At 45.0% G+C, this 1,153,433-nt stretch overlaps 1 protein-coding gene, 1 long non-coding RNA gene and 1 pseudogene across 2 annotated transcripts; 2 read left to right on the top strand and 1 right to left on the bottom strand.

Annotated features, from left to right (window-relative positions):
- Positions 1 to 486,052: 486,052 nt before the first annotated feature.
- On the top strand, positions 486,053 to 1,029,298 carry LEKR1 (leucine, glutamate and lysine rich 1). Its single transcript, XM_069213291.1, has 13 exons — positions 486,053 to 486,407; positions 500,742 to 500,853; positions 597,868 to 598,082; positions 783,187 to 783,306; positions 826,023 to 826,198; positions 834,941 to 835,126; positions 957,346 to 957,427; positions 974,678 to 974,755; positions 980,267 to 980,470; positions 996,903 to 996,996; positions 1,001,589 to 1,001,753; positions 1,010,704 to 1,011,003; positions 1,024,579 to 1,029,298. The coding sequence occupies exons 1-13, from the start codon at positions 486,403 to 486,405 to the stop codon at positions 1,024,978 to 1,024,980; spliced, it is 2,139 nt and encodes a 712-aa protein (XP_069069392.1). The 5' UTR covers positions 486,053 to 486,402; the 3' UTR covers positions 1,024,981 to 1,029,298.
- LOC138265509 (uncharacterized) lies at positions 546,595 to 619,286 on the bottom strand. Its single transcript, XR_011199370.1, has 3 exons — positions 619,111 to 619,286; positions 616,966 to 617,066; positions 546,595 to 546,680 (listed from the first exon to the last, which is right to left on the bottom strand). It is a non-coding gene; the product is annotated as an uncharacterized lncRNA (long non-coding RNA).
- Positions 1,029,299 to 1,110,680: 81,382 nt separating the features above from the next.
- On the top strand, positions 1,110,681 to 1,111,689 carry LOC138265077 (single-stranded DNA-binding protein 2 pseudogene; annotated as a pseudogene).
- Positions 1,111,690 to 1,153,433: the final 41,744 nt, after the last annotated feature.

Here is a 1,153,433-nt window from a genome sequence, read left to right as displayed (position 1 = left end):
GTGCATACAATGCACTATGCAACACGACACAAGCAATACCCGCTCTGCAATCACACATATGGGTCACTGCGTAACTGCACCATGTGCAATCTGAATTCATACATATTGTGTACTGTTAACCTACACACTGTTCACTATAGAACCCAAGAACCTAGACCCATATAAACAAATACACTCTGCAACCCCACACACACTGTGCAGTTTGTAATCTCACACACTGTGCAATCTTTAATAAAGCCCATAAAAAGTTTTTAAAAAAACATCAGTCACACTGTCAACACACACACACACACATACACACACACACTGCTCTGAGTAACATCAAGGATGTTCTCATGCCCATTGGTTTGAATCTTTACTAAAACTAACTTTTACTGCCCTAAGTGATAGGACTTTCATATTGGTAATTCCACTGAAAACCAATCACTTTCTATTGACGTAGTCTTCATTGACAATAATGTTCCAATACGGAGGGCATCTTTCGCTACGTGCATTGTTCTTATGTCAATACTTATTGCTTTATAATCTAATTAGAATTAAAATGCACGATTACAATTTGGATACACCAGACTAAAAAAATCCATTGTTGTATAAGAGCTGAAATGTTTTATATGAATTTTCCCAGACATCACCTACACTACATTCTCGCTCAAACCTGACAATTACTGGCAATAGGATTTAACTTTGGGTGTTCACAAAGCTACAGCAGGTCTTAACTTTGGGTGTTCACAAAGCCCATCAAATAATAAGACAGCATAATATGTTTAAAAAAAAGGTTACAGGGACGTTATAGTTATGAAATAGAATTGGAAAAGCCTTAGCAATTCCCTATAAAAACAATGGTTACAGAGACGTTATAATTAGGTTTAGACTTTACACACACAAAACCACAGAAATTCAGCAGTTATAGTTATACTTATGTCAAGAAACTATAACATGTGCCCTATGGTAACTATAACTCGCACACCGTCATGCACAGTTTCTTTGTCAATAATTGTACTGCAAATCTTGCAGTGATATTATCAATGATGTCATAGAAGATGTCATGTCTAATGTTATATGTGGGGTAATTAGCAGTGCATGGCAATGCTGTGGGTCTCTGAGTGGGTGTATGAGTGTCTGTATGGCTGTGTGAGTGGGTGTGTGTGTAAGTGTGTGTGTGTGTGTGAGTGCATGTGTGAGTAGCTGTGTGGGTCTGTGAGTGGGTCTGTTAGTTGTTTTGTGGGTCTGTGTGTGGGTATGTGAGTGTCTGTATGTGTGAGTGGGTGTGTCAGGGGTTGTGTGGGCAAGTGGGTGTGTGACTGTGTGAGTTGTGTGAGTGGGTGTATAAGTGGCTGTGTGGGTCTTTGAGTGCGTGTACTAGTGGGTTGTGGGTCTGTGAGTGGGTGTCTGATTGGTTGTATGGTTGTGTGAGTGGGTGAATGAGTTGTTGGGTGTGGGTGTGTAAGTGGTCATGTCAGTGTGTGAGTGAGTATATGAGTGGCTGTGTGGGTCTGTGACTGGGTGTGGTAGTGTTTTTTTGGGACTGCGAATGGGTGAGTGAGTGGGTGTTTAAGTAGGTTAATGAGTGCCTGTGTGGTTCTGTGACTGGGTGTGTAAGTGGTTTTGTGCATCATTAATTAGGTACGTGAGCGGCTCAATGGGTGTGTGAGTAGTTGTGTGGGTGTGTAAGAGTGTGTGAGTGGCTGTGTGGGTCTGTGACTGGGTGTGGTAGTGGTTTTATGGGTCTGTCAGTGGGTGTGTGAGTATGTGAATGCATGTGTCAGTAGCTCTGTGAGTGGGTGTATTTTTTTTAACTGGTGTCTGGATTCACTGATCCAAGTGGGGTCACATGGGAGGCCGCGCTGAGTGCTTCAGAGGATCCACAGATCCTCTCACATCCAAAACCTTTTGTCCATGAGGGGTTCCTCAGAGACCCCTCCATCTGTCCCAAGGGGTCAGGATACCTCTGTCCTTACCCCTTATATCTTGTTTTATCTTTATTCCCTCCAGAAACCGTGTCCCCACTGACAAAGCAGCAGCCAGAACTTTTCTCTCATGTTGCGATTGGCCAATCATGGCATTGCTGTTTGTTTGTGGATCCACAGATTCACCACGGTGGATCTGTGGTGAATCTTTGTTTATAGATATGCATAAACCTTTTTTCATTAATAACACCAAAACTACTGTACATATTCACACCAAATTACAAAAAGAGATCTTTCTGAACCAAGAATTTTCTTTCTGGCAAATTTGGTGTGATTGCTTTCAGCAGGTCAGGCTGTAGTCGTGACTAAAATACCTATTGGAAATTGTATGGGGGAAAATGTGTTTTGTGACCCCCTCCCCCTATTTTTCTCACCCCCTGCTTGATGAATCACCACAAAACATTCCAGACAGCCGCTGAAGTGACTGACACACTAGTTTAGAAATATATATATATATATATATATATATATATATATATATATATATGTTAGGGCAGCAGACCCTGATGCAGAGGTGTGGCCTGGGACCAGGGTTCAATTCCCACCTCGGCGGGTCTTGGGCTCAATTTTCTCAGACCTGATAACTCTCACGTCAGTGGCAATCTAATCATGGGGTCCCACTCTGTAACTCTGGGCAATAGCTTGCTTAATCTCCACAACAGCCCCAACAGCGCTAGGGATGTCTGGCTTCACCTTGGGGGTGCCCAGGAGTGGGCACTTCACAGGGAAAGCCAGGAAGGGTTCCACAGTGGTATGTGTAAAAGCACCAAGATGCCCTCAGGGTAAAAGAGCACTATACAAGTACAAAGTTTACAGTTTATATATATATATATATATATATATTCCACAGAAAAGACTCTAGCTGCTGGTGCAAGCGTAAGGGTGAAGACCACCACCCCTAGTAAATATAAGTTCAACAAAAAGCGCTGCACTCCCAGAGGTTTCTCTTTATAATTTCCATTTATTTATCAAGGTAGCATAAAACCAGACCCCACAACGCGTTTCGACTGACGTCTTTTTGAAGTGGTATGTAGTCTGTGTTCACATCCTTTTCACAATCAAAGCTTTTTTATACACAAGGCATTCTGGGACATGTTCATTCCTGCTAGTGCATTCTGTGATTTGCAGATTCTCATATATAATCCAGCTGGGGTTTATGAATCTACTGTGACATAATTATCTTCCTGTTTCCGCTCCCCATGGCTCTGTTCATTTTAAAGAGGCTTCCATAAATCCATTAAATATTTTCATTTCTTTTTTCCGTGCAACTGCACATTTCTCTTTAATGCCGATCTTTTAAGGGCTTGATTCCTCATTGGTCCATAGGGGTAGCCTTCACCCTTGTTTTGAAATGTGGCATTTCACTAAAACAGCCAATCTGTCTATCGGGCCCATTAGTAATACCATATTCCAATACCGGTATGGCAATCACAGGGACGACAAATGCCATCCAGTCAGGGTTCGATGAAGGGAGTTTCCTTCTGTTTTACCTTATTTTTAGGTTGAGCCTAGCAGCAGACCAGCGCGGCTTTTCCGCTTTTAACCACGCCCACCGCACGCCCATCACTATCACTCGTTCATGGGCTTGCCTTTCAACAATCCTTTATTTTAATTGGTAAATGCTTTACGTTTGTCCCACCTTGGGTGGTTTTGTTACCGCTTTGGCCATCGACCCTGTTACATGGATAATTGCACGTTTGCTGATACATTTTACTGCCAGCTAACTTCTTTTCCTTCTGTGTCTCTGCTTGATGCTCATGCTCATGGGTCCTGTGGTTGTACCTGTCTAACTATCAGATGTGCCTATCTTTCTTTGTGTATCAATGCACCAATGACTATGTACAAAACATGCTCTTACTAGACAGATTTTTAAAATGTCTTAATGTTGAAATTAATAATATTTGCTTCTCTTGTTTGGTTTAAATGCAGTACTTCCTGCCTGATCTCATATTATACCTAAGTGAGTTTCACATGGATGTTTGTTTGATACTGTAGTATTGATACCCATGTTTATAAGAACATAATGGTTGATCTTGTCATGTATTAGCTAATTTTCATCTCAGCCCCATTGAATATGACTGGTCAAGTCTGATGGGTAATGATAAGATGAAGTAGGGTTCAGTATACACGGCAAAAATTTGGGGAGACTGCAGACAGTCCTGGCGGGTACCCCAATAGATATTAAATAATGGTGCACTGTGCCCATCCAATACCAGCCTGGCTATAGGGTTTCTATAAAGGCACTGAACTTGAGTTATGAATCTGCCATCAATGCCAAAGGCACCCATTGTTGCCAGTAGAAAATCCCATGAGACACGGTCAAAGGCCTTCTCAACGTCTAACAGTATCATCTAATGATCTATTAGTATCATGCTGACCAGGTTACTTGTTAGTTCATCATTGTCAAAAACGCTAACTTCTGAATTTACGTGACCAGTGGTATCTCTACCCGGCGATTATAAGGCCAACACTTTGGCAAACATTTTCACATAAGAATTGATCAGAGAAATAGGCTGAAATGACCCTTTCTCCTCTGGAAGTTTCTCTTTCTTTAAAAAGACCACTATATTGGCGCAGCTCCAGCAAGTGGGGACCTCTCCATCATCATAAATATTTGCTACCAAATCCATAAATTCTGGGACAAGTATCTCACTAAATGTCTTATAAAATTCCAAAGGGATAGTGCCTTCTCCCACTACCTTCCCTATTGGCAGAGATCTAATTGCTGCTTCAACTTCCAGTATAGTGATATTTCCCTCTAATGCTAAAACCTGATGAGAATTGAGGGGTGGTAAGCTTGCCCCCTGTAGTGTTCAATGATCTCAGACTGTCCAGCTGGATGTACTTGGCTATAGATGTACTTATCAAAATCATTAAATTGCTTCGCTATAGTTTAAGTGCTGTAGTGGAGAGTGCCGGCTTTATCCTTAATATATTGTATTGAATTTCTGTGCTGTGTTTTCTTTCCTTAATTTGGTGAGCTAACATCCTATTGATGTTCTCCTCATATTCATATTGGAACAGATTATTCCTATGATACTTAATGGCTTAACGGGCACCTTTTCTCTGAAGCCCCAATCCAATATTCAGCAATATTTCACTAACTCTAAATAAATGGATAGCTCCTCAGGGCTTTTATTCAAGACTGCTTGGGCATGCCGATACTCTAGCTCCTGTATTTGTAGGCACAACTTAAAGATCTCATCTTTCTTTGGCTTATTTGAATCAAGGATAAACTGCAGTGTAGCCTCACATATGCATGCTTCATTGCATTCCAGATGATATGAGGCAAGGCTGACCCCCAATTTACTGTACAATTGTTTCTGAGAGTCTTTCTCAATTTTTCGGAGTGGGGCTTGGATTGCCAGATTCAGTGTGCACCTTGCCTTCCATTCTATTGCGATGTGATTAAAGTCAGTAAATGCCCTCATATGCTTTTTGAGTGGTAGATTCTGATCTGAGAGGGGTAACCAGGTCATATTTAGTGTGGCCAGAATGGAAATAAAAAATCCTGCTTATTGGTGAGGTTGGATTTTATAGTGCTCTTTTAGAAATGCCACTTTTAGAAAGTGAGCATTTCTCTGCACTTAAAACCATCTGTGCCTTACAGCCTGTCTCCAATCAACATCTGATCTGTGCTGGTTGACAGCTCCCTTGTACCTTTCACCCAGATAACCACAAACACAGGACACTCAGTCATATCTGCATTCATCTGCATACTGAATGGGTCTGCCTGGGCAGGAATGGTGGAGGGCCTGTCATTTGCATTTCAAAGACCCATGGCCTGCTCTCACACAAAGGACTAATAACCCCCCACCAGGACCCTGGCAGACAGGACTGGGCTGAAACGGGAACTTGTGCACTTGAAAACCACTCTTTGAAGTCTCCCCCACTTCAAAGGCATTTTGGGGTACATAAACTGGGTCTCTGACCCCACCAACTCAGACACTTCTGGACCTGCACCTGAACTCTGTCTGAAGACGTGCCTGGCTGCCCAAAGGACTCTCTGGACTACTTTGCTGTGAAGGACTGCTGTCCTGTTGTTGCTAGCTTCTGACTGTGCTGGAAGGACTCTGCCTTCCCCAAAAAATGCTCTCCAATGGCTTGGATTGAGCTTGCCTCCTGTTCTGAAGTCTTTAGGGACAGAAAAGACTTCAACTACTAGCTTTTTCCTAGTACCCGACTACAGAAATTCGGGAATGACTTCAGTGATGCCAGCAACGCCACAACCTGCTCCTGCACTGTGGACCTCACTGCACGCACTGACTGCGGCCTGCAACGCAAGTCCGACGTTGCTGCGACTCTGCTGATGTCACTCAGGGTCATCGCAACACTGCAAAGTCGACACATCACGTCCTGACAGACCGGAAATAGAGACCCCACCAGGTCACAAAGAATCAACGCATCACGTACGACACAGCATTATCTCTCGCTGCATACAGACAAAACGGATGCCTCACCTCCAACTGCATTGCAGTGCGGAACCGATGCCTCTTTCTTCAAAAGCTATAAGGGACTGACACTGCCCTGACTCCAGCAATGCCTTTTTCCTACTCTGTGCGAAGTCCTTGTTCTTTGTTTTCAAAAGGTACTGTACCGGGGGTCAGTGTGGCTCCATGACTGGCACCGGTGGTGTGGGATTGTAGGGAACAACTCCGTCACCAATGCCGTGATAGCCCCAGTCAAAGCTATTGTGTTTCTAGGTGCTTTAGCTGGATTTAATCTTTAAAAATTCATAACTTTGCTTTTGTACATTGGATTTTCCTCGTTTCAACGGTATTTTATTCATATACATATTTTCTATTTATTCTAAACCTGTATGGTGTCTTTTTATGGTGTTTTCACTATGTTATGGTATACGTTCTGCACAAATACTTTACACATTGCCTTCTAAGTTAAGCCTCACTGCTTAATACCAAGCTACTGAAGGGTGGGTACAGGATAATTTGGATTGTGTTGTGACTTACCCTGAATAGGACTGTGCTCCCTACGTGGACAAGGGTGTATAACTCTGCCAACTATAGACCTTATTTCTAACAGCAGGAGTTTCATGATAAACATTAGCATTACTTAGGATGAGACTCTTGGAGGGTTTAATTAGCGCCCCTTTGGTAAGATTAAAAACACAGCGGGTACTCTTAGTGCATTCATTGTGTCCCTGCATCCACACAGTTAAGTTGTTTCATTCAGTATCCATTTTGCTGAATTTCTTCAGGACCTAAGATCCCCCCAGTGAGCCCTCACATTTTGGGTCCAATACTCTGTACAGAACACACATGTCATTCCCATCATGCTCTCCTCCATTCGTTATCACTCCTACAGTCCAGGGTATGTCATTTGCGCTCAGGAAGTTCTCACACACTCTTCTTCACAACACCAGGGGCTTCATCACCCCTTAGGTAAGTATGGGTTGGTTGCGGTCCAGCATCACAGTTACTCCTTAGACTGCAGTTGGCTTCTGCACCTAATCTCAGGAATAGTTGGATGCAAGCTAGCCTCTGAACCTAATCCTAGGTTGGCTGGGGACCGGCATCACACTTACTCTGTTGACCCGAGCTGGCTTGTGCACCTATTCTAAGGATTAGGTACTGAGTAGGTAGTACGGTCAGATTGTTATCGCGATTATGTTTCGGCAAAGACTGAGGTTCTGTTAGCCCATAATAAGTTTCTACCACCCTCATTGGTGAGATTGTCAGTAAGGACAAGCCAGAGGAAAGAAAGCTGTGTGCAGACGTCAAGGCATTTTATAAGTTCAGGAAGAGATCATACAATGCCTTATAAAAGATGTTAGGACTTTGGTAAGGAAGATAATCCTATTTCTCTTTTTGAATTGAGATGAAAACTTCTAAAGATATGTCACAAAGTACATGGCAAGTACATGTAGGAGTAATTTTAGTGGCAATGAATAGATGCCGTGCTTGTTAGGTGAGCTCAAGAGTGTTATTTATCTGACAAACTATGTGGTGTACCATCTCAATCAGTGGAATTTTCTGAAGGTGGCAATGGCTATATTGGATCATTTCAATGTTATTCAGAGAAGCAAAAATGTAGACTTTCCTATCAGATGTTCAGTGGATAGCAGAGCTTTTAGAACATGTTCTTTGTAGGGTAAAGGTTAAAAGTGAGACAGTGGCTCATTATTTGAGGACATCGCAGGCAACATTGTTGATGTCAAGAGTCTGGAAATAAGTCAGAGTCTGATTTAGAGTTTGGCGGACACGTTAATTCATCACAAACGTGTACTGCCTTACTGCAACTGAACATGCATATGGAAAGTAAGAGTTCTGTGAGTGAGTGTGGAATATCTATATGGAATGTTTGGAGGTGGATTAGAGTTTGCTGTCTGCTGTATTTACTATGATATGCTGATGCTTCTACAAGGAGCATCTATTTATTAGCAAATCGTTTGTGGAATCTATTTCATCTTATTATCCTATTCTCCATATGAGACAGCTGGGGACAGAGGAATGGACAAGGTTGGGAACACAATACATCATCAACAATATTTACTGCACTCTACAATTTGTACAATTTGCACCTTTATTAGTACCATATGAACACTATCAACAAAGGGATTTGAACAAAACCCGCAGCATTCCCTATACTAAATCGAATAAATGCTACAGCAAAAAAAACTTCTAATATCAATGAGTTCAGTCTTATCCAAATATATTATTCCATTGGGGAAAGATTAACAAGCCTTGGGAGGCTGAGAAAAGGTTGAAGGACTGAAGGTCCATATCATGCACACATAAGGTAGGAAAGGATACACCAACACTGACCTCAGTGCACAGTGACTGTGGGTGATGGCAGACATCCTGAGTCCTCTAACATCTAATAGTCAAGGGGACCATAGTTGGAAAGCATGTACAGACTGGCAAGCATCTTGACACCCTTCTGAATTCTGAAGGCAACAGCGGTAGTTCAACGTTATGGCAAATGCAGAATAACACTGAAATACAATAATATTCTAACTAATGCTCTGGATATAACCAAGCAGGGCCCATATTACAGAAAGGGTGCATTTTCCATGTTTGCGCCACAGTGCACCTTAAAGCAGGGGCGCTGGGTGCAAACATGGAAAGGATTACGCTTCCCTTGGACAGCCCTGAACTCCCACTGCGCCCAGGGCAGTGCATTCAAGAGAATTATGGAGCAGCTGTTTAAAAGCTGCTCCGTGTTTCTCTGTGCATTCTGCAGCCAGCCTGCACTTCTAAAAGGGATTAGAGATCCCCTTGCAGGCGGGTGTAGTAAGTGATTGAACCCGCCTGCAAGTGGATGTCTGGAGGGGTCCATGGGACTCCCTTTCATCCCTTTAGAGGACTACCTTTTTGTGGTGCTCTTTTAATGCGGCTCCTAAAGGCATGTTTGCCTCCACAGCTACATTAATGATACGATACAGAGGCAAAAAGATTCCTTCATTTGCATGGGGCCAGGCCCCCATGCAAATGAGGGAACAACCTCTACTTTAGCGCATGTGCTATATGTGCACCAGCCCTATCTGTATTACAGAAGGGGCCGCACAAGCATTTGTGTCCTCTTCTGCCGAGGTGCACAGAGAGGGTGCAAACACCTGTTGTGCCCCCAGGAAACTTGGTAATACGTCCCCTATTTTGTATTATCTGAGGTCTGCAGAGTGATTCCAGGATGGAGAGCCTTTTGCAAATGGATGAGACACTACATTATACCATATGCACCCTCACTGCCAAAGCAGAAAGAACACTGAAATGCTGTACAGTTCACAAGACAATAAGCACTTTGGCTCTGGGTGGAAGGCAAAAACTTGTTTGTGTTTTCCTGGCTGACGCAGGCGAGACGTCCAGTCTACCCCAGGCTTCTTTCTGGCTCCTGTAATAGCAGTATGAGGTGTTCCTTGGGCCTACAGAGGAGCAGCACTCTCTTAATCCACCAAGATGGAAAAAAGAAACTAGGCACCGCCACCTAGAGAGCTTCTCCACTCAGTAATGGTCAGTGTCCAGGTAATGTGGCCTTCTCTATCCAGCTGGGTCAATGCCTGCCTCGTGGAGCAGTATTCTGGATGATCCTAGAAAGGTAAGGTGTTGGCTTGATGTTAGGAGTCCACCAGAGTGGAGTATCATGTAATTTCTGTGTTCATGTATTCCTGTTGCTGAGCTCTACACTTGATCTGGGCTATCCCAAGACTAAAACCTCACACTAGTTTACCAACCTCCCAAGAAAGCTAACCAGGCAAATGGCTAGATCTTATCCTCAGTGAGTGGCACCAAGGGCAGCACTTGAGCGCAGTCCCCCTCCAAAACATAGGCTGACCTCAAGGCGCTTCTAGGTTCTGCCCAAGGCAAGAAGTGAAGATCTGATGACTGGCAGTACCTCCGGCTGTGTTGGACCTGCTCATGACCAGGGAAGTAAATGCAAGGTGCTCCCTGGGAAGCCAAAAGATCTAGGAATTGCCTGTCTAGATGACTATCAGAGCTCTTAGGTCCCCAAGGTCAGTTCATGAGTAGCTCATCCACTCCAAGTTTTTACATAGCATTGAGTGACATGTAGCAAAAACTTGAACTGAACTAGCTGTCTGCACAAGGACATGAGAAATATGAGCGCTCTGGACTACTTTGATTGCTGGGGGGAGCTGCAGGAGGATGAAGAAAGGTGGGAGGTCGGAGCCTTCGCCCTCAGAAGGTAATCCTAGAGGTTACTGAAAATGGTTTAATCGGGTTTCTCTATTGTACACATATATACACTTTTAATGAATAATACACCCTGCACTTACAACAGTGCACAATAGCAAATATACCTTCTCCATTAAAGAATAACAAAATTAGTTGTAGGCATCAGTTAACAAACGTATCCAAAGCTATTGCCAGCAAATACAAATGGTACACGGTATTTCTCGTACAGAAAGTGTCAATAATTCGCTCACTCTTCCATCCATAGCACTTTTGATGTGTTCGCTAACTTTATCGTTCATTTTTTAATCCAGAGCATTTAGAGTAACTAAGTGTCATAATAATGGGACTTGGAGCTGGCGCAATAGATGGCGTGATTCCCTGTTATTTCTAAGAAAGGACCAGCATGCCCTTTGTTACCCAACGACCTTTCGCAATGTTTTGAACAATAAAAAAGATAAAACATTAAAGTAGTTCATAAAGCCGGGGTGAGACTAAGCAACCGGAGAACAGTGCATTTTGTTCAAAGGTTATATTGTGTTTCCATGACTGAGCAGTAACCATTATTATACAAGGCCACGGATGTTTACTGGGACTTTCAATGATTTTAGGTTGGCTTTAAAATAATGAAAAAGAAAGAATTCTGCGCTAATTGGGCTGTAAAAGAGGTGTTGGATTTTAAGCAATGATTGCTGGCATGGAGCTGACAGTTTGAGCCCGGAAGCTCGTCTTTGAAATATATCTGAAGAGCACGAGACGATACGAAGTAATAGGGCACTGGTCTTCCAAAGAGTTCAAACGGCGTCAACTCACTTCCGCCATTTTCTTTTTTTCAGATTGCATTACCTCGTGGTCCATTCACATTTGAATAGGAAGCTTTTGAGCTCTATTTTAAGGGTGACACCAGTCGGAAATTGCCTTTCTGCAGAAATATCGCTTATAAAGAAAACAATTAACCACTAAATACACCCTAGCTAATTTCTTCTACTTTAGGTTTGTAAAATGAGAGAACACATTTCTTCCACGCACAGCATATGTGTCTAGATAAACAAGTTCCTTTTCGGCTCTTAAACCAGCACACATAATGGTAATATTGCAATGTGTGTGGAATTATGGAGTACTGAGTCGTCCTTCCGGCTTCAACGTTGCTGTTCACGCCTCCAATAACAAAGCACTGCACATTCCCAGAGGAAACACATTCCAGTGGAACAGATGATGAAAACATTATTTGAAGCTATTTTCGAAAAATTGTGCTATGTAGCCCTGGGGAAGGAGTAACTTACTCATCAACAAATTACCCAGCATTTACCGCTTTCCACTGACTTTCCGTGGAAAGGTATAATTATCGTGGCATGTTTTGCGCTGTGTGATTTACGAGCTTTTTCAGAGAACTACAATACATGAAAAATATGCAGGTACGTGGTGTACATTACCTGGTTGTTGCAAGCAATAACACACGGTGTTCAGGAGAGGAGTTTGCCACTTGCCCCAGGTACACTGTGCTCCTTCGCCGCTAGCAAAGGACAAATGAAATGACATGTTGCTAGTAAATAAAAAAGTTGTATTATTGAAAAAGGAATCAGAATATTTCGCACATATTCTTTGCAAAGAAGATGAATTCCAAAAATATAAATTGCTCACTTGTTTAGGATTGCATTTAAGTAAAAGCAGAGATAGTCCCGTGAATTTTTAGGTCTAGCATAGAAACATCTACTCCCAGTTTCATGTAATCAAACAATTCATGAAAAATATACATATGTATATTCATATGTTGAGGGGCTTTGGATCACCACTTTTCACTCATTGTGGCTTTCAACTGTCATTCACATTTCGGTTCTGCCTAGCACAACAAACAGCATGGAGCAATGTGGCAGCCCACGTATGTCATTGGCTCTCATACACCGTGAGCGAAGGTCTTTTGCCTGATCATGGAGTATATAAGCCTCAAAATATACTTAACTTTGCCTATGCTTTTTTTCTTTCCTTTATTTATCTTTTGTTGACTTTTTTTTTTCCTTTGAGTGTTTAAACTGTGTCTTCAGGTTGTAGAAAATCAAAACCATTAGTATCCAACCTTGAACCAACAGGAATCATATCTTTCACTGATGCGCATTAAAACTAAAAAGAGTTTCTCTCCCTATTCTAAATGCACCTGCCTGCTAGTAAGCACCAGTACTGTTTAATAAAAATGTACAATTTTTATTGCACTCAAACGGATATGGGAAGGCCCTTATTTTCATTTTGGTCTTATTTTTTATTTTTTGTGGCACAGTCCTACAATAGAACATAACAAACGTTCATCACTCCAGCTTGCCAACACCAGACCTATTGTTTCGGACAATGCTTGTTTTTAAAGTGATATGACAGTAGAGACATTATAGCAAGCTTCAAGCTTCTCACCCACACGTACAAGGCCATAGACAACGCAGGACCAGCTTACCTGAACTACAGCGTCTCCTTCCACATCCCTGCCAGATCCCTCCACCCAGATGGCCCTGGCCACCGTCCCTCGCATCCGCAAAACCACTGCTGGAGGACGATCTTTTACCTACACAGCAGTGAAGAGCTGGAACAACTTCCCCCTGCACCTCAGACAAAGCCTGTCGCTCACCACCTTCAGGAAGAACCTCAAAACATGGCTCTTCGGAGGAGGCCCCTCCCCACCCTCCCAACGCCTTGAGACCCTCACAGGTGAGTAGACGCGATTTTCAAATACTGATTTATTGATTATTCTATTATGTCACCACAGGGATAAATACTGGAGTCTGCTCTCTCTATGGCAGACATATATAAGCGACTAAACATATATAGAGCTAATAATTTACATAGGTATTCTAGGAATAGTATGTGGATGTCAGGTCTGGCCATTCACATAATCAGCCAAATGATTAATTGCCCAGCTGCACCAAAACCTCTGGGGGCCCTATTACACATAGGGTGTATATTTCTTGTTTGCGCCACAGTGCACCTTTAAGCAGGTGCACCAGGTGCAAAACACGGATCATGTGCCCTATTATGTTGAATGCTGTGCCCTCAGGGCAGCTGTGAGCTTACACTGCCCTCAGGGTAGCACATTCAAGAGAAATCCGGAGCAGATTTTTAAAAGGTGCTCCATGTTTCTCTGTGCAGGCGGTAATCAGCCTGCACTTTTAAGAGGTATTGGAGAGCCCCTTTGCAGGCAGGTGCGATGAGTGACTGTACCTCTGTGCAAGGGATTGTGTGTGGGGTTCATGGGATCCCCTTTCATCCCTCCAGAGGAATACCTTTAGGAGGCGGACTGAAAGTTCAACACCTTTTTATGGTCGCTTCCTGTACGCCTCCTAAAGGCAGGTTTGCCTCTGCACTCATGTCAGTAATATGGTGCGGGTGCAGAGGCAAATAGATTCCCTCATTTTCAGGGGGCCACAACCCCATACAAATGAGGGAATGCCATCTAGTGATAGTTCTGGTGCTACATGGGCTACATGAAATGCAGAAAGGGCAGCACAAGTGTTTGCGGACACTTCTGTAATACTGAAGTGCCCTGTGGGTGCCCATTGTACCCCAGGGCACTTCTGTAATAAGGCCACAGGACAGCTTCCATCTGGCTTTGGGTTGCCCCACTACAGTGAAACCATCAACCCTTCAAAACCATGCCAATGTAGGAGCTAATAGCAGCAACAATACAATACACAAATGCTTTATTGCAACAGTGAAAACAAGAAATTGATAAACCAGGCTGTCCACAGGCACTTCAGAAACTTTGTTGGAGCTATGGAGCTTGCATCGAAAATTTTGCAGGGCCCTTATTGGGTTTCCTTCCAAGTTAGAGATACAGCGTTACCTCCATCACAAAGGAACATGTAAATATATGTTATGACAGGAGCACAGGGCCCTTAGTAAAGTGTGTGGCAAGGAGCCACGGCTGTCTTACCTCTGCGATACCCCTGGTTGTCCTTGACCCTCTTCTGCAACACCTCTCCCAACGTTATTGACACAACAGGATTGAAATAATTTTTTCATCGACTTTCTGCTGGTAGTATGTATCAGCCCTAAACAGATTATGTTTGCCTATTACAACACACTTTGGCCATGATTACGAGCTGGTAAAATTTATTTTATGATCCGTGCGTAAATCCTTGTTTACAATGGGTTGGAATTACGAGTTGGTCGCTTCTGATAATTAACAGATGCATTAAATACCTCAGCCTTCCTTACACTGTGGCAGGTCCAACCTGCCATAATTTAACGGCGGTGAAGCATATAGTATTTTCCGTATCATAGAGATTTTGAAGAGTAAAAACAGCAACATTTGCATGTTATTCCCCACCAAAGGGGTATCGTTATTATCAGGTGTGATAAAAGCACCTAAACTCATAATCAGCCCTTTTGAGGTGAAGTCACCTTTTAGTTCATATCTAGCTGGGTCAATAATGTGACGATGAGTATTTTTATGCTGGTACTCAATCTACAAATATTGCTGCTTAGACATATCCTGGGTGACATTCAAGTGAATGTGTATCGTATGTACAGCTATCACGCGTCATAAGAATTCAACTGTTGTCTGCCGTATTGATGATGACTTTCGGATAATTAGAAGCAATTCAGTAAACCTGTAGATGTGGACTGAGACACACATGGGCACATGCTTGCTGGAAGGATGGACATGTTGATAGATGGATGATTAGATTTCACTTTGTACATTACAGAATTATTGATGTCTAGGTTCAAGCCTTCACTATCCTCACTGATTTAAGAACTTGGAAAGGAATTCAGTACTACTTCGACCACAGCGGTGTTTCAACACTTTTTATAATTTCGCTACCTAATTTCAGAAGAGAGAATGTTTAATAGCTTGAAGATTAACTCAAGAAATGCTTGACCTTTTGGTAGATTTGTGGTATTTTAGTAAGGATTGTTGGTGGAGGTGTTTGTTGTAGAATTTGAGATTCCACACAGAAGGGTACATTATATAACACACTTCAGCACTCTACTGTACATCACTGCACTGTACATGACTGCTCTGTATGCCACTGCCCTCTACGCCACTGCACTGTATCCCACAGTAGTGCAGTGGCATAGAGTAGAGCAGTGTAGTGTGTTATATGGCACACCACTCTACCTGCATTCCTTTATTTTTTTAACATGTTTAAGTACCACAGTACTTTTAATAGGGAACACCATAGTACTTCAAAAACATTTTAAAAGCTGTATAAAGCAATATAAATAATTTTACAGACCTTTACAAACTATGCTAAACTGTCTCTTGTTTGACTATAGCTTAAAAACATACTAAGATATATCTCATGTAGAACCCCACAAGACAGCCAAAATGTGGTCTAAACAATATGGCTGCCTTTTTATTTCAATGTACGCCAATGCACCATATGGCACTGTACTTTAAACCAGTGCAATTTATGCCACTGCACTATGCCACTGCACTGTATCCACTGCACTTTATACCACTGTACACCAGTGCACGCTATACCACTGCACTCTAAGCCACTGCACTGTATGATACTGCACTTTATGCTATTTCACTCTTCTCTATGCCACTGCAATCTACTCCACTCTGCACCACTCCAGGTCACTGCACTCTATTCCACTGCACTCTACATCACTCTACCGTGTGCCATGCCACTCCACTCCAAGCAGTTCCACTGTACACCACTCTACTCTCTCCATGCCACACAATGCCACATTACTGTATGTCACTCTACTCCACTGTATACTATGCCAGTCAAAGCTACTATATTGCACTCCACTCTACTCTACAGCACTCTACTCCACTCTGTCACTCTATGCCACTTCACTCTACTTCACTTAACTCTATGCCACTCCACGCCACCCCACACCTCTCTACTCTACTCCACTTTTCTCTATCTCACTTCTTTCTACCTCACTTCACTGTATGCCACTCTACTCTACACCATTCTACTTTACCCCTTAACTGTATGTCTCTCTCCTCTTCACCACTCAACCACGCTTTACTCCACACCATTCTACTGTATGCCACTATACTGTACACCACTCTACTCTATGCCACTGTACTCCACGCCACTCTACTTTGTCCCACTCCAAGCCACTCTACTCCACTCAACTCCACTATAAGCCACTCTACTCCACTCCCCTGAATGTTACTCCACACCACTTTATGCGACTGCACTCTATGACATTGTCTTCTGGTCTTCATCACTCTACTCTATGCTACCTGATTCTATGGGCCTCTACTCTACTCTGCACCACTGTAGTCTATGACAATGCACTCTACATTACTGCACTCTATGCCACTCTACTCTGCTCTACTCTACTCTACACCACTCTACTCTAAGCTACTGCACTTTATGCAACTATACTCTACTCTATACTACTCTACTGTACAGTACACCACTGCACTCTGTGCCACTGCAGACCGTTGCCTCCACTTCTCTCTATGCCACTGTACTACACTGTACTATACTCCACTCTATGCCTCTGCACTCTATGCCACTGCAGTCAATGCCACTCTACTCTGCTCTGCGACACTCTGCTCTGTACCACTGCACATTACTCTATGCTGCACCACTCTACTCTATGCCACTGCAGGCCACTGTACCACTGTACTCTACTCCACTCAACGATACTGCACTATACGTCTATACATTCTACTCTGCACCACTGCACTCTACTCTACAGCACTCTATTCTACACCACTCTACTGTACACCACTCTTCACTAAGCCACTCTATTCTACCCCGCATCATTCTACCCCACTTCAATCTATCCCACTTCATTTCTTGGCACAGTACTCTATTCCACTCTACTCTAACCCATGTCACTCTACCCCACTCTACTCTACAGCACTCTACGCCTCTTCAATCTACCCCACTTCACTCTACTCACTTCACTGCATGCTGCTCTGCTGTACACACCTCTACTCTACACCACTCTACTCTATGGCACTGCACTCTATTTCACTGTACTCTACGCCACTCTACTGCACCGCACTCCAAGCCACTCTACTCCACTCTGCTCAACTCTATGCCACTCTGCAACATCACTCTACCCACTTCTCTTTATGCCACTCCAAGCAACTCAACTCTACTCTACTCCACTTTTCTCTACCACACTTCATGCTAACTCACTTCACTGTATGCCACTCCACTCTACACCATTCTACTTTACCCCTCCACTGTATGTCTTTCTTTTCTGCACCACTCACCCCCACTACACTCCATGCCATTCTACTGTACATCACTCTACTCTATGCCACTGTGCTATATGCCACTCCTCTCTGTCCCACTCCAAGCCACTCCCCTCCACTCCACTCTAAGCCACTCTACTCCACTCCACTGTATGGCACTCCACACCACTGTATGCAACTGCACTCTATGCCACTCTACTCTAGTCTGCATGACTCTACTCTATACTACCTCATTCTATGGACTTCTACTCTACTCTGCACCACTGCAGTGTATGACAGTGCACTCTAAATTATTAGACGTAGTGTTCCTAATGCAAAAAGCCCACAGGCAATTCTAGAGGTCCTAATGGCAAACAATAGCTTGGGGAAAGCACATAAAGAAGAGGAAAGGATATAGATCCTATAGACCCTATTATAATCCCCAAAGAAGTGAACAAAGTAAGCACAAAAATGTTAGGAGCAAAATATTAGTAGAAAGAGAGGGAAAGGTAGCCCAGGTAGCCCAGGACAAGAAATTAAGGTCAACCCAAGGACAAGGATTTGAAGTAGTAGTCCCAGATCAGGGGAGCACAGTACAAAAGACACCAAGTGTACCTTTTGAAGAGGATAGTCAGCGAGCGAAAAGAAAAAAGGGCATCCAAAGAAAGGTAATAGAAGAAAGAAGGGAAAATAAGGGATTTGAGGGAGAGAACAAATTTAGGAGATTAGTAAGAAGTGGGGGAAGTGGAGAATTAAATAATTCAGTCTGCCCGGAGAAGAGCAGGGTTCTGTTTCCACCACATGGTCTTGGGAAAGACAGGAAAACTAGTAGACCTAAAGGAAGTATGAGTAGGTGGATATATTTGGAGCCTTGGGGAAGGGAGACAGGGAGAAAACGGAGGAGAAAGTTAAAGCCCTTGAATCGTACGCGCCTTTTAGAAGTGATGGCCCTGTGTCCAAGCCTATGTGAGATTGAGTCGGAAGACATAAAACAAATAGGATTAATCTTAAACTCGGAAGGGGTGGAGGTGACAAAGGCACTCTTCTATTCTGAATGCGTTAAACAATTGGTACTGCAAGCAGAGATGGCGCAAATGAATGAGGGTATAAGGTTGGGGCAATTAAGCGAGCCAGAGGTAGAGGAAAGAAATAGTAGAGTCCTTAGGTGTCATGCAGGCTTGCTCCCAAATCAAGTACAGTGTAACTTGGTACGTAATAAAAATCAAAGAACGTGTGTGGATGGAAATAAGGGCAGATTAAGTGTAACTATAGCCACTGAGTAAAATGATGTCTTGTTGAGGAACCCCTTTGAGCCCCTTGTAAATTCCCATGATATATACAGTGGGGGGAATCGAGTGATAAGGATTAGGGATTAAGCTCCTCGCACTGCAATCAGAGTTTTTCCTGGAATTTAGGATGTTATAAAAAATAATTAAAACAAGATTTATTTAAGGGAGACCTGGAAAAATGCGATATAATGTGTTTCCAGGAAACTTGGCTGTGTGATGAACCTGAACCCCTAGATGGTTTTATGAAACCCGGCAAGGTCCAGGCCATCCGTCAGGTGGCATAATAACTTTGGCCTCATCCAGAATAGCAAATAGGTTTATAGAGGTAAAAACTAAATGTCGCTGGCTATTGGTAGGTCAGGTCGATCTCTACAATATAATTGGAAGGATCAGACAGCTTATTATAATTAATGTCTATATACAACCAGGGAATACATTTGATTATGACACCCAAAGGGGTCTATTTGAAGAAGATTTGGAATAATTATGCATAGGTAAGGCAAGACACTTGGTTTTAATGCTGGGAGATTTCAATCATAGACTTAACCCTAATAGCAGTGATAAATTGTATAAGGAGCTGCTAGAAGCTGCACGAATTCCATATAGTAACTTTCCAAATGTAGAATGCTCTGCCCGGGACTTGTCCCTGGTAAGAACCCTAGGATCCCTAGGTATGTTTTGTATAAACGGATATATGAATACGGATTGCCTGGCAAAACAGACCTTTCGTATAGGTAACCAGGCACGCCCTATTGACTATGCCTTTATAAGTACTTGGCATTTTGGAGAAGTATTGGACTTCAGAGTTGAGCATATAGATGGCAGTGATCATTGGCCCTTGCGGTTAACAATCCTGTCAGCAAATAAAGCCCAAAAAGAAAGAGAAAAGCATTATTAGTGCAGGTAGAGTAACCTCGTAGGATAACTACATGAATCACAGAAAGCAGCTTAAAAGCACTTAATGAAGTAATAGTAAATTATACAAACATCAGAATGGAGGAAGATTCAAAAGAAACGTTCAAGGGTTATAACAGGGGAATTGCGCTAATAGTTGATTGTCTAAAAGTAACGCTAAAAACATTGCAGGAGGGTAAGATAAAGGGAGAAGCGTGCAAGACCAATAATAAGATATGGTTTAATCAAGATTGTAGGAGACAGAAGCGGAAGGTGCGGAAATTAGAAAGGGAATATAAGAAAAGACCATCTATTGATATAAAAGAGAAACTCTGCCAGGAAAAGCGAATTTATAAAACAATTATAAGACAGAGGAAATGGACATATATAAATAGGAATTGGGAGATAAAGACTGAGAAGATAAGATCACAGAATATTAGGGGTTTTTGGCAACTGATAAGGGAATGGAAAACTACGGGAACCATGCGTGCTTAGTTGGAGAAGAGGATTGGAATAAACATCTGTGTAATGTATATAAAGGAACTAATGTAGAGGAAGAATACGGTATTAGTAGGAAAATATGTAGAGACGTGAGATCAGCTTTTTCTCTACAAAAGATAAAATAAATTATTGTAGTACTTAAATTAACCAAAGCGGTGTGCACAGATAATCTCCCAGCAATAATACAAAAATAATATTGATTGGTGGACTAAATTCTTGCACGTTACGTTTCATAAAATCTTTGATTATGGTTGTTTTCATGAGAATTGGAAGGGTGCTATCATAAGACCAATTTATAAAAAGGATGACCCTACACAACCCAAAAACTTTTGCCTCATAAGCTTATTGGATTTAGGCGAAAAGGTTTTTACAAAGTTATTACTGAAGTTAATTAAATTATGGGCAGAGGAAAATGATTTTATACGAATAGAGCAAGGTGTTTTTAAAGAGGGCCACTCGACAATTGACCACTGTTTCAGTCTGTGGTCATTAGCAAAAAAATTAATTGAAATGCGAGGAAGTCTGTTTTGCTCCTTTGTTGACTTCCACGCTGCATTTGATTTGGTAGATAGAAAATTACTATGGGATATGTTAAAACAGTTAGGGATTGACTTGGATTTATTATTCCTTCTTCAGGGTTTGCATTCACAAAACTGGGCCCAAGTAATTTTAGATATGAGTGGTTCACTTTCATAGAAGATCCCCATAAGGAATAGCTTAGGCCAAGGGTGTGTTCTGGCTCCATTATTATTTACTATATTTCTGTCAGACTTACCAGGGTTGCTGAAGGAGGCTAAAGGTTTATGCCCAAAAATGAACAGCACATATAATATGCAGACGATCTAGTGATAATCGATATGACAGAGCTAGGGCTTCAAAGAAGATTTGATGTGTTTAATTCTTATTGCCAAAGGAAAAAAATGTAAATATGGATAAAATTAAAATAATGTCAATAGGGAAAAAGAAGATTGTATTCACCTACCATTTGGGAGGGGAAAAAGTAGAGAAGGTGAAAAAATATAAATATTTAGGCATGTGGTTTGATTCAGAACTGAGATGGAAAGATCATATTGATGCTCTGAAGAATAGAGCTCTAACATCAGTTTGGGGATTGACACAGTTTAGCTTGAAATATGGGGGACCCTCCCTTCAGCTGGTTGTCTCTGCTTTTAATGCTATGGTACGCCCTTAGTTTCAATTTGGGGTTGACGTTTTAACATTCTCGGGGAAATTAAATTGGAAGGCAGAAGAAAGCACATGTGTAAAGCGTATGCTATCATTACCTTCCTCAAGCATGATACAAGCTATAAGAGCAGAATGTCAAATGACCGCATGGACCTACCAGGGACTGCAAGCCTTGTTGAAATTTTGGTTAAGTTTAAGAGATGAGGGAATTGCTAAGATTGCAAGAATGTGTAAAAAATAAATAATAGCAAGTGAGTTACACTGCGCATCACAAGTGAGAGGACGGTTAGAAAAGATTTGGGCCCTCTTAGGTGTTCCTGGTAACCAGTGGCGTGGAGATCAAATCTCAAAGCAATCTTTACGTATAATGGTAAAGGAAAGGGGAAGAGAGGCAGATTTGAAGTATTTAGAATGTAAAATTTCCACTAAGTTTATGGTAGGTGGATGGAGGAATCCTGATAGTTTCCCTTATATAGAGGCCCTACCGACCGAAGATTAAGGGATGCAGTGCTACAGTTTAGAATTAGTTTAAACCCAGGGTATAGGGACTGTAGAGCAAAAGCTATTCTTAAGGATGCTCAGGGCCTCTGCACTTGTGGCTTACTACAGAACTGCAGTACTCAACATATACTTTTGGATTGTCAGTGGGTTTTAGAAGTGCGTAAGAAGTTTTCAAAACCAATTTTTAAGGAATATAATATGATAAATCGGGATCAAGTGCGTAAATTACTAGTAGGTAGGAGATCCTTGAATGTAATGTGAGCGCTAGGCAGGTTTTTAATTGGATTACAAGAGGTTTTAATTGGTCTCATAGGGTCTCGTAAATGTAAGAAGCGAAGCTGAATAAGAGATTTTTTAAAAAAATGTTTTAATTATAAGGTTTGATCGTAATATAGGACAATTACTCTGTTATAACGAGGCCCAAAACAAAATGCAGTGTCACTTTATTTAGGATCTGCCCTCATGGAAATTATGAGAACTAAAGGCTTAGCAGACATGTAAGCGGAAAAGTGAGTATGCACAATGCACTTTGTAAATTAATAGGAAAATGAAATCTGTACTTGAGGCTAGAATAATTAATTGAATTATGTAAGGAGGGTATGGTAATTATGAATTGGAATGAACTAAGAATATTGTATGGGAAGGTATGATGTAATAGATAATTGTATTGAATTATTGTATTGTTTATTGTGTCTCGCAATTTTAAGGTTTTTAAGCCAAATAGTTTATACAAGAACACTCTACTCTATGCCACTGAACTCTATTTCACTCTACTCTACACCACTCCACTGCACCGCACTCCAAGCCACACTACTCCACTCTACTCAACTCTATGCCACTCTGCAAATTCACTCTACCCCACTTCACTTCATGCCACTCCAAACAACTCCACTCCACTCTACTCTACTCCACTTTTCTCCACCACACTTCATTCTATCTCACTTCATTGTATGCCACTCTACCCTACACTATTCCACTTTACCCTTCCACTGTATGCCTCTCTATTATGCACCACTCAACCCCACTTCACTCCATGCCATTCTACTGCACATCACTCTACTCTATGCCACTGTCCTCCATGTCACTCCACTCAGTCCCACTCCGAGCCACTCTACTCCATTCTAATCTAAGCCACTCCACTCCACTGTATGGCACTCCACTGTATGCAACTGCACTCTACACCACTCTACTCTAGTCTGCATCACTCTACTCTATACTACCTCATTCTATGGACCTATACTCCACTCTGCACCACTGAAGTGTATGACAGTGCACTCTACATTACTGTGTAGTGAATCCTAATTTGTTTTAATGGGATAACAGGAGTTAGCTTAGCCTTCGGCTTGCAGACTAGTGCCCCGTCACCTAGTGACTTTTAACCTACTTAGCTTGCTCTGTCTTAGCCCATTTAATTATTGAATTCATCTAAGATGGCTGCCTTGTTTATAGTTAGGCCACTTGTTATGCTTTGCATTATCAGTGCCACCGCGCTAAGGCATCAAGATCAAGCAATAAAGACAAACAAACAGTAGGTGTTCACACGTAGGGATTTTCCCTCTCTATACTTTCGAGGGATTGTTTATAATAATTGCTGTCCCAAGCATGTCTGTTATCTATTGTTTGGGAACACACCTACGTCAGGGGTCCTGGTAGATCTGTATAAATACATCGCAATTTAGACAGATAATCAGAGGGATTCCGACCAGAGGGCATCGCCAGCATCGCTGATTCGCTGTTCCAGGCAGGTCGATCCCCTGCACCGCTGCCTCTGCCCCAGGTGCCTGTGATTTGGGATTTTTGTTTTTTCTTCCCGCTCCCCTCGGCCCCTGCCGCTGCGTCCCCGTAGACCCGCTCACCTCCCTCCACCTCAGTTCTCTTTTCCCGCCGCTGGTTCATTGCGGCCCGCCCCCCTGCTCTCCCATTTGCTGTTCCCCTCTCTCCTCCCTGCTGCCACTCCCTCCCACCTCCCCTCATATTGCAGCCGCGGCACGGACGCACCGCTGGCATGCCAAAGGCATGCCTAAGGCAAGTCCGTCTGTGCCCGTCCGCGTCCAGACCGCGCCCAGCGCCAATCCCGCTGGCCCACGTGCCCCTGCACCACCAATCACCGCTACACAGCCAATGACCTCCACGCCCTCAATCTAGGACGCTCCTCCATTTGCTTCCAGTACACTCTGAAGCACACCAAAGAACCCTTCTCCTGCAGATCCTGCAACTTCACCTGCACCCTGACCACCAAGCTCCGATACAGAGCCGCAGACTACAACCTCAGCTGCATTCTGCTCAACACCCGCTCCGTCTGCAAGCATGCAATCGAACTCTGGGCTCTACTGACCTCATCATCACCTGACGTCGCATTTCTCACCGAAACCTGGATGAATTCGGCCTCAGAACCAGACATAGCCATAGCCATACCTGAAGGCTACAAGATCACTAGAAGAGACCGCACCAACAAACCAGAAGGAGGAATCGCCATTATCCACAAAAGCACCATCAGAGTCTCCACCAGCTACCACGACACCATCACCTCCGCTGAGCACCTCCAGGTCAAAATCAACATCAATGCCAATACTACCCTCAGAGGAACACTGGTCTACAGACCCCAGGGTCCCCGACCTCACGTCTGCAACGACATCGCCGACATCATCAGCACCCAAGCCCTTGCCTCAACTGACTACATCCTCCTCGGCGACCTGAACTTCCACCTAGAAAACAACAACGATATCAACACCACCAACCTACTCGACAACCTCGCCAACCTCGGCCTCAAGCAACTCGTCAGGTCGTCCACCCACACTGCAGGACACACACTCGACCCCATCTTCTCAGCCAGCAACCACGTCTCCTTCAGCCACACCACCGAACTCCACTGGACCGACCATCGCTGCATCCATTTCTCGTTCCAGAAGCCAGTCACCCACCACCTCACCACTCAACCCCCCTGATGCTATTGGAACAGAATCTCGACAGAACAGCTGATCTCCACCCTCGCCCAGGCACCACCTCCTAGGACCCTGGACCCCAACTCAGCCGCCACCAACCTGCATCAATGGATAGACGACTGCACCAACAACGTCGCGCCACTCAAACAACCCTCGGACATCCACCACAGATCCAAGGCCAGCTGGTTCACCCCGACCTACAGGCCTCCAAACGGGAATGCCGAAGAATGGAGAAGACCTGGCGCCTTGTACCTACCGAATCCAACCACATCGCCATCAAGACTGCCATCCGCAAATATCACCAGCTGATCCGCACCACCAAAAGAACCTAGTACAAAAGCCGCATGGACACCAACGCTCACAACAACAGAGAGCTCTTCGGCATCATCAAAGAACTCTCCAACCCCAGGCCCTGCTCCTACGAACCCCTGCCATCACAGGAGCTCTGCAACTCCCTCGCCATTTACTTCCATTGAAAAATCGAAGACATCCACAACAGCTTCAAACCCCAAACCCACCAGCCAACCACAGGTAGCCACGAACCCAACGCACCAAGCAACATCAACCCTCTATGCGCCTGGGCCCACGTCAACAATGAAGACACCATCAACACCATGGCCTCCATCCACTCCGGCTCCCCCTCGGACCCCTGCCCACACCAGATCTTCAACAAAGCCAGCGACATCATCTCCCCCCATCTCCGCGCCATCATCAACAGCTCCTTCGAGACATCCACCTTCCTGGAGAGTTGGAAACACGCTGACGTCAACGCCCTGTTGAAGAAACCCAAGGCGGACCCAGATGACCCCAAAAACTACTGGCCCATCTCCCTCCTCCCCTTCCCAGCGAAGGTCATTGAGAAAATCGTGAACAACCAACTATTCCACTTCCTGGAAGACAGCAAAGCGCTCAATACCTCCCAATCCGGATTTCGCAAGAACCACAGCACTGAGACCGCACTCATTGCTGCTACAGATGGCATCAGGACCATGCTCGACGAAGGCGAAACCGCAGCGCTCATCCTCCTGGACCTCTCTGCAGCCTTCGACACCGTTTGTCACCACACCCTTCGAACACACCTCCACAAAGCCGGGATCCGTGGCAAGACCCTCGACTAAATCTCTTCATTCCTCTCCGGCAGAACCCAGAGAGTCCCCCTTCCGCCTTACCTGTCCGAATCCTCCAAAACCATCTGTGGCATTCTCCAGGGATCCTCCCTTAGCCCAACACTTTTCAACGTTTACATGGCTCCTCTCGCCAACATTACACGATCCCACCACATCAGCATAGTATCCTACGCAAATGACACCCAGCTGATCATCTCCCTCATGAAAGACCCTACCACCGCAAGAAACAACCTCCACAATGGACTTCACGCCATTGCCAACTGGATGGAATCAAGCCGCCTCAAGTTAAACACAGACAAAACAAAGATCCTCATCTTCGGCAGCAACCCCTCAGCTTGGAACGATTCCTGGTGGCCTACTTCCCTAGGAGCCGTACCCACACCCACCACCCAAGTACGAAACCTGGGAATCATCTTGGACTCAGCACTCAGCATGACTTAGCAGGTCAACGCAGTCTCCTCTTCCCGCTACAACACCCTCCACATGCTCCGCAAGATTTTCAAGTGGAATTCCTGTTGAAACCAGAAAGACAGTCACCCACGCCCTGATCAGCAGCCGACTGGACTACGCCAACGCACTCTATGCAGCAACCACAGCCAAACTACAAACGAAAATGCAACGTATCCAAAACGCCTCCGCCCGACTCATCCTCGATATCCCATGCCGCGACCACATCTCTGCCCACCTCAGAGACCTACACTGGCTACCCGTATCAAAGAGGATTTACCTTCAACCTACTCACCCACGCACACAAAGCACTCCACAACACAGGTCCGGCCTACCTCAACGACAGACTCACCTTCCACACTCCCGTCCGCCAGCTCCGCTCCGCCAGCCTCGCCTCCATCCCCCACATTCGCCGCACCACCCCCGGAGGAAGATCCTTCTCTCACCTCGTCGCCAAAACCTGGAACTCCCTACCGCTCCACCTACGCCAGACCCAGGACCTCCTGACTTTCAGGAAACGCCTCAAGACATGGCTATTCGACCAGTAGCTCCAACCCCCAGCGCCTTGAGACCCTGACGGGTGAGTAGCACGCTTTATAAATTACGTGATTGATTGATACCGATGCTGCACGTCGTCTTGATGCTGACCCAGTCTTCGTGTCCCTGCGGAGTCTGAGATAGAGACCTCATTCCAAAGTAACAAGGGTTGGGGGCTCCTCTCATGGACATGGCATTGGCAGATTAGGTTTAGCAAACCCAGTTCTCCTTTAGGTAGGAGGTTAGGCCTATCACATTAGGGTATTAGGGCATATTACATCTCGTATGTCTTTTACATGCATTTCAAGATGGTAAGGGGGCATTGTAATAATGACTCTCGTCTTTACAATTCTGTTTCTTGCATTATTCAATATCCTAATTGCAGCCCATGCAACATATCGCAAACTTCAGTTGTGTTAAATAAAAACTATTGAAACTTTACTGCATCTTTGTCATTGCCTGTGTTTGTAGGAGACATGATATATCTGTGAGAAAGGGGTAGTCTCCGTTTAACCACGACACTCCCTGAGATGTCTTATTCTCGAGTCCATGCGTAAAGGCTGCCACAAATCACCTTTTTACTATTGTGTTTCTGGTGAGGTGCTGCAAGTGAGCCGGTAAGGTTGGGACAACAGTTGCGATTTGTTGTTGGATAGGCATAGTCGCCTAAAAGCAAAAGTATTGTCATCCTTTAACAAGCAGTCTTGCCTAGAGCAAGAGTCCAAACTACGACATGGCACCACCAATAATGGTGTTTAGGCACTAATTTACGGATACCCCGACTATGACTGTCTCATAGACAACAGGTACCCTAAGTACCATTATACGGAGACGTCCGTGGTCTTTGGGAAATTCTTCCTCAGCCGAAAAGGTGACACCTAATTAAGCTGTAGGTTGTTCGAGCTCGAACTCATAAAAGGACTTTACTCCCCATTTTGGTGTTCCATTTTTCTAAACAAAAATGGCTGCTGCCATTGACATTCCTGAAAATGCTAGACAAGCTCTAACGCAACATTTATTAACGCATGGCCTTACAGATGAGGGCGGGATGTTACTCTTATAATAGAGGCTAATGAAGCATACCAAACAGAGTGAGGCTAGGTCCCTTAACTAATGACGGAACAACGTGGCCTATGTTTGCCACATATACACCTCACCCAGACAAACAAAATATGACGCTAGCAGATCTGCGAGATTTATATAATGAATTAGTGACATTATATAGACAATTAGTTCAGTCGTAATGCGAACGTTGAACACCACACCAGTGCGTCCAGCACCGCCAGTACCTGGTGGTTACCAACTGGCTACTGGGATTAATCCACAAACAGTGTGTACTATAATGGGTAAAGTACCTGCAGAACGGGAAAAAATACCATTCTGGATTGCCCAGAAAACTAATCAGCTGGAAGCTGTGTTTCCCCATACGGGACCACAGGAAAAACATACACTGCTCACTATGTGCTTGCCCTTTTGGGATGGTTTCATCAGTGGATCACTGTGCCACATGGGGTACAGTCTTCGCTGCTATATACACTACCACACATGGTACCACAACACTTGCCAGTTTACCGGAAGTGTTAAAACAAATACCAAATGAGCATGGGGCTGCACCAGCCTTGGATTTGGGGATGAAATGAATGCGTAATTTTGACGCGGTTTCGTCAATAATACTCAGTATTATTAAAGAGGAAGCTGTAGCACTGGCAATACACCAGCATCTCTGGGAAACTCCACACCAGGAACAAGAGAGACAGCTACCGAAAATTATTTCCGATACCTATACTAGTATAGGGCGGGATAGTTGGGAGCCAAGCCAAAGAAATTGGAGTTACCAGGTACCACCCATAAGGAGGGTACAAAGCAGGCACAAGAAGGCCCCAAGAAGAGCTGGGACAAACAAAAAGATTTTAAAGATAGAAGAAATAAGAGAGCTGATTCTCCACACCCGGAGAACTCCGAAAGGAGATACAATCTCAGAAATAGGGAGAACATTAAAACTCCAGACAGATATGCTGATTCACGTCCCTCTCGTTCCTTTCAGGACGCCCCAGATAGACGTAGCGAGAGAGGGGGCCGTCCAGATCGACGTCCTGAATACGTGAAACAAAAGAAATACTCGCCACAGTCTACCATTAAAAAAGAAGAAAAGACTCATCAGCAAAAGCCACAGTTTAAAAAGAAAAAGGTGGCAGCACTGACAGCTAAAAATGCCAATATACTTGAGAACACTGTTGAGGAACAAGATGTGGGCAGTGACTCTGTTAGACAGCGCAGCAGAGGTCATGATTTGTCGCCAGAGTCTGAAAGATCATCTGGATGTGACAGCAACTAGCGATTTTATTGCAGTTGAAACTGCGGACGGCCGTGTTCTCCCACCCGACAGCGTTTTTGACATAAAAATTCAGATAGAGGGATACGTGGAGCGCACCATTAGTGTGATATTTTGGGATTAACTTACTAGTGATATCCTACTGGCCGAAAGAGAGTGGCCACCTGAGCACGTCTGTAAGCTCCCGCGTGGGGAAGATGTCCTTTTGCCTTCTTTCTCCAATCTTGTTCCGAAAGCAGAAAAATAAGCTTATGCTGCTTAATGGGCTTTAGCGCAGGCACCTGCGTTATATCGCAATCATGTAGGTTGGGACATTCCCATTAGGTCCACACCCCAACCACAATATCCTGTTAAACATGAAGCGAAAGCTCAGGTGAGGGAGATCCTCACCCAGCTTGAGTACCAGGGAGTAATTGAGCCCTGCACATCTGCAATGAATAAGCCGTTATTCCCCGTTGCAAAGCCGGACCATTCATACAGAATAGGTATTGATTATAGACATTTAAATAGTCATACACGCACATATGCTATACAAAATTCACATAGTACAGCACTAATAAACAATATAGTGCGTAAAAAATATAAAACAACATTAGACATATCTAATGCCTTTTTCTGCCTGAACTTAGCACACGAAAGTCGGGACCTGAGTACATTCTCATTTGGCTCTCAGAAACGCTTTTGTCGTTTACCTCAAGGCTATAAGAATAGCCCGGGGCTATTTTCAGCCCGTGTAACATCAATATTACATGATATTGATTTTGAGGCGTTATCCTATGTGGATGACATATATTTCACAGACGACGACCTCAACATTCAGCTTGCTAGGGCTGATCGGATCATTTTGGGATTTGCAGACCTCGGTTACAAATTCAACTTTAAAAAGAGTAAAAGAGCATTTCTCAGTGCACTGTTCCTGGGATATGAGCTATCAAATGAGGGAAAGAGCCTCGCCCCAGCACTTTCTAGAGAAATGTGCTCAACTGCACCCTCCTAATACACTTAAGAAATTACAGTCACTACTAGGTTTCTTTAACTTTGGGAGAACGTACATTCGGGATTATGCACAACGTATCAAGCCACTTTATGACTTAGTTCAGCCCAATTTTTCTAGCAGACACTGGACAGTTGAACACACACACATCCTTAGGGAAATGCAACAGAACATGCTAGAAGCTAAACACTTACACACACGTGACAATAAAACAAATTTGGTCATCAGAATAATTGCAGGTGCCATTGGATTTACTTATGTCACCTTCAACGAAGGTGACACAGTACCCACAGCATATAAATCACATTTATATTCTAATTCAGAACAGAGTTTTGCACCTACGGAAAAGATTCTGACGGCAGTTCAGATGGCCGTCATAAAAGAGAGGCCACTTGCCCAGGGGAAACGTATTATTGTTGTCTTCCCCCGTGCCGGCCTTAGAGGCTGTCACCAAAGCAAGAGTTCCTAACGCTAAAGCATTACATCCACGTTGGATTCTATGGGCAACGTCTCTGACCGCCACTGATGTCAATTGCATTTTTGTCAAAAACGACAGACACAAGAGTTTCTCCAGTATCAACAAGAGTACCCCGCTCCTCTAAATATCTTGCCACTAGATAGATACCATACTATCATATACACTGATGGTTCAGCACAACCGGCTGTAGGTACTAAACATCAATACTCAGCAGCTTGCGCAGCCGTGAGCGGAGTGATGGAAGGTGGAGTCTTCCACCCTCACAATACCTACATGCAGACCTTACGGGACTGCACATCCCGGTTGGCTGAACTTAAAGCTCTTATGCTAGCGCTCGAACATACTGAGCCAGGAAGCCTGGCTTTAATAGTCTGTGACTCATACTACTGCGTTCAGTCATACAATGATTATCTCATCATTGGAAGTTGAACAGGTTTAGAGATTCTAAAGGGAACACCATTAAACACAAAATATTGAGGGGGAGGGTGGCTGATCTTAAGAATAAGCTACTGTGTGTCCATGTAGTACATACATTGGGCCACCAACGTGTAGGAGTACACGTTACTGGCAATACTTTGGCTGATGAAGCGGCCAAAGCAGCAGTAGCTACGGCTTCTGTGGCTTCAGTGACTCGTTCACAAACGAGATTGGATAATGAAATACTGACTGCTGTGAAAGCTTTGGCTGCAGGCAAGCCCCTTCCAAAGGGATCCCTACAAACTATACTAACCACATCAGTGCACAGAATGTTGCATACGCAACAATTCCTGGGGTGGTGACGATCGAGTGATCCCTAAAGAAGACCAGAGATTAGATCTAGTAAAAGCAGCGCATGAGGGTGTTGCTTCTGCACATGCTGGTATATCGGCCACGATAACACTCTTACAGAAACGCTTCTGGTGGCCTGGTCTATGCAGACGGACAAAGAAATATGTCCTTTTTCTGTGACATTTGCCAGCAGATAAAGGGCTTTAATATCAAACGGCCACCGCAGACATCCCTCTTAATGTCCAACAGGCCACTACAGTGTGTGTACCTGGACCATTGTGGTCCCTTACAACCTGATTGTGCATACCAATATATTCTAGTCGCAGTAGATTCTTGTTCTAGATTCCTGTGGGTATGGCCACAGCGGTCGGCTGACGCTCAGACTGTTATAAAAGACTTGCTGATCTTTATCGGTACATATGCGGTTGCAGCATTCCATTCGGACCAGGGCCCTGCATTTGCCTCAAAGGCATTCAGGGACACCATGGGGATGATGGGTGTTGAACTCCATTACTCCTCACCATACATCCCAAGGAAAATTCGGTCGTGGAGAGGAGGAATCGTGATCTAAAGCAGTCCTTAACAGCTCGAGTATTAGGTTCAGGCCACAGTCGGTTACATCACCTATATGGAGTCCAGAGAGCACTGAATAATCGGCCCTTGGGGGGACGCACTCCTTATGAGGTTCTCTTTGGGATACCTATGTATGTCCCAGATCTTAATGCCTCTGGTATGGTGGCAGCAGAAACACCATTTGACATAAATGAACGTCTCACTGTCTTATAGGAGCTTCAGCAATTTTGTGCTGATAAATCATCTACCAGTGCTGCCACCTTAGGAATAAGGGATTTAGCAAAAACTTCGACTGACTGGATTCCTAAAGTTGGGGATCTGGTTCGTGAGATGATCGCTGTGAAGATGGAATTCGGTCCATCATACAGAGCACCTGTGCCGGTTTTGGGAATTTAAGGTACCAGGACTGTCATCTTACCACCACTGCCTGGTTCCTGAACAAACAGATTTATCTCCATTGATGACATCAAACTACACCATGTGGCCGATCCTTCACAGTAGGCCAAGAGGTCCCTTGGGTGGTTCCCGATCCCCTCTCACTACCCAACAGGACATATATCTACATAGTAGGATGAACGACCCTACTACGGACTATGCAACAATGTCCAATGCTGTTCCAGACACCTCCTTGGCCATGGGGAGGGCGGAAAATGAACTTTTGCTAGTTCAAGTCACCACTTCGATGACCACTCCTGTCCAAGATTTGGCTGTTTTTTACACAAACACCTCACAGACTGTTGACACTGTCTACCAAGAGCCTCCACGTGAAGTGGACCAAAGTACAGATAATGCACCGGCTCCCATGTTTGTAGAGATTGCCTCTGGCTATTTCATTGACATTAATGGCTTTTCTTCAGACTCATCCACTACTGTGATTGACAATGTTTCAACAAGAAGTAAGCTGTTTCAATGGCTTAAAAAGAACTATTTGAAATACCCGTGGAACTATTTTTGGTTCTGTTTGACATTTTCAGCATTATTTTTATGGATTGGTTTTGTGACTGTTTTCTTTTTGCTCATAAATGGTCACTATATTCCTGATCGCTCCTCTATTGAGCCTGTTGATTAAGTTTTAACTCCATATCATTCCTCACATAAGGTCCGAAGAGACTTGTCCCCTGTAAATGTTACAGCAATACCGATTTCTGATGGGATTGTGTAGGCCAAAGTTCCCTTTGATATATACGGGCCTACAGAGATTATTCAAATACCATACGTGTTCAAAATTTCTATGACAGATGTTATTACACCTGATGTTGTCTCTGATGATTGGGAGGTCCAAACAGTTGATTCCATGCTAAATGAAATGAAGGATTATTCCGCATTTGAAAGTGATGATGTATATGAACATACAATGAATTATGGGGAAATGTTCTGCTATAACAATTGGGGACATTACTACCTACACCGTGCCACTAGATACAGGCCAGTATTAAGCTACACACTGTTCTACACCACCGGTGGGGAGCCCAAAATACTATAGTGATAAATGTACATATTTTTCTGGGCATCACACAAAATAAGGAGAGTTGTATTATTTTAAAATACCTCCAGCACAAATTAGAAACTTTTTGCTAACTAACACAAAACTGATTTATTCAGATCCCTTTGTTTCCCGGCTCACAGTTGAAGGTTATGAATACTGGAAGAGCACTTTTGACTTAAAAAGTGTATGGGGAACACAAGATTGGCAGATACAGGGTAGGGAGGCTTTATTTCGAGCATGTCTGATTCCTGTGCAAATGATTTTCATAAATGATACTTTTCAGCAGACGTCATGTCTGGGGTTAGCAAAAATGAAAGAGATGAACACGCCCAGTATCCCCACTCCGGCAAGGATTAAAGATTGGCAATACTTCCTTAATATCAATGAGGAAAGGCTAGATGCAATGGTTAAGGCTGGTACCTATAATTTTTCACTTTCCAGTCCTGGCGGGTGGTTAATATGACCCACTGACACTATTGAGTGTCAAGAACGTTTCTTGAACTCTTCAGGGTTTTTTTCAATTAACAGGCCAGACCCTCGCTTTATATCGGGTCAATATACAGGTATAATTACGACATACAGTGTGGGTAAACTGTGACAACAATGGGTGCAGATCAACATGTTAGCCGCAGTTAAGAAACACCTGAACACTCTTTCTGAAGATGTAGACTTGCAAGATTTTCTGATGGGTCCTAGAAAAAAGTGCTCAAAAAGGTTCCTATATGCTATGTACAATGAAATCTGGAAACTTTCACAGACTGAGGCTGCTGAGTGTTTAAGGTAATTGGATAAGGAAAAGTTAGAGAAGGCTTTAGCAGTTGTCAACAATGGCATTAATACCTTTTCCATCGGGATTTATTCGCTATTATATATAGTGTGGTCTGCTACTGATATCACCCAGACAGACTTGTCCCGGTTATATCATGGACAAACACAGCTACATTCCATCATGCAGCTGGGTTGGAATCTACAGACATTGAAAAATGGCCGTATTCCATGGAAGTACATTAACGGGAGTGAATTCTTCACTACTTTTAATTTTTCCAGAGAACAACAGACAATGGCTAAAAGGGAGGCTAGTTTCAACATGCTTCACGTAGAAAAACTAGATAAGTTGCCCTTCACAGTAGCAGAGAGTCCTTCAACTATCTGGCTCTTACATGGCATAATTAATTTACCCATTTCGACCTTTTGTTTCTCAAGCTGCCTGAAACATCTTGCAGTGGGTAGGTATGAGCAACTAGGAGATAGCTATATTAAGGAAGAGTGGGAGTTTCCCTTTGATTATAAATGTCTGAACGGTGAAAAAGAGGTCTTTCTTAGTGGAAGCGAATGTGAGACTGCTATTAGTCATTCAATGATATGCAAGCAGATGTCCCTTCATGGTCTTTGCAATGCGGAGGTCGCAAGCTTAGCCTGTTTGCTGAAGGGTACTCCTGTCCCTTTGATTCGCCCAGTATTTCATGTACTTTCCAATGGAAGTTATGTGGTACTGAACGATCAAAGTTGTTGCGGCATGCGACCAGGAATTGCCTAAGCAATCTCGGTCTCGAAGATCGTTACGTGTTGTGGACATGTTTTATTCCCCCCACACGAGAGATAAAAGTATCTGACATGTGGCCCCACATAGATACTATTAATGTGAACTATGACAAGCTGAGCAGGCTAAAGGCGCTATTGTTTCAAAAACAGGTCACCTTGACATCCGCAAAAGAGACATATGCTCTCCAGATTGCAAGATCATCAGCCGAGATACAATCCCTATTAAATACCAATTTCCCCAAGCACTTTGGAGAACTGATATCCAGAATATTCACTGCTTCAAGCACTACTGGGATTGTCCATTTCTTTAAGGCTGTCGGGTCCATCTTCCAGACTGTCTTCGGAGTCATCCCGTTGGCCATCCACTCACTCTTTTCAAGTGTGTTTGGTGGCTTTCCAATTATTTTGGCTTTGATTGATGGACTACTACTGCTATTTCTTCTGATTCGCAGTGGTTGTTTCTTTCCAGCTACGCAGAGCAATGGAGCCGCTCCCACCGACTCCACTGTGCTGTTAACGCATGGTTCGGATCTTCGGTGCACTCTTGCTGGTGGAACTGGAGCATGACTAGTCGTTGTCATTTTGGCCCCTTCTCTAGTGCGTACAACCAGTTTTCCCCTACATACGGTGCCTCTTTGAACATCTGCTTATGGCCTGTCTTGCTGTTGCACCGACATCTCCTGTGGACCACGAACTGCTGATGTCCCCGATGAGGGTTCATACACGGTCATGCCCCTTGAGACTGAGGTTGCTCCGGGAGGCCACCTATGAGTCTTCCAATTTGAGATCTACCATGCACGACGGCACTACAACGGATGACTTTACACCAGAAAGTACTGCTCACTACTGCTCTGTGGATCCATTTGTTCGCCCAGCACTCGATTTAACATCCAATTATGTTGACTCATTTTTTAGGTCCTTGTTTGGTGACTTCGATGACACTCTTCGACATTATGCGTACAGCAAATAATTTGATGAATTGGCTTCCATTCCTGATTAAAATTATGCATTTAAATTAACTTGCTGTGGCACGCTGTGCTGGTCATGGTTGACATTAACATCTCTGGATGTATTTTAGCTGAACAGTTTTTATTCCTTTTTTTAAAAGCATTTTAAAGAAGTTTTTTAGCTAGTTTTTATGCTTTTAGCTTTTTAGTTCTGAGCAATTTTAGCGTTTGGGTTCCTGTACCTTCGTCAAACCTGTTACGGCAATGGGGAGGGTGTAATGAATCCTAGTTTGTTTTAATGGGATAACAGGAGTTAGCTTAGCCTCTGGCTTGCAGACTCGTGCCCCCGTCACCTTGTGACTTTTAACCTACGTAGCTTGCTCTGTTTTAGCCCATTTAATTATTTAATTCATCTAAGATGGCTGCCTTGTTTATAGTTACGCCACTTGTTATGTTTTGCATTATCAGTGTCACTGAGCTAAGGCATCAAGATCAAGCAATAAAGACAAACAAACAGTAGGTGTTCATAATTAGGGATTTTCTCTCTCTATACTTTCGAGGGATTGTTTATAATAATTGCTGTCCCAAGCATGTCTGTTATCTATTGTTTGGGAACACACCTACGTCAGGGGTCCTGGTAGATCTGTATAAATATATCGCACTTCAGACAGATAATCAGAGGGATTCCGACCAGAGGGCATCGCCACCATCCCTAATACCGATGCTGCACGTCGTCTTGACGATGACGCAGTCTTCGTGTCCCTGCGGAGTCTGAGATAGAGACCTTATTCCAAGGTAACAAGGGTTGGGGGCTCCTCTCATGGACATGGCATTGGCAGTTTAGGTTTAGCAAACCCAGTTCTCCTTTAGGTAGGAGGTTAGGCCTATCAAATTAGGGTATTAGGGCATATTACAACTTGTATGTCTTTTACATGCATTGCAAGATGGTGGGGGTCTTTGTAAGAATGACTCTCGTCTTCACAATTCTGTTTCTTGCATTATTCATTATCCTAATCATTGCAGCCTATGCAACATATCGCAAACTGCAGTTGTGTTAAATAAAAACTATTGAAACTTTACTGCATCTTTGTCATTGCCTGTGTTGGTAGGAGACATGATATATCTGTGAGAAAGGGGTAATCTCCGTTTAACCACAACACTTCCTGAGATGTCTTATTCTCGAGTCCATCCGTAAAGGCTGCCACAAATCACCTTTTACTATTGTGTTTCTGGTGAGGTGCTGCTAGTGAGGTGGTAAGGTTGGGACAACAGTTGGGATTTGTTGTAGGATAGGCATAGTCGCCTATAAGCAAAAGTACTGTCATCCTTTAACCAGCAGTCTTGCCTAGAGCAAGAGTCCAAACTATGACAACTGTACTCTACTCTATACCCCTCTACTGGTTGCCACTGTACTCTAAGCCATTATACACTACTCTGTACCACTCTACTCTACACTGTTGCACTCTATGCCACTGCAGGCCACTGATTCCACTGCACTCTCTGCCACTGTACTCCAATGCACCATACTCCAATCTATGCCACTGCACTCTATGCTACTGCAGTCAGTGCCGCTCTACTCTGCTCTGCACCATTCCACGTTATGCCACTTAACTCTACTCTGCACCACTCTACTCTATGCCACTGCACTTTCTGCCACTACAGGCCACTGTACCACTGTACCGCTAAACTCTACCCCACTCTATGCTACTGCACTATACATCAATGCATTCTACTCTGCACCACTGCACTCTACTCTACACCATTCTGTTTTACACAGCTCTACTGTACACTACTCTAATCTATGCCACTCTTCTCTACCACACGACGCTACCTCAGTTCTACTCCACTCCACTTTGTCCCACTCCAAGGCACTCTACTACACTCCATTCTAAGCCACTCTACTCCACTCAACTCTACTGTATGCCACTCCACACCACTGTATGTTGCTGCACTCTATGCCACTGTACTCTACTCTATGCTACCTGATTCTATAAACCTCTACTCTACTCTGCACCACTGTAGTGTATGACAATGCACTCTACATTACTGCACTCTATGCCACTCTGCTCTACTCTACACCACTCTACACTAAGCCACTGTACTCTAAGCCACTATACTCTACTCTGTACCACTCTACTATACACCACTGCACTCTGTGCCACTGCAGGCTGTTGCATCCGCTCCACTCTATGCCGCTCTACTCCACTATGCTTTACTCCACTCTATGCCATTGCAATCAATACCACTCTACTCTGCTCTGCACCACTTTGCTCTATGCCACTGCATACTACTCTACTCTGCACCACTCTACTCTATGCCACTGCACTCTTTTCCACTGCAGGCCACTGTACCACTGTACTCCACTGTACTCTACTCCACTCAATGCCATTGCACTATATGTCAATGCATTCAACTCTGCACCAATGCGCTCTACTCCACAAGGCTCTATTCTACACCACTCTACTGTACACCACTCTAATCTATGCCAACCTTATTTACCACACAACACTACCTGAGTTCACTCTATGCCACTCCACTGTATACCACTGTACCCACACCACTGCATTCTACTATACTCTGCACCTCTGCACTCTACCCCACTCTACGCTAAGCCGAAATATTCTACCCCTTCTCACTCTACTCTACACCACTGTTCTCTACCTCCCTTCACTCTCCTCCCACTTCACTATACACCACTGTACTCTACCCCATGTTTCTCTATGCCACTCTGCTCTACCACACTTCATTCTACCCCACTTTAATCTACTCTACTTCATTTCACAGGACAGTACTCTACGGCACTCTACTCTACGCCACTCTACTCTACTCTAACCCACGTCACTCTACCCCACATTACTCTGCACCACACTACTCTATGCCACTTCAATCTACCCCACTTCACTCTACCCACTTCAATATATGCTGCCCTACAGTATGCCTCTCTACTCTACACAGATCTACTCTACTCTGCACCATTCTCTCTATGCTACTACACTGTACACTGCACCACTCTAGTTTATGCCACTGCACTCTATTTCACTGTACTCTACACCCCCACTGCACCACACTACAAGCCACTCTACTCCACTCCACACCACTCCACACCACTGTATGCCATGCCACTCTATTATATGCCAATCCACAAGAATTTATTGAGAAGGAACCACTATAAGATTCAAATGCAAAAAACAATATATGAAATAATTAACACCACTCTTTCGCACACAAAAAAATTTAAATTCAATAAAAAACAAAGGCTAAAAGTTAGGAAAACATGATGTATTATTTCTATTTAAAACCAACTTAAACTACACCAACCTTAGAAATTAAAAATGTATAGTTCTAACTTAAAGTAATATTTTACGCCCCAACCTAAATTGTCTATATCTCACCTTCATGCTGAGTGTTGTAAGCTCAGTAGGCAGACTAAATCAACTATAACTCGTGCCTTCACCATGCACTGCTTATACCCTTCCTTATTACATCACTTATAGCATGTTAAATCATATAATTCATAACAAGACTCAAGCCATCTCAAATGACCGTTTGTGAGAACACTGTGCATGGAGGAAGACGAGTTCTAGTTGATTCAGTCTACCAAGCAATTTTACAACACTACAATAGAACGTGAGTTATAGAAAGTTGAGGCTGGTGCAGAAATAATAACTGTAAGTTACAACTACAACTTTTTAGTTTCTAAAGTTTTGAAGTTTGAGCTGCTTTTGTATATAAATAATAAATTAGGTTTTCCTAACTATAATTTCTGTTCAACCTTTTTTTCTTTTGTATTTAATGCTAGACCTAAAAATGTGCTGCAGTTACAATTTATAATTGTGTTGCAGTCATGATTTCGCTGCACGATTTGTTAGCACTGGATGCTAAAGTGGCACAGATGGAGACCATGTGTGTGATCTGCAAGAACATTCACGACAGGAATGCTGGTTTGGCTGGTTTCATGTTCTTATTCGTGACTAGGACTGGGCATAAAATCTAACTTCCAAGGTCCCTAAATTCATAAAGCAACCAAAAAGAAAATATCAGGGTTATCAATTTAAACATCACGCAGAAATATTTCTTTCCAAGCACAGATACTTCACACCAAGGACCAGAACTAATTTAGGAAGGTGCAGTTCAGTACCGCTCTGGATAAAGGCAACACAAAAGCAACAACCTGAATCATTTTATTTTAAAAACGCTGTTGATAATCAAGAGAAAGTATTTTTAGGGAATAGCTGAACATGGGGTGGATTAAAGAAGTAAAATGCAGGTTTCTAAATATTTATAATCTTGTATTCAAGGGAGAACACCAATCAGCTAGTATTTCCGTTTTTTTTTGCATCTCTCCACCATAAATATTTGTTCATCATACACATTTTATATTTAACTATAGCCATTAAAAACAGAATTCTTAGGCCATTACTGAAAGGCAGAATACCCTCACCCTTAAATGTCACACAGATTTTGTAATTCGATTCTATAATCATTCTCTTGTCCTTGGACTCTTTCTAATGTCTACTAGCTTTAATATCATGTAACTCAACCAATGTTCAAAGTGCATGAAAAAAAGTTTGAAAAGTGTGAGTGCAATGTGGTGGAGTCGGTGAGCATCGGGTGGGATCAAAGGTGTGGCTAAAAAAAACAAAATATTCCGAAGCTATTTTGTTGGTCTTTCATCTTCAAGTAACTGCATATAAAATAACACACACCTGACGTGAAAAATAAATGTAAGTAAAACTGGTCAGTGGGAAATTGACTATTGCACACATATGAAGATATGCTGCCACAAACTGTGCAAAAAGATTTAGGATTACCATAAAATTGCTTCCAAAATACGGATTTTGGAAATAAGCAGATTGTACCTAGTAAAATATTTTTATAACTGTCCATTGAAAGCACATACTCCACAGCTCAGCCAATAACACTCTTACCCTACCTTAAAAAAGAATACATTTTTGTTATCAAGAAGTTTCAAGTGACTCCACCAATTAAAGCCAATACTGGCTTCCAAGCAGCCTTTACATTTGCAGATTAATCAGTTGCTCACATTCACAATTCTTTCAGTTAGCAGGCACCTTGGCAAGAAGGCCTTTTTTTGTTTTGTAGGCTGTCTCTCTTTTGGCTTCGTAGTACAGGAAATGCCCTCCCTCCCAGTTTACCCGGGGCATCTCAACTATCTGAATTAACCATCTCAAGATGGTTGTCTTTTAACAAAAAGCCGTTTTTTTATTAACTTGAAAAAGTATAGGCACATTTGCCACATGGACCCCACCCATTCCGACCTCAGGTCTCAACTGAAGATACATATATGACAGCTTACAATAAAACGCCTTGTGTTCATCATTTTCAGCGGCCATATCGGGAGATATCATTTGAAAATATAAGTTGGTCATTTTTTGTACTCCTTATCATTTGTCAGCACTTATCAGGAAACAACACATAGTTTTCTCTCTTCACTAAGAATCACTATAGCAAAGGGTTTTACCCATATGTGTCTATGGGAAAATGTTTTCGTACATATGGCCCTAAATCCTTAAGGTGCCATTCTGACGTAGGTTCAATAATCAAAATAAGAACCTTGTGGGAATTGCCAACCTGTCTGTCTGCGTGTTTATCGCAGAATGATAACTACTGTATGGATTGAGTTCTATATCTGATTGTTCACATAAAAAAACTAAATCTTGAAATGAATTGAGAACCCTTGCCAGTATTTACGACTTATGGTGTACCAGGTAGTAGAATGACATGATGTACAATGATCTCTGATAACTCTATATAACTTGGTAACCCTGGAAGGAGTAAACATTTGCCATTTTGGTAACACGATCCATAACAACCAAAATTACATGAAGTTTTTAAGTCTGGTAATTCTCTGATAAAACCCATTGACACCATATGCCAGGATTTTTGGGAACAGGCAGTGCTAAAACAGTCAGAGGTTTAGTATGGGAACTCTTTATCTGTGTGCAAATGAAATGCATTCAAATATATTGTTTTGCATTGACAAACAAAGTTGACCACAAAAAGTATCTGTTGACTACTTCTAAAGTTTTAGCTATTCCAGGATGCATGATCATTTTAGAATGATGAAGTCAAATCTATTGTCTTACATGAACACATCCAAGTACATGGGGGGTCATTTCTACCCTGGCGGTCATAGACCGCCAGGGTAGGTGATGGAGGAAGCACCGCCAACAGGCTGGCGGTGCTTCCGGGGGCATTCTGACTGCGGCGGTAAAGCCGCGGTCAGAAAAGGGAAGCCGGCGGTTTCCCGCCGGCTTCCCGCTGCCCCAGGGAATCCTCCTCGGCGGCGCTGCAAGCAGCGCCGCCATGGGGATTCCGACCCCCTTCCCGCCAGCCTGGTTCTGGCGGTTTTCACCGCCAGAACCTGGCTGGCGGGAACGGGTGTCGTGGGGCCCCTGGGGGCCCCTGCAGTGCCCATGCCACTGGCATGGGCACTGCAGGGGCCCCCCAACTGCACCCGTCGCACACCAGCAACTCCGCGGGCTCCATTCGGAGCCGGCTTCCTCGTTGCTGGTGCTTTCCCGCTGGGCGGGCGGCCTTTTGGCGGTCGCCCGCCCGCCCAGCGGGAAAGTCAGAATCACCGCAGCAGTCATTTGACCGCGCTGCGGTGTTCTGGCGGGGGAACTTTGGCGGGCGGCCTCCGCCGCCCGCCGAAGTTAGAATGACCCCCATGGTCTCCTTGTGATACAATAAACCTCTTTTTCCATATCCAACTTCCTTCTCTTGTATACAAACCTTTTATGATAGACTGTGTATCTCTACAAAAGTTTATCAAATTATTAAAGTTAGAGAATGACTGTTTGATACCTTAGAGGACAGATCATTGGTGGATAATTCAGCAGTTAATGCTCATTCTTTCAGTTGATCTTTCTGAGACAAATCATCAGCTTTAACTTATTAGGGCCTGATCTGTCTTAAATTGCAAAATCTTATTTGGAAAAGAAGAAGGTCCATATCAGCTGCCTAGAAGTGGACACTTGCTGATTTCAAAAATTGAATATTTCTGTGATTTACATATCTCTATAGTATATGCCTCCACTCCTCAAATATACCTGTAGGCATAAGCTCTTTGTCAGTGATGGTATACTTTAAGTCTGCTGGGGGAAACATTTGAGAGGAGTAATGTACAGCATGATCCTGGCTAGTGTTTGCGTTTCACTGACAGAAAACACTTCCCATATCATAATAAGAGACAACTGTTTCATCAACTAATGTAATGTTGCAAAACAGGATTACTCGAAAAACATTCTTTCAAAAAACAGTGTGTTCAGCCTTTTTTAATCCATGCAAACACCACTCCTTTACATAGTAAGTTGGTAATGAGTGTCATTGTTTTAAAAAAAACTGATTCTATAAAAATTGGCAAAGCACACAAAGGGGGTCATTCCGACTTTGGCGGGCGGCGGAGGCCGCCCGCCAAAGTAACCCCGTCGGAAGACCGCTCCGCGTTCAAGAGACCGCGGGGGTCATTCCGACTTTCCTGCTGGGCCGGCGGGCGACCGCCTAAAGGGCGCCCGCCGGCCCAGCGGGAAAGACCCTGCAACAAGGAAGCCGGCTCCGAATGGAGCCAACGGAGTTGCAGGGGTGCAACGGGTGCAGTGGCACCCGTCGCGATTTTCACTGTCTGCAAAGCAGACAGTGAAAATCCTGAAGGGGCCCTGTTAGGGGGCCCCTGCACTGCCCATGCCAGTGGCATGGGCACTGCAGGGGCCCCCAGGGGCCCCACAACACCCGTTCCCGCCATCCTGTTTCTGGCAGTGAAAACCGCCAGAAACAGGCTGGCGGGAAGGGGGTCGGAATCCCCATGGCGGCGCTGCAAGCAGCGCTGCCATGGAGGATTCCCCCAGCCGGGGGAAATCCGGCGGGAAACCGCCGGACCCGGCTGGGAGACCGCGGCTTTACAGCCGCGGTCAGAATGCCATCTGAAGCACCGCCAGCCTGTTGGCGGTGCTTCCGGCATCCTCCACCCTGGCGGTCTATAAGTTTTCTAAGCCTTTGATATATTTGCAATAGGCCAATTGACATTTTTTGACACTTTCTTCTTGTCCATCCTGATACCTCATGTGGAATAACTTAACTCATAAACTCTACATTGGTAGTGTGGAAGGCACACATTCATCTTAGCAAAAAGGCAATATTTCAAATGTTGAAATACTCCCTTAATTTGTGGGATGTGTGTCTCTAATAAATCTGAATAAATCAGAATGTCATCCAGAGATACTACAATAAACACATCTAACTATCCTCTCAAAACATCAGCAATAAAATAACTAAATGCCACACAGTAAAAAAATCATGACCTGATAATCAAACAACCCAAACGTTCTACAAAATACAGTTTTCAACGTGTCATCCTCTCGGACACTGACTCCTCTGAGAACTAGAAATCTATTACTGTTTCTAATCCAATCTAACAATTCTGATATCAAAGTTTGTGTGAATCATTTTTTGATTATGATTCCATAGAGTCCTCTGTACACATTCTTCAGTCAACTCCATTCTGTGGGATGCAAACAAATAAAATAGGAAGAGGATGCGGGGAGCTGTGATTGTCTAATGAACTCACTGGTTATAGTTTCATATAATTGCTATCTAAGTTTTCTGTCTCCGGTATTAATTTTTTCTGAACACTGTTCAACAAAAAAAAATCAGTTTGACCAACTATGGGCCCTATTACGAGACCTGTGTTATTTCAGTGGGGTGATGCCAAAGGTAGGATTTACATTATCCGGCGGTATTTCCCAATGAGATAACAGGGATTACATGTTATTTTCACCTGGGAACAATTGTCCAGTTCTGCAACTTTATCCCCTTTCAAGGGGAAATAACGTCCCTATATGTTGGGAATAGGTGGCATAGTATGTGTGAGCATTTTCTTTGGATGGAACAGGGTGGGGGTTGCAAAAGGGTGGGTTCCTTTTTACTTCATCTTGGGGAGCTTCTTCTGCACCACCCATCTTAATGACGCAGGCAGGAGCCCGACACAGTAGCTGCCCAGAGCCTATGTATCTCCCGTGAAAGTCCGAGACTAATGTCTCTGGGCCTGAAATTATTGGGTCTGGAGTTTGCGGACATGAAAATTCTGGGCCCAGACACAACAGGAAAAAGGTATCTGTCCAGAGCAGTATGTGTGGTATCTAATTAGTACGTGCCATGTAGCGTGTGCCATGTAGCGCGTGCTGTGTTGACAGTCAGCATTCTAGAACAGTGTGGTGACTGATAACAAACGGCGGTTGGAGGAAGTGAGAAGAATCTAGGAAGCTACCTACTCTCCAATAAAGCATCTATACAACTTACTTCGGATTACAGATTTTCTTTCTACAGTATTCACCTGGCAATACCACTGCAAGCAACACATAAAGGGGCCATAAGCCTATAATCGCTATAAGTTTAACAACAGAATATAACTCCTGCACTAGTAAAGCCTTCAGTTATCTTTGTGGGCCTACTTAAAATAAAGATTTACTTCAGGGCAGCTAGTATCTACAACCAAACTATTAAAGTTGCTAATATAACTCAAAATTTGATAACCCTATTTTAAGTTTAAGAATCCATTATCAAATAAGTGACCTTTCATGAAACAACTTAAATATTTAATGGATCGTTTCTCTCTACTCTACTCTGCTACACTCCAATTAGGGGCATTCTGCACAAAAAATGCAACTGAAATTGGTTGAGGAATAGTGAGAACTACTTTGGAAGTGCTAAAGGTATATTGCGATTTACTAGTGGATAGTTAAATGAACTAGGATCTCACAACAAATATGCCTAGGACGGAGGATCAGTATTTGCAGGATTTGAAGGGAACGGTACCTGACTAGCTTCTACCTCTTCTGATTTTTGTATGACCCCAATTTCTTGCTTAACAGCTTAACATCTTTAATTCTAGGCCTTATTTTACCCAAAACTTTTTATGACATGGGGCCCGATTTAGAGTTTGGCTGGATGGGTACTTCATCACAAATGTGTGGATATCCTGTCCACCTTATTACAAGTGCAGAAGGATATAATGCACTTTCAATAAGGCAGATGGGATAGCCGACACATTTGTGAAAGATTAACCAATGAGAAAAGTCTAAATCAGGCACTCAGTTGCCATATTGAATATCTGAGACAAATTAGTTTTAGAGTCCATAGTTAAGGTTGGATGACAACCTGGGCTAGAAAATCTGCCTGAAAGCACTAACCTTGCAGTCCAGATTTAACAGGAGCAATGAATGGTGCTGTGCTTCTCATATCCACAGTCAACCATACACAATGACAATATGTTGGCTAACCACAGGCCTGAGGAAGAGGAATGAGATAGGAGAAAAGCAGTGATATTGGCTATCACCATTCCTGACTTGTCACTTTGCTATGTCTACATCTCATAGTGGTTATCTAAAGAGAAGAGTTATATTTGTGTTATGGCACAATCCATACTTTCATATAAAAATGACATACCTTCTGAATATCTCTCTATTCAGACTCCCTGGGGCCAATTCACAAACTGCATTTTGTAGTATGTTAAGTAGTACTACAGTAGTACTAACCATAAACTCGAAAACACTATTCACAAACCCACATATGAAGGACTTTGCCTGGGCCTCTTTTGCCTTTTCTGAGGGCACATCTCTGCCGCAACTGCTGGCATCTCCACAAGTACACCTACATTTTAACAGCAAATGTGGAAAGGACGGACTCGTTAAAATAAATACATTTATTTAGGCTTCTTAAATATATATATAGGGGTCATAGGAGAGACACTATAAATGGGGGACATGGAGATAGGACTAAGTTACTGTGATCAAGACCAGTAGGTCGAAACGCGTCACTGGTGAAGGATGGTGATTTAATCCTGACTGCAATAAAAATAAATAATTTCCTCCTGGAGTGCGGTGGTGAAGTTGCTTGCAACTGTTTGTTTTTGGATTCATGAGAGGAAATGGTCCATTCCTCACACCTGCACCAACATGAAAGAGCACGCCAGAAGCAAGACCAGTTTGTTTTCTCATATATATATATATATATATGTATATATATATATATATATATATAAAAGTTTAAAATGCATATATTAAAATTAACTATTGGTGAATTATAAATTATTTTAATAACCATTTTTCATTTAAAAATACATGAAACTTTAATTTTTTCGAAAAAATAATGAGTTAATTAAAATTAATTCTCTATATAACTTTCAACAATTTTTATATATACAAAATATAAACATTTTATTGGTGACTTTTTTGTTCATTTATTTTGTTTGTTTTTTAAATTAAAAATGTAAAATTAATTTACAATAATATTTGTTATAAACATACTTTTACTCATTTTTATAAACCTTAATAAACTTTTTCCTATACTGTACCGTACGGAAACCTCGCCCCAGCAGCAAAGATCTCCATCTACTTGTGAAAAGTCGCAAGTAATAACTTTATACTTGGAAATTAGGCTCCATAAACTGGTTTCAGGGATGCCTACATAAGCCTACACTTTGTAGTAAATGTACTCCGGTATATGGTGAATAGCCAAAAGTAGTACATTTACTGCAAAGTGTAAGAGTAAACTTACACATCTAGATTTACTCATTGTGAGCTAAACTTTGTGAATAGCCCCTCTGTGTTTAAATAGAATATAGCAGTGGTTCCCAACGCTTTGACTTCTGTGGACCCTCACTTTCTCAATAATGGAACCCAGGGACCCCTACTGAATGATCATTGGAATCCAGGGACCCCCACTGTGTGATTACTGGAAGCATGAGACCTAATTTGTCAATATTTGTTAATATTTTTTAATTTTCTAAGCAGTCGCGGACCCCCTGAGAAGGCTTCGCTGACCCCCAGGGGTCCCCGGACCACAGGTTGGGAACCACTGGAATATAGCATTCCTAAATTTAGAACAAATATAACTTATTTAATTGGTGATACTCAAATCTTTCAGTGCAATCGTATTCTATTCCTTTCCATTTTGATATACTCTCACTGGAAGTCACATATATTCATGTGATTTTTTGTGAAACTATAATATAACAATATACATCGGAATAAATCTGCCCACACTAGTAACAAGTTATCACTTCCCTTAGCACCCATCACTGTCTTGAATACAAAACAAGTACATTGTTTTTTTTGTCCTCATTCCACCATCAATTTATGCCCAACTCTAGATGATGCCAGTTTTCTCTCCTATCCAGAGAACTGAATGTATGTCCTTCCTGAATAGTTCATACCGCTCTGAGGAATGCCCCTTATTTAAGCAGTGCTAAGGTATAATCATTGGACAGTTATGGCTCATTTGCCAGGCTATAAAGAGGTTCTACATTATCTCAACGGAATTGACTTTACCGGCCAATCCAGGTTGACTGACAGAACCTGTTTTTTACCACTCTATCCTCTGAGAAGAGGACTTTGGACACTCCCCTCGGACATGCCCCTACTCTCCCGGCGGCCTGTCTCTGGGACATAACAGGGCATCCCTGCAGCGGGTGCGCCACTGGCTCTCAGAAGGTGCGCCAAGGACAAGCCCATCTGCACCCGCCGAACCCAGAGTGCACCATGCACCAGAAATTTTGGCCATCCGCTCACATACCCCAGAGACAATTCATTTCACTGAACACTCAAGGTAAGCCAATATGTTGTAGGCTTTTTCACTTCAGTCTCTCATTTGACTGCTATGTATGTGAACACTGTCAATTCAAGTGTCAGCCTGAATCTCTTCCGGACCACTCCATGAATCTCGCTAAGGCATCAACAGCCTTTACCACAGCGCAGGCTCAAAATGTTAAATGTTTACGTCAGAATGTGAGGTCCCTTATCAAGCATAAATATAAGTTTTAAGATTTTGTGGACTGTGTAGGCCCAGACATTGCCTTTGTAACTGAAACTTGGGTGGATAATTTGTCAACCCCAGATTTTGTAGAGGACCTTCCAACTAGATACTCAATTAACAGACTCTACAGGGTAGGTAAACGGGGGGGGGGCAGGATAGCAATTATTCACAAAGAAAATCCTAATAGCTCTACCACGTCAGTAGACATTACTGACTGCAAAGCTCTATCCTTTTCCTGTAAAGCCAATCATTGCAATACACTCTTTGGGCTGCTGCTATACAGGCCATCTGGTCCCATAACAGGGTTTTTAGCATCCCTCTCTGACTTTTAAGAAAGGAGTGTGCACTTTGGAAACTGCAAGTTGTTGGGGGATTTCAACTTTCATCTAGAAGACCTAAGTAGTAGTGAAACCATAGTATTATGTGACAACCTCATGAGTTTTGACCTTAGACAACTGGTAAACACTGGCCATACACTTGATGGCATTTTTTCCAACTTCCCAGGACTCAAACTGGAAGATATCTTAGAGGTTACCTGGCCTGATCATAGCTGCTGCGTTTCAGCTTCCTTATGAAGGCTAATGATTCTATGACACCCATCCTACCACAGACTAAATGGGTGCAGGCCTGGGGGAGAACCAACAGTCAAGAACTGAATGGGATTCTTGAGGCCTCTCAACCTTCCCTCTCCAGGGATATGATTGTATCAGTATCTAACTATGCACATTGGATGAGAAATGCAGTTAATAAGGTGGACCCGCTGAAGAAGCTGAAAACAGCTAGATCTCGTACCAAAGCCCCATGATTTTTCCCAAACTTAGAGATATGAGGAAAAATCTTGGAGAACCAACTACTCCCCTGAGAAAAAATCCAAATATAAATTGCTTATTCAGGAGTAGAAAAAAAAGATTACATCTGAAAAAACAGCATACTTCATGGAAAAAATTCAGTCTGCCACAAATTCGTTGAGAGAACTTTTTCAGACAGTCAACAAGCTGTCCTCCCTTCCAGTAGCACAGATAGCACCTCCCGCTCAACAGCGATGCAAGAACTTAGCCATAATTGTTTTAAAACAAAGTTGAAACAGTTTACAGATATCTTAGCAACTTTACCAGCCCTATCTCTCCCGACGTAACCACTGTTGACGTAGAACCATTTCAACATGTTTTCAGTGAGTTCTTCCTCTCTCTCCAGATCGAGTGCCCAAACTTCTACATCTCACCAAATCTCGATCTCCAACTGACCCATGCATGCCCAGCAAAGGTATTTCATGAACTTGGTTGCAGCATTTCCTCTCCCGTAGCCGCTCTATTTAATAACATCATGAAAAATGGCATTTTCCCACTGGACTGGAAAAAGACATCAATAATCCCTTTATTGAAAAAAACGATGCTTGGCCCCCTTGAAGAAAACAATTATCGGCCAATTTCCATCTCCCTTTGCTGGCTAAGGTTATAGAAAGACACCCAAACATCTCTCTTACGGAATATCTAGACCAGAACAACATCTTGGATTTGGCACAATTTGCATTTCATAATGCCCATAGCACAGAAACAGCACTGATAACAGTGACTGAGGAGGTGAGGGACATTCGGGATAAAGGTGGGAAGGGCAGTGATCCTATTAAACCTATCCTCCATGTTCAATGCAGTAAGTCGCATAGTCCTTAAGGAATGCCTGGCGGACATAGGAATCCGTGACTCTGCTCTTAACTTGCTTTGCTCCTTTATGTACTAAAGGGAATTAAACCATTTATCCTTCTCTGTGGAGTTCTACAGGGGTCCTTACTGAGACCCACCTTGTTTAACATCTATATAATTCCCCTCCTGAAACTAATAAGGGAGCTTGGTTTTACCACTGTTCATATGCAAACAATACTCAAATTGTGGTGCCTGTCACCAGCAAAATCAATGAAACAAACTTTTGATTAAAGAACTGTATGTCTGCTATTGTCAATTGGATAAACACCAACTGTTTAAAGCTAAGCTCAGACAAGACTGAGGTGCTCCTCTTTTTGTGTTGATCCATCGTTATGAAATTCTGCTTGGTGGCCCCAGCCTTTGGGACTGCCGCCTACCCCTGTAGTCAAAGCAAGGAACCTTGGTATCATTTTCGATTCCAAACTCTCTTTTACTGACCAAACGAATCGGGTAACATAGTCGTGCTATTTCACCTTGAAAAACAGTGAAGAAAAGTCTTATTTTTTTATGAATTACAGAAAGCTGTTGTCACGTCTCCCGTCCATGGAAAATTTGACTACTGCAATGCAATTCTGGAGCCCAGACTGGAATTTTAAACAAATTACAGAGAATTCAAAATTCTGCCATACGACTCTTAAAGAACTTAAGAAAATATGATTCAGTGTCTAAAGACAGAGAGGAACTCCATTGGCTTCCTATTAACAAAAAAAATGCTTTTTAAGCTGTTTGCATTGCCCACAAAACCTTCTCTCAATCTGGCCCTGCTCCCCTCAAAAACAGGATAATCTGGCATACCTTAGATCCTCAACAGCTAGGAAGCTAAGCATCCCCAGAATTGTTAAACTCTCCAGGGGTGGCAGGAGTTTCTCCCAATACACTTCCTATCTTTGGAACCAAATGCCAGTACACTTAAGAGACGAGCCAAATTTGCTATCTTCTAGGAAACCCCACGGGCATTTGTTTGTGCTTTACAAATTGATAAACTCAAACACAGGGTTAATCCAGTCTGATGCCAATTGTGGTTCAGGTAAAATCCATTTTCTATCAATTTCTCTTCTTGCTAACAACAGAAAGAAGATTAGGCTCTCTTGATTCTTACTTAATTTTTCACATGAAAAATATGTCCCAAATAAGATTAAACTGTGGCTTCCCTTCACTTCAAATCTCATGATTTCCTTTAGGATCTTACTTACTTCTTCCTAGAAGGGTGTAAGTACTGGGCAGTGTGCAAACATGCTTATCTTTGATCCCTGGCTAACTGCATCTCTTACATCTGATGTAAATTTGGCCAGTCTCAGAAGTGTCCAGTAGGCTCTATGAATAATGAGGAAATGATTCATTTCCAAAGTGCTGGCTTTACTGTTAAATAAAGAAAGCTCACGACACTTGCAATAAATCTTTTGCATGCTCTGGAAAGTCTTTTTCCCCTATCTGATGTGGATCTTTGAGCTTGTTATCCTCTGCTGTGATGATAAGCCAATGTCATGTGGAGACTTCTTTCTTAAATTGCCTATTGTCCGCCAATAGGTCCTCATGTTCCCAGAAATTAACCTCTGTGAGCCTTTGGGCAGCCTGCCATGAACAGAATTGAAGATACTTACATTTTCAGATTTCCCGGGTAGATAAATCAGAGAATGCTTGCTGGGCAATAGGAGCTGCACCAGCCCTCGTATCACTCCGGGTACTGCAATTCTCATCACAGAGAGAATAGCTAAGCTTATCTTTGAGCCGCTCTGGATTCCCAGGAGAATCTAGGATGGGTGCCAAATTTGCATAGTGGTGGATCCCTAAATTTTCCTCAGGTAGACCAATAATTTAAGATCTGTGAGAAGAACCTTCAGCCTTACCCATTTGGAAAATTTCTGATCCCCAAACTAAAACAAAAACTTATCAGGTCCCACCTGTGCTAGCACAGCTGTATACACTCTCTCCATGTGAGATCCATTTGGTTTCCTGGCTAGTACCCAAAAACTCTTAAACTAAAAAACATATCTGGAAATCTGAAAGAGTCAAACCCCGTTGTTTTAACTTCATTCTAAGATTTTACCAGGATATATTAGCCTCTTTTGATGACCAAATGCAGCTGCTTACTACCCCTTGTAATTTTCTTATCTGCTTTATTGGGAATGTCAAAAGTATGGCATTAAAAATAAAGGTCACTGTAGGGAGATTTGCCATCTAAATGATATTTGCCCTCCCATAGATACTTATTGGAAGATTCTCCCATCTTCTTATCAGAGACTCTACAAGCCCCCAAATGATTGTTACAATTCTGTGTTATCAGAATCCCTAATATCTAATTTGATTTTTATCCTGATAAACAGGATTTGTGCTGGCTCACATCATCACCTCCATTTTGTCCTTATTTATTAACTACCCAATGAAGATTCCAAACTTATGAGACTGCTACTCAAGTCTTGTAGTGGAATAATCTGGGTTAGAAGTATACAGAATTATAAAATCTGCCTATAATGTCATGTTGATTGATCAACCCGGATCATTTGAGCAAAAGGCTCAATGTATTTATCAAAAAGTACTGGTGAAAGCAGGAACCCCTGCCAAGTAACACAAAAGGATAATAGATGGCATGCTGAAACGTTTAAAACACTCACTCCCGTCACAGATCTTGGTTAATCCATCTGCTTTTGCTCACCATGTCTCTCCAGTTTTGACCCAGCCATATACAAATTAGTCTTGACCCTGCTCCTCATGGGAAATGTCCAGCCTGAACTGCCAGGTCAGGTTGTCCCTGGACCAGAAAGAAGCATCTTGGGCCCATTTTTGGGATCTAACCCCCATAAGCCAGGCGAGCTTGAATCCAGTGGCACAGTGAGCAAGGGGCATACCCTGGACATACCCTGGGCACTCAGGGCGACTATAGCAACACAAAAGGATGATGGACAGAGTGCTGAAACGTATTAAATATTCAACCCCAGTCACAGATCAGGGTTTAATCCATTGTTCTTTCACTCAACAGGCCACCCAAATTTGGACCCGGCCATATGCAAATCAGTCTTGATCCTGCTCCCCATGGGAACAGTCCGGCCCGAGCTGCCAAGCCAGGTCCTCTCTGGACTGGAAACAAGCATCCTGAGACTTTTTTTCTTTTTTTTTTAAGTTTCAAAACCTTTATTCAACTATTAAAAGACAAAATACATGGTAGCCAATCCATATTTCAGGTGGCACAACATTTGACCAGGTGAAAAACCGCACACAGTGCCAAGGCCAACACCAGGTTAACATCTAGATGGTAAGGCATTCAGAATTAAAAGAAACTAAAAACATCTATAATTAAAAGAAATGGGATAAAAGAAAAAAGCCAAAGATCAATCCCAATGAACACAGCAACTCCTGTGTTAGAAAAAACCCCAAACCCCCCAAAAAAAACATCCATCACCTATGATCACTCCAACACCATTCCAAGTATGTAGGCACCTTGCCCTTCTGGAATAGGTCTTTACACATATATTCGTGGACCAAAGAACGACATAGAGCATAGATCACTTGTGGGGAGAGATCAACACCTTTGAAAAGCAGAAGATTTCTAGCCCTCCACAAAGCATCCTTCAAGCAATTCACCACAATCCAATATTTCTGACATGGGGAGAAGGAAACGAACAGACCAAAGATCACACCCTCTCTAGACAAAACCACATCAGAATTCAGGGAAGAAAGCCATACTTCCGCCAAAGCCCACACCTGTTGTGCCAATGGACAGTACCAAAACAGGTGGTCATAGGATTCTTCTGCCAAACAACCCTTCCTGACACAAAAGTGGGCCTTAGAACATCGTCTCCTAAACAAAAAAAGGCGGAGAGGCAGGCAACCATATACTGTGGACCATGCCAGGTCACAATGGATATTATGCAGATACCGTACAAAAACATTTGCCCAAATAGCCTTAGAAGACAGATCTAAAAACCCACTGACTGGTACCTGCTGCTGGTCCTCAGTAACAGATTTGCAAAGGAGCCTAGGGGAGATCAGGCCCAAAGGAATCCTGTGTAAATTGTGAGTCCTGATGAATTTCCTGGCATAAAAGTAAGCAAACGGGCAGGATTTTGAATGAGGCATGCTGTTAGAAACAACCATGCCCCATGTTCTGCATACCAGAAAATTCAACCAAAAAGTGTCAAAAAAAGACCACTTCCTTTCTTCCTTATCCAGACAAATACTCCCTCTGATCATGTTGCAAATAAACAAAGATTGCAAAGCGAGACCAATGTTTGGAGCACTCTTGCCACCCAAAAGCACAGGTTTGAACATGGTCACACGAGCCACTCGTTCTTGCTTCCCTCCCCAAATGAACTGAAAAACCCACCTTTGCAGGAGTGTAAGGCAGTGTCGGGGGATGGGGTAAACCAATGCAATATACAAAAGGCCCGATAGAAATTCTGCCTTTGTAAGAAGAATTTTACCAGACATAGTAAGTGACCTAAGACCCCAAAGTGCAATCTTCTGCCGAAGTCTGACCAGCTCTATAAACTACCACACTCACCAAAGAATAGACCAAGAACTTTGACGCAATCTTGGCCTACCTTAAGGCCCCAATCCATACTAACTTTCTTCCAATTCATGTACAAACACTCACTCTTTGCCAGGTTAATCCTTGATCAGGAAGCAAAGGAAAACCTACTACAATACCACACAACCTGGCAGATAGAAATATTATCCGAACAAAATACAGAAACATCGTCCATATAAGCAGAGACAGTGACAGAAACCCCCATACCTCCAGGAACAGTGATCCCTTTAATCAGATTATCAGCCCTCACGGTGGCAAGAAAAGGTTAGATGGCCAAATTGAACAAGAGGGGGAACAAAGGACATCCCTGCCGTACTCCTGACAAAACAGGAAATGAGGCTGTCAACGTGCCATTGACCATGACCTTGCTGTAACAATGGGAATACAATAAAGTAATCCAGGACCTAAAATTAGGACCAAAATTCAAATGTTCTAAAACCTTAAACATAAAAGAGTGGTTTAACCTATCAAAAGCCTTTTCCTGATCCAAGTTCAGCAAACACACAGATAACCCACGGTCTTTCACATACGATAATACATCCCTAACTAAACATAAATTGTCAGATATCTTACGCCCAAGTATGCCACACGTCTGGTCCGATTCAATGACTGTGGAAACAACAGTCCCAACCGAAGGAACAAAGTTTTAGACAATATTTAAAGTCCACATTAAGAAGGCTGAGTGGACGCCAGTTCTTAACATCAGCTCTAACACCTTTCTTCTTAAAGATAAGTTTTATGCAACCATCTCCCAAGGAAATGGGGAGGATTCCTTCCCTCATAGAACAATGAAAGACTTGAAGCAAGTCAGAGCCCATTAAGTCCCAAAACGTAGCATAGAACTCTACAGGTATGCCATCTGAACCGGGGGATCTCCCCTTAGGCAAGCTGAGCATTGCACTTTTTAGGTCTGCAAGTATCAAATCTCCTTCAAGAACTTCCTTATCCTCTTCAGACAAAGACAACTGCAGATGTTTTGACATATCACCCCTCATCAGTGAGGCTAGGTTGAATCCAGTGGCACAGTGAACCAAGGACCCACATCTGGGCATACCCTGGCCACTTAGGGCAACTTTAGCAACACAAATGGATGATGGACGGAGTACTGAAATTTTTCAAACACTCACCTCCAGTCGTAGATCTCGGGTAAATCTCTCATTCCTTTGCTCAGCATGCCACCCCAGTTTGGACCCAGCCATATGCACATCAGTCTTGTCCCTACTCCCCATGGGGATAGTGCAGCCCAAACAGCCAGGTCAGGTCCTCTCTGGAGCGGAAACAAGCATCCTGGGACTGGTTTCCAGGTATCACCCCTCCTCATCCAGGGTAGCTTGAATCCAGTGGCACAATGATCAAGGGACCCATGTCTAGGCATACCTGGCCACTTAGGGTATCTTTAGCAAAACAAAAGGATGATGGGTGGAGTACTGAAACTTTTCAAACACTCACCCCCAATCACAGATCTGGGTTAAATCCATCAATCTTTTTCTCACCATGCCACTACAGTTTGGACCCAGACAAATGCAAATCAGTCTTGACCTTGCACCTCATGGCCCCATGTCTGAGTATATCTTGGCCACTTAGGGCAAGTTTAGAAACAAAAAAGGATGATGAATGGAGTGCTGACATTTTTCAAACACTCACCTTGAGTCAGAGATCTAGGTGAAATCTATCATTATTTTGCTCACCATGCCACCCCAGTTCAGACCCAGCCATATGCAAATCAGTCTTCACCCTGCCCCCCATGGGAATAATCCAGCCCAAACTGCCAGACCAGGTTCTCCCTGGGTCAGAAACGAGAATCCTTGGACAGGTTTCAAGCTATCACCCCTCCTCAGGCAGACTACTTTGAATATAGTGGCACGATGAGCAAGGGACCCATGTCTAGGCATACCTGGCCACTTAGGGTATCTTTAGCAAAACAAAAGGATGATGGGTGGAGTACTGAAACTTTTCAAACACTCACCCCCAATCACAGATCTGGGTTAAATCCATCAATCTTTTTCTCACCATGCCACTACAGTTTGGACCCAGACAAATGCAAATCAGTCTTGACCTTGCACCTCATGGCCCCGCCCCTTTAAAAATAAAGCAATAACAAATATAGTTTATTACTGTTTTATTTTTAAAGGTTTGCAGCTCCTGCTGCTGGCAGGGGGCGACGCTCTTCCACCACAGCAGAGGAACCACCTCCTGTACACACCAAACCTCGACCACCGGCTTGTGGATATAAGTAGTGCCTTTGTTTATAAATCAATAAACACAGTTAAACCATAATTGTTTAATGGTGCCAGCAAGGCATCCCAAGATTTATATTTGGCCTATTTGACTGCCCTTGTCAGATCTGTGTGGAGAATCTCTGCATGTTTTTATATTTACAACATTACTGCAGTTTCTCTGTATTCTCAAGTGACATCACAATGGCAAACATTTTGAATGAAAGCTATGAACGTGTAAAAAGTACTTCAATCAGCTATTTTTACATAAAGCTCCATTATTATGGCATTGGTTTCATACTGAATCAATAACTCTGAGAAATATGGATTGGTTTAGCATATCTTTAGGTGAATGTGATGTTTAAATCACACTTGTTCATCTATAATTTAATTCCCAAAACTTCAATCCATAACAAGAAAACCATGTCTACATCCCTAGAACAATTGGTGATTGGTGATTTAAGGGCTTGCGCTCTCCATATATAAACATATCCACAAATTTAGGAATCCAAACATTGCACCCACACAAATATTTTTTTTTATTACAGTAGTAGTATTAAAGTCCATTCTTATGTATGGATTTGTATAGGTAATTCGGATAATGCCAGGATGCGTTTGTTCACAACTTCTTTTGGTTTAGGTCTCAGACCTAAATATTCTTTTTGAAATACTAAAGAAGCTTGTTGCAGAATGTTTTGCACAGGGTTTTTACAGCTATGATTTTAATAGACTACTTACACCGATAATCTGAAATACAAAAGGTTACTTTTTATTTGTTTATGAAGTCAGACGTATCTCAAATATAAGCCAAACATTTGTAGTACAAATGATTACAGCACAAACGGGGATATTTCAATAATAGCTCCATTGGAGAATGTTTCCCTAATTGGCCAAATTGATAAATCGGGACTATCCTTGTGTAATTTGGGTACTGGAATGTGGGAGGGATTTATGGCTTAATTTTCAGTAAAAAGTGGCTTAATTGTGACTCAATCATTCTTTGTCTAATATTTAGGATTAGGGGAACATGAATAGAGTTAATCTGTTAAATCCGATTCCTATTAATTAGGTTATAAAAGGCATGGCCACTGGAATTATGCAGCAGAAAACGACCAAATAAAGTGGCAGGGCTTACTAAATTGTGCAGCAAGACAAGGAAAAATTATGCAGCATCAGGGTGCACATTTTGTGACAGTATTACCTCATTGTTTTTATCATTGTTACACATTAACACTATCTTGGAAAAGGTTTCACCTCATTACTGCTAGTGTAACACCCAGATAGAGCACTAAGCAACAGGAAGGTTACCAGTCAACCTTTGCTATGGACCTTCCTCCGCACAGCAACACGCATTGCAGCATTTTTAGTAACTTTTGACACGTTTGAGGTAGAAACACATGTTTTCTTAAAATCTGCAATCATGCAGCAGATGGTAGATTATGTGGCAAATGCAGAAAATCCATAATTATGCAGAACAGCTGCTGCCCAACCACATAGTTCCAGTGGCCCTGGTAATAAATCATGATATATGCCTAAACTTAATTCACACGACCCCACCCCCGTCCACAGGCATTATGGTTACTAAGAGAGACTTACTTGAGGATGTGGGCCCTCTTCTCCCTTCAAATTTAATATATGTATTTATTCCTAATATCATGCAAGCCTTTCATTCCAATACTGTCAAAGGCACCGACAACTGGCTGTGTTGTTTTTGAAAAGCGATGTGTTTGTTATATCTTTTATAGCTTTTCATCACTTTTCAGCTCTTCCTCACTTCTCGCTCTAAAAATTATTTTCAATTCTATAGGACAGATAATTTCTTAATCTGTATTAGTCCTCCATGCATATTTGTTTTGTTTTGTTTTTTCATCTGTGCATTTAATCATTTGGCTTATCACAATGAACTAAGTATTCCTTCACAAAGTCTTTTAGATTTCCTCTCCATGCTGATTGGGATTACAGTCCTACTCATTCTCCCCTTTTGAGGAGGGATTTTATTTGACTTTTCCATTCCATTTTGCACCAATTGTCAATATACCTATCTAAACAAATCATCAAAAATCTTCATTTTTTTTTTAGAAAAAAACAGTTTCTTGAATAGTTCTATTGAATTTCAGAAAAAAACATACAGCTATGGTGATCTCATTTTAAATTATGTTGAGAAGGATTCTTAATTAATCAATAAACTGTAATAATTAAGACCTTTAAGCAACTTGTTGTCTCTGTTTAGCACACAGTTACCGTATGGTAGAAAAGCAATTCAACAACTATAATCTGGTATAAGAATTGCAAAATCTTAATTGTGAAACCAAAAACAACTCAGATAAATGTACAGAGTTACATTAAACAAAAGGTACAGGTAAATTGTTACAACATTGCCATGCAGGGTTCTGTAAATAGGCCCAAGGAAGACCTTGCAGAGTTTTACTTGACAGAATTCCGCAGAGTTACAAAAAAGTTCAATGAGATTCAGCGGAATTCCGCGAATTAGGTGAAAAAGCCCATCCAGCTTTTCGTGCTGCTTTTTCAGGACTGTAGCGCATTCTGCACTGAAAATCAGCTTGAATGGCACCATCCGGTACACAAGTGATTTTGTTTTGCCTGCTCCTATCTCTCTCCCTGCTGACTTCCTCTTCCTGTGTTTCCACTTTCCATCCAACCCAATCCAACCCCATCTGATCTTCCCCATTCCCAATCACAACTTTTTAAAAATGTTGTGTTACTGTCTTAATTTTACTGTGTTTATTTTATGAGTCTGTGACTTTTTTGTATTTTGTTTATTGTTTTATTTTCCTGGCCTGTCCTCTCTGTCTGTCCACCTGTTTCTTTGCTTACCCATTCCATTACTATCCTGATCCAACTCCCTCCCAGCTCGGTCCTGACTCCAGTCCCACTCCCAATGGCAGAAGCAGGTAGCGTGAGCAGCACTCACATCCACTGTGGGAAATGCAGATGGGCAGGGGTGCTGCCCTGACCCCTATTCAGCGAGGATGCGGTGTCTGCACTCATTTTCTGAGTGCAACGCCACCTCACTCGCATGCTGGCAGCAGGGCAGTAGGCGTGGGGTCCACAAAGAGCAATGCCCTGCCCTGCAGGAGCATTGGGTGCTCTGGGGGTGAGAGCGACAGTCTGTGCACCACAGCACTGACATCACAAGCACTCAGCAGCCGTTGACGCATCGCTGAGCGAATGTCCTTGACCACGAGTAGAACCTACTCAACTTCTGGGTGTCGAGGTTGCGGGGCTCAGTGAGTAAATGTTATTTTTGTTTTCTAAAAATTGTAAAAAGAAATTCAAGCATCTGTGTGTATATATACTATATATATATATACACACATACATACATACATATATATATATAAATATATATATGTGTGTTACCTATGTATATTTTTTATTGCCGAAAATAAATGTATTTTACACTAGTTAATAATAGTGTGCATATTCATTATTCACAAATAATGTAAGTATATATAAATATCATACATTTATAATATTCATATATAACAATGGCAATGTACATTGCATGTGTGTAATAAATTGATTGTGTACTTTACATATATATATTCATATGGGTGTATATATATATATATTTATATGTATATATATATATATATATATATATATATATATATATATACATAGATATATTTATAAACATATTACCTACTGGCAGTCGCCAGTATGAATTTATAGTTCGGACCTAGCTTCCATATGAAAAGCAGTTTTTGTTTTGTCAATCACTTTGGCACCATTTGGCAAATCTTCACAAAATGCTCAAAATTGATACGACAGTCCGTTCAGCTGCTGTCTTGAAAGTTTTGCGTGTTTCGACACGCGGAGGATGAGAAAAAGGGTTGGTCCCAAAATGTGTTTTCCCCATTGTGAGAAAATGGGCCCTGAACGCCCCTACTTATCTTGCATGAATCCACCTAGTTCGCACCGCTGGCTCTCGATACTTCAAGAACTCTTGCAGTAGAAAGAGAAAAAGGATTAAGGCAGAAAGAACACAGAGACAAAAACACGGAATACCACATTTTCGAACAGCAGGGCAGAGATTCCGACGACCAGGACCAATCCTGCGAGTGTGAAGGAGGAGAAAAGCACATCACAGCTGCACAGTGGGGAAGTGAGGAGGAGATCGGGAAAGGAGAGGATCAAGGCAGCAGGACGCGAGTTGGAGGGAGCCAGTCTGAAGCCAACGTGCAGGAGGAAACCTCAAGCCTGGACGAAGCACCCGAGGCATGGAGTCAAGAGTGGTACACACCCCCAGAGGACACTGGAGAGTCACCGCATCTCAGAAGAGTTGCAGCATAGCAGGTGAGCCTTGAAGGGAAGGGAGTATGTATGCTTGGATGTTGGGAAGGTCACAGTACAGAGTGGTGTCACAAGAGTTTTTTTTTTCTTCTTTTGTTTTGTTGTTTACTATATTACACTAATTAACAAGACCTTGACTTAGCTCTAACAGGCTGGCTTTTGTGTTTCAAGGAGCGTGGTGTCTCTCACCCTGTTAAAAGGGTAATCCCTGACACCCAGTGAGGTTAACCAGACGCATGCCAGGAACCCGGAGACCCAGAAACTCACAAACAGGGAAAAAGTGAGAAGGCGGGAGAGGAGAGTAACAAAAAAGGATCCTCACCCAGAGGGCTTTTCCGAAGCTCATTATTTTCATGTTGGTTTCAACTTCTTTTCTCTTCTCATGACTGGCACAACCCTATTCTATAAAAGGACCCTACTCTACATCTATATATAGATAGATGCTGCGTCGTGGCAGGCAAGTACCATACAAACAGAAGGGAGAGGGACAAAATTACAGGGGCAGATCAACAGGACGACGAGGAAGACGAGCAGGAGTCAAAAGAGGAGACAGAGAATTAGAGACCGGACTAAGAAGAGACCCAAATTAAGAGTAATTGAGAAAAATAACAAGTGGCTTCAACATGGTGATCTAATGGATATGGAAACGGTGAATAAAACTATTGTTAATCTATCAGATCACTTTTTAACTGAAGATGATAAAAGAACATTGAGTTTGGGTCTCTCTTTTTGTCCAACTACACGTTTTAATTATGCTGAAACCCGAATTGACCTGTTTAAATTTGTTAGAAAATTAAAACTAAAAAAATGGTTTAAACTGAAAGGGAACATTTGCAATAGTTTGGAACCTGATGTGAATAAGGATAGTGACAAACATGTTCTATCTATTAGCGATGTGGATACATTGTTAATTCTGCATGAGTTAGAACAGGACTGTATAACACCAATTAATGAAAAGAATCTATATCAAAATTTGGAAGAGCTGGGTGTTGTTTATGATCGAGTAGTTCCTTCCGGTTTCAAACCCAAATCGACATTTTTGCCAAATATGATGCATGATAATATAGATACTTTTTATGACATGACAGTGCGTGGTCTGACACATTTCCGGCATCGAACATGGTTCAGACCAAGAAATAATAACAATATGACATTTAATCAGAGTGAGACCATTAGATTATTAGTGGAAGACAGTGATACTATTATTTGCCCAGCAGATAAAGGAGGCAATATAGTACTCTGGAAAAGGCAGAAATATATTGACGAAGTTATGCGTCAATTGAGTAATACACACTTTTATAAAGTTATAACTAAAGAAGTATATTCTAATAGTATCACTAATATATGGCGTCTCCTAACAGAGTGGAAGGATAAGGGTCTATTAGTGTGGGAGGAGTACTGTTTCCTGAAAAAGGATTTTCCCAAGTTACCTGTATTGTATATTCTCCCGAAAATTCATAAGGATAGACTCAACCCTCCGGGAAGGCCTATAGTATCATCTTGTGGTAATGCTCTGGAAAATATATCCAAATATGTGGATTTTTTTCTAAGAGATTTTGTCATGAATTTACCCTCTTATGTTCAGGATACAAAGGACTTTTTAGGCAAATTGGAGGGTATTATTTGGGAAGAAGATTTTTTACTTATATCTCTTGATGTAAATTCCCTTTATACCATTATTGATCATGAGAAAGGCATACAGGCATGCAGACATTTTTTACATACTAGATCGTTAAGATACCTGGCACATACGGATATGATCATTGAAATGATTACGTACTGTCTGACTAATAATATTTTTTTATTCAATGGTCAACTATACAAACAAATTTTGGGGACTGCTATGGGAACTTGTTTTGCCCCCAGTTTTGCCTGTTTATTTTTGGGCCTTTGGGAAGAACATGTTTTCAAGGATGAAGAGAAGTATCCTGAAATACATCAGGCTATACAGTGGCTCAGATATATTGATGATTTATTTATTATCTGGAAAGGTTCTGAGAAAGAGGCTATTAAGTTTATCACTAAACTTAATGATAATAATCTCAATATTAGTTTAACTTACAATATTAGTAAGGTGTATATTGAATTTCTAGATACAAAGATTGAGATTAAGAATGGGATGATATATACTGAACTCTTTCGTAAGGCTACAGCAGGAAACAGTTTATTGCATGCTGCTAGTGGACACCCAGATAAACTTAAATGGAGTATTCCGTATGGAGAACTACTGAGGGCTAAAAGAATAAGTAACACAGATGAGGCATTTGAACGAGAACAGGTAGAGATGATTAGAAGATTCAAACAAAGAGGTTACCCGGGGTGGATAATTAAAAAGGCCACAGAAAAAATCAAGAAAGTTGAGAGAATTCAGACTCTCTTTGATAATACGGCAGTAACTGAAAAACAGGAGAAGGATGATACTCGATTAATTTTAACTTTTAATGAGGACACCACAAAGATTAAAAAGATTATCTCCAAACAATGGAACATTTTGAAAAGTGATCCTGTTATTGGTAAGGAGATTCAGAGATGGCCTTCGATTACATACAGAAGAGGCCGTAATCTTCATGATATGTTGAGATCTAATGATATTTCTCCGTTATCTCATGTTAAGGAGCATAATTTACAGGGATTTTTTCCCTGTGGTCATTGTAAAGCCTGTCGTAATAGTGTGGCAAGAAAAGAGTACCCCATAAAAAGACCAGGGACAAATAGACCCATTAAGCAGTTTCTCACTTGCAGTACTCCTTTTACGATTTATGTATTGGAATGCCCGTGTCATTTGTGGTATGTGGGAAGTACAAAACATGTAGTGAAGAAGCGTATTCTTGAACATATGCGGGCTATTACATCAAAAAATCCCCATTATCCGGTAGCAAGACATTTTGAGGAGTATCATAATTCTGATGCTACTGTGTTGACCTACTTTGGTATTGAACATATACCCGCGTATCATAGAGGAGGTAATAGAGAGTTGACCTTACGTATAAAAGAATCCAAATATATTCTTGATTTAGAAACTAAGACACCTCATGGATTGAATATGAGTGAAGAGCTTACCACTCATCTTTTTTGATGATTATTTTTAGGATTATTACATGGGATGGGAGCTTTTAGTTATTTGGATTAATGCTCGTATTTGAGTGGTAGCTTTTCATTGAAAGTATGTATTTTTAATACTTTTAATATTTAACCAATTTTCTATTTTTCAATTCTATTTTATTCTTTCAGAATGGAGGAGTCCGGACGGATTCCCGATTTTGGAATACTAAGTGCATGTATTCAGTCACGAGGTGTCAGGGATATCGGATATTTGAAAACTTGTGTAGAACATGTGGTTATGTAGATTGGGAGAAAATATGGTTAGAATCATCTTAGGGAGTAATTTAAGGAATGTTAAATGAATAACTTTAGATGCTAGTGCATTGAAGAAGTACATTTGGAAGTGCGGAATAGATGTAACTTGAAATTTACAACGAAAAAATTGACTGGCTCTTATCTATACTCATATTCTTACTTATATTTATATTTATACTTATATTTATATATTTATATGTAACTGTGAAGACATTTATATGCAATTGAGTATGCCGATACAATTGATCGTGTATAATTCTAGACATCTACAACTATTAAGAATATTAAATTCATTAAAATAAAATATTGTAAGATGTATTAAATAATATCTATGCGGTTAATTTGTTAAAACGGATACATATGATAACTTAGATTTATATATATTTATTTATTTATGTTATTTATTGAGTACTAATTGGGAGCCAGTTAGGCAATGTTAATGCACTTGGTTGAAAACCGAATGTTTTCTTATTATTATCATTCCTTTACTTATTACTTATGAAATATTGCAATTATTTTAATATATGAAAAAGTACTGCTTTATTAATATATTTATTCCTGCAATGGTCTTAATGTATGAATTATTTACTCCCCTTTTTATTTCCACTGTTTGTATAACTTTTGTTATGTGTAGTCCTATTTCTATGTTTATATTCAAGGGGTATTTAACTAAATGTACACTGGTGGTATGTTACACGTGATCAAGGCTGCTAGACAGCCGAAACGCGTAGTGTGTGAAATAAATTACTCTATTTGAGTTCTGGGATTTCCCGAGTGTGCGTTCTTCCTTGGAAGCTTCTTCATTGTTTATATATATATAGATATATACGTAATAAAACCACAAAGGGTGTGGTGCCAGATAAAACGGACGGAGGCATTTCTCCTGTTCTCATATTTACTGCTATTTCTCTTTCATTGAGAATCCGGAGTGGCGCCGTCTGGACGGAAGGCCCTGAAAAACCCAGAAGGAAGACTATTACTAGTGGATCCATTGTCAACATCCTTACAATTGTTGTCTCCTCTTTCCAATAACACTAATAAATACCACCATTTTGATTCCCATCCAGCCTCCGTGTTTACATGTCCGCCCAGCCCTCCCATGCCCATGTAAATTCCTATAAGCATTGTGAACATGTCTATAGCCCGAACCACTGGATGCATTTACACCAAATTTGGCAGAAAGCTAGCTTGTGGTCCAGAAAGCGTGCTTTTTGTGATTTGGTGTAAATCCATTCAGTAGTTTTAGAGATATTAGAGGAAAAAGAAATATAGCTATATAGAGATGTAGAGGTTTGCCGATCCCAGAGATCCCATGGTGAGATCTGATTGGCTACCAGCACTTCACCCAGGAAGGCTGGCAGCTATTTTGGGACTCAGCTTCAGCCCAGTCCCAAAACAATGTAAAAAAAGGAAAGAGGGCAGGGTAGGAATACCCTGACCCCTTAGCCTTGGTGTTGTGGTCCCCGCCGGGGCAAAAAAGCATATTTTATATTTTTTTGCAAAAATTGCAGAGGGCCACCACTTCCCTGGAAATTTATAATTAAAATGGAGGGGGCTATGCAAACCCCCCTCCTAGGTCTTAACCATGACCCACGGCCCACCAATCCCCCCAGGGCTAAATTGTACTTTGGGACAGAGGGGCTGCACAGGGCCCTCCAGGGTCCCCCACCTCCCTGGTGCCGACCTGTGTAGAAGAAAGGAGGGGGGCCCACTCTTGGAGCCATTAATGGCCCTGGGGACTGCCACCCCTAGGGCTGGCTCCTGCTGGCTCCCGAGGTGCCAACCCTTGGGAGATAACTGTTTGCTTTCGCTTGGCGGGAATTGTAACAACTCCCGCAAAGCAAGAGCAAACAGTAACTCCGCTCTCAGCAAGTGGAACTGTAAAACTGCTCCTCCTTACTGGGAGCAGAGTTTTAATTTGTTTCCTTGACCGTGGTCATGCAGGCAGGGAAACAGATGAAAGATTGCTCCTGCAAGCAGGGAGCTGCATTTCTTGCAGCACCTTACGCTCAACTTTTTTCCCTAGGCTTTTCCCACCTGAAGTCATTGCCATGTGTGTATTTTTCAGTAGGTTCCTTACCTCTTCCTGTAGTCTAGTAATTAGTTATACCCCAGCATTAGAGTGTCACTTTCTGGGAACTGGAAATTGGTTAATTTAATTCTGTTTCACTTGAGGTTTTGCAGCACCCAGCTACCAATCGATTATATTGTATAATATAGTATAGTAGTTAGTGTAGTTACTATCCTTCCCCTACCCTTTGTAACTACTGTTGACCACTAATGGATTCTGCCAACGACATGCAAAACATTTAATATTGGTCTTCTTCCAAAGGACAACTTCACTACTAGGCTATTTATTAGTTCTTCAAGTTCTTACCTGAATTGATCAAGCAATCGTACCTCTTGCAATTTTCCCAAGCCTTATTGTAGGGTTTCCCAAAAGGGCTGTCTTATTAATGGTGATGGTATTAGATTTCTTGTGCTAACAGAGAAGACATCACAAGGCGAGATCCCACTCCAACCTAGTCAAAGTGAGGTGAACTCCAGCTGTAGGATTATTCAGAAAGATTATCCATCACAAGCAACTAGACTGAAAGTAAACACAGAGTTAGTGGGTTATCAAAGACTGAGACCAGACCACCATGACAAAAACTAGCAGTAGTAACTTCTAAGCAATATGGAGTCTAATTTATAAAACAGAATAAAACTAACTTACAAAATCCTGAAGTCAGGAGTCAGGACTCTGGAGGCGAAGGTTTGGTTACTCCATGTTGCATAGATTTTGTAAGTAACACAGTGAAGGCCTGATTCACAAAGGTAAATTTACACTTTTGGTATTAGTTCACTGGCTCTTGCAGTGTATGTTTACAACTAGCACCTTTTCCATCAGTAACCTCATGGTTAATAACTTTGTGAGTAGTAAGTAATCCCTACCACTTTAAAATGAGTTACTAATACTGGTTAGTTACTAGTCGTAATGGTAAAGAGCTGGTAGTTCAGTTAAACTGCAATAGTAAACTTACACCAAAAGTGCAACTTTACCCTTGTGAACCATGCCAGAAAGTGCACACTAATATTACCTATTAATGAACAGACATTGTTCTGACTCTGCACTATGATAATGTTATCCCTTTCATGCATGGGTGGATAAGTGGGGCTGGCATGCCATATTCTTAAGGTATTAATATCCTGCAGTGAGTTGGTGTTGCTTTAACCATAGCCATCCCACCAAGTGTGTGATCCATTTATGGTGTACATTTGTGAGTCACACCTCAATATATCACACAGCCAGGGGGAATAGGGTTAGGGATTTGATGAATGGATGGGAACGGGGAGTTTGGGAAAAATGTAACAAGGCCAAACAATACACAACAACAATATTCTTCGGGTCAATGAGCAGCACGTAATCATCATCAAATCTGTTGTGGAAGGAAATGAAGGAATGACACAGTTCAGTTAATAAATGTCTTGCAAAGAGTCCTTTAGCCACAGAGGCCTAAGTTGCCATCTAATTGTTCTGTCATCTAGGTTTTAAAGATACAAATTAGGGAGGAGTGAACCCACACAGTTTTACAAACTGTGATTGTAATTCTGTGAAATTCTATGTGGCTATCATTGACCTGAATTTGTTGTAATTTGACGCTTATGTTTCTTTCGTGATATGCGACATGACATGTTGTAGGTGACTTTTTCGAATGTATATCTGGCGCTTGCATTACTCTCTAATATGTAAGGACTTATCTCTTGTGTTATTGTGATGATTTCTGGCGGCTAAGTCTCAATGTGTTGTTAAGGGTCATGAACCCTTAATAAAAAAGATTCAGAGTAAAACAAAAATTATAATTGTTAAAAGCAAAATTATACTGTATATAAATGGAAAATTTGGTGGTGCATCTGCACCCGTCTTTGGTGCATGTCTGAACTGGTTTGGTAAGGTAAGCAGGAGTGTTATGGAGCTTTTATGCAGAAGAAAAGAAGGTCTGTGGATTGCAAAACAATAAATGTTTATATTGTAGAGTCACAGAGAAGGTAAGCTTCATGAGGACCAAGAGGCAGAGCAAGGGCGTGGGCTACTGCAATCATGACTCCTGTGAAATTAACTGAGAAGTGAGAACAATTTTACAACCAATCCCAGACAAGTAGAAGCATGTATCTAGCTGCTAAATCTCACACCTGTCATAACATTTAGCTGAGTACGTCCATCATGTGAGGTCTGTCTCTAGTCACAGTCCCCTCCTGACCACACCCACCTAATTAAAGGAGTTTAACATTTGAGCCAGCACACCACTCAGCCTTTCCCTAATCAACCCACCTCTCTCCAGTCCACAGGGCTGAGTAGACCTCTTGAGTCATATTGCTTTCCTTTTGAAGTAGGTAGGCATTGTTCATAACTTCCTTCCCTAGTAATAATTCCTGTCCTGATTCCTGACTCTGAGTCCCAAACCAAATGAGACTGAGACATATAGACATATAGTGCACTGGTGTTTATGATCAAGAAGAACAAAGGAATTTGAGCATTTTGTGTAGATTTGTTACCTAAACTGACTGGTCTGGTCTAGAACCTGAAAAAAGTACAGCAAAGAGTGGATAATGCAAGTAAATCTCCTCTTTTCCCACAAAAGCAACAAACAATGGTGGTCTTGTAAATTAATGATCTTTACTGGGGCAGCCAAGCTAGGGAATAAAAAAGAGAAGGGGGGCTGCATAAGTCAGGCACCAAATATATAAATGTTCCGTTAGCTATAGTCATTTTGTTCCAAATCAGTTTGACAATACTATGAAAGTTCTACTGTGCCCTACTCTGTCAGGGAAGTATAGTTCATCCGCAAACCCAGGAGGCTCACCCAGAAGTCAGCTAACACACTTGAATCTGACCAATAGCCCTCATCCTCCTTATGTACTGTTTCAGGAACAGTGTAATTTTGTTGGTTCATTTTAATCATGGTCAATCTCTCCATGTTTTGAGGTGGGAGACTGGTCCTTCTGACTGTGACAACTGTGCCAGCTGCACTGAACACAGACTCAGCAGACCCATTGGCTATCAGCAAAGCCAGATACTTTATTGCCAGCCTGATAAGATTGTTACATTGGCACATCTTCCAAGCCAATAGGCCAATGGGTTTTTGGAGCATCCAGATAGTCTTGAACCATTCTCTGAATGATCACTGGTGCTACCACATGCTCGACCTCAGGCGACCTCTGTTGCCTTCACTTCTGCACTTGACTTATTCCCTGCCACTTGAAACCAAGCTATTGTAGAGGATGGGTCTGATTCTACTGTTTCTGGTGTTGTTGCTGGTATTGTTGTTATTGATGTTGCCTTGCCTTGCATTGCCTTCTATGGCGGTTGATGGCTACATGCCAGAACTTCTGCCCGAGATGTGCTTTGAGATGTTCTTCTTCCATGTCTCTCGCTTGCCCAACAATCTACGTCTTGTATTGTGGAACCTCCCCTTCTGAAAAAGGAATGAATGCAGTCAGTATTTATTTGTACTGTGGATCAAGTATTGTGGCACAAATGTACTCTTTGGAAGACACAATCTCTCTTTCCAGCCTTGTATTAACAGCCAAGCAAAGCTCTGGCCCAAATTGTACGCTTCTTCGTTCACCCCGGCAAACCTTTGTGACACCTTTCTTAACTGGTCCTGTAGAATATGGTCTGTGATCAGTCTGTACTGATCAAACAGAAGTTGAAACATGTATTAGGTTGAGTTCCAATGTGTTGGCAGCTCCTGTGTGAGGATTTTAACCTAGCATGCTGAATAATCCTCAACTGTGCTCGGCCTTCAAAAGAATGTCTGAGGTAAGTGCGGATTCTTCTGCAGGTAGCTAGTATTTTTCTGACTATGTCATCTTTTTTGAGAAAGTCCTGTACAAATCGGTTGATGAAATGCACCCAACACAAGACCTTGAAATATCCACCATCTGTCATGTCCTTGACTATATCATTGCTATTGTCCATGGCAACAGGTTCAATTCTGAGACCTCAGAGTCACAGCCATAAAAATACCTTGCTGTTAAAGTCTTTCAAGATGCTTGCAGCTGTATGGTGTTTGTCCATGGCAACCATCGCCAGTGTTGCATGCCATCGAATGCCATCAAAACTTTCTTCAGCGCTGACACCAGCAGATAGCTGTTGCCTAATGCCCACAAAAGAGAACCAGAGTGCAGTGATACAAATAAATCAGTTGCTTGACAACTGGTCAACATGCCTGTTGTCAGGTGGATAGTGTGAACAGCACTCTGCTGCAAAGCTTGTAAACCAATTGCAGCACATCAAGATGGAGCACTGGAACAGCAACTCTGGCAAAACAGGTCCGGCTGTGAACCTTCCATTTCAGGCAGATGGCCACCACAAATTCTAAAAATGCCACTGGTTCCACAAAAGAAAAAGGGAGTAGGGCCAGTGCTTACATTTTAGCCAGCTTCACATTGTATAAACTTGCCATTGGGTGGTTGTGTTTGTAGGGCCTCTCTGCAGGGCATACTTCGACTGAGGTAGTGATGGACATAGGTCTCACCAGGGGCCTTACAAATATTGAAGTTGGCAGTTGTGATGGTGGAACCAGTGCCACATCCCTCAGAACAGGTTGAATAGGAAGAGTAATCTCAGGTTTCTCTGAGCTGCCTTCCATACTGAGCTTTGATGGAGCATTTTGAATGCTCTAGTTTGAGGCTGATGATCTCAAAGTCCATGCAAATGGGTTTCCTATGGAATCGGGTAAAAGTCAATCAACATTTAATTTACAAGTCGGAAATACATTTAAAGGGTGTTATTACAAATGGAACACTCAGGTTATTGTAAACAGTTCTCAAGAATATACTGTAAAGATACAAAATCACCATGAGATAACTGAATCTCCTAAAGAAATTCAGTCGAGTTAACATGAGACAAACCAAACAATCAGTAACCACAGTACAAACTATTTACCATAAGATCTGATATTCTGAAAACGGACGCTGATCGGTTTTCTTGCACATTAGTGAAAGTTAACTCATCTAGCTAAAATAAATTAAGGACAGTTGGCACAAGTTTGATAGAACCTAATCTACTGAACGTGAGACTCTAACTAAAGCAGAAGGCTAAAAGTGAGCAGTAATTTAGAACAAAAAGAAATTTGGAAAAATGAAAAAGTAATTTGGAAAGGGAAACAAAATGGGAAGGTGTCAGCATTTCAGAAGCTCAGTCAAAAGCAAGAGGAAATAAAGAGAAAATCATATGTCTGTACCTCTCAATGTCCAAGGGAATCTGCTCTACTATCGATTAGTGAAAGTCCTAGTTAAAACTGCACATCTTGATCAGGCTACACGCTGTGGATCACATCATCACATGGTTCAATATTCTTCCATTTCATAAGGTAACTTGTAGCACTGGGGTTAGGTCCATTGGCAACTCTGAGAAGGTTGCTGTTCTTGGTCTTCTGTACAATATTTGCAACATGTATGAATACGGGACAGTCTTCACATTCTCGGTCTCTCCAAGTACCTTTTCGAAGGTTGTTTTCTCAGACTGTCTATGAGTCAAACAATAGCATATCTTTTTCTAAACTAACATTTCGTGTGAAGGTACCAAAAATGAAATGACACATTAGCAAAAATGGAAAACAGTTTCTCATGTTTAAGGAAATTCAGGCCTAGTAAAACATGCTAAGAGTTAATATTCACCATTGCGCATTTAATTCACATTATACTGTGTAACGTTAACTTCTGCATCATATTATATAAATTACACATTCTCATTTAAGCTTCATGTTACAGTTGATACGAGGAGCCAAGATGGCGACCGGGAAGGATGCTTGATTAAGCGCTCCTCTCGGGCTCGCCACGTAAATATTTGCGGGGCGCTTCTGGGGCACCGCTGTCGCAGCCCTGTGGCGGGATCCGCTGCTGAGACCGCTCTCCCCTCGCTGACGGCTCCGGGCGCGATCGAGCGGCCGGGCAGAGGGGCTGCCGCGGAGCGGATCGGAGCCGGGAGCTGCGGCCGCATTTTGCCGGCTGTGTCGGGCTGGATGCGGCCTTAAGGACTGGAAGAGAGGTGGGTGCGCGGAAGCGGGAGCGGCCCACCTCGCAAGGGCGATAAGCCCATATTTTGCTTTAATTCCGCCCTGGGTGCCCCCCCTCCTCGTCCGCCTATCGGCCGCCGGAGTTTCCCCTCCCCCCCAACCAGACGTGGGGGAGCTCCAAGGAGCAGCGGCGATTTAACGGCGGGGACTGCAGGGACCCCGGGTGGATGTCCCCGCCGCGGCTGGAGACGAGCAGAGAGACGCGCCTCCCCCTCCGCAAAAGGCCCTGTGGGACCACAACAACAGGCCAGGGGCGAATTTGTTTCATGAGCGGGTCGGGACCCGCTCCCTGGACTCCCCAGCTGCTACGCGTGGTCACGGGCCCTGTCGGGCGGCTGTGAGCTCGGCCACAGAAGACGCGCCCTCTCCTGGAGGCCGCTGGCGCCGTCTCCCCTTGGGGTGGGGTCCTGCACCAGATTTGGAGGTCCTGACGGCGAGACGGACGTACGGCGTCTGCGGGGACCGCTGCGAAGGGAACTTGGAGTCACTGCCTTCGCCTTGCATCGACTACCCCCTCCCGCCCGCGAGGGGGGATGAAGGACGGGAGACGAATCCTGTCGTGGGCCACTGGGGGTGCCTCCCTATCTCATAGCTGATGGCGTGGAGCGCCCGTCCCGGGAATCGTCTCTGGACCTGCAGCTGGATATCGAAGCCACCACAGACGTGGTTCGCGCAGGGTGACCAGGATCAAGCTAAGCCATATCCTCTGTTAAATGGCGCCGACCTGCACCACAGGGTGGAACAGTGCTTAAAGAACTGTGCGAGCCCGTAACACACTAAGTGAACACACCTGGGAATACCACTCCTCTACTTCACACCGAAAGAGGACCTAGAGCCTGGAGCTGGCTGCTGACCGGGGGCTCGAGGCACGCACGTGGACCCAGCGACGGGAGGTACTAGACCGCCTGAATAAGCTCATTAAGAGAACCACCAGCAGGGCCGAAACCTCAAAAACTGAAATCTGCACTGGCATGGCCCCGCGGGGACATATACGCCCTCCTCGCTTGCAGGGCCCAGAGAGAGTAGGTGAGCGCGTGATTCTAGGAGGAATCAGGCTGCAACAGATAAGTCAAAATGGCCGGAAGGCTCAAATCAGCTAAAAACCAGGATCGGAACACGCTAGGCCAGGCACCCGGAGATCAGCAGCATACGCCCTCTCTGCAGTCGTTGGAGTCCACGCTCATGTCACATTCCTCGCAATTCGAGAAAATACTACAAGCAATCATGGGCACTAAAACCTCACTGGAGACCAGGATAGACACGGTATCGCAAGACCTGAACATCCTCAGAGTAGACCATGGCAAACTATCTGATAAAGTGAAGACAACGGAGGCGGTGCTAAGTGAACTGGCCCCCACGGTAGCGGATAACCAAAAACAAATTCTCCGTCTAGATGCAGAAGTAAAGTCACTGCTGAGAAGAGCAGAGGAGGCGGAGGGCAGATCCCGTCGCAACAACATACGTTTTCTTGGTTTTCCTGAAAAATCACTGCATCAAAGCTCAGAGCTCCTGCTGGAACACTGGCTAATTAAAGAGGTCCTGAATGGAACCCCTTCCAAATTCTTCTCAGTGGAAAGAGCATATAGAATCCCCGGAAGCCCCCCGGCACCGGGCCAACCTCCGAGACCACTGATATCTAGGTTTCTAAACTTCAGGGACCGGGATACGATACTCCAACAGTTCCGCAGCAAAGGCCCATACAGGTATGAGGACTCGACTGTTTACGCTTATCCAGACTTCACTCAGGAAGTGCAAAGGCAACACAACTCCTTCACCCAAGTTAAACAACGCCTCTGGGAGTATGACATAAAATACGCATTAATGTTCCCCGCTAAATTACGTGTAACAACAGATGAGCGCATTCATGTGTTCACCTCACCGGAAGATGCCTGGACGTGGATGCATGCCAAAGGCATCGCCCAACCCCGCGAGGCAGCCGGTACCGACGAGAACTGGTCAACGACGAAACCTAGGAAACGATCCAAGAGGCACGCCAGGGGTCAACCCACGGTGGAACAGGCTGCAGAGGAGAGAGCCAGGGCACTTAAAGAAACCCCCCTAGTAACTCAGAATTCCTTTGAGACGCTCAGGACCCAGCCAGTGGAAGGCTCGGAATCTACATTAACGGAGGCATTGAGGGGCTCGGGTCAGCTCGGACTCTACATTAACGGAGGCATTGAGGGGCCCGGAGCTCACCCCCAGGTCCGCAGACACACTCTGAACAAACACTACTGAACTATCCCCCCAAGGGGGACCAACCGCCACAGCCGGAGTACAGAACTGAACTTTGCGACTTCCTCCTGAAGTGGGTGGTCACATCACCTGAACTTATGTATCCTTGCACGTTTGCTCCTGGAGATAACTCCTTTATTCATATTGTGCGCGGCGGGTGGCGTGGGGCACGGGGGCGGATGGCTGTGCCCTGGGAGTGCCCCAAGCCAATTGCGGACCGTGTCTGCAGAAGGATGCGAGCCCCTAAAATGAGCTGCATCTGGATAGTATTATTGCTCCCCCACAGATATCCATACGGATACACCTTAGCACGCACCTAAAATGGGTGTGTAGCCTGTTGCAAGTTCACAGTTGGGGTTGGGATCCAGTTGGGGAGGGAAAGAGGGTAACTATTAGTTTGTGCACTACCGGTCTGCTCACAACACTGGATAAGCGCCAGGAGGTGAGGGGCCCGCACGCGGGGGCGACGGGGCAGAGGAGACCCAATGGGCCTTCCCGGGATCCGGGGAGCAAGACATGCACTCACAAATTGAATATGGCCCAATCCACAACCCATAGCACATACAAATATGATATAGTCACTTGGAACATCAGGGGACTGGGGACTCCAGGCAAAAGGTCCAGGGTGCACGCACGACTCAAACGCCATGGCACACATATTGCAATACTACAAGAGACTCACCTGCGGGACCCAGACCTGCATGATCTACGCAGTAAAAGGGGAGGTCAGATTGTGGGCACATCCTATTCAACCTTCGCGAGGGGGGTACTCATATGGATAGCAGGGAATGTCCCTTTTATCCAAACATCACACAAGATAGATCACGAGGGCAGGTATGTGGTAGTGGAGGGTAAGCTGGACGGCAAACAATTGTCAATTATAGGGGTATACGCTCCCAATAGCGCACTGCCTGAGTTCCTGAGCACACTCACTCCAGCGTTATTAACGAACCCCGAAACACCCGCCATATGGGGAGGTGACTTCAATTGCACGCCAGATCCAGCATTGGACAGGTCAAATCCCCCCACATATTCAACAGTCATCAGACACCTCAGCCGCCCATTATCGATATGGGCTAGTAACATGAGCCTTCATGACATATGGCGCATGAAACACCCACAACATAGGGAATATTCATTTTATTCAGCACCACATAAGGTACACACCAGGATAGACTTGATGTGGGGCACCCAGGAGATCTGCACAGGGACCAGTAGAATAGAATACCTAGCCAAGACAGTATCAGATCACTCACCGCTTAAAATAGTTTTGGACTGGGGCAGGAAGCGCCAGGCTATCCCAACGTGGAGGCTACAAGCGAAAGCCTTACACGACCCTGCGTTCACAGACTCACTGAGAACAGCGGTGAAACAGTATTGGGAATTAAACACTGGCACCACAAAACTAAGAGCAATGGAGTGGGACGCACACAAAGTGGTGATCCGTGGACATTGTATTTCCACTACATGGGGGGTGAGGCGCACACTCCATGCAGAGGTTAGCAAGCTGGAGAAGAAACTAAGAGCACTAGAAAACGCAGTTGCCCGCAATGAAACGCCATACACGGCCCTGAAGGAAACGCGCACGGAACATGCAAAGGCTGATGCTACATTACGCCTTCACGATCACAAACACCACGTGGCTAGGCTACAGTCGGAAGGCGACAGATCTGGTAGGCTGCTCGCATGGCTGCTGCGGGAGGACCGGCGGTGCCCTCCGATCGGGGCGATAGGAACAGGCGCAGGCGCAATAGCTACCACGCAGGTAAAAATAAATGATGCGTTTAGGGAATATTATACACAATTATACACCAAAAGCACATCATGTACCATCCAACAACTTGAGTCCTTTCTAGCAGATTCTCCCCTACCCCAACTAATGCATGTCGACAGAGAGACACTGGAAGCCCCCATCACATTAGGGGAACTTAATAAGGCTCTTGAACAACTACCTAGGAATAAAGCCCCAGGGACAGATGGCCTGCCGTCAGAATACTACTCCACTTTCGCGACACACCTTAACACACATCTCCTAAAAACTTTCGAAGAAGCAGGGACCAATGGTATCCTGCCTCCCTCAATGAGAGAGGCAATGATAGTGGTCCTTCCAAAGCAGGGGCGTGACCCCACTGACGTCAGGTCTTACAGACCTCTCTCACTGTTGAACCTAGACTGTAAGATACTTGGCAAAATCCTGGCTAACAGACTAGCTCCCTACTTGCATATCCTGGTACACGATGACCAGAATGGATTCATCCCGAAGCGTAACACCTTCCTAAATATTCGGAGGCTGCTCAGTGTGATGGGTGACACCCCCCCGACCGCACTCGAGGAGGTGGTGATATCGCTCAACATAGAAAAAGCGTTTGATACATTAGAATGGGACTTCCTGTTTGCCACTATGCAGTTACTGGGTATCGGTCCAAAATTCCCCATCTGGGTACGCATTCTGTACACTGCCCCACAGGCTAGGGTGAAGACGGGAGGAGTAATATCAGAAAGCTTTCCGATTAACAGGGGAACAAGACAGGGCTGCCCCCTCTCCCCCCTCCTATTTGCCTTAGCGATGGAACCACTAGCTGCACGCATCCGGGCCAAAAAAGAAGAATGGGGGGTGTCAAGGAACGGCACTCTCCACTCCATATCATTATACGCAGATGATGCCCTGATATACATGCGCAGAGTGGAGGAGTCGCTGCCCCCAGTGATCTCGCTGCTGTCTGAGTTCGGAAGGGTATCTGGTCTAATGGTTAATTGGGGGAAATCCTGCATATTTCCACTAACCAGCTGGCCTCCTGCGAGGCAAGGAAGTGCCCCACCAGGCCACCTAAAATGGTGCTTCAACACATTTAAATACCTAGGAATCAACGTATACCACAGGGCGGAAGATCTAAGGGATGGAAATCTGGGGAAAGCGGTGTTCTCTGTTAAGAGTTCAATACGCTTCTGGAATAAATTACCACTCTCACCACTGGGTAAAGTAGCTATAGCAAACATGCTGATATTACCTAGACTGCTGTACTATTTTGCGACCAATCATTATCCCCAAAAGCTTTTTCGTCGGCTTGAACTCCATCCTGCTACAACTGGTGTGGGGAGAGGGCAGAAGGCGGGTTGCACTTACCACGCTGCATCATCCGGTAGCAATGGGTGGACTGGGCGCCCCAAACTTTGAGCTCTATTCTGCGGCCGCACAGCTGCAGTGGATCTTAAATTGGCTCCATAGACCTAGCTCGGCAGAAACTATATGGTTGCAATCCCGACTCCAAGGCGCTCCCATACTAGTTTGGTTGTTGGATAAGCAGACTAAAAGCACATGCACAAACCCGCTGATGATAGTGGCACACACATACTGGAAGAAGTATATCCAAAAGGGAGTTAAAAAACTACCCTACTCACCACTCCTCCCGCTGGATAGGCTCCCCGGGTGGGTGGAAGCCGGCTCATATTCACCTACAACTTGGTTAGACGCGGGTATAGGTGCAGTAGGAGACTGTTTCGAGGAAGGGAAATTAATGACCTTCGAAGCTATACAGGCCCTTACAGAGATCAATCCGGGGCAATTCTTGGCATATCACGCGATATGCCATGCAATCAGGAAAACGTGGGCATCTGGCGACGTAGAGCCTGATATCTCAGTCACCCTGCACCACATGCTGAACTGGGACCCCCAAGGAAAAGCAGTCTCAAACCTTTATAAACTTCTGAACAGACCCCCGGAAGATAACCTGCAGAAAGCTAGGGAGAGGTGGAACATTGTATTGCCCATTCCGATCTCAGGGACAGATTGGCCAAAAGCTCTGTGCCACACACGTGAGGTCTCAAGAAACCCCAGATTCCGATATACACAGTTCAATTACCTACATCAGACATACCTGGCGCCGGCCAGGATTAAACGCATGTTCCCCGGGTCGGACCCAGCCTGTCCCAGATGTAAAACACCAGCAGCACAGTTCTATCACATGGTCTGGGAGTGCCCGCGGTTACGGGGGGAATGGGAAGGGGTGGTCACAGCCTTAGCGGAAATCACGGGGCTCAACCTGGACACGAATCCCAAATCCTGTCTTCTCGGATTAAGGACAAGGACGAAAAGAAATAAACACTTGCACAGGTTTGTAGATCTAGCGTATGTAATGTACAAAAGATTGATAGCAACGAACTGGAAGGCTCGCAACGCGCCTGACTTAAAAGTCTGGCTTGCTCTTACGCTACGTTGGGCTCGAGCTGAGCATCAGGTATTAACAAACTTAGCTCGTAGGGGACTGCGACAGGTGGGCTGCGAGACCTGGGGCGTCTTAGGGGGTCATTCTGACTCTGACGGGAGGCGGAGGCCGCCCGCCAGAGTTCCCCCCTCCAAAATACCGCTCCGCGGTCGAAAGACCGCTGAGGGTATTTTGGGTTTTGCACTGGGCTGGCGGGCGACCGCCAAAAGGCCGCCCGCCAGCCCAGTGCAAAACACCCTTCCCACGAGGACGCCGGCTCAGAATTGAGCCGGCGGAGTGGGAAGGTGCGACGGGTGCAGTTGCACCCGTCGCGAATTTCTGTGTCTGCAAAGCAGACACTGAAATTCTTTTTGGGGCCCTCTTACGGGGGCCCCACGACAACCCATACCGCCATCCTGTTCCTGGCGGGCGAACCGCCAGGAACAGGACGGCGGTATGGGCTGTCAGAATCCCCATGGCGGATTCAATAGGGCAGCGGAAAACCGGCGGGAGACCGCCGGTTTTTCCTTTCTGACCGCGGCCAAACCGCCGCGGTCAGAATGCCCTGCGGGGCACCGCCAGCCTGTTGGCGGTGCTCCCGCCGACCGTGGGACCGCCGGGGTCAGAATCAGGCCCTTAGTGTCTAGGCTAGAAGCCAAAAATGATGAAAGACCCCCCTGAATCACAGATAGCTGTATCCACCTGGAAGGCGCGGGCCCCGCCCCCGGCAGAAAGGCAATACTACACTTGGGGACGCATACATATCCATCATCAATGCCTCGCCAACACTGATAGCTTAGCAGCCCATCCCCCCATGCAAGCATGCCACAGCACCAAAAGGCCTGCATACTCAACCAATAGACACCAGCGCTAAGATCTACTGTGCCATAACCCTCCGCCTTGTCCCCCCCCCCCCTGTTTCCTCTGCCCCCGACCTCACCCGTGTGGACACGAGGGCCCCTGTCGCCAGTGGCAATAGAACCACATTGCAGCTGAAAGGTTTGCCCTACGTGGTGGCAACCTCGGTAGTGATGGGCAGAGTTAGCGGACCGGGAAGTGCACACAAGTTCTTAGAAGTTTGTTATATATATTGACCTTAATATGGGAGAGCCAGACGACAGACTGTAACCAATGACAATTTGCTATCAATGACTTTGTATGCCAGAAAATGTATGGCTTTCGTTTTGAAAAATCAATAAAAACATGTTAAAAAAAAAAAAATGTTACAGTTGATACAAAAGCAAAATATAACTATTAGCACATGTAAGTGAATATGATGGAGAACTACTTTTTCAACATTAATCAACAACATCAGTGCACACATTACATACACTATTATCGTTTTAAGGGTAAACACTCTCCAATAATGTAAGGATGGTTGTAAAATTATATAATCAGTGAATATTCTTCTAGTGAAGTTAATGCGTACAGTACATATATTTCTAACACTACAGTGAATGCACTTCATTATTGACTTCGAGTGCACCACTTTACATTAGACTGGCATTAATTCACACATTATGTTTTCAGTTATGGTCACATATTACTTCATTCAGTCAGTCAAACCGCCACTGACACAACCACTCACTCACCCATACACTACTGACCGAGGTATTCACACACTCATACAGTTACTTACACACCCACTCATACACCCACTCATACTCATGCAGCTAATTAATAGATCGATATTCTAGTGACATATCCAGTTATTCAGCTGTAGAAACACTGACACACCCACACACTCATCCATACAGTCACTGACACAGTCACTGTCTCATTATTACAGTCACTTACACATGCAATCACTCAATTATTCACACACCAAATCACTAACATAAACAGGTACTTACACACCCACTCAGTCACCTATTCAGCCATTCACACAGCCACTCACTGACCAACACAAGTTCTCACGCAACCACTCACTATCCTATATAAAAATGGACTCACTCATTCAGATTACGATACAGCTTCTCATACACCCACAGACTCTCGCATGCAGTCACTGACACAGCCACTGAGTTATGTTTACAGTCATACAGTAAGTGATTCACTAAGTCACTCACCAATACAGTGACACCCATTCACTTACCCAACCACTGTGACACCCACTCACTCACACATGCAGCCACCCACAGAACCACTCACTAAATTAAATGCAGCTGCTCACACAGTCACTTGCTCACCTATACAGCAACTTACACATCCATTTCTAAGTTTTTTTTATTAATTCTATTTCCTAACGTCCCTGTAACCTTTGTTTTTTTCAGTGAATTCACCCCAGTCAGAGATCTAGGTTAAATCCATTGTCCTTTTCCACACCATGCCACACCAGTATGGACCTAGTCATATGTAAATCAGTCTTGACCCTGCTCCACCTGGGAACAGTCCAGTTCAAACTGCCAGGCAACAAACATCCTGGGACTAGTTCAGGGTATCACCCTTTATCAGTCAGGCTAGCTTGAATCCAGTAGCACAGTAAACACGGGACCCATGTCTGGGCATACCCTTCCCACTTAAGGTGACAAAAGCAAAAAGAACAGGCGATGGACGGAATGCTGAACAATACAAACATTCACCCCCAATCACAAAGATCAATTACCAGTGATCATGTAATCAATTATCCCAGAGCCTATCGTTCCCCGTACTTCTCAGGGATTCTCTAAGGTGTTGAATCCATGGAACTTTACACTCCCCCTAAAATATTACAAGAATCTCTTCCAACCTCATTTATAAGAGATCAATTCTGGAGTGACCCAAACTAGTCTCCAAAAAAGTAAGGTCCTAATGGCGATTCCTTCTGAAATGGGCCTGACCCCCTTGTCTAGTCTTAATGGTATTAACGGCCTACTAACTGGGAGGTACCACAGCTGCCTAAAAATTCATTCTCTGAAAAGACCAAGGCATTAACGGTCTTGTGGCCCCAAAGCTCCGCCCCGTATAAAGCAGCGCCTGATGTGAGTACATTTGTATTATCCGGGTTATAAAAGACCCCCACATAGCCTTTAGTAACCCTCTGGTGTGTTGGTATAATTTAAGTCTGTGTTTTGTAATATGAGCTGCCCAGTCCATCCTCTCGCTAAGTGTAATCCGAAGGTATTTAGCAGATTCCCATCTTAAATAATGTTTGGACGTGTCGAGCAGCAAGGATTAAATACCATGAATTTTCTTTTATCCATGTTTACCTCTAAACACCTTTGATACAGAAGTCATTGAATTTATCTAGAATCTTTTGTATGCCTATAGGCAACTTGGAGAGCAGTAGTGTGTCATTCGCGAACATTAAGGCTGGGACTTTCTTGTTGTTTAATCTAGGGGTGTCATTATCACACATATTCAAATAGGTAACAAGGTTGTTTACAAATAGGGTAAATAATGTTGGAGCAAGCATACAAACTTGCCTTACTCCTTTGTTGACCAAAAAGAGTTCAGTTACTTCCCCCAGCCTACCACAGTGAACCTGTGCAAAATTCCCTTCATGAAGTCTTTCCAGGATTACAATAAGATAATGTGGCACACCCAAGTCAGTCAGAACTTGCCATAGGATTTTCCTGGGGACTCGATCAAAGGCAGTCCTCAGATCAACAAACACTAAATATAATCTGCCCCCCTCAAGAACAACAGTTTTCCAACAAAGAAGGTGCAGCCTAAATATTTGAGCTATAGTAGATGTTCATTGACGAAAACCAGCTTGCAGGAGACTTATGATCTCATTATCCTCAAACATTCCTGTAGTCTTCCAAGGATGACTCTACAAAAGAGCTGTTGCACTGTGTCAATCAGACTGATCAGCCCATAGTTTGATGGCAATGTAGGGGAGCCTTTTTTATAAATGGCTAATATTTTGGCCCCTGTCCAAGATTGAGGGATGGGCATCTTTTCCTTGATAGCATTAAAAAGTACAGTAAAATAAGGGCCACGTACATCAATTTCTGCCAGGAAAAGATCCCCAGGGATTTTATCAAGATCGGGTGCTTTATGAGGGACAATCTTTTTGAAGGCCATGCTTACTTCATGAGTCATGAAAACTGGATAACCACCATTATAACATGCTACCTGCATGCCTAATTTTAACTGACTACTATTCTCAGGAGGGGAAGCTGAAGCTCCTTCCAACTCAGCGTACAAGCTTGCAAAATGTGCATTCCAACTATCAGCTGAGATGTTATTTTCTATTGTGACAATGCCCTAAGGGTTCTCTGTGGACACAATATTCCAGAAAGAAGTATGAGCATTGCACTTTGAGGCTCTAGGTTAAGTCTCCCATCTGCCCTGATCCCACTCCCTTTTGGAAGTAATAATATTTTTTTTGTAAACAGCTCTCATAGCTGTAATCTTATCTCTATCTTGTGACTTAATTGATTTTATTAATGCATGTTTTGCCTTCCTGCATTGCTTATTGAACCACGAAGGGGAATAGCTTCTAACTCCCACTTTTTTAGCTTCTGTATACATATTTTTAAGATCATTAAATAAATGGGTGTGAACCTCGTCAATCCTCTCAAGTGAATCAGTAATGCCTAATAGGGAGGCTAGGTTGCATACATTTTTTAAGCTGCTCCCTACCAACTCATAAATGGATGATAGTGTTTCTTGTGTGTGTGCAATTGCATTCCATTTGATTCTACATCAATTTGTTGCCAATTGGGACCTACCGTCCAAATGGTCACGATGCTTAGCTATAAATTTGCAGCTTGGAAGATTTAAATCCAGAATGCTATGGTCGCTATCATGCCTTGTTACTATTGTCATGTTTGTGACAAAATAGCAGAATCTAACATCGACAAATATATAATCAATTCAGCTAGAAATATGATTATTCTTATAGGTGTGCCTCCCCTCTCTATCTGACAGAGTTCTCCTGTTACAAGCATGGACAGATTGATTTACTATAAAGGCAATTATGTGCACAGCCAGTGAGGACCATTTCCTAATGGGGGTAATGATAAGTTTTGGACACTCCATACCTTGTCCTACACCTGTGAAAGGTCAATGGGACTCACATCTAGGGGCTCATATTGGCAATTTAAATCGCCACCAATTGTTTTATAAGCCACACCCAGTAGAGCTGCCATATGTACGCTGAGTGTGTCCACGGTTGGCTATTCCTGCCTATTGCCTGTGAGACTGTAGGCCCTGGTACATTTTTGCTTTCACATTGGGCCCCTTGCTCACTGTTATTATATTAAGCCCAAGTCACAGCACATTGTATTGTATTACATTTGTTGCCAATCCAAAACTCCTTTAGTCATTTAGTGGGCCCTGCTGTCTGCAGCAAAGGCAGTGATAGTAATTATCTCTCTCTCCTGAAATCCAAAAAACAACATTAGAGGGGGGCCCAGCCTCGTCTAGCCACTGACGGGTGCAGACTGGCCCACGCTTGGCCCGGTTTTGGCCCGGGCATGTGCTCGGGTATGTGGACGGGTGCGTCCTGCGCACATCCTGCGCCACAGGAGATGACGGCACTTACGAGAGAAGCGCAGGCTTCACAGCAGCGACGTTGCCTCCCCCTCACACTGGAGCAGTGTAATGCAGGTTGGGACAGTGAGTCCAGTGAAGGCAGGCTCCCCTGGTGACCCTTGCCGCGGGAGATGATAGCGCTTAAGAGCATGGCAAGGGCTTCACAGCAGCGATGATGTCCCCTCCTCACGCTGGGACAAAACAGTGCAGGCTGGGACAGTGAGTCCCATGAAGGCAGACAGGCTCTCCTGGTGACCTGGGCTGCAGGAGATGATAGCGCTTAAGAGTGCAGCATGGGCCACACAGCAGAGACGTTGTCTCCTCCTCATGCTGGGGCAGTATAATGCAGGCTGGGACAGTGAATCCCGTAAAGGCAGGCAGGCTCCCCAACTTGAACTAGGAAGTCAGGTGGACTACAACTCATGTACCTCCCTTGAACAACTTGGGAATGGCGCATATTGGATAACAATCACTCCTGAGACCCAACTGTCTTCACCTCTGATGGCCCTGAGGGAGTACGGAGGAATGCAAGTCACCAGGTGGTGGCAGTTACGCAGTTCTAGGGGCCACTCACTCAGTGGCAGCACAGCGCTCGGCTGCTTCTACAGCAACCCTCCTGGATGCACATAGTCCTGGTATCCTAGTGGAAGAGTCCTGGGGTCTGACAATCCCCAACGGGGCAGATGTTCTACCGCAATGCCACCTGCTTGCAGACCCACCAGTACTCTTCCTCCTCTGGGTGGGTTTTCTAATGTTCCACATCAGAGACAAGGGTGTGTGACTGCAATGCTCTTTGCAAGCAGCAAGCCCGATGCAGGCAGCATCCTTCTTATTTCTGCTATAAATCACTTACCCATTTTAGACACATTGAATACCTTTACTGCCTCTTTTCAAGTTGGAGGTTAGCCTTTCTGACTTCTTAAGAAAGGCCGTTGAACAATAAATGATCTATAAACATGGCTTATTTCTGGGACTGCCTGGGAGAGCTTCAGCTCCTGTTTCAGCTGTGTTATTTGTGCCAAATACCATAAGTAGAACAAAAAAGGAGCTCTATGAAAATCCTCAGGGGGAATAGTAAAAGGAGTTCGGGGACATCTTGGCCTGCAAATGTAATTGCTGACCATTTAAAAATGGAAGGGTGATGGTGAAAAGGATGGCAGACTTTCCACTTTACTGAGTTGTTTGGATCAATATAATTTTGAAAGATTTATAGGTTTTTTTTCTTTTAGGATTGTGGCTTGTAGTATCCAGATAAGAAACTCACCAGCAAAGCACAGAATGTAAGTTTATTCTCTGCATAGAAAGAGCCATCTCTCGACTCGTCTCAATGCCATCAACTGTCAGCCTAAGAACCAGACGAGTCAGGGATGGAACATTAACCACCATTCCATACTCTAAATTCTATTACAAGTGAACTTCAACATTATCTCTCTTTTTTTAAAATAACAAATAAAAATACAACTAATAAGGAGTAATATACAGAGACATCTGCGGAAACAAATTCCTAAAATTATATTGTGCAAAAAAGCGAAAATAATAAAGCTAAAACAGTCAAAATACAACAAGACAAATCAATAGTAATAAAACATACAGAATAGTAATAGTGATAATAATGATAAAGTACTCCCAAGAAAACTACATAATAATCACTAATTTACAATACCTTAAACCTACGTGTCTTGCCTCAGCTTCCAAGGTACATACCTTTTACAAGTAGATCTGCGTGAGCCCATTTCCACCGGTACACTGGAATCCATCTTGGTACCTTCTGCTGGGAGACCCACTTCCACTGGGACATTGGATTCTATCCTGGGACCTTCTGCTGGGTAATCCGTAAACCCTCCATTACCCGCAACACGTGTAGGGAACTTCTCCTGTATCTTTACAATTTTAGGCATGTTCTACCAGCGACCATCTTCCTCCACTACTGCATTGACACTTCTTTTCTCCACTCTCACAGGATCACATTAACAAGTCTCCCCTTTTCATACAAATGTACTGTTTCTATACATACTATATCTCCTGGATGAATATCTTGTTCTTTGGTGGCTTTTATGATATCATACCTACTTTTCATTCTGTTCTGTCCCAGTAACACTCTCTCCCTCCTGTCTGCATCCCCCAATTCTCTCGAGTACTCGTTCCTTACTGACTTAGATAACCACGCTGGGAAGAGAATGGATATAGGTTTGTGATCCCTTTGTGATTCAAACTGAGGAACCTTAGTCAATGAATGTGGTGTTGTACGGTAAAACCATGACAGGGATTTAACAGCATCTTCAGTATCATAATTGTTGTTCCTAGTCTCCTACCCCTCATCTTCTCCACTAAACCATTGGTTTGTGGATGATAAAGAGAACTTGGTAGGTGTCTAATTCCAGATTGTTTCAAAACAGATTCCATTTCACAATTAACTAATTGTACCCTTTTGTTTGAAATGATATATTCTGGGAAAACCTCCCTCATGAAAATGTCTTTCACAAACTTCACTGCATTGGAAGCAGAAGGTGTGGCACAAAAATGTACATCAGGCCACTTACTATGATAATCTATCAATACAAATGCACATCTTAGGTTATGAGGAAGGGAATTACATGGGCCCACCATGTCAATGCCAAGTTTCACCCAGGGTTTCTCAGGATAATCTATAGGTTGTAGGGAAGGTGTGGTGACTTTAAAACCTTTCTCGACTTTGCAAAATAGCATACACTCTTTTACCACTGCATCAACTTCTTTATCCATAGAAGGCCACCAATAATGCTCCCTTAATCTCTGTTTCATCATTGTGGCCCCTAGATGACCTTTATGGGCATTATTGATCAACCCAGAACGAATGCCATAAAGTGGAATACATTTCTCACACCTCATTAGCACCCCATCTTCTATGGAGATTTCCTCTTCAATTCTGCAATAAGGTTGTAATGCAACCTTCAACTTTCTCTCTTTTGGCCACCTATTCACCACATACGCCTTCACTTTCACGAGCACCACATCTATTCTTTCAGCTTCCTTCCAATCAGCTTCACTACTTGCTTTATTTTTAGCTAAATCTATGCTAGCAACAAAACAATCTTCCTTATCCTCCTCTGAGACCATCTTGTCTGGTCGACAATTAGGTAGTCTTGATAGAAAATCAGCTCCTATATTATATCTACCTGGGATATACTTTATCTCTAAGTCATACTGCAGCAACTTCCTAGCTTACCGAACTATGCATAGTGTGACATATCTGTCTTTGATCTTACTCAAAATATGTACAAGTGGTTTATGGTCGGTTTGTATCACAGACTTTCTTCCCCACACATAACTCCTAATTTTTTCACAAGCCCAAAAGCATGCTAGATGTTCCTTTTCAATCACTGAATAATTCAACTCTGCCTCTCAGAGCACTCTCGCTCCGTAGCTAATGTTGACCTCTCCCTTTGCAGAATCCTGAGTCAAAACTGCTCCCAACCTGTGTTTGCTGGCATCTACAGTAATAGTACAGGTCAGCTATAGATCATAAGCGCTCAATAGTTTAGCATTATTCATTTCTAATTTAACTAGATCAAATGTGTCTTGACAACCTTTGCCCCATTCAAATGCAACCTTATTTTTCAGCATGTTGGTTAAATCCTTCATTGTGGTGGCATAATCTGGAATAAACCTAGCAAAAAAATCACATAATCCAATAAAGGATCGTAACTCATCTTTGTTGTTGGGACTTGGGCATTCTCTCACTGCCTTGACCAAATCTGGTCTGGGCCTAATACCTTTACTGGATAATAAATGCCCTAAAAACTCAATGTTTTTCTTACAAAACTCACATTTTTCTCTTTTCACCACTACCCTGCACTTCTCAAAAATACGCAGTACCAACCTGAGCACCGCATCATGGTCTTCCAACTTTTTAGTGAATACGAGTACGTCGCCCTGGAATACCAAGACTCGTTGAACATAATTTAATAGGTATTGCATAATTCGCTGGAAAGCTGAAGCCGCTGATGCCTGCCCAAACGGCATTCTACAAAACTGAAAACTGAAAAAAGGTGAGTTGAAAGCAGTGTAATGCCTTAAACCTTCTTCAACCACAACTTGGTGGTTCACTGATGCAAGATCAATCTTTGAAAACCATTCCACACCTTCAAGCTCTTCTATAAGGTCACTGAATGTAGGCAGAGGAACAAATCAACCCAAACCACCTTACTGAGACTTCTCAAATCAATGCACAAGCATATATTTCCATTGCACTTACACGCTACAACAATTGACAAAAGCCATAAACCTGACTGAATAGGTTCAATCACCCCTCTCATTTGTAACTTTTCCAGTGCGTGTTTAAGATTATCCCTCAAACTGAATAGTATTGACCCGAGTTTGTGTTTAACAGGAACTGCTCCCTGTTTTACTTTAATTCTGTGTTTGAATTCCTAAATGCAACCTAAATTACTCTTGAAACCCTTAGGAAATATATTCTGCAGTCTGTCAGTTACCAATGGTTCTTTAACCACCATGATCTGTTCGTTAGTTCCAGGTTTAAGCACCATCCCAACAAGGCCCTGATGGAACCAACCTAAGATATTGAGTGCCTTCACAGCCATCCTGTATTTTTCACCCCTTGAATTCTAGGACATCCTTAATATATCCTTCAAGTTCAATCCTCCTGCCTTCATACGACACTGGGGCCGTATCAGATGGAAACATCTTCCTGTCTCTCCATGTTTTCCTAAACAATTTTGAGGTTACCATAGTTGTACGTGCCCTGAGTCCACCAGTAAATGTAATGTCTTACCACCGACCACAACATCCACATATGAATCAGTACACTCATTTGGATCACCCGTGATCACTCCTCCATCAGACACCACAACAATCATGTCTTGGAAATCTATCACCAATTGCTGGTCCATGACATTATCCACCTCCACGACACTGTTGATTTCTGAGCTTTTGATAGACCCACTTTGACACACCTTCGCAAAGTTACCCATTTTACCACATTTGCAACACATTACTGCCCTTGCTGGACACCCTTTGGAGTCCCTCCCATGGGGTGCATTGCCACATCTAAAACATATATTTGTACATTTAAAAAATAGTTTATCCAAGCTTTTGTTATCCATTCGTGCTTAAGAAATATTGATCATAGCACTCACATTATCATTCACTTTAGGCTGTGTTGCAAGCTCTTTGAGTGACTCTTGCGCTAATTCAATGCTCTTTGCTGCTTTAATAACCTCTTCAGTAGATGGATCTCCCGTAGCGAAGTATTGCTGTTGAATATGTTTGTGCATACAATGTCCAATAAACAGATCTCTGAACAGTTGGTCATGAAATGCCCGAAAATTGACAATGTAAGCATAATTTCCTCAGTGCACCTATGTAGTCATAAACATTTTCGTTGTGAACTTGTGATGCAATACTACTAGGCTGGGTTGTTTGTCTAATCTTATAATCAACTGCTTTAACGACTCCTGATATTCATCTAATTATTCACCCTCACCCAACACAATATCCAGTAGATGTTTGGAAATTTCTCTGCCTTTGAAACCTAAAGAGTGCAACAATAAGTATCTTTTCCTCTCAGCCCTGAAACATGAAGCACTTAGTGACCCCAAATATGTCTCAAATGCATCCTGCCATTGTTTCCAGGTTACTACAGGATTGCCAGGTGATTCCAAAAATGGAGGTGCAGCATTAACTGACTGCATTCTTGACACAAACATTTTTCTTAATAGTGGGAGATTAATAGATAGATCCACTGTACTGCAATACCTGTTCAAGACAATAAACTAAAACAGAAAAAATGCTGTGCTTATCAGCGTATACGTGTCACCCATTAAATAGTTCACCGCTGTGTGTATCAGTGTGGCACACTTTAATACTGTTCATGGCTGTGCGTGTCAGCATCGGGCATGTGACACGCTACTAGTTAATCCACGCTGCGCATGTCAGCATAAACAAATTTTTAGATAAAGATAGTTCACTACTGTGCGTGTCAGTGTTAGACTTGTGACACACCTTGAAGACGTCCCCGCTGTGCGTGCCAGCATTGGTTACACAACACGCTTCAAGTAGAGCCCCGCTGTGCGTGTGAGCATGAACACAATGCAATGTCAAACTGTGTAGATATAACAGCTGTGCGTGTCAGTGTATACAAACACAGTAGCATAGTGCGTTGACAACGTCACACTGACACGCTTCGATGGTAAACAAAGACTGCATGTAAGCTTTACCAAACACTGTTGTATAAGAACAATAGGTTGAAGCATGTATGCATGTAGCCTTGAGGTAGCTATCAGGATTGTAAACCCGGGTTGCCCGTTGCTAAGCGACTGCTGTTGAAGAAATTGTACACAGTGACGTGGGATGCCTCCAGCACGTCCTATGTAATCTGCTACAAAGTAGGGGGCATATTTATAGTGCCCTAGCGCCACCTTGCACCACATTAACGTAATTGTTTTTGAGGTAATTGTGGCTCAACTAGGCCGAAATACCTGCGCCTTATTTATAGGGTTGTGCAATGCATGTATTGCACCACTCTATAACCCTTTGCTCTGCATTACGCCTGCGCCAGGCATAATGTATGCAAAGGGGGCGTTCCCCGTTAGGGGAGCCAAAATAAAAATCTAGGAGATTTCCTTATGCCATTTTTTACGGCACTTTTAACGCCTGCTCAACAGCAGGCGTTAAAAGGGGCCTTCCATTGTTTTGGATGATGCCCTATGTACTCTGCAGGAGTAGCTTCAATATTTTGGCACTCCTCCTGCAGCGTACATCAATAGCGTCCTGATAAATGACGCTATGGCTCCTTACGCTGCGCCATGGTGCAGGGAAAGTGGCGCTGAACTAGTTGCAGCGCCACTTTCCATAAATCTGCCCCAAGGTTTTTAAGCTCCTGGAAGGCTTCCATGCTTTGATCATCCTTTGGTACCGGGTTACTGACATCGGTGTGCATCAGCCTCAGTAAGGCTTCTCCACAGACGAAAAGTATGGATCAAATGCCTGCAGTAGCCAACCATGCCCAGGAACATTCACAGTTCTCTCTGTGTGATTAGGAACTTCATCTTAAGAGCTGTCTTTATGCATTCATGAGACACTCGCTTCACTTCCCTTTCTATACGATGTCCCAGGTACATGACTTCCTTTTGATAGTATTTTAATTTCTCTGGAGAGACCTTATGCCTATTCCCAGCCAAATGGTTGAACAGGGCAATTGTGTCTTGTCGCAAGCTTCCTTGGTCATCAATGCGATTAAAAAACAAAAAATCATCAATGTATTGTAGTAGGGTCGAACTACCTTGTAGTTGCAGAGATTCTATATTTTTTTTAAGTACCTTATTGAAAGAGGATGGGTTTCCAGTGTACCCTTGTGGGACATGGCACCACACAAGGGTCTTCTGTTGGACCCAAATTGCGAAGAGAAACTGGCTTTCTTCATGTAAGGGAACCCAGAAGAAGCCTTGGCAGAGGTCGTGCTGTTTCCAAATTGCACATGTCACTGAGGAATTTTCCCTGTGAGCAACTTACTTCAGTTTTTCCACTGTGAGAGTTAGTTTGGGGTAGTAACGTTGTATGGTAGGCATCATTCTACCTCTCTGTGCGAATCCCCTTTGATCCTTGCAAGAACTTCACTGATTAAAAAGAAGGCAAGTAGCGCCTCAGGCATTGAGTCTGCTAGATGGAGAAGAAGATTTTGGAAACGACTCAACAGCACATCAGCTTCCTGTGAGAAAGTAGCATCTCAGCTACGAGTCCAGAATCTAGAGTCTATCTGAGTAAGAAATCTACAGAGTTGAAGGAGTCAGAGAGCAGCATCTCTTTTCAGCAGTCCAGTCTTCACACATAGAGAAATGGGGGTTAAAGGACTCGTTCTACTTAAATATAACTCATAAAACTAGACTTGAGTCATGATATAACAACCAAATTGAAGTTGTGATTGTTTTACAAACACAATAGGGCAAAGCATTTTAAAGGATCTTATTAGGAGTCAATGCAACTCACTGATCATGGCTGTCAGAGTGTTCCTACCAAGTTCCTACCAAGTCTTACACAGGAGCAGAATGGAGACTGTTCCCTATGCCGACCCCTGGAACCTCTCTGTCTTCTAGGTTCATTGACAACAGGAGTGCCCCAAGGTGGGAAAAGGGGATGGAGAAAAAAGAAGAGACAGCCTATCTTCCCAAGGTCTTTTTCTCTTGTCTTAATAACACTGTCTTCTGTGCGTGAAGACTTGCATTTGTCTACTGACATTCATTTCTTTGCAAGAGTTGGGAAACTGTAAAGGAACATAAACATGCATTAAACAACTATTAAACAGCATCCCTAGCTTTTCACTAGATTATATGCTAAACAGCTGAATATGTCTACATATCTCACGTATCTAAAGCTATTGCTCCCCTTCTAGTGTATGTTCTTGTTTTCAACATTATAAATAATTTCTGTCTCTTTGGTTACATTATAGTTACCAATCCAACAACTTCTATATTTCTTGTGGGCTTATAGACTTTCTCATTTATATTTATTTTCTTGCAGTCATTCCTTAACCAATTGTCTATGTCTTTTCTTTCAGGTGGTAATAGTGCGCACTCAGGATAACTGTAGTGAAGCTGGAAGAGTAACTCGACTTCTCCATTTCTACAGGTAAGTATTTGATTTGTTTATATTTTCATTTTTTCCGTATTTCCTTATTAAAGTTTAACTGTTAGTATTTGTTTGTAAAACAACTATGGTTTCAAGTTGGTTGTTATTTCATAAGATGCTTGTTAGACCTGGCATCCTTGGTGTGGTCTCCCCAGTCGTTTTTTGTCTGTGCTTCACATGTTTTGACCGTGTGCTGGACTTAGGTTTTTGCTGGTTTAGGCACTCTGGGCACTTTACCACTGCTGACCAGTGCTAAAGTGCAAGTGCTCTCGGTGTATACTATATGTGTAATTGACTTTTCCATTATTGGCATATTTGATTTACTAGTAAGCCCCTAGTAAAGTGCACTAGAGGTGCCTAGGTGCCTGTAATCAAAAGCTACTAGTGGGGTTGCAGCAATGATTGTGCCACCCACGAGTTGCCCTGTAAACATGGCTCAGACCTGCCAATGCAGTGTCTGTGTGCGTAGTTTTAAACTGCCAATTCGACCTGGCAAGTGTACCCACTTGCCAGGCCCAAACCTTCCCTTTTTTTAAACGTAAGGCACCCCTAAGATAGGCCCTAGTTAGCCCCATGGGCAGGGTGCAGTGCATGTTAAAGGTAGGACATGTTCTAACACTGAAATGCTGCCAAATTAGTTGTTCACTTTTGCAAGACCTATCTCTCTCATAGTTTAACACAGGATTGCCTTTAAAAATATTTTAAGTGTAGATTCACTTTAGGAAAAGATAGAGATGTGGAGTTTGGGGTCTGTCTGGGTCAGACTGACAGTTGGGTTGTTTTTAAATCTCCACTAGACAGTGACACAAAGGGAGCTGGGGTGTAGCCTGCGTATCCTGATGGGTCATCTGGGCTAGAGTGGAGGAAGGAGCTGACACTTACACCTGAATGGGCTGTGCCTGCCCTGACACAATCACAATGCAGTCTCCAACCCCGTGGTGTGAGTCTGGGGCCAGGCCTGGGAAAGGCAGGATCTTGTGACCAACAGAGACTTTCCGTTGAAGTTTGCCTACTTCAAAGACAGAAAAAGGTATAAGGAGTGGACAGAAAACACCAGATTTTTAGATTACTTCTGGATTCAAGAGGACCCTCTGCCAAGGAGAAGGGCTGAAAAGATGGAGGAGGAGTACTGCCCCTTTGTCTGAGCTTTTCTGGGTTGGTCTGCAGTTGCTGCTTCTGCCTGGAAGAGGAAAAAGAGTGGGCTTTGTGGTGTAGTCCTGCTTGTGAAGTGTCTTCAACGGCTTGGACTAGGCTATCCTCCTGTTTTGAAGTCTCAGGGCCATCAAAGACTTCTTCTGCCAGCACCTAGACTCTCTGCTAAAGCTCCTACCCGGACTATTGGTGGTGCCCACTCCATGCCCTGTGCCCTTGAAAGGTGAAGCTGGTGGAACGAAGGCGGAAATCCACGCACAGGAGCCGAGCGGGAAAAGTTTTGAAGCACCACCTGCAATGTGGCTGTAAAAACGATGACCCACCTGCACCGTGGCTCAAAAATGTATGCTCCGCCTGCATAGCGGCTGGGAAATTGACGCATCACCTGCATCGAGGCTGAAAAATTGATGCACCACCTGCATAGCGGCTGGGAAAGCGACGCATCACCTGCATCGGCCTGGAGGAACGATGCAACACACGCTTGTGACTACTGAAAAAGGACGCAAACCCCAAGCAGCCTGGTTCCTTGTAATAGTGTGACCGGATTTCGCTAGCATCATTGCTGGGCATCACAATTGACGTGAACCTGCCCAGATCTGCAGTGTCCGTCAGGAAAACGACGCATCACTCTCTTGTGAGAAAGAAAAACATCGCATTGCCTTTCTGACCAGAGAAGATGCGACTCACGGCCTCAGTTGCGAGTAAGGAACATTTGCCCGTGCAGCTTTATTTTTGACGTAAACCAGGTACTCCGTGCAACATCAACGCATCCATGGAGTAAGACTCTTTTTAATTTAAAAACTCATAACTTTACTTGTGTGTGTGGATTTTTGTTGTTTTGATCTTGTTTGATTTAGATACATATTGGATATTTTTCTAAACTGGTGGCTGTCCATTTTGTAGTGTTTTCACTGTATTACTGTGTAAGTTGGTACAAATACTTTGCGTAATGCCTTTGAGATAGGGCTGCCTGCTTGTGCCAACCTACCAAGTGGTAGAGCAGTGGTTATTTTAAGTGTGTATCTCCATTGCCCTGACAAGAGTATGGGTTCCTGCTTGGCCAGAGTGCAAACTGACTGCCAACCAGAGACCCCATTTCTAGCAACACTAGTTCCATGAGTTATATTTAACTAGAACGAGTCACTTAGCTCTCACGCATTTGTCGATGTGCGAAGACTGCACTGCTGAGAAAAGAAGCTGCTCTCTGACTCCTTCAACTCTGTAGATTTCTTCCTCAGATAGACTCTAGATTCCAGACTCATAATGGAGATACTACTTTCTCACATGAAGCTGACGCATTGCTGAGACGCTTCCACAATCTTCTTCTTCACCGAACAGACTCAATGCCTGAGACACTATTTGTCTCCTTTTTAACCAATGACATTCTTGCAAGGATAAAAGGCGAATAACACTGAGAGCTATATCGATACCTAACTTACTATGCCACTACACTGAACTGACTTTTGCAACGGAGAAACTGAAGTAAGCTGCTCACAGGAAAAATACCTCAGCAAAGTGCGCCGTTTAGAATCAGCGCACGCTGAACATTCTATTCTTGGCTCAAACTCGAACCACTAGAGTGGTGTCCTGGGGTAGGCACATTAGCTGCCATCTTTGAATTCTTCAACTTCCACATAGCTCTCCAAGATCTGATCTTTCCTCTTAATTGGAGTCACTCCTTTGAGAGTATTACATTCACTCTTTTAACACTGGACTGTTCTACCTTCTGCTGGATCCTTACAGTACCGCTTTGCAAGGAGGGTTCTCCAGGTCGAGGTTTGGTTGGAAATTTCAGATGAAAGGCCATAGCCAAAGTTCAAAGATCACTACTGAGGCATTCTCACTAAGAATGAAGAACACAAGTTGTTGTTTGAAATGTTATATAAAGGACTATTAAACAATATATATGAAGTATGCCAATCGATTAGATAATATACTTGACCTTTCAATTCCCTTGAGTTCAGAATTCATTTTACTTCAAAATCCGGCCTTCCCTCAAGTTGTAGAGGCTTGGGTTACAATGTTATTCTTAAATTCGGAGACACCTTTTTAAACAATGAGACATGGAATACAGGGTTATTTTAACATGTTGAGGTAATTTTAATCGAAAAGTCATTGGATTTAGATATGGTCTCACAAAACGAGGTTGGAATTTTCTATTGTCTTTGAGTCAAAGGTTTTTTGAGTTATACTTTGTCTCCAAAATTGAAATCTGGTTCTTATCTCCCTTTTTTGTCTGCATAGAATTTGAAGTGTTCTTTGCCCATTGTTAGATTAGATTTTCTACTGCTGATTTGTGTACTGATGATGAATGTTGGCCAACATCCTTCACAACAGGGTCAGTGACTTCCTGGAAGTCCACTGAGGAAATTGGGTGCCTACCATAGTTTAGATAAAATGGTGAATCACCCATGGACATATTCTTTGCATTATTGTGTGTGAACTCTACAGCCCAGAGAAACTCTGGCCAGGCCCCTTCTTGGTCTCATAAGAATTACCTCAGATATTGTTCTAACTCTTGGTTTGCACTCTGTGTCTGCCTATCCAGTTCTAGATGGGAGCTAGTTGAATATTTCATCTCTGTATTTAAACCACCAGTGAAAGACTTCCCGAAATGTGACAGAAATTGAGAGTCTTGATATGAGATGATTACCTTCGGAATACCATGTGCACGTACTTTGTGTTGGCTAAAATGCAGTGCAATTTGTTTAGCTGCGGGTCTTCCTTTGACCCATTTTAGTAAAGGCATCAGCACACACCAAAATGGTATCAAACCCTTAACTAGAAGGTAAGTCCCCTATTAGATCTCGGGTCAAAGTATGCTAGGGATGGAGGCTGGCAATGGTTGTAGCAGACCCTTTGGGGACTGTTTCTCCGAATATCCCCGAGCACAGTGGTCACATACTTTTGGATATCTTTGGTCATTTGTGGCCACAAAAAATCTTATTTTTACTAAGTCTTCTACTTTCAGGATTTCTTTGGCTAATGAGCTATCATGACATGCAGAAAAGGCCATTTTTTGTAGTTTTTGAGTAGGAAGTTACAAGGCCCCACCTAGATACTGCTGACAATTTTTAATTTCTCTTTTTGAGACTTGACAAGTTCACTCTTCTATTCCTTTTCAGCTCATGGATTTGCTGACATGTTCCTCCAAGGTCTTCTTTAAAGTGGTTCCTATGACTTTCTCCTCTGGATTTTTTTTCTGAGACTCTAGTACATTCCTAGATGTCTACATATCTATTTGTGGTAAACCATCCGCTTTTCCAATATTGTTTCTGGGTTTATAGGTGATGACAAAATCGTAATCAGCGAAGTATAAGGGCCATCAAAGTTGTTTTGGAGTCAAGGTAGTTACTGATTTAAATAAATTCAGATTTCAATGAACTGCATACACTGGAACTATGTGCCGGGTTGCCATAAGATAGTGTTTCCAATCCTTGAATGCATCCTTTATTCCAAGCAATTCTTTCTCTGTGATGGTATAATTTACTTCGGCAGAGGTAGGTTTTAGTGATCAATATGCCACTAGATGTAATTGCCCCATCTTCTTGTTCCTTTGAGATAACACCCAACCTATAGCTGAGTCAGATGCGTTGGTTTCTACGCAAAATGGCTCAGATGGGTTGGCAAGCAGGAAGATTGGGGAACTGGTAAAATCCCTCTTTAAAGATTCAAAAGCTTCTTCAGCATCTTCTAACCATTTTGAAGGAACTCCTTACTTTAATAGACGTGTGAGATGAATGAGCTTCTTGGGGAAATCCTGGAGAAATCTTCAATAGAAATTTGCAAAGCCTATGAAGCTCTGAACTTCTTTCACTGAGTTTGGGGACTTCCACTCAGTAACTGCTTTTATCTTTTGCTCATTCATAGTCACTCCAGCTAGAGAAAGTACAAATGCCAAGAATTCCACAGTTTTAACATTGAAGCCATATTCTCCAACTTCACAAACACGTAATTTTCTTTCAGGTTTTGCAGAACACCTCTCACTTGCTATCTATCTTCCGCTTCCGAGTTAGAATATATTATAATATCATCTATATAGGCTATGGCACATTTATCAATTAATTTCTTCAACACATCTCTGTTAAAGTGTTGAAAGGCAGCAGGGGCATTACAGAGTCCAGACGACATTAGCTGGTACTCAAAAAGGCCATATTTTATTCTGAAGGCAGTTTTCCATTCATCACCCTCTCTTATTCTTATCAGATGATAAGCCCCTCTCAAATCGAGCTTAGTATAAACTTGTGCCCCTTTCACTTGATTCAACAGTACTGAGATTAGGGGTACAAAGTAACGATTTTTTACAGTGATCGATTGATAGCTCTATAGCCGATGCACATTTTCAATTCGTCTTCTTTCTTTGGAACATAAAAAGTGGCAAAGAAACAGGAGACTGGGAGGCTCAAATTAATCCATGATTTGCCCTATCATGATGTCAATGACAAGGTATTTCCTCTGATTGCTTCTAGAGTTACTTTATAATGGAGGATTTGTGAAAAAACTGGATTGAGTTGAGGGATAATCTTTAGGGTTTTGGCACCTTTGATCGATCCAATTTCTCTCCATGACAAATCCCAGACATCCTCTCTAACTGTCTCTCTCAGATCAAATGGTAGGTCCTCTTTTGTAATAACTAAGTATTACCTGACAACAGGTTCCGGCAACTGTAATTTTAATTCAGCATTGGCTGCTTGGGTTTCAATTCCGGTCTGTCCTGTGTGCAGTAGATGACCTAGTTAAGTTTACAAAGAAGGTCTCTTCTTAAGAAGTGTACAGGACTAGAATCACAGATAAGAAACTAAAGCTGGTCTCTGACGTCTCCTATTTTTACTGGAACAGGGGCAGTAATTTGTTTGGTACACTGTTGATAGGTGATGCCTACAACTCAGACTTCTTTTCTGAGAGTGGTAGGTTAGGGACCTCAACTGTTCTAGCCATTTAATGAATGGCTCTTGTATCTTTTAGGAATTATACTGGATGCCTCTTAACCTCTCTGTCCACAAACAGTCCACTGTGGTTGACTTCCACTACTGCACAAAGTACATACACCTCATCCCCCCTCAGGCACCTTCATTGGTCCTGACTGAAATCTGTGGAAGTCTCAAACATCATGAGGGACTGGGACTGAGCGGTTCTGACACATCATCTGGGTTTGTGGTACTCTGTTACTCAGCTGGAAAGGTGAAATCTCTCCCTGCGTCTGCATTAGGTTGAAGGAATTCAGTAGCATGCTACACTTAGGGACCTTGGGGCTGACACAGGGGGTCTAGGTGTTGGAGGAAGCTCTCCCTGGCCTGCAGGACTCACAGCTTGAGGTTCAGTCATGATTTGGTCTGGGCTATAGTGATACTCCTGCTTCCAATGCCCCACCTTGTTGCAAATATAACCTAATTTAGGGCACTTATGCTGGTCGCTATTAGGTTACCTCGACTTCTTCCCATTCCAGGGATACTCCTGCCATAGGTCTTGAAACTCCTTGCATTGCCATCCTATAACTAGGGTGTATTTCGGGAACTTACAGTGGAACTTTAAATTCCTTTGCCTCCCCACTCTGTGCCAACTGTGTCTGGGCAATCATATACTTCTCATTAAGCCCATTTTGATCTGCCCCCAGCATGTCACTACAATATTTTGCATACTGCAAGAGCTCATCAACAGATTTGCTCTGCCAGCAGAGTACAGCTTGGATGGTCTGATGGTGATCTATGGTCTTACTCCCTGCACAAAGGAGGCATGAAACCCTCCCACATCTTCCCCTAGTGGGTCAGTTATTCTGCTGTGTTCCCTGTACACCTGCCTCAACCTCTCAAAGTAGGTATGCAATGACTCTTTCCGTTCTTGAGGGTTTTGGAAAATCTTAGGCCAATTCATATCCTTTTGAGGAACCTTTGTCTTCAGATGTTCTATAACTTCTTCATATTTGGTTTTGACTACGGGCAAAGGGGAAATCGTCCCCACCGCCCTAGGTGGTTCTTGTGTTGGACAATCAACAGCCCTCTTACATTATGCCTACAGGTCCTTTGGGACCTCCACCTCAAGTAATGCATCCAAATCCTCCCACAGAACATTGGAGATGGTTACAATCTGTTACACCTGTGTGTACCACTTATCAAGAGTCTAAGTTTATGAAGGGAGTTTGTAAAATGGAAAAGGTCTGATGAGACCATGGAACATGGATATAGGCTCCACCCTGTACTTCTCTCAAGAGAAACTATTTTACAATCCCTCTGCAGCTCCTGTGTGTGCTTTGACTGGGGAGGCAATTGCAGTGCTCGACAAAGGCAGGGGACCTGCTGCTACAGGCACGTTGATCTGAAAATGTGTTAAGACTGCAATCTCTGTATAGCGCTGAGGTGCACTGGTTTTTAGAGGGGATTCTGCAACTGTCCTAGTTTCAGTTACAGTCGGGGCTGTGGCACACAGTGGTTACTGGGTTCTAAATGGTCATACCAAAAGCACGCTAATGGCAAGGGCCAGAAGCGATGTAGTCTTCATACGGACCTTGGTGCTCCCTGATTGGACCCATAAATGATACACTTGAGGTAAAGTTCAAAGATCACTACTGAGGCATTCTCACTAAGAATGAAGAACACAAGTTGTTGTTTGAAATGTTATATAAAGGACTATTAAACAATATATATGAAGTATGCCATCAGTGAATTTAGCAGCAAAGTGTACAAATCATGAGTACAAACTACTCGGTAAAGTGCTATACGAAAGCCAGCATAGATTTGCCTTCTAAAGGTAGGGAATAGGGAGTTCTGGATACAGAGCTAAGCCTTTTATAGGGCTTGGAGGCACATTCAATAGACACACAGATTGTAAAACCTTGCCCATTTTCAAGCAGGTCCAAATTTCATGACTTCATATACAAACTTTGTCCACCCCCACTCATGAGCACTCCTGGCACGTCTGAGTCTTATGTGCCACATACATGACAGATACTCACCACTAACACCCATTTGACCGAGCTCAGCCTCCTATCCAGTTCCATCAAAAGACCATACATTTTTAGAAATCAAATATGTTCTGGATGGGAAACTCTATAGAAAGATTTTGAATTGGATAAGGGGCCAAGAAAGGCCTATCCTCACCTTAGTTTTTATAACTCTAAGCCTAATATGAACATATTGGAACTTTTCATGTTCTCTAAGGTGAGAGTATGCTTTGCAACTCTTGAAAAACTTTAGCACCTGATGTATGTCTTCCACCCTAAAATAGTGGCCCATCTTTCACCAAGCAAATCTATCTATACCTAGGCCAGGGGCAATATTGGGGGTTTCAAACCAAAGAGCAGTTAGGGAAGGGGCAGTGTTTACTGACAGAGATCAATCAACCATTCCCAGGCATCCAACATAGCCTTTGTGATCTGTGCACTCTATTGGTTGGTGAGGATGGATTATCTATATTTCCAGGGCACCCACCAACCAGCATGTGTTCAATATACAACCACTGTTTCTAAATCTCCAAGTTGTTCAGCTGAACTATACCTTTCATCTGTGTTGCAAGAAAGTACTACCATAAATACAGAACAGAAAGTCCACCCTTGAATTCCCATCCTAGGCAAACTCCATTATCTTATCTCACATACATTTAAAGAAAGTAGTTGGAAACAAATTGGGAACTACTGAAAACTATAACTCAATACGGATTGTAGATTTATCTTCAAAATCCCAATCTAACCTAGTGTTAAAGGACTCTACACTGAGAAGGCCTGCTGAGTTTCCTTCTAGACTGCCAAAAGTAATTCAACTACTCCCTGAAACCCCAGAGCCACTCTGCCCAGTATAATACACGTAAAAGGTGATAAGCATCTCTGTTTGAGGTTCATATTTAGGAGGAAAACACCACACAGGATAAAAAACGTACTTTAATAATCTTGGAATTCTTGATTGAAGAAGAAGATAACATTGATGAAATCAGCAAGACATTAAGGGCCACATGTTTAAAGCATTTTTCTGGTTGTAAACGGGCCGCCGTTTGCGAGTGGAAAAATGCTTATTGGGATGTACAAGGCCCAAACTGCGATTTGGTAACTTGTTACCTAATCGTAATTTTGGTTTTGCGATTCGGTATTAGGAAGGGGAGTGTCCAGGGCATCCCTTCCTAATACTGAATCTAAATGATATGTATGATTGTTTTGTGATTGTGAATGTGGTCGCAAAACAATCGCAATTAGCACCAATTTCAAATTGGTGCCAACCCATTCGCATCTTTTTAAACGTAGCCTATTGTCCTTTAGGGAAACCGGTTGCGTTTAAAAAAAAAAAGATTGCTTTATTTAAAAGCAATTACAGACATGATGGTCTGCTGACAAACATCCCTGTGATTTTTGCGTTTCCTGCTGGGTCGCAAATTGCGACCTACCTCCTTAATATTAATGAGACAGCTCTATTTTCGACCCACAATGGAGTTTCTTACATTTGGATTTGCGATTCCCTAATTGCGATTCGCATGGAATCGCAATTAGGAAATCTCAAATCCAAATATTTGCACATGTGGCCCTAAATGCCTCTTGACATCAGGAATGACAGAAGAGGCAGGAGAACAATCAGAAGGAACGAAATCTAACATGTAGGGAAAACATAGTAGAAAGGGGTACGAGTTGTGACAAAAACAATCAAGGAATGGAATGCGTTGCTATGCATCTTACACCCATAAAGCCTTCTTTATTTATTTATGTATTTAAACAGGAACTGACATCACAGGAAAAGACTCTGCAACTTCTTTTATTGGGAAGCTCCGACATCCGCAAAGGACAAACCGCCATCTTGGAAACAGATATTTATAAAGTTTGTTTCAGCTTCATTCAATGAGCTCATGGCATGTGTTTGACAATGAAGAACAAGCCCAGTTTGGCATCCCACAACCCACGCAGAAGTCTAAACCCTCACTGCCAATCATAGTGCGCCGTGCTCCCCTTTACTTGTTGGAAATCCCTCCTGGTCACTGTAAGTGTGGAAGTACCAGAACAGCCCAGAGGGGCAGGAACCTCACTAGCTACCTGAGTCTGGCATTTGACAATGCACTGATGAAGAGTGCATGCAATGCTTCTTCTTCTGATCCTAGACGGTCGCTGGTAAGCTATTAGTACTGACCACTGCACAGATCTTAGTACACATAAAGCACTAAGCCTCCAGATTAAGTGATTCGGTCACTTACCAATGTCTTTTTACTATTAAGCAATCAGCAGTGATTAATTCATTCCAGCAACACAGAGACGTTTTAAGGCATGGGCAAAGTGGGCTCTGGCCCAGGGCCCCAGCCTTTCAGGGTGGGCCCTGATAGAGCTAGCTCTGTTCTGTAGAGAGTTTTGCCATGATGACCTTGAATAATTCTTAAACAGATTGTTATAAATACTGTTTTCCTTCATTTCAGTGAGGATGATGTTTGAGAGTCTAGTACAAACATTTGCAAAGAAATGTTGTGTTTATTTTTCAAGCAACATCCACAAAAACATTTCTTTGAACTCAAAATAGGACCTCACATATAAGAAATGTGAGGGTATTACAGAAATTATTTGCAGTAATATTACTGAGCTGCTGTTGTGGTACAACTATTGAAAAAATACATCACTATCCCTTAATATTAGATGCAAATACATTTATATTTTGGACAAGTGTACTTGTGCACTGTCAGTGACTTGAACAAAGAGGACATGAGGATCTGTAATTGGATCATAAAAAAAAAACCTGTTCTAAACTGGGGCCCCTAAAACACATTTGGCCATGGCCCGCCAAAATCCCTACGATGTCCCTGCAGCAACACCACTATTTGTTGGAGTGAATAGTAAACCAAATAGTCAATAATCTTGGGAGAGCATTGGCATGTCATGGCCAGTCTTGTCCATATTACCTTTAAAGCCTGACTCAGCCCAGTACAATTCTAACTCCTTCATACGTTCCAGGGGCAGAACCAAGTTTTGAAGAGACGGGCCAACATATCATTTGAGAAGTTAAAACATTTAACATTATTATGACCCACCCCAACTCTCTATATAAAGGGCCTATGCCTAACAAACATTGCAAGCAGTTTGAGCGATAGGGCCAACAGGAGCAGGTACAGAAGACAAACCTGTCTAATAGCCATCCACAAGTGCACTGGGTATTAGTCTTGGCTGTTGATCCTTAAACTAGATGTAATCCAGCATAAATTGCCAATACACAATCTGGGTACACCAGGCCAAAAACAATGCAGGCACTTTGCACCTCTGTCCACTTTGCTAAGTGCCATCTTGACTGCCAGTAATGTCTACTGCTGCAGGTGATATATCTGCTGAGAAATGTTAATTTTGTTTTCTGCCTGCATGCTCCTAGAAAGATATCCAGATCAGGTGCCTTATTAGATGTATCCTCTTAAGGTCTGGGAAGCCAAATGAGATTTCAGGCATCTTCAGCATTGTAAAACCTCTGATATTTTAACCTAAAAAGAGTAGACTTGGCCATGCCTCTGGACAGCAGCTTACTTCAAGCTCTCTCATGTAATTAATTCTAGTGGCACCCCTTTTTATTTTTAGTTTTGCCCTCCATCATTTTGCCTGCGTTATTGCATCTCTCAAAGTACAAGTGCAGTTAAATGATAAAGAGTATTTTCACTTAAATCCTCCCTAACAATATTTTCCTACAGAGGGTATAGGAGTTTTTTGCTTTATGTCTAGTCCCTATATAGGCAACACCAAATCCAGAGCCTACCTGACTGCCTCTCTCATCTCCTAAGTCCTCTTAAAGCAACTCCCTGACTACTTCATTGCATGTATCCTACACAAATGAAAACTTCTCATGTCACTCATTATTGTGTGGCATATGCTCCTCCAGGCATGTCAACAAGTAGGCTGTAATCACTAGGCATTTCAACATGTAATCCCCGATCCTTCACTGCCCATGACCTCTCGTGCCTAACTCTCAAAACCAATTAGCTTTCTAACAGGGTGTGATCTGACCATGTAAATGTCTCTTCTTAACGTAGTGAGCTAAGCATAGGTCTTAAGCACATGGTGGTAGAAGGTCCAGTTTAGTGCTTTTGGATGATTTTCCCTTCAAACATCTTTCAGGTATAGTTCAGCACTTGTGTGCCTAAGATCCTTATAAAGAATATCCGTGCCATCCCTCCTATGGGATATGTCCTTTAGATCATCAGCAGCCATGCTCAGATAGAAACCCATGATCACACTCCCATCTCACCGTCAGGCACATTTGCAAAAAGCACTGCTTGAGTGGGATTAGGTTCTGGCAGGGTTAGGTGCCACCAAGGTAAACAGTGTGCCCTCTACTTTGCTTTTGATCGCTACAAAGCGCTGTTCTAAGTTCAACAGCGAATGACACTGTTACAACACAAAACTTGCCCTTACCCAAATACCTTCCTTTCTTACTTCTAGCTGTACGAAAATATTGGTCTGGAAAACAGCTGAGAGACAGCCTTTCGTGGCCACCACAAATGGCATGTGCCTCCTGCACAAAGGCAATGTCAGTTTTTTTGCATTTGGAAGCTTTTAGTCAGCTTGTTCAGACAAGTCATGTTAAGAAAAAGGTTATCAGCCATAACCAGAGGTCAGGGGGAATGTCATAGAATGAGGAGGGAGGCCAGGAAAAAACATAACCAGGATTAAATGTCCCCTGATGTACATGCAGCTACCTACATCATACTCTGGAAATGAAGTCCAGATGTTAGGATCCAAACCCTACCCCGGCTTCAAACCCCCCAAAAGAAAATACTGTGATTTCCATAATGATTTAATTCCAGCAAATGCAGAGAATACCTTTCAACAGAAAGACTGGTTGATGACCTTCATTCACAATTGTGTATGGTCTGTCCAATCTTCTCGCCCTTGCCAGACTACTTCCTGAAAACAGGATGCATAGGAGTCATGAAACATCCCCACTCAATGTCCCTCCTTTTTCTTACTGATAGCCACATCGACTCTGTGTGCAACATGTCAGGACCTCAGACCAGCAGACGTACAAGTGACTAAGCATATAACATCCCATCTCATGGAAACAATGTCAATATAACATGCTAAACCACTCCCCAAATTTTTAAATAGCTACATCATACAAGTTCAAGTGCCAACACTTACTGGCATGCTCGGGTCCACCACAACCTCTCTTTTTCTATACATCACCAATTTCCAACACCAAGGACTAGCAGAGATTCTGCTCAGTCTGCTCCACCCAGATCTGACCGCAGTGACAAAACCATAAGGCTATTAGTTTTCCTTGAGTATGGTAACATGCTCCTAGAAAGCCAGGAAATTCCACTTGAGCAAAAGGTTGACTGGGAAAGCTAAGACATATTTGACCACCTCCTCCTCCCCAAGCTATTTAGTGCTGGGACTCAGAGTCTAACATCAAACCAGTTTACCCAAGAGAAGTCTTTGAACATCTCTACCTCCATTTCCTGTAACAGGATTGTGTTTATGTTTCCAACAGCACGGATGCTCTCTTCCTCAGCCAGGAGAAGTAGGATTGCTCCAGCATGTCCCTAGGAACTTGGGGCAAGAGGGTTGCTTCAGACTAACTCTGAGTACGTTGTCTGGGGGCACTTCCTCTCCTTCTTTTACTAGCAGCATTAATAAAGAAGAACCCAGATGTTTTGATTGATATCTGCCCCCTCTGCACCTACCATCAAATTCCAAGTGTTGATATGGTCTCTCTTAAATGATTATCCAGGTCTATGTCATCACGCATCTCATTATAATAGCGAGACCAAGCCTTGACTGCTTCTAGCAATTTTTCAACTTCCAGAGCTTCCACAGATACAATGTGCGTCTTCACTTTCCCCACTGTGTAAGTGAATTCCATAAATCCAACTCTAGCTACATCTTAGCTACATCTACCATCTTTGATGCAAGCTGTGAAAATTCGAAGCAGGCATTCTAATGGTCTGTGTGCACAGGCACTGGAAGCGAAGCACATGCACATCAGCTAAGCTTAGCATCTTGCCAAGGCCAATGATATGCTAATTATTGCCTATGTAGAGTTTGGAAAGGGTATAAAAATAGAGGAGGGATAAGGAGGCATAACGTCAACTGCATATCCTCCTAAGGAGCACATCCAAAATCGTCAGATATAGTTGAAAAAGAAATAGGCCCGCATTTGGAAGACCTCTTCAGATCCAACTGCAGCATCTCAAAACTCATAAGTCCTTTTGTCCCAGTGTCCCAGTGAACAAATGCTTGTATGGTATCAAATGTATTGTACCTCCCTTGGTGATGCGTGTTTAGCCCTGAAGTCACAAGAGCTACCCAAACTTGACATGTAAGGGCATTCATAAAGAGGGTCATCACTGATCTGTTTTTTTAATTGCTGATTGAAATATTTCCTGTAGAAGATAATTAGTTTTTATTGAATTGGTATCTTGACAAACGTAAGTGGACTTATAGAATGGTGTACCGCTGCCACATTATTACATACTCCATGGTTTCCACATAGACACAATGTTTTGACCGGATATCACAGGTAGGGTTGAATCTATAGCAAACAGGGACTGGTTGACTGCATCAAAAGGATGGAAAGTAAGGAAAAGGTTAAAACAAGAATTGTGAAAGCCAATAAGTCATGATTTTAGGCTTTATCAATGTCTGTAACGTTTTGCGTGTTTTTGCAAAATTCATTGTTGGGGATGCTCTTGCCATCGTCATTCTAGAAAAACCGGCTAAAAGCAAGAAGATTTTTGGTCTCAAAAACCACGCTTTGTCATAGTAGTCCCAGGTACTGAATAGAAGTACTTTCTGTGGCTGTGCACTTTGTGAAAGGGCAGAATGCCTTCACTTACAGTGAAGTAAACTAGAGATTGAAGTGGGCTGACCCACTGCCCCGTTCAGTATGCTGTGATGGGCGGAAGAGAAAAGTAAACGGCACATTAACAGATTGATGCATGAAGAGGACTGGCTGAAAGTGCTTCTAAGTATGTATATAAAACATATACTCCTAGTAAAATCAGAAGGTATGGGGTAACGCCACACCCAGTGAGGGCTGGAAGCCAAGTCACTTTCTTCAAAAGCTTCTGTGCTGGTCAAAATACTACAAGTAAACCCAAACGAGTATTGTCCTTCTAAAGAGCCAACATGTTTTCTTGACCAATTTTGGTCCATACAGTTCCAATGGCCACTCCAAGGTCCTGCGTGCCTCCAAAGAACACAGTTCTACCAGATGTTTCATAAAAGGCAAAGCCTTATGTGGTTCAAGATTCCCCTCCCCCTCCTCAATAATAGTCATTAATAGCACACTACTCCCTGTGTATCAGCAGATATGGGACTATTATTTTCAGCTTTAGTAGTTAAAGAAAAATGTATTAAAAAAGATAAGGACAAATGAAATATTTGTATTTGCTTGGATCTAAAATCTCATGAATAGGACTTCTGAATATTAACAGAGTTGTTTTCTTCTGTAAAATCACTGTAATATCCAATCCGTGAAACCGTAGGCAGTGTTTTCTGAGATTGGTTCGATTTTATGATGACAGCATTGATTTGGAATCTGTGTGACCTTCACAGGTCTGGGCAATCGATGACCAGGCTAAAAGTTGTGCGTAATCGTTTTATTTAACTGGTGTTTCGTGTTTGGCACACAATTTACCAAATACTAGGCTAGCAGTCTACTTTCACTGAAATCAACAACTATGTAGAACCCTGGCTCACGATAGGCTCCTTCCCTATATGAATGATGCTGACTACACAAAAGCACATCAAATAATATGCTTGCAACAGATACAAATTGAGCATCACCTTTAGGTTCAAACTGGTTGCCACATGCATTTGAAGGTTAAGTCGGTGACAGCATTACGAGCCCATGCTTGCCCTTGGTTGGGTGGAGCTTCACCATGAAACTGAACCTTGAATCTTTTTGTTTGTGGCTGAATATCAGGTTTAAATAGAACCAGGCAGTGAGAAAATATGCGGGAGACTGGGTGTGACACGGTGGCGAACTGAACTGTACTGGTGAAGTGTTAGTCACATGTGGTTCCAAGAAAAATAAAGTTGCATGTGTGTAGAGGGTAATGACTTCCCACAGTTGTCCCCACAGTGCATCTTCCACTAATTCTGGCAACCACTACGATGGCTTCGTTGCCAAAGGGCGACGTGCCTCTTGACAAATGCAGACAGTTTTGCTGGCCTGCGATGCTACATGCCCTTGGTGGCATGAAAGGCAGTGGTTGGCGCAAGCACAATTTACCACCAGATTAAGGAAGGAGATTTGTGAATTTGGAAGTAAAGGGCTAGAAATATGTGCGCACGTGTTGTGTTTTTGTTGTGGTGACAATGTGTTGTGTTGTTATGCGTTGTGACGTAGATCAGCACTTTTTACCACCTTAGGCAGTGGGAAATGGTTGCTTATCATTGGAGCTTGTGCTGATTCTGGGTGGAAATGTATCTGTATTTGTTGACATATCTAAAGTACTACACATAAAACACTAACACAAACCAAGCAAAATAACAATACAATTAAAGCATATAAGGGAATGACACAGTAAAACTGTCAAAACACAATGCAACACACCAACAGAACAACTCAACAGCTCCTTTGCAATAAGGCAGGAGAAAGCGAAGAGCAGCACAAACAAAAGGAGACTTCTCAAAGCAACAAAATGCCTGACAACAAACATTCTTGCTACACGTTACTATCGCCAAGAATAGGTGATAAAAGGGTGTTTGCACCAAGCACTGTCTTAATTCACCACCTAAGACATTAAAACAGGGCCATTAAAACACGCTGGTGAGCCTACCCCAGTCATCCCAAAACTGTGACATAGACCTGCCTTAAATTACCACTTCCAGTGTTCGCTTTATGTGATACATCCACGAGAATGGAAATGTCGCCAATGCAAAGCCGAGCGAGACAGATACATCCGTGTATGGCCTGACTCCCCTCTCATCTCTGACCTTTTGACTGAAACCGATATTAGGGTTTTTCAGACTGGGACATGCCCACGTGAAAGCACTTTCACTCTGCGAGGAAGCAGGGCCGCGCTGAATTCGGAATTCGCCCTGGGCATGGTCTTGTCTTGCAGCACCGTCTGTGTGGCTCATGCTGTTCATTCGGAGAACAAGTCAGCTGCCTGTGGTTGTGCGGAGTGTTCCGAGAACAGAGCACACAGTCCTATCACAGAGTTCTCTCCTAATCGAGTTTCATCATCCCTGAAACTAAACAGCAACAACACTGGCAGTGCTTTCAGCTGTTCATTTACATCTCTTAATTCCTGGCAGTGCCAAGCACCTGCATTAATTATAAACGTGTAAATGTCCCTGTTAAAAAAATAAAATATGTGTATAAATGTCCGTAATTAAAACAAAAATAAAATGAAAGGGAATTTGGACGGTTAGATTGCTGGATATTTACTCTTTTTTATTCAACTTGGACACTGACATAAACACCTACATTAACAATGAAATGGCTGACAATAGCTATATGAAAATATTCTTCTGAATTTAGCGTGTTAAAGGAGGTGAATGCGTATAAAAAATTCACGCAGTCGCTGTTTATGTCTATTATGAAAATGTTTAATGTCTACTACAGAGAACTGCTGTTTAGGGTTATTAATAAAAATCTGCCTGCTTTTTGGCACACAGCTTAAATGTGCCAATTCTTTGCAAGCATACATTTCAACTGCCCTTAATTTGAACCAGTGGTTTCTAGTGCGGGGTACCTGCACTTATTTTTGAGGACCAGCACCTAGGCAATGATTTATACTTTTTTTGCGCCCATTACCGTCATTTATTGACGCAAAAGCGGTGCAAAATTACCAAAAATACAATTGTATTTTGTGCCACTTTTGCGTAATGGTAATGAGGCGCAAAAAAAGTATAAATCAGGGCCTTATTTTTCTGCATCAGGCATTTAATGTGAGCAAAAGAGACATATGGGAAAGACGGAGCAAAGAAAGAAGGAAAAGTGCCACAAAGGGAGAAAGCTGCAAAAGTGAGCTGAAGGGACAGGGAGTGTCTGTAAATGGATTAAAGCGGCCCAAGATGGCTTTAGGATTATGCTGCCTCAGGATTTTGTGCTCACACATTTAATTGCAGCTGCCACGTATTTCAGAGTAGAGCTTTGGGCACTGGCACATTTTTATTTACAAATTAAGGACTGCATTTCAAACACAACTCCAAAGTATCTGACGTGACATAATACCACTTAGCCACATCTTGCCACACCAACTACATAGAACACAATACACTGTGTTTTCTTATCCATACCACATTACACCACAACATAGTGTCCAGCACAATTTACAACACCATGCAAGTCCACTGCTTTCAATACCAGACCTCTGCTCACTATTCAAAATCATGTACCGCCACGCCATTCTTCAAAATGTAGAAAGAGACTAAGTGAAACTCGAACATAGAAAGTCCATCCATATTGGGGAAAGCAAGGAAAAATGCTCAGGCATGGAGTTACTGGGTTCTTTACCAGGCAGTTTCCATGACTTTAGTAAAAAATTGTGACATTTTCCCATATTTTGGAAAAAAAAACACTTCCATTTTTCACCAGCTCTGAGTATGTAGAAAGTGTCAGCGGGGGTGCTGATGACTGTGTGGTGGTGCAGAACTATAAGGCACACTTGCAACTTAGAGTCCTTCACTAAGAGTTGTCACTCAGGGTAAAATACTTCAACTTATGGCCACAGAAACATGAAAGAAGCTATGAGGAAGTATAGGGAGACCTGGGAGGCACATCAATTAGAAGTATGGAAGGAATCTGTATAACAGGCCTCACGCTTCCTGGCACCAAAGCTGCAGCACCAGAGATAAAGTAAATAAAAGTAAGGAAACAATTACACAAGCAAATTTGAAGCCAATGTTCTGTTGACTGTGTAAAGTCATAACACCCAAGTGCCAGATGGAGAAACACATTGTGAAAACATGCAATCAGTCAGACAACAGATGCTGAGCAGAACATACTTCACCACTGAAAACGCATCTAAAATCCCACAAATGCACCAAATGTACATTAGGGACACATTTAGCAAGATCCATCATGGAGGACATAAACTCACATATGTCTGTTTGGCTGCAGATGATAAAATTAGGGCACTCACAAGAGCTTTTCCTTTTTGAACAAAACCATTAAGAAATGTGGGGTTTCAGACAACTAGGGTTATTCAGAGGGCAGCTGTAACATGGCATTTGCCAAAATTGATGGATGCTGTCCGCATCTGCTAGACTCCCCCATCCCCACCCCGTTTTCGATGCAGGGTATAGTGGTTCTCCGAGTGGCGGAGAACCGTCATGGTGGGTTACCCACTAGCATTTAACAGCAGATGTGGTACTAAAACACCAAAAGAAGAATCTCCTTATATCACCAACACTACATTGATGGGTTATCACATTGCCATCATTATATAGAGATGACTACTATATCTCCAATATCATCATCATACACTCGTATCATTAGATAATATGTATGTTAAATTAGCTAAAATGAAGCAAAAACATTAAAAATCATGCATTTGCAAAGTCAATAGATAGATCTTGCCTTCGCCAGCTTGTGTGATGGTTACTTTTTAAAAAACTTTTTATGATAAGTATAAGCCATAATTAAGAAAGAAAACAAACAACCAGGCAAATGGATGAAGAAGGCTGTCCCAAATCCCATCCATGTATGCACTGGGTAGTTGTAGTTTGACATTTCCATATGAAAAGCATTTACTGGTTTGTCAATAACTTAGGCACTGTTTGACAAATCTTCACAAAACTTTCCAAAGAAAATTCTCATCAACCTCAGCTCCTTCCTGTAAAGCTTCAGGGTGACCTGTCAAGCAGGGGCTGAGAAAATGGGGGGTCCCAAAACGCATTTTCCGATTTCATTTTTCCATAGTCACTTCAGATAGCTACAGCCAAAACGGCTAAACAGGATTACACCAAATTTGGCAAAAAGTAAGATCTTGGTCCAGAAAGCATGCTTTTGTGATTTGGTGTAATTCTGCTCAGTAGTTTTTGAGAAATTGAGGTTCAAAAATATAGCTCAGGAAGTTTAACCACACGTTGTCTTTGGCTGCACACAATTTAAAAGGAAAAGTTGTGCACGCCATCTTAGGACTCACCCCAGAGTCTTAAGAAAAGAAACAAAATAAGTTATAAGAGGACAGAGTGAGGCACCCAGCCCCCCTGGACCTTCTGTGGGAGTCTCAGAGTGACCCCACCATGGGATCAAAGTTTTTAAAAATTGTTTTTTTTTGGGTTCTGTGCATCTGAAGATCCACTGTGATGCCTAGCTTGAGACCCCTGGTGCTTCATGGTGGATCCACATATCTGCAGCAATTCCCCAGGGCTGTCGCGCTAGGCATTGGGGTGGATCTGCGGATCTACAGAACCCCAACAAAAGTATAAAAACGGGGCTGTGCGACCCTGGGGTACGGTGCAGAACCTTTTCCTAGACCACGCCCCGCACCCAACCACAGACCGCGCATGGCCAAAGGCCATACGCGGAGGGAGGTTGAATGCCCAACCCCGTTCTGTGCACAATGAAGAATATCTTACTTTACATTTAAGAAACATGGATTTTGTTTTTTTTTAAAGAAAGACAAAAGTGACATTACAGGTAGGAATTGTAATAATATCATACTTCATAATAAAAACACCTTACAAATTCACTGAAAAAAAATCAAATATTAAAGGGACACTATAACTAGCTTAAAATGTTAGTTAAAACATACTATTTTAACTAACAAAATCACTGAAATTCACCATATATAGTTATCTCACATAACTATAATTTGTGCCCCAAAGTAAGTATAACTCATGCCCATCCCACCATGCACTTATTACCACACATATCACATTGCACAACATGTTCTTATAACAGCATTAATAACATGAACGCAACATCTGAAATTACATCACGGCAAAAGATCTGTTTGTGAAGGGAAGGGCCATGAGGAGAAGGGAGAGGAGAGCAGGTGTCTGTCGAAGTTGAGCAAAGGCCTGCCAGGCATCACAGATGGCTGTTTTTGTAGTGCGAAGATCCTTTTTCTTGTCGCAGATGGTCATGGCTGGAGCGTCACGTTGGTTGTCACTGTGGTGGTCGATGCTGTAGTGCATTGGCGGTTGGAGCGGAAAGCACAGTCTTGCCACAAATGGGCCCTTTCGCATTTGCGAAGAGCCCAAACACTTCAGGGCAGCTCAACTGAGTCACGTCAAGGGTCCAGGATCTGAGGGGCACCACTTGAGGGTCAGGAACTCACTCAGCAGAGGCTAGGAGGGCTCAGACAGGTCCAGTTTCAGGTCCAAGCAGTAGATTAGCTGAGCACTTGCAGGGAGCCTCTGGAGCTTGTTATGTCCTGTAGCTCAGAAGAGAAGGCCTGCTGGCTGACCATTGGAGTCACTTCAGCCTGGGAGTAAGAGCTCAGCTCCAATCCTCCTTCTCAGGAGGGCAGCAGAGAGGCAGCAGAGTAGCAGTTATTCTGGCAGCAAAGCAGCACAACAGTCTTTTCTCTGTAGTATTCACAGGTCCGGGAGTGTACTGAAGAGTTGGTGGCTGAGTTGGTGCCTGAGGTCCAATATTTCTTTGTTAAGGCAGGAGACAGCCTATTCAGGTGTAAGTGGGGCTGTGCCTAATCCCATCCTCCCAATGATAACCCACCCAGGCACACCTAAGCTCTCTATTGTGTGTGGCTGTCTATAAGTAATACAAACAGTACAACTGCCTACTGCACACAGTGATATGGCCCAGAGACAGGCTGTAGGTACTAAATCACTGAAGCAAGAAAATGTAAGCTTTCTCAAAGTGACAATTTCAAAATTATATCAAAAACTCTGACTTCACTATTACAAGTCTAAAGTCACCATACATGAACTGTTTGTCAGACTAGGTTTACTCACCAATCTGAGTTTCTACGGAGGCGAGACAAGTCCAGAAGCTAGTACATAACTCCTCACAGTAAAGAAGACCTGTGTGAAAATATCTCAGCCAGGCTTGAGGCCCCAGAGGGGAAGAGGAATGAAATGGAGAACGAGAGAGAGAGAGAGACAATGAGCGATTCTTCAGACACTGGAATTCCCTTCTGGACTGTGAACCTTCCTGCTTTGTTGATCCTTCTGCAAGGAGAAGAGAGAGAGAACAATCTTATTACTACAGAAGTAATTCATATTATATCCACTATCAATTATCATTATACAACTCGTCACTACACCTGATTTGATACCTGGTGGAGATTCCTTTCCTGCGTTTGTTGTGCCCCCTCTCTTGTGTGTGTTACAATGGCATTCTGGACCTTGAACAATAAAAAAAAGAAAGAAATATAAATGCATGTGCTCTTCCTGAGTCCTATTTAATGTATGTAGCATTGGTGCATGTTTAAATTATATAACCTGACTTTAACTCTGTAAAATGTTTCTTTTTTAAGGTAACAATACATCATGGCACCAACTCCATTTCTGGAGTCCAGGATTCCAATGTAGATGGGATCTGTAATTATGTCTGATATACAAAGAACACTATACATAGACTTTGGACATACATAAAGCCATCATATTACTTTCTTATGGTTGGCACAATTCCCCAATTGTAACAATAGAATGCTGAACCTTATACTTGCACCTTCACACTCCTGCCCTTTTGAATATCATGAATGTTAACTTCGCATTCACTGAACTTTCTTATTTTGTAGCAAAAAAAGGTTTGACACAAGCCTGTATTCAAATAATCATGCACCAGAATTTTGGTTCAAACATTATCCACAACTCATTATCACATCTACAGCCGATTATTGACCTGGCATTTTCTCTCATGTGCTTGCAGAGTTCAAAGGAATGTTTAAGGCAATTTAGGAAGAGATAGCGCGTGGGGTTCCAGGTACCTATATACTGTAATTGTGCAGAGCATTTATGGTGCAAGCACGTTACTGCCTTTAATCGTGCTGCTGTATCTTTGTTGCAGAAATGTCAGATGGATGCTGGTGAGGGAACATGAGCTGACCATAGAACTGATGCTGGCAGGGAGCAGACTACTTAGGAGACTGATGCAGGCAAAGGGACAGGACCCTCAAAAGATGGTTGCCGATGAGGGAACATGAATCTCCGGAAGGTGCTACTCAAGACGCAGCTGATTGGGTGAGTATAGCAAGTGGCGTTCGTACAATGGGGGTGGCTTATATAGAAACCATGGTTGTCATACTTGCGTCACTGGCAAACATGAGATGGACTCCACCCATGCCTGTCATGGTACAGCAGCATGTCATGCGACGGGAAAGCAACACTGGGATCCCAACAGCAATCCCTGGACAGTATGACAATTCAATGAGACTCATTGTTTCCTCAACAGAACCTTTGCAAAAAAAATAGTTTAACCCAATGCTACCTCCTCTCTCTTATTAGGTGATGTTGGACCACTTTAATCCTGATGAAGGCCTCATTAAAATTAGAATCCCAGAACCGGATGAAATGTGAGCATAGGTACTCAGGAAGAATCTGAGCACTTTTAAAAAACTATGTGAGCAGTGTTTGCTTCTTATGTTCTTTTTATACCTCAATGGGGCATCTAATTCTAAACACAGGCACTAAATATCCCTATTTTCTCTACATGTTCCTCCAAAATCTAGACTTTCTAAAAAAATATATAAATACAATAACAATTTGAATCCCAAAATGTGCAAGTGTTAATCATATTTGATTGTGCAACTCATTTTCACACACGTTGGTATTGTTTGGTGAAGGGCTCGCATGAATGATATACAAACAGATAAAGGTTCTCTTATTTTTATGTGTTATTCTTGCAATATTCTTTTTCTTCTGTGTAGTAGTTGCTATTTTGAAAAAAATATACTCTTTGAAATGTGATACTCAGCTAAGGTATGACTCCTGGCGAGAACATATAAAGTTCATGAAAAGCAAAGTAATTTCGTGATAACTGGAAACACTACCTACCATACGTTTGTTTTAAAAAATGAGAGAGAAACTGACAACCTTTAAGGTTATAGTGCTTAATAATGGCAAAATCGTTACATCAATATGGTGATTATATTGACTGTTATGACATGATCAACGCTCCAATACCCAAATGGGTAGGGATGATAGTGCAGTAAACAGAAAAGTACAAGGTCCTTACAGGTTGAGGTAATGACAATTTCAAAGTGAGGATTTTATCACTGGGAAGGTAATTTAGGTGCAGCAAATGCTGATATGGTGTTATTTAGGCACCATATCAGTTTCCTCCAAGACTTTCCATATGTTAAAACAGGCTTTGTCAGTCCCCCATGGGAAAAAGCACATTTTAGCTGTAGATAAATTCCTAGTCTGTCTGGTACAAGCGTGGGAATTCAAGAAACACATATCAAGGGAACAATGAAAAATGTGTAACAGATGATTCTGCCATCTTCTTTTAAACGCCATCTGATTTTTGATGTAAGAAGATGATTGTGGTTTAAAGCCACATGAGAGAATCTCTTACCATGAACTGGACAAATATCTATTAAGGGAATGAGTACAGTCATTTTATTTGTTTTCATTTTATTTTCGTTAGAGTTATTTATAAAGTGCAATCTTAGCCCTAAAAGGCCGTGGAGAGTTGCTGTGTTTTATACATGTATGGATCCAGAAACAGTTTTCTATATTAACAATTTGACAAGTGCTTTAAATATACAACTGAATTTACATAAAACAACATAGCACACAGTGGGGAATGGAAAGAAGGGATACAGTTTTGGTATACTGTCAGAGGCGAATTTCAGGAACGCTTTCAATAGCAAAGAGAGGTTGTTCCTTCGTCCTGGACCACATGCAAAGCCTTATGTTCTTTCTTTGAGATTATTTTGGATTTCCAGCCTGGCCATGGAGGTGCTTCTCGAGAAAGATTACCTCCTACTCTGTTGAGATCAGAAGCAAAGTAGACAGATTTAGGTAGAAGGCCTAGCCTTCTAGATCACTCTACAGCCTTTGTGGGGAGACTTGCACAATCTTTTAATGGTTGGTGGTTAGTGGTGAAACTCAGTGCACATCTGTGACTGGTGCTTGTGGTGTCTCTGAAAGACGGCACGCAGAACATTCACTCTGGTCACGTGTGTTAAGAAGAATGCCATGATTGTGACCTAGATGGTCAGAAGAAGTTATTATTCACACATACAGATTAGGGTAGATGGTGTGACACTCTAGTGACTGGAACTAATGAAGAATTCAGTCTATGCTGGTATAGACACCCACTAGGTTAAAAAAAAACAGTTTTGAGATGTCACACAAACTTCACAGGAATATGATATGTCTAGAATAGTACTCAATGCAGGTGATTTCAAACTAATGTAACAACCTTACCCACAGCGAAATATTTTAATTTCAATCTAAATGCTGTACATGCTTGTTTTTTTGTTACACAGAAGGTCCCTGAACCCCTAACTATTAAACCAAAGTTTTTAAGTTCCTTACAAACAAAAGAAAGGACCAACAAGCATTTGCATTGCGATAGGTCTCACATTTGCGAGAATTAGAGCTATTGGTGTTGTAATGACAATGTCTGTGTAGCCACTCCCTAAGCACAAGCACGTCTCCTAAAGATCAGCGACGTACCCACAAGATGCACCGTTCCCACCCGGTTACAAAAGGGATTAGTAAAAACAAGCTCACTGAAACTGAAATACCAGAGGGCTTTCCTGGAAGCTTGAGGCAGGGGTTGAGTATGGGAAGTTACTGTTGTGCGCCGCGGGTGCCCATCAGCAGTCGTGTTTGTATCCCACCACTCCGAGCCTGACTGCTGTTTCACTGCCTGTAGCTAATATGTTAATACAAAGTCATGCTCCTGAGAGAGCGTAGTTTAAATATTACCTATACTAAAAGTGAAATGCTTATATCAATGCTTAACGATGCTGCATAGAAAACGACAATAATTAGTGATTTGCTTAACGTGCATTTGAATTATGACTATGATATGTGGGGCTACTAATGTGAACTAATGACAATAATGAGTAAAATTGTTCGTGATATGATTAATCAAGCTTATATTAGTATTTATGATATTGCATTGATAATCCTATAGGCCTTAAGTTAGCGTGAGCTGTGGATTTAGCTGCCTAGCTCTCATATTAAAAGCATTTTCCTGTTTTTCAGTGTGCTGACTCACAAAGGGCCATGACACTGCAAATGTTCTTTTTCTTCAACTTGGAAAGATCAATGTATCAACACAGATTCTGTTCTCATCCGCATGCTTGCTGCTTTAGTATGAGTTTATGTACAAAGTTGAAACAAAAGTAGATTAATGTAATGTACAAGGACGTTTAAACCATGGACAAAGGAACTCATGACCCGAGAAGACGTGCCAAATGGTGAAGTAACCCCCGGATGTGCCACCTCCGAAGGCGTCAATTATGAAGACCAATCAAAATGTTATGAATTATCGTGGGGTGACAATTGGAATTACCTAATGTATAATTTGATAGGTTAAAGATAGTGGGGTATAGTGAATATCCAATAGAATTTTGGGGGAAGGTATTACGAAAAAGGGATAAAAACCCATGTTACAGAAGGGTCGTTAGAACTAGGTAGGGAAATGCTATTGATTTTATCCAGAAACTCTGTCACTCTGTTTGGTGATTTTGAGACTTATTAAATCATCCTCGACCCATAGACTGCCCTTTATATTTATCCTCCTTATGAGGGAAGTGTCCCCTGTCCTTTAGACAAGTTTAGACTGATGGCGTTTTGACTGATGTCCTGAAGACGAAGACTGATCCTGTGTGCTGACCTAATCCTTGGAGGGTAATTATGACAATACAATCTGTAACGTGTCTGTTTGCTTTTCCTTTCTAGGTACCAACTGCTCATTTTGATAGAGACCATAGCTAGATGTTTTCTAAATTGATATTCTAAATTGTTTTGCATGAAGCCCAACATGCTGATGCTAATTAGTGGTTAGAATAGGAGTTCACTCGGACTGACGCAAATAGACAAATGACTGACGTTACGCTATGCTGAACTGATACACATATGATGTTTGTTGTAATCTAATCTATGTTCACGCTGTGCTATGTTCTTATGTTTGTGATTCTTGCATTAATTAAATCTTATCACAGTTGCCATATCGTGACTATGCTCTTATGCTTCCTGGTATTGAGATTAACTCTTCTGCTCGTAGATTGTAATCAATAGGGAATAAAATTCATAAAATTCTACCAAGGTGTGGTTATTCATGGCTGAAAGGTCATGGTTGCGTCTACAATTTGATTAATGTCTTTGTCTAAAGTAAAGTGCATTGTGGTGGTAAATATTGATGACATTATTGATATATTGCTTGACATATTGATCAGTTATCTCGTCCTACGGTGTCTCTCCACTGGGTCACAAGATTCATTGGCCTAAAACGAGTCCTAATGTGTAATAAATTGACATAAAAGGATGCGTTAGCAGTTCTGGTAGCAGAGCGATGGTTTGGCCCTTGGGGGCCCTAGGACGGAAAATCATTGTTTAATTTGTTTTTCTATGATAATGCAAATTGGAGGTATTATGGGTTGCTAAATTCACCATGACTTTCCGGGATCTCGGAGCCTGCCTAAGTGAGTTGGGGATGTTCTCGGCGCCATAATGTGTGTGGTTTAGGGTTTTTGCGCTTGTTTAGCTTATGCCTTTTTGCAGGTGATTGTGAGATTTGTGTGAATTTAGGTTAAGTATGTGTTGTTTAGTAGGAGTAGGCGTACTCCGCAGTATGAGAGTAGGGAAGTCTGCGTACTTCATATGAGTATGGCGCTTGGTGCTCAAAAATGATCCACGTGGTTGGTTATTTATGTACGGACCTGTCATGGTCTAAGACTCCGGAGTATGTTGACAAGTGTAGGAGACACTTGGGTTTATGTTGTACTTTGTACGGTTTAATAGGTCAATCGGGCGTGGTTGACAAGTCAAGTTTGAGTAGATGCATGTGTGAAACCTTCGATGGAGATTTGGCAAATTCTAAAGTGCACTAGGACGAGCCATTGACAAGTCGAGAGTAGAATTTGCGGGTTGAATTCTGCTTGCGTATGCGGGAACTGACAAGGAGAAAGTAGCGGCTGAGGCTTCAAGTGAAATCTCTGTGAAGTTCTGAAGCGAATGTGTTTACCTACCTGTAGTAAACCGGCAGATTTGTATTGTCATTTAAGGTGCTTGCAATAATTGCATTAGTTTGTGTGGGTTCAGTAAGGAGCGGACGAGCCGCAAGACTTTGTCAGCTGCAGTGTGTGTGAGTATGACGTCAGTGGTGCCGCGCTGAGATAGGTCAGTTGTCGAGAGGGGTCGCACATGGATTGGCTGCCGTCCGTGAGAGGCAATAGGTTGAGAAAGGTGGGTGAAGAGTGTCCTGGGAACTAAGTCACTTCTGATCAAATACAAAACAAGGGAAAATCGCAAAAATGAATTTTGTTAAAGCATTTAAGAGTGCTCTGAAGGGAGACACATATATCGTAGCAACTGATGGGGAGCCTACACCACCCGAGGGTACTCCAGTTTATATGGTTATGGAAGAGAAGGGTGTTGCGCCATGTTTATGGATGAAGCAGTGGCGCAAATTAACAGAGAAGGAGGGATGTTTAGCATTTCCGGAGCATGGGACGTTCAATCCAAAGGTGTTGGAGAACTTAAGATGGATGTTAAGTATACATAAACTACCTCTGAGGCCAGCTCAATATGAGGCTTTAGAGATTTGGGATTTGATGGCCCTTAAACATAGACATGAAAGGTTCCATAGAAGGCTGAGAAGTGCGGAAATATCTTAGTCTGAGGCTAGATGGGATAACAAGAATAAAATGTGGAGAAGGGGAATTGTTGACGGACTAAAACTGTTCCCAGCAATAACACAGGAAGAAGAAACACAGGGAAAGAAAGCCTCCTTTAAGACAGATAAAGACTCAGGCAAATCTAAAGAAAATAAAAGACCTTGGGAAGAGGAAGATGATTCAGACAATGAGGAATTCATGGACAGGTTATTTCATGATCGCCCGCCACCTTATGCGGTGAGCGATAGTGCTCCAAGCACTAGCATGGATCCTGGGAACCAGACGCAGGAAAAGGGAGTTGCTGATACGGTACAGACTAGTGATACGGCTCCGATACAGAATGGTGTCAGTGTACCCACTGCACCAGACATACTGATACAGTTGCAATCTCAACCGCAGATACAGAGAATCTATCCAGACGTCCCAGTACTTGAGACTACTACAAATCTGTTAGTGCCGCCAGACCCAATATACACAAATTCAAAATTAGTACAGATTGAGTCAACACCGAAATTACTGTCCCACCCGCAGCCACAGCTGATACCAGGGTACAACCCAGTAGCTGGCCCGCTATTAGTACCTGTCCCGGGTACCTTGGAACAGACCTATGGAGTTACTGCTCCACGGAGTCTGGGACCAGGTCAAACACCTGCTGCCATATCGTTGCCAATTACTGTTGGTCCACCAGTACCATTATATGCGCAGGGTAAAACTGGCGTATGTGATCAGTGAGTGATGACTCAAGATGTGATAAGAGGAGGGTCTATGGGAACTACCCAGATAATGGTCCCGGGAGAGCAAGCAGTTGAACAGCTGAGGTCTTTAATGGACCTTAGTCCAGTGGGAGCACCCATAGAAGCAATGTGTCAAGCAGGGTTAGGAGTTTTAACCCCGCAGACAATGAGTACGAACACCTCACATTCCCCGATGATGCATGCAGGGAACATTTCACTGCAGGGTTTCACAGTCCAACAGCTAAATGAATGGCTAGAGAAGACTTATACTTCACAAAAGCCTGCAGTGGTTGCAGTCGAACCAGAAAAGGAAAAGCAAGATGAGTACCTAATCTTTGTAAGATTAGGGGCAGAAGCTGCTGAATTAGTGGAAGGTACGATGGGAGTAAACAGATTGGAGTCCTATACGGAAGCAGAATTAAGATTCCTGTGCCCTAAGATTACCAAAGAGGTAGGCAAGGTGCATCAAAGATTAGCGAACCTGGCAGATAAATACAACATTGACATCGGAACACTAAACATCTGAAAAGAAGTTACAGATTAGACTTTGATTCCAAAGATTTTGAGCACATGAGGTCTGCGGGAATGAAGGCACATTTGAAAGAATTGTTGCAAAGTGCGCAAATCTGGGATGCACTGGAAAAATGGGAAGGCAGGTGGGCAAAGAAAAGAGACAAGGAAAAAGGTGACAGTCCAGGGTCTAACCAAGCTAAGGCCTCCCCCAATGTGGATTCAGTAAAAATATTACCTATGAGAGAGACAGCTGGTGGTATCTTAGTCCATGTACCGTGGTCCAAAGGAGACATCCTATCTTTTACCAATGATTATCCCAGATTGAGAGAGAAACCGATCGAGTGGTATCAACAAACAGACAGGTATGTGAAACTTGCAAAGTGTCTTTGGGAAGACTTGAATACCTTGTTTGAGATCATTGTTTCGCCTGATTTGTGGCTTGAATGCAAGAGAGGGGTAGATTGGCCGACAAAGGAGCCGGCAAGGGATAAGGTGACCGGCGCACCCCCTGAAGAGGTGATGAAGTATTATCATAAGGTGATTGAGTTTTTGAAGCAAAAGGTGCCGCCAAAGGTGACTGATTGGCAGAAAATCAACCGGACCTCTCAAGAGGTTAAGGAATCAATACATGCTTACTATGAAAGGTTGTTAAAAGCCTTCAAACACTACAGTGGCACTGAGACAATTGAACCGAAGGACATGAACCATCTTGTGTTTAGATTCGTCGAAGGACTAAGACCAGAAGTTAGCCAAATGATTAAGAATCATTTGATTTGTTGGCAAACAAAGCCTATTGATGAAGTGTTGCAGAATGCGAAATACTGTAGTGATGAGATTGAACTGAAGCAGAAAAAGCTGAAAAAGAAAGTGATGGTGATGCAGATAAGGGCTGCACAGGCAGGAATACAGGGAAATGGAGTTCAACAGATGATACAGCAACAACCGCAAATTAATGGTGTGTTTCAGACACAGCCGAGAGGTCGAGGCCGAGGGTTTGTGAATCGCGGTCCAGACTTGAATACTGTTGTGGTTCAAAATGACGTACAAGGGGCGAAAAAGATGTCACCATGTCACGCGTGCGGGGGCGTGGGGCACTGGAAACGGGAGTGCCCGAATATGGTGCAGGATGGTGTTGTTCAGCAAAGTGCCAATGTTGGTACATTACAAAATGTACGGGGCCTGAAAATGAGACATCAAAACCCGAATTTTCAGAACAATCTGGTACAAATGCAAGGGGTACAGCCCATACAGCAAATGCAAATGCCGCGTTTTCAGTCAGTGCAAATGCAACCAGTACAACAGCAGATTCCTGTGGTACCTAGACAGCAAATGCAATTACCAATGGCTCCGATGGGGCAGCAACAGGTGATGCTTCCTCAACAGGTCACAGGTCAAGTAATGAGTCAAAATAATACAGTACAACAGTTCCCATTACGAGGTGAAAATGGCATGAATGGGGAATGGTCAGACGATAGCTCAGACAGTGAAGAGTGCAGGCTTGCAGCATCCTTAGAGGTGGATCCGAGGGGTCCATATGTGGAAGGAAAGGTGATGGGCTATAAGGTCTAGTTTCTGGTTGATACCGGAGCTACACGCTCTACAGACAGAAGTGCAGAGGTTCCAAAATTGCCACTTTCAGGGCGTACCATAAGGGTAGTACGAGTAGCAAACCAGTATCTGACAAACCCGATTACAGATCCAGTGCAGGTTGAGATCGGCAACTTTCAGGGGCTACATAGGTTTGTAGTCTGCGATTCGAGTCCGGTATCCCTACTGGGAAGGGACTTACTGTGTAAAACAAAATGTTCGATTACCTGTTCTAATGACGGAATCGAAGTGCAGACAAATAGTGATGATGAGGGAGATGAAGGACAGTTCTCAGAAGAGGACACAGGGACAGCTAATGAGGATTACCCTTTGATTACCCTGTTCCCGATGCTTACCTTGATTGATCTACCTGTCGAGTTGCAGGGGACGGTAACAGAGAAAGTATGGGACCTGACCGGAAAGGAAGTAGGACTAATAAAAGGGGTAGAACCAGTTAAAGTCCAGATAAAGCCAAATGCGGTGTTCCCTCAGGTGCCACAATATCATATGACACAAGACGTTCTCATCGAAGTGTCACAAATAATTGCAGGTTTTCCCAGACAGGGAGTCCTGAAAGAGGTTTTGAGCAGTCCGTGTAACTCCCCCATAATGGGTTTGAAGAAGCCCTGTGGGAAAGTTCGAATTGTGCAGGATTTGAGAAAAATAAAAGAAATTGTGGTAAAATTTTGCCCTGTTGTGCCCAATCAAGCAGTAATCATGTTCCAGGTTCCCTGTGATGCTGAATGGTTTACTATTGTAGACCTGTCACAAGCCTTCTTTTCGATACCTCTTCATGAGGATAGCCAATTTTTGTTCAGTTTCAAATTCCTGGATAAGGTGTATAGTTGGTGCAGAATTCCTCAAGGGTTTTCTGACTCACCATCCATCTTCAATCAGATATTGAAAAAGGATTTGGAGTCCCTGGTACTGCCTTTTAATTCGACCCTTGTGCAGTACATTGACGATTTGCTGATTGCATCCAAAACTAGGGACAGTTGTAAATACGATACCATTGCCTTGCTGAATCATTTGGGAAAGAATGGGCACAAGGTGTCACCCAGGAAGTTACAATACTGTCAGAAAGAGGTGAAATACCTAGGGCATTTGATCAAAGAGGGTCCAGGAGAATATCAAAGGAAAGAATAAAAGCCATTTCGCAAATTAACCCTCCAACGACAAAAAGAGATGTCAGGATGTTTTTGGGAATGGTGGGCTACTGTCGCCAGTGGATACCCAACTTCTCGATCATCTCAAAACCTTTGACAAAACTGGCAGGCAAAGAGATCAAGGATGAACCATATACCATAGCCTTGTCCAAATAAGAGCTTGAGTCATTTATGGAATTAAGAGAATGCATGTGCAGGGCACCAGCATTGGGAATGCCTGATTATACGAAGCCTTTTCTGTTGTTCTGTCATGAACGTGATGCTTGTTCTTTGTCTGTCTTAACACAGGTCCATGGAGGTGCAAATCGCCCTGTAGCATATTTTTCAGCTACCTTGGACCCAGTCACAGCAGCCTTACCGGGTTATTTGCGCGCAGTTGCAGCAGTTGGTCAGAGCCTTACGCAATGTGAAGGCATAGTCATGGGATACCCCCTAACAGTAATGGTTCCGCATTCAGTTGAAATTCTGTTGACTCGAACTAAAACTCAGCCCATGACAAATGCTCGTCTCACCAAGTATGAGACAATCATACTGGGGTCACCAAATGTCTCACTTAAGCAGTGTACCGTGTTGATCCCGGCAACTTTACTTCCTGTTGAAAACACTGAAATCAACAATGAGGAAGAATTTGAACATGACTGTCTTGAGGTAACTGAACTATGTACCAAACCACGTCCAGACATTCAGGACACACAGTTGAAAGAGAATGACTGTATCATGTTTGTTGATGGGTCCTGTTTAAGAGATTCTGTTGGAACACTGAGAGCTGGTTATGCGGTATGTACCATAGCCGGTATCATTGAAGCCTCCTGGATCGAGAGAGTGTTTTCCGCTCAAGTGGCAGAATTAATTGCCCTTACCAAAGCATGCCACGCAGCTGTAAACTTGAGAGTCACTATCTATACTGACAGCAGTTACGGATTCGGAATTGTACGTGATTTGGTCAACTTTGGTCACAGAGAGGTTTTATGACCTCTTCTGGTTCTCCCGTGAAAAATGGTGAACAAATAAAGGATTTGTTACATGCGATTCAGTTACCTCTTGAAATTGCCGTGGTGAAATGCAGTGCTCATATTAGATCACAAGACTTTGTGTCCATGGGAAACGGTTATGCAGATCAAGTCGCAAGGTTTTGTGCATTGAACTGTATATCGTTTAAGGAGCAGTGGGAATTGTTACCGCAAAATGAAAGTGACACATGTTTGAACCTTGCATTACGGGTGGTTGACACGCTAGATGAGTTAAAAACATTACAAAGTTGCGCAAGCAAAGAAGAAAAACGTTCCTGGCAGAGAATGCAATGTGTACAGAGAGCTGATGATTTGTGGGTCTCAGAAGAAGGAAAACTAGTCCTGCCAAACAGCCTTCTATCTCAGGTTGCCAGGCTGTATCATGGACAGGCTCACCTTGGAAGGGATGCAATGATCAGGTCATTTAAAATCGACTGGTTCAATCCAAAATTCAGACATGCTGCCGAAGTCATTTGTCACAGGTGCATCATCTGTCAACAGATGTATGCTGGGAAAGGGACAGTGGTAACTTTGAGCCACTTTGGGAGAGCTGGTGGTCCATTCAGCAAAATGCAGATGGACTTCATTGAGATGCCTGTTTGTGGAGGATTGAAGTACGTGTTGGTGATTGTGTGTGTTTTCAGTCACTGGATTGAAGCCTACCCCACACGTTGGAATGACAGTCTTACAGTTGCAAAACTACTACTTAGGGAACTGATACCAAGGTTCGGGTTTCCGGTCGCTATAGAGTCAGATAGGGGCAGACACTTCGACAATGAGGTGATTAAACTCTTGTGTGCCGCACTTGACATCGAAGCTGCATTGTAGCTACCGTCCGAAGCATCAGGACTAGTGGAACAAATGAATGGTACTTTAAAATCGAGAATGGCAAAAATGGGCGCAGCTAACAATATGAAATGGCCAGATGCATTGCCCTTAGTGCTGATGTCAATGAGAAACACCCCAGACAAGAAAACTGGACTATCCCCCCACGAGATCCTCATGGGTAGAGCTATGAGGTTGCCAGCAGTACCTGCAAATGCTCTAGTGAATATCACAGATGATATGGTGTTGGACTACTGCAAAGGTTTGGCTGATGTGATTCGCTCTTTCTCTCACCAGGTGGAAGCTAACACATTGCCACCGATTGGCGATCCAGGCCGCTCTCTACAAGCTGGTGACTGGGTGGTTGTCAAGAAGCACGTGAGAAAGTCGTGTCTGGAGCCACGTTGGAAAGGGCCATATCAAGTAATTTTGACAACTACTACTGCTGTAAAGTGTGCCGGAGTTCCAAACTGGATACATGCCAGTCACACAAAGAAGGTAACGTGTCCTGTTGAAGAGGAACTTGAAGTTTCTGGCACAACAGCTTCAGGAAGAGAAGTCTCAGGGCCAGAAAACAGTCAAGAAGGAACTGAGACTGCCGGAGAGCCCACTGAGGACAGCCTTGTCCCTCAAGCAGTCAATGAGTTCAAGAGAGGTGACAGAGTGCCTATCTCAGTAGAGGCAGCAGAAGAACTAAATCAAGGAGAGATTCTCCCAGAAGTAGACAGATACGGGTTAGAACTCGAACCCGGCACAGACCCAGAAGAAGAAGGAGAAGAAGAAGAAGAAGGAGAAATAGTAGAGAGAAATCGGAGCGTGCCAAAGTCTCCTGAGCCAATTGCAGGTCCATCAAGCGAAAACACCATAGTACAAGAGGAGGGTGCTGTCCAGCATCCTGATAAGACACATCAAAAGAAGACGCATAAGGGTGATAACTGGCCAGATAAACCACTCTTCAAGATAAGAGACATACCAAGAGACACAATAATAGAGGAGAACGATACATCCCGAGTGGAAGATCTAAGTGAAGGAGAACAGCAAGGTGAACGAAGGCTGAAAAGAAAGAGAGTCGCAAACAGAAGATATACAGGTCCTGAACGGGCGTATGCTACAACATCTGAGTGGCAACAAGAATTCCTAGCATTCTGTTTTGACCGAGAAGTACCAGGCCAGTACTACAGTACCTGAACTAACCCAAAGGAAAGACTTGGTTACAATTGAAAATCTGAAAACTGAAAGAGAGACTTTGTAAATTACCGAATGTGACATTAGAACCGGATTGACTTCGAGAAACCTGATTGTGAAAAGCTGCTAATCTGATTTGACAAAAGGGGTCCTGGAGTGAGTGAAGATGCTGTAAATACACGCAGAAAGCAAGAGAAAATTTTAAATCATCCTTAAGTTGATTGTTGATCTACTATCTGATTCTATACAGACAAGGCTTATAATAGAGGTAGTAACAAGGGAAGTAAGGTGTGTGGTTGGCTAGGACTTATAATAGGTATTGTGTGTGCAATAATAATTATGGGAGTGATTGTGGGAATGCCGTGGATAGAGAAAGAGACTATTAACGCTACTTCAAAACCTGAAACTACAACACTAACACTGTGGGAAAGATCTGCGCAGGATTCAAGACACTTGCATGAGGGAACTAGTTCAAAGGGGGAACTTTCTACTAATGTCTTCTATCGCTTGCTAAATGAGTATGTGGAGACCATGGATGCGTAAGATTGTTATGTGTGCACCAAGATTCCTTCATCTGTGCAGGAGGGAGTTACTTACCATAGCCTCCCTCTAACTTACAGGATTAGTTGCAGCTTGCTACTAACAAGGTTCTATAATCAAGAGCATGTGCAATACTTTTATTCAAATCCGGATGTTGTGTTTTCTTTTGTGCCTGTGATTGAATTCTTGAACAAGTTAGCTAAGGAACATGATATAAAAATAGTTAGAGGATTCTTTGAGCCGACGCTTACATTTGGAACTGCTTATGCACATCGCAATAATTTGACTTGCTTGCTATCACCTGTAGAGAAAAGCTTTTTAGATCACACTGATGATAGACGCAAAGCATTGAAGTGAAGATTAGAAAAAGGATTAGAGAAAAGCACATATGCAAATGATTATGCGTACACTGCAATCAAAACACAAGGCAAGCTAGCTATAGACACATTACATGTAGGTAGACTTTGTGTATATAGGCCAAAATCTGAACAGGACAATTTGTTTGTGGGAATGAGTGAATGCAGACATGTGTTTTTGTTTAAGAGTAAGTGGACATTTATGTTGAATGGACAGGATCCAGCGATCCCTGGGATCTATTACATCTGTGGGCTTAATGCTTATTACCGTCTCCCAAAGGGTTGGTATGGGACATGTTATCTGGGGATAGTTTTCCCAAAGATCTACCAGATTGATGACTTAAAACAAATACCTAAAACGTCTGAAATACAACACACTAGACAAAAACGAGAATCAGTGGTTGCTGTCATTGGTGACATATTTGAAGCTATAATCCCTTCAGTGGGGGTTATCTTGAATTCTATGAAAATTCAAAAGTTGTCTACTATTGTGGATAACATGCTGACAAATTTCACAGGGGCTATACTCCTGATGGATACTGAACTCGCTGCAGAAAGAGCTATGACTCTTCAAAATCGGATTGCTTTAGACATTCTTTTAGCAAAGAGTAAGGGGTCTGCAAGATGCTTAACGAGCGCCATTGTTGCTCGTTCATTCTGGACAATAGTAAAAAGATTAGAGGTATGCTTACTAACCTTACTAGAGATAGTACAGATTTGAAGGATTTGAAGGAACTTGGTGTCTGGGAGAAATTTGGAAAAGGAATTGCTAGAGTAGGGAGCTAGTTTACCAATATTTGGAATGGAGTGCTTGCAAAAAAATTAATGGGTCTATTAATTGTTCTGGTCTGTCTATTAGGATTGTGGGGGGCATGCAAAATTAATGATAAAATTAAGAAAAATTGTACTAAAAGAACCAGAAGAAACGAAGAAAGTGAAAGAGAGAAAATGGTCAATGACATTTGGGAAAGTTCACATAAGGGACAAGATGTTGAAATGCGCATTATGTGCAAGGTGAAAAATTAAGAAAGAAAGGTCAAAAGGAAAGGTTTGTGTGATGACGAGCGTCATCAGAGGAGGGACTGTGAGAGCGTAGTTTAAAAATTACATATACTAAAAGTGAAATGCTTATATCAATGCTTAACGATGCTGCATAGAAAACGACAATAATTAGTGATTTGCTTAACGTGCATTTGAATTATGACTATGATATGTGGGGCTACTAATGTGAACTAATGACAATAATGAGTAAAATTGTTCCTGATATGACTAATCAAGCTTATATTAGTATTTACGATATTCCATTGATAATCCTATAGGCCTTAAGTTAGCGTGAGCTGTGGATTTAGCTGCCTAGCTCTCATATTAAAAGCATTTTCCTGTTTTTCAGTGTGCTGACTCGCAAAGGGCCATGACCCTGCAAATGTTCTTTTTCTTCAACTTGGAAAGATCAATGTATCAACACAGATTCTGTTCTAATCCGCATGCTTGCTGCTTTAGTATGAGTTTATGTACAAAGTTGAAACAAAAGTAGATTAATGTAATGTACAAGGACGTTTAAACCATGGACAAAGGAACTCATCACCCGAGAAGACGTGCCAAAAGGTGAAGTTGTCGCGTGGGCTCTCATTATTCTAAATGAGACTACTGGATTTCTAGGTAGCAGGATCTATAACGGTGTGGGGGACTGAGTCTGACCCACGTGTAAAGAACTCTGTCACCCTAAATCCGTTTTTTGCTCCGGCTAACTAGCAGTGCCTCATTTCTCCCATGTGGAAGGAATGATTCGGCAGCCGAGCGCATGACATCTTTGGAACTTCTCAGGGAAGTCGTGGTTACTCAGATCCAAACCAACTCTCTTATTTCCAATATGATCTCATATAAAAATGACAAAGACAGTATAAGTTTTATATAATGTTTTAATAAAACGATTGTATTTTAGATATTAAGGCGTGAGCCGCAATAACCAGAACGATACAACACAGTAGGATTGTAATAGTTACCAGGAGAGTAAAACATAAAAACAAAGCTATCATATTGTCAAACTGTTTCTACTCTCCCTCTGCTTGTTCTATCTAGAGCACAGCATGTTAAGCTTCTAGCTTGCCTATTAGAATCACTGTGGAGACATCAGCCCTCATACCTGAGCAAAGACCTGTGATCTTGGTTCAGCATCTGCAACGAGGCAGTCAGCGTCAAGTTGTGGTTCCCTGGTCGGAATCTCCCTCTTGCGTGTATTGGGACAAGGAAGTGATTTTATAACTAACATGTCATCGTGATCACAAAATGTCCCTACGCAGGAATGCCAAGTCTAAACTCCTACCACGTCTATCGGCAATGTACCAGACTGTATCCTTGACTGAAGCACAGAGTAAATATGTTATGGAGAACTCCAGTGCTGAAGTAGGCAAAACAGTGTGATATGAATAAAAACAACACCGTAGAACTGGCTATTTGAAAAATAACAGTACGAAGCCTAATAAAAAGCATGTAGAGCAAAGTGCACAGAGGCTCTAAGCTGTCAGCAAATGAATAAAATATATTCAGGGCAAAGTGCACAAAGGCCTAAAGCCTGAAGCTAAAGCGCAATGAATACGTAAAACTAACCACACTACAAAGTAACCCCCGGATGTGCCACCTCCGAAGGCGTCAATTATGAAGACCAATCAAAATGTTATGAATTATCATGGGATGACAATTGGAATTACCTAATGTATAATTTGATAGGTTAAAGATAGTGGGGTATAGTGAATGTCCAATAGAATTTTGGGGGAAGGTATTACGAAAAAGGGATAAAAACCCATGTTACAGAAGGGTCGTTAGAACTAGGTAGGGAAATGCTATTGATTTTATCCAGAAACTCTGTCACTCCTTATGAGGGAAGTGTCCCCTGTCCTTTAGACGAGTTTACAATAGACTGATGGCGTTTTGACTGATGTCCTGAAGACGAAGACTGATCCTGTGTGCTGACCTAATCCTTGGAGGGTAATTAGGACAATACAATCTGTAACTTGTCTGTTTGCTTTTCCTTTCTAGGTAACAACTGCTCATTTTGATAGAGACCATAGCTAGATGTTTTCTAAATTGATGTTCTAAATTGTTTTGCATGAAGCCCAACATGCTGATGCTAATTAGTGGTTAGAATAGGAGTTCACTCGGACTGACGCAAATAGACAAATGACTGACGTTACGCTATGCTGAACTGATACACATATGATGTTTGTTGTAATCTAAACTATGTTCACGCCGTGCTATGTTCTTATGTTTGTGATTCTTGCATTAATGAAATCTTATCACAGTTGCCATATCGTGACTATGCTCTTATGGTTCCTGGTATTGAGATTAACTCTTCTGCTCATAGATTGTAATCAATAGGGAATAAAATTCATAAAATTCTACCAAGGTGTGGTTATTCATGGCTGAAAGGTCATGGTTGCGTCGACAATTTGATTAATGTCTTTGTCTAAAGTAAAGTGCATTGTGGTGGTAAATATTGATGACATTATTGATATATTGCTTGACATATTGATCAGTTATCTCGTCCTACGGTGTCTCTCCACTGGGTCACAAGATTCATTGGCCTAAAACGAGTCCTAATGTGTAATAAATTGACATAAAAGGACGCGTTAGCACTCCAAAACAAGCTGGGTTAACACCAAAATTAGATGCCGGAGTGCCAGGAAAGCAGTTGGAAGAGCTACATCAAAGACATCTCTGGTGTAGTTTGCAGAGTCCTGCTTGGTTAATTAATTTACATGGGCAGACACATCCTTCCTTGGCTGAGCTGCACCGTGTCCAATAATGTGTACTGCTGTGGTCCCACAAGAGTTTACCCTGATGGTGCTGCTAGTTACTGCCAGCAATTTGGGATCTTGCTAGTGAAGCCCTAGGTAGCAGGTGAGGATCAACGTGCTAATAACATAGCTTCGTTAGTGCCAGGGAGAACTGTTAAATGGGTGTGCACTTAATGCAGCTGCGTGTTCGTGCATTGCCGTGTCGGTATACTTATTATATACAGGTGTGTGTTGGGGGGCCTCGTGTGTTATAATCATTTCACATTTTCCAGTAGTTGGGCATCGACTATAGCGATTCTTTTGTAAACTGCTGGTTCTAGCACGGGTCCCATTCTCGGAATGCTGCTCAGCCTCTCCCATGTTTGCGAGGACGGTAACACACATTACACATGGCAGGGGGTTGACAACACCTGTTTTCCATGCCTACAGTGGTTGTGTCTCCGCTGTTACTGTAGAACACTACGGTGTTGAAGCTTCTCTATAGCACTTTCCGAGCTCCCTTTTATTGAGGCCCGAAGTGCTTCCAAGATTACATCAGGTTACAGTGTTTTAAGGGGAGAGCCAAAAGAAATGACTCTGATTAGGTAATACTGAATAATGTGACCCTGTTGTGCCTGTTCATGCCCTGAGTGCCATGGCCCATGCAGAAGGAAGGGGAGAGACAAAATAAATAGTTCACCCATGCCAAAGGATATCGGCAATCCTGCAATAATCCATGTAACGGGGCAGTCTGCAAGGCGTGACAAAAACAGCCTCAAGGCGCGACAAACATAAAGCATTCACCAATAACAACAAGTGATTTGTGTAAGGCAATCCCAGAAACAAGGACGTTCAACCAGACATTCTGCAGGATCTGATGCCAAGACCAACACCACCACCAGGAAGTGACCCTCTCCTGAACATTCTCCCTTGTGTGCCACAGAGACAACTTTTGACTACCCACTGTCATCTCTCCGTTCTACCATGGCCCCGTATACTGGATCCAGTCTACACACAGCTGGTCAGACTACTCTGAGGAGTCCAACCACAATGATCCCACATTTCCCCCTTGCACCTGTCAAGCAAACATAAATACTATTGAGCACAGTTACTGCCTACGTGCTTTATTGCAAGAAGTAACATTTACTGTGGTGTTGCAGGTTTAACTATCAACCCCTTGTTCTGCCAAAGTATTTGTAAGTGACAGAAGGGGAACCAATATGCAGCATGGATGATAGTGGAGCAGGCAGGGGATGGACGCGTGTCAAGGGAGGTCACAGGTGAAGCAGGAACCAGAGTGCACCACCCCAACGCCCTGGAAGTAGAACAAGACCGAAACAACATTTACTACAGAAGTTAAAATGTCCATACAGCACACATGCACCACAATAACAAAGTCCCAAGGGTGATTTGGCAAGTGTCAGCTCTGGCCGTGTGTCCATGTGAGACCCACATTACCAGGACAACCATCTCCAATGGTCTCTCCATCACAGCAGACAAAGTTAAACACAAGGCATGTACCCCAATCAATACAGTAATGTTGCACTGCCCTCTGTTGTGTCCACTTAGGAGGGGCAGCAATACTGTTGACACCACAATGTATATCACACATATTGCAGTTGAAGAGGCAGTATAGGGAACAATGGCAAAGCACAAACATGTCATATGTGAAGCAACACAATAGCAGGGAGATGATTGAACTGAAATGCGTACAGTAACAGCCCCACTGATGGTGAAATGTGACCCCAACAAAACCACCCAGAGGCAGGGCTGAACCCAATTACACCAGTGCTTACAGACTCTAGGAGGATCAATGTCAGAAGCAGCCAGGAGTACAGGTCACATTACATACCCCTGACACATACCTATAGCTCAGTGAAAGTATTGTATCAACTCTGCTCTAGAGTCAGCTGCATCCTCCTCACCCTCTTCACTCCCCATTCCTCCTTTATCAGCCACTGGTCCAGCTGCCACATCCTCTGCATCCAGCAATGGGATGTGACTTCTCTGCGCCAGACTGTATATCATGCAGCAGGCAACCATGATCTGGCACACATTCTGTGGTTTGTAGAGTAGGGCACCTCTGGAGATGTGTAAACAACAGAATCTGGCCTTCAGTAGCCTGAAGGTTCTCTCAATCACATGCTGTGTTCTACTGTTGGCCTCATTGAAATGATGTTCAGCATCAGTAGTCGGATGTCTCACATGTGTCAGTAGACAGGGAAGGTTGGGATAGCCAGAGTCACCTGTGTGCACAGAGGCAGGAACCATGTCAAGACCGGGAGGGATATAGGCAAGGGTGTGAAGAGAGCTGAGTGTTCCGGGGCACACATATATTTTGTTGAGACCGGGCCACTCACTTGAAAAGCAGGATGTCTGCAGGGGCGATGGTATGCCCCGACCTTCTGGAACACTTCTCAGCACTTCCTGGTGGGTACAGAAACCCCAGCAGGTGTCTCAAAAGGAGAGGGGGAGAGGAAGAGAAAGAGACAAAACACTGCCATATCTTGCCAGTCCAGCCAGGCACCCTATATCTTCGGTGATAGTAGAGTTAGTGCACTCAACTTCCTTGAAACTGAATCTCTCTTTCTGATAAGGGCACAGGAGCGGTAGGAGAACACTGGGACGTTCCAGCACTTTTCTTGGATAATAATAACTGTTGGCACAATTACTAACACTGCATTACCGAAAGCCCAAACTGAGTACCATAACAATAAGTACCTCAACACTAGTTCTGGCTTCACAGAGATTCACTGTTGCACACTACAAATAGAACTGTGGTTGCACTTATCATGCACAAGAAAGACAAACAAGGGCATTAATTATATCACGTATAACTATCCTGCATGCATAGGGTTAAACTAAAAGGAACAAAAACAATCCAAGAAATACAAATGTCCACTCTGGGTTCAAACAGTTAGGGTGGCGCAGTTTGGTTTGGTTTCACTGTGTGTGTGAAAAACCCTTCAAAACCAAAATCCTCAAACATGAAATACAGGCATGAATTTAAATCCAAGAGTTATGCTACTAAAGAAAGAAAAGTCACGTAAATGCTCTTTTAAAATTGCACTGTCACTTTTTGTAGTACTTGAGCTCAAGTAGATTTCCTGAAGCACATTTAGGCAAGTAACTACAATAATAATGTAGAATGTTCAGAAATGCATTTGTCACTTCAAGATAAGCACTCTGCCAAAATACGAGGTCTAAAATACGCCAGCTGTTCTAGGAAAGCACGGCGCTCAAAGAACAAACTCTTACTGGAGAGTACTAGGCACTTAGCTGCAGTCTTTTCCGGAGTGCTGGAGGAATGCCTGGTGTCAGCTGGTACAGGAACGAAGAAAATAATTGCCTCAAAAGACCTGAAAAGGAGGATGACAGCAGGGGTGGGACTGCCAAATCAGAAGCTGAGATCAGGAAGCTAAACAAAGCCACGCAGGGAGGCATTCTTCACTCTGGTATTTATAGCCAATCAGGAAAGCAGTTGAGTTTCCACATGTGGATGAGTCACCACACCCAATTAGAAGCACATGTCTACACCACACCCAATTAGAAGCACATGTGTACACCTGCTCACATTAGCAAACAAGCATTGGTAAAACAAGCATTGATAAAAACCAATTGTGTAACACAGCACATTATGTTTACTTAGAAACATGAAGGTTTAACCAAGAACAGGTTATGATTTAACCCTAATCCCTGGGGATGCTGGCAGATAACGCAGGAGGCACCTTGGGGATTCCTGGCACATTTGAATACATACCGATGAGCCGGGCCCGGTCCCTCTGTAGTTGTGCCATCATGTGTGAGATGTTGCTGTTCTGCAGAATGCAGGAGTCATGCACAGAACCTGGCAACTTGGCAGTCACTTGTGAGATAATTTGGTCAGCAAGACACGCCACCTGCACATTGATAGAATATAATTTTTTACGGTTCCTCCTGGAACCATTCATTCCTCCTGGTTGGCACCAAGGCAATGTGGGTGCCATCTATGGCCCCTATCACATGAGGGACATGTTCTTAATCATAGAAGGCACTTTTAACAGTGTCTAAATCAGCATGTTGAGGGAACCTGATGTAGCAGGGCACATGGCTCAACAGGGCAAGCAGTACATCCCTCGATACGTGACTGAACATCAGTTGAGACATCCCTGCTTCCAAGCCCACTGTCATCTGGAACGAGCCTGTGGCAAGAAAGTGGAGGACTGACAATACCTGTACTGTGGAAGGGATGGCATTGGGATGACGGATTGCAGGTAGTAAATTAGGCTCCATCTGGGTCACCAACTCCATGATGGTCTGACAGTTCAGGCAATAAGTCTGGATGACGTGTCGCTCCTCCAGGGTGGCAAGGTCGACTAGGGGCCGGTACACCGGAGCATGTCTCATCCTCAACATAGCACTGTAACTGGAAATAGGAAGGGGAGAAGTCAGAAAAAAGTGCATTAACTGTGTGGACACAGCAAAGCTGTGTATAGCTAACAATTTTAACTTATGACGCAGCTGACATTCAGCCCCTATTCACAACATACATGTAAAATGGCAGCCGCCTGTCCTGCATACATAGGACAGATGGAAATGACCTAATCCCATTGGCGTTAGACATCATGGCGGCAGGCACTCGCAACCTTCATGAAACTCCTCATTGGATATCCTGGTTGTCTATGGGAGACTGGAGCCAATGGTGATCGCTGCCAGCAGTGACAGTGATGTCCGCGGTGGATGTGACCGCCTTTCATGTGTCAATGCTCATTTGACTCCTGACACTCCTGTACACAAGACCTCCACTGTGTATGCTGCTGTGTTCTGTCTCTGGTAGCCAAGATGCCACATCCTGCAGGTGATAGGGCCCCAGCCTTCTCCCGGGAGGAACTAGAGAAGCTTGTGGACGGGGTCCCACTCCTGTATGAACAGTTGTATGGGGCATCAGAGCAGCAGGTGAGTCTATTGTCACTGTCCTGTCTGATAGTGATGTGTATGTAGATGTAAGCAATTAGAACGTGGCAGACAGAGTGGATGCATGAAGATGGGTGAGGAGTCTGACCGTCATTGGCTTGTAGACGTGTGTGTAGCAATGAGATATGTGAGATGTGTACTGTCCACTGCTGTCCCTGTGATGCCACTCTACATGACTTTGTCTTTCTGTCTGTCTCACCCATCCTGGTCAGCGCCCATTAGAAGAAGGGGATTTGGCAGGCCATCACCAAGCAAGTGCGGACCCTGGGAATCCATGACGGGCGCAGCACCCACTGCAGAAAGAGGTGGGAGGACCTGAGACGCTGTGCCTGGAAGTCCACAGAGGCCGAGCTGGGGATGTTCTCCCAATGAGGAAGGGATGCCCATTGGACCCTGACCCCCCCTAATGGCCTGCATTCTGGTGGTGGCCTAACCCCAGGTGGATGGGCGCCTGAGGGCAGCACAGCAGCCACAAGAGGGTAAGTACACACTCTCACCTTGTTAATGTGTTGCTTAGGTGCTTCTGGTTTGTGTGTGTGAAGCTGTAGCATAGGTACTAGGCAGATGCCTGTCCACTATGGGTCTCAGTCACCCTGCCAGGATTTGTATCACAGATGTGTGCACATTCCATTCAGTTAGTGACTTCTGAGGGCAAGCAGTGGCGTAGCGTGGGAGGTGCAGGGGGGCCGGCCACACCGGGCGCAACATCTGGGGGGGGCGCGCTCGCACTCGCGAGTGCTAAAATCCACGGGTTAGGGGGCGCAAATTACTTGCCTTGCCCCGGGTGCTGACAACCGACGCTACGCCACTGAGGGCAAGTACATCCAATGTGTAATCGGTGTGGTCTTCCACAAACATGTTCTGGTAGCCAGCTCCTGCCAGTGTCATCAGTTCACCTGAGGTGTCAGGGCATTGTCATCTGTGTTTTCCCTAAACTGTGCCAGTGGAGATGAGTAAGTCCTCATTCTGCTGCCCTGTACTGTATGTGTAGTCAGGCAGAGTGGCAAGTTGTCAGTGTTGTAGATGTCACTGGCTTAGTGGCAATGGTACCAACCCTTGCAGGGTTCAGTTGATACAGGTGTACATGTTTTGATTTCCCCCCTCCCATTACGAACCTAAGGACCCACCTTGAAACTCAAACCACCTCCCTCGCCCTCCTCTTGTCCCTGAGGCGCCTGCATGCCCCATTGTTGCCCCTGCCCAGTGGAGGCCAGCAGTTTTCAGTCAGGAGTCAAGTTGGACCCTCATTCTGTGCCCTCTGTGCAAGGGGCACAATGGACTTGATGGACTGGACCTTGGGCCCCATTATACATTGTTTTATTTGTTTCTTATGTTAGCCCTCCTCGAGCGCAGCGACCAAGTACTGAAAACATACGAGGCTCGCTGTTTTCTATCCGTTTTGTGGACTACTTTTTATCTTTTTTCACAGCGCGATCTCGCTTGGCAGAAGTCGAGCGCTTTGCATGACATCAACCCTGTTACATAGTTAATTGCACTTTTGCCGGTTACGTAGATAATTGCACTTTTGCCGATAGGTTTCACTACGAGTGAACTGTAGAAGCACGATTGCGCTCTTTTTTCCATTTAATGTGGCAAGAAAAGTCAGTTTGGGAGTTTACAACTGCTAATAGCTCTAACTCGGAGAAATACGAGACCCGTTGCAATGCAGATGCTTGTTTTCTTATGGTTTGGGCATACCCACTAGCTCAAGCCTACTATGGCAAGGTCACTGACCAAGTAACTACCCTAACAGGAAAATTTCATCTTAACAAACTGACGCCTGCTAGGGCTCATCTAAATTCATAAATTTGGCTATGGTCAGGGTTGTAGCTTCAGGAGGTGTTTGGGGTGTTACACCCCACCTAATAAATGTAAATAGTTGGGTGCAGGTGCTTTCATTCCGGTATGGTGCGGTGTCTGCCAGATTTCAACAATAATTTTAACATGCACACAGACAAAAACGCATAAACACTTTCTCCCCCCCCCTCTGTTTTGAAAGACTTAAACAAGGGTATTTATTTTACAAAATAATGTATTTTTTATCTCTTAAACCCGGCCAGTCCACGTTCGTCTCCCATTTCCCCTTTAGACCATCTCACGCGCCCTGCTTGTCATCTAATTTAATTTAACATTTTATACTAGAGCCATTGTTGGGAAATCTGAAGCTCCCCCGCCTCCACCCCCCACCAATCTTACTGACTAAGCTACGCCCCTGGCTATGGTCCTAGCAAAAAGGGTGATAGTTATTAGTTAGAAATTCGCAACTGCTCCACACATTAAAGTGTGGAAATTGGAGACATGCAAATGAGTGTGAGGTGAAGAAAAAACAAGCTGACTCTTCGGCCGAAGGGAGGGGCGGGCACTGGGAGGGTGGATTGGGACTTAGTACCGCTAACTCTTGCCCAAAGTCTGATGACAAACTACCATAGACATAAACCTTTACTACACATATACCGTTTTCTATATATTTCAAATTGTCTCAAGAACTAGAAGGGAAATAATGTGCACGAGAAATGTAGACTCTGGTTGACATCCGAACTGCTGTAAACATTCTACCTCTGATATATGTATCTTGCACTGGCTAATCCAATTAAAGTTGTTTATCTTTTAAATAATTACACATTGCTTTATGACCCACAATACCCACAAGATAGAACACGAGCCTCAACACTGAGCTATGTGTGTTTTGAAAAATGCATATTGCTAACTGTATAGATTGGTTACAATGCAAAAAATCAATAAAAACATCTTATGAAAATATTTTGTAAGTTTTCTAAATTCTATAACTATACTTTTTAAAGCTTTTTAAGATTCTAAACTTGGTGGCCTAAGCTACAAAACAAAGCATGCCATCAATATTTACTCAGCAGATTTGTCAATCAGGAATCAATTTCTTATGCGTTCCTGACAATATGAACACCTCGATCATGTATAAAAGACAAAGGCCCTCCAGCTGAGTATCTTCAGCTATCCCCAGTCTGTCCCAGTTTTTTTGAAAGAGGTGAAAATAATGTTTTTTTTTTATACAAGAGAATCGGATTTAGATATACATAGAGTAAATCTCAGACTTTTACATGACTAAGAGAGATATTTGTGCACACCCACCTTGTACTATTCAGGTTACAAACCTTCAGGTCGCTCCATCTTCTAATTGCCCATTCCCAGTATGCTCAGTAGAAGTAGGTTTATTCACATGAACATTTGTGATGTAGCAGAAATTTTAGTATTGTTCCCCGTGTCACAGTGATCATCTATACATGACAGTTTATGTATTATGTTAATCAAAGTACTAATGATTTAAATTGTAAAGTGATGCACTGAAAGCCATAGTAATGTACATTCACTTTGGTTCAATGATGAATGTGGTATAGTGTTTAGATTTCATGTTTTAAGAATTTATTCATCATTATTTTATAGTTTGTGGTGAAAACTAACCCTATGCATTAAAACAATATTAGATTTCAAGAGAGAAATCTTTCACAAAGATAGAGAAAATGTAGTTCTGAGCCATGTTCACAGAAATGTATAACCAGAGTTATTTCATTTTAAAAGTTACTGTAACATGCACATTCACAAACGTTTATTAGTGAAGAATTTATAATTGGAATATTAGGTGTACTTTATTTGTTTAATTGAATGTGCTGTTTTAATTCACATAATGAGCCTAAGTGAGGCCTGCAAAGGCCCGTATTAGTGATTATGCAGAAAATGTGGTCATTCTTGCTAACGTACTCCTGAGAATGCTTCTTAGGTAATAGATGCTTTATTGTTCCACGCATAGTGAGCCTGGGAAGCTGTCCTTGAGCACAGTACATCGGAAAAGATCTACAATTGTTGCATTTCACATGGATTAAGTTTCATGTAATATTTCTTACCTGCTGTTAATTGGAATCTGCCAGACTGCTGCAGTTCGTGTTGCATGATCGATTTCTCTTTGATGTTACATCTTCAACATCAGGTGAAACCATGGACTGGCAAATCATCTTGCCCTACGAACTTTAATATGCAGATTCCAGATGAATTAGGAGCAGAGTCCCACTCCAGACTGGGCAGAGAAGACTTCTTTGAGCCCCTAGTGCTGCTAGCCGTGCCCCTTGGGCCCAGAGAGGTACAGACCTCTCTGCACCTGCTCATTTTACATGCTTTGTCAGACTAGAGATTTCTTTGACCCAAAGGACGAAGACTCTTGACAGAGGTTCTGAAATGCTGAAGCCTTCCATTTTCATTTTTCCTTTTTGTCCCTTTTTGTCCTAGGTTTTTTCTACATTCTTTGTGAGTCTTTCATTTTTGCACACGTGTTTTGCCCTGCACATGTTAGATTTTAATTGACTAATCTGTAGGTGTGTACCTTACCCTTCATAGCTAAATCTTAGATGACCTTTAAATTGCCTAAATGCTTATTAGACCTGAACGGAATTTGTTTTATGTACATCAGGTGATTCTTCATTGTTTTTGACGATTCTTTAGTTTTATTAATGTTAGTTAGTCTGAATCTATTTTGTTGCCTTTGTCAACCCTTGGAGATTATGGCCCTCCTTACAACTTTGGCGGTCAGCTGACCACCACCCTGGCGGTGGCGGTTGTACCACCACCAGGCTGGCGGTGAAGACCGCCATATTATGACCACAGCGGGGATCCCACCCACTTACAGCCAATGCCCCGCCAGAACCGCCAGTGCGGTCCAGCCTCCAACGACGGTGATTGCCACCTGTAGGCCGGCATAAGACCATTCACCGCCCACTACATTACGACTTAGCAGACCACCAGGCTTTCCAGGGCAGGACCACCACCACAAAAAGCCTGGCGGAAACAAGCCCTATAAAAGGAGACACTCACCTCCAGGGACACAGAATAGTCCGCGGCCACCATGAAACCCGATCTGGAAATCGTACCGGTGCTGTACCATATGATGGAAGTTCAGGAGCAGCGACGTTGACGAAGACGACAACCTTGAGTACAGCCACCTAGCACACAAGTGAGTGAGGGGAGAGTGACACACCCATACGCAACACACACACACCCACGGACAGCGATGTATACATACACACCAAACAAACACCCTTCCTGATACACACACACATCCACAAACACACCACTACACACAACTACAGACACGGAAACCCAACACTCACACAACGCGCACAACACACACTTTACACACATACCACACACATGGAGAACAATCCGCTGTAAAATACAACAATTACATAAGCCATAAGAAAAGAAAGGCAGCACAAATACCTGTGATTTAACCACTGTACTGAGCTGGGTATTTCTATGAAAATAGGCACATAATAAAGCAAAAACTATAAACAAAGGGCCATTGGCCAGTCCAAATGTCCATCCACATCTCAGGGCACGAATGGCCCGCAAATAAGCCCAACTTGACTCCTGACAGCCTAATTGACTCCACTGGGCAAGGACATCCATGTGGAAGGCAGGCACCTCAGGGGACAGGGGGTAGGGGTGGTTTCCTTTTGGAAAGGGGGTCCTTGAACTTTGGTTTGAGGAGGGTCGGGTTTTGGTTTTCGGTTTAGGGTGGCGGGAAGTGGGTCTGGAGTGGGGGGTGGGAGTGCCTACCTTGTGCCCCATAGAAGGAGGTTTTTTGCAGGGAGAAGGACATTGGAAACATTAGGGGGTGCCATGGGAGAAATGGAAGCTGGAGGGACTGGGCTGGGGGAAAGGAGCCTGATGTTTGGGGACAGCATAGAGTGGGTCAGGACGAGGGAAGAGGTCAAGGCGGGCAAGGAAAAGTTTCTTAGGTACAGGGGGCTGACTGTGGGAGCAGGTTTGGGAGTGGAGGTAAAGGAGTGGTTCTAGGACGTGTAGGTGTGCTAGACTTGGTAGTAGGTGCATGCAAAGTGTGCTTGTGTGAAGTGGATGACTGTTGAGTGTCTGATTGGAAGCGTTTATGTGTTTTGGGAGGGGGAAGAGAGGGAGAGAGAGGACAAACAGGTTGTTTGAATGTATGTTGGGGAGGTGTCTGAAAGTAAGGCTGGTGTGACATATGTGGTTGTGATGGTGCTGGTGGTGGTGACTGGGCATGTGTTGAATAGGGTACTAGTCTGCGTGTCTGCTATTGTGGTGACTGTGGGCAAGGCTGAACAGGTAGCAGGATCTGGGACTGAGGATGCAGTGCTTGCAGGTGTGAGTGCTGATGTGATTGCAAGGGAGGAGGTGGAGGGGGAGACAGTGGAGACAGTGGCTGTTGTTGTGTGTGCTTCTGTGTGTTGGCTGTGTGTATGCTTGTGGTGTGATCTGTGGTGCTTGTGCTTGTCTTTGCGAGTCCTGTCTGTTGTTTTGGGTGCATGCTCGTCTGATTAGGTGTTTGGGATGGGTGGGGAGAGAGGGGTCTGGGACTGGGTACAGGTAGTTGGAGGGGGGACAGAAGGACTAGGGACTAGGGACACTGGCTGCCATCAAAGAGGAAGCCAGAGCCTGAAACAATATCTATAGGCCAGCCAACCCAATGTGAATGCCCTCCAAGTAGGCATTGTATTGCTCCATCTGGGATGCCAGCCCCTGGATAGCATTCACTATGGTTGACTGCCCTAAGGAGATGGACCTCAGGAGGTCAATAGCCTCCTCTGTGAGGGCAGCAGAGCTGAATGGGGCAGGGGCTGAGGTGCCTGCGGCAAAGGAGACGCCCACCCTGGTAGGTGAACGGGCATGGGCAACTGTGTGGGATGCCACTGAGAGGGCAGTGCTGGAACAGTGGGTGGCGGAAGATGATGTTGCTGGGGTGGTCCCAGTGGGGTCTGCCACCACCAGGGAGCTCCCATTGGAGGAGGAATCAGAGTCAGTAGTAGCAGCTCCCATCGCCCTACAACCCACTGCTCCCCTTGGCATCAGTGGACACTGCATCCTGGATCACGTAGGATGCAGCTCCCCCACTTGCCGGTGCACGTGCCCTTCGCCAGATGATGCTAATGCACACAAGGACAGAAGAAGAATAGGAGGGAAGGTGGGGGAGAAAGAAAGGGAGCACTGGGTAAACTACGGCAATAACAGTACATATGACATACACATCATAATTACTCATTGATAATTTACACTATTCAGTGACAACCACAAGACTGCACCATTGCCTGTGAACAGGTGAACATGAAATCTAAAGAAACTACCATAAGCAACTCTGTACTTTCAAATCTGCACACCTCTTAAGACTCACTAATCCATGTTTGCCTATTGACAAAGGTACAGCTTCACTTACTCCGGTACTGTGTCGGAACAACTTGAATGGCCAGGACATACCACTTAGATAGTGGATATCAGAGTATCACTCCCTCACTGGAGAGTCAGGATGTAATCCCTAACTTATATAGAAATCCCAGCAAATAACTAATACCTATTGTACATACCACTCACCATTGCAATGCAACATTACCAACAATGGCATACTGAGGCATACACTGACTACTACCTTGGTATCCAAAGACCATGCCAGTCATAAGGGAAAAAGAAGAACACTGTGATTACTCACCGCCTTGTGGCTGCTGTGCTGCCCTCAAGCGCCCATCCAACTCTGGGTTGGCCACTGACAATATGCAGGCTATTAGGGGGGGTCTGGGTCTGACGGGTACCCCTCTCTCGTTGGGAGGACATCCCCAGCTAGGCCTCCGCTGTCTTCTGGGCCCAGCATCTCAGGTCCTCCCACCGCTTTCTGCAGTGGGTGCCCCACCTGCTATGGACCCACATGGTCCGCACATCCTTGGAGATGGCATGCCATAACCCTTTCTTCTGATGGGCTCTGACCTGCATAGGAGACACAGACAGAAGGACACCAATAACTACACATTTCAGTCAGTTACAATAATGGATTACATACTGTATTGATCTCACAATCATCATACGCAACACTTGTATCTCTGTGTACATTTTGCATGCACCAGACAACACTCCCTAAAGGACACACTGCAAGCACACACATTCATCAACATACAGCCATGTTGCATCTAATATACCAAAATGGTGCTCACTTGATGATCTGGAGCGCCATACAACTGTCCATACAAGGGTAGGAACCCATCCACAAGTGAAATGGGCTTCTGAAAATGGTAGTCATGTCTGCACCAGTAATCACCGTCACCCTTGGCGGTACTCATCATTGGCCCCTGTTCTCCATAGACATCAATGTTAACCAATGAGGAGTTGCCTGGTGGTTCTGGCCGCCCTCCGCCATGACGACTAAAGCCGGCCGAGTAAGGTCACTTCCACCTGTCCTCTGCATGCAGGACAGGCAGATGCCATTTTCAGAAGATTGTTATCATTGTAGTCAATGATATGTGAGTCGTAGGTACTTTTAGTACACACTAAGGCAATTCCTACACGTTAACATTTGGTGACAGATATCTGCCTTACAATATTAGTGCTCATACCAGTGCACCGCTTAAATAAGAGTAGTTGACGAACATTGAAAATGTTATGATACAAATATCGTCTTACTACTTAGACTACAACTGTGAAGCAGTTTTACCATATAATAATATTTGATAGTATTAGAAGTTAGTTTGCATGTTGATGCAACCAGAGCAGATTTCAAACACTGGTTGTCTGAAATGTATCAAAAAGCTCTATTTTATGTAATATTGTGTGTACAAATCCTTCATGTTTTCTCGCACTTGTGATGTTTGGTTTGTTTAGATACCTACCACTATGGAGGAGGAGGAATGCGCCTGTGCATAGACTCCAAGTTGACTTGGCTACAATGGAGGAATGCCATATAATTCTCACCTATCGTCTTTACAAGGCGACACTAATTAAACTGTGTGCACAATTGGAGCCAGAGCTCATTCCTGCTCTTCGTAGTCCTACTGCAATACCTCCTACAGTACAGGTGCTGTCAGTGCTCGACTTCCTGGCCAATGGATCATTTCAGGTGACAGTGGTATTGGCTGCAGGTATGTCTCAGCCAATGTTTACTATAGTGCTGAAAAATGTTCTGAATGTCTTGCTGTGACACATGTACAGCTATAACACATTCTCCAAAAGTGATGATTAGCCCACTGTTAAGGCTGCTTTCTATACAATGGGACATATTCCACATGTGATTGGGGCCATTGATGGGACCCATATTGCTTTGGTTCCTCCCAGCAGCTGTTTAGAAATAGGAAGAGTTACCATTCCATTAATGAGCAGAATGGTGTGCCTTGCTGATCAGTATGTTTCTCACGTTACTGCCAAGTTTCCAGGATCTGTACATGATGCCTACGTAATGAGGAACAGCAGTGTCCCTCAGAAGATGGCACAACTACAGAGAGAGAGTCTGCCTCATTGGTGAGTATGATGTTTTCATTCAATGTATGTCACAGCATATTACCTTTAAGTTGTCCTCTGTAGTATTGTACACATGAAATGTGAGAGTTTCACTATTTCCAGGTGACTCTGGCTACCTGAACCTACCTAAGCTGTTGACATAAGTGAGGAATCCGAGGACATAGGCTGAGAATTGCTACAATGAGGCACATGGATGGACCAAAAGAGTGATAGAAATAACATTTGGGCTTCTGAAAGCCAGGTTTAGGTGCCTACATATTTGTGGTGGATCCCTGCTCTCCTCCCCTGTAAAGGTCTGCCAGATAGCCGTGGCCTGCTGCATGCTTCACAATTTGGCCCTCAGAAGGCATGTGCCATTACGGCAGGAGGAGGGGGTAGACAATGCACCTGTAGCAGCAGAGGAAACTCTGGATAGTGATGAAGATGGGGAGGAGGATGTTGTGGACAACAGGACACATCTGATACACCAGTACTTCCACTGATAGTCAGGTAAGTCTGAAGGTCTGTTCATACCACTATTTTAATGAAGAGCTGTGTGGCAGCTATAATGTACAAAGACCTAATGTGTGCATATTGAAACCTAAAACTGTCCCATCAGTGGTTAGTGTTGCCACTGGTATGATTTATGGAGAAAAGCTTTTTCTGCCTCTGCTGTGTTTCAACTGTTTGGCAGTTTCAAATACATGCTCACATCAAACTGTGTCCTCATTTCATACAGTACTTAGCATTTGTTGCTGGGAATGTAATGTGAGTTTCAATGTTCTTTCACAACCACTCTGTGATTTCATTGTCCCACACTGTTTGGCCTGGACTAGGGGTTATAGAGGAGGGATTGGCTTACTGAGAACATGGCATAGCTAAACCTGTGGCATCTTGTCTAAGGCCCTTACAAAAGTTGTGTCTTGTCACCACTAGTGTTTGGAGTTAATTGCAGTGCATAATAGTAAGTTGATGTGACCAGATGAATCTAGGCTGTTATGTTACAGCGCTCATGTTGCTTTACTTCCCTTTTCTTCTATTTTGAATGTCACTAAAGCTTTCCCTTTTTTCTGATGTTAGCGTGGTCACTACTGTGTACTCACGGAATGCCTAGAGACTGCTTTCCCACAGTTTGGTGGATGGTGACTTGTGGCAAGCACTTACACTGGTAATGTGTACCACAAGCTGACTGTACATTGGATGGATTCACACTTTACATTACATTGGCACAGGGAAATAAAGGTCAAGACATTGCATATTGATAAAATTGAAGCACAAATCATTGAGTTGTGTTTAACTGTGTTTATTTAAATTACAAAAAGGAAGGGATAGTGCAATAGAGTGGGGTGATAGTGCACTGGGTAGACGTAGCACATGCTGCCAGGCTGACATTAGCTCGGGTACCTGTGGACATGTATGATAGTTGTTCATATAATCCTCAGATATTAATATGGATAAAGCAGGGAATTAGTGCAGGGTGCTTGCTCCCCAGGTATGGCATTGGCAGTTGGTGATGATTTTTTACTGTATTGCCAAATGCATTTTCATATGAATATTTTAGTTAAAAAGTCATGTTGTATCTATATATTTAGCAGTAAATGTCATTGCCATATCCTGGTTTGCTATTGCCACTGCAGGTGTTCCAGGTGTAAATATGTTCAGTATTGATAGGTTTCCCTATGGGATAGGTGTCGCGATTTACACATTTGGTTTGTATATGGTGATGCATTGTGGGATTGGTAGTGCTTCATGCTAAACATGCATTACTTACGTGTGTGAATGATGACGTTGGAGAGGTGTTATTTTAGTGGGCTGGGCATGCAAGGGAAATTGAAAAGGGTGGTTAAGGGAGTGGGTATGAGTTTCCGATGGAGTGGGTTGAAGGGAGATAGGGTGACGGGGAGACATGCCATGCAGGTGTTCATGGTGGTAGAGAAGTATGGGTGACTTACCAGAGTCCAGCCCTCCAGTTATTCCAGTATTCCAGTTAGGCCCTCAGGATGCAAGATAGTCAAGACCTTCTCCTCCCATGATGTCAACTGTGGGGGGAGGAGGTGGGGTCCACCACCAGTCTTAATGATGGCAGTGTGGTGCCTGGATGCTATTGCACGCACCTTCCCCCTTAGGTCGTTCCACCTCTTCCTTATGTTGTCCCTTGCGTGTGGTTGGATTCCCACAGAGTTCATCTTGTTTACGATTCTCCACCATAACTCCATTTACCTAGCAATGTGTATCTGCTGAACCTGTGCACCGAACAGCTGTGACTCTACCCTAGTGATTTCATCTACCATGACCCGCATCTCATCATCAGTGAAACCGGGGTGCTTTTGTGGGGAGATGCCGATTGTGTAGTGGGTGTAGTGGGTGTGTTGTGCAGAGGGTGGGGTGTTTTGTGTGTTGTGCAGAGAGTGGGGTGTTTGGTGGGGGTGCAGGGTGTGTACATATGTGGGATGCTGTGAAGTAGTGATTGAGTGCAGTGGTATGTGTGTTTGGTGTAGAGGTATGTTGTGTGGGGTGTGATGCGTGAAGGGTGTATAGGTGGCTATGATTTGTGTGTACAGTTCTAGGGATATGTGGGTTGGCAATGAGTAGCAGAATTTGTGAATTTGAAAGGAATTGTGGGTTGTATGGGGGGTGTTTTATAGTGCTGTTGGTGGGTGTGTACGGTGTGTGTATGTGTTTCGGGTATGGGATTTTTCAATTTGGCCAATGTTGGCTCTGTTGTTGTGTAGTGGCAAAATCGGCCACAGCAGTCCACACTGCCAATGGATTACCGCCATTGATGGACCGCTGTGGTGATTCATCGGTCATAATTTGAAGGGCGGTTTATTGTTGGTGTGGCGGTAAGGGTGGTGGGACTGCCTCTTTCCCGCTGTTGTTGGATCTGGCGGTGTTGATTTTGGGGCTGCTTTCTGGTGGTTTTGTGTTTGTAACTCAAAATACGGTGGGCGGATTACCGCCCTGCTCTGCTGTCTTTTTGCAGTCGTCACCACGGCGGTCTTCGTAATAGACCGCCAAAGTCGTAATGAGGGTCAAAGTCTCTTTATAACTTTGTTTTACGCATTTGTCTACATTACACTGAGGGTGTCATTCTGACCCTGGCGGCCGGTGACCGCCAGGGTCACCGACCACGGGAGCACCGCCAACAGGCTGGCGGTGCTCCCGAGGGCATTCTGACCGCGGCGGTTCAGCCGCGGTCAGAAAGGGTAAACCGGCGGTCTCCCGCCGGTTTACCACTGCCCTACAGAATCCTCCATGGCTGCGGAGCGCGCTCCGCAGCCATGGGGATTCTGACACCCCCTACCGCCATCCTGTTGAACAGGATGGCGGTAGGGGGTGCCGCGGGGCCCCTGGGGGCCCCTGCAGTGCCCATGCCCATGGCATGGGCACTGCAGGGGCCCCCGTAAGAGGGCCCCGCAAAGTATTTCAGTGTCTGCTAAGCAGACACTGAAATACGCGACGGGTGCAACTGCACCCGTCGCACCCCTGCAACTACGCCGGCTCAATTCTGAGCTGGCGTCCTCGTTGCAGGGGCATTTCCTCTGGGCCGGCGGGCGCTCTTTTGGAGAGCGCCCGCCGGCCCAGAGGAAATGTCTGAATGGCCGGTGCGGTCATTCAGCGGCGGTACCTTGGCGGACGGCCTCCGCCGTCCGCCAAGGTCAAAATGACCCCCTGAGTCTAAGCTTGTAATAAAACCCTCGGACTTGATTCCAGACTGGAGTTTTCTTTGTGTGGCCACATTGGTCATACTGTTGCCGAAACTGTATTTGTGGTAACCTTTGTTTGTTTCCACACATCCTTTTGATGGGTGCAAAGAGCTATGTTGACCACGTCAAGCAAATATTCCTGCGAAGGATGAAATTCCATTAGTGTAAGCATACATCCTCCTACAAGTGGAAACAAAGAATTTGTGAACTCAAAGTGGTTTTAAACTCGTAAATAAGACATTGCTAAACTTACAAGTGCAAATAGCTTTGTGAATCATGCCAACAAAGTCTATCAATTCCAAAATGGCAGAGGTAAGGAAAAGCTGTGTATATCAATTGTAAGTTGATTTTACATCACCAACATGGAAAATATTAGCTTTTTCTCTAAACCAATTGAAAAACAGTTTGCTGAAGAGTTTTACAAAAAGCTAGTCCAAACATTTCTTACAGACGCTCCCAATTTTTCTTAAGAGGATGTTACGCTGGAGCTCATGGAAGTACATGAGCAGTATGGAAATTTCTTTGCTGCATCATAATGTTTTGTTAAAAAGCTCATTTCCTTAGTTCATGTCATTGTTCATCTTATGTCATCACTCCAAGACAGAGAAAATCAGTGCTCCTATGGATTTACCACAATTTGGACATTGGATGGATAGAATGGATCTTAATGATGCATAATGGTCCTTTCCTATACAATGTGATCAGAGAAAATTCCTTGTGTTCTTGTGAAAGGGAGGACTATCCAATTTACATACTTATCCTTCTGTTTCTTAGTGGTTCACAAAACTGTCAATTTTCTTAACCTCCATTTTCAAGACCAACCTCTTATGCATGTTAATCTATCCGGGCAATTTATTATTAATTAATAAAACTCTAATGGCGCTGACCAATCAGGTTCAATCTGACACAGTCCTTATTAAGAATCCATGATTTTTTCCTTGTCAAAATATTGTACTAGAAGAACAGTGGATAAACGACCTAAGAAAATGGGTGATCATTATGGCATGGATTATACAGTAGAGGAACAAAGCAGTGTGCTTTCCTGTACAGGTGTGTGGTATGAATATCTAAAAACATTGATTGAAAAGTCAGACCTCACCCATGGTAATTTAATGACTATAGATTTTGAATGAAACTCATCATGGGTGTACAACATGCCACTGGGTTTTGCATACATTATCATGTGACTTGCATCCTACAAGCCCCAAATTCAGAGATGTGCAAATAACCACTGCTACTAAACTCCATATCTTGTTCCCATTTCAGAAATAGATAGGTTTCCTCAATACCTATGTTTCACTTTTTATATTTTACAAAATGAATTACTTTATACCTGGTACGCAATGAAAAGCCATTGCAAGGTGCAGCTCAATTACTTACTCTGGGTTCCTAGGGTGTTTGGTGAAGCCCATTTATCCCTGCAATCAGAGAGCTCCAGCGCATGTAATGGTATATTGTATTTGAAAATCGGCCATAGTTAGAAAAGTTACAGATGACAATATAGACACAAATTGCTGTTTTATTCAACTCAATTTCAATTTGTTTTAAATGTCAACTGTTACTTTCTTTGGGGAAACCTTAAAGGATCTACACAAAATACACCTTGCTGAATTCAGAATTGTATCTATTTTTCAGAAATGGATAGCTTTCCAGGATCCAGTATTAGTTTCACATCCATTTCTACCACTAACTAGAAGGAGGTTGAGAGCACACAAAATAGGGAAATTAGGCTGTTTCAGTAAAATGCCAAAACTGAGTTGAAAAATGCGTTTTTCTGATTCAAGTCTGCCTGTTCCTGAAAGTTGGAAAAATTGTGATTTTAGCACTCCAAAACCTTTTCGATGCCTACAGCAGGGACACTTTCATCTGCACTTTTTCCTATTTCTCTCCCAAAAACCCAAATTTAGCTATATTTTGGCTAATTTCTTGGTCCCCTCCTGAGGAATTCTCAAACCCTTGGTACCTTTAAAATCCCCAGGATGTTGGAAAAAAGGACACAATTTGGGGTAGATACCTTAAGTGTACAAAAGGTTATGGGTGCTTAAGCATGAACTATCCCAAGTAGCCAAAAAAAGGGTTAGAACGGGGGGGGGAGGGCAAAGCCTCAGCAGTGAAAGTGTTAAACAGCAGAAGGTTACACTCTAAATGAGAAACAGCTGGCTTACCGAAAAGCCCCAGTAAATGGAAACACTATGGTGTCAATTATTAGTGCCTAGTTACTTCTTAAAGGCCGATCAACAAAAGGTACTGGGGTACTTAAAATTATGAGTTGTTGCAAATCAAATGGAGATTTTGGCGTCTAATACACTGGGGCAAAAAATGCTGGAATCACTGAGGAAAGATTAATACCGAGGTGTTACTAACCAAAAACCTATAATTCCCATCATTTATTCACCCCAGAATTATGGAGATCCATGTAAACAGCAATTATGTGTTGGGAAAATAGTCAGGAATATTCCAGGGCACTCGTATTTGAAGTGTAACAGAAACCACAAAGCAGAGCGCTCTCCTTGGCGTAGGTCTTCAATAAACAAAGAAAAGGCAAATGATACAAGTGTACTCAAGTAAATTAGAATATTTTTTTTGGGCAAGTGGCTTCTGTTATGCAGGTTTAGTTCATATTGAGTACAGTATTTGAAGCATGTGCAGATACTTACTTATGCCTACTGCCCATCTTGGGGTATAGGCCATCAACCAGGACTCTCCAGCCACCTCTGTCCTGGGCTTTTCTTGCAATCTGACTCCAGGTGTAAACGATCTCCTTGCAGTAAGACTCAATGCTTCAGCGGCAGGTGTTTTTTTCCTTCATCTTTACCTTTTCCCTTTAGGGTTCCAGGTCAGGGATAACATGGTGGTGTTTGATGCAGGCTTGCGGAGGGTGTGACTACCGACTCCTAGCACCTTTTCATGATTTCTTCATGAGCAGGGAGTTGGAAAGTCTGCTGCAATAGGTTGTTGTTGCTGATGGTGTTTGGGCAAAAGATGTGGAGGATTTTTCTCAGGCAGATGTTGATGAAGGCCTTGACTTTGTTGGTAGTGTTCATCGTAGTCCTCCAAGTTTCTGCTCCCTAAAGAAGGACTGATTTTATGTTGGTGTCAAAAAGTATGATCATTGTTTGCAGCATTAGGTCCTTGGAGCTCCAGATCTTCTTTAGCTGAATAAGGCAGCCTTTCTTTGCCGATTCATGCCTTGGCGTCAGAGTCTGTGCTGCCCTGTTTGTCTATGACACCACCCAGGAAGGTAAAGGCCTCAACCTCTTCTAGTGCATCACCTGCAAGAATGACTTCAGTCGTGCTGTCTGTGTTAGCATCCCGGTCTTAGTTTTTCTCCTGTGAAAGTTGAAGCCAAGTTGTGCTGATGTGGCTGCCACCTTGTTGGTTTTCCCTGTAGATATTGGTATGGGAGAGTAGGCCCAGGTCATGTGCAAAGTCCAGGTGGTTGAGCGGTGTCCAAGGTGTCCCCTGAATCCCATTTGTTTTCCTTGCTGTGGATGTCTGTATGATCCAGTCTATGGCCAGCAGGAAGAAACAACCCTGGCGGATGCGAGTACTCAGTTGGAAGGCATCCGTGAGTTGTCCTCCAAGAACTATCTTGCAGGTCATTCTCTCATAAGAGTTCCTGATGATTCTTATGGGTTTATCTGGCACAGATTGTAGTGGTGGAGGAGTTTCCAAAGGGTCTCTCTGTCCATGCTGTGGAATGCTTTCTGATAGTCGATGAAGTTAACATAGAGGGAGGATTTCCATTCCATCAACTGCTCAATGATGATGTACAGTATTGCAATCTGGCCTGTACAGGATCTGTCTTTGCAGAAGCCAGCTTGCTGATCTAGCAACTGAACATCGAATGTTATCAGATTGTTGTTCCTATCAACATATTTCTTTAAACAATGAATAACACAACATTTTGGATGCTTGGGAGAATAAGAGTATTCTGTATTGTTCTTCTTCATTTTAGTTGTTCAAGAAATGTCAATGTTTACAGTGGAAGACAAATATATTTTAGATGATGAATTCGCAGTCCTGACATTTGAATCCTTGTAAACAGATATAAAATAGAAAAAAAATGTCTTATACTAGAGGGACCCATTAACCATCCAAATTGTAAATAGCCTTAGCACTAAAGTGACAATGCACAGAAAAGAATACTTTAGAGATGGAGCCTTAATAAGTCTAATTCCTCTCAAAATGTTGCATAGCTGTGAGTGTTCATGATCTTGTGGTTTGTCTTCACAAGAAACATGTGAGGGAAGATAGCAGAATCATAGCTAATAAGTATTCAGTAATTCTTACTTTAGACATCCAAGGAGCTTGAAAACCTAATCTGGTTTATACATTTGGTGGTAGAGGGAGCCCAAGAGATTTGGAGACAACAGTCTGCAGAAAGCTCTGTGGTATATTAGGATAATCTGAAACTTTCCAAGACTTTAGTTCCATAGATTCTACCTTGACTGAGTGAAGTGTAAGTCTCTAAGAGTTATGCAGGAGTTGAGGAAAGGAGAGTAGAAGAATTGGAATTCAAGAAGAACTATGAACTCTCACTTTGAGTTCCAGAATGGGATGTCGAAAACTGCTGAAGCATCTTGGCAGTGTATTTGTGGCAATTTGAGATCATGACATGAGGGGAAAAACAAAGTTCATGACTTTTGAATTCAGTAATTTAGAAATATGTCATTGGTCACGTTTTCTCAATGTGGTGTCCCACTGGTAACAATCTGAGAAGGTATGCGTTAAAGTGAAATGCATAGAAACAAAAGTGGAGAGAGGATCCTGTAGAGTGCTCGTCTCTGCAAAACAGAGACATGAAGACGACAATCACTGTAATCTAGGAATTTCCTTAAGTGCCAGTTTGTAGCCTTGTTATGTAGTCCCATTGTGAATTCATCTGGACTTCTATTTTGCTTTTCACCATTCTTCCCAGAAGCCCATAACTACTTCTATGAGGGGCTGATTTTTTTCTTTTTTTTTGCCTTTATGCTTAATACAACTGGTCGATGGACCAATCACAGCAGGACTGAGCATTACCAATTGACCATTTCAAGCAGCTGTTGAAAGACCTTCTTATGCTGGTTACTAGGAATAGATCTGGCAAAAGCCTAAAATACCAATTTTGTTTCTTATGTATTGCTATCTGTGATACTAGACCTTCTATGTATTCGCTTTCAGAACTAAATAAACTATGTCTAAATAGAAAATACTTTTTCTAAGATGAGGTGGGGGATCTTCAGTTGAGGTTCCGTATCTTCAGTTGGTAATGACTTAGAAAAACAGCTGAAACTGATCTAAAATACTTACATAATATGATATAATTTTGAAACAGCCTTCATTCCTCACTCATTTATTGGAATAATCCTGGATTCTATAAGTGGAAGATTGACTGCTCACTATCCTTCAAAGAACCCTGTAAAAGAGGTAAAGCAAGATTTGGATGGTCTAGATGAATACACTGAGGCCAAAGATTATCATTCCAATCTGAGACCTCTATGGGTATTTGAAGTAGTAAGCAACCATACTGTGTATGCAGTCTGATAGGTTTACTGACTTGTGTATGCAGTGGTGGGAAATAATGTGTTATTCACATGTAATTGTATATGTTTAGAATGTTTTTTTGTTATCAGTGATGTCTACTGTGTGCTTCTTTGTTCTGTGTCCAACTTGCCTTGGTTTCACGCTGTTGAGCCCAACCAAGGCACATTTATGATACCCTGAATTATTAAACAACTGCTCATTGCTTAATTGTTTTATAAACAAAATGGTAATAAAATATATTAAAAAGAAAAAAAGGATCCACCAAGAAACAAAAAAACTCAGTTTTCCTGGATGAGTGCAAGGCTATGTTCTCTTAAGTCATTTAAAATCATAGACTGTTTTTAAATATGTTTGCACCACTATTACCCATTTTTAACATAGAGTAAATTGATGGTAACAATAGTTTGCTATAAATTCTGTGAATTTACCTATTTATAGATATTTGCACATCTCTGAATTTGGGGTTACCTATACTAGCATGTGAATTAGAGGGCATTTCTCAAAATGACTTTTTTCTCACACACTATCTTACATTTGGAAGGTGCAAATGCAGAGAAAGACAATTGATAATAACACTTTTTTTACTATTCTGTGTTCCCTCCAATCTCCTAGTGCCCGCAACAGGAAACGGACCAAAATGCAAATGGATACATCAAATTTGTGTTTTTGGGATCCTCCCTCAGCTGGCATCTAGGGAAACCTGGCAAACCTGTACATTTTTTTAAACCTAGACACTCCGGGGAATCCAGCATGGAGTGAATTGTGTGGCTCTCACCACATTGTTTTACCCAGAATCTTTTGCAAACCTCAAACTTTGACTAAAAAAACACATTCTCCTCACATTCCTGCGATGAAAAGTTCTGGAATCTGCACAGAGCCACAAACTTTCTTCCACCCAACATTCTCCTAAGTCTTCTGAAGAAAATGATACCTCACTTGTGTGCCCACGACAGGAAATATCACAAAGTGCAACAAGGATACATACTTCCATGCAAAACTGAACTGTTTTTTGCAAAGTGGGTACCTGTGGTGTTTGGGCCCTACCTCTCCTGGCAGCTAGGGAAACCTAGAAAACCTGTATATTTTATTAAACTAGGCACCTAGGTGAATCCAGGATGGGGTGACTTGTGTGGCCCTCATTGGGTTTTGTTACCCAGAATCCCTTTCAAACCTCAAAATCTGTCTAAAAAACAAATTTTCTTTATCATTCTGTGAAGGAAAGTTCTGGAATCTGAGGGGAGCCACAAATATCCTACCACCCAGCATCCCCCTTGGTCTCCCAATAAAAATAATACCTCACTTATGTAGGTGGGCCAATTGCCTGCGGCAGGGAAGGGCCAAAAACCTGTAGAAAAAAGGGTATTTTTTTCATAAGTTTTTAGGCTGACTCTGCTTTGGGTACCCGTACAAGTAGGGCAGAGTTTTTATCAATACAGATGGGGCAATGCTGTGTGGTAGGTGTTTTCTGGGTTCCTGGGGATTATGGAAGTTTCTATCACGGAAATATAGTGTAAATGCATGATTTCAGGCAAAGTTGGAGGACATGGCATTGTAGGTAAGAAAATAGTCTGGGATGCATGTGAAGCACACCACCCTGGACTTCCCCAGATGTTTAGTTTTCAGGAATGTTTTGGTCTGGTAGGTTTTTCCAGGGCATACCCCAGTCCAAAAGGTGAAGTTGCTCACAATTGCAAGTGGGACAATATTGGGAGTTAGCTAAGCTCTCTTGCCCATATGTACAATCAAAACATGAAAGAGTAAAATGTCCTCTTGCTTGCCATTGGGATGAGATGCTTTAGTCCGCATGGGTGGGCAGAAAGACTGTTGCCCCCTTCAGTTGGGGTGGTGGGCATAGCCATGCCCATGGTGGTGGCCAGTGCCCACTCCTCCATATTATTTAAAAAAACTTCCCTGGTGTCTAGTGGGCATTCTGCCTGCCCTGGGGAGGGAAGGGCAGATCTGAGGTAGTAATCCCCATCAGCCCCCAGAAAGGCAGAGAGACTGTGCCCATTTATTTTGAGGGGTTGGGGCATTGCCATGCCCATTCTGGGCAGCCTCTACCCCTTCACTACCAAAACAAAAATCCCTGGTGCCTAGGGGGTCAGATGGGGACCTATTGCCCCCATTTAACCCCAAGAGGGCAGAAAGACTGCTGATTTTTTTGTTAAAGGGGTGGGGGCATTGCAATGTACATTTAGGGCAGCCCCACTCCTAGATGTATATAAAACTTTAATCCCTGGTTTCCAGTAGGCCTTCGATCTGGGGCTACTGCCCCGATCTGCCCTCTAGTGGTAGCAGAAAGTCTGAATATGCCCCCCAAAAAAGGGGGAGAAAAAACCCTTGCCCAGGGGGCCACTTCTTTCTGCCTGGTGCCTAGTAGGTGGATCCCTGCTTGGGGATTACCCTCCTGTGGCAAACCCCAAGCAGGGATCCACTAAGGAGGGGTACTATTACAAAGGGGAGTTTCTCCCCTTTCCAATGATAATACTCCCATCTGCATTGGGGGCTGAGATACCCCCCTTAGCACTTTTAGCACACCTGACCTTAATAAGTAAACTTACAAGGGAACACAAATAGGTTGATGAACCTTTTGACTCGCAATTAAGATGATCTTACCGTAGATCTAGTACATAATCAATACTTAATACACAATAATCAACAATCATTAGTAATCAAGAAAATCAATAATCAATGGAGTCAGTAATTGTCATGCACCATGACCTTTCAGTAATGAATAACCACACCTTGGTAAAATTTAGAATGTTTATTTCCCTATATTAACAATGCTAAGGTCATGTAGATTCACCTCAAAATCAAATGAAAAACATACAGAAACAACACTGGTTGTCCAAAACGGCAGAAGAAACGCAACCTAATCAAAGCTTGAACCACAACACATTCTATGGTTATGGTGCAAATCAATAGCAAAGTCAACTGTGTCAATGTAATAACGTACATGGAATTCAGCAGAGAAATTAATCAAGCATTAGTCCCTGTTATCATAAGTCATTAGTGAGGATCCTTAACTAACGTCAAATTAGCATCAGCATGTCGGGCTTCATGCAAAACAATTTAGTAACACAAATTTGGAAAAACATCTAACTATGGTTCTATCACAACAGTGCAGTTGGTACCTAGAAAGAAAAAGCAAATATGCATGGTAATCACGGTTTGGAATATACCTATCCTCAGGGTGGATCAGCAAAACAGAATCAATCTTCCTCCTCAGGACATCAGGCAATCAGCAAAGCATCAGGCTTCAGCATCAGAATTTTAAAAAGGGCAAACTCATTAAGCATTAAAGTTAAGCAAGTCTTTTATCAAGACGCATAAGAAAGTAACAACCTTTTGGTCGGGAAAAATATGGGCAGTAAGCTGTCTTCTCTCAGAATGATTGACTGCATGAAAGCAAGGGCAGAACGTCCAACTTCTCACTATGCAGTGTTGTTAATTCAAAATTGTTAAAACTATCCCCTAATTCCCTATTGGTCAGTTAATCGTATGTTCGCATTCTGTCCAATAAAACTAAAATCCTAAATCTATGAACTGTAATATTTCTCCAATCTCATGTTGTTGATTGGTTCACCTTGCAATGTCCTCATCATCCTGCTTGTCAGGTAACAATATTATTGCAGCTTCTTCTCTAGTCAGTATCTTCATTATTCTTGTCCTGGGAAAATCAGTCTCACACACATTACACATAAAATGTTGCATTAGCAAGAACATCATCTCCTAGCAGTTGGTTCTCACGAAAAGCTACTGTTATGAGCACATTTAAACAATACAATAGAAGTTCACAGTTTAATTCACTTGGTCCGCATTTTAACGCTAAGAAATACAGCTTTTACATGAGGCCTGGCAAGTAGGCCAAGTCACACACTAAGTTAAGGCCTACAATTAATAAAGCTAAAGCTTAATTCATAACCCTCAATATGACACATTACTGCATTAGTCTAACATATATTCAATATTTCATACTATTTAATAATTGATTAGTACATTTTTTTAACATTGGTGGCCATTTTTCATGATTACATTTTCAAATGCGTGCATTATTTTTCTACGTTATTACTTTTTCTACATAAACCTATTATTCAAATTACATAAACACTCATTAATAATTTTTATTAAGGCACCTGCACTAGCAGTCGATCCTCTGATGACTAAATATGTCATCACACTAACTATCACCCACAAATTTTCTCACCAGTTAAAATATTTACAATTCAATTTCTTCATAATTTCATTCCCCCCTTGAATTTTCTTTGTAAAACTTTTCCCTTTTATGTTCTTCCCTCCGATTATTCTTTGACCTTTTCAATTTAATTCTTTAACATAATTTGCATAATCTGGTGTATATGAACAACAATGCCTAGAATTAATCATTCTACAGACTCCACCATCCTTCGTGAAAGAATGCCTAAAGCAAGACAATTTTGAAGAGTCATAGCTCTATCAGCAGCTAATTCAGAATCTATCAGGAGTATGGCCCCTGAAACATTTGTCAGCATGTTATCCACAATAGTAGACAACTTTCAAATCTTTATCAAATTCAGAAAGACGCCCACTGAAGGAATCACCGCTCCAAATATATCTCCCACTATAGCAGAAGAGGACTCCCTCCTCTGTCTCTCATGATGTAATTCAGTCACTTTCTGAAATTTCTTCAGATCCTCCATTTGATAAATCTTTGGGAAAACTATCCCCAAATAACATGTCCCATAACATTCTCTTGGAAGACGGTAGTAAGCATTAAGTCCACAGATGTAGTAAATCCCTGGAATAGTAGTGTCCTGCCCACCTGTTCATTCAACATAAATTTGCATTTACTCTGAAACAGAAACACATGCCTACATTCACTCGTTCCCACAAATAAAGTGTTGGTGCGTGATTTAGGCCTATATACACAAAGTTTCCCTACGTGTGGTGCATCTGTAGGTAATTTCCCTTGCATTTTAATTGCACTGTAAGCATAATCATTCTTGTGAGTCCTTTTCTCTAAGCTTTTTTCTAATTTCTCTTTTTACGCTTTTCTCCTGTCATCTGTGTGATCCAAGAAGCTTTTCTGTAAAGGTGTAAACATGCATGTCAAATTATTTCTAGGAGCAGAAACTGTGCCAAATGTCAATGTGGGTTCAAAGAACCCTCTAACTATTACTATGTCATTATCTTTTGCTACTCTACTCCAATACCTAATTATAGGAACAAACAAAAACACATCAAAGTTTGAGTAAAATATTGAATGTATCCCTGGTTATAAAATCGTGTTAGTAACAGACTACAACTTATCCCGTAAGTTAAAGGCAAGTTATGATAGGTGACTCCTTCCTTGACTGATGAAGGAATCTGCGTACACACAAAACAATTCTTCACATTCATTGTCTCAACAAACTCACTCAATAAGTGATAGAAAAAATTAGAAGTTCTCCCTGCACATTAGTATCCTCATGCAAATATTTCTCATCTAACCTACACTTCTCTAATGCCGTTAGTGCAGTAGTTGTCTCAAAAGCAAAAGTATGGTTGGCTTCTCTCTTATCAAGAACAGACAAAATCAATACCACAAACAATATCCCGGACATAATCGCCAAACCAATGCTCATATATTTACAGTGCCTAGCATCCCTACCTTGTTGACTAATGTTCCTCATGATCTGTAAAGAATCAGAAACCAGAAGGAAATAAAGAAAACCATGCAGCAAAATAAAAAACAAACAACTCTTCTTTCAGCAGTTCAGTTTCACTTCCACGATCCCTTATCAAAATTGGTTAGCAGCTTTGTCAAAATCAGGTTTCAAAAGGTCATATAAGGTAATCAATGTCTTTTCCAGTTACTTTCAAGAGTCTCTTTCTCAAAAATTTCTCTGATTGTTTCAACAGTTCAGTTCATTAGTTTCTTTCACGTGCCAAAATACTGACCCGGAACTTCTCTATCAAAACAAAAAGACATAGGCCCTCATTATGACCCTGACAGTAAATCCCACTTACTGCCACGTTGACTGCAGCCAACATACCACCGCCTTCACGGATATCCATTGACCATATTATGACACACACACACCAATCCGTCACTATTCAGCCACACACACAAGTCTGCCACACCAAAGGTCAGTGATAAACTGGCGGTATCAAAACCCACACTGTTACGCCAACAGAACTATGCCAATCACATTAGGACCCAGGAATCACCAAGACGAACATTCAACCGCAGTAAACCACTGGTGGTATATACCGCCGCGCTCAAAATACACACACTCAAACAAAACACCCCACTGGACAATTGAAATAACACACACCTGACACCTATACACACACCACTCACACCACTATAAAACACACACCCACATTACCCACAACCCTTTACGAATACAAAAAATTGCCAAGAGAGAGAGACAGCAAGAGCACTCACACAACCAGAGCCACATACCACTCACACCTATACACCACTCGTGCACCACACATCACACACCCCAACACATTACCCTACACACCCTCACCTATACACCTTACACAACAACCATGGCACCACAAAGACAACCCGATTCTCAGAGGAGGAGCTAAGGGTCATGGTGGAGGAAATCATCAGGGTAGAGCCACAGTTATTTGGCACACAGGTGCAGCAGATATCCATTTCTAAGAAAATGGAGCTATGGCGGAGGATCGTGGACAGGGTCAATGCCGTGGGACAGCACCCAAGAACCAGGGATGACATCAGGAAGAGGTGGAACAACCTATGGGGAAGGTACGTTTCATTTCAGCAAGACACCAACTCGCTGTACAGAGGACCAGCTGTGTACCACCAACTCCTCCCCAACAACTTACAACATGGGAGGAGCAAGTCTTGGCAATCATGCGTCGTGAGGGCCTGGCCAGAGTAGCAGGTGGACTGCACTCAGGTAAGTCAACCCTTTTCTACTATCACCCCCTACCTGCATGCCATCACATACCCCCACCCACACCCTCACTCCCATCACTCCACCATCTCCCACACACCCCACCATCATCTTACTCATCCCAATGCCAAGCCCTGCATGCCATACCAATGCGTGGACACCACTAACAGACCAGCATGGACACCTATCACTAAAGCATGCACAGTAGAGAGATTCAGCTAGCCCACCTCATACCAACTTACACAATTTAAAGCTGCCAGGGCAAATACAACCAAACAGGGCAACCCACTGATGCACAATATGTCACAGAAATAATAACACTGCATTTACAGCCCCACAGGTACCCCAGTCAATTTCAGCAGCGAAGAGGTACCAGCACTATCCAGTCCCCCCACAGAAGAGGCCCACAGTGATGATAGCAACTGTGGCCGTCTGGACCTGGATGAATAACCTGGCCCATCAGGGACCTCTAGACAGTCGGTTACCCAGGCACAGTCACACACCACCACAGAGCCTCCCCCTCAGGATAAAACACCACAGCACCCACCCAGCGTACCCACACCTCTGACCCCAGGACACGTCAATCAGCAGTGTGTCCACCTCTACAGAGACCCCAGGCTACACCTCTCACTCAAGACAATCATGGACCTGGGGTCAGTGGTAGTGGGCACACGGTTCAGGGGACAGAGGCACAGGACAACAGGGACACTGGGAGGACTGCTGTGTGCCAGAGGGAGGACAGGCCCAGGGAACCGACTCTCCAGGAGGTACTCACCGAAATTCTTGGAGCATACCAACATTCCCAGGATACGCTGGGCCAGATCCTGGCCAACGTGCAGGAGAACAGGCGGCTGCAGGAGGGACAGAACCAGGGGATCAGGGAGGACTTGCAGGCCATTAACACCACCCTGGTCTCCATTGCAGGGGTGCTGGCAGACATGGCCTACATCATGAGGGAGGCAGTCTTACAACAGCGGGTCCCTGCCACTAGCCAGATATCTGAAATGCCTTCCATCTCTGCTGCCACTCGTGGACAGGAGGCCCCGCCACAGGACTTACAGGCCACCAGCACCCCTCACCCTGCAGAAGGAGAACCACCCCGCAAATTTTCCCTGCGATCGAGGCAGAAGCCAGAGACTTTTGCCAAACCCCGCCAGGAAATAAGACTCTCCTGATTGTCACCCTTGTGTCCCACTCTGTCACCCTGTCCACGCTGAACTGCCAATGCTCCCCTTCCTATGTCCCCTTGGACAATGCGCCTGTGCTACCAATAAACTGGAACAATACCCTGGACTTTCCTCCATCATCACCTCAGCCCATTGCACTTGCCCCTCTAATTCTTAGCTTTTAAAAAATACAAGTATGGAGTATGTTAAACTTATTTTAGTATGTATTGGTTTAACCAGGTTCAAACATTGCAATTCAACTGTACAGTAATGTTCAAATAGGAAAGACCTGTAGTTGGCTGCAGTGATCACACCAGGAGCGATAGTGGGGCACCAACATCTGCAAAATAAGTTGCCAAAGGGTACAGTGAGTGGGCATAGAAGTGGGAAATAACAGCATGCCAGTGACAAAGATAAACCGTAAATTGAAAATGAAATATGAAGTAACACTTTCTTACCTGTGTGTCATTGAAAGTATTGTTGAATCACTGCAGTTCTGTTGTCCTCATCCTCTTCCTCCTAATCCTCACTGTCCACAGGGTCCACTGCTGCCACACGGCCATCTCCAGCCTCCTCCTCCTGCAGAAAAGGCACATGGCGTCTGAGGGCCAGGTTGTGCAACATGCAGTGTGCCACGATTATCTGGCAGACCTTCTTGGGTGAGTAGCACAGGGATCCCCCTGTTAGATGGAGGCACCAAAACCTGGCCTTCAGGAGGCCAAAGGTACGTTCGATAATCCTTCTTGTTCACCCATGTGCCTCATTATAACGTTCTTCTGCCCTTGTCCTGGGATTCCTCACAGGAGTCAGTAGCCATGATAGGTTTAGGTAACCAGAGTCACCTGCAAATATCGAGGGACAACATTCAGCCACACACCATCCCACATGGCCCACACCATACCCATAACCCAACATCTACTGGGTAGGAACCAGGGATCACCTATTAACCACACCCTGTGCCTCTGTAGTTGGGCCGTCACATTTGGAATGCTGCTATTCCTCAGGATATAGGCATCATACACCAACCCAGGATACTTAGCATTGACATGGGAGATGTACTGGTCCGCCAAGCACATCATCTGGACATTTATTGTAGTGAAAACTCTTTCGATTTTGAACACCTGTTCATTTTGACAGGGGAGACAAATGCAATATGTGTACCATCAATTGCCCCAAAGATGTTGGGCATATGTCCCATTGCATAGAAGTCAGCTTTCACTGCGGCCAAATCCTCCACCTGGAGCACAACAATGTAGCTGCACATGTGTTTATCAGGGCAGACAACACTCTTGTCAGTACTATTGAGAACATTGACTGTGACATTCCTGCTGCCAAGGCCACTGTCACTTGGAAAGAACCAGTTGCAAGTAATGGAGCACAGATAGAACTTGCACAGGAGGGGGGATCCCAGTGGGGTGACGGATAGCAGATGTCAGTTCAGTCTCTAGTTGGGCACACACCTCTGTGATTGTGGCCCTGTCCAGTCAATAGGTGTGCGTAATGTGCCTGTCCTCTAGTGTTGCCAAGTCCACCAGGGGTCTGTACACAGGGGTATGTCTCCATCTCCTATTCATCCACAGCGGTAGCAATCTATGGGAGGAGCCAGTCCCAAACTGTACATCGTAGCCACAACAGTACAATGCATGATGTTAAGTTTTAATGTAAAAGTGGCATTTCTCCTGTATGTCCAATTTTGAACTGTGACTCACTTATTATCCAGAGCCTGTCCCCCACCCCTGAAATCGCGATCAGCTGTCCAGTGTGCAGGGGGAGATGGAAGTTAGGTAATTCCACTGACATTGTGTGCCATTGCAGGAGGCAGTCGGGAACCGCCGTGCAACTCCTCATTGGTTATTATTGGGCCCTGACATTCAGCAAGAGAGGACCTACACTGCATGTGCTCCTGTGGCCTGTGTCTGGAACCTACCATGGCTCGTGTGACTGGGGAAAGGGCCTCTGCCTTCACCTCGGCAGAGTTGGAGCGACTGGTGGATGGGATCCTACCCCAGTAAGGACTGCTGTATGGGCCTCCAGACCAACAGGTGAGTACACTGTGAGCACGATGCATGAGGCATGAATGCATGGAGTTGTGGTGTTTGAAGGCCTTGTGTAAGGAGGGTGGGTGGATGTCCCCTGGGCAGCGTGCAGCTTGTGTGCTGGGCCATGTGTATGCAAATGGTGATGTGAAGGGGTATGGTGGGCCAAAAGTGTACCAGGCAGCACTGTTTGTCTAAGTCGATTTTCCTGTGTGTATTTCCTCTGCAGGTCACTGCCCATCAAAAGAAGGGTATATGGCATGCCATCGCCAAGGAGGTGCAGACCCTGGGACTCTACTGCAGGCGGAGCACCCACTGTCAGAAACGGTGGGAGCACCTGAGATGTTGGGCACGGAAGATGGCGGAGGCCCAGCTGGGGATGGCCTCCCAATGAGGAAGGGGTGCCCATCGAACCCTGACCCCCCCTGATGGCCCGCATACTGGTGGTGGCTTATCTGGAGCTGAATGGGCGCTGAGGGCATCACAGCAGCCACAACGGGGGTGAGTGCAGTTCCCATCATTACAACTTATGCATGGTAGGGGGGTACCCGGGTGGGGGATGTGTGTCAGTGGGTGCCCCTAGGCCAGGCCTGACATTGCAGCGTAGGTCCCCTGGAGGCTAGGGTTCTGAAGTGATTATCCTGCTACCTAGCTTGTAGGCATCCACTACTGGTCAGGGCGGTGTGGGTCTAAGGTGTGCTGCAGTTGGCGGTATGTGCCCCTCCCCATGCCCTGGTGGCTAGTATTATTACTGGTAGTGCGTTGCTTTGTGTGTAGGGCTGTTTCCTGTGTGTGACGGTGGTGTGTACTCCAATGGTGGTGTTGGAGCAACCACTGACCAAGTGTATCATTTGTCTCTTCCACCCCTTTTTGTTTTGTGACTCTGTCCTTATTTGCATTAGCATCATCTTGTGGAGGAGTGGAGGACCGGCAACAGAGGGAGTTGGATCCCACAGGTTCCAGGAGGCAGAGTCTACTGACGGTGAGGGCACCAGTGGGACCGAAGGGCGAGGGGAGCACCACGGCGGAGATGGGGGGACAGTTCGGACACAGATACCTCCTCCGAGTGACGACACTTCTGTGACCACCCCAGCTACAGGTACAGCCGCCACCCCGTACCAGCACCGCCCTCCCAGAAGTTCCTCAGCGAGTTGCCTGTGCCCGCTCATCCAGGAGGGTGGGCATCTCCTTCACCCCGGCACCTCAGGCCCTGCCCCAGTTAGCCCTGCTACCCTGAGTGTGGAGACTATTGACCTCCTGAGATCCATCTCTGTGTGTCAGCCCAAATGCAACAGACTAATGCATTTCTGGAGGGCATTCACACTGGCTTGGCGGCCCAACAGAGATCAATCCAGGCTCTGGCCTCCTCTCTGATAGAAGCCATTGTCCCTTTTTCTACCATCCCCGTCCAACTTCCTCTTCCCAAACCCATTCCCCTCAACCCCAACCTATCCCAAGCACACAGGCAGACTGGCATGCACACAAGACAACACACAAGAGTGGCACAGGCAAACATAAGTACCACACATCATCCCACAGGCACTCACACAAACACTATCCAGATGCAGACATTCCAACATCCACTGGCTCCACTGTGTCCGCCTCCTCCTCCTCCTCCACCTCCCTCCCAGTTCCGTCTACACCTACACCTGCATGCACTGCACCATCATCCACTACAGCATCACCACTACACCTCGCAGAACACATACCTCACTTGCAGACACCACTACAACAGCCATGCACACTTCCCCTGTGTCCTCTCCCACTATGTCTGCCCCCCTCCTCCCACTGTACACAATGCAAGCACTTAGACACCCAACAGCCATCCACCTCACAACAGCATCCAGCCCATTCACCTGCACCCAAACACAGCAGACAGACACCTCTTACATCCACTCCCTCTTCCTCCACTCCCAAACTTTCTCCCTCTTCCCACCCCAGTGTCCCTAAGAAGCTTTTCCTTTCCACCATTGACCTCTTCCGTATCCCTCCCCCCGTCCTTCATGTCTGGCCAGGGTGCCAAAAACCTAGGCAAGCCCCTCAGCCATCCAGTCCACTGGACCTCTAGTCTCCACACCCACTTGTGGTGGGAAAGGATCCAGGTCACCAGCCAGCCTCAAAGAAAGTGTGTCTGCCCCAACTGCTGCCCGGAAGGGCAAGGAGCCCGCCCCAGCTGCTGCCCAGAAGGGCAAGGAGCCTGCCCCAAGTGCTGCCAGGAAGGGCAAGGAGCCTGCTCCAACTGCTGCCTGTAAGGTCAAGGAGCCTGCCCCAAGTGCTGCCAGGAAGGGTAAGGAGCTATCCCCTTCTGCTGCCAGGAAGGACAAGGAGCCATCCCCTGCTGCTGCCAGGAAGGGCAAGGGGCCTGCACCAGCAGGCTGGAGGGACAAGGGGCCTGGTGCAGGGGCTCAGTCAGAGCCCCCACCACCAACCATGGTTGTGCAGCCGGCCGAGGCTGCAGAGGATGGGCTGGAGCTTCCCCCCCACCACCACCGGCAGCAGCACCAACACCAGTGAGCAGCCATCCGAGGCTGCAGGGGATGGGCTGGAGCCTCCCCCCACCAGCGGCTGCAGCAGCATCACTACCACCACTGAGCAGCCGTCACCGCCAGCGGATGGTCTGTGTCCTGCCGCCATGGGCTGCTGTGTGGCCTGCCTCCTGCAAATCCTGTGAGAATGACACCCAGATGAGAGACTGTGACCTTGCACTCCCCAGGATCGGAGGCGCAGGGCACGATGCCCACTCCAGAACCAGTGGGTAAGCCACCCACTCATCCTCCCCAGGATCAGAAGCACAGGGCACAATGCCCCCTCCAGAACCAGTTGGTAATCCATCCTCTCACCCCAGCCTCCCCAGGATCAAAAGCACAGGGCACGATGCCCCCTCCAAAACCAGTTGGGAAGACACCCACTCAAGAGACTGTGGCCTTGCACTCCCCAGGACAAAGAGCAATGTGCATGTTGCCCCCTCCAGAGCATGTGGGCAAGTCACCCACTTGAGAGACTGTGGCCTTGCGCTCCCCAGGACCAAGCACATGGCATGTTGCCCGCTCCAGGACCAGTTGTGTTGTTCCATCTGTCTCCCATCATCCTGAGGTGCCTGCCTATTTACAAACTGATGCCCCTGCAGTGTTCTCTCTGTGTTAGTCCAGGTGACAAGTGGGGGTTTGGACCTTGGCCTGAGGGCCTGTGGCCCACGAACAATATGGACTGGGCAGTGTCCCATGAACTGTACATATGTGTAGATTATCAGATTGATTTTTCGTATTTCTACCGTATTTATATTATTACACTCACTTTTCATCAATTCCTGTAGTCCTTGCATTATTTCTGAGGAATACGGGGTAATTATGTTTTATTATTGCACTGATTGTGTGTATGGTGTTGGGGGTGGGGGAGTATTGTGCATGTGTGTGTCACTCTCTTTTTCCTCCCTCCCTCCCTTGTGTGGTAGGTGGCTGTATTCATCGTCGTCTTTGCGGTCGTTGGTGTTCGTGGTGGAGTAGGACGTAGAAGATCATGGGGAAGGTCTGAAGTTCAGGCTCCATGGCGGCGTAGTTGTTCCCTATGTCTCCCAAGGTGAGTCCTTTCACTTCTGTGCAGTGTTTCCTCCAGGCTTTTGATGTAATTGGTACCACCCCGGGAAAGGTGGCGGATTGGGTTGTCATAATATGATGGGCAGAACATTGACTCCCGCTTAGATGTGGTGGCTACCGCCGTGATGGCTGTTGTTTCCGCCCTGGCGGTCGGTGTGGTAAAGTGGCTGTCTATCTGAGTTTGCACCGCTATGGTCATAATTTGACGGTAGTTACCGCCAGCCTGATTGCAGTGTTACCGCCAGGTTTGTAATGAGGGCCATAAACTCTTGCTGCCATTCGTTCGTAGTTGCATACGCCCATTCACTTAGATCTTCTTTCCTTGTGGTATCTAGTTCTTCCTAGATTGTTGGTTCGACAACCACCTCTTTCCCTTTCTCCACTTGTGACTCCGGCCACTTATCTCTTTTCAGTGGACCCTTTGTCAGTATTCTCTTCAGAATCGAACTTGAACCTTTTCCTTATTCTGTGGTGTTTTCTCTTGACGGACCTGCAACCGGTTCAGGAGGAGACAGATCACTTTGACTTTGATCCACCTCAACTCCTTCCCCTTCCAGGTCAAGCAATTGCTCTGTTTGTCTCTCAAGATTGTCTGCTTCTAGGAAAGCCCTCCTCTGACTAAGCTCTCCTGCTGCTTCAATTGAGAAAGGCTCTCCGTCACCCTCCAAGAGGTCTCCGCCCTCGTCTCTCACAGGAGTGACTGAACTGTCCTCAACGAGCTCAGATCTGGTCTCAGTTCCCCTTTGTTCCCCTTCTGTCCATGAGACTTGGTCTCTGTTGTTGGAACTCTCATCCCGCTTTTTCATGATCCAGTGGACATGCCACTTTCTTTGTGTGACAGTTTGGAATTCCAGCACACTTCACAGCTGTGGTAGTTGTCAAAACTACCTGATATGGTCCCTTCCAACGAGGCTCCAAACATGTCTTTCTCATGTGCTTTCAGATGACAACCCAGTCCCCAGCTCTCAGGTTGTGTCCTGGGTCATGGATCGGTGGCAGTGTGGTGGCCTCAACCTGCTAAGAAAAAGAGTGGACCACATCAGCCAGACCTTTGCAGTAATCTAACACCATATCATATGCAATGTTGACAAGGGCATTTGCAGGCACCGTTGGAAACCTCATTGCTCTGCCCATGAGGATCTCATGTGGCGACAATCCTGTCTTCCTGTCAGGTGTGTTTCTCATTGACATGAACACTAAAGGCAATGCGTCAGGCCATTTCAAATTCGTAGCTGCACATATCTTTGCAACTCTTGACTTCAAGGTACCATTCATCTGTTCCACTAGTCCTGATGCTTCAGGGCAGTAACTACAATGCAACTTCTGCTCAATGTTCAATGCTGCACACAGTGATTTAATTACTTCATAGTTGAAGTGACTTCCCCTATCTGATTCTAAAAAGATCGAAACCTGAAACGTGGTATCAGTTCCCTAAGCAGTAGTCTCGCTACTGTGAGACTGTAATTTCTTTGTGTAGGGTAAGCTTCAATCCAATGACTAAAGATGCAGACAATCACCAACACATATCTCAAACCTCCACAGACAGGCATCTCAATAAAATCCATTTGTATTCTGCTGAATGGACCTCCCGTTATTCCAATGTGGCTCAAATTAACCACTATCCCTTTCCCTGCGTTAAGTTGTTGGCAAATGACACATCTACGGCAAACTGCTTCAGCAACTTGTCTAAACTTTGGGTTAAACCAATCATGTTTGAACAAACGAACCACGCAATCCTTACTGATATGTGCTTGACCATGATAGTACCTCACCATTTGAGACATCAGGCTATTTGGCTAAACCAATTGACCCTCCTCAGAAACCCACAATTTATCTTGTCTTTGCACATATTTCATTTTGCTCCATGAACGTTTTTCCTACCTGTCAACGTTGTTCTGTAAAGCTTTTAATTCTTTCAAAGTGTCAATTATTTTCAATGCATGGCTTCTAAATGTTTCATCTTCTTCAGGTAACAGTTCCCACTTGTCTTTGAACAATATACAGTTCAATGTGCAAAACCTTGCAACTTGATCCGCATATCCATTTCCCAATGATACATAGGGGGTCATTACAACATTGGCGGTAAAAGCCGCTTACCGCCGTGCAGAAGACCGCCAATACACCGTCGCGGCTGCGGTAGACCGCCACAGCTATTATGACACACATCTCGGAATCCGCCGAAATTCAGACACCCACACAACACCGCCACACCAAAGGTCAGTGATAAACATGCGGAAACAAATCCTCCACCTCCACGCCAACAGAAACAGGCCCATGCTATTACGACCCACGAATCCACGCGGCGGTCTTTCAACTGCGGTATTCCATTGGCGGTACACACCGCCGCGCTCAAAATACACACACATATACAAAACACCGCCACATTGGACAATCCCAAATACACACACCTGATACACATACAAACACCACACCCACACACCCAATACAACATAAAATACACACCCACATCACCCACAAACCCCTACGACCAAAAATTCTGAAAGAAGGCCAGAGAGACAGCACAGCAATTGACAACCCCATCACACAGAGGCACACAACACCATCACCCTCACAACATCCACGCACAAAACACCACACCACTACACTCACCACACTCATCACCACATACATCACCTCACCCACACCACCCCATGGCACGCCAAAGACACCCCCGCTTCTCCGAGGAGGAGCTCAGGGTCATGGTGGAGGAAATCGTCTGGGTAGAGCCACATCTATTTGGCTCACAGGTACAGCACACATCAATAGCCAGGAAGATGGAGTTATGGCGCAGAATAGTGGACAGGGTCATCGCTGTGGGACAGCACCCAAGAAATAGGGAGGACATCAGGAAGAGGGGGAACGGCCTACGGGGGAAGGTGCGTTCAACGGTCTCCAGGCACAACATCCCGGTGCAGGGGACTGGCGGCGGACCTCGACCTCCTCCCCCACAACTAACAACATGGGAGGAGCAAGTCTTGACCATCTTGCATCCTGAGGGCCTCGGAGGAGTCGGTGGAGGATGGGACACTGGTAAGTCAATTCTTAACTATCATATCCCCCACCCTACCTGCATGCTATCACACACCCCCACCCTCACACCCTCCCCTATCACTACAACTCCTCACTAATGTACCCATAACACAAACCACCCATCCCAACACCAAGCCCTGCATGACACAACTAAGCATGGTCACCCCTCACTAAAGCATGCTCACTGCACATACCCAGAAAACTCCCACCACCATCATCACACAAGCCCCCACACAGGAATGCTTGCACTTGGGTTCACGCACACCCACCCATTGCACACCATTACACACACACATGCAATAATCATGCTCCTATGCCCCTGCAGGAACCCGAAGGACCGTTACCACACCAGAGGGTCCAGACAACACCACTCCACCCCCAGACGAGCCCCACAGTGACGAGAGCAGCTCTGCCCTACTGGATCTTGATGACCAACCCGGACCATCGTGGGCCTCAGGACAGTCGGTTCCCCTTGCACAGGCACAGCCCAACACCGACCTTCCACCCTCTGGTAACACCAGCACAGCACCCACCCAACGGGCCCAAACCTCCCTACCCAGGACAGGTCAATCAGCAGTGTGTCCACCACTACAGGGCACCCAGGGTAACCCACCACCCCAACAACAACAGGGACCTGGGGGCAGTGGTAGTGGGCACACGGTCCAGGGGACGGAGGCCCAGGAACACAGGGGAACTGGGAGGGCTGCTGTGCGACAGAGGGAGGACAGGCCAAGGGAACCAACTCTCCACGAGGCCCTCTCCTCCATCATGGGAGCATACCACCACTCCCAGGAGACGATGGCGATGGTCCTGGACAAGTTGCAGGAGACCCTGCGCCTGCAGGAGGAGCAGTATTTGGGGTTCAGGGAGGAGCTCATGACCATCGGCTCCACCCTGGGCACCATCGTAGGGGTGCTGAAGGACATACAGCAGACCTTGAGGGACACCGTGGCACTCCAAGGGGCCCTTGACACTAGCCACGATGATGAACTGTCCACCACCTCCGCCGGCGCTAGTGGACAGGACGCCCCGCCACAGGACCACCACACCAGCACCCCATCCCATGCAGACGGACAACCACCACACAAGCGGTCCCTGAGATCCAGGAACAGGACAGAGCAAGATGGCAAGACCCCCGCCAGGAAATAAGGCCACCCTGATTATCCTCCCACTGTCCCACTTTGTTACCCTGTCCATATTCGAACTGCCCCAGCTCCACTTCCTATGGCCAGATGGGCAGTGCACCTGTGAGACTAATAGACTGGACTCTGCCATGGACATTCCTCCACCATCCCCCATCACCATTTTACAACCCCCCTTCATTGTCTGAGCACTTAAATAAACACCCTTGAAACACAAAACAATCTGGAGTCAGTCTATGATTTGGTACTTTGTATTATCATTGACAGTGTCATAATGGCTGTACCATAGTAAGGCTAACACACCTATGTCACACATCACAAGCCCATGAAGGATGCAAACAGTTGACACGTAGGTTACCACACCTGTGAAACTGAAATGGAAGAGTACAACTCAGTTAACAAATAGTGATTGAAATGGAGGAACAGGATAGAGGTAGACGTGTGAAAGTTAATGTAATGTTAAACCAGAAAATGTTCTCACCTGTGTGTCACTGGAAATATTGCTGTATGACTGACTCCCTGTTGTCGTTTTCTTCTTCCTCAGCTTCATCCTCATCACTGTCCACAGGCTCCACAGCTGCTACAACACCGTCATCTGGATCATCCTCCTGCAGAAAAGGCACCTGGCGTCGCAAAGCCAAATTATGGAGCATGGAGCAGGCGATGATGATGTCGCACACCTTCTTCAGTGAGTAGAATAGGGATCCACCTGTCATATGGAGGCACCTGAACCTGGCCTTCAGGAGGCCGAAGGTGCGTTCGATCACCCTCCTAGTCCGCCCATGGGCCTCATTGTACGATTCCTCTGCCCTGGTCCTGGGATTCCTCACTGGGGTCAATAGCCAGGAAAGGTTGGGGTAACCAGAGTCCCCCAATAGCCATACACGGTGCCTCTGGAGTTGACCCATCATATCAGGGATGCTGCTATTCCGCAGGATGTAGGCGTCATGCACAGAGCCAGGGAACATAGCATTTACCTGCGAGATGTACTGGTCTGCCAAACAGACCATCTGGACATTCATGGAATGATAACTCTTCCTGTACACCTGTTCACTCCTGTGGGGCGGGGGCCAGAGCTACATGGGTCCCATCAATGGCACCTATGACGTTGGGGATGTGTCCAAGGGCATAAAAGTCACCTTTCACTGTAGGCAAATCCTCCACCTCAGGGAAAATGATGTATCTCCTCACGTGTTTCAGCAGGGCAGACAACACTCTGGACAAGACGTTGGAAAACATAGGCTGGGACATCCCTGATGCCATGGCCACAGTAGTCTGAAATGACCCACTTGCAAGGAAATGGAGCACTGACAGCACCTGCACGTCAGGGGGGATTCCAGTCGGATGGCGGATTGGTGACATCAGGTCTGGCTCCAACTGGGTACATAGTTCCTGGATAGTGGCACGGTCAAACCGGTAGGTGACGATGACATGTCTTTCTTCCATTGTCAACAGGTCCACCAGCGGTCGGTACACCAGAGGATTCCGCCATCTTCTCATATGTCCCAGCTGACGGTGCCTACGAAGGACAACAGCGAAGAACCAGTCACTATTCCTCCAGGTATGTACCCACAGTTACACACAAGACTACACCAGACACAAAACCCTTCCTGTATGTGTGTTGAGTGTAGGCCTAGCTATGTGTGACGCAGTCGTAAATGAAGCCATGTGGGCCCCTAAAATGGCGGCTGCCTGACCTCTAAACTGGGACAATGGGATTGTTGGGTAACTGCGCTGGCGTTGCACACCGTCGCGGTAGGCGGTCGTAGACCGCGGCGCAATGCTGCATTGGTTAACATTGGACCCTATGGGTCCCAGGAGCCAATGAACAGGTGCGCCTTCGGTGATGATGCGCAACGCCGCGGACGTCACCGCCATTTTCTATCTGTTCAATCACTAGATACCTGACCTTCGACAGGAGAGGACCTACACTGCTAGTGCTGCTGTGACCTCGGTCTGGAAGCGACGATGGTTGCTGCGTCTGGGGAAAGGGCCCCTGCCTTCACTGCACAGGAGTTGGAGAAACTTGTGGATGGGGTCCTCCCCCAGTACACGCTACTCTACGGTCCTCCAGACCAACAGGTTAGTACACAGGGAGCACGTTGTATGGCCTAGGCCTGGGTGGAGAGGGCTGGGTGGAAGAGGGAAGGGAACAGAGTTCAGGGAACATTAATGCATGTGAATGAATGGACCACATGGCCAGAGTAGGGAGGGGGCCACTCACAACGACGGTGCAGTTGGTAATGACTGTTCCTCTTTCCTTGTGCATGTCATGTAGGTCAGTGCCCACCAGAAGAGGGACATTTGGCGTGCCATCGCCAAGGAGGTCCTGACCCTGGGCGCCCACCAGAGAAGGGGCACCCACTGCCGTAAGAGATGGGAAGACATTCGCCGCTGCAACGTGGGAGGGGTGCCCGTCGCACCATCACCCCCCTGATGTTCTGGATCCTGGCGGTGGCCTACCCGGAGTTGGATGGGCGCTTGAGGACATCACAGCAGACACAAGGGGGTGTGTACAACCTCATTCTGCGGACTTTGCGTGCAGTGGAGGTGTCTGGGTGGAGGAGGTGAGCTGTGGGTGTCCCCAGGGCGAGTTAAGTAGGCAAGGCCCCTCCATAATGTAGGCCATAATGTAGGCCATATGGCACTCAACCCCACCTCAGCAGAGTGCCAAGTCGAGGTATAGTTGACCCTGTGGCATCCATGTCCGCAGATGTCCACCATTGCCATGTAGGCCATAACCCAGAAAGTGCATGTGCAGAGTACAGGAGCACGACGTTATGCAGGGGGCTGCTGCGTCTGTCTTGTCCGCCAACGTTAGCGGAATGCCATGCACTAAAACTCTCTTTCTTCTGTCTCCCCCCCTTTTCCTGCTCTCCCTGTCCTTTTGTACATCAGCATCAATAGGCGGGCGTACAGTGGCACAGGAGCACGAGGGAGCTGCATTCCACATGGCCATGGAGGGCCACACCACGGACTCTGAATGCACCAGTGGGACGGAGGGCGAGGGGAGCTTCACGTCGGCCCCCGGATCACCAACCAGCGACACGGACTCTTCCGCCGATGGGAGCTCCCCTGTGATGGTGGCCCCATCTGTGCCCCCCACTTCAACAGGTACTGCCGCCACCTCCCCTACCAGCACCGCCCTCCCAGCAGCCCCTCAGTGTTCGCCCCTTGCCAGCTCATCCAGGAGGGTGGCCATCACCTTCGGCCCAGGCACCTCAGGCCCTGCCCCAGTCACCCCTGCTGCCCTCAGTGAGGAGGCCATTGACCTCCTCAGGTCACTCACTGTTGGGCAGTCTACCATTGTGAATGCCATCCAGGGTGTAGAACGAGAGTTGCAACACGGTAATGCATTCCTGGAGGGCATTCATTCTGGTCAGGCTGTCCTTCAGCGAACCCTGCAATCTCTAGCCTCAGCACTGATGGCAGCCATTGTCCCTGTGTCTAGCCTCCCCCTCCAACTTCCTCCACCCAGACCCAATCCCCTGTACCCCAGCCCATCTCTAGCACACCTACAGACCAGCATGCACACAAGTCAACACACAAAAGTAGCTCAAGCAAACATAGGCACCACACATCCCACAGGCACTCACACAAGCATCACACCCATACAGACACAGCAACATCCACTGTCTCCACTGTGTCCCTCTCCTCCTCTTCTCCCTCCTCCCTCCCAGTCTCGTCTACACACACACACCTGCATGCACCACATCTACAGGCACCATGAGTCGCACAAGGAGACCCAGCACCCCATGCCGCTAACCTGCACTCACCACCTCCACTGCCATTTACACGTCCCCTGTGTCCTCTCCCAGTGTGTCTGTGACGCCCCCTCCCAAAGTACACAAACGCCGGCAATCACTCACCCAACATCCATCCACCTCACGACAGCCTCCAGTACCTGCACCTGCACCCAAAACAGCTAAAGTGACACCTCCGACAACCACCTCCTCTTCCTCCACTCCCAGACCCCCTCCAGCTACCCATCCCAGTGTTCGTCAGAAACTGTCCCTCTGTAAAATTGACCTTATTGCCCCCACCCCCCCCCCTCCAATTCATCAGTCCTGTCGTAGCGCCTCAGCCAAAAAGCCTCCAATGCCAGTGGTGCGTGTTCAAGGCTTGTGGAGTGCACCGGCCACTAGGGCAGGCAGTAGGACCCAGAGCCAAGGCACTGGCAGCCCACCCCCTGTAAAGGCTCTAAAATTGGAGAGTGGACGACGGGACCGTGTTAAGACTCCTGGTGGGACAACAACTGACATGGGTTCGAAGGGGATTGGTGAGTCAGCTGTGACTCCAAAAAAGGTGGGGAAGGTCCAGAGGAAGTCTGCCCAGCCTCTTGTGAGTGTCACGGCGGGGAAGTGCGCCATAATTTCCGGCGGTCCAGACACAACCGCCAGCACTCTCATCACTGGTCCAGAGACCACTGCCAGAGTCACAGCCCAGGAGGGCACAAGTATCGTCACTGGTCAGGAGACCACCGCCACCGCCGGAGTCATTGCCCAGGAGGGCACAAGTATCGTCACTGGTCCAGAGACCATCGCCAGAGTCACAGCCCAGGAGGGCACAAGTATCGTCACTGGTCCAGAGACCACCGCCAGAGTCACAGCCCAGGAGGGCACAAGTATCGTCACTGGTCCAGAGACCACCGCCAGTGTCACAGCCCAGGAGGGCACAAGTATCGTCACTGGTCAGGAGACCATCGCCAGAGTCACAGCCCAGGAGGGCACAAGTATCGTCACTGGTCCAGAGACCACCGCCAGAGTCACAGCCCAGGAGGGCACAAGTATCGTCAATGGTCCAGACACCATCGCCAGAGTCACAGCCCAGGAGGGCACAAGTATCGTCACTGGTCCAGAGACCACCGCCAGAGTCACAGCCCAGGAGGGCACAAGTATCGTCACTGGTCCAGAGACCACCGCCAGTGTCACAGCCCAGGAGGGCACAAGTATCGTCACTGGTCAGGAGACCAATGCCAGAGTCACAGCCCAGGAGGGCCCCGGCTGACACAGCCCCGCTGGGCAATGATGGAACGTCATGCCACACACCAATGCCCAGTGTAGAGAACGTCATGCCACACACCAGTGCCCAGTGTAGAGATCATCATGCCACACACCAATGTCTGTATCAGAACCACCATGGCAAAGCACCGCTGAACAGGGCAAAGACCGCCATGGTGAAGACCGCTGAACAGGGCAAAGACCGCCATGGCAAAGCACCACTGAACTGGGCAAAGACCGCCATGGTGAAGAACGCTGAACAGTCCTGAACCGCCATGGCAAAGCACCGCTGAAGAGGGCAAAGACCGCCATGGTGAAGACCGCTGAACAGGGCAAAGACCGCCATGGCATAGCACCACTGAACTGGGCAAAGACCGCCATGGTGAAGACCGCTGAACAGTCCTGAACCGCCATGGCAAAGCACCGCTGAACAGGGCAAAGACCCTCATGGTGAAGACCGCTGAACAGGACAAAGACCGCCATGGCAAAGCACCACTGAACTGGGCAAAGACCGCCATGGTGAAGACCGCTGAAAAGTCCTGAATCGCCATGGCAAAGCACCGCTGAACAGGGCAAAGACAGCCATGGTGAAGACCGCTGAACAGGGCAAAGACCGCCATGGCAAAGCACCACTGAAATGGGCAAAGACCGCCATGGTGAAGACCGCTGAACAGTCCTGAACCGCAATGGCAAATCACCGCTGAACAGGGCAAAGACCGCCATGGTGAAGACCGCTGAACAGGGCAAAGACCGCCATGGTGAAGACCGCTGAACAGGGCAAGCACTGTGTAGGAATGAACAGGCCGCCACATCAGGCATTCTTATCCCATGTGCAGCTGGGACAGTGACAGGACATGAAATTTCACAGGGAGACTCATCCAGTCTGGGCACCAGTCCCCCCCAGTACCAGTAGAGACCTGCATCTACTTGAGAGACTGTGGCTTTGCACTCCCCAGGATGGCACAGTGGGCAACCCACCCACTGTAGAGACTTGTGAGACTGTGGCTTTGCACTCCCCAGGATGGCACAGTGGGCAAACCACACACTGTAGAGACTTGTGAGACTGTAGCTTTGCACTCCCCAGGATGGCACAGTGGGCAACCCACCCACAGTAGAGACTTGTGAGACTGTGGCTTTGCACTCCCCAGGATGGCACAGTGGGCATACCACCCACTGTAGAGACTTGTGAGACTGTGGCTTTGCACTCCCCAGGATGGTACAGTGGGCAACCCACCCACTGTAGAGACTTGTGAGACTGTGGCTTTGCACTCCCCAGGATACATCAATGGGCATGGAGCCCCGTCGTGGATCTGGCTTCGCTTTCAACTGTCTGAGGTGCCCCCCCTTCCCTTCCCCCTGAGGTGCCTGTAGTATTTCGATCTGATGCCCCGGCAGTGTTCTCTCCGATAGTGGTCAGGTATCGTTTGTGGGCCTCGCCCATGCATTTTTGGACTGTTGGTGCACGGACATTGTTGTGTACATATCTGCACTACTTCTCGTATTGTATATATAATTATGAGTGATTTTGAAATATATATCTGTATATTTTTGTATGACATGTATATTGGCACATTATAATGTTTGACCGAATTTCGCATTGTCTATTCATTCTTCCGGGGGGATTGTGGGTTGTTACTGTGATTTTTTGTGAATGCATTGGTGTGTATGTTGTAATATGCGAGGGTGGGGGTGTTTGGTGGGTGTCCCCCTAACTTTTGCCTCCCCCCTCCCCCGTGTCGTAGGTGCAGTACTCACCGGTGTCTTCGGCGCCTACGTAGCTGTTGGTCGTAGAGGAGCAGAAAGACAAGGGCAGGGAGTATTTGTAATTCCGGCTCCATGGTGGCCTCCTTCCTTGTGGGAAATGTTAAGGTGAGCGTTTTCCCATAGCAGAAGCTGTTTCCTCCGTGTTTTTATCCACGGTGAATCCGCCCCGGAAAAGGTGGCGGATTGGCGGGTTGTAATAGTGTGGGTGGTACATTGTCTTCCACCTGTCTGTTGGCGGTAACCGGCGCGCTGCTTGTCTGTACCGCTGTGGCGGTCGGAGTGTTAAAGTGGCTGTCTTTGTTGGCGGTTTCCGCCAGGGTCATAATTCCTTTTTTTTGTCCGCCGGCCTGTTTGCGGTATTTCCGCAGCTTTAACACCGTCCGCCAGGGTTGTAATGACCACCATAGTCACTGCATTTCATCACGGCAATCTTTTCAGGCATTTGAATCGCATGTAACATTTCTTTGATTCTCTCATCATTTCTCACTGGTGAACCAGAAGAGGTCAGGAAACCTCTCTATGACCATAACTGACCAAAATCATGAACTATTCCAAATCCATACTGGATTTCCATATAGATGGTAACTTTCAGCTGAGCAGAAACATGGCACGCTCTAGTAAAGGCTACCAGTTCAGCTACTTGGGCAGAATATACTCCCCGAAGCCTTGAAGCTTCCAAGGTACCTGTAATTGTGCACACAGCATATCCTGATCTCAGTGTCCCTGTATTGTCTCTCAGACAAGAACCATCAACAAAGATAATTTGGTCATTTTCTTCCAATCGGGTATCTCTAATGTTAGATCTCAGTTTTGTGCACAAATCAGTTACTTCGAGGCAATCATGTTCAACATCTTTATCTTTTTCAATTTCAGCAATTTCACTCGGAAGTAAGGTTGCCGGGGTCAGCATTGTACATCTTTTTAATTATAGATTTGGTGAACCCAAAATACTTGTTTTCAAATCTTGTCAACCTTGTGCCAGTCAAATATTGGGTTTTTGTTCTTGTCAATAAAATCTCAATAGAGTGAGGGACCATTACAGTCAGGGAATGTCCCATCACAATGCCCCCACACTGTGTAAGGCTATGACCAACTGCGGCAACTGCGTGCAAACAACCCAGTAAGGCTGCTGCAACTGGGTTCAAAGTAGCTGAAAAATATGCTACTGGGCGGTTTACACCTCCATGGACATGTGTCAAGACAGACAAAGAACATGCATCATGCTCATGACAAAACAATGTGAAATCTTTGTGTAATCAGGCATACCAAACGCTGGAGCCCTGCACAAACTCACTCTCAATTCAGTGAACGCTTTAATTTCATCCTGGTCTAAGACTACGGGATCAGTGACTTCCTTATGAGTCAGCTTCTGCAATGGGCTTCAAATGACTGAAAAATTTGGAATCCATTCGCGACAATAACCCACCATTCCCAAAAACATCCTGACATCTCTCTGTGTAGTTGGTGGATTTACCTGCAATATGGTTGTAATCCTTTCTCTGGATATCTTTCTTGAACACTTCTCAATCTGGTGACCCAAATACTTCACTACTTTCTGACAATACTGCAGTTTCACCAGAGACACTTTCCTAAATGATTCAACAGGGCAATTGTATCATACTTGCACTCATCCCTTGTTTTGGACGCAATCAGTAAGTCATCAATGTACTGCACCAAGATCTGACTGAATATGGCAGGTGACTCTGAATACCCTTGAGGAATTCTGCACCAGTAATAGACTCGATCCAGGAATTTGAAACAAAAGAGAAACTGGCTATCTTCATGAAGAGGCACAGAAAAGAATGCTTGCAACAAATCAATGAAAGTGAACCACTCTGCATCACGTAGAATTTGGAACAATTATCACAGCTGTATTTGACACCACGGGACAACATTTGACCACAATCTCATTCACACTCTACTGGACTGCTCAATACTTCTTTCAGAACTCCTTGCTTTACAAAATCTGCAATTATCTGAGACACTTTCATAAGGACATTGTGTGGCATGTGGTACTGCGGATGTTGAGGGAAAACTGCATTCGGCTTCACAGTAACTTTGACTGGCTCCACCCCCTTTATCAAACCTACTTCTTTTCCTGTCAAATCCCACACCTTCTCCTCTACCGTTCCCTGCAAATCAGGATGGAGCTCTTTCACTGTGAACATCGGGAAAAATTCAATCGAAGGGTTCTCCTCATTTGTAGTTTCACACTCTATTTCTGGGGCTTGCTCTTCTTCATCATCACTATTCGTCTGAATCTCAATTCCATCATTTGAGCAAGTAATTAAACACTTTGTTTTACACAATAAGGCCCTCATTCTGACCTTGGCGGTCGGCGGAGAGGCGGCGGTCGGACCGCGAACAGACCGGCGGTCAGAAAAATGGCCTTCTGACTGCGGCGGTCACCGCCGCGATCGACCGCCACTTCCCCACTCCGACCGCCACGGCGGTCATGACCGCCGGGCTGGAGTTTGCGCACTCCGGCCCGGCGGTCGTCCCAAGACCGCCAACGGTATCATGACCCTGCCTACCGCCGCGGTTTCTGGCGGTCGGGAACCGCCATGCGAACCATGGCGGTAAGCACTATCGGGGCCAGGGAATTCCTTCCCTGGCACTGATAGGGGTCTCCCCCACCCCCCACTACCCACCCGAGTCCTCCCCCCACACCCTCCACCCCCCTGCCACCCCCCAGAGGTGGTACGAACCCCCTCCCCACCCCCACCCCGACATGCACATACATGCACCCCGACATGCACACACCCCCAACATGCACATATACACACCCCCTACACACACATACACAACGGGGACACATACCCGCACACATACATGCAGACATGCGCACCTGCCGAACAGCACACATTACCCATAGACACAGCAGCACCCCCCGCCCGCATACACGCCCCCTCTACACACTCACACGCACACCCCCATGCACGCCCACATCACACAACACCCCCTCCCCCTCCCCTCACGGACGGTCAACTTACCTTGTGCGTTGGTCCTCCGGGAGGCGACGGGAGCCATGGGGAGGTGACCGCCAACAGAACACCGCCAACAGAAGACCGCCACACTGATATGTGGGTCGTAATTCTGTGGGCGGTGTTCTGCTGGCGTGGCGGTGGAGGTTGACCAGTCTCCACTTTTCCGCCGACCGCCAGTGTGGCTGCTGGCGGTTTCCCGGCGGAACGCTCCCAGCGGTCGGAATGCGCACAGCGGCATACCGCCGCGGTCGGCGGTCTTCACCGCGGCGGTAACTCGGCGGTCTCGCGAAAAGACCGCCAAGGTCAGAATGAGGGCCTAAGTCTCTTCCCAGTACGGATACTGGACTTGAACCGCAGACTACAAATTTATGCAAACCCTGAAAATTGCCAATCTCAACTTGAACTGGATCTGTAATCAGGTTTGTCAAATACTGGTTTGCTACTCCCACAACTTGTACTGTTATACCTGAAAGGGGCAAATTTTGGACTTCTGCCTTTCTCACTGTAGAGCGTGTAGCTCCTGTGTCAACCAAGAATGAAACCTTGTGACCCATAACCTTTCCTTTCACATGGGCTCCTCTTTGATCTACTTCTAGGGAAGTCGCAAGCACACATGGCTCCTCATCTGAACTATCACTCGTCCATTCATCATTTATTACATTCTCACTGTGTAACGGGAATTGGTACACTGTGTTACTATTTATGTTATGCCTCTGACCTGCGGCTTGTTGAGAAAGCATCATCTGTTGCTGCTCCATCGGGGCTTGAAGTATTTGAATTTGCTGTCTAGGTACCATGGGAACCTGCTGTTGCATCGGCTGCAACTGTGACATTTGTGCATGGGGCATTTGCACCTGTTGAGCGGGCCGAAAATTCTGCATTTGATTCACATTATTCTGAAAATTTGGATTAGGACCTCTCACTCTCGACCCTATCACATTCTGGAATGAGTTGATGTAATTACTCTGCTGAACAACACCTTCCTGCAGCATCATTGGACACTCCTGTTACCAATGTCCCAAGGCTCCAAAAATGTGACATGGCAATAGCTTCTTCATACCCTGCACATCATTCTGAACTAAACAGGTATTCAAGTCTTGACCATGATTCATATTGCGTCCGTGACCTCTACCTCTCATCTGAGGCTGGAACATCCTATTGTCCTGCTGCTGCTGTGGCAATTGCTGTGAAAAATTCCCTTGCACTCCTGTTTGAGCATCTTTAATCTGCATTACCATCACCATCGCCTTATATTTCAGCTTTTTCTGCTTCAACTGAATCTCATCACTACAGTATTTTGCCAATCGTAATCGTAATCATCTGACTAATCTCAGGTCTCAATCCTTCCACAGATCTGAACACAAAGTGAAGCATGTCTTTTGCCTCGATTGCCTTTGTACCACCGTAATGCTTTAATGCCTGCAACAGTCTTTCATAATACGCATGTATCGAATCTTTTGCTTCCTGAGCTGTCCTGTCAATCCTCTGCCAATCAATATTCTTGGGCGAAATCCTTGATTTCAGAAATACAATCACCTTATAGTAATATTTCATTACCTCAGGAGACTGTGCACCTGTATTCTTATCTCTCTCTGGTTCACTTGTTGGCCAGTTTACACTCCTTTTACACTCAATCCACAGATCAGCTGGAACCAGTATCTCTAGTAATGTGTTCAAGTCTTCCTACAAACACTTTGCAAGTTTCACAAATCTGTCTGTCTGCTGATACCACTTTAATGGCTTTTCTCTCAATTTTGGATAATCATTTGTGAATGATAGAATGTCACTTCTGCTCCAAGGAACATGAACCAAATTTCCCCCTGGAATCTCTCTCATTGGTAAAATCTTTACCGGATCCTTATCCTTCTGCACATTTTCATTCAGCTCCAGAGAATCACTTTTTCTCTTGTCTCTTTTCTTTACCCACCTGCCTTCCCATTTGTCTAATGCTCCCTAGGTCTGAGCACTTTGAAGCAATTCTTTAAGGTGTGCCCTTCATTCCGGCAGATCTCATGTGTTCAAAATCTTTCACCCCAAAATCTAACCTGTAACTCCTTTTCAAATGCTTTGTTTTCTCTATTTCTGTGCTGTACTTCTCTGCTAAATCTGCTAATTTCTGATGCACATTGCTCACCTCTCTCATAATCTCTTGGTACAGATATCTCAATTCTGCCTCTGTGTAGGCTCTTCACCCACTTACAGCTACTCCTTCTTTCCCGGTCTCCCAGATTCGCAAGCAAAATTTGACCCGCAAATCTTACTCCCAGCTGATCAATGAGTCTGTCCTGGTGCACATAGGACTCGTCCATTCTCAGTCGAAATTTTCTTTCACTCACTTTGACTCACACACTAACTTGTCGACCACACTCGATCGAAATACTAAACCAGACAAATTACAACATATAACCAAGTGTCTCATACACTTTTCAATATATTCCAGAGTCTTAGACCACACAGGGTCTATACATCAACAACAACGTGGACAATTTTTGAGCACCAACCGCCACACTCATATGAAGTTTGACGACTTCCCTACTCTCATACTGCAGAGTACACAACCTCCTACTACAACTTCATTTGGAGTACGCAAACTCCCTAAAATCCTCACAAACTTCACAATTCACCTGCGATTTGCATAAGCTGTGCAAGCGCAACCTATTTCTCTCCATTTATCACTAGAACGCCGGGAACATCCCCAAACAACCATTAGCAGGATCCAGGGCCTGGGAAAGTCATTTCTGGACTTAAGGGAACATCATTTTCTCTCCAATTATCATCACTGAAAAACAAAATCCAAATCTCAATAATAATGAACTCTCAAAAAACCAACTCATCAAGCTGTTACCATCTCTGTGAAAACCAGTTACTGTGTACTGCACGTCTGTGGTAAGCTCCTATGGAGACGAACCATCAGTCTCTTACCATCTCTGTTATCACTCTGTACCGGACGTCCATGGCAAACTCTTAAGGAGACTAACCATCAATCTACTACCATCACTGTTAGCGCGCCTGACCTTAATAAGTAAACTTACAAGGGGACGCGATAAGGTCGATGAACATTTTGACTCGCAATTAAGATGATCTTACCATAGATCCAGTACATTATCAATACTTAATACGCAATAATCAACAATCATTAGTAATCAAGAAAATCAATAATCAATGGAGTCAGTAATTATCACGCACCATGACCTTTCAGTCATGAATCACCACACCTTTAGTAAAATTTAGAATGTTTTTTTCCCTATATTAACAATGCTAAGGTAATGTAGATTAATCTCAAAATCAAATGAAACACATACAGAAACAACACTGGTTGTCCAAAACGGCGGAAGAAACGTAGCCTAATCAAAGCTTGAACTAACACACATTCTAAGGTTATGGTGGAAATCAATAGCAAAGTCAACTGTGTCAACATAATAATGTACATGGAATTCAGCAGAGAAATTTATCAAGCATTAGTCCCTGTTATCATAAATCATTAGTGAAGATTCTTAACTAACGTCAAATTAGCATCAGCATGTTGAGCTTCATGCAAAACAATTTAGTAACAAAATTTTGGAAAAAGCTCTAACTGTGGTTCTATCAAAACAGTGCAGTTGTACCTAGAAAGAAAAAGCAAATGTGCATGGTAATCACAGTTCGGAATATACCTATTCTCAGGGTGGATCAGAAAAGCAGAATCAGTCTTCGTCCTCAGGATATTAGGCGATAAGCAAAGCATCAGGCTTCAGCATCAGAATTTTAAAAAGGGCAATGTCATTAAGCATCAAAGTTAAGCATGTCTCTTATCAAGACACATAGGGGGTCATTCCGACGGGACCGCGGAAGCACCACCAACAGGCTGGCGGTGCTTCCTGGGCTATTCTGACCGCGGCGGTAAAGCCGCAGTCAGAAAAGGGGAACCGGCGGTTTCCCGCCGGTTTTCCCCTGGCCCCTTCCCGCCACCCTGTTTCTGGTGGTTCTTACCGCCAGGAACAGGATGGCGGGAACGGGTGTCGTGGGGCCCCTGAGGGCCCCTGCACTGCCCATGCCACTGGCATGGGCAGTGCAGGGGCCCCTAACAGGGCCCCATAAAGATTTTCACTGTCTGCTTAGCCACTGCACCCGTCGCACCCTTGCAACTCCGCCGGCTCCATTCGGAGCCGGCATCCTTGTTGCAGGGCTTTCCCGCTGGGCCGGCGGGCCGGCTTTTGGCGGTCGCGGAGCGGTCATTCGGCGGTAATCGCATGGCGGGCGGCGACCGCCGCCCGCCGCGGTCAGAATGACCGCCATAACAAAGTAATAACCTTTCGGTCGGGAAAAATATGGGCAGTAAGCTGTCTTCTCTCAGAATGAGTGACCGCATGAAGGCAAAAGCAGAATGTCCGACTTCTCATTGTGCAGTGTCGTTAATTCAAAATTGTTAAAACTATCCCCTAATTCTCTATTGGTCAGTTAATCGTATGTTCGCACTCTGTCCAATAAAAGTAAAATCCCAAATCTATTAACTCTAATATTTCTCTGTTCTCATATTGTTGATTGGTTTGTCTTGCAATGTCCTCATCATCCGGCTTGTCAGGTAACAATATTATTGCAGCTTCTTCTCTAGTCAGTATCTTCATTGTTCTTGTCCTGGGAAAGTCAGTCTCACACACATTACACATAAAATGTTGCATTAGCAAGATCATAATCTCCTAGCAGTTGGTTCTCATGAAAAGCTTCAATTATGAGCACATTTAAACAATACAATAGAAGTTCACAGTTTAATTCACTTGGTCAGCATTTTTATTAAACGCTAAGATATGCAGCTTTTACATGAGGCCTGTCAAGTAGGCAAAGGCACTCGCTAAGTTAAGGCCTACAATTTAAAAAGCTAAAGCTTACTCCATAACCCTCAATATGACATATTACCGCATTAGTCTAACATATATTCAATATTTCATACTATTTAATAATTGATTAGTACGTTTTGTGAACATTGGAGGCCATTCTTCGTGATCACATTTTCAAATGCGTGCATTATTTTTCTGCGTTATTACTTTTTCTAAATCAACTTATTATTCAAAATACATAAACATGCATTAATAATTTTTTATTAAAGCACCTGCGCTAGCAGCACCGAGGCAGTGAAAGTGAAATCAGTTCATTTCACTTTCAGTTTCAGTGAAATGACATCAGCGCGCCGCATGTGCTGCCCGTCATTTCACTCAAACAAAAGAAACAGCCTTAGGAGAAGGGGAAGCTCTCCTCCAGCTCGAGAGGCTGTTCCTTTCTAAAGAAAATCCCTCTGGTGACCACATCAGGGGATTTTAAGTTCCATGTGCGTAGACAGCTGGGAGCTGTCCGATGCACATGAGCACTGTAGCGTTTGATTGCTCCTGGCCGTCCGACACACCCAAATGGTTAAATTTACTCCAATATTTAAAAACAGTTTGGGGATTAGCAAGCACTTAACTTTTTATACTGAGCATGTGCACTCTAGACAGATATTCAAAAACCCCAAGGTCAAACCTTCAGCACATGTAAGCGCTCAGAAAATGGTGGTGGGATACGCTATGTCTCCACTGGTAAGTAAACTAGAGCTCAAGTGTAAATTTCTGCTGCAAACCCACAGCCACCCGTATACTGAGGTAAACTAGAAAGAGGAGGAAACCATCACAGCTGCCTAGGTCCTAAGCTCAGTGAGGTGGGCAAGTTGTGCCCTGTAATAGGATGCAATCACCTTTTAGAAGAGGAACAATACCCTCACTGCTAACCACATAGGTAGATGAGTGCAAGCTGAGGTGTGACTACAATGGCCCAGCTAAAACCATATATCCAGACTCAGGAGCGGCAGTGGACGTCGACAAAATAATAACTGCTGCAAGTGGCAAGGAAATGGAAACTCTGGTCAGCTTGTCAAACTGAGCTTTTGACTAGCAGAGTCTTCCACAAACACCTGCATCTTTAGGGGGGCTATACAAGCACATGATAGAATTCTCTTACCACTGCTGGCCTGCACGGATACAGTTCTTTAACCAATGACCCACCTAAGACCATAGGTCAAGGTACAGAAGCATCAGTGGAGGTTCAAAAAACTAATAACTGTGATAGGCAAGTGGTAAGGAAATGGAAACTCTGACCTACCCTTCCAAGTGAGCTTTTATTTACCTGTGTCTTCCACAAACACCATCTTTGGAGAAACATACAGGAGCATGATAGAATGCTCTCATCACTGTTGGTCTATTGGAATACGTTTCTTTGACCTTCTGAGCCCCACTGAATCCAACAACTCTGGTCGTAAAATTGCCAGTTTTGAGGCTTCTGAATACGAGTTTGTGCAAAGGTGAAGTCGAATGGAGGCAAGATTCAGGAAGATAAGGTAGTTGTAGGGACTATGGGGGTCATTCCGACCCTGGCGGTAAAAACCGCCAGGGCCGCGAACGACGGAAAGCACCGCCAACAGGCTGGCGGTGCTTCCTGGGCCATTCCGACAGCCGCGGTCGGAAAACCGGGTCCGGCGGTTTCCCGCCGGATTAACCCCGGCTGGCCGAATCCTCCATGACGGCGCTGCAAGCAGCGCCGCCATGGGGATTCTGACCCCCTTCCCGCCAGCCTGTTCCTGGTGCTTTTTACCACCAGGAACAGGCTGGTGGGAACGGGTGTCCTGGGGCCCCTGGGGGCCCCTGCACTGCCCATGCCACTGGCATGGGCAGTGCAGGGGCCCCCTAACAGGGCCCCAGTATGCTTTTCACTGCGCGACGGGTGCAACTGCACCAGTCGCACACCTACAACACAGCCGGCTCCATTCAGAGCCGGCTTCAGTGTTGCAGGCCGCTTTCCCGCTGGGCCGGCGGGCGCTATTTTGGCTAGCGCCCGCCGGCCCAGCGGGAAAGTCAGAATGGCCCCAGCGATCTTCCGACCGCAGAGCGGCCATATGGCGGTTCCAGCCAGGCGGGCGGCAACCGCCGCCCGCCTCGGTTGGAATGAGGCCCTATGTCCGATGACAACATGGAAGAAAGGATTCAAAGGGGGTTCACCACTACATCTGAGGTACTTATTTCAACCCCAGAAGTCAATGAGGGTCAATATTATTTAACAGTGAAGCGACTCAAGGTACTCACTATCAGATGTGGAGGGAATCCACAAGGGGATGCACACTGGATCATGCTTCTGTGTGTGGTGGGATGAGGAGCAGATCACTTAGAGTGTTATAAAGGGCAGAAAGCACATTTGGACACGTTGTGACCCCTCAAGGCCTCTGCCCTAACAAGCCAAGTGACTGTATCAATAGATGATAGAAGCAGGTGGACATTTGGAGGAGGCTAAAAAATTAAGTACGCCACTGATCTCCCATAATGCACCAAGATGCCCCATTATACACACACACTCAGAACAAGGAATAACAATTTAGCCAGGAGGGGCTTTGAAGGTGCAATGTTTAGTGAAACAGATGTTATGTCTTGAGCTGGCTCCGTCCGAACGCTGCTTTGCATATTGCTCCCCTCTCCATGGCTCACTGATTGCCTCCATTTTCCATTCTACTCCTTTCCCACTCTACAGGCTCCTGCACCCTTGCGATAGATGGCCAGAAACCCTTTTTACTTTCTCTGACCAACCCAGAACCTCTCTCTAAATTCAAACCAGTTCAACTGAGCTATTTTCTATTTTCTCTCATTTGTAATTCAACCCTGTAGGGCTTGGCAGGCTTGGTTGGTGTAAGCATCCTTTCTTCTTCGAGGGAAATACAGGCCTATCAGGACCATGCTGTAAAAGGCATCAGCCTCCACAAAAATTAATCCTAAATTCTATTTGAGGAATGCTGGTCAACTTTCAAATATTTAATATGAGAGAGGCATATGTCTGTTCCATACATGCCAAAGTTTGGGAACATATAGGAGAGAGATTCAGGGAAAAATGTGGGTAATTTAAATTTCTAACATCTTTGCATTTAATGGGAGGAGTTTTCAGCAGGACAAAGGCAAGAAATAAAGCTCATTCTCCTCTCGCTCTTTGATTAAATATCTGGCCTGTAACAAGTGACACGTTTGCATACAAATAAAGTTAAAATAATAAAAAAACAAATGATTTCCACCTGTGTTTTTTCTTAAACACAGGATTTCCCTGCTAAGTTAGACAGGAGAAATCCACACTACCCTGGTAACTTTACAAAAGGTAACTCTGCAAAAAGGCAACTTTGATTTTACTTTTTACCAAGGGTGGGCAGACTTGCGAAGTTCTACTCCGCGGAATTCCGAAGAGTTGAATAAAAACTTCACGTGACTCTGCGGAGTTCCACAGGCACTTCTCCCCCCAACCATCAGCATAAAAAGAGCCCCTCTGCCTTCAATCATGCATGGTCTCTTTTGGCCCCAGGTTGGTCAGACTCTGCACTCCGCAGCACGTCCTGCAGCCACCACGAGACTCACTGTTTAACGGGTCACCAGAGCTGCTTGCGCCCGAGCTACCCCAGCCTTCAGAGGCATGGCTGAATTAGGGGACCTATAAAGCAGCACCGTTATATGCTACTGCTAATCATATTGTGTTTGGGCCTGGGGCAGCCAAACACAAACCAAGTGCAGAGCAAAGTGTTTTCCTACGTGAAGTTTTGTCTCACCACAGCTGGTCATACACATTTTGCATATCTCAAGTCACAACAATGAGTGTGCCATTGCACTCCAAGAGCTCCACACGCTGCACGTTTCACCACACACTAATCTTCTGGAAGCACGCATGCTATGTGAAGTCACAGTGCCAGTAACCAGGAGACCCACCCTTCATTTTGCCAACATCACATGTTCGCTCTCAAGTTGCTTCAGTCAAAACTAAGTTTGGACTGGCTCATGTTCATGCATAGGCACCCTCAACCTAACTATGGCAGGGATCTGTGATAGTCACAGATTGAAATCCCGCAGGGTCCACTCAACCTTTCATTCTCCCAAGGTTGATAAAATAGTACCATTAACAATAAACGCTTGTCATTCCCCGCCGAGACACCCTTCTTGTTCACTTTACATATATACGTTATGCTACGCAGCAGTTTTAGGCACAGCACACTATAGGATGCTGTCTGCATGCACGTTTATCTGCACATTACTGGAGCTTGAGAGCGCCTCGAGGTCGGCACTTCAGGGCACGACTCGCCTTCTAGATTACAGTAAACTGTCTTCACGCCGAGCCAAGCGCCATTCTGCATATCTTTAGAGAAAATGATCAAAGTGTGTTTGTGTTTGTTATCTGTGCTGCACACAGCAACGTCTACCATGGTTACCAGCAGACAGGCGAGTGAAGGGGGCTTGCCTGGCATGGACCAGACAGCTGAAAGCGGAAAGCGACGCAGCCAACCAAGGTTAACAACTAGAGTTTCAGTTTGAAAGAACAGTCCTTACTCTCTGAAACATGGCAATTGTTTTACAGTTAAAAAACAATTTTCATAATTTTCACAAATAAATTGATCACAACAAGTCACTCAGTAGCTCATAAAAACGTATGACGTCTTAAAGGAAAGATAAATGCCTCTACCGTACTGCCACACTTATCTAACTTACTCTGGAATGAACTGCCGTATAGCTGGCAGGGAGAAGGCGCACGCGATTTACAGGAAATATAGCAGCGGATAACAATCAGTAGAAGAAAAAGGTTGGTGTTACTGGCTTTGCAAAGTAGAACAAGCATTTGCAATACAACCGGTCTCGCGTTTGCTTGAGGTAGGGCAATTAGCAATGTAAACTCCTAACCGGAAGTCTCTTGCCACACAAATTGAAAATGAAACAGTTTCACATAACTAACTGGACTTTTCTTGCCATATAAACTGAAAAGTAAAAGTTTCTCATAAGCGAGCTGAAGGCCGCCATCACTGCAAAGCAGACACAAAAACCGAAATAAAAGTTCACTCGTAGTGATCAGCAAAAGTGCAATTATCCATGTAACCGGCAAAAGTGCAATTATCTACCTAACCAGCAAAAGTGCAATTAACTATGTAACAGGGTCAATGTCATGCAGAGCACTCGAGTTCTGCCCAGAGATATCACTGTGAAAAAGGCGAAAAAGTAGTCCAGAAACTATGGAAAACAGCGAGCCTTGTATATTTTCAGTACTTGGTCTTGTGCTCGAGGAGGGCTAACCACCGGAAAGGCATGACGTATGCATGCCTTCCACTAATGAAAGAAAGCAGATTTTAAAAGGCAAGCCCACAAACCAATGAAAGACACGGACATAACATGTGCGTAGTTTGAAGCCCAAAGAGAGATAACAACACGGGACGGAGCGATTTGCGCTCACCCGCAAAAAACCTGCTCCTTGACTTATGATTTTAGATTGCTGCAATAAGGGTGGTAGTAAACTTCGCCACAGGGCAGTAGACAGGAGTTTTGACTCTGCAAACTTGATGATAGTAATTTTTTTGATAAATTTTATTTATGATTTATCAACGAATGGTACACAAACAAAACAATGAAAGAAAAAATGCACAGATTATTGCCATTACTTCAAGGTAGGATTCAGATCAGAATATTAGACAGTACATTTCCTGTGTGCCAATAGGTGTTACAACATTTCGACCATTTGTAAGCGTGCGTGTAACAGTCAGGCGAGCATCACCCAATCTCTATACCACATGTTCCTCCTTATTCTCTGTTTATCACCCTCCCTGCAGGCGGCCCTCTGGTAACGTGTTGTGTTGTGTTTGAGTCAGCAGACAACATGTAATATCGTAGGGTTGCCATGTGCTTTTGGGAGGCAATGTGGGTGGCTGAAGTTCTGCTGGTGGTATCGCAACAGATAAGACTGCGTAGCCATGCTTCTGTTGTGGCTGGTTTTTTTATTGTACCAGTGTATGGCGAGTTCGCGTTTTGCTAATAGTATGGCTACTGCTGTGTACCCTCCTACAGACTGGGGAATGCCAGCTACGTAACCCATCAGTGCGAGCATGGGGCAGGGCTCTAGTGTGGCTTCTATCATTAAAGAAAGTTTGCCAAAAATGTCCTGCCAATATGTTGCCAGTAGGGGGCACGTCCATGTCATGTGTGTAAAGTCTGCCCGAGGTGCCAGACATTTAGGACAGTGTGATAAGCGTGTGGGATCTATTCTGGCTAGCGCTTCTGGCATCACATATACCGTCATAGAAATTGATAATGTATTAGTCTGTGGCAGTAGTTCAGAGAGATAAATCGAGTTTGTAGGAAGCATGCAGCCCATATTTTATCTGTGATGAGCCATCACAGATCCCCCTCCCAAGCGGCTCGTAGTTTAGTGTCATGTGTCGGTAGTAGGGGAAGGCATGTACAACATAATCGAGATATCAGTCTGTCCCTTTCGGTGTCTGTAATCAACAGAGTCAGTGGTGTGAAGTCTTCAGTGCAAGAGGGTATGTAGGAGTTTGCGCCCGTAGGGTGTTTGGAGGTGCCTGAGCATGAAGTGGTCCATTTGAGTTGCAGTGGCGAACTGTACGCCTTCTGTCCTTGAAAACACCGTACCCCCGGAAACAAGTCACCAAGTGTGTGGAAGGCAAACTTGGAGAGTGTGCGTTGTACTAGTGTTTCCCCAGTCATGGGGAGCCATGAGGGTAGGGCTAGTACAGGTTAGTAGAGATGGTCCACGCGGAGGAGCCAGGCCATTTTACGCCATGCTCAGCAGGTGGTTGAGACTTTTGGTATATCATTGGGGTCCAACGGGTATTCCCTCCCCCCAGGAGGAGAGAGCGTAAGGGGGTCGGAAAGACAAGGGTGGTGATTACAACCCTGGCGGGAAGACTGGCAACAGACCAGTGGGAAAAAAAAGGGAATTATGACTGTGGCGGAAAGCACCAACAAAGACAGCCACTTTAACACTCCTGCCACCGCGGCGGTACAAACAAACAGTGCGGCGGTCACCGCCAACAGACAGGCGGGAGACAATGTACCGCCCACAGTATCACAACCTACCAATCCGCCACCTTTTCCGGGGCGGATTCACCACGAACAAAAACACGGCGGAAACAGGACTTCAAAGGTAAAACGCTCACCTCTGCACACCCCACGAGGAACCAGGACCCCATGGAACCCGAGCTCCAAATTCTGCCAGCCTTTATCTTCCTGCTCCTCTACCAGGAGCACGAACGCCGGCGGCAAAGACCAGGGTGAGTACTGCACCTACAACACAGGGGAGGGTGGAGGGAAAAACAGTGACACACACACACAACACACAACACCCTCACCCACGACAACACACACTAAAACAGCATAATACATTACAGTTACACCCCCCAAACCCTCCGGAAGAATGCAAAGACAAAAGGAAATGAGGTGAACGATTGTAATATATTAAAATTCAGTAGTCAAATAATATACATACACTGGGGTAGGGGTATTCCACCCTTAAAGTCCGTGGACCACTGGGTCCACACCGCATGGGCGAGGCCCAGACAAGAAACCCGAACATGACAGAGAGAACACTGCAGGGGCATCAGATAGAAATAAAACAGGCACCTCAGGGGGAAGGGAAAGGGGGGCACCTCAGCTGGTTGAGTGCACGACACCAAATCCACAAGGGGGCCCCATGCCCACTGTTCAATCCTGGGGAGTGCAAAGCCACAGTCTCACAAGCCTCTACAGTGGGTGGGTTGCCCATTGCTATATCCTGGGGAGTGCAAAGCCACAGTCTCACAAGTCTCTACAGTGGGTGGGTTGCCCACTGTTCAATCCTGGGGAGTGCAAAGCCACAGTCTCACAAGTGGATAACATTCTCCACTGGTTCTGGAGGGGGCTTGGTGCCCAAAGTGCTTCATCCTGCCAAGGACTGAGGAAGTGGATGTAAATCTCCACTGGTTCTGGGGGGGGCTTGGTGCCCAGAGTGCTTCATCCTGCCAAGGACTGAGGTAGTGGATGTATCTCTCCACTGGTTCTGGAGGGGGCTTGGTGCCCAGAGTGCTTCATCCTGCTCGTGGCGGCCTCAGTAGCGTCAGTGCTTTTGGCTCTCATGGGCCTGCGGTGCTTGTGGCAGCTGTGTCCTTGGCAGCGGTGCTTGTGGCGGCGGTGTCCTTGGCAGTGGTGCTTGTGGCGGCTGTGTCTTTGGCAGCGGTGCTTGTGGCGGCAGTGTCTTTGGCAGCGGTGCTTGTAGCGGCGGTGTCCTTGGCAGCGGTGATTGTGGCGGCGGTGTCCTTGGCAGTGCTTCAGCTGTTGGCCGTCCTGTCTGGGCCAGCGGGTCTGCTGGCGGTCGCCCCCTGGGCAGCGGGGCTGATGCTGGCAGTCCTGTCTGGGCCAGCAGGGCTGCTGGCGGTCGCCTCCTGGGCAGCGGGGCTGATGCTGGCGGTCCTGTCTGGGCCAGCGGGGCTGATGCTGGCGGTCCTGTCTGGGCCAGCGGGGCTGATGGCGGTCTTTTCCGCTGTGCTGATCTTCCCAGACTTGCCGGGTTTCGTGTGCCCCTTCCCCACCTTGGAAGGTGTTGCAGCTGACTCCACACTCCCACCTGTACCCATGGGAGCGGCTTTGGTGGCTGGTGGCTTCCCCCTCTCCCGCCGGGCACTGGCCAACTTTTGATGCTTGACAGGTGGGGGACTGTCCATGCTGTGGCTCCTTGCCACACTGGCTGCCCTGCTGCCTGGTGCACTCCAGAATCCGGTGACTACTGGCACCACTGGTCCCGTCGATGTTGTGGCTGAAGTGCTAGGTTGGGACCTGGAGAGTCGGGCCCTAGGAGACTGATGGGGTGGGGGAGGTGAGGGAAAGAGGTCAAGGGTGGCCAGGAAAAGTTTCTTAGGAACACTGGGACGGGTAGATGGAGGGGGTTTGGGAGTGGAGGAAGAGGTTGTGGTTGTGGTTGTAGGAGGTGTACGTTTGGTGACTTTGGGTGAAGGTGCATGCGCTGGAGGCTGTCGTGAGGTGGATGGCTGTTGGGTGGGTGTGTGCCTGCGTTTGTGTACCTTGGGAGGTGGCGTCACAGACACACTGGAAGAGGACACGGGATGTGTGAATGGTAGTGGGGGTGGTGACTGCACGTGAGCGGGGTGTGGTGGTGGGTGTGCTGGTGATGGAAGTAGTGGCTGTAGATGTAGTGCATGCAGGTCTGAGTGGAGACGAGACTGGGAGGGATGAGGGAGACGAGGAGGAGGGGGACACAGTGGAGGTAGTGGATGTTGCTATGTCTGCATGTGTGTGATGCTTGCGTGAGTGCCTGTGGGATGTGTGGTGCTTATGTTTGCCAGAGCTGAGGTGTGTGCATGCTGGTCTGATGGTGTGCTTGGGGTAGGCTGCGGTACAGGGGATTGGGTCTGGGTGGAGGAAGTTGGAGGGGGGAGGCTAGAGACAGGGACAATGGCTGCCATCAGTGCTGAGGTCAGAGTCTGAAAAGCTCGCTGAAGGGCTGCCTGACCAGAATGAATGCCCTCTAGGAATGCTTTGGTTTGTTGCAACTGTCTCTCTACACCCTGGATGGCATTCAAAATGGTAGACTTCCCAACTGTGAGGGACCTGAGGAGGTCAATGGCCTCCTCACTGAGGGCAGCAGGGGTGACTGGGGCAGGGGCTGAGGTGCCTGGGGTGAAGGAGATGCCCACCCTCCTGCGTGGGCGGCCACAGGGCAAAGGCTGAGGGGCTGCTGGGAGGGCGGTGCTGGAGGGGGGTGTGGCGGCTGTACCTGTAGATGCAGGGGGCATAGATGGTTCTGCCACCACAAGGGATCTCCCATCAGAGGACGAGTCCGTATTTCACTGCTTTCAGGTCCTGTCCCCTCATGGAGCTCCCCTCGCCCTCCGTCCCACTGGTGAAATCAGACTCCGTAGTGTCACCCTCCAGGGCCATGTGGGATGCAGCTCCCTCCTGCTCCGGTGCCACTGCTCCTCCGCCTGATGATGCTAATGGACACATGTACAGGGAGACCACAAAAAGGGGCGGGGAGACAGAAGAAAGACATGTTGCGTGCATACATTACCGCTACCCTTGGCAGACACGACAGACACAGATGCCCCCTGCACTACGCAGCGCACTTGGGGTCCACTATTCAATCCCTGGGACATGGCCTACAAGGCTATGGCCGATATCTGCACACATGGATGTCACAGGAGCCTGACTATGTGTAGTTGGCACTGTACCCAGGTGGGGTGGGGTGCCACAGGGTCTGGCTGAAAAAGGAGACTTAACTAGCACACTCGCCCTGGCCTAGGGAAACCCACAGCCCACCACCCCCACCCAGACACCTCCGCTGCACGTTGAATAAGCAGAATGAGAGTGTACTCACCCCCTTGTTGCTGCTGTGATGCCCTCAAGCGCCCATCCAACTCCGGGTACGCCACCGCCAGGATCCTGAACATCAGGGGGTCATGGTGCGACGGGCACCCCTCCCATGTTTGGAGGCCATCCCCAGCTGGGCCTCCGCCGTCTTCTTGCTCCAGAGGCGAATGTCCTCCCATCTTTTCCGGCAGTGGGTGCTCCGTCTGAGATAGACCACCAGGGTCCGGACGTCCTTGGCGATGGCACGCCAAATATCCTTCTTCTGGTGGGCGCTGACCTACATGAATTGTACTGGGGAAAAGAGAAGTTATTACCAACTGCACTGTCACAGTCATTGGCCCGCATCCCTATCATTGCCAGGTGGCACATGCACTCACCGTCGTTTCATGCACGCATCATTCCCCCCCCCATCTTTCATCCACACCACTCCACACAGGCATAGCCCATACAGCATGCTCCCAGTGTACTTACCTGTTTGTCTGGAGGACTGTAGAGTAGCGTGTACTGGGGGAGGACCCCATCCACGAGTTTCTCCAACTCCTCCGTGCTGAAGGCAGGGGCTCTTTCCCCAGACGCACAAGCCATTCTCTCTTCCAGACTGAGGTCACAGCAGCACTTGCAGTGTAAGTCCTCTCCTGTCAAAATCAGGTATCGAGTAATTGCACAGAGAGAAAATGGTGGTCACGTCCGCAGCGGTGCGTACCGTCACCGCCGGCGTACATCGTCATTGGCTTCTTGTACCCATAGGGTCCAATGTTAACCAATGCAGAATTGTGCGGCAGTCTTCGACCGCCTACCGCAACGGTGTACAACGCCAGCGCAGTTACCTCATATCCCCTTGTCCCATATTACAGGTCAGGCAGCTGCCATTTCAGGGGCCCACATGGCTTTAATTTTTAACTGCGTCACAAAATTCGCAAAATTCGGGTTATGAATGGTTTTATGAGTAAGCTGTGTTTACGTAGCTCTGAGTTGGTTGACTCTGTGCTCGCTGTTGTCCTTCATAGGTACCGTCCGCTGGGACATATGAGGAGATGGCGGCATCCTCCGGTGTACAGACCGCTGGTGGACCTGTCAACAATGGAGGAAAGACATGTAATCATCACCTACAGGCTTGATCGTGCCACAATCCTGGAACTGTGTGCCCAGTTGGAGCCAGACCTGATGTCAGCTATCCGCCATCCCACAGGAATCCCCCCTCAAGTACAGGTGTTGTCAGTACTCCATTTCCCTGCAAGTGGGTCTTTTCAAACTACAGTGGCCATAGCATCAGGGATGTCCCAGCCTATGTTTTCCAACGTGTTGTCCAGAGTGTTGTCTGCCCTGCTGAAACACATGCGGAGCTACATCGTTTTCCCTCAGGTGGAGGAATTGCCTACAGTGAAAGGTGACTTCTATGCCCTGGGACATATCCCCAACATCATAGGTGCCATTGATGGGACACATGTGGCCTTGGTCCCCCCGCAGGAGTGAACAGGTGTACAGAAACCGGAAGAGTTACCATTCGATTAATGTGCAGATGGTGTGTTTGGCAGACCAGTACATCTGCCATGGTAATACAAAATTCCCTGGCTCAGTGCATGACTCTTACATCCTGCGGAATACCAGCATCCCTTATGTGATGGGGCAACTCCAGAGGCACCGTGTCTGGCTATTAGGTGAGCACCTGGAACCAAATCAGTGGGAATAGTTGTCTGGGTCTGGGGATTTCCCTACAGGTTAGTGTGTGTCTAACAGTTGTCCCTCGCCATTTGCAGGTGACTCTGGCTACCTCAACCTGTCATGGCTACTGACCCCAGTGAGGAATCCCGGACAAGGGGAGAGGAATGCTACAATGAGGCCCATGGGCGAACTAGGTGGATTATAGAGTGGACCTTCGGCCTCCTGAAGGCCAGGTTCCGGTGCCTCCATATGACAGGTGGTGCCAGATCATCGTGGCCTGCTGTATGCTTCACAACTTAGCTTTGCGACAACAGGTGCCTTTTCTGCAGGAGGATGGTCCAGATGGAGGTGTTGTGGCAGCTGTGGAGCCAGTGGACAGCGAAGACGAGGAAGCAGAAGAAGAGGACATCGACAACAGGAACTCTGTGATCCTGCAATACATCCAGAGAGACACAGGTAAGGATACAAACATGCCTACTACAAGTACTTTAACACTACTACCTTTCTACTGACTGTCCTTTTCATCCAGTGTATGGTCACTGAGTTGTCACTTTCCCTTACGATTTCACAGATGTGGGTCCCACTGTGTGACAACTGATTGGTTTCCTCATGGACTAGAGCTGTGTGACATAGGTATGTTGACATTACATTTGAAAGAGCATTTTGCCACTGTAATTGCTGATACACTTTTTTGAAATCACAGACAGACTCCAGATTGTTCTGTGCTTTAAGGGTGTTTATTTAAGTGTTCAATATTGGAAGGGGTTGTAAAATGGTGAGGGGTGATGGTGTAGGAATGTCCATGGCAGAGTCCATTCTATTAGTCTCACAGGTGCATTGTCCAAAGGGGCATAGGAAGTGGAGCTGGGGCAGTTTGAGGATGGTCAGGGTGACAAGGTGGGACAAAAGGATGACATTCAGGGCGGTCTCTTTCTTGGTGGGGGTCTTGGCATCATCCCTGTTTGTCCTGGATCTCAGGGACCGTTTGTGGGGTGGTTCTCCCTTTGCAGGAGGTGGGGTGCTGGTGTGGTGGTCCTGTGGCGGTGCCTCCTGTCCACTAGTGCCGGCGGAGGTGGTGGGAAGTTCATCGTCCAGGCTACTGTCAGGGGCCCCTTGTTGTGCCACAGTGTCCCTCCTGGTTTTGAGGACTTCCTTCAGCACCCCTATGATGGTGCCCAGGGTGAAATTGATGGATCTGAGTTCCTCCCTGAAGCCCAAATACTGTTCCTCCTGCAGCCCCTGGGTCTCCTGAAACTTGCCCAGTACCGTTGCCATCGTCTCCTGGGAATGATGGTAGGCTCCCATGATGTTGGAGAGGGCCTTGTGGAGAGTGGGTTCCCTGGGCCTGTCTTCCCCCTGTCGCACAGCAGCCCTCCCAGTTCCCCTGTGTTCCTGGGCCTCTGTCCCCTGAACGGTGTGCCCACTGCCACTGCCCCCAGGTCCCTGTTGTTGTTGGGGTGGTGGGTTAGCCTGGGTTCCCTGTAGTGGTGGACCCACTGCTGATTGACGTGTCCTGGGGACAGAGGTATGTGCTCACTGGGTGGGTGCTGTGCTGGTGTTTCCAGAGGGGGAAAGCTCTGTAGTGGCCTGTGCCAGTGTGAGGGGAACCGACTGTCCCGAAGTCCCAGATGGGCCGGGCTGGACATCTAGATCCAGTTGGACAGAGCTTCTGTCATCACTGTGGGCCTCTTCTGTTGGTGGTGTGGACATGTGTGGACCCTCCTGTGCGGTACGTTGGGTAGGGGTCCTGCAGGGGTGTAAAAGCATGATTATTGCATCTGGGTGTACCATGGTGTGCAATGGGTGGGTGACCGTGTACCCCAGTGTTTGCATTTCTGTGTGGGACCTTGTGTGATGATGGGTTAGGGGGGTGTAAGGGTATGTGCAGTGGCCATGCATTGGTGATGGGTGTCCATGCTTTGTTGTAGCATGCAGGGCTTGGTGTTGGGATGTGTGGTTTGTGATATTGAGACATTTGTGAGGAGTAGGAGTGATGGGTGTGAGGGCGAGGGTGGGGGTATGTGATGGCATGCAGGTAGGGTGGGGGATATAGTAGTTAAGGTTTGACTTACCAGAGTCCATTCCTCCAGCTACTCCTTCGAGGCCCTCACGATGCAGAATAGCCAAGACTTGCTCCTCCCATGTTGTTAGTAGTGGGGGAGGAGGTGGGGGTCCGCCGCCAGTCCTCTGAACCGCGATGTGGTGTCTTGAGACCAGGGAACGCACCTTCCCCTGTAGGTCGTTCCACCTCTTCCTGATGTCATCCCTATTTCTTGGGTTCTGTCCACTGCGTTGACCCTGTCCACTATTCTTCGCCATAGCTCCATCTTCCTAGCTATGGAGGTGTGCTGCACCTGTGATCCGAATAGCTGTGGCTCTACCTGTATGATTTCCTCCACCATGACCCTGAGCTCCTCCTCAGAGAACCTGGGGTGCCTTTGCCATGCCATGGGGTGGTGTGGGTGATGTGTGGGGTGGTGTGTGTTGTGATATGTGGGGTGATATTTCGTGGTGTGTTGTGTGAGGTGCGTGGATGTTATTTGGGTGATGGTATTGTGTGCCTGTGGATGCTTGGTTGTAGATTGTAGTGTCTCTCTCTGGCCTTCAGTCGCAATTGTGGTCGTAAGGGTTTGTGGGTGATGTGGGTGTGTGTTTTATATTGTATTGGGTGTGTGGGAGTAGTGTGTGTATGTGTATCAGGTGTGTGTATTTCGATTTGTCCAATGCCGTAGTGTTTTGTAAGAGTGTGTGTATTTTGAGCACGTCGGTGTGTACCGCCAATGGAATACCGCGGTTGAAAGACCGCCGCATGAATTCGTGGGTCGTGATAGTGTGGGCGTATTCCTGTTGGCGTGGCGGTGGAGGTTTTGTTTTCGCCAGTTTATCACTGACCTTTTGTGTGGCGGACTTGTGTGGATGCCTAAATTTTGGCGGATTCCTAGCTGTGGGTCACAATGACCGTGGCGGAATTCCACGGCCGCGGCGGTGTGTTGGCGGTCTTCTGCACAGCGGTAAGCGGCTTTTACCGCCAATGTTGTAGTGACCCCCCAAGGTCTTTTTCGGATATGTTAAACTGCATTCTGGCATCTGGGTAGTACCAGTGTCTTGCAAATTGACCTTGTAAGACTATGCTGTGCAATTGAAAGTGTGAAACTCCGAAACCACCGTGTTCATAAGGAAGTGTCAATACATCCAAGTGGATCCTAGGGCACCTACCTGCCCAATTAGTCATGTGAGATGTCTCCTGAGTTCTGAAAAACTAATTGTAGAGTGGTATAGGGATGTTCACGAATAGAAATAGAAACCGGGGGAGGACAATCATTTTATTAATGGCTACGTGGTCCGCCATTGACAGTGAGGGGCGGACCCACCTGTCCACTTGTGTGGACAGTCTGTCCAAGGCGGTCCTAGAGTTGAGTCGAACCACCTGGTTCTTTTCTCTATGTATGTACACTCCTAGACACTTGACGTGTTCGTCGCACCACTTCAGCGGGAAAGTTAATTGGCTGGGTGACGTCCTGTCTGTGAGGGGGAAAAGTTCTGATTTGGACCAGTTGACTCAGTGTCTGGAGTATGTACCGAATAGGGCCATCTCTTGTAGGACTGGGTTCAGAATGTCCCCAGGATTCCTTACAAACAGCAACACATTGTCTGCGTATAATGGTATAAGCAGTGGTCCGGTTTTTAATTGAAGTTCCCTATGGATATGTTTTTCTTGTAGGTGTCTTACCAATGGGTCCATGGCAATGATAAAAAGAAGGGGCGATAACAGGCATCTCTGCCTTGTGCCTCGTGTAATCGGAAAGGACTGAGACAGGGTGTCGTTGATTCTAATTCTGACATTGGTTCAGTATATAAAAGCTTTATTAGGGAAAGGAAGTTATGGGTAATGCCAAGCTTCTGTGGGTTGCCATTAAAAATGGCCATTCCAATGAGTTGAACGCCTTCTCTGCGCCCAAGAGTGCCACTGCAGCAGGAATTGTGGGGGAGACTCTGTTAAGTATAGGAAAGTGTACAGAGATTAATGGTTGTTGACCATTGTGTGATAAATCCCGATTGTGCTGATGATATGACACTATCCAAGAGTAAGGACAGTCGTGTTGCTAGTAAATTAGCTAGGATTCTGTTATCAAAGTTTAATAGTGAAATGGGCCTATGGAAGCTGCATTTTGTTCAGTCTTTATCAGGTTTGGGCAGCACTGTGATAACCGCCTCTCTAAGTGTTGGCAGTAGGATAACGGTTTTTCGTGCCTCGGTATACACCTCTAATAGATGTGGTGCTAGGTCATTCCGATATGCCTTGTAATAGGCACTGGTGAATCCATCAAGCCTCGGGGCCTTTGACCCATTCAGAGCTTCTATTGTCTGGATTATCTCCTCGCATGTGAACAGTTCAGCCAGAAAGTGTTCCTGCGCGTTCGTCAGGCACACCTTTGATATTTCATTAAGATATTGTGCCAGGGCTGGATTGTCACCACTCTGCATGGAGAAATATAGTTGTGTGTAATAGGTGAGAAACTCTAATTGTATCCCTGCTGTGTCGGTTATATGTGTGCCGTCTTCCTTGTATAATATCTCAAAAAATGTTTTGGTCCCTCTGGGGGAAGGATATGAATTAAGCTCCACGACAGTGGTTGTACCATAAAGAACTTTCTGTACCGATGAGGTCTGTGAGTAATATAACACATTTATTGGAAACTTAAATTCAACAATTTAAAGTAAAGTAATCGAGGTGCTCCTGTATAACGGCGCAGTGTGAGTGAATTATGTGTTAGTATAAGTGTTGCAGTGTTATTTATATGAGATCTTGCAGGATTCCCACTTGCTTTGCTATGCAGATCCCTCTTACGTATGCCTTAAAAGCTTCCCATAATGTAGCATGACATGATACTGTGCCTTTGTTGAGAATTAAGTACTCTGTATTCGCTTTTTGTAATTCGGCGCGGAAGAGCGCGTCTTGTATTGCCATGGTAGCGAATCTCCATCTGTGCTCTCGCAGGACTGTCAGTGGGACCTTACACAGGAGTCTCATTGGGGAGTGGTCTGATAACGCGCGTGGGGGATGTGTGATATTGTCTGCCCAGAGTGTGATGTGCCCGTGACCAGTCAGTAATCTATCCGCGTCCACGTGTTGTGTGGGGCCAAATAGCATGTGTAATCCAATGGATGCTTGTTTTGTAAGTGCCATGGCTCCCGTAGCCTGTGTAATTCACAAATATCTTGCAGAACCCGCAGGGATCTAGTTTTGACAGTGGAGTTCACCGCTGTGGTGTCTCTGAGTGTGTCCGTAATCATATTGAAATCTCCACCCATAATGATCTGTTGACATTTGGTCTATTCAGGACAACAAGGTGTGGAAAAAAGTCTGGGTCGTCTGTGTTTGGGGCATAGACATTTACTAACAGGACTCAATGTCTGGCCAACATTCCTGCCACCAATATTTATCTACCCTGATCATCTGTCGAGGTGGAGATGGGATGGAATGGCAGGTTCCGATGTACTTACATGCAGACCCTGCGGAGTATGAGCTATAACATGAGAAATACCTGTGAGGACCCCAGCTAGGTGCAAAGTTGTGTGTATTTTGTGGTGGGAGGTGGGTCTAATGCAGAAATGCTATTTGCGCACCATGTCTATTCAGGTATTGTAGTACTTGCTTGCTTGCCCTTGCAGTGATTATTCAAACCTCAAATATTCCAGGATACAAAGGCAGTCTCTAGGACTGCTCACCTGTCAGTGCTACCGCCTGTCAAGTATTGGGGAATGTGCAGGAGTTTGATACAATTCAAGTGTTGGCAATTTGTGCAGAAAAACAAGAACATATAACTTATATGCAACAATGATATGGAAGACTAAATAGAGTACAAATATCGAAAGTTAAGAAGCAACAATCCCCCGAAGATGCATGTGGTGTCGACCATGAGGGGGAGCAAAACTATGATGGGCATCCCCTCATAACTTTAGGGTTGAACTGTACTGAGGTCCAGAGGAGACCAGTGTTTCATTTCGATATGCTACCTTGCGCGCCCTTCAGTAACACACTCTTTTTTCTGTGAGCGTGCATGTCCGGCCCACCGTCGGCATCCAGATCATCCAACTTGGTTACTCCCTGATAAAAATGTTCATACTGGTTGAGTCCTGAGTATCAGGTGGGGTGCCCCGGTGTCCACCCGGTGCCTCAACATTGCATTTGGCAGGTGTTTTACAAAGGTCCAGGGCGTCAGATGGGCTTTGCAAAATGCCGGTTTTGCCCTGTAATCGTGCAGGATATAACATCCCATAGCGGACACCAAGCTTGCATAGTTGTAGTTGTGCCTCTGTGTATTTGCGTTGTGCTTCCTGCACCGCAATCGTGAAATTGGGGAATATTGATACCAACATGCCCTGGTATTGGAGGGGCCCTTTTTCTCTTGCCAGGGGCAGGGCAGCATTGCGGTCCCTGAAATTAAGCAGTCAGGTCAAGATGGGTCTCGGCGGAGCTCCAGGCACTGGGTGCGGTCCCAGGGTTCAGTGGGCTTGTTCTACCACAAACGTAGCGGTGAAGTTGTCTTGGCCTAGCAGGTCTTTTAACAGGGTCTCTACAAAACTGTCCAAGCGACCAGTGTTGGTGGACTGTACAATTCCCATAATGCGGATGTTGTTCCGTCACCTTCGGACTTCCAGATCCTTATTCTTGGCTGCCACCAAGCGGAGCCTATTCTCCATCCGTTCAAGATGTTTCTCCATTTTGTTTGCCCCATCATCTAGAATGGAGATAAGGTTGTCCGCTCCCTGGATTCTTGCATCCTGTTTATCCATTCTGTCTTTCATCTTATCGAGGGAGGACTCTATTGTGTCAAATTTGGCATCTAGCACCCGGATCTCAACTCAGCCAGGATTGTACCCAAGTCTGTGGGACGTGCCATCTCCGGGCCCCCGGCTGTATCTCCCCCCTCTGCCATGTTTCTGTCTGTCAACATGGCGCGGCACTGCCTTTCAAATGTGGGGTTTTTCTGCTTAGAGTCCCCCTTGACCATGATGGATGAGTTGCAAATTGTCATAAATTGTAGTCTTCTTACATCACAGTTCCCGGACCCCGGCCACTACTGATAGCGCGTCCAGTCTTTATAAATTACTTGTACTTGGACACGCTAGAGGTCGGTGAACCTTTTAGCCGAGTCTCCTCATCCAAATATAGTCGGATCTCTCAAATCAATAATCAATAACCATTATAATCAATACACAATACTTAATTAACAGATCAAACGACACATTAGGAATCAATAACAATCGGTATTTTGACGCACCATGACCTTTCAGTCGTGAATAACCACACCAGTTTATTTGAAGTTAATTAATGTATTTCCCTATATTAACAAAGCTAGCATGATATAAGTGAGTCTCAAAATCAAATGGTATACATATACGAACATTACTATCTGTCCATAGCGGCGGAAGAAACGTAATCTACGCAAAATCTGGATTATAATGCACTCGGTTATAGCAATACAAATCACTAATATAAGTAACTGAATTTGACTAATTGCATACATCGGTCAGCATAACAAGATTTCAATTTAGCATGGTGCATCAAGTGAATACCTCAACTAACCTCTAATTAGCATTGGCATGTGGGGCTTCATGCAAAACTAATTTAGTCAACACAGATTTAGAAACTTCTAGCTTGGGCCCTATCAAAATAAGCAGTTGGTACCTAGGAAGGAAAACACAATGCATAATACAATTATCCTTTCATATTTACCAAATACAATCAGTATTCAAGAAAAGTCTTTGTCCTTCAGGTGCCGGTTCGATCAGCATGGGGCAGATTTTAAAGGGGGCAAAGTTAAGGGCAAGTTTCCTTGCGGCAGCAAGGAGAATGGGGTAAAAGTTACTGCATGGGCAAGATGGGGCAAATTAAAGTTAAAGTCTCTAGAGTGAGAATTCTCAAAGTCTCTTTCTCTGGAAAGGAGAAAAGGGCATCAAGATGTCGTCTAAGATGGCATCTGGCATTTGGCTTCAAAAATGGTATCAATGAAAAATGGCTGACTTCTCTTTGTCCAGTGGGTTTAAGTAAGAAACATTCCAAACTCTTCAGGGTCTTCCATTGGAGGGTTCATAGGGAGACTTCCTTTTGACCAATGAATAGTGTCTTTCTCCTAGTACTCATTTATACATAAGGTGTCCTTGGAGCCTTGGAACACAAGTTGCAACAAAGTTTGCCAATTAATTTTATCTTAGTGCCTTTATTGTCTGCACCTGCAGAAACTGACCTTGCATCAAAGAGGATGAAACCAGCCTAGCACGAAACCTTGAGATAAGTGTATTAGTCATCTCTACTGGAAAAATACAGCCTTAAAGTAAAATAATGTCTTTGTTAATGCAAGTAAAACCCACGCAGTTAAAATTTGAGACCAGGCAACTAGGCCAAAGCCTCTGCTAAATTTAAGCTAAGCATATAACAGTTTCAACAAGAAAATCATGGAATACATTTGCAATTATGACGGATTACTACATTTGTCAATTCTTCATGATTAATTAAGCCTGTTTATAATAATGGCGAACTACCCCGTGGGCACAATTTCCCACGTACATTATTTTTCTTTGCTAAAATCACACTACCTTATACGATTTTGGTTACATAATATGAATATTTGTTAGTCCTTCTTTTTCTGCATCATCAATCCCTCCTCTGATGACTAATTATGTCATCACATCAAATCTTCCACCACAAATTTTATTCCATTAAAATTCTGTTTTAGTAATTTGGCACTTCAGTCAATTCCCTCTTCCTTTTTGTTCCCTTTGATTTTTCTCTGTATATTTCTACCATTTTATTTTGTTCTTTCTCTTCTCTTCTTCTTTTGTTTCTTGTTTTCAATATTTTAATAGCTTTCCATATTCCCCAAATGCCTAATAAGCAGATTAATATTATTACTCTACCTTTTACTATTTTCAATAATAATCCGTTCCAAATGTTGCTGAGACAATTTCCCACGGAAGCAAATCCTTTTCCAACCTTTTCCCATACTCCTGGTTCTTTCAATTCTTTCAAATCTGCACTCTCGATAGTTAAATTTGTAAGCCTTTTTCTAATTTGCCCACTGTTGTCTGGAATATAAGAACAACAGTGACGTGCACTAAGCATTTTGCAAACGCCGCCATCCTTTGCTAAAAGAATGTCCAAAGCAAGCCGATTTTGAAGTCATAGCTCTTTCTGTAGCAAGTTCAGCATCCATCAGGATTATAGCTCCTGAGAACTTTGTTAACATGTTATCCACAATAGTAGACAACTTTCGTATTTTAATTGAATTCAATATGACTACTACTGAAGGAATCATTGCTCCAAATATATCTCCTACCACACCAGAAGCTGTCTCCCTTTTCTGAACATGATGTGATTCAGACAGCTTTGGAAAATTCTTTAAGTCATCCAATTGATAAATCTTTGGAAATACTGTTCCCAAATAACATCTCCCATACCATCCTTTTGGAAGACGATAATAGGCGTTAAGTTCACAAATATAATATACCCCTGGAATAACTGGGTCTTGTCCATTCAGCATGAACATCCACATAGCTTGAAACAAAAACGTATGTTTACATTCACTCGCTCCCACAAAGATTGTGTCATAATATGATTTAGGTCTATATATACAAAGCCTCCCTACGTGTATTGCATCTAAAGCTAGTTTCCCTTGTGTCTTTATCGCGGCAAAAGCATAGTTATCTACAGATGTCCTTTTGTGTAATTCCCTTTCTAATTTCTCCTTCCCCACCTTCCTCCTATCGTCAGTGTGATCTAAAAAACTTTTCTCTATTGGTGAAAGTAAGCATGTAAGGTTTTTTCTGTGAGCGTAAGCTGTGTGAAAAGGTGACAATGGCTCAAAGAAACCCCTAGCTAATGTTATATAATAATCTCTTGCTACTTTACTCAGGTACTCAATTATGGGGACATATGCAAATACAACATCATGATTGGAATAAAAGTAGTGAATATACTCCTGGCCATGAAATCTGGTCATTAATAAACTACATGAAATTCCATACGTAAGAGGCATGCTATGATATGTCACTCCTTCTTTTACTGAGGTAGGTATTTGTGTGCACACATAACAATCTTTCGCATCTATTGTCTCAACATCCTCATTCAGCAAGCGATAGAAAACGTTAGAGGATAATTCTTTCTTGTCGTGTAAGTATTTCTCATCTTGTTTGAGCTTCTGCAAAGGAGTTAATTCAGTAGTAGGTTTAGAAGTAGAAGCATCATTCGCGTCTCTTTCACTCTTTCCATGCATTCCAAGAACTATTGCTATAATTATTAGTACACACGCAGTTATTAGACCTATACACATGTATTTACAACATTTCATTTTGTGTCCTTTTGTAGTGTAGCCTGTCATGATCTATATAGAATCAGAAAGTTGAAGACACTTTATCAAATCAAATTTGCAGATATATATAAAGATGAATGAGCTCAATGTTCACACAGTTTTCTTTAGCAGCTTACTCTCTTATTGGTTTAGCAGCTTTGTCTCAAGATCGGTTTCAAAGTCAATCAAGTTGTCAATGTCTTATTCGGTAATGTTTCATGGAATTTCACTTTTCAGATACCAAAATGTCGTTCTGCTTCTTCGTTCTCAAGACTGAGAGATAGGAATTCATCTGGCCAATCGTTAGTGGCTATGTATGCCCACTCCGGACGAGAATATCTTCTGCTCGGTATTCTTTTCCTCTTCAATTTTGCATCACCTTTTGATTCTCTCTTGCTGACGTCTTGTTCTTTGGCTGTGTCTTTTTCTTCACTTGGTGATATTATTGCGACAGACACTTCTTTTCTTTTCTCCTTCAACTTTGGCCCTTCACTTTCGTTTAATATTTCTTTAGTCCTTAATTCCACTGGCGATATGCTTTGTCTCCGTTTCGCACTGTTTTCACTTGATGGACCTGCAACCGGTTCTGGAAGAGTTTGAACAATTTCACTCTGTCCTGTCTTGTCTTCTCCCCCTAGGAGGTCAATCAGGTTTTCTTTTTCTTTTCCTGTATCGTCTGCTTCTGGGAAAGCCCTCCTCTGATCAGGCTCTCCTGCTCCTTCACCTGTCGCAGGCTCTTTGTCACCTTCAGGATCTTCGTCACTTCCTGAGGCTTCTCCTCGGTTCTCCTCAAATGGATCAGCTGTTTCTTCCTCAGAAAATATTTCCCCTTCCTCTATTTCTGCTTGTTCGCTTCCAGGTTCTCTTTGCCGTATCTCAATGCCTGGTACTCTCTTGTCAGTCACAGGTGATTTCAGCGCTTCAACTTCCTCTTCTGTGGGACACGTCACCCTTTTCGTGTGACTGGCGTGAATCCAGTTGGGAACTCCCGCACATTTCACAGCGGTGGTAGTTGTCAGAATCACTTGGAAAAGTCCTTTCCAACGGGGTTCCAGACACGACTTCCTCACGTGTTTCTTTACCACGACCCAGTCACCTGCTTTCAAGGCATGTCCTGGACCTTGGATCGGTGGCAAGGTGGTTGCCTCCACCTGGTGAGAAAAAGAGCGGACCACATCAGCCAGACCTTTGCAGTAGTCCAATACCATATCATCGGTAATATTTACAAGTGCATTTGCAGGGACTGCTGGGAGTCTCATGGCTCTGCCCATGAGGATCTCATGCGGCGATAGTCCAGTCTTTCTATCAGGTGTGTTTCTCATTGACATTAACACCAAAGGCAATGTGTCAGGCCATTTCAAGTTTGTGGATGCACATATTTTCGCCATTCTTGATTTCAGCGTGCCATTCATTTGCTCCACTAGTCCTGATGCTTCAGGGCGGTAGCTACAATGCAATTTTTGTTCAATGATCAATGCTGCACACAGTAATTTGATTACTTCGTTATTGAAGTGACTTCCCTTATCTGATTCTAAAGAGATCGGGAATCCGAAACGTGGTATTAGTTCTCTCAGGAGTAGTTTTGAAACTGTGAGACTGTCATTTCTGCGTGTAGGGTATGCTTCGATCCAATGACTAAAAATACACACAATCACCAACACATACTTCAAGCCTGCATGCATAGGCATCTCAATGAAATCCATTTGCATCCTGCTGAATGGCCCACCTGCTCTTCCAATGTGGCTCAAATTCACTACTGTCCCCTTCCCTGCATTCACTTGTTGGCAAATGACGCAACAATGGCAAACTGCTTCAGCAACTTGACGGAATTTGGGATTAAACCAATCGATTTTGAATAATCTAATCATGGCATCCCTTCCAAGGTGGGCTTTTCCATGATACAACCTGGCTAACTATGTCAAAAGACTGTCTGGCAGAACCAATCTCCCTTCATTTGAAACCCACAAATCATCTGGTTTCTTTACGCATTGTAATTTGCTCCATGAGAGTTTCTCATCTTTACTGACATTATTCTGTAGGAATTTCAATTGTTCGATTGCATCTACAACCTTAAGAGCAAAGGCTTCACTTGGTTCAAGTTCTGGCTTGTTTATCATATTTCCTTCGTCCCTGAGCAATATACAGTTCAATGCGCAAAATCTTGCCACTTGATCTGCATATCCGTTTCCCAAAGAAACGAAGTCTTGTGATTTCGAGTGTGCACTGCATTTTACCACTGCTACTTCCCCTGGTAACTGGATGGCGTGTAACAATTCTCTTATTCTTTCACCACTCTTTACTGGTGATCCTGAAGAGGTCATGAAGCCTCTCTGTGACCACAATTGTCCAAAATCATGCACTATTCCAAATCCGTACTGACTGTCAGTGTAAATGGTGACTTTCATTAATGCAGAAAGTTGGCAAGCTCTAGTGAGGGCTACTAGTTCTGCTACTTGTGCAGAATAAACTCCCTGAAGCCAAGATGCTTCCAGAACACCTGTTATTGTACATACAGCATATCCTGCTTTCAGTATCCCTAGTGCATCTCTTAAACATGAACCATCAACAAAAATAATTTGATCATTTTCTTCCAATCGGGTGTCTTTGATATCAGGTCTTGGTTTTGTACAAAATTCAGTCACCTGAAGACAGTCGTGCTCGATGTCTTCAGCGTTCTCAATTTCAACATTTTCACTGGGAAACTCAGTTTCTGGGTTCAACGTAGTGCACCTTTTCAGCTGCACATTAGGTGATCCCAAAATGATTGTCTCGTACCTTGTAAGCCTAGCACTGGTCATGTGCTGTGTTCGGGAACGTGTCAAAAGTATTTCGACTGAGTGAGGGACCATGACTGTTAAAGGATGTCCCATCACTATCCCTTCGCTCTGATTTAGGCTCATACCAACTGCTGCTACAGCACGCAAACACCCTGGTAAGGCTGCTGCGACTGGATCCAAAGTAGCTGAAAAATATGCTACTGGTCTGTTTATGCCACCATGGGCTTGAGCCAGGACAGACAAGGAGCATGCATCACGTTCATGACAAAACAATGTAAAAGGCTTTGTGTAATCAGGCATACCTAAAGCTGGAGCTCTGCACATGCATTCCTTTAATTCAATAAAAGCATCCATTTCATCTCTTTTCAACACTATTTCATCCAGCGCATCTTTCTGGGTCAGTTTCAGCAAAGGTTTGGCTAAAGCCGAGAAATTGGGAATCCATTGGCGACAATAGCTCACCATTCCCAAAAACTTTCTCACATCCCTCCTCGTTTTTGGTGGACTCATTTGAAGTACACTTGTTATTCTTTCTTTCATGATTCTTCTCGACCCTTTCTCTATTTGGTGACCCAAATATTTCACTTTCTTCTGGCAGAATTATAATTTCGAGGGGGACTGTACGAGGATGGCTGATTTATGACTCCAGACGGCAGTATTTTGGTTTCAGAGAACTGTCTTTTATTGTTCCTGAAACAGTATAAACGGTAAGTATTGGAGAAAGAGTTGTTAAGAATAGGTTGGTTGTGGTGATATCATCTTGTTTGACCTCTTAGCTCGTCTTCTTCTCTTCTTTCTTCCAGGACCTCGCGGGGAGCATGGAAAAACAAAAAAAAATGATACGGTAAGTGGGGAAGAGGTTTAGGCTTATTCTTTCTTGTCTCTTTTCCCTTTTCTTCTTTCCTTCCTTGCCCCTATCTCGTCTTTCCTCTTGATTCCTTTATTTCTTTCCCTTGCTCTTTCTCTTCTGATTTTCTCCTGGAATGCTTCTCTCCTGCCCTTCCCTCTTTTGTGTCCTGATTAGGTCTTCTTTACTCTTGTATGTGGTTTTCCGTCTCTCTCTCTCTTATTTGTTTCTACAATAACTTAAGTAGGTAGACTTCTCTGCTGTCTTCATCCCTTTTCTCTCTCTTGCGTCTGTTCTGTCTTCTTGGTGCCTTGTTTTTCTGTCTGTTTTTCTCTTTCCTCTATATAATGCTTTCTTACTCTGTGTCCTTGTTATCATACCCCTCCAAATCAGTGCTTCTTTTCTCCCCCCACCCCAAAGTGCCCGTTTTCCTTTTCCCCTCCCTTCCCCACTCTTCTCCACCTCCCGCCTCCCGCTTCCCTTCTCCTTTCCCCGCTCGCGTCTCCGTACCTGGAGTGGCCACGCTTCTCCTGAAGCGTGGCGGCTCAAGCGTAGGCTCCCCGGGGCCAGCGATCTTCGGTTCTTCTCTGGGGCTTCTCCGCTCCAGACTGCCCCGTCTTCACACTCGTCCTGACTGCGGTCTCTGTGACACCGGGCTCCGCGTCCTCTCGATCCGTCTGATCCTCCAGTGCCAAAAGTTCCGGGATCTTCCGGCTCCAGCCCACGACCTCTCTCTCAGGCAGAAGAGAAACCCCTCCTTTAACCTGCGGCAGTTCCCGCGGTTTCTGCCACCAACCAACGAGAGCGTCGGTATCTCCAGTAGCCTCCGGGTCAGTTGTGGCAGAGGCAGCACAAGCAATGGAATTGTGTGGGTCGGATCGGAGCGACCCATCACAGGGACACTTTGTGTCCATTCCTTCCCAAATGATTCAACAGAGCAATAGTGTCAACCATACAGTCATTTTCTGTCTTGGATGCGATCAGTAAATCGTCAATATACTGTACCAGGGTTGATTAAAAAGGTAATTCTAATTATTCCAAATCTTTCTTTAGAATCTGATTGAAAATTGATGGTGACTCCGAAAACCCTTGAGGAATTCGACACCAACTGTAGATTCTGTCAAAGAATTTGAAACAAAAGAGAAATTGGCTGTCCACATGAAGAGGCACAGAAAAGAATGCTTGTGACAAATCGATGACTGAGAACCACTCAGCATCACAGGGAATTTGAAACATTATCACAGCTGGATTTGGTACTACGGGACAACATTTGACTATTATGTCATTTATTTTCCTCAAATCCTGAACAATCCGGACCTTTCCACTCGGTTTTATTAATCCCATAATTTGAGATTTACATGGACTACTTAGCACTTCTTTCAGTACTCCCTGTTTCACAAACACATCAATGAGTTGGGCGACTTTCATGAGGGTGTCTTGCAACATGTGGTATTGTGGTTTCTGGGGAAAATTAACATTGGGTTTTACGGTCACTTTCACTGGTTCTACTCCTTTGACCAATCCTACTTCCTTCCCTGTCATATCCCACACTTCTCTTTCAACTGTTTCCTGTAACTCAGCAGGAATATCTGCTTCAGTGAGCATAGGATAAAGAGTAATCAGGGGATGCTCTTCATCAACAGTTTCCACTTCGTCCCCTCCTAAACTGTCCTCTTCTTCCTCATCACTGTTTGTCTGAATTTTAATTCCCTTATTTGAGCACCTAATCGAGCATCCCAATTTACACAATAAATCTCTCCCTAATAGTGATATCGGGCTTGAGTCACATACCACAAATTTATGTGACCCTTGATAGTTACCAATTCTGACTTGCACTGGATCTGTGATTGGGTTTGTCAGATACCTATTTGCTACTCCCACTACTTGAACGGTTCTCCCAGAAAGTGGCAAATTTGGTACTTCGATACTTCTGACTGTAGAGCGTGTAGCTCCGGTGTCAACCAAGAATGAAACGCTGTGACCCATAACTCTTCCTTCCACATACGGACCCTTTTGGTCAACTTCCAAAGATGCTGCAAGCATACAATTTCCCTCCTCATCTGAACTTTCACTCTCCCATACATCGTTTATTCCATTCTCACTGTGTAACGGGAATTGGTGTACTGTGTCATTTTGATTAATTCCTTGACCCGTGACCTGTTGAGGAAGCATTACTTGTTGCTGATTCATTGGTGCTAAGGGTACTTGCATCTGCTGATCAGGTACCATAGGAAACTGCTGTTGCATTGGCTGCAACTGTGCCATCTGTACACGGGGCATTTGCACCTGCTGTGGTTGTACGGGTTATAAACCCTGCATCTGATTCACATTATTTTGAAAATTTGGATTTGGACCTCTCATTTTCGGTCCTCTCATATTCTGAAATGAATTGACATAATTGTTTTGCTGACCTACACCTTCCTGCACCAACATTGGGCACTCCCGTTTCCAATGCCCGACGATTCCGCACGTGTGACATGGCATCACCTTCTTCATTGCCTGTATACCATTTGGAATCACAACCGTATTTAAATCAGGACCATTATTCACAAAACCTCTTCAGCCTCTGCCTCTCATCTGTGGCTGAAACATAGCATTTCCCTGCTGTTGCTGCTGCGGCAACTGTTGTTGAAAACCTTGCAAACCTGTCTGAGCTGCTCTAAGCTGCATCACCATCACCTTGTCCTTCAACTTCTTCTGTTTCGTCTCAATCTCATCACTGCGGTATTTTGCATAATTCAACACCTCATCGATCGACTTTGACTGCCAACAAATCAAATGCATTTTAATCATCTGGCTAATCTCGGGTCTCAACCCTTCCACAAATCTGAACACAAAATGGAGCATGTCCTTCGCCTCAATCGTCTCCGTGCCACTGTAATTTTTAAATGCTTTCAACAATCTCTCATAGTACGCATGTATTGACTCTTTAACTTCTTGTGCCGTTCTGTCAATTCTCTGCCAATCCACATTTTTCGACGCAAACTTTGTTTTCAAATGCTCAATCACCTTATGGTATAAACTCATTACCGTAGGCGATGGTGCACCTGTGTCTCTATCTCTTTCTGGTTCACTTGTTAGCCAACCTACAGCCCTTTTACAATCTTCCCACAAATCTGCCGGAACCACAATTTCGAATAAAGTATTCAGGTCTTCCCAAAGACATTTTTCGAGTTTCACAAATCTATCTGTTTGTTGATACCATTCGATCGGTTTCTCTCTTAATTTAGGGAAGTCATCCGTAAAGGATTGAATATCACACCTGTGCCATAGTACATGGACAAGCTTTCCCCCTGCTGTCTCTCTCATTGGTAACATGGTTATCAAATAATCATTCTGTTGTACTTTCTCATTCCGGTCTGGGGTACTCTCTTTCTTCTTGTCCTTTTTCTTAACCCACCTGCTCTCCCCTTTGTCTAGACATCTCCAAACCTGCGCGCTTTGCAGTATCTCTTTAAGGTGTGTTTTCATCCCTGCAGATCTCATGTGTTCAAAATCTTTTGTCTCAAAGTCTAACCTGTAACTTCTGCTCAAGTGTTTGGTTTTACCTATGTCGACTTTGTTTCTGTCTGCAATTTCTTGTAACTTCTTATGTATGCTGCTTACTTCTCTTGTGATTCTAGGGCACATGTATCTCAGCTCTTCTTCTGTGTATGATTCTAACCTGTTCAAACCCATTGTTCCCTCTACTAGTTCGTCTGCTTCCATGCCCAATCTTATTTTATTCAAATACTCTTCTCCCTTCCCGCTGGGTGTACTCTGTTGGGAGTTCAGACTGTTCAACCATTGTGTTAGCTCTTGAGCGTTGAGTCCCATCAATGTAGCACTTACATTGACTGCTACTGATGGTTTCTGTAACGTTTCTGTTTTTGAAGTTAGCTGTACTATTAATGGTGGACCTGACCTTACCACAGTTGACGGAACACAAGCTGGAATTGGGATGAATTCCAACAAGGACCCAGATCTATTTAGCAGTGTTCCTACCGGAGTCATTTCTTGAGTATTTTCTATGCATCTCCTTCCTGTCTCATTTTGTGTCATTACCCCTTGGTCGCATACATTTGGCTTTGCCTGTATATACAATGGTACTGGCGGACCTACAGTGATGGGCAGAGATATTGCATCTGGATTCTGTCTGTTCCCCGAATTCTGTGGCATGTTAATCCCCACATTATGGTTCATCATTGCTGGCATACCTAAATGGCTTTCTGCTATTTAAGTGTACCTCGCCACTTCTTGCATTTGCTTTTGAGGCATCAAAATTTGTGTTGATTCCGCTTGAATCAATGTCGGTCTTTGATCATTCTGTCCTCCCTACGCCATTAAATCAGAAGTCATTTCCAGATTATGCTCATCACAATAGCGCCTTTAAACCTGCGGCTGATAATCATTGACAGGTTTCAATTTAGGCACGTCAGGATATATCCTCTGAACTTGTGGTATTTGTGGTGTAAAAGGCATATCAGAACTGCTCTGCCTCTGTGAAATTCTCAAATTCGGTGTCACATTACCCTGTATTGGTTCTGGAGGGGCAGTACTGGTGCTTGGGCCATTTTTGCTTTCCACATATGGTGGCGGGCGGTCATTTAGCAATTGCATAATGAACTCCTCATCGTCTGACTCGTCTGACCTTTTTGAATTTCTGTTGTTTTCTCTATCTCTGGACTGACTCCTGTTTGTTTTATAGGTGTCTTTCCTTCCTTCCGCCTCCGCTTCGTCAGTAATTGCTGGGAACAATTTAATTCCCTGCAATACGTCTGATCTCCAAACCTTTTGCGTACTATCCCATCTAGCATCCGCTAGTGTCTTTTCTACTTTTCTCACTCTTGTCTCAAATTTCTTTTGTTGTTGTCTTCTAGCTATTAGTTCCCAAATTGCTAATGCTTCAAGCTGTGCGGGTCTTGGAGGTACTTTCATGTCATATAGCGCAAATCTTAGATTCTCCAAAACTCTTGGATTAAACGACCCATGGATAGGGAACGCTACACTTCCATGCTTTTCTGTTAACTTACACCATTGCTTTAACCAAAGACATGGTGCGACACCCTTTTCTTCAATCACAATGTAAGCTGGTGTACCCTCAGGCGTGTGTTTCTTCTCCTACGTTTGCTTTAATATATACATCTCCCCTTAAGGCACTCTTAAATGCTTTGAAAAATTTAATCTTTTCGTCTTTTATTTTCCTTAAAAAATGTAATTGATAAGTGACTTTAATTCCCGGAATACTCTTCGCTTGCCTTTCCCCACCAATCGCGCTTCACGGACTGTGTCCAATCCATGCGCGACCCTTCTCACCGACCAACCTATCCCAGCGCGGCTCCTAGTGACGTCACACCCACACACTGCGGCTGACAAAGTTCCACGGCTTGTCCTCCTTCATTCAGCTTCACTCAAAACTAATTTCTGCAATATATCGTGAGCACTAACCAAAAAGAAGAAAACAAATCTGTCGGTTTACTACAGGAAGGGTAATACAATTGCTTCAGAAACCTTAGGGATTTTTCACTAGCCTCGGCAGTTATTCCATCTTTCTCGGTTTCTCACTTTCGCAAGCAAAATTTGACCCGCAAATATTACTCTCAACTGATCAATGAACTATTCTAGCGCGCCTTAGAATTCGTCAAATCTCAAAGTAAAAAAATTTCTTTCATTCCTCAATATTCATACTGACTCGTTGACCACGCCTGATCAACCTACTAAACCGAACAGATTACAACATCAATCAAGTGTCTCATACTTTTTTCAACATACTCCGGAGTCTCTTGTCCTCGCAGGGCCCTTCTCAACATCAACAACCACGTGGACAATTTTTCCTGCAAAAAGCGCTAAACACATATGAAGTTCGACGACTTCCATACTCTCCCACTTTGGAGTATCACTCCTCTAAAATTTTGATTGGAGTTCGTAACCCCCTAAAATCCTCAGAAACTTCACAATTCATCTGCGGCATAAGCTGTGCAAGCGCGAAACCCTAACTTCACTCATACTATCACTAGGAACGCCGAAAACATTCTCACACCTCCATTTCCTCCATTCGCAAGCTCAGAGATTCCGGAAAAGTAATTGGGGATTTAGGGCATCATCATCTCTCCAACTTGTTTTATCAAAGAAAATTCTAACGTGAATCCGCCTATTGTTCGGATGGGGTCCCAAAGGGCGAAACCATCAATCTCTGCTACCATCTACTGATAGCGCGTCCAGTCTTTATAAATTACTTGTCCTTGGACACGCCGGAGGTCGGTGAACCTTTTAGCCGAGTTGGGTTCTCCTCATCCAAATATAGTCGGATCTCTCAAATCAATAATCAATAACCATTATAATCAATACCCAATACTTATTTAACAGATCAAACCACACATTAGGAATCAATAACAATCGGTATTTTGACGCACCATGACCTTTCAGTCGTGAATAACCACACCAGTTTATTTGAAGTTAATGAATTTATTTCCCTATATTAACAAAGCTAGCATGATATAAGTGAGTCTCAAAATCAAATGGTATACGTATACGAACAGTACTATCTGTCCATAGCGGCGGAAGAAACGCAATCTAAGCAAAATCTGGATTATAATGCACTCGGTTATAGCAATACAAATCACTAATATAAGTAACTGAATTTGACTAATTGTATACATCGGTCAGCATAACAAGATTTCAATTTAGCATGGTGCATCAAGTGAATACCTAAACTAACCTCTAATTAGCATTGGCATGTGGGGCTTCATGCAAAACGAATTTAGTCAACACAAATTTAGAAAACTTCTAGCTTGGGCCCTATCAAAATAAGTGGTTGGTACCTAGATAGGAAAACACAATGCATAATACAATTATCCTTTCATATTTACCAAATACAATCAGTATTCAAGAAAAGTCTTCGTCCTTCAGGTGCCGGTTCGATCAGCATGGGGCAGATTTTAAAGGGGGCAAAGTTAAGGGCAAGTTTCCTTGCGGCAACAAGGAGAATGGGGTAAAAGTTACTGCATGGGGAAGACGGGGCAAATTAAAGTTAAAGTCTCTAGGGTGAGAATTCTCAAAGTCTCTTTCTCTGGAATAGAGAAAAGGGCATCAAGATGTCGTCTAAGATGGCGTCTGGCATTTGGCTTCAAAAATGGCATCAAGGAAAAATGTCTGATTTCTCTTTGTCCGGTGGGTTTAAGTAAGAAACATTCCAAATTCTTCAGGGTCTTCCATTGGAGGGTTCATAGGGTGGCTTCCTTTTGACCAATGAATAGTGTCTTTCTCCTAGTACTCATTTATACATAAGGTGTCCTTGGAGCCTTGGAACACAAGTTGCAACAAAGTTTGCCAATTAATTTTATCTTATTGCCTTTATTGTCTGCACCTGCAGAAACTGACCTTGCATCAAAGAGGATGAAACCAGCCTAGCACGAAACCTTGAGATAAATGTATTAGTCATCTCTACTGGAAAAATACAGCCTTAAAGTAAAATAATGTCTTTGTTAATGCAAGTAAAAAACACGCAGTTAAAATTTTAGACCAGGCAACTAGGCCAAAGCCTCTGCAAAATTTAAGCTAAGCATATAACAGTTTCAACAAGAAAATCATGGAATACATTTGCAATTATGACGGATTACTACATTTGTCAATTCTTCATGATTAATTAAGCCCATTTATAATAATGGCGAACTACCCCGTGGGCACAATTTCCCACGTACATTATTTTTCTTTGCTAAAATCACACTACCTTATACGATTTTGGTTACATAATATATGAATATTTGTTAGTCCTTCTTTTTCTGCGTCATCACTATCACGGTGTTTGCAACTGCCTGTACTTTCCTCACTTGCTCTGGCTTGTGCTGGTATCATCGGGATTGGGGTCACCACCGGCCATGGACCAGAGAGGGGATCCTGTTCAGTCCAGCTAGGCAGCACTCTAGTTCTATCGTCGAGTCTATGCCACCATCAGGATCTTTCGGCCCTGCGTATGGGCAGCAGCCCGCGACAGAAGGCCGCCTCACGCAGTCTGTTTGCCCCGCTCCCCAGGCCCGCCTGTGGCCTCTATCACCGCAGGGCCTCTGGGGTGCAGAGTCAGGCTCACAGGCCTAAGCCCAGGCAGCATCACCACCGGTGTCACACTGGGGTGCCCCTTGTCCCCATCCAGCCGTGGGGGACCGCCCCTCATTTCGGATCACACCATGCGGCCCTCGCATCTGCCACCACAAGCTCACCAGCGGCCCCTGTTGCCGCGGGGCCTCTGGGGCGCGTGGTGGGTCAGAGAGGCCCCCGGGGGTCCCCAGGTCACTCACCTCACGTCGGGCCCGTTCTTCCACCACAGATTCAGGGGTTCTCTTGGCACCTTGGGCAGGTACGGTCACAGGCTAGGTCCGCTCCGCTGGCCTCACGTTCATGGTGGAAGGAGATCATCCATTGGAGCGCAGCGCCTTGCAGCCATGTGTGTTCGCTGGCGTGGCTCTGTCCCCCAAAACTCTGCAAACTTCACCAGTGGAGCAGAGTTTGCCACCCACCCTTACTTTTTATATCACCTGTTAACACACATTGGCAGAATTGCATTTTGATGACGACATTCTTGGAAAAGTGATGCAACTTTAAAAAAAATACCTTAACCATACAATAATAACACCCACATCTACTCAGCCAAGGAAAATGTTAAAAGTTCCACATCTACCAACCTCTAGCAGGGAAATTCATAATCACAACAACCATCAACAAGAACTTAAAGCAACAGAAGGTGCCAAGGTGCTATACAAAAAATAAGGTGAATAAGGTGCTATACAAAAAAAACAAATACCAGCAAAATAAGCTGTCAACAAATCAGGAACATGAGTAGAAAAATAGATTGAAGTTAATTGCCCTGGTCTTCACCAGTGCATCCTCCTCACCCTACCAGTTCAGGCTACATGCTATAGCTTTTAAAGCATGTCCTACTACCTAGCACTTTTTTCGCTTACTTCCGCTTTTTAAAGAATAGGCAGAAGGCAGCAATAACTGCCTGGGAGCACATACAGCTGCCGAGTTTTCAGTTTGCTTAACTGTTAGATTTCCAGGTTTTTGTGAGCTCATGAGTGACATTTCTATGGATTGTGTGTGCATCTTTAAGTGACAGTTTATTAAGGTCTGAGCAAAGTAGAAATTTGAGAAATTACCCTTTCTTTGTAGCATAGCTGTCAGAAATGGCATTTCAAGAGCTGGAATGTCCCCTGAAATGTTAAGAACTTATTTGTGTCAGTATAACTGCTCATGCTTGATACTTGGCAGTTCTGCCAGTGAAATAATAGACACAAAAACCACCATCACAGCTCTACAGATGCTGCCTCAAACTAAGTGCAGGATAAGTAGCTACACACTTAATTATCATGCTGAGTTCACCCATTAAGAGGCCATGGGAGTAGAGATGTGTGACTAATACTACTTCTAGAAATGTTGCCAGGCCCACATCCCTGCCAACTGACACACATTTGTTGGGTGTCACCCTTGTTTTATTTTTAGTCACCCTCTGACAACCAAAATGCCTCCATAATTTTTTAATGGATGAACCGCCTTTGAAACCTATATTACCTCCAAAAAGGTTCCATTATCCCTATGACACTGTTTCACTGTTTACTTGTGAAGTGATCTGACCTCCGACATGAAAAAGAACAACAGGTAAGTTAAACAGGCCACATAGGTATATAATGTATAACCTACCAACCAAACTATCTGTTTTTTTCTCACGTCTCTTGACTGTGAGAGGTGTAAGAGGTGGGATTCTTGCTGGGCTTGGGTCCCTGACATGGATTATTAGGATGCTGTGGTTGGATCCAGCTGTGTTGGGCACAGTATTCTTTTGGATCTCAGTTGTCCAGCATTACAAGGTATCAGACAACAGGGGTCCTGACTGAGCATGTTTCCTTCGGCTGGTTGTTGGTTATGGAGACAGACCATGTTGGGCACAAGGAGCACGGCCAAGATGGCAATTAGAACAGGAACATCGACTCTGGGCCCCAAGGTAATCCAGGCCCATTGTCCTGTAAATGTCTGCTGCACCAGCCAGCTGAGTTATGAGGAGTCCCCCTTGCACTCACAAGCCTGGTGGATGGCAGAGGACTGTAGACCCTGGCTGCTACAGCCCAGACAGTCTGCTCACGAGGCACGCATCTGGGATTGTGTGGGGCTGCCGCCACTCCTCTTGAGAACTGCCGGAGAGAGTAGATGAGCCTGTGCCCGTGTCTGCACTGAAAGTGGCAGGTGACACAAGTGCCGCGGGGAAAGGGCTATTGACATGCCACACATGGACCCTACTGCCTGAAACATGGAAGCATGACCCCAGGGGGCACTGTGGAGACTCCAGTGCTTGTATGGCGAAACAGGGTACAATTACTGTACAGAGCGGGAAGACCTGCGATGCCTTACACCCCACCCAGCATGTGAGGATTTTTGACGAGACTAGATGTGCCTGCTCTCCCACCCTCCTTCAGCCTGCAGGTGTGACGCTGCTGCCCCTCCTCACGCTGGGGCCTGCCGGAGATTGTGTGGACCTGGAGAATTGTGCACCAGAGGCTTGAGTGGAGGCACAATGGATGCTCCCCCCGACCCTTCGCACTGAGTGTTGCACTTGAGGGGTGAGTCCCAGGGCTCTGGAGAGGTGAGCACTTGCAATTGTTGGTTCATCTGTGCCCATGGGGCCCTTGTCAACTGCAGTGGGAGACTACCTCAGGTGTGGCACATGCCCTAGACTTTGGGGTTTGGTGGCTCCCTGAGAAGAGCCCGGCTCGGCCACTTACCGAAATGAGAATTCATGACGCTGCTGGGACCAGCTGCAACTCGGGGTGTCCTGCCAGCACGGCTACGAAAAGAAGCCTGTGGTGCCCATACTCTATGCGACGCTGGAAGATGAGTTGAGGTTGGCGGATGCCACCCTTGTTGTTCCCCCAGACTGGCGTGCCTGCATTACTAAAGTCTGGGAGCAATAATTGGCCCATTTCCCCATACTTCCTCCTTCTTGGTGACCGTGAGGCAGTGGCTGGGCGGGCATGGTCAGATGAAGGACTTCCAAGCCGCCACCCCCCCCAGAAATCCATCATGGCTATGTTGACGGCTGCCCCGCAGCACCAGACCTGATCCAGCAGGTGGAAAGTGAACAGCACTCCAGGATGTTCGATAAAGTACTCCAACCAATCCAATACTCAAAGATTACAATGGAGATCCAGCTCAGGGCCATTAAGATGGAAACAGAACTCTGCGGGCAGACCATGCTAAATTATCGAAGAAAGCGAATGAAGTAGAATCCTCTCTGATGTATTGTGAGGCCCCCCCTAGTGGTTGTCCAGGAACAAATGAAGGCAGTGCAGGCCGAGGTGCGCAAGCTTATGGCCCAGGCGGAAGATGCTGAAGGACGATCGAGATGCAACAATGTATGTTTCCTTGGCTTCCCCAAGAGGGTAGAGGGCCCCAGCTTGGAAATCTTCCTTGAGGATTGGCTGTTCCAGTGGGTGCCCGCCAGCCCCGGGGTCACCGCCGCGGCCTGTGATTGCATGATTCCTCAACTACAGGGATAGAGACTTGAGCTTATAACTGTTCCATGCAAAGGGCCCTTGTTCATACAATGGGAACACCATCACAGCTTATCCCAGTTATGCTGCAGAGGTTCAGAAACGATGCAGCACATTTGGAGCAATGAAGTTACAACTCCGGGTTTTGGGGCTGAAGTATGCCCTGCTTTTTCCGGCACAGTTCCAGGTGGTTGACTTGGATAGAAAAAAAAAATTCTCCTCCACAGAAGAGGCCTGGACATGGCTGAGGACCAAAGAGGCCCAAGATAATGACAATGAACCAGTCGGAGACCTGCAAAGCTGGTCAGATGGACGCCCCAAATGACAATGTAAACGAAAGAGAATCTGTTCATGCTCCTCTGATGGGCAGGTGGAACTGGAGCGGGCGCGGGTGGTGGCAGAGTTCTCCCTGCAGAGTGCCAACAGATTCCAAGTGCTGGTGCCCGACACTGACTAGGACTCGGTTTTGGGGGCACCTGGACCTGGGTCCACAGATGAGGACCCTAATGATTGTGTCGGTGAGGCCACCCCAGAGGGAGATGCTGGACCCATGATTCTGCCTTGGGTTGTTGAGTGATGCAGGAGGAGTCAAGGGGTGAGACTTCAGGATTGAGGTATGGCATACTGTCATAAGGTGAATATTTAAGGATGTCCGCTTGGTGTGGGGCCGAGGTGCTTTTCAGATGGGTCCAGGTTGCTTCGTGGCACAAACTCAATTTTCAATGCTACTTGGCCTGACCCCCCAGAGACTTCAGTAGGGACTGACTCACCTCAACACTGCTGCCTAGGCCACCGTTTGTACTGTTTGGGGCATTGTGGTGTTATGCCCGTTGGTATCCAAGCCAAGAGACTGGCTTGCCTGTTACCTGAAATGGGCTGAGCAGGGGGAGTAGGTGGGGGCTTTCATTCCACCAGGGATATGTGTTTATTCATAGGCTCCAAGAGGGGTGCCCACTATTTACCGTGGGGATTACATACAATACACTGACGACCTGGAACATTGAAGGAATGGCAACCCCTGTGTTCCAGCATAGGTTTCTGCCTATCTCAGGCACCGACACATTAAAATAGCTTGTCTTTAGGAGCCACTCCTTACCGCCCCTGAGTTAGTGAAGATAGTGAGACACTGGAATTGGCAAATCTTTAGGACAGGGTACTCTGCTTTTGCTTGAGGGCTCCTGATCTGGATCGCTCCAGGTGTTCCATTTGCGCAGCACAGGACAGTACGGGACCAGGTGGGCTGCTATGTCCTGTCAGAAGGACTGTTAGACAGGCGCTCGCTCTCTATTATTTCAGTGTATGCACATAACACACTCCAGCGTGAGTTCTTGTGCATGGTGTACCCGGCTTTACCCACTGACCCCCTGGCTCCCAACATCTGGGATGGGAAATTTAACTGCGTGCATTATAACTTTTAGACAGATCGGTGACCCTGTTACCTGGGACACAGGGACTGCAGGCGACCAAACCCTTTCAACAGTGAACATCCATGACACACCTCCAAGATATCTGGTGCCTAGGACACCCAGGTGTGACAGAGTTCTCCTACTATGCTCCCGACCATCAGACACACTCTAGACGTGATCATTGCTTTTGTAATGCAGATTTTTGGCCCCGGGTTCATAGCTCGGAATACCTAGACCGCACAACCTTAGACCACAGCCCAATAAAGGTGATATTGCAGTGGAGTGAGGATAGAGCCACCATTCCAACTTGGCAATTGCAGACGGAGGCCCTACTGGATCTGGTGTACATGGACACAATTGGTGCCCATTTGCAACATTACTTTAATGGGAATGATGGCTCTGCCAAGACTAGGGGCATGGAATGGGAAGCCATGAAGGTAGTTATGAAAGGTCATTGTATAAAGACATCCTGGGCGGAGCAGGAGGCCCTCCTTCGAAAGTGCTAACACTGGAAACCTCAGGTGTGAGTCCACCAACAAGAAGCAGTAACTGTGGTTGAAGTCCACGAGTGGTTGAGAGATCTTAGTGGACAACCTAGAGAGAAAATGACATGGCTTCACAAATTGACTATAGGGTTGTAGCAGAGTCTCTGAACCCTACGGCAGGACGAGGACGTGGGGGCCCTATTATCGTTCCCCAGGGGTACAGAGGAACGCTCAGGAAATCAGACACTACTCAAAAACCCGGATATCCGGGTTACAGAGAGGAGAGACGCAGAGGAGCTGGCGCGTGACGGAGGGAGCGAAAACAAAGGAGGATGGAGGAACGCCGGCAGCGACAATGCCGGGACAGAGAAGGCCAGAACAAAATGGACTGAGAAGCCGACCAACGGAGTACCGCAGCTTGCTGCCACGGCACAAAACAACAGAGCCAGCCACGACCCTGGAGGGACGTGGCTCATGAAGATACGTGTCTGCTTCCAAAAACCCTCGGGGTATTGGTGGTAAGGGGCAGGGAAGGAAGACGGGAAGGACCAAGCGGGTAGAGAACGAGTAGCTCAAACCCAGGAGGGGGGTATTCCTGTGCACTTGGGCTCCACAATAACTTCCACTCCACAGAGGGAGGATTTAACTACAGTATTTTTTTTTCATTATTTTTATCACAAGGAGGTGTCTACACTATAATCTTCCAATTCCTTTTCCACACGTGACATCCTCATTCGCTATTTGCCCTTTCACACCCTTTTATTCACTCCTTCTTCCCCCCACTTCCTAAATATCGATACAAGAAAAGAGTCCACTCACCTTTGTCTCCTGGTTCTGTTTTGTCTGCATGGTCCCACCTGCGCTGAAGTACTTCAAGAAGCCCAAACCCTGAAAAGAAAAAAACAAGAGGACCTCAGGACATACATCTAGAGGAACATCACGAGACAATAAAGAAGAACTATTAAGAGAGAGAAAGGAAAAACAAAATAGACTAACTTAAGACATTTATTTGTAAACTCCACAGTTTATGAAGAAACAATAAAACTCACCCAGTATATAACTTGACTAAATTTCTGCTTGTATCTTCCTTAAATATTCCCAAAGAACCAACTACAGTGGTGTCAGAAGTGGGATTAAGGTGGAAGATACACAGATGCATAAAACAATGGAAAATAAACCCACCTTAAAGGATATGATTCAAAGACTGGCAGAAGGGCAACGCCATTTACAATTGGTATGGGAAGAGCAGCAAAGAGAGACTCGAAACAACAGAGGAACGCTCCAAAATGCCCTAAAAAGTCAGGCTACAATAATAGCTAATAACCAATTAGTTCATGAAACTGCACTACAAAAACTAATTGATACTATTGCTTCCACTCGAGTACACCCCAATGTGCCCAGTTCAGTTTTACAAAAATTCCAAGAGGGAGAGGATCCGGATGCATTTTTCACTAATTTTGAATGAGTAGCCGCTTCAGCTGCCTTTCCTGAAGATGGGTGCTGACAATATATAGCTCCACTCCTGACTGGAACTTTACAGGTCGCATATCAGGCTATAATCCCTGGAGGAACAACACCTTATCCAGAAATAAAGAAAGGCATCCTAAAATGCTTGGGGTTCGATACAGAATACTATCAGATCAAATTCAGAAAAACAAAATGGAGTCCCATGGAAAATCCTCACGCCCTCTACTACAGAATACAGGACCTGGGACTAAAATGGTTAAGTTCCATAGGTACAGATAGAGATGAGGTGATCAGGATCATTCTATTCGAACAATGTTTAGAGACCCTACCTCCACAGACCCATAATTGGATTAAACAACAACCAAATGTAGATACCTCCACGGCAACAGACTTAGCTTGTGCTTACCATCGGGCCCTGGAATTTAAAATAGGAGCTCAAAAGGGACAACCTATGGGAAACCGTCTATCCGGTTCCCCCTATCGTGCAAAACCTTTGAAGGGACCCGAAGAGAATTCTTTACCTAAAATATTGGACAAGAATCCTAATCAGCTACCCCAGTGTTATAACTGTGCCGAATGAGAGCACATAGCACAGAACTGTCCCCATAAAGTAGAGAAACCAGAACCAATGGAAATCGAGGTCACTCGAGGGAGAGTTCTCTATACAGGCAAAGACACTTCTCGGTACGTCAAGGAAATGCAAATAAACGGACAACCCACCAGGTTTTTTATTGATTCTGTATGTAGCCAGTCGGTAATTCATGCAAGTTTAATAGACACAACAGAGTCATCAAAGGATGACTGTGACTCCGTTTGTTGCATTCATGGAGATATGAAACAATACCCTATAGTCCAAGTATCCATTGAGTGGAGAGGACAAATAGAGACTCTTATGATGGGGGTAATATCACACCTAGTCGAAGAAGTAATCATAGTTTAGTTTAGTTTAGTTTATAAGATTTGTAAAGCGCATGGCGACCCGAAGGCATCCCAGCGCTAAAAGCAGCAATGCACAAATAGGAGGGGGGATCAATGCTAATTACAGAATAAAAAAGTTTTGAGCTTTTTCCTAAAGAGGTGCTCGGAGGATTCATTACGGAGCTCCAAAGGAAGGGTATTCCAAAGGTGGGAGGCCTTACTGGAAAAAGAATTGTTGCCCCAGGCTCTCTTAGATCGAGAAATGTGTGCATACCTAAGAGAGGAGGAACGTAAGTTCCTAGAAGGAGTATGCAGGGAGATCCGTTTCCTTAGAGAGATGGGACCTTTACCATGTAGGGCCCTATGGACAATGCAGAGAGATTTAAAATGGATCCGTTCTTTGATGGGGAGCCAGTGGAGGGTGGAGATAGCCAATTTGGCAGATGAATATTTTGAGGAGTGAGTAAGAAGCCTGGCAGCTGCATTTTGCACTCTTTGCAGCTTCTTTATAACATAAAAAGGGGAGCTAAGGAACAGAGAGTTTCCGTAATCCAGACGGGAAAGAATTAAGGCTTGGATGAGAATTCTTCTGGCTGTAGGAGGAAGAAGAGAGAGAATCTTTCTGAACATGCGCATAAGACCAAAGCAGGTAGAAGAAACTTTACTGGCTTGAGAGTCCATAGTAAGCCTGGGGTCAAGCATCACACCTAGAGTTTTAACCTGAGATTTGGGGGGAGGAAGAGTACTGAAGGCATCTGAGAGCGAGGGAAGGGGAAGAGGGGGGGACCGTTGCCCAAAACCAGGACTTCCGATTTTCCATCGTTAAATTTGAGTTTGGACTTGGTCATCCATTTGGCGATGTCACTCATACAGCAGGAGAGATTGGTCACCGGCGAGTCTCCAGAGCTGGAGAGGGATACCACTAACTGGGTGTCATCTGCATAGGTGACCAAGGACAGATTATGAGGGGCAACTACTCTAGCTAAAGGTGACAAGTAAACGTTAAAAAGAGTGGGGCTAAGGGACGAGCCCTGGGGGACTCCACATGCCAAGGGGAAAAGGCCAGAAAAGAAGGTCCGGTCCAGACTTGGAAAGATCTGTCTCTAAGGAAGGAGGAAAACCAAGAGAGGGCGGAACCTCCGACTCCTTCATCCGATAGTCTCCGACAGAGAAGATCATGGTCAACAGTGTTGAAAGCTGCACTTAGGTCAAGCAGGATCATGGCTACGTGAGACCCTAGGTCTAAGAGCTGGCGGGCCGTCTCAGTTACTGAGAGGAGAGCTGACTCAGTACTGTGCAAGGCTCGAAAGCCTATTTGGGTGGGATGAAGAAGTTCATTGCTTTCGAGATAGTTGGTTAGTTCAGTGTTGACATGTTTCTCAAGGATTTTTGCAGAGATAGGGAGGAGGGCAATAGGTCTGAAATTTTCCAATAAAGTGGGGTCAAGTTTAGGTTTCTTCAGAAGGGGCTTAACCACAGCATGTTTAAATGACTGGGGAAGGGAGCACGAGGATAAGGAGCTGTTAAGAATTTTAGTGAGAGGAGGAGCAATGGTGCCTGCTACCTGCAAGAGAGCAGAGGGAGGGGCGGGGTCCAGAGGGGAGCCGGATTTAATTTTGGACAGGAAATTAATGGTCACCTCCTCGGTAGGCACAAACTACAACCATTTCCCCGAGTTATTGGACAGTGTCCAGGACAGACACAAGCTAGATTGATGGTGGGAGGAGGCTCCTTTTTCTCAAACCCCTATCACCCCGGTAAAAGAAAAACTAAGACTAAGTAAAAGAAAGAAAAGAGAAGAAAGGAAAGGAAAGGAAATCTTATCAAACGAGTGACTTGTCTGATAATCCAGTCTCAACAGACATGTTAGTGTTGGCCACACTGCCCCCTTTCCAAATCAGCCAGAGGGAAGTTCCCAACACTACAACATGCCTGGGAGACCGCTGTAACAGAAAAAACAGGAAAGGTGGATACATATTTTCTTATACAGAAAGGTTTATTGTATAGAGTAACCAAACATAACAACCAAGACAAAACACAGTTAGTAGTTCCCCTCCCATATCGCACCCAGACGTTACAATTGGCACACAGCCATATGGGGGTGGCCATTTTGGAAAAGAAAAAAAACGAGGAATACCTCTTACGGTGCTTTTGTTGGCCATGGTTTTTTTCAGAGATTCGTCGGTTCTGTCAACAGTGTCCACAATGTCAACTTGCCAATCCAGGGCCACAATGAAAAGCTCTCCTTTTCCCTTTGCCAGTTATAGATATCCCTTTTTCTAGGGTAGGCATGGATTTGGTAGGAACCCTAACTCCTTCCTCAAGAGGGTAGATGTGTATTCTCGTTTTGGTAGACTATGTGACAAGGTACCCAGAAGCCATTTCACTCGTTAGCATGACTACTAAAAGTGTTGCACAAGCCATGATAGGGTTTTTCTCTCGGGTTGGATTTCCCAAGGAATTAATCACAGATCAGGATACCCCATTTATGTCCTGTTTGATGTCACAAATTTGCCAGATATTAGGGGTTAAATAAATTCATACTTCGGTCTACCATCCACAAACAGACGGGCTAGTAGAGAGATATAACCGCACCCTTAAAACGCTGTTGAAGAAAACCATAACTGACTCTGGTAAAGACTGGGATAAAAAATTACCCTTAGTACTTTACGCCATTCAAACACATGTCCAATCCTCTACTGGTCATAGCCTATTTGAGTTGGTATTTGGACGACTACCCAGGACCCTGCTAGATATGGCTGCTAAAAGGGAGGAAGAAGATGAATGTGAAGATAAAGACATTCTTGAATATACACAACAATTAAAGGATCAGATACATACAGTTTGGGAAGATGTTAGAATCCATCTGGAGGGAGCCCAAGCGAAACAAAAAAAATATTACGATAGGAACACTGCTCTGAGACAGCTCCAGACCGGAGACAAGGTATTAATATTACTACTCAGTTCGGAGAATAAATTATTAGCTAAATGGCAAGGCCCTTTTAAGGTGCTAGAATCCGTGAGTCCTGTTACATCAAGATTGAATTAGCTGAAAACCCCCAAAAAACACAAATATATCACATTAACTTATTAAAAAATCATGAAGAAGCAGATGGTCCTCCTGGAACAACGAAAGCTGGGTTCTTAATAAACAATGCGAAACCCCTAGAAATTAATTTATGTCCACAATCCACCAAACAAACTGACTAACTCCCCTCAATTAACTCCACCCTCCTCCCTGAACAACAAAGACAGTTGAGAGAGGTATTAAACAACAATAGACAATTGAGTTCTCTCACTCCATGGTAAAACCTTGTTGATTCAACACACTATCAGAACTCAAGAAGGGAAAATCGTTCGCCTCCATCCCTACAGGTTTCCTGAAGCACGTAAAAGGATACTAGAACAAGAAGTCCAAAATATGCTACAATTAGGAATCATAGAACCCTCTATTAGTCCTTGGTGTTCCCCGGTAGTTCTGGTACCAAAACCCAATGGATCTGTCCGATTCTGTATTGACTTTAGACAAGTATATAATATTTCCCAATTTGATGCATATCCCATACCCCGGGTGGACGAATTGCTTGAAAGATTAGGTAAAGCACAACACAAGTCCACGTTAAATCTTACAAAAGGGTACTGGCAGATTCCTTTGCACCCTCCAGACAATTTAAAAACAGCTTTCTCTACCCCATCCGGGTTGTACCAATTTACAGTCCTACCGTTTGGTTTACATGGGGCCCCTGCAACATTTCAAAGATTAAGGGACAGACTGTTATGTACACACATGAGATATGGACTTTGAGAAGGCCTTTGACACCCTTGGATGGCCGTACTTAATGGCTGTCCTAGAGGCCTTTGGGATGGGTCCTGAGTTCCTGGGTAGGATCCAAATGTTATATACGGCTCCTGAACCAGAGTGGGGTTGGGCCACCAGAAATCCTGTCAGTTTCGCATAGGCAGATGCCAGGGCTGTTTCTCTCTCCAGTGATCTTTGCGATAACTATGGAGCCACTGTCCACTCGATTGCAGAGGAAAGGCCTAGGTTGGGATGGTGGGCGTCCACTTGTGCGTGGTTTCGCTATACGTGAGACTGTACCTGCAGAGACCACAGGGGAACCTCCTGGCCCTCTTTGCTGAGTTGGGTGAGTTTGGTGATGTGGCTGGCCAGCAGGAGAATTGGTGGAAATCTTGCATTTGTAGTTGGAACTCGCAGACATCAAGCAAATTGCAATTGGATGGCTGCCCTGGCAGCTTGACACATTCCATTAACTTGGGGTGCACATTTACCACACAGAACAGAGGCTGATTTCTGACCTCATATGGGGAGGAGCACGCAAGCGAGTTGCTATCCACACATTGCAGGGAACAATGTTGGAGGGTGGCCTGGGAGCGCCTGATCTAGAGTGCTACTTTGCTGCGGGGCAGTTGCAATGGCCAATGCGCTTGTTGGTGAGCGATGCAACGGGAGAGGGTGCAGAAGTAGGTGAAGAGTTGGGAGACATGACATTGCTGGACTGGTTGGTGTCCCCTGGTGGCCCACCATGAGACCTGAGCTGATTGGCTTGGTCGCCAAGATTTGTTGGAACACATACATTCAGCCGCAGCAGGCGATGCCACCATATGCTCCACAGTTCCTGATTTGGTGCATGCCGAGTCTGAGGGCCCTGTGGGGAGCCTATGATCCAGGGTTATGACGAGAAACTGGGCGACCAATATCATGATGACACTAAGCTCATGCCAAGATTTGCAGGATGGCAATGGCCTCCATGCTGGCCAGCTTTTGATGTGCAATGTCCTAGTGCTGGAACTCAGCTGTTTTTGGGGGGCAGGCCAGAACTCCCTGGTCCAGTACACGGGGCTGCAGTGTGTGCTCACCCATGGATTAGGCCTTAGAGCAGTCACGACCCACTTTACAGCCCTGCAGACTGGAGACATTGTTCTTTCGTTGTTAGGTAGACCCAGATCGGAGAAATGCTTAGGCACTGCACTGTCTGACCAACAATGGGCAATGGCGCTCAAGCATGTCAAGCGGGTGTCCTGGAATGCATGCTGCAGTTTACCCAATTTAATTACTTACACCGTACGTACCTCACACCACACCGACTACACAAGATATTTCCAGGAGTGGCTGCGACGTGTCTCCGATGTGGTCACCAAGGTGCCACATTCCTTCATATGATGTGGGAATGCCCCCATTGCAAGGAGCTGAGTGCAAGCCAAGGAGCACATATCAGAGATCTTGGAAATACGTGTTCCACTGAATCCCTTTTTTTGCTTGCCGGGAATCACAAAGCACTCGAAACATACTAAATATCCCCTAAAATTCGCTGATTTAGAAGTGGCCCTTCTCAAGCACCTAATGGCCATGTCATGGAACGTGGGGCAGCCGCCGGTGCTTGATTGCTGGCTCCAGGTAGTGTTCAAATAGACTGCTAAGACCAATGGCATCACTCGAAACCACAGTGCTGGGGGTGGCAACGATGCCACATTGTGGGACAGGTATGTGCTCATACTGCAGGAGAAATGCAACGCCACTACATAACTACTATTCCCTAAGGAAACATCGGGGATGACCGATTACTGACTCAGGACCGAGTCAGTATTGGACTATTGCAGACCTACCTCTCCCCAACTGACTGCCCTACCCCCACCTCCCCTCACCACCTGCCCCTCTTCATGAACACTTAGATCGATTGATTGTATTCTTGCACTACTGCACTTCTATTAGACTCTCCCTGCTCTCCCAGGTGGCTAAGTTCATGTTTAGTTTTGTTTGTTGGTGGCATCAGGTCCTTACACTGTTAAGGCCTTGGTGCGCTTAGTTCTCCTGACTGGTTGTTGAGATAGGGAATGGGCTATCCTGCCCTGCCATGCCTCATTATGTAGCACAGTATCTTAGTCAATAGAGAGAGTCATGGTCTGCATGGGTCCACTAACTTCACTTCAGCAGCCTTACACATTGACGTCAAGTCACGGCGATTAATGATTCTCTATGGTACAAGGTGAAACTGTTTTGATCATTATGCATAATGTATGTACTTGTTGTACAAACCTGTAAATATCAATAACGAAATATTTTATTAAAAAAATGTTTGTCTCAAACATGTTTGCTGAGATACAGGTATGCTGACTCTTTTATTCTAGAGATAATGCAAGCCTACCGCATGGTCTGGAGGAGGTTGTGTCCCTTGCAGTTATGGATGGAGAAATAGCCTTGCAGAAACACTGCAAGTTGTTTCCGTGCATGCGCAGTGCAGACTGGAGATGAACGCGGCCATAGAGATTTAAAATGAGCAGCATTTATATCAGCAGTTGCTGGTACTGACCGACTCAGTTACCTCGGCAAGTACTAACATCATGGGAAAGTATGCGAAAAGGAGGCTTTTTGCAGAGGAGGATTCCTCCTATGTTTCCTTTCACCTCCCAAGAGGTCATCCAAGAGTAAGGAGGATAGAGAGAGAATTAAAAAGTAAGGGCCAGATGTAGGTAGACAGCAAATTGCGACTTGCAATTTGCGAGTCCGAGCGACTCGCAAATTGCAACTCGCAATTTGCTATGCAGAAAGGTGTCTCAGACACCTTCTGCGACTCGCTATGGGGTCGCAAAGACCCACCTCATTAATATTAATGAGGTGGGTCGCAGTTTGCGAGCCCATAGGGAGTCTGGGCACTCACGGGGATGGTGGCCTGCTGGAGACAGCAGACCACCATGTCCGTGACTGCTTTTAAATAAAGCAGGTTTTTTTTTTCTATCTGCAGCCCGTTTTCCTTAAAGGAAAACGAGCTGCACATAGAAAAAAATACCGAAACCTTTTGTTTCGTTTTTTTTCAGAGTTTTTTCTGAAAAAATAATTTTGTGATCATTCACAAAGGGGAATGAGTTATCATCCACTTCAAGTGGATGGTAACTGCAAGTTGATTTGCAACCGCGAATCAATTTACATTGCGGTGCGAGTCGCAAATAGGAAGGGAACACCCCTTCCTATTTGCGAGTCGGAAATGCATTTTGCGAGTCGGTTCCGACTCGCAAAATGCGTTTCTGCATCACGTGCGGGCATTAGCGCCTCGCAAACAGCGTTTTTCGCCGTTTGCGAGGCGCTAATGCCTTGCTACATCTGCCCCTTAGTTCTGTACACTATGGCAAATTTGCATGCACCTTCAAAGCCCTTTAATCAACAGGATTTTTCTTCCTGTGACCCTGGGCCGAGGAGCAAAAGGAGAAATATATGAATAAGGAATGTTTGCCTGAAATTCTGGCTAGGATCATGCATAAGATGGGGTTCCCAGTGAAAGAGGTTTCTTCCGCATCTTTGGACATAGTTTTGCTACAGTTTTTAAAAACTTCCCATTCTTCAAAACGTAATGGATGTCTTATTGAGAGAAGGGAAAGATCCAGAAAACATCTCTGTTCTGAGATTCATGACTAAATTATTTGATCTTGAAAACATGGAGATGGAGACTTGAAGTCGATCAAGATATATTCTATGGTGGGCAGCTTGGTGGGGCGCACATTAATAACTGACTAAAGAATATTCAAAAACATTTAGCCGTGACAACAGAGATATATATGAAGCTTATATAAATCAGTGCCTAATTTTAGACATCAAAAATCGTTCAAGGCAATCCAGCAGAGTTCTGAATGCTGCAATCTGCTGGAAGCTGTAGCTTGGATTTTCTTGAGATGTAGTTTGTGCATTGTACGAAGAAGCTGACACTGCAAAAAGGAATCTTTTCCTTAAAGAATGGTGTATTGATTTGATTAATCTCCGAAATCACCCGCTTTATGCTCACCCTTCGAGGCAGTGTGACTATTTGGGGCTGAAACTGAAGATAAACGTGACTGGTTATTTATTTAAGCAATTCTCAAGTGCTCTCTCATCTTCTTCATAAGCTTCCTAGAAAACCTCTTAATAAAAGGACCTCAGAAAATCTCAACAATACCACAGACAAAATAATAAAGGCTTAAAGAATCTGTCGGACCAGAATTCTAAACCGGCAACACCCAATAATCATCAGCGCTCTGCAATACGTCGGAAAGGTACCTCCCCCAATGGCGAGTCAGTTAAAGCTGTTCAGGACAGCGTGGGAAAAAAATACTTCCGATGTCTGGGTGTTGAGGTAACTAAGATTGGAAAACAGATAGACTCTCGGACACTTCCTCCAGATTCTAGGACTATACATACTCCATGGCTTTCTAACCTCATCAAGAAGTAAGCCATGTTGCTGTAAAAAAGAGAAAAAAATCCTGGTACCAAGAAGATGAGAACAGGGTGTTATTCATTGTGTCGTGGTTCCAAAACCCTAAAGGAAATACAGATTAATCCTTAATCTCAGTGCAGTCTAAAAAGGAATAAGAAAAAATCAATTCCAGATAGGCACTCTCTAGATCATTAATCATCTTATATTCCTTTTAGTGGATCAAGAATATGTTCATCTCCATAAGGAGTAAGAGGTTTAGGGGCTAGAACTTATATTTCCAGGTTTAACCATTCAGAATGAATTCAGACTCAAGAGTTTTCACAAAGATGATGGCATAATTAGTGACTCATTTTAATCTGAAAAGGTTCGGAGTTAAACCTACCTGGATGACTAATTACTAAAAAATAATAAAGGAGGAAGTGCTTCTTGAATGGGAAGCAATTCAGGAGTGTCTACAAATTCACAGATTTTTAATAAATCAGAAAAAATGTCACATAAATCTGACTCAGGGCAGAATATTAATCAAAGCCCATTTCCGGGCTGATTTGGTATTGTTTTTTCTACTAATAGAGAGGTCAAAGAGACTAAGGACCTCATTACAACTTTGGAGGTCCATGAAAAGCCACAGCGGAGGTAGCGGTCGTAACGCTGCGGCCCCGGTGGAGCGGACCGCCATATCATGAGCACAGGAATAGAACCAGCAGAAGACAGCCAAGTCTCCGCTCGAACCGCTACTGCGGACGGATCGCCACGAACAGTGGCAGGCAGATCCAGGCTGGCGGAGAGGCTGTTTCCCATGACCTTATTACGAGGCTGCACACCGCCAGAATTACCGGGGCAGTCACACTGCCACAAAAAGCCTGGCAGAAACGATTCATCCAAAGGGGAACACTCACCTTCAGGAACAGAGGCACATTGGCAGGCTCCATCGTAAGTGAATTGCAAGTCTTCCCAATGTTCCTGCTGGCTATTGAACTCCAGGACCAGCAACGAAGACACCAACGGTAAGTACACCTGCCTAGCACACACTGGAAGGGAGGATATTAGTACACACACACACAGCATGGCAAGCCACACCCACACACATCCAAACAAACACCCGTACCAACACATACACACACTCACACATGCCCACTCGCATATACACCACACATACATGTGGAATGAAAGCCAGGACAAGGTAGTTACGAACAACACCAATGGTGCAGTGCTGTATAAATATATATATAAATATAAAAACAACATAAGCAATAAATTAAACAATATATAATGGGGCCCAAGGCCCAGTCCATCGAGTCTATTGTGCCCCTTGCACTCTGGGCACCGAATGAGGGCCCAACTTGACGGTTGACTGAAAACTGCTGGACTCCACTGGGCATGGGCAAAAATGGGACATGCGGGCACCTCAGGTGTAAGGGTGGTGGGGTGGTGGTTTGGGTTTGGAGGAGGGGTCCTTAGGTCTGGGTTTAGAGGGGGGGTCCTTAGGAGTCGAAGGGGGGTGGCTTAGTCTTTGATTTGGGTGAAGTGGGTTTGGGTCTGGCCTAGAGAGGGGAAACAGTTGACTTGGTGACAGTGGAAGTCTTAGGCGGAGGAGGAGGAGCAGGGTGACTGGGAGGTGGAAGGCAGGGGTGTGGGGAGGGTAACAGGGCGCTTGGGGGGCAGGGACAAGGTCACTGGTGGGGAACAGGGAAAATCCTCATAGGAAACATTTATTAGGGGCACGGGGACGGTCATGGGAGTAAGGAATGGGAGTGGAGGTAGAGGGGGTGGTTGAGAGGCAAGTACGTGGGAGTGATTTAGGCACAGGTGCATGCTTGAATGCCATATGTGTGTTCTGTGACTGTTGGGTGGGTGACTGTGGGCGTTTAGATGTGGTGGGAGGAGGGGAGAGGAGATGCAGGGAGATGGCACAGGGATGTGTGAATGTATGTTGTGGTGGTGTCTGCAGGTAGGGTGGATGTGCTGCATGTGGGGGTGTTGACAGTCGTGCTGATTGTAGATGTGGTGTATGGGGTGCATGTGTGCGGGTCTGATGTTGTGGTGATGGTGGCAGTGAAGGCACTTGTGGCTGGATCTGGGACTGATGAGATGGTGACCACAGATGTGAGTGGTGTAGTACCGGTGATAGGGGTGGAGGTGGGGCAGTCGGTATAGGGAGTGGATGTTGTCATGTCTGCATCTGAATGTTGTGTGCGCATGGCAGTGGTGGCTTTTGTGGTGCATGGCAGTGGTGGCTTTTGTGGTGCTTATGTCTGTCCTTGCCACAGGCACTGATGATATAGTAGGGTTATTCTGCACGGTGGTCTTGCATAGATACAGTCAAAATCATAATGAGGGCCTGAGACGCATAGTGATACAATTCGTGAAGTCAGATCATGCCCCTGCAAGATTATGGCTTCAAGGCCAGGGACACATGGCATCTTGTATGTTCCTTATACCTTGAGCGAGACTACACCTGACATCTGTATGCATGCATCTTTTGAAGTATTGGAGACCATGTTCCGTGTGTCTATAGAATTTAATTCCAGTGACTTGCCAGAACAGGACAGAACTCCTGTGGTTGTTGATTCGAAACTTGCTGGAAAAGGGATTCCCATTACAAGAGAATAACAACAGGATCCATTCATAGCAATCAGAATGGATGTGGTATAAAATTTTATAATTACAGGCATAATAGCATTAACACAATAAGGAAAGTTAGCATGCCGTTGAAAAAATACATTTTGAGGGAACTGTGGTAATACTAACACTAGCTAATGTAGCCATTAATTTAAAAATGGCTCTTGCTATCTGCAACAGTTTTTTCAGCATATAATTGTTTTTGTCCATCTCACCCAGCACACAGACTATTCATGACATGCAACTTTGTAAACACTGCTTTGAGATCTAATGTCACTTTCCGGGGAACAGAATGATGTTTCTTTTCTTCAAAGTTCTGTAGCACACTGTTTTATTGAGAGTGAATGTTACCAAGTCCTCACCTATTGGGAGTATGCAAATTTCTCATGGGAACCTGTCCTTGTATTGTAGTTTACATTATAAAAGAAACTATTTTCTGAAGGCATTGGGCTCACTCTTCCCCTATCTTTAGGCGGCGACAGCATGTCAGGCTGATCTCTGATTTATACCTTATTTTGTTTGAGATTATCTACACTACAGTATGTTGTGCAACTTTACTATCTGCACTTTATTCGGAGCTACATGCTATCTCTTGATTTAATATATTCTAACCCTTTATTTGCCTTCCGTGATGGTTATAGACCTTTAGTAAACCTTCATGGTTTAATTTTAATACTTGTCTGATTTTCATTATAAAGCCTAATGTCCTTTACTATTTAGATTGTAATTTGAATTGAACTTTGATGATCAGGTCCAGTTGAGGAGCAATAATATCCTTGGAGGAATAACAGCGCTCCTAGTCCATCAGATGAGCTTTAAACTGGACCTTAGTAGAAAAAGCCACAGCAGATACCAGACGGGAGGGCGAGGGAGCAACATGTGCTCATCAATCGATCCAGAATAGGTGGTCATTCCTGCCGATGGACATATCTTCAAACTGAAGACAACTGGTGGCGATCTATCAGGCTCATCTTGGGCTCATCGTGGGTTCCAGGACCGAATACAACATCAACATGGGTAGATATGGACAGGCAATACTGAACATGTCATAAGTCATAACCAATATGTCATAAGTGAACAAGCAGTGTTTTGTTCAGAATCTGCGGTTCTGAACTAAACAACAATGAAGATTGTATTTGGGCAGCAGACCATCTTTTATCCTTAAAGGCTGTACATATAAAAAGGAAAGTACAATGTAGAGGCAAAGTGCTTCAAAAGGATGTTTCTGTCCTTTAAGGAACTCTCTCTCACTCTCAGAGCTCTTGCTCTGATTTGTCTAAACTCTAGTTTTACACTTATTTGCATCCCCACAGAGCAAAAAAGTGCATACATTTTTCTTGTGCTTTCCAACTGTGGGGTACTTTGGGGGGATGCACTTTCTATTTCATGGCCTCAACAACTTCTTTTTGCCTTTTCTCCAATGTATCTAATACCACTTTGCTTCTGAAGCTAGAAAGAGAAAAATCAGAAGTAATATTGGTAATACCATTCTGGAAACACAGATCTTGGCTTCCTTGGGTGAAAACCAGAGAATGGACCTTGTTTAAAAATTCCACTGACACCTGCTACTCTCACAGTACCGGTTTGCCTTATCCCATCTCGCCTGAGCCTGTCGGTCTAGAAATTGAAAGGATAGGACTTTAAAGTAGAGGAATTACTTCCCAGGAAGGAAGATTCAAGTGATACAGACTACTTGTGTATCTTCTATTTTGAAGTCATATTTTAAACACAGGAAAAACTTCAAGCACTGGTGTTCTTTGAATTCTATTTCTTTTTTGTAATGTGGTATCACTCTCATTTCACAATTTCGTCATAGTGATTTCAAGAAGAACTTAGCAATTTTGAGTTTTAGAAATCAATGACTGACAATTAGAACCTTTAGAGTTGCAGATGGTACTGGTTTCAGGATGAAGATTTGGATGTGAGAATCCTAAAAAGTTTTACCATATCTAGACCAGTACAAAAAACCTTGTGGTTTATTTAGGATCTCCCTTTGGTTTTAAATATGCTTCATGGTGTCCCTTTTGAACTCCTAACTGTGGTTGACCAAACAAAAGTACCTATGAAAGTAGAGTTTTGGGCAGTAATTATTTGAGCAAACAGAATTGGGGGGGGGGGGGTGGGGCATTTGTTACACAACTCTCCTTTGTTACGGGTTACAGAGGATGGTATTGGTTTAAGACCTAATCTTACTTTTTGACAAAGGACTGCTTCCAAATCTCATTATGATCAGAAAATGTTTTTACAAGCTTTTTCCCTAACCCTGTGACTCTTGAAGAACATTAGCACTTAGCTGATGTCAAACAGGCTTTGTCTATATACTTGAACAAGGCTAAATATTTTAGGGAAATAGATTTATTGTTAGTAACATTAGGTGCTCATATTCTGATCATAAAGCATCTACCCTAATTATTGGCAGATGGAGACTAGACACAATTTTGGTAGCCAATTGTCTATCTAATTTACCTTCTCCTGAATGAGTTCAAGGAAGATCCACTTGGGGTGTTTCTTGATCCTGGGCAGAATTCAGGGTGTTGCTTTGAGTGACATTTTTCATAACAGAAAGTTAGTCCTCTAGTCATATATTTGTTAAGCATTATAGGTTTGAAGGTGTGGGGTTTTGTGGAAATGTATATAGACATGGAGTACTGGAAAAATAATGAACATATAATAAAGAATTTGGTATGGCGATAAACTAGAGAAAGTTTTGATTCATTTTGTGTTTATGTTTCTGCAGAAGGATTTGGTGTACCTTAACAGTAATGACTGGGACAAGAATGTATTAGGAGGCGTGGCCAAGACAGCAATGGAGTTGGATGCGTAGTCTGGAGCTCCCGCTGGCGAGTCCCGTACAGAGGGGCAAATATCCTATAGGGGGCACAGACCAGACCCCACAGGAGAGATCCTGAGCCCCTGGCAACCGCGGGGAGCCTGGGGCCTAGCCAACGTCAGCCCCATGACGGAGAGCTCCCCCAGATGCAGATCAGGGGGCCCACATGGACTCCAGGGGGGGGCAACTGCATATCGAGATGACGGTGAGTCCGGGGGAGGGAGGAAACGTCAACTGCCATTTTCAGAGGCATGGAAGGTGGGCCCAAGAAGGTCTCCAGGAGGAAGAAAAACTAAACTAAACAAACAGAGCCCCCCCCCTGGAGGTGGATCAGGGGGGCCCATGAAGACACTGGGAGGGCCAGTAGCACATCGGGACGACGGTGGGCCCGGGAGCGAGAGGATGCAATGACTGCCATTTTCTGAAGCACGAAAGGTGGGCCAGAGGCGAGCCCCCCGGGGAAGAGAGACAAAACTAAACAAACACATACAATTCGAGAGTTCCACAAAGACCTAAAGACCCTAAGATAACCACTAACACCACGGGATGGCTGAGAACCCGGAGTTGGGAGGAGGCTGTGACCATGCTCTGAAGATAAAAGGTCGCACAGGGGCCCGTGGATACTGGGGAGGAGTGGGACAGTCCTGATACGAGGGCTGCAGTTCCCAAAGACGCAACGGGCCACAATACAGGAGGTTTCCCGGGCTTGTGCCCAAACAAAAGACAGTAGCAGAGACAGAAGGTGGCCCAACGAAGGAAGATACCACCGCCATATATTGCAGGGCCCACATGGTAAAACAGGCAAACAAGGCCCCTGGGACACCAGAAAGAGGAGCGGCGCGACGGACCTAAGGCGAAGCCACGCAGGGCCCTGAAGTTGGGGAAACAACCCGCGGCTCATAAAGTATCCGGACACAGGAGGTTGGTGGAGAGCTGGACAATTGGAGGGGCACGGACAGTACAAGATAAATGGAAGGCCGGAGAAGAGAAGTACAACAAGGAGACATGGAGGAATGCACATAGGGGGTCATTCTGACGACCGCCAGGGCCAACGACCGCGGAAGCACCGCCAACAGGCTGGCGGTGCTTCCTGGGCCATTTACCGCCGCGGTCAGAAAAGGGGAACCGGCGGTTTCCCGCCAGTTTCCCGCCGGTTTCCTGCCGGTTTTCCCCTGGACCAGGGAATCCTCCATGGCGGCGCTGCTTGCAGCGCCGCCATGGGGATTCCGACCCCCTTCCCGCCATCCCGTTCCTGGCGGTTTTTACCGCCAGGAACAGGATGGCGGGAACGGGTGTCGAGGGGCCCCTGGGGGCCCCTGCACTGCCCATACCACTGGCATGGGCAGTGCAGGGGCCCCCTAACAGGGCCCCATAATGATTTTCAGTGTCTGCTCTGCAGACACTGAAAATCGCGACGGGTGCCACTGCACCCGTCGCACCCCAGCAACTCCGCCGGCTCCATTCGGAGCCGGCTTGATCGTTGCTGGGTCTTTCCCGCTGGGCCGGCGGACGGCCTTTTGGCGGTCGCCCGCCTGCCCAGCAGGAAAGTCAGAATGACCACCGCGGTCATTTGACCGCAGTGCGGTCTTTTGGCGGTCTCCGCCCGGCGGGTGGCGCCCGCCGGGGTCGGAATGACCCCCATAGTGTGCTGGATCAGGTGGGCGAGCGTGAGAACACGCTCAACAAACTGCCGCTGACACGATACAGATAAGTGACCGAGCAGCAACAACCGGACAACTGTGGAAAGCGAGTACGGAGACCCCAAGGCAATCTCTTACTACTTCTCCTTTCAGAAGAACATGGGGAAACAAAGGACTGGCAAAGACATGCCAACTGGGTCCTCCCCAAGGATGCTACAAGAGAGACAGCCGGAGGGGATAAACAGGAATCCAAAACGGCCTTAGAGAACCAAATTGCAATGCTTGCTGGGGAAATTGGTCTACTGTGTGACAACCATAACAAGTTGAAAGACCGCGTTAAAGCAACAGAGGACACGCTGGGAGAGACACCCCCGCAGGTGGAAGTACTTATGCAGAAACTAGCACTCATGAACAACAAAATGAGAACATTGGCCATTAAAGTGGAGGATGCCGAAAGCCGGTCGCGTCAACACAACATCCACATGGTAGGAGTCCCGGAGAAGACGGAGGGCCCATTACTAGACATTTACATATAGACATTGTAGGAAGTTGGCTCTGTATGTGCTATTTCAAAGTAAGGAATAGCATGCACAGAGTCCAAGGGTTCCCCTTAGAGGTAAGATAGTGGCAAAAAGAGATAATACTAATGCTCTATTTTGTGGTAGTGTGGTCGAGCAGTAGACTTATCCAAGGAGTAGTGTTAAGCATTTGTTGTACATACACATAGACAATAAATGAGGTACACACACTCAGAGACAAATCCAGCCAATAGGTTTTTATATAGAAAAATATCTTTTCTTAGTTTATTTTAAGAACCACAGGTTCAAATTCTACATGTAATATCTCATTCGAAAGGTATTGCAGGTAAGTACTTTAGGAACTTCAAATCATAAAAATTGCATGTATACTTTACAAGTTATTGACAAATAGCTGTTTTAAAAGTGGACACTTAGTGCAATTTTCACAGTTCCTGGGGGAGGTAAGTTTTTGTTAGTTTTACCAGGTAAGTAAGACACTTACAGGGTTCAGTTCTTGGTCCAAGGTAGCCCACCGTTGGGGGTTCAGAGCAACCCCAAAGTCACCACACCAGCAGCTCCGGGCCGGTCAGGTGCAGAGTTCAGAGTGGTGCCCAAAACACATAGGCTAGAATGGAGAGAAGGGGGTGCCCCGGTTCCGGTCTGCTTGCAGGTAAGTACCCGCGTCTTCGGAGGGCAGACCAGGGGGGTTTTGTAGGGCACCGGGGGGGGACACAAGTCCACACAGAAATTTCACCCTCAGCAGCGCGGGGGCGGCCGGGTGCAGTGTAGGAACAGGCGTCGGGTTCGCAATGTTAGTCTATGAGAGATCTCGGGATCTCTTCAGCGCTGCAGGCAGGCAAGGGGGGGATTCCTCGGGGAAACCTCCACTTGGGCAAGGGAGAGGGACTCCTGGGGGTCACTTCTCCAGTGAAAGTCCGGTCCTTCAGGTCCTGGGGGCTGCGGGTGCAGGGTCTCTCCCAGGCGTCGGGACTTTAGGTTCAAAGAGTCGCGGTCAGGGGAAGCCTCGGGATTCCCTCTGCAGGCGGCGCTGTGGGGGCTCAGGGGGGACAGGTTTTGGTACTCACAGTATCAGAGTAGTCCTGGGGTCCCTCCTGAGGTGTTGGATCGCCACCAGCCGAGTCGGGGTCGCCGGGTGCAGTGTTGCAAGTCTCACGCTTCTTGCGGGGAGCTTGCAGGGTTCTTTAAAGCTGCTGGAAACAAAGTTGCCGCTTTTCTTGGAGCAGGTCCGCTGTCCTCGGGAGTTTCTTGTCTTTTCGAAGCAGGGGCAGTCCTCAGAGGATGTCGAGGTCGCTGGTCCCTTTGGAAGGCGTCGCTGGAGCAGGATCTTTGGAAGGCAGGAGACAGGCCGGTGAGTTTCTGGAGCCAAGGCAGTTGTCGTCTTCTGGTCTTCCGCTGCAGGGGTTTTCAGCTAGGCAGTCCTTCTTCTTGTAGTTGCAGGAATCTAATTTTCTAGGGTTCAGGGTAGCCCTTAAATACTAAATTTAAGGGCGTGTTTAGGTCTGGGGGGTTAGTAGCCAATGGCTACTAGCCCTGAGGGTGGGTACACCCTCTTTGTGCCTCCTCCCAAGGGGAGGGGGTCACGATCCTAACCCTATTGGGGGAATCCTCCATCTGCAAGATGGAGGATTTCTAAAAGTTAGAGTCACTTCAGCTCAGGACACCTTAGGGGCTGTCCTGACTGGCCAGTGACTCCTCCTTGTTTTTCTCATTATTTTCTCCGGCCTTCCCGCCAAAAGTGGGGCCTGGCCGGAGGGGGCGGGCAACTCCACTAGCTGGAGTGTCCTGCTGGGTTGGCACAAAGGAGGTGAGCCTTTGAGGCTCACCGCCAGGTGTGACAATTCCTGCCTGGGGGAGGTGTTAGCATCTCCACCCAGTGCAGGCTTTGTTACTGGCCTCAGAGTGACAAAGGCACTCTCCTCATGGGGCCAGCAACATGTCTCGGTTTGTGGCAGGCTGCTAAAACTAGTCAGCCTACACAGATAGTCGGTTAAGTTTCAGGGGGCACCTCTAAGGTGCCCTCTGGGGTGTATTTGACAATAAAATGTACACTGGCATCAGTGTGCATTTATTGTGCTGAGAAGTTTGATACCAAACTTCCCAGTTTTCAGTGTAGCCATTATGGTGCTGTGGAGTTCGTGTTTGACAAACTCCCAGACCATATACTCTTATGGCTACCCTGCACTTACAATGTCTAAGGTTTTGTTTAGACACTGTAGGGGTACCATGCTCATGCACTGGTACCCTCACCTATGGTATAGTGCACCCTGCCTTAGGGCTGTAAGGCCTGCTAGAGGGGTGTCTTACCTATACTGCATAGGCAGTGAGAGGCTGGCATGGCACCCTGAGGGGAGTGCCATGTCGACTTACTCGTTTTGTCCTCACTAGCACACACAAGCTGGCAAGCAGTGTGTCTGTGCTGAGTGAGAGGTCTCCAGGGTGGCATAAGACATGCTGCAGCCCTTAGAGACCTTCCTTGGCATCAGGGCCCTTGGTACTAGAAGTACCAGTTACAAGGGACTTATCTGAATGCCAGGGTGTGCCAATTGTGGATACAATGGTACATTTTAGGTGAAGGAACACTGGTGCTGGGGCCTGGTTAGCAGGGTCCCAGCACACTTCTCAGTCAAGTCAGCATCAGTATCAGGCAAAAAGTGGGGGGTAACTGCAACAGGGAGCCATTTCTTTACAGACATCGCTGAGCGATGCGGTGCTGGGGGGAACACCCACAAAATTCTTCTTGGTGGAGCAGGCCCACAGAATCCTGGCGACCCCTCCACCATGGGGGGTATACCTGTGACTGATAATAGTGTGATTAATGAATTTTAGGGACAGATATGTAATCCTCCAGGAGACAAGAAAAAGGGCCCCTGGAAAATTGAAGGAAAAGAGATAAACATCTACCCAGATTACACGAATATACGGCAGAAACCACAGGCAGCATTCGCTGTAGTCAAAAAGGGCCTCTGCATAATTATATAAAATACGCACTGATATACCCGGCAAAGCTCCGGATCGAACACAAGAAAAAAAAAACACTTCCTGCCATCGCCTCAAGAGGCCTCGGAATGGATAGAGATGAAGGGTCTTCGCAAAGGAAATGGAATCGAAAAAGAGGAAACCAAGACGTGGACCTAGGGTAAAAAGAAATGCAGGGGGGCGAGGGCTCGCACGGGACCTGCTGCTGCACCAACACAGGAACAAATCAAGGCCACACAAATGAAGGCTCGCCGGTATCTCAGGGGGACAACCGAGACTCAGATGGGCGGCAGATGGAGGGAACTCGCAGTGGACACCGGAGGAATTGGAACAGAACAATCGGGGTTGGGAACAGAATCAAAGGCGGATCAGCTGCCCCAGGTGACCCAATGACAGCGGACCTGCTCGGCTAACAGATGATTAAAAATACTAATAAAAAATACCAAGGTCATGGCTCAGCGGGAACGGTCCTAAAGGAGGTGAGGGGGGGGGGGGGGGCGTCAGCGTGGCCTCCGGGCCTTTTTTGCCCTTCCCTCCCCCTATAAAACCCCTCGGAGGTGGCACGGCAGACACCGAACAATGAACAGTGAAAGACAAATTATAATAATGAAACTGGTCCACGCCTCAGAAAGACATACAATGGGGAACAAGGGTCCCCAATGTGGGGTTTGGGCTAACACATGCCGGGAAGTGAGGGGGTGGTTAGTTCTACAATCACAGCACGGTAAGGTAGGGTGGGGGGGCAGTTGCGGGGTATGGTTAATAGTTCAGTTCAATCAAAGGGGTGACCACGAATTGGATGTTGGTACAAAGGCCATGGGGAATTCCCAGGAGGATAATCCCTTAAACAAAGACAGATTACACTTGGTGAAACCATCAACTGGGTAACGAGAAACTGTCCCTCCTCATTTGGAAAGTGAATGGATTAGGGAAGAAGCACAAGCAGATCCTACTACACAAAGCCTTCTCCAGATATAAATCAGACATAATATTCTTGCAAGAAACCCACCTCATAGACACACAACATAAAGCGCATACTATACAAGATCTCTGCTTTACAGGACAGGGAGGGCGACAATTGATAAATGTCTGCTGGGATGTGGGGTTGAGGGTACATTCTACCATACATTGTGGCCTTGCCCCCGGGTCGCCAGATTCTGGAAAGACTTAGGGAAGACCCTGGAACGGAGACGACCGTAGAAATGACACCGGAGACAATGATTCTGGCGGTATAGGACCAAACCGACAATACAAGATATCAAAAACTACTGATTGATCTAGGTGGTATGATTGCAAAAAGGGACATAGCCAGAAGATGGGGGTCAGGGATAGCACCAGACCATGGCGAGTAGTGGGAGGGTATGGATAGATACTGAATACTCGAAAGAGAAATATACAGAGATAGGGGCAATGAAAATAAATACGAGAAGATATGGGGTAACTGGGAGACAGGATAGTCCAAATCGTATTCTGAAAGACAACCATTGTCTCGGAAAATTTGTGAAGGGAGATAAGGTGATAGCCAGGACAACACAGCAAGATGAACAAAGGCTCATGGGAAACAGAGAGTGGAGGACAGGAACACCATGTATTATCAAACTAATACATGCTAGAGAAGGGGAAATCTTCAGATAAAACAACAATAAAAATGTGTTAATAAAAAAAAAGAATGTATTAGGAATAACACCATGGTTACTTACCAGTAATCTTCGTTATCCTTAGTCCGTTAAGTTTTCATCACTGTAACTACAATGTGCCCACCCTCCCTTTGTTTGCTGGAATTCGGAAAACTTGGTATTTACAGGAAGTTCCCTTACAGGTTATACATTGTTAGAAATGGGGTCTCTAGTTGGCAGTCGGTTTGCACCATGTCCAAGTAGGGACCCTCACTCTAGTTAGGATAAGGGAGATACCCGCTCAGATAACCCCCTTGGTAACTTGGCACGATAAGTCAGGCTTATCTCAGCAGCAATGTGTAAAGCATTTGCACATAACACACAGTAATAAGTGAAAACACTACAAAAGGACACCACACCAGTTTTAGAAAAATAGCCAATATTTATCTATATAAAACAAGACCAAATCTGATGAGAATCCAACATACAGTAAGAAAAATATGAATTATGCAAGATTTACTCAAAACTACAGTTCCTTGAAGTCGACAGCTCCACCTGGGGCTATCATGGCGTCTGATCAACAAAACCAACAGTTCAGGCCGGCCGCGGCCTTGCAGTCCAGCTACGGTTTCGGGAAGACCCGCAAACATTACCTTGGATTTGCAGGGTGTTGTGATCCTCGTGGTGAGCTCCGGAGGGAGGCGTCACTGACATCGGGGTGTCGGGTCCGGAGTCGGTGCAGGAGTCGTCGGGCCCTTGAGGTCACACGCGTTGCAGATTGAACTTCAGGCTGATGAAGTCAGGTGCGCAGACGTGGATGGCGTCAGGGCTGCGGTGCGAATTGGGACGATGCGAGGTGCGGTGCCCACAGGTCACGGTGCAGGTAGCGGCTCAGTGGCGGCTTCCAGCGGCGTTGGTGAGACCAGGACTGTTGTGTGAAGTGGGGCTGTGCGACGTGCGGTGTCCACAGGTCACGGTACAGGCAGCGTCGTCGTCGTTGCTGAAGCGCTGAAGTTGGTAGGCCCAAGCCAGCGGTGCAGGACGGTACGGTGCTTTGTGACCCTCACGAGCGTTGTCCACAAGCCATGGTGCAGGCAGGATGCCTAGTGACGACACAGGAGTCGATGGAGCTGGCGTCGGTGGACCGGGGCTGCTGCACAGGACAGTGCTTCGTGTATCTCACGAGCAGTATCCACGGGCAACGGTGCAGGCAGCGACACAAGTGTCAGCAGGAGCGGCGTCGTCGGGGATGCCCAGTCTGCGGTGTGAGCAGGCGATGCCAGAGTGCAGGGCCCACAGGTCGCGGTGCGAGCAGCAGCTCAGTGAAGTCGTCCGATGACGGCGTCGGGGAGACCAAGGTTGCGGGGCGAAGCGGGGCAATGCGACTCTGTGTGATGTCGGCAGGTCACGGTGCAGGCAAGCAGCGTGGTTGGCGGCATCGCAGTGGTTTCTCCTCTTGAACAGCACAAAACACAGAGTTCCCAGTGCTGCAGGTTGAGGAAACTGAAGTCATTGGTGTCCCTGAGACTTCCAACAGGAGGCAAGCTCTACTCCAAGCCCTTGGAGAATTTTCTCAAGCAGGACACACAGCAAAGTTCACCCTTTGCACTCTTTTCAGGCAGAAGCAGCAACTGCAGGCACGTCCAGCAAAGCAACACAGCAAAGGGACAGCACTCCTCCTTCACCTCTTCAGCTCTTCTCCTGGGCAAAGGTTCCTTTTGATTCCAAAAATATTCTAAAAGTCTGGGGTTTTGGGTCATCTTCTTATACCCAGTTCTGCCTTTGAAGTTGTCAAACTTCAAGGTAAAGTCTCTTTTGAATGTGAAATCCTGCCTTTCCCAGGCCAGGCCCCAGACACTCATGAGGGGGTCGGAGACTGCATTGTGTGAGGGCAGGCACAGTCCTTTGAGGTGTGAGTGACCACTCCTCCCCTCCAGTACAGATGGCTAATCAAGATATGCAGGCTACACCCCAGCCCCCTTTGTGTCACTGTCTGGAGGAGAGGTGTGAACAGCCCAACTGTCAAACTGACCCAGACAGGGAATCCACAAACAGACAGAGTCACAGAATGGATTAAGCAAGAAAATGCCTACTTTCTAAAAGGGGCATTTTCAAACTAACAATCTAAAAACCAACTTCACTTAAAGATGTATTTTTAAATTGTGAGCTCAGAGGCTCTAAACTCCATAATTGTATCTGCTCTCAAAGAGAACCTGCGCTTTAAGGATATTTAAAGGTAGCCCCATGTTAACCTATGTAAGAGATAGGCCTTGCACAGTGAAAAACGAAGTTGGCAGTATTTCACTGTTAAGACATATAAAACACACTAGTATATGTCCTACCTTAAAGATACACTGCACCCTGCCCCTGGGGCTACCTAGGGCCTAACGTAGGGGTGTCTTACATGTAGTAAAAGGGAAGGTTGAGGCCTGGCAAGTGGGTACACTTGCCAAGTCGAATTGACAGTTTAAAACTGCACACACAGACACTGCAATGGCAGGTCTGGGTCGTGTTTACAGGGCTACTAATGTGGGTGGCACAACCAGTGCTGCAGGCCCACTAGTAGCATTTGATTCACAGGCCCTGGTCACCTCTAGGGCACGTTACTAGGGACTTACTAGTAAATCAAATATGCCAATTATGGATAAACCAGTCCACAGTACAATTTATATGGGGAGCACCTGCACTTTAGCACTGATTAACAGTGGTAAAGTGTGCAGGGACAATAAACTAGCAAAAACAGTCCAGAAAAATAGGGGGAAGGAGGCAAAAAGTTTAGGGATAACCCTGCAAAAAGGGCCATTTCCAACATACATCATATACCTATTAGGTGATTGGGGCTGTTTGAACTTACTTCCTATTCTTTCTCATGCCAGTGGCAAGACCAGCTCACAAGCAATACCCTGATTACTTACTGCTGATATTTGTAACTCTTAATCTCACTCGTCACATTACATTCTGAGGAAAATCAGCCTCTGAGATAGAAAAGGACGCAGGAGAATTCTGAAATGAAGCCTCACTTATTCTTCTGGGTGTTATGTCCAGGCCAGCATTCCCCTAGTCCTCCTGTTATTTCCAAGCTTATGTCAAAGACTAAGGAGGGAGGGTGGGAATTATTTTAATGACTTTGATGAGGCAGAGTAGGACTAAGAGTAATGAAGATTACTAGTAAGTAATTGGGGTATTACTTCTACATCCTCGTCCCAGGCATTACATTTTGAGGTATACCAAAGAAACAGGACTTTGACTCTAGAAAAATACCACTTCCCAAACATGATCATAATGCACACCCATATATTTAATGTGAAAAAGAAAACAATATAAACACAGTGTTACACTTGAAAAGTATAAAGTTAATGCAGAACTGATTTCAGAACAACATTCGATTGATTGTCCAACACATTATTGAGTCTTTAATGTTCAACAAAAGTATTACCAATTTGCAGCTCTACATATCTCTTGAACAGAGACCCCTTGTAACTCTGCCCAAGACACTGCCATACTCTTGCAGATTTGCCCTGCACCACACTGGGGTAAAAAGTAGCCTGAGTCACCTGAATGATTGTGGATTTAATCCACCTGCCTAAAGCCTTTTTTGTAGCTTTACTTCCTCTTCCTTCTTGACCAAAACTGATAAAAAGATAATCAGACTTTTTGAACTCTTGAGGTCTGTTAAGATAAATAGATAGTGCTCTCTTACCATCCAAAGTATGCAAAATGTTTTCTTCCTCTGTAGAAGAAGAGAGGAATAAAGCTGGTTAAATCACCTCTGTGCAGTGTGAAAGGAAGAGTTGACTTTTGGAATAAAATAAGGACCCAATCTTATCATTATCCCATCCTCAAAAAACATCAGAAAAGGAGGACAACAGAGCAAAGCTAAAAGTTCCCCATGTCTACTAACCAGTGTAATAATCACCATAAAGCAGACTTTAAAAGAAAGACATTTCAGGTCAAAAGTTTTTGGAGGTTTGAACAGGGAAAACTGAAGAGCCTATGAGGGTGAAAGGGGCTTCAGAACAGGTTTAGAAATAGAGAAACTTCTAAAGGTGTGTTAGGGGCTTAAGTGTTCTCTAGGTGATAAGAATGTAGAATGTTTAAACTTTGTTAAGAGGAACACAGCCCAAGATTCCAAGGACAGCATTTGATTAAGACAACTGGCCAAAGCCATTTGGATGGCACCTTTAACTAATATATTTGCTCTCTCCACTACACCATTACTTTGTGGATTATAAAGGGCAGTACAGTTATGTTTGATCCCTCTTGCCTTCAAAAATAAATTAATTTCAGGAGATGTTAATTTTGGTCAATTGTCCGTTATGATCACCATGGGAACACCCTCTTCATTCATAATGCTCTTCAACACTGAAATGGTAGTTTTGGTAGAAACTTCTCTCATAAACGTTACTACAAGCCAATTTAATATGCACATCCACTACTACCATAGCATATCGTAAACTCCTTTTTAACTCATTCATAGTCCAATGAAGTCCCTACATAATTTATGCCAAGCCTTACCTGGATCAATTATATAACCCATGTCTGTCTGACTTCCAACTCTCAAACGTTTTTCACTCTCCTTGCATACACCACATTTCCTTATCCAGTCATCTACTTGGTTATCCATCCCTGGCCACCACCAATCTGCTCTTAATCTTTTCTTTGTTTTGGATCGTCCTAAATGTCCTTCATGCACCATAGCTATTAAATTTGACGATAATACATGCTGAGGAACAAATCTGTCTCTCTTCATAATCACCTAATTGCTGCACATTGACAAATCCTCTAAAATTTCACATATGGTCTAACTGAGGTTGCTACAGAACTTTCCCTTCTATCTCCCAAAAGAATTAACTTTTTTACTTCCTTAATTGTAGTATCTAACTCCATTTCTCTAACCCACTCTTGTACTGTGATAGCTTGTGCACCCTCAGTATTTACTACATCATGTACTGAAGCTACAGCTCCCTCTTTCACTTTCTTCTGTACTGCCTGCACATCCACAACATGCCAATCCAAAGCTAAATGTGACAAACCATCAGCTTGACAGTTCTTTCGTCCCTGAATTTGTTGTAGAGTAACAATATTCATGAAAACGAGCAGCTAATCTAGCCAGTCTTGCTGAAATTTGTCCAGCTCCTCCTGGTAAGAATACCCAAAGTTTTGTAATCTGTTCGTAGTAGAAAAAAGTTCCCCCACAAGTACATTCTAAAATACTCTGCCACCATTTAGCTGCAAGAGCCTCGCGTTCAATGACAGAATAATTACGTAGAGAAGTAGAGAGCGTTCTAGAGGCAAAAGCCACATTTTTTCCTTGTTTCCCATGAACTTGTGAAAGAATTGCCCCTATTCCTGTGGCACTGGCATCAACTGTAAGTACTGAGTTTAACTTAGTATCAAATGGTGTCAATAATCCAGCATTACACATCTCTTATTTTATCTGATCAACACATTTGTGTTGCTCTGATCCCCACTCAAAGTTGTTACCTTTATTGAATAACAATCTTAAACACTCAGTTTCAGAACAAATTTTGCATAGTACTCTATGAGATCTAGAAAAGATCTAAATTGATCCTTGTCTTTTGGAGGACTAGCCAATATTATTGCATCCAGCAGGGTTTCGTTTCGTCTTACTCCGTTTGTAGTGATGGTATATCCCAAGTACTTTGTCTAAAAGAAATTTGCATTTCTCTCGCTGAAGAGACAAATCTGCTTCCAAGATTCAATGTAATGCCTCCTTGAGCACCTTAATGTGTTGTTGCAGAGTCTCCAAAAACTAAAATGTCATCTTGGAAATATAAAATGTAGGACATTCCTCTGAAAACTTCATTCATCATCATCTGAAATACACTCGCTGCCGAGCATAAGCCAAACGGCATACATGTGAAATGGAAGGTGCCACCCATAGTGATAAATGCTGTACGGTGTTTTGAATCTTCATGAAGTCTAATGTGGTGATATGCATTCTTGAAGTCCAATTTTGAAAACTATTTACCTCCTCCCAAAGCCAAAATGAGTTCATTGATATATGGCAGTGGATAAGTATCTACTACTACATTCTGATTTAAAGATCTTAGATCCCCACAAAACCTATACTTTCCATTTGATTGTTCTGTGATCACTAATGGATATATCCACCTGGAGGTCTCGAGGGGTTCAATTACTCTAGATGAAAGCATGTCATCTAGCATATCATTTACTGTGGCTCTCGCCATCAAAGGTATCCAACGTACCTTGTGCTGTACAGAAAGAGCACCAGGTTTCAACACAATCTTGTGTACATATTCTTTTAAATGGCCTAATTAATTTTTTCAAAACTTCACTAGTTTTATGTAATATAGTATCTATAGAAGCACAATCTACAACCATCACTTAATTGGGGGCCCTTGGGTTAGCAATTATACTAAGATCATATTGATGTGCCCAACTTGAAATTGGTGGTCCCTCTACTGCCACATAGACCTTTCCCTGAGCTTGCCTTTCTTCAAACCATATTGTGGTTTCCATATATCCTATGAAATATATTTTCTCACCATGATATCCCCCTGGATTAATATCTTTAGGGCCTAATTTTTCATTTGGCCACTTTTCTATAAACAATGCTTCTGGAATAATGGTGTACATGGATCCCAAATCTATCATTAGATCAACTTTCTCTCCTTCAACTGCAAATTCAGTTTTTGGCCTTTCTCTTCTCTCTTGTTCTTGTTCTATGCTGCCCACACTAGGTATTGGGTCCTCATGAATTTCATATGTCAATTCATTCTTTACTGTTGCTACTCTTTGTTTATTACCATGTTTACACACAATATCAAAATGCCCTTTCCTGACACATTTTCTACACTCTTAGTTAATTGCTCCACACTTATTATAATTTGGAGTATGAAAACTGCTGCCACATCTATAACATTGCATTGTAGTTTGTTTAAATTTTACATTTCCTTGTCCTAACTTCACTATCACTCCTACATCTGGTTCAGTTTTAATTGACATTACACTGTAATTTATTTCTTTTTTTTCCATCTCTTCCATACAAAATACTGATTGTTCCACCTCTTTTGATATATCCATCGCATGTTTAAGTGATGGATGTTGTGCTGCCCATCGCCCTTCTTGAATTTTCTTGCTCCTGCAATGAACAATCAATTGATCCCGAACGAGCTCATCAGTCATAGAGCTAAATTAGCATTTTACAGAAAGCTCTCTTAATTTGGACACAAATTCATCTAATGATTCCCCATCAGCTTATGAATACGTGTAAAATGTATATCTATTCATAACTAAACTTAATTATTTTGCAAATCTGTTTTCAAGGCGTTTTTTTGGCTTCTTCATATACATCTTCTATTTGATCGCCATTAATTTCAGTAACCATCTGTAAATACTTAAAAATATATTGCCCTGCTTTGTTTAAATAATTTGAAAGTCATGCTTTTTTCCTTGCTGCACTAAATCTTCGACCATCTAAAGCTTCAACACAGGTTTCAAACATGTTAAACCAGTCCTCTCATTCTATTTATAGAGGACCTGGTTTGTGTAAAAACAAGGGCGGTGTGACTATAGCATTAATAAATGTTTAGAAGTAAAATCTACCTTACATATATATTGAGAGATTTAGAGTATATATATATATATATATATATATATATATATATATATATATATATATATATATATATATATATACATATGCTTTCAATCTAGAATATGAAAATTAAAGTGTGGAGAATGATGTTAAAATTGCAAAGGGTGTGTGCATCACCGGTGATTCTCAATCTCCATGTACGCCAAGCATAAACAGTATTAATAACGTGGTAAAACGTGTGCGTGTCACCATTAACACATTGTTCTGGTGCACGCATTAAATATGATGCTATTTATATTACAAATGTTGTGTGTATCACTGGTAAAGTGCACACAGTGTTAATAATGGGGTAAAGGTATTACCTTTAACACTGTTTTTGGTGTATGCAAAGAAAATGGTGTGCATATCACCGTAAGTAACCCAATATAAAATGGCTCTCGCATGTTGCTGCGTGCAGCCTGATTCAAAATGGCTGCCACGTCACATACGTTGAACATGTGGAATGCTGGGAGTGACGTCACCATATTTGCGCTGTAGCTGAGTGCACCTGAAGCACTTCAAATTAAAGATCCTAAAAATTAAAGAAGTTATCACATCAAATGGTGGCCATCTGTATCTGTGAGGGTCAATCTCCTGCAATGGTTCAGCGGTCCCCCGGGCTTTTGACTGAACAGGAATACTGGTGCAGAGAGACTGCACTGGCGACAGGAACAGGTTTAGAAATAGAGAAACTTTTAAAAGTCCTGTAAACCAAGGCATTTATTTCCTTCTAAAGTGCCTGAAACTCTCTAACTGCCTTGATTGCAAACCACTGCGATTTCACGGTAGAACTAGAGAGATTACGTTGAAAGCCTTCCACTGGGTTATGCAATTAACGCCATTTATCAAACGGAGCTCAGTGCTCACAGTAAGCCTTAAAAATAGAGGGTCTCCTGGAGCTCTGGATAGTGTTTACCATATTTTCTGAAAGACCCCTCTTAGATTCGACTTCTCAACCTCCAACTCATTAGATTTCTATTTAGGGGAAAAGGGGGGGCAGGGGTCTTAGGAGGAGAAGGAAATATTGGAAAGTACCATGGAGGAGTCCTGGACATAGATCACAACATCAGAAGCCATGACCAGTGAGGCCAGAAGGGAACCACTACGATCACATCTGCTTCTTCCAGCTGGATACTGGCCAAAAATCGAGGGAGTACAGGAAACGGTCAAAAGCATAAAACAACCTTCCGGGTCACTTCGTCAGCAAAGCGTTCATTCCCCAAGCTTCCTTCTCCTCAAACTGAGAGCATTATGAGTCACTTCGTCAGCAAAGCGTTCATTCCCCAAGCTTCCTTCTCCTCAAACTGAGAGCATTATGAGTGAAACATGGCATTGTTCTTGGATGTAAAAGGTCGAGGAAAGGGTTCTGAACCACTTGATATCCTACAGTTCAGGAAAATGAGAAGGTCTCTGCTCAACCAGTTTACCTGTTTGTTGTCTACTCCTTTGACATGAACTGCTGACAGACTTAGAATATTTCTCTCTGCTCATGAACTCAAAGCACTTGCCATCTGATTGAGAAACTTGAAGTGAAGGCTCCCTTGATGCTTGGAGTAAGCAAATTATACTGTATTGTCTGTCCTTACTAGAACATTCTTTTGATAAAGTAAGTTCCTAAAATGAATGAGGGCTCATGGATTGCTGTCAGTTTTCTCCAGATGGATGATCTGCTCCCCTTTGATAGTGGCCACTTGAACTGACAAGATAGTCGCTTCTCATCCTACTTGGCTGGCATGTGTAGTCAGGATCCCTGGTTGCTGAAGATGCATTTCCACCCCATGAGTTGATTTTGAGTATCTATCCACCAAGACAACTCAGCTTTAGATCTGAAGAAAGAGGAAACTCCGTATCCAAGGACAGCATTGACGGAGAGAGAAATATCTATGTAAGTGCCACAGAAGATGATATAACTGCAGACAAGCCCACCTTACTGTGAAAACACAGGCTGCCATTTGACTCTGTAATTGCATGCAAAGCCTGGCATGTTGTCTATGTCTTGTTGAATAGTGACCTTTTTATGTTCGAAAGGAAAGAGATTATTTTTTCCAGAAGGAAGACCTGCCCAAAGTTGGTGTGAAATCTTGCCTCAATAAAAATCAGGTCCTTTTAAGGGATAAGTTGACTTCATGTTCAGTAGTAAACCCAGACTACTGATTACCAGTTCCATCTTTTCCAGAACGTGGAGCATGATCTGTTCTGAGGGTGCATGCAGTAACCACTCAGCCAGGTAGAGGAAGTCTGAAATTACCTTAAGATGCAGAGGATGAATAACAGGAGCCATCATCTTTGTGAAAACATGTGGAGCTGATTTCAGTCAAAATGGAAATACCATGAATTGCCAATGCTGCTTGCCCACAACAAATCTCAAACATTTCCTATGTGTTTTGGCAACTGGACTATGCATGTTGGCATCCATTAGATCTAGTGTAATCATGACATGATTGCATGAGATCAAAGAAATGATTCTCTGTAACACTGTAACACATTCTGAAGTAGATGTCTTTAACATGTCGAGTTAGCGTTTTCAAGTCTATCACCAGATGGTATTCCCCTGAATCTTGCTCCACTAGAGAGATGATAGATAAATTGCCCTGATTCCACTCCTGAACAGGTACTTGACAAATTGCATCTTTCTTGACTAAGGTTGCCATTCCTTTGAGAGGAGCCTTCCTTTTGCGGAGATTCTTAGATATAGGCATAAGTATGGTCTTCAGGGGTTTTGATAAAAAAACATTCTTGATCTGTTAACCCTTTTCACAATGCTGAGAACCCATTTGTCCATCGTTATCTGACTCCAGGCATAGATATTTTTTACTCGAACTCCAATATATGGTCGCTGGCCAACTCCTCCCAACTCTGCATAGTCAGGATTGCTGATTCCTAGAAAAAGTTTCCTGCACTGCTTTCTGAAGGAGCAAAAGGAAGAAGTATTGCCTTAGCTCTTCGTACAATAATCATACCCCTTTGTTCTCAAGGGTTGCCTGAAATATTTTCACCCAGAAGATCCTGATGATTTAGAAGAACCGCCCTAAAAGAAGAATCTTTATGCTATTCAAACACACAAAGGGGCATCCTTTTCAAATCTCTGCCAATTTTCTTCACTCAGAGGGCATATTGAGACTTGTTGCAGAGAGCATATTGAGACTTGTTGCTCTTTGGGCTGCAGCTGTGTTCCATTCCTTCAAATATATATTATGTCTAGCAGTCAGAGGAGCACCACTTTCTAAAGCCGTAGATCTTACAACATTGCAAGATATATTTGAGAGCAACTCTACTTGGCATTCCATTACCTCCAATAAATCAGTAAATTCAGTGCCCCTTTGAATCCCTTTAAATAAAGTCTTGAAGTCTGAAGTTAAGGATTGTGTTGTGTAGGCTACATAAACAGCAACTCTCATGGCTACATTTGAGCCCGCAAAAATCTTCTTAAAAGAGGAATCAACTTTCTTACCAGCAGAATCCTTCAAAATATTTTCCTCCGACATTAACCATCTGCCCTCCAAATTAGTTACTACAGAATCAACATGAATGTTATCTGGTAACAGGGAAACCATTTTCTCTAAAAAATAAAGCTTAGACACATCTTGGCAGGGCCATCCTTTCTGGATCTTTCCATTCTTGTTTTAATACTTTCATGACAAACTGATGAATTGGAAGCCATGCTTTAATAAGCTTCTGGAACTAGAAGAGGATCGACTCTTGAGACGTAGAAGGTCTCTCGAAAGGATCAAAACCCATATTCTCTCTGATGTGGACCAAAGGTTCAGGAATCAATTCCTTAGAAATATACTTCCTCTTCTGCTGTGGAACAGCAAACGCATCCTCGAAGAGACATCAGACTCCAACAATACATCAGATAACTGCTCCACAGTAGCCTCAGAATTGTCCTTCTCGAATTCCTTTAATGTAGCCACAACAATTCTACAACTCTTCTCCTCCTCCATTTCATTTCTACCCTTTCGCCATCTCTTGGGTGAAGAAGAGGGTGCTTGACGAGTAAGAAGAAACTGTAGAACCTGATGGTAAGGAAATGTGCCTCTTCTTTTTGGAATGCTTCCCCATCATCCCTCATTCCAGAAGCAATCCAGAAGTACAATGGACAGAATCCCTCAAACACTGCAAAAAATCAGCAAATTGACACATCATAACACTTACCTGCGCCTTCTCTTGTTTAAATAATAGCCGCAAATTACACGCACTATGAAAACAAAAGCTTAGGCATGTGTGGACCCCCAGGACCACTGCACATTGTGACAACAGGCAACTTCATTTAGCGTCCTGCACATAAAAAAGAAGGAACCCTATTTAAGCTGATGTGCCACTGCCTCTCCACATGGTAAGATCAGGCCTCCAGCGAAGCAGGAGGAATACCCTGTAAGCCCAACAGACAAGGGATTCCCCCCCAGATGCAATGCAGCCAGAGACCGGCATTCAGGAGACAGGGAAAGAAAACAGAAGTATCCTGGGAATGCTAACTAAGATATAGCACCCAAGCAAGGTGGGTGGGTCTTCACTTCAGAACTCTCCAGCATTCCTGTCTCGTAGAAGAAGCCACCTCAAAATTGCTGGAGCATTTTCATCCTTCGCAGGAATTAATGCTCAACTGGGTCAATAGATCTTTCAACCTTGCACAGGATGTAATAGAACCATACAAAAATATTTCAGTACAAACCAATAAAATTACACACTATGACCAATGTGGCCATTCAAGGAAAACTCCAGTCAGCATTAAAGTTAGGGAGTTTATTGCAAACATAAGCCCAGAGTCATGTAGACAATTCGTATGACAAAGTTATAAAGATACAGAATCATCAAAGGATAACCAAGGCGACAAATTAAATTTAGGCAGACTAACATTAGGAGAACTAAGCACTCAACAAAGACAACAGGGAAACATCAATAAGATAATTTAACGCATAGAAAAAAACTTTGCTCAGTTTTAAGAAGCATTAAGGCAGCTGAAATCATCACAGATCAATTTAGCTAGGCACAGTGAAACCCTATAGTTTAGCCAATCAAGGAAAAACGTGTGTAAGATGTAATACATGTGGGCAAAAGACAAAAGGATAAAACAAATTTGGAAAATGGTGATCCCGAGCAACTAGTTACTACCTAAGGTGGGCAAAAAGTAGATAAAAAGTGAAAATGTCAGCATGTCAGAAGATCGGTCAAGAGTCTTCTGTAAGGATTAGGGAGAAAATCTCTAGGTCTCAGAAGGCATCTCAAAGGGACAAAGGCAGAGAAGAAAATACTTCTCCAAAGGGCACAGCATAAGGGGCAAAATAATTCTTCTTGGAGCTCCCGGGATTCTTATCTGATGGGATCTGCTAGGGTCTGCTAGGACCTCTCTGACCAAAGTCCTGTTGGGTATTGACATATTAAAGTTCATACAGCCATATGATTTGTCCAAGCAACAGTTCATTTGACATTGAAGGGGCAGGATCCAATAGAAATCCAGCATACGATTCCCACATGAAACATTTCCATGTGTTCCCAAGTCTAAGAGCAGCGTTCATCCGTGTAGCTTCACTCAAGATTGAGACAAATGTCTAAATTGCTAGTCCAGGATGTTCTACATCCAAGGTCAGATTCTCACAAATCTCTATGTATGAAATAACAGACACATATTACCAGCCTAGTCTTTACATGGGAACAAAGTCTGAAAGAAAGGTACAAGTTAGTAAAATGACATCTTCTGCACAGTCACAAAATACAGTGCCTAGCAGACCTCACTCAGGCTAATGCAAGTGAATTAAAACAGCACATTAATACATTCAGATAAACACATTTTAATATGCAAACTATAAATTCTGCATAAATAAATCTTCATTAGCATTCATGTTACAGTAATTCTAACGAAATGACTATGTTAATACATTTTAGTCAGTAGCTCTATTTTGACACACTTATTTAAATCTTTTTTAAACGAAATTCAATATCGTTTTTATACAGACTATTAGTTTAGAGTCTAAACTATAATATAAGTCAATTTAATCCATCAAACATTTAATTAAACTTCGATACTTCCTATGTTTAAGTCATTAGTCCAAACAAATGCGTTTGTTAGCTCAATAAGACAGCCCAAACGTTTGCGGCTTATTCAGGTAAGGTCTTCTGAAGTAACCTAGCTGCTTAATGTTACTATAGTATATGCTTCTTCTGGTCCATTTCAATTTTATCTCTCTTTGTCTATTCTTGAATCTTTTCTCCTTCACCTTCTTGAATAATTTGTAAAGACCAACTGTAACCAGGGCACACAAAATAATAATTAATAGGGGTCTCAAAATGAATCCAACTATTCCTTTACCTAGATTTCCAAACCACCTTCTAATCACTAAAAAACACTACCTATTGCTTCCTATGCACCCGTCACCTTTAGCTCTTTCAGGTCCTGTCTCAAGTCAGTCATGTTTGCAATGTATTTTTTTATCTCCTTACCATTATCAGAAATATGTGTGCAACACTGTTTGGCTTGCAACATTTTGCAAACTCTGCCTTTCTTTGTGAGAAGAATGTCTAACACAAGGGGATTTTGTAAAACAGCTGACCTTACGGCACCCATTTCTGTGTCCACTAATAATACCTCACTGGCAGTGTCCGTAGACAGCTTATCTACTGTTGTTGACAACTTCCTAATCTTGAGATCATTCAAGATCACACCTACTGATGGAATTACAGCGCCAGAAATATCTCCTACAATTTCTGAAGCACTAGCACCTCTCTTAACTCTGGTGTTTGATTTCTCATCCTAAACTGGATCATTAAAATTGTCTACATGATAAATCTTAGGAAAACTACTCCCAGATAACATGTACTATACCAACCTTTCAGCAGCTTGTAATAGGCATTCTTTTGCCATATGAAACAAACACCTGGTATGGTGGGGTCTTGTCCATTTAACATAAAGGTCTAAACACTCCTAAACAAAAATACATGTATACATTCACTAGGTCCTACAAAATGTATGTAAATCTTTAATATAGGTTTATTTACACATACCTTCCCTTCAGGTTGATAGTCTAAAGCCAGTAATACTTGGTTTCCAGCTACTGAATGTCTTTCATCTTTTTTCCCAATTTTGTATAACTATTCCCTTTTCTATTTTAGTTGTCATAGCTCTTCTCCTTTCCTCTATTTGTCCAATGAATTCCTTCTCTAATTGGGTGAGAATACAGGTCAGATTATTCTTGTGGGCATAAATTGTACTAAATGTCAATGTAGGCTCAAAGAAGCCTCCCATTGTGTCAATGTTTTTCATATTTGCAATGTTGCTCAAATGTTTCATAATTGGGACAATTGAAAACACTGGGTCATAGTTTGAGTAAAAATATTGAAAATACTCCTGCTAATACAAAAGTGGCTGTAACAAACTACAGGAAATTCCAAATGTTAGAGGTAAACTACAGTATGTGATTCCCTCTCTCATTGATTATGTCAATTGAGTGCATACATAGCAGTCTCCAAATTCAATGGTATCTACATATTCATACAATAGTTTATAATATACATTTGCGGATAAATCACCTCTTGAAACAGCAGTGTGCAAGTATTTCTCATCACTGTACAGGGGATTTTGTTCGGGACACTTGTGGATGTAACCTCTGAATAATTTGTTATGGCCAAACTCAATCTAATGAGCAATAATATAATCATAACAACTGTCACTATGACTAAACCTATCCATAGGTATTTGCTCCCTCTATTTCTCCATGAGTTCTCTAATTTCAGATCAAAAGTCTAAATTCAAAAATAAAAAAAATAAAAAATAAAAAACGCAAAGAAGCTTTAATGTATCGCCATCTTTTTTCAGTCCTTTTTTCTTATTTGTGAGCAAAGTAAGAATCAAAAATGTATTTTTTAAACTTTAAAATATTCACAAAAAGTTCCTAGATCTTCTATAAAGTTCAGTAAGAGTTTTCCCTACTTGCAAATGTTAAAAAGTGTCTGCTAAAAGTTCAAATGTCTCTAATAAAGGCACATCTTGTAATCACTAATAATCACTTCCAAAACGTAATGTCTTTGTTCATCGAACGGCAATGAGATTTCAAAGTTCAGCTCCACCACAATTTGAAATTCAAGAATATTGAACTAGATTCAAATTGTTAAAGCAAATGGTTACAAACCCCTTCTCCGAGTCATTTGCAGCAAAATATGTCCATCCAGGTGCTGAGTATGTTTGGCTTGCTATTTTCTTCCTCTCTTATCACCAGTTTACTCGACCCTTAGCATCACTGTCACTTTGTCTTGACTTTTCAGTCTCTTCAGCAGAAAAGGAGACACTTGTACAGCTGGCACGGGGTGCTCACTTGGTCAACTGTCTCCTGGTACAGCTCTTTTACCTACAGCAACTGGCCCTTTGTGAGTATCCGAGCTCGCATGAGTCAACTGATTCTGTCTCGACCCTTCTCTACATGCACTTTTGTTGACTCGCTCAGACCCTTCTCAGACTATACTTGTGCTGTAGCAGCCTCTTGTCCTGCCCCAAGTGCTTGACTAACCTGATTCCTCTTGCACATGGTAACCAACACTTCCGGAACAGTTGTTGTATCATGTAGGGGACCTGGAACTTTGTGTGTGTGGCTAGTGTGGACCCAGTTTGGAAGACCAACACAATTTGCAGGTGTAGTGGTTACCAAAAACACTTGATGAGGGTCTCTTCAACGCAGTTCCAAGCATGTTGTCCTTACATGCTTGTTCACCATGCCCCAGTCACCTGCACATAGGTCATGGCAAAGCTACTTCGGCAGCTCTGCTGTAGCTTCTCCAGCCTGATAAGTCAGAGAATGAACCACGACATCAAGTCCTTAGCAGTAATCTAGCACCAAATGATCTGTAATGTTCACATTCGCATGCACTGAAGGCAATCTCATGGCCCTGCCCATGATAATTTCATAGGGGGACAACCCAGTTTTTCTGTCTGGCGTACTGTGCATACTCATCAAGACAAGAGGCAATGAGTATATCCATTTCAAACTGGTGAATGCACATACTTTTGCCAATCTGGACTTCAAGATGGTGCCATTACTCTGTTTGAAAAGTCCAGATGCCTCAGGTTTGTAGCAGCAATATTATCTTTGCTCAACTTGTCATGTATCACACAATAACTCCAGAACCTGACTGTTGAAATGGGTTCGTCGGTCTGACTGTAGAGATGTCAGAAACCCGAACCGTGGTATCAGTTCCCTAAATAACAGCTTTGCTATTGCAAGAGTATCATTTTGTTATGTTTTTTTTTAGCACTTTGCATGGGCACATTGATTTTAGCTCTAGGCTTGTGGAATGTACCCTTTTATTTAGTTCATTTCATTTATTCCTTTTTATTATTTTAGCAGAAGCTTCATTTAGCGGTGATGTTTTATTATTTTTATCAGTTGCCCTTTCACGCGGAATGTGTTATTTAGTTCTTTTGCACATTTCATCTAAGACCCATGCTGTACTTGATAATTTAGAGAGTATTGCCTGTCCCAGAGTACAATGTCTACATTACACATAAAAGACGCATTATCACATCAGGGCAGTTCCCAGAACAACAACATGTTTTGTTGTAAAACAAGAAGCTGCCACAAACCAGGTTAGAGGGGAACATACAAGTGAACCATCTTATGCTGTACCATGTTGTTGCTGTTCTGCTAAACTTGGCCTTGTCACTCCGGCTATCTTGGAGGACTGCCAGCAGACCAATGGTAAACCCCCTGCTTATTATTCAAGATTGGGTATGGGTCTTCCTTACAGAGATTAGTACAGGCAGATTAGGGTTAACAGTGTGATCACTCTCATGTAGATTTTAGTAGTGCAGGTAGGGATTTTAGATTCACTAGTGTGATAGGATGTGGGGACATTTTATCTGTTTCTCATTTCTTGTCACAATGATGCATTTGTTTCTAATTTTTTGTCACAATGATGCATTTTCCTAATAATCGCAATTCATGTCTTTTAACGTAGATCAGAGTTGCTTCAATAAATACATTGAACAAAATTTGGCTTTTGTTTGTCTTTGCATGTAGAGAATCGTGTAGCTGAAAGAAAGGGGTAAGATCCACTACAACTTCCCTGAGAAGGCACAGTGTCATGTATAAGGCTGCCACAAATCACCTTTACTCCTAGGTCTTGGTGCGGTGCTGCTAGCTAGCCAAAAGGGTTAGGCCAACAGCTATCAGTCCTCAGCACATGGAGGTGCTGCTGCCCGAAACTAGCTGTCCCATCCCCATAACGACAGTCATTCGACATGGCGCCACCAATGTTGGTTAGGCACTAACATTACGGATCTTCCAAGTATCTTAGGCCCTCATTATGACTATAACCTAGACCGTCGAAGTCCTGCAAGCCACAAGACCGCCATGTTATGACTGCTGGTGGCTCTCCGCCAGAATTTGGGTGGAGAGCCGCCAGCCGCCATACTGGCGGTTGGCAGTGCAGTGGGGGCTGCTCCTCTTGCACTGCCACGTCATCACAACACTGCCACACCTATTACAAGTTGATAATAGGCGTGGTGGTGTTGTGGTGTTGGGCAGTGCCGGCGGAGCGGGCCCCAAGGATCCCATCCCCTCCTGGATGTCCACTGTGTAAAGGTAAGTGACTGTCCAATAGGGGAGGGTGGTAATGAGTGGTGTGTGTGTACATGAGGGTGTGTGTTTGTGTGATTGGAGGGGGTGGGGTTTGTGTACGTGTATGTGTGTGTGTATGTGTGAGTGCGTGAATGGATGCAGGGGTGGTGGGTGTGTGTGCGAGTGTATGTGTGTGTCTGTATGTGTAGGTGAATGCGTGAATACATGAATGCGTGATTCCATGTGTGTGTGATGCATGCATTTTTGGATGGGGTGGGGGGTCTCTAGAGGCTGAGGAGGGGTCCGTGGCTGTGTGGGAGGAGGGTGGGGGTGACTCATACTGGTGACAGGAATGTAAATGACATTATTAGTGATTACAAGATTGCCAGTATCCTTTCCGCCAGGGATATCCTGGTGGTGTTGCTGCCAGGGAATCCCTGGTGGAAAGGAGGCTCCAAATACCGTCGGCGGTCTATGGTGGACCACCGGGACGAAGACCTGGACCTTTGCCCCAGCGGTCCAACCGACCTGGCGGTACAGGCGGGTCGCTGTGGTCATAATCTGGCGGTCCAGCACCGCCACGCCGTCGGCCGTAGCTGGATTATGTTATAATGAGGGCCTGAGGCCCTCATTACAACTCTGGTGGTAAACGCTGCCTACCGCCGTGCTGACGGCCACCAACATACCATGACCGCAGCCGTAATCCGCCACGGGTATCATGACCCACACATAGAATACCACCACAATACAGACACCCACACAAGTCCGCCAGACCAAAGGTCAGTGATAAACTGGCGATAGCAAAACCCACACCGTTACACCAACAGGAATACACCCACAGTATCACGACCCATGAATGAACGCGGCGGTCTTTCAACCGCAGTAAACCATTGGCAGTACACACCGCCGCGCTCAAAAGATACACACACTTACAAGACACAACCACATTGGACAATTCAAACTACACACACCTGACACACATACACACACCACACCCACACACCGACAGCACTATAAAACACTCACCCACATTACCCACAACCCTTTATGAGAAAAAAAAGTTTGCCTACTGAGAGAGAGAGACAAGCAAGGAGCACCCACTCAATCTGAGCCACAGAACACCATCATCCATACACCATCCACACATTTAACAGCACAAACCACAACACAGCACCCCACACATCACCCCACACATCCTCACACATATCACTCACACCACATCCATGGCACCCCAAAGACACCCCAGGTTTTCTGAGGAGGAACTAAGGGTTATGGTGGAGGAAATCATCCGGGTAGAGCCACGGCTATTTGGATCACAGGTGCAGCAGACAGCCATTGCAAGGAAGATGGAGTTATGGCGGAGAATCGTGGACAGGGTCAACGCCGTGGGACAGCATCCAAGAACAAGGGATGACATAAGGAAGAGGTGGAACGACCTACGGGGGAAGGTGCGTTCCGTGGTTTCAACACACCATATTGCTGTACAGAGGACTGGCGGTGGACCCCCACCTCCTTCCCCACAACTAACAACATGGGAGGAGCAAGTCTTGGCGATCATGCATCATGAGGGCCTTGCAGGAGTAGCAGGAGGACTGGACTCTGGTAAGTCAAATCTTCACTACATTATCCCCCCCACCTGCATGCCATCACAAGCTCCTAGCCCCACCCCCACCACTCCACCAACTCACATATACCCCACTAACACAATCCACCCATCCCAATACCAAGCCCTACATGCACCCCTAATGCATGGACACCCATCATAGACCTGCATGGCCACCCATCACCCCAGCATGCCCAATAGAGAGACTCACCCAGCCCACAAAATCACCAAGGCCAAGCCGACATGGAAATCACATTCATAGAGGGAAACACAGCCATGCACAAGATGGCACACGCAGATACATTGACAATGCATTTGCATCCCAACAGGACCTCTACCGAACTTCCCTGGAGAGGAGGTGCCAGCTACATCCAGCCCCTCCCAGAAGAGGCCCACAGTGATGACAGCAGCTCTGCACGCCTGGATAACGATGACCAACCTGGCCCATCAGGGACCTCTGGACAGTCGGTTACCCAGGCACAGTCCCAACCCACCACAGAAACTCCCCCCTGAGGAAACACCAGCATAGCACCCACCCAGCGGGCCATGCAACTGTCCCCAGGACATGTCAACCAGCAGTGTGTCCACCACTACAGGGACCCCAGGCAACCCCACAAACACAGGACGATCAGGGACCTGGGGTCAGTGGCAGTGGGCACACGGTTCAGGGGACAGAGGCACAGGACAACAGGGAAGCTGGGAGGACTGGTGTGCGACGGGGGAAGACAGGCCCAGGGAACTGACCCTCCACGAGGCACTCTGAAACACCATGGGAGCATACCACCATTCCCAGGAGACCATGGGCCAGGTACCGGCCAAGTTACAGGAGACTCAGCGGCTGCAGGAGGGACAGTACCTGGGGATCAGGGAGGACCTAACTAAAATATACACCATCCTGGTCACTATTGCAGGGGTGCTGCTGACATGGGCAAGACCATGAGGGAGACAGTGGCACAACAAAGGGTGCCCGACACTAGCCAAGCCGAGGAACAGCCTTCTACCTCCGCCGGCGCTAGTGGACAGAAGGCCCCGCCACAGGACCAACAGGCCACCAGCATCCCACCTCCTGCAGAAGGAGAACCACCCCGCAAAGGGTCCCTGCGATCCAGGCAGAAGACAGAGAACATTGCCAAGACCCCTGGCAGGAAATAAGACCCTCCTGATCACCCTTCTGTCCCACTATGTCACCCTGTCCACCTAGAACTGCCATTGCTCCACTTCCTATGTCCCCTTGGACAATGCACCTGTGATACCAATAAACTGGACTCTAACTGGACATTCCTCCACTATCACCCCAGCCCCTTGCACATACCCCCCACACTTATTGGCACAAAAATAAACACTCTTGAAACAAATACCATACTGGAGTCAGTGCCATGAATCAAAAAATGTATTAGTACAACATAATCAAAGCATTGCAACGTATATGTTCAGTGAAATATACTACAGGATGACCTTTGGTGGGCAGCAGTACATATAGCAGGAGCCAGAATGGGGCACACAGATCTGAAAATAGAGAATCCAAAGGGTATAGTCAGTGTCCATAGACAGAGGGTAAGAGGCTGCCGTGTACAATGTCCAAATGATAAATGAAAAGTTAAGTTGAGTTACAGTCTCATACCTGTGTGTCACTGGAAGTACAGCTGTATAGTGTTTGTTCTGTTGTCCAGATCTTCTTCATCTGCCTCCTCTTCCTCACTGTCCACAGGCTCCACCGCTGCCACAAGACCATCTCCAGGCTCATCCTCCTGCAGAAAAGGCACCTGACGTCTCAAGGCCAAGTTGTGCAAAATACGGCATGCCACGATGATCTGGCACACCTTCTTCGGTGAGTAGTACAGGGATCCACCTTTCAGATGGAGGCATCGGAACCTGGCCTTCAGGAGGCCGAAGGCTCTCTCAATAATCATCCTTGTACGCCCATGTGCCTCATTGTAACGTTCCTCTGCCCTTGTCTTGGGATTCCTCACTGGGGTCAGTAGCAATGAGAGGTTGGGGTAACCAGAGTCACCTGTAAATATCGAGGGACAACTGTTAGATACACACTAACCCTTAGGGACAACCCCATACCCAGACACCTACTCATAGTGGGTGGGTACCTTGGGATCACCTATTAGCCACACCCGGTGCCTCTGGAGTTGACCCATCACATAAGGGATGCTGCTATTCCTTAAGATATAGGCGTCATGCACAGAGCTAGGATATTTGGCATTCACATGGGAGATGTACTGGTCCGCCAAACACACATCTGCACATTCATCAAGTGGTAGCTTTTTCTATTCCTGTAAACCTGTTCATTTCTGCGGGGGCAACTAATGCCACATGTGTACCATCAATGGCACCAATGATGTTGAGGATATGTCCCAGGGCATAGAAGTCAGCTTTCACTGTCGGCAAATTATCCTCCTGGGGGAGCACGATGTAGCTGCACATGTGTTTCAGCAGGGCAGACAACACTCTGGACAGCACGTTGGAGAACATTGGCTGAGACATTCCTGATGCCATGGCCACTGTAGTTTGAAAGGAACCACTTGCCAGGAAATGCAGCACTGACAGAACTTGCACTTGAGGGGGTATTCCTGTGGGCTGGTGGATAGCTGACATTAGGTCTGGCTCCAATTGGGCTCACAGTTCTTGGATTGTGGCACAATCAAGTCTGTATGTGATGATAATGTGTCTGTCCTCCATTGTTGACAGGTTAACCAGGGGCCTGTACACCGAAGGATGCCGCCATCTCATCATCTGCCTCAGGTTGTAGCCTATGGAGGAGAATGGTGAGCAGAAGGTCATATTTCCACATAGAATGCACAACTGTTGCTGAATTTAGGTCAGAGAAGCAGTATGTGAAGTCGAGAGTCAATTGAAGGGCCAATGTCTCCTGTGACGCAGTTAGGTGCCATGCCATGTGCCCCCCTGAAATGGCAGCTGCCTGACCTGTGAGGAGGGACAAGTGGAAATGAGGTAAGTGCGCTGGCGCTGTTCGCCGTCGCGGTAGGTGGTCGATGTCTGCCACGCAACTTCGCATTGGTTATCATTGGGCCCTATGGGTTCCAGGTGCCAATGGCGATGTACGCCGGCGGTGACGGTATGCACCGCCGCGGACGTCACCGACATTTTCTAACTATTCACTCACTTGATACCTGACCGTCAACAGGAGAGGACCTACACTGAGGACCAAGTGCTGCTGCGACCTGAGTCTGGAAGCGACAATGGCTACAGTGTCTGGGGAAAGGGCCCCTGCCTTCACTGTGGAGGAGTTGGAGAAACTGGTGGATGGGGTCCTACCCCAGTACACATTACTCTACGGTCCTCCAGACAAACAGGTGAGTACACTGTTATCATGATGTGTGGGCAATGCATGTTTGGAGTGGTGTGGATGTAAGCCACATGTTGGGGGGTGCTGATGCGTCCTGGCTTGAGTGCTGCATGAGAGGTGGTCAGTGTATGTGCATCAGGGCATGGGTGGGAACTGGGGGGCAATGAGTATGCCGGTCCGGACGGGTGAGTAATTTCCTTTTCTGCTGTCTTTTCCCTCTAGGTCAGCGCCCACCAGAAAAAGGGTATTTGGCATGCCATCGCCAAGGCGGTGCGGACCCTCGGGGTCTATCACAGGCAGAGCACCCACTGCTGCAAGAGATGGGAGGTCCTGGGCCTCTGGGCCAAGAAAACAGCGGAGGCCCAGCTGGGGCTGGCCTCCCAACGTGGAAGGGGTGCCCGTCGGACCATGAGCTCCCTGATGTTCCGCATCCTGGCAGTGGCCTATCCGGAGTTGGATGGGCGCTTGAGGGCATCACAGCAGCCACAAGGGGGTGAGTACAGATTCTGAATCCTGACTTTGCACGCTTTAGGAGCTAGCTGGGTGGGGGATGTGGGCTGTGGGTGCCCCGAGGCCAGGGTGGTCATGGCAGGGTAGGTCCCGTGTGTGCAGGCTCTGAAGCACTCCAAACCCAATCCTGTTAGTGAGCATATACTCCTGGGCAGGGTCCTGTGGGTGTCAGGTGTGCAGGTGCTGGCGTTAGGCATTGTACCCCATGGGCTTGTGACTACCTTAGTGACTGTTTGGGCATGGCCTAGTGCATAGGGCAGCTCCCTGTGTGTTGTGTACGCCAAGAGTAGTGTTGTTGCTGGCACTGACCAAGTGTATCCTCTGTCTCTCCCCCCCTTTTTGTTTTGTCACCCTGTCCTTGTGTGCATTAGCATCAACTGACGGAGGAGCAGAGGCACCAGCGACGGAGGGAGCTGCATCCCACATGGGCATGGAGGCCGAATCCACCGAGGGTGAAGGCACCAGTGGGACAGAGGGCGAGGTGAGCACCACGACGGGGACAGGAGGGGAGACCAGTGACAGCGACTCCTCCTCCGATGGAAGCTCCCTGGTGGTGGCAGACACCTCTGTGCCCACCCCAACAACAGGTACAGCCGCCACCACCCCTACCAGCACTACCCTCCCAGCAGCCCCTTAGCGTGTTTCCCGTGCCCGCTCACCCAGGAGGGTGGGCATCTCCTTCGCCCCAGGCACCTCAGGCCCTGCCGCAGTCAGCCCTGCTGCCCTCAGTGAGGAGGCTATTGACCTCCTGAGATCCCTCACTGTTGGGTAGTCAACCATTCTGAATGCCATCCAGGGTGTCGAGAGGCATTTGCAACAAACAAATGCATACCCGGAGGGCATTCATTCTGGCGTGGCGACCCAACAGAGAGCATTTCAGGCTCTGGCCTCAGCACTGATGGCAGCCATTGTCCCTGTGTCCACCCTCCCCCCTCCAACTTCCTCTACCCAGTCCCAATCCCCTCAACCCTAGCCTATCCAAAGCACACCTTCAGACCAGCAATCCCCAAAATCAACACACAGAAGTGGCTCAGGCAAACATACACCACACTTCATCACACAGGCACTCACACAAGCACCATCCCCATGCAGACACGCCAACATCCACTGCCTCCACTGTGTCCCCCTCCTCCTCCTCATCCACCCCCTTCCAGTAGCGTCTCCACTCACACCTGTATGCACTACATCCTCATCCACTACGTCCATCACCAGCACGCCCATCACAATACACCCCTCATGAGCAGTCACCAATCCCACAGCCATGCACACGTCCACTGTGTCCTCTCCCAGTGTGTCTGTGACCCCTCCTACCAAAGTACACAAACACAAGCACCCACCCACCCAACAGCCATCAACCTCAGAACAGCATCCATCCAACCCTTCACCCAAACTCAGCAGACGTACACCTCCTACAACCACTCCCACTTCCTCCACTCCTAAACCCTCTCCGTCTTCCCATCCCAGTGTGTCTAAAAAACTTTTCCTTGCAAACTTTGACCTCTTCCCTACGCCTCCCGTCCCCCGTCCTTCCCCTCGGGCCAGGATGTCAAGATCCCAGGCCAGCACCTCAGCCACCAAGTCGGCACCTGCTGTGGTACCTGCAAGTCCCAGAGGATCAAAGGGGGCTCCCATCAGGGCTGCCAGTGTGCCACGACCCCCTGCAAAGAACCAACACATTCCGCCACCTGCCAAGGTGAAGAAGGTGCCAGCATGCAGCACGGCCAAGAAGCACGACCCACCCAGCAAGGCCTCCTCCAAAACTGCATCTGCCAGTGCCAAGGTCCCAGTAGCGCCTGCCAAGGTGGGGAAGGGGAAGAAAACCCAAGGCAAGGTACTTCAGTGTCTCGGAGCCTCCAGGTGAGGGACTGGTGCCCACCATCAGTACCGACAGCCCTGCAACCTGTACCGAGGAAAGCACCCCCACAGGCACCGCCACCTGCACCGCCATCTGCACTGCCACCTGCACTCCCCTTGCACCGCCATCTGCACCGCCGCTGCCCCAACAACTGTCAGCAGCATCATCCCCAGTGGGCAGCAGTCTGAGGCTGCAGGAGACGGCCTGGTGTCTCTCTCCACTACTACAAGCACCTGCACCATGGCCAGCACCGGCAGCATCTCCGCCGCAGACACCACCGCAAGAACCGCCACCTGCCCCGCCATCTGCACGGCCACATGCTCAGCCGGTGCCACTACATCTGTCATCAGCAGCATCCCCAGTGGGCAGCCGTCCGGGGATGCAGGAGGCGGCCTGAACTCTCCACCCACCGCTTGAAGCACCACCACCAGTACCGACACTACCAGCAGGTTGCAGCCATAGTCACCGCAGGATGGAGTCTGGCTCTGCCTCCATGGAGTATCATGCCACCTGTTCCCTGCACATCTCGTGCCTCAGACACCCAGGTGAGAGAATGGGAACTGCCACACCTGAGGTGCAGCGTCACTGGGCACAAGGCCCCCTCCAGAACCAGTGGAGATATGCATCCACTATCACTTTCCTTGGCAGGATGAAGCAGACTGGGCACAAGGCCCCCTCCAGAACTAGTGGAGAAATGCATCCACTATCACTTTTCTTGGCAGGATGAAGCAGACTGGGCACAAGGCCCCCTCCAGAACCAGTGGAGATATGCATCCACTATCACTTTCCTTGGCAGGATGAAGCACACTGGGCAAAAGGCCCCCTCCAGAACTAGTGGAAGAAGGCATCCACTCACCCCCTCCTTGGCAGGATGAAGCACACTGGGCACAAGGCCCCCTCCAGAACTAGTGGAGAAATGCATCCACTATCACTTTTCTTGGCAGGATGAAGCAGACTGGGCACAAGGCCCCCTCCAGAACCAGTGGAGATATGCATCCACTATCACTTTCCTTGGCAGGATGAAGCACACTGGGCAATAGGCCCCCTCCAGAACTAGTGGAAGAAGGCATCCACTCACCCCCTCCTTGGCAGGATGAAGCACACTGGGCACAAGGCCCACTCCAGAACCAGTGGAAGAAGGCATCCATTTGAGAGACTGTGGCATTGCACTCCTCAGGACCAAGCAGTGGGCAAACCACCCACTTGAGAGACTGTGGCTTTGCACTCTCCAGGATCAAGAAGTGGGCAAACCACCCACTTGAGAGACTGTGGCTTTGCACTCCCCAGGACATTGCTGTGGGCATGTTGCCCCCTCCAGGAGCAGTGGTGTAGTACCATCTTCTGGCTGAGGTGCCCACCCCCTCCCCTTCCCCTTGAGGTGCCTGTGTGTTTTCGACCTGATGCCCCTGCAGTGTTCTCTCTGTTTTGAGGCAGGAGTCAAGTGTGGGCTTCACCCATGTTTTTTTGCCCACTGGACCATAAATATTTGCAAAGGACAGTGTACGGCCTTCTGTACATATTGTAATTATTTGTATATATTCTGTTGTTTACTATCATTAACTTTATCTGCATATTTCTAAATATCACTATTTGCACTCACTTCCTTTTGTCCTTGCGTTCTCCCAGGGGGTTACAGGGTGTAAATGTACTGTTGCTGCATGTGTTTGTGTGTATGGTGTTGTGGGTGAGGGTGGGGGTGTTGCGTGTGTGTGTCACTCTCTTTTTCCTCCCCCCTCCCCTGTGTGCTAGGTGCAGTACTCACCGTGGTTGTTGCCGCCGCCGTCTTTGGTGTTCCTGATGTATTAGCAGATACACCAGCATCAGCAGGACCTGTAGTTCGGGCTCCATGGCGTCCTGGTTCTTCGTTGAGTGTCGAAAGGTGAGTGATTCCCCTTCTGGGTACTGTTTCCGCCGTGCTTTTGATAGTGTTTGTACCGCCCCGGAAAAGCTGGGGGATTGGTGGGTTGTGAAAGGGTGGGCAGTACATTGTCTTCCACCTGTTTGTTGGCGGTGACCGCTGTGGGGTTTGTTGCTGTATTGTCGGACTGTTAAAGTGGCTGTCTGTGTTGGCGGTTTCTGCCGTGGTCGTGATCCCATTTTTTTTACCGCCGGCCTGTTGGTGGTATTACCGCTGCTTTAACACCGACCGCCAGCGTTGTAATGAGGACCTCAGTCTCTTCACGTGCTAAAGGCACTCTAATCACCCTATACAGAGACGCGTGTGGTATTAGGGCAATATCATCCTCAACTAAATAGGCAGCACCTCTTTTAGGCTGTAGGTTGTTCAAGTCTGAACCTTAAAAAAGGATTTTTCCTAATTGGTGTTTCTATCTCTGAACTGATGATTTCTTAAATATGGCAGACCCTCACTGGGTAGCAATTGCAGCAAATATGAGACTCCCTCTCACACAACATTTATTAATTCATGGGGTCACTACTGGGGGGGGAGGTCACTTTCGTAGTAGAGGCTCACGCAGTTTATGGAACTGAAATGTTCTATACTTGGGTCACTTTTCCAGCAGCAGATTGGAGCACACACATTTCACCATTACACAAAAGCAAATATACCTTCACAATACAGATCATATGCATATTTAGAAATACCATTAACCTTTCAAGAACACCATAAATGGCTTTGTGGCACCCTATGACACATTCCATAAAATGATAGACTAGTCCTTTAAGTAATAAGGGGCCTACACCACACCCTAATAAAGGATTCTTATAGGTAGCTGACGTACACCGCTAATATAATAATTTAGTAGAAATATATAGACACTTAAAACAATTTGTAATGTAGACTTAAAAGTTGCTCCAGTGAGGGCAGCTCCAGCACAACTCCATTTGGCTACAGAAAGAGTAAATCCTGCAACTCTGCATTCAATAATGGGTAAGGTACCCACCAAATGTGAAGAAATTCCATTTTGGCTTACACAAAAAATAAGCACTTTGGAAGCAGTGTTTCCCCCTACGGGACCCCAAAATAAGCATAGAATTCTCACAATGTGCTTGACCTTTGGTATGGTTCCCTCAGTGGGCAATTGTGCCACTTGGGGTGCAGTTTTTGCAGCACGCTATATTACATCACATGGTACACCGACGTTTGTGCATCTTTCAGGAGTGTTAAAACAGATTCAAGACGAACACCGGGCAGCCCGAGCCCTGCACTTGGGGATGCAAATAATGGGCTATTTTGCCACAGTGTCCTCAATTACATTAAGCAACTTAAAAGGGGAAGCTGTTAACACTTGCAGTATGCCAGTGTGTCCGGGATGTTCCTCAACAGAGACAAGAACACGAGCTGCCAAAGATTATTAAGGAAACCTATACTAGTATAGGTAGGGACAGTCTGGGAGCCTGATCAAGTAAACCAAAACTACAAGGTAAATCTGAAAAGGATTCTGTCAAAGAAGCACAAGAGGGTTCTAAAGGTAAACAAAATCAAATTAAAGATACTACAAAAGTAAGAGGAGAATCTTTGCATTCAGAGACTTCTGAGAAACACTATCATCTTAAAAATAGAGAAAGATAAACTCCAGATAGATACCTATATACTTACATGCAACAACCTCCTTCCTTTCAGGACTAACCCGACAAACACAGTGAGAGAGGAGGGCGGTCAGAACACCTAAACAAGTATGTGAAACTGAGAAAAGATTCACAATACTTATCTGAAGCTTCAATAAAAAGGAAAAGAAACTTCAACAACAGAAACCCCAATTCAAAAAGAAAAAGGTTGCGGCCATCTTGGGGAAAAAGGATGCACATATTGAGAACTTCACTGAAGACCAGGACATGGACAGTGACTCTGCTGTAAAGTGCAGTAGAGGTCACAATAGTTTGTCAGAATCTTCACGAGCTTCTGGAAGTGACAGCAACTAACAACTTCCTTGAAGTTGAAATTGCAGACAGGCGAGTTTCCCTACCCAGAGAGGTTATAAATTAAAAATACAAATAGAGAGAGACATAGTGCACACTATTAAAGTTATATTTTGGGGAAGATTAACGCTTAGTTATGACATCCCCCTGCGAGAAAAAGAACGGCCTGAATTTGTCCATAATCTCCCACAAGGGGAAAAGCAAATTGCCTTCTGTCTCAGTCCTCATTCCAGACACGCTAAAAGAAGCTTTCGCAATAGACTGGGTATTGGTGCAGGCTCCAGCACTGTCCCGCAACCATGTAGGGTGGGATAAAGATTCCCCCTATCATGTAGTACCAATTAGGTCAACACCACATGTCCAACCACAATGCCCTGTTAAACATGAGGCAAAAAAAACAGTGAGAGAAATACTCTCACAACTCGAGTACCAGGGAGTAACTGAACCCTGCATATCACCGACGAATAACCCTTTGTTTCTACAGCTAACCCGGACCATTTGTACAGAATAGTCTTAGATTACAGACAACTTAACAGTCATACACCCACATTTGCAGTACAAAATGCACACAGCACAGCACTTATTAACAATTTAGTGCGCAAACAATACAAAACAACCTCGGACATTTCTAAAAAAAAATCTGCCAAAATCTAGTGCCTGAAAGTCAGGATTTGAGTGCCTGCAGCGCGCTTGGCACTCAAAGGAAATTTTGCTGACTCCCTCACGGGTATAAGCACAGTTCAGGATTGTTCTCAACCCGTGTAACATCAATATTACAGTTTATTGACCCAGAGGCGTTGTCCTATGTAGATAACATCTACCTCATGGATGACGACCTCAGAACACACTTCAATCGGGTGGACCGCTTTGTTGTGGAATTTGCCGAATTGGACTTCTAATTTAATTTTAAGAAAACTAAAGTTGCCTTTCTCAGTGTCCTATTTTTGGGATATAAGTTATCAGATGATGGAAAGAGTCTGGCACCCAACTTTCTAGAAAACTGCACATAATTACAACCTCCCAACATCATCAAAAAGCTACAGTCATTGCTAGGCTTTTTCAACTTGGGCAGAATTTACATTACAGTATATGCACAATGCATAAAACCACTTTATGACATAATGCATCCAAACCTTAGAAAAACTTAGACACTTGAACATACATGCATTCTTAGAGCATTGCAACTAGACATGCTCGAAAAAAAAACACTTACAAACTTATGACAACATGTGACAACAATCTGGTTCACCTATGCAACATTCAATGAAGGTGATACCATACCCATAGCATACAAATCACACTTAAACTCCAACGTTGAACAGCATTTTGCTCCCACTGAAAACATTTTGACTGCTGTTCAGATGGCTGTCATAAAAGAGAGACCTCTTGCCAAGGGCAAACGGGTTATTGTTTTACCCCAATACAAGCCCTTGAGGCTGTTACCAAGGCTAGCATCCTGAGCACAAAAGCATTACATTCACATTGGTTCAAATGGACAACATCGATGATGGCCACTGATCTTGATTAAGTTTTTGATCCAAAACTACAGATGCAAGAATTCCATCCATAGGAACATGAACACCCAATGCCTACAAATATTCTGCTTCTTGAACAATACCGGATCATCATTTACACTATGGCTCAGCACACCCAGCTGTAGGCACCAAACACTAATACATCAACGCTTGCGCAGCCGTGAGTAGGCTAATGAGGGATGGTACTTTCCTCCCTCAACATTCCTATATGGAGATCCTAGGGGACTGCACTGCACAACTTGCAGAACTTAGGGCCCTGATTCTGGCACTGGGACACACGGATCCTGAAATTTCTACATTGATTGTTTGTGACTCGTACTACTGTGTCCTGTTCTTCAATGAATATCTGCATTATTGGTGCCAAAATGGGTTCATAGAATCCAAGGAAACACCATCAAACACAAATTTTTGTGGGGGAGGGTAGCAGATCTTAACGACAAGCTACCAAATGACCATATAGTGCATGCATTTGGTCACCAATGTATTGCAGTACATGTTGTAGGAAACACTTTGGTCGGTGAGGCAGCCAAATCAGCAGTAGCCAAGGCTTCTGGTCGGGTAGTGTGAGAAAATGCATACAATGACTAAGACATATCTCAGTCCATCGCACACAGGCAGCTCTATGAAATCCAACTGCATCCTATTAAACGGTCCTCCTGATCAACCTATGTGACTCTGTGTAACAACTGCATGTTTTCCTACATTCATCTGCTGCCATGTGATATATCAGTAGCACACGGCTTCTGCAATCACTCTAAATCTGGGGTTAAACCACGTCAGTCTAAAGGTTCAGATCATTGCATCCCTACCTATATGAGCCTGTCCATGAAAGTATCTAGCTATGGTGACAACAAACTATTGTACCACACTGCTCTTTCATCACTTGAATCTCAAATATTATCCTCATTTCTTTTTTCTTTTTTTTTGATCCTCATATATCTTCCAAATTTCCCTCACATGACCAATGGGGGGGGGGGCAGCAAAGGTTCTCATCCAACTGCACTCCTCTGAACCCTAACCTCATCACCCCTGTCCGGGACAGACCTTCCATCCAAAAGTCTAATGCAGAAAGCAGAGGGAAGGATATAATCATAGGATCACATCCTATCTATTTATACCTCCCCACTTCCCAACCATTGCTTCAGCGGATTCCAAAATCTGATCCTCTTACAAACTTTATAACAGTCAAACTTATAATAGTGAATTAGAGAATTTTTCCATTCAATAAAAGTAGGGGGGACAGGGCTGATTCATTTCCCACAAATATCCCTTCTCGCCACAAGCATCATATAAAACAACAGTTTAGTTCCATCTCTACCCATCTTCCGTGTCTCATATGAGCAGCCAAACATCACAATCGAAGGTCTTACCTTTGGGCTTGAGGGAAGAATGTCATTAATTGCATCCCCCACCTCTTGCCAAAACGTACAAAGTAAAGGGCAGTCAATAAACATATGTAGATCATCAGCTGATGCAAAACCACACCTCTTACACCTCTCCACTTTATCTTGTCTCAGCCTGGACAATTTTTTGGGAGTCCAGAAGGCTCTGTGGATAGAGAATAGATGATTTCTCCTTAACGCATCGGGTTTAACAGTGTTATACAAAAGTGTAGTAGATACTTGCCAAAGGTCTTTAAGCTGCAGCTCCGGCAAGCACTCCCTCCAGATTTCTTCCGGGAGGTTAAATTCCCCATCCACAATATCCAACATCAGCCAATACCATTTCGCCACTTCTTTCTTCATCGAGATGTCCAGCTGCATCTGCTCCACCAGTCCATTAGTACTTCCCACTTCCTCTGTTACATTCCCAACCTAGGACTTCATCTGAAGGTATTTAAACTTAGACAGCCCTCCTCCAACCTCAATATTAAGGTTATCAAAGTCTCTAAGTTCACCATTATAAGAAAGATGTTTCCATCGCAAAAAACCTGCCTCTTTCAGGGGAATAGCCAGGGCGTATTTAGTCCACTCCGGGGATCCAGGAGAGTCCCAAATCGGCGCATGTTCATTATAATATGACAACTTTGTAATCTTCCTCACACCATACCACAACACTGCCCAGTCATACAATATCTTAAATCAATTTTTTTAAAGAAATTCAGATCCCAGGACTTATACAAAAAACTTCTCTGAACCTCCTGGCCTTCTATCATAGCAGTTAACACCTGCCCCAGCTCAGAACGATGAAATGCATAAAAACTCTGTCTTACATTTTGTTAACAGATATGCCCATGCATAGTACTGTATATCAGGAGCTGCCAGACCACCTTTTTCTTTCTTTCTCCTGAGCTTTTTCCATGATATACGAACACCTTTTGATGCCCAAATAAAACTACTAATTTTCCCCTGCAATTTCTTTAAAGCAACCTTGTTAAACATGAATGGCAATGCATTGAAAATAAAAGTTAATATAGGGACTATCACCATTTTTACCACATTAATCCGACCTATTATAGTTAGTGGAAGATTTAGCCATTTCCTCAGTAAAAGCTCCACCTCCCTCATAACTCGAGCAAGGTTTATTTCCGCCATTTTACATATATCCCTTGTCACTGTAATGCCCAAATATTTGACTTCTTTTTTTACATTTGCTACCTCATAATTTAGTTCCATGTTCCATGCCATAATTTCAGTCTTTTGATTGTTAACCACATAACCAGAGATCCCCCCAAAATCCTCCGTTAACACTTATAGAACTGGGTTAGCCTGGCTTAGGTTCGCTGTATAAATCATTAAATCATCCGCATATAAAGAGACCTTCTTAACCAGGTCTCCACACCGGAAAGGCGGTATTCTCTTATCTCTCCTAATTCTACAGCCTAATGGTTCAATGTAAAGATCAAATAATAGAGGGGATAATGGGCACCCCTGTCTCGTCCCTCTTTCTATCTTTATTAAAGGAGTGAGCGTACCGTTAACCAAAATTCTTGCGCTTGGGTCCTGATAGATTTTCTTCAATATTCTAATAAATTGGCTTTTATATGATTCACAAACCGTCATCAAGTAACTCCAATTAACCCTGTCGAATGCTTTTGTTGCATCCACCATTACCACCGCCAAAGGCATATGCAATGACGTAGCTAAATCAATCGACCCTACCAATCCCTGTGTCAATTCATGCATATGCCTACCTTTCAGAAACCCTCTCTGGTCGGTATGTATGAGTTTCCCCATGACCATCGCTAATCTATCAGCCAGGAGTTTAGCAAAGATTTTATAGTCACAGTTTAACAGTGATATTGGGCGGTATGACTCACACTTCCTAGGGTCCTTACCGGGCTTTAGAATTAGCGTAGTAATCGCCTCTTTCCAAGAAGGAGGAAGATTCTCATCTCCCCCCATAATCTTGTCACATAATTGCTTCAGGATTTTTAAAATGCTGCTACCCAAAGCTCGATAAACCTCCATCTGTAACCCATCTGGTCCTGCTGCCTTCCCCAATTTACCTGCTGAAATGACCCTTTCTACCTCACTGAGCTGTACGGGTTCATTAACCATCCTTTTCTCCTCTTCATCCAGAGTCGGTAACTCTAATTCATCAAGCCACTCCTTCAATTTCTTCTCCGACGGCTTCAAATCTTCCGTATATAAGTCCTTAAAAAATTTTTTTAAACCCTCTTCCACCTGCTCAGCACCTTTACTAATCTCACCTGAGTCCTCATCTCGGATTTCTGTAACCCAATTCCTGACCTTATCTGATTTTATCTTCGAAGCCAACAATTTACTGCTATTCTCACTATACTCGAAATGCATCACCCTATTAGCTTCAAATCTCAATCTAACCCTGCGATCCAAAAGGGCTGCCAACTCCAGGCTAGCGGTCTGACGTTGCTTAACAAAGTTGTCCAACTCTTCACCCTGCTCCTCACTTAACATTCCCTGCTCACATTGTCTTATTTGAGTCTCCAACCTACTTATTTCTTCATTATATAATTTCCCCCTATATGCAGCAATCCTAATCAGACATCCCCTCAAAAAGGCCTTAAATGTATCCCAAACTATCGCTAAGGGAGCTGAACCCAAGTTTATCCAAAGAAATTCCTCTGAATCTGCCTGCAATTCCGTAACCACCTCATCCTGAGAAGCAAGGTTCTATCTAGAGTCTGCCTATTTTCCCTCATTTTTGTTGGCAACCTAAGAACTAAACTAACCGCCGAGTGATCTGATAAACGGGCCCCTATATGTACAACTGATTCAACAATGTCTCTCAAACCCATATCCAACAGGAAATAGTCAATTCTGGACTGATGCCGATACTTCTTATTATAATAAGAATCACCTCTCTCTGACCCTCTTTTATCCCTCCAAACGTCATATAACCCCCATTGGGATATCATTACCTGAATCTGACCCTACATTTTCTCATTTAATTTGGACCTACTACCCGCTGATCTATCTAATTCGTAATTCAAAACAACATTGAAATCACCTGCCCTAAATATTGTAAAAGAGAATCTGAGAGTTCCCTTAAAGGGCCTACATCATCCCTGTTCGGACCGTAATATCCTATCAAGGTAAAGAGATATTCAAAAGCAGACAGCTTCCCCACCACCCACTGCCCCGAGTTATCTATGGGGCCTTCCATAAAAGTAATACTGGCATGTTTCTTAATTAGAACAGCCACTCCTTTACTACCACTCAAAAATTTGAGCTGGCTATCTGCTGGACCCACCCGCATGTCTTAAAACCTTCAAAACATTCTCCCTGGAAAGATGAGTGTCTTGTAAAATCAAGACGTCAAACGGGACATCTCTCAAATATTGCACCAACCTTTTCTGCCTACTCTTTACCCTGAGACCATTTATATTCCAGGACAGGAGTCTCTAGTTCTTGATTGCCATTTTCTGACATCCAAACCACCTACCTTCTTCCACCCCACCCACTCATCTCTCCCCCACCCCCCAGGTCCACCTACCACATTGAGGATCTTTTTTTCGCGTAATATACTCCCCACCCAGTGCTTACCATCGCCACCCCTCCTTCCCTTTCCCCCCAAACTACTTACACCAAAAATAATCTTTTTTACCACTATAATACACCCCACCTAGTGACCCCCTCCACCCTCCTCCTGCACCCCACCCAATCCCCCTCCACCCCTGGGAACCCACCCAAACATTGACCTGACCTAGGTCAGAGGAGGATCACCGCTCCTAAGTTAGGACCTTGCCCACAATACCTCCCTACCAGGGGAACACTCCAATCTTAGGTTAGACCTGCCTCATTCCTGCCCTCTTTCTCAATTTTCATAATCAACTCGTCCACCTCCTTCCAGTCCGTAAAATTATACATCTTATTATTTACCATAACTTTTAGAGACGCAGAAAATCTCAACTGAGCTGTAGCCCCCAATTTTTTCTAAATATCTATTCCTTTTCCCAGCTCCCACTGGTTATTCAAAGTCGAAGCCGGAAGGTCTGACCTGATTTCAAAAGGGGATCCGTTTACCATCAACGATTTCTTTTTTAGCGCCTGGGCTATAATATGTTCCTTCAAGGAGTATGTCTGAAAATAAACTACGATTTTCCTTTGGTCTGACCCTGTTGGGAATCATTTTAGCCAGAACCCGGTGCACCCTTTGAATATCTTTAACAATGTCTTCCTCTGATATTTCCACATTCACCTCTTGCTTTATCAGACGCGCCATAAACCCTTTTAAGTCACCTTCTTCCAGCCCCTCCGGGACCCTGAGAAACCTCATTTCTTTTGACACATCCTGCTCTAACCCAACTTTGCTGCTCTTCTTTTGTCACTTCTTCCTGCAACATCTTAACTTCCTCTTATGTATTAACAGCAGTTAATAGGAAATTGTAATTTCTCACATCACTTGTCTCAGTATTTCATTCTTTATTAAAGGAAGTACAACTTAGGGCACAATATCTCACAACTTCATCAGCATATGTAATACCTAAGGTATCGCAGCCAGTAGATTTCTTATGGGCTGCACATTTTATGACAGCAATATTTTAAAGCAGCTGTAATGCATTAAAAAAAACTATAGATCTTATCACCATTATGGATAAGGGATCCAGAGGAGGTCATGGACCCTCTCTGAGACCACAACTGTCTGAAATCCAGGAAAGACACAAAACCCCACCTAACTGTCAGTGAATATTCTCAGTTTGAGCTGTTCAGAAACACAGCATGCTCTGGTAAGAACAATCAATTTGGTTAATTGGCCAGAAAAGACTCCTCAGAGCCACGAAGCTTCTGTCACACCCGAGGCTGTGTGTATTGTATAACCAGCCATCAAGGTACCATCTTTATCTCTTCAACAGGAGCCATCAACAAACATGACATAGTCATTTTCAGTTAGGGGAACATCTTGAATGTCAGGTCTTGATTTGATCCACAATTCAGTAACATTGAGACAGTCATTGATAGAAATGGGGTCTCTAGTTGGCAGTCAATTTGCACCATGTCCAAGTAGGGACCCTCACTCTAGTCAGGATAAGGGTGATCCCTGGCTCAGATAACCCCTGCTCACCCCCTTGGTAGCGTGGCACAAACAGTCAGGTTTATCTCAGAAGCAATGCATAAAGCATTTGCATATAACACACAGTAGTACAGTGAAAACACTACAAAAGGACACCACACCAGTTTTAGAAAAATAGCCAATATTTATCTGTGTAAAACAAGACAAAAACAAGAAAAATCCAACATACAATAATAAAGATAGGAATTTAGCAAGAATTAACTTAAAATACATTTCAATTGCTCTGTCTGAGGCTTTCACAGCATCGTGAACAACAAATCCAACAGTTCAGGCCAGCTGCAGCATTGCGGGCCTCCTATGGTGTTGGGAAGACCTGCAAAACAGTACCTTGGAAATGCAGGGCATCGCTGGCACCTCAGACATAAATTCCAGTGGTCGGTGTAGAGGCTGTTGGGCCCTTGAAGTCACATGCATTGCAGATCGAACTCCAGGCTGATGACTAAGTCAAGAGTGCTGGCCTGGATGGCGTCTGGGCTGTGGTGCGAAGTGGGACAATGCGACATGCAGTGCCCACAGGTAACACTGCAGGCAGCGGCTCGGGGATAGCATCCTGTGGCATCTTGAGACCAGGGCTGTAGTGTGAAGCGGGGAGGTACGACGTGCTGGGTATCCAGGTCATGAAGTGCTGTTGTCGATAGGCCCAATTCGGCAGTGCAGGGCGGGCTCCATGCGGCGCCCACAGGTCGTGGTGAAGACAGGGGTGTCTGTTGACGACACTGGACGACACTGGAGTTGATGGCGTCGGTGGACCGAGGATGCAGTGTGGGATGATATGGTGCATTTGTGTGCCTCACAAGCCTCACGAGCAGTGACCTCATGCCACAATGCAGGCAGAGGCGTCGGTGTCAGCGTGGAGCGTCGTCGTTGGGGATGCCAAGGCGGTGTGAGCAAGGCGATGCAGAGTGCGGGCCCATGGTGCTAGCAGCTGCTCTGTGGTGGCATCAGGTGGTCACGGCTGTGAGACCAGGGTTGCGGTGCGACGTGGGCCACGGCTCTGTGTGGCATCGTCAGGTCACAGTGCAGTTAGCGGCATCGTTCACGGCGTTGCAGTGGTTTTACTTCTGTTGCAGCACAAAATGTCCTATCACTTCCAGATGCACAAGTTACGTCCGTTGGGATATCACCAATTGGTATGCAGAGATCAGTATATTCTAACAACTCAGAAATGATGAGAACAAGGTCTCTTGTGAGACTGTTAACCCCTAAATGAATTTCAGATCCAAACCCGATGACACGACAGACAGGATTTACCTCTGATGCAAGGTTTCCTCAGGGAACCTCTTCTTATTTTGTGCCCAGACCAGATCAAACCTTAAACGTAAATTACAGCAATGCACAGGGAGGAGTACCCTTCAACACGCCAGGGAACATATCACATTTTAGTACCTCAACTCAGCAAAGTCAAGGTCCTTTAAGAGCAGAAGCATTGCAGAATAATAATGTGAGTTTACAAGGTTTCTCTGCATAACAGCTGAATGACTAGTTACAAATTTGAGCCCTGGAGATGTGACAGGTATAACAAACTGTAAATGCTAGGACAGAAGAAACCCCAGAGAGAGTCAGCTCAGTGAATGTGCCCAGACTCAAATTGGAATTAAACAATATGATATCAGGAATGTTAGACACAGCCCAATTGGTAACTTACACAGAAGCCAAACTACGGTTCCTGTGCAAAGACATTACTCAATGTGCAGGACAAGCTTATGAGATATTAGCTGATGGAATGTGGATTTAGAGAAATCAAAGCCCTTAAAGAGAAGCTACATATTGGAGTTTGCACAAAAGATATAGTTAACATAAGATCCCCTGGAAGGAAATCTCACATTATTAAGGAATTCATTACATACATTTAGAAATAGTGTGCTATAGATAAGAGGAAAGGTAGAAGGGCGAAGAAAAGAGATCAGAAGAAAGCACAGCTAAATGTGACTCGGCAGCACCAAATTAAGCTGAGGATAATGTAAAAATGTTGCCCATTAGAAAAATACCAGATGGAGGTTATTTTCATGTACCTTGGAGTAGAAGTGATATTCCCACATTCACAAATGATTACCCAAGATTGAGAGAGAAACCAGTGGAGTGGTACCAGCAGACTGAAAGATTGGTGAAAGTTTCAAAAAGCTTGTGGGAGGATTTGAATTCCTTGTTTGGCATTGTGGTTCTGAGTGATTTGCTGACTGACTGACATAGATTAGCCTGATTGTGAACCTCAAAGAGACCCAGTAGCAGGTGCACCATCTGAAGAAGTGATGAAATAAATTACAAGGTCATTGAGCTTTTGAAAAACATGGTGTCTCCAAAAGATATTAATTGGCAGAGGATTGACAGGACAGCCCTGAAATCAAAGGAGTCGATTTATGCCTATTAGGGAAGATTGCTGCAGGCTTTCAAACATCATAGTGGTACAGAGACAATAGAAGCCAAAGATATGGGTAATTTTATGTTCAGATTTGTGCAAGGACTGGAGCCAGACATAAGTGAGATGATTCAGCAGCACCTGATTTGTTGGCGGAATAAACCGATTAATGAAATCCTATGCTATGCAAAGTACTGTAGTGACGATTTGGAATAGAAGCAGAAATATTTGAAAGAAAAGGTTATGGTCATGGAATTGAAAGCTGTTCAGAAAGTTAGTCAGAATCCACATATGATGGTGGACACTGGTGGTATGCAAGGAGTGCCACAGCAGGTAGAGAATGCTGTCCAGCCTAGAGGCAGAGGATGTGGTGTTTAGGTAGGTCAAAGTGGAGGTGTGGTAGATGTCCAGGCTTTGAAGAGAACTAATCCATGTAATGCGTGCAGGAATTTGGGTCCATGGCAAGTCCCTTTAATAGTGTGAATAATCAGGTAACGAATACTGGAGTTGCTCAATTAAAAGGGAATAATTAGGATCAAATTCAGAGAGTTCAAAGACCCTGAGAGCAAAATGTAAATTCCCAACAGTATCTAAATCAAATTGGAAATGCAAATGTAAATTAGATACACAGATCACAGTTTGCCTTAATGGATTTAAGTGATGAGGAAATTTCAGAAATTATTCAAGCAGATATCTCAGATAATGAGTATTGCATACTAGGTGCATCCTTAGAAGTAGATCAAAGTGGTCCCTAACGCCATGGGTCATGATGTGTTATTTCGGTTGACACTGGGGCTACATGCTCCAATGTAAGAACAGCAGAAGTGCCAAATTTGCCCCTTTCGGTAAAGAGAATCAAGGTTGTAGGAGTTGCAAACAGTTGACCAACCCTATAACAGAATATGTCCCTGTAAAAATGGGTTCATAATCCAAACAAATATGGAAGTTGTGCCTTGTTAAATAGTGAATCAGTGAGTGTTACGTTGTACCCAAAGCTGACATGTAATGAATTGCCCAGAGTTTTAAAAGACACAACGACATCTGAGGTTTGGGATTTTTCAGGAAAGGAAATAGGACTCATCAAAGGAGTTGAGCCTATAAAAATAACAGTGAAGCCAAATGCAGTGTATCCAAAAACTTCCCAGTATAACATGACACCTGAGACAATTGTCAGAATCACTCCCCTGATAAACTGTTTAATTGAGCAGGCTATCCTGAGAAAGAATATGGGAAATCCTTGTAACCCTCCCATTTTAGGACTGTGGAAGCCCAATGGGAACTTCTGCATAGTCTAGGACCTGAGAAAAGTCAATGAGATTGTTGTTTCATGTTGTCCGTGGTACCAACGTCTGCAGTGATTATATTTCAAATTCCATGTGAAGCAGAATGTTTTACTGTAATTGATTTATGCCAGGCCTTTTTCTTCATACCATTGCATGTGGAAAGCCAATTCCTCTTTGAGTTTGGATTCTGCAATCATCTTTTGGCATGGTGCCGAGTTCACAGGGGTATTATGGGAGCCTTTCGATTTTCAACCACATCTTGAAAAATAATCTGGGATGCCTTAAAATGCCCTACCACTCAGTCCTAGTACAGTGTATAGATGACTTACTTTTTGCATCAAACATTCGAGAAGCATGCAGAAGAGATACAATTGCTCTCTTGAATCATTTTCGTGAGAATGGGCATAAAGTTTCCACAGCAAAATTACAGAATTGCAAGAACGAAGTCCTGGTCTTAGGTCACCACATTGAGAAAGGTGTGCAGAAAGTGTCACAAGAAAGAATATCAGCAATCATGAAAATGAATCCCCATGCCACTCAGAAGGAAGTCCAAATGTTCTTGGAAATGATTGGCTATTGTTGCAGGTGGATTCCAAGCTTTTCCCTTGGCCAAGCCTTTACAGAGGCTGACCTACAAAGGTATGTCTGATCCGGTACCATTGGATGACAGTTGCATATGTGCCTTCACAGGGCTGAGAGAAAGCCTAAGCCTGGTTTTAAAAAATTGTTTTCTTTGTTTTGCTGTGAGAGGATGGATGTTCTCTCTCAGTTTTGGCTCAGCTGCATGGAAATGTGAGGAAGCCAGTGGCTTATTTTTCTGCCACACTTGATCCCGTGGCTTCTGCGCTGCCTGGTTGTTTGAAAGCAATTGCTGCCTTGATCATCAGCACCGAACAGTGCAAAGGCATTGTTATGGGTCACCCTCTGAATGATTTTATTCCCTACTCGGTGGAAATACTGTTAACCAGGACCAAGACACAGTATTTAACCAGTGCACGTTTGACCCGATATGAGCAGGTCATCCTCGCTTCTCAGAATGTTAACCTCCAGAGATGTACAGTTTTGAATCCTACTACTTTATTGCCAAATCCTGATAAAAATGTCAATGACTGTGTGAATGAGGTTGAGCACGACTGTTGAAATAGCCCTTTCTGCAGGGTTATCCCCAAACATTTCACCTTCTTCCTCCTATTTTTTCTGATCTGTTTTTACTGGTTTATTGTCTCTGCACACTTTACCTCTGCTGATCAGTACTAAAGTGCAAGTGCTCCCTATATAAATTGTATTGGTGATTGGTCTATCCATGATTGGCATATATGACTTACTGATAAATCCAGAGTAAAGTGCACCAGATGGGCCCAGGGCCAGTAAATCAAATGCTACTAGTGGGCATGCAGCACAGGTTGTGCCTCCCACATGAGTAACCCTGTGAACACGTCTTAGACCTACCACTGCAGTGTCTGTGTGAGCAGTTTTCAACTGTCAATTCGATCTGACAAGTGTACCTAATTGTCCGGCCAAAACCTTCCCTTTTTGTACGTGTACTGCAGTGTCTGTGTGTCCAGTTTTAAACTGCCAGTTCGACCTGACAAGTGTCCCCACTTACCAGGCCCACACCTTACCTTTTTGTACATATAAGGCACCCTTAAGGTAGGCCCTAGGTAGCCCCATGGGCAGGGTGCAGTGTATTTAAAAGGTAGAAATACTGCCAAATTCGGGTTTCACTGTTGCAAGGCCTATCTCTCTCATAGGTTAACATGGGGGCTGCCTTTAAATAACTTTAAAGCGCAGATTCCCTTTGAGAGCAGATAGAAATATGGAATTTAGGGTCTCCGAACTCACAAGTTAAAAATACATAATTTAGTAACGTTTTTTTTTTTTGTGAGTTTGAAAATACCACTTTTAGAAAGTAGGCATTTTCTTGCTTAAACCATTCTGTGACGCTGCCTGTTTGTGGATTGACGCCTGGGTAAGTTTGACAGTTGGGCTGTTTACGCCTCTCCTCTAGACAGTGACACAAAGGGAGCTCCAACCCCATGGTGTGTGTCTGGGGCATGGCCTGGCCAAGGAAGGATTTTGCAAACACTTGAGACTTTGCTTTGAAGTTTGTCAACTTCAAAGGCAGAAAGGGGTATATGTATGGACCCAAAACCCCAGACTTTCAGATTCTTTCTGGAATCAAGAGGAACCTTTGCCAAGGAGAAAAGCTGAAGAGCTGGAGAATGAGTACAGCCCCTTTGCTGTGTTGCTTTGCTGTGTTGGCCTGAAGTTGCTGTTTCTGCCTTAAAGAGAGCTAAGGGTGAATTTTGTTGTGTATCCTGCTTGAGAAAGTTCTCCAAGGGCTAGGAGTAGAGATTGTCTCCTGTTGGAAGTCTCAGGGACACCAAAGACTTCAGTTTCTTCGACCAGCAGCACTGGGAACTGTGTGTTTTGTGCTATTCAAGAGGAGAAACCACTGCGCCGCCACCAACAGAGCCGCTGGCCTGCATCGTGACCTGCCAACGCTGCACGGAGCCGCACTGCCTTGCTTCGCACCATGACCCTGGTTTCATTGATGCCGTCATCAGATGGCTTCACCGAGCTGCTGCTCGCACCGTGACCTGTGGGTCTGGCACGCCGGCATCGCCTGCTCACACCGCAGCCTGGGCATCCCTGACGATACTGCTCCTGCGGACACCGGCGCTGCTGCCTGCACCGTGGCCTGTGGACACCGCTCATGAGGTACACGAAACACCGTCCTGTCCCGCAGCCCCGGCCCACCGACGCCAGCACCATCAACTCCATTGTCGTCACCAGGCATCGCTGCCTGCACCGTGGCCTCTGAACACTCTTTTGAGGGTTACGAAGCACCGTCCCATCCCGCACCGCTGGACTGGGCGTACCAACGACAGTGCTTCAGCAACGACAACACCACTTCCTGTACTGTGACCTGGTGACACCGCACATTGCACTGCCCCGCTTCACACTGCAGCCCTGGTCTCACACCGACGTCATTGGACGCCGTCACCAACCGCTGCCCGCACCATTACCTGAGGGCACCGCAAATCGTATCGTCCTGCTTCGCACCGCAGCCCGGATGTCATCCACGCCAACACTCCTGAGCTTGATCTGCAACGCGTGTGACTTCATGGGCCTGACGACTCCCACATCTACTCTGGAACCGACATGGCAATGCCAGCGACGTCGCTCTCCGGAGCTCACAGCGGGGATCACGATGCCCTGCAATTCCAAAGGTACTGTTTGCGAGTCTTGCTGACACGGTAGCTGGCCCACGATGCCGCACTGGCCTGAACTGTTGGTTTTGTTGCCCACTACCCTGTGATAGCTCTAGGTGGAGCTAGTGACTTCAAGGAATTTTTGAGTAAATCTTGCAAAATTCAAATATCTATTACTGTATGCTGTTTTTTTATCGTATTTGGTCTTCTTTTATTTAGATAAATGTTTGCTATTTTTCTAAAACTGGTGTGGTGTCCTTTTACAGTGTTTTCACTGTATTACTGTGCGTTATGTGCAAATGCTTTACGGATTGCTTCCGAGATAAACCTGACTGCTTGTGGCAAGCTACCAAGGGGGTGAGCAGGGGTTATCTGAGCCAGATATCACCCTTATCCTGACTAGAGTGAGGGTCCCTACTTGGACAGGGTGCAAACCGACTGCCAACTAGAGACCCCATTTCTAATACTCACACAAACCTACTGCAAAATATTGCAAGCAAAAACCAACAACCTGTCTGCACACTACAGGACAGTCAAACACTTCAAAACGGTGCAGAGATATGCTTTCTGGCTGTAGCTTTCACAATTGCACAACAAGTTAAACTTGACCAGCAATTCTCACTCCAGTTGATACAGATCCTCTATGTGCACTCAGGATTTACTTAATACCAACCAAAACTCACACTCATACTATGAAAACTACTGGCACTGTCAAAGCATCGCATGACAAGTACCTCACCGCAGACAATAAATTAACCAAGTGTCTTCTACAATAGTGCATTTTCCAGGGATCTTAGGCTACAATGGACACGTCAACAACAACAGACATTTTTAGCAACAAGCGCCACAGTCAAATGAGTACGACGACTCAGTAGAACACTTCACAACGTCACACTTTACCCAATCTTCAGGCAAAAAGCAATACAAGCGCAAAACCCTATTAATACTCACACATCTGTCTCTCGCAGAAATGACGCTAGCACTTTATCTGTCTTCGGAATGGACCATGGGACAGACTTTGGTGGAGGCAATCACATAGGACCATACCTCTCTCCCTAACACTATACTTAAATGGTTCTCCCTCCTAGTTGGAGAAACCATTCCTCTGTTAACAGATCTGCTAGAGCATTTTTATCCTTTGCAGGAATCAATGCTTAAGGAGGTCAATGGATCTTTGGACCCTTCATAGGATGTGGTAGAACCATAAAACAATACAAACCAATTAAATTACACACTATGACCAATGTTGCCAAACAAGAAAAACTCCATTCAGGAACACATTTAGGGAGTTTATTACAAACTTAAGCTTAGAGTCATGTAGACAATTTGCAAGACAAAGTTATACATATACTGTATCACCAAAGGTTGACCAAGGCGAAGAAATAAGTTTAGGCAGACTAACAGTAGGAGAACTAGGCATTTCTCTATTTTTACACACATATTTAAATCAGTTATTATAAAAAAACGTCTATATAGAATTGATACAGACTATTAGTTTAGAGTCTAAAATATAATATGTAGTCAGTTTAATCCTTCAAACATTTGATTAAACTTCAATACCACCTATGTTTCAGTCATTAAGCCAAACAAATGCACATTTAATTAGCTTCTCAGTGCATCACTCTACTGTCAAACTATTAGCACTTTGATTAACATAATGTATAGGTTGTCACGTATAAATGATCACTGTGACATGAGGGACAGTACTAAAGTTTCTGCTACATCAAAATGGAATAACAAAAACAAGGGACGTAAAAATGACTGTGACGAAGACGTAACAAACTAAGGATAATGTAAGATTTCAGTGATCTGAACTGTCAAGCTAGATATGCTACTGATTGTAGATGTCATGTGATGCACTTTACTGTGAATACATAATAGGGGAAATGTCATATAATATAGTTTCCAATGACATTGTTACACTAATTAGTCATTTTCAGATTCCTAAACTACAAATTGTTTTGAAAAAAAAAACTTTTTACACTCCAAAACGACTAGTTGGCCACAAGCCTAGAGTTGCATTGCAAAAGGAAGCAATTACAAGTAAGCACTTTGCAACTATGAATCATGAGTACAGGCAATGATAAAACACCAATTTTCACGCTTTGCAATAAACAAGGTAACTTGAGTTCTCACAAAACAACCAGAACATGGAATGCAGCCGTGCCAAGTACCACGCATCAGGGGTTGAACTATCCACATCCTGAACTAAAATGCATTAGTCATGCATCTAAAATGCCCTTGGACCATCACTCGTGACCCCCTGGAACACAGTTTACTATGGCACTGAGAGCACTGTGATTGGCTCACTGCACTGTCCTGTGTGCCGTCCAACTGGAGAACACATAGTTGCCTGATTTGCTGGCATCTAGTGTCTCGGTGATGGTGATGACACGCACTAAAATCTCAGGATAATATATCAATAATTATTATTTAAATCGGTGGTGGCGCAGCAGTTGGTGGCTGCTGCCATACTGTGAATTGGAAAAGTTGCTTCCTGGGCTCTGTGTACCACGTAGGGTTTCTTGTCTCCAAACAACAGTGATGACCCTGGCAGTGAGTGTCCATGTCACAGAGCTGGGGGGGGCGCACCTTGCTTGTGTTCTAATTTTTCTACAAGACATGTACCCTCCATTGTTATCCGGCACTGCGTGTTTCTACATTGACCGGCCATGGGCCGGCCGCATGTTGCCTTTGTTATTTTGTGTCATGGGGCAGAGATCACGGATGACGGGCAGCAGCATTGTTTCCTTGCACCGTGCTGTGACTGTGATTGGCGCCTCAGGATGTCAGGTGAGGTCCAACAGAGTGACAATAGTGGAGGTTGGATGCAAAGTTGCTAGGCAGTGTCATGAGGTTTATAAGTCTCCTGACCTGCCCAGTGCCAGTCTGGAGCCTGGCACCTCAAAGAACATGCAGTTTGATGCATGCCGTGCTGCAGCCAGATGAAGACAAGTTTGACACCCAACCTCTCTCGCTCCACGTGTGTGTGTAGGGGGGGGGTTTGGGCGGTCATCATTCACAATTTGTGGTGTCCGGTCACGAGGCCTTTGTCTTTTAAAGCCGCAATGACAGACGAGTCCATAATGAAGGAGTGCAGTCAGTGATGCTGCAAGAATATATAGCCAAAACTGGCTAGTCAAACCTATTGTCACTTGGTCTTATATTTTGGGCGCTAGGGAAAGGATGAGTTATGTGCATACTGAGCACCATTGCTGCAGTATTTGTCTAGGCCTTGTCTTCTAAGCTGTGGTGGGGAGGGTGTTATGCAGGAGGAGGTGTTATGCAGAGCAGCACTTCCGGATACCCGGTGAGTGTAGTGTGGCCACTCCAGCCACCTTTGGACTTGTTTACTTGGTTTTATTCGCTATAAAGTGTCTTAAACAATCTCTCCCTTACCTGGAAAGTAGACTCTGCTAGCTTGGAAGTGTGGATTCAGCCTGTCTGTATCCAAGGAGACAACCTGCAACCTGCTCTGGCCCCTTAAGTTTGTGGAGGGAAGCCCAGGACAGCCACCTCCATTTTGTGAGTCTCTGAGCATCTCCTCTATGTCCTGATACAGCCCAGTGTTCAAGGATTGCAAAAAGACCTAGGTAAGGAGCCCTGACATTTTTCTGGGTAAATAGTATTATTTGTTCAAAAGTGTTAATTTCAGCTACCTGTGTCTGTTTTACTGTGGACTCTCTGTGTTTCAGGCAGCCTGGCCTCTTTTAAAGTGTTTTTTTTTAATTCATTTTTGCCGTGACTGTGTGAATTGCCTTGCTAGTTTGTGGCACCCACCCACCCCCTTTTTCTCTTCTGAGTAAAAAGGCTACATACATCTTGCAGAGTGTGTTTATAGGAGACTATTTTAATCTGTTTCTGTGATTTAAATTGTGCTTAAAACTGTCTGCCCCCCCTGTATTTTTGCCTTTAAAAAGCTTGATTTCAGAGTGCGCGCCCAGCAGTATTCCATTGTTTGTTTCTTAAACAATCTCTCCCTTACCTGGAAAGTAGACTCTGCTAGCTTGGAAGTGTGGATTCAGCCTGTCTGTATCCAAGCAGATTGTGAATAGAGCAGCAGTTGCCTATCCCCCGACCACAGGGACTGGACTTAGCTGATTGGCTCCCTGAGTCCCTGCTGTACCGGAGACCCGCCCCCACACCTGCTCTGGCCACTTAAGTTTGTGGAGGGAAGCCCAAGACAGACACCTCCATTTTGTGAGCCTCTGAACATCTCCCCTGTGTCCTGATACAGCCCAGTGTTCAAGGATTGCAAAAAGACATCGGGAAGGAGCCCTGAGGTTTTTCTGGGTAAATAGTATTATTTGTTCAAAAGTGTTTATTTCAGCTACCTGTGTCTGTTTTACTGTGGACTCTCTGTTTCCTCTCTGATGCCCTCGCATCTCCAGACTACATCCTCCTGGGAGACCTAAACTTCCACCTGGAAAACAACAACGACGCCAACACCGTTTCGCTGACCACCAACCTCCTCAACTTCGGACTCCGCCAACTGGTCAACACTCCCACCCACATCGCCGGTCACATGCTTGACCCCCTCTTCACCTCAAGCAACCACATCTCCTTCAGCCACACCTCCGAACTCCACTGGACCGACCATCACTGCGTCCACTTTTCCTTCAAGAGTAACACCGAACACCACCGCATCCCTCTACCGCCTCACCGCCGCTGGAGAAAAGTCACCGAAGACCAACTAACCAGCTCCCTCGCCAAAAACCCTCCACTCGACTCCTCCGACCCGAGCGCCGCCGCCACCAACCTCCATCAATGGATCCTCGACTGCGCCAACACCTTAGCTCCACTCATGAAACCCACCATCAACCAAGGAAAGAAAAAAACAGCCTGGTTCACGGAAGAACTGACCACCTCCAAACGCACCTGCCAGAAGCTCAAGAAGAAATGGATCCTCGAGCGCACACCCGATAACCTCGCCACCCTCAAAGACGCCAACCGTGATCACCACCAACGGATCCGACTCGCCAAGCGCGCTCACTTCACTGAACGCCTCAACAGCAACGCCCACGATTGCAAAGAACTCTTCAGCATCGTGAAGGAACTCTCCAACCCGAACGCCAACATCAACGACGTCCCACCCTCCCAGAAACTCTGCGACGACCTCTCCACCTTCTTCCACCAGAAAATCGCAGCCATCCACGACAGCTTCAACACCGCACCTCCGCCAGACCCCACCCCTGACGACTCCGCCCACGACCCCCGCCTCACCACCTGGACCCAAGTGGACGACGCCGAAACCCTAACAACCATGAATTCCATCCACTCAGGCTCTCCCACGGACCCATGCCCACATCACGTTTTCAACAAAGCCAACGCCACCATCGCCCCCAAACTCCGCAAGATCACCAACCTCTCCTTCAACACAGCCACCTTTCCGAACAGCTGGAAGCACGCAGAAATCCAACCCCTCCTCAAGAAACCCAAGGCTGACCCCAACGATCTCAAAAAATTCCGACCGATCTCTCTCCTCCCTTTCCCAGCGAAAGTCATCGAGAAGATCGTCAACACCCAGCTCGCCCACTACCTAGAAGACAACTCCATCCTAGACCCCTCCCAATCTGGATTCAGACGAAACCACAGCACCGAGACCGCACTCCTCACCGCCACTGATGACATCAGACAACAAATGGACAACGGCGAAACCTCAGCCCTCATCCTCCTCGACCTATCAGCCGCTTTCGACACAGTCTGCCACCGCACCCTACTGACCCGCCTCCACGAAGCCGGCATCCAAGACAAAGCCCTCAACTGGATCTCATCCTTCCTCTCCGACAGAACCCAGAGAGTCCGGCTCTCCCCTTTCCGCTCCAAAGCCACCAACCTCATCTGCGGCGTCCCCCAAGGCTCCTCTCTCAGCCCAACGTTGTTCAACGTCTACATGGCCCCCCTCGCAAAAGTGGCCCGTCAACACAACCTCAGCATCATCTCCTACGCCGACGACACCCAGCTCGTCCTCTCCCTGACCAAAGACCCTCTCACCGCCAAAACCAACCTCCACGAGGGACTAAAAGCCATCGCCGAGTGGATGAACAACAGCCGATTGAAGCTCAACTCCGACAAGACGGAAGTCCTCATCCTCAGACGCACCCCCTCGGCCTGGAACGACTCCTGGTGGCCCACTGCCCTCGGACCACCACCCACCCCAGCCAACCACGCAAGAAACCTCGGATTCATCCTCGACTCCGCTCTCACCATGTCCAAACAGGTCAACGCCGTCTCCTCTTCCTGTTTCATCACCCTCCGAATGCTCCGTAGAATCTTCAAGTGGATTCCAACAGGAACCAGAAAGACGGTAACCCAAGCCCTCGTCATTAGCAGACTTGACTACGGCAACGCACTCTACACAGGCATCCCAACAAAAGACATCAAACGACTCCAGTGCATCCAGAACGCATCCGCCCGCCTGATCCTCGTCATACCCCGCCGATGCCACATCTCCCCGCACCTGAAGGACCTCCACTGGCTCCCCGTGGAAAAAAGGATCACCTTCAAACTCCTCACCCACGCTCACAGGGCTCTACACGACACCGGGCCCACCTACCTCAACAACAGACTCAGCTTCTACGTCCCCACACGTCTACTCCGCTCTGCCCACCTCGCCCTCGCCATCGTCCCCCGAATCCAGCGCAAGACCTCTGGCAGCAGATCCTTCTCCTTCCTCGCCGCCAAGACCTGGAACTCTCTCCCAATCTCGCTACGTCAGACCCAGGACCTCCTCACCTTCAGGAGACTCCTCAAGACTTGGCTCTACGAACGCTAGCAGCACCTCTCCTCCCCCTCCCCCCCCCAGAGCCTCGAAACCCTGACGGGTACATAGTGCGCTTTATAAATGCTATGATTGATTGATTGATTGGTTTCAGGCAGCCTGGCCTCTTTTAAAGTGTTTTTTCTTTTGAAATTCGTTTTTGCCGTGACTGTGTTAATTGCCTTGCTAGTTTGTCTCCCCCCCCCCCTTTCTCTTCTAAGTAAAAAGGCTGCATACATCTTGCAGAGTGTGTTTTTAGGAGACTGTTTTAATCTGTTTCTGTGATTTAAATTGTGCTTAAAAACTGTCTGCCCCCCTGTATTTTTGCCTTTAAAAAAGCCCGATTTCAGACTGCGCGCCCAGCAGTATTCCAGTGCTTGTTTCTTAAACAATCTCTCCCTTACCTGGAAAGTAGACTCTGCTAGCTTGGAAGTGTGGATTCAGTCTGTCTGTATCCAAGAAGATTCTGAATAGAGCAGCAGTTGCCTTTCCCCCTGACCACAGGGGCTAGACTTCATTTAACTTGCTCCTTATATAAGTTCCTATTGGTTGTTGCATATGTTGAGATAGGTTGTTGTGAGATGGTCTTTCATTGGTTGCTGGCTCCAGGGCTGGGGTTATGATTGGTGGATAGGGCTGGGAATCTGATTGGCTGTTGGTTCTAGGGCTGAGAATCTGATTGGCTGTTGGTTCTAGGGCTGTGATTGGTGGATAGGGCTGAGATTCTGATTGGCTGTTGGTTCTAGGGCTGTGATTGGTGGATAGGGCTGATTGGCTGTTGGTTCTAGGGCTGTGATTGGTGGATAGGGATGAGATTCTGATTGGCTGTTGGTTTCTAGGGCTGTGATTGGTGGATAGGTCTGAGATTCTGATTGGCTGTTGGTTCTAGGGCTGTGATTGGTGGATAGGGCTGAGAATCTGATTGGCTGTTGGTTCTAGGGCTGTGATTGGTGGATAGGGTTAAGAATCTGATTGTTTGCTGGTTTTAGGGCTGGGGCTTGTCATTGGTGGTCAGGAATAGGGTTATAATTGGTGATTAGGGCTGGGTCTCCCATTAGTTGGTTGAATTAGGGCTTGAAATTGGATTGGCTAGGGTTAGGACCAGCTTCTTATTGGCCAGTAGGGCTATTAAAGGCTAGGACTCAGGGCATCTCAGCCCGGGTGTTGAGGCAAAGGGCGGAGAGGACAAGGGCAGCTGCCTGTATGGGTAAGGTAGGGACTAGGGCTTAGGGCCAGAAATGCTGCCCAATTCTCAGTAGACCAAGAATGGTTCCAGCCCCTACACATCCCTCAGCATGCAAACACATATTCTACAAAGGCATCCAACTCATGCATCACAAACTGACCACAGACAGATTGCATTGCCCCATCACCCAACACAATACCCTTTATACAACACATATACACATATCCCCCACAACTACTACAGTCAAACACCTGCCTTCTCACAGCAAACACTACTCTGTCCACTCACACTAACACAACCTGCCATCACCCACACAACACAAAACTACAGTATACCTTTCTCTGTCTCAGCCTTCCAGATACACACTCTCTGCTCATACTAACCAACAACACTATCTGCTGTTTGCTCCACACAGACCACCTGTCATCATAACAATGCCCAAACCCTGCCTTCAAATACACCATCTACAAACACTCTTCCCCTCTCTTCACCAATTACATACAACCATACAATCCCCACATTTCACCCCACCACACATATTACCTCTTCCAATCATCGCAACTAACACTAACTCCCCTGACACACATTCATCACCTCTTACACACCTCGTACATTCATCTCCAAAACAGATCAACACCCCATCTAACACTCAAATTCCACTCACCAGCACTAACTCACATACAAATCCCTCACCAAAAACAACTACACCAATATCCCCTCTCACTATTCCACAAAAACAATACCGACCACAAACATCAGCACATCAAAGCAACACAAACTTACATTACACTTATCGTCATACCCACTCCCACCCTCAGGACTACACAAAGAATACAAATTCCATCCTATCTCCACCCCTACTTTCTCACTCTTCACAAACACCTACCACAAGCACCCCAACCCAGCAACTTTCATTCACTCGCCTCTCCTCCATTGTACAATTTAGAGCCTTACATCATGATCCACATGCTCCTCCACCACCCCTAACCCATACTCCACCCACACTAAACAAAAGCAAACAAAATAGAAAACATGCCACTCATAGCAACCTCGCATCCCCTTGTCTATTACATAATAAAACTACCCTACAAAAAACAGTACACTCCTCATGGCTCTCTCAGCCACCAAGTCCACCACCCCCACACACAGACCCAACATAATGCCTCCTTAACCTGCTGGAAGAGGAACACTATATTGAAAAGCAAGATTATTGTGAGCCTCAAACAGTTATCACAACTAGCAACACTCCTGCATCAAGCTCACATTATACTACTTACCCTTCTCCTAAACAAAACAACACTACCACTAATACACCTTTTCTAAACTGCCAGCTCATAAATGCTCGATCACTCTCAGAAAACATGCACCACAACAACGACCTGCTCACAGACACACAACCTGACTTACTATTTATAACTGAATCCTGGTTGGGAGATGATATGGCCCCAGTGTTGCACGAAGCCGTTCCTCCAGGTTATCAAACCATCACACAAAACTGTATAGGCAAGAGAGGAGGTGGACTAGCTATTATATTCAAACAGGCATTGAACCTCAGTAAAACAGACAACATCTCCATACAAGGTTGTGAAGCCCTCCTTACCAGATGCCACCCTACTCCAACTTCCTCCTGTAACTTTCTCCTCCTTTACAGACCTCCACCTAACAACTCCACATTCCCAGATGCTTTTCTAGACACAGTCTCAAACCTTATTACACTATACTCCAACCTATGCATTCTTGGTGATCTAAATATTTGGTTTGATAAACCCAATATGCCCAATCCAAAAGCTATCACCACTGGCCTAGTCGCATTGAACCTACATCAGATTGTACACAATCCCACACACATCGCTGGTCACATCCTAGATGTCATTTTTGCTAAGCCTGAACTAGTTACTATTCATAGCATCACACCAATCACTTGGTCAGACCACCATTTGATAACTTTCCGACATACAACTCCACAAATCAACACACCCCACAACTACTTACATACATACACCTATCAACCATGGAGCAAACTCAATTTGGATGACTTAGAAACACAACTAACAGCCAACTCAGATCTAGATACAATTAATTCTGTGCCAAAACTTTATGAGTGGCTACAGGAAGCTTTTGATATCCTAATACCACTCAGAAAAACTAAACACAACAAAAGAAAACCAACACCTTGGAGAAACACAGAACTTAAAAAGATAAAGCAACCAATCAGAAAGTTGCAGCGACCTGGCTCAAAACAAACAACAGTCAAGACAAACTGCAGCTACACAAACTTAACAGGATATACAAATCATCAATCAAAAAAGCTAAAAAGGTACTACTCAGACAGAATTCAAAATGCTCAATCTACAACCAAGGAATTTTATAAACTTCTCAATGAATTTCGAAAACCTACATGCATGGAAGGAAGTCATCCCTCTACTCAAGATTTCACAAACAAATTGGCAACTCACTACACAACCAAGGCACACACATTGGACTCCTATTTAAAACAGAAGAAAAACATCAGCACCAACCCCTTTCCTAAAATACCCTCTAAGAATAAACCAACCCAACCTCTACAGTACTTCAAACAAATATCCCAGGATGAATTTATGGATTTGGTCAAAGCAAGCAGACCTTCTGGTTGCCCTTCTGACCCTTGCCCACCACAAATCTTCAAGAACATTCTTCTATCTACTTATGCTGCCACACCCGTAAGAAGAATCATCAACAACTCTTTAACTTCAGGAACTTTTCCTGTAGACCTGAAAAAGGCATACATACGACCTTTATTAAAGAAAACAAACCTAGACCCGCAAGACCCCAACAACTACAGACCAATCACTAATGGACCTTCCCTGGGCAAATTGATAGAAAGAGCAGCATTCGCCCAGATGTCACAATTCATTGAAGGCAATTCTATACTTTCAGACTCCAAACTGGATTCCTCCCAGGAAGAAGCACTGAATCGGCACTCATAGCAATCTGGGATGATCTTAAAAACACAGTCGACCGAAATGGAGTTGCTGCACTACTTCTCTTGGACTTCTGAGCTGCCTTTGATACGGTTGACCATGAGACCCTAATTCAAAGACTCCACGAAGCCGACATACAAGGGATTGCTCTCGACTGGATTAATTCCTATCTTCAAAAAAGATCGAATATCATCCACTCGCCCCCTTCTCGTCCAAACCCTACCTCACAAAAGCAGGGGTCCCTCAAGGGTCAATCATCTCACCTTTGCTTTTCAACATCTACATGATATCTTTACTAGAACTGATCAATGATTTCCATCTCATATGCTATAACTATGCAGATGACACACAAATACCACTTAAATTAGAATGCCCCAAAAACATTGAAAACTCACAAATCTTCAGTTGCGTCAGAGCCGTTGATCAGTGGATGACCTGGTGCCATCTCAAACTAAATACGTCCAAAACAGAAATACTCATATGTGGTGACTGGAAAATTTATGACCCTCTGTGCGTCTGGCCTGACGATCTCGGACCACCTCCTCAATTATCCTAGGAAGTTAAAAATCTAGGAATCACCATGGATTCCAAATTAACTATGAATGCCCAAGTGGACAAATTACCACGAACAAGCTTCATCACCTTGAAGACTTTACGACGCATTTTCCCCACCTCGGATTTCCACACAAGGTGCAAGCTACTATCTCGCTTGTACTATCCAAACTGGATTATGCCAATGGCCTCTACCATGGATCATCTCTATCTGTTATGAAAAAACTACAACGTATCCAGAATTCCGCAGCCAGGCTACTATTACATGTAAAGCCGCAAGCCCACATCTCCCCTGCCTTGAGAGCACTACACTGGTTACCTGTTGCCAAAAGATGCACTTTCAAGCTGCTTTTATCACCCACAAAGCTATACAAGGAACAGGACCGCTTTTTATCAGAAACAAAATAACCAAATACATCCAACAAAGAAACCTCTGCTCAAGATTGGCAGCCCGCCTTAGAACACCACCATACAAGAAAAAAACTATAGGTGATACATCCTTCTCCGTTCAAGCAGCCAAACTATGGAATTCAATACCCCCAACTATAAGAGCCACAGATAACTTTCTTGTCTTCAGAAAACTAATCAAGAGTTGGCTCTTTCTTTCCTTTCATAACCACCATATTCAAACAACTATGAACTGCATATGCCTATGTTGATAAATATTTTTTTTCAGATTATGTGTATATTTCTAGTTATGTATAGTTTCTTTAGAAAATATGTATTGCTACTATGTCATAACAATAAAATACACACACACTCTTTAAACCTGTTTGACTAAGTATAATTTACCCATGGTTCTAATTATGTATTGTATGTGCATATCTGTGTGTATTCATGTGTGTGTGTGTGTATATACATATATATATATATATATATATATATATATATATATATATATATATATATATATATATATATATGTATGTGTATATGTTGTTTCTGTGCTTGGCATGTTCGTGGGTCATTACATGGCTCCTGGGTGGGTTGTTATACTAGATATCTATGAATTCCTGCTCTCATCTTATCACACTTATCTACCAATCATCATATGTCATGTCTCTATCAAACTAACCTCCATTCTCACTCTTACTCATCCCAAATCCTTTCTACTACTTTCATCTCCTAAATAACTCTGCCTAAGCTCTTCCCTCCGCTTTCACATCTAACTCACCAAACCTCACTCTACTATCGTGACCTCCCACACAACCCTACTAAATTCTCCCGCATTTATCTCACCCTGCTACTATGCTCTCCCTAACCCTTCCACAGACTCTTCCCTCCTCCATCCCCTTTACTCATCCCAAGCCTTTGGGTTGAGTAAATTAAGGATATACTCCCAATTAACACTTCTGGATTTCTTTCCTACTCCACCCGTCCATTACTCCAGTCAGTCTAACTAACAAACTCTCATATCCGCGGCTCAAATTAACTCATATTAATACTAAAACTGTACTCATTATTTTCCCGATAATAATCCATCACTAATTCTTGTTGGGTTCCAGAGTAGCGTGCTACTCACCGAAAAGCGCTTTGACGCCTCGTCAGGGGTAGTAAGCGCTATATAAATACGATTACAATACAATTCAATACAATACATTTGGCCACAGACTATAACTCACACTAAAACTTTGAAAATGACATATGTAAATTATCTGAAAACTTGGCAGCTATGGGAATGAATTGTTTGTTTGATCACGTTGTCTGGCACAAGGACGTACACAAAGTAAGCTATTAAGCGACACGAATGGAGTAGTTTGTGCGAAAGAAAGAACTGCCTTTTCCTTTGTATTTTCGAGAAACATGCCTCACGGAGATATTTTGCGCGTAAGCTTGTTGAAGTTTTTGAATCGTGGCTCATTTACTCTTTATTGTATATGACAGGAATCCTTACACATAAGGCGATGCGCCGCTGCCTACCCAAATGGCTGGCAAGTTGGGAAATCACGTTTCCCGCTTCACTGCGGGAAGAGCAGTGTACAGTAGGGGTATGAATCAACCTTCCCGGAGAAGCACGCTGTCGCTGACAGAGGGTTACTCTGCAGGGCGGGGCGCCGCGAGCGGCACTTGTGTGAATGGTCCGTTGGCACGAGAGGCGGAGAGCGCGCGGGAGGGGGAGAGAGGTCGTGATGCCGCTTGCTCGCACCAATCGAAAAAAAAGAAACCAGCGTCAAGCGGCGGTTATTATTCAAAGGATCTCCTCCACTAGCGTCACGACGCTGCACCACCCCCATCCACCCGGCGCTGGCGTTCTGCTGCTCAGCTGCCTGTAGCGTGAGAGACGCTCGCATGCGAGGAAGCAGAGCACGCAGCCCACGGCTCTCACGGAACATATGTTCAAAGGGAGAGATTCCCTTTTTCAGCGAATAAACGAGTCAGTTCCATCTCTATTTTTAGCTGCCCGCATTGCCATTTTCACACTGGAACAGATGCAAGGAGGTGGTGATTGCTGGTGGGGGTTCTTGAAAGGCGAAGGCGAGTTTCTAAATTAACAGCCAGAGTAAATATGAGTTTATTTTTGAGATGGGGTGTTTTCCTTTTATTTATAACGCACAATGCCGTCAGAAGCAGGAAACTATTTGTTCTAATGGTAATAAATCCGTTAAGGTTTGTCACAGCAACCGGAGATCACGTCTCTGCCATGAAACCCATCATTTATCACCTCTTGGACTGCTCATGTCTAAATAATAATTGTACAAATTAATAACACCACAACGTCCTTAAATTACGTGTATATAAAAGAGCATACACTTTAGTCACGTAATCGACGTTGCCAATGAAAAGATGATGTGTAATATCATAAGTTATGTGTATATGTATTTGTATAGTGCACAACTCGTCCATTAACTTATTCTGATGCTGAAGCCGGTGCCATGTGGTTCGAGATGGGGCTAGGTGAATGGCCTGTCTCTTTATATGTGGCGAGTAGAGTCTGGCTAAATGGAGGTATCGCGAAGGAGCTCTTGAAATTTATGCAGTTGAGGTATATGGGGCCAGTGTTGTGTAAGAAAGGAGCAAATCCAGCAATGTGTGTGTGACCTTGAATCCTTGCATCACACTGATGGGATGGGAGACAGCATTGAAGGCTGTGGTGAGATCCAGTAGGACGAGGGCAGTGGGGTCATCTCTGTCCATGATCATCCGGACGTCATCCATGACAGCAATTAGGATTGTCTCTGTACTGTAGTTGTGCCTGAATCCAATTGAGTAGTGCTGAGGAGTTGGTTTTCAGTGAGGTGAGTGGCTAGGTGTTTGTATATTATCTTTTCCATTACTTTTGTCGGTTGGAGTAGCACAGAGATAGGCTGAGAGCTTGGGTGGTAGTTCCTCAAAATAACCAAGCCCCACAGTGCGGTTGAAGTAGACCAAATCCAAATGACATGCAAACTCATATCTCAATTCTCGTGCATTTGCAGGTCCGGGCACTGTTTTGATTACACACAAAGGATGATTTTTATGGTGGTGTGTACTACTTTGGGTAGGGGACTTAGCCCACTGACAGGTTGACTTGGTGTTTTTTTTTTTGCACATATTGTAATTGTTATTGTAATCGTATTTATATAGCGCTTACTACCCCTCACGAGGCGTCGAAGCGCTTTTCGATGAGTAGCACGCTACTCCGGTACCCAACAAGAATTAGTGATGGATTAGTATAATTTAATAAGGAGTACAGTTTTAGTATTATTATGAGTTAATTTGAGTTGCGGATATGAGAGTTTGTTAGTTAGATTGACTGGAGTAATGGAGGGGTGGAGGAGGAAAGAAATCCAGAAGTGTTAATTGGGAGTTTATCCTTCATTTGCTCAATCCAAAGGCTTGAGATGAATAAAAGGGGGGCGGAGGGGAAAGAGGATGTGGAAGGGTTAGGGAGAGCATAGTAGCAGGGTGAGATGAATGCAGGAGAATTTAGTAGGGTTGTGTGGGAGGTCACAGAGGTAGAGTGAGGTTTGGTGAGTTAGATGTGGGGGTGGAGGGATGAGCTTAGGCAGAGATATTTAGGAGATGGAAGTGGTCGAAGAGATTTGGGATGAGTCCGAGTGAGAATGGAGGATAGTTTGATAGAGACATGACATAAGAGCGATGAGTAGATAAGTGTGATAAAAAGAGAGCAGAAATTCATAGAAACATGCCAGGCACAGAAACAACATATACACATATATATATATATTTATACACACACACACACACATGACTATACACACACATCTGCACATACAATACATAATTAGAAACATGGGTAAAAATACTTAGTCTCCATCCATCATCCTGGTAAAAAGGCGGGAACTCCCCCACCTACCTCAAGGGTGGACGGGGCGCGGCCCAGCGGGCGGAGCCCACAGGTGCTCCACAAAGGGAGAAACCCTCCACTCTGTGTCTCCAGCAGAGGAAGACAGAAACCGCGCGTCCCAGTCAGACACAGACCACGCTCCAGCACATCACCAGCCCACCTCCAGGAAGGACTCCAGATCCCCTCCGCCATGGGATCCCTGAGCGCACAGCCCCGCCCCGCCCCATCCCTGCCAAGCCCAAGAGCCAGGGCGGGCCGCCCCCTCCAGAAGGTGAGCTTCAAACCGCGGCATCTGCCGCGTCCACATTGTACACTAGGGCACGTGACGGGCCACGGGGGCAAAACGTCCCCAGCAACCCTGTGTGCCCCCGGCAACGTCACTGCCACTAGTGCGTCCCCGCGGAGATGTCCCCGCGCCCCTGCGCATCAACGACGCACCACGCGAGTCGGCGGCAAACGCAGTGGGGTCGCCCCGGAAAGCCGTCCATCATCCTGGCAAGAGGCGGGAACCCCCCCACCCATCTCGAGGGTTGACGGGGCGCGGCCCAGCGGGCGGAGCCCACAGGTGCCCCACAAAGGGGAACCCTCCACTCTGTGTCTCCAGGAGAGGAAGACAGAAACTGCGCGTCACAGTCAGACACAGACCACGCTCCAGTACATCATCAGTTCACCTCCAGGAAGGATCCCGGACCCTCCTCTGCCACGGGATCTCTGAGCGCACAGCCCTGCCCCATCCCTGCCAAGCCCGAGAGCTAGGGTGGCCCGCCCCCTCCAGAAGCTGAGCCCCGACTGCGGCACCCGCCACGTCTACACTGGCAAGTGCCTCCCTCGAGGCCCAGCTTCTGCAAAATGAGCATCGTGGCCCACACAACCGGAGCATTCTCCACGAGCACGTCAGCAAGCGTCACCTAGCATGTCCCATATACCCTGTCTATATTGTACAATAGGGGCACGTGACGGGCCACGGGGCAAACGCCTCCAGCAACCCTGTGTGCCCCCGGCAATGCCACCGTTACCAGTGCGTCCCTGTGGAGATGTCCCCGTGCCCCTGCGCATCAACAACACACCACCGGAATCGGCGGTAAAACGCAGCGGGGTCGCCTTGGAAAGCCGTCCGCCATCCTGGCAAGAGGCGGGAACTCCCCACCCACCTCGAGGGTGGACGGGGCGCGGCCCAGCGGGCGGAGCCCACAGGTGCCCCACAAAGGGAGAACCCTCCACTCCGTGCCTCCAGGAGAGGAAGACAGAAACCGCGCGTCACAGCCAGACACAGACCACGCTCCAGTACATCATCAGCCCACCTCCAGGAAGGACTCTGGATCTCCCTTTGCCATGGGATCCCTGAGCGCACAGCCCCGCTCCATCTTTGCCAAGCCCGAGAGCCAGGGCGGCCCGTCCCCTCCAGAAACCGAGCCTCAACTGGGGCACCTGCCACGTCCACATTGGTAAGTGTTTCCTGTCGAGGTCTAGCCTCTGCAAAAATGAGCATCGTGACCGAACCAACCGGAGCACCCTCCACGAGCACGTCAGCAAGCGCCACCCAGCATGTTCCATACGCCCCGTCTACACCGCACACCAGGGGCACCCGATGGGCCACGGGGCAAACGCCTCCAGCAACCCCGTGTGCCCCTGGCAATGTCACCGCCACCAGTGTGTCTCCGTGGGGACGTCCCCGTGCCTCTGCGCATCAACAACGCACCACCGGAATCGGCGGCAAACGCAGCGGGGTCGCCCCGGAAAGCTGTCCGCCATCCCGGCAAAAAGCAGGAACTCCTCTACCTACACTCGAGGGCGGACGGGGCGTGGCCCAGCGGGCGGAGCCCACAGGTGCCCCACAAAGGGAGAACCCTCCACTCTGTGCCTCCAGGAGAGGAAGACAGAACCCGCGCGTCACAGTCAGACACAGACCACGCTCCAGCACATCACCAGCCCACCTCCAGGAAGGACTCCGGATCCCCTCCCGCTATGGGATCCCAGAGCGCACAGCCCCGCTCCATCCCCGCCAAGCCCGAGAGCCAGGGTGGCCCGTCCCCTCCAGAAGCCGAGCCTCAACTGGGGCACCCGCCACGTTCACATTGGTAAGTGCCTCCCGTTGAGGTTTAGCCCCTGTAAAAATGAGCATCGTGACCGAACCAACCGGAGCACCCTCTACGAGCACGTCAGCAAGCGCCACCCAGCACGTTCTACACGCCCCGTTCACACTGTACACCAGGGGCACCCGACGGGCCACGGGGCAAACGTCTCCAGCAACCCTGTGTGCCCCTGGCAACGCCACTGCCACTAGTGTGTCTCTGTGGAGATGCCCCCGTGCCCCTGTGCATCCACAACGCACCACCGGAATCGGCGGCAAAACGCAGTGGGGTCGCCCCGGAAAGCCGTCCGCCATCCTGGCAAAAAGCGGGAACTCCTCCACCCACATTCGAGGGTGGACGGGGCGTGGCCCAGCGGGCGGAGCCCACAGGCGCCCCACAAAAGGGAGACCCTCCACTCCGTGTCTCCAGGAGAGGAAGACAGAACCCGCGCGTCACAGCCAGACACAGACCACGCTCCAGTACATCATCAGTTCACCTCCAGGAAGGACTCCGGATCCTTCTTGCCATGGGATCTCTGAGCGCACAGCCCTGCTTTATCTTTGCCAATCCCGAGAGTTAGGGTGGCTTGTCCTTTCCAGAAGCTGAGCTTCAACTGGGGCACCTGCTACGTTTATATTGGTAAGTGTTTCCTGTTGAGGTTTAGTTTCTGTAAAAATGAGCATCGTGACCGAACCAACCGGAGTATTTTCTACGAGTATGTCAGTAAGCGTTACCTAGCATATCTTGTTATTAAATTAAGAACATCGCTGTTATGTACATAATTGCAACACTGTATATATTGTCTTTGCAGCCTTGAAAAAGTCAAGATGATGAAACATGTGTCAGCTGTTCTAACGCATTGAAAAAGCCGTTTGTGAGAATAAATTACGGATTGTCACACAATACGTGCTAGAGAATTCTGGTTGTGTGGTCGCTGGACATTCATTGTGTGCCTTGTTTATTTTGATGACTTATCAGCCTAACTGGGGGCCTTTCCAGTTGTGCATCTACACCCTAGGTGGCTGGGTATGTATACCAGGACGGCACCATCTGCAAAGTGTGTTTCACCTATAACATTACCCCTAATACTTGTGGATTTGTCTTGGGATGTGCAAACAGCAAAAGCATAGCCGGCGTTAATCTTTGATATGATAGCCTGCTAGTTAGTTGGTGTCTTCGAGTCTGCTTAGTGTTTCCTGAGGAGGAAAGAGTACTGTGGCATTTTTCCAGGTGTCTTGCTAGGTGACGTTCATGATTGAATCATTCAGGGTGAGGGTGACACTGATCGGGTCCAGCCCTTTGTGGAAGATGTTGCGAGGGCAAGGTTCTGAGGGTGCAGAAGCTCAGGAGTGTACGTACTGCATGGTTGTGGGTTCTTGAGTGGTGATGGTGGGTGGGTGGTCCTCTGTTGGTGAAGGTGGGCAGGTCAGCTGAATGGATGGAAGAGTCCATTTGGGGCTCAAAGTTTTTGTAGATGCTGGTAATGTTGCTGAAGAATAGGGACAGTTGGGTGAAAAGGTCCTGAGGAGGGATTATGATGGTGGAGCTTCCAACTGAAGAATTGAAGTATTTCACTGTGGCAAAGATTCCCTTGGCTCTGTTGGTGCAATCTTTGAGCATGAAGTGTTTGGTGTCTCTGATTTGCTGATGGTAGTATCTGAGAGCAGATTTGTAGGTGCTCTTGTCGGTGTTGTTCTCACTTAGGCCCTCATTACGACCATGGCGGTCGGTGATAAAGTGGTGGTAGTACCGCTAACAGGCTGGCAGTACTTATAGCCTAATAATGATCATGGCGGAAAGATCTCCGAAAGACAGTCAATGTACCACACCGACCGCCTGGGTGGAAACAGCCACCACGGCGGGAGCCGCCTACAGCCAGGCAGAAGTCAATGTTCCGCCCACCATATTATGACCAGACATTCCTCCACCTTTTCCAGGCCGGTACCGACGACATCAAAAGCCTGGCGGAAACTGAGCTCAGAAGTGAAAGGACTCACCATTGGAGACACAGGGAAGAACCACGCCGCCATGGAACCAGAACTGCATGTTTTTCCTATGATATTCTATGTTCCTCTCCACCACGAACACCGACGCTGGTGAAGACGACGGCAGTGAGTACAGCCGCCTAGGACACAAGTGAAGGGGAGAGGAAAAAGAGAGTGACACACACGCACAACACACACCCCACACACACACAACCCGATGAATTAAAAAAACCAATTTGACCGCTTAACTCGGCTGAATAAAACAAAACGATTTCGCAAAAGTGTTTGTAATAAGATCAACACAGTAGAAATAATAAGTTAGGCAAGATACTAGATATATACATATGTACAGAAAAAGAGACATAGCCCGGTCCTCAATTTTCGTAAGCCACATGGCCACAGGCCAAAGTCCAAGGCCACACATGTCACCTGCTTCAGCAAGGAGGAAACACTGCAGGGGCATCAGTTGGCAAATAGGCAGGCACCTCAGAGATACAGGGGGGACACCTCAGCCGGGAGATGTAACGACTGCTGGTCACATGCCTTGTGCTTGGTCTTGGTGAGTGATGGGCCACAATCTCTAAGGTGGGTGTCATACCCAGTGGTTCTGGAGGGGGCAGCATGCCCTGTGCTTGATCCTGGGGAGTGATGGGCCACAGACTGTAAGGTGGGTGTCATGCCGACTGGTTCTGGAGGGGGCAACGTGCCCTGTGCGTGATCCTGGCGAGTGCTGGGGCACAGTCTCTAAGGTGGGTGTCATACCCACTGGTTCTGGAGGGGGCAACGTGCCCTGTGCTTGATCCTGGGGAGTGCAAGGTCATGATGGGCCACAGTCTCTAAGGTGGGTGTCATACCCACTGGTTCTGGAGGGGGCAACATGCCCTGTGCTTGATCATGGGAAGTGCAAGTTCGCAGTCTCTAAGTTGGGTGTCATACCCACTGGTTCTGGAGTGGACAGGCTGCACAGCAGCACATGGATGCAGAATCACCGTCTGCCGGTGGTGACGGTTGCACAGTGGCGGTGCTGCTGGTGGGGGGAGGCTCCTGCCCATCCCCTGCAACCTTGGATGGATGCACAACATGGCTGGTGGTGGGGACTCCATCACAGATCCTGGTCCAGGCTCCTTGCCCTTCCTGTCTGCTGGTCTAGGATCCTTGTCCTTCCTGCCTGCTGGGGCAGGCTCCTTGATCTTCCTGCCTGCTGGTGCAGGCACCTTGATATTCCTGCCTGCTGGTGCAGGCACCTTGATCTTCCTGCCTGCTGGTGCAAGTTCCTTGATCTTCCTGCCTGCTGGTGCAGGCTCCTTGATCTTCCTGCCTGCTGGGGCAGACTCCTTGGCCTTTCGTGTGGCAGGTGCAGGCTCCTTGCCCTTCTTACCGGCTGGGGCTCTCTCCCTTCCCCTGAGGCTGGCTGGCTAGTGCAGGCTCCTTCCCCTTCATTTCATGTGGCCTGGATCCCTTTCCACCACAATAGAGTGTGGTTAGGACTGGGCCCGTGAACTGTGTGGCTGAGGTGCTTGGTTAGGTTCGTCATACCCTGCCCATACGTGCAGGGGGTAGAGAAGAGGTCAATGATGGATAGGAAACGTTTTTAGGGACATTGGGGCGGGAAGAGGGAGAAGGAATGGGAGTGGAGGATGAGGGAGTGGTTGTTGGAGGTGTCTGTCTGCTGCTTTTGAGTGCAGGTGCATGGGCTGTATGCTATTGTGAGTTGGATGGCTGTTGGGTGTCTAAGTGCTTGCATTTGTGTACCTTAGGAGGGGAGGACAGACACAGTGGAAGAGGACACAGGGGACCTGTGCATGGATGTTGTGGAGGTGTCTGCCAGAGAGGTGTGTGTTCTGCTTGGTGTGGTGATGATGCTGATAGTGGATGATGATGTAGTGCATGCAGGTGTGCGTGTGGATGTGGCTGGGAGGGAAGGGGAGACAGTGGAAATAATGGATGTTGGTGTGTCTGCAACTGGATGGTGTTTGTGTGAGTGCCTGTGGAATGAAGTGTGGTGCTTGTGTTTGCCTGTGACACTCTTGGGTATTGTCTTGTGTGTATGCTCGTCTGTATGTATGCCTGGGATAGGTTTGGGTTGAGGGGCGTGGGACTAGGCAGTGAAATGGGGACAATGGCTGCCATCAGAGAGGAGGCCAGAGCCTGAATCGATCTCTGTTGGGCCGCCATACCAGAGTGAATGCCCTCCAGGAATGCATTTGTTGCATCTAGGCTGCCAGCCCCTGGATGGCATTCACAATGGTTGACTGCTCTAGAGAGATGGATCTCAGGAGGTCAATAGCCTCCTCACTCAGGGCAGCAGGGCTAACTGGGGCAGGGCCTGAGGTGTCTGGGGCGAAGGAGGTGCCCACCCTCCTGAGTGAGCGGGCACGCGCAAGTTGATGAGGGGCCACTGGGGGGTGGCGGCTGTAGCTGGGGTGATCACAGAAGTGTCCGCCACCACCGGGGAGCTTCCATCGGAGGAGGTATCTGTGTCTGAACTGTCCCCGCCAGTCTCTGCCGTGGTGCTCCCCTCGCCCTCCGTCCCACTGGTGCCCTCACCATCGGTGGACTCTGCCTCCTGAGTCCTGTGGGATGCAGCTCCATCTGTCGCCGGTGCCTCTGCTCCTCCACCAGAAGATGCTAATGCACATAAGGACAGGATGACAAAACAAAGGGGGAGAGAGACAAAATGATACACTGGGTCAATGGCTGCACCAACACCACAGTTGGCGTACACAGCACCCTCACACACAGGGAAACAGGCCTGCGCAATATGCATTGTACTACCAGAGAAATAGCATACCTCCAGGGCATGGGGCGAGACACGCCACCAAATGCAGTACACCTGGGACCCACGCAGCCCTGACCAGTAGTGGATGCCTAAGAGCTAGGTAGCTAAATTTGCCCTTCTGCACCCTAGCCACCAGGGGACCTATGCTGCAATGTCAGGCCTGGCGTAGGGGCACCCACTGACACACATCCCCCAACTGTATACCACCCTACCATGCATAAGTTGTAATGATGGGCACTGTACTCACCCCCTTGTCGCTGCTGTGATGCCCTCAAGCGCCCATCCAGCTCAGGATAGGCCACCGCCAGTATGCGGGCCATCGGGGTGTTAGGGTTCGACGGGCACCCCTTCCTCATTGGGAGGCCATCCCCAGCTGGGCCTCCGCTGTCTTCCGTGCCCAGCATGTCAGGTCCTCCCACCGTTTGCTACAGTGGGTGTTCCGCCTGCCATAGACCCCCAGGGTCTGCACCTCCTTGGCGATGGCACGCCATATACCCTTCTTTTGATGGGCGCTGACCTGCAGAGGCAATACACACAGGAAATAGAATTAGACAAACAGTCCTATCTGTTACACATATGGCCCACCATACCCCTTCGCATCACCATTTACACACACATGGCCCAGCACACAACCTGTACGCCGCCAAGAGGACATCCACCCACCCTCCTTACACGAGGCCATCACACAAACAACTCCATGCATTCATGCCACATGCATCTTGCTCACGGTGTACTCACCTGTTGGTCTGGAGGCCCATACAGCAGTCCGTACTGGGGTAGGACCCCATCCTCCAATCTCTCCAACTCCTCCGAAGTGAAGGCTGGGGCTCTTTCCCTGGTCACACGGGCCATGGTAGGTTCCAGACACAGGTCACAGCAGCACAAGCAGTATAGGTCCTCTCCTATGGAAGATCAGGTAAAAAGTGAGGAATCAGATAGAAAATGTCGGTCACGTTCACGGCGGTGCATACCGTCACCGCCGACGTAGATCACCATTGGCCACTGTAACCCATAGGGCACAATGTTAGCCAATGAAGAGTTGCATGGCAGTTCCCGACCGCCTCCCGCAATGGCACACAATGTCAGCGGAATTACCTCACTTCAACCTGTCCCTCCACACAGAACAGACGGACACCATTTCAGGGTTGGGGAAGGGGGCAGGCCCTGGAATAATGCTGCATCACAGAAGATATTAGCACACACTGAACAAATCACAATGACCCGTTTCATGTTTACAGGATGCAAAGTTCTGTTCTGGTTCCATTTTTCAGTTTGTGACCGGCTCCACACTCTTGTGTCCCTTAAATACCTACCGCTGCACATGAATAGGAGATGGAGACATACCCCGTGCACAGACCCCTGGTGGACTTGGCTACACTGGAGGACAGGCACATAATACTCACCTATAGACTGGACGGGGCCACAATCACTGAGCTGTGTGCCCAATTGGAGCCGGACCTGATATCTGCTATCCGTCACCCCACTGGGATCCCTCCTCTTGTGCAAGTGCTATCTGTACTATATTTCTTGGCAACTGGTTCTTTCTAAGTGACAGTGGGCTTGGCAACAGGAATGTCACAGCCAATGTTCTCAATAGTGCTGACAAGAGTGTTGTCTGCCCTGATAAAACACATGTGCAGCTACATTGTTTTCGCCCATGTTGAGGATTTGGCCACAGTGAAGGCCGAGTTTTATGCAATGGGATATATCCCCAACATAATTGGGGCGATTTATGGAACACATATTGCATTTACCCCCCCCCCCGGCAGAATGAGCAGGTGTTCAGATGGTGTGCTTGGCGGACCAGTACATTTCCCACGCCAATGCTAAGTGTCCTGGGTCGGTGCATGATGCCTTTGTCCTGAGGAATAGCAGCATACCAAATGTGATGGGCCAATTACAGAGGCACAGGGTGTGGCTAATAAGTGAGACTTGGTTCCCACCCAGTATATGTTGGTGTATGGGTATGATGTGGGCCATATCGGATGGTGTGTGGCTAATTGTTGTCCCTCAATATTTGCAGGTGACTCTGGTTACCCCAACCTCTCATGGATGCTGACCCCTGTGAGGAATACCAGGACAAGGGCAGAAAAACATTATAATGAGGCACATGGGCGAACCAGAAGGATAATTGAAAGGACCTTTGGCCCCCTGAAGGCCAGGTTCCGGTGCCTCCATCTAACAGGTGGATCCCTGTGCTACTCACCCAAGAAGGTCTGCCAGATAGTGGTGGCATGCTGCATGTTGCATAATCTGCCCTCAGACGCAATGTCCCGTTCCTGCGGGAGGAGGAGGCTGGAGATGCCAGTGTGGCAGCAGTAGACCCTGTGTACAGGGAGGATGAGGACAACAGAACAAATGTGATCTGACAATACTTCCAATGACACACAGGTAGGACAGTGTTACTTCACAGTTATATGACTTTTGTTTTAATTTGTGTGTCAATGGCATGCTGATATTTGCAACTTCTATGCCCACTTACTGTTCCCTCTGGCAATTCATTTTGCAGATGTTGGTGACCTGATATATACTCCTGGTGTGATCATTACAGCCAGCTACAGGTCATTTATCTATGCTCATTCTCTGTACAGTTGATTTGCAATGTTTGTACCTGTTACAATTAATACATATTTGACATACATGACATACCCCAAAATGTTTTTTTTTCTTCAATAGGTGTTTACTGAAGTGCGGATCTATGGAGGGGCAAGTGCAATGGGATGGGGTGATGATGGAGGAAAGTCCAGGGTATTGTTCCAGTCTATTTGTAGCACAGGTGCATTGTCCATGGTGACATAGGAAGAGGAGAAATGGCAGTTCAAGGTGGACAGGGTGTCAGAGTGGGACAGAAGGGTGACAATCAGGAGAGTCTCATTTCCTGGCGGAGGTCTTGGCAAGTGTCTCTGCCTTCTGTCGGGATCGCAGGGAACATTTGTGGGGGGATCACCTTCTGCAGGGGGAGGGGTGCTGGTGGCCGTTGAGTCCTGTGGCGGGCCTCCTGGCCACTAGCGGCAGAGGAAGTGGAAGGCTGTTCAGATGTCTGCCTAGTGGCAGGGGCCCAGTGGTGTGAGACTGCCTCCCTCATAATGTTGGCCATGTCTGCCGGCACCCCAGCAATGGAGATCAGGGTGTTGTTAATGGCTTGCAAGTCCTCCCTGATCCCTTCGTACTGTCCCTCCTGCAGCCGCCTGTTCTACTGCACATTGTCCAGGATCTGGCCCACCGTGTCCTGGGAATGTTGATAGGCTCCCAGGTTCTCTGCAAGAGCCTCCTGGAGAGTCGGTTACCTGGGCCCGTCCTCCCCCTGGCACACAGCAGTCCTCCCTGTGTCCCTTTGGCCGGTGCCTCTGTCCCCTGAACCGTGTGCCCACTGACCCCAGGTCCCTGATTGTCTTGGGGGCGAGGTGTGCCCTGGGGTCCCTGTAGAGGTGGACACACTGCTGATTGACGTGTCCTGGGGACAGAGGTATGGGTACGCTGGGTGGGAGCTGTGGTGGTGTGTGACTGAGCCTGGGTAACCGGCTGTCCAGTGGGCCCTGATGGGCCAGGTAGGTCATCCAGATCCTGAAGACCAGAGTTGCTGTCATCACTGTGGGCCTCTTCAGTTGGGGGACTGGATAGTGCGGGCACCTCCTCTCTGCTGACATTGGCTGGGGTACCTGTGGGGATGTAAATAATGTCTTATGGTTTCTGTGTCTGACATATTGTACATCCGTGGCTTCCTCTCTTTGCTTGGATTTGCCCTGGTACCTTTCACTTGTGTATGATAGTGTATGGTGGGATTGTTAGTTCTCTATGGTGTGCATGCTTTAGTGATGAGTGTCCATGGATTGGTATGGCACGCAGGGCTTGGGATTGGGATGAGTGAGCTGTGTTGGTGGGGTGTGTGGGAAGTAGTGGAGTGATGGGAGTGAGGGTGAGGGTATGTGATGGCATGCAGGTATGGGGTTTAAATAGAGAGTTGACATACCAGAGTCCAGTCCTACTCCAGCCAGGTCCTCAGGATGCAGTATTGCACAGACTTGCTCCTCCCATGTTATGAGTTGTGGGGGGAGGTCCACCACCAGACCTCTGTACAGCGAGCTAGTGTCTTGCTGCAATGGAACGTACCTTCCCTTGTAGGTCGTTCCACCTCTTCCTGATGTCATCCCTAGTTTTTGGGTGCTGTCCCATGGGGTTGACCCTGTCCATGATTCTCCGCCATAGCTCCATCTTTCTAGCTATTAATATCTGCTGCACCTGTGCTCCAAATAGCTGTGGCTCTACCCTGACAATTTCCTCCACCATGACCCTTAGCTCCTCCTCTGTGAAACAGGGTGTCTTTGTGGTGCCATCAGTGTTCTGTGAGGTGTGTTGGTGAGGGTGTGTTGGGTGATGTGTCGGTGTGTGATGTGTAGTGCGTGAGTGGTGTATAGGTGTGAATGGTGTGTGGCTCTAGTTGTGTCAGTGGTCTTGGGGTCAATCTCCTGGCAGTAATTGTTGTTCGTAAAGGGTTGTGGGCAATGTGGGGGTGTGTTTTATAGTTGTGTGGGTGTGGTGTGTGTTTGGGTGTCAGGTGTGTGTTGTTTGAATTGTCCAATTTGGTGGTGTTTTGTTTGTGAGTGTCCATTGTGAGCGCAGCGGTATGTACCGCCAATGATTTACCGCTATTGAATGTCCGCCGTGGTGATTCATGGGTCATAATTTGGTGGGCGTAGTTCTGTTGGCGGAACAGTGTGGGTTTTGATATCGCCAGTTTATCACTGACCTTTGGTGTGACGGATTTGTATATGTGGCTGAATACTGACGGATTGGTGTGTGTGTGTCATAATATGGTGAACGGACATCCACCACTGCGGCACTGAGTTGGCGGCAGTCAGCTTGGCGGAAAGTGGGATTTACCGCTAATGTCATAATGAGAGCCTTAGTCTCCATCTTCGTTCAAGTTGCTTGTAGTGGCGTTTGGTGAGCCTGAGTTCTCTTGTACCAGTTTGCTTGCAGTCTGGTTCTCATGGCTTTGTTAGCTTTGAGAGGAGCCAGGGCTTCTGCACAAAACTTGAAGTTGGAGCTTAAAAGTTGTTGTTGTGCCAGTGTCGGTGGTGTAGGAGTTTGGAAGGCCAGGATGCTTGTGAGAGCATGTTCCAGTCCTTTCATGAAGTTTTGTTGATTGTTTTTCTGCGGTTGTGTGGGATGGGCATGCTGAAGTTGGTGAGAGTGTGATCGGACCAGGTGGTTTGTGTGGGATTGTCTACTGTGATGTTGCAGAAGCTGGTGAAGATAGGGTCCAATAGGTGTCCAGTGGTGTGTGTTGGCCCGTCCACTCTCTGGGTGAGTCCAAATTTGGGGAGGTTGGTTGTGTTGGTATTGGTGAGCCACAGTAACAGCATCAATGACATTTGTGATAACAGCTTCACATCATGTGTGCGGTTATATAACTATACACAATCATTATCAGTTCAATATTCATTTAAGCACTATTTAGGAAAAACTATAATGAATGAATTCAAGGCAAGTTATAAATGCTAACTATGGTCAAGCTGAATGGAGAGACAGAATATTATCTAGGAAACTATCAACTGGGTTACCTAATCATATCACATCTTTGTAGGCTAACTACATGCAGAGTCCAGAAACATGCGTCCTGACTGTGCGATGAGTGCACTGTCTTTTCCTGATCGCTTGCAGTCTCTGGTAAGCTCTTAGCACAGATGAACCATCACCTTTTAAACAAAATCACCTGCTTGTACACCAGTGTAATAATGGGCTCTGCGCATGTGGTGTTTAAGTCCTGTAAACACCTGTATACAGGTGTGGGCTTAGTGAGGTCAATTGTTTGACTTGAACTGTCATAAGCACTGCAACTGATAGGACCCAGTATAAACTGTGTTTGGCCTAAGACATAGTGACGTTAAGGCCCCTAGAAGGGAATGCTTGTTTCTTTTTGGGTAAATTGTTTAATCAGTATTGTGTTTTATAACTGTGCACTTTATGTCTAAACTGTATTAAATTATATCTTCTGATTGGCACATTGTACAAGGACCAGAGTCGCATTACCTTATATACAATTTTCTGGCCATGGAATTCAAACTTAATCTAGGTTTGCTCTAGAAGAATTCCCTCATACACCTATGTTTAATGCAGATTTTTCTGAGTCTCACCAATAAGTTTCAATCATGAACTGTTTGGCTGAGTGGACATAACTGCTGTGCCCAACAGCTGGGCAATCAAAATCTCTATTGAACAATAGGCCCACTCAATGGTTGATATGATTCTCTCATAAAAGGAAGGGCATCAGGTTGTGAATGTCAGGTGTTGCTATTAGCAGCACCAAAGACTGCAGGTTTTTATTGTTGCCCCTTATTGTGAAAACCCATGACAAACCATAAAAACTTGTATTTTCACTCATGAAAAGGCATGTTAAAGTCTACTGGCCTATATTTTTGATTTTTCATCATATGTCAAAGGTAATAGTCATCTAGATGAATAATGTTATTCTGAGAGTCCAGTGATAAAAAGGGAACCTGACCCCAGTTTGTGGATCCACAGTAGGCAGACTTCTGGACACCTGAGGTAAAAGTTCCCCAGTTATAGAATTGCCCCATAGCTTATGATTGTCACATGACTTTCTAAACTGGCTTTCTTTCGCACATCACAAGTATCTCTGTGTATTTTTTTATGTACTCATACCACAGATCATCTTGTATGGCTGGACATGCTACAGCTCATCCTCACCCTACCCAAAAAGGATCTCCTTCATCCTCACTGGCTGTAACAGTGTGATAGAAGCTATCATGGTAGTGAATTGCTTTCATGTTGAGCCTTTCAGTTGTTGCACCTTTTTGAAGACGTATTCCTGGTATCTTTTCTTACATTTCTCTCAATTCCTCTTTACATCTTTGATTTCCTATGTTGATTTGTTTTCTTATGTTAATGATGCAGACTCTTCGAAATGGAATCTCCCTGATATTCATTTGTGTCATTCAACGGCATTGAAAGATGCCTGATGTATACTGAAACCTTGCAATATATGCAATGGCTAATATTCAAAGAAGCTCCTTTCTTATTGTCAACGCTGTTTAAAGATGGATACCCCTCAATGAGGTTACCAGCTCTATTGCAGGAAATGGCTGGAGTCTGACCTCCGACAATTGAGTGGAAACCAGTTCCTCCTGGTTTTTCTACACAATGTAGGTGTTTGGCAGTATCTGTTCCAGCTGATAAGTGAAAACAGGATGTGGAAGGTTAAAAGTTATTTAAAAAATAATTCACTTATTTATCGTAGTGTTCTATCACATTGTTAAGTTTTTATTTTGATTTACAAAAATACTAAGTCCACAGTATATCGAATCACATATCATCAAGGTAAGAATATAAAGGTAAGTATAGATTTGCTGTTCTCAACTCCATATATACAAGATCTGTCTAATCTAAATAGTCAAGGAATTTTGATGAGGCATTAACAGTAGTACCTCCATACTTATGTGACGTTTTAGTAGCTGTAGTGATTAGTCTCAATTCTATATATATATATATGTATTGTGGAATACAAAAAAACTCAATATTTTGACCTCCAGCTATTCATTAGGCTGATGTATTGACAGGCTACTAGGTGTCTGACATAATCTTTGCTCTTGTGCTTGCTGTCTCAGGTTCAAAATAGCTAGTCCTCAATTTAGGAAAATGGCCACCTAGGCGAACTTAGCACCACGACCAAGGATCCAGGAGTGGATGGCGATCTCTTGGGGGTTCAAGACTAACTCAGGCTGGGTCCAGGTGCATGTTCACTATTGTGGGAGCCTGTTATGTACCTGTGGCTCTGAACAGGAGGCCAGTAATAGCATCACCTTGAGGTCACTTTTTGAAGTCCTGGGTGCAGCTGCAGATGCAGGGCTCCACAGCAGGCTCCAGGCAGCAAATCAGTCCTTCCAGGTACAGCAGCAGTCTGGCAGAGTGCATAGCAGGTCACAGCATCAGGCAGTTCTTTGCGAGTCCTTCCACAGGTCCAGGAGTGAACTGAAGAGAAGGTCTAAGAACTCTATTCTTATACCCTGGCGCCCTGCTTCTAAATGTTTGGGGACGTTTCCTGCAGAGTTCTTTGAATTTCCAGAAGTTTCCTGCCTCCCCTGCCCTGGATCCTAGCTGGCTACACTGACAATACCGGGTTGTTAAGCCAATAGGCAAAGCCCAGCCTATTCATGTGCAAGTGGGGTTGTGCTTAGCTCCCCTCCAATCAAGTCAATTAATGGCCCATTCAGGCTCTCCTAATCCCACTATTGTGCGACTGGGGTGAATTCACAAAGTCTCAACTGTCAGTTAAACCCAGTCATGTGATCTGAGGCAGGCTGCAGGCATAGAGGGCTAAGAGCAGGAAAATGGCAAGTTTCTAAAAGTGGCATTTTCAGACTTGTAATGATAAATCCGACTTTACCATTAAAGAGGTTTTATCATTATAAGTTCATACTTAGCAAACATGGCATATCTACTACCGCTGACTTAGGCATTACTGTGTATTAAAATATAGTAAGGAATCCCCAACATTATCCTATGAGAAGGATTGACCGCACAGTAGTGAAAAACAAACTTGCAAGTTTTCACCACGAGGGCATGTAAACCTAAAGAAGTACATGTCCTACCGTTTTAATTAAACAGCACCCTGCCCTATGGGCTACTTATGGGCTACGTTAGGAATGACTTATATGGAATAAAAGGGGAGTTTAAGGCTTGGCTAGGGGTTTTAAATGCCAAGTCGACATGGCAGTGGGAAACCGCCTTCAGGCTGCAGTGGCAGGCTGGGACAAGTTTTAAGGTGCTACGTAATTGGGTGGCACAATAAGTGCTACAGGCCCACAGATAGGATTTCATTTACAGGCCCTGGGTATATGGTATACTACTCTACAAGGGACTTACATGTAAATGAAATATGCCGATCAGGTATATGCCAATCAAATCATATTTTAGGAAGAGAGCACAAGCACTTTATCACTGTTTATCTGTGGTAAAGTGCACAGAGGCCTAAGATCAACAAGTAAAAATCCAGCAAAAAAGGGAAGAGGAAGGCAAAAAGTTTTGTGTGACCCTTTAGAGCGGGCCATTTCCAACACAACAACCCAACCAGGCTTTAGGGTAGACTAATCTATACCTTGATGGATTTCCCTGCTTAGGTGTTAGAACATGGACAATTGTCAGATCTACGCCTCTCCTGAGCCACTGAACTGACTCATGGGGAGCCATTTTCCTCGCCTGGAGACCCCATCTGTGCAGCATCTAACCTTAATTTGCTCACACATGCATCCCAGTAGCCAGACAGTACCACATTGGCTAACAAAGTAATATGACCCATTCTACCCCTTGGATCAGACGTCTGTCTCCAACTAATGGAAAACTCTCTCCATAAGGACAACAGCCGAGGCCACTGACAGTTGTCAATGTCAACAGCTAAGCCCCAGACCTCCCGGGCGTCTCAGAGTAGGGAGCAGTAGCCCCAGGTATTAGGCACCCTTCCTCCAGTCTCCCTCCCACCAGTTCTGGCACTGTGGAACTCCCATCAGGGAATGGTCCCTTGATATGGACTAGATCCCCTTGCTTGCCCTTCCTCTGGGAGCAGGCCAAGCACTGGGGTTGGAAATGGGGCATCCTAGGTCTTCGGCCAGCATAACCTCCTCTTCTAACCCTGGAAGGGACTTTGGACTCCCCCTCACCCCCCAACACTACACTGGGACCTGTCTGGGACACTGAGTACCTCCCCTCACTCTGCTGGGGGAACCTGAGCCACTCTTTTTTGGATCACTCCGTTTATGCCTCCCAGACTCTGGTACATACCCAGAGTTCTGCCTCAGTTGCAACATCCCTGGGGTCAGTGAGCTTACAATCCACTAGGTGTTGGCATAGCTCTGGGAAACAGTGACTGGACATGTGCTCTCTAGCAATCAAACTGTAAAGCCCTCAAAAGAATTTACCATGCTCCCTTCACCCAACCATCCAATGTCTTGTAAAAGTAACCCACAAAATCCCTTCACTACAGGTGAGACAGTTTCCTACTGCCCCTGAATCTCAGCCTGCACTCTTCTGTGGTGAAGCCATACTTCTTGACAAGGATCTCCACCATGGTGGCATATCCCAGCTTGTCACTCTTCCCCAGGGCCAGTAGGGTTTCCTTACCATTACTAGTTATATGCCTCCATAGGACAGCTCCCCAATCCTTCTCCGGGATCCTGTGTGCTTCTAAAGTGACTGTGAGAAAGGGCCTCTTTTGACATGATTAGCCCCATACTTTTTGCCTGGAAAATTATGTGGTTTCAAACTGTAAGTGTCCTGGGCACCTGCTAAACAGGTTCGCAAGGCCAGATCTCTTTCCCCAAAACTGGACTATTTTTGGCACTTCAGCCACCTTTGTAAATCCCTATTAAATGCTACCCCTGGTACCTAGGGCATGAGCTGCAGCACCAATTGTGCCACTCTGAGAGACCCCACACCAGCCTCATGCAGTCTGCCATTGCAAGTGCATGACAAAGTGTAGCCAAAGTTACAAAATCGACCTGGCACTCACCAAGAGTGCCATCCCCACTAACACCCCAATTTAGGTAAGTCACCCCTCGGGCAGGCCTTGCAGCCCCAAGGCAGGATACACTACAATGCATGTGCGGGCAAAAGTGTGCATGAGCCAATATGCTCCTACTGTGTCTTTGCTAATACTTAGACATAGTAAGTGTACAGGGAAGCCATAGCAAATGCTCCCCAGCTACATGATGGCCTCAATGAACCCTGGGTTGTTTGGATTTATTACAAAATGTACCCGGAGGGCACCTTAGGGGTGCCACCTGCAAAACCTAACAACCCTGGCAAGATTGATGACCGGTCGTAACTAGCCTGCCACCACCAGACTCAACTCTGGATGCCTGAGGTGAGACTCTGTGCTCTCAGGAACTAGAACACAAAGCCTTCACTGGACAGAGGTGTCACACCTCCTCCCCAGACAGGCATCCGGATCAAGCGGTCATCTTCAAAGGCTTTGCCATCTTTGAAACCTGACCTCCGCCTCTGCTGCTAGCAACAGATGGCCACCCAAAGGTTTTACCCCTACTTTAGGTGGGAAAACCGGCAGGAAACCTAGCGAGGATAGGGGGAGTGACCACCCGCAGCCTCATGCGTGGCAGGTGAGGTGACCACTCTATTTAATTTTCCTCCATCTTAGATGGTAGCAAAATAGCCAATCAGGGTTAGGGATGTGACTTCCTCCCACAGGTAGTGGTCACTTAGTGTGTGTAGCCACCTTAAAGAAGGTGGCACTTTGGTCACTACAGGTACCCCCCGATGCTCCCTAAATGCAGTATTTAAAGGGCACCCCTAGACCAAGATTATAGATTCGACGGACACAAGCTGACCAGGGACAAAGAAGACCCAATGCACGGGAACTGAAGTCCTGCTGTACAAACAAAAAGGCTCCAAACCCTGCCTGCTGCTCCAAGGACTCGCAATCGCTGCTGAGGTGTTGCCTGGAAACCCGAGGGACTCTGCAAAACCCCAGAGCACCTCCAGCCTTCTAAAAATTGCCAAGAACCTCTCTTTGAGTGAAGGTATCATTCCCCTGCAGGTAAGGAACCCATGAAGTTCAGTAAATTGACCAGCTGCTGACCAATGGCCCGGACCCAGCAGCCCAGCCAAATTTTGTACAACAGCCCTCAAAGATATCTGCCATGTGTCAAGTTTGGTGGAACTGCGACTCTCCAGGGCTGTGGTGTACCACTGCCTGAGGTACTGGACCCCCAACATCGGACACCCAGATTTAAAGTCCATTCCGGACTCCCAGAAGCAAGCACCAATCGAGGGACTTCACAATACCCAAGGACCACCACCCAGAGTGGCCCTGCTAACCTGCATCCCACCACTTCTGGCTGACCTATCTGAGCTGGACCCGACCTCCCTGGCCCTTGCATTGACCAACCAGCTGTGTTCTGTGGGTCCCGATCCCCTTGCGACTTCCCCCTCCTAGGGGACCCATTGGACTTACCTTTGAGCCCAACTTTGCAGTGTGTTTCCAAGGGGTTCCCTTCTCCTTTGGGTGCTACCTCCAAGACCTTCATCCACTGCTCCCACTGGAACCGGGAACCGCCTGATGTTCTCTGGCTGGCCCATTGGACACTTCAACAACCTCAACCTAAAAATAGAAGGTGACATTTGTGAGAGCATTTCCTGATTTGTATATGCATTTTTAAAGTTTTTCCCATTGACTCCTTTGGTGCGTAATTACGCACAACAACAGAACATTTTCTTAACCTTGAAAAATCATAACAAAAGAAGTACTTAGCGTATATTGACGATCTTGGTCTTAAACATTTTATAAAAATCTGAAATATATTTATAAATTGGTCTTGTTATTATTCTGAGTGTGTGTCCACATTTATTGATACTGTGAGTACAACAGAGGCTTAGCGCATTTCCCTGGATTAGCCTAACTGCTTGCCCACACTACCACAAAAACAGAGCATTAGATGGTCTGCTTTTACCTCTAGATACCAAAGTGGGGTTACTCGGACTCTCTGCACAGTTCATGTCATTTTTGTACACTATATAGAGAGCCAGTGTCCTACACTGACCTCAAACCACCTGTCTGTCATCCTCAAACTATTTGCCTTCCTCCTATATTTCTGACCTCTTTTTGTTGGCTCTAGTACTCTGAGCACTTTATCACTGCTGCTCAGTACTAAAGTGCATGTGCTCTTCCTTCTTATGATTGCCTTACACCTGGTTGGCTTATTTAATTTGCCTGTAAGTCCCCTGTACGGTGGAATCCCTTATATCCAGGGCCTGTAAATTAAATGCTACTAGTAGGCCTGCAGTGCAGCTTGCGCCACACACAGAAGTAGCCTTTCAAACCTGTCTCAAGCCTGCCACCGCAGGGCCTGTGTCCGCAGTTTATTGCCACAGGGACCCAACATCTAAATTTAATTGCCAGGCCTGGAACTCCCCTTCTACTGCATATAAATCACCCCTAACGTCGGCCCTAGCTACCCCTATGGTCAGGGTGCCGTGTAGATAAGAGGTAGGACATGTGCCTTATTGTATGGCCTGTCCTAGTAGTGACAAACAGCTATTTGATTTCTCACTGCTATGAGTGCTGCCTCTTTCATAGAAGTTCATTGGAAATGCGCTTTCATATGGCTAAGTGGTGTTGTCCGATCTCTGAGGGGTGGCGTAGGCATGTTTGATATGGTTGGAATGGTAGTGAGAAATGCAGCTTACTGGTGTATGTGGATATTTTATTATCAGAGTAGAAATGCCACTTTTAGAGTCACCAGATCCTTGGGGTCTGTGCACGTTCCCAACACTTCCACCACAAGACAGCTCCAATACTCTGATTAGAAGTGTCACAGAGTCCAAGAGAGTCCAAGTGGGGAAAAGGGGATTAGGAAGGGAACAGCTGGGAAGGAGACCTGTAGGAGGCAAAAGGTTAAAACACACAATATCAAGATTATACCATATTAATCATTACTAGGCTATGACTCTAAGCATTGTCATATTGGAAACATGGATAACTTAAGCATGAACTTAAATAACTAGGCCTCAAGATGTCTGGATACCTGTGAGGGAATCAAGAAAGATTAGTACCATTTTCTAATGAACCACTCAATGAAATGTTACACATGGATTGGAAAACATCAGAGCCTTCTAGCATTACACTTTCAAATTCAAGAATAGTCTTTGCATGAGGACCAGGAAATAATCTGAAAGTTTCTATAACATTATATGAATTGTACTAGAGGAACATATTATGCACATACAATATAACATCTAGAATTCTAACACTTTGGTTTTCTTAAAATGCCGGAACATGAATTGCGCACATTGCAGATTTCCACAAAGGTTTATAAATGCCATGAAATGATTGTGCACAATGAATAACATGAGTTATGCACAAGAAATGAATCGCGCGTCTTGCCAATTCGAAGGTCACCAAGTAAATGCCATGAAGTGGTAACACAGAATGAATATCATGAATTAGACACAAGAAAAAGGAATCTTGGGACTTGCAGATTCGAATGTCACCATATGAATGTCAGGAAATGGTAACGTACAATGAATCACATGAATTACACATGAGATACGAATTGCGGGTCTTGCCGATTCGAATGCCACCATGTAACTGCCAAGAAATGGTAGCGTACAATGAATATCAAGAGTTAAATCACGAGAAACGAATCGCGCGTCTTGCCGATTCGAATGCCATCATGAAACTGCCAAGAAATGGTAGCGCACAATGAATATCAAGAGTTTAAGCACGAGGAACGAATCGCGCGTCTTCCCGATTCGAATGCCACCATGAAACTGCCAAGAAATGGTACAGCACGATGAATATCAAGAGTTAAATCACGAGAAACGAATCGAGCGTCTTGCCGATTCGAATGCCACCATGAAACTGCCAAGAAATGGTAGCGCACGATGAATATCAAGAGTTAAATCACGAGAAACGAATCGCGCGTCTTGCCGATTTGAATGCCACCATGAAACTGCCAAGAAATGGTAGCGCACGATGAATATCAAGAGTTAAATCACAAGAAACGAATTGCGCGTCTTGCTGATTCGAATGTTTACATGTAAATGCCAGAAAAACCCAGAACACATTCACACTCAAAGTCAAATCTCTCAATATGAAAATTAGGCCCAAGAACTCGAATGCCTTCGAAAACGGGATCGGGGGCCCAGCCCGACCTCCGTCTTACCGCCTTGATTAAGGATCACCAATGTAAATGAAGGGCAGAGGCCTGGAAGATAAAAGTAGGCCACCGGAACAGGAGCTCAGGAAGTTGCTGCTGCTCTGCACCGGGACCTCTGAATAGTGAGCGCGTGGAGCTGGGCTGGCTCCCTTTTATAGAGTCTTAGCCCTGCCCACCAACCACACCCCGGCATGCTGCAGGGAAGGCTTCTAGAAGGCCCTGGAAGGGGACCACACCCTGACACAGTCTGAAAGCCTGCAGCAGTACATTACATGTGAACGGTATTTATATGCATGCTGAACATAAGTCTTCAGGATTAAATTCTGCAATGCAAAAGGTTAAACAACAGCATATCAGCACAATGCATAAATTACGTTAGCTTGAAATTGCTAGGCTTTTGCATTCTAGTCGCCCGTAGAGCGCGCACTGCCCTGATGTTGACAGAAAGTTGGCATTTTTCTGTGCTTGTAACTCTGGTGCTTTTGCAGCTTGACTCCAATCCATGTCTAGGGTTGCATGACAGCTGGGCTTTGTGCAAACGTTTCAGACAGCCAGTACACATGGAGGGTGGAGGTGTAACAGGAGTACTTCTGCCTACTGAATGGTCTTCTTGGGCTGGGAGAGGGAGAGGCGGGGCACACTTACATTTGTATAGGTTATGCCCTGGCCTCCCACAAAGGGATTGTTTACCCCAACTGATGTCTGGAGCCCGTTCTGGAGGAGAAAGGGGACATTCCTGGAACCGTTTAGTGCTGGTTGGAACCCCTTGCCCCCTTTGTGGAAGCTGTACAAAACAAGCATTCGCAATGCACTAGGGTCTCGCATTTCTCCAAGTTACAACTATTAGCAATTATAAACTCCCAACCGGATTTTTCTTTCCACATCGAAAGAAAAAAAAGCACGATTGCGTTGCTACAATTCACCTGTAATGAAACCTATCGGCAAAAGTGCAATTATCTACGTAACCAGCAAAAGTGCAATTAACTATGTAACAGTGTCGATGTTATGGAAAGCGCTCGTCTTCTACAAAGCGAGATCGCGCTGCGAGCAAAAGATAAAAAGTAGTCCACAAACCTGACGGGAAACAGCGAGCCTTGCATGTTTTCAGTACTTGGTCGCTGCGCTCGAGGTGGGCTAACCACTGGAAAAGGCATGACGTGTGCGTGCCTTCCACTAATGAAAGCAAGCAGATTTTAACAGGCAAGCCCACGAACCCAATGAAAGACAACTGATGTGACGTGAACGGGGCTCCAAGCCATTTTCTAACTCCTAAAGCATCTCGCATGCGACGCAGGCTCGACCCTAATGAGTATAAGTTCAGAGTGTTGTCCCCTACATTTTTGAACAAGAAGAGATACTACTGTGCTAAAGAACTGGGCACCAGATGCTGGAAGGTTTCACCAGGAACCGCCTTGGGACTGCTCTGCTGATGTGCTAACCTGTGACCTACTAGGTCACTAAGAGGGACTGCCACTGCTTCTAACCCCTTTTGTTAGCCTGCTTCCTGGGGTGCTGTAGCCCGGTGTCGCCATCGCTGTCTCCAGGGTCTAAGTGTTGTGCCCCCCTGCCTTTCTGTGGCTGCAGTGCCATTTTCTCTGCTGGGCGAGTGGAGTGCCCTCTGTCCTCCTTGAGCGTGTGAGGAGCGCCTTCTGGGCCCAGTGCATGAGAATGCACCTCATCCGTGGCATACAGCGCTGTCTGCCAGAGCACCTTATTTTTCGGTGCCCTCCCTCACTCCAAATTCCGTGATGCAGGAGAGGTCATGAGGAGCTGGTGGATTGACGAGCGCACTTCAAATAGTGCCCCCGAAGCATATGCGGGCCCTGCCTTCCTGTTAGACTGTCACCGCTGCGGACCGAACTGCTTTGTTTTTTTGTCATTTTTTTATTTCACTCATAATAAATAATACTAAATTGTACACTATTAGCATTTTTAGTGTAATAAAGAATGGAGTACAATTATGTGGAATATGACCATCCCTAGCAGCTGAAGTGAGTAAAACATGCTTTTAGATGTATGTTGTGTGCATGCTAGTGGATGAGTGTATTTATGTGAGCGACAGTTTGTGTATTTGTGAATGCGTGTGCATTTGTAAGCGTGTGTTTGAGTGAATGTAAAGGTCAAATAGTGTGTGATGGCACTTTCCGCTACCCCTGGCATTTTGGTTAATTGACGTTCATGTGTGCAGCCTGTGAGAAGAAGAGCTTTGGCACATTCTTTCTTTACCAGTATGCATTCTCTTGGTGCGCCATACTTTTGGGGTGTGTGTGTTTTATGTTGTGGAGTGTTATTGACATTATATATGCTTACCCATCATTATACAATACTTTTTGTATGCGAGTGTGTCATGATGATAATTGAGTTGTCTCTGCTTACAGACATCTTCTTGTAATGCCACAAAGGGATATTTGCATGGGACAGATTGGTGGTGATCTATCTCCATGTAGACATGATCTTGCTGTGTCACACTTAGCTGTATGGAGCAGGATCTCACTGAGACTTTTGCAGACTACCTGTGCCACTCTTCTCTCTGAGAGGGGGGTGCAGAGCGTTTGTGGCTGTTCATGCCTGCAGGCACAATGTTGCTGTGTGTCTCCTAGATGTGTAGGTGATTGGCAGGTATTTAATCAAAGGAATGTTATCGGTGTAATACATTCGAATGCATTTCTGGGGCATAAAGCAGATGAGATAATTATGACAAGCTTTGAGTGAGTTAATAACATTGCATTGTATAATAATTTATATAGTGCGTCATACTCCTAATGAAGCACTGAAACGAATTATTGGATGAATAGCATGTTACATCTGGAGGAAGTGCCTGATTGTGAGGGTATTGTATTGCTGTGTGTTCCTGCCGTTCAACACCCCTCGTCCTTGATACAGTCGTCAGGACATCTGCTCTGTAAGTCCTAGAGAGGCCAGAGATTTACAAAATATAATAGAGTCCTGCATGTTTGCACTATAATAAAGTAATCCATCATTTAAGATGTTTGGAGAGGGTGCTTCGAGGTTTTAAGAAATGGGCAAAGTCAGCAATCGCTCAGCATCCCCAAATTTAAAGGGGACCTCATGTAACATGAACTTGATAGTCAGAAATCCTTTAATGGTACGCAACAAAAATCATTTAATAGGTAGTCATTGGCTTGCCTAATTATCATGCCCTCTGGCACGCGGTCACAACGCAATTTAAAAAATAGCTTTCTGTATCCTATCTCCTTATGTCAGCTCAACTCTTTTCACCCGTCTCTTTACCTTTCTTGCTCTCTACCTATCGCAGCATCACCAATGCCTACTTATCCTCTCAATATACCGCTCTATTCCACTTCTGTCTCATGGTCTTTTCTCTATCTCTTACTGTGCCAACGCGTCTCCTGCTCTACCTCTCTCGACTTCAACTCTTTCCCTACTGTTCCCTAGATCTGATTCTTTGATTCCATCTGTGCTCACTGCAAGTCAAAGAATGTAGTTCCAAGCTCAAAAAGAAATACCTGTACCAACACTTGTTTTAGCTTTCCTTTGGTACTGGTCTCGTCCCGGAGTCTGGTCAGACAGAGCTTTTGGCTGTTATGCCTGGGCCTGTTTCTGGAAATGTAATGTATAATTCAGTATTGTTCAGCATCACGAGGGTTTTAATTTGCTGAAAACGGGGAAAACATTGAAAGCTATTCCGAAAAAGGGGCCCTAAACTTTGTTTGTAACTATCCCGGTTGGAATAACTTGATCGCAGATCTCTCTGTGCACTGGATTTACAGCCTTATTGTAATGAATGGGATTAACTCAGGAGTGGTGAGGGGTGACTACCTGACGATATGGGTATAATCCATCACCTATCCATGATTATGAGTTGCAGTGATTACAGTGTTTTACAGAAAAGTACTGGTGGATAGAAAAGCAACTATTGTTTTGTACTAGCTATAAGTAGCCATGATAAATATGTTATCAGGACAACCAAGGAGAAGTAGGTATTTTCTATGCCATGCACTGATTACAGTGAACCAAAGTAAGTTGTTCCTCTGCCCTTGGAACCGCTGCCACCGTACAGGCTCTATGCGCCGCATATGCTCCTCATCGTAATCCCCATCGCTGCTCTCTGAGTAATCCTGTCCTCCGGCTGAAAGGGGTTGGAGGGCCCATGGCCCTATTCTCCTTAGCCTTGAACTAGCATATCCCTGTTTTGGCTGCTCCCACAGAAGATGCCGTTCTGGCTGCGGTCCCCCTGCAACTGGGCCCTGGGGCTAGAGTGCAGGGCTCCTTCGTGGGGCCAATCTTTGCAACAGGCTTTTCATCCTGGGTTACTTTGTGCTTCCTCATTGGTCCCAGCCCCACCGTCCCCAGCACCTGCTCATTGACCCAGTATCTGCCTTGACAGGCCACAAGTTGCCTTGCCTTCTCAAGGATTTCTTGAAGACCCTCGTCGAGTTCAGGATCTGTGTTCTTTACTGCCATTGACTGCCTTGATTGGTTTCTCACCACCCCGCCCGCCTCCTGGGTGTCCTTTTCCTTTCTCTTGCTTGTCTTGCACGGATCCCACTCTCCATGGTGCTTATTCTCATCTCTGTGCACTGATGAACCTGCGTGTGAGGGCAATCTTACTTTGGAGGGTGCTTCACCCTCCTTTTGACCCCCTTGCCCCGTTCTGGAGTCTTTTTCTGTTGTCTGGTTCAAACCACACAGTCCAATCGCTCCTCTTTTCATTTGCGGGCTTTGTGCCTTCTGCTTTCTGACAGCCCACCCTCTGGAGGCATCTTTTATGGGTCCCTATCTGATACAGCTGCGCCTCCAATCCTGCGACTTTTCTCTGCTTTGTAACTCAAATGTAGACCTGTATGTACTTTTTCAGACAAGTGTAAATTCATTGATGGACGGTTGAAACTCATCTGATGTAATATTTGTTCTTTATTTGTTCTTTATGTATTTCATTTTGATTCACATAAACCTAATTTTGTGTTTTTATCGTGATCATTTTTTATTTTTACGATAACGATATTACTACTACCCTCCTATTGCTGGAGATAGGTTTGGTATATACCAATGTTTGACAGCAGATCCTGGCTCAGTACACATTAGCAACTCTGGGATTTGGGGGTAATAATGTCCTTTGGAGTATTTGAATCTTCTTAGGTTTTGAAGATTTTGACAAAATTCTATGTGATGTCAACTGAGATGCTTGCAAAGGGTGTATTTCACTTCCTCTAAATCAAATCAAATCATAAACATTTATAAAGCGCGCTACTCACCCGTGCGGGTCTCAAGGCGCTAGGGGGATGGGGTTACTGCTGCTCGAAGAGCCAGGTCTTGAGTTGCCTCCGGAATGCGAGGTGGTCCTGGGTGGTCCTGAGGTTGGTGGGGAGGGAATTCCATGTTTTGGCCGCCAGGTAGGAGAAGGATTTCCCACCTGCCGTGGTTTGGCGGATGCGGGGGACGGCGGCGAGAGCGAGGTTGGCGGAGCGAAGTTGACGGGTGGGTGTGTAGAAACTGAGGCGGCGGTTGAGGTATTCGGGTCCCTTGTTGTGGAGGGCTTTGTGTGCGTGGGTGAGGAGTCGGAAGGTGATCCTTTTGTTGACGGGAAGCCAGTGCAGGTGTCTCAGGTGGGCGGAGATGTGGCTGTTGCGGGGTACGTCGAGGATGAGGCGGGCGGAGGCGTTTTGAATTCGTTGCAGACGTTTCTGGAGTTTAGCTGTGGTTCCTGCGTATAGGGTGTTGCCGTAGTCCAGGCGGCTCGTGACGAGGGCGTGGGTCACGGTCTTTCTGGTGTCGGCGGGGATCCAACGGAAGATCTTTCGGAGCATGCGGAGGGTGAGGAAGCAGGAGGATGATACGGCGTTGACTTGTTTGGTCATGGTGAGAAGTGGGTCCAGGATGAAATCGAGGTTGCGTGCGTGGTCTGGGGGTTGGTGCGGTGCCAAGGGCCGTGGGCCACCAGGAGTCGTCCCAGGCGGTCTGGGTGTTTCCGAGGATGAGGACTTCCGTTTTGTCTGAGTTCAGTTTCAGACGGCTGAGTTTCATCCATTCTGCGACGTCTTTCATTCCATCTTGCAGGTTGGTCTTGGCGCTGGTGGGGTCTTTGGTGATCTGCTGGTCCCCAGCATTGCAGAGAACTGACTTCACTGCCCTAACAAGATCTTCCATGAGGAGCAGTTGAAAATAGATGCAAGGAGTAGGTATAAGCTGTGAGGAAGGCATGGACAGGATAGGAGAGAATACAGTAGAAAGCGGGAGGGTAGAACAGATGGTATTTTTTTTTCTTAAACATTTTTGTATAGCGTAGACTTAGCCATGTGGACAGTGGGGTGCTTCACAAGAAAAAATAATATGACTGGACAAACAGCAATAACAAGGAAAGGTTGTGGTAAAATGGGGGGGAAGGGCAATTGACAGGGAGGACAGAAGCAAGCAAAGACAAACAGTGGTGTGATTAGCCTCATGTTACCAACCCAACCATATAAATAGACTGTCCAGTCCCAGGAGAGTTATGTGTAGCCCACCTGAAAAATATAAGATACTTAGGGCCTCATTACGACCCTGGCGGCTGGCGGTGTACCGTCAGTGGATTATGACCATGACACATTAGCCACAGCCATACTTCCGGCCCCTCTAACATACCGCCAGGCAGATCCCTAGGGGCAGCGGTGCAAGCACTGCTGACCTAGGGATTATGAGTCCCCAACCGCCAGCCTGTCCATGGGGGTAAACACCGCCATGGAAAGGCTGGCGGTAAGGGGGACTCGGGGTGCCCCTGGGGGCCCCTGCACTGCCCATAAACCCAGGCACAGCCCCATCGCGCATTTCACTTCCCGAATTTCGGGCAGTGGAATGTGCGACGGGTGCTGCTGCATCCATTGCACATCAACATTGCCGTCGGCCCTATTATGAGCCGACTGCAATGTTGATGTAACTTTTCCGCTGGGCCAGCGGAAAAGTCATAATAGGGAGCCACATATACCACCAGCACTGGCGGTATAGTGGTGCCCGCAACTTCAGCGGTCTTCTAATAAGACCGCCGAAGTCATAATGAGGGCCTTAGTCTTCTCACACGAGCAAAGGTGCCATGTGAGCAGTGCCAGCTGTGAAGCATTCAACAACAGGGTGATGGATTGAATGCTTGAATTAACCTCGGCCATTGACAATCACTGGTTCTGCATTCCAGTCAATCATTTGTCGCCCACTATACCAGTCTAGACAAAGGCCTGCCGTCTGTAAATCAGTACTGACCCTGCTCCTAATAGGAACAGTCTGTCCCGAACTGCCAGGCAAGGCCCAACAGAAGAGACCACAAGCAACACCGGACTGGTATCGGCCTATGTAGATCTCATCAGTGAGGTATAGCTTGGGTCCTTTGACACAGTGAGCACGGGACTCACATCTTGGCATACCGTTGCACTTGAGGAGTCAGCTGCAAAAACAACAAGGTGATGGATGGAATGCTTGAATTGATCTCATCTGCTAGACATTGTTCAGCCCACATTCCAGTCCCTTGTTTTTTAGACTACCATTCCTCTCTAGACAGAGGCCCTCCTTATGCAAATCAGTACCGATCCTGCACCTCATGGAAATGTTCTATCCCAAACTGCCTGGCAAAGTTCTATCCAAAAGGGACCACAGGAACTTCTCCACTAGTTTCCACTTACTTAGGTCTCATAACAGAAGCATAGCTTGAGTCCTTTGACTCACAGAGCAAGGGACCCACTTTAGGAAATTTTGTGACCCTCAGTAGAACACATTGGCTCTCATTCTTAGTGGCGCTCTAAGTCAATTTTTGGTACAAATAGGGTTGACATCTGAAAGGGATTCCAAATTGGGTGGTAGTTGTGCCCTGCCTGTGCTTTTGCCAACATGAGTTGGCCAGGTAAAACTTGGCACAAATCATATATGCAAATAGCGTAAATTTGGGGTTTGCTCACTTTGGTATGGGAAAAAGCTTAAGTTATTGCCATGTTACCCAATTGGCCACTACGCCATAGGGTGCAAAGCGGGCATCCAGCAAATGCACAAGCCATGCTATAATTTTTTACTGATTGCATGATGTAAGCCAAAATTAGGAGCCAAGAATGAGGTATTATATCTCCAGTCTCACATGATTTTGGCAGTGCAAAGAGGTGATTTAGGGTCACATTGAGATGTTCCCTTTAATGCAGAAGGCAATCCTTCCCACTACCCCTCACCCCCGAAATTGTCAGTGCACCCACTACGGGTGATCTCAGTGAGGCTCTTTCTCGGCGGTATTCACTAAGCAAGAACATGTATTAATATTGAAGCTGTGCAAAGTTGTATGAGTCTCCATAAAGTAGGAGGGGCCTGGCTCCTTCTCAAGAGCCTATTCATGGTACCTGAAGCCATTGCAGCAACAGTAGGTTAGAAATAATGAGCGTTTTTGATTCGCCCAGATTGTGCATGTGTCTCTCGCTACAATTATGCAGCGTTAAATAGAAATCCATCTGTAAGAACCATCATGGAGCAATTCAGAGAGCAGATGTAATTTCTTGTAATACAAACAAGGTGGAGTGCCGTTGCACCACGCTAGCTTTACCTGACACCACTGCACCGTTATCTTTGCAGCAGCTACATCTCATGCCTACCTCCAGGCAGGAATTGAGTGAGTGCCTGGAGCACAGGGGCAGGAAGGGAAAGAACCTTCAAAGAAGGTACGCACTTAGTGTGAGCTGTGCAGGCACCGTTTTAAAATTATATATAGAAATCGTTTATCTTTAGTCGTGCCTCTAAAACGAGGGCAGTGCTCGCCTGCAGTGAAATGACGCAAATCAGCCACGGGAGGCCCTAAAGCCCTAAATTCCAGGTCCCAGGCACAAATTACTACGTTACCCTCACCCTCCGGTTTTTCAACAGTAGGTGCATTCGCCCGCTAAAGTCCTCCTTGAGCTCCATTTCACAAGTCCTCCTTTCACAACGTTTAGCACCCCCACCCCTCCGGATGTTCGGGTACTGTCCCGTTAGGGCGTTGCGTGCGGGCCGAATCTCCCGGGCTGCCTCGCGCACACATTGCGTGCGGATGAGCTGCCGCCCTTTAAGCCTCTTCCTGCCAGGGAAGGGCACAGGTGCAGCTCACATGCGAACCCTCGGGTTCGCGGTCCCAGCCCGGGGGAGGGAGTCACGCTAGCGCTGGGGCAGATGGGACACGCGCTTCTCTAATAACCAGCTGCTGCCGTGCCACCGAGAGATAGGGTCAGATCAGTACGCCCGTCAGTGCGTGCGCCGTTTACAATCGGTTACTGTTTCCAAGTGCTTTGAACATGACCGAAACTAACCGGGACGCTGGGCCAGAATGCGCGCTACACTGCAGAGCTGAGGGAGGCTCGGCAAGGAGTCAAACTGTGGTGTCGTCAGGGGTCAATGGGTGCTTGCTTGTGCTGCCCGTGGCATTCTGTGCCTTAATGCCCATGGCACATCTACTTGACGTAAACCCAGATTAAAAGAAGAGAGAGCGAGTATTAATTCAGGTTACAAAATGATACGACAAGAGTTAGTTGATTTAGTTGATTTTTGGGAGGATGGTTCTTTAAAATAAAATAAAAGGGAGGGTGACTCCCGCCAGATATGAATGAATGAACCGAGGGACCCTCTTGCCGCCCCAGTATAAAAGCGGAGGTTTCATATTACTGAGTCACGAGGGAGCGCCGCGTGACACAGTGGCTGTTGTACAACCCTGAATACATCCCAGTAATCTTACCCTGCACAGCGCGCGACAGATGTTCATTGATATTGCTATCTGGAGCACCAGCAGTTCCGTGGCGTGATTTCTCAGGCTTGCTGGCAAACACTTTCAACAGTTAATGAATGGCAGTTAGGCTCCGTTTTCTTTTAAACAGCCACTAACGTTCATTTTTTTATTGTTTTGATAATTATGCTGACTACCAGTAGACAGCTGCAATAACGATCATCTCGTAGGCACGCAATAGCGCCGAATGCTGCTAGACGTCAAAAAGCACGACTGGCGGTAATTGCTCTCAAACAATGTGTAGAACTGGAATGCTTAAACTCGCCACATAGAGGCAATGTAATCGATCGCTGGAATGTCTTTTCCAAGTAAAAGGTTGCATTCGTATTGATAAGCAGCATTTCTAGGTAGCCACGCCTGCTGATTCACACTCGTTGGTGGGAATATTCATCAGCATTTCAAAGTATTGGAGGGTGGCATTCGGAAGAAAAAAATATTTGTTTCCAACATATCAATGGACTTGGCGCTAAACATCAGCTACAGCCTGTTGTGTTGCATTGGAAACAGCCTTTAGGACCTAATTCCTATAGACGAAGCGTTTTTTGTTTTGCCAGTAACTTTGGTGCCGTTTGATGAATCTTCCCACAATTTTCAAAACAGAAACACTAATTTGTTCAGTTGCTGTCATGAAAGTTTTGGGGTGATCCATCTAGCAGGGGCTGAGAAAAAGGGGGTTCCCAAGCACATTTTCTCCATGCAATTTCCCATAGGGATTTTGAACACAACTGCAGCCCGAACTGCTGAATGGAATTACACCAAATTTGACGGAAAGTTAGTTCTTGGTGCAGAAGGATCTCTTTTTGCTATTTGATGTAAATCTGTTCAGTAGTTTCTGAGATATTTGAAGAAAACAATATCTGTGTGTGTATATACATATACATTTAGATATCTATCTATCTATCTATCTATCTATCTATCTATCTATATATATATATATATATATATATATATATATATATATATTTTCCAAACTTCTCTTTTCCAGAAAGAGAAAGCTGCACTCCCAGAGTCGCAGTGAATTCCATTTCTTTATTGTGACAGCATCCAGCAGTTTTCTAATAGTGAAATTATCCTTGGCAATCCTTCCTTACGCGTTTCAGGGCTCACAACCTTGTTCACAGGAAAACACTGCCCATTATTTTCTTTAGTTGAAAAGAACCATTCTCTTCCTTTTATATTGAATTCTGGCCTCCATAGTGGGCCTCTTTCATAACAATCACATTCCTCAAGTTCAGAAATATATATAATATATATAATATATATTTTTTTACTTGCTGTTGGTCACCAGGAGGTAGTTATAGTTAAGAACTAGTTTACATAGAACAAATTGTTTTCTGACTTACCTATATCGTTGGAACAGTTTGACCAATCTTCACAAAATTTTCCCAAAAAAGTGTCAAGTAGGGTCTTGTGCATGGAAAGTTTTGAGATGATCCATTTCCCATATGAATTTTAGACACAACTACATCTGCGCCCCTAAAAGGAATTACACCAAATTTGGCATAAAGCAAGATCTTACTCCAGAAAGACCTCTTTTTGTAATTTGGTGTAAATAGTACTTTTATTTTAGAGTTTTTAAAGAAAAAAGATTAAGGTATATCTAGAGACTCAGATCCACTTGCCAACAGTAATGCAGTGATTGGCTGGTAACAGACTGAGAGGAAAATTGTGGCCATCATTTTGCGTTTCGGGACACGGTTTTTGAGGGAGAGGGGCATAAAAATAAAAGTGATATGAGGGGTTATGATATAGGTAAAATGTTTTTCTGGGGGAGCAAGGATCTGCAAATCCTCTGTGGTACTCAGAGTGGCCCCGCGTGTTAATCTGCGATGGATCTGCGGATCTGGACTCCAATTAAAAACAAAACACTCGCACACCCACTCACAGACCCCCACATCCATTCACACACCCACTCAGACACTCATTTACACACTCACGCACCCACCCACAGACCCTCACAGCCACTTACTCATCCACTTACACACTCATTCACATATTCACACCCATTCACAGACCCTCAAATCCACTACCACACCCACTCACAGAACCACACAGCTGCTCACACACCCACTCATACACCCATTCACACATCCATTTACACACCCGCTCACGCACCCACCAAACCACTACTGCACCCACTCACAGACCCACACTGGCACTCACACAACCACTTACACACACACACACACACACACACACACCCACCAGACCACTACCACACCCACTCACAGACCCACATAGGTACTCTGATACCCAGTTTTACACACACTGATACACCCATTGACAGACCGACAAAACCACTACCACAGCCACTCAGAGACCCACACAGCCACTCACACACCGATCAAAACTTGTACACCCACTTGAAGATACACAAAACCACTACCACACCCATTCAAAGACCTGTACAGCCACTCACACTCCCACTCACACACCCATTCATACACACACACCCACTCATGGACCCACAGAACTACTACCACACCCACTCACAGAGCCACTCACACAGCCACTCACACACTCATTCACACACTCATTCACACACCTGGTTTAAACGAAGAGGAAACAATGCCAAAGAATGCAGCATTCTTAGTTTGAGTAATTAATTTATTAAGGCACTTCCCAGACACCAAATAAAAGCACACAAATGTATGAAAATTAGCATTTAACTCAAGTGAAGTAAAACAGTGTGGAAACAGAAATAATCACAGCATTTGATCAATTCCAGACAAAACGTGCAATATATCAGCTGTGACTGTATTTATAAGCTAATTAATTAAGAATTAAAATGCACCAACATGGGGTTAAAAGCCATTTTCCTTGAACGGCTGAGACAGGAGGCCTTTCCCCAGATGGGATTTTCCTGGGCAGTGCGTCTACTACGCAGGCGGATTCCCACCGCAGTGCTAAGTTTGTTAATCTTTTATACCTTAAACTAACTCAAGAGGAAGATGCTGGCAACCGTCCTCCCTTCTGTTATGGAATTCAAATGCTGGCTGTATTTGGTCTGTGTCGAAAACACACACAAGAACTGGGTTGGTCCCAATGCCATTCCTGAGACATAGCTGTAACTTTACCTGACAAAAACATTCTCATCCTTGTACACTCTTATTGTAGCCTCATCCCCCATAATATGTTTCAGCATGGTAGGACCCTGCTCTGGTGAGAAGAGCGAAAGTTCAGCATGAAAAACGAGCTCTGTGCGGAAAAACCCTGCGCCGCTGCTGTGAGGGGATCTGAAGCTAGGCACAAAATGGAGTCAATGGTCAAGATGGAGTCAGTGTTCAAATACACATTGCATTACACTCCACTGTTTGACCAGTGACTCTCATAACATACTGGTCAGAAAGTAACCCTTTTTGGTTTGAACATGGTCATTAGGTTGGTTATGCATTATATACAGCAACATAGCATTATTTTAATACAAATTACTACAAGTAGTCCACCTAAAATAGAACGCAGTTGACCAAAATCAGCCAGCCAGCTCCATAATCAGTCCCACCACCCTTTATCTACATCTTGCTTCACTCCCTTCACCAATTCATGCAATGCTTCAGTGTGAGACTGGATAGATTTAGAATGATCTGACAGGTTAAAACAACACATTCCTTCAAATTCTGAGTAGCCATGGTCATGCTTTAATAGTAAGTAGTCAATAGCTGCCCTGTTTTGCAAAGCAGCTTTTCTAGTGCCTCGTATATCTAGTAATAGCTCTGCTAAAGCAATAGAAGTGTGGTTAATATTTTTGACCATCAAACATGCTAGTTTCTTAATAAGTCTAGTATTCTAAACAAATAGTCCTGGAATTCCTACTATAGAAAGACCTTGGCTTACAGTTTCTGATCTAGATAATAGTTGAACTTCAGAGTCACAGTCTTCACTTGATTGAACTGTTTTCCTTGTGTTTTGACTACGTAATACAGGGTGAAATGGAAACACCATGAGTCCTAGCCGCATAAAAGCACACAGCCTTCCAGTTATATGTGCAGGAATGTAGGTATACGTGATATTTCCACAAGACTATAACCATTCAACGGGTATTTTGACGTGTTTAATATGACTAGCTGCAGATATTGTACTTTTGCAGATCATGCTATTATTCACATTTTTGCAGTTTGTCAGCTCTACTATGACATAGGGTGTGTTGCTTCCACGAGGTTGCTTGAGTCTCTTCGAGTCGCATCTGGGCACATTTTCCAATGTTGTTGGCATCACACGTTAAATTATAACACACATCACCATCAGTGATTTTGTAACTGATCAACTGTGTTAGGTTATTCCATCTGTCATCTGTTGTTTCTTGGCAAAACCAACACTACTCATACGGAGACAAATGAGTACGTAGGTCACTTTCTTCCACTGCTCCATCAGAATTGGTGTCATTGAATATTTGCAGCAGAACACTGGTGGAGCTGGGATCGCCCACCAGGTAGGTGGAAATGACATCAGTGGTACTTTTCATATTTGTCATTCAAAACTCCGACCTGTTCAACACTGTTTGTGCCAGGTAGGCTCATACATTCTCCGGCCAGTACAGCAGAGGCTTCGGGCTGTCGGTCATTCACTTCGGAGCTAGGGTGCTTTTGGTCCATCCCAACCGCAATGGGACACGCCCGAACACAGACCACACAGCACACTCACCACAAAGACACCTCATAGTATGATCTGTAAAAGAGACAAATATGATCATGCTCACAAATAATATTTACCAGCAGGTTTGTACTCCCACTTCCCATGTCCTGGTTTCATGACTTCATGACATGTCTTTGCCCTTTGCTATGATTTTTGCTGGTTCAAGAGGATGATTTGAGGATTCTACCCACACCTTAGCGCCAGGATTTTTGTCAATTGAGCCAAATCCTCCTACCCCACGCACTGTGAGAAGGGCTGGGGCAGTACCCTTTTTAACTATTCCTCCTACACTAGAATGATTACAATTTGAGCAATTCTGTCTCCAGGTTGTATTATCAAATCAGCTTCTCCACTGTTCAGTAAGATTGTTTTAATTTCTCCTTGGCAGACTGCATCGGTCACTGGCCCCAAGACCTGAATACCCTTGAGTGCCAGCCGAGATCGAGAAGCACTCAATCTGAAATGCTCCAGGGGAATTTGTATTTCAACACCTGTTTCAATAAGTACAGTGTCTCTTGATTTCAATCTGTACACATTCAAATCATGCAAATCAAGATCTCCAGATTCTGGTGTTGCTAGTATGGAGCTAAAGCTCCTGTCTTTGTTTCCCAATACATAATGGTGTTGGTTTCTTTATGAGATTGTATCTGTAAAGCTGGGGTCAACATCCACATTAAAGGCGATCTGCATTTGTCAAGGGTCTATTAGTAAGTATTTGTAGTGCCTCCCTCAAATGATCTCTCTAATTTCTCAGGGTGCCATCAGCTACATTTCGTAACTGGGCTTTTAGTAAGCCATTCATTCTTTCAATCAATCCTGCAGCCTGTGGGTAGTATGGAATATGATAAATCCATTCCATGATGTGTTTTGAACAGTAGTCTTGCACCAACTTACCTTTAAAATGTGACCCATTGTCACTCTGGACCTGAAGTGGAACTCCATAATACAACATTAGCAAGTCTAGCGTTTTGATGGTGTTAAACTGAGTAGCACTTTTACATGGAAACATGATCAGATATCCAGAATGAGTATCCACCACTGTGCAGGCGTATTGACACCCGCGACTATTCAGTAGTGGCCAGATGTAATCAATTTGCCATATCTCCCCTGGCAACTTCCCTCTCCCCAACTGACCTCTGACAGTTTGTGGGACAGATCTCTGTTGTGTGTGTTGACAAATAGGACAGTGTATGATCTCAGTTTTTATCAAGTCTAGGGGAATGGGCATCCCTCTAATCTCTGCCCACCTGTAAGTGGGCTTCTATCCCAGATGTCCACATTTTTGGTGCGCCCATTTAGCCATCCCCACCAAGTCAGAATCCAGCGTTGCTACTTCTGCTTCTGAGATTTTGGCTTTGTTGTCTTCAGGGCAATTAAACCATTGTTCTAGTAAGTCAGTGGGACAGTGGGCTTCTACATGATATACAGTGACAGTACTTTGCTCTAACATTTCCCATATTTCCAGCCACAATTCTTTGCCTCCCATCTCCTTGGAATGTATTTGCCAGTTGTGTGCATGCCACATGGGAAGCCAGGTGGCCAACCCATTGGCAGTACAATTCTGCATATTGACTACTCTTTCCTTCTCCGGGAGTAGAAAGCAGCTTCTTGGTTACAGGATTATATGACACTGCCTTCCAATGTCTTTTAGCCCCCACATACTTTGTGGATCCATCAGTGAAGCATACATGCTTCCTATCCTCAGGAAACAATGGCTCATATGGCTCACCCCACCTCATGGGTGGCTCGTTTATCTCTGGTACCTCCTGTAATACCTCTTCATCCTGCAAGGGGGCCTGTGCCACCTGTTCATGCAGGGACACAGTTCCTGTTGGTCCTGCTCAGGCCCTTTCTTGTAAGGACCATTTCTACTTAATGATACTTGCTTTCTGTGCATGTCCTATTCTGTGAGTTTTAGGTGAACTCATCACCCACTGCATTATCGGGATCTCGGGTCTCAAAATCACATTGTGCCGAAGGGTCATTTGCTCAGTACCTACTAGAGCCCAGTAACACGCCAGTAACTGCTTCTCAAAGGGATTATATTTCTCTCCAATGTCTGGTAACCTTTTAGTCCAGAAACCCAGAGACACCCTCTTTCTTCCCTGTTTTTGCCACATACTCCAATTTCATATTGCCCTTGAATGGTTACATGTAACTCAATGTCTCTTTCTTGTACTGGCAATAAGTCTAAAGCCTGTTGAATCGCCTCCTTTGCCAATTCAAACGCACATTGCTGCTGCTCACCCCATTTAAACTCATGTTTCTTTCGAGTCACCGTGTACAAAGGGGCCAAAATCTGACTCAAGTGACGGATATGCTGTCTCCAGAAGCCAAACAATCCAATAAATCCCATTGCTGCTTATTACAGGGTGTGGAAAATTCTAATATCTTTTTTTCTTGTGGCAACACCTCCCTATGTCCCTGATTCCACTGAATTCCCAGAAATTTCACATTTTGAGAGCGTCTTTTTGTCTTATCTGGATTGATTATCTACCTTTTGCTTTTCAAAAGTTCCACAACCCTGTCCAACTGAGGCTGTACCTGTTATTTTGTTTGTCCCTGAATCATCACATCATCAATATAATGAGACAGCTGCACCCTTGGAATGACAGGTACTTCATCCAGGTGTTCTGCTACCAGCTGGTGACAGATGGTGGGGCTGTGTAATACCCCATAGGCAATTTTAACATTTAAATTGTCTTCCAAGGTGTGAAAAAGCAAATTGCTCCTTGCTCTCAAGGGCCAATGTTATAGAAATGAAAACATTAGCAATACCAACAGTTGTTTACCAGGTCCCTTTATGTTTTTGTATCCTTTTAATCAAAGTGATGATGTCGGGGACTGCAGCAGTCAAAGGGGGTATATATTTTTTCAATTCTCGATAATCGATTGTCATTCTATAACTCCCATTCGGTTTGTGCACAGGCCACAAAGGAGTGTTCCACACAGTGGTGACTGGGGTCACCACACTTGCCTCTATCAAATCTTGTGTAGTCTTACTTATCTACTTGTGCCCTCCCCGGATTCGGTGTTGTTTCAAATGAACCACCTTGGTGGTTGGGAGCACCTTCACTGGGGGTATCTTCAGATGACCCTCCCTGACTGCTGCCGCTGAAATGGTTTTTTTTAATCCAAATTGATAACACCCATCCTCCAGACATAAAGTAATTCCCTTCAGAATGTCAATTCCAAGAATATACTCTTGAGAGGGGCACAATCAAAACAGTGTATTCTCTTTTTGGCATTCTTCGTATTTCCATTTGAACATTAGCTTGCACAGGGGGGGTTTGCTTTCCACCCAGCCCTGTGATGTTTTATTACTGACCTGTGAACTTTTTTGTATTTCCGTATATTAAAGAGGCCTCCGCTCCGGTGGCCACCAAGCCCCAAACCGTTTGAACATTTTTATTCTTCCATTGAATTTCTAAATCAACATGGGGTCTATTATCTTTGTGAGCCTATCCCTGTACAGGAAGGAGTTTGGCCTATTTCCTAATCTAATTTAAACCTGTTGACGTTTGCCCAAGTCATGTATACTCTTACTCTTATATCATGAGGAGATTCCTCTCCTTCCCTGTTTTCCTCTGCCAACCAGTCAGAATTCAAATCTCCCTCCTCCTTCCCTCTTTTCCTTTCTCCTTCATCTGCGACCTGCCCTGATTTACTCATTTGTTATCCTGCTAATTCCATTTTCTGCTTCCCTCCTTTCTGTTCAGCCCTCGCTTGTGATACATCTCCCACAGACTCTTGGTATCTATCCCATCTATCTGTTCTTTGTTGACACCATCCTTCAGTAATGCCATAAACGTATCTCTCATAGATACTCTGTTATTATCTGTACAGACCTTATACCTCAAGCCTCTCTCTGATTTCATCCATTTTCTCCCAGCTGATGGACAGCCTCCAGCACATGCTGTAAAGGATTACCTTTCTGATTGATTAATAGGGTCACATGTTTGTAGGCTGGGGGAGCGTAGTTAATTATTTCGTTTTGCACTGAACACTGCTGGACACTCCATGGACGTATGAATGTCTAGCACTCTGCATCCCACATTAAGCGTACTTTACCACTTGCCCTTTCATCAATTTTGAATCCTTGTATATTGACAGATAGGCTCTATGTATGGAAAAGAGGTGATTTCTCCTTAATGAGGCAGGTTTCACTACATCAAACAAAGTACGTATTGATACTTGCCACCACTCTTGTAACTGCTCCTGAGGCAAGCTTTCTCCCCAAAGAGCTTCTTCCAACTTAAAGTCACCATCCAATATGTCTAAGATTTCCCAGTACAAGACCAATACCTTCTTAGAGCTAGAGGGTTCTCTGTGTAATTTATCTTCCAGATGATTGATTGAGCCCAGATTCACACGAATACCTTGTGAACAATCTTTCAGCTGGTTGTTCTTCAGTCAGGATAGATTCCCCCCTGTTACTTCCGATAGCTCTTCCCAATAAAAGTAGGGATCCATCCCTAAAGAGATCCCCCCAATACTTTATCCCTGCCTTCTTAATCGGCACAGTTAATACATCATCAGGACAGTTGGGGGTGCTTAGGGATTCCCAAATGGGGGCGCACTGACTGTCATAATCACCCTTTACTGCATGTCTTAACTTATAGCAAACCTTTGCCAGATCTTGTAGTACTTTAAATTTTACCTTTAAAAAAAAATAAAAATAATCCAAATTTGTATAAGAAATGCTTTCCTGACTTTACAGTGCCTACCATAGCCTTAAACATGCCTCCGATCGTTGAAGATACTGGGGAGGTGAAGAGCATCCTAGAATTTTTTAAGTTGGAATGCTCATGCATAATATTGTGAGTCTGGGAGGGCCAGGCCCCCCTCACTCTCCTTCTGCGCAACCTTTTCAGTGAAATCCTGGGACCTTTATATGCCCATACAAATGAATTTATTGCTTGTTGAAATTGATCTAGATGCACTTTATTCATTTGCAGTGGGATCGAGTTATCTATAAAGTTCAGCTTGGACAGGATTACCATTTTTACAATTTTTACCCAATATTGTCAGGGGAAGATGGAACCACCCTTGCATTAACTTGCTGCATTCTCCCAAAGGTTTTTTAAATTCACCACTGAGATCTGTTCAATGTCCTGCCCAATCGTTATACCTAGATATCTCATTTCACTTTTTTTCTGCCAGTGGTCCCTCTTCTCATTCCAAGCCATTATCTCTGTTTTCCCGGCATTAACATAATATCCAGAAATTTTGGCAACATTCTCTGCAGTGTCCAATACCGCGGGGAGAGCTGTTGATAGGTCAGAGGTGTACACCAAAAGATCGTCCGCATATAGAGCAACCTTTCTCTCCCACCCCTTACAACAAAAAGGAGATATTACAGAATTTTGCCTAATCGTTCTGGCAAAGGGTTCAGTATACACATTTAACAGTAAAGGAGATCAGGGACAGCCCTGCCTAGTACCTCTGGTTATCCTAAAGGACGTATTAAGATTCCCATTCACCAATACCCTAGCCGAGGGGACATGATAAATCAGACCAATAGACCTGCAGAGTTTCTCACCTAAGTTATTCCACTTAAGGATCATGTTTAAATACTCCCAGTTGACTCTGTCAAAGGTCTTCATTGCATCCACAGTTATAACAGCTAAAGGGGCATCATAAGTTGTGGCCAAATCTATCGCCCCAATCAAGTTGAAGGTTTATTCATGTAAGAATCTGCCTCTAATAAACCCTTTCTGGTCTGGATGTATCAAACCATTCACCACTCCACTTAACCTGTCCGCCAGTATTTTAGCAAATAGCTTATAGTCACTATTTAGCAACGATATTGGCATATACAATTCAAAATCAGTGAGATAATAGCCTTATTCCAGGAAGTTGGTAACAGCACTCCTTTCTCAAAGATCTTTGAAAACGATTCTGAAATGTCAGGTAGTATAAACTCCCCTAGATCTTTATAAAGTTCCACCCGATTGCTGTCCGGACCTGCCGCTTTTCCTCCCCTACTTTCTTTCAGAGTTGCTCTCATTTCGCCTTGAGTAATAGGTTTATCCAAAGGGATTTGCTCCTCCTGTGTAAGAATAGGTGGGATGTCCATCCCCAGCCAGGCTCCTATTTCTTCCTCCCCCATCTTCAACTCCTCTGTGTAAAGTTGAGTAAAGAACCTCTGAAAAGCTTTTTCTATACCCACACAACTAGTAACCCTTTCTCCTGACTGATCAGACATGATTTCTTTAATACAATTCCTCACTGGTTCCCTCTTGGTCTTCCAGGCTAACAATTTCCCTGCACTTTCCCAGGACTCAAAATGAGCTAATCTGCTCGCTTCCATCTTTTTTGCGACTCTAGCTTGTAATACTTCCTCAAGCTGCTGACTCACCTGGCTTGCCCTATTCCCCAAACCATACTTATCCTCCCACTCTGTATTTATCACTAATTGGCCCTCGCATTTTAGCAGTTCTTGTTCTAGGAGCCCAAGCTGCATCTCCTACCTCTTGTCGCCTTGCAGCTCCTCCGACAGCCTCCACAACTTCCCAGGCTTCTCCAGCTACTGTGATCTTCCTGCTTGTGCTGACTCTTCCTCCCCTCCCCCGGAGGGGAACGCGCTTTGGTGCTCTTCGGTGAAGCTCCAGGGTGGCTCGGCACAAACCTGTGGCCGCATTGGAGCATATGGTGCCTTCGAAATGGACCCCCGTCCCTTCCAAAGAGTGCCAGCACATGGAAGTGTGCTCCTTGTAGGAACTGCACATTGTCTTGGCAGTTATTTTGAACTATCTGTCAAAAAACGTGAGAGAATCAGAAGAATGTCTACAAGTGGAACAATTGACCTTGCCTGCATCAAAAATTCGACACCTATACCTGTGCAACTTCATAAGTTATGGGCGTCAACATTGAACAAGATGAATTTGGAGATGTTAACTCGCCAAAACATTGCTGATGCTTCAATGAACACTGAATTTCCAATTATTGCAAGTGGAATGATTGTCAATAAGGAGTTGGTGCCTGCAGAAATATATTCAAAAGGTACGGGCCATATTGTTCAAGAACTTCCAGCAAATTGGAAGAAGCTGACTTTCGAGTTGCGCCAATTGTTGAGAGGGCTGTTTGAAATGGTTCCAGTCCATTCATGGTACTATCAAATGACACAGATGTTATTAATGTGCTACTTAAATATGTTGCAATGTTCGTGAGATCAAAGTTATGGATACATTATGGAACAGGTGAGAAAAGACACTTAGGCAGTCATTATGAACATGGCAGGAAAGACCGCCGACCACCGTGGCGGCGGTGAACAGAATCCAGCTGGCGGCGGCGAATGGAAGCCCGCTATATAATGAACAAAAAACCCAACCCTGCCAAACATTCCCACACCACCACTCCCTGCCAGGACCCTGTCGGCGGGAATCCCGGCCCACCCCACTCCACCCCGCCACTGCCAAGCACACCCATATACCGCCCTCCAAATAATGATGCACATATCACCTCAGCGGACAGTGGAGGCCGGACGACCATTGGCGGCTGCGACCGCCACGGGCGGCAAGTTGGCCCAACAGCAACCAGTGCACACATTGGCTAGGCTTAGCACCCACACACCTGACACATCCAGAACACCATAAAACACCCCCAGAGACACCCCACAATCCCATGCAAGGAAACCAGGACCAGAAGACAGAGAGCACCAGAGCCAGATAGAGAACGCCAGCAGACAGGACACGCATAGCGACCCACACAGGAGCACCCAAACACCGTCCCCAGTTCCGACGCCATCCACCACCCTCACCATGTCTTCCCCCAAAAATCCATGCTTCACCGAAAGGGATCTAAGGACCATGGTGGACGAGATCCTAAAAGTGGAGCTACAAATATTCAGGTCCAAGGTGCAGCACACACCCATCGCACGGAAAATGGAGCTGTGGCAGACCATTGTGAATAGGGTGAATGCAGTGGGACACCATCCATGCACCAGGGACGACATCCGCAAGAGATAGAACGACCTGCGGGGTAAGGTCCGGGCCATGGCATTCAGGCACCACTTCGCAGTGCAGAAGACTCGAGGAGGACCGCCACCCACACCACCCGACTATGCTGACTGGGAGGAGAAGGTACTCGCCATCCTGCACTGAGAGGGACTCACTGGACTCACTGGAGGAATGGACTCGGGTAAGTCATCTACATTTACCCCATATACATCATACCTGTAATGCATGCACCACCCCACCCCACCCACACCCACCTAGACCCACACCCCTCCCAGCCATTACCCACCGCATCCACCACCCTGCATCTCCCACAACTCACTACCAGGCCACATCACTCCCGCTGTGCACAGCCACCCACCCCTGCACGTACCCACAATGGAATAATAACCCCCACCACAATGTAACGCCACCACTGCCACTAAATGCAATATCCACCTCACAAAGGCACCCCTGAAGGCCACTGAAAGGCACACCAGCACTAAATTGCACAGTACAGTCCACCTCAAACCCTCATGCATATGTAACATACATTTCTATGTCCTCCAACAGGCACCACCACCCATGCAACCCTAATGGAGGGGACAAGGGGTTCCACAGCATTCCAGGGAGACAGAGGCACATCACAGGACACTGGTGAAGGATCCCTGGACACTGATGAGGAGGCAGGCCCCTCACACAGCCCTGGATGCTCACCATGCAGCAGCCCCACCCAGGAAAGCACTGTCACCCCTAACACCCAGTCATGACCAGCAGGCCAGGGGAGGCATGCCCACACCAGTGGACCCAGGGCACAAATAGGTGGAACACAGCAACATAGGCCACAGTCTCCCACCCCCAACATGCAGGAAGACGAGGGCCCCAGTACTAGTGGCACATCAAGACCTGCGCAGGGGACACAGGCACAGGGGGCCAGGGCAAGGTCAAGTGCCCCAGTGGGTCATGGGGTAGGGCACCGGATAGATGCAGCAGCCCAGGACGTCACTGCGGAGGTATTGGGGGCATACCAACATACCCAAGACAGGTTGGCACAGATTGTAACCACTCTGGAGCAAAGTCAGAGGATACAGCTGGAACACCACCAACAGGCCATGGAGCAGTGGAAAGAACACAATACCACAATGGCCACCATTGCTGGAGCACTGCTGCAGTTGGTCAACAAACCCTCAGACACCCACACTGGACAAGAGGCCCCCACAACAGCCCTGTACAACCAGCAACAGTTGTCCCAAGCAGCTGAAACAGCACAGGAAATACCCTCCCATGAATCACAAGGGCCAACCATGTCACCCAAAGTAGCTCCACAGTAGGTGCCCAAACGTAGTCTCAGGCCAAGATATGGCACTGGAAACCCAGCTAAGAACAAGCCCCTTCCATCAATTGACACTGCTACTACTGCCAAGCAACCATCCCACCCATTCACCAACTGCACTTAGCTGAGGGCTAAATAAAGTACTAAACTACAAATAGGACCCACCTATGATATCAAACAGGCCTGCCACCAAGTCAGTTTTGAGGACACCCAATCATAACGACTTCCATCACTGTACATAGCACATTTCACTGTATTCCACCAATAAACAACACATCTCACCTGTAACACTGTCCCCTGTCTTCAATGTTGAACAAAGTGGGGTAATGATGCAACAGGCAGTGATAAACTTTATTGTCAAATTGTGCATGGTGGTGGTACAATGTGTTTCAAAATAGTCAAGAAGGGAATGCATATATTGTCTGTCTGTACCATGCTGAAGAGGTCCATGACTTGCATATCATGACCAATTCCCCCTAGTTGACATGGCACACTTACAGTATCAATCACTAATCACATATACAGGCTGAAGTCCCAGATAATTATTGGAAGTAGAGTTGTATCAGTTGGTTTCTGGAATTGACATCTTCCCCTTCCTCATCCTCACCATTACTCTCCTCACCTCTCTGAGGTAACAGATCAGAACCTATAGAACCCCCCACCACCAAAAGGGGGATTGAATGTCTCACTGCCACGTTGTGCAGCATGCAGCACGCCATGACTATTGTACACATCTTATCAGGCCCATAGGCCAGGGAACCCCCAGAGATATGTAGGCACCGGAATCTAGCCTTCAGGAGACCTATAGTACACTCTATCACCCTCCTAGTATGTCCATGGGCCTCATTGTATTTCCTCTCTGCATCCGTCCTGGGATTCCTCACTGGTGTCAGGAGCCAACGCAAGTTTGGATAGCCAAAATCACCTAGAAAAATGGTCAATACAGAGTCATCATTGGAATGTCTTTAGTCTGACAGGCTGGTTTTCTGCAATGTGTCAGTTAGTGACAGGCACACTTACCTATGATCCAATGTCTGTCCTCTTGGAGTTTTTCCATCTTTTGTGGCACACTACTGTTCCTCAAAACAAATGAATCATGGGCTGAACCCGGAAACATGGCATTCACATGGTATATGTACTGGTCTGCAGTGCATACCAATTGGAAGTTCATGGAGTGAAAGTCCTTCCTGTTTCTGTACACCTGTTCACTCACTCTTGGGGGGATGATGGGTATGTGGGTTCCATCTAAGGCACCAATAACATGGGGAATGTTTGCAAAGGCATAGAAGTCAGACTTGATGGCAGGGAGATCAGCACTTTGGAGGAATCGCACATAGGATTGCAGATGTTGTACAAATGCATTCAGAAATCTTGTCAGTACCTGGCTGAACATTGGCTGTGAGAAACCAGCACCCATGCCCACTGTCACTTGAAAAGAGACTGTGGCCAGGAAATGTAGTGTGGAGAGCACCTGCACCTCAGTTGGAATGGCATGCTGATTATGATTTCCGTGAGTCAGTGCAGGATCCAGTAATGCACATAGGTCCTGAATAGTTGCACATGTGAGTCTGTAAGTGATAATGATCTGACGCTCCACCATGGTCCCCATATCCACAAGTGGTCTGTACACTGATGGTGCCCTTCCTCACCACAAGGGTCGGTACCTGTTAGGGGTAAGAACAAGGAGTCATAGGTGCTTCATATGGCTAGTAAGCCCAGCATTGTGAGTAATTTGAATTTCAAGATGCGTAGGTGATGGCAAAATGTCTGCCCAATGTAGTTCTGCCCCTTCGTTGTGGAAGTGACCTAAGACCGCTAGCGGTTGACGTCACAGCGTACGGCAGTGTTTACCACTGTTCGCACCCTGATTGGCTAACATGGATGCCAATGGGGAATCCTGGCGTATCATGATCTCCGCCGGCGGTGACGGTGCATTCCGCCGCACAACGTACGCGCGTTCGTCATCGTGTGATCACTTGTCTCCCTGATCCTGTGCGGACAAATACTCCACTCTGTGTACTGCTGTGGCCTGCCCCTGGCTATGGATGTTCCACGTGATGCAGGGGAAAGGGCCCCTGCCTTCACCCAGGAATAACTGGAGAAACTGGTGGAAGCGGTCCTGTCCCTGTACAGCAGACTCAACGGCCGGCCAGAGGTACAGGTGAGTCTGGGTTTGGGGGGCACTGTGTGTGTGATGGATGGAGTGGATTGCTCAGATGTGCACTCCTGTGGGCCAGGATGAGGCTTGGTGCATGGAATGCTGCGTGCCACTGTCCTGCATGTCTGGGGGTACTATCTGTCCTGTGTCTGAGAATCAGCCAGCTATTGCCATTGTGCAGGTGCCTGACCTCTGTGTTTCTTTTCTGTGTCTCCCTACTAGGTCAGCGCCCACCAGAAGAGGGCGCATTGGCATGCCATCGCCAAGGAGGTACGGACCCTGGGGGTCTACAACTGGCTGTGCACCCACTGTCGTAAGAGGTGGGAGGACCTGCGGCGCTGGGCGCAGAAGATCAGTGAGGCCCAGCTGGGGAAGTCCTCCCAACGTGGTAGGGGTGCCCGTCGGGCACTAACCCCTCTCATGCGAAGGATTCTGGCAGTGGCTGCCCAGACCTGGTTGGGCGCTTGAAGGCTGCACAGCAGTCACAAGGGGGTGAGTACTCACAGCCCATACTTCAGCCTGGAAGGATGAGTGTGTGTGCGATAGGTCTCATGGTGCTTAGAGCAGGGTTTTTGACTGGTGTCCAGCTGCTGTCTGCTCCCCAAAGGGTGTAGGGGTGTCCCTGTCAGGTTTCACCTACCTCAGCTTCAATGCAATGACAGGATATGGGTGTAGGTCAGTATACTGCTCAGTCAGGGCCATGGTCATGGGCCTAGTGCACGGTGCTGCCTGTTGGGTGTGTCTGCTGGGTAGGTGTATGTCTGGCCATTGTGTATCAGCATTCAGCTACTTACAAGTGTCTGCCCTGTTTTGTCTCCCCATCCCTGTTCTCTTTTGTGTGTCTGGTACAGCATCAACTTCAGGTGAGGGAGCTGAGGCACCGGCAAGTGGGGAGACAGCGGCCCACGGATCCTCCGAGGCAGAGACAACAGACTCCCAGGGGACCAGTGCGTGGGAGGGCGAGGGGACTTCCACGGGGGAGGCTACTACCACAGGAGATAGTGACTCTGAAACCTCCTCCGATGGGGGTCCTCCGGTGGTGGCAGACACTAGTGGACCAATCATGTCCGTGAGATCTACCGCCACCCCCCATACCATCAGCGCCCTCCCTTCTGCTCCCCACTGAGTTGGCCGTGCCCGCCCACCCAGAAAGGTGGGTGTCTCCTTCACCCCAGGCACCCCCCCCCCTGCCCCAGTCAGCCCTGCTGCCCTCACAGAGGAGGCTATTGACCTCCTAAGAACCATCTCTGTAGGGCAGATAACCATCGTCAATGCCATCCAGGGGCTAGCATCAGAGGTGCAGCAGACTAATGCCTATCTGGATGGCATTCACAGTGCCATGTCTGCCCTACAGAGAGATTTTTAGGCTCTGGCCTCCTCTTGGACGTCAGCCAGTTTCCCTAGCGATTCCGTCCCCCCTCCAACCTCCTCTACCCCTTCCAGCACCCCACTCCCTTCACCCGTCGAAGGCGCACATTTAGACACGCAGTCAAGCACATCAACACACAAGAAACACACTTCCAAACACAAGTACCAAACATTCCACCACAAGCATTCACACAGCCAACAGTTACCTGCACAAACAACAAGGTCCACTTCTCCCAGTGTGTCTGCCTCTTCCGCCTCCCTGTCTGTCCCCTCTCCATGCACACCCTCATGCACTGCACCTTCACTCACTGTTACTGCTCCTTTTCCTGCACTCACCACAATAGCAGACAGCCATACATGCACCCCATACACCACGCCTGCACTCACCACCTCCACTGTAGTTGACACATACAGCACACTCACCCGACTTGCAGATACCCACCCAACATACATCCACACTAGCTGTCTGTCTTCTCCCACTGTGTCTACCCCCCACCTCCCAAAACACTCAAACGCACCAAGACACCCACCCATCAGACAGCCACCACACCACAGCATACTGAGCAGTCACCGGCACCCACTACACGCACACCTACACACCATACATCAACTCCCTCTGCCTCCACTCCTACGCCCTCATCCATGCCCACCCCAATTGCTCCCCAAAAACATTTCCTCTCCCGTGTAGACCTGTTTGAACCCACTGGCCCACCCCGTCTTGTCCTGAAATGTGCCCACCTCCTTGCCCTTTCCGCTCCTTCCACATCGCAGCCTACCGCGATCAAGCCTTCCCATTCCCGTGCCCCTTCTCCAGTTAAGAAGAAGGCCCACTCAGAGCCTAAGGCATCCTGCTCCGCCCGAGCCAAACAGCCCCCACTCCCTTTAAAGGAGAAGCCCACCCCCCTCCAACCTCCCCACGCAAGTCAAAGTCCCACCCCGTCGTAAATCCCCACCCCCACCCCCCTGCCCCCATTCCGTGAGGTGCCTGGATCCCCCTATGGTGCTCTGTTGAGTGGAGTACCCAGCACTTGTGGGAGTCAGGTGTGGCCAGTTGTGGCCAAGGACAATTGACTTTTTATGGACTGGCCATTGGCCCTGTTAGCATCATTTAGCTCACTGAGCTACCGAATAAAGTTTCTGTGTGGCCTGTGTTTGGGCTGCACGCAGTTCCACCCTGGTGTTTGTTTAAATAATTTATGGCTGTGGTGCTATTGTATATCCTATGGCCAAGTTGCAGTGGCCTTTGGTCGTGTACGTCCCTCTTTGTGTTGGGTGTCTGACTATTGCTGCTGGGAAGGGTTGGGGGGGCTTTGCAGGGTGGGTGGAGTGGGTGGGTATGTAACTTTGCACTTTCCTCCCTTGTTTTGTAGGTTGCGGTACTTAATGTCGTCGTCTTCGTCGGCGGTCTCGGTCGTGTAGATATATGGCAAGGAGCAAGGCTGGCATGATCTGCAGCTCTCTGTCCATGGCTGCCGCTGCACGTTTTGTTGACCTCCGGTGAGTGTTTACTTCTATTTGTTTCTTTTCCTCCTGGCTTTGTGTGGCGGTGGTTCCCGCATCGGAACTGGCAGCGGAATGGTGGTTCATTATTTGATGGGCGGGTTGGGCCTTTCAGACGGCCTGTGGGCGGTCTCTGCCGTCGTCAGCGGGAATCCTTTCCTGGCGGTGCGTGGGATGTGTGAGTTTTGTTTGGTTCATTATTTAGCGGTCCTGACCGCTCCTCTGTTGGCAGTTTTTACCGCCACAGCCGGCGGTGCGGAACGGACCGCCATGTTCATAATGAGGGCCTTAATTCTGCTTCATGTTCTGTACAAGAAACGTGACCCAGAGATGCCCTGTGTTCTTATCAAGGTACGTATTCTTACGGATGATGATAATATGAGCAACATTGGAACAAAGATTGGAGCTTTAACTACTGAACCTGTGAAGTTTCTAAAAGAATTTGCTGAGACAGAAGAAGAATGTGGCTTTAAAGATGTAGAAAAATACCTTGTGAGTGTATGGAAAACGAGTTCTGGCTGTCACACATTTGATGATCTTGGGTACAGTGAGTTCAAGAGAGCAGTTCCACTAAGTGACCTTCACCGACATCATATTCTGTGCATGGACACATTAAAAGTGTGTTCTACTTGATTAGAAGATGTGCAAATGTTTTGGATCATGCATATGTAGAGAAACATCCGTGTGAATGTGGATGGGACGATTTTGATGGGGTGCTAAAACCTACGATATTTCTAAAGCCTCTATCCACAGAACTTACATGTACTTGCAAAACCTGTGCTACAAAGCTATGTCCCTGTCAATATACGCCTGTCAAATTTTCAACATACTGCAAATCTACCATTAGTGACTCCTGAAACAAATAAATTAAGTGAGCTAGGAAAATGTGTCTGAAACAGGAGTGATCCTTTGCTGGCGGGAGTGGATTGATGTGCACGTCAGGAAAAAACGTTCTATCAGGCTAGAGGGTGCCCGGAAAAACATGACAAAATATGGGGGAAATGGTGGGCCTATCATGGTGTTTTATTGTAATGTACCACCAAGCTCTGGTTGTCCAGCGGTGGCCTGTGTCCTATGCCCTGTATCCACAATATTGTTATTGTTGGAGCTTATTGTGTGCGCACTGTTTTCAGTTTACCAAAAATAATAAAAATGTGATAATTTTTTTTTTTCATATTCAGATCATAAACTTTGTTTGGTGCATGCATAAAAGGTTAAAAAACCATTGATATTTGTTTCATTTATATAAATATCTTTTTCCTCTATTCTAACCACCATTTTAGAAAGTGGCAGAAGAGGTGTTTTGATACCAAAACAACATATATAGGTGTTATAAATGAATCTGCGAAGGCTACACAGAGCAAGTGGGATGTTCAGTTTATTTCAAGACTCCTCACAGAACAATGCCATAACAGCCCCCAACATTCTATGGCAAACTCCAAGCCAGCCCAATGCCAACATTCTAAGGTAGGCAGGAGCATACCATTACTAGATCATAATTTATAGACAACCAATTTAATTCATCCTAATACCTATTACAACATGAATTATAATAAAGTATTAACATACATTGAGTAACATCATGTTGGTAGTTTTCCAGTGTGGTATTTTCCTTTCTGTTTACTAATCTTGTGCTTATAACAATAGGTCTCATGGTTCCAAAGTCATCACTGCACCACATCTGCCATTTTTTAAAAAGTCATGCCGAAAAATATGGCCCGGATTACCAAGCTAAATTACTGCTCTGATGATCCAAAAACACAAATCAAAAATGAAAATCTATGGACAACTTTTTTTGCAGAGGTATATCAGGGGGCCGTGATTGTATAATTTAACTTCATAGCTGCTGGGCCTTCCCCCCCTCCCCCCCCCCCCCCCAGTGCTGAGCCCTTTTTTTTGGCTATTTGGGGTAGTTCGCGCTTAGGCCTTCATAACCTTTTGTCCACATATGTTATCCATGCCAAATTTGCGTCCTTTTTTCCCAACATCCTAGGGATTCTAAAGGTACCCAGAGTTTCTCGATTCCCCTGGAGGAGACCAAGAAATTAGCCAAAATACACATACAATTTTGTTTTTTTCAAAAAATGGGAAAAAGGGCTGCCGAAGAAGGCTTGTGTTTTTTCTCCCTGAAAATGGCATCAACAAAAGGTTTGTGGTGCTAAAATCACCATCTTCCCAGCTTTCAGGAACAGGCAGACTTGAATCAGAAAACCACATTTTTCAACACAATTTTGGCATTTTACTGGGACACACCCCATTTTTACTATTTTTGGTGCTTTCAGCCTCCTTCCAGTTAGTGACAGGAATAGGTGTGAAACCAATACTGGATCCCGGAAAGCTAAGCATTTCTGAAAAGTAGACAAAATTCTGAATTCAGCAAGTGGTCATTTGTGTAGATCCTACAAGGTTTTCCTACAGAAAATAACAGCTGGAAAAAAGAATATTGAAATTGAGCTGAAAAAAACAGCAATTTTTCTCAGCGTTTTACTCTGTAACTTTTTCCTGCAATGTCAGATTTTTTAAAGCAATATACTATTAAGTGTGCTGGACTCTTCTGGTTGCAGGGATATATGTGGCTTGTAGGTTCATCAAGATCCCTAGGTACCCAGAGCTAATAAATGAGTTGCACCTTGCAATGGGTTTTCATTCTATACCGGGTATACAGCACTTCATTTGCTGAAATATAAAGAATGAAAAATAGGTATCAAGAAAACCTTTGTATTTCCAAAATGGGCATAAGATAAGGTATTGAGCAGCAGTGGTTATTTGCCTATCTCTGAATTCCGGGGTGCCCATACTAGCATCTGAATTACAGGCCATTTCTAAAATAGACATCTTTTTTACACACTGTCTTACATTTGGAAGAAAAAAATGTAGAGAAAGACAAGGGGCAATAACACTTGTTGTGCTATTCAGTGTTCCCCCAAGTCTCCCGATACAAATGGTACCTCACTTGCGTGGGTAGGCCTAATGCACGCGACAGGAAAGGCAACATGGACACATCACATTTTTGCATTGCAATCTGATGTGTTTTTTGCAAAGTGCCTAGCTGTAGATTTTGGCCTCTAGCTCAGCCGGCACCTAGGGAAACCTACAAAACCTGCACAATTTTTAAAACTAGACACCTAGGGGAATCCAGGATGGGCTGACCTGTGGGGCTCTGATCAGGTTCTGTTACCCAGAATCCTTTGCAAACCTCAAAATGTGGCAAAAAAACACTTTTTCCTCACATTTCGGTGACAGAAAGTTCTGGAATCAGAGAGGAGCCACAAATGTCCTTCCACCCAGCGTTCCCACAAGTCTCCTGATAAAAATGATACCTCGCTTGTAGGGGGAGGCCTAGTGCCCGCGACAGGAAATGCCCCAAAACACACCACAGACACATCACGTTTTGACAAAGAAAACAGAGCTGTTTTTTGCAAAGTGCCTAGCTGTGGATTTTGGCCTCTAGCTCAGCAGGCACATAGGGAAACCTGGCAAACCTGCACAGTTTTGAAAACTAGACACCTAGGGGAATCCAAGATGGGGTGACATGTGTGGCTCTGATCAGGATCTGTTACCAAGAATCCTTTGCAAACCTCAAAATGTGGCCAAAAAAACACCTTTTTCTCACATTTCGGTGACAGAAAGTTCTGGAATCTGAGGAGCCACAAATGTCCTTCTACCCAGCATTCCCCCAAGTCTCCTGATAAAAATGGTACCTCATTTGTGTGGGTAGGCCTAGTCCCGCAACAGGAATAGATCACACAACGGTCAATGTTGGTACTTACATGAGGCAACTGTTGACCCTGGGGTGATCCATTCCTTACGCAGGCACTAGGTATAGGCACTCAAGTGAGGTAGTGTTTTTATCAGGACAGATGAGGAATCACTGGGTGGTAGGAATTTTGTGGATCGCAGCATATTCCTGTAGTTTGTGTGACTGAAATGCAAGAAAAATAGAGGTTTTATTCAACATTTCAGCTTTGCATGGTATTCTGGGTAAGAAAACTTTGGGGCATCCACACAAGTCACACCTCTGTGGACTCCCCCGGATGTCTAGTTTCCAGAAATGTTTGGGTTTAGTATGTTTCCCTTTATAGCCGCCGAACCCAGGACCAAAAACACAGGTGCCTGCCTTACAAAACCAGTTTGTTTTGTGATGTCTCCACAATACAATTTGGGCAATGGAATTCGGGGCTGAACTAAATTGGGGAGCTCCCAAGAGAGCACCCGCTCTGTGCTTGCCCCCGCTTTCACCTGCTCTCTGGGTTCTGCTAACCCACTATTGTCCTGTTGCACAGACTGTGCTTGCGAAGGGACAACAGGACTGCCCTCATCACCTCCCTCACAATTTACTGGAAGGAGTTATCCAATGGGACTCCTCCAACTGAAAAATCACTCCCAGAGTCTGCGCCATGCTCCTATCCCTCAGATGCTGTCTCAGTGTCTGCTGTCTCAGTCTCTGATCCTATGTCAGAGCTGTCCTCTATAACCAGGGTGATGTCAGCAGCAGCCATCCATCAAGATGCCATCTCTGCTATTGGCTAAACTGTTGCTCTAAAACACTAGCCTACATAGACAGTCACAAAATTGCTGATGTGTGTGTGTGATACGTGCAACAGTAGAGGCCACCTTACCTGCGCTTCTTCCCTCAATCAGCACATTCTTTCAAGACACTCAAACACCTTGTCACATACTATTCGTCACAGTCTTTAGCACCTCCTGCGCCCAGTCCAACAATCATTATTGGTGCTCCCACTGCCATGTTCTCCTCCTCGGATTCCATCATTACCACCCAGCAAACGTGCTCTTCATCTCTCCATAGCCACTCCCCACCCCACACATACATTTCATTTGTATTATAGCGCAGGTAGTGGCTGACTTTACTAACGTACTCAGCTATTTACTTAAAATACAGATTTGCTCTTTGCAGTAGTCATATAAAACTTCTGCGCCTCTTTATGGCACTAAAACTGCCACTAGACAAAAGTCTGATCCTTTTGTAGCAGAAACATAATCACAAGACTTACTTGACTTCTTTATTGCTGCCTAAAAGCTACAGTTGAAATGCGTCAGTTGAAGTATGTGCAGTGCTTTGAAGACGCAAGCTGCAACTGCAAGACAACTGGTGGCAAATATATATATATATGTATGTATATATAGATCACTTTTATATGTGGGTCTGGTTTTCCTGGGGGCCGATTGCAGCCCCCAGGGAAACCACACATGCACTGACAAAAGTGATATATATAGATCTCTATATAGATATATCTATAGATCTCTATATAGATATATCTATAAATATATATATTTATAGATATATCTATAAATATATATACAGGGAGTGCAGACTTATTAGGCAAATGAGTATTTTGACCACATCATCCTCTTTATGCATGTTGTCTTACTCCAAGCTGTATAGGCTCGAAAGCCTACTACCAATTAAGCATATTAGGTGATGTGCATCTCTGTAATGAGAAGGGGTGTGGTCTAATGACATCAACACCCTATATCAGGTGTGCATAATTATTAGGCAACTTCCTTTCCTTTGGCAAAATGGGTCAAAAGAAGGACTTGACAGGCTCAGAAAAGTCAAAAATAGTGAGATATCTTGCAGAGGGATGCAGCACTCTTAAAATTGCAAAGCTTCTGAAGCGTGATCATCGAACAATTAAGCGTTTCATTCAAAATAGTCAACAGGGTCGCAAGAAGCGTGTGGAAAAACCAAGGCGCAAAATAACTGCCCATGAACTGAGAAAAGTCAAGCGTGCAGCTGCCACGATGCCACTTGCCACCAGTTTGGCCATATTTCAGAGCTGCAACATCACTGGAGTGCCCAAAAGCACAAGGTGTGCAATACTCAGAGACATGGCCAAGGTAAGAAAGGCTGAAAGACGACCACCACTGAACAAGACACACAAGCTGAAACGTCAAGACTGGGCCAATAAATATCTCAAGACTGATTTTTCTAAGGTTTTATGGATTGATGAAATGAGAGTGAGTCTTGATGGGCCAGATGGATGGGCCCGTGGCTGGATTGGTAAAGGGCAGAGAGCTCCAGTCCGACTCAGACGCCAGCAAGGTGGAGGTGGAGTACTGGTTTGGGCTGGTATCATCAAAGATGAGCTTGTGGGGCCTTTTCGGGTTGAGGATGGAGTCAAGCTCAACTCCCAGTCCTACTGCCAGTTCCTGGAAGACACCTTCTTCAAGCAGTGGTACAGGAAGAAGTCTGCATCCTTCAAGAAAAACATGATTTTCATGCAGGACAATGCTCCATCACACGCGTCCAAGTACTCCACAGCGTGGCTGGCAAGAAAGGGTATAAAAGAAGGAAATCTAATGACATGGCCTCCTTGTTCACCTGATCTGAACCCCATTGAGAACCTGTGGTCCATCATCAAATGTGAGATTTACAAGGAGGGAAAACAGTACACCTCTCTGAACAGTGTCTGGGAGGCTGTGGTTGCCGCTGCACGCAATGTTGATGGTGAACAGATCAAAACACTGACAGAATCCATGGATGGCAGGCTTTTGAGTGTCCTTGCAAAGAAAGGTGGCTATATTGGTCACTGATTTGTTTTTGTTTTGTTTTTGAATGTCAGAAATGTATATTTGTGAATGTTGAGATGTTATATTGGTTTCACTGGTAATAATAAATAATTGAAATGGGTATATATTTTTTTTTTGTTAAGTTGCCTAATAATTATGCACAGTAATAGTCACCTGCACACACAGATATCCCCCTTACATAGCTAAAACTAAAAACAAACTAAAAACTACTTCCAAAAATATTCAGCTTTGATATTAATGAGTTTTTTGGGTTCATTGAGAACATGGTTGTTGTTCAATAATAAAATTAATCCTCAAAAATACAACTTGCCTAATAATTCTGCACTCCCTGTATATATATATGTATATATATATATATTTTTTTATAGATATATATCTATAGATATATCCATGTAGATAGACATATCTATCTACATGGATTGATATATCTATATCTATTTATATAAATATATATAAATATCTGTATTTTTTTTGTTAAATCCTACAACTACTAAAAAGAAATTGCCCCCACAGGGGGTCACCTTGCCTATGGGCGACCACGTGTCAATTTCATTATTTTTATTTAAATTAGCCCCTGGGGGTGGCGCGATCGCACCCGAGGATTTCAAACTGCCTCCCCGGTGTCGGCCACTGGTTGGGACCCGCACCAGGGAGGTAATGCCGACGCCCACCGTTAACGGGTTAAAAGCATTGACAGCAGATTGTTGAATGCTTTTACAGGCTGCTGTGTGGATCTGTGGATCCACCGTGGACAACCAGAGGGCAGCGCTGAGCCCCGAGGTGGATCCACAGATCTGCAAAATAACCTACCGAATTGGGCTTGTTTACAGGACACATGGAAAGTGTTAACAAATGGTGAACATTTAAAAGTGGTATAACAAAAATAAAATATGAAAGGAAGTCAGTGAATTTCTAAATACACCAGTATGAGTGAGAGCACAATTGGAAGGGTAGCCATTATTTGTACTTTTCTACAGAGAGCGGAGGAAGGTTACCATATTTCTGACTTGAGATTTGTAGTGGAAAAAAATATTAAGAGATATTAAAATAAAAGTTAACGGCAAAGAGCTTTTACAGGTATGTGAATTGGGCTGTACTACAAAAAGTATAGTAAAAAAACATGAATATATAGAAGCTGAAAGAAAATGTGTAGTTTCTAGACACTACAGTAAAAGGAAAAATGGAAGGGAAGTGAGATGAGAACATTAATTTAAAAAGTAGCGAATAGCAAAGGAGGGAGTGGAATTGCTACACTGAAAATATAGTTGTTTCATTAAGCCAGTATGAATGAATGTGTTTGAAATTAGATATGGGTGCTTGCGTATAGTATATTAATTTAATAGTATATAATTTGCACCCACTCACACAGTCAGACAGGCACTTACACACCCAGTTACACTCCTGCAAAAGCACTTACCTACCCATTAGTCATATACAAAGATAGTGACTGACATACTAAGTCACATACCTATAAATCCATTCACACACAAATGTACTTACCAGTAGATCCACTTACATAGTCATTCATGCACCCATGCAGGCACTCTCACACCCTCCCATATATAGACTGCTATTCATGTACCCACCACTCAGACAGACAGTTAGACATGCACTTATGCAACCATACACCCATTTATGTGCCCAGTCACTCTCCTGCACAGCTACTCACACACCTATTTACAAAAACATAGAGCCCTCACACACCTAGTCAGACAGGGACAGAGTCACTTACACATCAACACACACCCCTGCAGAGCACCCGTGTATACACCAATAACACAGCCACTTGCACACCCTGTTACACATCAAAACACCCACAAACACAGCCAGTTACCAATCCATATAGCCATCTAAATACCCATTTAGACACCTATATCATCATTAACACACACAGGCCCACACCCACACAGCTAGGTACACATCCAGTGGCACACCCATAGAGGCATTGATGCACTCACTCACATATCCACTCAACCACTGACACACCCATTTCCCACCCATACAGCCACTCATATACTCATATACCCATTTATACAACCATACCCAGACACATACACAGGCTAAGAATTATGCTTGTTGACACCATCTATAAACTGACCAACAAATGACATCTTTAGTGCAGCTGGGATACGGCATTTGCTACAATCTGGGACCATGTCTTCTATTTTTGGTGGAACAACAGGATGGTAACCATCTGGTCAAGAAGTAGGGTCCCACCATATGGTCCAGCTGTTGAAGCTCACCACCTTCCCTCTCTATTGCCATTTTGTGATAAGCCCTTCTATGTATGGTTTTCAGGTGCTTCCCAATAGAGGATGTACCATATGCATACTTCTTCACCATAACCCTTGACAGTTTTTTGCTGCATTTTGCCTTAAGTTTTAGGAAGAACTTTTTTTTCTCCTGAATGGATGGATGAATGTTTTCAAGCACTGGAGGAATTCTACGGAGGTGGCAAGTCGTCTTCTTCTTCGTCCTGCTCTTCCCCTCCTTTTCTATCTTCAGTAGAAGACATCTTAGCTTTAAAACTCTCTTCTTTTGAAAGAAAGTCAGAAAAACAATGGAGCTGTGGTTTTGAGTCTGTCTCCAAAAAGATGTGAAATCCAAATAATAGATTTACGGTATGATTTGCAATGTGGCTGAGAGGAGACTTAGGACCTGATTTAGCATTTGGCAGAGGGCTTATAACCAGTTCACCAAAATCTTATGGGATTTAGATTTCGGCAGACGGGAAATCCATCACTGTTGTGACGATGTAACACCTCAGTCAAACTCTAAACACTAAATCAGGGCCCTTAGTGTATCCAACGAGAAGTGGAAGTCTAGGAATGGTTTTGGAATTGCGGCACATTCATGATGGTATTGCAGTGGGTCAGTGGATCCATAAAATAAATATAAAAAAGAGAAACACTTGCTGTATTACGTTTATATAAAGTTTACATAAGTTACCTTACATTGTTTTGTTAATTGTTATTTTTATAATTTGTAATAAGAATACATGTGTTAATATTTATTTATCAAGTTCTGAAAATGTATATTACTGAATTGAATCTATGGGTGATATTGTACAATTTGTATTAAAAAGCTGTGAAATTCACCGGAAAAAAACAAATGTTACAGGGACGTTACAGTTAGGAAATAGAATTTAAAAAACTTTGATAGGTATGTTATAGTTAGGAAATAGAATTAAAAAAGAGTGAAATTCACTAGAAAATACAAAGGTTACAGGGAAGTTCTACTTAGGAAATAGATTTAAAAAAACCTTAGAAATTCACTGAAAGTTTATTTTATTAGTTAATTAAAACCATAAAAACTTTTCTTTCCACATAAAAATTTAACAAAAACAATACAATAAGGTAATACAGTGCAATAAAAAGTTCTGAGCTTGAAATTAAATAATATGTAAAATTTCCCTTCCACATAAAAATTTAACAAAACAATAATAGTGCAATAAGGCATTAGTAGTAGTGGGGAGAGGTGGCGTGGTACCTTCTATTGATTTTGTTTCCCCCTACTTGAGTCCGATTGTTGTTACCAGACTGTATTATGGCACTGGTTAAGCATCCCACCATGCTGCCTGTGAGCCTTCCCTACTTTAAGGGGTTCGGAATGAGTTAAAGGGGTTTTGTTATCTTGTTGCCCTCCCTTTGACTGGGTTGTTTCAAGAAGCTGAGATTTTGAGAGAGAAAATTTCCAAGAATTGAACCAGCCTAATGTTCAGTATTGTATTTCGTGGGTTGAAAGCTTCAATTAGTGCCTGCTAACAGGATCTGATCCTTAAAGGTGACATAGACGGCACTCCTGGGATCCTACTTGTTGCTCCTTCTTCCATTTGGGAATGAGGTCTAGTGTTGGGAGTTCACCCAGAGTCTAAGAAAGCATTGCTTGATTTTCCGTGAATAGGGACCAGCCATAAGTAGTGATTCTTTAAACGTTTTACAAGAGTTGAGGATCAACCAGCTGTGCGCCCTTTTAGCCAGAGAGGCCCTGTCTTCTAACCAGCTCTGTAATTTGCTTGCTTTATTCACAGCTTTGTTAAAAGCTGGGATGGGGAGAGACTGGTCCAATGCCTCATTCAAGTTCAGCAGACTCTTGCTCTTTTCTAGATACCTTAAATAGTTGCAGTTTCCTCTTTCTATGATAATTTCCTGCCAGACTAAATTAGCTAAAGACCCTTTTGAGGCGCAGCTCAATTTGTAACAGCATTTAATGTATGCTGCAGGTCGGGCTAGCGACTGCTTGACCAGCTTAAATTCCAGTCTGACCTGGGCTGGCGATGCGCGCCCAGGGAGCCGAAAAACACGCCTTCAGGTCTTTATCAGAATCTTATCCAAGAGACCTACTTCCATCCCCCTCATTATTTCGGTCCCATATGTGAGAGTTGGAAGTAGTTTCCCTCTCATTACAGTTGTTAGGAGGTTCAGATCGTGGCCACAAATTGAGTTTGCCAGCTTACAAAAGGCGTAAGTAAGGGCCTGCAATTTGATTTTTATTGCTTCTTTTTGTAGCGCGTAATTACCTCTGGCATCAACCACAACTCCTAAGTATCTATACGAACTTACTTCCTCTAGGGTCTTCCCATTCAAGTGCCATTTAGATTGGCTAGTTGGCCTGCGGTTTAGGGTAATCATTTTTAGATTTGTAATGATTGATTTCTTATTCGTTAGATCCTCAGTATTCTTCTAATGCGTTTAGTAGTTTTTGCATGCCTATTCTGGTGTTACTAATTAGTAATAGGTCATCTGCATATAGCATATTGGATACTTGTTTGCCGCCCAGTGAGGGAGGATGGGATGATTGATCATTTAATTTAGCAGAGAGATCTGCTATGTACAGGTTGAAGAGTGTTGGGGCCAATACACAGCCTTGCTTAACACCAACTGTTGTTTTAACTGCCCTGGATAGGTGAGAGCCTCCCCCCAATGTAACCTTCACCCAAGTATCAGAGTAGATCATTTTGATGGCATTTAAGATAGTGGGTGGTAGCCCCCACAGTTGTAATTTGGCCCACAATCTTCCTCGGGACACACAGTCAAAAGCAGCTTTAAAATCAACAAAACATAAGTAGGTCGGAGTCCCCTTTGCTTTTGCTCTGTTGATGATCAGTCCCAGTGCCATAAGATTTGTTAATGTTCTTTGGTGCTTGGTGCAGCTGGTTTGATTTTGGGGGTAAAATATTTTTATCTGCGATCCAGGCTTCTAGGTGTTTTAGAACACAGGATGAGAAGTACTTGAGGTCAACATCTAGAAGAGCGATTAGTCTGTAGTTGCTTGGGGAAGCCGCATTCCTGAAAAAACAAGGGTTGTGGGACATTATGGTTAGGAAATAGGTTTTTAAAAAAACATTAGAAATTCACTGAAAAAGCCAAAGGTTACAGGGAGGTTATAGTTAAGCTCAGATTGTACACACGCAAAACCATAGCTTTAGCAGTTTTAGTTCTCTCAGCTAACTATAAATTATGCCCCTGCAATGTACTGCTTATTGCCTCACATATTACATCACGCGTGACATTTTCAAAGACATCACTGATGAGATCACTGATGATATCCAAAAATGACCACTGATGACATCACTGATAACATCCAGCAAAGCAAGTTTCAATATACTTCATAACCCCTTCGCTGCCAGGCCTTTTCCCCCTCCAGTGCTGAGCCTTTTTTTGGCTATTTGGGGCAGTTCGCGCTTAGGCCCTCATAACCTTTTGTTCACATAAGCTACCCATGCCAAATTTGCGTCCTTTTTTTCCAACATCCTAGGGATTCTAGAGGTACCCAGACTTTGTGGGTTCCCCTGAAGGAGACCAAGAAATTAGCCAAAATACAGTGAAAATTTAGGTTTTTAAAAAAAAACTGGAAAAAAGGGCTGCAGAAGGTAGCTCGTGGTTTTTTTCCCTGAAAATGGCACCAACAAAGGGGTTGTGGTGGCAAGATCACCATCTTCCCAGCTTTCAGGAACAGGCAGACTTGAATTGGAAAACCCAATTTTTCAATACAATTTTGACATTTTACTGGGACATACCCCATTTTTACTATTTTTTGTGCTTTCAGCCTCCTACTAGTAAGTGACCAAAATGGGTGAGAAACCAATGCTGGATCCCAGGAAGCTAAACATTTCTGAAAAGTAGACAAAATTCTAAATTCAGCAAGGGGTAATTTGTGTAGATCCTACAAGTGTTTCCTACAGAAAATAACAGCTGAAATAAAACAATATTGAAATTGAGGTGAAAAAAAACAGCCATTTTTCTCCACGTTTTACTCTGTAACCTTTTCCTGCCATGTCAGATTTTTGAAAGCAATATACCATTACGTCAGCTGGACTCTTCTGGTTGCGGGGATATATAGGATTGTAGGTCCATCAAGAACTCTAGGTACCCAGAGCCAATAAATGAGCTGCACCTTGCAATGGGTTTTTATTCTATACCGGGTATACAGCAATTCATTTGCTGAAATATAAAAAGTGAAAAATAGGTATCAAGAAAACCTTTGTATTTCCAAAATGGCCACAAGATAAGGTGTTGAGAAGCAGTGGTTATTTGCACATCTCTGAATTCCGGGGTGCCCATACTGGCATGTGAATTACAGGGCATTTCTCAAATAGACGTCTTTTTTACACACTGCCTTACATTTGGAAGGAAAAAATTTAGACAAAAAAAGAGGGGCAATAACACTTGTTTTGCTATTCTGTGTTCCCCCAAGTCTCCCGATAAAAATGGTACCTCACTTGTGTGGGTAGGCCTAGCGCCCACGAAAGGAGATGGCTCAAAACACAACGTGGACACATCACATTTTTTCACAGAAAACAGAGGTGTTTTTTGCAAAGTGCCTACCTGTGGATTTTGGCCTCTAGCTCAGTAGGCACCTGGGGAAACCTAGCAAACCAGAGCATTTTTAAACACTAGACACCTAGGGGAATCCAAGATGGAGTGACTTGTGGGGATCTGACCAGGTTCTGTTACCCAGAATCCTTTGCAAACCTCAAAATTTTACCCAAAAAACACTTTTTCCTCTCATTTCGGTGACAGAAAGTTCTGGAATCTGAGAGGAGCCACAAATTTCCTTCCACCCAGCATTCCCGCAAGTCTCCTGATAAAAATGGTACCTCACTTGTGTGGGTAGGCCTAGCGCCCACGAAAGGAAATGGCCCAAAACACAACATGGACACATCCAATTTTTTCACGGAAAACAGAGGTGTTTTTTACAAAGTGCCTACCTGTGGATTTTGGCCTCTAGCTCAGCCGGCACCTTGGGAAACCTAGCAAACCAGCACATTTTTGAAAACTAGAAACCTAGGGGAATCGAAGATGGGGTGACTTGTGGGGCTCTGACCAGGTTCTGTTACCCAGAATCCTTTGCAAACCTCAAAATCTGACCCCAAAAAAACTTTTTCCTCTAATTTCGGTGACAGAAAGTTCTGGAATCTGAGAGGAGCCACACATTTCCTTCCACCCAGCGGTGCCCAAAGTCTCCCGATAAAAATGGTACCTCACTTGTGTGGGTAGGCCTAGCGCCCACGAAAGGAAATGGCCCAAAACACAACGTGGACACATCACATTTTTTCACAGAAAACAGAGGTGTTTTTTGCAAATTGCCTACCTGTGGATTTTGGCCTCTAGATCAGCCGGCCCGGGGGGGACAGAAATGGCCTAAAATAAATTTGCCCCCCCAACCACCCCCCTGTGAGCGACCCTTGCCTACGGGGTCGCTCCCCCTGCGTGACATTGGCTAAAAAAAAAAGATCCCCGTGCCTAGTTGTTTCTGCCCCCCTTTGGGGCAGATTGACCTAAAATCGGCCTATTTGCCCCCAAGGGGTGCAGAAATGGTCTAAATACAATTTGCCCCCCAGGGGAGTGACCCTTGCCTAATGGGTCGCTCCCCATCTCTAAAAAAACAAACAAACAAAAAAAAAAAACATAAAAAAAAAAATTGCCCTGGCGCCTAGAGGTTTCTGCCCCCCCTAAGGGCAGATCGGCCTAATAAGAATAGGCCGATCTGCCCACAGAAGGGCAGAAATGGCCTAAAATAAATTTGCCCCCTCAACCCCCCTGGGTGACGGCACAAAAAAAAGATCCCTGGTGCCTAGTGGTTTATGCCCCCCTTGGGGGCAGATTGACCTAAAATCGGCCAATCTGCCCCCAAAGCGGGCAGAAATGGCCTAAATACAATTTGCCTCTCCAGGGGAGCGACCCTTGCCTAAGGGGTCTCTCCCCATCTGTAAAACAACAACAACAACAAAAAATCCCCGGTGCCTAGTGGTTTATGCCCCCCTTGGGGGCAGATCGGCCTAATTAAAATAGGCTGATCTGCCTCCCAAGGGGGTAGAAATGGCCTAAAATAAATTCCTCCCCCTTGCCTAAGGGGTCGCTCCCCTTGCGTGAAATTCATGAAAAAAAAAAAATCCCTGGTGTATAGTGGTTCCTGTCCCCTTTGGGGGCAGATTGGCCTCATAAAAATATGCAGAAATGGCCTAAATATAATTTGCCCCCTATGGGAGCAACCCTTGCCTAAGGGGTCGCTCCCCACCTCTAAAATCAAAAACAAAACAAAAAAAATGTATCCCTGGTGCTTAGAGGTTTCTGCCCTCCCCCAGGGGCAGAAAAGGCCTTACAAAAAATGCCCCCCCCTGGGAGCGACCCTTGCCCAAGGGGTCACTCCCTCATGCCAGTTTCCTTTTAAAAATTAAATCCCTGGTGTCTAGTGGGCGTTTCAAAAGCCGGATTTCTTTACGATCCGGCTTTTGAAACGCAGAGAGAGACTTCAGAGGGAAGGAAATTCCTTTCCTTCCCTTTGAAGCCTCTCTTGCCTCCTCCACGTGAACGGAAGAGAAATGCTTTCAATTTCGCGCGAAGGAGGAGGCTTTGTGACAATCAGCGTGCGATCGCGCGATGACGTCATGGGGGGTTGGGGGGGGGGGTCGGGGTGGAAGGGGAAGGTCTTCCCCTTCCATCCATGCCTCTGGGCTCTGTGCCTAGGTCGTAATGGTTACGTCCTGGGCACACGAGCACTGTGCCTTAGGACGTAACCATTACGTCCTGGGCACAGAAGGGGATAAAATACCATTTAAATGTTTTAAAAATGAGAAGACAACACAGATGAGAGACATACAGCACAGAGCTGAGTGTAAGCTTATGAACTACTACACTCACTTATTACCTAAGAGAGAGTTCTTAGGACTATTTCCTGTCTCTTATGAACTGCTACTCTAAACACTGATGAACAGAGTAAAACTTTTAACCATAAAGGCTAGTCTATTGCAAACCATTTGTGAACCTGGAAAGATGTTTAGTGCAAATGTCAGATTTACTCAAACCACTATAACATACTATCAATAAAGAGGTCTCAGCGGACACCCACTATGTCACAAACCAATATACTAGTAAGATTATTCTTCATCCTGGAGAAAGGTGTGAGCACGGAGGTCAGTCTGTTGTAAGGGTCTACTACACTGAGCCTTCCCCCTAGAGAAAGTTCTTAGAGAACAGATGAACTTTTTTCAATCTACTACTACAGTCATTCATCACAAATCGGAGTGATCTAAGAAAACTGGTCAGTATGTTATAAAGCAGAACAATACTGAGCCATCACTGTGGAGTAAAGTTTCAATGAACAGCTTAGACTGTGCAAAGTGCTACCATAAACATACATCAGAAGGGGACATGTGCCAGTGTAGAGGCTAGTTCACTGATAAATAGTACACCTGCTTTAAAAATGGGAATATAGATGCAATGACATATGTTAGAAATAGTATCACTCAGTAGAACAGACAAAATAGTAATTTAACTTATGCAGTAGCTTAGTATATATTTGTAAGTCTCTAGCTTAGTATATATTTTTAAGTGTCAGAAACGTTTACAAAACACGTACGCTCCCCGGATGATGTCCTCAGTGATGTCATCAGAGATGTAATTTGAGATGTCATGAGTGATGTCATTCATCATGTCATGAGTGATGTAATATGTGAGGTCATAAGCTGTGCATTGCAGGTCTTAGGTTATAGTTATCTCAGGTAACTATAACTGCTGAATTTATATGGTTTTGTGTGTGTAAAATCTGAGCCTAACTATAATGTCCCTATAACATTAGTTTTTTTCAGTGAAAAGAAAAAAAATAATATATATATATATATATATATATATATATTTATTTATTTAAAAAAAAAATATATATATATTTTTTTTTTTTCATATATATATATATATATATATATATATATAAAATCCCAGGACCCTATTTTAAAAACCATCCTTGGCACACGTCCCTCCATCATTTGCCAAAGGAATATGTCTCTGAAGGACCTATTGGTAGACAGTTTTTGGAGACCCAGCGAGGCACTTGGTTACATGAGGACAAGGAGGACAAGGGATTTAAAATCTGTGACCACTGCAAAGCTTGTAAATTCATTTAGAACGTTAAGGAAACAATATTAGCAGGAACAAACTGCAAGTGGAAAATAAACAAATTGATTACATTTACCACTGATTATGTAGTGTATGCCATGTCTGCCCCTGTGGGAATTGGTATAATGGTTCAACCACTTCATGATAATGCAATGTATATATATATATATTTCTTTATATATGTGATATATATCAAAGAAAACATATTTGCATATGTATATAGATTTATATGCATAATTTGTGTCGTTGTTTCTGTTAGTTTCATTTCGGATTATTGGAATAAACGTTGGTATATAAGTTCAATTGATGTACTTATATCACTTCGGTAATGTTAATGTTCGCCTCAAAGGCACGTAAAAAATGGTGATAACTGACGTCTGCACGTCGACGAGGGCTTCTTATTGCCTGGATGACGTCATACAACGTCGCGTGTAGTCGGGCAATTGTGACATTATCGTCGACGTGCAGAGCTAGAAGAAAATTTCCGTCGAAAGCTGGCGCGAGGGGAAAATTCTTTAGGTGAGGAATCCAAAGGTAGCAAGTGTATCCACCAGAAAAGGCGTTACCGAAGGTAAGTAACTTGTTCATTGCACCCAAAAGAGCTATGATGCAAACTCCTCTCTGAAGGATTCCAGATAACTTTTCAAGGTGGAAATCCAGAGAAAACATACTTGCTTTGCTATGGCCACGTGCAAGAAGTAAGGATGATTAGTAATTTACAAAAGGGGAGCTTCAACTTGGGCACCTGCTTTGTTTAGAACTGTAAGTGCTTCCCATTGAGGTTTAATTTCTGTGAAATGAGCATCGTGGCAGAATTAGGTTCGGGTTGAGTTTGTGTAGTTGTGCTACACAGAAATCTGCATAGTGGTAAAATAACTCTGCTTCGCTATGTGGAGTTCTGCGGGTTGGCGGAGTTTCTTCTCACACCTGTTCGTGTTACTTATTACGTCAATGGCAACACAAAGTGCATTCTCCGCTGGATCTTTCGCGTGAACAGAACCATGTGGTTCGCATGGGTGCGGTCATCTTTATTTTTGCTCTTGTTTATCGTGCTTCAGCCTACTTCTTTAATCCGCCATTAATCTCTTCCATCCTTCGCCTATAAAAGTTATTTCCCCCTCATTTTAATCATATCTTACCTTTTCTCTTAGTGTTTGCATATTTTATGTTTCTTCTACTCTTGTTTGTCTTGTTTTCATAAATGTTGTGCTTTTTAAAAATTTTTGCTTTACTTTCCTACTTTTTTCCCTCCTTCTTTCCTTTCTTCCTCCCTTCCTTTTCCTTTCTTCTATTTTCTCCCCCAGTGCCCAACTCCATGTCAGAGCAGGAGAGCGGCAGTTTTTTACGTGCAGTGCCGCCTCCCCTCCACACTGGCAGCAGGCCCAAGAGTGGATACAGGCTCGGGAGTGCTGGCAATGCTGGGAGAGGGTGCGCTGTGCTGTGTGCCACAGCTCTCAGGTCCTTTAAAGAGGGAAGGGGTCTACCCAAATGACCCTACTATACCTGGGTCGAATACACAATGTATAAACAAAAATGGTCAAATAGTAGGAAAAAATTGTACAGTAATTAACGTCTAATGAAACTGTAAATCAATCATTGGGATTCTATTTATTCCTTTCCTCAATTCATTATATCATTCTATTTTTCCAACAGAAAATGGATAGCCAAAAAATATAATTCACACTAATAAATATATAGACAGATAACCAAATGTACATATATACACATATACAAAGTCCTTCACAACTCTCCATAATTCAAATCAATGTGGTTATATACATTGGTAATCACAAAAACCTACATGGGGAGATGGTTGCCTAGTTGGTCACATCTCTAGTGTTTTTTTGATTTCCATCATTATTTCAACTGAGATGTTATCCAGTATCCTTATAGAAAATTAATGATCAATTACCAAGTCAACAAATTGGTGTGGTGTGACAGACATCAATAATTAAGGGGGAGAATTATTATCTTCATACTGACCTTATTTTATTATTATTTTACTTTATTTTCTCATGGTGAAGGGTGCTTAACGTTTGATAGAACAAGTGAGAGTAATTTGCACTGTTTGTATTTATTAAGTACTTTCCTCTCTGTTAGTCCTGAAGAGGCCTATAGGAAAAAGGGCCGAAACGCATCGACTTGTTATTGTGAGAGGTGGCAAGGAAAATTGACTGAACCCATAAGGATACAGGATAACATCTCAGTTGAAATAATGATGGAAATCAAAAAAAGACTAGAGACGTGACCAACTAGGCAATCATCTTCCCAATGATTGATTTACAGTTTCATTGGATGTTAATTACTGTACGATTGTTTCCTTCTTTTTGACCATTTTTGTTTATACAGCTCTCGGGTCCGGCACACCCAACAACAGTTGACGCATCATTGAGCCGAAGTCCTAGACCAGGAGACGGATCTGCTCGACCTGCCAGGCATGGAGGTTGCGGGGCTCGGTGAGTAACTAATAATTATTATTAGTTGTGTTTTTTTGCTAATATTTTTTCCCAAATAGCAAGCATGCTGCTCACACGCAGGTAAGTTATGTTTATGTTAAGTTTATGTTACAAGTATTATGTGATCCGCATCGAGACAGGTGCTCAGCACTGCCTAATTGTACTCGTTGGTGCTCGCTTAGGCTGATTATTGAAGAAGTAATGCAGAGACTCATGTGTCCTGTCCTGCCACTAAGCTACAGACAGTTTTTAGTATTAGTGAGTTAGTGTGTTCTCTCACTTTACTGTGCCTTTATTTTTTGTAGCTTGTACAGTGCCAAGCAATTTCTGAGTGATGTGTAGTATGCATGCATCCAGACCGAGTTGACCCATCAAAGGGGGTTATGAGATTGAGAATGAGATGAGAAGCAAAAATCATTCATTGCAATTTATTAGTAATTCCAAAATGTAGTTTATAAAATTAGAATAGGGTTGGGTTTAAGAAATTTGAAATAGGATGGTCCATGATACTAGTACTATACAGGCAATCTGATTTAGAAAAGTTAAATGTTACTGCGTTTGCCTTTTGCTGCCTTTTTATTAACTGTACCACTAATCTTTTTTCTTTTTTTTATCTTTATTTCTTACATCATTCAGCATCCAGGTGCAAGAAGAGGGCTGGTCAGGCAGATGAGGGAGCTGGTGGTGCCCCCTCCACAAGTGCCGGGCAGATGGCTCTGCAGGCCCCAGTAAGTCCTCCTGTTGTTAATATTAATAGTTATTTCCCTAACTTTTATCACTCCACATTTAGATTGATTTCTTACCATTTTACTGTGCCTGTCACCTAATTTTTTCCAACTCCTCTTCGCTTTATCTGTTTTCTAAATTCTTATCCCAGCATTGTCATATTTACTTATTTTCTATATTTCAAGTTTCTGTATTTTACATACACCCGTCTGTCTATACTAGTCTGTCTGTAGCTTTCTTTCTTCTGCTTTGTCAGTAAGCTCTCCCTTTACCCTTATATATCTTGTTGACTGGTGGTACTGTAAGGCCCAGAGAACCTATGTACTCTACTGTGAAGATTGCATGCCAAAGTAAGGCATTCTACGTAGGTTTGTTGAGAATTCTTTCTTTTTCTTGCTCCTGCTCAATCAATAAAAAAAAGTATTATTATTATAGCATACCAGCAGTTGATGACCGTGTACCATGGCTGGAAGAATGAGGAGGACGGCCTCATTGCATTTGCCACCCAAGACCATATGTCCTTCATTGACCAATTCTTGCACCCTCTCATTAATTTTCTTCAACAGCTCAGATTCATCAATAGCTATGCCCCTCCATTACAAAAAAGTTTTTGTTTGACTTGACTTCTTAGATTTTCAAACATTGCCAACCAACAAAATGCCCACCTGATATTTTGGTAGAAGATACTGCCACTACACTGTAGTGATGTATTGTGGATGTGTTTTGCTATACAAAAAACAATAGGGGGAGGCGTATCTGGCATCTAAAATGTGTAATGTTTTTTTTCTAGCCGCACCGACCACCTGTGCTGGGGCCAGTAGCACCAGCACAGCAACAGATGCGGCAGCGCGAGCGCCAGCGGTCAAAGGGGGAGTCTCAGCGGCGACAGTGGTGGGCGGTGGTAAGTCATATTGCTTGCTTATTGACAATTATTAAAATACTCATTGCAAGAGTGTACTAGTGTTGACTTACTCATGAACACCCCACTTTAGCAGATACAGCGGGAGTTGAGTATTGATGGCCTCTTCTATCTTCAACTCAGCAGACAATGGTTCTCAATGACCTTTAATTGTGATGGGTTGACGGAAAAGGGAAAGAAGGATGGAAGGAGAAAGGATGGGTGAAATATAATATGAGTGAAAGGATGTGTGGGCTAAAGGGTGCATAGAGGTGGGTGTTAGGATGCATGGGTGGGTGAAGGATGGATGAAAGGGTATGCGGTTGAAAGGATGGCTTCCTAGGTGGGTGAAAGGGTATGAGTGAAAGGATGCCTGCCTGGATGGGAGAAAGGAATCCTTAGTTGGGTTGGATCTTGGATGGGCGAATGGGTGAAAGGATGCATGGGTGGATATTGGGTAAATGGATGTTGCTGAAAGGGTCATTGAGAGTCATTTTTGGAATTTGGACGGATATGGAGGGTTTTCAATGGTGAAAGACTGGATGAGAGAATGTAAAGCTTAAATGGTTTGTATCAAAGCCAAGGGTGAAGAATAGGAATACTAGAAGATCAGTGTAATGATGAATGGATAAATGCTTGGAATGAAGAAACAAGGGAGCCCTTCTGGATTGGGATGTTCTTCTCACCTATTTTACTTGCTTTGAATGGTTTTATCAAAGCTTTGATTCAAAGGGTTGGGTTGGTATTATTTCTGACTACTCCCTTGACTCACATTATTTTTCAAGTGAGGCAGATATTATGTATCGCATCATTACCTCTCTCCCTACCTATGGCATTTCACCAGTACCACCCAGGATGACCTATCAGCTGCACAGTTCAGTTTGGCAGAATCGACACTGACGTGTTGACTGTACAATGTGCATCTGCTTAGGTTAAGTTAACGTGCTATTTATTTACAAAGTTTTCAATGCATGACAATGAAAAACAAGGTGTATTTCCCTCCCTCCATGTGCCCACTCAGTCACTTCCTAGTACTTCACTCCTGAAATCTTTCTTACGTTCTGTCCCAGCCTTCCAAAAAATTGGAAAAATCCATTCCTTCCTTGCCCAACATTTTTTCTAGCCAAGTGATATATTTCATTATGGCTTCCCTAGCGGATTTACGTCTGTTCCAATTTTTCCATTTCAACATTTGCCAATCACGTTCTAACGGGAAGAAAACTCTGCTTCGTTGTGTAGTCTATCAGTACCTCTGTGGAACATGTCTTAAAGGAAGAACAACTGAACATCACAGAAAACTTCTGCATGTGCCGTTTAAAATCACTGTATCCAGATGGACTGAACATCACTGACAAAACCACTTGATTTCTGCATATCTGAAGAGTTCTCAGGACTGCATTTATTCCACACTCCAATTGGAATCTTCACTCATGATGCTTTTTGAAAATCCAGCAGTGCCATCTGTGCAGCCACAGAGCAAACCATCTTGTACTACCTGAGCTGTTCTTTAGTGAGATCATCTGTTTGAGCAACTACTATATATATATATGTAAGCGTTTAGATTTAGGGTTGGTAGGGGTTTATGAATAGGTAGGGGTAGAGGGTGATAAAGGTATTTTAGAGTTTAGGCATGGGTGGGGTATAGAGTGGTAAGGGTATTTTTAGGATTTAGAAGTAAGTAAGGTAATCAGGTGGTAAGGGTCGTTTTAGGGTTTGGGCTAGGTAAGGGTGTTGGGTGATGGTGTTTTTAGTGTTTAGGGGTATTGGTTGGTAAGGATGATTATAGGGTTTAGGGGTGGGATATATATGTATATATTTATATCTATATATGTGTGTGTGAAAATATATATATATATATATATATATATATATATATATATATATATATATCACTGTTTCCAGCACAGCATTGTCAGTGTCCAAACACCACTGGTACCGATTACAGTGTGACAGCCCACACGCTTATGAATACATCGCTGTCCGCACCACAAAACGAAGATATTGCACTTGCAGCTCCAGGTTCACTCCTTTTAATCAATACGTAGGCAACAAGCAGCAGCACGTTTCAGCCCTGCATTGGCATTGGCCAAAATAATGAGCGCCATATTGCACTTTACTTTTAATCAAAATATTCCAACAACATAAACCAAATTCTCCCTGTTTGTTATGGTGGCCATTTTTAAACATGCATTCACTACAATAAAATCCTACAAGTACTTAATAATTGCAAGATTTGAATGTCCCAGATATGTTGAATAATCTGAAATTAATTGACATTTGTAGACACTGTTAAATACCTTCCACAAGAATATCTCTGCGCTTATATTACTTTAACATAAACCAAAGTCTTTCTATTAAATATAATAACTTAATCACACAAAGAGCGGACACTATTTTCCATTCGTTTTGACGTGCTAATAATATATATATATAACCTACTGGCAAATCTAAATGAAATGTTTCAAAAAAGTGCTCTCTACGGTCATGTTGTGCATGGAAAGTTTCAGGATGATCCAACAAGTGGGACCAAGAAAAAATGGGGGGGGGTCAAAAAAGTGCCTTTCCAATGTTAATTTCCATAGACTCTTTAGACACGCCTGCAGCCTGAGCCACTGGATGGAATTACACCAAATGTGGCAGAACAGTTCCTTTTGGTCCACAGAAGACCCTTTCTTTTTTTGGTGTAAATCCATTCAGTAGCTTAGGAGAAATTAAATGAAATCCAAATTTGTATATAGGGTCACAACAAGTTTGCGAATACTGCTGATCACGTGCAGAGATTTGATTGGCTGGCAACTCTTCAACCAGGAAGTCTTGGCAAACATTTTGAGACTCAGCTTTAAGCAAGTCTAAAAAAAGAAGTGAACAAAAAAAAATTAAAAGTGGGCAGGGTACCGCTAGCCTAACCCCCTATCCTTGGTCCAGGGGGTCCACAGGGACACCCCTGTGCTAAAAAGCTTTTTTTTTAATTCACAGCAAAGATCATGAATATTCGCAAATTTCGATGTGCATTAAAAAAAAAACCAAGCACAGTCTCCAGCACTTGCTTTTCATCTTGCCCCTTGGTGGGCCAGGTCCCGGGGACACTCACAAAATATAGGATGTGGGGAGGCCACCCCACCTAGGGCTTATCAAAGCCCCAGGGACCGGTCAAACAGTCCCAGGGACCGGTCAATCAGCCCAGGGGCCCTTCTAAACAGCTCCCGCTTGCTGAATGCGGAGTTTTTTTATTTATTTTCCTACACGATAACACACGTACAGGGAAAGAGATGAAATGAGCCAGCAAGCAGGGAGCTGCTATTTGAAGCAGTTCCCTGCTTGCGGGACATTGCCTGCTCCCATGGGAGACGGAGCCTCCTTGGACCATAGGGGCTTTGATGCGTCCCCCTGAGAATTGGGTAAAAAAACTTTTCAAGGTGGACCTTCAGATCTGCAGTTCCACATTGAAAAGCTATGTGATAAAGATGTTTGATGAACAATAACATTGGCAAAGTTACAGACACACAAGGTCACAGGAGACGTTACCATGGTGTCTTTTAAGCAGCTGTAGCCTAGAAGATGCCCTATACATATGCCCAAAGAGGTAGCACTTTCTAAACACCCAGTAGAAAGAACTCCAAATGGGTAGACATTCTGCACAAAACTGTGGGCTCTTCTTGGATAAATATACAGGACAGGATTCATTTTTGTACGATGCTCATTTGACAAAAGTCAAACCTCAACGGGAAGTACTTAAAGATATTAACAAGGTAGGTGCCCAAGTTCAAGGTTCATTTCTGTAAGGTATTAATCATCCTAATTTCTTGTGCATGGGTCAAGGAAAAGCAAGTCTTTCTTCTCTAGATTTCCACCTTCAAAAGTTATCTGAAATCCTTGATGGAGGATTTTGGATCCTTGTTTTTTTCGAGTGCAGAATCTCATGTATTGACTGTGGTGAGTGGGTGTTTTCTTGTCAACTGCTGCTGAGACCAAACCCCCGCCATGCACGGCCAAAGAAAGTGTGCAACATGGTGCTGTATAGTTATAGAGGGTTGGCCCCAGTGCACAGGGTATTACTTATTCAAGTGAAGAACTACTTCTTCTTAATAAAAACTCCTCAGTCCTATGCTATAACAGTCTAGACCCAGATAAGGTTAACTTTAGATGCCCCAGTTGTGCCTGGTTACATAAAGCACCTACAAACTACCAACAAGCGAAGAATTATGTTAGATTTCCTATATGCCTAGTTAACTGTCGCTCACTAGGAGCGCATGCTAGGGACATCCACCTCCTGATAGAACAAACTGAACCCCTGGCCTTGTTTCTAACTGAAACTTGGCTGGATGAAAGCTCCTTACCAGATATTGTCATGGCCCTCCCCTATGGATATAAGATTAGTAGAGTGGACAGACCTAGCAGAGGAGGAGGCATTGCAGTCATCCTCAGAGACACATGTAAGATCGAGTGTGCCCCTACCCTAATTAAAGGCTGCGAAAGCATGTCGTTTGCGATCAATGTAAACCCTCATTATACACTCTCTGGGATACTGCTCTACCGTCCACCTGGTCCTATGGGAGATTTTATAATGTCACTAGCAGAACACATTTCACAAATAACATACACTAAATCTAATTTTTTAGTGCTGGGTGACTTCAACCTCCATATAGAAAATATAGATACTGCATCTTCCAAGAGGTTGATAGCAGAGATGAATGCATGTGATCTAAATCAACTTATTCAGGGCCCCACCCATGTTAAGGGCCATACTCTTGACCTGGCTTTCTCTAATAATCCTAATTTAAAATTTTTACTATCTTCCCCGCTTGTTTGGTCAGATCATTTTCTTGTAGAAATGGAATTACTCCTTACGCACTACAAGACCCCACACAGGGGATTACCCCCTCGTCGGAGGAAATGGCATAGGTTAAAATCCGTAGATTTTGTCTCCGCACTGGAGAAAAACAGACCAGGGAGCATAAACACAAATAATATAACTGCCTTTTCGCATTCTGTTAATAAATGGATAGAGAACAGCTTAGATGAGATTATACCTCTCTCCTCGTCTAATTGCACCCGGCGTAAGAAGTCACCTCCGTGGTACAATGCCGATCTACTGGAGAAAAAAAGAGAGTGTAGGAAATTTGAGAGGAGATGGCGCTGCACAAAAAATGAATCCATGAAAAAGGATTATAAAAATTTGATCCGAGACTATCACCTGGAAATAAAAAAAGCTCAGGCGATCTATTATGCAGGAAAAATCGAAGCGGCGGCCAACTCTCCTAAGGAGATTTTTAATGCCCTAAAAGATCTTATCCATCCAAGAGAGGAAGTAGAAAGTAGAGATTCCCCCCAACAACATGTTGAAGAGCTGGCTAGCTTTTTCCTGGACAAAATCCAGAATATTTACCTTGCATTTCCTAATACCTCTAATATAGGACAGGAGAGAATAAACCATGAGGCCGGGGAGGTAATTACTTTTACTAATTTTACTCCTATCAGTCTGGATAGAGTTATCAGTCTAATGAGATCAACAAAATCGGGCTCTCCGCTTGACCCGGCCCCTCCCCAGGTCTTATCCTTGGGAATCTCAGTAGTAGGGCCGATAATAAAGAATCTTATTAATAATTCTCTGAGGGACGGCATAGTACCTGATCATTGGAAACAAGCCATTGTCAAGCCACTCCTGAAGAAAACCAGCCTGGACCCTAAGATACTGAGTAACTTTAGACCAATTTCATTGCTGCCCCTAATCTCTAAATTGGCTGAGAAACATGTACACTCTCAGTTATCCTCTTTCCTGGAAGAAAATAATGTTATACATCCGACCCAGATGGGTTTCAGACCTAAACATGGTACTGAAACTGCCTTGATTGCCATAACAGAAGAGGCAAGGAAGAGTATGGACTCAGGTATGGAAACCGCGATTATCCTCCTTGACCTAAGTGCCGCTTTTGATACAGTTGATTTGAAAATCCTTATAGAAAGGGTACAAGGATGTGGGATTGACGGGTCTGCGTTAGATTGGATTTGCTCCTTCCTATATGGAAGGTCTTTTCAGGTACTTGACAGAGAATGTATCTCTAGGAGCACGTTTAGCAGCTGTGGTGTCCCCCAGGGCTCGGCCTTGAGTCCATTGCTTTTTAACATCTACATGAGGCCACTAGCAGGCATAGTTGAGCCCTTCGGACTGAACATAGTTTCTTATGCCGATGATACGCAGCTGATAGTCTCCTTCTCTAACTCCTATCCGGATATGGGCCTAGCCTTAGGCCCTTGTATGAAGGCAGTTGCAACCTGGATGGCTGATAGTAAACTAAAGCTCAACGATGATAAAACGGAGGTTATGTTTTTTGGAAATAAAATCCCCCCTTCTAACTCTAGCATACTGAGAGGAATATCGACCCTCCCCCCCCCTAAAGGCCTGATTAAAAGCCTCGGGGTATGGCTTGATCCCCTTCTCTCAATGGCCCAACATGCAAATAAAGTAGCAGGAACGGCCTTTGCTCTGCTAAGGACCTTGAGGAAGGTGTTAACTATTTTACCTTTCACAGCGAGGAGAATGGTTATCCAGGCACTGATTGGGGCCCGGATTGACTATGGAAATGCGTTGTTCATTGGCTCCCCGAAATATGTAATTCAGAGACTGCAAAGAGTACAAAACGCAGCGGCTCGTCTGCTACTAAACATCCCTAAACATCACTCAATACGGCCAGGAATTGTTTCTTTACACTGGCTCCCGGTAGCAGAAAGGATTCAATTCAAGACCCTGTGCCATGTTCACAGATCTATATTTGAGAAGGGACCTGTAATGTTGAAAACTCTTGCTCAGGCCTATATTCCAGCTAGACCTCTTAGATCCTCCTCAGCTAATCTGGCTAAAGTTCCAATCATGAGGAAAGCCAGATGGGGAGGAAGATCGGTAGCCTATCAAGGCGCGTTACTTTGGAATAACCTTCCTCTCAAGTTGAGAGTCAATTCTCAAGAGTTGTTGTTCAGAAAAGAATTGAAGACATGGCTATTTAAAACTTAATCCCCTGAATAATTTTTTAAGCAGTATGTCATCACTATGGCTGTATAAGCGCTACGAGGCCGTTGGCAGTTGGGCGCTATATAAACCTCTATAACATAACATAACATAACACAGCCAAAGGCCATGCGCAGCTGTGGTTGGATTAATGTATAGTAATTGAAATTACTTTACGTTTAAAACCCATAGATATTCACTAAAAAAATAAAGCTTACAGGGTCATTATAGTTAAGAAATAAAACTAGCAAAACATAGTTCACCTAAAAAACAAAGGTTACATGGACGTTACAGTTAGGCTCATATTTTAAACGTGCAGAAACATAGATATTCACCTTTTATATTTATAGTTATTTCAAGTAACTATAACCCGTACCTTAAGGTAATTATAACTCATGCCCACACAATGCACTGCTAATTACCCCAGATATTACAGCACTCATGACATATTTTATAACATCATTGATGATATCACTGTTACTTTTGTTGTGAAAATTATTCAGAAAAAAACTGCATAGCGGGGGCGCGGGTTATAATTACCTTAGGGCACGAGTTATAGTTGCTTAAAATAACTCTATTAACAGGTCAATTTTTATGGTTTTCTACGTTTAAAATGTGAACCTAACTATAATGTCCCTGTAACCTTTGATTTTTTAAGTGAATATATACAAATATAATTTGCCTTATAATAAGAACAAATATATATACATATATATATATATAAAGGCATGAGTTAGTAAAAAATGTGTGGTAATTGGCAGCAAGGAGCGGGAAAGTTAAGATCCCCTCTGAGGGCGTAGTTATGTTTGGTTCATTCTGACGTCCGGGTCAGAACATTAATAAAGGTGTGGTTCTGTTGAGAGGCACGAGTTATAGTACCTAGTGTGTCCTGTCATTTTAGTAACCACGACGTCACCCCCAACACTACACTGATGACAAGGAGGGCATACCAACCCTCCATGTGCACCGATCCACTTACTCGTCTCTCGCTGTGGTGCCAAAGCTGCCTAGACATGACGCCCCCTGCAGGTCAGAGCATTGGCCTGCCTTCCCGCTTCTTCCACCACAGCCCCATCTCCTCCTGAGGGACCAGCCCATGTCTAGGCAGTTGTTGGCAGCATGTGACACGGCAAGGCCGTGGACACATCACGTTAGCAGCCAGCCCAGCAAGGAAGCATCTCTAGCCCTCTTGTCCCCTGCCTGAGCGGAAGTGCCCCCTAATCATCCTCCTCACGGGAGGCCCCACCCCCGCTCTTAGCGCAGCAGTGACAGCGTGGTGGTCACACCCTTTTTTCTAGACTGGGAAAGGAGTTCTGCAGCTGCTCACTCCAGGGGAGCTCCTTTGCAGAGTAAAAAGACTAATGGAGCACTTAAGCTGCATTATGATAAGGACAGCCTCCACCCATAAGGGCATTTGTCCACTGCTGAACCACGCCTCTGCCAGACCAGGCATCAGATCCCTGTCTGCTCTTCAGCCGCTACCAGTGCTGGATACCAGTGCTGCTACCAGTGCCTGATACCAGTGTCTGCACGCCTCACCTGCCCTCTCTGTGCTGGAGCCACCTCTGTTCCGCTGGTCTGGCAGACCAACTCTGCCTTCAGGCGCCACAGTGAGTACCTGAGAGCCAGAGGCTCTTATCTGCCCCACCAGGCTTAACTGTGCCACACCCCACTCCTTGTGAACTGCTGATGCCCCATCACATTTTCCATTTCTGCCTTGCAATCACAGGACCTCCCCCTATGCAAGCAGCTTGCTGGCATGCGTAGGTTGAACGATTTCAAACCTACTTTGAGGCCATAGATATTGCAGATGACTCTTTCACCTGGGTGGGGCAGATATATACAAAATCTCTTTGGTGGTGATGGAAGTGTAACATCTGCACACATACTCAATACTGGAAAGTGCCATCACTGCGCATTTTGAATCTTATGTTAACGCCGACTACGAGCGTTTCTTCTTTTGCCAAGTGCAGAAGTGGCCAGAAGAGTCTGTGTTTGTTTTCTACAGCCACTTGAAAGAACTGGTGAGCAGAAACATGCTGCTGGTTGAGGAGGATGAAGTAAGGGCGCAGTTCATACGAGGATGCTCTGAAACTACAAGACCATATCCAGCAAGATCTGAATATATCCATGAAGGACATCCTGACCCTGAGGTGATCCAAAGAACTCTCTAAAGCATGGGCAGTCCACATGGGCCCGACGCACCCATCACCCATCAAAGAAGAACTTGTCCATGCGACACACAAAGAAATCAGCAAAACAAAGCCAGCACCACCTCAACTGAAGGTGACAGCCGTCCTTGCAGGTGGTGATGTAGTCCATACCCCCATAGTGGTGACTGTCCAGTGCGAGGAAAGACCTGCAGCTCCTGTGGCAAACGCAATAATTTCTCCAAAGTTTGCCGCTCCACCCCAAGGCAACTGGCGATGCAACCAAAAGCAGCTGTCGAGGCTGTAGATTCTCACGCTGTCATGCTGACCGAGTGAGATGGACGATGACAAGCAGGAGGTAGTGCACATTGTGCAGGCGATTGATCCACAACACACAGCAGTCAACCCACACATGCCTTATTGACATTCAAGGTCAACCGGTCTACACCCTCGTCGACATAGGGTCCTTCATAAACCTCATGGCTGCTGAAGTTTACTCTGGCCCAGGGTCCAAATATATGCTTTTTGCATTGGTTCATCTCTGTGACTGGGAGGAATGTTCAGACTGCGATCGCTAACAATGCCACACGTACAACGGCAAATGTCTATGTGTCCCAAGAAGGAGAGGGGTTCGTTTTAAGCTGCCACCCCATCCAAGATCTCAAACTAGTACAGTATGCCTTCACTGTACACTCCAGGTATCTTGACAGACTGCTATAGGAATTTTCACCCCTATTTAACGCCATCGGATATCTAGAGGGCGAAGTCGTCCGCATACATATTGAAGAGTCAGTAGCTTCTGTGGTGCTCCAACATCAACAAATAGCTTTCTATCTGCGCCCCAAGGTTTGGAAAGAACTGAAACTTCTAGAAGAAGCTGGCATCTGTCGAGATGGTGCCACTCACCTGAAAAGCAGGATGTCTGCAGGGGCGATGGTATGCCCCCGACCTCCTGGAACACTTCTCAGCAGTTCCTGGTGGACACAGAAACCCTGGCAGGTTTCCCAAAAGGAAAGGGGGAGTGGAAGAGAAAGAGACAAAACACTGCCACGTCTTGCCGGTCCAGCCAGGCACCCTGTATTTTCGGGGGGCAGGTCGTTGTTGACAGAGTGATAGTAGAGTTAGTGCACTCAACTTACTTGAAACTGAATCTCTGTTTCTGATATGGGCACAGAAGCGGTAAAAGAACACCAGGATGCTCCAGCACTTTTCTTGGATAATGATAACACTGCATTACCAAAAACCCAAACTGAGTACCATAACAATAAGTACTGCAACACTAGGGCAGGCTTCACAGAGATTCACTGTTGCACACTACAATTAGAACTGTGGTTGCACTTATCATGCACAAGAAAGGCAAGCAAGGGCATTAATTATATCACATATAACTTTCCTGAATGCATAAACTAAAAGGAACAAAAACAATCCAAAAAATACAAATGTCCACTCTGGGTTTAAACAGTTAGGGTGGCACAGTTTGGTTTGGTTTCACTGTGTGTATGAAAAACCCTTCAAAAAGCAAATTCCTCAACACAAGCATGAATAACACAATTTGAATCCAAGAGTTATGCTATTAGGGAAAGAAAAGTCACGTAAATGCTCTTTTAAAATTGCACTTTTTGTAGTACTTGAGCTCAAGCAGATTTCCTGAAGCACATTTAGGCAAGTAACTACAATAATAATGTAGAATGTTCAGAAATGCATTTGTCTCTTCAAGATAAGCACTCTGCCAAAATACGAGGTCTGAAATACACCAGCTGTTCTAGGAAAGCGCGTCACTCAAAGAACAAACTCCCTGGATAATACTAGTCACTTAGCTGCAGTCTTTTCCGGAGTGCTGGAGGAATGCCTTGTGTCAGCTGGTACAGGAACGAAGAAAAGAATTGCCTCAAACGTCCTGAACACGAGGATGTCAGCAGGGGCTGGACTGCCATGTCAGATGCTGAGATCAGGAAGCAAAACAAAGCCAAGCAGGGAGGCATGCTTGACTCTGCTATTTATAGCCAATCAGGAAAGCAGTTGAGTTTCCACATGTGGATGAGTCACCACACCCAATTAGAAGCACATGTCTACACCTGCTCACATTAGCAAACAAGCATTGGTAAAACAAGCATTGATAAAACCAATTGTGTAACACAGCACATTATGTTTACTTAGAATCATGAAGGTTCAACCAAGAACAGAAATATGATTTAACCCTCATCCCTGAGGATGCTGACAGATAACGCAGGAGGCACCTTGGGGAGTCCTGACAGCATCATTGAGAAGGTGGCCGGCCCAACCCTATAGGTCTCTCCTATCGTAGTTGCTAAAAAAAAACAAGCAGCCTGAAGCAATACACATTTGCATTGATATGAGGGTGCCTAACCTTGCCATCAAATGTGAGCGCCATTTCACTGCAACCATTGATGACATCATAGGAGAACTCTGTTGGTCAAAGTGGTTCTCTGAGGTCGATCTTTGATCTGGTTATCACCAGATACCACTGCATCCTGACTCTCAGTCAATGACCACCTTTTCAACACATGTTGGGCTCTGGCAATAGACCTGATTAAGTTTTTGCATCTCATGTGCAGCAGAAGTCTTTCAGCACATGATCAAAGAAATCCTGAGTGGTCTCCCTTGAGTGCTAAACATGAGCGATGATGTCTTGTTGCACGCCCTATCTCCGGGCAGTATTTGGCAGGTTAAACGAACACGGTTTGACCCTCCATCTGGAGAAATGTGAATTCTTAACAACAACAGTCGTTTTTTGGCTACCCTTTCTTTGACTGAGGTATTGGTCCCGACCCAGAAAAGGTGAAAAACACTTAAGGCGCCCTTGCCCCATAATCGGTGCAGCTTCCTTGGCAAGGTGACATACAGGGGGCGCATCATGAAAAACTTCTCAGATATCACCAGTCCCCTCTGGGAGCTCACCTAGTCCACCTCCTCCTGGGTGTGGGGAGAAGAGCAAGAATAGGCATTCAGAAACACCAAAGAGGCATTGTCTGCTTACATGATATTGACATACTTTGACCCTAAGAAAGACTGTCAACTAATGGTAGATGACAGTCACACAGATCTCGGGGCAGTACTGCCCAATGGCAAGAGTGCGGCTGTGGGCATCGTCGCATATGCATTTGACCACTCATGCAGACCAAACACAGATACTCTCAAATAGAACAAGAAGCAATTGTGATTCATTGGGGGTGTAACACTTCTATGTATACCAGTATGGACAGCCTTCTACAATTATCACAGATCATAAACCATTGATTCCACTATTCCATGGGTCCTCATCCAAACCACTCCAAAAATTGAGAAATGGATCCTGCAGCTGCAGGAATACAACTTCACGGTCGTATACTGGCCAAGTGCCTAGAATTCTGCAGACTTCCTGTCTCGCCAGGCCAACGTGGCTACATCCTCCAAAGTAAAGGAAGCCCAATACACAGGAGAGTATGCTCATTTGGTGCTCGACAGTCTAAACCAATTCCCATGACCCTCGATAAGGTGATTGAAGCTACCAAGCAGGATGACTGTCTGTAAATTGTTTTACAGTCAATTCTGTCAGGAAACTGGAAGCCCCTTAGCTCCCCATCTGCCTTTTGTACCACTGAAGCCAAAGCAATTCTCCAATACTTGTATCATGTCCAGCTACAACTATCTGTCACAAGGGAAGGCTGCCTCATGTGAGTTCTCTGGGTTGTCCTCACCGACAGTCTGAGACAATGGGCCGTTCAGAGAGATTTGCATGGACAACGGGCTCCTTTTTAGCAACCATGAGTTTGCTGAACCTCTACGGTCTCAAAATACAAAACATTGCTGCATAACACCTTGATGGCCCAAGCCATTGGAGAAGTGGAACATTTTGTATAAACACTGATGAAAGTTATCTGTATTGCTGTTGCTGAGGTCTGAAATATAGAGAGAGCCATCTACAACTTCTCTGGGAGTACCTAACACCTCACTCCACCACTGGTATAGCCCTGAGCAAGTTTGTTTCAGGCGAACTCTGACTGATACCATTCGCCACCATCACATGTGGGTTGACCAGCTAAACCTTCCAAACCATTCTGACACCTAAAGACTTCGCAACAATGAGCATGCCTCACAATGGTGTAATGCTAAACAAGGCATGCTCCGCGTTTAGACAAGGTCGTAGTCAAAGACTGCCATACTGGTAGAAAATTCCATCTGCCTTTCGAGGCTTTCCTTTGGACAATCACTGAAATTAAGGACACCATGGTAACTGCCAGGAGGGGTGCCAAGACTGTAATCCGGAACATCTCCCAGTAGGGCTATAGGAATGATGAAGAAATCAGAGAAGAACCAACATTTTGGTGAGGGCACTCGACTTACTAGGGACAGAGGAAATGTGATGCATTGCTCCATTTCAACACCCAGTTTGGGCATAACAGAACCAAAGTTCTCCTGCTTAACTGTCTTTTTTTAATCTCTGTTTATCATTATTCTCAGATGTTGGGCAGACCTGTCCCACCATTGTAGTGAGAAATCGAGCTGAAGTCTGCATGCAGCCACCCTCAACGGGAGCCCTTCAGAATTCTCACAGTTAATCCGTGTCATGAAACCTCCCAAACACTACTAAGGGTAGTCAAGGTCAGAGCTGGGTGGCTGATATACAGCATGAAGTTGTCTGCATATAATATTAACAATACATGATGAAGCCGCAATATAATACCTCTATGTATTTTGTGTTCGCACAGCCATGTCACCAAAGGTTGCATGGTACCACACAAAAATTAGTGGCAAGAGCATGCAGACCTTTCCTCGTTCCTCTATAAACTAGAAAAGCCTAGAAAATGCACCCTTATAGACATAACTTCATAGTGGGCTCTTCATATAACAATTTAATAACTCCTAGGACATTGGCACTTATGCCAAATCTGCGAAGCACTGCAAATAAATATGGTCATTCCAGAGAGTCAAATGCCTTTGCCACATATTCATAAAAACAAAATACAAGGCATTAGCTTTGGAGGGTGGGGTGGATGTTCTGGTGCATAAGGGTAAACAACGTTCTTAAATTATTGCAAGTTGCCTGCCCATTTATACAGCTGGACTGTTATTGAAGCACAATGCTCTTAATTAGTGCATTAAATCAGTTTGCTATCATGTAAGCAAGGATCTTTTTATCTAAATTAATAAGTGAAAGTGGTTTGTAGGACTCGCGTTCCTGGGGGTCCTTCCCTGGTTATAATATGGTTGGGTGATGAATTTCGCTCTGCCAGCAGAGTTTTCAGAGTTTTGCCCCAAAGTGCAGAGTTCTGAAAAACTCAGTGGAGTGGTGCAGGGTTTTTCCTCTCTTGCGGCTCGAAAACGTTAGATTGGCGAGCGCGAGTGTGAAAAATCACATGCCTTACCTCCTCCCTGCGAGATTTCTCATTTGTGCGGTCGTGGCAGGTCAGTACCGCTCGCATTGAGAAACCTGCCACTTGCTTTGAGGAAGTTTCCACTCAAGTAGTAAATCTACACAAGCAGAAGAAAGAAGCAGTGTCCTCATGTGCTGCACGTTGGTCCATTTGGGCTGATTTTACAATGCAGGACAAAGTCCTGGCACTAAAAATCATCACAAACAGTGTGGCTTATCGCACTCTGCCACTCGTGGAACTCCGCGGATCACGGCAAAGTGTTTGCAGCACTTCGCGGAGTTCCGCGTACAGAACTCCGTGGAGTTCTCCCAGGCATAGTTTCAAAATAACCCTTATTATTGCTTCTTTGACAGTTGTAGGGAGCATCGCCCTCTCAACTGCCTCCTGATATAGAACAGCTAGACGAGGAGCCAACAGGGACTTATATGCTGTTTAGAACTTTGCCGTCAGGCCATCTAAGTCTGTTGCCATGCTTACCAAAATACCCGTATAAGAAGCATGAACTAAGTCCTGGGAATCTTTCTGCTCCTCAAGAAAAACTCGGGCCCGTCCCTCGATCCATTCTCGCGCTATGCCATTGAGGTAATCTCTGTGGTAAGGATTGGATGTCAGTCCATTCGTACGCAAACGTTTGTAGTAGCCACTGAATTCAGCAATATACGCTCACTGCCTGCCACACACTCCCCTCTATTTTACACAAAATAGCTAATAGTTCTGATGAAGATGGAATAATGCAGTTTAGCCCACGCAGTGTGCAGACATTGCAGATGCATGTGGTTACTGCTGGATCCAGCTGCCGCATGTTTAGTGTCGGATAGTGTACAATATGTCCATTATATGTCACATATGTAGAGTGCTTTGCCACCTTTGGCCCATGTGAGTAAATACAAAAATTGTCCAAGGCAAAAAGATTAGAGGAAGTTCATAAAGTTTGCAACTGGGTTCAGCTTATATTTTCTGCCTTGCAGGAACATAGGAGCCTTATTACATACATCAATCCGGCATAGACGTGTGAGTCTTGCAAAAACATGCTATTGCCTTTCAACAAATACGAATTATTTACAGCAATGACTGAATTATATTTTTGTACTTACAAACTCAAGTCCTGTTTCGGGCTCCTGGCACAAAGTTGTTGAGTCGGATTGTCGACAGAAGGAAGGAGCATAATTGTACTACTGAATATCGACACCAACAATATCGTGGCATACTAATATCGAGGTCAATATTGAGGGACAAAATATCGATGCATACAGGGTAGTATTGATTTACTATTCCTAATTCCACTTTTACATACCTTGAAGATATATGTACCACGTAGGTACAAATATGTGGAGGTAGGTGTAGAAAATCTAGACTTACCTGTCGATATTTTAGTTTCAGTCTCTGTCAGGGGATATTCTGTCCCATTTATATTGTTGATTCGATATCCAGGGAACACGCCAAGGAGCACCAGGCACATTTAGCTTTGAACTGCGGGTTTACTGGAATCGAGAAGAGCTCACACTGATGGTGCTGTTCACCTTGCAGTTTTTGCCAGAAACATTCTCAGCTTTCATCAAACACAACATGATCTCGTTCTACAAGCAGCCTCCAGCAGAAGCCTGAATAAACGTATCTTAAAACATGTTTAGCACAACCTTCATCACCATAACAGGATCACTGAAGACCTAGATGTACTTAGCACAAGAAACAGGATAATGGAGGATACAGCAAGCAGGCACAAAGCAAGAAAAAGCTAGGCAACATAGAGTGAGGTCTTGGGTGTTGGAAACATCACTAAGCTGGGCAAGTGCTAAGACTAGGCCTACACCTGCCTTTCGAGGGTACCTCCTCTAACCCAGGCACATCTGCTTTCCAGAAACCTTAGCATCTGGGGAAATGAGGACCCTTCACCCTCATCTCTAGTTCTCCCCCACTCCTTTAAGTTAGAGGTGACATGTTTTGTTGAAATGGTGAACTGGTCCTTTATCGAGAGGGTCTTACACATATATTTGGATTTTGGCCAGGTCCTATTAACATGGGCATTGAAGCTACAAAATTATAATAGCAATACTTGTGGTGGATGAATATATTTCAAGGGAGAGCCACCAACCGAAGGGCACTTGAAAAGCTGCCTGATCGTCTCCTGCTGTCTGTACTTAAAAGGAATCAACAGTAAAACTTAGGACTGCTCAAGTGTGAAATGGAATTGTATAGGGAGAGCTACAACACCAACACTGATGTTCACTGGTACTGATCCTTTGAAGTCTATCATAGACCTAATGTGGGAGATAAAGGACTTTGGGAAGTCATTAGGATTAAAGGTAAGCATGGCCAAATCTGATGTACTAACCTTAAAGAGAACAGAGACAAGAGCAGAGGGCTGTGTATTGGATGTGATCCTTTGAAACTGTAGCGTCCTTCGTAAAATAGTTGGGCATCCAGATAATAGACTAATTTGGTAGGTTCAATAGGGCAGACATTACAGCCTTGGTGGAACAAATCAGGACAGGTCGTCTAAGTAGCAGTCCCTGTCAGTTTTTTGAGTGACAATGCTCATCCCTGTCAAAATTAATGTAACCTACAAGCCTTGTAGGACTTCCAAATCATCCTTGTAAGAATCAGCAACACAGTGTTGGATGTGCTCAAAATGTAGCTCTTCCTGTTTGTGTGGCAATGAAAGGACTATGGCTATAAGCTAACGTACTGAATTACTACAAAGTGTGATTGGTCTTTTCAGACCTAATACAGTAGTCCAGGCCTATATAACTTTGCATTTTTAGGGAAATGGACACAAAAGGATTCAATACTCCGTCCATATGGCTAAAGAACTAGCAGGAAAAGGGTTCTCAGATATCCAATGGCTATTCAATGGATGCCTTCGAGGTACAGGTAGCAGACCTCTCACTGTAGACATATCACTAGCACTATACTGGGTATCTGGAACCGAAATGCATTCACTAATTTCCCAGAACTTGTAACCCTGAATTGTCCCCATGGGAGAAAAGGACAACATTTTTGCATGGGTCTCTAGGATACCAGCAAACATCTTTTAAAGAGAGAGGGATACAATCTTGTGAAAAAAGCACCTTAAGATTAAAGTAGAGATCAGCAGCCAAGACTACCCTCTGAAATGTTTATTCCTACTGGCATGTAATGACTAATAATGATGGCATGGTTTCTGACTTATGACAAGTTATGTTTGAAGCCAGATATATTGGACCAATATTGTAACACTGCAAGACAAAAGAGCTTAGTTGTGAGAATGCGATGCACTTGTCCAAAGAACCCGAGGCTCTTGAAAAGAACTAGATTGAGTTACCCAGCCACAAAGATACTGGTTTTTGCAGTATTAGGGAAAAGTGGAAACTGTTATCTATGTTAAGAACAGCAGATGAGCTATGAAACTCTAAAAATAACAAGAAGAATATTGACCACTGCTGCGAAGGCAGCATGTGGCTCAGCAGCACTTATGATATCACTGGGAGATGTATAGCAGGTGTTGCCCCCACACTGTGCACAATTTCTCCTCTCCCTCTAAAGAAACAGAGACTAAGAAAACTTTAAACCGGACACACAAATTAATTTACAGAGCGGAGGACAATAAGGAATCTGTAGAAATAGTTAGCTGTCAATTCCCCAAAACTAGTAAAACCATACATGCGTAGGTGCAACCAACAGTGGCTCTTTTGTTAGGTCATGCCTGAGACAACACGTGCACTGTTGCTTGCGAGCTGTTTTCCTAAAGGAAGGTTGCAGCCCACCGATTACTTACCATTAGCTGGGTTAATCATCACTCTTATTTAGTTGCTTCTTGTTGATTAGCATGTGCCATTTTCACTTCCTCTTTGTCCCTTTGATGGAGCAGGGACCAAATACTGATTAATTTCTTTATTGGTGTCCTTTCGCTGCTCGCATTTGAATAGAGGTACTTTTTAGGTCGAGCACGCAAGCTTTCTTAGGTGTTGCAATCTATCTGTGGGCTTTTAACCACACCTACCGCACGCCCATCACTCACTCATTCATGGGCTTGCCTTTCAAAAATCCTTTGTTATCATTGTTAAATGGTTTACATTTGTCCCTCCTTGTTTGTTACTGCCGGAGCCATCGACCCTGTTACCTGGATAATTGCACATTTGCCGATACGTCAGACTGCGAGCAAACTTATTTTTCCTTTTGTGTCTCTCCTTCATGCTCACGCTAATGGCAGCTGTGGCTCTTTGAATTGGCTTGCTTATGTCAACTGATTTTCTTTTAATTTTTTAATTTATGTGGCAAGAAAAGCTCAGTTAGGAATTTACAATGCTAATAGCTCTACCTTGAGCAAACGGGAGACCCATTTCACTGCATTGCAAATGTTTTTTTTTGCTTCATCCATCGTAGCTGCTTCCTTGCTGCTGGTATCCATTGTTGCTCTCGAGAATACATTGCATTTAAATAATGCTTGTCTGTGACACTGAGCAGGAGTCTGTGTTTACAACAGTGCAGGAGGTGGTAGCCTTCCCATAGTGTTTGTATTTTTCTATTTTATGTAGCACAGTTGCTGTAATGGCATTGCTGTTTGGAACCAGTAAATAACTGCTGTGCTTACTATGTTTATGTTATTATAGTGACCTGTAATTCGAAGTGAGTGTGTGTGGTGCCACAATAAATGAACAATAAAAAACAGTTGCTTAAATAACCGAGGTAAGCTCCAATTGTTTTTCTGGTTTTCCCTATCGCCATTGCTTCTTTGTTTAAAAAATGTAAGTTGCCAGGCTCTCTTGTCATGTCCCCTATCTCCCACAACCCCTCCGGTATGTCCACTTAAGGGGTTAACTGCTTTCATAGTCATGCCCCACTTGTTACGCCCTCCAACATAAGAAAAAACAAATTTTCTCCTCTCTGGGAACTGTGGCCCAGATGTACTAAGCTATGCTGAGGTCGCAAACTGCAAAATTTGCCTTAAGGAAAACGGGCTGCATTAGCTAAAAAACTGCTTTATTTAAAAAGTAGACAGAGACATGGTGGTCTGCTGACCCCAGCAGGCCACCATCCCCAACCATTCCCAAATGGGTTACAAATTGCGACCTGTCTCATTAATATTAATAAGACAGGTTCCCAATATGGTGGCAGTGGCACAGAGGCCCATGGAGAGGCGGCAAGCTCCTGCAGGGGCACATTAACTTGGATACAGATATGGAGGCAGGGGCACGGAGGCCCATGGCGAGGAGACAAGCACCTGTACGGGCACCGACCTTGGATCCAGGTAAGGGCTACGACGTCAGCCTGGATCCTGTGATGTTGTCCACAGGCATGGACGCAGGAGGGGCACACTGGTGGGGGAGCAACTGCACAGGTGTAAGTATGCCACGGATATTGGGTTAGGTCGGAAATTGCAGCAGATAGCACCAAAGGTAGGCAAAGCATGGCGATGGAGGCTGTGGGGTATCAATGTGGGGGGGTAGGCAGTGAAGGAGGTGCAGGCAAGCCTGGGGAAAAGAAAGAAGGGATAGAGAGCAAGGAGCTCAAGATAAAGAGGTTACCCTACATGTGGGTAACAAAGCCCCGGGGGGCACATTTGGTGCTAGAAACCAAAGAGAAAATCTGGAAAGTGAAGAATGTTGAAATGCTGAAGCTATCACACAGGGTGGTGCACTCCAAGGAGAGCTCCAATGAAGAAGAATATGAGACAGCTAAAAGGCCAAAGGTGCCCCTTATGATTGAATGGCAATGCAAGCAAAGAAAATGATGGATTAAGCCCAGATCTGTGACTGGGGTGAATGTTTGATTTGTTCTGCATTCCGTCCATCATCTGTTGTTTTTGCATTTGTCTCCCTAAGTGGGAACGGTATGCCCAGGTGTGGGTCTTGTACTTGCAAAGACCCCAGATTCAAGCTAGCCTGGCTGATGAAGGGTAATACCATGAAACCGGTCCGAGAATGCCTGTTTCTGGTCCAGGGAGGAACTGGCCCGGCGGCAGTGCGGGCTGAACTATTCCCATGGGGAACAGGGTCAAGACTGAGTGCACGTGGCTGGGTTCAAACTGGAATGGCATGACAAGCAAAACAAATGATGGATTAAACCCATATCTGTGACTGGGGATGACTGTTTGATTTGTTCTGCATTCCATCTCTCATCTGTTTTTTATGAAAATTGGACTCTGGCATTTTTAATTTATGCCAGCGTTTACTGAGAGAAATTCCTAGATTGCTGTGTAGTCCTGTTCAAGTATATGGACGTGGTCAGGAATGCTGACATAATGGGGAGGATACACTTGGGTGCAATATGATGAGGAATTTAGGGCACGTTTAGCATGGGATCCCAGGAAGAAGTGGGAGGAGCTGGACACTGACCTTTGGCAACACACCATAAGCGCAGCAAAGTTGGGAAAAACAATTTTTACAGATAGTGGCTTGCTGATAGTTTAGAGGCCAATTCAGGGGCACCCCACCTGGGGAAGGGTGGATGGTACATACAAAGGCCAGACATGCTGGAACTATGACAAGGGGATGTGTACATGGGAATACTGCAAGTTTAGGTACAAGTGCTCCGGCAGGTATGCCCTCGTACATTGCTTTGGAGCAGTGGATGAATACCATGGACAGAATCCAGGAGAGTGGCAACAGCACTGTAGCAGGCAGGGGCCACACCAGCAGGAACAGCCCTACAGCAACAAAGGGGGTTAAGGGCATAAGGATCTGGTGCAAAAGGTTCGTACTCTGGGTAAGCTGGACAGGTTGGAGTACTGGATGGGTTTTCATGATCGGCCGACGGAGGCAAAGGTTCTGCGGTATGGGTTCAAATGTTTTTTTTACTTTTGGTATGACGGTCACTATGCTTGTGGACTGACAATTTAAAATCAGCGATGAAACACAAACAGGCACTATAGACAAAGATCAAAAAGGAGGTTTCCGAAGGCATATTGGCAGGCCCCTTCGAAGTTGGCCTATGGAGAATTTGATGGTATCTCCAATTAGATTGGTGCCTAAAACAGAGCAGGGTCAGTTTTGTTTAATATACCACCTCTCGTGGCCAGAGGGGAGGTCAGTGAATGATTTCATTTTGGAAAATATGGCCTCAGTGTCAAACCCGTCAGTTGACATGGCCATGTCACTGTGGGTGACGACGGGCCCTGGAGCAATGTTGACAAAGTGTGATGTAAAGTCAGCTTTTCGTCTGTTTTTAGTTCGTCTAGACAACTTCCACCTATTGGGCATGCAATTTGAAGGGAAGTGGTTTGTGGACAAGGCACTGCCGATGGGATGCTCAATATTGTGTGCACTGTTCAAGTTTTTCAGTTTGTTCTACAGTGGCTGACCTGGTCAGTGCATTACTCTCCCTCCTGTGCCTCCCGTGGCTCCACCGTTTAAGTAGAACCCTTTCCCTGGCTACTCTGAACTCCTGACCCCTGTCAGGAGTTCAAGGCCCTCCTCCACCCGCAGGCTTCTGCCTGCACCTCATCCCTGGTGTCTAGTGGGAGAGCTCTGCTTTCCCACTAGGCTACCTTCTGCATCCCCTCCTTTTGCTTTGCTCTTCTTTCTGCTCCACTATTGTCCCATAGTGCTCCCTTTCCTTGTTTCTCTCTCAGTCCGCTCTCTCTCTCTCACTTTCACTCTCCCCTTCTTTCTCTCTCTCTCCTGCCGCTGCTGCCCTACGGCCAATCCCCTTTTCGGTCCGCCCCCTTTTTCAATCTGTTTTACGTCCCCCTCCCGCCTCCCAGCTGTCCTCTCCTCCCCCGACCTCCCTACTTAATGGCAGCCGCTGCGTGGTAGGCTGAGCAATACCACTGACCTGTTCAGTGCATTGCTCTGCCTCCCGTGGTTCCACCGTCTAAGTAGAGCCCTTTCCCTGGCTCCTCTGAACTTCTGACCCCTGTCAGGAGTTCGAGACCCTCCTCCACCCACAGGCTTCTGCCTGCACCTCATCCCTGGTGTCTAGTGGGAGAGCTCTGCTTTCCTTCTAGGCTACCTTCTGCCTGACTCCTCCTTTTGCTTTGCTCTGCTCTCTGCTCCACTACTGTCCCTCAGTGCTCCTTTTCCTTGTTTCTCTCTCACTCCGCTCTCTCTCACGTTCACTCTCCCCCTCTCCTCTGCCACTGGTGCCCCCGTGGCCGGCCCCCTTTTTTCAACTCTGACCCCTTTTTCGGCTCCGCCCCCATTTTTGCAGACATTTTTCGCACCCCTCCCGCTTCCCAGCTGTCCTCTCCTCCCCCCCACCCCCCTACTTAAAGGCAAGCCCATCTGTGCCTGACCGCGCCCAGTGTCAGAACCCCTGGCTCCCATCCCCCTACCGCCACCACGCATGTCTTTACTACGACGACGCCACCCTCAACACCGGCCGCTCTCCCGCCTGCCTTCAAGCCTCCCCGCAGACCACCTGCAGACCCTTCTCCTGCCGGAACTGCACCTTCACCAGCCTCCACGCCAACAACACACCCACCAAGGCAGGACGCAACCATCTCAGATGTATCCTCCTTAACACCTACTCTATCCACAAGCATGCAGTAGAGCTATGGAATCTACTCGACTCAGCCTTCCTGACCGAGACCTGGATGAACTGCTCCTCAGCGCCTGACATCGCCATAGCCATCCTGGACGGCTACAAGATCACCCACAGTAACCCCTCCAACAAACCAGGAGGAGGCATCGCCATCATCCACAAGAACACCCTCAGGCTCACGACCAACACCGAAGACACCCCCAGCACTGCCGAACTCCTGCACTTCCAAATCCACACTGACCCAAACACCACCCTTCGAGGCACCCTCGTCTACAGGCCTCCCAGCCCACGACAGCAGTTCAGGGACTCCATTACTGACATCATCAACACGCACGCTCTTGCATCCACTGACTTCATACTCCTCAGAGACTTAAACTTCCACATAAGGAGAAACAACGACAACAACACCACTACCCTGCTCAACAACCTCTCCAACCTCAGCCTCAAACAGCTCGTCACGACACCAACCCACTCCTCAGGACACACACTCGACCCTATATGGAAGGTGGTGTGCAGAAGAATGTCCAGAACAGTGGAAAGCTGGGGCCAGGAGCATCACGTTTTTGGAATTGTTTCACTTGGTGGTTGCGGTCACATTGTGGGGAGAGGAACTGGCACATAGGAGGGCACTTTTCAGGGTGGACAACATGTCAGTGGTGCCAGTGGTGAACAGGCAATCAGCCAAGGACGCACAGGCGTTGAAGCTGTTGTTGGTGTTTGTTTTGGGGTGCTTGCAGCATGATATCTATTTCAGGGCGCGGCATGTGGTGGAGGTGAACAATGACATTGCAGATGCCTTGTCTCATTCACGGGTGTGGAAGATTCCATGGGTTGACCGAGGACACAGACACGTACAAGACGTCCATGCAGGAGGAATTGTGGTCTATAGGAAACTCAGGATGGTGCAGCTATTGGTATGTCCCTGGCGTATTCGACTACAGGATTGAGTGGAATTCATGGCATCAAGGGTGCAGCACAGGAAAGAGGGTAAGCTTCGGGCTGAGGACGTGATCAGTTTATTTTGGACCTACTTTAGAAGGGATTGTCCCACGTGACCATTGCAGGTAGACTGTCTGGGATCACCTTTATGGGAAAATTGTTGTAGGGGTATGCTCTGGCAGGTGAACTGGGGGACAGGATGCTCGAAGGTTGGACAAGGAAGCAAAGGCACCTGGGGCAGCTGAGGGAGCCGCTGACATGGCACTTGTTTTGCAAGGTGATACGGCGGCTTCCAGATCAGACACAGACATGCTTGTTCTCTACGCTTATGTCATGGATGTTTTTCAGCATGTTTCGCATGCCAGAATTGCTGGTAGCTGGAGTCATGGTGGGTACGTTGGGAGGATGCTACAAGAAGGGAGGGCAGGCTGGATATATGACTTTGTAGCTCTAAAACTGATCAGAGATCACAGGGGAGGAGCGTAAGTTTGCCCTCCGTAAGCTCCAGGGGACGATGTCCTGTGGTTTGCGGTGATTGGTTGGCATCTTGCAGTAGGGGCATCAATGGCATGGTATTCAGGCATCAGTTTGGGGAGAGGGTTTTGGTTTTTCAGTTGTTATCAGACCTATGCAAAGCACTTACGGGGGGTTGGAGCCCCAGCAGCTGACTATGGTGCACATTCTTTCCACATTGGTGCAGCGACTGAAGCAGGCAATGGGCTGGGTGTGCGGAGACATCATGCATTTGGGGGGCTGGTCTGCCAACTGCTTCAAGCTTTATGTGCAGGCATGGGGTGATGATTGCAATGCGTCAGGGCCTGATTTTTTAATTCTTACAGCTGTTTTGTTTGGTACAGGTTTTGTTGCTGGCAGAGGATGTGGCCATTTGGGTGGTTGGCCATTCATACATCAAGTGGGCAGAGAAACAATTTACACATAAGGGGATGGGGCAAACTTGGGTTTTGACAGGAGTTTGTTTTCCATTATGTGGTTGGGAAAAGGGTAGGCCTGGGTAGAATTTGTGGAGTACTGCCATACTGAACTCCGTGAAGTGCAGAAAAAACTCTGCCGCACTACACAGAGTTCCACGAGTGGTGAAGAGTGATATGTCCCGCTGCTGGCACAATGTGCAGCGCAAGAGGGCGCAGCTTCTTTTTGCTGCTCAAGTAGATGTTCTACTCGAACAGCAGCTTCCTCAACACAAGCAGCAGGGTTTACAACGTGAGCAGTGGCGAGCTGCTGCCACCGCACAGGTTGAGATCACCGGGAGGAGGTCTGTTATTTGATATTTCTCACTCGCGCTTGCCAACCTACAGTTGGCAAGCAAGAGGAAAAACTCCTTGCTCCAGATGATAGAAAGAGTTAGCTTACAGATTTACCAAACAAAAGTGATGCTGTGTAGGGCACATAGGCCCTCATTACAACCCTGGCGGTAAATCCCACTTACCGCCGTGCAGAAGACCGCCAACATACCGCTGCTGCCGCGGAATTCCACTACAGGTATTACGACCCACAGCCTGGAGTCTGCCACAACACAGACACCCACACAAGTCCGCCACACCAAAGGTCAGTGATAAACTGGCGATAACAAAACCGACACCGTCACGCCAATAAGAATACGCCCACACTATCACGACCCATGAATCAGCGCGGCGGTCTTTCAACTGTGGTAATCCATTGGCGGTACACACTGCCGTGCTCAAAATACACACACATATACAAAACACAACCACATTCGACAATTCGAAATACACACACCTGATATACATACACACACCACACCCACACACCCAATCCAATATAAAGCACACACCCACATCACCCACAAACCCTTACTACCTGAAATTTGAAGGCAGGCCAGAGAGAGACACTACCTAAAACAACACCAGCATTCACATACACACAACACCATCACTTACACAACATCCACGCACCTCAAACAACAGACACCAACACACCCCCTCACACATCACAACAGACACCACCTCACACATCACCCACACCACATCATGGCACCTCAACGACACCCCAGGTTTTCTGAGGAGGAGCTCAGGGTCATGGTGGAGGAAATCGTCCGGGTAGAGCCACAGCTATTTGGATCACAGGTGCAGCAGACATCCACTGCAAGGAAGATGGAGCTATAGCGCAGAATTGTCGACAGGGTAAACGCAGTGGGACAGCATCCAAGAACTACAGATGACATCAGAAAGAGGTGGAACGACCTACAGGGGAAGGTGCGTTCCGTGCTCTCCAGACACCAGATTGCTGTACAGAGGACTGGCGGTGGACCCCCACCTCCTCCCCCACAACTAACAACACGGGAGGAGCAAGTCTTGGCAATACTGCATCCTGAGGGCCTCGCAGGAGGACTGGACTCTGGTAGGTCAAATCTTTACTAACTTATCCCCCCTGCCCCACCTGCATGCCATCACATACTCCCACCCTCACCCTCACACCCATCACCCCAACCACCCACAGATACCCCACCAACACAACCCACACAACCCACACAACCCAAAACCAAGCCCTGCATGTAACACCAATGCATGGACACCCATCACCCAAACATGTCCACTACAGAAACTCACTCATGCCCCAAAATCACCAATCACACAAGGACCAAGCCAATAATGCAAGCACTGGAGTAGAGGGTCAACCACCCATTGCACACGATGGCACACACAGATGCAATAATTATGCATTTACAACCCAACAGGACCCCTACCCAAAGTCACCGGACAGGAGGTGCCAGACATGTCCAGTCCCCCCACAGAAGGGGCCCACAGTGATGACAGCAGCTCTGCACGCCTGGATCAAGATGACCAGCCCGGTCCATCTGTGACCTCGGGACAGTCGGTTCCCCTGACACTGTCACAAGCCACCACAGAGCCTCCCCCCTCAGGAAACACCAGCACAGCACCCACCCAGCGGGCCCATCCCTCTGTCCCCAGGACACGTCAATCAGCAGTGTGTCCACCACTACAGGGAACCCAGGCAAACCCACCAACCCTAGAAAATCAGGGACCTGGCGGCAGTGGCAGCGGGCATACAGCTCAGGGGACAAAGTCAAAGGATAACAGGGAAACTGGGAGGACTGCTGTGCGACAGGGGGAGGTCAGGCCCAGGGAACCCACTCTCCATGAGACACTTTCCAACATCATGGGAGCTTACCATCATTCCCAGGAGACGATGGCAACGGTACTGGCCAAGTTTCAGGAGACCCAGCGGCTGCAGGAGGAACACTACCTTGGGATCTGGAAGGACTTGAAGTCCATTAACACCACCATGGTCACCATTGCAGGTGTGCTGGCAGACCTTGTCAACACCAGGAGGGACACAGTGGCACAACAAGGGGTCCCTGACAGTAGCCTGGACGATGAACAGCCCTCCACCTCTGCCGGTGCTAGTGGACAGGAGGCACCGCCACAGGAACAACAGGACACCAGCACCCCACCCCCTGCAGATGGAGAACCACCCTGCAAACGGTCCCTGAGATCCAGGCACAAGACAGAGAAGTGAAGTCAGGAAATGAGACCCACCCCCCTGAATGTCACCCTTCTGTCCCACTATGTCACCCCGTCCATCCTTAAACTGCCATTGCTCAACTTCCTATGCCCCTTTGGACAATGCACCTTTGAAACAAATAGACTGGACTCTACCATGGGCATTCCTCCACCATCCCCCCAGCCCATTTTACACCCCCTCCACTTATTAGCACAGGAATAAACACACTTCAATCACAAAACAATCTGGAGTCAGTCTGTGCTTTCACAAATGTGTAATTGCAATAACTATGGAATATACCAATGTCAATTTACTTGTTCACATACCAATGTAACACAGCTGTAGGCCAGCAGTAAACATAGCAGAGGACACAAAGTGGGACCCAGATCTATGAAATTGAAAGTCAAAGTGACAAGTCGGGGTCCATACACTTAATGAAAATGACACACTTATGCTAGTTCCAACAATAGAATGAGATGTGGGAAGCAGTGACATCTTCTTACCTTTGTCTCACTGGAAGTATTGCATGATGATGTTGTTTCGGTTGTCGATATCATATTCTTCTGCCTCCTCCTCTTCACTGTCCACAGGCTCCACAGCTGCCACAAGACCACCATCTGGGCCATCCTCCTGCAGAAAAGGCACCTTGCGTCGTAAAGCCAGGTTGTGCAGCATACAGCAGGCCACGATTATCTGGCACACCTTCTTCGGTGAGTAGTATAGGGAGCCACCTGTCAGATGGAGGCACTGGAATCTGGCCTTAGGAGGCCGAAGGTGCGTTAGATCACCCTCCTAGTTCGGCCATGTGCCTCATTGTAGCGTTCCTCTGCCCTTGTCCTGGGATTCCTCACTGGGGTCACTAGCCATGACAGGTTTGGGTAACCAGTGGCACCTGCAAATGTCGAGGGACAACTGTTAGACACACACTAACCCTTAGGGACAGCCCCATACCCAGACACCTATGTCAACTGTATTGGGACCTTGGCCTCACCTATTAGCCACACACGGTGCCTCTGGAGTTGGCCCATCACATAAGGGATGCTGCTATTCCTCAAAATGTAAGCGTCATGCACAGAGCCAACGTGCAGGGGTGACCGTCGCACCATGACCCCCCGATGATCCGGATCCTGGTGGTGGCCTATCCGGAGTTAGATGGGCGTTTGAGGACATCACAGCAGCCACAAGGGGGCGAGTACACTCGCATTCAGCTGACTCTGCGTGCATTACGAGGTGTCTGGGTGGGGTAGGAGGGCAGTGGGTTCCCCTAGGCCAGGGAGAACTTGGTAGGCAAGGTCCCTTGTGAGGCAGGCTATGTGGCACCCCAACCCCACCAGTGGTAAGAGCCATCTTTACCTATTCAGGCTCCTGTGACTTCCAGGTGTCCAGCAATTGGCCTTAGGCCTCGTACCCCATGGCCAGCTAAAATGTATAGGAACTGTTAGTGCATGGCGTAGTGCAGAGGGCTGCTCCTTGTGTGTTGTATCCGCCAACGGTAGTGGTGTTGCATGCACTGAACATGTCTTTCTTCTGTCTTCCCCCCCCCCCTTTTTGTGGTCTCCCTGTCCTTGTGTGCAATAGCATCATCAGGCAGAGGAGCATTGGCACCGGAGCAGGAGGGAGCTGCAACCCACTTGGCCATGAGGGCGAAACAAAGGAGTCTAAAGCCACCAGTGGGACGGAGGGCGAGGGGAGCTCCACGGTGGGGACAGGAGCAGACAGCATTGACAGCGACTCCTCCTCTGATGGGAGCCCCTTTGCGGTGGCGGGCACCTCCGCATCAACAGGTACAGCCACCACCCCCTCACCAGCACCACCCTCCCAGCAGCCCCTCAGCGTGTGTCCCGTGCCCGCTCACCCAGGAGGGTGGGCATCTCCTTCGCCCCAGGCACCTCAGGCCCTGCCCCAGTCAGCCCTGCTGCCCTCCGTCAGGAGGCTATTGACCTCCTGAGATCCCTCGCTGTTGGGCAATCTACCATTGGGAATGTCATTCAGGGTGTAGAGAGGCCTTTGCAACAAACAAATGCATACCTGGAGGGCAATCATTCTGGGCAGGCAGCCCAACAGAGAGAATTTCAGGCTTTGGCCTCAGCACTGATGGCAGCCATTGTCCCTGTGTCCAGCCTCCCCCCTCCAACTTCCTCCACCCAGACCCAATCCCCTGTACCTCAGCCTATCCCAAGCACACCATCAGACCAACATGCACACTCATCAACACACAAGAGTGGCTCAGGTAAACATAAGCACCACACATCCTACAGACACTCACACAAGCACCATCCCCATGCAGACACAGCAACATCCACTGCCTCCACTGTGTCCCCCTCCTCCACGTCCTCCTCCTCCCTCCCTGTCTCGTCTCCACTCACACCTGCATGTACTACAGTCTCAGCAACTGCCTCCATCACCAGCACGCACATCACCACACACTGCTCACATGCACTCACCACGCCCACTACCATTCACACATCCCCAGTGTCCTCTCCCAGTGTGTCAGTGAGCCCTCCTCCCAAAGTAAACAAACTCAGGCACACACCCACCCAACAGCCATCCACCTCACAACAGCCTCCGGCCCATGCACCTTCACCCAAATTCAGCAGACGTAAACCTCCTACAACCACTACCTCTACCTCCACTCCCAAACCCCCTCCATCTTCCCATCCCAGTGTGTCTAAAAAACTTTTCCTGGAAAACCTTGACCTCTTCCCTTCACCTCCCCCCCCGTCCTTCCTCTAGGGCCAGGCTTTCCCGGTCCCAGCACAGCACCTCAGCCACCAAATCCCCAGGCACAGTGGTGCCAGCAACTGCGGGGTCACCGAGTGCGCCACCAATCAGGGCTGCCAGTGTGCCACGTAGCGACGGCAAGGACATTCCGCCACCTGCCAACGTGAAAAAGGTGCCCACATCCCGGAGGGAGAAGCCGAAAGTACCAGCCACCAAGGGCTCAGCAAAAACCAAAGGGGATAGTGGCAAGACAACTGCGGCACCATCAAAGCTGGGGAAGGGTCAAAAGCTGAAGAGCAGGTCAGGAGAGGGCATGGTGGCACCGACTGAGAGACCAGTGTCACACTTTCCGTCCACGACTACGGCAACCTGTATGGTGGCGAACACCGCTAGCTGCCCCGCCATCACAACCGCCACATGCACCACGACCTGCACTGTCCCCGGCAAATCTACAGCCTCAACGACAGTCCCCAGCCTCTTCCCCAGTGGGCAGCCGCCCGAGGCTGCAGGAGATGACCTGCTGTGTTCCTCAGCAGGTGCTGACCCATGCACCGCTGCCAGCACCGCCGCAAGCACCGCTGCAACAGACACCTCCGCAAGCACCGCCACCTGCACCGCCCCCGGCACGTCTACAGCCTCAGCGACAGTCCCCAGCCTCTTCCCCAATGGACAGCCGTCCGAAGCTGCAGGAGACGTCCTGCTGTGTTCCTTTGCAGGTGCTGACCCATGCACCGCTGGCAACACCGCCGCCAGCACCGCTGCAAGCACCACCGCGACAGACACCGCCGCAAGCGCCGCCACCTGCACCGCCCCCGGCATGTCTACAGCCTCAGTGACAGTCCCCAGCCTCTTCCCCAATGGGCAGCCATCCGAGGCTTCAGGAGACGTCCTGCTGTGTCCCTCTGCAGGTGCTGACCCATGCACCGCCCCCAGCACCATCGCAAGCACTGCTGCATCAGACACCGCTGCAAGCACCGCCACCGGCCCGCGGCGTCCTCGGACTCAGGCACCACCGCTGACATGGCTACCATCCCCAGTTGTCAGTCGTCTGAGGCTGGAGGAGAGTTCCTGGACCCTGGGCAGCTTCCATGAGGCATTTCTTCCATCACTGTTTACACCTGCAGGTGGAAGGAGCAGCCGCAGCAGTGTGGGGTATGTTGCTGCCTCAATGGCGTATCATGCTACCTGAACCTCGCAAATCTCGTGGCACGCACACCTAGGTGAGGGAATTGTACCGCCCACACTGCATGTGGAGCACTCTGGGTACCAGGCCCCCTCCAGAACCAGTGGAGAAAGGCATCCACTACCTCAGTCCTTGGCAGGATGAAGCACTCTGGGCACAAAGCCCCCTCCAGAACCAGTGGAGAGATACATCCACTACGTCAGTCCTTGGCAGGATGAAGCACTCTGGGCACCAGGCCCCTCCAGAACCAGTGGAGAAAGGCATCCACTACCTCAGTCCTTGGCAGAATGAAGCACTCTGGGCACAAAGTCCCCTCCAGAACCAGTGGAAAGATACATTCACTACCTCAGTCCTTGGCAGGTTGAAGCACTCTGGGCACAATGCCCCCTCCAGAACCAGTGGAGAGGTACATCTACTACCTCAATCCTAGGCAGGATGAAGCGCTCTGGGCACAAAGCCCCCTCCAGAACCAGTGGAGACTGTTATCCACTTGAGAGACTGTGGCTTTGCACCCCCCAGGATAAAGCAGTGGGCAAACCACCCACTGGAGAGACTTGAGAGACTGTTGCTTTGCACTCCCCAGGATAAAGCAGTGGGCAACCCACCCACTAGAGAGACTTGAGAGACTGTGACTTTGCACTCCCCAGGTGAAAGCAGTGGTCAAAGTACACAAACGCAGGCACACACCTACCCAACAGCCATCCACCTCACAACAGCCTCCAGCCCATGTACCTTCACCCAAATTCAGCAGACGTACACCTCCTACAACCACTACCGCTTCCTCCACTCCCAAACCCCCTCCATCTACCCATCCCAGTGTGTCTAAAAAACATTTCCTAGCTAATAATGACCTCTTCCCTACACCTCCCCCCCTGCCCGTCCCCTAGGGCCAGGCTTTCCAGGTCCCAACCCAGCACCTCAACCACCACATCACCAGGCACAGTGGTGCCAGCAACTGTGGGCTATTGGAGTGCGCCAACCATCAGGGCTGCCAGTGTGCCTCGGAGCGAGAGCAAGGACATTCCGCCCCCTGCAAAACTTAAAAAGTTGCCCACATCCTGGAGGGAGAAGCAGAAAACACCTGCCACCAAGGGCTCAGAGAAACCGAAAGGGGATAGTGGCAAAACAGCAGCGCCAACATTCAAGGTGGGGAAGGGCCAGAAACTGAAGGGCAGGTCAGGAAAGGGCATGGTGGCACCGACTGAGTGACCAGTGTCACACCTTCTGTCCACGTCAACCTGTACGTCGGAGAAGAACGCCACCAGCACCACCACCTGCACCGCTGCCACAGAGCCCGCAGCCAGCACCGCCGCTACAGAGCCCACAGCCAGCACCACTGCCACAGAGCCCGCAGCCTGCACCGCCGCTACAGAGCCCGCAGCCAGCACCGCCGCCACAGAGCCCACAGCCAGCACCGCTGCCACAGAGCCCGCTGCTAGCAACTCCGCCACAGAGCCCACAGCCAGCACCACTGCCACAGAGCCCGCAGCCTGCACCGCCGCTACAGAGCCCGCAGCCAGCACCGCCGCCACAGAGCCCACAGCCAGCACCACTGCCACAGAGCCCGCAGCCTGCACCGCCGCTACAGAGCCCGCAGCCAGCACCGCCGCCACAGAGCCCACAGCCAGCACCGCTGCCACAGAGCCCGCTGCTAGCAACTCCGCCACAGAGCCCACCGCCAGCACCGCTGCCACAGAGCCCGCAGCCAGCACTGCCGCCACAGAGCCCGCAGCCAGCACCGCTGCCACAGAGCCCACTGCCAGCACCGCCGCCACGGAGCCCGCAGCCAACACAGCCGCCACAGAGCCCGCAGCCAGGACTGCTGCCACAGAGCACGCCGTCAGGACCGCCGCCACAGAGCCCGCCACCAGCACAGCCGCCACAGAGCCCGCAGCCAGCACCGCTGCCACAGAGCCCGCAGCCAGCACTGCCGCCACAGAGCCCGCAGCCAGCACCGCTGCCACAGAGCCCACTGCCAGCACCGCCGCCACGGAGCCCGCAGCCAACACAGCCGCCACAGAGCCCGCAGCCAGGACTGCTGCCACAGAGCACGCCGTCAGGACCGCCGCCACAGAGCCCGCCACCAGCACAGCCGCCACAGAGCCTGCCGCAAGCACTGCCAGCGGCCCCGTGACATCCTGAGCCAGTGGCACCACCACAGACATGGCTGCCATCCCCAGTGGTCATTCGTCCGATGAAGCACTGTGGGCACCAAGCCCCCTCCAGAACCAGTGGAGATTTACATCCACTACCTCAGTCCTTGGCAGGATGAAGCACTCTGGGCACAAAGCCTCCTCCAGAACCAGTGGAGAAAGGCATCCACTACCTCAGTCCTTGGCAGGATGAAGCACTCTGGCACAAAGCCCCCTCCAGAACCAGTGGAGATTTACATCCACAACCTCAGTCCTTGGCAGGATGAAGCACTCTGGGCACAAAGCCCCCTCCAGAACCAGTGAAGAAAGGCATCCACGACCTCAGTCCTTAGCAGGATGAAGCACTCTGGGCACAAAGCCCCCTCCAGAACCAGTGTAGAAAGGAATCAACTACCTTAGTCCTTGGCAGGATAAAGCACTCTGGGCACAAAGTCCCCTCCAGAACCAGTGGGGACTTATCCACTTGAGAGACTGTGGCTTTGCACTCCCCAGGATAAAACAGTAGGCAAACCACCCACTGAAGAGACATGTGAGACTGTGGCTTTGCACTCCCCAGGATAAAGCAGTGGGCAACCCACCCACTGGAGAGACTTGAGAGACTGTGGCTTTGCACTCCCCAGGATAAAGCAGTGGGCAACCCACCCACTGGAGAGACATGAGAGACTGACTTTGCACTCCCCAGGATAAAGCAGTGGGCAAACCACCCACTGGAGAGACTTAAGAGACTGTGGCTTTGCACTCCCCAGGATACATCAATGGACATGGAGCCCCCTCGGGCAGCAGTGGCGTTGTGCGTTCATCAGGCTGAGGTGCCCCCCCTCCCCCTCTCCCTGAGGGGCCTGTATATTTTCGATCTGATGCCCCAGCAGTGTTCTCTCCATTTCCAGTCAGGTATCATGTGCGGGCCTCGCCCATGCATTTTGGCCCCAGTGGTCTACGGACAATGATTAGTACACTATCCGGACTTGTGTAGGTGGTGTACATATTTGGATATACTGAATTTTGACTTTTGACTAATGGATTTTTAATGATTACAATGGTTACAATCATTTCCTTTTGTCCTTGCGTTCTTCCAGGTGGTGGGGGTGTTTATGTTATGTTGCTGCAAGTATTTGTGTGTATGTTGTTGTGTGTGAGGGAGAGTGTGGGGGTGTTGCATGTTGCATGTGTGTGTCACTCTCTTTCCTCCCCCCTCCACTGTGTTTTAGGAGTACTCACCGTGGTCGCCGCTGCCGCCGTTCGTACTCCTGCTAAAAGAGGAGGTAAACCAACATGGGCAGTATGTGTAGTTCGAGCTCCAAGGCGTCCTGGTTCCTCGTTGGGTGTCGAGAGGTGAGTGTTTTCCTTTCTATGTACTGTTTCGGCCGTGCTTTTGATAGCGTTGGTTACGCCCCCAGAAAAGGTGGTGGATAGGCCTCTTGTGATACAGTGGGCGGTACTTTGTCTCCCGCCTGTCTGTTGGCGGTGTCCGCCACGCTGTTTTGTTTCTACCACTGTGGCGGTCGGAGTGTTAAAGTGGCTGTCTATGTTGGCGATTTACGCAACGGTCGTAATCCCATTTTTTTTTCCGCCGGCCTGTTGGCAGTATTACCGCCGCTTTAACACCGACCACCAGGGTTGTAATGAGGGCCATTGTAATTAAAAGAAGCGAGAAGACACCTTCCATAAAGTGACAGCTGTGAGTATGAGAGAGACCCCAGAATAGAAAGGACTCATGTAGTCTGGTGGGGGGGAAGCAATTATTATTCAAGAGACCCCCCTAGAGTCAGAGCAGAGAACACATACAGGGAAAGTGGGAAACGACTGCCCCCTCCTTCTACATCTGAGACTTTCAAACCAAAGGCTCCCAAATTAATGGCTTGGACACTACTGCTGTCTCGCTCAGTAGGAGAACTGGACAAACCCCAGTGGGAAACAGGAAAGTGGGTAGATGGGAACAGTGGCAAGGGAATCAGCAGATCACTTTAAGTGTATCCTTAAGGTAAAAGAGGACTCCAAGATGGTGTTGAAAGGAAAGATTGGCACAACGACTCTGAAAGTGGGGCTTCTGCACGCTGAGCAGAGGTGACTGGAAGACAGGTTGAATTCATTAGAGTAGGAGCTTGCAACCCTTAAACCTAAAGTATAGGATTTCGGAAAAGAGGTGGAAGCCATGAGAGAAAGACTATGGGGGTCCGCTGGTGCCATTCTGACCTTCCCGCTGGGAACATTGTTAGCGCCCGCCGGCCCAGCGGGAAGGGGGCCTGCAACACTGAAGCCGGCTCCGAATGGAGCCGGCGGTGTTGCAGGTGTGCGACGGGTGCAGTTGCACCCGTAGCGCTTTTCACTGTCTGCTATGCAGACAGTGAAAAGCAGGCTGGGGCCCTGTTAGGGGGCCCCTAGACACCCGTTACCGCCAGCCTCTTCCTGGCGGTGTAAACCGCCAGAAACAGGCTGGTGGTAAGGGGGTCAGAATCCCCAAGCAGCGCCGCCATGGCGGATTCGCCCAGCGGGGGGAAATCCGGCGGGAAACCGCCGGACCCGGTTTTCTGACCGCGGCTTTACCGCCGCGGTCAGAATGGGCAGGGAAGCACCGCCAGCCTGTTGGCGGTGCTTCCGTCATCCGCGGCCCTCGGCATGACCCCCTATGTTCCTTATTTAACCCTGCGGTGTTTTGACCGCCAGGGCTAATGTGGCGGTAGTACTGCCAACAAGCTGGTGGTACATACTGCCACTTTGTGAGTGCACTACAGTCACAGTGCCCCTCGCCCTTCTCCCCGCATACATGCACATTTACACCCACACGCACCATGCATACACCCATTCACTCATTCACTGGCATACACGCATTCAAATACGCATTCGTCCAGACGTACTCACAAACATTCTTACACACAGACACAGATGCATTCACACACACACTTACACACTCAGACAAACACACACAACACCTGTCACCCTCCCACCCCCTCCCCTGTTGGACTCCCAACTTACCTTTGGCGAGGGGGTCATCCAGCAGGGAAAGGCACTGCTACTGCCAGCAGCGCCCCACTAGCAGAACACCACCAGACCCTATTGCAGCTCAAAATACGGCTGGCGGCGTTTGACTGGCGGGGCGGTGCTGATGTTAGCAGCACCAGGTCACCACCTTCGGCCAATATGAACACTACCGGATTTCCTCCCTTAGTGTGGCAGAAGTCAGGCAGTGCTCATAATCTCGCGGACTGATGATCGCCACCATGGTGGTATGGTGGAGGCTGTCACCGCGGCGGTAGGCAGTTCTTACCGCCAATGTTAAAATGAGGGTCTATATGTTCTGCAGTTCCACGCAAATGTGGACTAGAGTTCGAGGAGGAGTAACATCCAGATAGTTGGAATTACAGAATAGAAAGGGAATGGATGGACATGCTGGAGTTCATCAAGAACTGGATACAAATGGTGGTGACCCCTAGGGATTCTCCAAGTTGATCACAGTTGAAAGATTGCATAGTACTCCTGCCCCAAGGTCACCACTGAGTACTCACCTGCAGCTGGTGATTGTCAAAATACTCATTTAGAGAGACCAGGATTTAATTCTAAAAAGTGCTAGAGAGCATGAACACTACTAGCTTGAAAACACGAAGGCCCTCATTATGACATTGGCGGTAAATCCCACTTACCGCCATGCCGACTGCCCCCAACATACCGCCACCGCCGTGGATATCCGCCAACCATATTATGACACACACATACCAATCCGTCACTATACAGCCACATACACAAGTCCGCCAGCCCAAAGGTCAGTGATAAACTGACGGTATCCAAACCCACACTGTTACGCCAACAGACCAATGCCCACAACATTATGACCCACAAATCACTGCTGCGGACATTCAGTGGTGTTAAACCATTGGCGGTACACACTTCCGCCCTCAAAATACACACAACCTAACAAAACAACACTACATTGGTCAATTCAAACTACACACACCTGACATACATACACACACGCACCCACTATAAAATACACACCCACACTACCCACAACCCTTTACGACTAGAAAGAATTGCCACCAGAGAGAGACAGCAAGAGCACACACACAAGCAGAGGCACATAACATCACCTATACACCATCCATGCACCTTACATCACACACCTAAACACATCACCCCACACACCCTCACCCACACCACTCACAATACACCCATGGCACCACAACAACACCCCCAGATTCTCTGAGGAGGAGCTGGGGGTCATGGTGGAGGAAATCATCTGGGTAGATCCACAGCTATTTGGATCACCCCCCTACATGCATGCCATCACATAAACCACCCTCACCCTCACTCCCATCACTCCACCACCTCCCACACACCCCACCATTACAACCCACTCATTCCAATGCCAAGCCCTGCATGCAACACCAATGCATGGACACCCCTCACAGACCTGCATGGACACCTATCACCAAAGCATGCACACTAGAGAGAATCACCTAGCCCACTGAATAACACCTCACACAAGTCAAAGCTACCTGGGCAATAACAACCATAGAGGGCAACACCCATGCACAATATGTCACACGCAGAAACAGTAACACTGCATCTACATTCCCACAGATAGCCTAGCCAATGTCACTGATGAAGAGGTTCCAGCAACATCCAGTCCCCCCACAGAAGAGGCCCACAGTGATGACAGCAGCTCTGGTCGCCTGGATCTGGATGACCAACCTGGCCCATCAAGGACCTCCGGACATTCGGTTCCCAGGCACAATCTCACACCACCACAGAGCCTCCTACCTCAGGAAACACCACCACAGCACCCACCCAGTGGGCTCATACCTCTGTCCCCAGGTGACACCAATCAGCAGTGTGTCTACCACTACAGGGACCCCTGGCAACCCCACAAACACAGGACAATCGGGGACCTGGGGTCAGTGGCAGTGGGCACACGGTTCAGGAGACAGAGGCACAGGACAACAGGGAAGTGGGGAGGACTGCTGTGTGACAGGGAAAGGACAGGTCCAGGAAACCGACCCTCCAGGAGGCACTCACGTGATCCTGGGAGCATACCAACATTCCCATGATACGCTGGCACAGATCCTGGACAAGTTGCAGGAGAACACGCGGCTGCAGGAGAGACAGTACCTGGGGATCAGGGAGGACTTGAAGGCCATCAACACCACCCTGGTCTCCATTGCAGGGGTGCTGGCAGATATGGCCAACAGTATGAGGGAAGCAGTGGCACACCACTGGGCCCCCAAACCACTGACAAGCCCTTCACCTCTGCTGCCGCTAGTGGACAGGAGGCCCGCCACAGGACCAACAGGCCACCAGCACTCCTCCCCCTGCGAAAGGAGAACCACCCCGCCAACATTCCCTGTGATCCAGGCCGAAGCCAGAGACTATTGCCAAGAACCCCACCAGGAAATAAGACTATCCTGATTGTCACCCTTGTGGCCCACTCTGTCACCCTGTCCTCCTTGAACTGCCATTGCTCCCCTTCCTATGCCCCTTGGACAATGGACCTGTGAAACAATTAGACTGGACTCTAACCTGGACTTTCCTCCCAGCCCATTGCACTACCCCATCTTCTTCAGAGTACTGCAATAAACACAATTTGATAAAATACAATTATGGTGTACGTCAAATGTTTTCAAAATGAATTTGTTTAACCAGGTTCAAACATTGCAATTCAACTGTACAGTAATGTTTACATAGGAAAGACCTGTAGTTGGCTGCACTGAACACACCAGGAGCAATAGTGGGGCACCAACATCGGCAAAAGGAGATGCTAAAGGGTACAGTGAGTGGGCATAGAAGTAGGAATACACAGCCTGCCAGTGACAATGTCCATATCAAACTTACAATTATATGTGTATTAACACTGTCTTACCTGTGTCTCATTGGAAGTATTTATGAATAATTGCATTGTCCTCATCCTCTGCCTCCTCATCTTCACTGTCCACAGGATCCACTGCTGCCACACGGCAATCTCCAGCCTCCTCCTCCAGAAAAAGCACATGGTGGCGCAAGGAAAGGTTGTGCAACATACATCATGCCACGATGATGTGGCAGACCTTCTTGGGTGAGTAGCACAGGGATCCACCTGTTAGATGGAGGCAACAAAACTTGGCCTTTAGGATGCCGAAAGTCCTTTCCATAATCCTTCTTGTTCGCCCATGTGCCTCATTCCAACGTTCCTCTGCCCTTGTCCTGGCATTCCTCACAGGGTTCAGAAGCCATGAGAGGTTAGGGTAACCAGAGTCACCTGCAAATATCGAGGGACAACTGTTAGCCACACACTCACCCTTAAGGCCCACACCATACCCATACACCAACATCCACTGGGTGGGAACCAGGGCTCACCTATTAGCCACACCCTGTGCCTCTGGAGTTGGCCCATCACATTTCAGATGCTGTTATTCCTCAGGACAAAGGCATCATGCACCGACCCAGGATACTTAGCATTGACATGGAAGATGTACTGGTTCGCCAGGCACACCATCTGGACATTCATGGAGTGAAAACTCTTTTGATTTCTGAACACCTGCTCATTTCGCCGGGGAGGGACAAATGCAATATGTGTTCCATTGATTGCCCCAGTGATGTTGGGGATATGTCCATTGCATAGAAGTCAGCTTTCACTGTGGCCAAATGCTCCGCCTGGGGGAAAACGATGTAGCTGCACATGTGTTTAATCTGGGCAGACAATACACTATTGATAACATTGACTGCTGTCAAGCCCTCTGTCACTTGGAAAGAACCAGTTGCCAAGAATTGGAGCACAGATAGACTTGCACAAGAGGGGGGATCCCAGTGGGGTGACGGAAAGCAGATATTCGGTCAGGCTCCAATTGGCACACAACTCTGTGATTGTGGCCCTGTCAAGTCTATAGGTGAGGATAATGTGACTCTACTCCATTGTTGCCAAGTCCACCAGGGGTCTGTACATGGGAGATGTCTCCTTCTCCTATTCATCTGCAGCAGTTGCAATATATGGGGCAAAAGAGTGAGCAGCTGGTCATTATCTGTACATTCCAACCACTACAGTTCAATGCAGAATGCTATTGTAACATTATCTTGTTGGAGGTGTCCACATAGTGCATTTGTGTATTGTGACCCAGTTAGGATCTATGGCCTGCACCCCCCCTGAAATGGCATCCGCCTGTCCTGTATGGAGGGACAGGTGGAAATGAGGTAATTCCACCGACGTTGTGCGCCATTGCATGGGCGACCGAGAACTGCCATGCAACTCCTCATTGGTTATCATTGAGCCCTATGGGGTACAGTGGCCAATGGTGATGTACGCCGGCGGTGATGGTGTGCACCGCCGTGGACATGACCGCCATTTTCTATCTGTTCACTCACTTGCTACCTGACCTTCAACAGGAGAGGACCTACACTGCAAGTGCTGCTGTGAACTGTGCCTGGAATCGACCATGGCTCGTGTTACTGAGGAAAGGACCCCTGCCTTCACCTCGGTGGAGTTGAAGCGATTGGTGAATGGGGTCCTACCACAGTACCGACTGCTGTATGGGCCTCCAGACCAACAGGTGAGTACACCGTGAGTACAATGCATGGGGCGTGAATGCATGGAGTGCTGTGCGTGAAGGCCTCATGTAAGGGGGGGTTGGTGGATGGGCTCTGGGCAGCGTGCAGCGTGCAGCATGTATGCTTGGCCATGTCTGTGCTAATAGGGATGGGAAGGGGCATGGTGGGCCATAAGTGTAACAGGCAGGATGGTCTGACTAATACTGTTCCCTGTGTGTATGGTGTGCCATCGCCAAGGACGTGCGGACCCTGGGGGTCTACAGCAGGCGGAGCACCCACTGTCGGAAATGGTGGGAAGGTCTGAGATGCTGGGCACGGAAGACGGCAGAGGCCCAGCTAGGGATGGCCTCCCAACGAGAAAGGGGTGCTCGTCGAACCCTGACCCTCCTGATGGCCCACATACTGACTGTGGCCTATCCGTAGCTAGATGGGCGCTTGGGGGCATCACAGCAGCCACAAGGGGGTGAGTACAGTGCCCTTCATTACAACTTACGCCTGGTGGAGTGGTATCCGGGCAGGGGGTGGGGGCCCTGTGGATGCCCCTAGGCCAGGCCTGGCATTGCAGAGTGGGTCCCATGTTGGGCAGGATTCTGATGTGAAAGTCCTCCAACCAAGCTAGTAGGCATCCACTACTGGGCAGGGGTCTGTGGGTCTCAGGTATGCTGCAATTTGCGTTAGGTGTCCCTATCCCTGGGCTGGTGACTAGCATTGTGACTGGTAGTGCATTGCCTAAAGCATAGGGCTGTTCCCTGTCTGTGACTCTGTTGTGTATGCCAACGGTGGTGTTGTTGCCGCCATTGATCAAGTGTATCCTTTGTCTCTTCCCCCCCTTTTTGTTTTGTCACCCTGTCCTTATGTGCATTAGCATCATCTGTTGGAGGAACAGAGGCACCGGCGATGGAGGGAGCTGCATCCCACAGGACCCAGGAGGCCGAATTCACCGACGGTGAGGGCACCAGTGGGACTGAGGGGACTGGAGGCGACAGTTTGGACACGGATACCTCCTCCGATGGAAGCTCCCTGGTGGTGGCAGACACCTCTGTGCCCACCCCAGCTACAGGTACAGCCGCCACCTCCCGAGGGCGAAACAACGGAGTCTGAAGCCACCAGTGGGAAGGAGGGCGAGGGGAGCTCCACGGCGGGGACAGGAGCAGACAGCAGCGACAGCGACTACTCCTCTGATGGGAGCTCCCTTGCGGTGGCGGGCACCTCTGTGCTCACCACATCAACAGGTACAGCAGCCAACCCCCCTACCAGCACCGCCCTCCCAGCAGCCCCTCAGCATGTGTCCTGTGCCCGCTCACCCAGGAGGGTGGGCATCTCCATCGCCCCAGGCCCCTCAGGCCCTGCCCCAGTGAGCCCTGCTGCCCTGAGTGTGGAGGCTATTGACCTCCTGTGATCCATCTCTGTTGGGCAGTCAACCATTGTGAATGCCATCCAGGGGCTGGCAGCTCAAACGCAACAGACAAATGCATTTCTGGAGGGCATGCACACTGGCTTGGTGACCCAACAGAGATCAATCCAGGCTCTGGCCTCCTCTCTGATGGCAGCCACTGTCCCTGTTTCCGCCCTCCCCCTCCAACTTCCTCTTCCCAATCCCATTCCCTTCAAACCCAACCTATCCCAAGCATACAGTCAGATGAGCAGGCACCCAGGACAACACACAAGAGTGACATGGCAAACACAAGCACCACACTTCATCCCACAGGCACTCACACAGATACCATCCGGAAGCAGACATACCAACATCCACTGCCTCCACTGTGTTCCCCTCCTCCTCCTCGTCCACCTCCCTTCCAGTTGCATCTCCACTCACACCTGGATGCACTACATCCTCATCCATTGCCACCATCACCAGCACATCTATCAGTACACACCCATCACTGGCAATCACAACCCATACATCAATGCACATGTCCCTGTGTCCTCTCCCACTGTGTCTATGCCCCCTCCTCCCAAAGTACACATACGCAAGCACTCAGACAGCCAACAGCCATCCACCTCACAACAGCATCCAGCCCATGCACCTGCACCCAAACAGATAAGACTGACACCTCCTACCACCACTCCCTCTTCCTCCACTCTCAAACCATCTCCCTCTTCCTGCCCCAATGTCCCTAAGAAGCTTTTCTACGCCACCATTGACCTCTTCCCTAGCCCTCCCCCGTCCCTTACGTCAGGCCAGGGTGGTCAAAACCCAGGCAAGCATCTCAGCCACCCAGTCCACGGGCACAGTAGTGTCCCCAGCAACTCCAGGGGGGAAAGGATCCCAGCCACCAGCCAGCCAGAAGGAAGGGGTGCCGGCCCTAAGTGCCTCAAGAAGGGCAAGGATGCAGCCCCAGCTGCAGAAAGGAAGGGCAAGGAAGCAGCCCTAGCTGCATGAAGGAAGGGCAAGGAGGCAGCCCCAGCTGCAGTAAGGAAGGGCAAGGAGGCAGCCCCAGCTGCAGGAAGGAAGGGCAAGGAGGCAGTCCCAGCTGCAGGAAGGAAGGGCAAGGAGGGCCCCCCAGCTGCTGGAAGGAAGGGCAAGGGGCCTGCAACAGCAGGCAGTAGAGACAAGGGGCCTGGTGCTGGGACTCAGTCGGAGCCCCCACCACCAACCATGGTGGTGCAGCTGCCAGAGGCTGCAGGGGATGGGCTGGAGCCTCCCCCAACCACTGCCAGCACCACCACCAGCACCAGGAGCCCCAGTGGGCAGCTGTCCGAGGCTGCAGGGATGGGCTGGAGCCGCCCCCCACCATTGCCAGCGCCGCCACCAGCACCAGCAGCCCCAGTGTGCAGCCGTCAGAGGCTGCAGGGGATGGGCTGGAGCCTCAGCCCACCACTCTCAGCACTGCCACCAGCACCAGCAGCCCCAGTGGGCACCCATCCGAGGCTGCAGGGATGGGCCGAAGCCTCTACCCACCACTGCCAGCTCCACCAGCAGCACCACCACTTCCACCACTGAGCAGCCGTCACCGCCGGCAGACAGTGTGTAGTCCTGCATCCATGGTCTGTTGTGCAGCCTGGCCCCTGTGAATCCTGTGGTTCTGACACCCAGCTGAGAAACTGTGAACTTGCACTCCCCAAGATCTGCTTCCAAGGGCATGATGCCCCCTCCAGAACCAGTGGAGAAGCCATCCACTCACCCCATCCTTCCCAGGATGAAGCTCACAGGGCACAATGCCCCCTCCAGAACCAGCGGAGAAGCCATCCACTCACCCCATCCTCCCCCGGATGAAGCTCACAGGGCACGATGCCCCCTCCAGAATCAGTGAAAACGCCATCCACTCACCCCATCCTCCCCAGGATGAAGCTCACAGGGCACGATGCCCCCTCCAGAACCAGTGGCATTGCACCATCTCTCAGCTGAGGTGCCCCCCATTCCCCATCTCCCTGAGGTGCCTGGCTATTTTCGACCTGATGCCCCTGCAGTGTTCTCTCCGTGCTGTTGCAGGAGTGAGGTGGGGCCTTGGACTTTGTGATGTGGCCCCTGTGGCCCACGAACATTGAGGACTGGGCAGTGTCTCTTGATTTGTGAATATGTATATACTTTTTTTATTTGGATGCACGAATTGCTACTATATTTATCTTATTACACTCTTTTTACTTTATTGTCATTGTCCTTGCATTATTCCTGGGGGGCACGGGGTGAATACGTTATGTTACTGCATCTGCTTGTGTATATGGTGTTAGGGGTGGTGGTGTGGGTGTTGTGTGTGTGTCACTGTCTTTTTCCTCCCCCCTACCCTGTGTGCTAGGCGGCAGTACTCACCGTGGTCATCTTCGCCCGCGCTGGTGTTCGTGGTGGAGCAGAATGTAGAAGAGCATGGGGAAAACATGCAACTTGGGCTCCTTGGCAGCGTGGTTCTTTCTTGAGTCTCCAGAGGTGAGTTGTTTCCCTCCTGTGCAGTGTTTCTGCCAGGCTTTTGATGTCGTTGGTACCACCCCGGAAAAGGTGGCGGATTGGTGTCTCATAATACAGTGGGCGGAACATTGTCTTCCGCCTGGCTGTAGGCGGTTACAGCCGTGGTGCAGGTTGATTTTGCCCTGGCTGTCGTGTTAAAGTGGCTGTCTGTCTGAGCAGTTTCTGCCGTGGTCATAATTTCAGTTATTACCGCAGGCCTGTTGGTGGTATTACCGCCACTTTATCCCCGACCGCCAGGGTTGTAATGAGGGCCAAAGTATCTATATTTCTGAACTTCACAGCTGCATTGCAAACACAGAAGCATACATTTATGCAGATGAAGGAGTAATTGTGAGAAGCAAGGACCTGGCAAGTGCTCTTATACCCAGAGATGCTTGAAAGTGTACATGAGGAGTGCACTTATTTATTCACAGAAATGAAAGTTGCAATGAGTTGGCTGAAGAAGAGCAATATAGGAGTCAACTGGGAGGCTCGTAGTAGCAAGCCCACAATGCAAGAGGAAAAAAAGACTTGCCTTTCAGAAGAAGCAAAGAAAGAAGTCAGCGTTCACCTTGCAAAAAGGGAAAACCAAAAGAAAATGCAATTGCTGTAGTGGAAGCCTTGCACAATACACAGATGGACAGAGGGTCAACACAAAACCTGGACTCAGACACATCCGGTAATGTAATGTAAGATGGAGTTATAGAGTGCTGCTTGTCACCAGTGAGGTTATCTAGGTGCTGCCGCTGAGTAGGTGAGTGTAGGCATATGGTGGGGCTAGGCCTGATTACAGATAGTCTTGATGGTCCTACAAAAAGGCTGATTGAATAGTCAGGTCTTCAGCTTTTTGCGAAAATTCAAGAAGTGAGAAGGAGGCCCTGATGTGTTGAGGGAGGTCATTCCAGGATTAGGAGGCTTGGTAGGAGAATGATAAACCTCACATTCTGCTTATGTGCATGTGGGGTGTGTGCGAGTGAGCATGATGATGAGTGAAGTTGTATAGTGAATTGGTGGAAGTGAAGCCAGCAGTTGGGGTATGCAGATCCCATGTTGTGTAGTGACTTGAATGCATGTGTGAGAAGTTTGAACTGGCAGTGCTTCTGGATGGGAAGCCCGTGGAGCACTCTGAGGAGTGGTGTGGCGTGGTGTGGGTTCTGTGCGGGAGTTCGAGGAAAAGTCTGGCTGCAGCAGTTTGGATGGTTTGAAGTCTGTGAAGAAGATGGCTTGGTATGCCAATTTGGATTGTGATGCCATAGTCAAATCCGCTTGTGATTAGGGCCTACGGAATGGTGTGTCTGGTGACCAGTGGGAGGCACTTGGATATTTTATGTAACATGCAGATGATGTGGAAGCATAAGGAGGTAAGTGTGTTGAGTTGGGACTTCATGGTGAGACTGGTGTCTAGGATGAGGCCTAGGTTCCCAGCATGGTTGGTTGCGGTGGGTTTGGGTCCATGATCAACAGGCAACCAGGTTGAGCAGTCAGGTTTCTTTCATCCCTTTGGCCAGGTGGTCATGCATTGTTTGAAGTTTGTCTTGGAGGTGACAGTGTCGTTTGAGAGGGAAAAAATACCTGGGTGTCTATGTTAGAGATGATTTTGATTTCATGGGATCTGATGATGTTTGCCAGGGGAGTCATACACATATTGAAAAGTGTGGGATTGAGCGATGATCCCCATGGGACTCCGCAAATAAGGTCCTTTGGTCCTGATGTGAGCGGTGAGAGCCTGACACTTTGTGTTCTTACGGAGAGGAAGGAAACCATCCATTTAAGTGCTAGTCCTCTATTCCAGCTGTGTGCCGTCTGGTGATGAGTGGGTGGTGGGAAACGGTGTAGAAAACAGCAAAGAGGTCGAGGAGAACGAGGGTGGCGGTCTGCCCTCGTTTGAGGATGGTGTGAATGTCTGTGGCAGTGATGAGGGTAGTTTCGGTGCTGTGTTGTCTTCAGAATCCTGATTGTGAGTTGTGCAGGAGTTTGTGGCTTTCTAGATGGTCAGAGACGTTTCTGTTGATGGACTTCTTGATTACTTTGGCTGGAAAGGGGAGCAGTGAGATGGGTCGGTCCTTCTCAAGTACTTCTGGGTCGGCTCAGGACTTTTTCAGGTGGGCAGTGATTTCTTCATGTTTACAAATATCTGGGAAGGTGGCTGTCTTGAGGTGGGTGTTGGTGATGGAAGTGAGTGCAGCACTGAACATGGCGGAGGGGGCAGGGACCTGTGGGAGCCAGAGTGGACTGTCTTCATTACCGCTGCAGTGTCCTCGATGGATAGATGGTTCCATGCTGTCAGTTGGTAGTCTTTGGTTGATGAGGTTAGCAGGCTGGGATGGTCGATGGGGGAGGTGGCTGTGGTTTGAAGTTGCTGTAGAACTTGGTGATTTTATCGTGGAAGAAATCTGAGAGGCTGTTGCAGACTACTTGTGTATGGGTGATGACATGGGTTGCGGCTTTTGGGATGGTGAATTCCTTGACATTGGTGAAAAGTTCCTTGCTGATATTGGAGCTAGATTTAATTCTCAGGATCAGGGCCTTTTTCTTGGTCTCCTTTACTTGTTGTTGGTAGTGTCTAGGTGTGGCCTTGTAGGTGTTTCTTGCAGTGGTTCCTCGTGTGTTTCTCCATTTTCTTTTGAGATCTTCGAAAGCTGTCTTGGATTCTCTGAGGTCAGTGTTGTACCACCTAGCTTGTTTGTTGGATTTTTTGGGTTTGCTATTTTTCAGGGGTGCCCTGGTATTGACACCGGTCTTCATCCTGATGTTGAAGATGTTTGTGTCATTGATAAAGTCTTTGGTGGGGTCCGGGTAGTTTAGTTGGAGGGCGCTGAGAAATTCTGTTTCTGTAACTTTCTTCCAACAGCAGCTTGGAGTGCTGTTAAACTCTGTTGGGGTGGCCCTCTTATGTGGAAGTGGATGATGGAGTGGTCCATCCATATGAGTGGAGTGATGTGGCTGACATTTGGCTTGTAGCTGGAAGAGAAAATGGGATCCAAGGTGTGTCTGGCAATGAGGGTTGGATCTTGTACGAGCTGGTTGAGACCAATGTTCAGTAGACTTTTGAGCATATCCGTGAAGTTGGAGTCTGTGGGGTCATCAAGCTAAAAGTTGAGATCACCTCGGAGAATGAAGTCTTGGGTGCTCATGGTGATGGGTGTGGTAATGTCACTGAGGAGGTAGCTGAAGTGTGTGTAAGGTCCTGGGGGCTGATAGAAGAGGGTGCATTTGATAGTAATTTTACTGTCCGTCTGAAGCTTGAAGTGCATGTGTTCCATAAAAGTGACTTCTGGGTCAGTGTAATAGGTACACTTGATGGTGCCTCTGTGGAAGATGGTGAGTCCTGCTCCTGGTTTATGGAGTTGGGCCTGGTGGAGGATTTTATACCCAGTAGAGATGGCTGCTGTGAAATCTGGTGCCAATATGGAATTGACCCAGTTTTGGTGAGGAAGAGGAGGTCCAGTGTGTTGGAGTCAATGAGGCCCCAAATCTCAGTGGAGTGCTTGCCCAATGAGCATGTGTTGAGGTGCATGCATGTGATTGAGTGTTGTTGTGGAGGGCGGGTGTGTGGTGCTCTGTGAGGACTGGTCTTGAGTTCTTGGTGAAGGATGCAGTCTGTGTGTGAGTGTGTGTGTGTGTGTGTGAGTGGTCAGAGTGGGTGTGTAGAGGCAGAAGTGGTAATGTGAGAAGACAAAGGGGCCCACCGTGGACTGAGTTACAGCTCGGCAGCAGCGCTCGAGGCGGCCTCCAGGGTTGAGCAGGTGGAGTTCATTGGCAGTGTAGCTGTGGAAGGCGTTTAGACAAGGTACCTGGTGCAGGATGCAGTCCAGGCACGGACAGGCGCAGATGGGCTTGCCTTGGGCTCGTCCACTGCATGGCCACACTGCAGCCTCCCTTAAGTAGGGCCTTTGAGAATGGGAGGAGTGAGTGTGGTGGTGGGTGGGGGAGCAGGAGAACCCAGCGAGAGCAGCAAGGTGGGAAAACGCAATTAGTGGAACAAGTCATGGGACAAAAACTGAAGAGACTGAGATGCAAAACGGAGCAGTAAGAGGAGTAAAAGATGCAAAAAGGGGCAGTTAAGAGGATGAACCCTGTAAAAAGAAGCAGTTAAACAGAGACCAGGGGCAAATAGAACACATGGCACAAACAAGAAGAGCAGTCACTGAGTCAGGTGCATAATGAGAAACAAGACAAACAGCAGGAAACTGACTCTAAAACATGTCCAAAAGGGCAAGACGAGGTCAAGGTAACACAAAAGCAGAAGAGAGACACCACGGGACCTACTCAACTTTGTCCGGTGGCAAAGAGTCGGAAACATCTGGAAAAGAGGAACAGGGTGGCCCTGATGTTGTCCTTATGACATCCAACTATGTTATAGGGGGATGCAGAGACGTCAGTACAGCAGAACAACTAAGATGGCATGTGAAACTAGACTGCAACTATCTGTGATTGCCTGCACAGTGAGGGGTAATGTTAAATATGAGAAGTTATATATATGTGAGCTCTGCAGAAAAGAGAGAGAGGGTAACTTACTTGGTAGCTTTTAGTCCCTATGGTGTGGAACAAAGCAAGGATGATGAATGGCAGAAGAACAGGGCAGGTACATTAATGTTTTGTTTTTACCTATGGGGATGCAGTTGCCTCACAAGTAGTTAATATTAGTTCTTTAGGATTGGGTTGTAGTAGTTCTAAACAATGGCCAGGGCGGATTTAGTCATTATACATGTTTGCATGTTTCTTTATGTTAGCCAGTTAAAGCAGGGGGAGGGGCGAGGTGCTACTCCGGGGGAAGAGGTGATTGAGTTGTTCAGATGAGGGCGTTTGAGGGGCGGTCAAAAGACATAAGATGCATTTATGTGTCTGTAGCAGGGTATTGACTTTACATTCCTTCATGCCCACAGAGGAGGTGTGTAAAAGTAGACGTTAATTTGGATTGTGCCTCCATTGCAATATCTCATCACAATTGATGTATTCAGAACAGCTGAATATGTATCTAACAGATAAATGCTATCCAAAATAGGACGTTAATTTTGGAGCAGACGTTGAATATTTTTAGGCTCTGCTTTCTCTGAACAGTTGTATACATACTGACATTTGTGTGCAATGAGGGTTAATTGTTAACGTGGACTAGGCTACCCATGAAGCGTATGGTATATATTTAATGTTGCAAATTACACATGCTTGCTACACCTAAGGGAGTTGTATCTGTGATGACATTAATGATGCTTCATGTTATTCTGAGCTATTTTGTGCTAACTTTCAGTTCTCTAATGCCACACTAGCTTATAGAGTAATGTTTACAATAATGAAGATTGGGTGATGTTATCGGTGATGTCATCAGTGATGGCACCAATGATATAACTTGAGATGTCATCAGTGATGTAATAAAAGTATGTAATAGAACATGTCATGAATGATGTAATATGTGAGGTCATAAGCAGTGCATGGTGATGATGCAAGTTAGCTCTGCCAACTATAACTTGTGAAATTCTGTGTTTTTTTGTTGTTCACAATGCTAATGTTGTCACTAACATATTTACCTAATTAATCTGACCTTTGGTTCATTCAGTGAATTTCTGAGATGTTTTTAAACAAAAACAGATCTTTATCTTTTCATAATAGCTAACAATAGGTTACCCCTTTTTTCAGTGAATATACACATATTAAACACACATATATAATGCACATATATATACATATATATATATATATATAATAATATGTATGTATAGATGTGTGTGTGTATATATATGTGTGTGTGTATATATTCACTTAAAAAAACAAAAGTTACAGGGACATTATTGATAGGCTCACATTTTACACGTGCGAAACCATAGAATATCACATGTTACTGTTAGAGTTACCATCACTGATAATATCAATGTAATATTCGCAGTAAACCTTTTGATGAAAAAACTGTGCATGGCGGGCGCAGGTTATTGTTACCTTAGGGCACAAGTTATAGTTACTTTATAACTTTTTTTCTTGGGCTTAAACCGAGACCCAAGATGGCTGCCAACACTTCAACATCTTTTGTTGTTGAATTGTTATCAGCCAATCAGATCTCTGCACGAGATCGGGAGAGGTCACGAATCGTTGCATTCCTATATATATATACAAATTTGGATTTTCTGTAATTTATCTAAAAAACTGAATGGAATTACACCAAAACAAAAAAACACTCTTTCTGGACCAGGGCCTACCTTTCTGCCAAATATGGTGCAATTCTGCCCAGTAGTTTTGGCACTATCACTGTTCAAAATCCCTATGGAAAAAATTATGAGGAAAACGTGTTGTGGGACCCCCTTTTTTCTCGGCACCCCTGAAGAGATCACTCCAAAACTTTCCAGATCAGTCAAGTGAGGGCCATAAAAAAAGCAGGTTTCCCAAAACGCAAAATCCTCATGCATTTTCCATATACTCTTTTCAGAAGCACTATTGCAAAAACTGCTGAATGGAATTACACTAAATTTAGCAGGATGTGTGCTTTTTGTGATTTGGTGTTATTCCGTTTAGTACTTTTGATGATACTGAGCTCCAAAAATGTTTCTATACCTAGACATTTGGTCTCGAGGGACCCTCAGCGCATCCCACTAACTCAGTTTAAAAAAATGGAGCATTTGATTAGCCTAGGGAGCTTTATTTCCATTGGGCCATCTTAGTCCCAGGGGAGTCAGGCTCCCATGGGAGCGAACACCCCTATTGCCTGCCAGCAACACCGGAGGTACCTCTCCCGGGGCCAAAATAAACAAAAGCAGCAGGTTTTTTTTTGTTATTCCAACCCTCCGCAGGATCATAGCAAACAAACAAAAAAATGTGGGCCCGATTTTTTTAAAACTATTTGGGGGGAGAGGCATGAGTAGGGTCCGCCTCCTTGAGATGATTTGGGCCATGGGGAGCTGATTCCCCCGGGCCATCTTTTAAAATAGGAGATGGTTGCAAATAGGCCCCCCCATCCCTGATGCTTTATAGACCCTAAAAAAGCCCCTCGGCCAGGTTCCTAATTTCAGGGGGGGGGCATATGGCCTCTGTCCCAAGCCAATGATGGCCCTGGCAACCCCATCCCCCAGGGCTGAATTCTAATGGAATGGAGAGGGCCCACACAGCCCACCCTCCCTGAGCCACCAAATGCCCGAGGACCCAATCGTTGGGGCTGAATTTCATAAAAAGGGGGAGAGGCATGCAGCCACCCTCCCTGAGCCTTCATCTGCTGCAGGAACCCCATCCCTCAGGGCCGCTTGTTATTTAAGATCCCTCCTTGAGCCTTACAAAACCCTGGAGACCTGGAGACCCCAGGCTTAACTTACAAGACATGCCTGTAAAACATTTAATATGAACAGAACAGTAAATAAGTAAGACGCCACACACAATAAAAATTAATCACCAATTTGTAGAAATAGAGATCATATTTTTATCTTTCAAATGACACCAAAATGACAAAAAGCCAATGTAGGGAACCAGAGGTGTGAATTTTGAAGTTTAAATAAAAAATGTGCTTTCTAGTGCCTAAAAGTGAAACGTGCCAACTGCGGCTATCTGGTCGCACCTGACTAGGTCAAAGTTTGAGGCCCACAGCGATGGAGCGTGAGTTGGATACACTGAGCGCTAGGCCTCAGTCAAAACTTTATCTTTGCACTTAGTCATTTTTTTGGTTCTTTTTCTCCCGTCATTGAGTAAGGCTCCTTGGCAGGCTGGGTTGTGGGTCAGCGGCTTTGTTCAGCGTGAAGCCTTGGTGAACTCCTGGAGGACTTGCTTCTCGTTGTCGACAGGCAGAGCTCCGGAACTTTCAACGGAGTGAACGTGAATTTCATGCTGAGTCGCAGTTCTACGGTGCCAGTTTGACTCTTTTCAACGGGTCGGTCCATTTATTGAGCCTTTTCAAAAACATTCTCCAAATGGTCCAAAACGTCTGGAGCTTCTTCCAAACAGTCCTTTCGGGGTCTTGAAGGGTCCACAACCCAGGCCATGGTTAAAGAAGCTCTGAGTTTCTCCTTGAAGAGTTGGTACTACAATTTCCACAATACATCTGGTCAAATCCTTAACAGTTCAATGTATGCTGGTCAACTAGGCTCTTCTGGCAGGAGTTGATGCAGATGACTCTTGGTAGCTCCTTTGTACTTGTTGCTTACAGGGAGTCCACTCCTGAATCCTTTAGGAGCCAGGCAAAGTCCTCTTTTGTGAAGCCCATAGTGTACAGCAGGTGTAGTCCTTATGAGTGCAGTCTACTTGTGGGATAGGCAGTCCATCTTCTTCATGTTGTTTCCAGGATGATATCTGAGTTGCAGGGCAGCTCTTCCCTATTTATTGAGGTTTCTGGGCTGGCAAGCAGGAGGGCACCCCTGACCAATGGGTTACAGGGTCCCACCCTTTGTGATGACCATTTCCTTAGTAGCGTGGCATGTTTTTGTCCCAGAAAGCACTGTTCCACAAAAATCCAAAATGGAGAAAATCTCTGCTAAAGGTTCCGGTTTGACTAAGCCCACCCACACGTGTGTCTAACGTTCCACTACACCCCCCTTCCAGACCCTCTCCTAATCTAATTAGCGAGACTCCTACCTGGCTGGTGCTGGAGAGTGGGCCTGGTTTCTGTCATAACTGTCTTTCTCCATTTGAAGACCCGTTTGGTTACCCAGCCTGCTTCCTGTCCTGACATCTGCTGCTGCTGATCTCCTCCCACAAGATGTCTCCTTTGTCTCAGCCCAGGTCACTTCACTCTTCAGAGCAGGTTGATGAGCCTGTCAAAGGCTGACCAATCAGAAGAGGCTGCAACAGGGTTGATTTTAGGTAACTTTAGGAAAGCAGTTTTAAAACTACTTTCCTGTAATAGCTATAATAAATCTAACCTTGGCAAGTTGTTGGGTTTATTGTAACTATTATTTTGACATTTTGAATGACTGCTCTTGCTCACTCCTGTAAAAAATTAGCCTTTATTAAAGTTTAATAAAGGCTTCCCATGTAGGCCTATGGAGTTAGCAGTACTTCAGTGGAAAAACGAAATTAGCAGTTTATCCCTCACCCAGGCATATAAAACATTCTATAATGTCCCTGCTTATTATTAGAATTCACCCTACCCTTGGGCACCTAGGGTAGACCTTAGGTGTGACTCGTATGTAAAAATAGGGTAGTTTAAGACTTTGGAAGTGCTCTATCATATACTTGGGACTTACAGGTTGGTTCTCTGAGCCAATGGTGATTATGCCTAATTACCATATACCTTTTAAAAAGAGCACTAGCCCTGGGTCTGGTTAGCAGAACCCAGGGCACAGTCAGAGTAAGTAACCACTAATATCAGTCAAAAAATGGGAATGATCAGGATAAAAAGGATGACTTTCTCACAGGAGCCCACTCCCGGGTCCGATTAGTTTCTCTTTTCGCAGCAGTGCTGGCAAGGAAAGATATGCTTGCTCCCGCCTGGCAGAAGTATTTGTAAATTTCCGTCCGGGTGAGAACAAACGTGCTTTACCTGCCTGTAGCACCATGGTATGCAAGGAGCTGGCTGGAACCACGGGGGCCCAAATAGCGGTTTATGGGCATCGCGGGTGGGTACTGCGCCACCCATCTCTTGCCCTGGAAGATGAGGTTCCTGGGGTCCAAGAAGGCTCAGAGAGGGAGGTTGCAGGCAACTTTTCCATAATAAAGCAATTCTGCAGTGATAGATGGGGTCCCCTGGCCCTATTAGGGTACGGGGAGGGATGGCTGCTTGCCCCATCTCTAAATAATAGAATTCAACCCCAGGGGATGGGGATCCCGGTGCCTACTGAGGCTCGGGGTGGAGAGGCAACATGGCTCCCCCACCCCTTTTTTTATAGCATTTAACCCTGAAGTATTGGTTCATCAGGGTCTAATACAGCTCGGGAGGGAGGCCGTACAACTCCCTCCACTTTTTCTTTTTTTAATCCATTCAACCCCCATTAAGGCTCAGGGAGGGTGCCTCCATTTTATGGCATTAGGTCCCAGGGGATGGGGTATCCCAGACCTCGTAAGACTCAGGGAGAGGGGCCATTCATGGTTGAGGAAGGGGGCACCACAACCTCCCCTAAAATAATATTTTTTGAGCCAGGGGGATGTGGTCCCTGGGGCCTCCTTAGGCTCTGGGAGGAGGCAACTATAGTTAATTTATGGTCCCGGGGGTAATGAGGTCCCCAGGGCCCATTTGGATTCAAGGAAGGGGGCCATGGAGCCACTTCCCCTTTTTCATGGTATCTGGCCCTGGGGGATGGGGTCCCAGGGACTATTAAGATTTAGGGAAGGAGCAGTGCTCCCCCTTCCACTATTAATAATGGTTGCCCCCAGGGCATGGGGTGGGTCTTTGGGGCCTCTTAAGGCTTTGGGACAGGGGCCATTTATCACCTCTACTACTATTAGTGTTTGGCCCTTGGGTATGGGGTCTTCAGGGCCCATTGGGGCTTAGGGAGAGGGGCCACATGCCTCCATCCCCAAAAAATAATTGGTCTTTGTCCTGAAGGATGGGGCCCCCGGGCCTCCTAATGCTTGATAAGGGAGGGCACATATCCCCTCCCCTATAGTTAATTTATGGACCTGGAAGATGGGGCCCTGGAGCATATTTTGACCCCCCTTCCCCAACGTAAATATGTTTGGCCATGGGAGATGAGTTACTCGGGCCTCTTAAGGCTCGTGGAGGGGGGGCACATGCCCCATACCCTATATTTAGACTTTGGCCCTGGGTATGGGTGCCCATGTCCCGTTTGGGCTTGGGGAGGGGCAACACGCACCCACTCCTGTATAATTTCTGTTTGATCCTGGGAGATAGGGATCCCCGGAGACCATTTGAGTTCAGGGAGGTGGGCCACATGCCCCCCTCCTCTAACATAAATCTGTATGGCACTGTTTTTTGACTAGTTTGTGTGTGTAAAGTTTTGGGGTGATCTGTCAAGTGAGTGCCGTAAAAAAAGCAGGTTTCCCAAAATGCTAAATCCTCATGCATTTACCATAGACTTTTTTAAGAAGGACTATCGCAAAAACTGCTGAATGGAATTACACTAAATTTAGCAGGAATCGAAATCTTGGTCTAGAATGTGTGCTTTTTGTGATATGGTGTTATGGCATCCGAGGGGCCTCTTAAGGCTCATGAAAGTGGGCCATTCTCCCCCCTCTTCTATAATTACCCCAATTGGTTTACAGAGGTAAAAACTAGACCAACTAATGCACTAATGTTTGTGGTACCTTAATCGAGCAGGTAGGCCAATCTTGGAGAAGTGCTAAGCGTTTGCTGTACTCACAGTATCAATAAATGTGGACACACACTTAAAAGAACAACATGAGACTAATATACAAAAATACTTCAGATCCTCATAATTTTTTAAGACCAAAATCATTAAAATTAGATAAGTACTTTTAAAATTATGATTAAAATAGTCTTTTGTGGGTAATTACACATCATAGCAATCAATTGGACAGCATCTTAAATATGCACATAAAATCAGGCAATGTGTTTACCAATGTCTCCTTTCATTTTTAGGTCGAGGTCATTGCGATGTCTTGTGGGCCAGCCGGGGAAATTTGGGCAGCTCCCGGTTCTGGCAGGAAAAGCTTCTGAAAATTCCTTGGAGCTGGTGCAGGACCACCACAGGGGACCACTTGGAAAAGCACTGCACCGGCGGACTTCAAGGTGAGTCCTGGGGGGTTTCCTTGGAGTGTATAGATCACAAAGGGGGAGGGACCATTAGAGCACAGCTGGTTCTCTGGTGCGGGGGCCATGGAGGCTGGGTGCAGAGCAGAAAGGTGAGCCAAGAGTTGTGTGCAAAGGTGCCCTTGGACCCCGGAGGCAGGTCACTTTGAGGGTGGATTGCAGGTCAGCAGGGCCACACTGGGGGGTGGTTCTTATGTGTCCTGAAGTCCCTCGACTGGAGCTTACTTCTGGTCCTGGGAGAGTCTGGAGTGGACTTTACTTCTGGGTGTCCAATGTTGGAGGTCCAGTACTTCTGGCTGTTGTACGATTCAGCCACTGGAGGTCGCAATGTCACCAAACTTGGCACCCTTTTAGGGTTTGTCCTCCAAGTCCATCAGGTAGAATTTGGTCCAGCAGCTTTGTCTGGTTTCTTGGTCAGCAGCAGGTCAGTGAATTGGACTTCACTGGTCTTTGCTTCTTTGTTGCAGGGAGTGATACCTTTACTCTGGAGGGAGGTCCTTGGCAATTTTCAGAAAGGTGGAGGTCCTCTAAGGTTTTGTAGGTTCCGTCCATTGTCCATCCAACCCCTCAGTGGTGATTGTCGAGTCCTGGCTGGGCAGGTCTGGGGGGTCGAGTTTCAAGGGTGGCACGCCCTTTGAAGCTCACAAGCTCACAGGCATGGCTATGCACATTCCTGGGGAGGATGTATAACACCTCTGCCCAGGAAGGGCTTTGTTTTCTGAACCCAGAGAGCAAATGCTCTCAGCCCAGGGTCCCAGAATCATGTTTGGTGGTGGCAGGCTGGTTATGACCGGCCAGCAACCATGCTAGGGTTAGATAGCTTTTGCAGGGGTCACCGCTAAGGTGCCCCCTGGGTACCTTTTGCAATAAATCCAATACTGGTACCAGTTTAGATTTATTGTTCTGAGTTATCTGATACCAAACAACCCAAGGTTCAGAGTGTCCATTATGTAGCTGTGAAACTCATATTGACCAGTGTGCAGCACATGCATGTAAAATGGCTGCTCTGTTGACTTACTATGTCCCACGTTCGGCAAGGACACAGTAGGGGCACATGCACCTATGCCCACACATGCATTATAGTGCACCCTGCCTTTGGACTGGAAGGCCTGCCAGAGGGGTAATTTACTTATATTGCATGCAGTGTGTAGCAGACAGGTCACTCACGTTGTGTGCCATGTCAATTTTGCATTTTAGGATTGCACCAGGACACTCAGCCTGCAATGGCAGTGCATGGTGCACTTGGATGTGTGATCCCTGAGGGTGGCACAATCTATGCTGTTGCCCTCATGGGCCTATCCTTAGTACCCCATGCTCTGGGTCCCTAAGTACCATTTACTAAGGACTTATATTTGGCAGAAAAAAGTGTTACTAATTGTGCCAATGCATCACAACAGATCTGGCCCAGGGAACCTGGTTAGCAGGGGAAATGGGCACTAACAACTTTGAAACCACATCAAATACCAAGCACAAATTGGGGGACTAACCATGTCAAAAGAGGCACTTTCTCACAGGATGGGGGTCAGTGTGCCCCTCCCTCTAATATAAATGCTTTTGGCTCCAGGGGTGGGGTCCCCGAGGTCAATAGTGGCAGGGTAATGGGACCACAGGACCCCCTACCCTGTCAGGGAGCTGGATGCCTGTGAGGGGTGGGCTGCAGAGCCAGTCCAGGCCCTGCAGCTAAACCCCTGCTGCTCACCATTAAAAATCACTTACAAATAAAATGGTTAAAATGACTTTATTGTTAGGAATTGTGAATATATATCTTAATTTACATTAAAAATACTTAGCAATTCACTGAAAAAAACAAAGGTTAAAATGACATTATAGGCGTGATAATAAGATCTAATTTTGTTTAAAAAAAAACCTTACAAACTCACTGAAAAAAACAAAGGTTAACGTGACCATATAGTTAGGGGAAAATGTCAGCGCCAGCATAACGTTTTGAACTAAAATAAAGCACAGAAATTCACTGGTTATAGTTATCAGGGCTAACTATAATTTGCGCCCTGCCATGCACTGCTTGTGACCGTATATATTGACTGTATACATTAAATCACTCATGGCATGTTCTATGGCATCACTTATAATCTCACTGATGACATCCCAAATGACATCATTGATGAACTGATTGGCATGTTTAACTTACCTATATGTCCCTAGCATATGGTAAAAAGTGTACCCAGGACTAGTAAGTTAACTGTCAATAGTGGTCTGCAGCACTTAATTGTGCCACCACTGCAGTGACAAAGCTAAAACATGGCTCTAGGTCTGCCACCGCAGCCTAGACGATCAGCTTATAAACTGGCAGCCCAATATGGCAAGATAGGCCCTTTTGTCAACGCCAAAACTTTCATTTTAACATTTACAATTCACCCTTAGTGAAGCCCTTAGTAGCCTATAAGGCATGGTCCTAAATGTTATTAAGAAGGACATGTTTCTTTTATGTTGTACATGTCTTGAAAGTGAAAACTCTCAATTGTCGTTTTCACCGTAGACAGGCTGGTAGTCGAGTTGGCTAACATGGGGTTTCTCTAGCCCAACTGCTCAGCTCTATCTTCTTTTTGGGACCACAATATATGCAGCTTTTAATAGAAAGGTAACTTGAGAAAGCCACCATCTTCTTGCCCAAAAGTTCTATTAGCCATATCTGATTCTCTGCAGCTATTGTCAACCGAGACAGCCTGCTGACCACCTCAAAGGAGGTACGAATGGCTTTCAGGAAAGGGGAACAAAAGGCCTATTGTAGTTAGGAGGTGTGGCCTCCTCCTGACAGCATGACCAGAGAGCTGTGGCTAATGTGAGGCATACCTGAGCTTGCCTTCTCCTTCATTTAGGTAGGAAGGTGGCATCTTTTCCAGAGAGGAAAACTTATTGCAGAACCATGAGATATGGTTCATTATATTGGATACACTTCAGTGGAGTGCCCGTAGCTATGACCCAGGGAAGATTATTAACAAGAGATTCTTTGTAAGATGTAGGTTTATTCAGCAGATTTACTCAACGTTAATTCAAATTAAAGCATTCAGACAGATATTGTGCATTTTAACAATTTACACATGCATCAAATCCAATTAGGCAGCAAATTCAGCATGGCGTAGATGGACACAGTATTAGATAGTAAATTTCAGCATGGCCACACTTACACTAACATATTGAGGATTTTAAAAAGTATACACAAGCAGCTGATCCAGACTTGTATTAAACAAAATACACCTAGGGAGAAAATTAAAACACCCTAGCAAATTAAGAAGAGCACACAGAGATAAACTGGACTGACATTATATACACATTATAGGTGGCACAGAATTATGCCCAGCAGTAACACTTAGGGGGTGATTCTAACCCTGGCGGTCGGTGTTAAAGAGGCGGCCAACCCGCCAACAGGCTGGCGGTAAAAAATATGAAATTCTGACCCTGGCGGGAACCGCCAACACAGACAGCCACTTTAACACTCCGCCCGCCACGGCGGTACAAACAAACAGCGCGGCGGTCACTGCCAACAGCCAGGCGGCAGACAATGTACCACCCACCCTATCACAACTCACCAATCCGCCACCTTTTCCAGGGCAGGAGCACCGCCGATAAAAACACGGCGGAAACAGACTACGAACGGGAAAACGCTCACCACTACGCACTCCAGGAGGAAGGAGGACAGCATCCTACCTGCTCTCGTCTACCTTCTCATCTACCACGAGTACGAAGTCCGGCGCAGACGACAACGGTGAGTACTGCACCTACGACACACGGGAGGGGGGAGGACGAAAGGTTACGGGCACACACATATGCGACCCCCCCCCCCAACTATGTACACACCAATGCAGAGCAACAAGTCACAGTGACACCACCCAAACACCCCAGAAAAATGCTAGGACATAATCAAATTTGGAATAAATATTTATGTACCAAAAAGGTCCTGAAAAATATCGTACAACCATGAAAGATATTCACAAGAAAACAAATGACATACACATCAGTGTATAACTGAAGTAACAAGTCCTGCACATCCTACGAATTCATCATGTCCGTGGGCCAAAGTTTTGAGAAACAAGTGCAAAGCCCACACAGGAGACCTGAGTCCTTTGGAGAGAACACTGCAGGGGCATCAGATGTAAAAACTACAGGCACCTCAGGGGGAAGGGAAGGGGGGGGCACCACAGCCACATGAGTCCACGACGCCAGATCCACGAGGAGCCACTGTGTCTCTCAATGTCTCTACAGTGGGTGGGCTGCCACTGTACCATCCTGGGGAGTGCAAAGCCACAGTCTCTCAATGTCTCTACAGTGGGTGGGCTGCCCACTGGACCATCCTGGGGAGTGCAAAGCCACAGTCTCTCAATGTCTCTACAGTGGGTGGGCTGCCCACTGGACCATCCTGGGGAGTGCAAAGCCACAGTCCATCAGGTGGATGACAGTCTCCACTGGTCAAGGAGGAGGCATGGTGGGCACAGTGAACCATAAACAGTGATTGAGACGGCGGTGCCCAGCGGAGCGGTGCTTGAGATGAAGGGCCCAGCGGAGCGGTGCTTGAGAAGAAGGGCCCAGCGGAGCGGTGCTTGAGAAGAAGGGCCCAGCGGAGCGGTGCTTGAGAGGAAGGGCCCAGCGGGGTCCTTGAGAAGAAGGGCCCAGCGGAGCGGTGCTTGAGACGGCGGTGCCCAGCGGAGCGGTGCTTGAGAGGAAGGGCCCAGCGGAGCGGTGCTTGAGAAGAAGGGCCCAGCGGAGCGGTGCTTGAGAAGAAGGGCCCAGCGGAGCGGTGCTTGAGACGGCGGTGCCCAGCGGAGCGGTGCTTGAGAGGAAGGGCCCAGCGGAGCGGTGCTTGAGAAGAAGGGCCCAGCGGAGCGGTGCTTGAGAAGAAGGGCCCTGTTCAGCGGTGCTCTTCTCCACGGCGGGCCCTGTTCAGCGGTGCTCTTCTCCACGGCGGGCCCTGTCCAGCGGTGCTCTTCTTCACCGCGGGCCCTGTTCAGCAGTGCTCTTCTCCACGGCGGGCCCTGTTCAGCGGTGCTCTTCTTCACCGCGGGCCCTGTTCAGCAGTGCTCTTCTTCACCGCGGGCCCTGTTCAGCGGTGCTCTTCTCCACGGCGGGCCCTGTTCAGCGGTGCTCTTCTTCACCGCGGGCCCTGTTCAGCGGTGCTCTTCTCCACGGCGGGCCCTGTTCAGCGGTGCTCTTCTCCACGGCGGGCCCTGTTCAGCGGTGCTCTTCTTCACCGCGGGCCCTGTTCAGCGGTGCTCTTCTCCACGGCGGGCCCTGTTCAGCGGTGCTCTTCTCCACGGCGGGCCCTGTTCAGCGGTGCTCTTCTTCACCGCGGGCCCTGTTCAGCGGTGCTCTTCTCCACGGCGGGCCCGGTTCAGCGGTGCTCATCCAGCAGGTCAAGGGAGCCAGACCTGGCCTGGACTCCCTGCTCAGTCGCCCTCGGACCGTGACGTTTCTGGACCCTTCGGGGACGGACTCTTGGCCTCCTTAGTGTCCTCCTTCCCAGCTGGGATGTGGCATGTGGGGTCCACCTTCTCCACGCTCCTGCTGCCCTTCCGCTCCTTTGATGGGGCTCTCGGGCCCTTGCCTCCCCTAGATGGTGTGGGTGGTGAAGTGGCCGCACATTGCTCCTTGGGGGCAGCCCTGTCGGTCCTCGCACGGCGGCCCTTGTTTTTGCGGGTCCTCTTGCCGGGGGTGGGGGCTGGACGTGTCCTTGCTGCTGATCGATGTGTCACTGCTGGCAAAGGGTGGGCTCCAGAACCCATGCACAACAGTGACACCCGAAGCTGGGCTGGTGGTGGCTGCGGTGCTCTTGGGACTCTTTGAAGATGGATGGGGGAGCTCATCGGGGGGAAAGAGGTCAAGGTTAGCCATGAAAAGTTTCTTAGGGCCAAGGTAAAGGGTAGGAGAAGTGGAGATGGAAGTGGAGGTAGAGGAGGTGGTTGTAGGAGAGTCAGGTGTGCTGTCATTGGGTGAAGGTGCTGGTGCTGTAGGCTGTCGTGAGGTGGATGGCTGTTGGGTGGGTGGCTGCCTGCGTTTGTGTGTCTTGGAAGAGGGGGTGACAGACACAGTGGGAGAGGACACAGGGGACGTGTAAATGGCAGTGGGGGTGGTGACTGCACGAGTGTGGACTGTACCGGAGGGTGAGGTGGTGATGGAAGCACTGGCTGATGTTGGGGTGCATGCAGGTGTGAGTGTAGACGTCACAGGGAGGGAGGAGGGAGACGAGGAGGAGGGGGACACAGGGGTGGCAGTGGCTGTTGGCATGTCTGCATCTGGGTGTTGCTTGGGTGAGTGTTTGTGGGATCTGTGGTGCTTGTGTTTGGATGAGCTGCTCTTGGGTGTTGAGGTGTGTGCAGGCTGGTCTGATGGTGTGGATGGGATAGGCTGAGGGACAGGAGACAGAGAAAGGCTGGAGGCAGTAAGAAGAGGGAGGCTGGAAACAGGGACAATGGCTGCCGTCAGTGCTGAGGCCAGAGCAGTGAACGCTCGTTGATGGGCAGCCTGACCCGAATGAATGCCCTCCAGGTATGCATTGCTCGGTTGCACCTCCCTTTGCACACCCTGGATGGCATTCAAAAGGGTCGTCTGCCCAACAATGAGCGTCCTTACCAGGTCAATGAGCTCCGCACTGAGGGCAGCAGGGGCAACAGGGGCAGGGGCTGAGGTGCCTGGGGCGAAGGAGACGCGCGCCTTCCTGGGCGAACGGGCACGGAGCGAAGACTGAGGGGCTGCTGGGAGGGCGGGGCTGGTGCGCTGGGTGGCGGCTGTACCTGTAGAGGCGGGGGGCACGGATGTTGCCGCCACCCCTAGGGAGCTCCCATCCGAGGACGTGTCGCTTTCGCTGCTCTCACCAGCGGTCCCCGTCGTGGTGCTCCCCTCGCCCTCCGGATCACTGGTGCCCTCTGTGTCTGTTCCTGGGCCCACCGGGGCCTTGTGTCCTGCAGCTCCCTCGTGCTCCGATGCCAAATCTCCTCCGCCTGTTGATGCTAATGCACACATGCACAAGAAGATGAAGAGAAAGGGTGGGGGGAGAAAAAAGAAGACCAGGTTGAGTGCATGCAATGTCAACACCGTTGGCGGAGAGGACAGACACAGGTGCCTAATGCACTAAGCCGCGCATTCGGGGTACACTACTCAGTACTACTGACTAAGACAACAGGCCAAGAGACGTCAAACGCGCACATGGGAGATGCTGGACCTTCAATGGCTGTACTTGTCACCCTACCGAGGTGGGGGCCGGGGGCACAGGGCCATGCCTAAGGGAGAGGACTACACTACAGAAAGCGCCCTGGCCTAATGTCACCCACAGCCCTCCTCCCCCACCCATACGCCTCCACTGCGCAGAAAGATAGGAGAATGTGCTGATACTCACCCCCTTGTGTCTGCTGTGATGTCTTAAAGCGCCCATCCAATTCAGGGTAGGCCACCGCCAGGATCCGGGACATCAGGGGGGTCATGGTGTGACTGGCACCCCTCCTAGGTTGGGAGGCCATCCCCAGCAGTGTTTCTGCGGTCTTCCTTGTTCCGCGGCGGATGTCCTCCCACCTCTTGCGGCAGTGGGTGCCCCGTCTGTTGTGGACCCCCACGTTCCGGACTTCCTTGGCGATGGCACGCCAAATCTCGATCTTCTGATGGGCGCTGACCTATTTGACATGTACAGGGTGGAAAGGAGGAAATCATCAATGACCTGCATGTTAGATGTGATTGGCCCCCCCCTCCAACTTTGCCATATGGCACATGCTCTCATCTGTCGGGCGTTGCACTCCTCATTCGCCCCCCACCCCACCAACTTACATCCACCCCAATCCACACAGGCATAGCCCATTCCATGTGCACCCGGTGTACTCACTTGTTGGTCTGGAGGACCGTAGAGTAGCGCATACTGGGGGAGGACCCCATCCACGAGCTTCTCCAACTCTTCAGACGTGAAGGCAGGGGCCCTTTCCCCAGTCGCAGCAGCCATTGTATCTTCCAGACCGAGGTCACAGCAGCACTTCCAGTATAGGTCCTCTCCTGTGGATGATCAGGTCTCGAGTGATTAAGCAGATAGAAAATGGCGGTCACGCCCGCGGCGGTGCGTACCGCGACCGCCGGCGCACTTCGTCATTGGCTCCTGAAACCCATAGGCTTCAATGTTAACCAATGCGGCTTTGCGCCGCGGTCTTCGACCGCCTACCGCCACGGTGTGCCCCGCCAGCGCATTGACCTCACATCCCATTGTCCCACTTCACAGGTCAGGAAGCCGCCATTTCAAGGGCCTACATGGCTTAATTTTGACTGCGACACACAGGCCTAGGCCTTGCATTGCCACACATACACGCCTTGCAACCCATTGCCATTCTTTAACTGTGCAAGCTGTCTGTACGTACCTGTGGTTTGGCTGACTCTGTGCTCCATGTTGTCCTTCCTAGGCACCGTCCGCTGGGACTTGGGATGAGAAGGAGGAATCCTCGCGTGTACCGACCGCTGGTGGACCTGTCGACAATGGAAGAACGCAATATAATACTTCGATACAGACTTGACCGTGCCACTATCCATGAACTGTGTGCCCAGCTGGAGCCAGACCTGATGTCCCCCATCCGCCAACCCACAGGGATTCCCCCTCTGGTGCAGGTTTTGTCAGTCCTCCATTTTTTGGCAAGTGGGTCATTCCAGACCACAGTGGCCATGTCATCTGGAATGTCTCAGCCTATGTTTTCTAAGATTTTGAGCAGAGTGTTGTCTGCCCTGATGAAACTCATGCGGAGCTACATCATTTTCCCAGAGGAGGGTGACTTGCCTACAGTGAAGGGTGATTTCTATGCCCTTGGACATATCCCCAACATCATTGGTGCCATTGATGGGACCCATGTGGCTTTGGTACCCCCAAAAGACGATGAGCAGGTGTACCGAAACAGAAAAAGTTATCATTCGATGAATGTCCAGGTGGTCTGTTTGGCTGACCAGTACATCTCCCATGTAAATGCCAAGTTGCCAGGGTCAGTGCATGACGCGTATGTGATGCGAAATAGCAGCATCCCCTATGTGATGGAGCAGCTACAGAGACAACGTGTGTGGCTAATAGGTGACTCTGGTTACCCCAACCTGCCGTGGCTACTGACCCCAGTGAGGAATCCCCGGACAAGGGCAGAGGAACGCTACAATGAGGCCCATGGGCGTACTAGGAGGGTGATTGAGCGAACCTTTGGCCTCCTGAAGGCCAGGTTTAGGTGCCTGCATATGACCGGTGGTTCCCTAATGTACTCACCAAAGAAGGTGTGCCATATCATCGTGGCGTGCTGTATGCTTCACAACCTGGCTTTGCGACGCCAGGTGCCTTTCCTGCAGGAGGATGGTCCAGATGGTGGTGTTGTAGAAGCCGTGGAGCCTGTGGAGAGTGAAGAGGAGGAAGACTCAGAGGACGACACAGACAATAGGGACAGAGTGATACAACAGTATTTCCAGTAACACCCAGGTAAGAATCACCCACGCCATTTCACAATTGCTTATAGCCTCCTGCATCTGTACTTTCTGTAGTTCCCACCAGATCTTTTTGGGTAATTTTTGTTTTTCCCTTCCCTTCTCAGTGCTGTATGACTCAGTGCCTGACTTCTGCTTGGTTTGCCCATGAACTACAGCGTATTGACATTGGTATGTTGTCATCACTAATTGACAGAACAGATATTGAACAGTAATATGTAAAACATTTGCTAATAATACAGCATGACTCCAAACTGATTTGTGTGCAATATGTGATTTATTTACAGTGCTAGATATTGGTACATGTGATTATAAGGGTGATGGGTGGGGGTGGAGTAATGTCCATGGCAGAGTCCAGTTCTCAGTCTCACAGGTGCATTGTCCTTTTGCCTGTGGAAGGATGGAGCAGAGGCAGTTCATGGTTGGACAGGGTGGCAATGTGGGACAGTGGGAAGAGTTCAGGGGGTATGTCCTGCTGGCGGGGGTCTTGACATCCTACTCTGTCTTTTTTTTGGATCTCAGGCTCCTCTTACGGGGTGGTTGTTCTTCAGCAGGAGGTGGGGTTCTGGTGGCCTGTCGTGGTGTTGGGGCCTCCTGTCCACTTGCGCCGGCGGAGGTGGTAGGCTGTTCCTGGTCCGGGCTAGTGACAGGGGCCCTGTGTGGTGCCACATGGTCCCGCAACGCGTCTTCTATCCTGTTGAGGGCCAGGACGATGGTCCCCATTGCGGTCCCGATGATTCTCAGCTCCTCCCTGAACCCCATGTAGCGTTCCTCCTGCTGTGCCTGGATCTCCGTGAACCTGGCCAGTACCGTCGCCATCGTCTCTTGGGAGTGGTGGTAGGCCCCCATGATGGTGGTGAGGGCCTCTTGGAGAGTGGGTTCCCTGGGCCTCTCCTCCCCCCCCTGTCGCACAGCAGCCCTCCGAGCTGCCCGGTTTCCCCCGGCCTCTGTCTCCTGGACGGTGTGCCCGCTCCCACTGCCCCCAGGTCCCTGTTGTTGTTGGGGTGTTGGGTTAGCCTGGGTGCCCTGTAGTGGCAGACACACCGCTGATTGACGTGTCCTAGAGACAGAGGCATGGGCCCGCTGGGTGGGAGCTGTGCTGGTGTTGGCAGAGGGGGTCGGGTCTGGTGTGGCCTGTGGCTGCCTGAGGGGAACCGACTGCCCAGAGGTCCCCGATGGTCCGGGCTGGTCATCAGGTTCAGTGTCGACAGAGCTGCTGTCCTCACTGTGGGCCTGTTCCGGGGGTGGGATGGACATTTCTGGACCCTCCTGGCTGGTGTGTTGGCGTTCGGGTCCTGCATGGGGTAAGAGAGTTTGGTTATTGTTTCTGTGTGTGCAATGGCGTGCGTGTTATGGGTGCCCTCGTCCCCCAGTACAGGCATTCCCTTGAGGGAGGTGTTGTGAGGGTAGTTAGTGGGGGGGGGGTAAGTGCAGTGGTCATGCTTGGGTGATGGGTGTCCATGGATTGTGTTGGCATGCAGGAGTTGGTGTTGGGATGGGTGGGTTGTGCTGGTGAGACATTGCCAGGGAGGATGTGTGCTGGGGGTTTGGGGGTGAGGGTGGGGGTGTGGGTTGGCATGCTAGTGGGGTGGGGGGGATATAGTAGTTGAGATTGGACTTACCAGAGTCCATTCCTCCGGCTACTCCTGCAAGGCCCTGAGGATGCAGGATGTTGAAGACCTCTTGCTCCCATGATGTAAATTCGGGAGGGGTGGGTGGGGGTCCGCCGCCAGTCTTCTGGACCGCGATGTTGTGCCTGGAGACCATCGATCGGACCTTCCCCCGTAGGTCGTTCCATCGTTTGCGGATGTCCTCCCTATTCCTGGGATGCTGTCCCACCGCGTTGACCCTGTCCACGATCCGCTGCCATAGCTCCGCCTTCCTAGCTATACTGGTGTGCTGCACCTGTGAGCCGAAGAGCTGGGGTTCCACTCTTAGGATTTCCTCCACCATCACCCGGAGTTCTTGGTCCGAAAAGCGTGGGTGCCTTTGGGGTGCCATGGGGTGGTGTGGGTGAGGTGTGGGGTGGTGTATGTGATGATGAGTATGTTGGTGTGTGGTGCTTTGTGCTACTATGTGGTGTGTGTGATGGTGTAGTGTGCCTCAGTGTGTATTGCTATGGATTGTCTGCTGTGTCTCTCTCTCCTTCTCTCAGTAATTGTGGTCGTAGGGGTTTGTGGGTGATGTGGGGGTGTCTTTTATAGTTGATTGATTGTGTGGGAGTGGGTTGTGTATGTGTATCAGGTGTGTGTATTTGTAATTGTCCAATGTGCCTGTGTTTTGGTGCTGTGTGTGTATTTTGACCGCGGCGGTGTGTACCGCCAATGGAATACCGCGTTGGAAAGCCCGCCGCGTTGATTCGTGGGTCGAAATGGCATGGGCGTATTTCTGTTGGCGTGACGGTGGAGGTTTGGTCATCTCCAGTTTATCGCTGCCCGCTGATGTGGCGGCCTGCAGTGGAGGTCGGATTTTTGGAGGTTTGGCCGTTGTGGGTCAGAATGACCGTGGCGGCTTTCCGCGGCCGCGGCGGTGTTATGGCGGTCTTCTGACCGGCGGTAAGCGCCTTTTACCGCCGGGGTCAGAATGACCCCCTTAATGTCCCCGGTGACCTGAAACCTCTCTCCACTCTTTAACACTTAGATGCTTATAGTTTCTCAGGAACACTTAAAACTTTTCCAATGCATGCATCACCTTCCCTATGAAAAATCTTCACACATTAGTAATCTACGATTGGGTAGCTTACACTGGACTGTCAGTTGCATATCTGGGAGTACATTGAAAACAAACATCAATGTTTTAAGTAATAAATTCCTCACTGTTAAGTTTGCTGCTAATCAATGATAATAGACACAAAGACCCAAGGTGTGACCATCACTGCATACTCCTTTCTCATGTAACAGTGATTAGACAGTGGCTGCAGCCGCAAACCTTGATGAACTGATGACAGGTGCTTTACTATGGTATTAAAAGTACACCTTATAGTCCATAGTGGCACACTGAAAACATCCCAGTTGAAGCGTCAGTGACTGTTAGGCAAGTCCTCCTTAATAAAATAGTGTACAGCTTAATTACATGAGCCGGTTAAGAGCATTTCTTGAAAAATAACCCTCGCCCAACAGCATGAGCTCCCACTGTAATGGGGTTAAATCCTCCCAAAGCACACCATCGCTGTGATGTTTTATCAAATAATGGCTCCATGCTGGTTCAATGCTGGTTCGTACTCACAACGTTTGCCAATAGGGCTGTACTCTAGCTCCTCAAGTGGCTGATGCCAGATAACTTCACATCAGAAATGCTGCATTCTTTGTCTGCGGTTCACACCCCAATGGTATGTCTTGCCAAAGCAATAAAATGTGCTATATGCCACCTCCAACCACATTGACACCAAAGTCACAATGAATCAGCATACACTTTTAAAATTATGCCAGTCAAACGCCCAAGACTTCTGTTAACTGCAGGCTGTCTGAAAAGAAAGATACTGGTGGTGCTTCCAGTGTGTTTTTCTTCACTTCAGGCTTAGATTTTTTTTCTCTTAATCTTCCTTTTAGTTTCTTCTGTAGGTTCAGTTTCTCTTCATTTTCCTCCCCCACGTAGATTCTTTCTCCAGTCGTAGCCATTGTTGTAATTAAAGATGGATCCTTTGTAGTTTATATGATATAGTTTTATTCAGCTTAGTTACAGGTTATAGGTAACGCTCTACCAGGAGCAGCATCATTGCTGCTCAGCCCACTTCCACCAACTAACCATTCACACCAACCAGGCACTCATCAACATTCCATGACCTCACACACACACACACACTCACACACTTACACACACACATACACAGACACACACACACACAGGCTGAGCATCAGGGAACCAGTAACTCAGGAGAGAATGCATAGCAACAGTTCAAGTCACAACAGAAGGGTCCCGACATCTTGGATTTGGGAAGAGAGATGAACTGTGGGATTTTCACTTCCAGTCCCCTAGGAAATTATGGATTAGGGGGTAAGGTTTTCCTGTGGGAATTTCACCCCCTTTGGTTAGGGAGTCCTTCCAACCCTCAAGCTTGAAATTGGCATAAAAATGGCACTCATTGCTTCTACCCCTAGAACACTGCTGGGCTTACAAAGAACAGAAGGACTGTACCTCCTGAACCTGTGGCCCTCAGAAAGAAAGGCTACTATAAGAAAACTGCACCTGCTTAACCAAGACAGGACTTTAGAAAGAAAGGACTGCTCTCACTGTTGTACCAATGGTGGGATCACAACAACGGTACCTGCTCCCACTAGTGTCAAGGAATAGTGAGTGGAGTCCAAGGGCTCGTTGGCTGGCCTCGTGTTAAGTTTCAGGGAAACGAAAGCTAAAGAAGCCATGCACCTGTACAGTGCCCATCTGATCAGTGCCCATCTGATCAGTTGCCACTGGACTCCGTTAGTGTAGCCTTGAGATTGAGTCTTAGTTCCCAAGAAGTGCACCTCAGGGCCTGGACCCTTGGCTGTTGCTAGAGTGTATTCTTTCTCCCTACAAAGATGCAACTTGTGAGCCTGAAGCAAAAGATAACGGTTTTTAAACATAGAGACAGAGCCTCGTATACTACCACTGCTTGCTGGTTCGTAAATAGCCTCGAAAGCCGTCGACTACAAAGGCTTTCACCGGTCCACTGAACTTTGCCTGTTCGTCAACGTGAAACCTGTTGACACACCGGTCTTTAATAAGTAAACTTACAAGGGGACACGCATAGGTTGATAAACCTTTTGATTCGCATGGAGTATCCTAGCTATAATGTGACCAATGTTTCTCAATAATCAAAACAAAAAATTCACTAACCATTAGACAAGTCATTAATCAATTATCAATAAACATCACACCATGACCCTTCAGCATAAAATAACCACAACTCAGTATACATTTTAGTAATTTTATTTCCCTATTAGTTACAATACTAAATCATGAGATTAATTCATACTCAATTCAATTCAAGCAAATCCATCATTAATTTATTAGAAGGCGCCAAAAACATAACCTAATCAAAACTTGCATTAGAGTACATTCTAAAACATTAGCATAAGTCAATAAAAGAATCAAAGGAAATAGATCATTTCTCATCATGGAGTTCAACAAATTAGTCAGTCAAACCATTTGTCTCTGTAATCTGTCTATCGTCATGGAAGGAAAACCCTCACCTAACACAGATTAGCATCAGCATGTGGGACGTCATGCAAAACAATTTAGAAACAAGAATTTAGAAAACACCTAGCTAAGAATACTATTCAGATAGCGCAGTTGGTACCTAGAAAGGAAGGGCACAAAAATATAATTCAGTGACATTGTCATATCTACCTATCCTCGGTATGGGTCAGCAACAGAGTCAGTCTTCGTCCTCAGGTCATCAGTCAGTCAGCATCACATCAGGCTCTCAGTCAGAGAGTATGAGCCCAATGATAGAATCTCGAATCACCTCTACGATCTTGCAGTCTCGCTCCCCTAGCATCTAACATCTCCCCCTCTGTCACATTGTTATATCAAAGTCACCCAGACTATGCCCCAATTTCTAATTGGTCAATTAATTGTGCCTTATTTACTTAGACAATAAAGTCTATGTACCAAATCTATGAATTCTAATATTTTACAGTTCACATGTCGTCGATTGGTCCACTTTACGATGTCCTCATCGTCTGGCTCGTCAGGTATCAAAAATGTTGCATCTTCTTCTCCAGTCAGTGTCTTCATTGTTCGAGTCCTGGAAAGTACACCCAGCGCACATTACACACCAATTGATACAATTCTAGTTACATCATCTCCTGTCTGTCGGTTCACATGGAAGCTCCAGTTAAGCAATTTTATTAACAATGAGCAGTTCACGGTTAGTTCATTTTGTCAGCACTTTTCATTGAATGCTAAGAAATACAGCTTCTGCATGAGGCCTGGCAAGACTAGGTCAAGACTCTCGCTAAGTTTAGACCTACAATTATTGCAAAACATGGGTTATATCGCTCAATATGACATATTACTACATTAATCTAATACATTTTCAATATTTCATATATGTTAATCACTTATTTAGTACAATTCGTAAATGCTGTTGGCCATTCTCCAAGGTCACAATTTCAAACGTGCACATTATTTTTCTACGTTAATCATTTTCTACCAATTTCATTTAATCAAGATACATAAACATTCATTAATAATTTCTAATTAAGACTTTTGCATTAACAATCCCTCCTCTGATGACTAAAGATGTCATCACACTACTTTTTCCATCTACAGTTTCATAATTCAATCTCCTCGACATTTTGTATTCTTCTTAAATGTTTCCTATAGATTCTTTCCCTGATTCGTTCTTTCCTCCTCTGATTATTTTTAGACCTTCTCAATTTAATCTTTTGACACAATTTACATAATCCCCATATTCCTAATATACAAGCAATCATTAATATTCCCTGAACAGTTTTGTAATAGTACCCAATTCCAAATAATTCTAAGCCAGTTTCCCACTGAAGGAAATCCCTTTCCAACCTTTTCCCAAACACCTGGTTCTTTCAATACTTTCATATCACTATTTGAGTTAGTCAGGTTAGTAAGTAAGTCTCTTATCTCCTTACTCTTGTTAGGTTATGTACGAACAACAATGCCTAAAGTTAATCATTTTACAGACTCCGCAGTCTTTCGCTAGAAGTATGTTTAAAGCAAGATGATTTTGAAGAGTCATAGCTCTATCCGCAGCCAATTCGGTATCTATCAGGAGTATTGCCCCTGTAAAATTTGTCAGCATGTTATCCACAATAGTAGACAACTTTCGTATCTTGATCGTGTTCAGGATGACTCCCAGTGAAGAAATCACCTCACCAAATATATCTCCCACTACCGCAGAAGAGGATTCCCTCCTCCGTCTCTTATGATGTAATTCAGTCAATTTCAGAAACTTTTTCAAGTCCTCTATCTGGTAACTCTTTGGGAACACTATCCCCAAATAACACTTCCCATACCGTCGTCTTGGAAGGCGGTAATAAGCATTTAGTCCACAAAAATAATAGATCCCCGGAATCGCAGGGTCCTTACCATTCAACATAAAAGTCCATTTACTTTTAAACAAAAACACATGCCTACATTCACATTCGTACCCACAAATAAAGTGTCAGTGCGCGATTTGGCTTATATATACAAAGCTTCCCTACGTGTAATGCATCTAAAGCTAATTTCCCTTGTGTCTTAATTGCAGTGCAAGCATAATCATTCTTGTAAGTCCTTTTCTCTAAACCTTTTTCTAATTTCTCTTTTAATACTTTTCTCCTATAGTCAGTATGCCCTAGGAAGTTCTTCTCTGAAGGTGTAAGCAAGCATGTTAGATTGTTTTTATGACCATAAGCCGTCCCAAACGTTAGTGTAGGCTCAAAGAATCCTCAAGAATCCTCTAACCAATACTACGTCATGATCTTTAGCTTCTCTATTCAAATATCTAATAATAGGAAGAAACAAAAACACTACATCGTGATTTGAGTAAAAATATTGAATATACTCCTTGTCATAAAACCTTGTTAGTAGCAGACTACAACTTATCTCGTAATTTAATGGAAGACTATGGTATGTAACTCCTTCCTCGACTGACGAAGGAATTTGCGTACACACAATACAATCCCTTGCATCCATTGTCTCAACATATTCACTCAACAAGCGATAGAAGACGTTAGAAGAAAGTTCTCCTTGAGCATTAGTATAATCATGCCAATATTTCTCATCTGAATTATACTTTTCCAGAGCCCTTAGTGTAGTAGTCTCAGAAGCAGAAGTATGGTTGGCTCCTTTCGCATCAAGAACAGACATACCCACAATCAACACTATAAATAAAATCCCACACATAATTGCCAAACCAGTGCTCATATATTTACAGCGCTTAGCATCTCTGACCTGGTAATTAAACCAAACCATTATTTTTAAAGAATCAGAAAGCAGATGTAACTTAGAAAAGTGCATCAAAAATCAAAAACAGACAATTCTTCTTTCAGCAATTCAGTTTCACATCCAGGAACCCTTTTTCCTTGTCACTATTGATTAGCAGCTTGTCACATCCGGTTTTCAGTGTCAAATCAGGTTATCAATGTCTTTTCCAGTTTATTTTCAACAGTCTCTTTTCTCAAAATATTTTCAAATTTGTTTCAACAGTTCAGCTCCTTGATCATCTTCAGTATACATCAAAATATTGACTTCCCTATCAAAACAAAAAGACAGAAACTCGTGTTGCCATTCGTTTGTAGTTGTATATACCCATTCATGACCTGTGTATGTTCGACTTGCTATTCTCTTTCTTTTCAACTTTCGATCACCACTCAACTCTCCTTCACTCAATTCTTCTTTTCTCGTAGTATGTACTTCTTCCTCTATTGATTGATCGACAATTACTTCCTTCCTTTTCTCTACTTGTGATTCAGGCCAATTATCTCCTTTTCTCGATTCTTCTGTCAATATTTTCTTCAGGATTTTTTCCTTCTCTGTGGTGTTTTCATTTGATGGACCTGCAACAGGTTCAGGAGAAGTCAGCTCACTTTGGCTTTGATCCACCTCTACTCCCTCCCCTTCTTGGTCTGGAACTTACTCAGTTTTTTTCTCAGAATCGTCTACTTCTGGGAGACGCCTGCTGTGCTAGGCTCTCCTGCTACATCCGTCAAGATTGATTCTCCAGAACCCTCCTGTAACTCTTCACTTTCATCTCTTACAGGTTTGATAGAACCATCTTCCACAAGTTCTTGTTCAACTTCAGGCTCTCCTTGTTCCTTTTCTGGTTCGGTGCTGCAACTTGCTTCGCAGTTGTTGGAGCTCTCAACAACGCTTCTTCATGATCCAGTGGACATGCCACTTTCTTCGTGTGACTCACGTGAATCCAATTCGGGATTCCAGCACACTGCACAGCTGTTGTGCTTGTCAAGATCACCTGGAAAGGTCCTCTCCAACGTGGCTCCAAACACGTCTTCTGAACATGTTTTCGGACAACAACCCAGTCGCTGGCTCTCAGTTTGAGCCCTGGATCGTGAATTGGTGGCAGTGTGGTGGCCTTCACCTGTTGAGAGAAAGAGCAAACCACATCAGCCAGACTCTTGCAGTACTCCAACATCATATCATCTTTAATATTGACAAGTGCATTGGCTGGAACTGCAAGCACCTCATTGCTCTGCCCATAAGAATCTCGTGGGGTGACAGTCCTGTCTTCCTGTCAGGTGTATTTCTCATTGGCATCAACACCAAAGGCAATGCATCTGGCCATTTCAGATTCGTAGCTGCACACATTTAGGCAATTCTTGATTTCAAAGTACCATTCATCTGCTCCACCAGTCCTGATGCTTCAGGGTGATAACTACAATGCAACTTCTGCTCAATGTTCAGTGCTGCACACAAAGGTTAATCACTTTGTTATTGAAGTGCGTTCCCCTATCTGATTCTAAAGAGATCAGAAATCTGAAACGTGAGGCTATCATTCCTTCTTGTGGGGTACGCTTCGATCCAGTGACTAAAAATGCACATAATCACCAACACATATGTCAAACCTCCACATGCAGGCATTTCAATGAAATCCAATTGCATTCTGCTGAATGGACCTCCTGCTCTTCCAATGTGGCTCAAGTTCACCACAGTCCCTTTCCCCACATTTAATTGCTGACAAATAACACAGCAATGGCATACTGCTTCTGCTGCTTGTCTAAACTTGGGGTTAAAGCAGTCAATTTTGAACAGACGAACCATAGCATCCCTCCCAATGTGTGCCTGACCATGATAATACCTCGCCATTTGTGACGGCAAACTATTTGGCAAAACCATCTGACCCTCTTCTGATACCCATAGCTCATCCTGTCTCTGAACACACATCATTTTAAGCCATGAACGTTTTTCCTCCTTATCAACATTGCTTTGCAAAGTTTTCAATTCTACTAATGTGTCGATCACTTTTAATGCAAAACTTGTACATGGAGTATCTTCTTCAGACATCAATTTTCACTTGTCCTTGAACGATATACAGTTCAATGTGCAAAACCTTGCGACTTGATCCACATATCCATTTCCCAGCGACACATAGTCCTGTGATTTTAGATGTGCACTGGAATTCACCACAGCAATTTCTTAAGGCAATTGTATTGCATTCAGCAACTCTTTTATTCTTTCGCCATTTCTCACTGGTGAACCAGTAGAGGTCAGGAAACCCCTTTGAGACCACAAATTGACCAAAATCAGGAACAATTCCAAATCTGTATTGGCTATCTGAATAGATAATGACTCTCAGTCTAGCAGAAATATGGCACGCTCTAGTAAGAGCAACCAATTCTGCTACTTGTGCAGAATATACTCCTCGAAGCCATGAAGATTCTAAAGTACCTGTAATTGTGCACACGGCATAGCCTGCTCTCAATGTTTCTGTACCATCTCTGAGACATGAACCATCAACGAAGACAATTTGATAATTTTCTTCCAGTCGAGTATCTCTAATGTCAGGCCTCAGTTTTGTGCACAACTCAGTTACCTCAAGACAATCATGCTCAATGTCTTCCTCTTTTTCAATTTCAACAGTATCACTTGAAAGTAAAGTTGCCGGGTTCAGCACTGTACATCTTTTCAGTGTTACATTTGGAGCACCTAAAATGTTCGTCTCATACCTCGTCAGTCTGGTACCAGTCAATCCTATTTCTCACTGGTGAACCAGTAGAGGTCAGGAAACCCCTTTGAGACCACAAATTGACCAAAATCAGGAACAATTCCAAATCTGTATTGGCTATCTGAATAGATAATGACTCTCAGTCTAGCAGAAATATGGCACGCTCTAGTAAGAGCAACCAATTCTGCTACTTGTGCAGAATATACTCCTCGAAGCCATGAAGATTCTAAAGTACCTGTAATTGTGCACACGGCATAGCCTGCTCTCAATGTTTCTGTACCATCTCTGAGACATGAACCATCAACGAAGACAATTTGATCATTTTCTTCCAGTCGAGTATCTCTAATGTCAGGCCTCAGTTTTGTGCACAACTCAGTTACCTCAAGACAATCATGCTCAATGTCTTCCTCTTTTTCAATTTCAACAGTATCACTTGGAAGTAAAGTTGCCGGGTTCAGCACTGTACATCTTTTCAGTGTTACATTTGGAGCACCTAAAATGCTCGTCTCATACCTCGTCAGTCTGGTACCAGTCAAATATTGACTTTTTGTCCTTGTCAGTAAAATCTCAACCAAGTGAGGAACCATTACCGTCAGGTGATATCCCATAACTACTCCCTCACATTGTGAAAGACTTTGACCAGCTGCGGCAACTGCACGCAAACAACCTGTAATGCTGCTGCAACTGGGTCCAAGGTACCTGAAAAGTATGATACTGGGCGATAAGCACCTCCATGGACCTGTGTCAAGACAGACAAAGTACATGCATCACGCTCATGACAAAACAAATTGAAAGGTTTCGTGTAACCAGGCATACCCAATGCTGGAGCTCTGCACAAACTCTCTTTCAACTCAGTGAACGCTTTCATCTGTTCCTGATCTAATGTTATGGGATCAGTGACATCCTTATGTGTCAGCTTCTGCAATGGCTTTGAAATCTCAGCAAAATTTGGAATCCACTGACGACAATAACCTACCATACCCAGAAACATCCTGACATCTCTCTGTGAAGTCAGGGGACTTCTCTGCAATATCACTGTAATCCTTTCTCTGGAAATCCTTCTTGACCCTTTCTCAATTTGGTGACCCAAATATTTCACTGCCTTCTGACAATACTGCAACTTCAATGGTGACACTTTATGACCAAACTTTCCCAAATGATTCAGTAGGGCAATCGAGTTGTACTTACACTCGTCCCTTGTTTTGGATGCGATCAGCAAATCATCAATGTACTGTACCAGACTCGATTGAAACTGCAATTCCAATGACTCCAAGTTCTTTTTCAAGATCTGATTAAACAGTGATGGTAACTCTGTGTACCTTTGAGGAAGTCTGCACCAACTGTAGACTCTGTATAAGAATTGAAGCTAAAGAGAAACTGACTATCCTCATGAAGAGGCACAGAAAGGAATGCTTGTGACAAGTCAACCACTGTGAACCATTCTGCATCACATGGAATCTGGAACATTATTACTGCTGGATTTGGCACCACGGGACAACACTTGACCACCATGTCATTTACTTTTCTCAAATCCTGTACAATTTGCACCTTCCCACACGGCTTCTTCAAACCCATGATTGGTGAATTACATGGGCTGCTTAGCACTTCTTTCAAGACCCCCTGCTTCACAAAATCTCCAATTATCTGTGCCACTTTCATCAAGACATCTTGTGCCATTTTGTATTGTGGAAGCTGCTCAAACACTACATTCGGCTTCAAAGTAACCTTAATCAGTTCCACTCTCTTGATCAAACCCACTTCTTTACCTGTCAGATCCCACATGTTTTCCTGTACTGTTCCCTGCAAATCTTTTACTGTAAACATCTGGAAAAACCCAATTAATGGGTACTCCTCATTGGTAGTTTCACACTTAGTTTCTGGAGGTGTGTCTTCCTCATCATCACTATTTGTCTGAATCTCTATTCCAGCAGTTGAACAAGTAATCGAATATCTGGTTTTGCACAATAAGGGCCTCATTCTCACCCTGGTGGTAATTACCGCCAGGGCGGAGGTCGGCGGTAGCACCGCCAACAGCCTGGCGGTGCTCCGCCAGGCATTCTGACCGCGGCGGTACAGCCGCGGCCAGAAGCGGAAAGCCGGCGGGCTACCGCCGACTTTCCGCTGCCCGTCTGAATCCTCCATGGCGGCGGAGCGCGCTCCGCCGCCATGGGGATTCAGACACCCCCTACCGCCATCCTGTTCATGGCGGCTCTCCCGTGGCATGGGCACGGCAGGGGCCCCCGTAAGAGGGCCCCAAAAAGTATTTCAGTGTCTGCCCAGCAGACACTGAAATACGCGACGGGTGCAACTGCACCCGTCGCACCTTCCCACTCCGCCGGCTCAATTCTGAGCCGGCATCCTGTGGGAAGGTTGATTTGCCCTGGGCTGGCGGGCGGCCTTTTGGCCTTTTTCAAATGCTTATTCGTTACCCCCACAAACTGAACTGTTCTTCCTGAGAGAGGTGAATTTGGAACTTCTGCACTCCTCACTGTAGAGCGCATAGCTCCTGTGTCCACCAAAAATGAGACCGTGTGACCCATCACCTTCCCTCTCATGTAGGGTCCTCTCTGATCTTCTTCTTTGGAGGCTGCAAGCACACATGGCTCCTCGTCTGAACTATCACTCATCTATCCACCTTTTATTTCATTCTCACTGTGTAACAGGAATTGGTGCACTGTGTTACTACTTCTGTCTTGCCTCTGACCTGTGACCTGTTGAGTAAGTACCATCTGTTGCTGCTCCATCAGGGCTTGAAGTATCTGCATTTGCTGTCTAGGTACCATAGGAACCTGCTGCTGCACTGGTTGCAACTGTGTCATTTGTGCACAAGGCATTTGCACCTGCTGCATAGGTTGAAATTGTGCATCTGATTCATGTTATTCTGAAAATTTTGATTAGGACCTCTCATTCTTGGTACTCTTACATTTTGAAATGTATTGACTTCACCATTTTGCTGGACAACACCTTCCTGCACCAGTGTCGGACACTCCCACTTCCAATGTCCCACGGCTCCGCAAATGTGACACAGTAACATCTTCTTAATTCCTTGCACATCATTCTGAACCACTACAGTACTCAAATTCGGTCCACGATTCATATTGACTCCACGACCCCTACCTCTCATCTGAGGCTGGAATATGACAGTTCCCTGTTGCTGTGGTATCTGTTGCACAACAGCTCATTTGCATTCCTGTTTGAGCTGCCTTAATCTGCATCACGATCGCCTTCTCCTTCAGCTTTTTCAGCTTCAATTCAATCGCATCACTACAGTATTTTGCATACTGCAACACCTCATCAATCAGATTCGCTTGCCAACAAATCAAATGACTCTTAATCATCTGACCTATTTCAGGTCTCAGTTCTTCCACAAACCTGAACACAAAATGCATCATGTCTTTCAGCTTGATCGCTTCCTTGCCACTGTGCTCCTTGAACACCTTCAACAATCTCTCATAATATGCATGTATCGACTCCTTTACCTCCAGCTCTATCCTGTCAATTCTCTGCCAATCAGTATTTTTAGGCGAAATTCTCATCCTCAGGAATTCAATCACTTTATAATAATGCTTCATTACTTCAGGTGATGGTGCACCTGTAGTTCTATCCATTTCCGGCTCACTTGTCGGCCAATCTACTGCTCTCTTGGCCTTAACCCCCAAATCAGCTGGAACCACTATCTCCAATAAAGTATTCAGGTCTTCCCACAGACATTTTGAAAGCTTCACAAACTTATCTGTCTGCTGATACCATTCAACCGGTTTCTCCCTAAACTTTGGATAATCATTTGTGAATGACAGAATATCACTCCTGTGCCAAGGAACATGAACAAACTGCCCTCCTGGAATCTCCCTCATTGGTAGAATTTTTACTGGATCCATATCTTTCTGTACACTTTCGGACCCTTCTTGTGAATCCCGTTTCCGTTTATCCTTCTTCTTTGCCCATCTGTCTTCCCACTTTTTTAATGCTCCCCAAATTTGAGCACGCTGCAATAATTCTTTAAGATGCGCTTTCATTCCGACTGACCTCATGTGTTCAAAATCCTTTGCTTCAAAATCTAACCTGTAGCTCCTTTTCAAATGCTTTGTTTTCCAGATTTCTATATCATGTTTTTCTGCTAACTCTGCCAATCTCTGATGTATCTTGCCCACCTCTCTTGTGGTTCTCGGACATAAGTATTGCAGCTCCTCTTCTGTACAGGATTCTAACCTATTCACCCCCACTGATCCTTCGACTAATTCAGTTATTTCCGTACTCAACCTAACACGATCAATCTGCTCTTCACTCTTGGACACATTCTCTGAGGTGTTGAAACTGTCTAACCACTCATTCAACTGTTGTGCTGTCAGTCCCTGTAACGTATTGTTACTCGCATTTGGTGATGTCACCTGCTGTACCACTGCACCAGGAGGTTGCGGTGTCAAAAGCTTTAAGCTCTGACTTACATTTGGATCCTTTACAGCATCGGGAAGTGCAACAAGTGGACTGAGATCCATTAGTGACCTTGATCCGTCAAAGGTCTAACCCATGGAAGAAACTACCTGGACATGCCCTCTCATCCCCCTCCTTACGAGGCTCTGTGACATCTCACCCTGTTCTCCTGTGATTGATTTCTTCTGTGCAAGCATTGGTACCGCTGGACCAACAGTAATCGGCAGCGATATTGCATCTGGGGCTGCTCTCGCACCTGCATTCTGTGGAAGAGTTACTCCCATACTGTAATGCTGTGCCTTGACGTGGCGTCTCTTTCTGCCTCCGCGGTAGGAACGCGCTGCCGATATTTGGAGCGCTGTTCCCTGCGTTTTTTGGTCTCCTTGACAACGCGTCCTGGGAAGCGTGCATTACGCTCACGATCGCGTTGCCAGAAGTATTTTTCTTCTCCATTGTCGGTGGTGGCCTTCTTCTGGTCTTTTTTCTTTCTTTTTCCTTGCCTTCGTCTTCTGCCTTTTTCATGTCCAGGTTGTAGCCATCTTGTCTTCTTCCTGTTTGTATTTCCCAGCATGCAATCTTTTCTTATATACTGCTTTCTCTTTCCTATTCTTGTCTATGGGCTTTTTCCCAATTCAAGATGGTGTTCTTTTCATTTCCTGTGATGTCACTTCCCCTTTTTCAGTATACAAGCCATTCAGTCTTGTTCTATCTTGCGTTGCAAACACTTCCCTTTTGTTGTGCTCTTCGCTCCAGCTCATTGTTCCTGCTTTTTGCCTTGGAGTATTTTTGCCTTGTTTTGTTCCTGTTGTTCAGTCCTGTTTTTCTTCTTCTTTTTACAGGAGTTCCTGTTTGAGGTTTTTCCCCAGTTCTTGGTTTTTTTTTTTCCTCTGGGACTCCTTCTGGAGGGTACAGTCTGCTTTGGCGTTCCCTGTCAAGCGGCACCGTGGCTACTAGAAAGGGTCCCCCCTATCTGGGATTCTCCAGAACCTGTAGAAGACCAGGTGTGTTCTCCAATCCTGCATCCAGTGGTGAGAAGTCAAGTGCAGTTCGTGACACATACTCTGATTGATTACTGGACTTAAGTCTGACTGTGTCCCTGTTATTGGTGTAAACCTCGGCATACCCTGTGGCTGTGCCTGGGGCATCAATATTGGAGTCTGCTCAGTCTGGACCAACAATGGTCTCGGAACCACTTGCTCCGTGGGCACCACTAAGTTTGAAGCTGTCTCAAGAATTGGTACCTCAGGATAAATTCTCTGTATCGGTGGTGGATGCAACTGAGCCTGGACCACCGAAACAGTCAATAAGTTAGGACATTACACTCACAGCTACTGCGGCTGACAAAGTCTTGCGGCTTGTCCTCCTAAAACTCTGAACCTCACAAACTAATGCAAAATATTGCGAGCACTAACCAAAAAACAAAAAAAAATCAGGTGGTTTACTACAGGAAGGTAACACAATTGCTTCAGAGACCTTACGGATTTTCACTGATGGCCCTTTCACTCATGCAGCTATTCCTCTTTCTCAGTCTCCCTGATTTGCAAGTAAAATTTGACCCACAAATTTTAATCTCAACTGATCAATGGGTCTGTCCTGGTGCACATAGGACTCGCCAAATCTCAGTTGAAAATTTCTCTCACCCACATTAACTCACACCCCAACTTGTTGACCACGCCCGATCAACCTACTAAACCAGACAGATTACAACATATAACCAAGTGTCTCCTACACTTGTCAATATACTCCGGAGTCTTACACCACGCAGAATCTGTACGTCAACAACCACGCGGGCAATGTTTGAGTACAAAGCGTCACACATGTGAAGTTCAACGACTTCCCTACCTTCAAACTGCAGAGTACCCACACTCCTATTAAACTTCATCTGGAGTACACAGACTCCCTAACTTCCCTCACATACATCACAATTCACCTGCAATTTGCATAAGCTGTGCAAGCGCAACCTATCTCTTCTTACACTATCAATAGAATGCCAAGAACATACCCAACTCTACTAGCAAAATCCAGGATCTGGGAAAGTCATTTCTGGGCTTAAGGGGGTATCATTCTTGCTACAATTGCCATTTTGAAAAACAAAATCCAAATATCAATAATGACAAATAACTGACCTATCTTAAACTACCACCATAAGCATCTGTCACCACATAACTAGTTCTCCAAGGAAACTAACCATCAAGCTGCTACCAAAAACTGTTGACGTGCCGGTCCTTAATAAGTAAACTTACAAGGGGACGCGCATAGGTCGATGAACCTTTTCACTCGCATGGAGTATCCTAGCTATGATGTGACCAATGTCTCAATAATCAAAACAAAAAAAAACAATAACCATTAGACAAGTCATTAATCAATAATCAATAAACATCACACCATGACCCTTCAGCCATGAATAACCACAACTGAGTATACATTTTAGTAAATGTATTTCCCTATTAGTTACAATACTAAATCATGAGATTAATTCAAACTCAATTCAATTCAAGCAAATCCATTATTAATTATTAGAAGGCACCAAAAACATAACCTAATGAAAACTTGCATTAGAGTACATTCTAAAACAGTAGCATAAGTCAATAAAAGAATCAAAGGCAATAGATCATTTCTCGTCATGGAGTTCAGCAAATTAGTCTGTCAAACCATTTGTCTCTGTAATCTGTCAATTGTCATGGAAGGAAAACCCTCACCTAGCCCAGATTAGCATCAGCATGTGGGGCTTCATGCAAAACAATTTAGAAACAAGAATTTAGAAAACATTTAGCTAAGAATATTATTCAGATAGCGCAGTTGGTACCTAGAAAGGAAAGGCACAAAAATATAATTCAGTCACATTGTCATATCTACCTATCCTCAGTATGGATCAGCAACAGAGTCAGTCTTCGTCCTCAGGTCATCAGTCGATGAGCATCACATCAGGCTCTCAGTTAGAGAGTATGAGCCCAATGACAGAATCTCGAATCACCTTTACGATCTTGCAGTCTCACTCCCCTAGCATCTAACATCTCCCCCTCTGTCATGTTGCTATGTCAAAGTCACCCAAACTATCCCCCAATTTCTAATTGGTCAATTAACCGTACGGTATCTACTTAGCCAATAAAGTCTTTGTACCAAACCTATGAATTCTAATATTTCACAGTTCACACACATGTCGTTGATTAGTCCACTTTACGATGTCCTCATCATTCGGCTCGTCAGGTATCAAAAATGTTGCATCTTCTTCTCCAGTCAGTGTCTTCATTGTTCGAGTCCTGGGAAAGTTCACCCAGCGCACATTACACACCAATTGATACAATTCTAGTTCCGTCATCTTCTGTCCATCGGTTAACATGGAAGCTCGAGTTAAGCAGTTTTATTAAACAATGAGCAGTTCACGGTTAGTTCATTTTGTCAGCACTTTTCATTGAACGCTAAGAAATACAGCTTCTGCATGAGGCCTGGCAAGGCTAGGCCAAGACTCTTGCTAAGTTAAGACCTATAATTATTGCAAAACATGGGTCATATCTCTCAATATGACATATTACTACATTAATCTAATACATTTTCAATACTTCATATATGTTAATCACTTATTTAGTACAATTCGTAAATACTGATGGCCATTATCCGAGGTCACAATTACAAACGTGGACATTATTTTTCTACGTTAATCATTTTCTACCAATTTCATTTAATCAAGATACATAAACATTCATTAATAATTTTTAATTGAGACTTTTGCGTTAACAAACCCAACACCTAGCTGAAGCTGCAGAGGATTCCACTGACAAGCCTGTTGTTGGAAAAACAACTAGAAAAGTTTCTAAGTGCAATAGTAAAGGTTTGGCCCAGACCAACCTGGTCCCTGCATCTGACCCGCTGTCCATTGTGATTGGCCTGACCCTTTAACTTTGTCTCGCATCCTCCTGTTTGAAGCCTATCAACTAGCACTAAGAGTGAAAAGCAGTGATTTATAACATTTTGGAATAAATGACAGTCATTTATGGAAACCTTGTAAAAACATAACTGGTACCGTTCATCACATTTTTGTTGTTTTGTTGTCTATTCAAAGATAACAATATGTATTTTTTATTTTTAATTGGCGTGGGTTTTTTATTTTGTTGTGTTTTTTACTTATTAACTGTTTTGGTGCTGATAATTGTTTTACATTTGTTTTTCTTTGAGTTAAGCCTGACTGTTCTGTGTCACAATTATCAGGACAAAGCTATGGTTTATTTATAGAAACCTACTGACCCTGAAACAGAATAGTGGCATTATTACATGGTGAGGTTTCACAACCATCTCAACTAATAATGGACTTTCTCACAACTGGAATATCCAATCACCTGGCAGATCTGCTGCATTTCAACTCCCCTATTCCATTGTGTTTTGGGATTTTCAGTTGAAAAAAGTTACTAGAAGTATTTATTTACTAAAATAAAATAAGATTGAATGCCTGCGGTACTTTCCAAGTAAATAAATAAATCCATTCGTTTTCATGTCTGGGTGAGAAGTTTGTCTCTTCATGGAGACAATTTGTAACACGTTCATCTGAAAATGGCGTTGTGGTTTGAAAAAACAAAAAGATCAAGTCGCAGGTGTAACTTTTGTCCAACTTCAATCACTTATATTTTGGCGAGAACGGTATAGTTACTCAGGCTCGCTGTTTGGGTGATCACAACACCAGACAATAAAAATTAATCTAGCTTACGCGTCAAGAATTTTCAATTCTATTAAGGACACGAAGGCGAGGATTATGCTATCTCTTTCTTTACTGAGCCAACACAGCAGCCACTCAAAATACAATAAACAAAAAACTACATTTCCCAAGATGCCCAAGACCAGGCATCACATGTACCAATCACCGATAGTGACCTTAGCCCACATAAGCCATAACCCCAATCGTCACATCCTCTTTCTTTGTCCAAAGCGATAACTTTTCAACTTTTTCAACGAAAATTCTTCTGTATCAGTAGATTCGAAAACTCCCCCCTTCTGAATCAAAATCTATCGAAAATCCAACCAGATTGATTCTTGAGGCAACATCTAACTTGAGGCAAAGAACGTCTAAACTCCAGACACCAGGATAATACCATCAGGAATTCTTCTGATTCGAACCTGGGATAATAAAGGTAATAACTCAAAATGGTAGACAAAACCAACAAAATTTATTTTCAAAGTCAAACTCCAAAATAATACAGGGAGGGTATAAATGAATTAAGGTTATATTCATCTATACATTAACAGTATTTCTTTATTAATTTAAGGGAGGGATAATCCTCGCCTCCGTGTCCTTAATAGAATTGAAAATTCTTGACGCATAAGCTATAATTTTTTTTATTCTATATCAGGACCGGAGGCTCAGATTATGCTAGTTCAAAGCTGACTAATAATAACAGAGGTTACATCCATCACAGGTTTAAAATAAAATTTACAAAAAGTACTTTCAGAAGACCAGTCTGCTGTCTTCATAATCTCCGCAAGGCTAGAACCTAAAGCATATAATTTTGAAGCCATAGCCCCTCTAACAGAATGAGCTCCAAATTGACTGGTACTAATACCTGCTTCACTCATTAACCATCTGGCCAAAGTGGCTGAGGAAACCGGTTTAAAAGGCTTCTGCAAAGAAATTAGTACTTGACCATTCATGTTTTGTTTGAACTACTCGGTAGCCAGTTCATAATCCTTTAAACATTGTACAACACACAACTTTGAATTATCTGGAAACCAAGGGTAAGATACTGACCTGCAATTAGTTTTAGTTCTTCTGGAAATGTTGAACGTAACACCGTCAGGAGAGTAAATTCTCCCAGATAAGTCTAAGGCTCTGACATCCGAAACCCTCTTGCAGGAAACTAGACACAACAACATAGCTAACTTAGCCGAAAGCTGTTTGCGGGATAAATATTTGTTACTGGGCCAAGCATCTATGAATTTTAACACAATGTTAACATCCCATAAGACCGAATATTTGGTCTGAGGGGGATTAGAAAAACGAATACCTCTCAATAGTTTGCAAACCAGGGGATGTTCCCCTCCAGGCTTACCATCAATGTGTTTATGACCAGAAGAAATAGCTGATCTAAAATTATTAACCGTCCTATAGGCTAGACCTGAAGAAGCTAACTCAGCCAACAAATTGAGCATTAAATCAATACTTGACTCCATGGGATTGACACCCCTTCCATTGCACCAACTAACCCATCTGCGCCATGCAGATGCATATCTCTTGTGAGTGCTAGAGGCCCAGGCTTGCTTGATATAGTTCTCAGCCTGTTGCAAAAGTCCTGGGGTTTTCCATCTTGACCTGAAACCATCCAAGCCATCAGCGTTACATTCCCTGATGCAATCATTGGATGTTGAAGGCCCTCCAGACTCAATAACAGATCCTGGCGAGGAGGGATGAGCAATGGAAGAGCACATGCTAACTGGAGCGCAATAGGGAACCAGGGCGGAGACCTCCACAATGGAGTCACCAAGACCAGATCTGATTTCTGCCTCCGAACTTGAGACAGGACCCTGGGAATCAATAGAAACGGAGGGAACGCATAACCCTGAAAAGGGTACCAATTCTATAAAAAGGCATCTGTTGCTAAAGCCAGAGGATCTGGCCTCCAACTGAAGAACTTCGGGATCTGAGCATTGAGGCGAGATGCAAAGAGATCTATCTCGCAAGAGCCCCATTCCTGTACTATCTGTTGGAAAATAATTGGATCCAGTCTCCAATCACTGGGATCCGTCAGATATCTGGAGTTCCAATCTGCTATGGTGTTCTGAACTCCAGGAAGGTACTCCGCCAGGACCACTAACCTGTGACTCAAACAATAATGCCAAAACTCCTTTGCCATTTCCGCTAGGACGCTGGACTTCGTTCTCCCCAGTTTGTTGACATAACGCACTGCTGAGATGTTGTCCATTCGCAGAGGAATGCAGCAATGTGTCTTGTGAGGAGACAAGCTCTTTATTGTAAATGAGCCCGCTAGAAGCTCTAGACAATTGATATGGAGATCTTGCTCTGTCATCGACCAACAGGCTCCTGTCACTACAGATCTGCAGCGGGCTCCCCACCCCCACTGACTGGCGTCTGATTCAATGACAACCTCCGGGTGGGATCCGAATATGGCTCTGCCGTTCCATGCCTCCATGTGATGAAGCCACCACTGAATCTCCTCCTTGACCTATGAGAACAAGGGGATCAAAGCCGAGTAACTCAGACCCTGTCTCAGGTACTGAATCTTCAGTCTCTGTAGAGCTCGATAATGTAGGGGGGCAGGGAAGATTGCCTGAATGGATGAGGCCAAAAGACCCACGAATCAGGCAATGTCCCGTAGAGAAATAGTCGGACTGGATAACGCCGATCTCAACTCCCTCTTGATGTTGCAAATTTTTAATGAGGGGAGAATCAGTTGTGACTGAACTGAATCGATCTTGAAACCCAAAAACTCTATCATCTGAGTTGGTTTCAACAATGACTTCTGTGCATTGATAAGGAAACCTACCTAAATCCTGTAACAGACCGATTGTCCAGTTCAAATGTGTCAACAAAGTCTGGGGTTCCTGCGCCATCACTAAGATGTCGTCCAAGTAAATTATTAGTCAAACTCCCTTGGTTCTCAGCCACTCCACCACTGGTCTCAACAGTTTTGTGAAGCACCAGGGGGCCGAGGATAGGCTGAACGGTAGAGCTGTGAACTCCAAACAATGACCCTTCCATTGAAATTGGAGAAATCTCCTGTGAAGGGCATAAATTAGAATTGAGAGGTACTCATCCTTTAGATCTAGTCGTACCATCCAGTCTCCCTCTAAAAGGATATCCCTCAACATGTGAATTCCTTCCATCTTGAAGTGTCTGTACAGTATCCAAGAATTGAAGTCTTTTAGATTTAAAACCAGGCGATGTCCTCCGCCTTTCTTGTCTACCACAAAAATGGGATTGCAAAACCCAGAAGGGTGAGGAGCTGAAAAAACTACTGTTCCATTGTTTAGTAAAGCTTGTACTTCTACATCTATAAAACTCTGATTTTCTAGGGAAAAAGACATTTGTGCAGGGGGTGACAGTTGGACCGGAGTACTGATAAACTTGAGATGAAAACCTGCCACCGTCTGAAGAATCCAAGGTTCCCCTGAGATGTTTCTCCATTTGTCCACAAACAATCCCACTCTTCCCCTAAGCGTAACTTGAGAATGGTGAATAATGCTTACCAGTAAAGGAGGAGTCTTGTATCGCTCCTTGCTGTCCTCTGCAATGCCCCCTGCGCAATCTGGACCTCGCTCCTCTAGAGCGAGAGGGGTAGAAGGTGGCATCCGATTGGTCTCTAGACCAGTTACCCCTGCCTCTTGGGTAGTAGTTTTGGGGACTGGTATAAGATCCACAGCCGGGCATTCGTCCACCATAACGCCCAGCCCTGAGTAAAAGGCCACGTCTAAATATTTTTTTAAGGGACAACTGTGCTTTGTCCAGGGTGGAAAAGGTGGAGCAAAATTTTGCTAACTCCTTAATAAAAGACGAGCCAAAAAGAAGACCTTCTGCCGCTGGTCCCGCCTCAGAGGAGGCTAGATCTACTAATTTAGGATCCATCCGCATAAGGATGGACTTTCTTCTCTCAGTGGAAATAGCACAGATAGTGTTACCTAACTGGCACACGGCTCTCTGAGCCCAGCCCAGCAGAATATCTGTGTCAACAGGGATACCTGATTCCTTGGAGACAACAGCTATATATAAAATTTTTGTTAACGGACCTGACATATCTAACAATTTGTCCTGACAAAGGCGCCATGATCTGTCTAATCCTTTTTTGGGATCCTTCGCAAACCTTTTCAGAATAGTTACCATGGTAGGATCAATTTCAGGAGTGTCCGCCACATTATTGTCCAGATCTGGTCTAGGGCATTCCGCCTTGAGGCGAGAGCAAACCTCCTTGTCAAAACCTCTACGTATATTAGCGTGAACATACTAAGCAACTTCTGAAGTTGGGACCCAATTAGAAGACCTAGGATGTAGAATATCAGAAGGGTCAAAGTCTAACAGATGAAGGGGAGGAGGTTGTTTTTTCTCTTTTTTAGTAGGCACTGGAGTATTCAAATCATCAGAATCCTGAAAGTCAGAGTCTCCAGAAGAGGAAGAATTATTCAGCGTACTATAATTATGCTCTTCACTTCTTTTCTTACGTAGCTTCTCAAACATGTCAGCATGTAAGTCCTCAGAGGGATCATCCCTTACAAGGTTCTTAGTTTTGGCTTTGGACTCAGAGGCTACCTTAGGATTGCTCTCTTCTGAGATAGGAGATGTATTATCAGTCATCCAGCCTTGAGAGTGTGCATACTCTAACAATTGCCCTGAAAAAGGGCCTAACGCTCTCACCAAGGCATCATTTACCGACTGTTGCACTCTAGAATTGAGTGCTTCGACCAGGTTAACCTCTAGTTGGTTATCAGTATCCTCAGGGTAATACCCTGCAACTTGGTCACTCCATTGAGCCATATTAATAATCTGCCCAAAAACTAGGTCAGAAAAAAACAAGGGGGAGTGAAAAAAACCCTTACAGGCACCAAAGTAATGAAGAAAATTCTTTAAATATATATATAGAGGGAGCTGCCTGGTATTCACTCTAGGCACAGCCTTATTTAAATTTTACAATCCAGAGAGGATTACCATGGGCGTCAGGGAGACACCTTTCAAGTCGGTGTGCTGAAACAACACTAAGGTGGTCATTCTGACCTCGGCGGTAAAAGGCGCTTACCGCCGGTCAGAAGACCGCCATAACACCGCCGCGGTCGCGGTAAACCGCCACGGTCATTCTGACCCGCGACTGGCAAACCGCCAAAAACCCGACATCAACAAAAGTCCGCCACAGCAACGGCCAGCGAAAAACTGGCGATGACCAAACCTCCACCGTCACGCCAACAGAAATACGCCCATGCCATTCCGACCCACAAATCCCCGCAGCGGTCTTTCAACCGTGGTATTCCATTGGCGGTACACACCGCCGCGGTCAAAATACACACACCTTTACAAAACACTACCACATTGGACAATTCAAAATACACACACCTGAGACACATACACACACCACTCCCACACACCCAATTAAATATAAAACACACACCCACATCACCCACAAACCCTTACGACCACAATTGCGACTAAAGGACAGAGAGAGACAGCACAGCATAGAGTAGACCATCACACAGAGGCAATTCACAACATCGGCCACACAATTTCCACGCACAAAACACTATACACCACCACACTCACCACACTCTACAACACATACACCACCCCTCACCCCATCCACACCACCCCATGGCACCCCAAAGACACCCCAGGTTCTCTGACGCAGAACTCAGGGTCATGGTGGAGGAAATAGTTCGGGTAGAGCCCCAGCTCTTCGGGGCACAGGTGCTGCACACCACCATTGCCAGGAAGATGGAGCTATGGAGCAGAATAGTGGACAGGGTCAACGCTGTGGGACAGCATCCACGAAATCGGGACGACATCAGGAAGCGGTGGAACGACCTACGGGGGAAGGTGCGTTCCATGGTATCAAGGCCCAACATCGCGGTACAGCGGACTGGCGGCGGACCTCCACCTACTCCCCCAGAATTCACAGCATGGGAGGAGGAAGTCTTGCACATCCTGCATCCTGAGGGCCTCGCAGGAGTAGGCGGAGGAATGGACTCTGGTAAGTCAAATCTTCACTACTTCATTCCCCCACCCCACCTGCATGCCAAATCATACCCCCACCCCCATCACACCAACTCCTTGCAAATGGCTCACCATCACAACCAACCCATCCCAAAACCGAGCCCTGCATGCCTCCCCAAAGCATGGACACCCATCACCAAAGCATGCCCACTGCACATACCCATCTCCCCCACAAGCCACCGTCACAAAAGCCCCCACAAGGGAATGCCAGCACTGGGGTACACGGCCACCCACCCATTACACGAAATGGCACACACAGAAGCAATAACCTTACTCTTATACCCCTGAAGGACTCGAACGCCACCACACCGCCCAGGAGGGTCCAGAGATGTCCATCCCACCCCCAGAAGAGGCCCCCAGTGATGACAGCAGCTCTGTCTCCCTGGACCCAGATGACCAGCCCGGCCCATCGGGGACCTCGGGACAGTCGGTTCCCCACAGACAGCCACAGGCTACAGCAGACCTAACCCCCTCTGGGAACACCAGCACAGCTCCCACCCAGCGGGCCCATGCCTCTGTCTCCCGGACACGTCAATCAGCGGTGTGTCCACCACTACAGGGCACCCAGGTTGACCCACCACCCCAACAACAACAGGGACCTGGGGGCAGTGGTAGTGGGCACACGGTCCAGGGGACAGAGGCCCAGGGAAACAGGGGAACTTGGAGGGCTGCTGTGCGACAGGGGGAGGACAGGCCCAGGGAACCGACTCTCCAAGAGGCCCTCTCCTCCATCATGGGAGCATACCACCGCTCCCAGGAGACGATGGCTACGGTACGGGCCAGGTTCCAGGAGATCCAGGTACTGCAGGAGGAACAGTACATGGGGTTCAGAGAGGAACTGAAAAACATTAGTTCCGCAATGGGGACAATCGTCGTGGCCCTTAACCAGATAGTCACCACATTGCGGGAACATGTGGCACCACAAAGGGCCCCTGTCACCAGCATGGACCAGGAACAGCCTACGACCTCCGCCGGCGCTAGTGGACAGGAGGCCCCCACACAACGACAGGCCACCAGAACCCCACCTCCTGCAGAAGAAGAACCACCCCGCAAGCGGTACCTGAGATCTCACAAGAAGACAGAGTAGGATGCCAAGACCCCCGCCAGCAAACGATACCCCCTGATGTCATCCCACTGTCCCACATTGTCACCCTGTCCAAACTTAAACTGCCCCTGCTCCATCCTTCCACAGGCATATGGACAATGCACCTGTGAGACTGAAAACTGGACTCTGCCATGGACATTACTCCACCATCACCCATCACCGTTTTACAATCATGTCCCTAAATTTAGCACTTTAATAAAATCACTTATTGCACTTAAAAAATCTGGAGTCTGCTTTTATTTTGAACAAATGTATTAGACATAACGTTGCCAAAATGTTCGGTTACATTGTGATGACAACATACCACTGTCACACAGCTGTAGTCCATGGGCAAACAAAGCAGAGGTCACGCAGTGGGGCCCACAGCTCTGAAAACAGAAGGGAAAGTCACAACTCAGTTAACAGGAACTGGGGGAAACACAGACAGTAGAGAGGCAGGAGACTTTAAGTAAATGTAAAATGGCGGGGTTGATTCGTACCTGTGTGCTACTGAAAATACTGTTGTATCACTGTGTCCCTGTTGTCTGTGTCGTCCCCGTCTTCTTCCTCCTCTTCACTCTCCACAGGCTCCACAGCTGCTACAACACCACCATCTGGACCATCCTCCTGCAGGAAAGGCACCTGGCGTCGCAAAGCCAGGTTGTGAAGCATACAGCAGGCCACGATGATATGGCACACCTTCTTTGGTGAGTACATTAGGGATCCACCTGTCATATGCAGGCACCTAAACCTGTCCTTCAGGAGGCCGAAGTCCGCTCGATCACCCTCCTAGTACGCCCATGGGCCTCATTGTACCGTTCCTCTGCCCTTGTCCTGGGATTCCTCACTGGGGTCAGTAGCCACGACAGGTTGGGGTAACCAGAGTCACCAATTAGCCACCCACAGTGTCTCTGCAGCTGTTCCATCACATAAGGGATGCTCCTATTTCGCATGATGTACGCGTCATGCACTGACCCAGGGAATTTTGCATTTACATGCGAGATGTACTGGTCAGCCAAACAGACCACTTGGACATTCATCGAATTATAACTTTTTCTGTTCCTGTACACCTGCTCACTTTCACTGGGGGGAACCAAAGCCACATGGGTCCCATCAATGGCACCAATGATGTTGGGGATATGGCCAAGGGCATAGAAATCACCCTTCACTGTAGCCAAATCGCCCACCTCAGGGAAAACAATGTATCTCCGCATGTATTTCATCAGGGCAGACAACACTCTGGACAAAACCTTAGAAAACATAGGCTGAGACATCCCTGATGATATGGCCACTGTTGTTTGGAATGATCCACTTGCCAAAAAATGGAGTACTGACAGAACCTGCACCAGAGGGGGAATCCCTGTGGGTTGGCGAATGGGGGACATCAGGTCTGGCTCCAGCTGGGCACACAGTTCCTGTATAGTTGCTCGGTCAAGTCTGTATGTCAGTATGACATGTCTTTCTTCCATTGTCGACAGGTCCACCAGCGGTCTGTACACGGGTCATTCCTCCATCTCCTCGCAAGTCCTAGCGGACGGTGCCTAGGAAGGACAACATGGAGCACAGAGTCAAGCAACCCACAGGTACGTAACCACAGCTTGCACAGAACACGAATCGCTATGCATTGAATGGCTTGTATGAGTGGCAATGCAAGGCCTAGGCCTCTGTGACGCAGTACAAATTAAGCCATGTGGGCCCTTGAAATGGCGGCTGCCTGACCTGTGAAGTGTGACAATGGGATGTGAGGTCAATGCACTGGCGTGGCACACCGTGGCGGTAGGCGGACGAAAACCGCGGCGCAAAGCAGCATTGGTTAACATTGAACCCTATGGGTCTCAGGAGCCAATGACGATGTGCGCCGGCGGTCGCGGTACGCACCGCCGCGGTACGCACCGCCGCGGGCGTGACCGCCATCTTCTATCTGCTTAATCACTCGAGACCTGATCATCCACAGGAGAGGACCTATACTGCAAGTGCTGCTGTGACCTCGGTCTGGAAGATACAATGGCTGCTGCGACTGGGGAAAGGGCCCCTGCCTTCACATCTGAGGAATTGGAGAAACTTGTTGATGGGGTCCTCCCCCAGTATGCGCTACTCTACGGTCCTCCAGACCAACAGGTAAGTACACTGGGACCATGCTTTGTGGGCAATGCCTGTGTTGAGTGGGGTGGATGAAAGATGGTGGGGAGGGGAGCGAATGAGGCATGCATCGCACGACAGATGAGAGCATGTGCCATATGGCAAGGTTGGGGAGGGGGGGCCACTCACATCGACCATGCAGAAAATGATGATATTTTTTTTCCCACCCTGTCCATGTCACATAGGTCAGCACCCATCAGAAGATCGACATTTGGCGTGCCATTGCCAAGGACGTCTGGACCCTGGGGGTCCACAACAGACGGGGCACCCACTGCCGCAAGAGGGGGGAGGACATCCGCCGCGGGAGCAGGGAGACCGCGGAGGCTCTGCTGGGGATGGCCTCCCAACGTAGGAGGGGTGGCTCCCGTCAATTGACCCCCCTGATGTCCCGGATCCTGGCGGTGGCCTACCCCGATTTGGATGGGCGCGTGAGGACATCACAGCAGACACAAGGGGGTGAGTACCAGCACATTCTGCTATGTTAGTGCACAGTGGAGGTGTCTGGGTGGGGGAGGAGGGCTGTGGGTATCTCTAGGCCAGGGCGACTTCTGTAGGCTGGTCCCCTCCGTAAGGTATGGCCCTGTGCCCCCGCCCCCCACCTCTGTAGGGTGCTAAGTACAGCTGTCCATGGCCCTGGGTCACCTATGTGTCCAGTTGTCGTCCATAGGCTGGTAGGCCAAGTCACAATAATTGAGTAGTGTACACCGAGTGTGCGGCGTAGTGCAGGGGGCTTCTGTGTCTGTCCTCTCCGCCAACGGTGTCGCCAATGCATGCATTCAACATGTCATTTTTTCTCCCCCCCCCCTTTTTTGTGGTCTTCCTATTCATGTGTGCATTAGCATCATCAGGCGGAGGAGAAGTGGCATCGGAGCACGAGGGAGCTGCATCTCACATGGCCCCGGAGGGCCATGCAACCGACTCCGAGTTCACCAGTGAGACGGAGGGCGAGGGGAGCTCCACAACGGGGACCCGTGGAGACGTCAGCGACACAGACACGTCCTCGGAAGGGAGCTCCCTTGTGGTGGCGGCAACATCCGTGCCCACCGCTACAACAGGTACAGCCGCCACCCCGCGCACCAGCCCCGCCCTCCAAGCAGCCCCTCAGCGTTCGCCCCGTGCCCGCTCGGCCAGGAAGGCGGGCATCTCCTTCGCCCCAGGCATCTCAGGCCCTGCCCCAGTTACCCCTGCTGCCCTCAGTGAGGAGATCATTGACCTCCTCCAGACGCTCATTGTTGGACAGTCTACCCTTTTGAATGCCATCCAGGGTGTAGAAAGGGAGGTGCACCGGAGCAATGCATGCCTGGAGGGCATTCATTCGGGTCAGGCTGCCCATCAGCGATCGTTCAACGCTCTGGCCTCAGCACTGACGGCAGCCATTGTCCCTGTCTCCTGCCTCCCCCCTCCAATTTCCTCATCCCAGTCCCACTCCCCTGTTCCTCTGCCTATCCCAGCCACACCTACAGACCAGCCTGCACACACATCAACACCCAAGGGCAGCTCATCCAGACATAAGCACCACAGATCACACAAGCATTCACACATGCAACATCCACATGCAGACATGCCAACAGCCACTGCCTCCTCTGTGTCCCCCTCCTCCTTGTCTCCCTCCTCCCTCCCTGTGACGTCTCCACTCACACCTGCATGCACACCACCATCAGCCAGTACGTCCATCACCAGCACACCCACCAGAACACTCCGCACACGTGCAGTCACCACACTCACTGCCATTTACACGTCCCCTGTGTCCTCTCCCAGTGTCTGTCACCCCCTCTTCCAAACCACACAAACACAGGCAGCCACCCACCCAACAGCCATCCACCTCACGACAGCCTCCGTCACAAGCACCTGCACCCAAAGACAGCACACTTGACTCTCCTACAACCACATCCTCTTCCTCCACTCCCATACCCACTGCACCTACCCTTCCCACTGCTCCTAAAAAGTTTTTCCTCTCCAAACTGAACCTCTTTGCATCACCTGACCCACCCCCTCCATCTCGTAAGAGTCCAAACAGCACCTCAGCCACCACAAGCCCTGCACCTACAAGGACCATAGTCCAGGGCTATTGGAGTCCACCAGCTTCTAGGGCAGCAACATCGGCCAGCAGCAAGGGGACAGCCAGCCCACCCCCTGGGAAAAAAACTAAAAAAAGGGAAGGGCCGGCGCGAGAGGACAGAGACGGCAGCCCCCAAAGGCAATACCCTGGCACCGTCACCTGGCACATCCACAAAGGGAGGCAAGGGCCCCAGAGAATTGGCGAAGGAGGGCAAGGGCAGCAGGGCGGACATTTCCGGCAGCAGGCGAGCTGCCCAGGAGGGCCCCACCAGCCCCATTTCGGGTGTGAAGGAGGACACCCACGGGCCCAGGACTCCAGCACAGGAGGGCCCGCAAGCGAAAGGTCGGATGGCGACTGAGCGGAAAATATTGGCCCGATCTGGTTCCCTGGGAACACATGTCAAGCACCGCTGAACAGGGCCCCGCCGTGGCAAGCACCGCCGAACTGGGCCCCACCGTGACAAGCACCGCTGAACAGGGCCCCGCCGTGACAAGCACCGCTGAACAGGGCCCCGCCGTGGCAAGCACCGCCGAACTGGGCCCCGCTGTGGCAAGCACTGCCGAACTGGGCCCCGCCGTGACAAGCACCGCCGAACAGGGCCCCGCCGTGACAAGCACCGCTGAACAGGGCCCCGCCGTGACAAGCACCGCTGAACAGAGCCCCGCCGTGACAAGCACCGCTGGGCCCTTCCTGTCAAGCACCGCTCCGCTGGGCCCTTCCTGTCAAGCACCGCTCCGCTGGGCCCTTCCTGTCAAGCACCGCTGAACTGGGCCCCGCCGTGACAAGCACCACTCCGCTGTGCCCTTCCTGTCAAGCACCGCTCCGGTGGGCCCTTCCTGTCAAGCACCGCTCCGCTGGGCCCTTCATCTCAAGCACCGCTCCGCTGGGCCCTTCCTGTCAAGCACCGCTCCGCTGTGCCCTTCCTGTCAAGCACTGCTCCGCTGGGCCCTTCCTGTCAAGCACCGCTCTGCTGGGCCCTTCATCTCAAGCACCGCTTCGCTGGGCCCTTCCTGTCAAGCACCGCTCCGCTGGGCCCTTCATCTCAAGCACCGCTCCGCTGGGCCCTTCCTGTCAAGCACCGCTCCGCTGTGCCCTTCCTGTCAAGCACCACTCCGCTGGGCCCTTCCTGTCAAGCACCGCTCCGCTGGGCCCTTCATCTCAAGCACCGCTCCGCTGGGCCCTTCCTGTCAAGCACCGCTCCGCTGTGCTCTTCCTGTCAAGCACCGCTCCGCTGGGCCCTTCCTGTCAAGCACCGCTCCGCTGGGCCCTTCCTGTCAAGCACCGCTCCGCTGGGCCCTTCCTGTCAAGCACCGCTCCGCTGGGCCCTTCATCTCAAGCACCGCTCCGCTGGGCCCTTCATCTCAAGCACCGCTCCGCTGTGCCCTTCCTGTCAAGCACCGCTCCGCTGGGCCCTTCCTGTCAAGCACCGCTCCGCTGGGCCCTCCATCTCAAGCACCGCTGGCCCATTGGCAGGGCCGGATCTGTGTCGGCCAGGGCTTCACGAAGCACTCTGGGCACCATGCCTCCTCCAGAACCAGTGGAGTCTGTAATCCACTTGATGGACTGTGGCTTTGCAGTCCCCAGGATGGTACAGTGGGCAACCCACCCACTGTAGAGACTTGTGAGACTGTGGCTTTGCACTCCCCAGGATGGTACAGTGGCCATGGAGGCCCCTCGTGGATCTGGCGTCGTGGACTGAACTGGCTGAGGTGCCCCCCTTCCCTTCCCCCTGAGGTTCCTGTAGTTTTACTATCTGATGCCCCTGCAGTGTTATCTCCAATTGAATCGGGTCTCGTGTGTGGGCTTTGCCCATGTGTTTAGGCCCATTGGCCCACGAACAATGGATGATAGCCAATATGGGCCGGACTTTTGACCTATGTATATATTGTTCATGATGTAATATATTTTATTTATATTTTCATATTTCACTTAACTTCAATTATGCTATAATATACTTCACTTTTAATGATCATTTTATTTTGTCTTTGCATTCTTCCGGGGGGGTTGGGGGGTGTCACTCTGACTTGTTGCTCTCGATTGATGCGTGTGTTGTAGTGGGTGAGGGTGGGGGTGGGTGTGTGGCGTGTGTGTGTCCCCGTAATTTTTTGCCTCCCCCCTCCCCTGTGTCGTAGGTGCAGTACTCACCGTTGTTTTCTGCGCCGGCGTTCGTGCTCCTGGTAGAGGAGCAGGTAGACAATAGCTGGTAGGATGTGTAGTTCGGGTTCCATGCTGTCCAGATTCCTCGTGGGGTGTATGGAGGTGAGCGTTTTCCCGTTCGAAGTCTGTTTCCGCCGTGTTTTTATCGGCGGGGCTCCCGCCCCGGAAAAGTTGGCGGATTGGTGAGTTGTGATAGGGTGGGCGGTACATTGTCTGCCGCCTGTCTGTTGGCGGTGACCGCCGCGCTGCTTGTCTGTACCGCCGTGGCGGTCGGAGTGGTAAAGTGGCGGGCTGTGTTGGCGGTTCCCGGCAGGGTCGGAATTCCATTTTTTGGGCCGCCTGCCTGTTTGCGGGTTGGCCGCCGCCTTTACACCGACCGCCAGGGTTGGAATGACCCCCTAAATGCCCAGACGCGCTAGCAGAAACGAGCCGATCTCCTCAAATTACTTAGGGAAAGGAGATCGGCTCGCAAAAGCGCGCGCGCTCGGCAACACTCGTTGCCACTGTAAACAGACTACGCGCATAGGGTGTACAGCACTCCCGCTCCCGTTTTAACCAAACTATCAATAACAAAGCGTATGATCGGCAGAATGCCGAAAACTATACAAAACACATCAAAACCACATAAAAAGCGAGCGGAATCGCGTTGCTTGATTTAGAGTAAATATAATTAGTCTATAACCCCTTCTGTGCCCAGGACGTGATGGTTGTGCCCTGAGGCACAGTGCTCGTGTGCCCAGAGGGAGCGCTAGCGCTCCCTCTGTGGGGTTCCCTCCCACCCCGCCAAGGCAGGGATGGAAGGGCGTGAAGTTTTTTTTTTACGCGTTTTCACACAAGGGGAGCGACCCCTTGGGCAAGGGTCGCTCCCAGGGGGGGCATTTTTTTTAAAGGCCTTTTCTGCCCCCGGGGGGTGGGGGTGGGGGGGGGCAGAAACCTCTAGGCACCAGGGAGCTTTTTTTTTGTTTTATTTTGTTTTTGTTTTCTTTTGTATTTTTGAGGTGGGGAGCGACCCCTTAGGTAAGGGTCGCTCCCCTAGGAGGCAAATAATATTTAGGCCATTTCTGCCCCCCCTTGGGGGCAGATTGGCCTATTTTTATGAGGCCAATCTGCCCCCAAGGGGAACAGAAACCACTAGACACCAGGGAGTTGGTTTTTTTTCCGGGAATTTCACACAAGGGGAGCGATCCCTTAGGCAAGGGTCGTTCCCCTGGGGGCAAATTTATTTTAGGCCATTTCTGCCCCCCTGGGGGGCAGATCAGCCTATTTTAATTAGGCCGATCTGCCCCCAAGGGGGGCAGAAACCACTAGGCACCGGGGATTTTTGTTGTTGTTGTTGTTGATGTTTTACAGATGGGGAGCAACCCCTTAGGCAAGGGTCGCTCCCCTGGAGGGGCAAATTGTATTTAGGCCTTTTCTGCCCCTCTTGGGGGCAAATCGGACGAATTTAGGTCAATCTGCCCCCTAGGGGTGGCTTAAACAACTAGGCACCGGGGATCTTTTTTTTGCGCCAATGTCACGCAGGGGAGCGATCCCGTACGCAAGGGTCGCTCCCCAGGGGGGTTGGGGGGGGAATTTATTTTAGGCCATTTCTGCCCCCCCCGGGCCAGCTGAGCTAGAGGCCAAAATCCACAGGTAGGCACTTTGCAAAAAACACCTCTGTTTTCTGTGAAAAAAATGTGATGTGTCCAAGTTGTGTTTTGAGCCATTTCCTTTCGTGGGCGCTAGGCCTACCCACACAAGTGAGGTACCATTTTTATCGGGAGACTTGGGGAAACACAGAATAGCAAAACAAGTGTTATTACCCCTTGTCTTTCTCTACATTGTTTCCTTCCAAATATAAGGCAGTGTGTAAAAAAAGACGTCTATTTGAGAAATGACATGTAATTCACATGCTTGTATGGCCACCCCAGAATTCAGAGATGTGCAAATAACCACTGCTTCTCAACACCTTATCTTGTGGCCATTCTGGAAATCCAAAGGTTTTTTTGATACCTAATTTTCACTTTTTATATTTCAGCAAATTAATTGCTGTATACCTGGTATAGAATAAAAACCCATTGCAAGGTGCAGCTCATTTATTGGCTCTGGGTACCTAGAGTTCTTGATGAACCTACAAGCCCTATGTATCCCCGCAACCAGCAGAGTCCAGCTTGCGTAACGGTATATTGCTTTAAAAAATCTGACATCGCAGGAAAAAGTTACAGAGTAAAACGTGGAGAAAAATGGCTGTTTTTTTACCTCAATTTCAATATTTGTTTATTTCAGCTGTTATTTTCTGTAGGAAACACTTGTAGGATGTACACAAATGACCCCTTGCTGAATTCAGAATTTTGTCTACTTTTCAGAAATGGTTGGCTTTCTGGGATCCAGCATTGGTTTCTCACCCATTTTGGTCACTAACTGGAAGGAGGCTGAAAGCACAAAAAATAGTAAAAAGGGGGTATGTCCCAGTAAAATGTCAAAATTGTATTGAAAAACTGGGGTTTCCAATTCAAGTCTGCCTGTTCCTGAAAGCTGGGAAGATGGTGATCTTGCCACCGCAAACCCTTTGTTGATGCCATTTTCAGGGAAAAAACCACAAGCTGCCTTCTGCAGCCCTTTTTTCCCATTTAAAAAATAAAATAAAAAATGTTCACCGTATTTTGGCTAATTTCTTGGTCTCCTTCAGGGGAACCCACAAAGTCTGGGTACCTCTAGAATCCATAGGATGTTGGGAAAAAAAGGACGCAAATTTGGCCTGGGTAGCTTATGTGAACAAAAAGTTATGAGGGCCTAAGCGCGAACTGCCCCAAATAGCCAAAAAAAGGCTCGGCACAGGAGAGGGAAAAGGCCTGGCAACGAAGGGGATAACAATATCGCAATGCAATACAAATAGAGAAAAGGTAAAAGTTACTTATCTGCTGCGAAGCAGCAAAGAAAGAGGATGTGACGTTTGGGGTTACGGTTTATGTGGGCTAAGGTCACTATCTGTGATTGGTACATGTGATGCCTGGTCTTGGGCATCTTGGGAAATGTAGTTTTTTGTTTATTGTATTTTGATTGGCTGCTGAGTTGGCTCAGTAAAGAAAGAGATAGCATAATCTGAGCCTCCGGTCCTGATATAGAATTGGACTTCAATTTAGAGGAATGTACGTTTATTTAGCTGCACCCACATCATATCCGATTCTCGGGAATACCTTCTAAAAAGGTTTTGTTCTTATCTCTTTAAGACAGACAGAGTTGCTGTTCCGGGTTTCTGCGAGAGATGCTCCGCCCCTGTCTCCCACGCGGTTGCCAAGGGAACCTGAAAAGGCGTGAGAGCCTGCTTATCCTCCTGCAAAGTTTTCACTTGAGACCGACGATTTTCTCAGTAGTTTAGCATTTAAAAAAATCTCAATAATTAAGGTCTGGCTTCGCGATTTTATTGAGTCTACGTCTACATATAGATGAGGTCATTGCGACGATTCCTTTGCCGTTCTAGATGTCTGTAAAGATTTACTGGCAATTATAGTACTGTTCGCCCTCTTTCGAGGCGTAAATCAGGTTTCTTAACCGTCAGCATTGGTTAGCAATTTATGAAGTTTGAGCCACCGTCCCTGTTCAAAATGTACTTTCCCATTGCAAGCCTGGACTTTTAGTCAGCAATTGCTTTCCAACAGCTCGTTGTGTTTTGGGGCTGAGGGAGGGAACCTTCCAAACAGAGACAGTCAGCCAAAGCTAATGAGGTAAGTGACTGAACTTTTATTTTAAAAGATAATGCAGGACCTTGTGTGCGTATTTTGTAAAATGGGGAAATTTTAATTTCTTCCAATATACTTTGTGAAGCTGTGTTTAATGTAACAATGATATTGTACAGCACAAGGTCATTTTCCAAGGACCACCCGAAAACGCCATGTCCATCTTCCAGCCCTGGACTTTACTTTTAGAGCTCAAGGCATTCTGGGATTTCTAGTTTCAGTTATTTTCAATTGAACTCAAGGAACAGACACACCTTTAAACTAAAAGTAAAGTCTGCATTTGAATGGAGTGACCCTTATAACAAGGCCATCTTGTAACCTTATCATACAACTACCAATCTCTCAGAGTGTACGGAATTTATTGACCCTATTTTGTTTTACATAGTCCTCTTCTTACTGGCATCGTACACTTGCAGCAAGAATGTCTTCGCCGCATACCTGTCAACATCTTGCCCAGTGGGCAAAGTGCATTAAAAAAAAGATTTGGAATTGTGATGCTGTGCGAAAATGGGAGCAGGGTAAGTGAGCTTTTGGGCGCGGTCAAAGGCGTGGCTAATAAACAAAACAAAATATCCTGCAACTTTTATGGATCTCAAATGAAAAATAATTGAAAGTTAAGTGAATCAGTGTGAAACACACTATTGTACATTATGAACCATCTATTGATGCACTGCGTACGTCTGTGTCTGTAATTAGAGAGCCACAGAATTGAAACATGGTTGATACACTGGAAAATACAGACTTGTGTATGTTTAGTGCTACAGGGTCCTAGTCTGTGACATTAATCTCTGTGAATGTGTAATTCATTATTTTAAACCTGCATCACACACAGTAGAAGTTGGGCTGCTATAAAATGTGCAAAAAGGTTTAAGATAAAAGGGCCTCCAACATATAGATTTTAGTAATACCCAAACTGAGTGCAATTTTTTATAACAGTTTTTCAAAAGCACACATTTCACAAATCAGATGGTGACTCCCTTGCAATACCACTCAAAAAGAATAGATCTGTTTTATCAAGAAACTTCAAGTGATTTCATCAATTAAAGCCAATACCGACTTCCAAGCACCCTTTGAAATTGCAAATTAATCAGTTTGCGCACAATTAAATTTATTTCAGGTTGCAGCACCCTGGTAGGAAGGCTTGTTTATCTGTCTGCACCTCCCTCGGTGTACCAGCACAGGCAGCCCACTTCAACCACTCTCTTGTCTCTAAAATGCAGTGGAAGTCCGGTTTTAAGAGTGTGATTCCACTAAGGTCAATGGAGAATGAACACGTGTTGGCGTGTGATATAGATTTGAAAAGTGAGGTACTCAAAGCCAATGGATGCAATTGTTAGTCAGGTGTGTGAATAGAAGTAAAAAGCTGGTGACACCTGCCAAATGCGTGTGCGTTGACAGGTATGTCTGTGTACATGCATAGTGGACTATTATCTATCCTTCTGTAATGTCCTCCAACGTTGGCCATCCGTATATCAAGACAACAGTGCTATCAGAGTGACAGTAAAGTTAGTGCTGCTCTCCACAGGGGTACTTGCTTGGACTCTGAACACTTTGATATGAGTGTTAGAACCTGGGTTCCAAATTATTCTAGTGGATCAAAACTTTTGAGCTCTCCTTCTCTGTAGGAAGTATTAAGGAGAATTTCACAAGAGTATTGATGATGTAATTCATGGTACCTGCCACTGAGTGCATCTCCTTTGAATCCCTAAACATTTACATATGTTGGTCTGAAAGACTGCAGGTGGATGTTCTTCCTCAGAAGAATGTGGATTTTCGATCATGTAAATTCCATTCAACTCGCTAGAAAGCACTTGTGACAACTGATCCACATATGAAAGGTATGTGAGCGTGTGTAGGTGGTTGCAAGTTTGAGAAATACATCTGCGACGAAGCAAAGAAATTCCATCAATTGCTGTTTCAGAATCATCCTCTTTCAGAAGGATGTAGAAATTTGAGAATATTTAAATGTCTATGAACCATCTTACTCACACTGTAGATCTCAAAGGCAACAAATCAGTTCTTGCTTACTATGATAAAACATTGTTAGCTCTGCTATGTGTGAGACTCACAGTCTAAGAAACAAAGCATTGACAAGTTTGGGTCCTCACGGGGATTTCGGACTCCATACACTGGTGACTTCCCCTCCCTTGCTAAACATTGTGATAAGTGTGTCCTGCACCACAAATTTCTGTTTCCAATTTCTGCTGCCGGTCTCAGTTGTCCCGCGCTGACTTAAAAATAGAGACCACACAGATGAGAGCAGTTCTCAAAGGGCTCTAAAGCATAGCTTCAAGATGGGAAGGGGATGGAAGGTGCTGTGGGTGGCAGGATGCCATTTACCTAGTGAAGGTTAGTGGCAGGACCCTAGGTAATATTCACAATATTTGCACATTAGCAAGAAAAATGATGCACAAGTTGGTGGGGTGGAGTTGAGTGGCAGCACACCAGGTCAGTTTTTAAATTTGGGGGAGAGGGGTCTAATGCAAAACTGGTGGTATACTGGGTAGCAAGACGCAAGGTTGGTTATTGCTCCTCAGTTATTTCTCTGATACTGCACTGCTCGCCTGTAGAGGGGAAGAGGGTCTGAGACCATACATACTATTAGAAACCTGTGCATGGGTAATTGTGTATAAAGGGGATGTTTTTTTATCTCCGTGTTCTCTGTGGTATCATTGATAGCCCATAACCCAGTCTTTGCCCTGCTTGTGTATTTGATGTCACCAATAGCCCCATGTGTGCAAAACATATGTGTTGTTCAGTTACCCATCTATAAGTCTAAGTATTATTATTTCTAAACATAATAATAGAAATAAGACTACAGAGTCCACCAGGGAATGGGGTCCTTACCATACTGTTTGCCATTGTCCACCCCTTAAGATCTTTTCCTATTCATGCTTGTATTTTGCCATATCCAAGCTTCCGCTCAGAGTTGAACCACAAGGGGTGCTCATAGGATTCTGGCTAGGAGGCTGTCTAACAGTAATGAAGATTACTGGCAATTAAGCAGGCTATTAACTGCTTGCTTCCCTTCTTTGCCACAGTACTTTCTGTCCGATGACATCCCAAGCAGGACACCGTTCACCCTGCAAGGACACCAGAAAACAGCACTTGTCAATAAAATATCCATGATTCTGATCTCAGTATTGTTTTTTTAGAGAAATCAACAAAAAGGCAGTCCCTCTGAAAATACACTAAACACTGCACAACATAGAAACAGTTGTCCTGAAATTTCCCACAACCATCATCTCAACATTGCAATGAGTCAAGTTGGCCACAAAGAAGTCTCTCGATGTTTCAGCCACATCAACTTCAAACACCAGGGATGGATACCCAAGCTCACAAATCCTTTTCTCAGAAGCTTCTGCGTCAGCCTCCAGTCAGAACTTTGTACTAAGTAAACTTTGTTTAAAGTCTGCTGTAGTTCCTTTTCAGTCACTTTAATCCAGTTCAGTGTTGTCTGTCCCAGGTTCTCTAGTGTGGTCACCACAACCTCCATAAGAACACTTTGGGCCTGATTCTAACTTTGGAGGACGGTGTTAAACCGTCCCAAAAGTGGCGGATATACCACCTACCGTATTACAAGTTCCATAGGATATAATGGACTCGTAATACGGTAGGTGGTATATCCGCCACTTTTGGGACGGTTTAACACCGTCCTCCAAAGTTAGAATCAGGCCCTTTGTGTTCTAATGTCACTATTCGTGACTCTACTGCTGATCCTATTTACTTATCCTTGTCTAAATGTTTCACAATCATGTCCAGTGCCCCATCATCCCCCTTTTCTCCTTCAAAAAAATTACTAGAGCAGACATGCTTGGTCACCTGCTTCTCTATACCCATATTTCCTGTTTTGATACTTGTCTGTCCCTTTTAGCTGTTTATTCCCCTCCTACCTCCTGCTTTTTAGTACCAGTTTGGAGTCATTTCGAAACCCATTTCCTGGGAGGAACTGGAAGCCCTGCCTTTCCATCTGTGGAAATCTCCTCATGTAAGCACTTCTGGCTGTGCACTGTTTCACACTTTGATCTGTAGCATGGTGTGTCTCTGATTAAGCCACAACAGTCATTCAGCCAGTCTCAGAATTATGCCCTGTCTCACTGCTGCTGAGTGTGGTCACGTCAGCCCTCCAGTTCCAAGTTGTGTCCCTTTCATTTATCATCACCACATCTTTGAGTGCCTTATCTGCATCCAGCATTTTGGTCTCTTACATTTCTGGAGAAGTGAACCTTCCTTCACCTCTTACAGGAGACTGGTGGCCCTGCAGTCACCCAGGCTGTACCTAGCACTGTACCATCGGTTGCCCATCATCACAGTTCTTCTCCCAAGTCTCCAAATGCAGAATACTTGACCAGTTGGTGGAAAAGCTGGTAAGTATGCGAAGCTGTGAAAATGTTATGGTTCTGCATGCTGCCTGGCTTTGCCTTTCCATGCAATAGGTAACACAGTTGTGGAAAGGACAGTCAAGCGTCTACAGCAAAAACGATTTCTCAGAGAATGTCTCTGTCATGCTAGGTACTTCCAAATGATAATGTTGAGTTTATGCTTTGCAAAGTTCTAGAATAAGAAAAAACACTTGTATTTTCCCTATGAGATCAGCCTCCTCTGCCTATAGGAGAACAAGCCAGATTAACTGGGGAAAAATAGCAGCTGCTAACTCATGACATTCACAAAGCCAGACTTGATAGAGAAGCCAGTGGGGGTAGAAGAAGGTCTTTACCCTTCTCCTACCAGTCCAAAGACAAGCAAAGGTGACTCTGAAGAACTAAAGGAGGTAATTTATTTTTCAAATAGAGTAGAATTGCTCTTCACACATCCAAGAAGTGAAGGGCCCCCTCATCATCTGACTGAATAGGAGAAGCAAATCACATGATCAAGTTTTATCTTCCACCTCAGGCTTTAACCAAGCCTTGGCATGAAATGAAGGACCTGGCCTCCAAGCTTAGCTTAAGAAATCTACTGATAGGTATTGGTGACCACAAAAGCTTCTTAATTTGCTGTGGCCCAAGTGAGAGGGCCTCTCTTTAGTGGCTCAAGAGGAGCAGCCTTCAGCACTGAAGGTAATTCCAGCAAGGCACAGATGGATAAAATATATGATCCATGTTACAGAAATTTTGCGGGAGTCATGTAGCTAAAGTTTTAATTTCAGACACAGACCCCCACCCTTACCTCAAAGACAGGTTACCTGCCAAATAGCAACAAAGGAGTGGGTTGGCTAATCCTTTCTCAATGAGCTATCTGAGAAACTGCAGGTCTGAGAGGCAGGCAGTGGTTGCAATGGAGAAGCTTGTTACTAAACCAGTAGATGAAAGGCCCCATTCCTTTTGTAGTTTCCTCTTATTGAAGGTTTTTTGCATTCTGAAAAGAAATAGTTCAGTCTTTTGAGTAGCCTCGGAATGTGACCCCGACCTCTGATCTTCCAAGCCAGAGAACTGAAATGCATTATGACTTGATGAGGGAGAGATTGACTGAGGCTTGGGGAATGGAGGCAGGTGTTGACAAAATGGATTGCCATTTGCTTAGCATCTCAACCATAAAGCCAACTGTGGTATGGCAAAAATGAAGCCACTAGGATCAGGGTGACTGACTTCTCAATAATCATCTTCACCACCGGAGAGAAAACCAAATAGTAAATCACTCATTGGGCTATTTGCAATGACAAATTTAGACTTTATTAAATCTACACATGTACCATTTTCTGCAACACTTGAGTAACTTTGCTACTTTGAGCTATTCATCATTTGCGAATGCAAAGTTATTAAAAAATGAAGACATAAATGTCCACCCCCGCCTGAATTCGGGATGTTAAGCCCAATTTACGAGTGTAAAGTTACTACTTGCAACCTTTCACGTGTAGGCAATGATCTCTGCCACCGTGGAGGTGACTTCCATACGGTAAAGTATATTGCAAAGTTTATTAAAATTTGGAGAAAAAAAGAGATAAAATATTTTTGGGTTGAATATTAATGTTAAATAACTTCATATTTATTTTAAATGTAGAGTAATATTAAAAAGCTATAGCATTATTAACGTTTAAAAGAAAACATGTATTATTTTGACTAGATTAAATTTAAAATAGAATTATTTTTCAGAAACTTAATATAAAATAAAAAAATCTAACCTAAAGTAAAAAAATGATGTATCCATACTTATTACAGATGATGTGCAGAATTCATTAACAGCAATGTAACTATTTTTAACAAATATTAATGTTACGTTAATGTTTATGTTTAAAAAGGGTTAATAAAATATAAATGAGTAATTCTGTTTTTATTTTTAAACTTGTTTAACATTACATAAAATGTATTTACATTTTGAAACAGTTTAAGTTATTTCTTTTATTTTAACATTAGATTCTTTGGGGTTTTATTTTAAATCCTTACTTTCATATTTTCTATGGCAGGGTGTTGCAGTAGCTGTGAGTGGTCATGGGTGGTGTTGGGCTTACTCTAGCTCTGAGCTTGTGTGCATTTACACCTGTTGTGGGTCCCTTGTAGCTGTAGTAACTATTGAAAGGCAGTTTTTGAATAAGAAAGGGTTTACTCTTTTGTTGGTGGGTGCTTGTCCATTACTAAACACCTCCTTAAAACTCCTTACTCCATGTTTAACTCCTCCCCTTTGATAGTAAATATTCACTATTTTCAAGTCATTTCCCTCTGTCTCTCCCACAATTACTAATAAAATGTATGTTTACATGTGCAGTGATTTCCGCAGTCAGGGTGGAGGTCTCCTCGCATAGGTATGTGAATATAATTTTGTATTAAGTTAACAATACTATTGTAGTATTACTATTTATATACTACAATATGCACCTTGTAAATATGTCCCATTGTCAGAGAAAGGAGAGAGCATCCGATTCTATCAGAACCTTAGTCCTGAAATGGACTGTCTAGTCGGGGATATGAATGACTCTAGCAACCCGGACCTGAAAACCTAATTGATGTGTTGAAACACGATGAATGGATAGCAGTGCAAAGGAGGGATAATCGTGCTGATATGATCTGTTTTTCATTTTATCATAAGATAAACTACTGAGTAGAAAAGGAGATTCACTACGACCTTAGACATTGCTATTGGCAGATGGAATCTGGTGACACTCAACGAAATACCACTTCTCCTGAGCTGAATTGATCCCCGTTGACTTCACATCATAGGAAATTGGCATCTGATGTGAGGATGAGGGGCAGAATTAGAGACAGAGATCCCTTTCTCGATATGACAGAGCTCTAGCCCCCACTGTAACACCAATGTCATTCCCTGTGTCAGTCACTAGGAGTCCAAAATCTGTACTCCTGGGCCCCAAATTGTTACAGGTTGGTTTACCAAAGGTTGTAGGTGTAATTGAGCCCACATTCGCTGTTGCTGTTGTCATCACCGACATCCCTGCGCATGTACCCTTATCTGCCTGATGCTAGTCATTTCTGAGACCGGTGACAAGAATTTGTTGCAGTATTAACGTTCTTTCTAATGAGATAACCACCATCTTTCAGACAAAAGAGATACCCAATGAAGTCTAGATATTGATAAGGTCCTAATTCACAAGGAAACTGAACGTCTAAAGTTGCTGAGTGCTGTTCACACTGCTGATTTAATAGGTTACAAAACATTTGGATATCGTCTTCAAAGGACACCAGCTTAAGACAATTTGATTTGGGAATATTTGTGGTGAACAAGTAGTATCGGAAACGACTAGAAAAATATCAAATTCCACATCGAAATTCTTTTCACAGAAGCGTCCAGTAAGTCGTCTCATCCAGCCAAGACTGTTTCTCACACATCTGTGGTGTTGAAAAAAATGGTAGATGTGTGTCAGTCCTTTGAGTCGGTGTTCACTTTATCCTCGTCACTGCACAACTCTCAGTGGCCACAAAGCACATCAGGTGACTTACACAACATAATAGGATGAGGGCGAATGTGTAAAATTTGAAGCAGTGTGGAAGCAACCACTCGCATATATTTGACAGCAATTAATGAAACAACATACATCGTTTATGCTTCAGTTCTTTTGAATCTTCCAAATGATTCTGAACCATGCAGATACATCTGTGTATGGAACAAAGGCTCAGTCGTGCAATAATGAACTTTGGAGCCATAATATTTTGTAGTCCACTACCACTGGCTTAATACTCTCTTCTACAGTCGTGTCCTGCCCCTTTAATTTCACCCTCAGTTGTGGTTTTCACTGCAGACTACTCAGTCTCCTGTGAATGAACCAATGTTGGGTTTCTATGAGTATCCCTTTAGATTGCAAATCTTTGTTCCAAAAACGGATGTATCTGCAAGAAAGAGACTTTATGGGATGACTCAAAAGAATTGAAGACTTGAAAATATGTTGCCTTATTACTCGACGTAAGATAAATAACAGTGGGTGCTCAGGTTTGTTTTATTACTTGAGTGTGAACTAGGGGCCAGATGTAGCAAAGGTTTTTCCCCATTCTGTGTCTATGGGAAAAAGTGTTCGTACATATGGCCCTAGGACTCTGGTGGGGTAGCGGTGTTTTGACCTCACTTTGCCCTGGCACATTATCTTCTACATTACCCTGCTGCTTTGTTATAGGCTTTCCATTTCATATGCTGACATCTAAGCCTATGGTTAGTTAAACGTCGTAACTTTCAAAAAGAGTTTGGCTTTATCCTTATGTGCGCATTTGAAGTTGGTACAGAGGGTGAAAACTGGGCATGCTTCGCTGGTTCATCCCTGCTCTTCAGTTGGCAGGCAGTATAGGCCTGGGAAGGCTGAGCTCCAACAGCCAGACACTCAAGCTCTCGACAAAGCAGGTGGAGGGTTCTTCAGGCCTTTTCTATCTAGGTGCCAAATGACCAGGACCAGGCAAATTAAGTGTCTACTGTGTGCCCCACATGTCCATCACACACAAGACAGTGTTACGAGAAGCCAGGCTTTCAGATACTGCAGTCTCTGACTCCTCTGCTCTCCCTTTTGTCCACAGCTACCTGCACCCGAGGCTCCAAAAACACAACAGAAAGTGGACCACTCCTTTGGGTTCATGTGCATTTTGAGGAGTTGTCTTCTACCATGTAGGCAAATTCAGGCCGATGGAAACTGTGGTGTAACAAAGAACAGCTCTTCTCTTCTGTCTGTTCAAGGAATCTGCAAAGTGTACGAGATCCAAGACTGCTTGCAATGCATTTCTCCTCAAGCTGGCACCATATAAGAAGCTTAATTTCGTAAATTACATCTTGTAATACTTAGATGAGGCAATGTTAAGCTTTACCCAGCTGATCTAAACACATATTTATTAATATGTCCTTTATAATCCTGGCAGTAGGTAGCTGTTCTTGGCATCCCTTTGCCTGGCAAAGTCGAGTGTTGTGCATAAGAGAGCACTAGGAGATAAATTGCATTTCTTGCCTAACTACTTTTAAAGTAACACCGATGTTCACTTTCAATGAAAAGTGCGTGCTTCTTTTCCCACCATCCCGTTTCCCTGACAGCAGACCATAATAAAGCATGTGTGTGCTCACAAGACTGAATAATACAATTGAACAGTGGACCATGGAAGATGAGTTAAAAAAATGCATACCTCAGACCTCAATCAAAGTCAGTCTCACGTAGCAGTAAAGGCAAAATAAATCTTGGGATGCACACAAAGGCAGAGCTAACCCTAACGTCTCTAACGGCATTCCCTCTCTGGAAAGCAGCTGTGGTCATTGATGTTCAGCAACAATGTTCATCCTAATAATAATTGGATCCGTTGTCAGGGCCCTAGCATTCACACGTAAAAATCATAGCTTGAGCCCCAGGGCAGAATGGCTGCAGTGGTATTCATAGCCTCCGGGAATTGTCCCAGAGGGAGTGTTCCTACATACATTTCAAAAAACTGAAAAGATAAAGGCCTGATCCAGTGCTTTAATAAAACCTTGAACTCATTGTTTGGTTCTTTTTTTATCAGCAATGGTTCATTTATCTGCAAAGGCTTCGTGGGTAGGTTATAGCTTGCAACAATTCACCAGAGGACGAATACTATGTCAGTTGGCCTTGTGTTTGTTGCCTTCTGCCCAGTGTAATGATGTATTCGAGGAAGCAGGTCTGTTAGTGCGTCTGACCTTAATAGGTAAACTTACAAGGGGACGCGAATAGGTCGATGAACCTTTTGCCTCGCAATTAAAAGGTTCCCATCATAACTCCAGTACATGCAGATCAATAATTAATCAATATCATTAACAATCAATGATAATCGATAGCCTTACTAATCAATAGGAGTCAGTAATTTTCACACACCATGATTTTTCAGTCATGAATAACCACGACATTAGTAAAAGTTAGAATATTTATTTATTTATATTAACAACGCTAATGTCACGTAAAATAATCTCAAAATCAAATGATACACATACAGAAATATCACTGGCTGTCCAAATCTGCGAAATAAAAACACAATCTACTCAAACTTGAACTATTACACATTCTAAAGTTACAGTGCAAATCAATAACAAAAATAACTGAACCAACGATATCCCATACATTTAGATTCAGCAAAGAAATACATCAACGTTATTCCCTAAAGCAAATTCTTATTAGTTAGGATCCTTATCTACTATCAGATTAGCATCATCATGTTGGGCTTCATGCAAAACAATTTAGTAAATAAAAATTTGGAAAACATCTCACTATGGCTCTATCCAACAGTGAGGTTGGTACCTAGAAAGAAAAAGCAACTAGGCATAACAAACACATGGGTATAAGAATATATCTCTTCAATTAGATTGGCAAGCTAAAATAGCCTTCGTCATCAGTACCTCAGCCTGGTCAGCAAGGCATCAGGATTCAGCATCAAAGTTCAGAAAACGCAAAGTCTTTAAGCAATAAAGTTAAGTACGTCCCTTGTCAAGACGCACAAGAAAATATTGACCTTTCGGCCAGCAAGAAAATAGGCAGAGGGCTGTCTTCCCTCAGTGCAGTTCTGTTAAGTTAAATTCCCTAAAACTAATTCCCAAGTCTCTATTGGTCAAGGGATTGCATGTTCATACTTCGTCCAATAAAACTAAAACTTAAAATCTATGAATTCTACTTCTACTCCATTCACATGTCGCTGATTGGCTTCTCTTGTAATGTCCTCATCATCTGGCTTGTCAGGTAACAATATCGTTGCAGCTTATACTCAAGTCAGTGTCTCTATTGTTCTTCTCCTGAGGAAGTCAGTCTTTCACACATCACACTCATAATGTTACATTTAGCAACAACAGCATCTTCTAGCAAGCGGTTCCCATGAGAAAAGACTTTTAGCAACGAGCACATTTAGACAGTACAGTGGAAAATCACAGTTTAATTCTCTAAGATGGCCATTTTATTAAACGTTAAGAAATACTGCTTGACATGAGGCCATGCAACTAAGCCAAGACCTCCGCTAAGTGAAGGCCTACAGTTAATACATAATGCATAACCCTTAATATGACATTACTACATTAATCAAACATATGCGCAACATTTCTTATTAATAAGCCATCAATAAGTATACTTCGTGCACATTGGCGGCAACTCATCGTAATCACATTTTCAAATGCGTGCATTAATTTTCTACGTTATTACATTTTCTACACAAATCAATTACTCAGAATACATGAATACTCATTAATAATTTTTATTAAAAACCCCTGCGCTAGCAGGGCTACTCCCCACTCTGCATCTCTAGAATCAGAGGACTACTTGGGTTTAACGTCCCAAGATCTCCGAAACAAGGTGCCATATGATGAGGTGCAAGAATGGTTACATTAAAATAAAAAATTATTTGTTAAATAGATAACTTAATTTTTAAGCGCAAGGGCAACCTTAAACAGATTGATCATATTCATGAAATGACAAGAGCTGAATGTCGAAAACCTTCTTATTATCTCCAGAATAAGACCTTACTAGAGTACCTCGATCCGAAAGACCCCAGTCCTTTGAATCTGCCCTATGAGGAGGGTCACCTGAGCAGGGCATGATATTCCTGATCTTGCCATAAAAAGTTCTATTTACCCTTATCCACCTAACACCTGAGTGATCAATTAAACATTAGTCCAGGGCCATTGTTTCATGACCGTTTTTTTTTCTTCTTATAAGGCACATCAATGTATAGTCGTCATAATGCAACTTTATTTTGAATGGCATTCTCATTTGTGAGACATTCTGCTGCATGGGGATTAAGTAGCATGTATAGACCGCGAAGAATTAACTAACTGTAAAGTTAATATAAGAGTTTACTTGTTTCTTCTCATTTAGCTTTAAGACATTGATTGTGAAATTGTTCTTAGAGAGGTTGACAGAAAATGGTGATTTTCACGAGGCTTGACAATCATGACATTGCGGTTCCTTGATGTTTGATTGCATTTTACCTCGTTCCAAATTTCCTTGTCTTTTTAGCATCTAACTATTACATCCACATCCATTACAACTGTGTTCTAAGCTTTGCCCTTTTTTTGCCCACAATGTCATGTCTCCAGCCCTATATTGCCCTAACAAGTCACTGTTGCTCTTGCTCCACCCCCTTCAGTTTTCTCACCTGTCTCCATACGTGCAGGCACCTCATGTCCCACTTATTTGGGGTAACCTCTGTAATTTGTCTCTGTGAGGCCCCTTCTATCTCATGCTGTGTACAACCTTTGTCACAACTGCCTCCTTGGCCTATGCATCTTTCTTGGAGATACTTTGCTTCCAGTAAATGGATTTCTGGTTTCCCAGTGTATTAGTCCATCTGGTTCAATGGAGGCAAATAAAGACTATAATTCCAGCAGTGTTTTAGATTGACAAATTACTGTGCAGGACTAGAGGCAAGTTCTTCTCACAAAATTGAGCAAGGCAGCTAATGCTACCATAACACCCCTCCATCCCTGAAAAACTCGTCAGAAACGTAAAAATAGACCTTGTCTACTCTCCCTCCTGAATCAACTAGAACATAAATGCCGAAAACTGAGGGTGGATATATTTTGTCCATTCTCTACTAGTTATTCCAGAAGTCTCATAAATCCCTCCTAAATTAACACAGCTACCTGGTTCAAAACCACTGATGGGTCTGTCAACTCATATCTTTTGACCAATACTGTAATTATGATTGAGTACTATTTTATCTTTCTTCCATTACGCACAGAGATGTTCTCATCAATAAGCCTGCTTTTCTAGCAGCTATGTTCTTCATGTTCTCTAAAACCCCAACATTAAGTCACACGTTGTTTTAGAGTCACTTGCTTTGAACCTAAACAGACACAAAATGGGGTATTCTCATTTACTGGCCCAATGCACTTAATCTTTCTCCAGCACATACCCTTCTATGTGCAAGAGACAAGGCTCTTTTCTGACTGCATCTAAACTGAGTCAACATCATTTTGACTCGCCTAGGTTTCCAGCACACATCCTGTCATTTCTATAATTTATTTTGATCGCAGTATCTTCCTATACTGATCTAACCTTCCTGATGGTGGGGACTCAGAATTCCTACAGCAGCCTACCAAACACTCACCTGATCAGAATTTGATGGCAGTGCCTGTTGTCAAGTTGTTAACACGGTATGCAGGGAGGAACAATGGTGGTGAGGTGGAATTAGGACCTGCCAGCTTTGAGCTGGTTGTAGCCCTCTGTTTTCTCCTCTGTGAGCTCTTAGGGAGTTCTTGGTTATTCGTGGCTGGCCTGTAGTGCATACATTTGGAAAAAAATGTCCACGAATTCCCAGATGCCTACAGAAGTGTTGATGGTTCCCTTCAACCCTGCACATGCCCTGATTGGTCATTTTTGGATTACATTTCCTGGGGTGCTTAGGTACCGAAGAACCCTGGAAATCTTAAGGGTAGCCCAATTCCCATTGCTTGCAGGTGTCCTGGGATTTATCCAGCAGCATCACACCTGCAGACTTATGACGGTGACCCCAGCGATTTCCCCCATGGCACAGGGATCTTCTCCAGTTATGGGCCCCAAGTGATAGCACTTCAGAGGCCTGCCGGCCATCACCACCCACCATTCTCTACATTGGCTCAACTGCCCCTATTATTTAGGGATAATACTATTTGTGGCCTTTCTGGAAATATGGTTTAGTGATTCCTGGGAATAGGCCTAGATGGAGGCAAAGCTAAGTTGGGCACTTAATATCAGCAAGTAAAAGCCCAGCATTCATGATAGAACTATGTAATGTGTTGTCTGATTTTTGAGTTATAAAAACAAGACAAGTTACTGTAACAGGATTTATCTAACAGTGAATGATCCTATAAACGGAGTACAACTGACAAAAGGACAATAGAAAGTAAAATAATCAACAATTCTCATGCAACATATATTAATTTTCTCTATATGGGACTGTTATGTGTTTTCCCTGAATAAAGCGTCTTATTTTTGAACAGCTTACAATCTACAGATGCGTTTGTGTGCCAAAGCCTAAACACAGTTACTACATCTCATTACATCATGGATCAGCATACTCCAATGCACCCCTTACCAGAAGAAATACAAAAGGTATGCTATTTACTTAACTTCTATCAGAGTTATTTAAAACATATAAAAAGATTAGTTAAGAAGAGTGTATTTTAACTGTTATATTGAAGTGATGTGATGAAAAAACACATAGATTGTCGTAATAATGGTAATAAAAGAATGCTTTTGCATCCTTTTCAGATCCAATAGTCCTATCTTCAGAAGGAACAAAGCCCACATTTTTAGTGTTTAGTTGCAATATAACTGACTAAGCTACAGTTGTTTCTATTTTTATGCTACTTGTTAATGAGGTCGTGGTAAGCAATACCAGTTTCTTGAAATAAGTATAACTATAACTCGTGCCCTAAGGTAATTGTAACTTGTGCTCCCCCCAAACCCAGATGTCTCATCAGTAATTTCACTGAAAGTTTTGCAGTGATATTATCAAAGATGTGGTAGAAGATGTCTTGTGTGCTGAAATATCTGGGGTAATTAGCAGTGCATGGCGAGGGCGCGAGTTATAGTTACTTTAGGGCGTGAGTTGCAGTTACTTTACGTTTTAGTTTCTTGAGATAAGTATAACTATAACTGCTTAATTTCTGTGGTTTTGTGTGTGTGTGTGTAAAATCTAAATATAACGTCCCTGTTACCTTTGTTTTTTGTGAATTTCTATGTTTTTTTTTTATTCTCCAGTATTAGATCTTTCATAGATTCACATGCTTGAATCATCCCCGTTGTCGAGGTGGGAGCCTCACGGTAACCTGAAATACATATAGCAGTACATTTTACACACTAGGCCTCAAGGGCCTCCTTATGTTCTTTTATAGTCTATCCATGTCGTTTTGCAAAGAAAAGACCCAAAGTTGAAATTCAGCCAATCAGGCGTCGACACCCTCTAGAACACTCCCAACAGAGGCTCTTTCCCTCAGATTTTCTACCGCACGTCGTGTGAAAGGAGTCTCCCTGTGCTCTGCTCAGTATTCTTTTCTGACAGGAATTTTTCTCTCAGAAGATTTCACTTTTGCAATTCTAGCATGTCTCAGCAGGCTAAGAAAGGTCTGTTTAGAGATTGTGGCAGTTGTGGGAAGAAGAGACTTCACGTTGATGAGCCCCACAAAAAGTGTATCTACTGCCTCCATCCTGACCACAACGTGAGAGACTGTAAAATCTGTCGCACCTTTTCTGACTAGAAAACCCTCAAGGACCGTGAGGGTAGGCTTCTGTTGTGGCTCCAGAAGCAGAAAGCTATGGAAAACCCATCCTCAGATTAAAGTGAAGCATCATCTCGCTCCCTCAAGCGTCATGGAGGAAAAGAAGAACTGTCTGAGGAACCACCAAGGAAGATGGTAAAAAAGGCGAAGCATAAGTCTATAGAGAAACAGGGGCGCCAGGAGCCTACCACTGCCAGCTCAGAACACCAGGCGAAATTCTTGAAAAAGGTTCGGTCAGAGCCTACAACACCTGTGGCAAAAAAGGCACCCGCAAAAAGTGCCTCTCTGTCACTGTCGCCGACGAGTGATCCGGTAAGGCCTACCCCTGAGATCACCAAAAAACGTCCATCGACGACGGCCCCGTCGACGACACCGTCGACGGTCACAGCAACGACGAAGACATCCACGTTTACGATGGCAGTATGGCCAATGATTATAACATCGTCACCACTGTCGTCGACGACGATCATAACGGCCAAGATATTCAAAAAGGCATAGTCGACGAAGACATCGTTGACGGCGGGAGCAGAAGTAGCTTATCCGTCGACGGCAGCATTACCGTCGACGAAGCATCTGTCATCGAGAAAGACGAAAACAACGTTGACAAGCACACCTGCGCCGTCGACGAGGGACCCGTCGATGACTCCACCATTGTCGACGGCAGATCCGTCGATGACGCAACCGTCGACGAGAGTCCTGTCAGCAGCAACACCATTGACGAGGGGACTGTCGACGACAGATACTGAGATGTCAGCAGCAGGGATGGAGGTTCTGTCCACTCAACCGCTGACTATCATGCCCCCTTCCGGGGACTTAGAAGCACAGCAGGAGTCCTCAAGATTCCTCCCTCTTTCATCTCCTTGGGAGAAAGGACATCTTCAATCCTTCCAAGCCATACATCTCCAAGTAAAGTACTGCCATATCCATCGCAGCATCTGTTAGATGACGATGACGACAACTATTCCCAGGATGAAGGAATGTTCGGTGCAGCCAGTAGCCCATCTCAGCTGCATGTAAAGTGTCAAGACTTGGATGAGGAGGAGGAAGAACAGCAGCAGCTTTACTATTCTTGGACGGTGTATCAAGAGGGCTCTTCATACCCGACGGGTGAGCCGGAACCGTCATTTCCCATGCCCAGGTCTCTAGTGTCAAATCTGCAGAGTATGCTTAAAGACTACTATAGACGATTTCCACCATCAACACCGGCAACCCCATCTAGACCGTACGGTCCACGGACACCTATACAAGCCCCGTATGCTAGCCTTCCAGGAACGCCGCAAAGAAGTGTCCCATTTGTGCCACCGCCACAGGAGGAACACATCTCATCAGATGAAGAGAGAGAAGAAGGAGAAATTTCTGAAGCAGCCCCTAGTGAGTGGGATGACTACCTCATTCCTACGCCATCTCCTCCGCCAGCAGCACCAGTTGACTCGCCCCCGGAGGACATTGGAGGTTTCCGCAATTTAATGGAGAGAGCGGCCAAGTGGTTCGAATTGCCTATTGATTCCTAAGATACGATTTCAAAGGGCCATCAAGGAAATTTATTAGGGCAATACCAATAGTGCACTTCCTATGGCAAGAGGGATTTAAGGTGATGAAGAACCCAGCCACAGTGCCTTCACAGATGCCGGAGCTGGAGAAGAAATACAAGGCCCCGGACAACACTCCAGCCTGTTTAATATCGCAGCCAAAGCCGGACTCCGTAATATCCCAGGCTGCACAGCGCAGGTCAAAGAACCCTTCGGCACCTATCGCAGCGCCTCCGGACAAGGATGGAAGGAGGTTGGATAATATTGGGAAAAAGTTCTCCTCGTTGGCGGCAATCAGAGTAAAGGCGGCCAACTCCTTAGCCATTCTAGCGAGGTACGACAGACAGATGTGGGCTGACGTGTCAGCTTACGTGGATTTATTACCTGGGGATGACAAGGTGGAAGCAAGAAAAGTACTGCAAGAGGGGGAACGGATCGCAGCGGAAATCATTGACTGCGCCATTGACATTTCCTTAACAGGATTCCGCCAACTAGCAGGAGCAGCGGTCTTGCGTAGGCATGGATGGCTCAAGTCTACCTCGTTCCGCCCGGAAGTCCAGAGCCGCATTCCAGATATGCCGTTTGATGGAGAGAGTCTATTTGGGAAGCATGTGGACGACATGCTGCAATCCATAAAGACGGATAGTGATACGGCGAGATCGCTTGGTACCTTGCATTACCGCAGGCAGCCCTTTCGTGGGGCAAGAGGCAGGGAAAATGACTCCTTTCGAGGGGGTTTTCAACAACATAGACTCCAGTATCAGTCCTCTTCATCGGGACCCAGACAGCAATACGGCCAACATCAACAACATTACTGGTTACCGCCTACCGCAGCATATCGGCACCTGGAGAAAGGAAGATCAGCGCCAAGGGGAAGAGACACCACCAGGAACAAATGACCAGCTAGCCATACCAGCTTCCTACACTACCAGGGGATTCAAGGTCGGGGTCGCATCACTTCTCATTTCCTTCGTTGGAAGGTCATAACATCAGACAAATGGGTGTTGGACGTAGTAGCCAGAGGACATACTCTGGAATTCATTCAGAAACCACCGAAGGTCCGGCCGTCGGGCTCTTCACCTCCGCGAGTAGCCCAACTCCTCAAGGAAGTACAAGTGATGCAACGCAAGAGAGCAATAGAGCTGGTCCCTGCCTCTCACAGGAACAAGGGGTTCTACTCACGCTTCTTTCTAGTGAAAAAGCCCTCCGGAGACTGGCGCCCCATTCTGGACTTAAGGTTGCTAAACAAGTTTCTGAGAAAACAGTCGTTCAGGATGGTGACATTGCAGGACATATTGCGCCTCCTGAATACCGAAGATCATATGGCATCCCTAGACCTCCAGGATGCGTATTTTCATGTTCCGATACACTGCAACCACTGGAAATTCCTCAGGTTCAAGGTAGCTGGTATGCACCTACAGTTTCGGGTCCTTACTTTCGGTTTAAAATCAGCCTCCAGAATTTTTACAAAGATGCTGGTTCCAGTGGCGGCTCATCTGCGCCAGTCGGGCGTACAGGTGTTTCCCTATCTCGCGAATGGCTGATAAAAGCACCGTCAAAACACCAGGTGGTGCGTCAGGGGCTGCCTCCAGTTGTTCGACGATCTGGGACTTACCGTCAACTACCAGAAATCACATCTTCATCCAACGCAGCCATTGAGCTTTTTAGGAGCAATGCTGGACACTGTCCAAAATAAAGCGTATCCGTCGCGGGAAAGGCAATTAAAGCTCAGAAGGTTAGCCCGCAACCTCTTGGCAAAAAAGTACGTTTCAGTTCGCACTTACAAATCATTGCTGGGAATGATCTCATCATGCATTCCACTGGTTCCAGACTGCAGGCTACAAATGCGGCCCCCGCAAGAGCAACTGGATTTGCAATGGCATCAGGTTCAGGGGTCTTTCGAAGACAAGATTCTCATCACATCGGACATGAGAGTAGCCATGGATTGGTGGGCAACACCAACAAATTTGTCCAGAGGCCCCACATTTCTTCATCAGGTGCCCCGCTATGTTGTGACAACGGATGCTTCCCTCGAAGGGTGGGGTGCCCACCTTCAGGATCTTTGCATCAGTGGGCCTTGGACTCTGAAGGACAGACAGCTCCACATCAATTACCTGGAGCTCAAAGCTATAGATTTCGCCCTAAAAGCTTTCCTACCAAGGCTTCAGGGCTCAGATGTTTTGATCAGAATGGACAATACGACGTGCATGTTTTACCTAAACAAACAAGGTGGCACGAAGTCTCTGCAGCTCTCACAGCAGGCTCAAAACATATGGAAATGGGCCATAGAGCACAACATTTCTCTGAAAGCAGAGCATGTCCCAGGACACAACAACGTACTGAGCAGGACAATAATTCCCTACCATGAGTGGGAACTGGATCAGAAGATTCTGGATCAGTTATTCCAGTTATGGGGCAAACCAAACATCGATCTGTTTGCCATATTCGAGAACAGAAAATGCCCCTACTACGCAAGATGGCTTCCCCAAAGAGGATCGTGGGGGAATGCGTTTTCGATAAGATGGTCCGGCATTTATGCCTACGCTTTTCCTCCTATCCCACTCATACCGAGGGTCCTCAGCAAGATGAAAGCGGAGGGTTGTCGCATCCTATTAATAGCACCGAGATGGCCCAGACAGGTGTGGTTGACGGAGCTCCTCATGCTCTCGGAATGACATGTGCTACTCAAATGAAACCAGCCCTATTAACGATGCACCAGGGCCAAGTCAGACATCCGGACCCGTCATTTCTCCACTTATCGGCCTGGCTCCGGAGTTCCTTGAGTACTCCAACTTAAACATCTCTTCTGAATGCAGAAAGATTCTAGCCAGGGCTAGAGCGGATACTACCAACAAGACCTACCGGCTAAAATGGAAGCGTTTTTGTCTGTGGTGCGCGGCTGAAGGGATGCACCTGATCTCTTCGCCTCCAGAACAGGTATTACCGTACTTGTTGCACCTGGCAAAGTCTGGACTCTCATACGCTTCTATCCGGGGGCACGTGGCGGCAATTTCAAGATACCGCAGATCTCAGGAGGCGGTTTCATTGTGTTCCACCAGAATTGTGAAACAGTTCCTTAAGTGGCTGTTTCCTACTTTTCCACCAGTGCAGAAACCTCCACCATTGTGATTCTTGAACGTGGTCCTGGGGCAGCTCATGAAGCCTCCTTTTGAGCCCATTCATAGAGCGGAGTTAAAGTTCATTGCATGGAAGACAGCGCTGTTGCTGGCTCTTACCTCCGCTAAGAGAGGGAGTGACATACAGGCATTCACAATTAAAGAGCCTTTTCTTCAGCGTGATTTTAAGAACAAATCCCAAGTACATTCCGAAGGTGACCTCAACTTTCCATCTAAATGAACCTGTTGTTTTGAAGACTTTCTTTCCTAATCCGCAGACAGTGGCAGAAAAAGCACTGCATTCCCTGGACGTTAAAAGATGACTGAAATTTTACCTGCAAAAGACTCCGAGCATACGCAGGTCAGACCAGTTATTCGTAGCCTTTGAAAACGCAAGAAAGGGATTTGCAGTATCCAAACAAACTATAGCTAGGTGGATTGGCATGGCCATACAGTTCTGTCATACACAAGCTGGTAAGCCTCTCCACAGCAAGGTACGAGCCCACACGACTAGGGCTGTAGCCGCATCGGCTGCCCTCTTCGCTGGAGTACCCCTACGGCAAATCTGCAGAGCAGCTACATGGTCCAGCCAGCACACCTTCATGAGACACTACTGTCTTGAGGAAGCGAATACCATGGACACAGCAGTGGGCCAAGCAGTTTTGAGGCAGTTGTTTCGCTAAGGTGAGACTCTGGGAACATCCCACCTACACAACCAGGGTAAGGTGAACAACGTTTTTTTCTTATATTAATCAAGATTAATCTGTTTCATTTCCTTTGTTTTTTTGCTAGAGCTTGATTATCGTAGCAGGATATGCATATATATATATATATATTTGTTATACAACAGTGATCTGGGCTTATTATGATTGATAGTTACTTGAGGAGTAACAACATTATACTCCATTGCCCACTAACTAGAACTACAGTTGCCTTCTCTCCTATTGATATCCGAATGTTGGTTTGGTTGGTATAAATATGGCTATATATCTGCTTACTTAATCTCACTGCTCTCTACTCTAATTCAAGCATGTGAATCTATGAAAGATCCAGTACTGGAGAAGAAAATTAGTTACTTACCTGTAACTGTGGTTCTCCAGTATTGGTATCTTTCATAGATTCAAATGCGACCCACCCTCCTCCCCGCAGAGGCTCCCCTTATACGTAAACTCTTATCTTCACACTTGTACTAGAAAATCTGAGGGAAAGAGCCCCTGTTGGGAGTGTTCTAGAGGGTGTCACCGCCTGATTGGCCGAATTTCAACTTTGGGTCTTTTTATTTTTTTTGTTTTTGCAAAACGACATGGATAGACTATAAAAGAACCTAAGGAGGCCCTTGAGGCTTAGTGGGTAAAATGTACTGCTATATGTATTTCAGGTTATCGCGAGGCTCCCACCTCGACGATGGGGATGATTCAAGCATGTGAATCTATGAAAGATACCATTACTGGAGAACCACAGTTACAGGTAAGTAACTAATTTTCTTCTTCGCAACTAAAATGTCCGTGTAACCTTTTGTTTTTTTTAGTGAATTTATAGGCTTTTTTTTAGATGTAAAGTAATATTTAACTACAGTACATTAATCCAACCACTGCTGTGCTGCCCACCCCACATGCAGCCAACCACCCGCATGCAGCCAGCCACACGCTGTGGGCCTGTGAGTGGCAGTATGGATGTGTGACTGGGTGTGTGTGTGTGTGAGTGTGTGTAAGTGGTTATGTGGGTGTGTGAGTGGTTTGATGGGCCTGCAAGTGGGTTTGTGAGTATCTGCATGGGTGTGTGCATGGCGGTGTAAGTGGTTGTGTGGGTGTATAAGTGGGCATATGAGTATATGTTTGAGTTTGTGAGTGGGTATATGAGTGGTTTTGGGGATCTTTGAATGGGTGTGTGAGTGGGTGTGTGAGTAGTTGTATTGGTGTATGAATGGCTGTGTGGGTCTGTGACAGGGTGTGGGAGGGGTTCTGTGGGTGTGTGAGTGGATCTATGAGTGGGTGTATTTTTTTTAAAATTAGGGTCTGGATCCACAGATCCAATCTGGATTCACACAGGGGGCGCAACGAGCACCGTGGAGGATTTGCGGATCATCACACTTCCAAAAGAATTTTTTTTGGGCAATTCCTTGCCCATGAGGGGTCCCTCAGAGACCCCTCCATCAGTCCCATGGGTCAGGATATCTCTATCCTGACCCCTTATATCCTAATTCCTCTTTATCCCCTCCCCTCAGGAACCATGTCCTGATAGACAAAATGGTTGCCCCAGCTATTCTGTTAGGTTGTGGCCAATCACGCCACTGGTGTGGATGCGTGGATCCACAGGCGTTTCTAGATATACATACATCTTTTTTCTTTAACAACTCAAAAACTACTGAACAGATTTTCACTAAACTACAAAGAGAGATCTTTCCTTACCAAGATCTAGCTTTCTGCCAAATTTTGTGTTACTCCAGTCAGTGGTTTGGGCTGTTGTCATGTCTAAAATCCTTACGGGAAATTGCATGGGGAAAATGCTTTTTGGGTCCACCCTCTTTTTTTCTACTCCCGCTTGATGAATCACCCCAAGACTTTCCAGTGGCTGAAATGAGTGGCAAACTATTTTTATTTTATTTTGTGAAGATTTAACAGAAGGCGCCAAAGTTATTAGTAAAACAAAAAATCACTTTCCTAAGGAAATTAGGTCCTAACTATAACTACCTAATGCAGATTGCCAGTATGTTATATATATATATATATATATATATATATATATATATATATATATATATATATATATATATATGTGTATCTATCTAACTATCTTTTGTTTTTGCTGGCTTTAGTACTCTGGGCACTGTATCATTGCTGACCAGTGTTAAAGTGCAATTGTTGTCTGTCTAAATTGTATTGGTAATTGGTTCATCCATAATTGGTCTATTTGATTTACCAGTAAGTCCCTAGTAAAGTGCACTATATGTGCCCAGGGCCTGTAAATTAAATGATACTAGTGGGCTTGCAGCACTGATTGTGTCACCCAAATACATAGCCCTTTAAACATGCCTAAGGCCAGCCAGTGTGTGCAGTTTTAACCTGCCACGTCGACATGATAAAATAAACATTTTGCAAGACCCAAACCTTTCTTTTTAATGTATATAAGTCATCCCTGAGGTAGCCCTAGATAGCCTCAAGGCAGGGTGCAATGTATTTAGAAAGTTGGATATGTACTTTTAAGTTTTACTTGTCCTGGTACTTAAAAACTCTCACATTTATTTTTCAGTACTGCAAGGCTTATCTCCCCCAGTTTTATTACATTTTATGTGTTTAATTTCCAAATGGGAAGTTGGATGTTATATCGTAATTCTGAAAATACTACTCTTAGAAAGTTGGCATTTTCATGCCTTAGCCATTTGATGCACTGAGCCTGTCTCTGATTATATGACTGGGTGTAGTTGGAAGTTGGGCTTTGTGTATTCCTCCTAGATAGCCACACGCAGTTGGAGCATAGGTATGACCGGATGAGCCATCACTGGCAGGATGGGAGGGAGAGCTGGGCCCAGCCTCAGTTACACCTGAATAGGCTGTGTTCTGCCCCACACACAGGGCTGCATACCCTCTGCAGTTAGTCTGGAGCCAGAGCAGGGAAAACAGGGCATCTTAGCAGTTCAAAGGCATGCCTCTAGAAGCTTCTCCCCACATCATAGGCACAACTGTGCATAAAAGAAGGACCTCAGACACCACCACTCCAGTACACTTCTGGACCTGTGGATACTCTGACAGGAAGAAGGAATGCTGTGCTGCTACAGGGACTACCACTCTGCTGGATTGCTGCTCTGAAGAACTGGTGCCCTGCTGTGCTGGCCTGCTGCCCTCTTGTCTCGGTAAGAAGGACTGGACCTGCATCACTTGAACCCAGAGGGACTCCATGGGTTGGGTGGCTGGCCTCCTGGTCTGAAGCCTTAGTCACATAACAGGCTTCCAACAACCTTGCATCTGCACCTGGACTCTGCCATCTTGGAGTCTACCCAGCCAAATGGTGCCAACCTAAGCAGAACCGATGCATCTTCACTGCTGCGTGGTTTGGACTCATCACAAAGACTCGCATCGCTGCCCCAGCCCGCATCACAATCGGAAACACCACTTCGCAAGGCATTCCACTGCGCAGGCCCTTGCATCTCTTGATGATGATGGCGGACTCTGCATTGTAGCTCTGCAGCTCTTTAAATGGACGCATCGCCCCGACTGTGCGCTGCATCCCTGACGCCGGTCTTCGCATCGCAAACCCCGGCAGTGGGACCCTCAAAATCGACGCATGAGGACCTCAAACTGCAGCCTCACTGCATCTCGGAACCAGCACATCACCTAAGCTGCATGACACTTCTTTCAACCAGATCCAAGCAATGCTCTGAAAACCAGGATTTAAGGTACTCTACTCAGCGGGCCTAACTGGGTCCTGGTAGCCGGCTCACACTCCATTGTCGTTGGACTGAACTTGTGACTTTTCCCAGGTCGGCGAGACCATATATCCACAGTTGACACTTCACACCTTTTTGTGCTAACTTCCCTAAAAACTTTAAAATTCATTAAGTTTGGTTCTACTAATTGGATTTTTGTTGTTTTGGTCTTATTTCATTTATTAAATTAACCTCTATTTTTCTAACCTGGTGTGGGATACTTTTGAGTGGTGTTTTCACTGTTTTACTGTTTAGTGTTGCACAAATACTTCACACATGGCCTCCAAGTTAAGCCTCACTGCTGTGCGCCAAGCTATCTGTGGGTGTTCACAGCTTAATTTTGGGGTTTGCTTTTGCCATATCCTGATGAGGATTGTGGTTGCTGCTTCACCAGGACTCACACGCAAGTCAACCAGTAACTCAATTTGTAAACCAGAGCATTAGGAAACTTTTCTTCGACCAGAATCAGAAACAATTGTTTTTCCATTATCAACCATCAACTATGTTTACATTGATAGACAGGATTCAAAACTTTGAGATGAGCACTTTAAGAAGTGGAGAGAATGGAAAAGTAAAACTAATGGCAGCATGTTTTCGAACTGGTTTGATGCAAACACCTGTATACCTGAGGTATCATTAATAAATCTTGGAATAGAAGGTAATCTATAGAGAAAGGAAAATCATTGAGCTCTTGTTTGCTGACCGTCTTACCTGAGAAAGCAGAGGGTCGCAACTAATACAACTGTATTAGATGGATTGTATTATAAATATTTCACAGAAGACCTCTAACAAACAAAGCCCTATGTTGTGGTTAAAATTGTGTGGTAAAAGAAATCTAAAGAATAGCAAAATAAAGTACCATCTCTGCTGCTTATACAAGGTAATGGAAGATATCCTTGCAGCAATTAGGAAAAAACTGTGACTCGCATGTCATACCTAAACCAGGACAAGGACTACAGGAAGAAACGCCTGAGCTGTTGAAAATAAAATGTTCACCTACATTCACCAAAATTATATTTTGATAGATATGAAGATGCCCCTGGGACTTATTTTTAAAAAGATGGATACAGCTCTGTTCCTGCATTAAGTTCTACAAATCATAAAACTAATACATAAACTGGCAATTTTGCAAAATACATTGGGTAAAGTACACTTTCACTTGTGAGGAATTATACCATTTTGATTGGTGATATTTGTAATGTCCATTGAATTAATGGCGCCATGGGTGTATGATAAACCCTTGCCAGCCCTAAGCATATGGCCCTCCCCCTTCCTGATTGACGGGAAACATAAAACGTGTTAGCTGATTTTCAAACTGTGCAGTCGGGCTGAGCAAGAACTGCCTGTTTGTTATGCAGTGGAACTGAGAAAGCTGAAGCAGAAGGCACCCCGCAGTATATCCCTAGTTGTAAAAGATAAAACGGCATTATTCTTTGACCTGTAGAAAACCCCACGGGGAATAGCCTCAATCATACTGCGTTTCGATTTAATGCAGTTAAGCCTAGTAAAGATGCTTCTTGCAATAGTTTCATACCTAAAATTGACAACAGTGCTCTCATTACCACCTTGTTTGCGACAATTTCCAAATTAGGCTACTCTACAGACCATCTTTTGTATCCCTGTGGAGTGTCTCTCTTCCTTAATCGCCCCTTACGAGTGAGTTACTTTGTTGACTAATTGCTCATGTCTTTCCACCTGTTTTTAACCAAGAGGTTGAACACCCTTAAGTAATATGGTAAAGTGTGTAGGTTCAGGCGGAAGTTGCAGCACACATGGGTCTCTTTGCCTGATGCATATTGAGTTAACCAGGTCTCCTCCCTGGCTTGATGCTACACATGCAAGCTTGGCCGGGTTAGCAGAACAGAGTGGCAAAGGCTTGTTTCTTGCCACAGCACCTGGACTGACGCACCCTTGTCTGTGTGACAGCCAGCCCTCATGTGCTGACATTGAAATATCTTTATAAGATAAGCTAACTGTGCAACCCCAAAAAAGTGAAGCATTAACCAAATGACAACTGCACAAGGATACAACTATGTGAGTGGTTTTTGGCCAGGGCTTCAAAGCCGGAGTTGCTGATTTAGTTTCAGGTACTGGGGATTCTCATCCACTGATGTGGCTAGGAATAATTTTTTGGTTGAGCCCAGTCCTAGGTGGAATCCATTGCAGCGATGTATTTTGCTTTCTGGTAGGATCCCCCTACTAGAGTTCAGGATCCCCCACTAGGGTTCATTCGGGAGGGATACAGAGAGCGTGGAAGGGTATGATGGTTTGGACCACATGCAGTTGAGCTCCTTCCTTCTTGTGTTGGCATGATCGCCTGGTCCGCTCCTAACTTGTCCATAGCCTGGTTCAACTGCTGGTGTGCAACTGGTACATAGGGAACCGGAAAGCCAGCCCATCGGATCTGAACTAGCTGCATTGGGAAATTGTGTTCATGATACCTAACCTTAAACCTTCTGCACTGGTATGGCCTTGGCATCTCTGTACATCCCTATGATAAGCCTTTTCACCTCCTAGAAATTTTTTGGTTGGATGCATGGTCTGAAAGGGGAGTTTGGTTGCCATTTCCGTCTGGAGGTTCACCTGATGGACAAGCTTCATGGGGGCAGTATATGGTTTGTCATTTAACAAGTGGCCTCTCACTGCCCATTACCTTCTGACAGGAGAGTAGTGGAGTACTTCTCCTATGAAGTGTATTAGATATTCAAATGAAGATTAATGGCAGTCGTCGATTAATTCTTTATTAGGTGTTTGGAAATAGTTTGTTACGTTACACAGATTAAATACACAGGTATACCACTTCCACATATAGATTGTTCATTGTGTTCACATAGTCAACACACCTCCCTATGACATTTTTTTAACCAAGAAAACTAATAAACAGTGAACTGCATGAATAATAAAATAATAATGCAAGTGCACTCACATACCCGCACCCGGACCCTTTTCTTCAGTGCAACTTCCACACAGCCTTGCCTTTACGTCCCTGATCATATTTACCTGCAGAAGGTTTATTTATGGCTACTAACCACAATTATATCCATATTTCCACGCCATTTACCACATGCAAGAATCTAATATTACATTCCGAAGGAAAAAAACAATCAACATTGTCCTCTGGGGGTGGAGTTGACATACATATGATTTGTCCCCTATTTTCTCCAGATATTTGCTTCACAGGTCATAGCGCCTCCCCATGTTGTCTGTAGTGTGCATTTTGGATAACATATTGATTTTGGCAAATGTCCATTTCTTCAACTCCCTGAGCCTGTCTGATATTTAGCAGGCAGATCAGGCCTTTCACACCATGGTGATGCACCGCTTTGTCAGTACTAAATCCACAAAACCACTTGCATGTTTAGCCTTTTTTTGTGCTGGTCAACAGGCCGAGTAGGCAGAGAGCGAGCCTACCAGTTAAATCAGAGAGACAACCCAGAACCTCCTTCCAAAATCAGGATCTTATAGTATATTGCCAGACCATTTTGCAGAGGTCAGCTTCTGTTTCGGAGCATCTTGGGCAGGCCTTTGAGGCACTACAGTATAAGGGCCATATACGTTTTGAGGTTAGATGAATATGATGGATGTAATAGAACTGAGTGTATTTCAGCCTGGTGTGTTGTTTTTTTTTTTAGATCGACCTAAAACTACCCAAGCATCCTAACCATTTAGCATCCGATAATTATATTTGTAAATGAGTTTCGTACCATTCGCTAAGCTGTCTAATTTGGGTCTCTTGCTGCCGTAACAAGGCACCATAAAGATTATCGATTGCATACCCATATGTCAGTAGTACCTGCAGCACTAACAAAGTGTTGGATGTCTCCTCTTTAGAGCACCAGTATCGACTCATCTAGTGCATGAGTGCATTATAAAATAGGAAATAGCCTGGACCCAGATCATAACTCTCCCTCAAATCCTCAGGGGTTTAGCACCCCATTGACTAAGAGGTCACCCCATATGATTATCTACACTTCAGTCCACAGATGAATGTTATGGACGGCTTTCAACCGGCCAGAGCCAGGCAGTGCCCATTTTGACAGTTCTGGGGCGAAGGGAGTCAAGGGAGACCTAGGTCGTATATATAACTTCCAACACCATTTTGTCACCGTCATAATCATATTCCCAGAGGAGTTTCCCAATATCATGTCTAGCAACCAGTCTAGTATGTTAAATATCACCCAATCCTGCCATAACGTCATCTTAATTAACACCATAATTGTTCCAGGCCAGACAGCCAGCGCATTGGCCGTTGGGGCTTGGCCGCCTCATTATGAAGCTTATTATTTGGTAGCACCCAACCCTTCAACCCCCCAGCCTTGCCTAGTGCCCCTCCCTATTGGAAAAATCTTGGGGATCACTTTGGATGTGCAGACCCTTGCCAGAGGATCAGTATAGAATAACCAAATTCACCCCATGAGCTCAGGGCCTATTCCTATTCTGTCCAACACTTCTAAAAGATAGGGCCAGACCAGAGAGGTGAAGGCCTTCTCAGTGTCCACGGAAGTCACCTAGTGCCTAGTTCATTCAAACCTAGCCCAGTCCATGATCATGAATAGTCTCCTCGAATTAAGGAACATGTTTCTGCCTGGGATGAAGCCTTTTTGATCGGTTGCACTATTGTCTGGGCAGTTGATATCAAGAAGTTTCTTAACAGCTTTCAGTCCAAATTGAGCAGTGATAGAGGCGGTACGAGCCAACATTCATGAAATCTGTTCCCTGTTTTGAAAGGATCACCAAAAATGCCTCCTTCATTGATGCAAGAAATTGCTCTTTATCTTTGGACACCTCAACAACAGTCAAGAGGTACTCTGTCTAATTTAAAGTCATTCATCATCAGCAATCATCTCATTGTACGTGTTTCTGGATGTAGTTGGCTAATATTTGAACGACAGCCAGACTTGAGGTCTTGTTAAGAGCCCGACTTAAGTTCTTATTTTGCTATGCACCACAAGGCAGCTCATCATTGCAAAAATTCAGTAGAAACAATTGTACCAGTGAAATACTTTATCAGAGCGATCTCTGACATAAAATATTGCTGTGTTGTGCTCTGGTTTATTCTGAGGGATCTGAATTTGGGGAAGGGTCACCAGTTAAATCAGCTTTTGTTGGAAATTGGGTGGCTGGTTGACTGGGGTGTGAGCCCTGCTCAAGCAGCAACCTTAATCCTTGTCCGGGTAAGGCACACGCAAATTCCAATTTTAACCTGTACTCAACCCCCTGGTAGCTTGGCACAGAACTGACAGCCTTAATTTGGAGGCAATGTGTAACATGTTTGTGCAACACTTCACAGTAAATCAATGAATACACCACACACAAAGATCCCACACCAGATTAGACAAATAAAGCTTGATTTAATAAATAAAACAAGACCACAATGACAAAACTCCAAACAGTAAAACTGAAGTTATGAGTTTTTAAAGAATAAACTGTAAAACAGCACCTAAAAACAGGAAACATCATTCCTAGCTATCTGCACCAGGTTAGAACAATCGAGCTTAATTTAATAAATAAAAAAAAGACCTACATGACAAAAATTCTATTGGTAGAACTAGAGTTATGAATTTTTAAAGAATCTACTGTAAAATAACACCTAAAAGCAGAACGCACCAGACATATCTATCTGGTTGCACTTGACTGGGTCAAATTCAAAAGTTCAGGTTGACCACGATGGTGCGCAGGTCAAACACAGTCACAGAGTAGTCCTGCTGAAGGTTTACCTTCTCAAGTTTTGTGCCAAGAGTTCTATTTGCATCAGAGACGGTCCCAAGAAGCAAATGGAGTGTCGCTGGCAGTGGTCGGCATGGCACAAGAGCAGGCTGGGCATCGCGGACGGGCGGACTGGGGCTGTGGGCGATTGATGCTTGCTGTGCAAAGAGACAAACTGGCGGTAGCTCGCAATAAACCTCAGTGTGAGCGGTGCATTTCCAGTGCAAACAGGCCCGTTCACTGTCACATAGAGCCCAAAAGCTTGATTTCAATAGCTTGTGAACTACACCAAGGGTCCAGGACCTGAGAGGCAGCACAAGGGGATCAAGAACTCGCTGCAGTTGGTTCCAGGAGCTGGTTGTGGAGCCACGAGACTCAGGTCAGGAGGCCTACAGACTATCCCCTTGAGGTATTTTGGGGTCTTGTGATCAAGGTGAAGCTGCTGGTTCCGTTTTTCTTCCCCAGGCAAGAGGCCAGCAGGCAGCAGGTCAGCACAGCAAGCAGCACTTCCTTTCGAGCAGCAATCCAGCAGAGACGCAGGCCCTGTAGCAACACAGCAGTCCTTCTGGCAGAGTATCCACAGGTCCAAAAGTGTACTTTAAAGTTGATGTCTGAGGCCCTTCTTTTATACACAGTTGTGCCTTTGAAGTGGGGAGAAGCATCTAGTGGCATGCATTTGAAGTGCACTGATGCCCTGCCTTGCCTGCTCTGGCTCCAGACTTACTACGGGGGGTATGCAACCCTTTATGTGGAGACAGGACACAGCCTATTCTAGCGTAAGTGGTGCTGTTTTTGGCTCAATTCTCCCATCCTGCCAGTGATAGCCCATCCAGTCACTCCTAAGCTCCCATTGTGTGTGGGTGTTCAGGAGGAATACAGAAAGCCCAACTGCAAACCACACCCAGTTATGTACCAGAGACATGTTGCAGGTACCAAAGGGCTAAGGCAATACAACGCCAGCTTTCTAAAAGTGGCATTTTCAGAATTGTGATTTTTAATCTGACTTTACTATATGTTAGGATTTTGAATTAGGATTCTAGAAACACCAAATATGAATTGATTATCCATTCCCATTTGGAAATTACACATATAGAAGGTAATAACTCAGCAATGTTATCATATGGAAGTAATAGACCTTACAGTAGTCAGAAAACAATTTAAGGGTTTTTCACTACCAAGACATGTAACACTTAAAAGTATATGTCCTACTTTTTAAATGCATTGTACCGTGCCCTGTGGGCTGTCCAGGGCCTACCCTGGGTGTTACATATGTATGTTAAAAAGGAAAGTTTGAACCTGGCAAAAGGTTTACTTTCCCAGGTCAAAATGGCAGTCTAACCTAAATACACAGGCTCTGCAGTGGCAGGCCTGTGACAAGTTTACAGTGCTACTTAAATGGGTGGCACAACTAGTGCTGCAGGTCCACCAGTGTAACGAGTAAGAGTGCCGACAAGGGATCTTATTTGGGGTCATATTGAATGATTAGAACCCAGTAAATTGATGTCTATTATTGACATCTGTCTTCAATTTAATACAATTTAGAGTCAACACAATTTATACTCCCCAGAAATAAATTTATAATAAAGATGTTTAAGATTACAGGTCACGTTATCAATCTGCTGGGCCAGAAGTGTCATTGGGTGGGACCTAGATGGACTGCGTTTTAGTGTAAGTTCATTGTCGTTATAGACAGCCAGACAATTTTGCCGATAGTGGCTTTTCCTTTAGCTGGGCCTAATGTGTCAACACATCAAGCCAGTCCATCCAGGTCCTACTCAATGTGACTTCTAACCCAGCAGATTGATAGCATGACCTGGAATCTTAAAGTCTTAATTTCATCCTGAAGATCATACTCATAATCCAGCAAGAATTGATTTAATTTCATGCCCTGACATTTATGACTCATTAGAACAATTTGGTATTCTAAGATCTCCTAAAGGTTGCGACATTGTCTACCCCACTTGTTAAAGGGTACTTCTTATTTTCATATAAACAACTTTGCCCTGAAGATGTTCTTGTGGATGAGTTCATTGAAACGTCGACGCTCGACCCATCTTTCTTTGGAAGTTGCTTGAAATCATTTAACAAACTTATCTTATATCATTCAGACGTAGAATTTCCTGATGTCCAGAAAGTGGGCATTTAGAACATTTCCATTTGTCTTCAATATCATGATGTAATTCCATATTCATTGTATTAGAATAGAGAGTGTCAATGTACTGGAGACGACTTACAGAACCCCTGAATTTAATGTTTTGTCTTCAATTCTACAACTGATTCTTAAATTATAGTCTTTCAATGATACACCTGCTCCTGTGATTTATTTCTGTGAATTCTAAATTAATTGTTTTGATTCTAAATTGTATTAGATTGAAGCCAGAAGTCAATAATAGACATCAATTTGCTAGGATCAAATCATCCAATATTCCCCCAAATGAGACCCCTTGTAGTCACTCATACCCGTTACGTTTTCAATAGCCAAGCCCACAAGGGTATACTGGGTTGCCCCTTTCTGCTATTGCAGGTCCACTAGAGCATTTTATTTAAGGCCCTGGACACATGTATTGTCACTTTATTAGGGACTTACAAGTAAATTAAATATGCCAATTGTGTATAAGTCAGTGTTACCATGTTTTTGGGAAAGAGCACAAGCACTTAAGCACTGCTTAGCAGTGGTAAAGCGTGCAAAGTCCTAAGGCCAGCAAAAACAAAGTCAGCAAAAACAGGAGATCTGAAGGCAAAAAGTAGGGGCACACCATGGTAAAGATGCCAGGTCTAACAGCTTTCAGCTTAGATTTTTCCTTCATTAAAAATGTCTAGATAAATGAAATGAAATTATGGTTTTGCAGGAGGGTAGAATGGTTGTAGAGCAGGCTGGGAAAGACAGATGAGTTGCAGACCTGTTCATTTAGCTCATTTGTGATGATGTTTCCCTGGAAAATATGCTTCTGCCAGAATTATCGATTGGCCACCATTCGGAGCAATATATGATATACTCAGCCCACATGTCATTGACTTTGTTCATTGACCTGCCAGCTCAGATGTGGTCTTTGGAAAATGAAACGGTAACAAATGATGGATGGAAAAGCTTGAACCAGTCTTACCCACTGGAAATTTTAGATGGTTTAATTTTGTTTCATTGCTTGTTGTTTTGTCTGTACAATTACAGAAGAGGACCAGTTATACGCAAATCGGTCTTGGCCTCACACTGCTTTTTCTCCAAAACAGCAGTTCAACTTTAGCAGCTATGCCACACATTCCACCTCTAAATGGAATAAACTGAGGTCTGAACTACATATCTTTTCTATTTCAAGACCAACAGATTGTTCTAGTCAATTATGACCGCAAGAATCATGAAGAGAGATCAATTGGCTGATGGCTATGCAAATCTGGAGCGCATTATGACCATACCTCAGTAACATTCCAAATCTGCCAATATTGTATACTTAATAGGTTCATACAAGGCTATTCAAAGAGGTTTTTCCATTCCTTTGCAAAGTTTCCAGGCCTAACTCCCTTCATCAATGAACAGGGAACTGAAGACTACATAGCAGTCTACAATGAATCCCATAACTATCAGGTGACCCTAGTCCCACCATAGTCATTGTTTATCTTCTTTTGTGGAAGGGGATAGGATTACACTAGAACAGTGCATAGTACCGCTCCTCCAGATGCTCTCACCACAAGCCAGCTATTCACAAACGTTTTAAATGTAATAAATACACAAGTAAAGAAATACACATTACCCTGATGAGTTCAATATCGCAAAACATTTAAAAAAGGAAATGATTTTTACGTATGCAGACTTGAGGTAGATAGATTTTTGCATGGAGGTATGTTTCAAGTGGACCAATAGTGCTGCATTTAGCTTTTGTCTGCCTTGTACATCAGCTGTTCCAAGCGACCTTTAATTTATCTAAAATATTTGAAGCAGCTACATATAAAAGTCCACTGACGCCTTTTTTAAATATTACTTTTCAGAAGCAAACCACAGACCAGGTGCTCAAGTCAGGGTGAAATAATTCGTAGCTAAACGTATCCAGACTAGGTATTCAATTTTTAAAACCTACATTTTATAGTTGCGAGTTTCTTCCCTGATTGTTGGCTTCCTTACATGATGAATAACATGTGATAGTTTTCGTACATGTTATTCTTGTTACGACTCCTTAACTTTGCTATCTGGATGGGAATAAATGGAACATATCCACTTGCGAAGATTAAAACCCTCCGCAGAGATGTTTATTATGTGCACTCCAATTGATGTTTATATGCACAAAGGTTCCGACTACACTCCTTGTACATCTTCATGTCTCTCATGCAGTATTTTCTTGTATGAAGAGAAGTCCATTCCTCTGGCACGATTACTTTTTTTCATAAATTCTGCATTGGGAGATGTATTACATACACACCCATTGGAAACAAATGAGTAAGTATAATTAGAACATTGGAATGTGATCGAAGTAGTGTGGAGAAGAGGCAATAATTACTCTTATAGTCTCTCTTTTGCAAAATGACAATATTTGTCTTTCTATTTGTTACTGTTTAATTTAGAATAATCTACCCTGTTCAAATAGCATTATATTCCTTTTTCTATACGATACATCAGTTGTTAAGTAATTGCAAAGTATAGCCCTCTTAGCCCTCTTTAGTGGGCTATACTGCTATATTAGTATATTGGAATGTGGACTGCTGAATTGTATACACCAGTTGCTGTCAACTTTGCGATGACCAAATTTCCAGCATCTGATTTTCCGTTTCCTCTAGATCTCCTCATTATGGTGGTTATTATGACCCTGGCGGTCTTTTGGCTGCCAGGCTAAATGTGGCAGTCCGACTGCCAACAGGGTGATGGTGAGGACCGCCACCTTATGAGTTTGGCGGGTTGGCCTCTGCCAACCCACCACATCTCCACTCATACCGCCACAGCAGTCGGAGCCGCTGGGCCGGAGATGGTCATCTCCGACCTGGTGGTCCACAGAAGACCGTCGGCAGTATTAGGAGCCGCCTTTCCACCAGGGTTTCTGCTGCGGTAGCACTGCCCCGAAAAACCCCGGCGGAAAGGATACCAGTGACAGGGAATTTTTCCCTGTCACCGTGGAAATGACTCCCCCACCGCCCCCAGCAATCCCAACACCCCCTCCAAACACAGTGCTCTGCGCCCACCTCCACCCCACCTGTAAACACGCACACAAACACCCGCACGCATCATACATACACTCATTCACCTACACTTACATACACGCATTCACTCACACACATACACAACACTCGCACTTGCTTCCAAAAATGCATTCACAACGCTCACACTCGCATACAAATATGCATTCATAACAACACTCACACTCACATACACACTTATATGCACTCACTTCAACATTCAGACATGCATACAACCATGCATACACACATTCATACACACACGCAGACACTACACACTCACACACGCACAAACAACACCCTACCCCCTCCCACTCCCCTCCCCTTTCAGACGATCACCTTACCTGGTCCGGGTAGAAGGTCCTCCGGCAGGGAATGGGAAGGTGTGCTTCCACCGTCGCAGCGGCACAGCAGCAGGTCACCGCCAGGCCATATTATTGGACATAATACGGCTGGTGGAGTCATACTGGTGGGACGGGGCCGGTGGTGGAACTGCCACAGCGCTTCCGATCGCCAGCACAACTACTGCAGGATTTCTGCCCCAATTGGGGTAGAAATCCTGCAGTACTCGTAATATGGTGGTCGGAAGACCATAAGCACTGGTGTTCTTATGGTGCCTGCGGCTTTGGCAAACTTTTGAGAAGACCACCAAAGTCGTAAGAGGGCCTATGTGTGCATTGCTCAGGGGAATGGAGAAAGACAAAGGCAATGGAGGAGGCCATGAGTGATTCTTGCCCCCTTCCTCCTCATATGCCTCTGAGTTTCACGGGAGTTGTGGAAAGAGGAAGTGTTCAATTTTCCTTGGCTGATGTTGCCCTCGGCTTTGCCAAATGAAGAAACACAGTTCGACAGATCCTATGGAGAATTAGGGGCTGACTGCTGCCTACTTTCACAGCTCCTGCTGTCCACGTCCGACAGTTACTTGAGTGGCCGCGCACGTGGCCAGCGAGTTTTAGAGATACCCAGAAAAAGCTGTCAAAGCCTCAAAGTACTGAGTCATGTTTTTACTCCCTGTGTTCTTGTGAGGCAAATCCTTGTAATTAGCACACTCACATGCCACTGTTATGGGGCAGAATAGTTTTATCGCCTGCCGTTGCTGGCTATACCAGCCATGAAAATCCCGATCCCTGTAATGCTGGAGAAAACCTTTCGTGGCCAGTGTAACTCCCTACAGCAGCCACAAGGCTATAATAGAAAAATGGAATGTTGGAAGATCAAATGAAGACAATATTGTGACGAAGGCTGAATAACGACTGGTACAAGCTATCTGCCCCAACAATCCAATATTCCTCTCTCTGTTTTTCTTAATTTAATGTAGGGCATTCTACCTGTTCTGTCTGAGGCTGTGCCGATTATTAACTTGTCTGTATTCAATTATGGACTTCTTTAATAACATTGTACAAGAAAATAAATATTAATACACTTAAATTCCTTAGACAGGTTCAAATATGCATGTTAAACAAAATTCCCCAAAGTTAAAAGAAGTAACTTAAGTGAAACTGTTCCTAGAAAAAGAATATGACCTGTAAGTCAGTAAGTATAAATCTTACACTTATGGGAACGAATGTATGGTAAATTAAAAGGTGAAGAACAAAAACATGGGTTAAAATAACGCACTTCGAAAGGACACTACAAAGGAATATGCAGTTTGAAATATTTAATAACTGCACTGCAGTTTTATGTATTTATTTGTATTTTTGTAAAGTATTGTGTGCCATCTAGGGAGGTCTAAGAGAGCTGTGGGTGAGGGCTTGAGGATACAAAGCAAACACTGTCAGATAATGTGTAGGTTAAGGGTGACAGACCCCCATGTTTGAAATTGGGTGAGGTGGTGTAAGAAGCTTCCTTTCAGCTGTAAAACCGCCCCTCCAGTTTTCCGCCAGCCAGCCCAAATATGAGTTTTCCGCTGAGCTAGCGAGTGGAAACAGCATGTCCGCCCGCTGGCCCAGTGGAATACTCACCACAACATTCTTGCAGTGCGTCACACTTTTCACTGCCCATAATTCGGCAGCGAACAGCGCAACAGTGCTGTCCATGGGGCTCCTGCACTGTGCATGCCAAGTAAATGTGCAGTGCAGGGGCCCAATGGGCCCCCAGCAGCCTGTCTCCACCAGCCTTTGCATGGCGGTGGGACTGCAATGCAAAAACCGGTGGAGAGGGGACTTGTAATCCCCAGGGCAGCGCTGCTTAAGACCGATTAAGGGACCGATTAAGACCGACAGCACCACCAGGCTGTCGACTGGGGCAACCTGGCGGTGCCGGCGGACAGACCATGGTGGCTCTTCCACGGTCGGAATGTGGAGGCCGGGCTGCTGTTTTGACGGCAGTCTGACCTCCATCGTGGCCCTGGCGGTCTGATGACCGCCAGGGTCATAATGAGGGGCTATGTGTTGTGAAATGTATACATATTATGCCTGGTTTATGCATAAGCTTTTTAGTGCCATCTTTAGGTTGAACAGGTATGCATACATATTCAGTTTCATGTTACTTTTTAAACTGTGTTTATGTAAAGATAACAGTTTTAAATAGGTCTTTAATTTGTGAACAAAAGGATTCACACTTGGGGCCTTATTATGATAACACACATTTCTGCACTTGTCTGTGCCTTCGCACAGGAGCTCATAGTGCAGACTGAGCCAGTGAGCCAGTTCAACAATCAACCAGCGCTCTTGCTAGCATCCTCACTACCTCTGTGCATATACAGGTGCAGCAAACCAAGCTGCACAGGAACACAGGGTGGAAGTGCTGCTCTGTACTGTACCTCTGCCAAATTGTGCTTTGGGCGGGACGGTGCAGCCCCATTTGACATGGACAACATATGGCTGTAGAAAAGGCTGCTTTGATAAAGCAGGTGCCCATTATAATCAATGGTAGATGCACAAACTAAGTACACCTCACTAAATATACATTTATCCTACGCCCCACCCACCCCATCCCTAAATATCACCCACAAACAACCCCAACTCTACTGTATGTCTCATCACCTTTTCAAACCAACCAGAATTTTATTTAGCTTCAGAACTGTGCTGATCTGCTTACAGCTTGTCAAGTTCTTCAGTACCCTTTCACACTCCCTGCTTTGATCACCCCAAACTAGTGTGCAAGTCCTTTTAACCATCAGAGATCAAGTAAAAACCTGCACCTGCCTATCAGCGACAAAAACATAACCAGCATAGTGAGCCCCTAAGAACCTGACTCATTCTTGCATGTACCTACTTCCTGTAGTGCTCTCCTCCCTCTCCTCCTACCCCTAGACAAGGTGGACGGTAGCCGTTGCCTGAAAACGGCACCCGTTGTACTGTGCAACCACTATGTCACCTCCAGGTGAGTGATGAGTGTTGCCCCTCACACCCTTTTATAACCTGTTCCTCAGCCACCTCTAAACAGCCTATTACCTCCCTGCAGTCTCTCATAATGCACCATGGACCCAAAATGCCCAGGGGCATACCTCTGGACACAGGGTACCCCCCTAGCCTCCATTAGGCGGGACAGCGCAGCCGTCACTGATGGCTACTCTTGGCTAAAAACGGTTGGGCAGTTTGCGGTGCAATGCCAAAAAGACACACCGGTGCTGCGTCTCTCTTCCTCGAGTCCTGGGTGACGCAAAAGAAGGTATTTCAGGACTTCCTGTTGTGCCAACCAATCCTGGTGCTGTTCTTATGTTGTTTTCAGCATGAGCTCAGCTCTGGGATTGGTTGGGGCAGGCTAGCCCAGAGCTCATATTGAGGCTGGGGGCTGTGCCAGCAATCCCCCGGCTGTTTCACAGCCCTGGGATTGATGGGTCTACAGTGCACATGTTGCACATGTTGGATAGGTCGGCTGTAGACAGCCAGCCTATCTGATATGCGCACTTGTCACTGGCAGGAGTCATCATGCTGCTATCACAGTCCAGCCTGACCCTCACATACGCGCTGTAACAGTTGTGTGAGTCAGCACTGCAGCAGCCCACAGAATAAAAAAATGGTAATGACCATTTTGTTATTCTGTGTGTTTACCTGCAGTGCTCGCTGCAGGAGGGTCAATGTTCCTCCGCCCATTAGGAGGAACCACCGCTGGCAGCGATATAGGACTTGACAACATGTGTTTGTGTAAAAGGTGACTCTAATGAAGCTGGTACGCATTAGATTCAATAGCCCTTAGCATATGGCAGTATAAACTAAATAAAGCTCTTGAACCATTCATGTAACCTACTGGTGGCTGGAGACCTTTTAAAGTGCTGGGGCGTAATCTTTGGCTCGATTCTAGTGAGCGAGCCTGACTTCTCAGTTGATTTAGAGGGAGGATAACTCAGTCCCACTCTTACTCAATCATTCTACCTCTGAGTCATTCAGTTAACCTCACTCATTCTCAGTCTAACTCAGTCTCACTCAATTGCAATAATTCTAACTTATCCGCACTCATTCTCACTCAGTCATGCTCTTACTCACCTGTCACTCAATTGCACTCTGAATCTCCTAGTCTCACTCAGTCTCACTTGTTTCCACTTAGTTTGACTCACTCTGTCGCACTCATTTTCGGACTCATTTTCCGACTCATTCCCTAACTCATTCAGACTGTGACTCACTCAGTCTCTCATTCTCAGTCAGTCTTGCTCAGTCCCACTCATATTCACCCATTCACTGTCAATCTTACTGATTCATTCATTCTCAGTGAGTCAAGTCACAATTTAATTTTTGGTAGACGGAGTAGTTACCATTGGCCTGGCAGAGGACTTTGCATCCACCTGGCCGGGACTACTCCGCCCGTCAAATTTATAAACGACTGCCTAAAAGACGGTCATTTATAAAGACATTGGCAGAAACTATCGTCATGATGGTTCATGTCGGTGCATTTTTCTGTTTTTTACAGGACTGCGTCGGAAGAACGCAACCCTGTAACGAACAGTCTTCTTTTTTAATTTTTGAAAGGAAGATCCCGAAACAGGATTTGCCCTTGGTAAAGAAAAAAAAAGTAATGTTTCCCTCGCCTTGGGAGGCTTCTGCCATGGTGGGGCAGATGAATTGACATGTTTTTAATGTTCCTTGCCACCAGGTTTTACTTGGCAGTAAGAAACAGTAAAAAATTACTACATGTCCGCCCATCCAAATTGGGTGGGTGGATATTTAGTCATTTCTCAGATGCCCCTTGTTCCCCAGAGCCGTCAGAGGGGGTTAATTACAGCAGAGACAGAGTAGTCTGTGCCGTGATTACCCAAAGGTCCTCCCGCATCTAAATGTGGTGGGCGCACCACATTCTTGGTGGTAAGAGAACTCTGTCGCTGTTGCAATGGAGTATCCTTACCTCCAAGAATTAAACGAGGCTGTCATTCTGAAAAAATCAGTCTCACCTATTCTCACTTTGTCTCACTCATTCTGACTCTCACACTGTGACTCCATCTTATACACAGTGGCACTGAATGTCATTCTCCTCACCCTTACACTCACTGTCATTCTCCCTCACAGATACAGTCACTGTCATTATCTTCACTGTTGCACTCACTGTCTTTCTGCCTCACTGTAACCCTCACACTCATTCTCCCTCATTGTTACACTCACTGTCATTGTTCCTCACAGTTACACTCATTGTCCTCCCTGTAGCACTTATATTCGTTCTCCCTCAGTTAGTCAGTCATTCTCCCTAACAGTAACACTTACAGCCCTTCTCCCTCACAGTTGGGCTCACTGTCATTCTCCATCACTCACTGACATCTCCTAATTCTAGACGATCTAGATCTAAGAACCTTAAGAAAAAACTGCAGATGAATTTTTTTTTCATGATTTGCACTTTTGGACTTTGAACCTTTGATAAATTTGTTGTACGCCAAGAACTCTGAGTGAGAACTCCTGTGAAGGCATAAATACCAGACTCAGATGATGCACCAAGACTTTGTTTATGGCCTGAAAGTGAACTGCTGTGGTTGACAGGAGATGCTTCCCTGCCCATTATTGAATGCGGAATGTGAGAAGATTCAATGCCCCAGACCCTGTTCTGTATTGATGGTTTAGAACTGTCTTCTTTATCATATTGTCTATATGAACCAATACTGCAGCACCCCTTAGACTGTCTACAAAATATTGAAGGTCTAAACAAAACGCTATCATTTAATTCCATTTGCAAGAATTAGATATTTCCTGCAAAGACCACCGGCCCTACAGTAAGTTGGATCCCAGAGTTGCTCCCACCCCAGACTGCTAGCATCAGTTTATAATCTTTGGGTTTGAAAAGGAGAGCATCATTCCTGTCTGCAGTGTTGATAGGAGTATCCACCATTGTTGGTAGCTCCGTATGTTTTGAAAAACTGAGAATAATATAAGCATGCATCCAAAAACAGACACAGTGCTGAAGAATATGGGAACAGCGAGTCCCGGGTGCATCTGTGTCCATTGAATCACAAACAGGGTTGCTGCCCCTAATAAAGCAGAAATGAATGGAGGAGATTTTATTATCAACCCTTACCAATATTTGGAGGAAACAAGTCCTGTTAACTTGATACTCACTGTATATTCCTAGTTTCAAAGTCATAGTCCACATGAATCTCCGTATGTTGATAGAAATTTGTGCAAATGATTTAACAACCAGATCTTTCTTGACTCTACAAGGAAGACCTTGGCCATGTGGTCCTGAAAAGGGCTTCTTTATGCTCCAATCTCTGTGTTGGCTGGAGATGAGATTTCAATTAATTGATCATGAACTCCAACTATTGAAGAGTCTGGATTGCAATTGCTGTGTCATTCATCTTCTGGGAAAATTATGAAGACTGAATCGGGAGAGGTTCTATATATGGAAGAATTTGATAGCTTTGCTGTGAAGGAGAGCTATCACTGGAGTCAGAACATTTGTAAAAACTCTTGGTGCTGCCTTGCAACAAAAAAAGCTGTACCCTGAACTGCCAGTGGAGATTCCCTATTGTAGTCCTCAGAAACCTCAGATGTGAATCTGGACAAGATGAAAACACTGAGCTAGCTGAAGCCAGGTTTCTCCCCAGGCCCTCACGGTCCAGCATAAAGATCTATGGTGTATGGAGGATTTACAGCTATAGCTTGAAAAAAATAACAGCTCGATTGAGTGCTGAAGGCATCAGTGTACTGGCAGGGAGCATGGAGATTTGTTTTTGTATGTCTGAACACAGCATCGAACAAAGGAGAGACGATGTACCTCATGCTTCCAGTGTGCTGAGAATGGCCATATGGATGCATAACTGTGATGGTAATATGGTATGATGAAGACAATAAAGCTATCCACTTACCTGCCAGAAAAGAGGCGTGTGTTGTGGAGCACATTGCAGTACATCCAAAGGCTGAACTCCTGTGGAGTCAGGAGCAGGCGGTTTGGGTTCCCAACACTACTATAGATGTTTGGATATCTCATTGGGCGTGTTGCTAGCTAGGAGACGTCAGCGTTCTAGTTGCTGCATGCTGAAGAAAGATGATGACGTCTTGTTGCAGTGGTCGAGCTGTTGGTTGTCTTACCGGAGAATTTAACCCTCACAAAAAAGATGCTACATCTAGAGGTTTGTGGACTCTCAATGCATAATATACCGGTAACAAATCCCAGGATGGGGTAGACTGCTCTGTAGCCAGTCAAAAGGAGCATTGCGAGGAAAAAGATACAACAGATCTTTTTCCCTTTAAAAGAAATCCAGTCACGCCCGGTCAACTCTGTAAACTCTCTACCCTCTCAGAAATCTATTAAGGATTTTGTCACTGCTAGTAATATGAGAGAGAGGGCTGCCAGAACAATGATTGTAACACTAGATCCATCTAGTCCTCCCAGAGAGGCTGTACTAGTACTTCTGAAGATGGCTTTCCTTCTGCTGCCCCCCCTGTTGACTAATCATTGTGCTTATACTGGTGAGTTAGATGGTCAGGAGGCTTGTGCCGTGCTTCATGAGGTAGCAACAAGGTTGATTGGGGTGGGCGTTGGAGGTTCACAGATGACAGCCAATAACGAAGGAGTCATTTTGGACAGTATACTGAAAAGTTAGCATAGGGTTCTTCTCCGCTCGATAATCCAGCTCAGATCTGACCTTGTTTTGACTAAAAACGAACTGCGGACGACAAATGAGACTTCATGGGGCATCTATGGCCCACTGGAGGCTCTAGACCATGGATACTCAAAGTACCTCCCGCGGGCCTCATGCGGCCCCTCTGACCTTTACATGCGGCCCTTTGAGCAACAGGAGCACTGGGCAGCTGTTTGCTTGACTCTGCACTAACAATAAAAATATAAAATACATGCACAATTATTTATTTCAAGCTCAATTGTTCTTAAAGAAAGGAAGTAACTAGGGACTCCTGCACTTAACTTTAGAAACGCCTTCATTTTTAAAGACATCTTGCAACACAAGTGTAAAACTAAGACAGCCTCTTCAAAATTAAAAAAAAAAGTGTATTTAGTTAACATGCAGAACCTTTTCACCTAAGTACAATTTATTTTATCAGTGAACTGAGATGTATCCATTTAAAAGTGACAGTTTTCAAACATAAATTTGAAAACATAAATTTGGAAACATTAATTATTTCCCTTACCCTGAGAACACCACCAATAGTAAATTAAAGAGACAAGTCACTTGGTATGTGCGCTTTATGGGTGGCCTGGGTTCCTATCATACATGAACAACATTACACTTTAATAAATCAAACATAGAAGCAGGTTTTGTGCAGCGCACACCATGAATCATGTATTTCGAGGTCATCTTAAATGTGACAATGCAGAAAAAGGAGGAAAAGTGAGACTAAACAATTGCCTAGGATCACACAATTTGGAAAAGTGGATTAGTTCCAGGTTTTCTGGTTTCCCATTGTTTTTTTCAGCCACTAGATGTATATAATTTGCTTCTCCTACACCTACCTTGCCACCAATCCCCCCCAGCCACCCCACCTGACTGCCACTGCCCTGGCATCAATGCGGCCCCCAGGCACGTCACAGACCAAACGTTTTGGCCCCTGGGAAAATGTTTACGAGTGCCCATGCTCTAGACACTTTATTCACGTTCTGAAGCAGGTAGTCCATCTGAACTGGAGGAAAAAACTGAGGAGGTGAGTGCAGCCAAGTCTAGTGAAGTGTCTAAGGCTGTTTCACTAATGTCTCTCCCGCAAAAAGAGCTTCTTAAGGGAGACAGGGAAGATGAATACATCTCACTCTCAACTGAGCAAGTGGAAAACATTGTGACACAGGCATTTGAAGAAGGGGTTCTAGACCTGGTCTGGAGAGGATGAGCTATAATGGGATTACAAGGATGATGGGCTCACTCTCACTAGTGAGCACCATCTCAAGCCCCCAGAAACAGTGCTTAGACTCTCTCAAGCCTGTGTGAATGGTACAATGACGTCTGTCCCCATGGTCAAGAATATACCAAGTGAGAACTCTTGCTCTGGTCAGCCTGAGCCAACATTATCCTCAATCTGTGGACTCATTGAGACCCATAGAAATGAAAATCGGAAGGATAATCAATCATTAAAAACTACCCATCTCAAAAGACAGGTAGTTCTTTGCATATATATACAAATATGGACATCCTACAGACTAGAGTTACTGAAATGGAAACCAGACATAGTAGTCTGGTGGAACTTGTCCATAGCAACCAATCCCTAATGGAACTACAGGGGATAAAGTTTGAGAATTTATTTTCCAGAGAAGAGGGCATGGAAAACTTTCTCGGTTGAATAACTTGAGGATCGTAGGGATTCCAGACCAGAAGGACAGAGATGATGCCATGTCTTTTATTGTCCATCTGTTTAAGGAAGCCTATATTCAGTTTGTTGATTGGGATACGGACAGTGCTATTCAGAGGGGACACAGATTCCTGTTCTGTAGACCAATCAATGACCGAGTAGGTCGATACCCCTGTGCCGTTCTGATTTACATAGGTAATTTTAGTCTGTGAGAGCTCATTTATCAGGCCACCCTTCCTAGGTCTCCAGTCAGAGCTTGTGAAATAGGATGTTTTGTGAAATTGGATTTTGCTAAGAAACTGTGGTGTGGAGATGGCAATTATGAGAACAAATTCTTGAGCTCCAGAGGGTGGGGACAACTGTGTTTCTACTTGAACCTGCTACTTCAAAAATCTGCTATTTTAGCAAGTTTTCTTTTGCAATGACTCTGTTCAAGCTATGGATCTTCTTAATAAGTGGGTGAAGGTTACTACCCTAATGGGTGATACAGGCGAGGCATTCATGAACATTCATTGAACATGCACAATTTCTTAATTGCTCCATCACCTTCTATCTTTTATGTGATACCTTTACATTCATGTTTTTTTAGCAGTTTGATCTGATATAATTAGGGCCTGCGGGGGTTTCCGCCTGCCGGTAGCTGATGCTTAGGGGTAGATTAGTGGTTGGGTTCCTACTGTCATCGGTGTCGACAGTATTAGGGTGAGTGGGATGGTTTGGGGTTTAATTGTGTTGCATTTGGGGGGGGGTGATGTGGGGGGTAAGGAGAACAGTAGAGGGTAGCGAGGATAAAGTTCAGTCTTATTTATATTGAGCATTTTTTGGCACTTGAGCATTACAATAAAGGCATAAAAGGTTGTAAGAGAACAGGGTGTTTTGGGAAGAAAGTGAATGGAGTCAGTATTCAAGATTATGTTGTATGTGTATATGGTGCATAATACCCTTAAAGCTGGCAACCAAGGTTTACACATTGTGAGCTGGTACGCTAAAGGATTGAGATTTATCAAGAATATTGCCTTAGTTAAAGCAGAACTCTTCTTGCTCAAACTGCATATCATATTTTTTGGCAAGACTCATTTGGCTCCAAAAGAAATACATGAATTCCTCACTCAGTTATGAAGTTCTGGTGGTGGCAGGGATTGAAGCTCCACAGCAAAGCATTGCTCTTGAGGTCTCTAGTCGGGAGTGACAAATTGATAATGCCATAGTAGATTATGGGGGGTTAGTTGATAGCCCGGATAGAGAAAAGTGGAGTGCAGCTCACTCCATGTTTTGTTTATGGCCATAATTTAGATGACATGATGTATAACTAACTGCTAAGGGAGCTTCATCATTGGCCTGAGTCACTTATACCTTGCAGAGATTTTCAGTGATTTTACAGTCTCAAATGGATACTTTCCCAGTAATGTCCCATGAAGAAACCTACAAATATACTGCCACCTATTAGAGTATGTAATTACACGTTACTGTGCCCCACACAAATCTGCCTTATGCATTGGCATGTACTTGATAGATCACGTTAGCCTCAAACTTATTTATTGGTCTTAATCCACAAATTGTAAAGATCATAATGTGTTGTCTTTGTGTATAAAAGGGGTGTTTTATGCTCTTCTCGAGAACCATCTTGTTAGATTTTTTGATAGAATACTTCTTTTAGATATATATTCTATTGAAACTATAGAAGTCCTACTTCGAGAGCTCATAGAGATCAATTTGAGATCTACATCAATCCTCGTTCTGGTTCTGGATTCCTGTGTAGACTGCAATCAAAAAAAGGATATGTGAAAGAGGCCATAAGAAGATCCGGGCATACCAGCTTGCCCGATTTGAAAATAATGAATAAATATGACAAACACAAGCATGTCAGATTAAAGAAAAAGAAGAATTTGATAGTTGAAATCGAAAATAGTGGGGGGAGTGGGATAGCCCTAATTGCAGTCCTTGTGGAGATAAGAGAGATCTTTGGGCATATTATTCTAATCTCTATTCAGAGACCTTCAATACTTCACCAGGGCAGATCAAAGTCTTCTTACAGGAATTTCCCCCGCCTGTAGTTATGCCGCATGTTCGAAAGGATCTTCTGGCGATTCTTATAGCTGGTTGAGCCGTACAAGGAAGGTGAGTGCCCTATATGGATCACTGCGCAGATCATTTATACGGGGGTCTGATAAATAGTATCTTGATTAAAAGGGGCACTAGACAGAGTTGCCCTCTTCTACCCCTCCTTTTTGCTCTATATTTAGACCCCTTTATACAAGATCTTAATTGCACTGTACTTCTGAAATATTTTTCTTTTCATAGTTTTGAGGTTAAAAGTCTTGGCATACAATTATGATATTGCTATATTAAAATTTTTAATTTCCCATTTGTTAAATGTGATTAAAGAAATAGCAGGCAATTTTAGAGCTATATCTGGATACAAGCTATTGAAAAACCTTTATTGGTGAACAATAACCAGATATGCAAACGTATTCACCCAGGGTCAAGTCCGGATTATATTTGTAGGTACATATAACACTTAGTATGGCAGATAGTATCAATTTAAACTACACTACACTGCATTATACACTTTGGGCCTGATTAAGTTTTTGACGGAGGGAATACTTCATCACAAACATTACGTCTATCCGGTCTGTCATATTACGAGCCCCACAGGATAGAATGGGTTCGTAATTGGCAGACGGGATATCCGTCACGGGTGTGACAGAGTATTCCCCTCCGCTGATTTCTATATCATGCCGTAAGCCATTTAAAACTCTGTTGAGGTAGTGGGATAGATTTCATCTTAGCCTCACTGGGCATTGTAATGTTAGAGCAATGTTTATCATTCCCGTTATTTGTATTATTTTAGAACTATACCCGTATATCTCACCAAAGGTTTCTTTCAAAAGTGGAAGCTAATTGACAGAAATGTATCTGAGGGTATCAAAAGCCTTGATGTGCTTTCCAAACCTTACAGTTATCATGTCAGTAGGGTGGGGTGGTACTGCCCTCTTTATGGCTATATTTTTTAGCAATCAATAACAAAAGTACACTGTTCCTAACTCTAGGGTGAACAGTTAAAGTTTAGGAGCTAAAAACCCTCACACACCCGAAAGGGTGTCATGCTTCATCATCGGGAAGCTCCTCGTCAGACCGGCTGGTGCAATGTCTGACGGGCTCCCCTTTCGGGGGCTCTTTGCCGGAGATCTTTTTAATTACGTGTATGAGAGAGGGCGAGCACGACGGTGGGTAGGTGTCTCGAATTGAGGACGCCTATATAAAAAAGCTATAGGCTGGATCGTGCTACCCCCTAAGGGGCCCCCCAAAAGCAGAGGGCGGGGCGACCTTTTTGTTTACGAGACAGTTCACAGAAATGCTGTAAGTGACTGCTATTTATCTCTCATACACGTAATTAGATAGTGTTTTCTTTTGTACACAGCCAGGAGAAGTCTAGTTTGCTGTAGGTCCTGATGAAGCGTTAGAGGATCTTTCACGACCAATATTACGCGAAACATGTTGACCATACCCTAGGAGATAGGTGACAATTTCCCAGTACTCCAGGCTTTCTAAAGTGGTTGAGCATCATTCTCATTCCCCACTTTATTATGTTTTTAATCTTGATCGTAACCCCTCTGGATAGATATTAAAACAGAACAAGTTCAGGGGTTTCTAATCAATCTTAATTTGATCACTCTCCTGCCATTCAGAGTGTCTGACCTTCATAAATCAACGGCAGCCACCACATATTAAAAAGATCTCCGGCAAAGAGCCCCCGAAAGGGGAGCCCGTCAGACATTGCACCAGCCGGTCTGACGAGGAGCTTCCCGATGATGAAGCATGACACCCTTTCGGGTGTGTGAGGGTTTTTAGCTCCTAAACTTTAACTGTTCACCCTAGAGTTAGGAACAGTGTACTTTTGTTATTGATTGCACGTATTGGGAGTATGTACACTGGACCTTTAATCCTCCCGATCCCTCTTTTTGTTGATATATTTTTTAGCAGCCTTCACTTTTCAGTTATTTACAGTTATTTGTGGGCTAGATTGGCACTAGGGCAGTTTACGAAGGTCTGGGGAAGATTACAAAGCATTTTAATGGTCCTTGCAATACCACATATTTTAAGTATACTACATTTTAAACCCTCAGGGTCTATCATTCGATCTGGGCATAATATTAGGAAAATATTGGGAATTTCAAGCTATCATCGGTTTACCCTTTTTGTCTATAATCCCAATCTTCCATAACCACTACATTTTATCTTGTTGGTGGCTCTGCCAATTTACACTTATAGGTCATATAATGGTTGAAGGGCACCTACCCATTCATTTGAACGATTACAGAATGAAAGTGCATTACCTCGGAAAGGATTTTTTCAACATTTACAATTTTGTAATTTTTTTTTAGCGACTATGCCATCAGGGGAAATAGATCTGACAAGCAATGAGTTTTTGGAGTTCATTATGAAGATATAGAATTCTAAATAGGGGAGGGGAGTCTAGATTTACTTTACTAGCCGTCAAATGGAGTCAACATTTAGGACAGATGGTCACATTTCAAAATGTACAAATATTTTATATGTTGACACATACAGTACCTAATGTCTTGTGTATGACGGTGCACACGTTTAACATTCTCAGCAATTTATGTTATACACCTTTATTGCTAAATAACTGGGGCATAAACCAGGATTCTCGCTTTGGTGTGCTATGGAGGGAGCCGATGTTACTCACATTTACCAGCATGCCTATCGATAACACAAATTGGAATGCTGTACTTGAGAAAATTAAATGACTCCGAATTGATTATTGTAGGGCACTCTTGTTTGCTGATTACTATTTTATGGCAATCATATTGACCAGATCTTAGTCTGGAATAACGTTGGCTTCCGAAAGAAACACTTAACACCTTGTTTTGGTAATCTGAATGTGTCACTGTTTGTGACTCAAAATCTAGATTCTCCAAAGCAATATGTGTAGGGCAAAGCTTCTTTGAATATGGGATCCTAATACAAGCGTGGTTGCACAAGCTGTTTTCTGAATATGATCCAAGCTAGGCGGGTATGAGGTTCCTCAGGGATTATAGACCATGCATCTATGGCGTGGAATGCTTAGAGTTACTACTGGTTGCCAGCTTGGGAAATGTAAATCTAATTGAGTATTATTATATGATTCCTATCAATTTATGATAATTTATCTCTGACACACAGTGAAGTTAAATCTTCTTCTTGCCTGTTTGTAAATAGTTTCAATTTTTTTTTTAAAGTGAATCTTTGATTGGGACATGTAGATACTCAGCCTGTAGACCTATTTTACCATTGATAAATGTGATTCATCTTGAGATGAGTTGAAAGAATGAATTTGTTCACCAACCTGCGATATCTCACTTACATTTATTCCCCAGAATACTTTCTTATTACAAAGACAGTTGAGTACCCCACAGAACCTCTCTCCTGAGGAGGAACAGGAAGAATGCAGTTTTTCAAAACGAACATCAGGCAGATATTGCTTCATTCCAGTGACAGTGTGCAGGAGACCCATGTCTGGGCATACACATCCCACTTAGGGTGACACGCTAAAGTATACAACAAAGTGATGGATGGAATGCTTGATTTAATGTCAGCGACTGGTAATCACTTTGGGCTCATCCATAGTTATTTTGCACAAAATGCCAACTTAGTTTCAAACGAGCCATATGCAAATCAATCTTGACCCTACTCCAGTCGTTCACAAATTGATTTGATCCATTTATCCTAAAACAGGGCCAGGAATCTCCCTTCGGGTTCAGCATGAACCTCTGTTTTGGCATAGTCGGAAATGTTGCCCCTGGTTTCCTTGTTTCCTGAAGCAGTCTAAGTAGCATTTTCATTCTTAGGTTGGAAGCAAGATAATTCTGTGTTCCTATGTCAACTCCCCTCAAAGGATTTCCTGTCCTTATCAAAAGATTTAGGGGGTCATTACAACCTCAGCGGTCTTTTTACAAGACCGCCGAGGGACCGCCATGCTGAAGACCGCCAGTAGTGGCGGTTTGCCGCTCGGCGTATTATGACTGTTGGCTGCTCTCCGTCCTTTTTCCGACGGAGAGCCGCCAACAGCCATACTGGCGGGAGGCAGGGAAGTGGAGGTTGCTCCACCTCCACCGCCACGCCAACAGAACACCGCCCAGCGAATCACGTCCTGTGATTCGGCGTGGCGGTGTTCTGCTGGAGGTGTGGTGTCGGCGGAGTAGCCCCCATGGCTCCCGTCCCCTCCCGGAGGATCGACGGAACAGGTAAGTCGATCGTCCGTTAGGAGAGGGGGGTTGGGGGGTGTTGTGTGGGTGCATGTGGGTGTGCGTCTGTGTATGTAGAGGGGGTGTGTGAGTGCGTGTATGCTTGCGGGGGTGTTGCGTGTATTGGGAATGAGTGCGTGTATGTCTGTGGGTATGTCTGTATGTCTGTGTGCGTGTATGTGTGAATGTGGGTGTGAGTGTCTGACTGTGTGTGTGGATGTTGGCATGTATGTCGGGGTGTGTGCATGTGTGTGTTGGTGGTGCCTGCATGCGTGTCGGGTGTGTGTGAGTTATGTGATGTTGGGGGTCGGGGTGGGGAGGGGGGTCCTGCCACCTTTGGGGGGTGGCATGGGTGGTGGGGGGTGTAGGGGAGGGAGTCGGGGTGGGGGGTGGGGGAGACCCCTATCAGTGCCAGGGAAGGAGTTCCCTGGCACTGATAGTGCTTACCGCCATGGATTTCATGGCGGTTCAAACCGCTGGAAATCCACAGCGGTAAGCCGGGTCCAAATACCGCCGCCGGTATAGTGACGGCCGCCAGGCTGGAGGTCTCAAGCCCGGCGGGCAGAACGGAGAACCGGCGGATGACCATGGCGGTAACCGCCATGGTCATAATACAAAAAAAAGACCGCCAGCAGGTCCTCCGCCTTCCGCCAGGGTCGTAATGACCCCCATAGTCTAGTACCTAAAGAGTGGGTTATGTTTCTGATTTTTCAAAGATTTGTGGACAACTTATTCAAGAGCACCAAAAACCCTGCTGCTTAATAAAGGGATCCTTAGTAGACAAGTATACATATTTTTAAATGTATGTCGATGGGCAGCAAACACCGCACTTGTTGTCCCAAATGTTTCTCTGAAATTATCAGAAGCAACTTCTGATAAAAAAAGGTTTCCTGGTCCTTTGTGTGAGCCACTGTGAGCCATGTTCTTCAGTCCATAGGACTGCTGCTGCTGCTGAGCCCCGCAACCACTAGCATACAGCTGCCAGTGTCCTGCATTCTACCCCTGGTATCCGTCTGAAGCCCCGAAATATTGGATGAGGGTGTTCCTGTTTGTGCACTTGTAGCATTCATGGCTGAACTTTTCAGTTCATGGGTGTACACAACCCCTCATCGTAGTCCCAACAGGTACCCCCTGCCCTCTCTGCCCCTTGGATGCAGGACTCACTCCTCCCTGGGAGGGGCACCCCTGAAAGGGCTGATAAACTATTGGCAAGCTGCTGGCCCTGAAAATAGTTTTCCTGAACTTTGCTGGGCCCACAGTGTGCTGCCAAAGATCTGTGTCCAGCTCCCACCACTTTGCCTTTGGATCCCATGCCAAGTGTGCCCTGAACTCCTTATCATACTGGGCCCAGGCATATCCTCCAAACCTAATTTGAGCTTTACGAATCACATCTACATACCTGAACATGGCCACACAGTGCTCCGAAAACTTTTCACAGTATACACTAGCATAAATTAAGAATGCCACGGTACAGTTCTCTATTGTCAGGAGCACCCTTGGCTGTTTTGCCAGCTCATACTCCTCCTCCTTAGACACGTTTTTCGAATGCAGCTTCCTGTGCAAGAGCTTGAACATTTCCACATATTCCTCCTTCCATATTATTTCTTTTGGTGCGATAATCAAATGTGCCCCAAGGGTTTCGTCATACCTACATAGGACAGTCTCTTAATCTTGAGCTCCTTGCTCTCCATCCCCCCTTTCTGGTCCCCTTTATCCTTACTCTGCCCGCTGTCCACCCCAATACTTACTTTGCTGTTCCTTGCTCACCATCCTTCTGCCTGTTACTTCATCTGTATCAACCCATTGTCTGCCATGTACCTTTCCTTACGTAGTTGCTCACTCACCTCCCCTTTTTCACCCCCACGTTAACATCCATGAACACTATCACCACCCCCACGCCAGTGGCCTGGACCTTTTCTAACTCCAGGGTCAGTGGCCGTACAGATGGTTGCGGGCTCACCAGTGGCCTCCAGGTCCCTAACACCGTATTCTACCGGGCCTCATTTGCCTGAAACCCACTAGATATGACATTAGCAGGAACCCCCTCCTGTGAACCAACTTGTGCCTTCACCGGAACCTCTTCGTCCTGCACCTCGCCTTTCTCAAGATTGTCTTCATCATAATCTAATATCACAAAATAAAATGATGGACGGAGTGTTGAAACTTTTCAAACACTCACCCCGCCCAGTCACACACCTGGGTTTAATCCATTGTTATTTTGCTTGCCACGTCACCCCAGTTCAGACCCAGCTATATAGAAATCAATCTTGACCCTGCTCCCAGTGGGAGCAGTCTAGCCCGAAATAGCAAGCCAGGTCAGGGCAGGATTCAAGCATCCCGGGACCGGTTTCAGGATACCACCCTTCATCAGCCAGACTAGCTTGAATCCAGTGGCGCAGCAAGCAAGGGACCCACATCTGGGCATAAGTTAGCCACTTAGGGTGAACATGGCAATATCACAAAATAAAATGATAGACGGAGTGTTGAAACTTTTCAAACACTCATCCCCAGGCACAGATCTGGGTTTAATCCATTGCTATCTTGCTTGCCATGTCACACCAGTTCGGACCCAGCTATACGCAAATCAGTCTTGACCCTGCCGCCAGTGGGAGCAGTCCAGCACGAACTGTCAAGCTAGGTCCTCCCTGGACAGGATTCAAGCACCCTGGGACCGGTTTTAGGATATCACCCTTCATCAGCCATTCTAGCTTGAATCCATTGGCGCAGCAAGCAGGGACCCACGTCTGGGCATACCCTAGCCACTTAGGGCGCACAAGGCAATATCACAAAATAAAATCATAATCCACCAGCGTCAAACCCTAAGTGTCCTCTACCCTGCCCCAGCTCGTGCCCGCACACACTCCCTGGCTTGTTACTGTTGCTCTCTCTGGGGTTGTGGATCGACACACGGCGCCCGGGGATGGGGGGTAAAAAAAAAAAAAAAAAACTCCATACTGCTCTGCCGACACCACACATCTGCCCCTTAAAGGGGCCACATCTCCTCTGGTCCCTCCTGTGCTCTCCCCACCATCGGGCGTGCCCATGGGTTGTTCCCAAAAGTCTGCCCTCCACAAGGGGGCCTCGATATCCAGTTTACCAGCCCGCCTCCCTCCCCTCATGCTCTCCTCTGGCCTATTATTCCTGCAAGTGGCTCCACAGACGCCACCCTCTTCTTTTATTTGCATTTGGTGGTGGGTCCTGCACACCACAACCCGTTCGGTTGGGCTGCTGTAATGATTGCTACGTTTGTGCCGGGCCGCGCTAGCAGGCGCATTGCTAGATGGTCCCTGGCCTCCACTTGTCATCATCTCACAGTGCGGGCCACATATGCTTGATTGGCAGATGTGGCCTGGCCTGCCCCCAACACTGAGGCCCTACCCTTTCCCGCACCCCAAGGGTCAACTCTCCTCCTAGCAGAGCGGCCACCAGCACTCAATTTTTTGGCTGCATTTGTTGCCATCCACAGTTTTCTTGGCGGTGAACTCACCAGAAATGCCACAACCATGCGGTCCGACATCTGGCAAGGCAGGCTAGCTGCGCGAGCTACTGTGTCACCACACACACAATAAGATCTAGATGCCTGGCCTCGCGCATTGCCTCCACAATCTTTGCCTCAGCAGAGATTACCACCACACTAATTCTAACAGCACTATAAGCAAATAGCACCAGATGTAATTCAGGAACTTGAAAATATCACTAGCTCTATATCCCTGCCGCCAGTGATCTGGTCATCTGTACCTAAAATGGTAGCAGGTAGCCCAGAAGACATAATCTATATATCCCTTGGTCTACAGTGGGCTCTCGTGTAACCCAATCGCAAGATGGCAGTCCTAGATTGCACTGCCAACCCAATCTGCCCAGGGGCACCCCTCCATGTGATTGGCTCCCTCCCAAACCCCCCCTCGACATTGGGACTAGACATTTAAAAGTAGATTGGACCTGTCGACAAGGCTTGGACCCTTGGGGCCTGTCTCACAGGTTGTGTTTTCTAATTCCTCTCTGTCAGTTTTGCTTTGTTTTGTGCCACTGATGCATGCACTGTGTGCAGTGATCTTCACAAGAGCAAAAACAGCTGCCGCTGTCAAGGTCACTGTGATGCATGTGCACAGTATAAAGGAGAAAACGAATTTTTAAGAGTAACTGAATTTTTCACTTTATTGTACCATTGCACAAGAGGTGACACAACAAAAAAGTAGAGGTAGGGATAAATGACGAGAAAGACTTAGCTATGAAAATAAAACAAGGTGGAAAGACAGGATGAGAGAAGCAAAATAATGGCACAAGAAGGAGGCAACAGAGAAACAACAAGCATAAGCAAAGCCAGTAGGTCTGGCCTTATCAGTCAGTCATTCTACTGTGATGTGTTTATTATTTAAAATTTTCCTTTGCATCCATTTGACAGATAAAATGAAAGAATAAACATTTTTTAAAACAAGAACAATTATGCTGACGAAGCGTGGTGGTTGTGTGCCTATGTTGGAGCATTTTCATCCTTCGCAGGAATCCATGCTCATTGAGGTCAACAGGGTTTTGGATTTCCACATAGGCTGTGATTGAACCATTAATGACATTTCAATACAAACCAGTTAAGTTACACTGTGTAACCAATGTGGCCATACAAGGAAAGCTCCAGTCAAGGATAAAGTTTATTACAAACTTAAGCTCAAAGTCACGTAAACAACTCCCAAGAGAAAATTATAGAGATACAAAATCACCAAGGGTTGCCCAAGGTGACGAAATAAGTTCAGACAAACTGGCATTAATAAACCTAAGCATTCGACAAGGACAATGCAAAACATCAACAAGATTATCTGAGAAACAGAAAATAAACATTGCTCAGTTTTGATAAACATCAATGGAATTCAAATCATCAAAGGTTCAATTTAGCTGGGCACAGGGAAAACCCTACAAAGTGCCAAATCAGGGAAATATAAGTTTGGGGCAGAATACATAAAGGCAAAAAGGCCAAAAAGAATTTGGAAAAGGTCACAAGTCATGCATGTTAGAAGCTCTGTCAAGAGTCTACTGCAGGGGACAGAAAGAAAATCTTGTCTCAACAAGGAATTGCAAGGGGCACAGAGGATGATACCCCTCCAAGGGGCTCAGGACACAGGAAAGGGTCTTAGCTTCTCATCTTCAGGCGGGACACTCATCTGACCAAAGTCCAACTGGTCAATGGCATATCAAAATTCATACAACAATCTGATTGTTTTCAGGACAACAATTCATTTGACATTGAAGGTGCATTGTCCACTGAAAATTAATCGCACAGCTCCAAGTTGAAAAATTCAATTTCTTCCCATGGCATCCATCCATGTGGCTTCACATGATATTGAAACAAATGTTTGAATTCCTAATACATAGTCCAAAATGCTCTGCTTCCAAGGACAAATGTGTACAACTCTCTATGTGTAAAACAATAGAAGTCTATTACCAAATCTAGTCTTATGGGAAGGAAGTCTGAAAGAAAGTTCATGTCATGGAAATTACAATCACAAAAAAACTGGGCCTAACAGGCCTCACTTAAGCTACTACAAGTCAGTTAATACAACACATTAATACATCAAATAAAACACATTTAATACACAAACTTATACATTTGACATTAATATTCATGTTAGAATCATTTTAAACAAATTAACTCTGTTAATACCTTTCAATCAATATAACTTGGAACTGCATTTCTCTATTTTTGCATGCATATTTAAATCATTAGAAATTCAATACTGTTTCAATACATACATTTAGTCTATATATTTAGTTAAACTTTGATAGCACCAGGGTTTAGTCTAAACATATGCACATTAAAAATTACTCCTCAGTACATCTTTTTACAGTCAAACCATTAGTTTTTTGGTTAACATGAGGCATAAACTGTCACATACAGATGTCTTCTGTGGCATGAGGAGCAGCACTAAAATTTCTGCTACATTAGTCCCCTGTTTGCTGGTGAATCGAGCCATCACAAAATACTCCAACTCTCATTTTCGGTGAGACAGCTCAAACCTTCTGAGGCTTATTCAGGTAAGGTCTTCTTAAGTCCTCTAACTGCTCAATTTTACTGTAATATGCGCTCTTCCTAGTCTCCATTTCAATCTCCTCCTTTCTCTTCCTGTTCTTGGATGTTTTCTCTCTCAGCTTCTTGAATAATTTGTATTAACTTTTTCAGGTCCTGTTTCTAGTCTGTCCTGTTTGTAATGTATATTCTTATCTCTTTACTATTATCAGATCTATAAGTGCAACATTGCTGAGCATGTAATATCTTTAAAAAATCGGCCTTCCTTTGAGAGAAGACTATCTAACACAATGCAATTTTGTAAAACCATTGATCTTACAGCAACCATTTCTGTGTCCATTAATATGTCATCCGTAGTGTCTATAGATAATTTATTTACTATGGTTGACAACTTTCTAATATTGAGATCATTCAAGATAACACGTACTGATGGAATTATGCCACGAAACACATCTCCTACAATCTCTGAAGCACTTGCTCTTTTTTTGACTCCGGTGTTTGATTTCACACTTCAGACTGGATCATTAAAATGGTCCACATGATAAATCTTCGGAAAAACTACTCCCAGGTAACATGTACCATACCAGTCTTTCTGTCTGCAGCTCGTAATAGGCATTCTTTCCACATATGAAGTAACCACCATGTATGGTGGGGTCTTGTCCATTCTACATGAAAGTCCAAACGCTCTGAAACAAAAACCAATCTAAATTTTTTAGATCCTTTAAAATGTGTGTCAGCCTTTAATCTAGGTCTATATACACATAACTTCCCTACAAGTTGCCAATTTAAGGCTACAAGTCCTTGATTTCCCCCTACTGTGTGAGCTTCATCCTTATCCCAATTTTATCAGACTACTCTCCTTTCTATTTTAGCCTTCATAGCTCTTCTCCTCTCCTTAACTTGTCCAAAGAATTCCTTCTCTACTGGTATAAGAAGGCAGGTCAAATTGTTCTTGAGGGCATAAACTGTACCAAATGTCAATGTAAGCTCAAAGAAACCGCCCACTGTATCAATGTTTTTTTGTCTTTGCAATATTCCTTAAATAAATGTTTCAAGTTAGGGATGAACTATGATATGTGAATACCTCACTTACTGATGAACGCTACTGTGTACAAATGTAGTAATCCCTAGCTTCCATGGTACCTACATACTCATATCGTAATTTGTAATACACATTAGCTGATAAATCACATCTAGAACCATCAGTGTGTGAATGTTTCTCATCATTATACAAGGGATTCTGATCTGCAATGGGATTCACTAAATCCTGGGGACTTGTGGCTATAACGTTCCCTGAATCACTTGCTATGAACATACTCAATCAAATGAGCATTAATATAATCATGATAACTGTCACTACTACTAAACCTATATATACGTATTTGAATTGACTTCATCCATTTCGATTCAACACCATGAGTTATCTTATTTCAGAACAAAAATTTGAATGAAAAAATGCAAAGTGGTTTTGATGTATCACTGTCTCTTTTCATTCCTTATTATTTGTGAGCAACGCAATTATCAAAAATAGTCTTTTCAGAATCACAAAGTATTCACAAAAAAGTTCCTTGGTCTTCAAGAAAGTACCATCACAAAATAAAATGATGGACGGAGTGTTGAAACCTTTCAAACACTCACCCCCAGTCGCTGATATGGGTTTAATCCATTGTTATCTTGCTTGCCACGTCTCCCCAGTTTGGGAGTGATTTTTGGGGTATCACCCTGCATCAGCCAAGCTGGCTTGAATCCAATGTGTGTGCCCTAAGTGGTTTTGGTATGCCCAGACATGGGCTCCTTGTTTGCTGCACCACTGGATTCAAGCTAGCCTGACTGAAGAGGGGTGATACCACGAAACCGGTCCTGGGATGCTTGTTTCCAGTCCAGGGACGACCTGGCTTTGTATTTAGGCGGGACTGTTCCCATGGGGAAGCTGTAAAAATATGAAGATAAATGAGTAAATAAATACGAAAAAAATAAGAGATTACCCAATTTCACTCACACCCAAAGTGCGAAAAAGTAATAATTAAAAAAATTTATCGGATATGGTGCAGTATAAAAGTGCCACCACATGTGAGAAGATTGTTTTGAAAAAATTAAAACAAAGAAAAATTGAGTGTAATTCCAAAATTACTTATGTTAATCATGTAATGATGATGAGAGAAATGCTGAACATGTGCGTTAATTGTGAACGGATGCTGGCAATTGGTTGATAGTTCCACACTGTTAAAGATGGATTGGATATAGGAAATTATTCGGTATTGCTACAGCCGAAAGTCCCAATTGTATGCATTGAAAAATAAGCCATATCTCGACGAGCAGAAGGAAATGCCTCCTATTATTTGGTCTTTATGCCAATTGTCTCCTGGAGCAGCTCTTTTATCGACAACAACTGGTTCTTCGTCAGAATCCGAGCTTGTATAAGTCAACTGATTCCGTCTCAACCATTGTGGACCATCCACTGTTGTTGACTCAGTGAGATCCCCCTCAGACTGTACTTGTGCTGTGGCAGCCACTTGTCCAGTCCCAGCAGCTTGACTAAGATGATCCCTGTCGCTTACTGTAACCGACCCATCTGGAACAGGTGCTGTATCATCCAGGGGACCTGGAAATTTTTTAGTATGGATTGGCTATACCCAGTTAGGGAGACCAGCACACTTCACAACTGTAGTTGTTACCAAAACCACTTGGTGAGGACCTCTCGAACACGGCTCCAAGCAGGTTTTCCTTGCATGTTTCTTAAGCGTTACCCAATTGCCTGGACATACTTCATGACAAAGCTCCTGCTACAACTGTACTGTAGCTTCTCCAACCTGTTGAGACAAAGAACGAACCACATCAGTCAGTGCTTTGCAATAATTCAGCACCAAGTCATTTGTAATGCTCACAAGTGAATTTGCAGGCACTGCTTGCAATACCATGGTCCTCCCCATAATAATCTCATGAGGGGACAAACCAGTGTTTCTGTTGGGTGTACTGGGCGTACTCTTCAAGACAAGAGGCAACATGTCGGGCCAAAATTGAGTCTCATAGTCCAACGAAGTTTCAGCCAACACGTGTTTCGCCCCACATGGCGTATGCGCCAGGGCTTTCTCAAGGCACGTTATTTGAAAGCATAGTTCTTCAGACTGAATGCCACAATTATTATAAAGAATCTATTTAATTAGGAGCGAGCAATATTTATGATTCCGACGCGTCCATCGCCTCTTCGACTCAATTTTGGAATCCACCACTTCTTTTCAATAAAAACGTGTTGAATTGGACATAAGAGATCCCTTTCTTGCATTTTCTACTATTGAACTATTGCAACTAACGGCTGAAAAATTATGCTTTTATAGTGGGACCTTACCAACTATTTAGTAGCATGTCTCAATTACACACAAGCAATGAAAGGGATTCAGTAGAGTTTTCAGTAGGTTTTATTAACAAGACTGCAATCTATGATAAATTGCATTGGCTGCAATGACTAGGATAATGAACAATGCAAGAAAAAGAATGGTAAAAACGAGAGTCATGAATACAAGACCCCCACCATCACGCAATAAGCTAAGATGTGGAATAGATCTGAAATAGGTCATAATAGCCTAGCATGATGAACCTAATCTCTAACTAAAGACAGCTTGGTGTGTTAAACCAATTCTGCCAGTACTAAGTCCATGAGAAGAGACCCCCAGCCCTCGTTACCTTGGAATGAGGGTCTACATCAGACTCCATGGTGACACGAAGACTGGGGCAGCATCAAGATGGTGTGTAGCTTAGATAGTATTGATGCCATCTGGTAGGAAACACCCCTGATTATCTTGTCTGTGTGAGATGTATTTATGCAGATCTTGCAGTACCCCTGTCACAAGTATGTTCCCAAACATTAGATTAGAAGGCATGATTTTAGTCTGCAATTACATAAACAATTCCCTGGAAGGGTACATTATGTTACTGTCACACGAAAGTGGGAAAGTACATGATGTAAAAACCTACGTATCTCATTTATCTTTGACGCTGATAGTGATGCCTTTACAGAGTGGCACTGATAACGTCAAACTAAAATATCTTCCTAACTATAAACATGACAGCCATCTTGGAAGAAATAAATAAATGTGCTAAAAAAGAGCAAGCTAAGTAGGTTAAAAGTCACAAGGTGACGGGGGTCACAGGCCTGCAAGCCAAAGCATAAGCTAAACTCCTAATTTCCATTAAAACTAAATAGGATACACTACAGCCAGACCAGGAAAACTTTAGTCAAGAATAAAGTTAAGGGAGTTATTACAAACCTAATCTCAAAGTCATGTATATAACGAACAAGACAAAATTATAGAGATAAAAAATCACCCAGGGTTACCCAAGGGAACAAAATAAGATCACACAAACTAGCAATAATAAAACTAAGCATTCAACAAGCACAATGCAAAACATCAACAAGGTTATCTGAGAAACAGAAAATGAACATTGCTCAACATGAAAGCAATTCAAATGATCAAAGGTTCAATTTAGGTGGGCACAGGGAAAATCCTACAATTCGCCAGGTCAGGAAAATACATGTGTGGGGCGGAACACATGAGGACAAAAGACAAAAACAACAAAAAAGACAAAAAGAATTTAGAAAAGTGCAATCTCGGGCCACAAGCCACTATCTAAGTTGGACAAAAGATATGTAAAAAGAGAAAGCGTCAGCATATCAGAAGAACAAGAGTCTTCTGCAGTGGATAGTAAGAAAATCTCTGTCTCAACAAGGCATTTCAAAGGGGCAAAAGGCAGAGAGGAAGATACCTGTCTAAGGGGCTCAGGGTAGAGAAAAGGGGCTCAGCTTCTGATTTTCAGGCAAGATACTCATCTGACCAAAGTCCAACTAGTCAATGGCACATCAACGTTCATACAGCAATCTGATTCATTCAGGACAACAATTCATTTGACGTTGAAGAGTCATCGTCCAATAACAAAATCGATCACAGGACTCCAAGTTGAAACAATTTTATTTCTTCCGAGGTCTGTCATGGGAACAGCATCCATATGGCTTCACGAGATTGAAACAAATGTTTAAATTGTTAATCAACAGTCCAGGATGTTCCACATCCAAGGTCAAAATTGTATAACTCACTATGTGTATAACGATAGAAGTCTATTACCAAATCTAGTCTTTTCATGGGAACTAAGTATGAAAAAAGTTCACGTTATGGAAATGATTTAACATTTTTTGCACTATCACGGAAAACAGGGACTGGCAGGCCTCACTTAAGCTAATACAAGTTAGTACAAGTGAGCTAATACAACACAATAATACATCACATAAAACACATTTAATATGCAAACTTAGAAATTTGATATTAATATTTCTCCATTAACATTAATGTTACAATAATTTTAAACAAATTAACTCTGTTGATACATTTCAATCAATATAAAGTGAAACTGCATTTCTCTACTTTTGCATGCATATTGAATCATTAATAATTATAATTCAATATCGTTTCTATGCAGACTATTAGACTATAGTCTAAACTACAACATAACATCCAATAAATCCTTCAAACATTTAGATAAACTTTGACACCACCAGGGTTTCTAATATTAGTCTAAACAAATACACATTTATAATGACTTCTCAGTGCATCTTTCTACAGTCAAACCAATAGTACTTTGGTTAACATGATACATAAACTGTCACATATAGATGACTTCTGTGTCATGAGGGACAGCGTTGAAAGTTCTGCTACATAATTTTACAAAATATATGTAAGTAGAAAGAAACATCAGACCAGGCTTTTCCAATACTCTGTTCAGGGAGTGGTTACATTATTTATTGAAACCTGCTAAATACCAATAAATATCAATAAAGCAACAATGATGCACCACAGCCGCTTACAGGTACCCGCTATAAGACACTAAGAAATAATCATCCCCATGCAACGATAATATATATTGGTTGCTTTTACACAGATATAGGCCAGCTTTGTTTTTCTGTTTTCACACCAGAGACATAGATTGCTATACTTTCTTTCAAGTACTGGGAATTACCCCTCAGGTGCCTGGGACCTAACAGTTACGTCCTGGTATGGGCCCTCTGGAAAGCACTAGCGGTCCCCCCGAAGGCCTTGCACCCCCCTCCCTTGGGCAGGGAGGGAAGGAGAATCGCTTCCCCTTTCACCCCCACTCCCCCATCACGGATCACCCCGTGGCATCTGATGTCGTCGGCGTGCAATCGAGCACTGACCTCTTCAGAGGCTGCCCCCTCTCCAGCGCGGATTGGAGGAGAAATGCAGAAGCATTTCTCCTCCGATTATGTGGAGGGGGCGAGAGAGGCACCAAAGGAAAGGAAAGGCCTTTCCTTTCCTTTGATCTCTCGCTCTCTGTATTTCTAGCAATCGGGCAGCAAAAATGCCGACTAGACACCGGGGGGGCGCAAATTAATTTTAGGCCTTTTTTTAATTAGGCCGATCTGCCCCCGGGGTGGGGGCGAAAGCTCTAGACACCAGGGATTATTATTATTTATTTTTGTTTTATGTTTTTTTAGTTGAGGGGAGCGACCCCTTAGGCAAGAGTTGCTCCCTGGGGGGGAGGGGAGGCAAATATGTTTTAGGCCATTTCTGCCCCCAGGTCGGCCTACTGTAACTAAGCCAATCTGTACTTGGGGGCAGAAACCTCTAGGCACTAGGAATCATTTTTTTTGTTTTGTTATATTTTTTTAGACGTGGGGAGCGACGCCTTAGGCAAGGGTCACTACCCTAGGGGGGAAAATATTTTTAGGCCATTTTTGCCCTCCCTTGGGGGGCAGATCACCTATTTTTAGTAGGCGGGCAGACACCACTAGACATCAGGGATTTTTTATTTTTTTATTTTCGGTCAATTTCATGGGAGGGGAGCGACCCCTTAGGCAAGGGTCGCTACCCTGGGGAGGCAAATTTGTTTTAGGCCATTTGTGCCCCCTTGGGGGCAGATCGGCCTATTGTAATTAGGCCGATTTGCCCCCTGGGGGCAGAAACCTCTAGTCACCAAGAATCTTTTTTTTTTGTTTTATTTTTTTAGACGTGGGGAGTGACACCCTAGGCAAGGGTCTCTCCTCTGGGGGGAAAAATATTTTTAGGACATATCTGCCCCCCCCTTGGGGGCAGATCCGCCTATTTTTATTAGGCCAATCTGTCCCGAAGGGGGGCAGAAACCACTAGACACCAGGGATTTGTATTTTTTTGCATCAGTTTCACACAAGGGGAGCGACCCCTTAGGCAAGGATTTCTCCCCTGGGGAGGCAAATTTATTTTAGGCCATTTCTGTCCCCCTTGGGGGCAGATCGGCCTATTTCTATTAGGACGATCTGCCCCGGCGGGGGGAAGAAACCACTTGGGCACCAGGAATTGGTGTGTGTGTATGTGTGTGTTTGCCCCTTGGGCAAGGGTTGCTCCTCATGGAGGCACATTATTGTTGGCCATATCTGCCCCCCTTTGGGGCAGGTTGGCCTATTTTTGGGAGGCCCATCTGCCCCCAAGGGGGGCAGAAATCCCACCAGAGACCAGGGAAGTTTTCTTTTTTCAAAAAAAGAGGGTGGGGGTATGGCCCCCATCCCAAATAAATGGGGCCAAAGTTTCTCTGCTCACCGGTTGATAGATGGGGCAATTACCCCCGATCCACTCCTCAGGAGGGCATAAAGCCTACTAGATGCCAGGGAATTAAAAAAAAATAAAAAAGTGGGGTGGTGCCTACCAACCAATATGGGTATGGTTATGCTCCTACCCCAACTGAATGGGGTAACAGTCTTTCTGCTCTTCCCCACACACTAAAACATCTTATCCCTTGTCAAGCAAGAGGACATTTGATTATTTTGGGTTTTGGTTTTACATTACGGCCATGGGAGCTTGTCTTACTCTCAAAATCGTCCCACTTGGAATAGTGTGGGCTGCACTTTTTGGACTTTGGGACGCTGCCATTGTAGAAAAATCCACAAGACCTAGACACATCTGAAAACGTCTGGGAGAGTCCAGGGTGGTGTGCTTCACGTGTACTCCGCACCATTTTCTTACCCACAGTGCCCTGCAAACCTCCAAATTTCCTGGAAACCACTCATTTTCCCCACATTTTTGCGATGGAACCTTCCGAAATTTTCAGGAATCCGCAAAATTCCAACCACCCAGCATTGTTGCATCTATACCGATAACAATTCTGCCCCATTTGTGAGCTTAAAACCTTTTTTTTTTTTTCAAACTGCCCTTTTGAACCCCCTTTGGTTCCCCCTCATTTTTTACATGTTTTTGGCTCATCCCTGTCAATGGCACTTGGCCCACCTACACAAGTGAGGTATCAGTTTTACCGGGAGGCTGAGGGAAACATTGAGTGGTAGGAAATTTGTGCCGGTGCTGTGATCCCACACATAAACGTGGGAAAAATGACATTTGTTTTGGTAAATTTGAGGTTTGCTGAGGATTCTGGGCAAGAAAACACTAGGGAATCCACGCAAGTCACACCTCCCTGGATTCCCTTGGGTGTCTAGTTTTCAGAAGTGTTTGGGTTTGGTAGGTTTCCCTAAATGGCTGCTAAGCCCAGGACCAAAAACGCAGGTGCCCCACACCCCGCAAAACAGGTAGTTTTGTATTTGATCATTTTAATGTGTCCACATAGTGTTTTGGGGCATTTCCTGTTGAGGGTACTAGGCCTACCCACACAAGTGTGGTACCATTTTTATTGGGAGGCTTGGGGAACACTGGGTGGATGGAAATTTGTGGCTCCTCTCAGATTCTAGAACTTTCTGTCACCAAAATGTGAGGAAAAAGTGTTTTTTTGCCAAATTTTGAGGTTTGCAATGGATTCTGGGTAACATAACCTGGTGAGAGCCCCACAAGTCACCCCATTTTGGATTCCCCTAGGTGCCTAGTTTTCTAAACTGCATAGGTTTGGTAGGTTACCCAAGGTGCCAGCTAAGCTAGAGGTCAAAACCCACAGCTAGACACTTTGCAAAAAACACGTCCGATTTCAATGTAGAAATGTGATGTGTCCATATTGCATTTCCTGTTGTAGGCACTAGGCCTACCCACACAAGTGAGGTACCATTTTTATTGGGAGACTTGGGGAAAATCATAATAGAAGAACAAGTGTTATTGCCCCTTGTCTTTCTCAACATTTTTTCCTTCCAATGTAAGACAGTGTGTAAAAAAGATGTTTATTTGAGAAATGCCCTGTAATTCACATGCTAATATGGGGACCCCGTAATTCAGAGATGTGCAGATAACCACTGCTTCTTAACACCTTATCTTGTGCCCATTTTAGAAATACAAAGGTTTCCTTGATACCTATTTTTCACTCTCTTTATATTTCAGCAAATGAATTGCTGTATACCCGGTATACAATGAAAACCCATTGCAAGGTTTAGCTCATTTATTGGCTCTTGGTACCTAGGGTTCTTGATGAACCTACAAGCCCTGTATATCCCCGACCCAGAAGAGTCCAGCAGACATAATGGTATATTGCTTCCAAAAATATGACAGCGCAGGAACAAGTTACAGAATAAAACGTGGAGAAATATGGCTGTTTTTGTGACCTCAATTTCAATATTTTTTTATTTCAGCTGTTATTTTCTTAAGGAAAACTTTGGAGGAACTACACAAATGACCCCTTGGTGAATTCCAAATTTTGTCTACTTTTTAGAAATGTTTAGCTTTCTATGATCCAGCACTGGTTTCACACCCATTTCTGTCACTAACTGGAAGGAGGCTAAAAGCACAAAAAATAGTAAAAATGTGGTATGTCGCAGTAAAATGCCAAAATTGTGTTGAAAAAATTGGTTTTCTGATTCAAGTCTGGCTGTTCCTGAAAGCTGGGAAGATGGTGATTTTAGCACCACAAACCTTTGATGCCATTTTCAGGGGTAAAAAACACAAGCCATCTTCTGCAGCCCGTTTTTCCCATTTAAAAAAAAAAAAGAAATCCTGGTACTTCTAGATTCCCTAGGATGATGGAAAAAAGGATGCAAATTTGGCGTGGGTAACTTATGTGGACAAAAAGTTATGAGGTCCTAGGTATGAACTGCCCCAAATGGCAAAAAAAAGGCCTGGCGCCTGAGGGGGAAAAGGCCTGGCAGCGAAGGGATTAAAAAAAGGTTGGAGTTCTGTCTCATAATGGGCACAGGTCAGAGGAATGGCCACTCAGATGACCACCCGCTCAAAAGGCAAGAAGGTTTGTCTGTTAAGCTGGTGACTCTGAAAAAAAACATAGTATGCCATACCAAAACAGGAAATGCCCTCAGAGATAGAGAAGTGGCAGAATGCCAGAAAGGGAACAGCTGCATGAAAATACAGAGTGGAAGACCATACTTTTTGGAATGTGTTTATGGTTTGTCTGTTATGATGATAATAGTTTAGAAATGTAAAAGGGCCGTCTAGTCAAAGATACCCTCAAAATCGCTCTGAAACACAAACCACCATTCTACAACGTGGCGTTTTGGAATCCTTATTGTTGGTTCTTCATGTAACAGTGCTCGCAGTGTGCCAACATAGGCACAAAGCCACGCCGAGCTGCAGAAGGATGGGGTGTTGAAACAGGTATCATACCACAAGAGGCAGGCAAGAATAATTCCGTGTTAGTTTCTGTAGATTGAATCTTGAATGCATGAGGAGGGGTTAAATAAACCTACATGCAGACTGAAATGTGTGAAAGGAAAAACACGCAAATGTTGGACAAAGGAAGGTTTAATTTCTCTGTGGTTAGGAAGCGCTCCCTGGTGAATCAGTACTTTGTGTAGTAGGGAATGTGGACCTCGCTTACTTTGAAAGCCATGAGCAGTGGAAGGGTTTACCAGTTCATTCCAGGAAGATTGAGAGGCACTTCATCTGTGGGGAGAGATGAAAGTTGATTACCGCGTCTCTGTGGGCGTGCTTCAGGCTCTGAAAATGCTTCAGAAATAGATGCTAAAATTCAAGTTTTGACAGTCAAATTCAAAACATCAGAAAACATGTTCAACATTAATACAAAAATGCATCCTTCTTTGATGTGAGGCACAATACTGTTCTCTGTGGAGCCCAGCTGCTTGTTGCAAGTTTTTGAGCCATGAAAGCAACATGAAAGAATGCTTAACAGACGTGTAATAGTGCAGCTTCTAATAAGAAAAGAAAAGTCATGCTATCCAGAGTAACACATCTCAGGAAGGCAAGCATGAAATGAAAGGGAGGAGATAATCCCCGTGTTTAGCGCAGCTGCCCGTTCAAAAATGGCGGTGTTATTTGGGGGATCTGCTTACAAACCATGGCTCTTAGAAACACACAACAGTTTAAGGAGGCAGAAGGTAATTAAATGAACCCTCCTCAGCATTGAAGAGCTCTGCTTTTTAAGCAGATGTGCCCATGTGATGGCACAAAATGCCGTCATTCACAGTTCCATGGACCCAGTGCCTGAAGTAGGCTGATACACTGCTCCAGTGTGTAAACTGTAGTGGGCGGGAAGAAAACGTGAATGACGTTTGAATTGTCCAATGGATAAACACGGTTGACTCAAAGCCCCCCCATGTATGTGTAGTATATTTTAGTTTTTATATTTTTTTATTACCTAAGGTTGGAGGGATAGCTAAAGATGTCTCTAGGTCAGACCTGAAATTCTAGATACAAATATATGAAAGTAAAACTGCAGAAAAATAATTGAGCTAGAAATTGGGACAGGAAAGGGGAGATTGTGAATGAACATAGGATTATAAAATTGACCGAAAACGCAAAAATTTCAAAAGACATACAGTGCTTGAGAAAGATCAAGATGAGATGAAAAATGACTTGGAAAAATGATGATTAACAATCGACAGATGTAGAAGACTGACAAAAATAAAATTACGTAGGGAATGAAGGTAAAAAGAGAGAATGCAGACAAAAATTTTAGGGATTGAATAGATGACTAAAAAAGGAGGAAAAAAAAACTCGAGGAAAACAATTCAAAACATGAATCATCGGAGTGCATGTTTCCTGGTAAATGATGAAGAGGCACATCGCCGCGTTAATATGCCTATGACAAGGAGCTCCGTCTAACTTGCATTTCACCGGTTCCAGGTATAGCGTGTGATAGATCATTAAGATAAAATACCTGCTGTGTGTGTAACCTGCTAGTCACTGTCTTAAATCCCACTCCAGACGTTCAGTGGGTTAGTCTCCATGTTGGGGAGATCTGCGTGCAAAATCCAGGTGACACTGGGTTTCAGGGACATCATCCCTGGACTTTACTTGTACCAACAACATCTTATGCAGCTTGCTCAGATTTTTTTTTAGCGTAGAGCGCACAAGAGCTCCATCCCTGTTGTAATCTCTCTTTGGACTTTTAACCACACCCATGTCATGCCTGTCACTTTCATTGGTTCGTAGGCTTGCCGTTTAGAATCCGCTTGTTTCACTAGTGAAAGGCATACATACGTCATGCCTTTTCCGGTGTTTAGCCCACCTACACAGCACTGGTAAACTACTGAGAACATACGAGACTCCATGTTTCAGCCTGATTTCTGCACTACTTTGTTTTTTTATTTTCCATGCAACGCAATCGTGCTGGGTTTTACATCGCGCGATCGCGCTCGGCTCTTTTTCTTTCAATTTTTGTGGCAGAAAAGACCGGTTAGGAGTTTACAACGCTAATAGCTCTAACTCGAGCAAATTCAAGACCCGTTCCATTGCAAATGCTTGTTTATTTTGCTCCCTAAAAGGAGGAAATTTATATCGGAAATTGGTGTAATCAGCTTTTGCTCACTAAGATGCTTTTTTCTTGCATCTTAAATGATTCCATGAGCTGAAGGTGCGTTTTTGAGAGAAAAGGCGTCCCTGTCAATTAAAATATAAAGAACAACCAAGTCCACAATAAACATGCAATTAAAAAAGAAAAATCTGAGAAATAATATTCGCCATGTATGACGAAGTTATGGATATATTTAACCCATACTTATGGTCCTCAATTTTGTAAACAAGTAGCATAAAATTGGCGAAAGTGCTCACGTGTGATGCAGACTGTGATAGTCATTCCACTCCATAACACAAAGTGGTTTTCAGTATGACCATATATAAAGCAAATCAATGAATCAACATGTTAAATATAGTTCATGACATTTCAGTCCCCTAGAAATGTGGGATCATCCTCGGGTTTGGGCAGTAATTAAAAAAAACAGAGAAAGGAATTATTGGTTCTGGAAAATGTGGCTATAGAGAAAAAAAAAACAAAATCGGAAAAGAATAGAGAGGCCAATAATCTGTGGCAAGTCACACATGCGTAATGATGATGGAGAAAGTTACTCCGTGCAAATACTTAGAGAAACATCTGATAGGTCTAATAAGTATAATAGGAAACGATTAGAAGGGGGTAGAGTAGATACAAATCTACTCACTCAGTATATACAATTCATTTTACCCGAGAAGAAATCCGTAATTAGATTGATGGAATACAAAAAGATAAACCAACCAGAATAGGGCAGGGTTTCTAGAGGTTACATCATGAAAGTTAGACCTGGCATAGGGGTAGGCCTCAAAGAAGGGAAGTAAATGGCCCAGAACTGGGGAAACATTTTTAAGGTAGAGAAATACCTTGATTCATGTAAGTTGCATCGGTATTGGGATTTTCAGAGATGGGCATGACAGCAAGGTACTGGAAGTTGCAGAAAGCGTTTTCCTAATGGAAGGTGAAATCGTGGAAATCGTGCTGCAGGGATACCACAGTACCGAGCTGCTGCTAATTGGTGCACTGCAGGACTGCCAGAATCCAGCATAAGTAAGACCGTTGAAAACTAGACAGGGTGCCATCTTTAGGGAAGAAATTCAAGAGCCACATTAGAGGAACCAACTGTAGGAGAGAATATTATTATCTCTTAAGGAACTAGGAGATGTGAGGAGAAAAATGTATTGTATGAGGAAAGTACAGAATGAAATAGTTCCTGAAGGGGGCCATGTTTAATAGAAAATAAAGTGTAATTGCAATTACACATAACAATTAAACAAGTGAAATTAGGGTTTAAGCATGATGGAAACAACAGCAAACAAGAAGTAAATGTGAGAATTGTTTGATATACTGAAATAGTAGTATTGTTTGTCCATGGCAGAACTTTGCAGAAGTCAATTATTTCAAGAAAGATCACTCCTCCTCAATGTTCAATCCAAGTAATTACAGAGTTGCAGTGCCAAATCCATTTCAATTGCTCTTTGTTCAGTAGTCTTGAGATATCACCCCAACCTGCCCACCACAGGGTGAAGTGGAGACCAATTCAATAACTCCCCATTTCAGATCTTCTACGGTTTGGTTCTGTTTTTTGAAAATGTGCAGCTAGGGGCACATTGGGGATCCTTCACCTGATCTCGCTCCTATGCATACAAATGTGTAATGACATTTTCTTTCTGGTTTGTCCTATTTATAGTAAATCACATGGGCAGAAAATGCCACGAATCCCATTACTCTTATTACAGCTGGAAAATTGCCTCAAGGCCAGCCACGTTTTCAGATGGGAACGTTTCTTGGTTTTAGTCATCAAATCGAATACACTTCAATGGCCACATTTGAAGTGGCGCCCCAAGCATGTCAGAGTTCTGGGGTGATGGAAGGAGGTTGATCTGGAATGTCACCCTTACCGGTTGGTTTTTAAGGTTCTTGCCTTTTTGTTAGCAATCATAGGTAGTTCAAATTTCAGATCACCTTCAGAAACTCTGCACCAGTGTTCTGTAATCCATTTGGTAATGAAATTCAATAAAGAAGGGAAAGTAATGTCACAAAATTGTGTTCTATCTTTTTGTCATAGGGGATAGTAGTTCTTCTCAGAGACAGTACCAAGGTCTCTTCACTGAGTGAGTGACCAAGCGGCAGGGATTGCATTATTTCAATACGTTTACTAGATAATACAGAGGCTTCCAAGAAACAAATCTGCCTGGTGTTTGCAGTTACACCGGCTCCTCAGGAATTGCCCATAGTTTAGGGAATCCTTAAAGGATCTCGGGCGGTAGTAGAGTATTGAAAAAGTGTGTTCCATTCAGTTTCTATACATGGTGGTTATTTTCAACCTTAACACGGAAATGTAAACGTTTTTACAGGATAAATGTAGAGTACGAAGAAGTGCAGATCATTACAATTACTTTGTAGCTAACCATAGAGTTTCAAGCCTTGCCAGATCAAAATAAATGTAATCAAAATACCATTTCGAAGAAAAATGAGTGCTCAAAATTGTTTGGTCATTGACAAGATATTGGTGGATTCAAGATTGTCCATGAGAAGTATCAAAACATTTGTGGCAAAACAGATCCCATATATATCCCTTTTTTCTGTAAAAAAATATTTGATGCCAAAGCAGAAGAAAGTTCTAGTCAAGCTAATCGTAACAGAGTGACTATAAATTCTGCAGGTACCTGTTGAAAGTCTAATACATCCTCAGTCACCTTTATCACGTTCTCCTCTGGAATGTTGTTGTAAAGCGATTCTAAATCTAAAGTGACCAACATTTCAAGAGAGGGGTGAACTGGTTTGTCATGCTAAAACTGGTTCTGTATTGAATATAGAAATAAGTAAGTGGTACAAAGGTTTTGGTAAAGAAATCTACGTACCTTCCAATAGGTTCTAAAATGGAGCTTCATACTGAAATCATAGGTCTGTCTGGAGAGAGGTATTCTTATGGATCTTGAGTAATGTACAAATGACTAGTGTTATAGGGGTTTTACCATTAAGAAATCGAAATTCATTAAGGCTCAAAAAGCTTTCCTACTTGGCATGTCTGGTGAGTTGTAAGATCTCATTTTGTATAGTTTTGGTAGGGTTCCCGTGTAATTTACACCAGTATTCAGTCTTGCTACGGTGTGCCAGATTCTGCTGTCTGTAGTTGTCTATATTCTGTACAGTGGTTCCCAAATGTTTTAGAACCACAACACAGTTTTTTTAGAACAAAAAACTTTTGTGACCCACCTACCTTTAATAGACATGAGACTGCTGATCTTTTGAAAGTAACTAAAGCATTGTGTGATAGCGCATTGTCATTTACAGACAGCAAATTTTCCATTGAAATGACCTCTACATTTGCACAAACATACAGTTTTACCTATGTAACTATGTAATACACAGGATTTTGTAATCCCTGCATAAACAGCAATCTCTAATTTCTTTATATTCGGCCACTTGTGACTCACACAATGCCTGCTGCCAGAGCTAGTAGCCAAGGTGAAAGGTAGGTCAGGTGAAGGAGCATAATTGAAGCAGCTGTTTAAAGCAATGAAAACTGAACATTGCTTTTCTTTCTTCTGCTCAATTTTAATAACTTACAATAAAAGCATAGAGAATATATTTATTTTTCGCATTAATTAGAGAAAAGCTGGGATTTTCCTGCATGTTTTTCTGCTGGAAAATCAAGGACATATATGAAGGATTCGAGAATCAAAGCCCACCCTCATTGCCCACTAGCACCACTACGGACCCCACGTCACAGCCGACTCAAGCCACTGGACCCCTAGCTCCACAGAAGATACCTGGAAACTCATGAGCTCCATCCATTCAAGGGCAGGCTCGGACCCATGCCCACATCACATCTTCAACCTGGCCAGCGCCACCATCGCCCCTGAGCTATGCCAGACTATCAGCCCCTCCATGGAAACCACCACCTTCCCATCTGAATGGAAGCATGCAGAGATCAATCCACTCCTAAAGAAACCCACTGCTGACACAAGGGAGATGAAGAATTACAGACCCATCACTCTGCTCCCCTTTCCCGCCAAGCTAACAGAAAAGGCCATCAACATGCAACTAACGGAGTTCCCCGAGGTAAATGGCATCCTAGACTACTTCCTGCCTGGATTCAGGAGCAACCACAGCACCAAAATGGCCCCCTTTGCAGCCATCGACGACATCCGCGCCATACTGGACCATGGAGGCACGGCCGCCCTCATCCTCCTCGACCTCTATGCCGCTTTCAACACAGTCTCCTACTCCACCCTATGCACCAGATTCTATGACGCTGTCGTCCGCAGCAAGGCACTGGAATTAATCTGATCCGTCCTCGCTGGAAGAACCCAGAGTATCAGACTTCCACCGTTCACCTTTGCACTCAAAGAAATCTGCTGTGGTGTACCCCAGGGCTCCTCACTAAGTCCAACCATCTTCAACATCTACATGGCTCCTCTTGCTAAAATCGGCAGACAGCACGGCCTAGACATCATCTGGTATGCCGACAATACTCAACTGATCCCCTTCCTTACTGACAACCCATCAACAGCCAAGAGCAACTTTCACAACAGAATGAGAGCGTTCGCTGCCTAGATGAAAGCCAACTGCCTTAAACACAACACGGACAAGACAGAGGTCCTCGTTCTGGGCCCTACCTGGGCTTCATCCTGGACTCCACACTATCCATGACCCATCAAGTCTACTCCGTCTCATCTTCATGCTTCCTCACTCTCCATCTCCTCTGGAAGATCATCAAGTGGACCCCCTCCGAGACGAGAAGGATGGTCACCCACACAATGGTTAGTGGCAAACTGGACTACGATACACACTCTACATCGGCATCACATAGAAGCTACAAGCAAGACTACAGAGAATCCAGACTCCAGCAGCCAAACTCATCCTTGACATCCCCGGCCACAGCCACATCTCTGCCCACCGCAGAGACCTCCACTGGCTCCCTATCAACAAGTGCATCACCTTCAAGCTACTGACTCACACCTACAAGGCACTGCACAACATTGGACCGGCCTACCCCAACCACTGCCTGGCTTTCTACACCCCTGCCAGACAACTCCGATCCTCCCAACTCACCCTCGCCGCCATCCCCAGAATCAGAAAGAGCACAGCTGGAGGCAGATCCTTCTCTTTCCTCACGGCTCAGACCTGGAACACGCTCCCAATCAACCTCAAACAGGTCCCCTCGCTGAAGCAGTTCAGGAAGGACCTCAAGACCTGGCTTCTTGAATTATCACAACAGCCCCTTGAGACCCCACGGGTGATAAGCTGCTCTATATAAGTATCTGATTGATTGATTGATCATGTCTCTATACATTCGGAGCTACTGCAACTTTCTTTTTAATTGACTTGTATTGAACTGTTTCTAATATCTGTTTTCAACAAATATCTAATATGTTTTTGATGTATTTAATTTTGCATAGAGATCTTATTTTTATTATTCATGTTTGTAAACATGCTTGCTCTTTCATATAAAAGAACTATGCTTCAAGGTTTTAAGTGGTTTGTGGGAAGGGTGATGATGTGATTATGTATTATATCAGTTACGGTACCCCCGGTGTACATGAATGTTGCAAGTCTCCTCAAAGTTCGAAAACCTTATCAAGAAATCAGCCTTCAGTCTTGTTCCTCTAGATGGGTACGCAACTCCTGGGGGCTTGCAATATCCTTATAATGTACGGCAGGGACTACTTTATCCGTTTATATAGCACACACATCATACTGTGTGGAAATCGGGATTCTGTGAATATTTATCATTTGTGCACCAACATGTGTCTTGATTTGTTTAGATCCTATTAAAATCTTTGTTTCCAGCACACTTCAGAATTATGAAAAAGTGCTTCATTTTTGCTTCTAAGCACTGGATGCATACAGTTGATTTACAGGTATTTACATTTTGTTGTGTGTTGCAAAAAACATCGTACATTGTCACATAATTCACTTTAAAAGCTCCCCTCACTTTTCAGTCAGAGAAAGAAAAGTAAACACCAGTTGTCATGTTAAACGAATAAAGCAGTCTGACATTAGACCTCCGTCTTTGAATCTCCAGCAAGTGTGACAAGTTAAACACAGAATTAAAAGGCACCTTTATTGCTCTGACTTTGACGACCCACCAAAAATCAGCTTGGTCACAACCCTCAGTTTGGGAAACACTGCAAAACAATCCCTCACACTTTCTACTGGTTTAATTACTATGTCACTTTTTTAAGTTCTTCAAAAGCCAATTATTTTTGTATAGAAACGTTCAAGGGGATGAAATATTGTTTCTGTTGTATAGATACTTGCTTCAAGATTATTTTTTTCAAATGATGCCTGGAGCTTTAGGAGATCACTTGAGTCTGTGTATTCCCTGCAAGCTAACCCTGTATTTATTCACTGACTGGTGCACTGTCTAATGGATATGTCCAGAAGGCGTTTGAAGTAGATAAGCACAAGTCTGTGCTAAGTGAGTAAGTGGATATAGATGGAATTGGGCATACGGATATAGGTACATTGTGCTTTGGGAATTGCACATGGTAAGAAAGAGCTATATAAATAACAATACAACACACTGACACACCAGGGGACGTAGTGGAGGATGCTGATGGCTGACAACTTCTCAGATAGGTTTCAGAAAAAGAACCTGGGAAGGTTGAGTAGCGCAGGGCAGTGCTATCATACAAATAATGGCACTGTCTGTTTAATCCACCAGCAGCAGAGATGTGTATGTAAACTGTTGGCCACGGGTTCCAACCGTAGTGAAATCTCCACATTGCCTCAATGAGCTAACACGGCAAGCTCTCTGTCAACTGAACCCTGCAGTTAAACAAAAGAAATGTTAAAAAGGAAAACAAAATGTAGCTTGCATGTACCCTTCATTTCATCATTGTTGTCCCCAAGACAGCCCCACTCAAACTCCTTGTTTACTCCATCCCATCTCATGGTCACTGTTAACCTTTCTAATAGGGCTCTTTGCATTGAATATGCCACATGGACCTTGCCACGCTCCTATATGGATTTTGTGGGTTGAAACACGTGGAATCATTGTGCCCCCCAATAATTTACCAAGCAGTAAATTCATCCTGAGGTAAGTCCATATCTGGGCCGTGCAGGTCTTACACCAGAGCAATTCTATAACTCAATTCGAAGTTTGTGTGTGAGTTCAGAATGGGCAATACCATGCAGTTGAGGTTTTACCATAGACATGCCCACATTACAAGTACATGTTTTGGTATTTCACCAGGAGCGATAACGCTTGGCGAAATTCTTCTTCCCTCATTACGTGGGAATAATTTTAAGCCCTGAGATCCTGGGCCTGTTTGTACTGCTGCGAGTTTAGGGGTTGTGAGCAGTACAACAGACCAGCCCTCACCTTATCCATGCAGCAGCGCCGAGGGGGAACACAGTGCTCCCCTTGACAGGCAAAAGTCTACCCTACGCACACCCCACACTCCCACAGGACTTGCAGAGGCCAGAAGTGTCAGTGGTATTTCCCCAGAAAAAGAAAAAAAACTTACCAAGAAAACCAGCATTCAAGGGCTGAGGAGTTATTCCATATTCTGGGAGGAAAAAACTCGTAGTTACTGGAATTTTGTGCAGGGAAGCCGTCCAGAATCATGGATTCTGGCCGCCTGGTATTCCAGTACCAGAGTCTGTGATACTCATGATGAGGGACAGAGTACCCACACTTTATCCCCTATTGCTGACCACTTTTTGCCTGTGCATCTTCCTCAGGTACACACCTGGAACTTTGTGTTGTAAAAACCTTGAGCTGTGAAATTATTGCACAGCTGGTGATGGGAAATCAGATATAAGCACCGTTTGTGCCCAACTTTGAGACCCTTGTCTCTTGGAATGAGGGCCACAGTACCTATAGCCACAGCTGTTTTTTGCCTGCCTTGCTGCTGGTTCACTCCGAATGCAGGACATTTGCGGGCTCTGAAATACATCAAAACAGACTGAAGCAGAGGTTTATAGCAGGGAAAGACACGCTTCCCACGCAAGGGCTTTTGTCTTGTACCCTCTAAGTAAGGGCCTTTCCAACCTGTGAAACCCAAGTTTCATCCCCAGTTGACAGTAGGAGTCTAGTGTTTACCCCTGTCTGGGGACAGAGTACTCAACTGATGCCTCTTAATTTCTCAAAGGATAGTCCTGATAAATTCGCAATTTTAAGTACGGTTACCTTTATCGTTAGGCCGCAGTCAAGTTTGTTGAATTATTTAATCATTTGCGTTATGTGCATAAATGCATAAATGCGCTATGTGCATAACTACACATATTTAAATACGTAAAACAGAAGCTTCAGCACTGAACCATCCAAAGAACGAACTGTGCTAGCCTCTTGTCTGTCTCAGTTATTTAAATACGTTAATTTTCACATTTCTCAATACATTTCCCCGTAAAAAGGAATTTTTTTTTAATAAAAATACAAGATGAATCTAATGTTTTAAAGCAATTATTCTCTCTAATCAAGAACAAAGACAGTCCTCTCTATCAGTACTTGTTTCAGCTCAGTGGAAGGGACACTTAGTGCTCGAACACGAAGTTCAGCAAAAGGATCCATAATTATTTATTTTGATCAGGGAAGTGATGGGGCATGAACACACACTGTGCTAACACCCCCCGTTACAGATCGAGTTGTCCTCTTTTTTCTCAATAAAGGCCACGCAGCCCTCTTCTGAACCTCACGATATCAATTCTCTGCGGATTTTATATCCAACCTCCGGGCACATGTTGTAACTGCCAAGTAAAACAGTGCTGGGTTTCAGATTCAGGGTCATAGGTAAGGTCATGTTTTACAGTGCAGGCGGAAAGAGGCAAATGTAATTACTGCCATGGCATGCAGCATTGGATCAAGGGATTACATAACCCTATCTGTAAAACCATTGTGGGCCTAATGCTTTTTTTCATACTTTTAAAAAGGACACGTAGTTTTAATGAATCTGACTAGTCGTTCACCCCCAAAAAATATGCATTTGGGCCTCGATCCGAGTCAAGTTTTATTAATACCTACGTGAATGCAAGCTAGAGTTGCCAGTTTTTCACCAGGAAAAAAAATACTGGCGAAATGTGAACAGAAAAAATATTTTCAAAAATAGATTGAAAATCTGCAGTATAGTGCCTGGTGAACTCCATTGTTGCATTTTGGGCAATATGTAGTAAAACTATGATTGCAAAAGGCTGCTGAAATTTGCAACCGACTTTCTACAATCACAAAATTATTTTGTGAACCGACATATATAGAAATAGTCCAGTCACAAAATAAGGAATCGGAGTCTGTCGCAAACCGACCTACTTCACTGATATTCACGAGATAAATTGGAGAACGTGACTCAGTCCAGTTGGTGGCTATCATGGGGATGGTGACCTGCAAAGTCAGCACACCACCATGTTTATGATCGCCTTTACATTAAGAAAACATTTTTTAATGCAGTCCGTTTTCTGTAATTGAAACGTGACTGTGTCGGGGGCGGCTCCTTTGCATTGGCAAGGAGCGTTGACCCCATGGCTAAGCCAGGAGCCGAAAGATAAAACTATATTTAATTATCGTTTTATCTTTCAGCTGCTGGCTCAGCCAGCAGCATTTTCTGGGGGGGCGGACTGGGCCACCGGAGTCGGGGGGTGGGGGGGGGGGGAGGGGAGGGGTCAGAATGAGGAGAGAGTACACCTAAGAGAGCCGGGCTGGAGAAACTGCACAGACCTCACGGTTGTGTATGAGCGGCAATCCAAGCCTCTCAGACAAATCCGGGCGCTGCTTTCATGCTAGGTCTAGCATGAAAGCAGCGCAATGATTGCTGGGGAGCCTGTGCTGGTGTCCCAGTGAATGCTGGGACACCAGAAGAAGAGAATTGACGAGCGAGGCGGCAGGAGACGGCAGGGACGGGAAGAGGTAAGTTGTTAAAAAATATTATTTTTAACCCCATCCCTCCCGCCCCTCCCCTTGAGTTGTGCGGCAGCCGCCACACGTCTGTGTTTAAAATTATCTGTTCCTTTTTTTTTAGAAAAGTTTGCTAGAGGGTTGGTAGTTGTTCTCTGGATCACACCTTACTCCCCAACAAACCTTTTTTGGCATTTACAAAGGGGAAGAGGGGCCCTTGCATTTTGCGAATGGGTTACCACCTTCTCATGAATCAGTAATTGTTCAGTACTTCGCAATCGGATTATGGTCACAAAACATTGATAATTTCAATAACAATTCTCAATGTTGAATTTATGTCTACACACCCTTTCCAAATTGGGACCATTTGCCGTCTCATTTTAGGAGTTGGCAAAAATTTACAGTTTACTAAAATCGGATTAGTGCATGGGGGAATCCTATTTTCCAATTGCAAATACTCCAATTTTGCAAATTGCAGCGCTTTTGATGGTAAAATAGGTCTCAGCTTCTGTTCTTCATTTGGGACAGAAAAACTTAGAATGATACAGTAATAATACACCTGGTTAGATACCGTTGTATGCAGTATTGAATTTACCAGGTGTTGGCCTACTGCACAGAATTATTGGCTAAACCCTGAACATTCCAATATTTTATGTCAGATTTAAGAATCGCCAAGCCTATCCTTCTAGATATTTTGAGCCACATGTGAAGGAATGTGATCCAACTCTTAATCACATCTTTTGCCCTATCTGGACCTAGGTAATAGGTTGTGTTATCACTATTTTGCAACTCATATTACCACTTGCTTTTTAACTACACCATAAACCCAAAGACGCTATCAAGCAAGGAACAGGAGATCTCTTTGATATCAATCCACATAACTGAATCTTAGAATTACTAGAGCGGTTTTGTTGTAGCCTACAGGCAGACCATCAATGCTGAATCCTCCTCAAATTGAAATACGAGAGCTTTGTTTTGAAATGGATGTATTTTTTTATTTATTTTATTTGTATGTTCACTTGGTGTACAAGAACATCTTCATTGAACAGGCACCGCACAGGGAGCAGAATGGCAAAATTCCCCACATTGCTATCCCAGTATATGTTGCTGTTCTGTTGCTGAGTGGTCCCAGGCAGTAAAACAGTGAATACAAAGAATCTCATACTTATTACGATTTTCACTAAGCAGGGGAGACTGGGAATGAAATTGTTATGCTGGTAAAGTTTGATGGGAAGACATGGTAACGCCCTCCACCAAACTCCCACCTCTTCTTGCCACTTGATTTAAAAGTGGTCACGGAGACTGCCACCTCATTGTTAAGTAAGTTATACAGCAGGTTAGCTGGACTATCCTGGGGAGTGTTATAGGTCATATTTAAAAGTCTACTACTGAATTGGTGTGTGGTGCTGGCACGCCTAGATGCTGTTGTGACCGTGTTGATATCAGCCTACATGTCTTGTTTGTGTGTGAGGTGTTCTAATATTTTGTGCTTGAAGTTGGTGTGTGTTGTTTATTAGTGGTAATTGTTGTCAGCACAATAAAACCCAAATATAAAGCACCCCCAGCTGTAAAGCACGTAATTTGGGCTGGACAGATTTTTTTCTCAGTGTTTTCTCTTTTAGGTTATGATTATGTTCAGTGACTTTGCCCCATTACAGTGACATGAGGGATATCTGAACTGTGCCTGGTGGTATTGCTGTGTTATGTACATACTAGTAGATGAATCTGTGTAACACTGCTAGGATACATAGTGCCCGATTCACCAAGAACCTCCACACTTGTGGCGGGATCTCCGCACTGCAGTTTCTTATTGTGGAGGCCCCACCACGACTGCGGAGCCACTGCCACTAATGCAGAGGCTGTTTGTGAACCGGGCCCATACTGATCATTTAAACACCAAAAACTAAACATTACGCATGGCAATCTTCTATATTAAGTAGCAGCTTAGAATGGTACAGAAGGCTGGCAAACTTGATATTTGGAAGCAACCAGCCAAGCAGAATACTCGAGTGCCCTGTCCTCTGGAGGGACAACTGCTCTGTAACTCTTTGTCTTCCTTTCCTTCTGCAGCATCAGTGGCCGGCCAGGAAGGCTATTCAAGGACAGTACAAAGAGTGCCCTTTCAGAGGTATTCCTTTATTGGTCTGTTCTTTTCCCCATTTGTTAGGGCATCACTAGCCCTTTAAAAGAAACCTTCAGTCACCCCTCCCCCTGTCCACATCACCCACCAAACATGTAATCCAAAGGCTACCTACCCACTAGAGCTATCCTTGCAGTGGGCATCATCGTTCAGATGAAACATGCTCATGAGGTGGGTTATCTTTGTTCAGTTCAGGGCATACTGTTAGAGTGATGCTAGGGAAGGATGATGGGAATTTAAGAGTGATCTTAGACAAAAGGAGAATAATAAAACTGAGTTATCAGAGGGTCTTGTGAGGGGACGTGAGGAAGATGGGCTAGGGCATACTGGATAAGGCTTGAAGTTGGAAGAAGGACAAATGTTTCTAGAGATAAAAGAAGAGCACGGGGTGAAGGGCTTTGTCTGAAGAGTTTCCCCACATTAGGATATGACTGTATTTTTGTATCTGCTTAGCTCTTATCTATTACTAGAAGTAAGAAAAATGCGATACAGAAATATTGTAACTGTGTGGAGTAATACAGTTTTCTCAAGTAAGGGGGAAACAGGAAGAGTTGATTATCTGACCCACCTTGTGGGAGGAAGGAATGCTCGACCGCTTTTTGCAAAGGACCCACTCTACTTAGCCCAGAAGTATAGAATGGCTGAACCATTGAGCACAGCAGTGGCTGGGGAACGCCATCTCCAGGCATGGGAATAGTCTTGACTCAAAGCTTCATCTGAGTCTCCGGATCAGGACTGAGTTTGTCTCCATGCACCTCTACCTCCTGGTGTGCCAGATTTCTCTCCAAAAACTGAATGTTTGCACACCGGTAGCAGGCCTGCCTGACTATCCACTGTTCAGTGGTTAATAGACATTCAATGGACAACTTAGTCCAACAGTACTTTGTCATTGTATAGGTTCTCCCTCCCTATTCCAAGATGGGAGGCAAGTACCTTTTCATAAACTGAGCTACACAAGAGTCCTCATCTGCCGAGATCTAGCTGCTCCTGCCTCGCATCCTTCCTCATAAAGGCCTTGGCAAAGGCAATAGATCACACCTTTGGAAAGATGTTAGCTGGCTTTTTGGCTGTCCCAGTGCTTTTTGCTGATGCTTAAAAGCATTGCCAAAAAAAGAAAAAAAAGAGCTAGGACTAGAGTGATGATGTCACCATGCAGGTGCATATAGATGTCAAGCAGCTATAGCAGCTCCACCGTGATGACGTACACATGCATACATCCTACGGTCTATGGGAGCAAGCCAGCGCCTTTGGCAACAGAGCAGGGTGGGATGGTGCAGCAATGGAGGAGCTGAGATTAAAGGGGAAAAAAAACAAAGCGGAATGGAAAGGGGTGGGGAAGCAGTGGAGAAGCTTGGCAGTAGGGGAGCAATACCCAGAGCAAATGGGAGATGTGATGTGGGAAGCCCACTTAGGCGAGCGAGAAAGCAAGAACATGTATGCACTTCTCCAGTAAAGAAGCTACGCGCCAGGGATGGAACATACAAAAGAAGATGGCCCACAGCCATTAAATAGTAAGCAAGCAGATGAGACTGATCAGCAGTAGGTCGGACGGAAGTCCAGTGTCAGTGTTAGTACTTTACTCAATAGGCCCTTCCACAGCACACGGCGAAAGCAGGTGAGACCCAATGAGAAAGTGTAAAAATAACCTGGTACAAAAAATGGAAAAGGATCTTTAGGGGTTATAAAAAAGGTTGTTTCAAAACTGACAGTCAGGATCAAAGAACAGCATCCAAAGAACGCCGAGTCAAAAAAGAGCTCACGAAACAGAGATAACCTTGGTTTCACATAACAGCCTGATTGCAGAGTGTAAGGTATGGTTGCCCCAGTGACGTTCATTGCCTGTATTCATTTCTGTGTCGCAGGTAAGCGGAACACTTTGCGACAAGATTGTTTCGTTAATGTGACATTTTGCTTGTTTTATTTCCCTTCAAAATACCCTTTCGGGGAAGTGAAAAGTAAGCAAAGTAAGTGAGGTTTTTAGAATTGCAAGAGAAACCTCGCAAGTATAATGTGAGGGAAGACCTGCAACTTCACCAAGCCCCTGCCCCCAACCATTTTTAAAGAGCATTTCACCTCTGAAAGAAAACAAACCCCCCTGCAATGAGGGTGATTTTTTTTTTTTTTACATATCATTGTGGTGAGAACTGATTTGCTCTTTCATATTCTCACTCCTATCTAGCTGGTTTTACGTTTTCATTTTATTTTAATATCACCCAGTCCATAGTTTTGTGACTCACCAAGACTGTGAGACCATCTCGATATAGGGGCCCGTGTTAAGAGTGACCTGAGTAATTCCAGCCCCTGTGTAAATCCTGGCATGCCCAGGTTTTGCATTTACAAGTGATGCTAAGATTATTACATTCAGTAATTACTGGGTGCGACAAAGTTCGCATCTTGTGTTCAGTTTCGCAGAACAAACCTGCTGAAGTTAATCAGAGTAAAAATACCTGGTAATTATTGAGACATCCAGATTTTGGTGGGCTAAGCCCCAAAGTCCTCACGTTATTCCCCATTATTGGGGACAATCTTGTAATGTGTGCTATCTATATAACTATTCACTGAGCCACTGTTCATGGCGGCCAGAGCCTGGTGAATGTAGGCCCAATTGAGTCTTTCTCAAGATGAAAAAAATATAACTTTTAATGTTTTCAATTTCTGAATTAATTCACTTTGTCTGTATTCATTTGTGTAGACTACTAGACCCACGGAGCATCAGAGTGCTGTACATAAAACATTGCCACACGTGACAATGGAGAACAGAACATTACAGCACTGAGAAGTCAAACACTGATGAGTAAATGGAGGTGAATTTAGGTGGTGGCAGGGAGTCAAGGCAGAGAGGGGGTGGAAGATAAGGAGGGCTAAGGAACAATAGGCTGAGTAAAACATGGAGATTAGAGTTTGGGGAGAGCCCACTAATATGCTCACCGTCTTTTGGATTGGGAAACAAAGATAATGTCGGCCTGCATGTGAATGACTATGCAGTTATGCATATACAGTATGCACTTATGAGTAACTTTGAGCAAGTTTGTAGGAGCGGCCCAGTCCCTCCTTGTTAAGGTTCCAGTGTTGACAAGGAGTCAGTAAAGGTCTAGGTTAGTTCTTTAAGGAATGCGTTCCCTCGTACAGCCACGAACCATTGTTCTGAACAACTAAGTTTAATGCACTGATCATGACTATTATATAAATGAAATGTTATACGAAGCTGTATGCGTTTGACAACTTGATAAGGTGTCTTCTCATTGCAGAATTAAGTAATGCTGTTCCAGGGTATACACCACTTTGTTCTTTCGTAAAATCTGGCAGCATGTCATTATTCTGTTGCTGATGTGTGGAGGTGGAATAACGCATTGCCAAGACAGTAAAAGTGGTGTGTTTGCAAACTCTGTAAATAATATTGTCTCAGGTATTAATCTGATTACACATTAACTTGTCAATTTAGGGGGAGAAATGTCCATCACAGAACTTTTTCTTCGTTTAGGATTTATACTTGACACATAAAGGTTTTCTATTTCTATACACATACGTTCTTTGCCTCCACACACCTGTCCTTGTGTGGGAAATTTGTCCTCAACGTGGAGGGAATGTGAGTGCTATGACAAATCACAGCCAGACTTCTTTCGCAGGAAGGGCTTAGTCACCATTGACGCAGCCAGTGCACAGGCACCTGGAGGTGGGTCCCTCTATAGGACAAGCTGCATCAGTATAAGTGTGGGCAAGCTTTACAGCATAGCTGGGCTTTGTACCTCAGTGCTGCGTTCCAGTCCAGCTGCGCCTGCATCCTTTCGCTCTTCCCCTCTCAGGGGGCCAGTGCAAGGCCATAACCAATGACAATGCCGTTTAAAATGTAACAGTGGACACAAATGGAGGTGGTGGACTCTTGATCACTCCGTGCCAGGCCTACCTCTCCTCCTTTTCAGTACCCTACCATTGAGGAATTAGCCAAATTGAATGTCGCTAACTGTATCCCATACTGAACAGCATTGTGATTTGCTGCAGCCTCTGTTAAATGCAGTGAAAAGTGCACAGGTGTTCCCACGGTCATTCCTGCACAAACGTTTTGTCCAGCCTTCCTGATTCAAGTGATACTTACAAGGGGGTCTTTATCCAGGCACTTGTATGTGTGTGTGCGTGTTTATATAAATATACTGAAAAAGCAAAGGATAATGTAACGTTATAGTTAGGTGTGATAAAAAGCTCTGTTTTTGTTTTTAAAAAATCTTTGAAATTCACTGGAAAAGACAAAGCGTAAAGTATTGTTATAGTTAAGTGAATGTCAGTGACAACAATGTATTGAACTAAAAAAACACAGAAATTCACCAATTATAGTTAGCAGACTGTGCAGACTACATACAAACTATAACGTGCACCCCCTCCATATTCTGCTTATGCCTTCACATATTACATTACTTATGACATGTTCTATAACACATTTATGACATCTCTGATGACATCTCAAATGACATCATTGATGACATCACTAATTACTCCCATCCTCTGGGTTCTGCGTTATTAATGGTGGGTGTCCTAGTGCCCACCTACGGCACCCAACTTACATTTATTGGGGGCTGTGAGAGCAATTTTTTAATCTGTTTGCCTGCCTGCACCAGTGCTGTAATGGCTGCCAGCAACATTTTTCCCATGTTTCTGGCAGCCAATCAGAGCAATCACTCCTGTGGAAGTCTGAATCCTGCGGGAGCGAATTGCCCAAGGTAAAAAGGGTCCCTGGGCCAAACAGAACGCTCTGATTTTTTTAAATTGGGTTCGAGAGACTCTTGCGAGAGTCTGTTGAACTCAACAGTCTAGGTATTTACAGTTTTATAACCTTAGTATCTCAAAAACTACTGAACAGCTTTACACTAAATCACAAAAAGCACAATCTGCGTACCAAGATCTAGCTCCCTGCCAAATTTGGTGTAATTCCGTTAAACAGTTTTTGTTGTAGCGCTTCTTAAAGAAGTCTATTAAAAATGCACTGGGATTTTGCATTTTGGGACCCACCTTTTTTCGAGACATTCACTTGACAGATCACCCCAAAGCTTTCCAAGCGCAAACTATTAAAAAAGTAGCACCATTTTAGAATGTTTTGTGGAGACACGTCAAACCGTGCCAAAGTTATTAGCAATGCAAAAAACGCTTTCCCCATGGAAAAGCTGACCTAACTAGAACTAGCAGTTGCAACTGGGCTTATAGATATATGTGTGTGTATATATATCTTAGACTTAGCATCCTTGGCTTGGTTTCCCCTAACTTTTTGCCTTTGTTTCCCAGGTTGTTGATCTATGCTGGACTCTGTTTTTACTGTTTGTGTTACTCTGGGCACTTTACCAGTGCTATCCAGTGTTAAAGTGCAAGTGCTTCTATGTAAAATGTATGTGAAATTGACCTTCCATGACATGGGGGCTGGCTTTAAATATTATTTAAGTGCAGATTCCCTTAGGGAGCAGATAGAAATATGGAGTTTAGGGTCTCTGAGCTCACAATTTAAAAATACATCTTTAATTGAAGTTGGTTTGTAGATTGTGTGTTTGAAAATGCCACTTTTAGAAAGTAGGCATTTTTTGCTTAAACCGTTCTGTGACTCTGCCTGTTTGTGGATTCCCTGTCTGAGTCAGTTTGACAGTTGGGCTGTTTGCACCTCTCTCTAGACAGTGACACAAAGGGAGCTGAGGTGTAGCCTGCATATCCTGATGAGCCATCTGTGCTGGGAGGGGAGAAGTTGTCACTCACACCTGAAAGGGCGGTGCCTGCCTTTGCACAATGCAGTCTCCAACCCCATGGTGTGTGTCGGGGGCCTGGCCTAGGCAAGGCAGGATCTCACAAACAAGAGAGACTTTCCTTTGAAGTAGGCCTACTCCAAAGGCAAAAAGGGGTATAAGAAGAGCCCCCCAAACCCCTGAAAATTAGATCACTTCTGGAACCAAGAGGAACCTCAGCCAAGGAGAAGAGCTGAAGAGAGGAGGAGAAGTGCTGCCTTGCCTGTGACTGTGCTTTGTGGAGCTATCCTGCAATTGCTGCTTCTGTCTGTGAAAGGGGACAAAGACTGGACTTTGTTGTGCATTCCTGCTAGAGAAGACACTCCAAGTGCTTGAACTGAGCTTGCCCCTGTTCTGAAGTCTCATGGCCAGCAAAGACTTCCCCTACCAGCACCTAGACTCTCTGCTGAGACTCCTGCCCTGACAAGTGGTGCCCTATCCAGTCCCTGGGCCCTTGAAAGGAGAAGCTGGTGAAAATCCAAGAAAACGGACTTTGGACGACGCCGGACCGATGCCGCTGCCGAATCTTGTGACGCCGCCTGCAACCGACTCCGTGGTCCTTGCTGGAGTGCGACGAACCTCGCAGGCCCGACAACGCTGCAGCTTGCCGAAGTCTGCATGGAAGTCACCGCACCATGTTGTGACTGCTGGATATCGACTCAGCGCGAAGTGCGCAGATTCAGCGATTCGCACCAACGCCACCTCACCTCCATAGCTCCGAAGCAAGGACATGACGCGTCTTTGTGACACCTCTGCTCCTTCGCCCCTCAGCACCAGAATCAATGCCGTCTCGGATCCAGCGACGCCGCGATCCCCGACTTCGCGCACCGGCTTGTTCTCACATTTTACTAAAGTACTGTACCTGGGGGTCTGCGTGACTCTGTACCTGGTGCCATTGACATCGGATTGTTGGGAACGAGTCCGTCACGATGCCGTGTTATCACCTCATCAAAGCATTTTGTGTTTCTAAGTGCTATTTTTGAGTTTAATCTTTAAAAATTCATAACTTGACTTGTGTATGTTGGATTTTTGTCATTTTGGTCATGCTTTGTTTAGATGAATATTGGCTATTTTTCTAAACCCATGTTGAGTCATTTTGTGGTGTTTTACTATATTACTGTGTGTGTTGGTACAAATACTTTACTCCTAGTCTCTGAAGTTAAGCCTGCCTGCTCGGTCCAAGCTACCAAGGGGTAAGCGGGGGCTAACTGAGGGTGATTCTCCTTTACCCTGACTAGAGTGAGGGTCCTTGTTTGGACAGGGGGGTAACCTGACTGCCAACCAAAGACCTCGTTTCTAACTATATCTATATATATATATATATATATATATATATATAGATATATATATAATCAAAACAATAAACAATACCCTTTCAGGCTTAGAGTGCCTCAGAAATTATGAAAGAAAAAGAAAGCAAGGAACTCTGGGCAGTTCCCAAGTTTAGGTGGAGACCAGCCTTTATAAAGAGCACCCTACAACGCCAGCAGCACTCTGAATCTTCTCACCTCAAACCTCTGTGTCTTGGGTGGTAAAAGGCTTAGTCATTTTTGGCTCGCCATTGATGGCACTAGCTAATCCTATGTTTAAAATCTTTGCTGTAAAAGAGGCAAAAGACTTTGGGGGTCATTCTGACCTCGGCGGTAAAAGGCGCTTACCGCCGGCCAGAAGGCCGCCATAACACCGCCGCGGCCGTGGTAAACCGCCACGGTCATTCTGACCCGCAACTGGCAAACCGCCGAAAACCCAACATCCTCAAAAATCCGCCACACCAAAGGTCAGCGAAAAAAAGGCGCTGACCAAACCTCCACCGTCACGCCAACAGACATACGCCCATACCATTCCGACCCACAAATCCACGCGGCGGTCTTTCAAACGCGGTATTCCATTGGCGGTACACACCGCCGCGGTCAAAATACACACACACATAGAAAACTCAGCCACATTGGTCAGTTCGAAATACACACACCTGATACACATACTAACACCACTCCCACACACCCAACACAATATAAAACACACACCCACATCACCAACAAGCCCCTACAACCCGAAATCATTGACGAAGGCTAGAGACAGAGCACAGAATAGAGAATCCCACAACACAGAGGCACACAACACCATCACCCACACAGAATCCACGCACCAAACACCACACACCACCACACGCACCACACTCATCACCACAAACGCCACCCCACACCTCAACCACACCACCCCATGGCACCCCAAAGACACCCCAGGTTCAGTGACGCCGAACTCAGGGTCATGGTGGAGGAAATAGTCCGTGTAGAGCCCCAGCTCTTCGGGGCACAGGTGCAGCACACCACAATTGCCAGGAAGATTGAGCTATGGCAAAGGATAGTGGACAGGGTTAACGCGGTGGGACAGCATCCACGCAATCGGGAGGACATCAGGAAGAGATGGAACGAACCTACGGGGGAAGGTGCGTTCCATGGTATCAAGGCACAACATAGCGGTGCAGAAGACTGGCGGCGGACCCCCACCTACTCCCCCAGAATTTACCGCGTGGGAGGAGGAAGTCTTGCACATCCTGCATCCTGAGGGCCTCGCAGGAGTAGGCGGAGGAATGGACTCTGGTAAGGCAAATCTTCACTACTGCTTCCCACCCCCACCCCACCTGCATGCCAAATCATACCCCCACCCTCACCCCCTCCCCCATCACACCAACCCCTAGCAAAAGCCTCACCATCACAACCCACCCATCCCAACACCAAGCCCTGCATGCGACCCCAAAGCATGGACACCCATCACCAAAGCATGGCCACTGCACACACACATCACCCCCACAAGCCACCCTCACAAAAGCCCCCACAAGGAAATGCCTGCACATGGGTACACGGACACCCACCCATCACACGAAATGCCACACACAGAAGCAATAACCATACCTTTATACCCCTGCAGGACCCGAACGCCACCACACCGCCACAGAGGGTCCAGAGATGTCCATCCCACCCCCTGAAGAGGCCCCCAGCGATGACAGCAGCTCCTTCTCCCTGGAGCCAGACGACCAGCCCGGCCCATCGGGGACCTCTGGACAGTCGGTTCCCCACAGACAGCCACAGGCTACACCAGACCCAACCCCCTCTGGGAACACCAACACAGCTCCCACCCAGCGGGCCCATGCCTCTGTCTCCAGGGCACGTAAATCAGCGGTGTGTCCACCACTACAGGGTACCCAGGTTGACCCACCACCCCAACAACAACAGGGACCTGGGGGCAGTGGTAGTGGGCACACCGTCCAGGGGACAGAGGCCCAGGAACACAGGGGAACTGGGAGGGCTGCTGTGCGACAGGGGGGGGACAGGCCCAGGGAAACGACTCTCCAAGAGGCCCTCTCCTCCATCATGGGAGCATACCACTGCTCCCAGGAGACGATGGCGACGGTACTGGCCCGGTTCCAGGAGATCCAGGAACTGCAGGAGGAACGGTACATGGGGTTCAGGGAGGAACTGAGGAACATCGATTCCGCAATGGGGACCATCGTCCTGGCCCTTACCCAGATCGTCACCACATTGCGGGACCATGTGGCACCCCAAAGGGCCCCTGTCACTAGCCCAGGCCAGGAACAGCCTACCACCTCCACCGGCACTAGTGGACAGGAGGCCCCCACACAACGACAGGCCACCAGAACCCCACCTCCTGCAGAAGAAGAACCACCCCGCAAGCGGAACCTGAGATCTCACAAGAAGACAGAGTAGGATTGCAAGACCCCCGCCAGCCTAAGATACCCCCTGATGTCATCCCACTGTCCCACATTGTCACCCTGTCCAACCTTGAACTGCCCCTACTCCATCCTTCCACAGGCATATGGACAATGCACCTGTGCGACTGAGAACTGGACTCTGCCATGGACATTACTCCACCCCCACCCATCCCCGCTTCCTAATCATTTACCTATATCTAGCACTTAAAATAAATCACTTATTCCACTTAAATAAACAGGAGTCTGCTTGTATTCTTAACACATGTATTACACATAACGGTTCAATAATGTCCAGTTACTTTGTGATGACAACATACCAATTTCAATAAGCTTTAGTCCATGGGCAAACAAAGCTGAAGTCAGGCAGTGGGTCATACAGCTCTGAAAAGGGAGGGGAAAGTCACAAATCAGTTAACCGGAACTGGGGGGAAACACAGACAGTGGATACGCATGAGGCCTCAAGTAAATGTAAATTGGGGTGGCTGTTTCTTACCTGTGTGCTACTGAAAGTATTGTTGTATGACTGTATCCCTGTTGTCCGTGTCGTCCCCGTCGTCTTCCTCCTCTTCACTCTCCACAGGCTCCACAGCTGCAACAACACCACCATCTGGACCATCCTCCTGCAGAAAAGGCACCTGGCGTCGCAATGCAAGATTGTGAAGCATACAGCAGGCCACGATGATCTGGCACACCTTCTTTGGTGAGTACATGAGGGATCCCCCTGTCATATGCAGGCACCTAAACCTGGCCTTCAGGACCCCAAAGGTCCTTTCTATGATCCTCCTAGATCGTCCATGGGCCTCATTGTACCATTCCTCTGCCCTTGTCCGGGGATTCCTCACTGGGGTCAGTAGCCACGACAGGTTGGGGTAACCAGAGTCACCAATTAGCCACACACGGTGTCTCTGTAGCTGTTCCATCACATAAGGGATGCTGCTATTTCGCATGACATACGCGTCATGCACTGACCCAGGGAACTCGGCATTTACATGGGAGATGTACTGGTCAGCCAAACAGACCACCTGGACATTCATCGAATGATAACTTTTTCTGTTTCGGTACACCTGCTCACTGTCTTTGGGGGGAACCAAAGCCACATGGGTCCCATCAATGGCCCCAATGATGTTGGGGATATGTCCAAGGGCATAGAAATCACCCTTCACTGTAGCCAATTCGCCCACCTCAGGGAAAATAATGTAGCTCTGCATGTATTTCATCAGGGCAGACAACACTCTGGACAAAACCTTAGAAAACATAGGCTGAGACATCCCAGATGATATGGCCACTGTTGTCTGAAAAGACCCACTTGCCAAAAAATGGAGTACTGACAGAACCTGCACCAGAGGGGGAATCCCTGTGGGTTGGCGGATGGGGGACATCAGGTCTGGCTCCAGCTGGGCACATAGTTCATGTATAGTTGCTCTGTGAAGCCGGTATGTAAGTATGATATGTCGTTCTTCCATTGTCGACAGGTCCACCAGCGGTCGGTACACGGGAGGATTCATCCTTCTCCTCGCAAGTCCCAGCGGACGGTGCCTAGGAAGGACAACATGGAGCACAGAGTCAAGCAACCCACAGGTTCGTTCACACAGCTTGCACAGTACACGAATCGCTATGCATGGAACGGCTTGTATGAGTGGCAATGCAAGGCCTAGGCCTGTGTGACGCAGTAGAAATCATGCCATGTGGGCCCTTGAAATGGCGGCTGCCTGACCTGTGAAGTGTGACAGTGGGATGTGAGGTCACTGCGCTGGCGTGGCACACCGTGGCGGTAGGCGGTCGAAGACCGCGGCGCAAAGCAGCATTGGTTAACATTGAACCCTATGGGTCTCAGGAGCCAATGACGATGTGCGCCAGCGGTCGCGGTACGCACCGCCGCGGGCGTGGCCGCCATTTTCTATCTGATTAATCACTCGAGACCTGATCATCCACAGGAGAGGACCTATACTGCAAGTGCTGCTGTGACCTCGGTCTGGGAGATACAATGGCTTCTGCGACTGGGGAAAGGGCCCCTGCCTTCACTGCCGAAGAATTGGAGAAACTTGTTGATGGGGTCCTCCCCCAGTATGCGCTACTCTACGGTCCTCCAGACCAACAGGTTAGTACACAGGGTGCACGTTGAATGGGCTATGCCTGTGTTGAGTGGGGTGTATGTAAGATGGTGGGGAGGGGAGCGAATGAGGAGTGCAACGCACGAAATATGAGAGCATGTGCCACATGGCAAGGTTGGGGAGGAGGGGGGCCACTCACATTGACCAGGCAGAAAACTGATGCGATTTCCTTTACCACCCTGTACATGTCACATAGGTCAGCGCCCATCAGAAGATCGACATTTGGCGTGCCATCGCCAAGGACGTCCGGGCCCTGGGGGTCCACAACAGACAGGGCACCCACTGCCGAAAGAGGTGGGAGGACATCCGCCGCGGGACCAGAAAGACCGCTGAGTCTCTGCTGGGGATGGCCTCCCAACGTAGGAGGGGTGCCAGCCGCCAATTGACCCCCCTGATGTCCCGGATCCTGGCGGTGGCCTACCCCGATTTGGATGGGCGCGTGAGGACATCACAGCAGACACAAGGGGGTGAGTATCAGCACATTCTGCTATCTTTGCGCGCAGTGAAGGTGTCTGGGTGGGGGAGGAGGGCTGTGGCTATCTCTAGGCCAGGGCGCATTCTGTAGGCTAGGCCCCTCCGTTAGACACGGCCCTATGCCCCCGCCCCCCTCCTCTGTAGGGTGCCAAGTACAGCTATCCATGGTCCGGCCTCACCCATGTGTGCATATGTCGTCCATAGACCCGTAGGCCTAGTCACAATAACTGAGTAGTGTACCCCCATTGCGCAGCCTAGTTCAGGGGGCTTCTGTGTCTGTCCTCTCCGACAATGGTGTTGCCAATGCATGCACTCAACCTGTCTTCATTTCTCCCCCCCCCCCCATTTTCTTTGTCTTCCTGTTCATGTGTGCATTAGCATCATCAGGCGGAGGAGAAGTGGCATCGGCGCACGAGGGAGCTGCATCTCACATGGCCCCGGAGGGCTATACAACAGACTCCGAGTACACCAGTGAGACGGAGGGCGAGTGGAGCTCCACAACGGGGACCCGTGGAGACGTCAGCGACACCGACACGTCCTCGGAAGGGAGCTCCCTAGCGGTGGCGGCAACATCCGTGCCCACCGCCACAACAGGTACAGCCGCCACCCAGCTCACCAGCCCCGCCCTCCCAGCAGCCCCTCAGCCTTCGCTACGTCCCCGCTCGCCCAGGAAGGCGGGCATCTCCTTCGCCCCAGGCACCTCAGGCCCTGCCCCAGTTACCCCTGCTGCCCTAAGTGAGGAGGTCATTGACCTCCTCAGGACACTCATTGTTGGGCAGTCTACCCTTTTGAATGCCATCCAGGGTGTAGAAAGGGAGGTGCATCGGAGCAATGCATACCTGGAGGGCATTCATTCGGGTCAGGCTGCCCATCAGCGATCGTTCAACGCTCTGGCCTCAGCACTGACGGCAGCCATTGTCCCTGTCTCCAGCCTCCCTCTTCTGACTCCCTCCTCCCAGTCTCCTGTTCCTCTGCCTATCCCATCCACACCATCAGACCAGCCTGCACACACCTCTACACCCAAGGGCAGCTCATCCAGACATAAGCACCACAGATCCCACAAGCATTCACCCAAGCAACATCCAGATGCAGACATGCCAACAGTCACTACCACCTCTGTGTCCCCCACCTCCTCATCTCCCTCCTCCCTCCCTGTGACGTCTCCACTCACACCTGCATGCACACCACCATGAGCCAGTACTTCCATCACCAGTACACCCTCCATTACAGTCCGCACACGTGCAGTCACCACCCCCACTGCCATTTACACGTCCCCTGTGTCCTCTCCCAGTGTGTCTGTCACCCCCTCTTCCAAAGCACACAAACGCAGGCAGCCACCCACCCAACAGCCATCCACCTCACGACAGCCTCCGTCACAAGCACCTGCACCCAAAGACAGCACACTTGACTCTCCTACAACCACATCCTCTTCCTCCACTCCCAAACCCACTACACCTACCTGTCCCTGTCCTTCCAAAGTCCTTTTCCTTTCCAACCTTGAGCTTGTTCCAATCACTGACCCACCCCCTCCATCTGGTAAGACTAAAAAAAGCACCTCAGCCACCACCAGCCCTGCATCTACTGTGACCATAGTGGAGGGCTATTGGAGTCCACCAGATCCTAGGGCAGGGACATCGGCCAGCAGCAAGGGGACAGCCAGCCCCCCCCCTGGGAAGAGGACAAAAAAGAAAAAGGCCCGGCGCGACAAGCCTGAGACGGCTGCCACCAAGGACAGTAGCCTTGCCCCATCACCTGCCACATCATCCAAGGGAGGCAAGGCCCACAGAGCTCCAGCGAAGGAGGGCAAGGGCAGCAGGGCGGAGAAGTCAGGCAGCAGGCGAGCTGCCCAGGAGGGCCCCACCAGCCCCATTCCGGGTGTGACGGACAACACCCACGGGCCCAGGACTCCATCACAGGAGGGCGCAGCGACCGCAAGTTCGGATGGTGAATGAGCGGGAAGTCTTGGCCAGGTCTGGCTCCCTAGACACACAGGACAAGCACCGCTGAACAGGGCCCCGCCGGGAGGAGCACTGCTGAACAGGGCCCCGCCGGGACAAGAACCGCTGAACAGGGCCCCGCCGGGAGGAGCACCGCTGAACAGGGCCCCGCCGGGAGGAGCACCGCTGAACAGGGCCCCGCCGGGAGGAGCACCGCTGAACGGGCCCCGCCGGGAGGAGCACCGCTGAACAGGGCCCCGCCGGGAGGAGCACCGCTGAACAGGGCACCGCCGTCTCAAGCACTGCTCCGCTGGGCCCTTCTTCTCAAGCACCGCTCCGCTGGGCCCTTCCTGTCAAGCACCGCTCCGCTGGGCCCTTCATCTCAAGCACCGCTCCGCTGGGCCCTTCATCTCAAGCACCGCTCCGCTGGGCCCTTCATCTCAAGCACCGCTCCGCTGGGCCCTTCCTGTCAAGCACCGCTCCGCTGGGCCCTTCCTGTCAAGCACCGCTCCGCTGGGCCCTTCCTGTCAAGCACCGCTCTGCTGGGCCCCGCCGTCTCAAACACCGCTCCGCTGGGCCCTTCATCTCAAGCACCGCTCTGCTGGGCCCTTCATCTCAAGCACCGCTGGCCCATTGACAGTGCCGGTTCTGTGTCGAGCAGGGCTTCAGGAAGCACTCTGGGCACCATGCCTCCTCCAATAACTGTGGAGTCGGTAATCCATCTGATGGACTGTGGCTTTGCACTCCCCAGGATGGTCCAGTGGGCAAGCCTCCCACTGTAGGGACTTGTGAGACTGTGGCTTTGCACTCCCCAGGATGGGACAGTGGGCATGGAGGCCCCTCGTGGATCTGGCGTTGTAGACTCATGTGGCTGAGGTGCCCCACCTTCCCTTCCCCCTGAGGTGCCTGTAGTTTTATCGTCTGATGCCCCTGCAGTGTTCTCTCCAATGGTATCTGGTCTCCTGTGTGGGCTTTGCCCATGTGTTTGTGCACATTGGCCCACGGACTATGGAACTTTCACGGAATGTGCCGGACTTTTTGCCTATGGATATATTGTGGACTATGTTCATTCCTTATTTTTGTATCTTTTATATGGCATATTTGCCATTCCTTCAATGGAGCTATTTATACATATATTTTATAGATCATTTAAATTGTGTCTTTGCATTATTCCGGGGGCTTTGTGTGGTGTCACTCTGACTTGTTGCTCGGCATTGGGGTGTAGGTATTGGTGGTGGGGGGGTGGGTGTATGGCGCATGTGTGTGCCCGTAAGCTTTCCTCCTCCCCCCTCCCATGTGTCGTAGGTGCAGTACTCACCGTTGTCGTCTGCGCCGGCGTTCGTACTCCTGGTAGATGAGCAGGTAGACAATAGCTGGTAGGATGTGTAATTCGGGCTCCATGCTGTCCTCCTTCCTCGTGGAGTGTGTATAGGTGAGCGTTTTCCCGTTCGTAGTCTGTTTCCGCCGTGTTTTTATCGGCGGGGCTCCCGCCCCGGAAAAGATGGCGGATTGTTGAGTTGTGATAGGGTGGGCGGTACATTGTCTGCCGCCTGCCTGTTGGCGGTGACCGCCGCGCTGTTTGTCGGTCCCGCCGTGGCGGTCGGAGTGTTAAAGTGGCGGCCTGTGTTGGCGGTTCCCGCCAGGGTTAGAATTCCATTTTTTTGACCGCCGGCCTGTTTGCGGGTTGGCCGCCGCTTTATCACCCACCGCCAGGGTCAGAATGACCCCCTTTGTCTCTGTATAGCGTGGCATGGATGGCACCGCACTAATCTTATTTCTAAAAACTTTGCTAGAATAACAAACATTTATGGTGAGCAGATTCAGAATGTCACTGGTGTTGCAGTTTGCTTTATGTAGGAGCTGCTTTCCACCTAAACTTGGGAACTACCCAGAGTTCCTTGCTTTCTTTTTTGCATAATTTATGCGGCAGTCTAAGCATTATTATAGGATATTGTTTTGACTTATAGGGTGTGTGCCCTTGTGTCTAAACAAAGCTACACCTCTTTGAAGAACTCATAACAAGAGTGAAACTCATGTCATAGGTTGTTTGTATTTTTTCCAAGTTGGCTTGGATGGCATTTTACAAATTCAAAGCTGTGATACTGTGCCTGGAGTGGTAAAAGACTTTTGTCATTTTTCAGTTCAGAATATATGGCACTAGCTAATCGCATGCTTAAAGATTTTTCTGTAAAAATGGCTAAAGACGGGCGATTTCTACCACAGTCCTTGTAAGGGTGAAGTCTCAAGCAAACCCCAAATTAACCTGTCCTCGGGCACCTCTATACCTTGGGTCAGCGCAGTCACGCTTAACTTAGAGGCAATGCGTAAAGTATTTGTGCAACATTTCAAGCAGTAATAGCATAAAAACACAACACAAGAAGATTCCCTCAACAAATTTGAAAAGTAGAGTGAAGTTTAATAAAAGATTAAGACTAAAATAACAGAAATCCAATCCATTGAATGAGAGATATACAAATTTAAATACTCAGGGAAACTGGTGTAAAAAAGTAGGAAATGGTCATGCTGGCCAGCTACAGGAACCCACTTAGGCCCACTGAACACCGTACCTTAATCCTGGTTGTGAAGCGATTCATTGCCCCACGTCGAGGATGTGTTGCACAGCGGAGGTGTTGTGAGGTCAGGGGCTGGCGATGCATCGCACAGCTCCAGTTCCAAAGAGCTGAGAAGTGCAATGCACTGTCCTTGCATGGAGATGTATCTCTCACCAGTGGTTCTGATGGGCTGCAGTGGGTGAAGTGATGGCCTTGCGTAGAAATTTATTGTGAAGCAGTTTTGATGGGCTGCAATGGGTGATGCAAAGTCCTTGTGTTCCTGCAGCAGAGACAATGTACTGGTTCTGAGGGAGGTGCATCAAGCAGCAGAGGCTATGTGCCATTTCTGTGGGTGATGCGCTTCGAAGACCATGCCTCGGTTACACTGAAACAATTGGTGTCACTCTGGGGTCCTAGGATTAGAGATACAGGTTAAGTCATTGTTATCCAGGCTAGAGGGCCTCAGACCAGCACAATAGGACAGCAGACCTTCAGAGCAGCAGTCCAACAGAGTGGCAGTCCTTTCAGAACCTTGGCAGTCCCTCCTCATGGCAGACCCCAAAGGTCCAGAAGTGTACTGAAGAGTTAGATCAAAGGATCCGATATTTGTACTAGGTGCCCACTTTGAAGTGGAGGAAGCTTCTAGACTTTTCCATCCCCCTGAGGTGTCAGGCATCTCATTCCTCCCTGTCCAGGCCCCTGTTTGCCTGGGTTCACAAAAGACCAGTGACAATCCCCTTGTAAGAGTGCTCAGGCAGAGCCTTTATGATGTGCAAGTGTGATAGGTGACAGCCCCTCCCCATCATTAAGTCTGATGGCCCGTCCTGCCAACACACAGCTTCCCTTTGTCTCACTGTATAGAAGGAACATACAAAGACCATCTCCCATCTACACCTATTCAAGTGACCCAGGAACAGGCAGCAGGGACCAAATGGTAGGACAAGAAAATGCCAAATTTCTAAAAGTGGCATTTTCAGAATTGTGACCAAAAATCCGATTTTACCATTAAAGATGGCTTTTAACTACCCCAAACTCGATCTGTCTTCCTGCTCTCAATTTTGGAAGTTATCACTTATTAAATGGAATAAGGTAACCCAATGCTATCACAGTAGTGAAAAATAGATTTAGAAATGTTCACTACAAGGGCATGTAAACTTAAAGTACATGTCCATCTTTTTAAATACACTGCATCCTGCCCTCTGAGCTGTTCAGGGTCTATCTTAGGGTTGACTTATATGTATTAAAAATAAATATTTGGACCTTGCAAAAGGTTTATTTTGCCAGGTTGACATGGCAATTTAAAACCTGCAATTACAGGCTATAATGTCAGACTTGAGATGTTTAAAAGGGCTAATTAAGTGGGTGGCACAATAAGTGCTGCAGGCACGCTAGTAGCATTTAATTTACAGATCCTGGGTACATGCAGGAAACCTATACTAATGACTTACAAGTAAATGAAATGTGCCAATTGAGTGTAATCCAATTCTCCATCGATAATGTAATCAAATACTGAATACCGCTGCACATTTTAAACACATTGGAATAATTAATTATTATGAGGAGATTTCAAATTAAGAATAGAAATTAGTTAGTGTGTATGTGTATATATATATGTATATATATATATATATGAATATCTTTTGTTGAATGTTTACACTCCCTCTGTGTGTCCTTGAATCATGGATACACCTTCCTTTAATACATTGTCATTCAATGCGCAACATTCCAGTTGAAGGGCTACACCTACATCAGTGGCTAGTGGCTATTATAGGAGCTGGTAAGGTTGTCTGCAGAGTAGCAAAGAGCAGATGCTCCACTTACTTTGACTCATATGCAGACCTTTGTGCTGCATTTCTTATGCCGACAAACATGTCTCGGCCTGCACTGTAGCACCTAATTCAACACTCCTGCAGTTATAGGTGGCAAAATGCCTGTGGGCAGGCAGGGTGTGGAAGGCAGGAGTGTATATGGGGAGGCAGCCCCGTTAAAAATAAGGGAGGCTGCTGGGCAAACACTGGTGTCAAGAGTGTGTGGTGTTTGTCCTGTGATGAAATGTCCACAAATCCTTTGACTCACTAGTGAGAATATGGTTAGTTCTGGAGTTCTGTCCTGGAGACCTTAAATGCAGAATTTCTAGAGTTTCTAAGTCTGTGCGGCTAAGTGAGCTGTGGGGTCTTGCCACTGAGGAACAGAAACTGTTGACTCGGCTGCAGCAATAACTGAAAGCTTTGTCCGAATCGTCACAAAATGGAAGGAGAATTATGTATTGGGTGGCCGTGCCTGATGAAGTTGGGCAGTCTCTCTGTGAGGTCGGGGTGGAGCTTCTTGGTGACTAAAGGTGAACTGGGAAAAGAAGGGAGTCAAAGGAGGTACCCCAACCTGTTGTGTGAACACCTTGAGTACCCCACGGTGACTCAGAGCAGAGAATGATGCACGGGCGATTGAATTAACTTTAGCCTCGACTACCAGAGCAGGCGGCTGTGGTTTGTTTATGAACACCATGACTTCTCACTGGTTCTGTACCAAATCTACAACAGGGCAGGTCTTCTTGTGCGCAGGACATTACCCTCCTCCAAACGTTTAGATATAAAAAAAAAACATATGAACATAAAATGAACACAGGTAATGCTAGGTCTGACAGCTGAAACATAGCAGGAACTTTCTATCGGTCACACACCCCATATTCTCCATACCCGTGACATGGCTGGGAATTTGGTTTTAGGTAATACGGTTGAGTATCAGTTTGGTATATTTCGAGCTGAATGCTGCTTAAACTGGAGATTGGTGATTCATCTTCAGATACACAATGGTGCAGACAGGTCGGTAGCCTCTTCCAGGAGATCTGACTCATTGAACAAAATGGTACCTTCTGCACTTTCTTGCCTCTGTGCTTTCTCTGACATCACCAGGGTTAGTTTCTTGAGTTGCTAGTTATTCTTAGTGGTCCTCCCTCCATCTCACCCAAAGGTAATCGTACAACTTTGACTCCCACTACTGTCCAGGGGCAGGGGTCAAATTGTGGGATAAACTTGCTACATTTTTGCCTTCTTCAGCAGGAGAACTGGGTCACGAAGGCTTAAATGCTCGTGCTTTGCAAGACTTACTTCCTGCTTCACTATCTGCTAGCCATGCTAGGGGAATGGATCTCTTCACCGCCGGGTCTATTTCTTTGGTGACAGTAATATAATTCTCAAATCATGTTAACCACTTTTTCACCTATTTACCGATGAAGGATTGAATGGCACAAACAGCGTTTTGGAATGTATTTGCTGCATGGACATCATTTAGGGGTCGCCAGGGGTCGCAGTTGGCTCCTAGCTTACACCTTGTGACCCCTGGCACTGTCTTTGTGACCCCTGGCTTTAGAGGTGGCAAAAGCAGTGCCAGAAACACAGTGGCAACACGAGGTTATGGACGTTGTTTGAGGGTTCTTTTTCTTTGTTTTCTCTAATTTTGTTATTACACTGATAGTGAATAATGTTTAATTATTCATTATTAATGTAATAAAAATAGAGTATAATTAGCTGGATTAGAGCCACAGCTGAGGTAAGTAAAAAAATGCTTGTAATTGTATGTTGTGTGCGTGCTTGAGGGTGTGTGTTTAGATGAGCAGGTGTGTGTGTAAGTGTGAATGTGTGTATGTGTAAGCATGTTGTGTATGTGAGTGGAAATGATGGTCAAAATAGGTGTATGATGTCACTTCCGCTACCCCTGGCATTTTAGTGAATTTACGTTATTGATTTGCTGTTTGTTTGTTCTGAGACTCACTGCTAATGAAGGTGATATGAACAAAGAACGCGACTGGTTTAATATTTCAAATGTGCTTTTTCCTATTGTTTAATTATCTGAGATACTAAAAGCACAGCTGCTCGTTACTCGCAGCAGACAGTGCTTTCATGCTGTGCACGGAGTCACGCTCAAAACCTTGTCCGTGGTGATTCCCATAAGAGTTTGGCCCTTTGTGCTCACTATTCTATTTGGGCCAGTGGGGCAGCATATCTTCACTAAACACTTTTCTTATAATTACACCGCCCTACTACTGGGCGCACTATTTGTCTTTGAACCTTTGGGTAGCTGTTAGGTATAAATTAGGCTGCAACATAAATTTTGTCAATCACAAAATAATTCTATAGGAGACAAGAATGAGAGTTTGAGATAGTTGAAAGCATTTATTCAAAAATAAAGTAACAGGTTTATTAGTCAATATAGCTTGCAGAACAATTGCATGTAGCTTGTCCAGGATCTGTCCCTTTTCCAATCGTCCCAGTCTATTTGGCATAAGCTCCCTATTCTAAGGAATACAGTTGCAGTTGGTCTAGTCACTTTGAAGAAGCCTGGGAAAATACAGTTAAGAATTTCAGAAAATAATTCTTTACTCCATCTGTAATACAGCTCCCACAGCCATCATTTCAATAGGCTTCAGCTATCACGCTATCCTGCAACAGTTTATCCATCTTCCTCCTCTTCTCCACAGAGCAGATTTCTGACTATTGCTAGAAGCAAAAAGCTAAAATGACTAAATAGAATGTAGATCCATTCATGAAATAATCAATTCAGTATATAATTAGTATATATTGTATGCAAGTCAGCGCATTCCGAAGCAGGTTAGCAAGCAAAAAGGTATACATAATACTTCTTCCATTGCTTATGACCAAAGAAGTTTTGCAACATGCATAGGCCATGCAAAGGTTCGAAGCGAAACATGTGCACAGAAATGTGTAAATGTTAACAATTTTCCTTCAGCAAGTCAGGCAGCATAGGTCACACAGAGTTTAAAACGAGTTTATGACTACGAGATCTAACTGCAGTAATGCCTAGCTTCATTCTCTCATTTAGTAATTTCATATTGATTTATGTTATTGAAAGCTTTAGCACATCATGGGGTGCACCTATCTGATCTAGGCCTCTTGTGGCTATGTGTGGAAATAAGGAGTTTGTAGCCAGCACACAGTCTGTTAAATCAACTATATTTGCCATCTTCTGGCGCATCACTAGGTGGTGTTGTTTGCTCGCATAGTTGTGCTGTTTGGTGGTGCGGAGAGCCAAGAAGCATTGGACAACAAGTGGTAAGCAGCCCTCCTTACTGCTAATGTTCAACCTAAAAACAGTGTTGCGTGAGGTTGTTCTGCCATGAGAATTTTTGTCCCGCCAATAATAATCACTGGGCCACCTGTTCAGCATGCCAGGTCTGATTTGCCAGGTTGTTGTGTCAACAGGGCTCCAACAACTTGGGCCCTGTTGGCGGCACAGAGCAGGCTGTTATACGCTGTATTACTAACTATAGCCCTGACCGCCACAAAAGGCTACCCATTATCTGTTCAAACACACAGTGGCATCACACTTGGTTTATAGTGTGCTGGGCAGGTGTTCCTGTGCAAAGCACATCACAACCACCCTTGAGTTAGACAGGTCTTTGGGCAAGAGAGGGGGCCAAGACCCTGAGAGCACTTAGGGCAGAAGACTCTGCTACCCTTTGACAGGGGTAAGCAACAACCCATCCATACCCATGGCAAAACCAGAAGGATGAAGTATCCCTGAAGCAGTTTTGCCTCAGTGAAAATTAAATATTTCTCCTATCCTTGGAGTAGGAGGGAGGCCTGAAATGGAGGGTGAGTAGGCCAACACAACCCTCCTTGGGAATATTTATTTTCACTTTAGGCACTTGGCCAAGGCCAGTGCATGCATTTTAACTCTTTTAGCCCTTCCCCCACCTCCTATTAGGGTTGTATGGGTTGGTTAACTATTTTCTGTTTTTGATTTCTGAAACCTGTTATACAGGGCACTGGGAGATCTGACCAAATAGCAAGGTTCAAGGCAGTCTGCTTATGCATTATGCAATGTAGGGTAATTGCATGCAGCATTCCATCCAGGGCCACAGTGCACTTGACTGGAATCCCGTTGAAGGATTTCAGAGAATCATATTGTGGAATTTTCACCAACATTGCAACGTTTTGGCCAAACGATATTGAGGATGCTCAATTAATTAAAAAAAAAAGTGACATTGTTTCTGACCATTATCACAGATGTCAAATAAAGAGAAGGGATCGGAGGATTATCTGGTCCAGTGTATGCCCTCCAGTCAACCTGATAATGAAATATAATACACTGTTCCAAAACTGACACAAGGAAAAGGAAAGGAGTCCTGATAATCAGGAGCAAAAGTCCTCACACACCACATATGGTGTCATGCTTCATCATCGGACAGCTACTCGTCAGGCCGGCGCTGCAATGCCTGACGTGCACCCCCCGAAGGGGGGCTCTTTGCCGGAGATCTTTTTGTTAGTGATGAAGCCGCGGAACCAAGTGTGGGTCCGAGAAAGAGGAGGAAAAAGAAAAGGACAGAGTAAAATTGGCTCAAAACCCTCACTAAATGGTTTATTATTTGCTGTTGGGAATTGGTCAAGATTAAAAGAAGTAACAAGGGAGTGAAACAAGAGATAATGCTCAGGCACTCGTACAAAAAATCAAGGCAAAGGAAGACGGTGATTATCCGAAATCCCTCAGTATATGGTCAATATGCGGTCGACATGTTTCGCGTCTCTTATGGTCCAACAGGATCCCCTGACGCTTCTTCAGGACCTACTAAATCATTGGATTATTCCAATTGAAAACAAAGGAAAAAAAATATTATTATCCCTTTTCTCGGCTCCTGCAATCCAACGCTCACAGTCAAGATGTCATCAGTCACTTACTAGAGATAAAACGGACTGGCTTTCCTTTCCTATCAGTCACCCAACTCCATTCTGAGAAAGGGTTTCATGGGATCACGCAGGCCTGTTGCTCGGTTCACAGTGAATTCGTAATGTTACCGGCGCTCAGTGGTGCACCTACCCCCGCGGCTGCGTTCCCGAAATTATCACAGATGAACATTATTTGCCACTGCCTATTGGCAACTTAATTTTTTCTTTACTACTTATAAATGGTTCTAACAAAATATACCAAATTTACCTACTAACCAAAATGATATTCATCGCTATGGCCCTCATTACAAGGTCTGACCGCCGGGTGGCCGCTACTGCGGCCACACTCCCGCCGCAGTCAGGAGATCCCCGCTGGGCCGGCGGGTGGAAACCTGGTTTCCCCCCAGCGGGGATCTCAGCCCCAACACAGGAGCCTGCTCCAAATGGAGCCGGCGGTGTTGCGGCCGTGCAACGGGTGCAGTTGCACCTGTTGCGCTTTTCACTGTCTGCATAGCAGACAGTGAAAAGCTGCACGGGGCCGTGGCAGGGGACCCCTGCACTGCCCATGCCAGTGGCATGGGCAGTGCAGGGGCCCCCAGGGGCCCGCGACTCCCCTTTCCGCCAGCCTTTTCATGGCGGTGAAACCGCCATGAAAAGGCTGGTGGGAGGGGGACTCGTAATCCCCAGGGGAGCGCTGCAAGCAGCGCTGCCCTGGAGGATTACTCCCGCCGGGACTAAAATGGCGGGAAACCGCTGGGACTAAAGTGGCGGGAAACCGCCGGTCCCGGCGGTGCGACCGCAGCGCTTCCGCCGCGGTCGGAATCCCCTGTGAAGCACCGCCAGCCTGTTGGCGGTGCTTCCTCAAGATAATTTCCCCCTATATGTCTTTGAACTATGGTACATTTCTGTTCAGCACTTCTACTTTTTTCGTGCAGAAAAATTTGTATAGGAATTCCCATGTCAAATGTAAAAAGAAACACTTTCGGAGCTATTCACAAAGGTAAATTACACTGAGAAATTTCCACTTTTGAGTAACTTTACTATTTTTGGCTAGTCACATAATTTGAGTGTAAAGTTACTTAAAAGTGTAAAAATACACATCTCCACACCTTGAAATCACAGGTGGAGCAAACTTTCGATTGTGAGGTATTACTCCCAAAAAAGAAACAGTAGTAAATCCAGCACCCCACTTGGCCAACCATAGATAATGCAACATCCTCCCATTGAGTATAATGTTAGATGAGACTTAAAATAGAACTCCTTATGAAATATTGTGAAAATAAGTGATTTAAAATAGTGAAAAATATAAATATAATTTCATGTAAACAAAACAAATATATTTATTTTATTCTAAATTTAAACAGCATTTTTTGATGTAAAAATTAATATAGCATTACTTTTATTAAAATATAATTACATCACTTCTAAAAATTCCATACATAACGTTTAATAATTAATTATGCAAAATAAAACAATTAAATTTTTCTACTTTACATGGGAATTTATTTTTTAATTTAAACTTTAGGAAAATAAGTGTAATTTAATGTTTAAATGAATTAAAGATTTAAGAATTGTTAATGGTGCTGTAGATTTTTTTTTATTGTGTTCTACATTTAAAGTACACATATCAAATTAATTTACACCAATGTTTAACATAAACATGTTTACTAATCTTTTATAATGTTCACTAAACTTTTTTTAGTTTTCCCTTAAGTTTACAGTAGAGAGATTTTCTCCACGACTGCGGAGTCTCCCCATAGTAATGTACAGGAAAAAGTGGATGGGTGCACGGCCCTCCCTAAACACTTCCCTTCTCTCCCCTAAACCCCTTCCTGACTTTCCCTAAACCCTCCTTAGAACTCCCTAATTCCCTCACCTTCAATGATAAGTATTCTCATTTTCCAGCCACTCCTTGTTGTCCCTTCCACATTTACTTCTGAAACATAAACCTACATGTGCAGAGAGTGCACAGTCCTGGCGGACATCTCTGCTCAGAAAAATGTAGGAGAGGCTGGGCAGAACCACCCACAGGTAAGAATAGCACTTTGTAGTACGTTAGTAGTACTATTGTAGTACTACTGAATGTGCTACAAAATGCAGTTTGTGGTTAAGCCCTTTTGTTTGTGTCCACCTTTGTAATTTAGCACCCTTTTTATCAATTTCCAACAAATGTATTGCAATGAAAATCATGTGATGTGCCTTCCATTGTTTGTTGAAATCGGTCAAAGGGGTCGCTGTTGATAATTAAGGATGCAAAATGGACTTTCCTATTGGATGTTGCACCAGCGAGCAGCATGCACACAGCTGTATTTGAGGTTGAGACATTAGTGCCAAAGGAACAACACGTTTTCGCTAGCTGAATTGTGAATGACTTTGACGCTGATTGCTAGTGTGTACTAATCTTTCAGAAAGAAGTGTTAAATAAATAAGGGTGGTATTGCTGAAATTGGTGCTGATTGCACTTGGTGAGGAATTGACGGTAATTCTATGGATGTTATCCAAAAAGCATTCTTTCATATTTAAACTCCCTTACGGCAATTTCTTTGAACAACTGTCAAATGGTTGAATAACAGCTCTCTAAATTGATCAGACGCAAGTGGTCCCCAAGGGGGAAGTGTAGCCCTTGCCTTCCACGGCCACTGTTTCATTTGAGAACCTCTTCCAAGAGGAAATTCTTCACTAATTAAATGTAGTTTTATTCTTATTTCCAAAAAGCAATTTTAGACTATCAAAATATCAAAGGTGCTCCGGTACAGTGACAGCGCAGTGCAAAGTGAAAAAGGTGTTGTGGTGCTATATACACACCATAAACATGTGTCTGAAAGTGATGCTATGATGTTCTATGGGATATCTTTACATTGAGTGCTCCCATCCACATTCACATTAAAAACCAGTTCACATTTACAAATTCTGTTGATGTTTCGACCCCAATAGCAGATTAATCAGAGCAGGGTCATCATCAGGACGCCAAATATTGTGGAGACACCACAGGGTATTACATTACTTTTCTTTTCTCTTCATGAATACAGTATATCAAGATTACACGCACTTCCGGTGAGTGTATCAAGCGATATCAGAGGGACCAAAACCTGCTTTCATTTCAATTCCAAACCATGCCAGGTATTAAACCACTGCGCCAAGTCACAAACAAGCTTCCCATTAAGCCCCCTTTAAATTTGTTAGGTAGGTCACAACTGTTTTATTCATTACCATTCTCTGGTTTGCTGAAGTTGCAACCATTGTTGAGAACAACTGAAACCCGTAGCTGTGTAAGCTGAATGAGCTCAATATAAATAAATAACTTGTTTAATGATAAGCAAGCATGGGGTATTTCTATAAACAGTGGCTTCAGTACTCCTGAACCTAAATTATTTCCCATTATCACTTTGTGGGCCCATTGCTTCCAGAATCTACTTTTCTTGCTGTTTAAACCATGCCAGGTATTAAACCACTGCGCCAAGTCACAAACAAGCTTCCCATTAAGCCGTTTAAATTTGTTAGGCAGGTCACAACTGTTTTATTCATTACCATTTTCTGGTTTGCTGAAGTTGCAACCATTGTTGAGAACAACTGAAAACTGTAGCTGTGTGAGCTGAATTAGCTTAATATAGATAATTAACTTGTTATTTAATGATACGCAAGCATGGGGTATTTCTATAAACATTGGCTTCAGTACTCCTGACCCTAAATTATTTCCCATTATCACTTTGTGGGCCCACTGCTTCCAGAATCTACTTTTCTTGCTGTTTAAACATTGCCCAATGTCAGGTGCCCACAGTATACATTAATCTTGGTATGCCATCATTCCTGCATGAATGAACCTTTTTGTCAGTTCCTTTCATCAAAAAATAAGACAAAGGGGGTATTGTCCAATGCTAGATCAGCAATACCACTTTGTTGGGAGCTCCATAGACAGTGAGAGCCTTACAGTGCCATAGCTTAAAATAATGACTGCTGTGTGAAATGGTTATGGATCTGAGGAACTCACCAAGAGCTGTAGAAACACAGTATTTCCACTCCTCTCCTTGTTCAGCCACTCATGAGGATGTAGATCATGGCATAGATATCAACCTTATACAGGATACCTGCAGTCCCAGATGGTTTTGGGAACACCCTCTTGTAACCATTTCATAGACCAGTAAATAAGCCTGAGGCGCTCTGCAGATGATAGGGGTGTTGTGTGAACTGATAGAGCCATTTGAGCTAACTGGTGTTGGTTGGATAAGTAGAAGTATAACCAGTAAAGAATGTTGCCAGTGAATCCACTGGATATTTCAGGGTGTGGATGAGGGTAGCCTGGTCAACATTATCAAAAGTGTTTTGGGAAGGGCGAGCAGTACAAGGGTCATCTCCATCTGTAGGCAGGAGGACATCTTCTATGATGTGTACGGTGGTTGTCTCTGTCCTACCGGGTGGTCTGAAGCCAGATTGATAGGCGTGAAAGAAATGTTTGCTGGTGATGGGACCATGGAGTTGATCATAGACTGCCTTTTTGATGACCTTGCCAATGAATGATGCATGGGTAATGGTCCACGGATTGGTGAGGTCATGAGAGACTTGTGTGGGTTTCTTCAGGAATGGAAGGATCTGGACTGGTTTGATAGCTTTTGCAAATATGCCTTGAATGGTGGAGACATTGAAAATGGTGAGTAGGGGTGACCGCTTACCCAGAATAGGCTATGATGAATGATGGCAGTAATACATCATCCTCAAATGAGGTGACTTTGAGGGATTTGTGTATGTTGGTGAGATCTGTGAGAGGTAGGAGTTTGACCAATGACTTGCAGGATGCTATGCGAAGGGATGGGTCTAAGAGGATAAGCAGGCATGGTGTTGTTGATTTGCAGCCAGGTTGTGTGTATTTTGTCATTGAAAAAGAGGCTGATGGCATCGCACTTGTTTGTGGAGGGTAGGCTATGAGGTTCTGGGAAGGAGCTGATGCAGTGCTTGATTGTCTTGAATAATTAGCATCTTGAACTTCTGCCGGGGGAGTAACTGATTTAAATCACAGATGTCTAGCACAGGGTGAATATCCTTTCTTTTTCCTTTCAAATAAATAGTGGAAGCAGTATCATAACTTCATTTTAGGTACAAGATGTACTTGGTTGCACATACATGGAGGAGCTGCGCTACCTCCAGCACACTTCTTAGGATGCAGACTGAGGCAGATGTGGTCTGGATGGAGTGGCCATTGAATATGTAAGGCAGAGCCATATTTTTTCGCCAGAGGCATTCAGGTTATCGGTCTAGACTTGGATTTGATTTTTCATGAATAATATTCTGAAACAAAGACTGGACTATCTGTGATGGCTATGCACTTCTTTTTATGGTTTTTCATACCTCAGAAAAAAACTACCTCCATATTGCCTGAGCCTGCTTGAAAACATGTGGTCCGATGGCCAGTGCTTGATTTAGCGGAGGAGTTATAGCTGCCACCGGTACACAGATGCTCTCATTCACTGCTGTAGTTATTAAGGTCTCAATGGACCGCACCCACCAGAGTAATTTACATGACCATGTTTGAGTCTGGTTGGTTTCCAGTCCTTGAAGTAACTAACACCATTCTGTGATTTAGTATCATTTTCCAGTAACTGGCATAACTGTTGGGACAAGAGACTGGGGCAAGGGGCCTGTTCTCTGGTCTCAAGACCTGTAACAGAGACGGGGGAGCTTCAACAGCCTGCTCCGACTTAGGACTGTGGGACAACTTTCAACTTCTCAATCAGGCATTCAAGGTGATGTCTGAGGATAAGGACAGTATGGAGGCAAAATCTGCAGTCATGTCATACTGATCAGGGAGCGCTTTGGGAGCCCAGTTTTTTCCATTATCACTTCCAGGCTAGTGATTTCCATCTATTAAAAACACAGCTATTCGAGAATATTTTGAGTAGTAAACCGAGCATACCATATGTTTAAATGAAAATAGGCACTTTCGTTACAAATATTTCATAGTTATTTATGCTGTAGTTTTACTTTATTTTATTTGTGTACAGTTCCATGCGTGCCATCCAGTTGGCAAGATTTTTGCTATGTTAAATATTTAAAATAAAGCAAATAAAAAATCCTCCAAAATCTATAAGTGTAATGTATTTTGCATTTATCCAGTTTTGCCTTGTTTCTGTTTTTTCTAGATGGCTAGGGATGAAACAGTCTGTAAATATTGCGGGGTTAGCTATTTGATTCTTCACGAGTACAAATTAATGGAGGAAAAAGTAAAAGCAATGGAAAAGGAAATGCAGTTTTACAGAGGAAGTGTAGAACGTGAAAAAGCGCTTCAAGCTGAACTCCGTTCTCTAAATCTGCAGTTTGAGCAGAGCAAGACTGACAATGCCTTCCAAGGTGAACGGTAGGAACTCAACATACTTTGTAACTATCATACTGTTTGTTGAGGCATGTAACGTGCACGTCTACAAGTGAATGTTATACATATTAAATCAAATGTAAAATGCAAATATGAACAGCAGGGTGCCCGAGTTCTTAAGATCATTTTAATTTTACTGTTATTATTTTAAGCTTACGGAAACTCGTTTGTCATAATGAGAGTATGGATGAAGCTTATTAAAAGGTCCTCCAATTGTATATCAATATTACAATTAGACATGTCGCCGCATTTCTCCATTGATTACGTTGTACTGTTCGGATGCAGTCGTTAAATATAGTTAGGAGGGGGAAATCCACATTTCTTCCCGGAGGAAACAATCTATCAGGTATACAAAAAATCAGATAAGATGATACCAGGACTTTTCTTGAAGTGATAATAATGTATGGAATAAATTATCACTTATATTTTGTCGCTTTGTCTTTATTCTGTTTATTTTCTATTGTTTATTTCGTTAAATGTCATCTGATAATTTGAATTTACACAAATCCTTCCTCGAATAATGCCACTGTTTAACGGTGTGTTGATATGTGCACCTCTGTAAGGAATACTTGTACTTATATCAGCCACACTGGAATTTTCTCAGTGTCTCATTCCAGTCCAACATTTTTCCCCCCACGTGACAGAGATCATCATACGCAAACCAGTCTTGTGACTCCATCTTTAGGAACAGTCCAATCTGAACTACCAGGCTAGTTCTCCAGAATGGAACACGAGCAGCATCAGAGTGGTGTCAACCTACCTGAGTCTCATCAGTGAGTTAGTTTGATCCCTGTGACACCATTTGCATGCAATGGATGTGTGGGCAGACCTGCTACTCCTAGGGCCCCTTCTGCAAAAAATACCAGTGATGTAAGAATTCTTGAATTAACCTAACCCACTGACGATCACTCTAGGATGCATTCCTGTACAGTGACAATAGTAAAGTCACAGAGATATTGGGATGTCAAAATTGAAACCATGGCATTGTCACACTAGTTATACCTGGCAAAAAACTAAAAATGTTTCTTTTTATAAATGTGTGTATTTAAATTTTTCAAATGCAAGATCAAATCATCCAATAACTGGAAAAAATATTTGCTGGGCTGAAAGAGTAGGCAACTAATAGCCGTGATGTCAGTAATATGTAACCAAGCAACCTGCATCCAAGAAGCCAAAGTTCTGACTTTAATAACTAAGCAATTAAACTAATAGCGCTGCCAAGTTTCCCGGGTCCACGCTTGATATGTTGCTCCAGTCCAGTTTTTTTCTTTGAATTCTGAGACTTGTAGTCTTCTTTATTCCAGTGGCTTCAGACCAGGTTTTTTTCTTTGAATTCTAGGACTTGTAGTCTGTTTATTCCATTATAAAAAAAGGACTGCAAGTCCCATAATTCAAAGAAAAAAAACAGGCCTAGAGCAGCACATCACACATGAGCCTAGGAAGCGTGGCAGCTATGAACTAAACAATCTTCTAATCCACCCTACCTCACAACATCATTTATCAAGCCACACCAGACACATCCAAATCAATTATGTCTGATATTATGGGCCTCATTATGACCCTTGCGGTCACCAGACCACCAGGGTCACGGTCGGACCACCGCCAAAGTGGCGGTGCGACCGCGACAATACGAGCGTGGTGGAGCTGCCACAGTAGGACCACTGACCCCTCCAGGTTGGGGGTCTCAGTGGTCTCAATCCGCCAGGGCAGCACTGCTTGCAGCACGGCCCTGGGGATTACAAGTCCCCTTTCCGCCAGCCTTTGCATGCTGGTCGCCTCACCATGCAAAGGCTGGCGGAAAGGGGGTGCCGGGTGTCCCATTGGGGCCTTTGCACTGCCCATGCACTTGGCATGGGCAGTGCAGGGGCACCCATGGACAGCCCGTCGCGCTTTCCACACGTCACATTGGCACCAGCTCGATTACGAGCAGGTGTCAATGTGAAGGCCCTGTTCACCAATGGATATTGAAAACCCATTGCTAGGTGCAGCTCCTTTATTGGCTCTGGCTACTTAGGGTTCTTTATGAACCGACAAGCCCTATATATCCCCTCAACCAGAAGTGTTCAGCAGACGTAACAGTATATTGCTTTAAAAAATCTGCTATAGCTGGAAAAAGTTATAGAAGAAAACATAGACCGAAACGGCTTTTATTTCACATCAATTTCAATATTTTTTATTTTATCTGTTACTTTCTGTAGGAAAACCTTGAAGGATCTACACAAATGACCACTTGCTGACTTCTGAATGTTGTCTACTTTTCAGAAATGTTTAGCTGTCCGGGATCCAGCATTGGTTTTTTTCACCCATTTCTGTCACTAACTGGAAGATTGCTAAAAGCACAAAAAATAGTAAAAATGGGATATGTCTCAGTAAAATGTCTTTCTGATTCGTGTGCCTATTCCTGAAAGCTGGGAAGATGGTGATTTTACCACCGCAAACCTTTCGTTGATGCCATTTTCAGGGGGAAAAAACACAAGCTTTCTTCTGCAGCTCTTTTTCCCTTTTTGTTTTTTTAACACAATTTTTACCTGTATTTTGGCTAATTTATTGGTTTCCTCCAGGGGAATTCACAAACTCTGGGTACCTCTAGGATCCATAGGATGTTGGAAAAAAAGGACTCAAATTTGGCATGCTATGAGGGCCTAAGCGCCAACTGACCCAAATAGCCAAAAAAGGCTCTGCACCTGATGGGAAAAGGCCTGGCAGCGAAGGGGTGAAAGTTCCAGTGTAGCAGCAATGCTTATATGCAATATATCGGCCACTGTGAAGAAGTAAAAGCTAGGATACACTCCACGCAATATCATAACAAAATGGCTGTTGAGTACATATAGCGCTGCATAACCATCTTCGAATATTAAAGTGTATGGCTGTTGTTTGAATACAAGGTGGCCTACAAAATGCTTCTAAGCATGGTGGTAATTTTGGAACAGCAGAACAGTGATACATTATGGACAGTCCCATTCCAAGATGGCTGCCTAGGATAGAAATAGTGCACAATCAGGATGCAACACATTGCAGATGAAAAGAAAAACAAGTAAGAGGCCTCCTAGATTTTCTGAGGAGTTGCAGAGAAAAAGGAGAAGGGAAATTAAGTGAAAGGGGACCTTTAAAGTGAGGAAAATGAAAAACTAAAGGATTGCCCCCTAACCAGACACTAAAGCACACGAATAGCCAATGCCAGAGTAGGGCTAATCTATTGCCCCAACCCCACCAATATCATGGAGATCAGCAGAACGTGAATGACACTGGTACACAACTACACTTACAAGGCCAAAACTAGAGGGTCTAGTATGGATAATCACAGTGCCTATCTTCTACTTCAGTGTTTATGAAAGTAACTGATTAAAACCAAAATCCTTGCTACATACTGTAATCTGAGAGATTCCATGTAACAGAATTCCTTCAGGCATCAACGCAATGTAAAATGAGGGGAATGACATCCAGGATGGCAGATACAAATCCCTGAAGCTCCACTTGCACGCCTGCACATCACCATCCATCCATCCTGGCCGGGGACCGCTTTAGCTGACTGCCGGGGCCTCTTCAACGATACCAGAGACCTCCTACCCACCCTGCTGCAGCCTCTGCTACACAGCTGATGCTCCGTGACCCTGCAGTTGAACTACAGCACTGGTCTACCCATTGGGCACAGGCTGTATGCGCTTTTTTTCTGATTATTCCTACTGCCTGTATCCTACAATCTCCTCAGTCCCTCTGCTCCATGGACGAGACATTTTCAGGAGCCCACCCCCCCCCGAGGAGCCACACACTGCACCGATCTTAAGAGGCACTGTGGTCTTCACCCTCCTTCATTCACTGTCTAACATTCCTGCCCTCCTTTCTCTCCTTCGCTGCAGCTCCCTGCAGATCTGAACGCTTTCTTCACCCAAAGCTTCCTCCTGCCCTCGCATCCGCACTCATACCAGTGCCTACAAGAGGGGGCTTCTGGATTCACCGCTCATTCACCCCTCCAGTCACGGCCGCAGGCTGGCTGGCCCACTTGCTGACACTGTGGAAAACTCCAGATGTCACTTTGTTGGGACCAGGGGCTGTCTGAAGCCGCAGCGCCCCCTGTGCTATACAGGGCCTGCATTCCACATCCTCACTGCCTTGGTAGCCTACCGCTGGTCAGTGCCCTCCATCCTTCTCTCCCCCTGCACGGCACTTACACTGGTGTAACCAGGCGGGGGTACATGAGCCAACCTTCTTCCAGAACGTACCTCCTTCTTTTCCCCCTCCCTCTACTACGGCACTGAGATCGGGGTGCACATGGGGAGGCTTTTTGTTTTAGTCCCCCTAGCTAATGACACGCCTTCACCCCGGGGGCCTCCTTGGACAGGCCCTCCTCTTGCCTCGCATTTACACCTGTCCAGAGACAAAGTGGGGGCAAACCCTTATCTTGGTCGCTCCCTGGCTGAAGAGGAACTTTTACCCCCTCCATTTTGGTGCCTTTCTTGGAGCATCTGCTAGGGGCCTCCCGGGTGCAGTACACAGCTATGCGGTACCCTCCCCACTGTTTACCTATTGCTTATCTCTCTTTTTGCTGCTGATTGTTTCTGCTGCACTGCTTCAGTGCTCCCATAGAGGCACTTGGCGGACTTGGAAACCTTGCCTTCACTGAAAGGGACCTTCATCAAGGCGACACGTAGTTTATGTACTGCTGTGATCTGGACAGTTGCTCTGACATCCACGCCGCACAGGCTCTGCAGACCTGCCTGCCTTACGGCAATAGCCATATATCAACCTAGTTCCATTATTACACACTGCCATTTAACTTGCTTCTCTTCAAAAATCCTTCCTCGTCATCCCACCTGTTCTGTGGTGGAGCCCTTCCAACACCTGCTGCAGTCGGACTTCGCTACCTAACTTGCTCTGCCAAGTGCCTCACCTGTGGTGACTGTGATCTACATTCACACCCCAACGTTGGGACTCCTCCTCTCTCCCCCAAGCAGCTCTAATTCTACCACGTCGTTTATCATGGGCAGACTCCACCTTACTACCACAGCCCCCACCTCAGTGATCACACTTCTGCCTACCACAATCCCTGATACACTGCTGGGGGGACCCACCCAGGCGCAAACCACGTCATATAAACACAACCAAGTCTTGGCTGCCATCGAGCACGTGCACATTTCTGTAGAGACTCGTCTGATCACAGAATTGACCACCCTTCCGGCACATAAGCTCGCACAGAGAAGACATATCATAGCTCTTTTACTCCTACTATTACACATTTGAACGGGCCCTGCCTGACTATCTTGAGGACTACACCCACACGTTCCTTGCGGATATTACCCTACCCCTCATCCTCACCTCTACTAAGCTAACTCTCAACAACACCATAACCATTGAAGACATCATACAGGTGATCAGAGATCTGGCCCGCAACACGACCCTGGGACATAACAGCATACCACTTGAATATTATGCTACCTTTAGTCCCGTTTTGGCCCCTAAGATGGCAACCTTGGATGGAGTGGCATTGAATGCAGGTCAACTTTACCAGTCGCTTAGGGAATCACTCTTGGTGTCTGATGCCAACACAACCATCTTCATAACGCTTCATTGCAATTTTGGGAACGGACTATAACATTTTGGGTTAAAGATTGTCAGACTGCTATGTTAGCATCCTGCCAGACCTTATGCACTTCGAACAAAATGGCTTTGTTCTGGGGATGCAGCACCTCCTAAAATATTTGTCGATTATTCCACATCCAAGACCATGATCAGGGTCGCTACCTGTGTTCAGCCTGCCTGATTCTGGACCTTGAAAACGCCTTCAACATGCTATACTGGCACTATCTTTTTCAGGTTCTGACTCAGCCGGGAATTGGACTTAGACTCCTTGCATGCACTTGTCTTCTCTACACTAACCCAACTTCTAGAGTACACTTAGCCTGTTTGGGATCTGCTCCAATAGCAATGAGTAGTTGTCCTCTGTCCCCGTTACTCTTTGCTCTCGCAATGGAACCCTTGGCTATCTGCCTGCAGGAGGAGGGCCAAGAGTGGGGTATATCCTTACATATAGGAGACATCCTGTATCCCTACACACAGACGACCTAAAGGATATCACGTCAGACCTCTTCCCAATATGTGACACGTTCCAGATGTTCGCTAACCTTTGCGGACTTTGAGTGAATTAGGACAAGTCAGCCATACACCCACTCCCCTCTGGCCAGCTGCCGCACTCCATATGCCCTGGCGACACTCCCCTCCATTGTCCTGGAGTGGCTTCTCGATACCTAGGGATCCGCCTTTACAACACTCCCGCGGACAACTTCAAAGGGAACCTTCAGATTGCTCTACTGGTCATTAAGTCACAAATGCAGTTCTGTCAATCATTACCACTCGCTCCTATCAGTAAAATAGCGCTGGTGAAAATGATTATACTACCTTGCCTACTATACTATTTTACCAGTCTTCCTGTAGTTCCACCGTGCTCCTTTTTTGTCAGAAATTAACTCCCTGCTAGGTACTTTCATTTGAGGAAGCGGCAATGCCTTGTCGCCCTCTGTTAATTGCAGATACCCACTGACCGAGGGGGACTGGGTGCCCCAGACTTTGAGGCAAATTACCTTGCGGTGCAGCTGCAATGGCTCTTGCATTGGACTGCGGGAAGGCATATGGGAGAGGCTTGCGATGGTCATGGTGTCCTCTCACTGCCCACAGTCCACCGCCTTTTTCTACCAGGCTCCATATCTTCCTCTCTATGACCCCTTCCTGTGGCTGTCACCCTGACATGCATGACTCGGATACACATCATGGCCCCCTACTACACTGGCCTATACTCCTACGCTCCCCTTAATCGGCCTCCCTAAATTCCCTGGTTTCTTTATCCACCTAGATTTAGTCAGTTGGACAGAACGTTCCATCCACACAGCAGGGGATTTCTTCCTTAATGGCCACCTCCTTCCGTTTGAGCGACTCACTACGATCTCCCTCTGGGATAATTCCTGTTACATTGGTGACTTACACGTCTATCGCACCCTCTGGAATGTTACAGGACCGGAGCCGGCAACCCAGCCTGTACTACACTCTTTACTTGCCATGGGTGCCGGCCGCCACCTTCTTACCAGGCCAACGGTGAGCTCATGATTTTTCCTTAGATGCGTTCCGGCTCAAGTGGAAGGATGAGCTTGGACCCGCTTAACATCATAAGGAGTGGGACACAGCTCTAGCATTCCCTCAACAGGTATCACGCCATTCACCCTTCAATAATCTTCAACTCTTTATGCTTCAATGAGCCTATCTCACGCCTGCCCAAAATTAATCGTTTTTTCCCTAGTGCTGTTGCATTTTGTCCACTCTCTCTTACCCAAGATGCAGGCATGACACATATGTCCTGGCCCTGCCCCACACTCCCTTTACCACTACTGGAAAATCATCTATGACATTTTGCAGGGGAATACGGAACTCCAAGACATTGACACATTTGGGACGAATGCTCTCTTGGCATTTTGAATGGCGAAGCAACACAAAGTCTGCACCCATTTTGCCTCCATGGCTGTACTTCTTGCCAAGCACACACTTACCCTGCATTGGCGTCCTCCTGTGACCCCCCCTCCTTGGCTGCCTGGTATGGTTCAACTACACAAATGGGGGTGGCAGAAATATACAGTCTACGTTATGAAGAGGAACAAGACGTCGGCACGCATCCCATCTCCTCACACTGGGCTAGGCTTCTTTCATAGTTCCTATAGCACACTGGGAATGACGATCTCCTCCCGTAGCAAGTTGTGGACTTACTACTCGTCCTCTCTTTCATCACGATAGCCCCCGTCCTCCAGCTCTCAGTGCAACCTTCCTCCACTATTCCCCCTTGATGTTATGATTCCTGCTCCCCCTTTTTTCCTTTTTATGCCCGAAAGCTTACATAATAGCACTGATTTGTCCTCCTTACCTCACCCCCCCAGTTTTAGCCTAGTTTATTATATGGACCCTACGTTACACATCCATGTCAAACTACTCCTGACTTATTGTTTTATTCACTCCTTGTGACCCTTTTCTTGGGTTCATTATTCCCTTCATCCACACAACCTGTATGAACATTCATGCATATTCCTGTCTCGCTGTTTTCGGCTGTACCTTTGTTTGTTATATTTAAAAACCCAATAAAAACAATCTTTAAAATAAATCAACACAACGTAATATTAATCCACCCACAAAGACGTTTTTGCTGTAACAGGATTTTCTCAGTACAGATGTCAGGTCTTCTGCCTTTGTTGCAATGTTCATACTAAACAGATTAGACCAATGGCAGTTCACATAACCTTTCCTAATCAACCAATTAAACCTATTCCCTTTATCACTGGCTCATCACCATAAGTAGCATAGGCCCACTATAATGAATATAAGCTTTTCTACAAGGCAGACATCAATTATTCAGTCAGGAAGTTGCAAAATTAGACTTAGAAAAACAAAATACACTTCCTCCTGAGAGGGCTTACCATGGCCTCTCGCAGTACATATGTTCTTCACACTGGGGTTTGTCAGAGTGGTAAGCAGACCCCTTGCCTATTATTCTATTCTGTAAGAATTCACACAACACAATACATGTCCTCAGTCTTTAATAGGTTAATACCAATCCACCCTTGAAGGTGTATTGGATTCAACATATGGTTTCATATGTCACACCTACTGCTTTTGCTGTAATCTTTCATAATACTAGATCAGATCTATAGCAACCAACATAAATTTACAGGAATCATTCAGGCATTTAGGCTTTATATTTGGCCTGTGACCATACAAGCTCAGGCTCACTGTATTGCGCATACTCTTTCCTACTAGGTAACCATCAATATGCAGTCATATAATTACAAATGTGTACGAAATTACAGCTGGCAAAACAAAATACAGCCCTTCCTAAAGCAGCATAACATTGATTTCGAAAGCACAAATATACCCACATGGTTTGTCACTGGTGGTAAGCAACACCAAAGTCCTGGTCTACTTCAGGAGTCTTTGAGATTCCATGCAATAAAATACTTGTCTTTAGTTTTTAACTCACTGTAACAACAATCCACCTTTAAAGATCTATTGGATTTAACATGTGCTTTTCAAAATAATTGTATCAGACTTACTGCCTTTGACATAATGTTTAATAAAAAACAGATTAGGCATCTAGCCTTCATCAATGGCTTATGAATATAACCAACTCATTACTCCCTTAATAAAAATAACTTTTTTCACTATGCAGAAAGTGCAACACAAGCTCCTTTTTAGCAGAAGCAGACAACTTCCCCTCAATCAAAATCTGTACACATGAGAATCAACATTTAGGTGGAGCCAAAGCTCCTTTGTCAGTAGTCCTAAAACTACAAATGTTTACAAAATTACTGTAGGCAAAAGAATATACATTTCTTCCTAAAGTGAAATGACATCTATTCTCAAAGTGCAAATCTTCTGCCCTGACGGTTTGTTACTGTGCTAACTAGCACCAAAATTCCTTGACTACTTTGGTAATCTGTGAGATTTCCTGTAAAATAAGTACCTATCTGCAGGCTTTAACACAATGTAATGACAATTCACCCTGAAACACCTATTGGCTTTAACATATTCTTTTCCCAAAAAGTAAGAGAAGCCTGCTGCCTTTGTTGTAATTTTTCATAATTGGCAGATCAGACCTAAAGCCTTGATCAGTGATTTGATCCCTGTTGAGCAGAGGCTTTCCCACAGGACAAAAGAGCAACACATTCACTCTTTTTCAACAGAAGCACATACCTTCAGGATAACCAAAACCTGTTCTCCAGATTTCAACCTTTGGACTGAGCCAAATCCTTCCTCTCTCTCTCTCTCTCTGTAGTGCTTCTTAAAAGTCATTTTCTTCACAGCAATACATTACCATCTGAAGTAGCGCAATAACACTTCAAAGTAACCGTTATTCTGCTTCCCCACAACTGTACTTTACATACAAAGTAATTTTTAACTGCATGTGGTTTGTGACAGCAAAATGGTGTTATGTCATGTATTAAACCCATTTTGAGATTCATTAAAGCCTTTCAGTATACCAAAATATATTTAAAAACCTCTTTAAAATTGCAAATAGGAAAGAGGCGTCAATTCCTATTTTTGATTCGCAGTGAGATTAATGGTATGTGACTGCATTTGCAGTGGTAAATCATAGAAAAGTTACTGACTTCTCAGAGGAGGTGGAAACAGATTTGCAAATGAGAAGCTGTTTCCTTTGGCTTCCTCTTTGGATATTGTTTTAGACGTCCTCTGGAGGATCCCAACCGGATTGCCTGCTACTCCCTGCTCCTCTTGGTCTGTTTGCAGATTACATTTTTTAACACTAGTTTCTTTAACTCCTTAACTGTGGAGGATGAGACATTCACGTCCACTGCAGTATCTCCCATAGTGGAGGACTTGAACATCTCGTCCTCCATAATAGGGAAAAAAATCCTGGGATGTGAGGGAAGAACTCCCTTGCATTCCAAGATTTCTTTTTATTAGTGTGCCAAGTAGCGCGAACAGTGCACTGATGCCACACTGATTGAAATGGAAATTAGTTGGCGCAATTAGGCTGTCTTCCTTCACTTTCATTGGTGCTCAGGGGCATATCTCCACCCAGAGTACTGATCAATGTGCAGGAGAGGTAGATTTTTAAAGGAAGCAGTGTCCATTTTCCAAAGGTACCCTTCCCTGGTGAATCCCTGCTTGGTGATCACTGCAGGAGGGTCATCCCCAACCAGGTCACTGGATGCCAGGGAGGGTGGGTGCTAATGGCCATCCAGGCATGACCTAATGCTCTCCACCCAAAACATATATTTCAGTGCCTCTCGGCTCTGATTAGTGCTACTTGGTGTCTACACCCATTCTGCCCCTGCAAGTGGGCAGAAAGCCCACTAGCACCATGGTCATCTATTTTAAATTTAAACAATGTGCATCAGACCATGCCACCAACCCATAAATGGCCCTACAGTCTTTCTTCCCCACCATGATGGCCAATCGGGTAGTTTATCCCAATCTGCCTTCCCGGAAGGCGGGATTAAGCAGCCTAAAAGCCCACTAGACTTAAGACATTTCTTTAAAAAAACATAGGGGCAGATTGCCAAAGCACCAGCCCTAACCCTTACATTTAGAAGGTCCAACCGTCTTGCTGCCTCATTGGTAGACAGTTTGCAGAATTTATTCCCAATCTGCGTTCTCCAGGGGTGCAGAAAGCCCACTAGACGAAGCAGTATATTTTTAATTTAAAAAATAGGGTGGAGCAACACATCTAGACATTGAACTCAGCACCAACCCCTGAAAAACCCTTCAATCTTTCTGTTGTCCCTGGGGTGACCGAAACCCCACTAGGCACCAAACAAGACAATGATTGGGGTAGGTGTTCCCACTAAGGCATCAGGCCTTATCCCCACCCTACAAAGGGTCCACCAGGCGTTCTGATGCCTCCTCATTGAAATGTGAGGAAAATGTGTAATTTTAGCAAAACCTTGATGTTTGCAGGGTATTTTGGGTAATAAATCCTAGTGGGATCCATGCTGGCCACACCATTCTGTCATTCTGGAGTGTCTAGTTTAAGAAAAGTCTGTGTTTGGTAGGTTTAGCTAGGTGACACCTGTGCCTAGGCCTAAATACTACAGCTACCCACATCACAAAAATGTGTTAATTTCCAAGCTAAAAATGTGATGTGTCCACTTTTGTTTTGGGGCTATTCCTGTTGCAGACACTAGATCCTGTTACACACATGGGTTACTGCCTTTATCGGCAAAAAAGTGGGAACGTTGCATCCTAGGAATTTTGTGGATAAACACAGATTCTGATGCATTCCGTCATAGAAATGTGATTGAAATTCATGATTTTAATCAAAGTTTGTCATTTGCATAGTATACTGGATAAAATAAAATCACACAACCCTGAATTCCCTTGGTTGTCTAGTTTTCAGAAATATCTGGGATTGTTAAGTTTACTTTGGTGGCAGCCGAGCACAGACCCAAATAAATCTGCTACCCAGTCGGTCAATTATATTCAGTTTCCATAGCAAACACTTGGCATGTTCACCTTGCATTTTAGGGCCTTTATTGTCTCTGTACCCAACCACACAAGTTGCATACTGTTTTACCTGGAGAAGTGGGTGATAGGAATTTTGAGAAGCCCTACATTCTGAGTTTGGTGAATTTCAATGGATGGCGGTCACGGCTGGGCCCAAATACCACAGTTACCTACATTGCCAAAATTGGTCAGTTTTCAAGCCAAAAACCTAATGTCTCCACATTGCATTTTGGGTCTTTTCCAGTTGCAGGTTACAGACCCAGCCACACAAGTGGAGTACTTTTTTTTAATTTAATTTTTTTTTAGGAGAAGTGTGGAAACACAGAATAGTAGAAAGTTTGCTATTATCTACAGGGAGTGCAGAATTATTAGGCAAGTTGTATTTTTGAGGATTAATTTTATTATTGAACAACAACCATGTTCTCAATGAACCCAAAAAACTTATTAATATCAAAGCTGAATATTTTTGGAAGTAGTTTTTAGTTTGTTTTTAGTTTTAGCTATGTTAGGGGGATATCTGTGTGTGCAGGTGACTATTACTGTGCATAATTATTAGGCAACTTAACAAAAAACAAATATATACCCATTTCAATTCTTTATTATTACCAGTGAAACCAATATAACATCTCAACATTCACAAATATACATTTCTGACATTCAAAAACAAAACAAAAACAAATCAGTGACCAATATAGCCACCTTTCTTTGCAAGGACACTCAAAAGCCTGCCATCCATGGATTCTGTCAGTGTTTTGATCTGTTCACCATCAACATTGCGTGCAGCAGCAACCACAGCCTCCCAGACACTGTTCAGAGAGGTGTACTGTTTTCCCTCCTTGTAAATCTCACATTTGATGATGGACCACAGGTTCTCAATGGGGTTCAGATCAGGTGAACAAGGAGGCCATGTCATTAGATTTCCTTCTTTTATACCCTTTCTTGCCAGCCACGCTGTGGAGTACTTGGACGCGTGTGATGGAGCATTGCCCGGCATGAAAATCATGTTTTTCTTGAAGGATGCAGACTTCTTCCTGTACCGCTGCTTGAAGAAGGTGTCTTCCAGGAACTGGCAGTAGGACTGGGAGTTGAGCTTGACTCCATCCTCAACCCGAAAAGGCCCCACAAGCTCATCTTTGATGATAGCAGCCCAAACCAGTACTCCACCTCCACCTTGCTGGCGTCTGAGTCGGACTGGAGCTCTCTGCCCTTTACCAATCCAGCCACGGGCCCATCCATCTGGCCCATCAAGACTCACTCTCATTTCATCAGTCCATAAAACCTTAGAAAAATCAGTCTTGAGATATTTCTTGGCCCAGTCTTGACGTTTCAGCTTGTGTATCTTGTTCAGTGGTGGTCGTCTTTCAGCCTTTCTTACCTTGGCCATGTCTCTGAGTATTGCACACCTTGTGCTTTTGGGCACTCCAGTGATGTTGCAGCTCTGAAATATGGCCAAACTGGTGGCAAGTGGCATCGTGGCAGCTGAACGCTTGACTTTTCTCAGTTCATGGGCAGTTATTTTGCGCCTTGGTTTTTCGACACGCTTCTTGCGACCCTGTTGACTATTTTGAATGAAACGCTTGATTGTTCGATGATCACGCTTCAGAAGCTTTGCAATTTTAAGAGTGCTGCATCCCTCTGCAAGATATCTCACTATTTTTGACTTTTCTGAGCCTGTCAAGTCCTTCTCTTGACCCATTTTGCCAAAGGAAAGGAAGTTGCCTAATAATTATGCACACCTGATATAGGGTGTTGATGTCATTAGACCACACCCCTTCTCATTACAGAGATGCACATCACCTAATATGCTTAATTGGTAGTAGGCTTTCGAGCCTATACAGCTTGGAGTAAGACAACATGCATAAAGAGGATGATGTGGTCAAAATACTAATTTGCCTAATAATTCTGCACTCCCTGTATTGAAATTATCTCAATTTTTTGCTTTCAGGCAGAAGACAATGTACAAGGAATAACATTTTGCAAAATGCCCTCTGAATCTCACAAAAATAGTAGTTAGTAATAATAGTTAACCCCAATTTCAATGTTGTATTCCTAAATTCAGTATCTGGGCACATTTAAAGAATGCATAGGTTTCAGGTATAACTATTTGCCATCCTTAGATGATACCATACAATAGCTGCTTGGTTGGCACATTTCCCCAGTTGAGCGTGCATCATGCCCCAGTACCCAGAGATCCCCAAGCACCCCCATGCTAAATGATAGAATCTCACTGGCATTATCCTACAACTCCAATTCGCGGAGACTTAGTGGGGTTAATCATATGTGAAAACCCAGAGGAACAATACAACCTGTTAAAAAACTTAGGGGGTCATTCTGACCCTGGCGGTCTACGACCGCCAGGGCCACTAATGACGGAAGCACCGCCAACAGGCTGGCGGTGCTTCCTTGCCCATTCTGACCGCGGTGGTAAAGCCGCGGTCAGAAAACCGGGGCCGGCGGTTTCCCGCCGTTTTAGCCCCGGTTGGGCGAATCCGCCATGGCAGCGCTGCAAGCAGCGCTGCCATGGGGATTCTTAGCCCCTTCCCGCCAGCCTGTTTCTGGCGGTTGTCACCGCCAGGAAGAGGCTGGCGGGAACGGGTGTCCTGGGGACCCTGGGGGCCCCTGCACTGCCCATGCCACTGGCATGGGCAGTGCAGGGGCCCCCTAACAGGGCCCCATGATGCTTTTCACTGTCTGCCTAGCAGACAGTGAAAAGCGCGACGGGTGCAACTGCACCCGTCGCACCGCCGCAACACCGCCGGCTCCATTCGGAGCCGGCTCCTGTGTTGCGGCCCCCATTCCCGCTGGGCCGGCCGGCGCTAACTTGGTTAGTGCCGGCCGGCCCAGCGGGAATGTCCGAATGCGGGAAGCGGTATTTTGGCCGCATGGCGGGCAAATGCCGGTTCCCGCCTGGCGGGCGGCTACCGCCGCCCGCCAGAGTCGGAATGAGGGCCTATGTGTATGAATATGTGCCTGTAGTTAATGGAAATCAGTTTAGTTTGAGCACAGCAGTACTTTCATCAGTGCTGCGGCACCAGTTCGGCAATATCTGCCTCCCATTTTGCTATAGTTCAAAGGGCTACTGTCTGAATTGATTGAGAGTATATTTAATATAGCCTGGAGATCCATTGACTTTGTCAGAACCCCTTTCAGGGAGCAACATGCAAGCAGGGCTTATGGGCTCCAGACGTGTCAATTGAGGCAGTAGGCTCTCACCACTTGGTGGATAGCACTTTCTGCATCCTTCCTAGACCAACAAGACCGCAATCCATGAGACAGGCCTATGTCATGGTGTGTTTGCTTGTGACAACAAAAATCAGCATTTGGGATCCAGACATAAGTACTCTTGGTCATTCAGGGCAGGGGTGCACGACCATTACCATGAAGAGGATTTTTCCGTAGCAACAGTACACAATAAAAAATCATTGTAACCTGCAGATCACTTATTCGCTCTAGGTATCATGTTTGTTCCTGCTACTTAACTCCTGTGAAGGCAGTACCATCTCACCACTAGGAGTGTAGCACTTTGGGGATCTTTCCAAGTCCAACAAGACAGCAATCCTTGAGTCATGCCTATGCCATGGCGCACACACACATGATCCGTGTTTGCCTATGACAACAAAAATCAGCATTAGGGGTCAAAACATTAGTACCCTTGGACACTCAGGGCAGGGGCGCACGTCCATTACCATGCAGATGAGTTTTTCTGTAGCAGTAGAAAAATGAAAAATCATTATTCCCTGCAGATCAGTTATTTGCTCTAGGTATCACGTGCTTTTGGAAACCAGCAACACAGTATATTCTCAAAAGCAGAAGGTAACTCTATATTACTTTTGTAAATTGGGCTTTGAGGCAAAAATTACAGTTTGTTTTTTAAAACCTTTATCATTTTGAATAAAACAAACAGGCTACACAGCCATCAAAGATCTACAACACTCCATACAGAAAGATGGGGAGAACTGCAGGTGAAGAGGAATGTGATAAAAGAAGCCACATAAAGCCAATCAGATGGAGACTTATAGAGTAGAGGACATTTGTACAATGATGTATCTGCTAAATTCTATTCATATTACGTAAAGTATAAAGTTGAAATCAGTGACATATCAGTCATTGTTAGTGTGTTTGACTTCTGAGTTCAGTGTCAAGAGATAATCTTGGAGCATCTGCCAGGTGTCTTTCAGTCTGGAGGTAATAGATTTCAGGAAAGCATATAGATCACTTTTAGTGTCACACAAAGTCATATCTTGTAGCCAGGCAGTGCTAGTTGGGATACGAGAACTGCCCCAGCAAAGTGCTATTTGTTTCTTAGCCAGTAGTAAAGCAATTGCTGCAAACTGTCACTTGTCAGGGCTCAAGGATTTGACATACCCCAAAAGGGCTGTCCCAGGGCATGGGTCTAAAGTATGGCCAAGCATGATAGATATTTTGGAGAAGTTTTCCCCCATGTACAATGCAGTGACATGACAATGGCAGGTTAAATGTGCAAAGTCAGTGTGATCTATTTTACATTTTTGGCAGTGATGAAGCCTTGTGGGGTCTAGTTTGGCAAGTGCTTTAGGTGTTGTGTAAGCGCGGTGTAAAAATGTGAAGTGCAGAAGTTTGAGCCTGTGGTTATTGATGATTAGTGTATTTTGTGAACAGCATTAGTACTAGGTCTTATCAGGAATAGCGTGTCCCAAGACCCGATCCCATGCTACTCTAGATTTTTCCAGGCCAATGGGTCGTAGTGCAAAAGAGTGAGACAAGATATCAATCTGCTACTGTCCTGGATAGCAATGACCATGGACAGAGGGGGACAATCAATCTTTGGGGTAAACTGGCAAGGTGAAGTGAATAGGGCTTTGTAAACGATGAAGTATGAATCTATTCATGGATGTTAGATGTGCACCTGCAGTAATTTCAGTCGGAGGTTTCAGTATACCGTTTACGAATAGGTCACCAACCACGCACAGTTGAAGGGTGGCAAATGTCTGTTGCACTAAATGTTCCTGCATGAGTGGTAACCAAGGGTTATTGGGAAGGGGTATGTGAAGGGAGTATAGAGTCAGGTCACCCAAGTACCGTCGCAATTGAAACCATGCCCAACTTGTTGTAGAGAGAGTTTGTATATCTGTAGGGTCTCAGGGGAGTCCCCTAGGGAGCGGAGTGGCAGGTCGGGTTCCCACGCTCTCTCCGGCGAAAGGTATGGAACCCTGGCATCCTGGTGATACCAATGGTAGGTGAAGTGAGATTGGGCCGCTAAACAATGCAGTCACATATCCCCGAAGCTGCCACGTTCATAAAGCATTGCCAAAGTTTGCCATCTGATGCACGGTCTGCTCCCCGCCCAGATGAGACACATCAGAAGACCTTGAAGAGTATTGAAGAAGCTGTTAGTCAATGCAAAGGGGATGGGCAAAAATTACAGTTGTATACGTTATTACTTATTTTACTTTCCTCCTACTTATTTTCACTATTTTTCCAATAAAGTGATTAGTTCCTTTGGGAACATGTTGAGCAGTCTACAGACATGACCTATTGCTGATTTCCAAATGTTGTCTTTTTTCTGCAATATATTACTTTTCACATTTATCGTTTATACCAGTGGCGGCTGCCACTGAACAGGAGTGACGGGGAGGGACAGGGCGCAAAAAAACACTTACCTTGAAAGGGAAACACGTTTGTCTCCCCTCTGTCCTCTTCCCGGCTACACAGGCACCCAGCTAATTACAACGATGCTGTAAGCAGCGTTGTGATTGGTCTGAGTGGCTTGCTTTGCCGCTCAGACTGGGAATGGGGCCTGTGCTTGTTCTCTACCCGGCTTTGCTATACAGCCTGGTAGAGAATATGCAAAGTGCGCATGTTCTCTACCCGTCTGTGCTATACAGTCTGGTAGAGAACATGCAAAGTGTGCATGTCTTTTGGGCCTGCCGAACACAGTCGGCCAAAAAGACATGCTGCCTCTATGTGCACAAAGCCCTCCTCGGGCCCCCTTCCTCCAGCCCTGCCTCGCCCTACAAGGAAAAATAAAATGTTAATTACGTAATGTACGTTATTATCATTTTATTTTTCCTTTTTGGAAAAAACATTGGGGCTACGCTCCTCCGCCTTAGTGGAGAAGCCTCCCCTGGTTTATGCCTGTTTTCACTACAAACTGCAAGTGGGTAGAAACCACCAAAAACTGGAAAAATCAGCTACCACTTGGAAAAATGCAAAAAATTTAGTGGGGAAAATGTTTGTATTAAGAATTCTACCTTTTGTCACGAGCTTAGAATAGGGCCATCTTGATATTGCAAACCTAATGTTGTTGCTGTGTTGATGAAAAAACATATATTTCTTGCAGAGCACTTGTCCCACATTTTATTTTTTTAAACCTACATTTTTTCTGTAGTTTGGTTATTTTCTTGGTTCCCTCCAGGGGAATCTACAGACAGTGGGTAACCCAATATGTGGGACAAAAGGATTCAAATTTGGCTTGGATACCTTTTCTGGAAATGAAAGTTATGAAGACATAAGTGTTACGTGTCTCAAACATAAAAGAGGCTCCGTACTAGGATGCGGGTGTCGGGGGTGGAATAGGGGGCGCCTCAGCAGTTAAGGAGTTAACGAATACAAGTAAGTTTCCCATTTGGGAATGCAAACTCAGGGATGGTAGTCTGCTGTTCCATTGCAGATTGTCATCCCTGTGTTTGTATCCAATCACAAGGGGTTGCAAATAATAATTATTCACGTTTTTCATATTCCTAAAATTCATTATACAGCGCATGCTGCAACACCTGTGTTTAGAGATATTGCGACATGTTGTTTCACAAAAAAAGTTTCTTAATGTTTTCTCTTTGTGAGTGTAGTCATTTTTGACACACACAAAAAGTTTGACGAGATGTTCTTACCCACTTACCAGGTGTATTGCTTCATCATAGGACATCGCCATGCTCTTCAAAGCCATTGTTTGATGGAGAGCGAGCCTGCACCCAGGAGTCAGGGAGGCACTTTTCTAACCTAGGATCAATAAAATGAAGTAAAAACCGATATGGTAACCATGTATGACTCTAACTTTGTAGTGTACCACGTGGTGTTAAAAACCGAGTTCTAAAGAACTCTGTAAAATTCTAAAAGAAATGCACGTTCCAGTATGCCACAGAGATAACATCTTCTAAGACCTAATCTAAACAATTCAACAGATTGAACATTACCTGTAGGACAATGGAGACAACACCACAAACCATGACCTAAGGGCCACAGAAAGAGACCAACTAATATCAGTCAATGCATTCTTTCAATATCCTGTCACAAAAAGATTTCCTCAATATTATCATTGCAGCCAGACCCAACAGGATTACCTTCAGACCCAGCACCACCAAAACATTTTAAAGATATTTTTTGCTCAACCTGTGCAAGGGATGTAGCCAGATGCTTGCTCAGCAAGTCCTTGAAACTAGGCCCATTCCCACCTTTTCTGAAAAACTCCTAAATTAGACCTTTCTTCAGAAAGAAAACCCTTGACCCATTTGATCTAGCAACTACAGGCCTGAATCAGGTAGACCATTCTTTGGAAACAAGGCTTTAGAGAGCAGTGTTTACTCAACTCTCTAACCTTACCAAACAGTCTGGCTTACTGTCAGACCAACATTCTGCTTTCAGACTAGGCAGAGGTACTGAGGCAGCTGTTACATCTACCTGAGAAGATTTAAAATTCACAGTCTACAAAAATGGAGTAACTACATTGTAACCTCTGGATTTATCAGCTTCATTTGAGACTGTCCACCGCCACATGCTACTGCAAAGACTCTACCTCCTCGGAATCAATGAAAATGCTCTAAATTGATTGCTTCTATTCTCACAAACAGTGAGTAGTCTACCTACACCCTTTCACAACACTGTGGTGTTTCTCAGGGGTCCATCATATCACCTCTATTATTCAACATTTACTTAATACCCTTACCAAATCTGATTAAAACATACAACCTCACCCTTTACAACTAGGTAGATGACACTCAAATCAATTAAAAAAAAGATAACCCTTAAGACCACTACAATTCACAACCTGATGACTGCCTTTGTGCCATATGCACATCAAAATACAACTCATCCAAAATGCTGCCGGCTTCTTTGCAGCCTTCCTACGAGACAATTCATTACTCCAGTCCTGCATTCTCTCCAGTGGCTACCTATAGCTAGAAGTGCAAAGTTCAAGGCACTCTACATTGTCCATGGAGCCTCTCAAGGAAAAGGACCTGTATACTTACAAGCAGTGGCGGCCGGCAGCTTTAGGAGGGAGGGGGGCGGGCGGGAAGCACACACACACACACACTCACTCATTCTTTCACACACAGACACGCACGCACGCACGCACGCATATACATCCATTAACAACACTCATAACATTCAAACATGCACACACACACCAAACATTCATTTTAAAAGTTCACACACACTCATTCTTTCACACACACACGCACATCCATTAACAACACTCATACCATTCAAATATGCACGCACGCACCAAACATTCATTTTAAAAGTTCACACACACTCATTCTTTCACACACACACGCACATCCATTAACAACACTCATAACATTCAAACATGCACACACACACCAAACATTCATTTTAAAAGTTCACACTCACTCATTCTTTCACACACACACGCACATCCATTAACAACACTCATACCATTCAAATATGCACGCACGCACGCACGCACCAAACATTCATTTTAAAACATCACACACACACTCACACACGCACGCACGCACATCCATTAACACCCATAACATTCAAACATGCACACACACACCAAACATTCATTTTAAAAGTTCACACACACTCATTCTTTCACACACACACGCACATCCATTAACAACACTCATACCATTCAAATATGCACGCACGAACCAAACATTCATTTTAAAACATCACACACACACTCACACACGCACGCACGCACGCATGCACGCACATCCATTAACACCCATAACATTCAAACATGCACGCACGCACCAAACATTCATTTTAAAACATCACACACACACACACTTACCTTCAGCCTCAATGTCCCAGGAGGGTTGGGACTGCTGCCTTCCCTCATTGGCTGACCTTAGGTCAAAACAGACAAAATCCTTCCAAACACGTTACACAGTGTAGTGTGCTTCTCAAGAAGGCAAGCGCTCCAGCGGCCCACATAGGGATTGTTAGCGATATAGTAATGCTGCAGTACAAGACACAGCTCCCCTTGTTTATTTAAATGTTGCGTTTCATCGCTAGAATAAATGTGAGATGAAGATAGATTCTGTGAGTAGTGATAAAAACACAAGTACACCGAAATCTTTTTTAATTGAGCTCTTACATTTTATTAAACACAAAGTTCGACTTGACTTCTTCTGTGAGGATTAACGTGCCTGTTTACATTTCGGAGACATGGTATTACTGGGTGACCCTGAAGTGACCTTTTACAGCTCTTGTCGGTTGTGACACTTTTGGGTCAATCTGTTCTTCAAACATTCACCTGATGCTTTGTTTTCTCTCTGGTCCTACAATCAGCTTCCCCGTGATTGTCAATTTACTGGCAACAACTGCGTGAACTGGAAATTAGTTTTTTTTTTTTTAAGCATACGTTGTGATGGGAGACTTGCAAGCTCTCTTGCGCCCCCTTGCTTCAACCACGTTTACTGTAGTACATTACTCTTGTTTCCAAATTTCAGCCCATTCTGCCCTGATTATGGAACCGTGCTCTGCAAAGCATGTTCTTCTGTGTTTTAGCTTGGTAAGTTTGAATCGATTACTTCCGGCAAGCGGTGGTATGTGTGCATACTTCACCAGTTACTTGCAGTCTGGGCGCTTTAGTTCAGACCTTATGTCTGTAGGCTTTTCCACCATGCAGGGTTTTGTGCCAGGGTCCCTAGGGAGATGGACCTTGCATGCAGCCCGTTGTTCAGAACCATGTGGAGTTGATGATATATGTCTGAATTGTCTCTGCAGGCGGCAGGTGGGGTGGAATTGAGGGGGTGTGGGCGGGGGTGGGGGGAGGGGGGTTATAGAGGAGCCGCAGATCCTCTGACCCTCTACCAGCAGTGTTAATACAGTCCGTCTGATGGGGTCTCACCAGACCCTGCACTGTAAAGGCAGTATCGTGCGTGCCTATGTTGTGCCTGCGTTGGTGGGTGATCGTGCTGGAGACTGAGGGGTGATGTTTGCTGTAAAATATGCTCACTTACAGTGTTATGTTGTTAACTTTATTTGTTGAGCCCACTACCACGGGGCTTCTTGGCACTTAGTAACACAATTCTTTAAATGACCGGGAAACTATCGACAGCTCGCTGGGGAAGTCGGCAGAGCCAAAGGCTTGCACTTTGAGAAGAGCTCTATAGACAATAACCTTGGCAGAGCAGCCATCAGCAGAGGGGGACTGGGCGAGTGCAGATAGTGAGGCTGCGCTGTCCATATCCGCTCTTAAAGTAGACAGGTAAGGTTATTTGTTGGCAGTCACTAACAAGCATTGGCAAAATCAATGGGTCTCGCCTATGCAAGAGCTGTTGGCTCTGCCAATGTGTTTTAGCCATATTGTTCACCAGCTTGGCTGCTGTTCTGCATGGCTACAACCTAGTGGCATAAAGGGAAGTGGCGGGAATGTTGCAGAGTGCAATGTTGCAGAGTGGATCAGAGTGTTGTAGAGTGGAGTGGCAGAAAGTGTTGTGTATTGGAGTGGCATAGTGTGGAGTTGCATAGAGTGGCACACACGGGGATTGGCGTAAAGTAGACTGGTGTAGAGCGCATTGGAGTACTGTGGAAGAGTATAGTGGCTTAGAGTGCTGTGACTGAGTGCAGTGGCATTGAATTCAGTGGCAAACAATGCAGAACTATATGGTGCAGTGGTGCATAGTAGAGTGGAGTGGCGCAGAGTGCAGTGACGTAGAGCAGAGTGGCTTAGAGTAGTGCAGAGTGGTGTGGCGTAGAGTTGAGTGATGCAGAGGGCAATGGTTTAGAGCAGAATTGAGTGTCATAGAGTGCAGAGTAGAGTTGAGTGGCATAGTGCAGTGGTGTAGAGTGGAGTAGTGCAGAGTGGAGTAGAGTTCATTGGAGGAGAATGCAGTGTTGCAGAGCAAAGTGTCAGAATGCAGTGGTGTAGAGTGGAGTTGAGTGGTGTAGAGAGTAGTGGCGAAGAGGGCAGTGACAAAGAGTGAAGTTGTGTAGAATGCATTGGCGTAGAATGCAGTGGTTAAAAGTAGACTGGTTTAGAGTAGATTATTTGAGAGTACAGTGAAGTGTCGTGGAGTGGTGCAGGGTAGAGTGCAGTTGCTTAGAGTGGCATAGAGTGACATGGGGTAGAGTGCAGTGGCATAGAGTGGAGTGGTGCAGAGTAGATTAGAGTGACATATAGTGGTTTGGCACAGAGTTGAGTGTTACAAAGTAAAGTGCATTAGCTTAGAGTGTATTGGAATAGAGTGCAGTGGCGTAGAATGGAGTTGTGCAGAGTAGATTGGTGTGGCCTACACTGGAGTGGTGTAGAGTGCAAGGCTGAAGAGTGCAGTGGTGTAGAGTACAGTGGCAAGAGTGCATTGACATAGAGTAGAGAGGTACAGGGTAAAGTAGAGAGGTATAGCATGAAGTGGCATAGAGTGCAGTGACGTACAGTGAAGTGGTGCAGAGTGTAGTGCCATGGAGTGGTGTAAAATGGAGTGGTGCAGACTAGAGCGCACTGGTATGGTGTGGTGCAGAGTGGAGGAGCGTAGAGTGAAGTATTCATGGTGTGGTAGCGCACTGCCATTACAGACAACACATTTTCAATTGAAATGACCATTACATTTGCACAGACATACAGTTTTACTACTAAAACTATACAGTGCACAGACAAAAATGTGTAGAAATTGCATCACCTAGTTTAATGATTCGTTTTGACCATATTAAAGTATTTGTTTCCAACTCACTTCAGAAATAACCAAAAATGTGCCTCATTTGTGCGTTCATAATTCTGATACATTCTGAAATTCTTACACAGTTCATTTAAATGTTGTTTTGTACTAGAAAAAAACCTCTTTACTACCCTCAGTATCCAGCAAGATTGTCACATATTTCCTCTCACATAGATGTCAGGGAAAGGAAAGTAAATAAGTGCCTTGAAAGACTGTGCATGATATTTAATTTCCATGTTTGAATGTACAGCAAATGTGACAAGATAAGAACTAGATTTACAGGCCTGTTAACAGAAATAGTGTTTGTGGAAGAATACAGAAAACACAGTTTAGGCAATGGGAGGGGGAAACTAAACCTGGACAGCCTAAAGCAAATAAAGCCATCAAATGGAAAGCCAGAAAGTGTGTGTTACGATCCACAAATCCAGTGGTAATCAACAATCGGAAAGCATTCCTAGGGCAACTTTCTGAAAGTGCCTAAGATGTCTTTAGCAAACCAGACAGCTGTGCTGTTGGGTAGGCTGCTACCTAAAAAGGATTGTCTATGAAGCTCAAGAGAAGCTGGTGGTAAAAAAAAACAATGACTGAAACATAAAACAACATGCTTGCCTTACAGTTGACAAGGAGTCAAGCTGAGCTTGTCTTCTGAATGAGAAGCCATGCTTTCAAGTGTTTTCGAAATCTAGTCAGACATCTTTGAGCTTTTAATTCCAGAGCTAAGGCATTCTGCATGGTGCATGTAGTGAATAAAGAAAGCCCTATGCCCACATATAAAAGTACAGTATTTCAATATGTTTAACTGCCTGTAATGGATGGGACCTATTGCATGAGAGGGTTATGCCAACTTAATCTTGCTTGTAGAATGCCTGGCGAACCCTAATGCAAGATTTTGTTTGTTTTCACCATATCTTTGAAAATAAATGTCTCTCTCAACAGAAATCAGTGTAGTTCATATTAACAGGACTGGTGTGATTGTCTGGATAATCCGGGGGTCAGTGCAGTTGACACACTTTCTGCATGCTGCATTCTGTCTAAAGTTTTAGGAGGGGCTCCCACAGAAATCACATTCCCATTACCCAGGCCTGTGGTGGTTGTTCTTCGGCTTAGCCTAGAAGTGGATTGCTAATGTAGTGGACTGAGTGTTTCTTTAGGTGTAAATTGCGGTTCGCAACAATAATCTGCCTGGCCTTGTGTTTGCAGGCTCAACTTTTCTGCATACACTCGTTTCCTCCGTGTTTCGCAAAGGCCCAGTGCTCTTGTACCGGTCCCTTTGCTGTTTAGTATGATTTGGTTTGTTTTTTAATGCTTAGTATCATTTGGTTTCTTTTTGAAGGTTCTTCCTCTTGAATATTCTTCCACTTGATCGTCCTTACCCCACTCTTATTCCTCCATGATGGGAACTGAGTAAGGTAAGGCCCATCTCAGTGATGCCGTGAGTTGGGCTATCATTCTAGGGATGAGGGGCAATATGTTACTGAGGTAGTATCAAACTACCTTTAACCACATGGACTTGACACAACTGTTGGTGAGTTTGAGTTCAGCTCTGACTTCCTCCTGTACTCCTAACCAGCTAGGCCAGTCCATTACGCCTCCAGGCTCATTACCTTCAGGTTCGATACCGAATACCGCGGCATCACCCCATTTGTAACGTCTAAGCCTGTTATTGCAGAACAAAGCATAGAGAAAAATAGGTAGCAGAGGCCAGATTCAAGAGACTCCTGCTATCGCAGTAGCAGGAGTATGAGGCGTGAGTCAGACACGCGTCTGGCGCCAAACTTGAAATCGTAATATTGGGATAACCATGGCCATTTTAAATTTTTTTGTGCTTACAGTTTACTACATTAAGAAAGTCAATATGTTTAGATGTTTGCTCCATTACAATTGCATGACTGGAAGTGCCAGATTACAAAGTAGGAACTGTGGCCCGGATGTGGGTATTCACCCAAAGAATCTGAAAACCAGAGAGGTTTGCACAAGGTGATGTGCATCAGCGGGGCACAGGGTTTTGTACAAAAGAAGAGCACAGCGTGATTGATGTACAGAGGTGGCGTTTAGGCTGGTGTATTTCAGGGGAGCAAAACAGGACACGTAATGCCCCAGTGGGCCATGAGGAATATACCTCAAGGGAGGATGGCACATATAAGAGAGAATACTGGAAAATCTGCATCAGGGGAGCAATAGAAAGTGCACTTCACGGAGCAATGGGTAATGTGCCTCCTGTGAGGTTCTGCGATGGCCTCTCAACCACTGTGTGACATGCTTTGGAGTAGAGTAGATATTTGGCTCAGGTGAACACCGGCTGTTGTTTATCAGGGGACACCGAGTTGTATACAGCTCGGGGCCTTATAGCTTTGTGCATTTTGGGGGACAGGGTGACCTGCAGCAGGACAATGTCTAACAACAGGTAATCGCTGATGGATGGTAGGCGGGCAAGGGGTACAGTCCGAAAGTTGCTATGTCAGATGAGAGCACATCATCTAGTCATGCTTAGGTCTGTCCTGTAGGTAGTGCTAGTGGCCCTAAGTGTGTGGGCTGATATTTATCGGACCCAATAAAATCCAACTCCACTGATTCAGAATTTATTGAGACTGACAAATAACTCCCAGTTAGGCGTTTCTGCCCCCAAATCAGGGCAATGATATGCAGATTTTGGCGCTTTACACACCAACATCTGCACTTCCTAATAATTTTAGGCATTATTTAACCAATACATTTCTGCTGAAATTTATCTGGGGAAGACTGTGGCAGTACCCTGTTAGACACCAAACTCCTAAATGTGATATGTGAGGGGAGAGTAGTTACTGTACGTATTGCAATTAATGAGGCCATTTATAATGAGGACCGATGAGTGATGATGATAATCCAACAGTTCTTGCTAAAATCTACCACTTTAATTTCTATGCAATTATGTCTTAGTAGTTATAGTATCCTTGTAACAAAGGAACACGTCTACAAAATGCAAAGACGTGAAGTGTGGGAAGGGGGTGATGTTGGAAACCTATGATTATTTGAACAAACTGCGACCACCTCTTCTCAGGGATGGCACCACTTCAGGCTTGAAATGCCTTCTGTGCCACAGTTCTAGTGTAACTAAAAGGGTTCCTAAGTCCTGGTGCTTCAGTATCTCCTCAATGAGATGCAGCAAAGGTAATTCATTTTTTTAACGTCAGGTTTGTGTCCTGTTATTGGGCAGCTCTGTGGTGGTCTTTACCCATTGGTAACCAAGGGCCCTTGCTACTACTGCATTCTTGCAGTCAAGGTTTGCTGTAGTAGGTGTTAGGTTTTTGAAAAATCAGTTTAAAAACCAAGGGTCAGATGTCTGAACCATTTTACTGGTCGCAAACGGCCCATGTACAAAAAGCAAAACGCGATTTGACAACTTGTTACCGAATCGCATTTTGCTTTTGCGATTCGGTATTAGGAAGGGAGGTGTTTAGGGCGTCCCTTCCCAAAACCAAATGGCACTGGCATGTATGAATGTTTTGCTGCCCTGAATGCTGTCTCAAAACATTTGCAGCTACCCCCAACCTCAAGTTCCCTTTTGTGAATGGGGGCACAAAACTTTTTTCAGGGCAGGCAGTGGTCCCATGGAAAATGGGATGCATTAAAAAACAAAAACCTTTATTTAAAAAGCAGTCATGGACATGGTGGTCTGCTGTCCCTTAGTGGCCACCATCCTTGTGAGTACGGCCATTCCCAATGGGGTCGCAAATTGTGACCTACCTCATTAATATTGATGAGGTAGGTCATTTGTGACCCCATTGGGAAACGCAAACAGTGTGCTTTACACTTTTGTACATTTTGTTTTACGAATCGCAAATTGCGATTCCCTAAAGGATCACAAATTGCAAGTCGCAAAACAATATCATACATCTGGCCCCAAGTTCTCTTTCATAGTTTCATAGTTTAACTGATGAACTATAGGAAAAATGGATATACTACACTTTTCTAGAGCTGCATTGGGATCCCAGAAATGGTTTTTGTAACCTAGAAAACATGGCACTTGGGACATGATATCTGCAGTGCAAATGGTTTCCCTTTTAAACTAGTCACAAATAACACATTCTTTTAAAATCCATCCTCTGATACATTCTAGGGACCAGTAAAGAATTTTCAATTGCAGCTCTATCACTAAGTTGTAATTGTAACACCAGAGTAATGAGCTATGGATATGCCTGGCCTTTGCCATAGATTCTTTTTCAGCCCATGGCTCAAGGGGGTAAATTGGTAAACCTGAGCCAGTGCCTCACTGAACTTGCCCAAAACTGGTAGACAAGGAGCTAAAGTGAACTGGATCCCAAATCCCAAAAGGGATGATACTGGCTGATAGAAAGGAAGAGAACAACATATTTTAAAATTCTAGAATTTGTGTTTTTCTACTTCAGAAAGCTACAGGATAGGGTGTAGTTAGTGGGATGCTAATGAACCGGTGGAACCAATGGAAGTCAAAAACGTCCCTAGTTAATGTTCATGGTGCTAACGGGTATTAAAGGATAGATTGCAGGGACGGCTCCTCCATAGGGACGGAGGAGCGTCTTTCCATCCTCCCCCGCCAGCAGCTGCAGCTGCAAACCTTTTCCCAAAAAACAATCATAAACTGTGTTTATGAACTTTTTTTGGGGAAAGGGGCGGGGCCACAGGGGTGGCGTGCATTGTGGGGGATTGCTCAGCACTCCCCCTCAGAGCGTATGTGTGTTTGGCAGGCCCCCTCGGGCTGACCAAACACACATGCACACAGGGCTCTCTCCAGCTGGGCTGGAGAGAGACTAGACGGGCTCCCAGTCTGCCTGGGAGCACCGTGGCTGGGCGCTCCCAGCCAATCCTAACGCTGCTCCAAGCCACGTCAGGATTGGTGCAGGGCAGGCTGGGAGCCTGTGCCTGCTGCATAAGACGGAGGAGGCAGAGGAGCTGCGCGGGAGCGCAGGTAAGTGTTTTTTTTTTAAATTGTATTACTTTGTATTTAATCCCCCCCCCCCCAAGTGCCGCCCCACCCGTTTTAAATTTACACGAGCCGCGACTGATAGATTGCCATTTCCTTGCTGGCACAACAAGAGTCTCATGTTTTACGAACTGTTACCTCCTTATAGCGGTCTGGACTTACCAGTGGTGGAGACACACATTTATCGTGGGCACCCACCAGACTGGTTTACCCCAAGCCAAGAAAATAGAGCAAGCTGGTTATGGTTAGGGTGCTACTATGCATTTAAAGGGTAATAACTTCATAACTTTATGTCATAGGTCTACGGTTCCAGCTGTTTCAGACACAGGGTGACCAGCTCTAACCATCATGGCACATTCCAAGGGTCTAGGATAAAACTTAACCTTGCATCCTTAGTAGGGCATTGTGATACCCATACCCATAAAGCTATAAAGTAACTATGCACCCTACTGAGGTCCTCACACTTCTCCAGTAGTCACGGACCCAGATTGTAGGGCTGCTGTACACGAGGTAGGGCAAGGACCAGTTCAAACTTGCTAAAAGCATAAAGCATAAAGGCTTCACATACTCTTATTCACCTTTTAATTTAGATGTTGCAGAGATGGTTCAAAGATTTAATTAAGGCCAAGGGGTGCAAGTCCTCGTGTTCTGGGTGGATCATCTCCTTCAGCTTTCCTCTGTGCCGGACTCAGTCATCTGGGTCTTGTGCTCGTCATTAAGGTCAGCACAACTCCTCTCCTCTCATATCTGTCCAATAGTTCTTGTTCCAAGCAAGGCAGTGCAGCAAAGTGGGGCTTCTTCTAGGCTCTGCGCTTCGCAAACTAGTAAAGGGTATATTTGCAGTCTTTAGTTCAACCTTTCTACGCTGAAGGAAGGGAAAGTACCAAGTATGCAGAGGATCTACTTCTGATGGATACTTCTAACTGCCCTTGAGAATCACCCTGGTGTCACTCTGTTTCTGGAAGCAGCTCATGCATGTTGCCAGGTGGGAGCAATGCTTCCACTGCAACTCTGTCCCACCTCGAGACATGACACAGCGCTGCATTTATGCCCAATACCTCCATGATGATGCCAGTTCCAGTTCCTTTGGCTCTTCAAAGTGGATCCGATAGCAAGGATGCCAACCCCATCCACCCAAAAACTAAATCATTCAAACAATTTGGTGCGTGCCACAAGTAGATGTTTGACATGCATTCGCAAAACATCTGCTTTTGGTTCCCCAGCCTCAACCATGATTCTAAGTCCTGTGCATATGCTCTGTGATGTATCCAAAGGCAATCAGGGAACAAGACACTAAACTGTATGCTGCAAAGCACGAGAAAAAAGTCAGTCGCAATGGGCCTATCCTGGTACCATTCCTGTTCACCAGGTCCAAGACAAAATCAAGAGGCACATTGAATAGAAAACACAAGATACAAGCAACTCTCTTCACCTTCTTTATGCTCGCTCACCAGAGAGAGGCCGCACAGTGGGTACTTAAAAGAGATGTTTTTAGTTTCAGCATCCGACACCAATTCTCTAGCTGTTGTGCCCCATGTTCCTTTAGCCATCTTCGACTCTGCAGTAAACTGCATCCTTCAAGGAGGCCTTGCTGCAACCCTATACAGGGGTTTGGTTTCTGCCGGTGCACCATCGGGCCTCCATTTGGGCTCCCGCTGGTGCGTTCCTACTAGACTGACCTTGTATGAATTTTGCTCTGCCGATAGCAACAGATAATGCATTGACCCCTCACCATACACTCCTCCACCTGTAATTGTAATAATTTTTATATAGCACTTACTACCCCTGGCAAAGCGTCAAAGCACTTTTCGAGCGAGTAGCATGCTACTACGGAACCCAAGAGGAATTAGTGGTGGATTAGTATAAGGAAATATGAGTACAGTATTAGTATGTGTTAATTTGAGCAGAGTATATGTTCCCTTTTTTGTCTAATCAAACAAAAACACCTCTTTATAAGGGGTGGGCGCAGGGTCCTTTAAACAGGGGAGTTTGGACCCCAATGATTGTGAAAACACAGCAAACAAGACCTTTTTTGGAAATTTGTGATTCCTGTTTAGACAAGTCCGATCAAAGGAACACTCAATCGATTGAGCCCTATAGACACTCATAGCACATTCCTGGGTCAATTAAAATACATTTTGCACAAATACACTATTAGGTACATACAAAGAGAAATGTAAGATTTAATGCATACTGTTGTGCAGGCAACCTGTCACCCATGAAGCAATCTGTGCAATCTAAAAAACGTTTAGATTTGCACTCATATGGGCCAGCTCCCCAATTATTCATGTACAAAAACGAAGGGAGAGAGAGAAAGCTTTCCCACAGGGTCTCAAAGAAAGTCTTTGGTTTTAGGGATAGCGTCCTATTTTTGATACACGTCCCGAGGGGGGCTATCGGCCACACAATTTAGGAAAACCAACAAAAAGTAATTTCCTATATTTGAATCAGCCTAAATTCCTGATCCAAAGTTGCATGGTGTATTATTCATTATTTAGGTAAACGTGAGCACGTTTCAAACATAGCTCAGTGGAGTGTCTCCTCATGAGGTGAAACTGAGTCCTTGCCAAATGAAAAGCCCAGGCTGAAAGAAGCTGATATTATGTGCAAACCTGGACACTACAAGCATGACTCATAGGACAAAATTGATGGGGTCCCTCCGCAAAGTATATGGAGGCCTTCCACGCATCCCCCTCCCCTGGCCCAGTCAGGAGCTTTCAGGCCAGGGGCCCGCTGCCCGTGCACTGTGCTGATGGAGTCCCCTGTTAGAGCTGAAGCCTCTCCTCCTCCCACACACCAGAGGGGCTGTGGGGGCTATTAATACACCACTGGACACAGAACACGCTCTTACAATGCGGTTTTTGCTCCTGCTGGAAGATCTTCTCTTTGAGGTGGTGTCTATTTCTTAACACAATTTTTCTGTCGACTTTAGGTTTCTCGTTGTTGGATTTGGCTCTACTGAGGGTATTTTCCTTAAACTTTTTTTCTCTCAGTCTTTGCCTCTCTGTGTGTGACCTTAGGACTCTGGGTACTTCCCCACTGTATGGTATTGGGAAAGTGGACATGCCTGTCCTACCTATGATAGGAAGGGGCGGGTAAGGACATGGTTGAGATGCTGTACCCTGGTGTGCTCAGAGAGACAAGTATACCACATACCCAGGGTGGGTATGGCCCTGGCTACTAGGGAAACATGCGCTGGGTGTACCACCGCCTAGGTGACCCTGTTAACCTATGGATGAGGCCTGCAGGGGCGCTAGCGCACCTGCGCTCAGGGTGGCAGTCCCGATGCGGGGGCCAATGTTTTCCCTGGAGGGCCCTGATGTCAGGGCTAGTGGTAGGCAGAGGGCAGGGCGGACATATAAAGGGGTACCATGTCCGGGCAGGGGAGCACCCCCATATGGGTGTCTCCTACCTAAATGGGGGGGTCGGACCTGTATGGGCAGTGGCGCTGATCAACATGTAGGGGTCCTGTCATGGAAGTGCCCAGGTTGCCATAGGGCCTTCAAAGGTACTGAGCCTGCATACCAAACCAGTGGGTGCACATTTACACATTGGGCGATTTCAGGTATGTTGCGACTGGCACAGATTGCCAATAGGGGCAACCTAGTTAAGGGGCGCCAGATCATATAGTAAGCCAGGCCCAGGGAGCATCTCCATGCCCTTGTGCACGTGGGAGCTCATATATGTGGGGAGTTTGGCATAGCTGGCCTCAAGGTGCCTTCTAGCACCAGGGCTTCATATGCTTAAATGAGACTGCACAACTTGCCAGTGTGTGCATACTTGCACCTGGGTGTTGCCATGGGTAAGTGGCAACTAGTTTCACTCGCCTGGGTGCGCAACTTTCATACTGGTGGTTTTCCTATGTAGGTACGGGAGCTGGCCAGAGTGTGCACATTTGAACACAGGTACCTTAATATAGTAACCGAGCCTGATAGAGCAGGCCGGTATGCTCGCTTGTACACTTTTGCGGTGGCTTTAACTAAAGTGGCCCACATGACCCCGTGGGCATTGGTGTGCTCCAGGGCATATGTGCCCAGGGAGTGCTAAACACCGATGCATGTTCACACTACCTATGAGCGCTGGAAACATGGGAGAATGTGTCTTATTAAGGGTCGCTGCAATTGTGGATTGCAGGGGAGCAGCCTCATGATGTTTAGTCTCACTTGACTCATGATGACAAACGCCTTCTAATGGTAAAGGTGGTTTTGTCACCAATACCCTAGAAATGCCACTTCTGGGAAGTGGGCATTTCTAGGTTCTGAAGTGGTTCTGGTGTCTTATAAATTTGGCTTAATTCTACAGGTTCTGGGGGTAGAGAACATCTGTGCAGTCCCTAGGCGATCGCTATAAAACTTGGGCGTCCAGAACAACAGATTCCATTTCGGATGGCTAGATCTGGGGAGAGATTTTTGACACTTGGCCTCTGAGCCAGAGCATGGCCCCACTAACTATAAAGATCTGCTTTCCAGAGCCTCATGGCGGACTGGGACGAAATTTAGGGAAAACATCTGTGGTTCAAAGGAGAACCTTTTGAACCTCCCCCCTACTTCAAGGGAACTATCTAGTATAACTAGGGGACTGCAACGGAGAATAACCTTTACGGTGATGCAGGACAGGTGCTGTTGGACCACATTGGCAAACTGCCAGAGAAATTTGTTGTTCCCAGGAGGATAACTGTCTGAGGAGTAGCTCTGCGCTCCTCTTCCTGCTTGGAGACTGGCCTGGGGCTGATCGTCTGCTGCTGTGTAGCATTCCGAAGGGTAACTCTCCAAGGGCAGGTTGGCTTGCTCCCTGTTCGCTGAGGAGGTCTCAGGGACATCAAAGACCTCCTGAGAGGGGCATACAGCGATGGCCGGTAATATCTGGAGAACTGTGCCCTCTGCTGCCTCTGCATCATATGCTGGACTTCATCTGGCAGCAGCGGCATTAGCGTAGCCTTAGTATTGTTTCTGGAGACTGGTATTGTCTGGCGCGCACTTCAGTTGAGTGGCCCTTTATCCTGGGGACCACTGCACGCTGAAATGGCTTGTGAATGAGTGTCTCATATCAGCAGACCTCTGACATTGTGCCCCCTTTTTTGTGGAGATACAGTATTGAGCATTTTTCACGTGGAATCATAACTGTCTGGGGTCACTCGAGTCTCCGTGCCCCATAGGTGGCATCGCCTGGTACAGGAGGTGCGGGCCTAGTAACTTGTCGTGTGCAACTCCGAGTGTCAAGGGCGGTTTGGGACCCAGGAAGCTTGCAAACACAGTGGCATCCACTATCCGGATATCAGGGCACCGCATTAGGGTGCCAGAAGTGAGTGCATACGAGTAAGTGTGTATGGCAGTGCAGAGTGAATGTGTGGGGCTGAGTGCGGGTGAATGCGAAGACAGTACCGTGGTGCTGCTGGTCACGTTTATCCTGTCAGGGAGTTCTTAAGTTGCCATTACAGCTTACTAGTGCAGCTTCTGCTGCAGTGCTGTAAACCTTGTATGTGCATTTTGCTGCTAACGTTGGGAACTGGAGTGCACCCTGAATTTATGTGTTACATTGATTGTGGGGAATTCTAAGACTGGTCTTATGCTGACAACGTTTGGCACCTTATTTGGGTGCGAGAGGGATTGTACTGTTTTTCTCATGTGTACATATAGTAGTAGTGTGTAATGCCTCATATCATGACTTCCATCGCAAATTGGAGCATAGGCCAAGTGTTACATTATACCTGTACTGTGTTTACAAGGTGTGTTGAATACAGTCTTTTTATACACACGCTGTGTGTGAAGTCTCATTTGTGCTATGCAGCGTGGTTGTGGAGGGGAAGTGCTGTGTTTTTGCTTTATTCATTGCCTCTGTGATGAGCCTGACTGCTCTGTGGCAAGTTACCCAAGGGTGAGCACCGGTTATACAGTAAGTGTAATCATCCACCGTTGACAGAAGTGGTGGGTTCTGCCTGGCTAGGGTCTTGCTTCAGCCATCTAGAGGTGCTTCCTCCAACACTCATGCTGACACAGTGGCTGATTTAAAGTTGTCGTATAAGGCTGTCGGGTGGCAGTGGGGCCACTAGAGCTGACAGGACACATAAAAAAAGAAGAGGCCACAGATGATGCCCATCGAGCAACCTTAAATGACACTCATTTATCAACCAGTTTGTTGGGGTGAGGATCATCCAACCAACAGAAAAATAGAGGATTTTGGGTCAGGTTTGTTGCTTGTTTCAACAGGGAAAGGCTGCAACTTCAGCGCTGGCTCAGAACTTCCCTGTTTAGAGCACCTGCTAGGCTGTTATGTGGGAATTGAACCATACTTTCACCTTGGCACAACTGTATTGATTTTCAGGCCTGGAAGGAGGGTTATTTTGCCTGCTTGGTCCTGCAGGATTTCCTGTTGTGATGTCGATGCCTCAGGACCACATCCTGGGTGGGGTCTTCTTTGGTATCAATTTGCAATGCGAGGGATGTGTGGTTAGAAGTATCTCATAGAAGAATACGTTACTTACCCTTGTTAATGCCCTTTGTGGTGGATACTTTATTTTACCAGATTTCTCACTACCCACCCTCCTCCCCGTTCTGTAGAGTGGAGTTAATATATTCCTAACTTACATTTCCACATTGTTGGTGTTTTTAATATGCCAGTCATGATTCCCATCTAAGGATATTGAAGAGGCCGATGAATAAACTGACATGAGTGCACAGTAGTGGTGCCAATATGTGGCTCAGTTTCTTCATGCTCTGACATTCTTGGCAGATGCCTCTGGCACAACCTGCTGGCCAGTAGGCTCTATTGCAGGAATTTCTGGATCCAATCTGACACCTCAAGAGATTTACAGGGTGAGGAGTTTCCAGTTAGTTAGAGTAGCCACCAGAAAGAGCATTATCAAAGTAACTTAGTAATCTTTTTGGTAAAATGTGAATGTGCATCCTCCAACCCTTCCAGATGAACTACGCTCTTCACTGTGGCAGCTTGCATGTGGGTTGTCATGTCCACCAGGACGAAGAAAGCGTCAGGAAGAAACTCCTTCTGATGCTGCAATCACCATATCTAAGTGGAGTGCACTATTTATGCTAGTCATAGACTCCTACGAGTGTAAACAGAGACAACATACATAAACTCGCAAAATCCCATAATGTGCAGTCAGGGAAGAGAACGGCCTTAGTTACTCGTGAATCAGTGAATTTTACATAAGGGGGTAATTGGACCACCTCCCAAGTTAACAGTGAAAAGGCCTTCACTTTTTCATTAAACACCAACAGTCAATCTGAATGGGTGTTGTCCTCTTTGGTTGTACCCAGGGGCAGCTCCCGTAGTGGTGGACGAGCATCGCCCCCCCGGCCCAGAGCCACGAGATGAAAAATAAAATGATAATTACACTATTGTTTTATTTTGTATCTGCTGGACCAGCCAGCTGTACAGGTAGAGGCTTGGTTGGGCAACGGGAGGTGGAGGAGGAGAAAGTGCACCTAAGTGCACATGTGTGTCTTAGCCAGCCCTGCACAGACCCCAGGGCTGTCAGACCACTCCTGACACTGCTTTCATGCTAGGGTTTTCAAGAAAACAGAGCCTGGATTGCTGGGGAGCCTGTGCTGGTGTCCCAGTGAATGCTGGGACACCAGAAAAGCAGCGAGGCAGCAGGAATGGCAAAAAAGGTACGTTTTTAAAGTATTTTTATTTATTTAATCCCCCTGCCCCGTCCTCGTCGTCGTCCCCCTGCTCCGGCTGCATTTATGCTGTTTTAGGCAGTAAGGCACAAAAGCAGTAAAACTGCAGCAAAGTCCAGTGTTTTCTGGTTTCTGCTGAAAAACAAATATTTCCTTCTGTGATGTTTTTTTTTTAGCTAGAATTGATTTTAACTGAAATCCAGAAACAGTATCAATAACCTTTTTAACCTATTTCTGATTATTCATTGATTGTTTGATTGTATTTATCACTTTAATAAATGAAATTGGCAAATGGCCTTCTGCCATGTTTGACGCTAAGCTAGTTCTTACTTAACATTCAATAGCAGTTTGTGCTCTGGGCCCTGGATGACTCGGAATAATCGCAGGCAAAATGCTGTCGTTTAAAGAACTAAAACATTACATGGAGCAACGAAGAAACATGTGATATGAAGGGTTTTCAAGTTGAAGAAACTACTTCTGCTATTTGTGAGGAAGGGGTAAACTCTCTGCTTCACCTGAGCCGTAGTTTCGCTGCATTTCCTGCAGCTGGCTGCTCTATCTAACAAGAACAGGCTACCAGGCTCTAGGGAGTTGTGTTTTCCAGCTGTCTCTCATTGCTGATGTAGCCCTGAGTGGTAGCAGGAAGACACAACAGCCGGCCCTTGGCAGCTGCATCATCTCCTCTTCTCTCTTCCGTTTGTCCCTCCCTGGGACTCCTGATGGCAGGGAGATGACAGCTACAATAGGATCCTGCTGAGGAGCGCACTCACCGCCCTGCACAGAACCAGGAATGTTTAAACTGGAGCGCAGGTACCACTTTTTGATTCCTTTTGTCGTAGTTGTTTTCAAACCACACCAGGATGACAAATCACAAAGGTGGTGAAGTTAAAAAAAAAAACAACGGTGAAGTTGCGAGTTTGGAAATTTAGGGCCAGATGTAGCAAAGTTGGGAATTGCGACTTGCAATTTGAGAGTCGGAGCGACTCGCAAATTGCAAGTCTCAATTTCCAATGCAGAACGGTGTCTCAGACACCGTCTGCGACTCGCTATGGGGTCGCAATGACCCACCTCATTAATATTCATGAGGTGGGTCGCAAATTGCGGCCCCATAGCGAGTCTTGGCACTCGCAAACATGGAGGCCTGCTGTAGTCAGCAGACCTCCATGTTCGTGACTGCTTTTAAATAAAGCAATTTTTTTTTTTTTTAAGTGTAGCCCGTTTTCCTTAAAGGAAAACGAGCTGCACTTAAAAAAAAAATCCGAAACCTTTAGTTTCGTTTTTTTTTCAGGGCAGGTAGTGGTCCCTTGGACCATTACCTACCCTGAAAAAATATTTGTGGGTCCATTCACAAAGTGGAAGGGGTCCCATGGGGACCCCTTCCAATTTGCGAGTGGGTTACCATCCACTTGAAGTGGATGGTAACTGCGACACCATATGCGACCGCATATGCGGTCGCAAATGGTATTGCATACCACTCCGAATCGCAAATAGGAAGGGAACACCCCTTCCTATTTGCGATTCTGAAATGCATATTGCGAGTCGGTACCGACTCGCAATATGCACTTCTGCATAGGGAAACGCGATTAGCGAGTCGCAAACGGCAATTTTTGCCGTTTGCGAGTCGCTATCCGTTTCCTGCATCTGGCCCTTAGCTACTTCACAAACCCCAAGTTTCGATGTCCAGTGCAATACTAGGTGTACACAACTGAACTAAACTAATTAAAAGCAAAGGTAGTACATAGAGAGACATAGTCAAAATGTAGGCCTCATCAGCCATCACCAATGGTTCAGTGGACCTTACTCCTGGGGCAACATTCTGCTATGTAACACCATAAGGGAGTACATGCTCCCTCACCTGTCTGGCCTCGCAAGAAGCTATTAAGCCCCTCCCATCACACCGCTTGCCTCCATAGCGTTTTTTTAAAATTCTTTACAAGGTGACTGAGTTTGACAGCCCTGCAAGCAGAGGACACAAGCTTCCCAGCGAACCACACAGGGTTTTACATCATCTCACCTGCTATTGATTTCAGTGGTTCATCCTCTGGTATGCATACTTTCAGGGTTTCTGTAATCCCTGGCCCGTTTCATGCATACCTTTCTTTTATACTCAGGGTCAGCCCTTGCCTAAGGACACTAAGGAGCATTCCATCGGAGCAAAGGCAACTTCTAAAAAATGTAACACAACAGGGCCACATGGGTCACTCAACATGGATTCCGCAAACATTGCACCAGCGCACTATGCATATAGCAGGTTTAAATATTGACAGCTACCTCTGGGGATATGATGTGGCACTTGCCCATACCTTACTAATACTATTTATTTCAGAGCCCAGGGCTGGCTTTAGGGTGGTGCGACCGCACTGGGTGCTCACCTTGAAGGGAGACACTGGCCCGGTGGGTGAGGGGTGGGGGGCAGTGGTTTGTATTGATTAATAGCTTTTAATTTTAAATTACCTGCTGCAAAATTCCTTGTGTGTCCAGCATTTAGGCAGCAATAACAATGTCAAGATAACTTGCGATTAATGTTGCTGCCAAAGAGAGCGATCAAAGTTTTGTCTAGTGCTAGTTTTGACTCAAAGTAGCGCAGAGGGTTAATATGCCTGCTGTAAAGAACATATCTGTATTTTAGGTGGATAGCTGAGTGGATTAGAAAAGCCAATCTTTACCTGCACTTTAAAACAAATGAAATGCATGTGAGAGAGGGGCTGTGGAGAAATGAGGAGCACTTTTGCCAAGTGGTAGGGAGAGAAACCAAGGAGGAGCTCATGGGGAGGGCACCAAGAAAGATTGTCGCACCGGGCACCAGCAATACTAAAGCCGACATGCCCCCCCCCCACCACCACCACCCTCCCCTTCCGGCCTAGACCCTTATTATGAGTGTAAGGTCTCCTGTGCTATAAAATCCACCACCAAGGTGTTCAGAATTCATCAGGTGCTGTCAGAGCTGGCTTTAGTGCTGGTGGCACCCTGTGCGACAGTGTTTTTTGGCGCCCCCCCACCTCCCCGAATTCACTCACTACCACCTGTCAAAAGTGCCCCTCCTTTCTCCATAGTCCCCCTTTCACATACATTAATTTGTTTTAAAGCGCTTGTAACAGCTGGAATTACTAATCAATTCAGCTATCCACATAAAATATAATTCTGTTCATTGCAGCAGGCACATGAACCCTCTCCACTACTTTATGGCGAGTCAAAGCTGCTGCTAGACAAAACTTCTGTCTCTCTCCCTAGCAGGAACGTTAGTTACAATAGGTATCTTGACATTTTAATTGTTTCCTGAAGGCTGGACGCACAAGGAGTTTCGTAAGTCATTGCTAAACACAGGCGCACCCCTGAGGTCAGCACCTGTTGCAACTAGTGCAGGCTCGCAATTACAACCTACAGCACGTTTTGCCTGTAAAATGAGAAATAACTTGTATTTTAGTGCTCATGGTACCAAGATCTGCATATCCCAGTATTTTTCGGCCATTTTCCCTCTCTAGTTCACAATATGTATTCCTAAACTTTCATATATGATCTGCTGTGTTTCAGCTAAGACCTGTTCTTCCCCTAGTGAGTGACTTCTGTTTGAAAACAGAATTGTTGGCTCTCGGCTGTGCTCTTGCTACTAAAAGCATTGTGGTGCTGAGCATGATGAGGTCATGACTGTTGTATCTCTAGCCTGATGCCAACAGTCAGTTTTGACTCCAAGTGCTTTCAACTAAAAAGAGCCTTTTGAAGAATTAAGGCCTGATTTAGATATTGACGGATAAGTTACTCCATCACAACTGTGATGGGTGTACCATCCACCAAAATCTAAAGCACAACATATCCTATGGGATTTATATTTTGGCGGACAGCATATCTGTCACCGTTGGGATGGAGGAACTTGTATGCCAATATCTAAATAAGGCCCTTAGTTTTAGAATATTAAAAGAACATTAGATAAAGATCTGAAATTCACAAAATGGCCTTTGGGGTACATTTCCACCATGTTGTGATGTTGACTTGACAATTACATCACAATTAGTACAACAGATGGTATTCCCTGTGTCTGGCAGTGCTTTTAACACAGTGAAGCATCCAATTAACTAAAAGATCTTAACTAATATCTAAATGTGGAACCAGCACAAAATAGCCACAAAATTTGCATGAAATTTGCATGAAAAGTACTTCACACAGCATGACACTGAATGGGAACATCCTGAATAACCTTATCAATTACGCCTCACTAAATCACTAACCTGAGGAACCATGGAGTAGTGTGCTACTGGTTTGCAAAGCGCATCGGCACCTCCTCAGAGGCAGTAAGTGCTATATAAATAGCATACCATACAAATTCTGCAACATGTTGCGTCGTGCATGCTTCAAATGGAAATTGCAGGAACGGTACAGGTTGGCAGCTGCTGGTCTACTTTACACCCCACGCATCCTGTAGAGCACTCAGGGTGATAAGTGTAGAGGTTAAGCTCCTGTGCTTTTTTATCTCAAAATGGTTACCCTTAAAAATCCCTTTTATCGTCAGGTCTATACGCATCATTTTCAAAGCTCTCAAGCACCCTTTCTCTGAGCATATCCAAATACCTCAATCAAATCCTCAACATTTCAGGGAGATGCAGAAAGCTACGTGGTTAGAAATACCACTGCCTTATACCACCAGGTGTGCTAAAACCTTTGCCCTTGCCCATTCATGTTCAAGATTTGGGTCTAGAGTGTGCCATAGTACAACCAAAAGATTAGATGACACCCATTTTTCCTTTCCTTAAAAACCACACTGACCACACTGAAGGGGCACCGGCTTCAGGTCCTCTACTTCATCCCTTTCAGTGCTTAGAATCTCTTGGTTATCAATGTATTCCCTCTTCCCCCTTCCTGGTCACCTCTTCTGTCACACAGGCCCTCATTACGAGGGTGGCGGTCTTAAGACCGCCACCCTTGTGCACGGTGGGGGTCTTACCGTTGCAGTCTCGTCCGCAAAGACCTCTGCATTATTAGCTCATTGGTTTGGCCGATGCCAAGCCGCCACAACACTGCCAGTCCCACCGGTGCGGTCAGACCAGTGTGGCTGGCGGTAAACTCCTCCGGGCCAGCGGCATGCCTGAAACTACCTGCTACCTGCTGTATTATGAGGCAGCAAACCGCCAGGCTTTCCGCAGCGGTCACCCCATGATGAAAACCCTGGCGGTAACTCACCCGGCGACAGGAATCCCCATTCCTGTTGCCGGCACTGCATCCCCACACATCCGCACACTTGCAGACACAGACACCCACACGTCCACACACTTGCAGACACACACACCCAAACGTCCACACACTTGCAGACACACACACCCACACATCCACACACTTGCAGACACACACCCCCCACCCAACTGCACACATACATCCAAACACCCCCCACTCAACCGCACGCGTACATACAGACACTACCACCCAACCGGACACGTACATACAGACACCCCACCCAACAGAACCCAAACAGACATGCGTCCCCACTCACTTGCATGCATATTTACCCCCGGCATACCTTCACCCCCCCTCCGCATACAGTCTCACACACACACACACCCCCCTACACACACACACACACACCCCTTCTCTGCATACAGTCACACACACCTCCCGCTCCGCATACATTCACACACACACACAGACACACCCCTCCCATACATTCACACACACACACACCCCTGTGCATACATTGACACTCACAGTACCACACATGCATACAGTCTCACACACACACATGCACAAACATTCCCCCACCCACACACACACACACACACACACATACAAGCACACACATGCACCTACCACACACAGCCCCCCTTTTCCGGTCGGTCCACCGACCTGTCTGGGCCGCACAGAAGCCCACGTCAAGGTGGTCGTCCAGGACGGGGTGGATGTCGGCGGTTCCACCGCCAATGCTGCACTGTCGTGCAAGGACTGCTGTGCCATATTATATGGTGGCCAGAATACTTTTGGCGTGGTGGTGCTGGTGTTGGAACTGCCTCTCACCCACTGTTGGTCAGGCCGACGGTGTCGGATTTCTGCCTGTTTATGGGCGAAAATCCGTTGGTGACTCCTAATATGGCGGTCTTTGTACCACCAACACTGGCGGTGTTTTGGTGCCCGCTTCAACTGCAGTCTTCGCAAAATATCGCCAAGGTCAAAAAGAGGGCTCCAGTCTCACAACTTGTGGCTCTCATTGCCTGAGGGCCTGGAAATGAGCTGTTACTTCCTCACCAGTTGAGTTGCAGTTACCTGGGGTACTAGTAACTCCTGGGGTAGGAAAAATCAAGCCCATCGCAAGTTGGAGTCTGAAGTTCTGTTATAAAATGAGGAACTACAGTGTGATTGGTAATTTCAGGTTTCAAGTCCCTCTTTAATTCATCATTTTGACCTACATTTTCACCCAGAATGTTCTGTTACTTTCAGTAACTGAAAACTCCAAGTGAAAATGTAAACATTTTTAAATTCCAGTAGGACTGGTAATTGCTGTTGAAATTAAGTGGCCACTTATAATGGATTCAAGCTAGCCTGGCTGATGAAGGGTGAGGCCCTGAAACTGGTCCCAGGATGGTTGTTTCCCGTCCAGGGAGGACCTGGCCTGGCAGTTCAGTGTTCCTATGGGGGAACAAGGTCAAGACAAATTGCACATGGCTGGGTCCAAACTGGGGTGGCATGGTGAGCAGAAGAATTGATGGATTAAACCCAAATCTATGACGAGGGGTAAATGTTTGATTGGTTCCGCATTCCATCCATCATATGTGTTTGTTTCCTTTTGTCGCCATAAGTGCACCGGGTATGCCCAGACGTGGATCCCAGGCTCACTATGCCACTGAATTCAAGCAAGCCTGGCTGATGAAGGGTGATACCCTGAAACCGGTCTCAGGATGCTTGTTTCCGGTCCAGGGAGTACCTGGCCTGGCAGTTCGGGCTGGACTGTACCCATGGGGAACAGGGTCAAGACTGATTTGCATATGGCTGGGTCTTAACTGGGGTGGCATGGTGAGCAAAAGAATTGATGGATTAAACCCAGATCCATGACTGGGAGTGAATGTTTGATTGGTTCCGCATTCCCTCCATCGTTTCTGTTTGTTTGCTTTTGATGCCATAAGTGCGCCGGGTAAGCCCAGACCTAGGTCCCGGGCTCACTATGCCACTGGATACAAGTTAAGTTAGCATGGCTGAAAAAGGGTGATACCCTCCAGGATGCTTGTTGTCAGGAAGGACCTGGCCTGGCAGTTCGGGCTGGACTGTTCCCATGGGGAACAGGGTCAAGATTGATTTGCATATGGCTGGGTCCAAACTAGGGTGGCATGGTGAGCAAAATAATTGATGGATTAAACCCAGATCTATGACTGGGGGTGAATGTTTGATTGGTTCCGCATTCCGTCCATCATTTGTGTTTGTTCACTTGTAATTTAGGCCCTCTGTGCATAGTTTTCATTTGCTACTGCCCAATTTGCACTAAACAACCTCAAAACTAAATCTACAACTTCTAATCACTACATTAGATAAAATGCTACGGTGATGTTATAAGCCAGCCCTCACCTCTGCTGATGTATCGAATGTGGCACCTGACCAAAATGGTGAATACAGTTACAATACTGTTTTGTATTTTGTGAAAAGAATTTCCATGTACAACGATCTCAATGCTAGAAAGCTCTCTGACTTTAGAAACGATGGTCTTGATTTAGAGTTCTCCACAGCAAACATGGCAGAGCACCTTGCCCACCAAAGTAGGGGTCCATCTGCCTCGCTTATACACAGGTGGACCATAAGTACTCCCCTGAAGACCCAACGGAGTAGCAGTCAACGAATAAAGGATATTACACTGTCCACCCTTTTTTAGGGTTTAATGTTATTTTTTCCCTCACTACCAGGAAAAACACTTTGTGGTTGAAGGGCAGGAAAGCATCAATAATGACCATCACACCCTGAGAGAAGGCTCCTAGGGTTTGGGTGGTCATTATGTTTTTTGTTGTTCAGAGACTCCCATTGTGGAAAAATGAAAAAACACAGTTTTGAAACGTTTGGCGGCTGACTGACATGGCTAATATCAGTCAAACGTTCCCTACATTAACAGGTGGTTCCTGTCAATGTGGAGAGATGTCTGTGAGGTCTGAGAAAATCTCTCAGTTTGTTGACAGGATGTTCATCACGGTGACAGACCAAAGTACTCCATCGCTCTGACGGGCATTGAAGGTGGCGATACCTTCCTCTGGTGAGTAGGATGTACTATGTATATCTGCTTCTCAGAAATTCACCAAACACCCCAGAAATAGTGCACGTGAGATAAGTTAACACAAATATGTGGTTCAATATGCACAGTGTCAAATTGCGTGTGACATTTGATACAAAGGTTACCACAGACCTTGGGCTGTAAATTGTTCATCTTTTGTTCCGCATATGAAATGCTCAAAAGGTAACACATTCTGAAAAGAATACGGTTTCTCACGTTAAAACCACACTTATCTCAGCTCTCTGCTGCCCTTTCCTTTATTCCTGTAAGAGCGTGCTCGCCTGTTTTCTATCAGTTTCTGTTCCGAAAGAACTTCAATTATGCAAACAACTTGATCTTGTTTGTGGTTCCTTTTAGCACGCATGTCATGAAATGTGCAGAATGTGTTCAACCTCAGCGTGAAAGACTGTTCCGGAAGTAATTGTTTACGTTTAATAAGTCTGTGTAGTTATATTTTAAGAATTTTGGAGGAAAATTGAACATATTGATTCGATGCTTAAATTTTTGAGCTTCAATAAAGGATTAGGTATTGAAGAAAAAATAAGGGATGCAGATTAAAAACATTCATGACATTCCACCTAAACTAGTGCTTAATTTGTGCTTGTTGTTTACGGTGCTGAACACCGGCACTTATTTTTGGCACTTATTTTTCTGCCTCAAGCATTTACTGCGAGCAAAAGGCACATATGGGAAAGACGGAGGAAGAGAAAAATGAAAAAGAGTCACAATGGGAGAAAGCAGAAAGCTGCTGGAGTGAGCTAAAAGGGCAGGGAGTGGCTGTAAATGGATTAAAGAGGATTCAGGATTACGCTCCCTCAGTATTCTGTGTTCGCACATTTAATTGCAGCAGCGCGTGTTTAAGAGGAGAGCTTTGGGCACTGGCACATTTTTATTTATAAATTAAGCACTGACCTAAGCAGAACAGCACATTCGCCTTTTGATTCCATCACAGCTCATCCTCACATTCCCGACACCGCAGAAAAACGTCCATCATCCCATTCCACCAAAGCAGAACAGAGCACTTGTCCTTTGATTTCACCACAACTCATTATAACTCTCCTCCACAGCAGAACGATGCTCATCATCAGATTCGTCCACAGCTCATCATCACCTTCTGCCACAGCAGGACACTTGTCATCTCATTCTATTACAGCTCATCACCTTATTTCACCACAGCAGAACAGCGCTCATCCTTGGATTCCACCACCGGTCTTCATCACATTTCGCCACAGCAGAACAATGCTCATCATCAGATTCTACCACAGCTCATCATCACATTCCACTAAAGTAGAACAACACACACTCTCATATTCCACCACAATTCATCATCAAATTTCTCCACAGCAGAACGACGTTCACCCAAATCCCAAACGTGCACTAAGACACTGTACAGAGGACAACATAGTAGGGGAAGGTCACTACCTCATCTCAGGCATATGTTCGTATGGCCAACCTTCTGACTTGGCAGTGGAAATGAAAAACAGACTGTATATCATCTGCCTTTAACTGATGCAAGGCACCATCCTTTTGCCTCGTTCCTGAATGTGCTTAAGCTCTTTGGTCTGAGACAACCATCCTTTGCGTTTTACCACGCAATGCGCTTTTTTTTTTATTTTTATTTTTTTACATATTTCTTTAATGGTTTTCCATTTCAATACACACAGTGCCACTTTGAGGACTACAGATTTGCATGTGCATGAGAAAAGACAACATGATCTAACTGATACAGGCATCACGAAGACCAAAATGGAATAGAAGAAGGCAAGAAAAAAAAATCAAAAGGGTTAAGGAACATAATATATGGATCACACACAGTCACTACCCTCAACAAATTCAGCACATAGTCTGGGACACAACGAAATCATAAACCACCTTACTGATGGCCTTACAACAGTGATCAAAACTGAAAGTGCACGTAACCTGGGTGCCATAAACTGTGAGTAAAGTAGCCCACAACTCTCCTGCTGACCACAACCCGTAATGTGATGCAAGCACACCCTCCATCCACGACAAATATTGGTAAGGCAAAGTCCTCCTTCAAAGTTAAAACTCCCATGCCCTGTGCCTGAACACTCTCCAGGACAAGTGTATGAAAGATCTGTAGTGGGTGTCATGCTTGTCCCAGTCCCACCCAAAGCGCCTCTTCGGCTGATCAGTGCAGTCCTCCCTTACTACACCCAGGTCCTACGCTGCTAATGCCCCACTCTAAGATTCCTGGACATGCATAAAGAGGCCCCAGACATTATCAAACCAATGCCTTTGGTCTAGGATCTTACATATACATACTTATCGTAAAAGTTGAGTCAGCAACTCCTGGTATGTTGGTGTCAGCTGTGATCGCTAATGCCTTAATGTGTAGATCTTTGCAACCAAGAGGATCGTGGACATCCATCCCTGCCAATGTGAGGAGGCATCATTGAACATCAGTCTGGCTCTGTGCAACCTATGAAGGGATCAATACCAATTGTTGAGGATCTTAAAATAGGAGTACTTCAATCAGGCTTCCCATAGGGTGTTGTATTGTGGTTAGTTTTACGTATCCTTTGCGCATTAGCTTCGGGCTTTAGGCCTTTGTGGACTTTGCCCTGGATGTATTTTATTCATTTGCTTGCAGCTTAGAGCCTCTGTGCACTTTGCTCTAGATGCTTTTTATTAGGCTTCGTACTGTTATTTTTCAAATAGCCAGTTCTACGGTCTTGTTTTTTATTCATATCACACTGTTTAGCCTACTTCAGCACTGGAGTTCTCCATAACACATTCCTGTTTACTCTGTGCTTCAGTCAAGGATACAGTCTGGTACAGTGCCAATAGACGTGGTAGGAGTTTAGTCTTTGGCATTCCTGCGTAGGGACATTTTGTGATCACGCTGACATGTTAGTTATAAAATCACTTCCTTGTCCCAATACACGCAAGAGGGAGATTCCGACCAGGGAACCACAACTAGATGCTGACTGCCTCGTTGCAGATGCTGAACCAAGATCACAGGCCTTTGCTCAGGTATGAGGGCTGATGTCTCCCCAGTGATTCAGAAAGGCAAGCTAGAAGCTTAACATGCTGTGCTCGAAATAGATCAAGCAGAGGGAGAGTAGAAACTAATAGACACGATGATAGCTTTGTTCTTATGTTTTACTCTCCTGGTGACTATTTCAATCCTACTGTGTTGTATGGTTCTGGTTATTGCGGCTCACGCCTTATTATCTAAAATGCAGTCGTTTTATTAAAACATTATATAAAACTTATACTGCCTTTGTCATTTGTATATGAGATCATACTGTAAATGAGAGAGTTGGTTTGGATCTGAGTGACCACGGCTTCCCTGAGAAGTTCCAAAGATGTCATGCGCTCGGCTGCCCAATCATCTCTTCCCAGTGGGAGAAATGAGGCACTGCTAGTTAGCCAGAGCAAAAACCGGATTTAGGGTGACAGAGTTCCTTACACGTGGGTCAGACTCAGTCCCCCACACTGTTATCGATCCTGCTGCCTAGAAATCCAGTAGTCTCATTTAGGATAATGAGAGCCCACGCGACATGGCGCCACCAACGATTGGTCTGGCTCTAATATTTAGGTCCGGCTGACTCTCTCGGTCTCATATATATTTTGACTACTCGGTTCCGTAAGCGGAGACGTGCGTGGGGCTGAGGATTTCCGCCGCCACGGGATAGGTACATCCTATTACTTAGTGGTTGGTTGTTCAAGCTTGAACTTTAAAAGGAAAACCCCGATATTGGTGTGCCTTCTCTGACCTAGTGCTATTTTTTTTTTACAAATGGCGAATCCTAATGTAGTGAATATAGCAATCAATATGCGACAAACGCTCACAGGACATCTGATGGCACATCGACTGACGGTCCAAGGGGGTCCGGTCACTTTTGTGGTGGACGCCCATGCAGCCTATAGAACAGAACTTTTTTATTCTTGGGTCGTATTTCCAGCAGTTGATGGGGGTACAAACACTTTTCACGAATACACTGTTGCGAATGTCCCTGGACAATACAGGGCTTATGCTTATTTAGAGATACCTTTATCTTATCAAGAACACCATAATTGGCTTGATGGCGCCCTCCCACACACAGTAGCACAAGTTAGGTTAGGTCCACTAAGTAATGATGGTCCTACCTGGCCTTTATTGGCTACATATACACCTCATCCTGCGGCTTCTCAATTGACAGTGGCTGAAGTTCGTCGTTTATATACAGACTTAACGGCTACATGTAGACGATTAGTTCAGTTTGTAATGCAGACACTAAATACAAACGCAGCGCGTGCTGCTCCGGCGCACCCACAAGCAGTGGTTCCGGGTGTTAATCCAGCCACTGTGCACTCAGTTATGGGTAAAGTACCAGCTAAACGTGAGGAGACTCCATTTTGGCTGGCGCAGAAAATGAATACGCTGGAAGCAGTATTTCCCCATACGGGACCTCAAGATAAACATAGAATATTGACGATGTGTTTGCCGTATGGGATGGTTCGTCCGGTGGACCTTTGTAATACCTGGGGCACGGTGTTTGCCGCGCTCTACACTATGGCACACGGTACACCGACATTAGCTAATTTACCTGAAGTGCTTAAACAAATTCAAGATGAATATGGGGCTGCCCCTGCCTTAGATTTGGGCAGGCAGTTAATGGGCAATTTTGCCGCAGTTTCTTCTATTATTTTGAGTAATCTCAAGGGAGAAGCAGTAGCACTAGCAGTGCGAATGCGTCTTCGGGACGTTCCACAGATTAATCAGGAGCGGGAACTTCCGAGAATAATAGCAGAGACATATTCCGGTATTGGTCGCGATAGCCTAGGGGCTAGACCGCAAAAACCCCAATTACAGGGTAAAAATAATAAAGATAATGCTCAACAACAGCAACCTGAGGGTACTAAAAAGCGCTGGGAAAAGAAACAGCAAACACCGAAGAAAGATGGGGGACAGTCTCCGCAACCGGAGTACCCGCAGAATAGGTATAGTCTCAGGAATAGGGATAATTTGAAGACGCCTGAAAGATATCAATATACTGATACACGCCAATCTCGTTCCTTTCAGGACTCCTCAGAGAAGAGAAGTGAGAGAGGTGGGCGGTCAGAGCGGAGAACCGAGTACGTGAAACCAAGACAGGATTCACAACGCTCAACAGAGGTTTCTATTAAACAAGAAGAGAAACCGCTGCAACAAAAACAGCAATTTAAAAAGAAGAAAGTGGCAGCAGTCTCAGTTAGACATGCCGCTCAAGAAGAGAGTTCTCTTGACGAACAAGACATGGGCGTTGGCACTGTTAGACAGCGCGGCAGAGGTCACAATAGTTCGCCGGAGTCTTCTAGAGCATCTGGAGGTGGAAAGCAACTGATGACTTCATACAAGTCGAAACGGCGGATATGCGAGTCTCTGATCATGATAGAGTATATAAGGTGACTCTGCAATTAGAAGGGGACATTGACCGCATTGTACACGCCATCTTTTGGGACCATGTGGTAAAATCGTATGATGTTCTGCTGGCCGAACAAGATTGGCCGCCTGACTTTGTTCGCGACTGTCCAGTGGGGGAAGAGGTTATTACACCTTCCTTCTCACCACTTGTTCCGAGAGAACTAGCGGACTCCTATAGTAAATTATGGGCTCTTGCACAGGCCCCCGCTCTATATAGAAATAATGTGGGGTGGGATAGACAATCACCTTATCATGTAATTCCAATAAAGGGCGAACCTCAGCCGCAGCCCCAGTATCCTATCAAATTTGAAGCAAGGGCATCGGTTAGAAATATTCTTACACAATTGGAGTACCAGGGTGTAATTGAGCCCTGTGTCTCGCCGATGAATAATCCCTTATTTCCGGTTGCTAAACCGGACCATTCATATAGGATAGTGGTGGATTACAGACATTTAAATGGTCATACACGCACATATGCAATACAGAATTCACATAGCGCAGCGCTTATGAATAATATAGTGCGTAAAAAATACAAAACAACGTTAGATATCTCAAATGGATTTTTCTGCCAAAATATAGCGCCCGAAAGTCGGGACTATACCAGTTTCAGTGCGTTTGGCTCTCAGAAAAACGTTTTGTCGTTTTCCTCAGGGGTATAAGAATAGCCCAGGACTGTTTTCGGCTCGTGTAACTGAAATTCTGCACAAGTTGGACCCTGAAGCGTTATCATATGTTGATGACATATATCTGACAGACGATGAGATTCTGCAACATCTAAGGCGTGTATCACGCATTGTTGTGGGGTTTGCTGAAATTGGCTATAAGTTTAATTTTAAGAAATCGAAGATTGCCTTCCTCAGCGTCATTTTCCTGGGATATGAGTTGTCGAGAGAGGGGAGGAGCTTAGCGCCACATTTTTTTGAGAAATGTGCTCAATTGCAGCCTCCTAATATGGTTCGGAAGCTCCAGTCATTGTTGGGGTTTCTGAATTTTGGCAGAATTTACATTCCTGAATATGCTACGTGTATAAAACCCTTATACGAGTTGATTTGTCCGAATTTTTCGAGTAGATTTTGGACGATTGAGCATACACATATACTACGAGATTTGCAGACTGATCTCTTAGCAGTTAAACACTTACACACACGGGACAATAAGACACATTTAGTCATCAGGGTGATACCTGGGGCTGTTGGGTTTACGTATGTCACCTTTAATGAGGGCGAGACAGTCCCGATTGCATACAAGTCCCACTTGTATTCTGCTGCAGAACAACGATTTGCACAGACTGAGAAAATACTCACTGCAGTACAGATGGCTGTGATTAAAGAAAGACCGCTTGCCCAGGGCCAACGTATCATTGTCGTTTCCCCAATACTGGCCTTAGAGGCTGTTACAAAAGCGAGTGTTCCTAATTCGAAAGCTTTACACCCGCGATGGATACAATGGGCTACGTCTTTGACAGCTACTGATGTAGATTACATATTTGACCCTAAACTGCAGACTCAGGAATTTCTTCAATATGAAATGGAGTACCCAGTTCCTGCTGGCACATTGCCTATTGACCAATATCAGGTGGTCATGTATACCGATGGCTCTGCGCAACCAGCGGTTGGGACTAAACAACAGTATTCTGCTGCATGTGCGGTGGTGAGCGGCACTATGGAGGGGGAAGTGTTCTGCCCCGACATACTTATACTAAAACCTTGGGAGATTGCACGGCACAGCTGGCTGAGCTCAAAGCTCTATTGTTAGCGTTGGAGCACGCGGATCCGGCGATTTTAACCTTGCTGGTCTGTGACTCCTACTACTGTGTTCAGTCTTTCAATGAATATCTACACTATTGGAAGTTGAATGGGTTTAGAGATTCTAAGGGCAACACCATTAAAAACAAATTGTTGTGGGGTAAGGTTGCGGATCTGAAAGAAACGCTTCCTAAGGTCCATGTTGTGCATACACTTGGACACCAGCGCGTTGGGATACACGTTGCTGGGAATACTTTGGCTGATGAAGCCGCGAAGTCGGCAGTGGCTATTGCCACTGTGGCCGCAGTGACTCGTTCGAGTTCCAAACCAGACACAGAGATTTCGGCTGCCATAAAAGCTACAGCTGATGGCACGCCATTTCCTAAAGGATTTCCTTCTAAGTATCATTACTGCTTGAGTAGTGCGTTCAATGCTGTTGTTAATATTCCAGGCATTGGTGTACGTGATTTACCAAATAAAATTGCGAGACCTCGATTAATTTCTGCAGCACATGAGGTGGCGGCATCTGCACTTGCTGGTGTGGCTGCCACTATTTCGCTTTTACAGGCTCGTTACTGGTGGCCTGGTCTCTATAAAGAGACAAAGCAATATGTCCTTTGTTGTGATGTTTGTCAACAAATTAAAGCTTCTTCGGCTATACGCCCGCAGCAGACGTCCCTTCTAATTTCAAACAAACCTTTACAGTGTGTGTACTTGGATCATTGTGGTCCGTTGACCCCAGACGTGCATACAAATATATTTTGGTTGCTGTAGATTCGTGCTCCAGATTTGTGTGGGTCTGGCCACAACGCTCGGCTGACGCTCGGACTGTTATTAAAGATTTGCGCATCTTTGTCGATACATTTGCAGTTGCGGCTTTTCATTCGGACCAGGGCCCTGCTTTTGCCTCTAAGGCATTCAGGGACACCATGGCTTCGTTGGGAGTCCAACTCCAATTCTCGTCTCCCTTTCATCACGAGGGAAATTCTGTCATGGAGCGTTTAAATCGTGATTTAAAGCAATCCTTAACGGCCAGAGTTATAGGTACGGGTCGTAGTTGGCTAGCCCACCTGTATGGAGTACAGAGAGCACTTAATAACTTGCCTAGAAGGTCACTGGGGGGTCGTACTTCATATGAGTGCCTGTTTGGAACACAAATGTATGTTCCTGATCTAGATGGTCCTGGTGTGGAGGCGGCAGATACGCCCTTTGACATAAATGATCGTGTCACTGTTTTGCAGGATTTACAACAATTCCGTGAAGATAACTCTTCTGCAAGTGCTGCCTCCTCAGGAATTAAGGATGAGCCAGTAACTCCTATGGTTGGATACCCAGGATTGGGGATCTAGTGCGTGAAAAGGTCGCAGTAAAGAAATAATTTGGTCCTTCTTATCGAGCACCTGTTCCTGTGTTAGGGGTTAGCGGCACGAGAACTGTGATTTTACCACCGCTGCAAGGGGCCAAAGGAGATCGCTTTGTTTCCATTGATAATGTCAAGTTAAAACATGTGGCCGATTCTGCACAGCAGACCAAGAGGGACACCCAGTAGTTCCGGAATCCCTCTCACTACTGGGGAAGAAGTCCTGCTGCAGGTGATTTACACCGACGCTGTTTCCTCTCCGAGCTTGGGGAGGGTGGAAGATGATCTTGCGATTGTTCCACAGACAACGATTAATGTGGAATCTTTTGATCAAGTTGCTGTACGTTCTACTGATGTTTCTGAACATGTGGTTTATTGTGTGCCAAGGCGAGAGCCTCCATCTGCTTCTTTGTTCACAGTTGCACCTTTTTCAAGAACTGCCTCTGGCTGCTTCAACGACACTGATGATGCAGTGTCCGGCTCCTCGTCCTCAATGTCTTCAGTCCGAGGTCCACGTAAGCTGCTGTGTTGGCTTAAATGCACATATTTTGTTTTTCCTTGGAACTATTTGTGGCTTTTTATGGCTGTTATGACTCTTCTTTTGTGGTTGGGATTTGTGGTTACTTTTTTTCTAGTAATACATGGTCATTTTCTTCCTGAACGATCTGACATTGAGCACGTGGAGACTGTGTTAAAACCACATTTTTCGTCTCATATGGTTCGAAGAGACTTGTCCAATGTAAACATTTCTGCAATACCGATTCCAGATGGGATTGTGTGGGATAAAGTAATGTTTGACATATATGGTCCCACTGAATTGATTCAAATACCGTATGTCCTCAAGTTATCAATGAATTATATTGTTATACCAGGCATTGTTTCTGATGATTGGGATGTGAAGACAGTAGATTCTATGCTGACAGACTTGCAATATTATACTGTCTATGACGATGAAGATGCTTACCTATTTAGAGATAATCATGGTGACATGTTTTGCTACAACTATTATGGACACCACTTTATTCATAAAGCAAATAGCCCTAAGTCCATATTTGATTATGTGCAATGGGAACATTGCCCAACTACTCCACAAGGGAGTTCAAAAACGTATTATGATAAATTTGCATACTTTTCTGGGCATAATCAACAAAATGCTAAGTCTTACTATTTTAAATTTACTCCGTATGCTAATAAGCAAATGTTATTGACCGATACTAAATTACTGTATTAAAATTTGTTTGTGTCTAAACTTTCGGTTGAGGGGTATGAATATTGGTTTAAGACTGTTGATCTGAAAAGTGTCTGGGGAACGAAAAATTGGCAAATGCAAGGCAGGGACACATTATTTAGAGCATGTATTATCCCTGTGCAGATGATTTTCCTCAATGACACGGTTCAACAGACTAGCTGTTTGGGCTTGGCAACGATTAGAGAGTTAAATTTGCCTAGTATGCCTGTCCCTTCCAAATTGAACAATTGGCAGCGATATGTTAATGCTACGTTTAGTGAGTTTACACACTGGGTCCAGAATGGTACGCTCAACACTTCATTGGTACATCCGGGCGGGTGGTTATTATGGCCTGTAGACACTAATAAGTGTCATCAACGTTTTGTCACCTCTTCAGGGGGGTTCAGGACTAGTAGGGCAGACCCTCGTTACATTTCACCAGAACATGCTGATATCATAACTACATACAGCGTGGGAAAGCTTTGTCAGCAATGGTTGAAGTCGTCCACGCTGGATGCAGTTAAATCACATCTCACGTTACTGTCTAATGATACTGACTTACAAGATTTTTTGTCAGGACCTAAGGTACCACGGAAGAAATGATTTTTATACGAAGTATATAATGAGATTTGGAAGCTTTCACAGCAGGAGGCAGCGGCCCGGTTGAGGCAAATTGATCAGGAAAACCTGATGCAGGCTTTGTCTGTTGTAGATAATGGCATGCATACCCTTTCTGACTGTGTTTACACAATTGAGAGCATCGTTTCCTCTGCTATAGACATTATTAAATCAGATATGTCTTCTTTATATCATGGGCAGAGTCAGACGCGGTCCATCATGCAGCTGGGTTGGACTCTTCAGACCTTGAAGGCAGGTCGCGTTCCGTGGCAGCACATTCGTGCCAGAGAGATCTTTGTCTCCTTTAATTTAACTCGTCAACAACAGCTGATGCCTAAAAAGGAAGCGACGTATGTCATGTTGAATATTGAAAAGTTGGAAAAACTGCCTTTCACGGTTGCTGAGATTCCGTCAGCTGAGTGGTTGATTCATGGGGTAATTAATCTGCCTATCTCCACTCTGCAATTTACTTCTTGTTTGAAGCACATTCCGGTGGGTAGATATGAACGGTTGGGAGACAGTTACATACATACACGAGGTGTGGGAGCTTCCCTTTCTATACAGATGTATTAATGGTTTGAGGGAGGTTTTTCTTAGCGGTAGTGAATGCGAAACTTCTGTCAGCCATTCCATGGTTTGTAAACAGCTGTCCTTGCACGGAGCGGTTATTAAAAACACTTTCCAGGTGCTTTCTAACGGTAGTTACATTGTTCTTAACAGCGAACGCTCCTGTGGCATGCGTGCTGGAATAGTTTACGTTGTCGTTGTCACCAAGGCTGTTACGTGCTGCGGGAATGTGTTGTTTCCCCCCAGTCAAATTAGGGAGGTAGTGGACATCTGGCCTCATATTGCTACTTCCAAGGTTAATTTCGACAAGTTGAGTCGACTGAAGGCTTTATTGTTTCAAAAGCATGTGGCCCTTACATCTGCTAGCGAGACCTACGCACTACAGGTGGCAAGGTCATCAGCGGAAATACAGTCCCTTTTGAATACTAACTTTCCGAGTCACTTTGGTTAACTTGTGGGACGTATATTTAATGCGTCCAGCACTGCTGGAATTGCACATTTTTTCAAAGCCGTTGGTGTTGGTTTTGCTCACACCTTCTCTTCCATATTCGGTTTGATACCTTCGGCTATACACTCTATTTTCGGAAGCATTTTTGGGGGTTTCCCGATTACTTTGGCTTTATTGGCTGGAGTCTTGCTATTGTTGCTATTTTTTCGCAATGGCTGTCCCGCCACGACGAGATCCTATATTGCTGCTCCAGTCAGCGCAGCTGTGTCGTGAACACATGATGCAGCATTTTGGAGCAACACTCCTGGGACATTTGGAGTGTGACTGGTCTCTGTCATTTCGACCAGTTTTGGATTGTGTGCAACCCGTGTTTCGGTGCCTTTGGTGCTCGTTTGAACATGTACTGGCTTTCTGTCTCTCACTGCAGCGCCCTCCAGTGGTCAAAACTGATCTGTTGATGTTCCCGATTAGGGCTCATTCCCAGACTTGTGCACTACGATTGTGTTTGCTTCGTGAGGCAGTTTATGAGATTCCCTTCCTGGAGGAAGATGGTATTGTCTCATTCATAGGCCCTGCACGGGGTGCCGCCCTGAATGGTTTTGGGGCTTTGGAACACACCTGCTCCATGGTACTTTGTGGCGTGGATCTTCCGATATTGACATATATCGAAGTGGAGGAACTCCTGCTTTCTATTGCTTCTGTCTGACAATTGGATTTTTTTCTCTCCTGCAAAATTGACATTATATTGAATTTGGCTTTATTGTCACATGTTTCCTAAATTTATGACTTTGTTGTCTTCTGACCTTGTCGAAATATATATAGTTTTATGTATTGTTTATATCTGGGGCATACTTTTATATTATTGGAACCACTTGCTACCGACAAGGGGAGGATGTAGTGTGGTTAGTTTTACGTATCCTTTGCGCATTAGCTTCGGGCTTTAGGCCTTTGTGCACTTTGCCCTGGATGTATTTTATTCATTTGCTTGCAGCTTAGAGCCTCTGTGCACTTTGCTCTAGATGCTTTTTATTAGGCTTCGTACTGTTATTTTTCAAATAGCCAGTTCTACAGTCTTGTTTTTTATTCATATCACACTGTTTAGCCTACTTCAGCACTGGAGTTCTCCATAACACATTCCTGTTCACTCTGTGCTTCAGTCAAGGATACAGTCTTGTACATTGCCGATAGACGTGGTAGGAGTTTAGTCTTTGGCATTCTTGCGTAGGGAAATTTTGTGATCACGCTGACATGTTAGTTATAAAATCACTTCCTTGTCCCAATACACGCAAGAGGGAGATTCCGACCAGGGAACCACAACTAGACGCTGACTGCCTTGTTGCAGATGCTGAACCAAGATCACAGGCCTTTGCTCAGGTATGAGGGCTGATGTCTCCCCAGTGATTCAGAAAGGCAAGCTAGAAGCTTAACATGCTGTGCTCGAAATAGATCAAGCAGAGGGAGAGTAGAAACTAATAGACACGATGATAGCTTTGTTCTTATGTTTTACTCTCCTGGTGACTATTTCAATCCTACTGTGTTGTATGGTTCTGGTTATTGCGGCTCACGCCTTATTATCTAAAATGCAGTTGTTTTATTAAAACATTATATAAAACTTATACTGCCTTTGTCATTTGTATATGAGATCATACTGTAAATGAGAGAGTTGGTTTGGATCTGAGTGACCACGACTTCCCTGAGAAGTTCCAAAGATGTCATGCGCTCGGCTGCCCAATCATCTCTTCCCCATGGGAGGAATGAGGCACTGCTAGTTAGCTGGAGCAAAAACCGGATTTAGGGTGACAGAGTTCCTTACACGTGGGTCAGACTCAGTCCCCCACACTGTTATCGATCCTGCTGCCTAGAAATCCAGTAGTCTCATTTAGGATAATGAGAGCCCACGCAACAGTGTGATCATGCTAAGAAATGAGTTTGATCCAGCTCTCATCCGAGTAGGCCACATCTAAACTCACCTCCCAGTATTTTTTGATCTTCAGCTGTGTCCCATGGGGGTACAGGTTATCAACGAAGATTTGGTACAGATTGAAAACAGTGCACCTGAGGGTTCCCAATTTTCTTACATGTACCAGAAGTGGTGACTTAGGAAGAATTATAGGGTTCCTTCACAGTTTACCCCTCAGACAGTGCTACAATTTCTAGAACTTCCAGAGTTGTGACTGAGGCGACGCAAAGTCTGACCTAAGTGTCTCAAAAGACGAAAGGTATTTGTTAGAAATGGTGTCTTTGGGTGACAGTCAGGTTACCCCCTGTCCAAGCAAGGGCCCTCTGTCTACTCAAGGTAAGTCACACTCAATCCAAATTATTCTGTGCCCACCCTCTGGTAGCTTGGTACTGAGCAGTTAGGCTTAACTTAGAACGCATTGTGTAAAGTATTTGTGCAATAACTAATGCAAAAACACAGTATAAACCCAAAAAAAATATACCACACAGGTTTAGAAAAATATAGAATATTTATCTGAATAGAAAAGGTCAAAACAGTCAAAATGTGATACGTACATAAGAGAAATCCTAGGCATGCTGGGCGAAGTCACAGGAGCTGCGTCGATCCAGTGGGTGATGCGGGAAAAGTTCTGTTGCACGGTAGGCGCTGCGTCGAGTCCTCTTGCAGGAAGTTGGGCTACATCGTTCCAGCTCGGCTGTGCGTCAATCCAGTGGGCCATGCTTCGAACTTCCAGTCGCAACGCTGGCACTGCGTCGATCTCCACTTGGGGAGCCGGGCTGCGTCATTCTGGTTCGGCATTGCAGTGATTTTCTCACCGCAGGGCAGGCTGTGTGTCGATGTTTGCCACACAAGGAGTTATTTGCAGAGATGAAGTCTTTTTGGCCCTGAGACTTCAGAAAACAGAAGGCAAACTCAATCCAAGCCCTTGGAGAGCACTTCTCAGCAGAACTAGAGGGCAACAAGGCAGCAGGGCAACAGCAAGGCAGCAGTCCCTTTCAGCAAAGCAGTCAGGTGAGTCCTTTGGGCATCCAGGCAGCTTCTCTTAGCAGGTTGCAGGTTCTGGTTCATAGTTCCTTTCCACTAGGTATCTTGTCAAGAAGTGTCTGAGTTGCTAGGGTCAGAGACCCTGTTTAAATACCCAAATGTGTCTTTGAAGTGAGGGAGACTCCAAAGAATGGCTTAGAAGTGCACAAGGTCCCCTTTCAGTTCCATCCTGTCTCCCAGGATCCCAGTAGGGGGTTTGGCAGTCCAGTGTGTGAGGGCAGGCCACTGTCCTTTGACATGTGTTAGGCCCTCCATCCTCCCAACCCAGGAAGACCCATTCAGTATGCAGATGTATGCAGGTGTGACTGTGCATCCTGTGTTTGGGGTTGTCTGAGTGAAATTCACAAGGAAGCTGTCAACTAACCAAGCCAGAAGTGGATTGTTAGGCACAGAAGGATTTAAGTGCAGAGAAATGCTCACTTTCTAAAAGTGGCATTTGTAAAATAGTAATATTACATCCAACTTCACCAGTCAGCAGGATTTTGTATTACCATTCTGGCCATAGTAAATATGACCTTGTTACTCAGATCAGAATCTTATCACTCAAACAGTATATGAGGGTAGATCTAATTTCTGATGGATACAACTACATGTGGATTCCTCACCTAATGAATTTTCTCCATGCGCCAGGATCTGTCGGAAATTTTCTTCTAGCTCTGCACGTCGACGATGACGTCACAATTGTCCGACTCCCACGCAACGTCGTTTGACGTCATCCAGGTAATAAGAGGTCCTCGTCGGTGTGCAGACGTCAGTTCCCTTTTTTCCGTGCCTTTGAGTAACGGTTATTTCTTCGAGGCCCCAGGGAGCTACTGTTTCACTTCGAGTGTTACTATGTCTCAATGACGTAAATCGGGTTTTAAACCCTGTAGGGAGTGCGGTGGCCGAATGTCTGTGACAGACCCACACGAAAATTGCTTGTTGTGTTGTAGTTCTGCCCATGAAGTCGAGTCGTGCGGTTCATGCCAGCGTATGAATCTGAAAGCCCTCAAGGAGCATGAGGCCAAGTTATTCTTGGCAAAATCAAAGAAGAAGGAGAGACATCACCATTGTAGGTCTTCCTCTAAATCTTCGAAGTCGTACAGACGTCATCGAGACTCCCGGCGCAGGCATGGATCACGACATCGGTCGAGTAACGACCGATCCCGCTCGAGGTCGCCATCAGCTCGATGGCGTAAGACATGGGAGGTTAGTCAGACGGTAACATCTCCTTCTCGGACGACTCCTATTTCTCCTACATCTCCTCTATCTGTCTTTGAGGTTGATCCTCATGAGGATCCAGCAATTTCACCGACGCAGACGGAGATGCCCGAACGAACGCCGGTGTCACCTCAGGTGCTGACTCCACAGGGATATCCGGCATTCACGCCACCAGGTACAGACCCTGCTGCATTTCTAAATGCGATGTTTAGCATTTTTGCTAGCATGGCTCCGGGGGGTGGGCAATCTGGATCTTCAGGTCCTTTGGCATATGACATGGATGTTCCGGCTCCGTTCAGACCGACGCCCTTCATGCCTTTCCTTCCCACGGCAGGTGCTGGTTCGGCGCTGGTACTGATGGTGTCACCTAGAAGGCCTGTGACGCCGATGACGTCTGCTGCCCTGGAGCCAATGAGTTCACCACAAACTCAATCAACGCTGAAGAAGCCTACGGCGCTGATGGATCTGCCGTCGAATGAATCTGAGGGTCGATGCTGACCGAGGTCTTCGGCGTCAGCAGACGCCTTATGGACGGCGAGAATTGAGGCCAGGCTGCGCTCCAGGAGATTGGATCTGAGGCTGCTTGAGGAGCAGGAATACGAGAAACAGCTCTTGGAAGAGGGTGGGATTGCAGAGCCCCTGGGAGACCTACAGGGCTTGGACACTGCCAGTGGGTTGGGCACTTCCTCGGACTGGGACTTAGCATCTCCGGGGGAGTACACCGAAGAGGCTGCTTCTTTCCATTCAGTGGTGAGGAAGGCTGAGGATTTTCTTGACCTTCCTCTTCCAGCTGCTGAAATAAAAACTAACATTCTCACTGAAGTGTTGCACCCTTCTTCAGCTGTGGCGGAGCCACTTCTTCCATTTAATGAGGCACTCGTAGGCCCGATAATGGAGGTGTGGAAGAAGCCTGTGACTTCGATAGCAGTGAATAGGTCAGTTGCAAGGAGGTATCGAGTGGCTCCTGGAGATCCAGCTTTCTTGTCAAAACATCCAACTCCAGAGAGCTTGGTGGTCCTGGCCTCATGTTCCTCCCGCACAGCTCCAGGATGTTTTCCAGGGGTTCCTTTGGACAGGGAATCCAAGAGAATGGACCAATCTGCAAAAAAGGCATTCTCTTCATGCAGCATGGCTCTGAAATCAACAAATGCAACCTGTATCTTGGGCAGGTACATCTATGCCGTGATGGGCGAGTCCAAGACGACACAGCCTGGATTGCCTCAGGAGGTTCTGAACCTTTTGACGGATGCTCAGGCAGCGGCAACTCAGGTTATCCAATCTGGACTTGACACGTCAGATTTCATGGCCAGAGCAATGGGCACATCCATAGCAACAAGAAGGCATGCCTGGCTACGATCTTCAGGATTCTCTCCCGATGTGCAGTCAACCCTACTTGACTTACCCTTTGATGGGGATAAACTCTTTGGTACAAAGGCTGACTCTGCTTTGGAGCGGTTCAAGGAGAGTAGGGCCATGGAAAAGTCATTAGTCTTGCAGGCCTCCGTCTCCCTTCTTCACGAGCTTTCAGGAGTTCAGGGGGTTTGGGCGTGCCTTTTTCTTTTGAGGGAGATTTCAGCAGACAGGCCAGCAGGCTGCCTCTACTCACCCCTATAGATCATATAGGGGAAGGGGTAGGGTTCGTACCAGCGGGGCCACCCAGCAGCACTCTGCCTCTTCCTCCAAGGGTGCAGCAGGGAAAGCAGCCTTAGTCCTCTATCAATCCCTTTGCATGCATCTCCTGTAGGGGGGAAATTGCCTCAGTTTCTCCACATGTGGGAGTCAATAACATCGGACTCCTGGGTCACCGATATTGTGGGGAAAGGCTATACTCTTCCCTTTCGGGAGTTTCCCCATCCCATCCCTCCCCGCCCATCCTTCTGTTCGGAAGACATCTCCTTTTATTACAACAGGAGGTTCTAGTCCTTTTGTCGAAAGGTGTAGTAGAGTTGGTTCCAGAGCAGGAGAAGGGTCAGGGCTGTTATTCAAGATATTTCCTGATCCCCAAAAAGGATGGTCAGTTGAGGCCAATCCTGGACCTGAGGATTTTTAATTGGTTCCTCAAGTAGGAAAAGTTCAAAATGCTGAACCTAGAACAGGTGCTTTTGGCGTAGAACGAAGGGGATTGGATGGTGTCTGTCGACTTGCAGGATGCTTACTTGCATATCCCGATTCTCAAGTCGCACAGGAAGTATCTCCGGTTTGTGGTGAGATCGCATCACTATCAGTTTGCGGTCCTTCCGTTTGGTCTTACTTCAGCACCTCGAGTCTTCACGAAGGTGATGGCGGTGGTTGCAGCAGAGCTCAGTAGGAGGGGGATAGCAGTATTCCCTTACCTGGACGATTGGTTGATCAAAGCCAAGTCTCCGGAGTACCTGCTGCGTCACCTGCAGTCGACAACCCAGTTGTTGTTCGATCCGGGGTTTTCGGTGAACATGCCCAAATCTCACCTGGAGCCCTCTCAACGCCTCCTGTTCTTAGGGGCAGTACTAGACACAACATTGAATCTGGCCTTTCCTCCGCCGCAGCGGATTCAGGACATTCAGGCGTTGATTCCAATGTTCCAGAATGGAGCGGTCGTTCCAGTCCTCATGGTCCTTCGTCTGCTCGGTCTGTTCGCTTCTTGCATTCTGTTGTTCACTCATGCACGCTTGCACATGAGGGCTCTTCAGTGGTGCCTCCGCAGGCAGTGGTTTCAACACAAAGGGCATCTCGAGGAATCGATAAGGGTCTCCAGAGACGATGCAGCGGATCTTCGATGGTGGGCTGCGGTCGGCAACCTTTCACAAGGAAGGCCGTTCTCGCTGCCACCTCCAGTGGCCACAGTGATAACGGATGCTTCCACTCTAGGGTGGGGAGCTCATCTGGGGGACCTGGAGGTCAAAGGTCATTGGTCTCCAGTGGAACAACTGTTTCACATCAATCTGTTGGAATTGTGGGCAATACGTCTGGCTCTCAAGGCCTTCCTCCCTTCCCTTCACGGTCAATCTGTTCAGGTCCTGACGGACAACACTACTGCTATGTGGTATATAAACAAACAGGGAGGAGTTGGGTCGTACCTTCTCTGCAGACAAGCTCTGCGAGACTGGTCCTGGGCACAGGACCATCGGATTTTCTTGGTAGCAAACTATCTGGTTGGAGTTTTGAACGTACGTGTGGACAGTCTCAGTCGGCACATCTCGACGGATCACGAGTGGCATCTTCATCCAGACCTGGTCCTTTACATCTTTTAGATGTGGGGGTTTCCTCAGAAAGACCTGTTTGCCACTCGGGAGAACGCGCATTGCCTGTCATTCTGCAGCCTCCACTATCCGGTGCAAGGAGCGTTAGGGGACGCGTTTCAAATGTCCTGGTACGGCCAGCTGCTTTACGCGTTTCCCCCCATACCTTTGATTCCTCGTGTTCTGAGGAAGATTTGCCAAGACCGGGCCCAACTCACCTTTATAGCACTGGATTGGCCAAGAATGGTGTGGTATTCAGACCTTCTCCAACTCTCTTTGTGCCCTCCATCTCCCTCACAGGGCAGACCTCCTCTTGCAGTCGCAGGGGCAGGTTCTACACCCCCACCTCCAGAGCCTGCACCTACATGCCTGGAGATTGAACGGGGCAATCAGAGTACTTTTTCTCTCCCACCAGAAGTGGTGGACGTTATATTATCGGCCAGGCGACACTCCACCAAATCTGTCTATGCAAGCAGGTGGGCTAAATTTGTGACTTGGTGTGGAGAGAACCAAATTGATCCCTTAAGTGCCCACTTATCGGACGTTTTGTCAATTGCGCTGTCCTTAGTGCAGAGGGGTTGTGCGGTTGCTACTGTTAAGGGTTACTTGTCCGCGCTGTCAGCCTTTCTGTGTCTACCAGACCAACCCTCCTTGTTTAAGTCCCTAATAGTTTTGAGGTTCATTAAGGGTCTCATTAACAAGTTTCCGCCCACTCCATTCGTTATGCCGCAGTGGGATTTGAACTTAGTGTTAGCATTTCTGATGGGTTCACCGTTTGAACCAATGCATTCATGTTCCTTAAGGTTTTTAGTTTTAAAAACTGTTTTCCTGGTTCCCATTACATCAGTTAGGAGGGTGAGTGATCTCCAGGTTCTTAGTGTAGAACCCTCATACACTTCCTTTTATAGGGACAAGGTGGTGTTAAGGACCAACGCGGCTTTCTTACCGAAGGTTGTTACACCCTTTCATTTAGGACAGTCCATCACACTTTCCTCCTTCTGTCCTCCACCTCATCCATCAAAGGAGGAAGAGAGGCTACACCGACTAGATCCAAGAAGAGCATTGAGCTTCTTCGTCGACAGGACGAGAGAGTTCAGACAGGAGGATCAGCTCTTTGTCGGTTACGTGGGTACGAGGAAAGGCAAGGCTGTCCACAAGAGAACGCTTTCCAGGTGGGTCATTCTATGCATCAAATTGTGTTATTCTTTAGCAAAGAAGAAACCTCCTGTTGGGTTAAGTGCCGATTCCAACAGGGCTAAGGCGGCCTCTTCGGCCTTAGCTAGAGGTGTTCCTGTGGTTGACATCCGCAAGGCCGCAACTTGGGCATCCCTCCACACGTTTGCTAAACATTATTGTTTGGATTTTGAAGTCCGGAGAGATGGCCATTTTGCACAGTCCGTGCTGCAGGAGTTCTTGGTTTGACCATTCAGGCACCCACCACCGAGTGTGGTACTGCTTTGGGACTCTATTCATTAGGTGAGTAATCCTCAGGTAGTTGTATCCATCAGAAGAACAAGTTACTTACCTTCGGTAACGCCTTTTCTGGTGGATACACTAGCTACCTGTGGATTCCTCACGGTCCCACCCGCCTCCCCGTTGCCTGGCTGGTCTTACCAAGATTTCCTTGGGTGAGCATCTATATGTTGTTGATATGTATATACTGATGCAATTATTTATATATGTGTATATATTTGTATATATATGTATATATATATATTTGATATTGTGGAACTGTATACAGTAGGATGTATATTTCTTCTCGTTATTTTTTGCTATTGGTTGAATTAAATGATGGGATATAAGTGTTGATTGATGTGTTCATGTCAAATACTTAGTATCAATGATCACCTGTTCGCCTCAAAGGCACGTAAAATAAAATGGTGGTAACTGACGTCTGCACGCCGACGAGGACCTCTTATTGCCAGGATGACGTCATACGGCGTCGCGTGAGAGTCGGGCAATTGTGACATCATCGTCGACGTGCAGAGCTAGAAGAAAGTTTCCGTCGGATGCTGGCATATGGGGAAAATTCATTAGGTGAGGAATCCACAGGTAGCTAGTGTATCCACCAGAAAAGGCATTACCGAAGAAAAGTAACTTGTTCGTTAGCCTATGAAAGGAGCAGGCCTCACAGCAGTGTAAAACAAACTTAGAAGTTTTATGCTACCAGAACATATAAACTACACAGGTAAATGTCCTGCCTTTTCCCTACATAGCACTCTGCCCTATGGGTTACCTAGGGCTTACCTTAGCGGTGACTTATTTGTAGAAAAAGGGGAGTTTAAGACTTGGCAAGTACTTTTAAATACCAAGTCGAATTGGCAGTGAAACTGCACACACAGGCCTTGCAATGGCAGTCCTGAGACATGGTTAGGGGCCTACTTGTGTGTGGCACAATCAGTGCTGCAGGCCCACTAGTAGCATTTAATCTACAGGCCCTGGGCACATGTAGTGCACTTTTACTAGGGATTTATAAGTAAATTAAATAAGCCAATTGGGTATGAGTCAATGTCACCATGTTTTAAGGGAGAGAGCATATGCACTTCAGCACTGGTTAGCAGTGGTAAAGTGTGCAGAGACCTAAAACCAGCAAAAACTGTGTCAAAAAGTGGAGGCATGCAGGCTAAAAGTTGAGGATGACCACCCTAAGGCTGTCAGGTCTAAGATGTGTCTCCCCCAGCTGAAAGTGGGGAGAGCTACCCAACCTCCTGGGAACTCTCATTGCTAAGGCGGAAGTACCTGGAGAAACCATCAGGGTTGGCGTGGTGAATCCCCGGGCGATGAAGGACCGTAAAGTCCATCCCCTGTAGGGAAAAGGACCACCTCAAGAGATTTTCGCCACTCATCTGCATGAGCCATCTGAGGGGCCTCTGGTTTGTTTGAACCCGCAAGTGAGTCCCGAACAGGTATGATCTCAGCTTCTTCAGTGCCCAGACCACAGCAAATGCTTCTCTGTCAATAGCACTCCATCTCTGTTCCTGTGTTAGTAGTCTTCTGCTAATAAATACTACTCGTTGGTCTAGGCCCTCCTCATTTAGCTGTGCTACGACTGCCTCTATGCCGTGCTCTGAAGCGCCTGGCTTCACAATGAATTCTCTGGAGTAGTCAGGTGCCTTGAGCACGGGGCCCCTGCACATGCCTTCCTTCAGGGAGTCAAAGGCTTTCTGACAAGCCTCTGTCCAATTCACCAACCTAAGTTGTTTCTTGGAGTACACCATGGAAACCTTCCCAATCTGGCGCTTACTGGCCTTGATGGTCAGGCCTGCCTGTTGCAGGGCCTGAAGCACCTCCTTGAGGTGGAGCAGGTGTTCCTCCCAGCTGGAACTATAGACAGCAATGTCATCTAGGTAGGCTGCTTAGAAGGCATCCTTGCCAGCTATGACCCCATTAACCAATCGTTAGAAGGTAGCAGGGCATTTTTCAATCCAAAGGTTATTACTCAGAACTGGTAATGGCCCTCAGTAGTAGAAAAAGCTGATCTCTCTTGAGCCCCTTTAGTCAAGGTGATCTGCAAGTAACCTGACGTGAGGTCAAAGGTACTAAGGAACTTGGCAGCGCCTAGCCTGTCTACGAGCTCATCAGCACGGGGAATGGGTAAGCATCTATCTTTGTGACAGAGTTGAGACCCCGGTAGTCCACGCAGAACCTAAGTTCTGGCATGGCACCGGGAGCAGCAGCCTTGGGAACCAACACCACTGGGCTGGACCAGAGACTGCAGGACTTCTCTATCACCCCAAGAGCCAGCATCTTGGCCACTTCATCCTTGATGCTGGACCTCACTTTATCTGACACAGGTGGACTGTCTCCTGTGTCAATATCGTGGACACACAAGTGTGTGAGCCCAGGCAACGGGAGGACAGGGAAGAGAACTGCTCCAACAACTCATAGCAGTCTCCTCTCTGATCTAGAGTCAGGGAGTCAGAGAAATTAACACCCTCCACTGACCAATCACCTTCCTTGGCACCTTCCTTGGCAGAGAGGAGGTCGGGGAGAGACTTACTCTCCTCTTCCATGCCCTCTTCTGCCACGCGAAGCATGCTGATCTCAGACCTCTCGAAATGAGTCTTCAGTCGGTTGAGAATCCTTAGGGGGTTTCTGGGGGTATTGAGGTCCACTAGGTAAGTGTCCTCCCCCCTTTTTGCTCCTTCACTTCGAATGCACCAGTCCAGCGATCCTGGAGAGGTTTAGGCTCTACTGGCTCCATCACCCATACTTTGTCTCCAGGTGAGAATTCTACTAGGGTGGTCTTCTGGTCATACCATTCCTTCATCACCTCTTGACTGGCCTTGAGGTTACTCTTGGCCTGTTTTCAGAAGCGCTGCGTCTGGTTGTGGAGGGCCAGCATGTAAATGACCACATCCTAGGGAGGTTTCTTAGGAGCTTTCTCCCATCCCTCCTTGACTATGCTTAGTGGTCCCCATAGAGAAGTTCAAAGGGGTTGAACCCCACTCCATTCTGGGGCACCTCCCTATAAGCAAAGAGAAGGTATGACAAGAGGACATCCCACTTACGCCTCATTGCTCAGGCATGCTAGTGATTATGCCTTTCAGGGTTTTGTTGAATGTTTCAATAAGCCCTTTGGTTTGAGGATGGTAAGGGGTGGTAAACCGGTAGGTTACCCCACACTCATCCTACATAGACTTCATGTACGCTGACATGTAGTTTGTGCCTCTGTCAGATACAACCTCCTTTGTGAATCCCACACGGGTAAATATCCCCATTAGAGCTCTGATCACCACTGGTGCAGTCACTGTCTTCAGAGGATTTGCCTCCGGATAGTGGGTGGCATGGTCCACCACAACCAGGATAAACCTTTTGCCTAGGGTGGTTTTGGGGTCCAAGGGACCAATGATGTTGATGTCCACCTTTTCAAAGGGGGTGCCAACAACGGGGAGTGGGATCAGGGAGGCCTTGAGCCTTTTCCCTGTCTTCCCACTAGCCTGGCAGGTTGGGCAGGACCTACAGAAATTATCTGAGGCTACCTGCATTCAGGGCCAATAAAAGTGGATGACAAGCCTGGCAAAGGTCTTGTATCGCCCCAGATGTCCTGCAAGGTCGAGTCCTGAGCCAGGCCCAGTAGGAAGGCCCATAATACTGGGGGACCACCAGCACACGTGCTGCCCCAGCAGCCGGTACCTTAGGCTCATTGTAGAGGAGATCATTCTCCCAATATATATGGTGATCGCCAAAGGCTTCACCTGCTGCTTGGGCTGAGGCCTGTTGCCTCAGACCCTCAAGAGTGGGGCACTCCTTCTGCACCTTGTAGAATTCCTCCCTGGTTGGCCCACCCTCCACTTCTCAGCCAGCAAGCTCAGACAGGTTACCCAAGGGCGGCAATATCTTCCCCAGTTGCCTCAGGGGCCTCCTCTTCTGGGACCCCGTCAACCACCGTGGGGATATCTGGGGCTGGTTTCCCGCACCCCTTGCCATTCCTCTGTGTAGCTTTATGGGCCATTGTTCCAGGCTCCAGACGACCTTGACTCCCTTCCCGGGCACCTATGAACCGTGTGGTCATGCAGACCTATTCAGGCAAACGTAACATCTCCAGATGGGATCTGAGCTCTACCTCCTTCCAGGCAGTGTGCTCAAGATCATTGCCTAACAGACAACCTACAGGCATGGCAAGACTCACAGCTACTTTTAGAGTACCATAGATGCCCCCCCACTCAAAGGGAAGCAGAGCTACCGGTAGGTGGCTCTCGCGATTGTCAGCGACTATGACCTGGTGGAATGTATTAGGGATGACCTCCTCTGCCGACACCAGCTGTGCCCTGAGAGTAGTCATACTGGCCTCTGTGTCATGCAAAGCCTCCACCCTTTGCCCATTAATGTTGACCCACTACCTATACTTGGAAGTATTGGTAGGCATGTGGGCTTTTGGCACCATTTCCTCATCTCCCAGGGATACTAAAGACACCTCTATCGGTTCCCCAAAGCTAACTGGGACTGTTTCCCCCGCGATCACTACACTAGCCAACCCAGGTGACTGCCCTCCAGTGTGGGGCTGTGCCCACTTGGGACACTGGGAATCGCCCTTAGGTTGGCCATGCTAGCACTCTAAGCATTTGGGGATAAATTTCCCTGTCTTTTTGTCAAAGTACCTTGGCTTCTTTCCCCATTCAGGCTGGGACTGATTACCCCCACCCCACCCTACCCTGCCACCCCCTCTCCTCCTGGGAATTGTTTTGGGGGGCTTTTGAGAACACCTTATTTAAGTTTTTCTCCCCCCTCTTTCTTCTGGTGGGAACACTGACTACCTTTGTGGGTGTACCCCCCATGGACCTTTTTGGACACTCTGGTGCTAACCCAGAGGTCCGCCTCCTCAGCAAGCTTCCTAGGATCAGCCAGCTTACTGTCAACTAGGTGCTGGAGTAACTCTGTAAAGCAAACACTGAACATATGCTCTTTCAGGATCAAATTATATAACCCCAAATAGTCATCCACTTTACTGCCCGCACCCATCCATTCAGTCCCTTACTGGAGAAATCAAAAAAGTCTACCCAGTTCTGTGTGGAGAGTTTGGTGCTGTCCCTGAACCTCTGACGGTATTTCTCAGGTGTCAGCCTAAACTTGGCAAGTAAAGCAGTTTTCATGGGTGAGTATGTGTTTTTATCCCTTGGATCCAATGCAAGAAGTGTGTCCCTCCCCACTACTGGTGCATTCTACCATAAGGCTGCCCCCATTGCTCTTCAGAAACCCCATGAGCCCTTAGTGCAACTTCGTAAGCAGCCAACCATTTATCAATGTCATCTCCCCCCACATAACTTGTCACATCTGAAGGGCCATCTTCTGACTCTTCCTCCTCAACATCCTCTTGTGTATGGGCTTCTCTCCAGGCCCTTGGAGCCTTTTGGTATTCTTCCTTTCTGGAGGTACCCCGCCTCGGTTCTCCCATGTGTGAGAAAGTAGCCTCTTTCTAGCCTTGTTACCCCCACTTTTGGCCTGTTTGTGAGTGTATGTCAGGGTGTTTGTCACTGTTTTCACTGTCTCACTGGGATCCTGATAGCCAGGCCCCAGTGCTCATAGTGAAAACACTATGGTTTCAGTATGGTTGTTATGTGTCACTGGGATCCTGCTGGTCAGGACCCCAGTGCTCATAGGTTTGTGGCCTATATGTATGTGTCACTGGGACCCTGTCACACAGGGCCCCAGTGCTCATAGGTGTGCATGTACATGTTCCCTGTGTGGTGCCTAACTGTCTCACTGAGGCTCTGCTAACCAGAACCTCAGTGGTTATGCTCTCTCATTACTTTCAAATTGTCACTAACAGGCTAGTGACCATTTTTACCAATTTACATTGGCTTACTGGAACACCCTTATAATTCCCTAGTATATGGTACTGAGGTACCCAGGGTATTGGGGTTCCAGGAGATCCCTATGGGCTGCAGCATTTCTTTTGCCACCCATAGGGAGCTCTGACAATTCTTACACAGGCCTGCCACTGCAGCCTGAGTGAAATAACGTCCACGTTATTTCACAGCCATTTTACACTGCACTTAAGTAACTTATAAGTCACCTATATGTCTAACCTTTACCTGGTAAAGGTTAGGTGCAAAGTTACTTAGTGTGTGGGCACCCTGGCACTAGCCAAGGTGCCCCCTCATTGTTCAGAGCCAATTCACTACCCTTTGTGAGTGCGGGGACACCATTACACGCGTGCACTACATATAGGTCACTACCTATATGTAGCTTCACCATGGTAACTCCGAATATGGCCATGTAACATGTCTATGATCATGGAATTGCCCCCTCTATGCCATCCTGGCATAGTTGGCACAATCCCATGATCCCAGTGGTCTGTAGCACAGACCCTGGTACTGCCAAACTGCCCTTCCTGGGGTTTCACTGCAGCTGCTGCTGCTGCCAACCCCTCAGACAGGCAGCTGCCCTCCTGGGGTCCAGCCAGGCCTGGCCCAGGATGGCAGAACAAAGAACTTCCTCTGAGAGAGGGTGTGACACCCTCTCCCTTTGGAAAATGGTGTGAAGGCAGGGGAGGAGTAGCCTCCCCCAGCCTCTGGAAATGCTTTGTTGGGCACAGATGTGCCCAATTCTGCATAAGCCAGTCTACACCGGTTCAGGGACCCCTTAGCCCCTGCTCTGGCGCGAAACTGGACAAAGGAAAGGGGAGTGACCACTCCCCTGACCTGCACCTCCCCTGGGAGGTGTCCAGAGCTCCTCCAGTGTGCTCCAGACCTCTGCCGTCTTGGAAACAGAGGTGCTGCTGGCACACTGGACTGCTCTGAGTGGCCAGTGCCACCAGGTGACGTCAGAGACTCCTGCTGATAGGCTCCTTCAGGTGTTAGTAGCCTTTCCTCTCTCCTAGGTAGCCAAACCCTCTTTTCTGGCTATTTAGGGTCTCTGTCTCTGGGGAAACTTTAGATAACGAATGCATGAGCTCAGCCGAGTTCCTCTGCATCTCTCTCTTCACCTTCTGATAAGGAAACGACCGCTGACCGCGCTGGAAGCCTGCAAACCTGCAACATAGTAGCAAAGACGACTACTGCAACTCTCTAACGCTGATCCTGCCGCCTTCTCGACTGTTTTCCTGCTTGTGCATGCTGTGGGGGTAGTCTGCCTCCTCTCTGCACCAGAAGCTCCGAAGAAATCTCCCGTGGGTCGACGGAATCTTCCCCCTGCAACCGCAGGCACCAAAAAGCTGCATTTCCGGTCCCTTGGGTCTCCTCTCAGCACGACAAGCGAGGTCCCTCGAATCCAGCGACACCGTCCAAGTGACCCCCACAGTCCAGTGACTCTTCAGCCCAAGTTTGGTGGAGGTAAGTCCTTGCCTCACCTCGCTGGGCTGCATTGCTGGGAACCGCGACTTTGCAAGCTACTCCGGCCCCTGTGCACTTCCGGCGGAAATCCTTCGTGCACAGCCAAGCCTGGGTCCACGGCACTCTAACCTGCATTGCACGACTTTCTAAATTGGTCTCCGGCGACGTGGGACTCCTTTGTGCAACTTCAGCGAGCACCGTTTCACGCATCCTCGTAGTGCCTGTTTCTGGCACTTCGCCGGGTGCTACCTGCTTTAGTGAGGGCTCTTTGTCTTGCTCGACGTCCCCTCTCTCTGCAGGTCCAATTTGCGACCTCCTGGTCCCTCCTGGGCCCCAGCAGCGTCCAAAAACGCCAAACGCACGATTTGCGTGTAGCAAGGCTTGTTGGCGTCCATCCGGCGGGAAAACACTTCTGCACGACTCTCCAAGGCGTGGGGGATCCATCCTCCAAAGGGGAAGTCTCTAGCCCTTGTCGTTCCTGCAGTATTCACAGTTCTTCAGCCTAGTAAGAAGCTTCTTTGCACCAACCGCTGGCATTTCTTGGGCATCTGCCCATCTCCGAGCTGCTTGTGACTTTTGGACTTGGTCCCCTTGTTCCACAGGTACCCTCAGACAGGAATCCATCGTTGTTGCATTGCTGATTTGTGTTTTCCTTGCATTCTCCCTCTAACACGACTATTTTGTCCTTAGGGGAACTTTAGTGCACTTTGCACTCACTTTTCAGGGTCTTGGGGAGGGTTATTTTGCTAACTCTCACTATTTTCTAATAGTCCCAGCGACCCTCTACAAGGTCACATAGGTTTGGGGTCCATTCGTGGTTCGCATTCCACTTCTGGAGTATATGGTTTGTGTTGCCCCTATCCCTATGTTTCCCCATTGCATCCTATTGTAACCATACATTGTTTGCACTGTTTTCTAAGACTATACTGCATATTTTTGCTATTGTGTATATATATCTTGTGTATATTTCCTATCCTCTCACTGAGGGTACACTCTAAGATACTTTGGCATATTGTCATAAAAATAAAGTACCTTTATTTTTAGTATAACTGTGTATTGTGTTTTCTTATGATATTGTGCATATGACACTAAGTGGTACGGTAGTAGCTTCACACGTCTCCTAGTTCAGCCTAAGCTGCTCTGCTAAGCTACCATTATCTATCAGCCTAAGCTGCTAGACACCCTATACACTAATAAGGGATAACTGGGCCTGGTGCAAGGTGCAAGTACCCCTTGGTACTCACTACAAGCCAGTCCAGCCTCCTACATTGGTTGTGCAGCGGTGGGATAAGTGCTTTGAGACTACTTACCACTCTTGTCATTGTACTTTTCATAAGAGAAAAATATACAAAACAAGGTCAGTGTATATACACATAGCCAAAAAGTTTTGCATTTCCTCTTTTCACTCTTTTCTAAGTGCTGAAAAGTACTTCTAAACTTTCAAAAAGTTCTTAAAAGTTTAAAAAGTTTTTTTTCTGTCTTTCCAAAAAGTTCTGAAAACTTTTTTCTCTTTGTCTATCACTTTAACTCTCTCTAAAAATGTCTGGCACAGGCCAAAATGTTGAACTGTCCAAACTTGCATATGATCACCTTAGCTGGAAAGGAGCAAGGAGTCTCTGCATAGAGAGAGGTTTGAGTGTAGGGAAGAATCCTTCCTTAGAACTGTTAATTAACATGCTTAGAGTACAGGATAAGGCCATAAGTGCCCAATCTGGTGACAAAGTAGCTAATGGTTCTCAATCTGATCCAGGGACTCCCCCAGGAAAAGATTCAGGAAAGAAACTTCTCAGCCTGCCCATTACTAGACAGTCTAGCATAGTTGGTACAGAGGTTGAATCACACCATACTGATGGTGTGCTCTCACATTATACTGTTAGCCAAGCTGTTAGGGTGCCCTCTGTAAGGGACAGGTCTCCTTCTGTTCATTCCCATCATACCTCTGTATCTAGAAATGTCCCTCCCACCCACCCTGATGACAGATTGTTAGAAAGGGAGCTCAATAGATTGAGAGTGGAACAAACCAGACTGAAGCTCAAGAAGCAACAGCTGGATTTGGATAGACAATCTTTAGAATTAGAGAAGGAAAGACAGAAGTTGGGTTTAGATACCCATGGTGGCAGCAGCAGTATTCCCCATAGTCATCCTGCAAAAGAGCATGATTCCAGGAATCTGCACAAGATAGTTCCCCCTTATAAGGAGGGGGATGACATTAACAAGTGGTTTGCTGCACTTGAGAGGGCCTGTGCTGTACAGGATGTCCCTCAAAGGCAGTGGGCTGCTATCCTATGGCTATCATTTAGTGGAAAAGGTAGGGATAGGCTCCTTACTGTGAAAGAAAATGATGCCAATAACTTTACAGTTCTTAAGAATGCACTCCTGGATGGTTATGGCTTAACCACTGAACAGTACAGGATAAAGTTCAGAGAGACCAAAAAGGAGTCTTCACAAGACTGGGTTGATTTCATTGACCATTCAGTGAAGGCCTTGGAGGGGTGGTTACATGGCAGTAAAGTTACTGATTATGAAAGCCTGTATAACACAATCCTGAGAGAGCATATACTTAATAATTGTGTGTCTGATTTGTTGCACCAGTACCTGGTAGACTCTGATCTGACCTCTCTCCAAGAATTGGGAAAGAAGGCAGACAAATGGGTCAGAACAAGGGTGAACAGAAAAGTTCATACAGGGGGTGACAAAGATGGCAATAAGAAGAAAGATGGTGAAAAATCTCAAGATAAGCATGGGGATAAGGGTAAAACCAAAGATCCCACTTCAAATCTTAAACACTCTTCAGAGGGTGGGGATAAAACAAATTCTTCCTCTTCTTCCCAACCTGCACACATTAAAAAGCCTTGGTGCTTTGTGTGTAAAAACAGAGGCCATAGGCCAGGGGATAAGTCCTGTCCAGGTAAACCCCCTGAGCCTACCACCACTAATACATCAAGCTCTAGCGCCCCTAGCAGTAGTGGTACTAGTGGTGGGACTGCTGGCAACAGTCAAGCAAAGGGTGTAGTTGGGTTCACTTATGGGTCCATAGTGGAAACTGATGTAATCAGTCCCAAGACAGTTTCTGTCACACCTAGTGGCATTGGCCTTGCCACACTGGCTGCTTGTCCCCTTACAATGGATAAGTACAGGCAGACAGTTTCAATAAATGGTGTTGAGGCCTTGGCCTACAGGGACACAGGTGCCAGTTTCACTTTGGTGACTGAAAACCTAGTGCCTCCTGAACAACACATCATTGGACAACAGTATAAGATTATTGATGTCCATAACTCCACTAAGTTTCTTCCCTTAGCTATAATTCAGTTTAGTTGGGGTGGAGTTACTGGCCCTAAGCAGGTGGTGGTATCACCTAGCTTACCTGTAGACTGTCTCTTAGGTAATGACCTAGAGGCCTCAGGTTGGGCTGATGTAGAGTTTTATGCCCATGCAGCCATGCTGGGCATCCCTGAGGAATTGTTCCCTCTCATTTCAAGTGAAATGAAAAAGCAAAGGAGAGAAGGCCTGAAAACTCAGGATCCCTCTCCATCAACAGGTAAAAAGGGTATCACAGTATCCCCTAACCACCCTACCATTCAGGATACTATTCCTGTGGTGGGAGAAACCTCTCCTGGGGTGGCACCTGTTCCAAGGGAATCATCAGTTGGCAAAACTGTACTCCCTGAGGTGGAAGTACCTCTCTGTGGGATAACTAACATTGGTGAGAAAAAGAGCACCATTTTAGTTAACATGGAGCATCCCTCCAACCCTCCCAGAGAAACTTTAGTGCAGAAACCCTGCACTGCCTCACAACACTTAGGACAGCATCCCTGCCCTAGTGTGGAGCTGATAGGACAGCATCCCTGCCCTGCTCCAACCCAAGAGAAACAGCATCCCTGTTCTCTCTTCCAGCCATATGGACAAAGTTTTTGCCCAGCTATGGCTTTACTGAGACAGCATCCCTGTCTGGCATTTCCATCACTACAAATAGGTTCAGTGGACAATTCCCACTGCTCTAAACTAAAACTTACTGATAGAAACTCTGAAAATACATCTTCACATTGTTGCCTAGCTAAAAAACTTCAAACAGGGTGGTTTACATCCCCACAGGGAAGTAACCATATAGTGGATGATAAAGGGAGTAACCAGTCTATTGCAGAGCTACTCTCTACTTATCACCACTTAGACAATAAAGTCTCAACTGGCCAAGGTTAGCCTTATTGTCCTTCGTTTGGGGGGGGGTTGTGTGAGAAAGTAGCCTCTTTCTAGCCTTGTTACCCCCACTTTTGGCCTGTTTGTGAGTGTATGTCAGGGTGTTTGTCACTGTTTTCACTGTCTCACTGGGATCCTGATAGCCAGGCCCCAGTGCTCATAGTGAAAACACTATGGTTTCAGTATGGTTGTTATGTGTCACTGGGATCCTGCTGGTCAGGACCCCAGTGCTCATAGGTTTGTGGCCTATATGTATGTGTCACTGGGACCCTGTCACACAGGGCCCCAGTGCTCATAGGTGTGCATGTACATGTTCCCTGTGTGGTGCCTAACTGTCTCACTGAGGCTCTGCTAACCAGAACCTCAGTGGTTATGCTCTCTCATTACTTTCAAATTGTCACTAACAGGCTAGTGACCATTTTTACCAATTTACATTGGCTTACTGGAACACCCTTATAATTCCCTAGTATATGGTACTGAGGTACCCAGGGTATTGGGGTTCCAGGAGATCCCTATGGGCTGCAGCATTTCTTTTGCCACCCATAGGGAGCTCTGACAATTCTTACACAGGCCTGCCACTGCAGCCTGAGTGAAATAACGTCCACGTTATTTCACAGCCATTTTACACTGCACTTAAGTAACTTATAAGTCACCTATATGTCTAACCTTTACCTGGTAAAGGTTAGGTGCAAAGTTACTTAGTGTGTGGGCACCCTGGCACTAGCCAAGGTGCCCCCTCATTGTTCAGAGCCAATTCACTACCCTTTGTGAGTGCGGGGACACCATTACACGCGTGCACTACATATAGGTCACTACCTATATGTAGCTTCACCATGGTAACTCCGAATATGGCCATGTAACATGTCTATGATCATGGAATTGCCCCCTCTATGCCATCCTGGCATAGTTGGCACAATCCCATGATCCCAGTGGTCTGTAGCACAGACCCTGGTACTGCCAAACTGCCCTTCCTGGGGTTTCACTGCAGCTGCTGCTGCTGCCAACCCCTCAGACAGGCAGCTGCCCTCCTGGGGTCCAGCCAGGCCTGGCCCAGGATGGCAGAACAAAGAACTTCCTCTGAGAGAGGGTGTGACACCCTCTCCCTTTGGAAAATGGTGTGAAGGCAGGGGAGGAGTAGCCTCCCCCAGCCTCTGGAAATGCTTTGTTGGGCACAGATGTGCCCAATTCTGCATAAGCCAGTCTACACCGGTTCAGGGACCCCTTAGCCCCTGCTCTGGCGCGAAACTGGACAAAGGAAAGGGGAGTGACCACTCCCCTGACCTGCACCTCCCCTGGGAGGTGTCCAGAGCTCCTCCAGTGTGCTCCAGACCTCTGCCGTCTTGGAAACAGAGGTGCTGCTGGCACACTGGACTGCTCTGAGTGGCCAGTGCCACCAGGTGACGTCAGAGACTCCTGCTGATAGGCTCCTTCAGGTGTTAGTAGCCTTTCCTCTCTCCTAGGTAGCCAAACCCTCTTTTCTGGCTATTTAGGGTCTCTGTCTCTGGGGAAACTTTAGATAACGAATGCATGAGCTCAGCCGAGTTCCTCTGCATCTCTCTCTTCACCTTCTGATAAGGAAACGACCGCTGACCGCGCTGGAAGCCTGCAAACCTGCAACATAGTAGCAAAGACGACTACTGCAACTCTCTAACGCTGATCCTGCCGCCTTCTCGACTGTTTTCCTGCTTGTGCATGCTGTGGGGGTAGTCTGCCTCCTCTCTGCACCAGAAGCTCCGAAGAAATCTCCCGTGGGTCGACGGAATCTTCCCCCTGCAACCGCAGGCACCAAAAAGCTGCATTTCCGGTCCCTTGGGTCTCCTCTCAGCACGACGAGCGAGGTCCCTCGAATCCAGCGACACCGTCCAAGTGACCCCCACAGTCCAGTGACTCTTCAGCCCAAGTTTGGTGGAGGTAAGTCCTTGCCTCACCTCGCTGGGCTGCATTGCTGGGAACCGCGACTTTGCAAGCTACTCCGGCCCCTGTGCACTTCCGCGGAAATCCTTCGTGCACAGCCAAGCCTGGGTCCACGGCACTCTAACCTGCATTGCACGACTTTCTAAATTGGTCTCCGGCGACGTGGGACTCCTTTGTGCAACTTCAGCGAGCACCGTTTCACGCATCCTCGTAGTGCCTGTTTCTGGCACTTCGCCGGGTGCTACCTGCTTTAGTGAGGGCTCTTTGTCTTGCTCGACGTCCCCTCTCTCTGCAGGTCCAATTTGCGACCTCCTGCTCCCTCCTGGGCCCCAGCAGCGTCCAAAAACGCCAAACGCACGATTTGCGTGTAGCAAGGCTTGTTGGCGTCCATCCGGCGGGAAAACACTTCTGCACGACTCTCCAAGGCGTGGGGGATCCATCCTCCAAAGGGGAAGTCTCTAGCCCTTGTCGTTCCTGCAGTATTCACAGTTCTTCAGCCTAGTAAGAAGCTTCTTTGCACCAACCGCTGGCATTTCTTGGGCATCTGCCCATCTCCGAGCTGCTTGTGACTTTTGGACTTGGTCCCCTTGTTCCACAGGTACCCTCAGACAGGAATCCATCGTTGTTGCATTGCTGATTTGTGTTTTCCTTGCATTCTCCCTCTAACACGACTATTTTGTCCTTAGGGGAACTTTAGTGCACTTTGCACTCACTTTTCAGGGTCTTGGGGAGGGTTATTTTGCTAACTCTCACTATTTTCTAATAGTCCCAGCGACCCTCTACAAGGTCACATAGGTTTGGGGTCCATTCGTGGTTCGCATTCCACTTCTGGAGTATATGGTTTGTGTTGCCCCTATCCCTATGTTTCCCCATTGCATCCTATTGTAACTATACATTGTTTGCACTGTTTTCTAAGACTATACTGCATATTTTTGCTATTGTGTATATATATCTTGTGTATATTTCCTATCCTCTCACTGAGGGTACACTCTAAGATACTTTGGCATATTGTCATAAAAATAAAGTACCTTTATTTTTAGTATAACTGTGTATTGTGTTTTCTTATGATATTGTGCATATGACACTAAGTGGTACGGTAGTAGCTTCACACGTCTCCTAGTTCAGCCTAAGCTGCTCTGCTAAGCTACCATTATCTATCAGCCTAAGCTGCTAGACACCCTATACACTAATAAGGGATAACTGGGCCTGGTGCAAGGTGCAAGTACCCCTTGGTACTCACTACAAGCCAGTCCAGCCTCCTACACCATCCCCTTGCAGAACCCCTTCAGCTGGTTACCAGTGTATGTCTCCAGCTTGGCTAGGTCAAACTTTTCAGCTCCTGCTTGAGACCCAGCCAGAGACATGTTGAATGAGAATTAAGTTAAAATGTCAGGTAGAAAACGAAATTGCTGAAAAAGATTTAAAAAATCAAGATGACCTTCATCTGTGGGTCGGTAGTGTGCATGTAGCTGTTGTATGTCACTGCACAAATACAACTCCTAATTTCACCGCTGATCACCAATGTTAGAATTGGGGTCTTTGGTTGGCAGTCAGGTTACCCCCTGTCAAAGCAAAAACCCTCTCTCTAGTCAGGGTAAGTCACAGACAATCCAAATTATCCTGTGCCCACCCTCTGGTAGCTTGGCACTGAGCAGTCAGGCTTAACTTAAAAGGCAATGTGTAAAGTATTTGTGAAATAAGTCATGCAATAACACAGTATAAACACCACACAGGTTTAGAAAAATATAGAATATTTATCTGAGTAGAATAAGGTCAAAACGATCAAGGTTTAATAAGTAAAAGTTGGAATATCACTTTTGTAAAGGTAAATAGGGTCTTTAGTTCTTAAAAAGCAATAAATGTGTCTTGAAAGCACAAAGTACCTGGGGTGCGTCTAAATTATCCGCACGAGACCGCAGAGGAGGAGATGCGTGGAAAACGGGGAGGTGTGCGTCGGTTTCTCCGGGCGCACACAGACGATGCGTCAATGCTTTTCCATGCAACAAGGCCTTTGCATCGATTTCCGGTGTGAAGACTTGGATCCTCTTCGGGTTGCGGGTATTCGGACGCCCTCGAGACGATGCAGAGAACTCATGGGCGTGCAGGGTGAAGTCACAGGAGCTGCGTCGATCTAGTGGACGATGCAGGGACATTTTCATGTGCATGGCAGGCGATGCGTTGATTCCTCTTGCAGGAATTCGGGCTGCATCATTCCGGCTCGGCTATGCATCGATCCAGTGGGCCGTGCGTCGAAGTTCCAGTCGCAACTCTGGTGCTGCGTCAACCTCCACTCGGGGAGCCGGGCTGCGTCGATCCGGTTCGGTGTTGCATGATTTTCTCACCACATGCTGTGCGTCGATTCTGGCAGACTGTCCATTGATTTTCACTGCACAAGGAATTCTTTGTGGAGATGAAGTATTTTTGGGCCCTGAGACTTCATAAAGCTGGAGGTAAGCTCAATCCAAGCCCTTGGAGAGCACTGCTCAGAAGAGCCAGAGGGCGGCAAGGCAGCAGGGCAACAGCAAGGCAGCAGTCCTTTTCAGCAAAGCAGTCAGTGTGAGTCCTTTGGGCAGCCAGGCAGCTTCTCTTAGCAGGTTGCAGGTTCTGGTTCAGAGTGCCTTTCCCACTAGGTATCTTGTCAAGAAGTGTCTGAGTTGATAGGGTCAGAGGCCCTGTTTAAATACCCAAATGTGCCTTTGAAGTGGGGGAGACTTCAAAGAGTGGCTTAGAAATGCACACGGCCCCCTTTCAGTTCCATCCTGTCTGCCAGGGTCCCAGTAGGGGGTTTGGAAGTCCATTGTGTGAGGGCAGGCCACTGTCCTTTGGCATGTAAGTGTCAGGCGCTCCACCCTCCCAACCCAGGAAGCAGATATGTGCAGGTATGACTAAGCATCTTGGGTTTGGGGTTGTCTGAGTGAAATGCACAAGGGAGCTGTCAACTAACCTAGCCAGACGTGGATTGTAAGACACAGAGGGGGTCATTACAACATTGGCGGTATAAGGCGCTTACCGCCGTGCAGAAGACTGCCAATACACCGCCGCGGTAGACCGCCACAGCTATTATGACACACATCACTGAATCCGCCGAAATTCAGACACCCACACAACACCGCCACACCAAAGGTCAGCGATAAACATGCGGACACAAATCCTCCACCTCCACGCCAACAGAAACACGCCCATGCTATTACGACCCACGAATCAACGCGGCGGTCTTTCAACCGCGGTATTCCATTGGCAGTACACACCGCCGCGCTCAAAATACACACACAGCACCAAAACACCGCCACATTGGACAATTACAAATACACACACCTGATACACATACACACACCACTCCCACACACCCAACACGATATAAAATACACACCCACATCACCCACAAACCCCTACAACCAGAAATTCTGAGAGAAGGCGAGAGAGAGAGCACAGCTATTGACAACCCCATCACACAGAGGCACGCAACATCATCACCCACACAACATCCACGCACAAAACACCACATACCACTACACTCACCACACTCATCAACACATACACCACCCCACACCTCACACACACCACCCCGTGTCACGCCAAAGACACCCCCGCCTTTCCGAGGAGGAGCTCAGGGTCATGGTGGAGGAAATCCTACAGGTAGATCCACAGCTATTTGGCTCACAGGTACAGCACACATCAATAGCCAGGAAGATGGAGTTATGGCGCAGAATAGTGGACAAGGTGAACGCCGTGGGACAGCACCCAAGAAATAGGGAGGACATCAGGAAGAGGTGGAACGACCTACAGGGGAAGGTGCGTTCCGTGGTCTCCAGGCACAACATCGCGGTGCAGCGGACTGGCGGCAGACCCCCACCTCCTTCCCCACAACTAACAACATGGGAGGAGCAAGTCTTGACCATCTTGCATCCTGAGGGCCTCGGAGGAGTCGGTGGAGGATAGGACACTGGTAAGTCAAATCTTAACTATCACATCCCCCAGCCTACCTGCATGCTATCACACACCCCCACCCTCACACCCTCCCCTATCACTCCAAATCCTCACTAATGTACCCATAACACAAACCACCCATCCCAACACCAAGCCCTGCATGACACAACTAAGCATGGTCACCCCTCACTAAAGCATGCTCACTGCACATACCCAGAACACCCCCCCAACCATCACCACACAAGCCCCCACACAGGAATGCCTGCACTGGGGTTCACGCACACCCAACCATTGCACACCATGAAACACACACATGCAATAATCATGTTCTTATACCCCTGCAGGAACCCAAAGGAACGTCACCACACCAGAGGGTCCAGACAACACCACTCCACCCCCAGAAGAGGGCCACAGGGACGACAGCAGCTCTGCCCCACTGGATCTTGATGACCAGCCCGGACCATCATGGGCCTCAGGACAGTCGGTTCCCCTTGCCCAGCCACAGCCCAACACCGAGCTTCCACCCTCTGGTAACACCAGCACAGCACCCACCCAGCGGGCCCATACCTCTGTACCCAGGACAGGTCAATCAGCGGTGTGTCCACCACTACAGGGCACCCAGGGTAACCCACCACCCCAACAACAACCTGGGGGCAGTGGTAGTGGGCACACGGTCCAGGGGACGGAGGCACAGGAACATAGGGGAACTGGGAGGGCTGCTGTGCGACAGAGGGAGGACAGGCCAAGGGAACCAACTCTCCACGAGGCCCTCTCCTCCATCATGGGAGCATACCACCACTCCCAGGAGACGATCGCGACGGTCCTGGACAAGTTGCAGGAGACCCTGCGTCTGCAGGAGGAGCAGTATTTGGGGTTCAGGGAGGAGCTCAGGACCATCGGCTCCGCCCTGGGCACCATCGTAGGGGAGCTGACGGACATTCAAAAGACCTTGAGGGACACCGTGGCACTCCAAGGGGCCCCTGACACTAGGCAGGACGATGAACTGCCCACCACCTCCGCCGGCGCTAGTGGACAGGACGCCCCGCCACAGGACCACCATACCAGCACCCCACCCCCTGCAGACGGACAACCACCACGCAAGCGGGCCCTGAGATCCAGGAACAGTACAGAGCAAGATGGTAAGACCCCCGCCAGGAAATAAGACCACCCTGATTGTCCCCCCACTGTCCCACTTTGTTACCCTGTCCAGATTGGAACTGCCCAAGCTCCACTTCCAATGCCCAGATGGGCAGTGCACCTGTCAGACTAAACGACTGGACTCTGCCATGGACATTCCTCCACCATCACCCATCCCCATTTTACAACCCCCTTTCATTTTTTGAGCACTTAAATAAACACCCTTGAAACACAAAAAATTCTTGAGTCAGTCTATGATTTGGAACTTTGTGTTATCAATTACAGTGTCATAATGGGTTACCGATGGAGAACATGGCGGGCTGCGGAGTTCACATAGCGCGCTAGGGCGCTTCCGGTTCCTGGGGGGCGCGGCAGGACGCGGCTGCCGAGCGGATTGCGGCTGTAGGCACACGGATGTGCGCGCCGCAATGTTTGGAGTCTGAGGCAGACTGGAGGGCAGCGGGGGCTGTCTGGTGGCGCCGCGCCGCGCTGGAGCTGCGCCGGGCTCGGAAAGGCGTGGCGCGAATTCCCCTTTGGGGGAATAGCGGCAGCTGCAGCAGCGGAACGGGTGGAGCAGCAGCCGAGAAGTTGCGGCAAGGAGTATAATCTAAAGAAAATTTGGAGAAGGGAGCTAGGAGAAAAACGGTGAGGCAGTGTGGGGGGGGGGTGAATTCCCTTCCCCCCCGCTTTTCTTAACAAGAGTGGAGGGGACTGATCAGTGGCTTCGGGACAATTTGGCTGCGATTGTCAAGGAGAAGGGAGACAAGGGGGGGTCAGCCAAAAAAAATCCGAAATCTAAAGCTGGGGAAGGAGGAAGGATTGCGGGGAAGAAGGTGGGGGAAAGCAAGCTTAAGGGGAGGGATAAGTTAACGCCCTCCCTAAGGTCTTTTTTTAAAGTGAGACCAGAGGTAATTAAGCTAACCCCTGGGCAGGCCAGAGTGGCAATGGAGGTTACCGCCAGGCAGTCGGATAATGGTGCCAGTGAGGGCAGGGGGTGGGCGAGGCCCCCCCCCGCCACTGCTAGGAGAAGAACAGACGGTCCCAGTGCAAGTTCAGATCCCAGACGCTATGCCCGCAGAGGTTCAAGTCTCTGCGACTAAGTCGGTAGCTGTGGAACCCCCTCAAGCCGCTTCTGCTATCTCTCCTTCACTGAGTTCTTCGTTGGAGGCGTTAATTTTGTCTATTTCTGAGGATGTAAAAAAAGGTTTTGCGAACTCAGAAGTAAATCAAGAGGAGATAAGAGAGGTTTGTGCTAATTTAGAAAAGAAAATTGATGGCGTAATGGAAAGAACACAGGCCCTGGAAGAAGCGATGGGGGGTATGAAGGAGGAATTGGCACAGCATAAGGGTGAGATCGATACACTGAAGGGGAGCGAACAGGCATTAAAAAACAGGGTTGAGCAGCTGGAAAATTATTCAAGAAGAAATAATTTAAAACTTTTGAAAGTGCCTGAAGGTATAGAAGGGAACGATCTTAAGGCCTTTGTAGTATCACTAATCAAGTCAGCGGTGGATCTGGAGGAGACTGAGGAGGAAATCGGGAAGGAAATTCAGAGAATCCATCGAGACCCCTTTAAGCTGCGAATGAACAGCAGTAGACCTCGGAAAATTTTGATAAACTTTTTGTCATACCAGATGAAAGAAAAGATTTTACCTAGAGCATTGAAACAAAAGTCTTTAAGAGTGAATGATATTGTTTTTGAGATTAGGTCTGATCTATCCAGGGTTACTATGGATAGGCAGTGGGAACTGGGGAAACGTTTGGAGATTTTCAAATCTCTGGGGGTCTCGGCCCAGTTGAAATTTCCAGCCTTCCTCATGGTCATGTATAATAACAAAATGTACAATATCAGAGATATAAGTGAGGCCGATTAATTATTGGTAGTGGTCAAAAAAGGGCAGTCCACCGAATAAGGTTGCGTTTAATGTTTAATGTTTAAACTCTCCCAGGAACACGGGGTGCTCTAAAATTTGGAAATCCTTAGTCGGGGGAGTTCTCCACGGGTGGGGTAGGGGGGGAAGGGGACGGGGAGAGGGAGGTAGGTTTAGGGTTGGGGAGGGAGAGTGGGAAAAAAAGTAAAAAGTAGTGCCTCTTTCAACCCAGTTATCTGTCACCTAAGATTGATTAATAGCTAGTAGGGAGAGAAGGCAGGGGGTGCAGAATATATCACTGCAAATCCTTTCATGGAATGTTAATGGCTTGAGGGTGTGAGGAAGAAGGGAACGAATATTACAGTATCTGCAGGATTCTACGGCACAAATTTTAGTTTTGCAGGAAACGCATTTAACAAAGGCGGAGTGCATGAATATAATACAAAAGCTGAGATGGGTTCAAACATTTTCATGTACAGATCACAACTATCATAATAAAGGGGTGGCAATCTTAGTTAAATATTCACAGCAGGGGGGTATGGCAATTTTGGAATCTAGATCAGATATAACAGGGCGATGGGTGATAGTCAAAATATAATTTGGGGGTCGTAATCTGGTCTTAGCAGGTTACTATGGCCCCAACTGCGACGATATAGAATCTTTAAAGCATCTCTTTTCCCAGCTTCTTGAATTTTCGGACCCGGTTATTTTGATGGTTGATTTCAATGTGGTGTTAGACAATGAGCTGGATAGGCATAACTGCAAATCACGAGGCACGCCTAAGTCGCAACAATATTTAAGGAGGATGATGAAGGAATTTGGCCTATGCGATATCTGGAGACAAAGGGTGGGGAATAGCAGGGATATAGACATGCCTCTCGAATAGATTATTTTTTATTAGATACACGTCTGAGAGAGGAGGTGAAGAATATAGCGTATCTGCCCTCGCATTTATCAGATCACTCAGCGGTGGTGTTAAAAATGAGTTTTCGGCAGACAAGTTTTAGTAATCGGTGGACGATTGATCGGCCCTTGTTATTAGATCAGGAGGTGTTGTTAAAGCTGCGTAAGGAATCCAAATTTTTTTTTAGTGTAAATTTGGGCTCCGCACCTTTATCAGTAGTATGGGATACGTTTAAAGCGGTTATTCGCGGGGAGATAAGGAGTAGTTCCATCCAGAAACATAAACGGCAGAGAGACGAGATTAATGCGCTAGAGCAGGAAATGCAAAAACATAAAGTCGAAATAATAGAAGCAGGGGAGACTGAGGCTTTGAGGGACAGCTTGGATGGGTTGAGAAGCCAGTTGGAGAAGATACTACAGGGAAGAATTCAAAGGAAATGGGAGGCAAGCAAATTGGCTCATTTTGAATATGGGGCAAATGTGGGGAAATTGTTAGCCTGGAAAGGCAAAACAGATCGTGTCAGGAACTACATCAAGGAGGTTGAAATGGAGCATTCAGGAGAAAAAAGTACGGATGAGGCAGCAATAGAATCGGCTTTTCGAAACTTTTTTGCACAACTATATTCGGAGGGGTTAGAGGTGGATGAAGGTATGGTAACGGATTGGATGGGGGCTGATATATCTTTAGGTTTATCGTTGCAGGAGAGGGAAGCATTGAATGCTCCAATAACGGCTGAGGAAATTAGGAGAACCTTGATTCGTAGTAAGTCGGGGTCGGCGCCAGGCCCGGATGGTATCCCAGTGGAAGTTTATAAGGTATTAGGGGACTCAATTATCCCAGTACTGACTGAGTTGTTTGGGGGGATCCTGGAATGTGGTAATGACCTTCCTCTTTCGTGGAATGAGGCGGTGATCTCTTTAATTTTGAAACCGGATAAAAATCCAGCGAAATGTGCTTCTTACAGGCCTATATCATTGCTGAACAGCGATTATAAATTGCTAGCTAAGATTCTAGCGGTTAGGCTGAGTAAGATAGCGAATAATTTAGTGCACCCGGATCAAAAAGGCTTTTCTAAAGGCATGAATTAACTTTTGAACTGATCGGGGCAATAGATATGGCTACAACGTTTGGGTCGCCATTGGCAATTATTATCTTAGATGCAATGAAGGCCTTCGACCAAGTAAATTGGAACTTCTTGAAATCGGTCTTGAGGCGGGCCAACTTAGGATCTAAGTTTTGTGGGGTTATTGACCGGATCTATACATCACCTTGTGCTAAGATTCTGGTGAATGGGAAACTTACGGACCCCATTACAATGTCAAGAGGTACTAGGCAGGGTTGCCCCCTGTCGCATGTATTGTTTAATCTGTATATTGAGCCGTTTGCTAGAAAAATCAGACAAAATCCTCTTATCTCGCCCTTTTGCTGCAATGGCTGGGAAAAGAAAATCTCTTTATATGCAGACGACTTACTGATATATACTAATAACCTTCCTTTAGCTTTTAACAGAGTTAAAGATCTTGCCGAACAATTTGGAAGGATATCAGGGTATCGGATTAATGTGGGGAAAACAGAAACTATGCAGTGGAATATGGAAGCAGGGTCAATATCAAACAAGCAGGAAATACGGTATCTGGGCATTTTAGTGACCCAAAATTTGAAGGACTTAGTGGAAAGGAACGCACAAAAGTTATTAGTGGAATGTAAAGGTATGCTACAAAAATGGGCATATCTCCCTTTGACGATTCTCGGGAGGATAAATTTAATTAAGATGTTTATTCTGCCCAAATGGAATTTTGTGTTTTCAGCTATACCTTTGGCAATGCATAAGGGATACCTGGATAAAATGCAGCAAGCAATAAGTAGTTTTATTTGGAATTCAAAGGGGCCGAGGATATCATGGAAAGAATTATGCAGAAGAAGGGAAAAGGGAGGGCTGGCTCTACCTGATTTGACATATTATGCGTGGGCTTTCTTGTTTAAAAACTCAAGAATGTTGTTTCTGTCCCCAGACGGTTCAGCAGTGGGCAGAATGTATAAGGCAATGGTTTTATCTGTGAAAGGGGCCTCAAAGTCTTTTCTATTTAAATTCAGCGACCCTAAATTTTTCAAAAAAGTTAAACTAAAAGTACTGCAAGGAATGGCAGTTGGGTGTACACTATTACAGCAATCAGGCCCCTATCTGGGATTCCCCGGGCACCCCAGAATGCTGTCAACATATCCTAGCATTGCCACTCAGAAGGGCAGGTGTGGAAAGGTGGGGTGAGCTTGCGTGAGAGGGTATTTTACTTTTTTGGGATGATTTGGTAAGAATAACAGATGGATCACTGTCCAGGTTAAAATATCTACAGATAAGAGAGTGGGAAAAAGAAATTAAGGGGGGATTGGGAGTGGTAAATGCTTTGGAGGATTCTTTTTTAGATCTGGCGGACTCGGCACCTGTGAAGAGGTTGGCGGTTTGGTATTGGGAATTATTAGAATCTCTTGATGAGAATTTTGTCCTACCAAACAAGCTTTGGGGCAAGGCGATGTCAGGCGTCAAGATTGGGTCATGGTGGAAGAAGTCGTTTGTGACGCTGTATGAAGTAGTGAAGCCTGCCCCATTAAGGAAAAAACATCTTTATACTCTACACAGAGCGTACAGGGAGTGCAGAATTATTAGGCAAGTTGTATTTTTGAGGATTAATTTTATTATTGAACAACAACCATGTTCTCAATGAACCCAAAAAACTCATTAATATCAAAGCTGAATATTTTTGGAAGTAGTTTGTAGTTTGTTTTTAGTTTTAGCTATGTTAGGGGGATATCTGTGTGTGCAGGTGACTATTACTGTGCATAATTATTAGGCAACTTAACAAAAAACAAATATATACCCATTTCAATTCTTTATTATTACCAGTGAAACCAATATAACAACTCAACATTCACAAATATACATTTCTGACATTCAAAAACAAAACAAAAACAAATCAGTGACCAATATAGCCACCTTTCTTTGCAAGGACACTCAAAAGCCTGCCATCCATGGATTCTGTCAGTGTTTTGATCTGTTCACCATCAACATTGCGTGCAGCAGCAACCACAGCCTCCCAGACACTGTTCAGAGAGGTGTACTGTTTTCCCTCCTTGTAAATCTCACATTTGATGATGGACCACAGGTTCTCAATGGGGTTCAGATCAGGTGAACAAGGAGGCCATGTCATTAGATTTCCTTCTTTTATACCCTTTCTTGCCAGCCACGCTGTGGAGTACTTGGACGCGTGTGATGGAGCATTGTCCTGCATGAAAATCATGTTTTTCTTGAAGGATGCAGACTTCTTCCTGTACCACTGCTTGAAGAAGGTGTCTTCCAGGAACTGGCAGTAGGACTGGGAGTTGAGCTTGACTCCATCCTCAACCCGAAAAGGCCCCACAAGCTCATCTTTGATGATACCAGCCCAAACCAGTACTCCACCTCCACCTTGCTGGCGTCTGAGTCGGACTGGAGCTCTCTGCCCTTTACCAATCCAGCCACGGGCCCATCCATCTGGCCCATCAAGACTCACTCTCATTTCATCAGTCCATAAAACCTTAGAAAAATCAGTCTTGAGATATTTCTTGGCCCAGTCTTGACGTTTCAGCTTGTGTGTCTTGTTCAGTGGTGGTCGTCTTTCAGCCTTTCTTACCTTGGCCATGTCTCTGAGTATTGCACACCTTGTGCTTTTGGGCACTCCAGTGATGTTGCAGCTCTGAAATATGGCCAAACTGGTGGCAAGTGGCATCGTGGCAGCTGCACGCTTGACTTTTCTCAGTTCATGGGCAGTTATTTTGCGCCTTGGTTTTTCGACACGCTTCTTGCGACCCTGTTGACTATTTTGAATGAAACGCTTGATTGTTCGATGATCACGCTTCAGAAGCTTTGCAATTTTAAGAGTGCTGCATCCCTCTGCAAGATATCTCACTATTTTTGACTTTTCTGAGCCTGTCAAGTCCTTCTTTTGACCCATTTTGCCAAAGGAAAGGAAGTTGCCTAATAATTATGCACACCTGATATAGGGTGTTGATGTCATTAGACCACACCCCTTCTCATTACAGAGATGCACATCACCTAATATGCTTAATTGGTAGTAGGCTTTCAAGCCTATACAGCTTGGAGTAAGACAACATGCATAAAGAGGATGATGTGGTCAAAATACTCATTTGCCTAATAATTCTGCACTCCCTGTATATATCCCCGGCAAAACTTGCCAAGTTTAAGAAGGGGGAGGTGATTAAATGTCCGAAATATGGCGAGCCAGGAGCAACGGATATACATATGTTCTGGGATTGTCCCGCTATTCGGTTGTTTTGGGAGGAGGTTTTCAGGGCATTATCATCTATGCTAAGCTGGAAAATTAATGTATCACTCCCACTGATAATATTTGGGCAGCTTCAGGATGAGGGTATATGGAGCAGGGTGAATAAAGCTAATCGCACATTCTTGTTTTATGTAATTGTGTTGGGGCGGAATGAAATCTGCTAAAATTGGATGAAGGAGCACCCTCCGAGCTATACAGATTGGTTTAATGCAGTTCTTCGTGCGGCGAATATGGATCTAAATGTGCAGGGCTCTAAGAGAAACGTAGAACTGTGGTCATCATTATTAGAATGGGAGGGTGTAGTTTGAATCTGTTTTCCTGTTAATATCTGCCACTTTGTGACTATGCGATGTTGGGTTGGTTGTTTTCTCTGTTTAGTCCAATGATTAGCCACCGTTTGATGCTCCTGCAGGTTTGCCTAGGCAGACCGGGAGATACAAAGGTGCATCCCTTGACTCGAGTCTCTCTTCTTGGTCAGAGGGTGAGAAGGTTACAGGAACTAAGAGGTGGCTCAGTAAGCGGGATTGAATGAGAACAACAAAAAAAGTCATAATGGGTTACCCATTTTAAGGCTAACATACCAATGTCACACATCACAAGCCCTTCAAGGATGCATGCAGTTGACACGTAGGTTACCACACTTGTGAAACTGAAATGGAAGGGTACAACTCAATTAACAAATAGTGAGTGAAATGTAGGTACAGGATAGAGGTAGACGTGTGAAAGTTAATGTAATGTTAAACCAGAAAATGTTCTCACCTGTGTGTCACTGGAAATATTGCTGTATGACTGACTCCCTGTTGTCGTTTTCTTCTTCCTCAGCTTCATCCTCATCACTGTCCACAGGCTCCACAGCTGCCACAACACCGTCATCTGGATCATCCTCCTGCAGAAAAGGCACCTGGCGTCGCAATGCCAAATTATGGAGCATGGAGCAGGCGACGATGATGTCGCACACCTTCTTCGGTGAGTAGAATAGGGATCCACCTGTCATGTGGAGGCACCTGAACCTGGCCTTAAGAAGGCCGAAGGTGCGTTCGATAACCCTCCTAGTCCACCCATGGGCATCATTGTACCGTTCCTCTGCCCTGGTCCTGGGATTCCTCACTGGGGTCAATAGCCAGGAAAGGTTGGGGTAACCAGAGTCCCCCAATAGCCATACACAGTGCCTCTGGAGATGACCCATCATATCAGGGATGCTGCTATTGCGCAGGATGTAGGCGTCATGCACAGAGCCAGGGAACATAGCATTTACCTGCGAAATGTACTGGTCTGCCAAACAGACCATCTGGACATTCATCAAATGATAACTCTTCCTGTTCCTGTACACCTGTTCACTCCTGCGGGGTGGGACCAGAGCTACATGGGTCCCATCAATGGCACCTATGACGTTGGGGATATGTCCAAGGGCATAGAAGTCACCTTTCACTGTAGGGAAATCCTCCAAGTGAGGGAATATGATGTATCTCCTTACGTGTTTCAGCAGGGCAGACAACACTATGGACAAGATGTTGGAAAACATAGGCTGGGACATCCCTGATGCCATGGCCACTGTTGTCTGAAATGACCCACTTGCAAGGAAATGGAGCACTGACAGCACCTGCACGTCAGGGGGGAATCCAGTCAGATGGCGGATCGGTGACATCAGGTCTGGCTCCAACTGGGTACATAGTTCCTGGATAGTGGCACGGTCAAACCTGTAGGTGGCGATGACATGTCTTTCTTTCATTGTCAACAGGTCCACCAGCGGTCGGTACACCGGAGGATTCCGCCATCTTCTCATATGTCCCAGCTGACGGTGCCTACGAAGGACAACAGTCACTATTCCTCCAGGTATGTACCCACAGTTACACACAAGACTACACCAGACACAAAACCCTTCCTGTATGTGTGTTGAGTGTAGGCCTAGCTATGTGTGACGCAGTAGTAAATAAAGCCATGTGGGCCCCTGAAATGGCGGCTGCCTGACCTCTAAACTGGGACAATGGGATTGTGGGGTAACTGCGCTGGCGTTGCACACCGTCGCGGTAGGCGGTCGTAGACGGCAGCGCAATGCTGCATTGGTTAACATTGGACCCTATGGGTCCCAGGAGCCAATGAACAGGTGCGCTGGCGGTGATGATGCGCACCGCCGCGGACGTCACCGCCGCGGACGTCACCACCATTTTCTATCTGTTCAATCACTAGATACCTGACCTTCGACAGGAGAGGACCTACACTGCTAGTGCTGCTGTGACCTCGGTCTGGAAGCGACGATGGCTGCTGCGTCTGGGGAAAGGGCCCCTGCCTTCACTGCACAGGAGTTGGAGAAACTTGTGGATGGGGTCCTTCCCCAGTACATGCTACTCTACGATCCTCCAGACCAACAGGTTAGTACACAGGGAGCACGTTGTATGGGCTAGGCCTGGGTGGAGAGGGCTGGGTGGAAGAGGGAAGGGGGCAGAGTTCATAGAACATTAATGCATGGGAATGAATGGCCCACATGGCCAGAGTAGGGAGGGGGCCACTCACATTGACGGTGCAGTTGGTAATGACTGTTCCTCTTCCCTTGTGCATGTCATGTAGGTCAGTGCCCACCAGAAGAGGGACATCTGGCGTGCCATCGCCAAGGAGGTCCGGACCCTGGGGGCCCACCAGAGACGGGGCACCCACTGCCGGAAGAGATGGGAGGACATTCGCCGCTGCAGCAAGAAGACGGCGGAGGCTCAGCTGGGGATGGCCTCCCAACGTGGGAGGGGTGCCCGTCACACCATGACCCCTCTGATGTTCCGGATCCTGGCGGTGGCCTACACGGAGTTGGATGGGCGCTTGAGGACATCACAGCAGACACAAGGGGGTGAGTACAACCTCATTCTGCGGACTTTGCGTGCAGTGGAGGGGTCTGGGTGGGGGAGGTGGGCTGTGGGTGTCCCTAGGCCAGGGCGAATTCGGTAGCCAAGGCCCCTCCGTAATGTAGGCCATGTGGCACTCAACCCCACCTCAGCAGAGTGCCAAGTTGAGGTATAGTTGCCCCTGTGGCATCCATGTGCGTAGATGTCCACCATTGCCATGTAGGCCATATCCCAGATATTGCATGTGCAGAGGCCAGGAGCATGGCGTAATGCAGGGGGCTACTGCGTCTGTCTTGTCCGCCAACGGTAGCGGAATGCCATGCACTAAAACTCTCTTTCTTCTGTCTCCCCCCCTTTTCCTGCTCTCCCTGTCCTTTTGTACATCAGCATCATCAGGCGGAGGTACAGTGGCACCGGAGCACAAGGGAGCTGCATCCCACATGGCCATGGAGGGCCACACCACAGACTCATGGTGAATGCACCAGTGGGACGGAGGGCGAGGGGAGCTTCACGTCGGCCATCGGATCACCAACCAGCGACACGGACTCGTCCACCGATGGGAGCTCCCCTGTGGTGGCTGCGCCATCTGTGCGCCCCACTTCTACAGGTACAGCCACCACCTCCCCTACCAGCACCGCCCTCCCAGCAGCCCCTCAGCGTTCGCCCCGTGCCCGCTCACTCAGGAGGGTGGGCATCACCTTCGCCCCAGGCACCTCAGGCCCTGCCCCAGTCACCCCTGCTGCCCTCAGTGAGGAGGCCATTGACCTGCTCAGGTCGCTCACTGTTGGGCAGTCTACCATTGTGAATGCCATCCAGGGTGTAGAACGAGAGTTGCAACATGGTAATGCATTCCTGGAGGGCATTCATTCTGGTCAGGCTGTCCTTCAGCGAACCCTGTAATCTCTGGCCTCAGCACTGATGGCAGCCATTGTTCCTGTGTCCAGCCTCCCCCCTCCAACTTCCTCCATCCAGACCCAATCCCCTGTACCCCAGCCCATGCCAAGCACACCTACAGACCAGCATGCACACAAGTCAACACACACAAGTAGCTCAAGCAAACATAGGCACCACACACACCACAGGCACTCATGCAAGCCTCACCCACATACAGACACAGCAACATCCACTGTCTCCACTGTGTCCCCCTCCTCCTCTTCTCCCTCCTCCCTCCCAGTCTCGTCTACACACACACCTGCATGCACCACATCTACAGGCACTAGGACTCGCACCAGGACACCCAGCACCACAAGCCGCTCACCTGCACTCACCACCTCCACTGCCATTTACACGTCCCCTGTGTCCTCTCCCAGTGTGTCTGTGACTCCCCCTCCCAAAGTACACAAACGCCGGCAATCACTCACCCAACATCCATCCACCTCACGACAGCCTCCAGTACCTGCACCCAAAACACTTAAAGTGACACCTCCTACAACCACCTCCTCTTCCTCCACTCCTAGACCCCCTCCAGCTACCCATCCCAGTGTCCGTCAGAAACTGTCCCTATGTCAAATTGACCTTTTTGCCCCCCCCCCCCCCCCTCCAATTCATCAGTCCCGTCATAGCGCCTCAGCCAAAAAGCCTCCAGTACCAGTGGTGTGTGTTCAAGGTTTGTGGAGTACACCGGCCACCAGGGCAGGCAGTAGGACCCGGAGCCAAGGCACTGGCAGCCCACCCCCTGTAAAGGCTCTGAAATTGGAGAGTGGACGACGGGACCGTCTTAAGACTCCTGGTGGGACAACAAGTGACATGGGTTCGAAGGCGATTGGTGAGTCAGCTGTAACTCCACCAAAGGTGGGGAAGGTCCAGAGGATGTCTGCCCAGCCTGTTGTGAGTGTCACGGCGGAGAAGTGCGCCATCATTTCCGGCGGTCCAGACACAACCGCCAGCACCGTCGTCACTGGTCCAGAGACCACCACCACCGCCGGAGTCACAGCCCAGGAGGGCACGAGTATCGTTACTGGTCAGGAGACCACCGCCGGAGTCACAGCCCAGGAGGGCCCAAGTATCGTTACTGGTCCAGAAACCACCGCCGGAGTCACAGCCCATGAGGGCCCAAGTATCGTTACTGGTCAGGAGACCACCGCCAGAGTCACAGCCCAGGAGGGCCCAAGTATCGTCACTGGTCCAGAAACCACCGCCGGAGTCACAGCCCAGGAGGGCCCAAGTATCGTCACTGGTCCAGAAACCACCGCCGGAGTCACAACCCAGGAGGGCCCAAGTATCGTCACTGGTCCAGAGACCACTGCCGGAGTCAAAGCCCAGGAGGGCCCAAGTATCGTCACTGGTCAGGAGACCACCGCCGGAGTCACAGCCCAGGAGGGCCCAAGTATCGTCACTGGTCAGGAGACCACCGCCAGAGTCACAGCCCAGGAGGGCCCAAGTATCGTCACTGGTCAGGAGACCACCGCCGGAGTCACAGCCCAGGAGGGCACAAGTATCGTCACTGGTCAGGAGACCACCGCCGGAGTCACAGCCCAGGAGGGGCCCGGATGCCACAGCCCCGCTGGGCAATGATGGAACGTCATGCCACCCACCAATGCCCATTGTAGAGATCGTCATGCCACCCACCAATGCCCAGTGTAGAGATCGTCATGCCACACACCAATGTCCGTATCAGAACCGCCATGGGAAAGCACCGCTGAACAGTCCAGAACCGCCATGGCAAAGCACCGCTGAACAGTCCAGAACCGCCATGTCAAAGCACAGCTGAACAGGGCAAAGACCGCCATGTCAAAGCACCGCTGAACAGGGCAAAGACCGCCATGTCAAAGCACCGCTGAACAGGGCAAAGACCGCCATGTCAAAGCACCGCTGAACAGGGCAAAGACCGCCATGGCAAAGCACTGCTGAACAGTCCATAGACCGCCATGGCAAAGCACCGCTGAACAGTCCATAGACCGCCATGTCAAAGCACCGCTGAACAGGGCATAGACCGCCATGCCAAAGCACTGCTGAACAGGGCAAAGACCGCCATGGCAAAGCACTGCTGAACAGGGCAAAGACCGCCATGGCAAAGCACCGCTGAACAGGGCAAAGACCGCCATGGCAAAGCACCGCTGAACAGTCCATAGACCGCCATGGCAAAGCACCGCTGAACAGTCCAGAACCGCCATGGCAAAGCACCGCTGAACAGTCCAGAACCGCCATGGCAAAGCACCGCTGAACAGAGCATGCACCGTGTAGGAATGAAGAGGCCGCCACATCAGGCATCCTTATCCCATGTGCAGCTGGGACAGTGACAGGACATAAACTTTCACGGGGAGACTCATCCAGTCTGGGCACCAGTCCCACCCAGTACCAGTAGAGAACTGCATCTACTTGAGAGACTGTAGTTTTGCACTCCCCAGGATGGCACAGTGGGCAATCCACCCACTGTAGAGACTTGAGAGACTGTGGCTTTGCACTCCCCAGGATGGCACAGTGGGCAATCCCCCCACTGTAGAGACTTGAGAGACTGTGGCTTTGCACTCCCCAGGATGGCACAGTGGGCAATCCACCCACTGTAGAGACTTGAGAGACTGTGGCTTTGCACTCCCCAGGACGGCACAGTGGGCAAACCACCCACTGTAGAGACTTGAGAGACTGTGGCCTTGCACTCCCCAGGATGGCACAGTGGGCAAGCCACCCACTGTAGAGACTTGAGAGACTGTGGCTTTGCACTCCCCAGGATACATCAATGGGCATGGAGCCCCGTCGTGGATCTGGCTTCGCATTCATCTGGCTGTGGTGCCCCCCTCTTCCCTTCCCCCTGAGGTGCCTGTAGTGTTTCTATCTGATGCCCCGGCAGTGTTCTCTCCGATTTTGGTCAGGTATCTATTGTGGGCTTCGCCCATGCATTTTTGGACTGTTGGTGCACGGACATTGTTGTGTACATATCTGCACTACTTCTCGGATTGTATGTGTAAATAAGAGTGATTTTGAGATCTATATATGTATATTTTTGTATGACATGTATATTGGCACATTACAATGTTTGGCCGAATTTCGCATTGTCTTTTCATTCTTCCGGGGGGATTGTGGGTTGTTACTGTGATTTTTGTGACTGCATTGGTGTGTATGTTGTAATATGAGAGGGTGGGGGTGTTTGTTGGGTGTCCCCCTAACTTTTGCCTCCCCCCCTCCCCGTGTCGTAGGTGCAGTACTCACCGGTGTCTTCGGCGCCTACGTAGCTGTTGGTCGTAGAGGAGCAGAAAGACAAGGGCAGGTAGGATTTGTAATTCGGCCTCCATGGTGTCCTCGTTCCTCGTGGGATGTGTTGAGGTGAGTGTTTTCCCATAGCAAAAGCTGTGTCTGCTGTGTTTTTATCCACGGTAAATCCGCCCCGGAAAAGGTGGCGGATTGGCGGGTTGTAATAGTGTGGGCGGTACATTGGCTCCCGCCTGTCTGTTGGCGGTAACCGCCGCGCTGCTTGTCTGTACCGCCGTGGCGGGCGGTGTGTTAAAGTGGCTGTCTTAGTTGGCGGTTTCCGCCAGGGACATAATTCCCTTTTTTTGTCCGCCGGCCTGTTTGCGGTATTACCGCACCTTTAACACCATCCGCCAGGGTTGTAATGACCACCAGAATAAGTTAAGTGCAGAGAAATGCTCACTTTCTAAAAGTGGCATTTCTAAAATAGTAATATAAAATCCAACTTCACCAGTCAGCGGGATTTGTATTACCATTTTGGCCATACTAAATATGACCTCGGTACTCCTTTCAGATCAGAATCTACCAATCAAACAGTAAATGAGGGTAGCCCTAATGTTAGCATGTGAAAGGAGCAGGCCTCACAGCAGTGTAAAACGAATTTAGATGTTTTACACTACCAGGACATATAAACTACACAGGTACATGCGCTGCGGTCTCCCTACATAGCGCCCTGTCCTATTGGTTACCTAGGGCCTACCTTAGGGGTGACTTATATGTAGAAAAAGGGGAGATTAAGGCTTGACAAGTACTTTTACTTGCCAAGTCGAAATTGGCAGTGCAACTGCACACACAGGCCTTGCAATGGCAGGCCTGAGACATGGTTAGGGGCCTACCTATGCGGGTGGCACAATCAGTGTTGCAGGCTCACTATTAGCATTTAATCTAAAGGCCCTGGGCACAAGTAGAGCACTTTTACTAGGGACTTATAAGTAAATTAAATAAGCCAATTAGGTATGAACCAATGTCACCATGTTTTAAGGTAGAGATCATATGAACTTTGGCACTGGTTAGCAGTGGTAAAGTACGCAGAGTCCTAAAACCAGCAAAAACAGTGCCAAAAAGTGGAGGGAGGCATGCAAAAAGTTGAGGGTGACCACCCTAAGGCTGTCAGGTCCAACAGTATTCCCCCAGTGAGGAGGTTACCAGTTGTTCAAATCCCCCTCGCCAGCCACAGTGGGCACCTAACCATTGTACGACCTGTTTTGATATGCAACACGCCTGTAAAATTTGTGGCCCTTCATGCAAAGGTTCATGCAATTTGGCACTGCAGTTGGAGGCTGGGGACAGTTGTATGAAGAAAGTGCCAAGTTACAGGCAGCTGCAGGAGCATTCAGCAGCACAGAGTGCTCCATAAGGATTTATTTGGATGCATTATATGCGCTGCAAGCACTGAAGTAGCTTCAGAGCCGTATTGATTTGCGCACAGGTCACGATGATTTCAAACAGTGATCTCACCTAAGGGGGTGGTGTGAGGAGGAGGATGATTCAGTGAAGCCAACAAAGAAAAGTGTTCTGTTACATGACGAGAGCGCTGTTGCAACACAAGAGATTGCTGCTCATTACGGATATTGGACTGTGGGCGAGAAACGGCAGTCATTTTGCATGTGTACAACAGGACACAAAAGGATTTGAGGGCTGAATGAGACAGCATTAACGTATTGAAAAGGGAGTCGGCCAACTAACGTAGATAGGCATAGCTTGCAAAAACAGATTCTGTAGCATGACCAGAGTCATAACTATCCTATTTTCTCAGAAACTCTAGCAGCAAGTAAATATGCAAAATACATAGGCCACTCTTGAAATGCATGTCCGTCATCAGCCCTCCTCTTTACTACTCCAGCTTATGATTATGTTTTTCTCTTTATTATCACGGCCATACATTTCAGGTCAGTTTCAACACGTACTTATTTATTCCAGAAGTCTTTTGTTTCATTTCTATATCCGTTTATGTTAGTTTGGTTCTATTGCTTTGTTATGCGGGCTGCAACCTTTCTGTCCTTCACTGGAGCAGCAATGGCTCGAGCACATATCTTGCGGGTCATGTAGAAGGTAGTGGGGATCATTTGGAGGGAGTGTAGGGATTTGAAAAGCCCATCTGCAGAGCTTTATGGTTTTTTCTGCCCTTTCACTTTTTTTTTTTCTTTTTTAGAGACGAGCACACTTTTTTCATGTCACAATTGGAATTGTGTTGGTCTCACTTGACACCATCGCTGCTGCTCTAACCAATGCTGGTTGTGCGGTATTTTTCTGGCATTTGTGTGCATGCAGCACGATGTGGATGGCCTTACTCCCAGCTAACACACTGATGGCTAGTGAGCAAAGTTTGGTTTTCCTTACTTACTCTGCTCAGTTTTTTCTGTCTTCACAGTGCGAGACCCAGTTTCTCAAAAATCATGCTGGTTTGGCTTTGGTTTTAAGATGGTGTAGTGAATTTAAAAAAAAAATTAAATATGGACAGCATGACTGTGTAAGTAACTTCAGTAGAGAAATATATGTCTAAGACCTTGTGAGTTTGTTTGTGAAAACAAAAAGTAAATGCTGGGAGGGCAAAGGAATAAAGATGCCCACTCAGCATTCAGCATTCAGCATTCAGCTCTGCTGAAAGTGTATTGGATGCACCATATTCTGATTCCATTTTAATGTATTACTTCTTTCGTTTTCTGTTTCCCTCTACGTTTCTAAATTCTTGAGTAAAACATGTTGTATATGAATTCAAAAACCTATAATTTGAAAAATGATTAAAACTTCTGCATGTATACATAATGTTATCTTGTTTCTCTAACTACTCCTCTTAATTTTGACAGTGCAACTTCATTTGGATACTGTGTTCTTTTCATAAACAGGTTGTCATATAATTGAATGCACAGGAGCCCTGGTCGTGTGCGTTAAAAAGGTCGAGAGATACCTAGTGGACTCATTTTTAAATCTGTTTTTGAGAGTAAGGGAGAAACTGTCCCAATATGAGCCCCCCAATTTACATTAGATGCAGGATAGTGGTGGAGTAGGGCAATTTAGACTCCATCCTATGCACATCAATCATTGTACAGATATGCATTCATATTTGACGTTATATTTACTATGTGTTTAATAAATTAACATTTGTTCATACTTTGACGCATTAATGAAATGCAACCACTGAGAGACTGAACTTTTATGAACTTGCACACTAATTTTCATATAAAATTACCCTCATACATTCATTATTCATGTTCCAAATGTATATAGTAACTCGCTAGTATTAAAGCAGCATGTATTTCCTTATTTGCATTTACATTCATTATGAAAGTTTACCATGAGCATTTGTATGGCCATGTATTCGATATGCATTATAAATGTTTAGTTAAAGTTGCTCTGACTAAAGGGCTTACTTCTGAAATGCTTTTTTGTTTTGTTTTAGTGTGTTCTTTCTTTTCATGTGCGTTCAAAGCTCCGGTAATTAAAGGAAAGAGGTATAGTTATCTATTATATGTTTCATTGATAGTAAGGCCTGAAATGAGAAGTGTCTTCAAGAGACACGGAGATTTAATGAGCAGCTTAAGTCTCCAATTTATCACGTACAAGATGGATAAAAAGCTTGTTGGTCCCTGAAAAGGAGGGGGAATTCAACAGATGTCAAATGTTCAGTTTGTTTTAAGTAATACTTATGCTATTAGAAGTTAAGGCAGATTCCCTTAGACTTTGAGGGATACAGACCTCTCTGCTTCCTTTTCTTGCAAATGTGAAACTTTATGCTATAAACTTATTCCTATTTGGAAGACTTTTCACATTCCAAAGTTGCCCTAAGCAAATTTCCAACCATCCTTTAGCTTTATTCCAACATTTTCATTTCTTATTTAGAACTCTGACTAGATGATTTTTTAATTGCCAGTTGCTGTATTGCTGTGGTTGTGATTGCTCTGTTCCTTAATTTATTGAGACTGAACCTATTGCGATATTTCAGCTTGCCAGCTGTAGTTCTGTATCTTTTTAATATTTTCATGACATGCATATGTAGTAGACTGAATATTTAACAGGAATAAATTGACTTAATGTCAATCATTGATTTCTGGTTCATAATGTAGGGCCAAATGGGCTTCATGTAAAAGTGAATTGTTTATTATTGTTAACTCCCTTTTGTCTCCCAATCAAAATAAAAAGGTCATCGGACGAGAGTGTAAAATTACACTCCTGCGCACTCTCAGTAGTTCAGTTGGTATTATTTTGCTACACTTACCTAGTAGATATACACTTTCATACTATATAAGTTTTCCTGCTTGACTATGAAAGTGCCAATGATGATGAAATGAGTCGGTTGGTAAACCCTAGCCAACAAACGTTTGGTGGTTGCTTCTGTGAAACACTTGCTATTTTTTAGAAATACTTTTCTCAATAAGTGGGTTTGTCCCTTGACACCTTTATTCATTTATACAGACTTTGAGTTTAACCAAAGCTTGAACAGATCCATACAGCTGGCTAGGATCAGGGGATCCTGTTAACATTTTTCAATCAATCAGAGAATTTGTAAAGTGCACTACTCACCCGTGAGGGTCTCAAGGCGCTGGGGGGGTGGGCAGCTCCTGCTCGTACAGCCAAGTCTTGAGAAGTCTCCTGAAGGTATGGAGGTCCTTGGCCTGACGCAGGTGGGTAGGAAGAGTGTTCCACGTTTTGCCGTCGAGGTGCAAGAACGATCTTCCGCTGGTGGTTGTTCTGCGGATGCGCGGGACGGTGGCCAGGGCAAGGTCGGCGGAGCGATGCTGTCGGGTCGGGGTGTAGAAGGAGAGCCTCCTGTTGAGGCATTCTTGTCCAGTGTTGTGCAGTGCCTTGTGAGCGTGAGTGAGGAGTTTGATGGTGATTCTCTTGTTGACGGGGAGCCAATGCAGGTCTCTCAGGTGGGCTGTGATTTGGCAATGGTGGGGGATGTCCAGGATGAGGCATGCGGAGGCGTTCTTGATGCACTGCAGTCTTTTCTGGAGTTTGGCCTTGGTTCCTGCGTAGAGGGCATTGCCGTAGGCCAGTTTTCTGTCTTTCGAGGGCTTGGGTGACTGTTCTTCTGGTTTCAGTGGGGATCCATGTGTAGATCTTCCGAAGCATGCGCAGGGTGTTGAAGGAGGAGGAGGAGATTACGTTGACTTGCTGGGTCATAGATAGTAAGGAGTCCAGGATGAATCCCAGGTTGTGTGCGTGGTCGGTGGGTGTTGGTGCGGTTCCCAGTGTAAATGGTCACCAGGAGTCGTCCCATGCGGAGGGGGTGGAGCTGAAGATGAGTACCTCAGTCTTGTTGGAATTTAGTTTAAGGCAGCTGTTCTTCATCCATTCCGTGATGGCCTTCATTCCTTCGTGGAGGTGGGTCTTGGCAGTGTTCTTGGTGAGGGAGAGGATCAGCTGGGTGTCATCGGCATATGAGATGATGTTGAGGTTGTGAGATCGGGCGATGTTAGCAAGCGGAGCCATGTAGATGTGGGAGAAGGTCGGACTGAGGGACGAACCCTGGGGTACGCCGCAGATGATTTTTTTAGCTTCTGAGCGGGATGGAGGGAGGCAGACTCTCTGAGTTCTGCCGGTGAGAAAGGAGGTGATCCAGTCCAGGGCTCTGTTGCGGATTCCTGCGTTGCTGAGGCGTGTGCGTAGGGTGTGTTGGTAGATGTTGTTGAACGCGGCTGAGAGGTCCAGGAGGATGATGGCCCTAGTTTTGCCGTTGTCCATTATGGTTCTGATGTCGTCGGTGGCGGCAATGAGGGCGGTTTTGGTGCTGTGATTGCTGTGGAATCCGGATTGGGATGGGTACAGAGTGCTTTCAATTTGTTTTGTTGGGGTGCTCAGTAATTGGCCCTTTTGTTTCTGAGTCTATATGAGTGGAGGGTGCTTCATTGTCTCTGTCTCTCTCTGTAGCTGCCTTTTCTTTACGCTTTACTTTTGTAATTTAGGCCAACCAAGAACAGAAAATTTCCAAACTGATAGAAGCAAATATCACACCTGCCACTGGCAAAAATAAAAACTTAGAATAACAGTATGTTAGTTGGTGTCTTTTTCTCTGAGAAAAAGCACACGGGATGGGTACGTATCTACAAAATGTCAGTTATCACTAGTTTCATACCTAGCCGATGCCACCGTTTCTTGGCCATCACCTTTACTGGCATCATTACCTTTGTTGCCAGTGATCACAGTTTCAACCAAGATAGGGCCATATTGGCCAGGCACAGTCAAGGAAAAATAGCCATCATTAATACTGCCCTTGATGCAGATCTATCACGTGTAAGTATGGCCATCGCTTAGAGCTATGCAACTGCAATTGTCTTGCAGTGTGTGAGCGGCCGCTTATGCTTTCTCCTGTGAACTGGTACTAGTCTCCCCCACCAAAAGGTATGCATAGAGCATCACCCCTTAGCTGTTGGGTACAGGCACAAGGGGTGGTGAGCGTGAGAAGGGCAAGTGGTGTAAGTGTAGCTGATGGTTGAAGGCGGCACTGTTGTGGCTCGCGACCTCCGTTGCGAGAGGTCAGGTTGAATCACGACTCTGGTGTGCCGAGTCCTCTAGGCGTTCTGTTGTTCCAGTTACCATTGGAACTTCGGACCTCTGGTCTTTTGGATTTCCTGGCTCCTGCTCTTTAGGCCTATATGCTTCCCTGTTTTTCTGACTTTCAAGACACCCAAAACTCTCAAACGTTGATACTCTCAATCTCAACCGACCTCACCATCCCCTTCTTTTTGTACCATTAAGTACTTTTAAGTATTTTTATTCTTTTGGACTCTTTTGGCCTCCTCATTGTTGGGATTCTGCCACTTTGTTGCCTTAACTCCAGGTCGTCCTGACTTGTAGATAGCAGGATTCCCTAATTACAGTGGTGTTATCTCAATGCTCTCAAACTGTTACCGACAGAAAGAACTGTGTAGGGTCTTGGGAGGCGTTAAGGGCATAGATGCAGCACTAAATAGATCCTATAAGCTGTGGCATTTAAGGGCGCTTAATTTTTTTTATTCTAGTATAATACACTATGGGCAAGGGAAAAGCCCTCTCTCAGTATCACCGGGATCAGATGGGCAATAGGGAACAGCCAAGCACACTGATTGAAAGCTTTTTTGAGTATGCAGTTTGGATGTTAACAATGAAATTTGAAGACCGACATTCATATTAGTGCTGTGCAAACCATTAGTATTTGGGTGGAGTACTCGATTAACGGTCCCACTATTTTTAATACTGTGGAGGGTCAAACTGGAGATGTTCTTGTGAATTCTAATATTGCAGTAGAAGTTAATGTGCATAAGGCCTGTGATTAGATTCGAGCTGCTTTGCCTCCCTCCTGTCTGGTTGTGTGCTACTACAGCGGTATCTCCAGTGCCCCAGTATCTATTTCTGAGCATTGTGCACCTGCTTTACCTGGAAAATGGGGGTTCTACAAGTGGCTCTGGCTCAAAATTTAGTTCATCAGCTGTACAAATTGATTATCATGCTGTTATGACCAGATTCTCCAAGTTTGTAGAATGCCTGATACTTCCGCCCCCTAATGAACTTGAGTAAAGATTGCAATTGAATCCTGGTTTTAATCTGCTCGGAACCTATTCAATGTCCAGTTCCAACCTCTTTTACTCCAGTTGCACATGAATAACATGGAGCCAGGACTCACACGACCTCACCTCTAACCCATTTGCTCTTTCCAGCATTAATAACACCGGTCTCAAATCTGTCACAAATGAGGTCCCTGCATCCTTGGAGAACACGGATTAAGAATTGGGCGATCTGATACTCTACTTTTCTTTTTCAATTACCACAGCCACCGCCCTATGTTATGATTTGGGTTGGAGGATCCGCTTTTAGGAGTTTACAGAAGGAAGATTATGTCCACCTGAAAAACTAGTAATTTGTTGCAGGCTGTCCCGAGAGGGACTAGATTTTTGTACGAATCTGTCAAGATGGTCAGATAATTATTATGGATTGGAAACAGTATAAAATATATGTCTGATGATTGTATAATGGTGAATTATGGCAGTTCACTTTTGGCGAAAACATTTTTTACCACGTTCACGACTGACGTTTCTTTTTCCTCATAGGATTTATGCAGTCCCTTTTCGCTTCTTTTAGAATCTGCCATCGCCCGTCCCCGTCGAATAACTAGCCTGGACACGATGCATTAAACATTTATATCTCGGTCTCCATTGTCATATATATTTTTCTCTGTCTTCCTTTCACTTGAATGATTGACAGTCATCCTTCATGTCTCTGCCCAAAGCTGCAGAACGTCCTTTAAAGACTGAGAAGAAAGTTGTTTTTTTTTCAAAGGCCGACGGACATGTAGAGTTTTTACTATCTTCCACAAACAGATACATTGTCAGAGGTCCTCGTCTATTCCCACCTTTAATGAGAGAGGCTTCTCAAGTATTATAGACGATATTTTTGTATCTGACAGCCTTTTGGGAAAAGTATGCCATTATTCTGTAATTCATTCATCTTTGAGGATGTTGCAGCCTGTCAGCTGGGAGAAAAATGCCGTTACACCTTAGAAATCAAACAAATCTCAGCTTTCAGAAACAGCTGAAATCTTGGCTTTTCTCTCATTCTTTTTAATGCATTTTGCCTCCAAGCAGTTTTTGTCTCGAGCATGTTTTTAATTCTCAGCGCCAAGACACCCCCGTGTAATTGTGCACTTTAGAAATTAAGCTAATTCATTCATTTAGGGATCATATCCCTTTAATATGCCCAATTTGTCTAGGAATAGTTTTTCAAATTCATCTCGTGTTGTGGAATTGGTACAGATCGGTGACTTAACATATGATTCCAACTGGTGACACTCATCAAAGTTTAGAGCAACTGGCAAAGGCCACATATTAGGAGTTTGATATGTGTTTTAAATTACAGATGGTCCTTTAACTGTGTTAAATACCTTCTGTAATTTTGATAAACCATTTTTATTAGTTTTATGTAGAACAGCATGAAAACCCAACAGGTCACTAGTACAATCGGCACAGTTAGGAGAACGCACTAAGCCAATCCAGCGCATAACAAACTGATGTACATACGGGAACCATTGTGACATTTGCAGAGCTCCGCACATCCACGCTATGATAAAACTATGCCCCTTGCCCCGTCCCAGCTCCCCCACCCCGTTGTATACTTGGCTGGGCATCCCCGTGCTTCGTAGACCAATTTCTCCTGCTGAGCGCACCAGTCCACCCCTCGACTCCACATTGCAATCGCAGGGGCGGTCCTGGCCTTCCAGTTCGCTGCAATGCCTCTCTTGGCCACCAAGCAGGCTGCCCCCACAAATGTCCGGTGCTCTCTGTTGGAACCCATCCCTTCAAGCACACCCAGGAGAATTAGTAATGGAGCAACCTCAACTTCCACCTGTATAACTCCTGAGATCTCTCTGACCACTGCCCGCCAGTAATTGGTTATATGAGGACAAGTCCACACCATGTGAAAGAAGTCTGCACTGGGGCTGCACATCGAGGACATTCTGCCTGGGGCCTTAGGCCTGCTCTATGCAGCCTGTCAGGTGTGAGGTATGACGTATGAAGAAAGTATGTCTGCACCACTCGGAGATGGGAGGTCATGGTCAGGGACCGTGGGGCCATCAATGCCTCTCTCCAGTCTCCATCGTCTATCGGACCCACCCACCGCTCCCATCGCTTTCGGAGCTTATCAAGTGTTTGGGCTGTGTTAGTAACTAATGAGCGGTACATGCGTGACACCCCCCCTTTACCCAGAGCACCCATCATAATCTTGGCCTCTACAGGGCTGAACTCAGGGAGTTCCATCCCTGCCCAAAAGTGCACCAGCAATCCGTATCTGAGTTGCAGATATTTGTGAAACTGGCACTTATTAAGCTCAAATTGCTCCTGAAGCACCTGAAAGGACCTCATGTGGGAGCCAGCCCAAACATCTCCCAGCTGGGAGATACCTACGAGGTCCCATTTGTGGAACCCCTGGAGCGCTGAGACCTCCCCCAGCCACAGTCCCTGCCACAACAGTGTCTGTTGGGTGAGATGGCGCCACCACCCTGTCGTCCACTGAGTGCCCCCCCCCACCCCGTCAGCACCACCTGAGTCTCTTCCGGAATGCTACGCGGCAGGGGGTCACCGTACAGCATCCCCAGCAGACCAGAAAAACCCATCATCAAGAGTTCTAACTGATACGCAGGATCTGACCAGCCCCCTCCCAACCAGTCATGCATGACCAATAAATGCATTGCTAAGTAGTAAAGGTAGAGGTTGGACATCCCCAATCCCCTTCGTAGACATCACTCTGACAGGTACGGAGTGCTAGTCAGGGGCGCAAGCCATGTCAGAGGCACCGCCGCGCAACTGCTTCCATCTCATTGAACTACCTCCTGGGAATACAGTGCGGAAAGTTCTGAAGCATATGAAGGAGCAGAGGAAGCACCATCATTTTATATAGCGCAATTCGACCCAGAATGTTGAGGGGTAGTGACCACCAACGCTGGAGATCCTCCCTGACTGTACGAGTTAAAGGCGTCACATTAAGAGACCAAGCCAGCTCAGGTAAGAGCGCTACATGCACCCGAGATACGGAAAACTGTTACGCCTGAGGGGACTATTGTGCTGCCAATCCTAGCAGTCCTTAGCTGGGCTCAGTGGAACCAGGAGAGACTTACCAGGGTTAACTACCAGACCTGATGCCTCAGCAAACAGGCCTAAGGGCTGCAACGCCCGAGGCCCACTGCTAGTTGGATTCGCATGTACATCGTCTGCATATAACGCAATGCGGTCTTCCTGCCCAGTGGGCCAGGCCCACCCGTCAATCAAAGGACCTTCCCTTATCAGCTTCGCCAGCAACTCCATTGCCAGCGCGAACAGAGGCGGGGAAATAGTGCAGCCCTGACGAGTTCCCCTACAGATGGGAAACAAATCCGACACCGCCCCATTCACCTGCACCCAGCCCGTGGGGTTAGAGTAGAGGAGCTTCACTAACGCTCGAAAGCGCGGACCAAACCTGTCCCTCGTCAGCACTCCCCGGAGGCAGGACCAATCCACCATATCAAACGCCTTCTCGAAATCCACAACAAGGAGCGCCAGCGGAGGGGTCAAGAGGGCCCAGTTAGCCAGAGCCACATGCAGTCGTCTGAACAATGACTAATACTCCTATTCGGCATAAAACCATACTGATCCAAGTGTATCAGTGAGGCCAAAACTCTCCACAATCTGGCAGGCAGCACTGTGGAGAATATCTTGATTTCTGTGTTAAGGAGTGAGATGGGACAGTACTCCGAGCAATTCTGCGATGGGGGTTTCATCTTGGGAATTACTACAATGGTGGCCTGATTGAGCCCCGGCGGGAACCCCCTAGTCTTCTCTGCCTCCTCAAACATGGCTAGTAAGTGAGGGGCGAGCACATCCCAAAACCTGCTGTAGAGCTCAGCTGGGAACTTGTCAGGGCTTGGGCTCTTACCCGCAGCCAATTCAGATATAGTGGCTCTGATTTCCTCAACGCCTATAGGCTCATCAAGATCTTGCCTGTCCGCCACCGAGATCTTCGGAAAGGATACCTCCCTTAACAAAGGAGCGTCCCTCTCCGCCTGGGATCTGGGGGACACCTCGTATAATATTGCGTAGTAGGCAGCAATGTGATCGTGAAACCGCACCTGACCCGTCATCAACTTCCGGGCCAGTTGCTAGCCAGTGCAGAAGCTTGCCATGTTTGTCCCCCCACCCATAGACCCGAGCCGGGGAATCCCGCCACATGTGTTTCACCGTCTCAAGGGTAACGTGTATAATCTCTTGCCGAACCAGGGTGAGCTGCCTCGTGATTGCTTCATTCACCGCCTCAGCAAGTTGGCCCTCCAGACGCACCGCCTGGGACTCTAGCACTGACACCATCTGACTACACGCCTGTTCCCACGCGCAAAGACGATGTTTGGCATGCCCATGAAGAGTGGCCTTGCAGGCAGCCCAAAGCGTACCCGGGGACGACACCGAGCCAAGTTTAATAGAGAAATATTCTGACAGACGATCTCCTATAATCTGGACATAATCGCTATCTTGAAGAAACCAGGCATTGAGCCGCCACATCGGGCGTCCACCCGCATCAACGTCATCCAGTCGGAGCAAGAGCGGCGCATGATCCGAGACCCCATGTGGGAGCAATTCCACCCCCGTGACTCGAAGTACGTAGAGGGCGGAACAAGAAAGAGGTAAATTCTGGCATGAATGTGGTGCGCTGCCAACATGTGGGTGTACCATCACAAACGGGGATGCCATATCCGTCATACATCACAGAGACTGAGACCCTCCACCCATTTAAGCAATCCTGACGCTCTGGCAGCCCGAGTCGAGGATAAAGACCCCATAATGTTCAACTCCTGGTTCAGTACGGAGTTGAAGTCTCTGCCCAAAATAGTTAGTTCCGGGGGAAGCCCTGCCACCACATCACTTAGGGTCATAAGAAAACACTGTAGACCCCCGGGGGAGCATAAACACTGAGGATATTGATGGGGCACCCTCCTAACGGCCCAGAGATCACCACGTACTGGCCCTGTGGATCCGAGCGGGAGGTAGCAACCACCATAGGTAAAGAACGGTGAAGAAAGATGGCCGCTCCCCTTGAGCCTCTGGAAAAACACACATGATAGACCCTGTCGTACCCCCCTCTCATCAGCATGGGGCATCGAGTTCCAAGTAGATGGGTCTCTTGCAGTAGGAGCATTGACGAAGCGAATCGACTGAGGGGGCTAAACACCGCTGACCGTTTGATTTTATCCAGGAGCTCGTTTACATTCCAGGATAGTACCCGTTTAGCAGACTCGGACATAAGCAAGGGATCAATGATAGTGTACACTGTGCGCCTGTCGGACATCCCCTTCGTCATCTGTTAAGCCAACCCTGAAAAGTAAAACACTGACTCAACCATAACAAACTACAGTTAAACAACCCCTGAACCCCCCCAACTTTTCCCTCCCCATACTTCCACCCCAGAAGCATCTGTCACCCCAAACAGTAAAAACAGAGTGTCTACAGTAGGTGTGGAGTGGTGGACCCCTCCATTTGAGTCTGAGTTCTGCAATATGGCCGACCACTGCCCCTTGCCTCACTCCTGTGGGGGGATGCTCGCTCATGCTCTCCTAGTTACAAACAGTACACGGAATCAGAATCAGGAGAACAAGGAAGATTGGCTCAGGCGCTCCCCCGCCACATCTGGAGTCGGCCTCTTCTCCTCAGGGCCATCCGGCACAGTCTCTCCCCCAGAGGGAGTCAAGTCTGGCCGAACATCTTCCGTCAAATCACCACAAAGACCGCTCCTCCGACTGGACCTGGTGTGCCTGGGGCTCCCCCGCGCTCCTGGAATGCCAACTGGGCCAGTCACTGGCAGGCCACTCCCCAGCCCTGGGGGGGCTCCTCCTAGTCACTCGGTGTTCCTCCGTGATCCATTCCCACGCAGCCTCCGGCTTTCCCATCCATCCTGACCTTTAGTCGCACGGGAAGGAGGAACATATATGTCAATTGCATTGCCCGCAACTTCTGCTTGACTCCCTCGTATGAGCGGCGCCTGGCCTGCACCTCACGGGTATAGTCCGGAAATATCAGTATTCTATGATTGTCCCAGCGAAGGTCCGGCTGGGCCCTTGCTTCCCAAAGGACTACATCTCTGTGCTTGAAGTTGAGGAATCTTGCAATCATCAGCCGCCGGGGCCCACCCGGAGGCGGCCGAGGCGTTAGAGCCCTGTGGGCATGCTCTATGCAAACCACGGGGACAGACACTGATCTAGGACCCACGATCGAATCCAACGCTCCAGGTAGTCAATCGCAGAGCTTGTCTCCACACCCTCCGGGAAACCCACGAATCGCAGGTTATTGCGTCTAGAGCGATTTTCAGCATCTTCCGCTGTATGGTGCAGTTCACCAGTACGGGTCTGCAGCTGGGCAACCTTGATCTTAAGGTCTGCGATCTCGTCCTCAGCATGGGAGACCCCGTCCTCAACCTCCTTGATGTGGCCCCTCGCCTTCTGCAAGTCCTGTCGCAAGAGGCCCACGTCCTCCTTCACTTCACCGACCTTGGCCTCACGGCCAGCTGCGAGGATTGGATAGCCTGAAGAATCGTATTCACTCCCTCTGCCGCTGTAGTCTCTGGCTCTCCCACCACCCGAGAAGTTCCTTGTCTAGAAAATTGGTCAATACGCTGCTGTGATGTCGGAAACTGCCTGCCCACCTTGTCCTTTCCTATATCAGGTATGTGATCAGGGCTGCACCGACGCAACCAAGCCCTCTCCGCTGATTCAGACGCGAGAGGGCCTTACACGGAGTCCTCAGCTGCGCACTCTGGAGGGCACCCCCAGACAGGCGAGCGAGCCACGGCCCTTCCAACACGGGGAGCCCCAGCCCAGCCCCAACTCCTCCTCACGTTGGCTGCAGCCCAGGACCTGTTCACACCCGACCACCAGCCGGGACCCACCGGTCACTCACAGCTCTGTTCTCTAGTCGGTGTGCTCCGTGGTACACACCCTTCACTGGGGCTCAATCATGCCGCTCTGGGCCACTCGGCTCCTCAGGGGTCTCTGTCACCACACGTGGGCTCCCCCGGGGCGGCCGTCGACCGCGCGTGGCCCTGGCCTCCACGATGGGGGGGGGGTGGGAAGGAGAAAGAAGAAAGGGGTCAGGGGCCTCAGGGTCACCCCCAAAAGTCTGCCGGGGCTCCCCTCAGTGCGCGTCAGGCCCACTCGGTCCACTCCTGCCGCCCCCCCGGAACCAGCTGCATCTCTTGCTTGGCCCGTCTTCTTCTGCCGCCCCGGCCCTCACTAACAGCTGTGGCAGCTCTCCACCTGGATATTCTCCAGGCCCCAGCACCGGCCGCCGCTTGCAACTCCGGGGGCCAGGAGACCTCCGCCGCTCTTCGCTGCCTAAGCGGCAAAATCCAAATGGGTCCGTCAACGTTCCGAGCCCAGGTGCAAGGAGACCCCTCTCCTCGCCGTACTGCTCCTCCTCCCACCGTGGGCCGTGGTACAGATCACAGGCCGCGGTCCCGGGGGCTGAGACTCCACCTCCCTTCCCTACCACCAGACGCAGTGGGATCACCAGCCGGGGCAAGCGCCGCTCCAGCTCCAGGCACGCCCCGGCTGGCGCCGCAGCCGCTCTCGGCAGTCCCCCAGGCTCGTCCACAGCCCACCTTGCTCACCAAGGCCGTGGGTAGGCCGCCCGCGGCAGTCCCAGCTGGCGGAGCCCGTCCGAGGCTCCGCCGCTGTTTCTTCAAGTAAAGGCGGGTCCCCACCACCCCCTCACACTCTTGATGCCGGGGGGGCCCTCAACTATATGGAGAGGCAAAGCGACAGCGGGCCTCTCACCGGCAGATGACGGAGGGGTCCAGAGCACTCTTAGAGTGTGACCGCCATCTTGACACCCGTGACCACGCCCCCACCTTCTGTAATTTTGATCAGAGGCACTTGACCTCTTTAAAGTTCCTTTGAGGAATAGTTGTAATTCAGATCATGCTCTGAAGAGTTCTTTTCGTCATAGGGACGAGGTGTGTTCGGATCCTATATAAACAACTCTTAAAGTCATAATTTAGAAATCCAGGAAAAAAGTATTTTAACTGCTTGCACCAATAAAGACTGTAAATCCTTTTGGAGCATTGTTGACAGCTCCTTGTTCCAAAATACAGATTGCTTATCTTTAGATGTGCATATCATGGCTGACACACTGTAAGCTTATTTTGGTAACATCTATAATTTAAGCATATCCAGTACATTGCATCGTGGATTGTACCAGTCTCGATGCTATGATAGTTTTTTTGTCTGCAGAGGTCATTTTGGTGATTCAATTGAGTTCTTTGGCTAAAGCCCCAGGCCCAGACGGACTTCGCATGGGCATCTGTTGTTAGTAGGTTAGTGAATGCATCAAGTGCCACTTCTATTCCTTCCTTTTGGTCTCAGGCAATCAATGTGCCAATCTTTAAAAAAGGGGAATAAGCGGGACCCGCATTGTGACGTACACTCTAGTGTAGAGGTCACAGGATAAAGATATTGTTGTGGCAACCTAGTACAGCTTTACAGCCAGAATGGGCACTGTTGAATAAAGCTTAAATCCACACCTCCTAATTAGTAAATACACAGGTGTGCTGGAGTGCCTTTCATCTCTCATTTTTGGACCTTACTTCAGCATTTGATTGCTTAAATAAATCTAATCCTTAAAACATACTTGCTTTGATAACATTGATTTTCTACTCCATTTGCTCTGGGATCTTACAGCCAAGGGCAGATTCGAGTCAGATGGTGAATGTTCCAATAGTTTTGGTCTTGCATGGGGAGAAAGGCAGAGGTGTGTTTCGGCACTGCTGCTTTTTACACTTCACACAAATGAAGTTCAGGATTGCCTAGAGAAGCATGGTTTTGATATCCCTTATTTGAGTAATAAATCTATTGATGTCCGGCTTTAGGCGGAATATGCAGTTCTTATGGCTCAGTGGTTATGTTTCCTTTATGTATGATTGTGATCTTCACATCAATATATCTAATACCTAAAATCCTTTATTATTATTATTTATTCATACAGTTATTATATTAAGATTCACATATTAGAGGACACCACTGCTTCTTATTTAGAAATTATCTTTAATACCTCCTTCTGTTGGTCTGATTTCCTCCACTCAAGAAGCTTCAGATTCACTCAGTCATTGGGAGCTGTGTTTACTTTTGCCACTGTACTAGGTAGTAAACCCCTTAACTAACTACATGTTTTGATATCTACAGAAATGTGTACCATTATTCTGCTAAGGTGAGGGTCGCTTGGGGGGGTGCCACTACAAAGAGTCTACAGGTTGCCAAAAACACATTTTGTGGGCGGAAGAGCCGGGGTTGTGCTACTTGGAGAGCTCAGTGCCCGTAACTGTGAAACTATCGTGGACTGTTTGAAATCTGATATCTAAGGACCCCGTGGCTAAATTACATTCAGGTTATTACTTCTGAATTAAGAAGCTCAGGTTTATATGTGTCACAACACAGTTTATTGTGAAAATAAAAGTGGGTTGGGTTGCTTTTTATAGTATAGACATCTAGGAAGAGATTCCAGTGAGGTGACCAAGCCTTTCCGTTAGAAATATTTTGTTACTGAAAACAAAAACGGGTTTGGTGCCATATCTATGTCTAATATAGGATATTTATGAACATGGGTTACTCATCAGATTCAGATGGGTATTGTTCTTTATATGTTGACATTTCCTAAGGGTTGAGCTCAACCTAAATCGATTGACCTTCGTCATTGTGATCACAGTTCCATGGGTAATTTAATAAACTTTACTCTCTTCTGTAATTTTTAAAAATATTTGTAACTTGCTTAATGTACCTTTGCTGAGATCTGCTAATTTTAAAACTTGTGGATTTGCTTTAATGTATTTCAAAATGCTTTTTAATCCACTATCCTGTTATTCTGTGGCCCAGTTTTCACATTGCACTATTACTATCAAGGCCACTGAAAGAATGATGATCTTAGGGGTAAATGGATAGTAATATTCTGCGGCAAAATACTGGATGCGCTTTGCTACCAGTGAACGTGTTTAAGAACAAAGCTATGTACTAACAGTTCAGTTCTTAACAATCCAAATCGTAGTGGGTCGGAATCTAACCTACTGCATGCATACCTAATTTACTGCATACAAACCTACCCAGAGGTAGGTTACAAATTCCAGCTCACTGTTATTGGACGTCAAATTCCAACTCACTAAGATTGGAGGCCATCACAGGGATGGTGGCCAGTTAGGGGTCCTCACATTATCATGTCTGTGATTGTTTTTTAATAAAGTAAACCTTTTAAATACAGATTAAAGTAAATGAAAAAAGCAAAGTATTTTTTTTGTTTTATTTATGAGGAGGCAGTCTTACTGTATGCAGGAGATGGGGCATTTCTGGGCTCTAGTTAGAGGATCTAGGCATCTCCATCCATTTACATCGTGTAGCGACTGTGACGAAGGGCCAGCCACTTGATATCCAGCTGCTTTATCTTTCTCTTTAGGGGGAAAAATGTCAGACATAAAACCTGAATTGGGATAATTATTTTGCCTGGCAATTCTTTTTATAAGTTGGTCTACCAGCTATTTTTCTTTGTCATTCTTCCTATTAGAAGCTATAAGGGTTACTCTTAAACAATATCCGCTTTGAACGGGCTTCTTATTCCACATGAAGTTGACCAGATGATCATGCACGCCAGTTACACTTTTGATGTTTCTTGCTTTGAGGCTATGCCAGCACTCATTCTACATTGTCATTTGATAGCCACGAATTGAGAAGTGTTCACTTAGCAGGGGTCATCAATCCTGAGCACCAACGAATCTGTCACTCTGGTTTATTACATAGCACCAGCAGTCCTCACACCTTGTTTTCTTCAGTGGTACATTCACACCAAGGCCACCTTTCCTCCTCCCCAACCCCCAAATCTGGCCATAAATCCTATGAAAGGGAGGTTCTGTTTTATCATTACAAATTCACCCATGTGTAGGAAAACCAGGATAATTATAATACATTGTTTACTAGTTCTCTCAGGTAATTAAGTAAACACTCCTACTGAGTCCAGCTCCACTTCTTCCAAAGGACCGTTCTGTTGCGGCTGCAAGAAATCGAGCACATGTTTTTTCCATAGAATCCTACAAAGCAGTGATATGCACCCTTGCTCGATACACCAAAATGTGATGGGAATCCAGGTTGGGGCAGGTTGTCCACTTTCCTTGAAGCCCAGAACACTTTCATTCATCCTAACAGCCCACAACCCTAAGCCAATACAAAAAGTCCAGTTTCCAGAAGGAAATCACTAAAAATGCTAGCAGGGTATCAGGAGCTGGTCGTATCAGTAATGCTTTCCCTACACCCTAAAAAATACCTCTCTGAAATAAATCTTGTTTGCCTTATTTCAAAGGAAGCAGAGACCAAGATAAAATAATCACCATTCCGAGTATGCTTCCAGTGTGCCCTGCCTCCTGACCCCCTTCTCCTAGATTGGGTTTTGTATTGGCTACCAATTTAGAGGCGGTGACGTGATACACAGTAATTCAGTATGGTTTCATCTGCTCCCCCTACCCCTGATAGCCTAAGAGGAGCTAAAGTGTAATTCCTCACCATCAGTCAAGAAACATTGAACTTTTCCCCCCTGTACTGCTGTGCTTGGACAGCATTGGTGGAACCTCTAAAGTTGGCAGGACCCAAGAAATAGGAGTTGCCCATCATCAAAAGGCAGCAGTCCATATTTCCCCACAATTGCAAGTAATTATTTGGAGCCAATAGATAATTTTTTCACAGCATCTTTTTGTAGCCCATCTGTTTAATTAGGCAGCCTAGCCACATCCTGGCAAGAGGACAAGCAATGACTAGAATAAGCAAATTTGTACTTGACAGGAGAACATTGATGGAAACCCTAAAGTCGTCTGGATCCAAGAAACAGGGGTTGCTCGATCTTCAAAAGGTGGCAGCCCATCTCTCCCCATAAATGCAAGTGGTTCTATGGGGCCTTCTGCAGACGTTGAGTAAGAACTTTCATCAAATAGATTATTGGGTCACGGTAGATTTTAGTAGCCCATCCGTGAAATTAGGGGGATGAAGCACCTGCTGGCTTGCTGACCAAAAAGCTAAAGCAATGAAGATGGAGCAGCAGCTGTTGCCAGACAACATCAATGTATGACCAAGGAGTAAAATGTGTCATTAAATCAGACCCTGAAGTACCATGGACTGAACGTTATTTAAAACACCGAAAGCGTGACTCAACTCTACACATTGCGTTGCCTTAACTTCTAATAAAAGTATTTAACTCCTTTTCTCTGGAAAGAGAAAAGTTTGCTGCTTGTCACTGTGCCCGATACAGCAGAGTAAAATGAATTGCTGACTTTGTAAAGTGTGCATGAAAAATAAATGCACACTTCTACATTTCAGCTAAAGTGCACGGGAACCACTTCAGGGGGGGGCTGCAGCTCTGTAAGATAGTACTAGCAGTCCGGCATCCTTAGGTTCCTTTCGTCTTGAAGTAACTAGGTTTTTTTTTTAAGAGTGGATTAAATATGACACATTTCCTTAAAGTAGAAAACTTAGAATGAAATCATTGTAACACATCATGCTGGCCCATTTTCAAAGACTGGTTCAGTAATCTTCATTAGTGTGAATACCTTTTCTTGTGTCAGTATTTATTATTTGAGGAGTTTCACCTCCCACCCAGGCACCACTCGAGCCACCATAAATACAAACTTGCAGAAGTCTGACCCCAGGCTGCGACCTTCCATCAATTTTGCCTCTCCTCTTACCTGTGCAGTTAAATGGGAAGAAGGCACACACAATTCCTATCATCCCAAACCTTAAGGGAATCGACGTTACGAGTGGGAGAGGAGGGATGATTGTAAACACTGGTATAAGAAAATAGTATGCAGAGTAAGTAAGAGTGCCAGTAAGTAATTGAGTCGTGACCTCCATACACAATTCTCGTACCAGTGATTACTTATTCAGTGATGTACCAGAGCAATCATGGTAACTTGATTTCCAGAGAAACAACACAACTCCTGGATGATGCAAATAACTATTCACAAGTTAATAGAGAATTCCAAAAATCACACAGGAAAGAACATTAATTGAGGAAATAGCAGCTTTCAATACCCTAGATCGAAACTCCATTGAGAGACTCTTCTGTGTAACCTGTACTTGGCGACAAATCTAGCTGGAGTAGCTTCTTTACATATGTCCGTGATAGAGGGTCCACATTCAGACCAAGAGGCAGACATTGCTAACGTAGACCACCTCTGCACCAAACTGGGAAGCATAGAATCTTGAGACACAAACACCAAAAATATTGAATTCTTAATCCATCTGCTCTTTGTTGAAGAAGAAGCTTTAAACCCATGTCGACAGATACCAAAATTTAGAAGAAATATTCTCTCACTGTCCAGAGTCCACAGATCTTGTTAGATAAATCTTAACAGCTCCCATGGAGAGATGCTTCCTCAGATATAGAAGCAGGTTCGTAGCTTCAGGGGTGTGTTTGGGGTGTTACACCACCATAATAAATGTATTTTCTGATGAATAGTGGGGCACAGGTGCTTTCAGCCGGTAGGTGAGGTGTGTGTCAGATTTCCCCTGGGATTGTCAGGCATGCACATACTGACTAAAACACACACATTCTCATCTCCATTTTGAAAGTCCTAAAAAATGTTGGTTAATTTACAAACTATTGTGTCTCTTTCAGTGAGGACGTCTACAAATCTCGTATGCACCTCTCGCCCCTCTCATGCACCCTGCTTGTCGTATAACGTATTTTAACATTATATGGCAGAGTGATTGTTGGGAAACCTGAAGCTCAACTTCCCCCCGCAATCTTACTGACCAAGTTATGCCCCTGTATAGAAGGAGATTGAAACAAATGAAGGGAGAGTTATCTCCGGCTCTGATGAAAGGCAGTTTTTATTTTAAGGTAAAATCCTGGTACTTATTTCAGAGTCAGTCTGTCTGAGAATATCCTCAAACAAAGAGATCATGTTGCTAAAGATCCTATTATCCTCAATATAGGTGCTGGCATTGTTGTGACTAGGAAGTAAACCATAAACATTATAGGTTTCTGGTGTGTATCAGAGAAGGGTTTATAAGGGGCCAACTGTAATACCATTAGGACCAAGCGAAGGTGGCAGGATGGAACCATTGATTTCATAGAAGGTTGCAGCAGAGAAAACCCCCTTTTATGTTCTACTGCCCAAGGATTCAAATTCAGCAAGACCTCTGCAATTGACTCAAAAGGCCTTACAGCAGACCACTGAACACTCAACATACTGACTGCCAGTCTCTTATTGAAGCCACTCATAAGGAATTTCAGTATCTACACATGTTCACAATTTGGGGCCAGATGTAGCAAAGTGTTTGTGCCTCGCAAACGGCGAAAATCGCCGTTTGCGAGGCGCAAAATCCACCTTGCCATTCAGAAATGCATTTTTCGAGTCGGCTCCGACTCGCAAAATGCATTTCCGACTCGCAAATAGGAAGGGGTGTTCCCTTCCTATTTGCGACTCGCAGTGGGATGCAATTCCATTACGCGGTCGCAAATGTAGTCGCAGTTACCATCCACTTCAAGTGGATGGTAACCCACTCGCAAATTGGAAGGGGTCCCCATGGGACCCCTTCCAGTTTGTGACTGGACCCCAAATTATTTTTTCAGGGCAGGGAGTGGTCCAAGGGACCACTCCCTGCCCTGAAAAAAAACCGAAACTAAAGGTTTCGGTTTTTTTGAAGTGCAGCTCGTTTTCCTGTTAGGAAAACGGGCTACACTTAAAAAAAAAAAAAACTGCTTTATTGAAAAGCAGGTCGCGAACATGGAGGTCTGCTGACGACAGCAGGCCTCCATGTTAGCGGGTGCCTATACTCGCAATGGGGCCGCAATTTGCGACCCTCCTCATGAATATTCATGAGGTGGGTCATTGCGACCCCATTGCGAGTCGCAGTCGGTGTCTGAGACACCGTACTGCATAGCAATTTGCGACTTGCAAATTGCGAGTCGCAGGGACTCGCAATTTGCAAGTCGCAAATTGCCGACTTGCTACATCTGGCCCTTGATGCCTACAACGATTTTGCAGTATACCAAGCAGAAAGGAATGGTGATTTTAAGAGAGTCTATCAGATAAACATTGAAATTCTTAAACTAGGAAAGTTAATGGAGAAAAAAGTACTAATCTTGTTAAACTCTTCCTCTTAACAGGCAGGCCACCAAATAAATTGTCTGACCTGTCACAAGAGGAAGTAGGGAGAACCGAAGCAGGCAATTATACACTGAAAATACCCATTCTCGCATCCTGGATATTATCCTAAGTAACGGAAACTAACTAACCGGCCTAAAGTCTGCCACCAAACTAGATCCACCTTCTCCCTCGAAAGATGAGTCGATAGTTTGGCTAATACTGGGAGTGGAGCAAATGCACCGAAGAGAAGAAGAGGCTATGGGCTTATCAGAGCATCTAGTCACTAGCATCCTTCCCCCTCCAAAACTGAACAGAAATCATGGCAGAAGAGTAATTTTTTAACTGGCAAAAAGGTCTACCTGATGGGCTCCAAACATGACATATTCCCTTGAATATATGTGGAGCCAAACAAAAGCTGTGGAATGGAAAAAATACTCTCTTAGGGCTGCCAGGGAAAGAGACTCTGCCCCTGATTGTTTGTTGAGGTAAGATTTAATGGGCATATTGTCTGTCTTCACCTGAACTACCTGATCCTGCGGAAGATGAGAGGAATGTCAATGTATGCAATATAATGATTTAATTTCCTTCTAGTTCAAGGAAAGTGGACCACTCCTCTAAGGAGCATTTCCTTGGAATTGTTTGTTGTCCTAGAGTGCCTTCCAACCAATCTTGCTTGCATCCTTACTAAGAATTAATGGGGTGGGTGAAGACAAATGCATCCTCCTTCTGACGTTTGAAGGAACCATGCACCACAGTAATTCCCCAAAAATCTTTTTTGTTATAGGTAAGTGATAGTTCAGTTTTTGAAAGTAAAACTTGCAATGGCTTAAAGTGTCTTACCACCGGGCCCAGGTGGAGAAAGTTCTGTGGTACCGCAAAGGCACATAAATCCCAAAAGGAGACATAATAGGTATAAAAAATACATTTTGTAGGCCCTTCAAATATCAGAAAATTACACAGGTTCCTAAACCCCACCTCACCCAACCCCTTCAGCCAAAACCTACCCTGTGTTGTTGATTTCTAAGTTATTTCTTTGCTTAAACTGTCCTCTGCTATCCATATTGAGCAGAACTTGAAACAGTTTGGTAGCTCTCTGCTGCCCTAGACATAAATATCCTATATAGGTCTGAAATTGGGCACCAATGACCTACATATCCTGAGTTGAACAAGATGAGTCTTCTTGTGGCTGATTAGCAATCCATGCTGCTTTACCATCTGGTATATTATATCCTTATGTTCCTGAACTCTTACTATTGATGATGAATAGCAACCAGATATTCAATAACTTTTGTGAAGACCCTTTGTGATAATCTTAGGCTAAAAGGAAGTACTCTGAACAGCCAATGGCGACCCTCTACACAAAACCTGAGAACCTTCAGATGTGGCAGAAATATCAGGTTAAGAAGGTAGCCATTGTGAAGTCCTAAAACTGTCACCCATTCTTCTGATTTAATATGCATATTTGCTGCAATGTTTTGATTTTGAAGTGGGTTTTATTCAGAAATCGATTAGGCCTCTGTAGATTTAATATTAATTAGTCTGAAATCTCCTGATGAAGTATGGACCAAGTAGATACTGGAATAAAACATTTTACAGGGATTTTTGCTAGTAGGTCTGAATTTCCAATATCATTGGTGTGTGCTTAATGGGATCCTGAATGCAATTCATATGCAGAGGGCCTGGCTCTGGAGGGATCTTTTTGACTTCCAGAGAGTAGCCCTGGCTTATTATCTCCAACTCCCAGGCATCCGTCACTTTTTCTTTCCAAACCTGTTAGAAGGAAGAGAGAGAGGACCTTCTACTGGAATATCAACACAGAAAGGATCACTTTCTAGGTTAAGGAATAGGTAGAGAAGGTTTGGTCTTCAAAAAAAAAAAAAAAGCCTTGAATTTCTTTCTTTCCGCTGAAGGTTCGTAACTACCCTTGGCTGCACTTCTTGGATGGATGTTTTGGGACTCTGGGACCTTCACCTGGGCTTTGCAAAGTCTGCAAGTTGGGGTTCTTAAAAGCTTGAAGAGACATTTCTTCAGATTGAACCCCAAAGAGACGAGTTCCTTTAAAGGGCATATGAATCAACCCAGATTTCTGAGTACCTTCTGCTTTCCAATAAGATACATGTAATGTCAGGCAACAACACTGGAGACTGTAGAAAAAGCTGAATCTCTTAAAATGTCACACATGACATCTGATAGAAATTTCTCCTGCATTGCCATACTTGAAAAAAAGATAAGCACAGTCCAAACTCTCTTGAACATGTACTGTTTATGATTGGAAATCTAACCAATGAAGGTAGCAAATGTACCTCTTGTATAGCAGCTCGCATGGTAGGATTTAAACCTGAAAATTAATTCTTCATGTGAAGCTTCCATCTAGCGGTCTACTGAATCTCACACAGAAATGTCTTCTGATCTAAAAGGATGAGACAGAATCATGTGATGATACATTGATAGATGAAACAGAAGATGTAGGCCAGGATGGGGAATAGCAATTAACTGAATTGTCTCTCGATTTCTGGAAAACTTCTGATAACGAAGATATCAACCTCTGTGCCTGTTCCTCTGCCAAACTAGGGGCAGGTGAAAGAATAGACATCCTATTGAAAAACCATCCCCTTATCTATGGTTACAATGGTCCCAAACGCTGGTTAAAGAACTCCCTGCATCAGAGTTTTTTGTTTTTTTTAAGTTTCAAATATTCAAAGGTTATTTGGAAAGTTAAGGGGATCCTAACCAATCCTCATGTGTAACAATCCTACTAATCTAGCCTGAAAGAATGCAGATAAATATATTATTTCATTCAATTCATAGTCCCCTTTCACAAAGCAGGCAGCATGCAACATGCAGGACACCAAAAGCAGTCTAATAACCCATTATCATTACTGACATGAGATCCTCTTATCTTGATTCGATATAGCAACATCTCCTGCTGACGAACTCCAGAACTCTGCTGGGAATCCCACTTCCCGGTGTTCTCTCGCTACTCGGAACAGAGAAAAGAGGCAAGCACAGGGCCATGCCATGTTGATCTCTAACAAGAGCTTAAGTTGAACCAGTTGTGCTAGAACGAATTTTCGCGTTGAGGTGCTGTCCAGCATTATCACCACACTAAAGGCCTACACTTGACAGCCTTTATTTTAAAGGACAAAAGTGATTCCAGAAGAAAAATCTTTGAAGGGGCTCTTTATTGTTTGTTCGCCTTCTAAACTCTCAAGTTTTACAGGGGTGCTGTAGCTGCAGCTAGTTCCAGGTCCACTGAGCTCAACGAAAAAAAAAATATGAGGCACTCCACTGATATCAGGCAAGAAGCTTGAAAAGGAATTCACCAGGTGCAGGAAAGTCCTCTCCTTTCCCGAAGTCTCTGAATCTACATGGCTTCATACAGCGGGCCTTGTCCCTTTACAGTGAATGAAGGTACCCCTCTGACGGCGGGAGGTGCGCTTCAACCAGTCACCCTACTACTCTCCAGAGGGTCAGAGAAGAACGATTGAAACTCATCCACACTGCCCAGCAACTCAAGATCTCACTACACAGGCCTTGTCTCTGGATCGCCAAGCCTGAACCCGTCGGGCTCATGTGATGTCGGTCTGCAAGAAATAGACACAGGAAACAGAAGATGTTGTTTGTTGTGTCTCAAGTGCACAGTTAAAGAGTTAGGGGCAATATGCGAGGAAGCTGGCAGACAGGGATCAAATTTTTATAAGTAGTGTCCACACTGGATCACGTAGTGCTACGGTAAGAGTCGAAGCTCTTTGAACAAGTAAGCACTGGTACGGCAAAAGGGTTGAGGAGGTAATTATTGAGATTGCACTGTTTGGCCACAATTCCAGCATTACGTCAGGATTATTTGATATGAATGAGCTTTATATTTATTTGTCGGTCCTAAACTAGGATTTTGAGGTCGTAACACTCAATAATGACTTTGGTACAAGACCCACGTTTATAGTACAGTATAAAACCACTGGTCAACTTCACTTCATAATCGTAAAGTAAAAAAGTAAAGGTTCAATGCATGCATTGGAAGTTAAACAGTTTTTAATAATAAGAAATTTACAGTTCCTTGTCATAATGTTTTTCTGACAACTTGTTTGCTCAAAAAAATCATTTTAGATAATGACATTCATCGAGATGGAAAGTGTTGCAGAACAAATGTGTGCTTAGGGGCAGTAGACCCAGCAAATATTTATTTTTTGGCATATAATCAAAGTGCAAAAAAAATGGCTACACCTCTTTGTAACATGCAATGCATGGCCATTTAGGTTTGGCAAGAAACAGCTTTGTCTCCCAGGGCTTATACCATAAGTAACCAACGCAGAGATAGAGGACAATAGGTGAGACCCTTTAGCGTTGGTAGTTGTAAGTATGTGAAAGCTCATGAGCCAGTTTGGCCAGAGACATGCCTGGACTCCCCGTACTCAAGAGTGATGGGAGCACATCCATGGTGCTCTGCGGTTTCAAGAGCCATCCAGGTTGCACTGTCACAATCCTGTTTCAACAACTTTATTTGTCCTTCATTTGCCTGTTATGGTTCTCACCTGCCCTGACTCAGTGGGGAGTGAGAGTGCTCACATTCAGGGCCCCTGTTCTCCCTGTGCTACTACTGCTGCAGAGGTTGATGCTCTCAATCCCTCAGGTGCTGCTGTCATGGGAATTTGTTGGACTGGGGCAACTGCCAGGCGAGGGTTTGCAGGATGCCATATCCTCCGTCAAGGACTATTCTAGCTTGAAACCTTTTTCATCTCTCAGTACAAAGTCCACTGGCTTGCACATATGCTTGCATTACTGTTGTAACAGCGCATGCTCTAACACACCCCCTTGCTTGTGCATCTGTTTTCACGATGAAATGATTCACTCTCATGTTAGGGGACATGTTGCAGTTGCACATCTTAAATGTCCACACGTATGTTAGCTTTAGATATATGCTCGTTCTTTAGCTGTTGTGTCAGAGAGCACCAAAAGGGATACTCATGCCTAAGATGGTTGTGCAGATCTTCGGGTAGAAAATGTTGGAAATATAAGTGATCACAATGCATGTTTTGAAATTATTTGTTTACCACTGAAAAGCTTGATTACACCGCACTTCAACAACCCTCACCAAATCAGTTCTCTCTTTTTTCAAAGAACAGGTTTGTGTAGAAACAGGATCAGCCTTTACTCTTAAAGTGCCCGGAGCGAAACAAACATTGAGCCCCTTCGGGTCCTTTCTACCCACCTGTAAGCAGTAATACTAGGTATAAACTTAACTCAAGGCCTTTGTTGCACCAGAGACAACCGAGATCTGAGTGGAAAATTCACTCTGATTGCTTTTACACAGGTAATCAATTCCAGCTTTAACCTGCTGGTAATTATTTGGGCAGAGCTTTGCAGAAACGGTAACAGCACCCACAAAACAGTTACTGCTGTTTACTATTTTATATCCATCTTTAAATACAATTTAAACTGACAGTTTTACTCCGACGTAAATCAATCCATCTGTGTTTTCTCATCTTCTCTGGTAGTCGTTTTGCTAGCCCGTGTTGCTGGTGCCTACTGTTTGCCGTCTTATTGCCTTACCCAGTGATGTCTAAATCCTGTTCAATGTTGGGCCAAATTTAGAGAGATTGGAATCCTCTTATAAGACTGTACATCGCTCACCTTTGAGGCACCCTCAGGACTGACAGTGGGTCTCTTTTTAGGTCAAGCGTGCAAGCACTTTGACCTGTTGTAAATATTGTGGGCTTTTAACCACGTCCACCTCACACCCATCACACTCACTTGTTCCTGGGCTTGCCTTTCAAAAATCCTTTGTTATCATTGGTAAATGCTTTACATTTGTCCCTCCTTGGGGCGGTTTTGTTACCGCCTTGCAGACTGACCCTGTTACAAGGATAATTGCCTGATTGCCGCAGGGGCGCTCCTTCATAAGGGCAGAGGAGTGTCACCCCAGCTAGCAGCGGCAGCTGCAAACCTTTTCCCCCCAAAACGATAATAAACTGTGTTTATTATTGTTTTGGGGGGAAGGGGTGGGGCCATGGGACTGCTCAGCAACATGGTCAGAAGGGTGTCTCCAGCCCAGCAACACAGTTGCCGGGCTGGAGAGAGCATGCACAGGCTCCGAGTCTGCCTGGGAGCGCCGTGGCGGAGCGCTCCCAGCTAATCCTGATGCTGCTCTGAGCAGGGTCAGGATAGGCCACAGGGCAGGCTGGGAGCCTGTGCCGGCAGCGCCAGCAAGACAGAGGAGCAGAGGAACTGCGCTGCGCATGGGCGGCGGTAAGTGGTTTTTAAAAATATTTTTTTTAATGTAATTTATGACCCCTGCACGCCACCCCACCCCCTCTGCGACCCGTGAGCCGCGACTGGATTGCTGATACGTTTGTGAGCGAACTTCTTTTTCTTTTTGTGCCTCTCATTCGCACTCATGCTCATGGTGGCCATGGCGCTTTGGATCAGTCACTTATGTCAACCAATGTTTTACTTTTCATTTTCGATTTGTGTGGCAAGTAAAGTCCAGTTAGGAATTTACAGCGCTAATAGGTCTAACTTGAGACTATGCAAGTCCCATTGCATTACAAATGCTGGCTTGGTTAATGCAGTAATTGTTGGTTCTACCTCTATATATGTCTCTTTGTTGGCAGCCTCACTTTGACCGGCATGTTTTGTGAAGCTAAGCTGCATTTGCGTTTTTTCGTCATGGTTGGTGTAGGCGTAATCATCTCTGGGGATTTGACTGAAGCAAAAGGACTTTGTGAGATTCCTCACGATAAGCAGTTAGAAAATGTAGATCATTTTAAATAACAGTTTGCCCACAATCCAAGAAAGCAACCAGGATTGCCAAATATTGTACTGCAGCTACACGCTGTTCCTGTTTCAGTAACCTCCCTCACACATGCTCATTCTCATAACTCTCAAGAGAGAAACTGCTGTTCCAGTCAGAGATGTTAATGTGACCACCCCGGTGCCAGTAACACAAACTCACTTTCCACTCATCAAGAGTTGCAAAATAGCAGAAACTGTTGACCGGAACCCTAATTTGCCACCAGTTTGAGGGTATGCGATGATTCTTTGTCCCTTACAAGTGCATCTGCATGAACTACCCAGCAACAACATTTTGCTGACTCGCCTTTCAGATCCAGGAGGAGACATCAAAGCCTGGATTGATTTGTATTAGAATACAGGCATTATCTGTAGTGTCACTCAACCACTAGGGCCTGATTACGAGCTAAGACGTTATTTATGGCCCCTGATAAATAATGATACCATGGGGTATTAGGAGTTCATGGGGAATAAGTCAGTGCTGGTGGTTAACGCACCAAAATCCACATGGTAAGGTAAATGCTATATGTTTTCTCTTGTTAAATTTCACAGGTTTCATCTGATGAAATTTAAGGAAGGTTGAGTTTTTTGTGCATCTGATAATTATCACATGTGCTAAATACCTTCAAACTCGTAATTCTGACCCGTGTGTAAACAGAAGTTTATGCATGGGTCATAATATTTCGAACAACTCGTAATCAGGCCCATAGTGTATTTGCAGATACGTAGAGTATAATATGTTGTTATTATTGTGATACATTTTTTGCAGGGGCCATGACTCAGAAGTGAGGACTTAAGAAGCTCATGCTGCCCCCTGCCCCGGCCATACTAATACATAATATATTACTATCTGCACACCTGGATGTATGCCTTATGCCATGCTGTTGCTTCATGTGCATTAATTAAAACAATGATTATTAAGCAAAACCCATGTACAATCTTGTTGCATAGGCCCATCATATGCACAATAACGAGTGTGATGGTTCAGAAGAGACATATTTTATCTCCTTGTGTCAGGACAAAGCTGTGCTTCTCCGATGAGCTCTGAGAAGGAATCAATGGGTTACTGAGTTCAGGTTGGCTTGGATGGCATTGTACCTGTACAGAGCTGTAATCCTTTACCTGGTGGAGAGCAATAGCAAATCTTGTGTTTAAAGATTTTGCGGCAAAAATAGCACGATGCTTTGCTGCTTTTCTAGTACAGAGTGGGTAGCATTGTGCTAATTCAGTGCTTAAAAATCTGTTAGAAAAGCAGGCATTTGAGGTGAGCCAGACTTAACATGTTGTTGGTGTTATCACTTTGTTTACTACTCCACTGGAAAGGCAGACCAACATTTCTCTGCTGCTCTAATGGATCGATAAGCACTGCATCACATTTGGAGTGCATGTCATTCGATCTTCATTCTTCATGGTGTTACATGAAGTGATTGGTGACTTGCTCCCATTGATGTACAACCTGCCCCGCAGGGCATACAACGTCTAAGAAAGCACTAGGGAAGTTAATATAGTTTTATTGTTAAACGTTAAACATGCTCAAGTACTTTCATTGCACAAAATACAGTGGTATATAATGTTTTCATGGGAACCTGTGAACAGGGCCGGCTTTAGAGCTGGTGACACCCAGTGTGACAATCTTTCTTGGCACCCTACTGTGACTTCCTTCTCCATGGATTCCCTCACTGCCACCCTCCACCATTGCCCCTCAGTTCCATAGCCCCTCTCTCTCACATGCATTTAATTTGTTTTATAGTGTTATTAGTGTAGGGGATCAGAGCACATCACGTCACACACATTATACAGACACAATGAATCATTTGTGTGTAAATCAGTCTATAGGAAAATGTTACCTAAGGCAATGTGGATTACAAGGTGTAGGATTCACATATCATACTGGTAGGCTGTATCTGTTAAGAGTGTTTGGTCTGGAGAAGCATAAACATTGGGTTTTTTTCATAACCAACTTTATTGTTTCATGATACTAAAATATCCACCACATTCAACAAATGCTAGGAGACAAAGGTAAAGTAGTACTAGTAGCTAGTAGGTAAAACAGCATAATTACTGACAAGGCTTCAAACCTGCTGTATCTCCGTTCAACTAAATTTCAAATACGGGTGTCGCAACAGGCCTAGTTCCACCATTTACCCCAAATCTTAGCATGCTTCTTAGGACAGCCCCTGACCTCGCATACAGGATTTTCTTGATGAGCCCACCAATCCACCCCAACACCATTGAGACAATGAGGGTATGCTAGAGGGTCTCCATTTATTAGCTATGACTGTATGTGCCACCATGGTGACCACTCACAACAATGTTTGGTCAGTCTTCGCGGGGTTTGCCGGGGAAGGTTGGCCTCCCAGCCGGATTGTTTCACAACATATTAGAAAGACCACTGGAGTGACCTCTGGGAGAGCCCCGGGAAGCTTGGCATCCTACATTATCCTCCAGTACCCCCTCAAGCCCCAGAGAGGACAGTTCCACCCTATACGCCAGGTCCAAACACCAGCACTAAGCCAGCCAATTATAATCAGGGTTTGAGATGCCAGTTAGTAAAGGTACAGGTTGATCATACCCAGCCCACCCTCAAACGGCATCTTTTGACACTTTGCAAGGGCTAGCCATGATCTGGTGTTATGCCAAAGAAAGGACGTTGCTATGAAATCCATCTCCTTGAACCATTGGCGAGGCACTACTTGCAAAAGATGCAGGAACTTTGGCAGGACCATCAACGTATAAAGAGTGATGCACCCTAATACATTGAGCTGAAGGGACTGACACTTTTTCAAGTTTTCCTTCACCCTGCAAATTAAGGGGATAAAATTAAGGTTCCAGGCCAATTCAGGGTGGAGAGCTACTTGTATGCACAAATAGCAAAAGCTCAATTGCCGCACTGGTATAGTGTATTGCCATGTGATGACATCACCAGCGGGATGAAGAGGAACCAGCACCGACTTTGCATGTATCGTTTGCAGACCAGAATCCTCTGCGTAGAGTTGAAGAAGACAAAGACAACGCAGATCAGTTTCCTCAGGTTAGGAAATAAATAGCAGGGCATCATCCGTATACAGTGTGATCATCATGTCCTGCATCCCACTCCCAACCACATATCGGTGCATCATTGCGGATATGTCGAGCCATGGGCTCGAAGGTAAGGGCAAAAAGAAGGGGGTATGGGGAGCATCCTTGCCTGATACCTCAGCAGATGGGGAATGGGTTAGAACTACGCCATTAGTCTGTACTCGAGAAAGGATTGGAGTAAAGCTGCTTGACATAGCCACAGAAGCGAGGTCCCAGTCCTGTCTTCTGGAGAACTTGAGCCAGGTAAGCCCAGTCTACCTTGTCTATTAATAATAATCGGAGATAGTGCCTCGTTCCTCTGGCTGGCATGAAATCACATTGCACAAACTTTATTTAAGATTAACCACAGTGGCTGGGATTGGCTTTACTAATAAGAATTAATTTCTAGCCAATCAAACCCCTTTTTTAATAACATTAAGATAATGAAAGTCTGGAGAAAAACATAAGGTTTTGGCCTGTACCATACAGTTTACATGCATCTCTTTGATGCCAGTTCATAGGTTAGCATTTTTGTACTTTAACTTATAAACTGCAAGTAACAAAAGCAACTCTATGACAAACGTAGTAACTTACTGAGCTATTCACATAAAATACAGTTCTGTGATCTGCATGGTACATATTCTTCATAGCAGGCATATTAACCCTCTGCGCTACTTTATGATGAGTCAAAACAGCCCCTAGACAAAACTCTGAACGCTCCAGCAGGAACATTAAACAATAGAGTTATCCTAACATTTTTATGGTACCTGAAAACAGTTGGGACACACAAGGAATTCTCCATTGTGCTTTAAAACCCAAGGTTAATTCTAAACACAGCGCCTCACAAACACAGTGCCCGGTACAGCTGCAATAGTTTTACCGCTCTAAAGTTGGCCCTGCCTATAAAATATGAAAAAAACTTCACAGAACCCTCTAAATTATGAGTTTCGTTAGAATAATGACAGCTCTTTAATCACCAGAGCATTTCAGGCAGAAAGGTTATGCAGCAGTGGTGAACCAAACTATTTTTTAGGGTTACCTAAATTAAATAGCAATAAAAGGCAAACTATGCAACATTTATTAGTTCCTTCTCTTCCAATATAATTTTTAAGATTGAGATAGAAATGATAGTTGCAAATTATGTGCCACATTATATGTTAATGTTGTTAATACATAAATATTAAATAAATCCACTGCCACTGTCCCAGACCATTGCACAGCCTTTTATTAACAATTCATTTATGAATGGTAAACAAAACCTATGCATTCTAATTCCCTTCTCTGTTCATTGTTGGCTGCACATGAACATATTCAATAATCTCTTCCTTGTATTTTCTGATTGTTTAAAAGTGGGTCCGGACAAATCAATGTTGCAAATAACTCCTGCAGACCCAGAGGATCTTAACTTCCACCCTGTCTCTGGCTTATCCTTTCTGGACACAATTCTGGCAAAATGTGTGAGCAATCAACCAAAGCAATTTGTTAACAATAAAAACCTCATTGATATCTTCCAGACTCGTTTCAGAACCTGATTAACACTGAAACCACCAACCTACAAATTATTGAGGATATTATGTGTGTTTTTTGAATGAAGGAGATTCTTGCCTTCTGATACAACTGGAATGCACCCTCTGACACTGCCACATGATATCCTCATCTGCGTGTATGTTTCAAGATAAGGTGCTTGATAGTTGCAACCCATACCTATTAGATTGCTAAGTGATTAAATTCGACAACTCATTTTCCAGCCCTTCTTTTGTTCTTTAAGGAGTCTCATGTGGGTCAGTTATATGCCAGCACTCTTCTTTCTTTTACCTCAATCCTCTGAATGAAGTTATCAAGTAGTTTGGGATTTCATACCACCAGTATGCAAACAACACTCAGGTCTCAAGGATGACCCCACCTAAACATGTCTACCTGATGGCTTCTACTCTAAAGAATGTCCAGGGCTAGATGACTGCCTTTCACCTCAAATGTAATGCCTAGAAAAGTGTAGGTCTCATTTCATCTCAAGTCACATACTCCCTGGTCTACTAGCTTGACTCTAAATGCATTCTAGGCTGCAATCTGTCCCTTAATAACAATGTGAAAACGTTAGGTTTTTATTCTTGACCCTTGTTACCACCAGCTTCTCTTGATTCGTGGATACTCGCCGTTTCTGCTACAACACTATCTCAAAGACATGGCCAAAGCTTTGGTACAATCAAGACTTGATTAGGGAAATACTATTCTCACAGACATTCCAAAGTTCACTTTGCCCCACATCAAGACCTCCGTGGATGTTACAGCACCTTAAATCTCAGGGACTAGCTCTGATTACATCACCCCAATACCTCATTTATTATGCTGGTTCTCTTGCTGGAAAGCCCTCTCTTCACAAAAATCTACCTAGAACCTGTTGTGTTCTGGTTGTGCTTCCAACGTTTGGAATACCATCATGCCATCCATGCACACTGCCACTATTCCTCCAGCTTTAAATGAGAAGTTTAACAATTCTCCTCGATTGATACTTAGCCCCATCTATTTTTTACCTCCGGTCTCTGCTCTGTTTGAGTTTACCAATCTCATGTACAACCTAGTAGTTGGGTCTTTTTGAGTCTCATAAGATATACAATCTCCCTTTTTGGCAAGTTTTGTACAGATCCGTCAAGCGAGGGTGGGGGGGACCAATCAACAAAAGAGGGAAGGGGGGAGAAAACATTTTCCATTTTACCTCCCATAGTATTTTTTGTTTGATCGAAAAGAAACAGCTGATCAGAATGGCCCCAATCTTGCCATGTTAAATAGAACTTAACTCATGGAAGTGTCTGTCTTTGCTTGCTTTGGTGTAATATTAAACCTGTTCAGTCGAATTTCGGAAATTAGCATTTAACAAATGTTGCAATCTGGGCATGAAGAGATTAGATTTTAAAAAATACCTTGACAGTTGCAAATGTGTATTTTTCTTTTGCTAACAACTTTAATGCTCTCTGATGAATTTCCACAAAATGTGGCAAATCTTTAGTATGCTTACCTTAATCTTTGCAAATGTAAATTTCTGCAGGTTCATAAAGGGGAGCACATTTAACAAGTGGGGGCGTCGATAAAGTGTTAATTTGTTAATAACTATGTAGTAATTTGGTGAATACACATAAAATGTTACAGAATTTTTTCTTTTGTAATCGTCTGTAGGTATGGCAGTTTTCGTACACGTCCATCGGGGGCAAACATGATTTGGTTCTCTATAATGAATATGCAAGCAATTTGGAAGGCTGTTAGCATATTTAGCCCAATGACGGAATCTCACGGTTCATGAAGCGCCAAGAACCGGAAGCAAACTTAAATGTGAGGGAGGTCAAACATAATTTATTTGCAGTTAATGTTCGTATAGTTTTATGGATCTACACAGCACTGGGCACACTTAACATGTTTAGCTTACCTGAAATATTTTGAGTTTCATGCAACCCCATCAAGGTGGAGAAACACATAAAGGAGTGGTAAAAAAAAACAGCTTTTCCCATTTTACCTTCCATAGAAATTGCTCTACACTAAAGAAAAAAACCTAAATGTAATTATGACAAAATTGGCTTGAGACTAGAAATCTGTTCAGTAGTTTCCAAGAAATTAGCATTACAATAATGTGTGAGTGGGCATGAAATGGGTGAAATTTGAGATCTCTGGCCTGTTGGGCTATGGACAGTTCTCAAATCCAAGTTTCCAGACTGTCTTTGGGTCTAGATTAAAAAATAAAAGTCCACCTACCCCATATTGTACAAGAAAGGTTTCAGCTCCTGTTGTCTATTTCAGATCTGCAGTACCAAAATGGTGTCTGTGAATCCCTTAAATTAGGATCCTTGAACATTTAACAATGAAAAACATATACCCAGCTGAGCCATAGGCCAGCCCTGCAGACAACCTGAGCTATGCAAGTTTGAAGCCACACACAGCAGTATTTGGCAGTCTGTTGGAGGCTAGTACATTTTTAGGCCATTAACATTTCCTCCTCGCAGAAGTGTGCCCTCTCTTGATGGAATTACATGAACCTTAATATTCTAAGGTTAAGGAAACATGGTAAGAGTCTGCCAATTGTAATACCAGTCTGTGATACGGCTTGGAGCACAATCCATAACACACACAGCACCCATGAAAACCATAACTCGTACACCAAATGCAATGCTTATCGTTTCACTATATTTATATAAATAACACCTAAACGCAAAATGTATATTAAACAATACATAATCAAACTGCTGGCGCGCCTGGTCCTTAATAAGTAAACTTACAAGGGGACGTGTATAGGTCGATGAACCTTTTTAATTGCATGGAGTTTCCTAATCATGCAGTGATTGCTAAACCAGTAATCAACATCAGAAGATATGAGCCACTTTTAGAATCAAATTGAAAACCACATTAATCAGAAATAACCATCACTCATGGAAAAGGTTAATAGTTTGTATTCCCTATTGATTACAATTCTAATCAAAAGTTAATTTTGCTTTTATTAATCAATCTTTATTAATACATCAAAGAAACCAGTATTCTTCAAAGAAATTCATAAGCAACAATTGCAGAGCATAAGTCAGTGTTTATCAACGTTAATGGAATAATTCAGCAATTCAATTCGTCAGTCGTTTGCCACTGTTAACGTCTCCCCTATCAGCCTACCTAACCAAGATTAAAATCAGCATGTGGGTCTTCATGCGAAAACTATTTAGAGAAAAACATTAATTTGCAAAAAAAAAATCTACCTAAGAGAGACTTTCTATAAAATAGCGCGGTTGGTACCTAGAAGAAAAGGCAAAAAATTAGTCAGTCACATTTTCATAGCTACCTATCCTAGATGGATCAGCAACAAGTCAGTCCTTGTCCCCAGGTCATCAATGGTCAGCTACGGATCAGGCTCACAGAGTATAGGCCCAAACATCTGCACTTCGGACACGTCTCCTGACATCATCAACTTTCTCCTCGCAGTTCTAGGTTCGCTCCCCTTGTTATGACTTTTTAATAGGGCCTCCCAGTCCGTCCCACTAATTGGTCAGTCTCGTTGGAAGTTATGACTCTAACCTATAGTTTTTATTTACCAAATCTCAATTTCTGCATAGGCTTCAAGTTACATAAATTGGATTGGTCCTTCTTGTGATGAGAACATCACCTGGCTTTTCAGGTAACAAAAGTGTTGCATACTTGGGGCCAGATGTAGCAAAAAAGCAATTTGCGACTTGCAAATTGCGAGTCCCTGCGACTCGCAATTTGCAAGTCGCAAATTGCTATGCAGTACGGTGTCTCAGACACCGACTGCAACTCGCAATGGGGTCGCAATGACCCACCTCATGAATATTCATGAGGTGGGTTGCAAATTGCGGCCCCATTGCGAGTATAGGCACTCGCTAACATGGAGGCCTGCTGACGTCAGCAGACCTCCATGTTAGCGACCTGCTTTTAAATAAAGCAGTTTTTTTTTTTTTTTTAAATGTAGCCCGTTTTCCCTAAGGAAAAACGAGCTGCATTTCAAAAAAATCCGAAACCTTTTGTTTCGGTTTTTTCAGGGCAGGGAGTGGTCCCTTGGACCACTCCCTGCCCTAAAAAAATGTTTTGGGGTCCAGTCTCAAACTGGAAGGGGTCCCATGGGGACCCCTTCCAATTTGCGAGTGGGTTACCATCCACTTGAAGTGGATGGTAACTGCGACTCCACTGCGACTCGCAAATAGGAAGGGAACACCCCTTCCTATTTGCGATTCGGAAATGCATTTTGCGAGTCGGTAACGACTCGCAAAATGCATTTCTGCATAGGAAACACGCATTTGCGAGTCGCAAACGGCAGATTTTGCCATTTGCGACTCGCAAAGTGTTTCCTACATCTGGCCCATAGTCTTTAGTCAGTGCCTCTATTGTTCAAGTCCTGGGAAAGTACATTTAGCCTACACTACACATAATTGTATCAAATTGACTTCATCGTCTCCTCTTCGCTGGTACATTGCAGAATGTTCTAGCAGGGCCGTCTGAACTCTGCACAGTTCAAGGTCTTTTTCTCCCGTTACCAGTCATCGCAAGCTTTGTCGAGTCTTCACGTTGTGAGCAGGCAGGGCCCAGTGAAACCAGGCCTTTAATCCGGCTAGGTTAAGAATACGAATTAACACAAAACATAGGTTATACATCCAGTTATGATATATTAATGCATTATCTATATAGATTTTCTCATTATTTATCATCTGTTAATACACATGGTGACCACTCCCCGTGGGCACATTTTCGATTATACACATTATTTTCTAATATTAATTTCTCTACACATTTTTCTCATTAATAAACACACATTAATCATTAGAAATTTCTTTATTTAGCATATCTGCTCCATCAAAACCAATAAATGATTTTACATTCACAGTTGTCTCTGTCCAAGTTATGAGATCATCAACATGTGTAATTGGAGTTGTTTTATTAAGGGTGAGGGAATCAGCAGTGCATTTGGTGTGCCAGTAATGGTTTTCCAGGCCTAGCGACATGCTAACCATATGGTTTGAATGGCAGGCTGGTCCTTGCCACCAAGCCCTGCGCAGAGTGTAGGGGTGCAAGGCCTGACCATTACCCCAGCTTCACATAATTAAAGGCTATGTGCTGCAAGGTTTGCCTTGGCTACAACAGGTTGGGCACAAGGCCTGCAGCCAGTCCCTACTATGTACAGCTAAAGTCTGTGTGCAGTGACAGTTATTCATTAAAAGATGGTGAGGTCCAAGAAACAATTCCATGTGGAATACGATCAAAAAACCCAGAAATTCACAGAAACAAAACAAAGGTTAAAGTGAGGACGTGGTCAGCTTTGCTTTGAAAACAATGACATATAAACACAAATCTCTGACATTCACTGAAAATAACAGAGATCTGATGGAGACGTCTAGCTGAAGATTCCTTACCTTTGAATTCCTTGACGTCAGCTTCGAATCCAGAATCTTTTTGCTGAGCAATACCCTGCGCACGCAATCGGGTGGCGTAGTTCGGATCCACATGCGTTATTCGGCTCCACATGGCTTAGTCGCGTCATTGGAGCCGTCTGTGATGTCACAGTCGCCTATAAAGGCACCACCCCGGCACAGGTACGTCAGTTCTTTTCCTTCCGCCCCGGTTAAGCGCAGGTCCGGGGAGGAGCTACCCTTTACCTTTTTTGGCAAGCCTGTTTTCAACATATTGTCGGAGACTTTTGTTGTCTGTGTGAGGAACATGTCATATAGGAAGATGGGGTTCAAGCCTTGTGGCACCTGTCATCGGGCCATGTTGGTGACGGACCCACATCAGGTATGTCTCTGGTGCCTCAACAGTCATGCTCCAACTGCCGGGCCATTGCCCCGAAAGCTTTGAGGGATCGGTCCCTAAAGCTCATGGCGGCCCAGCAGTTGACATCTTTTGGCGCAACTCCTCAGAGATCACAATTCCGCTCAAGGAGGAGGTTGCGGGACTGCTCCAGGAGCTCCTAGTCCTCTTCGTCCCACTGGAGGTCCTCGGGGCACTCGGGGAAGAGGCACAAGAAGAAGAAGTGGACTTTGACTTTGTCATGCCCATCGGCCGACGAGGCGTCTCAGGAATGTTGACGTTCTGAGCATGGTTCCACGGAGCCGTTATCAGGGCCGACTTTGCGTCTCCCCCTCCTTTCCGGGAGCCTGAGCAACCCCCACTCAAATTTAAGACTTCTACGAAGCCATGCGCCTCGTTTTTTAGCTAGTTGACCCTGTGGGTGGGTCTACGGACCCCGCGGGCCAGCAGTGGCCTCATCGGGTTTGATGCCGGCGGATTCGGCCCCAGCGCCGTTTCTCACAGTCGGCCTCCTCTGGCACCGGCCCGATGTCAACACTACCTCCACCACCGGCGCTCAGTGGTGGTGGAAGCCCCATCCTCATTACTGATGATCCGGAGCCAGAACAACGTTGTACAATGCCGATTCCGACTTCGCCGGCATCGTACGTGGTTAGACCCACATCAGTGCCTGAGGCTTATTATGAACAGCCAGGCACGGGTGAGGAGTGGGAGGCGTCTGAGGACCCTTTAGAGTAGGGTTTGGAGCATGAGCAGTACTGGTAAGAGAATCTAGGGAAAGCCAGTGGACTGGATACTTCTCCAGAGGCGGGTATGCTCTCACCTCCTTCTGTGGCTACAGAGGAGGGAGCAACGTATGCTATGGTGGTTCATAGGGCGGCTGAGGACTTGAACCTAGACTTGCCTACAGTGCCAGTCAGGACTAACCTCCTTACAGAGGTGCTTCAGCCAGGGGTTGCTACATCAGACCCGATGTTACCCTTCAATGAAGCCCTTACAGATGTCCTACTGGGTATGTGGTCCAAACCCAGCACAGGGGCTCCTGTAAATAGGACAATCAGCCGCCGCCATCAACCAGCTCCTAACTACCCTAGTTTCCTCACCCAACACCCCAACCCGGAAAGCTTGGTGGTCCGAGCTTCCACTTCCCATGGCGCCTTCCCTACCGCTTCCCCTGGATGGAAAGAGGCTGGACCAACTTGGAAAGAAGATGTTTTCCTCCTCAAGCCTTGCATTGAGGTTGGTAAACACCTCTTGCCTATTGGGCACTTTTTCCCATACTTTATGGGATACAGTGGCACAAGTGCTTCCCAAGTCCCGGAGGCCGTACGGTACACTCTCACCAAAGCTGTCCAGGATAGGAGAGATGCAGCCAAGTTTACCATCCGGTGTGGCTTGGGCACAACCGTCTTGCTGGACAGGACGATTTCTTCAACAGTGGCCCTCTGACGCCATGCCGGGCTGTGTACCTCTGGCTTTTCAGGGGATGTCCAGGTGAATTTGATGGACATGCCTTTCGATGGCTCACGCCTTTTTGGTGAGAAGGCAGACTCTGTGCTTGAGCAGTTCAAGGACCCTCGAGCCACAGCCCGATCCTTGGGCCTCTCAGCGCCCGTTCACCAGCAGTCTGCCTATTGCCCCTTTCGAGGCTTCGGGAGCTGAGCGGTACCAGGCCAACCACAGGTTAGCCACCGTCCTCTTGCTTCACAGCATCCAATGCGAGGACGAGGTTGTGTTATCCTCAGACCCAGAGGGTCTGGCCAGAGGTTGGCAACAACCAAGCCCCCCTCTTCCACAACACCCAAGCCCTCCTAGGATGGTTCTGCAAGACCATGCCCGTCCAGTTGAAGGGACGATTCATTTTCATCTCCCTCACTGGCGGTCCATAACATCGGACAAATGGGTCTTGCAGATCATACAGAAGGGCTGTTCCCTCCCCTTCCAGTCTTTCCCTCCACTATCCATCCATTGAAAGAACGGCTGATGGAGGATCATTTAATCTTGCTCCACGAGGAAGTTACGGCTCTCTTGGCCAAGGGAGCCTTAGACAGGGTCCCGATGTCAGAAGTAGGCAGTGGTTGTTATTTCCGCTGCTTTCTAATTCCAAACAAGAATCAGGGTCTTCGTCCTATGTAGGATTTAAGGGACGTCAATCTCTTCCTCAAAAAGGAGAAATTTAAGATGCTCATTCTTGCTCAGGTCTTGTCTGCCCTAGACCAAGGAGACTGGATGGTAGCGTTGGACTTGCAGGATGTGTATCTTCACATCCCCCATCCTTCCCGCCCACTGGCGTTACTTGCGTTTCAAGGTGGGCCACAAGCACTTTCAGTTTACTGTGCTCCCCTTTGGTCTCACCAGGGCCCCTCAGGTGTTCACCAAGGTGATGGCGGTGGTGGCAGCTCATCTGCGCAGGTTAGGGATTTCAGTCTTCCTCTACCTCGACGACTGGCTGTTGAATGCTCCTACGCCCCAGGCTCTTGTCACCCCACCTTCAGACCTCCTTCATTCGCTGGGGTCACTATAAACATGCTGAAGTCACACCTGACTCCCTCTCAGAAGCTCCCTTTCATTGGAGCTGTTCTGGACACAATGCAGTTTTGAGTTTTTCCTCCCGAGCAGCGAGTCCAGGATATTCAGGTTATCATACCGATGTTTCGGCGTCTATCCTGGATTTTGGTGAGACAAACTTTGAGGCTGTTGGGACTCATGGCTTCCTGCATCCTGTTAGTCAAGCATGCCATATGGCATATGAGGGCTCTGCAATGGGACCTGACGTTCCAGTGGGCACAGCATCACTAAAATCTTACTGACATGGTTCAGATCTCGGAGGGAACTGCAAAAGACCTGCAGTGGTGGTTAGTGAACTGAGATTGGGTCAAGGACAGCCTCCTCTCTCTTCCCCAACCAGATCTCACAGTAGTGACAGATGCGTCACTTCTGGAATGGGGCGGCCACCTGGGAGAGGAGGAGATCAGGGGCCTCTGGTCTCCAGTGGAATCCAGGCTCCATATCAACTTATTGGAGCTTCGGGCAATCCGGTTAGCATTGAAAGCATTTTTTCCTGTTGTGAAAGGGAAGGTAGTGCAGGTGTTCACGGACGACACCACCGCAATGTGGAACTGCAACAAGAAGGGCGGTGTGGGGTTGTGGACACTTTGTCAAGAGGCTCTGCGTCTCTGGACATGACTGGAACAGCCTGGTGGTCCAACACCAGATTCTCTGAACGCCAGGATGGACAAACTCAGCTGTCGATGCCTAGCGGATCACGAGTGCTATCTCCATCCGGAGGTGTCGCAAGGACTCTTTCTGTAGTGGGGAGAGCCTTGGTTAAATCTGTTCGCCTCTGCAGAGAACGCGCAATGTCAGCAGTATTGCGAGTTGGAGTTTCCAAGGCGGCAATTGCTTGAAGACGCTTTTTGTTGTGAATGGAATTCAGGCCTTCTATACACTTTTCCACTCATACCACTTCTGCCCAGAGTTCTCAAGAAGATCCAGAACGACCGGGCCCAAGTAATCCTGGTGGCTCCGGATTGGGCATGGAGAGTCTGGTATCACAAGCTACTCAAAATGAGAATCAATCCTGCCCCTTCGAGAGGATCTTCTGTCGCAGCAGCAGGGGAAGGTTCTCCACCCGAACCTGTCAACTCTGTGCCTTCATGTGTGGAGATTGAGCGGAGGCAGTTGATGGCTTTTGACCTTCCTCCTGAAGTCTGTAAAGTTAATTTGACATCAAGGCGTCCCTCCACTAAAACGATATACGCCTGCCGTTGGAAACACTTTGCATATTATTGTACAGAAAGGTCTATTAACCCTCTTTCTGCTTCTTTTCCTGATATTCTTCTCTTCAATCTTTCTCTAGCCCAGTAGGGTTCTGCCTTGGGGACTCTCAAGTGCTATCTTTCTGCCTTATCAACATTTCTTCGGCTATCAGATCAGCCTTCTCTTTTAAAATTTCCGATTGTAAAAAGTTTCCTAAAAGAGCTTGTACGTATGTTTCCCCCTACACCCTCTATTATACCTCAATGGGTCATAAATGTTGTCCTCACATTTCTTATGTGTGCTCCTTTCGAGGCTTTGAATAACTGTCCCCTACGGCTCCTCACCATCAAGACAGCCTTCTTAGTGGCAATAACATCTGCCAGGAGGGTGAGTGAGATGCAAACCCTGTCATCAAAGCCACTGTTTCTCACTGTCTATCCAGACAAGGTGGTTCTCAGAACTTGTGCCTCTTTCCTCCCCAAGGTGGTGACCCCATTTCATCTGGGTCAGAACATCACCTTGCCCACCTTCTTTGCTCTTCCGCATCCCTCTAAAGAAGAGCGACTCCGACTGGACCCAAAAAGAGCGTTGTCGTTCTACCTTGACTGCACAAAAGAGTTCGGGTGGATGACCAAATCTTTGTGGGGTACGTTGGAGCAAAGAAGGGTTGTGTAATGCAGAAGCAAACCATTTCGTGCTGGGTCATTCTCTGCATCAAGATATGCTACACATTGGCCAAGAAGCAGCCTCCTGAGGGCTTGCAGGCTCATTCTGCCAGGGGCAGGGCTGCTACCACTGTGCTAGCTCAAGGCTTACCAGTCCTGGAGATCTGTCAGGCGGCAACGAGGGCATCTTTGCACACATTTGCTAAACATTACTGCCTGGACAGACCGGTACGAAGAGACGGACACTTTGCCCGTTCTGTCCTACAGGACTTTATAGTGTAAGGAGTAGTATCCACAGCCCACTGCCTGGAGGTTATGGCTTGGGTATCTATTCAGGTAAGGAATCTGCAGATAGAAGTCTCTGTCAGATGAACAAGTTACTTACCTTTGGTAACGCATTATCTGGTAGAGACTCTATCTAGCTGCAGATTCCTTACACCTGTCCATGCCTCCTTGCTCTGCGGATATGTCTAGTAGGGTTAGGGCTTACCCTTTTCAGGGCCCTGGTTTTGCATAGACAAATGTTGGTTCTATCCAAGACTCTGCGCTTCTGGCGTGGAAGTATTGTGGATAAAAGAATTGACATACGTGCGCCGAGGTGGTGCCTTTATAGGCGACCGTGAAGTCCGAGATGGCTCCAATGACGCTAAGGAAGCCACGCAAGCCAGACAGCGCATGCAGATCCAAACAACGCCACCCACCGTCGCGCGCAGGGTATAGCTTGTCAAAAAGATTCCAGATTCGAAGCTGACACCAGTGAATTCAAGGGTAAGGAATCTGCAGCTAGATAGTCTCTATCAGATTATGCGCTACCAAAGGTAAGTAACTTGTTCTTATAGTGCACTTACGGTCACAAAACAAAACCTAAAACCTATTGAAATTCACAATATATGGTCTGGTACCAAGCCATAACTTGTGCCTCCATCAAGCGCTGCTTATGTCTTTAAATATTACTTCACTCACAAGATATTAAATGACGTTACTGATGACCTCTTAGATTACATCATTGGTAATAATGATGAATGAAATGCTTAAATTAATCCCTCTGAGACACATTCCAGCCAATCGTTTCTTTGCTCACTTTGCCACTACAAACAGGGATCACTCATATGTAGATCAGTCTTGGCCCTGTCCCAAATCAGCAGTTCAACTCAAACTGCAGGCTAAGTCCCCTCAGCAGGCGAACGTGACAGATACGTGTTTTGGTGTTATTAGACCCCATCAGTGTGGTGTAGTTCGTTGATCCATGGCATTGTTTGCATCCTCAGTCATTAGTGAATTTATGCAGCAGGTGCCTTACGTGCTGTGGTTTACTACTGCCAGGTCTGAGTTCATCTTCTGTAGGCCCTGCAGCAGCCATGGTCCCTGAGATGCTACGTTTCAGACTTTTGCTTCAATTTTAGAGGGTCTTGTTAATTTTCATAAATTGGAAATTTAATCTTGGAGGGGCGCACATCCCTGAGGTGAGTTGAAGTTATCTGTCTGTCTTGAGTTGGGTCTGTGTAGTTTGAAGTCGAAGCAGCAGGTACACAGTTTTTAGCTACATTAATAATGAGACACCTGTTATGCCAAAAGGCCTATGTTTAGAACTGACGAAGAATGAAAGCCTTCGGGCGCATAAAACTTTTCCATTTAGCAGGATGTAATTGACAAATGCCAATTTAATTTCAAATGTTAAATATATCACGTTGAAAATCATAAGTTTGCTTTAGATAACAATGCGTTTTGCATAAAAATATGTTTAGGGAAGAATAAAAGCTATGCAGCTACGAAATCTTCCTCGTTTCCTTGATCATGATTAGCAGTAATACAAATTGTATTGGCCTCAACAGCTATCCGATTTCTGAACTTGATCCAGTAAGACTGCTGCCTTTAATGCCGTTTGGACATATATAATAATTACTGAAATGTTTCCCATTCATTCTTGTTTTTAACGTCTGTGCAGAGTGTAATGTCCAGCGGTCCGCACTGTCTGTTCTACGGGAACAGTTGCATCGCACTGCCTTGTTCAAATAATTCATCCTGAGGTCAGAATTCCAGCTGTTCTTCCTGTTGGAGCCCAGCGTCAAGTAGCGGAAGAAACACGATTCCTTCACCTCACTGTTGCACATTTGAACCAACGACTGTGTCTTCAGCTCAGTATTCTTTTTTTCTAAATATGTTTTATCTTGTTATTAGCATTCTGGTTAGAAATAGTATAGTCACCACATGATCGCATATTAACTTTTACCAGAGACAAGAAGTAAATTCCTCTTGCTCTCTGGACATCGGTTCGATGTACTCTGTAAGGCTAATTCCAGGTACCATCATACTGGTTTAGGTCTCAGCAGCGTCTAGAATTTCCTTATCTTTATGAGTTATAGCATCCCTCTGTAGTGCTGCCATGGTTACCACATCTTGTCCCACTTTTTTGATGTCCTCCACCCTCGTGCACTTGCTTTTTGGCCAGCATACACCAGTCTATATCCTACTTCCTGCTGCCCAGCTCAGGGTGGGCACTCTCACCACATTTTCTGGCAGTGCTCCTTCTCGCCATGTTTAGGCCAAGGCTTCCTCCCAATTTCCTCCTCTATTTCACCTAGATCTCTCTCTGTCACTTAGTAACTTCTGAGGATTCAGGGAGTTGTTAATTATTTCCTTGTAGATTAACGTGATAGGCTTTTGGGTGTGCGGGACGAAGTCACAGGCTTGCGTTGTTCCAGTAGTGCGTTGCTTCAGAGTTTTCTGCCAAACGGCATGCGCTGTGTCGATAATTCGTCCGAGAGTCCTGCTACGTCGTTCCAGCTCGGCTGTGCATCGATCCAGTGGGCTGTGCAGCGAATTTCCAGTCGCAATGCAGGCGCTGCATCGATCTTGACTCGGGAGGTCGGGCTGTGTCGTTCCAGTTCGGCTGTGTGGTGATTTTCTTGTCGCGTGCAGGCTGTGCGTCGTTCCATGCAGGCTGTGTGTCGAATTTTCTGCGTACAAGGATTTCTTTGCAGAAGGTGAAGTCATTTTGGCCCTGAGGCTTCAGCAACAGGAGGCAACCTCTATCCAAGCCCTTGGAGAGCACTTCTCAGCAGAGCCAGAGGCCAGCAAGGCAGCAGGGCAACAGCAAGGCAGCAGTCCTTTACAGCAAAGCAGTCCAGGTGAGTTATTTGGACAGCCAGGCAACTTGTCAAGAAGTGTCTGAGTTGGTAGGGCCAGGGACCCAGTTTATATACCCAAATGTGCCTTTGAAGTGGGGAAGACTTCAAAGAGTGGCTTAGAAGTGCACAAGGTCCCCTTTCAGTACAATCATGTCTTCCAGGTTCCCAGTAGGGGGTGGGGCAGTCCATTGTGTGAAGGCCTGCCACTGTCCTTTCAAATGTAAGTGTCAGACCCTCCACCCTTCCAGCCCAGGAAGACCCATTCAGTATGCAGATGTGTGCTGGTGTGACTGAGCAACCTGTGTTTATGGTTGTCTGGGTGAAATGTACAAGGGAGCTGTCAACCAGCCCAGCCAGACGTGGATTGGAGACAGGCTGTAAGGCACAGAAGGATTTGAGTTCAGAGAAATGCTCACTTTCTAAAAGTGGCATTTCTAGAATAGCAATATTAAATCCAACTTCACCAGTCAGCAGGATTTTATATTACCATTCTAGACACACTAAATATGACCTGGTTACCCCTTTCAGATCAGAACCTACCACTCAAACAGTATATGAGAGTAGCCCTAATGCTATATTAAAGGAGCAGGCCTCACAATAGTGGAAAACGAATTTAGGGGTTTAACACTACAAGGACACATAAACTACACAAGTACATGTCCTACGTTATGCCTACATAGCACCCTGCCCTATGGGTTACCTTGGGCCTACCTTGGTGGGAGACTAATATGTAGAAATGTGGAGTTTAAGGCTTCTCAATTACTTTTAAATGCCAAGTCAAAGTGGCAGTGAAACTGCGCACACAGGCCTTGCTGTGGCAGGGCTAAGACATGGTTAAGGGCTACTTATCTGTGTGGCACAAACAGTGCTGCAGGCCCACTAGTAGTATTTAATTTATGGGCCTTGGGCACATGTAGTGCACTTTGCTGGGGACTTACAAGTAAATTAAATATGCCAATTGGGTTTGAGCCAATGTCACCATGTTTTAGGGAGAGAGCCTATGCACTTTAGCACTGATTAGCAGTGCGCAGAGTCCAAAAGGCAGCAAAAATGAGGTCAGAAAATGAGAAGGAGGCAGGCAAAAATTTGGGGGGTGACCCTGTAGAAAGGCCATTTCAACAATAGCCAAATCATAACATTACTTTACACTCTCCAACCACGTAATAATGGGAGACCAGATCCGATCCCTGTGCTTCTGAGCTTTCCATCCCTTACACTCGTATAGATTAATTTCCGGATTGTAGTTTGACTGAAGTCTGGACCTCCATTCTGTAAATTTAAGGGGCTCTGAGTTTAACCAACCAAAGACAATACACAAATGCGCCACTGACATGGCGATACATACAAAGTAAAATTCTTTATTCAAGATATCAGTGCTAGGAGAAACGTTAACCACCCCTAATAACATCATCAAAGAGATGATTTGAACATGTTCCCAATAACCAAAACAATAAAAGAGTGAATATCCCGTAAAAAAAGGGCCAGTGCTGGACATGACAAATACATATGCACAATTTTGGCTTTATCTGCCCCACAGCTGTCGCAGCTGCTATCAGACCTCCTACCCCTATTTATGAATCTTAACTGGGGTACAGTACAAATCAAATCTGATCTTGAAGTGCTGGCTTTTTAACCCTGCTGTCATCAGAACTTTGCTGCCAACATCTAAAGACTCCTGAGGAAGCAATCCTTCTGTCCCAAGTCTACTTTCCCACTTAGCATTTTAAGACTCCAGGTCATCCGACAACACTTGCACTAACAGGTGATAAATTGTCCCAATTCTAGCCCCTTTATCAACAGCATTGACTAAGGGGATCCACCTGGCTGAAAACTGGTTCTTATCCAATTTATTAAGAAAGTCACAAATTTGGAGAAATGTAAAAAAAACTTGTCCTGGTTAGCCCGTGAATTTCTTGAAGCTCACTAAAAGGAAGCAGCTGCCCCTCCTCCAAAAGACACACCTCTCCACCCCCCATCACCATGACCCCATTCCATACCCGTCATCTACCTACTGCATTATGAAACAGCACAAGTAAGGGAGGCGACTACCTATAGAGGTGTATAGCATTTACATTTCCTGATTGGGACTACCCACTTAACCTGTAGCCACACCCTGTATGCTCTGTGTAAGATCTTAAACTTTGTCTTTTTATAATAACTGGGCTCAATGTTTTTCGGAGGCCATCCTCTGGCGTCAATGCCCATAAATTGATGGAGATTCCGCAAGGTTTATATTCTGCGTACTGCCCGTAATCAGTATACTCAGATGCTGGAAAATAAAGGACCAATAATAAAATGCAAAATTGAGGACAGCTAATCCCCAGGGTCCTAGGGAGTACCAAGAATTTTGAAACTCTTCCGGGCTTCCCATAAGAAGCTATAACACACACTTCCGAATTTAGATAACAAAAACCTGATACGCTCCAAAGAAATTACTCTGAATAAATATAGCAGCATAGGTAGAATTATCATTTTCAGCATATTACACCTCCTCACCAGTGAGAGGTGTAAGTAATTAATTCCCCTCTGTTCCTGCCCTATCTGACTCAGAAGAGGAGTTAAGTTTAGTTTGACCAAATTGTCTACATCTGATGAAATCTGCACTCCCAGACACATGGCTTCCTCCACTTGCTGAGGTTTCTCTAAACGAGTTTTCTTAGTGCATATAATCAGTGTTTTTGCCACATTGAGTCTATAGCCAGAAAACACCCCCAAACGACTCTGCTTCCTTCTTTGTCCTAACCAGGACTGTTGAAGGGCCAGAGGTAGTCACCGCTATATCATCTGCGTATGCCAGCACCTTATATTTGACCTGATTCACCTCTACTGGACAGATCTGTGGGTTCCCCTCTAAGAGTGTAATAAAGGGATACATATAAAAACCATATAGCAGTGGAGAACATGTTTACCCTTGCTGAGTCCCCCTCGTTATCAAAATTATTTCTGCTTTGTTTCCCATAATTCGAAGTCTTGCGCTAGGGGTTTGATATAATGCCTTGACAGCCAAAATGAAACTAGGGCAAAATCCCTGCCACTTGGGGACTGCCCATAGATAGCCCCCTGACACCTTGTCAAATGCTTTTTCAGCAACTAACAGTACCAGGGCCATTTCTGTCTTAGTTGTTTAACCTATAACTCAAATAATGCGATTGACCTTTTAACATGGCCAAGTGTCCCCACACCCAGGACAAAGCAATGTTGTTGAGGTGACACCAGGAAAGAATTCACTTTGCCTAAATAGTTAACCAACATTCGAAGAGGAACCCCATATATTTTGGCTCACAGTTGATTGAAGAGATTAGTCTATATGGACCTGGATTTAGACGGAATTTGCTTTTCTTCTTAAATACTACGATGTTAGTTTTCACCCAAGAGAGAGGGATCTACCAAGTTTGAACTCTCAAAAGGATTGAGAGCATATCCTGCTTGGTTTCCTGAAAGAAAAAAGTACATAGCTCAAGAGGTACGTTTTCCAGCCCTCTAGCTTCCCTATACCTAATTAGTTAATTACTTCTTCAACTTTGTCAGCTGATATTAATGCCTCCAGGGCAGCCCGGTCCTCCAAACTAAGTAATTTTTTTTTTTATCAGTTGCATTTAAAATCTTATCATAACCAGCCTGAGAGGGAGCCGTCTCTCCTGAGTACAGATTGTGGTAGAAGTCTCTAAAAACTCTAGCTAATTCAACAGGAAAGTCAACTTTACGCCCTTTGCGTCGTGTATGGCCTTTATCCCTTTATCAGCCTCCCTCTGCCTGATACGTAATGGAAGTAAACATCCACCATTTTTCCCGCACTCTGTTTTATAACAATGCAATTTAGCAGCAATCTCCCTTACAAAATGCTGCATAGCTCTAGCTTTCATAACTGCGATCTGTTGCTGGGCCTCAGTGATGTCAAATTTCTCAGCCATGATCTTTGTTTGCCGCTCCTCTAACAATAACAGGTCTACATAGAGCCTCTGAATCTCCCTGCATTTGTTTTTGCTGATACAAGAGAGTAACTCATTGTTTCTCCCCCCGATTGTAGCCTTCAAAGTATCCCAAACCACCATATCTGTGGCTGTGCCCCTAATAATTGCTAAGAATTCCCCTGTCCAATGACACATGTGGGCCACAACCTTCGCATTGAGGAGCAGCTACCTATCAAAGGTCCAATTGGGTTGCGGTCTAATGAAACCTGCAACCGGTACTTTCAGTAACAACGGGTTATGGTCTGAGAGAACCCTGGGATACCTCTCAATCGTTGCCTTCGTACTGTGTGTGGTGGAGACAAAAGAATAATCTAGGCGCAACCAGTTTATTATGTGGTGAGGAAAAAATTTATATCCAGGGTCCAGAGCCTTACGTTCATCCCAGATATCTACCAGCCTGTGAACGTGGAACAATTATTAAAGTGCCCTCAGAACTAGTGGTTTCCTGTTGGTTTACCCTTGGAGTCCTGATAGATCCTTTTTAGCTAGATGTACATAATATAATCCTCGCATAGATTAAGAGGAGTTGGCCAGGATGATAGTTCCACATTCAGAATGTTTAGAAATTCAGCCACATCCAGATTCGGCCCTTACACTGAGCACAATGTAAACCTCCCTCACACCTTTGCAGACATTCCAGAATGGTCCACGTGCCCCATTTATCAGTAGCACTCTGAGTCACTTAGTGGTTGGGCTCAAGAATAGCCACCCCCCTGATATTAAACCCTGCCACATGCAGGCTAAGAGTGAAAAGCCCAGATCAGAATGGAGTGCCCTCTTACCCCAAGTAATATGTGTTTCCTAAACACATATAATATCTGGTTTCATCAGCTTTAAGCCTAAGGCTATTCTGCCTCTCTTGGCCCATCACTCAGACCACAAATATTAATCACACAAATACGAAGATTACTACCCATCCTTCTGAGCAGATATCAGCTGAGCCAAATATACTATCAAGATACTCAGAAAACTCGATTTAACCAACCTCCTTGTCCAAAATCTAAGCAACCAGGAAAGCAACAATTCAGTACCGACACCAGTGACCATATCTCCCACACCCTGCCATTGTCTGCTGTCCCAAACACCAGTGCCCAGCCTGTCCCCCTCAACCCCTATTCCCCTCTTGCCCTACCCTTCCCATTGCTTTCCCCACATACCCCCTCCCCCACCCATCCTGCCCCCATCCCACCACTGAAGGCAATTGGACCAAACCGTCCCATAGATGTTGGAGCTCCCTCCTCCTCAGATCTTACTCTTGGAAAAAGAATACCTCCCAAATACTCTGTTCACCCTCCCCTCTAATCCATGGATAAATAAAAAAAATGGAATCTCAAATCAACAATAGTTAATAAGATAGTGTCACCATTTTAGCACTTTATCCATCTTTGTTTGTGTACATATAAGATCACATTATCCAGGTAGAGCGAGATTCTTTCACCCTAAGCATCCTTCGACCCCTTCTTCTCACCAGGATGTCTTCCTATATCCAGCACACTAGGGACTCCAGAGCCAGGGCAGAAATCAGGGGTGGACAGGCAACACCCTTGTCTGGCACCACTTTCCAGCTGAAATGGATTTAAACAAGTGCTGTAAACCCTCACCATTTGCTTCTGGAATGGCAATTTTACCCTTCATCTGTATGGGGGGTCCAGTTCCCATCCTAAACATATACGGTCAGTCCAGGGGTCGAACGACTTGGTAGCATCCATTGACAACATCACTGTTGTCTCCAATACCTTTCAGGTGCACCACATGCATCCATACTGCTGCCTCAGGTTAAGTCTGATACTTCTATGTTATATTATGTCGATTTTTAGAGTACAGTAGTCACCTGTGAAGGTATCTAGGTGCTTGAGCAGGTGTATAACTATATGTTTCTCATAGAGTCATTCAATGAGCCAGGTCTTCAGCTACTTGTAGAACTCCAGAAGTGAGGAGGAAGCCCAGCTGGTGAGGATGGCTAAGGGTTCAACCACCCTCTGCAGTTACATTGCCCATACCTTTGCCAGAATTTTAACCACTACATTGAGCACGAATATGGGCCTCTATGAGTCACAATTGTGAAGCTGTTTTCCCTCTTTCAACATTGCTAATTTGATGGTGAGGTATTAATATTACGGATTCAGGCCCTGCTTGCAGACCCCTCAAAACATTCTCATTGGAGAAATTGCTGGCCATTCCTTTGTAGAGCTCCACAGGTAGGACATTGTGTCCTGGCACCTTGCCTGGTTGTAGATCTGTAATTGCCTTACCAATCGTGCCCACCCTTATTTCTAAATTTAGACCCAGCCTGTCTTCTTTTGATAATCTGGTTATTTCAATATCCTTTAGGAAGTCTTGAAGCTCCACTGCAGACTTGGTGCTATTGTACCTGTTCAGAGTTTGAAAATATTTAGTATATCCTGCCCTCTAGAGTTTTATAACTGATTAGGTTAAGGTATGTAGCAAGACAACATCTGGCCAATGCGTTTGAGGTATTTGGGGTATCTCAAGGTTCCCCTGGGGAGGCAACATCGGTTTCTTTCTAGCATCCCGTCACCAGGTGCAGCCCTTATGTTGTTCTGTCTCTTTGTAGCTTGTCTTTCTCGTAGCTGGCCCCCACCTATCTTTCAATTCCCAGGCTTCTTTAGAGGTTGTGATGTCCCGTGCTTGCCCTATGCTATAAAATGCAATCTTGTAGGGAACAGCATCACTTGACCTCATCAAAGTGGTAGGTAGTCTGGCTCCCCATGACACGACTCCCCCGATTTCACCCTCCTCGCTAGAGCTATGGTAAGCCCAGGAGCACTTCTCTTGGCTCGCGGGGATTTGATACTGGGAAGGAGTTCCATTGACTAGTTGTTATATCCTATTCTCAGGTTGAAAGCGGGAGTGTGTGAGCGCGAGTGTTTGTGTGTGAGCGCGTGGATGCGAATGTTATGTGTGAGCGTGAGGGTGCGAATGTAGAATGTGAGCGTGGTGAGAATAGAGAGTGGAGCCGAGGAGGGAGAGGTGACGGTTGCAGAGGGAGGCGGAGGTCGGGATGCTTTCTCTTCGAGATAACTTTGTTTATTGCTGCAATAAACCAACTCGTTTGAGCTCAGGAACTGTATCCTTGTCTTTATAAACACCGGATGATACACTGGCGACGAGAGGCTTTCCCACGCAAACTTCAGAAAGCATCCTGACTCTGAAAGACAATCTCTGAGCGCAGGTTGCGTTCTCGAGCTCCCTGTTTCCACGTCAGCCGAGTCACTTGCTGTTTTCAGGACAATTTCTACGCAGATTCAAGCGCAACTGTAACTGTAAGCTGCCTACAATTTCATTGTTTTATTCCTTTTCTTCCGCTGTTCATCTGTTTTTTCTCGAGCGCAGGTTGCGCTCTCGAGCTCCCTGTTTCCACGTCAACCGAGTCACTTGCTGTTGTCAGGACAATTTCCACGCAGATTCAAGCGCAATGGCCTAACCCGTTTCCAAGGCAACCCACACGCTTTTCAGACTTAAAGACTTCTGTGTTCTGTGTCTCCTGTTTTCAGGACAATTCTCTTGAAAAATACATATGATAAGCAAATTTCAGCGTCCATTGCTCAAAAGCCAAGCTAACTTCAGCATCCACTGCTCCACGCAAGACTGATAAAATAAGTCCTTTTCAAATATTTTACTCTAGCTACTTGTATATATATATATTTTTTCTTCTCCTCTGCACAATGCAGAATGTTGCTGCTCCTCCCTTTTTTCTCTCCACTCCCGGGGATCCTCCAACCAAGTGGAGCAAGTGGAAGAAAGTATTCGAAAGGTATGCTAGAGTTTGTGGTACTTCACTTAGTACTGAAAGGAGGACTGCTTTGTTACTCCACTGCCTAGGAACGGAAGGTCAAGAAGTATTCGATCATCTCCCAGATATTCCTGACACTGATTCTATTGCTTTAAACGAGTATGAAATTTGTATTAAAAAATTAGACTTGCATTATCTGCCGAAGGTCAGCACAATTTTGGAGAGGTACTATTTCAGTAAGAGACTTCAACGTGAAGGAGAAACAGTTGAGAATTACTTAACAGATCTGAGACGTTTAGCTTCCTCATGCAGGTTTGGCTCTACATTGGAGGAACGAATCCGTGATCAATTCATGCTAGGATGCAAAATGGATAAAGTACGTGACGAACTATGGTTGTTAGATGATCCACATCTAGATGAGGTCATCCTGCTGGCAAAAAGAATTGAACACTCTGTAAAGTGTGTTGAGGTCATGAAGAAACAAGAGTACAAGGAGGTGTCTGTAGTGGGGAAAGACAGTAGACCCAATAACTCCTTTCAAGGGTCTGTCAACAATAAAAGATGTTTTAGATGTGGTAAAGAAGGACATTTTGCTAATGACAAATCATGTCCTGCTTCTAAAGCTTTCTGCTCGTACTGCAAGAAGAAGGGTCATTTCTTTGCGGTATGCAACCAACGAAAGTTTAAGAAGTCAGTTCACTCCATTGCTAATGATCCTGATGAAACTCAGAGGGTTGGTGACTTTCAGTGTGGTCAGATTGTGTTACAAATCTCTGACTGCAAAGCTAAGGGGCCTGTAGACTATGTATTGGTGGAAGGAGCAAGGACATTAATGCTGTTCGACTCTGGTGCCAAAATAATAATAATATCCAGTCAATTTTATCAGGAACATCTTGAAGGGAAGGTTCAACTTTTCAAGCCTGACATCAGACCATGCGCTTATGGCGGAGAACCCATAGAACTACATGGGTACTTCCTAAGTTTACTGGAATATGCTCAGCGATTCGCCACAGGCAAGGTGTATGTTTCAAAAAAAGGGGATAGCATAATTAGTTGGTGTTATCAAAAAGATTTGGGGGTGATGCTTGACCCCAACAGTTCTCCTTCCATTCTCCTTAAGGAACTGCTGTGTGTGAGAGAAATAAATAACACTGAAGTAAATCCAGATTTCATTTCTACTCTTCGTCAAGACTTCAGAAACTTATTTAGTGATAAGATAGGGTGCATGCAAGGTTATTCACACAAGATCAAATTGTTTCCCGGATCTGTTCCTTTTTGCAGCAAGGTACTGAGTGTACCTTTTTCCATAAGGGATGATCTTCAAACTGAATTGATGAAACTAAAGGAACAAGGAATAATCGAAGAAGTAGAGGGCTCAGAATGGTTGGCCCCCATTGTTATTGCAAGGAAAGCTAATGGCCAGATTAGACTTTGTGTGGATCTCCGCAAGCTCAACAAGTGTGTTGTTGTAGATAGGTATCCTCTCCCTAACATTACGGAATTGCTGTCTACAGTCTCAGGGGCTAAGGTATTTTCTACGATCGATCTCACGTCGGCTTATCACCAAGTCGAACTAGATGAATCATGTAGAAACTACACGGCCTTTATCACTCCGTATGGCACCTTCAGATTTGTACGTTTAGCTTTTGGTCTGATTTATGCCGCTTCCGTATTTCAAAGGTTGATGGAACGTGTGTTGAAAAGATTGTGTGGAGTATGTGTATATCAAGATGACATACTAGTATATGGTAAGGACTTCAAAGAACATATGACAAGACTCAGAGAGGTGCTTAAAAAATTAGCAGAGAGTGGTCTAACTATAAAGGCTGAGAAGTGCAAGTTTGGGGTGGAGGCCATTGATTATTTAGGGCACACTATTTCTGGTGGGGGTGTTTTACCCAAGAAAGAACTGGTCGACTCTATTCGGTGTTTGGCTTCTCCCACTTCGAGAGAGGAACTAGTGCGATTCCTTGGTATGACTGAATTTTACAGTAAATTTGTCAGGAATTTTGCCAGTTCATGTTTTAACATGAGAAGTTTGTTAAAAATAGGAGCTGATTTCAAGTGGAATGATGAATGTGAGAAGGAATTTTGTAATCTCAAGGAGTCTCTTACGACAGCGCCCACACTCAAGAATTTTAATCCTAATGATCGTTCTATTTTGACGACTGATGCCAGTAATAAGGGGTTGGGAGCAGTTTTACAACAAGGTGGTTTAGATCCAGAAAACACCATTGCCTTTATTTCTAGGAGTCTTAGAGGTGCTGAGAGCAAATATTCGGTGATCGAGAGGGAGGCACTGGCGGTCTTTTGGGCGATTAAGAAGTTAAAAAAGTTTTTGTGGGGAGGTTCTTTTGTCGTGAGGACTGATCACAAACCTTTATGTCAAGTTTTTTATTCTAAGGGGATTGATTCTGTCTCAAGCAGGATCACTAAGTGGATTGTTGGATTACAGGAGTATGATTTTGTCGTAGAATATGTTCCTGGTTCGCATAACTTATCGGCTGATGTTTTATCTAGATTAGTTTCTACAGAAAGTTGGAAGTATGAGAACGATGGTCTGGAGGGTGATGATACAGAATGTTTTGATCGGGTGTGTGAAGTCAGTTTTGAAGTAATCCCGAGGCCAAGTGGCGTGAAGAAACTTTGGGAGATGTGGTGCTACAAGAAGTCATTAAGTTATTACAAGATAATTGGAGGAGTAAAAAACAAGGTAGTGGGGGGAGTGCAGAATTTTGGAACGTAAGAAATGAATTGGTTTGTGTTGATGGACTGTTATTAAGAGGTACGAGGTTGGTTCCCCCTAGTAGTGTGAGGAGTCAATTAGTAAATCAGGCTCATGATAGTCACATGGGCATCTCGAAAACCAAAGAGAGGTTGCGTTCCTCCTATTGGTGGCCAGGGATGGACATTCAAGCTGAAAGGGTTGTCAGAGATTGTCTACAGTGTGCAGTGAGTGAAAAAGCTTTGAAACCTCGTGTTCAACCCATAATCACTAAGGAGACACCAAAAGGTCCGTGGCAAGATATTGCACTAGATATCTTAGGACCCATTTATAGTGGGGGCATGGCCGAATATATGATTGTGGTGATTGATATGTTTTCAAGGTGGCCTGAGGTGAATTTTACTGGAAGTATCGAAACTAACAAGGTAATTAAATTTATCAAGAAGTTAATAATTCAAGAAGGTTTACCCAATACCATTCTCACAGATAATGGTGTACAGTTGGTTTCAGGGGAAATGAATGATTTTTTGCATGGGTGTGGTATCAAGCACAAACTCTGTGCTTTGTACCATCCTGAGTGTAATGGTATGGTGGAACGTTTTAATCGGGTTCTCAAAGAAACCATCTCCATTGCTAAGGATAACCAATTGAACTGGAAGGAAGAAGTGTTAAAAAAGGTCTATGTTTATAGACATACCCCTCACACGTCTACAGGGGAGACTCCTTTTTCCCTGTTTCGAGGTAGGCGTGGTAATTCTGATTTGGAACCCACTTGGGTTAATAATTTACTTGATGGTAGAGGAAGGGTGATGGTAAAGGATGAGTGGATGTCTAGGGAGTGTGCAAAGAGGGTGAAGAGTAAAGTTAATTTTGATAGGACCCATGCTGTGAAGAAAACTGTGGTTAATGTGGGTGATTGTGTTCTAATCAGAAATCCTCTGATGAAAAAGAAACTCTCTGGTCCTATGAGGGTTGTGAAATTATTTACCAATGCTGTGAAAACAGAGGATAATAGAGTTTGGAATTTGAATAGAATTGTTAAATTTAGAGGAGGAGATTCCAATTCCTCGTGTAGAGATGTATTTCATAAGAAGACCGTTGGAGTCTCCACACAGAACTCAGACTCAAGTAGTCGGAAGGATAACACTGGAGAGTTGCCATGCAGATCAGATGTGAGGAGATCGAATAGATTCGTCAAACCTCCGTCACATCTTAAAGACTATGACTTGTCGTGAAGTACCTGTTTCCAAAGTTCTGTAGTTTGTTATAATTACTTTGTATTTTAGAAAAAAAAAAAAACATTTATATGCTGTTACTGTTGTTTTGTGTTAAGGAAGGGAGAAGTGTTATATCCTATTCTCAGGTTGAAAGCGGGAGTGTGTGAGCGCGTGGATGCGAATGTTATGTGTGAGGGTGCGAATGTAGAATGTGAGCGTGGTGAGAATAGAGAGTGGAGCCGAGGAGGGAGAGGTGACGGTTGCAGAGGGAGGCGGAGGTCTGGATGCTTTCTCTTCGAGATAACTTTGTTTATTGCTGCAATAAACCAACTCGTTTGAGCTCAGGAACTGTATCCTTGTCTTTATAAACACCGGATGTTACACTAGTCTTAACTCTTTTCCCTTTCTGTGGCCTTTGGGGTTTCTCGCCCCCCTCCCCGCTTGTGGTTTGTTTAATTGAGTCCTCAGGCCGCACCGCTGCTCCATGTCTCCATTCTCTATCTCAAGCGGCTTCTCTTTTCAACCACACTACTAGTGAGTAATTGTTGAGGCACCACCCCAACACCTCCCCCTGCCCAAATCCCCATAGCATCCTTTCCACTCCGAGGGGGAGGGGTGTCAGCCATGGTTGGAATCAAGGGGTGGTGATAGGCAATATTCCTCCCTGCTCCCACAATCGCCTTAGCTTTTGAGGTCTGTTTTCTGGCCTGCAGGTGAGCAATTCCCTACCATCGCGGCTGGAGCTCTGCCACAGCTTCTTATGCTCCTCACTGGGATGGAGATGGACAATCCCACAGAGCCGCAAGCTCAACAGCAGGCCCACACTCATCCCACGTAGGCTGCTTCTCATTTGAATGCTGCACCAGTCCTTTAGTTTTCGCTCATCATGTTCTGTCAGCTCCTCCAATTACAGTATTCACTAGTGCAGATCGGATTATTGTATGGGTGGTTAGAGGTTTAAGCTTCTAGTCTTAGGAGTCTTGCTCCATTGTGGCCATCTAGGTCCCGGCAAGCCACGCCACCCAGCTCAGTATTCTTGGTACTAACCCACATTCCTGTGTACTGAAGGAGGAGCAATCTAATTAGTATTATCTAATGAGTTAACTAGGGAATAAGAGATGCACAGTTCCTCTATACTTAGACATGGAGACAATGGTGGTAAGCTTTCTTATTGATTGTTTCATTGAAGAGGGAAACCATTCCTTTTTATGAAGGTTATGCTTTAACTTAAAATAGAGAAGAATTGATCCACTACAGCCGGCTCCATGACAGATTTTAAGGATAACTATTAATAAGTAAATTATTCCCGCTTAGATCTGTTGCATGCTAATGTAATCCTTATGACTATCCTTAAATTCTAGCATGCGTGTTACTGGTGTGAACTACCCTTGGTTCCCATGTTTCAACTGAAGTACCCAAGGTAAGATTCCACCATCTTTACTCTCACATTTAGATTAATGCCAACGAAACTTATTTAATAATACACCCTTAGCTTTGTCTATTCATTTAATTTACATGTCAGTGAATATGCAATTTACAATTAGCCTTCTCGATTGCATATTCTGTAAAACAAAAACTACGTGGAAGACAGAGTGAAATAGGTATGGCATCCACCCCTACATGGGATGTACAGTGGGTGAAATCTCTATAGGTTACCATCTAAATATGTGCTTCAAAATAAATGCATGGTTAACGTGGCACTTCAGTCTTCTGATCTTGATAAAATGTTTATGTCTCAAATTGGTGGTAGTAGTGCACGTTACATACAGCGTCCAGAACGGCAAAAGTGTGGTTGCGAGTGCTCTGTAAAAAAGAGCCATTGAGGATGTTGACTGGAATTTGATGGAGTTTTCTGAAAATCTGACAAGCTAGTGCAAATTAGATTTTTTGGTGAACAACAGAAATCTTAATTTAGACTTAACGTTTCGGGAGCTCCTACATTTTGAAAAACGGAAAATGAAAAAGAGCTCTTGTCTCAAAAATGAATGATTGATTATCTAAGTCCATTTATGAAGAACACACGAAAGAGGAGGTCATGTGTTGAGGAACGAATCATTCTCAGTTGCAGCCGCAGCCTGACCTTTGGGGCTGAGGGGCCACATACCCCCCCCCACACCTTTTTCCCCTCAAGAAGAGTGTCTGTCAGGGTGAACAAAGGTCAGCCTGACAGACACTCTTCATTTTCAGGTCAGGTCAGGGAGCCAGGAGCTAGACGTGCGCTATTTGTGCAGGCTCCCAGCTGCCTGAGCTGAACTTTGCTGGGCTGAAGAAGTCATATCCCTGTGGGTGTGACCTCTCCAACCTAGCAAAGGTGCCTCAAGTTCCTTCCCCTCATGACCAGAGGGAACATCACCGATTGCGTCGGAACTGGGCTCTTCATTTTTAAGCCCTGAAGCACAGATAGCCAAATGTCAGTCAGTGACACCTCGTCACAGAGTGGGGTGGGGTCAGCAGTCTAGCTGACCCTATTTCACTCTGTGACGAGCTGGGACTGCTGCCTTCCCTCATTGGCTGACCTTAGGTTAGCCAGTGATGGGAGTTAGCAATCCCAACCCTCCTGGGACTTCTGAGGAAGAGCTGAAGGTAAGTGTGTGTGTGTGTTTTTTAAATGACTGTTTGTGCAGGTGTACGTGTTTATATTTGAATATTTCATAATGAGTGTTGTGAATGGATGTGAGTGTGCAAGCAGGTGTGAATGAATGAGTGTAAGTGTACCTGTGTGTCCCGCCTGCCCCCTTCCCTCCTAAAATTACAGGCCGCCACTGCCCAGTTGAATCCTTGAATGACTGATATTAATTGACGAGAATCGTCTTTGGAAGAGTTAAAAAAAATATATATATTAAAAAAAAAAAAAAAAAATTGTCTTCAGTCTTATTTTTCCAGAGAATTTGTTTTGCTAACTAAAAACCTACAGAGAAATTAAATCCCCCCAAAAACATACGGTGCAATTGACTGAATGGGGAGCGGTGGAATGAGCAAGGTGTTTTGAATTACCTATATGTTTAAGAACAAAGTGATGCATGACAGGTTTTTCACATCTAGATACTTGGATTCATATGGTACAGACCTAGCTAAAATGCACCGGAGTGCTATGCATATGTGGAGTACAACATAAGCGTATCTGCATTAGGGAGTCAAAAGAGCAGGCATGATTGATTATGGTTAAAGTGGGTCCATCATCCTGATGATTATATATCCATTATGCGTTAGTTGATAAAGACTATCTGTTTCCTTCAGATATGAAGAAGGCCAACAGTTGGGGGTGGTGAGGGATTTCCAGATCCTAGAAGGGTAACAGCATTCTTGGCACCTTGTCGTCTACTATCTGCATTTTCCTGCCTCGAGCCATATGATATTGCTGCTGTGAATGTTTAGTTGCCTTTCCAAGATTTTATTTGGAAGGTAGGGTGGTGTGTAATCTGGCTGACAAATAAGTGATTTTTATGGTTTTTAATGTGATGCACCTTGGGGGTGGCAACCAATGCAGTATTCTGAAGGTAGGTGAGATTCTGTTGAAGCTTGTAATTTCCCTGTTAAGTAGAGCCATGGCATTAAGGACACTTTTGAGATAGGTCAAGTATAATTCAGTGACACCGGTGAGTATGATATGGCCTCCTTTGAGTTGATATGGGACCAGGGCTCTGATTACTGCTTTCTGGACACCCTTCAGTGATATTTGATTTAGCAGCCTTTTTGCCAAGCAAAGAACTTTAAATTACAATCAGACCTTCAATGGAAGTGAGTAAGTTGATCAAGTTTCTCCTGCTAGAGGATTAAGTGGACAGTCTCAATGTGCAGTTTCTGAAGATGTGAAGACTGCAATTATTTTTTTCACGCAACAGACAGGATGGCAACCTAAGCTGTAAAATGGCTTCTTTCCAAACTGCCAAAGCTGCAGAGCATGGTCCCGTTTTTGAGTACGGCTTAAAGCACAGGTAAGCAATGAGTCTACAGAACAATTTTAGCCATTGAAGAATGATTAATCTTCATGATAGAAAACACAAGTACAGTTTAGGATTGTGGCTCTGAGAGCTGGTGCCCCATTGTAAGCGTCCGGTGTCAGTACAATACCGTGCTGAGCTCAGAGTCATCGCTTTGATTAACATGGATTCCAATGATTGTGCTTCTGGCTTCTTCTGAACATGCAGTACTCAACATTGGCTTTCTGCCCAGGACTTCTTTTCAGTGAGCTGAATTACCATTTTCAAGGCGCCGATGAAATGAATAGGTTATGTTCACTCAACAGAATGCTTCTAATCCCATTGTTTTATGAATTGTGTTCTGCGAATCTTACCAGTGGGAGAAACAGTTTTTGAGAAAAGACAGTTAAAGGATCATGCATCATTTCCTGCAGTTCACTGGGTTGTTGCTGGCTTGCGTTAGCAGGGTCGGGGCGGTCCAGGAGAGATGATAGATTAAAAAAAAACAAAGAGTAAAGAGAAAACTGCACTTTCAGACTATTTCTTCCAGGGAAGCAGGCACACTACAGACATAAGCAGATGTCTTCCACAGGAATCTTAATGGAGCAAGATGTTCCTCTCTACTGAAAGTTAGCATTCTCTGTTTAAGGTCTCCTCCTTCTTAAACTGATTTTAAAATACTGGATGTGGGCAAGTGGTTCTGTTCTGTTCTTTGAATGATTTATGGATTGATTTAGAGTTCTGGGGGTTGCATCCCTGCTGGTGCTGAAAGCCATATTTAAGGATGCCCTCAGCGGTGGCTCATGACTCGTCTTTAGAAGAGTGGCTTCTGGAGATCAGTCATGCGGCATGGTGGATTTCCCACCACCACATTTCAGCTTGGGGAACATTCCCTCAAATTGGAGGTACATTCATAATCCCACATTGCAGGTTGCCTGGCATGTTTGGAAACAGCGTGCCAGGGGCATTTTACTGCCCAGTTCATGGAAGAACACCATGCACGGCTTTCCGTTCTTTCAGTGTTGATGCCGGAAGAAACAGTAGCCAGACAAGATGTTCCTGGAGGACTTATTTTGACATTCCTTTATGCTCAATGTTGGTCATACGCAGTGTTTAATTTGTAAATAAAAAGGTGCTGGTGCCCAAAGCTCTCCTCTAAAACGCGCGCGGCTGCTCAATTAAATGTGCGAGCACAGCATTGTGAGGCAGCTTAATCCTAAAGCCATCTCTGGCCTCTTTAATCCGTTTAGAGCCACTCCCTGCCCCTTAACTTACTCTTGCAGGTTTCTGCTTTCCCCCTTTGTGACGCTTTTCCATCTTTCTCTTCCTTCGTATTTCCCATATGTGTCTTTCGCTCGCAGTAATTGCCTGATGCAGAGAGATAAGTGCCGGCCCGAAAAAAACAAGTGCTGGTGCCTTGCACCGGAAATCACCGGCTCAAATTGAGCACTGGTCATTCAATACAATATTCCGCAATACTCATATTTCCTGATAATAAGAAAAAAACGTACTGTGACCAAAGAGTGTTTTCATCAGTTGCAAAAACAAGACAACATATGAACACTGTTTCCCCCCCCACCCCTCCCACCCCTACCCCCCCCATTAGATTTTACAACAGTGCAATCAAATTCAGAGATCTTAGAGAGGAAAAAGCTTGTCTTAACATGGGGTCAAAAAATCATTAGAAAGAGCCTTGTACTATGACCATGAAGCTTTGTTGCAGGTTAGGGAGATTTCTAATCAGGTCCGCATGACCCGTGTCACGACCTTTGGAACGGAATCTAATAAAATCAAAATAATTATATCTAAAATTTGGCCTCTGTTAGATATATGGCACTTACAAAAAGAACAAGCATTTGCAATGCAATAGGTCTCACATTTGCTTGAGTTAGAGCTATTGGCACTGTAAATTCATAACTAGACTTTTCTTGCCACATAAATTGGTCAACCCTGCCTCATAATTTCGTCCTTTCCTGCCATATGATTCCAGTGGCCCTGCATTTAATTAAAGCACTCCCATGTACCTTCTTCCTCCATCTGCAGCAAAAATGTAAATGTTGCCATTTAGCATCCTAATTTAAATCTGCCATGCTAATACCAATAGAATACCACTTTCACCACCCCACTATCAGAGTTGCCGGCTGGCTAACACAATTCCCCAAAAAAAGACAAGACACCACAGAGGAGATATAAACTAGAAGGGTAACCCAAACATATGAGTGTTCAAACAGTCATAGTGGCAGCTGTGGTTTTGAAACTACACACTACATATGAATGTTAGTGTGGTTGTGGTAGGTTCTCAGCTCTCTTCAGCTGTGGGCAATAAGATCAGCTTATTGGTCTAGTTAAACAAGGAAGAGGTCATCAGACGTGGTAGGGTGGGTGCAGGGTTAGGAGACAGGTCTAGGTTCAGAGGCAGGTGGTGTTTACGACAGTGGTAGTTAAACTAACTCCTGCCATCCTTTGCCCTCAGTAATAGGAGTGCTTAAACAATTTTGTGTGCCTGAAAAGGCAGTAGTTTGGTTGCATTTACAAGTTTAGGGCAAGCTCATTCTGGAATTTAAGAGATTGAGGCCACTCGGTGGCACCTTTTACTTTGAACTGGCACCCAGTGACTCTCCCCATAGCCTTGCTGACGCGTGTATCTTAACAAGAAATATTAAGGAAGTACTTACATATATTGGGTGATGAAACCGCATAGAAAATGTTTTTAACGTACAAAATAATGCCCGCATTTGAAATGGGCCCACGGAATGTGGTTACCAATGTACACGAAAAGTAAATAACCTGCCTGACTAATTATGAAATATTAGGCAATATGTTTTATAAATGTAGTAGTATGTCATAATTAGGGTTATGTTTTAAGTATTGACATTATTAATTGAAAGCTTTAACTTAGCAGAGGCTTTGGCCTAGTTGCTTGATCTGTCGGTCAAAAGGTTCATCGCCCTCAAGCGTGTCTCCTTGTAAGTTTACTTATTAAGGTACTTACACGCTAACAGCCTTATACTCTTATTTTCACATACTAATCGTCATCGTCATTGCAAAGTTTCCTTTAGTATAATCCAATTCATAGACAGAGTTGAATGTACATTAGTGATACCACAATATGCAGATCAGGCAATTGTACCGCCCCCTTTTTGTGATGTGCAGATTTATGTCTATATGTGTAGTTATAGATCTTGTGAGTGTTGCTTTGTGCTTAGAACTTCAATGTTGATTGTGCATGCAGCACGCATCATATAGTGCATTGCCGCTTGATCGTCAGATAGTATATGGGCCAGTTACTTAACTGTAGAGCTTTTATGGTGTCCAAAGACTGCTTCACAGAACTAACAGCCTGTTCAAATGTTAAGGGTCTAGAGTGAAACATGTTCAGTGTTTGGTGATGTTAAGCTGGTGTTATGTTATGTAATAGGCATGACACCCACACACATTTAGCTTGTGGTAGATTTAAGGGGGTGTGGAACTGGGTGCATTAAAGCAGTAGAGCCTGCAGTTGAGTATTGTATCCTCTGTTGGGATCTAGGCTTCATCCAGTGGTCACAGGTTTGAAGCCCTGCAAGTTCACCCAGCCCTTTGTCCTCCGAGGGCCATGAAGTGAGTGGCACTGACCTCGGTAACAAAGATGATATCTAGTGACGAGAGCCCACATGGGTTAACATGTGCTTTGCAAATAAATATACATTTTGTACTGTGATGACATTATATTTATAGACAGCTGCCACCTACTAGAGATGCGAAAGCGATTTACAGCAAAACGAAAATCATGTTCTCTTGTATATTAATTTGTTGCATTTTAGAGAACTTGTGAGGATTGCTGTAATGTGATATTAGAAACACGTTTTGTAAAAGCTACATTTATAGAGCATAAACCTAGCTTTAACACATTAGTGGGTGTGCATGAGTGAGACACACTAGACCGACGGGTGAGGCTAAGGGGTCTCTACTGGAAGTTGCTGCACAGTAACAAGATGTTTTTAAAGGGGCACGTTTTCCATGCTTTTCTGAAACTGTTCCGTTTTCAGGCTGAACATAATCTATATAAAACACACAGACAATAAGATACAGAAATAAGGAGCGAGGGACGGGGTGAAGCTGTAAATGGTGCAGGAGGTGCAGTGGTTCCACGATCAAAGGGTGCAAGCTCCCACTCCGCTGCATCCTCATTATATCTGTCTTTTACTACCCAGCTTTGGGTTGGGGGACTTTTTCTGTACTTGAGTGTTGCCCTCGGCACTAGTGCTTTGCTGCTGGTGAAGGAGTACTGAGCGGAGTGGGGCACGTCAGTAGCACAGCAGTCTATTTGCAGGAGTTCCCTGCGACAAGACGGTCAGAAAACAAGCGTTAATATATCTGGTGTCTGGAGGCGAGCGGGCGACACCGGGGTAGTTAGCGGGAGCAGAGCAGAGGCTGAGATGTGAAGGGATGGCGTCCCTCGCTGCTGAGACTCGGTAGTCAGCAGCGCGAAATAAAGCGGCTTCAAAGCCGAGTGGGCTGTGACCTGAATGCTGCACATCCCTGCACTTTTTTAGAGCCGCAGATAAATGATGGCCTTTGGCGGACTCAAGTCCTCCCCGGTGCTATGAAAGCAGTGCTGAAAGGCATGATACAGGGCCTGTGGCCAGCCCAGGGCCTGGCATTATCAACCCGTTAGAAGCCAGTACTGAAAGGCTTTCCCATGCTTCCCCTCCCCTCTCCTCCTTCCCACTGTACCCTGCTGATTTTACCCCACCAGCACCTCCTAGCTCTCTGTTTTGTGTCACTCAGTTGAGATGGATCCCGTTAAAGATCTGACGCTCTACAAGGACCCCGAGGTGTGTGCAGCGCTTGACTCTAACGTCTAACCATAAACACCACTGCGGGCAATGATGTGGTTGTGAATGAAACAAGCATTTGCAATGCAATGGTGTCGTGTTTGCTCGAGTTAGAGCTCTTAGCATTGTAAATTACTGACTGGACTTTTATTGCCAAACAGACTGAAAATAACAAGAGGAAGAGAGAGAGCTGGCACTGGGACCCCCCCCTGTTTTTATTATGTTTGCAGAAGGAGCTGGTGGGGAGGAAGGACTGAACAAGCACCCACACCGTTGAGGTGAAACAGGCAAATGCCCAAAAAAAGTCCCTTACAGAAGAGATAAACAGGACATAGCGTAATTACACAGTACTTTGTGCTGCTCCCAAAGTGAAAAAAGGCACGACAAAGAGGCAGAACTGACCACTAGCAAGCAAGGACTTTTGAAGGACACTGCAACTAAGAAATCAAATAGCTTTTCTTCACAGTATAAGTATACTTAAGCATACAACACGTCGAACGCTAACGCGCGACCTAAAAACTGTTATAGGCCTTCAAAAGAGGTAGAAACCTGACAGATTGCTTGGTGCGCGCTTAGGTTGAAACAGAACCAAAATCCCAGGGCAATATGTGGGGTTTGGCTCTTACATGTGGTCATTTCCCTTGTGGTAATTGTACTTGCTCGAGGACTAAAATAATCAAATCACGTGTTCCAAATGACAAAACTAGGAATTGAAAAGATTTCTCTAATTGTGGCTCAAAAAAACATATATATTGTATTGAATGCTTCTGTACATTATTATATTATATAGGGGAAAGACCCCAGAGGTGAGGAAATGTACGTTTTTTTGTATTTATCAATCAATATGAGTATTGCGGAATGTTGGATCGTATGTCAAACACAGAACATAAAGAAATGTCAAAAAAGGTCTCCTTGAACGTTTTGTGTGAACACTGTTACTCAGTTCCCTGGGAATATTGGGTTGCCCTGTAGATTGTTGGCAGATACAGTAGCAGCACACCACATTAGAGTAGGCGGCTTGTTTCTTCATCGTTTCAGGCAACATCAGCGCCGATACATGACAGATACAGTGGGCGAGCCGGAGGATCTATTTTTCGGATCATCCTTTCTCGTAACAGGATCATAGAACCCTGGGGAGAGCTAGTGGAACTTTGCCGATTTCGGCCAGAAGTTCCACTATTCCCCTTCCCTAAATCTGTCTTTTGGCCTATTGTACAAGAATAAAAGGCGTACTTTATCACTGTTTAGGAAAAGCTTTGTCCCGTTTGAAAACAAGTGCTGGATGGTTTGCAGCAGATCCTTGTAAATCGAATTTGCTGTGAAGTGGGTTAAATGTACGTCTAATATGATGCACGCATTGTTTGTGTTTATATCAGGAAAATCGATAGTAAAAAACAGCCTACACGAACATAAATCAGCCCCACAAATAGCCAAAAACGGGCTTACACACTGATCTGTCAGTTCAGCCCTACTGGCACTGTCAGATTGCCGTATAGGGCAGTCGGACCCTGGGTCCAGCTAAGTCTTGAGATCTGCACCTTTACAGGACGAGACTCGTGCATGTTTCTGTAGCACAAAGTCAAGGCCATTTGGATGCTCTGGTGCACATTTGTCCTTGCTGCACCTAACTCTGCCCCCTGCATGTCTTCTGGTGTCGCCTTATTCCGAACCTTTTCCTCATTTGAGGATATTCATCAGAATTCCTGACTAAGTGATGCTGTTAAGCGATCACATTTTTTTCTTGTATACCTAAGTGTTATTTCTCCAGTCAGTTTTTGGTAGCTTTCCTGTTCAACCACTAGTGTCAAAGGATCATGGATTCAAAAAATGGCAGTTGTACAATTCTCCAGTTTGGAATTTGCAATCATTGCATGAACTGTGCCATACCCAATGATATTAGGAGGAGCCCCAGTATACCAAGGTTAATCCAAAAAAATAAAAGGTGACCGAGCGATTGCAGAACTAGAAGTTCCCAGTAGAGCTATTGTTTCATGGTGGCCTGATCTGCAGTGCCAGGACTGCAGAGAAGTGTGCAGAGAGGACTATGGGGATCAAAAATTGAGGTTGGGGTTGTGATGAACAACGAATAGTAGGTTTAAGGCATGGGTGACAGCAGTGACAGGATAGTGTCAGTTACAGGTAGGTGGGTATATAGTCTGTGTGTGAAGACACAGTGCTCAAGATTAGCCTCATGAGTACTGTGGAGAAGATGAGATAGATAACAGTGACCCCTGACTTGAAAAGGGGGTCTGGCAGTCATTTGGTGGACCACTAGGGAGGCATACCTATTGGGAGTGGCCGCACTGTCTCAACTGTATCTAACTAAGAAGCTTACAGTTTCAAGTAACCTTCAAGTTACAGTCATACCGGGATCTGTGCAGAGGATAGTACAAAGATCTCAACTGAGACTACCTGTGCTTAGAAGGAAAAGAAGTGTTCCACCTGATGTCCATTAGCACGTTACGAGATGCTGCGCTCAAACTGCTGCATAGTATCCTTGCCACCTCTGTCGTACGGATGGGTCTGCTCTCACAGTCACCAAGGGAATTTTCCTTCCATCACATGAAGGGCAGAGCGCAAAGGTTGGCAGTGAGTTTCCAGAATTCTATGTGTTGTGCAGGATGGCAGGATGTCAAAGTTGGAGTTCTTCATAGTTGAATGGACGCCATGAGCTCTTGATAGAAACAGATCTTCTAAAAGAGCTTTTCCAACATAATGATCTGTTCATGATAGGATGCCTTTCTGAGTCTTACAAACCAAGATGTTGGAAAGTCTGTTCTTGTTATCTTAGTTATTCAAAACATATATAAGTGACGTTTAAGAAAGGAAGTGAGGGAATTGCAAAACATTTCCTTTGCTGATTTATCCTGCTCTTCTTCCATCGTCAATCACAAATTACTCGTTTGCCAAAAGAAGGTTTCTTTCTCCTCTGTGGAGTTTTCTTCCTAACTGTGAGCCTCTAAACACGACACTTGACACTTTTCAGATATACTGTTCTGCGCAGGTTGATACCCTGGCTACTTTGAGGAGTCCTGCTTTCCTTTGGCAATCTGGAAGGATGTTTAACAGAACTTCCCAGCAAGATGGACTAATTCTGGAGCTTGTGCCTTACCAGGATTTAATCTTAGATGCGTAGTATGGGCTGACTGACTGTCAGTGTTGTTTTCCAAGTGAAAAAAGAGCTATTTATGGTACCCTCTCTTTGATAAATCAGAGTTGCTGCTTCTTTCCACTGTGACCCTTTTCAGAGCACCTCAGGACACTTGTGTCATCTGTACTGCTCACAAATGTGTCAGAGACAGATCCTCACTACTGCTTCCCCCCCCCCCCCCACCCAGCGCACAATGGCTGGCGTTAACAGCTTTGGTCTTTTTTCTCACCTTTCTAAATAAGCTCAGAGTGGGAAAAAGGTCCAGATCCTTAACCACCCACTCCTGCTTGGACAACAGAACCATTTCTTTGGTGCTTTCTATCTACTTGATTTTCCAGATCCATTATTCCCAAGTTCTTCAGTCAAGTAGGTGATGGATCTTTTTGGTCCCTTTTTTTGCTATTTTAGCCCATGGGTGAGCTAAAGACTTATGACCACTCCTTGGCCAGGCTGGTTATATGTTTCCTGGGAAGTTTACATTCTCTAGATGTTGCAGATACTTCACTTGAAGAGGTGGCAAACAAACATGTTGTGTAGGCCATGAGGATTCAGGTTTTATATTTCCCCCACCTATCCCAATGGGTTAGATTTTCCATTCATGTACCCCCTCCTGCTTTGTCCCCTTTGCTCTTTGCAGTGCAGAGAACAGATCCTTGTTTCCCCTTGCGGCAATGTATGGTTTATAAAGATAGGATTCCCCAGTTGGTACCTGCTAGGTCCTGCCAACTTGCTAAACCACATATTTACCCGGAGGACCAATTCCTATAACACTATACCCTCAGCTGCAGGATCCATGTACTTCAACGATCCCCGTATAACTTCATATTACAATGTTTAAATCACTGGATGAAGAAACATTCCACTTTAAAATGGTCCCAGGACATGGAATTCTCTTTAATCCTTTATCTGAGTTGTTAACAGTGAGAAATTTCAAAAGAGAATTAAAGCCACTCTCTTACTTGGCACCTCCTAGTCTCACAATCAATAACTTACAAAGGACCCCACTTAGGTACATTTTAGCTATTGTTGATGTACCCTTCCTCCGCAACAGATAGCTTGCTTATTTTGTTTCATGTACTCTTGTCCTTCGTTGATTCATAGTATGCTGTTTGCCTTCTTTGTATCTGTTTTAAAACACACTAACACCCTTGCGGAGCCCTGGGGGACTCTCTTGTACTGTGTCTTGTTTTTTTGATACAAAACAAACCGTTACATACACATGTATACATTTGACGGCCATCTTCGCATGGGTTTTGTTTAATCCCTCGGGTGCCTGGTACGAGCTGGTCTCATCCTTGTCCACGGTTGCAGTGTGCAGAGGACGAGACATGCTCGTCCTTCACCTGGCCCGCGGGGGGGAAGCACTCCCCCTGTAGTCCTCCCACCCCGTCCCCTGGTAATGGATATAAGGGGAATCGCTTCCCCTTCCACCCCGATCGCTCGCCCCCCCAGTGACTGCGTGCTGACCTCATCAGAGGTCGCCTCCGATTGCGCTGGAAGCAAAGCATTTCTCTTCCTATTGGGAGGTAGATGCAGGCAGAGGCATGAAAGGAAAGGCCTTTCCTTTCATGTCTCTGTCAGCATTTCTGCAGCCGGATCGTAAAGCGATTGGGTTGCAGAAATGCCCACTAGACACCAGGGAGTTTGTAATTTTTTATATTTACTTATAAGGGGAGCGACCCCTGGAGCAAGGGTCGCTCCCCAGGGGGCAATTTTTTTAAAGGCCTTTTCTGCCCCCAGGTGGGGCAGAAACCACTAGGCACCAGAGATTTTTTTATTTTATTTTTTACAGATGGGGAGCGACCCCTTAGGCAAGGGTCACTCCCCTGGGGCAAATTAATTTGATGTCATTTCTGCCCCCTTTGGGGGCAGATCAGCCTATTTCTATTAGGCCCATCTGCCCCCATGGGGGTCAGAAACCACTTAGGCACTAGGGTTTGGTGTGTGTATTTTGTTTGGGGGTACAGCCCCTTGGGCAAGGGTTGCTTCACATGGGGCACATTACTGTTGGCTATTTCCGCCCCCCCCCTTGGGGGCAGATCAGCCTATTTTTTGAATGCCTATCTGGCAGAAAGTCCACCAGAGACCAGGGAAGATTTTTTGTTTTTTTTTAAAAGAGGGTGGGGGTATGGCCATACCCCACCTCAAATAAATGTGGACAAAGTTGTTCTGCCCACCAGTGGGCAGGTGGAGCAATTTCCCCTGATCCACTCCTTGGGGGGTTGGCAGAAAGCCTACTAGATGCCAAGGAATTATAAAAAAAAAACAGTGGGGTGGTGACTACCAACCACGATGGGCATGGTTATGCCCCCACCCCAGCTGAAGGGGGTAACAGTCTTTCAGCTCTCCCCCCGCACACTAAAACATCTTATCCCACGGCAAGCAAGAGGACATTTGATTATTTTGGGTTTTGGTTTTACATTTGGGCCATGAGAGCTTGTCTAACTCTCAAAATCATTCCACCTGGAAAGGTGAGGGCTGTACTTTTTGAACTTTGGGACGCTGCTATGTAGAAAAATCTACGAGACATAGACACATTTGAAAACTATACATCTGGGTGAGTCCAGGGTGCTGTGCTTCACATACACCCTGCACCATTTTCTTACCCACAATGCCCTGCAAACCTCCAACGTTGCTTGAAATCGCACATTTTTCCCACATTTTTGTGATGGCCTTCCGGAGTCTGCAGGAATCCACAAAATTTCTACCACCGAGCATTGTCCCATCTATACCGATAAAAATTCTGCCCCACTTGTCAGCCTAAAATAGTAATTTTTTCAAACTGCCTTTTTGGACCCGCTTTGGTTCCCCCTCATTTTCAACATGTTTTTGGCTCTTCCCTATCACTGGCACTTGGCCCACCTACACAAGTGAGGTATAATTTTTACCGGGAGACTGAGGGGAACGTTGGGTGGTAGAAAATTTGTGCTGGTGCAGTGATCCCACCCAGAAATGTGGGAAAAATGATATTATTTTTTTTTAGCTAAATTTGAGGTTTGCTTAGGATTCTGGGTAAGAAACACTGGGGGATCCACGCAAGTCACACCTCCCTGGACTCCCTTGGGTGTCTAGTTTTCAGAAATGTTTGGGTTTGGTAGGTTTCCCTAGATGGCTGCTGATACCAGGACCAAAAACTCAGGTGCCCCACTCCACAAAAACAGGTAGTTGTGTATTTGATAATTTTGATGTGTCCGCATATTGTTTTGGGGCATTTCCTTTTGCATTTTCTTTCCTGGGGGAACACTGGGTAGATGGAAGTTTGTGGCTCCCCTCAAGATTCCAGAACTTTGCAGCACCGAAATGTGAGGAAAAGTTGTTTTTTTTGCCATATTTTGAGGTTTGCTAAGGATTCTGGGTAACAGAACCTGGTGAGAACACCACAAGTTACCCCATCCTGGGTTCCCCTAGGTGTCTAGTTTTCAGAAATGTCTAGGTTTGCTAGGTTTTCCTAGGTGCTGGATGAACTAGAGGCCAAAATACACAGCTAGGCACCTTGCAAAAAACAGGTCCGTTTTCTTTAGGAAAATGTGATGTGTACACGTTGTGCTTTGGGGCATTCCCGGTCACGGGCACTAGGCCTGTCCACACAAGTGAAGTACCATTTTTATCGGGAGACTTGGGGGAATGCTGGGTGGCTCCGCTCAAATTCCAGAACTTTCTATTTCAGAAATGTGAGGAAAAAGTGTTTTTTTTTTTGCCAAAGTTTGAGGTTGCAAAGGATTCTGGGTAACAGAACCTGGTGAGAGCCCCACAAGTCACCCCATTCTGAGTTCCCCTAGGTGTCTGGTTCTTGAAAATGTAAAGGTTTTGTAGGTTGCCCTAGGTGCCGGCTGAGCTAGAGGCCAAAATCCACAGCTAGGCACTTTCCATGTTGCGTTTCCTATTGCTGGCAGTAGGCCTACCCATGCAAGTGAGGTACCATTTTTATCGGGAGACTTAGGGGAACACAGAATAGCAGAACAAGTGTTATTGCCCCCTGTCTTTCTCTACATTTTTTCCTTCCATATGTAAGAGAGTGTGTAAAAAACAAGTCTATTTGAGAAATGTTCTGTAATTCACATGCTAGTATGGGGACCCCGGAATTCAGAGATGTGCAGATAACCACTGCTTCTCAACACCTTATCTTGTGCCCATTTTGGAAATACAAAGGTTTCCTTGGTACCTATTTTTCACTCTTTATATTTCACCAAATGAATTGCTGTATACCTGGTATACAATGAAAACCCATTGCGAGGTGCAGCACCTGTATTGGCTTGGGTACCTAGGGGTCTTAAAGAACCGACAAGCCCTATATATCCCCGCAACCAGAAAAGTCCAGCAGACGTAACAGTGTATTGCTTTTGAAAATCTGACATGGCAGGAAAAAGTTACAGAGTAAAACATGGAGAGACATGCCTGTTGTTTTTCACCTCAATTTCAATATTTTTTCATTTTAGCTAGTATTTTCTGTAAGACAATTTTGTAGGATCTACACAACTGACACCTTGCTGAATTCAGAATTTTGTCTACTTTTCAGAAATGTTTAACTTTCCAGGATCCAGCATTGGTTTCACACCCATTTCTGTCACTAATGTGGTTTTCTGATTCAAGGATGGTGATTTTAGCACCACAAACACTTGTTGATGCCATTTTCAGGGGAAAAACCACAAGCCTTCTTCTGCAGCCCTTTCTCCCCATTTTGTTTTTGTCACCCGCAAGACCTATTGGCTTTGCCATTGTTTATTTCCAATTGTCGTAGGGTAAATATACTCACCAAACTTTTGTAGAATCTAGCATGCGTGACACTTAGTAAAAGAATTGAAAATTTTAATGAATGACCCTTCATAACTGCCTGTTAAACCTGTGGCGCGTCAATTAACCGATTTAAAAAGTGTGACGAAAAATACACAAATTAGCCCTACCTATTTTTACGTTTTCTTGGGGGAGAACTCCTTCCTATCACCTAAGGGGTTAGATGGAATTGCTTATGTTGCTCACTTCATGAGCCCAAACGAACTGTTAGTGTCTCACCACTTTCAAAGTTTACAAGTTACACACACATGCTTGCCAAAATTTGAGATATCCCACTATGGCCACTTGGATCATAAATATTGCCTTTTTTACAGCTTGGGCTCCGTGAACTCCTAAAGCTCTGCTGTACACGCTATAAAATTGATCTTAATTTTTCTGAAAAATAATTGGTCAATAGATTTCTCATCGCTGCAACATTTTAACTATTTATTGTAGCCCCCCCCCCAACGTGCTGAGACCCAAAACCTAACAAAACAAGAAAGTTATTTTACATTGTATACTTGTGGACATGTAACTTTCGGAATATAGTGAATTTATTATAATTATTGTGTGTGTGTGTGTGTGTGTATTTTCGTTCTAAGCGTGGAGGTACATGTGCGAGTATGTGTGTGTTTGTGTGTGTGTGTGTGTGTGTGAACCTTGTCTATGTGTTTTCCCTTTGCTTACTGTTTTGAGTAACTGATAGGTGTGTTTATGTAGTGGATGTTGTGGTTGGGTGTGAGTTTTATTGTTGGGGGTTTTCTGCATTTTTCCCACACAAACTGTTATGCACACATGCAAATCCACACTTAGGGCTTCCCCCAAAATCCCGATAGAGGCAGCAATGGGAGTTACTTGCCCTCTTGGGACTAAATGAATACTCTAAATCTCTACCATAGTGTGTATATTGTTTTCTTTTTGTGGTATATGGGTTGAGAATATGGATGCATGATATGGTGAGCCGCAACTGTATGAGAAGCAGAAGCATATGTTCATAATGTGATGAGCAAACCAGTCCCAAAAGATAAAAAAAAACACATATCAGACACAGGTGAAATAATTCAAAGCTAGATCATCCTTTTCAACCTATCTGTAACACTTGAAATGTATGATTTTCTCAAAAAAACAAAACGCGTGTCCAGAGTCATTCGGAGATTGTTTGATTATGTTCCGAGTAGTGAAAGATAATACCATTTGTATTTATATAACATACTTTAAATGTAAAATGCTATGTTTTGCATTTGCTTTCTGTGCCGTTTTACCAACCGCAAATAACCATAGTTCTAATCTCAAAATAAATCTACTGTGCAAATCAGCAATGACTTCCTCACTTGAGATCCTGGTTGAAAGTAAAAGCTGGTGCCTTCTGGGAACTGCTGCAATGCGAGAGAGCAAACACAATTAAGTTTGGCTTTCTAACTAACAGAAGCAATCCGTGCCTACGTTTTGTTTTTCCTACCACAGGCTAGAGAGAAATACCTGTGAAGTAACTGGTGAGCCCAACAGACCCCGTAAAAGCAATCAACACACAAGAAGTAATACCTGTTTGCAGAGTCATTTGGGTTTGATACCCGTCCCCCACCATCCAAAACTAAACCATCGAATCCTGGGGATTTTACGTCGAGTTAACTCATTTTTATGCGAACTGTTTTCTACATACGCGAAGGGAGCTAGCTCCTACCATTCAGGAATCATTAATCCCAGTGTTTTTAAAGCGGAAAGAAACCCAATATGTACTGGAAAAGGCTCAGAACAAGCTTATGTGTAGCACTCGGGGCTTTACAACAGGGACTTTTTCTGCCTCACCAAGACCTTGTGCTGGTGGTCCGTAGTCCTGTGAAACAGTCAGGGCCTGGTTTACAGTTCACCTGGAGGGTTTTCTGTCCACTAATGCAATAGTTTTCCCTACTCCATGTAGACGACGGAGAAAAAATGGCCAGATGTCAAGTTCCTCATCAGGGTAGAGGCAGTTTCTCTACTCAAGTGGCTGTATGCATTATGTTTGCCTTCTCGGAGTCCACCAGTACCTTTGTTAAATGTCGAGATTTCTGCCTTCAGATGAGGGCTCTGGGAATGTGCTCCTGGAGGACGTGTACATTGTCAACATATACATAAATTGTTTCCTGTAAATGCTGAAGTGCACTTGCCAGCATGTCGGATACATCCAGTGTGTTTTGATGTAAACAACTGCCCCCCTTTCCTTGATGGACTCTCCAGCAGTAATAGCCCTAGGCCTGGTGGTGGATCAGTGACTTTAGATCAAGTGGTTTGTCCATTACCATCAAGTTGTGTCTTAGCTTCACAGCTTGGTGGGCCGCTGGAATGGTGTTGGCCATTATCAAAACACTAAGGCGGTCATTCTGACCGCGGCGGGCGGCGGTCGCCGGTCGCCACCATGCGGTCACCGCCGAATGACCGCACCACGGTCAAAAGACCGCGGCGGCCATTCTGGCTTTCCCGCTGGGCTGGCGGGCGACCGCCAGAAGGCCGCCCGCCGGCCCAGCGGGAAACCCCCCTCAACAATGAAGCCGGCTCCGAATGGAGCCGGAGGAGTTGTAGGGGTGCGACGGGTGCAGTGGCACCCGTCGCGATTTTCAGTATCTGCAAAGCAGACACTGAAAATCATTATGGGGCCCTGTTAGGGGGCCCCTGCACTGCCCATGCCAGTGGCTTGGGCAGTGCAGGGGCCCCCAGGGGCCCCACAACACCCGTTCCCGCCATCCTGTTCCTGGCGGTAAAAACCGCCAGGAACAGGATGGCGGGAAGGGGGTCGGAATCCCCATGGCGGCGCTGCAAGCAGCGCCGCCATGGAGGATTCCCTGGGCCAGGGGTAAACCGGCGGGGAAACCGCCGGTTGCCCTTTTCTGACCGCGGCTTTACAGCCGCGGTCAGAATGGCCCAGGAAGCACCGCCTAAGGAGGCAATTATATCACTGACGATACAGGCTGGAACTAAGGCAGTGGCAGGGTGGATTTCCAGTTGCCCACCTCTAATTCAAGCCGTTTTTCATGATTTTTCCATGCTTTTAGTTATCCATTTATTTTAAGAAATGGCTTTTACAATTATTTTTTACATTGGAGATGTTTGCTTTCCCGATTATTTTCAGTGTTAAAGATTCACCATGCATTTCTTATGTGATTTTTTTGTTTGTAGTTTTTTTTTCATAAAAATTTCATTCAGTGCTTTTTACCATTGATTTGAATTAGTAGACTTTTTTCATTCTTATGGTTTTCTACTAATTTTGAATATAATGTTGTTAGACTTGGCATGTTTTCCCCTGATTTTTTGTTTTCTGACCTCCTGTTTTGACTGTGTGCTGAATTTCATTTTTGCTGGCTTTAGGACTCAGTGCACTCTTTCAGTGCTTGTGCTTAGTGCCTAAACATGGTAACAATGGCTTCTCCACGATTGGCATATTTGGTTTCCTGGTAAGTCCCTAGTAAAGTGCACTATGGCCCTCATTACAACTTTGGCGGGCGGCGGTTTGTAACCGCCGTGCGGCCGACAATGCGGCCGCACTCCCGCGATGGCCATTTGGACATCCCCGCAGGGCCGGCGAGGATGACGGCCACAACATGGAAGCCGGCTCCAAATGGAGCCGGCGGTGTTGTGGCTGTGCGACGGGTGCAGTTGAACCCGTCGCGCTTTTCACTGTCTGCTATGCAGACAGTGAAAAGCTCCATGGGGCCATGGCAGGGGGCCCCTGCACTGCCCATTGCCAAAGGCCAAAGGCATGGGCAGTGCAGGGGCCCCAAGGGGCCCTGCAACTCCCCTTTCCGCCAGCCTTTTCATGGCGGTTCCTACTGCCATGAAAAGTCTGGCGGGAGGGGGACTCGTAATTGCTTGCAGCGCTGCCCTGGGGGATTACAACCGCCGGGACCAATGTGGTGGGAAACCGCCGGTCCCAGCGGTGCGACCGTGGCGCTTCCGCCGCAGTCGTAATCCCATGGGAAGCACCGCCAGCCTGTTGGTGGTGCTTCCGTCGAAACAGTCCTGGCGTTCTTTGACCGCCAGGGTTGTAATGAGCGCCTATGTGTGCCCCAGGCCTGTAATTCAAATGCTACTTGTGGGCCTGCAGCACTGATTGTGCCACCCCCTACCGTAGCCTTTCAAATATACCACTGCCGAGCCTGTGTGCACAGTTTAAACTACCACTTCGGTACCCACTTGTCAAGTGTACCCACTTGCCACGCCCAAACCTTCCTTTTTATTACATGTAAGTCAACCCTAAGATAGGCCTGGGTTAGCCCCAAGGGCATGGCGGAGTGTTTTCAAAAGGCTGAACGTGTACTTTTAATTTCAACATGTCTAGGTAGTGAAAATCTCTTAAATTCGTTTTTCACTATTGCAAGGACTATCTCTCCCATAGGCCAACTTTGCGGTTACTTTGGAACATCTTATTAGTGTAATTTTCAATTTGGAAAGGTTAGAAAAATTGCGTTTGGTGACTCTGGAGTTACAATTTAAAAATACATATTTTTAAATTCGATGTCTGAAAATGCCACTTTTGGAAAGATGGCATTTTCTTACTTTAACTATTCTATGCCTTAGCCTGTCTCTGAATACATGAAGAGCTTAGGTGAAACCTGCATTTGTGCATTCCCTCCAGAAAGCCACAAACAGGAAAGACTGGGTGTGACAGGAGATACATCTGCATAATGATAGTCATCCTGGGCAGGGAGAGGGGGAGGTAGTTCACACTTACATCTGAATAGGTTGTGTTCTGCTCTGGCACAAAGGGCTGATTAGCCCATGCTGGTAATCTGAAGCCAGGGCTGGGTTGAAAGGGATCCTCGTGCACCTCAGAGATTTCTTTTGAAGTTACCCCTACATCAAAGGCCATTTTGGATATAAGTACTGGGGCTCTGACACATATACTCAGAATACTTCTGGACTGAGGACATTCTACCAGGAAGAAGGACCGCTGAGCTGCGAGGAGGTACTGACAGTTTTCTGTTTGCTCTGCTATGTTGGCTTTCTGCTTGCTACTTCTTGCCTGGGAGTGGGAGGACTGGATCTAACTCTCTACATCTTGCAAATCTAAAGTTTCTCCAAGGGCCTGATTGAACTTGCCTCCTGTTTCTGAAGTCTCAGGGATTTCAAAGACCTCACCTGCATCTTGCTACCAGCACCTGGGCTCCTCTGCTCTGAGTCCTGCTCTGACAAGTGGTGCCAAATTCACTCCTGGGCCCTTGGAGGGGAGTATGGTGCTGCAACACAAGAACTGATGCAAGAACACTGGCGTGTCACATGGAACTGACGCATCCCGCTGCAGAAACGCCGCTTTGCTGCTGCCTGCACTTAAGCCGCAGACACCGCTCACCAACTTCATGACGCAACAACTCCGACTTACAAAGCAGCCCAACACGGCACCAACACATCGGAACCAGTATATATAAAAAGGCACACGTCCCACAACTTTGTTTTCAAAAGGAAGTGTACTTGCTGCATGTGAGGTGGATAAACGCCGAACCTGGATATAAGGGGAGAATATGCATAAGATGTTTGGAGATTCAAGAGCATTGGAAAAGCAATACGGAATTTTGGGCGAATGAGAACAAAATAAGAACAGAAATTGGACAACAACTTGATGTATAGGGAAATACTAATTTACAGCCCTGATGAAGTCACTGGGTGATTTCCCAGTTGAAATACGTGTTGGCAATAGTGGCTGGAGTCTGAACTGAAGCTGATATTCTAATTTGAAGAAGAATACAGAAATAAACTGTGAAGATTGTAATATTGGACAATTGTGGGGCGTGTGCCTTTTTATATATAACTTGTTATCAACAATCACCGATTTGGGGTGTTTTTTCCTGTAAAGTGCACCATCTGAAAATGAAATATATTTTGTGGTATTACTTGAAAATATAGGTGACAGGAATCGCCAAAATCTCCTTTTAAACCACCCATTGATAGAATAGTAGTACATCGGAACCAGTACTCACTGCTTCTGGACACTGACACATCAATTACATTGCCCGATCATGAAACCTCATCCCCTCCTCTGAATCAACGCATTGTCACTAAGGATTGATGCAACAAAGGTATTGTCTGCGTGACTCCTGTACTCAGCCTGCGCTCCATTGTGGTCGGACTGCATTTTTTGATTTGCTCCAGTCCAACGCCACCAGATAGCTCCGGTTGGAGCAAAGCATTTTGATTTCATCTTTGAAAATTCATATTTTGAGATTTTGTTGTTTTGATCTTGTTTGACTCAGATAAATATTGACTACTTGTCTGAACTGGTGTGGAGACCTTTTGTGGTGTTTTCACTGTGTTACTCTGTGAGTGCACACATATTTTACACATTGCCTCTTTAGTTTAGCCTCACTCCTCTGTGCCAAGCTACAAGAGGGTGAGCACAGGTACATTTTTAGAGTGTATCTTACTTGCCCTGACTAGGATTGTGGTCCCTACTTGGAAAGAGTGTAAACCTCTGCCAACTGGAGAACCAGTTTCTAAAAAACATCCTTTTTCTTTTTCTTTTTCTCGTAGAATATTGTGACATTTCGCACTTAGAGAGGTCAAAATAAGTGAATGCTTTATGGAAGCCATTCTGGTGGTCATACTTTTTTTTTTACTTGAACTAACGGTTGTCCCACTCAAAGAACCACTAAAGGAGGAAAAAGCAAGGTCATAAAAAGGTCTAGCTGGACCGGTGACTGCAGAAACAATGCTTGTACCAAATGAGAAACTCAGACCATCATGGGGTTCCAAGGAGGTGGAAGCTGACACCTAGATGTTTCAGTAAAAGAAAGTCAGGGCAAGAAAATCGAAAATCACATGGACAAAAAAACAAGCTGATTGCGTTGCACTGAGGGCATCGGGCACAATGCTAAAACTCTCCAGATACATGATGATACATCAAGGAAACACCAAGAGTCCTTTACATACTCAGTAGTCAGGTGTGATACTTAGCTGCTGTGATGGGCTGGACTCCTCAGGAATCCAGAACGACAAAGACCATATTGGCTTTGGCATTGGTGCTACCTCCATTTTGTGACCCCAGCTTCTCTGTGCCTAAACGACCTAGTGAGCAAGAGACAAATAAGTTGGTAAGAACACAAAATTTCTGTGTATTCTTGTTTTTCTAAAAAAGTGCTTTTTCCCCTAACTGTGACAGTTTAAATATACCTCTTGGTTTCGGTGAACTTTATACTTTTAAAATGCTGTTTTGTTTCTGTCCCTGACTGCTTGAGTTCCTCTCCTATTTTTCCCCTATACTCTACTAGGCCTCCACCCCACCAACTCCCTTACAAGGTTAATAGGCTAAATACACCTCAGTGGCTAACCAATGTGTGTTTAAGAGACTGCTTAATATGCTTTATGGTTTAAATTGTCTTTGGAAAGTGTATGTAGCTCTTGTTTTAGGCTTGAAAAAGTGAGTATTTTAAGTGTGCAAAAACATTATTTTAGATGTTTTAGAATTGGGCCTTCCCTGAAGAGGTGAATCAGGAAGCTAAAAAGTGTGGATTGAGCCTGCCTCTATCCAAGGAGATTCTGAATAGAGCAGCACCTCCTTGCCCCTTGCACCAGCAGCCTGTGCTTAAGGCCTCTTGCCCCTTATATGCATTTTACTGGTTGTTACATCTTGTGCTTTTATTGGTTGCTAGGTCTAGACTTTCTGTTGGACTAAGGGCTTAGGGTTTAAGTTCTGATTGGCTGTTTGGGCTATGGTTTCTGACTGGTTGACAGGGCTAGGGTTTCTTATGGACTAAGGGTTTAGAGTATGAGTTTTGATCGGCTGCTAGGGCTAGGCTTCCTTTTGGACTTGAGGCTAAGGGTTTGGGCTTTGATTGGCTGATAGGGCTAGGGCTGTGATTTTATCATAGGGCCAGGTTTTCCATTGGCTCTAAAGTTTAGGGTTAGGTTTAGGTTTCTGATTGTTTAGAATTAGGGTTCCATTAGCCAGTAGGCCTATTTGAGCCTAAGGCTCAGTGCACCTGAGCCTGGACATCGAGGCTAACGGTTTAGAGGACAAGGGCGGTTTGGGCCAGGTCAGACCTAGGACCACAAATGCTGCCCAATTGTTTCTTGACCAGCAACCACCTTGAGCCTTCCACATCCACAAACATCCAAACACAGTATCAGCAAAGGCATTCTACACACATACCACAAACAAACTCATACATATTTCAGTGTCTCAACAACCACTACAAACCCCACAAACCACACCTATTCACTCTTCTGCCCCAACTACAACATTATGGCACTTTCATTCTCACACAGAATACAACTCTGTCCTATACCACTAACAAATCCACACATTGCCAACACAACACAAAGCAACATTATACACAACATTAATCCATCCAGACACACTCCCTATTTATGCTAAACACCAGCTCTATCCTCTACTTTCTCCTAACAGACCCCATTTGATGGTGACAAAACCTATACTCAGCCTTCCATCATATCATCCACCAACAATCTCCTCCTCTTTTTACCAAAAACACACAACTAAACAATCCTTACACACCACTCCACCACGCATATTACCTCTTCCAGTGCACAAATCTAACACAAACACTCATAACTCTTGTCCATCCCATTTTATACATCAGATACACTCTTCTTCAATACACATCATCACACCTTGTACAGTTCAAATACCGCTCACCAACAGTACTTTACAAACACATCCTTCTCAGAAAACCACTACATCAGTATCTCCTCTCACTACTCCACAAAACAAATCTCACACCAGCACATCAAAAACGACACACACTTTCATAATATTTTCTGTCACAAATTAGAAACAGACACCCACTCCCTCCCTTATGACTACACAGATAACACACATCCTAATCCATCTTTACTCCCAAATGTTTTATCTTCACCAACAACAAATACACCAACACATCCACTCTCATTCACCCGCCTCTCATTCATTGTACAATTTAGAGCCTTAGAATGTGGCCCAAATGCTCCACCACCACCACCCCTAACCCCTCTTCCTCCCACCCTAAACAGTTGCAAACAAAATTAACTACATGCCACTCTTCATAACTTCGTATCCCCATGTCTATTACACAACCAGGCTGCTCTACAAAAACAACACAACTCACCATCTTGCTGTCAGCCTCCATCTCTACCACCAACACACGAAGACAAGGTAAACACAGACAATAGCAGTGAGGGGTCCAGGGGAAATGACAAGCTTGAAAGCTCTAGTGGAAAAGGGTGATAAAAGGAAAGGACAGATGGAGGCATGGGAGGGACAATGGGAGGGAGAGAGGAAGGAGAGGATGACATGAGGATATGACAGACCGAGATCTGGACATGGGACAGAGGAGACAGGGTAAAATCCTCTCCAAGAATAAGCCAACCCAGCCCTTGCATTCCTTCAAACAAATAACACAAAGTGAATTTGTGGATCTGGTCAAAGCAAGCAGGCCTTCCATTACCGCAATGATTAATGAATTTCAACTCACATTCTACAACTATACAGATGACACACAAATACTCTTTGAAGTGGAATGCCACAAAGACATTGTAAACTCTCAAATATTCATTTGCCTCAGAGCCATTGATCAGTTGATGACATGGAGCTATATAAAACTGAATACTTCCAAAATGGAAATACTCACATGTGGCTATTAAAAAACTATGACCCACTCTGTGCCTGGCCTGACGATCTGGGACCAACTCAGTTTCTAAGGAAGTAAGAAACCTTGGAAGTACCATGGACTCCAAGTTACCAATGAATGCCCAAGTGGACAAATTAGCAACATCAAGCTTTATAAAATGAAAACTCTGCGATGCATCTTCCACCACTTGGGAATTCTACACAAGGTCCAGGCTATAATCTCTCTTGTACTGTCTAAACTGGATTACGCCAATGCCCTCTACCATGGATCATCTCTATCTACTATGAAAAGACTACAACAGATTCAGAACTCTGCTGCCAGACTACTCCTACGTGTAAAGCCTCAAGCCCTCATCTCCCTTGCCTTGAGGGCAGTTGTTTGATTAGATGCTCAGGAGTCTCTGTTTTATGTATCTATTGCAATAGGTGGATAAGATCCTAACTATTTATTTACAAACTTTTCACTATTGAAATATTGAGGAAAAAATAAAAATAATGTTATATAAAGTACACACATAAATTAACTTCAAAAACTGCAACACATGAAGTCTGTGTTTATATGATACAACTTTAAATCTCAATATATTATCTTCCTTATACATATATTCCCTTCCTATGTAATTATGTGTATATGTATTTAGTCCTACTGTACAAGAGAAAAAAAAGAAAAAACTCACTCTTCAATGTACTACTCTGACTCACCCTATACCTTTATCAATCTGTCCTCTATCTCCACTCTCTGACTCATCCCAAACCTCATTCTACTACTATGATCGCCAAAATAGCCCTTCATAGACTCTTCTCTATCCCGCCTAGCTCACCCCAAACCTTAGTTTACTACTATGATCACCCAAGCAACCCTACTAAATTCTCCCTCAAATATCTCTCCTCTGACTAATCTCAAACCTTATTTTACTACTATGATCTCCCTAATCCCTTTCTACAGACTCTTCCATCTCTCCATTACTCATCCCAAACCTCATCTTGCTACTATGATCTCCTAATTAACACTTTCTGGATTCTTGCCTCGTCTATCCCTCCATTATAATATTCATTCCAACTAACATACTCACATGTCCACCAATCAAACTAAGTCATATTTCCCTATACTCACACTAATAATATACTGATATTTCTCTATACTAATCCACCACTACTACTTTTGGGTTCTGGAGTAGCGTGCTACTTACAAAAAAGCGCTTAGACACCTCATCAGTGGTAGTAAGCTCTATATAAATACAATTACAATTACTTTTGATGTGGCAGATAGTAGCCTGGATTATGCTGCTTAGGACACTCAGAGAGGATGAATATCACTATTGCCAATTGCCAACCCCTTCGCTTGCTACAAAATTGGCTACTGCAGACCTGGCGAGCCTATGGTATGGGCGATAAGGGGTGAAAGAGGAGACCTTGTGGCCAGACATCCCTAAGCACTACACATTGAAAGTTTATTTGTATTAACTTTGTTCTGCTATTTCCTTTGACATCTATACCTGTTTTTTTTAATGTTTTAATATTTTATTTAAACATGGTGTAGTTATTATTATTTTATAGAGGTCTGCCTCAGCTCACAGACCAAGCAAATAAAAGTGACCAAAGATTACCTATTGATCTGTTTACCTCTGTCACTTGACTGTGGGTCATTTCACAGCAGCCTTATTTGTTCTTGCATGTTTTATTGAACCGTACGTTCGTGTCTGCCACATATATTATTACCTGAATGGCCTTTGGATGACAAGGAATTGTGATATCTGGTATATGTTTTTAAAGAATGCAGCTGACCACATTGTATGTGTTGCTCCTTTTAGCAAGTACACCTACTTCTGCTGTTGTGTTTTTATAATTTTTCGGCATAGAGTATAAAGGCGAATATTACTGTGTTATTCGGATGGAAAATATATTCCAGTATATTGCATTCCATTGCATATATTGTGCAGCTTTTCATCTTTTGGCGGTGATGTTTTTGCACAGTATTTTTGTTTGTCTAAATAAGTGACTTTCATCTACTCCACATCATTTTTCGAAAATATTTGAGCAATTCAGCTTTGGGTTACACAATCTATCACTGTATTGGCTGTGATAAGGTATCCTGGCCTTGAATGAACATTTGATGTGTAGCATGTTATCTGATGTAGTTAATTCATCTAAGCTGGATAATATAAAACGTAGGTCTACCCATAATTATAAGTCACCATTTTAACATGTGATCATGGGTAGGATGTAAGCCTTGGTCACTGTCAAGGAAAAGTGTGCTCACTCAGACACCAAATTTCATTTTTGTGATTATCTTAGATGTATGTCTTTTATTCCTCTTGTAGAATTCAGAATTTAACAATACAACTGGAAAAACAACAGAATGACTTGCAAAGTGTGTTTGATGCTCAAAGATGCCTTGAAGAACAGTTAAAGGAAGCACACAGTCAGTCACAGCTGTTCAGGTGAGGATCTTGAGATTCCTTGATTAAACAAGCACTGTCAGACCTAGTAGGTCTAGCTTTTACTGTCAGCTGTTCGGCTTTGTCAGTGCTTGTTTTGTTGTGTTATGTGGGAACTCGTTTTTGGGGGGAATCTAAAAAAAGACATTGGCTAAAAGCAAAATATTGTTTAGTCTCAGAAAACACATCGCCATGGTAGTCTCTGCCACTGAGGGGAACTACTTTCTCTGTGATGTGCTACTTGTGAAAGAGCAGAATGCTGCCACTCACTTAGCCAACAGCTGAAGTGGGCTGACCTACTGCCCATGCTGTATGCTGTAGCGGGCAGGAAAAAATGAGAATTAATAGATGAAGGTGGGCTGAAAGCCATGAACGTCAATTCACCAAAAGGCCAGGAGTAGCAGAAGTGGCATCACACACCATTTGACCTTAACATTCACTCACTCACACATGTTTACACTTAAACAACCAATCACACACACACAAACAAACACACACTCTCTCACATAAACACACTTGCACGCTTGCACACAACATACATATAAGCGCATTTTCAGTTACCCCATGGGGGAGTCATATTCCAGCTAATTGTGAATAGTATGTTATTCATCTCTATGAGTGTAATAAAAATTGGCAAAAAGCAAGGAGATTGCATCCTCAACCGATGTCCGTGTAGTGGCCCTGTTCTACAGGCACTGATTTTGCCACCTCTGAAACCAGGGGTGGCAAATGAAGTGGTCAGGGTCGCTAGGGGCAGCTGCGACCCATAAATGACTCCCATGCTGAAAGCCCCTGTAGGGAACTATATTGTAAATGTGATGTTGGTAGAAAGAAAAGGTCCTGGGTAACGCCAGACCTAAAAATGCATGATAGATGTTTAGCTTTGTTGCTTGGTGGGATAATAGACCAATCAGCAGGAAGAAGCTAACAGCTGTGAAACAACTGTTGGGAGCCTTAATTAATTTTTTTTGTATTGTATCACACAGCATGAGGAACAACGATGTCATTAGTACAGGTGGGCTACTGCAGAAATGTCTATTGTTGATCGCAGTTTATTAAGATCATACGAGGTTCATATAGAGTTCCCTGCGAACAATGGGAATCGATTTAATCCAACCAATACAGTCTTGTGACTCAAAGTATGCACGCATTAAGCGGTAACTAACTTGCAGTGGATGATAATGCACATTTACACGTGCCTTAAATGTTGCAAATACTTAAGCAGTCCTTCCATTTCCCAATCTATTCATTCCCTTTTTGGTTTGTGATTAGACACCTTTGATCAGACATGTTCTATTTATATAGTTATTCGAAGGCTAGGGCCTGATCCAAAACCTAAAATGTCGAATCGCAGGGCGAAATGCTTGTCTACATATAATGTAAATTTCCCATTGCGTGCATAAATCGAGCCAGGTGTAGACTTTTCCCGTATTTACCCTGCACACTACTTATGGTTATGTGTGCATATGAAACTCCACATTCCACAGTTTGCACATCTCTGTTTCTCTATACATGTGCACAGAAGAAAAACCTGTGGAGGTATTCCATCTCCCTCCTCACATCACTTCTGCAGATGAAATCAGACCACGTGGCAGCTCCTCAACAATACAGTGAATGCCTTCTGGTTGGAGTGTTCGATGGGAAAAGTCAGGCAACAGTTGCATATCGAGAAGAAACATGTGAAGGAAAAAGTCATTTGGCTGTATGTGGTAGATGAATCTCAATCAATCAAAGTATTTGTAAAGCGCACTACTCACCCATGAGGGTCTCAAGGCACTGAGGGGGAGGCTGCTACTGCTCAGATAGTCACGTCGGGTCTAGATAGGTCTCCTGAAGGTAAGTAGGTCCTGTGTCTAACGCAGGTGGGTGGGAAGAGTGTTCCATGTCTTGGTGGCGAGGTGGAAGAACCATCTGCCACAGGCAGTCAGTCGTTCTGTGGATGCGTGGGATGGTGGCGAGGGCAAGGTCGGCGGAGCAAAGCTGTTGGGTCGGGATGTAGAAGGAGAGACGTCTGTTGAGGTATTCTGGTCCGGTGTTGTGCAGTGCTGTGTGAGCGTGGGTGAGGAGTTTGAACGTGATTCCCTTGTTGACGGGGAGCCAGTGTAGGTCTCTCAAGTGGGCTGTGATGTGGCAGTGGCGGGGCATTTCCTGATGGCAGGCAATGATCATGACTACACATCATCAAAGAGCAAGAGACAGTGGAGTTATCCACCCACAAATGTTGCACTGCCACCCATAGCTTGCAGCACTCTCTCCTCTGTTCACCTGCCCATCTGCCATTTAAATCTCTTTGCTTCCCAGACCTGCTGCCCACTGTCCCACCTCTCTCCTAAGTCCCCTTGTTTTTACTGCCCCTCGTCTCTTCTGCCCCATCCTCTCTACCCCACCTCGTTCCTGGTATCGTCAACCCCTTGATTTGCCTGTTTACCACATCCTCACCACTTTTTCTCTGTTTTTCCTGTTTCTCAGTCTAAATTTTTCTCATCTCCCCTTTCTGCATATCTCCTCCGCCCCCCCTTTTCCCCTGTCTCCTCTGTCCCTGATCCAGATCTCTGTCTGTCATATCCTCATGACATCCTCTCCTTTCTCTCTCTCCCATACTCTCTCCCTCTCTCCCATGCCCCCATCTGCCCTTTTCTTTTATCACCCTATTCTACTAGAGCTTTCAAACTTGCCATTTCCCCTGGACCTCTCACTGCTATCGTCCGTGTTTACCTTGTTCACATTTGTCTCAAGCAAGCTTGAGACTGGTGAATGGCCAGTGTCATTGTAGTCATATGCACTGCCTAAAAGATGCATAATAGACAGTACTGAGGTGTTTCTGATTATCTCGTTTGGTCAGAATACAGTTGCTAAAAATGTCACTGTTCACCTGGTTTTATAGCCACACTTCTGTCTTCCTGGTCGCCCCTCAGATATGAGGCTCCCGGTCTCCATCTTAGGGGATGTGAAGCGGTGACCCTTAAACAGATTATAGCATGTGTATCAGTGGCGAGTTCGGGTAAAAAATATCCGTCACCTCTATCATTACCAATCGGGCTCCTGGATGCAGCCCACTATGTGTAGTTTCTCTGTGACAGTAATAATGATCTCACCCATGCGCTAGTAGTGTATTTTAATGCAACTTGACTGGTTTACTGTTTTTTTACAATAAATACCTGTTATAAGGCACATGCTACCCAGTGGTAGCTCCTCTATTTGGGCAGAGGAGCATTGCCCCACCCTGCCAGCTGCGGCAGCTGCAAAACCTTTTAAAGAAAACGATAATAAACTATGTTTATTATCGTTTTCTTTTAAAGCGGCGGAGCCACGAGGTGACATGCGCTCTTCACTGCGCATGTGTGTTTGGCTGGCCGTCTCGGGCCGGCCAAACACACATGGGCTGGAGAAAGCCTGCACAGGCTCCCAGTCTCCCTGAGATCGCCCTGTCTGGGTGCTGCCAGCCAATCCTGATGCTGCTCTGAGCAGCATCAGGATTGGCGCGGGGCAGGCTGGGAGCCTGTGCCTGTAGAGAGGAGTGTTGAGGGACAGAGGAGCGGTGGAGGAGATAAGTGATTTTTCAGAATGTTTATTTCCTCCCTTGATGATGTCATCATGGCCTACTAGAATGCTGATTAGATCAGTAGTCTTGGAAGTCCCGGAACCTTCAGGTACTGGATTACAGGCATGTCCAAAATCGTTAGGGTTTGACTATGAGGCCCACTAACCTCTCTTCTCCAAGCAGTAGCTGTGGCGCAGTGCCTTAACCCTTGTGACCCAGCCAGCAGTGACTGTCACCTAATAGGGACCGCAGAACTGCTTTTTCTGATGGCGGCATTGATATGGCCAGGTAAGTAGAACATCATGTTTCCCTTGCTCTGTCCCCATTCCTACTGTTACTCAGTCTCCTCTTCACACGCCACATTCTCCCTTTTTCCTTTATTTATATAGTTCTAATGTAGCCTTGTCTCCACTTGGTACGGCTCACAGTATTTCCAAATCCTTCTGATGTCCACAAACTTGTTTTTGTCCCTACAGTACATGTGGAGGGTTGTATGATGGAACCACGCATGTCACAACTAATTTCATTGTAAAGGCATGAATGGTAAAAGCATATGTTCGGTAAAAGTTTTATATATATCTCTCTCTATATATATATATATATATATCTCTCTCTCTCTATATATATATATATATATATATATATATATATATATATATATATATATATATATACATATATATATATATAGATATGTCTATAGAGTTTATACTCACCTGTAAAACTCGTGCCATAAAGTAACTATAACTTGCGCCCTCACCATGCACTGCTAATTACCCCACTCCTAATTAAAATACTCATGACATCTTTGATAACATCACTGACAATATCAATGTAATATTTGCAGTACATTTGTTTACGAAAAAATAGTGCACTCCTGGGGGCAGGATACCTCCACCGTGACCTGGTATGCTACTTTTCATTTTGTTTTTTAGCCGCAGGGATCCTCTCTTATAACATTAAATTTCTGATCAGGTTGTGGCCAGCCAATTACAGCGCTTCTATTTGCTCAAGCATTCGCAATTTATTTGTAACCTCAGATATATACATTTGGATTTTCTTCAATTTCTCATAAACTACTGAAAGGATTTACACCAAATAAGCAAAAGCGCAATCTGCGTGCCAAAAGGTAGCTTTCTGCCAGATTTGGTGTAATTTCGTTCAGTGGTTCAGACTGTAGTCATGTCTAAAGTTCCTATGAGAATTAACATGGGAGACAAAACATTTTTGACCCCCCTTTTTCTCAGCCCCCGCTTGACGGATCACCCTGAAACTTTCTGTGCGCAATAAGGCTCACCGGAGCACTTTCTGGGGGGAAAATGTACTGAAAAATTGTCAAAAGGTGCCAAAGATATAGGCAAGTCAAAAACGCTTTTTCTATGGAAACATGGTCCTAACTATAACTACCTAGTGGTAGCCGCCGCTAGGTAATATTTATTAACTAATACATATTAGGACCATGTTTTATGTATTAGGACCAAGCGTTTTGACACTCGTGCACCAGCTCACAGACCCACTCAGACACTCATGCTCCCGCTCTCAGACCCACTCAAACCCTTATGCACCCACTCTCAGACCCACTCGGACACTGACACACCCACTCACAGACCCACTCAGACCCTTGGGCATCCACTCACAGACCCACTCAGACACTGACGCACCCACTCACAGACCCACTCAGACCCTCATGCACCCACTCCCAGAACCACTCAGACTCTCATGCACCCACTCCCAGAACCACTCAGACTCTCACGCACCCAGTTTCACACCGAGACAGACACTCTCACACCCAGACACCCTCTTACACCTATTCTCACACAAAGAAAGCCAACTGTTTGGCTATGCATGGTGTGGGGTTCAATGGTTATGGGCGTTTGCTGCAGGACCTGGCTGCAGGCAGGGCCTGCATCCATGCGCTGCACTGGTTTGGGTGGGTATCAGAGGTTGGCAGCAGGGCCTGGCTGCAGGACAGGCTCTTTGGCCTACCCACACTGCGCATGGCTGAAGGCCATGTGCGGCGGTGGTTGGATTAACGTATAGCAATGAAAATTACTATACGTTAAAAAAAACATAGAAATTCACTGAAAAACACAAAGGTTACAGGTATGTTATAGTTAGGAAATAGAGTTAAAAAACATAGAAATTCACACAAAAAAAGTAAAGGTTACAGGGACGTTATAGTTGGGCTCAGATTTTAAAAGTATAAAACCATAGAAATTCACCTGTTATAGTTAGAGTTATCTCAAGTTACTAACTTGTGTTGTAAAGTAACTGCAACTCGCGCCACCGCCAGACACAGTTTTTTTTGTAAAACAAAATGTACTGCAAATATTACATTCATATGCCCTGACAAGCCCTTTAAGAAGCCTATTTACAATACGAGACTCAAATAAAGATGGTTGGTCAAGCAGCCTCAGATATGCTGAAAGAGAAGCTCCTCCTGAAGGGGCAGCCTGATCGGAAGATCAATGTTCATTTTCAAAAACTCTGTATACCAGACTCTCATTGCCCAGTCCAGAGCCACAAGGCTTACTTGGGTCCGGTTGTTCTTGATCTTCTTGAAACCTCTGGGCAGAAGTGGTATGGGCAGAAAGGTGTACAGGAAGCCGGAACACCATTCATAAAGAAAAGCATTGCTGAGCGATTGCAGCCTTGGAAACTCCAACACACAAAACTTCTGACGCTGCACGTTCTCTTTGGAGGCAAACAGATCTAACCAAGGCTCTCCCCACTGGTGAAAGAGTCCTTGTGCCACCTCTTAATGGAGACACTACTCGTGATCCACTAGGCATAGACGGCTGAGTTTGTCTGCCCTGGCGTTCAGAGAACCTGCCAGGTGTTGAACCACCAGGGTTATGCCCTGCTGTTCCAGCAATGTCCAGAGACACAGCGCCTCTTGACAAAGGGTCCACGACCTCACCCTTCTGTGCTTGTTGCTGTACCACATTGTGGTGGTGTTGTCTGTGAACACCTGCACTAACTTCCCATTGACAAAGGGAAGAAATTCTTTGAGTGCTAGCCGGATCGAACAGAGCTCCAGCAAGTTGATGTGGAGCACTGATTTTGCTGGAGACCAGAGCCTTCTGATCTTCACCCCTCCCAGATGGCCTCCCAGTCTCAGAAGTGATGCCTCTGTCATTACTGTGAAATCTGGTGGGGAAGGGAGAGGAGTCTGCCTTTGAACCAATTGCGGTTCATAAGCCACCACTGCAGGGCTTTTGTAGTCCCTCCGAGTTCTTGGCCATGTTGGAAAGATTCCCATGATGCTGCGCCCACTGGAACTTGAGGTCCCACTGCAAAGCCTGCATGTGCCATCTGACATTATTCACCAGCAGGATGCAGGTGGCTATGAGGCCCAGTAGCCTCAGAGTCAGTCTCTCTGAAACTCAGGATATAGGCTGAAACATCGGCATCATAGCCTGAATATCGTGGACTCCCTGCTCGGGAGGACCTCACTGTGTGCAGAACTGCCCCGATGAAAGGAAGCATCTGAGGAGTCAGATGTGACTTCAAGACATTTATAGTGAATCCCAGTGAATGCAGGAGGCTCGCCAATGTTTGGAGGTAGGAGACGACAGCCTGGGGTGAGCTCGCCTTCAGCAGCCATTCGTCGAGGTAGGGGATAACTGAAACTCCTAACATTTGCAGACAAGCTGGGACCACCGCCATCAACTTGGTGAACACCTGAGGGGCGCTGGTAAGGCCAAAGGGGAGTACAGTGAACTGATAGTACTCATGGTCTACCTTGAACTGCAGGTAACGCCTAAGGGCAGGCAAGATGGGGATGTGGAAATACGCATCCTGCAAGTTCAATGCTACCAGTCATTCTCCTTGGTCTAGGGCAGACAAGACCTGGGCCAAAGTGAGCATCTTGATTTTTTTCCTTCTTGAGGACGAGATTGACAGTCTGTAGGTCTAGAATAGGCCCTTGTTCTTTTTTGGGTATCGGAAAGTAGCAGGAATAACAACCACTGCCTACTTCTGACAACAGTACCCTTTCTATGGGCCCCTTAGCCAAAACACCTGTAACTTCCTCTTGAAGCAAAGTCATGTGATTCTTGGCCAGCTGTTCGTATGTTGGCGGTATTGGGGGAGGAAAGGATTGGAAAGGGAGGGAGCAGCCCTTCGGTATGATCTATAAGACCCATGCACCTGATGTAATGGACTGCCAGTGGAGGAGATGATGTTGAATTCTCCTTCCAACTAGAGAAGCATGGTCCAACAGAATCGAACTAAGAGGGCTTGGAGGTTGCAACTGCTGGGTGATGGATGACTTCTGGCTTCCAAATCGTCTATGTCTGAATGTACTGCACCCACGCCCTTGCACAGCTTGGGGAGCTTGTGCATGATGGTGGCTGGCATAGGGGCACGCCCCTTCTGTAGCCACGAAAGATAGGCTGTGGACAGGAGATTGCTGAGAGGCCTGAGGACTTGGCTATAATCCGAGAGTCCTTAAAACGCTCCAGCGCTGAGTCTGCCTTCTCGCCAAATAAGCAAGTTCTGTCAAAGGGCATATCCATAAGGTTTGCCTGACATCCTGTGAAAAGCCAGATGTTCTCAATCAGTTGTGGTGCCATAAGGCCACCGTCGATGAAACCGCTCTGCCCAGCAAGTCAGTCATATCCAGACCACACCTAATGGCAAACTTTGCTGCGTCCCTCCAATATTTCACTGCTTGGGAGAGGATGGCACGGGCATCCTCCGGGTCCTGTGGCAGGACTTGCGCAACCGTATCCCATAAGGGGTGCGAAAAATGGGACAATAATCACGAGGTGTTCATCTACCTCAATGCCAGGCTGGTGGAAGAAAACATCTTCCCAACAAGGTCCAGCTTCTTAGATTCACTGTCCGGGGGAGCGGAAGTGAACGTGCCATGGGAAGTTGAGGCTTGGACTACCAAGCTGCCATGGATGTGATGCTTGCTGAAGAAACTAGGGTCACCCTGTGCTGGGATTGGACCAGGTTCCCAGTAGGACATCAGTAAGTGCGTCACCAAAAGGGGTTCAGAAGAGGAAGCCCCTGGTTGAAGCATTTCTATCATGAGCATAGTCTTGAAATTCATTGAGGGCAGTTAAAGGCCAAGGACCTCCACTGCTCTCCGCACAACCATTGAATAGGAAGCTCTCTCCTCCGTAGCCACATTGGGGGGAGAGATAAAGCCAGAATCAGGAGATGGGTCCAGTCCATTGGCATCTCCTAGTTCCTCATACCAGTCTAATGAAGTAGACTTCAACTGGTGTTCTAAAGGTTCCAGTGACCCCTCCCAATCTCCCCCTGTGCCTGGCTGTTGAAAATAATGTTCAGGCAACGTTCTTGCACAGATTTCTTACACCTACCCATAACTCTCCACTAGGGCTAGGGTGACCTTTTCAGGGTCCTAGTTTAAACACACAATCGTCATTTCATTTCGTGGCTCTACACTCCTGGCATGAAAAGCTGTGAAAAAAGTAGCTGACGTTCGCACGCCTGGGTAACTGCTATTGAGGTGACAGCAATGTTACATCTGGTGCCAACGATACCGACAACGCCACACAGAACTGAAGAAAGCTACCCAACGGAGTGCACAGGGGTACTCCTCAAGCGAATGTTTCTGGATCCAGGCTGACGCCTGGGAAATTCCAAGATAAGGAATCTGCAGCTAGATAGAGTCTCTACCAGATAATGGCTGTTTCCCCATGTGGAGCACACCCATGCCATCAAGCACTAACTACCATTGAGGGAGCAAGGGTGGGCTGCCAGGACTGGCTTTTCTTGTGGCTTTAATTAATTATATAGTCTTTACAGAAGACAAGAGCTATCTTCTTCCAGTGTGATACTAGCAGAGAGTTAACCTGCAACAGCTATCCCATTTGGTCACCCTCGGTGGCCTCATCAGTTGAGGTTGCCCCAGCCCTGCCTGAGGCCTGCATTCTAGGGACAAGGGAACAGTGCCTTGCAATGTGGTAGACTACCAAAAAAACACTCTGCACAACACGTTATCCCTCCACACATCTGTAGTTTACCCGCATGTCCATTATCACTATACAATCCTTCAAATTGCACTATTTATCACTGTCTCTTCTAAAGTAATGCTTCAATAAGCACTGCTTTGTCCTACTTTTGACTCCTTATCATTTGTCAATGTACAGAAGCATCCAATTGTATGGCCCATGGGAGGGGGGCATTGGGGTGTGTGTCTATGCTACATCATATCATAAAATGAACAAGGTAGTGGGACGACTTAAACCTCTGACCACCTATCATCTACCCAGGCAGTCACTTTCCATTCACCCCATATAGCATGACCGTGAAAAATTGACATATATTATAGGGATTTGGGTGAAAAGTATATTTTGAGTAAAATCAAAAGATGGGATGGTGATAAACATGAAAATTCTGAATGCTAAGGCAGTTAAGGGGTCCCTTTTGTGTGCTGCTGCATGATTCCTCTTTGTCCTCTTACTGTCCGGACATGCCAAGTTGTACCACCTAAATCACCTCTTCCTCTGTAAGAGGTGGCACAGTTTTATGATTTTGGCATTTCCACAGTAGGCTGTCAACTGAGGAACAGGGGGATGGACGATGCAACAAATAGTGTTGAGAATCTCCACAGAGGTAAAGGCGTTGTTTTTTTTTTTTTAGTAGGCCAATCCATCCATGGTTCTTCTGACCACGTGATAACCAAAATGGGTTGGGAGAAGGTGCGGAAGTAGTGTGTGTGAAATAGGCATTTAGGTGTTTCCTATTTGTATTTTCTATTTTGTTTATTTTCCAAGGACTGGGTTCACCTGTTAGGGTCAAGGCGCAAAAGAAATGGTCAGAGTACTAAATGAGAAACTCATCAGAAAAGGACGTTTTTTGACATATTCTGGACACCAGGTGGCTTTTGACAGCCTGATAAAATCAAGGAGGAAGTTCAAAAGACAAATGCTGACACTTTAAAGGCTCCCCTTCCATGCGGTTCCTCCTGTCTTGAATTGTCAAGAGTTTTTTTTTGAGTCGGTATGAAAACTGAAAACTCACCAATGTGGATACACAGTAGACTTTACTTGATTCTGTCAAGTACATTCCAGGTGGCAGCTTGACATCAGACTGCAAGAGGGCTGTGCAGCAATGGTAGGACCACCTTCAGAGAAAGTATATTACAGACCTTCTATGGAATAAACAAGACATGCATACTTGAAAACTGGTTAGCGCACTTGAAGTGCAGGCATGCACATAAAGGGCTAAAGTAGCTGTGAGTAAAGTAAATTGTGCAAATTGGGAATTACAAGCAATGCCACTGTGTATGCTCATCAGAGTCCTTGATAAGCCAATCGTTGCCTAGGAGTCAAAATTGAGATATTTAGTAGCACACTGCATGTTGCCACACATTTACTTCTCTGTGGGGTGGGGTTTGGTGGTGATTGAGAGTGACACAGGCTCGGTGTGTCTGTGGCACATAGCTGCTTCGCCACAGCAAAGACAGGGTTCATGTTGTATCGTATTTATCAGTGACAAAATCGAATGTGTCGGGAACAGTTCAACTTGGACAGTCACTCAGAGCATTCTCTCCATGTAGCCACCCCGATGAATGCCTGGGTTAATATTCTAGCACCTTTTGATAAATCACAATGTTCCATCATTGATGGCACAATTTATTGGACAGACCTCATGGGAACAAACTCAGTTACTGGCATGGCAACTCTATCTGACACCGATGTTGTTTCACAAAATAACTCATGTTGGCTCTTACCGTTTGTGTAGCTCATGACGTTAATGTTTGTTCATTGCACTGTTACCTCTAGTGACTGTATTCCATCAGGAATACAGAAAGACAAGTATGATAATGCACAGTGCTACCTTGAATTCACAGGTTAACTTAACCTGACATGCACCTAGTCCATAGCTGAGTTCTCATTCATTTCATACTCCTGAGATTGCTGAAGAAGATGGGGCTACCTCTGAACTTACCCTTAGTTTAATTATGTGCACCCACCTTTGTTCCCTTGTGTAGAGAGCCACCCGGGCTCGCCTTTTCTTTGCGGAACCGAGGTTATGTAACCTGAGACCCTACTACCGTGTACATGTGTGTTGCCTTGCTCTCCGCCGTTGGGTGTGGCGTTGCCCTAAACTACATTGGCGACGAGCGGGATTCTGACACTCCTGCATCGCGGATGAGCTCGCTCCCTAGAAAAAATAAATAAATAAAGAAGACACAGGAACAACGCGTGACCACGACGGCGCCGGCCGTGTAGAGAGGAGACGCGCCCTGCTGAGAGAAGGCGTGCCCCGTCTCCCTCTCCGGTGAGTGCCCGGCCGTGTAATACAAAGGGAAAAACCCTTGCCGCGGCGTGCGCGCAAGGAAAAGCTTGAAATTGGCCTCACCTCCGTCGCTGGTCAATTGCAGCCGTCTTTCCCGGGAGGCCATGCAGCACTACGCGGGCTGTGCGCGCTTCAGTAAATACACGCGCACGCCCCAGGATCCAGCAAAGTGACGCTCGGGCTGCATTCCCCAGGGAGGGGAACGCAGCACAGGAGCCGGAGGGGCAGGAGCCCTGTGTAACAGACGCAGAAGGGCTGTAAGGAAAAAAAAAAAAACTGAAAAAAAAAAAAAGAAAATAAATAAATAAAACACACAGCATAACAAAGAGGCACAAAAAGAGTATGATACAAGGCACATTAAAGACTCTGAAATAAGGAGGCATAAGGAGAATAAGGACACAAGGAAAGGGAAGAGGAGAGATTTTTTTATGTTTTTCCCTCTTCTCCTCTTCTCTTCTTTTGGTGATATGAGCCACAACTAAGAGTGGCCCTGGAAGAAAAGAAGTGGGGAAAGTGCACTGAAAAAAAAAACATAGACACCACAAACTTTAAAGAGAAACTGTGAGACAAGAAACTGCAACATAAAAATAAAGTGCCCGCAGACCGTGAGACATCATGAGCGCCCCACCGCAAGAAAACCCTCAGCTGCCTGTGCAAGCGGGTGCCAGTGCTCACTCCTCAGTCACTGCGCTGCCCCCATTCAGTCAACTGATTTACCCGGTCACAGCTTCGCCAAGATGGCGCCTATGGCTAAACCGATTAGAAAACTACTTCTGCGCCACAAAAGAGACAGATGGGGCGGAGCGCAGATCTCATATGCTGCTCATGGGGGGTGATAAACTGCAGGAACTGTTCGACGCACTCCCAAACACAGGTGATAAGTCAGATTTCAATGCCGCAGTGGAAGCCCTGAACAATCATTTCGACTCACAGCTGAACTCAGACTTTGAACGCTTCAACCTCCAGCAGGCTCAGCAGACGGATGTTGAGTCGATGGACATGTTCTATGCTCGACTAAGGATGCTAGCAAGCTCCTGCGTAGGCCTAAATCAACAAGAGGAGATCAGAGCACAGATTATTCAAGGATGCCGATCGAACGCACTGAGAAAGCTTATACTACGACAGCAAGGCATGCCCCTCGATGACATCTTGGTTTTGGCATTTTCACACAAACTATCAGCGGTAAGAGCGGACGCCATGGGGGGGGCGTGGCCAAAATGGCGACCGGGCTGGTCGCATAGTTCGTAGCTCTGATCCCGGCCCGTGTCAAATATCCTCTAACAGGCGCCCGCACTACTGTTCGTGCGAGACGCCGTATGCTCTACCTGAGATGCCGGCGCTGCTCTGACTGGATCCGACCGCGGCGTTCCGGGTGCCGCGGGGTCAGCTGCGGTCCTGGGTGCGGCCGCCGAGGCCCGTGGAGCCTGGACCTTTCCTGCCGGGGCCGATGCGACGCGGCACCTTTAGTGCCGAGGCAGCTGCGTAGCGGGACACGGACGGGTTCCCGACGCGCTGGGACTTGACCCGTCTCCCGGGGCAGGAAGGCGGGCGCCGACGTAGGTGAGGAGGCGCTTGATCCCCTGCTCCGGGACCACGCGCCTGGGGGCCGCGTTCGACCCGATGCGCTCGGCCCGATACGGCCACACTCCCGTGTGAAGCCGGCTGGCTCCACATGACAGGTACCGCTGGGACGTGCGGCCACCATTGAGACTCGGGGGTGCCGTGCGGGCTGGAGCTGCGTTCCCCGCGAGAGGGGAGGGGATCCCACCGGCTGCCCTTGAATCTTGGCTCTACACCCCCAAAAAAAAAATCGGATGGCATTGAACAGGCGTTTCCTTGCGCATTAAGCCTGGGCTAACAAATAACCAAGTACTAAGGAGGAGAGACAATTGGGAAAGCAAATAAATAACAATTTAAAAAAAAAAAAAAAAAAAAAGAAACAAGAAGAGTTGGGACCACCAAAGTTCAAGTAAATTGAGCCCTACCAATCCCAGCTTCCAAGCAGCAACACAGCAATAAAACGGACCCCTTCAGAAAATAATACGTATAACAGGGCACTACAGTATATCCTCCTGCGGCACTGCACCGGCGGCGCTAATCGAGCCGCAGCGTTTCCAGCAGGGCTCTCACCAGACATAAAAGCCCTGAGGCTCTCCACTACAAAGAGGATACACCACACAAACAAAGTATTGCTATCTTATCTTCACTACTCCAAACAGTGCTGCTGACCCCAAGTTAGGGGCCCTGCTTCTTTGCAAACAACACGAAATCCTGACGGTCACGGTGCCCTAGAACCCGTAAGCGGTATAACTTCTTTGCCTGATACGCAGCAAGATTTCTATTTTTCAGGAACAAGCCTCAGCAGTCCTAATCAATCGAAGCCACTTCAAAAACAATAGTTAACAGCAATACCGTCACGTAAATAATCAATGGGCAAACCAAAGACCCCACGCGTACCTGCTGGGAATATGGATTCTGATGCCCCACCCCCACCTGCGGAGGCCTCGACCACACAACAAGCACTACAAAAGATGGAAATAACACTCCAAACGCACACAACGCAATTTGAAAAGATTTTACAAGCCATACTGGACACCAAAATTACTCTGGAAGCAAAAATAGGTTCGGTAATCGAAGACGTTAATATATTGCGTGCAGACCAACATACGCTAGCTGAAAAGGTCGCAGGCTTGGAAGCAGACACGTCACACCTCTCACCAGCGATAACCAAACTCCAGTCGCAAATGGGGGCTGTAACAGCTGAACTAGGGATACTGAGGCGCAAAGCTGAAGAAGCAGAAGGAAGGTCAAGACGTAATAATATCCGCTTCGTGGGCTTTCCTGAGCGCGTTGAGGACCCATGCGCAGAACTGTTCATTGAGCAATGGCTAATAGAAACAGTACTGAAGGACAATGTCCCGAAATTCTTTTCAATAGAACGCGCCCACAGGGTTCCCGGAAACCCCCCACCACCTGGCACTCAGCCTCGCCCACTAATAACAAGACTCCTCAACTACCGTGACAGGGACCTCGTACTGCAGCTGTTCCGAAAAGCAGGCCCAATGCGCTTCGAAGGGGCAATCATATCGGCCTATCCAGACTTTACAGCAGAGGTACAGAAAAAGCGTAACTCATTTTTTCGGGTCAAAGAGCGACTAAGAGACCACAATATCAAATACGCTCTGTTGTTCCCGGCCAAACTTCGAATACAGGACGACACCCGCACTTTCTTTTTCACCTCACCAGATGATGCATGGACTTGGCTACATGCCAAGGGACTCGCTGACCCTCCCAATACAAGAAATTCCAAAGATAAAAATCACCCTCCTAGTGGCAAACGCAAACCCAGCAGGCAACCAGACACTAAACCTACTCCTGAACAGTCTTGCGTGGAACGCTCTCTATTATTGCAAACGACATCCCTTTTCGCCAATGCATCCCCGGGGTCTGTATCGACGCACTCGGTATTAGAATCCGAGCTTGGGATACTCTCTGACTCTACAGACTCCGCCTGTGCCCCCAATCTCACTCCACGAACAGCAGACGACATCTGCTAATATATACCAATCTCGGACACAACGGCACACGACATCCTACAGAAGTAGTCACTAATCGTCTACTACGCTGACCTCATCTCCGCCGCACTGCTGCCCCCGACCGCAGCAAAAGACTCATGGCTGGTCCCAGAAAGTAGCAGCTTCAACAAGAACATAACGGGTCGGAACCAGCATTGATTTGAACTTAATTACTTGAAACACCACCGCACCATATGGAACGTTCTATCTGGTTGGCAAGTATTGTATCGTTAACGCCCTTGCCACAACCACAGTTACTGTTAGATATAGTTAATGTTATTGTTTTAATTAGCAGAATCATATCTATGAGGCATAATTTAGATTATAGTATTCGTAGTAAAAGCTGTTTGATTGCTAATGATAAGTACATACTAGGCAGCTGCAGTATAAATTGGCCAAGCATAATGGGCGTGAAATACACTATAGTTGTAAAAGGAGTGGGCCCACCAAACCCACAAAATCTAGACATACAAGTACAAAAGTTCCATGGCAACCCAAAGACAACAGTATAACCCGCAATATAAAATACTCACATGGAATATAAGGGGCATGGCATCCCCGCGTAAACGACAACAGATCCACGCATACCTCAGGAGACATCAAATACATTTTGCCATGTTACAGGAGACACACCTGGCTAAGTCCTCTTTGGAGTACACAAAAGTAAAATGGAAGGGGCAATTATATGGTACCATTTCTTCAACATATGCTAGGGGAGCGGCGATCTGGATAGCCCCCGGGGTCCCTTATGTTACGTCCCGCATACAATGTGACCCAGATGGCCGATATGTCCTTTTGGAAGGTGCCCTAGACGGGGAACCCATGGCATTAGCATCAATATATACCCCCAATTCAAATCAATGGGAATTCCTACAGACACTTAACAGTAGTAAACTTAATGATCCGGAGATGGATACTATTTGGGGCGGTGACTTTAATTGCGTATTAGACATTCACAGAGATCGCTCTATCCCTCCGTTAGATAATACCCTAGCTAAACGTGCTTCACTCGAACTTGCAGAGTGGGCCTCCAACAATAGGCTAAGAGACATTTGGAGAACTGCCCACCCCACACACCGTGAATATTCTTTCTACTCCCCTGTGCATAAATTGCACACTAGAATAGACATGATGTTTGCGTCAAAAGATATAATCCCAAAAATAACCACATCAGGCTATCTGGCTCGCACCATATCTGATCATAATCCGCTTCAAGCTACCCTGAGAACGGGCCGCACACACACGTGCATTCCCACATGGCGTCTACAACCAGATGCCCTCATAGATCCCCCTTATCATGCTGAACTAGCTAAGTGCTTATCGGATTACTTTGCTTTAAATAAAAACACAACAACAGCGCGCGCCACGGAATGGGACGCTCACAAAGTGGTTATACGCGGCCACTGCCTTGCAGCCTCGCTGGGGGTCAAAAGAATGCTTAATAAGGAATTACTAGAGATAGAATTAAAAATGCGCAGGGCAGAGACCGAGACCACCACTAGCGGGTCCTCGCTTGAAACACTAAATTCGCTGAAATCTGACTACAAAGAAGCGGATGACAGGCTCAGCAGACATGACTATAGACATTTTAAAACCCGTCAACACGCAGAAGGCGATAGATCGGGCAAGCTATTGGCATGGTTGGTCCGTCAACCATTACAGTCCTCACCCATAGGCGCGATAAGAACACACTCAGGGGAAGTGATTAACACACAAGCCGGAATCAATGAGTCCTTTCATATATATTATCGTTCCCTATATCAGCCCACTCACCCTCCAAATGAACAACTTCTTTCTGAACTCCTCTCATTGATTCCCCAAAATACGAATATCATTGACAGCGCAGCCATACTGGACGGTCCCATCACTATCGAAGAACTACGCTTAGCTCTTTCTCAAATGGCGCGCGGCAAAACTCCTGGCTCAGACGGACTACCAACGGAATATTACAATTCACTATCTGCTCATCTCCTGCAGCCCCTGACCGAGGTATTTAACGAGGCACGTAATAGAAAGCAGCTGCCAGACTCCATGCGCGAAGCATTGATAGTGGTGCTACCAAAACCAGGACGCGATCCACTTGATGTCAAATCCTATAGACCACTCTCCCTATTAAACACTGACTGTAAACTCCTGGGGAAAATTCTAGCAAATAGGCTACTCCCTTATTTATCAGACTTAATTCATCATGATCAATCTGGATTTGTACCAGGGAGGAACACTTTTTTAAATATAAGACGCCTAATACGTATATTACACAGTACCACAGAAACTGAGGCAGTGGCTGTGGCATTGGACATAGAGAAGGCATTTGATACGCTCGGATGGGAATATCTCTTCCGCACTCTGAAGGCGTTCGGCTTTCAAAGCGGTTTCATTAACTGGATTGCCACTCTATACACTAAACCAATAGCTCGCGTCAAAACGGGCCAAATGATATCAGACGCGTTCCCCATCGGCAGAGGCACCAGACAAGGTTGCCCTTTATCCCCTTTATTATTTGCTATAGCTATGGAGCCATTGGCAATTAAACTTCGTAGCTGGGCAAGCAGATGGGGCATCCTAGAATCCAACACATACCATATTATTTCCCTATACGCAGATGATGCCCTAATATATTTGCGTAACTATACCTCCTCCCTCGCAGAAGTTATACAAATCCTGGATAACTTCGCTTTATCATCTGGTTTATGTGTTAATTGGGCGAAATCATGTATCTTCCCGCTCACTCGTATACCTACGGAACAGCAATCGGTATTACCACTACATCAACTGACATGGGCATATCAGACTTTTAAATATCTGGGGATTCAGGTTTACCACTCTATGACAGACCTACGCGAGGGCAATCTCGATAGGCTGCTACGCTCAACTCGGGGATCCATGGCATTTTGGAGTTCCCACCCACTATCACCCATGGGCCGCACGGCCATAGCAAAAATGTTAATATTACCCAGATTTTTATACTATTTTACAGCGCTCCCATTATCCCTGCCACGTTCATTCTTTCATAAACTACACTCTCTGCTGACTGATTTGCTGTGGGGCAGAGACAGACGAAGAGTAGCTATAGCCATTACACAATATCCACAGGAGGAAGGCGGACTTGGCATGCCGAACTTTGAATTATACTACGCAGCAGCCCAACTCCAATGGGTAGCCACGTGGCTTAGCGACCCACCCACCCCAGAGTGTATAGCGATAATGTCTTGTGTGGCACCACAAACGATACTGTCATCACTTATGTCCAAACCTCCTTACCCATCTAACAGAAATCCCCTAGTAGTAACGGCTAGATACTGCTGGCGGAGATATGTCCAGGGCAAAACCTTAACTCCCCCTTATTCACCTGCAATACCTTTGGCTCAGGTACCAGGTGTCCGAGCTCTTTCCCATCACCATGATATACGGATAACCAAGGCACTGAATATGGGAGACTTGTACTTGAACTCTAAAGCAAGCACTTTCGCAGAGCTCGTGACTGCTGGTATCATGCAACCTGGGGCCTTCTTAACATTTAATGCTATTAACAAACTTCTACAAAACCTTTGGGGGAGCAACCCAAACGAGCCTGTTGAATCCCCCCTACTCACCTCATTACTCACTATAGGAAACATTAAGGGCTGCATTACTAAATTATATAAAATACTCCTAACAGATACCTGCACTGCTTTGACCCAAGTTAAGAGCCGCTGGGATGAGGTCCTCCCCACACCAGTTGATCAGAAATCCTGGAAAGCTGCCCTCACCACGATTAAATCTGTATCCCGTAATGTTAGACTAAGATATACTCAATTCAATTATATCCATCAAGCATATCTATCTCCGTCCCGCATCAACAAAATATACCCAAACTCTAAGCCAGAATGCCCTAGATGCGCTACCCCTGCTGCTAATTTCTACCATATGGTTTGGGAATGCCACACAATACAAACTGGCTGGTGCCGCATCACCGAGACGGTTGCAGACATAATAGGAAACACGCTTATTCCCACACCAGAATCCTGCTTATTGGGCATACGTCGCCGGGACAAGAATGAAAAACACACTCACAAGTTTATAGATCTTGCGTTTATAATATACAAGCGTTCGATCGCTACACACTGGAAGGCCCCTAACGCCCCCTCCTTCCGCACCTGGCTTTCAGCCTTACACAGCTCCACACTAGCGGAGGCACACACTCTAAGACAGCTGCAACTCAGAGGCCAGATACAGGAGGGAGCCACACAGTGGGATCACTTTGTAATACAAATAGAGGCTAGAGATGATGATTACCCCCCTTGAAACACGCGACACATACAGAACGACCTACACGTAAACACTTAGCAACCACGATAAGTAATAAATCATATCCGTAGTAGCGTCCCAGCCACCCTCGCCATATCAACCCGGAAATATATAGTTGGATAACAAGCGCAACTTCATCCAGACACGAATATACAAACTGACAAAAGATCCCGAAGCCCTGCTACCCCAGCCTTTGCCCCATTGCAAACTATATAGCATGTAAACAAGCACTAACATATTTCACGCCTATACAGTTGAATATTATCGTAATCACTTAGAATACCATTAGATATACTTAAATAAAACCATAGATATGCCTATTGTTATTGTTTTAAAATGTATCAAGTTAAATTACATGCCAGTACATTAAAAATGTAACCGTACTGTATGGGAATTGCAGGTACGTGCAAGGACACATGAAAAGGGAAAAATGTTTATTCTCTTACTAACTCAAGCTATATGTACTGCCGCTCGTGTGTTGTGTTTAATAAACAGATTTAAAAAAAAAAAAGAGCGGACGCCATGGCAGCAGTAAGAGGACAATCACTAGCTGCTGCATCAACCACACGTCCAGTCCAGGTGAAGGAGGAGCAGGTAGACGCCATCTAGACACATCAACTGCCGGGACGAAGGACGAATTTGGTCAAACAGGGCACGCACACCTGCAGGAGTTGTGAGTACGAACACAAACCACCAATGGTGTGCCCGGCAAAAGGAAAAACATGTGATAGGTGTGGCAAAGACAATCATTTTGCGAAGGTGTGCAGGTCAGGAAGAGGCTGGCAAGGAAACCAAAAAGGAAGGGACACCAAGGTCAGAAGTGTAACTAAAGAGACTGATGAATCGGCTGAAGCCATGGCTCAGAGAAACCCGGTCTTCGAGGAAGATGAAGGAGAAGACATCTTTGTGATCTCGTTCACGGGGGGAGTCAGCAGAGAAAGCGACCACCACCCATGTGCAACATTCGGCTCAATGGCAAGCCGGCAACGGTGCTCATAGATACAGGAGCATCGGTGAATGTGATGGACGAGTTTCTATTCGAGCAATGGACCCCAACACCCTCGCTTTCCCCAACTACCACGAGAATATACAATTATGGGGGCCAGGAGCTGCTTCCTTTAAAGGGCATGGTGGAGGTGGCAGTGTCCAGTGGGCAGGTGTCAACAAAGGCAAGGTTCTATGTGGTGACCGGAGACCGAGGCACTCTGTTGGGGTGCCACACTGCAGAAGAGCTAGAACTAGTATTCTTCACTCGACAAGTGTATGACTCCCAGGCTGAACACCTAGTCAATGATTTCCCGCAGGTTTTTGAAGGTTTGGGGCGACTCAAAGGTAAACGTGTCAAGCTACACAAAGATCACCGAGTTACACCCGTTGCCCTCCGACACCGACAAGTTCCGTTCCATTTGCGACCAGCGGTGGAGAAGGAGCTACAGCTACTTGAAGACCAAGGAGTGATTGAGAAGGTCGAAGGGCCTACACAATGGGTGTCGCCATTGGTGATTGCGCCAAAGCCTAAGCAACCTGGCGCCATCCGTCTCTGTGTCGACATGCGCCTTCCTAACAATGCCATTAAAAGAGAGAGACACATAACACCTACGATGGATGACATCATAGCTGATTTGAACGGAGCACAATGGTTCTCGAAGTTAGACCTTAATGCTGGATATCATCAGCTGGAGCTGGAACCTTATAGTAGGAACATCACCACTTTTTCAACACACGTGGGGCTTCGACGGTACAAGAGACTGAGCTTTGGGGTATCCTCGGCTGCCGAAGTGTTTCAAAACATGATTAGGGAGACACTATCAGGACTCCAAGGAGTGATCAATTTGAGTGATGACATCCTCATTTATTCCAAGACTAGAGAAGAACACCACCGACATTTTAGGGCCACACTGTAGAGGTTGTCGGAGGCAGGGCTAACACTCCACAAGAAGAAATGCGCTTTTTACCAAACGTCAGTGGAGTTTTTTGGCTATGTTTTTTTGAAAGATGGCCTACAGGTGGATCCCCGTGAAGCTGATGCCATCCGTCAGGCACCAATTCCAAAAAACCCCACTGAAGTGAGAAGTTTCCTTGGTATGGCAACATATTGTGGAAGGTTAATTCCGCAGATGGCGACCATGGCGGAGCCTCTCAGACAGCTCAACAAAGCTGGTCACCGATGGGAGTGGAGCCCAATGGCGGACAGAGCTTTTGTTGACATTAAGACAGCGTTACCGGACAAGTCGACAATGGCCTATTTCAACCCGCACAGGCGTACCGAAGTGGTGGTGGATGCTAGTCCAGTAGGTCTTGGCGCTGTTCTTCTACAAGAGCAGAACCCGCAGGAGTGGGTTCCGGTTGCATATGCTAGCAGAGCATTGTCTTCCGTGGAGACCCGATATGCCCAGATAGAACGAGAAGCTCTGGCGATTCGGTGGGCGTGCAAACATTTTCACCTGTATCTGTATGGCCAAGAATTCCAGGTGGTGACCGATCATAAGCCTCTAGTTGCACTGTTTGCCGGGTGCCCTCGCTTGGCACCTCCGCAAATAGAGCGGTGGGCTGTTCTGCTACAACCTTATCTGTTTACTGTTATTTATCGACCAGGAGCGAATAACCCGGCGGACTATTTATCTCGCCACCCATCCCCAATCACGATCGATGACTCTCAAGAGAACGCCGAGGAGAACACGGAGGTGTTCGTCAACATGGTGGTACAATCGGCATGCTCCAAGGCTCTAGGGGTAGGAGACATTGTTGATGCCACCAAGGCGGACATGGTGCTCACTCAGGTTAAAGAAGCTCTAAGTCACAGGAAGTGGAAGCTTTTCTTGGAAAAGACTAAAGTGGCCAATAACGAATGCAAATTGGCAATGCAAAGGATGTGGAGGGTAAGAGATGAGCTGTCCACAGATAGTCTAGGCCTGGTTCTTCGAGGAAGAAGAATTGTATTGCCTCAGAGTTTGTGGTCCAGAGTGGTGGAACTAGCACACCAGGGTCATCTGGGCACCGCTAAAACCAAGGCAAGGTTGCGGGCCAAAGTGTGGTTCCCTGGCATGGATAGTCAGGTTGATGAATTGGTGGGAAAATGTCATTCATGCGTTATCACGTCAGGGGAACCACCCTGTTGCCCTGTGGTCACTGAACCGGCTAGCACCAAGCCGTGGACAAAAGTGAGTATGGATTTTGGGAGTTTCCCGGATGGGCGGCTGACTGTCGTCCTCATTGACTCTTGCACCAAGTTTCCTGTTGTTGACGTGGTGTCGTCCACGGCATTCGAGAATGTAAGGCCAGTACTTCAAAAAGCGTTTGCCATGTTTGGGCTCCCAGACGAAGTCAGGACGGGCAATGGTCCACCGTTTAATGGACAGGAGTTCAGGGTTTACCTGGAAGGTTTATCCATACGTCATTGCAAGATCATGCCCTACTGGCCGCAGGCTAACGGGGATGTCGAGAGGTTCATGCAAACTCTAAACAGAGCCCTCAGAATAGGCGTGGAACAGAGAGCAGACAGTGAACAATGTCTACACCAATTTCTGGGTGCTTACCACCAGACACCTCATAGTACTACGGGGTGTGCCCCGGCTGCACTTATGTTCAAAGTTCCGCCTCAAGATTACATCCCGGCTGGTCCTCAGTGTAGACCCCCAGAACTGGATGTCGAAGCTACTCAGCAGCGCAGAGAACGCACTAATAGAAAAGCTACTGAACGACGGCGAGGCCGGTACCGGGGTTTTCAGGAGGGAGATATGGTTGTAGTGAAGAATCGCAAAGGGGAAATCCCAAAACTCCATTTGAGCCTGAACCCTGGCAGGTCGTCGGTGTGAAAGGTGCCATTATAACAGCCACCCGAGGCAGGCAGAGAGTAACCCGGAACGTGTCACACTTCAGAAGAGCAGGGGTGTCAGTCACATTCGAGGAGGAAGGAGAAATCGATGACTTGATCGTTGAGCCCCCAGCTGTGGAGATACAGACTGAGGGTTCTTTGGCAGCTGCGCCCAGCGCACAACACCCTTTGAGAGAAGATGCCGACCGGGGAGGATCACTTCCCAGGGGTGGACGATATCATCTACGCCCCAACCCGGTGCCGAGTCGCCAGCTAAGAGACTTTGGGCCTGATTACAACTTTGGAGGAGGTGTTAATCAGTCCTATGGAACTCGTAATACGGCTGGTGGTATATCAGTCACTTTACCGTCACTTTTGGGATGGATTAACACCTCCTCCAAAGTTGTAATCAGGCCCTTTATCTGTACCTTGGATCCGTAGGAACCAAAGTTGGGATCCTCGCCGCCTGCCCACCAGAGGGGCGGTGTCCCCGAGACTTTGTATTCTTTGGGCTCTATTCTGTGGTTATTGTGTTTTCCATCTCATTGTTGGGTTGTTAGTTTTCCTGTATATTTTCTCTTCTCTTCTGTGTGAAGTAAAACATGGGAGGGATGTAGAGAGCCACCTGGGCTCTCCTTTTCTTTGCGGAACCGGGGTTACGTAATAAATCTGGGTGCTGTGCTGATGCAGTTCCCCATGAGACCCTACTACCGTGTACACGTGTGTTGCTTTGCTCTCCGCCTTTGGGTGTGGCGTTGTCCTAAACTACACCTTAGAGTATTTCCTGCTTTATGCCTGAAATTATGAATCAGTCAAATCAAATCGTTAATTGTATGGACTCGATTTTGTAATTGGACTGCAGCGAATAGGCCTAGATCTTGGTGTGACAGTCACGGCGAGACCACCCGGGGCCCTCCGCCCTGAATACGGGGGGCACCGAGGGGCGGCTCTATCGAAAGTGTTGAAGGCAAGTCTAAATCATGCCTGCACTTTCATGCGCTACACGGCCATCAATTCAGCTCACCAGCTCATTAGCCTGCACTAGGCCGCACACATACAGCTACTCTCCGCTACTTTCCCCTGCTCCTTGCCCCACCGGAAAAGGAAACAATGAGGGGGTAGTGTAGGCTGTGTGCCTGGCGATCTTCAACTCTGCCAACTTCGGGCAGCCAGCTTTCAGACCCTCAACCGGCGCAGACGTCATTAAGGCATCTGCGTCAGGAAATGCAAACGAAAAACTGTGGAAACTGTGGAAACTGCTGCGCTAGAGCGTGGTGCGGCTTGCAGTTCCCGTTCCCTCCCGGCTGATGGATGACAGCTCTGTCCTCCGTCCAGAAGCCTCGCTACCCCACGGTAGCCTTCTCAGGGTGGGCTAGGGTGACCACCCGTCCGTAAATTTCACGGACTGTCCGTAATTTCGCCCTGCTGTCCGTTGTCCGTGATGAAAGCTTTAATGGACGGCATTTGTCCGTAATTTTAGCCTTTCAACTAAAGGCAACGGAGGCAGGGCGAAATTACGGGCAGAGGAGTTTCCCCAGCTGGGCTGGAAGGCAGGGTGTCTCCTGTGCTCTGAGGGAGGGAGGGCAGACAGATAAGAAAAGGCCTTCTTGCCAGGGGGTCTCCTTTCCTAAAGACATGCAAATGTGGGCAACTGGTAAATCTGCAAATACAAAGGGGCTTGAAAACCTGCATTGACTTTACTAAAAGGAGTCACTTGAAGTTTTCTGGTGGGAAAGATATTACTTTCAGAGAGGTATTGTAATGGTGTTCCAAGGTGAGCTGTGGAGTGTGTGGTTTTAATGGAGTGTTATAAATTTTTTTATCCTAGGTATAAACTGTATATTATTCAAATCTGTATTTGAGAAGCACTTTTTTTTGTTTAACCGAAATGTATTTGCGCATTTTGTAGCAGCCTTTATTATGATGTAAATGTATTTTTCACAGTTCTTTCAGGTACCTCGGTACCTCATAGTACTAACAAACATTGGCAAAGCCAATAGGTCTCATCTACAAAAGAGTTATTGGCTTTGCTAATGTGTTTTAGCCATTAGCCATGTTATACACCAGAGTAGCTGCTGTTCAGCATGGCTTAAAGCTAGTGGCATAGTGGTGTGGAGTGGAGTAGAGTAGCATAGGAGCAGTGGCGTAGTGCCCAGTGGTGCAAAGTGCAGTGGGGTACAGTGTAGTTGTTTAGAGTGCGTTAGCGTAGAGTGCAGTGGCATGGGACAGAGTAGAGTGGCATAGAGTGCAGTGGAGTAGAGTGGCATACAATAGAGTAGCAGAGAGAGCAGTAGTGTAGAGTGGTGCAGTGGCATAGATTACAGAGTAGACTCACATTGCAGGGAGTGCAGTGGTGTAGTGTAGAGTGGTGCAGAGTAGGGCAAAGTGCTGTACAGTTGAGTGATGCAGAGTATAGTGGCATAGAGTGCAGTGGCATAGAATGCAGTAGTACATAGTACATTGGTGTATAGTACGGTGGTGGAGAGTGCAACACTGCAGAGTAGAGTGCCAGTGCAGTGATGTAGAGTGGAGTAGAGTGAAACAGAGCAGTGGCATAGAGTACAGTGGTACAGAGTAGATGGCAGTGGCGTACAGTGCAGTTGTTTAGAGTGCATTGGCGCATAGTGCAGTGGCATAGAGTGGCATGGGGTAGAGTTACATTGAGTGCAGTGGATTAGAGTGGCATACAATAGAGTAGCAGAGAGTGCAGTAATGCAGAGTGGTGCAGTGTCATAGAGTGCGGAGTAGACTCATGTGGCATAGAGTGTAGTGGTGTAGAGTGGTGCAGAGTGGAGTATTGTAGAGTGGTGTAGAGTAGAGTGGCGGCCAGAGCAGTGTTGCAGAGTGTCAGCTTGCAGTGGTGTAGAGTGCATTGAACTAGAGTGCAGTGGTCAGAGTGGTATAGAGTACAGTGGCGTAGAATAGATTGTTTCAGAGTAGAGTGCAGTTGCATAGAGTGGAGAGGTGCAGGGTAGAGTGCAGTGGCATAGAATGCAGTGGCACAGAGTGCAGTGGCATAAAGTAGATTATTTCACAGTAGAGTGAGGTGGCTTAGAGTGGAGAAGTGCAGGTTAGAGTGGAGTTGCATAAAGTGGCATAGAGTGTGATGGCATAGAGTAAAGTAGTGTAGAGTGCAGTGGCATAGAGTGCAGAGGTGCAGAGTAGATTAGAATGATGTACAGCGTATTGATGTAGAGTGCAGGGGCATAGAGTTGAGTGTTACAGAGTAAAGTGCATTAGCATTGAGTGTATTAGCTTAGAGTGCAGTGGCGTACAGTGCAGCGTTGCAGACTGGCAGAGAGTGGAGTTGTGCGGATTAGATTAGTGTTGCCTAGACTGGAGTGGTATGGCATGCAGACGAGCAGAGCGCAGTGGTGTAGAGAGGCGCAAAGTGCGGTGGCTTAGAGTAGAGTAGCATAGAGTAGAGTAGAGAGGCATAGTGTGAAGTAGCCTAGAGAGCAGTGGCATAATGTGGAGTGGTTCCGAATGGAGAAGAGAACAGTGGCATGGAGTGGCGTAAAGTGTAGTGATACAGAGTAGGGTGCAATTCTGATAAATTCTGAAGTCTATTTAAATGTTGTCATGTGATAGAAAAAACTCTTTCCTAACCCCAGTATCCAGCAAGATTGTTGCATAAATCCTCTCACTTTGAAGTCAGAAAAAGGAAAGTAAACACTAAGGCCACATTTGCGCCGCTTTTTAACGCAAAAGCGGCGCAAACTTGCAAAATACAATTGTATTTTGTAAGTTTGCATTGCTTTTGCGTTAAAAAGCGGCGCAAATGCGGCTCTAACAAAAGTATAAATATGGGCCTAAATTCCCACCGAAGACATAGCCTGACATTTGACTTTGTTCTTTGAATGCACAGCAAATATGATAAGATAAGAACAAGATTTACAGGCCTGTTTACAGAAAGGGAGCACTCAGCAGGATACTGTAAATAAGGTTTTGGCAAGGGAAGGGACGAATTCAAGCTGCATAGCCTAAAACAAATAAAGCCAGCAAATTGAAAGCAACAAATTGTGAGTTACAAACCACAAGGCCAATGGCAAGCAACGGGCAGAATGCATTCACAAGGAAGCACTATGAATTTACTTTAAGTGACAGCTGTGGTATACTTTGTGGGGAAAGTCCAGTATTTTAGTCCATATCTTGCAGAGGTTTGGCTACATCAATCACCCAGGTAGTATGACAAGAAGACCTGGAGTGGTTTCCATGTTGCAGGATAGGTCTGTACACCCATTCTATCAGTTTGCCACCATTTCCTATGGTACAGAGCTTCTGGCACACCTCTTGTAGGGTTAGTGCAAGGTAGCAGACATGAAATAGGGCATTTAATGATTATTTAAGGTGGTTGTAAGTAAGGAGTTGACCGGGGTGAAGATGGTAGTCTGCCACAAGGGTTTTGAAATTTAGTAGCTCTCTGTTCAGAAACAAAGTCCCCAATTTTAAGACACCTAAAACATGCCACTGATGGAGTTGCCATCCTGTGCGAGTGGGAAGGCTTAGCAAAGGTAGTGCAGGAGCATAGGGTTTCTTCGTGTTTGTGAGTTTACAGGTCCTGGCAAGGCAAGAGAAAGCCATGCATGATAACCCCGGATGGTGATCCATAGAATGGTCTGTAGGAAACGATGAGCAGTGCATTAAGCCTTCCTTAAAAGTCTTTACTGCTAAACCCCATCTCATGCAGGGAGGTGGGCAGAAAGCCAGTGAGCCACCCATTGGACATCTGCAGCTGAATAAAAGCATTCTAAGTCCAGAAGATCTAATCCACCGCAGTCACAGTTAGCTTAAGAGTGGAAAGGGCTCCTGATGGCGCCGCAGCGACCAAATCAGATGTGTGGCCTGTCTGAAGAAGGAATGAAGGACGAGCAGGGGAAGGTTTGCAAAATAATACTATCATTGGGGTAGGACACCATCTTCGCTAGTGCCACATGGCCTCTACAGAAAGCAGAAGAGAAGACCAAAAAGCAAACTGGGCTTGGAGGGACCGTTCGCTCTGCCGAGATTTTCATCCTGGAAATCAGTGTAAGAATGGTAGATATTAATCACTAGGTATCAAAAGGTAACTGGTTCCCAGTTCAGTCTAAGATCTAATTGTGTATGAAAGCGAAAACAGTGCCATATGTTAAAGAAACACTAATTAAATTTTAAAATTTGAAAATTTTGTTTGTGCAATTTACATCCCAAATATTTTGAAGATTCTATATGTATTTGACACTTAGTGATAACCCAGATCTCTAGTTTGGCTTTTGCTCAATTTCAAAACCATATAAAGACATGGACTAAGCGGGCAATTGCCTTGCACAACCTTGCAAGGGTTCTGGCCCCTGCTCACCCTTCACAAGCACTAACAGCGGACCATTGCACCAGAAGAGTTTGCCAAGGTGGATGGGTGTTGATTGTTCAACCACTTGACAGTGCCCCTTCTGTTTCGCTCCTGTGTGCAGACAACTCCCCAGGTACCCAATACCTTCAAATAGTCTTGGTGGACCCATCTTGTCTGATTTTAGGAATTGTCCCACCTTGTTCTTCTCTTCTTTATTTATCCAGTTGTTAGCAACAACCCTTTGAATTACTTGCCGTGGATCTCCCATTTGATCTCGATTTCATCCTACTCTTTTATTATCTTTGATTGGTAGTCCGGGCTCCCATTTCTGAGATAAATGTAGAGTCCCAAACATACACTCTAGTGCAGTGAGACTACAGACAAGTTATGGGTACATCACATCCTGTCATTAGGTGTGAGACTGTCACCCACACCATCTGCCCTGCCTCTTTAAAAAAAATTAGGTTGAAAGTCCATGGGCGGTTGGGGTAAGCCAGATGTTTTTGTTCAATTTGTTTAAAATAGCATGAGGTTAATTACCTTAATGTTTCCCAAACTGTTTGCCAGGGGTTTTGAAATGTTCAGAAACATAATCAAAATGTTGCTGTTACTTTCTCTTCAGGAAAGATCGGGCAGATTTGGGTAGGGGTGATGGCCTTGTCGTGAAGGGCATTAATTTACTACTGAACAAGGACGTAATGTGACACCTGAATGTAGCACACCAGGAGGCAATCACAAAAGGTCGACAGTGAATAAATAGTGCTATGTTAAAAAAGAGTACATAAATGCACTGACAACATAGTGAGGCATGGCCTCTCTTGCGTGCGTCTGTAAAACTGACATTTGTTCTTGAATTTTTGTCCTGAATTTTGACCCTTTGTCCTGAATTTTTGTCCTGAATTTTGACCCTTTGTCCTGAATTTTTTACAGTCCTGTCCAGAATTTGGCTCAATGCCAGGTGGTCACCCTAGGGTGGGCACCGGTAAGGACAGAAAAGGACAGTAACTCCGCAGAGGCACGAGTGGGTACCTGGGCAGTCCGCTTCTCGCGCCACTTAAATAAACATCAAAGGAGCACCACGGAGCCATTTCTGCCAATACTGCCATCAGTGCCATTCTCCAGCAGTTCACTAGTCGAGCACAGACGTAGCATAGCCTCGTTGCAAGGGGGACATTTGGATATATTTTATTGCAAAACAACCTTAATAACAGCAAATAATTACTCTGAAAGAAAAGGGGAAAAAACGTAGACTTGGTGGCCGTTTCTGCATGTCTTGACTGACTTGTGTATTTGGCTACCTTTGGCGGCATTTGGTCTTTTGGCTTCTGGTCGTTCGTGCACTCTGGGATATTCCTATTCATTCCAAATACCTCAATACTTTCATCTTTCATTGATCATTGTTTGCCGTCTAATTCTGCGGGGCCAGGGTCTCGTTTGTGGTGTTCGGGCTGGAGATAAAGGATGGTAAGAGGGCATGCCATTAGAGGAGGGAGTGGAAGTTAGTGGCCCACACTTTGTAGAGCTCCTTGGTCACGGAAGTGGCCCGGTTAGGCTCGGGTGCGGCTTGTGGCCAAGGATGATCCCGCGCCGCGTCAGCCTCTCCCACCCCCTCTCATTCTCGCAGGAAATGAAAGACGTTTTTCCATATAAGGGAGCCTGTAGACATTGGACTTCATATTTCTACCAAATTTACCCATGTGTCTACCTTAGGAGTTCGGAGGCTTGTGGCAGGCAGCAGTGTGGGCTGCCTGAGGAGGTGAGCTGTCTTGGCATTGCGCTTTGTATTTCTGTGCCACTGTTGCCTATTAGTGTGCTGTTGTGGCCAAGGCCCCAGGCCCCAGAGGTGGTGCAGAGGGGGTTGGCAATAGCTCGGTGCGGCTCGTGCCTCCTGGAGGGGAGTCTGCTTTTGCACACTTATTTTGTGATTATTTTAAGACTGGTATAGTTGACCCAGCAGTTGACTGATCTCAAGCCTCCAATGATGGCTTTGAAGAAATTGCACTCTGGTCGAGTAATTTCTTTTTCACCTTCTAAAAAATCAAGAGTAAGGAAATGTACACATTTTGCTCGAAGTTCTCAGCAACTCTTTCTTAAATCCCAACCGGTTATTACTGGGTTCTTTCAGAAAAAGACCCAGGTGGCCTCCGTAGTGTTGTCTGAGGTTTTGTCTTGGCCCTACTGTCCCACCAGCTAGAATTTGTCTAATCCTTTGGTCCATGGGCATTTCGAGAAGGCCAGCTAGGGCAGAGGGTCTTTAATGGATTGTGAGGTTTTGGAGGGTATGGCGTCCTTTCCGTTGCAACATCCTGTCTCCATCCATATAGGAGTCCCTGTCAGCTGTTCAATCCACGCTCTTCAACCCCTATGACAATTTATTTAGAGACAGCTGTCCTACAAGTATATCCGTGGAGTTCGCAACTGTGAGGGGCTTTGTGCAGCTCCAGCCTCAGAAGTGTATCAGCGAAGTTAAATGGGTGAATTTGTAGCCCTACCTGTCTGTAAAGAGGTGGTGATTGCTGAAGACTTCACTTTCCCAGACATTAATATTGATCAGAAAATGGCAGGCAGAGGGGTTTCCTCCCAGAAAATGTCCAATTAAGGAGCTTATCTGACGTACCCCCATTTTGCTTGCAGTGCCCGTCTTTACCTCCTTTGTTTTGTAGCTCACCTCCCTTGGTCGGCTCACTCTCTGACTTTGATCATTGCATCTTTTTGCTGAGTACGCAATTTAATACAGTCAGTGGTGGGGAGAGTGTTCCATCTGATATTTTACTCTGCATTGAAAATATTTTAATTCTATAGTGTCTTTATTGGAAAAACGTGTGTTAAGTTCTGACCATGTTTTGGAAATGATGTCTGCTGTTTTGCTGGAAGTGTAACCAATCGTGCCCCCTCTAAGCCAAAATCAGTAGCAACTTCCGTCAAGGTCCCTCTCGAAGATAACTATGTAAATCAAAAATATAACATGGTTGGGCCAAAGGATGTGTCTGTTCCAGCCGTAAACCATTATGCTATATGCCGTATTCTAAACATGATAATGATTTTGGTAATGAAGAGCTATGTTTAAGCATGTTGTTTGGGGACTCGGATCATTGTTCCTCCAGAGGGAATGTGGAGACAGAGTTATTCCCAATATTCAAAAAGGGGACAAAAAAGGGTACTTAAAACAATGAAGCCAATGGATCTGCCCTGCAGTCAAGTTTTGGGTTGGAAAGAAAGACTGTAATTATCAGTACATTGTCCGTAGAAGATCAGATTGTGCTTGAGTCGAGTGCTAAGCCAGCTGGGGCTCCAACATGGGGTAAAGTGGAGTCCTCTGCAAGGAGTCAGAAAGGTTTGACTAAGAGAAGGAAAAATGAAAGAGCCAGAAGATTCCCTAAACGGAAACCAAAAAATTGCTTTTCCCCCCCGGATAGTGATATTGATTAGGAAAGGGCAAGGGTGTGGAGATTGATGAAACTTTTTCCGAAAGGCGGTGCAGTATCTATACTTAGTATGCAGAATACCCAGTATATGGATCCCGTTGGGTCAGAGGCAAGTTACGGAGTAGCGACAGCCATTGCCACTCTGCCCTCTCCCCCCTGCGCGAGGGCTCCGTTACCTATCCAGTGTTTGGTCTGAGCCTTTCGGTGTGGAGGTGGGACTAAGTTCTGGGGTTCCCCTCCCGGAGTCAGGTCACAGCAATGCCAGTACATCAGGTGAGCGGTCCAGGGTAGAATACTCTCACTTGGGAGGGATAAAAAAGGGCCATATAGGGCCTAACCTGCTGTGTAGGAGTAATGTAGATCATGGCCCCCAAAGATTACCTCTCAACCTTGTTCCTGGCGTAATCAGGGCCAGAAGATTTTCATCCCAAGGCCAAGGAACCTTTAAGGTTTTCCCTTTTGGATTTGTCTCAAAGGTCCTGGGTGGAACAGTGAGCACTGTCTTCTCTTCGGGATTTAATCTTACTATTACACAATGAGTCTCCTCTTGTAAACAGACAGAAGTTTTATCTTTAATTCTTTTTCCGAGATTGATGCTTTAAAGTTGGTAAAAAGTAGTGATATTACTAATGTTACAATCTATTCAACTGGTCCGTCCCTTTTTCCAGAGTCACTTTTGGCTCCCTGGCTATTGCACATTTGGTAGTTCAGAATTGTGAGTATTTTCTAAAGCAAGGGATTGGTGTTGTTTTGGTTTCCCAGTGCTGGAAATCCCCAGTCCAACATTCAAACGACCCAAGGGTATCCAGGCCATCTATTATCGAATCAGTGAGATATGATTTTGGTTTTAGATATGGAATTCCCAAAGACATGATTATATCCCTAGGGCAAGGGCGTCGAGTAATTAATGAGGTTGCGGACCCTGAAGTTCATTGTGGGTTACTGCTTTAAAGGATGTCCCCTCTATTGGAGCTCGGTGGAAGGTGTTCTGTCTAACAGCTGTCCTTCAGCTAGGATCAGTGGGCACTGCGGTGGCGTAGGTGACTTATGACCTGGAATCCTGCCAGGCTGGGGCAAGATGAGGGTAAACTGAATTTCCTTAAGTCGTTTAATCCCCTGATTATGCACCTGCAAGAAACTTGTTCATATACAGAGTTTGATTGCAGTGTCTATTTTGTATTTTCCTATAAGGAAAGGCACTCTGAAATGGGCCATGCCAGCAAGGGGGGGGTGGCGATCTTGCCCATGAATATGGTTAACCTGAACCATTTAGTTTACATTAACCCTTCGAATTTGTGTATATGTTTGAAGTTGGCATTTCTGGGTGATGATAGTAGTGCGTCTGACTTTTTATTAGCGAACATGTGCCACCTAGGTAATCTAGGTTTTTCCACCTAGGTTCGATCCTCTGGTGAGCTCCTTTTTTACCTTTGTACATGATATTTTGTACGATGGAAGATTGCCCTTAGGTAATCATCATGGGAGATCTAAATGGCAAGATTTCAAATTCTTCCATTGCAACCTTCGCCAATGCTGATAAAGAGGATATATGTCCATTTCAGAGATTTTTTTTACCTAACAAAATTAGAACAGACAATTTCTTTTGCTTGAGAGACTCAGTAAATTTGATCTGATTATACTAAATGGGAAATCTCCTGTTGGTGAAGTGGCTTCATTTATCTTCCATGCTTCCTCCGATCAGAGCCTATTAGATTCTGTGGTAGTCTCCTTTAGTTGTTTGAGGTTTGTGAGAAACTTACTGTTTTTCCTTCCGAAATGAGTGATCATTGTATAGTAGGTACTTCTGGGATCTTTAATTTAAAGGAGTTAGACCTGGGAACCCCGTTTAATTGTTATTAACAAGTCGAATGGTTTCTCCTTTTGGACACCTAAGAATATGGTTGCCGCTAGTGCTAGAATCAAAGGAGGCTGTGAGGACCTGTCGGGATATGGCCGTGCCTACCCCATTGTGTTGACATATAGATTCCTATATGTCTAAGGCTGCTCTGAAGAGCCAAAAAAATGACTCCTTGCTTAAAATAAGCTTGACCAGAGATACTGTCTGGGTCGTCACGTGGAGCTCCCGTCATGCTCCGCGACTGAGACTGAGCCGACTGGGAGGCAGCAAGATGGCAGGCTGTGCGAGTTCAAAGACGCGCGTACTCCGAAACCCACCTTGGTGCTAGATCCAGCCCTAATTCTCTAGAAAATGCAATGAGGATTCATGCCTTCTGGATTTTGGCCCTGGGGCTGTGCCACAACAGATAGTTGAGCGAATGGCAGGACACATCCGGTCGAAGGTGTGAGCCTCGGGCTGCCGCTTTCTTTTCTTGCATCCTGACTTAACTGGACATGGTATGAGGTGCTCTACGAGCTTTCTTGCTCCACTATACCCGCAAATCACAGAGACTCAAGATAAGTACTAAAAAAATCGCTGAGATTGTGAGGCTGGAAGGCTCTTCTATTGAGTTGTGGCTGTGTGGCCCAAGCATCCCTCTATGTTCTAGCACAGTGGGGGGTGGGATATCAACTGTTAAATCATTCTTCTAAATGGACCATAGACTGATGCCTGCAGGGGTTGAGGTAACCTCTTAAAGCAGCATTAGGCGGCTCTGTGGGTTGAACAAGGAGCTTAAGAGGTGTGGCAGAAGCGGTCTGCGGTGGTGCAGATGCGGCTTGCTACTCTCTAGCCTCCTTTCGGTGCCTCTCTCGATATTTTTACCTGGCATGAGGCTTCTTGGACCCTGCACTGAAGCACATGACACATGACATAATCGCCAAGCCACACACAGTCGGTAAAACCCCTAAAAAATTTAAGACTTTGACCGCAGCCATGAGAAGTCAAAGGCATGGTTCCAACAAGCAGGACAATGTAGATGGATCCTTCATAGACTCTGAGGGGCTCCAAGGTCCGTTAACTACTCCCCTGATCTAGCCCCACAAATGGTCAAGAAATAGGGTGCTGCAGCCATCACTGATCGTCGATCCTCCTTCTTTACCTTCCATCTCTGCAATGGGTTTCACAATCAATAATATTCAGGCAAGTCCTCCAGGTACAAAGGTGGTCAGTACTTCACTTCTTGCTCTATCTTCTAATATGGATCAGTACAAGGATAAGCCCTTCTATCCTTTGTTTTCTGCTGTTAGCACACATGTCAAGGGGACAGTAAAAGAGAAAGAGAAGGAGAGAGCATCAAATATGACTAAGGAGAAATCACATGACAGGCAAATGCCCCCCCCCCACACCATGCTAATGGTCTCAGTAACTGGAAACCCATCCTGTACTCTCTTACTCGATATCTGTGGTGAAACTACCTCCATTCAGGTTCTTCATCTACCTCCAACCATTCTCGATTCAACAAAAGCCTCGGAGAACGTAACTGCTGTGTCATCAATAGAGGTTATGCTTGGCCAGATTTTAGAAGAGCTACGTGCAATAAAAATATCTCAGGAGGAGGCGCATAAGGAAACCAACGAACAGTTGAGCCAGTTAAATGCCAATTTAATCCATCTTTCTACACGGGTCTCTCAAGCAGAACAGAAGGTTTCAGACTTGGAGGACTCGAAAAATCGACAGGTGTCTGCAACATCACAGATTCAGGCACAACTCGAGGAACTACAGTTCAAACTTGATGAGGTGAAAAATAGATCTTGACGGTTGACTTTGAGGTTTATAGGCATTCTGGAAGAGGCAGAAGCATCATAATCAGTGACTAAAGTGATCTCTGACCTCAACTACAAATGCATCCTTCCTGACAAAGCCTAAGGACTATCTCTTCATCATGTGGGCACATAGGGTCCCGCCAATGCGCGCCACAAATTCTAAGTATCCACGTACCATACTGGTTAACTTTGGGGACTACAGGACCAAGGAGCAAATTCTGTCCCTGGATATAAGAAAGAATTTTTTTAACTCTGGTGATGATTTCAGTTTTTGTGTCATTTCCGACATGTCTATTGCTGCCGCACGACAGCATCGAGAATTTGTCGAACTCATTGATGATTTTAAGAAACTTGGAGCCCCTGCAGGCATTGTGCAATTGGCCAAACTTAAAGTGTCTCATAAGTGACAGGCTCATGTTTTTCAGGGCGTGCAGCAGGCAAATTATTTTTTGGAATTATTAAGAAAGTAATGGTTGTGGCTGTGTGTGTGAGGAGATGATATATATATTTTTCATATGTATCTGCTGCCTTCCCAAGGATTAGGGTCTTGGAGTGCCATGTCAATGCCCTAAATTTCTGGGTTTGGGGAGAGGCTCATAAGGGGGAGGATAGGGCATCACAGGTGGTGGGGTTGTGGTCATGACGGGACGGGTCATTTTGGTGAGGAGGAAGTTATACCCCTTTTGGTGGGCGGGGGGTTCTTTCACTAGAGTGGGGGAAAAGAGCAGGTGACAAAAAGAAGAATGGTGATTTTAGCTAGTTTAGTGTGGTAGTTTTGTCTCAAGATGATACAGCCCAGTAGAACGCGATCTGGGAGTAAGCTAAAGGCTATCTCATGTAATATAAATGGGGCTGACCATCCGGTAAAGTCTTCTGCTATTCTTAATTGGCTAAGGGTATCGTAATCACAGATTTTTCTTTTGCAGGAGGGAGACACATTTTAAGTGCCAAGGTAACCAGACCAAACTTCCCAAATTTATCGCACGTACGTATTATACATCCACTTCCGCCGCGGTTCGAGAGGTGGCCATACTAGTGATGTATGAATTTCCAGGGGTGGTTTATCAGACACATAAAGACCCTCAGGCACACCGGATAGTAATTAGTACACTTATCTCAAACCACCATATTCATTTAGTGAGCTTTTACGCTCCGATCGAATACGATCCTAGTCCTCTTCAGGGTCTTTATAAGGTTCTGATAACACTTCCCGGCCTTTTTATTATTGTTGGGGATTTCAGTGCCATTGCGGACATTCAAATGGATACTTCACACAAGAATAAAACTCAGAATAAACCTAGAGTTTCCCGGTGGCTGGGCAAAATCATCTCTGATTTAGCATTAGTTGATGCAAGGAGGGCTGATCACCCCCAGGACTATGAATTCACCTGTTGCTCTAAAAATATCATATACCCTCTAGAATTGACTTTATATTAACCTCTTTCTTTTTGGTGAGGTCAGCACTTCTTTCTTGCCAATCCCTTCTCTGATCATTCTGCTCTCCAGGTTAATGTAAGCTTGCCTGGCGAGATGAGTGCTCATCCACGTTGGAGTTTTGATAAATCTCTTCTGGTTGATGAAGGATGGGTTGAGACTCTCAAAGCATCGGTAACTGACTTTTTAAAGATGAATAAAGTCTTTGCTTCCTTATTGTTTTTACCTGGGAAGCTCTTAAGGCACATTAGAGGGGAAGCAATATCTTATAAATCTTATAAGGCCAAATTAGCCAAGGAAAAGGTAATAGAGTTTCAACAGGAACTTAATCAAGCACAAAGAACCTATCAAACTTTCCATGATCCAGAGGTAGTTTGTAAATTGAAAGAGGCACAGGCTTAACTTATTACTATACTAGACTATTATATATCTTGTGAGATAGTTAATTAACACACAAGTTCTCAGCGATTCTACGAAGGGAACAAACATGTGGGGACATTTTTGGCCTGGTCTGTGAAAAAAAAGTCTAATAAGGACACTATCAAGACCATATTTGACAAGGAACAGGGTATACACATCAACCATTCTGAAGTTGTTGAAAGGTTTTTTTTTTATCCCATTATTCAAAAATATACTCCTCTTCTCTTCCAACTAATGTCCTGTTGTTTAATCAGTATCTTGATGCGCTAAACCTACCAGTGCTAGATGAGGCATCTCGGGCGAAACTTATAATACCCTTTTCCCTTCTTGAAGTTAAAGAGACGATTATGGCCACTTTGAGTGGAAGGCCTATGGAGAAGCTGGCCTCCCGGCCGAAATCTATAAAGCTCTTCTAGGACAGCTAGTCTCGTTTCTTGCTAGTCTTTTTAATGATATACTCCCAGGGGGCAGAGATCCCAGCCTCTTTTACAAGGGCCACAGTTAATTTTGTTAAAAAAAGATAGGCCGCCTGAGAAACTGGATTCGTATCGTCCGATTAGTTTACTTAATTTTGATTATAAACTTCTAGTAAAGATCCTGGCACAAAGAACGACCTCAGTGGCACAAGGATTAATTCATGAAGATCAATGTGGCTTTCTGCCGGGTAGGCTTTTAGCGACAAATACCAACTTCTTAATCCAGGCTATTGATTATTACTCCCACAATAATAAACCAGTTGCATTATAATCCTGGATGCTGAGAAAGTGTTTGATTTGGTTCAATGGGAAGTACTGTTCAGGATCCTAGATAGGTTCAACTTTCCCAAGCAGTTTATCCAGGTACTTTGACATTTTTATTCCAAGGCCAAAGTAAAAATCCTGGTCAATGCTCGGATAGCAGGGACTTTACAAGTTCATCAAGGTATGCGTCAGGGATGCCCCCTCTCTCCAGTGCTTTTTGCACTTTTTATTGAACCTTTAGCTGTGGCACTGCACCAAGATAATTCTATTGTTTCTCCTGTTCCTCATGCACCCCAATTGAAACTGTTTGCTGATGATATGATTCTCTATCTTTCAGCCGAGCCCTCAAATATTGATAGGGCTTTTGGCGAAAATAAAGGTCTTTTCAGATTTAGTGGGGTATAGGATCAGTCAATCTAAGTCTGAAGCTTTGTTATTCAATGTCACCAATGATACTCTTCCTCTAGACATGCGGGCCCAGTTCCATTTTTCTCGCCCTATCAGATATTTAGGTATATATGTATCTCACAACTTCTCTGATATTTTTTTTGTTGAACTACCTATCTACCTTTAAGAAAGCACAAGGACTTTTGCAGAAATGGCAAACTTCTTCATTGTGAGGTATTGGACACGTGGCATTGGTTAAAATTATGACTTTTCCTCTTTTCTTGTTTATTTTTTCTAGTTTGATCATTAAAATCCCTCAAAAATTATTTAAAGATCTTGATACAGTGCTTCATCAGTTTATATGGGTTAATAGAAAACCTTGGGCTCAGCTCAAAATTCTATCTTTGTCGGTCAAGGATGGAGGGATATCCCTACCGCATTTTGGGAGGTACTACGAGGCTGCACTTATGAATTGGGGTACCACAGCAGCCTTATCTCCCAACCTCAACTATTATCTCAAGACTATGCTAGCAGACTACAATATGCAGCTTGCACCTGTCCTCAAGTTTCCACTGCAGCCCAAACTCACCAGATATAAAGTTCCCACTATAATCTGTGCTAGGATCTCACAATTTCTAGATAAATATCAGGTCCCCACTTTCCACCCAGCAGTATTGCTTACTGACGCAGGGATGATGGGTATAAATGTTATCCCATCTCACGTTAAACAATGGGAAAAGCCGGGTTTCACTAGGTTCTCTGATTTTATAGTAGTCAACCAAATTAAGACCTGGGCACAATGTCATGGGAACGGAGTAACCCATCCAGATGTCCTTAGATTTTCATATCTTCAGATCCTACATTTTCTGCACCCAATCGTTCCAATTGTTGACACATCTTCTCCCTTCACCTCAGGGTTTTATGGAAATCAGATGGGCATAGGCAGTTGGTATCGGATTTTGAGCTCTAAGGCAGGATCTTAAATAGTCCCTCGTTTTTTTGACAAAAATACTACAGGCTGCAAGATAGACCCGCAATTGTGGAGGAATTGTATTAGCCTATCACATAAGGCAATAAGGGGGGCTAATTTCAAGAGAATGGCATTTTACTCAAAATGGATGTTCTATTACACCCCTGCACGAATTAAGAAAGAATTTCCGACCCCTTCAGGCCTTTGTTCACGATGTGCCAACATTCAAGGTGACTGGCTCCATATATGTTTTACCTGTCCTAAGCTCGCAGACTACTGGGAGAGAGTTTTCCAGTGGATTAGCTTGAACGTTCGGGTTGTACTTGTCCCAGACACTATGGGAGCCTTGTTTGGCATTTCCAGCCACCCTGAGGTTTTATGTATAGCCTTGCTGATTGCCAAATCACTAATTGTGCAAGCTTGGAAGTCGCCTCTCCCACCATCTTATGTGGCTTGGGAAGCGAAAATGAAAGCTGTTAGTTTCAAGGAAAAACGATATGCTCAACGTATAGGTGCAGTACGAAAGTTTAAGGGTATATGGGGATGAACCATTGACTCATGTACATAATAATCTTGTACCATTGGACTTTAGAAAGGGTACTTTCTGGTGTCTTTTCCTTCTTTGTCAGGCTCTATTTCTAATGTAATCATGGAACATGAAATTGATACCGTCAAGATAAGATGTCTGCCCTGTTAATCCATCTTATTTATTCGTCATTTCTTTTTTCTTTTTGGGCTCCTTGTGTTGTATGATTTCATCTTTTCATAGTTGTATGTCTGCTTCACCTATCCAACATTGTCAAGTATTTTTAAATGCTCTGTCTTTCCTGTTTATGATGGTTATATCTGCTCAACAATAATCCAATATGGGGATGAGTTTGTGCAATAATATATACTTTCTGGTATTTTAACTGTGTTTAATTATATTGCTATGTTAAGATTGTATGATAAGGTTGCTCATTTAAGAATGTATCAGGCACTACTTGCACTTTACTTATTGCACTACCCATGTTGCACTTTTTAGAGGCTTATAGAAGAAGTCATCGTTTAACCTTTTAGTATGAATTGTTCTTTCCTCTCCTTCGTGTGGTTGGGAATAAGTGTGTGCTTATTGCTTTTAGTGTTGTGTGATTTGTAACTTGTCATTTATACTATTTTAATTGTGTTACTTGATTATATATATTTGCATGCACATAGCTGCAGTTATATATTTTATTTTGTTATTTTATGTATGGTGTTATTTTATATTGGATCATTATTGTTGTTTTTAGACAATGTGTGTAAATCCTTGGAGGTTATTTTTTGTTCTCTTTTTTTCATTTTTGGGATTTTAATATGAATTGTGTATTTGTGTCTATTATTGTACTACGTTATGTGGACCTCCGTAGGAATTTTGTATCATATTAAAAATTTACTGACTGACTGAAACCATTAGCTGTAAGAAGTTAGTAGATTTAGTACTCCAACTGGATCCCCACAAGAAAAAAAAGGTGAAAAGAGGTGTAGTGAAAATCATAATAGACACTGGGAAAGATCACATGTTGAGTCACAGTTTAAGAAAGCTCGTCTCCTCTCTCTCCACAACCGATACAAAATGGAGGAACAAAGACCTACCATGAATCTGTACATGTAATATTGTTGAAGTCAGCACTGTATATTATTATACCCAAACAGAACCCAAGCACTCCTAGCCAGGGAAACAAGGAACCTTAGCGAAAAAAGGAATCTATCTGCTGAGTCCTACTTCTACCAAGACCCTTAATATGGTCATAAATAATACATTGTCAATCAAAAGCTGCTTGCTGCTCTTGGTGTATTGTTACAAAATGGCAATAAGGTGTATAATCAATGGCAATCTGGATATTTCTTGACTAAAGGCAATGAATATCACAGAAGCTGATAAAGAAGCTCTTGTAGTCACAGTCATGTTGTGCTAAGCACAAGAAAACGAAGCAACATAATGCTACCACAGTGGTTGATGTCAAAGCTGTGCATGCGCTGTAATGGATCAATCATGAGAAGAATCATCTTTCCGGGGCCTGAGTTAGGGCAGTGCGACTGGTGCGACCGCACGGGGCGCTGACCTGGGGAGGGGCTGCTGACCTCAGGAGGGCGCAGTGTTTAGTAATAACTTACACAAAAAATAACACCTGCTGCAGAGTTACTTGTGCATCCAGGTTTCATGCAACAATAAAAAGTCAAGATAACTCTTGCGATTAATGTTCCTACGAGTTAGAGAGATTGAGTTTTGTCAAGTGGCAATTTTGACTTGTCATAAAGTAGCGTAGACGGTTAATATGCTTGCTGTAAAGAACGTGTACCATGCAGATCACAGATCTGTATTTTATGTGGATAGCTGAGTGAATTACTGCTTTTGTTACAGAGAGTTTTTTTTGTCAGCTCTTTTCATAAAATAGAACCCTAATATAGAACAGTGACTATTATGACCTGTCATCAGAGTGCTGCATGAAAACTGCATAAAGTCGGTTAGGACATTATGCTTTTCCCCTGTCTTTCATTATCTATTTCTAATTTTGCTAAAAATGGTTCGTTCTGGTAGCTATACATTGGTATTAGTAAAACCAGCCTTTACCAGTTCTGTCAATCAAATTAAATGTATGTGAGAGAGGGGCCATGGCAGCTGAGGGTCACTTCTGCCAGGTGGTAGTGAGGGAATCTGAGGAGGTCATGGGGTGGGGGTGAAAACAATGATGGTCGCACTGGGTGCCACTAGTGCTAAAGCCGGCTCTGCATCTTTCTGCTAGAGCTGTAAAATAGCATCCTAAGCAATCTGATGGGCCAGCTAACCTAATTATTAATGAATGACTTGAACATCTTTATATCTTCCCAGAGAGAGAATAACATGCCAGAGTGTGGCCCTGAACAAGACCGTACCATTACTTCACTTTGCCAAAACGGAGCTGATATCAGTCAGAAAAGAGGTGCTTTGCATTTTCGAAACTTGGGCAGAAATGAAGAGGAAACTTCTTGTTGAAGTTGAAGAGGCAGCCAAAGCAGCTTTGACAGGTGGGTCATCAAGCTGTTTCTTGAGTGATGAAATCCAATATTTGTTTTTACCGTACTTGTTAATTTTGGTCTAAGGTTGACCTTCTCTTTTTAAACGCCTGATTCTTTCAATCCTCTTCTTCAGCCATTTTACAGAACTGTATGTCTCTTTTTTCTGAAACAGCTGTCACATACAACTCCACTGAAACCCCCTCTTGCACTCATTCACTGTTATCTCTAGATCTTATTACCAATGCGAGTTATGTATACACAGCTTATTTTGGCATCATCGAAAATTACTTTACTGACCTCATAATCCCAAATCTTCTCTCTAGCTCTATTTAATGAACCCTGCTTTTTTACCATGCACCCTCCACGTATGCCTTTTGGCCTGTTTTTTGCTTCTATTGTGCCCCACTGCTCATTTCATCTACCCCGAGATTTAAATGTAACCAGATCATCTTTGATATTTATCACTTCATTTCCTTCTTTAATTTAGCATTTTTTCCTCACTTCAGCAGCAGCTTTATATCACACCCTTCCAGACTTAACGTTTCCTATCTACAACTATAGCTGTTGGGACCACACACTATTTAATTCACTCTTCATCCTGATGAAGTATCTCTCTCGTTCATGGTCAATGGATATAAGACACACTAGATATCTTCTTTCAAGCAGACAGAGCTAAGGTAGCATGAGAGACTAGATGGTGGAAATGTTCTGTTTTCAGGTGCATCGAAAGCCAACATATAAAAACTCTAGATTGTACAGAATATGCCAGGACAGTTTTACACTTGCCTAAGAGCGCCCATAAAGAGCCTCAATAAAGAAGCTACATTTGCTGCAAGTATCATCCTATGTGAATTCCTTATGCTCACATGTAAAACAGTTCATGGGCATACACTTGAATACTCAACTGGCAATTACCGTAACGTGCAAGGAAAAAGGCTGATGGGAAGGCTTAACCTATCATTGCATAGTCTGCTTTCAGTAGGCCCCCAGAGCTCCCAGACTTACCCAAGCTTCTTTTCTTCAGGAAAGACACTGCTATGTAAGGTGAAGTGATCCATTTATCTATTAGTTGCCGTCGTTTTGGATTTTTTGTGCTTGATTCAAAATATTGATTAGTTGAGGAATGCTCATGTCAGCTCCACATACCTTTACATAAGCTCTCAGAGGTGGTAGCTGTTGTTTGAACTCTATGTACAGTCAGGTCACAGGTTCCTCAGGGGTCACATGGGAGAATGAATTACATGGACATTCATCTGCTTCCTATTCTGACCTCTCTGGAAAAGTACCTCTGTTGGACTATGTGCTTTAGGTATACTGCAATCAGACACTTAAGAATTTTCAGATGAATAGGAGTGATTTATTACATATACTTTTCAAATGTAATTTTGCCTATCCCATATGGCTTGATATCACTAAATGTATAGAAGATCCTCTTGCCCCAAGCATCACCTCACATCTTATCACCTTGTACTACTCCCACTAAAAACACTCACCTGACCCCCTTAAAGGTCTTGCAACCTGTCCTGCTCTGGCAACAGGCATCAACAGCTTTCTTTCTGACTGGTAATTGGCAAAAAGTATTCTGTTCATACATGGCTGTGCATTGTGCAAAGTTGATATAACACTGCCCATCAGCACTGTTATTAATAACAGAAATGTTATTTGGAACTAAAGAAAAAATCATTTAAATATTTCTCCAACAAAATAACTATTTTTGACCTCCTTGCTTTTATCTGATATGAATAGGTTTTCGGTGACCTGTTTTTCCACTTGTACCTATGACCTGTCCATTTCACACCATTCATGTGAATCCAGTCTAGGATAATGCACACTGGTGTTTGCTATATTTTAATTGTTTGATATGTTAGGAATGGTACTTAATTCAAGTTTAATGTGGATGTATATATATTCAAGAGTACTTGTAAACTTTGCCATGTTTAATCGAATTAACATGGCACCAGATGCATATAATTTTGGTATTCTGATTACATGGTACTTATGTCATCTGCTTTGCATGGTGCCTTAACACCCAATACAGCATAGGTATGCAGGAAGGATATGAAGCAACAATTATGTAACATGCTTTTATGGCTGGCCTAGAGGTAGCTCTAGCTGTCGTGCTAGCCTCGTTTAATGACTTGATTGAATTCTTAAATGAAAACAAACACATTCATACAAAGAGATGCTTTTAGTCAGCCCTCTTAATCTATTGACCTGTTCAACTGTCAGTCACATTTAGATTTAGCTTCTGCCCACCACTGTAAGGGGCAGTGGGGCACCTATTTCAACCATTGTCTGTTTTGTGCTGTTATCAGCAGTATTTTGACAGCTCACATGTGCACATCTTCCTAGATATGTATTGCATTTTAGTTCCAAGGCTGGCGGGTCAGTACATTATTTTCCTATTACTTTTTGTCTTCCCATTCATTAACCATTTTTACACGTACCGCAAACGCATCAGTACAACAGAATGCAAGTAGCTGTTGCTGGATTTTTTAATTTTTCGCATCCTCGTGCAGAATTGATGCAAAAACACACTGAACTCTAAAATATAGTGTGAAATACCAGATTTGCATCATACATAAAAGCAATTTGTGCAAATTTTGCATACCCAGCAGAAAAAAACTGATACTTTATTACAAAAGCAGGTAACAAGTGAAGAGGGTTAACTCTGCACCGGATGCAGCATCTTAGTCAGTCTCTCCACTGATTAGCTGTCAGTCCTCACACTATGACAAATCGAGCATTCCATATGATCTCATCAGCCTAAGCCCAGCAAAACAGCGTATGTATGCAAATATACAAATTATAACACATTTTTTATTTTTTCCAAAAATAAATTTCTAGGGGCAAGATCTACAAAGTAGTTTTTCTGTTGCAAAAGCTCTGATTCGGTGTTTGTGACCAAATACTGCTTTTAGCAATGTGATAAACTCATTTTAAGAGTCTGTACCTTTTTGCCAAAGCCCTAAAATTAATTAAAAATGAGTTTAAGGAATCACTATTGAAACTGGTAGGTCCTCCTCTAAAATAGCGATTCTTATCCATATATATCATGGTTTAGGACTGAAATAGCAGTTGCAAACCATTGAAAAGTTACTGACTAACTAACAAGTTGGGGGAGCAGCCCATTCGCACACGGGAAGGGGTTGCTTCTGTGCTCACTGTGCCACTGGATTCAAGCTAGCCTGGCTGATGAAGGGTGAAACCCTGAAACCAGTCCCAGGATGCTTGTTTCCGGTCCAGGGAGGACCTGGCTTGGCAGTTCGGGCTGGACTGTTCCCATGAGGGAACAGGGTCAAGACTGATTTGCATATGGCTGGGTCCAAACTGGGGTGGTTTGGTGAGCGAAAGAACAATGGATTAATCCCAGATCTGTGACTGGGGGTGAGTGTTTGCATTGTTCAACACTCCGTCCATCATCCTTTTGTGTTGCTGTGTTCCACAGGACCACTGCAAACTCTAAAATAAACCAAAGAAATAAACATTTTTTTTAAACATAGCCTGGATTCATTTAGGGCGAAAGATCTGCATTTAAAGGCTTCCAGCTGCACTTAAGAAAATGTTCACTTAACTGAAATGCAATTTCCGACATGGTAGTTTGCTGACACTAGCCGGCCACCATCCCTGAGACGCCATTCAATTGGAGTGAGTCACAATTTGCAACACACCTCATTAATATTCATGAGGTACGTCAAATTCCAACCAACTACAATTCGGATTTTTAAGAACCAACCTTTTAATGCATAGGTAGGATTTGAAAAACCTTTACTAGTCCTAAAAGTACTGGTCACAGTTTGAGCTTAATATTTTGCAACCAGGTATTCATACATTTTGCCCTGAGTTCAGTAGTCTGCATACAAGTCTTTTTATGAGAAAGGAAATAACCCAGCTATTTGCAACAGTAAATTCAGCCTTTTACAAGGGAACTGATCTTGAAACACAATAGCTCATGTTTGTTCTGTGACTTAAATCCTTATACTTCTTTACTTCCCCTTTTGGGGTTGTCACTCAGGTTGAGAACTTTGTAACAAAGTTTGAGTGTTTGGTTGTACTGATGCCAGATTGACATTAGAAACATAGTTTCAATTGGGAATTGAAATAGAACATGTTAAAAAGAATTTTCTTTCAGTCTCAGAGTCATGTTCAGAGGCAGGCTGGGCAGTTAGCAGCCACTACGCTTACTAATAAAGCTGTCACAAAAAACAGACCACTATAAACAACAGTGCGTCAAATTAGAACGCTACAAACTGGCCGTGTCAATCAGTAAATACAACTATTGAAATATAACAATTTAGAAAGAAACTATCAGTACAAACCACACAATAAACTTTCTGCTTCAAAAAGATACTAGATACCTCTTACTTTTCCCAGACAGCTAAACTGAGTATCAAGTGTATCTACTGTGCACAAACACAGAAAGCATCAATGATATCCCATTAGAAAGGAAAACCAAAGACAACACATTATAGATCTTGTATAAACCCAAACATGAATTTGAAAGACATTAAACATACAAACTGCAGATCTACCAATGCCAAAACTACAATTAAGATACATGGCAAAGCAAAAGCTTTGCAGTACAATAAAAAGAAAAAAAACATTAAGGTCACATATGAACATGCTAAGAAATAAAACGGTTAACAGAGGCGTAGGTCGGAATCAATAAAGCGTGATCTACATCCAAAAAGGCACAAAGCAAAGGCAAAAAAATGGCAGCCTAGAATGGATCCAACCCTCACCTCAGGGGCGGCTCACTCCACATATACAAACCTATTCCTCTAGTATCTTGTGCCTCAGGTGGCAGCAGAAGTGATTCCACTGCCATCCTTTGTGAAAGCATGTACGAGAATTCAGGTTCCTCGTACCAACAAAGTCAAATGGGGTGATAAAGCCTTCACCGCGGCCGCGGCAAAATGTTGGAACTTGCTTCCCCTGAATATTAGGAAAGAACCTAGGGCCAGATGTAGCAAGCCTTTTGCGCCTCTCAAACAGCGAAAAACGCAGTTTGCGAGGTGCAAAAGGCTTGTTGCGATGCACAACCTCAAATTGCGAGTCGGTACCGACTCGCAATTTGAGGCTGCGACTTGTAAATAGGAAGGGGTGTTCCCTTCCTATTTGCGACCGCATCGCCACGCTGAGTTGGTTTGTGACCGCGAATGCGGTCGCAAACCAACTCGCAGTTACCATCCACTTGAAGTGGATGGTAACACATTCGCAAAAGGGAAGGGGACCCCATGGGACCCCTTCCCCTTTGTGAATGCCACAAAAAAAATTTTTTTAGAGGAGGCAGTGGTCTTATGGACCACTGTCTACTCTGAAAAAAACGAAACCAAATGGTTTCGGAATTTTTCTTTTTGCAGCTCGTTTTCCTTTAAGGAAAACGGGCTGCAAAAAGAAAAAAAAAACTGCTTTATTCAAAAAGCAGTCACGGACATGGTGGTCTGCTGTCTCCAGCAGGCCACCATCCCCGTGAGTGCCTAGACTTGCTATGGGGTCGCAAACTGCGACCCACCTCATTAATATTCATGAGGTGGGTCTTTGCGACCACATAGCGAGTCGCAGAAGGTGTCTGAGACACCTTTCTGCATTTCTTTTTGCGAGTTGCAATTTGCGAGTCGCTGTGACTCGCAAATTGCAACTCGCAAAAATCTACCTACCTACATCTGGCCCCAAGTTATTTAAGTTTCAGGAAATTGATTAAAACCTGACTCTTCCTGCGCTAGTCATTGGCTTTGCTTTCCTTTCCTGTCACCCTTTTCTTTTCAGTCTTTGCTTCTCTCAACTTCTGTCAGCGCTTCGATGCTCTCTGAGCCGGAATGCGCTTTATAAATTTCACATACATACATACATACATGTGGATGGTAGGGATCCTTCTGGGAAAGTGCAAGCACTTCCCCCACATTTCGGTCCATGGATATGCTGGACACGTCCTTAGTGCCTGAGGGCTGGTGCTATTGACATCTCCAGTACACGCATAGCATCAAAGTAGTTAATCTCGTAGCTGTAATGTCTGCTGACATAGTTTGTGTCAACCATTTTTACTGCATATGTGTACACACATAATCTTTTTTGTTGTTAGCCTCTGTTTTGATTAAACTTGTCTCCTGGTCATTGTTGCGATTTCTATTGGCTTAGTATATATGTTTACACTCAGTATAACCTACTTCTTTTGTATCTCTGTAAAGTGCTTTGTTATCAGTACTGGGTGTGGTATACAACAGTAAGTAAATAATCACTCTGAAGAAAGCCCAAGAGCAGTCTACTTTCGTATGGAATAATGCCATGATCTTTTTTCAAGGAAAGAATACCATGGCCTTCCTTGCAAGTTGGGTAGAAAACGGTGGAGCATTTACAACACATGATATATACCACTGCCCCTATTGTGAGGTATGCAGTAAATACCTCCTGTTCCAGGTTTTCAACTGGAAAATGAGACATAACATACAGAATCTGTTTTTAACACACAAAGTTCCACGTTGAGCCTTTGTTCTTAGGCCTTTCCTAGGTTTGACCTGCCAGAATCTTCCAAAACAGCATTGATCACACAGCTCCTAATTCTAACTTAACTCCGCTTAATTCTTTCTTTATGAACTTTCCTTCAGATTTCCTCTCAGTCTTGCAGAGCTCATAACAATTAGAATAAAATAACAATGGCTGTAAATATGTCAACTTCTCATGCATATTTCTGCTTTGTTTCCAGATGTGTTTTAAATGGGTCATCACGTTCCCATACTCGTAAGCAATCATTTTATTCATAGAGATGTAGTTAATAATGTAATAAGGTGTCAGATTTAAAATGTATCCGCTGTAGAGATTATCTCAGTAACCTTTATAAAATAGTAATACACAGTCATTGCTCAGCGCAGATGAAAAGCCTGATCTCATCAGATTGAGGTGAAAGGTTTATGTCCAAACGTGAGCTGCAAAATGTAATTATGGTCTGTTTGCTTTTCATCACTAGACAGAAGTCACTGGATGCTGTTTGTTTGAGTATGGTATAGGAAAATAGATAACCACCCTGTGAGGCCTTTTCCAGAGTCACGTGGCATGCAAGGCCTGCCTAGGAGTAAGTATGATGTGTGAGAACTATTGTTTACCATTCCAGTCCCAGGGCCCCAGTATTGAAGCACCCCAGTTACATAACCATGTAACTCCATGTGGGTACTCATAGGCATAGCTTTAAGTTAGAACCCCAGATGCAGTATGACACAGACAATAATCCAGTCAGCTCTTTAATTTGAAAAGTAAAAATACTTTTTATTATCATGTAGGAGAATAGAATAGTACAAGATATGAAACATACTAAAAACCAGCAAACAGAGTATTTTTGGGACTGAAATAAGATTCCCAACTTTATTCTAGCCCCTGTAAGCTCAGACCAGATTTGTCATATCATTGGCTTTATGACCATTGTTATCCTACGTGTCTACGGGTTCTGCAGCTGAGATTCCACTACCCAAGACAACAGTTAAAGCTGTCACCTCCCAGAATGTTATATCCTGAAAAAGACTACCTCGCCACAGTGCTTGCCAGTGTTGCCTTCCTTGCAGATCCTCGTAGAGGTCACTGGTGACCTTGGACCTGGTCCAAGGTTTCTGGTGAGGGATTCAGTTACAATTACAGGAGTTCAACAACTAGTTTAGAATGGAATGGGGATGGGAGGGGCAGTACCCACTGAAAATCATTACATTTAAAGGGGCCTGTAACTGGATGTTTATCTGCTGTAGCCCACTGGGTTAACTGACATTGAGAGCCACCTATACTTTTAATACTTAGAAAATCACAGAAGTCTGGAAACAAGCTGAAGAACTGCAATTATTGCCCAGAAACTACATACAAAATAAAAGTGTTATATGCTTGCCGGGATACAGGTAAACCCACATCGTTAAGGGAAAACACAGTCTTGAGTAAGTTGAAAATGCAGAAGCTTTTCAAAAAATGTGTACACGCTATGCGGAAGATTGAGTCAAAGGCTTGCTGCAAAATGTTGTCATTAGGCACTGCAACAATTAAAACAATCCCCATTTATGACATTGCATCAGGGATACAGATCAAATATTTCAAGGAAATTTCAGACCCTTTAAAGATCTGATACATGACATTATACTCTCCCTTTATCTAAGAGAAGTCTTTAGAAGTTGTTAAAACAATTCGTGTGAAATGGTCGTCCTCCATTCAGATAAAATAACCAACCTGGCAACCCTTCTTTTATTTTTTATATGTAATATAAGCTATGTTTGCCCATGCTTCATACGTGGCTGTAGGTGGCATTGGTCTAACCATGTCTTTTGCAGCGCATTTGACCAAGGAGACAAGAATGGCCAGTTTCCTACCTTCTAAGGGCGTGTCGTAGTGGCTATCAATTGTGTATAACGCTTGCTCCAATGAAGCAAGAATCTCCGAATCTTGTTACTACTCTACTCTAATGCTGAGATAGAAAATGAAAGTAAAGGATGTCATCCACCTGATGGTACTTTAATTCTCTATATGTCTTGTTGAAAGAAGAAGATGCTAGTGTTGAGGAGTTTGAAGTTGAAGGAAGAAGAAGCCATGAGGATGTTCTGGGCTCCCTCATTCATCCAACAGGAATAGGCATCAGTTGGACATTTACCTCTCGGATGATCTTCTGTTCATTTTTTAGACGAACATTGCTGTTCACGGATAATTTATGGTGTGTTATTTAAACATATTGAGCCAGTAGTGTAAATAAGTTTTGTGATTCTCTGTAATAATCTATTTTTTTCTCAGAACTTAGAATACTACGTGGAAGCCTGGCAGGATCCCAAAATGAAAATGTATGCCTACGTGATAAGGTGAAAGAATTACAGCTGGTGTCCGATTCATTTGTATCAAAAACACAAGAACTACAGAAATCACTCAAAAATGAAAATGAGCTGCAAAACCTTTGTCAAAACCTGGACAACAAAACATTAGGTGAGAATCTACGGTGGGTGCTGCACTGGGATACCATCTTCGCTTTTATATTGTCTAGGGATGTACATGGTCAGCAGTGTTGGTCTGGCCTTTTAGGCAGTCTGCGACTGCAGATAGACCAACCCGAAAGGGAGAATGAGTGTCCCATTTTTGTGGTCCCCGAGGATGAGAGAGGGCGAGAGCGACATTTTACAGTAGGGTCAAATATGACTTGTATTGTAGAATTCGCTACCTGATAACCAAATAATGATCTCATTCTCTATTGTTATTAGAGGTTCAGGAAACAAATACCGAAGATTTCTTTGTGAAACTGTATTTTTGGTGGTAGTGGGCAGTTTCATATTTAGGTTACATTTATTGAGACTTTAGTGTCTTCTTTGTTTAATTATACTTCTCCTTCAAGGGCTACAGGTCTCTTTCCTTTACTGCCGCTTAGAATTTCGGATCACTGTATACAGTATTTATTTATTTACAGTATTCTGTAGTACATCTGTTAGGAGCTAGGTGTGCCTTACAAATAACCAAGAGATGCAGTATCAAAGATAAGACCGATAGCACAAAAAGAATGCAATCAAAGGAAAAATGTGGAGAGGTAGGTTTTTATTAGTTTTCTGAAAGTGAGGCTGGGTTCCAGAGGGGAAACAGTCTTTACAATGCAATTTTTACATTGCAGTACATTTACGTGGCATTCATTACCACACAAGTTTTTACTACGTATAGGCCTTTACCACGCGTGCCTTTACCATGCATTCAAGGAAAGTATCGGGTCTTGGGGGGGCCTCCCCCCAAAAGATAAAACATAAATATATATAAACATATATTTATTTAAACTTACCTTACTAATATTTACCTTAGCTAGAGTAATAATGCGTGGTAATGGCATGTGAGGAAAAAACATATGCATGCTAAAAAAAGTGGGGTAAAAATGCGTTGTAAAGGCATGCAATATTTTTACCTGCTTTGTTCCATCATACAACCTTCCAGAGAATTACTCTCTTAGCAATATGTAAGTGTTCCAAGCCAGGCTCTGCAGACAGAGAGTGTACTTATTTCTAAGCCCACCCTCTCCATCAGAGATGACCAGGGGAACTACAGTATAGGATGGTGTCTTCAGAGGAATGGCCTTATGAGTGAGACATCTACTTTTGAAGAGTATTTTTGATAGGGAGCCTGTGGAGTTTATTCAGCATTGGAGTCATGTGATCATATTTCTTTGAAGAGAAAATCAACCAAGCTGTTGCACGGAAGACTGCCTTGATGGGATAAGAGTAGTCAGGGGAACTCCAAGCAGGAATTGCATTGTACAGGCAGGAGATGATTAGGCAGTGAGGCACGACTCTTAGTTGAGGGGACAGGTTCTTGTTGTGAGGGTTAGAGTTAGGAAACTGTCAATAATGAAGCCTGGTGATTTAACAGCCTTTGAGAAGACTGGAAGATATTTATTAAGAGAGTTCATTCAGTTTTAATGTCTAGAGTGATTAGTATGAATTATTTTTCCTCGAAGGGTGTTGTGCAACAAATCGCAATCCTTTGATTGTTTCATGTAGTACCTTTTTTAATTACCGAAATTCAGTGTTCCTTCCAGCCATGCTTCATGCATTTCACAGTCAATCAAGGGATAGAGGCTTTAAAAGCACATTTATTTTTTTTAGAAAAAAGCTCTGTGGTTCTCTTCTATTCACACATTCCCTTTGGAATAAGACCACCACAATGAGTAACTGTTGTTTAGCCACTATTCATATTTGCTTTCAATTTGGTTAATACATCTTATAATTGGAGTAAAACCATGTGTGGGAGAAATTTGCTAAATTTGCTCTCACAGGTGAAGGTAAAATTCTTTCAAAATCATATTTTAGCTCAAAGTGCATCCTTGTGTCAATTTTTGAAGAAGGAATACATTTTTTGCGCTAAAAAAGTGCATACAAACAAAAGCACCATGAACAACAGACACGCATGTTCTGCTGTTCCAATGGATTCACTGTAAATTTTTACGGCGAATAGCGCATTTGCTGTAAATTAGTACCTTGAATGGTGAATGTAGGAAGTTGGCTCTGTATGTGCTATTTCAAAGTAAGGAATAGCATGCACAGAGTCCAAGGGTTCCCCTTAGAGGTAAAATAGTGGTAAAAATAGATAATACTAATGCTCTATTTTGTGGTAGTGTGGTCGAGCAGTAGGCTTATCCAAGGAGTAGTGTTAAGCATTTGTTGTACATACACATAGACAATAAATGAGGTACACACACTCAGAGACAAATCCAGCCAATAGGTTTTTATATAGAAAAATATCTTTTCTTAGTTTATTTTAAGAACCACAGGTTCAAATTCTACATGTAATAGCTTATTTGAAAGGTATTGCAGGTAAGTACTTTAGGAACTTTAAATCATAAAAATTGCATGTATACTTTTCAAGTTATTCACAAATAGCTATTTTAAAAGTGGACACTTAGTGCAATTTTCACAGTTCCTAGGGGAGGTAAGTATTTGTTAGTTTTACCAGGTAAGTAAGACACTTACAGGGCTTAGTTCTTGGTCCAAGGTAGCCCACCGTTGGGGGTTCCGAGCAACCCCAAAGTCACCACACCAGCAGCTCAGGGCCGGTCAGGTGCAGAGTTCAAAGTGGTGCCCAAAACACATAGGCTAGAATGGAGAGAAGGGGGTGCCCCGGTTCCGGTCTGCTTGCAGGTAGGTACCCGCGTCTTCGGAGGGCAGACCAGGGGGGGTTTTGTAGGGCACCGGGGGGGACACAAGCCCACACAGAAATTTCACCCTCAGCAGCGCGGGGGCGGCCGGGTGCAGTGTAGAAACAAGCGTCGGGTTTGTAATGGAAGTCAATGGGAGATCTAGGGATCTCTTCAGCGCTGCAGGCAGGCAAGGGGGGGGTTCCTCGGGGAAACCTCCACTTGGTCAAGGGAGAGGGACTCCTGGGGGTCACTCCTCCAGTGAAAGTCCGGTCCTTCAGGTCCTGGGGGCTGCGGGTGCAGGGTCTCTCCCAGGTGTCGGGACTTAGGATTCAAAGAGTCGCGGTCAGGGGAAGCCTCGGGATTCCCTCTGCAGGCGGCGCTGTGGGGGCTCAGGGGGGACAGGTTTTTGTACTCACAGTCTTAGAGTAGTCCTGGGGTCCCTCCTGAGGTGTTGGATCGCCACCAGCCGAGTCGGGGTCGCCGGGTGCAGTGTTGCAAGTCTCACGCTTCTTGCGGGGAGCTTGCAGGGTTCTTTAAAGCTGCTGGAAACAAAGTTGCAGCTTTTCTTGGAGCAGGTCCGCTGTCCTCGGGAGTTTCTTGTCTTTTCGAAGCAGGGGCAGTCCTCAGAGGATGTCGAGGTCGCTGGTCCCTTTGGAAGGCGTCGCTGGAGCAGGATCTTTGGAAGGCAGGAGACAGGCCGGGGAGTTTCTGGAGCCAAGGCAGTTGTCGTCTTCTGGTCTTCCGCTGCAGGGGTTTTCAGCTGGGCAGTCCTTCTTCTTGTAGTTGCAGGAATCTGATTTTCTAGGGTTCAGGGTAGCCCTTAAATACTAAATTTAAGGGCGTGTTTAGGTCTGGGGGGTTAGTAGCCAATGGCTACTAGCCCTGAGGGTGGGTACACCCTCTTTGTGCCTCCTCCCAAGGGGAGGGGGTCACAATCCTAACCCTATTGGGGGAATCCTCCATCTGCAAGATGGAGGATTTCTAAAAGTTAGAGTCACCTCAGCTCAGGACACCTTAGGGGCTGTCCTGACTGGCCAGTGACTCCTCCTTGTTTTTCTCATTATTTTCTCCGGCCTTGCCGCCAAAAGTGGGGCATGGCCGGAGGGGGCGGGCAACTCCACTAGCTGGAGTGTCCTGCTGGGTTGGCACAAAGGAGGTGAGCCTTTGAGGCTCACCGCCAGGTGTGACAATTCCTGCCTGGGAGAGGTGTTAGCATCTCCACCCAGTGCAGGCTTTGTTACTGGCCTCAGAGTGACAAAGGCACTCTCCCCATGGGGCCAGCAACATGTCTCGGTTTGTGGCAGGCTGCTAAAACTAGTCAGCCTACACAGATAGTCGGTTAAGTTTCAGGGGGCGCCTCTAAGGTGCCCTCTGTGGTGTATTTTACAATAAAATGTACACTGGCATCAGTGTGCATTTATTGTGCTGAGAAGTTTGATACCAAACTTCCCAGTTTTCAGTGTAGCCATTATGGTGCTGTGGAGTTCGTGTTTGACAGACTCCCAGACCATATACTCTTATGGCTACCCTGCACTTACAATGTCTAAGGTTTTGTTTAGACACTGTAGGGGTACCATGCTCATGCACTGGTACCCTCACCTATGGTATAGTGCACCCTGCCTTAGGGCTGTAAGGCCTGCTAGAGGGGTGTCTTACCTATACTGCATAGGCAGTGAGAGGCTGGCATGGCACCCTGAGGGGAGTGCCATGTCGACTTACTCGTTTTGTCCTCACTAGCACACACAAGCTGGCAAGCAGTGTGTCTGTGCTGAGTGAGAGGTCTCCAGGGTGGCATAAGACATGCTGCAGCCCTTAGAGACCTTCCTTGGTATCAGGGCCCTTGGTACTAGAAGTACCAGTTACAAGGGACTTATCTGGATGCCAGGGTCTGCCAATTGTGGATACAAAAGTACAGGTTAGGGAAAGAACACTGGTGCTGGGGCCTGGTTAGCAGGCCTCAGCACACTTTCAATTGTAAACATAGCATCAGCAAAGGCAAAAAGTCAGGGGGCAACCATGCCAAGGAGGCATTTCCTTACACAACCCCCCCCCAAACGAAAGAGGATGAGACTAACCTTTCCCAAGAGAGTCTTCATTTTCTAAGTGGAAGAACCTGGAAAGGCCATCTGCATTGGCATGGGCAGTCCCAGGTCTGTGTTCCACTATAAAGTCCATTCCCTGTAGGGAGATGGACCACCTCAACAGTTTAGGATTTTCACCTTTCATTTGCATCAGCCATTTGAGAGGTCTGTGGTCAGTTTGAACTAGGAAGTGAGTCCCAAAGAGGTATGGTCTCAGCTTCTTCAGGGACCAAACCACAGCAAAGGCCTCCCTCTCAATGGCACTCCAACGCTGCTCCCTGGGGAGTAACCTCCTGCTAATGAAAGCAACAGGCTGGTCAAGGCCATCATCATTTGTTTGGGACAAAACTGCCCCTATCCCATGTTCAGAGGCATCAGTCTGCACAATGAACTGCTTAGAATAATCTGGAGCTTTTAGAACTGGTGCTGAGCACATTGCCTGTTTCAGGGTGTCAAAGGCCTGTTGGCATTCCACAGTCCAGTTTACTTTCTTGGGCATTTTCTTGGAGGTGAGTTCAGTGAGGGCTGTCACAATGGATCCATATCCCTTCACAAACCTCCTGTAATACCCAGTCAAGCCAAGGAATGCCCTGACTTGAGTCTGGGTTTTTGGAGCTACCCAGTCCAGAATAGTCTGGATCTTGGGTTGGAGTGGCTGAACTTGGCCTCCACCTACAAGGTGGCCCAAGTAAACCACAGTTCCCTGCCCTATCTGGCATTTGGATGCCTTGATAGAGAGGCCTGCAGATTGCAGAGCCTTCAAAACCTTCCTCAGGTGGACCAGGTGATCCTGCCAGGTGGAGCTAAAGACAGCAATATCATCAAGATAAGCTGTGCTAAAGGACTCCAAGCCAGCAAGGACTTGATTCACCAACCTTTGGAAGGTGGCAGGGGCATTCTTTAAACCAAAGGGCATAACAGTAAACTGATAATGCCCATCAGGTGTGGAGAATGCTGTCTTTTCTTTTGCTCCAGGTGCCATTTTTATTTGCCAGTACCCTGCTGTCAAGTCAAAGGTACTTAGGAATTTGGCAGCACCTAATTTGTCTATGAGCTCATCAGCTCTTGGAATTGGATGAGCATCTGTCTTGGTGACAGAATTGAGCCCTCTGTAGTCCACACAAAACCTCATCTCTTTCTTTCCATCTTTGGTGTGAGGTTTGGGGACTAAGACCACTGGGCTAGCCCAGGGGCTGTCAGAGCGCTCAATTACTCCCAATTCCAGCATCTTGTGGACTTCCACCTTGATGCTTTCTTTAACATGGTCAGATTGTCTAAAGATTTTGTTCTTGACAGGCATGCTGTCCCCTGTGTCCACATCATGGGTACACAGGTGTGTCTGACCAGGGGTTAAGGAGAAGAGTTCAGGAAACTGTTGTAGGACTCTCCTACAATCAGCTTGCTGTTGGCCAGAGAGGGTGTCTGAGTAGATCACTCCATCTACTGTCCCATCTTTTGGGTCTGATGACAGAAGATCAGGGAGAGGTTCACTCTCTGCCTCCTGATCCTCATCTGTTACCATCAACAGATTGACATCAGCCCTGTCGTGGAAGAGCTTAAGGCGGTTTACATGGATCACCCTCTTGGGGCTCCTGCTTGTGCCCAGGTCCACCAAGTAGGTGACCTGACTCTTCCTCTCTAGTACTGGGTAAGGGCCACTCCATTTGTCCTGGAGTGCCCTGGGAGCCACAGGCTCCAGAACCCAGACTTTCTGCCCTGGTTGGAACTCAACCAGTGCAGCCTTTTGGTCATACCAAAACTTCTGGAGCTGTTGGCTGGCCTCAAGGTTTTTGGTTGCCTTTTCCATGTACTCTGCCATTCGAGAGCGAAGGCCAAGTACATAGTCCACTATGTCCTGTTTAGGCTCATGGAGAGGTCTCTCCCAGCCTTCTTTAACAAGGGCAAGTGGTCCCCTTACAGGATGACCAAACAGAAGTTCAAAGGGTGAGAATCCTACTCCCTTCTGTGGCACCTCTCTGTAAGCGAAAAGCAGACATGGCAAGAGGACATCCCATCTCCTTTTGAGCTTTTCTGGGAGCCCCATGATCATGCCTTTTAATGTCTTGTTGAATCTCTCGACCAAGCCATTAGTTTGTGGATGGTATGGTGTAGTGAATTTATAAGTCACTCCACACTCATTCCACATGTGCTTTAGGTATGCTGACATGAAGTTGGTACCTCTGTCAGACACCACCTCCTTAGGGAAACCCACTCTGGTAAAGATACCAATGAGGGCCTTGGCTACTGCAGGGGCAGTAGTCGACCTAAGGGGAATAGCTTCAGGATACCTGGTAGCATGATCCACTACTACCAGGATATACATATTTCCTGAGGCTGTGGGAGGTTCCAGTGGACCAACTATGTCCACACCCACTCTTTCAAAGGGCACCCCCACCACTGGAAGTGGAATGAGGGGGGCCTTTGGATGCCCACCTGTCTTACCACTGGCTTGACAGGTGGGGCAGGAGAGGCAAAACTCCTTAACCATGTTGGACATATTGGGCCAGTAGAAGTGGTTGACTAACCTCTCCCACGTCTTGGTTTGTCCCAAATGTCCAGCAAGGGGAATGTCATGGGCCAATGTTAGGATGAACTTCCTGAACAGCTGAGGCACTACCACTCTCCTAGTGGCACCAGGTTTGGGGTCTCTGGCCTCAGTGTACAGGAGTCCATCTTCCCAATAGACCCTATGTGTTCCATTTTTCTTGCCTTTGGACTCTTCAGCAGCTTGCTGCCTAAGGCCTTCAAGAGAGGGACAGGTTTCTTGTCCCTTACACAGCTCCTCCCTTGAGGGTCCCCCTGGGCCCAAGAGCTCAACCTGATAAGGTTCAAGCTCCAAAGGCTCAGTTCCCTCAGAGGGCAGAACTTCTTCCTGAGAAGAGAGGTTCCCTTTCTTTTGCTGTGTTGCAGTTGGTTTCCCAACTGACTTTCCTTTCCTCTTGGTAGGCTGGGCCATTCTTCCAGACTCCAGCTCTACTTGTTCACCCTGTGCCTTGCACTGTGCTCTTGTTTTCACACACACCAGTTCAGGGATACCCAGCATTGCTGCATGGGTTTTTAGTTCTACCTCAGCCCATGCTGAGGACTCCAGGTCATTTCCAAGCAGACAGTCCACTGGGATATTTGAGGAGACCACCACCTGTTTCAGGCCATTGACCCCTCCCCATTCTAAAGTAACCATTGCCATGGGATGTACTTTTCTCTGATTGTCAGCGTTGGTGACTGTGTAAGTTTTTCCAGTCAGGTATTGGCCAGGGGAAACCAGTTTCTCTGTCACCATGGTGACACTGGCACCTGTATCCCTCAGGCCCTCTATTCTAGTCCCATTAATTAAGAGTTGCTGTCTGTATTTTTGCATGTTAGGCGGCCAGACAGCTAGTGTGGCTAAATCCACCCCACCCTCAGAAACTAGAATAGCTTCAGTGTGGACCCTGATTTGCTCTGGGCACACTGTTGATCCCACTTGGAGACTAGCCATACCAGTGTTACCTGGATGGGAGTTTGGAGTGGAACCTTTCTTGGGACAGGCCTTGTCTCCAGTTTGGTGTCCATGCTGTTTACAGCTATGACACCAGGCCTTTTTGGGATCAAAGTTTTTACCCTTGTACCCATTGTTTTGTGAAGAGGCTCTGGGCCCACCCTCCTGTGCAGGTTTTTGGGGGCCTGTAGAAGACTCTTTACTATTTTTAGTTTTGGTTGTCTCATCACCCTTCCCCTGGGGAGTCTTTGTGACCCCTTTCTTTTGGTCACCCCCTGTTGAAGTCTTGGACACCCTTGTCTTGACCCAATGGTCCGCCTTCTTTCCCAATTCTTGGGGAGAAATTGGTCCTAGGTCTACCAGATGCTGATGCAGTTTATCATTGAAACAATTACTCAATAGGTGTTCTTTCACAAATAAATTGTACAGCCCATCATAATTACTTACACCACTGCCTTGAATCCAACCATCTAGTGTTTTCACTGAGTAGTCTACAAAGTCAACCCAGGTCTGGCTCGAGGATTTTTGAGCCCCCCTGAATCTAATCCTATACTCCTCAGTGGAGAATCCAAAGCCCTCAATCAGGGTACCCTTCATGAGGTCATAAGATTCTGCATCTTGTCCAGAGAGTGTGAGGAGTCTATCCCTACACTTTCCTGTGAACATTTCCCAAAGGAGAGCACCCCAGTGAGATCTGTTCACTTTTCTGGTTACACAAGCCCTCTCAAAAGCTGTGAACCATTTGGTGATGTCATCACCATCTTCATATTTAGTTACAATCCCTTTAGGGATTTTCAACATGTCAGGAGAATCTCTGACCCTATTTATGTTGCTGCCACCATTGATGGGTCCTAGGCCCATCTCTTGTCTTTCCCTCTCTATGGCTAGGATCTGTCTTTCCAAAGCCAATCTTTTGGCCATCCTGGCTAACTGGATGTCCTCTTCACTGGGGCTATCCTCAGTGATTTCAGAGGTGTTGGTCTCTCCTGTGAGGGAACCAGCATCTCTGACTATTATTTTTGGAGTCAGGGTTTGAGGGACCCTGTTCTCCCTAGATAGGACTGGTAGGGGGGAATTGTCCTCCAAGTCACTATCCTCTTCCTCTGAGTTGCCACCCTCAGAGGGGTTGGCCTTTTCAAACTCTGCCAAAAGCTCCTGGAGCTGTATTTTGGTAGGTTTGGGGCCCATTGTTATTTTCTTTATTTTACAGAGTGACCTTAGCTCCCTCATCTTAAGATGGAGGTAAGGTGTGGTGTCGAGTTCCACCACAGTCACATCTGTGCTAGACATTTTGCTTCTAAAAGTTGGAATACTTTTTAAGAATCTACAACTGGTTCTAGAATCTAATTCAAACTTTTACAAACTTTTAAACTCTAAAAGAAATGCTAAACAGGATCTAACACAAGGCCCTAGCAGGTCTTTTAAGAATTTAGAAAACTTTTCAAATTGCAAAAATCAATTTCTAATGACAATTTTGGAATTTGTCGTGTGATCAGGTATTGGCTGAGTAGTCCAGCAAATGCAAAGTCTTGTACCCCACCGCTGATCCACCAATGTAGGAAGTTGGCTCTGTATGTGCTATTTCAAAGTAAGGAATAGCATGCACAGAGTCCAAGGGTTCCCCTTAGAGGTAAAATAGTGGTAAAAATAGATAATACTAATGCTCTATTTTGTGGTAGTGTGGTCGAGCAGTAGGCTTATCCAAGGAGTAGTGTTAAGCATTTGTTGTACATACACATAGACAATAAATGAGGTACACACACTCAGAGACAAATCCAGCCAATAGGTTTTTATATAGAAAAATATCTTTTCTTAGTTTATTTTAAGAACCACAGGTTCAAATTCTACATGTAATAGCTTATTTGAAAGGTATTGCAGGTAAGTACTTTAGGAACTTTAAATCATAAAAATTGCATGTATACTTTTCAAGTTATTCACAAATAGCTATTTTAAAAGTGGACACTTAGTGCAATTTTCACAGTTCCTAGGGGAGGTAAGTATTTGTTAGTTTTACCAGGTAAGTAAGACACTTACAGGGCTTAGTTCTTGGTCCAAGGTAGCCCACCGTTGGGGGTTCCGAGCAACCCCAAAGTCACCACACCAGCAGCTCAGGGCCGGTCAGGTGCAGAGTTCAAAGTGGTGCCCAAAACACATAGGCTAGAATGGAGAGAAGGGGGTGCCCCGGTTCCGGTCTGCTTGCAGGTAGGTACCCGCGTCTTCGGAGGGCAGACCAGGGGGGGTTTTGTAGGGCACCGGGGGGGACACAAGCCCACACAGAAATTTCACCCTCAGCAGCGCGGGGGCGGCCGGGTGCAGTGTAGAAACAAGCGTCGGGTTTGTAATGGAAGTCAATGGGAGATCTAGGGATCTCTTCAGCGCTGCAGGCAGGCAAGGGGGGGGTTCCTCGGGGAAACCTCCACTTGGTCAAGGGAGAGGGACTCCTGGGGGTCACTCCTCCAGTGAAAGTCCGGTCCTTCAGGTCCTGGGGGCTGCGGGTGCAGGGTCTCTCCCAGGTGTCGGGACTTAGGATTCAAAGAGTCGCGGTCAGGGGAAGCCTCGGGATTCCCTCTGCAGGCGGCGCTGTGGGGGCTCAGGGGGGACAGGTTTTTGTACTCACAGTCTTAGAGTAGTCCTGGGGTCCCTCCTGAGGTGTTGGATCGCCACCAGCCGAGTCGGGGTCGCCGGGTGCAGTGTTGCAAGTCTCACGCTTCTTGCGGGGAGCTTGCAGGGTTCTTTAAAGCTGCTGGAAACAAAGTTGCAGCTTTTCTTGGAGCAGGTCCGCTGTCCTCGGGAGTTTCTTGTCTTTTCGAAGCAGGGGCAGTCCTCAGAGGATGTCGAGGTCGCTGGTCCCTTTGGAAGGCGTCGCTGGAGCAGGATCTTTGGAAGGCAGGAGACAGGCCGGGGAGTTTCTGGAGCCAAGGCAGTTGTCGTCTTCTGGTCTTCCGCTGCAGGGGTTTTCAGCTGGGCAGTCCTTCTTCTTGTAGTTGCAGGAATCTGATTTTCTAGGGTTCAGGGTAGCCCTTAAATACTAAATTTAAGGGCGTGTTTAGGTCTGGGGGGTTAGTAGCCAATGGCTACTAGCCCTGAGGGTGGGTACACCCTCTTTGTGCCTCCTCCCAAGGGGAGGGGGTCACAATCCTAACCCTATTGGGGGAATCCTCCATCTGCAAGATGGAGGATTTCTAAAAGTTAGAGTCACCTCAGCTCAGGACACCTTAGGGGCTGTCCTGACTGGCCAGTGACTCCTCCTTGTTTTTCTCATTATTTTCTCCGGCCTTGCCGCCAAAAGTGGGGCATGGCCGGAGGGGGCGGGCAACTCCACTAGCTGGAGTGTCCTGCTGGGTTGGCACAAAGGAGGTGAGCCTTTGAGGCTCACCGCCAGGTGTGACAATTCCTGCCTGGGAGAGGTGTTAGCATCTCCACCCAGTGCAGGCTTTGTTACTGGCCTCAGAGTGACAAAGGCACTCTCCCCATGGGGCCAGCAACATGTCTCGGTTTGTGGCAGGCTGCTAAAACTAGTCAGCCTACACAGATAGTCGGTTAAGTTTCAGGGGGCGCCTCTAAGGTGCCCTCTGTGGTGTATTTTACAATAAAATGTACACTGGCATCAGTGTGCATTTATTGTGCTGAGAAGTTTGATACCAAACTTCCCAGTTTTCAGTGTAGCCATTATGGTGCTGTGGAGTTCGTGTTTGACAGACTCCCAGACCATATACTCTTATGGCTACCCTGCACTTACAATGTCTAAGGTTTTGTTTAGACACTGTAGGGGTACCATGCTCATGCACTGGTACCCTCACCTATGGTATAGTGCACCCTGCCTTAGGGCTGTAAGGCCTGCTAGAGGGGTGTCTTACCTATACTGCATAGGCAGTGAGAGGCTGGCATGGCACCCTGAGGGGAGTGCCATGTCGACTTACTCGTTTTGTCCTCACTAGCACACACAAGCTGGCAAGCAGTGTGTCTGTGCTGAGTGAGAGGTCTCCAGGGTGGCATAAGACATGCTGCAGCCCTTAGAGACCTTCCTTGGTATCAGGGCCCTTGGTACTAGAAGTACCAGTTACAAGGGACTTATCTGGATGCCAGGGTCTGCCAATTGTGGATACAAAAGTACAGGTTAGGGAAAGAACACTGGTGCTGGGGCCTGGTTAGCAGGCCTCAGCACACTTTCAATTGTAAACATAGCATCAGCAAAGGCAAAAAGTCAGGGGGCAACCATGCCAAGGAGGCATTTCCTTACAGTGAATAATTACGCAAAGTAGCCTGATGAATGCAACATTTCCGACATTAGACTAATTTCTCTGGCATAACTGGAAATCACTCAGGCCTTATTAAAACCCCATTTTATTGATCAATTTCAATACCTTTCCTGCCATCTCACCAGAACAATAAGCCTCTTCGGTCAAAAGCAATTTTGTTTTTAAAAAACAATGTTGCCCCACTTTCCTTTCAGTTTAAGTGTATGCCCTGGATCTTTCCCTACTTATTTTGTGTTTGTACACTTTATATTTTAGTTTATTTGTATGGTGTACGTGCTGTTCCTTTTTTGTTTAAATATATTTGCCTCTTTTATGCCTGCTTCGCCTCCTTCCTGCGCAGCTTCCTGATTTTTTTTAACGATGTTGTCTGATTCATGAAAATATGCCCTGAAAATCCTTACCTTCAATATCTAGATTCTTAGCACACTACTCATGCTTGTTCTAATCCCTTCTGCAAACATATGCATTTTTAACAAAGGTAGTCGCCTAATTTTCCTGGCAATGTGACATGCAGAATCAAATGCATCTCCTTGTACAGACAGTACCAAATGTAATAGGTTTAGATTTTTGTTTTATAAAGTTTTAGTGTGATCATTTAGAAACTGTGTTTTGTTGTACAGTTTTGTGTGGCTATTTACCCTGCTCACTACAAAATATTAGACTCTAGTTAAGGCTCTCACTCTAGGATGATATAGCATTTATAAAGGCAGAGGAAAGTAGATTTAGTAAGAAGATAGATACCACCTGGCTTCAACCTATTTAGGGTCTGATTTTCCTTTATTTTTATAGGTGGAGACTCTGCAGTTGTAAATATACTACTCATAAAATACCTTTGTGAATACCAAACAATTGTAAACTTACACAAGAGGGTAAGTTTACCTTTGTGGATCAGGCCCTTAGTGTTCGGTATTTACTCTCACATAAGCACTCTGGACTCCATATTGGTACCCCCTTAAAGGCATCCTGCAGATTTCAGCACATCTTAGCCAGAAATGTGATCACATCACCCAAATACATATGGAACTCCACTGACTCCTCGCTGGCCTACCTTATCCTCAAATCCAGCTGCACCATTTCCAAGCCATCATGGCCTGCACCACCGCCTTTCTGGATTACAAGCTCAGCATCTCTAGCGGTTTTCGGCACACCCGCATCCAGGACATCTTCGGACTGGAGACAAAAAAGTGTAACTAAGAGAAAGGAAAGTAACAGGGCTTTGCCATCTATGCACCCAGTATCGGGAACAGCATCCCTGTGTCCATGAAGACCACCCCAACCCTGCTACAATTCAGGAAAGAGTTAAAGACTTACCTCCTTAAAGAACCTTCTATCATTATGCAGTAATCACTTATAACCCTTCTACCTCTTAAATCATTTGTTGGCTGTATGCTTGCCTTTGACCTTATACAGCTCTAAACTGCCTTTGGCTAGGAACACACAATACAAATACCACATACATACCATAACAGTTTTGTATAAAAACATGAAGAACATACAAGAAAAAGAAACCTGAAGAAAAACTATGGATTAGGACATAAGTCTTCAAACTGTAATGCGCACTGGGGCCTCCCCCGCCTCCCTAGCTGGGGGTTGGGTGCGGGGGAATGTGACTGCATTCCCAGGGGGGTGCAAATGCGTCCATAAGGACTTGTAAATTAATATGCCCTGGAACCGCGACCTTGGTTGTTTGGTGTTTTCCACGCTCTTTCATTTATATGCAGAGGATGAAGTGCCTAAAAAAGTGTAAAACTGTGAAGTGTGAATCCTAAATGCTCTGGGAGCAATGTCATTCGGTGGAATAGCAGAGTCAAAGATGTGACTAAAAAAACAACATTTTCAGTAACTAGTTGGTTATTATTTTCACCACCAGGTAACTGCACATAATACAAAAACACTAAAACCTTAAATAAAAAAATAAACTAAAAGTTAAACTAATCAGTAGAAAATGTACTTTTTGACATGAAACCACAGTTAGCTAATGCAATCAGTGCAGGTGTCTGTGAGTGACCAAAAAGTCAGAGAATTGAATCCTAGTTGACTCAATGGAGAACTGTGACAGTGAATTTATAGTGCTAAGAGTTCTCAGTTTCTGTCAAAAAGCACTGTGCATATGTGAATTGTTGTTTATATCCATATATTTTGTTAACAGTAATGAGACTATATCTAGAAGATTTTTACAAGTGTCCATTAAAAGGACGCACTCCAGTACTCCACTGGTAACACCTTTACATTACCTATCAAGAAGAATAAAACTTTGATACTCCAAGTGACTCCATCAGTTAAAGCCTATAAATAAAAGCTCCTAAGCATCCTTTATGTCTGGTACCTAACCAGTTGCACAGGGTCAAGCAGTATGAAGGGCTTAATAAACCCAGGGCCGCTGGAATTTTGTGGCAGGGGAGGAATAACCTATCCATGAAGAAAAGGAAAATTACGTAACGTAATGCAGCATGGTTTGTAATAGTATTACTTCATTATTGTTTTATTTTTTACATTTGTTAACACTGTCTATGCATATGTTTCACCTCATTAGAACCAGTTTAACACAAAAAAATACAGCAATAATCAACAGAAAGGTGACTAGTCAACCTGTGCAAAGGGTCTTTTACTGTGCAACATACCACTGTGTTTTTTGTAACTTTTGATCCATTTGAGCTGGAACCAATATTTTGTGTAAAATCTATAGATCATGCAGCAGATGATGGATTATGTGGCAAATCCATAATTATGCAGAAAACAACGTGGCCACAATGAAGCATAATGGAGTTTTCTTAGCTTTAGTGAAAGAAAGTCTTGATTTTATTAAAGACACGGAGGCGAGTATTAAGCCATCTTCTCTTGCTTTAATTTAAACAGCAGCCAAGAAAAAACGTCTTGACTGAGAGCAACAAGTCCTCTTTTCTTGCAGAGCATTTAATAGACTCTGAATAATGGAAAAATTGAAATCAAAATAATACAGCCCAACACAATGGAGAAAACAGCTTCTAGACGATAGATAACACTGAAAATCTTTTAATTGATGTCTGGAGACAGCATGATATTATGGAACCCTTGAAAGAAGGACTGCTTGTGGACCTTTCTTGTTAGACCAGCAGGAGCGTTGAACTGGAGAGGAAGATGCCTTTTAGAACGTCTGGTTAGGAGTTGCAGTTGTACCTGATGAAACAAAGGGAGGGTTAAAGAAAGTGGAGGGATAATACTCGCCTCCGTGTCTTTAATAAAATCAAGACTTTTTTCATTAAAGCTAAGAAAATCTCCATTTTATTACAATACACGGAGGCTCCTATTATGCTAGTTCAAAGCATAGAAATTAACGAACTGGCCATGTGAGAGACCAGTTTACAATAAAACGTTCTTTAAGTTGAGACATTTGACCAATCGGACGATTTGAGAATGTCAGCTAAACTCAATCCTGCCCAAGAGGCCTTGGATGGCATAGCTCCTCTAGTGGAATGAGTCCCAAAAACAGAAATGTCAATCCCTGCCAAATTCATAATCCATTTTACCCAACAGACCAGAGTAGTGGAAGAGACAGGGTTATGCGGGGACCTAAAAGAGACGAGGAGTTGAGTTTCAGATTACTTTCTCAAATCATTGGTTCGTGAAATATACTCTTTCAAACAACTTCCCACACATAAATTTGGATGATCCGGAAAATATGGATAAAACACCAACATCAGATTAGTTTTTGTTCTTTTTGGTACCTGAAAGAAAACACCTGCAGCAGTATACTGCACGGAGGTCACATCTAAAGCTCTAACATCCGAAATACATTTCAAAGAAACTAAACAAAGAAGGATAGTAAGCTTAGCAGAAAGGAATTCGAGGGATAAAAGAGAATTAGGTGATTGTGAAAGTAAAAATTGCTAAATGACATTAACATCCCATATAGCGTTGTACTTAGGCAAAGGAGGCTTAGCAAAACGTACTCCCTTTAAAAGGCGACATATTAAAGGATGTTCTCCGACCTGTTTATTGTTAACTCGAAACATGTTCAGCGGAAATTGCAGACCTATACATCTTAACAGTTCTATATGCTCTACCCCGAGCTTCCAGAGAGGCTGAGAAATTAACAATCAGAACTACATCTGCAGAAAAGGGATCTGCACCCCTGACTAAACACCAATTATGCCAAGCTGACCAGGCTGACTTGTAAGCCTTGGTTGTTCCGGGAGCCCAGGCATGGCGAATGAAGTTTGCAGCCTCTTGCAAAATTCCTGGGGTTCTCCAGGAATACCCAAAACCATCCATGCCACCAGTTGAAGAGAATGATTGATTATTAGATCGTGAGGCCTTCCCATTGGATTCAACAGGAGGGAGGGAAAATGAGGAAGGAGAATTGGGAAGTCTATTAACAACTCTAGAGCTGAGGGGAACCATGGTTAACCCTGCCAAAAGGGAGTGATTAACAGAATCTTTGTGGATTGGCGTTGGATGTGCGCTAAGACTCTGGAAATCCTAATGAGAGGAGGTAATGCATAATTCGTTTGATTAGACCAGTCCTGTTGAAAAGCGTTAGTAGCTAACGCCTGAGGGTCCGGTCTCCAGCTGTAGAACTGATGGAGCTGAGAATTCAAACGAGAGGCAAAGAGGTCGACAGAGAAAGGACTGAATCTGGAAGAAAGATTTCTGAAAACTGAAGGGTGAAGATGGCAATCGCTGGATTCCTGAAGATATCTGGAACACCAATCTGCGATCGTATTCAAGTTTCCCGGAAGGTATTCAACTTGAAGGGAAATCTGATTTTGGAGACAAAACTCCCATAGACTCTTTGCTAACTCGGCCAGAGGTTTTGACCGTGTGCCTCCTAGATGATTTATATATCGGACTGCTGAGAGATTGTCCATCCGGAGGAGAATAGAACAACTTACCTTATCTTTGGCAAACGTTTGGATCGCAAAGGAACCTGCAAGAATCTCTAAACAATTTATATGCAACGACAGCTCCTCTTTTGACCATAGACCTCCAGTGGAGAACTGACCACATCTTGCGCCCCAACCAGTCCGACTTGCATTGGATTGTAAGACAAGATCCGGTGCTGTAGAGAAAATTGCTCTGCCGTTCCAGGCGTCTAGATGATCGAGCCACCATTGGAGTTCGACACGAGAATTGTTATCCAGAGAGACCAAGAACTCGTACCCAAAACCTCTGCAAAGATGTTACATTTTTAATCTTTGGAGCGCCCGGTAATGAAGGGGACTTGGAAATATAGCTTGGATAGACGAAGCTAGAAGACCTATTTATGCAAACTAGACATTTGATTGTAAGCTGTGCCTTGTTCAAAACCAATAGGATTTATTTCCTTATGTGAGAAATCTTCTGGGTTGAAAGGTGAAGGATGGCTTTAACAGAGTCTATGAGGAAACCTAGAAACTCTATCTGACGAGAAGGAATGAGATTGGACTTTTCTTTGTTTATGAGAAAACCTAGGCTTTGGAGGAGAGAAGCAAAATTCTCTAATTGTGAGAATGGACCTGTCCTGGTGTAAAATGAGAAAATCGTCTAAATAAACCATAATCCTGACACCTTGAGCTCTCATGTGTGTTACCACTGGCTTCAGCACCTTGGTAAAACACCATGAAGCTGAAAAGACGGAAGGGGAGGCATTTGAATTGGAAGAATTGGTCCTTCCATTGAAACTGAAGAAATTTCCTGAAAGATTGATGAATTGGAATGGAAAGATACGCATCTAGGAGATCTACACGAACCATCCAATCGTTTTCCAATAACGAGTCCCGAAGATGGAGAATAGTTTCCATCTTGAAATGATGGTATACTACAAACCTGTTGAAAAGCTTCAAATTTATCACAGGGCGATATTATTTTGTTCTTTTTTTGGACTAGAAATAAAGTCCTGACAAAACCTAAAGGAGTGTAAGGGAGTGACTCTCTTGAGAGAGAAGTTCCTCTTGATCTTTGGAAAAAAACAAAGGTTTTGGCTGACAATGTTGGGCCGGAGTGGAATAGAGCTCTATGCAATAACCTGACACAGTTAACATCTGCCAATTTGTTAGAAACAAAGCTGTCCGTCCTCCCACCAACAATGGATTAGAAGACTGATCTCTTACCTGAGTTTCGGAAGCCTCTAGATCTGTAGCCACGTATGAATGAGCGATTCCTCTGGGGATAAAACTGTGGCTTAAACTCTTGTTGATATGTAGTGGAGCCTCTGGTTTGATTGACTGCACTTCTGTGGGCAAAGCGACTCCTGCCTTTGCCGGCCCTGCCAAAAACACAAGAATGGAAAATCTTTTGCATGGACGATTGCGCCTTGTCAATGGATGCCAAGGTGGCCACATATTTACTGAGCTCCTTAATGAAGGAATCACCAAAAAGCAAACCATTAGCTTCCTGTCCCATTTATTTGGCAGTGAGATTACTCAATATCGGGTCAATTTTTAATAGGAGACTCTTCCGTCTTTCCTGTGCCATGGAAGCGTTAGTGTTACCTAGGAGACAAATCGCCCTTTGGGCCCAATTAGATAAAATAACCGGGTCGACTTTGGTACCCTCCATTCTGGCCTCTTCCGCCAAATCCAAAATTCTTGTCAATGGACCAGAAAGATCCAATAATCTCACCTGACAATTAGTCCAAGCCCTGTCCACACCTTTTTTGGGATCCTTGCCAAATTTTGTGAAGAACATTAGCATGTTAGGTTCAATCACTGGAGTGGCTGTGACATTATTGGAAAGGGAAGGTCTGGGACATTCAGATTTTAATCTATTACGCGCCAGTTTGTGCAACGGCTGGTGTAATTTATTGGAGACGTATGTAGCAACATGCTCACAGGGAGTCCACTCAGTGGAATTTGGGTGACGGATAAGTGCAGGATCAAACATCGGTTGACCTGAGAAATCTAATATGGATTCATTAGCATTAATAGTTTTTTATGACTCTCCCAGTTCGTTAAGAGAAGTTTTACACCTCTTCTCCTCAGGCCCTGACCAGATCATTATGTCTGGATCATCCTTATCCATATCTGAGTCACCCATATCATCATCTGTATCTCCCAAGTGAGAAATGTGAATGGGAAAGGAAAGACTAGTGGACGTACCTGGTTCAGAAAAGTACATTTTTGCAGGAGAGTCTGTATTAAGGGCCATATTGTCTGCCCTTCATTTTTTGGGCTTTTTGGAACCTTGGAAACATCGAAGGTCAATAGTTTCTTGACTGAGGCCTCAAAGGACTTAGAAAAATCACAAATAGAACTAGAGACAGCTTTTTGGACTGAGTCCTTAATAAAAGAATCTAAATTGTCCTTAACATTTTGAGCCTCTTCATCTTCAGTGAAATTTTCCATCATAAATAACTTAAAAAATAACTTAAAATAAAAATATGCAGAAAGAAAAAATAATTTAAGGGAAAAAATGAATTGTTTTAAGGTTAAAAAAGCTCTCCAGAGACCCACACAGAAAGGAACACTAAACCTGACTAGAAAGGGTTAATTATTTCCCTTCGAGGAGGAATGAGGAAGTGAAACTAAAGAAACAAATGTTTGTTGGAGTTAGGGAGGCGTGGCCGGCTCTCTGGAACAGACGGAGCCTTGCTGGCTTGCAACTGAAATTGGATATTCCTTCAGGGGAGAAGCTGCAAAGTAAACAAAGCGCTGGCCGGCGTGTCAGGAAGCAACTGCCAGTAAGCGCGCTACTGTCTAGGGAAATGACCGTTACGCTGCACGCGGCGAAGGCACTCAACATAGAACATTGGGCAAAAGCATAAAACGATAAATTAGCCCCGGGTGACAGGCAGTATATAACTATAAAACAAAAGTAAAGTTTATAACATGCAAGCACAGTAAAATATGTAAATTGAATACAACGAAAAAGTAGTACTTATCTTGACTGCGAGCAGCAAGAAAAGAGGACTTGTTGCTCTCAGTCAAGACGTTTATACTTACCTGTTATCCTGATTGGTTGGTTCTTCGTGACATATTTTCTGTAGTTTTACAGCTAGGAATGCTTGGAATTGTAGTTTTTTTCTTGGCCTCTGTTTAAATTAAAGCAAGAGAAGATAGCTTAATAGGAGCCTCTGTGTATTGTAATAAAATTCCAGTGACCCTGACTAAATCCCAATTGTAGCTGTGTTACTATCCTTCCTTGCTTGCATGAGCATCCAGTGCATACATGCTGTCTCAGTTTTGCTTTGGGTCACAAAGCAGTGGCCCACAGAAGGGGAAAATTGAAGCATAAGAGTCACTTTACTTTGGGAGTCAGAGAGATAGGAGTGAGGGGAATGGTATTAGACAGGAGCCTGTGTTTATAACAAATGGCAAAAGAAAGAGCCCATTTTGCAATGCAGTAGCTATCATTAGTGAAGCTCTGCCCCTGAGCTCAGCCATGCCCCTCCCACTCTCCCAGTCCTTGCCATAAAGTTTTGGAGGGACTTGGCGGGGAACATCGCTGCTAGCTAGCAAGTCAGCCAGGAGCTCCCTTTTGCAGGATCGATGGAGCTGGATTGGATGACAAAATTAGAAAATAGTACTTGGAAAAAGTTGTAGCAACTAGAAAGCGGTAGTACTCTCTGGCTGGCATCCTTGATGGTGGTGGAAGCTAGCGAGGAAAGCAGACCACATAGCTCCTATTCAGGGAGCTTTGCGCTGTGGAGAGAGACAGCATCCGGCCTCCATAAGGATCAACGAGCCTCAGCACAGATTCCCCTCCAGGGAATTCTAATCAGCGCTAGCACAGGCAGGTGGCTGCTCGAGAACCTATTGAGGACCTCAGCGCTGGTGCTCACAAGAGCTAACTTACCTGAGCACCCTATGAGCTCGACACGAGGGACTGTGGAAGGCAGTAGTGAGTAGTGAGCCTGTTAAGTTGAAGAAAGCCAAAGGAAAAAGGTCAGTGTGCTTTGGTGCAGAACTGGTGGGTGTAGGAGGGGGCAGGTACTCCCTGAGGCATCCTAATGCGACTGTGAAGACATTTGCAAGGGTAAAAGTTGTGTCAAGGAAGCAGTATATGAATAGTGATATGGTTTCAAATACCCTCCTCCCCCACCTCCACTCCCACCGCTGCTATTGCTGACATGGGAACTTCTATAGACAAAAATAAGGATATGTTGAAAACTCAAGGTTCAGCACTGATTTATTAGCTACATTCCCCATTTGAAGCAAAGGAAAATTAAGGAGAATAACTGTGGGTTGGGGCGGGGGGGTGTTAAAATCACTCCCTCTCTAAAATCGTTCAGGTACAGACTATGAAAGAGGCATATAAACCACTTCCTCCCTCACAACCTCATGTCGGTGTTAAACAAACGGACAGGGCAATGGCTACTGGAATGAGGGATTGTCTGTCAGAGACTGCTTGTACAGGAGAGACTATAGGATGGCAACCCTTAAAGTTATGTGGAACAATAACATATTTATTCTGAGAGACAGAAGGGGAGCAGAAAATTTGATGAAACAGATCAAAGTGCAAAATAAGTAATTCAGATGCTTGAGGAGCGGCTCAACAGGGTATACAGAGTAGGGTTCCCCATGGAGGGTGAAGAGAAGGGGGCACTTGTGAATGAGGCAAAAGGGAAGAAGTACTGTGTGGGGAGTACATGGGAGAAAACTAAAAAAAAAACTAATTGGAATCACGTTTGAGGCAGAACACCAAGATACAGATAAGTGGTGGTGGTTGGCTTATAAAACAAGCAGCTATGAGAAAGATACCCGGGAAAATGACAGAACAGGGAGCATCTCATAAGTATTTTATTTTGGAATGTAATGGAATGAAAGGTTAATGGACTTACAGTTAAAAGCAGAAAGAGGAAGATCCTGGAATATCTAAGACAGTCAGATGCACGGGGCAGTGATACTACAGGAGATTCACTCAATGAAGAAAGTGTGTGCAGAAGCCCTTAAGGAGCACAGATGGATTAGGGATTTTGCTTGTACAAACCAAATGGGGTTAATAGAGAAGATTAAGTAATACAGTATATTGTATGCAATTGTGAGTTATATGGTTTTGACATCGATGAACCCAGCCCTCTCCAGGCACTATACTGTCAATTGGTGAACCTCGCATTTTACTGTCAGTTGCTGGAACTCGCAATGCCAATAGTTTTGGGGGGAGACTTTAAGGTTTGACTGGAACCTTCTTGCTATAATTCTACTCTGAGAAATACAGAGAATTCCCCAAAGATGCTAACACAGATCAGACAGTTGATGAATGTCTTGGGATTGTGTGATACATGAAGACAAAGAGGGGTAACTCTAAAAGGTTTACATTTCACAGAAGAACTATGGCCATCTCTCCAGAATAGACTTTTCTCATTTTAAATGGTTGATTGACCAATAGAGTTAAAGGGGTGAGTCACCTTCCCGAGCATCTATCTGACCACTCAGCAACTAAGTTAGACTTACTTTTGCCACTGGACCGGGAAATCCCAAGATGGATGGTAGGTAGAACATTACTGACAAACCAAATGGGACTGCTCTGTTGAAACAGGATACAGCAATGTTCTGTGAAATAGGTGATGGATCTGCCCCCTCATACATAATCTGGGATGCCTTTGATGCATTTATAAGAGGAAGGATTATAAATTTAGCAGCATATAAACACAAGAACATGCGTCTAAACATAGGAAACTAGAAAAAGTCATTGAATTAGCTCAGAGGGACATGAACGTAGAAGGTTCAGAGTGGAACACAGATAATACTGTGTTATTGGATAAAATCAAGAACTCTAAAGGAGAGCTGGAATACCTTGAAAATGTTTGCCTAAAAAATGGGAGGCAAGTAAGTTGTCTCATTTTGAACTCAGGGAAGGATGTGGAAAGTTACTTGCCTGGAAAATAAAAAGAGACAATGTTAGGAACGCCACTAGACGGATTGCAGATTGTGAGATGGAGACATGGTGTGTAGAGAATAAAAATATAGAACAGGCTTTTACTAAGTTCTTTCAAGATCTATATATGGATGACTTGAAGGTGACGCAAGATCAAATGGAAATGTGAATTCAGAAACTCTCACTGGCAAAGCTTACCTCTCAGTTGAGAGCAGAGCTAAACCAGGAGATAAGTCAGGAGGAGGTGAGCGGGGGGGTTGATTTAAAGGAGCTAAAGAGGGAAAGCATCACGTCCTGAAGGTCAGCCAAATTAATTATATATGATACTGGCAGAAGAGCTAATTCCAATATTAGGCAAATTGCTGGTAGACATCTTTACTAAAGGAAGCCTGATGCCTTGAACATGGGATGAGGGTACAATTGATCTGATACTGAAACTCAATAAGGATCCTAAACTTTGAGTCCTACAGGCCAATCTCTTTATTAAATTGGAGCTATAAGATCTATATGCATGTCTTGGCTAAGAGACTGTACAGGGTAATTGAGGGTCTGGTTCATGATGTCAGAAGGACTTCAGTAGGGAAAGGCAGCTAAATGAGCTTGGACGTGATTTAGTGGGAACAATAGATATTGCAACAGAAGAGGAGATCCCTATTAGTAATTTTAATATTCAATGCCGCTAAGGTGTTTGATAGAGTGAGCTGGATCTTTCTAAATAGAGTGATTTTCTAGTCTGTGTTAAGGGTGGAATTTTGGAGAGCAATCCAGTCAATTTATAGAGATCCTGCTGCAAGAGTTGTTGTTAATGAGAGATTGACTGAACTGGTCAAAGTAAAGAGAGGAACCGGGCAAGGTTGCTGATTGTCCCCCACTACACTTAAATTTGTATTTTGAGCCATTAGGCACAGTGATACGGGGGAATCCTGAGATCATTCTGTTCAAACACAACGGATGGAAGAAAATGATGCATTGTATGCTCATGATCTACTGGTGTTCACCTCAAATCTGTTGGGCTCATACACATTGCCTCTATAGATGCTGGAGGAGTTCGAAAAAAATTTGGGATACTTGGTGAATACAAAGAAAACAGAAATAATGATGTGGAATACGTCAATTAATAGCTAGCTGGTAAAAAAGCAAACAGATATCCAGGGGTCACTGTAACACAGAATCTGGAAATGATGACCCAAGTTAGTTTCAATAAGGTTATGACGGAAGCCAAAAGATTGATGAGAACATAGGTGGGTCTTCCACTCACAATCTGTGGGAGGACAAATGTAATAAAGATGTTGATAATCTCAAAATGTAATTTAATCTTCAGTGTAATTCCACTGACATTCAGGTCGGAATAGTTTAAGAAATCACAGGGGGAAGTATCTAGTTTCATTTGGGGCTCAAGTGGGGTGAGAATTGGTCAGAAAAACTACGTAGGAAAAGACTTAAAGGTGGCATAACAGGCCCAGATTTTCAGTTTTACAGATGGGCTCATGTTTCAGGCTATCCTGAGGGACCTACCACAAGAGAGTGGGCATTTCTTGTATAAGTTTGGAAAGCCCAGATTCTTCAAGCAAGTCAGACTGACAGAGTTTTTACGTTGCCAGAGAAGTTGTTGAAAAGAGACCTGCCAGTACTGGAGTGGTCTCATTATTGACAAGTATCTATGTTTGTGCTCTATCAAATCATAAATATTTATAAAGCGCGCTACTCACCCGTGCGGGTCTCAAGGCGCTAGGGGGAAGGGGTTACTGCTGCTCGAAGAGCCAGGTCTTGAGTAGTCTCCGGAAAGCGGAGTGGTCCTGGGTGGTCCTGAGGATGGTGGGGAGGGAGTTCCATGTCTTGGCCGCCAGGTAGGAGAAGGACCTCCCACCCGCCATGGTGCGGCGGATGCGAGGGACGGCGGCGAGAGCGAGGTTGGCGGAGCGAAGAGGACGGGTGGGAGTGTAGAAGCTGAGGCGGCGGTTGAGGAGTTCGGGTCCCTTGTTGTGGAGGGCTTTGTGTGTGTTGGTGAGGAGTCAGAAGGTGATCCTTTTGTTGACGGGAAGCCAGTGCAGGTGTCTCAGGTGGGCGGAGATGTGGCTGTTGCGGGGTATGTTGAGGATGAGGCGGGCGGAGGCGTTTTGAATTCGTTGCAGACGTTTCTGGAGTTTAGCTCTATGATTCAGTGACGCCTGCATATCTGAGGAAGAATCATTTATTCACACTGCATAGAGTCTACTCGACACAGGAAAAGCTATGTAATCTGGGAACCCAGTGGTGAAGACCTGTTTTAAGTGTGGTGTCGTTGATGATGTGCATGTGTTTGTGCAGTGTCTCACCATCCAATTTTTCTGGCAAGAACTGGGTAAGGCCATGTCTGAGATTCTGCGTAAAGAAATAAAGGTAAGCCTTGGACTGTGATTTTTGGTGTTTTAGAGGAGAAAGGGGCTATCACTAAATCATATAAGAAACTGAGAGCACTTACTTTTATCCAAATGTTATTGGCAAGAAGGGATATTTGCTTGAAATCGGACTCCTCTCTATCCATAACCCTTATAGAATGGTATGGTCGATCAAACTAATTAGTAAGTTTGATTATAATACTCATGTTCAGCAAAAGGTGGCGATGTAGAAACCATTGCGGAAATGGTGAATGGGAAGATAAGGGGAAGATCTAAATATATCCGGGGAACTGTCCTATGATTAAGCTCTAAAAACCAATACACAAAAATTCCCAGGGCCATCACAATAATTCAACCAATTTTGAATAAGGTCTTGCTCAGGACTATGGCATAAAAGGTCAGGTGTTGAGGCCTTTTACAGGGCTGTTACCCGCTGCTCAATGAGAACAAAAAATAAATTAAAAATGATTAAATAAAGTTTTAACGGGGAGCCCTGACTGCAAAACATTTTGTTTGAGGGGCTCAGAACAAGTTTGAAGACCTCTGCATTAGGATGATGATGAATTTCTCAATGGAATTTAATCAAGTGAAAAAATACTAACAAAAAATTGGTATATCTTGACATTGCATCCAGTGACTTCAGAAATAATGGGAGATCATCCAAAGATTACATACAGGAAAGCATGTAGTCTTAAAGATGTAGAAGCTGGATCTTTACCCGGACAGAGTGCTTTTTGATGATTTGGTGTTAATCCATTTAATAGTTTTTGAGAAATTAAGCTCTATAATTCATGTAGGTATAGCGACGAGGAGGATCCATGGACCCAACAGATCCAAAGATAACATTGGATTCAGTTGTGGCTCACAGGGGTTACAAGTGGCGGGGAGGTGCGCGGGAGGGGAGAGAATATTAATAAAATTAAAAAATAAATTTAAGAAAACTTACCTGCACGCCGCACCGCCGCTCCTCCGTCTCCTCAGCAGCAGGCAGGCACAGGCTCCCAGCCTGCCCTTCAGCCAATCCTGACGCTGCTCAGAGCAGTGTTAGGATTGGCTGGGAGAGCCCAGCCATGGCGCTCCCAGGCAAACTGGGAGCCTGTGCCTGCTCTCTCCAGCCCAGCAACACAGGGCCGGGCTGGAGAGAGCACAGTGTGCATGTGTGTTTGGCCGGCCCTAGACGGCTGGCCAAGCACAGATGAACACTGAGGGGAGTGCACAGTGCATTCCCCTCAGTGCTCGTCATCCCCAATGCCCCGCCCCTTTAACAACGAAAGGATAATAAACTTAGTTTATTATCCTTTCATTGTTAAAGGATTTGCAGCGGTTGCTGGTGGCAGGGGGCAACGCTACTCCGCCATAGCGGAGGAGCCGCCACTGATTGGATTGGCTATCACAACATCAACAAAGATGTTGTAGCCACCGTTTTAGGCCTCGGACCCTCAGTTCCCTGTCATGTAAAATATTTAAAAAAGCAGGTAGGGGGCAGTGTAGGGATACCTTGAATCCCTGGCGAGGGGTGGTTCCAGAGGGGGCCAACATGCATTTTTACCAAGGAGCATACGCAGATCTGCTGTAATTTTTTTAATTAATAGGGCAGGCTCCCACCCTCTTTAAATGAAAGATCCCTGGGGTGGGACAGGGCCTGGAGTGTTGGCACATTTAATATTTTTGAGGAGGGGGCCTGCAGCCACCATCCTGGACCCAATTAAAGCTCCCAGTGACTCCATCCTGAAGGGCCAATTTAATTTTTATGGGGAGAGGGGGCATGAGAACCAGGGTTGAACTGACCTGCATGGCAATCAAGCGGTATCCGAAGGGCTGTTTTGACAGGTCAGTATGTGGGCCATTTTTTGGCTGTTCTGGTGGGCCAGCTTTTACTGTTGGTTTCCCTGATTTTTTTGCACAAACATTGCATACAAAACCACAAGCCCATGCAGTCTCCCATACCGGGTAAAACACATACATGTGTATCTGTACAAGCTCACAACTGCCCCAATTGGAAGACATGGTCCCTTTTTTTTAGCTATCCAACTCAACAATGGGGCCACTTTTATTTTGGCACCAAGGCCTAATATCTGTCCAAATGTGACACTGGTTTGCCCCCTTTCAGAGCAATTGGAAGACTCCGGGGACCCTGTCTCCCCATCTCCCAGGGTTGATTAAATTATTATGAGGAGGGGAACATGCAGCCCCACTTCCTGAGCCGCTGCAAGACCCAGGTACCCCATCCCCCAGGGAAGAAGTAATTTTTATGGGGAGGAGGGCAAGCAGGCTCCTCCATGAGCCACTGGAAGGCCACGGAACCCCTCCCCCTGAGGCCGACATGTATTTTATGGGGAAGGGAGTGTGGGGCCGTGAGCCACACAGTGGACTTGGGGACCCCATCCCCAGGGGCCCAAAGAGAGACAGCGTCCTAGGGACCCCTTCCCTTGGGTCACTCTCTCGATTCACTGAACTACATGTTCAAAAACATAGCATGACTGGACATAAGCATCACTCTGGCTATCAATCGCAACACGAAAGAACACTTACCACATAGGCCACAATAAAATCAGGCACCCTTGGAACCATGCATATCCTGTAAAGTGACATTTTACCTGCCTGCTAAATGCTTTGAGGCCTCTTCCATGGTATGAAGTCAGATGTAAAAGCAACTGCAGTAAAATGTAATCGGTAATCCTAGCTGTTTGAAGGTATCTTTTGGGTATTCTGCCCCAAGAGAATTTTTCCTATAGCCTCATGGAGCATTTCAAGGCACTATATCACTGCTAAAAATTTACTTTTACAGTGTTGTAAAAGAGAGAAAGCAAGACTTTACATTAACATTTTCAACAGCATTGCAGATCATTATTAGTGAACGCCAGCTAAGACATTTGCATGTTTAGTATGGACATTTATGTGAACAAGTCAAAGATATTGATTTTAAAGACATTTGTGTTAAAATAAAGTAAAAATACAAATATTTACAAACTCAAAGATTGTAGCAGGAAAGCTAGAGACTCCCAGGATGCTGTTCCTTGGAAAATAATGTCCTTAATCTTAGTCACTAACACTTTACCACATACAAACCGGGCAATGTATTTATCCCTTTAACTTCACATAGCATAGGACTGTGAGAATTGTGGGCAGGAGGAGGTAATGAGGGCTAGTGGATCAGTTGCAGACTTAGCAAAAGAAGACCTGTTTAGAATTCCTACTTCTCCACTTGATCAAATAGTGTGATTCTGGGCAAAGTCACTCTCCCTAACTCAGTTCCGTTATCTTAATAGGAGCTTAACAATACATTCCAATTTGCAGGGTGAGTTATATATAACATCCAAAGAGTGTAAGCAGTCATAAGAGATGATGGCAGGTTATGCCTTATACGGATTATCATACCATAACCCTAAAATAAAACCATACACAAGAACAGTGATACTCAGTGCAGAGTTTTCAATAAGGAAAAGTCTGGAGCTGGTGTGTAGGCTGCATACAGCTCCCCACTCCAGCTAATTCTTGCTGATCTCACTTACCCACACTCACCTCATACACACAACCCTCCCACCCTCACCCGGGACTAGTATCATCTACGTGAGGTCCATGAAATCTCTGGTCTTGACTTCATGCTGTGCTTTTCCCGACGACTCCCTTGTAGGCCTCCACTCATTTTCATAGGTATCCGAGCAGAACCAACCCTCAGCTACACATATTTTTGCTTATCAAACATCTAAATAGCATTTTAGAGTTAGCAAAATACAGAAGTAAACAAGACAACAAACCAGCATTTCATAAGGAATGCACAGTTGTACTTAAATTTCATATTCTAAAATTACATTAAAAAGTCACATAGTATTTTAATTAGCATAATCTTTGAGGTCGGTGTTATGATGAAGTTTAAAGTACATCCTAAAATTAAGGCTTAACTTCATGTTGAGAAGTCAATATTTTTTTTTTACCTAAGAGTTTGAGTAAAAATAGAAACTGTTACTCACCTGTAAAGTGCTCATATATTATGACTCATTTAGCTTCACAGGTGCGCAGCTACAAGCACTTGCAGTCAGTGCGGGGCAGCTTCATAGTAGGAAGTAGCAGCCAAATCCTACCACCTTCATTGTGAAGTAAACTACAGTGGGCAAAGCCTGGCAGCAACAACTTTTGACCTGCTTTCAGGATCCAGCTTCCGAGACAGAGTAGTTGCTGTGTGTATGAAATTGGGTTGTTGGTTGAAGGAGGTGTGTGCCCTTCTCAAGCAATTGACTTAATCCTTGTCAGGATAAACCACAGAAAGTCACTAAATTAACCCATGCTTGTCCCTCTTGTAGCTTGTCACAAAAGCAATCAGACTTAACTTAGAGGCAATTTGTCAAGTATTTATGCAGCACTTAAACAGTAATAAAGTGAAAACACAAAACAAGAAAAATCCGTCATCAGTTTATAGAGTAAAGGGTATTAAACTATTTGACACCAAAATCTCAAAAAATGTAATCAGTAGAAATTCAGATATGCAGTTTTAAAGTCTTAAGGTACATATAGCACCTAAAAGCACAAAGCACCACTCGCAGTTATCTGGTTGTGGGAGACCGGCTGAAAGACATAATTTCATGCCGACCACAATGGAGCGTGGGCCAAACACAGGGACCAAGTTAGTCGGTGAAATAGATACCTTCTAAAGTCTTGCATGAAGAATACCATTTGGAGTGGAGGAGGCCGTGAGGCGCTCAGAGAGCGTTGTGGATAGCCCATGCTGAGCACAAAGAGCAGGCCAGGCATTGCAGACAGTCCCTGCTGTAGTGGGAAGATCCTATCAGGAGTCATAGACAGTCGTTGCTGGAGAATCGCATTGGACGTTACTGGGGGCTGTCAATGCTGTAGCTTAAAGTACAGATCTTGTGTTACCAGTCATTGCGAGCAATCATTGTAGCACGAACAGTCAGGTTCACCAGAGCTTTGCACTGGCAGTCGGCGAAGGTGGCAAGATCTTGGCACTAACCGGCCTAATAGCGGTTGTAAAGATCCCCAAACTTTAGGATTTCTCCTTTTCTTCAAGGCAGAGCTCAACTGATGGCATTCCAAGGGTCCAAGTCCTGGGAGGCACATATTGGGAATCAGAAACTCACTCCAGCAGAGGCCAGCATAGCTCAGGCAGGTCGACTTGCAGGTCCAATTGCAGCAGGTAAGTTGCAGAGAGGCCTCTGGTGCTTGTTATGACCCTGTAGTGCACATCAGAAGGTCAGTCAGATGAACCTTGGAGCCACGTCAGCCTGGGATGAAGGGTGCAATTCCAGTCTTCCTTCTCAGACAGCAAGGCAGGCCTTAAGCTGCAGCACAGTCCTCTGGCAGCAGGGCAGTCGTTCGTCTATTGTATCCACCGCTGCATGGGTATGCTTAAAAGTGGGCCTGGTGAGGTTCCCATTTTTATACCTGGTACCTCTTTGAAGTGTGAGAAGATTCTGGAGTACCCCCCCCCCCCCCCCAAATAATAGAAGTGTCTGGAATTTCTTGCCTCCCAGCCCTATTCCCAGTCTGGGGGTATGAGCTGAACAGCTCCACCCCTCTCATCAAGTCAGGAGGGTCCATACTGCCAACACCCTGATCCTCTGTTGTGCTACTGTGATATACAACGTCCCACTGCCAACTACATCATATGTGATCCAGGATGCAGGCTAGAGGCACCAAATGATTAGAACAAGAAAATGCCAACTTTCTAAAAATTGCATTTTCAGGAGTGTGACTTGAAAACAGCCTTCACTATTAAAGAGGGTTGTAAATTACAATTCCTCAGACATCAAACATGACATTCCTACTTGCTCTCAAACTAAAATTATCACCTATTCATTGTAATAAGGTAAACCAATATCATCCTTTGGGAGAGGTAGGCCTTGCAGTAGTGAAAAACAAAGTTTTTCACAACAAGGACATGTAAATTCTTAAAGTATATTTCAACCCTTTTAAATACAGTGCACACTGCCCTGTGGGCTGTTTAGGTTCTCCCCTAGGGGTGACTTATATGTATTAAAAAGGAAGGTTTAGCCCTGCAAAAGTTGTATTTTGCCAGGTCAAAATGGCAGTTTAAAACTGCACACACAGGCTGCATTGACAGTCCTGAGACAGGTTTTAAAGGGCTACATAAGTGCGTGGCACAATAAGTGCTGCAGGCCCACTAGTAGCATTTAATTTACAGGCCCTGTGTACATGTTGTACCACTTTACAAACCTATATGTTAATGAAATGTGCCAGGTGGGTGTGAGCCAACTTTACATTGTTTATAGGAGAGAGCACAAGTACTTTAGCACTTGTTAGTTTTAGTGATAAAACCATCAAAAAAGAGTTTAGCAAAACAGGAGGAGTCAAGGCAAAAAGTCTGGAGTAATACCACCCAAAAGAGTCAGGTCTAACTCTGTGCCTCTTTTATATAACCCTATACCAGCCTTCTATCAACAAGGCCAGCAGTAAGAATTGGGATGCATTTTACATCTACAATACAAACAAGGCATTTGGAAAGGTTCAGTGTATAATTTTGGTGATTAATACTTTTGCAACTTAAATGCATTCACTTCAGTTGTAAAATGATTTTAATTACATTGAGCGGATGAGGAAAGGGGTGGGAACGGAACAAGAAGTGTCCCAGAGTCGGCAGTCGGCCCTCTGGTCCCTCTATTAACCCCACCACTGCTCCTGTCGGGAGTACAGATGTTAGAAGAGGAGTCTTTCCAGAGTTTTCTACAGGCCAGATGGTCTTGTTACAAATGACGACTGTAGCGTAAAAGGCATATGTAACTTGGTATTCACTCCCAGAGCAACTTAGTATTACAGAACTTGCTGCAAAAATTACAAAGGCGCAATGGCAAGCGGACACTGTCTTACTTTCATGGGAGTGTGAGCTCAGTCAATGAATGAATGTTTTTCCCATGATTTGGCTTCACATAGCGGAAGCATGTGCACAGACAAACGGCCGTGGGGTGGCACACTAATTGGGTGCCACCCAGGGTATACTTTCGAAGAGGTGCAGATAATACAATTAAGCATGCCTGTGTCACAAGCACAAAGGATCAACATTCATATTGGGGTGCCCATGCATAGACATTGTGAAAGGTGCTATTCTGTCCTTATCCGTGCACTGGCACCCTGCACATCTGTTCCTAAGCAGGACACTAACAGGTCCACGAGACTGGGACACTCATTGACTGCGCGCATCCTCGTGTGGTCTTCAGACCCCCTTGAGATTCAGGGGTTCTGCACACACACACACACACACACACACACACACACCTAGTGGTGGATGTACCCATGCTAGGTCACTGCACATCTCCAAGGCATGCTCAATTTCACAGAGTTCGCAAATGCATGAGAGACAGCTCTTTTATGTCTGACCTGTCAGAGCTTTTGTCATTAACCAAATAAAAATACATTTTGAGTCAGCGCCATAAGTACCCTGATTGCTTAGGGGAAGCCGGTTTGAGCTACTGAAAATTGAGTTCAAGGTTCCAGTGTGCATCAGGCACACTTAGTATGGTTGTGTAATAAAATACCTCTCTAAGGACTGGTGCAGTTTAAAGCCTATTGCCTTTAACATATGTTTTTCACAATAAATAAGTTAGGCTTACTGCTTTTGTCGTAAATTTAATTAGCAAACTCTATAGCATTGATCACTGGGTTGTTGCCATAACCAACTCAGTCCTGCTGTATTTAGCATAAGCTTTCCCACAAGGAAAACAGTGGAGTACAACCAGTCTTTTTCATCTGAAGCACACATCCTCTCTCCAATCAAATGTACTCCAATAACTCAACAAGTGGGCAGAGCTAACATGTCTCTCTCAGTAGTTCTTCTGAAAGCTTTTTTTCTGTTGCTCACATAGGGTCTAGCTACACAGCCCAAGACCCTAGGGATTCTCTTTTACCTTAAGTCATCGCTATTTTTGAACGTTTATTTTGATTAGACAGCACGCCAGCTTTCTCCCAGGCTTTTTGCTCATGTAGAATTGGCATTTTTCTGAGGTCGGTTTCAGCACTGCAGATCTGTGATAGACTACAGAGGGGGCGTGAATTACTTGTTCTTCGAGGGGTTGTTCATGGGCACTTTAACAGTTCGAGACTAAGCAAACAGTCCACTATGTTTCTTCCTCGGTGTGAACGCTGCAGGTTGAGGGTCACTCTTTTGATTTGGTGGGTGTCAGGTGGTTAGTATTCTTTCTTCCTCTCAGTCGTTTTCAAGCAGGATGCTAACTGCAGCCTGAAATGTTTGGCCTCACTTCGAAGTACCACAATAAATGTAACACATTCACTGTCACAGAGACGACAACTGTCCTCATTTTTAATTCATTTGTGTAGTTATCGCTTTGAACATTCAGTGCTAAAAGGCTCATTACATCACTGTTAGATTAGAGTAAGTAGCTGTTTGCTATTTCAAAGGCAACAATGGCATTGTTGAACTTAACTTTGCTTAACATTGCCACCTCCCTGGCTGGCCTCCCCTAAAATAATTATTGTCATGCATCTGAGAGACTGCAGCTTTACAACTGAATAAGCTTTTTTTTAATACCATTGAGTCCATCTTGGTCAGAGAGATATTGGTGATGTCCTGTGGCATGGTGAGCATGGGGCCCCTGTCTGAGAATTCCTGTCAATTTAGGGTATCTAATACAACAACAGCAAAGTGATGGAAGGGATGTTTGAATTAATCTTAGTACTGGTGATTGACTGGGTCACATTCCAGTGCATCATTTTTCTTCCTCTGTGCCTCTTTAGACAAAGGCAAGCCATGTGCATAGCAGTCTTGGTCTTGCTCTTACATAAACAGTCCAGCCCGAACTGTCAAGCCAATTCCTCCTCAGACATGAACACAAGCTGTTAGCTGTTTCCAGTTTTTGTTCTTGTGCCATTTTATCACACAGTGAGCAGGATGTGCCCTGTTTAAGGCCTATTCCTTTGATATGTTTTTTTTTTGTTAGCCAACAGTATTTTATAAAGTGCAGATTGACTGTTAGACCTGGCATCCTTAGGGTGGTCTTACCCCAGAATTGAATGCTACAAGTGGGCCTGCAGCATTGATTGTGCCCCCACTTAAGTGGCTCTGTAAACATGTCTCAGGCCTGCCACTGCAGAGCCTGTGTGCGCAATCTCACTGCCACCCAAACTTGGCATCTAAAACCTCTTTCCAAGGCCAGAACTCTCCTTTTTTTACATATAAGACACCCCTACGGTAGGCCCTAGGTAGCCCACAGGGCAGCGTGCCATGTAAGCAAAATGCAGGACATGTACCTTTAAGTTTTTCATGTCCTAGTAACAAAAAACTCCTGAAGTCATCTTTCATTACTGTGCGGCCTGCCCCTTTCATAGGTCAGCATTGGGAATTACCTCTAATATCCTTAAGCTGTAATTCCTGATCCGAGAGAAGTAGCTGCATCATGTTTAGTCCCATAGGAATAGTACTAATAAATCCTCTTTACTGGTAACGTCAAATTTATTATTGCTATTTTAGAAATGACACTTTTAGAATGTGAACATCTCTCTGCACACTCTGTCCTTTGTGCCTACAACCTATCTCCCATACACGTCTGGCTGGGACTCGGTGACAGTTACCCTTGTGCATTCCCTTCAGACACCCACATCACTGGATACTCAGCTACATCTGCATTCATCTGCATACTGATAGGTCTTCCTGGGGAGGAGGTTGGGAAGGCCTCACACTTATTTCTCAAAAGCTAGTGACCAGAGCCCACACAAAGGGGCTGATTACCCCCACTCATAGACTAGGGCCGAGCCTGATCTGAAAGGGGGGCCTGTGCACTTCACAGAAATACTTTGTAGTCCTCTTGTAGACTATGGTTTTTTGGATAGAGAAGTCATAGCGGACAGTGATGCAGTCAATGGTACCATAGATGATTTTGACAGAGAATTTCCCAAATTCACCTCTCTTGTTGGTGAAAACGTGCTGGCTTCATGACATTTTTTAAGATATTTCTGATGTAATTCAGCAGATGCTCATACAAGGTAAACGCAAATTTTTTCTTATTGCCGCGTTGGACTCCAAGTGCTTATGTGCCTTGTTTTTCAGTCTTGGAGGCGTAGTTAGACAGACTCATCCCTAGGAGAGTGGGTATGCCTGACTTTAGTTTGTTGAATTCGACTGAACAGCCCACCCTCATGTTCATTCAATGTTTTGGCAGTGAATTTTCTGCATATTGTGTATCCTTTCAGCTTGTATTTCAGATAAGGGTCTTAGATACATATTTTGTGAGTATCATTAGTATGGATGCTTGGTTTTCAGCAGGTCTCATTGACCATCAGTTTTCTATCTGTAAAAAAAAAATCAAAATTTAGGCGTCTCAGTGGGAATGACAGACCCAGAAACCAAGGAAAAATAACATTGTAACAATTTGATGAAAGTATACATATCTGTCTTCAGGATAAGAAAACTTCGGGCCTCCATTTCCACATGGTGTGTGGTAAACATTTGAAGTTAAATAGGCTCTGGAAGGGGTGAGGCTTAGGGTACTGTCACCTCATTGGCTGGAGCCTAAGTTATTTTGAGTGATAATGTGACACTCTTTTGAGGCCAATCAGACAGGCTATGTACACATACTGCTATTGTGAGGTCGCTGTGGCACTCCCACCTTGGTGACAGGGAGTTTATTCAACATATGTGAATCTTTGAAAGATATAAACATTAGAGAACTGTAGTTACAGTAAGTAACTTTTTTCTTACCTAGCTTCACGTACAAAGGCACAGACACCAGCATGGAATTGACTTTGCATAATATTTGCATAGGGCTGATTTTTGTGTGGTACTCTTAGCAAATTGTTCTCCTGTCAATTTTAGATCGATTCCTTTAACCCCTTCGCTGCCAGGCCTTTTCCCCCTCCTGTGCCAGGCCTTTTTTTGGCTATTTGGGGCAGTTTGCGCTTAGGCCCTCATAATTTTTTGTTCACATAAGCTACCCACGCCAAATATGCGTCCTTTTTTTCCAACATCCTAGGGATTCTAGAGGTACCCAGACTTTGTGGGTTCCCCTGAAGGAGGCCAAGAAATTAGCCAAAATACAGTGAAAATGTAGTTTTTTTTAAAATAAATTGAAAAAATGGCTGCAGATGAAGGCTTGTGGTTTTTTCCCTGAAAATGGCATCATCAAAGGGTTTGCGGTGCTAAAATCACCAGCTTCCCAGCTTTCAGGAACAGGCAGACTTGAATCGGCAAACCCAATTTTTCAACACAAATTTGGCATTTTACTGGGATATACCCCATTTTTATGATTTTTTGTGCTTTCAGCCTCCTTCCAGTCAGTGACGGAAATGGGTGTGAAACCAATGCTGGATCCCAGATACCTAAACATTTCTGAAAAGTAGACAACATTCTGAATTCAGCAAGGTGTAATTTGTGTAGATCCTACAAGGGTTTCCTACAGAAAATAACAACTGAAAAAGAAAAATATTGAAATTGATGTGAAAAAACCCAGCAATTTTTCTCTACGTTTTACTCTGTAACTTTTTCCTGCAATGTCAGATTTTTTAAAGCAATATACCGTTACGTCTGCTGGACTCTTCTGGTTGCGGGAATATATAGGGCTTGTAGGTTCATCAAGAACCCTAGGTACCCGGAGCCAATAAATGAGCTGCACCCTGCAGTGCGTTTTCATTCTGTACCGGGTATACAGCAATTCATTTGCTGAAATATAAAGAGTGAAAAATAGCTATCAAGAAAACCTTTGTATTTGCAAAATGGGCACAAGATAAGGTGTTGAGGAGCAGTGGTTGTTTGCACATCTCTGAATTCCGGGGTGACCATACTAGCATGTGAATTACAGGGCATTTCTCAAATAGACATCTTTTTTTACACACTCTCTTATATTTGGAAGGAACAAATGTAGAGAAAGACAAGGGGCAATAACACTTGTTTTGCTATTCTATGTTCCCCCAAGTCTCCCAATAAAAATGATACCTCACTTGTGTGGGTAGGCCTAGCGCCCGGGATAGGAAATGCCCCAAAACACAACGTGGACACATCACATTTTTTGACAGAAAACAGAGGTGTTTTTTGCAAAGTGCCTACCTGTAGATTTTGGCCTCTAGCTCAGCCGGGACTTAGCGAAACCTACCAAACCTGTGCATTTTTGAAAACTAGAGACCTAGGGGAATCCAAGATGGGGTGACTTGTGGGGCTCTGACCAGGTTCTGTTAGACAGAATCCTTTGCAAACCTCAAAATCTGGCTAAAAAAACACATTTTCCTCACATTTCGGTGACAGAAAGTTCTGGAATCTGAGAGGAGCCACAAATTTCCTTCCACCCAGCGTTCCCCCAAGTCTCCCCATAACAATGATACCTCACTTGTGTGGGTAGGCCTAGCGCCCGCAACAGGAAATGGCCCAAAACACAACGTGGACACATCACATTTTTCACAGAAAACAGTGCCTACCTGTGGATTTTGGCCTCTAGCTCAGCCGGCACCTGGGGAAACCTAGCAAACCAGCGCATTTTTGAAAACTAGAAACTTAGGGGAATCCAAGATGGGGTGACTTGTGGGGCTCTGACCAGGTTCTGTTACCCAGAATCCTTTGCAAACCTCAAAATTTGGCTAAAAAAACACGTTTTCCTCACATTTCGGTGACAGAAAGTTCTGGAATCTGAGAGGAGCCACAAATTTGGTTATTTGCACATCTCTGAATTCCTGGGTGACCATACTAGCATGTGAATTACAGGGCATTTCTCAAATAGATGTCTTTTTTACACACTCTCTTATATTTGGAAGGAAAAAATGTAGAGAAAGACAAGGGCCAATAACACTTGTTTTGCTAATCTATGTTCTATGTAGGCCTAGCGCCTGCGACAGGAAATGGCCCAAAACACAACGTGGATACATCACATTTTTTCATAGAAAACAGTGCCTACCTGTGGATTTTGGCCTCTAGCTCAGCCGGCCCCAGGGCGGGCAGAAATGGCCTAAAATAAATTTGTCACCCACCCCCCCAACCCCCCCCGAGAGCGACCCCTGCCTACGGGGTCGCTCCCCCTGCGTGACATTGGCACCAAAAATAAAATCCCCGGTGCCTAGTGGTTTCTGACCCCTTGGGGGCAGATTGACCTAAAATCGGCCAATCTGACCCCAAGAGGGGCAGAAATGGTCTAAATACAATTTGCCCCCCAGGGGAGCGACCCTTGCCTAATGGGTCAGACCCCATCTCTAAAAAAAAAAAAAAAAAAAAAAAAAAAACACCAAAACAAATTTGCCCTGGCGCCTAGAGGTTTCTGCCCCCCCCCCCGGGGGCAGATCGGCCTAATAACAATAGGCCGATCTGCCCCCGGGGGGCAGAAATGGCCTAAAATAAATTTGAGCCCCCCACCAACCCCCCTGGGAGCAACCTTTGCCTACGGGGTCGCTCCCCCTTCGTGACCTTGGCACCAAAAAAAAAATCCCCGGTGCCTAGTGGTTTCTGCCCCCTTGGGGGCAGATTGACCTAAAATCGGCCGGGCAGAAATGGTCTAAATACAATTTGCCCCCAGGGGAGCGACCCTTGCCTAATGGGTCGCTCCCCATCTCTAAAAAAACAAACACAAAAAACAAATTTGCCCTGGCGCCTAGAGATTTCTGCCCCCCCTGGGGGCAGATCGGCCTAATAACAATGGCCGATCTGCCCCCAGGGGCGGCAGAAATGGCCTAAAATAAATTCCCCCCCGCCCCCCGGGAGCGACCCTTGCCTACGGGGTCGCTCCCCCTGCGTGACATTGGCGCCAAAAAAAAATCCCCGGTGCCTAGTGGTTTCTGCCCCCCTTGGGGGCAGATTGGCGTAGCAAAAAACGGCCAATCTGCTCCCAAAGGGGGCAGAAATGGCCTAAATACAATTTCCCCTTCAGGGGAGCGACCAATGTCCAAGGGGTCGCTTCCCATCTGTAACACACAAAAAACAAAAAATCCCTGGTGCCTCGTGTATCTGCCCCCCTTGGGGGCAGATCGGACTAATCAAAATAGGCTGATCTACCCCCCAGGGGGGCAGAAATGGCCTAAAATAATTCCCCCCCCCAGGGGAGCGACCCTTGCCTAAGGGGTCGCTCCCCTTGCGTGAAATTCACGTAAAAAAGAAAACTCCCTGGTGTCTAGTGGTTTCTGTCCCCCTTAGTGGCAGATTGGCCTCATCAAAATAGGCCAATCTGCCCCCAAGGGGGGAAGAAATGGCCTAAATATAATTTGCCCCCCCCAGGAGAGTGACCCTTGCCTAAGGGGTCGCTCCCCACACCTAAAACAAAAAAGTAAACAAAAAAAACTAAAAAAATGATCCCTGGTGCCTAGAGGTTTCTGTCCCCCCTGGGTGCAGATCGGCCTAATAATAGGGTCGCTCCCTTTATGACAATTTCAACAAAAAAAAAAAACATCCCTGGTGTCTAGTGGGCATTTCAAAAGCCGGATTGCAAGCAATCTGGCTTTTGAAACACTTGGAGAGACTTCAAAGGGAAGGAAATACATTTCCTTCCCTTTGAAGCCTCTCCGGGCCTCCCCCACGTGATCGAAAGAGAAATGCTGAGCTTCCAGCGCGATGGGGGAGGCTCTGTGACAAACAGCGTGCGCTCGCGCACTGATGTCACAGGGGGGTGGGGGGGTCAGGGTGGAAGGGGAAGGGCATCCCCTTCCATCCCTGCCTTTGGGGGGGTGGGGGGAAGCACACAGAGGGAGCGAGAGCGCTCCCTCTGGGCTGTGTGCCGAGGACGTAATGGTTACGTCCTCGGCACAGCAGCACTGTGCCGCAGGACGTAACCACTACGTCCTCAGTACAGAACCGGTTAATGCAGTGGTGTGGTTAGCCACAGGGCCTGGCCTGTGGTCATGCCCTGCACCGAACCCCTAAATGCTTCCACCTCCCCCCTCATGCACCCAGCCCCACACTGCACACAGCCTTTGGCTGTGCATGGCAGGGTTTGGCTGCAGGGTCTGGCCTGAGGCCACCCTCCTGTAGTCATCCAACCTTTTTATTTGTAAGTGCTTCCCATTGTAATTCGCTTTCTGTGAAATCAGCATTGGTGCCAGAATGCATCCTGACCTCTTATTTATCCAAAAGAGGCCACAGTTTTGTTCAAAATGTCTACCCAACTGCAGTATTTTCTGCTGGCTAATTAGTAAGTGCTACTTCATCGGGTAATGTGTAGTGCATATTCAACACTGCAGCTGAGTAAAGGATCCCAAGGTAATGTCTCCTGTGACCTTGTGCATCTGTAATTTTAGCAGCGTGATTGTTCCTTGAAGGTTTTCAAACAGAAATTAGCAATCACATGAGTCCTTGTGTACAGAAGATTACAAGACTACAAACAGTTGAATCTTCACCAAACAAGGGTACTTTTTCTTCTTTGGTTGGTGAAGATACACAATGCATATCCTGGGGACGACAGGGTGAGCCTCAATGCCCTGCGGTCCCTGCTGGCTCCCTGCCTCCAGCGGGAGCAGACACTGCCCCCACACGCAGAGAGCAGCTAAAAATGCTACTCTTATGTGCAGGAGCAATCCTGTCATCTGTTTTCCTCCCGCTTGACAGCAGGCGGGAAAACAGATGTAAAGTCCACTTCCAGCAAGCTTGAGCAGTTTTCCTTCTCTCACCTGCTAGGAGCGGATTTACAGTTTGCTGTCGCTTGGCAGAAGCTGTCAGAGCTCCCACTAAGAGGAAGCAAAATTGTATCTTCTGAGGGTGGGCACCTCCTGAACTAGAGAGTGAGCCTAGGAGGTGGCGGTCCCCAGTTCCATTATTGGCTCCAGGAGGGGGGTCATTTTGCACAGGGCCAGCCCTGGGGAGGGTAGGATGGTCCCCGGGGCAAAAAATGGCCCAGGAGGTAGGCTGTGTTGCCACCCCTTCCACTTCTATACTGCCATGTCCTGGGGAGGTGTTGGTCCCCGGGCAGAATATGGCCTGGGAGAGGGGCCGCTTGGCAAAGCAAGAAGGGGGTTCAGTAAGGCCCTCCTCTTATTTTGAGGGCAAGACCCTAGAAGGTGGCGGTACCTGGGACCTTTGAAGGCCTACCGAGTGGGGCCATGCGGCCTTCCTCCTATTATTGTAACTTAGTTAGAGCCCCAGTGCAGTGGCGGTCCCCGGAGCTCAAGCTGACCTTGGGGAGGAGGGCCTTATTCACTCCCTCCCCATTTCATACTATTAACGATGCCCCTGGGTCGTAACCTACCCGGGGGCTGAAAGAAAAACAAGCACAGGAGATTGTGCTTTTTTTTTAAAAAACAATTGCTGAGACTTGTGAATCCTTTGTGAATTCCACCACGAAAATTTTTAACAAATGTTTTTTGGCCCAGGCGGGGTCTGTGTGTGACCCCAAAACCAGTCCTAGGGCTCAGGGTATTCCTACCTTGCCCCCTTTTATTTATTTTTGTATATATATTTTGGAATCTGCTGAGTCAGAGTACAAAAATGGCTGCCAAGATTTCCTGGTTGAAATCTTGCCAATCAGATATCAGGACGGGACTGTCAGATCCGTGGAGGATCCACGTCCCTAGATATCTATATTTCTTTTTCTTTTATTATCTCAATAACTACTGAACGGATTTACACCAAATAACAAAGAAGCCTCTTCCTGGACCGAGTGCTAACTTTCTGACAAATTTGTTGTAATTACGTCCAGTAGTTTGTGCTGTAGTCATTCTCAAATTCCGAATGGCAGATTACATGGGGAAAAGCATTTTGGGATGCCCCTTATTCTAAGCCCTTGCTTGACTAATCACTTTCAAGATAGCAGCTGAACTGAGTGGCGTACTAATTTTGAAAATTGCTTGGAGATTCATTAAAGGGCTCCAAAGTTATTGGCAAAAAAAAAAAAGCTTTTCCTATGGAAACTAGGTCCTAACTATAACTACCTACTGGCGACCGGCAATATGTTCTTTACATATATATATATATATGTGTATATATATAAATGTGTATATATATCTCGATATATACATACACACACACCAACACCCCCCCTGCTGAGGATCCTCAGGGCCAACAGATCTCAAGGTGAAATCTGATTGGCCACAACCACATCAATAAGGATGTGGTGGCAGACATCTTAGGAATCAGTCTGAGTCCTACAAAAAGGTTAAAAAGAAACCTAGGAGGGCAGGGGAGGGACAGCCAAACGCTCTAGGCCTGGTGTTGGGGCAAAATGTTTCTTGCAGCGAATTTGCGAAGGATCTGTGAAATCTGCAGCAAAATGAAAAAAACACAGGGTATCCGGGCTACAAAATAAACCCCCTGTGGTGGAGGGTTGCAAAACATTGGGTTTGAGGTGAGGAACGCGTGGTCCTCCCTTCCCGAGCATATGGGAGTCCCAGGGGATCCCCCTGGGCTATCATGGTAAAAGAGGGAATGGGGGGTATGCAGACCCCTCTCTGACTCTTAATCGGCACCAGGGACCCCATTCACTGGGGCTGAATATTATTAATAAGGGGAGCGGGTGCACATCCCACACTCCCCAAGCCTTAATATCCGTAATAGGCCTCAGGGACCCTATCTCCAGGGGCCAAATTCCTCAAAATATGGTAGGGCGCTGCATCCCCGCCCCAAGCCTTAGTAGGCCTCCAGTGTCCCTTCCCCTGGGACCAAATGCCTTACATAAGGGGACCTTGGACCAGCTCAATTACTGTTTGCCAGAGAGCCCTCCACCTGGCTTTGTTACTGTGTGCCAGAGAGACCATCCTCTGGACACAGTAGTTTTCCTGCCTGCGTTAGGGTGAGCAACGAAGGCCTGTTTTCTCTCACATGATGGGAGCATTTTTAAAGCTCCTGCTGGGTGGGAGCACACATGCCTTCCCTTCTCGCAAGAATGTGTGCAGGGATGGCATGTCTGCCCTCACTTGACAGGAGCTTTAAAAATGCTCCAGTCAGGGAAACACACATTGCTCCTGCTTGGCAGGAGAAAGTACAGCTGCTCCTGCCATATGGGAGCAATGCTGGCTCTCACAGCATTCAGGAAGCCAATCGGGTCACAGCTTGCTGTTTTGGGGATGCCCTGGTGAAAGACAGGCCTGGGGTATGGGCTTCCTGGGGCCACAAGAGGCTAGGTTAAGGAGACTGTGCACAGGTGGCAGGCCTCTGACTGGGTCCAGGGTAGAGGGGGCCCCCTCAAGTTTCATTATGCCACTGGTGCCAGGGCCACTATTGGTTCATGGAGGGAGGTCATGCACCTCCCTTCCCTTAACATATATGTTTTGGCCCCAGGGGGTTGGCTTCCAGACCCACAATTGGCTCGAGGAGAGGGGTGTGTGTCCCCCACCTCATTAAAAATATCTGTAGGTCCCGAGAGTGGTGTCCCTGGGGCTGGTATAAGCTCGGAAAGGGGGCAGTGCACCCCAGTCTCCTTAATTTAAAAAAAAGAAAGGCCCTGGGGTGCCCAGCATAGGGTTGGTCACACTGTAGGCTATGTGTGGGAGAGGTTAGCTTGAAGTATGGTAATAAAATATTTATGCTGGGATAAAAGCCTCCAGAAATTCACTGAAAAAAAAAAAAGTTTAAAGTAATGTTATAGTCAGGTGAAAATTTCAGTGACAACTAACTATAACTCTTGTCTTGAAGTAACTATAACTTGTGCCCACGACATCCACAGCTAATTACCCCACATATTACATCACTCTTGACATGGTCTATAACATGAATGATAACATCACTCCAACATTCAAACTAACATCATTGATGACAAGACTGTGCATAGCTGGGGTGCGAGTTATCGTTATCTTTGGGCATGAGTTGTAGGTACTTGAAGTAATTTCAGATCAAAGTCTACTTCCTCGTCATGCAGACTGTGCCATGGTCGAGAAGAAACCCTCCTGACCATAGTGTGTATCTGTCCAAACTTACAGTCTGAATGTAGGAAGCTGTTATGCAACATCTTCAACACCTAAGGAATCAGGTGATGCAGTCACGCCCTTCTGTTCTTCTTACAAGGCCCCAGCGCTCTGGTAATAGACTGCTTGGCAAAGTTCATCACCAACTCGGAAAAATTGCTCAATTTGGGCCCTAAAATACCATGAGACATAGGAGCCTGCATAAAAAGCATATGCACTCGAACGCATGCCTTGATGCACGCGTTGTAGTTTTCTTGCAATTGTCATTCTATCTGCTCGGCACAGCTCCATTTCCGGGTAACCAGTGCAACAGCCTAATGGCTGCGATGCGGCCTACTCGCACGAGCAGTCAGACTGCAGGGTAGCTATGGAAAATCCCGATTTCACTTCTGTGCGCTTTCAATATTGAGCTCACATCTGAATGCGTTTTATGACTGAACCAAGATGCGCAGTGGCACCTGTTTGACGCACGCCATGTTGCACTTATCAAAGATTTGGCACTTAAACTGGCTGATATCACAACATCAGTGATCAATGGTTCAATGGCAGCGGTGTCCACCTTTCTGACGTTCAGTGAGTTATGAGAGCAGATACCGCGCACCCCAGTTCCTTCGAGTGCACCCCAGGTTTGAACCGTAGGCCCCGCTGGGTACCATGCACATGCCCCGTTGCGCTCTTCAAGAATTGATCTGTTAAGCACGCGGCGTTGCGCTAGTACAGAACTTTTACCGCAGCGGCGCAATGGAGATCGGTGCTCACTCGAATGCATAACTAGTTAACCCAGTAGCCTCTTCAGCACTATCGGACATTTTGCACAGCCTAGTAGAGGCATGATCGAATGTGCTTTTACAAACTCACCTTGACTTGGCACATGGCCCATTACTTATTGTTTTTATCACCTTTATTGCTTCTGTTTTCATGGATACTGTTTTTATCATGCAGGGTTTTAATTAAGTGTATCATGACCAATACATTTATTCATTCTATAACTTGGGAATTTCTGTGGTTTTGTATGTTTAAAATGTTGTCACTGAAATTTTCACCTAACTTTACCTTGACTTTAACCACTTTGTTTTTTTCAGTGAATTTGTACATAAATATATGTATGTATGTATGTATGTATGTATGTATGTATGTATATATATATATATATACACACACACACACACACACACACACACACACACACACACATATACATACCTAGAGAAAGAGACCAAGTTTAAAATCATTGTTCCATGTCATGACTGCTGCTTATCTAGTAAGTTTACAGTGACCTACAGAGCATTGAAAAGGCTCACACAGCCAGACAAATGCTGACTTGCCGCCAATAATGTGACCCCCACATTTAATATAAATAAGGATCTGTGTGGCACCCACTGAGATGTTTTTACAATGCTGATCTGCCGGAGTCAGCAGGAGAGAAGAACTGCATGTCAGGTTCCCACAGGACGGGCTGTACCTCAGCACACAAAAGGCTCTATCACAACAAATATAAATACACCGTGTAATACTCCCGCAGCAAAAAGAACACTCGCGCCTTTCATGTACTTTACCGCGATTGTTTGCAGCACAGGGCAGAAGCTGAGGCGGGTTTGAAAAATGAAAGCGAACAATGCCCTGCATGCCAAGCACTATTCAAGCATAAAAGCAAGTTTCATCATCTCGGCACAGCGCACAGGTCGCCCGGTTGAGATTGATTTGACTTCGGGTCGATGCAATATATTCCTTTATGATTTGCGGGGTCAGTCAGACCCAGGCTGTATTAATAAGAAGGGAACCGGCGGTATTTGTGGCTGTTTCATCAATATCACTAGCTGGTGCTCTGGTGCTTTCCCTGTATGTACCAGCTGGTATTAACTGTCTGCACAAAAGGTAAAAAAACAAACGGGGACTAAAGTGCGCATGCGTCGTTTGCGTGCGTTACTACCCATTTTTAATGACCAAAGCGTAAATCGGGTGCGAAAGTCAGCTGATGCTCAGTGCAAGTGTTCTATGCACTCGGCTGTCTGTCTCGTGGGTGTTACACTAGGGTTAAAAGACCACTCAGGCAAAAGTTGGTGCAACTTTTATGTGGTCAACTGATTCCTGGGGTGTTCCAGTTGGAGCCTCATTTCAGTTGTAGAAGTTGAGGCAATTCGGGTGCAGGCAGGCAGGTTATAGTACTGAACACCCACAGCTAGAATATCCAGGTAGAAGGATATCGAACAAGGAATGTGGAGGGACAAAATAGTGGAAGGTAAGTATATATAAGGAAGTATAGATTTACTTTTCCTTACTACACATCTACGTACCTTGAAGATATATTTACAGTTTAGCTACATATATGTGGATTGACATATAGAAATTCTAGACTTATTTACTTGTCAATATTGTTTTTGATATTTTGTTCTCAGTATTCTGCCCCACCAATATTGTGGGTTTAATATTCTCGGTCCACGCCAAACAAGTGTTTGTCTGAATCAGGATTACAATTTTTCTGGTAATATCCAAAGCTTTTCCTGCACAAACTTCACTAGTTAAGATTGGTGGGAAAAGTGTTGTAAAAATACACCACATTTAAAGTTTTGCAGCTCAGAACAGGGGAAACATGGGATATTACTGTGTTTCTTTTTTTCCAATTTGACATGTGAAACGCGAAATGCACCCAGCGGGATGGCTATTTACTGGGTGTGGTATTACCTCTCGGGACACTGGGGTGCTCAGAATGTGCCCCGAGTGTCAGTGTTTTCTCCCCATGTGTGGGGTGATTCTTTCTGCATCAGCCCTGCCTGTGGAGCAAGTGATCTGACAATGTCTGAAGCCCTTGGAGTCGATGGAAGCTTAGAAATGACTAATGCTGTATAACAACCACTGAGCCAGCTATTCATCAGCAGCTGGTGTCTGGCCCAGGGTCCGCAGGCTCCATTTTGTTTTACTCAGCTAAACTCATAAGTTCCTCGTTTGATGCTTCTGGAGCTAGTCAGGTTTTGCTGCTGTAACACTGGATTACTACCATGTGTTTGACTCGCATCTGCTCAGTGTTTGAAGCACCCTATCTGCATCGCATGTCCTCCCACTGGACGCACGCATTAGATTGTTTTAAAATCCAAAACCATTCAAATTGATAAAAGAATAGAGTTCAAGTATGTATCTCTGTCCAGGAAGGCATTCCCTGAGTTGACCAATTAGATCGTGGCTATTAGTGGTACATACCACCATTATTTTGTAGACTTTACTTTGGGGAAAATACATAAATATAAATATCCAGCTGCTCATTGGGAAAATATAAAATTAGTGTTACATTCAAATGGCCTCCACCTGGGCTTTTTTGGTCGCAGGGAAGTCTGACTGTATGTAATTGTGGCATTCACAAAACATGTTTATTTTTAAATAATGTATGGAATCCCTTCCTTCTGCTCAAAAACGATTTTTTTTTATAAATAGAACTGTGCATTTTATGAAACACGAATGTGCAGTGTATTTCCTTCCCTGCCCTGTATTTCCGCCCACGTGTCTGGGCCCTACAGCCAGATGGCCGTGCCTGGATACTTTCTGGGACTCTCCCTGCAGAAGGAACACTAGTCTGAGACATGTGCTACACTCCTTGGTGTGGAGCAGAGGACCTATTCCAGGTTTTGTCTGTATTTTGGATGCAGTCCACTGTTGTATTCTGGTACTCGTGTGCCTAACTGAAGCTAGGAGCTAGAGGAAAGGTTTTCCAAGTATCTACTTTAACATTAAGCCTCAGGCTATAACCTTTAGTATGGCCATGTGCTCATCTACATGCTTGCCAGGACTCAAAGCTGAAACATGCCTGTTCTTTGTTTTATTATGGCGTTTACTCCTGTTCATCATGATTCTTTCAAGTAGCTGGTTGCACATGTTCAGGCAGGGATCATGGGGTGGTGGTACTTTAACTGGTATCCATTTCTAATCCTGTCTGCGTTGATGCCAACCCTAGACTTTGTCAGTGGAGCTATAAGGGCTTACTAAAGCGCGCTTTCCTCCTGTGATAACTGTTCTAACATCTGTTTACAATGAAGCTCTTGTCAGGTGCTTCATTTCCCCTTACTGGAGAACCAAAGAACCCTGGTTCCTTCTACTGTGTTTGCAGTTTCTTGCCTTGTTTCCTTTCGATCCCTTGTGTAGCATTTTACTTTGTGTTGGCTGCCTTTCCTCCTTCTCTCACTTGATTTCAGTCGGTTTCTTTCCCTTCCCTTTCTCCCTTGCATCCTGTCTTCCCGCCGGACTTTAGCATCTAAGTATTTGCTGAATTGCTTGAAGTTCTCTAGATTGTCATTATTGCTCTATCATTGTTGCTTACTTTTGCCCTCTTGTTTTCTGAAGTTTCATTGAGGTAGCCGCAGCCCATGTTCCTCTTGAACAGGGTTATTTTTTTCAGGCCATGTGTCCCTGTTCTAGTTTCCAATGTCCAGTGCAGCCTGCTTTATGAATGGTCATGTTTTCCACTCTTGAGGTATTAAGTAGTATCTTGTGCAGCTCCCATTCTTAGTCCCTCTCTTCTAAGTGACATTTATTCTACTCCTGATCTTTGTTCATCCTGTAATCTGATTATTCTTTCAATCCTCGTTTTCTTTCACACCTCCCATCCATTTCCTATGGTGATCCCTGCATTGATCCCTGAATTGGTTTCCTTCCCTCCTTGAAAGGTCACAGACTTTGATTCCAGGTCTTAACTTACTCCTGTGTGCGTAAGTTGTTGGTTGTCACTTGCACTGACGTGTCCCTCCCTAGATCAGATGCCCATTGCTGAAGACATTGTTGTCATGTGCTCGTTATTCACCATAAACTGCTGTCTGGGTAGTTTTGTGCTGTTGCTGTAAGAGACGCTAATTTCTAAGCCTCTTGCATGGGGCACTGGACCAACGCGAATAACAGAGGATAAGCGGATGTTGGTTGAAGTGGTTTTGTGTTTTTTTGCACTATTTTTTAACGTGAAATACATCATCGCCTCGAGCGGACAACTGCTTGCATTTTGCACTAAAATACAGCCCGAAATGCTAGATTTACATTTCACGTAACTATACGTAATTTCACTTAATATTGCTAAAATGTCGGATAATTATATAAAAGCAAATTATATGAATTTCGCACACCCTTAATTTTCTCATTGTACTATTGCTTTGCCATATCATCCAATGATGTCATCACTGAGTAACTGTTAATCATGCCAGTAACGTTTCTCTTTGTAATATGTTTCTGTGGAAACACAGAAACAGATTGTTACTCTAGCAGACAGCTCACACATGTGATTATTTTATGTTATTGCACTGCATATTACCTTAGAAGTGGTCGGTTGGCATGCATGCTCAGTTTATTGTTCTTTAAGCCCTCCTTGCTGAATCCCGTCTGGGCTGGGGTTATTTCTTCATCATCTGATAACACTTCGTTTAGCTCAATGGGAACGCTTTTTCGAGTTGCCATGTTTTGAAGCATTTAGAAAACAGGCGGTTATTTTACCTGATCCCCCAGGGGAATATTGCGAGGCTCCTCCGCTCTTGTTAGGGAACCTGAACCAACTCTTCACAATCCCAAATGCGTCCTCTACCAGAGCCAGGGCACATCTGCGAGCCGTGTTTCATCGCCTCTCACCGACTGTAACATCAATCGGATATGCCTTAAGTAGCCAGAGTCCTATGGCATATACAAGGCCACCCACAGCAAATATTAATTATGCTGATGGTTGTGTCTTATGGAATGTCTGTTGTGGAATAATGCCACAAGAAACTCTTTATTTCAGTCCCGCATGGGAGGCTCTCCATAGGCCATCAGTCTCTACTGATTCTGGCTTCCACCTACCCTCATTCAAAACCCGCAGTCTAGCTTAGGTTCTTGACTCGCGCTTGTGTCAGGACTCTGATGACCCAACACATACCACCTGTTAGTGTTGATTTTTACAGATGTATAGGAATTCAGCTGCTGAGGGTGGACAGATGAGTACATGTGCCCCATCTATGCCACTTGGCAGAACATTGTTGTGTCCAGCAAAGAAAGCAGAAAAAATGACTATGAGCCGACCAGCGCTGGCCATGTCCTAGAGCTGCTTTACAGGAAAGCCAAGACATTAGCAAAGCCAATAGCTCTTGAATATTGTTTATATCTCTCCTCTGTGCCACCCCTCAGCCTCCTGCCAAATACGACGTCATTCCCTTTTGTTTCTGTTCCCCCCTTCCTCCCTCCTCACCCTGTCTTCAGTTGGGCAGATATTAGGACAGCTAGCAGCAGGGTCTGTCGGCACTCAGTACGAAGATGTTGTGACTGATTATATACAGCAGCCAGGAGCAAATTGTAAAATTACTACTTAGTGCATGCACAGGGCGCCTGTATTTGGGGTGTCTCAGCATCATCTGTCCACTCAAAGGCAAATACTCCTTTCCAGCCACTCTCTAAGGGGATAAATGATGCCGAGGAACAGCGAATGCAGGCTCCCTCTGGATGAGCGATAAGAAGTCATTTCACAATCTGCTGGGTACAATTTTGCTGCAGCTTGCGATAGAGTCTGCTGTTGGCTTTCCCTCTATGCCTGCCAAAGATTAACGTGTTCTACTTTTGTCCAAGAGTGTAAATAAGCAGTTTATTGCGAACCCCTGCTTCCTAACACATCTAGTGCCGTCAGCTAAGATGACCGAGTTCCATTTAGACAAGTGATTTGCAGGGACCACAAAAAAAGTAGAGATGCCAGGATTTGAAGTTAGCTTTTGTGCTGTGACAGTTTGGGAACTAAGCACACGATTTACATCCTCGTCTTCTTACCCCTCTCCCGTTTGAAGAGGTGTGCACCCACTGCGCTTCGTCATCCGCAGGCAATGATTATAATATTTATATAGCACATACCTATAAGGAACTGAGGACCTAGGGGGGCGGACCTAGCCTGCCAGCAAGATGGCCAGCACTTAGTGAGGCTCAGCTCGGCCTGGGGCCTTGTTTAAACATTTCTCCTGGCAGGACGCTGAATTTTTATGTCTCTGTGGCCGGGCGGCGCAGCGGAGACGCAGGTGCTGCCGGCTGCGGCGGTGAGGATTGTGCCACTGCCTCCGTCGTGAAGAGCTGGCGGCAGAGGTGAAAGGCCTGGCCGGGTGGGGCTGAGAGACGTGCTGCGCTAGGCCACGGGCCCTCCTGGCCTGGTAGGTGGTCCGGAGGCAAAGATAGGCGCTGCCGCAGTGGAGATACGCCGGTGGCGTCCAGCGGCTAGCTGTGGGGGCCGGATCTGTGGTAAAATCGTACCGCAGCCCCCCTGCGATTCTTGGCTACCTACGGCCGGGTGCTCCCAGGGCTGGGACGGACCGGTGGCGGCCCTGGGCGCCGGGGGCCCTCCCCAGGAGCGGGCCTGGTGCAACCTACCGGAATTGGTGGCCCTTTGTGGATGTGTCCGATTGGGCCCGGCAGTGACCTGGGGCGGCGGCGTTTTTGGAGTGGCTGCGGGGGGGTACCCGCTGTACAGTGCGGGGCTGGTGGACCCTGCGGGGGCTGCAGGTTGATTGGCAGCTCCTCTCATCAGGCGCTGGCGAAGACACGGGCGGCCTTGTTGCGAGGAGCTGTGCTGCCCGGGTCGGGCCTGGAGGCTGCCTGAAGATGTGCTCTGGGAGCCGGCTGTGGACATTGCTGGCCTGGCGGGGCTGGTTTGAGGAGATCTGCGACATTGCTGGGCCCGGCCTCCCTCCTCTGCGACTGGCGTCTTGGGCCGGTTGGTTCTGGGCAGGGGATGGGAGATTGCCAGGCCTAGGCTGGAGGAGCCCCGCTGGCCGGAGGAGGCCTGCATCGGAGGAGACATTGCTGGCTGGCCTTGGGAGTTCAATTGCGGCCTTTGCTGCCCCGGCTTGGGACTGTGGCCGGGGTGCCCTGTCGCTGCAGGATGGGAAAGGCGGAGCAGCAGCAGGTGAAGATCTCCTTTGATGGGGGATGGAGGAAGGGGGGGACCCCTTCAACACATATGGGAGAAGAAACGTTGGAGGCTGCGTCGTCTGACATTTCGGTCATGACCATGTTTCTGGATTTGAAGTCCAATCTGACAGGAATCGACGCCAAGCTCGACCATTTAATGGAGCAGCTTGATCGCATCAAGACAAGGGTAGACGACCATGACTCCAGGTTGGATCGGTTGGAGACGCTTACTTCGGATATGGAGGACCAATATCAGGGCGAGCGAGCACAATTGTTGCAAATGGAGAAGGTGTTAGAGGTAATTCGTAAAAAGAATGGAGATTTGGAAGCTCGCTCGCGCCGCAACAATGTCAGACTGATTGGCCTTCCTGAATCTACTGATATGGGCAGAATGGAAGATTTTATTGAAAGTATGCTCTCTGAACTTTTTCCTGGTCAGCTCTCCCGTTTGCTGGTGGTGGAAAGGGCGCATCGATCTCTGGGCCCTTGGCCTCCGCCTCGCACCCCACCTCGCCCCATCATTATTCGACTATTGAATTGTCGTGATCGAGACACGATCCTCCGGCTGGCTCAGGAGCAGCGCCCGGTGCTGTATAAAAATACTGAGCTGCAGTTTTTTCTGGACTATACCCCGGGAGTGCAGGCAGCGCGCAGGGCCTTCCTGACGATCAAGCACTTGCTCGGTCAGACGGACGCCAGGTTTTCCCCTATCTACCCAGCGAAATTAAAGGTGCAGCATGGAGGGAAACTGCACTTTTTTACGGATCCAAAGCTGGCGGCAAAGTTTGTTAAGGCTCTCCCTCGACTATCTGCGGATCTGGATTCGGGTGGGCCGGGTGCGGAGCGTGAGACGCTTATCGATAATGACTGATGGTCCCGCTGCTGATGCATAAACTGTCCGCACAGTTACAGCGATATAGAACAGTTTGCCATCCTGAGATTTATTCGCCTTTTGGCCCCACGCCTCCCATTCCCGGTCCACTGCTGGGTTTGGGTTGGGTGGCTAGCTGTTCGCCCCTGTGATGAGTCTCTTGAAAATGACATGGTGTACTTCCTTTGTTTTCTGGGTTAAGGGGGGGGTTCTATTTGGCTTGACCCGTTTGGAGGGTCTGCGTGGGAGGAGATGGGTTTATGTACTTCTCCGTTGGTTCCAGTATATCTGATGTTTTCTTCTTTCTCGTTGTGTCTGCGTTTGCTGGGTTGGCTGGTGGGGGTGGCGGCATGCTCTGGTGTTCTGATAGGAGTGTTCGGATGAAGCAGGACGGAGTGGCATTGGTCTGTTGCCTTACTTGGAATGTGCGTGGCCTGAACGATGGACGCAAGGCGCGGCTCATGTCTGCGTATGTTAAGCGCCAGAATGTAGATATCTGTATGTTGCAAGAAACTCAGTTGGTGGCGGACACAGTGCATCACTTGAAGGCTGGATGTATTGGGGAATGCCACGGGGCGGTATATTCGAGGTATGCCAGAGGAGTGGCAATTCTGCTGCGCAAGGGACTGCAATGGTGCACTCAGCGAACCACAATAGATCCTAACGGACGCTATGTGCTGATGAGTGTTGTGTTGCTGGACAGGGCTTGTAGATTAGTGGCTGTGTATGGTCCTAACATGGATGACATGGATTTCTTTAGCGAGGTCTGGCGTCTGGTTCAGTCGTTGGGAGGAGGTGATGTGATCTGGGGGGTGACTTTAATGTAATCCTAGATGCGGAGCGAGACAAGGAGAGTTTGGCCAGGATACAACATGTGGCAGCAGCTCGAGCTCTGACCGCAGTCATGGAAGATGGCGCGTTGGTAGACATCTGGCGGATGAAGCACGGAGACGCAAGAGAGGGTACGTGTGTCAACTATGTGCATAGCAGTTGGTCTCGCATTGATCACTGGTGGGCTCACGGGACGTGACAATGTGGACGCGTTCGGTGGAGCACATGGCACGCACGTTGTCTGACCATTTGCCGGTTAAGTTGGATCTGGCGGTGCCGGGCGGACCGGGACGTGCGTTTATGTGGCGCTTGCCTCAGGGGGCTTTAAGGGATGAGGTGTTCTGGGAAGAGATTCGTCGGGATATTGTCTTCTATTTTGAGGAGAATGGTGGCTCTGTGAGCTCGGCAGGTATGCTGCGGGAAGCCTTTAAGGTGATTATTCATGAGAGCTGTATTTCGGAGAAACACTGTGTGCTGCGAGGGTTGCGTCGGGAGTTGGCTGAGCTGGAGGTGCAGATCGCAGATCTGGAGGCCCGGTTGGTGGTGGACTGGTCCAGTGACACACTGGTGGAAGTCCGGCGTATTGTTTCCTTGTATGAGGAGGCTTCGGAGAAGGAAATATGTTTTTGGGATGATTTGCCAGGGCGAGGCGCTACGGAGAGAGAGAGAGGGCTGGACGTACTCTGGCTAATTTACTGCGCAAGCCTTGGGCCAGTAGTTATGTTACTGACATAGATAATTCGGAGGGTGAACGTGTGATGGGGACAGATGGAGTCATGAAAATGTTTTCCAAGTTTTCTTCGGATTTGTATTCTGCGCCCGAACTACTGCAAGCCGAGGTTGTACAGGATTATTTTTCGTAGATTAGCTTACTCTGGTTTGAGGCTCCCCATAGGGCATATTTTGATGCACCTTTTTTGCTGGAGGAGGTGAAGGCTGAGATTTGAGCCCTCCCTGGAGATATGTCCCCTGGCCTCGATGGCTTGACCCCAGCGTTCTATAAAGAATACTCTGATACACTAGCACCTCATCTGCTGGAGGTATATGCAGAGGCAATAGAGAATGAGATTCTTCCTGCCTCTCTTCGAGAGGCAATGATCATTACGATCCTTAAGCCAGGTATGGACCCCCTAAGCTGTGACTCCTGTCGCCCGCTATCTATGATAACAAGATCTTGGCTAAGATGATCGTGGCGTAGTTGCAGCTGCTGATGACGAGGCTGGTGCTTCCTGATCAGTCTGGGTTTGTTCCGGGGTGGCCCACGGCGCACAATTTGCAGACGTTTTTTGCGGCTGCTGGATTGATTACTGCTGATGATGACGCTTCAGCTGTGTTTTTAGACGCCACGAAGGCCTTTGATTCGTTGGTATGGGAATATCTGTTTGCACTCTTGGGAAGGGTGGGTTTGAGCTTGCGTTTTGTGGGCTGGATCCGCCTGCTGTACACAGAGCCTGTTGCTCGACTCCGTCTGAATGGAGGCATATACGCCCCGATTTCGGGTGGCTAGGTGGACAGGGCAGGGGTGTCCTTTGTCCCCGCTGCTCTTCGCGATAGCGATGGTGCCGCTTGAGGCCTGTTTGCGTCAGCGCTATAGTGACAGAGGGCTACCGTTCCGGCAGTGGCCCATCTTGATCTCCATGTATGCCGATCACATTGCGTTGTATGTGCGAGAGCCCGGGAAAAATCTGGATGTTTTGCTGGATGAGATTGTATGGTTCGGTGAATTTTTGGGTATAGCGATTAATTGGTCTAAATCTGTGGTGCTGCCTCTGTCGCCGGGAACGGCGGACTTCTTGTCCTGATATCCTATTGCGTGTGCTGATGGTCCGGTGAGGTACTTGGGAGTCTGGCTGAGCTGTGACGTTGAGACACTTTGGACAGCTAATTATGGTACAGTTATGTCCTGGCTGGAAGGTAGGATCGAGATGTGGCGCTCCTTGCCACTGTCGCTGATAGGACGAATAGCCATTGCCAAAATGATAGTGCTACCCAAAATCTTGTACTTGTTTGTAAATCTCCCCCTGGTCCTTACAGCTTGCTTTTTGAGGCGTCTCTGCTCTGCCATGATTCGTCTGGTCTGGGCGGGTCGCCAACCCAGAATCGCTTGGGAGAAGTTAACGCTTCCCTTTGAACTGGGGGAACTTGCCGCTCTGGATATGGAGCTTTATTACTACTGTGCACAGGCCCATTTTGCGTATTATTGGATCCGCCCTGTTCGATACATGCCACATCTCACCCCTGAGAATGACGCGGTTTGGCCGGATGACCTGATGCGAGTGTTCGGGGGCCTGTCTCGGCCTCGACCTCGGGGAGTGGACACTGTGGCGTGCACTGTTGGGGCATGGCGGGCACTTTTGAAGCGATCTGGTGTATGTGAGCCTTTTGTGCCGTTGATAGAGGTGGCTGCTGTAGCTGATGAGCGGCTGTTTCGCGACTCACAGCTGCGGACTTATCTTCGCGACTCAGACTTGTCCCTTTTGGGGGACTGGTTTGTGGATGGACGGCTGATCTCTCCGGATGTGGCGCTGAGAGATGGTTCTGATGGTGCCCTGCATCGGCCATATGTGCTGCGTGTATGTGCGATGCTCCGAGCGCCATATTCCGGTCTTCCAGCGTCTCTGGAGCCATGTCGAGCATTGGAGGTAGTATGGAGTGCACAGACGCTGAGGAAGCTAGTCACCAAGCTATATGGATGCATGCAGGATCAGAGGGATGGGCTTGCAATGTCTGCTAAAGTCAAATGGGAGGCGGATGTGGGAGCGGCAATCTCTGATGAAACATGGAAGAAGTGCTGTGCGCATATGAGGGCGCTCTGGCCAAACTATCGGCTGCGGCTGATCCACTTTAAGTTTCTGCAGCGTCTTTATTATACTCCTCGAGGCCTGTGTGCTATGGGGTTGCGGACAGATGCTTTCTGTGAGCGATGCCATGCTCCGGATGCCGATTGTTTTCTACCTGGCATGGCAATGTGGAGAAGTGCATGATTTCTGGCTGGAGGTTGCGCATGTGATTGGTGAGCTGGCTCCCTCTCCTGTGCTGGCGCTGCTGGGTAGTGTGGACACAGTTCCGCAGGCTCAGCGGAAACTGGTGGGCATGTTGCTGCTTTTGGCGAAGCGCAGAGTCGCGATTTGTTGGGGTCGCGGCCATCCTCCTCGGGTCACTGATTGGCTGCATGATGCTGCTTTTTGCCAAGAACAGTTTGAGACATGCTGGGAGTTGGCACCTGAGGGTTCTAGACCGCTAGCTATTTGGGCGCCTTTGTGTGAGTATCTGGAGATTGCTTATTGAGTGACATGTGCTAGAGTTAATTGATACACATTTTGGGAATGGTTGTGTCACCCTGCCTGTAAGAAGATGGGAGCTGTGGATGTTTGCCAGTGTCATCTTGCCCGTTCCGGCCGCCTTGCTATATTCATGTTGGTTGTACTTGTTTTTACTCCTTGAATGCAGACAGCTGTTGTTCATGGCCCCTACAATTTGCCAATTGCGGTTTTATTTATAATATTGCCGAATTGTGTCACACTAGAGTCGGGGTCCTTGGTGATAATGCTGTTAAAGAAGAGGGGACTGTTATTATTGTTGTACTTTCAAAATGTATAAATAAATTTTAAAAAAAGAAAAAAAGAAGAAACTGATGACCTAGGCATCTTAATCATAAAAGTGAAGGGGAGATGAATGCGATCAGCAACCCAGTGACTGTAATGCCATTTCTAAACAATATGATAACCTTGTAAGGAAGTTATCAATGTCATTCACTGATTAGGAGGCTGAGAAAACAGAGGCAGTACTTTTAAAATGACTTTCTAATTAAAGTGCCCAGTTCAGCTCCTTGAAGTATTCTTCTCACAGCATTTAATGGGGACCCGGGGGCTGATCACCTTCACTGAGCTTCTTTTCTACGCCGGGCTCTGAGGTACATTTACCGACACGTAAAATCAGACAAATATCAAATATGACTGAAATGGCAGCGAGGACCTCCAAGGCCAGAATATCCAGCAGGGCATTGCTTCATGAGGGAGGATTACCAGAGGGAAACCAGCTCAAAATAAGTGATATTTACCGGATTAGGGAAATAATATGCAGTATTGAATCACCATTGTAGAGGAGTTTACCTTTCCAAAGGAGTTACCTTCTTTAGGGGACATTCACAGCTTTCTAAACACATATCCCTTTCCGGGAAACACCCAAGAAAACCTAACTTCATGTATGATGTGCAGGGAAGGAGGCCTTATGACAAAATATAATTTCCTTATTGTTGCACCTTTGCCCTTTTGCAGACTCACTGCCAGATTGTTACCTTTTGTTGCTAAACCAGTATTTGTTGGTGATAGGACTCAATGCACTTTTCCCTGCTAACCAGTGGTGAAGTGCTTGTGCTCTCTCCCTAAAAAATGGTACAGTCGTAATATACCCAATTGTTGCATTTAATTTACTTGTAAGTCTTTACTGTATGGTACTGCATGTATCCAGTGCCTGTAAAATTAAATGCTACTAGTGGGCAGCAGTATTCAATGTGCCACCCACTAAAAGTAGCCTTTTAAAACATCTTAGCCCTGCCTCTGCAGCCCGTAGTGCAATTTTAAAGTGCTATTTCAACTGACAAAATGAACCTTTTGTCAGGCCTAAACCTTTTAATACTTATACGTCAGATCTAAGGTAGGCTCTAACGGCTCATAGGGCTGGGTGCATGGTATTTAAAAAGTAGGACATGTGTGTTTAAGTTTTACATGTCCAGGCAGTGAAGAAACTCCTAAAGTCGTTTTTCAATGCTGTAAGGCCTATCTCTTTCATAGGCAAACACTGGGTTACCTTATTGCATTTATTAAGTGCTAACATAAGATGGGTACAGACAGAGAAAGGATGTTTACACTCAAAATAATTGTAATTTAAGCTTGCTGACTATCTTGTGATTGGTTGGCGATTCACAAAACGTTCACACATCAGGCCCATATTACTGACACCTGTGTCAAGCGATATCTTCTTCCATTAAAATATAGTGGCTTCAAGATCCATATTCATCCATATTCATCTCTGTTCATTCAACAGTTTTCTCCCAGCATCCCTCATCATATCTCTGCCATCTTTGTGATACTCAATACATGGTACAGTATTTAATGGGATTTTTAGAACACAGGTCTTAATAGGTAGTTTAATGCAAGGGATGTATTAAACAATTAGTATCATAGTATTTACTATTGTTAACAATACAGCTCCTTACCTTCAAGATGTGTATATCGCAAAATCCACATTTTTTTAGGTAATATAGGAATCCCATTCCTACCCATTTATAGGTATCACTTCAATATTTTGGCCATGATATTTGGAATACTGACTCAGAGCCACATGTGCATTTCATTGATCAGGACTTAATGTTAAATTATTTTTATGTTTAAGGCTTTGACGGACATTATAGTTGCAGTGCATGCTTTGTTTCATGGCTCAGTAACTGGGCAGGGTTATCATGCCTTAGTAATTAATGGCGTTTCATGAATCCTTGTTGGATGAGATTGACATGATTTACTAACAGGTATTTCATAGCTTGTTACTTCATGAATATGTCATGATTCAGTTTCACACGAACAGATAGTTATTTCACGGTGGTCTATTCATTCAAAATGTAATTGTAAATATAATAATGCATGCCACAGAAGTAAAAGGACATTTCTTGGTATATAATCTGATCTGTTGTGCTTCTTATGACACTGCTGGATGGGCATCTCATGGCCCAATGGCTCTGTAGCTAATGAACACCTGATGGTGCAGAACACAAAAGGGTTTAGTATGACACAGTATCCAATTGGTATTTGATGTCACAGTGCCAGAGGAGCATTCCATCAATCACTTTGTAACAGGGACATGTCCTATCCCAGTGACTGTTGGGCAGTTAGTTCCACAGTACTGAAGAGATTGTCATTGGTGACTAAGAAGAATTCCATGCTACAATACATGATGGATATTTGGGCCTTACTTTCTCAAAGGTATTTTTTGTTTTAGTAACAGAGTAGAATGCCATGGTATTTAATGAAATAACCATTCAATAACACAGTATTTCATTTCTGATTCAGGACAGAGTATTAGACTATGATTCTGTGCCACCGTAATTAAAGTGTAGTTCATGGCAGGGTAGTCTCTGTATTTGAGCATTCTGAATGGGTGGCACTGATTTTGTTGTTTGTTTTTCTCTTTAACTTTGTAGCCTTATTGTTAAAAAATTGGGTTGTTGGTTTACTGGGGTGTAAATCTTAGTCAAACAGCAACCACAGTCCTAGTCAGGGTAAGTGTAAGGAAAGCCTAAATTAACCTGTGCTCACCTTCTGTTAGCTTGGCAAAGAGTAGTTAGGCTTAACTTAGAGACAATGTGTCAAGAATTTGTGCAACACTTCAAACAGTAAAACATTGAAAACACCACACAAAAATAATCAACACCAAGTTCGGAAAATAACACTGATTTTAATAAATAAAACAAGGCCAAAGCAACTATAATCCAAAAATTAGAGCTCAAATTATGAATTTCTAATAAATAAACTGTAAAATAGCATTTAAAAGTAAGAATCTGTCCCAGTCGTGGATATTTGGTTTGTGCCAGGCCAGGGCAAAGTCAAATGTTCAGGCTGACCATGATGAAGTGCAGGACAGATACAGGAACCCAGTTAGTCCTGCTGAAGTAAAGTACCTAAATCTAGGTTTGCGTCAGTCTGAAACATGCAGTAGAGTTGATGCATCAATTTTCTCCACGCAGTAGAGGTGATACATTGATTTTTGCTACATAGCAGCGGCAATGAGTTAGTTCCAAGATATGATGGCGTTAAGGTGCAAGTTCCTGCTGTGTCGATGTCAAGGATCCAGGTGCCAGGTCTTGCAATGCAAAGAACAGGTAAAGGATGCATTGAGCAATCAAGGCGATGCGTAGGTTCCGATCGGCGCAGAGGCTGTGATGCACAGAATCAGCATCGTTGTCGAGGCTGACGTCGATGGGGATGGGGGACCTTGCACTGGGAAAGCATTGCAGTGTTGATCCCAAAGGCAATGCACCCGTTCAGTTACACACAAAAGTGATGATGCGTCGATTCTGCTCCCACAGTAGAGGATGTATGGGTTGTGCTGGAGCAAACAACGTAGGCCCCCTTCCAAGGGTCTAGGACTGGGTGGCATCACTTGGCAGGAGAGACTCATTTGGCCGAGTCCAGGTGCTGGAGCAGGTGGTTGGAAGTCTTTTATGTTCCTGATGCCTCAGATCAGGAGGCCATCCAGCTAACCCTTGCTGTCATTCTGGGGTCAAGTGATGTAGATCCACTCCTTCTCACCCAGGCAGTGAAACAGCAGGCAGCACAGCAAAACAGTCATCCAGCAAAGCAGCAGCCCAGCAGAGCGGCAGTTCTTCAGCAGCACAGCAGTCCTTCTTCCTGGCAGAGTCGTCACAGGTCCAGAAGTGTACTGAGTTGATTGTGTCAGAGGTCCAGTACTGATACCCAGCTGGGCCTTTGAAGATGGGCAGACTTCAGAGACAGACCTTTGAAGTGCACAACGGTCCTACCCTTCCTGCCCTGGCTCCAGACTCACTAAAGAGGGTTATGCAGGACTTTGTGTGGGAACAGGACACAGTCTATTCAGGTGTAAGTGAGGCTGTGGCCAGCTCCTCTCTCCATCCTGGCAGGATGGCCCATCAAGGCCCATCAAGTCACACCTAAGCTCCCATTGTGTGTGGCTGTCTGTGGGGAAGAAGACACAAAGGCCAGCTGTCACCCACACCAGACAAGTGATCTGAGACAGGCAGCAAGCACCAAATGGCTAAAGTAAAAAAAAAATGTCAACATTCTAGAAGTGACATTTTCAGATTTGCAATTTAAAATCCGACTTTACTATAAGTTGTGATTGTAAATTGTGATTCTAGAGTCACCAAACTCAAAAGGTTTATCGCTTCCAGATTGTGAATTACACTTGTAAAATGTAATAAGGTAATCCCAATGTTATCCTAATGGAGAGATCGACCTTGCAGTAGTGAAAAACCACTTTGGGAGTCTTCCACTACAAGGACATGTAAAACCTAAAAGTACATGTTCTGCCTTCTAAATACTTTGCATACTGCTCTGTGGGTTATCCAGGGCCTATCATAGTGGTGACTCATATTTATAAAAAGGGATGGTTTGAGCCTGGCAAAGGGTTCATTAGATAGGTCGACATGGCAGGGTGAAACATAGAGGCTCTGCATTGGCAGGCCTGAGACATGGTTAAAGGGTTAAGTGGGTGGCACAATCAGTGCTGCAGTCCTACACGTAGCATTTAATTTACAGGCCCTGGGCATATGTAGTGCACTTTACTGGGGTCTTATAGGTTAATCAATTATGCTAAATGGGGATAAGCCAATGTTACCATGTTTAAGGAAGAGAACACAAGTACATTACCACTGGTTAGCAGTAGTAAAGTGCACAGAGTCCTAAACCCTGCAAAAACAAGGTCAGAAAAGTGGAGTATGTAGACAAAAACTTGGGGAAAGACCACCTTAGGGCCATCAAGTTTAATACTTATCTGAGGAAAAATGTTTCACAACTTGCTCAATATTGAGTGATTTTCCCAAGCACAATTTAATGACCTGTTGTGAAATTGATACATTTTGGACCTATTACCTTTTTTCAAGGTGCAGAATTCTTTATTGCTATATTGTTTTAAGACTGCTAGTCAAACAGGTTTGTGATCTGCTTGTTTAACACAATTATTTTTCTTGTAAAGAAGTTAGTCTCACTTGAGTACAACATCCAAGAGTCAGTAGTTTTACCAATAATTGGGATATACGATTAGTGGTTGACTGGAGGCCGTTTTCTGTAAAACGGAATTAATTTGGGTCCGCTTTGAGCAGCTCTGAATGAGCCAAACACCTTACTTGCAGGCTGCTCTCTGAATGCCACATTTTTTTCTTGAAAGCAGCTTCTGTCCCTTTAGGGAAGAGGTGCTGCTTTTAAAAATAAATGTCAAAGTTCTGTGAATGTCAATGCAGGGTTGGAGGGCTGTTGTCTCTCACAGGCCTGTTAGATTTCATTTGCAGTCATTGACATGCGGTCGCCGAAGGGTTCCTTCCTCATACATATTAATGAGACAGGCGTGACTCCCTGTGAATGGGCAGTTTACACTGAGGCTGATTATTGTATCACTTGCAATGCAAAACGAAGGTGGGTTTGCAAACCAGTCAGTGTGAACCCCACTGCGACTGGTTTGTAACCCCCAACTACATATATAGCGGACCCTGAAAAAATTGTGGCATTTTCAGGGCATATAATTAAATGAGTTTTGTGTGTAATAGTCCCATTATTTGGTTTGGCACAAATCTTAACCTTTGTTTTTAGTTGCGTATAGGATGTGTTTTTCTGCAGTTCATAGCAAAGTATCTGATGGGCATTACGTGACACAAAAGTTGATGGCAATTCCAAGATACAATACATGATGTGCTGTGCATTGAATGATAACAATTTCATGGCATATTTTTCTGATGGACATTTCATAGCGCAATATCCACTGCCATATTACTACTTAGTGTTTGAGGCGTGTTTTAGTGGTTGTTCAATATTCGTGTTTCATTGCACAGTACATGTTTTGCATTGCTTTGCACAGTCCATGATGATCATTATGCACAAAAGGTCTCCTAGGAAGGCACAGTTTTAGCCGAGTAGCACAGTATTAACAGAGACTATCTTTCTTCTGGCACAGGAGAGAATGTGGCATCAAGGCCAGAGCCGCCGAATTCGGAACAGGGGAGAGTGATACATTTGTAATACATTAAGTGCTAGTGCCCAAAGTATTTCACACAAGTGCATTGCAGTTGGTGCTACCCACATACCACTTTAAATTGTAGGTTGAAATGCTAGTTTTATTATGAGTTAAACATACATTAAATAGATAAATGCTTTACTAATGAACTCTGTTAATAAATATACAAAAAGCGCTACCATGTAGTAGATTCTCATAAATATGTGCTGGTGTTTACAAAAAAGTGCAGGTGCCAAGCACCGACAAACACCGGAACAAATTAGGCACTGAGACCGGAGAACTGGGTTTGAGTCTCAGCATCTGCTTAGTATCCTGTGATTCTGGGTAAATCACTTAATTGCCCAAAAAAATGAATGTGGCTTTTTGTAATGTAACTGATGCTCATATAAAGCACTCCTATATCTTCGGGTCGTGTTTACATTTCATAAAACTGAAAAAAACAGTGTTCTCTTAGGTTATTATTTCTCCTAGGCATTGTTTTTCTGCTACAATATTTGCAAGCACAATCATCTTCTTTGCCCAGTGTTTCTTTTTTGCTCTTAACTCGTTTTAGTTATTCATTTTAACCAAAGTAGATTTACATCACATTTTCTCATGTATCAATTCTCTGTATGTGTATATATATATATATATATATATATATATATATATATATATATATATATATATATATATATATATATATATATATTACTTAGTGGAGGTCACCACTAGTTACAGTTAGGACCTAGTTTCTATAGAAAAAGCATTTTTTTTGTTTTGCTAATAAATATGGCACCATTTGATGAATCTTCCCAAACTTTTCCCAAAATATACAACGCTTACTTCAGCGTCTGTCTGGAAAGTTTTGGGGTGATCCGCCAAGTGAGGGCCGAGAAAAAGGGGGTTCCCAAAACAATTTTTCCCCATACATTTTTCCATAGGGATTTTGAAGAGGATTGGCACCCAAACCACTGGCCAGAATTACACTAAATTTGATAAAAAAGTAGCTCTTGGTCCAAAAACCAACCTTTTTGTTATTTGGTGTAAACCCATTTGGTAGGTATTGAGAAATTAAAGAACAGTCTTATTTGTATATATGGGAACGTGAAGGCTCCGTGAGCCCTCCTGATATCGTGCTGTGATCTGATTGACACTTCAACAAGGAAGTGTTGGCAGCCATGTTGGGACGCTGCTTCAACTGATTCCCAGAGAAAAAGATTTAAAAAAATGAAAAGGGGCCAGACTAGGGACACCCTGACCCCTTAGCTCTGTTGCTGGGGGTCCAAAAGGGTCCCCCCCCCAGAACAAAAAAGCATTAAAAAAAAAAACATTTGGTGGGAGTCGCAGCGGATCCGCAGATTTGCCATAAATTAAAAAAAAAAAAAAAAAACAAGCAGAGATCCCACTCTTGTTTCAGTGAAGCCCCTGTGTAGGCCAGGTCCTTGGGGTATTGACATTTTGAATGCGGGTGAGGCCGCCTGGCCCCACTGTAACCCCTGGGACCACCATCTCCGAGGGGCTAACATCTAAGTGATTGTAGGGGCACCCGACCCCCCGCAGCCCCGTGGACTGCGATCTCCCTGTGTCTATTATCTAAGTAAATGTGGGCCCCCTGCAGCCCTGGGAATCATCACCTCCCCAGGGCTATCATCCAAGTAAATGCGAGGGGGCCCCTGGCCCCCTCCGCAGCCCCGGGGAGCTAGTGGAGCCAATAATGGGCTTGGTTACCCACCCACCAGGCCCAGCTCCTGATAGGTCCCAGGGTGCCCACCCCCGGGACATAGCTGTTTGCTCTGACTTGACGGGAGCTTTGACAGCTCTCGTCAAGTCAGAGGAAACTCTCTGGTTCCAGCAAATGAGAGCTGTCAAACAGCTCTCACTTGCTGGAAGCGGAGGTTTCCTCTATTTCCCTGCCTGTAAACATGCAGGCCGGGAAACAGAGGAAACTATTGCTCTCACAGAGAGAGAGCTACATCTTTAGCAGCCCCCTCTCTGTGATTGCAGTGCTGGCTCCCGCAGGAGGCGAGGAGCCAGCTGGTTCCACAGAGGCCTTCAGGCTCCCCCTGTGGTCCCCAACCAGATTATATGGCCGGGTCCCGGGCAATGAGGTCCCCAGGGCCAAGATCACCTTGCGGAGGGTGGATGTGGGCCCCCTTCCCCCTAAAATATTAAAGTTTTAGGGGGGTACCTGGGGTATAGGTTCCCCGGGGCAGAGATCAGCTCGGGGAATGGGGCCGCACTGCCCCCCCTCCCAAAAAAAAATCATATAGGAAGGCTGGACCCCAGGGAATGGCATCCCGGGCCAAAATCGGCTGGGGAGGGGGCTGCTCAGTCCCCCTTCCCCCAAAAAACAATTAAGAATGCCGGACCCCAAGGGATGGGGTCCTTGGGGTCATGATTGGTCCGGGGAGAGGGGCTGCGCTGCCTCCCTCCCCCCAAAAATAAATATATTAATGTTTGGGCCCTGGGTATGAGCTCTCGAGCCGAAATCGGCCAGGGGAGGGGGGCCGTGTGGCCCCACTCCCCAAGATAAATGTTTTAGAATGCCAGGCCCCGGGCGATGGGGTTGCCGGGTCAAAATCGGCCAGGGAGGGGCTGCATGGCCCCCCTCCATTCAATTGAAGTGGGCCCTGGGGAATGGGGTCCCTGGGGCCGAAATTGGCCAGGAGAAGGGGGCTACGTGGACCTGCGGCAAACTCCCGATGCACATGGCCAAAAGCTGTGCGCAGTGTGGTGTTGGGTGGTTAGGGGGGTTGGCCATAGGGCACAGCAGTGGTTGGATTAACTCATAGTAATGAAAATTACTTTACTTTAAAAAAAAAAACATAGACATTCTCTGAAAAAAACAAAGGTTACAGGGAAGTTATAGTTAGGAAATAGATTACAAAACATGGAAATTCACTTAAAAACCAAGGGTTACAAGGAAGTTATAGTTAGGCTCACATTTTAAATTTGAAAAACCATGGAAATTCACCTGTTAGAATTATCTCAAGTAATTATAACTCGCATTCTCGCCATGCACTGCTAATTACCCCACAAATTACGGCTTTCATGACATCATTGATAATATCAATGTAATATTTGCAGTAAAATTTTTGACAAAAAACTTTTTTTAGTAAAAATAAATAAATGTATATATATATAAATGGATCTACATCATAAAAATTGGGTTATCGTTACGTAGGGAAAACAAGAAGGCAAAAGGACAACTAGGATATGCAGTGGAGGGGAAGAATCTTCAACAATGTATAGACATGTTTGAAAGTGATGAAACACAGTATTTCTAATTGGCAACAGAGTGAAACATTGCTTCTCAAGCTACAATATTTGTTAATTGTACACATCTCATAGCCCCCAATTCTGCTGAAATCATTTTCTTGTGGTGCAGTATTCCCTGGAAAGTAGTCCCTGGTATTTCTGATAATGTTCTTTATTTCTCCTGGCACAGTTAGTTTTTATGATAAGCCAGCATGATAGCTCAGTAAACTCAGCACTCAGTGCCGAGACCTGTGTCGTTTTAAGGTGACAAGTTTGATTACTGAAAAGGGTGACCCAGGCTTCCAGCCTTACCCTCAAATCAATAAAGTGAGGGCTAACATGGAGGTGGGTAATAATATCACTTGCTATTTATAGCACAGCTGAGCAGAAAGTCTCCAGAGGGAAAACACACACAAGAGTATATTTCCCTTAAATACATAATTTTACATGTTACCACAAATTAGTAATCCGTCCCAAAAATGCAAAAAAAAACAATATTCAGGTTTTGATCGTGGATTTGTGTTAGTTCTCCCAGTTTGACCAAATCAATAAAATAATTCAAGTTCTGCAGAAAATACGCTGTTCGGCATGATAACTTTAGACGGAATGATTACTTTTTATTGTATTATAATTGTTTCAGCATTAAAATTACTTTGTGTCTCGTTTATCTTTAAATAAAGCATAGTATCACAGGTATTGAAAGTGTTTTCGTCTACAGGCTGAAGAGACATTCACTTTAACATGCCTCGATGTGTTAAAAGTTAAGTCAGAGTTGGCCTGTGGTTCTGTCGTGGCTGGCGACTGGGCATGGTGGCGGGTTGGGGGGAATAAAAGGGAAAAGAAAAAAACAAAAACTTACCTTATGAGCACGTCCGGGCCGCCTCTCTCCGCCCAGTGCCAATCATGATGCTCCTCAGAGCAGCGTTATGATTGGCTGGAGCGCCCTGGCTGGGTGCTCAAACTCAGACTAGGAGCCTGGGCCTGCTCTCCCCAATCCAGCAACACAGTGCCGGGTTGGAGAGAGCCCTTGTGCGCATGTGTGTTTGGCCGGCCCGAGACAGCCGGCCAAACATACATGCGCACTGAGGGGAGTGCTGTGTGCTCTCCCCTCAGTGCTCGTAGCCCCTTCCCTTTAAAAATAAAACGATAATAAACACTGTTTATTATCTTTGTATTTTTTAAGTTTTGCATCTGCTGCTGGCCGGGGGTGGCGTTCCCCCGCCACAGCCTAGGAGCTGCCCCTGCTGTGGTTCCTGATACATAGCTCTTGGTACATTCAAGTACTACTTTTCATTAATCACCTGGTAATATGAACGTTTTTAAAAAAAGAAAAGGGATTCTCTCAAATTTATATCATCATTCGGTTTATTGAGTGTATTTAAAAGTGTAAATATTTACAAATTTGGCAAGGAAGCCCAATGGAGTTCTGAGTGTGCTGCACATTACATAATTCTGAAATTAAACAAAGGAAAAAACGCGAAAATAGTGTGAAGAGATATCATCTGTGTTATGCAAAATAAGTCACTATTCACAAAAAATAACAGTTACTTGTCAGTGAAGATTCTAAGTGTTTGAAAAGTCCTTTTTGGATCTCGACATTGTGCAACCATTGTTTCCGTCAGAGAATGTGGACATATGCAGTCTGGTGTCCACCTCACCACCAACCTAACAAGCTACTGCCTTTGACTTACCAGTTACTTAAGTAGGTGTAAGGATTATTAAAGAAACATAATTGAGTCAGCAATTTCCAGTTCTCTGGACAGTAAGTACAGGGCTCCCAAGAGAAACTGTGTTGTTATGTTTCCCCCAAAATTAATAGGGTCACAACCATTAGATTTCCTGAGTCCCCAAACGAAAGTGCAACCTTTTCAGAGAAAAGCAATTCTGCAGGTATCTCCCAATCTTTCTCTACTGAGTTGTGCTCCTGCAGACAGGAGCAAGAGAGATAACTGTCAGGGACCATCTTATCTGCAGGTGACACATAAAGCCCCTCCTCGTGCCCTCATAAATCAGAATGCACACACAATAGTTAGTATTTTAGTGATTATGTTTATTTATTGTGCACTATTCCCCTGCCAATAATGTCCATTAGAATGATTGCAAGTATTATGAGCAACTCAGCAATTTTGTACATTGGAACATTAGTTAGGTAAGCCCCAATGATGTTTCATCACAGATCCTTAGTCATTTTGACCAGTCCCTACATATAGTATAATAAGTAGTCTAACAGCAAAGTTGCACTATTAGCTGTTTAACAGAATATTTGCACTGGTCTTTATAGAATAATATGCCATTTAATGTAATGTCTTCCCAAGTACTTTAATGTGCCATCACGCATGAAGTCACAATCTCAAGTTGCAGCATCCTTCCAGCAACTGTTCAGTGGGTCTAGCACCGCCCTACGCTGGTGTCTTGCATGTTTTTGTCATCTCATTTGTGCTTCTGTTTTGGTCCCCAGGATAGTGAACCATACATTTTATTCAAAATATAGAAAGTAAATAGGTGCCTACAGCTACCTTTCCCCTCTTCCTTTTAGGGCAGAACTTGGAAGTCCATCTGTACTTATATCTACATTCAGCTGCCTTGTTGAGGAAAGGGCATAGCAGAATGGACATTAAGCCAGTGCTTAATTTGTGCTTGTCGTTTCCGGTGCTGAGAACCAGCACTTATTTTTTAGGGCCGAGGCTTATTCTTCGGCCTCAAGCATTTGCTTGAAAGTAGAAAGCTGCAAGAGTGAGCTGAAGGGGCAGGGAGTGGCTTTATATGGATTGAAAAGGCCCGAGATGGCTTCAGGATTACAGCGCCTCAGTACTCCGTGTTCACACATTTAATTGCAGCAGCCACGTGTTTAAGAGGAGGGGTTTGGGCACCGGCCCCTTTTTATTTACAAATTAAGCTCTGCATTAAGCTTCTTTGATCTGATAACACAGGCCTCTGAAAATCATGACAATTACATACACTCTTGTTAGTTACACGATTTAAAGAGATCATTGTTGGAAAGGAAACAAGCCTGTTTTCTCGGCCCTGTTTTCTCTCACAGGTACTCTAATGCAGTGTGTGCGCATTGGCCTTTTTATCACGCCACCTGGCCCTCATTGTACTTAACATTAAAAGATACAGTTTGAAGCTGTGTTCACGTCAGTGTCACTGGTCGTACCCCTGCTCAGTCTGGTGGACACGGCATCCACTCAGACGGGAATAGTCTGCTCCACTATAAATAAGGAGAACAAATAACTCAATAAGTGTGGAAAGAAAATATACTAATCCAGTGCTCTCTCACACAGACAGGTTGACACCATTCTGATTGAGATAAGCAATGGCGTTTATTTCCACTGGCACATAATTGGGCTTTGGTGCTCCCCAGACATGTCTTTGGAATGAAAGCAGAGGAGCAGGAGCTATTGATGTCCATGCACCTCGGAGGCACCACTAAATAGTCCATGAAAACTAGACTCTTCATGGGGCAGCAAGTACGGTAGACGTCTTTAGCATTAAAACAACAGGCCTAAGACCAGGCCATTGACTGGTCATTCCCTGTGGAATTTTTTTTTTTCGATCTGTGACTGGATGAGCAATACACAGCAGTCATGGTTACTGCTAACTTGCTGAGATCCATTTCTTGATTCAAGTGGTAGCATCCAGACCTCCAACCTTTGTCGTCAGCATAGGTTTATTCTTTTAAAATGAGATTTAATTTTAACAGCACTTCTAAATCCAGTACCACCCACTTTTTCTCATCCTCACAATCCAAGAGGAGGCTCTTCAGAGGGAAGATCGAGTTTACCAATCAAGCGTTTGCTGATTCTGTGTTCTGCAGAGTTCTTTCTCCATTTGATTCAAACAGGACTCCATGATGTTTTTTGGTAGGTATTAAAACCTGTTTTCGACAACTGCCTAGCTGCCAACAACAAGACCACTGCCTCCATCAGAACCTCAGAACTTCTGGTGACTACGTGGCAGGATACAGCCTAGTTGAGAATAAAAAAAACCTCATGAATTAGCAACATAGCAGTTAAAAAGTAAGCAACATGTACATTTGCCATTTGTCACTGTTAACTGCAGCTTCCAATAAATTATGGGTACCTGTTAGACCTAGCAGTTTTTTGGCGTGTCTCCCCTGTCTTTTTGCCTTCTGACCTCCTGGTTTTGGACTCTGTTTTTGCTGGTTTACTGTCTCTGCGCACTTCACCACTGCTAATCAGTGCTAAAGTGCAAGTGCTCCCCATATAAATTGTACTGTGGACTGGTTTATCCATAATTGGCATATTTGATTTACTAGTAAGTCCCTAGTAAAGTGTACTAGAGGTGCCCAGGGCCTATAAATCAAATGCTACTAGTGGGCCTGCAGCACTGGTTGTGCCACCCACATAAGTAGCTCTATAATCATGTCTCAGACCTGCCACTGCAGTGTCTGTGTGTGCAGTTTTGACTGTAACTTCGACTTGGCAAGTGTACCCACTTGCCAGGCCTAAACCTTCCCTTTTCTTACATGTAAGACACCCCTAAGGTAGGCCCTAGGTAGCCTCCAGGGCAGGGTGCAGTGTATGGTTAAGGTAGGACATATAGTAATGTGTTTTATATGTCCTGACAGTGAAATATTGCTAAATTCGTTTTTCACTGTTGCAAGGCCTGTGCCTCTCATAGGTTAACATGGGGCTACCTTTAAATCTGATTAAAGTGTAGATTCCCTTTGGGAGCGGGTGGACATGTGGAGTTTCGGGTCTCTGAGCTCACAATTTAAAAATACATCTTTTAGTAAAGTTGATTTTAAGATTGTGCGTTTGAAAATGCCACTTTTAGAAAGTAGGCATTTTCTTGCTTAATCCATTCTGTGACTCTGCCTCTTTGTGGATTCCCTGTCTGGGTCAGTTTGACAGTTGGGCTGTTCACACCTCTCCTCTAGACAGTGGCACAAAAGAGGCTGGGGTGTAGCCTGCATATCTTGATTAGCCTTCAGTGCTGGAGGGGAGGGGAGGAGTGGTCACTCACACCTGAAAGGACTGTGCCTGCCCTCACACAATGCCGTCTCCGACCCCCTGGTGAGTGTCTGTGGCCTGGCCTGGACAAGGAAGGATCTTGCAAACACTTGAGACTTTGTTTTGAAGTTTGCAAACTTCAAAGGCAGAACTGGGTATAAGAAGCAGACCCAAAACCCCAGACTTTTAGAATCTTTCTGGAATCAAGAGGAACCTCTGCCCAGGAGAAGAGCTGAAGGAGGAGTACTGTCCCTTTGCTGCGTTGCTTTGCTGGACCGGCCTGCAGTTGCTGCTTCTGCCTGAAAAGAGTGAACTTTGCTGTGTGTCCTGCTTGAGAAAATTCTCCAAGGGCTTGGAGTAGAGCTTGCCTCCTGTTCGAATTCTCAGGGACACCAAAGACTTCAGTTTCCTCGACCTGCAGCACTGGGAACTGTGTATTTTGTGCTGTTCAAGAGGAGAAACCACTGCGACGCTGCCAACGACGCCACTGTCCTGCACCGTGACCTGCCGATGCCGCACGGAGTCGCATTGCCCCGCTTCGGACCGCGACCCTAGTCTCACCGACGCCGTCATCGGACGACTTCACCGAGCCGCTGCTCGCACTGCGACCTGAGGGCCCCTCACTCCGGCGTCACCTGCTCACACCGCAGCCTGGGCATCCCCGACGAAGTCGCTCCTGCTGACACCAGCGCCGCTGCCTGCACCGTGGCCTGTGGACACTGCTCGTGAGGAGCACGAAGCACCGTCCCGTCCCGCGCCGCAGCCCCGGTCCACCGACGCCAGCACCATCGGCTCCAGTGTCATCACCAGGCATCCTTGCCTGCACCGTGGCTTGTGGACACCGCTCGTGAGGGTCACAAAGCACCCTCCCATCCCGCACCGCTGGCTTGGGCCTACCGACGACAGCGCTTCCGCAACGACACCGCCGCTGCCTGCACCGTGACCTGTGGACAACGCACATTGAACCGCCCCACTTCACACTGCAGCCCTGGTCTCACCGACGCAGCTGGACGCAGTCACCGAGCCGTTGCCTGTACCGTGACCTGTGGGCACCACACGTCGCATTGTCCCGCTTCGCACCGCAGCCCCGACGCCATCCCCGCCGTCGCCCCTGATTTTATCAGCCCAGAATTCGATCCCCGAGGTGCGTGACTTCAAGGGCCCGACGACTCCTGCACCGACGCCAGCGACGCCGCTCTCCGGAGCTCACCGCGAGGGTCACGGCGCCCTGCGAATCCAAGGTACTGTTTGTGGGTCTTCCCGACACCGCAGCTAGCCTGCAACGCCGAGGCCAGCCTGAACTTTTGGTTTTGTTGTTCACGACACCGTGATAGCCCCAGGTGGAGTTATCGACTTCAAGGAACTGTATTGTTAAGTACATCTTGCAGCATTCATATTTTTATTACTGTATGTTGGATTTTTATCGTATTTGGTCTTGTTTTATATAGATAAATATTGGCTATTTTTCTAAAACTGGTGTGGTGTCCTTTTGTAGTGTTTTCACTTATTACTGTGTGTTATGTGCAAATGCTTTACACATTGCTTCTGAGATAAGCCTGACTGCTCGTGCCAAGCTACCAAGGGGGTGAGCAGGGGTTATCTGAGCAGGTATCTCCCTTATCCTGACTAGAGTGAGGGTCCCTACTTGGACAGGGTGCAAACCGACTGCCAACTGTAGACCCCATTTCTAACAGTACCAAACTACTTTCAGTCTGTGTAAGCCAGTGTTTTTTTTCCATGTTAGCTGTTTTTCATAAACATAGGATATAGTTAGGTTCCAGCTGCTGCAGAGCCCTAATGGTTAAGAAACTTTAAAGACCTCACTAGTCAAATATAAATAAAGAGTAAGTGCAAAATGGCTCTAGATGTTGCTGTAGGTCTATCCGTACATCCATGGATATAAATGTATGCAATTGTTCACTGAGAGGAGTGTGATGGTTTAGGAAGCTTTAGAATGTGATTTCAGCAGGTTTGTTGGCTTAAATATGATGCCAGTATGTGTTTACTAGCGATATGCACAAGTAGTTAACTATGGAAAATGCTAGAATCTCCTAAAATCTTCCCTTTCATAAATGTTCGGGGTTTCCTGCTATTTCTGTGTGCATGTTTCCACCAGGCAATAAACTGCAATTATTTCTCTTTTAAAAGTTGACAAAAAATACTTGAGTCAAAATTAACATATGCAACTATGACATTCTGTGACCACGGAATTCCAAGCCAAGAATCTCAGGACAGTGTTAGATCTTCTTCCTCTTCTTTCCACAAAACGTATACAGGCATTGGTAATATCTCATCTAGATTACTTGAATTGCCTGTATTTTGGCCCCCCTCGCTACATATTAAAAAGGCTACAGGTCATACAAAACGTGGCAGCCCGCCTCCTTTTAAACATCCCTAGGCATCAGTCAGGATAAAGTGCACTGGCAGACCTTCACTGGCTCGCGAAAGAAGAGCGGGTGCAGTTCATGGCCCTTTGTATTGCTCATAAGGCCTACCACAATAAAGGTCCTCAGATATTACAATCTCTGGTTGAACTCTACATCCCCAGAAGGGCTTTGAAGTCTGTGAACGCACGCCTTATACAGTACCAAAAATCTTCAGACTAAGATGGGGAAGCCGTTCGTTTGTATATCTGGCCCACAGGTTATGGAACTTTTTGCCGATCAGATTGCACCTAATGGATCTAGAATCCACTTTTAGAAGGTCTTTGCTTTTTTGGTCTGAATGCACAAATTGTGCGGATTGTGTTTTTTTTTTTTTTCCCCAAGTGCTGAGAAGTCTTTGGGTAGCCATGCGCTCTGCAAATGTAACAGATTACATTAGATTAGATTTACATTAAACTACACTTGTTATTGTTCAGAATAGTACTTGGAAGTAGGTTGCATTACTGATAACAGTGGAGTTCTGCTATTTTGCCTAACTGAGCATCGACAAATACTTTTTTTGTTAGAAAACATGCAATTATGGCTTATGAAAAACATACACCATCATTGCAGGTGATCTTCTCAATTTACCATACTTCTCGGACTAGAAAAATCCCCAGGAAAAATACCTCAAATATGTTGGTACCTGAATTTTAGTTAAAACGTGCCAGTGGTATTTTTGGCTTGGATTCACTTCTACACAAAAGGAGAAAGGCCAAACGTTTGTACTGTTTTTGCCAGTGGAGTTGCAGGGTTAATGCATAAAACAGCGGTACTTTAAAGTTCGAGTGTCGTGGACCCCTACCTAATGATTACTGGAATCCGAAGACCGCCCCTCCCCTCCAATTGAGTCATTATTGGAAGCCGGGGACTCCCAGCCTAAGCAATTTCTATGATTTGAACCTCAAAACAATAGACAAAAATGCAAAAATATGTATAACCAAACAAATGCTCAAATATTTGTGTCTTTCACAAATATAGAAAAAAGTTTTCAAATTTTTAATTTTGATTCTTTATATAAATATTAATTCATTTTAATATTATTTAATTTTATTAAACATCTGCGGACATCCTGTAGAGGCCCCTTGAACACTAAGGGGGTCCCCAGACCACAGGTTAAGAACCACTATCATAAAACATTCTACGTTAACTGTACATATGATTTGCTTTTTTTTAACACATTAATCTGTACAATGATATATTCCCAACGAGTCCGAAACCACATAGAATTAATGGGTAGGCAACATTTCGCATCGAGCCAAAAATTATCAGACTATCCACAATTATGTAACTAGTTCTGTAAAGTCAATTTTCTATTATAGAAAAAAAACGCAATCCAGAAATGAGAAGTACTGTCAGAACAAATCTGCTTGTGGTATATATCTGTCTGATTCAGATTTTTTTAAATCAAAGTAATCAAAGGTCACACAGGTGCATTACTTCCACAACAAGCTGTATTACATTTCTGGTTGATATGTTTCCATTCTTCTTATGATTTCAGGTGAGTTTCAAGGTGAAGAAATATAGGAAAATTTGAGCTTCATTTAAATCTAAAAAAAACTACACTATCACCCTGATGTAGGATTAAGAAATGTCTGCCAGCCCAGTGGACATTTCTAACCTTGACGGGAACTGGCATCACAGCAGCTCCTGCCAATGCATTGCTAGTTCGACGGATCGCTTCACGAATGTGATAGAGCCGTATGTCAAACTTGCAGCTTTTTTTTTTATTGTTAAAATATTTTTTTTAAATAAAATGTTGCCTCCCTCACTCTGGCAGTTCCATCTCATGGCGAGGGGGCATTGTACACTTTTTATTCCCCTTACAGTCAGGTTTTTCTTGGCAGTTATGGACATTCAAAAACATCTATACATTCACCCATCTAAATTAGGTGGTTAGGTCTAAGATCTTCATCAGGAATGTAGAGATTGAATGTACCATTGAGTTATGTGGGTCCTTGGCCAAAGACTGCCCGATGAACCAAACAACGGAAGCAGTAAGGGGGCGATATAAGCCTGTCTTTTGGCTTGGGTGGAAGTATATGCTGTAAGTTCTGATTCTGTTACATGGATGTTGAGATTGAAGAACAACTCTCTGTAGATCCATACTGTGTGCGTCAAAAGGCTTCAAGGAATGACTCCGGGACACTGTTAGGTCATATGAAACATTGAGAAGAAACCTATTCTATTTTACATGCTGCGAGCCCGCATCCACAACATCAGATTGGGTCTATACCATATGGAGAATTAGTAAGAGCAAGACGCAGTTGCAGTAAAGAGGAGGATTTCATTGATTCAACAAAATGAGTTTGAGATTGGAGGCACAAGGCTATTAAACCATTTAATCAATAAAGCTCAACACAGAATAAAACATATACCGAGGAGTGAAACATTGAAATCTAAGAATCAGAGCAAACCTAAGAAAGAGATTGACAAGGTCAGATTTGTCACTGATTATACTAATTCTTCCCTAGTTCTTAAATAAATTGTTAACAAACATTGGGATATGTTATATCAAGATGAGGTCTTGAGGAATTTTATATCGGACACAGCAGCATTTACATTTTGAAGAGGCAGGTCTCTAAAGAGTATTCTTAGCCCTAATTTTACGACAACCTCCCCCCCAATACTTGGCTATCGACTCGCAGGGTGGGTTTTCTAGATGTGGGGGTTGTGGAGTGTTTGCCGTTGGGCGTCCCATGGTATCAATGAGTTTTCTGGCACAATGAACCATGTATATAAAATGAAGACAGCTATTAATTGTGGCACTTCTTTTGTCATTTACATAATACGGTTCAAATGTACTCGTATCTACATTGGGAGTACAATTGACCCTCTCAAAGAATTAGTGAGCATGTTAGGGCTTTAGAAAATGGTGATATTAGATATCCTTTAGTGGCCCACATTGTGGCTTGTGATTCACAGGATAATCACAAGGAGTTTTTTGGCTTGAACATGTTTCAAGAGACCCCAGAGGGGAAAACAGGGAATTAACATTACATAAAAAAGAAGCAACATAGATAATGAGATTGAAAGCGGTAGAATTAGGTCTCAATACTGATAGAGGACTTGAATATTTTTTGGGAGAATAAAAGGAGTTTTGGGGGTTTTAGAATATGTTTATCATTCACTAGAGGTATATTCACCTGTTGAGACATTACTATTGCTCTTACCCATACAATATCCATGTGTAATTACGTCAAGCTATTAACTTCTAAAATAGTTTTCATTTAAATATTTGCTACAATTTTCTTGTATTGGCTTCAGTATTATATCATGCCTTTTTATCTGAATAGTCATTTGTTGGGGGTGACTGTAATTGTTTTTCTGTTGAAATCAATGTGGGAGGATTTTTTATTATATGGCATTTGAAAAAATAGGATTAACAATTAGGATAGCTCTTAGTTATTAAATACCTTTTCTATCGGGGTCTGTTTATTTTCAATTCCTTTCACTTTTTATATTCTTCCTTCACCTGCTTATTCGACAATTTAAATATATCCCCTTTTCTATGAGAGATATTCTGGATACTAGGGTACTGAATGATTTTCAGAATAGTGGAATGTGGTTTACTATTTGTTTCTAAACATTTTGCACACTAGGTGACATGTCATCTCTGTTAGCTTAAGATTTGGCTTCTTCTGTATCCCCGTAATGTTAGCGCAAGGGTATGTTAGATGTTCAACATAGTATGTTTTCTATTTCTCTTTCTGATGTGCGGGAGTCCGTCATCGACTTCCACTACTATATTGAATTCTTTCAACACTTCTGTGTTTACGGCATATATACGTGAAGCTCGTTCAGGCACTCCCACTAGATGTTTCTAATAGCGTACACGCGGCTGTTTTTAAAATAAGATATCATGTTCAACTTGGTAAGTGTATCACAAAGTTTGTTGATTACGGGATGTTCTATCACACAGTATTATAGTTTTATACTAGAGCAGAGTACTTCTTTTCTGACGATGCAATTAGTTTTCACTTGCAGTTTTGGATTTCTCTTGCATTTGGATACTTCTGGGCATTGCGTTTTCCATCGGAAAAAAATTAATTTACATACAGTTCGTTACTGGATCGAAGGTTTACCTTTATCATCATTGTTTTGTAATTAATTACACTTATGGTTTGATCTGGTTTCAACTTGGTGACAGATTGTTAGATTTTGGTAATGACATTTGAATAGGTGGGGTAAGGCAATTGGCTATCGGTAGTTTTTCGCACTATTCTTTTCTGTTGGTGCTATTATGATTTAATCGTGAGTACACACGTTTCAGGAAAGGTATATTGTTAAGGATATCTAGATTATTTGTTTTTTGCTGATGGCATACTGTTCCTCCTTTTCTTCTTTTTCCTTTCTTTGCACTTGGTAAAAAATGTTTTTATACCACACCACTTCCTTTCTATGGGCACATTTTTGGAGAGAGTAGTATATCTCATGAGAATAACAAGTCCACGTATTTTTTTTAGGTGCTCTGTTTTGATGAAATTTCAGCCCTAATGAAGTCGTTTGGGCGAATGCCCTAAGACGAAACACGTGTTGGCTGTTTATGACTGCATATGTCGACAATTTTACATCCATTAATTGAAATTCATGGAGTACTGAAATACACATCGAGTTGTTTTTCTACACACTACGGAGTACAGTTTATTGCCCACGACAATTTGACATTTTCATTGATAAATCCTAAAGGACTGAACACTACTATTGGATTGTTTTTGTGATGACTTCCAGATTGATGATACTACTACCTATCAAATTATATTAAGAAGGTTACATGTGATTGTCTTATAAGTAATTACTAATGAGTGTATCTCAACTGTTTCTGTGTCTTTATGTGTTTACTATGTAAACCAGTTGGGGGACTTGGGGTGTTCCCCTGTGATTGCACCATTTACATACATTAACACTATCATCCTTGAGCGCCGGTTCTTTCCCCCAATTTACACCCTATTAGATTAAATCTTGAGAAGAAACCAGCTGATGATATTCACTAGGATTCAGCAGATTTCCTGATGCCTTAAATTCGTTGGCTGGACTTTTAATGTCTGTTTTAAAAAAGAAGAAATTAAGACTAAAGATTGATGATGTATTTTTAATCAATGACACCTGAGTCTCCCTATTATATGGTATATATTGGATAACTATGCCTCAGCACAATGGACATTTGAAACCTTGTTTGGCATAATATGTGATTAGTTAATCACAAACTGGATTGGACTCCTGAATGCTTCCCCTTTATGAGGTTATTTTTATATGTGGACCAGGTGGTCATGGTGTTTCGTAAACCAAGTCTCTGGCTCAGCTGTACCTGGTTTGTTATCACAATCAAAGTGACATGAGTGAGCTTAGATCAATGCGCTGATGGTTGAATGTGAAAGACACGTTTTTGTAACCCTGCAGAGGCTGATGTCCTATCCGGTGTCTTGTTGATGTCTATATCTTCAGTAACTTTTCACTTTCATGGCTTTTTGAAACAAACGACACCAGTGTCAAAGGAAGACATGTTGACCATTCTTCAAAAACCTGAATAAAACAGTCTATGCCCTTTTAAAATGGAGTTACACTTATAATCCTTACGTCTTCCTCAGCGTGTACATCATCATATGGTAGTGATAAAGGGATTTATATAATTCATAGGGAAACTAATGCTTTCAGAACATTAGAATATAATGTTCTACTTTTAAACTATTCACATAATATCTGTTACATACATATAGAATATAAAATAAATATATATAAATGTAATTTATAAAGGCATGATTATATCAAGAGTAAAATGCAAGACGTCTTGTAACTAATAAATTGTCAAAACATTTTATATATCAAAAGCACTAAAAAGACATTGCCATAACAGTTAAAATTGCCGGTTAAAAATCTTCAGTTTCACAACACAGTTTCTGTGATTACGTTTGTGAGTTTGTTAGATGTTTATAATCCTGTCCGAGGGCATGTCGATGTCATCAGTTTTACAAGCAGCATACGTGAGGTCATTGCCAAAACCACTTAATGCTTGCTTGTTGTTGTTAGCTTGCATATTAGATGGACCAACAATCAGTTGCAATTCTAAAGCACTCAGCGATGGTGAGAGCACTGCATAAGGCTCGAACATTAACAGTGAATCCAGTCAGTCATCAAGCAACTCATCATAAAGTGTTGCTGGTGTAGGTTACCCATCGTAGTTCGCATTTTGTAGCATGGACTGATGCATTGCTCGGCATTGTCTCTGTTTTAATTGCAACAATTGCAGCAACATTTCCATGTCTAGGCAATCTACTGGAGGGTGCTGTAGATGATAATCCTAGATGAGCTCAGTTGGACAGTTTATACACAAGAACACTGTTTACACTTGTGTAGTGTCTATTTTGCGACATCCAACATATGCTGAGTTCGGAAACCCAAGCATGTCCCGGATAATGTGCTTGAGTCTCTCTGTATCTTTGTTGAGCTGGATAGGTGTACTGCATGTTATTGATTCCCTCATCAGATCAGGAGAAACATGACAATACCACAGTCGATGAGCAGCAGAGTGAAAATCCTCCAAAGAGACTGGAGAACAAAGAGTGAAAAACACAATGGACTTAGTCAAATCACTGCTTTAAATCCAGACACCAATCAAGATCTAATGTTCCTAAAAAGATGCACACTACCAGTTGCTGTTGAGGAATGTAATATCGTGTGCACGTTATCAGCAAAGTGAGAAGAGTATTGCATATGTAACAGCCTCTGATTCCCCTAAGCAGTTCTAGCTATCTGCAAGTTGTCATTTTCTGCTGCAGAAGTGAAAGTGACTTCTTTTTGTAATAATATTGTGACTTATTTGCTAATTTCATCAATTCACAAACCTTTCATATCAATAATAGCCCAAGGGACATGTTTACATGTTGAGGTGATGTGTATAAGGTTCTTCCATAGCACTGTATTGTTTTAGAAACTGTAAACAGAGATAGTTGGCCCTGGTTTCTATCCACAACAAGTAACATTAGTTTGCTTTTAATAGGAGCCATGGGGTGTGCTGATGGATGTAGCAGGAGTAATTGATAAAATACAACTTACTCTTGCCATTAAAGCGCTACACATTCTGTGCAGGGAAATGGTATCACTCAGAAGGGAGTATGCACATGTTAAAAAAAAAATAAAAATAAAAAAAAGGAAACTTCCATGAATGAAATCGATGTGAATGGTGCATTGTTTCATACCAGCTTAAAGATTTGTACTTCTGGCAGTTGTGAAAATGTAAAGTTGTAACCGGTACGGAAATAATACCATGTATTAACCAGGTGTTAAGTGGATGGTCACTGATTGAAAATGGTGCTTCTTCCTCTTGCCCAATAATCAGCAAAGTAAATGTGGATTCTGTTTTAGACATTATTTTCTGTGTTAGGGTCAAATTGTAAGGTTCGGAAATGTCTTTTTTGCTTAAAAGTTCCCAGGGTACGAAGTCTGGTCTAAATGTTTGTAATGCCCAATTTAGTTGTATAATAGCTCTTAACTGAGCCTGTCCATGTTGTAAGAAGCGCAAGCCTCCTTGAGGGAGTCTAATGCTGAAGATAGGATGTGATTCAATGAGTATACTTAGAGGGTGTGAGCATGCCATTGTCAATAACTTTAAGCGCTGCTTGCAGTTTTTCCTGATCTGTTTGCCTAATCTTTCTGCAAATTTACTTTCTGAGTATTTGTTCCATTCATTGTAGATAGTATATATTCCTGTTGCTGTGAATCGTTTATTTCGAGTGGGATGTGTTCCCTGAACAAAGTCAGAAGAATCCATGTTTTCTTTGATTGGTGCTGAATGCTGTTACAGCCAAAAGACTGGAATGTTCTAACCTGCATTTGCACAGTTTGCCCACACTGTTTGTAGTAACTATTACTGGTGCTTGTGTGTTGGATTATGGGTCATGGTGATTAGTTGATGGCCTGTGGTGTTGTAAGGAAAACAACCCATGCAGGTGTTGGAATCATAGGCAATAAGGGTAACTGAGTGGAATAATAGGTACAAACTTGGATCATTGCATTTATATCAGAAACTGACATTTTCATTTGAAATTGCCAGTGATTGAATAGAGTGAAACTAACTTGTGGTATAGAAGGTTTCTTTAAGTCTTTCATAGCTCACAATCCCAGACAGGCAGTCCGCTAGATGGTTTTGTTTGGAAAAATCATTTCTTTAAGTATAATTCATGACCAAAATAAGGCTTCTTTCCCTTAAATTTGCCAACTGCTTTTCTCATCAATATTTTCTTTTCAATATGCATATCCTTGGATGACCAAATTCGATATGAATTCATTTGACTAAATCAACTTGCTAGTTGTGATCAGATTAGTTTGAAGCCATTGGGATCTTATGAGAAACAGAAAGGAAATTTCTTTAAGAAATTTGGGTGACAGCTTGTCGCTTACCTCTTGGATACTCCCTGACACATTCCAACCTTTTTCCACGTCAAACTTTTCTTCATCCGCCACCTTTCCCAGATTATCCAAACCTGGAACGTACATAGGAAATCTGAACAGAACCTTGTATGTTGCGTGGCCCCTTAATAGTCATCTACACAAGTTATATAATGCTTGCTGGACTTCATATAGATTATGGTACCAGCTACACCCTGAAGTTAGTATCCTAGCGGTCAGGGTTTGTCTAATCATGCCATTAGCATGCTCAACTAATCCACTGGACTCAGCTAGAAAAGGATTGTTGAATTGCAGTAAGTCTTGGAGGCAATCGCAGGACCATTATCTGAGTGAAAATAATGTACTGTTCCCATCGCTACCTCATCGGCACTGCAAATCCTTTATCAATCAATCAAGGAATTAGTGCACTACTCACCCGTGAGGGTCTCAAGGTCCTGGGGGGGGGAGCACTGCTACTGCTCGAACAACCAAGTCTTGAGAAGTCTAAGGTAGGGAGGTCCTTGGTCTGACGCAGGTGAGTGGGAAGAGTGTTCCATGTCGTGGCGGTGAGGCGCAAGAATGATCTGCCACCGGGTGTAGTTCTCAGATGCATGGGATTGTTGCGAGGGCGAGGTTGTCGGAGTTGTCGGGTTGGGGTGTAGAAGGAGAGCCGTCTGTTGAGGTATTCTGGTCTGGTGTTGTGCAGTGCCTTGTGAGCGTGGGTGAGGAGTTTGAAGGTGATTCTCTTGTTGACGGGAAGCCAGTGCAAGTCTCTCAGGTGGCCTGTGATGCGGCAGGGGATGTCCACGATGAGGCGTGCACAGGTGTTCTGGATGCGTTGCAGCCTTTTCTGGAGTTTGGACGTGGTTCCTGCGAAGAGGGCATTGCAGTAGTCCAGTTTTCTGCTTACGAGGGCTTGGGTGACTGTTCTTCTGGTTTCTGTGGGGATCCATTTGTAGATCTTTCGGAGCATGCGTAGGGTGTTGAAGCAGGAGGAGGAGATGACATTGACTTGCTGGGTCATGGATAGTGAGGAGTCCAGGATGAATCCTAGGTTGCGTGCGTGGTCGGTGTGAGTCGGAGCGGATCCGAGTGTGGCAGGCCACCATGAGTCATCCCATGTGGACGGGGTGGAGCCGAAGATTAGCAGGTCAGTCTTGTCGGAATTGAGTTTGAGGCAGCTGTTCTTCATCCATTTGGCGATGGCCTCATTCCTTCGTGGAGGTTGGTCTTGGCGGTGTCCTTGGTGAGGGAGAGGATCAGCTAGGTGTCGTTGATGTATGAGATGATGTTGAGGGTGTGAGATCGGCCGAAGTTAGTGAGTGGAGCCATGTAGATGTTGAAGAGGGTCGGGCTGAGGGACGAACCCTGGGGTACGCCGCAGATGGATTTTTGTGGCTTCATAGCTGAATGGAGGGAGGTGGACTCTGAGTTCTGCCGGTGAGAAAGGAGGGGATCCAGTCCAGGGCTCTGTCGCGGATTCCTGCATTGCTGAGGGGTGTTCGTAGGGTGTGGTGGCAGACAGTGTTGAAAACGCTGAGAGGTCCAGGAGGATGAGGGCCATGGTTTTGCCGTTGTCCAGTATGGTTCTGATGTCGACCGCGGCAGCGATGAGGGCAGTTTGGGTGCTGTGGTTGCTGCAGAATCCGAATTCCAGAGTGCTGTTCTCCTCGAGGAAGTGGGAAGGAGAGCAGAAAGATGGACCTGAAGTTCTTTAGGTCCTTTGAGTCCGCCTTGGGTTTCTTGAGGAGGGCGTTGATCTCGGCGTGTTTCCAGCTCTCCAGGAAGGTGGCAGACTCAAAGGAGCTGTTGGTGATCTTCTGGACTTGGGGTTCGATAACTGAGCTTGCTTTGTTGAGGATGTGGTGAGGGCAGGGGTCAGATGGGGAGCCGGAGTGGATGGTGTTCATGATTTTGATGGTGTCCTTGTTGTTGACGGGGGTCCAGGAGAGCAGGAGGCTGGTGGGTGGTGAGTCTGTGGTGTCGGTAGTTGCTGGGGGGGGGTCTGAGTGCTAAAGCTGTCGTGGATGTCTGCGATCTTGCGTTGGAAGTAGGAGGCTAGGGAGTCGCGAAGGTCTTGTGATGGCGGGATGTCGTTGGTGTTGGAGCTGGGGTTGGAGAGTTCCTTCACAACGTTGAAGATCTCCTTGTGGCTGTGTGAGTTGTTGTTGATGCGTTCTTTGAAGGTGGTTCTCTTGAGGGTTCGGATGAGTTGGTGGTGGCTGCAGATGGCGTTTTTGCAGGCTGTGTGGTTGTCCAGTGTCTGATCATGGCACCACTTATTTTTGAGTCTTTGGCATGTCTGCTTAGATTCTTGGAGGTCGGAGGGTGAACCAGAAGGCCTTTCTGTTGGTGTGTCTGTTGGAGAGATTTTTGATCGGGGCGAGAGTGTTAGCACAGGTGTTGATCAATTGAATTGTTCCACAGGGCCGGTTTGCTATGCAGATTCCATTTAAATAGCAGGTACAAGAGGTAATGCTTTCCAGGCATACCTTTTTTTTTGCATGGGATCTTGAGAAGATTTTTGGAGAGTCATTGACAATCCAGTAGCATATCATAATTGTCGTTGTTATGACTATAGAGACATTATGCATAATTTCATCATACCTGTATCACAGTCTTCAGCCGTGTGTATTTACAAAACATTTTGGGGCATGAAAATAATAATCTTCAATCTAGTTTTCTGATGTTTTCATGTTTGTCCTGCAACTGCTTCCCCTAGAAATTTGTCTGATCAATTGGTCCTATTTTGTTTTTAGCAACTGTGTCACTTGACGCTACTCAAAAACCAAACAATCAATTAGCATTGAAATTTATACATTTGAAATTTTATACAGTTAATAATTCTTCATATTTAATAACACTAAAGAGTCACAAAGGTAATGTGACTATTGTGTTGTTATAAAACAAGAATATTTAGTTGGACATGAGTGAGGCTTTGGGCCGACTCTGTTTTCAGATAGCACATTTTAATGCATGTGGTTTCTAGCATTTGACAGACTTATCTTCCCTCTCTGTCTATGCCATGTGGAGTTTCAAATGTGACCTTTTCTGTTTATTTAATAATACAAGATGTATGGCCTGATTTAGAGTTTGGCAGATGGGTCAATTTATAACAAACATGATGGATCTCCTGTCTGCCTTATTACAAGTGCATTATATCCAAAGGCCCTTGCAAGATGGCGGATGGAATATCTGTCTCATTTGTAATGGAGTAACCCGTCTGCCAAACTCTAAATAAAGCTCTTAGTTAGTTCTATGGTCCAGCTCACACTGTAATGTTGATAAAATATAATGTTTTGTGTTCCTGATATTCCCAGACAGGACAGATTTTACGAATTATTACAAATTGAAGGCCACTTCCCTACTTAGCCAAACGAAGGTGCAGTTTATATTTTGAATGTGGTATTGTTTTCTGTGTAAGGTATAGCGCAACATATTATCATTAGATGTAGGTCAGCTGTCAATATTACCATGTGATGGATTTTCTATTGACCTATGGGTTGTGAAATGTAACTTTTTCTGTCAGACAACAGTGACTGCACATTTTCTCTGTCCAAAACGCCATACAACCTCATCTTTTGTGGAACAGGCCAGGTCTTCCTCTGGCCCCCTTAGAGAATAGACTCCATGCAAGCTTGTTTATTACAATGTACACTGAATCATTTTCAGATTTTCATCTGCCCTCTTAAGAAGTCTTTATGACAAATGTTCCTTGTTTCTAATTTGCTTGTGCTAGACCTTATTTTATGCCGATTGTAAATTAGATTAGGGTTTAGTTTCCTCTACCTATATTATTTCACATTTATTTGCATTTCAAGAATTTTGATATGAGTTAGCTAATGCCTTTTGCCTTCTGTATTGTTTCTAAATTTGTAATAAATCTTCATGGTTTGTTCTTGGAATCCTTCCTCCCGTGGTCTGAGTGCAAATTCTTTATTCTGCGGGTACCTGTTATGAAAATTGCAGGGTGCTTGTCTCGAATAGACTCACACATACCTCCAGTACTTTAATCGGCCCTTTTAAATGTTGAAAAGCGTTGACATATATTAGGCCTTTGAGAATTATTGACAGACAGGAGTCTTCAAGGAACATTGCCTCATATTAAATTCAATTAATCTAAACCATTTACGCTTTGTTCCTGGTTTGGGGTATATTTTGTGCTTTGAAGCCACCTAGGCCCTCCCTAAAGTGATGGGGACGGTCACCACAGTTGCAACCCTTTCAGAATTACAAGATCCACAGTGTTTCCATGTATCTGTTAATTTGTACCTGGAGCCGTCAGACTGATGAAACGGCTAAAATCTCTGTGTGAAGTTCTGGAGATGGGAATGACGAATTAAAATGGGAGTGGGACCCAGAATTACAGGTTCATGGGTAAGTTCTCATTGCTAAGGTGTCTCCACTTGTAATGGCCTGAATTTTCCCCACCTACGGAATTACCAATACCCCAGGTATCTGTAACTCTGCAGGGGAATCCGGACCATTTTCCAGGCCACTCTGAATGGCGGCCCTAGCAGGAATGATGCAGCATGAAAACACACAATACAGGGAGTGCAGAATTATTAGGCAAGTTGTATTTTTGAGGATTAATTTTATTATTGAACAACAACCATGTTCTCAATGAACCCAAAAAACTCATCAATATCAAAGCTGAATATTTTTGGAAGTAGTTTTTAGTTTGTTTTTAGTTTTAGCTATGTTAGGGGGATATCTGTGTGTGCAGGTGACTATTACTGTGCATAATTATTAGGCAACTTAACAAAAAAAAATATATACCCATTTCAATTATTTATTATTACCAGTGAAACCAATATAACATCTCAACATTCACAAATATACATTTCTGACATTCAAAAACAAAACAAAAACAAATCAGTGACCAATATAGCCACCTTTCTTTGCAAGGACACTCAAAAGCCTGCCATCCATGGATTCTGTCAGTGTTTTGAACTGTTCACCATCAACATTGCGTGCAGCAGCAACCACAGCCTCCCAGACACTGTTCAGAGAGGTGTACTGTTTTCCCTCCTTGTAAATCTCACATTTGATGATGGACCACAGGTTCTCAATGGGGTTCAGATCAGGTGAACAAGGAGGCCATGTCATTAGATTTCCTTCTTTTATACCCTTTCTTGCCAGCCACGCTGTGGAGTACTTGGACGCGTGTGATGGAGCATTGTCCTGCATGAAAATCATGTTTTTCTTGAAGGATGCAGACTTCTTCCTGTACCACTGCTTGAAGAAGGTGTCTTCCAGGAACTGGCAGTAGGACTGGGAGTTGAGCTTGACTCCATCCTCAACCCGAAAAGGCCCCACAAGCTCATCTTTGATGATACCAGCCCAAACCAGTACTCCACCTCCACCTTGCTGGCGTCTGAGTCGGACTGGAGCTCTCTGCCCTTTACCAATCCAGCCACGGGCCCATCCATCTGGCCCATCAAGACTCACTCTCATTTCATCAGTCCATAAAACCTTAGAAAAATCAGTCTTGAGATATTTCTTGGCCCAGTCTTGACGTTTCAGCTTGTGTGTCTTGTTCAGTGGTGGTCGTCTTTCAGCCTTTCTTACCTTGGCCATGTCTCTGAGTATTGCACACCTTGTGCTTTTGGGCACTCCAGTGATGTTGCAGCTCTGAAATATGGCCAAACTGGTGGCAAGTGGCATCGTGGCAGCTGCACGCTTGACTTTTCTCAGTTCATGGGCAGTTATTTTGCGCCTTGTTTTTTCCACACGCTTCTTGCGACCCTGTTGACTATTTTGAATGAAACGCTTGATTGTTCGATGATCACGCTTCAGAAGCTTTGCAATTTTAAGAGTGCTGCATCCCTCTGCAAGATATCTCACTATTTTTGACTTTTCTGAGCCTGTCAAGTCCTTCTTTTGACCCATTTTGCCAAAGGAAAGGAAGTTGCCTAATAATTATGCACACCTGATATAGGGTGTTGATGTCATTAGACCACACCCCTTCTCATTACAGAGATGCACATCACCTAATATGCTTAATTGGTAGTAGGCTTTCGAGCCTATACAGCTTGGAGTAAGACAACATGCATAAAGAGGATGATGTGGTCAAAATACTCATTTGCCTAATAATTCTGCACTCCCTGTATATACAAATGTAACTACATTTCATGTTATTTCTAATTATCAATGTACAGGTTTTTAGATCTGCTGCAGACAAGATGATCGTTGAGACTTGCAGCTGAAGTGCGGAGGGAAGTCCAATTGTTTAAGACTTGATGAGCTGGCTTAATTTAGTCATGTATTAATTTAATCTTTTCATAAAGGAACAGTATGATATATTCTTAATACAGATTGGCACATAGTGAGGATGGAAATGAGAAGTGAAATGAGATCACGATTTGCAGGAACAACTTGTTCAGAAAAGACACTATAGATAAAAACAAATATGGCGATATGGTGTTTTTTTTTTGCTCACATGAGCATAGCTGGCTCGGCCTGGAGCTTGATTCTTCATGGGAATGTATCTTCCGAATGACAGAAAGGTCTCTGTTTTCTTTTAATGTCACAGTTTCACAACTGAGAAGATTTGTGGCCTGTGTAGTTTGCGGTTACCACCTTTTCCTAAAAGTGCAGACTTCACTAAAGTTAAAAAGTGATAACCTGAACAACGTGCTTGCTGAAGCCATTTATAGTGAAACCCTTTGTATTCTGGACTCTAATTTAGCCATAAGGCACTATTCTGCCAACCAATACCATCAACCTCATGTGAGTAAGAAATGGTAAGCAATGTATCCGATTTGGGAAATGCTCATAATGAACTAAACAAAAAAAGTGAACACTGGCAGGATTAAATAAAGGGAACCCCTTGGCACTAAAATATAATGTTAAAATGGCCAGGTGATTGTTCACTTTTTGTCCCTGGCCGGCTACCCTTAATTTTCTTGCGTTTTCTTGTAAGCACCGAAAAGTTCATGATCTTTTCAATAAAATAAATTAGAACATAAACATGTCAATGTGAACAATGTCTGAGTTAGTCTTTCACAGGGAAAAGGGAATTGTGTTTGACAACGTTTTGAGGCTGTTGCCTGACCCCTTTCCTTTATCCATAAATCAGGATATTTGCTATGTAAATAGGTTAGTAAAAATACAAGAATGAAGTCAGAAGCTGGTGCCGAGGAAATACTGTCAAGAAGAAAGAGTTCCAACCTGGGACGAGCCACTGATTCAAAATAACCCAAGGCAAGTCGTCTGGCTCTGTGAGGCCCAGCTAAACTCATCTTTAACTTGGCAAATAATGCCTGGCATGAGATGCAGTGCCTCCAGGTTGCAAAAGCTGGAATCTGCTCAACTGTAGCAAACACTGTTCATTTTAGTCAGAAAATAGAAGATAAATGGATCTTTTGAAATAACACATATAAAAATCAAATATTGAAGTGGCATTATAGTTAGGTGTTAAAATAACACAAACACGAATGTTTAAAAAAACACTGACATTCACCAGGTATAATTTACTGTGTAAACTATGACTTACACACTAGCCATTCACTGATCATGACGTCACAAATGACATCACTCATGTCAAGTTAATTAACATCACTTATGACATGCCTGATCACATCTCAAATTACATGATTGATGACATCACCATTAGCACAATAGTTATTCGTGTATGGATCCATAGCATGGAAACAGCGTATGCCTTGTAGACAATTGTAATTGTGCATGTTGAAAGTTATATCGTTTAGGTTTACGGATCAATAAGGTTTAAAGTGGAAGTATTACACAATGTTAAAGAAGGTGAAGGCCGAGGGTACCTGATGTGAGTTGCAGAGGCATGCTTTAAAACAGGTGGTGGCTTAAAGCCAAAGCCTGATGCAACCTACTCTACAGAGATCTGCTTGCAACTCTTTTCTAATAAAATGTTGTTGTTTTTAGCTGATCAATAGATACGGAGCACAGAGGATGGCTGGGGTTGCATGGACTACTGCCTACGCTTCTACAAATATTTTTTAGGTCAAGCACAGCAGCGCGCAGGCGCTGCTTTTCCGACATGTTGGTATGTATCTGGGCTTTTAACCAAACCCACATCACGCCCAACACTACCACTCATTCTTGGGCTTGCCTGACATTGGTAAATGGCTTACGTTGGTCCCTCCTTGGGGAGGTTTTGTTACCGTCTTGGCATTCGCCCCATTTACATGACTAATTGCACTTTTGCTGAGAAGTTTAACTGCAAGCAAACTTATTTTTCCTTTTGTGTGTCTCTTCAAGCTGATGCTCATGGCAGCCGTGGCACTGTGATTCAGATTGCTTATGAGAAACTGTTTTAGTTTTAATTTTCAATTTATGTGGCAAGAAAAGTCTGGTTGGGAGTTTACAACGCTAATGGCTCTAACTCGAACAAATGCGAGACCTGCTACATTGCAAATGCTTGTTTCTTTTACAATTCCCAAACGGGGATGGATCCCAGGGGGGCATCTCCTTTTTCCAAATGCATTACCGCCTACCTTGAGCTGTCTATAAAATAGCAATGTTTTACAATTAGATTTCAGTCACAAATCATTGTTACATAAAATAGTGATTCTGTATTTGGATGGGACACCTACAGCACAACCTTTCCCAATACGGAATCTGTATTCACTTGGAGTCCCATTTATTCCATTTTAAGAGTTGCAAAATATTTTTTGCCACTTAAAGTGGAATTAGTATGTAAGAAAAAAGTTTTTAACCGTCACAAATTCCAAATTAGAGTATTTGCAAACATTAAAATACTTAGTACATTTGGGCCATAGTTCTTATGGTGGTAGACACTTCTACCATAGTGCATTCTGGGTGAGATGTGAGCAGTCAAAGCTGCCATAACTCAATTTGCCCGTGAATGAACACATAGATCCATATGTTCCCCATTCAGTTTGTGAAAGGTACCTCCCAGCCATCATCGTCCCTTACCATTTAGACAATTGTTTATAATTAACAGTAGAATAGAATCAATTACATATGAAAATGTAGGCAGGTTTTCAGTGTGATGTATGATGCAATATTAGGGCATATTCTATCGACATATCACTGTTATGCTCATGTGAAAATGAGAAATTGACCAGTAGGGAAAGTACAAGGGAGATCTCAGCGTAATAATTAGTTTTATCAAGACACAGGATGAAATTCTTAGAAGGCATTCAACATTAATTTAGGATAACACAGAGGATCGAGGTTATAAAATACTTAGTGTGAGAGGAACATAAAACGATTATGATTGGCCATGTGGTAGAAACCAGAGCTAGGGAGAAAAGACTACGGAGTTGGGTAGAATAGAGGATTGGTGGGGAATGCAGGAGACATTGGCAAATATAGGAATAGCCTCAACTTAACTGCAGAGGATTTAATGACTGTTAGTATTGCTAATAGGAAGCTTCTGTTTACAGAAATATGAGAAAGTGGGTAGATTGCTAACATGCAGGCAGCAAAAGATATACCAAAATAGAATTTTTGGATGTTGGAGGAGGGAGTGGACCATGGTTACAGATCACAAATGGATTGCAGTGCACTTTGCCAAATTTGACAGCGATCTTCATACTTTAAAAACTCTGTCAACGAGGGACAAAAACATGGATTAATTGAGCAACATCAACGTGCTTGAAATAATACCTGAGGTATATTTGCAAATGAGTGGACAATCTCAAATGTAGTAAATCAAGAAAGCAAGCATGTGCAAAGCAGGTAAATTACCACATGGTGGTTGACAGTCTGCAAACTGGTATTAACTCAAGGGGGCTCTGGCTCACAACTTGGACATGGTCCTACTGGGTGAGCTGTTCAGCCTTCAGTAAGTTGGCAACACTCAATTTTACTTCAACTATCATTGTCAAAGCAGCATCCCTAAGCGCAGAATATGCTGGGCCGCCGTCCATACATGGATGTCTGCTGCTTACATTAAACTCAGTCTGGCTAAAACTCTGTTTATCCTCAATAATAGTGAGATATACAGACACCATGGCCAGGGCTGGCTCACCGTCATGAATCTTGGAGGTTTCTAAAACTTCACCTCGTCCTATACAAAATCCCTCAGCTTTTATTTTGATTCAAATATTACTCAAAGATCTTGTTAAGGAAAGAGCTCATACAACCTGATTCCAAATCACCCTACTGGATTAATCCCTGTCGTATTCCCACCAAACTGCTTCTGCTTCACTGGCCACAACCTTGTGCTACCTCACAGTGACTTTACTAGCCTGCATAACAAACATTACATTGCTACCACTACATGCAGGGCTCCTCTTTATCAACAACCAAAGACAATGTTTTCTCCTAACTCAAAACAACTACATTGTATCCTGCTTTCTCCTTGCATCCACTATAAATCCTGATTCACTGGTATTATCAGTAGATTGCGCTCACCTGCACATAATGGACAGGAGAGGAGGCGCACTTCTTTGATCTTACTGTGTGTGTGGGGGTCTTCTTTTATTATGGTCCTAGACAAGGAAATCAACTTTGCCCTTCACTAATGCCTGTCTTCTCCTTAAAGAGCCACCTATTGGTTGTATTTATTATTTTAAATATTTTATGATGGGAGTTAAGAGATTAAGGGCCTCATTTGGTGTTTGCAGATGGGTACTCTGTCACAACCATGACGTCTAACCTGTCTGCCTTATTTCCATAATATATATGCCATAATATATCATGTTTATCGAATATTCTTCATGTTGGTGACGGAATATCAGGCCCTAAATATTTAGCTCCTAGCAAGTTGTAGTTTCAAGAAAGTACTTGAGGAATTGTGGCCTGGAGAAATGACCAGAAGTATAGTATCCATTTGTGCAAAAGAGCTAGAGGTCCTAGAGTTATAACTAGAAAGTGTGAAGCATTGGCTTTGGTGTGAAGGGCTCAGAGAGAGGTTACCCACTCCAAGGAGTGAAGGTAGAAATGGTGATGCTTGGGGAGGTGGATGATGGGTGCTTCATTGGAGTGTATCGTGGAGCCAATAGTGGATCTATCCTGAAATGGGTTTGATCGGTGGTGTGTTGGTGTTGTTACAGGGACCCATAGCAGGAAGAGCCTCCGTCTGTGATTATTGGTCTGGTGCTATGGACTGTGGATCTTAGATTTATTTGAGTGCAGTGTATCTAATACTAATGGTAATGAGTGTGCTGTTTATGTATAATCAAGATCTGTATGTTAATGCCAGTCCCTTAATTGAAGTTTTTTTCCTATTGTGTTTTTAATAGAAATGGAGTTAAAATAGAAACAACTGTGCATTTGGTTGATGTGAAACTCACATGCATGTCCTTGGTCACTGCGGTCTATATAGAACTTACATGGTGGCCTGAAGACATAGAAGTACAGTGGGATATACCCTGACTTCCAAGACTCAATTGTCTGTTTTTTGCCTGTAATATTTACATTTCCTCTTCCCTGTCCTGCGTCCTTTCCGTGAGCACCCTATGGTTTATTGACATGGGAAGGAAATGTACAGTCGGTTATAAATGTGCCCCCACATTGTGTTCTAAATGAACTTTGTGCAAAGTTTTTCATCCGCAAAGTTCTGCCAAGTTTCCGACTTTCCCCCTTTGTGTTGCTTGCACGTTGTCCTTGTTTCCATTGGCCTGTGCCAGTGCCAGATTATTTCTCTGTATAGTGAAATCATTTTTTATGCTAAATGTGCCCAGCCAAGCTGAAGGTGACCAACAGAGTGCGAGTTACGGTCCTTGCATAGTTGCATTATATTTCGTCTGGAAAAAGTATCCAGAATTATTCTCAGAAAGTTTACATTTTGCAAAGCTTTTTTACGCACAGTAGCAAAGCGAAGAAAGCTAGGGGTCCCATTATTGCATCTTTTATCTCAAATACTCTCCCTGGTGAAATCTGTGCAGAAAATAACTGTAAAACTGCAATACTTGTAATCCTTCCTCTGGGACAAACTGTTCTACACTACCGAATCAGGATCATGGCTTTCTTGGTAAAAGGACCTCGTTTCTGAAAGGTATGTCTTCTGCCCAACCATTTTGTAGCTTTAACCAAACCTAGGTGTGACATAAATGAGCGCCAAAGTCATCATTTACACACAGATCTTTCAAATAAAGAACCGCACACTTTTCACACCTTAATACACATGTTGAAACCGCATATGCCATTTTTACATATGCATAAATCCTGATGTATGTCACATAAACGCACATTCACAAACATTCTGTAGTAGCAGCAAATGTGACAAATTAACACTATATAAATGTAAATTTAATCATTAGTAATTTTCTTCCTGCATACCAAAACAACAAAAATACCACTTAAAATTATACATATTAAAATATTATTTCGTATTTATTTCAGCATCCATTGCATAAAAACAAATTGTATCTAACACTGATAAAATAATTACTAACATCAGTATTATTCAGAATTCTTAAATAATTACAATAGTGCACATCCCATTCCATGAATTATCCTTTCCCTGTAATTCATACAGATTTTGTTGTAAAGATATTGTAAGACTGTACAAATTGATCATAAAAAAAATTCAAAGACTTTTGACGCAGTATTTTGGTGTTTTTTTAACTGGGGACTTGGACTGACTCGATTGATTAAAATTATTTTCATCAGCGACTTACTATCATCTCCAGGTTGCTTCTTATATTCCCTCTGTGTGCCCAGTCAGCCCTTCACTGCGGATGGTGAATCAGTGCTTCAGTACAGGATACTCTATCACCCCTTAAAACCATGCATGTATTTACAACTTGCAGGGTGTTAGCAAGATCCACATTATTTTATTACACTCTGCTGGATTCCCCATAGACGCTTGTTTCTACTGTCCTCTAATACTTGCTTACTCCTAATATTTCTCCTGGGGTATAGGCCATCAGCCAAGACAGGTGTTTCTTGGCCTTTCTGTTTTTCTTTTCCCCTGAGGATTCTAGGTGAGGACTTGCCTGGTAGTGTTTGATGCAGGCTTGAGGCGGTTGTGACCTATCCAGCGCCTTTTCATGATTTCTTCATGAGTACGGAGTTAGAAAGTCTGCTGCCATAGGTCGTTGTTGCTGATGGTGTTTGGCCAGTGGATTTGGAGTATTTTCCTCAGACAGTTGTTGATGAAGATCTGGACTTTGTTGGTGAAGGTCACAGTTGCCCTCCAAGTGCCTCCTCCATGTAGAAGGACAGATTTAACATTAAAAAGCCGGATCTTGGTTTGCAGAGTTAGGTCTTTGGAGCTCGAGATCTTCTTTAGCGGAATGAAGGCAGCCCTTGCTTTGCTGATTCTTGCCTTGATGTTGGCATGTGCTGCCCTGCTTGTCTGTGACACTGCCCAGTTAGATTAAGGCCCCAAACTCTTCCAGTGCAGTGCTTGTAAGAGTGACTGCATTTGTGCTGGCCGTGTTAGCAGTCAGGATCTTGGCTTTTCCCCAATGGATGCTGAGGTCAGGTTGTGCTGGTGTGGCTCCCACTTTTTCGGTCTTCTCTTGCATCTGCAGATGGATTGGAGAGAGTACGGCCTGGTCATCTGCAAACTCCAGGTCATCGAGCTGTATCCAAGGTGTCCACTGGATCTCATTTCCTCTCCTTGTTGTGGATGTCTTCATGTTCCAGTCTATCGCCATCAGAAACAGATAAAGCAAGAACTAACAAACCTGGCTTATTCCTGTCCTCACTTTGAAGGCTTCTGTGAGTTGTCCTCCTTGGACTATCTTGCAGGTCATTCCTTTGTAAGAGTTCCTGATGACTCTTAAAAGTTTATCTGGCACACCAGAGTGGCGGAGGAGTTTCCAAAGGGTCTCTCTGTCCAGTATGTCTAATGCCTTTGCATAGTCGATGAATTTGACATAGGGAGGGGAGTTCCATTTGATTGATTGCTCACTGACGATGCGCATGTTGCAATCTGGTCTCTTCAGGATCTATCTTTGCAGAAGCCTGTTTGCTAGTCTTGCAATCGAGCATTGTCTTGTTCCTTCATTCTGTTCATAACGATTCTGTTGAACACTTTACCTCAGGTTGATACAAGAGTTATTCCTCTGTAGTTTGTGCAGTAACTCGGGTCACTTTTCTTGAGATCCTTCCTTCCAGTTTAATGGCACCTTTTCCTCTTCCCAGATCCTTCCAAGCATGGGGTAGTGCATGTCTACTGATTTTTCAATGTATACCTTTAGTGCCTCTGCAGGAATGTTGTCAGGTCCTTCAGCCTTCCCATTTTTCAGAAGTTTGATGGCTTGCCATATTTCTTCCTTGGTTGGTCGACTGTAGTTGATTGGCAAGTCCTTTTCAGTTGGATACATGTCTGGTGGAGTCTGTGGCACAGGCTGGTTCAGCAGTTTTTCAGATTGCTCCACCTGTCTTCATTGTTACCCATGATTGTCTTCCCAGGTTTGTCTTTAACCGGTCTTTCTGGCTTATTATATCTGCTGGAGAGGTTCCTTGTTATATCTTGGATTTCTTTCAGGTTTTCATTGCCTGCTGCTTCATGGGCTCCTGTGGCAATCTATGCTTGTCTGCTTTAAGCTTCTCTTTGTATTCCTTGTTGATTTTTGCTTATTCAATGTGAGCTTTCACTTTTCTTCTCTTGTTTGGCTGGTGTTGACTGCAGCTTTCTTTTTGTTTCTCTCTTGGATTTTGCAGAGAGTCTTGGTGGAGTTCCATCCTTTATGCTGGTGTTTCGTGGGACCCAGTAAGTCCCAGCAGGTTGATATCACTGTTTCTAATTGTCTCCCACTGGCTTTCTACTGGGTATCCATTGTCCTCTTGTTCTTGCCGGACGTGAAACTGGAGCTGAGGATGAGTGAGTATTTACTCCTCATATTTGAGGAGGGTAATGTTATGTTGCTGGCGCTGGTTTGTCGGTTCCATCCATGCTTCTTTAGCTTAAGCTTTACCCTAGCCTTGATAAGGTGATGGTCTGATGCCAAGTCCATTCCTCTCATCACTCTCACATCCTGCAGGGACGTCCGAACTTCTTAGTAATGCAGACATGGTCGATCTGGTTCTCTGTTGAATGGCCTGGTGACACCCATGTTGCCCTGTGTATTATTTTGTGTGGGAATACACTACCACCTATCACCAGACTGTTCAGAGCACAGAGATCTGCTAGTCTTTTACCATTCTTGTCTATGTTGCCAGGGCCATGGTTGCCCATTAATTCTTCGTACACAGTGTAGTCACTTCCAATCTTGACACTGAAGTCCCCTCACAGTATGGTGAAATTTCTCTCATGGTATTTCTCCAGATGGACTGGAGCCTGTTGTAAAACTCTTTTTTTTCTTCTTCTTTGTTGTCATTTCTGCTGTCCTGTAATACAAATATTTTTTAATACTAGCTTTTGATCCAAGTAAAACTTGCTTCTAGTTTTTCCCATACCATACCCGTTGTAACACAGGACAAATGTTCATTAAATCCTCAGGATAGGCGACCCACAGCTCTTTATGGTGGACATGAGTAGATCATGGAATTAGTTATCAATAAAAGGAAGCAGATTTTTGAATAACTTAAGGGAACCAAAAACATTTGGGTATCCATTCCTTGCCTTTGCCGGAAGTGGACACGGGCCCATTGTATCAGGCCAAAGTGAACGTGGAAGTGTAGTTGCTGGATCTTTGACAATTATATATTCTGTCTTAGATGCATTGATCATTAGAACATTTTTTGCCATCCACTGTTGAATAATATTAAAATGTGGGTCCAAGTCCGGCACAGATGTACGACCATTGAAACTTAAATGCCTAACCTGATGCAGATCAAGCATGCATGGGGAGTTTTACTCCATTTTCCTAATTAACTTAGCTAAAGAAGACACATCGTTATTAAACAGCAGAGGAGATAAAATGGGCCTTAGGTGCGCCCATATCTCATGGTATTAGGTTCTGCATACTGATAAACAGGCTCTGGCACGCGTCGTACCCTATATCTGTGCAGATGGTGGTAATCTGACGACTGGGCTTACCCCACAGCTCATAACCAACCTTAGGGTAACAGCGAGTGTACTCGTATGCCAGGTTTATAAATATAAGCATGCATGTGCATGAATGAATGCCATGCATGCTAAGCAGCTGACATGACTTTGATGTCACATGTCACTAGTAAATATGTTCTTTCTTTGGCCAACTGGGCCTGCTTTGCTCCAGGGCGTCAGATCGGTGGTCCTTTGCCCATGTAATGCTTCACCCAGGGGCATGCTTCATTAGATGTTGTGGTTGAGGTGTGGTGGTGGTGGGTAGTATCTTGTCCTCTGCTTGCTTTCAGGATTTTGTCTGTATGTAACTGTTCACTGCATTGGGCGAGCCATTCTCTTGCTTGGCTCCTTCAGTCAGCAAAAAGTCTCAGTTTCAGATATTCACATTTACTGTGTTGTCTCGTCTGACCAGAAATTCTGAAGAATTTAATTTTGGGCACGTTTTAATTTCACTTCCTTCTTGATACGTTTTCAGTAATGCTGTCCTGCATGAGAAGTCTGTTGAAGGCGTGCTGAGTGCAAGCAGAGAGATAACTCGCTGCACGTTAGTTTTACAGTTTGCATGATAAGGCACATTTTTCTTCCCTGCTTACATGTGAAATAAGGGTTTGTATTTGAGTCATAATCGGGCAGTTCTACTTTTTAACTACGTAAAAAGAATAAATAGGACATAATGAGTTTACTTTTTTTTAACGACCCTGTTTATCTTGTATTAGGATTTGTTCTCTAAAACCACTAGGATCAAAATATTTTTTAAATTATTGCATAAATAGCATTCAGTAGCTATCAGGGTCACTCAGTGAGTTAAATGCTCATTTTGGATATCGTGCCTACTCTCCAGGACCAGACCTTCCAATCTTCGCGGATCAGTAAATCGAGTACAAATACGCATTGATTTGGGGGGCTGGGCTTACAGAAGTGTAGCATAAAGTGCTATTTAAGACAATTTATTTTGTTTACTGTTATTAATATTTTTATTATCATCATTATTATTAATATTATTTCACAATCCACGTTTTCAATTCTTTCCCTGGTGCGAAAGTATCTCTGCGTGATTTTCACAAGCAGCAAAAATGGTGCAAATGGTTGTCCTTTTATACGTTGCACTGTTTCTGATTTGCCCCATATTCTCTCGATCTCCGCGTTTATAGTGTTAAATCGCAGTTGAAGATTGGGAACGAGAATTCCATAAAACGTTTAATTTTGGTAAAACAGTAACAAATTGCCCGAATTATACTGTTTATGAGAAATGTACAGGTCAGATTCATTTTGGCATACTTTAAAAATCTTGTGAAGTTCACATAATCTGGTGTATGCCTTCTTCAGCAAGTATAGTAAACACAATTTTGTTTGATTACGAATAATGTTGTAAAATAAATGTTTTTAGAAAGGCGGTATAAAACGTAATAGGATTGCACTTATAATTATAAAATTGTATTGCATGCAGTTCTATATGAAATTACCATATATAATAATCCATCATCACAAATCAGGTTAATCGTCGATCCTTTTAAAGAGCAAAGTAAAAACTGCTAATTTGTTATTCATTTATCTTGGGAGTTTTTAAACTATCCTGAGGGAAAACGTCTACTTCATCTTTCATTTTTCTCCATTACAGTACGCTAGCGAGCACTGCCACCTGGTGGATATTCGGTGCAAATAGGCCAAAATCAAATTTTTATTTGGATTAAAGTTCCTTGTGGGGCTGGCTACTGGAGTCTACTGGGAGCCAAATTTATGCCGTGTGCGCTATGTTTGTTTTTCACTACTACATTCCCTAGATCTGTGATACCGTCCCAGGTTTTGAATCTGGTCGCCTTGTGAATGTCTTGTATTAAGAGTTATAATGCTGTGGCCTGTATTATATGAATGGTTTTTAACCTGTGGTCTGGGAAGGTCTGGAGGGCCACGAAGCCAAAGTGCATCAAATTTAGTATGGCCGACTGGTGGCCTCATTTGAATTTAGAAAAGCTCTAACCTTACCATGAAAATTAACATTTTGTGAGTTAAATAAATGATTTCGAATTTTATGTGTTTGTTTGGTCCATGCTTTATTCTGTATCTTTTGTTTGTGGTTCAAATCAGTAAAAATTCTCAATGGCCATGGTCCCTTGCTTCTAGTATTGACTCATTGGGGGGTCCTCGGATTCCAGTTATGATTCATTGGAGTACCCCGGGTTCCAGTAATGATTAAATGGGTGTCGAAAGGTTAAGAACCACTGTTGTTCATTTATTTTTCCCTCCAAGGCACTTGCATCTTTTTCAGTGCCTTTCCTCTGCCTCTGGTCATGTGCTCACTGGGACTTGGATCTTGGTATCATGCCATCACAGAGCTTGAGCCTGTTGTCATGGATACCTGAACCCTGTTTCATTTTTATGGGCGAGCACAAAGTGCTCCGTCCATTCTGTAATCTCTCTTTGGGCTTAAAACCACGCCCATGCCACGTCAGTCCCTTACATTGGTTCATGGGCTTGCCTTTTAAAATCTGCTTGCTTTCATTTGTGAAAGGCATGCATATGTCATACCTTTTCCGGTGTTTAGCCCACCTACACAGCAATGGTAAAGTACCAAAAACATTCGAGGCTTGATGTTTTCAGCCTGGAGTCCGGACTACTTTATCTGTTTATTTTCCACGCAGTGCAATCGCGCTGCATTATGTTTTGCTTTACAACGCTAATAGCTCTAACTCGCACAAATGCGAGACCCGTTGCATTGAAAATGCTTGTTATTTAATGGCATGAGTCAATGGTCCAGCTCAGAGGACTTGAAACTAGGTAGTAGCTGAGTGGAAGACTCCGGCCTTTCTGCCAGTTCATTCTGGCATTGCTTCAACCGCCATTTCCTTGAATGTTATTTCTTCGACTGGCCACTACTTCTAGCGCAGACTGTACATTGAGCTCAACATGTCCCGCGTGCCCTAAATAGCAATGGAGTTAGCGTAGTAAATAGATGAGTAAGTAACTGAAACGACAACATTAAAATGCATTTTCTGTGCAAAGATAAAAAATACCAAGAATTAGGCAGAACCTGAAATGGTCTTATACGTGACGTAGTAACCAAACATAGTTGCATGCCCCATTTCGTGAAAAAATTGGCTGGGGGGTTAGGTTGAATGAGGGTCTAAAAATTGATCGTGAAGGTGAATGTTTCAAGGACCCTCCTAACTGTAGGCGATTGTTTCTGGCATCTCAGCTTTGGATTGGTGAACACCAAGGTTCTGAGGGCATTTAACTTTCAAGGACCTAGTAGACCGGTGGAAGGTGAAAATGCTTGGAAAGGCTGGCTTACCAAGGTCTGCTTTTATAAGGGTTTGAAAAGGGCTGGACTGGCCATTCCTGTGTCTTCCCCGTGGGCTGAAGGGTAGCGAGCTGCTTTGAGAGCATGACAGGTGGCCATCACCCAACCAAGCACCTAGGGCCCCATTCTAATTGTTTCCTCCTGCAGTGTGGGGCTGATTTGAGCATTTTGTATTTAGATAAATTCAGGTCTGCAAAAAAGTGGCACAGCATACGCAAACCACTCACCACTGCCCCCTCCCAAAGGGGCAGTCTAGCAGGAAGTGTTAGGCCATGTCCTCTTTGAAAGGGATCACAAGTAGACCCACTAGAAGTTTGGAGCTGTTCTGCTCTCTCCTTTTCATGCAGTGCAGCACAGTAGCAGCAATTTTAGTTGCAGTGTGGTGTTGCATGATTGTTTAGTAAACCTGGATGTTGTCTTTATTGGTCTGATTAGTGAGGTGCACCTTGAGCCTCAATCTACCAGAAAGATTGACACCCGCTGTGTGGGCACATCTGTGCTTCTGGGTACAACTCCCTTAGACATGAAAAAGTGATAGATGAAATTTTTCTTTCCAATTTGAGCCCCTGCTAATTGGTCCGAGCATATTTCATTCCATTGTTTTAGCTAGTCAGCGGCTTACAGCCTGAGTCAAGCCACGTAAGTATAGATCATTGCATCTCCTCTGAACTTGGGTGGGAGGTCACTTAAGTGAAGTCTCTTGATTTTAGTGCTGGTACAGCAAATGATGCGTTCCTGCATCAAGTGTGGGATGTGGGTAAAAACTAGGGCACAATATGTCTAAAGATAAAGAGCGTAGCAGGGCGCACTGCAATGTTCTCATAAATAAGGTAACTCATGAGTACTTCAGATTTTTTGGGGGATATATCAACAGCCAAATCAAGTGTTTAAAAATTCTATAAAATGGTGCTCCTGATCAAGAATGGGTCAGTATGGAAAAAGTAGATTGATGGGGCAAATAAGCCGTGTATCTGAATTAATATTGATGAGTCTAAAATGTAATTTGCGGGCTCTTTTAAGCTCAGGAAAATGAGAGAAGCAGTCAACCACAGCATTCTATGAAGCAAACAATGTTTATATGAGACATGATATGTACTTTAAAAAATGATTGAGAATAGCATATACAAAGCAGATAACCTAGGTCTAATGATGGTTCTGCAGGTCTCTTCCGTCAGCTTTGAAGCCCTGTTAAAATGGGTAGTAGACATCTGAACAAGCAAGGGCGAGTTGACGAGGACATACCAAAATATATGCTAAGTGGATGTAAAACAGAGATCAACAAACACACAAAGTAATCAGGTACTTGAACACAACTAAATTATGACTACATGTGCATGGGAATGACTGTAACTGGTGACCATGTGCAGAGAAAATATGGTATCCTGTCCAAACACTTGTACCACATATAATACATAAACAAAAGCACATCTTGACACAAAAACTACAATTAACTACAGAATCACCAGCGCTTAAAGGCATTACCATATTCAGAAAATCAAACATTGCATACAGCACTTATGTAATACAGACTCTAATATTGGTACAAGGGAAAACAGTGCCAGTCACAGCCGACAGTACACACAAAAGTGAGTCGTACTAAGGAGAATAGAATATGAACATGGACTGTTGTCACATAAATACAGGGGCTCAGGACACTTGTGCCTTCGTGTAATAAAGTCATAGAGTAGTTTTAACAGCAGTCTAAGTGTAAGGATAAGATCCAACAGATGAAGCCGTTCTGTATTACTTTTCTTCTCATTGTTTTTAATACTGTGTCGTTTCTGTGCTTCTACATGTTAATATCCTGAGCAGATGTCCCAAGTCATCATTTTTGTTTTGTAAAATTGAATTTGTATTCTCAACGCAATACTTCTGATGGATACAACTACCTGTGGATTCCTCACCTAATGAATTCTCCCATGGCGCCAGCATTTGACGGAAATCTTCTTCCTAGTCTCTGCACGTCGACGAGGACGTCACTCTAGCCCACGCGACGCCGTCTGACGTCATACAGGCAATAAGAGGTCCTCGACGACGTGCCGACGTCAGTTCCCTTTTTTCCGTGCATTCGAAACGGTTATCTTCGAGGGAGCAACTGTTACTTTTGTGGTTACAGTGTATTTTTTGCTGCGTAGTCTTTCGCTGTGGTAATAATGTCGCAGAGAAAGTCTGGATTCAAGCCTTGTCGTGAGTGTGGAGGCAAGATGTCAGTGACGGATCCTCATTCCGACTGCCTTTGGTGTTTGAGCTCCGACCACGACGTCTCGACTTGTGATTCATGCCAGCACATGAATCCAAAGGCCCTCAAGGAACGTGAGGCGAAGCTGTTTATGGCGAAATCGAAAAAGGAGCATCACAAGAAGTCTTGTTCGCCAAGACATCGGCGTCATCGAGACTCCCGGCGCCGTAGAGAATCTCGGCGTCATTCAAAGGAGACTCGTTCCAGGTCTTCGGATCGGCGCCGAAGGACATGGGAGATCAGTCCCACGGTTACGCCGCATCCTTCGACGCCGTTGCCCCCTCCGGCGTCTCCGACTTCACCTGGACAGGCGTCGGTGATTGAGGTATTGGAGCCTCAGGTGTTATCTCCGGCGTCGCAGACGTCGAGGCCGGCGTAGGGGTCGCCTCCGAGACAGGCACCCCAGTATCCGGCTTTTCCCACCCCTGGAGCCGATAGTTCCGCATTCTTGAATGCGATGTATGCCATCTTCCAACAGATGGCTCCAGGGGGTGCTCCGGCTGGGCCTTTGGCCTTTTCATTGGGTGATCCTGCGCCTCTTCGGCCGGCACCCTTTATGCCCTTTCTCCCTTTTGGGAACGTGGGCTCGGCGCCGGTGTCGGCGCCGGTGGCCGCTCCGGTGGCTTCAGAGGGATTGGCCCCGGGGATTTCCATCCCGTCGACCTCGGGATTTCGGCCTGTGACTCCGGTGGGTCCATCTGCTTCGACTGCTCTTTCGTCGGCGCCGAAGTTACCTGTGGCGCCGGACGCGGCGTCGGTGGCTTCTGAAGATCGGCGCCGATCTTCGACTTCGGCGGAGGCATTGTCGACTCAGCGTATTGAACAACGGCTTCATTCGAGGAGACGTGCTCTCCGTGTATTAGAGGAGCAGGAGTACCAACGAGCCCTGGAGGAAGTTGAGCTAGAGGACTCGGGTGATGGGCTGCGTGGTCTGGAGTCGGCCAGTGGGCTGGACACTTCCCCTGAGTGGGATCTTTCGTCGCCGGGAGAATATACTGAGGAGGCTGCTTCCTTTCACGCAGTGGTACGGAAGGCAGCTAGTTTTTTGGACCTGCCTTTGCCGGTGGTGGAGGCTAAACAAAACCTTCTAACAGAGGTGCTACATCCGGCCTCAGCTGCGGCGGAGCCTCTTTTGCCATTTAATGACGCTCTGCTGGATCCGGTGTTAGAGGTGTGGAAGAGGCCGGCATCTTCCCCAGCAGTTCACAGAGCCGTGGCCAGGAGGTATCGGGCGGCTCCAACTGACCCTGGTTTTCTGTCTAGGCACCCTACGCCGGAGAGCTTGGTGGTGCAGGCCTCCTGTTCATCCAAGTCAGCGCCTGGTTCTTTCCCGACGGTGCCTGGGGACAGAGATTCAAAGAAACTGGAGGCGCAGTCCAAGAAGATTTTTTCGTCCTGCAGTCTGGCGTTGAAGGCCACCAACGCAACCTGTATCCTGGGGAGGTATATTCATGCTCTGATGGATGACATTTCCTCATCATTTACAGAGCTTCCCCAGGGTCTTTTGGATGTTGTTTCAAATGCCCAGGCTGCTGCGACCCAGATTATCCAGACTGGACTGGATACGACCGACTCGGTAGCCAGAGCAATGGGCACAACTGTGGTGGCAAGGAGGCAGGCCTGGCTCCGTAACTCGGGCTTTTCTGCGGATGTACAGTCCACATTGTTGGATCTCCCGTTTGATGGGGACAAACTGTTTGGAGCCAAGGCTGATTCGGCTTTGGAACGTTTTAAGGAGAGCAGGGCCACGGCTAAGTCGTTAGGGCTCCAAGCTCCTTCTTCCACTGCCTCTTCCAGATTTTTCAGGAGGTTTCGTGGATTTGGGCGTGGCTCTTCCTCCTCTTCCTTTCGGGGAAGATATCGGCAACCTGCCTCTTCCCATCCCTATAGATCTTTTAGAGGGAGAGGTAGGGTCCGCACCAGAGGAGCCTCTCAGCAGCACTCTGCCTCTTCCTCATCCTCTGGCGGGGTGCAGCAGGGGAAGCAGCCTTAGGCTTCCACCATTTCCCACTCACTCCTCTCCTGTAGGGGGAAGATTACAGCATTTTCTCACCAAATGGAAGACTGTTACAACGGACACTTGGGTTCTCAGTATTGTGGGAAAAGGCTACACCCTTCCCTTTCGGGAGTTCCCGCCCCTCATCCCGCCCCGCCCTTCTTATTGTTCAGAAGAACACCTCCTGTTGCTAGAACAGGAGGTACAAGCCCTCCTTTCAAAGGGCGCGGTGGAGTTGGTCCCAGAGCAGGAAAGGGGTCGAGGATGTTACTCAAGGTATTTCCTGATTCCCAAGAAGGATGGTCGTTTGAGACCAATCCTGGACCTGAGGATCTTGAATTGGTTCCTCAAGCAGGAAAAGTTCAAGATGCTGACCCTAGCACAGGTGCTTTTGGCGTTGAACAAGGAAGACTGGATGGTGTCTGTCGACTTGCAGGATGCTTACTTTCATATCCCGATACTCAAGTCACACAGGAAGTATCTCCGGTTTGTGGTGGGATCGCAGCACTATCAGTTTGCGGTCCTTCCGTTTGGTCTTACTTCAGCACCTCGAGTCTTCACGAAGGTGATGTCGGTGGTTGCGGCAGAACTCAGAAGGAAGGGGATAGCAGTATTCCCTTACTTGGACGACTGGTTGATCAAAGCCAAGTCCCCGGAGCTTGTGTCGCATCATCTGCAGTCAACAACCCAGTTGTTGTTCGACCTGGGTTTTTCGGTGAACAAGCCCAAATCTCACCTAGAGCCCTCTCAGCGCCTCCTGTTCATAGGGGCAGTACTGGATACAACATTGGGTCGGGCCTTTCCTCCGCCTCAGCGGATTCAAGATATTCAGGATTTGGTTCCAATGTTTCGAAATGGAGCGGTAGTTCCAGTCCTCAAGGTCCTTCGTCTGCTCGGTCTGTTTGCCTCCTGCATTCTGTTGGTCACGCATGCTCGCTGGCACATGAGGGCTCTTCAGTGGTGCCTCCGAAGGCAGTGGTCTCAACACAAAGGGGATCTAGAGAGTACTGTCAAGATCTCCAGAGATGCTGCTGTGGATTTGAAGTGGTGGATTGCAAGCAACAATCTTTCACAAGGAAAGCCGTTCCAGCAGTCGCCACCAGTGGCCACAGTTATAACGGATGCTTCCACTCTAGGGTGGGGAGCTCATCTGGGGGATCTGGAGATCAAAGGCCTTTGGTCTCCAGAGGAACAGATGTTTCACATCAATCTGTTAGAGTTACGGGCTGTACGTCTGGCTCTCAAGGCCTTCCTCCCTTCCCTTCGTGGTCAGTCGGTACAGGTCCTAACGGACAATACTACCACGATGTGGTACATAAACAAGCAGGGAGGAGTGGGGTTGTACCTTCTCTGCAGAGAAGCTCTTCGACTATGGTCCTGGGCAAAGGACCATCAGATTTGCTTGATAGCAAACCATCTGGCCGGAGTCTTGAACGTGCGTGCGGACAGTCTCAGTCGCCAATTCTCGGCAGACCACGAGTGGCGTCTCCATCCAGATCAAGTCCGTTTAATCTTCCAGAGGTGGGGGTTTCCTCGGGTAGATCTGTTTGCCACTCGAGAGAACGCGCATTGTCCGTTATTCTGCAGCCTCCAGTATCCGATGCAGGGAGCGTTGGGGGACGCGTTTCAAATAACCTGGTGCGGCCAGTTGCTTTACGCGTTTCCTCCCATACCCTTGATTCCTCGAGTATTGAGGAAGATTTGCCAGGACCGGGCTCTAGTCATCCTAATAGCTCCGGATTGGCCAAGGAGGGTATGGTACTCCGACCTTCTCCAACTCTCAATGTGCCCTCCGCTCCGTCTCCCTTTCAGGGCAGACCTCCTCTCGCAGTCGCAGGGGCAGGTTTTACACCCCAACCTCCAGAGTCTGCACCTACATGCCTGGAGATTGAACGGGGCAACCTGAGTTCCTTCTCTCTCTCGCCTGAGGTAGTGGATGTTATATTAGCGGCCAGGCGACACTCCACTAAATCTATCTATGCTAATAGATGGTCTAAATTTGTTGCGTGGTGTGGAGAGAGGCAGATTGATCCTTTGCATGCTCATCTATCGGACGTTTTGTCTTTTGCTCTGTCTCTAGCGCAGAAAGGTTGTGCAGTGGCTACCATTAAGGGTTATTTATCGGCCTTGTCAGCCTTCATATGTCTTCCAGACCAACCATCTTTATTTAAATCCCCTATTGTTATCAGATTCTTGAAAGGTCTTCTAAATAAATATCCTCCAAAGCCATTCGTTATGCCGCAATGGGATTTGTCCTTGGTCCTGACTTTCCTTATGGGGTCCCCTTTTGAACCTATGCATTCTTGCCCCTTAAGGTATATGGTTTTAAAAACAGTCTTCCTGATAGCGATAACATCAGCAAGGAGAGTGAGTGAGTTGCAGGCCTTATCAGTAAAGCCCCCTTATACAACTTTTTATGGGGATAAGGTGGTGTTGAGGACCAAGGCTGCTTTCCTCCCGAAGGTTGTTTCACCTTTCCATTTGGCTCAGGCAATTACTTTGTCCACGTTCTATCCTCCGCCTCATCCTTCCAAAGAGGAAGAAAGACTGCACCGTCTGGACCCAAAGAGGGCGTTGAGCTTCTTTATTGATAGAACAAAGGATTTCAGGCTGGAGGATCAGCTGTTTATTGGATACGTGGGCAAGAGGAGAGGAAAGGCAGTCCACAAGAGAACACTATCCAGGTGGGTTGTTCTTTGCATTAAAAATCTGTTACTCTTTGGCAAAGAAGGATCCTCCTCAGGGCATTAGAGCTCATTCCACCAGAGCTAAGTCGGCCACTTCGGCCTTGCCCAGAGGTGTTCCTGTGGTAGACATCTGCAAGGCCGCAACTTGGTCGTCCCTTCACACTTTTGCAAAACATTACTGTTTGGATTCTGAGGTTTGAAGGGACGGCCATTTTGCACGGTCAGTGCTGCAGGATTTCTTGGTTTGACCATTTAGGCACCCACCGCCGGGCGTGGTACTGCTTTGGGACTCTATTCATTAGGTGACGAATCCACAGGTAGTTGTATCCATCAGAAGAACGAGTTACTTACCTTCGGTAACGACTTTTCTGGTGGATACATTAGCTACCTGTGGATTCCTCACGGTCCCACCCGCCTCCCCGTTGCCTTTCTGGTCTTACCAAGTAATCCTTGAGTACGCTCCTCTTGGTCTTCGAGGGTGCAATAGATGTTGTATATAATATATTTATATATGTATATATGTATATATCTTTGTGTATATACTTGATGTGTATATATATTTTTAAAAAGAGAGAGTTATATATATATAAAAGATTTACAGTTATTCATGCAATGTTGTGTATTTTTACAATGTTATGGGATGTTGCCTTGCTCTTTCATTGCATTGCCTGGTTGTTCTCATGCACGTAAAAAATGATTGGTACTGACGTCGGCACGTCGGCGAGGACCTCTTATTGCCTGTATGACGTCAGACGGCGTCGCGTGGGCTAGAGTCACGTCCTCGTCGACGTGCAGAGACTAGGAAGAAGATTTCCGTTGAATGCTGGCGCCATGGGAGAATTCATTAGGTGAGGAATCCACAGGTAGCTAATGTATCCACCAGAAAAGTCGTTACCGAAGGTAAGTAACTCGTTCATCTGAGACAGTGAATTCTGCAAAAGGTGGAAGGAGTCACCTACTATGACCAAAACTGCTTTTTTCAGTTCAGACTTGTTTTATTGATTTGTGTTGACAAGCTGCACAAACACAACTAAAATAGAAGTCACAAATGTATTCTGAAGCCATAATTAGAGGTACACATGGTCCAAACGGTGCGACCGCGGCGTAACACACCAGATTGTACCGCCAGCCTGTTGGCGGTACAATCGACGAAACAGCTCTGGCGGTCTTTGACTGCCAGAGTTGTAATGAGGCCCTTAGTCTTTTGGATCGCAGACAGAGCCCTTGGCACACGTGGTTATGGAGTTTCATGTTTACCAGTATTCTTTGATTTTTTTTACCTGCTTTTTAAACAGTTGACCATAAAGCTTTCCAGACCATCCTGCATGCAGAGAGAGCTTTGGGGAAAGGTCTTTGAAAAGTTTTTGTTCTTTTTCAGGAGGAGCATAGTGTGTACAAACTGAGACATCCCACTCTCTCCTACTTGTCCTTCTCTGTGCCCTCTTTCAGGCGCTGGATTGTGTCTTCTTTGCTGTTCAATATTTACATAGAATCTCCAACGTTTACATAGAGTCTCATTGTGTGATCTGGAAATCTCAATATTTCAGCACATAGATGCCAGTAAGACCTAGCTGCTGGTCTCACCCACTAACAGGACTTTGAGCTCTGAATTTCACATTTTTCAGACTTCAACACCGGATGGTACCCTCCTTCAGTTGTAGATTGTGCAAATTACTTAACTAAGTGCATCGATAACCAGTACCCAACGGAACCTTTTTAAAGTAAATTGTTACCTCAATGCACAGCATTTCACGTGTGAGACATATTACATGATAGATTCTCACATGAAAATGAGTTTATAAAATTATGTCATTTTTTAAGCCATCTTCATTTGAACGGCAGACAATAGTCAAACCACACCTAATGTTTCATGTATCGCTCTCTGCTCACTCGTTAATCGTATCTTCCTTTGTAGCAACAAATTCTAAACATACATTGAAACGAATCACTGTCAGTATGATGTTGCCTGAAAGAAACATCTCTTTTGACAAATGTGTACATTTTCAAGATATCTGCATCATTTTAAAGTCTTCCATCCCAAATAAAAAACATATTCCTCCTGCTTACGTTCAAGGCGCTATCCCAGCCAAGAGCGTTTGAGGTACATCTGATTTACATAATTTCTTACCCAATTTCCTCAGTTTAGCCTCTTTGTATTACTTGAAAAGCTGCCCCTTTTAAGTGTCCAATGGTATGTTCTGCTCTACTCCTAGTGTAAATGCACAAATGATGTATTTCATAAAATATGTTTAGTGCAGGATTCATTTTTTTACAAGAGGAAATGCAACCCTGAAGTATTATTCATCCATTAGGGATGAGACTCAAAGCTGCTAGATGTGCCGTTTGTATTTCAATTGTTGAGAACCGTAAAGGATCGTTTTTTGTTTGGTGGGCTTCTGAGAAATGCTTGTCTCCATGCGACTTTAATTTTTTTTCTTGATTTCTCGTGATATTCAAAAAAATTTACTTGCAGCATGTGTATTGTAGTTTCTGCTTATGGTTTTCGAACACCAGATGAGATTACATATCTTGTGAATGTGGAAAGCCTGCCCCAGAAGTAGGACATTTCAAAGTTCCATTTTAGATTTAGAGCATTATTAAAGTTCTTGGTATAATTTCTTGCTTGGGTACACGTTTTACAATGGTGCTCTCGAAAGTGGGGGAAGGTAGGTATTTGATGTATTTTTATTACGTTCAAGATGATTCCACTTTATATTATCTCCCATATTTGGTAGTTTCCTGAAAAGTTATTCCTCGAGAATCAGTGGGCATTGGTTAATTCAGTGTCATTGATAATTCAATGCCACTGTTTATGTTGAGTTGTTCGCATTCCCTGATGTTGGTTACAAATCTGTAAATTTAAAGGACACGAATTGCCTTGGAGATCAGTGTTGTAATGTGGTCCTGATTTCTTCAAAGGAAATGTCTTCTAAGTCAGGCAATATTACTTTTGTATTCATTGCATATTATTTCAGGTTAATTACAAATGACAGCAGAAAGCTGTCAGCATGTCATGCTAGTGCTCTGTCTAGTTTCTATAGCGGAAACTCCCCAGTTTGGCTGTCTTGTGGGCTCATTCTCTTTGTGCTACATTTGTTACAAGAAATTCGTGAAATTATGACATTACGTCACACAGCAACATGAAGCAATGCGAATTACCATAACCTCAGCAACTGTTTTTCACAGCCGTTGTGTTTTTAGCTATATTTTTGTTGTGAAATGCATCAATTCCGCACTAAAATTTAGTGCTAAAGGCCATTTTTTGCATTTCATGTCATTTTTGTGGAAGACTTATATAAAAGAAAATTACCCACACACCCCTGGTATATATATTTAGGGTGCCTTACGGAGTCTTTTTGGATAGAGCCGTGGTTTTATTTATTGCCCTTCTCCGTGAACTGAAACATGTCTTTGTAACAGTCTTAAAACCCTGGTGGTAAGGAGATGTCTGCATGAACTTTTGGAGGCCCGGTGTAAGAAATGTTAATTTTTTAAGCTGGTATGTATTTAGCAAGTTATAAGAGCAGATGGCTATGGGAGCAGGAATCGGAGGCCCATTTGTTATTCCTTCGTCTCTGACTTGTGGAAGATACAAAGGTAGAAACATACACCTGCATGCCCTGTAAAAGTTAAAAGTACAGTTTCTAACATGCTACAGTTGTTGCTCTGGTCCCAAGCCTTTTTTAGTTATGGTGGAGCTGTCAAACGTTCAAAGCCGTTCCCCAGTTGGAGGCTCGGCTGAACGCAGTACATATTTAGATAAAATCTGTGCTCTCGTCACAGAGCATGCAGTGAAATGCTTCCCAAATATCTATGGTGCAATTACATGGCATGACCAAAGCAGCAATAATCCTATTGTCTAGAAAGTCTCCTGTTATAATGAAATGTAGACATCCTGTTTTTTATTAAGCACACGTTCATTGTTGAAACAAGAAATAATACAAGAATACAGTGACACAGCAACTACTCAGTACCATTCTGAGCAAGACTGATTCTCCCCTCAACCCCTTCCTCCCCCACAGCATATAGCTTGGGGAATTTCAATTGTGTACGTTGTGCGCAGATAAGTCATATATTTCCTTATCCCCCTGTAGAGTGGAATGCGTGTTCCTACCTGCCTTGACCCAGCTATCCCCATCATTGCCTCTCATGCTTAGCGAATACCATCTGCACCCCAGACACCCCAAGATCTTCTCAAATGTTCTCTGACAACCTCTACCCATGTATACCTTACTTTCCACTAGTTTGTATTGTTGTATACCCATCTCCCAGTCTCAAAAGAGCAGAAGGATCCCACGGCCCCATTTCTGGGCTCTATCTCATTATGCCACCATGCATCCCATGTTCACTAGAATTTTCTGATATTGCGAGAGGTTTGAGGGACCCATATCCCGAGCAGAACCAGTTGTGGCTCCAGATCTATGCTTTCTCCAACCGCTTCCTCAAGAGACTCGGTAACCTAGTTCAAAAAGCCGGCGCAGCCTTGAGCAAAGCCACCACTTGTGGAATAGTGTGCCCTCTAGTCCACACTTGCATAGGCACAGATCGTCCCCTGCCCTCCCTGTTTTGTACAGCAGTGTTTTTGTGCAGTGCTTACTCCTCAACACCCGCTTCCTCGCCAAACACGCAGTAGAGGTCTGGGACCTCCTCGACTCAATCGCCCCTGAAGTTGCCTTCCTCACAGAGACCTGGATAACCCCCACCTCAGCCCCAGACATCGCCACTGCCATTCCCAATGGCTACAGAATCATCCACAAAGACAGAGTCAATCAACCAAGAGGAGGCATTGCCATAGTCTCCAGGAACACCCTCTGCCTCACAACCACCATCGAAATGCAGAACCAGCCAACCACCACCAATCATCTACATTTCCAAATTCAGACCAACCTAAACACCTGCCTTCATGGCACACTCTTCTACAGACCTGCCTGGTCCCCGGTTCCCAGTTCAGCAAAATGTTTGCCGACCTCATCGCCCCACATGCACTCGCCTCCCCCGACTACATCCTTCATGCCAACCTCAACTTTCATCTTGAAAACCGCAACGACCCTAACACCACATCCCTCCTGGACAACCTCGCCACCCTCGGTCTCAAGCAACTAGTCAACCTCCCCACCCACTCATCAGGTCACACCCTCAACCCCATCTTCTCGGCTGGAAACAACATCAACATCTCGCACACCTCCGAACACCATTGGGCCAACCATAGATGTGTCCACTTCACCTTTACGAAGACCACCGCCTGCCACCACACCACCGCCCCTCAGGCAGAAACTGGAGCAAAGTCACTGAAGCCCAGTTCACCAATGTCCTCAGCCACTCACCCCCCACTGGATACCACAAACGTGAGTGACTCAGTGTGCAACCTGCACAGCTGGATTACCCCCTTCAGAAAACCCGCCGGAAACTAGCACCGGAGCAAACCTAACTGGTTCACTACAGAACTCCAAGAATCCAAATGCAACTGCAGAAGACTGGAACGAAAATGGAGGAACAACAAAACAACCGCAGACCACACAGCCTACAAAGACGTAGTCACCGTGCACCACTAGTGCATCAGAGCCTCCAAAAAAGCTGCCATTCAAGAACACTTCAGCACCAATGGATACAACAGCAATGAGCTATTCACCCTAGTCAAGGAATTCACGAACCCTGGACCAGACGCTTCGGACATCCGCCCTCTCAAGACCTCTGTGACAACCTAACTGCCTTTTTTCACCAGAAAATCCAGGACATATACGAAGGATTCAAGAACCAAAACCCCCCACCACCACCCACCAGCATCACCACGGACCCCACGCCACAGACCTTGAATGACTGGAGCCCTATCTCTACAGAAGACACCTGGAAACTCATGAACTCCCTCATTTCAGGAGCACCCTCGCACCCGTGCCCACATCACATCTTCAGCCTGGCCAGTGACACCATCGCACCATAGCTCTGCTGGACTATCAACCGCTCCATTGAAACCGTCACCTTACCAGCCGACTGGAAACATGCAGTGATCAACCTGCTCCCAAATAAATCTTCCACTGACCCAAGGAGATGAAAAACTACAGACCCTGCGCCCCTTACCAGCCAAAGGAACAGAAAAGACCATCAACATGGAACTGCTGGAGTTCCTTGAGTCAGACCACATCATACACCCCTCACAGTCTGGTTTGAGGAGCAACCACATTACCGAGACAGCCCTCCTCGCAGCCACTGACGACATCTGGGCCATACTAGACCTTGGAGAGACGACTGCCCTCATCCTCCTCGACCTCTCTTCCGCGTTCAACACAGTGTCCCAGTCCACCCTTTGCACTAGACTCCATGACGCCAGCATCCACGGCAAAGCACTAGAATGGATTTGTTTTTTCCTGACCGGAAGAACCCAGAGTGTCAGACTCCCACCGTACCCTTTGGCGCCCAAAGAAACCTGCTGCAGAGTACCCCAGAGATCCTCACTAAGCCTGGACCTCTTCAACATCTACATGGCCCGATCACCAAAATCGTTAGACAGCATGAACTAAACATTGTCTCCTATGCCGATGATACCCAGCTGATCCTCACCCTAACCGACGACTCCTCACCAGCCAAGAGAAGCTTCCACAAAGTTATGAGTGCAGTCACCTCCTGGATGGAAGCCAGCTGCCTCAGGCTCAACTGAGACAAGACAGAGATCCTCATACTTGGCTCCACCCCTCCGCCTGGAACGATTGTTGGCGGCCAGCCGTCCTAGGAAACACCTCCACCGACCATGCACGCAACATGGGCATCATCCTGGACTCCACACTTTCCATGACCTATCAAGTCAACGCCGTCTCATCAGCCTGCTTCTACACCTTGCGTCTCCTTTGGAAGATATTCAAGTGGATCCCCACCGTGACTAGAAGGAAGGTCACCCACGCTCTGATCAGCAGGAAATTGGACTATAGCAATGCATTGTACGCCGGCATCACAAAGAAGCTACAAGCAAGGCTAAAAAGAATCCAGAACACAGCTGCTAGACTCATCCTGGCCATCCCCCGCCACAGTCACATCTCCGCTCACCTCATAGACCTCCACTGGCTCCTAGTCGACAAACGCATCACCTTCAAGCTACTGACTCACACCTATAAGGTACTTCACAACATCGGTCCTGACTACTTCAGCCTCCACCTGACCTTTTACACCCCCTCCAGGCAGCTCCCATCCTTCCATCTCATTTTCACCGCTGTCCGCTAAATCAGGAAAAGCACAGCTTAAGGCTGATCCTTTTCCTACCTTGCAGCCCAGACATGGAATGCTCTCCCGCTCAACCTCAGAATAGCCACATCACTGAAGCAATTCAGGAAGGATCTCAAGACCTTGCTCTTCGAGTGATCAGCATGCCCACAACAGTGCCTTAAGACTCCACAGGTGATAAGCCGCTCTCTACAAGTACTGAGTGATTAACTGATTGAGTATATTCAATGGAGAAGTTTGCATTGGAACAGTCGGTGGCTCGTCTTGATTGCCAAACTTAATTGGAAAGCTAAGCTCCACCTGCCAAAACTCTTCGTCAAGGTCCCCAAGTTCTCATTCCCAGCAGACTTGTAATTGCACCAGTGGCCCCATCATGTTCATTAGTGTCCCGTATGTCAGTGAGACTAGCGTCTTGCAGATATACCCATCCATCAGTCTCCTGTCTAACGGGGAGTCCTCCTGGGTCTTCTTCTTCCCTGTCCCATGAAGCGCATGCAGCAGTTGTCCATATTTCAGCCACTGTGCTGCTGGCATCCGGTATCCCTTAAGTAATCAAATGGGACTACACTGCTGGAATCCTGAACTGCTGTGAGCATGGAGAGGCCTATGTCGTCCCAGCCACAGAAGAACCTCAGCACCACAACTTGTGTCAACCTAGCCCCCTTAGCAGCAGCATATGAGGCGTGAGTCTTTTGTCCCACTTCACCTCCATTTATAGGCCTCACCATACCAACAGAACCATAGTTGTTGCCGGTCTCGCAAGGTAATTCAGCTTACCACCATAAGGTGCAGGTACATAGCACTGGGTGCCCACACCCCATCTGTCCACCTGATGGGCTTGGTCCCCTCGGTCTGCATATGTCCATTTACCACGCTGGCCTGTGCCGCCTCATAATATCTTTTTACCTTTTCCCCCTCAAATTTGGAGCACCGCAGGACCCTCATCACTGTTTGGGGTTCACCCACTGCCCAGATGAGTTTTCTCAGTAGGGCATCCTCCCGGGCAAAGAAGGTCCTCGGGATCCTATAAGGGCTATTTTGTAGGATATATAGCAGACAGTAAGGTGTGATCATCTTAAATATTGCCACTTTGCCCTGTAGGGACAGTGGCAGCACACTCCAATGTTTCACATTCCACTCCAGCCATTAGAGCAGTGGGCCGAGGTTTGCTTCGTAGTGGGATGCAGCATCTCTGGTGATCCATATGCCCGGATATTTGAACTTATGGGATGTCATCTGCAGGGCAACGGCAAGTCTTCCTCCTGCACTCAACCCCTCTTGGGGAACAGCAGGGATTTCTTCCAGTTCATCGCGAAGCCCGAAAACTCGCCGAAGACCCGGAATGCATCCCGTATACGGATGAGTGTTTGTTCTGTTTTAGTCAGGTATAGCAGGATGTCATCCACATATAGCAATATCTTTTCTTCCCAAACCAGTCCACCCCCAGAGCTAGGCATCTCATGAGCTCCACCAGGAGATCCACCACCAGTGCGAATAAAATCAGTGAAAGAGGGCAGCCCTCTCTGGTCCCTCTCCCAATTATAAATTCTCTGGCTAGGCAGCTATTGAGTTTCAGTCTGGCTTGCAGCCGTATATACTGTACAGCAGTCTGAGACACCTGATGGAGAGGGGCCCAAAGGACATCCTGGCTAGCATTGCGCACAGAAAGGACCTTTCCACCAAATCAAAAGCCTTATTGGCATCTAGCAAAACGAAAACCCAGAGCTCCCCATTCCCACCTGTTTGAGTTATGTTGTTGTGTAGGTACCTCCGGTTCTGCCTCATCAAGTGATATGGCATGAGCCCGGTTTCGTCTGTCTGTTCTAAATCGGTCACCAGTGTGAAAAGTCGCACTAATCTAGGGTTTCCCTGCCTTGAGAATAAGTACAACAGTTGCGGTGCGCATGTCTGCCGGTAGTTCCCCGGTATGAAAAGATTCTAAGTACAGCGAGAGTCAAGGTTCAGCTACCCTTCTGGATATTTTACACCGGGGCCTGCTGGGGGTCCCCTTTGGCTTCCGCAGCACCCAGGTCCACGTCTGTTCCATTTGCTGCTTCCTCAGTATGGCAGGCCAGGCCCCCTTGAATCAGGCCACATCCACTGGGCTCACCGGGCTAGCGCGGTGTTTCTTACAATTCTCCTCATCAGTGAGGGTCCCTATGGGAGCTTCGGTGCACCTCCACATCCCACCGGTCTACTGAACATTATCTCGCCACTCCATCTTGATCGCGCTGCTCAATCGAAGTCTTGCCTGGTACTCGCCCCACCTTTCAGGACTTTGCCACTCTGGAGGCATGTGTCTGCCCCCACTTTCAGGGCTGGGGATCACTCTCCTCAGAGAATCCATGGAGCGCGTGTCTCCAAGCAGCATAGGGCTCGCCGCCGGCCATCTTGGCTGCACTGCTCGATCGTGGCCGCATCAAGTATTTTCTCCTTGTTTCAGGCACTTCTGCTGCCCAGATGGGCTGTGTAGCTGCCCCCCACTCCTTCAGTCCTGGGTTGCTCACCCCTGTATGCTCCTTGGCCAATGTGTGAAGCTCAGGATGTTTGGATCTGGTGCCCTTTCACCGGCATGAGCTCAGCCAAGCTCACCTGCCTCCATTGCCACTCAGGCCGTGCCCCCAAGGTAGATATCCTTGAGGATAAATACATCTGAACTAAAATTCTTCAGTTTTAGCTTTAAAATAAATAATAGTTTTTAGAAGAATACACATGGAAGTAGAAAAGTATCATGAAAATGGAACCTGAGAAGCTTTAATTAATTATTCTTGCATGTACTATTTTAACCACGTTTTTTGAATAACTAAGAAACAGCCAGGGCTTTATGATGCTCTGTGGAGTAGAACGCTATATTTATTACTTGCCCACAGGCCTATATGGGGTATAGCTGCATAGGATAGTAGTAAAACCAATGTCTGAATGCAAGTACAGTGTGAGGACTAAGATGCAAACCTGTAGAATGTCAAGAAATAGCAATGGTAGAAAGTTTGTGTCCATTCAGTTGTACTTTTATGTCCCATAGGTTGGAGATCCTTTCAGAAGCCATTTATTTGCTTCAGCCAATAGGATATTTCTAAAATACAGAGGATTGGTTAGCCACAAGTTTATGTATGGTCAGATTTCTAATGATTGCAGTCACTAGTTAAGGTTAATTTTGTTTAGGTATTTTGTTTTTTAATTGTAGACTTTCTGGTATAGAAAAGAATGGCGGTCCGGTCACAGAGTTCAATCATTTGATCGTTTGATGTCATGCAAGCAGTGATTTCCATCCTCTCATACAGGCTGTGTACAGAGCTTCTTTAACTGCATTAAATATGTGACCTTGAGGATATGCAGATGAAATACCCGATTTATTCATTGTTGCGGTATATTTGCTGTGTAAACATCTTTTTATGCCATTGCTGATTGTTTACCTATTTATGAACATGTGTGTTTTTATTACTATGACATATTTGAAGTACTGTGATCCTCCCGTTTTTCCTAGATCCCTGCCCTCGTCGACCATTTTAAAAACTTCATTCTTAACACAAACTGATGGTATCCGGCTCTGTTCTACCTCCACTTGTTCGCAGAGGGAATTTGGTATGCAGTGCAAACATCACAAAGGCCATGCATGGTGGAGGGTTGGGTGGTTATAGGGGAATTGGCCACAGGCAAGGCCCTGTGGGCAGCACCCGCCACGCACGGCCAAAGGCCATGCACGGCAGTAGCCGAATTAACATATAGCAATTAAAATTACTTTACATTAAAAAGCATAGAAACTCACTGAAAAAAACAAAGGTCACAGGGACGTTATAGTTAGGATTACATTTTAAGTGTACAAAACCATAGAAATTCACCTGTTATAGGTGAGCATCAAAACATTTCTCAGTAGTGTGCTCTAGTGAAGGAAGTCAGTCCATAACAAACCTCTAGTCCTTAAAATCCGAATGATGCATTTGTTACAAGTGGTAGGTGTTACTGGTTGTTTCGCATTGGACCTCTCTAGTTTTCTTTTACCTTTTCGTGTGTAGTGTTATATGGGAGGAGAGCTTATCTGCATCAGCAGATCCTTTGTAGAGCCAGTACTCTTAATGATGTTTCTCCACACTTTTCACTTTGTACCCGGTGATCTTCAGACTTCATTCTTTGCTTCAACAGAGGATGTTCCACATGTTGGGAGGAAGAAGATGCCCATTCTCTTAAACACAGATGTCTCCATCCTACTGGCAAGGACTCCAGTGGCCTTGTATGAACATTTGGCTAGTGGGAAGAGTATTATAAGAAAAGCAAGCTGAAGATTATTTATAGAAAACCAAAGATTAGAGTCATGGGGAAAACTCTTTAAAGAAAAGTTCAGTGCAAAGTTTCTGTTATGCAGTAACGTTTTGGAAAATGCCGGAACATACCCATACCTGACGCTCTTCATAAACAATAAACCTTGTGGAGCCCTCACTTAGAGAAAGTCCCAATCATGGCCAAATATGTGGGCAGTGTATCAAAAAGATTGCCAGCCCTTCCACCTTTTTATAAAAAATCAACAATGCAAAGATGAAGCCATAGCATGTGGGACAGACCTGTGAGCCTTGGAAAGAACCTCAGATAGAATGGGGAAGTTCGAAATAACTATTTACGGGTTCCACAAGGTACCCCAAAAAACAACTTTACTAACTGAACAGTTTTTGAAGGTCGCAAATATAATTAAATATGTTGTTGTTTTAAATTCCATTTATATAGATTTGCATATTTTGGGGTTTCATTAGTGTACTGCTTGACCTCCCATCATTCACTGCATTACCCTAAGGCCAGTTTTGTACTAACTATTTTATATAAAATTCAAGAAGAATTAATAAAAGTAGTATAATGGGTATAGGTATTGTGATATACCAGATGGTATCATGACACAGTTTAAATATTACAATATTTATGGATTTGGCGCCCTACCAAAGCATCAAAATTTGAACTTTTCCTGAAATCGATATCACAAGTGAATGGCACACAGACATTTGCTTGTGGCCATTCAACAAACAGGTTGCTAGTAAATTAGAAAGAATAGTAGCAGCCTGTACCAGGGCAAAAGAGTCATCATATGGGTTACCCCATTTAATGAAAAATGTGGGATAAGATCAGTAACCAGAGGAGGGAAAAGGGCAGAGGGCTCGGATAGCTGAGGCGATGACAGGATGCGGGAAAATGATAGTAAATTAAGAATTAGGATGTAGATGAAGTAGCTTTGAAGAGACGGAAGGGAATAGGCCCAGGAGAAGGAATAGAGGTAGAGAAGCTAGGTTGTAGTCCCATGAATAAGGAAGTGTGAGAGGAGTTGAGGAGGGCTGAATTGAGAAGGGTGTAAGGGTGAAGAAGGCACACTTTGATGGTAAAGACTTGGGAAGGAAGCACCAACTGACTTCGCCATGACTGATGTAGGAGACTAGAATATGAGATGTGATGAGAAACAGGCGAAGGGCAGCAAATACATGACTGGAGGAGAACATTAGCAGGCATGGGAGACAATAGAGATTGTGTCTGAAAGAAGAAGTAAGGCAAGTAAGTATGACTGCCCAGACAATGAAATGAGAAAGAGTGGCTAAGGAAGCTAGGATGTAGTGATATTGCATTTCTGATGAGCATAATTTGAGCATGTGACCCAATGTCTTTGATATTAAGAGGGTAGATACTGTTAAAGTGTTCTATGGCTAAAAATAAGCTCTAAGCACAATTGAAACTCTACATTTTCATTAATAGTAAAGAGGAATTAGTTTAGATATGAAGTCCGTCTGTTAAAATAGTTATAAACACTTTAAGTAACAAAATCTATTGCAATATTTACGTTAATGCTTTTCCAGCAAATAAATTAAAGATATTCCTTGGTGATTGAAAAAATATTCTGAACACTTTCAAATTTATCAAAGCAAGAAGTCCTGCAGGTGCACATCAAATTCGTATAATGATTTCAAAATTTTACATTGCTGCATATTTGCAACTTTTTCACGCTTGCTTTCTATGCTGGTCCTCTTTTAAAAACCACTCAAGAAGAAATGAATATGCTAGTATCTAAATGTTGTCAGTGTCATGTGGACGTAATCATGCATTGAAAGTAATTTTCTTTCTACAGATTTGCAAAACCAACTGAAGACAGCTGAACTGAATCTTCAAAAAGTTACCAGCGAAATGCAACATTACAGAGATATGCTTCTGTGAGTTATTTCAATGTTCATGCCTATAGAAATATTTACACGTGGGATATTCCTCGAGAAAGGCAGTCCACTGTTTTGCTGTGTTGTACCCATTTTTATCACTGTGAGTGGCTGATGGTTTTGAAAGTCATCAAGCACATAAGCCTTATATCAAAGGACAACCGATTTTGGTCTAAAGTTGCAATACCTCCATATTTGTTAAATCAGATTCGTGTGCAATATTTTACACTGTTTTACAAAGTTTAGATAGAGGGAGACAGAGTGAAGAATAAAGCTTTCCCCTTGATATATATTCAGAAGAGCACAATTCAATTTCTGCTGCAGGGGCAACAGCACATTTATGCAATGTATAATCTGGAACTTTATTTTAGTAACTTCTGATAGGATCAGTGCTCTCAAAAGCAATACAGATACTGAGTGGATGGGTATACTAGAATTAAAAGATAAATGCATTGGTCAATTTTTTTGGGGAATAAACACATTTTTATTGAGTTTTATACTAGAAGTACAGTAAGTCACACTAGTAGTACAGCAGAAAGGCCACATGGCATTTGAGCACGGCAAGCACACTCCATTGATATTGTGCAGTATTCAAGCACTGGCAACATCTCTATCGACCCTCTAAATCCTAGGCTAGTTGGCCAAGTCATTTTCCCAGACTCAATCATGTTTGCATGGACAGCTCTGGACCTCTTAAACCGGCTTCTCCTGCTGGACACATCGGTCTACCCTCGGGCCAATGGGAGACAGTTTAAGGGGTGGGTGAATTCCAGCAGACGGCAATGTCAAGCAACCGCTGCTTCAAATGAAAGCCACACTACAGGGCAAAATAGAGGGAAAAATAAGTGTCCAGGCCTTCCATGTCACATCTTCCTGTGAATAACTAATGTCACACTCTCTTCTCTTGGGTCTGGGGAAAGAGCTGAGCATTAGAGCCAAAGAGCACATGGGGGGTTAGAATGGGCGATGGTTTGGAGGTTGATAATTCCTCTGTTGTTTGGGAGGAGGAAATGGGCAGGCTTATATAGTGATTTTGTGAATGTTAGAATTTCAGCACAAGAAAGGAAAACAATCACCATGACAGTTGCTATTATGAAAGGAATATAATTTAATATCAATATCATGTACAAAGCTATCACTCCTTTGGAATTAATAAAAATCTGCCCTCAGTGAGATGATATTTGTAGGACTTAGTGCCTGATTTACATCTCGGCAGATGGAATACTCTGTCACAAACGTGGCAGAAATCCCGTCCACCATATTACGATCTCCATGAGCTATAATGGGGTCTTAATATGGCAGACGGGATATCCGTTTCTTTCGTGACGGAGTATTCCCCTCTGCCAAGATATAAATCAGGCCCATAGTGTTTATGGTATACAATATTTCGGTTTATGAAATTCTGACATATAAAGGATAAGCCAACATGCGATGTCCAACATGACCAAACTTTTGATCACGGTATATCTATGTGATCTAATATGTCAATCAAACAGTTTCAAAAGATGATAAATTCAATATTACATAGACATAATCTAAATGTGTAAATATATCCTTAAACCAAAATAAATCTAGTACTATCAGGGGATAACAATCTCTCTTTGCCTGAAATATTAGTATGAACATTTAAATACTTCAATTGCACACCCATTAAATGAAATATGAGAGTCGGATTAAAAAAACACTTAATTTGGGGCACAAAGGCTGGTTCTCTGAAAAGTGAGTGCGAAGAACTAGTGCTATGATCAGCCAGTGCAAAACCAGCAGAGAGCAGGGAAGAACCACCCCAACAATTACAGATGCAAAACCATGAAATTTAAATATATACGGTAAAAATAGATTAGAAGCTTGACAAAGTAAAATGAGGGTGAGCATTTGTATATAGAACTTTGTTGAACAGTCTTTGCTGCCTCTATTCACTATAAACAATTGTTACCCAAACGTAATGATACCCAATGGGTTGACTTCTAAAGAATAGAAGGCTAACTTGGTCTTGCTGAGTTCAGTTCATGGCCTGCAGGCTACAGAAGATGTCAGTGGTGAGCGTTTAACTCACTAACCTGCCTTACCTTCCGCTCAGAATGTTTTAAGCCCAAATATAATCAATTCACGTTCGTTTAGTTCACAGCACCAGGAATAAACAAGCTATGTACAATACGAAAGTTGATATCCCAAAAACTGCTTGACCATACAAAACTACTATGTATGTAGGAAATAGTACATTTGGGTCTCTACATAGAATAAAGGATAAAGCCTATGAAGAGGTCTGCAGGACATAAGTCTGAGATCGATCCAACTTGCGTAACAACTACTGCCTTCAAAAGGTTCTATTGAAAGGCAAGAAGTTTCCGTAAAGTCTTAAAACGTATTGGCAAAGTGATGTTCCAAGCGCCATAACAATTATGATGAACGTAGCCAGAGTAAGAAGTTGCTTGTGGATGTCACGATTCAATAATTAGCAAAACAAAAAAGAAATTATGTTTTATGCGTCGGCCGTTTGGGAAGCTTGTCTGTTAACGGAGAACTTCAGACTTCACACAGAGAGAAGAAGCATTAGTATCTATGTCAGAAGGTTTTTAGCAAGACGATTGGAACCCTGAGAATGCATGGATGTGTTGTGTTGGAAATGGAACGACATTGTCAAAGTAAAATATTGCACATGTGAATACAATATCCCAACCCTGCTTTGTTAAGTAAGTGGAGATAGTGCACAGTACAGCAATCGGAGTAATGGAGAGTGGACTGGCTTTCATAAGAGACATACGTGCTGTCATACATGTGTGTAAATAATTAACCAACAGAACAGGTCTGTGACTTGAGAAGGTAATTGCACTGTATCAGCTCATTAGTGGTAGAGGTCCCCTAGGCCCTCAACGAGGAAAAAAGTTAATATGTACACTTAGTTATCGGCACCATTTTTCTCTTAATATATTTTCAGGGGCACATAATTCTTTGGTTATATTGATAACATAATATACATGCCCTCTATGGTGCCTTATTGGTTTATGTCAGCAAGTTCGCTGGCTTCTGTTTTGTAATCTAATTCCTTATTTTAAAGCTTTTTCCTCTTCCCACGTGAAATTGTCTAAAGTTCATTCAGAAGCTGGGTGGAAAACAGTTTTCTACTATTTCTTTAATTTCTGAAAATATGCGGATCTGTATTATAATTTGTAATCTTAATCATAATGTGGCATATAAAATAAAGATGATCAAGCCCAGCTATTCACTACTTGTAACTTTAATTGGAATAGTGGGTGCTCTGTTAAGATCAGTGGAGGGGCTGGAAACTATAAGTAGTAGTACATGCCACAGCCACAACAGTTTCATATTCGAATCTCTGCCATTGGATCTGGTGGTTCCTCCTCGTGTCTCATGGACTTCTTAAAGCAATAGTTTTATTGAGGCCACATGCATGTGTCTGAGGTGTCCCTCCATCTCCCAGGACTGCTTGTAACTCTCTGACAGTTATGTCAGGACAATACCACATGTTTAATGTGTGCTTCCAGGCAGGGAAGAATGTGGCAATCATTTGCACAACCCCTTAGTGTTTGGCACCGATGTAACCCTTTATTAGGATATCATGCATCCACAGGACATTATAGTAGAATATATAATGTTGCCATATATTATCAGTGTGCCTGAAAAAATGTCTGTGCATGAATGCTGCAGAACATACATTGGCCACACTCTTTACCATCTGCTGATTTGCAGATTTTAACAACGCAAATTTGTTTCTACCTCAAGTGGATCCAAGGTTAACTGGTCACCTTTCAGATGGTTGTTGCTGTTTTCAAGCATTTAACAAGCAGTGGTAAAGCCAATGGGTCTGCCTAGCGCACACAAGCATACTTGCCGAAATGCTGTTTCCATGAGTTTGCCATATTAAAGTCAGTGCTACTGGCTTTGCAAAAACACAATGGCCCATATTTATACTTTTTGACGCAAAACTGCGCTAACGCAGTTTTGCGCCAAAAAAATTAGCGCCGGCTAACGCCATTCTGAAGCGCCATGCGGGCGCCGTATTTATTGAATGGCGTTAGCCGGTGTTAGCCGACCGGCGCTGCCAGGTGTGCGTGAAAAAAAACGACGTACACCAGGCAGCGCCGGCGTAGGGAAAAATGGCGTTTGGGCGTCCCAAAATGGGGCAAGTCAGGCTGAGGCAAAAAAATCGTCTTAACCCGATTTGCGCCATTTTTTTTGGGCGCCCAGACGCCATTAACATGACTCCTGTCTTAGCAAAGACAGGAGTCATGCCCCCTTGCCCAATGGCCATGCCCAGGTGACTTCTGTCCCCTGGGCATGGTCATTGGGCATAGTGGCATGTAGGGGGGCATAAATCAGGCCCCCCTATGCCACAAAAAAATTAAATAAAAAAATACTTACCACAACTTACCTTTTCTTCCCTGGGATGGGTCCCTCCATCCTTGGGTGTCCTCCTGGGGTGGGCAAGGGTGGCAGTGGGTGTCCCTGGGGGCAGGGGAGGGCACCTCTGGGCTCATTCTGAGCCCACAGGTCCCTTAACGCCTGACCTGACCCAGGCGTTAAAAAGAGGCGCAAATGCGGGGTTTTTTGCCCCACCCATTCCCGGGCGTGATTTTTGCCCGGGAGTATGAATACCACGCACATGCCTGGGAGTCATTTTTTAAGACGGGAACGCCTACCTTGCATCTCATTAACGCAAGGAAGGTGTTCACGCAAAAAAATTACGCTAACTCCATGAACTTTGGCGCTAGACGCGTCTAACGCCAAAGTATAAATATGGAGTTAGTTTTGCGTCAAAAAAACGACGCAAATTCGGCGCAAACGGAGTATAAATATGCCCCAATGTCTTTCACACACCTATCTGGATCAAGTGGGGGATGGGAAAAGCAAAACAAAAGAAGAAAATTGGCTGGTCGCGTAGCTCATGCTCGCTTTTGAGCCTTCATGTAATCTGCTCACTTGAGTATTGGTCACTTATTTACAGTTTTATATAGTGTGAACAAGACCCGACTGTGTGACAGAGTGCTTTGCATAAGAACAGTTACAATGAGTTAAAGCACATAAACATTTAAGAAGTGAGGAGGAGATTCATGATGAAAATCTATGTTTAAGTAAGAGTGGGAGTTGGTGTGGCCAATTATTAGTCAACAGGCAGACCAGGAGTCTGTAAGGTAGGGGCTTGCAGACCCTCAGTCTGTCCTTTGCAGTGCAGTACTCGCCCCATCACCGCAGAATCGTCACCAGCCTGACCAGCTTCCCTTTGTACCAATGTCGATAATAAGGTATTACCAGTGTAGATCCAGCAGAGTTGCATCCCCATCTAGGAAGATCTGGTCTTACTCAGTGACAAATCATGATTCTCCTTTTCAATATTAAGACATCCTTGTTGAACTGAGTTGACGGGCAGACATTGTTTCTTCCATTTTGGCATCCGCAATTGATTCATAGATAATGTTTTTCATTTTGAATGGTGGCAAAAGGTGGCTATTTAAAAGCCTACAGTCAGGCTCAACATTAGAGTCCATGATGGTGGCTTCACGAAGTTCTACCGCAAGAGGCAGCTAGGAAGGGGCACAACTGCTCCTTCACTGTTGTGGACCACCCCTCTGCTCCTTCTCTGTTCTCGTGGCACCAGGAAGTTCCACCAGTGACAGAGAGAGTTACCCAGGTATGTCAGGAGGGACAGGGCAAGTTACAACCGTAAACAAATAAATTCCCTCCTCTACGCCCACTTACCAAATTTATTATGTTCACAGTTGGTCTAAATTCAAATAGGATGCACTAAAACTCTCACAGTTTAATTACAAGCCGTCTCATAATACATGCAATTTTACCTTATGCAGAGTTATCCTCCCCCCGAAAAAACTTGTTCTCACTCTGTTTCCAATAAAAATTCCACTGATTTATTAGTCGTTCATAAAACATACATTCTATGCTCTTAAACACATCATTATACATAACAACCATCTCTTATACATTCATTCAGATATTACCTACTCGTATATACCTTTACTCTAAAACCGTGTTACATCAATTTCTCTCATTTCACAATCAACATTACCACATTAATCCAATAATATGGTAATGTTGATTGTGAAATAAGAGAAATTGTGAAATAATAGTATTTGCAACATTTGTCAAATTGAAATAGTTATTATGTAGATGGAACATTCAATTGACTGGCATAACTTTTTTAATAAGACTTTGAATTCATGCTTGAAGCCTTATCTGACACAAATTGTCTCTTGAGTCTTCATTTATTCCTCAATTACACCAAACCAACAGATTGATACACAATACACATCCTGAATGCATATTTGTTTATTTTGGAACACGTGATTTCTGTCATCATTACAAAGCTTCATATCCGGGGTTGATGTCGCACTGATTGTAGGTGTCGCATGGTGTAAGGGATAGCTCCATGTGTTGCCGCATATGCCTACGAAATGGGCCACACTATTGATTTGCATACTTTGTCTCATTCTTCTAAGTTGATACCAACACTTGTTCTGTTCGGCACTATGAAATCACTGTTTTTTTTTTTTCTCTGCCTCCATTTTCTTTCCAATAAGGAACCCATTACAAAGGATTATGGCTCACCAGCGCATATATTACTCCCTCATATACTCACTCACTCGAGGTAGAGCATGGGGGACGCTCATAAACCATCATTCACAATCAGCAAGGTATGCCTGAAGACCTTAGCGAGGAAAGCCTAAAATTCTGGAGTCAGGAGCCAAAGCACACTGTACCAAGGCCTTAAAACCTCCCAACCTGTTGGAAAGCGACTCGCGGTAGCCCTATTTAAACTGTGCCTTTTGGTACCTGCTGCGTAGTGCAGGGCCCCAGCAAACATTCAGCAAACTTTGGCCCTTGTGCGTGAAATCTCAACAGGGAGGTCAAATACTGTATGAGCACAGAATCTGTCTTACTCTGAGCTTTTGTATCTTCACCCCCCCCACCACTTTACAGCACCGAGTTCTAACTGACCCCTTAAAATGCAGGCAAGTGGTGATGCACAACAGGCATTGTGCAGTACGCTCAGACAGGGTCAGATCGGAAAGGTGGACAGTTAGTCTTTGGGCGGTGGGCCGGTGCCTAAGGGTGACCTGTGGGCTGTTTTCTTAGGGCCTCAGTCAACCGGCCCACAGCATCCCCAGGTCAGTACTGTGTTGGCCATGGCAGACTTCAGCCCCTGGAGCCAGAGAAGACCACCCAAAGCTGTGTCTTCTCCCCTGCTGCATTGTCAAAGTGAGTGGGGCTGGGAAGAGTATAGTAGCTTTGTTATGAAGGCAGGTGATGAGGCTGTTGAACAACCCCACTCCATCCCGTAGCTGCCCCAGCAGCTGTGTCCTTAGCTTCATTCCTCCCCTGCCAGGCCATCTCACTTCAGGCTATGGCGGGCAGAAGGGGGGAATCTGAGATGTGGCCTTGCTGGGGGGTCAGGTGTTTCTCTGACTCTTGCATTCTCACCTCTGCCCCATGTGGGACTGGCCCTGCCCAGAATCAGTGTCTTTCCCCTAACTCTACCCCACCAACCCTCTGCTGGGCATTACATTAGGGCACGGTGAACGGGGAGGGAAGCCCTTTGAAAGTAGAGGCCTGGGCAGTTGTCTACTTTGCTAGTGGAGAAGTGTGGCACAATGGTTAGAGCAGCAGACCCTGATGCAGAAATCTGGCCCGGGACCAGGGTTCAATTCCCGTCTCAGAGGGTCTTGGGATCAATTCCCTTGGACCAGATAATTCTCGCTTGGTGCCTAATCTAATTAATGGGTCCCACTCTGTAACTCTGGACAATAGCTTGCTTAATCTCCACAACGGCCCTGAAAGCGCTTGGATGCCTGGCTTCATCCTGGGGCTGTCCAGGAGTGGGCGCCTCACAGGGAAAAGCCAGGAGGGGTCCCACAGCGGTATGCGTACAGCGCCTTGAGACCCTAACGGGTGAGTAGTGCGCTATACAAGTGCAAAGTTTACAGTTTACAGTGCCTTCAAACGTCTATGCCTGAAGCTATGGTGGTCTGTGAAGGAGGTGAGTAAGAGAGCAGCCTCAGCCTCACTGAGTTCCAAGTGATTTTGTGACCGTTGTGCCCCCCCACTTCCCGTTGCTAGAGCAGAAGCAGCTGTGTGCTTTTGCAGACTCCCTATCCTGTCAGGCCATCACCCTAAATCTAAAGTGGACTGGAGAGGGAGTGAGTAGAGAAGCAGTCTCACTGGGGGCCAGGTGTTGTCAACTCGGCCCCATTGTCTTTCCAGCCGTGGTGGATGGGGGGTTGTGTTTGCATAGGCCTACTGTGACACCATCTTTCCCAGAGAAAATAAATAAAAATGGACAACGTTGTGTTAAGGTGAAAGATGCCTACTTTCGAACTGGGAACTAGAAAGGAGTCCCAGCGTCAGAATCTGGACAACTCACTCTAAGCCTAAAATACAAATTAATTTGATCTTGTGAAAAGTAACTAGCGAATCCTTCCGGTGCCCTTTGAAGTATTTGAATTAATACTTCAAAATTAATAACTTGTTATTTTATCATGTTTTGATTTTCTCCATAGGCCAGAACATGATAATTAAAGAGGAAATGTCTGTATTTCTTTTTAACATGGCTTTTATGCTTTTGTTCATTTTAACTATCAGTCATAAGGCAGCTTTAGAACTCATTTTTAGGTGCTTTTTCACTATCTAGGTTTAAAGTGCACAGTGATTAAAGGAAAAAAGGTTTTATGATTTCCTTTATTTTTGTCCCGGACAATACATTAAAATACGGACATGTCGTGAGGTGGCAACTCTAACCTCGTAGCCTGGTCAAGTGTTGTGGCTCTTGGGCCGTTTTTTTCACCGAATAACATTTTCCTTTGGTGTGTCTTGGCTTTCTATACCTATTGGGAATGTTTATTTTTCATTAGAAGAGTGTGTACTATTGTCCCTGTTTCCTCTAATTAGAGTGCCCATAAGTTTAACTTTGTTCGTAACAATTTTATTTGCCTTTTTGTTAGCTCTAGTGTTTGACATTTTGTATATAATAATATTTTAAGTATTTATACAATTTTGTGAACTCCCAAAATGTAACCTATTGTACGAGCTACACATAAAATGGAATAGGAGAATCACAGATGTCGTATCTTGTGAGTGTGTATGATGGAACCTATTTGGATCCTGAAAGACTCCATGGGATGATGACTTAAATGTTAGAACATGGTGAAGGGAATGTAGGTTTAGAACATTGATTTGCACTTACACTCTGTAGAATAAAGATGTATAATACATAGCTCTGTGTGTGGTGTATTCATTGGCGGGTACCCTGGCTGAAGAGGATGCTACAGCTGGTGACAAGATAGGAGATAATGTAGATTTTCCTAGTATTATGACAGAAAGTCTTAATTTTATTAAAGACACGGAGGCGAGTATTATGCGTTTCTTTTCTTACTTTAATTAAATAGCAGCAGTCAAGAAACATACTACAATTCCCAGAAGGCTAAACAACAACAGCCAATGGGAATCAAAACGTAGTCATAACAGTGTACACCAATCACATGCATACTAGGGTATTATGACATCACTTGACTGCGAACAGCCCTCTTTTCTTGCGAGAGAGTCAATTAGAATTAAACAATGGAACTATAGAGAACAAAATAAGAATTGCCATAATAAAAGACAAAACATCAGAACAATAGTTCAAAATCCAAGGTAACCACTACGGATCCTGGTAGGTTACTCCTGTGGAAGGTTCAGCTTTGAATGGAGCCAAGGAAGTTTGTAGAGTAGAAATCCAAGCCGAAGGAGGAGGCTTAAGTGGAAGATTGAGTGATGGCCAATGGCGCTAGAATAAAGGGTGGGAAAGAAAAACAAAGTTAATGAAAGTGGAGGGATAATACTCGCCTCCGTGTCTTTAATAAAATTAAGACTTTCCGTCATAATACTAGGAAAATCTACATTTTATGGCTAGACCGGAGGCTCCTATTATGCGAGTTTAAAGCATATTAGTTATATTCAGAGAAACATTATCAATAGGTTTACAATAAAAAACTTTGAATACGTTGTCATTAGACCAGTCTGCAGATTTAAGAATGTCTTCTAAACGGGAGCCTGTCCAAAACGCTTTAGAGTGCCAATCTGCCACCGAATTGAGAGACCCCGGAAGATATTCTGCATGAACCGAAATGTGGTTTAAAAGGCAGAATTCCCAAAACCCCTTGGCTAATTCCGTCAGCGGTTTGGATTTTGTGCCTCCAAGATGATTGATATAGCGAACGGCTGATATGTTGTCCATTCTGAGGAGAATGGCACAGCGCACTCTGTTTTTTGCAAGGCTTATGATTGCAAAGGAGCTGGCAAGCATCTCTAAACAATTGATATGCATTTTGGACTCCTCTAACGACCATGTGCCTCCAGTTGAGATTGGTCCACATCGGGCCCCCCATTCTGATTGGCTTGCATCTGATTCTAATACTAGATCTGGGGCTGATGCAAAGATAGTCCTTCCGTTCCAAGCATCTAAATGGTCTATCCACCATTGAAGCTCTGTGCGAGAATCGACGTCTAGAGGGATAATATCTGCGTACGAGAGACCCTTCCTTAAGTGACAGATTTTTAACCTTTGAAGGGCCCTGTAATGGAGAGGACCTGGGAATATGGCTTGAATTGAAGAGGAGAGTAGACCCACAATTCGCGCTAACGTTCTTAGTGATATCTGAGAACTGCGAAGGACTTGTAGAATTTCCGACTTTATGGTCTTGATCTTTGCGGAAGGGAGCCTCAGGGTGGACGAAATTGAATCTATTTGGAATCCTAAGAATTCTATAACTTGAGAGGGAATTAGAATGGATGTTTCTCTGTTTATGATGAAGCCTAGTTCCGATAGCAGGGAACGTGTGAGAGATAGATGAGAGAGGAGGGACTGTGGGGACTGACTCATTATTAAAATATCGTCGAGATAGATGATGAGTCTGACGCCTTGTGCCCTGAGAAAAGCTACCACAGGTTTCATGAGTTTGGTGAAACACCATGGGGCTGATGAGAGACCGAAGGGTAGAGAGGTAAAATGAAAAAACTGGTTTAACCACTGAAATTGGAGAAACTCCCTGAAATGAGAATGGATTGGGACCACTAGATACGCATCTTGAAGATCCAGCCGAACCATCCAATCCCGTTGCAGAAGAGTATCTCTGAGATGGAGAATAGTTTCCATCTTGAAATGATGGTAGACTACAAAATGGTTGAAATACTTGAGGTTTATCACAGGGCGCATCTTTTTGTTTTTCTTTTGAACAAGAAAAATTTAGCTGGTAAAACCTGTTGGATCGGGAAGGATAGGAACAATGGCTTGTTTTTGCAATAGAGATTGCACTTCCAAAGTTATGAGAGAAGCCATGTCCGAGGAAAAGCGAGGAAGAGGGGGTAACTGAGTCTGAATAGGAGTTGTGTAAAGTTCTATGGAATAACCCTGAATAGTGTTGAGAATCCACGGGTCTGCCGTGATTTCTGACCACTTTGGAAGGAAAAAACGGAGACGCCCTCCTATGGGAATGGAAGAAGAAACATGACTTACTTGGTTGGGGAGAAGGTCTGGAGTTCCTGAAGCCTCTGGAGCGGAAGGCCCTGCTTCTTTGGGGATAAAACTGCGGTCTATATTCCTGGTAGGATGCGTTATGATATCCTCTGGAACCTTGATTGTGGTATGCAAGGCCGGCAAAGCGGTTCCTTCCTCTGCCAGCCCTTGCAAAAACACGCTGTGAAAACATCTTTTTCATCGATTGTTGAGCCTTGTCCAGTGAAGTAAAGGTTGTTACATACTTGCTTAACTCTTTGATGAAGGACTCTCCAAACAGTGCACCATCTGTTTGAGAGTTGGATTGGACAGTCGCCAAGTTGACTAACTTAGAGTCAAGTTTCAAGAGGAGACCCTTGCGTCTTTCATGTGTAAGGGCGGAATTCGCATTACCTAAAAGGCAAAAGGTACGTTGAACCCATAAAGTGAGTTCCTCGGGATCAATGAAGGAACCATCTATTCTGGCCGCTTCCGTAATGTCAAAAATACAGGTTAGCGGCCCCATAACATCTAGCAATTTATCTTGGCAAGAGGCCCACGCTTTATCCACCCCTTTGCGTGGATCCTTGCCCATTTTTGTAAAAAATGTTAAAAGAGGTTGGTCAATAGAGGGAGTAGCGGATAAATTACGGGACAGGGAGCGGCGGGGGCACTCAGATTTCAATTTCGCCCTGGTTTGTTTGTCCAAGGGGCAATTAATTTTTGCAGAGACATATTGTGCCACATGGTCAGCGGGAACCCATTCAGTGGAGTTGGGGTGAAGTATATTGGAAGGGTCAAACATTGGGAAACCCTCAGGGTCCAGGAGCGTGGAGGTTTGAAGGGAGGACAACTTGGTCTTTTTGGGAGGTGGAGGAGAAAAATTACCATTGTCTGCGTCATTCGAGACACTGGAATCGGAGTCCAGATCTGACAAATCGTCATCCGTATCAGGGATGGATGAAATCATCAGAGGAGGAATAATATTCTTTGCTTTAGATTTATGTTTTAAATTTGGTTTCCCAATGTTCATATTTTTATACTCCTTGGTGGGAGCCTTTTGAGGAACCGCGTCCTCTGCCGCATGTGAGGAAACCTCACTTCTCTTTTGCGCCAATTTGTTTGATTTTTTAGGATTTTTAGTAGGGGAAAGGCGCTGACTGCATTCCCCCGCAGCCTGGGCCGACATAGTCCTAGAAATCATATCAGAAAATGAATGTTCTAGGTTTTTTGAATTTTTTTGTATGGAGGAAGAAACTGCCTGTTGGACAGATGATTTGATGAAGGCAGAGAGTTCTTGTCTAATATCCTCAACATCATGTGAGGGGGAATTATCTGAATTCATAATGTTAAAGGAACTGGGCAGGGAGGGATTAAAATCAAGGAAGAGGACAAATTGTGGGCGTTGCCGAGCTGAAAACACAGCTACGAGGCAAAGAAGGGAGGCAGAAGGATTCAGAGACCCGAAAACATCAAGCCGGTAATGTGGAAGGAAAACCCTGCAATTTCCTGAGAGACGCGATGAGCAGCGCGTCTAAAAATAGTTTCTGAGCCTCAGGGGAGCAGAGCTTGGCCGAGCGCCCGGTGTTTCCTCAAGCGCGAGCAGAATAACTGCCGCCTGAGGAAAAACCCGGGTACATGGCCGGAGAGCGTGCGGGGAGCCGCGCGCTAGGAAAAACGGTCAGAATTGCTGCTCGCGAGCCGAGAGGCGGTCAATGAATGCGGCAACCTGCCGTCTAGGAAGCTACAAGGAAATAGCGTTAAACGAATGCGTTTGCAAAGCGCAAGAAGAAAAACCAAGTAAAGTTTAACAATAAAGGTTAATAATAATAAACCCACAACATTACAACACTCAAATATGTGGAGAAAGATAAAAGGGTACTTATCTTGACTGCGAGCAGCAAGAAAAGAGGGCTGTTCGCAGTCAAGTGATGTCATAATACCCTAGTATGCATGTGATTGGTGTACACTGTTATGACTACGTTTTGATTCCCATTGGCTGTTGTTGTTTAGCCTTCTGGGAATTGTAGTATGTTTCTTGACTGCTGCTATTTAAATAAAGTAAGAAAAGAAACGCATAATAGGAGCATCCGGTCTTGCCATAAAATTAACCCAAAGATCAACAGTGCTCTCCCAGGGAGTTTTCCCTTGTACAATACAGCGGACAGCCAAATGCTTGAAGACATATTGTGCTGTATGCAAGTAAAGGTTTGTCCCAGACCGATCATGCTTATTCACAGCCTGAAAAAGAGAGCTTAGCAGCGGTGTGGGCTTGTGAACATTTCTATGTGCTCCTGTATGAAAACCTTTCACGCTTGTGACAGCTCATCAAGCATTGCTGACTTACTTTGGAAGTCCAAAAGCCAAGATGCCTCCATGCATTGAACGTTGGGGTCTATGATCACAAGAGTACAAATACACAACTATCCATTATCCAAGGAAAGATCAAAACCTCCTGACTACTTCTCAGGAGTGCCTGTAAAATGTCAAGGTATCCCATCTAAGACTGCTGAAGCCTACATAACCGTCAATGTGAAATCAAACACACCAGTTGCCATTTCGTTGGAACAAATTGTCACTGCCATGAGTCAGAATAGAGACATGTTAAAATTAAAAGACATTATTACACATCTGTCATAGAATCAGCATGCTCTGCCTCTTACCAGTGACAGCAAGTATCAGAAATACAAAAATGTCAAAGATGAACTGGTGGTGACACAAGAAGGAATTATCCTAAAAGGTGCAGAAATTGTCTTTCTGGAGAATATCTGACAAGTGATTGAAGTGGTCCATAAAGGACACTGTGGAAACATTGCCACTAAACGAGCTGTCCGAGATAGAGTCTTGTTTCTTCATCTCGATGAACGGGTTGAAAAAGCGTTAAAGACCTGTCATCTAAGTAACTGCCTGTCATCTGAAATACTCAACACTCCTCGAATATGTCGAGAGTTGCCAAAGCATGCCTGGGAAAGGAATGCTGTTGACTTTTTTGGTCCACTTGACAATGGACATCACCTGATGATGATTGTGGACGAATACTCTTGCTTCCAATTAATTTAAGATCTCTTGTCTATCACTCAGGACAGAGTCATTGGATAGATGGCACCTTTGCGACATAGGGCATTCCTATGATTTTGAAAACTGACAGTAGCCCACCTTTTAATAGCCGAGAGTTCAGGGACTTCCTCAGTCTGCTTAATGTGAAGCACCAGAAGAGCACACCTCTTTGGCCACAAGCCAAAGGCCTCGAAGATTTAATGAGTAAATTAAAGATGGCTATTCAGCGTGCTTCATTAGAGAAGCTCAACTTCAACACTAACTTGAATTCTACTTTACAAGGTTATCTTTCAACTCCTCACACGGTCACAGGTGAGGTCCCTGTTATACTGATGTTTGGGAGAGCAGGATGACCAGGTTACCTCAGTGGACTAATACCAGTTCTAGAACTGATACAGAGACATGTACAACAGACTTAAGCCATAAACAGAAAAGAAGGCCTATGCCGACAAACAGCATCATGCAAAGAACATTATCTTCACACTAGGAGATTGAGTGCTCATTCGTCAGCGACAAAGACGTAAATATGATGCTCCTTTTGATGCCAAGCCATTTCATAATGTAACCAGCAAAGGGCACATGGTGACTACCCAACGTACAGGAAAGTCTATCACGCGAGATTCCTTGCACTTCAAACATGTGACACTAATGTCAACGTAGAGACTGGCTCAGAGAGAACAATTGGAGAGTCCCAGACTGCTATTGCTACTACATCACAGAAGCAGATCATGGACACCCTGATTACTGATTCCCAGAAAAGATCCGGACAAGTCATCAAAGCACCAACAAGGCTCATTGAAGAGTTGTGTACATATTATAAGGAATTTGATTTTTTTTATTTAACAGAGGGAGACATTTTGGGGGTTATTCTAACTTTGGAGGAGTGTTAATCCGTCCCAAAAGTGACGGTAAAGTGACGGATATACCACCAGCCGTATTACGAGTTCCATAGGATATAATGGACTCGTAATACGGCTGGTGGTAAATCCGTCACTTTTCCGTCACTTTTTAGGACGGATTAACACCTCCTCCAAAGTTAGAATAACCCCCTTTGTGTCTTGTGAGTGTGTATGTTGGAACCTTTTTGGATCCTGAAAGACTCTATCAGATGATGAAGTAAGTGTTAAAACGTGGTGAAGGGAATCAGGTTTAAAATGTTGAGTTTGTGGTTACATGCTGAAGAATAAAGACATAGCTCTGTGTGTGGTGTTTTCATTGGAGCCTATCCAGGCTGGGGAGGACTCGACAACATACACTTTGAAACTCCTAAATGATCGTTTTAGAAGTAGGCTTTCTGAATTTATTGCTGAATATGGTGTGAAACACTCTCACTTTGAGGGAAAATGTTGGGGGAAATGGGAAGGCAGACCTGTCAATCAAGTGGTGACTGTGTGTGGAATTAAATTATCAGGAACACGACAATGTAAGCCTTGAGGACTGAAATTTGAATGCTTAATGCGTAATAAATATACTTTGAGAGACCTGCACACAATATGCGTGGCTTCTGTTAATTAAGTTCTATGAAGATTTAGAATTACATCTATAATTAGTGGCCTGGGCCCAAAAAATTATCAAATGTAAGTCATACAAAGGGTATGCAGATCACTGGTAATGAAATTCTATGAAACGTGAAATGTCATTTAATGGAAAATGAAGATACTTTCGGATAACCACTCTGCAGCAATGGTTTAAAGAACTGGGAGTGAAATGCTCAGTCACTGAAAAATAAATGCTATGATTTTGAAAATGAAATGCCAGGGGTCTTGGAATAACATAATTGGAAAACTAGGGATATACAGACTTTTAATGCAATCTGAAGCAGTAATGACTTTGCTTGTAATTTAGGGCCACATGTAAGTAGCTTTTTTCTTGTCACAGACGTTTGCGACAAGAAAAAAGTAATTTTGTACGTACAAACCCTATTTTACGATTCAGTGATCTATTTACCGAATCGCAAAATAGGTTTGCGAGTCGCCATTAGGAAGGGGCGTTCCCTTCCTAATTGCGAGTTGCAGTGCGATGCATGATTGTTTTGTGACCGTGAATGCGGTCACAAAACAATCGCAGTTAGCATCAATTTCAAATTGGTGCTAACCTATTCGCATACGGGAAGGGGTCCCTAGGGGACCCTGCCCCTTAGTGAATGGTAATGAAAATATTTTTTCAGAGAAGGCATGCCTGCTCTGAAAAAATTAAAAGAAAGCTTTTCATTTTTGTTTTTCAAATGTAGGAAAACGGGCTGCATTTAAGAATAAACTGCTTTATTTAAAAGCAGTCACAGACATGGCAATCTGCTGTCCCCAGCAGGCCACTATCCCTGTGAGTGCAGCCATTCCCAAAGGGGTCGCAAATTGTGACTTACCTCATGAATATTAATGAGATAGGTCAATTGCAACTCCATTGGGAAGTGCAAATGGTGTGAAGTACACTGTTGTACATATGGTTTTGGGACTCGCAAATTGCTAGTCGCAAAACTCTGGGTCGTACATCTAGGAAAGAGGGGCAGGGCATGCGCAGGGCCTTCACGATGAAATGATGAGTCACTTGAAGTGGAACAAAACTCTAGGAATTATAGCCTGAAATCTACCCAGAATGTAACAATTTAATATGAGAAATGAAATAGATGGTAGACTTTGCTTTTACATGTTTATTATGAGTCAAATGTTGTGTTTTATTTTACAATGAACCAGGATGAAATCAAAGGACACAGATGAATGCCAAGCAAAGCTTAAACTGCTTGAGCAAGATGCCGAAAATGTCAAGTCACGGTACACTTTTTTGGGTTTTCTTTTCTTTCTCTCAAAGTTCTACTGTTATCATAAAGTAAATACTGTTTGTATGTGAGTCTAGGGCTTTGATACGTTAAAAAATAGTAGAAGATAGTATATTGTTACCAGCCATAAGCTTTGGATTGTTATGTCTGTGTCATAGGGCACTTGTGCTGTATGGAGCAGGCAAACGAGTTAAACTCTGCTTTTGCATTTGCACCACATCATACACAGTTTGTTCATGAATGTCCTTTTAGACCCCTTTCAGGTAATATAAAGTTTATATTATTCTTTGCTCTGAAGTAGAGGAGTGAGCTGCATTTCCTGAATAACTGTTTACTAAGATAAAGAACAGACTATGGGCCTGATTACGACATTGGCGGTCTGACCAGCCAACCGCCAATGCCCTGGGGAGGATGCCACAGTCATACCGATGGTTTTCCTGCTCCCAGCGCTATTACAATGTTCCCACTGGGCTGACCTGCGGGAACATTGTAATAGAACATTCCTGCCAGTGCAAAGCAGACTGTGCGCATTCCGATGGTGCTGGGCAGGGGGCCCCTGCACTGCCCGTGCCATGGTCATGAGCATGAGTAGTGCAGGCCTCCCTACGGCCCTAGGCACTGGCTTGCCACCATCCTTTTCAGCTGGGGCAGGAAGTACAACACACATTGCGGTTTCTGCCTGTAAAATGAGTAGGTATTTGTTAGAGTAGTTCATAGAATTATAGCTTCATGAAATGGAAGTACATAAAAAAGATTAGACCATCTAGAAACTACTTCTAAAATGTGAATCTGAAATACCCAACTGGTGAACCTGCCCTGATGTTAGCAACCTGCTTCAAGACTTTTCCACCTACAAGTATTACTTTTTACTAACCTGCCGAGCTACCAGAGTGTTATTTGTGATACTGGTTGTTGGATGGCAGCAGGTTAGGTGGTCATGTTTCATGAAACACCAGAAAGATTCAAACCAGCATTGGCAAAGCCAGTAGGTCTTGACTCACCTTTTAAGACTTTTTGGGCCTCACATTATCTAACATTGCTTTCTCCATCACGCTGTCACTGTTTTGAACACCATGGCCCTGATTTACGCTTTAGTTAAAGCAGATCTGCTGCTCACGACTGGTCCGTTGTTCCTGCACCTGGTTTTTCTGGGTGTTGGAATGCTGCACCAGATTTTACCGTCTGATAAGTCCAGCTAATAAAACTACAAGAGGCTCTGGCTGCTACAGCAGCTTAGCTTTGTACCCCGCTCCCCCCTGAATTTTATTTCTCTGAGAAGGGGGAGCATTCAAGGTACCTGTCCTGACCTTAAATACCCTCTCTCTTCTCTGTTCCCCACACCCCTTACCCTCCACCCCCATTCTAGAGAGGAGCCCCTGCACACCTTTACCACCTGCTCAATGAAGCTGGTAAAGGTGTGCCTTAATCCACACAGAACTCATTCTGTTATGATACTGAAATGAGCTCTAGATTCAATCATTCTAGTATCTGGAAGCTTTACTTGCAGTTGTTAGAAAGATTAGTGTTAGCACAAACATAGATGTAATTTCCCAAAAAAATGAGTAAAGCAAAATAATAAAGAGAGAGACAGAAGTAGCTAAGAAAGAGTAGTAAAGAAACAGATTTGATAAGAAAATAAATTTGAATCCAAGGATGAAAAGATGATAAAAAGATAACAGAAGATTGAGGGAACTAAAACTAAAAGCACAATGTAAGTAGAGGTAAGAAGCAATAGGAAGGGGATAGAAACAACAAGAGGAACAGAGGTAAGAGAAAGATCAGGATCTTAATCAAAGAGACACTGCATATCTATTGGCAAAAATAACCAGTTCCGTTACCAGGTGTAACATGAATGAAGACAAATCATAGTTAGGGGTCCTCTTGGTTATCAACCCCAGGTTTTACTATCTAATTAGTAATGCTAATCTTCAGATCACAAGTATAATCTCCACTTCCACTGGAAGCTGTTCCTAAAAAAGACAAACAGATTAAACAAATTTCACACATTGTTACTTGTCATTTTGCAACCTTTTAATTCAAGGATTAGATTGGAATGGAGAAATGGTTATTGTCAAATGCAATCTGTTGGCTCTTTATTGATATATCAAAGCCAGACCCAAATGACTCAGGGAAACACAGCAGGAAGAACAAGGACTCCCCAAATATTTTCACATTTATTACTTTACGTTTTTGCCGGTATATTTTATCATATGTTCTCTCATTACACTTATAAAAGATGAATCCTTCTATAGATCTCACTTAAAATAATTCTATACATCCAATTGAACAACAAGTTCTTCTTATTTTGGAAAAATCCAAAATGTGTCACTTAATCAGAACTGCAATGCGAAGAATCTGTTTCCAAATCCACTTTGCCGTTCTTCTAAAAAATACATGCATATTTGATTTGCCTCACTTAATTGCTTTTGAATACCAAATGCCTTAAAATGACAAATGTATGCATTTGCACCCTTAGATTAAAAGAAGGCCATTCTGGTATGCGACAAAAAACACAGCCCTCTTACACTGCCTTGTCGCTAATGGAATTTCTCTACATGTTACTTTTATCCCAGGACACTGTGCTCCTCATTACCACTGGCCTCTTGATTCGAATGGGGGTTGTATCAACCCTTACCAACCTCTTCAGGGTTAGCCATATGTAGATTTCCTTACTTTCACAGAGCGATTTCGGCTCCAAATCAGGAATTACAAATTGCCTGGTACTTCCGTTTTCTTAGTCGACACTCAAAGTGCGACTCAAACCCCGGTATAGGAGGGGAAATTCCAGTCCATTTTCTAGGCCGTAATGAGGGCCTACGTATAGCCTAACTGATTGTTGTTGTAACTTGTCAACAGGTTACATATGATTCAATGCCACAAACGTCTAAAGTTTTCAACATCAAAAAACAGATGGATGCGAGGCCAATATATCGTTTATACACATAAAATTAATAAAAATGTGTGTTCATATTAACATTTCTGAACACTTATGCACTTAAAGAACATTGTCAAATTCAGTCCATGTTGCACATTTTTAGTAATACATAATTACTAAAAGTATTCTTTCTCGCTGTGTTCTCATAGCATAAGTTTGGAAATTGCCAAATATGTATTTTCTTTAACAAGCGTGTGCTAAATTCTATGGAAGCAACCTTGCACTTCTAATTAAAACATAACCTTAGCACACAATATCCTTTTTCTAATTAGAGGTGGAACACTAACAAAAAGATTTTAGTCAATCTGGTTGGTTTACAGTGCATGCTCGAGCACTGCTTTAATTAATACTACCCTCTTTTTATAACATGAAGGAACTAAGGAGCAGATGCACAAAATATTTTACCAGTGGCAGACCGTCTGATTCACTAAAGCAGAGGGTTTGCAACAAATATAAAAGCTTTATCTAATGTACTAACCAGAGACGGGTCCCCCGCAATGGGTAAGGAGCGTCACCCCACTTGTTATGACCCAGCAGCTAAAAAATAAAACCGTATTTTATTATCGTTTTAGTTTTTAGCTGCTGGCTGAACCTGCATGCACAGGGAGGGGAGGGCCGGGCCACGGGAGGGGGTAGGAGTAGAGTGAGTGCACTTAAGTGTGCATTTCAGTTTGGTCGTCTGTCTTAGGCCGGCCAAACTGACATGTGCACCTAGGTTTCTCCAACCCAGCTGTGTTTCACAAACAGCACAGACTCCAGTGCACTGTCTGAGCGGTGGACCAAGCTGATCAGACCAGTCCTGGTGCTGCTCTCATTCTAGGTATAGCATGAGAGCAGCGCCACAATGGCATGGGGGAGCCTGTGCTGGTGACTCCAGGGACTGCTGGGACACCATCAGGAGATAGGAGGAGCGAGGTGGTCGGCAGCTTCGGGGGGGACAGGTATGTTTTTTAAAAATTTATTTTATTGTCTTCCTTTCCCCAAAACCGGAAACCCCACCTCCCCCTCCTGCCATCCCCCTTTGAGATTTGTGGCTGCCACCGCTGGTACAAACCTTTTCTGAATTGCAGAATGGATATAGAAATGGTTACCGATTCACTATTTGGAAGGAGCTTGTTTTGGGAGTCTATTCCAAACTAACCTGAACCCCATGGATCAATGTTTTGTCACTGTAACTACAGTAGCAAACCATTGATCAATTACCGACTCTCAAGTTGAGGTGGTCCGGGATTCAGAAATGGACAGGGGCCCTCTTACCCTTTGGAATCTGGAAGGCAGCTTCAGAGGGAATAATTAGTTGTCTTGGGGACCTAGGGCAACTCTCACTGAAGTTTTAAAAATGGAAAACATTGTATTTTTTAAATGTAACCCCGTTTCCTATATGCGAATCTGGCTGCTTTAAAATAAAAGGATTTTAGGACTTTTTAATTTGGAGATGCCTAATTAATATTCACAAGGTGGGTCATTCTGCAACATCCTATGATCTCTTATTTTGCTATCCAACCTATTGCTACAAGGTTGGTTTGCAAAATATTGGGTCTCAAATTGTGACCACTTTTTGCAACAAGTATCTTATACATTTGACCCTATATTCTTTCACGTTGGATGCTCTCACAGCTTGCACAATTTTCTCACTAAACCAGTGGCACTACCATTTATTTGACAGGGTTGACTCACTAGATTTAGCACCACCGCTGTTTTAAGAAAACCCCTTTTTAGAAGGAAAATTACGTTTTACAGCGCAATACACTTTTATGGATTATGGGCATCTTTAACTCTCAACTTGAACCAACCCTGTTCTTTTCATGTTAAGTAAAATGTTTTAACTTCTTGTTGCCCTCTTCTCACAGAGTCTGAAGTAGAATGGTACATTTCCTCGATGACCAAATTAAACTCATTGTGAAAGGTATGAAAATGAATTGTGGGTAGTAAGATAAATTAAGACCTTCATGCCAAGCAAGACCTAAAATAGGTAATCGCGCCACTGTACTTGACAGAATTGACTATGGGTATGCCCAGCTTTCAAAAGATACCACAACTGCTCAAGCCTCAAACTGCAGGGCTAGCAGCACAGAGATCCTGGAGCACAGAGATTCTGATGTGCTGCATAGGCAATGTTGCCCCTTTGTGGCCTATATTGAGGAGATATACATTGAATCTAGGTTGCTATTTACCTGCTTCCAATATTTACCGAAAAGTAGCACCTCTGGACTCTGAACAACTAACTGAATATCAACCTCTGCAACAAAATGAGTACTGAAAAGGTGATTGACCATTATTGTTTAACACCCTTTCACTACGTTTCTAATTTATGTACATTACACTAATAATATTAAAAGATACTTCAAATATTTTGACGTTTGTGTGTGTTTATCTCTTGGATCTAGCAATGTGATAAGTTAGTTTAATTGTGTATGAAGATGCAGGGGAAATAAATCATTTGATTGAATGCGAAATCTTTTTACATGTATTCAGATAATGCTATATTTAAGTTCCTTAGGTAAAACACTAGCAGGCACTTTGTGATAGAATTAAATGATGTGTATGGGTTTGCATCACCTTTCTCCATAGATTTAATGCAGACCTACTAGAAAAAGAAAACATTTTAATGGATTACCAGCAAAAGTGCAAACATCTGCTAGAAGAGTTGACTGAAAAGAAAAGAAATGAAGAAAATATGATCAGAAGAGCCTCACACTCAGATAATGAACTGGCAGTGCTGAAAACTATTGCAAAGCAGGCGGAAGAAGAAGTAGCGAAGCTGAAACAAGAAAGGTGATAAAGATAAACTCTGGCATATTGCTTTACTCTGCAGATTTGTATAGGACTGGATGTCCAACCTGTGTTTTTAAAATCTATAATGTGCATGAGGAATGTACATCCTTCAATGTCCTGGGAGACTATTCATAAAGGGAAATGTCTGCACGGAAGGAGATTTCTGCCAATGCACAGATCTCCACCTTGATGGTATTCATCAATTCCGGTCAGAAATATCTAGCTAGTAGTAGTATTTATGAGTTTCACCACATAACATGAGGTGGTCTGCCTCCCACCATAGAAATGACAACCTTGTAGTATATTCATGTTTAGATTTCTTCTCTATGCATGTTCGGATAATTTTTTAGATTTCTTCTCTACGCATGTTTGGAGAATTTTCCACCTCATTGTTGAAGATCTCCAGTGCCAATGACTGAAAACGTCAATTGGAAGGCAATAGGTAAATAACATACACATGATCCAAAACACAAACATCAAATACACAGTACCACTCCTAACATATAAATACAGCACACACCCTAGTCTCTGCCCTCTTCCGCGTAGACGTCCTAACGAACATAAGGCTGCATAACACCGACAGATTCTAAGATGCAGACAGCCACACTCGCACTTAACATCACTGTGAAGGAGATGTACCTTGTCGTTACCCTGGTTGTGGATCATTACAAGGAACTACATGGTCGGCCTAACAGTAGCAGAGAACAGCCACATAGCAGGGATCGTGGGGGACCTCAGAAAAATTGGCAAAGGAAATGAGTGAAGAAAAACTTCTTCAGGATATAGATGCCAAATGCCTTTCCTGTAGGTGGACCTATATACTGCGTCCATCACATTGTTTCGATTGGATGCTGTTGTAATGAGTTTCACCTGTGTATGGGAGTGAGCATTGATTGTTCCACTCCACACTTGCAGTAGTAGCCTTTGGGTTGCATGTTTTGAATTCTTGTTTTAATAAGTGGTTCATGCTTTTTGTACTTAAAACAGTTATTGCCATTTTAAAATCATGTTAAAATAAATATTAATGCATATAAATATAAAACTTATCTTCGGACATTCAAAGATATTTTTCCTAGTTTTCCCTTAATGTTATTTCGTGCTTTTTTGATTTCCATGGCAGTGTCCTGCTGTACCAGTACCTGGCCAATGGAGGTGCTTTACGTACTCCCATGCCTGCCTAAAGTAGATTTATGCCTGTTTTGTCAGCAATACAATTGTAAACGATTTAGTTTAGAGATTTGTAAATAACAATTGCTTTATTCCTTTGTGGGTGCGTTTTATTATTTGCAGTTCCCTCCGCAAACCCATCCTACTTGGTAGCAAAGAGTCCTTATTTTCCTATCACTCCCTCCTGTCCCTCAGACATTTACTACAGAAACGGGGACCCTCTTGTGCAAAGATCTTCGCGCTCACGGCAGAGATCTACGCACATAAGAGATTGGAGAGGCGGAGGGGAGCTCTCCTGCTGGAGATGTGTGAATAGCATTTGTGAGTATGTAAAATAGGTCTAATAGAGTAGTACTTTATGAACTACAATATGTCTTTGTGAATAGGGCTCCACGTAAATAGGGCAAAAAAACTTAACTGTTGTTGTAAATGGCAGATGCTGATTTACAGAATGTAGATCGGTGGAAATGTATGCTTTCAGATAATAGCCCTCCTTACAACCATGGGGGTCAAAGACCGCCAGGGCTGTTTCGATGGTTGCACCACCAACAGACTGGTGGTCCAATCCTTGGGATTACGACCGCGGCGGAAGCGCTGCGGTCGCACCACCGGGACCAGCAGTTTACCGCCACGTTGGTCCCGGCGGTTGTAATCCTACGAGGGATTTCGAGTCCCCCTCCCCCCAGCCTTTTCATGGCAGTAGGAACCGCCATGAAAAGGCTGGCGGAAAGGGGAGTTGCGGGGCCCCCTGCCACGGCCCCATGGAGCTTCTCACTGTCTGCATAGCAGACAGTGAAAAGAGCGACGGTTGCCGTCCGCCAAAGTTGTAATGAGGGCCTATGTTTTTTTATTTTTGTTGTTTTAGAGATGTTATATAGTGCACAGCTACCCAATATGAGTGTCTTGGTGCTTTTAACTGCCACTTGTCAAAGGCAAGTAGAAGAGACACATTTGCAGTAAATTGCAAAAGAAAAGGGGGAGTAGATGGAATTTCTTGCCATGGAAAATCTGCCAGAGGTATGAAACTGGTTGCCCAGGGAAGGAGTGGAGTTGCCTTTAAGGAGGCGATTAACGCTGAGAAAATTGTAACTTGGGTATTGCAATACCTTCTGCAAGTATTTTTTATCCATCGCAATTAGGCATGTAAAGGCACTCCCTAGAAAGGCATAATAATGTAAGTGGAATGTAGAAGTTCCCCAAACATTTTCATATTTTAGGGTGTGTAGGTAGAAAAGACAGTTTGCCACTTCCAAAAAATATTTCCCTGCACAGAAGAAATAAAAATAATTTGATGTGCTAATCCTCATTTGTGTCCTGTATTGCCAGGAGTAATCGTAAGGCATACGGGGTGCACATGGAAATCTACAATTGTGGTGACTTAAATGAACACTCCTGGATATTTTTAGGAAACCCCAGAAAGCCATAAATCTACTCAAAGTGTAGTATCAAAACTACTATGAATAAAGTTTCCAACTTTAAAAATAGGTTTGTGAAGTGGCCCTTCTGTGCCTTGTCTGTTGCAATAAACGTATTTTCTAACGAAGTAAGGTGGTCAATTTAGACCCTGGCTGGCTACACTTAATTCCTCAAGGGCAGGGGAGGGATGTACTCTGCTGCCCTAATGGACACACAGCCCACTATATTTAGAGATCGCCTCCTTCCTGATGAAGATCTGGATGCCTTCAGAGCAGACGCCTTCTAGCAGCACAGCTGAAGGCAGTGAAAGTTTGCAGAACAGAAGCCATGTTTAATTCAACCGCTCAGCAAACCCTTTCTTGTACAACATTAACTCCCAAAGCAGGAGTTTCTTTTGTAAAACCAAAAAGCTAATTACTCTGACTCCCTAGGAGTATGTTCTAGCAGGGCGAGGTCCTTTTTTTCTGTTCATGGCCATGAGACTTTTCCAGGTGGTGCCCGAACAGAAAAAGGGTAGATCAGAATGCCCATCCTAATAAAGATGGTTGGTAGAAGATACTTACACTAACGACCTATAGTCCATTGGGCTGTTGTTGTAAGGTTTCTGCTGGCAAAAATATGATGGGCAAATTGACTCTAAATAGGACAGATGAACCATCAGTTGGGCAAACTCCCCGTTCCACCATGTTTGTGGTGGAGTACCCTGTCAGCCAAACTCTAAAAGAGGCTGTTATATGGTCCTTTAGAGTTTGTCTCAAAAGGAGAACCACTGCAAATTGACAGCTCCTCTTGCTTTGCTGACTCATCAAGAGGTAGGGGAACCACAGACTGACTAATCGCGGAGCCGCAACCAAAGGTGGCAGCTGTCTGCCACAGGGCAACAGCTTTTGATGCATTATGATGGCCCTCCTGTTCGGCACTGTCCTCCTAATGCATATTTCCCTTGCCTGGGCCTCAGGCTGGAAATTCAAACAATGCCCGAAAAATGTAGGGAGAAAAGTCCCTGCCTTTTGGGTTTATAGTAATTTGTTTTTCAGAAAAAAACTCCCACTTTAGTGGTTTCTTTCTGAAAACTAGAAGTGAATCCTGGGTGCGCTGCACCAATATGAAGCTTACTCAGCAGTCTGATTTTCTTAAAGCATCCGCCACACCAATTGGTGCATTTTCAGCAACGAGATCCCTGCCTGCTTGGTGGTTGTTCTCTAAGAGGGGCTGGTGGAGGCAAATGCCTCTGCTGACCCAGAGCTGCCGACTGCCTAACAAAGGTAATATGGCCCCTTTAGCCTTTGTTACTAATGGAACTTATTTGTTTGCCAGTTAAAATGTGAATTATATTCAAAGAAATGCGTTCCTGTTGCTCCACTACTAAATTTCAGTTCCTGATTCCTAAATACTGCAGAAAGGGAATAGAGGGGTTGTTTCACGAGTTAATTAATTGAACACTTTGCCACAGCTGCTGTAAGCAAGAACCCCAGGATTCCTGTAAATTTAGGAAAATGTCACTTCACCTTGTCAATAATGCTACGTTTAATCTGCTGCTAGAACACCTCTCTGCTATGCTTTTCTACATATCTTCCCATCTGTTCTCAATCAGCGTGTGGGCAGTCCCTGTGTCCTGAAATGACAGTCAATAACATGTCTCTTCAGATTGCGGCCAGCTAACTTAAGCACAAGCTTCTACTGTAGTTTGCCGGAACCTCTTGCTTTCACAGAGTGATGTGGCAGACTGGGGAAAAAAGCCTTCTTGGCCAATCGCATCACTCTATTATTTGACATTGCATGATCATTGGACTCTCACTGGCCTCCTGCAAACCCAACTGATCAGATATACAAAGTTTTTGAATCTTAATTTCCCAAAAACTATTGACCGGATGTACACCAAATCACAAAAAGTAGGATTTCTGGACCAAGATCTACTTTTCTACTAAATTTGGTGTCATTCTGTTCAGCCGTTTGTGCAGTATCGCTGTTGAGTTTTCATATGGAAAATTGCTTGTGAAAATTACTTTTTGGGACCCATTTTTTTCTTGGCCCCTGCTTGACATATGACGCTGAAACTTTCCAAGAGGTAGATGAAGTGGATAAACTTATTTTTTTAAAGTTTTGAGAAGATGCATCACACAGCGCTAAACTTATTCGCAAACCAAAAAATGCTTTTCCTCTCGTAGCTAGGATCTAACTATAAAAATACATCTATATAAAAATCCAAAGGTTAAAAGGACGTTATAATTAGGAAAATAAAATTTAAAAAACTTAGAAATTCAGTGAAAAAAATAAAGGTCATAAGAACATTATAGTTAGGTTCATATTTTGCCCACACAAAACCATAGCAATTCAGCAGTTATAGTTATCTCAAGAAACTATAACTCGTGCCTGAAGGTAACTATAACTCACACCCCCGCCATGCACAGTTTTCTCATCAATAATTGTACTGCAAATGTTGCAGTGATAGCAGCAATGATGTCATAGAAAAGTTCATGACTGATGTAATATGTGGGGTAATTAACAGTGCATGGACAGCCCCACAAAGGAATGGCCAATCCATGGGCCCCCTCCCTGGGCCACTTTTGGCCCCAAAGACCCCATTCCCCAAGGCCCAGTGTGTGAGTGATTTCTGGGTCTCTCACTGGGTGTGTTAGTTGATGTGTGGTGTCTGAGTGGGTGTGTAAGTGGTTTTCTAGGTGTCTCACTGGGTGTTTGAGTGGGTGTGTGAATGCTTGTATGGGTGTGTAAGTCGGTGTGTGTATGTGTGGGTGTGTGTGTTAGGGTCTGTGTGGTCCTGGAATGGGAGTGTGAATGGTTCTCTTGGTCTTTGAGCGGATGTATCGGGGACTGTATGGGTGTGTGAGTGGCTGTATGGGTGAGTGAGTGTGTCTGGGAGTAGGTGTAATTTTTTTTAATTGGGGCCTGGATCCGCAGATACGTCATGGATGCACACTGTGCCATGGTGGATCTTCGGATCATGACATGCCCCATTTTGGGGCAATTTCTTGCCCATGAGGGGTCCCTCACATATTCCTCCATCAGTCTCAGGGGGTCAGGATAACTCCATCCTGACCACTTATATCCTGTTTCATCTTTATCCCCATACCCTCCGGAACCATTTCCCAATTCACAAACTGGAGGCCTCAACTTTTCTCTCCGGTTACAGCCAGCCGATCATGGCATTGTTGTTAGCACATGGATCCGCAGATCCATAGTGGTGGATCTGCAGTGGATCTATGTCTCCAGATATACATAAATCTTTTTTCTTTGGTGACTCCAAAACTACTGAACAGATTTACTCCAAATCACAAAAAGAGTTATTTGCGGACCAAGATGTAGCCTTCTGCCAAATTTGGTGTAATTGCATCTAGCAGTTTTGGCTATGGTTGTGTCTAAAATCCCTATGGGAGATTGCGTGAAGATTCAGCAAATGGTGCACATCTATAGGCAAAAAAAATGCTTTTCCTATGGAAAATAGGTTCTTACAATAACTACTTATGGTGATCGCCAGTAGGTAAAATACACATGCATACATGTATGCCCGTGCTGTGTGTGTATCTGCATACTATTTAATTCACTTAAAAAAAAACAGAGGTAACAGGGTCTGAATTTACTCACACACCAAACCAGAGATATTCAGAAGTTAGTTAGGGTTAGTTCGAGTAACTATAACTTGTGCACCCGCCAGGCACAGTTTTTTCTTCAATATATTTTTATTGACGTTATAAAAGTTGTCATGAGTGCTGTAATACCTGGGATAATTAGCAGTGTATGGCTAAGGCACGAGTTATAGTTACCTTAGACAGTGACTTATAGTTATTTGAACTAACTCTAACGTCCCTGTAACCTTTGTTTTTTTAAGTGAATTTCTATGATTTTTTAAAATTCTATTTCACAACTATAAGGTTCTTGTAACCTTTATTTTTTCATGGAATTTCTGTGTTTTGTTAACTTAAAGTAATTTTCATTACTGTACGTTAATGCAACCACTGCCACAGGTCAGGCCCTGTGGCCAATCCCCTATAACCACCCAACCCCACCATTCACATCTGGAGTTGGCCGCATGGCCTGTATCTCTGGGTATGAGAATAGGTGGGAGAGGATGTCTTTGGGTGTGAGAGTGGCTGTGAGAGTGTCTTTCAGGGTGTTAGAGTGGATATGACACGATGTATGTGGGTGTGAGAGTGTCTGATTGCTCTCCAATAGATGAAAGATGCATTCATCTTCACAAAGATTTTCAGATAGGTTTTCAGTGTGGAATTGCAAAGTAAACACTCTTTTTTGCCTTCGCCAAGTCTAGGAGTTAGGAGCAATTGTCCTTTTCAGAAGTGGAGCTTCAACTGGGGCACCTGCTACTTTTATATTATAAGTGCTTCCTGTTGACGTTTAATTACTGGGAAATGAGCATCATGCCCAAAATGGAAGCTCACCTGCTCGTTTATCAAACAAGAGTCCACAGTTTTGCATGAAATGTCTATTCAACTGGAGTACTTTCTACTGGTTAGTTAGTAAGTGCTCCCTCCTTGGGTGAATGGCCAGTGTCTGTGAGGGGGGCTGCGCGGCCCCACCTCCCCTGGCCTGTTTCAGCACAGGGAATCCCAGGGCCCACCTCTATTAAATTGAAGAGGGGGCTGCGTGGCCCCCCTTCCCTGGGCCGATCTTGGCCCCTGGGGACCCATACCTGATGCCCAGCCTTATTTAATGGAGAAGGGGAGGAGCGTGCCCTCCACTCCCTGAGCGGGTTTTGGCCCAGGGACTCCATCCCCTGGGGCCCAGCCATCTCTCCTGTGTGACCTCCAGGGAACCCAGTGAGCAATGGGACTGCTGGGGCCTTCAAGGCACCTCAGTCACAGCTAGCTCCCCACTTCCTGTGTGAGGCAACATTTTTGCAACAGAGAGGGAGCTGCTAAACATGCATCTCCCTTTCTGTGAGAGCTATCATTTCCTCTGTTTCCCTGCTCGAATATCTGCGGGCAGGGAAACAGAGGAAACCTCCTTTTCCAGCAAGCAAGAGCTATTTGGCAGCTCTCTCTTGGTGGGAATGGAGTTGGTTTTGCTCCGACTTTGCCGAGCTGTCAAAGCTCCCACCACGTCAGAGCAACTACTGTGTCCCTGGGGTAGGCTCCTGGGAAATGGGAGTAGCCAGGCCCTAGGGGTGGCAGTCCCCAGGGCATTATTAGCTGCATGATGGGGGGCATGTGACCCCACTCCTACATTTAAACAGCCCCAGGGAGGTGGTGGTCCCCGAGGGCACGCAACAGACCCCCTATCTTCTTTTATTTTATTTTATCCCCATGGGTGTGGTAGTCCCCAGGGCTACCACAATTGCCCTTGGAGGTGGCAGTCCTCAGATCTGCCTGGGGGGCTCTGCAGCACCTCTGCATACAATTGAATGTTAGCCCTGTAGAGATGGGAGTCCCCGTTGCTCCAGGGGGTGGTCCAGTGCTTAATTTGTAAATAAAAGTGTTTTGATGCCCCAAAGCCCTCCTCTTTAACACGCAGCTGCTGCAATTAAATGTGCGAGCACAGGATACTGAGGCAGCTTAATCCTGATGCCATCTCGGGCATCTTCAATCCATTACAGCCTCTCCCTGCCCCTTCAGCTCACTCCTGCAACTTTCTGCTTTCTCCCATTGTTATGCTTTTTCATTTTCTCTTCCTCCATCCTTCCCATATGTGTCTTTTGCTCGCAGTAAATGCTTAAGACAGAAAAATAAGCACCGGCCCTCAAAAATACGTGCCAGTGCTCTGCACCGGAAACAACAAGCACAATTTGAGCACTGGGGTAGCCTCAGTACCTCCCCACTGTAAATGGGCAATTTTGTCCTGTGGAAGGCGTGGCCCCTGGGGCACAGGGGCCATGTGGCCCCCTGCATACTATTGAATATAAGCCTCAGGGAGGTGACATTCCCCGGGGCATAAATAAGCCCAGGTGGGGGGCCCCATGCACTCTCCTCCTTTATTTTATATATGCCCCCGGGACCTGGCCCACTTGGGGACTTTAGGGACACAAGCGCAGGAGACCACGCATGTTCTTTTTTTAAATAATTTTTACTGTGAATTTGCAACATCATCGGAAATCTCACCACAAATTTTAACAAAAACGTGGTTTTTGCCCTGACAGAGTCCCTCTGGGAACCCAACACCAGAGCTTAAGGGGTCAGGGTGTCCCACCTTGGCCCCGTTTTATTTTTTTTTCACCAAGATTTCTTCCAACACTTCCTGGTTGAAGTGTTGGCAGCCAGTAAGAGCTCTGCACGAGCTCATTATTTTTTGCGAAGTCATTGCAGAGGATCCAAGGCTCTTCATATACAAATTTGGGTTTCCTTTAATTTCTCTGAAACTACTGAACAAATTTACACTAAATAACAAAAAGCGTAATCTGTGAACCAAAAACTAACTTTCTGCCAAATTTCTGACTGTAGTCATGTTCAATCAGTCAATCAAACTATTTGTAGAGTGCGCTGCTCACCCATGAGGGTCTTAAGGCGCTTTTCAGGGGGGGAAACTGCTACTGCTCGAACAGCCAGGTCTTGAGGAGTCTCCTGAAGGTCAGTAGGTCCTTGGTCTTCCTTAGGTGGATGGGGAGGGTGTTCCAGGTCTTGACCGCGAGGTAGGAGAAGGAACTGCCTCCGGATGATGTTCTGTGGATGCGTGGGATGGTGGCGAGGGCATTATTGGCAGAGCAAAGCTGACGGTTCAGGTGTAGAAGGTCAGATGATTGTTGAGGTATGCTGGTCCGGCGTTGTGGAGTGCTTTGTGGGCGTGGGTTAGGAGTTTGAATGTGATCCTTTTGTTGATGGGAAGCCAGTGTAGGTTTCTCAGGTGGGCTGTGATGTGGCTGTGGCAGGGGATGTTGAGGATGAGGCGTGCGGAGGCGTTCTGTATCCATTGCAGTCTTTTCTGGAGAGCTGCCATGGTTCCCACGAAACAGTGCATTGCCGTAGTCCAGTCTGCTGCTGACAAGGGCCTGGGTAACTGTTCTTCTGGTTTCGGTGGGGATCCACCTGTAGATTTTGCTGAGCATGGGAAGGGTGTTGAAACAGGAGGATGAGAAGGTGTTGACTTGCTGGATCATGCAGAGTGATTAGTCAAGGATGAAACCCAGGTTGCAAGCATGGTTGGTGGGCATTGGTGCGGCTCCCAGTGAGGGCAGCCACCAGGAGGCGTCCCAGGTGGAGGGGGCAGGGCCGAAGATGAGGACCACCATCTTGTCTGAGTTAAGTTTTAGTCGACTGTTCTTCATCCAGTTGGCTACAGCCTTCATTCCCTTGTGGAAGTTGGTTTTAGCTGTGGTGGGGTCCTTGGTGAGGGAGAGAATCAGCTGGGTGTCATCGGTGTAAGAGATGATGTTGAGGTTGTGAGATCGGATGATTTTGGCGAGCGGTGCCATGTAGATGCTGAAAAGTGTCGGGCTCAGGGCGGAGCCCTGTGGTACGCTGCAGATGGTCTTGGTGGCTTCAGATAGGAATGGTGGGAGGCGGACTCTCTGTGTTCTGTCGGTGAGGAAGGAGGTGATCCAGTCCTGGGCCTTGTTGCGGATCCCTGCGTATTAGAAGCATGTGCACAGGGTATGGTGGCAGACGGTGTCAAAGGTGGCCCAGAGGTCCAGGAAGATGAGGCTGCTGTTTCACCTTTGTCTAAGACGAACCGGATATTGTCGGTTGCAGCGATGAGGGCGGTCTCGGTGCTGTGATTGCTGCGAAAGCTGGATTTAGAAAGGTCCAGAGTGTTGTTTTTCTTCAGGTGGCGGGACAGTTTCCTGTTGACGATCTTTGTGAGTACCTTTGCCGGGAACAGGAGCAGGGAGATGGGCTGATAGTTTTTGAGGTCCTTGGGGTCCGCCTGGGGTTTCTTGGGTAAGGCGTTGATCTCGGCGTGCTTCCAGTTTTCCGGGAAGGTGGCGGTCTCAAAGGAGCAACTGATGATCAAACGGAGTTGGGGGGCGATGATGGGCTTGCTCTGTTGTAGATGTAGTGCAGGCAGGTGTCAGATGGAGAGCCGGAATGAATGGTGTTCATTACTATGATGGTGTTGCCATCATTGATGTGTGTCCCTGAGAGCAGGAGGTTGGTGTGGTTGGGGGGCGATGAGTCGGAGGTGTTGGTGGCTGCTGGTGAGGTCATATTGTTGAAGCTGTCGTGGTTTCGGTGATTTTGCAGTGAAAGAAGATGGCGAGGGAGTCGCAGAGGTCTTGCGAAGGTGGGATGTCGTTGGTGCTGGAGCTGGGGTTGGCTAGTTCCTTTACGATGCTGAAGAGCTCTTTGCTGTTGTGTGCGATGTTATCAATGCGTTCCTTGAAGGAGGATCTCTTGGTGGATCTGATGAGCTGGTGGTGCTTGTGGATGGCATTCTTGAGGGCTGTGTGGGTGGCTGGAGTCCTTTCCTGGCGCCACTTCCTGGCGAGTTTGCGGCAGACCTGTTTGGAGGTCCGGAGCTCGGTGGTGAACCAGGTGGCCTTACTGAGGGTGTGGTTGTGAGCGGGTTTTTTGAACGGACAAGAGTGTTGGTGCAGTCTTCGATCCATTGCTTGGGGTTGCAGGCGGCTGAGTCGGCATCAGTGGAGACAGCTGTTGGGGCTTGGGCGAGGGCGGAGATCAGCCGGTCGTTGGTGATCTTGTTCCAGCTGTGGCGGGGGTTGGTTGCGGGAGGTAGTGGGTGGTGGGTTTATTGAAGGTGAAGTGGACGCACCTTCGGTCGGTCCAGTGGAGTTCGGTGGTGTGGCTGATGGTGATGTGTCTGCTGGCGGAGAAGATGGGTTAGAGCGTGTGTCCGGCGGAATGGGTGGGAGATGTGACGAGTTGATTGAGTCCGAGGTTGTTGAGCAGGGAGATCGAGTTACTGTCATTGGTGTTTTCGAGGTGGAAGTTCAGGTCCCCGAGGAGAATGTAATCTGTGGAAGCTAGGGCTTGAGCGCTGGCGATGTCACTGAACTGACATAGGTGTCCGGGGGGTCTGTAAATGAGGGTGCCCCTGAGGGTGGTCTTGGGGTCGATGTGGATTTGGAAGTGCATGTGTTCGGCTCTGCTGAGGGTGTCTTTGGTGTTGGTTGAGATTCTGATGGTGTTCCTGTGGACGATAGCGATCCTTCCTCCCAGTTTGTTGGTGCGGTCTCTGCGGGTGAGCAAGTAGCCGTCTGGAATGGCTATGGCGATTTCGGGAGCTGAGGATGGCTTCAGCCAGGTCTCTGTCAGGAATGCGACGTCTGGGGAGGAGGAGACGAGAAGGTCCAAGAGCCCGATGGTATGCTTGTGGACGGAGCGGGTGTTGAGAAGGATGCACCTGAGGTGGTTGCATCCGGTTCTTGCGGGTGAGGTGGTGGCCTGGAGGGTGGAGAAGTTGCACCTCCGGCAGGAGAAGGGTCCGCGGGCAAGCTTTGGTGAGGCCTGGAAGCAGGTAGTAGAGCGGGCGGTGTTGAGGGCGAGGAGGGCGTTGGCATCATAGTGGCGTCTGGTGCCAGGGGGATCTTGGCGGCCAGGGAGACTGGCGCTGGGCGCGGTCAGGCACAGCGGCCGCCATTAAGAGGGGGGAGGTGGGAGGGAGGAGCAGCTAGGAGGTGGGAGGCCTCTGTAAGCCTGTCTGTAATGTCCCTGTAACCTTTGGTTTTAAGTGCATTTCTGTGTTTTTTTTAATTCTATTTCCTAAATATAATGTCCCTGTAACCATTGTTTTTTTCAGTGAAAAAAAATATATATACACACATGCACACTAAAAAGGCAAAAGTTACAGGGACATTATAGTTAAGTTCAGGGTTTTCATGCAAAAAAACATAGAAATTCAGCTTTTATAGTTAGAGTTATTGCAAGTAACTTTAACTTGTGCCCTACAGTAACTATAACTCGCGTCCTTGCCATGCACAGTTTTCCTATCAATAATTTTGCTGCAAATAGTACAGTGATACTGTCAATGATGTAGTGATGTAATATCTGGAGTATTTAGAAGTGCATGGCAAGGGCACGAGTTTTAGTTACCTCAGAGCACAAGATACAGTTACTTGAAATAACTCTAACTATAAAAGATTAATTTCTTTTGTTGTGTGGGTGTAAAATCTGAACCTAACTATAATGTCCCTGTAACCTTTGTTTATTTCTATACCACTAGCCATATTTTCTGTGACCAAATGAACCCCCTCATTTTGTCCCTTCCTAAATTGAAATGTCTTCAGTTTTACCATTTTGATTCAATCAAGATGGCTTCAGGTGTGCCACAGTTTTGTCATGAGTTAGACTGCTAGCGCTCTAGTTGTTCTTTAGAACACTCTGGGAGGCTGCAGTGGGCACACAAGGGAATCAACTGAAAGGCTGCTCCTGTTGGAACTTCATGTTTTACTGAGAATGTCAGACATCATTCGCATATGGCTGGGAAAGATAGTGTGAATTTACTGAAAATATGCTCTCATTTTACGTTATGGGGAGCCTTCCATAACCTACATGGGGAAATCATGAGAAAACAGTTTTCTCTCAAACATGATTCATGAACTCCTAGCAGGTTAAAATCACCTTAGTACGCACCACAATTCCTAAAATTAGTATGTACCATAAACAAATGTTTTATTTTGTACCTAAAATATGTTATCACCCTTTATAAGTTCCCTTTTTTGTGACCCTCAAAACCTGCCATTCACTACACTTCATTTCAATATGATGGGGGAACATGTATATTGGCCCTAAAATGGCTGCCCGCACTTCCTGGTTGAGGTGCTGACAGCCAATCTGTTCTCACCATGAGATCTCTGCTCAGGCACCGCCCAGATATACACATTTGGATTTCGTTAATACCTCAAACTACTGAACTGATTTACACCAAATAATGAAAAGTGTGCTTTCTGGACTAATACCTTCCTTCCTGCCAAATCTGGTGTAAGTACATCGATCTGCTTAAAATCTCTATGAAAATTAACATGGGAAATGCACTTTTTTTGACTCCCTCACTTTTTCTCTGCCCATGCTTGACGGGGTCATCCCAAAATTTTCTGTGCGTAACAAGACCCTAAGGGACACTGTTTACAAAAAAAAAGGTTGAAGATTGAAGATTCATCAAATGGTGGCAAAGATATAGGCAAGTAAAAAAAGCATTTCCCATGGAAACTAGGGGCCTGATTTACATATTGGGCGGAAAGATTTCTCCATCATAATAGCCCGTTCACCAACATCTAAATCAGGCTGTAACTATAACTACCTATTGGCGACCACCAGTATGTTTTTATGTATATATATATATATATATATATATATATATATATATATATATATATATATATATATATATATATATATAAAATAAATATATAAAATTCCCTTCTTCTCAATCTTCGCAGAAATTCAACTACGCTCATACGGTATCTATGCAAAAAGTTTATTATGTGCTTTTCGGAAATTTCATTGAAGTTCAAAGAGCGTGATTACTCTGGGCCTCATTACGAGTTTGTCGGGCGGTAGAGGCCACCTGCCAAACTCATTAGGTTGGAAGACCGCTAGTTTGGTCTTCTGTCTGCTGGCCCCATTATGAGTTTCCCGCTGGCCCAGCAGGAAACTACACGGAACCTTGAGCCAGTGGCAATATTCTGGTGTGTCGGGCAGGCAGTGAAAAGCGCAACGGGGCTGCCCATGCAAGTTAATGGGCAGTGCAGAGGCCACCATGGGACTCCCAGCACCCCATCTCCGCCAGCCTTTGCATGGCGGTGGAACCGCCATGCAAAAGCTGGCGGACACAGGAGTCGTAATCCCCAGAGCACTGCTGCCTGGCGAACTAAGACTGCCGGCACCACCAGTCTGTCTGCTGGCAAAAAAGTGGTGGTGCCGACGGTCGGACCGTGGTGCTTTTGCCACGGTCATAATGTGACTGATGGACCACCACCGCGAGTCTGGCGGTCCGAGGACCGCCAGACTCATAATGAGGGCCTTTGTGTTTTGTGTATTTAAAACCCTGCTCTTATTATTTGGTACATGCCAATAATAAACATGTTGTGTAACTCTGTAACAAACACCTTAAGTACTTATTTGAACTACTTAGATTTCAGACATTCAATCACACAAATAAATATTGTTAATCAGGTTAAATATAGAATAGTGCTATTTTGGTTGATCAAGTAAAATAGGCATGGTTATGTATTTAGAGAGACTCCAAGTGATTAGAGAGCTTCATTATTCCAAATAATATACTGTGCCAGCTGCTCATGAAGTGTTTAGTCTTTTCAAGCAGTATGCACACCTCCGTGGCATTAGCTTTCATATATCTTTGCTTTTCGTTCGTATGCCTGTCAAACCTATTATGATTTATATTTTGTAGTTCATTTTAAATCTGTCATATTTCAGATAATTGAGTTTGTTTAGAGCAGGTACTATATGTAGTATCTTCGCCTTGTGTGTATTATGGAATTAGTGCGCTATACTAAGGGTCGGCTTTAGGGCACTGCGACAGGTGCGGCTGAACTGGGCGCTGACCTTGGGAGGGGGCGCTGTGTTTAGTGATAACTTATGATTTAAAAGCACCTGAGTTCCTTGTGGGTCCAGCTTTCAGGCAGCAATAAAAATTTCAAGATAACTAATGTTTTTGCTAGAGAGAGAGAGGGTTTTGTTTAGTGTCAGTTTTGACTTGCCATAAAGTAGTGCAGAAGGTTAATATACCTCCCCTGCAAAGAACGTGTACTGTGCCCATCACAGATCTGTATTTTATGTGGATAGCTTAGTGGGTTGCAGCTTTTGTCACAGAGATCCTTTTGTTACCAACGTCTATAAAATACACACCTAATATAGAAGGAACAGAGCTGCAGCCAAACTGCGTAAAATAGGTTAGGACCTTGCGTTCTTCCCCTAGTCTTTCATTACTAATGTTGCTAAAAAAAGGTTTTGTTTGGATAGTTGTGCATTCTTATCGGTAAAGTCAGCCTTTACCAGTGCTTAAAAAACATGAAATGTATGTGAGAGAGGGGCTACGGAGAGACAAGGGGCCCTTTTGCCCGGAATTTGTGCTTGCTAAAAGGCAATGTTTGTCAAAATATCAGTGACACTAACAGTAAAATAAAAAAAGAAAACAGCCCACCAGACCATAAAACTCCCACAAACGACCAAAAAACGGTCCGCACAGTAACCTGCCTAGCAGACCACCTTCCAGATGTCCTTATATAGCCAGTCAGACCCTGTGAAACATTAGCTGAATATCGTGAATGAACGGCGGAAAATGTGGCTAAAGAAGTCCCGTGGACTCCCAGAGATAAACAGCCATCAAACTAAACTCCACATCTTAATACCAGAGGATGTCCTGAAAGATGGCCACGTTCCTGCGGCCAAAAGTCCTACAAAGGTACTGCGAACGCACAATCTCAGTCGCTGTCATGACGACTTTTAATTTCGAAAAGTGCTTCTACCACTAAATACCATAAAAGTCTTGACATGACTAAAATTCAAAGCTATTGGCTTTCTCAACGCTTGTTAAAAACTGTTGTCCCTTGCAAACTTAGGAGGAAAGCGTTATCGATCTTCATTCATTAAATGTGGTGCATCGCCACGAAACTTGACGAAAAAAATTTTTTTTGCAATTGACAATGTGAGAACATTGACTAGTTTCTTTATATGAAAGTTCCCGGGGCTTTCTTTTGCTGCTGCAGCTTGAACATGCCAAACATCGTATAATCACAAAAAGCTCTCATGAACTAGTATTTATGAAAATAACCATCTTCTGTAAGCATAGAGAAACAAGCTCAAAGACTATCGTACTGGTAGTATTTGCGTAGATTTAGTTTACTTTCAGCTCAGACACTAGAGAGAATGGAAAAGCATTTAATTACCTGAAACCGGGGGTGTAGTTGGAGGTCTTTTGTTTAGTGTTGTTGTTTTTCTGCATTCTCAGTGTTTGTCTTTTTCAGAGAATCGATGATGATGTCTCATCAGAACAGGATTGAGCAGCTCCAAGAAGGTTTCAGGCAGAAAATGCTGAAAGGTGATGGCTGGAGGGCAAAGGTAATTGCATGGTCTGGTCTTCTCTAGTAACTGGCTGTGTGACAGAATATCGAAGACAAAAATGCTGTGAGCCCAAAATATTGTGGCATGAATATCGAGGACCAAAATATCAAGAACGCAAGTGCATGTAGGTAAGTATGGATTTAATATCCTTTACTCAACATCTATATCTCTTGAAGATATGTGTCACCCAGGCACATAAATGTAAACTTTACCTATGTAAACTCACCGTCGTGATATTTAGATCCTCCATATTTTTGCCACAATATTTTGGCTTCACGATATTCTGTAGTCGATATTCTGGTGGAGTGCCTATTTAATGAAGTACTGCAAGTGGAATAATTTGTAATCCCGAAGTGAGCTACACACGTCCCACTGTGTCCACAACAGTTTGTACTAGTTTCAGAATAAATAGAAGTGGTTGTGCCTTTTTAAGGGATCATTGAATCTTGCTTGGCAAAGGTCTGGATTGCAAAGTGTGGAAGGACGAGGAAAAGGGTCAGCTTTTGTTTAGAAAGAGTTTTAGATTTTTGGGGCTGATTGAGCTCGCGTCAGGTCACCCAACCTCACCCCTGATTGAAGTCTGGTAGACATTATTGTCTAAGTTGTGAAGCCCTTAGGAAGGCGTCCGTATCATAAAAACTGTGGATGAGTGGAAGAAAATGGAGTCTAAGCGTCCATCCCTCTCAGTAGAGATGCTCTTCCTAAAGTTAGGTTAGATTGCAAATGCAGCGTAGATTACATTTCTGGTGCTTTTCTCTTACCGTACCAGATTTTTTGTTTTGTGAATTACTCATTCAGTATAGCTATCACGTGCCTCAGCATAATTTCAGGACTTCCTCCATTTATGGGCACTAAGGTGACTATTGTTCAATTCGGTAAAAATGTGCGTATTAATTGCAGCACTGAGAAACGCATACATTGCAGTAGCAAGCACGATATAAATTCAACATAATATATGTTTTATTACTACTTTTGATATTATGCACTGTTATATTATGGAGCACAGCTTGTCCTAACGCCAATATGGCTTAAGCACCTTAAGAGTGCATCCACACAACACAGTGCACCCAACACCGCGGCAGGCAAGATCAGTGGGTGCCAGGAAGCAGCATACACCTTAGCAATTGTTGATCAAATGGTCATGCACTCATGGATATGGTGTCTCCATAGTCGAGGTAGGATGCATCTCTGCAGCTCCGATCATCACGTCCACTAAAGCCCCAGATGGCCAGGCCAGAAAAGCATGTGCACCTACACTCTGATTACTTCTACACTCTAAAATGGGCGGTGCGGCCCATGGGAGCTGGACAACACTTCACAGTTCAAAACATGTTTGATGGAAATAGCAACTACATCACCATCTTGCAATTATATGATAATACCGCCTTCCTGACCCCAAATGCACCAATTAGTTTGGGTGTATTTCTCTTATGGTGGCCACCTCATCCAGTATGAGGCAGATAAATTGATGAACCTGTGATTTAGAACCAAATCGACTTTGCTTCCTTATGCTGTCATTTGACCATTTTTGGGAAGGTCTGCCAGCAGGCAAATTTATGTGTGTGTTGAATGAGCTAACTTAATCGAGCTTGGTTATGTAGTTTTGTTTGTAATTGGGATGTAGGACTCAAACTTTTACAAAGATGGGAGCATTGCTTTTAAATCAACTTCTTCTCCCTGTATGGGACTAAAGAAACAGTCATTGTTTGAACTTGTTCCTTATGCAGTGACTCACAGCTCTATGTCATAGTCTCTATTGGTTAAGGCGTGTGCAAGGTATCAAAAAGACAATTGAAGCACATACTATTCACAAAACAGTATTCGTAGGACACATTATTTCGAGGTTGGGTCCTTGGCCTGTATTTTCTTGAGTCTGAATGAATCATTTTAATGTTTCCGAGCTTCCAGTAGCTAACTAGAGCTAGACCTAAGCAGAGAAGTGTTGCCTGCATGTGCTGAGCAGCATTTGGGAAGTTGCTTTTGACCGTCTCTTCAATCAGTGAAGGTTCACCAAATTCTTGTGTTTCTTTAAATCTTTTTTGACACTAGCCTCAAAACACATACAAATATTGTAACTGGTTATATATATTTGACGCATCAACTCAGACATTTAGAACCATTGCATATGCTTCCGTCTTCAATAAGTGAATTTTCACATTGATGGGCAGCTTTATGGATCTGATCAGCCCTTAGGTGTAGATTTGTGTCCGTAAAAAAATATTTTTTTGTAATTTCCAAAATTGCATGTTGTGGACCAGAGAAGGTAAGGGAAGACATTCCAGCAACTTGTACCTAACTGACAACAATCTTATCCCATGAGGAAAACATATAGGTTTGGTGATTGTTAGTTACTTCTCTCACAAAGGTTTAACCCTCTTTCAAGTACATACTGCTCTGGCACGCAGTAACTTATGTGTATCACCTTAAATGGATATGTGTGTCAGGCACAGAATCTTAGTGGTAACCTTGTCACTGAAAAGTAACTATTTCGCTTACATAAATGGCATTATTGTATTTTCCATACCACCGATGCCAGGCTTACTCTAAAGTTCTGTACTATCTGAGCCTTGTAAACGTCTTCTGTAGGAAGCCCATAGCAGAGAGCTTTGTGTATCAATCAGTCTGAGAATTAATCATAATACCTACTGCCTTTTGCCATTTATTTCTGCAAATTAGTGGTTTTTATGAGTTAGTGCTATTTGTACTTAAGAATACAATGGACCATTCCTGAAACAAGTTTTTCTTCAGTTTAATTACAGTACTTTTGTACTTAAGTGTAGGAAATCCTCCATAATTGTTTTGCAAATATTTTGTGCTGTATTTCGTAATACTGAAAAAGCTCATGATTCTACACCCTCACTTGATTGAGAAGGTACACCTTTAGTATAAGTACATATAAGCGGGCTATTTCACTGCTGATGCTTCTACAAACAAGCCTTTCACCAAATCATAAACCCAAAGCAGTGTATTGTAAAATGTGGAATAAATAAAACGTAAATAAATTCATTCTCCAAATTATAACACGTCCTATGTATGCTCTATTGTGGGAGGTACTGCTCTGCAGTATTCCAAATCCATCTGCAAAGATAAGATGGAAAACCACCTATTTTTGGAAGATACTGTTATTTCAATGGACTAAGCATGATCTGGGGACACTGTTATCTTGGTCCATGCATGCCAATACTTGGTTCCTGTAGCAATTTGAAATCAGCACGAATCAGCTAACAAATGTTTGCTGTATGAATGCCAGCTTTCACCTGTGCATCCTGAATACTCATGAATTCTTGCAGTTTTCTTGTAGGCCTGAGACAATCTTTGGCATTTGCTGACCTGGATCCATAAAAATTGCGGCCGGCTGGTATGGGAGTGTGTCCACTACTGGGGAAGCTGGATGTGCTGCCTGTATGGTGCACCAGCCCATCTAATGAAGGGGTGGTTTCCACAGGTTAACACGTGCCTTTTTTAGAGGAACATTTGCAAACCTCATTGAAGTTATGTGCTTTGCTCCTAACTGTTGCAAGCAAGGACAACTCTAATGTGGGACTTTGCTGTTTTGCATCTTTGACTTAACAAGTGCCCTTAGGAGGTGGCTTAAACACTTCTTCAACACAATGATCTGGAGGCAAGTTGGATCAGAGACTTTATTGCCCTGACATCCGGAAACAAAACCATGAGAATTCACCGTAGACTGTAGTAGGCACTTAAAATAGTTCCTAATATCACACTTGCTCCTAAGGTCCTGTTGGTTACCTCTATTTCTGTCCCTTTTGGGATATTATTCTTTCTATGTGATCGTTTGGGTTGAAAACTCTGTGCCATGGCATTATTTCATCATTTGCTAACTTTACAAACGGTGCTTGATTATTATTTACACCCCTAGCACCTCTTGCGGTATTGACAGTGGTTACGATATCTAAAGAAGAATCAACTCAGGAGGACTAGGCTACCTTTATTTTGTGAATAGCTGAGTTTTCTTTTTGTGTGAACTAGGGTATTTCACTTTAACCCGTTTCCTTTTCTTCATCTCTGTCCAGCCAGTGGTGTTAAGTTATGTCTTCTATAAAATGTCCTGGCTGCACCTATGCAGAATGCAATAGGTGTATTACTGGAGTAAAAGGGGGATCAATTACAATTAAGAAAGGCAGTACGCATTCTAATTGTTTATAAATAGGACAGTGTTGATTTCTATATGTATTTTTTTTTGACACAATACACTGTAAGCCCCAAAACCACTTTGATCTGTAGATATTTAGTGACATTTTTTTTCAATAAACCTAGCCTATAAAACTGAGATGTATTTTTGTATTTTTTGATTTTAAGAGATTTATACTGTTAACATGGGTTTTCCTTTATTTGCTTTGGAATTGTGAAGTTACCACATCTATATTAATGTCCCTGTTTTGTTTTTTGATTTAGAAGGCGTGTAAAGTACTACGCATTATGTTTATATAACATTTATCTAATGAGGGTATTTATTGAGCCTTGCACAGGGGAATTACAATATAGTTCACAAAGACTAGGAATATGGGGAATATTTAAAGATCATGTACAAGGAAGTACTGTGGTTGTGTATATGCTTTATCTTACAGATGGAATCTGAACTCAATAAAGAACGGGCAAATCATTCATCTGAACTTGATGAGCTGGCCTTTCGACTGAAAGAGGAGGCAAAGATTGAATTAGACATTGAGAAACAAAAGCATCAGGAATTAATAAGGATGTACCAAAAAGACCAGGAGGAAATGCAGAAAAAGGTATGTGTGAAACTGAGGAATCTTAGTAATAGGTATAGGTATTGTAAGAAGGAAGACCTTTACAGTTTAGAACAACGCTAGTAACTTGTGGAAAATACCAGGACTGGACTGGGACAAAAAATAGGTCAGGGCACTAAAATAAAAAGAAAAGTGGGCCCCAGTAGAGAAGCATACAGCTAAAAAGGGGTTCAAGGGAAATCAATAGTAAACAAGCATTTGCAATGAAATTGGTCTTGCATATTTCAAACAAGTTGTCATCTTTTGACAACAGCGCCCATGAGCAAAAACAAAAGAAAACCTGAGAAGAAACTGAGAAAAGTCGACTTGGCAAAATAAAATAAGGTTAGCTTTAAAAAATAAAACTTTGCAATTTTGGTTGTCCAGCTGGGGACGTTTTTGCCAGTCACAAGCCTTCTGTTTGCGGGGCACTCGAAGTTAAAAGCTAAAAATAGTACCTTGATCACGTCGGGACCAGCGGATGGGCACCAATTAGGTTGCATTAATTAGTGCTTGAGCCCTGCTCCACACAGAGAAATGGACGTGATGCCAGGTGTGCCTTGACGAATTACGAGGCTGTAAAGAAGAGTGCCATGCAAACCAACAAATGGTGAGCGACAGGCGGGCTCCAAGCCCTGCACTGAACACAAGAGAGTCTTGCAAGCGAGAGGCATGAGCTAGCACATGGACTTGCAGGCTCAACACTAAAAAGGCTCACTTGCCCACAACTGCTAGAAAGCTGGCCCACACACTATTCTGTCAGATTAGCCCACTGGGCACTGCCTGATTGCCCTATAAGCCAGCCAGACCCTGTTAAGAACTATGAGACGTCATCCCTATTCCTGAAATATAGACAAAACACAATTGACTAAGCAGTGTAATTCTTCAATTTGTGTGCTGGTCTAGTTTGTATTTGATTGTGGTTCAACACAAATGCGTATTGTTTATTTTTGAAGGCACGTGCCTTTACTTTTGTTACATTTTCACACTGTACATTCTGTTCTCGCCACAAATTCCTTGCATGGTTTACTACTTTAACAAATGCTAACAGTTTGCAACGTGATTTTTCCATTAACGTTAATACAATTAGACCTATTCACAAAATGTACGCTAATATGCACAGTGCAGATATAATCTGTGCATATTTAGACCAAGTTAAAGCAAGTAACTGATTCGCAAAAGAAGTCTAAGTATTCTGAGAGGCATTTGGCAATTACTTGCTGGTGACGCAAGCCCACAGTCCCATCTTGGTAAAAACTAAATTTCAGAGGAGTAGGTATTAAAACGCCTATTGTGTATATTTCCAAACTAAACACTGGGGCTGGAGGGCACTCAGGCCCTGATTACAAGTACAGCAGTTCTGGGACCGCCGTGCCCGCGGTGGCGTCGGACTGCTGTCTCTTCGGCAGTCCGACTGCCAGAATATGAGGATAGGGGTCAGATCGCCACAAGACCACCACAATCGCCAGGATCTTTGATCCCACGGCAGTAGTGAAAGCCATGGTCAATCGCGGTGGTGCCGATGCCGGCACTGCCGTGACGATCACAGCCTGCCTTTCCACCGAGCTTTTCATAGCGGGACCCCACAAAGAAAAGCTTGTCAAAGAGGCAGGGAAGGGGCCTCAAACTGGGTGATTTTGCCCATTGGGCATTTGGCTGGGGGCACATGTTGTACTCCCCGATGCCTGCACTGTCGGTGCACACTGTTGCCATGCACAACATGGAGCATGGCAACAGGGCACCCAGGGTGCATCTAGCTGTGCACTGTGGCAGCATGTCCTTCAAGCTCACTTTCTGAGCCGAAGCATGCTGCCACAGTGTCACCACCACAGTAGTGTTGTAATGCGGAGGTCGGGAGGCCGGTGGTTTGGCGCCTTTCTCCGAACGTCGCAACATCTGTCTGGCTTTCCGACTTGTAATACTCGTAATCAGGGCCTTATTCTCAGTAGTGCTATATGCTTTTAGTGCTTACCATGATATTTTAGCCAACTGGAGCATCTGATACTTTACTCTCCAATTTTTCGTTGTGAAGTTCCTTCAGGTGGCTGACTAAATCCATACATTATTTGTAGTAATTCCACCCCATCAGAACCCTGACTGGTGGCCTGGGACAAGGATCCATCAGAAAGTAGTGGAAAAAGAGGGTTTAAAATGTTGCTGTTGATGTTAGTACCTCTTTTCCAAATTTAATAGATGTTGAGATCCAGAACTTGCCAAGTCATTGCTCTGTTTTTAACCTTCCATGCACAAAAAGTCTCTAAACTGCAAAATATTGATTTCCATATTCATTTGCTTTGAATTTAGCTAGATTGCAGAAGATACTTTTCTGTTTCTAACTGACTTTAAGAATGTTTGTGGTGTCTAGAGCCATATGATTCAGGTCTCTGTGGCCTTTGTGGTCTCCTACAGTACGAAGGAGTCAAACCATTTTGTGGCTGTTCACAAGCACTGGTGTAAGTCTAAGGGTCTGATTTAAATGGTGGAGATGGAGTAAGTTACTCAGCCCTCATAGCGGAGGGGCTTCCCCAACAAATTTATAAATGACTGCCAAGCCGATGGTCATTTATAATGCAGTGACAGGAGCCAGCATCATAGCTGTTTTTGTCACACAGTTTTTGTTTTCCACATTGGCAGTTCAGAAGTTTATAGTATGGTGTGAGGCAAAAAAATTTGTATAGCTTTTGGGCACTGGATTGGCACGTTGTTTTGTGGTTGTGAGGTGTAGAAGTGGTTTTTCATTCAAGTATATGACATTGCGAATAACACCCCTCCTTGTTTCCTATTTTCACCTTTTGTTCTAATGTTTCACTTAGAACTGCCTCTGAAGGAGGGGTGCCTGTTCCTGAAATGATTCGGGTGTTATTGCAAGCCAGAGCTCATGCATAATGAAAGAATTTTCTATAGCACATGTCGTCTGATTTTTAAGCATTTATTTGTTATGTTCTAATGGATATATTTTCTTATATTTCTTGGCAGATTATGATGTAATGATTTTATGAATATATGCTCTGTTCTGAAAATTGTTTGATGTTTTCTCTTCAAAATGATAAACTAGTATATAGACACCTTTTGCAATACACACTGGATCTAAGCCACTTTGTTGATTTGTTTTCTTTCTTTCAATTTTAGTGTGTGCAGTTGGCAGAGCACATTCCAGTGTAGCACACTACAACCAATGAACTGGTGGTTAAATAGAGTAGCTTACTGTGAGAAATTCAGGATCGCATCATACAATTTCTTCAAAAAGAAAAATTTGGACAGGCCTAGACCTTACTTTTTAATACATATGTCACCCATAGGGTAGGCCCTAAACAGCCCATGGGGAAGGGTGCAATGCATTTAAAAGGTTTGACATGTACCTTTAATTTTTACATGCCCTCATAGTGAAAAAATATTAAATTCATTTTTCACTACTGCATGGCCTGCCTCTCCCATAGGAAAACATTGGGTTACCTTATTGCATTTAATTAGTGATCGCTTTCAATTGAGAGCAGGTAGAAATGTTGAGTTTAGTGTCTAAAGAATTGTAATTTACAACCCTTTTTAATGGTAAAGTCAGGTTTTAAGTTACAGTTCTGAAAATGCCACTTTTAGAACGTTGGCACCTCTTCTCCCAACCAAGGGCACTTGGATTGGGCCTGAAGGTGGTCTGCCATCCCAGCTGTGGTCCAGGCAGAACTGACGCAGCACAGCGCATCACCTTGCAGCTTTGCATCGGATTTGCTACTGCACAATGCATCCCTCACACAGGACCTCGCAGCTCAGTGGAAACACTGCTGTGTGACATATCCTCAACACAGGACCTAGCAGCTTCTAGGAACCACCTCTGCTCAACACTTCCTTGATGCAGGACCTTGCATCACAGCTCTGCCTTTTCTTGGAACCGCTTCTATGTGATGCATCTTTGATGCAGGACCTTGCATTGCAGCCCCAAATGATTGCTGTGCAATGCATCCTTACACAGGACCTTGCAGTGCTCTGCAACAAGCATTTACAGTATTTTGTTCAGCCGGTATAACTTGATCCTTGTATTCGGCGTGCGCTCCATTGCATTTGGCCTGAATTTCTGACTTAGACCCTGATTTGGAGTTTGGTGGAGGGGGTTACTCCATAACAAATGTGACAGACATCCCGTCTGCCGTATTACAAGTCCATAATATCCTATGGCTATCGTAATATGACGGACAGGATATGCGTCATGTTTGTGATGGAGTAACCAGTCCACCAAATTCTAAATCAGGCCTTTAGTCCCTGTCCAGGATGACCAGATAATCATAGGTGATGGTTTGTGCTTTTAGGTACTATTTTCACCTAAATCTTTAAAACTGCATATATATAGGGTTCTACTGACTAGATTTTTATTGTTTTGATTTCAATTCATTAAACTTCATTCTATTTTTTGAATTCACTTCAATGCTCTTTGAAGTGCTGCATAAATCCCTTACACATTTCCTCTGAGTCAAGCCTGTTTGCTTTTGTTCCTATCTACCAGAGAGCTAAGCACAGATTAATTTGGGGTTTGCTTGTGACTTCGCCCTGACAGGAATTGTTTACTGCTTGAGTAGGGTTTCATCCCCCTCAATTACTTCCCCAAATTACCAGTATTCTCTCCACTTATATATAAATCAGGCCCCCAGACTCCCTTTCAAGGCCAGTTGACTCATTCTTAGATACGTTCTCACAGGGAAGAGTAAAAATGCCATTCTTAATGCCAACAGCACAAGAAACCGAAATACTTCCCTTCCTCCCAAAAACCGGAAGACAGGCAATGAGGAAAGACTTTAGCATGACAAAGGCAGACCAATGAATTCCTGTCTGATTTTTCTTCGGATCACATTCCAGTTCTTTAAAATCAACCAACTGATTCAATTAATGTTCTACCTGTTACTTCTAAGCCTAAGCACTCGGGCCTACAGTTCGGCTTAATGAATAACCATAAATCGAAAGTGAGAATGGCTACCTCACTGTGTTCAGTGAAGCATCTCTCTTTTTGTCTCTTTGGTGCCTTCTGGTACTGTGGCAATCTTTAAGCCCTTCTTGTTTTTTAACAATGGCTTAATGAGGACTTGAGACAGTAGCATAGGCCTGAATGAAGACTGAGGCCCTGATTAGGACTCTGGCGGACATGAGACTGCCAGGGCCAAAGCAGCGGACCGGCCTCCACATTGTGACCCTGGCAGAGCCGCCACGGTCCGACTGCCGGCACTGCCAGGTTGCCACCAGTCGACAGCCTGGGGTGCCGACAGTCTTAATTCGCCAGGGCAGTACTACAAGCAGCGCTGCCCTGAGGATTATGGCTCCACTCTCCACCGGATTTTGCATGGCGGTTCAGAGATGGGTTGCCAGGGGCTCCCATAGAAAGCCCTGTTGCTCTTTTCACTGCCCGAATTACACCGGACACACTGCAACATTTCCACTGGCTCAATTACGAGCTAGCGTCAATGTTGTGGCCTGTTTCCCGCTGGGTACGTGGGCAGAAATACTTGTTTCTGTCCGCTGGCACAATGGGAAACTCATAATAGGGCCAGCGGGTGGAAAACCGGAGTGGCGGTTTTCCATCCTAAAGCCTCCACAACCCCCCAAACTCAAAATAAGGCCCTGAGTCAGTGCAGCCATGAGAGGGCAGTGGACAGTTACCCCATAAACATAGACATGACAGTCATCCAAACTTTCTTACTGCTTATCTTGAAAACTTATTTCAGGCTCCATTGGCAAAGCTGAAACCAAATGCCTTTCCATAGGTTCTGCCAGATTGAGATTCAGAGATGCTTTGGGCCTGGTTTAGATTTGGTTCTAATGATAATTCTTTGATTCTTGACTGAAATGTTGAGATCAGAAGAAAATCTGCAGTTGTTACTTTCTTCAACATAGGAAAAAAGTGAATTCCATAAGTAGATCTCTAATATTAAAACATCAATTAGATATTGGAGGATCATTTATTTCTACCCAACTCAAAATTCACCCCTTGAACAAATCTTTGCAAGGTTTTTGAGTCAGAGAGATTGGCTTTTAGAGAATGCAATACTTTGTACCTATGGACTTTGGGAGATGGCTTTGATGGTTACAGACTGGAATTAAATACTATCTGGACACTGTGACTCTATTTATTGACTTTTGAGTTGTACTGTGTGGGTACGCTTGGATGCACCAGACAAGCTTCTCCAGAGATGAATGGGCCACCTGGATAGGCACGCAGTACAGGCAGTCACTCCATTTATTTGATGTCCGCGCATGCTTTAAATTTTACACTGACTGTTACCTAGACGGTGGTTGTCGCCTAACGAAGAAAGGCATAGCCCAAAGGCCAGTCAACTCCTCAGGGTTACAGTGACTGTACATTCAACTAGAATTATGTCCACTGGAGTGATGCAGTAGGAAATATAACATTTGCCATGCCTTTACCTGGAAGAACAGACAAACATTTACCAGATACTACTGCCTGGACATTAATGCTGCAGCATATTCTTCAGTGGGCTAGAGGTCTGCATAACCTATTTCTTTTAAAGCAAGCCTACTTACCATTTCATTTCGTTCTACTATGGTTATTGCTTGCTTTTCTGATTGAAGCATTTGAGTCTATAAAAAGATCTAGCTGGAAAGAAATTAAGGTAATTACTGGTGACTACACTTTTCCAGCAGTTGGTTTCTTTCCTTGATTAACATGCAACCTTCCTCCCTCCAAGGTTCGAGCAAGGTTTTCTTCTCTCTGCCTCACTAAAGTGCTACAGAACTTGTACTGTGTTGGTCTCAAAGTGGAGTGGATTTATGAGCATATTCACTTAACTGGCTGAGGTTCAAACTGTTTCAAATTTGTCACTAAACACATTTAATGCTGTCATAAAATACTGGGGAATCCCAAGTATGTGATATGTGGAAAATGCTAGCGCTGAAGAACTGGAACTAGAGATAAGTAGCTAAATTATTTCACGCCAGCCAGAGAAGAAGGGTACCTAGTAGAAAATGTTTGTTTCCTATTTTAATGTATATTTTATTGAATTTTAGGTTCAAACAGTAACAAAAGAAAGAACAAAATAATTCAACATTTTCCTGTGAACGTGATATTGTTTCAATGACCATGAAGGATAACAATGGTGGATTAAAATATAAATACTATATGTCAGTTAAAATTACTAGCCACATCAATGGGTAGCTAACTCAAGAAGGAGTACTGAGTATTAAGATATAGGAGGTGGTATACCTCCCACACATTATAACTCCAATTTAGAAAATTGAGAGATTCTTCTCATCATTAGGAGAATGTGCTCTTGTATTGATGATATATTCTTTGTCTATTACTGTATGACATTTGGCAGTTAGTCCATTTATTGAGAAAGGTGATGAGTGAGCTCCAACTCAAGCCAAACAGGAGCATCCACATAAGTAGATCAGTTTCAATTAAGGTAACTTTTGCTCCCTTTTGGTTGCTTTCTGTAACAGCGAGGGATACATCCCTAAGAAAATACTCAAGATGTGTGTAACAATCACCCTAAACAGCAAGGAACATGAAAAGAAAAAAGCCCTCCCTCTCCCCTTAATTCATATATCACAACAAAGGAAGAAGCTTGCTAACATGTCATTCAAGTATCATCCATGTCAATTAACTACCATCTATGAAAAAACATTTTGGTTTTAAAAAGAACCCTCACACACCAACATAGTTGGTGGCATACTTCATCATCAGGTTCTCACCCGAGATGCCAAATGATTCTTAGGTGAGATGCGATGCCTGATTACAGTGGAGCTGGTTTTGATCTTTAACTTGAGGTGAATATTTAAGTAAAGGTTTTAAAACTACCTCCTGGGTATCCACCCAAGGAATGTAAATTTAGATAATGGACCATTGGAGCAGGATTAAAAACAGTGGTGGAGGTAAAGTGAGAAGTAAGTAATTTCACACATCCTAATGATCGGTCAAGTGTAGAAAAATTTTTCATTTCTCTTCGCAGCACTACATTTAGTCCCACCATATTCAACTAAAGAGGTAACTATAAATCGTGCCCTCGCCATGCCCTGCTAATTACCCCAGATATTACAGCAATCATGACAACTTTTATAACGTCATTAAAAATATAAATAAAGCATTACCAGTCAAATTAATAAAGAAAAAACTGTGCATGGCAGGGGTGTGGGTTATAGTTACTTGAAATAACTCTAACTGTAACTACTGAATTTCTAAGGTTTTGTACGAGTATATTCAGAACCTAACTGTAACGTCCCTGTAACCTTTGTTTTTTCTAAGAATATGAATATATATATATATATATATATATATATATATATATATATATATATATATATATATATAATTTTAATTTCCTTTTTCAGAATGAAAAATCTGGACACAATCATTGAAATAGATGTATCTTTTGGCCAGGGCCGGATATATATATATATATATATATATATATATATATATATATGTATATATATATATATATATAAAATAATAGTGTATATAAAATAATAGTGTAGTCCTTCTGAGACCATAACCTAGCCCTGGCCAAAACACAGTCCTGTTTCTATCTCTATGACAGTGTCCCATTTTTTTACTCTGAAGATCTGGTCACCCTATCCCAACGTTGGGTCCGCTGCTAAGTTTTCCCGATGACAGAGCCGGCAACAGCTCTACTATCGGAAAAGCTGTTCTCCTGCAGTCTAAATGAGGTTACTAAACTGAAAAGAGGGTTGACAGGCATTTTTTGGAGATCTTCCTTTACTGCTTTCTAAAGAAGGCCCGTTTAGTAAAAGAATTGTGTAACTGGTGGTAGAAGGTGTGGCTGCATTTCATGTAATTCATATGTGCAAAACTCTCAATCTTCTGATAATATTGTTTGGCAATTTAGTATTTATTCATGAGGATGACAGGGCATTAATTATTTGATGTGATAAAGATGAGATGAAATAGAAACTGTATATTTCTACAATAATGTTTCTCTTCAAAATCGTCTTCCAGATACCGGTTTTGATCAGCAGTGCCAGACATGACCAGCAAATGGAAATTACTTTACTAGCGGGCAAGCTTCAGGAGGCCCAAAGTAAACTTATGCAGAAAGAGGAAGCTAGAGAAAAAGAAATGCAGAGCCTCAAAAATATTATCAGTGACCTTGAGTTGCGGTTGAAACATGAACAGAACAATGGGTATTTATTTTCTGAAGAAAATAAAAAAGAATTGGACCAAAAATCTGATGAATTAAAAAGGCTAACACAAGAACATAATAAACTATTGCACAATCTCAGTCTAGTGCAAGAGGAGGTAAGAGACGTTAAACATATATAATCGCATTACAAAATGTAGTCAGTGTAATGGTACATTAATTAAAATTATAGCCAAGCTACATACGTGCATTATGTAAAACCCAGATATTATAATGAGAAAACATCAGATAATTCCGTTCAGTTCCCCCCTGAATGAGGGGTACCATGCAAGCTATACATTGTCTTTTTTTGTAGGACTATTACAGTTCTTCACTGTAATAAGTTCATGTTTCTTGTGACCAATCCAATACGAAGTCTGTGTCCGTAACGAAGATTTTCGATGAAATATGAGAATTTTTTCAATTTGAAAAAATACATTGTTTTGTTTTGATAAAGTGGCAAATATGCATCCCGAAAAGGCCATTAGTGGTATGTTCATCTAAATGTTCAAAGTCTGAAAATATCATCCTTGTGTTTTCCCAGTGAACCTGCAGACGCTAAAATAATGTTTGTTCACGCCCAAAGCTTAACAGCAAAATAAGCGGTTACCATAATTTCCGTATTCAGTGATTGATATCAACCCCAGGAAAGTATGAAGCATACATTTTCAGAATTTGAGCACTCTGAGTAGACTATGGGCAGATGGCATATATCCCACTTCCTAATTGGTGGTTTGAGGCTTTGTTTCCTTTTGGATCTGTTGTATATTTGGGTATGTTATCTGTGGGTGTTTGGACATGTACATAGTTATTTCTGTTGGCGAACTTGAGAATGACAGAGAGGGAGAAATATGCCATACGTTTACAATTGTCTTCCTAACATACAGACCAATGCATTTTCACACCCAAAGTGACATGGCCAGCTGAGATCTCTGTGTAGCGAGGTATGATGGCATTACCTCTGGATTTTACTTACAAACCCATACACTAGCACATTAGGAAAGTACTTTTTGTGTGATACAGAGCTAAAACTGTGTCCTGTACTTAAGGCAACCATCACAAACGTAGCTTGCTACAAAATGTTAATCATATACTGCACTTCTAATGTCCTACTGAAAAAAAAAAATCAGGAGTCCAGCTAACAGATGGCCAGCCATCTAAGGTTACCTCTGAGAATCAGAGTGTGAGAGTGTAAATTACTAGATAAAACCAGTAGTAGTCAAGGGATATATATATGGCCAACCACTGGTACTGCTGCGCCCACTCATAGAAAACAATGGAGAGGGGGACTTAAAATAAAACACCATATGAAATAATGTTAAATAAAAAAAACAATATAAATTAATGGTAAAGATAATATAAAAATAGTACATATTTACTGTTTAACTATAACGTATTTTGAAGTTAAAAAGCAATGTAACACAAAATTATGTATAATTAAATAACATTAATTTAAATTAATTTTAATTAATTCTATACATCTCTTTTAATAATTAATACCGTATGTTTGGCTATGGTACAGTATAGGGAAAGTAAAAAAATAAATAACTTGCATTTAAATATTAGTATTGAAAATATGTTTCTTGAATAGTAATTTGAAGATAATTAAATTGTTCAATTGCTTCTCGTAGGCACCCCTGACTATTTAATAAACAGACTCTATAGAGTGCAAGGTGCAGCGCTACATTGGCCCTGAAGATTGCTTTGAAGGATTTGTATTGGCTCCCAGTCAAACAGGGAATTGCTTTCAAATCTCTGTGTATCATCTTCAAGGCTCTTCATGGCATTAAACCGCTACCTCTACAGAACTGCTTTTGACAATCTGCGTTCTTCATCAGCTAATTTAATCTGCATACCTAAATTTAAGAAAATCAGACAAGGAGGCTGGGCTTTGTAGTAAGAGCAGCCCAACTCTGGAATCAGCTTCCCACCTTCCTCAGACTCTCAGTGTATCTTCTTAATTTGATGAAAGCTCTAAAAACTTGGCTTTTCCTTCAGTAAGCATCTATTAATATGTTGGCTATGTAGTCACTTTTCCTTCCCGGTACGTTTGGCTACCAGTGCCATGATACCTTTTGGTGCCAAGTGCACTTTATTAATATAAATAAATAAATAATGTAAATTAATTTTATAGATATACATTAAATGTAGAAAATGTTTGTTCGAAGTTTGAAATACAAAATAAATTCCCACTAACAGAAAAAATTGTGTATTCAAGGTGCATAAATAATTATTTAAAGTGATGTATAAAATTAGTTAAAATTATTTTGTATTAACTTTTGCTAGAATATTTTTTTAATCGAAATACATATATATATAGCTTCACCCAACAATTCCCGAAATGCTGAGGCTCATCAAGTGGCGGTCCGACCATGGAATCGAGAATTCCATAAATCATATAATAATATTTTCTTGCCTAATAAAAGGAAAATAGTCAGGACGCTTTCAGCCAGTTGCAAATATATTTACTGTCACAAAGTTAGTTCCTCCCAACGTGTTTGAGCCGTAGCCTTGTTCACAGATGGGGAAGTCAAAAACATTAACCCATTAAATACTTCAGTGCATCAACATAAAAAACAGACTAATAGTGCAATAAAAGCAAACAAACTACTACCAACGGCAGTGGCCATATTGGAATGGTATCTAATACCCATTTGTTTGGGCAAAAATATCATAAGGTTGGAACTTTCTAAAAATTACCTATATATAATTTTTAAGGTAAAAGATATTATACAATTTCATTTATGGGCAGTATATAAGAGTCTTTTTTTCTTTTTTTTTTTCTCCAATACTGTTAGGACAATCACATAGTATTAAAAACTCCCTACATATGGCAATTACATTTAGATAGTTCCCTTATTAGTATTGCACATACCATTCTAAAGTTCAAATATTCACACTGTTAGTTAATGACTAATGCTGCTCTGGAACCTATGTTTAAATATTCATCATCTAACACCCCCATAATACAAAAAGCAAATATCTATATATATACCCTATCAACCTGAAGCTCGACTATCAAAAGTCTGAAAAATACTAATCTAATACCCAAATCTAACTACCTAAATGAATACTCATTTCTTCGCTAGAATTAAGGCCGACGGGGGAAGAATCATGAATTCGATAATGTATTTTGATTCCAGTATTCATAATGATTTTTGTCTATCACCCCCATGTACATTAGGTCTGATCTGATCACACACCACATAACTAAGCAATTTCTCATTTCCCTGATGTACTTCCTGGAAGTGTCTTGCTACAGTATAATTGCGATCGTAGTTACAGATGGCTTTTATATGCTCCAATACTCTCTTTTTTGCTTTGTGTATAGTGCTTCCTACATATATTTTGTCACAAGGACATCTCAAACAATATACCCAAAAATATGTATTGCAGTTGAAGTGTCCTTTAATCCTGTAATCACGCTGTCCATTGCCCAATCTGAAACATGCCTTACACTGTTTGCAGCAGTAAAACCCTGCTACACTTGGTCTGTCATGATCCCTGTTATTGGAGCTAACCACCAGATTATGACTCAAACTGTCTCGTAATGATCTTCCTCTCCGGAAGGTAACCAATGGCATATTACAGACAAAATTCATTAAATGATGATCTTCATAAGTATTTGTCTTATATTCGAAGCCTGATTAGAATAAGTCGTGTTAAATCTTGTTTGTTCCTCATTATCATTTGATTCTTGTGATGAATATAATAAGTCTGTTCTAGAGCGGCACACTACCTTTTTCATAGCTTTAGTATTCACATCATTGCTATATCCTCTCTCTTTGGATTTTTTGCACATTATCGTGCATTCTTGCTGGTAGTTTTCCCAAGTGCTACATATGCGCCTAGCTCTCAGTAATTCTCCATATCGGATACTTCTAATCAGATTTGGTGGATGAGCACTCCTAGCATTTAATAAACTGTTACCTGCTGTTGCTTTTCTGTACAGCTTTGTATTCACAAGATCATTCTCAACACTTACTTCCACATCCAAAAATTGTATTGACGTCTTACTGTGTGTGTGTGTGTGTGTGTGTGTGTATATATATATATATATATATATATATATATATATATATATATATATAAAACTTTTTACTGACAAAACCTTAGTGATGTATTGGGTATATGGCGATGACAAAATCCAATATCATCAACTGATGACAGCCCTACAGAATAAAAAGGCAGCCATATTGTTTAAACTACACTTTGTCTATTTTGTGAGTTTTAATGTGAAATGCAGATTATTAGTGGTTAGGACATGAATAGGAAGGCATGAGGTAGTTTAGCAAACTATGTAGAGGTAGCGAAAATTATTTTTATTAATGTATATATTTTTTAAATGTTTACAGAGTACTGCAGTACTTTTGCGAAGGTGCGTAGATAGTACTGCAGTGCCTATGCAAATCAAAAAAAGTTACATATAACAAACACTGCACAATTTCCCCACTCCACTTTACAACATGCCAGTCATTTCCACTCTACTCTTCTCTATGATACTCTGAGACGCTACTCCACTCTATGACATGCCACTCCACTCACACCACTCCACCCTACACCGCTCCACTGTAAGGCCCTTTATGACAGACCATTCTATGGCATGCCACTCCACGCCACTTCACTCTACTCTGACATGCTAGTGTACTCTATGACGCGCCACTCAACGTCACTCCACACTAAGCCACTCCACTCTGACATGCCACTCCACTCTACACCACTGTACTCTGCGACACACCACTAACTCTATGACATGTTACTCCACTCTACAGCATTCCACTGTATGCCCCTCCACTCTAAGACACTTTATGACACGCCACTCCACTCTACTGTATGAGATGCCACTCCACTCCACTCTGACATGGCAATGTACTCTATGTCACGCCACTTTATGCCACTCCACTGCATGTCGCACCACCCAATTCCACTCTATAACGTTACTCTTCTCTCCGAAAGGCCACTCCACTCTACAACATGCCACTCCACTCAGCAACACTCTACTATACCCACCTCCATTCTACTCTCGTCTGCTCTAAGACACTGTACAACAAATCACTCTACGAAATGCCACTCCACTCCACTCATTTCTATGCCACTACTTTCTACAACATACCACTGCACCATATGACACACCACCCAGCTGTAGTACATGTGACTCCACTGTATGACACACCACTCCACTCTACTACATGCCACTCCACTCTACTCCGCCCTACATCCCTCCACTGTAAGACACTCTACGACACACCACTCTATAACAAGTCACTTCACTCTACACCACTCCAGTCTACTGTGTGACATGCTACTCCATCACTCCCCTACTGAACACAACTCTGGTACTCTGCTCCACTATATGACACTCTACTGCACTCTGTGCTACTCTACCACACTGTACTCCACACTATGCCACTGTACACACCCCACTTCACTTAATAACACACCATTCCACTCTACCAGAAGCCACTCCACTTTACAAACCGCCACTCTGCTCTACGCTCCTCCACTGTACGCCCATCCACTTTAAGATACTCTGACAAGACAATGTGTGACCCACCACTCCACTCTACTCTTACACACGACTTAACTATAGTCTACGACACAGCAATGCACTCTGCGACATACAGACTCTGCAGGATACCACTCTACACCATTCCACTCTGCCACAGGCCACTCTACGCTATGACACTCGACTCTACAGCACTCCACTGATAGACACTGCTCTATAAGACGCAATTCTATTCTACAATATGCCACTCCACTCTACCCCATTCCACTCTACTCTACAAAGCACCACTCTGCAACACTCTACAACACTCTACTCCACTATATGCAACTTCCTTTTTGCTACTTCATGCCACTTTACTCCACTCTACTCTGACACACTACTCCACTCTACTTCACTGTACTCGAGTACTTCACTCTATCCCAGTGCATTGTGCAACACTCTATGCACTCCACTCTGTGACAGTCTATGCCACTCCACTCCATGCCACTCTACAATACTCTACTCCACTCTATACCGCTCCACTCTATCACACTCTACGACACTCCATTGTACGACACTCCACTCTACAACACTCCACTCTATAAAACTGTACTCCAGTCTACTCTCCTCTGTTCAACAACTCTCTACTCCACTCTATGCCGCTGTATGAAATGGTACTCAATGAGACTCCACTCAATGGCACTCTACTGTGGGACATGCCACTCCACTCTGTGACACACCTGACATGCACTCCAATCTATGCCACCTAATTATTCGCCTCTCCCTTCTAAGGCACTCCCTTCATGACATACACTTGCATGAGATTCCACTCCACTCTTTTATGTGAAATTCCACTCCACTCTACAACACTCTATGCCACTCCACTCTACAATACTCTACTACATTCTATGCCATTCTACTCTCCAAACTGGTACGACACTCTGCGACACTCTCCTCATCTCTACTTTACAACACTCTACTTGACCACACTCCACTAGTGGGCAGTCTACTCAATGGAACTCTACCCCACTTTATGCCATTCCACTCTACAACACCCTACTCCACTTTATGCGACTGTATGACACTGTACTAAACGAGACTCCACTCAACGCTGCTCCATTGTACAACACACCACTCACTCTATGACTCGCCACTCCATGACATGCCACTCCACGTTATGCACCCCCACACTAAGGGACTTATTATGAGTATGGCCATCCATAGGACCACCATACCTGTTGTGGCAGTCCGTCAGCCTCTTCCCTGATGGTCTAACTGCCAGATTACAATGGACCACCACAACATGGCCACCACCGCCAGCATCAGAGACCCCCACGAGTTGGAGGTGGTGAAAGACGTGGCCAGCAACAGCTGATCACGGCTTTGCTTTCCATCAGCCTTTTTATCGCGGGGTCCCTGACATAAAAAGGCTGGTGGACCCTGTCATGGGCAGTTCAGGGGCCCCCCTGTCAGCACACTCAGAATGCTCACTGTCTGCCATGGCAGACAGTGTGCATTTCAAGTGTGCTGTGTGCAGTGGCATCAGCTTTGACTCTCTGAGAAGCCTTGCGGAAACATCGTAATACGATGGTGGGTAGGCCGCCAGCTTGGCGGTCGCCTCCCCACTGCCATTTTGGAGTTCCTAAGACACTGTATGAGACACCAATCCACTTTATTGTATGAAATGCCACTCTATTCTACTCTACAGGACCACACTCAATGCCATTCCATTCTACCCCACCCCTCTCCATTGTCGGCCACTCCAATGTATGCCAGGACACTGTACACCATGACACTCTATGAAACTGCATTCTACACTACTCCTATGCCAGTCCACTGTACTTCATTGTATGACATACCACTCCGTTCTATGAGCACCACTCCACTCTACGACACTCCACTGCATTTTACAACACTCCACTCTATTCCACTTTATGACACTTCTCTCTTTGACATGCCATGCCATTTTAGTCTTCGACACACCATTCCACTCTACGGCATGCCACCCCACCCTATGGCAATCCGTTAACGCCTCTCCACTCAATACACTCTTTGACATGCCACTCCACTCTACTCTATGATATGCCACTACACTCTACGCAACTCCAGTTTACTGTATGCCACTCCACTCTACTCACACACTACTCAACTCTACTCCACTGTACTCCACTACTGTACTTTATGCCACTGCACTGTGCACCACTGTATGCCACTCCACTCTGACAGTCTTTGCCACTCCACTCTACTTTACAACACTCTTCTCCACCCTACAACACTTGACTCCACTCTATGCCACTCCACTCTATTCCATTCTACCACACTCCACTCTATGATTCTCAGAACTATGACACTCCACTCTGACACTCTCCTCCACTCTACTGTACGAGACTCCACTTCAAAACACTCTACTCTATGAAACTATACTACACTCTACTCTATTCTGTGCCACTCTGCTCTACAGCACTCTGCTCCAATCTCAGCCACTATACAACACTGTACTTGACGAGCCGCCACTTGATGCCACTTCACTGTACAACATGCCACTCCACTCTATGGTACGCCACACATGCCACTCCAATCTATGCCACTCCGCTCTCTGTCTCTCCACTCTAAGACACCTTAGGACATTTGACTCTGAGACTCCACTCCACTCTTTTGTATGACATGCCTCTCCACTCTAGGCCAATTCACTATACTCTACAAGACTCCAGTGTACACCATTCCAGTCTAGGCAACTTCACTGTATTCTAGGACAATCTACACCACAACATTCTACACCACGACTCCATACCATGACACACTGTGACACAACACTCTGACACACCACTGTGACACACCACTCTAGGCCAATCCAATGTACGACATATCACTCCATTCTATGAGCCCCACTGTACTCTGACACACCACTGCACTGTAAGACACTCCACCCTACAACACTCCAATCTGCAACACAACACTTCACCACGCGATGAAGCAATCCGTTGTACGACATGCCACTCCACCCTATGGCACTCATCTTTACACTGTCCACTTTAAGACATTCTATGACACACAACTCTAAGACATGACACTCCACTCTACTCTGTGACATAACACTACACTCTAAGCCACTCCAGTCTACTCTGTGCCACACCACCCTACGTCACTTCACTTTCTGTCATTCCAATCTATGCCTCTCCACTCTACCCCTCTCTTCTGAATGCCACAAGACTCTACAGTACAACACTGTGTAACACAACTATCTACGCCACTCCATTCTTTGCCACTCACTCTAATCCATGTACGACATTCATCTCCACTCTACAGTGCTCCACTCTATTCTATGAAACGCCACCACTCTTCGCACCACCCCACTCTATGTACTCAACTGTACATCACTCCACTGGATGCCAATAAACTCTATGCCAGTCCTCTCTCCGACTCTCCACTGTATGCCATAATGATGTATGCCACAACATTCTACAGACCAACTCTCTGTGGCACTACACTCTACGATGCTCTTCTCCACTGTATTCAGTGACACTCAATGATTTGAAAAACATTTTTGTAAAAAAAAAAAAAAAAAGTTGAGGATCAGTTGTAGTTAGGAGAACTTTATTAATATTTTGTATACAAAAAAACTTAACTACATAAAGATTAGAAGTTATAAAGTTAGTTATGACTCGGTTCTAATTTGTGCCCCACCCAAAATTTACCATGATTTGCAAACCTCCGTACACAGTGTTGTGAACTCGCTAGCCAGACTACGTGAACTATAACTTGTGCCTAACCCATGCACAACTTATACCCTTTCAAACTACATTGCTTCGACCATGTCAAATCATAGCATTTATAGCAACACTCATAGTATCTCAAATGACATCATTTATGACATCACTGTGTATGGTACCTATAGAGTAATCACATATATGTATACTGGATATGGCTAAATCCAATGCCCTTTACATTTTGTGATTCTGGTGCTATTTGTGGTCTGAAAATCCTGCTAGCTATATGAAGTCATTTTGTGTTTTTTACATATTAAATAAGTCTGGATGCAGGGTATTCTGCATCAGTGTGCATGTATGAGAGTTCAAATTTCTATAGTCCAAAACTAGATGGTTTGAGTTTTCTGACTTCACTGCTGGAAACAGACTGGCATTCTGGTTTAAGTGACAGGGCACTATCGCTCCTTGATGTTGCAGTTCCTGCTTTTATATCACACCTGGCTTCTAGATTTAATACATATTGCGCATCAACCTGTGGTTAACTCTGAAGAGGAATAATATGAAGCTTCACATCTTTGCCAGTCCCTGTTTGATTCTTATATAATGCAGGAGCTTGCTTTAGAGTCCCTTTGTATGCATGTGTTCTCTAAGAGCCTCAGGTACTGTGGAAGAAAATGCCCAAAGTATTACTCTCTCACCAATGAGGATCACTAACAAAGGGCGGAGGCCAATCACCATTGACTAGGATGATGTCAAAGACCTCAAGTAAAAGATCCCAGAAAACCACCTTAATGTTGTGAAATGTGCCAATCCCTAATTGACTTTCAACTTTATTTACTCGGTCAGGGGGATTAACATGTCCACACAGTGTGTCTATCTGAATGTATTCATAAGTTGCTTTCATGGCCAGATGCAACCAGGGAGTTCGGCGAAGTATTGTGATCTCAACCGTGCGGCCTGAAAGCGCCTCTGCCCCCTCCCATTCCTCAGACTCTCCTTTTCTGGGCCATGTTTTTCTGGTCTTTTCTGTCACTTTCACTTTGTTGAGGTGATCTTTTTGGAACCTTTCTCCTCGTTTTTACCACTATTTTCAATGTCTAAAACTGTTTATTTAAAAAAAACAACAATGGTGTGTGAATCACAGATTCAATTTACATCAAGGGTAGAGACCCGCGTGACAAGGACAGACTAAACTCAAATTTAAACCATAACATACACACGTTTCTAGTAGTGGTCAAATAGTGTAATTCTCACAAAGCATATAGGCAGGAGCCTAGCTAAGATCACGAGAATGGGAGCGTGACCTTCACTAATAACAAAAATATAAACCTTTTCATCTGAGTAAGCTCATCACTTATTTCATGCATGTATAGCCAAAATGCAAGGAACTTCAACTTCATATGGGCAATGTTAGCTGAGTCAAAGAGCCTGAGCGCCAAAATGTAAGGCACTTCAGAGTCCGAGATCTGTACTTCATATGGGCAGTGTTAGCTGAGTCAAAGAGCGTGAGCGCCAAAATGCAAGGAACTTCAGCGTCCAAGATCGGAACTACCTCTGGGCATTGTTAGCCTGGGCAGCAAAAACATGGCAGCAGCAGGTTACAGATACATTATTATAAGAACATGCCCTTAAAGTTTTTCTCACCGGGGTCCATGGAGCTGTTCTGCACTTCTTGAAGTCAAAATCTCTCTTGATCAGGAAAGCTCCTACTATCAATAGACTCCAAGTTTTAAACCTGAACTCGAAACCTTACTAAGCAAGAAAGTCTTAAACAGTAGCAACTGCTGCCAGGAAGGGGTGAGGGGAACCAATATTTTAAAAAAACATGCACCTGCCACCTCGGTGTTCTGCCGCTCCCATTGCCTCGATTTTTCTTGTCTTCTTCCTTCCGTCCCAAACCAATCCTGATGCTTTTCTCATGCTGTTACGAGCATCAGAGAACCACTGGGATTGGCCTGAGTGGGCAGAAATGCCATTCGGTAAGTGAGTTGGTCTCCACCCGGCTGTGCAACACAAACCGGCGGATAGTTCTAAGTGCGCATGCCAATTTGGCGGGCCTCAGATGGCCGGCCAAACTGACATGCGCACTTGGAAGTGAACATACCACTCCTCCCTGGTAACATGGGGGTGACTGGCCCCAACCTCACTATGCAGAAAAATAAAGTAATAATAAAATAAAATACTTTTATTATCACTTTATTTTTCTGCTTTCAGCAGCAGGGCAATGCTGTTCCACCATAGCAGAGGGGTCACCCCTGGTCTAAACTGTAAAAATAAAAGAGCAAACACCCCTAATATGGTAAGTATTGATGAAACCTTCACTGCGCTAGTTATGACATGATGAATAAAAAATCTGTTTGTGACTTTTGTTCCAGAAACCTGCAAAAAATCCTTTTGTTCTAGGTTCTTTCAAATACTAAAAACTAAATAAATCTTTGAAGTTTTGCATTCTGTATGATGGCTTAGTTGGTTATTATCAGTCCCTGATAATGAGCTGTTTTTGCACTTAGTATGCCCCATGTTCCTTGAAGTTTTTTTTACCTTTCTCTCCATAAAGCATAACCATCTCTGGCATGTTGTACTGAAACTCTGAAAGCCTAGGACATGCTATAGAGACCTATTTACTTACACAATATTAAAAAACTACAAAGTTTCCTTCGTTTTAATGCCTCTGTTCTTGTCTTCACTTTGCTTTTGGTCATTTGTTTTGATGACTAAGGAATTGACCTTTTATTCTCCAGAACAGTTTGTCCTGCTAGACTGGCCAACATGTATCTCCTGTGAACTTGCTCTACTTTCAGGTGCCCTTTTCTCCATCACTCTGTAAGCTGTGTCACTGCTTCCATTGTATACTTTGTCTAACTAGGATAACACATCTGTGGGCCTGATTTAGACGTTGTCAGTAACGGTCCCACTGTTGAGTGTTCGACTGAAAACCTGTCTGCTGCTGTCACGGTCCACTCACCATGTATTGATGTTGGCAGTCCCCTAGCTGAAAGCCTGCATTCAAACTGCTGTCTCCATCATGAAACATAGCCTGCGATGACGGTAGGAGAGGGAAAAGTGGATGCTGGCAGGACCCCAGCCACCCTTTCTACCGTGCAGATTTGGATGTGCCTTACCAGCAAGCAAAAACTGTCGGTCTAACCTCCACTTCTGAGTTGGCGGATTGGGGGAGGAAGAAGTGAAAACTCACCTTTTTTCCCAAATCCACTTCTGTTTTTGACTGGATCCGACTGGATAACACCTACTGTCACTGCTGTCACTGACCCACAGAGAAAACATGAACCCCCGGTCATCATACTCGAAGGTAGGGTTGGTACTGCCCGGGAGGTTGGGACCACTGCTGGCATATACATGTCACAGTAAATTTTTTAAATCACTGTGACATGCATATGTCAGGGTGTTGCAATTGCGTCACACATGGGTGGGGACACACTGGCACATTATGCATATCGTACACATATACACATGTCACTGTTGTGTCAATATTCATTGCCAATTGAATACTAGCATCACATTGACAGTACATTCACACTTGTCAACAGTGTCCATGTGTGCGCATTGCAAGGGGACCTGTATTGGTAGGTGTGTGCCATCTGTTGTGTATGTGAGTCTGTTCATGTATGTGTGTTTGTGTGTGTGTATTGGCTGGTTGAGGTGGAGGGAGATGGAGTGGGTGTGTGGTGTGGTTGTGTCTATGTGTGTCACTTGTATGTCAGATCAATGTTGTGTATGTTGTGTTGCCATGTGACACTTTCAGGTGAGTGTTGTGTGGCGAACATTGTTGTGAAGTGTGTAGTTGTACTTGTGTGTGAGTGTGTTTGTGTAAATGAGTATGTAGTTGTTTTGGCTGTTGTGGTTGTTGTGTGGGTGCACTGTCAATGGTGTATGTATGTTGTGTCATGGATGTATGTCAGTGCATGTTTTTGGCATGTATGGGTTGTGTTGTGTTGGAATTGTAATGGATGATGGTATGTATGTGGTGTGGTGTGTTGTGTAGTACAGAGGGACACATTTAGCTAAGGGAGAGTGTGTGTGTGTCACTTACCTCTATTCATTGCCCCAGCCATTTTACAAAGTCCATTGAGTCCTGCCGCTGTCTCCCACCTTCAGCAAACCGTCGCCAGTCCACCGCTTGCAGAGCTGTAATATCTAAGTACGGCGGGCGGAAGACCGCCGCTGACATGGCTTGGCGGTAACACCGTCAAGATCTAAATCAGGCCTATGTCATACTATTCTCGCCTGTTTAATTAGCCGTTCAACTTTTGCAATAACCATCCTAGATAGAATGTTTTATTTAGTTCTTTTCCACCGTCTCGTGCTACTTTACTTTATAGCTGTCTCTTTTCTTTGTCATCTGCATTGTTCTTCTCTTTTTAATTTTTTATTTACCTCTACTTATGTACAACTCGGTTAGGACATTGTTTGAGCATTACCAGACCTTAAAATATATATATTGTTCCTGTATATTGAAACACCCATCTTCTTTATCTTCCCAGAACACGTTTCTTCAGGAAACAGTGCGAAGAGAATGTGAAGAGAGGTTTGAGTTGACCGAGGCCTTGACACTAGCGAGAGAACAAATTCTAGAATTTAAAAAAATTGGTGAAAAGTTTCCCTCCCAGCATACTTCTACAAGTCAATCCTTGCCCTCCGGATTACTCAAAAGCAATCGACAGAAAATCTTCACAAGACCAACCCCTGATAAAGAAACCAAGCTCACTGGACGTTATGGAGATTTAGGACCTGTTAGTGCCTCTGCTCCTACCCAGCACAGACGTATTGACAAAATGGGCTTTTCAGCCTTACCTTCGCCACACCCTCCACGGGAAAGAGCATCTTCTGTGGGAGAAGCAAGGAAAAGGATTACTGCGATTTTAAGGCAGTCAAGTCAGCGATAACTTCCAGACTCCATGACAACGTCATTTGTAGACAGGGTGAGATGAAGACCTGACTACCAGCAGATGAATTTACCACTCACCTTAAAATGTTCTTCGTGTTTTCATTCTAGCGTTTTTATCAATGCACACATGATGCTGTAAAAACATTATCCTGCAAAGGTTTTCGCCAAGTTTTATATTCTGTGTTGATTTGAACTGAGGTTTAGTTATAACACTGAGCATCAATAACCAGGCAGCTATGTTCAAATACAGACGAAACGCTCTTCTGTTTTTATCACAAGGCACGTTGTAACATTTTTGTAGTGTTTGGAAAGGCCTTGTAGTGGCAATGTATCAAAAATGCCCATTAGATATTTCAGGAGGAAATCTAAAAAATTTGAAATAAATGAATTCAATAGTTGATTGTTTTAATACTTTTGACTTATGAAAATGCTATATTCGTACACCTTTAAACTCTACAGCCATTGATGAGCATATTACCCCCTCATTCCTTTTTCCAACTTGGAAAATGCCCGTCTTCCCCCCCACTGATGCCCTATAAAGCCCTTATTGCCCAAACTTTGCTTGGTGTAATCTGTCCTTTACCCCTTATTAATTCACACCTGCTTCATGGGCTTAAATGATTTTTGAAACAACTACACTTCTGCTCTTTCTTGTGCCTGTCTTTAGACTGGGGCCTCAGCCACTGGTGAGTTGGAGGCTCTGTCTTGTGAGGGGTGTGGCGGTGTGTTTCGCCACCACCTCTGTTTCAGGCTGTGGGTGTGGAACTTACTATATGTTTGTGCTTCAATGGGGTGCAATCAGTCAGAATCAGACGGTGCCCATTTGGATGGGTAGCAGTAAATGGGACGAGAAGTTGGTTGGTCCACCCCCTTATGCTCCTAAATTGAAGCTATTGTGGCTTGCTAGCGCAGTCTTTGGCTTCATGCACCCACTGCATCTGCTGATTGACATGATGTCACCTGCAGCATGGTTCAAGTAGACCCCTTACAGACCTTCCTGTTAGACGTGCTACACTTGACCTTATGTGTTTCTGTTGTGCTTGCCATCATCTGTCTCAAACATGTTTTGTGTTTACCTTTTGTTACAGGGCTCCTTGGGGCTTCCATGTGGGGCAGCTGTCTAACCCTAAGCTGTGTGATGATGTTACTAAGACTGGCACGTCATTCTAGAAACTGCACCATACTTCACCTTCTCTTGGGCACAGAAACGGTGGCAGACTGCACGATGAGTGGGTGCTTGTTATGAGCTAACCTCCATGCCTATCATCTCTTTCAGTTTCTGCTGAAGATTTTTCTGAGATGCCTAGCGGAGGTTATGGCAAAACCCAGAGTTGCACAAGGCAAGGCCTCTGATCTCTCCCTGGTCTTCCCACATCATTATTTTCGCCATCCTCAGCTGCCTTCTCATAGTTTCCCCCAGATTACTAAAGTAAGAGTGATTAGCCCATGAAGACAAGCTTAATTACACTAGGGAAAATATGTGCTGAAGACATATTTGCAAGCGGTGGTGAATTCCTCATCTTCCAAATTGCAGTTGCCACTAGACTAAGTGCAGCCTGGTCACAGTTGAGATTGATTCTGACTGTTCCAGGGGCACACAATACCTATACTCCTTGTGGATACAAACACAACTGTTAAAGACCGCCTGATGTGGAAACGAAGGATCTAGAGTGGGGTTCGGTCGTGCAGTTCCTGGGTCATAGCTGTCTCTTCACTAAGGATGGCTCAGAGCTCCCTCATTCCCTGACTTTGGAATCTGTGAGTGTGAACCTAACCAGTTTGTGGTGCTTACCGAGGATGTTCTTTACTATAATCTAATGGCCAAGAAATAGAGGCTGCCTTATTGAGATCCCTGGTGGCATGAGTGTGTGTCTCAGGGAAGAGATCTATTGTGTTTATGGCTCACAGTCCCTTGGTGACGTTGTCCATCTTTGTCTACAACAGTGTTAGAGGAGGAGGACTGCTTAAAGCTCCTGGCCAGCATGGGATTCGGGGTACAATCTCTTTTATGTCTCCTTCGACAACTTGAATCCTTCAGCAATGGCTTCTGGAGGACGGGTTGCAGTCCATAGTCATCTGACAAACTGGAAAGTGGGAAGTGCACAGAAGTACTGCTTGATCAGATTGCTCTTCTGGAGCAAAAACTGTTTAATGAGGACTTAGAGATGTTTCTTCTCAAGTGCTACAGGATCCAGAATCAAATTCTTCCTTTTAGGTCTCGAGCAAGGGCATAAATAGCGGCAGGAAATCCAATTAACTTCCTAGGTACAGATTATGAACTAGCTTCCAACAGGTACCAATTTGAGATGAGAAATTCCTGGAGAATCTCTCCACAACACCAGAAAGACCCCCTGGCAAACTTTAGCAGGATTCCTGACTATGCCAAACTGTGCGTGGGACATGTCGGTGGTCGTCTGGGTCTATATCTTCAAGTATGTCAATTTCTGATAGTAGGATTTTGAGTGTGTGGACAGACGGATATGTCAATTACTTCTCAGCCTACGCTCCAGGTTTCACACTTGTCCAAACTCAGTGACTCTAAGGCCTCACGGAAAAGCTAGCCTGAAGGAGAGCATCAGTGCCATGCTCAAGAAATCAGATATTTCTCCAATTGCAAAGGCAGAACACGGGCAGGAAAGGTACTCCTTAGTGTTCTTCATGGTGAATGCCTTAGGTTAATACCTACCATCCTTAGTGTTGAAAGAGGTCAACATCTCATCTGCTGGCTAGCTGGGTAAACTAAGTAATACAACTGAATGTGCAGGTACTGACCTTTTCTCAACCTGTAGATCTTTTGGTGCCACCATTTCCAAAGGGCACACAAGAAAGGACATAAGTAGAATTTTGAAGCTACTGTTTTTCTTGCAGATCTAAGCGTGAGGATTGTAAACAGTGGAAAACATGTTCTCACAGAAGAATAGGTCTCAGGCCATCTAAATTCTCGAAACATTCACTGCCATGTCACAATCATTAACTATAGCTATTATGATCGATTTCTTTATTGCATATTATTTGTTCTATTTGTAAAGGTCTGTATTCTGAATAATGACAGTCTGGTGAAGGCTGTTGTGTTTTGATTGAAAACATGTTTGTGAGTTCTCATTGACCCACCAGGTTATATTTGTTCAGCGAACGTCTGACCCTGACGCCCGATTAATCTAACGGTTAGATGTATCTGCAAATAAAAGTGGAACAAACTTTTCTAAATGGTTCTTAACAAAAAGTAGAACAAAACCATTTTTTAAATTTGTTTCAATGCTATTTTCATTAATTTTATTCATGAAATGTCTGTATTGATATTATTGATGAATGTGTATATTTGTAATACAAATCATAAATTGAGCTGTGCATTTTGTGTTTTTGTTTTCCACATTTATATTACAATAGTTATATCTCCCCCCTCCCTCAAACACACACACACGATTTTTTGCAGAAGTAGCATCTGCGCCTCTGAAGTTGCGGTTTGCACAACACTCAACAGGAAAGCACTTTTTTGCTGCATTAATACATTCCCCTTTCGCCCATTACTAATGAGTACTGAACTTTGGAAGGACCCAGTACCAAATGCAGGCTGTGTCCTTGCCAGGGTTAGTACAGATTGGCCATAGTGGGGAAAAGATAGATGTGGGGTGGACCCGAAAACAAATGTTTTTAGCATGAGTATTTCCATGGCAACTTTAGGCATGAAAGACTGAAAAAAGGAGTGAACAGGGTATTCGCTCAGTTTGGTGCCTTTACTGATTTAATGTTTCTGCCAGCTGTTTTTGAGTTTCAAGCAAAAACTGAAAGGCCTGATTTAGAGCTTGACAAAAGGGTTACTCTGTCACACGTGACTGATATCCCACTCGCCTTATTCCAAGTGCATTACGCTATAATGCGCTTGTAATAAGGCAAATGGAATATGAATCATGTTTGTGACAGAGTACCCATCCACCAAACTAAATCAGGCCAAAAGTGTCAATTGAGCATTATTTGAAATACAAATCATAAATTGAAGCACGTTGCTCTTTGTGTTTGTTTTCCATATGACACACACACTTTCTCTCTCTCTCTATCTCTCTATCTCTCTATCTCTCTCTCTTTCGATCTTTCTATCTCTCTCTCTCTCTCCCTCTCTCTCTCTTTCTCGTTCAGTCAAGGTTTGCACAACAATCCATAAAAAGCCTAATTTTTGCACCATTAGTACAGTCCCTGTCCTACACCCCTTCATTAAGGGGCCCACAGAGTGAAGTTTAATTCCGGTTCTCTCATAATCATGGTTGCCGCCACCCTTGTCTCGATGAAGACCCAATCAAAATAGGAATAGGTGTTGAAACATTGACACATCTACCTATTCAATGGCATTCATTGTAGTATGTGAAAAGTGTACTCTATGTCTGAGTCATTTTATTAAAAAATGTTACTATTAACCAGTCTACAGTGTTACTTCTTTTCCTTTGTAAATAGCACTAGTGCATGTATTTACTCCAGACACTATTCACTATCAATAAAACATTTTCTGGCTCACCTACCTCTTGATTATCTGCATATCAGCAAACAATATGCAGTAAATAAATATAACTGTACAAACATTTCTGTATGTTGATAACCTTTGTGATGCAAAGGAAGCTTAGCCTTATGGCTTTTTCTGAGGTATCAGTTGCTGTTTCAGATTACTAATTACCGAGGTTTGCAGGATTACAAGATTGCCCTATTATCTATTGTAGGGCAATTGAGTGTCATTATTTCTGATGCACAATTCTAACCGCAGATTCCTTCCCTTTTGATTTTTTTCAGGAGTCAGACTCAATCCAAAAACGTTTTAAGAAATGACTTCCGTGTGCCAATACGTGGTCCCTTTGAACTATGCAACAGTTTTAGTAGAAAGGCTTGTTGCACTTTAAATCATAAGCCAATTCCAACTTAAAGTCCTGATCCAGTTCCCCTACTTTGAATAAGTCTACAGCAAAGTCCAAGTTCAAGTCTTGGCACAATCATGAGGTCCTTCCACTTTGGAGAGGGCTCGCACAGTTGGCATTCAAAACCTCAGTTCTGTGCCAGCCATCCAATTCCAACCCGATTCTGCAGTTGTCGGTGTATCCCAGTATCATGGGCCATCTGCAGTTTTTCCCCAGAGAGAGGCATCAAGGAGGCAATACTGCAACTCTTCCCGATGATTTAAAGTTTCCCAACAGCACATTCGGTTCACAAGACTTCCAAGGTGGATTTTGACCAGTGGAATCTTCCTTACACTAAATGATGCCATAAGGCCTCTGTCACAGGCATCAGACTGTGTCTCCACTCTCTTACTGAAGGCCACATCAGCCCCATTCAGACCGACACTAGACAGATTGCAAAATAATTTTGAAACTAATTGGAGAGAGCAGGGAAGATCTCACTTGCCATGTCCACACTACATAGGTGTATCTGTGTAGCAGACTACATTTGAAGAACGTAAACCTTAGATGGTGGAGGAGAACACCCTTTTCTAAAATGTGTTTAGATTCTGTATGAGGAGGAATAGTGGAAAAGGTATTGGGGTTCGCTTTGCTGGCCAAAGCCCACACTACAAGGCTCTCCAGTGAATGGTGAGGAGCAAAACAATTTGATCAACTGAAAGCACACCTGTGGTGCCTACCAAGGGGGGAAGGTTACTGGCAATATATAAGATTGTGTCCTTAGCTTGAAGGACATATATTTTATAGTGACCATCCTGAGGACCAAAGGCGTTTCTTCTGATTTGGGAAAGGGACATTTTCAATTATCTGTTCTTCCTGTCTGCCTCACTCCCCCCCCCCCCTTGTCTTTGCAAAGATGATGGCAATGGTAATGACCCATCTTTGAAGGTCAGGAGTGCTTTACGTCCGATATGACAGCCGCTGGCTGTTGAAGGAGGGCTCATCACAGTTGGTCTCAGGCCACCTCTGAGCCAGCATCTCACTACTTGTGTCTGTGGGATTCTCCATCAAAGAAATAACATCAAACTCTAGCTGTTGCAAAGTGTTTTATCTTTAGGGGAAGTTCTGGACACATGATTCAGGCTTGGCCCTAGATTCCAACCCGAAAGGTTCAGAGGGTTCTTGGTCTCCTGGCCTTGTGTAGTCTTCTGGGGCAAGATGTAGCAACGTAACAATTTGCGAGGTGCAAAGTGCGAGTCCATGCGACTCGCAATTTGCACCTCGCAAATTGGTATGCAGTACGGTGTCTCAGACACCGACTGCAACTCGCTATGGGGTCGCAATGACCCACCTCATGAATATTCATGAGGTGGGTCGCAAATTGCGGCCCCATAGCGAGTATAGGCACTCGCAAACATGGAGGCCTGCTGTCGTCAGCAGACCTCCATGTTCATGACTGCTTTCAATAAAGCAGTTTTTTTTTTTTTAAGTGTAGCCCGTTTTCCTTAAAGGAAAACGAGCTGCACTTAAAAAAAAAAACGAAACCTTTCGTTTCGGTATTTTTTCAGGGCAGGGAGTGGTCCCTGGGACCACTCCCTGCCCTGAAAAAATATTTTTGGGTCCATTCACAAAGTGGAAGGGGTCCCATGGGGACCCCTTCCAATTTGCGAGTGGGTTACCATCCACTTGAAGTGGATGGTGACTGCGATACCATTTGCGACCGCGTACGCGGTCGCAAATGGTATTGCATACCACTCAGACTCGCAAATAGGAAGGGAACACCCCTTCCTATTTGCGATTCTGAAATGCATATTGCGAGTCGGTACCGACTCGCAATATGCATTTCTGAATAGCAAAGAGGCTTTTGCGCCTCGCAAACGGCGATTTTCGCCGTTTGCGAGGCGCAAACCCTTTGCTACATCTGGCCCCTGGTTTCTTCTGCCCTAATGGCATGTGTAACCTCTATAGTAGAACCTCCGCTTTCAATAGGTTCAATACTGGGGACATCTCATGAACAACATTTACGTGTAAGATAAGGTGGTCCTGGACCTTCAATGGTGGATGTCTGACACAAACCTCAGTTTCAGCTGGCCGTTCTCCCAACTTCACCCACAGCTCATCACGGCAACAGATGCATCCGCTCTGGACTGGTCACCAGGACAAGGTGGATCCAGAGGCCTCTGGTGTCATTTGGAGCTGAGGCCCAATATGAAGCCTCTGGAACTGTGTATCATCCAGCTGGTTCTCAAAGATTTTCTGCCTTCCATCAAAGGCAGACTTGTTCAAAATCTGAAAGACAACACGACCACCGTCAGCTACAACAACAAGCAGAGTGGTGTGGGTTCACAGGGGCTGTACCAGGAAGCACTGAGGCTTGGGCACTGGCTAGACTTCAGGGGATTTTGCTGACTGTTGACTATCTAACAGAATCCATGAAAAGAAGGGCAGATGAGCTCAGCAGACCCCATGTGGCTGACCACAAGTGCTGTATGCACCCAGAGTTAGTTCAATGCATCCTTGCCCAGTGGGGGATGCCTTGGGTAGATCATTTCACTGCCACCAAGAATGCTCATTGTTGAGGCCATTGCACTCTGATGTTTTCCTGGAAGACATGCCCTGCCTTCTGTTGGACTCCCTCCTCCTCTGTGTGTTCCTACATCTGCCGACACTCCCTCATGTTCTAAAGAAGTTCAGGAGAGGCGGGCTCAGATCATCGTGATAGCCCTGGAGTGGGCTGAGTGTGGTACAACAAAGTGTATGGGAGCTGAGTAAGCAGAGGACATGCATGGTACCCCTATGACACCCTGACACCTCTACCATTATGCTACTGATCTGACTAGAAGGGGATTTGTGGGATCCATAACCAATTTAAAATTGTAAATGGTTAGATCAACTTAGGCTTTCCAAGTGACATCATAGACCGCTCAAGCCTCCACCTCGTTGTCTATTTTATGTCAATCCCACGGTGAAAAAGTAACCTTAATCGAGAAATAACCATCAATGATTCGAAATACTCGTCAACTGTCTGGTTGCTTTTTCTGGTGCCAGTGGTGAAGCAAATCTTGCACAACAGATAACATTGCATTGAACAAGGAACTCTAAACTATCACATCCTTAAGGCGCATTTAAAAGTTTCCATTAGTCGGAATTGATCACGACGTCTTTTTCTAATCTTCTATTCGTCATCTTTGTAAACTTTCATCTTTAGAAAACACTCTATCATTTTTTTTGAGAGAGGTTTTTTTGCAGATAGCTAAAGGAAAGAATGTGCAGGACATTAGCTTACAGCTAAATGTCAGGTGTCGTCTTGCACCCGAGAGACAGAATGCATGATCGCTATGTGGATGGGTGGTACTAGCCAAGCAATAAGAATGCACACTTGCCCTGCAGCCTACACCTGGCTTCCAACTCCATCGTAAGTATGTCAAGCCACGTGCACCTGAAACTGCTCAAAATGTTTGTTTTGGAAATAATACTTTTTAAGCACTACCAGCAGACATACCTAGCAATGCAAAACCTATTTTAAATATGGTTTCAATAAAAAATGGCTTCTGACGTCATTTAACATAAAAAAGTAACGTTTAACTATAGTTTTCTTCTTGTTCGCCCGTAATACCTACCTTCCTTACAGCGCATTAAGGTTTGTCTAACTCTTTGGACTCCAGCAGCGTAAGGGGGAAGGGTGTCCGGGGGTTACCTGTCAGAACCAGATCAATCAGCCGAAGTGCAAAACAGGCTTAAAGAGGCAGCAGGAGCAAACCCTTGTTCAACTAAGTTTGCTAAACGAGTAGGTGGGGCCTTGCCAAGGATTAGTTCGGAAACGCCTGCGTTTCCTTGTGTGTTAAATCGTTTAGTGTATAAATCACGCACATTCCATTGGGTGCTATCGATCGCTCATCATTGAAAAACTAGTGATTTAAAACTTTTTGTGTCGTACTTTACTGAAGGTTTTTTCACACGTTCATGGACAGGTCAAAGCCCCTTACTTTCCCTATTAGAGGCCCAATCACAAAGGTAAATTTACAGGTATAAATGCACTCACATATAAACCGACTATTGCACCAAGTAGTAATTTTGCACCGTTTTGCTATTCACCATTTTCATGTGTAAATATACTGTTGTATATCCTATATGTATTCACCTCGTGGCGCATCTAGACCGGAACTGTGGGGGGTGCTGACACACAAAGCAATGGAGGCAGAGCTAATACTTCAAACAATTGGGAGTGGACGTATCCTCAGAGCCAATACAGCAAAATAGTGAAAAACTGTGTATTTTACACATATTGGACAAACCCAATACTATTAGAACAAACATGATTGTGTGCATTTGACAACGTTTATAGACTACTTACACAGAACGTTAAAGGAAGGGTTCAAAGAAATGAAGTAACTAACATGATGAACAGATTTTAGTATAAATGACAATAAACAAGTTTATGTAAAGCTATTTAAAATGTTGTCCCTTTTGGTAATTCCTGGACAATTCTTTCCGGGCAGGAAAACATGCAAATTAAGTATTTATTATTGCATGTCTAGAAAGGCCCTCTTGCCCGATTGTTGGCCAAAAGTAGTTTAAAGACTGTTCATCTGCAACATATGCTTGTTAGAGGCTGCACACAAAACTGAGGTTAGCAGGTTAACACACCTGGTTGATGTGTTTGACTGGCAAGTGACAGATTTGGTTCCTGACTTTCCATTAATTCCTCCTGAAATAGACTGCATACCACTCAATTGGCTATATTATGACATTTTATTTGCCCTGCCATGAATCTGCACTATCATAAGCATAACATAGTTGTCTTCTAAGACCCACTGCACATTAAGTATCAAAACCACTAAAATATATTAGTGGTAAATCTTGAATGGGCAATGTGCCTGATGACATGCGTAATTTATAATAATTTCTTTAGAACCCCTTCTGGGAGAATGACTGGAGTCTCTGTAATGGTGGTTCTTTAATGTCTTTTAGTAAGTGTGCTGTACACATTGAAACATTGGAACGTGTTGCACACAATGAAGTGTGTTTCCCTTGTGTAATGCTTTTGTATTGGTATCCTGCTATGCTCAGAGTTAACTGCATTTTACAGCTCATGGTTTAGTTTGACAGCAGCGTTAAGGTTTGCAAGTATTTTGCTGCCAAACTACTCTAGTTAGAAAGGCATAACACAGTGAAGCAATACCTATACAAGGGATGTAGGTTTCAGATTTACCAAGACACCCAAGGCCACCCTGCATGGCTTGGGAAATCTGGTGTAACGCAAAGCAGCGCATGCATTGCACTGCATGATGGGGACGTTATTGGGTGGAGTATGGTTGTTCCCACACATCCACCCAAGCATTCTGACGCATTCCCAGATTTACCAACACTGATGACCGGAGAATATGTTAGAATTGTAGGCCTTTCCACCAGAGGGGTAACATGGCGCGAGGGTGTCTGCATTGGCACTAGGCAGCACATTGTGCGCTAGCTCAGGTAGAGAGAGGGAATGTGCCATATATTGGTAAATATGTCACATTATTTCCCTTTCACGCATCTTAGAAGTTATTTTGCTGCATTGCATTATGTGAAAATTCTACCTATGTTTAGTAATGTATCAATCACATGATTGCCCAGTTCATCCTGTCTACTAGCAACATTTTCTATGGTGATCTTAATCTCCAGAACGATGTACGGTGAAAGTGGTGTCTCCATTTTTGTGTCTCTACTGTTGTATAATGTACAAAAACCCACTCATGGCAAGAACTCCATCCCAGACCTCATCAATTGCCATTGGGACAGCCTTAAAGTACAGCATCCTTCAGTGATGCAGTGTTCTGTCCAGTTACAAACAATCTTCTTCCCTAATGTGGGTTCTCCTACTGCCCAAAAATCACAGATATGAGTCCAAGACACCAAGCACTTTCATTTCATCCAACTGGGGTCTCGGATTTTACTCTACTGCCAGGCCCATTTTTTTCTGAGTATTAACACCCTTAAGTCCCACTACAATGAGACTACTACCTATTTAAGGGCCACTGCCCTCAGGCACGAAAGGAATTCTACCCAATGGTTTCTTCTGACCCCTGGGACGAAGAGGAACCAAACACTGTGAAGTTCTCTAAACAGAATTAGTGCCAAAATCAACACTTCACGAATGTACAGGCCTGCAGAAAATCTTACAAAACACACATTTTCAGCATTTCTTCCTCAAATCCCAAAGTGACTTTGCCAAAAATCGCCTCACAAAAAAAATGTTTAATAGACGACTATTCTTTCCCACCATCAATTATTCCTGACCCAGTGGCAAAGAGTGAAGAATTTAACCGGTTTTCCAATGAAATCATAAGAAACATCGACATGTTTTCGCAATCAGCACCCCACCCAATCCCAGCTGTGCTGTCAGTAGGAAATCATTGTTCTACTGACTTGCCTTAGGGAGATTTCACAAGCTGATAGACATACCATTGCTGGTATTAAACTTTTAACAATCCAATCCTAGCAGTGCTCATGTTAGACAAATGTGGTGATCTCTGTCACACTATGGTCATGTTAGTCACTAAACAGCCTTCATGGTGACCGCCAGTCACGTTCAGATGTGGTTGCAGCACAAGTAGGTCGCAGAGGATGCAGGGATTGTTGATTCAGAGGAGACATTCTACCAACTATACTAGACTGGTCTACTGGCATAATGCTGTTGATCACGAGGAATTCTAGCTCAGCATCAAATAATTATACACTGATTAATACCCTTATCACAAATGAAAACATTAAAGTCTTTTTTCACAAACCTGGTTTAAGGAGGGTTGTAATCCTTTAGCTGAAGTCTTATTTCTACCGAATTTTAACATCAGACTATGTGTCTGACCGGACAAAAGGAGTAGTGTTAGCATATTATACCTCACTTGACATAAGAGTTAATATAAGCACCCACTTTTTGGGGGAGGAAATGTTTTTTTCTGGAAATGGGCAATAAAATGATTAAATTCACTTAATTTTAATCTATCGTGCCTCGTGCCCCTTCTATTCAGGATTATTTTTTTTAATGATAGGAAAATATACCTTGCAATATTTTATGTTTTATATTGATTTTTTTTTTTGCCTCTGAGCAGAACAGTCACGGGCCTCCCTTCCTGCTAGAGTACTACAATCTTTCTCGTGGTTTGGTATGGAATACGTTGTTAAACTCCCACCAATAAAGCAGGACACACTCTATGTAGTTTTTAAATTGAAATATAATCTTTGTATGATTTTCTGTCAGAGTGTATTTTGTGCTTTAAATATGTCCAAATAATAATAATAGCCCCTCCTCTTGCCCAATCCTACATCTGCAAGGCGTTATCCTACAACTCAATCCAGAGCTTGGTTTATATCGCCAGTACACCAGTTCTGTCTCAGTCTCCCCAGTAGCTGACATCTCACAGAGATCTGTATAACCTCAGATATGTCCCCCATCCGTGTGTGTATGTGAGAGCAAAGAGTTAAAAGGAGAAGGGATAATAGGAGATGGGAGAGGGCACCCATACACTTCCTCATGCATTTATCCATCGACACAGAACACACTTGTCCTTTCACCATACTTCAAAGTATTCACCTATCTATCCACTCACCTTCATCCGTACATATATGTATCTTTAAAGCCAGTGATCCATTCTATCATGCATCCATCCACCGAAACACATTCGCCTCTTCACACACGTGCATTCACCTTTATCCCTAAATTCATGCATCCACCCATTAAATGACCCACTCACCCATCTATTTAATATCTTCCTAATCATCCATCTGCCAAACCAGTCACTCTTCAACTGATACATCCCTGTATTCACCCTCCCATAAGCATTCGTCAATACATCCAACCACACACTCATATAGCTATCTATCAACCTCTGAGCCAGTCCGACAGCACACTTGATTTATTGACTTCATTCCTTTGTCTGTGTGTACATACGCTTGTGTGCCTGTGTATGTTTAGCATTGTTTTATGACCACGAGTGCCTGTATGTAATTTGTTGTTTTGTGTCTGGGTATCTGTATGTATGTTGGTCTGTGCAAGGATGCCCACAGATATATTACTTTGTGTGCATATGTATGTGCTTTATGCACACTTGTGCGGTTGTATGCATTCATCCATTTCAGACAAGTCAAACCTATCGGCTTTATCAAGTCTTGTTCTTACTGACAAATGTATTAATCATGTTTAAAGGAAAGCATTAAGCTTCTGGATATTAAAAATATGTGTGCTTCCTTTGTTGTGTTTGTTCATGAAAGGTTGACACTACAATCACTCAAGTCACAGCTTTAGTTAGCTAAGTGTTTAGATGGTGAAAGGAGCCATTTGTGTACAAATGTTTATATGAAATACTCGAGTGGAAAGTTCTTTTTGGTGTTTTTCTGCTCTCATATACTTCCATGCGCCACCAGTCGCAGTGTCGGGGCTGCAGGGCAGCGTGTTTGAGGGGACAGCGGAAACAAAACAAAATCGAAAAAAAAGAAACTTACCTGCCATATCGCCTGAACACTGGTCTTTAGGCTCCACTGAAGGTACAGGCTCCCAGCCTACACTGAGGCCAATCCTAACGCGCCACTCATGTTAGCTGCTGGCATCATGAAAGCAGTGTGAAGTTTGGCCTGAGCGCCCAGGCTTTGCGCTCCCAGGCAGACTGGGAGCCTGTGCCTGCAGTCTCCAACCCTGCAACACAGCTCGGGTTGGAGAGAGCTCAGTGTTCATGTGGGTTTGGCCATCCTGAGACGGCTGGCCGAACACACATGGGCACTGAGGAGAGCGCACCCCACTCCCCCTCCCTGCCTGTCATCCCTAGTGGCCCTGCCCCCTTGAAAAATAAAACAGTAATAAACGTGGTTTATTATCGTTTTATTTTTCACGTTTTGCTGCGGCTGGCGGGAGGGTGGGTGACGTTCCTCCACCATAGCGGAGGAGCCGTCGATGTGAGCCACTAGATGTGGACGTGTAACTGTTTTACCGGCATTACTGCCACTCTAATAGAAAAAAATATGTGCTTTTGATAATACTATTTGTTCCTTCGGTGGCTTTTGCATGCAAGAGTGTTGAGGAAATAATGACGGAGGAAGATGGATTATGCAGAAGCTATGAAGAAAGATACATATGTGGGGCAGGTGTGTTCACCGGAATGTGAGCCTTAACTATGTGCCAAAGCATAAGAATGGTTTAAGTGGAGCAAGATGCAGATGCGTAGGCATTTCCTGAACAGCTGAATTCTGTGTGGGAAGGTCTGCAAACCATGTGTGCATGTCATCCCCTGGCTTTAGAGGAGGAGAATTCCCCTCCACTCCTTCAGCCGATCCCTGAAAACGAATGGCTTGTTTGATTCACAAACAGCTGCTGTGAACAGTGTCCTAGTTCCAGTGTTCTGGCCTGCTGTGAGGTCATCGCTAGCTGTGTAAGCTACTGAATGAACTTGGACCTAGAAGTACAAATGCTTTGCATCGGGTTTGCATTACTTTTCTAACGCAAACCCAACACAAAGGGGGTCATTCTGACCCTGGCGGTAAATACCGCCATGGCGGAGGTTGGCGGTAGCACCGCCAACAGGCTGGCGGTGCTCCGCCGGGCATTCTGACCGCGGCAGTACAGCCGCGGCCAGAGGCGGTAAGCCGGCGGTGTACCGCCGACTTTCCGTTGCCCATGGGAATCCGCCATGGCGGCGCAGCTTGATGCGCCGCCATGGGGATTCTGACGCCCCATACCGCCATCCTGTACCTGGCGGTTCTCCCGCCAGGAACAGGATGGCGGTAGGGGGTGCCGCGGGGCCCCTGGGGGCCCCTGCAGTGCCCATGCCAATGGCATGGGCACTGCAGGGGCCCCCGTAAGAGGGCCCCAAATGGAATTTCAGTGTCTGCCTAGCAGACACTGAAATTCGTGACGGGTGCAACTGCACCCGTCGCACTCCAGCAACTCCGCCGGCTCCATTCGGAGCCGGATTCATCGTTGCTGGGTCTTTCCCGCTGTGCTGGCGGGCGGCCTTTTGGCGGTCGCCCGCCAGCACAGCGGGAAAGCCAGAATGGCCGCCGCGGTCTTGTGACCGCGGTGCGGTCATTTGGCGGTAACCGCATGGCGGGCGGCGACCGCCGCCCGCCGCGGTTAGAATCACCGCCAAAGTGTTCACGCGGGATTTACTATCCAATACAACTTGTGATGTGTGTTGGGTGTAACACAAAGTGGCGCAGTGTGCTTGCTGCCTTGTGTTATTTTGTTTCAAAGGGGTGTTCCCAGGGTGGTGCATGGGCATTCCTGTAACAGAAATCTCTTTGTACAAAGAATTGTAGACAAGAATTTGAATCAAAATCATACCCCTCTACAACGCAGGCGCATCAAGGGGAAATGTTTTCATTTCTCATAGTTTTTCTCACTTTGCATGTGTGTTGCATTGCACTGCAAATATATAAAGTGGTAAAAGCCTCAAAACGCAGTTTTTATACTGGAATGGATGCCTACCAGTACAACATTTATGCATCAGATAACGTAGACCCCATTGCTTTATGATGCTAGGGTGTCTGTGTTTGTGCATGGCGGCGTAAAGTCTGTGAGTGCAGGGTGGGAGTAGAATGGCATCACATCTTAGTAGATATCGCGCATTTCTGCTCTCCCCCTTTCGGACAAAGCAGCAAAGCACCTTCCCCTCCTGCCCGCTTTCCGTGACTTCTTGATAAATCTGGGCCTACATCTTCAGCATTACCCTTAACATGAATCATTGCTTCTTTGCCATAAGTGTATTTGCCAATTAACTATTTAATTCATTTATGTTATTTGTTTATTTATTTTTTCGTTTAATAGAGACAATCAGAGGGGTCTAATGGAGTCCTGCGTGTCTCCTTTCCTTATTTCGGAGCTCTGAAAGGTTAATGTAGGAACAGTTAGTTTTGGGTGCCTGTAGCGTGTTATAGAGTCTAATTGGTGAGTTAAAATTTTCTGATCTTATTGGTGCATGACCCCATTCCTGGGTAGAGAGCTTAGTTGTTGATGGGTTTGAAAAGTGCTCTGTTCGAGAGTCTTCTGAGCTGAATGCAGTTTGGTTCTCCTATTATATATGGGTTCAAAGTGGTGCATGTCCTAGGGCCTTAGACTCCCAAAGAGTTACTACCTCGATGTTGCTAGTAGTGGTAGAACTTTGGATAATGAAGTGGGTATGAGGGGAGCAAAGGTTCCTGGTTGTTGGCTATGTGCGGGGGAGGAGGGAAGTGGAATTAAAGAAGTAGAGTTGGTTGACGGTGGAATGAGACCTAGCACTTTGAGAGCCTGGCCTCGGGGGCCTTTTCTGAATTGCCTACATGTGGGAAACCAATGCATATGCATAATGAATAAATATATTGTTATGTTATTCTTTATTTTAGTATATCTTAGAAGGACAAGGGCAAGTCAACAAAGGGGGTCTGTTAATGTATGAATTTAAAGGGGCCATCTGGTGAACGATGACCCAGAACATCTCCAAACCCAAGCAGGCATCATCAAACAAATGCTGTTAGAATACCTATTGTTGATGATTGTTAGCTATGCAGAACTGTAAATCGAACTGTTTTTTAAGTCCACACTGGATTGCCCCTTTAATACAGTACTCTACGTGGGGGAAATGTTCGAGAAGTATTTGTGATGAAATGCAGCAATATAATGGAAGGGATGCAGTGGCTAACTAATGTAACCAGAACAATGCAATTTGCAGAGGCGTTTCTGAGATTACAAAGGCTCTAGACTGCATGGCTGTATCTGATTAAAGATAGAAGAACTTCAGTGTGTCATACAATATCCTCGTTACTTTCAATTGATGGTACTTTATTCCATTCCAATCGGATTTCCTGTTTTCAGTTTCTTTTTTCCTGAATTTTGGTGGGGGTTTGTCAGTGATTTCTTGCATTCTCAAAATTTGTATACATCAGTCCTTATCAGTGTTTTCACGTTTTATGGTGTAAAAATCAAAGGGACTGTGGCCTTGATTTTTACTTTTTGAGGCAAAACTGCGCTAATGCAGTTTTGCGTCAAAAAGGTTAACGCTGACTAGCGCCATTTTTTAATGCCACCCGGGCTTCATATTTATACTATGACGCTGGGTGGCGTTAACAATTGTGTAGAGTCATTTTTTCCAATGTTAACCATGGCGCCTTGTCGTAAGGCAAAATGACTTTAATGAAGGAAAAATGACTAATCCGGTTTACGACATGTAAACATGTTGCAAAACCGAAATACACAATTTTTACCCGCAATAGCATCAAATACAGACACAAACGGAGAAAACAGTGCAAAGAAGAGCCAACATGGATCCAGGAATCCAGGAGAGAACCCAAGGAGACCCCAGTCAACCAGGAACCAGCCAGGAGGACACAGACAAGACCCAGGGGATGGAGAAGAAAAAGAGAAAGTGTCTTTTCAGCTTAGAGGAGCACGAAATACTGGTAAGAGAGGTGACAGAGCATCAAAATCAACTCTTCATCACCTCCAAATTACCAATTGGAAGGAGAGAGGCTATCTGGCAGCAGATAGTGGACAAGATTAACAGTGTGGCAGAAGTCAGGAGAACTGTAAGTGAGTGCAAGAAACGCAGGCATGACTGCAAGTGAAAGACAAAGGAAAAAATGTCAAGGAACAGGAAGGCAGCACTGCAAACTGGAGGTGGGAGTCCAGCACCACAAGAGGACTTGAACGAGAGGAAGGAGATGGTTGCAACGGTCATCCCAGAGGAAATCGTCACAGGAATCGCAGGACAGAACAGCACAGACTACCAGGAAACACCACAAATACAGGGTAAGTTGCATGGGGGGAAGTTATGCTAAAATGTTTAGTGCAAGAAGGGGGAGGCACATAGGACTCACACAATGCATGTCAAAGGAGCACAGAGGGACACAATGCACATTAAGTTGCACCATGCTGACGTAAGCTACACATGTACTTATGCCTTGGTAGTGCCATGCACCATGACACATACACAACTTGGACATATGTTGAACACCAGGCCTAAATACCTACTTGTACATATGCAGCACATGGGATGGATGGCATGTATATTCAATGTGCCACTGGTTGTGTCATCACAACATTCCTTGCATTTAATCATGTGAACACCACCAACACGACCAAGAGCTCAGAGACCAGGTAGTCGGTCAATACTATTCCTGGGGTTACGTAATAGAGGTGTCCCTTGCAGCAATACCTTGCAACTGCCTTGACTCATTGCCCAAACGCATGTATGCTGCATCTCACAGCACACAAGCCATTGCAACTATCCCAACAGTAACCAGACATGTGCTGGTAGCACCACCACACTGCACATAGACAACACGTCCACATGAGGCAGCCACCACTCCATCATGCAGTCAGGGTGTCCCCTGGGTGCATGGAACAATTAACTGAACAGGCGCTGGGGGAATAGCAGGCTGGACCTGTATCATTGGTAATATGCCACTACCTAGACCAACTAAACTGAAGTAGTGTTGAACCACACATCATGATGCTGAACTGAAATGTGCAACTACAGAAAATATGTACCATAGATAGCAAACAGTGGTCACAACAGTCACAGGCTGAGCTCACAACTACTCTGACACAACCATATCAGACACATGGGAATGAGTAAATAAACACACACATACAACACATGGGGTATGACTGTGAACATAATGGCGTATGATTCCACTACGACGGGCAGGGGACGGTGCATGGGCAAGTCCAGTGTTGTTAAGACTGCCAGTGCAGTGTACCCTTTGCGCTTGGCAGTATGAGTCACATGTTGGGATGGCAGCTGGAAATCTGTCTGCTCATGGTAGCTCTGTGGGGCACTTAGCACAACATTCTTGATGGATCAAATAGACTCAGTGCCACTTTTGGGCTGCATTGGGTGTGACAAGACATGCTGCACTCAGTCATGCAAATCAGTGGAAAAGGCAAAGGGACAGAACATGGGACTCCCTGCACTGCCCATGCCAAGAGCATGGATTGTGGAGGGACACCCAGGGCCACAACACACCACATCAACAACAACCTTTACATGGGGGGTCTCACCGCCATGCAAAGGCTGGTGGAAATGCAGAAACAGGCCTAGAAGACAGTGTTGAACGTAATACAGATCTGATGTCACAGGACAGATTGCATAGCCAGTCCATAAGCTGCTGGAAACCTGCCAGTGCCAGGCCATTGGCCCATGAGGCATTCTACATTGACAACCGTTGCCACTACCACCTGGGCTGTTGGGGGCGGTCAAATACACAATGGCAGTCAGGTGCCCATAGGACTGACGCATTTGAAATGAGGAACCAGTATGACTACCTGCAGAATCACCTCTAACTAGCTTCAGGGCCTGACCTAAGTACAACTCCTGTTAACTGGCTATGTCCATGGACTCATTTACCACCTTTTAGTGATGCGCCTGTGGCGCTAAGCACTGCACCGTATTGACAAGGTGGCGTTAAGCCACTTTTTGTCACCTTAATGTCACCTTGTAAATACGGCCCCTTCCCATGCGGGGAAGGGGCATGCAATGGGTGTTGCTTTGGGCGTGCCACAGCAGCACCCATTGCATTTTGATGCTGCCTCAGATTAATGGAATTTTGTAAACCTGAGGCCAACGGCAAAATCTAACACCACCCCCAGGGGTGCCGTTAGTAGGGTGCAATCGGGAGGAATACATTTATACCTCCTCATTTTTTGCTTTTTCTACTGTGTGCTGCATTCTGCAGCATGCATTGGAAGAGCAAAATGCCAGAAATTATTGTTTATGTGCATGAAGGTGTCCCTTCCTGCACATAAACAATCATTTGAAAATGATGCTTTGGCACTTCTGTGTGTGCTGCATTCGACAGCTCACACAGAAGTGCTAAAGTGTTATTAGTGATTGTTAATGTGCAGGAAGGAACACCTTCACGCACATAAACAATCACACCCCTCAACGCATACATCCTTGCACGATGGTGCAAGGATGCCTGCGTTGGCGCTGGCAGCTGAATTTTGCACCAGCACGGGGGACAACACAGGGGTGCACAGTATTCACTCACATGCGGCGCATCCCTGCATTTCTAAAGTGACGCAGTGCGGTGCTGCCAATTTTTGCGCAGCACTGCGCTGCACCACTTTTCCATATATCTGGCCCTAGGATGACAATGAGCATCAAATACCAAGTCAGTGGCATGACATATCAACTGCACCAACACAGATATACTGATTTTACACCATCTCATTGCAGAGGATGATGACTCTCCTGTGGATCACCTGTCCTGGAGTACCCTGAGGACCTGGATGACCAGCTGGCAGCCATCAGCAAAAAGATCCTCCAAGACGTCCTTGTAAATCTCCAGACACCAACACCCGTCGCATGGAGCAGTATTGATGTAGCAGACATCCCACAGGCCCCACTTAGGACCCCAATAGTATGACCTGCCAGCACCGACACAGCTGAGGGCTCCGAGGACCCAGGGTCCAGCTATGAGAGGACAGTGGTAGGACTCCATGGGGAGCTGGCCAAGGAGGTGCGGGTGTGGATGCAAACTATGGGAGCCAGCCTGGGGGGGATGCACAAGTGCATGGTTATGTCTACTGAACAGACTGCAGCCAACCGACGCGCACACTCCCCAATGCGTAGAGCCCAGGAGTGTCGGAGGGACATAGCTGCTGCCATGAGGGATAGGCCACAACAACTGCCCTCCCAAACTAGCGTCAGCGTGCTTGAGGACAAGATGGACTCCATGCACCGGGAAATGGTCTCCCTCAGGGCAGACATGGCTGCCTACCACAGGGATGTTGCTGCTATACTAAAAAACCAGCAGCTCCTCCTTGCTGCAGTGATGCCATATGTAGTTCCACAGATGGCAGCTGCCGGGAATTGGGAGTCCACATCTCCAACCATTGAAGTGTATGTAGCCCCCCTACCTCTCCACTACCACCATCAAGGGTAGAAGAGACACCACACACATCAAAGGATGAAGATGTGGAACAGATCATCTTCACCCTTAGGAGTTCCCAGTAGCACCAGCCCATGCCACATGGGCAGTGTTTTCCTTTGTCCTGTGCTTGACATCATGCCAGTGTTAGCACTGTTGCAGATATGCACTCTTTACCGACACACTGTTGACCTTTCTGCTATGGACTGCAATTTGTCTCTAACTTTTCAATTGGCAAGTTATGTTCCCCTGCACTGAAAGACACTTTACCCAAGCATGTCCCATGCCATGTCCTTCAACCCTGAGCTTGTGTCACAATTGGATGGATTCCACTAATGGGGTCACAGACCGGGACATTGTAAATATTGCACTAAAACACTTGTAATTAAACACCACCTACACAACCAGCATGTCTTTGTGTGTTGTGACACATCTACTATGCTTAGGAATTGGGATGTGTGTAACATGTATTTAGTCACAGAGTGTCAGTACAAGAGTGCAGGAATATGCAGGCAAATATCAACGCACATGGTACCTACATGATGCTGGTTTCATCTCCTACAAGCAATTCACGGAGTATGTCACAAATGTTGAACACATGTATGCTTCACCCACTACATACAGCAGAAATGGCTGTGAAACAGTTCTCAGGCAATATTGTCAGCTGGAACTACCAGTAGAACACATTGGTGTGAAACAAAGGGACTCAACCTCATCTGTAATTGCTACTGGTCAGTTTAGCAGGATAGATAGGAAATGTATGCTGTTGCCAGATGTCCCACAGTGCCCAACATTCAAACACAGGACCCAAACTATGACAGCTGAATTACCACACCTACCTGTCCAATACATGGTCAACATAGTCACCTTGAGTGGTGGGTACACTGGATGGCAGATTGCACAGACAAGTAGATGTGTTGTAGCTGCCAATGTGACAGCTCAGTTGTTAGAAGGTGATGAACACGTCGAGAGGGATCTGGAGGCAGGATGGAATCACACAATTTTCAATGCACACCCATGGGAAGACCCTGAGTCCCAAGCATAAGACACATGAAGTAAGGGAGTACCCAAAGAATTTTAATTAGAATCTAACTAAAATAAAAAGAAAGAACACCTATCCTAACCTAACCTATCCTAACTATACATAACCAACAACTGACCCTAACTACTCTATGCTAAACTTACCTAACACATTTAATGACACACTCGAAACATTGGCCCCTCACCCCTCTTATATCATGAGACACATGCAGGACAACATATACTAAACTACACATATACTACCTAGAACTAAACAAATATATATATTTTTTGGCATTTTTTTTTATATAACACATAAATGCCCCAACATCACCCCCCCCACCTACCCACCCACATAGTAAAATGTAAAACGTAGAAAACCCACACCCAAACCTACTTATCCTAACCTAACTACTAACCTAATCTAACCTGATACTAACCCCTTAAAACCTACTATAAAACATTATAACAAATGAGGTGGGAGGGGACTGAACTGGCATTGAGAGTCATCAAGCCATTCACAGATTGTCCCTCTTCAGTTTCCTCTTGATGAATTTGAGTCTCTGGGTATTTTTCTCCACCTCCTTCTCAATAGTGTCAACTTTTTAAGGCCCATTGTGACATCCCTCTGTAGGTCCTTAATAGCACTCATGTCCATGGCAGCAGGTGGGGTTGCCTGTGGCATGGATGTTGAGGGTGCAGCAGCTGGGACTTTTGTGATGATGGCAGCTGTGGTGCTTGGTCCTCCCTGTGTGGGCAGTGTGGGTCCCCCCTGGCTGAATGCCACTCACACCCCGGTGGATCGCTCCATGCGATAACAGCGTGCCATCCTCCGAAACCCAGATTCCACTGCCAGTATGTGCCTATAGCGGACTGCCCTCTTCTGAAAAGCCCGCAGTACCTCATTGTTCATGTTGGCAGCTATTAAATTGAGACAGGCAACCATCAGTGTCAGTGTTGTGTGTAGTATGTTCAGATTATTAGCTTACACTCTACATCGAATTGCACATGCACTCCAACTCACAACCTGGATAATACAATGGTCTGATGAATGAAACGACAAATCTGCCTTAGCATTATTTCATTGACACCAAAGCCACTCACAACAATATTAGGAAACAAACCAAATTAGGTGTGCATTGATTTTGTGCCATGTGTAACAATGCAAAGGCAGGGTTAACTTCACATAGATCAGGACCATTATTCCTCATCATCTGTGTCAATTTTCAAACATACATCACCAGTAACTTGAATCTGTTATTGGGAGTATGGGATACAGTTGTTAACCATAAGGGGTCAGTGAGTATAGGTACACATGCAAGCCTGATCGATATGACTGTCATCTACACTGTGAGCATCACATCTACCTACAAATTTGCTGTTCCTCACCCCCTATGCCTCAGGGGGGATGGTCATGCAATCCATCATCTCAAGTGTCCAGGTCATCCACCAAGGCATGCTCGCTCATACATGGAGTCAGGGAGTGGACCATATGTTCGGAGGGCTGACAACTAGGAAGCTGGTATCCATAAGTCTTTCACATCTACATTCATGTGTCCAGGTGTAGACACCCATCAATACATGATAAGCCAATACCATTCCTTACACCCCCATATCCATGCCAGCACACGTTTGGACATTACCTGCATGCATGCCTATTACATTCCATATAGGTGTCACATAAGTGGAGTACAAAATTTGTGGCACCATGCTGGGGGACAATTGCCCACCCAGTCCTACATGTACATTACTATACAGTGAAGCACCAATTTGTGTACACAATGGTGCATCACTGTTTTGTGAGAATGATAGTGTGTCCCAGTGCCAATATTTTCACAACGGGTCACATCTAGCTCACATATGGGCCTACATGTGCTTGTCATCACCTTGTTTACACAATGCTGCCCACTGAGCACCACAAGCCTCACAAGATATGACTCTCTGCTCGTGCATGGGGAACCCTTAAATGGGACACAGTGTCCCTATCCAGCATACTTTGATATCTGATCATTTGACAGCTCATCACTTCTAGCATTGCTTGCAACACACATGATTCACTAACACAAAAGCCTTAATCACTAAACAGGACAGACATAATCACACTTACTGGATACATCTGGGTCCTCAAATCTTGCCACTTCACCTATGGTGTAGGGGGCAGGTCCACCTGTAAGATATGGTTGGAAAAACATGGTTAGTATCGTATCACTGTCACTACTAGTGGACAACATATTACAGTGTGTACTATTTTAGAGGAGTAAGCAAATTGGCCAGGTTGAGGACAGTGCAACAGACACATCACTGCAAACTCATGATGACACTGGCACTTATGTGAGTGAGAGCCACACATCTGCACGCTTACACTGGGCCTGAGACTCATGTAGTGCTACAACCTGCAACAACCATATATGGCCAATCGATAGAAGATGGAACTCCATGGTATGAGGGGGGAGTTGGGTGACAGATACATGACACTACTCTGGTGCTCTGCAAGACAACTGACTCAGGTATTCTGGCTTGTCCTGCAAGGCACACAGATGCACTTTGTGAAGGACAAGCGGCTCAATTTTTAGTCTGCAATGATCATGCATTGAGTAATCCATGACTGATGTGTCAAAGTTGTCTGATGGTATCAAATGCTGCATTGCCAGTGCCCCCTAAGGTGGGTATGCCCCCTTTGCTAACATAATGGCAGGGATAATGTGTGAAATTATGACAATGTAGCACTATACATGGATTGCCCCTCTTTGTTATCACAATCCAGTTACAAAATGGTATGCTGGCGGTGTCTTGGCTTATCATACATGACATTATACTGGGGTAAAGGTGTTGCCATGGCCCCTGAAATGTGTGACTTAGTGATGGTTGTGCATGACTCACCAAACATTTGACTTGCATTGGTAAAATGGTAGGATATGTGAACTCCATGTCTATACTGGAGCAGTTACATTGCATGCAGCACGCCAACACATCTGCTACTGTCATGCAATTGCGGTGAACAGTAAATAGTTTGCCAATGGGAGACTCACCAACAGGGCCACCGATCACCACTCCAAGATGGTCAAGCAGATCATGGTCCCTACCCAGTGATGCTTCAGCTGGTGCTCGTTGCGGCTGCTGCGGTACCCCCTCTTCAGGTGGTGGACCACCTTGCCCCACCGCAACCGCCTCACCGCCGTCCGGTAGCCCTGGACCACATAGCCCCCCATCTTCAACATAGATACAAAAAAACACACAAATTTACTAACACTGGGACAAAGTACAGTCAAATATGACAAAAAACACAACAGGAGTGACACCACAAGATACAATACAGAACAAGAACACACCACCAACTCCAAGACACAGCCAAACAGTCAAAAGAGGCACAGACTGTAATGAGAAAGTGAAAGTACACCCACTTTTCCATGCCTATTAGCAGGATTTCCTATTACATCACTTCCTGTCCCTGTGCATCACGTTTTCTGTTATGTGTGTATTAATTTGACGCATCTGCTATTTGCGTATATCACACACATGACCTATGAGCGCCTTACCTTTATGCATTGATTTAACAGTAAATCAGCATTGAGATGAGTGCGAAGGTGGATTTCACGCTAATGGCCCATGGGTCATGTACTTTGCGTTTGCGGATGTTTTTGACGCATTTGCGTAATTTTGTTTTACTCTATTATGATTGCGGGATTTTGTCCATTGTCTATGGATGCACCCTGTATCAACATACAAATGGAATGGGCTAGGCTGCAATGTGGCATTTTGTGAATGGTCATATGTGGTAGTCCATACAACATTGTGATTTGGGTGTGATTGGTCTGTTACACCTATGTGTGTGTTACAGAATCAACAGCATGCAAATGTATTCACGTCATGCATCTGTATGCATGTGTGACTACAGTGTATCCAAATATGTATTGCAGTCAGTACTATGCAACAATTATGGAATGTGATTGTGAATTGTGTTTTCTTATGTGATGTTTGTAGTTGTCTTACAGAGCATTACATTTCAGACGACATACACAGCTCGGGCATTGTTGATGATGGCTGATGAATGCTATCTAGCAAATGTTACCCGACAACTGTCTCCATATGTTGATCTTGAGTATATGGTGACTTGTGTGTGGACTACACATATGTCTGACATGTGTACATATTTGGTACATACTGTGATTGACATTCACCTCCTACATTCCAGCCATATCATGCTTTGTACACAATAGTCAGATCAAAGTCATTACATTTAGCAGTGTTATTTTAATGTTTGTGAGGTGGACCTGCAGCCCTAGCTGCATATGTTATTATTCATTCTGATGTGCATTCCACAGATGTCTCCGTCCAAAGTGTGAGGTCATGTGTACCCTGTGTCAGGATTGGGCCCCATGGCAGTGGCGGGACTGATGTCCATGGATGTACTACGCAGGTTCAGTTTCTTCCATTGCTTGTCATACCTGTGTTAATCATGATGACCATTGTTACCAATGATGCCCCCCTTGTCACACATGCTCCATACAGCCATTGGAACTCTCACACTGAGTTGTTTCAGTGGTCTGTTCAAACATTACAGTCTCACCATATTTTGACATCCACTGCCTCATGTGTGGGCCCCTTGTTTACCTCTTATTTGGACATGTTGTAGTTGTGTGAGATGAGCTATTGTTGTACAAGTTGTCAGCCTGGATGTAAATATTTTGTTGTGGTCCATAGATTGTGTCCTTCAGTTGTCGCATTCAAGTGATGAGGCTATTTGTGATGTGTGTGATGATAGCAGTTCAACCTTATGCATCACATGTGATGTTGCTACTGTACTCATCAGATTAGTGTTTGTGACATGTTCCCTGAGGTTAGACTCACAATCCTGTGGTATATGTTGAGTAGAATGAAGAGACCAAAGCAGGATTTTGTGAATACGTGAGGTGTTATTGACAAAATGTATAGGGTGAGTTACGTGATTGTTAAGTGAAGAAGTTCTAAACGATGTGTAGTCTGTGGCGTATCCTAGCAGCTGTGTTGTGATGTTCACCCTCATTCTCTTCTCTACCATCCTCCTCCTCCTCCTCCTCCTCAGGCAAGTCATCAACCTGCTCTTAACAGGGGACGTTCATCTGCACACATATGTAGTGCAGGAAAGCACATGTCATAAATATCTTGCAGACAATGTGTGGGGTATATAGGAGGCTGCCTCCTATGATGTCCAGACACCTGAATGTGGACTTCAGGATGCCAAATGTCTTCTTCACAATAGTCCATGTCCTCCTATGTCCCTCATTATATGCAAGCTCTGCTGCTGTGCTTGGGTTGGGAAATGGGGTCATTATCCATGGCTGTATGCCAAACCCTGATCCGCTGCAAAAGATTAATGGAGTAGGTTGTTGTTACGACTTGCAACAGGTATGTCATGTAGCATGGCAGTTGATATTTTGAGCTGATTATGACTCATATGTATTTGTGGTATGCTGTGAGTTCCTAACCTTGTGTAATGTCTCCTCAGCACTAGGTGGTTGGACATGACAATCTTGTGTTTGGCTCAAGGACCTGGGACATATGATTTGGATTCCAAACTGATGGTCATAATGTATGTACCATGCGTTGTGTAGTGCTCCTGTATCTCAGTGTGCTATCACTAGAGGGGACATGACAAATCCTCACAACACAATGGGGTCAGATGTGGTGGCAACATGGTAGCACTACAGAGCCTGGACATCCCATCCATTATGACATGTGTCATTGCAGATGATGTGTAACACTTAGGGCCTTTGAAATTGGTAAGTGAGAATGCACAACACGTCTCCAAAACTGGATGCACTGTACTGCAACATTTCGACTATGCAAGAATGCCCCATGTGTGACATGTTACTTGGCAACCATTTGTTTTCCCCTGCGCCAGTTGCTCCTATGCTGCCGTGCACCGACACTACCTACCTTGCACCAGGGTACTTGGCTAGCTGCCTTGTGGAGATGGATGTATCTGTGCAGGAAGGGACATCACTCTATATATATGCTTTTTTGATGGCCTATTGGCTCTTTCTGTGTGTGCAGCAGTATGCTTTGTTGGCACAATCATCTGAGTTCAAAGAACAGTCTACTTCCTTATTGCAACCTGAATACAGCACCCCTAAGGTGGTGTTTGTTGGATGGCACCTCCTCAGGTTTTAGGTGACAGCTACATCTGAGTCAGCATCATCATGCTATGTAACTTGTGGTGACAGACCTGCAGTGATACACATTGCACACCCCTTCCACACTAGATACAGCATGGGAGGGTGGCAGATTTACAATGTGGATTCAAGTAATTATGAAATGGTCACCTGCCAAGTTGTACATACAGTGCAGGCCATGACTGTAGGCTATTACATAGGTCCTTGGTGATCCAGAGTGACATCTAATGTTTGTGGCAGCCATGAGGTGTCCAAGAGTGTGTATCCATTGTTACAGGATGATCAACATAACTACCAGTGTCTCTTCTATCTTCCAAAACATTAATCAGCATTTATACTGTCGACATATGCACAGTGCAGGCTACGGGATGGAGCTCAGCTACTTAGCAAATGTGTCCATTGGCACAGTGCATGTGAGGTCAGTGATGTCCTGTTTTCTTTAACTGGGTCCCAATATGGCATCCATGATCTGCACTGTCTGACAGTGACTCTGCCCCATGTTGGGCCATCTATTGTATCTGGTACAGACATGATGGTGTTGTGAGTCAGTGAGTGTTGCATGTGAGGTGGCACTACAGTAGGTGTGGTACCACTTATCACACATCTGGCACATGGTATGTGATGGGCATCGATCTTGTAGTCCTATGTGTGAGCCAACGCATCAGGCAGATGTGTCTGCACACTACAGGTAAGTCAGGTATGTGTTTATGAGATGTAGTTGGTATAGGCGAAAGTTGTCTGGTTTTAGAAATTTGTTCTGGCAGTGATTTGCACGGCATGACTTAAGGAATCTGTGCCTATATGGAACTTACATGATATGGGCATGGTGTATGCCGTTGACATGTCTGTGCTATTCTTTGTTTGGTGTACTGTGTGTGAAGTGTACGTAGTAGGCAGCCTGTGGGCACTTGTAGTTCTACTGTTAGCAAAGGGTTCATGTTTGCACCTGTCCATCCCGTAGTGTGTCTGTCAAGTTGTGGGTGTGTTACGTACATGTGGGTGTATGTGTTTGTGGTGTGCACTGATTGTGCTGTACTGCAGCATGGAGCATATGTGTTGTCACCTGCTACCCTGGCCATGTGTTAATGTAGTGCTGTATGTCTTTTGTGTCCAACAGGGTTGGTGTGTCGTGTGTATATTGCTAGATTTGTTGATTTACCCACAAGTAGACCATTTCAAAATTGTTCATCCTGGAATTGTTCATTGATCCTGCTGCGCAGGAATATGTAGGTGTCATGGACACTCCAAGGATACTTGGCCAAAATGGTTATGAATAGTCCCCAGTGGTCCACTATGGCCTGCACATTAATGGAATGTGTGTGCTTGCGATTCCGGTATAAGTGCTCTGTTGCTGCAGGTGATACGAGCCGGACATGGGTGCAGTCAATTGCACCGAGCACATGCGGGAAGCCATGGATTTGATAGAACCCCTGTTTGTTCTCCTGCTGCTTTTGCAGGGTGTTGGGGAAGCTGAAGTGGCAGGGTGTCAGGGAGATGATAACGTCTAACACCATTGGCAGGAATGCAGAGAATGACGGCTGTGAGACACCAGCAACCAGGGCAACCGTTGTTTGGAAAGAACCACTTGCCAGCATGTGCAGAACAGCTGGCAGCTTTGTCACAGGTGGTATGTTGTGTGGGATCTGCAGGCTGGCTGTTTTTGTGGCTCAATATGGTGCAGCAGGTGTAGTAAGGCTTGCCGGTTCAGTCTGTAGGTTCTAATAATGTCCAAGTCCCTGAGGCCAAGTATGGTTGTCCTGGTTCTGAAGAGCCTCTCCTGCCTTCTGTGTTGCCTTTGTGGGCAGCGTTGTAGTGTGGTGATTGCTGGAGTTGTTGCTGTCCTCTGTGCCGTCTTGCAAGCTGGATCATTATTACCTCCATCTTCTCCTGTGGGTTGGTAATGTTGGTTCTGTGTGTTCTCCTTAAGTAGTGGTGTGTTTGCCTCATTTTAACACTTGCCCTGACCCAGGTGTTTTGACACAAATCGGTGTTAACGTCATTTTTTTGGGTCCGCCTCCCACCCGTGTGTCTTTTTTGCCCAGGTGGTTAAATACGGCGCTAGGATGAGTAATTTTTTGGACGGGACCCCCTACCTTGCATCTCATTGACGCAAGGAGGTTTCATGCATCAGAAAAATGAAGTTAACACCAATATTTTGACGCTTGACGGGTCTAGCGTCAAAATATAAATATTGCCTTGAGTTTGCGCTGAATTACCATTAAAAAAAAATGATGCTAATTCAGCTCAAACAGAGTATAAAAATGCCCCTGTGTTTTTTCAATTGCTTCTAGAGAAATTTACATTTAGTACTGCTAACTTTGTGAAATAATAATGCATGAAATACAGACAGTGTATGGGACATTCCCCAATGACCTAACACCCTTAGGAACTTTTGTAATCCTTTGGATTATCTTCATAGGGGCGCACAAGCTCCTCCATGACATTTGTACTTATGCTTGAGCAATGATCAGGGCTGATGCAGCAGAGCAATGACCAGCTGAAAATTATCCAACTGCAATATCTTTCTCTCTTGTCAATCTCATTACCCCTTGTTTACTGGCGCCAGCGTAGATTCTCTCCTCTAATACTGACGTTAGCGCTCAATTTGAGAGATGATCTAGCATCACTCCATCTGAACCACCTAGAAGTCAGGTGAGTGGCATAGCCGTGAACATTGACAATTCCTTCTGGAATAGGACCAAGAGTGATTTCCATAAGACAGGTCTCTGATGAGATGGCATGGTGAGAAAAAAGAATGGAGTAGAAAGTGGCCCTGAGAAATAACCAGTAGCTGAGAATAATTCAAGCATTCTGCCTCTCACTTTTGGTTTTTTGTCAAGTTTTAAACAATTATTTTTTGTTGCCGAGCAGGGAAGTCCTAGTTGGGAGAAGGAAAATGTATGAACAGACCACTTTTCAGCACCTGCTCATTTACTCCTGGTACTCATTCCACAGGAGAGCGAGCAGCATATAGGAACACATGGTATAGTAGCCCAGTGTGCTGCCACTTTACAGGGTTCTGTGGTCCTTACCTGAGAATAGATGGGATCTCAATGGATAAACAAACACTGCAGTGCATCTCCCAAAGACTCACCACTGCATTCAGCATATGCGGCTCACACTCAGTCAAGCAAAACGTTGACCTGAATGTGTTAGGCATATGTCCTCACAGCATCGGCTCAATAATAGTGCTTAAATTAGGTTGCAGAAGAGGCAGGCCAGCACTCCTTTTTGGCAATCAGCCCTTACTTTTTCTCATCAGGCTTTGACCTAGAGAGAGAAAAAGCACAAACATAGAATGAAAAAGGAAGAGAAACAGTGATAAAAGAGGAAGCAGGGATAAAAAAAAGAAGAGTGAGGTAAAGGGCCAATGAGTATGTGGTGGTGGATGAAAGAGACATGAGGTCGAATAAAAACCACACAGCCTTGGGACTAGGCAATCCTGAGATTCATCAGCCAAGGCTGTGGGATTCTGAAAAAAACTTTGGAGCACCAGCACTTATGATTCTACAAATCTAGGCCCTGATTTATAATTTTTGATGCTAAACTGCGGTAACGCAGTTTAGCATAAAAAAGTATACCACCAGCTAGCGCCATCCCAAGACGCCAGCCGGCCGTAATGCCCAGCTACCGTCATAAAAAAGGACACTAGCCAGGGGGGAGGAGGGGGGGAGGTGTGGGGGAACAGGGGGTTTATCGTCAAAGGATGACGCTAGTATGGGCAGAGGCATAACAATGCCTCTAACCAGACCTGCGTCATCCTTTGATGCACAACCCCCATGAACATGACTCCTACCTTAGTAAAGACAGGAGTCACACCCAACACCCCATATGTCCCCTGTGCATGGCCATTGGGCCCAGTGCCATGTAGGAGGGCCCAAGTTAGGCCCCCCCATGGCACTACAGAAAATAAAAAATAATACTTACCTGTACTTACCTTACTTACCGGCAATGGGGTACCCCTTCCTCTGCTGTCCCTCTGGTGTGGGTGGGGTGTCCCTGGGGCTAGGGAAGGGCACCTGTTGGCTCTTTCCATGGTCTCTGACCATGGAAACAAATTCTCACAGGCCCCCTAACACCTGCCCTGATCCAGGCATTAAATAATGGCGCTAAGCAAGCTTAGCGCCATTATTTAAGGCCCCCATCCCCCCGTGCTTGATTTTAGCACAGGGGATAAATATGGCGCTAAGGCCATATCGTCATTTTTTGCCCAGGACGCCTACCTTGCATCTCATTGATGCAAGGTAGTTTTCCACAGGCAAAAAATGACTTTAACTCCAATATTTTGGCGCTAGACATGTCTAGCGCCAAACTATGGATATGGAGTTAAGTTTGCGCTGAATTAACATTAAAAAAATTTATGCTAATTCAGCGCAAACAGAATATAAATATTCCCCCAAGTACTGGTCAGTAATTCCAATTTCATAAACCGAGTCAGTGTTCTGAAGGGTTATGGGTTTAGTATGGGAAAGTCATAATGCAAAACAAGCCATTCCTGTCCTCCTATCTTAGGCATGTGGTCCTGCTGTCAGGGATTTTTTGACAGCATGTCAGGGATTTTATGAAAGCAAGAGTTTCTATTCATTTCTGCTGAAGTTTGCATGATTTGGTGGGCCATCCACTAGTGTATGGATGCTGTTGCTGTCAAGGAAATGAAGATTTAAATATCTTGGACCAACTTTGCTAAGATTGTGCATTGGAGTTGTGGCACTTATGTTGCAACAGCTCCAATGCAAAATCCATTTAGGTATTTTGCAAAGGCATGCGAATCCTGATATGCATGGCTTTGCAAAAAAAAAAAAAAAAAAAGGAACACAATACAGCACATATTACTGCCTTGTATTGCCTTGTATCACGTAGGCGTTACATTGGTGCTCCCCAACATCAACCCATGTATTTTGATGCAAACCCATATTGACAAAGACTTGTGACCACTGATTTGTGCCACAATTATGTATCTCCCTGAGGCTGACATAGCAATGACAAATACCTTTATTTCTACTTGTTACATCCTCTGTGAATGTGTGCTGCTTTTTGTATCACACATCCCAAGAATAATACGCCTCTAAGGACGGTTTTTGCACAGGAAGACATACCTTCCTGTGCAAAAACTATCCTGACCACAACGCAGTCTCTCCTGCACCATGTCATCTTGGGCCCTGGGCTGCCACAGGTGCGCCAGTGTTCAGAGAGCAGAGCTGGGCCATATCTTCGAAATATGGCGGTGATCTGCTCTCTTTCTTTCAAGTAACGCAGGACCGCACCTTCACTTGCTGCGCTGCATGAAATATTAGTAAATATTACCGCAGTATTTCGTTATTACACGTCTTTTGGAGTTATGCTGCAATTGCAGTTTAATGCCAGATTCAAGGCATTGCCAGTTGTTACACATACATTGACGTTAACCTGATAAACTGAGAGGCTCTTAATACTAAGAAGGTGAACTTTCAGTTAAAAGGCTGTAGACTGGATTTGATTAATTACATCAACAAACAGAATCTCGAGCTCTGTCCTCATCTGCCTTGACTACATCACTGCTATCCTCTGAAGACCTCCACTGGTGAAACTCAGGCTCCATGTCTCAGAGTGGGGCCGTCTCCTCCCTGTTGGTAATGTGTGATCACATTCTTGTTTACCTTACAGCTGGTGACATGATGATGTAGGGAAGCTTCTATTTTTGTTCTGCAGAAACAGCATTAGCTATTTCACAGTCCTTGTGTGATCCATACAGAAAATGACATTGAACCAAGTAACTGGCTGGTGTGTTTCTCATCAGTCATTGATTACAAATATCATTATGTACTGAGATTTGCTTGTACATAATTCACTGGTGAAGCATTTCAGATAAGTCTATACACTGTGGGTCGGGGGCTCTTTAATTTGTTTTCTGCGGCTGCCTCTTGTTGCTGAGTTAATACAGTATTTTCAGGAATCTACAGAGCTTTATTTTGCCAAAACAAATTGACAATAGGTACTGTTATAGCCCATAGTTTATTTTATTTAAAATAAAGTTAAAGGATGCTTAGAAGATTTAAAAATTGTGAAAGAACCTCGTCTTGTGTTTAAGGATATTTGAACCTTTATGTACTCACTGCATCAACCTCAACAAGAGGTGCTGCTACCAGTGGTGCAGGTGGTGCAGTGCCACCAGGGCCCAAAGGAGGGATAGGGCGCAGGCTGCACTGCAGCAGATGCAGTTATTTCAGTGGTTGTCCCTTTAGATGTTTTTAAAAACATCCTTCCTGGGGACTGGCTCTGTTTTTACTCTTCGAGGAGGGTGGGATTGGTGCAGAGCAGAGGGCAGGTAAGCAATGGAGAAGAAAGGAAATAAATAAAAGAAAATGAGAGTCTTGCAAAGTAAATTTCCAGCACAGGAAGTTATAACTAATAAGAATTATTCTTTAGGTAGAAGACTCTGTTCAGCCATAAAGCACAGTTTACTAGTGACATTTAGGCACTATAAAATTGTCTGACGCTCAGGCAACAGAGCAAAGGGAAAACATTCTATGCTGAGCCATGACAATAATTAAAGGTGTATATTTTTTAGACAGAATATAATATTAAATCCTTCCCCTTAAGTAGTAAAACAATTAGGAACATAACTATGCATAATATAGAGAACAGAAAAAATAAAAATATTAACGTGACTAAATTATAAAGAAACATAACAATGTAAGGGCACCTTCAATTGAAATCTTGTAATCTCTTAGGAGTTCTCACCCTTCCATCCTTTTTCACATATGCAGCCTCAGTATACAAATAAACCCCTACAAAATGTGAATTGGTTTCTAACTCAACACTAATTCCCTCTGCAGATGTGTCCCAGAACACCTCGTTATGGCCCATATTCATACAATTTGCCCTAAAACTGTGTAAACACAGTTTTGCGGCAAAAAGTATAGCTCCGGCTTTCGTCATTCCAAAGCACCAGCCGGGCACCACGTTTATTGAATCCCGCAAGCTGGCGCTAAGGTTGGGCTAGCGTCAGGAAAAATGACGTTATCCAGGTGGGGGTGGCGGTATGGGGAAAGGGGGTTTGCCTTAAAAAATGACGCTAGGCTGCTTAGAGGCAAAAAAAATGCCGTTAACCAGCCTAGCGTCATCTCCTGACGCAAAACCATCCATACCACATGACTCCTGTCTTATAAAAGACAGGAGGCATGCCCACCACCCCAATGGCCAGCACAGGTGACCAGTGTCCCCTGGGCATGGCCATTGCATCCAGTGCCATGTAGAGGGCCCCATTTCCAGGCTCCCAATGGCACTTACATTTTTTAATAAAAATACTTACCTATACTTACCCCACTTACCTGGGATAGGGTCCCCCATCCTCTGGTGTCCGTCTGGTGTGGGTGGAGCATTCCTGGGACTTGGGATGGCACCTGTGGGCTCATTCCATGGCGTCTAACCATGGAAGTGGGCTCACAGGTCCCCTAGCGCCTGGTCTGACCCAGGCGTTAAATAATGGCACTAAGCAGGCTTAGCGCCATTATTTAGGCCTGCCTCCCGCCCGTGCACCATTTTTGCATGGGAGGATAAATAAGGCGCTAGGGGCTTTGAGTCATTTTTTGGATGGGAACGCCTACCTTGCATCTCATTGATGCACGGTGGGTTCACGCATCCAAAAAATGACATTAACTCCTATATTTTGTCGCAAGACGGGTCTAGCATCAAAATATAAATATGGCGTTAAATTTGCGCCAAATTTACGTCAAAACAAATATGCCCCTATGTTTATTAGATGAGATTGACCTGGAATTACCAACCAAAGATTATCCAGGTTTTTCTGTGTTGATGAAATTACACCACCAACTTCTCTGTTTTTTTTCCTTCTTAGCACAAGACCCTTCTTGCATCATGAAAACCCTCTTGTATATCTACACTACGTGGTATATTTACTAAGATTTTACACCGTGTTTGTTTAAAAAAAGAGGCGCAAATCGATGCAACATCTTTTTTTTTAATCTCTTTACTTTCCAGCACAAAACTTGTTTTGCGCTGGAAAATCACTTAAAAGTAACACAAAGCAGCACCTAGCTCTGCTTTACATTACTTAGTTGCAAGGGGCGCTCATGGGTGGTGCAGGGTTTCGTGTCAAAGAATAGTGCCCATTCTAACTAGGCTCTATCATGGAGAAATGCTTTTTTTTTTCTCCTTTCTTCTCCGACTTTGCATGTGTACTGCACTGTACAGCACACATCCATAGTGAGATACGTTTTAAAGCCAGACTAAGCATAGTATTTTGTATTAGAAGGACATCCTTCTAGTACAAAACCTATGCTAGACTCACGCAGACACCCTTACACTATGGTGCAAAGGTATGTACGTGGCGCACAGCAGCTGATTTCTGCACCGCTAGGGAGAGGGGAAGAGAGTGCCATTTTTTAGCAAATATGGTACTCTTGTGCGCTCTATTTCTCGTGCAGCATTTTTCGCTGCTGCACTGCGTGACAATTGAGTAAATCTGGGCTCTAGTATTTTAACTTTAAATACTTGGATAGGTCTCTCAAACTTAGCGAGATGTTTCTGTACTCTTCCAGGATACTGCATTCGCACCCAGTCTCCTACATAAAATGGAGGCATTTGCAATTTAATTCTAGCATCACATTTAGTTGTGACTGTTTCCTGTCTTTTGCTCACACGTTCTGCCACAGTTAGGATGTAAATTTATCTTTCCTTGTCTTACACTCTTTTTTAAAACCACCACGGGCACAATTTATAAATGTGATCTCTCCCCTTCAGTAAAGTAAATGAACTAACTCCAGTTGTACTGTGAGACGTGATGCTGTACAACCAACCACATTTTCTCTGTCAAAAATGGTTTCCAATCTACACCATTCAAGGGTGTACTCACACTGTCAATCTTGCTTGTTTCGCCTACAGCTAGAAGCGGAATCTTCCGTAATGATCTTTGGTGGGGGAATACTAATCTGGCAGCCCCATACGTTCCAATACCTCAGGGTTCAGATCTACCGACAAAGGAGGTCTCCGTAATGGCACTATTACTAGAATGGTGGTGGTATTTCAAAGTCAGGTTGTGTTCTGGAAGACCCTCCCACTTTCTGTGATGGGCAGACTTGTTTTCTCCAAACTGGTTGTCCTTCTACAGCTACTATATTAATCCCCCAATCTCCCATTTGGCTACTGGTCACATGTTCTCACTTGTTGGACTCCCTGCTGAGAGAGCTCATATGGCAGAACGGCTGTCAAAGAGTTGCACTGGCCAAGCTGAGACTGTCAAATGACAAAGTAGGTCTAGGTGCCCCCAACTATGAGCATTATTACTTAGTGGCACAGCTATAGTCGATGACCTTTTCCAGGACAGCAATCTGTTACACTGTGATATGCTAGTAACTCTTTAACACACATAGGGGACAATTCCTAACATACCACAAACTGACTTGTGCCTTGCACAGCAGCTGGAACATTGTGGTGAAAGAACCATCAACCCACACGATCGTACAGTACCTTCAGACCATGGGCAATGGTCGCAGGCTTATTAATTGGCTGACTAAGGCTATTGGAGAGCATGTTTGGCTCTCCCTTGCCAGTCTCTGGGATAGATGCTAAACTGAAATCAGGTGGGTCTTTGCTGACAAAGACTGGGACAGAGTACCGGGCTACCTGGCTTCTGTCTCTAGAAAGGTTCTAACTCATCCAATTCTTAATTGCATACCAATCTCCTAACAAGATTAGGCGAATGCCTGCTGCCCTCTTTGCCACTTCCAGATGTTGACTTGTGCCACATTTTGTGCCCATGTCTGTCGTTGTTTCAGTACAGGTCAGCAGTTATGTCAAGCTTATTCATACAACAGAGCTGGCCACCCTGCACGCCTGGGAGGCTAGTTCCATGGGGTCTTATCCACACACAAAGAAAAACAAAACTCTAGATTGCTTTGTCAACTTGGCTCTGCTCCTGGTCATGCATTCTGTCGTATGTCCCTCGAAGGATTCCCTTCTCCCTGTTGCAATAGCAAGGCAGCAGTTGACTTGGGCCACAGGGAGAGTGCCATCCTGAGAGTAGAGGAGGCCAGGTGCCTCCAGAAACATCCCCTTTCTATGAACTGGGATGACTTGTTATCATGCTTCCAGACGATGACCAAGCACAACACCCTCCCACCGTAAATGGGGTTCTCTCCGCTTTGTGCTCCTGCATCACTATTCCCTATATCACTGTCACCTTCCCCACCACACAAACTTCCTCTGTATCATATATACAATGCCCATACTCACTCACTACATCCCTATAGTGCCCTTTCAACTCACCTCTGCTGGTTAGCTTCCTCCCCCTGGCTTTGTATGATTTTCCTGTGTGCCCAATGTTTAACATCTCTTTTTTTTATGTAATTAATGCTGTGATGTTGCTCAATTCCTTGGCTGTCTCTCTAAATGCACTAGCCCAGAAAAGCCTGCCCTTTTTTCCACATTTTCTCTCCTGTTCTTTTCCTACATTACACGCGCCTAGCCAGTAACTATCCATTATTCTTGTCATAGTTCATGAACATATTCTGTTTTTCCAACACATACAGTCATGATTGCTGACACTGTAATGCAAATTGTTGGCACAATGATACCATGTTGTGAACCTAAATCACTCATAATAAAAAATCAATAAAGATATTTTTTAAAGTGCTCTCAAAATGCTTTCCTTCAGCACATTATTAAATCATTCCAACTGCCCATTAGTTTGAGGATCATACAGTGCTGTGATAACGTGGGTAACACCACCAGCACTCACAAATCCTCTCATCGGATGAGAACAGCTGTACTCCATTATCAGCAGCTAAATGTTTCGAGCTATTCTTCACGAACAAACATTTCTTTGAAAAAATCAGAAACTACCTTGGTGGTGCAGTTACTCAAAGATTTGACCTCTGGCCACTTCAAATGATAGTCTACCAAAGCCAAAGCAAATCTAGACTTGTGGGGCGGTTCCTATTATGAAACAAAACTGCGCATAAATGGACAGCAGAACTTCAGAATGTGGAGGACTGAGTCCCTCTACACCATCAGAAAATGTCGACCCAGTTCCTGGATAGATTGCAGTGCCTCACCTGAAACCCTACCCTAACGTTACCAGGAGAAGGTGTTTTGTGGCAACCTGAAACAAGACACTCTGACTTCCCACGGAAGCCGTGGAAACAGATCTCATCCTTTTGTCATATTACTCATGCATACCAAAGTGAAAACACACAGAAGATGCATGGTAAGGGTTCAATACATTTATTGATACTAACATAATCTTATATAAAGAGAATGAGCTGCGACAATGAGGCAGACAACATTGAGCAAAATAAACATCATTATGAACAGGGTAGAAAAATTAACATTCCCACCATTGTTAGCTGGTTCTAGAAATTCTAGGGATTCCTATTTGGCCCTAATACCCTAAAGAGAGCATATTTTGGTGTACACTTCTGCCTGTCTAACCTAAGGGATTAGTTTTAACCTCAAACCTGAAAATGGTACCAGGGGGCCTGCTTGTGTGATAAATGGCAATCGTCATCAGGAGACTGGTGTATCAGTATAAGTAAAGCTGCATTGTCGATCACAGCGTTCCAAAGATTGTCGCGGCTAGATGCCGCTCGCACCCTTATGGTCAGTGCATGGCTTATGTAATAAATGAATGTTAGAAGATGCAGCTCTGACGTGATGCTTCATGTTGGTGTTAGAAGCTGTCACCTAAACTGGCAACACAACACTGAATAACTCATTCTGTACGTAGCCTTGAACGTTCCTAATTGTGTGTCAAGAAAGCAAATTAAAAACAAATGTCATGTACCCTTGCCTTCTCAGAACAATATTGTGTAAGCTTGTACATAAAAAAATAATACTACTAAATACATGATGTAGCTAAAATGTGCAATGCGAAAAAGCTAAGAAACAGGTGAAACCAAACTCAATCCAATATGGACATCACTACAGACTCCGATGGTAATCTATTAAAACGACCAAGAACTGAAAATTCTACTTGATGCCATGGTTGTTTAAAGAAAGAAAAATGCACACTATCCCAAAAAGTGGTGAAATATTTAGGACCTTAAATGCCACAGAAAGGAAATACAAGGTTTTTGAGAAAGAGCTATGGGGGGTGTGTGGGCAAAAAAATATTACAGACATTATATATGGGGCAGTCAGTCAGTCAATATATTTATTGTTTATTTAATAAAAATCCTAACAGGTTTTATGTATGGATCACTATGGGCGGCGACATCAATGCAGGACTACCTGTTAAAAACAGGGGGCATACTCATCCTGCCATAAAGATTATTTTTTTTAAATCAAAGTGCACGGCGAGCACCCCGAGGTTTATAATTAGACATTATAAAATCTCTTAAGCACTAAAATGAGCAAAATACAACCCATAAACTAAATTAATAAAGTGTGGTTATTCCTGATAATAGTTTGTACATAACTTAACATTGAAAAGTGCTAAATACGATTATGGATCCGTGGACTGTGTAAACTAAGCATTCCAAGAGGCTGAGTACAATAATCAGTGATGAGCTTTTGAGTGTACTTCATAGGCTTGGGGTCGGTAGTTCGAGGTCGAAGGAGAGCTCTAAGGTCGTTGACACTTGCCGTACTTTGTTAGAGATCTTACATCAGATTGAGAAAAACATATACAGATGGCCTCATGGACGGTGGGGGCCTCCATCATCAGAAAGATTGGTTTCAGTAGGGACCTCCTAGCAGCATCAAGAGAAGGGCAGCAGCACAGGAGATGCAGCCAGAATTCGTTCCTAAAATGGCATAGTCTGCAAGCCCCCCGTCTTCTCTGAAGTGGACCATGCTGGGTTGAAGTCTACCACAGGTAGGCCTAGCTGTGGCATATACATAATGCCTCTGCATGGTCAACAGTTTATCCCTGTCAGAGTTTTGGCTGGGGTCTTCCTACCAAATAAGATGTATTCAGTGGATGTAGAATGTTTGAGGACTTCAGAGAAGCAATGTCTTGCTGAAACGATACTAGTAGCACCTTTTTATTAATTACCTTTTTCCACATGGAGAAGGTGATGGTGTCAAGTGATAATGCTGATGTTTCTATTTGAAGCGATTGAATTGCCTTCTGCACTAGCTAACGCCAAGGGCTCCAAGGCCTCTGAAATGTATCTTTTAGGCAAGGTTTGAGTGAGTTTGCAGATGTTTTTAATATACGTATATAAGATGTTGGATTCACAGGCTTGTGTGCCTTGACAAGCCAAATTCCAGGCGGATTCTGGATCAGCACAGGTATCTGGGCAATTGAAATACCTTATTTCTGAGAATGCTCCAAATTAAGTGCACAGGCACCTGGAAACCCCTGGTGACGGTAATGTAACACTGGGAAGAGAAAGACCTTTATGACTAAAAGGATTGGAGCAGCTTAGGTGCTTTTTAGTTTCTTTTTGAGGCAGGCAAGCCCTATGTGGGCCAAGGAATTGGATGTCTCGGTAAACCAGATGTCCAGGTAGTTGCATTTCAATACTGTTTTAAAGGTCTTAGGCCCTATGCACCATTAAAGAGATTTCTTTTCTTATGGCGACCAAATAGTATTACTTTGGTCTTATCCTGATTGATCGTGAGACAATTCATTTAGTTATAGGTATGGAGACTACTCAATGCTTGCTGAAAACCAGTTTTAGTGTGATCTATTATGACGATGACATCTGCATATTGAAGCTTATGTAGAGTCGCATGGCCTAGTCTTGGAGGAGCCAGGCTGCTGTATGCCAAAGCTTTGCCCAGGTCTGATGTGTATAGATTGAAAAGCAGTGGGGCAAGGACGCAGCCCCTGTTTCAAAACACCTTGGGTAGTGATTTTGGGGGTGACGGTGTGTGGTCCAGTTTTGACGCAGACCCGTGTTTCTGAATGGAGAGAGATTATCTCCTGTAAGTATCACCTGTTGAGGGAATGCCCAACAAGATTAATTTCCTTCATAGAGTGGGTCAGTCTCTGTAAAAAGCAGCACTGTAGTCAATAAAACAGCAGAAGAGTGGTAGCTGTTTCCTTTGGGCTGCTTGATGGCTCAGCACAGCTAGTGTGGTGATGTTATCTATGGTTATTGCTGCAGCCCGAAAGCCTGTCAAAAAGAATGGAAGTAAATCATTGTCCAGAACTCAGGCCTCTAAGGCCCATGTTTATACTTTTTTTGTGCCACGTTTGCCCCATTTTTGGTGCAAAAGCGGCACAAACTTATGAAATACAATTATATTTTGTATGTTTGCGCCGCTCTTGTGTCAAAAAATGGTTCAAATGCAGTGTAAAAAAAGTACAAATATTGCTTAAGTAGTAACCGTGGGTAAGCTTTAGCTTCTAGATCTAACAGGGCTATCAATCGATAATATGATGGCTTTGTTGGGTCCCCTTTCTTAAAGATAGGCCACAGATTTGAACGCTTGATTGAAGAGAGGGGTTAATGGCTTGGCCCAGTCCTCCGTGGCGCATTTGAAGGTGCCAGCATGCAAGCCGTCCCGTAGCCCCATTATTTTTTTTGCCTTGATGATTTTGCACACCTGGGCTGAGGTTGCAAAGTCTGGCTGATTCCAGGAGGACTGGTCTGCGGGTTTCTCTTTATATGCGCTGATGTAGCTGGGTGGCTAGAGTACTGTGCTGCTACATAGGTCGCTAAGACTCCTTCTGGGACTCCATGTTCTCTAGTAGAGTGTGCAGACTTTAGTTTATTAATGTCATTCCAGAAGTGAACTAGCCTTCTTTCCTGGAGCATTTGATGTACCTTCAACCATTATTTGTGTTCCATGGCTTTCTTCACTTCCCACACTGCTTTTTTATGTTCCTTGCACGATTTACTTAGGAACGTTGCAGTTTTTATTGTGGGGTTGGACTTATAATTGTGCAAGGGCAGCGGCTCAGGTGCTTCCCAGGTCCTTGATATTAAAATCTCCGGTCAACGGGACTTGGTGTGACGCATGCTGCAGATGGACCGCTTCCAGGCAATTGTGGTCGTCTGTTGTGCGCAGTTTTGATGATTTCTGCATGTTATGATAGCAATTTATCAGGAGAAAGGGGGTCTTTCTATTGCAGATTGTTAGCCCTGTTATTGATCCCACTAGCAAAGCCGGGGATTTTTTAATGAGGGGCACAACTTTAATCATACCATGCTTGATGAAGACTGAAAGGACCCCCGATTGCTGGCAGAATAAACTGGTCCATTTTACTGGTTTAAAGTGGCCATTGAAGCCATGTAAAACTGTTGGAGTAAGTGCCCACATTTACTGCAAGCAAATGATGTTGCTTCTCTGCAAGAATGCCACCGCAGATTTACTTGTCAAGACTGTCCTCAGATCTGCCACGTTCCACAATGAAATTTTAAACTTGAACGCCATCGTTGATTTCCAGGGCTGCAAGGAGACTGTCGAAGGTAGCTAGGAATACATCGTTAGGGCCCATGCGGAAAGTTGATCAACTGGCTCCGTTTGATATTACTGTCGCTTCTTGTCGTGCATGCTGCAACTCTTATGTGCACATAGTATGTCTAGGGAATTGGAAGCCTTTGAAGCCAGTCATGGGTAGCACCCCATACCCCTCTTAGAATGGACCTATGCAGCCTGGGTGACTCTTGGGCAGTAGCATGTGGGGGTATTTTGGTGAATGTAGCTTTAACAATTCAATGCACCAGTCCTCGAAAGTCTTTGATTAGTTCAGGACAGCCTCTCTGAGGTCAGCTCTTTGCCATGTGGTCATTGTTGCATCTGAGGTGCCTTTCTCTCGGTTCTCAGTGAACTTTACCGAAGTTAATTCATTCTAGGTTATTAACTCCAGTGCAGGAATGTGTCGAAACAAAAGTAAGAGGTTTCCTCTCTTCAATGTGTCTTGGGTGCCCTTAGGGGTGTAGTGTGGGATAAATGCAAATTCAAACTGATCCGCAACTTCAGCTTGTGTGGCTTCTCTCTGTCTAGTCGTTTGGAGCTCTTGCGGCTGTTGGAATTGAGCAGATAGGGGCCTAAGTGCACCTTGAGGGCAGCTCAGGTAGTCCGAGGATTGCCTGCTTCTTGGGCCATTTTGCCTCTAGTTGCTAGACAATTGGTTTTGGTGTTGGTTGTGACCGAGTATCTCCCCACTTTGTCACCAGTAATTTGCCACTCAGTCCTGATGATCACTGTGACTGACTGTCTTGCTCTCAGCTGTCCCTGGATGTATAGTGTGCCCATCCGTTGAATGAAACTGTTCCAAATTATTGTTCGCCCTGTGTCGTGGGCTTACTGAGGCTGGGATGCTTGGCATAATGCTGTGAGGTCAGTAAGCGGCTTGGCTGCTGCTTGCAGGAGCAAAGGGGCTTTTGTTAGAGGGTAAAGTATTGATTAGGTCGATGCATGATGGGGTTGAATTAGTGCTTGTCTTTGCCCTTTGTGCCCTGAGATCCTTTGTGTATAAGGGAACAATAGGCCCTCAACTGACTTTGGTGGCTGTGCCCCGTTAGTCCTGCACAAAGCTACTGATAGTTTATTCGGTGTTAGAGCTCAGCTTTTTTTAACGACTACTCTGCGCAATCCTGTCTGCGCTGTGTCTGGTAGAGCATTGTTTAAGTGTGATGAGCTGGTGCTTCCCTGGGTCCCCTTGTGGGCCATTGCTGGCTCGACGCCAGGTACAGACATCTTTATGGTTCCTAATATATCGATACTGGCCGTTGAGGCCTGTACTACGGTGGTTCCTTGGGTAGACTCTTTTGGTGAGTTTTCGAGATCATTGGTGGAGATCGCTGACCTTGGATCTTCTATGTGCCCTGTGCTTCCTTGAGTGGCCACTTTTAGTTTGTTTTCAGGGCCATTTGTGGATAGCAATGAGCCTGTAAGCTCTGTAGGCACCGTACATAGTCTGCTTGAGAGATGGTAGAAGCTCCTGTGATCAGCGACTTCTGTTTAATGAGGTGCTTTTTTGTCTGTTTTTTCAATTTATTTTTTGCCCTTTTCAAGAGGTTGGAGGTGATTGGTAGGCCTAATGGGGCTGTTGAAGCAGAAGGTTGGGCGTGTATACTTTCTTCAGTCAGTTAAGCGGCAGGGGAAGCACAATTGCGCTAGAGAGAAAGGAGGGCTGTTTTGTAGAAGGTTGAAGCCCCTTCGGTCACCAGGGGGGGCTGGGATTCCCAAGACAGTGGAGAGACTGTCTTTACTGCCAGTTGTATTAATTGTTGAAGTTCTGTCCGGGACTAATGCGTTTATTTTATTTCTCCTGTCACAAGTTGTAGTCTTGACGCTTTCAATAAGTGTCCATAATATCTCAGGCAACCTGCTTAGTTTGTCGATCAGCATGCGCAGGATTAGTCTGCCGCTGCCTTCCCAAGAGAATTTTATAGGAAGCTTAAACTTAGCCCCAAGCCCACTAAAGTTGAGGTGATTGATTTAATTAATTCTATCTGGAACTCAATCTTTTGTGTTTGCCATAAGAGAACCCTGGCTATCAAGTCTTGCTTAATGATGATAGAATACAGAGGCCAAGGTGGGGCTGGTGGGTCCTTTTGAGAAGAAAACTAATTCTCCTGATTGTTTTGGGCTGATAGATATGTGATTATGATCATTTCTAAATACTGGAGTTTGTGGCATTGACGCTTCAATTGGGCTTCATTCTGAGCTTCAAATGTTGCAAGAAAGCGGTCCGATAAGTTTCCCAGTTCTTGTTCTGATACACTTTCCCTCCTAGACTTTTTTGAGGGGGATTGACTGAGGGATTACATTGAATTAATCTCTGATATATAATTTGCTTTCTCAATTTCCAGTGACAATGGTTGGAGGGTGGGGGCAGTCACATTGTCATGTACTAGTGCCGTCACCGTGACCGTGCATGCGTCCTGTTCTCTAGGCAGAACTTGGCTTTCCAAACTCCGGTTGTCTATGTCCATCTGGTTCAGGGAGATATGGTCCTCCTTCGTTATTACAGTCACCAGGGTTGTTCCCTGGGAAACAGGTAGTAGGTCGACTGGGAGGGTCCCCTCACTGCCTTGGCTCACCCTTTGTAGCCTTGGGCAGGAATTTGATCTGCAGAGATTTGGGCCTGTAGCCGATAGCCCTTCTGGGCACCTGCTGCATGATGACGCTGATAGTTTATTAGTCTTTGAGACCCCTTTGAGTGGGATGCAGCAGTCCCCTGTTTGGAGCCTTATAAAAGTAATCAATGATCAATCCTTGTGTCGACCCTTGGGCTCCTTAAGCCAGATTCCTCCTGGGGCACATGCTGGACTGTCCCTGGGACTTCATTTTGGGTGATGATAGCGAAATATCCTCCATCCCTTGTTTCTTTGTCTTGGTGAGTGGACTGAAGCTGCGCTGTTTGTTGGGTCAAGTGAGGGGAGAGGTGTTTCCAAGCTCAAATTCAGGCTAGGTCTCCTGTGATGGAAGTGCCAGAGGAGAAGTAAAAAAAAGTCCTTTGTGGATTCATTGACTTTTTTTCGAAGGTGTACTTTCCTTTTTTCGTCACGATGCTGGTGCTTGGTTAAGTGCCTAATAGCAACGCCCTTTGGATGTAACTACAGCTGAATTTTGTGGCTGAGCGAGTCAATAGTGCCGCCTTACCTCCCGATCACCAAGCCCTACTGGCTCCTGTGGAGATGAGGGGAGAGGCATGAGCATGCTACACTCAAAGGCGTTAACTGGTGCGTTCCGGTCTCACGCGGGGTAACTGCGGAGAGCGCAGATGCAGCGAGGATGAGGCTAGTTGGGGGAAGGGAGTTGAGTGATGAAGGTAGCCAGGTTGTCAGACTGCTGTGATTGTTTCCTGGTAGGTCAGCTGCAAGATAAATCAGGAAGGCTGTCTGGTCTTCTGAAAGTCCCTGCTAAGCTCCTGCTTCACTCCTGCCTGACCCTGTGAGCCTCCTTGCTTCCTAACACCTTACCTCACTTCTGCATTACGTGCCCTTTACTGTGCTCTCCTGAGCTGTTTCCTTAGTATGTTTGTTTATTTGTTTGCCGCCTGCACCTTCCCACCTCTGAGGTAGTGAGGAGGTAGTAGTCTATGCATAGATCAAATAATTTTGCGAGTGTCCAATTCTCGGTTAATTCGTATTTGATTCTTGGCCAACTGCAGGAACAGAAACAAGCATTTGCAATGCACTGGGTCTCGCGTTACATCGAGTTAGAGATATTAGCGTTTTAAACTCTTGCCACATTAAATTAAAAACAAAAAAACGAGCGATAGCGCTGTGTAAAACACAGCGCGATCACGCTGTGGAGTGAAGAGAAAAAGTAGTCCAGAAACCGTACAGAAAACATAGAGCCTCCTAGGTTTCCCGTAGTTTACCGGTGTTCTCGAGGAGGGCTAAGCACTGGAAAAGACATGACGTATGCATGCCTTTCACGAATGAAAACAAGCGGATTTTAAAAGGCAAGCCCACCAACCAATGTAAGTGACTGACGTAACATGGGCGTGGTTAACATCCCCCCTAAAGGGAGATTAGAAGAGGGACGTACCGCTTTGCGCTTGCCCCTAAAAAGCAAGTGCCGCTGCAGGAGCCAGGAATATAGTCAAAGTAGATCAAAATAAGGCGGAGGGAGGGGTGTGGCAGACGGGCCTGCCATGGGAGCAAGCCACACCAGCCTACTGCCGCCCGCTTCTGCTCCTCTCCCAGCAGAATCCCCAGCTCAGAGACCTGCCTTCCTGCCCTCCCTGCTGTACTGCTCTTACCGCTGAGCGGGCCTCCAGACCTCCAGCTGTGGGCCGCCTATGAGAGAACGGCACAGAGGCGCGACTTTGCACAGAGGCGTGGGTGGGAGGGGTTTCTGCGGCACTTAGCGGGGTGCCCTGCCCGACTTCCCGGCTGTCAACTCCAGCAGCTTCCCACTGCAGCAGTCCACGCTCTCTCCACGCTCTCTCCTCTCCGCTTCTCTCAATAGCCAGGATGTACACTGATGTACTCACGACATACCTATACACTGTCAGCATGGGAGTGTTGGGAAGGGTAGTATGTGGGGAAGTTACTTTGATATTAGGACTGATCATAAACTTTTGGTTAGCACCTTATTCACATGAGGAGGTTGGAATTCTGCTGCCAGAGATCAAGGTTGTCCCCTCTGTATAGGTACCAGGGAAGAATATAATTGCAGATTACCGGTTGCATCTTCCTACTAATATTGATGAGATTTTTCCCAAATATTTCAACAGTGATGTTGATGTAGTGGCAAGTATTCATTCTGTTTTGAGTGAGAGGTTTTCAGGTATAATGGAAGATGAATAGGAAAAGGCTGTTGTAGCAGATAAGTATTTAAAGATGGTAATGGTTTTCTGGTGCCCAGGAATAGATGCCATTGCTGTCAGGTAGGTAAGGTACTGCTTGATGTGTGATTCAATTGTTAAAAGTTTGAAGAGTGTGTCAGTCCAGTACAAAGGCCAAAACTGCAATGGCAATAATTAAAGGCATACTTTTTTATGCATAATATTGCAGAGAGGGCGAAAGATAGAAGGAAGCAGAGAAGAAAAATAAGTGACAGAAGATAAAGACAGGAGAAAGGATTTAAGGTCGAGCAGGAGGTGCAACGAAAGAGGAAAAAATGGTCCAGGAATAAAGATTTCAGGGGAGAAGGCAGTAAGGGGGTATATTCGAGTAAAAGACAGAGGAAAGGATAGGGAGGAAAGGAAGTAGATGAGAGGAGAGCAAGACTGAAGTGGGGAGTGGAGAACGAAGGATAGGTAGAATGAGGAACTTGAGGAACCGACTCAGGGGCACAACTAGCATTAGTGCAGAAAGTGCATTGACACTGGTTCTCGGGTCTGATAGATCCAATGCAACCTCTTTATATCTGTATTTTAATACTACTCCCAAGGACATATTCCTGATTGTATTTGGGTTCATGATAACCCAGGCTATGCCAGTGGTCAACAATGCTTTAGGATCAGAAAAGATCCCCGGAGGCGCATAGCATTTGATCTAAGAGTGGACTCAGGGGAATTGGGCTGTGCCAGATTAGGTCACATGTCAGGTACACCTATTGCAGGCCATAGAATGGGGACAGAATCAGTCACATTAGACAGACGCACCTTTGGAAGGTCTGTAAGTCTCGGGCACACACTTGAATTGTCAGTTTGGCTGGTGTTTAGTTAGATGTGCCAGGTGCACCACTAGGGCTGGAACAATGTCGTCAACCATCAGGCACACTCAGGGGCTTATCTATGAGAGGCTTGCATCAACGAAGAGTCACTTTTTCTGTCGCTCTGGAGAGACAAACCTTCCACCTATATCTATTAGGCAACGTAAAGCCACTTTGTGTGGCTCTGAATGGCCTCACAGATATGGAGTAAGACAAAACAGCGCAAGTCATTGCGTTGCCTTACTCTGTGCCAGGGAGGCATTCTATGGGTGTTGCTGTGGGTTTTCCAACTCAACACCCATGCATTTTGATGCTGCCCCAGATTTACTTAATCATGTAAACCTGGGGAAGCGCCTAAACCTTATGCCTCCCAAGGGGTTGTGTAACAACGTAAAATACTTGTATTTCTCCTCGGTGTTTGCTCTTTCCAGGTGTGCTGTATTCTACAGCAAACATGGAAAGAGGAAAAAGCCTCAAAGGGTCGTTTTTGTGCAGGAAGGTGCCTGTTCCTGCACAAAACCAATCCTGCATGCAACGCAGACCCCCTTGCACCATGGTGCAAGGGAGCCTGCGTTGGCGCTAGGCAGCCAATTGTGCACTAGCACAGGGAGAAAGGACACAAATGCACTGTATTGCATAAATATGATGCATTCCTTCCATTTTAGATTAATGTAGAGAAGCGCAGCAAGAAGATTTGTGGTTCTACCCTACGCCATTTCCCCATTAATAAGCCCCTCAGTTCTTAATTTGATCAGGTTGTTGCGGGTGTTGGGCATTGGCAGTCATTTTAGTGGCAGTGACTTATATGTTAACATGTAGCTTTGTCCCAGGGCGTGAGAGAAAGGCTGTAAAGGGAGCAAGAAGGAGGAAATAAAATACAGCAAAATAGTGACAAATGGAGAAAGTAGGAATGAAAAAAAGGAACCTGCAAAATCGAAATAAAAATACAGGAAGTGGATGGTAAGGCAAGAAAGATGCGGTGTCATGAAAATTATGCCGCCTTGGTATTCGTCCATCCTGACTTTTGGCAACTCTGCACCACTCCATTTTTAGTTCCAGTCGTTATAACTTTGCTGCAGTGAAAATAGGAAGTTAACCCTTCCCTTGTAAGCAATCAGGTACAGCAGAGTAAAATCATCAAATATGTAGAACTACAATGATTGCACACGTCAATTGCATGCTACTTAATTTTTATGGAAATCTGCTACGTATTCTGTATGTTGAATTAGGTATATCAACACAAACATTCAGCAGCACTTGCTTTGTCTCTAACACTACAAAATAAACATGACTGAGCTAAATACTTAGATCTTAGTGAAGGAGTTATACTTAAGGCAGATTCACTCAGAAGCTTTGTAACAATAAAATGTCACTGAAAAAAAGATGTGAATCCAGTATTGTTATTGACTGTAGAACACATCTCTCAACATGTCTCATCCATCATCGATTAAAGTTGTGGTCTCTTTTAAAATGTTCATTGAAGTGCTTGAAATGTGGGAGTAGTCGTGCTCAAACTAGACCGCCTTGATAGCATTCTGCTGTCGGTCCCCAGTGAGACCCCTCAACATTCTGTTTTTCGGGTTTTTCACACAACAGTCTTTCGTGATTTTCTCAATGTTAAAGTTAATATAATATCAACATGCAATCTGCTAAACAGCTAATTATTATTAATACCAAAGCTACCTTTTCAAAGCTCAAAATTATCCTCTGTAAGGTTGACGATCCTGACACAATGTGCATCTGTGCCAACCCTTTCCAGTTGTGTTTGTCAGAGAAATCACAATGTAAATCTCTTTCCTTTTTGCATTTGTCAGAGCACACAATGTAAAACATTTAGCTCTTGTGTTTGTGAGAGACTTTACAATGTCCAACCCTTCATTACTGTTATTGACACAGGTTCTGCACTAACAGTTTCTCCATCGGTTAGGAGGAATGGAACTACTTCGTAGGTGGCCTAACCCAGCTGCTGCCCAAACAAAAGTCCAAAAAGAAGATTAACATTCGGGTGGTGACAAATCCCCTTCGTACTTATTGTTAATTCTTTTTTTTTTTTTACATGAGCTCAGACAACGATTAAAGCTCTTTCTAGCCAGGCCTAATTACCCAGCTGCAATTACACACACACTGGGGCATTCTGGGTGACACGTTTTTGCTTTAGGTTTGGAGCTGGCTTGTCACAGTTCCAAAGCCAATAGAACCAAAAGATTCCTGTCACACTTAGTGATTTAAAGTGCTTCTCAAAAGTGTTAAGATCATAACAGGAGTACTCAAAAGTCAACGATTAATAACGTTTCTACCTTTACAAATGCTAAAGTGATCATGCATTCAAAACATTTTTTCTCACGTATTCCTTTGAACCTGTGCCCCCCTCTTCCCCCCCCCCCAACTTCTAAGCTATACGAACAATGGCTCACACATTTTCTAAAGGGCATTTGTCTGATAACTCTCCTGGAGTACTACCCTCTCTCCCCCCCCTACCTCATAACTTCTCTGAATACATATAGAGTTTCAAATCCACTGTGATTACTTGTTCTAATTAGCTAATACTTTAAACATGGTGAACTATGTGATTGATTCCAGAACCTTGACACACTTCATGATTGAGGTATGAATGTTTCAACAGCGCAATAGTTCAGTTAACACTCCGTGTGTTAGTACAAGGTTTGTTCTCTGTGACCCCAGCTCTTAAGAATAGGTGCAGAAAGGAAAATGCAACTTTACAGGTTTCAGTTTGAAGAAACTGAGTAATTTAGTAATATGGATTTGCCCAGTGCTTAATTTGTGCTTGTTCTTTCCAGTGGAGGGGACCGGCGCTTATTTTTGAGGGCCGGCACTTATTTTTCTTTCTCAAGCCTTTACTGCGAGCAAAAGACACATATGGGAAAGACGGGGGAAGAGGAAAACTAAAAAGCGTCACAGTGGGAGAAATCAGAAAGCTGCAAGAGTGAGCTGAAGGTGCAGGGAGTGGCTGTAAATGGATTAAAGAGGCCCAAGAAGGCTTCAGGATTACGCTCCCTCAGTATTCTGTGTTTGCACATTTAACTGCAGCAGCCACGTTTTTAAGAGGAGGGCTTTGGGCACCGGCAACTTCTTATTTACAAATTAAGCAGTGGATTTGCCACTTAATTGGCTTGAACTAAAACAAAACTAAATGGTAAACTGTTGACAGTCCTCAACAGTACATTTTACTGAAATAGTTGAGGTGTAATGTTAAGAGGCCCTCATCTGCCTCATCACTGCCATTCCACAGTGTACATGTGCAAACTATAGATCAATACTGTTTTGGAAACTCCAACAAGAACAAACAGAAACAGACATGCACAGGTGTAATTTGAATTTATTAGCCATTCATTTTAGATCTATCAGCTTTGCCAATGCTTGATGTCCTACAACTGAACAGCACAAAACTGCAATTACTAGGTGTTCCAAGAATGAGCGGCACAAGTCTGCAGTACAGCAGTGTAAGGAACTGGATTACTAATTGAGCGGAATGAGAGCATTCCTCAAGTAATAAACACATTTTCCTCAGTCTTAACCACAAAAGTCACTAAATAAGCCTGTGCATGACCCTGTGGTAGCTTGCCACAAAATCAAGCAGGCCTAAGTTAGAGGCAATATGTAAAGTATTTATGTAGTACTCAAATGGTAATGTAGTAAATTAGAAAACTAGAGTACATTTAAATACATAAAATGGCACCAAAACAACAAACAACTAATATGCTGAACAGAGTTATGATTTTTTTAAATAATGAGGTGGAAATAACTCCAAAAAAAGCACAAAATGGCAATTGCGGTAATCTGGTTACACTGGACCATGTCAAAACACAAGTCTGAGCCAACACCGATGGAGCACGGGCCGAATATAGGGACCAGGTTTATGCCAATGGAAGTTTACTTTCTCACACAATCCAGTTCCATGTGAGGAGCCTCAGCATGATCTTCGTGTTGATGGGAGCCATGAGGAGATAGTTGTTGGCGTGAAGAGCAGGGCACTACTGAAGCTTATATTGACAGCAGACATGGGTGGCCATTGCTGATACGAACTGCAGGTCGATACTGGAGCTTTGCATTGGTGGCAGACACAGATGGCCATTGCTGACACGTAAAGCAGGTTGCTGTTGGAACTTTCCATTGAAAGGAGGTATTGGAGGTCATTGACGAGCCCATAACTTCTGGTATTTCAACTGCAGTCCAGCTCCTGCAGTTTCAAGATTGGAAGAGTAGGCTCTGACACTAGCCAAAGGTCCAGGACTTGGGATTGCACCTCTTGGGGGTCAGGACTCACTCCAGCAGAGGCTAGCAGCAGGGCTTGGGAAGGGCCAGTTGGTACTTGTCAGCTGGGCAGTTGCATGTGGGGCTTCTGGAAGCTTGTTGTAACCCTGTACCTCAAACAGAAGCCAGGCCAACTGGCCCTTGGGGTTACTCATGGGTTCCTGGGTTAAAGGCAGACAGGTTCAACTTCATTCTTCATACAGCAGGGTAGATCCTCTTTTCTGAATCTTCTACAGGTCCAGGAGTGTTTTGATGAGAGGCTCTGAGGGTGTCACTTTTATACCCAGTGCCAACCTGTGTGTAGGGGTCCTGCTCTTAGTGTACCCTTAAACCAGATCTGGTCAGTCAATCCCCTGCCCTTGAGTCTGGCTCAAAACTGGTTTGAGTAAAGAAGGGCAAGCCAGCCCAGTTGTGGGCTGCATTTGTCAGTGACATGGCAGGAAGCTTCAGAAGTCAGGACAGGGCTGGGTACAGTACTCATGCTACCCTTTGAAGCTCAAGCAGGGCTGACTACAACCCTCAGGCCACCCTGCTCAAGGAAACAAAAACACCCTGGCACACACCCGATAATTCAAAAGTTATTTTACCAAGACTGTATTCAAAGCTTCTATAAAGTGTTATTCTTCAGAAGGTCCATAATGACACATACACACAGAAGGACTACATAGCACATACAACAAACAACTTAGAAAAAGCACATAAAATGAGTGACATTCAATAGGGCCCATAACGTCACATACTGTTTTTGTTAGGGGCATGTTCACAAAAAAAAAACGTATCCACACTAAAAAATATTTCTTTAAAAATAGCACAATACGTTTTGTAAAGCATATAGGGGCATATTTATAATGCCCCTGTGCCACCTTGCGCCATGTTAACGTAATTATTTTTTATGTTAAAGGGGCCCAATGAGGCTGACATCCCCACACCGTATTTACAGAGTGGTTCAATGCGTGCATTGCGCCACTCTGTAACCCTCTGCGCTACATTATGCCTGCGTCAGGCATAATATGTGCAAAGGGGGCGTTCCCCCATTAGGGGAGCCGGAAAAATGGCGTAAGGAAATCTATGAGATTTCCTAATGCCATTTTTTATGGCACTTTTAACCTCTGCTTAAGAGCAGGTGTTTGAAGGGGGCTTCCATTCTTTAGAATGGGGCCCTATGTACTCTGCAGGAGTAGCGCGAATATTTTGGCGCTATTCCTGCAGAGTACCTCAATAACCTCATGAGAAATGCCACTTTTGCCCCCTACCCTGCACCATGGTGCACTGTATTTTAAATACTGCGCCCACGTGGTGGCAGTAGGGGGGTGCTAAGCGGTGCAGGAAAAGTAGCACTGCACTCGGTGCAGCGCCACTTTCCATAAATCTGCCCCTTACATTCTTAGATCAGACTTTGAGTAAGCATTTGCTTATTTTTTTTTTTTTTTTTTTTAAGTTTCAAAAGTTTTATTAAGAATATATAAGGCGATACATACAGCATATAAGCAAACTGTTTAGCTTTCAAAACATTGTTTTTGTTCTTTTACCACAATTATTTCCATTGTTAGCATATATGCATGTACTGTCAGGTAAGTAAGAATTCCCAGTTGCATAGTTGAGTTTTGTACCCTTATTTTGAAGAAAAGTGGAGAACAGGGGGGGGGGGGGGTGGTAAAGGGAGGGGGAGCAAGGATAGGGTTGTGTGGGAGGGGTTGATCTTGGTATAGGGGAGAGACGAAATAGTCATATGAAATGGGGAGGGGGAGAGAAGGGGAAGAAAGAGGAAGAGAGAGGAAGGGTAATCCCGGGGGAATGTAGAATGAAGAGACTCGAGATAGGCAGGGGGTCTTTGTATCCTGAGACTAGCTTGTTCAGGTCTAAGAGGAGATCGTACTGTACTGCTCCGTCTGTAGCAAGTTATTATCTAGGGGTAGATAGTATGTATGTTAGATATGGTAAGGTCGGTTAGAGAGTGTCTGCGTCTTATGTGAGTTGATTTCTCAGTCCTTGTTTGTGTTAGGAAGCGACTTGTATTACTATGTTGGGTAGTTCAGGGTCTCGTGCATATGACAAAATTAGAGGCCTGTGGATTGATAGAGAGAGAGAAAAAAGAGAGAAAGGGGAGAGGATAGCGTAGCTAGGGAGAGAGAGAGAGAGAGGGGACAGTAGGAGATTAAATGTGTTTCCGGAGTCTAGGATTCTCAGAGGGTGATTGGTAATTGATATTCCCTAATCATTGATCATTGAACATTGATCATCCGTTGGTCATCCACCAGCCGCTTCATGGTCTCTTCAAGAATGGGCGCCAGACCTCCTCAAATTGTTCTGCTTGGTCCTGTAGGTTATAAATCACTCGTTCATGGGTAGCCGTTTGATACATGGCCGTCATCCATTCTATGGGTGTGGGGGCAATGCTGGATCTCCAGTGCCGGAGTATGCATATTTTGGCCGTGGCAAGCGCCGTGTGGATTAATTGTTTATGTGCCCGCGATAGGGAGGGATACGGACGAATGTCATGTAGAATGATAAATGCTGGTGGGGTCGGTTTTGGTATCTGTATGAAGTCCGATAAGGCGAGGCGTACCGCGTCCCATAGTGACTGTACCGTTGGACAGTGGCATAAAATATGGAGTTGGTCACAATATGGCTCTGTGCATCTCCAACAGTTCGCGTGAGGTATCAGCCCTGCCCTGAAGAGTTTAACGGGGGTCCAGTACCACCCCTGAAGGATTTTAAATAGGCAAAATTTCAGGCGTGCTTCACGTACGCCCCTGTCGAGGGCTTCTAGTGTGTCTGGCCATTCGCCGTCCGTGTAGGTTATCTCTAGAATATCCTGCCACTTTAAACGTAGTCGTTCAAGTAAAGGCTGAGAGTAAAGGTGGTTAGTTAATTCAGCATAGAGGCCAGCCAAGACGCCTTTTTGTCGGCCCCATTTCTGAAGATAGGTGACGATGGGTGAGGTTTTGAGCATCCACGGGGGGGTTCCTAATGTTCTCCGCATACAGTGTTTGAGCTGTAGATCTCGCCACTCCTGGTTACTTTGGATGCCGAATTCTTCCTGGAGGGAGGCGAATGTGCGGAAGCTATCTCCATCTATTATGTGAGATATATTGTGGATACCTGCCTCGGACCATTGGGGCCATCTGAGAATATTCCCTCCTATTTTAATGCTTTTATTCCCTGCTATGGGAGCCTGAGTATGCAGGGAGGGGTGTACTCCTAGTAGTCGATGGCTCTGCACCACGCTGTGTTTGTAGCCTTGAGGATGGGGTTAGCTAAGGGAACATGGTCGGCGTATGTTCCTCCCATCTCCGTATACTGTCCATATAGGAGTTTCTCTGTGATCACCCATTGCGGTGGATCGGCTATATCCGGAAGTGTATATATTAGCTGTGAGAGTTGTAGGGCCAGAGAGTATTGTTCTACCGAGGGTAGTCCTAATCCTCCGTAGAGCCGCCGTGCCAGTATTATTGCAGGTTTCAGTCTTGGGCGTGAGGAGCCCCAGACGAAGGCCCTTATGGATGCGTCTATTAATCGGAGTGAGGAAAGAGGTATCTGTAGGGGGAGCATGCCTAGCACATATGTGAAGCGTGGTAAGGTGACCATTCTGACCGCCTGTGTCCTGCCCCACATGGACAGGCCTAGTAGGGACCATTTGGCAAAGTCTTGTTTCATTTTAGATATAAGGGGGTCTATGTTGTCCCTGACCATATGTTCTAGACCTCTGTTAATGAACGTTCCTAAATATTTAAGGCGGGTCGGGGTCCATTTGAATTGGAGGCCATGTATCGCTGCCCTCGTCGTTATGCAGGATAATGGTAGTGCCTCACTTTTATCCCAGTTTACCCGATATCCGGATAGGGATGCGAAGTCTTTTATAGTGGAGAGTAGTGCTGGGAGCGAGGTTTCTAGATCGGATATTGTTAACAGAATGTCGTCTGCGTAGAGATATATTTTGGATATGCCCCCGGTGATATGGATCCCTTTTATTTGGTGAGAATTTCGTATGGTGGCAGCTAGGGGTTCCATAGCCAATAAAAATAGAAGTGGCGACAAGGGGCATCCCTGGCGTGTGCCCCTTCCGATAGGGAATGGGTCTGACATGATGCCCCCACAGTTAACCTGTGCTGTGGGATGGTCATATAATAAACGCACTTTAGAGATAATTTGTTCCCCCAGGCCAAAATGCTTCATGGTTGTGAATAGGTAGGACCACTCAATGCGGTCGAATGCTTTCTCCGCGTCTAGGGACAAGGCTAGGGCTTTGTCAGGTAATTGTATGGATTCTAACAGTGTATGGCAAAGAGTTCGCATATGATTTCTGGAGGTACGGCCTGGTACAAATCCTACTTGGGTATTGTGAATCAATGATGGTATCACCTTGCGTAGCCGCGCTGCTAGAACACTGGCTAGGAGTTTGACATCCCCATTCAAAAGGGAGATAGGACGGTAACTGCCGCAAAGAAGGGGGTCTCTCCCTGGCTTAGGCAAGATGACAATCGTGGCTTTATTGAATAGAGCGCCCAGGGAGCCTTCTTGACATGCTTCCGTCAGTGCTTCATGTACTGCGGTTATTGCCTCTTCCCCAGCCCATTTATAGAATTCCGCAGGGAATCCGTCCTCTCCTGGTGATTTATGGTAGGGGAGGCTTGTTATAACTTGGGTTATCTCTTCTTTGCTTATGTTACCGTCCAAGAGGGCCCTGCCTGCCTCAGACAGACGGGGCAGATTGGCCGCGATAAGGAATGTCTCCATTTGTGTTTGATCTGTCGTTGTTTCAGGAGTGTACAAATGTCGGTAGTACTTGGCGAACTCGTTTACAATGTCTTGTGGGCGAGTTAGCACTGCTCCTGAAGAAGATGTTATGGCCGCAATGGCAGAGGCTGCCTCTCTTTGTCGGAGCTGTGCCGCTAGGAGGCGACCTGCTTTTTCCCCTTGTTCGTAATGGCGGCCTCGCAATTTTTGCAGTGCGTATTCCGCCTGAGATGTATAGAGTTCATTGTGTGCCATGCGGGCCTGTTCTAAGCCGTGTCGCAGCCTAGGGGATGGTTGGGCGGTATATTGTTTAGTGAGGTCCTGTATCGTGGTCTCCAAAGTGGTTTGGCGGGCTATTCTGTCTTTGTTGGCCAGTGCTGCATCTCGCATCATATTCCCTCTTAGGGTTGCTTTTGCTGCCGCCCATAGGATCCTTTTTGAGGATACAGTGCCTGTATTCTCGGCCATGTATGTAGCTACATGAGCTTTTAATTGTTCCTTCCCTTGGGGAGAGCGATATCTGTGTACAGCCAATCGCCATGGTTTACAACCAGAGAAGGAGAGTCCCACCTGGATCCGGATTAGTATTGGGGAGTGATCTGAGAGCCCGCTATCTAGGATGCAGGTGTCTTGTATATGAGGGATTACAGCGTGTGATACTAAGAAATAATCCAGACGCGATTGGGTGCCATGGACGGTGGATAGGAAAGTATATTCTTTATCTTTCGGGTGTTGTATTCTCCAGCAGTCCACCAGACCGACGTCGGTGGTCAGGTCTGTCAGAAGCGCTCTGTCGTGATTGTTACATATATCAACAGGGCCTGTCCTATCCATTATGGCGTCTTGGATGAGATTCCAGTCTCCCCCGATTATGTATCGAGTAGTTCCGATTTCTGTCAGGAGGCGATTTAGCTGGAGAAGGAATGGGCGTTTTGGGCCGGTTGGTGCGTAAATGGATCCCACGCATAAAACAGTGTCCCCTAGTTTTAGTTTAGCAAATATATACCTTCCTTCCGTATCATTCCAGGTTTTAATGATAGTGACTGGGAGGGATTTACGTACTAGTATCGCCACTCCACATTTGCGGGGTCCGTTACTTCGAGATTACTGACTCGTCGGACTGCAGCTGAAGGCAACCCTCCCTACCCAATCCCGTTTAAGTTTACTGGATTCCAGAGTGTCAAGGTGAGTCTCTTGAATCAGAGCTATATCTGTTTTTTTGGATTGAAGCTAGGACAGTATCTTTTTCCGCTTAACATAGCTTGTCATGCCGTGTACATTCCAAAAGAGTATGCGTAATGGTCGCGTCGCTTGAGGGTGGGATTTCGACATATTGGATAATTGTGAGTAAGCACCCTCGTTCCGGGGTTGGTGTTGGTGGGGAGGGGAGGGAGGGTGGGAGATATTGACTTAGTTGGTAGAGTGGGAGTTGTGTTTCGATGTGATACAGTGTTTTATTTTATACGAGGATTAGCGGCTGGTGGAGGCCAAGGGAGTCCTCTGGAGAAGAAAGTGAAGAGAGAGGAGAGGGTGAAGGAAGAGAGGCAATATAAGTAGGATGAGAGCCAGATGGAGGGGAAATATGAGGGGAAAAGAAGACAAGGAGAAATGAGAGGGAGAAGAAAAGAGGGAAAAGGAGGGGGAAGGGATGGATGCGTGTGCTGAAGTTGAGATTGAGAGTATAGCAAGAGAGCGTGCAATTTGGGGGAAGAAGTGGAGAAGGATAGGGATGAGGGAGGTTAGGAGTCCAACCTCCTTCGTTCGTTAGGTCTGTAAATGGCGGGACCGATTTCTCTCGGAGCTCTCTTGCCGTCGGGCGATCTCGATCGGGGGGGGCGAGGGGGGAAATAACAGACAGCCAGTTATCGATATGTCGGTGATAAGGAGGGGTGGGGGGGTACACAGCAGTGCTTATGTTTATGTTTATGTATCGGGAAGTGGGTCTGTTCATCAGTGGTTAGTGGCTAGTGTGTTAGTTATATAACTAAAGTGTATATTGGCAGAAGTAATGGTCGGTTAATAACTATAGTACCTGGGCGGCGCTGGAGAGGAGGGGGGGTGTCGGGTGTTGATGGGGAATGGTGTTTAGGATGTTGTGCCTAGTACTTGATGTTGTATGGTATCGTAGGGTGTTTAGGAGTTCATAAGATAGGGTCGCAAATTAAAGTAGGGACTGGGCAGACAGAAAAACCGAGACCGGCTGGCGAGGGAGGGGGGGTAGGGCGAAGGAGGAGGGGGAAAGAGCTCAAACAGAGTATTACAGTTCTCGCGTATGCATGGGTACATAAAGATACTAATATACAGTATAATATAATACTTCCTGAGCATTTCTATTCAACTATAACACTGCCTCGTCTCGTTTCGCCTTACAACTTTTCAATGACATATTAGGTTGATCAACATAACATATCCTGGTATCTTATCACATTATCATGTTAGGAGCCATTATGCCAAGCGTCTCTCTATTAATCGTAGGATAGGTAATGAGTGTAGCTGATCCCCGGGTTACGCGAGGATAATGCGTATCTCGTCCTATTACTAACTCCTTGCCGTGTATTATTACATCATAATACTGACCTACTAAGGTTTTACTTGGTATGTGCCACCATCATAGTCGTTCTATTGTAGATGGTAGGTTAAGATAGTAATAATGATTAGGATGGGGGTAGGTACGAACATCTGGGGAAAGGAATAGCTAATAGTTTATAATTTACATTGTGATGTTATAATGAGGTGCGGAGTGGCAGTGTAGAATGTCATATTATTTCGCTTCGTTATGCGGTATTATGTTGTATTATGTCCTCGTGTTCTATTTTTTATTTTTTTTCCCCAGTTACTTATTGTAGAATAAAGTAAAGTCAAGTAATGGGAGCTTTGATATGTCTCAGGTTATATCATATTGTGTGTCCCTGTATTGGAGTTAATTTATCTTTACGCGGTCTAGTCCTATCCCTTGGGGTGATAATGGGGGCTAAACGGTTCTAATGTCAGCGCTGGTCGAGTGTGGTGTGTATTAGGGAGGTTTCACATACTTTGTTATTTACTACCATGAGATATTTTGTAGTGTGTGAAATATAAGGTAAGTTCCATGATAGTTAATTAGTGTTTATTTTTGTTATCTGTTTAATGCCCCTGTTACCTTGTTACCTTGTTATAGGGTTATAGGGTCGGGACCGGGCCCTTATTCAACATACAGGGAGTTGGTGGGGTCTGATCCCTGTTCTAATAATCATCAACTGTTGTGTACTGAGGGCAAATAATGATTTACTGGTAGTTTTCCATTATAGGGCCTCGGCTCTAGTCATAAAGAGCATAAGTATTTTCATGTATCTGGTTTTAACATTGATACTAGCAGTCTTAGACAATTACAATAGTAAAACACATATGATCTGGAAAGGTACTCATCCTTCCGCAGAGTCTATAGTTGTTATTTTCGACTCTCTAGCGATAGTCCCACAAGTCGTCTTTTCGCATTACCTTCTCAAGAAGACCCAGTTGTAGGCTTTAAAGGGGAGCGGGATTTGTCTCTTTCCGATAGTTGGGTGTGGGTTACTACTGCGTGTAAAATCTGACCCCTGTCATCATATGATCTGGTTAGTCTCTCCATGTCTCTACCTCTATGACTGGCTCCGGTGTCGTGTAGAGCCGTCTTCACCTTTTCTATTCCCGAGTGGGGGGTTTCGGCCCTATCACTGCCTCCTACAATGTCATGCTCACTGTCTGTGTTGAGAGAGTCCATAGGCTGGGATTGGAAAGAGTCAAGGAAGAGTCTCAATTCGTCTGGGTTATAAAAGTCCTTGGATACTCCATTTTTGGTAACCCACATTCTTGCAGGGTCAAAGAGACCGTATTTCATCTCTAGTTTGCGAAGCCTGGGTCGTAGGGCTAGGAAAGCCTTTCTACGTTTGTTGGTTTCCTTGGAGTAATCGGCGGTTATTCGGATCTCGTGCTGGTCTATTCGGAAGGGGCCGTGGTTGCGTGCTACTTAGAGTATTTGTCGGGTTTGATTATGCCGCAGCAAGCATGCGATGATTGGGCGGGGCCTTGAGGAGTTGTCAGAGCGTTTTGGGCCTATCCTGTGTGCCCGTTGGAATTCTAGCGGCGGGTCAAAGTCCAATGAAATCATTTTTGGAAGAGTGGAGGTCAGAAAAGCCTGCATATCCGAGCCTTCTTCGTTTTCCGGGATCCCAAGTACGCGGATATTGTCTCTCCGGCTCCTGTCCTCCATGTCCGTTAGTTTGCTCCTGAGGTAGATGAAGTCTTGTTCTCGCTCCTGAGACGTGTTGATCTGCGTCTCTAGTGATCCCATGCGTTGCTCTAGCCCTGTCACTCTAGATTGAAAGCCTGCAATGTCAGATCGCATGGATTTGGTTTCTAGTGTCAATGAAGTTATAGAGGCATCCATCCCCTCTATGCGGCGGCTGACGGTTGTGATCTCTTGTAGTATCCTGTCCATAGTTGTGGATTGATCTTTATCAGACATCGCGGTGGACTCGTTTAAAGGTGGAGATGTTTGAGGGTTTATCTTCGTGGGGGTTAGGCGTTTGTGTTGTAGCGTTTCTGAGAATAGTAGTTGTCGTGCAGGCTTGCTGACAGGTTTATGGTTCGGTTTGTTGCCGGGCATCGCCTCAATTGTCCACAGAGTCTGGCCACGTGGGGCCCGAGATTCCCTCCGTGGATTCCGATAAGGATATAGATGTTCGGTGGCTTACACTGGTGCCAATCCTCTCCCTTCTCCTGTATCTCTGTTCTCTTGGCTCCCTCTGGCTCTCATCATCTCCGATGCCCCTCCAGTCGCTCACCCCCCCGTCTCCTCGCCCCCACGTGCCTCCCGTCGTGCCCCTCTGCCCTCCTCAGTATTAGTTGTCTGGAGGGAGGGGGGCGAAAGTTTAGTATCCCAGCGGGAGGGTTTTTGTTGTCCCTCTGTGATGGAAAAGAGGGGAGAAGTCGTGCCTCTGCCTCCAGCGATGCCGTTCTTAGTTTGGAGAGATTCGATCCTACCTCTCTGACCGGGTTTCTCTCCCGGCTGTCGAAGGGGCCGCACCCCTTTGCTGCGTCTCCCCGTCTCCCTGTGGGGGGTCGAAGGTCCACGGGTGTTTGTTGGCGTTGTAGGGAGATGGATGCGGGTCGTCACGGCTCCCGCGGTCCCTGCGGCCTGTTCAGCTTGCTCCTTGCCGCTGCGGGCACGCCGTCCCCGGTCTTCCGGAGACGCGACTCCGCCCCTTTTGTCAGGCTTTATCGGCCTGGGGCGAGCCGCGAGTTTCCTGCCTTGCGTCCCGCTCCTACGGGGTCCCCGGACATGATTCCTTGTCGCCGCTGTTGTAGGGGTGGAGGGGCACCGAACCCGGTGTGTTGTCCGGCTGTCTTCTCGCCCCCGTCGCCCCTCCGGGACCGCCTCGGCACGGAGCTCTCGCTCTAAGCGGCCATCTTGTTTCGTGACCCAGCCACGCCCCCAGCATTTGCTTATAACGCAGAACATGTTGCTTTCAAAGGGGAGAGATCTTTTCAAGATGGCTTCTGCATATACCAAATTGTACCTGCCACATTCTGAAAATAATTCCCTTCCTCTCTGCATACTTATTTGATAACTCATTGTTTATTTAGAAGTCTGTCTATGCATCTGGAACCCCCTAGTCTTCACATGTGTCTAACAGTTCTCTTTATAGAGATTAAACGCTGTCTTGGACTAGATCTGCAATACATAAGGATGTCCATTAAAACAAACTTTGGCAAAGCCGCTAGGTCTCATCTACAAGACCTACTGGTTTTGCAAATGTTTTTTCCATGGTGTGCAGTATGGTGGCTGCTGTGCAGCATGGCTAACAAAGAATGCAATTATGCGGCCATAGTATTATGCGTTCAACATGCATGCACACGCCTACAATAGGACCCTTTTTATTTACAGATCCTAGGTGAATCAGTACATAAAAGACACAGAAGCGCAAAAGTGCTATTGTAAACTGTAGCGCAAAAGCACTTTGAAAAGAAATAATGGATGAGTTGTTTGCAAGAGTGAGTGGAAGGGGCAGTGTGTGGGAAAAGGCAGGGAAGTGAGGGATAAAAGGATGAAACAGCAATGTGGGGTATGGTGGCAAAAGTACACAAGTGACAGAGAGCAGCACAATTGTGAGTGAGGGGGAGAAGCACATGGACAGAGAGCAAGGGAGTGAAGAAAAGCATATGTGGGAGGCAGCTGGACAAAACAGCCACTCTCATGAAGTACTTAAACAAAAACAAAAAGTTGTTGTCTAAAAGTAAGCAATGGAAGTATTGAAGCCAGCCAAACAAAAAAATGGTAAAGAGTTTATCTCCACGGGAGGGACACTTACATGATTGACAAAAAGGCCATTAAATAAGACGTAGCCAAATCAGACTGACAGGAAAGCCAACAAGCAATGTGCCGGCCCGAGCCCCTATATGTACTTGGTAAGCCCTCAATATGTCTTTCACAGCCAGACAGCTTTCACTAGCTGTTGGGCTCAACCTAATGAGTAAATAAGTTATAACTGCTACAAGTAAGCACCTTTTTCTGTATACTTATTGTTATACTTATTGTTAGAAATTGGGTCTCTACTTGGCTGTCGGTTTGCACCCTGTCCAAGAAGGGACCCTCACTCTAGTCTGGATAAGGGAGATACCCAGCTCAGATAACCCCTACTCGCCCCCTTGGTAGCTTGGCACGAGCAGTCCGGCTTATCTCAGAAGCAATGTGTAAAGCATTTGCACATAACACCCAGTATAACAGTGAAAACACTACAAAAGGACAAATCAGTTTTAGAAAAATAGCCAATATTTATCTATAAAACAAGACCAAAACGAGAAAGATCCAACATACAGTAATAAAGAATTACTTAAAAATATAGTTCCCATCAAAGGGGCAGTACCTCTCCTCCAGGTCTTCAGCTCTTCTCCCTAGCAGAGGTTCCTCTTGATCCAGAAGTGTTCTTGAGGTGATCTTAAGTCTGGAGTTTTGGGTCCAATACGTATACCCCTTTCTGCCTTTGAAGTTGCCCATCTTCGAAGAAAAGTCTCTTGTTTACAGGATCCTGCCTTGCCCCAGCCACACATCAGGGGACTGCATTGTGTGAGGACAGGCACATCCCATTCACAGGTGTAAGTGACCACTCCGTCCTTCACTCTAGCCCAGGTGGCTCATCAGGCAATGCAGGCTACACCCCAGCACCCTTTGTGTCACTTTCTAGAGGAAATACACAAACAGCCCAACTGTCAGTGTGACCCAGACAGGGAATCCACAAACAGGCAGAGTCACAGAATGGTTTAAGCAAGAAAATGCCCACTTTCTAAAAGTGGCATTTTCAAACAAACAATCTAAAAACCAAATTTATTAAAAGATGTATTTTTAAATTGTGAATTCAGAGACCCTAAACTCCACATTTCGATATCCTCTCAAAGGGAAACTGCACTCTAAGGATATTTAAAGGCATTCCCCATATTAACCTATGAGAGAGATAGGCCTTGCAACACTAAATACCGAATTTGGCAGTATTTCACTATTAGGTCATGTAAAACACATCAGTACATGTCCACCTTTAAAATTCACTGCACCCTTCCCATGGGGCTACCTAGGGCCTACCTTAGGGGTGCCTTACATGTATAAAAAGGGTAGGTTTGGGTATGGCAAGTGGGTACACTTGCCAGGTCGAATTGGCAGTTTAACACTGCACACACAGACACTGCAGTGGCAGGTCTGAGATATGTTCACCAGGCTATTCATGTGGGTGACACAACCAGTGCTGCAGGATCACTAGAAGCATTTGATCTACAGGCCCTGGGCACGCATAGTGCACTCTACTAGGGACTTATGAGTAAATCAAATATGCCAATTATGGATACACCAATCACCAATGCAATTTACATAGGGAACACTTGCACTTTAGCACTGATCCACAGTGGTAAAGTCTGCAGAAACAATAAAGCAGAAAAAACATATCAGAAAAAATAGGAGAAAGAAGGTAAAAAGTTTGGGGATAACCCTGCAAAAAGGGCCATTTCCCACACGTATTCTCCAAATACTTTCCAAGTGTTTACCAAGCCCTGAAACTGTGCAGAATGTGACTCTTCATGGTTTCTGGACTGGAGCAATATTGTACTTGAGTTACAACACAACAGCTCAAACATAATTCCCAAACTCTGAGACTATCTTGCCATACATCAGTGTGTCCCCAGACTCCTCATTGCTTACCAAGTTAACACTGCTCAGGGCAGTTATCTTCAGTTGAAGCAGTACCATCTACCTGGGGAGTGGCAACCTTGCATTTCCACATAATTTGATAGCAGATGTGCTCTCTACTGCATTCCTTACTATCTACAACATCTTCAATCCTCTGCAGCAATGTCTATTCATCTGGTGAAGTAAGTATTGTATCATACAAAACAGCATCCCCTCTGGACACCATTACAAATCACACTAGTAAATTTCAATACCAAAAGATTGTAGGAGAGCACCTCTGGATAGGACAGATTTGGAACTATTACTTGTGTAATGCTGTTTATATTGTTTGCCCCAAAAGTCATGTGTATTGTGTATTCTGTCACAGCATTGATTTCCAAGCATAGGTCAGAAGATATGGCTTATTGGTCATATTACATGACAATACATGTTTGATTTTGCACAAACTGTTATTTTTTGTTGTTGCCTATGGTACTTTTGGTAGGGGTGAATGGAATATTTAATTCCAGTTGCGGAATTGGCATAATTTTGCGACTCTGCGTCACTCTTGTAATACAGAGTTCCAGCCAAATTCTGCCAATTGCGTTGTGGCAGAATTCTTTTCCCCACGAGGCTCCAGAAAAACGAGCTGGCGAGTGAGATTTGGTGTCCTAAGGCAGGTGGTTGCGGTCAGAGTGCTACTTCTCAAGTAGACATTCTGCTGGAGCAGCAGCTAAATCAACTCTAATGGCTGTGTCTTCTTGGAAGCAGTGATACGTGTATTCCCATCCGTTGGTGGAACACCGCAGAATCTCATGGATTTTTCATGTAACTCCATGGAATTCTGTGGAGTGAGTTCTGCCCACCCCTTACTTTTGTGGTGCTAAATACAATGGCTACGGGTTGACTTCAGTTCCCTGCCTACAGGCTTGCCCTTTTGACCTTTCATTTTTTAAAGTTATCTCTGCTGTATTTTTGAGGCCATGGGCAGTGCTTTTCTTGGCATCTGTAGAAATATATTGTATTTGTAAGAAATTGGGTTTTTGATTGAGAGGGGGTAAACACCATTCTCAAGCAAAAACCACAATCCATGTCAGGGCGAATCACAAAAGACACTAAATTAATGTGTGCTTAACCCTATTGTAGCTTTGAACAAAAGATGTCATGCTTAACATAGAGGCAATGTGTTAAGTATTTATGCAACACTCAAACAGTAGTAAAGTGAAAACACAACACAAAAAAATCCAACACTAATTCAGAAAAATATAAAAACTTTTATTAAATAAAATGACCTTAGAACAACAGAAATCCAGTCAGGAGAACCGGAGTTATGAATTTTGAAAGTTTTTAGTGAAAACTAGCTCCTAACTGATCAAAGCACCAACCAAGGACATCTAGTTGCATGAGAACAGGGCAAAGTTAAAAGTTATGGCTGACCTTGATGGAGTGAGGTTCGGATACAGGAGGTGGATTGGGCCTAGTCTTAGCTTACCTTCGGGCTTAGAAGAACTTTCGAAGAAAAGTGACTGAGATGGACACGATTTCACAGTTCAGACTCAGTCACTTTTTTGGAAGTTGAAAATCGCCAGCTGGACAAAGCAGCAGGCTGTAGCTGACGCAGGCTCCACAAAGCTGGATACCCTTCCAAAAAAGGGCAGCAGTACTGGTTTTGCTTCTGCGGAGAAGAACGTACCACGAGCCACCAAGAAGTCAGACTAACCATCGATGCACCTTGGGCAGATTGATGAGCAGGCAGGTCATGGTCTTCTGTTGGTTCTCAGGTCGCTTTTTGATAGAAAAGTTTCTAAGGTCCAATTTTTGGTTTTTAACTGTTTGGGTACCTTTAGCACACCTTCCAAGGGGCCAAGACTGGTGGGGAACCACTAGAAGACCAGGAATCACTTTAGGCTAGATCCAGGTGCGGATTTAAGATTGTTAGTGCCTTTTGTTTCCCTGCAGCTTAGAACAGGAGGCCAGTCAACTAGCCCTAGCAGTCAGCCTAATAGTCCTGGGACAAAACAGCGAGGTAGGCCTCAGGAAGCAGGGCAGACCTCTGATGGTACAAGGCAGGCTTCAAACAGCAGGCAGTCCTCTGGTAGCAGCAGGGCAGTCCTCTGAGGTACAAAGTAGGCCTCAAACAGCAGGCAGGCCTCTGAAGTACAAGGCAGTTCTTCTGGGGGTCCTGCCCAGGACCAGGAGTAAACTGAAGAGTTGGTCTGAGGATCCAATATTTATACCTGGTACCCGCCTTTGAAGTGAGAGTATTGATGTGTACGAATTTCGTAAAATATTTTTCACAATTGTTTTGAAATTAATCAATTACGTTTAGAATAACCGGTTTGATGATGAAAATAAGTTTCTTTATATGAAGCTATAAATCTAAGTTGTTCAGATGTCTCATTTTGTTCTTGGTAACTTTCTAAAAACTGCATTTGCAGAACTGTGACTTGAAATCCATCTTTACTATTAGATAATATTAAAATACAATTCTTTTAAGACCAAACATGACTTTCCTAACTGTTCCCAATCAAACATTAGCACTTATTAAATGTAATAACATAATCAAATGTTATTCTATGGGAGCTTTAAGACTCACAGTAATGAAAAACTAATTTACGAGTTTTTCACTAACAGGACATGTAAAACTTAAACATACATTTTCAACCTTTTAAATTCATTGCACCCTTCCATCTGGGCTGTGTGTGGGTCTGCCTTGAGGGTGATGTTTATGTATATAAATGGGAGGTTGAGGGCTGAAAAAAGGTTTTTTTGCCTGGTCAAACTGACAGTTTTAAATTGCACAGAGGCTACAATGGCAGGCCTACAACATGTTTTAAATGACTACTCAAGTGCTGCAGGCCCACTAGTAGCATTTACTTTTCAGGCCCTGGGTACGCGTAGTACCACTTTATTAGGGACTTGTAAGTAAATTAAATGTGCCAGTTGGGTTTAAGCCACATTTACCATGTTTAAGTGAATGGGCACAAGCACTTTAGTACTGGTTAGCAGTGGGAATGTGCACAGGGTCCTAAACGCAACAAAACACATTTCAGCAAATAGGAGGCAATAAGGCAACATGTGTGAGGGCACAGTGCAGGGAGGGCCTAGTCCAATAGTACCCCTTTAATATACTGAGGTTTTACAATAGGTTAAATTAAAAAAAAAATGGTTTGTAATTGTCATCTGAAATATGAGATGGCCTTTTTTGTGGACCATACTGCCCTTCTACCCATTTATCATATTAACTATCTATTGTGCTGCAGTATGCATGAGAAAATAAACTTTTTTCAAACTGGAAAATGTTTTTGAAAACTAACATTTAGACAGCAGGCCATTAGTTTGGTTTTCTCCAGGGAAAATGTTTATATATCTCGGTCAGAAGACTGGTGTTTAGTGAGGAATTATATTTCTGCATTAAGAGTTACATCCTATAAGTAGAGGCAAGAGCTTTTTGACACTATGGTCTGTATGTTTCAGCTAATAGTTGACCTGGCTAGCGATTAGAATATTCAGGGTTTGTTTACCTTAAATGAAGAGGATTCTGACTAAAAAAAAAAGAGTGGTCTGGTAGTTTCAAAACCGATATACCCAGTAATGCTCAGAGACTAATTAGCTGACGGGTGGAAATCTGACTAAGTCTAGGCTGCAAATTTATTTAAATTTTTCATTATGTTTGTGTCAAAAAAGTGATGCAAATCAACGCAACATTGTTTTTTCCCATTTACATTCCAGAACAAGGAAATGTGCTTGAAAGTAAAGCAAAACAGCACATAGCTCTGTTTTGCATGACTTATACGCCAACGGGGCATTCTATGGGCGGTGCATGGCCGTTCTCATGCAACAAGCCCTGTTTTTTTTATGCAAAACCCTATCTACTCAAAAAAGTTGACATGGGTTTTACATAAAAAATAGCGGCCATTTCAAATAGGTGCTATAAGCAGAAATGCTTTTATTTCTCCTGTATTGCGACTTTGCATGTGTGCTGCACCATACCACACACATACAGAGTGAGAAAAGTTTTCGAGTTAGTCTAAGCATAGTATTTTGTACTGGAAGGGTATTCTTCCAGAACAATACCTATGCTACACGCAGACACCGTTGCACCATGGTAAATATGGCACTCTTCTGCTCTTCCCTCCTCCCACACCGTGGCACAGCATTTTAGGGTACTGCGCTGTGTGAGAATTTGCTAAATAGATCCCTAGGTCTTCCATTGGTTGAAATCTACAATTTAGAGGAATATCATGGACGTTAACAGGCTTTTTTGTCATCTTCAATCAATGGATTATCAGGGGAATTATATGGCGAAGGAGCGTCGCCCCCTTGGCCAAAAGCCAGGAGATAAAAAAAGTTACACTATCGTCTTATTTTTCATCTGCTGGCTCAGCCAGCATATGAAGGTAGAGGTGGAGCTGGGCCACAGGACGTGGGGGCAGGAAGGAGGATAGAGTGCACCTATGAGCGCATGTGTGTTTAGCCGGCCGTCTCCTAACACTGCTTTTATGCTAAGTTTAGCATGAAAGCAGCACCAGGATTGCTAGGGAGCCTGTGCTGGTGTCCCAGTGAATGCTGGGACACCACATGGAGGGAAGAGGAGCGTGAGGAAGCAGGAGACAGAGATGGCAATAAGGTAAGTTTATTTCCCCCCCCTTCCCTCTCCCCTTGAGATTTGCAGCGGGCACCGCTGTTGATTATGTTGCCTTTTGCACAAACAACTACAAACTAAATTATCTCTAGGTTCAGTCCTAAGGCAGAGACCCTGACAGGAGCAGGTGAGGGTGGAAGAGGAGTCAGAACATGACAGTGAGGGATGAACCATTCATTACTGAGAGCACAGAGGCAGGCCGAAAGAGCAGACGAAGGAACCAGTTTCTGGCTGTTTAAGGATCTAAATCAGAATTTCTTCAGTCTTAAAATGAAAAAAGATCTACAGCCTAACATTGAGGTCGGTCTGTCAAGAAGTAAGAGGGAAGGATGGTGTGCCTTTCTGTTACACGTTCCTGGGCTTCATCATACCAGGGGATTATGTGGTTGTTCTCTCCCTTTCTCTCTCTAATACATTGATTTTACTGTAGAAGGCATGGAGTTAAAAATCACATTCTAGGGGAGAAGTGAGACTGCCAGGCAGTCCTTAATTTGGGCCGGGGCCGGACATTTATTTGTCATCATCAGACTTTGACTCAGAATAATACAGTTGAAAACACACAAAGGGGAAAGTAGGAGGAAAAGACGAAAAATACCTTGACAAATGGGCAACTGAGGGATGAAAAATAACCTACAAAAATGTGGTAAAGGGTTAGAGAGCGTGTGGTTGTGATTAAAGAGGCATGGGGTGGAATGGAGACTAAGCAGCCTTTGCATTTGGCAGGCTGACACTTAACAGCGCCTGGGCCCTGGTATTCAATCTTTTACAAATAAAGCACTGGGGTACAGGGAACAAACAACGCAGAACTGGGGTGATTTAGCTAATTTCTAGATGCACACACCCTTAAAGTATGTATGTATGGTGTATTTCTCGTTGCTATGCATTGCATTTATTTATTATGCAAAAATATGTCCCAAGCTCTGTACGCAATATTAACACTTCACGTATTGGTTGTGGCAATGTATCACCTGCAATATCATGCGAGTGGGCGAGGAGCGGATGATTTTACACACAGCCCCACCTCCCAATGTAGAGCTGCAGACCGCATGTGGGGAAGCATCACACTTGAGGAGTAAATGCTTTTACAAAGAGGTCTTAAGTCACCTTAGTCCCCAAAATACGCCGGATCCACCCGCATCCTTTCCGTTCCCGAGCCTCGATCACAAACACACGCGAGGTCAGTGAACTGACGGTAACGAGTGTGCCCTCCGCACAACGAAACCACAGCTACCATGGCGGATTGATGATTCTGCATACACACAAACAAAACATCCCAGAGGATTAGGAAGGTGGACAGCCCTCCCGACTCTGCAATGTATTTTCCATGAGTACAGCTGATGCTGTGAAACCGAGGTCTAGGGTGTGAGGAAGGCCAGTGTGACTGTCTATTACTATCATATTTATGTGAGAGCTTTTAGCTTTGGCAATGTATTTTGTTAGCTATGTTGGGCAGTAGCATAGGTGCAGTGCAGCATGGCTGGAAGTAAACGAAAAAAGGCAGTACTTAATTTGTGCTTGTTGTTTCCGGTGCTAAAGCACCGGCACTTATGTTTGAGGGCTGGGGCTTTGAGGGCCGGGGCTTATTCTCCTGCCTCAAGCATTTGCTGCGAGAAAAAGACACATAATGGGAAAGACGGAGGAAGGGAAAAACGAAAAAGCGTCATAAAGAGAGAAAGTAGAAAGCTGCAAGAGGGAGCTGAAGGGGCAAGGAGTGGCTTTATATAGATTAAAAGGCTCGAGAAGGCTTCAGGATTACGCCGTCTCAGTATTCTGTGTCGCACATTTAATTGCAGCAGCCGCCTGTTTAAGAGGAGAGCTGTGCGCACCGGCAGCCTTTCCTTTTCAAATTAGGCACTGCCCAAAACCTTGATTATTGAGCTCATGCATTGCAATTGGTAAGTGCTTAGTTGCCCTGTAATCGCGGGCACTAAACTAGAAGTGTAACAGTCTGGGTTGAGGAAAAGCAGGCCTACGTATGATGGTGTACAACACAGACATGTCCCTCTTTCTCATCTCCAGACTAAATAACACATCTACAAAATGGATTGAGTGCTATATACAGCAAATAGTCAAATTGTACCGTAAAAGTACTTGATCTTTAATGTGCGAGAAACGAAGTGTCACACAATCTAAGGGCACAAATGTTAGGTTTTGTCACCCTGCAAATCCTGTCTATAGTGATGTACAATTGTGTCAGCAGAAGTCCGAGCTTCAGCTCTACATACCTCTGCCAGAGGGACCCACACTCTATGATACCGTCATACATCCAGTGCTTAATTTGTGCTTGTTGTTTCCGGTGGTGAGCACCGGCACTCATTTGTGAGGGCCGGGGCTTATTCTTCTGCCTCAAGCATTTGCTGCGAGCAAAAGACACATATGGGAAAGACAGATGAAGGGAAAAACTAAAAAGCGTCATAAAGGGAGAAAGTAAAAAGTTGCAGGATGAGCTGAAGGGGCAGGGGTGGCCGTAAATGGATTGAAGAGCCCCGAGGTGGCTTCAGGATTACGCTGCCTCAGTATTCAGTGCTGGCAGATTTAATTACAGCAGCCTCGTGTTTTAGAAGGGCTTTGAGCACCGGCACCTCTTTATTTACAAATTAAGCAAGGAAAAAAGGGCTATGATTTGGTCAGTGCCTGTACAACATGACTAAACTAAACATTGAACAAGCCAATAGCTGTTTCATTGGCAGGAACTTTTGGCTTTGCCAATGCTTTTTCTTCCAGATTACCCTTAAAGGAGCCATGTTGTTTGTTGAGTTCCTCAGGGAGCATGGTGAGCACTTGTCTTCACTGGGGATCATGGTGAGCACTCGCCTTCACTGGTGGGGGCTGTTCTGTTGTTCCTGTTTCTTGGTTCTGTCCGCTTGGTCTAGACTGGCACCAGAGAGGAGGATAGGAACCTAACAATGTGGGAGGGTGGGACAGTACAAGCAACAGCGGTGGAAGATGGAAGGTGGCAAGTAAACAACATGGAGGGAGTTGACAAGCAACAACTGGGGACAGTGGGAGGAGACAAACAACATCATGGGCAGAACAAGGGAGTAGGAGTAGCTTGCAATGACAAGAGGTGGGACAAGAGTTTGGTAGGGGTCAAGCAACATTATAGAGTGGGAGAGGAAGGAGGTAGAAGGTAGGGAAGTGATGTGGATTGCAAGCACACATTCTGTTAAGAAATGCTGCAACCAAAAAAAATAGTAGCCCGGGCCAGTAAGTCCTAGCAGCGGTAAGACACTAGCTGGACAAGGAAGCAGTAGAGAAGGGGCAAAACACAAAGAGGTGGCGAAGCAGGTACGCACTGACCAAAGAGAAGCAAGGAAATGAGAGTGATGATGAAGCCAACCAATGGTAAGAAATGGGCGGGCTCAAGCCCCCTGTAAGTAAACAAAGTGTTTCTCAAGCAACAGCTCATGAGCTGTCTTAGGCTAAACCTAAAAATGATGTTGTATGCCAACACATGTCAAAGAGCTCAAGTTTCTAATCTGCGTCAAGGAGCAATGGTGTTAGTGAGACTGCATGGCACTTGCAAGGATGACCCCAGCTATGATGCTGAGCCTTACATAGTCACAGGTACCAAAGTCTTCATTGTCACTGCATAGAGGGATGAACTTGCTATCACTCACTACTCATTGCACTTCAGATGTTTTCCTTGTGAACCATCTGAACTGCCTTCCACTGATGAACCTTCTAAGAGAAAAACATGTCACCGACAGCTGAGGTTCTGATAAAAATGATACCACCCCATTCATATTTGGCAGTGACTATGGGTCAGACTTTGGTGCTATCATGTCACTCATGTTGTCACTTCCTTTGCCATCATGTCCTGTTTCTTTCCCTCTCATCTCTCTATCACTAGCTACTGACCAGCAGTCTCATCAATCTCATCATCTTGACCCCTTCAAAATGTCATACCTCCTGAGGCACTTATTACTGTTATGAACTGATGAGTTTTTGTTTATGTTGGGAGTGGATGTTGTGTCCGGACGTCAAGGCGACCCAGGCAACACCTCCTGGCAAATAGGAAACCGGCCCCTGCAATCTGGGAAGTGCGTATGCGAGAGAGGAAGGCCAGACAAGTAGAAGCTCAAGAAGACTTATGTTCCCTGAATGCTCTCCATGCACACCATTAGAAAGATTTATGCTCTGTAAAATAGAGAGACATGTCAGACATGAGATCTCATAGTGAAAAGGTGTACACACGACCTGTAGGTTAAATGTCACTGTTGGACTGCACCACATATTGTGCTACCACTAATGTTACCATTCAAAACATGTCACTAGCCTTGCATATGCAGCCTAGGGGCCATATTTACAAGACACTTGCTGCACTACCTTGCGCCACTGGGAAAAGGCAGAAATGCACCGTATCTACAAGCTAGGGCACATTTCTGTCCGCTCCCCCTGTGCAGGTGCAGAAATTGTTGCCATGCGCCAGTGCAGGCACCCTTGCACCATGCTGCAAAGGTGCCTGCGCTGTGAGGATGATTGTTTTTGTGCAGGAAAGGACACCTTCCTGCACAAAAAGAGTCAATGGAGGTGTTTTCTTCCTTCTATGTGTGCTTCAGAATGCAGCACACAAAGAAAGAGGAAATAACGGGGAGAAGTAAAGATATTTCTCCCTGTTGCATCACTCTAATGCCGCCCCTGGGATGGCGTGAGCTTTTGACACATTCCCAGGTTTACAAAATCTTGTAAATCTGGGAATGTGACAAAATCCATGGATGTTTTGTGGGAACACCCATAGAAACGCTCCCCCTGACACAAAGTAAGGCAAGTGCATGGCCTTGTAGATATGGGTCAACAGCCATCGCAGTCGGTACATCACTACTAGTGATACACGGGGGGCGCAGAATGCTTGTAAATATGGGCCTAGGTGTGCAGCTTTAAAATTAACAATTTGACCTGGGAAACTCAACTTTTTTGCCAGTCCTGAACCTCCCTTTTTAATACTTGTAAATTACCCTTAATGTAGGCCCTAAGTGCCCATTGGGCAGGCTGCATGGTATTTAAAATGCAGGATATGTGATGTCCAGGCAGTGAAGAATCTCCAAAGGCGTTTTTCACTGTTACAAGCCTGGCTCTTCCATAGAAAAGCACTGGGTTACATTATAACACCTTATAATGCATAACTTCAGTTTGGGAATAGCTAGAAAAAAGATTCAAGGACTCGTTTGACTAGTCATTTAAAAAACAACACAATGTCAGATTTTACATTCCTATTTTGAAAAAAGTTGTCATTTTCTTATCTAAACCAGATGTGATTTTTTTTCAGTTTCAGTGTCACCTGACTGCTAATTGCTCTCCTATGGTGAGATGTGTAATGCTCCCAGACAGTAGACAAATGGCTTGGGTGTTGAGAGATATGTTTCTCCCTGACAAGAGAGCCATCCGGCTTTGCCCAAGAACTTAATTAACTTCAAAGGGTGCCTCCCCTGTCACAGGCAGCTGTGGCTCACACTTGGGCCTGACCCCTCCTTTGTCCTTCAAGGCAGCCAGGCAACAATCCCAGAGAATAAGGGCTGCCCCTAAAACCAGTTTTGAGTGATCACAAGGGACGTTTTGCCCATTATCATAGCCAGCCCTCTAGGTTGGCACAGTGTGCTCTGCACAGAGTAAGAAAGATTCTGCCATTTTGGTTTTAGGTAGAGAGGCAATGTGAGATAGTTTACTGTACAAAACACCAGAGGTGATGCAAAAGTGGGTAGGGTCACAAGAGGGAATGTTTACCCCAATTAGTGAGGAAGTGGCCCGAGGTTTCCCCTACCCACAGGCTCGCACTGAGCATAAATATGGCACCCATAGTACTCACTTCAGAACACCTCTTTGACCTATTGAAGCAGAGGAAGCACTGCACCTGCTGTTATGACCTATGCAGAGACTCCAAGGACTGCACCTCCTTCCACTTGTCAGCTCCTGGGTCGGATGACTGCTTCCTGTTTTAGGGACACAAAATCTGCAAGAAGCCCACTTCCTGAAGAGCCAAGATGACAAGTTCCAACTGGACCCGTCCTGGACCCTGCTAGTGGCTTCTACTGGAGCAAGTCTTGACCTCTAACTGGTGTCCCTAACGTCCTGTGGCCCTTAGATAAGTGTCAGAGTGTACTTCCCTCCCTAGCCGTAGAACCTTAGACCTGTAAAGTTTTTAAGGATTTTTGCCTGGAGAACTGACAAAAGACAAGGCCCAACCTGACAAATCAATATAATGAAGGTACGTTGCTAGTGGACCAAGGATTCAGGTTGCTTCTGCTCTCAGATTTTCCGCAGCAGCAAAACTTTTTCAGCTGGAAACTGTGGAGAAGGTATCAGGCCTTGTAGAGCCTGGATTGGCTAAGCTTACAGCCTTACCCCGCTGGAAGAATCCAAAATCCAAAATAGTTACTAAGTCTGAAAGTAGAAATCTTCACGTAACAAAGGCACAGAAAGTATCTCACTGGCAAGGCACTTTCCTTGAGTGGGAATTTTGAATTTCTTCCACTCTAAGCTTTCAAGTCATAAATCAGCGATTTACCACGCTTTGTCTGACATCCACCCAATCTCATGGCTCCATCTCGGCCACCGCTTCTACCTTGCCCAGCTGAACATTTTTGACTTCCACATGAGAGACTAAGGGCCCAATTTAATTGTTGGCGAGCAGCCTGTTTCTCCATCAGGGTGATAGAGTAAATTACCTGGTCATCCTTGCTGGAGATGCCACCCGCTGAATTTAGAAATGACCGTAAAGTTGGCAGTCATTTCTAAAGTATTAGCAGGAACCGATGTCACAGCAGTTCCTATCACTGCTTTTCACAATTCAGTGCTGGGCTCGATCAACATGAAAATAAAAAAAAAGTAATGCCTCCCTCTCCATGGGAGTCATTTCTCACGGGGGATTTTTTTTTGCTTTTTACTGTTCCTTACAGTCTGTGTTTGCCTGGTGGGGATGGGCAGTGAAAAACAACTATATCCCCCCATCCTAATTGCACCAACCCACATATAGCCAACTCTCTGACAGCATTTACTTCTTCAGGCTGTCGGAGACGTTTAGCTACGGCGTAGCCAGAGTAGTCATTGCTGTAGCCAAACCTGTGGTCCACCCGCATATGAATTGGGCAGGCAGACCACTGTGTTGGCGGGGAGGGAACTCTATCGCCATGTTCCCCTCTGTCAACCTATACATCGAGCCCTAGGTAAAAAGATAAAACTCCAGACCAGGCGAACCTGGTCTCTGTATCCCACCCACATTCCATGACGTTTGGCCATAACTTTTGACTTTGATCCTGTCTAGTGCGACCAGTTGCTCGCCGTTAGTGCTTTGCGCTTTTTGGCACTAAAACGTAAGTCAAACTTTACAAATTCATATCTCTAATTTGCCTTATTGAATTTTTTTTGGTTGTGGTCTCTTTTTGACAATTAAAATAATCTCTATTTTTATAAATTGGAGTGGGACTTTTCTTGTGTTGTTTTCGACTTTTTAACTGTTTTGGTATTTCTAAATGCTTTACATATTTTCTTAAGTTAAACCTGACTGATCTGTGCCATAGCTAACAGAGGTTGAGCTTGGCATTAAATTCCTGAATCTTTACTGGGCCCAACAGGAATAGTGACATTATTACTTGTGGTAGACTACCAACTGTCCCAACTAATAATCCACTTTCTCACACGGTCAGTGTGTGTTGCTACAGAATGTGTTTGTGGGAGCATCCAAGCTTTCAACAAATCAATTTGCTTGACAACTTCTCATTCATTTTTATTTCAACTTACAGACAAGTCTCTGAACAAGTCTTCTGTGACTGAATATTTATTGAATAAATGTGGATATGGCACAGGAGTCATCCGCACATGCCATAGTCATCAAAATCCTGAAATTACTCTAATACAGGTGCACGAGTTAGAGGGAACAGCCTCCACAATCCTTCATTCAAAGAGCTTGTCTCAAACCATCAATTGTACATTATAACTCAGCACTCTGTAAATTGTCCAACACAAAGCAAAAGGACAAGAAACAAAGTCAGTGTATGCAAATGACATATCCAAAGTTTTTTCAGTTCTCTCCGAAATTTGATATAATAAAATACAAGATGTACGAAATTTAATTTATGGTAAATCCTTTATTTATGAGTCCTGTAAATCAATCAAGCTTGCTTGTAGCTGAAACAAATATAGATAACAAAGGCCATCGGGTTTTATTCCTTTGGAACTACTTTGGGTCTTCAATTAAATGACCAATACTTAATATACTTATAAAAGGTAAAATCGATTTATATAAAAAATAAAATCATCAAAGCCTCATTGAGCACCACGAATATATAATTTAGCATGCTCTCCGGAATCTTGCATCAGTCATATCTCCACCACACAATCATAATTATGTTCAATAGAGGGACTAATCAAAGAGCACAATCCAAGTGGATATGAACATTAGTGTTGTCATATAATGACAACATTTCATAATAAACACCTTTTTAAATATGTTCAACCATCTTCTTATTCAAAAATGCTCTTCATTCCCATTAAAAGCACAATAGTTAATGCATGCTTCTCATGCTCCTGAAATCTCGCTGAGGGCATTGTCAAGAATGTAAATGTGGTTGCATTAGACACCCTCATGAGATGCATTGTTAGATCGAAGGTCTGTATCCGAAAACAACGATGAGCTGTAGGGATGCTGGATGGCAATTATGTTGTCCTTACTCTATGTAAGAGTGTAACAACAATGATGCTGAATAGGTACAGATCATGAGTTTAATAATTAGGACACTAGGATCCCCGTTGGTTATATAATGTCACAGGGCTATCATTAATACAGTATTGAAATGGTTTGCTATTAAATTCGATTTTAGGAACGTGAGAAGAATGCATTAACTACCTTCCTTTTATGGGGAGTGAAGAACATTTTTGAGTGAGAAAATGGCTGAGCAAATTAAAAAAGGTATTTAATACCTTTGTTATTATATGACACACAATAGGTAATTACTAGTGTTCATAGACACTTGGATTGCGCTTTTTGATTAGTCCCTCTATTGAACGTAATCATAATGGTTCAGTGGAGATACGACTGACGCGAGATAGAGGAATAGAGAATGCTTAATATTTGTGGCTGAATTGGTTTAGTCAGTATTGGAAGAAATATTTCTTTGATTTTATTATGTATATAAATTGGTTTAACTGGTATAAATATATTGGTGCATATTTACAAGGAACTGGGGCAGCAAAGCAATGTGCCAAAATAGGCAGCACTGCGCTGCATCAGTTCTGAAAAGCAGGGATGCCCCGCATTAGCAAAAATACGGCGCACCCCTGTGTTTCCCCCAGAACCCTGGTGCCAAATTTAGCTGCCTGCGCCGACAAAGGCATCCTTGCACCATAGTGCAAGGGTGTGTGCGTTGAAGGGAATGGTTGTTTATATGCAGGAAGGTGTCCCTTCCTCCTCATGAACAATCTACAATGGTGATGTGGCACTTCTATGAGTGCTGCGGAATGCTTCAAACATAGAACTAGGAAATGATCATTATTGAATGATTGTTTATGTGCAGGAAGAGACACCTTCCTACATGTAAACAATAATCATGGCATTTTGCTCTTTCTATGCGTGCTGCAGAATGCAGCACACATAGAAAAAGCAAAAACAAGAAGAAATAAAAGCATTTCTCCTCATTGTGCCATGTGAATGCCACCCCTGGGGTGGCGTTAGTTTTTGGCACTGCCTCAGATTTACGATTCCTAGTAAAAGTCAAAAGCAGTTGGTGTTGCTGTGGAACACCCATTGCACACTCCTCTGTCGCAGTAAACTTTGTGCGAGGGACCCACATTTAGAAGGTGGCATTAAGCCACAAAAAGTGGCTTAGCGCCGCCTCGTAAATATGGAGCAGTGCACAGCGCCACCCGAGCGTCACAAAAAGTGACTCTCGGGTAGCACTAGACGGGGCTTGTAAATATGCCCCATTGTTTGTTACGTGTTGGCCTTTGTTATCGATATTTGTTTTGGCTTCAAGCAAACTTGATTAATCAAATTGACTCATAAATAAAGGATTCGCCATAAAGTAAATTGCGGATCATCATGTATTTTAGAGTATCAATGTTAATGAGAAGTTAAAAAAAAGTTTGGACATGTCATTTGGGTACACTGCCTTGGGTTCCTATCCTTCTGCTTTGCGCTGGACAATTTGCAGAGTCTGAGTTATAATGTAAAGTTGTAGAATCATTGCCTGAGGGTTTCAGTTCTCAAAAAGTAAAAACACTTGCTCCCACTCTCGAGATTCTGCATTTCAGCTCATCGCCATAGCTACAGTACCAGAGAGTTATTTGCAATTGTTGACGGCTACGATGACGTAAAAGGCAAAGAAGGTGTTGGCAGCTGCAATGTGACCTCTGGGACCTCGTGCGTAGGCCCTTTACACGCGCTTCAGCGGAAGACATGTGCTTCACTCGTTAGTGATGATGTCATTTGAACTCTTTCGCAAGAACTTACAAATGAATTGCAGTTTTTTGATAAATTTTTTTGTATTTGTGACAAAAAAAAGTTGAGCTGTGAGAATCAGGTAATGACTTAAGATGACAGAGTTCAACAGTAATATTCCTGTCAGCGCTGTGTACGCTGGGAGGTTCTGGGATGTTTTACCGGTTCCTGTATAACATGTGTTTTTATGCAAAGGAAACTCCTTGGGATGACTGACAGTGCTTTAATCGGATGAAGTCACCCGAAAAAAGTGCTCAACAGAAGTAAATTGATAAACCTGGGAGAAAGAACAGCCGACTTCTGGTTTTCACTTGCAGGACAAGCCACAACGTGCATGTGTGAAAGGGAGTGACCGAGATTTGGTAATTTTTCACACAGCACAGCATCCATATTTGCTGCACTGCATTATGCAAGGAGAAAAACCGTGCAAGCCATATCTGCTAATCTTGTCCCGTTGCTATTGTCATCCCCTGCACTCGTGCTCAAACAAGACTGCCTTGCCCGCCGCACAGCCTCGCCCCATGCACCGGATTTGACTTGGAAGCATACTCTTCCGCTCCGATTTCCTGTGAACAAACGTTGAACTTTTACATCACATTGGATATGTGATGTCACTAGCGCGCCTTGTCCTTATTAAGTAAACTTACAAGGGGATGCGTATAGGTCGATGAACCTTTTTGAATCGCATGGAGTATCCTAGTCATAGAGTGACTACTGAATCCACAACTAACATTAATAACCAAGAAACATTCTATGAAAAACAGTTTAAACCCATCTATTGAGGAATAACCAAAACTCTGGAATGATTACAATTCTAAATCATCCGTTAGTTCAATCTTTATTCAAACCAATCAATTTATTAATTCATTAATAGAAGACATCATCTCTTGAAGGAAACATATGCGACAATGCAATTCCATAAACTAAGAATACCAGCGTTAATAGTGAAATTCAGCAATTAAGTTTGTCAGTCATTTGTCACTGTCAGCGTCACCCTTAACAGCCTACCTAACCGAGATTAGCATCAGCATGTGGGTCTTCATGCGAAAAACAATTTGGAGAAAACATCAATTTAGAAAAATCTACCTAAGTAAGAATTTCTATAATCAGCGCAGTTGGTACCTAGAAGAAAAGGCATCTAATCGTCAGTCACATTTTCATAGCTACTTATCCAGGATGGGTCTGCAACAAGTCAGTCTTCATCCTCAAGTCATCAATTAGTCAGCTACGGATCAGGCTCACAGATTATAAACCCAATATTAGCACCTCGGACAGCATCTCCTGACTCAATCAATTCTTCTCCCGCAACTCTGACTTCTTGCCCCTTTTCATGACTTTTTATTAGGGTCTCCCAGTCCATCCCCTTAATTGCTAATTGGTCAGTCGGTCAGCAGATATGACTTTAACCTATAGTTTTTGTTTACCAAATCAACTAATTTTCATATTTATTCGTTCACAAGATGTGGATTAGTTCTTCCTGCGATGCCCTCATCATCCGGCTCATCAGGTATCACAATTGTTGCATATTCCTCTTCAGTCAGTGCTTCTATTGTACAAGTCCTGGGAAAGTACATTTAGCCTGCTCTACACATAATTGTATCAAATTGTCTTCATCATCTGTCCGCCGGTACATTGCAGAAAATTCTAGCTAAGTAACTTGAACTTCGAGCGGGTAAAGGCTATAGCGGCTTCCAGTCCTTTGCAAAGCATTCAGTATTTCAGATTTTCGAGTATGCAAGGCCCAGGGAAACTAGGCCTTTAGTCCAGCAAACTTAATACTACAAATAAATGCAAAACATAGGCTATTCATCTCATTATGACATATTATTAAATTTTTCTCATATATTTTCATTATTTCAGTCATTTTAGTACACATGGTGATCACACCCCGTGGGCACATTTTCAAACGTACATATTATTTTTCTATAATTAATTTCTCTACGCAATTTCTCATTAGTAATTACATATAGATCATTATTAATTTTCTTAATTAGCATATCTCCTTCAACAATGTGCACTGCGGCTCACAGAAAATGCATTGTTGATTTCAAACACATTTCCCCTTGCTGACACCTGCTTCGAGCAGGTAGTTTTTTTGACGCAAATCCCAGTCAGCCAACCTCATTTGATTGGGCTTTGTGTTAAAATCTGTGGTTGCTTGCATTGTTTCGCCCTCCTAACACCTGCTTGGCTTGATGGAAAGTGGTGGAAAGCAGCATAAAATGTATTTGAGTAGACATAAAAGGCTGCTTTGGGTCACTTTGTGCTCATGCAAAATACTTAGGGCTCGATTCACAAAGGTAAACTTAGATATTTGGTCTAAACTTAGACCAAACGTCTAAGTTTACGACTTTGGGATTTAACAAAGGGCATTTATGAGTACTATTTTTAGGTCCTCACTGGGAGCATTAGGGAGGCACAGCATGGGTGCTGCGGTGGCTGTTCCCATTCAACCCCAATGGGTTTTGACGCACTTCCAGATTTACAAGAATCTGTAAAGCTAGGAGTACACCAAAACTGTATGCCTCGCCAGGACAGGCGCAACAGGGAGAAATAACTTTATTTCTCCTCAATGTTTCCTTTTTCTATGTGTGCTGAGGAAAATGCCTCTCTGGGTTGTTTTTCTGCTGCAAGGTGTCTCTTCCTGCACAAAAACCATCGTGCCAACAACACAGACACCCTTGCACCATAGTGCAAGGGTTCCTGCGTTGGTGCTAGGCAGCAATTTGTGCGCTAGTGGAGGAGGAAAGGACCGAAATGCACCGTACCTTGTAAATACTGTGCATTTATGTCAGTCGTGGCTCGCTGTGCAGTAGGAGGGTGGAGGGGGTTGGGAGGGACACACAAAACAAATGGGACAACATAATTTTTTTTTAAACGTACCTTACTGTGAGCCGCCACGCTGCTCTGCTAGTTCCACTTGCAGGCACAGGCTACCAGCCTGCCCTGCGGCCAATCATGACGCTGCTCTCATGCTGCTGGCAGCATGAAAGCAGCATTAGGATAAGCTGGAGCGTCCTGGCATGGTGTTCCAAGGCACACTGGGAGCCTTTCTTGGCTGTCTCCAACCCAGCAACACAGTGTCAGGTTGGAGAGAGCTCAGTGCACGTGTGTTTGACCGGCCTGAGACAGCTGGTCAAACAGACATGCACACTGAGGGGAGTGCTGTGCACTCCCCCTCCATTCCTGGCACCCCATGGCCCTCCCCTTTAACAATAAAACAATGCTTAACATATTTTTTATTGGTAAAGGTTTGAAGCTGCTGGTGGAGGGTGACGCTCCCCTGCCATAGCGGAGGAGCCACCGCTGATTTCTACCCTTTTCATGTGGTGCAGCGCAGCAAGGTCAGTTGATGCGCTGCCCGCACAAGGGACTTGTAAATATGCCCCCTGGATCTTCCCCAGCAGGTGACCTAGACCTGCACAGACCACAAAGCAGGACCAATCTCACACATGAGGTTAATATTCATGAAGGATGACTCAGAGCCATTCTCTGACAAGAGGCAGAAACAATTCTACCAAAAGATGACAATTGGCAAGAACACGTGAAACTGTCAACCATTTCACACACTTCAAGCATAAAATGCAGCCACACAATAATAGACATGAGCAAGCTACAGCTCAGCACGCACAACTTACACATAATTCAATCAGAAGTCAGCGATCCCATGCCAAACATGACAAAATGAAATGCAAAAATAGAAGTGCAGGTACTCTGTACCAGAGTACCTGCTTGTTTCTGAGAAGTGGCAATACTCTCCAATTAAAAGTATTAGGGATTTCTTGAGAACTGCAGCTACTCTCCCTCTCAAAATACTCAGGGGCAGATTTATGGAAAAAGGCTCTGCACCGAGTGCAGCGCCACTTTCCCAGCGCCCCTTAGCACCACCCTGTGAGTGCGGTATTTAAAATTACAGTGCACCATGGCGCAGGGTAGGGGGCAATAGTGTCATTTTTTATTGTTGCTATTGATGTACTCTGCAGGAGTAGCACCAAAATGTTGGCGCTACTCTTGCAGAGTACATAGGGCCCCATTCTAAAGAATGGTAGCCCCCTTTTAATGCCTGCTCGTGAGCAGGTGTTAAAAGTGCCTTAAAAAATGGCGCATGGAAATCTCATAGATTTTCTTATGCATTTTTCTGGCTCCCCTACTGGGGGAACACCCCCTTTGCATACAGTATGACTAGGGCAGGCATAATGTAGTGCAAAGTGTTACAGAGTGGCGCAATGCATGCATTGCGCCACCCTATAAATAAGATGTGGGGATTTTGGTCTTGTTGGGCCACATTAACGTAAAAATAAATGACCTTAATGTAGTGCAAGGTGGCGCTAGGGGCCTATAAATATGCCCCTTAGTACCGGACAGTCCCGCCCATTTAAAGCACTGAAAACAACACTATACAGGCTTAAGTGTTCTGCCTGGCTGTGATCGGATGACAGGTGCATGCCAGTCAGAGCTCCAGCAGCATTAACAGCACAAACAAAAGTCCCAGCAAGGGCATGCCCTCCAACAGCCAGGCCCCAGAAAAGTTAGCTCTTTATGTGTATGAGTACATGCTGCAGGTAAGGGGGCACATAAATCTGCCCAGACATTTTTGTCAGAGATAAAATGTGAAAAACATTACAATAGGTGAGCCTCTGGGATTTCTACATTCTTGGTGGTGTGTATGTTGGGATCTTTACTCTGCAGCTCTCGAAAGAAGAGAAACCTGTGAACACCAGAGTGAAGCTAAAGCTTTCCATGACTATAGTGAGGCAGCAGCCCCCAGTCCGGTGCTAGGAAACATGCCTCCAGGAGACAGCGTGCTGGGGGGAGGGCCGTCCCATTAGGCTTTTTTCAGAAATGTATGTCACCGCGGTATCCAGGCGGTTCAAGGCCACCCTTAAGAATACCTACTCAGGTGTTCTTGAGGGTCAGACATTACTTCCTAGCGGGATGGATCCAATGCTCCAACAAGGACATCCAAACATGGGCGGAAATGACAGCTGCTCAAGGGATAATTCCCCTCGGACCGCAGAATTATGGAGGTGGAAGTTGACCCCCCATAAAATTCTCTAGGTGGACCTGATGGACATGGGCCCAGGAGGTGGTTGACGATGGCCAAACCCAAACAATGCCAACTCAATACCCTCATTTTCAGCCTCCCCTGGGACCTTTGTAGGTCCTCCAGGAGGTGGGGGACAGCCAGGGACTCCCATCATGCCAAGTCCAGCAGATTCAACAAACTCAGCTGGTAACATGTACGCATTAATGAATGCAGTGCCTCTGGAGCCCATCAGACCTAATTTTCCAATGTGACCAGGTTTGGATGATCCACTCAGTGGCTTGGGCGGCATAGAACCACATCATATGAATGGATCATTAGGCTCAGGTGATCTGGACAGTATTTCAAAGAACTCACCGGGTATTATGAGTATGAACAATCAGCCATGCACTCCAAGGAATGGCAGCAAAATTGGTGAACACTTCTTGAATCATTTTCAAAGTGAGAGTTATTCCCCCAAATGAGTGTGGGATCTCCTACTGGTTGTCTTCTTAAGGATCCCTGTGATGGCACCCTCTGTGCAGATCTACCTCTGAAAAAAACAATTACTCGCAGTGTACAGTTTAACCTGAGGATCTCAAACGCAGCCAAACAGACCTTCTCGTCTTTCACCACGTGCCCTGTTTCAGAGAGGAAGAAGGTCCCTATATGAGGTCATCCAACTGTAAAGAGTGGCATATGAAATTGCCCTAAACTGCACTGCATTCATATATATATATATATATATATATATATATATATATATATATATATATATATATATATATATAGAACAATTTTAAACTTAAAAGGTGAAGTTATGGTGTAAAAGTACTCCATTTGGTTTCTATGCAACCAATGATCAGCTGTACCACTATGGATACATTATACGGCGTGGATCCAAATAATTTTACAAATAAATCCTTTATTTGGGCTTATCACACCTGAACCTAATCAAGGGCAACGCATTTCGGCATAACGCCTTCTACTGGGCCTGTGATAATGTCCCTGTAACCTTTGTTTTTTAAGTGTGTATATATATATATATATATATATATATATATATATATATATATTTATTTTAAACCTAGTTGCAGTCACCACTAGGTAGGGATAGTTAGGACTTAGTTTCTATACAAAAAGCATTTATTGTTTTGCTATTTTGGTGCTGTTTAATGAATCTTCACAGTTTTAAAAAAAACAGTCCTCACTTCAGCTGATGTCTGGATAGTTTTGAGATGATCCGTCAAGTGGGGGTCGAGAAAAAGCGGGGGTCCTAAAACATGTTTTCTCCATTCATTTTTCCATAGGGCTTTGAACAGTGATAGTGCCCGAACTGTTGGACGGAATTACACAGAATTTGGCAGAAAGGTAGCACTTGGTCCAGAAAGCGCCCTTTTTGTTATTTGGTGTAAATCCATTCAGTAGTTTTTGGGGAATTAAAGAAAATCCATATTTGTATATATAGGGAGCCAAGGCTGTGCGAAACCTCCCGATCTTGTGTTGAGATCTGATTGGCTGCCAGCAAGTCAACAAGGAAGTGCTGACAGCCATCTTGGGACTCTGCTTCAGCTGAGTCTCAGAAAAAAAAGAATGTAAAAAAACAAAAGGGACCAGGGTAGGTACAACCTGACCACTTAGCTCTATTGCTGGGGTCTAAGAGGGACCCCCTCACAGCAAAAAATATACTTTTTTAAAATTTTCATTGTGAGTCGCAGCAGATCGGTGGATCCGGTGATTTTCTTTTTTTTTTTAAACAAGAGCTTGTTCTATAAACTGCTCCCAAGTGGGCCAGGTCCCTGGGGCACTGAAATTTTAATGCAGGGGTCCCGCAAACCCAGGGATATAATAATTATGTGTGCGAGGGGACACCCGCAGCCCCAGGGCCCCGGTGCCCCACTCGATGAGCCAGTGATGGTCCTGGGGACCACCAACCCCCAGGGCCCGCTCCTGCTATGTTCCAGGGTGCCTATATATATATATATTCCCACAGCTCATTGTAAAAGGATATTATCACATGACATCATCTTAAGTAGAAACAATCAGGGACTTTTTTTTTTCCATGACTTCCTTTTTTCCACGTTCAGATTTTAATTATCAAAACATTGCATTTTCTTCAGGAAATATTTGTGCCTTGTATATCCCTGCTTAATACGTTATTTTCCAAATGAACTGAAATGTTATGTTTTCTGTAAATGTTTGAAGTCATTCATAGGAATAAAATGGCATATGTACTCCCACTCAATCCTCTTTGCTCCGCTACACACTCAAGCTCAGCATCCCACAACATAGTAAGAGCACCACTCTGGTCATTATGCACACTGCCACACCTCTTACCACATAGGTCACATTAAAAACGCACACCCATTCGCAACACCACACCTCTTACCATTTAGGTCACCTTACAAACACACCCATTCATCCAATCACAACATCCACATTAGCATCTGTTAGCCAGACTCCACTTCAGAGTGAGGAAGCTGAAGGGCTGCACAAATGTAAATATAGTACAATGAAAAAGAGTATCCACCCATTTTTGCGAAATTATCTGACAAAACAACCTGAAATAGTAGTCAAAAGGCAAGCTTTCCAGTGGTCCAAAGAAGTAAATAGCACCCATAGGCAGCCCTGCTTAGGCAATTTTATCTGCTGAACTCATTGTTCACCTATTTATGCAAATGTTTAGGCCCAGATTTACAAATAGGGCATGCAACACAGTGTACTAGGAAACTTTGCTGTGCTACATTGCAAGAACAGGAAAGTGCAGTGCCATATCTACCAAGATGTTTTGCTCATCTGCTGCCTCCTTGTGCTGGCACACTTCAAGGTGCCATGCATCGTCAGACACCCTTGTGGCATAGTGCCAGGGAGTTTGCGTTGTGGTAAGCCAGGTTTTGGGCAGGGATCTGTTCCTTCCTGTATGAAAACTATACTTTAAGGAACTTACATCTTTTTATGTGTGCTGTAGATTGTAGTACACATGCAAACACAGAGAAAGAAGGCGAAACTAAAACATTTCTCCTTATTACATCTGCCTCAGGAAAGTGCAAATAGGTAAGGATAGATTTACTATTCTTAGCTCCACATCTACATACTTAGAATATATATATTGTCAAGGTACAAGGTACATATCTGTGGAGTTATATCTATATAGTGAAACTTTGCTTACCTATAGAAACTTACCTTCACAATATTTTTGTCCTCGATATTCTTGACACAATATTTTGTCCCATAATATTTTTGCTTCCGATATTCTGTCTAAACACCCTATTCACTACCCATGGAACACCAACTTGATGCAAAGTAAAGCAAGGAAGCCTAAGGCACGGCTTTCCATTACTTTGTGCTGTATTGTAAATACCAACACAACACTTTGTTGGGTTTCAGTAAAATAGTAGAGCAAACCCGAAGCAGAGTCTTGGTAAATCTGGACCTGAAAGTGAGTCCAAATACAATCTGGAGGTCTATGCCAATATTTAACCAACAAGTAGAAGAGACCTGTTCTTCCACCCCAGTTCAAGGAACAGGAAGTTACTTCTACTCAAAAGCAAATAATACTGAAGCGACACTGCAGATAACGAGCACCTGTGTAATAAGTGCCTCGAAGAGAGATGCATAAGCAATCCATATTGACATAGTTGGATTATATGTACTAGGCACTACCCCGTTCCCAATGTTCTTTTTTTAAATTTCTGGACAGAGCGCCATAGTAAGTAGATACCATAAGATTAGCATAGAGCTGGCTGGCATGACCATTACAGCTCTATAAAAGGGTCACAACAGGTTTTATTATTGTCTTACTGCATCTTTTTTTATACAAACCATATTATTAGTGTTAGTACGATGGAAGCTTAGCGATTTCAGCAATTATTTCGGTAAAACGGATACAATCAGGTTATAAATATATTTCCATGAATTAATTCCATTAACGAGTCGGTACACTAAAAAGAAATCTTCTTACAGGCTTGGAAGAGCTGCGACCTGCTATTCCTGCCTACTCTTTCGGAGAATTTCCGTTTTCTGTATGGGTGGCCCTGTGGAGAGCAGACGTAGTCTAGTCTCTCCACAGGGACTTTCGGGAGGGAAGTGACGGAGGGAGGGCAGGATCTGGTAAGGGATGCATGGGGGTGGGACATGGGTGGGGTATTTAAGGCAAAAGGGGGCCTGGGGACCGGCATCTTCCACTGCTAACTGTCAGCGCGGTGTGGACGTTTGTGGCCACCCACCCACCCTGCATTAGATATAACTGGGGAGAGTGTTTGACGTGTTTCTTGGTTTGAGTTGGGTGGATGCCAATTAGGGCAGGTTTGCTGATATGAGGCGGGCAGTAGATGGGGGAGGTTGGAGGGTCAGATGTGGGCTTGGCCACTCTTCCAGGTGGGAAAAAGGGAAACAGGTGAAGGATGATAGCGTGGGGGATGCCCAAAGCAGGCAAGGGATGGAAGAAAAAGGAGGATGTGTGGGTCAATTGAAGTGAAAGATGGAGGAACAGAAGTTAATGGAGGGATGAGTGAAAAGAAGACTGGAGTGGTTTTATAAGGTGGGGTGGGGGGGTTGAATTTGGTGAAACGTTTAGTTATAATGTTATTGTATACAAGGCAATCCTGTCCTAAAGAAATGGCCTTTTACACTTTAAGAACTCTGTGTCACTGACTATGTCCTGATGCAACCTGCAGGCTTTCTGCATTCCAGCTGCTTAGATAATTGCTCAGTTATCTCTCAGAATTAACCTTTAATGTTCCTCAGTTTAACAGCTGGCGGCCACGCAGTGTGAAATCTTTGTTGTATTCTAACCGGGATTCTGAGGTCTCATCGGCAAAGGACTCAAACAAGCAGGACAAGACTGGGTAAACACAGGAAGGCCTGGCAAAACATCCCAAACTAGCCTCCTTCCCCAATCGTGCAATCTATCTCTTCCATGCAAACATTCTCTATTTCTCTCACTCTCTCTGTCCTTGTCCCTTTTCCTCCCTCCCTCTATTTGTCTCTCTCTTGAAGCCTCCCTGTGCTTGCTGCAAAAAACCTCACGAGCAGCCCTGGGTTTTTAAAACCAGCTTCCAGCCCACCGGGCGAATGCCCAGTGGAATAAAAGGCCCGTCTGACCCTGTAGACAAGTAGTTTAAGGGAATGGGTTCAAAAGTGAACAAAGGTGTACAGATGTCATGTGGGTACAGGCCTGGGACCAATCTGATTTCTTTGTGAAGTCCCAGTGTGTGTCCCGTTGTGGGGTATGCAGAGGGCTGATTCTCCCTAAGAAACTTCAGATGCAAGTTATACTACTCCATGCTCTCGTAGTGGATAGAGGTAGGCTTTAAGACATCAGATTTTTAGATGACATTTTAACCATGGTAGATATGTTAATTTTATTCTTATTATTTGTAACATGCATTTGTTCTGTTTTAATTATATTCTGTGTGCTTATTTTAGATTTACTAAGCAATGCGGGGAGTGCTGTTGAAATAAACATGCTTTTTAGATAAAGGGGTTGATTCTGAGTTTGGCAGATGGAAAACTCCTTCTGCCAAACTCCTGACAGGGTGGCTGCCTTCTACGTGGCGACTTCTCCGCAGGTGCTATTATGGGTTTCCTGCTAGGTCGATGGGAGGAAACCTACGTTTCTGCCCGCTGACCTAGAGGGAAACAGGCTACAGCAGTGGTTCCCAACCTTTTGACTTTGGTGGACCCCCACTTTATCATTACTGTAACACAGGGACCCCTACTGAATCATTATTGGAATCCGAGGACCCCCTCTACTGAGTCATTACATTAAACTGGGGACCTAATCTGTTAAGATTATTTCATTTTCTAAAAAGTCAGATGCCCCCTGAGAAGGCTGCGTGGACCCCCAGGGCTCCCTGGACCACAGGTTGGGAACCACTGAGCCACAGCATTGTTTCCGGCTCATAATTGAGCAAGCTGCAATCCTGTCCCCTGCAGGGTGCACCAGCACTCTCGCAGACAGTGAACATTGTGATGGTGCTAGACAGGTAGTCCCCTGCACTGCCCATGCCAAGTGCATTGGCAGTGCAGGAGCTCCCCTGTGGTCCCCTCAACCTGATCTCTGCCAGCCTTTTCATGGCAGTGCTACTGCCATGAAACTGCTGCCGGAGAACAAGGTCCTAATCCCCAGGGTAGCACTGCTTTTAGTGCTACCCTGGCAGATTAGGCCCTCCGGCACCGCCAGACTGGTGGAGCTGGTGGTTCTCTGGGGGTCATGATGTGGCCTGTCAGACCGCCGCATTGGCAGCGGCCCAGACTGCCACACAAGTGTGGCGGTCTATGGACTGCCACACCCGTAATGAGGCACAAAGTGTCTTTTTCTAAATGTGGTTTGTGTGTGTTGTTTTAAGAGGAACAAAATAGGTTTGTTTCCAATAGCCCTAGTGTCCCTGGATTGCTGTTGAGGGCCTGTTGGTGATACAAAGACATTGAAACGACTTCAGCTATGTATTGGGTGGGGCTCTATAGGACTACAAAACCTGTCTTTTACATTCAAGTGTGGTGCATTGAACTAAGGGGCATAATTACAAGCCCCTAGCGCCACCAAAGTGTCACTTTATTTGACGCGCCTGTGGCACAGTGGCCCGGCCCATATTTGCAAGGCCACAAAAAGCCACCTTATGTAGCTTTTTGTGGCCTTGTAAATATGGCCCGCTTTAATGCATTACTCTGTGTGAAAGGGGCATTCCATGGGTTTTGCTATAAGTGTTCCCACACAACACCCATGGAATCTGACGCATTCTAAGGCTGGGAATGGGTCAGATTCCTACGCCACCCCAGGCATGGCATAAAAGTGGTTCAACAAGGAAAAATATCTTTATTTCTCCTTGTTTTTCCCTCTTTCGATGTGTGCATTCTGCAGCACACATAGAAAAAGGAAGATGCCATTAATGATTGTTTATGTGCAGGAATGTGTCCCTTACTACACATAAACAATCATCCTGCAACGCAGACACCCTTGTACCATGGTGCAAGGGTACCTGCATTGGCGCTAGGATGCCAATTGTGCACCAGCACTGAGGAAGGTATAGGGATGCGTTGTATTGCTGAAAATACAAAGCATGACTGGACTTTCCTAATGGCCCAACTCAGCACTGCAAGATTGCTTGCAGCACCAGGCTGCATCATTATTTTGTGAGTATGTCCCTAAGTTTGCATGTTTCACCTGTGGGAAAACAAACCTTGCAAAGCTGAGCCAAAGACTCAACTTACGCAACACAAGGAGATTCTCTAACTAGATGGAATGGGGGTCATAGCATAGAGCTGAGAAATCCTACAGAAGAGGAGTGGCCATCCCTTTGCTATCCAAGATTAACCGGAGCTTAATACAGACTTCGTCTCAACAGCACGTTTTCTGGGTCAAACTTCAGCCAGCTTTCAAGTAACAGAGAAAAGTGGTTGTTGACTACACCCTCCAAGAGTTTCATGGTGGAAGGAAGGAGTGACAGAGGTCTGTAGGTCAGTAAAACGTGTACATTTCTGACATTTTTCTGTAACAGTGGTACTGCGAAAGCTTGCTTTCAGCTGCCGAGAACAGGGATAGTAGTGAGCCATTGATTGCCTAAGGAAATGAAGGTTATTATGAAAATTTTGATGCCCTTCCTTATAACTCACATGTAACATAGGTTAACTTGAGAGCCAGTTTTACTAACCATTACCTTGGTGCATATAGGGCCTCATCACAAGGCTGGAAGTCACAAGATCGCTAGCCTCGTGGTGGCAGTCAGACCGGCTGCCTGTGGTGATCAGACCGCCACATTACAGGTTTGCCGGTCACACCGCCAAATGATTGACATCCCCGCCAAGATCCATGATCCCAATGGGGTGATGGCGGTCTCGGTTGTAATCAGCCAGGGTGGTGCTGAACTCAGCACCGCCCTGCTTTTTACAACCTTGTTCTCCATCAGCCTTTTCATGGTGGTTTCCCCACCATGAAAAGGCTGGCGGAGAACAAGTACAGGGCCCCCCTACCCAGCACCCTCAGAATACTCACATTCCGAGGGCATTGGTCGGCCCCCTCCGTTTTACAAGATAGCACTCAGCTCCTTTAAGGGAGCCGAGTGCTGTCTTGTAGCACCGAAGTGAATGCTCTATTTCAAAGTTTGCAGAGAGGACACCACCGCCATGGTGGTGGCATCCCCACCTGCCCTATTACAAGGTTTCCTCCTTATGGAGAAGTATTCTTGACAAAGTCAATTCAGAAGCACCAACAGTAGGATCACTGAGGAGAGAAAGAAAGGCAGGGGCTGAGCACAGGCGTCTCCAGCCCCTGAGCTGTGAGGGGGAGGGAGACTCTTTAAGGGGCCCCATTCAGCCCTAGGTCAATGAATAGCTGTGAGATGTAAGACACTCAGGCCCAGATTTATACTCTGTTTGCGCAGAATAAGCTTCAATTTGTTTACGCTAATTCAGCGCAAACTTAACTCCATATTTATATTTTTTATGCTAGACTAGTCTAATGTCAAAATATTGAAGTTAAAGTATTTTTTTGAACGTGTGAACCCACTTTGCGTCAATAAGATTCAGGGTGGGCATTCCCATCCAAAAATTGACTCTAAGGCCCTAGCCCCTTATTTATCGTCCTGTGCAAAAATGGCGCACGGGAGGGAGGTGGGCCTAACTAATGGCACTAAGCCTGCTTAGCGCCATAATTTAACACCTGGGTCAGGGCAGGCGTTAGGGGATCTTTGGACCCATTTCCATGGTGAAACACCATGGAAAGAGCCCACAGGTGCCCTCCCCAAGCCCCAGGAACACCCCCACCGACACCAGAGGGACACCACAGGATGGGGGACCCCATCCCAGGTAAGTAGGGTAAGTAGAAGTAAGTATTTTAATTTATTTTCAAAGTACCATTGGGGGGGCCATTTCACGGCCCCCCTACATGGCACTGAGTGCAATGGCCGTGCCGAGGAGACCCTTGTCCCCTGTGCTGGCCATTGGGGTGGTGGGCATGACTCCTGTCTTTCATATGATAGGAGTCATGTGGTATGGATGGTTTTGCATCAGGAAATGATGCTAGGCTGGTTAGAGTAATTTATTTTACTCTAATCATCCTAACTTCTTTTTTTGGTGCAAAACCCCCTTCTCCCATACCTCCACCCCCACCCAGCTAACGTCTTTTTTTTAATGCTAGCCCACCCTTTGCGCCGGATTGCGTCATTCCATTAAGATGGTGCCCGGTTGGCATCCAGGAATGGCACAAGCCGGCGCCATACTTTTTGATACAAAACTGCGCAAATGTAGTTTTGCGTCAAAAAGTATAATATGGGCCTCAGGTCCCCACATCACATTCTGTAGGGTGGCCCCATCATTTTGCATGGATCATTGACATAAAATCTATGTTCACAATATTAAAACACAGAAATACCAGAAAGTAAATAGTGTTATCGAAAATATTGTCTTCCTATAATTACCTAATTAAACCTTAAATATCAAGAACACAAATATTGTTGTTAAAAATATTGAATTGCACTTACATCAAAAACAAAAATATCGTTACCTTTATATAAACATTTTTTTTCAAAGATATCGCCTCACACAATATCAACTACAATAATATCACTAAAATATTTACATTGTCTTTGATAAACATATTTCAAATAATTACAATAAACGTTAAACAATATATTCACATTTGAATAGAAAAATACATATTGAATATTATTGAAAAAATGAAATTAGCATTTACCATAGAAGGACATACCTAAGAAAAAAAATCAAACTAGAACTAAACTAACCAATGAAATCAAACTCAACCAATAAAATCATGTATACAAATAAATCAACAATATAAAAGGCACCTACATTTTATCAACAGAACACTTCAAATATGACAAAAGCTGCAAAATGAGGAAACTCAGCTGGATTCTCTGAGCAGACGCTTATAAAAGAAATATGTACATTTCGACAACTACCTTGCAAAATGAGTGAAACATATATTTAAACTAAAACTCAATTGTAATGAAAATTAAAATAGTAAAATAGCAAATAATTAACAAAACACTCTATAACTTCCACCTCTGTTCATGTACTTACTAAAAGAACATACTACAACCTTGAAAAGTGCTAACATGCTGAAAAACAACACCAAATACAAACAGAAAAAGACATACAAAAGTAACTATAAATAAATTATTAGAAAATACAAACTAACCCCAAACAAGATAAAAGTACAACTAATGACCTCAACCTCAATCAAAATAGTATCAAAAGTATCAAACTACAAAAAAATAAATACTTATAGATATATCATCTACAAAAGCTTTTTTTGCAAACAATTTGAGTATCACATAACCTCTCACCTAGTTACAATAGCCATTGTATTAACCAACTCACAATGGGAATGCAATAAGTATTAGACAACTGATATATAATTTAATTATGAATGTCTTCCATTATAAATACCAGATTCTAATTTAGTGATTTGCTATTATGACAATTTGTTATGTCATAAAGTAATTCGAGGATGTTCTAACAGCCTCTTGTGAGCCTGCCAGTGCAGGGCCGGTTCTAGCACAGCTTTCAGAGGGTGGGAAGTCACAGTAGGTGGTGGGCATGGGTGGTAGGAAGCCCGATTTTATTTTACATTTTGGAAAGAGAGGAAATATAATTTTATGTATGCCTTCTCGAATACTCCTCTACCGCTGAGTAGCAGTTGAAAACAAGAGCAGATTATTTTGTAGCCTTTAAATAACATATTGTGAAAAACATACATAATGGTGATGGTTTCAATCTCTGAGTTTCGAGTGTTGTCATTTATAACTCTACTTTCCCTCTTGTTGTCTATTTGATGTTACTCAGAAACGCTTGGTGCAAAACATTCCCTGTTATTAATTCTTTTGCCATCTCTGTATATGTTATTCTTACAAATAAAATAGCATAATGGTACTAGAACTAGGATAAAATAATACTGATTACAATGTGGTTTGATGTGACGAGCCTTTGCTGTGCATGTTATAATGAATTATTTAAATATATTTTTAATACACTTATAATTATGCCTCCTATATACATTACTCCGACAGGTCACATACTAGAAAAAATCATTTAATGTCAGACAGTAATTAAATCATTTCAGAACTCAATGTATTTTGTTGATCCATGTTTTAAGTTTATATGTATGATTTAAATATTATGTTTCAAATATCAAGCCACTCTTACTTTGTAAAATAAATGTATAATAAGAAAACAAAATGTTTCTGCTATCGTCAGATAATAATTTTTTAATGTGTTAGGTCCATCCAATTCTGATGGTCAACATTTAAGACCTTACAGCCATCTCTGCTCTCCATGGGTAAATACACTTTATTCCACCTGATAAAATATTTGGACACCACTCCTGATGAGGAACCAAAAATATCTTCAAGAGCCAGACAACAACTTGTGAATGTGCAGAAGATCCAGTGTTGAACTTCGAATTGAGTACCCACTGATTCCAAGAGAGAATTGTAACTGCAATGAAGAAGGGGACAGATGCTCTGTCTGACTTTGCATAGAAAGTTCTCTGGCTGACACTACAGGTCATCTAGATGAACATTTTAAAGGGCAAGCCATAAACACACATTGAAAAAATATTAAGAACAATTTACAAAATATTGAAACATCCATAAAAGATTTTCTACAGGGGTTAGGGAGAAAAATGGGCTCCTTCAATGACATTATAAGTGTGCTTATTGCGAACACTCTCATATTAATACTCTTAAAGCAAATCCTTGATGAACTATAAGTACAGACTTCTGTCATCACACTAACGTCTTTCTGGACATGCTCCCTAACCTATCAACCTCTGGATATGCAGGATTTGAATGGCAAAGTCTGATGTCAATCCACCCACTCCCAAAGAAACAGCACTGTCCACGAGCATGGAGAGCAGAGCCAAACTCTGGAGACAAGGGGAAAGGAAACACAAATGAAAAGAGACTGCTGGAGTTCCATGGTTTTGCCTTATGTACACCTCTTAAGGTTTACGGGCCTTATGGCAATATTCTTACAGGCTACCTGCAAGCGTTTACTTGAATGCAAGAAACAAACAAACAGTTGCTAAAGTTCACAGTCGGAAGCAATGCAAAACAAATGGTTTTCGTTGTAATGCTAGCTGGCTTCAGAATGGTGGGCCACAATGTAAAATCAGCGTGAAGAAAGCTGTTATCAGAAATGATTAACTTAAGAGCAATGCTTAAAAACAAGCAAGAGGACTCAAGAGACAAAATGCAGTAAATTGAGCCATTTTGTAATCCAGAATGAAATTTGTGCAAAAGGTCAGAAAACTAAGGAAAACAAACAAGGAAAAAAAAAAACAAAGCAAACTATTGATAAAGCAAAAGATTCAATACAACACAAGAAGTTGCTACATACCTTCCCAAGGGAAGTGGACACGTTTCTACAGCACTGGTGACACTCATGACAGGAAATCTCCACCGCTTGGCCTTCCAAATTAGCAGTCCTTGCGTCCCAACTCCAATGGAATGGTCTACCACAGTCTCACAGGGATTCTAGAACAGCTTCCCTTACATCTTATTCCCACAGCAAGTCCCCGTCTCCACACACCAGGTTGATTCCTGACATCTCCTAAACACTGACACCAACACCAGTGAGTGCTATTTCCAAAAGCATCTTAAAGCATGAAGGGTCATTAGAGGAAGAAGAGCAGAGTTTATCAAGGTATTGCCTTTTGTAACACACAGTCATAACTATTGGTAGTTATTTGAATCTCTCTACATATATATATATATATATATATATATGTATATATAGTGGGAAAACATTTTTCCTGCACTTTTTTTGGCCCCTCCAGTGGGCCAGGTCCTGGAGAGGTGACTACTTTATATTTACTGGGGAGGCTGGTGCATGTGGCCCGCCCCCGAGGCCTATTGCAGCCCGAGGGTCCACTCCCCCGGGGCATGGCTAACATTTACAAGGGAGGGGAGCCATGCAGCCCCCATCCCTGGGATATATAGTCCCCACAGACCCCATTCCCAGGGTCCAGCCTTAGTTAATTGTGGGAGGGGGCATGAGATTACCTCTTTTGAGTGAATTTGCCCCCTGGGATCACCATCCCTGGGGTTCGGCTATAAAGAAAACAATGGGGAGGGGGCCACGCGTACAATTTTGGCCCCAGAAACCCCATCCCCCAGGGCCCTACCTCAAAAAAAGAGGGAGGTGGTTGTGCGTGGTCCCCTTCCCCAGGCCTTGTTTGGCCTTTGTGGACTCAATCCCCCCAGGGCTCGGCCATCCAGCAATGATGAGGGGGGCCGCACCGCTCCCCTCTCGAGTCATTCTAGAGCCATTAATGGCCCTGAGGACCCCACCACCCTGGCCTGGCTCCAGAATCCTGTGTTTGCTCTCGCTCAGAGGGAGCATTTTCAAAGCTCCCACCAAGCGAAAGCAAACACTTAGGAGCATAGTTATGAAAAAGTGGTGCAGCGCAGCAGGTCACTTTGCTGTGATACATCACGGGGAAAGGGCAGGAATTTGCTGTATTTAAAGCAATGTGGCGCATTCCTGTCCAGTTCCCTCCACTGGTGCGCAATGGGCTGTCTAGCGCCAACGCAGGCACCCTTGCACCATGGTGCAAGGTTGCCTGCATTGCAGGCAGGTTTGTTTTAGTGCACGAAGGGGCACCTTCCTGCACAAAAACTATCCTGAGAGGCTTTTTCCTGTTTTTATGTGTGCTGCACAGTGCAGCATCCATAGAAAGAGGGAAATACAAAGAAAAATAAAGATATTTCCCCTTCTTACACCTCTCCTGGGGAGGAGTTTCTTTTGGGTGCACACTCAGGTTTACATGTTCTTGTAAAGCTGTGAATGCGTCAAAATCCATGAATGTTGCGTGGAAAGACCCATGCAACACCCATGGCAATGCCTCCCTGGAGCAAAGTAATTTAATGCCGCAATTTGCACTGCTTTACCTTACTCAAGATATATGAAGCCATGCAAGGAGGCCTTGCGTGGCTTCAAAAAAAGCAAATTTTTCATAGGAGTCGCTCTTGCACCATGTTGTGTGGTACAAGAGTGATGCAAATGGGATCATAAATAAGCCCCTAAGTCCACTCACAGTGGGTGGGAGCATGAACAATACTCCCAACTACTGAGAGTGGACTTTCATCTGCTTCTATGCCTGCAGTGAAGCGAGCAGGAAAACATATTAATGAATTGCTCCCTTCCACAGGGAGCAGCATTTTTAACTGCTCCCTGCACGTAGAAGCAATGCAGGTTCCCGCTGGAGGTGGAGAGCTGGCTGGGCTGTGGGGACATTGGGGCTCACCTCGTGGCCCCCAACAGACATGCAGTGGGTACACTGGGTGGGCTCCAGGGGACTCACCATTTACTAGCAGGGGATGGGGTTCCTGGGGCCAATATTGGCCCAGGGAGAAGGGCTGCTTGCCCCCCCTCCACTTTTATAATAAGGACAGGCGCCAGGAGATAGGGTCCAAGGGTTGAAATCGGCCAGGGAGGGTGGGTTGTATTCCCCCTCCCCATTTAAGTGGGCTTGTCAGCATGCGTCTGGTTGGATGTAAGTGGCCAGGCCCTGTGGCCAACCCCCGCCATCTTAAAAAAAATATATAGAAATTCTCTGCAAAAAACAAAAGTTTCAGGGTATAGTTAGGAAATAGAATTTGATAAAACCTTAGAAATTCACTATAAATAAAAGAAAGTTACAGGACGCTATATTTAGATTCAGAATTTACAGATACAAAACCAAAGAGATTCAGCAGTTAGAGTTATCTGAAGTAACTATAACGCGTTCCCTAAGGTAACTGTAAATTCTGCCCTCTCCATAAACTGTTAATTATCCCACATATTCCATCAGACATGACATTTTCTATGACATCATTAATACTATCACTGCAACAATTACAATAAAATCATTGATGAGAAAACTGTGCATGGTGGGGCATGAGTTATTGTTACCTAGGGCACGAGTCATATAACTTAAGATAACTCTAGCTCCAGTCCCCCCATGACCCCAGCCAGCTCCCAAAACGACACCCATTGTGGGTATTGCCATGTTTTTTATTAAGTAGCTGCCCCGGTTGCCACTTGTGGCACCACGGTTTCAATTGTTTTTAGGGACATGGCTAGCGGGGCCACGACCCCAGCCAGCTCTCCTTGCGAAAACCAGCCACTTTTTACATTTTATATGGGTGTCCTGGTGCCCACCCAGGGCACCCACACTGCAGGTGATGTTAGGGGCTGCAGGATGAGCCCCAAGGCCCATTGTGTCCCAGCCAGCCTCCTGCCAGCAACATTCTCGGTGCTGGCAGGAACCAGCACTTTCTCTTTGCTCCTGCCCAGGTGGGAGAAGCATTTTGTAACCACCGACTGCGAACAAAGTTGAGTTCCCTGCATGGGAATGCATACCCTGCCCGTACTCTCCGGGCCAGGAACCCCAGTGTACCAGGGGATAGAGCTCCAAGACTCTGTGAAGTATCACACTTTAATGGATGGGATCCCCGGGCCTGATAGCAGCACTGGGAGGGGACATTCGGTGCCTTCCCCTTTAATTTGGATTATGCTAATGTACAATTGTTTTAAGGTAGTTCTTTCATGTTTCAGTTTCACACAAAAATGAAGACACAAACTTTCTTTAGAGTGATGTTTTTCACAGCCGGGTAATCATCAACCTGTAGCACCCACACCAAAGGCATAAAGATGTATGAGATTTGTGTGCCTGGTTATCATCAACCAAGATGTGTTTTCATAACTATATCTGTGTATTCACAAAATATGTTATGCTGCTACCACCACTCTATTAGCTAAACCCACAACATTAACAGTTCTCCACTGTGTTTGAATGAGGGCATGCTTGGTTTGGCCCTCAAGTTCAATGGACAATTCCAGAGTCTCAAAGGAGGAAGACATTCTTCACTATTCTGGGATTTAAATCCTGGTGAGTGTTTTTACTTTATACATTTTAATATATTTATATAAAATGATATAATTGTTTAAGAGTATGGTATCTTTTTCACATTAATATAAGTTCTAAAATAGGATTTAAAATAAGAAAACTATTTGAAAAGTAGTTTGCAAATCCAAAATACAATGACTTCAAATATTGTAATAATAATTTGTGTTTAATATTGCCTAATAAATATTCTACATTTATGTTTAATTAAAAAAAAACAATTGAAAAAATATTGTGAAATCCAGGAAGACCTGTAGTATTAAAAACCACCTATACGAGAAATGTCACTAAAAGTATTCTACTTATTTTTCTAAAAATGTTGACACTCTGAGGTCCTTTCTAGATATCCATATCACAATTTTTCTAATTTAAAAAGTGAAACTTTTAATCTGTTATATAGATTTACATTTACATATTTTATTAACATTATATTTCATCAGTGGAAGATGAATTTACATCTTATTTTAGATTTCTATTTCTATTTACATTAAATTGTAGTCTCTGCATAGTTGCAACATATTATAACATTGCTTTTTATAAACATAAATTACATTCAAGGAAATATCTGTGCATCTAGTATACTTCAGAGAGTCATTTCAATGAACTACAATCACATTGTTTCATGATTAGCCACTTCTTAATTGGCAATGTTTATTATGTCAGTTTAACACACCTGTTTATTTACAAGGCTAGTATAATACTTTAGATCAGAGTTATTTAACTTCACTCTGATGTGCCTTTTTAAAGAATATTTCATTTTTAATAATATAACTTTAATGATTTCTCAGACCTCAAGGTAGTTAACGACTTATGGTTGAGACAATATCATCTTTCCAAGGTGAGAAAACCAGTGTGAAAAATCAGGGTAGGTGATAAGGATTTTATAATTACATTTACTGGAAATGTACATTTATTATTTTTCCCTTTTAGAAACTTTTTAGAACATATTTACAGATGTTTACAGCAGATGTCAACAATTTATTTTTCTATTATCAAGGAGTTTAAAAAAATTAAGACTTTATGTGCTTCATTGCTTACAGGTGTTAATTTTAAGTCATTTACATGTTTGCCAATGAATGTGATAATTATATTTTAACAAGTGTTTGAATTTAGAGTGCTAATATATTATATTTTTCTAAAACAATAATGTAAATTGTTTAATATTAACCAGTCCTTAAAAGGGACACTCTAATTGATTTACAATATGCTGCAAACAATTGACAACTATGGGCCTGATTAGGACCTAGGCTGAGGGGATTACTCTGTCACAACGATTGATATCCCGTCCACCATATTACAAGTTCCATTATATCCTATGGAACATGTAATATGGCGGTCGGGATATCTGGCACATTTGTGACAGAGTAATCCCCTCCAACAAGGTCGTAATCAGGCCCTACGTAACTTAAAATTCTTATTCTGAAATATATTTATTTTTAGAAGACTCTGAAATTATCTTGTTGACTTTGATATGTGGCAGCGCATTCAGTTATGACATATTCAAAGACCTAACATTTTATTCTTACTATTTTTCTTTTTATTCTCTCTATGACTTTCTTTATTTTTTGTTTTTATTGTGTATGTAATAGATATTATATTTCATAATCTTTACCTTTCTAATACTTCATTTGAAAATTGTCAAAGGTTTACCATTGTACACATGTATGTTAGCCAATAATTAAGCATTATAAACATATGGCAATTGCATTTTCCAGGGTTAGCTGAGATTTACAGTTTAATAAATGTTATAGTCCAGGAATGCTGCCTCATAGATGCACATTTTTATTTAGGGTACGACCTAAAAAAATCGAGAGGATTTTTTTTTTAATGGTATTGTTGTGTTTCCCTAATTATTATAAATATGTATTTAAATACCAAAGGAAGACGAACAGGGATTATTCCATTATTACTCAATGGTAATATTCAGTAAGAACACCTAGTTACCCTTGAATCATTCCTAGGTTCTTTAACTTCTGGATCCGTGACAGAGCCCTGGACTGGATCACCTCCTTCCTCACCAGCAGAACCCAGATAGTCCCCTCCCTCCATTCTACTCTGAAGCCACCAAAATCCCCTTCTGCATACCCCAGGGTTCATTCCTCAGCCCAACCCTCTTTAACGTCTACATGGCGCCGCTCGCAAACGTCACCCGATCTCACAACCTCAACATTGTCTCATACGCCGATGACATCCATCTGATCCTCTCCCTCACCAAGGACCTCGCCACCGCCAAAATCAACCTCCACGAAGGAATAAAGGCCACTGCCGAATGGATGAAGAACAGCTGCCTGAAACTGAATTCTGACAAAACTGAGGTCCTCATCCTCGGCTCCACTCCCTCCACATGGGACGACTCCTGGCGGCCTGCCACACTGGGAACCACACTGACCCACCGACCACACACGCAACATGGGATTCATCCTGGAGTCATCGCTATCAATGACCCAGCAAGTCAACGCTTTCTCTTCTTCCTGCTTCAACACCCTCTGCATGCTTCAGAAGATCTACAAATGGATCCCCACTGAAACCAGAAGGACGGTCACCCAAGCCTTCATAAGCAGCAAACTGGACTACGACAATGCCCTCTACGCAGGAACCATGGCCAAGCTCCAGGAAAGACTGCAACGCATACAGAAAGCCTCTGCATGCCTCATCCTGAACATCCCCCGCCACAGCCACATCACAGCTCACCTGGGAGACCTGCACTGGCTTCCCGTCAACAAGAGAATTACATTCAAACTCCTCACCCATGCTCACAAGGCACTACACAACACCGGTCCAGAATACCTCAACAGATGGCTCTCCTTCTACGCCCGAACTGACTGCTTTGCTCTGCTGACCTTGCCCTTGCCACCATCCTTCGCATCCACAGAACGACCGCCGCCGGCAGATCGTTCTCCCACCTCGCCGCCAAGACCTGGAACACTCTTCCCACCCACCTACAACAGACACAGGACCTACTTACCTTCAGGGGACACCTCTAGACCTGGCTGTTTGATCAGTAGCAGCCCCCCTCCATCAGCGCCTTGAGACCCTCACGGGTGAGTAGTGCGCTTTACAAATGCTTTGATTGATGTATTGATTGATGCTTGATAATGAAAACATAGAGGTTGAGATCCTTAGGGTTTGTTGAGAGTTTTTTAGGTTGAGTACATAAGCATTATACAACTATGTGTAGATTAAAAAGAAAAAATATTTCTTGCATATAGATCTATTTCTAAAAAATAATTATCTGAAAAAATATGTTGAGAATCTTTTTATGTGCCAATATAAAAATGTAAAATTAATGTTATAAATTTTAATGAAATCACTTTTTTGTAAAATGTTTATAACTATTAATTGAAATTTCAAATTTTAAACCTTCAGCAAATGTCGATGATTATATGAGTATTAACAGGGCAATCAGGCAAGCTTAGTATATCTGATTCCAAACTGTACCAGGAGGATTTTGGCTTATGGGAACAATTTATCAGTAGGTACGAGATCTGTGGCGACAAACCAGAGTCCATTCAGCTACCTCACCCCCACAACAAAGAAGAAGACAAGCTAGGAGATGAACAACAAGACTTCATACTGATGGGCAGCCTAAAAGAAGGAGTTTATGTATACTGAGGTTATGCAACATAGAAGAACTCCTGCAAATGTACTGCTAAACAGAAGGACATTCAATGAGATTTTTTTCATTTAATGCACAAAAATCCAAATGTTCTGTAATATTAGATTTTTGGATTACACCTATTTGGTGTATTTAATTTACCTGTAGGTCCCTTGTAAAGGGGTATACCATATACCCAGGGACTGTAAATGAAATGCTACTAGTGGACCTGCAGCGCTGATTGCGTCACCCATAGAAATAGTCTTGCAAACTTGTCTCAGGCATGCCACTGCAGTGCCTTCGTGCGCAGTTTACTGCCACATTGAATTTGAAGTCAAACTACTTGCCAAGGCCTAAATTCACCCCTAAGGTGGGCCCTACAGAGCCCTATGGGCAGGGTGCTGCATATTTAAAAGATAAGACATATATGTTTATGTGTTACATGTCCTAGTAGTGACAAACAGCCTAGTTCGTTTTTCACTGCCATGAGTGCTGCTCCTCTTATAGGTTTGCATTGGGAATTCCCTTATATATGTCTAAGTGGTAATTTCTGATCTGTGAGGAGTAGCATGGGCTTGTTTGGTATGTTTGGAATGGTGGTGAGAAATCATGCTTTCTGGTGTTGGTGCCTTTTAAATTGCTATTTTAAAAATGCCATTTTTAGAAAGTGAGCATTTCTCTGTGCTTATAACTCTGTGCGTTGCAGCCTGGCTCCAATCTACATCTGGGGCAGAGTGATAGCTCCACTTCTTGCATACTTTTCAGACAGCCATCACACAGGGAGAGTGGATGTGTAAAAGGATTACATCTGCATACTGAATGTTCTTTCTGGACTGGGAGGGAGGGAGGTTGGGTGAACTTACATTTGTATAAGCTGTGTCCTGCCCCCACACAAAGGGTTTGTTTACCCCTACTGATGTCTGGCGCCAGGGCTGGGGTTGAAAGGTGGTGTTGTGCACTTCTATTGTTTGTTTGAAGCGCCCCCTAGATCAAATACATTTTGAGTATAATTACAGGGGCTGTAGCCCCATGTCTGGAGAGATTTTTTTAACTAGGCCTGAACCCCTGCCAGAAGTACTGCTGAGCTGCACAAGGACTCATATGGCCTGCTCTCCTGTTGTTGCCCTGCTTCTTGGCATCTGCTGGGTGATACAAAGGACTCGCATGGATTGCTTTTCTGCTTGTTAGACTGTTGCCAGCTTCTACCTGACTCTGGTTATACCAGACTCAACCTGGACTGCCAAGAGGAACTGGCATTAGCACTGCCTGCTTTGTTTTTCTGGCCTGCTGCCCTTTGGGCTACTGGAGGAGAGTGCTGGCCTAATGCCTGCGACCAGCTGTTGTGTTACCCAAGTGACTCCTAGGAGCCCAGCGCGTGGTGAGCACTGTTTTCTACTCCTCACTTTGTAATCCAGCTAAAAATCAGCCTTGTCTGTGGGACTCCTAAGTCTTTGCTTGCCTGGCTGAGTACTTTTACGGACCAGAGTGCCCCCTGCCTTTCAATTGCTTTGCTGACGCTAGGACGGTGTGCGTGACCCAGCACCACACCCGTCCAAGGAGAGCACCATGAGGTGCAAGGGAATCCTCCCATAGCAAGGGAATCCGCCAGTGGCCGCTGTCTCCCCTCCTCGTTGCCATGACAGTCGGGCTTTGCAGAAGAGACACCGATGTGGAGAGGAGACCAGCGTCATGACAGGTGGTCCTTGATCCCCGGAAGGGATTTTTTCCCACCCAGTGCTGCACCATCGGGACCCTAAGAGGGTCCCTGTGTCCTCGGGCTACCAGATGCCTGAAAAGTGTGGCCGGGGCCATGGAGGAGGCCACCCTTTGCCTGCACTTCTTCCCGGTGGCCAGGCCTCTCAGTACGGGGACATGTTTCGGCTACTATATGTGCAGCCCTGCGGGTGTCTACGGTGTATTTTCCTTCGTGGGCTGCACTTTTGGGGCGTTGGTTCACTGTGTGATTCTTTGTCCTGCAGTTGGAGTCCTCCACGGAGACTCCTGTTACCACCATGGGGGGCCTTTGCCTCCTGTAACAACTTCCATAATTACTGTATCACCCCAGCAGGTGCACAGGGGATTCTGTGCCTTTCCACTGAGTTTACATTCTCCTTCTCGACCAGGCACTCTACAAGTTCTGTAACTCTGCTACTAGGAGGGAAGGGGTCCAGATTCCTGGGAGGTCTACCTGTTACTAATAAGTTGATTTTGATATGTGGTGATGTATATGCTCTGCAGGGATACCTGGTGGTATCTGTGCTTCTTCCGACTTACACTATTGCGTTTCATGTTCTGAGGTTGTTATGTATGACATTTGTTTCTTGGATAGCCAAGGTAAAGGTAATGACTCAGGATTTGCATAGTGAGCACAATATTTATAAGTAGTTTTGTTTTGTACTATGTTATGTACAATATACTATGGAGCAGTTTTACGGAAAGTGTTGCTGCACCGAGTGCAGCGCCCCTTTCCCTGAGTCCCTTAGCACCCCTCTACCGGCACCATGTGTGCGCCGTGATTAAAATATGGCGCACCATGGCGCATTGGTAGGGGGGCAATAGCACCATTATTCATGACACTATTAATGTCATGAATAATGGCGCTACTCCTGCAGAGTACATAGGGCCCCATTCTAAAGAATGGAAGCCCCCTTTTAATGCCTGCTCTTGAGCAGGCGTTAAAAGTGCCGTAAAAAATGGCGTAAGGAAATTTCATAGATTTCCTTACGCCATTTTTCCGTCTCCCCTAACGGGGGAACGCCCCCTATGCATATATTATTCCTGGCGCAGGCATAATGTAGTGCAAAGGGTTACAGGGTGGCACAATGCATGCACTGCACCACCCGGTAAATAAGGCGCTGGGATTTCGGCCTTGTTGGGCCACATTAACGTAAAAAACAATGACAGTAATGTGGCGAAAGCTGACGCTAGGTGTAGTAATGCTGTCATCCAAGCAGAGATTCAAGTTGACACAAGTTGATTGATTTGATGTAAGTTTATTTCCAGTTTGATCCACAAAAGAAACTTCATCCACCACCAAGACACAGAGCATCCACTCTCCACCTCTAGTCCTTCCTAGACTCCCACCGTCAACATTCCGGAGAGTCCAAGAACACAAGAGAAAGGAGGAGAAGCAGTGGGAGAAACCAACTAAGAAAAATATATAACTAAAAGGAACACAATACAGATAAAAGGAACAATTCTGTACTAAACTCAATAAAGAAATAATGTAACACACCACACTATCTTCCCCCTAAATGAAAAGAAAAAGATTTTCCTTTTCACACTTTGACAACTCTATTCAAATTCCAAATACGTCCATCATCCACTTTGATAGCTCCTTTAAACACCTTAATAACTTTAAATATTTTACTGTATTGAGAAAAGCTTGTGCGATTTGTTTTCGGTAACTTAATCCTAACAGCATCACCAACTGCAACAACAAGAGGTTTGACTGCTTTACGAAGATCATGTGTCCACTTCCTCTTCTCCTGCAAAGTCTTCTGTTTGGCTATAGCTAGTTCTTTAACTTTCTCATGATTCAGCTCCTTCCCAATATATTTATTCACCCATGAAGGATTTATGTTGGTGTTGGGTACCCTTTTTTTTAACAATACAAATGGGGACTGACCAGTACTGGAATGTGGTGTATATCTATAACTTTCAACCTTAGATTTGACAGCTTCTATCCAACCACGTCCTGTCAATTTAGCCATTTGAATGGTTTCCTTTAACGTCCTATTAAAGCGCTCAACCATACCATTAGTTTCAGGACGGTATAGAGCACTTTTCTTATGTAATATGCCTCTAGATGCTAAAAACTCACACATGTGCTTAGAGGTAAATTGAACACCATTGTCCGTTATAATGCACTTGGGATATCCTTCCCTTGAAAATACCCCTGCAAGAAAATTTGTAATAGACTGAGATGTTATGTCAGAGGTAATCAAAATTTCCGGCCAGCAAGACAACATGTCCATTACAACTACAATGTACTTAGAAGAAGAACCACAAACCATAGGTCCCATAATATCCATTGCAACATCCTCCCACACTTCATTAGGAATTGTTCTAATTTCCAAAGGACGAGACCTACACTTTACCGTTTTATCTGCAAATTTGCATTCAACACAGTCACGAACAACTCTCTCTAACGCTAAATCCATTCTCGGCCACCAATAAAATTCTCTCAAACGTTCCTTTGTCTTGCAAATTCCATGGTGGTCCAAATGAGCTAGATGTAACAATCTTTCTCGTAAACCAGATCAAGGCACTAGTCTCCCACTCCTGAAAACCAAACCATCCTCGACAGAAAGTTCATTCCAAACTTTTTTATACACATTCTCTTCGTCACAATCAGCTGGAATGCGATTAGATTCAATCAAATCCTTCACCCGCTTTAAACTAGTATCATTACTAAACTCCATTAACCATTCATCTTCTGTGATACAACCATCAGTCAAAGCGCACACTTTAACATTCTCATCAATCCACCATGTGCTACAATCTGTATCTTGGTCCCAGCCTAGTGACCTTAGTCTTGACAAACAGTCAGCTGTGCGGTTCTCACATCCAGGAACATATCTGACAGAAAATTGGAAGTCTTGTAGACCAACAATCCATTTGCAAATACGTGAAGAAATACAATCTAGCCCTTTCTTATCAAAAATTTCTTGTAGAGGCTTATGATCGGATTGCACAACAAACTGAGATCTCCAAAGAAACTGTTTAAACTTCTTTATAGCCCAGTAAATAGCCAAAGCCTCTTTTTCAATGGTAGAATACCTCGACTCCGCTCCCCTCAACGCTCTGGAAGCAAATGCAATTGTTACATCCTTACCATCATACTTTTGCGTAAGAACACTTCCTAAACCCTTATCTGAGGCATCAGTTATGACACAACATGGAAATCCTGGACGAAAGCTGCTGAGGCATTGAGCAGAGGATAGTGCACACTTCAAATCCTCAAATTCTTTCCTGCATGCTTCCGACCATGCAAAATCAACACCCTTCTTTAGCAACTCTCTAATACAACAAGACCTACTGGCAAAATTGGGGACATACTTAGAATAGAATTCCGCCATGCCTAAGAACACTTGCACGTCTTCTTTTTTTTCAGGATCAGCAAAATTGACAACAGTTTTAACTAGGTCTTCCTTTGGTTTCACACCTTGAGCAGAAATTACATGGCCTAAATAAGTGGTATCTGAACATGCAAACTTGCATTCCTCTCCCTTTAGTGTGATTCCCTTACTACGAAAAGTTTTCAAGACTTCTCTAACCTTAGAAAGATGTTGTTCAAGGGTGCTAGAAAAAATGAGAACATCATCTTGAAAAAAACTAACGCCATCAGTTTTACCAAGAATATGGTACATTAATCTTTGAAATACGGAAGCAGCAGAGCACAAACCAAATGGCATCCTATTAAATTTAAACACACCAAAGGGAGTGATAAATGAAGTCAGCAATTTGGATTCTTCACACAATTGGACTTGGTGATAGGCTGAACTCAAATCTAATGTTGTGAAATATTTAGCTTCCCCTAAAAGACTGACCATTTCATTGATGTTAGGTAATGGAAATCTGTCCTCAATCACAGCTTTGTTGAGTTGTCTAAGGTCCACACAAAGTCTAATATCCCCCGATTTTTTCACGGCAACTACAATGGGAGCGATCCATTGTGCCGCCTCAACTTCTTCAATTACGCCCTCAGATTGTAACCTTTGCAATTCAGATTTTACTTTGTCCTGCAAAGTAAAAGGAATTTTCCTGACCTTGCACACTACTGGCTTTACACCCTCATTAAGACAAATGCGATGTTTGTATCCTGTAATGCACCCCACTTTAGAGGTAAATACGTCAGGAAATTCACCCATAATGTCATCTTTGATGCTGCACACATTTTGAACCAACACCTGAGGAATAGAGTTGGGATTCAATATAATGCCCAGCATCTTCTGATGTGGCCAGCTTAAAATTGTGTCGCCAATAACCGGAACATATATTTTCCCAGTAATCGTGTTCCCTCTGAAGGTTATAGTAGCTTCAAAGTAACCCTTCAGCTCAATAGGTTTTCCACCATAACTATAAGGAATGATGTCAGGATCCAGTAGAGAAACTTTCCCCTTAAAATGCTTAGTAAAATCTGAAACTGAGACTAGAGAAAGTTTCGCACCCGAATCCATCATCATTGAAATAGATGTTCCGTTGACATCCACAAAGTCCGAAGGATACTGACAAGTGACATTAGCTACACAATTAACATCATTAATAATCTGTAATACAAAATCTTGATCATCGTTACAATCAATTTCCTGAACTTTGACTTTAAACTTTGTTGATGATTTACAATATGTAGCAAAATGTCCTTTCTTGGAACATTTGTTACAGGTAACAAGTAATGCAGGACAGTCTTTACTATTGGCTAAATGAGTTGTAGAGCCACATCTAAAACACATTAGTCTTGTTCTAAAGTTAGCTTGAAATTTGTTATTAGTTTTTGTATCAAGAGCTTGGACATCCATTGCAACATTTCTCGATTTCCTCAAATTCTCAATACAAGCCATTGAATGTTCAACTTGCTTCGCAATAATTAACACTTCATCCAATGATGGATCATTCTTGGCCCATAACGCCTCTTACTTTGTCACATTTACACTCAAGCATGAATTGGTCTCTAATGCGCTCTTCTAGATTTTCTCCGAAATTACATGATGAAGCTAGTTTGCGTAATGCTGTCACAAAGTCTTCAATAGATTCATCATCAGTCTGCTTCCGTTTCCCAAAGTAGTAGCGTTGTAAAATGATTGAAACTTTAGGTAGAAAGTGGTTGTCTAGTCTAAGTAGCGTAGATTCAAATTCATTCAGAGAGTTGTCACCCTCAGCACCATCTGACGTTGTTATTGCAGGTAAAGTTTCCAAGATTTCCTGACATTCCGCACCAAGACAATGTTGTAAAACAGAAGTCTTTCTTTCAGATGATAAATTGCTGCCACAGACGCGCATGTAGGTCAGAAAAACCTTTTTCCATTTTTGCCACGGTATAGGTGGTTCTCCAGGAAGAGCAAGGAAAAATGGTGGAGGTGTAATGTTCTGCATAATCTCTTCTTATTGCAGAGAAATAGTGTAGAATACCACACAAAATGAAACAAAATAACCAGTACAAATTAAACTGCAACAATGACAATTGAATAGCAGATCAACATTGTTTCCAAATGTCTAAAAACAAAAGTAGTTTTAAACAGACAGTTTAAAGCTGGACTGTTTGTTTATATGTTGAAAATGTTGTACGAGCGCATGAAAATATATATATATGCGCGTCTTCATTAGTTAAGAATCCACTTACAAACTACTTGCAAAATTGAGCGTGGAGAAAAACAAAGAGTTGTCCTGATCGCAACCGGGTAGCAGACAGTACGTGTTACCCTTGAACGCGGCTGAGTAAACAAACAGCGCGTGTTTCCTTTGTGCGCGGCCGGGAAGAAAAGGCACGCGTACACGTTGTTATGGCAACGAAATAAACACAGCACATGAAGAGCACGCGTCTCCGGAGGCACGAGATAAGGAGACGGTTGGCATACGCGCTTATGAAGTTTATAAACAAACGCGAACAAAAAAAAATATGTGGCACATGAAATAGTTTGAGAAAAAAAAATGAGCCACAGAAATAACGAAATATTACAGTACCTTCTTTTTTTTTTCCTTCTTAACGGTAGAAAAAGAATAAATGACGGTGTTGAAGTTTCCAAAGGTGACAGTTTCAGGGGTCTTGACCCACCTTCGTCGCCAAAAATGTAGTAATGCTGTCATCCAAGCAGAGATTCAAGTTGACACAAGTTGATTGATTTGATGTAAGTTTATTTCCATTTTGATCCACAAAAGAAACTTCATCCAGCACCAAGACACAGAGCATCCACTCTCCACCTCTAGTGCTTCCTAGACTCCCACCGTCAACATTCCGGAGAGTCCAAGAACACAAGAGAAAGGAGGAGAAGCAGTGGGAGAAACCAACTAAGAAAAAGATATAACTAAAAGGAACACAATACAGATAAAAGGAACAATTCTGTACTAAACTCAATAAAGAAATAATGTAACACACCACACTAGGGCACTATAATTATGCCCCTATATTTTTGTATAACCCTGTGTGGAGTCTCTTTTGTGGTGTATTTATTATGTCACTGGTGTGTGTGTGTTGTGCAAACACTTTACACATTGCCTCTGATTTAAGCTCGACTTCCCCGGCCAAGCTACCAAGGGGGTGAGCAGGGGTTATCGTGGGTGTGTAACTCCCTAACCCTGACTAGAGTGGCGGGTTCTGCCTGGCTGAGGTGCATACCCTGGCCAACCAGAAACCCCATTTCTAACTATGGGGGTGAAGAGGGGTGTGTGAGAGTTGTTAGAATTGTATATTTATTTTACACTTGTGATATATTTGAAAATGTTATAAGGATAAGTATGATTTGTTGAGAGAGGTGTTTCAAATTAATTTTAATATATATTTACATTTTAAAAACCCTTTAGTCTGTCACATTGTTAATATTTGTATTTGTGAATAAATATTATTTAATTATGTCAAAATATGTAAAGGTTGCTTTGTTTTAAATTAGAATTGTAAAAACCTAGCATTTACAGTTTAATTTCCTAGCTATATTATTATAGAATAATGTACATTAAAAAGAGTGAAAAACAGTACAAATAGAATTGTAAAACACATTAAGCAAACATTTCTAAAAGCCTATACTATCAATCAACACATATGTGAATTTTTATTTTTAAATACGTACTTTAAACTAAAATGTTATGGTTTGGATGTTTTAATATAGTAATACTTAAATTATCTTTCTTTCTACAAAATATCATGTTAGGTTATTGTAATACAATTAATATGTACAAATGTATAAAAATGTACAATTTCTGCTCCTCTTCTTTGCCCCACGTGTGTCAGAAATCAAACTGTGAAGAAATTTGAGAACATTTGTCCTCAATTTAATTTTCTGTATCTTATTCATGTGGTAATGCCCTCTTATGGCTATATTGTATTGAACTGTACGGACAACAATCATTTTACAAAGGACTTCGGAACTGTACATTAGCCTCCCAACAGAGAGATCGAAACAAAACAATTTAGACTTGAGTATACCAAAGCTCTCAATGAGTGACCCATTTTTCCAATGTGCTGCATAACAAGAGAGCTCGGCTACAGTTTTAAGATTTGCAAATAGCACCATAAGCTACGGTTAAAGAGCAAAGCCTTGATATAAATTATTAATATACATAAAATTAACAGTTAATAATTAATAGAATTGTATACATAACACTAAGGCCCTCATTTACAGGGTTTTTGACTTAGGGCCGCACAGCAAGTCAGCATTCGGTCGCATACATGGAAAGAGGAAAAAACAAGGTGAAATAAAAATATTTCTCCTTGTTACGCCTCACCTTGGGAGGTGTAGGGTTCTGGCGCATCCCCTGAGGTTTATGTGGTTTTGTAAAACTGGAGAAGCATCAAAAACCATGGGTGTTGCATGGGAACACCCACCGCAATGCCCATTGAACGCCTCTAGACCACTGAGTAAGGCAAGGCAGTGATTTACGCTTCCTTGCCTGGCTACATATCTATGAGGCCATTCAAAGCTATGGAAAGTGGCTTTGTGTGGCCTGATAGATATGACTCTGTAGTCGGCGACACCGGAGCATCACAAAAAATTACGCTCCAGCGGCACAAGGGTCTCATAAATATGCACCAAAGTTTTTAACATTGGTTTTAGTATGGATACTTTAATAAAAATGTAAGCAATATTATATTTTAGTGTATAACATTTCTTTTAGGTCATATTACAAAGGCATATTGAAAGGATTTGGGTAGAATCAGGAACACAACAAATAGTTTACCCAGGAACTGGAGAGGGTGGAAGATCGGGCAGTGGCAACTACAGAGATTTGAAATATTAAGAGGCAGATTTACTCAACCATCACTCAACACAGTGCAGCAACCAAAGATTCTGTGCTGTGCTGCATTGCGGGACAGGAAGGGAGAAGGATAGCACCACACCTTCAGAGATATGGCACTCTCCTCCCCTCTCCCTAGCGCTGTTGCATAATTTTGCTGTGTGTGTGTGTGTGAGGCTACCATAGGTTTAGCACTATAAGGGTACCTTTCCAGTACAAAATACTATGCCAAGACAACTTCTAAAACTTTTCCTACTTTGTAAGTGTGCTGTACAGTGCAGCACCAATGCAAAGTTGGAAAAGAAAGGAGAAATGAGAACACTTCTCCTTTTAACACCTTGTTTCAAAATGCACTTTTACGCAAAACCCTGTCTCACATTTTTGGTAGACACAGTTTTGCACCAAAAGGGTGGATGATTGCATAACACCCATGTAACACTCCCTTGATGCTAAGTAAGTGTAGGGGTCCCTACTACCCGATAATGGAAGATGACTGCACACATTGGTCACTATCTAGAGGTTTTATTCTGTATGAGTTGTTAGGACAGTCAAATGTGCTCAGTCTATGTGTGTGTTTTCTCTCTTCTTTCCCCTTATCCTCTTTCTTCTAGATTTTCTTTTCCTAGACTTGAGTAATGGTCTTCTTTTCTTCTCTATTCATTTTTCCTCTTCAGGGCGATCTTTCGGTGAAGGACCTGTGTGAGCCACATCCCTCCGAGGATGTGGCTGGCTCTGGCGTCTGTCTGTTCCTTCCGCGATGATGCCTTCGCTGGTATCATCATTGACGGCGGAATTTCTTGGTTTCTGGTGTTTGGCGTCCCGCTCTCCTGCTCCTCCTCGGTATTGGCGTCCTCCTCCTCGTTCCCCAGCAACAACGCGCCATTGTCCTCGCGTTCGCCCTTCATAACCCAGATGTCCGGGTTGACGTCCTGCGACGTCACTTCCGGGTGTGTGGAGTTGCCCCCGTGGCACTGTTCTCTGTGTCCCGGGGTGACCTTTTGGAACAGGGTTGCGCCAACCATGTTACAGTAGGCCAAAACAGTGTTTTGCTCTTCTTTGCGTTAGGTTTAGTCAATTTCCAGTGCAAAACGAGTTTTTCACTAGAAAGTAAATAATTTTTTTTTAAAAATTACTTGAAGGCTTCACTTTATGATGCAAGCCCAGCGCAAGATGTTAGTAAATCACCCCCTAGGTCACTAAACTTAGGTCACCCTGTTACTTCATGTGTTAGGTGTCATTTCTTACTCATTATTTGAAGAGCTCTATTTAAAGTACATTTTGGCTAATTTGCCTGGCAACAAATTATTAGTTGCATTGGCTTCATGCATTTGTATTAGTTCACACATTCTATCCATCTCTCACCTTTATTGTTTTTTTCCCCTTTGCGATTTCCTCGGTTGCTTGTTAGTCTTCCCACCTCGCGAGTCACCTGGTATTGTGTTCTCCTTGTTCTATTTACCTCTTAGATGCAGACCTGTGACTTGTTAGCAACATCCTTGGGCTGCCAGCTGGATTCCTTGTTGGCTTATGCTTGTCAAAGCGATAGTTGCTGATGAACTGTATAAGTCTTTCTACTTATTGCTTTCGAATTCTTTTACTCAGCTAGTCAACTTTACTTACCTGGCATTTTCTGTCTTTCTCCAGTCGTTTCCATTCAAACCAAACATTCAACATCCAGTCTGGGAAATGCCGTCCCTTTGAGAAGGCTCTGTGGTGTTGGAGAGTAAGCTCCAGTCTGGTGTTTTCTACCTCTCTCTCTATAGAGAGAGAGTGACCTCTGTGATACAGCTGCCACTTCACACACGTGGCCTGCAATGACCCATAGACAAGTAGGTCTAGTACTGTCAAAAGCTTCACATGACTTTGCATGGCATGTGAGCTGACTGTGGTAGGACCTAAACCCGATCCTATCTTGTACAACAAATGTGTGACCATGTCCTTATTAAATATTTCAAACTTGATAATGTCCTCATCTGTCCGGTGAAGGAGTGTAATTCTTTTTGTCTGAAGATGCTCTCTTTCCTCTGAAGTCTCCTCCCAGGTGGATGCACGGTATGTATGTGTCTCTGAATTAGTATCTTCCTGGTGGTATTGCTCGGTGTGGATTGTTATCTTCTGCTCCTTTCTATTGCGCCAGTGCTGGCAGCCCTGATTTTTCACTTCCTCTGACCCTGCATTACTTTTCAGTGCAAAATGGCAGTTGCATTTGCACTACAGTGTATGACTGCAAGACAATAATAGATCTCTCTGCTTTCGTTCTGTGTTCTTTTTCAAGTGGTTCCACCCTTTCTTGCAAACAATAAAAAATGCATGGCGGTTTTTGCACCAGACATGGGTTAAAAAACATGCAATTATTATATTGCACAACTGCTTTAATGATTGTGCATGTTTGAGCAACATATTAATGATACAGTAGGAAACTAAGGGCCTGATTTAGAAGTCCACGGAGGAGTTACTCCATCACACCGATAATGGATATCCTGTCCGCCGAAATCTAAATCCAATTCTATCCTATGGGATATAGATTTCGGCGGATGGGATATCCATCACCGTTGTGATGGAGTATTCCGTCCACTGAGTTCTAAATGAGGACCTAAATCCAGTTTTAAATTTTAATTCCTCCAGGGGTCTGACCTAGTTAGCCTAGTCCACGTCATCCCTTGTGAGTTGCTCTCAGTTACTGTGGGAAGAAATATAATTTCATTAGCCGTCTACAGCTTTTTTATCTTAACTGTGCAAATGTCAATTTTGCACCGTTCACTAAGCGCAAAACTTGATTTGCACTGGTCTGTCGGTGCAAAATTGCCATGCATCAGTGACATTTTCTATAATGTGGTACAGTTGCATTTAGTTATGACTCCCATGATCCACCCCCCACTATCGAATGTTGGAGATGCTGAAAACGAAATTCCAGTAGTCTTGATTCCACCTTATGGTTCTTTTATCTGCCACCATGCACTGCGTTCACTTATCTCGAACACGTTCTTTTTCCTTCCCGCTTTCTCTTTTGTCACTGTTTTCTGTGTTTCTCCTCCTCCTTTTTCCCCATTCTGTGTATTTCTTTCTCCTTATTTTGCGTCACAGTTTGATGGTGAGAAAAAAAAGTTCGGGTTCCCTAAAAATGAGCGCTGGTGGGCCCCACCTGCAATCGTCCGCACTGCGGTTCACGTGGGCAGCTCTTCTCGCGATTCTTTCCATATTGCTCACCCTCGGTTTCCTACTTATTTGCTGCCTACGGTTTTCAATTTGCTTTGCAGGAAGAAACGGCTGCGATGCTAATGAAAGAATAACTGATTTGCTAAAATGCACGCATGGCCTTTTTTTCCAAGGAAGACAACATATTGCTGGCTTAGAAGTGCACGTATGCACTTTAGAGGATAGCCAAAGCCATTACGTTTTCTGTTGCCACGGTAACTGTAGATGGTTGTAAATACAAAAGCAGCTCACAGATGGGACTGTGCCAATTAAATGAAGCCAGACATATTTTCAGACAAGAACCACATGTTGAAGATAATATGTGTTTTTCTGTGGTTCCCTGGTGGAAAATTACCGCTCCCTGACCCCTACATCACTAGAACTGTGTGTAGAAAGTTTAAATCCCTTAAATCTTCCTGTTGCCCTGTGCTGGTGATGGGTCACAGGTGCAGATTACCAGCTTGATAACATTTCTAGCCCCTAAAGGTTTCCCTTACCTTCAGTCCCAATAAGAAAAATATAGATTCAGGAGTTCTTGCTTTTTGGATTTTGGATTACAAACTCAGAGTTGAGATTAAGTACCGCACATCTGCACTTTTTCGGATACAATGTGAAAGGAAAACCTGGAGGAATATGAACATGGAATAATAGTCTGAAAGTGGCAAAATATGTGTTCAGAGAGTGTGCAAACTCCAACAAAGCATACTGGCCCATATTTATACTTTTTGACGCTAAACTGCGCTAACGCAGTTTAGCGTCAAAAAGTTTTGCGCCGGCTAACGCCATTCTGAAGCGCCATGCGGGCGCCGTATTTATTGAATGGCGTTAGCCGGCGCAAGCAGACCGGCGCTGCCTGGTGTGCGCGAGAAAAACCACGTACACCAGGCAGCGCCGGCGTAGGGGGAAAATGGCGCATGGGCGTCTTAAAATGGGGCAAGTCAGGTTACGTCGAAAAAATCGTCGTAACCCGACTTGCGCCATTTATTTTCGACGCCCATCCCCCATCAACATGACTCCTATCATTGTAAAGATAGGAGTCATGCCCCCTTGCCCAATGGCCATGCCCAGGGGACTTCTGTCCCCTGGGCATGGTCATTGGGCATAGTGGCATGTAGGGGGGCACAAATCAGGCCCCCCTATGCCACTAAAAATTATTTAAAAAAAATAAAAAAATACTTACCTGAATGTCCCTGGGGTGGGTCCCTCCAGCCTTGGGTGTCCTCCTGGGGTGGGCAAGGGTGGCAGGGGGGGTCCCTGGGGGCAGGGGAGGGCACTCTGGGCTCATTTTGAGCCCACTTGTCCCTTAACGCCATGCCTGACCCAGGCGTTAAAAAGCAGCGCAAATGCGCCGTTTTTAGCCACGCCCACTCCCGGGTGTCTCTTTTGCCCGGGAGTATAAATACCACGTAAAGGCCTGGGAGTCATTTTTTAGACGGGAACGCCTCCCTTGCATATCATTAACGCAAGGAAGGGGTTCACGCTAAAAAATGACGCACATTCCGGGAACTTTGGCGCTATTCGCCTCTAACGCCATAGTATAAATATGGCGTTAGTTGGCGTTAGTTTAGCGTCGAATTTGCGTCGAAAAAAACGACGCAAATTCGGCGCAAACGGAGTATAAATACGGCCCACTGTGTCTCATTACAACTTGCAAAACATGCAACTGGTAGTAAATACCTCACTGTGAGGTAATTATATTTTACTGTGCAGTATTATCGCACCAAATACAAGTGTAACTTTGCGTAGTTCCCAAATATTGGCTTTAAGGTAGGTCATGGACTTTCCTGCTTTGTCTGCTCCTATTTCCAAACATAGGAGTATATTTACATGCACCTCGTGCCGCCAGGGCATCATTTTTTGTGACGCTCCTGTGGCGCTGTACATTGCACCATATTTACAAGGTGGTGCTAAGCAACTTTTTGTGGCTTAACGCCACCTTGTAAATCTGGGACCCTCCGATGCAGTTTTCTGTGGCAGAGGGGCGTGCAATGGGTGTTGCTGTGGGCGTTCCACCACAACACCCATTGCTTTTGATGCTGCCCCAGATTTACTAGAATTCATAAATCTGTGGCAGCATCAGAAGCTAACGCCACCCCAGGGGTGGTATTAGCATTGCGCAACAAAGAGAAATACTTTAGTTCTTCTAGTTTTTGCTTTTTCTATATGTGCTGCATTCTGCAGCACACATAGAAAGAGCAAAACGCCATGAATGATTGTTTATGTGCAGGAAGGTGTTCCTTATATGACGATAACGATAATCATTCTGCGGCACACCTAAAAATTACAAATCGCAATCGTAGCTTGTTTATGTGCAGGAAGGGATACGTTTTGTCAATACTGTGTCACTAACTATCTGCCACACCTGGGTGGGGATACGCCTTATGAGTTTGTTGTCGCTACCATTAGCAAGTCTAGTGTGAAAATGAAGTTCCTTGATTATTGAATGGGAATGGAATAGAATCTTAGGAGTCATAGGGCCTGATTACAACTTTGGAGGAGGTGTTAATCCGTCCCAAAAGTGACGGTAAAGTGACGGATATACCACCAGCCGTATTACGAGTCCATTATATCCTATGGAACTCGTAATACGGCTGGTGGTATATCCGTCTCATTTGGGACGGATTAACACCTCCTCCAAAATTGTAATCAGGCCCATAATCTCCTTATTCCTTTGTTTCTCATCTGTAAACTTTAGGAATATTTAGGCTCAGTTAAGGCAGCAAGTACTATAAAAAAACTTTTGACAAAGACCCCCTGCTTTGTCAAGACATGCACTACAAGTGTTGCAGGTCAAAGGGAGCAAAGTTGGTGGTTCTTCTAATTTTGTTTGTAAAGTCAACGCAAATAATTCCCTATTGCTTTTGAATATCCCTTTATATATTTTTGTATTCTTGTGAAAAGTCCTCTATATGATTCTGCACTGTTTTCATAGGGTCATATTAGGATCCATAATAATGTTTTGTTGAAATGTGAATTATAGATGGTAATATAGTTATCTGTATAAAAGCTTCATTGATGAAGACAAGTCTTTTTCAACACTTGTGTGTTAACGTTCAGTACTGAATGCTGAGAGGTGTGTGCTAGATATTTGAGCAAATGCTATTTAAATTACATTATGCTATTTCCTTCAAGACATGCATAGAAACGGGATCGTTGAAAAGCAGTGTACCAGCAAGGGCTCATGCGCGAATGGCATTTCATAACTGTCATACACCAGTGGTGATGGAGCACTTTTCAGAGTGGGGTGCAGCTGTTAACATTATATCACTTTTGTAACTGAGATTGTGAAAAATCCTTGTGTCACACAAAAGAATAAGTGTAGCAAATGTATTCAGTAGGTGAGTGGCAGAGGTGTAGTATGAAGCTGGTGGTACATTTTGGAGAATAATATCACAAACATATTACTAAAGCGTTGTATGGAAGTGTCATATTTTCCACTGAACGAACTACTTAATTTAAACAGACATACAGTTTTACTCATAAAACTATGCAGGTTTCAATTGATAATGTGTACAAATCATGTTGCAACGAATATTTCATTTGCACATCACCAAGTGTATTGATTTGTTTTGCTCCTACTAAAATTGTATTTACGAGGCTGTTGCATCGCTCTTGCACCACAAAACATGGTGCAAGAGCAATACAAGCCCAGAATGCAACTTATGAAGCCACGCAAGGCCACTTTGCGTGGCCCTGAGTGGTTTCGTAAATCATGAGTAAATTGCTGTGTTGAGTTACTCTGCCCCAGGAAGGAATTCAATGGGTGATCCGTGGGGGTTCGATGCAACATTTATGGATTTTGAGGCATTCTCAGATTTCCCCAGAAGTGGTAGACCTGAGAATGTGCCAAAAACCTACACCTACCCATGTTAGGCGTAATGAGGAGAAATATGTTTATTTCTCCTTGTTACTTCCTGTTTCTATGTGTGCTGCATTCCGCAGCACACATAGAAAGAGGAATATGCCTCAGGGGATTGTTTTTGTGCAGAAGGGTGTTCCTTCTTCTACAATAAGCAATCCTCCTTACAGTGGAGGGACCCTACACCAATGGCACCAGCGCAGGGACAAGGGCAGGAATGTGCTGTATTGTGTTAAATAATAAGGTGACTTGCTGCACTGCATGACTTGGCATAAGTATGGCCCTTTGTTTCCGCCACACTTCAGAATCACAAAAATGTGCTTTATTTGTGCTTTCTTAACTCGTAATATATTCTGAAATATTCCTATTACTGGTATTTAACGCTTCTTGTGTAACGGTTCTTGTGTAAACACCACACTCCCTTTTTTATAGCAACATTTTATTGCCATTTAACATGTTAACTTCAAAACAATTTCCTTCCTTCCTCAATATGGATACTAATACACATTGCGGCACTCTCCTCTTGCGTTCCCCGAGCAGGTCTGGCACAGTGCCCTTCCCCTTGTTGCGAGTAGTTCCCTGGGTTTCATCTAGGTTTTCAATCCATGATAGTCCCACCATTTTTTCCAGATTTAGTCATATTTGCGGGGGCATCCCCTGGCTGCCTAACTTGTTTCCTCCAGTTTGCCGCACCAGTCCATACCCTGAGTCCAAGCCTCGGCCAAAAGGGCAGCCTGCAAGGTCCTCTTGCGGGCTATGTCCCTTTTGACTATTAGCATGTCTAGACCCATGAGTGTCCTATCCACCAGAGCCTCCACCATATCATCTAGAATACCAAGGCGAGCAATCCTTGGGTGAGTATCAACAGTTGTACCCACAACAGAAGATAGAACAGCAAAGATGGCAGTCCAATAAAATTGTATCACTGGGCATTGCCATACAATATGGAAGAAATTCCCCATAGGGTCTTTACACCTGTGGCATGCTGAGGAGTCAGTGAAACCCACTCTCCACAGACAGAGGGGAGTCATGTAGGCTTGGTGTAAATACTGGAATTGTATAAAGCTGAGTCTAGCAGATATTGTTAATGTGCGATGGGCCATACAGGCATCTCTCCTATCTGCCTTGTCTAGGTCCCCCACCCAACCTTCCCACTTCTCTTTCCCACAGTGATGTAGGTGAGTTGACCACTTGGGATTTATAATTTTTTTAATCTGGGATACCCCTCCCTTTTATAAGTGGCCCATAAGAATCTTGTTTTCCAAGGGGCTAGAATCCTGAATATTCTGTAGTGCATCTTGGTATGTACGTGGTGCATACCACAGTTGTAAGTAGCAGTAGATTTTGGAGGTTGGCTTTTGGAATTATTTAATGTGGCTTCCACCCCAAATGTCCCCCATTCAAGATATTCCAACAGAGTCCCATTTCTACAGCCCGTCTAAAGTGGACACCTGATCCAGCCACCTGCCCTTCCACAGTGGTGTTTTGTTTGTCAAGTTTGCAGTTCCAGCCCAAGCACCAGAGAGCGGCCCTCCAATCTCTAAATGCTGCTTGGGTTTACCTCTGGGATGTTGGATTGAATGGGGGCACTGTAAAGAATGTGGAGGACATTTCTACTTCGCGTCTGTAGCCAGGGTCATCCCACCCTCCATGTTGTAAATCATTAATAGAGAGTAATTCAATCAATTAGTCATTTGTGGAGCAAGTCGCAGTCACCCCTGGGGGTATCTGGGTGGTGGTGTGCTAGGTCTCTTTCGAAGAACCAGGTCTTGAGTCTCTTCCTGAAGTCTGCCAGTGAGGGTGCTGTTGGGACGAGTAGGTCAGTTGAGGTCTAGGCAGCGTTGTAAGAAAAAGAGCAGTCACTGCTGTGGCTGCATTGGATTCTCAGTGTGTGCAAGGGTCAGAGAGGAAGAGTACAGGTGTCTGATGGGTTGGTGGAAATGTAGTCCGGTCCTTGATCATGTGGGGCTTTGAAGTCGAGAGCGAGGAGCTTGAAATGACATTTCTTTTGGGCAGGGAGCCAGTAGTTGTTTCTGTGGTGGGAGGGTGATGAGGATGCACCTGGGAAGGTCCAGGATAAGTCTGGTGATGGTTTTCCGTATTGTCTGGAGTCTCTTTAGGAGCTGAGAGGACATGCTGGCAAAGAGAGTATTACCATTGTCAAGGTGGCTGGTGAAATGGGACTGGGTAACAGTTTTCCTGGTGTTGGCTGGGATCCACCTGAAGATTCTGCAGAGCATGTGGAATGTATGGAGGAGGTGACTGCGTTGATCTGCTGTTTCATGGTCAGCTCACTGTTGAGGATAATGCCAAGGATGCAAGTGTGGTCTTGCGAGTGGGTCTGAGTTTGGTTGCCCATCAGCTATGGTCCCATAAGAGGGTTTTTCCCGAAGATCAGGACTTCAATCTTGTCCGAGTTGATCTATAGGCAGGTAGTTTTCATCTAGTCAGCTACAGTGGTCATGGAGTTCCAGAAGTTGGATTTGGTAGTGGAGGGTTCTTCAGTAATCGAGAGGAGCAGTTGAGTATCGTCTATGTAGGAGATGATGTTGAGTCCTTGGGATCTAATGATGTTGGCCAGGGGGGGGGTCATGTAGGTATTGAACAAAGTGGGACTGAGGGATGAACCTTGGGGTATGTTGCAAATGATGCTCTTGGGTGCGGAGGTGAAAGGGGATAGTCGGACTCTCTGAGTGTGTTCTTGTCAGGAAGGAGGCAAGTTATTTGCGGGTGTTGTTTTGTACTCCAATGCTGTGGAGTTTGTTGATGAGGGTGTGGTGGGAGATGGTGTTGAATGCTGCTGATAGGCTGAGGAGGATCAGGGTAGAGGTTTCCCACGGTCGGAGAGTGCTCTGATGGCGTCAGTGGCGGAGATGATTGTGGTTTCGGTGCTATGGTTGGAATGAAAACCTGATTGGAAGGTGTCCAGGAGGTTGGTTTTTCCAGGTAGCTGGTGAGCTACTGATTGATGGCCTTCTCGAGTACTATTGCTGGGTAGGGGAGTAGAGGGCTGGGTCAGTTATTCTTGAGTTTGTTGGGGTCAGCTGAGGATTTTTTCAGGAGGAGTTTGATTTCCACATGTTTCCATTTGACCAGAAAAACTGCTGATGTGATGGTGGTGTTGAGGATGCAGGTGAGTTTCGTGCTGATAAGGTTGGTTCTGAGGTTGAATAAGTGGTGGGGGCATTTGTCGATGGGTGCCCCGGAGTAAATGGATGACATGATGGCTGAGGTGGATTGAGGGGTGAGTGGTGCCCACGTATAGATATTGCTGTTGGTGTTCACTCGTGGTTTGAGAGTGATGAGGTTGGAGATCATGGGTTTGGGGTCGAAGTTGTTGTAGAGGGTGGTGATGTTGCTGTGGAAGTAGTCTGAGAGGGAGTTGCAGAGTTCTTGGGAGGGGTGGATGGTGATCTCTGTGGCTGCTGGGTTGAAGAATTCTTGGACTGTTTTGAAAAGTTCTGTGCAGTTAAATGCTGAATCAATGCAGGTGTGATTGCTTCTTTCTTGTCCTCTTTGAGTTGTTGGTGGTAGTTGCTGAGGGCTGCTTTGTGGGCTGTTCTGTCCTGGCGGATCACCATTGTTTCTCGAGTTAGTAGCAACTGTGATTGTGTCGCCCAATAATACAGGCGCACTCATGAGGGTGTTGGCCATCCATGAGGGTTGGAGTGTACGACCTGGGAAAGGGCTAGTTATACTTACGTAAATTATGTAAAACTGGTGAATTTCAGTATTTTTTTAGTTTTAAAGTGGGTATATTTTTAGTATTGCAAGACATACGTATTACTACAATTTCACATTTGTTCTCTTGTTCTTATCAGTGAAAAAATATATATTATATATATAAAACATACATATATTGTGATTGTAATTGCACTTATATAGTGCTTCCTACCCCACACAAGGCATTGTAGTGCTCTATGGAGAGTAGCACACTACTCTTAAACCAAAGTTAGTGGTCAGTCCAGTGGTTATTGTTAAATATTAGGATTAGTCATGTGTGCTCAACACAAAATGATGCATGTTTACTCCCGCCATTTTGTGATAGACTATATCAATTTCACTTAGAAGTGATCATTAGTGAGGCAAGGTGGTTTCGGATGAATGGTTGGTGAGATAGATAGGCGGTCAGAGATTAGATAGTTTTAACTTGCAGGGAAGGAGTTTTATAGAAGTAGAGGTTGTGATCTAGGAAAGGATCACCCAATTGCAGAATTATAATAACAGAGATTAAGGGCCAGATTTAGACCTTGGCGTAGGGGAATACTCTATAAGAAATGTGACGAATATCCCGTATTACGATACCATTATATCCTATGGAGATCGTGATACGACAGACAGGATTGCCTTCACATTTATGATGGAGTATTCCACCCGAAGAGATTTAAATCAGGCCTTACGTCAGATAGGCTTGAGACTGAGAGGACGCTATACTAAGAAATCGAAAGCACTGGTCATGCAGTATAAGAAGAGGGCCAATTCAAAGGCAGAAAGGAGAGGAATCAAGTTGGAGGAAGTCAAGGTAAATTTTTCATGCACAATTTTAGGAGTATTGTGGGAGACTTTCTGCGATAGCCAGCAATCTGAGGATGTAAGCTTTAGAGAGAAACAACATTACATACAATGTTCCACGTCTAGGACAGGCAATGTAAACATCCAAGTCCAAGTGTGCACATCATTTAAACATTAAGGCCCATATTTATACTTTTTTACTGCCGCAATTGCACAGCTTTTTGATGCAAAAGTGGCGCAAACTTACAAAATACAATTGTATTTTGTAAGTTTGCGCCACTTTAGCGTAAAAAAATGACGCTAATGCGGTGCTAAAAAAGTATAAATATGGGCCTAAGAGTCCAAGCATGCTGTGTGCCAAGCCTAAGGCATCCTTTTAAAGGCATCCCTTTAAATCATGACCTGGAATTAAATATTGTCAGATGAATACTGCATCACAACGGTGTCGGATATCCCGTCCACCACAATCTAAATCCCTTAGGACACATTGGGATTTAGATTACAGCAGACGGGATATCTGTCACCGTTGTGATGAAGTAACTTGTTCACCAATATCTAAATCAAGCCCTTTGTCAGGACTATCCCCCAAGCTTGGTGCACGGTCTGTACACTGCCCAAGCAAAAGTGCTGCAGCTACCTTCTTTAGGAAGATTCCAGGAAAATATGTTATATGTTGAACGACAACACATTCCCCTGTTGCTCAGACCAACTCCCAAATGAGCGCCCCCCCAAAAAAAAACTCTCAACAAGACTATGCAACCCTCCTCAGTCCACCCACACGATTGTTCCCATTTGCAATCAAATCTGCCATCACATCATTCTTGTCTGTCGGGGTAACACTCCAATGACCAAGCACTCCCAGCCATCCCCACCACTGGTACCCAAACTACCGCTCCCTCCATAGAAATCCCAAATCTGTATCCCAAAATGCCCAATGCATTTTGGACATTTAACCCTCCCCCCCACTTCTTCTCACCAGGGCAAACCAATCATCCCGAAAGCAAAGACACAACACCAAAATACCTCTCCCAAAACAACACACCAGTGAGGCAACCACTCCATGGCCCATCCACCACAAAACACCATCACAACTGCTTCTGTGCTCCCACACCAAAAACTGAAACACCAGATGCCAAATCAACTCCACTAGGGCCCCACACATACATTTCATGTTCTTATTTGTTGCTTTACGTGCCATGTATAAAACGTTTGT

This window comes from Pleurodeles waltl, chromosome 11 (assembly GCF_031143425.1).
Source record: "Pleurodeles waltl isolate 20211129_DDA chromosome 11, aPleWal1.hap1.20221129, whole genome shotgun sequence".
NCBI classification, from domain to species: Eukaryota; Metazoa; Chordata; class Amphibia; order Caudata; family Salamandridae; genus Pleurodeles; species Pleurodeles waltl.
This window is presented reverse-complemented; position numbering and strand designations above follow the sequence as displayed.

Bases quoted from the DNA above. Each gene is read 5' to 3' on its own strand.
- LEKR1 (XM_069213291.1), top strand. The intron at 598,083-783,186 runs GTAGGAACTCAA...TTCCTCTTGTAG, and splicing joins AATGCCTTCCAAGGTGAACG to AATTCAGAATTTAACAATAC. The intron at 826,199-834,940 runs GTGGGTCATCAA...TTTTTTTCTCAG, and splicing joins AGCCAAAGCAGCTTTGACAG to AACTTAGAATACTACGTGGA.